Here is a 923061-nt window from a genome sequence, read left to right as displayed (position 1 = left end):
GAAGTGGAGGGAATGCAGTGGTAAACTGGGGTGTAGGTGTCCTAGAGAGTCTGCAGTGTTGAGGTAGGCAGAGGGGAGGGCAGTGCACAGCCAGCAGAGGGAGGAGAGAGCCATGCAGTACAGCTATGGAGGGCAGGGGGTAATAATGCAGTGTAAGCCAGCCAGGAGTGGGGGAGGCGGTACAAAGCAGATAAACAGAGGGCAGGAGAAGTGTGGAGCATGCTGGAGCCACGAGAGGCAAGGAGCAGCCAGTGCTGATAAGATGGAGCATGCAGTCCAGTCTGCTTTAGGATAAATGGGGACAAGAGGGTTGGTGGAGATGGACTGTTGCCCCGTTTCTGCTATTCAGTGTGGTGCATGGTCCCATTTCTGCTGCATACGGTGGAGGGGATGCTGGGGGTGATAGCATGCTAGGCTGGAGGGATGTGGTAATTGGACAAAAGCCATGAGACTAACTCCTTGTACATGCCACTGTTGCCATCAATGGTGACATCACTGTGAGTCAAGATAGGACTCTATTAAATCAAGTGGATCAGGACCTTTATCCAATAAATGGTCCTTTTGCTGCTATGGTATTAGTGGCTGGCAGAGGAGTACATTACTGCTAGCGGGTGCCTCAGTGACTCCAAAATCCCCTGCTTGGTATAGAAAAATGATCCTCTGCTTAAATCCATGTAGAATGGGTTTACTTGAGGGCTCATTTTAGTTCAAAATCCAAATATAGTAATCAGAAAAATCCATCTGCTTTACTTCCTACATGGAGCCCCGAGAGAGTGTCACTTGAGTTATTTTGCCACTGGTGAAGAAGTATAGGAAATGCCAACAGCCTAAAACAGAGCAGTAGGGCACCTGGTTCAGCATCGTGTATCCACTAGTCACTCCTCACAAACACCTTAATGCACCTTGCTGTGCAATATTACAGCATGGTGGGAAGAATTTCCTCCTTTGCCCTGTGTTAATCAGTTTCGGCTCTAAACCAAAGGATTGATGTCCCTTGTCATTTTTATCCAAGTTACCATATTATCAAGTACTCCAGGATCTTAAATTTTAAAAAGTCTCATGCACATGAAGATGCCACAGGAAGGCCTGAACTGGCACTATTGCTTCCCTGAAGAGATGTGTCCAAAGACCTGGAGTGGAGAGTGAAACTGACATTTTCCTAGTCAGTCCTCTTAGTGTTGCTGCTGCTTTTGTCAATGGGTTCTGAGACGTAATAATGATAATCTAGAAGTGCTGGAAATGATGTTAAGAGAGCTTGACACACAGAGCCTGACTTATATGGTTGTGTGCAATTTGCTGTCACCTGTTTATTAATACAGTAACTCATCACTTAAAATCATCCCGGTTAACGTTGTTTCGATGTTAGTTGCTGATCAATTAGGGAACATGCTCTTTTAAAGTTGCGAAATGCTCCCTTATAATGTTGTTTGGCCGCTGCTTGCAGGAAGAGCAGCCCGTTGCAGCTAGCTTTTGGGTAGTTGGAACTAGGGTGGACCAGCAGCCCCCCATCATCTCCCTACTCCCCTAAATTCCCTGTGCTGCTCCTGCCCTCTGCCTTGGAGCTGCTCCCAGAGACTCCTGCTTGCTGTACGGGGGGAGCAGGGAAGAAGGGGGCTAATGTCAGAGTATCTCCCCCTCCCCCCTGCCAGCAGCGTATTATCGCCTAGGCCAACAAATTTGCTCACACCCCCTCCCCAACTCCACCCCTTCCCCAAATCCCAGGCCCACCTCCTCCCCCAGGCGCGTCGCGCTTCCCTCCTTCCACCTCTCTCCCAGGCTTGCCGGACGAAAGCGCCGGAAAGGAGGGAGAAGCGAGTAGAGGCACTCAGAGGAGGTGGAGCAGAGGTGAGCTGGGGCCTGCGGGCACAGGGAGTAACCCGGGGGGGGACGGGAACCGCTCCCCGCCCCATCTCACCTCCGCTACACCGCTGCCAACTCCCAGGTGTGCGCAATTCCCCTTCTCCCCTATCTCTCCCAGGCTTGCCACGCAAAAGCGCTGGGAGGGAGGGAGAAGCGAGTAGCAGCGTGCCCGGGGGATAGCTGGGGCTGGCGGGCGCAGGGAGTAACTCTTTGGGGGCGGGGCAGGAAACCGCTCCCTGCCCCAGCTCACCATCTCTCCACCTCCGCCATCCCCCGAGTGCGCCACAACTCCCCTTCTCCCCCCTCCCTCCCAGGCTTGCCGTGGGGGAGCAGAGGTGAGCTGGCACCGGAGCGGAGGGCAGCAATTTTTTGAGGGCCTAGGGGCTGCAGATTTGTTAATCTGCCACTGCCCCATGCTCCTGCACCCCATTTACCCCATCTTCCATAGAGCAGGGGGGACACACAAGGGAGAGAGGGAGCTTCTCTCAGGTCTCAGCAAGCTGATTTAATTAACAAGGCAGTGTACTTAAGCCTAGGGTCAATTACTTAAAGGGGATATGCACTTTTTTTCTCTCACGCACAGGGTGTGTGTCTCTGTCTGCCCTTCTTTCCTGCTGCCTTGTAGAGTGTTGGGAGAGTTAACCCTTGAGGGCTCAGTCAATTGCTAGTTCATTTAGCAGTAAGGCATTCCCTGGGAAATATCCCACCCTCTGACTTCTCCACCTCAAATAAGCTTCAATCATCATCATCACTGTGTACCAGTATTAAATTGTTTGTTTAAAACTTATACTGCATGTCAGTGTTTTTATACATATATATACACACACACATATAATATAGTCTTTTGTCTGGCAAAAAAAATTTCCCTGGAACTAACCCTCTCATTTACATTAATTCTTATGGGAAAATTGGAGTCACTTAACATTGTTTCTCTTAAAGTCCCATTTTTCAGGAACATAACTACAATGTTAAGTGAGGAATTACTGTATTTGAATATTATCTTTATCAAACAGCTCCCAATAAGGGTGTGAATTGGCCCAGCTGCCTGAGAATGGAGGGAAAACAAGAGAAAAAATGCTACAGAGTTTCTTGTTGAGTCCCAACTGAAGTCTGTGCTTAGCACCTCCAAAAATCAGGCTAGAGTGTCTGAAATTGGGCCCTCAAAAATCAAAGGCCATGTTAAAAATTTTTGGCCTCAGCCCAGATCCCTGACTCCCATGCATGCACCTTGTAGTAAGAGGAGGCCCTAAGATGTAAACCTTGGTATCAGAGGCCTGGTATGAGGCCTGAACTAAAATAATGGCCAAGACTTTGCTAACATGAAGCAAAGTGAAGCTGTGAGCCAGAGGCAGGCCCTGCTCACAGAAGCTGGCAAGGAAAGGGCTGATGCTGCAAGAAGATACGTACCTAAAAGGTACTGAACACTAGAGATCAGAACATTCACATACTTGCACATTCCACATAGATAACAAGGAACAGACTGACCCATCCCAATGACAGGGGCAAAAGAGTAATATGATGGATAGAGTTGTTTTCATTGAACCAACGTGTACAAGGTGAGAGGCGGCACCTTACTATGTAGAGGGGTTGTACCTTGCTACGTAGAAGGGTTGTACCTCAATACATCAGGAGTGATGTGTAACTTGTGTGTACCTGTGTATAAGAATGCATCCTTGGGGCGATGTCTTTGTCCAGCCGAGGGGGCAGTGGAAAGTCCCGCCACTGACTGAGCCGAGTCCATTGACCGTGGGCACATATTAGTAGTATGCCTTTTACTAGAGTAACAATCTAGGGGAACTATCGTTGTGTCCAATACGGCAATAAACCTGGCCGACGTGCCTTCGTACCTTACTAGACTCTGTGGTCATTGGGGGTTCTCTTCGGGTCTGCTGTGTCAGCTATCTGCGCAGAGCTGGGGCAGCACATACAGGGAACACACACACGCAGCCGAGTGATACCAACAAGGAGAGAGCAGAGCACCACACTGGTAGCTTCTGACAACACCTCTGACAACACACCTTACCAAAATCACCACCCCTTCTTTATCGCATAAAAGAGCAGTAGTAGTACCTGAATGATCATAAACAATGGGGAAAGAGAAAGTCACAAAATATGCAAAATGGCACAGAAGAAGGGTACAGAGATATACACAAGGAAAGGGGGACAGGGGAGGGCCTGTCTTTTTAGTCTGTTTGTACAACACCTGGCACAGTGGGGGAGCTGGTCCTTTACCAGGGCTCCTAGATGGTACAGTGATACAAATCATGAAAATAATCATAGTAATAATAATAAACCTTAGAGGGAAAATGGGTCAGGAGCCCAACAAATATTCCCAAAATAGAGAGAATTACCATGAATGGAAACGGAAAAGAATGTCTCAGGGATAATAAAAATAATGGCCAATTGCTTAATTATAGTGTGGAGATTGTATATGCGTTTCTTCTGGCTATGGATCTGATGCAGGGTAGCAATGAATTGGACTAACTGCTAAAAGAAACTTGTCAGTACAAGTAGTAACTATAAGATTACAAGTATCAGAGGGGTAGCCGTGTTAGTCTGGATCTGTAAAAGCAGCAAAGAATCCTGTGGCACCTTATAGACTAACAGATGTTTTGGAGCATGAGCTTTCGTGGGTGAATACCCATTTCTTCAGATGCATGCATGATCTTCGACATGCATCTGAAGAAGTGGGTATTCACCCACGAAAGCTCATGCTCCAAAACGTCTGTTAGTCTATAAGGTGCCACAGGATTCTTTGCTGCTTATAAGATTACAAACTTTTTCATTTTACCGAAAGACCTTGGGCCTGCTCAGACAACTGCAAAGTGTGGTATGTATAAGCTTAAAAAGCAACGAACAAGACTGGAAATGCAGGGAATCATGACCACGCATAAATTGAGCACTGCTGTACAGAAAACAGGTTACTTCTGCCTAGTATCAAGAGTAAGCTGTAAGAGCGCTCATATGCCATAACCCACACACATCAGCCCACGCCTCCTTAGATACATCCATTCTCTGCATAAGCCCTGCCTTTTTGTTGTACTGTGCACTTGTGGGTTAGGAACCAGATGCATAGGGGGTTTTGGATCACTGGTTCTTAACCACACGTGCCTCCTGCATAGGCTCTCCTCAGGCTTGTATGTTGTGCTACTAAACCGTGCTTCCTGCTGTGCAAAGCTTTTTAAAGAACAAAGCCAATGAGATGATCATTTAAGAACTGAGCATTTGGTAAGGGATCAGGTGGGCAAACAAGTTGGAGGAGCGTTGGCAGCCTCAGGAAGACAAGGCCAGGTCAGGACTCTCGTCTAAAATAAGTCTAAACTAGCCCTATGTCTACTCTGCCAAAACATCTACTGCTTCCTGCCTTGCCCTTTCGTTCTGAGCTGTTTTCCCCCATGCGTATTGCTACCTCCTCCCTTAGAGTGAGCACAAAGGAGAGAGGCAGTGTGCATTAGGAGGGCAGAGAGGAGCTGGCACAGGATGCAGAGCAACTTTAGGCAGAGATGCTTGGCAGCAGGAGATGGGCAGGGAGCATTATGCAATCATCTGCCTGTCGGGGTTATATACCTGCCTTAACAATTTCCTCATCTTACCTGCCATAGTTACCAGACAGAGCCAAGATATTGGGTCTTTGGAACAGATTTTCTGATGCAGAAGCCTGAGGTCTGTATCTTGAGTACTATGGGCAGGGCAGCAGCTCAGGTTAGCGAGTTCATGGATTCCCAGATGAAGATGTAGCAGCCCACAGATGCATATATTTATGAAAGGTTCTTAATGGCTTTGTCATACATGGCATCACTCATCATCAAATGTGTATGGTAAGGCAAGGATCCACTTGGGTCACAGTTAACATGACAGTGTAGACTCTTTCTAAGCTGCACACACCTATTATGCTGGTTGGGTGCCTATTGTCCACCTTTGCTTGGTGTTTGTATCAATATAAAGCCTGGTGGATATTAACTGGATAATCTAACATTCTATTGCAGAAGTATGGGCTGTGATTATCCAAAATCACATTCAGTTTGGTTGGTGTGACCTTGGGTGCCTAGGGTAGCTGTCACTGAAAATGCCAAGGTCAAGGCAGATTGCAAAAAGGAAAGCAGATGCTCCCAAAACTGGTGGTTAACGCTGAAGTTAGACTCACCAACCAGTCACAAACTGTGCTCCTGATCCCCTATACTTGTTATCAAGAAGCTAAAAGAGAAATCATACAGCCCCCTTTACTGTATTGTATTCCAGCACTCTGTTTCCCAATCAGCACATAGGTCCAGTACAGTAGGAAGTTATTTAAAAACACTCTGTTCACTATACAAAATGTTCTTCTGACCCCAAACGGGTCAATATTAGTTTGGATCCACCCAAAATACCATGCTGCCAGCCAGTCCTTTAGCATCTAAAACTAAAGGTTTATTATAAAAAAAAGAAAGAACAAGAAGAGAATTGTTAAATGGTAAAGCACTCAGATACATACATAGGACTTCAAAGTCCATATATCAGGTTCTTAGCACTTGGCAAGTTTACTGGCTTGAAAGTCCCTCTGGAACACATCCACATGGTTCATTCAGTCCTTTGTTCAGTGCTTCAGTTTGTTGAAGAAAGTTACTCCAGAGGTAAGAAGGAGAAATGAAGACAAAATGAAGAAGATGCCACTGCCCTTTATATTCCCTTTGCCACGTGTCCTGTACTTTCTGTGTCCCAAACACAAGCTTCACAGAACACGGTATGGAAAAGCTGTCCACTGCCCTTAAATGCCTTGCTGGCTCATAAGCATATTCCCTGGCTCCTTTCAATGGGTTCATTGTATAGCTCATGACCCTTAATGGGCCATCAAATAGGCTAGGCCAAGGGCAGAGAGGAGCTGGCATAGGATGCAGAGCAACTGATGCCAACCTGTCTGGGGTGTGTCACACAGAAACACAGCACACATTTGGAAATACAGATATACCATACATATCTATGACTCACAATACAAAGGTAATAAACATATAAACAAGATTAGCATACTTGGCAAATATTTTTGCAGCTACCCTACAGGGCATATCTGGTCAGATTATTTGCAATTTTATAATATTGGTATCAATAATATCACCAAATGTTCCACATATTCCATATAACGTCACAATTGGGCCTTCCTGAGGTTGTCACAGCCATGTACAAATGCTCAACAGTTCACGGCTGGGACCTCATCATCAAAATATCATTAAATATCCCTCTGGCCAATGGGGAAATGTTAATGGGGTAACTATAACAACAATGGTCACCACCTCTCCTTGTCCTCTTTCTTCTGTCTGCCCTTCCCTGCCTTCCAAAGGAAGCTTCTGTTCCATCAATGCTTGGTAGCAGCTGAGAAATGGATGAGCTCGTTTCCATTTGAATTTTACTTAAGAAGCTGAATGAGGAACCAATGCAAGCTTCCAAATACAATTTCTTAAGCCCTTTCTACCCTAGGCAGAACAGCATTACAAACAACAAAGTATAATGCCCAGAACTTGCAACACCAGTAAAGTGTCCTGTATCCACATACAAATGCAGCTCCAGGAGCTTTACAGGCATTGGTACCTTTGCTTGATGATTGTACTACTTAGGAGCAAGACTCTGGTCTGGTTAGACAAATGCTGACAAATGCTTTTTCCTCACTGTGGATAGGTCACACATTGTAACTGCATCAGTTCAGAGGGCTGTCCCAGCTCTAGCCCATGATATAGTGCCTCACCTTTCAGCAAGCTTTCTTGGCAAGTGTCTCTTGACACTCTCTACCACTTGCCCCAGACACTGCAGGAAGCCATTGTATCAGTGGATAATGCCTAGCATTTTCTGCAGGTAACTAGAACACACACCTCACTATCAGCATCCACTTCTCTGAGAACTGAACAATACTCTAGCTCCCTGCCACTAGTAACACCAACACCTGTAGTGGCAAAACATTTTGATCAAGCTGTGAGTTGGCCAAAGATTGTGTCATCTCTTCCTGGAATCTTGTATGATGTGGTAATCCACGTGGAAGTCACCTCAGAAACTAGCAGAACTAGCTCCTGTCCAGTGCTGTACACGTACACTGCATAGATAGCAACAAATTAAACCTCACAACATCCCATTTTGTAGACAAGACAATGAGAGATGTGAAATGAATTGCCAAAAGACTACACAGGGAGAGAGGATTAGAGCTCAGAAGTGTCTGTATCTCAACTCTGAGCTTGGTCCACCGACTACAGTGGCTAGGTAATGTTTAGCTTCACAAAAACTTATAAACACCTTTACCGTTTTAAGATATGTAATATTAAGGGCCCCTCTTAATCAAATGTGTTAGTGTTGGATTATTTAAATGTATTATGTATTTCACAGTAAATTATTAAGCCTTTGGTTTTATTCAGTTTTGTGTTATACACAATTGCTTGTATATTACAATACTCCTTCATTCATATTAGCAGCTTAGGATATTTGCATAATGAGGCAGCAATACTGTGATAATAGAATGATTAAAAAAATAACTGCAGCTGCACTGAGATTCATAGACATAGTGTTAAGATAAGCAACCTTTTTCTGAGTGAATGCCTTGCTCAAAAGACAGCCAACATGCAATGCTGGAGCAAACTTAAAGCTCTTGTTTCTTTAGCTGGGTGGAACTGGGAGTATTAGAGAGTGACACCATTGTTCACCTGTGGGAATGTGGAACTCATGCCAATTTTGTGCACTCTCTAGTGTATGGCTGTATCAATTAAAATGGCTGCCTGTCTTGGTTGCATTGAGGATCCAGTCTTCATAGAGAGCAAGCACACAATCATTTTAAGGGCAGAAAAAGTGGGAAACTCCAGGGATTTAAAATCAAACATAACCAGAGGGAGAGTGTGTGTCTGTTTCTAAACCCTCAGTGAAACCACCGCCTAACCCCATTAGAGACCCAGAGGATAGTAGGGCAAATGTAAACCAAGACTCAGATGCTTTCTGGGGAGAGGTTCTACCACTGAAAATAGAATATAAAGAATAAAACCCTTTTTCAGTTTCTTAACAATAACAGTTTAGTGAAGAGTTTTTATGTCTTTTGCCCACATTTACACTGGAAGCTGGACAGTAGGATACTTTAGAGACACCGTTCTGAAGGTGCTGCATGGTTTTGGCATCATAGCTAATCTTGCTTCCATTGAAATCAATAACTAAACTCTTATTGGCTTCCATGGGAGCAGGACTAGAAGCTAAGAATGCATGTGTTCCTAATAAGAGGGCTCACTTGGACTTCTCTGTGGTTTTAATGTTCTATTTCCAGCTCAGGTGTGTGTCTCATTATCTCCTGTGTGGAATGGCACCATCCTACTGAATTTGTTGTTACTGGGTTATTTGACTACACCTTTTGCTAAAGAGAAACTGTAAATTGTACTGTAAACTGTAAATTGGATCTATTTGTTTGTGTTTATGCATAGTGTTATCCCACTTGAAAAAGGCTGAATCTGTTGTATCCTTTTTATTTAATTTAGAAAGGTCTGTTTTAAAAAACAAAAAACAAACAAAAAAAAAAGAGAGAGAGAAAGCAGCCAAGAAAAGATCAGCTTGTTGCATGCCCTCTTTCTTGTATGACTTCCCTTTTTTTTTTTTTTTTGCACCATATGTCCACTGAAAGGAATAAGAATTTCATGGCAATAAATAACACAGCAATGTAGTGGTTAAACTACCCCAAATACACACATCTGCAAACAAAATACATTTAATTGTGAAAAATATGCTCTCTGAGGGTGGTCAAAAAGAATCCAACCTAATTATCTAGTTTGCATACAACAGTACAGTTTTTGACACATATCTAGTATGATGTATGTTTTTCTCCTCCAGCTGTCATTCTCTTTCTGTTTTTCATTTTGCATTAGCAGCAGGAGACCATAAAGAATTCTAGTTTGTCTCCATGGATAATGTTTCGAAGATAATAAATTTTGGTTCCCTGTGTTGATATGTACTTTACCACAATTAAATGATTTGCTTTGGTAATCTCTTGTTTGTAGTAATGAACAAATAAACAAATAAATCCCCTGGAACTCCATGTCTATGGATTGGGTATTTTCAATAAAAATAGATTTTACATTTTAGAAATTAATAAAATCTACTCACCAATTTTTTTTAAATAAATAAACATTTAGCTAATATATAAAAATGTAAGTTGTTTGGCCTATCTGTAGAGAGATTGGTAATATCTTATAACACTAAGGCCACTGGTTAAACCCAAAGCCATCTTTTAAACCTAAGTCAAATGATCTGTCAATGACCTCATGGCATGAACTTCATTCCTAAATTAACATCATGCTAGGAAATCTACAAAAACAACAAAAACCAACAACCCCAAATATTTCTTTATTATCTGCATGAAGTTCATTAATACCTCATAGCAAACAGGGGCAGAGGTGCTGGAACAATTTTTATAGTGGGGTGCTGTCGATGGGCGGATTCACCCCTGCAGCGCCTCCTCCTGGTGACTTCAGGGAACTAGCTCAGTCCCAGCCCAGAACGCCCTCTGCAGGCCAGTGATCCCCCTGTCCTCTACTGGACCCCAGTGCCCCTTTAACTGGGTCTTCCCCCTCCCAGGGGAGCCCCCACCCCACTTTCCCTCAGTATTGGCTACTGCCCAGTCATTGTCTAGCCCCCACATCCTGGGGCAGACTGCAGTATCAGCCACTCATCATAGGCAAAGGGGTTCTGGACTGGTTGCCTTTACCCACCCTCCAGCTGCCTCTCTGCAAGCCCAGTACCTAGAAGGCCTAGAACCAGGCCCTGCAGCCTGGGGCTTTCTAGGCTAGAGCTCCCCCACTCCTCAGCCTGTCCTCAGCCCTGCTCCCTTCAGGTACTTTGCCTCTAGATCCCCTGAGTGAGTTCCCAAGCAGCCAGACTGTCTCCCTCTCCAGTCAGAGAGAGACTGTTTACTTCTAGCTCCCCTGGCCTTCTTATGAGGACCTGTTGCTCAGGTTGGGCATGGCCCCAGCTGCAGGCACCTCCCCAATCAGCCCAGCCTAAAGGCTGCCTTCTCTGGCCACAGCCTCTTCCCAGGGATGTTTTACCCCCTTCAGGGCAGGAGAAGGGGTCCACCGTGCTACAGGTGCTCAGAGCCACTGAACCAAACTGTAAACCCGGTATAGAATGGAAACCACTTCAAGTCAGGGGGTGCTGCAGCACCCCTGCACCCTAGTTCCAGCACCTAAGAACAGGGTTCATATCCAGCCTGTGACTTTATTGCAAATCTAAGGAAAATTTAATTTTCCAATGGCATATGGCAGAAAAATCAACACCTTAAGAGTAAAGGAGATGTTCAAACTTCACTGTACATATATTCAGAACACCCACATTATATATGCAGTAAATGCAAAAAACTAAATTAATCTAAAGTCAATGCACGATTTTCAGTGGATGCACTTAAAACTTTCCTAACTTTAAGCTGGATAAATAGAGAATATTAGCACACTATTTCCAGCATTTATTATCCATCACTGTATTTAGTATAGGAAATATTGAAAGAAGATTGCAAGTACTGAGGCCAAGACTTTAAACACTGGGTGCCTAGAGTTTAAGTCTTAAGTCCATATTTGGGCACCTAAATAAGTGGCTTGATTTGCAGAGTGCTCAGCATATCTGAAACCCAGGACACTTATTTAGTGCCCAAAATTTGGCTTTAAGAGTTGAATTACAGGAACCAATTATTGAATATCTTAGCTTCAGGTATCTAAATCTTATTGGCAAGTTTTTAAAGGCTATCATTTTACATTCCAAATGTTAAAGTTTTAAATGTGTGGAGAAACATGAGTGAAGGCACCTAGAGTCACATTAGATTGACCATATGGAACATGTCCAATTATTTAGATTGCTTGGAAAATGTATGTGAATTTTCCCAGAATATTTTAAAAAAGTAATAATTTTGTGCTTTTAAAAATGCCTTTGGCATTTCCATAAATGCAATATCTTGAGGGATCAGAAGTGTGTGCAGCTAAAACACACTGCTAGTTGGAAGCATCCCAGAAAAGGTGAGTGTTGGAGGCCACAGAATTTTGTCCATGTGACCATGGTACAGTTGGAATTCCATGTGTCTGAAGGGCATGGACAGAGACGAGGAGTAGCCACCCCTGCTGACTCCACATTAATTCGTAGAAATCCCCACCTTACACAATGCTGCTTAAAGCATAAGTGACGATCGAGGGAAAGAATAGGAGGTAAATAAATTATTCTGGGTGGAGCCATACAGTCAGGGGTAGCTCTAGGTATTTTGCCACCCCAAGCACTGCAGGCAGGCTGTCTTCGGCGGCACGCCTGTGGGAGGTCTGCCAAAGCAGCGGGACCAGCAGACCCTCCGCAGGCATGCTACTGAAGGCAACCTGCCTGCCGCCCTCACGGCAACCGGCAGAGCGCCCCCCGTGGCTTGCCGCCCCAGGCATGCGCTTGGCGTGCTGATGCCTGGAGCCGCCCCTGCATACGCTATATCTGTCGGTTACACAGGCAGCCCTAGATTTCCCTCACTGCTCCTTGGGTCCCAGAGAGTAAATTTCTGCCCCTGACTAGAATGACGACTTAGGAAACCTACTGTTTTTATACAGTGGGAAAAGTGTAATTGTTTCATGCACTCAGCTCAAAAAAAAAAAATTAAAAAAAAAAAGACAGACAATTCATTTTTGGCTGAGACTAACGCTGGAAGCTATCAAACCAGAAAAGGAAAGTCTTTCTGAAAGTGTAAAAGGAGTGTAATTTGAAACTATTTTGCAATTGTAACTACTTGTGTTTGTGGCTGCTCTCTTGATAGCTACATGACAATGCAGAAAGAAGATAATGGATGGGAGGTAAAGCGTTCCTTTAGTTTCAGAACTGATTTTGTTAATCCAGTCTTCTACACTGAAAAAAATTAAAACAGAGAAGATGATCTTTTCAGAATACTTAATAGCCAGGTCCATGTTTAAGAGTTGTGTTCAATCATCTGACAATATCAGCCAATGGTCTATCTGATTATTATTACCGGTATGTAGTACACTACTCTTTGGCCAAATGACTGAGCACATCCTGAAAATTCCAGAAGAGTGCTATATAAATTGTGGGAAGGAAGGGATTCTTTACAGAACAGATCACACTGGTAAATACAGCTGAAAGGGAAGGATATTGGACTCTTAATATATCTAGACTATCATAGGAACTTATTTCAATTTTCATAGTCCCCAGATTCATATTCTTCCTCCTCATCCTCTTCAGTATGGTCATAATAGTCTCCATAATCTGTAATGTAGCTTGTGATTCTGCTGCCAGCAGAAATCTGAAATGTAGAGGATGAACCTGCACAGCAAGACATAAATTATCTCCACATTAAAAGGAACATACACAAAGCAAGAACTAAGAGGAAGATAAGCTCACTGTAGAATTCTAAAGTCATGTTACAAGTGCGTTAATGGGTTAGCAAGTTCTCTTTTGGAGAGAAAGGCAATATCTGATGGCTTGTTTCTGTATCATTGATGTCAATGGGAGCTTTACCATATTTATCTCTCTCTTCCACTCTCAGGTGTGCAAAATACATGTATTTTAACTGTGTTCCAAACACAAGTAAACCATGAATTGATCCTGCAAGTGCTCTGCACATGAAATTACCATTGTAGGGTCAAGCCCATTGTTTGGCAAAGAGAAGAGGCCCATATGAAGAGGGAGATATGAACGCTGTAGCTTGCTTCTGCCCATGCAATACAAACACAATTCTCTTTGGAGTCAAAAGGAGTTTAGCCTCCAGGACTGGACCCAATCAAAAATAAATAGTAAAAAAGTTACATCATATGTTTCTCTAAGCACCCTTATTAAAAGCAATTCCAAATTCCTTCCTAATTTTTCAAAAAGTAAATGATTAAACAGAATTGTTGAAGTTCTAAGAATTGCTCAGAGCCATGTGCAGCTATGGTTCTGGTATGGAACTCTACCTGTCGTCAAAGGGGGGTTGTGTAAAAAGCGATGGCACAACTTTACAGCTGTGATCCACAGTGTCTTTCAGGAGGAAAAAGGTAAAAATTGTAGCAACCCCCCCATGATATTAACCAGTTTATCTATTTTTGTTTATTGCACTTCATACACATTTTTGACTAAAAATACCTAAGAGATAAGGGATAAGGATAGAATGACAGAACACAGTTTTCAAATGTGGGTCTCTTAACAGGATATTCACATTTGGACACTCACCTTAGCACATACGGGCCAATCCCTGTGAGGTGAAGTTTGTGGGAACTAAGGGTGCTCAGCCCCTGACAGATCCACACAGTCTGATGGGCAATTGCCTGCTTTATGCACCTGAGCATCAGTTCAAGTGCCAGCACAGAGGATTTGCATTACCAGGTGAGGCAGATGCATTTGAAACCAGGGCTCTAAATGTTGAAACCAAATGCTGAAAATTGTTCACCTCAAAAGAAAAACACTTTACCATCAATGACTTTCAGTCTTGCAGATGCATATGCAATGCCATACTTGTTTTTTGTCTGGCAGATGTAGATGCCTTCGTCCGATTTCTTGATGCCTTGAATTTGCAGCCACCCTGTCACACCATATTTCTTAGGCCCACCTCTTGCCTGAGAGAAGGCAGATACACTGTCAAGATTTAGCAGACACCAGAGAAGAGGATGCTTTTCACAAGGGTAATTACCTGGATTATGTTTGGGGCCAAACTCTGCTCTCCATTACTGTACATTGCCACTACCCCTTGCCTCCAAGCTTTATCTACTCCTGTGTGCCCCACCCCTGTGCTTCCCTGGGCCCCCTCAACTCATGCTGCCCTTGCCCACTTCCCTAAACTTCTCCAACACTCAGCCCTGACCCTCTCCCTGCTCTGCATCCCCAGCCCCCCACCTGACTCCAATTCTGCTCCATAGGTCAGCTTCTCCATAGGCCTCCTGGGCCCTACCTCTCATCCTTATAAGTCTTTTGGGGGTGAGAGTACAGGTGGGTGGAAATGGTGGCTTTTAGATCTCTGTCCCTCTATTGTCTTCTCATGTGACCAGCTGGCCCAGCCCCACCTTCACTTTCCAAGGGATATTACTCCCCTCTAATCATAGGTGGTGTATTGTCTTTAGGGGAGGAGACCCTGCCATTCCTGCTGGGCAGGACCAGCTGGCTCCTGCACTGATTTGGCTGAGTGCTAGGCTTCATGTTTTCCAGGCAGGGGACTATGGAAGCTCTGGCTCCAGAAGGGTGGTGAATCCCAAATATGGCCAGGAGTTCAAAGCAAACTTGTTTCACTTTGCCTACAGTGCCTAGGCCTGAACAGCATAAAAGGTGACAAAAGGCCTCTCAGCCCAGGTCCTGGCAGAGGTCTTCTCACCTCTGGTATCCAGGGCCACTCCTACAACCCAAACATTTCCTTTTAAAGGCTGTTGCCCCTACCGAGGCCTGCAATCACGTCACCTTCCGGGCCAGGAAGCTCTTATTTTTCCTGCCATACAAGGAAGTGGAGGAACTTCTTCCTCAGCATGGGGTACACCACGCTTGCATACACTCTTGGATTAGATTTAATACACATTTTTATTCTTGACAGCAGCTACTTAACTGCCAATGATCAGAGAGCCAGATCCTCTTTGTCTTTATGCAGGCAAAAATCACAATGAAGTTAATGGGAGTTTTGCCTGGTAAAGACTTCTGGATCCTGATCAGATCCATTAGAGAGAGCCAAAACAGTGCGACATTCAGGGCTTACTTCTTCCTCTACATATGCTGTCCTCTCTCATCAAGTATTTCTGAAAGCAGAATTCTCTTAATTCCCCAGGCAGGATTATACCGTAGCATCCCCTGCTAGCAAGCTATTTATCATAACAACAGGCTTCGTAATAGTGTAATATCCTGTTACTGATGTTCATAGAATCATAAAAATGTGGAGCTAGAAGGGACTTTGAGAAGTCATTGAACCCATGCCCCTGCACTGAGGCAGGACCAAGTAAACCTAGACGATCCCTGACAGGTGTTTATCCAACTTGTTCTTAACCTCCAGTGATGAGGATTCCACAACCTCCCACAGAAGCCTGTTCCAGGGCTTAACTATATTTGTAATAGAAAGTTTTCTCAACTATCTAACCTAAATCTCCCTTGCTGCAGATTAAGCCTATTACTTCTTGTTCTACCACCAGTGTACATGAAGAACAATTGATACCATCCTTTTAATAACAGCCCTTAATATATTTGAAGACTTATCAGGTTCTCACTCAGTTTTCTTTTCTCAAGACTCAACATGCCCAGTTTTTTTAATCTTTCCTCATAAGTCAGGTTTTCTAAACTTTTTATCATATGCAGATAAACTGGGCTATGTAGTGAAGCAACAGGAGACCTGAACCCAGTCTCTCTCACCAATAGAAGTTGGTCCAGTAAAAGATATTACCTCACCCAACTTGTCTCTGCAACAGGAGAAAGGCAGTAAAAATGAGATAGCCTCTTTAAACCTCCATCTCCTCCCCACAACTCAATAGTAAAAAACATGATCCGTGGAATAAGCATAATCTACCTGGATTGAGATGTGGGCATCATCTCCTGGCAGAAACATTTTATTCCCTTTTTTCTTCCACTCAAGGTGTGGCATAGGATAGGCGGACACCTCACAGCCAAAGATGATGTCGTTACCTGTGAAATTCTGAGCATCCTGAGGTGGCAAAGAAATAACAGGAGCTGCAAGGAACCAATATGAAAAGAGCCTGATAGATGGACATGGTAAAATGCAACTGCCTATACACAGTAAGAAAATGTCAAACAATATTGTCATGCAGTCTGGAGCAGCTCACAGTCTGTCCTGAGGCTGGCAAACACCCCAAACTGGTGGTATGTTCTATAATTATGTTTCACCTACCCAATAACAAGTGTGAACTCCAAATGCACTAGAATACTCTTACCATGGAGGCACAGACAGTCCCCTTGGGCATTCCGGTCTATCCTGCCACCCAGGCATCACAGATGGTCACTTACACCAAATATCCCAACAATATTCAGGTTCCTTCCAGTCACTTACTCAGAATGCAACCTGAAGATGCTGCCTATAGCAAATCCCATAATAAACTAACTACAAGTTTAATAAATAAGAAAAGAAAAAAAAGGGAGTTATGAGGTTAAAGTAGGTAACATACATAAACAAATGAGTATCAGTCTTGAATTTCAAAAGATAATAGAAATTGCTGTCATAAGCTGACTTTATATGTCCTTTGGGGCTAACCCAGCCAAAACAGCTGGAAGGCTTTTACTTAGTGATTCTTGCCCCTTTAGAGTCCAAGCAGCAAAAAGAACCAAGCTTCTCCTTGTCAGAGATTTTTATCCCCCTCTCCCCAGACTCCAAACTGCTAGAACAAGTGTCAGTGCTTGACTCCTCTTTGTGCCAGTGGGGAAGGTAATCAAAGTCTTTTTCCTTCTGAGATATCACAACGGCTCATTTGCTTCCAAAGGCCCCGTTGTCCACAAGACGGGCACTTTACACTAATTAATGCTTCTTTCCTGTTTGGTGAGTTACACAGTTACAGACGTTTACAATGCAAACACGCAATATAACCTTATACCAGGCTACAGAGGTTATAAATGAGATCAATACATGCAGAATGAAGAATTGCAAGGTTGAGTGGAGCAATTCTTAAAATACCTGGGCTTAAGCCTTTTCTATCTTGCCTAATTTGATCACAGCTTAATGTAACTTATGTTTAAAAATTGTTAATATTTTTGAGCACATATCAGTGCTGTGTTTTGAAAAAGCAAAGAATGCATTTTTGTATGTTACATAAAGGTAATAAAATGCCAATACAGTCTTATGAACGACCAGTTATCTGAACCATTTTACCCAATAAAAAGTAAGCAGCTATAGTTCAAAGTTACCTTAATTTATTCACTAGCTTTTCACGTTTGGCTGTAAGAAGAAAAGGTTTACATTAACCACAAGAGGGAGCCCATCCAGTGCTTTGAACACAAGAAAATAAACAAAGTATAAGGGTCAGGCTGAATGTACACGAATGCATCTACTGAATGTACATATGCAGCATGTGCTATGCATGTATCAAACGTACTATATGATTTGTTACATCAACAATCAGAGAAAAAAACAACATGATCATTGTTATAGCCTAGTTTTTGGCACTGCATTTGCATTTTCCCCCAAGTATGTTTGTCCACAACTAACACACGTTTTTCAGTTGAACATATGTTTCCTATCTTTTCTTAAAGTTGTCTGTATTTTCTGGGACACTAGGTCCAGTTTGGGTTTAATTGTTGTGTTTTTGTCCTGAGTCCCAGGTGCTTGGAGATGGGAGCGTTGGTAAATAAATACATTTTTGCCTGTAATATTTGAGTCTCTGCAGAATGAATGTTTCAGCAGCTGAAATTGTCACAGCAATGCTCCAGATTTCTAAACAACAGTTTCAATACATGAAATCATATATAATTGAGCTAGTTAGGTGCTGACAACATCAAATACAGACCAGATCAAATTATACATTGCAGAGAAAATATGCAGGAAATTTATCTCATTTGCTGTTTATGTATTGATCATTAAACAATCCTGGTTTTCATCTAAACTCAGATTTTCAAAACTGACTACAGTATTTGAACAACTAATTCATATGAGCTTTAATAAGAATTAGGCATTCAAACCCTTTAGGGCTGAGATTTTCAAAGTTGCCTAATGTACTCAGAATTCATAAGGATACATTGAATAGTTGGAATGAGAAATTTTCACGTTTGCTTAACTTTACTCCTGGTAGTTCAATTGACTTTAATGGGACTCCACATGGAAGTACAGGTAAGCCTAGGAAGCCAAAATGTTTACCTTGACTTGTCACTAGTCATTATGTAGAATAGTTATTTCTGCTCACAGATTGGATGAGAAACTTTTTAAACAGGTAAACCTTACTTCTGGATACCTGTTCTCAGATGCTGATCCAAGTATTCATCTGAAGAACTCAATTTTTCCAGATATTCCTGTGAACACAACCCTGCCTGTGTGACTGTTTGCAAACAGGCAGGGGCGGCTCTAGGTATTTTGCCACCCCAAGCATGGCAGGAAGGTTGCCTTTGGCAGCTTGCCTGCGGGAGGTCCACGGTCCTGTGGATTCGGCAGCACGCCTGTGGGAGGTCTGCCAAAGCTGTGGGACCAGCGGACCCTCCGCAGGCATGCCGCTGAAGGCAACCTGCCTGCCGCCCTCGCGGCAACTGGCAGAGCGCCCCCTGTGGCTTGCTGCCCGAGGCACGTGCTTGGCGTGCTGGTGCCTGGAGTTGCCCCTGCAAACAGGACTCAGTGCTGCAAGGTATTGAACACTCTAGCCCCCATCTACCACTTAAACATAGACTTAACTGTAAGCACGTGAGCAATCTGATTGACTGATGTGAAGCATGTGCTTAAGAATGTTGCTGGACTGGGGCCAGAACACTCAGCACTGTGCAAGCTCACACACCCGTAGCAAACAGAAAGGTATATGGACTTGATCAAACCAAGCAGGCCCTTGGAAGTTGAATGAATATTCACAAATTATTTGCAGTATTTAACAATTCCAATCAAAAGTGAGGTGCTAACAGATCAAAAATAACCCAGAATGATTTAAGAATCTGGTTTTACAAAACATCTTGCTGCCTGTTGCAGGGGCAAAGTGAACTCAAGTAATCCAGCACTTTAAGAAGAATATGTATTGAAAGCCAGATTTTTAAAAGTTCCCCTTGCATGTGTTTCTGATCTTGCATCGGGGCAGCTGAGAGCGGGTTCGGGCCCTAGTGAAAAAAAATTTGGGGGGCTCCAAGCAAGGGCAAACCGGCTAAACAGGGCCGACGAAGCCGGAGAAGCCAGGTCCCGGGCCCCCTTCCGGACTGCCGGGCCCTGGTAATTTGTACTGGCTTCCCTCCCCTCTCATTATCCCTGTCTTGCATACCTCCAGCTCTGGCCTTGCATGTGTGTCTGTGTTCACATAACTGTGCCTTTACCCTTAATATACATACCTTACTCTAGAATTTCCTGAGGGGAGTATCTCACATGCAGTGTATCTGTTCCACTTCATTCTAGGTTGGCACAGTCTTTATGACTGAAATCCAGCCTCCCCTTCCACCAACAGCATAAGGCCTGAAACATCCCAGTTGTGCTTCTGTAGGGGAGTCAATGAGGACAAGTTTTGAAGAGGCAACAGAGATAGGGAGGTTGGGGTTTGCAATCCCTTCCATGTCACAGAGTGGCATTCTGTGGGAGAAAGGGTGGGGAGTTCTGGAACAGGCTGGGGGAACGGCCACAGTGGGTATATCTATCATGCACTATAAACCCGAGTTCAGACAGAAATTTGAGCCCAAGCCCCTCTTCCAGCCAAACAGAAATCAGTTTGATTGGGGCCTGGAGCCCCTCTGGACTCAGACCCCCGGACTCTGCTAGTGGTGCTGAGTAACAACTGGAGTCCCATTGAGACTCAGGACCAAGCCCTGTCATTCTGGAGTGTGGAATCAGCTCAAGCCACAGACCCAGGTCAGAAGGTCTGCACAGTGCAGTTTGGATACATCAGCATGCCTGTGAGACCTGAGCCCAGCAATTTTTACAATGCAATGTGGATGCTCAAGCACGGACCTGTATATCCACAGACCTGGGTATACAATGCAGTATAGACACACCCAATGAGTCTACCAAAGTGGATAAATCCACTTGCTTCAAACCATATTTGGATTAGAGTAGTAGCCAAAGACTAGTGACCAGGGCTCTCAGTCTGGGTTGCAGGGGAGTATGTTCCCCCTCAAATCCCCACATAGTTCACCTCAGAAAGCCTATTTACTTGTAGAATTATTTCACGAGAAGAGGACACAGTTACCCTTCAGCAAAGGTAAATGCTTATGACAGGACAGGAAGATCATTTAACACAATCAGAGAAGAAACAGCAAAGCTCCCAGACTTCTGGCTTTGAAGCATTATCTACCAAACAACATTTTCCCCCAGCTGCTTCCCTTATAACCTCTCTCCTGAGCACCTGTGCGAAGGGGTGGGGAAGATAAGCTATAGACGACCCCCAAGTTCTCCATGGACCAGATAATGGACTTGCACTCTGAGATAGCAGTATGGTCCAGGATTTACAACAGTGACTAATGATTTGAGGTGCCTCCATTTGTGGGTGCTCAACATGAGATGCTTTAAGGGAGCCTGATTTAGAGGGAGAGCGAGTATTCAAAATCACTAGTTGCTTTTGGCCATGAATTTTACCCTATTATGTATTTGTCACATCGCTGCCGCCACAGATGTGAGAAAAATAGCCATTAGCCCCAAAACGATTGAAAAAGGTGCAGAAATTATTTTCTAAGTGATATTGTATTTTTTTCAATCCAACATCAAACTAAAGAATGTTGATTTGGTAACAACAAAATGGTATGTTTCTCCAACTATATGATATTTATGTTTACTGTTATTTGTCTGATTTGTAACACAATGCACACAAAGTGGTAAGCTATTCCTTTGCTCCTTCAGTATAACATTCCCATTAAAATAATCTGGTATTTTGTGCTGCTGACTGTAAAGAGAAATGCTCTGGAGTGGGTCTATTGCTTTGTGAAATCAACAGCAGCAAAGGTTTGAAAGAGGATGGATTAAGTGTGGAGAATCTGCATGTCATCAATATAGTTAACAATCTTTGTAAGCCATTACAGTATTTGTAAGCTAGAAATTGATCAAACCAACCTTCTGGGGAAGGAAAAAGGGCCTTTTTTCATGTGTGACTTTGACTTTGTGTGGTTTTGTGGCAGACAGAAGATAAAAGTCGGCTCTTGTGATGAAAGGAGTTTATTCTTATTTATTTATTCATCAGTTGCTGTATACAATTAATCTATTCGGCATCCCCAGGACAGGAGATGCTTTGAAGGAAAAGTATGAAAACAATGTACATTGAGATTAATGATGTATATATTTACAGAATGCTACCAAAAGATACAGATCAGTGCCCAGCATCTGTTTCTCATTTTAAGGACAACCAGCAGAATGCCTAGGCACAGATAAATTGCCAATCTCAGGGCCTAGACTTTCCATTGCCTTACATCTTTTGGAGTTACTTGTAGTTGTGTGAAAGTGGTATAAAGCACTGCCACAACATAATGGTGGCCTTTTACACACACTTTGCAGCACTGTAAACAAGCTCACAAGGCACAGAGCAATGATGAATAGCACATTCAATGTACTATCCTCATCTAGATCATTGGGCATTTGTGCTAGTGACATAAGATTTAAAATATCTTTTAATCTTTTACTTTTTTCTGCCACTTTAGAGCTAAAATGCCTTTTTTACCCTTTGGAACTTGGCTTTTAAGCAAATATTCCTCTTTGAAATCCTATCTATTCTTTCACATGGTGGAAGACAATTCAAAGAGCTTTGCATGACAGCTTGGCAGCCTCTGGTAACTTCTTAATGTTTTCCCCGAAGATCACATATAGTTTTATTGCTGTAAAGTAAAACATGCTGAAGTTCTTATAAAGTCCCATCATCCTGTCCATTGCATGGTGCACAAGTATAAAATAAGGTGTATATTCTGCGCCTGCTGCTATATCAATACTGTGAATTTCATCCTTAGATTGCAAAGTGCTTTACAAAAGTGAGCAAGAACTATTATGCCCATTTTACACTTGGAGAAACTGAGGCACACAGAGGCTAAATAACTTATCCAAGGCCAGACAGATAGACAGAGGCAGAATCAGTATTAGAATCATAGGGTTAGAAAGGACAGCAAGGGTCATGTAGTCTAACTCCCAGGATTCAGGAGTTACTGATTTATACAGTTACAAAGTGGATCAGAATCAGGGCTTGAGCTGCCTACCACTTGCAAGAGCACTTGTAAATATACTGGAGTGCTGATATGCTGCCTTTGTTCACATCAGTGTGTAGGCAGCAGAAAATGGGATTGCTAAGGAACAGAAGGTGTGGCCAGAGGAGGACACACTGTATGCTCCACACTCCAATGTTTGACTGGTAAATTGCAAGGAGAATATAAACTAAAGCCATTGAGGTTCTCTTTAAAATGACTAGTTCTATGTATGCAATACCGTGTGCAGAGGAACATTAGGAGAGTCAGTATCAACCTTTCCCCATGGAGCTCTGGCATTCCAGGTAGGGTGACTAGATAGCAACTGTGAAAAATTGAGATGAGGGTCGGGGGTAATAGGTGCTTATATAAGACAAAGCCCTAAATATTGGGACTGTCCATATAAAATTGGGACATCTGGTCACCCTAATGCCACGAGAGGAGAATGAACAGATGGGCTAGAACAGCAGTGCTACCCAACAAGGACTCTGGTAGGGTTGGAGAGGACAAGGTAAGATGGAGACAGGGGGAGCGACTTTATCTTGCATCCTCTAGTTGGTTGCTTTTCCTGAAACAATTCTTCCATTCCAGCATGAATGTAAGTTCATGTAGCTGGAGTCCCTGTAGCTGGATTCCCTACTGCCAGCATGTAGGATCCTCATGACAAAGTCTGAAGTGGGTGCTGGGCTGGCAGACAACAACCCCCACTCTGTTGGGGAACTGGAACTGCCTGGCACTGAGATGGCTGGAGGGAGGGTGGGAGCAGGACAATCAATGTATGTGCACATTCTGAGCTCCTTGGCCAGCCACACTCCTGTGAAGCCAAGGCCACAAATTAAAGATGCTTGGCAAACCCCCTACAGGAGCGGGGGATTGCTGCGTTCCCTCTCCTGACAATGAACCTCCGCCCTCATGCAACTGGCCCCCTGGGTCCAGGGAGCAAATATATGTGGACCAGAGTGTCACAAAACCCACCATTTATATCACTTCTGAATTTGGCCCAGAGTTGTCTGTTCACAGCCAAGAATAGGAAGAACCCAGCGGGAATACGACATGGCCCTTGAGTACTATAGGCTGTTGTGCCAAATGCTGTACCAGTAACCAACGTACAAGCTATCATGTCTATCACTTCTGAATCTGGCCCCGCAAGAAGTTATCTGTTGAACAGTTTGGTATTCTCTTGTTTCAAGCACATTTTTTCAGTGCAACTTTAGTCTTCACCAATATCCTCTCTGTTCCAAGGGGCAGTGGGGCTGTAACATTTGGAGAATTTTCTTTGGCATGTCTGCTGATGTGCAAACCTGACGATCCTGTACATTTGGTTCTGCTTGTACTCAGCGCTTACTATTCCAGCTTAGTGAAACAAGCAAACAATTTAAATAAACTTGCAGGAGAAAGCCATGGAGAGACAAGAAGCTTAAAATTCTCTGCAGAGAAATGAGGCTACTTCCAAGCAACATTTTGTACTATATAAAACAATTGATAGGAGATGATGCATCATTACATTTTTAAACAGGAATATTCATATGCATGTATACAGATTTGTGTGAGAACTCTACATATAATCTCACATAAGCTGCAAACATATATACACTTTGAGATTTTGTATAGAAAGTCCCTCTATGTGTGCATTCTGAGTCCTTATTTGTGTCTAGCTATGTGTAATTTGGACCTCTCTCCATATTGTGTATTAGGTCACTCAGAAATCTGCTATGTGAGATGGTGATACTAATTCCTGAAGGATGAATCACATTAAAATCATACTGTAAAAACAGCCAGTGTTCAAGTAACTACCCTAACCACTTCATTCTCTCTCCCACCACCCTGCCATGTAGTGTAGCTGCATTTGAATGCTTGTTTCTTACCTACGCAAATAAAATATAGCCAAAGGTGTATTTAGTTTAAAGCCTCAACAAACAAAAATGAGGTTCATAATTTTATATAATCAACATGAATGCAAATGGCTTTAGGGAAATTATGTATGGATTTGTAATCATCAGTGGATGTTTAGATCTTTTAATAATCATTGTTACATTATTTTTAACTCTTTATACCAAGAATGGAACTTTATTTAAGTGATTTCCAAACCCTATTATATTCTATTTCATTCTGGTTCCATCACCTTTTTAACTAAGACCTGCCTTGCTACCCGCCTCTGCAATATCAGTTCAGACATTAAATAATAATAATTCTAAAGATTTTTTATCTCTGTGGTTGACCCTCACCACATTTCACTTTCTGCTCAACTATTCTGAACATCTTTCACTTATTAGTGACTTTGTGATATTAATTCCCTTATGGTCATATATAACGTTACATATAACTTGTGTAATATACAAGTTCACATTCCACATATTTGGAGGACAATGTGATATAAAATCCACTATGGTAATATACAAGCTTACAACATGCAAGATTAAACACCAGCTGATGAATTACTTGTTTAAATCTCAAAGAAGTAGTACAGTAATTACAATGACGCTGAAGCATTATTTTGCTGTAAGTGGGCTGAAACATTAAAAGATATTTCTAGAAATTAACATCTGCTTTAGAGAACAGTATCCTTGGTACACATGTCTATGTATGTTACCTGATTCACATGGTCCTTTGTGCTTCATGTTGATATTTCTTCTCTTCTCAGAGTAAGCCTCATTGAATTGGCAGATGTTCACATAGGTCTTGCCTTCGGGTCCACAGACACTTTCCTGGGATTTGCAGACACATTGTGGTTCAGGGATTTCCCCAAACTTGGTTTCGTCGGCATCCAGCCTGCACTCCAAGTTCTCCCCACACTGCCCGTAGAAATGATTGACCTTATCCAAGTCACAGATCTGCCCTTCCACATTCCCACATTCAGGACAGCAGCCACACTGATCTAATACAGTCCCAGCTGGACAGTGTGTAGGCTTGGAGCAAAGTTCTAAATTGCATTTTCCACAGCTATCTCCTTCCATTAACAATCTCAACCAACTCCTGTAGTACAAAGTGGGGAAACTTTGAGAAACTTGTACCAGGGCTACCAACACTACTGTAACTTCCAGAATCTTCATCTTGAGAATGTAATGAAATGCAAAGGTCTTTGGAGTAAAACCAAGGAGGGGGGAACCCCGCACAGCAAGAGTGAGTGAGCTAGAAAAAACGTCACACTCCTTTTTTGTTTTTGGAATATAAATGTACTGTGGAGGATTTAAAGAGAAATTAGCATCAGGTTCCTGATCTGGAACTGATAAATAAAAATGCATACAAATCTACAAGCTTTTCTCTAATGTAGTTTGGAAAGCAGGTCTTGCATACATATGAAACACACTTCCCTTCTGAAAGCCAAGTTGAAGATTTGTGAAATGCTGTTTGCTCAGGGTCTCCTTGAGCCAAATTTGCAGAGTTGTTCTATTGAAAAACATTATATTGTAGCCACTGTAGGAAGAGGTACAGAATGAACTGATGAAAGAGCAGAGAAGTACATGCTTTTTTCTATTTCCCTCTTTTTTCTCACTCCCTTAATAGTGTTAGTCATAAAGAACTAAACATGGATGGAAATCAATGCCCAAAACAGCAGGGGACTTACTCTAGAGCTGAGCCAGAGCCAGGACATTTGGATCAAGATTTAGGTCCAAATATCTTCCTAGTCTCTGTGTGTTTGGATTAATAATTCCATTATGGATCCTTTATAGAGATGGCCCCAAGCCATCACACTTGGACCCAGATCTGAACTTCAAACATGGAGGTGGGTCTCTGGATTCATTGTTCTGGCTCTGTCCTCCTACCTTTGTGAAAAAAGTAGTAACAGGGGTGACACACTGCTGGGAGCTGGCAAGTCAGACAGCACTCTGATCACTGTAGCACTAATTAGGTTCCCCCAGAGTGGTCTGATTTGTCATTGGAATGTAATTATCTAATCAGGCTGGCAGGTTGGGTGGTGCTCCAGGATTAATTAGTTCATAAACAGAGGACAGATAAAAAGACACAGGAAGAAAGTGACAGGGGAGAGGAGCTGGGCTAGCTGAGCCCAGATTCAGAGCTCCCAAGGAAGGAAGACCTCATCTTCTCTCAGGCCCTGGGGAGAGGGCTGATGATACTAGGAACACTGTAAATTGTACTTCTGTGTGGAAATTGGAAGGTGATGGAGGGAATTTAAATAAACTGCACAACATGGTTACCTAACCAGTAGAGTCTAAGCTGTTTTTTGCGGTGCAAGTGGACAGGAATGGAGCATGCCCCACTAAGGAAAGGATTTCAACTCCTCAGACATCTTTTGGAAAAGTAACATAGCAAAAAGCAAAATTTCCAATAAATACTTGAAATATATTGGAGACAACTTTGTATTCCAGAAGTAACCAGAGGACAGCCAGTTTAGCATGCTGATGCTGTCCAACAGGGAGGAATTGGCAGCAAATTTGAAAGTGGAAGGCAAAATTGGGTGACGGTGACAATGAAGCAATAGATTTCATGATTCTAAGGAGAGGAGGGAGTAAAAGTAGCAGAATAAGGTCAGTGGACTTAAAAAAAAAGCAGAGTTAACAAACTGAGAGAACTGGTAGATAAGGTCCCGTGAGATAAAAATCTAAGGGATATAGACATTTAGGAGAGCTGGCAGTTTCCCAAGGAGATAATATTTAAGGAACAATTGCAAACCTTCCCAGTGCAAAGGCAAGGCAGGAAGAATAGTAAGAGGCCAACATGGCTCCATCAGGAGCTCTTTAATGGCCTTAAAAGCAAAAAGAAATCCTACAAAAACCAGAAACATAGACAAATTATGAAGGAGGACTACAAAAGAATAATACAAATATATAGAGAGAAAATCAGAAGGGCTAAGGCACAAAATGAGTTCTACCTAGCCAGGAACATAAAAGGCAACAAGAAGGGGTTCTTTAACTATATTCATAGCGAGAGAAAGATGAAGGAAAGTGTAGGTCCTCTGCTTAGAGGGGAAGGAGAGCTAATAACTGATGACATCAAGAAGGCTGAGGTGTTTAATGTCTATTTTGCTTTAGTCTTCATTAGAAAGGCTCATGGTGACCAGATACTCAACACAAGTAATATCAACAGCAAGGGGAAAGGAACACAAACCAAAATAGGGAAAAAAAATGTTAAAGAATATTTAGATAAGTTAGATGTAGTCAAACTGGCCTGACGAAATCCACCCTAGGTTACTTAAGGAACTAGCTGACACAGTCTCGGAACAGTTAGCAATTATCTTTGAGAACTCATGGTGGACTGGTGAGATCCTGGAAGATCGGAGAAGGGCAACAGAGTACCTTTAAGAGGGGGAACAAAGAGGACCTGGGGAATTAGAGACTGATCAGCCAAACTTTGATACCTGGAAGAAAATATACTGGAACAATTTATTAAACAATCAATTTGTAAGCAGCTTGTAGATAATAGGTATAAGAAATAGCCAGCATGGATTTGTCAAGAACAAATCACGCCAAACCAACTCAAGTTCCTTCTTCGACAGGGTTACTGGCTTAGTGGATCGGGGGAGCAGGAGCAGTAGACATGATGTAGCTGGATTTTAGTAAAGTTTTTGGCACAGTCCCACATGACGTTCTCATAAGCAAACTAGGGAAATCTGGGCTAGATAACTTTATTATAAGGTGGGTGCATAAGTAGTTGAAAGATTGTACTCAAAGAGTCATTATCAATGATTCATTGTAAACTCGGAGTGTATCTAGTGCAGTCCTGCAGGGTTCTGTCCTGCATTGATACTATTCAATATTTTAATTAATGACTTGGACAATGGAGTGGTGAGTATGCTCACAAAATTTGCAGATGGCACCAAACTGGGTAGTGTTGCAAGCATGTTGGAGGACAGGATTAGAATTCAAAAATATAATGCTTTAGTAATTTAGCAATGAATTTTGCATCTTTTGACCTTCTGCTAATGCTCTTTCTGGCATTCAATATAGTGATCAGGATAGGTTCAAGAACACTGGGGACCTCCCTGTTGGACCCACTTGCTAGGGCCTCTCATGTAACAGAAAAGCCCAACACTAAGGCCCTTCACTCACCACAGGGAAGCCTATTGGAAGGCCTTCAAGCTAAAACACCATTGTCAGTGGGTGAGAAGCTGGAGAAAATTTACCCTTGGAGCTCCCTCCTTCCCCCACCCCCGCACTGGGACACATCACCCACCTCAGAATGTCTTGCCCTTCATGTCTTACCAGAGCATGTTTGAGGTGGAGCTCTCAGAATGAGGCCCAGTGCTTCACTGCTGTGTGAAGAGCTGACTCTCTGTGTGCTTAAAAAATACATTTCTAACCCTGTGGGGACCACTCAAGCTCAGGGCCTCGTGCAGGTGCAGGAGCTTCAGCCTTCCAGCACCAGCCCCGAAAGTGATGTTCCCACCTCAGTCTCCCACAGACTGTTGCCTTCAGTGAAATGCAAATGCATGACTGATAAATATTGGAGCTGTACTCTTGATCTTGTGATTTTTTTTTTGTTATTAGATTATTTATTTTCTGTAAATGATGTACTATAAAAGTGCTGCCTGTTATTAAGGTTCCCTGACCCGTTCCCTTTTAAAACCATGTTCTCAGTTCCTTATAATTTTGCCAAACTTTAACCATTTGGGGTCAAATTTTCCATGTTGGATGCTTGCCTCAGACTGAATTTTTTGTGGAATGTCAGCTAAAATGGTTCATTTGTTTCCTAAATTCTGAGGGCCCACATTTAAAGCCTGCTTGGAAGAGACCTGTGATACACTTCATATTGTCTACATCATGACCGGGCTAATTCATATTCTGTACTGTGCACTGCCTCTGACTGTAGGGTCACACTATAAAATAGTAAATTAAGTAGGTAAATGATCTGAACTTTAAGAATCAGCAAATATGTGACTAATGAATTAATGGAAACAGATTCTTATCCCACCTTCTTGATCCATTTAATATATTTTAGAATTTGATGTAGAAGTGTGAAATATAATTGTACATATTGTTTCGCATTACAGATTCTAAATGCCAATGTCAACTTCATTATTTGGAAATGCACTGGATGAAAATCTACAGTAAAGCACAGAAGTTTTCAGAGGTTTGTATGCAGTGAAAAATGAATGGACCTTGTTGTAGGGATCCATGTTTGCAGAGAGAAGTTAGACTGGGGAAGATCCCGGTTCAGACATTCAGGATGTTAATAAGTAGGAAAGAACTTTGCCCTTCTCTTTCTATAGGTAACACATGAGTTCAAAGCCATAAAGAACTGTGAAACAAAAATATGCTAGGAAGGACTCCTTAATATAGCCAGGCAGTTGCCTGAGGTTTTCACCAATAGCCAATGTTAAACATGATGTCACTTTAACTCAGATATTTTTTGAAGATTTAAGACTGTAAATAAAGTAATTAAAAATTAGGCCTGATTCTGCTCTCAATTAAACTGGTGTAACTCAGGATTAACTCTACTGAAGTCAATGAAAATAAATGAATGCACGTGAGAGGAAAATCAGATTGGTTGTCTCTAAAGCCATGTCAAATGAGTTTTTAAAACATTGAGTTTCTCACTACCTATGGTGTGCACAATGGAAATTCAACAAGCTGTTAAAAAGCTGCTGCTTCATAAAATTGAAGAAGATCCCAGATAAGAATTTCTTGGGTCATTTTGGATAGCTTTTTGCAGTCAAACACAATGGAGTGTTAACATGGTCTTGGGCTGATCCAATGTGTATTTGAGCCTCCTTTCTTATTGTAATATAAAAGTGATCAAGACTGAAACATGAACAGATGACCATATTAATGTCTGCCTAACACCCCATGAACCATCTTTCACTGGCAATAGCGTTGCCAAAAGTAATTTTCACAAGTAGCAGCTACGTTAAAGTTGATAACGATGATTATTATGACTCTAGTAAGACAAATTTGCTCAAATTTTCATAACCAATGTTGTGTTAAATAAATATAGAAGAAAAGAAGAATCACAGAGTGGAAATATGATCTTTCACACATAGCATTTAAAGGGACATTTCTATATGGTTTAATATAAAAACAGTATTACCTAAATATGTGTATAAGCTTTGAAGCTTGTTTCAATGCATGTGGGGGATAGGGGAAGGGACAAATGTAGTGATTGTCTTTTGCAGAAGCCTAGACAACTTCATAGTCTAAATATTTTCCTTTCATTAACATTCTGTTGCTCCCCACAAAATAAAAAACGACACAGATGTAACTGGAAATGATTGTGTCTTTATCAGTAAGGTTAGTATTATTGTTGCCGCAAACTTATAGGAAGATAAGCTTCCTTAGAGCTAAAGAACTTATCTAATGGTAAACATGGCTGAAGAAGTCGGGGCGGGGGGAGGAGAAGAGAGGGTAATGGAGGTGGTTTACAAAAATCGGGTCACATTGGTGACTTGGTTGTTCTGCATACATCTTGTTACAATATGTATTGCCCATTCAGACTGAAATGCCCAACCCTCTGAAATACCCTTCCAGGGCAAAGTACTGCCTGACTCAACCCCACTCTCCTTGTTCTTCAATCTCCAAGACCGCACTCTGCAACCTGCTTTCCACAGTTTTCCTTCACCATTGAACCACACCCTTTCTTTGTCTGACCATACTCCTCCTTTTCCCTCTCACTAAGCAGTCTCCTTCTGATCCTTTATTCAGGTAGCAACCCCAAGCAAGACATCCAATTATGCCATTTTTAATAAGGGGTTAATGACTTAAATTGAAACGTGACTTACAGTGTGTAACAGTATTTTGTTAAATGGTCATCACCATGACCCTTCAGGAACCATTTCCAAAGTGCTGGTAGTGCATGGATCCATGAGACAAGATAAAGCACTAGTCAGCAAGTCTAGTTTACATTGACCTGCTAGATTAGCAGTTATTACTATTTGTATTGCAGTAGCACATAGGAACCCCAGTCACAGCGTATTGTGCTAGGTGCTGTACAAACAGAACAAAAACAGTTCCTGTCCCCAACAGCTTACAATCTAAGTACTAACCAAAAAAGAAAGAAATTACCATGCACTTGCTTTGTTGCCATTGTTTTGTGTATTGTGGGATTGCCTTGGAAAACTATCAAACTGTATCTGTGAAAAGCCATATAAAATCCTAACCACTCTATGACTAAACCAGTGAACCCTGATCTGTGATCAGCTGTCCTCCAAAGACTGTACTATTGGGCCTCCAAAGCAGCTCTCTAACACAGTTCTAAATGGTTTTTAAATGCTATAGTCACCCAGCAGCAGTAGATTCACACGAATGTGATGTAGATGTCGTGGTGCATAGAATGGCCTTCCATCTCGAACAGTCCCTTGCAAATCTTCCTTCAGCAAGAGTCAGTATGGGAGGGTTTAGGCTTCTTAAATCCCCCAAAATGACACCTTCCAACATCATTTGTGGTCAGTTCCTTGCTCTCCTTCCTTTGACCTCAGTTCTATAAACCTTCTGTAAAAGCATGCCATCTTCTTCAGGTCGGACAGGATGCCACCACTGCAGTTGTCTTTTTCTCGATTGGTGCAAGACTGCAGCTTGCTCGTATCATGTAAATACCTCCTTGTTTGTGACAAAAATCAAGCCACTGGAACACCCCATAACTTTTGTCGCTGAGAATAAAACCCAAAACACCTCTCCTCAGCTGTTTATAATGGCTATGTTTCTGCTCCATGTAACAGAATCATCATCACTACTACATTGAACACTCCTATCTTAGTTGTCACACAGACATCCCATGGCCTAAACAGAGACCTTTGAAGAAGCTTAAATTCCATAGATGCAAGATTGATATGACATATGTCTTCTGCAGCTATAGAACTGCCTTCTGTCAATTGACTACCCGGATAAGCTACTCACCCATTCAGTGTCATTGCCATCCATATGCAGCATCAGCAGGTCATTCCTTACCATTTTACAGGAAGCTTGGATAACTTTAGTTTTCTCACCATTGATCTTAAGTCCCACAGATTCTACAGTTTTTGCAGCTCTTCCACCATTATCTGTAGTTGGTCAGGAGTCCATAGTCCATGATGGTCAATATCATCGGCATGCTCAAGATCCTCATCTTAATTTCTTTCAAGGGCAATTCTGTGCTGCAAAAGCAACTCTAAAAATGGTATCAAGGGGTCCTGATTTATTGTGCCTCAATTATTTATATTAAAAGTGTTCACTTTACATGTACAGAGAGGTCTGAGTGCCTAGGCCTGCAAACTCAGCCTGGGTTCTGAAAGTTAAGCCTAAGATATGTCCATCTCTACCATGGATGCTACCATGACTGCAGGCCAAACCTGTGCAACTCACAGTCCTCAGATGGTCACCTCAGTGGCACCTGTACAACCCTAATGCCTTCCATGTGCTTGCTCATATATAACTGACAATTATGTTGATGACAGGCAGGAAGGAACACACTCCAGCTAACTGTCTCTAAGTTGTGTTGGCTCTTTAGGGCTAACAGGAGAGAAAGAAGTGAGATATTTGTGTTGCTGAAATGTGAACATGGAGGTAATGGATTTGAAGAGCAAGTTGCAGTTTTCATGTAGTCAGTTTGCAGAATCAAACTGCCCCAATGAGTGATTGTTTTTGAATTTTTTTTAAAGTGAAAGATCATTAGTATTTTCTTATTGCCCAGATTCATGGCAGGCAGCCTCATCCCATGCATCGGGCTGGTGCCGTCTCACGACAATTTGAAAAGCCATTTTAAATTGCTTGGGATTGGAGAGACATCAGTGGAATGGGATCCCTGAATAAATAAATCATATTCTTATTCATTTTTATATCTTATTGCTATAGAAACTTATACTTACTCCCACTGCCAAGGCATCTGTGCATGCTATCGCAGTGAAACCAATTAGAGATCCACAAACTATAGCAGAACCCCTAGTCCGTTAAAGCCCCATCATTTCCTGCCATAAAGTCAAGCAAAATCTTAGACTCACAAGTAGGTTTTTCCTGAGACTCACCAGGCTTGGGCTCTGGAGAACCATGTGAGGTAGAAAGTTCCAGAATGGGGCATGTGCCGGAGGGACCAGATTCCAGATGGATGTGCTATCTTGAAGGAAGAACTTCCAGAGCAGTGGGTGCTCCAGAGAGAGCAGATTTCACAAGCTTGGGCCACCCATTGAACACATCCTACTGCAACTTTCAGCATTCCCTTTATGGCTTTAAGGTCTTTATGTGCCACTGTGGAGCTGAAAAAACTGGCTCCTTATCCCTGCTGTTCCACCAGTGCAGCTCACTTAAAACCAGTTGGTCTCACTGGCACAGGGCAAGAATGCTGTCAGGCTGATAACTGGAGCCTCACAGAACAGGCACTTATTGATAATAGCAAAAATCATGAACTCCTCCAGTAGAACACATTATATCCTGCTACGAGTAGTAGCAATGCTTCTTCCAGCAGGATAAATGGCAAAACCATAATCCCCCTGCACAGCAATTCCTTTAAGAGAATTGTTTAGGAAATTACATTTTTATTCATTTCCTGCCTTCTCATCATGTTGCAGTATTATGTTAAATTGCAGGGTTACACTGCATTATTTGGCTTTACATGGTATATGGTGGATGCAACCTGAAACTGTGTCTTGACAACCCTAATATATTATTTCTTTTGAAGAAAACATTGGAGTCAGGTGCTCCAGTCTGTGGGCCAGATCCAGAAATATTTACTCAGGTTTGCTTGAGTATGGTCCTCAGAGCCTGGCCCCTTATCTCTGTAAGCACTCAGTGGATAGATCTCTGTTAAAAAAAACCACAGACCAAATTCTTCCTTTGGATATACACATGTACAGCAGCTCCCCTAGACCTGAATGGGGCTACACTAGGGTTCCAAAGGTAACCGTTGACCAGGTCTCTCCTCCAGTGTTTTCCCCTGCAGAACCCTAGGGAGGGTTGAGAGCCCTGCACAAATCTTCATTTGTGGTCTCACAAGGAATCTGAAAGAATGGCCAGGAAACTGTAGTTTATATTCATGTTAATTCTATATTTACACCGCATGCATTACTCTCTTTCCCCAATGTTAAAAAAATATTAAGGTTGCAAAGTCAAGGATTCAAAAATTAGGCAATGCCAGAAACTAGGTTGCTTATGCAGCTATAATTCAACCCCCTTGCATGCATGGATTATGATACAGTCTTTATTTACATGAGCACATACTATTTTTAATCCCCCACAGGGCCCTTGCCTTCATTCAGTGAGCTACTCGATGTTTTGTTGTATCTTCATTGTTCCCTGTGTGGCCTTAGGCCTTATTTACGGCACTCTGTCCGAACCCTGCTTTGAAGACAGAATTATTAACCACCTTACGGGCTTTTCCATGGCACTCATTGCTGAAGGAGCTGATTGCATAAACATTTATTTTCACAAAACCCCTGGGAGGTAAGAGGCTATTATCTCCATTTTACAGATGGGAAATTGAGGCACAGAGATTAAGGTCAAAAGTTTCCCCTAAATTTGGACACTTAATTTGAGATGCCCAGGACTAGCTTTTTCAGAGTACTTTGCATTTCATGTTCAAAGCCCAGCTCCCTTAGGGATTTTCTTCACTACACCGCTAAATCAATGCAGTGGCATTGATTTAGTGGGTCTGGTGAAAACACAATAAGTCAATGGGAGAGTGCTCTCCTATCTACATAGCACAGCGTAGATACCACTGTAAGTCGATCTAAGCTATGTCGACGTAAGTTACGTTACTTATATAATTTAACTAGCGTAACTTAGATTGACTTACCTTGTTACTGTAGACAAGGTCTTTGACTTCAGTTGTAGCTGTGTTCTTCTGCAAATTAGATGCCAGTGTCTCAAGTCAGGCACCCAGAAAGTGAGAAACACAATCAGTGACCCCTTGTAAAAAGTTTGCTTTAAGTGACTTGCCCAGCATCACATAGGAACTCTGTGGCAGAGGGAGTGCTTGAATTCAAGTCTACTCCTCCCCCCAAAACTGGCTTCCAGTCCCAGTGCCCCTTATTGGACTGCAAATCCAATCTCAGTTTCCCCCATTACCCTAGTTTCTTGTTCCCATCTCTTTGTACACCACGCAGTCCCAGTACTCCCACTGCATCCCAGCTCCTTGTCAGATTTGTAATCATCATAGAAAGGGCTCTGTACAGAGCCCGTTATTTATGTGCATTTAAGATGCCAGGCCTAGTATCCTGACACAAATGCATGGTTATATGACTATCCACTGTAAACGTTGCATGTCTTGATTAATTTTAGTTTAAGGAAGAGGCTATTTGAGTGAAAGAGGCATTGAGTTTAGGAGACCATACCCAAGACAATGTCGTACTCCATCTGGTCTGTGGGCCAGACCTTCAATCCTCCCTCAGGCAAAGTCCTACTGAAGTCAAAACGATTTCTTCTGTAGAAGCTTTTTTGGTGGCTAAGGTTGATCTTCTACCTTGAGCTTGTGTTTGCTGCTCCTGCTGATTTTCATTGTCAGTGACTGGCTGGGTTTGTATTACCTCTGTTGGCAGCATTATGAATGTCTTCAAGAGAGCCACTGTACTTGAGTTTGTTTAGAAATCTTCTGTTCCTCTTGTAGGTCTGACACTTGCGGGTGGTGGTGATATATGACCTTGGTCCTGATGGAATAGCTATTACCACTTCTCAGGCAAGTTCTCTTTGAAATGTAGTTATTTCCCACAGGCAGTGCGGCAATGGCTAGGCATCCTTGTCATTGTACTACTTCTCCACTTTCCTGCCTTATAGCTCTTTGGGTGAAGTATTAATTGTCCCTGGCACTCGAAGCTTGTTAGCTGTTGGCACTAAGATTTTTGTCCTTCTGCCCACAAGTCTCCAGGCTGGGGATCCTAATCAAGCATGGTGAGGTGTGCTGTGATATTTTCACAGTGCTACATACGAATCGTTACAATGTGCCAGGGCTTTTCTTTGATCACATTCTTTGCAATTTACAGAGATTTCTTCACTAACACTGTTTGGTACCTCCAGGGAGGTGTCTGTTAGTCTGTTAGTCCATCTGCTTGAGGAGCCCAAGCAGTAAGGGGATGAATCTGAGCTCTGGATAGTTTTATATTAGTAGAACTCCATTGAGATCTATGGAGTTACTCTGGATTTGCACTGGTATTATGGGGAGCAGAATTTGGCTCAGATTGTGGGTGGCCCCTGCATAAGTGAGCAAAAGTGTGTTGAGGGAAGAGCTCCTCACATCCTCTCTTACAACCTGGCCCTTAAATTGGAAATTATCCTTTCATACTGAAACCTAAGTTTTCTGGCAAAGCCAGTGGAGAGGATGACAAGCTGCTGAGGGGGTGGGGGGAGATTAAGGATAGATGGAGGCAAAAGTGATGGGTACCATTATGTTCTTGGAGGAACTGCAGGTTGGAACCCAGAGTTGTACGGGTAGCTTTGTGCACATGCACACACGCCAATCTTACTTTTAGGAAACATAACTTATGAATCTCCTCATTAGTGCTGTAAGACAGAGAAGTAGAAGTTAATTCTACAGTAACGTGATTATTAAATCCATTAGTCAAAGGCAGGGGATCCATAATTAACTTATTCTCCAGTATCAAGTAAATGATTCTACTGTGTGCTTTAAGGAAGCAATTGTTCACTAATATGCAAAAAACAGTGGGGCCATTAGACTATAAAGCTCTAACCTTATAATTAAATTATAAATTTTACATATTTTAATAATACAGCCTATATATTTTAATTGTTTTCTTAAAAAGATTAAAAGGAGGTACCATCAGTTTGCTCATTTGCCTGATAGCTAGCCCACAGTAATGCTATGCTTAGAAACACTCAGTGCCTATGTACTGAGGATGACAGTTGTCCGTCACTTAGACAGGCTTTTCCCCTTAGATTTTTGATCACTGACATTGGATTGGTGCATAACATAGCCTATGAACATTCAAAGCAGAGATGCTAGGGCCCATGCGGTACATCTACAATTTGGCTGTTATTCCTGCTCCCAAGAGGAAGAATAAGTCCGCTATGACCACTGGCCTATGAGTTCTCACTTCTCAAGAGAGGGGCAGAGAGATGAGAGCGAGCTCTCCTTTTTGTTCTCTACCATGCACAAATAGTCATAGTCAGTTCTTGTTCTAAACTGTTGCACAGCGTGGCTGTGGAACAATTGCCTTGCTTCACCCCAGGCAGGGCTTCAGTGATGGGGGAAATGATTCTTTATGGATAGTTTTGATATGAGAGCTGCCACATACATGCATATTAAAATGTGGAGCACAGGTGATTCTGGAATGCATCAGCACATGAAGATTCAATAAGGAGCTGCCAGGGATAGCACAGACCCAACTGAGCTGCCCTCCTGGAAAGAAAAGTGGTAAGTTGTGTGTGAGTGGGCTTATAGCAATGGGCATGGGGTGGGGTGGGGGGGAAGAGGGGAGACAGATGGGCTGATGGGTAGCTATTCTAATGCCAGGATGATGTCAAGGTGGAAGTCGGGGGTAGGGCAGGACTCTAAGGGAATGCCTACACAGCAACTGGATACCCGTAACTCAGGCTTGCAGGGCTTGGGCTGTTTGATTGCTGGGCAGACTTCCAGGCTGATACTGGAGCCCAGACTCTCAGATCCTCCCACCTTGCAAGATCCTGGAGCCCAAGATCCAGCCCTAGGCCAGAGGTTTACACTGCAATGAAACTGCCACGCAGTCAGAGCCCCACCAGCGCGAGGTGGCTGGCATGGACCAGCCGTGGGCTTTTCACTGCAATGTAGACGTACTCTTGCACAACAGGGTCGAACCTTTTAAAAAGGGTTTGAATTTGGAAATTTGCAATATTTTGGGCTAGTGTCCAAATCACTTTGCCATGTTCTAGCTCATACTCATATGTCAGAGTCCCTCACCCTTCTCAATATTCCAGTGTTATTGAAGGCAAGTGTTTGGAACCTGGACATGCTTAATCAAGCTATTGTCATATAGGGCCAGATTTTAAAGCTATGTAGGCATCTAAAGATGCAGATTGGTGGCTAGACCGATTTTCAATGGTGCCTAGGCATCTAATACTCCTATTTCCGTACCTTTAAAAATCTGCCTAACCACTTTAAAATCTGGCCCACGGTCCTTTCAGCTCACTTGTCATGAAAAATGCAGTACCTATTCTCAGAGCTTCATGTGCAGGGGGAAAAGATAACAGGCAGTTTAGCCACCCAGAAATTTAGCGATTGAATTAAGAAAGAAAATATTGGAGCTTGGAACAGACGCATGTTTATCTCACTCTACCAAAAATGGGCAAATTTAAGCATGGGACAAAACTAAGATTAAAGCAATAATCAACATCTGTTATTTGACTCCAGCCCCTGGGCACCAAAGAATAGAGTGCTGGTTCTTGGCAATAGCATGAGGAACTTTAGTCTGACAGAAGAGGATGCAGTGTGCATATTCCTAAAACTTAAGCACAGATTCCTTTTAGTATCTCTGCCCATTGTGGGGCTGATAGGACAGACATCAAGAGGAGATTAGATCTCTGAATACATCTACACTGAAACTGTCCCCTCCTCCCTTCTCACAGCGGTAAAAGCCCAGATCAACTGACTCAGGCTGGTGCTATGGGGCTACAAATAGCAATACAGACATGTCCGCTCAGGCTGGAGGCTGGCAAAGGGGGATGTCAGAGCCTGGGCTCCACTCTGAGCAGCAATGTCTACACTTCTATTTTTGGCCACATAGCAGAAGCTCCACAAGCCCATCAGCTGATTCGGGCTCCACAACCTACTGCTATGGGGTTGTTGTTGTTGTTGTTTTTTTAAAGTATAGACATACCCTCTGAGGCTTAGAGAAGATAACTCTGCTATGACCACTGGCCTATGGCTGCGATCGTTAGAGAAGTTGCTATAATGTGCAAAACAAAATGCTTCCTAGGATGGCTTAATAAAGAGAAGGAGCTCTGTCAATTTGCAAGAATTGTGCATGCAGCCTTTCTTTTTGGCAACCCTGATATTGGCTGATCGGATATTTAGCCCTGTCCAGTTTATATAACAGCAACTGATATAAAGTGACTTCATAGTTGGATATTTATGAGAGGTTTCATTTCAAATAAAATAGTTATAGCCTCTGGCAGTGCGAAGGCTTAGACCTATTATTACTGGGAAGCTAAATCTTTAGGATATTGTAACTATAACTGCAGGGCTTGTTTGATCTACCCAGCAAAGTTAACATTTTCCAAAGTAATGAAAACTTTATTATTGAAAGTCTCATTAGCAAAAGCTACCTGTCCCTAAAAACATGCAATCAGCAGGCAAGGCATTAAAAAGGAGAACTTTGAGGACTTTCTTTTAGCCTCAGCTGCTATCCCACAAGGCAATTCAATTAAGCACTGCTTTCTGTTACAGGGAGGGCACAAAAGATGCTACAGAGATTCCGTACTGAAGCAAAAACTGGAAGCCAGTACTGGTTTAAGGCAAAGCTTTCCCTGCTTATCCCCACTGTACAATGTGCTCATTCTGTGGGTGGAATGACCATTTGTCTCAGTGCAGGAGAGCCTTTATCCAGTCCTGCAGTGCTTTGAGATCTATAGAAAGAAAAGTATTTATTATTAGTCTTCACTAATAGATCCCCATTGATGCTTCTGAGGCAGGATGGGCAAACTATGGCCCATGGTCTGTATTCGGGCCACCAGCCGTTTTAAGCTGGCCCTTGAGCTCCCGCTGGGGCATGGGGTTTGCCCTGCTCCAGCACTCCAGCCGGGGAGCAGGGTTGGGGGCCTCTCCATGCAGCTCCCAGAAGCAGCGGCATGGCCCCACTCCAAGGGCCCCCTCTGGTGCTCCCATGGGAGCTGCAGGGGCAGTGCCTGCAGATGGGGCAGCATGTAGAGTAGCCTGGCCGTGCCTCCACATAGGAGCCAGAGAAGAGACATGTCGCTGCTTCCCAGAGCCACCTGAAGTAAGCATCGCCCAGAGCTTGCACCCCTGAGCCTCTTCCCACATCCCAACCCCATTTCCCTCCCACCCTCCAAACCCCTGGACCCAGCCCAGAGCGCCCTCCTGCACCCCAAACCACTCATCCTCAGACCCACCTCAAAGCCCACACCCGCAACAAGAGCCTGCAACCCTTCTCACACCCCAACCCATTGCACCAGCCCTGATCCCCCTCCTGCCCTCTGAACCCCTTGGTCCCAGCCAAGCTCACCCTCCTACACCCTAAATTCCTCATTTCTGGCCCCACCCTGGAGACTCCCCCCAAACTAGAGCCCTCACCCTCACCCCTAATTTTGTGAGCATTCATGGCCCACCATACAATTTCTATTGCCAGATGTGGTCCTCGGGCCAAAAAGTTTGCCCATCTCTGTTCTGAGGATTATGGATGTGTCAAATTTTAGCACCACATGTCTTTCTTAATAGGATCCAGTGCAGTGACATGACAATATCACAGCCCAAACCTATATCATACACTCACTCTTTAGGAACATGTACACTAGCTACAGAAGTTAAATGAGAGTACAGTCTACATACTGTCATTGTTTAAGGCAGTGAGTTTTCAAGGGTATTTGGATGCACACTATAGATCTTGCTGGGTTCTTGTGAGGAACATTCATTTGCCAGAAGCTCTGAGTGGATGACAGGAGATGGATCACTCAATGATTGCTTGTTCTGACAGTGGCCAATGCTTCAGAGGGAATGGACAGAAGACAGGATAGTGGGCTAGATGGACAGTATGGCCGATCTTATGAGACGTTGACGTGCTGATGCTCGAGTGTACACATGGTATACTGAAGAGAAGAGTGTAGAATTTTGCCTGTGTTGAGCACTACCCAGACAAGATGATCCATGAGTTGTCCATTCATCCTAATGCGTAAAATTAAAAATCAAAAGGTGGAATCACAAACACCAAAGGCTTCATTATGCCTCTGGTGAAGCAGAACGGTCCTGGGCTAGGAGAGCTGTAGCGCTGGGGTAACTCCACCAGGCATGCTGCCTCCAGAGCTCCATAAAAAGCAGGACTTGCTACACCATGAGAAAGTCTGGCAGTGCTCTTGTCAGTGCTTGCTGCTCTGTAGCATTGGGTTAGGGGTAGGAGGATGGGTGGAGAGAGTCCACACAGGCGCTGCATGTTGGGTCATTATTAGCATTGCAGGTAGCAATAATAGACACCGCTCCCTAACACCAGCAGCCAAATACTGGCAACTACTATGAAAGTGCAATAGAGATAAGGGATTTAGGAGGATGAATAGGCTGTCAAAGTACTTTACCCTTCTCTCCTTCCTCATCTAGTACACCTTCAAGAACCAGACATAACTTGGCTCTAAGAGATCATTTTTCAGCCTGTTGCTATGATGAATTGTTATTTAGTCAATTCCTATAAAGTGGGAGCTAATGGGAATCCAAGAACAACTGAGCCATAGATCCCAGAGTTGTAGAGACAGACAAAGAAATCCACTAACTTTCAGGGTGTAAATAGTTCAACAAAATGCCTTCTCTCTCCAGGGCCTAATCACAGCCAAGCATCAGCCCCACCCTACCCTCTCAGGTCCAAGAAGGGAAGCAGTATCTAGCTGGGTGGAGTTTAATCTCACCCCTCCCAGACTAGCCATTCCTTACTTCTTCCTCATTTTCCTGGCAATAGGACTTGGTAGGTTAATAAATCCCAGATGTATCTGCTCCACATCCAGTTAACCCCTCCTTGTCTGTTTCCACACCACACAGATTTGACATTGAGGGTTGGGCCTTGGCTTCACTGGGACAACCCCGTTCCAACTGCCCTGGGGACTTCAACAACATTTACATTGTGGCAGCACTTAGAGGTCAACCAGGTTAGCCGTGCCCGTGCTAGGCATTGTACAAACATTTAGCAAATGACAGTCCTTGCACCAAAGAGCTCATGTAACTGGATGGATAATATATACAGGCATATCAGATAAGAAAGGCCTTTTAAGTAATAATAGATGTAGTTTAATTTAAGCCAAGACATACAGCTCCCTGCAGGGTAACAATTCCTATATGGCTTGGTTTTTGACCTGTTGACCATTATTTAGGTCAGGGGTGAGCCTGAGAGAGAGCCAAAATTTACTAATGTACACTGCCAAAGAGCCACAGTAATACATCAGCAGCCCCCCTCCACTCCTAGCGCTTCCCACCCACCGGCAGCCCTGCCAATCAGTGTCTTCCTCTCCCTCCCCATGCCTCCCAATTAGCTGTTTCATGGCATGCAGGAGGCTCTGAGAGGGAGGGGGAGGAGCGAGGGCATGGGAGACTCAGGGGAGGGGGCAGGAAGGGGTGGCGTGGGGGCAGGGCCTGTGGCAGAGCCAGGGGTTGAGCAGTGAGCACCCGCTGGCACACTGGAAAATTGGCACCTGTAGCTCCAGCCCTGGAGTCGGTGCCTACACAAGGAGTCATATATTAACTTCTGAAGAGCCGCATGTGGCTCTAGAGCCACAATTTGGCCACCCCTGATTTAGGTATTTACTTATCAAAAAACTGAGAGCCATTTCGTTTGCATTATTATATCCACTTTACTATGATAGCCCAGTTTCTTATGATTGCTGAGTGGAAGATAGTTTGTTATTCTCCTTGGATCTGTATGTTTTACAGGCACCTAATAAAAAGATTGATAAAAGAAATAAAAGCTGGAATCCAAAACCTCAGATAAAGTGAATATGAATAAAATAAAAATGGTGTGAGAGAGAATTGCCCAGGGTGAAACCCTGGCTGTATTGAAATCAATGGGGCCAGGATTTCATCCCCAGTGCTTTTAGCTTAGTTAGTTTCCTGTTTAAGTTGGCAGGACAAATGGCCTTTGTCTCTGTCCAACAGGGAGTACTTCAGATTGATTCTTTTTTTTGCCTAGGCTGATGAAACATTTTAAAATGAAAATCTTCCAATCAGTTCCATCTGCAGCAAGATCAGAGAGAGAGAGATACTGCACCACAATCATTTTCTAGGCAATAAAAGCAATGGGGCTTTTACTTAAGATACCAGACTGCACACAGTACAGAAGACAACTGAAGCTAATATTTCTAAAAAGTATGAGCTCTTACTCTAATGCTCGGTCTACACAGAGTTTGTATGGATATAAATTACATCAGTTGGGGGATGTGATTTTTAAAAACCAATATAGTGCTACAAAGAGAAAAAAAAGCAAGATTTGTTAAACAATTCAAGAAAACTGAGCACTCAACTCTAGTTAACATGCCCATTGGCTAATCTCAGCTCCACGATAGGCTGTGCACCACAATGGTTACTGTTATTGACTTCCACCAAACAGAAAAGTTATTTCCATGTGAGGATTTGGAGGGGGAAAAAAAACAAACAAACAAAAACAAAACACACCCAACAACTTTGGCCGGTCAAACAGCACCGTGATAATTGGGTGCTTCCCAAAGCACATTTCCTTGGCTTTATGGCTTTCTACATGCTTCCATGTTTTGTACAGTAAACAAATAAGATTTCTGCCACCAGTTCAGTAGGCATGTATCTGAGCATGTTGTTCGCCTTTTAAAAATGCATAAGATTCCTTGCCACAGATGGTAATGTTTACATATGCAAGTTTATTTTTGAGGTAATGTAAGCCACATGTATGGCAATAAGATTAATCATCTGGGATCTTTCATCTTGGTGAAAAAATTGCTTCTGAGTTCAAACTGCAGAGTTCAAGCTGTACCAGGAGTGCCTGATACTGCATCACCGAAGAATTGCTTATGCTGGCTCAGGGGTGAGGCAGGCAGAAAAAGTTTAAGAAGAAATGAAACTAATGAGAAGAACCCCCCCTTTCCTCCCTCCAAAATAAATAAATAAATAAATAAATCAATCAAGCATGGCCCACAGGTTAAAGAGGTGTCGGGAAAACTCCCAGGGATAACTTTGGCTTGATTATCCTCTGTATTTTACCTTATGCAATCATTTATAATTTGTAACAAAGCTGCCTCTGGCAGGACACTACAGAGAGTATCAATTTAGGGCAAACTGCTTAGAGCAGTGCAGTTACAGCCCAAAACTGGAGTTCCTTTACTATTAAGGCAAACCAAAGCAGCTAAACCGAGAGGACATCGTTTTTTACCTCACTGGCTAACCAGAAGTCTTACAAGCAATTCCCTCAGACACTCCAGTTTCTCAGTATCACCACCAGGGCACCTCCTTATGGAGGCTGAATGGTTATGAAAACCACTACCCTAGTAAAAGAAAAAAGGTTCTCCCGATCCCAAAGGACCAAGCTCCAGACCCAGGTCAATATACAAGTCAGACCTTACCCACAAATCACGCTGTTGCCAATCCTTCAGAATCTAAAATCTAAAGGTTTATTCATAAAAAAGAAAGACATATGGATGAGAGCTAGAATTGGTTAAATGGAATCAATTACATACAGTAATGGCAATGTTCTTGGTTCAGGCTTGTAGCGGTGATGGAATAAACTGCAGGTTCAAATCAAGTCTCTGGAGAACATCCACAGCTTGGATGGGTCATTCAGTCCTCTGTTCAGAGCTTCAGTTTGTAGCAAGTTTCCTCCAGAAGTAAGAAGCAGGACTGAAGACAAAATGGAGGGGTTTCCAAGGCCTTTTATATTCTCTGCCATGTGGAAGGACACTCCTTTATTCTTACTGTGGAAAAAAAAAAATCAGAGCAGCAAGATGGAGTTTGGAGTCACATGGGCAAGTCACATGTCCATACATGACTCAGTTCTTTACAGGGAGAGCAGCCATTGCTCACATGCTACCTTGAATGTTCCCAGGAAGGCTTCCCATGTGTATTGGAGTCTCCCAAGGTCCATTGTTAGTTAAGTGTTTCTTGATTGAGCACTTCTTCAGAAAAAAAATTTGCAGATTAAGCTGACCAAATGCCTTACTAATGCTACTTAGAATAAAAAACATTGAGATACAAGTACATAGCCAATATTCATAATTTCAACTACAAAATTGATACATGCATACAGATAGCATAATCATGACCAGCAGATCATAATCTTTTCATAGACACCTCACTTGACAATCTTTGTACAATATTTGCTGCAAATATATAACAGTGGTTGCAACAATCTAGACAGTCACAGTTCATGTCAATAACGTCACACAACAGACACCATTAACTTAAAAATCTAACCAGGTTGTCCCTTGTCCCTCAATCTCCCTTCTTATGGCTTACCATCTTATTTTCCTATGTTTAATACACTTTCATCTCTTTGATGCTGTGTGAAAAAGACTCTCATAAATCCTAACTAATTGTGTATGGTAAATGTCACTCTTTCCCCCTATATACTTGCAGCATTGTCAAAATGCAATCTGAAAATATAAAGGAACAGTAAAGAGCAGCATTAGGGGTTACTCAGAACAATAGGAGGTACAGGAGTTCCATGTGATTTGTAGGTAAGTAGCGGTCCCTCAAAGCTCTACATTCCACACAGAATGTCACTTATTCCCTCTCTCCTCTTTGGGCAGAAGAGATCAGTGGAGTTTGATTGGTTACGAACCCCAAGGATAACCTGGACAGAGGCTGGCCCTTTCCAGCTGGGACTTATTACTCAGAAACTCTCTCCTGCTCCTAGGCCTGCTGCCAGCAATTTCGGGCCCCAGGGCCAGAGCCGTCCCTAGAGGGATGCAGGGCCCTGGGCAGAAGTGACAATCTGTCACTCTGAGGACCAGCCACATTGATGCAGGGCCTGAAGCGATCACCCTGATTCACTGTACCCTAGGGATGGCTCTGTGCTCAGGGCAGAACAGTCAATAGGTTCCCTAGAAAGGTCCGCCTGATGTTTGGGCTGGGTGCGCTTTTCCAGCATGGCCAGGACTTCCACATGCCCGCCCAGCTGCCTTTGTCACTGCCAGTACCACCCCACACTTGCCTAGGAGCACGGCTACCCGCTCAAGCGATTTAAAAGGGCCCAGGGCTTCTGGCCATGGCTACTGTGGCGGCAGCAGCCAGTGGTCCCTGGGCCCTTTTAAATCACCCTGGCCACTGGGCAATTGCCCCCCCCTCCATCAGCGGGCCTGCCTGCCTCCACCTATGTCAAAGATGATCCTTCAAGGTAAAGCACAGACTGTTTTGTTTCCTTTGTGTACATTACTTGTTTTTCTATCAGGACGTGCCAGTGAACTAGGCCAGATAGAAGGGTGTATTTAAGCGGCAGGCTGTGGTTATTAACTTCACACTGGGGAGAGGTGCCATCTACCCCATTGCCCCATTCCAGGTATTAGAGTGGGTCCCATGCAGGATTCACAGGGCTCCTATCATACAGCCCATAACTGAGGACTGACTTTCTTCTGGCGAATCCTCTCACCCTCCCCCCTGCAAAGGGGGCAGAAGATACTAAAGAGGGACCCCAGCCCTTGAAGACTACAGGGTCTCCCCTTTTCCTTTAGGCTTGCAGTTCCCAGGGAAACTTCATCACTCTTATTTCTGGGCAATGGCCCTCTTGGCCTTTTATCCCTACTGGCCACATGTTATGAACCAGACATTCATACAATTCCTAATACTAAATTTCTAAATCCTATTTCAGTTTAACCTGTGTCTCCGTAATACTATAATTTAAAAAAAAAAAAAAACACTCCCCACATCCCCCCCACACCTATCAGCTTTAGTCAATTTGGCTCCAATGGGAAAAATTCGTTCCTGACCCCTAAACCAGGTGATCAGTCAGACCCACAGCACCTAAAACCATAGTTCCTTACTATATAATTATGATAGAGGGGCAGAGGGGCCCCTAAAAGGGGTAAGACTCAAGAAATCCCAGGCCTGGGTTTAAATGAATGATTGTGGGGAGCAATGAGCCAATCAGCTTCCATCTCTCTCTGGCTGGCCAATGGGTAGTGGAGTGCCTAGGGGGAGGAGGGGCTTGCCAGTGCATACACTCCCCCTTTTGTTCTAAAGCTGGCAGGCACCTTACAGATCTAATCAAGCTTCCTGCCCATTAAACCAGCTGGTGCCTGTTGTTTAGCTCCCATCCACAGTTTCTTTGGGCTAGCTCAGTAGTTTGAGCATTGGCCTGCTAAATCCAGGGTTATGAGCTCAATCCTTGAGGGGGCCATTTAGGGATCTGGGGCACAACATTGGATGATTTAGTTGGGGATTGGTCCTGCTTTGAGCAGAGGGTTGGATTAGATGACCTCCTGAGGTCCCTTCCAACCCTGATATTCTATGTTGCTTTTCCATGGAAGAGGAAGTTCTTAGTTATCTCCTGTTAATACACTCAGGGCTTGTATTCACTGCAAAGTTAACTCAAGTTGTAACTAGAGGGTTGCCCCTAACTTGAGTCCCATCCACACACAAAAACCCTTTACCCTGTAGCCCGTTGGATTATTCTGCTAGCTATTATATCGTACTAATTCAGCCAGCGGTATTAGTTAATATGTTTCTTTTTCTAATATTAAGCCATTTTATTCTTATATTTTATCAGTATTAATTCCTTGGAATTTAGGATGTGTTGAGACATGTATTTCCTAATAAGTAGTTTTGCTGAAATGCAAGAAGCCTGCATTGTAAGATCTGCTATATAGCAAAAAGTATAATCCGTTATAAATGTTAGCATAAAAGCTGGCAACCTTTGGCACTGTTAAGAATGGTCCCTGAACTTTGGGGAGCCAAAGGGAGGAACTATCCACATCACATCTCAGGTTTATCCGGCTCCTACAACCAGTTGGTAACCACAGGGTACACCACAACTCAAGGTCATCAAGAGAGCCTAGGATGGCAGTTTTGGAGTGAGATAATTCTTATTAATATATTTAGAAAGTAAGTGTCATAATCCACTAACCTATAGGAGAAGGTTATCCATAAATTTGTTAGGATACAGAAACAAGATTTGGGTATAGTAGGTTAGCCTGAATTACATAGATCAGGATCCTATGAATTACCCTGTAAGGGTTGGTTAGTTAGTCTTTTAGGAGAGTTTTAGGGATAGGGTCTCACTCCTCTAAATTCTATGTTCTGGTTCTAAGCTCTATACTCTAACTCCTGAAGCTTTGGTTTCTTGGAGTACTTTACTCTAGAGACTATCAGCTCAGTTAATGCAGTATAGTATAACTACTCAACATTCCTAACCATCGGGGAAGCCAGCACCATCGCATAATCAGGCATGCCAGGAGTGAGGCTGGTCCTTCACCTCCTATTACTGGGCTCCCAAGGAAGAGTGTGAGTATGTTAGGTTAAGGTACTTATAATAGAAATGTTACCAGCAGGAGTTTTGGAATTCTTTTACCGGTTTGCAGTTATAAGTTTCATTGCATTCCTTGTTTTTATGTTAATGGCAATAAAGATTTATCAATTTGGTATTGTCCTCAGTGTATGCATTCTTGCCAAGCACCCCAAGAATCCTCTCCCAATATAGAACTCCGAGTTCTTAAACTCTGTAATCTGAATTGGATAAGAACCTAAAAATCTTCTGGTCAGATGCAATCAGTGGCAAGCCATAAAAATTCACCCATCAAATTCAGGTCAACAACCCGCATGTAATGGTGCTTTTAACTCACGTTGATCAGCCAGTCGGGGGTTTTGGGCTAAAACATAAGCAAGCACAACATGTCAGCTGCTAAAATGACCATTCTGCAGTATGGATGGAGGCTGGCTGCACTCAAGTGTTACTAGTCCTCGAATGCCTTCCCATAATTCCCCCCTTCTCCTTGCCATCTGCCCAGAAAGGACAGACTAGCTCTCCCACAATACACAGAGGGAATTCATAGTGCAATGAGGCTTACTGCTAAGAATCATGAGATGTGCCCCCAGAATTCCTATGGCCACAAATGAGTGAGTGTAGTGTCATTGTGAATGCAGTAACTTCACTGCTGTGTGGGGCCGCAAGGAGGAGTCACCTGACCTGATGGATCAGAATCAGATTTTCTGTGAGATGGTTCAGAAGGAGTTTCAGTGCTAAAAACTGCACATGGAGTACAGAGTCAACTTCCTCTAATGGGTTCACATGATCACCAGGAAGCCTTCTGACCTATGAGTCTATGAGTCTATGAGTCTATGAGACACCCAATCATAACGGGCTTTAATATGAAAGTGGATAATCACAGATGATATGTCAGTAATATTAAGAAAGTTCCTCCTATGTATGTATATGTGTGGGCACATGTTCATATGTGTGAACAAGATTGGTTAGAATAGCCTGACTGCTCTTCATGCTTGTTACTTTCAAATCCCTTTAATTCATTCTATCTCTGCACTCCTTATTCCCTCCTTGTCAGTAGATTTGCTTAAATACGTAAATTTACTTTAAGGTGTTTCCACTCCCTTAATCTACTGTTGCTTTCAGAAATACATATGTTTACTAGAGTGGGGAATTTACTACCCAAAGCTTTGGTGAATATTAGTTCACACTTTGTTTTCATAATTTAGTTTTGATTGAGTTTGCATTTTCTTTGTTGTTTCTGCAAACAAACATTCTAGCAAATGAATTTACTGGCCAGAAAGTTTATGGAGGCCCCGATTCAGCAAAGCACTTAGGCATGTGCTTAGTTGCTTTGCTAAGTCAGGGTGTGAAACAGCAAGATTTAAGCAGATTCAGCAGAGTAGCTACACAAGCATTCACGAGGAAACCTGATTCTCTCTGTTTGTTTGTCCCAATTAAGGCAAAAGAACCACACCATGGGACCTGTGTCCAATTAAAGCAGATTAAATTTTGACTATCAAGTATTCATAACTAAGTGCTCGCAAACAAGCTATAGATCAAGAGTTATTCACCGATATTATTAAGCAAACAATATTGAATACTGCATAAGTGATAGAAAATTACACCCTGCTTGCAGACAGTTCACAGAACGAAACAGAAATTAAATGGTTGGTTGCAAGTTCCCCCTTCCCACAGTGATAGCATTTACAAATTATGAGAATTATAAAATCAATGAAAATAAATGAAACAAAATTGTCCACAGAAATTCCAAGGGCAGGACTTTGGCACAACCCAATAAGAGAAAGATCTTCAGAACCCATGCTAGATTTGGTGGTTCCATCTGTGGTGCTTAGCACAGCAGAAGCAAAGAATGCAGTTTTCCTTCACCAGGTTGCTAAGTAGCGTGTCACACTGGAAGAGCACATTCAGTGCTTCCCATGAAATGTGGCAGTGCCCAGAAGCAATATCACATGAGATGTACAGAGAAAAATTGAACATTATTTGTACATTTCTTCAGTGACTAATCCCTCTGATTATTCATGAATAGTTGGCTGCCAAAATTTGAAATTTTCACTGTGGTTGGTCGGTCATCCAAGTCAACTGGTCAGCTGGTATTATTCCCTGATTGGAGTCCTGATTCAGGAAAGCATTGAGGAAGTGGGAGGCCTTGGGAACTAGGGGTTTTCAGGGGTGCTACAGAACCCCCAGGTTCCTGGCCTGTGCCTCCGGTCCTGGCTGCCAGCCCGTGCTCCTGGCAGGTCACGGAAGGGTCCGGGTCCCGATTGCCCAGCCCCACTCAGCAGAGTTCAGGCTGCCAGCTGCCCACCCCCACGCCCTGGTTGTGCTCATGGTCCCATTTGGTGGAGGGGTCTCTGGTTGGGGGATGCCGGGCATAAGGGACTGCGGTGGTACTGTGGTTCTCAATCTGCGGCCCACAATGATAAATAGATTGAGAACTACTGGGTTAGGTCAACCTAACTATGTCACACTGGGTGTGAGCTTTTTCAGAGCCCTGAGCAACATGGCTTGGTCAGCCTCAGTTTTAGCTGTAGACCAGGCCTGAGAGAGAAAAGAAGAGAGCATCTCAAGAGTGCCTCTATCTATGCCTCATGATGACTGTGAACAACACATTATGGTCATTAGTGTCAAAGGTATGTGATCTACAAGAATCAGTCTGCACCCTTGGGGCCAGATCCATAGCTGGTGTAAACTGGTGCAACTTCACTGAAATTAATGGAGCTATACTGATTTACACTAGCAGAGACAAATCCTCCATTGTTTGGAGCAGTGCTGGTGCAGGTGTGGTAGGGTGAGGCAGAGGTGGCTTTATGTCACCTTTATCTCCCTTTCTCCAAAATCTTGGACCTAACTGGAGGCTGGTTTGAGCTCAGTCCAACAGAACAGCCTTTTGGCCACTCCAGTTGCACCCAGCTGAGGTCCGATTTAAGATTTTGTGTTACTGTGTATTTGTGAGGAGTTGGGTGTGCGCATTGTGTTATTGTACATGCTGGTGGTGTATGGAACTTATTTATAAAGGGTTAGAGTCTGTCACTGAAAGTGATTGCGGAGGTTAAGGGACTTAAAGAAGGATCCTGCACTTAAAGTGAAGCAAGTGCTTAAGTGCTTTGTTGAATCGGGGCCTCCAGGAATAATCTGGCCAGTAACCTCTTTTGCTGGAATGTTTGCAGAAAGCCAACGCAATGGGAATGAAAACATTTTTGGGCATTTCCTTGCTTGTAAGGGATTGTGTAGGTGGATGTTCCCCTGAACATAACTGATTTTTAAATAATGATTTTTCTTTGTGGGATATGTGTGTATTGTACTATTTTATACATATAGTGTGTATGCTATATAACGTAGACCCCAAACCAGTAACACATACAATAAATTGTGTTGAAACTTTTAAAAATATTGGTTTTTTTTGCTGAGTTGGGGCAGGGGCGTTGGGTGAAGAATTTCAGCTCACAAGAGAACTTCTTTGAACAAGTTATGAGCCCCTCTTAAAAAGGGAGTGTTGTCAAATAGTGTGTTCAGCCTCAACGCTGGGAGCTGCTAACCACGTCCACTCTAATAGAGAAAGTTCCCTTTGTTAAGTGTTTGTGTGTGAAGCTCAGCATAGAACAAATAACAGCATTTTAGTTGGGATTAAAGGAAGAAATTGACGCAAAAAGAAAGAGGTGATTTTTAAAAAAAACAGATGACCTCTCCAGGGCTTTGATTTTATATTTCAAACGTTCACTTTATTACATTTTATGGAATAGAGTTTAAATGCCACTATGTACAAGCCTACATTTCATTATTGGAATTTTGTTTATTCACTTGCCATTGTCATTCAGTTCCCATTTTTTTCTCTGGTGCTGCACTTAATACAAGGTATGATTTATGAATATGTGGTTTTGATCCTTCACAATGTACTGTAGCAAAATGGATCAATAAAAAGTTATTAAAGTAAGAAATCCATAAATTTTCACACACTTTGCCCACCTTCTATAACAAACCCTAGTAAGAGATTTAGCTCACTTTAGTCAGTCACATATCAAGCAAACACTCATGCTTGCACAACTCTGATACAAACATGCATGCAGATATGTCCTTTCTCAGGCAGAACTCCAACTGAAGACAGACATTGCAATCAACAGTGGTTTTGCCTGAGTAAGAACTTCTAGATTATGCCTTTAGTGAAGGCATGAAATGAAAGTTGCATATACCAAAAGGAAACAAAATCAGCCATATATAATCTAAGAGGCTTACTTTAAAATCAGGAAATTAAACCATCCTCTCTAGCCTAAAGATACACAATACCAAATGGAATTTGGTTCCCAAATGGTCAGTGCTTTGAAGTGTGTGTGTGGGGGGGGGGGAGGACACACATTTAACTCATTTCTAGAACAAAGCAGTCAGTCATGCTGATTTTGGAGTGAGCAAAATAGAACCAACAAACAGGATTACCTCCCGAGCACTGCTTTGAATTTGACTTTCTGGAGAAGTGTAACAGTGTTGTACACTTAATAAACAACATGCTACTCCATCTCTGCCTTCATCTGCAAAGGCAGCTTTGTCCCTTACCAAGTTGCATGGATAAAGACCATTAAGAATATATTATTGCTGAGGAAGGAGGCATTAATGATGGCATTTCACTGTTAAACAACCCTTTGATCTGCACAGTGCTACTCCTTCCCCATGCTCAGAATATGCTTTACACAGCTTTGGCGACTTGGGATGTTGCTTCTGGAGTTCTGCGGTGTCCAGCGCCCTGATAAATGTCATGTCTCACAATCTCACCTGCTCAGTAAGTCTAGGGGCAAGAGGCAAAAGGCTTAATAACAGAACATGGAACTTGAGAGATGATGCAGTTTTTAATCTATCTGTGTTTGATTAAAGATCCAGTCAGGGCTGTTCGGTGGTTTGTGTGAAATGTGAACTCAATCCAGTTCCTAGCAGGCAGCTGATTGCATTATAAAACCCATCATCTCACTTTATTCCCGTGTCTGAGCAGAAGGGCCAAGGCTGGTGTAGACCACAGAGACTGTACTAGTCCCAGGCCACGTAGACATTCACAGAGTCGCGTCAACTTGGCAGGGCAGCTTGCACAGCTGCTGTTATCTGTAAAGAGGACTGAGCTAGAGGGCTTTCAGTTCTGGCAGCTTGTGCCATCATCTTGAAGCAATGGGAGCTGTCTGAACTTCTCTGCTTCCCTTTTATTGAACCTCTGATCCTACTCCCATCCCTGCCCTTGTTTGATTTGTCACAAGCAATCAGTTGACCCCAGGTTCTTTTTTAGCCCCTCCCCTCTTCTGAGGGAGCAGTCCAAAGTGGTTCTTTGTAGGTAGGCCTTTCAGAGTATGTCTATGCTACACTTCAGCTAGAAGCGTGCCTCCCAGCCTAGGCAGAAAGATTTGCACTAGCTCTGCTCAAGCTAGCACGCTAAAAAAAGCAGTGTGGACATTATGGCATGGACGGTAGCTCAGGCTAGCCACCTGAGTCCAAGTCCCCCAAGCCCTGGGCCACGCTTCAGTGGCCAGCCCAAGCTATCACCTGTGCCACAACATCCACAGCACTATTTTTAGCATGCTAGCTCAAGCAAAGCTAGCAGGAGTCTGTCTCCCAGGGCTGGAAGGCTCACTCCCAGCTGCTCTGTGGACATACCCTCAAGGGCTCTCTCGTCCAATCGAGGTCAAATAGCCAGCAGTCTAAAAACAGGTGCCCTCACACCCAACACAAAGGATTTAGGGAGTTGGTGTTGGGGGGCTGGATCAGCCCTTCCTGTGGTGAGACCTGAGGGAGGGAGCTGAGAAAAAGGCTGTCTCCAAGGACCACTTTGCAGAGTTTCTCTTCAATCAGCCCATTGAGGGCCACACAGGGTGAGCCACAGAACTGAGGAGACCTTGGCAACATGGGTATTAGAGACCCATGCAACCAGGGACACCCAGGCCACAGCTGGCCCCTTTAAGGAGAATCCCTACCACAAACATAGGAAACATAATACAACCCTAGGAAATATTTATTTTTCCAGGTAAATTCCATGGGGCTGAAGGGAGGACAAGCTGTGCTCTTCCTGGCCCTACCCAGTGTGAGACTGACAACTCCCTACCTCCAGCCCAGCTAGGTCCTGCTTCTCCCTCCATGCAGGCCCTGACCCTGCAGAGACCCATCAGTGCGGTCATTGGGGTGGGGATGCTGCCACAGAGCCAGCTGATCCCCTTCTGACACACTGGAACGGTGAAGTCTGGCACTGGAAGATTCCCTCTATACCCCAGATCTTGGGGCATGACTGACCCTCTAATCAGAGATCGATGATTGGGCACGGACAGTATGGAATTAACAGAGACCGCTTTTAAAAAACAACAAAGACAGCCAGAACCAGAGGATTAAAAATATTCAGGTAACTTTAAAAATAAATCACATTCCTTCTCACTTCCTGCCAGGACTAGAAAAGCAAGCACAAAAATATTATCAAAGATGAGCTATTCTCAAGATATGTTGATAATGGCAGAGACTAGGTAGCTCTGGCCATTGTGCACAATGGTCTGATTTATAGAGTTCTCTAGTCCAATTTCCAAACCAAATTGCCTGTAAAATATGCCTGGGTTTTTGAGTGGAATATTCAAGAGGGACCCAGCTCAGTAATAATGGATGGTTAACATTCAGCTTCTGCATATCTGGAGCAATTTTCCTGTACAAAGTTTTAATCTGCAGTTCTGTATTTATTTCACAGTCTTTGGCCATGATGAGATATGTGGATGGAAAATTTATGGGATTAAGAATTTTGCTTCACTTGACCTGAAGTTTCCAGCATATGCACTCTGCAACCACAGGGGCCTGATTCTGTTCTCCAATACACCAGTGTTATTCCAGGGTTATGCCACTGACATCTGTTGATCTACTCAGCATTTACGCCAGCATAACAAAGTGGAATTTGTCCCATTATCATTCCACTATTTAGATTACTGATTTTATTACAAAGAGTCATACAAAGAATTATCTATAGAGTGAGTCATGTGTCACACTGTAGAAAAAGAATGAGACAGGAAGATGCTGAGTTTTTAGGCACTCGAATCCAGGCGTATAGGAGTTCAAGAGGGATCTCAATAAATCTCCAGACACAGAGAAAGTTAGGGGAACTTTTTTTTTAAAAGCAGGACGAGAGAACTCTACTGAGATTAAACACCTGCATGATGTACTGTTTGTGCTCTTGGACTTTTATTCACAAACAGAAACAAGTGACCTATTGCCAACCTCAAGTGGTCAAAATCATGGATTGAGTCCCACAAAAATCATGAGATTGGCTTAAAGATCACGAGATTTTAAACATGTTTTCAAGCTTTTCTCTGCAACTACGAAGGCTAGAAATTGACTAATTTTTAAAATGAAAGATAAGAAATGATTTTCAAAGGGGGTGGAAGCTGGCCTTTAAAACGACCCTTCCCAATCTTGTATGGGCAATATATTTTTCACATGGACCTGGTGTTGTATGAAGAACCCATTTTTGTGCACACGAATGGGATCAGCATTTTCAAACTGCACCATTATGACCCTTCCTGCGTCTGCAAATCCAGTGTGCGTGTGTGTATGCAACTCTGCATTTTTCCATATGATACAACAGACATCAGAAAAACACTTGCCCGGAAGCTGGCACAAACAATATTTGGAGTGCAATGTTAGAAGAATTGTCAGAGGTAACAAAAGTTGCAGCAGGGTTGCTGTGACATTCCCCAGTGTTATCTGGACCAGTTTGCTGCTAGGTCACTCCAATCCTCGACTCTGGGAGCCAACCTTACCCTGCTCTGCCGTGAGAACCCCCACTTCCGAGCTGTTCACGAACAGCCTTTAGCATGTAAGCTGCTCCCAGCTATGCGAATGAGCACTTTTGGCCAGCTGCTGCTTGGATTGTGCAAGCAAATTACACTAACCAATATCTCCTGTCCCAAACACAACCCTAGGAGCCTCCATCTTGTAGTGTCCAGTTATGCCCACTGGACACTGCAAGCGTATATGAGTTCGTCAATTTAACAAAGAAATTGATATGTACCAGGCTTGTTATCCCAAGAGGAGTCTCTGACACGCTTCAGACCAAATACAGTGCATCAGGTAGAATAAACAAACAAATTTATTAACTACAAAAATAGATTTTAAGTGATTATAAGTAAAAGCACAAGAAGTCAGATTTGGTCAAATGAAATAAAAGCAAAATACATTTTAAGCTGATCTTAACATTTCAGTTGTAATGTGGTAGGATTAGCTCAGTGAGTTTTCTGTCCAGTAAGGGGTATCAAGGAATAAAGGTGGGTTGGTCCCACCTGATTTCAAGCTCCTCTGAAGTGTGAGAATGAAGGAGTGTCATTTTCTAAAAATACAGATAGTAAGCCCAGTAAAATACATTGACTAGCATGAAAAACAAAGGAAAAAGTAACTTTGAGTAATGGTCAACATTGCTGGGATTCTGAATTGTGAAATAGCTTATGATGCTGTGCATTTTGTTTCTCAACACAAACCTAATTTTGTCATGGGTTTTCATGGTCAGGTCACAATAGCTGACGTTATCACTGGAAATCTCAGTGCTAGCTAAACTTATTTTCTGCTTATAACTGGTGATGGAGCTATTGAGGATGTTCGTGATGTTGACATCTTCAGCTTCTTTGGTAGGCCCCTAGGAGATGATAGAACGCAATTAATGTTCGGTGATGTGATTTGGATACATATGTAATGCACTGGCTAAGTGTGTCATATCCTTCTCTATTGGCTGCTCTGTACAGAAGATAAGAGACTACACACAGGTCTCAACTAAGGGAGTTATTCCTTTAGCTTAAGTGGTAGAGTCCTATGCTTTAGACCTGAAGACCCATAATGCTAGGGTTGTTACATGCAAAATTTAAACATTCGGTAAGTGCCATCTTATGGATCACAGCAGCATTTCCTGAAGGATGGAGGTACTCCTTAGAGGTCTCTATTCCAAGTACTGAACCAGCCCAATCCTCTTAGCTTATAAAATCAGCTGGGTGCACAGTATAAGGCTGCATGTCAATAGGAAAGAAAAGCCCCTGCAGGCTTCATGTTGCAACATGCAGTTCTCCCCATGGTCATGGCAGTCTTCCCCACTGGTGTAATGCTTTGGCTGGGCACAGTTACTCATCAAATTTTGCCAGCAAGAAAGGTTCTTCTGGCTATTAACATGCATCTAGACAATCCGTGAACATAGTCAGATTTGTTAGGATTCTGGAGCTAGTAGCACTCAAGTGTTGCCAAACACTAGCATCATGGCTATGGGCCAGTGTTGCATGAGACTGTGGGAATTGTATATACCATTGCTTAATGGGTACAGGAACAAGAGAGACTCATGTACCTCTTACTCGTCCCCCAATAGGAATACTATTTCTCTAGTTCACTCTTCACTGGATATGCCATTAACAAGGACCAACTACGGCTGACTCAATATCACCTTGCTCATTAAGGCACCTCTGTATGTACCTTTTGAGGCTCTTTAGCTGCATGTTTCTGTGATGAGCTGTAGTGAGCAATTGCATATTCCAGCAGGGCACCAAAAATGAAACTGAAGCAGATGCCAAGATAAACGTCAATGGCCTTTATGAAGCAGTTGGTTTTAGATAGCGAGGTCCGGGAGCCAATCATCAGAGTTGTCATCGACAGCACAGTTGTTACTCCTGTAAGGCGGAAAAGGACATATTTTCAGGTCCAACGGAAAAGCATTGCACCCGTACTTCAGGAAACAAAAAGCCTGGTTCTCTTACCCATTGGATAGTCCTTTATACCAAGGCCTAGTGGGTATAACACTACCAAATCCAAATCCTCCACTGATTTACAATGGTAAGCACTTCATACCACTTTGTACAGATGGGGGAAGCAGAGAATTCAGCTTCTCCACTCAGGAAATCCAGTGGGAAGAGAAGTTCCTGCCCCATGGATACTGAAGTGCACCAGTGTAAAAGCTCAGCCACTCCGTGCTGCTCTTCTTCCCTTCCCTAGGCTGTTTTCTTACCCTCAGCTAGTGCAAAAAGTCCCTCTCTGGGGGAGGTGCAGAACCTAAGTGATGTCACTTTCTGCAGTATTAACTCAGATGCAGATACCCTGGTAGATGGAGGGCAGCCTGAAACGGACAGCAGGCGCGCCTCAGGTCCTGCATCGCATTGGAGCCCTGGCAATGAAGGGCTGTGGTGGAGGCAGTGTTCCAACAAGAATGTACTTCTCCAGCCTCCTTGCTCCTAATCTGGCTCTCCTCCATGTGCCAAAGCTGAAGTGCAGCAAGGCCCTTTGTATTTGTCATTCTCCATTTCCATGCTCATCTGAGAAAAGCTGGCATTTGACTGTACTGCACACTGCCCAATCACTTGCACATGCCTCAAGCACCCTTCCCCCAGCAGCAGCTCACCAATGCAGGTTCTTGCAGGAACTGAATCCAGGGTGATCCAAAAAGAAACCCAGGACAAGATAACAAGCAGCGTGGAAGGAACATAGGTCTCCAAAATGAAGTACAGGATATTTCTTCGCAGCTCAAAGTGCAGTATCAGTCTCGGGTAGTTGCCTGTTAGGAAAACAAGGACACATGCCACAAAAGCAAGGTTTCCAGAGAGACTTTGATTAGGATTCAAGCATATCATAGGCCAGCTCCTTAGCTGATGTGAACCAGCACAGCTTCACTGAGGTCACTGGAGTGATATCAAGTTACATCAGTAGAGAGACTGACCCATTTTGTCTTTTATTCATGTCATATTTCCTAAACAAACCAATGTACAATGTACGTTAATTAACAATGTATTGTAACCAAGAGATATTTAAAACAAATAGGCAGCTCACTAAGGACTCCCCAACTTATTATTTACAGGCAATATTCCATACTATTACCCTAACAAAGCCTGAAAACAGGTTGATGCCTTCATTTCTTCTCTAACAAGCAGCACAGAGTATTTTTCTCAAGGAAGCATTTTGAAAGGACCTTGTCAGATTAAAATTCTGATCCAGTACCCACTGAAGAAAATGGGAGTCTTTCCATTGAACCCAGTGGGCTATGGATCAGGCCCAGAAATAGCACCCCACTCTGTTAACATCTGTCCCATAATGTCTTTAAGTTCGGTTAACCTGTTACAATACTTCCTACATCAATGTGCGCCTCTTAAGTTTCCTACAGCAAACAGCAAGGGTGGTAGCTGATTGGCCTTGTAGCTTAATAGCAGCCCAGGTGATCTCAGGTTTCTGCTTCGTAGAAGGAAGTGGGAATATCACCACAGAATTGAAGTTCTCAACCATGGAAGGCCAACGGGAAAGCGGGAATGTTTGTGCCATTACAATTGGATGCAACATTGTGTTCTCACTTCAGCTCTCTGCTTTGTACCGTAGAACAGCTGTAGCACATCTGTAATGATTTGGTTAAATACAATATATGATATAGCCACTAATGGTGTCTGTGTGCTGTATAGAGTTCCAGGCAGGATGTGATCTCTAGTAAACAAGGGATACCAAAACTGGAACCAAGCTGTGTGGAAGCTCATCTGTTTGCCTCTATCTGTTTTCTTAAATAAACACCTCTTGTCAGGGCTGTCCTTAGGATTTATGGGACCCTGTGCATTATTATTATTAAATTGGTGCCCCTATGTCTGATGGCAGCCCGGGCTCATAGCCTGGGGGGAGGGATGAGGCAGAAAAGGATATCGAGCTGCCCGGCGAACCTTGCGGTGGCGGAGAGTCACAGATCCCTGCAGAGAGCCCCGTACCCTCTTCCTCATGCAGAATGCGCTGCGCTGGCGCATTCAACTCTCTGAATATGCCTCTGCCTAAGGATACTGCACCACGCACTGGGTGTGCGGGAGCCGACCTGCTCTTACCTGCTGTCATGGGCAGTGGGTGAAGCTGCTGCTTGAGTAGGCTAGCTCCCTAGCCCACCTCTTCTGCCTGTGGCCCCATACTCCACTCTTGCTCTGTCCCAGGCCCCGCCCCACTCTGCCCAGGCCCTGCCCTCTCCCCACTTCTCCTTCCTTTCTTCCTTCCCCGCTCACCCCCTTCCAGCCAAATCCCTGAACCCAAATGAAGCAAATGCCATTTGAAAAAAAAAATTGTCTGCAATTTCTTTCTAAAGAAAATGGAGCATTTTTTCCACTGCATGTCAGATGGTGAAGACTGGACATGCAGAAGGTACCTAATTAAAAGCATTAAACTTGGGAATAAAAAATATCAGTCACAGGTTTTTTGATATACCCTGAAGTTTGTCAGAGATTTATTTGTAAAAAACTTTGTAGTAAGGGCAAGTCAGCTGTCTTGCTGAATACAGCATTAAATATTATGGAAAACACGATGCAGCTCTTCTGTTTTACATTTTATTAATCAGTATTTCTAAGATTATTTTATATTTTAAATGTACTCTTAAGCCTTCATAAAGTAATCATTCCACATCACTACATATTTAACTGAAACAAAGACATTCTTTTAAATTAATCAGTCACAGAGGATTAGTGTGTTCAAAACAATGTTCATTGCTTTTAGAAAAAGAGAACATTAAATTTACTTTGTGTGATGTCCATAACAATAGACATGATTATGAAATTTCACCAACTTTAAAAAATATGTTTCCAAAGATTTTAGGCATAACAAAGGATTTTATGTCTTACTAAGGTACTGATTTTGCTGGAGGTTTCTCTTAAAACTAGTTCATCATATAGTCAGAAGTAAAGAAGAGGAAACTCATTTGTCCAGCTATCCGGAAGGAAGTGGCGTTGTCCCCTTAAGGGCTCTCTTCAACAGATGGGTGAAGGGAGAAAGGGATGGACAGAAAGGACAGGAAGATTTTGGAAGCAAGTTTTTTGTACTATAGTAATTAAAATTAAAATGTATATTTTAGATAAGGGTGGTCTTCTGAAGGATTTATTTAAAAAACTATATGTTTGAAGATCCAAGCATATAAGGCAGGGATTGGCACATGGCCTGTCAGGGAAATCCGCTGGCGGACCGGGACGGTTTGTTTACCTGCAGTGTCCACAGGTTCGGCTGATCGCAGGTCCAACTGGCTGCAGTTCACCGTTCCAGGCCAATAGGGGCTGTAGAAAGCAGCACAGGCCGAGGGATGTGCTGGCTGCCGCTTCCTGCAGCCCCCATTGGCCTGGAGCGGCAAACCGTGGCCAGTGGGAGCTGCGATTGGCCAAACCTGTGAACACTGCAGGTAAACAAACCATCCCAGCCCACCAGCGGATTTCTCTGACGGACCGTGTGCCAAAGGTTGCCGATCCCTATTTTAAGGCTAAAGATGAATACTCAGATTGTACATCTAAAAATCTATGCAAGGATGTTTTAGAGATGTGATTTTATAATCTTCAGCAACACACTAATGAAATATTTTTAAAGTGAATTTTAAACTAAGGTCCTGAAGACTAACATGTTCTGAGTAAATATTACAATAATGCACAACATTTTTTGTCAGTAAATTCAGAAACTGACAGTATATACCTGGGGAGTGGCAAATGCCTGTTAAATGGCTCTTTAACAGTTTCAGTGTTGTGCTAATAGATCTGGCAGGCTGGAAGGCTTTTTCACATTTAAGTTACTAGATCCCCTCCATAGTAAGACTCACCAGGCTGCAGCAGCCAGCTGTGTTGGGAGCCTGCAGGGAGTGTCAGAACACGGATAGGAAGAGACAGAAGGGTGGACACTAAGACCCAGGGGTGCCCTAAATTTTCTGGTGCCTTACGCAGCAGCGTATGCTGCCTATGCTTAAGGACGGCCAGTATCTTGACAAGGCTAGGATGTCCTGGATGTTTAAAACCTTTGATCCTTCCCTGCTAGGCCCCCACCCTGGGTCCTGGTTCATTTTGAAAATCTGGTCACCCTGAGGAAGGTTGCTTCGCTCCTCATATTATCTCTGACACTAGGGAAGGAAGTTTAAACCAGCTGGTAATGAGAAATACATTCCCATTGCATCAGGACAGAAGTAACCTTTGGAAACTAATACTCAACAAGTTAGTTTTGATCCCAGTTACTTTAAGTGTTTCCTAGAATGCTTAATGCAATATTCATAGTGTGCAGATGCAGAAAGCACAATCTAGGTTTTTCTGATGTAATAAAAATGTCAAGTGGATTTCAGGCACGTGTGAAATCCATATTTTCCATGACTTGAATGGGAATAATGATATATACCTCCCTTTGTAAAGTACCTTGAGATCTACCATTGAAAAGTGTAATACAAGAGCTAGGTATTATTGTTAATATTTTTATTTAACACCTAAGGAACATATCACCTATTCCTATAGAAGCAATTTTACTGCCTTGTTTCCAGTGGGACTAGGAACTGTTAATGATCTCACTACTCATGTCCTCTTGGCTTGCAAGACATCACTGCATAGAATGGAAAGAGAAAAATTATACACGCTTGCGAGACACACATGCTCTTCCTTCAGTCCCACCTCCCAGCTTTACCTGTTTCCTGCTGCGATCTCGTGACCAGAGTGTAATAACGTTCCAAAGTGTACTGCGAGAGACGCAGTTTTTCCAGGCCATGGACTGAATCGTTTCCCCTAAACCAAGTGAACACTATGTCGTTTCCATCATATCCCCCTACAGACAACATAAAGCACCATATTACTGTAATGAACAAACTAGTCCATGTGTGGCATACTGCCCTCTACTGGAGAGAATCAGAAATACTCAGCTATGGAGCCACAAGCAACGAGATTACTAGGTGGCTACAGATTTTGTTTTATAGGTATAATTACTTTACAAGGTTGGTGAAAGTGGCTGCTCTTATATTAGCCATATTTTTATTCTGCTGGATCAAATTTAAATTGAAATTAGGCTGTATGGGCTTTATTCTTCAGTGCCTGTTGCAGTCAGTTACCCCTGCTCATGTGGGTGTAAGTCTCTGCCAGTGTTGTAAATGAGTGGCGAATTCTGATCTGCATCCACGTTGCCCAGCAGCAGATAACAACGTGCAAGGCAGTGGAGAGTCAGCTCCTATTTCATATCATCTGCATACAGAATTTTATTTTATTTTTTAAATATTCTAACATTTTTTAAAAGGCGGAAATCCCACTCAGCTCTAATTTAATTGCAAGTGGTGATCTTGGTCAATAACAACAATCCCCATGCATAATTACATCAGCCATATGGGATGAAAATGATGAAAGAAGTACAATCATCATCTCCAATCCTTCGCCCTCTTCTAGAATCAATTCTGTAAACTGTTACAAATTCTCATGACTGGAAGCAGAAGAGTCAGAAATCTTATGAGTATGTGTGGCTTTCCTAACCAAACAGCCCACCCATTTACGCACACTTCAAAGATGCTTTGGACAAGCATCTAAACATCTGAGACCTTATCAGCCCTGAACTGGACTATTCAAATATTGTGAGGCTCATTTATCAGGGCTGCCATTGATTTTGAAATAGAAGTCCCCACTGAAAACAATGGGCCCAGACCGGATCTTCAGCTCTGTAAGTCAGCATAGTTCCATTGGCTTCTGCAAAGCTACCTCAAACTACTCCAGCTGAGGATCTGGCTCTGGAAGTTTAAGAGACAGCATAACATGACCCCAAATTAACGTGAGTGATCTTTTTGATAACATGACATTCCTACTCACTCACCGAATAGCCATCCAGCTCAAAAAAGTCATATTAATTTAGTGAATAAGCCCATTAATCTCATTAGTTTGATTATTTTAATTAAATGTCTGTGTGAAAAATTACTAGTGACACTGGTTGGCCAATAGTCACCAGTTCACACCTTGTAGAAAAACTACCATGCTTCCTATTGTATTGTTTATCTAATTGTGTTTTCTATTAAACACAAATTACTGGAACATGCCTCTGACGTATTCATAAATTCCATGCACAGGTTCTGAATCCCTGTGTGCAAACCCTAACCATGTAACTTTTCAAAGTTTCTGGACAGTTTTGTAATAATAGCAATTGCAGTTACTTAGGGAAACTTTTTAATAAATGACAGGTTGTTAATTTATCAAGCATATATTTAAATAGCATTAATTCCAGGCATTTATCCTAATGAAATCTCCAGCTGGCAATATGCATGTAATTTCACTGGAATTAGACAGCAACTGAGCATGACGTAACACCCAATTACTTAAAAAAAAAAAAAAAGTCTGAAACCAGCTACACTTTAAAAGAAGAGGCCAATCATTATTATTTCAGGTGCTATTCTTTGTAATAAAGTTAATCATGGTAAACTAATAGGATTTTAATGTGAAAATAATATGCGCTTCCATAGGAGCTCCATTCTAGAAGCTGGCAAGTCAAACCTGGTTTTTAAATAATGAGATTTCAGGCATTTATTTTTTGTGGCTTGAAACAGGAGATTGGCTCCTGCTTTGCTCTGGGGATTCTCAAGGATGGAGCTAAGAAAAGCTCCATCTTCACTGATGAACTATTGTGTGATGAGGAGAGTGTCTCACTTCACCTGGAGCACTGGGCAGCGACCTTCCTGCACAGCTGAATTTAAGAAGCAGACAGGGAGGAAGGAGGAGATGAGTTCTCTGGGTGCTCAGTTTGAGGCAGGGAATTGGGAGCCCTGTGTGGGTGGCCCAGCTTAAGAATGCCTGAAAATGGAGATTTCATTAGAGGCTAGGTGGGAGCTTCCCTCCCTTTTGTCCCAGCAGGAGGTGAAGAATTTCTTTCTTTTCATTGAGATTTTGAGTGCGCCACATCTGAGCAGACTCTTTCTCCGGGGAGCCGCAGTGTCTGGATATGCAGACTGCTGAGAACGAAGCCTGCCTACAGATGGGTGGAATGGTGGGGGAGTCAGCTGACCTCTGCTCAGCATCCGGAGCAGAGATCCCCTCTCCTGAAAGCCACAGTGTATTGGTGCAAGTCCCATGGTTCTTTCTCTCTGGCGACTACTGTTGGGTTATCTATGCATTGTCTGATGTCAATAAATGGTCAGCATTGCAATATCCAAGCCTTCGAGTTTAAGTAACCAAGAGCATTTTTCTCACTGACTTTCACTGCTCCTGCAAGTGCTCTGCAGCCAAGAGTCCCAGAGAGGACCACTGTGGGGTTCTGTGCACAAAGGCCTTGCAGGAGCGGGTTTCCATTCTCACCAACATTTATGTTACTGTAACAAAGGGCGTAGATGGGAAAGCTTTCATTGTGCCTTCCTGTGCTAGGACCTGCTCTAGCTTGAGCTCACTAATTTCACAGGCAATACACATTTCCTGAATTCAGCTCTTCCCCCGGTAAAAAACATTCTCTGCCTTGAATGTAGGTGATTTAGCACAGGTGAAAGCTGCTGGACTGAGGACTCTCGAGACTAGCATGCACCGTTCATTCCCAGGGAATCAGTGAAAGCAACAGTTCAAACCATACCATCGAAGGCACTGGTTAATTGCAGATTTGGTACCTTTTTTTGTATAATATGGATATGTGTCCATTAGCACCCAGAGTGAGATTATCACCAACTCATTGCATTTGCTTGTTTCATCAGTAACTGACAGACCTATTCAGAGGGGAAGCCATCAGTCCCGCAATGAAACCTGTATAGCCAAATTCTTCCTTAGCCACAATCCAGGTATTCTACTTAGTCTCTAATTTTCATGAGTGGGCATGTCTGACTTATGCAAGTTTACTGTCCAATGCATGCGTTCAAGACAGAGATTTCTGCATACACAAACATGAACTGCATGTGTGAATGAGGTGCAAAATGGATGATAACTGAGGGCACTCTTTTGAAAATTTGGGTCCTATTATCCACCTATTGTACCAAAAGCTAGGCCTAATGAAAGAGTGTGCTCAAAAGGAGGTGATTTTAGAGAAAGACAGTATAATTTACTTCTATGTGAAAGACTGAAATATCGGCTGACTGTTTGGGGGAAGGCAGTGTTTATTACCATTCTGACATCTATAAAGTGCACATGGGGACCATGAGGACAGGAACCTTATAAACTCTAGAATAACAATAATTTATATTTGAAGAATTAAGTTGAACTGTTTTCTTCTTGAAAAGTTTCTGTATTTGCAGAAATAAAGGCACATTTTCAGAGGCTGTTCTGGCTAAAACCAAATATTTGAATGGACACCTGTCATAAACAGATAGCTAAGGGTTAATGTCTCTTTCACCTGAAGCACCTGACCAGAGGACCAATCAGGAAACCAGATTTTTTCAACTCTGGGTGGAGGGAATTTAGTGTCTGAGGTCTTTGTTTTCTGCCTGCCTGTTTTCTCTGAGCTTTGGAGAAGTAGTTTCTATTTTCTAGTCTTCTGTTTCTAAGTGTAAGGACAACGAGATCAGATAGTAAGTTATATGGTTTCTTTTCTTTGGTATTTGCATGAATATAAGTGCTGGAGTGCTTTGATTTGTATTCTTTTTGAATAAGGCTGTTTATTCAATATTCCTTTAAGCAATTAACCCTGTGTTGTATCATCTTAATACAGAGAGACATTTGGATGTATTTTTCTTTCTTTTTATATAAAGCTTTCTTTTAAGACCTGTTGGAGTTTTTCTTTACTTCAGGGAAATTGAGTCTGTACTCACCAGGGAATTGGTGGGAGGAAGGAATCGGGGAGATCTGTGTGTTGGATTGCTAGCCTGATTTTGCATTTCCTCTGGGGGAATAGGAAAGTACTTTTTGTTTCCAGGATTGGGAACAGAGAGGGGGAGTCTCTCTGTGTAGTTTCACAGAGCTTGTGTCTGTGTATCTCTTCAGGAGCACCTGGAGGGGGGAAGGGAAAAAGGATTATTTCCCTTTGTTGTGAGACTCAAGGAATTTGGGTCTTGGGGTCCCAGAGAAGGTTTTTCAGGGGGACCAGAGTGCCCCAAAACACTCTAATTTTTTGGGTGGTGGCAGCAGGTACCAGGTCCAGGCTGGTGGCTAAGCTTGGAGGTTTTCATGCTAACCCCCATATTTTGGATGCTAAGGTCCAAATCTGGGAATAAGGTTATTACATGGTGGCAGCGGTGGGATATAGACAGAATCCAGAAGCCAGTAGGAATATTATATTTTTCTTTTCTCTGCTAAGGGCTTTTTAGCAGAGAGAAACAGTTGGTTTTAAAAGGGAACCAGAGAGAATTTTTTTTTCTGCTCTCTCTGGCAGTTTGTGGCTTGCATGTTAAGCGAGAAGCCATTAAGAGACTGTTGAGGGTCTTTTGTCATGCAATAGCCCTCCCATTAGGAGGCAAGTACCAGCACTTATATGCATGCAAATAAAGTGGTTTTTCTGGTTTCCCTTCATTGAACATTAGCTAGAGAGAGAAAAGGAAAAAAGCACTGTTGCTAGGCAGACTCCAGGAGGGAACAGAGCCTGCAGTTCAGAAGATAAACACCGGAGGGCACCCCAACACAAGAAAACAGGAACCATGACTTCTAAGGCAAAAATTGAGGCCGAAGAACAAATCAAAGAAGCTGAACACAGGCGACAACTGGAAATAAAACAAAAAGAGATGGAGATGAAAGAAAGAGAAGAACAGATCAAAGAGGCAGCCTACCAAAGAGAACAGGCAGCCAAAGAGGCAGCCAAGGAGGCAGCACACAAAAGAAAACTAGAAGAAGAAGAGGTGGCCTACCGAAGGAAACAAGCAGAAGAAGAGTTGGCCCACAGAAGGAAGCAAGAAGAAGAAGAGGCGGCCCACCACCGAGAAATGGAAAAACAACAAAAAGAGAATGAAGAGAAGGAAAAACAGAGAAAACATGAACTGGAGTTGGCAAAAGCTGGGCTGCCTGTGCCAGCCAACCCTAACAACCCGGCGCCAAATATTGCTCCACAGCACAGGAAATTTCCCACCTACAAGGCAGGTGATGACACCGAGGCCTTCTTGGAAAATTTTGAAAGAGCCTGTCTTGGGTACAACATCCCCGAAGACCAGTACATGGTAGAATTGAGGTCACAGCTCAGTGGACCTTTAGCAGAGGTGGCAGCTGAAATGCCTAAGCTGCAAATGAATGACTATAAACTTTTTCAAACCAAGGCCAGATACCGAATGGGGATAACCCCAGATCATGCCCGTCAGCGCTTCAGAACCCAAAAGTGGAAACCCGAGGTGTCATTTCCCAAACACGCCTACTACATTGCAAAAAACTATGAGGCCTGGATAACAGGAAACAACATTCAAACCTTGGAAGAACTGAACCTCCTCATACAAATGGAGCAGTTCTTGGATGGTGTTCCTGAAGACATCACACGGTACATACAAGATGGAAACCCCAAAGATATCGCTGAGGCGGGGGAGATTGGAGCCAAATGGATGGAACTGGCAGAAAGCAAGAAAGCTACTGTCAAGGGGAACGATTACCCCAGGGGGCACACAGACCATAAACCCTACAACCGAGGACAGCCAAAGACCCCACATACCACCCAAGTAAAGCCACAGATACCCTACCCTTCAATCTCACCAGTCTCCAGTAACTCACCTTGGCCCAGTGACCCATCAGATGGAAGATGCTTTAAGTGTAATGAACTGGGACATATCAAGGCCAACTGTCCAAAGAACACCATGCGAGTGCAATTCATTACACCACCATCACACCAAAGATCCCCAGGCCCGGATGCCTCTCAAATACCCTTGGAGCGAAGGGAAAATTTGAGAGTGGGCGGAAAGAAGGTTACTGCGTGGAGAGACACGGGGGCACAAGTGTCAGCTATCCACCAATCCTTCGTTGACCCCAAATTTATCAACCCAAAGGCCAAAGTTACAATTTACCCCTTCATGTCACAAGCTGTAGACTTGCCTACAGCTCAACTGCCTGTCCAGTACAAAGGCTGGTCAGGAATGTGGACTTTTGCAGTCTATGACAATTATCCTATCCCCATGCTACTGGGGGAAGACTTGGCCAACCAGGTGAGGCGGGCCAAGAGAGTGGGAATGGTTACACGTAGCCAAACCAGGCAAGCTTCCAGACCCATTCCTGTTCCTGAACCGTCCACAGAGGCCCCGTCTGTGTTACCAGAGACCCAGACAGAGGTAGTGGACCCGGATTCCATGCCTACCACTGAAACAGCCATAGCATCTCCAGTCCCAGGCCCGGAACTGGAACAGCAACCAGCACCAGCAATTGCAACCCCATCTTCAAACTCAACGCCAGTGGGCGCCAGCGAGCCAGAACTGGCAGAAGCAACAGACAGCCATACCCAAAAGGCTCAGCCAGAGCCTGAAATACCCTCAGGTGCACCAGCGGAGAGCGGTTCACCAGCAACGGAAACAACCCCATCACCTACATCGCTTCCAGAGGGACCAAGCCCAAGTCCACAGTCTGAGGAAGAACTGGTGACCCCAGCCTCAAGGGAACAGTTCCAGACTGAGCAGGAAGCAGATGACAGCCTTCAGAAAGCGTGGGCGGCGGCACGGAGCACCCCACCGCCTCTCAGCTCTTCTAATCGATCCCGGTTTGTTATAGATCAAGGACTTTTATACAATGAAATTCTTTCTGGTGGACACCGGGAAGAATGGCAGCCGCAAAAACAGTTGGTGGTTCCAACTAAGTACCGGGGGAAGCTCTTAAGCTTAGCCCATGATCATCCCAGTGGCCATGCTGGGGTGAACAGAACCAAGGACCGGTTGGGGAAGTCCTTCCACTGGGAGGGGATGGGCAAGGATGTTGCCAAGTATGTCCGGTCTTGTGAGGTATGCCAAAGAGTGGGTAAGCCTCAAGACCAGGTCAAGGCCCCTCTCCAGCCACTCCCCATAATTGAGGTCCCATTTCAGCGAGTAGCTGTGGATATTCTGGGCCCTTTCCCAAAAAAGACGCCCAGAGGAAAGCAGTACGTACTGACTTTAGTGGACTTTGCTACCCGATGGCCAGAAGCAGTCGCTCTAGGCAACACCAGGGCTAACACTGTGTGCCTGGCCCTAACAGACATCTTTGCCAGGGTAGGTTGGCCCTCTGACATCCTTACAGATTCAGGGTCTAATTTCCTGGCAGGGACCATGGAAAAACTGTGGGAAACTCATGGGGTGAATCACTTGGTTGCCACCCCATACCACCATCAAACCAATGGCCTGGTGGAAAGGTTCAATGGAACTTTGGGGGCCATGATACGAAAATTCATCAACGAATTCTCCAATAATTGGGACCTAGTGTTGCAGCAGTTGCTGTTTGCCTACAGGGCTGTACCACATCCCAGTTTAGGGTTTTCACCATTTGAACTTGTGTATGGTCACGAGGTTAAGGGGCCATTACAGTTGGTGAAGCAGCAATGGGAGGGGTTTACGCCTTCTCCAGGAACTAACATTCTGGACTTTGTAAGCAACCTACAAAGCACCCTCCGACACTCTTTAGCCCTTGCTAAAGAGAACCTAAAGGATGCTCAAGAAGAGCAAAAGGCCTGGTATGACAGACATGCCAGAGATCGGTCCTTCAAGGTAGGAGACCAGGTTATGGTCTTGAAGGCGCAACAGGCCCATAAGATGGAAGCATCATGGGAAGGGCCATTCACGGTCCAAGAGCGCCTGGGAGCTGTAAACTACCTCATAGCATTTCCCAATTCCTCACTAAAGCCTAAAGTGTACCATGTTAATTCTCTCAAGCCTTTCTATTCCAGAGACTTACAGGTTTGTCAGTTTACAGTCCAGGGAGATGATGCTGAGTGGCCTGACGGTGTCTACTACGACGGGAAAAAAGACGGTGGCGTGGAAGAGGTGAACCTCTCAACCACCCTGGAACGTCTGCAGCGGCAACAAATCAAGGAGCTGTGCACTAGCTTCGCCCCATTGTTCTCAGCCACCCCAGGACGGACTGAACGGGCATACCACTCCATTGATACAGGTAATGCTCACCCAATCAGAACCCCACCCTACCGAGTGTCTCCTCATGCCCAAGCTGCTATAGAACGGGAGATCCAAAACATGCTACAGATGGGTATAATCCGCTCATCTACCAGTGCATGGGCATCTCCAGTGGTTCTGGTACCCAAACCAGATGGGGAAATACGCTTTTGCGTGGACTACCGTAAGCTAAATGCTGTAACTCGTCCGGACAACTATCCAATGCCACGTACCGATGAGCTATTGGAGAAGTTGGGACGTGCCCAGTTCATCTCTACAATAGACTTAACCAAGGGGTACTGGCAAGTACCGCTAGATGAACCTGCCAAGGAGAGGTCAGCATTCGTCACCCATGCGGGGGTGTATGAATTCAATGTCCTTCCTTTCGGCCTTCGAAATGCACCCGCCACCTTCCAGAGGCTGGTAGATGGTCTACTAGCTGGACTGGGAGAATTTGCAGTTGCCTACCTCGATGATGTGGCCATTTTTTCAGACTCCTGGCCCGAACACCTACTACACCTGGAAAAGGTCTTTGAGCGCATCAGGCAGGCAGGACTAACTGTTAAGGCCAAAAAGTGTCAAATAGGCCAAAACAGAGTGACTTACCTGGGGCACCAGGTGGGTCGAGGAACCATAAACCCCCTACAGGCCAAGGTGGATGCTATCCAAAAGTGGCCTGTCCCACGGTCCAAGAAGCAGGTCCAATCCTTCTTAGGCTTGGCCGGATACTACAGGCGATTTGTACCACACTACAGCCAAATCGCTGCCCCACTGACCGACCTGACCAAAAAGACCCAGCCAAATGCAGTTAAGTGGACTGATGAGTGTCAAAAGGCCTTTACCCAGCTTAAGGCGATGCTCATGTCTGACCCTGTGCTCAGGGCCCCGGATTTTGACAAGCCATTCCTAGTAACCACCGATGCATCTGAGCGTGGTATAGGAGCAGTGCTCATGCAGGAAGCAACAGATCACAACTTCCATCCTGTCGTGTTTCTCAGCAAGAAACTGTCTGAGAGGGAAAGTCACTGGTCAGTCAGTGAAAAGGAATGCTATGCCATTGTGTACGCCCTGGAAAAGCTACGCCCATATGTTTGGGGACGGCGGTTCCAACTACAAACTGACCATGCTGCACTAAAGTGGCTTCATACTGCCAAGGGGAACAACAAGAAACTTCTTCGTTGGAGTTTAGCTCTCCAAGATTTTGATTTTGAAATTCAACACATCACAGGAGCTTCTAACAAAGTAGCTGATGCACTCTCCCGTGAGAGTTTCCCAGAATTCAGTAGTTAAAAAGTGTTCTTAAAATGTAGAAGTCTGTTAGTTATATACTTAGGAGTATATGTAAAGGTGCATGTGTTGTAGTAATCTGTTTATTTTAAAGTTCTAGAAGGAAATCGCCGCCAGTGAGCTTCCCCACTGTCTGCAATTTGGGGGGCGTGTCATAAACAGATAGCTAAGGGTTAATGTCTCTTTCACCTGAAGCACCTGACCAGAGGACCAATCAGGAAACCAGATTTTTTCAACTCTGGGTGGAGGGAATTTAGTGTCTGAGGTCTTTGTTTTCTGCCTGCCTGTTTTCTCTGAGCTTTGGAGAAGTAGTTTCTATTTTCTAGTCTTCTGTTTCTAAGTGTAAGGACAACGAGATCAGATAGTAAGTTATATGGTTTCTTTTCTTTGGTATTTGCATGAATATAAGTGCTGGAGTGCTTTGATTTGTATTCTTTTTGAATAAGGCTGTTTATTCAATATTCCTTTAAGCAATTAACCCTGTGTTGTATCATCTTAATACAGAGAGACATTTGGATGTATTTTTCTTTCTTTTTATATAAAGCTTTCTTTTAAGACCTGTTGGAGTTTTTCTTTACTTCAGGGAAATTGAGTCTGTACTCACCAGGGAATTGGTGGGAGGAAGGAATCGGGGAGATCTGTGTGTTGGATTGCTAGCCTGATTTTGCATTTCCTCTGGGGGAATAGGAAAGTACTTTTTGTTTCCAGGATTGGGAACAGAGAGGGGGAGTCTCTCTGTGTAGTTTCACAGAGCTTGTGTCTGTGTATCTCTTCAGGAGCACCTGGAGGGGGGAAGGGAAAAAGGATTATTTCCCTTTGTTGTGAGACTCAAGGAATTTGGGTCTTGGGGTCCCAGGGAAGGTTTTTCAGGGGGACCAGAGTGCCCCAAAACACTCTAATTTTTTGGGTGGTGGCAGCAGGTACCAGGTCCAGGCTGGTGGCTAAGCTTGGAGGTTTTCATGCTGGTTATTACAACACCTACATACGAATAAACAGATTCAAAATAGGCCAGACAAATATTCTCAGGCATCTGTAGAATGCTATACTTACAGCTTTCCAGCTGCAGTTTACACATCTGTGTGTCCATGGGATATTTTGACAGGTCCATGTTACATGCAACAGTAGTAGTGATTCTACATGGGGAGAGAGAGAGTTCAGAAGCTGTGCAATAAAAACATACCGCAGGATGTCTCTATTTTTCATAGCAAACTACAGACCCCAAAGATTCTGATCAGGCTTTTGGATAGTTCTGACTTTTGAAATCAATGCACTAATAACACCAGAGAAGTTGCATCCTAAGGTATAAATTCTGAGCTTAGTTATACCAGTGTAGTCTAAGTCAGCGGAGACAGACTGACTCAGGATTAACACTGGTGTAAGAGAGAGCACAGTTTGGCTCTGTGAGCATGGGACATTAATGGGGAAATGACACAAGTGGCTTTAACTGAATATTAATGTGATACCTAAAGATCACCATTGGCTGTTATTGGTTAAGCTAGCAGCAAGCCAAGACGTCCAGTTTTCTGCTAAAGTTTGTTCATTTTGTTACCTCTGCCTCTCATATTCTTTCAGCCCATTCTGTTTTATCCACCTGCCATCTTTTGTCTGTCACTGAAATTGTAATCTCTCTTGCCAGGGACAGTCTTCTGTGTTACTGCTCTGGACAGGAGGAGATGGGGGTGAGGGGGAGGACGGGACATGACAGTGATCCTTGACTGGAGTTCCTAGGGACTAATGCATAGAAATAATACAAGATAACAACTGCACTGACTGGGAGGAATGTGCAACTGCAGTGAAGGCAATTAAATTACGCTGAGATCCAGAAAATAATGTCAAAACCAGGAGCCTGTTGACTCCATAGCTCTTGTTAACCATGATGGCCACACCAGCCTACACACATTCTGATCCTGTGTGGTTTTAATAATTTGCTCTTCACCACCAGTAAGTGACTTACCTTAATGCATACAAGACAGTGCCATTGGAGAATAATCTTATAAGACGATTCCCCACAGTAACGTCATGCAGGAAAGACCGTTTAGACTCCACAATATATGTGTCTGGCACCCAGAGCAATTCCACTAGACGAGCATCCAAAGTGAAGCTCTTGTTGCCATGAAAAACCAGGCGGGGGTCCATCCAGCGCTGCCGCAGGTATATTGTAGCAGTGTAGTCCTGCAGGAGAAAGGCAGGCCTGAGAAGACACGCAGCAAGAATGTTTATGAGGCATTGGTGTCCACCTCCTATGTCCAAAACATACTAAGGAGGCTGACGCATAGTCTTCAAAAACTGTGTGTGTGTGTGTGTTTGTTTCACCCTCCTTTGCTACAACATCTGGCTGTCTTTCCTGAAGGATACAGCCATAGCATTAAATGTAGGGCATGTAACACACCAAACTCAGCTTAAAACACACAGGACAAAGCTGGTAGACTTGAATTCTAAACTTAGTTCCTCTGTTTGCTTGAGGTTTTTCAGGTATTCATACCCAATGAACAATCATAATCATAATAACAGGTTTCAGAGTAGCAGCCGTGTTAGTCTGTATCCGCAAAAAGAACAGGAGTACTTGTAGCACTTTAGAGACTAACAAATTTATTTGAGCATAAGCTTTCATGGGCTACAGCTCACTTCTTCGGATGCATAGAATGGAACATACAGACAGAAGATATTTACACATACAGAGAACATGAAAAGGTGGAAGTACGCATACCAACTGTAAGAGTCCAATCAATTGAGATGATCTATCATCAGCAGGAGAGAAAAAACCTTTGAAGTGATAATTGAGGTGACCCATAGAAGGTGTGAGGAGAACTTTACATAGTTAAGCAGAGAGGTTGACTCTCTTACTCAAGACCCTACATCAATTACATATAAAATAGCTTCCAGTGTGGGAAAATTATGTAAGTAACCTACACACGAATGCAGTATATATATTATATATATATTATATAAGTAGCCTACACACGAATGCAGTATATATATATACATATACATATACACACACTGCATTCGTGTGTAGGCTATATAAGTAGCCTACACACGAATGCAGTATATATATATATATATATATATATATATATATATATATATATATATATATATACACACACACACACTGCATTCGTGTGTAGGCTACTTATATTATATATATAAAAACCCCCCTCTCACCCCTATGGGTGGTATGTGTCTTCCTCAAACTCGGGTCCTCTACCAGAGGCCTGGGAGTTTGAGGGTTCTGCGCAGTATCTTAGCTGTTCCTAGCACTGCACTCTTCTGGACAGAGAGCTCTGATGTTGTTCCTGGGATCTGTTGGAGCCACTCACCCAGCTTAGGAGTCACAGCCCCGAGTGCTCCTACCACCACAGGGACCACTTTGGCCTTCACTTTCCATATCCTCTCTAGTTCCTCTTTCAGGCCCTGGTACTTCTGCAGCTTCTCATACTCCTTCTTCCTGATGTTGCTGTCACTTGGCACTGCTATATCTATCACCATCGCTGTCTTCTGGTCCTTATCTATTACCGCGATGTCTGGTTGATTGGCCAGTACCTGCTTGTCCGTCTGGATCTGGAAGTCCCACAGAATCTTAGCCCTGCTATTCTCCACAACCTTCTGTGGAATCTCCCATCTGGTCTTGGGAGGATCTAGCCCATATGCTGTGCAGATGTTCCTGTACACAATGCCCGCCACTTGGTTGTGCCGTTCAGTGTATGCTGTTCCTGCCTGCATCTTACATCCTGCCACTATGTGTTGGACTGTCTCTGAGGCCTCTCTGCACAGTCTGCACCTTGGGTCCTCTCTAATATGGTAGACCCCTGCTTCAATGGATCTGGTGCTTATCTTATCTCACGCCTGCCTTTCTCCTTCAGGACTACACTGCTACAATATACCTGCGGCAGCGCTGGATGGACCCCCGCCTGGTTTTTCATGGCAACAAGAGCTTCACTTTGGATGCTCATCTAGTGGAATTGCTCTGGGTGCCAGACACATATATTGTGGAGTCTAAACGGTCTTTCTTGCATGACGTTACTGTGGGGAATCATCTTATAAGATCAGATCATCAGGACAATCTGATGAGATATATATATATATATATATATATATATATAGATATATATACTGCATTCGTGTGTAGGTTACTTATATAATTTTATATATAATAGCCACATAGAGGGAGAGCAGGAATGCAAATACAGTTGCACTGGCCTTTCACCAGAGCTAAAAGTCCAAGAGCAAACACCACCTGCATTTTACCTATTCATCCTATTGAAAGTTCATTTGTTTAAGCCATGGAAGGCAATTGTGTAAGGGAAGGAAAGACTATGCATAGTAGATGATGAGAAAAATAATCCAGTGATGATGAAAAGAATAACACAGTTTGGAGTAATGGAGATAAGCAGGACCATGAATGAGTCATGCCACTGGTCCTGTACAATATTTGTTCCCTTTATTCATTATTGGGAGCTATATTCAGATCACTCAGACGGGGCAGGTGGGTTGCGCTTAGAGAAGAGGGTGATATGTTGAAGAAATGTAAGAAAATAACATGCTATTTAAGCCAAATAAAGTAGGAAGTGCAGTCAAAGCTTATAGTGTTAATCTTCTGTCAGGTCAGTACTAAACTGAGCCTAAGCCAGGGACTAGGGGTGCGATGGGATTGAAGTTTTAGGTAGGAGAGTCAAAAAACAAGATCTTGACCAACTGTTGTCCTGGTCCAGTGTCCTGGTCAAATTCCAGCTTGGTTGCAATATCCAGCCTGTCTAAAATCCCCCCAGCAGTTTCAAGTGGATGAAGTAGTTTGATAGTGCCCCCGTGATAAAGAGAAAATCAGGGCTCAGTTGTAATGGATACAAAGACAGTTCTTTACTGAACCTCCTGAGTACATAACAGGACTTTGTGGCAACCCTTGGCTCTCTAGTTTGCAGATGAACTAAATGCAGCTTTCATGATTGTGTAGTGTTGTTGTGCATCGTTATACAGCTACCATGTTCCTGCCCAAACATGGCTGCATTTCAGTGGCAGATGAACTGATTCCCTTATGTTCAATAGATGGTTTGTAAAATCCTTTGGTATGAAAGGTGCTAAATAAATTATGTTATTCTCACTCTTCAGATCTGATTCTCAGACTGTTGTGTGTGTGGGGAGGAGGAGATGGGGGAGTAAGTTCTACTCCATGACTTAAGTGATTGAAATGATACACTGTTAAGAGTTCCAGTATAGTGAATTATTAATACTGGTGATGAAGGGGAAAGCCTCTGGGTCATTTCAATTATTTATCTAGCCATAGAATATGTCTCTATAATGTTCTCCTTGACACAAGGGGAATTTAGGTGGGATGGGGAGGGAATATATTTTGTAGAAAGGGGTAATTTTACAAGGAATGGGCGACTGGACTCATGAAAATACCCTGTATTTGGTGAAGGTTTCTCTTTATATTTCCCCTTGGGGTGATGGCCCTTCTAGCCCTCTGAACATAAGGGCTTCTCCTCAGCTTTAATCCACTTTAGTCTTCCACAATCTGAAGGCTAAAGAGGAGGACTGGGGGTGGCTTCTGGGGCAACACCCAGTCTCATGCCTAAGCCTGCAAGAGTAGACTCTGCAGGGAACAGAATGGGAGATGAAAAGCTGCAACAGCTGCAGCCCACGGCTAAGTCTTCCATTGTGAATAATAACTTTGTGTGCCACCATTTTTGGTGCCCAGCTTCAGACCCCTCAAATGGGACTGACTTTCAGGACATGCTGAGCTCCTGCCTTTTGACAGTCAGCCCTCTGCCTTTGTCTCTAACTCAGTCCTTATATCCTCTCGGCTGTAGCACCTGAGTGCTTCATAATTGCGAATGGATTTGATCCTCACAGCAGCCCTGTGAGTGAGGAAAGTGCTATTATCCTCGTTTTGCAGATGAGCAGCTGAGGCACAGGGAGACCACGGCCAAGATTGTCAAAGGTTTTTAGGCACCCAATTCCCATTGAAAGTGAGTTAGATGCCTAAATATCTTTGAGGATTTCGTCCCAAGTGGCTATCTGGTCCCAAGGTCACAAGATGTCTGTGGCTTAGCTGGGAATTGCCACACTGGGCTCCCAAGAACAGAGGCACCCAATACCATCAGTCAATCTTGGTCTCCAACTCTGGTGTCTCAAACCTGGATCCCCTCCAGAGCACAGAGCCAAACTGGCCCCTTTCTCCTCAGTATGTAATCGAGACTGAGTCACTTACCATGTCACTCTCAGATATACTTGAAATACTTGCAACATCCAGGCTCAATGCTATTTGAACAGGTTTCCCTGGGGAGGGATAGAGAGGCTTAGATTAGAGCGAAAAAAGGGTGAAGGTAATACTATGTTGTTGTGTACTAAACAAAAGAAATGGACCCTTAGAATTCAGTATGGAATTCAGTTCTGCACTCAATCAAGCAGCACACATAGGTAGTCTTGCAAGAATTAGATTTTTTTTATAATTTTGATGCATAATATCAACTTTTATTTTAAAGATTTTTAAAGATTTTTATCTAGCTATTTAAATTTTCACAGTTGTGGGAAACTATAGGGAGGTCAGACAATCATTTAATGATAGTAGACACAGTTTAAAAAAGTTAATAAGTCTTGTAATCATTAAACCAAATTGTCAACATCAAAATATACAAAGCAAATAGCCTTAAAATCAAACTCTAATAAGTTATCAAGAAGCATTTGTCTTACTTTGCCTAACTGTCTATTTTGATAATTACTGATGGTAATACTTTTTCATCAGTTTGCACACATATGATGTAATCAACATTTACCTATACAAATCTAATCCTTCCAAGCCTACATATAGGGGTGTCCCTATGGCTGCCAGCAACCAAAGAACTAGACTAAATTTCAGAGAGTTAAACATGAGCAGTTTGGGTTATGCAACCTCATGCTCAAAAACTTTTCAGCGGACTGAAATGATCACGTGCAGCACCAGTGGCCATACACCCAGACAATCCAGGTAGGCAATATTTCCATGACAATCAGCCACAGAAATCAAGAGCCACACATGGCTCAGCATATGTAATGATAACAATCTTGAGGTGTTATATAACACTTCCCACGGCTCGATCTCAGAGTGCTCTAGAGAGGTGCGTAAGAAGTATTATCCTCATTTCTCAGATGAGAAAACTGAGTCCTGGAGCAATTAAGTGACTTGCCCAGTGAGTCAGAACCAGAAGCAGGAATAGAACTGAGCCCCCTGACTTCTAGTCATGTCCTGTCCACTGAACCACACAGCCTTTTCCTGATGCAAAGCAAGGCGGAGTCCCCAGCCTCACTCTTCCTCTACAGTCCTGCAGCCTGTCCCTGAGTTTGAGAGGGTGAGATTTTGTTCCCTACAATTCTGGTTATTCACGGATTTATAAGTGATTCAGGTGTCACCTTTTGTGAATCTAATCAACTGCCATGGCCTCTCATGTGAGCAGCACCCCTCGCTCAAAGTGATCACTGGGTTCAAATCAAAGCTATCTCAGGTACATCTCCATGTGCTGCAGTTACATCTCCCAACTGCAGTGTACGCACACGCTCATAGTGGAGACCTGATCTAGGGACTCTCCCAACTGTCTGTGCACAGAGTCTGACCTCCCCCGTCCCAGAGTGCTGAGCCCGGCACCTTGAGAACCTGCCAAATGGGATCTAAGGAAATCTTTTACAGTGAGTGAGCATTGTGTCCCAGTGAACCATTGTTTGGCAACAAACAGCGTGTTAGATTTGTTTTAATGTGGCCACCTCCATCCTGCCCTGTAATTGGAGTTGAACAGAGGACAGAGTGCTGGAAGCATATGGGAAGAGAGATTTGCTTTATGGAGAAAAGATACATGTTCTCCTTTGCATACCCAGCTTTGGAAATCTGCTCTCTGTCTCCTGGGATAGGGCCCATTTGACCCTGCTGCTTCACTGAGCACAGAGAACTCAGATGGCAGAAGCCTATCTGGAGAGGATGGAAGAGGAATTGCCAGGTCTCTGCCATTGTTCCTTATTTGCCTGATCTCATAAAAGCCTCTCAGTAGATGTACTTTAGGAGGGTATGGGCCAGGTGCAGGGCCAGATAGAGACTGCTGCTGTCTGTGCCACTGTTCCCCATCTGCCCTCCCTGCCCCCAGCTTCCTTACCCACAAGAAATTGCTGTGTAAAACAACAACGTTATTTTCATGCGTTGTTCCTTCAGAGGTAGTGCACAGTGAATACCCTGTCTCTCTCCCCGTCCCCCCAGGGGTGACGTGAGTGGGACAGCAGTCTGTGGGCATCACTACTCTACGGGGAGCATGAATTGTGATGCATTGAGGTCAGGAAGATTTGTGAACTTAAGAGGCCAAACTCCTGCCATTTCTGTAGAGGTGGAAGAAAACTCAGTCCACTTAGTAGAACAATGAAGTCCGAACTTGTGGGGTTTCCTATCCCCTGGGCAGGTGTTTCCCAAGTCAGGAAATGGGCCCTACTAGAAATTTAGTTAGCAGATTTCAGTACATATGGGGTGAAATTCTCCTCAGCACACAAGACCCACACAAGGTGACAAAGCAGGCCTCATTGGTGCTTATGGGCTTGGGTGAGCCCTCTGTGGAGTTCACTTCAGTGCCCGTAAAGTGAAACCCTTAAAGAACAGCCATTAGCTAGAAAAGAGGTAGCTTGTCAGTGACTAAAACACATGACAAAATGGAGACAAAACATCCCCTTTCACTGGGTCGATACACACACAATTTTACATTGAAGGAACCACATAACTTGGTAGTGTGGCTGCCTCTTTTCGAGTGCTGAAGCTAGGATTCACCACAAGAGGGCAGCTCCACCCTAGGAAATGTCAGAAGAGGTTAGTGTAAGTCAGTTTATATTTTGCCTCTTTTTATTGTAATAAGGGTGAACTTGAGGAAGATCAAATCCCATCAGCACAGTAGCAAATATATGGCACAGTAACATATTAGAACATTTTCTTCATAACCCACAGATCACAGACATTCATATGCACTGGGCCCAATACTCCATTCCCATTGGTTTCAGTGGGAGATTTGCGTGAATAAGGAAGGCAGAATTAAGCCCTAGGGCCACAGGGACCTGATCCTGATTGGTGCTGAGCACCCAAAAATTCTGCTGAAGTCAACAGGATTTGCAGGTGGTCACCATGTTTCAGGAACAGGCCATATATATCTATCTAGTCAACACGTGTACTTTTTTCGCCTATATGACTTGCTCAATCCTATATATCTTGCTGGTTAGAATTGAAGCCACCCACTTTCTAAAAGTCAGTTAGGTTTAACAAGATTTTTTAAATGTATCTAGAATTCATATTTTTCATTTGCCTAATAAGATTTCAAGTTGCAAAAAGGACAATTTTCAAAAGTGCCTAAGTGATTTAGGAGCTAGATCCCATTTTCCAAAGTGATAGTTATTTAGGTGCCAGAGTGCTGACAATTTTCACCCAATGTGATATGGACACATTAAACTTGTGCTGATATTGACTTGCATGCAATTAAACTTCTCTCTTCTATTTTATAACCATCTGTTGTCCTGTGGGACAAATTTCAATGAAGAGCTGGTATTATTCCACAATACCAGATGTAGTGGTCATTACTCTGTGTAACTCCACTATTGTAGAGATTTATCACCACACAAGGAAGATAAAGAGAGAGAAGCTATAAGGTGTAAGACAAAGCCAATGTACACCAGCTCCATTACATGGCATAGGGGTTGTAATCAGACTGCATAATGCTTGGTCATCTGCACTTCACAGAACATCCAGATATGCTCTGTGCACTGAGGAGGCTGCCCCTTCACAAAATTTAAGGCAAAGCCTGGGCATAGGCTGTTTAGAATTTAGTGTATATGGTTCCACAGTGGAAACAAATCCCCAGAGACTGGGACTAAACAGGAAGGAAGTGATAAGTGAGCAACTCTGCAGTTCAAGAAGGCAGGCTTCTTTCATTTGTAGCCACAATGACACTTACAAAATGGATGTCCATTAACAAATACACAGCCACACCAGGGGGACAAAATGAAACAAAGGGGCTGCATGGTTGTAACAGAGCAGAATTTAGCCCAAGGTAACTAATCTGACAGGTGTCAAAACTCTCTAAGCTTCCTGTTCTTTATTCCACAGACAAATATGTTCCAAGGGAATAAATTTTGCCTTCAATCATACACATGGAGTCCATTGAGCAAACAGAATTGGAGAGGGTAGGTGAGGATGGACTTTGGGCACATAGTTCCAGTCCCAGCTAATTTAACAGGGACAGAAACTAGTGCTTGCTAAAGAAAACCCATAAAACATCATTCTCTCCATGCAAACATTACTGATTATATAATCCTTTTATCAGATACTGAAATGTTCTGTTGACGTACCACCGAAGTAGGGCCTGAGATATTTGTTGTAGCCCTCTGTGAGGTTCTCAAATCCAGGGAGTGATACCATGTCACTGCTGTGTGTGTCCGATTTATGGCCCAGGGTGCACTTTCTAAAATATACAAATACATATTGTTAGGCGTGGTAGGTCATGTTGGGAGCATCTGTTGTGCAGCTGTAGCTGTGTTCCCTGCAGGCAGTTTCCCAAACTTGGGATGCCGCTTGTTTAGGGAAAGCCCCTGGTGGGCCGGGCCTCTTTGTTTACCTGCCGTGTCACAGGTCCAGCCAATCACAGTTCCCACTGGCTGCGGTTAGCTTCTCCAGGCCAGTGGGGGCTGTAGGAAGCAGCATGGGATGAGGGATGTGCTGGCCGCCGCTTCCAGCAGCTCCCATTGACCTGGAGCAGCAAATCGCAGCCAGTGGGAGCAGTGATCGGCCAGATCTGCGGACGCGGCAGGTAAACAAAGAGGCCCGGCCCACCAGGGGCTTTCCCTAAACAAGCGGCGTCCCAAGTTTGGGAAACACTGCCTGCATGTATATAGCAGTCCAACAGAAACTGCGTAAAACACTTCATCAAAGCCAGCAGCACTTGATTCTGCTGTTTAATTTGTGTGCGGGACAGGGACCGTGGGCAATCAGCATGTGATTTAATTAAACAGACAATCCAAAGTTTGCGGTGTTTTACAGCGGTGTAGGAGGGATATGATTGTCTGAGGAGGCTGCTTATGTCCAAAAATAGTTGGAATGGTGACAGTTGGAATTTGCTTATGACTTCCTTAATGTTTACTCATGTGGGTTCTTGTATTCGTGCCTATCACCTGTGACAGACCCAGGCCAGTGGGTACAGGAGTCTAGAAGAGGGCAAATATACTGTCACTGGATGAGTAGTTTTCTGTTCCCTGAGTGACCAGAGCAGGGGCTGCACTAGAGTAATCAGGAACCTGCTAGAACCAATTAAGGCAGACAGGCTGATTAGAACACCTGCAGCCAATCAAGGCAGGCTAATCAGGGCACCTGAGTTTAAAAAGGAGCTCACTCCAGTCAGGCGAGGGGGAGCCAGAGGAGAGGAAGTGCATGTGAGGAGCTGGGAGCAAGAGGCACAAGGAGCTGAGAGTGAGAGGGTGTGTTGCTGGAGGATTGAGGAGGACAAGTGTTATCAGACACCAGGAGGAAGGTCCTGTGGTGAGGATAAAGAAGGTGTTTGGAGGAGGCCATGGGGAAGTAGCCCAGGTAGTTGTAGCTGTCATGTAGCTATTACAGGAGGCTCTATAGACAGCTGCAATCCCCAGGGCCCTGGGCTGGACCCGGAGTAGAGAGCGGGCCCGGGTTCCCCCCAAACTTCCCAATTTCTGATCAGACACAGGAGAAGTTGACCCAGACTGTGGGAAAGATCACTGAGGTGAGCAAATCTGCCAAATAAGTGCAGGACCCACCAAGGTAGAGGAGGAACTTTGTCACACACCATAGTAGCTGAATGCTTCCCACAGTTATTATTTGTATTGCGGTAATACCTACGTGAACAATAATCTGGATTTAGACAAGGGAGATCATGCACAGACGCTATTTTCACCCTAAGAGGGATTATTGAGAACACAATTGAATTCCAAGGCAGTCTTGTCATCAATTTTGTGGACCTTCAAAAGGCATTCAATAGTGTAAATAGAGAAACAATGTGGAAAATTGTGGAACAATATGGAATTCCAACAAAATTAATTAACATTATGAAGACATTCTACGCTAGGGGTAGGCAACCTATGGCACGCAGGCCGAAGGCGGCACCCGAGCTGATTTTCAGTGGCACTCACACTGCCCGGGTCCTGGCCACCGGTCCGGGGGGGCTCTGCATTTTAATTTAATTTTAAATGAAGATTCTTAAATATTTTTAAAGCCTTATTTATTTACATACAACAATAGTTTAGTTATAGATTATAGACTTTTATAGAAAGAGAACTTCTAAAAATGTTAACATGTATTACTGGCACGTGAAACCTTAAATGAGAGTGAATAAATGAAGACTTGGCACAGCACTTCTGAAAGGTTGCTGACTCCTGATCTACGCCATCTCAAAGTGCTGCATTAAAATGGATCGAGTAAGCCATTCAGCATCAAGACAGGTGTAAGGCAAGGGTGCATCCTGTCTCCTTTTTTGTTTATGCTAGTCATCGACTAGGGATTAAAACAATGCAACGGTGATACACATGGCCTAAAATGGAACAATTCAAGGCTATTTGATCTAGACTTTGCTGATGACATCGCTCTTATCAGTGAAGATGCCAATGGACTACAAAAGTGCACAAACCAAGTAAAAGAAGTAATGGAGAAGATAGGTTTGAGATACAATGCAAAGAAATGTAAAGTCATGTTAATGGGGACTATAGGGACAGAAATCAAAACTGAAGAAGAGAAACTGGAGAAGGTGGACAATTTTACGTATCTTGGAAGTATCATGAAGATGGTACTAGTTCCGAGGAAATAAGAAGAAGAATTGGAAAGGCAAACACTGCATTTGGAAGACTCAAAAACATCTGGCAACTCAAAAACATCTCCCTCAAGACAAAACTGAATGTGTACAAGGCAATTGTTATTGCCATCACAACGTATAGCAGTGAGACATGGCAACTTACCAAGAAAGATATGCAAAAGCTGGATGCATTTAATCACAAATGTCTGAGAAGAATAATGGGAATAACATATAGAGATAGGAAGACTAATGAAGAAGTCAGAAAAATTACTGGACAAGGTACCTTCTCACAAATAATCTACAAAAGACAACATCAATGGCTGGGACGTGCTGAGAATGGAAAAAGAATGCTTACCAAATACTGCCCTTGAATGGAAGCCAGAAAACGCAAGAAGAAAGAGAGAGACTGTGAATAACATGGAAATGAACAGTTCTGAATGACATCAAGCACCTCAACCAACATAAAATCGGAAGATTTGGAGAGATGGGCAGTTAACAGGCAAGGATGGCAAATGTGGGTAGCCCAATATGAAGCAAAGTATGGGATGGACTAACTAAAGAAAGAGCTAGAATCTCCAGCCATGCCCCGGGACCCCATTGTGCTGTACACAGAACACAGCAATGGCCACTGCCCCAAAGAGTTTACAATCCAACAAAAATAACGGTAACAAGCCCCTTTCAGCAACAGACGGGCTTCTGTCTCCTCCTTTCTTACTCTGAATATGAAAATGCCCCTGCCAGCATGAGCAGAGTACTGTTAGTGATAGTTGCACTTAACTCTGAATGCAGTGCAGTTAGTAGCTGTTCTTCTCTCATCTGAGAGGGAGATCCAGTGTCTTGGTCTTGGGAAGCATCTTCCAGCCCCAATTGTCAGTATCACCATGCTGGCTGATAGTTTCCTCATTCAAGTGCAATACAGCCTTCTAAATAGGCCATGGCTGGATGGAGAGAGACAATCTCTCCAGTAGCCAGGACTAATCCAATGGGAGACTTTGAAAAGCAGGTCAGAGACCCTGAACTGAACTGGCCCCTTTAAGAGGCAGTGGGGTCCAGTGCTCTTGGACCCATGACCTGCTGCCCAAGTGGACTTAAGGGAAGGCACCTGAGCCTTATAAAGGTGGACAGAGTTGCAGGTGATTGGGAGATGCTGTCAGAGAGTGATAAGGTTCCTGGAGGGCTCTGAATGAGTAGGGGTGAGGAAGGCCAGTGGAGAAGGCCAAGCCTCAGACAAAAGGTGGTGGGAAAGCAGGAAGACAGACGCCCGGAGCAGAGGGGATGTGCCCAGCTTGGCACTCGTGAAAGAAGTAAACTTGAGAGAGAGAACAGATCTTCAGGGAGTATGGCTTAAGCCCAGCTGAAACTGGGGTGAAAGTTATAGGTTTTGAAGTCTATTAAAAAGACGGTGTGATGGCAAATGTTTTAAGTATGTGGACTTTTAAGGGGCCCCAAACATAAAAGGAAACTGAGGCAGGGTGCTGCAGAGCTACTCTTGGCCAGTAGGTGATGCTATAGGACTCAGTGGGATACCAGTGCAGAGTATGCAGTATTGAAGTAATATTTTTCCAGTGACTTGTGCTGCTAAGCGTGGGCCTGTCACCTGCAGAGATGAATGGAGGATCTCAGTGAAATTCTGTAGCTGTATTCATGAGCCTTGGCAAATAAAGCCATGATCTCTGGCTACATGTGTCTGCACCATGGTAATGCTGCTGAGGCACAATTGCTTCTTAAACAGAAGAGAAGCAGTGGCTAGACTAGGCGTCTGAGATTTTTGGTTTTTTTTTAATGCCTCTGGAGATCTTTGGCAGTAGGTAAAGACAGGTCAGAACCAACATCACAGGTCTGGTCTCCGGCTCTGGATCCAAACTCGGCTTGGAATTCTGGATCACAGCCTCCCTAGTGTTCAGGGTATTTAGATTTAGATTCTCCTACCAAGAGGAAAGAACAGAGGAGAGCAGACACTGATCTGAGAGTTAAACCCTCGAGCTTTTTTTGTCCCATGCAGTTCTCATTCATTGCACTCGGTGAACAGTGATGCAGCATCAGCTTCTAGCGAGACTGCTGAATTTTTTAATATAATTCAAAGCATCCATATATTTTTCTATGCATCAACTCATTGATGGCAAATTTTGAAGCAACATCTGGGAACATGCTCTCTGACACTGAAACCACTGAGTGCCACATGATGGGAAAGTTGAGTAGAGGTGATAAAGCCTATCAAACACCAAATTGGGAAGATAGATGATGCCATAATTGCCATTATGGAGGATAATGCTATGACAGGAACTGTTCGTGGGAGAACAGTGGCAGAGAAAAATGGAATCACCAGAAACATACATAACTTTAAATTTCTCTGTGGCTTGGTGTTGTGGCTTGACATACTGTTTGAAATAAATGTTGTAAGCAAGAGACTCCAAGGTGTTGACCTTGATATATCTGGAGCAATGGAACAACTGGACAAAGCAAAGTCATACCTACAGTCTTATCGGTCAGATGAGGGATTTCAAAACGTTCGGAAAAGTGCACAGAAGTTGGCAGAGAAACTTCACACTGAAGCTATTTTCCTACCCATTCAAGAATACAAGCATCACTGAAGTAGAAGGCATTTTGATTATGAGGCACAGAGTAATCCCATAAGAGACCCCAAACAACAATTCAAAGTTGAATTCTTTAACCAGGTGCTAGATTGTGCAATATAGTCAGTTGAAGATTTTCATGCAGCTCAGGGAACACAGCAGTATGTTTAGGATGTTATATGATATTCCAAAACTCCTGACTATACCTGAAGAAGACCAACACCAGCAGTGCAGGGCACTAGAGACAGTGTTGACACATGATGACATGCGCAATATTGATGTGAGTGATTTAGGTGATGAACTGAAAGCCCTTTCAAGATACATTTCAGCAGGATCAACTCCAAAGGCTGTTCTGGAATATATGTGCACTAATAAGATGACCACTCTCTTTCCAAATGCTTTTGTTGCTCTGCGCATACTTCTAACACTTCCCGTAACAGCTGACAGTGGAGAACGCAGCTTCTCCAAGTTGAAGTCAATAAAAACATATCTACGCTCCACAATGACACAGGAGAGGCTGGTCGGCCTTGCAACCATCTCAGTAGAACATGAGCTGGCCCAGACTATGGACCTTCAGGAAGCAGTTCAAATCCTGCAACCAAGAAGGCACGGAAAACACCACTTTGATTATTCAAACAGATAAAAATGCCAGTGTTTACTATGCAGACAAGAAAAGTTACATTTGCTGTTCAGGTGTTTGAAAGTTAAGTGTTACTTAAAATTTTTTAACATGGCATTTTAAGTTGTTAGTTCTTTTTTATTGGGGTAGGCAGCAGAGCAGTACCATGAGAGGAGCAGAACAGGAAGAAGGCAGAATTGAGACCTTTCAAATTTTGGCCCAAGTGAGGGGGCATGGGGATGTCATTTGTGCTCCACACCTCAGGTGCCAAAATGTTGTGGGCTGACTCTGGCTGGCCCTTTCAGACCTTGCTCTCCTAGTCTTTCAGTTCAGTTCCCACAATCCTCAAATCCTTATGTTGTCTTTCTTCTGAGCCTAGAAGCAGCACCTCAGTCCAGTCTTCTTCTAGTTCATGGAGTGCAGGAGAAGGAATACCCACTTAGGCTGGTGGGTTTCGCCCCAGTCATCTCACTCGAGTCCTTGGATGTTTCTCATCCTGGTCCTGCTCCTTTGGTGGCTTTTTCACAGTTTCCTGATGATAGCTCCCAACCTTGCTGCAGCCTCTTATTCCAAGTGTTGTTGATCTGCCAATCAGCTGCAGCTGGAGAGGTAGCGACTCTGTCTCTTAATCCCTTAGTGGGTGTGACAGAATGGGGTTCACACACCCAATTACCCTGCTCCCCCCTAAAAATATAGCACATGACCCAGCTACAAGCAGTGTGTTGCCCCCAGGAAGAGAAAAGTGCCAGAGACTCATTCCATGAAGTCATTAGGGATTTGCTGTTGCTATTGATTTTACATAGAAGATTTTCAGATACCACCCTGGCGGATGGAAGTATAAAGCCCTGATATAGGTAGAAGACAATATTGAAGAAGAGTCAAGCAATCTCTGCGTCATCTACAGGTCTGTCCATCACAGAATAGGGCCCTCCGCAGCTATCTTAGCAGCCCAATGAAGACTGGGCTAATTAGGTGACTGAGATTTTGTCAGCAGCCTACTGCCCTTGCAGAGCTGCCCCCACTATCCCCATCTGATGTATAAGTATAGGGTGTAAACGATGTCCTTCGCGATCATTTGGAACATGGGATTTGAAAGCCTAGAAATGGAGGAGATTTAGAAGTCTCCAAAACTATCCAGTATGGAACACGTGAAATGGCATCCCTCATTACAAAGCCGATTGGTTACAAGATCTAAAACTGCATCCCCTCATTATAAAACCCATATGTGAATACATCCATTCCTCCTCCCTCCCTGGTCACCACCTTTTGATAGCCAAAAGCTGTACCTCAGGCCATCAGCTCCTCCTTGGTGGTCACTGATATCCAGGAAATGCTTTGCACCTCGCTTGTTATTGTTTATGGACAATCCTCTAGTGTCAGAGTGTACCTGCGCAGCTAATGCCATCAGGAGAGGGAGGAATCCTATCTTCAGTGTCTGGGTGAATTGGGTTGGGAGGTGCAGGTGGCAGCCAGTACTAAACATTCATAGCCTTAGCCAAAGCTTTTCAAACTGAGCACAATCAAGCTGCTGTGTTCGGCTCTGTGCTTGCATGGCTAATGATCAGAAGTGGGTCTGAGCTCCAATGTGCAAAGTCACTCCCGGGGTGATCAGATGCAGAGTTTTCGTTCAGACCTATCTCTGCTAGTTATGTAAAAATTAGCATTCCATAGTTAGATGATAGACCTGATCCAGGGGTGTTTTGAAGAGAAATCATTAATGTGTGTGAAGGCACTTAGACACTGAGAGCAAGCTAAAGCACCTAGCTAGAAAGACAGAGAGGGGTCGTGTTCTAACATGGTGTAATTTCCCAGCGGAGCCAGGCCCTGTGTGCTCACTTACACCCTGTATAAAGTGGGTACAAAAAAATTGCCAACGGTGTAAATAAATGGATAATTCTGGTCTTATGGTGTTTATTCTGGTGTAAATGGCAAAACAAGGTCCAAGGCAGCGCATCATCATCCCACTGCCAGTACCTAATGGCAGCGAGGGCTATGCAGTGTGAAATGCAGTAGGTTGGGTTCTGGAGGTTTCTGTGAAATTTTTTTCTTCAGTTCTCACTTCTGTGGGTTTCATAGCCCTAGAATTTCACTGTACATTTTGGATCTGACAGAACCCGCAAATTCCAAAGCAATGATCAGAACTGCTCAGCTTCATGTTGTTTCAGGACTGAGGCATGAATGGTTTCAGCCTCCCTTGGAACTGGGCATCGGGTCACTTGAAAAATGCAGACTTTTACACTTTAATTAAACTCAAAACTAGGGGAGGGTCATGTGGTTCCAGATTCTCTAATGGAAGTTATACAAAGCTGCAATCTTTCAAGAGCCTGACTGAGCTGTAGAAAGGGGGCAGCACCTCCCTAGTGAGGGATTGTGACTCAGGGAGTTGTTCCCATTGCACTATCCTTTGGGATGGTGTAATCAGCTCTCTCCTGATGCATCCAGCCCTCTTAGGAAGCGATAGGAGGATTGGAGTCTGGACCATGGCTATTTTCCTTCCTGCCCCCAGCATTTATATCAACTACACTTCAGATGGTATTCTTGTCAGGAACCTTACCTTTGAGTTGGAAGAAAAAGCCACGCACAGATGAGGACAAAATATCTGCAGTACATTTCTGGAGTTTGTTTCAGTGCTGGCTGTGATGCTTCTACTGATCATCTGCGAAGCAGAAAGGAATGGCATGTAATTTACAGCATGTAATGTGCACAAGGCCAGCTCTAACTTTTGTGCTGCCCCAAGCCAAAAAAAAAAGTGCCTCCCCACCGAACCCCCCCCGAGATCCACCCCGCTGAACCCAAGAGAAAATCAACCCCCCCCCCCCGGAGTTCCATCCCACAGAACCAAAAAACAAAAAATCCCTGAGCGCCGCCCCACCAAACCAAGATTGGCTGCCCCTTATAAGGTGCCACCCCAAGCACGTGCTTGGTCGGCTGGTGCCTGGAGCAGGCCCTGAATGTGCACGAGCACACACAGTAATATGATCCCTGGGGAGTGGATGGGGGAAAGAGTTAAACCTTTCTTCTATAATCTGAACATCAGGGCCTGATCCAGCACTCTCAACACATATGGACTCCAGAAACTGTTCTCTCTTTTGGTTCTGTAATGATGCCCATCACCATGGTCTCTCAGCAATGCCTTCCACATAAAATAGGCTGGCAATGCTCAGTGTACTCCATGGAGGCTCTGGATTTGATATCATTTCTCCCACAGAAAATGTGGCTTGGGGTTGAGTTTTTAGTTTAAGAAGGGCAGAGAAAAGGATTGATGTGAATGGCTTTCTGGCTATGGTGGAAAAACTTTATTAAGTAGGAAGGCTTTTCAGCATTTCCTAACAGCGATCCAACTCTGGATTCATCTGATCTCCTTTCCTCACAGCAGGGTTTTAGCTTCTAACACAACTGGGCCCCAAATATTGCTTTAAAATGTTGTAGTCTCTGTACTCCATTAGGTCATGCCTGTGATAAACATATGGTTATTAATAGTACCACTGGCAGGTAACTCAGGGTTCACTACAGGATGAAATCATTCTATTTAAAATAGTTTTGTTGACTTTTCTGGGAGTGGAACTTAATCTTGGCTTTCAGCCTTAGAGTTCCTCAGGTCTGTGCTTTTCTGAAAGGAACAACATGATGATCAACTAGCCTTCATCTGATTACAATGTACCTGCAGCCCCCCTCCAGTATTTAGTTCTCTGAACAAAAGAGTGGGTCAGTTAAAAAGCTTCCCTGAAGCATATGGATGGCTATGTCACACTCCCAAACAAATGTCCTTTCTAACAAGAACAAACTAGGAGTTAGCTGATCTTCACACACTGTGATTGCTAAGACATTCTCATTACTTGGCCATGCTAAAATCAAGTTGGGAACATGATGTTGTACCATCAAACCCATTAAACCACTCCAAATGAGCATGTAAATACATCTGAGTACATGAGTGATTTCATGCAGATATTGGCAAGGAAATATTCAGCTTTGATGGACCATGTTCTGCACTGAGTTATGTTTATGTAAGTCTGGAATAACTCTATGCAAGTCAGTGCAGTTACTCTGGATGTAGGCCAGTGAAAGCAACTGAGAACAGAATTTAACTCAACGTGTTTTCTCATTATGGCCTGAAACTTATATTCAAACTTCAGAGCTGGCCCTTATTCCATAATGCCCCAAATAAAATGCCTCCAAACTTTGAACATTTCTTATTTTGCAGTTAAAGCCATCTCAGTTAGCACACTGTGGCCCAAATGTTCATTACAATCCTGCCCACTTGCATTGCTCGAGTGGTACAAAGGGGCTGGATTCAGACTGTAACTTGCCAGTGGAGAACTTCCTGGGTAAAGGGGTATTCCATGCTGATGCAAAGCCAGCAGAGCTGATTACTGCACCAGCTGCTCAATCCATCATACAAAGAGCATTCCCAGAGAGACAAAAGACACATCAGGGCAGAGCGCAAGCATCATCAAGTTCCGTTTTATATGCCCAGGCTTCACTGGTGTAGTCTTTCTATGGGACCATATTCCAGTGGCCTAACTCATGTGGAGCCCAGGCTGTGAAAATGAGAGAGCTATAACCAGTTCCCTGATGGTTCCTCCCTGCTCCTGTGCTGAGCTGAGCTCGGATGCAAGGGAGAATCTAGCCCACTGTTAGCACCCAGAAGTCCTGACTTGGGACTAGCTTGGGCAAGGCTGAGAGTTTGCCTTGGATGGGGTAGGCTTTGTAAGTTTTCAGCAGGGATTGCAAACCACCCAATGCTAGAGTGGATGCCACTTCTCTTTAAGGAAGTGATGCCAGCAGTAGCCATCCTGCCACCCTATTGCTAGGCAGAGGTGGTTGCACACATCATTAAAAAGCAAGCCTTGCAATAACTAGATTAAAGAATAATCAAAAACATTGGCTGCCTGTGTTGCCAGCGGCTGATTTTAAATGTAAGAGGAGAGAAATGAGTTTTGATGGGAGAGAAATGAGTCCTCAAGCCTGGGGTTCAGTGACCTATCACCTTAGTGCCTCACTCCGCTGTTTGTTTCAGGTGCTCTTAAGGGCAGATCTGAGCTTGAATTTCTCAAGTCCTAACCTACCTGCTGTATGTAATGGATGGGACCAGCATATGGGGACCGAGGGAAGAGGCTTGCTGATCTTTTCTCATGACATTCCTGGCAGCAGCTCCATGAAACAATATGGCAAGCAGTTTCAGTTAGGCACCACAATGAACCCAAAGGAATCATATAAGGAGAATCAAGTGGGGGGCAAAAATGAGGTGTGAATGGAGTGTTTCCCCAAAATGAAATATATTCTGACATCGCCAGTTCTCTGTGTAAATTCTGATGTTCTGATAAGGCTCTTGCATATCTATCACTTTTCATCCAATTTGGCATGCACTTGATTTCCTACCTGCCCACCACTGAAACACAACTGGAATTGTTTTAACAGATCACAGCAACACTACACAACAGTTTAGGATGGAAAGTGGAGACTATTGTATCCAGTTGAAATTACTGGTGGGAGGGCTCTTATGGAGGCAGAATTCAATTATTCAAATTGGCATTGGGCCAGCTCACTAGGATTAACACAGCTCCTCTCCTGAAAAGTGCCATGAGACGTTAAATAGCATCAAGTGCTGCAGTCGAGACCTGGTATTCTCATTTTTTGTGAAAAATGGCCTCTTCAGAAGAGCAGTGCTCATAAATGCCATGATGGGCACATCACCTGCCGGATTACCAATGCAATGAACATATTCCCATTAGTAGTGTCCCATCCAGATTGTGACCCACCCTAGCTCTGCTTAGCAGACAAAAAGCTGACAGTGTTGCAGCTTGAAGACTAATTAAAATCTAAAGACTATTGTGGGCATGAAGTAATACCTGATTCATTTTACTCTGTGGATAAGCCAGTTCTTGTTTTGTTTTTTTTCCCCACAAGTGAAAAACAAGCTAGCAAGTTCACCAAGTTACAGAGCCTTTGCTTTACACACATGAATTTTAGCATCCTGGGAGGTCACTGAATTTTAGCATCCTGGGTTCCTTACATTCTCTTCCTAACATCAAACTTAGAAGAGCTTACTATAAAAAAGATACCCAATTCATTTTTAATCCTTGAAAACAGAATAAGGAACTAGTTCATTGAGACATTTTCGTTCTGAGGATTCAGTCGCTCATTCCTCTACAACTAGATGGGAGTCAAAGCATAAGACCTAAGCTCCATTGCCCTACACTTGTGTCATCATTTACACCAATGAACATTTGGATGTGATACCATTTTACACTCACTCTGCTCAGTGGAAATCACAAAATAAGGTGCAGGGCTATGGAGAATCAGGCCATTCCAATCTACTATGTCTGTCTCAATGCATACTCCTAAAATGGTTTCAGTTAGTCCGTTTTGTAAAATGGCAAAAACATAAATTTCCAAAAGAGAATATGTTACATTGTAGATTTAAGAGAATGGGTTATTTATTCCTCCCTGTGGCTTCATGAATTTTGAAGTCTTGTTAAATTACTTGAAGGCTTTTTGCTTGACAGTTGATATGACCTTGATTTCAATGGCAGTGAAAAGCCTACATTCCTTTAAGGATCTAGGCCTCAGCATTTCTGTTGCTTTGTCCCCATCTGTAAAATGGGTTTAATAGCGTTTCCCTACCTCAAAGGGCAGTAGTGAGGGGAAATACATTAAAGATTGTGAACCACTCAGGTGTAATGGTAATGGGCACTAAATAAGTACCAAAGATAGCTAGATAGTACTGTACTTGTATGAAAGATAGCACTTCCTAGAACCAAACACAGTCAGAGTATAAACATCCTCTCTCCTCAAGTTCAACTTCTTTCAGAAAAAGGAGGTATTTAAGTTTGAAAAATGACAGAGAACATATACAATATTTCTTTCTTACAGGCTTCTTTTTTTAGTGATGTTAAGTCCCTGTTCATTCCTGTCACAACATCCTCACGATGGTTCCAGTGCACTACTACGCAGACTGAGTTTCCAAACAAGGTTAAAACAGTAAAAGAAACAATTTCACTGGAAGTCTATTGAGTTCCATATGTGATGCCATTATACATTAGTTAGAATGTAGGCTGTAATGGAAAAATGGATTTCAGTGGACCTGGAGACATTGGGCCAAAATGTATTGGTGTGAGGGACCCTAACTGAATTCCATGAAGTTGCACCAGTTTACATCAGAGCAAAATCTATCATTGAAATGCTGTTGTGATTTGAGTTTACAAAGAAAGAACAATGTAATGTCAGTGCAGCATCTAGGTAACTGATTACTATAGAATTACCAGGGCAAAATGATTTCATTGCAACTCTCCCATGACATAAAAAGGAGTGAACAGTGCCAAATCCTAAATTACCTTGATGTTAATAAAAAACTAAGGGGATTAGACACAAAGTCTGTAATGAAAGTGTATCAAGGAAGAGAATAAACTCGCAAAACCAAGTGCATTACCATTCTATATACTTAAATATGTGCCTACTTCTGATGTCAAAGATTTTTACAGTATAACTTCATTGATTTCATTGGAGTTATTCTTGATTGGCACCAGCCTGATTAAAATGAGAATGATTCCCTTTATCTATGATTTACTCTTGATCCCAAATATACAGGGAGAGGGGAGTGCCAAAACTATTGCTTTGTGTGGTACTATTTCAGCACAAGAATCCCAACAGGCCAATAAATGCACATACTCTTTCACTTATATATTCCAAGAGCTGTAATCAAAGATTACAAATTACTGCAGTTAAGCAGATTGGAAAAAGATTGTATCTGGTACAATGTATTTTTGTTTTTCTAATTAACTAGTCAAGAATTTTAGTTGATTGCAGAAACAATGTTAGGCTCTGTTTAATTTGGGTTTTTTCTTATACTGTCAGTAAAAATACAACAAATGCAAGATTAGTACATAAATTCACTGATGGGGAAATTATTTCCAGCTCCAGAAGATATGCAGCACAGTTATATATTGCTTAGTCTTAAACAGTTATATTGAAGATGCTGAGAATTTAATAATTCACTTGTTTAAAAATAATACTTTCCCTGTGGATTTTTAAGGTTATACAAATTGTAAGTGTTGTGAAAAAACACCTGGGGCCAGAATCCCAGGTGGTGTTAATCCATGTAGCTCCACTGTAGTTAATGCAATTAAGCTAATTTACACCAGCTGAGGATCTGGTCCAATATGTATATCTACTGTAACTCAGTCTATGGTGCCTCACCAAAGGTAAGGAACACAGGAGCGTTAGTTCAAGAGGATGATAAACACACACGCACACGCACACACACAAAATAATTTGTAATGTCATCAATCCTGTTTATCTGTAATAAAGTGTTAGTAAGAAAAATAAGCATTCTTTGAGGTATAATTCATAACTCTGCTAGACACTAAAAACATGGACTAAACAGACACTAGTTTTATTACAACTGGCTTATTGCAACAATTTGTAACACACTCCCTCTGCCTGCAGGGCCGGTATTAGATTTGCTGGGGCCCAAAGCAGAAAGCCGAAGCCCGAGCCCCGGCGCCTGGGCCTAAAGCTGAAGTCTGAGCAACTGCCTGTGGCATGGGGCCCTGGGCAATCGCCCTGGTTGCCACCCCCGATGCCAGTCCTCCCTGCGTGCTATGTCTTACCTGCCCACTTCATTTTAAGTTGTCTCCTACAGCATGGGTGAACCCCTTATGCCTAACAATTGGTTCCAACTTTTTAGCTCAGACTATCTAGTTACCTTCCCCAGAGCTGAAAAAGAGTTTCTGGAAGCTCTAGAGATGGACCCTTCCACCAACAGAAGTTAGTCCAAGAAAAGATATGACCTCACTTGCCTCATCTCTCTAAAAGTATACATTGTATGTCTCTGGGGCCTGCTTCTCACTTAAATCAAGGCTGCTTTACATGACAGTAAATGTAAAGGACTCCGACGTTCAGGCCTCTTTGCCAAACCAGTGCACAGAGGTCTCAGTGCAAATGATTATTTTCTCTCTGTGATTGAAGAAAAGGTGTAGATAAGGCGACCCAAACACTACCCAGTGAGTACTGCAAAATTATACAACACTACCTTCTCAGTAATAACTCTGCCACATGAATGCTGGGAATAACACTATGCAACAACACATACCAGTCTAATGTTTTAATTTAAGACATAATCTAGAACCTGATCCTGCAGCCTTTACGCACTTATAATATCCATGAAGTCAGTGGGAATTTGAACTGGGATTATCAGACTGCCTTGTTCTAAGACAGAATTTGAACCATATATCTGTTACTTACATTGGTGCCATCCCAGTTGCATGTATGTAACAGAGGAGAATTTGGTTGGAGTTGAACAGAGACAAGCACTGGAAGAAAGTAGATTACTTTGCCATCCAGCACTGGCACAGCTAAAATAAATATTGACCCGAGAACAGTTAGCATTTTGTTTGCTCATTTCAGAGCTGCCTCTATTTACTGCAGAAAATGAAGAGTCTCATTACCGACTCAGGCACAACCTGATCCATTCTATTGCCCAAGTGAAAACTTGGCAAGGTACTGTTGCAACCAGGTTGCTTTCAGCATCAGTGTTTACCCTATAATTTGCAAAAGGTTCAAATCCAGCCCTTAGGCACAAATGGCTATTTGGAGTCCTGGGTGTCTCGTGCAGGCTCCGCAGCTCCTGAGATCTCCCTCTCCTCTTAGCCTTCAGCCATTTTTAGAACCAAATTTGAATGGTTTTTTCCCGGAAGTGTTAGGACAGCCTTTTTCATTTCCATGTTGCCTCTGCTGGGTGCTGCCCTGACCATGACTAGAATTGCTGGAAGTCTCGCAAGGAAGTGATAACTCAGTGATAGTTCCATCCTGAATGTGAAGAAATTTGGGTTCACGTTGAGCGCATGTCAGCTTCTGTGCAGCACAGCATAGTTCTCAATTGGAGCTGGTGCAGTGACATTAGAGATTATCTGGGAGTCAGTGCAACCCCCCAGAAACTGGTGGCAGGGAAAGGCTGACAGCCAGAGATTTAGAGTATCCCCATTTATTAGCATTGCTCCTCCAACAGAGAACACTAAAGAGAGTGTTTCTGGGAATGTCCCCTGTCCTCCCTCAGAGTGAGTGTCCCATGGCTGTAATCACACTGCCCTGTGACAATGGTCCTTGGTATGACTAGAATGATTGCTGCTTGCTTTCCTAATCATTCCGTGCCATCAGACACTCTGGGATCAGATTTAATTGGCTTTGGAGTATTCTAGACATCAAGTATGTTTCAGTAGTTTTCCATCTAGAAGAGGAAATGAAGAGATTCAAACCTGAGATTGTCAGTCTTTTTTGCCCAAAGTCTGAATTTTAAGTAGGTATCTCTGAACTGATCTTGAAAGAAACTGTCTTTGGAATGTGGGTAGGCAGGGGTCTGTCAGCAAGGGCTCCTAAAATGCATCGTCTTCTCTGCCAGCCAATCGGGAAAGAACCAAGTGTTATTAGGATATACTTGAGTATGGAAATCCAGTTTGACACATGGGCCCTGCTGTGATGACAGGAGAGGAGTCAGTCATATAAAAGTTATATTATGCAAGAGAGATTTCTGGAAAGGACCCATTTTCTAATTATTATTGAGGTACAAGGCTACAATTTTAAAATCCAAATAACTATTAAAGCCTTTTTTATATACTGGATGGAAAAAACAAAGTTTATAGCCTGCAGGAATGGAGTTCTGAATTTTTGGACAAATTGGGCACATCCTCTTGTAGTTGTGGACTTGAAAAACGAGTCGGCTGATTCTCTTCACAAGTGTCAATTAGAAGCAACTCTTTTGAAGGCAATGGAATTACAATGGTTTATTACTTACACAGGAGGAAAATTAGGCAGCTAGTTTATGTATAAAACTGAATGATATTCAAGCTAATCCTCCCAGAACTTTTCATCAGCTAACTTTACAATTACTTAGAATGGACATGGACATGTTGCTATGGACCTGAGGAGTTAAAAGGACTCTGCCAGCCTGTCAACATATGAGAGAGCTGCTGCCGCAATGGAAGTCCATCTAGTGAGCAATTTAAATGGGACTGACTTGGTGCACAGAGCTTCTGCTGGCTCTCTGCACAAGAGTGAATTTGACAATGAAAATATATTTTAAACACTAAACTGGAATGAATGACAAAACTTTGTCTGGGGTTGGGGTGGGCACTACTGCTGGAAACATCCCTTTAAAAAGGAAACAGTCTCTAAGTCAGAGGTTCTCAAACTTGTACGTAGTTTGGACCATGCATTAATAGATTGTCCCATGGACACCTCGTCTCCCACTAGTGATCGCACAGCATCCCTATAACAACTACTGCAATTATTAAATGGAGAAGTGATATTAGGAAAGTTTTTGTATATATTTAGCTTCTTTTAATGTGATTTCGCAACTGGAAACGAGCAGCCAACACCCTCTGACCAGCCAACTTTCTGCACGCCAGCAGCCAGTGCTCTGTTCATCACAGTTTGGTAACTCCTACTGTAGATACTTTTCTTTGAGCAACAATCCTATTCCAACAGAGGGATGGATTAAAAGACCTAATAGTTCCCCCTACCATTATGTCTTCTCTTTGTTCCCCACTTGACATGGTAAGGAGATAATATGAAAGTTCTGAAGAGTTTTCTTCTGTATACTCATGTCCCCTTCACCCATGGACAGAGCGGCGAGAGCTGGGAGCTGTGTCCCTATGCACTGAGACAGTTAGGTAGGGCAGGCCTGACACTGCCCTGGATGAGCAGAAGCAGCAGTACTGTCACCTGGACCCTACTGGCAAAGGTGCATGCATGCCTGGGGTAGGATTGTTATGCTAGCACTGAGAACTATCTTCACAATGCTAGACACTGATGTTTTCCTATGCATTTAGTTTTCATTAGGCTGAAAAAGATTTGCTGAAATCATGAACAACAAGTGAGTGACTTCCTGGCACTCTCAGGAGTCCTATACAAACTCTTGTGAACTTTGTTCTTGCTCAAAATAGACAGTTTCGGTTGAAGCGACTGTCATTACATCATATGAAAAATGACCTTTAAATTCCAGAAATAATTGGCACCATTGAGGTGAATTGTGGCAGTTGCATGGGGAAGTTTCACAGCAAATAGCCACACTGAGCTCTAGCCAAGGCTATCAATGTCTTAAACTTTGGGGCCTGCGTCTACATTCTTTGCGCAGCCCAAACTCCCATTGAGCTCAGTGGGCGTACAGAAAGTCCAAGGATGGCATGCTTAAAACAAATATGAACAATCAATCGAAGGCATTCACACACTCCATCGCCCAATTTTAACTATCTCCCAAAATCCACACTCAATAGCTTAAAATATGGGACCTAATTCTGATTTCATTTACACTAGTGTAGTGAATGGTACACACACTCACACCACTCCCTTCAACAGCATAAGAAAGAGGAGAATCATGCCAGTTTCAATACAATAGAACTCTGCCGCCAGTTACACCAGTCAAAGAGTCCGGAGAAGTCTGATGATCTTACACTGGATTAAGATCAATGCAAATGAAATTAGAAACAAGCCTTTCATGTAGAAGAGAAGAAACCCTTCCACCCCAAATAGCGTAAGATTCCAGGACATAAGCCCTGATTCTTCACACTGCTTGGTGGAAGTGGAAAACTGAGCCTGCACAGACCCCACTGAAGTTAAAAGGGACTTCAAATGGCATATGGACCTGCCTGGAGCTTTAGGATTGAATTCTTAAATACATGCAGCAAGACAAAGAAAAAATAAAATGAGGATTTCCAAGATTTACTTACATGCAATAAAGTCTTCCTCCAAAATGCCAAGCTTTGCTCCTGGTCAGGCAGTTCATTTATGCTGTTTGAGCAAAATATGTGTGAATATGTATATAAATAAGGTTGTTTATAAAAATATATATATCTCCAACCAACTATTTTCGATTCTCTCTCTAGATACTAGATTTCTGAACTCAACTTCTAATATAAACTTGTGTAGAGTCGTCTGTTGCAACAGGGGATCTAGTCAGCTCCCTGCTGTCTGAGCTCAGTCACATTGTGTGACTGTTACAGAACAGAGATTTCATTCATTCACTAAACCTGTCCCCTCACCAATCCACTGCAGGCAGGTATCCAGCAGCAGGTGCAGATAGCTCACCTTGCCTTCCCTAGCAGGCACTCAGATTGCAGGCAAAGCTTTGTATTCCCTCTTCAGAGCTCTACCTGTAATTCTATACTCATGGTACCTCCTACCTCAGCAGTTCTCCCATCGGATTCCTCTCCATTGTTTGTGCACAGGTGTGGGAAAATGTTATTCTGCTCATATCAGTCAAATGATTCCTTTACCATTGTTATAGTACAATTCCCAAATCTGGACCTTAGCGTCCAGGATATGGGTACTAGCATAAAATCCTCTAAGCTTAATTACCAGCTTAGATTCTGTAGCGCTGCCACCAATCAGGAATTTTAGGGCCTGATGCCCTCTGGTCCCCCCCAAAACCTTCCCAGGGGACCCCAAGACCCAGATTCCTTGAGTCTCACAACAAAGGGAAATAAACCATTCCCTCCCACCTCTTTACCTCCTCCCAGATCTTTCCTGCCTGGGTACACTAGGAGATACTGTGAATCAATTCCTTGAAACACAACACAGAGAGATCAAGTTTCTCCCTCCCCCTCACCCAGAGGCAATACAGATTCAAGCTGCCTGAATCTAACACAAAGAGGAAATTTACCTTTCCTTCCTTGCTTCCCACCAATTCCCTGGTATATACAGACTTAATTTCTTTGAGCCTTAATTATGAGAGAAAAATCAACAGGTCTTAAAAGCAAAACTTTTAATAAAAAAGAAAGAAAAAAAGTAAAAGGTTTATCTCTGCACTTTAGATGGTAAACAGTTACAGGGTCTTTCAACTTATAAATAATAGAAAGAAACTTTCTCCAACAGAAACACAATTTAAGCTACTTGCAGCAAGTACACATATGCAAATGGAAAAAAACAAATTAAAAGACTATGACCGCCTTTTCTTACTTACAATTCTGAATAGATAAGAGACTGTAGCAGGGAGATTGGCAGAAACCTGGTTGCACCTCTAGCCCCATCCAGAACCCAGAGAGAACAAAGCCAAACCCAAAACCCACAAACAAAGGCTTCCCTCCACAAGATTTGAAAATATCTTGTCTGCTATTTGGTCCTCTGGTCAGGTTTTGCAGGTCACTGTTTGTTAACCCTTTATAGGTGAAAGAGACATTAAACCTTAGCTATTTGTTTATGACAACCATATACAAGTTTAACTCACCCTCATGGCGTGAAATGGGGCCGCTCCAATGTCATCTATACTCCATAAAAATTGGAAAAGAAAGTATAAAGTAAAAGCAACCCAAAGGACAGCCTTACTTATAGTACTTTGTTCAGTTCTGGCCATACCATCTTAGAATAAGCACAGCAGACATAGGAGGGGGTTCAGAAATGGAAGATAAAATTGATCAGTACCAGGGAAAGATTTCCATATAAGAAGAGGTTGAGAAGATTGGGATTGTTTAGCTTAAGGAAGAAAGGAATAATAAAAGGGGCATGATACATACACAGTAATGAACAGTATAGAGAAAGTAAGTCAGGCACTTGTGTTTCTTTTCTTATGATACAAGGACAAAGGGACAGTCTATGACATTGAATGACAACCATTTCAAAGCAAATAGAAGGAGATACTTTTATAAAACCACACAGAACACCATTACCCTGTGGAACTCACTGCCACAATATATCATTGACGCTAAGAGCTAAACAGGATTCAAAAAAGGGTGAGAGATTTATATGGATCATGAGAACACTCAAAGTTACATTAGATAGAATTATTTTTTAAAAGATGGAACTTAAGCCCTTCTGCTGCTGGGTATACACCAACGTCTGCCTGGCAGGGGATAAGGACACAACTTTCCTTATGCGCAGATTATTCCAGACTTGCTCATTATAGGCTTTCTGGTCCCTGACTCTGAAGTATCCATTACTGGCAACTCTCAGAGGCAGAATACTGGAGCACTGTCATGGGGTGGTCTACTCACTGCTGGAACATCTCCTCTTAGTCATGTCTGGGGATTAGCTTTGCCAGTCTGACACCCCTTCCTACAGGTCTTCTCTCCCTCTCAGGACTCAATTGCTCCCTCTTTAGTTTTCCTCTTCTGGGATGGGACGTGTGTGTGCGTGTGTTGTGTTCTCAAAGTCTCTTGGCACCCACAGTCCCAGGCAGTCTTCTCATTCCCTGTCCCTTAATGGTGCTGCTTCCTCAGTGGCTGGTAAAGGAACCCAGAACTGCGCTCTACACTAGATTCCAGCCCAGAGACCCTACAACAAGCAGTCAAGGGCTGCAGAGTCCTGAACCATACTGCTGTATCTCTGAGCTATTTCCTACTTGCCTTCTCTCACCCTGAAAGCGGCTGCAGCCTCACTCTCTGCAGCCCCTTTCTACTTTCAGTTACTGGGCTTCATACAGGCCTCTCCTGTTCCTGGCCAGCTGAGCATCATCTCTAATTAGTTCTTGTTCCCTGGCTCCTTCTCTAGGTGCTGCCTAGGTGGTTATTTGGCCACCTAGCCACTTTAACCCCTTCAGCCTTTGTGTGGTGGACACTCCATCACAAACACAAGCCATTGGCATGATCCAGTCTGTTTCTGCTGTGGTGCCCTTCTCCATTTCCTGGGACCTTGCAAAGGCCCTTCATTGACAGCAAACACAGAAAGAGCTCCCTGGGGTTTGGGACAATGAGATGGTGCACGAGTTTGACTGGCTTCTCTTTGCCTCTGCTGTTATGGAGCACCGTCCATCACTGAATAGGTGCCTGCCTGGCACAGCACGGAAGGACTGGTGAAAAGTGGAACTGGAGTTTGGTCTTTCTGAAGACTGAGATAAAGTAGAACATAGGAAAGATGAGATTGTTAAGTGATGGCTCTAGCACTGATAGTGTACACAGCAATGCACAAACAGGAAAAGTCAGATGGTGTCCAAGGAGCATAGTTCAGACACGAGCATTCATTCTATATGGACAGCAAACTCAGTTCTGCAGTGAATCACCATATCTGGTAGTAAGTGTTGGCAGAAGTAGGCCTTTATATGACTAAGTAGTGCCCTTAAAGCCTCCATGTGCTCCTCCTTATAAATAACATTATTTATGCAATCTTATCCAAACAATAGTTGGAAATGCAGTGCATTATGGCTGCATGCTCTTCCAGGCCAGCAGTCATTTGCTCAATAAGGATAAAATAATCATGATTATTAATGCCAGTGGGATATCATACGTGCAGGGGTATTGATCGCAAAGTGGTGGAGTTGGAATCTGTCAAGAGCAGAATTCAGCTCTTAATAAATATACCTTTTTTAAACACACACACACAATGCCTTAAGGGGCATAACTAATTATATATACTTGAAGCCAATGAGACTACTTGTGAGGGCAAACACTGCATCCAGTAGCAAGTGCTCACAGCATCAGATCCTAAGGCAGGATTGGGCTCTCTGTTTCCCCAAGTCACTTCATTATTTTATGCAGCATCTTGCTGAAGTGAATGGGAGTTAAATTAAAGGGAACTATATCTTTACACAGGAGCGATCGAGCTGTCCTATTTGCAGGACATCAGAGTGTCAAAAACTATCACAGGCAGTGTCAAAAGCAAGCCTGGCTGAAGAGCTTTAAGATTTGTAACTTCAGCAGGGTTCCTGTGTATGACATTTCATATGTCAAGATAACCTCCCTATTATCTTGCAGTACAAGTCACTATCATGGGATTTCCCCTTTCTATTAGTATGAGTCCCATATTACTATCATTGCACTTAGAATAGACAGAGACAAACACCTACAAGATCTCTATGGCATTCTTAAAACTACAGTACCCACCTAGGGAAGAGAAGAATCAGATTGACAGAGCCAGAAGGGTACCCAGAAGTCACCTACTACAAGACAGGCCCAACAAAGAAAGTAACAGAACACCATTAGCCATCACCTACAGCCCCCAACTAAAACCTCTCCAGCGTATCATCAAAAATCTACAACTTATCCTGAAGGATGATCCCTCACTCTTACAGATCTTGGGAGACAGACCAATCCTTGCTTACAGACAGCCCCCCCAACCTGAAGCAAATACTCACCAGCAACTATACACCACACAACAGAAACACTAACCCAGGAACCAATCCCTATAACAAACCCTGTTGCCAACTCTGTCCGCATATCTATTCAAAGGACACCATCATAGGACCTAATCACACCAGCCACACCATAAGGGACTCATTCACCTGCATATCTACCAATGTGATATATGTGCCAGCAATGCCCCTCTGCCATGTACACTGGCCAAACCAGACAGTCTCTACACAAAAGAATAAATGGACAAAAATCAGACATCAAGAGTAACATTCAAAAACTAGTAGGAGAATACTTCAATCTCCCTGGACATGCAATAACAGACTTAAAAGCAGCCATTCTTCAACAAAAAAACTTCAAAAACAGACTTCAATGAGAAACTGCAGAACTAGAATTAATTTGAAAACTCTACACTATCAAATTAGGCCTGAATAAAGACTGGGAGTGGCTGGGTCACTACTAAAAGTAATTTTCCCTCTGTAGACACTTACACCTTCTTGTCAACTGTTGGGAATGGGCCACATCCACCCTGATTGAACTGGACTCGTTAGCACCCCCACTTGGTAAGGCAACTCCCATCTTTTCATATGCTGTATATTTATACCTGCCGACTGCATTTTTCACTCCATGCATCTGATAAAGTGTGTTATAGCCCACAAAAGCTTATGCCCAAACACGTTTGTTAGTCTCTAAGGTGCCACAGGGTCTCCTTCAAAGCATGTGACAACATCTCCATGCCCAAATCACTATCTCATTTGTCATGTCTAAAGTCTTTGGCAATTGAGATCAACAACAAGATTATCAAATAAACCTTCAAGATAGTTGGTGAATGTTTCTGAATTAAGTTATCCCTTCGTTGCACTCCACGTGTAGAGATAAGAGACAATCAGCTACCTTGCAAACCCACAACATATGAAAGCCGTCCCATTTCACTTGCACCCATTCCCTCAGTAAAATACCTTCCCACCATCACTCAAGATCAGAGGTTCTCAAACTGGAGGTCGGGACCCCACAGGGGGTTGCAAGGTCATTACATGGGGGGTCACAAGCTATCAGCCTCCACGCCAAACCCCGCTTGCCTCCAGCATTTATAATGGTGTTAAATATATTAAACAGTGTGTTTAACTTATTGGGGGGGTTGCACTCAGTGGCTTGCGATGTGAAAGGGGTGGCCAGTAAAAAAGTTTGAGACCCACTGCTCAAGATCATGAAGCAGACTTCAGACTGCAGAGTACTAGTCACATTGAAGGTGATCTTTCATAAGACTGATCATCAATAACTTCTAACTCACTCCCTAAAAAACATAGATCAATTGACAGAGGATTATAATCCCTTAAAATATTAATGTCCTATCAGAGGGAAGATTTCACTGGGCCTAGAGTCTCTTCTATTATTAGAAATTATGCCCTAGCCTTAAACAAATTAACTCAATAAATGACTTACTATGAATACAAATTGCTGCTCGGGGCTTGCAACCAAAGTGACTTACATCTGTTCTCTAAGAAAGATGAGATGCTTCAACTTGCAAAAAAAGGGGAGGTCTACCGTATTCATGGGCCTCTTGTTTTAAGCAGGTACTTCTTCATTGTTTAATAAATGAATTCTTTTTTTTAAGGGCTTAGGAAGAAGTAATAGAGTGATTGCATTTTCTCAAAGCATATGGTATGGTCCCAGATCAGCAAAGCATTTAAGCGTATGCTTAGCTTTAACAGAAGTCAATGGAGCTCAAGCACGCTCTTACGTGCTTTGCTGTAGTAGTACCTGCTAGAGAGATTAGATGGTTCAGGGAGCTAATAACTAGATAGAGACCTTTTCATCAGAAAATCACCGGTTCAACTCCATCTCAAGTTACCAAAACCCCCAAGTCATTACAATCAGATGGCTGGTCAGTGACCTTGTGTTGTGAATTGGTCATTCGTGAATTTTAAGGCTAGAAAGAACAATTAGATCATCTAGTCTGACTTCCTGCAGACTAGATGCCAAAGAATTTCACCCACATATCCCTGAACTGTGTCCAGTAACGTGTGTTTGCTAAAACATAACTTTCAGAAAGGCATCCAGAGTTTCCATGCCGGACTGTCTGTCATGTGCCTGGCAGTGCTCAGAGGTGGCCTCAGTCTAGCTCTGATTGACAAGTTGACTTGTAGTCCAGGGGAAGCTTGCACTACCTCTGTCCTAGTAATATTGATTCTGTGGAAAAGTGAAGGAATTGGTCCTGTCCTGCTCTCTCTTAGACCAGCACAATTCCACTACACATAGAAGGGATGTATGATCATTATTATTTACTATCAGTATTGTGGGAGCTCCTGGGAGCCCCAAATATAGAACAGTGAGACCCTGTACAAACGCAAAGACAGTCCTTGTGATGCTGATGTAATTGTAATGAATTTAGCCCCACCTTCTTACAGCACAAATGTAATTATAAGTGGATGTTACACCAGATACAGCTATGGATGAACATACCAACAAAACTACTATTTTAAGACAAGAGAAAAAAGAAATCTATCAATAATAAACAGAGAAAGAAGATTGGAATCTAGCCATCTAATCTAGTCACACCCTTACACTGCCTCAACTGATGTTAGGTTCATGTTTAACAACATCCATTATCTCTAGCTTGCCTGCTTATATATACCTGCTCCTGGAAATTTCCACTACATGCATCTGACAAAGTGGGTATTCACCCATGAAAGCTCATGCTCCAAAACATCTGTTAGTCTATAAGGTGCCACAGGACTCTTTGCTACTTTTAAACATCCATGAAGTTGTCCTACATAGCATTACATTGAGGCACATCATCATGCATCGGCATTTTCCCCCATCCTGCCTGTGTGTTTCAAGGGCATTAATCTAGTTGGCCATTACTAGTTCAGCACTGGATAGTTCTACTGACAACCATTTAACATGTTTGTTCTCAGTGTTAAAGGCATGTCATGGAACAGAAATATTTGGGGTAGTCTACAATCTCACCCTTTAGTGACACTATTAAATAACCTGGCCTCGCATTGTCTAAGTTTGGCCCAGAAGACCACAGAATGTAAATAATAGAGGGCCTGATCTAAAGTCACTAGGAGTTCAGTGTTGGAACAGCCCCATAAGCCTCAGCCTAGATTTACACCTTAAAAAAAGCATAGTCCACGTGCTGGTTGCTTCAACCTTTATATTTAATAAAGTTTCAGGCTTAGCAGGTGTTTGCAATTTTAACTACACATAAAATGTGTGCCTGCTCGTTAATCATTTCAAGCTTCCTGTCAAAACATTTGCCCTCATCATATTGATGAATTGACTTCAGCAACGTGAAAGCAGATGCTGCCTTGTTCCATTAGAGCTGTATTTCACACCAAGGAGCCCTGATGTCATCTCATATGCAGTGTTGTCGTTGCATTTGTCCTTTACGGGTTACTAATGCTAAACATGGGGCAGAAATGATTATTGAACAATGGTATGTCAATATGTGGGCTTTTGTTTAGGAGACTGATTCCCATCACTTGGGTTTTTGGCTCCTAATTTGCAGGGAAGATAGTTTACCCATTACATTTCTAGGGTAAGACCATGCCTATGCACAGAAGTTGTGCTGATTTAACAAAAGAAGTTTAGAAACTGATTCAATTAAGTATCAGAGGGGTAGCCGTATTAGTCTGGATCTGTAAAAGCAGCAAAGAGTCCTGTGGCACCTTATAGACTAACAGACATATTGGAGCATGAGCTTTCGTTGCATCCGACGAAGTGGGTATTCACCCACGAAAGCTCGTGCTCCAATATGTCTGTTAGTCTCTAAGGTGCCACAGGACTCTTTGCTGCTGATTCAATTAAGTTGATACAACTCCCTGTTGTGGACAGTCTTAAACCAGTTTTTAAACTCCTTTTGTTAAATCAATGCAATTTGTATGCAGACAAGATCTAATTGGGAATATCAGGAAAATAATGCAGTTCTCTGGCTTCTTTCTTCCTCCAGATGATGGATGGATGAAATCTTGATTTTTGATAACCAAAGCAGTGTTGTTTTCTCCATTAAAGATTAAAGAGAAATCTGCGTGAAGTGATGATCACTTTTAGAGTTAAAGACCACAGAGACTCTTTCAAAAGGGTCTTCACATTTCAAATCCTATTTTTTTTTATGTATTGAAATATTGATTTCCAAAATGCAAGCTATCTTGCGAAGATAAAAGTCAGAGTAGAGAAATAACCACACCATCCCATTTATTCCACCTGATAGTATTAGGAATGTTTATGAAGGAGATCCATCTAGGGGATCACTTTCACTGTTTTGTCTCAGACGGAAAGAAGTTCTATTCAAGACTGGCCCCAAGACAAACTCTCAAAAGGACAACAGTGAAGGAGCAAGGAGTCTTCCTTGGGGCTGTTTTACACAAATAGCAAAACAGGCATTGATCCACTGTGTGGCTGCCAAGTGCTGTGGAATAAGCGATGATCAGGAGAACCTGCTCCTGCAGTGACAGGAGTGCTGCTGCCTTGTATGCTTTTCTATGATGCTCATCTTCATGGTGTCTGGGCACTTCACAGGGAAATAACAGGTGTGCTTTTGCAGCAGCCTGGTGAGATAGGGACATATTAATATCCTCCTTTACAGAGAGGGAACAGAGGCACGGAAAGGGGAAATGCACTCAAGGGCACACAGGCTCTCTGCAGCAGAGCCAGCAGGTGAAGCCAGATCTCTCAAGGCCTAGTGCAGTGCTATACCTCCCAGGCCATCCATCCTCTCTGTAGCAGACAGAGCGCTCTCTCCCACATGGCATTATTATATCTGGCACTGGACCTTATTTTGCTTCCATCCTAATCCACTGGGTGGTAATCAGGGATGAGGAGCAGTTGGCAGGGGTGAGGGAAGGAGGTGGCACACTCCCTGGGCAGCTCTGGGTCCCCTCCTCTCCCCTTCAAGTGAAAGAGAGGTCTGAGAGGAAAGAAAAAGCTTTCCAGGAGCAGGGCAGCTCTACTGTTTTTGCTGCTCAAGCAAAAAAAGAAAAGCCGCCCGAACTGGCAAAGCAAAACAAACAAACACACAAAAAATAACCGTTCGGACTATGCCGCCCCAAGAATGGAGGGAATGCTGCCCCTTTAACATGTGCCGCCCCAGGCACGTGCTTCCTCCGCTGGTGCCTGGAGCCGGCCCTGTCCAGGAAATGCTGGATAGGGGAGACCTGCAGGTTGGTATGACACTGTTTTTACAAGAGGAGAGTGAGCTCTAGTGGTAGCAGAGCTGCTGGGCTCCCTCTTAATTTACTTCCCTAGGCTCCCACCATGGTAGCTGCCCAGCCTGCTCCCTCTTTCCTCCCCTGTCCAGTGCTCCTTGGGGACCCAGAACTGCCAGTGGAAGTATAGCCTCTGAGGCTATTCTAGGGTACTATTGTTGGGGGGGCAGGTGGTATGTGTAGGAAGGGGAAGCACTAAGTTATATTTGGGGTCAGAAAAGATCTCCATTAATTGAACAGATGGCTTTACTCATAGTTATTATAAAGAATAATGGGAAAAAAGGTATTCTGAAAAATGTGTTTAGGAGATTATCGCCTATGTACAGTAGACTGATTTGGATTTTTATGGTGGCAAAGGATTTAAAAATGGAGGCATGTGTTATCAGTTCCGATCTAGCATTACAGCATCTTTGCAGTTTCAGCTCTGGCTCACAAATAGAGAATTAATTGCCAGGCCACACCGTGCAGATAATATCAGTTGGCTTCTATCGCATTTATTTTTTGTAAGTACACTTTGTGCCAGGCAAACACTCTGCTCCTAGCAGCTACAGAAGGGCAACAGCTTCCACTCTTTCTTGCCATAAACAGCAGCGAAACTCAGACGATTGCCAAAATACACCTATAGAAATCTTGTTTGATTCTTTTGTTTAGCCTGGGAGAATATACAGGTAAATCTCAGTCCAGACAGCTTAACACCTACAGGGGAGACTCAGATAATCACAGTGGCATTTCTGAATCCTTCAGAGCTCCTTTCAAATCCAAGATATTGCTGCCCAGTTTTTGCATTTTCAAAGGCAACTGTCAAACCAGTCCCATTGAATAATTTATCTTTCCAGGTTGTTTTTCTAGAAAATAGTTGAATAACCAACAGTAGGTTTTTCCACTGAGAGACTGAAAATGTAAGTTCCAATCTTTTATAATTTGCTGAAAGGAAAATCATTCTTTACAGTAAGGTCCAGCTAAGGCAAACTCCAGAGCCAAGAAAATGTCTCTAAAGCTACAATCAAAATAATCACTGAATTGTATTGACTTAGACAACCATTACATTGTGTAAACTAGGCTCATGGGCAAGCTGATAAAATAAGAACATATCTGAATCTCAGACCAGACCTCTGAAGCCAGATTGTAAAATGTTTGGGTCAAGGACTGTCTTTCTGTTCTGTGTGTACAACAACTAGAACAAAGTTTGGAGTTCCTAGGAATGAATAAATAAACAAGCTGAAAGATTTTTTTCAGGCTTGAATAAACCCAAGTGAGCACCATTTCCTCCACAATTTCCTTTGCTGCAGCCACCATATGGTCTCAACAGATCTGGTGATGGTCTGGTTCTTACATGGTCTGGTTCCCGTCTTCAAATCACCTGAATTCTGGGTTTTTCCCCATGCAACCCCTGTTCACCCAACAACCACTAGGCTACAGAGTCCTCCATCCCCATTCAACCCCCAATTCACCCAACTAGCATTAGGCTACACAGCCCTGTGCCCACACAATCCCCCTTCTGTTGCTTTCTGGTCTGGAAGGCCGATGACTTCCTACCCTTATCCCCATCCAGTGTCTGTGGTAAATGAACCAGTCTTCTCTATGGTTTCATCAGAGGGAGCCATTAGATAGTACAACTACCTCCCTGTATACTGCAGGAGCAAGCAGCACAGAGCTGCTCATGGCTGGTTCAGAGAGAGCTCACAAAGTCCAGACACTTTCTCTATGGAAATGAGCGGACAAAATACCTTCTGCTAGCACTTCGTGAGCATATGCAGTAGCCTATTAAGGCGCTAGAACCAAGACCATGTGAGCAATCACAACCATTCAACTCCGCTTGAAATAAAAAAGAGAAAAATGGCTACCAAATGTTTGCAGCCCTTCAAATGTGTCCCAAGGTCACACAGGGAATTTATGGAAAGACGGAATCAGACTCAGATCTCCTGACTACTCATGTTGTGGTATATCAGAGAGGAACAATAGGCCTGTGGTTAAGACGTTAGTCTGTGTGTGTTACCATTCTGCTACAGACTCCCTGAGTGACTTTAAGAAAGTTACTTAATTTCCATGGGCATCAGGCAAAATAACTATTCTCTGCATCCCCATGGTCTTTAGAGATGAAGTGATGATAAATTTGCCACCAGCCTTGGTAAATGCCATTCCTGTCAAGAACTCACATCTTATTTAGAAAAAATTAACTTCAACTTCCAGCCATTGAATCTTGCTGTGCCTTTCTCTGATAGCTAAAGGGCTCCCCTCCACCTTTGTAAATTGCATTAAGCTCTCCAGATGAAATGTACTACTGTTAGGCAGTATTTATGGACACTACATGAAGGTCTGAGTTATTCATCACAAAAGTGATAGCTGAGATCCATTCACAATATGAAGCCTGTATGGTTTGTCTTGTATTTGTTTAAAACTATCACATGCATTGATACTTTATGAACTGGTGAAACAAATGGAGCACGGAGAACAGGGGTTACTCAGGGCTGGCCTAAGTCTGCTCTCACTGAATACAATGAAAGCAGAGCTAGCTCATTGCTGAGCACTTTTGAAAATCCCAGCCCAGATAGTAAACTATCTAGGACACGGACTATGTCTGTTCTATGTGTCTGTAAAGCACATTGCACATTCTGATTGTTCTATAAATAATCAGTGATAACGATAATGGGAAATGCACATTACAGGTATTCTGTTGACCTAAACAGTCTAATGCTTTAACATTTATGTTGCTTGACTATACTCCTACAGGCTCAATAAACACCATAAGTAGGAACAAAAATGCTTGATTTATGTCAGGTATGGTTTAACTCCTCCACTTGAAACGTCATTTAATTATTTCACTGGTGACCTTAATGATTACAACCTGAAGGGATTAGTTTATCTGTCTGCACATCAGCACTGAATGTTCATGCCCATATGCATGTGGGATTTTCTAATTAAATTTTTGTTAATAAAGAAAACAACAACAATGGGTCAGTACAACCTGTTGCTAGACATAAGAATAAGGCACAGAACATAGACAATGAATTGGTTAATCAGTATTAGGAGCATAATACTCTTTTTCCATCTCAAATCAATACACAAGAATAAGACACAGAACATAGACAATGAATTGGTTAATCAGTATTAGGAGCATAATACTCTTTTTCCATCTCAAATCAATACACAATAGTTACTCAATCTTAGCTCCAAATCTTGAAAGGTGAGAGCTATTTCCATTAGAGCTCCTTAAATTATATTACATATTGTTATTGAAATCAATGGAGCTATGCTGATTTGCACCAGATGAGGATGTGGGCCATTATTCATTGGAAATCTTTACATGTCCTTATTCCTAAAAGGTAGAATTCACCCCATGCAGAAGGCCAGATCAAGGCCTATACACCACATAAGCTGGTTTGCAGGTTAAGTGGGATGTATATTGTGCATCTGTTTTGTGCTGGCTCTCTTCACTGGGATGAATCTCATCTGGAATGAGAGGGAGGTAAAATCTACTGGTGTTGGACTTCTTTAGGATCCACCCAGAAGACCAGCATGAGATAAGATGAATTGTAACACATCTTCATGTTTTCCCCCCTCTCTCTCTTTTTTTTTAAAAAAAAAAAAATTAAACAGAGTAGGGACTATAGCCAGTTGGAAAATGTGTTTTTTTTTCCCGTGAAAAATTATGATTTTGGAGGAGAAATGCAAATACTGAAATTATTAAGTTAGAATGCTGTCAATGTGCTTTATGGGATGGAGTTTGGGTGCCTCATGCGCCTGCTGTCCTTTATCATCCACATTGACTAGTTGGATGACATCTTCCATGATGCACAATGATAGCACCGGGAGGCAGTGCTTCATAGGAGTCCCTGGCTGTCATGTGTCATGGGAGGTGTGGTCCAGATGGAAGCCTGACCCATATAGGAGAATGAGGACCAAAGGCAACCAAACTACAACTCCTGGGAGGCACTGGAGGCAGCATATACAAAACAAAATGTTACGGTTTTGGAGCATTTGGTTTTTCACTAAAACCCCCTCAAGTTTTCTGTGGAAAGTAGACACTTTTTGTGAACAAATTCATATAGTCAAAAACCTATTTTTCTTCCAAAAAACAAGTTAGACAGATTTTTTTTAAATCAGCCCTATTAGGGGGATTCATGGCTTCGCCATGTTTTATTGTCAATTGCCTTTCTAATATAGCTTATGTTACTATGCTGCACCTACTTTGCACATGAAGCTATCCTCACTGAGCTCTGTCTGGTGATGCCTATATCTTTTCCCTGAATGATTATAGATAATTCAGAGCACTTCATGTGTACAAGTAGTTTAAATTGCTCCTCCCTATGTGCTTGGTTTTGCCTTTGTTTATGATGAATTTGCTTTGGTCATCACCTTGCGCATGTTCCTAGTTTTGTTAGATCTTTCTGGAGCCCCACAGAATCTTCTCTAACATACTAATCTAAATCATTTTGTGTCCTCAGTAAATGTTGCCACCTCACTGACCTGTCACTATGTAATAAATAAAAGGTACCGTTGTAATTTGTTTTCTGTGTACTGAGCTTTTAAACACATAAGAATCTGTCTCTAATCAGCATAGAGAGCTGCCATTGTGCGTTCTGGTTTGATGTAGAATGCTACAGAATGAATCCTGGTCTGTCTCATTCTCTCAGATGGAAAGGTAGGAACAGAGTGTTTTTGTTAAAGGTGATCTAGACTGAAAATGTATATTGTTCTTACTGCATGTGGATAATATATTTTGGAAAAAATAGAACCTAAGGTCCTGATGACTTGTGCATGCATTAAAAATCCCATAGCACTTCTAGCAAGAGCAGGCTTGTTGGTGTCTAGTTCACAGTCTATTTTCTGTAATTAACTACAGTCTACCTACATGACAGGTTCTTAATTTCAACTTGAAAAGGTAAATTTCATTTCTTGCCCTGAATCTTTGTATGGAGTTGCACTGCTCTAGCTGTAATGTTTTGCTCCTGAGGCTGCTGCATTTTGGTGGTGGGTAAAAAGCTCCCTATGTATATTTTTGTTATCTCTATTGCAGCTACGAAACTGTAATACATTGTACTGCTGCAGCACCTTTCATCTGAGAAGCTCAAAATGCATTATAAAAGTAAATCTCAAAACACCCTGTGGAGTGTGAAAATAGTATTATAGCACATTTACAGATGAGTAAAGTAAGGCACTGAGATGTTCAATGTCTTGCCAAAGGCTATTCAGTGGGTCATATAATAGGCCTGAGTTCTGCAAACATTTATGCATGTGGATAGTTCTGGTGGAATTAATGAAACTACTTACATGTTTAAAGTTACTCATGTACATAATTGTTTTCAGAATCAGCGTGCAAGTTCGTACATCTGTTACCCGTATAAAGCTCTTTATATTCTTTGGAGGAAAGGCTCAGCTGAAGACAGGAGTAGCTGCACTTCTTGGCTGGTATCGGCAGTAGAGCTTAGGTCTTGTGCCTCAAGGAGCACCTGAGGAATGAGCTTGTCTCACAAAAGTTATGCTGTGACAGCTTGTTATCCATAAAAGATGCCCATTCAGTCCTCGTCCCAAACATCTTTTCCATTCTGTAAAAGCAGCAAAGAATCCTGTGGCACCTTATGGACTAACAGACTTTTTTTGGAGCATGAGCTTTCGTGGGTTGCATCTGACGAAGTGGGTATTCACCCACGAAAGCTCTTGCTCCAAAACTTCTGTTAGTCTATAAGGTGCCACAGGATTCTTTGCTGCTTTTACAGATCCAGACTAACACGGCTACCCCTCTGATACTTTGCCATTCTATAAGGCAATTGCTATAATGATTTTGGCCTAAAAGCCTTGACTTGAGCATGCACTTTTGCTCATGCACAACTTAAGTATAGGCAAAGTGGATGCACACACTTTGTGCATGCACTTTTAAAAATATAAGCCATACTTAGAGTGACCAGATATCCTGATTTTATAGGGACAGTCCTGATTTTGGGTTTTTTTTCCTTATATAGCTCCTATTACCCCTCACCCCCTGTCCTGCTTTTTCACACTTGCTGTCTGGTCACCCTAGCCGTACTCCGCAGTGGATTGATCTTCTGGCTATTTTACCAGAGGCAGCCTTTACGGATGTAGTTATAATTCAAACATCAGCTTAAGCCATCTCTAGTAATTTAGGAGTTGCTCTTTGTGTTCAGAGCTTTAGGGCCAGATCCTCAGCTGTGTAAATCAGAGTAGTCCCATTGACTTGAACTGGAGCTACACTGATTTACCTCAGCTGAGAATCTGGCCATATGTGGTAGGTTCTTTTTGTATGTTATAAATTCTATTTAAGTGTTGTCTGCTGGTCAGAGCATTCCTGGATTTTACTCTTGGCTCTGCCACTGAATTTCTCTCTGACCTTGCATAGTATTATAGTTAGCAGTGGTAGTAAATACATGGCTCTAGTAATTAAAAAAGCTTGAGGGGATGGGTGCGAGGAGGTTAAAGGGTTTACTACAGTTCTTGCAAAACTTTAATTGTAGAGTATTTTAAATAGTTACTGGGAGGAATTATGGGTCTTTCCCATGAACTAACATTTTTTTATTTCCAAGAGAAACGAAATTAGGTGAAACATTGGCGCTAGGAGATCACATAGGTTTGTTTTCGCATTTAAATTATTAAGTAGCTGTAGTAGATGCGGCATGCAAAAAGGAGACTACCTTATTAACTAGAATAGGTGAAGTTTAATAATCTCAAAAATGCCTTGTCACTATGAAGTGCAATAGAGAAACATGCTTTGTGTTTAAATATAGTTCCAACTGTTGTTAAGAGACATTAAGCAATACATTTGCCCTTCTCCACATAGCATAGTGGTAAGGATAACATGCAAAGGATTAGTCTATTGTCACAATATGAATGAGGAAATATTGCTATATCTAATTTACTGCACTCCAAGGTAAAACGTTACCTTAGTTTTGAAAGACGACAGGATGTAAAATAGTTTGGCTAAAATGTACAATGGGTTTTAGAGATGGGTGAACCCCAAAGAGTTTGAAGGTTGAGTTCAGATACTACAATTGTCACTAAATATGTATCATGGCAAGGTTTTTTATTTTATTGCTGTAGTTATGGTATAGCTTATATATAAGAACAGGAAATACTGTGGTAAAATTGCATACTGTGATGGTTCATTTATCCCCACCCCAGGGGTGTTAGGAGACAAAACGGGAGGAATTCTAATTGAGTGGGGTTTCTCTGAGGCACTATGTCTCTTGGGGCTACTCCTAACAAACACTGTGGAAGGGAAAAAGCACCTCATCTTTCAGAATTTAAGCCAATCTCTAATGATTAAGAAGCAAGAGGAGACCTCCCGGGGGCAGATTATCCTACAGGAACTGTGGCCTGTTTACTGTTGAACCTGGAGACAGGTCAGATCACCAAATAGGAACCTAAATCCTGAAGGAAATTATGTGTGAGGTCTCAAAATATACCACAAAGTAAGTACAATGGAAACCATCAGCCACCAAACGGAACCCTTGCAAAGGAAAGTTGTAAAAGAAACTTAATTGTGAAAACACTGGTGATTAATGCTGAACATCATGTTCCAAGACAGCAGGAATAGCACTGTCCTAGTGTAACACCAACAAACCCTCGTCGGCGGTGGGGGCATTGAATCTGGGGCCTCTGGCACATAGTGCATGAGCCTGTACTGCAGGAGCTAAAAGCCATATAGCTGTTAGCTAAGCCTGTGGATTAGACTCATTAATCTTGCTCTAAGTGGTCTCAGTGCCACTAGATGGGACAGAACACCACATCCAGAAGGTGTGTGGGTTACCTACTTACCCTAACTGAGGAAGCATGTCCCGAGACTTCCCAGTAGAAATCTCAGACATGCCCCCACTTGTAACACTGGCAAACTCTGGTTGCCGGCAGGTGGAATCAAACTGAGGTCTCTGGAGCTTAGTGCATGAGCCTCTACTGCATGGGCTAAAAGCCATATAGTTGTTAACTAAGGGCTGGTCTACACTAGGGGAGGGGATCGATCTAAGATACGCAACTTCAGCTACGTGAATAATGTAGCTGAAGTAGAAGTATCTTAGATCGATTTACCTACTGTCCTCACGGCGCGGGATCGACATCCGTGGCTCCCCCTGTCGACTCCGCTACCGCCATTCGCGTTGGTGGAGTTCCGGAGTCGACAGGAGCGCGTTCGGGGATCGCTATATCGCTTCTAGATGAGACGCAATATATCAGTCCCCGAGAAATCGATTGCTACCCTCTGATACGGCGGGTAGTGAAGAAGTAGCCTAAGGCTGTAGAGCAGAATCATTAATCTCCTCTCTCTAAGTGGTCTCGGTGCCAGTAGATGAGACAGAACACCACACCCAGAAGGTGTGTGGGTTACACTAGCATTGAGTGAAGAGTGGGAAAAATTATTTGCAACCATATTCAGGCACCTTCTTTTAATAAAATTTTATTTCCATTATGTTTGAAACAATTTTCATTTCAATGTTCATGAACACAAAGTTTTGTTCTTAAACATGTGCTTGAAAAGTAGATTCTGGGCCCTTTGCCAAATTTGGCAAAATGCTAAATATATAGAAGGCTGTGATGAAATATGTATCTGGAAGGAAAACTTGCTGTGAAGAAAATAATCTTTCTGATGATTGTAACTGGTGTTTGACTGTTTTGAAGTATCAGAGCATGCTATGGCTCCATCTGGTAATGGTTGATACCTGATAGCTCCAAGTAAGACAAACCATCATAATTTATCCTATTGACTATGTAGTGCTGTACATAGGGGCAAAAATCCGTCCTGATTCCTGCAGGCTATGCCACAAGAAGATGCCATTTGACTGCCCCTGTCATTATCTTAGGTTTATGAGCTATAATATTATTAGTTGCCATAAAACTACCCAATCCCTTAAAAAAACAAAAACAAAATCCAGCCATAGTATTTGAGTTTGAAAAAATGAAACAAATTGTATAGGGTGTCATCTTTCATTAAAGGGAATACTCTTGAATTTATGAAAGTAAGCAGGAAAATTAAGAGTGAGCAAATACTAACAGGTGTTGGGCTTAAACAGATAGGTCAGCAAACCCTGAAGACAATTTGACAACAGTGCAGTCAACATCTCCAAATCATGATTGGAACTCAAAAGTTCACTTTGCTGATAGAGCCTGGATGGCAGGCTAGATCCAACCTCATGGATAAATGACCCATTTGATCTAGCTAGATTGGATATTTCTATATATGTTGTAATTATATATAGATAGATTAAAGTTAACAAAAGTAACAATAGCTGTGAAGCCATGGTAGCAACTGGAGAAGGTACCCAAGGTCCCAGGTGAGTGGGGGTAGGCTGTGCTGCTGTGTTCAGCCACAGCTTCACTGCTATCGCTACTCAAGCTAACATTGAGTTAGACTGCAGCTAGCTCAGGTATGCATACACATGCTGCAATCACACCTTCAGATTGCAGTGTAGACATAACCTGAGTATATGAAAGGACATTATTAATAACTACTACTGCATCACTGATATCTACTATTATTAGCATTACTAATAGAAATATGCCAAAACCTTCACTCTACAGACAAACATTCCAACCCTTATGAAAGTGAATCCAAAACGGGGCCTGGATCTGAATTTTCCATGTGGCCTCTATCTAATCATGGGTGAAATAGAAATTCCAGATCCAAACTTCAGGACAGTTGACATCAAGATCACCTTCACCCTATCACTAATTAATGAAGTTAGCTTCACAACCACCTTGTGATGTAGGTTGGTATTAAAATCCCATATTTGGCAGCTCAGAATACAGCGGCTCAGAGAGATGAAATGATTTGCTCAAGGTCAGGGGGGCAGTGGCAGAGGAAATAGAACCCAGCTTTCCTGACTTTGAGCTGTGCGATTCAACCACTAACGTCATGTTTTCTAAGTGAACAGCATTCCCAATTGAGTATGAACAAATGTCATCAAGCAGAGACCATTCATTCTGGATGACACGGCATTTAACCTCTGGGGCTCCACCCACATTCAAATGTTGACCTGTCACAAATAATAGTGGCTTTGGTGGAGAAGAATCCCTACGCACTGTTGTAGTTTTTTCCTAGATCACAAAAAACACTCCACAGTTTAGCAGGGATACGTTGGCAATATTTTAACAAGAAGTTTCAAATCAGCTACCCCTTACTGTATGGGTCTAGTGCTACTGAGAAGAAAGTGAAGGGATGATGGAATCTAGTCAATGGCACCTGGATCTCAGATGCGGCCTCTAACCTCCACTATAATACAAATAATAATACACACATTTTATTTCTAGTCATTGGGCCAACATCTGTGCTTTCCTTTTATTTTTCCTTTTCTGCTACTTCAGCCTCGATCCTGCAACTTGTGCCACTCAGCCATTCACCCGCATGAAACAACTTGCAGGCTCAGGATCTTAGTGTTAAAAAATAAAAGAAGAACAGGTCTGCTGTGCTGTGAGAGTGTGAAGAGAGGAGAGATGACCCAGGGAGACTCATCGCATTCCCCTTGAGGAAGGTGCAAGGGGGAATTTGATTCTTATGCTCCCAGCTTGCAAAGACCTGGGCACTTCAGTGGCAGAAATGCCATAGGGTGCAGAGAGTACAAGGACCAGGGTGAGGTCATGTTCTCCCCCTTCCACACTGGGCCAGCAGGGAGAATGTCACTGCACCTTGTGAAAGGGCTTTGCAGAAGCTGATGATGTGCACAGTAGCTTCAGTGCTTCTTAAGATGCCAGGCCCACTGGTATCTACACTGGTGCATCACTCTTAATCTCAAGGACATCTGGGCCAGTGACCGGCGGCCTGACCCTCAGCTGGTGTCAATTGTCAGAGCTCTATTGAAATTGCATATAAGGAATCAGGCCTAGCTCTAGTGAAATCAATGGTGCTAGGACAGTTGAGACCAGCTGAGGATCTGGCCCCCATTATGTAGCCGCTGCTGCCAGATAAGCCCTCTTCAACCTCCCCAAGGTGTCTGTTAACACAAAGGCAGCCTACCCCCTACACCTTGGCAAATCATGGACATTAACTGTGGTAAGTGCAATAGGCACAAATATGCACGTGCACATCTATGTGACTTATTAGCATTATCACAAAAATGGCTTTGTAGCTTTTATTCCAGCTTGGCACCTTTGAGTGACTGAAAGCCTTATTTCACAGCTCTTAGATTTCATTAAAGTGTAGGAACAACATGTTGAAAACAGGAGTGTCTCCGATCACTCATTTGAGCTGCTGAGATGCTGCAGAGGCTTGGGTTAGGCATATCATTGATACCTGCTGTGGGAATATTGTTCACTATTTCATGTTATTTGTTACATGAGAAAGTTTATTCTCATAATCGTCAATGCAGTAGACTGGCAATCAGGATTTCTGGGTTATATTACTGACCTTGCCACTGACTTTCTTTGTAACCATGGACCTCTCACTTACCCTTCCTGTGCCTCTGTATCCTAACTACAAAATGGGTATTAAAGCACAGGCAGCACTAAGCTGGTAATTGAGCTTAGAGGAATTCATGCTGGTACTCCATCTTTTGGACGCTAACGTTTAGAGTGGGGGTTTATACCATGACACCTCCCTCCTTCCCAGACCCAATAGTTAGTTAATGGTACAAATGACATTTGGAAAGATCATTAAGTGGTCCACAGAGAGCCTCAGGAATTTTCAAGTGGTTCGCAAAAAAAAAAGTTTGAGAACCACTGATTTAGTGGACTAAGTATGGGATTCAGGTGACAGCAGTGTCAAGTACTTCAATGACTTATTTAATATTCACCCTGCCTGTCCGTAAGCCCAGGATACACACCAGTGATATGGTTTTACAATGTGTATTTGCATTTTCTTTTAGGCCTCAGCATAGGCGCCGACTTCTCCTCTTTGCCATGGGTGCTCGACCCCTACCTCTGCCCCTGGCCCCGCCCCCCACTCCACCCCTTCCATGATGCCCTGTGCCAGGCCTTCTCTTCCCGCCCCTTCCCTGCCCCCATTCCAACACCTTCCCCAAAGTCCCCACCCCAACTTTCCCCCCTCCCTGCCCCTATTCCAATTCCTTCCCCAAATCCCCGCCCCAGCCCCGCCTCTTCCCCTGATGCACCATGTTCCCACTCCTCCCCGCCCCTGCCCCCAGCTTGCTAATGCTGCCAAACAGCTGTTTGCCGGTGGCCTGGTGGGAAGCATTGGGAGGCAGGTGGAGGAGTGGGGATGTGGCATGCTCTGGAGGGAAGGAGGAGGAGGGAAGGCTGGGGGCGGGGAGTTTGGCTGCCGGTGGGTGCAGAGCACCCACTAATTTTTCCCCATGGGTGCTCCAACCCTAGAGCACCCACAGAGTCAGTGCCTATGGGCCTCAGGACCCTGTGTTATTCCAGCCCTCTATAACAGCAACCAAAACCTAACATCCAAATGAACCAATTAAGGGATCTATTGCACCGCTGAGGGACAGCCTGGTGCTGGGAGCGGTGCAGAGATGCTTGGATGAGCAGTAGCTCAGGAAGGCATTGCACATGAAGAAGATTCAATGTCTGTGGGAATTCTGAGGAGCATGGCCACAGGGCCATCCTTGAAAAGAAATATGTTGAACTAGTTCACAGCTACATGCAGCCATGGACTATACCCTCCACCACCTAGTGTTTTATTCTGCAGATTCTTCTACAGAACAATAGCACAATCATGCAGCCACTAGCAAAATATTTTCCCTTCCACTTTTCGCTTTGCCCTGGTACTCACCTTACTACCAGATACTTGGCACTGCCTGAATCCACTAACAGCCAACTCAGTCACTGAAGCTAGCCATGATGAGTCATGCTTTTTGCAAGCTGGAGTTCCTACTGAAAATGACCTGAATGACTTCCTTGGGTGGATGCTGCTTGTCATAAATGAGCTTTGGAGGCGTAGCTGAAAAATAAAAGAAGAGTAGAGCTGATACTGAGGAGTGGGGGATTGGAGGGGAGGCTGCTTTGTAAGGAATGAAAAGCTTGGATGAAATCCTGGCTTCGTTGAATTAAATGGCAAAATTCCCATGGATTTAGATGTGCACTGCCAATTAACAGACCAGCAATTGCTGTCATTATTTATTACAAGCAGAGCTGGGTTGAATCATAGAATCATAGAATATCAGGGTTGGAAGGAACCTCAGGAGGTCATTTAGTCCAACCCCCTGCTCAAGCAGGACCAATTCCCAACTAAATCATCCCAGCCAGGGCTTTGTCAAGCCTGACCTTAAAAACCTCTAAGGAATGAGCTTCCATCACCTCCCTAGGTAACCCATTCCAGTGCTTCACCACCCTCCTAGTGAAAAAAGTTTTTCGTAATATCCAACCTAAACCTCCCCCACTGCAACTTCAGGCCATTACTCCTTGTTCTGTCATCTGGTACCACTGAGAACAGTCTAGACGCATCCTCTTTGGAACCCCCTTTCAGGTAGTTGAAAGCCGCTGTCAAATCCCCCCTCATTCTTCTCTTCTGCAGACTAAATAATCCCAGTTCCCTCAGCTTCTCCTCATAAATCATGTGTCCCAGCTACCTAATAATTTTTGTTACTCTCCACTGGATTCTTTCCAATTTTTCCACATCCTTCTTGTAGTGTGGGGCCCAAAACAGGACACAGTAATCCAAATGAGGCTTCCCCAATGCCAAATAGAGGGGAATGATCACATCCCTCAAACTGCTGGCAATGCCCCTACTTATAAAGCCCAAAATGCTCTTAGCCTTCTTGGCAATAAGGGCACATCGTCGACTCATATCCAGCTTCTCGTCCAATGTAACCCCTAGATCCTTTTCTGCAGAACTGCTGCCTAGCCACCTGGTCCCTAGTCTGTAGCAGTGCATGGGATTCTTCTGTCCTAAGTGCAGGATTCTGCACTTGTCCTTGTTGAAACTTATCAGATTTCTTTTGGCCCAATCCTCTGATTTGTCTAGGTCCCTCTGTATCCTATCCCTACCCTCCAGCATATCTACCACTCCTCCCAGTTTAGTGTCATCTGCAAACTTGCTGAGGGTGCAATCCACGCCATCCATCCAATTTTCCGACTAACTTTTTTTTGTGGCAAAAATTGCAAATTGCAGAAATGTTTTGATTGAACTATTTTGCAAATTTTTATAGATTTCAGAAAATTGTTTCACTTGAGGAAAAAATCTAAACAATATTTTAAAAATGAAACATTTCAACTTTTTGTTTTAAAAATACTTTTAATTTTATTTTTTGATAAAAGAAAAAAAACTCAAAATGGCTTCATTTTAATGTGTTCAACCAAAAAATGATTTTTTTGACTTTTTGATTTTGCCAGGAATTCTGAAAATTTTCATTTTTGGGTTGATACAAAATGAATTCTTTTTAATTTTTCAGAACTGCCAGCAAACTAAAAAATCAATTCATCATGTAGCACCAGTCAAGCACCAGTCTGAAAATCTTGTCACTGTGCGATACCCATGCTGAGTCAGCATTCAAGAAAAATTAGCTCCAAAAACCACCTGCCTTGAAATACAAGCCTCCTCTTCAAGCCACCAAAAATCAGCTACCCAGTCAATGCCTAGCTGTCCAGGAAAAGAGACTCCTTGCAGCTAAGGATATCATAGACCTGGAGCAGAGCCAGGTGTCTGGGTGACAAATGCTCAAGCATATGACCAATCCTGAGGAAAGGAAGAGGAGCTGTGTTCCTTCTAAAGAAGAGGGACACAGAAAGGGACTCAGGGTTTCTGAATGACAGATTTCAGCAGGCAGCAAAGAATCTATGATATATTATCTCATCCTCACCTGCTCCTTCCTGTGCATTCTCAGGAAACTCTACCCGTACCTGATAGCAGGTACTGAAAACAGAAATCTCCAGGACATGCATTTCATGCCCATATAGTCTGCAAGTCATACTTTTGCTGAGTTTTCTTCTAGTGCATAGGTTACAGCTAGCCTGCACATTGGTGCATTCGATAAAGCTGATATGCACAGTTTAGCTCTGTGTCAAGAATCTATCAACATACTCTATTTTACCATCAGTGCATCACTAGTTCAGTACTGGAGAGACATACATGTTGGCTGGAGCTGCTGGAGGGAGCAGGCCCAAACATAGCTGGAACCTGACATGAGGGGATTGGGCCAGGGAGCAGGCCCGGGGCGTGGACGCAGCTAAGTGACAGGAACAGCCTAGACTCAGGACAGGAGTCCTGACCAGCACAGTGATGGACATCACAGAGACTAGGATTCACCCTTGGAGCCCACACTGCACCCAAGCACCCATGACCCGTAAGGGGCGGGGCGGCCCCTGGTTGGGACTAACAGTCTGGGGTTGGGGGCTGCATGGACTGGGTCACAGAGCATCCCTCTGTCCATCTGGGTGCTGGGGACTGTTGCTGCGGGGAGATATGTGCGACTCCCCATAGCATCCCCCAATGGTCCCTTGTTCTAACTGAGGGTTTCTCTCCACCCTGACACAGGTGCTGGTTTGTACCTGAGTTCAGCATTTGTTTCTAGGGCTAATCCTTGCCTCTTCAAAGACTGTGGAAGGGAAGCAGGGTGTTTGGGCCTCCTGGGAGGCAACAGGGTTCTCTTAAGCATGTGACTTGGGACTTGGCAAACCCGGGGGGCTCTCACCAAACTTATGAGAGAGAGTCTCCAACACAAAATTGTCTCTCTAATCAAACCTCATCCTTTCCTAACCTTCAATTTCAGGATATGCCTCAGAAATGGCTGAGTTTCCAAAGGAATTGTGGGATTTTGACCCCTTCTCCCATAATTCCCGGGGACTCCCACAAGGTGTTACAAGATTCCCCTTAAGCCATTTCTTCAAGACGTTCTGCCAAAGAATGTAAGATCGATACCCAGAAAGCAGTGCAGCTACTACTATGGATTTGATTGCCATTTGTAGGCACAGGGTAGAGCTGTACTTGGAAGAGTGTATCTTGTGTGAATACCCTGTTTCACCCCATTGCATTCCCACCAGCTCAGTTACCAAGGGTTAAGCTCTCTAGCATAGACATAGCCTTACCTTCTACTAATCTCTGGGTACCTAGTGCCCAGATACCACCACGATGGGTGCATTATAGATACCGAGAAAGGGGGAACATAAAAAAAGACAAGACAGATAACATTTACAAGGCTTTTTCTCTCCTAAGTGCTAAATAAAATCGAAGGTGACAAGTCCCAACAGCGGCACAGGGAGTGGGTTTGCTTAGTGGGTCGGTGTAAACACTCTGGCTGAGCCCAGGTGTGGGGGAAGAGGGTTCTGACTTGATTTCCTTCTCTTTCTCTAGGATAAACTACATTTCACTTTTGAGCATCTTAAGACACGTTCCAGGCATTAATCAATTAACTCTTGCCACACCTCTGTGAAGTGGGCATTGAAAGGCAGGATGATCCAGCAGTTAGGGTGCTAGCTTAGAACACTGGAGAGCCCTCCTCTTCTATGAACTTCTATGTGACCATGGGCAAGTCACGTAGTCACTCTGTGCCTCAGTTTCCCACCTGTAAAATAGGGCCAACAGCACTGCCTTACCTCACGGGGATGTTCTGAAGATAAATACACTGGAGACTGTGAGGTGCTGTGGTGATGGGGGCTACATAAGTACCGTAGGTAGATCATTACCCCATTTCTCACTGCTTGTTAATTGGGCAAGCACAGTTTCCACTAGCACCACATCTATCCACTGATTTTTACAAAGTCAAAGCCATAGCTTTGTTTTCATCTGGTTATCCACTAACTTGCTCTCTAATTAGTGCAACTCTTAGCTATTCAAGTCCATGTAACTAAGCTTTATTACCTAAATCTTTAATATAATGATCCAGGGTGTTACCAGACAGCTGAATTTGGAATTGCCAGCAAACCAAAAAAAACCCTGTTAGTCACTCAGCTCTCCTCTGGTCCTGACACATGTACAGCTGTGGAGGATTTCATACACATACCAACTTCTCCTCAGTACTGCTTACTTCCAGAGAAAATGGGAAGTGTAGCAACCACCTTCATGAGATCATCACCACGTTCCTTTCCAGGTGAGTAAATTAATTTGATCTTTTTTTTGGATGACAGCTTTTTTCAGATGCCATGTAGTAAAGGTGCAACAAACAGTCACCAAGACACTGAACTTGATTTCCTACACCAGCCCCCTGTCATGGATCTGGGATAAAAAAGATCAATCATCCTGCCACATGGAAGGGATGAGTATCCATTACAGCCATGTCACCAAAATAATTCTTTTCATTAGAGCTGGCTGGAAAATGGAATATCTGTCCAATGGGAAATTCTGAGATTTCAAAATTTGGTTTTGTCCCAAATCAGGCTGAAAAGCTGCAAGCTGCACATTTTTATTTGTGAAATGACATATTCTGAACTATTTCATTGTGACATCATTGTTATTACTTTTATATTCTATTATGGCTTATAATATAACAAATGCCCATGTTGATTTCTACATTGTTTTATGACATAAGTCAAAATAAATAAGGTCCCATCAAAAATGTTGACGACATTGATAAATTCCCACAAAACGTTTCAATTTAATCAAATCAGCTTTTTCTGACAGAAAACTGTTCCCTTGATCTAAACATTTCAACTAGATCTGCTTTAAATGAACTCAATTTAACATTAAAAATGGGTGTATAGCACTGTTAGGTTTTCCTCACCCCCCCCCACTGCTTATTGCTTTCATGGCTAGTGAGGAGGGGTCTTCATATCAATTTGAAGGCTGTTGTCGCAAGGCAAGAGGCTGGAAACATGCTTTAAGAAAAGTAGACCAGAGATTCTGTTTTACTTTTCTAGATCACCTGCCCTAAGCCTGAGGAGCCCAAGGTTTGGCTTTGCCAGGAAGCAGCTGTTGAGCGAAGGAGATTCTGCATGGGAAGAGAAGGTCTGGAGGGAAGAAGGGAGGTCAAAGGATTTTGTGATGAGGAGCTGGGCTGACCAGAATGATCTTATTCCCTCAGTAACTTTTTACCTGGATTCATGACCCAGAACCAATTTTGTCTGTACCTGGATGGATTTGCTAATCCAATAAAACTTGACAACATGGCTAGTTTCTTAGGGTGGCCCTACTACAACCCAGTTTTATGCTTTTCATTCATTACATCTGGTTGAAAGTCCAAATTCCACCACTTAGGGGTAAATTTCTGGGTCCATGGAAATTTTACCATTGACTTTGAAAGGGCCAGGATTTCACATTGGCTGTTGAAGTATCTGAACTGCAAGTTTAATGGACCATAATGTCTTAGGCTTGGTCTGCACTACAAAGTTAGGTTGACATATGACACATTCATCATCATCATGTTCCTATTATGCCTCTGGCATTTAGGGCAGTGATGAAGCTCCTCCACTCCTGTCTGTTTCTGGCAGGTCTTTCAATGGTTCCCCAGCTGTGCCCCAGGTTTTTCAGCTCGGCTTCCACAGCTCTTCGCCATGTTGTTTTTGGGTGACCTCGTTTTTGTTGTATGGAATGAAGACAGTTTGGATATGTCATATTTTCTCATTCCCTAGCATTCTGCACTATAAAGTTGTGTTGAAAGCACGCAGCTCTGATAAATCTTGAGTTTGGTTTTGGTGTTATATTTTGATGATTTCCAGACTGTAAGCTCCTGAAGGTGTTCCTGGCTTTACTGATTTTGTTCGAGATGTCCTAACTTGTTCCACTGTCTTGGCTGATGGTGCTGCCTAAGTATGTGAATGTTTCTACATTGGTGAGAACATAATCCTCTATCCGGACTGGTGATGGTGAGGCAATGTTAAAGGTCATGATATCCATCTTATTGCGGTTGATTTTCAGTCCAAATATGCCATATTAGGGTCGAGTTAATAATGTATGTGTCTACACTACCGAGTCCCTTCCACTGACCTAAAGGGCTTGTAAAGTTGACTTCTGTACTCCCCCTCCGTGCGAGGCGTAGCACTTGAGTCAACATTCACATGTTGACATGGGGATAGTGTACACACTCCGTTGTGTAATTTGAATGAATTGGCCTCCAGGAGGTGTCCCACAGTTCTGTGCTGTGACTGCTCTGGAGAGCACTTTCAACTCCACAGCACATCAGCCAGGTACACAGGAAACAGCCTCCACCCTGCTAAAGCCCTGGGAACTTTTGAATTTTCATTTCCTGTTTTATCGGCGTGGAGAGCTCGTCAGCACATCTGACCATGGATGCTCAAGGCTGCAAATGTGCTCCATTATGGAGCACATAGGAGGTGGCGGATCTGATGACTGTGTGGGGAGAAGAGTCTGTGCAGGCAGAACTCTGATCCAACAGAAGAAACGCTGACATCTATGCCAAAATAGTGCAGGGCATGGAGAAGAAGGGCTACACAAGGGACAGGCAGCAGTGCCATGTGAAAATAAAGGCTCTTCGCCAAGCATACCAGAAGACAAGGGAGGCGAACAGTCACTCTGGTTCTGAGCCACAGACGTGCTGCTTCTATGAGGATCTGCATGTGATTCCTGGTGGTGACCCCACCACTTCCCCAAAATGCTCCGTGGATACCTCCCGGGAGCCCTGGGCAACCTCAAGCAACAACAAGAAGGATATTGTTGATAATGAATAGGAGGAGGAGGAAGAGAATGTGAGGCAGGCAAGTGGATGATCCATTCTCCCCAACAGCCAAGAACTTTTTTTAAACTCTGGAGCCCATTACCTCACAGGACCAACTGTTGGCGGAACGTGATGCTGAGGAAGGCATCTCTGGTGAGTACACATTTTCAATCAAACTGTAGGGATTGTATGCCATTATTTTTAATGTTGAATCTGAACACAAAAAATTGGGATAGCAGTTATCATTGGCCACTCCAGCTACGCAGAGGTGCTCGCCAAAAAGACTCTTTATGTGCACGGGGATGGCCCTGGAATCCTCCCTAGAGTTCTCTAGGAAGCTTTCATGGAGGTACTCTACAATCCTTTGCAGAAGGTTTCTGGGAAGGGCCAGGGCTGGCTCCAGGCCCCAGCGTGCCAAGCGCGTGCTTGGGGCGGCATGCCATGGGGGGCGCTCTGCCGGTTGCCGGGAGGGTGGCAGGCGGCTCTGGTGGACCTCCCGCAGGCGTAGGGTCCACCAGAGCCACGGGACCAGCAAGCGGCAGAGCGCTTCCCGCGGCGTGCCGCCATGCTTGGGGTGGCGAAATTGCTAGAGCCGGCCCTGGAAGGGCTGCCTTATTTTGTCCACCATGAGCGCATGCCACTCCAGTATTAACTTTTCTGGTATCATTGCGGCACACAGCATTGCAACATAAGGACTGGGTCTGTACCCAGATTTGCAGTATCTGCTCCCTTTCTGCCTCTGTTACTCTCAGGAGAGTGATATTGCATATGGTCACCTAGGGGAAATGGGGGAAGTTTTAAATACTAGCCGTTACACCGCAAGCAATTCGACAAGTAATCTGCCCCTGTTCAGTGAATTCTGAGTCACACAGCCACGTTTTCCCAAGCGTGCCCTGGTTGGCTGAGAAGGGATCACTGCGTATTGCAGCCAGCATTTAAAAAAACCTGGTGCCGCTTTTGTAACAATCAAATAAGTTGTGGAGCTTTACGCTGGTGCCTGTCCTCAAGCACCATCCTGGTTGCTATAGGAAAGGGGGCTATTCTGAGGTTGGAACCATTGATCCCTGTTGTCTTAACAAAAGCTGCAGCACAAGATCTCTCGCCATGCCTCATGGCCTTACTTACCATGGCTGGAGCAGCAAACCAACTCTGGCAGTAGCTAGAGGTTCTGTTTACATTGTGGCTTGCAGGGGAGTGCATTGAGGGGTGTTTCCTTTGCAAAAAGAATTAATCTTGCACCAGAAACAATGTATGCACTGTCAATGCTCCAGTGCATCATCAAAAATCTACAACTTATCCTGAAAAATGATCCCTCACTCTCACAGATCTTAGGAGACAGACAATCCTTGCTTACAGACAGCCCCCCAACCTGAAGCAAATACTCACCAGCAACCACACACCACACAATAAAAACACTAATCCAGGAACCTATCCTTGCAACAAAGCCTGATGCCAACTCTGTCCACATATTTATTCAAATAAACCATCATAGGACCTAGCCACGCCATCAGGGGCTCATTCACCTGCACATCTACCAATGTTATATACTCCATCATGCGCCAGCAATGCCCCTCTGCCATGTACATTGGCCAAATTGGACAGTCTCTACGCAGAAGAATAAATGGACAAAAATCTGATATCAGGAATCATAACATTCAAAAACCAGTAGGAGAATACTCCAGCTTCTCTGGGCACTCAGTAACAGGCTTAAAGGTGGCAATTTTGCAACAGAAAAGCTTGAAAAACAGACTCCAATGAGAAACTGCTGAGTTTGAATTAATATGCAAACTAGGTACCATTAACCTGGGTTTGAATAGAGACTGGGAGTGGCTGGGTCATTAAACATATTGAATCTATTTTCCCATGTGAAATATCCTCATGCCTTCTTGTCAACTGTCTGAAACGGGCTATCTTGATTATCACTACAAAAGGTTTTTTTTCTCCTGCTGATAATACCACATCTTAATTAATTAACCTCTTACAGCTGGTATGGAACTTCCACCGTTTCATGTTCTCTGTAAGTATATATATTTCTTAATATATGTTCCATTCTATGTATCTGATGAAGTGGGTTGTAGTCCACGAAAGCTTATGCTCAAATGAATTTATTAGACTCTAAGTTGCCACAAGTACTCCTGTTCTTAATGCTACCTTTGTGCTTTGTATTCCTTGCAACTGAAACCTTGTCCCTCAGTGCATCCTCCACACTGGGATAGAGACTTTCCCAGATTAAAAGAAGGGAAAAGAAGACTCAGGAGAACATTTACAGTGAGTTAATGCGCGCCTCTGAGAGTGACAAGACGGAGCTCAGCGCATGGAGGATTACATTGTCCGACAGCCTGCACAAGGACAGTGAGGAGAGGAGTGTGTGCAGGGAGCACAAGCGTGACACGCAGGATGAGATGAGGGAGCAAACAGATGTGTTGAGGTATCTGGATGAGGTTCAAGAAAGGCAGCTGGTGGCTAGAGTCCCGCTGCAGCCTATGCTGAACCTGCTGCCATCATCACCAAGTTCCACATCCTCCTCCCTCAAACGTCCTAGGATGTGGGAAGGGGGGGGGGTCTTTCAGTATCCCTTGCATTCAACACCAGGGGAGGTACAAGGACCAGAACGCGCCCATTCCCACACCTGTGATTGTTATTGCAGTGCAATTGTAAGCAAGCTGTCCTTCTTCCCCCCTGTCCCCATGCTATCAGCCCTTTTGCCCCAGGTTATCTTACTTTTCTTTGCTGTCTCTCATTGTTTGTGAGCATAATAAAACTTAATGGATTGAGGAGAAAAGGCTCTTTATTCATTCAGCACATTGTGGTCAGTGGGGGTGTCATTTACAGGGTAGTACATGCAATTAAGGGAACAGCTTGATAAGGAACAACACATAAGTGTAATATCACTGTGGGTCATCGTTGAAACTAATTTTCAAAGCCTCACAGAGACATAGTACCCCTCCATGTACTCTTCATATTGCCCTAGTGTCTGGCTGCTCAAAACTGGCTGCCAGGCGATTTGCCTCAATCCCCCGCCCCACGGGAAACTTTTCTTCCTTTGTTTCACAGATATTATGGAGCACACAGCAACAATAAGGGGGATATTGCTTTCACTGAGGTCTAACCTGTCTGTTACAGCTATCCCCCTATTCCATTTTGTTTCTTACAGCTGTCCCCATACTCCATTTTGTTTTTGTTCTCCTCCTGTGGCTGCCCTTCCCTGTCTAAGTTGTTTAACAAGAGCTATTGCCCTTCTCAAAGGGATGGCCACTTGTGCTACGTGCTAAGTGGGACCACTGCCCTGTTCAAAGGGTTAGTCCTGTTATCATCTTGTTGAACCTGGGCTTGGTGTAGGGCAGGCAATGTCCAGAGTTGCAAGACCTATTGTGTTTTTAAGATCCTGGGCATGAGTCATAGGCCTCATGTGCTTTTGAGTCACCTATTGCACAGGACTCTGCCCAGGCATGTCTCTGGGCTCACCTGCAGTTTTTTCCCTGTGCCTCCTCCCCTGTGACAGAGGGAGCCTATCAGGATTACTGGCGGGAAACTGCCTAAGTTTGCCTTTAAAAACAGACATTTTTGAAACAAACATCAGAAAGGTTCCTGCACTGCTGCCTGGTCTGATCAGCCAGGGGTTTTGGGGGATCCTTTCTCCGCTCTCGTTTTATTTCTGAGCGTACCCCCGGTTTTTAAACCCCCTCCCCATGAAGAACGAATTGCTGCCTGAGAGATCTCCTGATTATCAAGACCGTACGGAGCCCTTCTTGCTTCTTCTGATGTTGTTGCTGCTTCTGCCTTTGCTGCTGCCTTGGGGACTGGTAAGAATCCCTCTGTGAAACTTTCCATACTTTTATTTTATTACTGTAGCTGCTGGCTCTGTTTCCCCAGCACACAGACTCAAGCTAAACCTTGCTCTGTGTCTTAAAACCTCTCAAACTCCGCTGGCGCTTTGCTGCTAAAAATAAGCTTGTGCCGATGCTAAGCTCTGCTCCCTGCTTTTAGCTGGTGGCTTCCTTGGGGGGCTGCCTTGGGAGCTGTATCCTGGGCACATACCACTCTGCCCTCTGTAACTTCCCCATAGCATAAGGTGCACCGTAGGTTTTGCTTTTTAGTTTAATAAGTCATAGTTTGCTAAGATTGTAGAGCTGTAAGTTTCACCTGCCTTGTTATAGTTTGCTGTTTTGTTGCTCTGTATAGTTGCTTGTTATAGTTTGCTTAGAATTGTGATATTTGTTGTTTTGCCTAGTTGTTAAGATAGATTTAAAAAAGCCATTGCCTGGTTGTATTCTGTACCTGTTCTATTACTTTGTATAAGCTGCTTGTAATTTATATAAGTTTGATTAAGTCAGAGGATAGATAAGGTTTTTACTGCTTGAATTAATCTTCCCTCTGTCCCAACCTCTCCCTGAACTTTCCCGTGTCTGTTTTTCCCCTGCTCCAATCTCCCCCTCTGTGTACTTCTCCGTGTCTCCCTGTTGTAACCCCTTGCTGCTTCCCCCCCCGCATGTAACTTCCCAAATCCTTTGCCGCTTCTTTCCTTTTTTGGGGGGGTGTCCCTCTAGCCCTTCTTTACACCTCTCTGCTGCCTCTCCCTGTATCCCCTGTGTTCGTGCCCCCGCTCCGCCACTGCCCCTCCCCTACCGAAGATCGCCATCACACTGCTCCGTTTGTCTTCACCCCGCTGCTCGGCAACGTCCCTGAAGTGCTCTCCGCTGCTGCAGCGTGCTTCTTCCCTCAGCCATCTCCTCCATTCTCCATATGCCTTCCCATCGCTTACACGTTCAGCGCCCTCCCCTCTTGCTGCTCCCAGACTCCCCTTAAGTGCGCTCCAGCTGCTCTTGTCTCCCGTACCTCCAGCCCGCAGGCTCCTGAAGACTGCTCTGGGCTTCAGAGTCTCTCGCTGCTTGCAGCTGCACTCTCCTCTCCTCAGATACCACTAATCACTCACTCCCCTCCCCCCTCCTGTTTCTTGACCCAGCTTTCAGGTACACTCTTGCTATCACAGCCTCACAAATTAAGTCAGTAATTTTCTACATTGCATAATTTCACTTATCACTCATATTGTATTATTGCACTGTGACTCACATTTTACTTGTGGTTATAACACCCCATTAGTTGCCTCCATTTTTCTAATATACTTTGTATACCATTTTTATATAGAAGCTACCATTTTATTTTGCATTTTCTTTTGGGTACGTTTTGCATTCCACACTGTATCTAGAGTTGTTCTTATATAAAGTTGAGTTGCTTATTGACTGTACTGTATCCCATTGTGCTGAACCCCACTTACTGTACCCCACTGTTAAAACTCCCTACACGGTTCACTAAGAACCCCCCCATCATTGTCTATTGTAAACACCTTATACACCCCATCCTATCGCATATCATCGTTAAAGTCCCACCACTTCCTTTTCCTTTTAATAAAGAAATTAATTGGCACCCTACCTGTGTGGTAATTGCTCCCCAAGATCCCATATACCTGCAGGCAGGGACATAACCTAGTAAGCAAACTTTGCTAGTGGGTTTTTAAACATCCAAAGGCACATTCCACCACCATTCTGCACTTGCTCAGCCTATGGCTGAACCGCTCGTTACTGCTGTCCATGGCTCCCATGAGCCATGGGAGCAAGGGGTAGGCTGGGTCTCCCAAGATCATGATTGGCATTTCAACATCACCAATGGTTATTTTGCAGTCTGGAAAGAAAGTCCTTGCTTGCAGCTTTCTGAACAGCCTGGAGTTCCTAAAGATGCATGTGTCATGCACCTTTCCTGACTATCCCACGCTGATGTCAATGAAACAGCCCCTGTGATCCACCAGCACTTGCAACACCATGGAGAAGTATCCCTTTCGGTGTATGTACTTTTTAGCAAGGTGGTCTGGTGCCAAGATAGGGATATGTGTTCCGTTTATCGCCCCACTGCAGTTAGGGAACCCCATCATGGCAAAACCATCCACTACGTCCTGCACATTGCTCAGAGTCACTACCCTTCTCAGCAGAAGTCTATTGATTGCCCTGGCAACTTAGATCACAACAGACACCATAGTAGATTTACGCACTCCAAAATGACTCCCCACTGGGAAGCTGTCTGGTGTTGCAAGCTTCCACAGAGCTATCACCACTTACTTCTCAACTGTCAGAGTAGCTCTCATTTTAGTATTGCTGTGCTTCAGGGCTGGGGAAAGCTCTTCATACAGTTCCATGAAAGTGGATTCAAGTTCTGTAGCCACTGCTCGTCATCCCTTAGCTGCATAACTATGAGTTTCCATAAGTCAGTACTTGTTTCCCGGGCCCAGAAGCAATGCTCCACTGTGTCAAGATGATGCGCGACTGTTGCCACCATCTGCAAATTGCTCTGCTCCATAGCTTCCAGCACGGCTACTTGAGTGGCATCACATTCCAGCACGGCTACTTGAGTGGCTCCTGCTTTGGCTGAGAAAATGCTGCAGGATAAGGCTCAAGGGATTTGTAATGCTCACAGCAACAATGTACAGCTGAGAGGGGTCCATGCTTGCCGTGCTATGGCGTCTGCATGCATAACCCAGGCTTAGGAAAAAAAGGCACGAAAAAGGCTTGGTTTCTTTGCCATTCATTTCAGGGAGGGAGGGAGGTAAATGCTTCATGAGAGGCTAACACCATGTTCCCATAATCACCCGTGCAAATGTTTTGGTCCCATAAGGCATTGCAAGTCCAACCCAAAATTCCACTTGGCTCCATGCACCGTGGGATAGCTACCCACAGCACAGCGCTCTGTGCATCGATGCAAGTCCTGCTAGTGAGGATGCACTCCGCCGACACTATGAGCATACTGAGGACATGCACAATTCACTTGCTTAAATCAGAGGCTCCATCTCGACTTAAATAAAATCTATGTAAATTGGTAGTGTAGACGTACCCTTAGTTAGGAATCTATCCTAACCCTTGGATAGATTCAGGGGGTTGCTGCTATTTCACAGGCCTCTGTCTTTCCCTCTCCACCAATGCACCATCTAAAGTACTTTAGCTGCAGAATGTAGGGTGCCAGATACTCAGCAACACCAGCGTAAATCCAGAATGACTCCATTGACTTCAGTGGTCTTACTCTGAAAGTACACATATGTAACCGAGATTTAAAGCTGGCCATGCACTCATATATTGTGGCTGGATTTGAAATTTGAGGGTTTTCTGAGATTTGTATTTGTGAAGAACCTCCAAGTAAAGCTGTAGGAGTTGATTCATTCCAGATTTTGCCACCAGACCTGGCACCCCAGATTCAGCTTGTGCAGCTTCCATACACTGACTGCTGCAGAGTTCAGCTAGCCCTGCAGATGGCACTAGAGGTAAACGAGGGAGCAGATTTTTGCTTCAGCTTCAAAACTATGCACATAAAACAATGCAATTCCTGTTCTCCAAATTTTACCTGCTCCAAGTCTGGATTTTTCTGCATTTTAGACACATTCAATAATTATTTAATGGACATGCTAGCACAAATTATATGGTGTGATGATTTTTTTTAAATTACTTCTCAAATCCAGACATGCAAAATTTGTTTAAATAGATGTGTGTTAGCCACAGTTTGACTTAGCTCCACATGATACTTGGCACTAGCCTTCAAGTAATCAGATCAACTCCAGCAGTGTAAGCTGTTTGTTGGCTATTCAATGAGGTTCCAGTGACATCTAGTGTTACAAATGAAAACTGTGCACATCGCAGTATATGCAAGTTTAAAGTGCTAATATTGGTGCTATTGTATAACCCCGTATATATTCATACTATTATTCACCACTTGAACAAACATGGATTGAGCAATATAAATATGAATTCTCTGGGTTCACAAGATTAGTTTGTATTCTCATGTTTTTCTCCCGCCACAGGAAGTTCATTTTACAGAAACCAAATTTTTCGTGTAACTAAAGGGGAGTTCGCTATGGGGAAGCCTGAGCTTTGAACTAAGGATACAAGAAGCTCTTAGCAGTAGTAATTAATATTGTGTCAGTATTTGAAAGGAAAAACGTGATGTCCTGGGAAACTATGGGCTGGTTAGCCAGAGATCAGTCCTGGGCAAAATCATGAAAAGGCTGATATGGGGAAAAAATCAGTAAAGGATTAAAAGATGGTAGAATGATTAATGCCAAGCAACATGATTTTAAGACAAATATGACTTGGTAACCAAACTTGATTTTTTTTTTAAAATGGCATGAAAATTCTGGTTAGTATTGCCAGGCATTTGATTAGCCCTGCATGCCGTTCTGCTTTTAAAAAATGAGTAGTATACAAAATCAATGTAGCCTACATTAAATGGGTGAAACCTGGTTAACCGATAGCTCGCAAAAAGTAACTGTAAGTGGGGAATTGACATTGAATGGGTGTGTTTCTGTGGGGCGTCCACAGGGATCTGTTTTTAGTCCAATGCTATTCAATAACGTTATCAATAATCTGTAAGAAAATATACAATCCTGGCTGGTAGAATTTGTTGATGACACAAACATCAGTGCAGTGATAACTAATGGGGACAGATCAGTTATACAGACTGGCTTGGTTTGCTTGGGAAGGTGGGCTCATTTGAACAACATGCATTTGAACACAGCCAAATGCAAGGTCATACAACTAAGAACCTAGAATGTAGAGCCCACTTATAAGTTTGAGGGTTGTGGGGAGACTGTATCCTGGAAAGCAGCGACTCCGAAAAGGCTTTAGGATTCTTGGCAGATCATCAATTGAACATGAGCGCCCAGTGTAATGCTGTGGCTAAGCAGGAGACTGTGTCCTCAGAGATATAAATATGGGAATACAAAGCAGGAATAGGAAGGTGAATGGGACACTGAACTACTGAACTACTGTATCCAGTGCTAGGCCCACATTTCATAAAGGATTTTGAAAAATAGGAGGGGGTTCAGAAACGAGGTATAAGAGCGATCTGAGGTTTGGAATATGGTGAGAGACTAAAGCAGCTCAATGTATTTAGTTTATTCGAGAGCAAGTAAAGAGATGACTTGACCAGGGTCCCCTCTATTCAGCACTGGAGAGTATTGCATCCAGCTTTGGGTCCCCCACTACAGAAAGGATATTGGAGAGAATTCAGCAGAGGGCAACGAAAATGAAGTCTGTGAATCAGAACTGGATGTCTTTCTAGATGCTATGCTATAGCTATACTTACGGGTTGGATGCAGAAATTACTGGGTGAGGTTCTTTGACCTGTGTTTTGGAAAAGGTCAGACTAGAAGATCATGGTGGTCTCTTCTAGACATAAAAGCCTATGAATCTAGTTATCCTAGCTCCTTTTCACTGACCCTCCTAAGCAGAACATGCAGCCAATAAAGTTTTAGTCAGAATCAAATGATTGTACTCATGATGGTCAAGCGAGGCTTAATTTATTGCAAATAAGTTCCCTGCTCCTTGGAAGGATTGTCCAAAGGCTGATGTTGGTAAAAGAAATATTCTCAGAAACTCACCAGAATCCAGTAATCCAGGGACAGATTTTCAGCGCTTCAGTGAAGGAGTAGTCAGCACAGCTATGAGGGAGGAAGGCAAAGGAAGCTTATGGACACCTTTGCCCTGCTCCGGTCATGGAGCTCCCTGGCAGCTGGACTGGTCCACAGCATAAATTAGAGCAGTATCCATATATATGCTATAATTTATACCAGAAAGCAATAGTCCCAAGGAGCCATTTTGACAGTCAGAGACACCCACAACCATCCCCTCTGCACTGGTAGATGGGAGAGGGTGGTGTAGGAGAGATTGTATTTGCTCCACACTGTCCAAGTGTGAGAGAACTAACATATATGAGAATATAGCCTTGGTATAAACTTATAATTATTTCTGGCTCAAATGGAATTCATATTAGTGAACTTAAAAGCAAGTCTCAGTTGTGTCCTTTTACATAGTTCGAGCACATTAGCTACCTATTTTTCTTCTTGCAAAGGAAAGATATGGCAGTTGCCATCACATCTTCAAATTTATTTTAAGAAATGCTTAGAATGCATTGGAAGTGCAGGTGACAGGTTGTTTTTTGTTAGATGATCAATTATTTGTATAGACCTGCTGAGACCTCTGCCAGATACAGATACCATGAGGCATCCTCTGGTTATTTTACCCTGGAGCGGGGAGGCTAGTGTAACTTCTTCAAAAATGGCCCCATGTTTTTCTATTTTTGGTGTTCATTTTAACAACACATATTTTAAGACTTACCCACTTCAATGTGATTGGACCACATTGTTTGGCTGCAAAGCATATTTCACACCTGATTTGCCCAAGAGCTCCAAGGGAGGTGTTGCAAGGAGGAATACGCTAGAATCAGAGAAAAGGAAAGGCAGAAGACCTTGCCTTTCAGGTCACCAAGCCAGCTAAGGGAGACTGAAGTTCCAGGAGCCTGAGATTGATTACCACGGGGGAAGGGAGTCATGACATCCATACCAGCTACCAGCTTTGCCCAATCTCTTTGTAGCCAAGAACCATACTACCAGCAGCCATCACCAGGCCTTTGACTACAGCATGAGTCCAAAGACTAAGGGAACAGAAGAGTTCAAACCCATTTTTATCTGAAGTGCCTTATTTTTCCTTGTTCTATTTTTACCTTTTGTTTCTATTAACTGGAAGACACCCCAGTGTTTATTATTTTAGGATGTGATTATGTGGCTGAGGGCATTAGCCTCTGTAAGAATCTACATGGGGAGGCACAAAAGCATAATCTGCTAAATTTAAATTGCCCCAGACTCTACCTTAAGGTGGTTGAACGTGTGTGTTTTGTGAGTATCCAAAGAAACTAAACTGCCAGTTGTGAATTGAGTGAAAGTTGCAAAACTTCTGCTTTTCAAAGCCTCTAAATGATATTTGTATCTGTGTTGGGGGTGACAGCGGATGGAAACGGATTGGCCACCACTGAATGAAATATAAGTAGGAAACCTCCATTGCCCTTGAGACTGTGATCTAGATATAAACAATAATTTGGTATCAATCCTACGATATTTACCCACCTAAGAGTTGATGTCACTGCCATGGATAAAAATTCTCCAATGGTGGTTTGTAACTAAACAAACAGCTACCTCCTTGAACTTCCTGTTTTAGGATTTATACGGATTTGCTGTGTTAATCTCATACTTTGCCTAAATTGATTACTTTAAGTTGTAAGGACAGACTTACCTGCTGAGAGTTTCTCAAGAGGATCTGCCTCCACAATCTCAGCCTGGTTTTCTTGCTGGGAATTCAGCTTGGTTGCTGCAGAGCAGGAATTGGACTTGCTTTCTATCTGGCCAGCATCATGGTTCTGAGAAGATCCTGGGTTTCTGGAAAGAGGATTCCCAAGTTTGCTATAGAGCCTGTGTACCATAATGAATGCATTGTGTGCATGCAAGTGTTTTCAAATCAGTTTAACTTGACTTAATTTGGTTTAACCCCTCATGTAGACAAGCCCTTAATTGCAGTATTGGTGCTAATTTGTTAGACATGACTTTGACCTCAATTTGATTATAGTTTAACCCTCAGTTAAAGAAGCGTTTTTAGTGGCGTAACCCTTCTGCCAGATGGAGCCAGCAGCAACAAGGGCTGGGTTCAGTATATAGGGGATCCTTTTCAACAATACAACACAAAACTGGCTCGAACCCCCACCCAGTGACCTGGGACAATTACACACCACCCTCAGGCACCTCTAAGAGGCAGTCCTTCCCCTCTCACAAGCACAGAGTCTTAGTGCAGCAAAAACATTTAATAAAAGGAGGAAAATAACTCAGCATTAATTTGGGAAAACACTGCAACTAGGGTTCATAAACATAACCCATGAGCAAAAGACCCATGCCCAAGTAAGTTGGGCAGTGTCCTTTTCCCCTCAGGTTATTAAGTCCAGCAACCCAAAAGTCCCTTTAACGTGCCCGTCCCTTCTCTTTGCCCCACTCACAGTTGCTGTCCTTGGCCAGTGCAGCCCTAGAGTTCAGAGGTTCATCCACAGAGTTCACCTCCCACCCCATGTGTGAGAGGGGTAAGGAGGCACCTTACACACTCCACTGCTCAGGCACTTGCTTGTCGCCCCAACAGCCGATTGCCATGCCTCTGTGGTGCTCTGCTCTGGCCCTCTTTGCCAGCCGCCCATTCACCAAGATGTCTTCAGGGCCCCCCAAACTTAACACAGCTCTCAGTGATTTCAGCTCTTAGTGGGAGAGCCTCACTGCCAGTGCACACTGGGAAATCTCTTGCACTAGAGACACTGTCCTAAAGTAGGTCTAGTACTTAGACCTAGGTACCAGTGATTTCAGCTCTGCATCATGTAACAAGACTTTTAATTGAATCTAAATTAGCTCTTTCAGTATACCACTGAGAGAGGACAGATCAAATGATGTCCAAGACAGACTGACTCACTCACACCTACCTGCCCCCACCCTCAACTCATTGGGCTTTGGAACCCATGTCCCCTGCCTAGTGCAGGCTGTTCAATTGAGGGTGAGTCCCTCCCATCAGGGTATGCCAGGTACAGTTCTGCTGCCCTCGGTTCACACAACAAGGACAACCACCCTTTATTACTCCTGCCCCAATAACAAGGAGACTGGGGATCCAACACCAGCCACAAGTGATCATTTGGGCAAGCAATCCCATCATAGAATGTCAGGATTGGAAGGGACCTCAGGAGGTCATCTAGTCCAACCCCCTGCTCAAAGCAGGACCAATCCCCAGACAGATTTTTGCCCCAGATCCCTAAATGGCCCCTTCAAGGATTGAACCCACTACCCTGGGTTTAGCAGGCCAACACTCAAACCACTGAGCTATCCCTCCCCCCATGCTGAGCACCTAGGCAGGGTGCATGTGTCCATGCAAATGAGATCAGCTTCTGAAGTCTTTTTCCACAGCTCACCACTAGATGTCAAGGAAGAACTCATTCAGACTCTGCTTACAGTGGTTTTTGTCTTAGGGCTAGGATTTATTGATTTTATTTTTAATAACATTTATATCAAGGAGTCATTTTTCTTTCCACTAGCAATCCAGGTCGGAGCCATTGAAAATCTTTGTACATAGCAGCAGAGTAACCTAGGAGTCTAGTTAGTGTCTTTAAGTTAACCCTATGATGTTCACACAAGGATCACCCCATGCAGGATGTGTCTGGCTCCACTGGGTTTAGTTTTGCTTTGCAACATCAGAGTGGCACAAAGAAGCTGAATGATGCAGAACCTGGCTCATAAGATACTGACTGAAACTGGTAAAAGACTAAAACTGAGGAATTAAGTTAATTTAAGATGACAGTGGTCTCCAGGGGACAGTATTAGCTTCATAAAGAAGATCACAATGTCACTCTTGCTGATGGGCGTTTTGAATGCTTAGCTGCACTCAGGCACCCATGTCTGGTTGCTCCATGACCCCTTTTCTCCAGTTACAGCTATTTCAGCTGGGCTGCATCTTCAGCTGCCCTTACATGGTCTGCATGATGGAGTGATCCTCCGCATTTCCAGAATCAGGGAGCTGCAAGCATAGGTGCTGGAACTAGAGGATGCCGCCTCAGCCCCTGGCTTGAAGTGGTTTCCATTACAGACAGGCTTCACAGTTTGGTTCAACGGCTCTCAGCACCCACACTATAAAAATTGTTCCAGCACTCTAGCAGCAAGTCACTTCCTTGATCTGCTGGCGCTGACCCTATGGCTGATGCAGGGAAGAATCAGGGCCTATGGCTCCTGGCTGGAATTATCCCTGGCTCTGATTGGTCTGATTGCTGAATATGGAGAGCCGAGGGAGAACATAGCCTCTTTTTTGTAGAGAGTCCAGCTATTATTATGCTATGCTTGCCTCATCAACACGTGTAATCATTACTAATATAACACTTTGTAAACAAACTCAATCCCTCACCCCTAGCTCTGCGTGTCTGCCATTATTCTCCCCATTTCACAGCAGGGCAGTCAGAGGTACAGAAAGGTAAAGTAAATTGCCCCAGGTCCCAGAGAGTGAAACCACACCAGTGACGCCCCATATAAACCCTTAGTGCAATGATTAAACAGCCCTGCACATAGGTTGTCTGAGCTTTGGCTCAAGGATTTCTACCAGAGCGCATCTGTCATAAACAGATAGTTAAGGGTTAATGTCTCTTTTACCTGTAAAGGGTTAACAAACAGGGAACCAAACACCTGACCAGAGGACCAATCAGGAGACAAGATACTTTCAAATCTCGGTGGAGGGAAGCCTTTCTTTGTGTGTTTTGGGTTTGGCTTTGTTCTCTCTGGGTCCTGGAAGGGACTAGACGTACAACCAGGTTTCTTGCCAATCTCCCTGCTACAGTCTCTTATATATTCAGAATAGTGAGTATCTAGTAAGAAATGCGGTTATAGTCTTTTGATTGTTTTCTGTATTTGCAAATGTGTATTTGGCTGGAAGTATTTTAAATTGTATTTCTGCTGGAGGAGGCTTTTTCTCCAGTTTCTATAAGCTGACAGACCCTGTAACTTTTACTATCTAAATTGCAGAGATAACTTTTACCTTTTTCTTCCTTTTTTTAATTAAAAGTTTTGTTTTTAAGACCTGTTTAATTTTTTCCCCTTGTTGAGGCTCAAGGGAATTGAGTCTGTACTTAACAGGGAAGGGGAAGGGAGTGGAGAAGGTGGAATCCCTTTAAGATTCGTGGAGTTTGAATCACGGTAATCTTCCAGGATAACCCAGGGAGGGGAGGTCTGGGAGAGGCAACTGTGAGGAAAGGGGTTTACTTTCCTTGTGTTAAGATCCAGGGGGTCTGGGTCTTGGGGGTCCCCAGGGAAGGTTTTGGGGGGACCAGAGTGTATCAGGCACTGGAATTCCTGATTGGTGGCAGCTTATCAGATCTAAGCAGGTAATTAAGCTTAGAGGAATTCATGCTGGTACCCCAACTTTTGGACTCTAAGGTTCAGATTGGGGAAAGATACTATGACAGCATCAGTGGCAGAATTTGATCTAGGAGCTCAGACTCTGTACCTACTAGCTCACTGCCCAGCTCAAGTTCCCCATTGTAGTAGTGCCTAATCTACCGAGCCACCATATTTGCACGAAGGTACGCTCCTTGGACAGTGCCCAGACAGAACCTCAGTCTTGCCTCTAGGTGGTGTAGTGGGTGTCAAGAACAAGCTTCCAACAGCATCCTGGTCTATCTCCTGACACATCCAGCAATCCAGCCACCTTTGGGTAAATCCCATCACTGCTGATTTGGGGCGATCAGCTGTGCTGCTAATGACAGTAAGTGGAGCTTTAGTAATTCCTCCTTTGCTGTTGTGGCCAGTTAGAAGAAGTAGGCCACATATTTGCAGACTGCACGCATCTGGCAAGGACTGTCTGGCTCCTTCATGGTCTTACAACACAATGCTTTTCCCGCAGCTGCTGCAGACAGACTAACGTGTTTGATTTGATTGTCTATATAGATGCAATTGCTCTTTTTCTCTCTGTGTGCCTAATTCTCTCTTTCCTTGCCAGACTCAATAGGAATGAATGTATTGTAGACTACTCTGTGATTTACACATACAGTTCAGGACAAGGGCAGGTGATGATTTTTGTTTGCTTCTTGAAGTGGAATTGTGTGTACAGAAACCCTGCTGGGCCTGCTCCTGTTATACAACCTCTCCACCCCCCCACACACACTTTGACTTCAGTGCAACTGCACTATATGAAAACGGACTGCCAAACAGTCTCACACTTAAGCAGAGTCGCTGTTTATTCCAAGGCTAACTGCTCACATCTGCTGCTGTGACTGAATCTGCCTCAGCTTCAAGCTATTGCTCCTTTTGCAGCAGCACCAGTTTCATATAGAATTGCCTCAAAACATGCTTTGCAGAGGTGTATGTAAACATGTGGTGTTAGTTTGGATGCAGAGAGGGGCAGCTAAACAGCAGAATGAGCCTGATCTTCGGGTCTGAGTGGGAGGAGCTGAGGAACAAAATTAGGAAAACAGCATGGGCATGTGACTAGATGGTGCAAACTCCATTGTGCCTTGCCATTCCTACAGGCAGCCTCCTGGTAAAAGTGACTTCAGTGCTAATGAAAAGGGCTGGATTAGCCCCAAGCCCTTTTAAACCCAAGGACAGGTAGAAGTCAGGCACCACAAGTGCAAATTTCTCCACAGTGACTGGCCAACGTACCTCACCCCGCCTATTGCAGATGAGAGCGTGCTTCATTCTTCATGTCCACCCAATGCCTGCCTAGTCTGCTAAGAACTGGCCAAAAGAGAGTACCAACCAAGGAAGTGCAGACACCGATCCATTAGGAAGTGTAATCAGACCAATAGCATACTTCACACAGCTAACTGTCACATTTCAGCATGTATGCACAAGAACCCTTTCTCCTTTGCATGTCTGTCTATATTTTAGGCCCTACAATATGTAGCTTAGCAAATATGTATAATGCAAAATGTTGTCTGCATTTATCTAAGTGTCAGAATAGCTATTGTCACCAGACTGTGGCTAAATGGACATGGATAGGCCTTTTTAGCCCAAGAAATAGCTTGCTTAGATATTTTCTTGACATTATTGCAATGAAAACAGCCAAAATAGTCACAAGAAATAAGACGCAGTTTTACTAATCCAAGGCATTATGAGTGATACAGGTAAAGGCATTGATTTGTATCTATGTTTGGAGAGAAGAATTTCAGAGTTAGCTGTATGCCCTTGGACCCATACATTGATGTAACCCTAAGTTAGACATAACCCATGTGCAGGTAAATGTTATGCTCACAGTGCCAGTTCAGCAATACCAACTGGCACATACACAGGTATGTGTGTTTGGAACAGGGGCCTGTTTTTTTTTAAAATCTGGTCCAGGATTTTTAACCTGACAGTGTCTCTTCAAGACCTGAGCACCCCCGGGCTACAAAAAGACACCCTCCTGTCCATCTTTTATTTTTATTATTAAACTCAAACTCTTTAAAACTGTTCAACAAAATGTTATACAAATTGCCATTGGATAATAGCATTTGTGAAGCGATGCATTGCTGCTCCAGTAAAATGGCTTCAGTTAGCACAATTTGCCCATACTTCCTTAAGTCAATCATGGGACTTCCATGATGAAGAAAAAAGTTACACTGCTGCACGCGCATCAAACAGAGTTCTTAGGCTGACACAATGGTGGTTTGTTGTTTAGCATGTGTCACAATCCAGGGATACCAATATTCTGCTTAAAGCATTTGAACATTTCCATTTTCTCTTATGATATCAGTATCATCATGGGTCACATTATTCATGATTACTCACAACATTGCAATGCTTTCAAAGTAACAGGAAAACTAACATCAAAAGTAGCAGACACATTACATTTGTTGCATCATTATTGACATTCTTATTTTCAATAGATTTGTTGCCTAATATGCATGTTGATGTGCTTTAAAACTGCTGGCACGGTTATGTAGATTAACTAATGAATTAAGTCAGACAAATCATCTGGCCATTATTTAAACATTCACAATTTTGAGAAAATGTTTACAGCTGATAGCACGGATGGATATTTTAATTGCAACTTAGAAGCCAGCACAGTAACTGCCTTCCAAATACAGGTAGTAGGTTTCATGATGGGATGAGATCAGACTATCACAATATGTTTTATTCAATAAGCTGTAGTAGTAAGTATTTGCCATACATATTGCAAACCCCATTTATGAATCATGAGAGGGTTTGCAAGTTTACAAACTAACATTCATAGAGAATTTAAAACCAAAAGACTTTTCCAAGCAGAATAAAATTCTCTCACAGTTACTGGCTCTTTTTCACCCACGCATGCTTTGCACGCAGTTCATAAAGAGAAGGCTTACTGTGCATCGATGCATACCAGCCGATCGATGAGACATTGCCAGATAAATTGTGGGATGAGATACAAGATACAATGGACAATACATGATTTCTTAAAGAAAGTTACTCTGTCACCATTTGAATTTACAACTAGAACTGTTCAATAAGAGGGAATGGCTTCAGATACTTTCTACAGTATATGTGAAGATACAGCTGCCAGATGAGCTAATCCTGCTATTTTAGGTATCAGTAACAGTAATTGGAACTGAAGTATCACCCAGGGTGGAAACATTATCATGCTGTCATAGGGCCCAATCCTGCACCACTAAAATCAAATTTTACCATTGACTTCAGTGGGAGCAAAATTAGGGCCATAATGTTCTGTGGCCACCCTACACAAACAGAATCCATGGTTAATGGCAGTAGCAGAACCCAGGGCATTTGGCTCCCAAAAAGAGAAGCTAAAGCATCATTGCCATTAACTCAGAATCCAATTCAGCAACATGCAATCATGAATGATCCCAGTGGAAGTCAACAGGACCTCTCACACGCTTAGGTGCTTAAAGTTGTGTGTGTTGCTGAATCGAGGCCAAACTCAGCAGAAGGTACTTATAAACATTAGAACAGTCTGGACAATAGTACACTCTAGTACAGCAGTGACTCTGTACACGGATTAACAAATCAACACACTATAGTTTTGTCTCCAGCTAACAAGAAGATAACTTGCATCATTATTATAGCAGTTCTGAAAGTTTATACCAACAAAAACATCAAGGGCCAAACTCATCACTGATGTAATTCTTCTTAACTCAATGGCGTTACCCAAGAAATTAATTGTCTTTAGGTATTGTGGTGTGGCCTCAGGTACTGTGCTTACAGTAGTCTGAAAACAGTGGGTGGTTATCAAAGCTATTGGTCTAAGATTATGATAAGACATTGCCTAAAATGCACCCCCCCCCATGAACTGGCTTGATTTAGTGTTTTTTCCCAGTCTATGGGCCCTTGTGACACCTCCCGCTCCTCCCACAAACACACACACTCCGGATGTATGTAACTGACAATTTTAATAAATAATCTTATTTTTGTATGTAGTCTTGTAGCCGCATTGGTCCCAGAATATTAGAGACACGATGGGTGAGGCTGAAATGAAGGAGAGATCTGTGTAAACTTGTCTATCTCACCAACAGAAGATGGTTCAAAAGAAGACATTACTCACCTATCTTGTCTCTCTAGTAATCTTATTTGTGTACTGCAACTTTAAATTTGTAGGAGTCCACAGGCTGCATCTGCCATTTTGTGAGCAGAGTTGATACAGCATGTTACAGAAAATAGACACTGTCTGTCACTCTAAGTCACTTTTTTCCTTTTTTATTTGGCTGTTTTCTCTTAAAATGAAATTACTAATTCAGACTGAGAATTTGTAGTTGCACTTTGTGTAAATAAATTGTCCTTGCATTAAATCTAAACTTCTGTACCTAAACTAGGATTGCAAGAAAAATGAAGAGGCAATAAGATACAATTTCTGATTTATTCCACCTTTGATTTACTACGTACTTATCAAGATAATAGCTAGATGGAGGAGACATAGTACAACTGGACTGTGCTACCCTCACAGCATCTCACCCCCGTTGCAAGGCACAGCACACAGGTGGGAGTTGCCATGTCCTACATCTTTTGTAGGAACAAACTCATTGGTGGTGTTTGGTGTAAGGTAACCAGAAAAGCTGAGCAAGCCTCCAGTCCTGCCTGCACTAAAACTTTCCTCACTTGACAAGCACTGCTGATTTCAATGGGGCTACTCACATAAATCAAGCCCAGCACTTGTGTAAGCGTATGCCAGGACATGTTACAGGGGTGTCCTCAACGGTGGTGCAAGCACAGCATCGCACAGGTATCAATCAGATCTATGTCTACATCAGCAATATGTCTGTGGATCAATAGGCTTTATAAAATATAGGGCTATAGAAACAATTGATACCATATATTTTGCATATTATAAAAAGTTTCTACTTACCTAATATTTAAAATATATTTTCAGTGCTGGCAGCATATTTGTAATATAGTCTCTGATATAATAAAAATATAGGTGTTTCCTATATAGGAGGCCTATGGCAATTCTGGACTATGTTAAGTTGTTCTCTTTTTCCTTCTTGGTTCCTTTGCCGTTAGCTGCCTGCCTGTCACAACTGCTTTCTGCTGTACAAGTGCAATCAGCCTTTCTGGTGCCCTCTGTGAACCTGTGCGGAGACAGTTACTTGATCTGGGCCTTATTCTGAACTGCTGAGTACTAAGATCTAATTTGCCTGTCTGCATTTGGCCAAACATATTCCCTTACTTTCGCAGCCAAGAAGGGTCTCAGAAGAAAAATGTAAAAGTTCAAATAAATCCAAACATTGGGAAATACCTTGCTTTAAAACAATGTAAAACTACAAATGATGTATTTATTAAGGGTGTTTCAAACCATACAGAAAGGACCATGGTCCATTGAAGCTGTTCTGGTGGGAGATGCATACTGTATGCTAGAGGTCCACTTTGTAGCTAGGAACACTGGTGGGCATTTAATGGTAAAAGCATGCCCCCCACAGTTCCAGCCCATTAAAACCATCTTATCCTACAGGAACTCAATGTTACTCAATGGGATTCATTCTATAGTGTAGAAATTGTATATGGAAAAGTGTATTCTGCTCTTCTAATGTATATTGGCTTGATGCTCCTCTGGCTGGTGTATATTAGAAGCAACTCCATGACATTCAATGGAGTAACACCAGTGTATGTGAGAGAAAAATCAGGAATGTTGAGTAAAGTGGGATATATGGTTTTTAAAAGAACTGGACCCTCCATTTAACATAGTAAATAAATCTGGTGTTAGTTTTCAAAATCTAAACATAGATGACTCGCTACATTAGGTTTCTGCCAAAACAAAATAAAGAGGACATTTATACAACACATTTTTCTATGATGGAATGGACTGAGCTTCCACTCACAATAGATGGCTTAGCAAGCTATTGACATGGTGCTACCAGATGTAATCAAATTTGCTAGATTAAAAGCAGCAGAATTTGTGACTAGCAAACAGAATGTTGTATATTATTCATTAAACTTCAAGCAGCAGGTCTTACTCATCAGGTTTTATTAAAATATTAGCATGCTTCCAAAATGAAATAACTTCCAGTTAGTGTCTCTTGGGGAGGAGAGATGGGAGTTTGTTGCATTTGGAAACGAAGCTCGGTTGGAGATGCCTTACACAATCCTTGTTCACGCAACATAGCTGAGTTGTAAAAAGCCTTCGTCCAGAAAGAAGGTTTTCATTACATACAAAGTCTCTGGTTCCTATGCTGCATTCCAGATGCTGTTACATCACATTCTCAAAGAGCTGTAAGGATCTCATAATATTGTCATCCTGGAAGCAATGAGAAAAACATACGCTTACGAGTGGTACGGAAAAGCTGTATTCTTAAAGCTTTCTATGGCACTTTGCAGCACAGCCAGTACCAAATATTCATTGCTGCAAGATGTGGTGGCTATATTTTTGTAGCACCACTCATCCTAGGTGATCCTGAAATGCTTACAAGCTTAGGCCCTGATTCAGCACAGTACTTGGGCACATCAGGCAGCATACAGTGGGTGTCTGTAGGACTTATGCATATGCTTGAAGTTAAACACAGGTTTAAATTCTTTGCTGAATAATGAGAGCCTGAAGCATACGCTTCAGTTCTTTACTGAAGTGGGGCCTGTTCTTAGCATCATGTGGGCAGACTTTGCAGCCTGCATGGAGCCCCATTGACTTTGAACACTTACACATGTGCTTAACTTTACACACCTGAACTGTCCAATTGAAGTCATAGGCCTTAAACTGATGTGCAAACTGTACCCAGGGATTACTTGATTCACCACTAAAATGCAGCCACTTCCTGACTGAAATACATGAAATCTCAAGCGCCATTGATTTCCACCTCCTGAATCCAAATGACAAAATTAGGGTTATACATGGGGCAAACCTGATTTAAAACATTTCTCATCAGGCAAATTTACTATGGAGATTGACGTTTGATGTACCCAAAGCTGAGTCAATTTATAGAGCTTTTTATTTCCACCCACCTGTCTCTTTAAATCTGTGACTTTGGTCTGATCTATGATGCACTGTGAACTAGCTGAGTTGCAGTGCAAGATATCAGTGATCTTAGCCTTAGTGGCAGCCATTTAAGAAGGCTATTATCAATGACCACGGAAAGGTCTGTGAGGAGGTAGTAGAGCAGACTCAGTCCCTTCCCTCTTTCCCCTCTTCTGCAACAGAGGAATTTTTGCTTCTCAAACAGACTCCTTTCTCTGCTACCTCATCACCAAGTCCTTTCCTTGAATGGCAGGGGAAGGGGGCAGGCTGAACAGAGGTTGACACCTTGTTCTCCGTGGACCAAGGAATAGCCCCTGCACTCTACCACAGTTAAGTCAAATACTATCATACTATCAGATTATCAATGTTTAGACAAGGGAAGCGGGTTTTACTAGTCAATGGTAATGTGACATATATTTAGTCTTCAACTGAATTGCCATGATAAAGCAAAGAGTCTAGTTTTCTCTCTGCTGCCTTTAGAAGGCATGTTCTTCATTTGTTCTTCTTTCAGATTAGGTCAGATTTACAAAAGAGAGGCTGTATATTTTGAAAAAAGAAAACCATATTTTACTGTTAAATTAAAAACAGTTATAACACTATGCAATTTGAATGACTGATGTTATCACTGTGTAACGCCTAGACACACCAAGATTGGGGTCTCAATGTGAGAGGTGCTGTACAGACACAAAGTAGAAGACAGTCCCTGCCTCAAAGAGCCTAAAATCTAAACAGGCAACATCCACACAGGATGGTTGGAAGGAAATACCTTCCTCATTTTACAGATGGGGAACAGACACACTCCAATTAAATGACTTGCCCACAGTCACAAAGGAAATCTGTGGCTGAGGTGGGAACTGAGTGCAGATCTCCCAAATCCTAGTTCAGCGATTTGCCCACAAAAACATCTTTCCTCTTTGAATGATATGATGCCTGAGACTGGGCAATTGCTGCAATGGGCACAGTCACAAACACTCATGGAATCATTCATGCCTATACAGATATTGCAATATAAAACCTAGAGAAATCACCCACTGTTAATGAACACGGGACAGACTCAATAAAAATTCCACATGGTCTCTGTAGCACGACCCTTTGCATCCGCAGAATAGAATTCCTATTGAATCTGGTCCAAGCAGTTCCAGTAGTCCAGGTATGGCCAACCTGTGGCTCCAGAGCGGCTCTTCAGAAGTTAATATACAGGTCCTTGCATAGGTGCTGACTCTGGGGCTGGAGCTACAGATGCTAACTTTCCAATGTGCTGGGGGGTGCTCACTGCTCAATCCCCTGCTCTGCCCCCAGACCCTGCCCCCACTCCACCCCTTCCCCCAAGGCCCCTGCCCTTTCCCCCGAGCCTGCCATGCCCTCACTCCTCCCCCTCCCCCACAGAGCCTCCTGCACATGCAAAACAGCTGATTGCAGCAGGCAGGAGGTGCTGGGGGCTGGAGGGCGGGAGCTAATGGAGGGCTGCTGACGTATTACTGTGTTTTTTGGCAATGTTCATTGGTAAATTCTGGCTCCTTCTCAGGCTCAGGTTGGCCACCCCTGCTTTAGTCCCATGTAAAGGCTAACTTTGTTTCTCCCATCTGATTTCTCACCAGCAAACATCCATGTATGCATCTTCACTGGACTCAGCACAGCCAGAGAGAGCAGTCACTCAGTGTTACCCAACCAGAGGATGATCGCTTATCACTTTTCCATTTACAGCATTTCAAAATCAAGTGTGCAAGGGGTGATAGTCTTCAAAACCCAATATCTAAAGGTCCAGCAGATGCCAAACATTCTTGTCCCAATTTTTATCCATCGTTTACATCTGTGCAGTCTGGTTTGGTAGTGATTTGCCCTCACTTTGCACAGGTATAAATGGCTACACAAGGTACAATTCAGTGGAGAATCAGGGCCCCTGTTTTTAGGGCAACTGCTGCTCTAATTCCCCAAAACAGAGCCTATCATAGGAACATAAACATTGCCAGACTGGATCAGGCCTAAGGTCCACCTAGTTCAGGATCTAGTCCATCCAGTCTCCAACAGTGGATAGACCCATATGATTCATAGGAAGGCGTAAGAACCCCACAAGCAGGCATATAATCTGGGATAATCTCTCCCCCCACATACGTGACCTCTAATAGTTAGAGATGGGTTTAAAGCTTGAAGAACAATGCTTCATAGCCCTGCCAAAATTTCTATTAACACTGATTTTAACTCTGAATATTCTTGATAGCCATATAAATATCTAATCCCCTTTTGAATCTTATTAAATTCCTGGTGTTAATGACTTCCTGTGGCACTGAATTCCACAGTTTAATTACAAATCATGTGAAAATGTATTTCCTTTTATTGGTTTTGAATTTCCACCTTTTAATTTATTTTAATGTTCCTTGCTCATGTCTGATGAGTCAGGGACAACAGAAGCTCCCAATCTATCTTCTCTAGACTAGTCATCATTTTATACACCTTTATTGTGCCCTCTCTTATTTGTCTCCTTTTTAAGGTAAGCAACCCCAATCCTTTCAATCTCTCGCATGGAGAGTTTTTCCAGGCTTATGACCATTCTTGATGCTCTTTTCTGAACCTTCTGCAATTCTGAAGTGTCCTTTTTGAGATGGGGTGACCCGTACAGCACACAGGATTCCAGGGGACGCTGCACATTGGTTTATATAAAAGGCATCCATTTTGGTATTATTCTCTAGCCCATTCATTATGCATCCTAACATCATTTTGGGATTTTGACCACAGCTGACACTGAACACAGGATTTAATTGAACTTTCTTCACTGAGCCCAGGTCCCTTTCCTGAGTTGTTACACCTTATAATAAATTAACTACAAGAGTAGTTTATTTTTTCCCCTTCCAATGTGCCTTATTTTGCATTTGTCAGCATTAAATTTCATCTACCATCATGCTGTCCACTGACTAGCCTGTTTAGGTCTCTAAAATTCTTCATAGTCTTCTCTGGTCCTGATTAACCCTAATAAATTTGTATCATCTGCAAATTTTGCTACCTCAGTACTCAAGCCCCCTCCCCAGTTAATTAATAAATACTAAGCTACATGGGCCCTAGTACGAATCTTGAGGCACCCTGCTGTTAACCGTTTTGTCATGATAAAAACTGACCATTTAATTCTAGTCCTTGCTTTCTGACTCCTACTCAGTTTTTAATCCAAGAAAATATTTCACCTCTTACACCTTTTCAAAGGCTTTTTGAAGTCTAAATAAATTATGTTATCTGGTTGTCCTTTCTGCATCCATGTTAATGACACATTCAAAGAATTCTAAGAAATTACTGAAACATTATTTTCCTGTGCTGAATCCACGCTGGTTAGACCATATCCAATCATGAACTATCAAATGTGTTGTTACTCTATTTGCAATGTTTGATTCAGCCAGTATGCCCAATACAGATGTATAATTTACAAGTCTATAATTCCCCAGATCATCCCATGAACCTTTTTTTAAATATGCAAAAACATTTGCTACCTCCCAATACTCAGAAACAGTAGCTATTATTAATGAGCGATTATATTTTTTTGTTAGCAGCTCAGGTGCTTCATACTTCAACTCCTTCAGAACTCTTGGGTGTCTACCATCTGGGCCTGGCAGCTTACCATATTTTAAATCAATTAACAATTTACTCCAGCACAAATTCAGCTGTCACCTCTATCTCTGAGTGTACCTCATCTTTGTTACCAGGAAAGATCAGGTCCAGTGCAGGACTCTCACCGTCATTCTGGGTGTTGAAAACTGATGCAGAGAAATCATTTAGGTTCCCATTAATGTTTTTTCTCAGCAATGTCCCTAATTGCTCTCTTTAACTCTTTGCAATCCAGGGGACCCTTAGATTTTTACCACAGGCTTCCTGCTTCTGATGTACTCAAAGAATCTCTTGTTGTCATCGCATGCTCACAGGTTCATTTAGATTTCCCCCCACAGTCACCAGAGGAACTGTTTGAGGTCTAATACAATCCAGTTTTTTGCCACCCCATTTTTGGATTGTCTCTGCTGGATCCATTTCCCATCAGCTGCAGATCAATTTTATGGAAGCCTCCAACAATCCCAAACACTGACTGGATGAAACAAAGAGCTATCTCAAACCCAGTCTTCCACAGGTAGCAGATTAGACGCCAACATAATCCCACTCTTTCCCTACCACACACATTTATACTTCTGCACCAGCCCAAAATGAGCATAGGAGTAAACTCCAGCTACTGATGTGACTCAATGTAGTAGGGGATGGTGCAGTGCAGTACATGGCATGGGACGCATTCTGACAGCAAGGTATTCAAGCACTGAACAGAAACCACAGTTCAGATTCAGAGCATTTAAAAAATATCTCAGAGGAAAGTGAAACAGTTTAAATGTCTTATATCATGATTATACACATTCAGCCTCAAGGCAAACCTACTAACCACAAGACAAGACAACATAACCAGTAAAAAAAATTAATATTCCACTGGTACCAAAAATGGGAAACAAAACAACAGATAAAAAAAAATTAAGGAAGGGACCAAAACCCAAGCAAAGAAACCGAAGATGTCAAGAATAAAGCAACCAAACTGACAAGACATTGCATTAGTCATCTAATAATGAGGGATGAGTTGCACACTCCTGAGCAGAGCTGGATGAAATTTTTCATGGGAAACTTTTTTCACCAAAAAAATGCAGATTTGGGTGACCAAAACTGCTCAACTGCTTTGGTTGAAAACTCCCTTTCCCCTCCTTACCCCACCCCCCACAAAAAATACCTGAAACAAACTGAAACGTTTTGATTAGAGAACAAGAATTAGTTTCTAGGGAAAGCTTGATGGTTGGTAAATGATAATTAGTGCTGTTTTAAACTCTATAAAAGGCAAAAGCTTTTTTTGCACTGCTTAAGTACTGGAAACATCCCTGACCAAACAGTCAGACAGTTAATTGGAGTCCAAGAAAACAGACGTTGGGCTAATTACATGTTCATACAGATGCTGGTCTTTGTGTAGGTGCTAAAAATAACAGTAAATAATTACCACAGCCAGTTTAATTTATGGAATTTGCCAAAGATGTTCATTTTGGAAAAATCATCATTTTGATTACAGCACTTGTTTTTAACATTTGACCTTAAACATCAATGAGTTTTATGAGTCAGTGTTGTAACTGAAAGGTTCCTAGGCAGATTTTATGATTTTGGACAGCTCAGACATTGTGGTAGTCCCTGTTAATGTTATCCAGAAAAAAAAAAAATTTGCGTATTTTTCTGTATTTGAGAGGCTGACAGTGTCTCTCTACGTAAGTTAAAGGCTCTGGGAGCTTCCCTAAGAATTGTGTACAGTAACAGCGAATCAGGAATTCACTTGGGAAAATAAAAGCACTGGCCATCAGCACTGGAAATGAACAGACTGTATTCAGTGACCAGTTTGCACCAAATCCATGTAGGTAGCAAGCACTCTGATCTTTAGGGAGATTCACAGATCAGAACCCAGAGCTGAATTTTGCAGCTGGCTTGAACATCTAATAGAATGAAACCTGGGATCCTGAGCACCCAGAGACTTGGAGTGGATTGAAATCCAGAGCAGATATGAACATTGTAGCATGAGACCATCTTCTCTGCTTTCATGGCAGCAATAAGAATGTCCTTACCTCCTGACATGATTCAATAAACTCATCTAGAGTTACAACACCATCTTTGTTTTTATCCATTTTCTGCAAAACAAAACAAAGAAATATGTTTAGTTCTCATAACTCTGATATATTTTTGCATATGTAGCATGTCGTTTTGTAACTTGGATAAAACTACAGTATCTTCCAAACTTAGACAGAGGCTACCACTGAAATTCGGAATGACTGAGTGTCATTGCTCAGGTTTTGCTGGTAGCTAAGTGTCAAGAGAAATGCATTAGAAATCAACTAAGTACCTGGAAGAAAACTTCTACGTGCAGTCTTGGAGCATCTTGCTTGAGAACAGGATATGTGTACTTGCCCATCATATCATAAATTGCCTTTACTATATCCATCATTTCCTGGAGTAGTGACATGCAAACATACAACAGGGAAATTAATACAAACAAGCCATACATTATTTTCTTTTACTGAATAAGGCCCAGTTCTTCGCTCTCTTCCTAATGTTAAGGAAGGCCTTGTCATAAACAGATAGCTAAGGGTTAATGTTCTTTTACCTGTAAAGGGTTAACACAGGGAACCAAACACCTGACCAGAGGACCAATCAGGAAACAAGACATTTTCAAATCTGGGTGGAGGGAAGTTTTGGGTGTAAGTTCTTTGTTCTTTGTCTTGGTTCGGTGACCCTCTTGGCTCTGAGAGTGATTTTTCTATCTCCAGGCTTTCTAAGCTTCTGTTTCCAAGTTGTAAGTACAAGGATAGTAAGACAATAGCTTTATATTGGTTTTTTTGTATTTACATGTGTGTAGTTGCTGGAATGTGTTAAATTGTATTCTTTTTGGATAAGGCTGTTTATTTATTTTTTTCCTTTAAGCAATTGACCCTGTATATTGTCACCTTAATACAGAGACTTTTTTTAATATCTTTTTCTTTCTTTTTTATATAAAGCTTTCTTTTTAAGACCTGTTGGAGTTTTTCTTTAGTGGGGACTCCAGGGAATTGAGTCTGTAGCTCACCAGGGGATTGGTGGGAGGAAGAAGTCAGGGGGAAAAATCTCTTTGTGTTAGATTTACTAAGCCTGACTTTGCATATCCTTTGGGTGAGGGGAGAGAGAGATTTGATCTCTCGGTACTTGTGTTTCAAGGACTTGAAGCAGGGAATCTGCTAGGGTCGTCCAGGGAGGGGAGCCTGGGAGGAAGTAACAAGGAAACAAGGGGTGGGGGTTATTTCCCTTTGTTGTAAGACTCAAGGCATCTGAGTCTGGGGGTCCCCCAGGGAAGGTTTTGGGGAGACCACAGTGAGCTAGGCACTGTATAATTCCTGGCTGGTGGCAGCACTATCAGATCTAAGATGGTAATTAAGCTTAGGGGAATTCATGCTAGTACCCATATTTTGGACACTAAGGTCCAGATTTGGGAATTATACTTGACATGGTGGCAGAGGTGGGATAGACAAGAATCCAGAAGCCAGTAGGAATATTATTTTCTTTTTCTCTGCTAGGGCTTTCATGCAGAGAGAAAGGGTGGTTTTAAACAGAGCCAGAGAGAATTTTTTTTCTGCTCTCTCTTGCAGTTTTTGGCTTGCATATTAAGCAAGGAACCATTAAGGATTGACAAAGGGTCTTTTGTTAGACAATAGCACTCCGATTAAAAGTCAAGTACCCAGCACAATACACATGCAAATAAAGTGGTTTTTCTGGTTTACTTTACATTTAAAAGATTAGCTAGAGAAAAAAAAAGGCACTGTTGCTAGGCAGACCCCAGGAGGCAACAGAGAACCTGCATATCAGGCAGTAAACACCAGAGGGCGCCTCAGCACAAGAAAGCAGGAACCATGAGTTCCAAGGAAAGCCTGAGACACAAGCGAGCACGGCAACAAGCCATGGACAAAAAAAATAAATAAACAGCCTTATCCAATAAGAATACAATTTAACACATTCCAGCAACTACACACATGTAAATACAAAAAAACCAATATAAAGCTATTGTCTTACTATCCTTGTACTTACAACTTGGAAACAGAAGCTTAGAAAGCCTGGAGATAGAAAAATCACTCTCAGAGCCAAGAAGGTCACCGAACCAAGACAAAGAACAAAGAACTTACACCCAAAACTTCCCTCCACCCAGATTTGAAAAAGTCTTGTTTCCTGATTGGTCCTCTGGTCAGGTGTTTGGTTCCCTGTGTTAACCCTTTACAGGTAAAAGAACATTAACCCTTAGCTATCTGTTTATGACAGGCCTAGACCTAGGTCTCACTCTCGGCATTTGTACCATAGTTCCAGATACCACAAGCCTCTATTGGTATACACACAGATGTCATCATACACATGCTAGTCTACAAATGGGTCTCTCTTGCTCTGCTATCACCTGTCAATCATACTGCAAAAGCTCCTGTGAGGCCACTATAATTTCCCCAATTTCATCCAGTGATTGGGAAGATTCAACTCTGGCATTATCCACAGAGACTGATCAGAATTGGCCCCACAATAGAACTTGTGGTCTCCTGACTTATTAATCATGTCTATTACAGTGGTGACTAAGGACCAACCAAGAATGGTGCTCCATTGTGCTAGGAACTGTACAGACACAAAATAGTAGTCAGCCCTGTCCCAAAAATCTTACAGTCTTACTCTATCTTTCTCAGTTGTCTCAATGCACTTATTATTGCTAAGCATTTGTGTTAAACCACAGATGAACACAGTGTGTTAGAGAATATAGACGAAGACATAATTCCTATCGCGAAGAGCTAAAACTGATCACAGATCAGCCAAAACACTTGACGACAGCACACTAAAAGGAGGGTGGGCAGAGACTGTCAGTGAGGACACTACAAAGAGTAAGAAATTAGTTACTGGAAGACTTTCAGAACCTAGTGTCAAATATGGGCCTTCCTGAAATCTTTTGGATGCTCGGATTTGGTCTTACTTGCATATACGCTTTTATACAACATTTAGACACATTAAGGTGAACATATTTCAAAGTAGGGCTTCCAGCAGGCAAAAGGAGCAGAGACTACATGTTCAGCAATATTATACACTCTTGGACAGCAGATCTGGTATCTGACAGTGGCAATTTTGGCAGGATACCTGTGTTAAACCACAGTTTTTCAGTGGCATGATCATTAACTTGCATTTAGCTGCCAGAGCCATGCATAAGGAAGGGAAGATTAACATGCCATCAGGAGGACACTGGGCAGGTGCACAGGCCTTCTCTTAGGACTGGTACCAAATGAATTAACTAATTGCTCATCTGTTCTGCAGGTTGAAGCTGGGGTTAATGAGGCGGCCAAGTGGCTGAAGGCACAATGGGAAGCTCAGAGTTAAATTAGAGCATTTTATATAAACAGTACTTTGGCAGTCAGAGAGGGGACAGCTTTAAATGAGGCAATTTGCTGCAACTGGCAGCTGAAGAACTGGCGGTGGTAGAATCTGAGCTAGGCCCTTGTTTTTTTGCTTTTCTGTTTGAATACTTGTATCTGTGACTATGTATCTCATAATGCTTTATGGGAATATGACATAACTGGAATATGTTTTATGCTACATGTGCCATGTAACATATCTCTATAAGGGTTGTGGTCTACTGAATCTATCATCCTATTTGTACACATATATCATTTTTGTACTTGAAATTATGAATATTGGCTGTATACTTGCTTGATTTCTAAGTAAGCATTGTAAGGCATTTGGTCAGCTTCTTTAGAAAGGAATCTGCAAAGTTAAGTGCCCAGTCAAGAAGCACTTAAGGAACAATGGATCCTGGAATGCTCCAATCCACATAAGAAGTCTACTTGAGGACATTCAAGGTAACATGTGAACAATGATTGCTACCTGTAGTTCTGAGTCATGCATGGACATGTGGCTTGCCCATGTGACTGCAAAACTCCATCTTGGAGCTGGACTTTGCACAGGAGAGAGGAGAAGGTCTCCACTTACAAAAGAAAGTCTATTTAAACCTGTGGGATACCCCTCCAATTTATCTCCAGCTGGTTAAAGAGAGAGCCTCTCCACCTCCAAAGATACCTGAATGAAACTGAAACAAAGGACAATACCTACAGAGGGTGTGAGTGATTGCTGGACCCAGACTAGCAGGAGACTAGTCTGTAAAAGGAATCTTACTGGAACTATTGAGGTGTTATTTGTATTGCGTATCTTAGACATAGACTTGCGTGTTCTAGTTTATTTTACTTGGTAATTCACTTTATTCTGTCTGTTACTATTTTGAATCACTTAAATCCTACTTTCTGTATTTAATAAAATCACTTTTTACTTGTTAATTAACCCAGAGTATGTATTAATACTGGAGGCGACGGGATGGGGGGATGGGACGGACAGCTGTGAATATCTCTCTATCAGTGTTGTAGAGGGTGAACAATTTGTGAGTTTACCCTGTATGGGCGTTTTACAGGATAAAACGGATTTATTTGGGTTTAGACCCCACTGGGAGTTGGGCATCTGAGTGTTAAAGATAAGAATAATTCTGTTAGTTGCTTTTAGTTTAGCCTATAACTGTTAGGGGATGTTGTTCAGACCTGGATCTGGGTTTACAGCAGGCTAGTGAGTCTGGCTCAAACCAGGCAGGGCACTGAAGTCCTAAGCTGACAGGGCAGGGAAGGCAGGGGCAGAAGTAGTCTTGGCATATCAGTTGGCAGCTCCCAAGAGGGTTTCTGTGATCTAACCCATCATAGTATCTTTCTGTTACAGCCCACATTCCCAAAGCCTGAGAATAAAGTATTTGGATGAAGCTCTTTTGGGCTGGGCAAAGGATTTGTCTTTGTTTCTGTACCACTATCAAATGTGACAAATCTTCTGTAATAAAGACTTGATTAAAGGGAAAGTACAGGTTACTTTGAAGAAAATGATCAAGATTAAGCTCAGGATAATCTTCTTTATCTATAACATGGATGTGCAAAGGCAAAAGTAGTCAAAAAATGAGGAGAGTGTTGGGTTGCTACTCGACTACAAAACCTTCCAAACCAAACTAACACTTGGAAAGAAGAAAAGGGCTGGAAGGAGGACTTTTGTTTTGAAGTAGATGCAACCACTTCCAACTAGTTTGGGCTCAATCATTCTACTCTGTGTTTGATCATTCTACTCTGAAAATGAGATTGTGCAAACAGCGTGTAGACGCATGCCATCCCATCCCATTTGTTTTGGTCTTCGTATCTATAAATCCAACCATGCTGCAGTAAAGCCATTATGTTATTTGCTTGCTTAACTTTCATTGACAGAGATGTGTAGATATAATTTAAACTGTCTTATTTTGGTGATGGGGAAACAAAGAATAATTTGACAAGGGCCCTCACCTTGGTGTGAACAGACATGAATAACTAGTTCATTTTCTAGCTTTTGTCATTAGTATTAGGAAGAAATTAGAAAACACAGAAATTATCATTGGCACTTTAATAACTGGATAATTCTGCTATGGAGCTGTCAGCTGATGTTCCTTGTACCCACCAAAGTATTGCTTTTTCTCCCTGTGTTTTAATCACATGGCCCTGTTTACTGAATAACTTAATAAAAGGAGAGATCAAACTTTCAACAAGACCTTTTCCATATGTAAATGCAACACAGGTAGGGTTGATAACAAGGGAGAGGTTGGAGAAAAGGGGGCTTATAGTATTTTTTTTTAAATCTCAGATTCTCAAGACTTCTTAGGGGTAGGATCCTGGCTAAATGGCATTAGTCTTTAAAGTAGTTAAATGCTCAAGTCCTCATTGAAAGTCAATGGGAGTTGGGTGCCTATTGGCTCCTTTGAAAATCCCAGACTAAATATACTGTAATGTTAATCTATGCACTCAGTCTGCCTGCACCACACTGGACAAGTTTTCCAACACAGTTGTTACTGGCACTGTTTCCTTGGCCAACGGAGGACGGGGATTGTGGGGGTTTGTTCTCACTTGGGCTCCCAAGAACTGCGCTACTCTTAACTACACTACTGACTAACTCCATCCCATTACATGACACTTGTATCATGCTAGAACTATTTGAAAACATGCTGGTGTCACTGGCGGGTTCTTTGATTACTCCCAACGAGTATCTCACATCACTAACCTCTTCCCTCCGATACAGTCTACGAGCCAGGTTTGTATCTCCCCTTTGCAGTTCCCTAGTGCCAAAGATTTGAAATCCAAGGATGTCAAAGTGTTCTGTTAGATAGTAAGAGCTAGAATTTGCCACTCTTACATTGAGTAGTACTATATTCTGTGGGCTGTCCTATTGAAATCAGTTTGGTGCAGTAATGTGCAACTCAGTCTGGGTTAATGTGGCATAATCTGGTTTTATTTGATTAAGCCCCACAAAACTCTGGAGAAGTAAGCATTGCCACGCCTCTGTGAGTGACAGCAGATGTCAAGGCCCTGTATGTCACCTTTCTATAGGAGGAGGAATCGGTAACATGGACTCTGGGTTTATTTTTAGTGTATCTTATTTTATTTATACACTATAGACACCACAGGTGCTCCCACAAACAGCATGCAGGCGAATACCTCTTTCAGGGACATCAGCCAAACCTGAATGCCTGACTTCCAGAAATTGACTAGTTAAGGAGATTAAGGCAAGAGCAAACACCCCTGCTGCTTCCCACAGCTCCCCCAGAGATACTTTCCCAGAAGAAAGAAACCTCAAGAACAAGATTAAAATCTTACTTGCACAAAGAAAAATGCAAAAGACGTTATGTAACATCGCCAGCTGCGACAACAGTCTCAGCCTAATATTTAAATAAGGAAATTGAAGAAGAGAAAAATTACCAACCTGCTCTCTGGTTTTGTACCTGCAAGAGGTTGTATAAATTAATGTGACCTGGATATGACTAATCATTTGATTGTGCCTACACATTCAGGTCAATAAACATCTAAATGACATTATTTCTGTCTATATTTTCTAGGTATAAAAAAAATCCGTTCAGACCCTTTTAAAAACTGCAATCTACCTTGATTTGCCTAAAGTTATCCAGGAAGCTTCAAGCAGAGCCAAGAATGAAACCCTGGACTATTGACTCCCACTTGTATGCTTTAGCCATTAAACCACCTTTCTTTAATTCTACATGTATATGACTGCCATTATAAACAGTGTACATGCATCAGATGGAAGAATTCAGCACCACTGTTCAATGCACATTCTCCAGAGAATATTTTGTTGTAGATCTAGTAAATAATTCGGAGGTCAAGCTTGTGGGGAGAGAAGACACTGTGCTTTTTATAAAATGGGCAAACACTCGGCTTTGTCTGAGTATATCAAGGCATGTTCAGGGACTTACAGGCATTAGCATAGTCACTCTCCTGCCAGTAATTTGATACCTATCCCAAGAGTTACTTTTGTGAATCAATAGATACCTTTCTGAATGCAGAATTTGCTCCTTGCTAAGTAATTTTTTTTAAGACACATCACAACACAGGAAAAATATAGGCTCCACAATTACGCAATACAAAGTGACAATGCACTTTTCCTTGAATACTAATAAAAGGAAATGCTCAAACCCAATGCTGACTGGCACTTAATTAGCTGCATGAAACATGAATTACCCTGTGCAACATGAGCCAGTCAGTCCTTTTAGAAATTAAACAGATGTCAATGCCATAAAATGCCTTACCTCCTTGTTTATATATCCATCTTTATTTATGTCATAAAGATTAAATGTCCATCTTAGCTTTTCATGAACTGTTCCTCTCAACAAAGTTGATAGTGCCATCACAAAACCCTGGTTCAGTGAAGAAGAAATAAGTTATTTTAAGTCTTTAAAAAAAGTAACTTCTTAAAACATCTTTACTTTCCTGTTCGGAGAATATTGTCACCATAAAACTCTTTGGCACCTCCTTCCACTAAATGTATAAAGGCTCTGTTCTCCCTCCCTCCGACCCTGTAGTAGCCGCTGGGCCACATAAAGAGGTTGATCAGATTGCTACAGCCTTGACTAACAGAAAACTTCTTTTTAGTTCAGGCACCACAGGCTCATGCTTTAAGATCAATGCCTGCTGGCAATGACCCCCCACACCCCCCAAAAAAGGTCTTGGCATTACAGCAACAGCCCATAAGAAACTTCACTGCTAGGGCTCAGGGAGGAATTAGGATTTGTTGAGCTTTAGGAAAAGCTCAATAATGGGGACAAACTAATAAGTATTAAAGATAGTTAATGATACACCTTCCCTATCTATGCATTTAGTTTGGTCTGAGTCTAGTTCTCTAGAAACATCTAATTCATAATGGACATGCTTAGAGGATAACTCAGATATTAGTATAATTTTTGCCATATGAATAACTTGATAGCTCATGTTATATAGTCCACCTCACATCTGCACAGGTGTTGTCACAGAGAACCACTCTACTCATGTGGTACCTTTTCCACCACACACACAACAAATGGAACAAAAACATTTCTGCCCCTTCTAGAACATAGTAATATTCTTAGTCATATGGTAGAAGAGTATGGCTTTATTCTGGGACACACAATGAACCTTGTTCCAAACTCCTTAGTCCTTCCTGCTTAGATCTATTACTTCATGCCTATGTACCACAAATCCTTTTACACATAAAAAGGTGAATTAGATTTTTGTAGCTGGAGCACCAGACCAACTTTTGGTTAATGAATGGATGTTTTCTCCTTCGGCAGCCAGAGGCCTGAAGATGGCTGCTCAATTAGTTATACAAATAAGCTTATTTTTAAAAAAGGAATTCAAAAGACAATACATCTAATTCTAACCTACATCTGCATGCTCATCAGTAACCTCAACCACTATAGAAGACATAAGCATCACAGGCCCTTCTGTTCTATCCATGTCACTGACACCTCTACCAGTCTGCATCCTGCTCCCCCACTCTCGTCCCTCTCCCACGGATTCTGCTGTCAAATCTCTCCACTTCTCTCTCTTCTCCACCTTTGACAACTAACTTTTCCTGTGGTGCTGATAACATTAAACATGAGGTCCTTAGATAAAGAGAAAATGCAATGCCACCTGCAGAAAATATCTGGTTGATTTTTGTCTAAAGAGTCCAACAATTTATCCTGAAAATACTAATAGTTCAGAGTGAAGAGCGGATGTAGAAATCACTAAGTTTGTCTGAGAAAGATGACCAAACTATGATGCAAGTTAATTACCTCAAACTTCACTGATCCAGTCTGTGCAGTGTCAAACGCATTGAAAAGATAATGGGCATACATACTAGCATCTGAAAAACACAAAGACATAGATTATCTTGAAGCTTATTATGCACACACTTTCACTAATGACTATTAGCAACATTCATGGCCTCATTTTCCTCCAGTAACCAATGTGGCTTCTTTGGAAATTGTTTCTGAAAACTGGTATAAGGAAGTGAAGAATTACAACTCAGGGCTCATTAAGAGTATTTGGAAAAGACCCATGAAATAAACAAGAATTTATCAACATGGCAATGACCTGGATTTTAAGGCTCGGAAAATAACGAGGGAAAGGAAACTTAAGCCCATGGGGCAATTCAAGTATGGCAACAAATTATTCAGCCCATATGTTCCCTTCACATCCATCTTTTTTCTACATATAAAATGCACTGAATTCTAGAGTTGCAATACTCTATAAGGCTGTATACTGGTAGCAAGTTTTGGTGCTAGCCTTCACTGGGATGTGGCTAGAAAGGAATTATGAACACAAGACTATTCAACTAGTTCACAGATTGCTGGGCAGTCCATATAATCAACTGACCCACAGCTCCTTTTTAAAAGCCTCACTGTCTAATCCAGTTGTTCACTAAAGCAGCAAGTCTCATCTCTAATGGAAGCCCATTCTGCCATACAACAGAACAGACGATTAGTTAGAAAGGAAAAATAATAGGGCCATCTGAACTCTGGATTTGTCCTGTTAACTGAGTGTTTTGACACATCACTTGAGTTCCGTTTAAAACAATAAGATAAAGGCTGAAAAGCTGAACATATTTTATTGATACTTCGATGAGAAGTCCCAGAGGACTTCTACAGAGCCTGCACTGAACATTAAACATTGTTAAAGATGGTTTTAAAAGTCTTTACATCTAAAGCAAGAACAGATTCTAAGGCCAGATGAAGGGCAGCTTTTAATAGCAGAAACCATAACAATATGAAGAAAGATGAAACACATGCATATTGTGTTTTATTTTGCTTGGTAACTTACTTTGTTCTGTCTGCTATTACTTGGAACCACTTAAATCCTACTTTATTTTCTTAATAAGATCACTTTCGTTTATTATCGAACCCAGAGTAAGTGATTAATACCTGAAGGAGCAAACAGCTGTGCATATCTCTCTATCAGTGTTACAGAGGGCAAGCAATTTATGAGTTTACCCTGTATAAGCTTTATGCAGAGTAAAACAAATTTATTTGGGATTTGGATCCCATTAGGAGCTGGGTGTCTGGGTGCTGAGTGGTTTTCAGTTAAGGTCTGCAGCTTTGGGGACGTGGTTCAGACCCTGGGTCTGTGTTGCAGCAGGTTTCATGTCTGGCTCAACAAGACAGGTTCTGGAGTCCCAAGCTGACAGGGAAAACAGGCTCAGAGGTAGTCTAAGCATGGCAGGTGACAGTCCCAAGAGGGGGGTCTCTGTGACCAAACCCATCACAGAGACCCCACTCTGCTAGGTGCTGTAAAGACAATTGTAAGAGAAGTCTGTGCCCCAAAGGGTTGATATTCTATACAGACTGGAGAGATTGTGTGTGGAACAGGAAAGAGGCACAGAAAATGGAAATAACTTGTTCGAGGTGATGCAGCAGCTGGGAGGCAGAGCCGGGATGAAACCCGGGTTTCCTGACTCTCAGTCAAATGCCCTAAGCACTGTACCAATGTTCATCTTAAAAAAAGGGGGGTGACCCCAGTAATGATCTTTAGTGCAGACTTACTTGTATTTCTGTGCAATAGGTATTCTAAGGGGTCTATATTTATTTTCTTACTCATTTGTATTTTTATATTTAAAAACCCTCAGTAAAACTCAAAAAATCAATTCAAAGTTACAGTATGACATAGTTTTGCTGCTAGCTGGCAGACATGAATTTTAAGACATGCTTCAATAAGTCTGACAGTCACAAAGCACTCTACTCACCTCCATGTGGGAAAAACTGTGCATAGATCTGTTTGAATGTCTCTTCATTAACAACCCCACTAGGACATTCCTGTTGGAAAACCAAGAAAAACCTTGTCAAGATTCATTTGCAAAGCACTACATACTCAAAGAGAGCATTTACACAATTACATTCCTGTTCCTGCAGCATACTGTATGCATGATTTGTGCATCTGAAGAAATTAAAAAACTTAAGACTAGAATTCTCTAGCTCCCATAAGCTTGGCTCACAATTTAAAAGAAAACCAACAAAATCCTCCACAGTTCAATCCCCATTTTGTAGGACAACCTGGGAAGTTGATTCATGCCTTTTTCCATGTACGACCTTCACATAATGATAATGAACAAGATTAATACCTAGTAATATTTCATCTTCGATGTCCTACAGAAACATTAACTCATTAACCTTCAATGGAACCCTAGTGGTAAGTGAGTGATGTTAGCCTCGTATGGGGTTAATAGTAAGTATTACTAAGTCATTATAAATAGTAACGCCCCCTGTGGGTCCAGGGACAGAATAGGCCCACGGCTCCTCCTGCATGTCATAAGAGGCTGCCTGGAGAGGGATGCATTCCGCCAGGTTAGAAATTTGCCCAAGACACACCATATGATGAGCAAGTCAACTCTGTCCATGCCGGATTGGTCACAGCCCAGGTTAATAATGACAGCACCATCCATCTCCTATCAGGGCAGATGCGCCAAGTATACTACTGGTGTAACCCCAACAAAGAGGATCCCTGGAAGAGATAACATCACTGTAGTCACATGGAATGTAAGGACACCGAGACAAATAGGGCACCTCCTAGGAATCTCTGAGGTCAGATGGAAGAACTTTGGAGAAGTAATAATGGAAGAAGGCCATGCACTCTATTACAGTGGAGAAGACAAACATGTCCATGGTGTAGGATTTCTTGTGCATAAAGATATCAAGAATTCAGTATTAGGATCCTTCCCAATGTCCAGCAGGCTTATTTCCATCCATCTAAAGTCAGGGCCATTTAATATGACAGTGGTACAAGTCTACGCCCCTACAACAGACTATGATGATGAGCAAACTGAAGATTTTTACAATCAGCTCCAAGACATCATCAGTAAAGTACACAAGAAAGATATTCTGATTGTACAAGGAGATTAGAATGCTAAAGTGGATACTGAGGCACATGCAGATTGGCGAGATTATTGTGGCCTTTCTGTAATGCAGTAACCAATGAGAGGGGATTGAGACTTTTGGAGTTTGCCAGCTATAACAGTCTGGTTCTTGCAAACACATTAGAAGCACAAAAAGCATCCAGACGATCAACATGGTACACACCTAATGGTCTACATCGCAGCCAAATTGACTACATCATGGTGCAAAACCAATTTCTTTCTGGGATTAACTGAGCTAAAACAAGGAACTTCCCTGGTGCTGATATTGGAAGTGAGCACAACGTTATGATGCTAAATTTTTGGCTGCGGATAAGGAAAATCCTCAGGCCAAAGTTCACCAGAACCAAGTTTGACTTAGAAAGACTCAGAGACCGAAACATTGCAGAGTCATTCCACCCAATGATAGGTGGAAAATTTGCCCTGCTGCTTGCTCTAGAGAAAGACGTAAAAACAATGACCAACAATTTCAATGCTGTAATGAATGAGGCAGCACTGGACATTGTTGGGAAACATCGTAAGAAGACAAAACCATGGGTCACAAATGAAATACTACAAATGTGTGACATTAGAAGAGAACTTAAGAGAGACAAGAACAGCACTAAGGGAGCTGACAAATACAGTGCGATTGGCAGAAAGATCAAGAAAGGAATGAAGGTGGCCAAGGAGATATAGATTGAAAAACAATGCTCTAATATTGAAGAGTGTATCAATCATAAAAATAGCAAATGAGCCTTCCAGGCTGTAAAAGATCTGATGAAGGAAAGATGGATCAAAACTCACACAGTTCAAGATAAAGAAGGGAACAGTCTTACAGAAGAAAGGGACATCATCCGTAGGTGGACAAACTACTGCTCTGATCTATACAACCATCAGACAAATGGAGACCCTAGTGTCTTAGACAGCTCAGATTCAACAGAGGAGGATGACTTTCCAATACTGTGTGAAGAAGAGGACACATCTGTGAAATCACTCAATAACGGAAAGGCTACAGGTATTGACAACATCCCAGCTGAACTGATGAAATTCAGAGGAGAAATACTAATACATGTACTTACCAAGATCTGCAACAAGATCTGGCAGACCAGTGAGTGGCCATTTATGTGGACACAGTCACTAATCATCATTCTGCCAATTGTGTCAAAATTACCAGACCATAAGCTTAATTAGCCATCCCATTAAAGTGATGTTGAAAGTCATAGGGAAAAGATTGAAGCCATAAGCAGAAAATATCATCACTGAAGAACAGGCTGGATTCCGTGCTGGAAGAAATACCACTGAACAGATTTTCAACCTTCGTGTTCTATGTGAGAAGTATTTACAATACCATCAGGACATCTACCATGTCTTTGCTGACTTCAAGAAGGTGTTTGACAGAGTATGCCATGAAGCTCTCTGGGCAACCATGAAGAAGTACAATGTTGGTCATAAGCTTATTCTTACCATTAAACAACTGTATGCCAAGGCCAGCAGTGCAGTTCTTGTCAATGGCACAACAGGAGAGTTTCTCACCACTGTTTGAGTCTGGCAAGATTGCCTTCTTTCACCCACACTGTTCAACATTTACTACTTTGAGTGCATGATGACTGATGCCCTAGAAGATCACATATGCACAGTCAGCATTGGGGGGTGAACAATCTCAAATCTTCAGTTCGCTGATGACACTGATGGCCTGGCAGGCAGCGAAGATGAATTCGCCAACTTTGTGAAACGACTGGATGAAACTTCTGCAAAATATGGCACGGAAATCAGTGCAGAGAAAACCAAGCTGATGACAAACAAACATGATGGGATCAGCTCACTTATCACTGTCAGTGGACAAGAGCTGGAGACAGGGAAACAGTTCAAGTATTTGGGGGCAATCTTCACTGATGAAGGATCCAAGGCAGAAATTTGGGCAAGAACAGCACAAACAACAGCAGCAGTGGCAAAGCTGTTTGGAAGAACAAGAACATCTCTCTGGAATCCAAACTTAAACTGTTGTATGCATTTTTCTGTATGTGTGCAAGACATGGACCCTTACGGCAGAACTTGAATGGAAAATACAGGTAGTAGAGATGAGATACTTCTGTAAAATCCCGGGCATCTCATACTTTGACCACGTGACTAATGAAGAGGTCTGCAATATCAACACCCAATGCGCTGGGTCATATGAAGACCTCCTGATGACCGTAAAGAAGCACAAGCTGAAGTGGTACAGCCATGTAACAAGATGCTGTGGCTTATCCAAGATCATCCTCCAAGGGACAGTACAGGAGAAGAAAAGAAGAGGTAGACAGATGAAGAGATGGACTGATGACATTAAAGAGTGGACAGGAATGGACTTTGTGGCGACTCAAGCATGGACACACAATCATAAGGGGTGGAGACAATTGGTTGATTGCTCATCAGTGATGGTGCCCCAATGACCATCATTGGTGGTGATAAATAGAAACCACTATTAGACCTAGAAAGGTTAAGTAACATTCACCCAAGGCTACTTCATTGAGAATCTTTCCATTGACTTCTGTGAGAACTGGGTCACACCCACAGAAAGATATTGCCAGAGCCAGGATGAAAACACAACTGGTTCTAACTTCTGGTCTGCATTAAGGCCGCAACCCCTCTAACTTCTGCAGTTAGGGTTGCTGTTTTCCAATATGGGTCCCAGTGCTCTGCGGACTGATAAACTACAAATTGATGGTGTTTCCTAGGTTTTACAACAACTGAATTGTAGACAGAATTATTTGTCCTACTTACCCAATAAACCACAGTTAAATTGTATGAAATCAAGAAAAAAAAGATACAAATCACTTGCCTGATCTATGTCCTAGTAAGATTTTGTTTACATTCCAGTATCACACACTGGTTTGGATTTGGGTAATGCAAACTTTCAAAATGAACCCTGAAAATACGTAGGTTTTTCTTAGCTCAGGGATTGAATGCACACTCCGACTTGCTATAGATTTGCATACCTGCACTGAGTTTTGAGGTAATGTATAGGCTACAGGGATTTTTTGGGTGCCCTGTTAAAGAAAACTAATGGAGAAAATAAGAGAAAAGTTTCTAGTTTTTTGGGTTGTGAAGGCACTTTTCACTCCTACTTCAGTCTCCTTTAAGTCAACGCACTGCTATTCCGCCTCCTCTGCAGAAAGACAGAAAAATCTTCCCCTTTCATCTTAATGGATTGTGATCTTCAAAGTCTACTTCCGGCCATTATAGTCAAACCTTTTTAAAGAAGTTTGTTTAAAAAAAGGTCACCCAGCTTGTGGCACAATAAAATGTTCTGGAATTCAATTATAATACTTTTTATGTTAACATCCAATACAGTTAGCAATTCTTTGCATTTTGAAGTGAAATGTATTGCATTTTTAGCCAGTTACATTACTGCCTAAGTACTTCAGTGAGATTCATTGGCATTTTGCACCATGATTTAGTAATCCAAAATTCCCAGACATTTCAAATGTTTCCTGATTCATGTTCCTTCCCACAATTCTGGCAGCTTAACAATTTTTGAAATGATTCATCTGAAAATATTGGATATCAATAATGCAAATATCTGTGGCATTAACCCATTTTCAGGAGGCAGAGGGTAACATTTTAGATATGGAAAACCCAAAGTAAACAATTGCTCATGTCTCAGTGCAGATCCGTCCTTGGATATGCACACACAAATCTCAGAAGACCAAATTCTATGCTGACCTACATGTGACATACAATCCAATGGAAGTCAGCAGAGAATTTGACTTCCATGAGCACCTCACACATATATCTGAAGATGGGAACTGACTCAAATCATGTATAAGATATTGATGTAGAGGCAAGATTAGAAAGGCAAAGGCACAAAATGAGCTCAAACTAGCTATGGGAATAAAGGGAAACAAGAAGACTTTTTATCAATACATTAGAAGCAAGAGGAAGACCAAGGACAGGGTAGGACCACTGCTCAGTGAGGAGGGGGAAACAGTAACAGGAGACTTGGAAATGGCAGAGATGCTTAATGACTTCTTTGTTTCGGTCTTCACTGAGAAGTCTGAAGGAATGTCTAGTATAGTGAATGCTTACGGGAAGAGGGTAGGATTAGAAGATAAAATAAAAAAAGAACAAGTAAAAAATCACTTAGAAAAGTTAGATGCCTGCAAGTAACCAGGGCCTGATGAAATGCATCCTAGAATACTCAAGGAGTTAATAGAGGAGGTATCTGAGCCTCTAGCTATTATCTTTGGAAAATCATGGGAGACGGGGGAGATTCCAGAAGACTGGAAGGGGGCAAATATAGTGCCCATCTATAAAAAAGGAAATAAAAACAACCCAGGAAACTACAGACCAGTTAGTTTAACTTCTGTACCAGGGAAGATAATGGAGCAAGTAATTAAAGAAATCATCTGCAAACACTTGGAAGGTGGTAAGGTGATAGGGAATAGCCAGCATGGATTTGTAAAGAACAAATCGTGTCAAACTAATCTGATAACATTCTTTGATAGGATAATGAGCCTTGTGGATAAGGGAGAAGCGGTGGATGTGATATACCTAGACTTTAGTAAGGCATTTGATACAGTCTCGCATGATATTCTTATAGATAAACTAGGAAAGTACAATTTAGATGGGGCTACTATAAGGTGGGTGCATAACTGGCTGGATAACCCTACTCAGAGAGTAGTTATTAATGGCTCCCAATCCTGCTGGAAAGGTATAACAAGTGGGGTTCCACAGGGGTCTGTTTTGGAACCGGCTCTGTTCAATATCTTCATCAACGATTTCGATGTTGGCATAGAAAGTACGCTTATTAAGTTTGCGGACGATACCAAACTGGGAGGGATTGCAACTGCTTTGGAGGACAGGGTCAAAATTCAAAATGATCTGGACAAATTGGAGAAATGGTCTGAGGTAAACAGGATGAAGTTCAATAAAGATAAATGCAAAGTCCTCCACTTAGGAAGGAACAATCAGTTTCACACATACAGAATGGGAAGAGACTGTCTAGGAAGGAGTATGGCAGAAAGAGATCTAAGGGTCATAGTAGACCACAAGCTTAATATGAGTCAACAGTGTGATACTGTTGCAAAAAAAGCAAACGTGATTCTGGGATGCATTAACAGGTGTGTTGTAAACAAGACACGAGAAGTCATTCTTCCGCTTTACTCTGCACTGGTTAGGCCTCAGCAGGAGTATTGTGTCCAGTTCTGGGCACCGCATTTCAAGAAAGATGTGGAAAAACTGGAGAGGGTCCAGAGAAGAGCAACAAGAATGATTAAAGGTCTTGAGAACATGACCTATGAAGGAAGGCTGAAGGAATTGGGTTTGTTTAGTTTGGAAAAGAGAAGACTGAGAGGGGACATGATAGCAGTTTTCAGGTATCTAAAAGAGTGTCATCAGGAGGAGGGAGAAAACTTGTTCACCTTAGCCTCCAATGATAGAACAAGAAGCAATGGACTTAAACTGCAGCAAGGGAGATTCAGGTTGGACATTAGGAAAAAGTTCCTAACTGTCAGGGTAGTTAAACACTGGAATAGATTGCCTAGGGAAGTTGTGGAATCTCCATCTCTGGAGATATTTAAGAGTAGGTTAGATAAATATCTATTAGGGATAGTCTAGACAGTATTTGGTCCTGCCATGAGGGCAGGGGACTGGACTCGATGACCTCTCGAGGTCCCTTCCAGTCCTAGAGTCTATGAGTCTATGATGTCCACACACTGTACAGACTTCTAGGTAACATAAAAGCTGCTATTGGCACGTGTTTATCAAATTCAGAGCATGTAGAAACAATAATTACATATTATAAGAACCTGGGTTCAAGGCTCTTCCAGAGGCAACCTGGGTGACCTTAGGCAAGCCCATTCAACCTCTCTCTGCTTCAGCTCCCCATCTCTTCAATGGGTTTAATACTTTCTTACATCACAGGAGTGTTGTGAGGCTAAATACAATACAGATTGTGACGTCCTCAGATATAATGACAATAAGTCCCTTTGATAGATTAGATAAGATAAGATAAGATAAGATAGCCTTACCATGCTGAAGTTAACAATATCCATCATGAAGTTGTGAACCATTTATGGCCTGATTCCACATTAGTCAACTCAACAACAGTGAAGCACTCCACGTTGATTATGGTACAATGTATACTAGATCTTTCCACCTGGATGAATAGATAGCCTGCTCCCCATCCAAACAGCACTGCTTATTTTTATTTTACAGTTGTGCCTAGAGGTTACAACCACCAAGATCAGGCAAGTGCTGTAAATCCATAGTTAGAAAGTGAAAGAATTGTCAGTCTAAATAAACCATATAAAGGGTGGGAGAAAGGAAATACCAATCCCCATTTTACAAATGGAAAACTGAGGCACAGATAGACCAGTTCAGAATGTGGCTATGAGTGGAAGATCTAGGGTTATGATGACAACATCCCACCTGTGTACTGTCCTAACAAAGGGCCCTTTTCTGAAATCCTTGCATACCCAACCCCACCACTGTAGTCAGTGAAGGATAACACCTGGTTTTGATTGAAAAGTTTGATTCTGCAGAGAGCCAGGCTGCAGACCCTGCAAAGCTCAAGGCTACAAGTCTTCTGATTTAGGGGAGCTGGAAATGCCCCTCAATTTTCAATTTAAAAAAAGTCCAGCCCTTTTTTGCATGATGACAGCCAGGGAAAATCAGTCGCCAAGACTGTAAGGAACAGCAGCAGGGCTCTAGGCTGCTAGTGAGGGACTTCATATCCTGGCTAAGCCAACCTTAAAAGAGTCAGTTATGTTTGGAGTTATGAAAATTGTTTTGCAGTCCCTCCCAAAAATGTTTAGGCCAGCCCTTCTATGCACAAAGCTTGTCTGGTTCCCCACAGCGGGAAAAAATCCATAGTGCTTTCATCCTACACTTGTTTTTGACCCAAAAGGAAAGACATTATTTATTTATGAATGCATTCCTACATGTCAATGCATCCAGAAAGGTTAATTCTCAAAGACAGCCAGATGCATTCACAAGTAGCATAAGAGTGCCTAATTAGGGATGGATAATATTTAGAGATCTGGGATCAAATCCATTTTAATTGCAACCACAAAAAGCTGGGTGGGATAGTCAAGTCGTGTTTTACTTATCTTTGAGTTCTTTAGCTATCTTTAAAGAACAGAAAGTTCTTTGACGTAAGATTCCCACACAAAGCACAGAATATGAAGGAAAGAAAATGCATGAAAGGGAGAATTTTAAAAGCTCTCATTTGCTGACACCACATGCTGACAATGTGCATGTTTAAACCAAAGAGAAAAGGGCATCTGAATAAACGGACTGAATTAATCAACTTAAACCACCTTGCTTTGTGCAAACCACTGAAGATAATGTCAATGGGGAGAAAGGAGGAGATTTGTATTGGATGTTGTCAATGGACAGATACGAATCGCAGACAAGTTCATATCCCTCGTTAACTGAAACTGGTGCAACCAGATCCCAGTCTCTTAGACCATCTTCCTGCTGTATGTAAAGAAATCTAAAACTGATCCACTCACTATCTAGATGTCAGTAATTTAGGACAGATTTAGATGAAATAAAAAGAAACCAGGCTTTCAATGACCTGAATTCATATTTAATTGTGTCTGAATGTCATGACATTTGTCCTCTCCATACTCTAGCTCGAGTGCCACAAAAATCAACCCTCAAACTCAGCATGAGATCTCATCTTTCAGGTGCTGAATGCCCCCACAGGAGTGTTCAGCACCTTACAGAATTAGGTTTCCAGCAAAGAATAAAAGCCCATCTTGTATCTCACTTCATTGGCAGCAAGATCAGGGCCTTGTTTTTTCATTTTTGCAGAGACTGAATGATTGCTAAATATAGCAACTGTATGGCAAACTTCTCAGTTAGACGAGCATCTTCTAAGTGAGAAGCTCCTAATAAAACAGCTGCTGGTGATTTCTTTTGAAATGGGCTGTTTTATGTTTCTTTCTCCCATTTTTGTGTCTTTCAGAACTCTAGAAGCCACTTGAAGTGGCCTAAATATTTAGTTACAGCAAAAATTTTCCACCTCTCTCATATTTTCCTGCTCTGCAACAAAAAAAAATAGGGGTCTCATTCTAAGCCCCAAATCCAAACACCCATCTACACTGCAAAACAAGATTTGTAAACCAGCCCATCTCTATTGTTAAGCAATGATTCAAAAGAGAAATTTACCAGTGGGCACCTTATGACAATGAAGGCAAAAGTCTTAAAACATGACTTCTAAACCTGCACCTTATTTTACACACACATCCACTGGCACACTCAAACCCTACCCGCAACATATCTAGCACTTGCCCACATATGGCCTGATTGAAAAGCTTTTAGCCCTTTGGTATTTAAAGGCTAATCCGGAAAACTCAGGTCATTTTGACTTTGTTTCCAAGTATGAACATAAGAAGAACATAAGAACGGCCATACTGGGTCAGATCAAAGGTCCATCTAGCCCAATATCCCATCTTCCAACAGTGGCCAATGCCAGGTGCCCCAGGGGGAACGAACAGAACAGGTATCATCAAGTGATCCATCCCCTGTCACCCATTCCCAGCTTCTGGCAAACAGAGATAGGGACACCATCCTTGCCCATCTTGGCTAATAGCCATTGATAGATCTATCCTCGATTAATTTATCTAGTTCTTTATTGAACCCCGTTATTGTCTTGGCCTTCACAACATCCTCTGGCAAGGAGTTCCACAGGTTGACGGTGTGTTATGTGAAAAAATACTTCCTTTTGTTTCTTTTAAACCTGCTGCCTATTAATTTCATTTGGTGACCCCTAATTCTTGTGTTATGAGAGGAGTAAATAACACTTCCTTATTTACTTTCTCCACACCAGTTATGATTTTATAGACCTCTGTCATATCCCCCCTTAGTTGTTTTTTTTCCAAGCTGAAAAGTGCCAATCTCATTAATCTCTCCTCATATGGCAGACTCTCCATGCCCCATATCATTTTTCTTGCCCTTTTCTGAAGGCCTGTCTCTTTATCACAACAGTGAACAGGTTGAAGGGCCTCATGGTGTCCTGGCAGAGGATCACCGCCTGCATTCGGACCTGTTATGATCTGGCTCAGGCTGAGCCACTGCCTATAGCGAAGGCCCGCTTGACCAGGGCTCAAGTGTCCTCGGCGGCCTTCTTTGTGTATGTCCATATTCAGGACATCTGCAGGGCCATGACATGGTTTTTGATACACACGTTCATGATCCATTATGCCATCACCCAGCAAGCAAGAGATGATGCTGGCTTTGGCAGAGCTGCATTGCAATCGACATGTCCATGAACTCCTACCTGCCTCTTATGGTCCTGCTTCGGAGACACCTACACTGGAATGGACATAAGCAATCATTCAAAGAAGAAAAGACAGTTACCTTTTTTTGTAACTTGTGTTTTTCGAGATTTGTTTCCACCAATAGTTATTCCAGGGAAATAAATTCCTTCCTGCCCCCTAAATTGATAAATTTATGCCCTGAACGACCTAATTGCCTTTATAGTAGGCAGTAAACATATCGTCAAACATATTGATCATTAAATTAACCATTCTTTCTCAACTTCAATCACCTTCCAGTATGTGACTAAGCCTCCTACACCAGTGGTTCTCAAAGTCAGTCCGTTGCTTGTTCAGGGAAAGCCCCTGGCTGGCCGGGCTGGTTTGTTTACCTGCCCCATCCACAGATTCAGCTGATCTCAGCTCCCACTGGCCGCAGTTCCCTGCTCCAGGCCAATGGGGGCTGCGAGAAGCGGCGTGGGCTGAGGGATGTGCTGGCCTCCCTTTCTGCAGCCCCCATTGGCCTGGAGCAGTGAACCGTGGTCAGTGGGAGGCACGATCAGCTGAACCTGTGGACGTGGCAGATAAACAAACAGGCCTGGCCAGCCAAGGGCTTTCCCTAAACAAGCGGCAGACCAACTTTGAGAACCACTGTCCTACAGCACTGAGTTCTGCAGGTTGGCTACATTATGTGAAGATTTATTTTTTTTGTTTTGTTCAAAAACTTACCTGTCATTATTTTCATCCAGCAAATATAATTTTAAAACAGCTTAAAAATGTAGGAACTGATCAGTTGTCACTCTACCTTTTATAATTGTAAATGCTTCTCTGAAGTCTCTCCTCTAACGCTTCCTTTTCCATGATAAATTAAGAAGTGCATATAATGGACCGGATTGTCTGCTACATCCAATTTAAACTGGTTGAAGTAAATTAGAGTAGAGGACTATCAAGAAGTGACTCACAGTTACCCTGCTTGGCCCTAAATCCATTTTAGAGCATCCTGAAGGCTGCTCTAACCTGAGCCACTTTATTACCCAGACCTCTCCAAGCTCATCATCAGAAGCAAAACCTCCACAGGCTAGGACCCAACAACTTAAAGTAGCACCAGACACTGCCAGAAGAACAGATACAACCCCCCCTTCAGCCATATGTCCACTCCTATGATATTCAGCACCCCCACAACACACCTTTCAAGATCCAGGGGTCCTTCACATGCTATCACAACAATAAATGCTCCAACAACAACTATGTGGGTGAACCAGACAATCCCTATGCTCGCGAATGAACACACATAGAAGAAGGATAAAAGCCAAAACGCCATATCATCTGTGGGTGAACACTTTTTTCACAAAACACTCACTCTGTATCTGACCCCGGTCCTCATCTTGAAAGGAAACTTGCACAACACTGTCACAACACAAGTCTAGGAGCTTAAATTCGTAATTCTGAAAGGTACTAAAAATCATGGACTGAATAGAGACATCAGATTTATGATTTAGTACAACAATCACTTACTCCTTTCACCCTGCTTTTTTTCTCCTTTATTCTTCCTCTCCTCCTCCCCCCACCCCCGCCCCCCTGTGACTGGAGAAGTGTTAATGGGCCACTTCACCTTGAATGGTCCCTTGAAATTTGTTCACTATTTATTCTGAACAATCTGTTCCACCTTTTATTTAGCTGTGACACTCTGGATATGTCTACACTGCAATTTGATACCCGAGGCTGGCCTGTGCTGGCTGACTTGGGCTTGCAGGGCACGGGGTAAAAGGCTGCTTAATTGCAGTGTAGGCTTCCCGGCTCAGGCTGGAGCCTGGGCTCTAGGAACCTGTGAGGTGGGAGGGTTTCAGAGCTCAGGCTGCAGCCCAGCCCCGAAGTCTGCATTGTACTGAAACAGCCTGGCTGCAATTAAACAGTTCTGCAGTTCCAGTCCGAGACAGCTGGCACAGGCCAGCCATGGGTTTTTAATTGCAGTGTGTGCGTACCCTCTGAGTACATTTCCCAAACTTGAAGAAGAGCTCTGTGTAGCTTGAAACCTTGTCTCTTTCACCAACAGAAGTTGATCCAATAAAAGGTATTACCTCACCCACCTTGTCCTTCTCAAGTTCAGAGTAGCCTATTTACACTCCTAGAGTGAGCCAGCTTTCACAGTGGGTATAAACAAGGTGCAAGATTAAACTGTAGTCAACTGGTCTTATTCCAGTTATGTTGAATTTGCAGTCAGCAGCCTACATAAAAAGAAAGGTAGGACCCAGGGTAGTGGGATGCTCTCCTAAAGGAAACAAGCCATTCAGAAACACTTTTAAAGTCTTATTTCTTTTGGGATTGATTGTATGAATCTAAAATGGCTGGGCCTTTTGTAGTTGATCTACTGATTTATGAAGGGTTCTGGGTAGTTAAGGAAATCAGTTGCTGACTGCAAAAAATACTTTCTTTAATGTTATATAACGAAAAAAACAAAATTATAGAACCATCAGCTCCTATTCCAAATGTTCTGGTCTTCCTTGCAGTGAGAATGTCAGGTCAGTTGTAGTGGTGATGGCTAATAGATCTGGTATAAAGCAATGCTTTAGTGTCAGCTGCAAAATCACATCTTTGAAGACTGAAACCAAGAGCCATATGACAATCTGGTGTTCCAACAGAATATAATCCTGACAATGAATTTTAGCTCCTGGAAACAGAAGCGAAGGTAACAAAATCTGAGGGCTTACAAATTCTAATTTAAATTCCAAAGCTGTACGGAAAGAGACAACGTCAATACAATCCAGAGCTGTTGTTACCCATGATGAGATAACTGAGATGATAGAAATGACTGTCTTCTATTTCGGTGGAAATAAATATTGACTTCTTAGTGCTCCTTGGTATATACACAGTCCCAGTGTATATTTACTTTTGAACATTGCTAGGTTTTTTTTTTCTTTTCATCCATTCTAAGCACTTGCTAGTCATCATTTGACATCACTTGACTGTCCTTGAAAGTAATAAGCAAAGTTAATTTCTTATTCAAACAGCAAAAAGAATTGCAACTGCTGTAGTGGTTCTCTTTATGTGGACTCAGCTCTTTAGTGGTTTAACATTTCAAAAGCAATACAAGATGCTGGATTTGCACACCTGCCCTGTGGTATTTTTTATGTTCAGTAGTTAGTGGTCTTCTTGAAAAAGTGCATTTGGTTTCAGCACCTTAAAAAACAAAGCCACTAGTGGTCACTTTTCTCATTCTTCCATGGATTCAGACACCTTGTTAGATATGTAAGAGTGCAAATAAAAAAGAAGTAATGTTCAGCTAGAAGTTAATCAATTGCCATTCAAGTCAAGGGTAACATTCCCACTGCCGTAAATAGAGCAGCATTTAGCCCTGCAAATAGTATTGTAACTCCTTACTAGACTGAAAAAGACTGTGCATTAATACTGGCAAGAAACTATCCAAATGATCAAATCATTAAGGTGACGATTTAGTCACGGAGGTCATGGCAGTCACAGATTCTGTGACTTTACCGGACCTCTGTGACATCTAGGGCCTCAGGAAACAGAGGTGGGACTGTGCACCCCTGCTCTGAAACTGGGGCTGTCTGAAACTAGGACCTTGCAGCCCCAGCCCTGTGGCTTTTGCCAGGGGCTGGAGCCGGGGCCGTGCATCCCAGCCCCGTGGTGTTGCAGGGTTGGCAGGGGCTGCAGCCAGGGCCGTGAACCCCAGCCCCTCAGCTTTCCCCAGGGGCTGCACCAGGGACTGTGTGCCCCTCTCACAGCTTCCCAGAGCCAAGTGCCCTTAGCTCCCTGGCTGTGCTAGGCTTGCTGGAGGCTGCAGCCAAGGCCATGCACCTGTTTCCTGCAGCTGCGGCCAGCTCTGGAGCGGGGACTGTGTGCCCCCTATGGCAGTGCCCCCACCCCTGCCACTGCAGCTGCTGGCGGGGTGCTTGTCCTGTCAATCCCCCTGCATGGGACTCCATTCCTCCCCACCACCTAGTCCTGCCCCCAGGTTATTTTTAGTAAAGTCACAGATGAGTCACAGGCTCCATGAATTTTGGTTTATTGCTCGTGACATGTCCATAACTTTTTACTAAAATAGCTCTGATAAAATCTTAGCCTTGCAAACATCAAACACACAATGTCTGGAGAACTATTGTACCAGAAACAATGACCACTGCTGATGGCATCACACCAGGAATTGTGCAGTGAAGTTCCCAAATCTGGCTGAATCCTGCAAATCAGTGAATCTCTGTGGCCGCCCTCTGGGTGGCACCAGGAAGGGTCAGGGCATGCACTTCTTTGTGTGTCAATGAGGAGTTGAAGAGCACAGTGTACTGGGGTGTTTTTATCCATCCTGGGGAGACAAGGCCGAAGAGCCTGCAATGTCACTTTTGAATATAATGAGTGACTGAAGGAAGGCCAAATCGCTGCAATATTATGACATTTCTTACAAAGTCAACCCACTTCATGCTCAGGATTTGGCATTAGGGTGACCAGATGTCCCAATTTTATAGGGGCAGTCCTGATATTCGTGGCTTTTTCTTATATAGACGCCTATTACCCCCCTGCACCCCATCCTGATTTTTCACTCTTGCAATCTGGTCACCCTATTTGGCGCTGACAGCACATATGAAATTTACAACTGTGTGTGTAAGTGGGTCCAAGTTTCTGACCCATACAGCAATACATGTGGTACACAGGGCTGACCAATCCTGAGCTTTGTCTCATTGCAAAGACATTGCTGTATCCATAAGTGAGACGTGGATTTTGTGCAGAAGGCGTTGAGACCTATTTGTCAAAGAAAGTCCAGTTTGCTGTGACCGTTTGAACTTTGCTTGCAGCCTAGGCAGATTAACTCATCAGTGCTCTCCACGATACTCAACCTCACCTGCAGTAGGGCTTCTGGTGGCTCAGCTCCAAAGTTCTGTACCTTGGTCTACTGCCGTGAGACGTTCAACCCATAATGTAGGTGGTGTCCTGCAGATCTTGGATGGTGGGGCTGAAGTTATCTGACTTCTCCACAGCAAAGCAGCACCATTTGCATATTCTTGGTCAGTGAATGCTTCTTGACCAATCCTGATTCCGATGTGTGGAGAGGCAAGTCTTAATATCTAGTTGATGGTTGACAGAGAATGTATCCTTGCTGCACACCACAGGTTGTGTAGAAATGTGGCAAAAGTATGAAAAAAAAATAATTGTGGAGATATCCTATCTCCTAGAACTGGAAGGGACCCCAAGAGGTCATTGAGTCCAGCCCCTCTGCCTTCACTAGCAGGACCAAGTACTGATTTTGCCCCAGATCCCTAAGTGGCCCTCTCAAACACTGAACTCACAACCCTGGGTTTAGCAGGCCAGTGTCAAACCACTGAGCTATCCCTCTCCCTAACAAACCCACCTGTACTTTCATACTCAGACCAGTGTAAATATCCTGCACCTGATAGAATATCTGGAACATCAATTCCTTTCAGCAAGAACCAAAGTGCTGAAATTATTCTTGAGTAGGTAAACTTTTGCTGCCTACTGTGGAATTTAAACTGAGCATGGGGTATACCTGCTTTGTTTCACAAGAGCTACATCTTTTGAGTCAGCTTGATAAAGTCACGTTGAAGCACTAATGAAGACTCTTGAGCATTATTTGGCTCTTAGAAAACAAAATTGTGATCAATTAAGTGAAAATGAATTGGCACTAGCGTACGCATCTGAACACAATCCAGTTACAGAAAGCTGAAACAGGATGATCAATGGCAACAATGCCTTCCTGAAGCATTCCTCAAGGTTTGATTCAAAGCCTTACACAGCTTCCAGATGGAGTTTCAGAAGCAAAAAATAATCATGTGGGAATTCAGAAAGTGTAATCATGCATGCAGGCCAGAACTGCTGTCACAGCACAAGCTGCTTCTTATAGAAGCAGTGACATAGTAAGCACCCATAGCAGCAGTTTCTAGTCTTTACAGTCTTTCACAGCAGCATGTCGATCACAAAGGGGGCTAGTGGCAGGCTGGGGCTTTTATCAAGCCAAGATTGTTAATCTATTGTGGAAAAGGAACAGGTTAGAGGAGAATCTTCAGAGAAGCATTTACAATTATAAAAGGTAGAATGACAACTGATCAGTTCCTACCTTTTTAAGCTGTTTTAAAATTATATTTGTAGGATGAAAATAATGGCATGTACATTTTTGAACAAAAAAAGAAAGAAATCATAGGAATGGAGATATGGCTGCAGGGGGCTTTGTATCTGTTATTCTGGCAGTGTCTGGTGCTACTTTAAGTTGTTGGGTCCTGGCCTGTGGAGATTTTGCTTCTGATGATGAGCTTGGAGAGGTCGAGGGTAATAAAGTGGCTCAGGTTAGAGCAGCCCTCAGGATGCTCTAAAATGGATTTAGGGTCAAGCAGGGTATCCGTGTGTCACTTCTTGATAGTCCTCTACATCCATTTACTTCACCCAGTTTAAACTGGATGTAGCAGACAATCTGGCCCATTATATGCACTTGTAAAGCGTCCATCATCATAACAGCTAGGTGCCATCATGTAAATTAAGCAGGACCACCACAATCATCCAAGAAAAGCGAATAAGCATAAGCAAGATATAGAAAAGTGACCATATGTCCACTGGGGATTTGAATCTCCAGATGGCACTATAACACCATCACAAAAAACAGATGGCTAAAAGCTACAGGAAATAGGGGAACAGCTGAGTCAGTGCGCCTGCCGTGTATAATTACCCATCCCATTGCAGTGATGATCTATTGAAATCTCTAAAGCTGCCCTTTTGTTTTGTCTGAAACACAACATATTAATACTTTAAGCACACTGAGTGCTTAGCAGAAGAAAAACATACCATTAATATTGCTTTGTCCTAATATTGCTTTGTCCTGGAGCAAAACATGATTGTGTTGGCAATGTGAATTAATAGCAAGAGCTTCAATGATGCTGAACTTAGAAAATGGGCTAAGTCACTGATTAAATGAACTTGCTAATCATTATTTTTGCCCAGAGTGGTAATTTCTCCATATTGCAGAACAATAGCACAATTAGTCTCTGTACACAGAAGTGTCAGGGCCAAGAATCAGATGCATTGACAGTGCTGCCATGCTGAAATTTGCAGTACCTGTCCATTTTACAGTGCACGTGGCCCAATCGCTTACACTGATAAGCAATAAAATTCAGTGAAATTGAACACACACAGATTTTGCAGCCAATATAACAAGGTATTTCAGAGACCTTAGAGGTATACAGCAATTCCTGATCTCCTGTGGCCAATACAGGAAAAAGTGTTTTGTAATGTATTTAGAACGAAGTAAAACATACATTTAATAGGGAAAAAATTACACAGAGAAATTGAAGGCTAGGTTCTGTCTTTGGCTTGCTCAGCTGAGCAGGGAAATATGGGTTTACTTTACATCTTATCACTCAGATCTTGGGTCTGTTGTAGAGTACACCTCCCCTCTCCAACCTTTAATATTCTCCCTGCATTCAAATGGGCAGGAACTGATGTCATTTTGGCCCAATGAATCCTACACAAGCTGTCCAGCTGGGGTGGAAGAAGTGAACTGCATCTTTTCAAGTAACAGTTCAGTAACTTGCTTCCCCACCCTCTGGAGCAACTGTGGTTCATACTGGTTTGTCAGGTACATGTGCCTCTTAGGGCAAGTGCTGGGGTGAGGCAGCTTGCACAGCACCCCTTGGCAGGGTTGGCCTTACCATGAGGCAAACTGAGGAGGCCGCCTCAGGTGCCAGACTGGGGAGGGGGCACCACTAGGACCCAGAGTGTAGAAAATTGTGTCTGCTGCTGGTGCATATGTATTCTCTCTGCTCTAGATGCACAGAGATGGTGGAGTGCTGTGCTGGAGGAGGGATGGCACAAGAGACATAAAAGGCAGGCAGGAGAAAAGGTCAGAGGGAATAACAGAAAGCAGCAGGAGCTGCAGGGACAGAGAGGAGGAGGAGCCTCTTATGTACCTGTCTAGCACCCCCAAGAGCCTGGACTGATTAACACCAGCTTCTCAGGGAGCATCCTGTTTCCTGCTGCTTCCTTGAACCCACTTGAAGAGAACAGGCAGTCAACTGAAGTAGTAGGAGCCAGTTAGGCCCTTAAGACATGGATATCTTCCCTCATTCAGGCCCTGCTACCAGCCTGCTTATTTTTTCCCTTCAACTGAGTGTTGAGAGCCACTATAGCTGGAACAGAACAGCAATCATGAGCGAACGAAGAAAACGCCCCTCTGGGGCAGCATTCAGAAAAAGAAAGAAAGCAAAGGGAGCTTTTCTATCTAAGCAGGAAGGCGCTCTCCTGAGATACATAGACACAAATGTTCATGGTGAGGCTTTCGGCCTCAGTGAGGACGTGAGTGGTGAGGAGATGCCTGATCTTCCAGTTAGTCAGAGTGCAGGTGACCTGGCAGCTGCAGCAGCATCCATATCTCCATCTCAAATGGATGTAACCATGCACATTCCTGAAGAAAAGTGTAGATCAGAGAAAAGTGTGGTGGAGACGCAAGAAATGGCTGCTGCTGAGTTTAGTTCCTTAAGTCTAGGTGATCCAGGACTGTGGTTCCACTTGAGCAGTAGCCTGAGGGACTTTCTTGTATTGCATGGACCACAGCAAGTGAAAAACTTCATGTTCCCCAAAGACAATGAAAATAGAAGTTTCCATCCAACACATCACTAGCATGAAATCCCCAATGGTGACAAAGTGGAGAGGCCATGGCTTATGTGTATTCAAAAACCCAGAATGCTGTATACTGCTTTTGTTGCAAACTCTTCCAGTCTAATGTTCCAGCCATATTGGGTTCTACAGGAACAAAGGACTTGGAAAAATCTGGCTAGAAATCTGGCATGTCATGAGAAGGCAGCAAATCACCAGAGAGCATTCCATAGGTGGAAAGAGCTTGCGATGAGACTAAGGTTAAAGGCCACCATAGATGATCAGCATCAAGAAAAGATTGCATCAGTCTCTTTACTGGCAAAATGTTCTAAAAGGCTCATTGCCATTGTGAGAATGCTTGCTACCCAAAAACCTAGGACTGCATGGCACTTCAGATCAGCTGTATGTGCCAAACAATGGAAACTTCCTTAAAATTGTGGAGCTGATGGCTGAGTTTGATGCTGTACTCCAGGATCATCTAAGAAAAGTCACCACCCAAGAAATGTACACACACCAGTACCTTGGAAAAACAATTCAAACTGAGATTATACAGTTATTGGCAACAAAAGTCAAACAGAAGACTGGGGCAGATCTAAAGTCAGCAAGATATTACTCTTATTCTGGACTGCACACCTGACATCAGCCATACGGAAAAAATAACTTTAATGGTGCATTTTGTAACAACAACAGAACCTAGTGAAAACATCCCTGCAATGGAGACTGTTGGAGAGCATTTTCTAGAATGTATTGACATTGATGATACTACAGGAGCTGGTATGACAAATGTGTTTCTTAAAAAGCTGGAAGATACGGGAATTGTGATAGCTGACATGAGAGGTCAGGGCTACGATAATGGTGCCAACATGAGAGGAAAGAACAGAGGAGTGCAGACACGGATCCGAGAGTTAAACCCTCGAGCTTTTTTAGTCCCATGCAGTTCTCATTCATTGAACTTGGTGGTCAGTGATGCAGCATCAGCTTCTAGTGAGGCTGCTGAATTTTTTAATGTAATTCAAAGCATCTATGTATGTTTTCTCTGCATCAACTCATCAATGGCAAATTTTGAAGCAACATCTGGGAACATGCTCTCTGACACTGAAACCACTGAGTGCCCCATGATGGAAAAGTCGAGTGGAGGCGATAAAGCCTATCAAACACCAAATGGGGAAGATAGATGATGCCATAGTTTCCATTATGGAGGATAATGCTATGACAGGAACTGTTCGTGGGAGAACAGTGGCAGAGGAAAATGGAATCACCAGAAACATACATAACTTCAAATTTCTATGTGGCTTAGTGTTGTGGCATGACATACCGTTTGAAATAAATGTTGTAAGCAAGAGACTCCAAGGCATTGACCTTGATATATCTGGAGCAATGGAACAACTGGACAAAGCAAAGTCATACCTACAGTCTTATCGGTCAGATGAGGGATTTCAAAATGTTCTGAAGAGTGCATAGAAGTTGGCAGAGGAACTTCACACATTCAAGAATACAAGTGTCATCAAAGAAGACAACATTTTGATTACGAGGCACGGGATAATCCCATAAGAGACCCCAAACAACAATTCAAAGTTGAATTCTTTAACCAGGTGCTAGATTGTGCAATACAGTCAGTTGAAGAATGTTTCATGCAGCTCAAGGAATACAGCAGTATATTTGGGATGTTGTATGATATTCCAAAACTCCTCACTACACTTGAAGACCTACACCAGCAGTGCAGGGCACTAGAGACAGTGTTGACACATGATAACATGCATGATATTGATGCGAGTGATTTAGGTGATGAACTGAAATCCATTCAAGATACATTTCAGCAGGATCAACTCCAAAGGCTGTTCTGGAATATATGTGCACAAATAAAATGACCACTCTCTTTCCAAATGCTTTTGTTGTTCTGTGCATACTTCTAACACTTCCTATAACAGTTGCCAGTGGAGAACGCAGCTTCTCCAAGCTGAAGTTAATAAAAACACATCTACACTCCACAACGACACAGGACAGGCTGGGTAGCCTTGCAACCATCTCAATAGAGCATGAGCTGGCCCAGACTGTGAACCTTCAGGAAGCAGTTCAAATCTTCGCAACCAAGAAGGCACGGAAAACATCATTTTGATTATTCAAACAGATAAAAATGCCAGTGTTTACTATGCAGACAAGAAAAGTTACATTTGCTGTTCAGGCATTTGAAAGTTAAGTGTTACTTAAACTTTTTGAACAAGGCATTTAAGTTGTTAGTTTTTCTTTATTGTGGTAGGTAGCTGAGCAGTACCATGAGAGAAGTAGAACAGGAAGAAGGCAGAATTGACACCTTTCAAAGTTTTGGCCCAAGTGAGAGGGTTTGGAGGGCATCATTTGAGCTCCCCACGTCAAATGCCAAAATGTTGTGGGCCGGCCCTGCCACTTGCTCAGAGCACCATCCAGCCCAGGTTTGATTTCAACAGAATTCACAAGTTAGAATGCAGCCAGTGGGCTGTGGACAGACAGATTCCACCCACAAACAGAATTCTGCAATTGTAGGTTGGGGTTAGGTTCTTCCTCAAAATGGGGGCTGCCTCTGTAGCTAGGCAGACTCAGAGCCTGATTCCACAAACCTTTGCTCCTGAGAGTAATACTTAGCAGTGGAATAGTGCTTGACTTCTATGGGATTACCTTTGGTAACAAGAATCTAACACGGTGTAACTCAGATTGAGGTTTGTGAGGTGCAAGCGGCTCTTTAATGTGTCTCCTGCAGCTCTTTTCAACACGATATTAAAATACTGTGTGATTTAAATGATTAACCAGTCTAAGTTAACAACCAATGAGAATGCTTTTACTATGTTATTAACCAGATGTAGCTCATAAAATAATACTTGGTCAGTCATTTTGCTGTGAGAATAATATATATCTATATCTATCTATATACACACACACCAACACACTAAATATTTCCCATTATACTGTCTAAATATGAATATATAATACTACAGTAAATGAAACAATGAATTCACACTACCGTGGCTCTTTTGGGTAATGTTGATCAGTAATTTAGCTCCTGAACCACTGTAATCTGAGCATCACTGATCTACGAGATTGGGGTCAGTCTCACAGAGCTTTCATGGGCCAGCAGCCAGGGCTTACAAACTGGAATTTCCATGGGATAGGCAGGTTAGGAGATACTACTGACAGATTTTCCACTTAAATCAATTAGAATGGGTAGAGTGTAAGTTACCACAGCATATGGCCCATTGCGTATATGCTGCATGTGAAATTTATGAAGAGCTATATTTTTTTCTTTGAAAACTCAACTAAATGAGACAACTAATAATTCAGCCAACTCTGTCCCAGAAAATCAACATATTACGAAGGTATGCTATATATTAAAAAAAGTAAACACGCATGGATAGAGAAGAGGGAAATACACATGCAAAAGACATTTACTTCCTGTGGCAAATATATGGCAAAACACTCTATGAAAGGAGAAATTTTAATGAAAATATATGATCCGTATAGAGTGAAATTTACTTTATAATATAAAGAACATATCTGTTTGGTGAAGACATTTGATGTACTTTATCATAAGTGAATCTGATTGCATCCTGAATCAAATGAGCAGAGAAAGTGTGAGACTTCGTGGGCATGTATGTGGGTAGAGGAGAGCAGAGATAACATGAATGGGGCACAGAGAGACAGAACAGTTATCTTTTATATTAAGGTGAAAGTCCTACTTACAGTTAATAAATTATTAATAGATGTGTTAATGCATAATTGAATAATTATTAGAGAGTCCAAAACTTTGCTTACCAGCCATGGCTTATAACCATCTACAATACCTTCTACTAATATGCTTATAATGGTCATTAAAACAACCTACTAATGTATGTAACGTGCTAACAACATCTACCATTGATTAACCTTGCATATGTAGAATCTTAGTATGAGTATGATTGCTGTACTTCAGGTTTCTGGGGATCTGCTCCAGCGCCAGCCACTAATGCAACTTTACCCATCAACACTATGGGTTTACAATGGTAAAGCTGTGATTTGCACTAGTGGATCTCACCTCTGCCAAACCCTGGTGTAAATATCAACAGTGCAAATAACACTAAGCCACATGAAGGGGGTGTACCAGTGTAGCTATGCAGATGGCTGGAATCAGGGGAGATCTATGTGTAGACAAAGTTTTCTTCACAGAGCTGTGGTGGCATTATGTCAAAAAAAGCTCAGAGTATTCATTTGGATTTAAAAATGCATTTTCTCCTGGGCCTGCACATCTTGTTTTTACTGTCTGCGAGTACTCCACTAACAAAGTGTTACTCTAATTCAGTGGTTCCCAAACTTGTTCTGCTGCTTGTGCAGGGAAAACCCCTGGTGGGCTGGGCCAGTTTGTGTACCTGCTGCGTCCGCAGGTTTGGCCCATTACGGCTCCCATTGGCCACGGTTCGCTGCTCAGGGCCAATGGGAGCTGCCGGAAGTGGCGGCCAGTAAGCCCCTTGGCCCTCGCCGCTTCCAGCAGCTTCCATTGGCCTGGAGCAGCGAATCGCGGCCACTGGGAGCTGTGATTGGCCAAACCTGCAGACGCGGCAGGTACACAAACTGGCCCAGCTCGCCAGGGGCTTTCCCTGCAGAAGCAAAGGAACAAGTTTGGGAACCACTGCTCTAGTTAATACTTGAGGAAAGAGATTATCAAGCTTGCCTGTGTGATCTCTTAGCACTGGACAGGATATTTGTAATGAGATAGGGCAGTATTTGACACAGCAGGGGGTGGGAGAGCTGCCTGGCTCCACCGTCACAGTTATGACCTATACACAGGACTGCCCAGAGGATTTAGGGGGCCTGGGGCACGGTCGGGTCTTTGGCGGAATTTCAGTGGTGAGTCCCTCTCGGAGGGAAGGACCCACCGCCGAATTGCCGCTGAAGAATGAAGCGGCGGCGGTAGAGCAGCCTAAGTGTCGCCAATAGCGGCTTTTTTTTTTCCGCTGCTTGCGGCGCTTGTACTCACCAGGTGGCACTCCGAGGCTTTGGCAGCACTTCAGTGGCAGGTCCTTCTCTCACTCCGAGTCTTCCGCTGCAATGAAGGACCCGCCGCCGAAGACCTGGAGCGAATGAAGGGCCCACTGCTGAAGTGCTACCGAAAACCTGGAGTGACTCACGGGGCCCCTGCCCCACTTCCTCCCCCACCCCGCCGGGCAGCCCTGCCTATACAAGAGAAACGTTGATATATATTCAAATAGTTAATACTGTGTTAGTATATGGGTAGGGCCTGCCAAATTAATGACCATGAAAAATGCATCATGGACTGTGAAATCTGGTCTCCCCCCATGAAATTTGGTCCTTTGTGTTCTTTTACCTTATACTATACAGATTTCACGAGGTAGATTAGCATTTCTCAAATTGGGGGTCCTGAACCAAAAGGGAGTTGCGGGGAGGAGGGTTGCAAGGTTATTTTAGGAGGTTCACAGTACTGCCACCCTTACTTCTGCACTGCCTTCAGAGTTGGGTGGCCAGAGAATGGTGGCTGCTGACTGAAGGCCCAGCTCTGCAGGCAGCAGCGCAGAAGTACCATACCATGCCATCCTTACTTCTGCACTGCTGCTGGTGGCGGCTCTGCCTTCAGAGCTGGGCTCCTGGCCACCAGCCACTGCTTTTCAGCTGCCCAGCTCTGAAGGCCGGGTTGCCACCATCAGCAGTGCAGAAGTAAGGAAAGCAGGACCACAACCCTCCCTACAATAACCTTGTGACTACTCCACAATTCCTTTTTAGGTCAGGATCCCTACAATTACAACACTGTGAAATTTTACATTTAAATAGCCGAAATCATGAAATTTACAATTTTTAAAATCTCATGACCATGAAATTGATCAAAATGGACTGTGAATTTGGTAGGGACCTATAAATGGCATTCAAGCGTATGTAACAACTAACCAAGAGAGCTGTTTTTAATATCAGGAACTTATTAAAGCAAAATCTTTGTGATCAATCCAAAGAGTTAAAAAAAATGTGAGAAAAAAATATTGTGAGGTAATTTCAACCTACAAGTGCATTTGAGGAAATTGCTATGTGAATCAGGACAAACCAACTAAATTTGCTGAGTAAATCAGGTGATGAATATTCATTCAACTCTAGTTTAAAGCAGATTATGATGCCAAGAAAAAATATTTATAAGGCTTTATTCATGTATATTTCGCTGTGGCAATAAGAGGGTTAGAACTCAGATCCTCCTGCTTCAAAAGGCCAAGCCTCCAAAATGAATCTCTGTATCATTGTTACCAGGATAAAAGCTATGGAACACAGGTGAGTAGTTTGGATATTGTACAGCAGAGGGGTGGTGGTGAAATATACACTAGCCAATTCATTGCAATGCTTTGGTTCTTACATTTTTAAATCCTCTGTAAAGCACTTGAAGTTCCCTCTTTGTGAAATTGGTTTGTGCTTCAAGCTGGTCCAGTCCTTCTGGACGATAGCACACCGTGGTCATTTCTAATTCATCTTCAATTTTATCTAAAAGAAAAGACATGGAAATGTTTACTTTGATTGCTACCTTTGCTATATCAAAGCGATGGACAGGTCAAATAACTGGAATAGTGATGTATCTCGAGAACAAAAAGAAGAGAGAAAAACTAACATGGAGTTTCTCTATACAACTGGTTTCAATCCTTTAAAAGTAAAATTAAAACTAAAGAGTACAGCAATACCCCAAATTCCTTATTAAGAGGTAAATATTTAGTATCCTGCTCCCAGGGCAGAAATTGATGACATGACTAGGAGGACAAGTAGCTAATCACAGTTCCACTAAAGAATGGTGGAAGTTATCTGTTTAAATACCTGCACGATTTAAAGGAGTAATCCTTCTAGGGTGCTAGTCTTAAAGAAGAGCATGCAAGCATCAGTGGTAAGTGACAGGGCAGACATGCTTAAATGTATAATACAAATACATGACATTACACTGAGTGGAAACAGAAAGAAACCCTCTCTCTCTCTTTTGTACATTATCAAAAGAGCTTGGAGTGTTAAGGACATTATGGATCACATTCATTCCAGGTGTAATTCAGGTTAAGTCCAATGGGGCTATGTCCAGGAGGAATTTGGCCCTAAGCTTACATGGCCTTTTGGGGGAAATAGGTAAGCTGTGAAGTGCCCATGTGCATTTGGTATAAAATTTTCTTGTGAAAGTACATGGATTTGGACACATACATACATCCTTCCACCCAAACCCTCCCATGTGACTTGTAAATTATAGAAATCTCATTTCACTAGCAGTGCCAAAAAAGCATAGATATGAACAGATGGTTACTGTATGCCAGTCTGAGATTATCAAAGATACTCCTGAAGTCAGATGTGACTATTCATCACAGCTGTCCCAAAAGCCTTAATCCTCCCTAAGCCATGAACCCACACCTCCTCTATGGGATAAAGGTCAGTGAGCACTTCCAGTATGAACTCACCTTCAGAAAAATGTCATATATACTAGACCTTCAATGACTGTCATACACACTTATGGCAAAACTACTCAGTTCACAACCTGTAAAAATCAGTTGGGTTACTATGTGAATTATAGTTGATTCCTGCCCAAATGCACAGGGAAATGATAAACTAATTGTCAAATGTGAGTTTGAGAAGGAAAATTCTCCTGGTCTACACTGGAGCTTCGAGGAGAGATCGGCCCTTTAAACCTTGCTGGACATTTATCCTATGCATTAGATTCCTTGTGAATTTAAACTGGCCTCAGAGCATGGGGGAATCTTTTCACCCTCTATGTCTGTGTTCTTCAGAAGTCAGAATCTGTGGGTGCTGAATTTTAAAGTATCAAATCCAGGTCCAAATTTTGGAGTGTGGGCCCATCTCCAGTCTAAGCTATCAACAGCAGATCATTACAGAAAATGCACAGTAGGGGTGATCCAATGCTTTTAACTATGCTTTTCATAGCTTTCCCACTATAATAGTATGTACACATAGTTTTAATGGCTGGGTTAATGGCATCTACGGAAAAGATCAAGTAAGCTTTGACTATTTGTTTTTAACCTACTCTTCTCTTGGACCACGAGTCTTAGCGTACATCTGTAGTGGAATTATCGGGCATGATAGCAATTTGCGTAGACATACCCAAACTAGCTTTAATCTAGCAAGCTCATGTCATGGAATAGAGAAGCTACAGTGGCACACACTTCAGTGTGAGCTAGCCCCATGGGTAATTACCCAAGGTTCTGCAGAGGCTTGTGTAGCCTGCGCTAAATGCATGCTGCCACAGCTTCACTGCTCTGGGACCCAAACTAGCAAGATTAAAGCTAGCTCAGGTATGTGTACCTGAGCTGCAATAACACCCTGTGATTCTAGTCGAGACATACACATACTCCTAGTCAATAAAAACAGGGTAATAAGAAATAGGCTTAAGGTACAGCAGAGAAAATTTAGCCTAAACATTGGTATATGTATAACTCTTCAAACAGCTCAGTAGTGGAACGAACTGATATGGGGAGTTTTTAAATGCTATCAGACTTGACACTCACTCATGCATCAGCAATAATAAAATCAGTCCTGCCAAAATGAGGGGGCATGGACTTGAATGAACTTTGAAAAGCCATATCAAAGAGACTGTGCATTTTGATACAGGAAGCACTACAAGACTCTCCCTCTCATTAGTTATTTCTACAGGTCACTAGATGCCACAAAGTAGAATATTCTTATTCCTGACTGGAAAAAAGGAATTTGAATATCTCTACGGTGTTTTCCTCTTTCCTTCTTTTTCCATTAACTGAGTGTTCACACTGCATGGATCTAGTAATCAATCTGAATCTGAAGTCTGACAATCACATCACCAGTCCGTGTTGTTATGAAATATGTATAATCAATAGCCAAGTTCTTCTCCCCCATCCCCAAACACACACAGCACCTCCACAATGTTTGTTCAGCAGAAGAAATTTCAGGCTGGTCACCAGTATGCTTCCAGATATGATTATCATTTTTTGGGATTGTGTAGATTAATTAAGATGAATGCCACTGCACATAGTGACAAAATTTGTCTAATGGGGATTTTTAGCACTCAGCTTCAGATAATTTTAATTGTAATGCTACAGCAGAGGGAAACATCTTGTCAAAGGGATCCTCAGTGACTGACAGGGAGTAAAGGCAAAGGGAATCAGTTATAAGGTTAGTTAGATCGAGAACAGCATATTTGATTAGTGAACTAGAAAAACGAGAGGCAGTAGCAAAAAGGAAACTGTGAGCAGAGAGCAACGGTCTGCAGAAGTGGATGAAATAGTGAAGGGGAAAGAGGTTGGGACCATCAGCAAAGGGAGACAGAGTCCTGGAAAGGAGAAGAACGAAGAAACACCACTAAAGACGACGGAGAGGAGAGAGTCTGGAAGAAAGAGATATTGTTAGAAGGAAGAGTAGGGGGCTGGAGAAGAAAGTAAAAAAGAATGACTGTGAGATGAGGAGAAAGACAGGGATCTTTGAAAAAAGGATGGGTGGGGAGGAAGATGTCCCAAGATGAAAGGGTGGAATATGGGGGAGGAAGGAGGGAGGGAAAAAAGGAGTGTGGTAGAGAAAAAGGTCTTACAGAGGGAAGGAGAAGATAAATGGAAAACAGAAAGAAAGAGAATATCAGTCATCAATGGATCCAAACTAGGGAGACCCACCTCTAGTCTAAACATGATTTCTCATAAGTAAAATGTATAATTTGCCTTGAAATAAATTAAATTGAAAACTTTACATTTTCAATCTGCCCAAACATTTCCAGGTTCTCTCCTGCTCAGTACAACCACCCAGCGTGTACTGTCACCATCAGCTGTGTCCCCCCTCCCATGTTTTAATAAACTGTGCAGCACAAAGACAATATTTAGGATTAAGCATTGCTCATTCTCTCCCTTACTGAATTCACATTCTCTGAACTTATCTCCCTTAGCATTGCTCACCTTCCACACACTCTTCTGTGATGTCTCATGGGTCAACATTTTGGTAGTATTGCCTATTGGCTTGATCTAATCTAAGGTATTTATAGTGTCGATCAATGTAGAATCTAGGTGAAAAATGCAGGTGGAAGATAAGTACAAACAATTAATTTGACTCTACTTTTGCCCAATGAGGATTTGACTAATTCAACTTGACTTTGAAAAATATTTTTTTCTTGCATCTCCGAGATCTTGCATGTCTTACTCCATGACAGGCAGTGCTACAATCCAATGAGGTGTTTGAACTCAGGCCCTTTGATTTAAATGAGAGGCTGTAGGTATTTTCCGCAAGGGGCTCTCACTTGTGGAATACGCTTCTCCCACGTTGGTTCTCCAGACTCTGCTTTAGGGTAACTGACAATTCAGAAGGACAGAACCTGGAATGCTTATGGATCAAAGTGCTAACTGTTAAATCACAAGATGGGGTACCAGTAGGGGTGTGCTATAGACTACTATATCAGACAAAGGAACAGGATGAGCAGCTCTGTATACAGTATAGACAGTAAAACAGTTCTATAAACAGTGCTTTATGAACATTATTTGAAAATATGCAAATTAGATGATGTGCATCCTAGGATATTAGAGAACTGTATAAATACAATTACCGTACCCTGAATTATTTTTCAGAACTAATGGAGAACTAGGAATGTACCAGAAAATTATGAAAACTAAATCTAGTGCCAATCTTCCTCAAGAATAAAACTAAAAAATCCTACACTTAATATCATTTGCAAATCTCATTTTGATTCCCAATGAAATAATAAAACAAACATTGAAAGTCAAAGGAATGATAAATTTACTGGCAATAGAAGTTAGTCTCAATGGATCCAATTCCCTGTTGTTTCACACCTTGTGTTGTCATTTACATTTTTGCAAAAGAAGTGAAAAAATGCTATGAAGTCAATATGGTATCTTTTTACAACCCCTTGGCACAGCTGTAAATGACTTCAGCAAGATTTAAGGCAGGCTCATTGGAAAGCAATTTTCAGGTTGATTTATTCTTTTTGGAAGACTGATTCTATTTGTAAAATTACCTATTCACAGTATCACTGGTTTTTCCATTGTTAAACAATCAGATTCCTAAATGAGCATTTGGTATTAATATTCTAAAAATAACAAACAACAATTAAAGGGAAAGATCTGGCAGAATTTACTTATGCAAAAGTACATTTGCAGTCGCATGTTTGTTTTAAACGAATAAGGTCTCAAGGCCTGGGTATTAAACGTATTTATTTTGCTTATGCAGCCATATTTTGTATGAACTGAAGAAGGAATACCAGCAGCCCAGCTATTAAAAATGTTCCCATATCAAAAAATACTTGGTAAACACAATATTTCAGTAGTGGCATGCTAGATTTTGATAAACCCGAGCCTCATTCAATGGGAATATCAGAGTGTCATTCATCTATTTCAGCCTGTCCTGCATGCACAGATTCTTTCCAGTTTACAACCTTTGGCCCCAGAGGTTTTTTCTTATTAAAAGTCAGGCAGACTTTTGTTGTATATACAGGGCCGACTCCAGGTTTTTTGCCGCTCCAAGTGATGAAGCGAAAGAAAGAAAGAAAGAAAGAAAGTCAATAGGCAGCACTTCAGTGGCAGCTTAATCGCGCCACTTCATTCTTCAGCAGCAATTCGGCAGCGGGTCCTTCGCTCCCTTTCTTCCTCTTTGGTGGCACTTCAGTAGCAGCTCAAACAGGAAGAGATGGACTGAGGGACCCCTTTCCATTGGCCACCCCAAGCACCTGCTTCCTTCACTGGTGCCTGGAGCTGGCCCTGTGTATATAACAACTTTCTCCACTCCCTATGCTAAGAAATGATAGAACTGGAAGGGACCTCAAGAGGTCATCTAGTCCAGTCCCCTGCATTTCTGTTGCTTAACTTCTCTAAACTTTTTTTTTTAAACAAATTCCAGGACTAAGGTTAGAGAAAATAAGAATCTATCCTTTTAAAAGCACATTATTTTCTACATTCAGGAATCGGGATCTTTCACTCGAGTCTATGATGAAGACAGTATAAGCTATCCCTTTCACATTCTACTTACTCATCCTGTATTAGATGACCTCTTGAGATCCATTTCAGCCCTGTATTTCTATAATTTCTATGATCCTTTCCTTCAGGAAGCATTTAGAAACTTAACCAAAACAAATGTGACCAAGAAGATGGCCACAAAGAAATAGAATCAACTATTTTCAAATACATACATTCTGAAAATGGCAGACAATAATTCTCATAGTAAAATCTATCCAAAGTATGTGCTATATCCTAATAATATAATAGTCCACTTCTCCTTTGGTGAGGATTTGAACATTTGGGTTCAACCTACTACACACCAACAAGGTGTCATTCCGACAGGACAACAAACATCATTTCACAGAATCACACTGTATACAGCAGAGATAGAAAAGACCTACTGCGTTATTTTCCTTTTGTCACTTCAAAACTGTTGTCTGGTCTGGTTTTTGAAGGACCAAATGATGTAGTCTCCAAACACTCCCCGTGTGAGTAACTATTCCCCACTCCAATGGATCTCACAATTAGGAATTTTTTTCTGATATACATCTGATATTTACATTTGAACTCTTCTCAGTTGGATCCCATTTTTCATAGCTATCTCCACCTGTAGCTTTTAAAGATCTGTAGGGGTGCTGTGCGCTTCTATGCAGCCATCCAATAAAAGCCGTGTTAGTGATGGTAGTATAGTATTTAGGCCTGTTTATTTGCCCGAGATAGAATTTTGAGGTTTTTCAAATATAATTGTTTGTGCCTTATCAATATCCTTATCAACATATGTGAACGAGGAACAAGGACACTGTGTGTTGCTTCTGCCTACAACCAGATGGGTTTTTTAGTACTAAAAAAAATTAAGAAATAGAGCTAAAATGTTGCTGGATATATGGTGGGAGTTTAATATACAACTGCATCCACTCATTTCCCAAGACAAGATCAAACAACCAGTTGGGAGGGGCGAGGTTTAAGAAACACTAAAAGCCAAAAGAAAAGTAGCCTTGGCCAGGACACAACCTAACTCCCTACCCCTCCCATGGGGTACAAAAGAGGTGGTACTGAAACCTCCGGACTCGAGACCCTCCAAAATGGAACATGACCATAAATTGTAAGGGGTGGTACCAGGGGCGGGCACTATCAGTATAATTAAGTCTGCTAAGAAGGAGGAGGGGAAAAGGAAAAGCTCTATTGGTGTACAGAGATGTGGTTATGCTTCCTTGTTAAGTCCAATAGACATTGCATTGCCCGCACTTTGGACTCTGACCATCTGTTTTATGTCTGCTGACAATGTGACAAGAACCCAGGGAGGGCAACAGTGCCCTAACAAGCTGCAAAATGAGTATTCAAGGACAGAATTTGGCCTTCATTGTTTATATTCCAAAATTCTTGGAGTGTTTTCACAGCTTTTTTTAGTCATCACTTAGTTTCTTTCAGTCATTTCTGCCAGTTTCTCCAGGCCTCTATTCCTTCATTTTATTCCAGGTTAATCGACATTTTCCTGAATCTGGTCACGGTAATCTCAATATCCTTATTTGTGATACAATGCTCCTGCACATAGTCTAAAAATCACATTGTCTTTATCAAGTATATTGCAATCTCCTCCAATTTGCTATCCACTATTACACATCAGCTCAGTCTTTTCCAGACTCAGAGCTTTTCAAGTACATCTCTGTGTATAGAAATGGGTTTTTTTCGACCCTCAGATGTACAAAGCTGCATTTTTTTTTACGCTGAATCTCACTTTTTAGTGATGTGTGAATATAAGAGTGTCTCACAAGGTTCTCTCAATATTTATTCCATCGTGCTACTGGAGACTAAATGCCAGGAGTGATGTTTTTAAAAATAAAAAGTTCAGTAACGCAGTTGCTCTTTTCAAATCCTCTAGTGTATCACTGGTTATTCAGGACTTTTAAATAAATAAATAATTGCCAGTGGTTTAATAATGTCATTAGCTAATTATTTTGTTAGCCCAGAGATATCTATCATGCAGAGTTGATGATTTATTCATCTTTCCCATTCATTCCCATACCTTATTTTTAGAACTGCAGCTATATCGACAGTTTTCCTTCCTTCCTAATTGCCCATATATTTATTTTTATTTTTTGTGGTTAAAATAAGAATTTAACAAGCAAGTAGTTCATCCATTTTGGACGTGTCACTGGTGTGGGTCCCTCTCCTCATTGGGCCTACCTTCTCTCCAAATGGAATTGTAAAAGCCTTACTTGTTCTCCTTATTTCATTAGGTTAGCATTAACTAAATGTGCTTCTTTTTTAGTCCTTATGTTTTCCATACAAGTCTTGATTAACTAACTAACCTAGGCTAGTCTGGTTCTTTCCAACTTTGTCCCTTTGTAGTACAGCTTTTTTCGAACTTCTAGGTCTTCAATAAATTGCTCATGAAGCCATACTGGCCACTTTTGGTTTCATGTTTTTCAGTGGTAACACAATTTCTTGCAATTTAATTCTCATGTTTGTTTGAACATGCTCCAGTCATCCACCACACTCATGGAATTTAATATGTCCTCTTATAGCACCTGACCGCTTCACTTTTGTACCTACACATATACTTAGCTTCAGGGATACACACACACACACACACAAGTATTTGTTGGGGGCCTAGACAGGGCCAGTGCAACCATTTAAGTGGCCTAAGCGGTCGTCTAGGGCACTGGGATTTGGGGTGGGGTGCCATTTTCTTCAGCAGCGAATCTTTGGCCGCCCCAGTCGCCGCCGGCATTTAGGCGGAGGGAGCTGCGGCAGGGGAGCACAGGGAGGGCCTCCTGCAGCAAGTAACGGGGGGGCCGCATGCAGGGGAACTCCCCTCCCCAGCTCACCCCTGCCCCACCTCCTCCCTGAGCACGTCATGGCAGCTTCACTTCTCCTGCCTCCCAGGCTTGCAGTACCTAAGCTGATAGGCGTCGCAAGCCTGGGAAGCAGGAGAAGTGAAGCAGCTCACACCTGCCCCGCCTCCTCCCCGAGCACGCCGTGGCTGCTTCACTTCTCCCGCCTCCCAGGCTTGCGGTACCTAAGCTGATTGGCACCACAAGCCGGGGAGGCAGGAGAAGTGAAGCAGCCATGGTGTGCTCGGGGAGGAGGCGGTGCAGGGGTGAGCTGCTTCACTTCTCCTGCCTCCCAGGCTTGCAACGCCAATCAGCTTAGGTACCGCAAGCCTGGGAGGTGGAAGAAGTGAAGCAGTGACAGCGTGCTTGGGGTGCTCTTGTGCAGAGCAGGGGTGAGCTGGGGTGGGGGGGTGCCTCAGGGCAGAGGGTGGGGAGCTGCCGCAAGGGGGGCACCTCAGGGTGGAGTGGGGGAGCTGCTGCGGGGGTCGGGGTGCATCAGGGCAGGTGTGCGGGGTGGGGAGAAGGGTGCAAGGTGGAAGTTTCGCCTAGGGTGCAAAACATCTTTGCACTGGCCCTGTCTGTAGAATAGTCTACTGAATTCTTACTCTTTAAAGTGTTCATTGAATCCATTTCTTAATACTGTCTCTTGACAGGAATTTGTGGTCACTGTGTTCTCTCAGATTCTCAGCCAGTTCCTCATTATGGGTAAGAATACATCCTGGATGGTTCTTCTCTGGGTGGATTTTCTATTTCCTGGCTCATAGTTCTCTTCTACTTCCTGTACCTGATGTATTTGAGAATCCATATTTAGCTGTATGTGTCACCACAAAGTAGAAATACTCAAAGTACTGTTCCCCATGACTCTGAACGTCATAGTAGTTGGTCCAGGAATTGTGATGACACTCTAGGCTATTTGAAACTGAAACTTGGCGCTTTTTCTTTGCTTTCCATTGCTACCATTTCCTACTGCCTTCGTTATCACCTCTTTCCTTTTATGTTTTGCCCATGCAAACTTACTGCATTCACCATTATGAACATTCCACCAGTAAGAATCATTCTAGAATTTTAAATAAAACTAGCTAGATATGGATCATAATTCAGAAGCACTGTAATTCATAACTTTTAATCATGCTCTTTACATGTGTGTTTAGCTATAGCTCTTTGATAAAGTAGTTCTCTGTTCATTGTAGACATCTTATTTGTAGATCATCTTGTTAATTATAATTGGAAATAGAAGCCAGATATTTGGTGTGAGATGAAAGCTCTCCCTCCCTCGCTACCTAGTTTGAAGCCTACCTAACACAACCCTCCAGTTTTTAGTCTGGAAGCTAGGTCTCTCACTTACTTAAGTGAACACTAACTAATACAACAGGGTGGATAATTCTTAATTTAGAGAAATCTGCCTCTTATTCTGTTTGAAAATTGTCCTTGAACAGCCAGTTTTATTTAATTTCTCAACCTGGAGTTCCTGTTGGGGCCCTCAGCAGCTGCTGGAGAGGCAGACAACCATAGTAACTAAGCAGTATGTTTCCTCCACTTGTGCTTAGTGATTAATGTTGCTAGCTTTTTCTTTTGGATCTAGATCTTGCAGCAGTGATCTGTGCCTTTGACACTTCTACATTGAACTACTACAATGAATTCTATATGGAGCTATTTCTACAGACAAGCTGGAAACTCCACTAAGTGTAGAATGTGATTGTCCATTTGCTTAGCAGTTTTTCTTGCAGAGAACACACATTACAACTGTTCTCTCTGATCTGCATTTGTTCCTTTATAGAATCATAGAGGTGTACACGGCCGGCTCTAGGTTTTTTGCCACTCCAAGCAAAGAAAAAAAGAAAAAAAAGATGGCTGGAATGCCACTCCTGAAATTGTGTGGCCCCAAGCACGTGCTTGGTTTGCTGGTGCCTAGAGCCAGCTCTGGAATTGTAGGACTGGAAGGGACCTCGAGAGGTCATCTATTCAAGTCCCTGGCACTCAAGGCAGGACTAAGTAATAACTAGACTATTCCTGACAGGTGTTTGTCTAGCCTGTTCTTAAAAACTCCCAATAATGGAGATTCTAGGCAATTTGTTCTAATGCTTAACCACCCTTACAGTTAGGAAGTTTTTCCTAATGTCCAATCTAAACTGACTTTGCTGCAATTTAAGCCCATTGCTTATTGTCCTATCCTCAGAGATTAAAGTGAACAATTTTCTCCCCTCTCCTTGTAACAACCTTTTATGTACTTGAAAAAGTATCTCTCCCCCTGCAGTTTTCTCTTCTCCAGACTGAGCAAACCCAATTTTGTCTATCTTTCCTCATAGGTCATATTTTTTAGATCTTTTATTGAATGTATTGTTCTCCTCTGGACTGTCTCCAATTTGTCCACATCTTTCCTGAAATGTAGCACCCAGAAGCGGACACAACACTCCAGGACCAATCACCAGCCAGATTTTTGCCCCAGATCCCTAAATGGCCCCCTCAACAATTGAACTCACAACCCTGGGTTGAGCTGGCCAATGCTCAAACCACTGAGCTATCCCTCCCCTAAATGGAGTACTTTGCATTTGTCTGTATTGAATTTCATCCTATTTACTTCAGACCATTTCTCCAGTTTGTCCATTCATTTTGAATTATAATCCTATCCTCCAAAGCACTTGCAACCTCTCCCAGGGTGATATCATCCGCAAACTTTATGTCATTATCTAAATCATTGATGAAGATATTGAGCAGAACAGGACCCAAAACTGATCCCTGTGGGACCCCTCTTGTTCTGCTCTTCCAGCTTGACTGAACCACTGATAACTACTCTCTAGGAGTAGTTTTCCAACCTGTTATATACCTGTATCATAGTAGCTCTATCTAGGTTTTATTTTCTTAGACCAATTTGATCTGTAGTCATCAAAACCACTAACAAATTACATCTAGAAACGTAACTGAGTCCTGTCACCCTGAAAGATCCTCATGCCATGCCATAGCTTCAGCACCTTAACTAATTTCAGCTGCTAAGAGCAAACTGGTTTAAATAGGTGGGATTGGCAGCAGTACCTTCCACTCTGGAATTTGCTTTTCCTCTTAATGGAAAGGACCTAGAGCCTACTAACCATCAGGACATATTGGGAAGCTTATTGGTTTTTACAGGCCTTTGTCTGTAAGAGACAGGAGATGGCATTATTAACCTGGTGGATGGGGTAAGGAGAGACTTTCTTTCTGGTCAAGACTGTAATTTTTGGTATATGTATTTTTTCATAACTCAGACTGAATAAATAGTGGCTTTACTTTACAAAGAATAAAAACCGTAACACTGTTACATAAGCATGAATGTTTTATGGATTGCTGCTAGTGAAAATTATTGCATTCTATTTGCTTTTGCTGTTTGCTTGAGAAGGGAGACGGAGTTTTCCTTAAAATAGCCCAAGCATGATATTTTAACTAAATACACAGTTTAGAAATTATTTAATAGGGTGGGTTTTTCAGATCTGATTTATAATCCCTTATATTTATTCTAATTATACCTTTATTACCTTTAAAATTTGAGCATTTCCTTACCTAGATCCCCTTGAAAATGAGTCTCTGAAAGTGAATTTTACCATTGTAAACGACACTGGTGGAATTTACATTTTTGTAAACTTCCAGTATCAGAAGAGTGTGATTTAAGCCTTGTCATAAACAGATGGTTAAGGTTAATGTCTCTTTTACCTGTAAAGGGTTAGGAAGCTCAGTAAACCTGGCTGACACCTGACCAGAGGACCAATAGGGGGACAAGGTACTTTCAAATCTTGGTGGAGGGAAGTCTTTGTTTGTGTTTTTTGTTTTTTGTTCATTGTTCGCCCTTGGGATTGAGAGGGACAGGACATCATTCCAGGCTTTCCTAATCTTTCTGAATCAGTCTTTCTTGTTTCAAAATTGTAAGTAATAGCCAGGCAAGGCGGATTAGGCTTATGTTTGTTTTCTCAACTTGTAAATGGTTCTTTTGCTGGAAGGATTTTTACCACTGTTTGCTGTAACTTTGAATCTAAGGCCGAGGGACGGTCTCTCTGGTCTATATGAATCTGAGTACCCTGTAAAGCATTTTCCATCCTGATTTTACAGAGATAATTTTTACCTTTTCTTTCTTTAATTAAAAGCTCTCTTTTTAAGAACCTGATTGATTTTTTCCTTGTTTTAAGATCCAAGGAGTTTGGATCGGTGTGAAGCCTCTCAAGGCAACCCAGGGAGGGGAAAGTCTGGGGGAAAAAGGAGGGGGATAGTTAATTTCTCCTTGTTTTAAGACCCAAGAGGTTTGGGTCTGGGTTCCCCAGGGAAGGTTTTGGGGGAACAGAAAGTGTGCCAGACACTAAATTCTGGCTGGTGGCAGCGTACCAGCCCTAAGCTAGTAATTAGGCTTAGAAGTGTTCATGCAGGTCCCCACTTCTTGTATTCTAAAGTTCAAAGTGGGGAAAAAACCTTGACAAGCCTCTTTCTGCAAGAGCCAAGATAACATCAAATTGTCAACCTGTGTACACATCCATAGACATCCTGATAAAATATATCATTTCATCGTGGGAGAAAAGAGATTTTTTCAAGCACAAATGGAACTCGCTGTTTATACACAAGAAATGACAGAAGGGCACAATTCTACTCCCACTGACATCAAAGGAAAAAAAATTCCATTGATTTCCAAGTGAGTAGGAGTGGGTCCAATATTTCATCTTTCCCCACAAATCTTTCAGTGCCACTGGAATTAGGGGTTCTATATTCTGTCCTACAAGAAAAGAAAAATGTTCAACTGTCATATTAGACAAAAAGCCATTTCTTGAATTTTCGTTTTCAATTAATTTTAATTTCTTAAAAATGTAATGCACATCAGACACTTGCCTACATATTTCCAGGTCAAACAGAACAATCAGTTACCATGACAGGCAGTATCCATGAAATAGAAAAACATTCAGTAATACACTACTTCTAGCACTAGAGGGCAGATAATATACCACTAAGTCTGAAAATAAGATACCACTGCTTTCAAAAACCCTGTTGGGATTAAATATTAAAGTATGTTTATTTACTTATTTTGCAAACTATGAAAGAATGCCTAACCCAATGTTCTGGGTAAAGATACACTCAATAAATAAATAGACCCATCAGTTTCAACATCACTTGGATATGTGGCAGATGTTAGACTCAGATCCAGTGCCACAACAGGTTGCATAAACAGCCCCCCGTCATGGTCACTGTAACCAACGAAAATAAGTGACCGAGTGGTTGTCCCTAATAGTGCAAAATCTTGAATAAAAATGTTTCAAGCCATGCCACAGTCAGTGAACTCTTGTGAAGCAGTGCACCCTTGAGGATCAAACACCGCTACTGAAAACACCTCATCTTCCAATCCTCAAAGATGGCACATCTAGGGACTGGCAGCAGAAATACCTTAGTATTCCTATGCACCATGATACAAAGGCAATACCCCAGGCTAGCCATGTTTCATACCATAGAGAGCTTTATAGATCGGAACCTGCATCATGAATTGCACTAGGAAACAGATGGGGAGCCAGTACAGTTAACAGAACCTAGCTGTAATGTTCTGAGAACAACCCATTCCACTGGGTACATAGCCCACTGCATTGTGCACTAACTGAAGTCTCAGAATACCTCAGGGATAACTCCAAGTAGAGTTTATTGTTACAGTCTAACCTGGAGGTGACTCTGGAAAGGCCTGAATTGGTGACGTAAGGCTTAGCTCGTCACAGATGATAAAAAGCAGTTTGAAACTTTGCTGCTACTTGGGAATCCAACAGCACTTAAGAGTCCAAAAGAACTCCATGAATGAGAACCAATTTGGGAAGCAGTGGACGCATTTCACCGAAAGATGATGCAACCACAAAGCACATCGACTGCTCAAGTTGCTTTACTCATTTAATGGTAGAAACTTAGCTGGCTCTTTCTATCTTGGCCAGGAGATACACGGCTGAGTGTCATCAAAATAGTGGTGGGACTTCAGCCCAACATATTTGTCTCCTCTAGTAGAGTAAAAAAACATGATGAAATGGCGGAGTAGGGAGTGATAGACAGGAACCATGCAAGACCCTACATGAATTCATCGGGGTGACTGAGCACTTGACACCTCCACCTCTCTCTGAAATCTATCAGAAAGAAGCACTAAGGGGAAAAAATAACTGAAGTACAAGTGTGATCGTGGAAGCTACTGCATCAACATTAGCGAAATCACACTCAGCTGGTTTGCTGCCACTCTTACATTTCTTAATTAAACTGGGCCAGATTCGTCCCTTGTGTAACAACATAACTACGCATGCAGGACTTACCAACTAGGAGTGTAGCCCTTCTGTGACAGTGTCATGATGATACAGAAAGGGTTTTCATCAGGACATTCCATATGCTAATTAACTCAACCTTAAAACTATCCACAACTTAAGCATTGGTTATCATTCCACCTTAAGTATTGCCTTACTAAAATACCATATTGACACATTTAGTAAGAGGCCACCTGTGGCTTCATCATTGGGCCATATTATGCTTGCCTTACTCTCACCAGTACTTGCACTGAAGTCAATGGGCCAAAAATATCTTCTGCTGCAACTCTATTGAAGCGAATGGAGTGACACCAGGAACAAATGTGGTCTATTAAAACTACTCAGAGAAGTAAGGTAGACAGAGTTTGGTCTTCTGGGAGACAACAGAGACACACATAGAAGGCAAATGATGCTACTAACCACTTAAACATGAACAGGTCACATGTCTGAACCTCTGACCATATATAGCCCTGGAAGCTGAACATTTCATATGCCCCTCAGGGGACTTCTGTCCCTCCTTGTTAATTCTGCTGAGTAACACTGAGTTCTTAATATAACATGTGACTGTTCCTTTAAAGTTACATTTATAATCAATTTATAAAATGTTAATAAATGATTAATACCTGCCCAAAACATGTTACAGACGTGTACTACGTGTTAAAGATGTTTATGAGCATATCAGTCATAGGTGTTGTACATGGTTATAAGCAACTTACTGACACATTGGACTCTATGACCATCAATTAATCATTAAAATATCTATTAATACTAGTGTTTAAATGTACCCTTAATATTAAGAGTGACCAAAGGGCCATTTTTCCTGTGGGCCAGGTGAGACCATTCCCTGACTTGAACAAAAACTAAACAACAATTCTGAGTTTGGTAGAATCCAGAGTCTTTTTCCAGATTGGGTTACAATACAAGGCCTTCTTCCCACCCAACTGCTGAGATTCCAGAGATAATATTCTATGCCACTGGGACACTGGACAAATTAACTTTGGAATTTTTAACAAATTTTGATAATAAATTTATTTCCCTTGTACAAAAATTAGTGATGTAAAATATACATCACTACCACCATTAATAGTAAAATACCATGTATTAGATGAAATGGGTAGCATTACAGCTACAGCAGAAAGGTTTAAATTATGGGTCAGTGTATCTTAATTTTATTTTTAAAAAAAAAAAGGTTACCCATATTTAGGAACAAGAACCTCAAGGAGAATTAGCTAATTAACTGTGGCTTAAAATTAATGATACTAAGATGTGATTTTCACCAGAATTTCTAGATCTACATCCTAGTTGGAAAGTAAGCTAAATTTTGCCTATGTAAAATATCTTAAATGTATGAAAGTTTCATAAAGAAATCACTCAGGACTTGAACTTGAAAACATTTACTAGGCAACATGGTTCTATGGATAAGGCTGGGGAGTCTGGAGTTATGACTTTAGCTCTACTGCTGATCTGGGTACATACCCTAGGTCAAGACATGTCCCCTTAGTTTCCTCCATCAGAAAAATGGTGATAATGATATGTTCCTTTGTAAAGAACTTTGAAATGAATGGTTTCAGAACCCCAATGAGTGGTCTCACTGAAGTTAAGTGAGGTTCCAACATTAATAAGCTCTACACCCAATAGTAAGTGTTTGCATAAATAGTAGAAGTGAGCCTTAGGGCTTGTCTACATGGCAAGTTAATCATAGCAAACTATGGTAAAAGTCTACAGCACACTAGCTTGCTGCACAGTAACTCACTCTGTGGACCCTGCTTCAGGTGCACTAAAAGTTCTGTAGTCCACTTTGAGTTACTCCCATTTCAAAGAGCAGTACATCAAAGTGCACTACAGAACTTTCAGTATACAGTAGCAGGGACCGCATGACAAGCTAGTACGTTGTAGAGTCACACCTACACACTAACTTCTTGTGTGGTCAACTCTCAGTTTTTGAAAGGCGTGATCCTGCAAACATGTAAAATTGGGTATGCTTGCAGAACTAGACTGAGAGTCAGCTATGGGCTCGATCCTGCTCCCATGGAAGTCAACAAACTGTGATGTTTTCCAGACTTCCAGCTTAGGTGATGTCTTAGGAAGTCATATTGATATATCACACAGCCTGGAAAGGATTAAGCAGAATTTCTTCATGTTAAATGTTAATAAAAATATTGCATCATGTACCCACTGAAATATATATTTAATATAACACGTTTGATTAAAGTTGAACTGTAATTTATTAATAAATCATTATTATTATTGCCTGGTTGGAGAGATTAATTTTCATACCTAAGAGACTCTAATTCCTTTTCATTTCTACACTGGCCTAACTGGCCTCTCAATATCCACCCTGTTTCTTGGAAACATGAAAGATCATTTCAGTTCCATTTTCCCCACTAAATCAACAACACTGAAATTAATTATACAAACAGTTAAGCTTAATGAGCACATTGTGCCTGTAAGAGCCTTGGTGAAAAGCAACTATGGAGAAAAGTTGTATTAAAATGTGACACAGAACATAGAGAAATACAGTCTGGGGATCCCTTTGCTAATATTTGCAATGACCCATGTAAACTTATCTTATTCACAAACACTTTGCCTTCTATTTCCTTTTGGTACATTTCATTCTTTTATATGCAGGAGAGCTGGAATGATTCAGACACTTGTTCTTTCCGCACTTTGAACTGTGGAAGGTGCTCTGAAATTATTTTATAGATTTTCCGTATTCACTCTATGCATGTAGGGCCCATTCCCAAGATCAGTATGAGTCCTTCCATTCATTCCAGTGGGCTTTGGATCAGGACCTTATGTTCTTCTCTGTCTTCCATCTACATTTCCAGCTTCTTTCCACAGGGTGAATTATAAGTGAAAGTCAGGGTAAGTCTGAATGAATGGGGGCAGGGAGAAGTATTACTCTACACATTTTTAGGTTGTTTCCACTCATACCAAACAAAGCACTAAATAAACGAACTAACCTGCTGCAGCTAAAGCTGCACAGCACATCACAGAATAAATCGTGGCATAGAAAGAAGAATGTTAGATAACTGCAGATTCTGGCTACACACAGGACACTTCTTACCCAGGTATGGGGCATTGCACAACCTGAAAAAATACCCTGGGAGGTAGGTAATCTTCAACCACCTTTATCTTATTTGCTAACAAACATGTGAAGGGGGAGCAGAGCTGATCAAGTAGTACCTTGCTCTTGCTTAGGAAACAGCTTCCTTTAAAAGTTACGTGACCAAGATAGTCAAATTGGTTTAAATTTTACCTCTCTGAGACAGGTAAGACCATCGGGCGAAGTCTAGGAAAAAGTAAGAAAAAAATTTAACAAAAATAAAATTAAAACCATATACATTATTGCCTTGTTTTTTTTTTTAAAGTGAAGCTGGATGGGCTCTTAAACAGATCCAGGATCTTCTAGTTCTTATTTGATGTGCCGTATCTCACTCCATTGCGTCTCTCTCTTATGCAGAAGGGCAGTTAAGGAAGTCAAGGCTCCCTCTCCCCTGTATGACAATGAAACACAGGACATTGCATGAAGGAAGATGTGCAATGGTCATGCAACCATGCAATCAGTGGCAGAGATCAATGAGGCGGGGATGCAACATGACACTGAAGGAGCAATACACTCTGATACTGAGCGCCTCTGAAAGCAAATCCTCTCCCTCATGCAATCTTAAAAGTTTGAACAGAAGGGCTCCCTTTTTCCAATGGTGGGAGCCTCACATCTTCTTCCTCATCCTGGTCAGAATACTTCTTTGGCTGTAGAAATGAAAATCGGTTAGTGGAGGAATAACAACGTCCGTGGGGCTGGTGGCCTGTTCAGAATCATCACACTTGCAGCACAGTAATTTGATGCAATTCTCATGCACCTTGGGAGGAAGTGTTATTAGTAAACTAGGTTTTAAAAAAAAGAGGTAGGTTGGCTTTTTTTGTTTGTTTTAGAACTGTATTTAGTTGCACTTTATCTCAGTTTCTACCTTAGGTTATGCTCTGAGATTTGGTCTGCAACTGTTTATGAAGAGTCACAAGGATCTTTAGAGCATCTCTAAGTACACAAGTTTCCTGGCCTGCATTCCATGCTGTGACGCTCCTACCTCTTGGTCAGTTCAGCTTGCATGTTTTCTTACTTCCATTTAGTTAGTGCCACACAAAAATACCTAAATTGCATGCAGTACTTTTCTATGTTCCCCTTCATCACATTCTCCAGTTCCAAACACCTGATCTCTCCCTGACCAATCACTGTGCACCACCAGAAGGATCTCCTGTGGACTAATGGAACACACGAACGAGCACAACTTGCTCAGTTACTGCTGATATGTGACTGTGTCACCATCTGTGTTATATATGCGTTAGGTGGGAATTCCCTTGCCAGTTTGAGGCCAAAGATGAAATGGGCCATAGACACCAAACCACACATGCTCATCCCTATGGGAGCAGTCCTGCAGGTCAGCTGTATAGGCAAGGAAGTGTGTGTAAAGGAAGCCGATGCTGCTATGGCACATCTGTGCCTGCCCTTACTGTTCTCATAGCTCCATTGATGAATTTACACAAGCTGAAGATCTGCCCCCTAAAATTCTTAGGCCAGGCTGAATATCATGGAGTAACATTGAATACTTGTAAAAAACACAAGCATACATCCCCTCCCGTCCAACAGGACAAATGGAATTATAAGGACGCAGGATGAGGCAAAGGAGAGCTTACATTTTTATTCATATTGCCGAAATATATTATTTAGTTGTGGAACTGTTACAGGAAAGTGGCTGGGAGCTAGGCAATCATTACAAGCTTTCCTATTTCACTCTCCCCTGAGCCCAGCTTGATAGATGGGGTTTCAGCTAGTTCTAGACTGGGGTGCAGACAACATGATTAGATGACAAAGCCTTTAGAATTATAGCTGTGATTGCATATTTAACGATTGCAGAGACGGAAATAATTTAGTATCTGGCCCTGGACCTAATTGATTAATTTAAACACAAATTATTTTTTAATACTTTTACATCTTTTTCCGCAATTGTATCATAGCTTTCTTTTCAGACAAAACTGCCAAAGTCCAGCTCATTCTCAATTATTCTCTGTCCTTTACCTCTCAAGAAATAAAGTGAGGGCTACTGAACAAACCAACCAAGATGAAAATGAATCTGACGCTAGTTCAGTCTGTAATGTCACACACTTCCCCCTCCCCCACCCCAATATATATTTCATCTTGTAGCATACATAGGCACTGAACCAAGTTCTGGGAATAGATGTAAAAACACATACAATTTTGAAAAGGACCCTCAGAAAAACAGCAGAGCTGCAGACAATGTCCATGAAAGACATGAAAGTCATGTTTCAGTCTCAGAGAGTCCATGAAAGTCATGTTTCATAAGAACATGAAAAGAAAGCAGTGGTGTAAAGTAACAACCCTAAAACCCAGAGACAAAGAGAATATGTCACTCAAGGCGGCGAAGGTTCCCCAGAAGCCTAAATACAAATAGCGGAATATGAAATATCAGAATCCATTTCTTATCCCTTGGGACACACACAACTGAGTTACATGAATGCTTCTTCCAGCCACTCATGCACCTACAATAGAGATGCTCCAGCCAATTCCCTCAACTCCCCTGTCTTGCATGCTGGAACTGCACCGCCTTGCACTGGTTAGAAGCCTGGCCAGTGTTAGCTCATTACCTAGTTCACCACTTCTTCACAGGAAAGTAGACATGGCGGGGAGGGATAGCTCAGTGGTTTGAGAATTGGCCTGCTAAAGCCAGAGTTGTGAGCTCAATCATTGAGGGGGCCATTTAGGGATCTGGGGCAAAAATCTTGCTGGGAATTGGTCCTGCTTGAGCAAGGGGTTGGACTAGATGACCTTCTGAGGTCCCTTCCAACTCTGATATTCTATGATTCTAAGCATTTGTAACCTGAATAGAGCTTTGCTAAGCATTTTAGACAAACTCACTAGTAAGGATAAAACATTAAAATAAGTTTATTAACTATAGAAAGATCAATTTTAAGTGATTATAAGTGGTAGGCATAAAGGCCAGAAGAGTTACCTTAAGAAAATAAAAGTAAACATTCATTCTAAATCCTAAACTTTTAGTCTAAGCAAGAGTTGAATCAAACAGCTTTTCTCACCCTGACAGATGATACAAGCAGGTAGGTTACAGTTCCTCAATACACAGGCTGGGACTACCTTCCAGTCTGGGACCAAACTTCTCCACTTCAAAGTGTCAGTCCTCCAGATATTCTTCCCAGTGTTGAGTTGGGGGAGAGGCCAAGTTATGATATCACTATCTCTCTTTTTATGCCTTCTTCCAGCTTACTAGAAAGATCCTTGCTGTGACACGTGTTAGTCCACCCCCATGGCGTACATGACTTCTCTGTACGTGTACCCAGACGTGTACCCAGAAGCCTCCTACTGCAAGACAAACCCAAGAAAGAAACCAACAGGACTCCACTGACCATCACATACAGTCCCCAGCAAAAACCCCTCCAGCGCATCATCAGGGATCTACAACCCATCCTGGACAACGATCCCACACTTTCACAGGCCTTGGGTGGCAGGCCAGTCCTCGCCCACAGGCAACCTGCCAACCTGAAACATATTCTCACCAGTAACTGCACACCACACCATAGTAACTCTAGCTCAGGAACCAATCCATGCAACAAACCTCGATGCCAAATCTGCCCACATATCTACACCAGCGACACCATCACAGGACCTAACCAGATCAGCCATACCATCACCGGTTCATTCACCTGCACGTCCACCAATGTAATATATGCCATCATATGCCAACAATGCCCCTCTGCTATGTACATCGGCCAAACTGGACAGTTGCTACGGAAAAGGATAAACGGACACAAATCAGATATTAGGAATGGCAATATACAAAAACCTGTAGGAGAACACTTCAGCCTCCCTGGCCACACTATAGCAGACCTTAAGGTGGCCATCTTGCAGCAAAAAAACTTCAGGACCAGACTTCAAAGAGAAACTGCTGAGCTTCAGTTCATCTGCAAATTTAACACCATCAGCTCAGGATTAAACAAAGACTGTGAATGGCTTGCCAACTACAAAATCAGTTTCTCCTCCCTTGGTTGTCACACCTCAACTGCTAGAACAGGGCCTCATCCTCCCTGATTGAACTAACCTCATTATCCCTAGCTTGCCTGCATATATATACCTGCCCCTGGAAATTTCCACTATATGCATCTGACGAAGTGGGTATTCACCCACGAAAGCTCATGCTCCAAAACTTCTGTTAGTCTATAAGGTGCCACAGGATTCTTTGCTGCTTTTACAGATCCAGATTAACATGGCTATCCTCTGATACATGACTTCTCTGAGAAGTCTCTGGGATAGTGGATTGGGGTTAAGTTATTAATCACCCATCAGGCTATTGATGGCTACTCCTTTGTTGTAACTGAAAGGTTGATTGTGGGTTTTCCCAACGTCAGAACATATTTCAGTAACACATCTAGCAATACTTCATAACTTGACATATAATGATAACACATAACATCTAACAGGATATTAATGTTCAACAGACTAAGTTTTAAAATGATACCTCACGAGGCATAATTTATACAAAGCATATAAATTATATGGGATTGCAGGGTGCTACTTTGAGATACAAAGTGTCATAGTGGTATTGGGATCTAATGATGTCTAATGTTATTTTACTACTCAGGTAAACTGTCCTCCCAAGAATCGCCCTGTTCTCTTCAATAAGACAATATGGATGAATAAGGAATACTCAGTTGACAGAAGTCATGCTATTAGCATCAGCTCATGGTAAATATAAAATCAGTGAAGAGGAACAAAACAGTTTATAAAAAATACACTAATAGTTTGATTATTTATAAACAAAATTGCCATAATTTTAGCTATAATCTTCTTCCTTCACAAATTCAAACCATCCTATCCATGCACACTAAACTTAACTCTCCTCTTATAAATGACCGGGCTATTAAGGACAACAAGTAATATCTAAGCCAGCAAAAGAGTATGTCCCAAAACTTTAAAAATCCAATGCAGATTTCATTGTAGTTTGATTATAAAATTGTTTTGGGGGCTTTTACAGTCTACTGGGAGTTAGCGGAAGAAAGGCTGCCAGGTATAGAAATGAGCTGATACATTTTTTAAGTGTTTACTGCCACAAACCTATTTCTGCAGACTTGCTAATAAGATTGCTACATTTTCCCCTCAAAATCCACATTTACTGCATTTGTATTCACTCTCACATGTATTCCTCTTAAAGGCACAAACACTGTGTGGGTGACAACACTGGAATTCCATATCCTGCTGCATATGCCACTCCTCAGGGCCTTCGGGGTGTTGTGCACTGAAAAATGCTGATGTGGCGAGCAGCTGTTCCCATGTTCCTGTTGTCCAAGAGAACAAACTATCCTATAAGTTCATATGATTCACTTGGGGGTACTACAGAGCTAATATACAATGGAACAACATAATTTGATTGGCTTGTAAGAAGTAAGCCACAATATTAGTGTGCTTATAGCCCTAAGCTAAGCAAACATGTTCCTCTGACTATGCTTTCATCTCCCTCTGCTGTACTCTAGACTGTAGACCCCTAAACTTTTATTTCTGTTGTTGGTGTTGCAGACTGGCCCTTCTCATTTGAGCATATGATCTGAAAAAAGAAAATGTGTACAGAACTTTCTTTAGTAGGACTCATCTAGCAAGTTAAAGTAGCTATGAGAAGAGACAACCTTGTCTTTGTCAGGGAAAATGCAGCATGGTTGACGTTCCATGCCAGACCTCCACATGGTAGCCATAGGCCATTGGTCAATGGAACAGCTTGCAATCAATGAAAATTCAAGTGACAGCTGAGAATGACAAACAGCTCTTTCCTGTGATGTGTTCTCTCATTCCAGAAGAGAACAAATGCTGTTACAGTATGTGCACTACAATCATGCACATCCTCCAAATGACAACTACCAGGATCACACAGTGCTACTGTCAATGGATGGGACAGAGGCTAACCTATATAGTCAATGGCATCACACGGAAACATCTGACATTCAGTGGGGAGATTTTTCCTTGGAAATGTGGTTGCCCAATTCCCATTATATTTCATAGAACTGGGCATCCAAATCTCTTTGACTGCTTTCAAAGTCTCTGCCTACAAGCATCCCCTACAACATAACATAAGAACATGAGGTGAGACTGCTCTAATCATAAAGGTGAGACTGAGCTGGGAGAAGTTTTTCATCTGAAAGCTTTTTTGGTGAAAAACACAGATTCAGCCACACAAATATTTTGCAGATTCATGCTCATTTCACTGAATTGTTCATGCTGGAAATTTTTTTTGAAAGTCAAAAAGTTTAGTTTTGACATTTACCAAAAAAAACATTTTGACTTTGATTCAAAATGATTTTTAATTTAGGTATTTCCTTAAATTGTATTAAAATGTTTTTTTAAAGAGGCTCAAAACAAAAAATATAATTTTGGATTAGCTAAAAGGTGAAAAATTTGTTTCAGGACAACCCAAAATACATTTTTTCCCCAAAGTTTTTGGAATTGCCAGCAAACCAGGAAAAAAAATCAGTTATTTACAGAGGTCTACTAGTCATATACAACATACAAAGTATGAACCATTAAAATTGTTGACCTACATACCAAGATATTTTAGCTTTTTACATAATTATTTTTATTAGCAGTATTATTATTATAAAAAATATAAACACAGCATCATTAGTAATTGGTCTGCACTAATCAGCAATGTATTTAATTTACTTTCTGCATTTTGAATTTCACTGGCTATATTGCTACATTACAATCCCCAATCCTGAACTTCCATTCTGCAACACCACCTGTGAGCTACAGCAGTTCATCCTAACAGTAACAAGGTGCCACTGAAAGACTAGCTAATACATGTACTTACTTCAGCTCCTGTGGAGGATGCCTCTATGCATTTCCTGAATAACTGCAAAGATTTTAAATTTATCTTTGCTCATTTTGTATAACAGCACTTTGGAGATCCAAACCCATGGAACCCCCATACAAAAGCTTTCAGGCCCCAACTATACTGTGGAAGTTACAACACAACATACTCTCCTTTCTCAGACTAGTCTGGTTTGGTTGGGAAAAGAAAGCAGTTAAAATATCAGACATCTTCATTATTTGTGATACAATAGATTTCAAAGATAGTTGAAAACCTCGCCATGTGATGCATCTTGCTGCTTCTCTGAGCAGAAATAATACTTGCATACATACACCATTTGCCTACCAGCACTAGCTGATTTTCTGGGGATGAACACTACCTTATCTAGTGGGGGCTGGACAAACTCTCACTTAGCAGCCCCCTTTCTTATATGCTATGGAAAGTTCCTGCCCTGTTGCTTGCATACGTGATTAAAGGGAACCTACATACTCTCGAACAAAATAAGGCAGGATTTTAACTTGATTAATTTAGATCTAGTGAGAGGACACAACTGGTTGGAGATATGCAATTATATATGAGGTGCTCACCTTACGTGGGGCAATCACAATCTCTAAGCCACTTCCCCATCCCATCCTGCACTAGAAACATATCTGTGGGTGAACAATTCTTTTCAAGTGCTCCCACCTTTCCAGTTCTATTTAGTTTTGAAGTATCTTAAGAATGGGGTAGAATGAAAATGTCCCATTTTTCAGTGTTTCCCAGTATTGTTTAAATACATTTGCGCTTGCCTTCAGAGTCACAACACTGTGTTTTATGGCACAAATAAAGCTTCAGTTTATACTACCAATGATAATAGAAGCCCCAAACTCTTTTGATTGTGTCCCTATCTTTCAAAGAGGGACAGCACACTTTGTATATTGAAACAAGATGATGCAATGCCATTTGGCACTACACCAGTCTCAGTAACAATGAAATAAAAATGAACATTTACATGGCAGTTCTCTACATAGTTGAATAATTTTTGCATGGTTTATTAAGCTAATGTATTTCCTACAATATCCATATTTCACAGCCTGCAGAATCTAGCTGCACCTTTAGTTTCAGACTGTTAAAGTGAAAAGTTGAATACATTCTGCATCACATCTTCAATTCAATTTTATGCATCTCTCTGCATCGAAGGTAGCTCAGATTGATACAGAACAGCGTTAATAAAACAATTCAACGTTGTGCTTTTTACTGAAATCTTAAAGGATAATTTCCACAAGTTTATTTTGTTTTAGCATGGTACAAGTTTGTACCTTAGGGCTCCACATGGCATGCCTAGCAAAAATAAAATCTGCATAATAGTATAAAGCTCTTGAGCACTGCCATCTACAAGACAATATTCTTATTAGGATGTAGATTGGTGTAAGTAGATACTGTTTTACAACTGGGGTACTTGCTGGTTCTGGGAGGCTGCAATTCATCTCTAACAAGCCCAGCCCAGCTAGGTAATGCCTGTATGCCAACTATTAGTGGGTGATGTTATTTCTACCTGATAGAAACCACAAAGTCTCAGTGATCTGATGAAATAATGGGTGAAAAAACAAGAGAATCTAACAGTTCTTTTTAAAGAGAGTTATGGTATCCACAACTTAATAGAACATTAGGTCTGATTTAACATTCCCAGCAGTTTCGCATTGGTGTAGCCCCAGTGACTCCAGCAGACTTACACCAATGTAAGTGATATCAATAATCAAACCTATTGGGCCTGGTTCTGGAATCTCTGTGGCCCTTTTACAGTGGCTCCGCCATCCAAAATTGGCCACAGAGCTAGTGTGCTTGGCTTTGGGTACTGGGAACTCTCCCAGTGCAAGAACAGCGTAAGGCAGCCCTACATAATCCACAGTCTATGGACATGCTGAGAAAGTGGTCAAGGAAGAGGTGGAGGTATGTTGGGGGAAGCAGACAAAGTGCTTTATGCTTCCAACTATTCTGTGCTGTGGATTAGTCCGTTGATGGCCATGCAAACTGCTTTAAATTACAGCAGCCTCTGCAGTTGCTCTAACTTCATTCCAGTGGTTGCCATGGCCTTTGGCATAACTGTTGGTATGACTGAGTAGTAAGACCTCCTTCAAAAAGGTAGCTAATAGAGTAACAAACACAAAAATGTAAGATTAATATTAATCACTATTTTCCTATGGGACTTAATTGTCATTGTCATTCAGAAACATTACTAATAGTTTTGCAGATACTTTCAATGGGTTTTCTGGCTAAGATAAACTCAAGAGAAGTTCAGATCCCTGGGTGCATCATGTATTGCAACCTAGCATAACTGACCATTGTAGGAAAATTTCTGCATATGTAGTCTGAATCCTTTCTTGATTACAGCAATGGAGTGTAAAAATTACCCCCAATGAGTGCCTCTGGGGGTCTGTTTATCATTGCAAGTCATCTTTTGAACCAAAAGGTTTGATTATTTGTTCATCTACCCACCCATGGTTTACTTTTAGCAATATCCCCTGTGGCTTAGAAAGACAATTAGGCAAATGAAGCAAAGAATAAATGAACATCAAAGAGCAGTAAGAAAGAAGGCAGTTACAATATCCTGCTGTTGATCCCCATTTTTACCCAGCAGGACAGTCAATCTCTGCTCTTAGATATTGAAGCACAAAGTATATTTGACTACTAAAATTTTGTAATTTAGACCATGAAAGGAGAAGAAAATAAAATAAAGACATCCAATTCTAATGGGTTAAATGGAGAGCTTCAAACTTTCTCAAAATGAAGAGACTGACTAGTGTCTAGGAAGACTTTAAATTAATTGTCTGATGGCTAATATTTGTGGTGAGGATTCTTGTGTGGATTCACTAACATTCTGAGATGGTTCTCTCTTCTCCCTTATATTGATGGGCTAACCTATTTCTCTCCTCTAAATGTTAATCAATCACTAAGCTGGATGCTCTACGGAGATCAACAGAAAGGTCTATCTGGGACTCTGAAGAACACACTCCATTTTGGGCTAGATCCAACACCTGATGCTCACTGGGTGTTCCATTTCAGTAAGCAATGTGAGAGTGGGTCTGTAACAATCACTAGTTGTTCCAACTTTTGCCTCAGCTGTAGACTTTATGAGTGTTGTTCTTTCTATAGGATCCTCTAACATGTGAGAAGGAGCAGCATCCTTCCAGAACCATCGTGGAGTAAATAACACATACAGCCCCTTATTGCCTATCCTCAAATCATTCAAAGGGCATCTGATCAGAGGTTTTGTGCTTTCATATCAACTCCATGAGCCCCATTCCCTGGAAGAAGAGTAGCCTCAGCAGCCTTAAACTTCCTTTTAAAGGTGGATCTGTGGAAAAGCAATATACAGATCCCTGGTGCACATTTGCCAAAACCACTAGTGATTGTGAGTTTCCAACTTGCAATACCTTAAAGAGGCCTGATCTTTAGAGGGTAGGTGGCTCAATGCTTTCTGAAAATCAAAGCCCTTTAAAGTCTTCACAAGTTGGGCACCCAAATTCACTAGTTTGAAAATCTTGCTCTCAAGTTCAATAATTTCTACAGGGTTAGTGTGAGGGATGGTGTACCCAGTTCAGGATGTGGGTGAAGAAACAGAGACACATTTCATCCATTCAGGAGTGCCCACTTTACAGTATTTGATGGGTATTCAGTCTATTAATCCAGCTGGGCCATAGCAACCTTTTCTATACTATTGTGAAGGTGGCTATCTCCCCAATGGCTACATTTCTGTCCAGACCATACTGATGTTCACAAGTCTGAACTGTGACACCCTCCAAATTCAGAACATGACTTATATTGCTGAGAACCCTTTTGTTCCAGACAGGCTGCTGAGAATGTCAGGGAGGAAATGGGATAAGGAGTGGTTTCATATAGTCTCTGTCAAACCAGTCTCAGTGGATCGTGTCTATATTATCTTTATCCCAGTACAGGCCACTGTGATTAGCTACTGACATAGCTTCAGAGTGAGATTTAAAATACTCTCTTTTGTGAACGGGGAAACATTTTCACTAAGGAAATTCTAGATGTGTTGATCTACCTCTAATAAAATCCTGCAGCATGTTATTTATATTTGAAATACAATACTTGGGAATGTATATTAGCATTTAATTGAAGCTGAACATTAACCCAAAAAGTAATCTTGACGAAATCATCTTTATCAAAATCAGTTTTCTTGGTAAAATCAATGTACAATTGTCATAAACAGATAGCTAAGGGTTAATGTCTCTTTCACCTGAAGCACCTGACCAGAGGACCAATCAGGAAACCGGATTTTTTCAACTTTGGGTGGAGGGAATTGAATGTCTGAGTCTTTTGTTTTTGTTTTCCGTCTGCCTGCTTTCTCTGAGCTTTGGAGAAGTAGTTCTACTTTCTAGTCTTCTGTTTCTAAGTGTAAGAACAAAGAGATCAGCTAGTAAGTTATATGGTTTCTTTTCTTTGGTATTTGCATGAATATAAGTGCTGGAGTGCTTTGATTTGTATTCTTTTGGAATAAGGCTGTTTATTCAATATTCTTTTAAGCAATTGACCCTGTGTTGTATCATCTTAATACAGAGAGAACATTTGTACATATTTTTCTTTCTTTTTATATAAAGCTTTCTTTTAAGACCTGTTGGAGTTTTTCTTTACTTCAGGGAAATTGAGTCTGTACTCACCAGGGAATTGGTGGGAGGAAGAAATCAAGGGGAGATTTGTGTGTTGGATCGCTAGCCTGATTTTGCATTCCCTCTGGGGAAATAGGAAAGTACTTTTGTTTCCAGGATTGGGAACAGAGAGGGGGAGTCCCTCTGTGTAGTTTCACAGAGCTTGTGTCTGTGTATCTCTCCAGGAGCACCTGGAGGGGGGAAGGGAAAAAGGATTATTTCCCTTGGTTGTGAGACTCAAGGGATTTGGGTCTTGGGGTCCCCAGGGAAGGTTTTTCAGAGGGACCAGAGTGCCCCAAAACACTCTAATTTTTTGGGTGGTGGCAGCAGGTACCAGGTCCAAGCTGGTAACCAAGCTTGGAGGTTTTCATGCTAACCCCCATATTTTGGACGCTAAGGTCCAAATCTGGGACTAAGGTTATGACATGGTGGCAGCGGTGGGATGATAGACAGAATCCAGAAGCCAGTGGAAATATTGTATTTTTCTTTTCTCTGCTAAGGGCTTTTTAGCAGAGAGAAGCAGTTGGTTTTAAAAGGGAACCAGAGAGAATTTTTTTTTCTGCTCTCTCTCGCAGTTTGTGGCTTGCATGTTAAGGGTCTTTTGTCATGCAATAGCCCTCCCATTAGGAGGCAAGTACCAGCACTTATAGGCATGCAAATAAAGTGGTTTTTCTGGTTTCCCTTCATTGAACATTAGCTAGAGAGAGAAAAGGAAAATTAGCTAAAGGCACTGTTGCTAGGCAGACTTCAGGAGGCAACAGAGAACCTGCAGTTCAGAAGATAAACACCGGAGGGCACCCCAACACAAGAAAACAGGAATCATGACTTCTAAGGCAAAAATTGAGGCCGAAGAGCAATTCAAAGAAGCTGAACACAGGCGACAGATGGAAATGAAAGAAAAGGAAGAAAGCATCAAACTGGCAGCCTTCCAAAGAGAACAGGCAGCCCAAGAGGCAGCACACAAAAGAAAACTAGAAGAAGAAGAGGTAGCCTACCGAAGGAAACAAGCAGAAGAAGAGTTGGCCCACAGAAGGAAGCAAGAAGAAGAGGAGGCGGCCCACCACCGTGAAATGGAAAAACAACAAAAAGAAATGGAAAAACAACAAAAAAAGAATGAAGAGAAGGAAAAACAGAGAAAACATGAACTGGAGTTGGCAAAAGCTGGGATGCCTATGCCAGCCAACCCTAACAACCCGGCGCCAAATATTGCTCCACAGCACAGGAAATTTCCCACCTACAAGGCAGGTGATGACACCAAGGCCTTCTTGGAAAATTTTGAAAGAGCCTGTCTTGGGTACAACATCCCCGAAGACCAGTACATGGTAGAATTGAGGTCACAGCTCAGTGGACCTTTAGCAGAGGTGGCAGCTGAAATGCCTAAGCACCAAATAAATGACTATAAACTTTTTCTAACCAAGGCCAGATACAGGATGGGGATAACCCCAGATCATGCCCGTCGGCGCTTCAGAACCCAAAAGTGGAAACCCGAGGTGTCATTTCCCAAACACGCCTACTACATTGCAAAAAACTATGAGGCCTGGATAACAGGAAACAACATTCAAACCTTGGAAGAACTAAACCTCCTCATACAAATGGAACAGTTCTTGGATGGTGTTCCTGAAGACATCACACGGTACATACAAGATGGAAATCCCAAAGATATCGCTGAGGCGGGGGAGATTGGAGCCAAATGGATGGAACTGGCAGAAAGCAAGAAAGCTACTGTCAAGGGGAACGATTACCCCAGGGGGCACACAGACCATAAACCCTACAACCGAGGACAGCCAAAGACCCCACATACCACCCAAGTAAAGCCACAGATACCCTACCCTTCAACCTCACCAGTCTCCAGTAACTCACCTCGGCCCAGTGACCCATCAGATGGAAGATGCTTTAAGTGTAATGAACTGGGACATATCAAGGCCAAGTGTCCCAAGAACACCATGCAAGTGCAATTCATTACACCACCATCACACCAAAGATCCCCAGGCCCGAATGCCTCTCAAATACCCTTGGAGCGAAGGAAAAATTTGAGAGTGGGCGGAAAAAAGGTTACTGCGTGAAGAGACACGGGGGCACAAGTGTCAGCTATCCACCAATCCTTCGTTGACCCCAAATTCATCAACCCAAAGGCCAAAGTTACAATTTACCCCTTCATGTCACAAGCTGTAGACTTGCCTACAGCTCAACTGCCTGTCCAGTACAAAGGCTGGTCAAAAATTTGAACTTTTGCAGTCTATAACAATTATCCTATCCCCATGCTACTGGGGGAAGACTTGGCCAACCAGGTGAGGCGGGCCAAGAGAGTGGGAATGGTTACACGTAGCCAAACCAGGCAAGCTTCCAGACCCATTCCTGTTCCTGAGCCGTCCACAAAGGCCCCGTCTGTGTTACCAGAGACCCAGACAGAGGTAGTGGACCCGGATTCCATGCCAACCACTAAAACAGCCACAGCACCTCCAGTCCCAGGCCCGGAACTGGAACAGCAACCAGCACCAGCAAGTGCAACCACATCTTCAAACTCAACGCCAGAGGGCGCCAGCGAGCCACAACTGGCAGAAGCAACAAACAGCCATACCCAAAAGGCTCAGCCAGAGCCTGAAATACCCTCAGGTGCACCAGCGGAGAGCGGTTCACCAGCAACGGAAACAACCCCATCACCTACATCGCTTCCAGAGGGACCAAGCCCAAGTGCACAGTCTGAGGAAGAACTGGTAACCCCAGCCTCAAGGGAACAGTTCCAGACTGAGCAGGAAGCAGATGACAGCCTTCAGAAAGCATGGGCGGCGGCACGGAGCACCCCACCGCCTCTCAGCTCTTCTAATCGATCCCGGTTTGTTATAGACCAAGGACTTTTATACAAGGAAATTCTTTCTGGTGGACACCGGGAAAAATGGCAGCCGCAAAAACAGTTGGTGGTTCCAACTAAGTACCGGGGGAAGCTCTTAAGCTTAGCCCATGATCATCCCAGTGGCCATGCTGGGGTGAACAGAACCAAGGACCGGTTGGGGAAGTCCTTCCACTGGGAGGGGATGGGCAAGGACGTTGCCAAGTATGTCCGGTCTTGTAAGGTATGCCAAAGAGTGGGAAAGCCTCAAGACCAGGTCAAGGCCCCTCTCCAGCCACTCCCCATAATTGAGGTCCCATTTCAGCAAGTAGCTGTGGATATTCTGGGCCCTTTCCCAAAAAAGACGCCCAGAGGAAAGCAGTACGTACTGACTTTAGTGGACTTTGCTACCCGATGACCAGAAGCAGTCGCTCTAGGCAACACCAGGGCTAACACTGTGTGCCTGGCCCTAACAGACATCTTTGCCAGGGTAGGTTGGAACAATTGCTATATCATTCACCCCTAAAATATTATGCATCAATGTGCCTTTTTAGTAACCATGTTAAGTTTTAAATAAACCTCTTGTGTTATTTATCTGAAAGTTTAGTTTTAACTAACCACATTTTTATGTGACTAAGTGTTTTTCTGGGTCGACAATGGATATTTGGCAATTATAATCATGTTTGGTGGCATTAATGTTTTACAGCTTGATTTTAGGAGTTCTGTGTGTATTATGATGAATATTTGCTATATATTTTTCAAACTAAAGCTGCTTCTTTTTAAATAATTCTCTCTGCCCTCCCCCCCTAAAAAAATAAAAGAACTGTACTCATTTTGTACTGCCTGTACTGGGCCTTCAGTAATGAACTTCATCTCAAATGAGTGTCTCAGCTGGGCAGCAATGCAACTTAATTCTCCCTGCGGCCCTGAAAAAGTCCCAGTCTGAAATAGCAATCCAAAGGCAGGCGCCTACAATCAGTCCCCTTGAAAGAGCACAGGTGGCGCTAAATAAGTCATGGTTCCAATTAAGTTAAGGCACTTGCAAGAGGACTGTGTGTGTGTGTGTGTGTGTGTAAGTACCACACTATTGGTGTAAACAGAAGCATTCACCAAAAGTAAATTTTCCTACAGTGAAATCAAAGAAACTAACAATAGAATATACTGTTCTCCACTAAAAGTTTTGCAGAACCTGCAGAATCTCACAGGAAACACAAAACGTTTTATGTAAATCAGTCCTTTAGAGGTGAAAAAGCATCTTTGCAATACACAAAGGAGAATCCATTTAGCAAGACAATAACCAGAGATCTCAAAATCCAAAAGAAGGCAGGCTACCCCTTGCACTACAACAGAATACCCTACAGTGGCCATGTTTGATAGCACTGATAGCTTCTTCCATGCCTCTAGTCACTACAGCAATATTATCCTAGGGCCATGTCTAGGCTATAGTGGCATAGTCATGGCATTGCAGATGGGCTGATGTAGCACAGTAATGTAGACGCTTCCTATATTGACAGAAGGGAGTTTTCTTTTTATATAGTTAATCCATCTCTCTGAGGGGCGGATTCCAGGTCAACAAATGTGTTATTCACTCAACCTAGCCGTGTCTACATTGGATGTTAGGTTGATCTAACTATAATGCTCAGTTCACAAAATTTTTCACAGCCCTGAGTGACAATGCTACAAGTGAAATTATGGATACTCACTAATATTATGCTTTAATGTCTGTGACTAAAAGATGTTTAAGCCAGGCATGTCAAGGCACATTGATAAACAGGTTTTCTCCAAACAAAGAAAAGAGGCGGATACTTCAAACCAGGTATGTCCAAGTTCAATGGGCTATTCATTTGTATCACAGATTGCAGCAGACAGAGATAATTGGCATAGTAACAAACACTAGAGGGTAAAGAACCAGCAGGGAGCCTAATCTTCCAGACCTCATGGCTCTTTTATTCAGCAGGAAATAATGAAATTTATCTGGGGGTACCATTCAGAAGAATACATTTGAAAAGTTCACTGGACTATAAAAGAGAGGGGCAAGGGTGCCAAATCATCCTTCACCCAAAAAGACAAAGAAACCAAGCACTTTGGACTTCGTGGGAGATCCTGACCAAGGGTGTGGCCAGCTGTCATGCTGGAAGGAGGTGGGTAAGAATCTTACATTTATCTGCAGATGTTTATTTTCCAAACTAAGGTTGCTGCTTTTTAAGTCACCCCTCCACTCAAAGAACTGGCCTTCATTTTGTAGTTTTGTTAAGTCAGTCTCTAGAAACCCTTTTCACTTTTATTAGCTTGTAACAATTTCTGACTTTATCCCTTATACTTCAACTCACTTAAAACCTCTCTCTTGTTAATAAACTTGTTATACTTTTAATTTAAACTAACTTGTGCTGTGTTTGAATTGAAGGGTTTTTTAGCTCCAGTTAAAGCAACAAGCTGCTGTGTTTTTGTCTCTTTAAAGGAACCATGGACCTCGAAATGTTCCACGAGAAGGCTGCACATTTCAGGGCAGATGATTTGAAGGAAATTCAGGCCTGAGGTGTATGTTGGGGTCATTTGACTAGTAGTAACCAAGGCTGGTGAAGACCAGAGGAGTGGTTGTCATGTAATAAGTGAAGTCAGAGTTGTTGAACCAAAGTTGCTTAACACACAGACATTCAGTGCATGATTGTATGATGGCTGGGAGCATCCAGACAGGCAACTACAGCAGCAGAGTATTTTAGGGCACTCGGAGTTACAGGACAAGCCATGATATTACCTCTCATTGGTCTAGGTTGCACCCCAAAAACGTAACACCAGACCTGATTGATTTCTCACGGTAGTGTTAAATCTAAATAGAGCTATTTCAAGATATCACAAGTCCGTTGGAGTCCCTTTCAACACAGCTGTGAATGAACTAGCTCCATAGCACTTCAGCAGATCAGGAATTGATCAACGGACATTTTGTAAATCTTTACTGGTTTAATGAAAATAATAATGCTTACACACTTTGAGGTGCATCAGAGCTTTACCAGCATTATCAAACCTCATGTGTATGTTCAGAGCTGTCCCACAGAAATCCCCTACAGCTTTACTGGCACTCACATAACCTGTGCAAATAAATCTTCCCTCATTTTAAATGGGTAATCTGTACCTTAGTTACCACTTTGTAGGACAGAGCACCAAGAGTTCCTGTGATATGCATTTTTTCAAAATCTAAATTGGAAAGTAGAAATCAATTCAGTGCTTAAAACACTTGATAGTTTCTCCTACTCAGCTCTTGGATTGCTGTTTGCAGTATATTTAGGAATTGATCTAATAATACTAATTAATGAGGTAGCAATCAGATGACTAATAAATAGTGCTAAAGCTAAGTATGGATTTGATTAAACTAAAATAACCATGGTGACTCAGTTTGAAGAGCTGTAGTAGATTCTTTTTTCACATTTCAGAATCCATCGCTTAGGAGTCATAGTACACTGGCTGTTATTGTTCTTTGAAAGAAATCTCTTTTGACTCTAATATTAGCATAACATAAACTTTTGATCAGACTTACTTAGGTTATTTTGAGATATACCACCCTCTATTTCCATGTAAACGTAGTAGGAATACTCACATGTATCGATTCACTTATCTAGACATTTCCAGTGTGCCCAGCAGCCTGGTATCTACTCCTGGGAGAATTCTGCACCACTGCACAACTCAGAATTTTGCAGAAATTAAATGTTATATGCACAGAATTTCCTCCCCCACCCACCCCCGAAAATGGGCTGCAGAGATGTTGGCCACCACTAGGGGTCGCTGGACCTGACAGATACCAGCTTGCAAGTAGAAGACACCGCCAGGGGGCAGGCGGTGTGCAGGAAACTCCATGCAAGCCTGGGACCCAGCATCAGGTTGTTTCTCCCTCTGGATCCCTGGACTCTAGGAGAGTGTGAGTGTCTGGGCTAGGGGGGCAGGGAAGGGTCTGCAGCTGGGCTCTGGGGTTAGGAGTGGGTGTGACTGTCTGGCCCCCCTAGCTGGGCTCTAGGGAGGTGAGGGCAGAAACAGAAACTGGGTTGTCCTAGGGCTTTATTTAACTCTCTACCTGGGGGAATTTGTATGTGTGTCTGTATTGTTATAGAAATAATTGCTGGTAAGTATTCTGAAATAAATTACCAAAATATTTGAAACTGGCATGATTATATAGTGTTATTTTGACAAAAATTTTCAGTGCAGAATTCCCCCAGGAGTAGGTATCTAAACACTGTGCCTAGGCGTATATGACAAATGATGTTCAGACCTGTGTCCTGCAAATCTGAAAACATGCAACACTGAACATTTATTGAGACCATGCTTACAGGTATGTGGTTAGTTTTCCTCATTTACATGAGGTATGAGTGCACAGAGCATGCCTGGTCAAGGCACAAACAATGCCGGTCCCTGCGGAGGTACAAATGCCCTGTGACATGCATTGTAGTTGACAATTATTGTAGGAGTTTATCTATTTTTTTCTGCACTTCTCGACGTCTGTGTGAGAGATATAACAGAAAGTAATACTGAGAAATAGCTCAGTTCTGTTTTACGCATTATAACTAACAGCTACACGCTTCCAACAACAAAAATTACTGCAAGACCCCAGGAGGCGGGACCGAAGTCTAAGCCCACACAAGCCCTGATACCCTGAGCCAGTGGACCAAAGCCGAAGACTGAGCCCTGCTGCCCAGGGTTGGGGGGCCAAAGCTGAATCCCAAGGGCTTCAGCTCTGGGGGAGGGGACGCTGTAACCTGAGCCCTGTCACCCAGGGCTGAAGCCCTTGGGCTTTGTCCCTGGGCAGTGGGGTTCAGTCTTTGGCTTTGGCCCTGGGCCCCAGCAAGTCCCACTTTGGGGTCCTCACCCACAGTTTGAGAGCCGCTGCTCTAGCCTCCTATTCACCCAACTCAATGTACGGTCATCAACAGTGAGAATAGTATAAAGGGGAGTGTCAAGGTTTCTTTCCCCACTTTGAACTTTAGGGTACAGATGTGGGGACCTGCACGGACACTTCTAAGCCTAATTACTAGCTTAGCTCTGGTATACTGCCACTACCCAGAATTCCAGTGTCTGGGATACTCTCTGTTCCGCCAAAACTTCGTCCCCTCCCTGGGTTGCCTTGAGGGACTTCACCAATTCCCTGGTGAACACAAATCCAAACCCCTTGGATCTTAAAACAAGGAGAAATTTACCATCCTTCTCCTTTCCCTCCCCACCAATCCCTGGTGAGTCCAGATCCAATCCCCTTGGATCTTAACACAAGGGAAAATCAATCAGGTTCTTAAAAAGAAAGCTTTTAATTAAAGAAAGAAAAGGTAAAAATTATCTTTGTAAAATCAGGGTGGAAAATCCTTTACAGGGTAATCACATTTCTATAGACCAGAGGGGGGCTAGCCTTAGGTTCAAAGTTACAGCAAACAGAGGTAAAATCCTTCCAGCAAAAAGAAACATTTACAAGTTGAGGAAACAAAAATAAGACTAACACGTCTTGCCTGGCTAATTACTTACTGGTTTGAAACATGAGAGACTGATTCAGAAAGATTTGGAGAGCCTGAATGTACATCTGGTCCCTCTTAGTCCCAGGAGCGAACACCACCACCACCAACAGCACAAACAAAAGACTTCCCTCCATCAAGATTTGAAAGTATCTTGTCCCCCTATTGATCCTCTGGTCAGGTGTCAGCCAGGTTTACTGAGCTTCTTACCCCTTTACAGGTAAAAGAGACATTAACCCTTAACTATCTGTTTATGACAGGGAGGTAGATGGGATTACTATCCAGCTCACCCTCCATAATCCCCCCTTTACACTTCTGGCACCACAAGAGAATGTTCAGGGCACAAACAAAACTGCAGAACCAAACCTGGATCATAGCTCTGACCACTCCATCTCCCTCCAGCAGTACAAAAGCATTTACAGCAAACAAAGTCAAATGTACCCAACATGCTCTGCAAATGCAGACCACGTACTATCTCTGAGGTTCCCCCAAGAATGAGAATGAATTTCGGGGAGGTAAGGTCACATATACTACTAAAGAAATCTACCATGACTTACCTAGAGTATGAACAATAAGTCACTGTTTTCCCCCCCTCTACTCGCACAGCCACAGCACCTTGAATAGCTGGACTGTCAAAGACAGGGCTTCTGTGTAATGCTGACAGGCTGGCTAAGCTGAGGAGGAGCAAAAGGAAGACTTGGGACAAAATGTTTTCAGAATTCATGGTAGATAGAGTAAAAGCAAGTTGGCTGAGAAGCGGAGGCTATACATGAGCATCCAGATGAAGAAAGAAATAGAGCTGTCCAGGAGATCATGGCAGTGACCAAAGGCCACATCATAGAGCCCAGGGAAAGCATGGCTTTGGCCAAGGACAGCAGAATCATGGTGAAGAAGATCATGGAAAAAGACAGAGCTGCAGAGGCAATGCATGGGGATGCTACCCTGAGCTAGAATGTCCTCCCACAAAACATGCCTCTGAGAGGCCATCAGTCCCTGCAGGCCCATTATTTGGGACCCAGCCATGTTCTACAGCCTTTGACAAAGCTGCCTACTGGGACCAGGAGGAAATCCTAACTTCCGCCTCCCAGCAGCAGTGCTCCAAGAGGCTTCCATTTACTGCTCAGATCCAACTTCTGGGTGCCAAGAATCAGCTCTTTGGAGTCCGGCAATGCCCCTGAGAATTTTGAAGCAAGGCACTCAACCCCAGAACCCATGTGGACAAGAAGAGATAGAGCCGAGACATATACTTCCCTTTAACATTTTGCACGCTCTCCAAATTGTTATATTTGAAATGTTCTTACCATTGCACTTTGAGTTTTGTTTGCACAGTTGCAGTAATTAAAGGTTTTTGTAAAGTTCATTACTTAAGAAGAATGGAATTTTTTTTTCCCATTGGTTTCATTTAAACTCTGTTATTGGGTATTCTTCTTTCATAATAAAGCCATTAAAATACATCCATTATGAGTCATCTTTGTATTTAACACAGAAAATCTTTTAAATAAGAGGGGGGGAAATAATCCACAGGTTTTACCAAAGCACATAGAGAATGTTAAATTTCAGCCACTCACACTCAATGTCCCAGTGCTGGCAATATCTCCATCGCAGCCCCCCATCATCCTGATGGGCTAAAATGCTCAAGCATGTGACTCAAAACACAAACAGCAGGCATCCCTGACAACATTCTCATGGGTGTTTGTGTTCTCTCTGGCATGCCTTGCTAGCTGCTCAAACCTCTGATCAAGTCTCTGCACCTCAGTTAGCCTTTCCCCCCCTTGCTCTCACAAATATTGCACAAAACACAATGTGCAGTTATAATGGTTAGGAATGCTTTTTCTGCGGCTTCCAACCTCTTCCATAAAGAGCATCACCTGCCTTTCAAATGGCCAAATACACACTGGACTACTATTCTGCAACTACTCAGGCAACGGTTAAAATGTTCCTTCTATGAATGTGGCTTGTATATGGTTTCATTAGCTACAGCACTGGGGATAAGCCAGGTCCCCCAGAATAACTGGACCAACCTTCACACTATTAATGTCCACAGTGCTCCTGGAGGCAAAAAGTCCTGTCTCCATTAATTTAAATATTACCAAATTCTGAAAGTCCCTAGCCTCGTGGGCCCTGTCATAAACAGATAGCTAAGGGTTAATGTCTCTTTTACCTGGAAAGGAGTAACCTGAAACACCTGACCAGAGGACCAATCAGGAAACAAGACTTTTTCAAATCTGGGTGGAGGGAAGTTTGTGTGTGTGTTCTTTGTCTTGTGTCTGTCCCTCTCGGCTATGGGAAGGATTTTTCTGTCTCCTGCTTTCTAATCTTCTGTTTCCAAGTTGTGAGTACAAAGATCATAAAACAATAGGGGTTATTGTTTTTTTTCTTTTGTATTTACATGTGTGTAGTTGCTGGAGTGTTTTGAATTGTGTTCTTTTGAATAAGGCTGTTTATTCATAATTCTTTTAAGCAATTGATCCTGTATTTGTCACCTTAATACAGAGAGACCATTTTTTATGTATTTCCTTTCTTTTTACATAAAGCTTTCTTTTTAAGACCTGTTGGAGTTTTTCTTTAGTGGGGAACTCCAGGGAATTGAGTCTGTAGCTCACCAGGGAATTGGTGGGAGGAAGAAGTCAGGGGGAAATCTGTGTGTGTCAGATTTACTAGCCTGACTTTGCATTCCCTCTGGGTGAAGGGAGGGGTGGAAGAGAGATTAGCTATCTCGGTGCTTGTGGTTTCCAGGACTGGAGACAGGGAGGGTGGAGTCTCTCTTTTTAGATTCACGGAGCTTGCTTCTGTGTATCTCTCCAGGAACCCAGGGAGGGAACACCTGGATGGGAGAAGGGAAGGGAAATGGTTTATTCCCCTTTGTTGTAAGACTCAAGGAATTTGGGTCTTGGGGTCCCCAGGGAAGGTTTTTGGGGGGACCAGAGTGCCCCAAAACACTCTAATTTTTTTGGGTGGTGGCAGCTTTACCAGGTCCAAGCTGGTAACTAAGCTTGGAGGTTTTCATGCTAACACCCATATTTTGGACGCTAAGGTCCAAAACTGGGAATATGTTATGACAGGCCCTCCTGACCATCCTGCAGGTCTGTAAACCTGCCGCATTGGTCCACCAGTCCTTGGAGCACCATGGAGAAATAAATTCTGCACACTGTTGGGGTGTGTGTGTATGTGTGAAAATGATGGCATGTGTTCCATTAATTGCCCCATTAGATTCTGAGAAACCCATGCATGCAAAGCCATCAATAATCTCCTGAGCATTACCCAGCTTCATGGTCTGGTTAGACAGCACCTTATCAATGCCCTGATATGCCTGCATGAAAATGGCCCCAACAGTTGATCACCCCATGCCAAATTGTTTGGCTGCAGACTGGTAACATTCTGGGGTGACCAGCTTCCAGATGACAATGGCAACCCATTTCTCCATGAGTATGGAACACTGCAAATTGGTATGGTGTTGCTCAAGCTCTGGCATACCTCCAGAGAATGCTAGATCAGTTCTGCATACATCATAAGAAAGGTAGCCCTCCCCATCCTGAAGTTCTCTGGACGCTGCTGGTCATCCCAGCTCCGCAGCACCTCAGTCCATACTGGTTTCCCAGATGCAGAAATGGCACTGAACACTTTTTAGCTAATCCAGGAACTGGTCCTCTTGTTCCAACAGCTCGGGGTCCTCTTGTTCTTCTGCCTTATCCTGCTGCCACCTCTGCAGAGTATCCTCCTGTTGCTGCCATAGAATAGTCTCCTGCTCCCACATCATCTTCTCAGTGGTGTGATGAGCAAGGCCCACTGCAAGGTCCAGCCAGCTCGGAGTGCTGCAGTATAGGCCAAACAGCCTGTGCATAGTTGTTCTTGTCACCATAGTGGCCTGGAGCATTGTTGGGTCCATGCTGGCCCACAGCTGTTTGAAAATGGTATGAGCCAGCCCACAAAAAGAAATATAGGGTGGAGACAGCAGAAACATGCCTTTTTTGAAAAATTCAACTTGCTTGGCTTCCCACAATTCACAGTGAAAACAATCCCAGGATGTATGCTTTTCAGTAGCTAAGCAAAAGACCATGGGATACCCCACAGAATGCTACATACTCTGTTTGCAACGAACAGCTGCCACATGTTTACACAATGCAAATAGAAAATGGAACAGGTGTTGTGTACACACTATTGGTGCCACTCACATACCTTGAGTTACCAGATGCATATCAGAAAGCTTCTGCTTACCCTGTGTGAGGACACATCCTGTATCACTGTTTAGCTGGACTACTTATCAAATGAAATAACCTAACACACATTGCTAGCAATTGCCACCAAAGTGACCTTGTTCCAGACTATTGATGTGCGTTTATTCTGCTTATCAGAAAATTGATTCAGAAGCAAGATCTTCTGTTAACATATTGATTTAAGATGAAAAGAGTAAGCGAGTGCATGGAACCACTTCAGTATTTCTATGCAAGTGCCAATGTAGTGTAGTTACACAAATTGGGCTTTATAAAAGTCTAAATTCTATGATGTCAATAAATGGGCTAATAAACATCTTTCCCGGTGGGGTAAAAACAGGAGAGTAAAAGTGAAGATGATAGAACACAGTTAGACTGATGGATGGGGTTTGACATACCAACCCCATACTAGGGCCGGCTCCTGCAAAGTGCTTGCCACCTCAGTGGAGTAGCGGTGCCCCCACCCAAATTCTTACTGGCTGCAGGATTGGGCAGGACAGTCATCTATACATTATTTACAGTAATAATGAACATACGTGCCTTTGTGTGGAGGCCTGCATATAAAGCGAGTTGCATCCCTACGTGCTTTATAAATAAAGTGATAGGAATAATGAAATCCACTAAAGTGAGGACACACAAGGTTTGTGCTGCTTGGAGAGAAATGAACATCTGAAACTTGACACGATTCTCATAATGAGGCTGGTTTGGAAGATGCATAGATTTCATCTGTGTAACCCCTATGGAATTTATCAGGGTTCCTGGGTTTCTATGTTCTAGTAATGCAAGGAAAGTCTGCTGGTTCTACGGATGGGCATTTCTGCAGCTCAGGGGAGTGATAGGAGGCATTCCTGTATGGCTACCAGCATGTTTGATCAGAGGAGGAGCAGTGTCTGAGAGAAAGAGGAGAGTTCAAATGATTGGAGAAAAAAAAAAAAGCCCAGGAATGTGAAGCTAGCTTGACCAATAAGGAAGGTCCTCAGTGAGATGCCCATGCCCAGGAACACTGTGAGATGAGAAAAATGCCAAACTGGCCTTTGGGCACCTGGAAGCAATATCCCTAAACTTGGTTGTTTCCTGTTCAAGGTGACTCCCAGTTATACAATTGTGTTGGGAAAACTCCCTATCCCATTAGGTTATGCTAGTCCTTCAGCTCCCTAGGTAAATCTGTCACTGTCATAAACAGATAAGTAAGAGTTAATAGAACAAAACTGCTTCATATCTCTTTTGCGTGGAAAGGGTTAACAAGAACAGTGAGCCTGGCTGTCACCTAACCCAAAGACCAATCAGGGGACAGGATACTTTCAGATCTTGAGGGAGGGAAGTTTTCTGTATGTGCTGTTAGTTTTGGTTGTTGTTCACTCTGGGGGCTCAGAGGGATCAGATGTGCAACCAGGTTTCTCTTCAATCTCTCCAATACAGGCTCTTATAAGTTCAGACTAGTGAGTACTAGGTAGGTAAAGCGAGTTAGGCTTATGTTTGTTTTCTTTATTTGCAAATGTGTATTTGGTTGGAAGGAGTTCAAATGTGTATTTGGCTGAAAGGAGTTCAAATTGGTATTTTGCTGAAAAGATTTTAATTTGTATTTGTATGCTGGGAGGGTGTTCCCAGTGTCTACAGCTGAAAGACCCTGTACCTATTCCATTTTAATTTACAAAGATAATTTTTACTGTTTTTCTCTCTTTAATTAAAAGTTTTTCTTGTTCAATAACCTGATTGTTTTTGTATTCTGGTGTGAGACCCCAGGGGACTGGGTCTGGATTCACTGGTGGATTGGTGGGGAGAAAGGAGGGAAGGGGGAGAGAGAGGCTAATCTCTCTCTGTGTCAGGATTACTTTCTCTCTCAGGAAGAGTCTGGGAGGGGGAAAGAGAAGGAGAGAGGAAGGTGAATTGTTCTCTCTGTTTAAAGATTCAAGGAGTTTTGAATCACAGTGATCTTCCAGGGTAACCCAGGGAGAGGAAGCATGGGAGAGGCAACGGTGAGGGAAAGGGTTTACTTTCCTTGTGTTAAGATCCAGAGGGTCTGGGTCTTGGGGGTCCCTGGGCAAGGTTTTGTGGGGACCAGAGTGTACCAGGCACTGGAATTCCTGGTTGGTGGCAGCGCTACAAGTACTAAGATGGTAATTGAGCTTAGAGGAATTCATGCTGGTACCCCATCTTGTGGATGCTAAGGTTCAGAGTGGGGAATTATACCATGACAGTCACCATGTGGTAAGTATACTGCTCTGGCTGCTAGTTCAGGGCTGCTCACTTGCTGTGACTATATCAGAGCTCCAGGGCTGGAGATTAGGAGTTAGGATTTTTAGTATACATTATTATAATCTACACCCCATTCCTGCATCCCTTTATGGGGAGGGGCTGTCTTGGGAGCAGAAGAAGCCTGACTCCTGTATGAAGAAGACACTTGACAAATGACATTGTCTGCTTCTCTGCAACAGCTGAGCAGTCAATATTCAGCTCTGAACCTGGGGATCATTCACAGAGTTGTGAGCGCACCATCTTTTAGACAGACAGTCAGGGAAATTGTTTGAGAGACCCCCTACTCCCTGAACTGTATCCTCAAGACATGGGGATTTCATCACCTACTGTCCTATGAAATCTGTGGAGTGACTTTCCATCTTAGCCCCACTGACAGTCCTTTGAGCTGCATTGAACCCAGTCAGCCAAGTTGCTTATTGCTGCTACACAAGATACTGTCATCATAGGTCATCAAGGGCACCTACGAAATACCGGTATCAACGGGACACTAAATTTTACTCGTGCTATATCAGGTCACGTGAGTGGGGAAATTCATGGGTATTATCAGAAGAGAGATGGCATCAGTGATCCTTTACCCTATTATGATATATTTACTTCTTTTTTAATAAAATTACTCCTGTGAATATATTGTGTATATTTGTGTTATTCACTGGGGGTCTTCAACTATCTGGCAAGAAACTCAGGGCCATCCTGTGCTTAGAATTTTCCTTCCAAGTTGCCCTGGTGATCTTCCCAGGAAGAGGAAAGGGTGGAGGTAGTGCCAAGTAAATACATCTGGGAAGAGAATAAGTAAGTTACACCCTGCTGTGCTGAATTCCCAATGAACTCAGGCCCATCCATCCAAACCCATAAGGAGACAGGCATTAAAGGAGGTAACCGGGTGGCTAGGTATGTTACATTTATATTACAGTAGTACTTACAGGCCCTTATACAGAGATCAGGGCCTCACTGTGCTGCATGCAGTACAAATACACAAATACACACTAAGGGACAATCCTACAACGTCTACAATATCTACATTGCACTGAGTCTCAGAGCCCTGGTGAGATGACTGAGGCTCGCAGGCTTGGGCTGCAGGACTCTAAACTAGCAGTGTAGACATTTGGGCTCAAGCTAGAGCCTGGGCTTTGAGACTTTCCCCTCTCGTGGGGTCTTAGTGCCCAGGCTTCATCCTGAGCCTGAACATCTACACTGCTGTTTTATAGTCAATCTGAGCCAACTGACCTAGCCAGCTTTGGGTTTTATTGCAATGTCAACATGCGCTGTGTGACTTGCCCACGGACGCACAGGGAGCCTGTAGCAGAGCTAGGAACTGAATCCAGGTGTCGTGGATCCTGATCCAGAGCTTTAAGCACATGACCATCTTGCTGCTAGGATAAATCTTAGACTGGGATTCATGCCTTAAAGAACAGATTTGATAGGACTTGTCTTCACTACGGGGGTAAGTCAACCTAAATTACACTACTCCAGCTATGTGAATAATGTATCTAAAGTTGACATTGTGACATTGAAGTCTATATGGTTTTATGAAAATATGCTAATGAGTGAATATAATGTAACTGGAATATGCTTCATGCAAAAGGTCTCTTGTAAGGTATCATTACAAAGCTTATAATCTACTGAGTGTGATCATCCTATTTGCATAAATGTACCACTCTTGTATCTGAAACTAGAAATATGAAATATAACTCTGAGGGCCTATTGTAATTATGCAAAGTGTGGGCTATTAATGGTGGTTTGGAATCTTGATGACTCATTAACCAGGACAACTGTCTGCAGATGGCTGTGTTTTATCTGTAAGTCTTTCTGTATATGTGTGTGCTGGCAAGTGGGCAATAAACCCAGAGAGGGACAAAGGATTCCCACCTTATGCAAAAGACATATAAAGGGGTGGAACAGAACAAAGAGGAGGAGCCATCATGAAGAATCCCCTAGCTACCACCTGAGCTGGAACAAGAGCTGTACCAGGGGAAAGAATTGTGCCCAGGCCTGGAAGGTGTCCAATCTGAGAAAAACTTACTGAAGCATCTCTAAGGGTGAGATTATCTGTATTCAGTTTGATTAGACATAGATTTGTGCGTTTTATTTTATTTTGCTTGGTGACTTACTTTGTTCTGTCTGTTACTACTTGGAACCACTTAAATCCTACTTTCTGTATTTAATAAAACCACTTTTTACTTATTAATTGACCCAAAGTATGTATTAATACCTAAGGGAGCAAACAGCCATGCATCTCTCTCTATTAGTGTTATAGAGGGGGAAGAATTTGTGAGTTTACCCTCTATAAAGCTGTATAAACATTATACAGGATAAAACAGATTTATTTGGGTTTAGACCCCCTTGGGAGTTGGGCATCTGAGTGTTAAAGACAAGAACACTTCTGTTAGCTGCTTTCAGGTAAATCTGAAGCTTTGGGGCAAGTAATTCAGACCCCAGGTATCTGTTGGAGGAGATGGGAGTGTCTGGCTTAGCAGAACAGGGTGCTGGGGCCCCGAGCTGGCAGGGAAGGGAGAGGTAGAAGTAGTCTTGGCACATTGGGTGGAGCTCCCAAGGAGGGTTCTGTGATCTAACTCGTCACAGACATAGCTTAGGTTGACTTACCCGTGTCTTCACAGCACTGAGTCGACGGGAGACACTCTCTGATCGACTTCCCTTACTCTTCTCGGGGCAGGTTCACACTACAGGGCTATGTCAACCTAAGTTACGCAACTCCAACTACATGAATAATGTAGCTGGAGCTGATATACTTTTGGTTGACTTATTGTGGTGTCTCCACCGCACTGGGTCAATGGGAGAAACTCTCTCATCGACTTACCTTATGCTTCTCATTCTGGCGGAGTACCAGAGTCTACGGGAGAGCGATCAACGGTCGATTTAGTGAGTCTTTGCATGACCTCTAAATAGACCCCTGGGGGATTGATCACCACATGACAATCCCCCAGTAAGTGGAGACAAGCTCTTGGAGAGCTAGAGTCCCAGGGTTGACTGGAGAGTACTCTGCCATCGATTAGTTGGTCTTCACTAGATCCGCTAAAATGATCGCAGTAGTGTGGCTCTCCTCATAGTGGAGACCAGCCCTCATGAGTCTCCTCCTGCTGCCTGTAAGGCAGGCACTTTCTTAATGTAGAAAAAAAATGAAGGAAGGAAGCCAATTTCTCCACTGAGCTGGCACTTGTTACTCAATAAACAGCCAGCCTTCGAAGGGATCTTCTGTTAGAGGAGCTTTCAAATAACTGATGCAGAGTTAAGCTGGGACCATGAGTAAAAAAACAACCACCACCACCACTTGCAATTCCAATTTAAAATAGCACCAAAAAGTGAGATTAGAAATAATATGTCAAGCTACCAAACTGTGCTCGCTTTTGAGGAAGCCTGGGAAACTCTTCACAATACACTTATTAAATGAAACCCTCGCAGAAGCACTCTGAATTATAAATGAAGTAATTCAACTTTAATTGTTTTTTTCCCCTCTCTTGGAAAGGTTATTCATCAACTACCTATGATGAGCCTAGACAATGCATTACAAATGGACCTTCCCTCTCTCTCTCCGCAGAACTTTGGCAGTGATAATAGTTCTACTTCACTGAAAAGCAAATCAGACATTCTGAGTTTCCTGATTTATTAATACATTGATTTCTATAAATGTCAGCATGTTTTAAGCTTTCAGACAGAGAGCTGGGGGGGAACAATCAATGGATGGTAAATAAAATGTAGGATGAATCAAGCAATTAGAAGCGATAATTAAAGCCTTGCCTAATTCAAGGACATATAGCCCTTGGGTTATCAGTGCTCCTGGAATGGAAGAAAAAAATACATAAAAATTGATACATGCACTCAGAAAGGCTTTAACTTGAGTTTTAAATGTAAGTCACTTCACCTCAGACCTTGGTGCTTTCATACATTTTGTTGCACTATAACAGAGGTAGAAGGAACACTGAAGGAGCACAGCTTGAGGGCTAGACACTGAGCCAGCAATGGAAAGTCACTGGTTTATGAGCACCTAATTCCCTTAGCCCCTTTGAAAATCTCAGTCTTGAGGTCCAATTCACCATAGCCTTGTGTCATGTGCATGGATGTGTAAAACACTGCCAAGTCAGAATGGTAACACTCACCTTGTATAAAGTGATGACACAAGGTGGAGGACAATGGTGAATGTGGCCCTTCCCAGCCAGGACTTTGGTGAAGTTTATATGTAAACTTCATAGATGGGCCCATGTCTTTAAAGGACTGGCACCTTGAACCTGAACATCAGTCAATTATAGGGAAGTCCTGGACTGATCTGGAATCCAGTCTTTGAAGCTCAGATCCATCTCTATTTAAAAACCTTCAGTTGCTCAGTATGTACCTATAAAATATTTCAGGAGTTCCGAAACCAAGGTAGAAACGTAGGATGAGTTTGTAATTAGCCTTTGACTGTGTGTGAAAAGAGGATTCATCGAAGTACCCTTACGTGCTTTGACCCCAAGACAGGGCCAGACAATTACAGGACCACTCCCTCCCACAAATGCCTTCATCATCACCTGCATTTTTGGAAGGTGCATCAAAGATGGGGGTCATGTTCCCACCACCTTCAGTGGCTAGAGGGGACAGTGAGAGAAGAATTTTTTGGACTAAATTTTGAATTATTTGCACTGCAGGCGTACCTACATGATATTGACTGACTGAAACAAAACAGATACTTCTGCATACAAAATATGCAATTGTGCATCCAAAGTAAGTAATTACATATGTACATGAGCAAAGTCCATGGGCAACTGTTTACAGAGCAACAGTTCTCGCTGCTAGTAGACTCTGGAGTTCCCCAGTTGCATGATTTTTTGATTTTGCAAAAGTGGAAGTAGGCAGTGAAATCAGCAGACACACTCTTTTTATTAAAAGTGATACACAACTTTAAGCAGCAGTATCATGTATTTACATTATCCCACAGTCATGTAAAATAATATAACTGCTCTTAGTGGAGATTAATACTGCATGTGTAGAAAACTATTTTTGCAATATCTTGTACTACTCACTATCTAGGAATTTTCACCTTCTAAAGTTTAGCTTTTTTGAATTGTGTGAGTGAAAAAATATCTTAATCTTCACAACAGAAACAAGATTTTTTTCCCACAACCCCATAAACTAGATTGCTCAAACTTACAAAATCATCTTTGGGTTGAGGACTAGGATGAAAAATTTCAGTCAATAAGGAATTTTTCCCCCCAGAAGGTCCTGAGCATATGAAAGTAAGGGCTTAACATGTGATTTTCAAAATAACTGTAACAGGGTTTGGGTTTTAGGACCATGCACACAGAGAGAGAATTGCTGGCTCACCCTGGAACCAGAGCGTGAGGGTCCTGTGAACTCCAACCCCAAATCATAAAAGTGTTTAGATATCTCTGAGGCAGAAAGGACTAATGAAAGGGATAGAGTTGTCAATTTATGGACAGCCAAACCCCAGAAAAAGATTAGTGTTTTGTTGTTTCTTTAAGCAAAACCCTAGACGGGATAAGTTTGGATCAAACCCTGTGCACTTGCTCTGTGAGGAGATGGTATAGATTACCCTCTGCTTACATTAACTGGAATAACACCAGTGAGTATCAACCACAGGAAAGCAGAAAAGGAAAATTATTCTGCTAAAACATGGTTCTTTTTTGTTATTTTTTGAGCACCTAGTGTATTAAGAGTTCTGAATAAAACATAGACAACCTAGAGCCTATTCCAGTCCAAGCAGTATGTTGGCTGAGAATTTCAAAGGTGCCCAGAGGGTTTAAATGAACAACTCATGAATTTCAATGGGAACTGTGCAGCTAAGTCCCTTACATAGCTCTGAAAACCTCAGCCATTGTCTACTAGAGGGAAGAGAAGAGAGGGAACCATTCTCCTCTCTCTGGAAATAACCCACGTTGGAGAAAGGAATACACAAGTTTTAACTTGCAGGTCCTGTGAAATCTGCACTTATCCCTCTATATCACACCCCAAACTCAGATTTTCATGGAAACTCTGTGGGTAAGGATCCTCTGCACTACTGCTTGGTCCAATCTGCTACTGAATCATAAGCTCTTTGAAGAGTTAGGATACCGGGAGCTTCTCTATGATGGCTAATGCTTTGGTGGGAAGGAACTTCATCTGCAGTAACTTACTCTGTAGATCTTAAGGTGGCCATCCTGCAACAAAAAAACATTAGGACCAGACTTCAAAGAGAAACTGCTGAGCTTCAGTTCATCTGCAAATTTGACACCATCAGCTCTAGATTAAACAAAGACTGTGAATGGCTTGCCAACTACAGAACCAGTTTCTCCTCCCTTGGTTTTCACACCTCAGCTGCTAGAAGAGGGCCTCATCCTCCCTGATTGAACTAACCTCGTTATCTCTAGCCTGCTTCTTGCTTGCATATATATACCTGCCCCTGGAAATTTCCACTATATGCATCCGACAAAGTGGGTATTCACCCATGAAAGCTCATGCTCCAAAACTTCTGTTAGTCTATAAGGTGCCACAGGACTCTTTGCTGCTTTAACAGATCCAGACTAACACGGCTACCCCTTTGATACTTTACTCTGCTGTGACTCATAGGTTTGGGAAAGGGAATCTGACAGGCCTTGATGAGTCCCTTGCCCTTCCATGAGGTCTCAGCTCAGTGTTTCTGTGTAGTCAGGGACAAGAGGGCAACATATTGCTGATGTGGCACTCCCCTTGCATACCCTGCCAGCCTCAATCCATGCGAGAGAGTGAAGTGAGCGCAGGATAAACACTGCAAATCAAATAATACAACATTTACCACATAAAAATGAGACAATATCCTCCAAAAGATTATTTCCTTCCATTCAGCAAAGCTGGTGTTTAAGTTAAGCAGATTGCGCCAAAACTGTTCCAAAATGTGGAGTATAATTAAATGGAGCATAAGTACCAATTAATCTCTATTCACACACAGAGAAACTGCTTGGAAAATACTGTCCTAACATGCAACTCCTGCCAGGATGTTATGAAGGGCCATGAAGAATTCTGACAGAGAGATATATGCATACACAATAGAGCTATATGCTGTACACATACAGACAACATTGACTTCAGTAATGTCAACTTCATTAACGTCAGTGAAGCTGTGACAATTTAGACCTGCTGAGGATCTGCCCCTTGGCACAAAAGAACTGTCAACAACTGGAACAGCAGTAGGGCGCACTGTCTGTAAACCAGTCACTACGGTGCAGTATCATGTGCATTAGAGCAGTTGGACCCCAGCCAGCAGATGGCGGCAGTAAACACTGGTCAGTAGTAGGTAAGGAAGGCGCTGTTGCTTGTACCAGATAGGAATGCCCTACTCTGACTCAAGAAGCAAATCACCACAAAGGAGGTTTGGTGGCAAAACCTGCAGAGCAACCCCATAAATTAACATATGTAGCGTATTTGTAGCTGTGTTGGTCCAAGGCAATTAGAGACAAGGTGGGTGAGGTAATATCTTTTATTGGACCAGGACCTGAAGAAGAGCTCTGTGTGGTTCGAAAGCTTGTCTCTCTCACCAACAGAAGTTGGTCCAATAAAAGATATTTCCTCACCAACCTTGTCCTCCCATAAATTAACAAATCAGCTTCATTCACAGTCTTATATCAATTGTGATTTTTAACATGTATTTCATAACCTGCATTAATTCAGCAAATGATTTGTATTATCACATGCAATATTGTATCATTCACATGAAATACAGAGACATTTAACAAGCATTTAACTGTTCTGGTAAAAAACTTTGAAATTCTCAGTCCAAATGTCATTTTCTATTATTAATTACAAAAAATCATTCTAGAGTCTTTATTGATTGGCAAGGCTACAGCTTGAAAGAAACAACACATTGCAATGCACTCAACTGGAATTGTATTTACTACACAATGAATTACTTTTATCCTTTCACCAGGTCCATACTTTGCCCATTGTAACATTCCTAGAGTTAGTCATTTCAGTTGCAGTTGTTTGTTTGATATTTAATATTTCACAGTTCAGATATGCCCACTGACAATGGCTTTCCGACCTTATCTAGCCAGACGCATGCAAAACAGCAGCCTGCTCTGAACACAACAGCAGAGCAATCACATTTTAAAAAAATCTGGGATGGGACGGACCAATGGTGGGTGAGAATGCTTTGCTTCTCCACTCACATGGATGAGGATAAACAGTATTTTAACAATATTATGGGGAACATGTCCCCTTATTTCCAAAGTGGTTGTACCTATGAACAGTGATAAAAGAGACAAGATCTCAGGCAGTGAAGGAAACCTGGCTTATGTGATTACTCTCTTTCTATTCTGCTTCCTAATGCTCCTCTGTACAAAGAATCCAACTATTTTCAGACAAATGTAATACAAAAGTTCCTCTAAAGCTCAACAACAAATAATGTAATGTTATGGAAAGGGTCTAGAAGTTGTGCTAGTCAATAAGCAGCTGAATGTATCAAAGAATCTTTGAAATTTCATATGGGGACAAGAATGAATCTCACAGGAGCTTTTCCATCTAGTTCTAAGAGTTCTGAAGAGTGACTGAAAGAGGATTAGACAGATCCGCTAAGAATTAAGCTGGGTTTTACTAAGAGTTACTAAACAGTGTTCGGTACAAATAAGGCCCCAGGGAGCTAACAGCTTGCAGCTATGCTCTTTTTCACAGATTGAGGATTTCACATTTCCATCACTTGGGACGGCTTGTCTTGCAAAGCTCAAGTGTTCAGTCAGAACCCCGGAGTGATGTGTTGTATGGTTGAAAGCATAAGGCAAATGCAAACAGTATGCATTTATGAAGGTGCCCTTAAAAGCTTTCTTCTGTCTTAAACAAAAAAATAAGTTACATTATTGAGAAGAACGGAAACTTTTTGCCAGGTTTTCAGTACCCCACTGAGATGTTTGCCCCCAAAATCTAGGAAATATTATGGCGATTTGAAAGCAAGAATTACTTCCGTTTGAATGTGCTGATAATGATTAACCTCTTCTTGCTGGACAAGATTCATTTTCTACTGAACGGAAAGGCAATGTTTAAAACAAAAGTGACAAAAGTCATCCACTGATATAGTAATGGAAGAAGCAGGATGACGAGTCTGATCCTAAGCTCACTGAAGTCAATGGCAAAACTCCCACAGACTTCAATGATCAGAATCAGGTCTGAAGTGTGATTTTATTTCCCTATGGTGTCACTAGGGCTTTGGAAATCACGGGCCAAATTCTGCCCTGACTCACACCATGGTCACAGTATTCAGAAGACCCTATCTCCCACACTTGGCGTCAGCTTTTCTAATTGCACAGCTCCCATTTAGGCTCCAAAACCAATGGCCAGATTGCCAGAAAGGCTCAGTAGGTTGGGCATTGTGCTTTTTTCTCTCACTAAGAGAAGAGCTCTTGAAAACTTGCCCTAGTAGTGGGCAGTAAGCACTTGGAAACCTGGCCTCATGTGCTGCTCTACACCTTCAGCAAAGAACATCCAGGGTCAGCACAGAATTTGATCCCATTTGCCCAGCTGGGATTTTGCTTAAGGAGAAATCACACAGGTAACAGCTAAGACACCAGCTTAGTGGTGAGTGCTTTATGGCAAAAGCCATGCTGAGATGTGAACATAACTAACCATTCGGTTTGATGAATCACAATGGGACTAAGTGAATGATTTTTTTTTAAGTTATTAGGTTAAATGAGGCCAGAATTAGTCCAAATAGTTGGGGAACACATTAGAGAGCCTTCGAGTCTCTGAAACCTATTAATCTTGAGATGAGCAGGAGGTGGATTGTGTTTGTGGGGTTTACTGAGCCGCTAAACTGCTGATGTGACTTCCCAGTGTGGAGCTTGGCCTCTGGTGTCAAAGCTTAATAATCTGAATCTGTCTGAAGTAACGGCAATGTGAGGTCTGGACAGTTTAAGATGCTTTATGGAGAGGATGAGGTCACTGAAGCAAACCACCACATGTTTTTGGTGTCTCTGAATGAATTGTGATTTAGCTTCTATTGATGACATTTTGCATCCAGCTCAGCACCCAGTCCTTTGAGATGACCCCAGTGCAAGTGAATGGGAGTCCATTTAGCTGCAGAGGTCTGACTGTATGAATCCAATTGTAAAACTAGGTTCCAAAAAGCACAGCAAATATCAAGATTTATTAAAATTTTCTAGAGAGTGTATTCTATTAAATTAGCAGTAATTTATTTATACTTGTGACAGTCTCATAAATAACTAAAGAAAATAGCTTTTTAATTAGCAGAGCCGATCAAATGTGTCAACTGAAAAAAATTCCTGCCAAAAAACTGGAGTTTTGTGAAAAAGTAATTTTTTGTGGGAAAATGAGATTTCTAAATGAAATGAAACTGAAAATTTTCTTTAGTTTTAAAATGAAATCTTTTTTGTTTTCAAGAAATGAAATTTATGATTTTTCCTCTCATTTCTTCTCCTTTATTGCCATAGGTGTAATTAAAATAGAAGGATATCTCCTCTCCACCACACTTTTTCCCATTTTTCCTTTGTCAACTAACTTAAAAACTCCTTTAACTTTGGAAAAGTTAAATTGCACTTTGTAACTTTGCCACACTATGTCAAAAGTTGAGGAAGTTTGAAAAATTAGAACTGAAAGTGAAAAACCTAGGTATTAATTTCATTACATGCAGTAGCAAAAAGGGGAAGACCCATGACATTTTGAAAGTTCAACATTTTTTGGGAAAAACAAATCACAAAATTAAAAATTGTTCTGTTTCAAATCCTGTGAAATAGACAACTTAAAAAATTTATCATGACACTTTCTCCAATTTTCAGCCAGTACGAGTAATTAATTATATCCTCAGTAAATGTCAGGAATGCCCCATTCACACAAAGACTTGAAGAAGAGCTTTGTGTAAACTGTCCCTCTCTCACTTACAGAAGTTGGTCCAATTAAAGATATTACCTCACCACTGTCTCTCTCTAATACCCTCCGACCAAGAAGGTGAAAACAACATTGCAGTCATTCATATAAAGTAAGATATCAGTGTTTCTGTGGGGATTTCCATGGAGCTGTGGTGAGAAGATTAAATTTACCTCTCTAGAACTGTAGGCAGGCTGTGAATCTGCAGTTCAGCTCTCCTGAAGCTGGAATAACAGCCACTGATACTCTGCAATCCCTCTGGAAGGGTCTGCACCTGAACTTCTGTAATCCTGGCTTCAGCTAACCCCCCACGCCAAGTCCCTTATGCATAGCCTATTCATACCTCTTGCATGGCCCTTTCTACCGCTCAGTGACTTACGGGAGGATCTCTGCACAATAAGTGAACTTCTTTTCCTTCTTTCTAGTTATATGCTTCGGTAGGTTTCTTTGTACTATGCATCCTGGCTTTGCTCTAGCTCTCAGACTTTAAGTTCCTTAAGATTCCACTGCTATCCTGCAATGGAAAAAGGGAGGCCTGTCTAATTATCGGAGGGCAACATTCAGAGAGCTTTGGAGGTAACCAGTGGGGATGGAAAGATAGGGCACACAGGGAGAACTTGGAAGAGGAAAATGTATAGAAATCTTAAAGGAACACTGTCAGCATAAAACTCATGGAGAAATATTGTTTCCTGCCCTCAACTACGAATATATCTTAAATTATTCAAACTGCAAACTCTCAGACTCATTTTGCACTGCTTTGAAAATAAAACACTGAAATCGCCATTTGTACTGTTGCTTTAAAATATCACAGCTCAGGCAATGAATATAGACAGGCTAGTTTCACTTTTGTTCTAATCAGTTTCATATTTAGCACATCATGAACAAGCACAGGCTTTCAAACTTCAATCCATGAGGTAAACAGGATGAAGTTCAATAAAGATAAATGCAAAGTGCTCCACCTAGGAAGGAACAATCAGTTTCACACATACAGAATGGGAAGAGACTGTCTAGGAAGGAGTATGGCAGAAAGAGATCTAGGGGTCATAGTAGACCACAAGCTTAATGTGAGTCAACAGTGTGATACTGTTGCAAACAAAGCAAACGTGATTCTGGGATGCATTAATAGGTGTGTTGTAAACAAGACACGAGAAGTCATTCTTCTGCTCTACTCTGCGCTGGTTAGGCCTCAACTGGAGTATTGTGTCCAGTTCTGGGCACCCCATTTCAAGAAAGATGTGGAGAAATTGGAGAGGGTCCAGAGAAGAGCAACAAGAATGATTAAAGGTCTTGAGAACATGACCTATGAAGGAAGGCTGAAGGAATTGGGTTTGTTTAGTTTGGAAAAGAGAAGACTGAGAGGGGACATGATAGCAGTTTTCAGGTATCTAAAAGGGTGTCATCAGGAGGAGGGAGAAAACTTGTTCACCTTAGCCTCCAATGATAGAACAAGAAGCAATGGGCTTAAACTGCAGCAAGGGAGATTTAGATTGGACATTAGGACAAAGTTCCTAACTGTCAGGGTAGTTAAACACTGGAATAGATTGCCTAGGGAAGTTGTGGAATCTCCATCTCTGGAGATATTTAAGAGTAGGTTAGATAAATGTCTATTAGGGATGGTCTAGACAGTATTTGGTCCTGCCATGAGGGCAGGGGACTGGACTCGATGACCTCTCGAGGTCCCTTCCAGTCCTAGAGTCTATGAGTCTATGATAGGTCATCCACAGAAAGACTTCTATTATAATGATTAGCACTTGTCAGTCTTTGAGCATGGATACTTCTTAACCAAAGTTCAGTTTAGGAACGTTAGTTAGGGTGTTCAGACCATTTTTTCACCAGTTAAACTAAGCAGCCCCTGTGCATCCTGAGCAGCTGCTTCATATTTTTCTCAGGTATCCTATGGTTTATATTCGACCTTGACTAAAAAAAACCAAAAACTTGCCGATGACAAACCTGGAATAGCAGCAGCAGACACACAAGGAAATCAAATTAAACTGCAAATTGACCTAAGGAGTATAGATCAGTGGAGGAATACGAACACTCCAGGCACTTCTAAACTACTAAATTCTTGTTTGGCCTGAAAATAAGAATTCTGTTTCATGAAAAATTTTGAAGTTTCAACACTGGTTTTCATTCTACATTAGAAGGCAAACTACATCTTTCAAAAATTTCCACATAGACGAAGAGAGAGACTCTATAGGCCTGCTGTGCCAGATTCAGTGCAGGGACGTGAATCTGGATCTCCCACATCCCAGAGCAATCAGTGTTTGTTGCACTCTCCCTTGTTTTGATCAGTGATTCCATCCTGAACCTGAGAACCCTTCCCAATGAAATTTTCCTTGAAACCAGTACATTTCCAAAAAAAGTTTCGGTTTTCCAAGTAAAAACATTTCATCAATAAATTCCAAACCAGATTGGACAAATGTCAAATTTTACAATCAGTAAATCTACACCAGTTTACACTACCTGAGGATCTGGCCTGGGCAAGGCAATAACAGCATTTATGATTGGGACATGACCAGATAACTGACCAGATAACCCAGAACATTAAATACAGTTTATTTTCACATTAACTCCTGTTACTTTTCATGTAATCAAGCACTTAGCAGGAAAGGTGTGGAATTCAGATTTAGGAGCAAAAGGACCCACAAGTGGTTGAGAATGTGAATGAGTTTGGAAACCAATATATGTTGCTGCTACAGATCTCTAAGTTCACAACAGTAAAGGAACTTGTTTAGATGTTTGAATAGCATGTTTGATTAAAAGAGCCATGGAAACATTTCTTTCACGTTAGGTTTTGTAATTCCCCATTCTCAACCCTTATTTTAAGGGAACTACATATTCAGGCACAAACTAAGATGGATATCCTTTTAAAAAGTGAAAAAAGGTGAGCAGTTAAACAAGTGAAGAGGTAGGAAAGGATAAGAATGTAATAATTGCAAAGAACAATAACAAAAGTTAGGCAAAGAAAAAAACATTCATGTTTAAACTAAAATATTGTCTCAGGGTCTAATGTGCCAACAGTATTATACACCCCGCTGTTCTCAGCTATTTTTTTGTCATTCACATCAGCAAAACTCTGTAACAGATTAATGACTGAAGAAATGGGGGTTATTGATGGATAAGAGAGAGATCACGGTGACATGCTAAGGACAAACTCTTCGGAATGCTATTCCTGAGACACCCTCAAACACAGAACTCTTAGAGTACATGAGCCCTTTGGCAGTCTTTCATTTCATACTGAGCTCTGACATATATCTGTCATGTTATCAGATTTAAAAATTGGAGAGAACCCAGATCCACAATCCACAGTGCTAGTGATAAGGTGATATTTAATATTTATCTGGAGAAGTCTGATTAAAAGTATCCATAAATTAAATCTGAAGCACTCAAAATGAGACTTTTTTTTAAATCCCCTCATCCCCCAAAAAATATTAAAAATCAAGAGTTTCTCTCTCCTTCAGCTTCAGCTAGTGAGAGTGAACCTGAATTCTATTTCCTAAGGTTCACTCATTTTTACTAAGAAGACTTAATGGGACAATTACTGCTGTCAAAGATAATTTTATTGTGTTTTGCCATTCAGTGCCTCATGGCCCTTTGGTATTTTCCATTCTCTCTCTCTCTCCTTTTTAATTCTCATGCTGAGCCTCTCAATCTTAGAAGACAAGTGAAAAAAGACCACTGGCTGTATAATCCAGTAAAGTGGGATCACGGAGAGTTAGTGCAGTCGTATCTAGGTAATGTGTACTGCTGTATAAAATGGGCAAACTGTACTTCTCTCTGTTCAATTAAAAGAAGAAAGGGTATTTGCTGTAAAAATGATCAAATTATATAAAGCCAATTAAAACAAACTTGGACCTGCCTCCTCTGTTCAGAGCTCCTATGTGTGGATTTAAAAACTGTAGGAGAGGGATTAAGGTAGTGCTAATTCAATTCAATTTAAATAGACAATTTCAATGATCCAGTTTTGAACCTCCTTATCTCAATTTCCTTAATAAAAGCTGTTTTATGCTGAAGTTTCCCTTTGCTATAAAGCCCTTCCCATCCCACTCCCTGCCCTCTCAGGTTAAAGACATTTGGACTACACATACTGGATATGTCAGATCCTACACATACTGGATATGTCAAGTTATAGTAGAACTGTTTTGGTCCTGTGGCCTTGAGACTCCAGCAGTTTAGAAAAAATAGATAAGCTTTTTACTCTCCTGACTCTGCAGGCAGGTTGAGTCAGACTTTGAAGCCTCACCACTGTATAACTGAAAGGAGATTGAGGATCTCACTAGATCCTAACAGAAGAAGCTGGGCCCCAGCTTCCATTAAGAGAGCAATCAAAGGCATGGGAAAGTCTTGAAAATCAACAGATGAACGGGAAAGGGCAAAAGGAGACAGAGTGGAATGGAGCATAAGGAGACAGAACCACTAGGAGGATTGTGAGAAGAGACAGTTAAAGGCCAAATGCGGGAGAGCAGCCTCTTGCTAGCCAGCCACGGTTCTGGATGTCTCCCTTCCTTCCTAGTCATTCCACACCAGGTATCCCCCTTTTCTGTTCCAGAGCTGTATTTCTCATTTTTTTCCATAGCATAATCCCATGTTACAACAGAAAAAGGTTGCATGCCACTTCCGTCCCCATCTAGCCCTAAAGGAAGGAATGGTCATTGTTGGAGGAGCCGTTCACTACCTCCAGTTTGAGAAGACATGCGCTAGATCAATTCACCAGCTCCTCTATTCACTCTTCTGGAAGTGTTACCCTTTCAATGCTGGAGTAGAGTGGCAACCCCACTGCTCCCCATCAGGTGCAACTCTTTCAGTGCCAGAGATCATGCACTTAGTCTTAGCAGGTGCAATCCCTTCAGACCCATTCCCTTGCCTAACACCTACCTACACTACAGTCTTTTATCTGGGAATACCCACCTGTAAGATCACTTAGTGATTATACTGAAAACTGAAGCAGAAATGGACAAACTTATTTTCTATAAAGGTATTTCATACAGAGAGTGTGTAGCTTCCAGAAGATGGTTCCAATTATGTTAACAGTAACTTTAATAGAGGATCTGAGCCTATACTACTCTGCCTTTCCCGTCCTTTGTGAGCAATGAGGTTTGTTACAACACAATTTTTCATCTTGGTTAATTGTATTAATTGAAGCTGATCTGAAGCTATCAAGTTAGGAGGAAAATACCACAAGCTGCAAAGATGTGGTCGCCACATCTCAAAAAAGATATATTGTAATTGGAAAGGGTTCAGAACAGGGCAACAAAAATGACTAAGGGCATGGAATGGCTGCCACATGAGGAGAGATTAATAAGACAGGCTTTTCAGTTTGGAAAAAAGACAACTAAAGGGGGATATTACTGAGGTCTATAAAATCATGACTGGTGAGAAGAAAATAAATAAGGAAGTGTTATTTGCTCCTTTTCATAACTCAAGAACCAGGGGTCACCAAATAAAATTAGGCAGCAGGTTTAAAACAAACAAAAAGAAGTATTTTTCACACAATGCACAGTAAATCTGTGGAACTCCTTGCCAGAGGTTATTGTGAAGGCCAAGACTATAAGAGGGTTCAAAAAAGAACTACATAAATTCATGGAGGATAGGTTCATCAATGGCTATTAGCCAGGATGGGCAGGGATGGTGCCCCTAGCCTCTGTTTGCCAGAAGCTGGGAATGGATGACAAGAAATGGATCACTTAATGATTACCTGTTTTGTTCATTCCCTCTGGGGCACCTGGCATTGGCCACTGTCCAAAGACAGGACACTGGGCTAGATGAACCTTTGGTCTGACCCAGTATGGCCATTCTTACAAAATACTAGTTGGCCTGCATGAGAATTTGAGGAAGTCAAGGGCTTCAGAAAGAGCCTGATCTGCACATCCATTCTTCTCTTTTGGAAACAAAGGGACACCTCTTGGGTATGTAATTGTGGTTTCAGATTTTGTAAGAGATTTTTCCAAAGGCTCACACAGAGACATATTTCCATGACATATCAAAAAGTGAGTGGGAAAAAAAAAGTGCAGATTTCAACATTTCAGCAACATTGCAACACAGGGTTAGTGCATGAGACCCTACTGTCAGAATGTGGCTCCAAACATAAATGAGTCTATATTTCTATGGTCTATATTGGAACAAAAAATAAAGTGCCTAACAGATGAAATGCAAATGAGATCTTAAAAATCCTTTCAGCTATAATAATCTAAGATGTTACCGATGGCACAAGATTTTTTAAAACAATGGTTTTTAACCTTTAAAACTCACCTACACTTCTCTGTATTAAAGTAAGAGTTTCTGTCCTGTCATACAAAGACAGATTAAAAAACAAACCAAACATTCAACATTATATTCCTCTCTGCTGCAAAGACAGGGCACATTTATTTCATAAATTAAATCTATCACCATTATTTATAAGAAGACAGAGAACATCTGGTTGGAATTGGAATTTGCTATCTGAAGCTATAGTTGTATGGGGAGGGGGAAAAATCCTGGTAGTAGTGAAATTGATGTTTGAATATCATGACAGGCACCTTCAAAATGCCAAAAGGAAGGAGGGAGAGGGAACAGGACAGAGGCAGATAATTTGTCAGATCCACACAAATGTATTTCTCTTCTTTGCTCCAACTTTTGTGGAAAAACTAAAGGCAGATTTTCATTTTCTCACATTTACAGTCTGTAGAGAACACCCTTCACTAAAGGGTGTTGAGGAAAGCTTTTGCAGTATCTGCCCTATGACAGAGGGATGTTAATCTGGCAGCTTTAACAAATACTACACGTTTTGTCTTTTCTTCCTTTTTTTAAAGCAGCGATGTTTTTCTCAGCTTGGTAGTTCTATTGTTCCCAGTGAAGAGATTTTTTGCCATTCTGAACTGGTGATTACTTGTGAAGCAGAGATGAACAGGTCATAGTTCTACAAAACTGATGAACTAACAGCAAAGATATGTAATGGTCTTAATTCCAACCATTTTAAATAACACAATGCTTTTCTTTTTAAATAGAATGGGGGAAGTGGAAAACAAACCAATTTAGGTGCATTCAGCCATGTGCTCTTTTATAACCCTTCTCCATTTGTCGTCTGCTTCCACTGTGATTTTCATACTTGAGCAACTCATGTCACGTTGCTCAAGATTGGATTTTACATCCCTTACTCATTCAGTCTCTACTACTTATATCACGGAATCAGGGCTTTAGATCGTAAACTATTCAGGACAGGTACTGTTTCTTTTTCATCTGTAAAGACCCCCACAAAGCCAAGGTACCGTTCAAATCAGGGGTTCTCAACCTCTTTCTTTCTTTCTTTGGCCCACCCAACATGCTATAAAAACTCCAGGGCCCAACGGGGGGAGGGCTCCAGCCGCTGGGTGCTGGGACTCAGGGCTCTGGGTTTCTCCTCTGCAGGGCATGGGCTCCTGCCCTACAGGGCACCACGACTCTGGGCTTTAGCCCCAAAAGTGTGTGTGTGTGTGGGGGGGGTCCGGGCTTCTACCCTGCTGGGTGCCAGGGCTCGGGCTGCTGGGTTTTAGCCCAGTAGGGCAAGAAGCTCAAGGCTTCTGCCCCACAGGATGGCAGAGCTCAGGGCTTTAGCTACCCAATCCCAATACAGAGGGTATGGCTACACTCGAAACTTCAAAGCACTGCCGCGGCAGCACTTTGAAGTGTGTGTGGTCGCAGCGCCAGCGCTGGGAGAGGTCTCCCAGCGCTGCATGTACTCCACATCCTCATGGGGTGTAGCTTGCAGTGCTAGGAGCCGCGCTCCCAGCGCTGTGGCATTGTTTACACTGATGCTTTACAGCGCTGTATCTTGCAGCACTCGGGGGGTGTTTTTTTCACGCCCCTGAGTGAGAAAGTTGCAGTGCTGTATAGCGCCAGTGTAGCCCTGGCCTGAAAGAGAGAGAAGGTGGGTGAGGTAATATCTAGTGGTGAAAGAGACAAGCTTTAGAGCCACACAGAGCTTTTCAGGTCTGGAAAAGGTACTCAGTGTCACAGCTAAATACAAGGTGGGACAGATTGTTTAGCATAAAGGGGAAATATGTCACAAGAGACTATTTAAGATGAAGTGGGCAATTAACACCTTTGGACCCGACAGTGCCATAACAACAACTGCAAAATCTGCAGACATATCTCCACTGGTACACTGGTTGTGGGGGATCAATACCCCCACAACACACATTTCAAGATCCCAGAGCCCTACATGTCTATCACAATATGTCATGTACTTCATCCAGTGTATCAAATGCCCCACAACAACTAAATGGGTGAAACCAGACAAATCATTATGCTCTCAAATGAACTCACACAGAAAATTTATAAAAGACAAAGACATCCTATCATCCATGAGTTAGTGTTTTTCACAAAGCATTTACTCCATATGGGATCTCTTGTCCCCACAGGAAACCTGTACAACACCTTCAAAAGATAAGCCTGAGAGCTTAAATTCATAACTCTGCTTATTAACTCTAAAAGTCATGGACTCAGAGATACTGGTTTTACAACATTCTGTAACCCACTAACCCTCCTTTGTCCTAAGATTGCAGATGGTCTCTTGCAACATGTTTTCCCCATAATGCTAAACAATCTGTTCCTCTCTGTATTTAGCTGTGACACTGAGTACCTTTTCCAGACTTGAAGAGCTCTGTGTAGCTCCAAAGCTTGTCTCTTTCACCAACAGAAGTTGAGCCAATGTAAGACAGTACTTCACCTGCCTTGTCTTGCTCATATCCTGGGACTAAGAGGACTACAACAGCACTATAAATGATTCTAATATTGTTAATTGCAATTAGATAAGGGATGGCCCATAAAATATGAATATACAATATAGCCTTTTTATTTAAAGTGAATTTAGTAATGTGGTATTACACTACTGCGCGCTCCGCTATACAGTGGCTACAGTTTCACGCTTAACAGGGTGAAAGTCCCATCTGCTACTTGCTTTTAATTTAAAGTCTCTAGGAACACATACAGATCAAGGATAGAGACTACACATACATTCACAAGTACAAGGTCTAGTTTGTTTTACATGTTGTATTAAAGTTACAATTAAAGTTATGATTACCTAAGCATATATTCTATAAAGAGCTATTCACAAGTTTCAAATATAGTTTTACTTGCATCCTTAACAACAGTATTAGGGTCAGACGGGTCTCTCATAGATTGATCATCAGTAGAGGGATGGTTCCTGCTGGAGTTTCCTGTAGGGAGCTCAATTTTCCCCTGCTAACTCCTGATCAATCTTATACTTCTATAATTCTACAACTTAACTCTATTTAGCATACAATGATTATATATGATGTAACATGTTAGTTAATCATAACATCACACAATAAATGATCAACTAAAATCATTGGCTATAATATGAAGTAGCTAGTTGTGTGAGCAATCCAAAGTCCCACTCCTTTCCAACACAAAAGACCTAAACTTGCAAAGTCTCACTCATGAAAATAACTCCATTAGCTTTCAGTAAGAATTATGTGATGGGGGCCAGGCCCTAACTCTGAGGAACAAATTATATGAGTCAATAAATATTTAAGGCCAGAAGGGATCATTAGATCATCCAGTCTGACTGGGTGAAAGCTAATGGCCTGTGATATACACAGTCAGACTAAATGATCTAATGATTACCTGTACTGAGCCTAATAACTGGTCTGACTAAAACATAACTCTGTTTGGCTAAAGCATATCTTCATGAAAGACACACAGTCTTGATCTAAACACATCAAGAGATGGAGAATCCATCACTTCTCTTGGTAATTTTTTGCAGTGATTAATCACATTTGCTGTTAAACATTTGTGCCTAGTTTCTAATTTGAATTTGTCTGGCTCCAGCTTCCAGCCATTGGCCCTTTATTCCTTTCTCCCCTAGAGTAAAGAGCCCTTCAGTACTTTCTCCTTGCGAAGTACTTATACATATCCATCAAGTCTTCTCTCAATCTTTTGTTTGCATAAGCTACACAGATTGAGCTCTTTAAATCTATTAAAGTGAAGAAATTCACAGTTAACAGAAGCCTATACTATGGTGCTTAATGGCACAGTGATTGGACCATACAGCCTCCAAGACAGATATGTCACTGTATGTCTCCCATTGTTTTGACATAATGCAGCTCATTATGGAAATCATTAATGTGCCATTTCATTGTACTTGCATATTACAAGATTCACATGTCCCTCTAACTTTGACTTTTCATGCTTTAATCCATTTTTATATGAATTGTAGTTACCTGTTGGCCTACTTTCAGTGGTCTGGTTTCATGTTTTGTTGTAATCATTTTAAATACACGGGATAGAACTCAACACCTCTTTAATGGACATGCAATTAGATTAAATGGAAGAATTAAGATCTACTATATAATTCAAATCCATAGAAACGTAATACATGAAAAATATCTTTTGCACCTATGGTGTAAAAAAGAAGCCTTTCATAACTTGTGAAATGTCATCAGAAATGTATTCATCATAAACAGAAGACAATCTAAAATACAATCTTTACCTTAGCCATTTTGGTGTACAAAAACCAAGTTACAACAAGACAACAAGAAACAATGATCCAATGTAACCGTGCACAAAGTACTCTTTTAAAAGATTTAAATGTGATGCGATTGTGATAAGCATCTGAAAAATGCTAATTTCTACTTCGGCCACTCCAGTTTGGCTAAACAGAGTTTGCTTTATTAAACTTTCATCAGAGATATGCCCTCTGAGAATGAAATCTAAACTGCCAAACTTCAGACCTGAGTAAATTTGTGCAGATGAGTTATGAATTACTATAAAGAGGCACAGAAAAGAATCTCTCTTTTTACATTTTACTTCCAAAACAGCCTTTCTCCTTTACTCTCCCACTTCAGGCTTCTCAGGTTATGACAAATAAACTGAAAATAAAGCTTGGGTTTAGCTCCTAAACATCCATCTCAACAAGCTCATATCATACAGGTGATAAAACCAACCTTGGTGATGGATTGCTGGGCTTGAAAAATAGTCATTTCATGATACACCTTCGCTTTGCAACAATAATACCAGCCTATAGTACAATACAGTATATTACCTGCAAGATTGTGCTTAGATTAGTGCTGCAAATGTCATCTATTTTTTATGAAAGACAATATGGTGGTTAGTGTGTGGGTCCTAATGTGCTTGGTGCAGAGTTGGACTTGTTTTTATGATGGTTCAGTGGACAACTCTATTTCAGAATGCAGCTAAGATGTTTATATGAGACACACAGGAATGACCAGAACTACCACAAGATTGTAGTATGTTACCATGCACGATTGTGGCACTTTTGCCAGTATAGAGATGCAAGTTAAGATTTAAGGGGAAGTCATCTGTGGAAGTTCTGGATAGATATTTTTTTCCCCACATGTGGGCCTATAACCTTGCACTTTGCCAAAAGCTGGGAATGGGCAACAGGGGATGGATCACTTGATGATTATCTATTCCGTTGATTCCCTCTGGGGCATCTGACATTGGCCACTGTTGGAGGACAGGATACTGGGCTAGATGGACCTTTGGTCTGACCCAGTATGGCCGTTCCTATGTTCTTAAGGCCTACTTCAAATGAATAATAATACCAACTACTATACATAGACGGTGGTACTATTATTAAGACTGAGACTTGCATAGATCTTTTTGTACAGATTCAAAGCCACTTGGCAAAATGTGTGGTTTGAAATGCCATGACAGCGTGTTTTAATTTAACATTCTCTTTGCAACATCTAAATTGACTAAATTGATTCTCACATGCTTTGTACCATCCAGCTATGGTTCTGGCACTTTTGCTGTCTTAGGTCAAAATCCCTTGCTGGTTTAGAACAGCCTTGCCAGCCTAAGGTCAGATTTGCTTCAGCTGCTATGGCATGTGCAGTGCATTGCAAAATTGCTTCCTCAGTTTCTTCTTTGTAGCTGGAGATGTTAAGAGCTCCATGTAAGAAGCTGCACACAAGAAGATATTTGCTGTGAACAACCCCTACTGTTGGGTCTACAAATCCCAGGAAATATGCTGCATATTCCCCAGCACCAAGCATGAGCAACTTACCTATTAAACTATGTATCATAGAATCATAGACTATCAGGGTTGGAAGAGACCTCAGGAGGTCATCTAGTCCAACCCCCTGCTCAAAGCAGGACCAATTCCCAACTAAATCATCCCAGCCAGGGCTTTGTCAAGCCTGACCTTAAAAACCTCTAAGGAAGGAGATTCCACCACCTCCCTAGGTAACCCATTCCAGTGCTTTACCACTCTCCTAGTGAAAAAGTATTTCCTAATATCCAACCTAAACCTCCTCCCCTGCAACTTGAGACCATTACTCCTTGTTCTGTCATCTGCTACCACTGACAATGGTCTAGATCCATCCTCTTTGGAACTCCCTTTCAGGTAGCTGAAAGCATCTATCAAATCCCGCCTCATTCTTCTCTTCTGCAGACTAAACAATCCCAGTTCTCTCATCCTCTTCTCATAAATCATATGTTCCAGCCCCCTAATCATTTTTGTTGCCCTCCACTGGACTCTTTCCAATTTTTCCACATCCCTCTTGTAGTGTCGGTCCCAAAATTGGACATAGTACTCCAGATGAGGCCTCACCAATGCTGAAGAGAGGGAAATGATCATGTTCCTCGATCTGCTGGCAATGCCCCTACTTATACAGCCCAAAATGCTCTTAGCCTTCTTGGCAACAAGGGCACACTGTCGACTCATATCCAGCTTCTCGTCCACTGTAATCCCTAGGTCCTTTTCTGCAGAACTGTGGCCTAGCCACTTGGTCCCTAGTCTGTAGCAGTGAATGGGATTCTTCCGTCCTAAGTGCAGCACTCTGCACTTGTCCTTGTTGAACCTCATCAGGTTTCTTTTGGTCCAATCCTCTAATTTGTCTAGGTCCCTCTGTATCCTATCCTTACCCTCCAGCGTATCTACTACTCCTCCCAGTTTAGTGTCATCTGCAAACTTGCAGTCCATGACATCCTCCAGATCATTAATGAAGATATTGAACAAAACAGACTCCAGGACCAACCTTTGGGGCACTCCGCTTGATACCGGCTGCCAACTAGACATGGAGTCATTGATGACTACCCGTTGAGCCTGATGATCTAGCCAGCTTTCTATCCACCTTGAAGTCCATTCATCCAGCCCATACTTCTTTAACTTGCTGGCAAGAATACTGTGGGAGAACGTATCAAAAGCTTTGCTAAAGTCAAGGAATAACACATCCACTGCTTTCCCCTCATCCACAGAGCCAGTTATCTCCTCATAGAAGGCAATTAGGTTAGTCAGGCATGATTTGCCCTTGGTGAATTCATGCTGACTCTTCCTGATCACTTTCCTCTCCTCTAAGTACTTCAGAATTGATTCCTTGAGGACCTGCTCCATGATTTTTCCAGGGACTGAAGTGAGGCTGACTGACCTGTAGTTCCCTGGATCCTCCTTTCCCTTTTTTAAAGATGGGCACTACATTAGCCTTTTTCCAGTCATCCGGGACGTCCTCTGATCACCATGAGTTTTCAAAGATAATGGCCAATGGCTGTGCAATCACATCCGTCAACTCCTTTAGCACCCTCGCATGCAGCGCATCCGGCCTCATGGATTTGTGCTCATCCAGATTTTCTAAATAGTTCCAAACCACTTCTTTCTCCACAGAGGGCTGGTCACCTCCTCCGCATGCTGTGCTGCCCAGTGCAGCAGCCTGGGAGCTGACTTTGTTCGTTAAGATAGAGGCAAAAAAAGCATTGAGTACATAAGTTTTTTCCATATCCTCTGTCACTAGGTTGCCTCCCTCATTCAGTAAGGGGCCCACACTTTCCCTGACTTTCTTCTTGTTGCTAACGTACTTGAAGAAACCCTTCTTGTTACTCTTAAGATCTCTTGCTAGCTGCAACTCCAAGTGTGATTTGGCCTTCCTGATTTCACTCCTGCATGCCTGAGCAATATTTTTATACTCCTCCCTGGTGATTTGTCCAATCTTCCACTTGTTGTAAGATTCTTTTTTGTGTTTAAGATCAGCAAGGATTTCACAGTTAAGCCAAGCTGGTTGCCTGCCATATTTACTATTCTTTCTACACATCTTTCATATATAAAAAGAACTCATACAAGAAGATCCAGGTAAAAGTTTTCTTGTGGCCTAGTATGGCATCATCTGGCTGCTGACTACCTGGAAAGATCTGCATTGTGCCTCTCAAGTTATTGCAGGAAGAGGTTTCATACTCTACCAACACCAGTTAAATAAGCATTTAAATTGAGATGATTGATGCCAAAGGCAGCCCTAGAAAATGTCTGGGTGTTCTTGTTGCTTCCCTCCAGGGTAGCTGCTGGCAAGAACACAACCTTGGGATGCTTTTGGCATCAAACATCTCAATTTAAATGCTTATTTAACTGGTGTTGGTTAAGTATGCACTTTGTGTAATGACCATTCAAATGCAACCCTTCCTCTTTGTGGTAACATTTCCATGGGCTGCAATGGAAAGGGATGCAGAGGCACCATCAAGACTTAGCTGTAATGTATCGTGTTTAATATATCAAGCTTTCATTCCTGCTCTTTCAAGGAGGAGACTAAGCCCCTCAGCTCTGCTCTTCTTTGGCAAAAGACAGGGAGTGCTACGATGGGCTCAAACAAGTATGCAATTCTCCTCCAAGAGCCTGATATCATAGATGTTACAAATATATAATAAATATATAATCAAAAATAAATGGTGCCTGAATTTTTCCCTACAGGGACATTGTGCATCCATGCCATCTTTCCTCACTGTAACATCACTGCATAGATGTGGTCTGTCTTGATCAGCAAAAGCCCAGATGATTCAGATAGGAAATGGGAATTACGAAATGTGAATGGGAAATGGGAATTATGCTGATTTATGCAATAGACAAATGGATGCTAAGGGCCTGATTCTCCTCTTAGTTACCCTAGTGTAAATTAGGAATAACTCCATTGACGACAGTGGAGTTAAACAAGTGGGAAACCAGTGTAAATGAAATGCACCTTAAATTCCACAGTGTTTGTAGAATTGAAAACAATTCTATAGTAGGTATTCTAAAACATACGATATTGCATTGTGACGTTCCCATGGATTCCAGACCAGTGGAGGGCTGTGTCATCCCTGAAACATTGGGTTCCTTACAATGCTTTGCAGCAGTAGCTCCCATCTGGGTTGCTCGCAAACAGCCTTCTAGCATGCAAGCCACACCCTCAGTGAGTGAGTGTGTATAACTGCAGGCTGCCAGCCACATGTGGGTCATACTCCAGCTTTTGCCAGCCTCGATTACTGCTGCAGGGTGACCTCAACACACTCCCAGTCCTGGGTTCCCCCCCCAAAAAATGTGTTTTCTGTACTGTCCAACCCTTTCCTGAACAGTCCAGAAATATTAAGCCTGTTGTTCCTTTAAAGGGAACAATTCACAACAACTTGCCACCTTAAATGGAGTTACCCGGGCAATTTAACCTACCAATACACAGATTAGTTTCAATTAAAGAATGAAACAAGTTTAGCTATAAAGATACAGATTTTAAGTGAGTAGAAGTAATGAGGCATAAGTATTAGAAATGGCTATATGAAAAATAAAGATAAAATGCTTCCTAGTGCCTAACTGAAACTACAATTGATTCAAAGTCCTTATGACATCCTTCTAACATTACTGACCAATCATTTCAGGTCAGGAGCTCTCCACCACAATCCAATGCTGTTTCTTTGTCTTCTTAGATGCAATGAGGGGATAGACAGGGAGAGAGATCCCTTTGGGTATTTGCCCCTCACTTTTATAGTTCAGTCCCCCCCATAAAGTTCTATCCAGTTGAGCAGAAGGAGACCTGGTGTCTAGTAGGAAAAATGCTTCATGCTGTTTTCTTTCACCTGGGTGTGCTGAGAGGCAGATTTTCTTTGTCTCCATTCCTTTCTCTCATGCTGTCTGAGGACTCTTTACAGCTTATATGGAAATGGAGGTAACCATATATCCCTTTGTTTAAGACCTGCTTGATTGGGTGTGCCTAACTGGGGCTATGTGAATTTGAACAGGTCCCTTTAACATTATACGGAGGGTGTGGGATTTCATAATTTTGCATACAACATTGCTACCTACATTTCACCATGATATTACTGACCAGTGAGTTATTCATTTTGAAATGATGCTTTACAAGGTATATTTTGTACAAAGATTATTACAACAGTGTGCAGGGTGTGAATACAGGGATGCATTCAGTCACATGCTTACAGAATGATAACTCTCCTACTGTTTTTAAAGCCATCCTGTAGAATTCTATAGCAGAAATAGATTTTTTCATTGAATTCTATAGAGCTTTTCCATAAACCTATTGTTGTGTGCTTTGATCTTCATCCAGAGATGGATACATGTGAGGGGTAGGTGAAATGTAACGATGCTTACAAAATACTTTGGTATCTTTCAGGCAGATAAATATATTAAAAAAATATTTGCATCATGATAGTGTTCAAAGTCCCTCGTGTTCTAGATACTGAATGGAGTGAAAAAAGGAACTGGCTCCAAAAGCTTGCAGAATAAAGTCGAGACAAGACCAAAAAAACATGTGTAGCAAACAAACTGAAGGAATGAGGGGAAGAATGAGGAAACTGTGCTGAGAACATGTTTACACTGACCCAACAAGTAACACATCAGGCGTCCCTACTGGGCATTTACCTAGCTGTTATTAGCAGTTCGTCGTAGGCAACACAGTGCTGATGGCTCTTGAGAGGGATTAAAGCAGGTCAGGATTTGCTGCATTGTGCAAGAATTGTGTTCCACGTATAAGAGGCAAAACTGAAGTAAGGATAAAAGTGTTCATGGAAACCATAGCAACAGGGCTGTCCTCAGGCATAGGCAGAATAGGCAGCCACGTAGGGCCTCACTCTGCCTGGGGGCACCACTCTGCAGGCAGCCCAGACAGTGTAGAAGCAGGGCTGCTGGGTCCTAGAGAGAGCCGAATGCAGCACAGTCTGAGGAATGGGATTGGCTGCTGGGGTCTCTGGGAAGGGGAGGGGGTAGGGGTTGGGAAAGGAGCTCACTGTGAGTGTGACTCTTTCCCCCCGGCTGAGGTGAGGTGAGGCAGGCTCTGTGGCTCTGGAACCAGTATCCTTTGTTGTCCCCCATAACATCCATTCTTCTCCCCCCCCCCGCCCCACGGAGCACCCCCTCCTTTCTCCCTCCTCCCCAGGAGCACCCCTCTCACTCTCCTCCCTCCCTTCCGTCAGGGCTGGGTTGGGTGAGGTGCTGGGGGATAGGTGGGGGGAGAGTTGGCTGGCTGCCTGCTGAGGAATGAAAGTGAAAGTAACTCACTTCCTTGGCAGGCAGCCAGGATTGGAAATGTCACACAGGGCTTGGCTGGGGTCAGCCAGATGTGTGAAAAATCAGGATAGGGGATTGGGGTACAGTGATCAGATATCCCTATTTTATAGGGACAGTCCCAATTTTGGGGTCTTTTTCTTATATAGGCTCCTTTTACCCCCCCCCAATCCCTGTCCTGATTTTTCACACTTTCTGTCTGGTCACTCTAGGTGGGGATAATTGGTGCCTATATAAGACAAAGCCCCAAATATCGGGACTGGCTCTATAAAATCATGACATCTGGATCTGGCCACCCTAGCTGGGGAGCGCCTCTCCCCCGGGCTGGCAGCTGCCAGCGATCCATCCCATCCGGGGGGAGCTGCACAGGGCAGGATGAGCTACTGTGGCTCCATGGGTGCCCCGTCCCTGAGATCAGATGCTGTGCTAACTTCACCGTGGTCCGTAAAGCTGGTGGTGGTGCCCATTGGCGTGTGATTGGACCTGAGGGTTTGCTGCTGCTGTTGCTACTCTGCACCCCAAGAGGTGGATTTTGGGGTCCTGCAGTTTTCCACCTATCTCCTCCTCTACTGCAGCTGTTGGACCAGCAAGCTTGGGGGTGAGCCAAGCATGAAAGCAGTACTGTGTTGCCATTTAGATTGTCATTTAACAACTTTGTTTGCCAAAAATTCTTGCTAACAATCCTGAACCCAATTTCAATATTTTTTTTTAAAAAATCAATATCTTAGCCAAAAATAGAAAATTAAGTTGTTGACAATTATTAGTGACAGGTTTGGTTTGAGGCAGGGAGTGGGCCAGTTTTCATCAGAGAAACAAAAAATGTTGACTGACTTTCCTATAGCCTGTTACTCCTGATAAGAGCCCTCCAACAACTGCAATATGCTCATCTCCTTACTAGTGTATAAAGCAGGGGTCAGCAACCTACGGCACACGTGTCAAAGGTGGCAGGTGAGCTGATTTTTGATGGTATGCAGCAGCAGGCTGAGTGGCTCAGCCCATCACTGCTCTGGGGTTCCGGCTGCTGCCCTATTGCCAGCTGGGATACCAGCCATCGGCCCCACTCAGCACCTGCTGCTGGCCTGGGGACCCCCAAGGGACTCCAGGCTGGCAGTGGGCTGAGCAGGCCAGCTGAACCACTCAACCTGCTGTCAGCCTGGGGTTCCATTCACTCAGCCGGCAGCGGGCTGAGTGGGCTGGTGGCGGGCTGAGCAGGGCCGGTGGGGGGTTGAGTGGCTCAGTCTGCTGCCAGTCTGGGGTGCCAGCAGCACTCAGCCTACTGCTACTCCGGGATTCTGGCTGCTGGCCCCTTGCCAGTCAGAAGCTCAGCCGCCAGCCCCACTCTGCCTCCTGCCAGCCTGGGTGAGCAGAATCCCAGGCTGGTAGCAGGCTGAGGGGGGGTTGGCGGCCGGGATCCTGGCTGGCAGGTTGGTGGTCAGGACCCCAGACCAGCAGCAGGCTGAGCAGGGCGTGGGATCCTTGTCTAGGGCTCCAGCCACCAGCCCGCTGCCGGTTTGGGGTTTCATTTACTCAGCTGGCAGTCGCCTGAGCAGGACCGGTGGCCAAGACCTCAGATAATAACAATAGTTTATTTATATAATATAGACATAGAGAGAAACCTTCTACAAACATTAAAATGTATTACTGGCACGAGAAACCTTAAATTACAGTGAACTTGGCACACCACTTCTGAAAGGTTGCCGACCCCTGGTATAGAGTGACCATATGTTGTACTAACATTCTCCTGCTTTTTTTTTTCCCTGTGAGTCAGTATAAAGCTTTTGCCAGCCCAGAAGTTGGGCAGCCAATGTTTTACGTTTTCACAATGTTTTCTCCAACTTTCATAAAGTAAATACATAGTTAATATGAGTTAAAAAGGCCAGGGACACTTCTTTGTGAAGAATCTGTACAGCAGATCATGCCCATAGACAATCCAGAAAAGAAATTTGAGGTTGAATTTTTTAATGTTGTGATGGATAAAGCAGTATCTGCTGTTGATGAAAGGTTTAATACCTTGCAAGTACACCATGAACAGTTTGGATTTTTGTATGACATAATTAAATTCAACGGAAATTCAAGGAATTCAAGAGCAACTAATGACAAAGTGCAAGAACCTAGAGAGCCTCCTGAAGCACGGTGATAGTTTTGATTTAAATGGACTTGAACTGTACGAAGAATTGAGTACACTGTCAACAATGTTGCCACATGCAAAATCGGTGATGGACATTGTACAGTTTATTCATACTCGCAAACTTGTTGACGTATATCCTAATGTGTACATTGCCACTCCTATTCTACTGACAATTCCTGTAACAGTAGCATCAGGAGAACAGAGTTTCTCAAAACTAAAGCTCATTAAAAACTATCTCCGCTCTACAATGAGTCAGGAACGCTTAACTGGTCTTGCTATTCTTGCAATCGAACAAGACACGACTTTGTCTTTGTCATACGATGACATTATTACTGATTTTGCAGCCAAACAAGCCAGAAAGATTGATTTTAATTAAAAACAAATCTTTGTTTCAATACCATATAAATTTCCAATAAAATTTTGATAAATTAAAAAAAATATATTATTTGCATCATTCTGTCATATCAGAATTTTTTCTATGGTGCTGCTTCTTTAGTGCTAGTCCATCAGCATTACAGTGTGCTTAATTAAGTTAAACTGGTTTTAATAACGTGAATGTGGCAAGTTTTCCAATACTGTAAGCTTATGTTTGTGTTGCTAAGAGCAGATCAGGCACAGAGGCACCAGTTTAATAATCTCGCCTAGGGCACCATAAATCCTAAGGCCGGCCCTGCATAGCAAAATAGGTGATGGAGGCTGGCATCATTGAGGGGATGGGGGTGCAATGCAGGAACGGATTAGTAGGGAGGGATTCAGCTATAAAAGGCCTCAAAAGGAAAGAACAAGAAGCTCATGTTGCGTTGTGGAAATGAGTCAGTGGACGGATTTAAAGGGGCATATGTATGGAGTGACATGGCTAGAATTACTAGAGCTAGCCAAGACATTTTTAACTAAAAATGTTTTTTCACTGGAGAATGTAGATACAGGAAAACCAAAACTTCTGTCAGAAACATATCCATTTTGACAAACTTTGTCAGAAAGAAAGAGACACACCCCACAGTAGTTAAAAGCCCAGGAGTTAGGGCATTTATTCACCTACAGTATGGGGAGATGGTTCAAGTTTCCACTCTGATTCAGAGCAGGGACTTGAACCTGCATTTCCCAAATACCAGGTGCATGCCCTAACCACTGGGCTGTTCTGGAGTTGGGCTCAGTCTCTCTCTGCCTCTTCCTGGCATGACAAATCTCAGGTCTCTTTTTCATTCCATATTGGAAGGAATACAAATTTGGAAACCTTAAAATTTTTTGCAAGATGGAATTCTTCTTTTCCAGCCAGTTCTAAGAAGGCCAGGCAAGAAACATGACCTTGGCAACAGCATTTGGAACATACCTGATGGAACAGAGGAGAATCCCAGGGAAAAATTGGTTGGAGCAGTCAAGGCAGGAAGTGATGAGGACTTGGATTCTAGGGGTACAGACAGAGAGAAAAGGCCTGTCATAGAAATCTTATGGATGAAGAAAATGGCAAGAGCTGGACATGGCTTGGATGTGAAGTTTTAGACAGGGCATAATCAAAGAGGATAACCGTGTTTCAGGCCTGAGTGATGGGGATTAGGGCTGAGTTTTCAACCATGATGGAGAAAGAAAGAATGGAGTGGGTTGGAAGGGAAGACACAGAATGCAGTTGTGGACATGTTAAACTTAAAATGATAACCTGTCTCTGACATTTCCTACAGGATGTCATGCCAAGATTTTTTATTATGGGTGTACTAACTGACAACACATTTCTAGTTCTCTGTTGTATTATGTGCCTAATCTGCACATCATTTACACCTACCCAGAAACTCCATTATCAGGAATAAAGATTAGATTAGTGACTTGCAGTTTCTGTATAAAAGAAAGATTCAATTGAGACCAGAAGAATGTAAGAACTTCTGAACGAACACATTACAAATTGAAGGATACTCATTCCACAGGTAAGACCCATTTCTCTCTGTACTGTTGGTTCTGTAGGCTGTTAATAAAAGGCAAAGAGACAGCCATGTAAATAGTATTTGGGGGAGGACAAAGACTTAATCATTGATGGGTAAGAATATCAAAATCTGACAGCTGTTATCGGAATATTAGTTACAGTGTACAGTAAAAGAAATTAAAACCATGCTTCATTCTAGCTTTGCCCCAGAAACAACTTCTCTCATGAATTGCTTAGGCAGTTAAAAGGAGCTTCATCATAAAAAATAATACTTTGCTCTTCACATCAGTACATCTCAAAACGTTTTACCAAAAAGGTCAGTATCATTATTCCCATTTTACAGATGAGTAAAATGAAGCACACAGAGATGAAGCAACTTGCCTAAGATCAACTAGCAGGCCAATTGCAGTGCTGGAAATAGAACACAGCTCTCTGGAGGCTAGGTCCAGCGTGCTGTCCACTCGGCCACACTGCCAAGGGAGAGGTCTATACTAGAAGAGCTACATTTGTGCAGCTGTAGTGCATCCATGAAGACACTTTATATTGATGGGAGAGTGCTCTCCCATTGGGATAATTATTCCATCTCATGCGAGATGGAAGTAGACCAGTATAGACAGCACTTAGATCACTGTAATTTGCATTGCTCAGGTCTTTTCCACACCCTTGATTGACATAAGTTAGATCAACTTAGCCAGTAGTGTAGACCTGCCGTAGGTTTCAAACCAGAGCAACAAAGTAGAGGTCCATAGATAATCTGACATTTTGTCAGCCTGCTCCCTTGACCATCATTACTTCAGCATTCCCTCAGCCAAGCGAGCTCTCATCCATACCCCAGTCTCCTTTGGATGGGGTAAATTATTCCATTGCTCCAGATGGATCGGAACAGATAAAAGCACAGAGCTAAATGTTGTCATGTCATCAGCACACAATAACACTGCACCCTATATCTCCACACTAAACCACTGAATAATCTTGTTGAGTAGTTAAACATAAGGGAACCCAAACAAGAGTCCTCAGGATACCACTATACCCTTTGGGAACTTGACCTTCCAGAAGGAGGGACTGTTGTGTGGCTAAAACACAAGACTGGAAGCCAGAAAATCTGAACTCTATTCCTAGTTCTGCCACTGACTTCTTCAGGGAAGTTCTACGGCCTGTATTATCCAAGGGATCAGACCAAATGATCATAGTGGTCCCATCTACTAGTCTACAGGGAAAAAGAACAGAGCCACTCAAGCTGGGCCCAACTACCCCTTTGAGAGTCCACATGAATGTCAACATCACATGGTTAAAAGGTATCCAAGGTAGCTGACAGAGCTAAAAGAATCAGCAAGGACATTCCATGTCCTTCCTATACCCCATATAGTCTCCATATTGTACTAGGCCTTAAACCAAGCTAACAGGGCATCAGAGATCTGATGGCTCCAGACACTGCTAGAACGAACAGTCTTGTCACCAGTCTTTTGCACATAAAAAAGGGTTTGAGGCAGAGTGATGTTTTGTGACATTCTGGTTCCTGTTTTCTTGTGTTGGGGTGCTCTCCAGTGTTTATCTTCTGAACTGCAGGTTCTCTGTTGCCTCCTGGGGTCTGCCTAGCAACAGTGCCTTTTTCCCTTTCTTCCTCTAGTTAATCTTTTAAATGTAAAGTAAACCAGAAAAACCACTTTATTTGCATGTGTATTGCTGGATTCTTGACTCTCAATGGGAGTGCTATTGTCTCACAAAAGACCCTTAATAGTTCCTTAATGGTTCCTTGCTTAATATGCAAGCCAAAACTGCAAGAGAGAGCAGAAAAAAAAATTTCTGTCTGGTTCCTTTTAAAACCAAACCCTCTCTGCTTAAAAGCCCCTAGCAGAGAAAAGAAAAATATATTTCTACTGGCTTCTGGATTCTTCTATCTATCCACACCGCTGTGCCACCATGTCATAACATTTTTTCCAGATCTGGACCTTAGCATCCAAAATATGGGTGTTAGCATGAAAACCTCCAAGCTTAGTTACCAGCTTGGACCTGGTAAAGCTGCCACCAGCCAGGAATCTATACAGTGCCTGGCGCAAGGTGGTCTCCCCAAAACCTTCCCTGGGGGACCCCCAGACTCAGATTCCTTGAGTCTCACAAGAAAGAGGAATAAATCATTTCCCTTCCCCCCTCTGGATGTTCCCTCCCTGGGTTCCTGGAGAAGCAAGCTCCGTAAATCTAAACAGAGGGACTCCACTCTCCCTGTTTCCAGTCCTGGAAACACAAGTACTTCCCCCCTCACCCAGAGGGTATGCAAAGTCAGGTTAGTAAATCTAACACAAAGAGATTTTCCCCGTGACTTCTTCCCCCCACCAATTCCCTGGTGAGCTGCAGACTCAATTCCCTGGAGTCTCCACTAAAGAAAAAACTCCAACAAGTCTTAAAAAAAAGGCTTTATATAAAAAAGAAAGAAAAGGACATAAAAATGGTCTCTCTGTATTAAGGTGACAAATACAGGGTCAATTGCTTAAAAGAAAAAATGAATAAACAGCCTTATTCAAAAAGAATACAATTCAAAACATTCCAGCAACTACACACATGTAAATACAAAAGAAAACAATATAAACCTTATTGTCTTACTATTTTTGTACTTACAACTTGGAAACAGAAGATTAGAAAGCCAGGAAACAGAAAGATCACTCTCAGAGCCGAGAGGGTCAGACACAAGACAAAGGACAAAGACCTCACACCCAAAACTTCCCTCCACCCAGATTTGAAAAAGTCTTGTTTCCTGATTGGTCCTCTGGTCAGGTGTTTCAGGTTACTCCTTTCCAGGTGAAAGAGACATTAACCCTTAGCTATCTGTTTATGACAGTCTTCTCACCAGTCTTTTGCACATAAAAAAGGGTTTGAGGCAGAGTGATGTTTGGAAATACTTTCAATGCCAAGGGTCTAACAGTCACTTCCTTAAAACACTGACAACTTGCCCTCCCCTATAGCCATGGACAATTGACTCCGCTAATGGCCCAAAACCTTCCTGCTGACTGTCAACAGCTAAGTATAGTAGCTCACATTTCCCCACTGTTCCAGCTCTCAAAAATGAGTCCTGCTACCACAATACAAATAATAATAAACAACAAACAGCAACACCAGCAGATACTAAGTCAGAGAACATCCCATTCGTCTTAGTTTGTGCTTAGCAATTTTTAAAATTCGTGTTCCTCACCTGCTAATTAATTAGGATTAAATTTGTTGGTGAAGATATGTTGCACAGAGTATTGTACATAACCCATGAGGATTAATAGATAAAAACAAGAATGTGAAGTCCAGTCTCTCACCTCTGTTGACGCCACGCAATTGTGCTTCTCCAAACTATCTGAAAGAAAAACTTACTGAAAAAAATAATAAAATTTCTTGAAACACTTCAGGTTATATTTACAATCCTTTTTAACTGTGGGGAGCAATTTTTTGGTTAAGTTGTTCAGAAACAACTCCTACTGGAACTCAAAGTAACTCTCATGAAATCGATGTACTGTAGAGTCTGACTCACTCACCATGAAATAGGACAGTTGGCCAAAATACATGTTGGGATGAAAGTCTCAAAGGGGGGCAGTAAATGACATGGGTGGGAGGGCTGCGCAATAAACAAGAAGTTTGAGGTTGATTGACCACAGCACAAATTTAGAACATCCTACAAAAAAGTTCAGTTCCCACTTCAGTTGCATTAAGGAATGTTTAATTTAGTTATCTAGTTCTTCTAAAGCTGATATATGCAGACTGATTTTGGCAGCTTTTCAGGTGTAGGCTTGCATTTTACTTAAACAATACGAACAAGTGAATAATTGATTTTTCAGTTTAGTGGACAAACTGAAAAACAAAACTGTTTATTTTGAACAACACTGAATTTTTCCAATGTTTTGTTTCAGGGACACACCAAGAACCAACACTTTTTAAGTGACTACCACATTAGGCAGCAGCACATACTCATCTTAGGCCCAATAATTTACTTGAGTGTTTTGATATACTGACAGTGGTTCTCATCTATATCGAGTTATGACAACTTGTCTTATTTTTTATCTTATTGTTGAAACTTCTGCTGAAAAACCCAACAAAGATTAGGGATGGATTGTGGCTAGCCCCGCATGGGTGTGCAAGTAGAGGGAACATGAGGAGAAGACTCAGGGTACATCTACAATGGAAAAAAAACACTGCAGAGAGTCTCTGAGTCTGGGTCAAGTGAGTTGGGTTTGTGGGGCTAACTCTATGGGGCTAAAAATAGCAGTGTAGATGTTCCCTCTTGGGCCTGAAACCCAGTGTGTGTGGAGGGGAGAGAGTGTTTCAGAGCCTAAGCTCCAGTCTGAGCCTAAAACATCTATGCTGCTATTTTTATCCCCATAGCACAAGCCCTGAGAGCATGAGTCAGTGGACCTGGGCTCTGAGACTTGCTGACAAATTTTTAGGTTTTTTTTTAGTGTAGACATACCTGCAAAGCCTTCTGTCCCCGTTTGAGCAAAGGGTGCCTGCAGACTCAGTCCCTTTACTTCGCAGTATGCAAGGACTGGAAGTATCTAGAGTGTTAACACTGGTGCTAGACATTCTGCAGTGTACACAGCGCACAAGCCAATGGACAATGACAAGGACAAGGTGAAAGCACCCTATAAAAAGATGCCACAGCTCTTACTCTGGCTAACCGCTGACTGAAAACCAATCTAACTTGTTAAATTACATTTTTCCCCAACATCATTTTCATTTTGAAGGATTCAAAAAACTGCCCCTTTTTTGGCCTTTCATTTTTTCTCAACTCTTATGAATATAAAAAAAAGATTACCAAATGTTTTGTTTAACAAAATCCTAGCATTCAGTAATTAAAAAGTGTCAATAACATTATTTCAATTAAAATTTGAACAATTTTCACAAGACACTTCATTTTCTAAAGAGGCTATTTGACAAAAACATTTTTTATCAAACATTTTGACCATACCCACTGCCCCTATCCTCCATAAAGCATCTGTCTGTAATAAGCCAGAATAAAGCCCTAAATATTCCTCTTACTATGAGAGGTTACAACTAAATAATCTTTTGCAGATCACTCAAAGAAAATAAATCCCCAAATGATCACAGGAAATTAAGGAAAAAAATAACCTTGCTTTGATATATGGATTTTTAAATTGAATACAAGAACATAACTTTTCAGCAAGGTTGTGCTCATTTTAGTTTTTGAGTTAATGACAATTAATATTTATTTTTTATTTAGTGAATTTCCTTCTTTATTAGTTATTTCTGATTGCTGGTTGTATTAATACAGAAACTGACTCCATCAAGTTTTGCTTGGGTCCATATGCCACTAAATCAGAACCGAGTTTCTTTATTAAAGTTACAAATCTCTTTTCAAGTCTTACCACCTAACAGAAACAAGGGGCCGAATGTTTGTTTTAAATGTAGATATGCAAATATGGGCAAAATCCATTTGCAATTACAGGCCTTATTTTAATTTGCATTTACCACAACTATGGATATAAATCTGAGAATTGTGTGAGATATTTAATACTTCTTGCATACAATAGATGTTCGTTTTCAAATTATATCCAGAAAGAACAGATACTAAGGACAAGCATCTTGTTCCAAGCTATGTTCAGTGAAATAACTAAGACACTTATGTCAGCTGACTCATCAATATCTCATATGTAACCCACTGCATTATTCTAACCATTAACAAACTTCTGAGTCAGCTCAAAACTTAAATTTTTCAAACAGCACATGCTAATGGCACAATAAGCACTTCTAATTAACAGAGCAATTAGTCTTTCACCTCCTCCTTTAGCACTTTATTAGTCACTCTGGAAATAGGTCCATTTATTTTTCTGGTCAATATCCAGAAGATCCAGGGAGGTCTCATAAAGACTTCGGGGCATGGCAAGTCCCCTGAAATGTTATGTTGAGTCTGTTGTACTCGGCCTTTATGTTGATGGCCCATGTTACATTTGTTAATGAGTAATTTGCTCTTTCAAAAATAAATTATTCCTCATCTGTAATTTCCAGGTAGCCCTGTTTGACTTAAACATCTTTCTCAACTGCATACTGGTGATTACTTCTGTCTAAAATCAGTGAAAAATCAAAAGTATTATATGGTCCATAGATTCTACCACAATATAAATATTAAAATAACTACCATTTTGTTCCAGTAGTGCTTTTATTTAAATGGTATAACTATAAATAAACAGTGATATCTTAATGTGTAGGTCTCAAGACACTTTTCATTTTACAGATGAAGCAATTGAGGCAGAGGGTGATCATCTGACTTCCCCAAGGTCCCCGTCAGTGTGAAGTACAGTTGGGAACAGAATCCAGGTTTACTGAATGCCAGCTCTGTATTGAGAGAAAATATTCTGCAGCATCAATGGATGCGTTACAAACATGTACCTCTACCTTACTCATTAAATTGCATGAAAATCTGACTTACAGGACCGCATACAAGCATAGCTTGTTTCTCAGATAAGAATCTTAGAATAAACAGGGAACATTTTTTCTTCTCATAATAAACTAGAACAGTGGTTCTCAACCTTTTCCGTAACAGAACCATCCTCAGAGTCCCCTCCCACTTAGCAATATGGATGGGCTGAGCAATTGCAACCCCCAGGTTGAGATCTGATGGACTAAAACTAAAATTACACAATGCAGCTATCTGGGCAGTTAGAGAGAGAAACCAAAGTTTCAGTGGGAATGGAGAACTCTCCACTTGCTTCTAAGGCAATGCAGTTAACAAGGAAATCCAAAGCTGTTCTTGAATGTACATAAAGGAGAATCACAGGTTAATGTGCTACCTACCATTACCTTGGTAAATGGTGTGCAAATGTGGAGATTGTAGTTTAGAAAGGATATAGAAAATCTAGAGGACAATGGAACAAATAGAAGACTGGATGGTTAAGAGACACAGGGGGTTATTGAAGAAGCTATGTTTATGTAGTCTAAAAAGAATTCAGGGGTGGCATATGCACAGCCAATAAATATCTTTAATTTAACAATATCAGTGAAGAAAGAGTTAATCAGATGATGGCAGAACAAGGTACTACAGCATGCAGCTAAAGAAGGAAAAAGCTTAGGCTAGATGTTAAGAAAAAGTTGCTTCTGCATATAGTCAGAATAGACTTCCAAGTCAGATGGACAAAGAATGGTTGCAAAAGATACAAGACCACAACCTCTGCTAGGGAAAATTAGTATAGTTCCTTTGGCTCCATATAGAGGTACAAGGATCTGCCAATCTCATTGTCTTCCTTCAAATCCCTCTTTAAAACAAGGACTTATAGATACAAGCTATTTGTTAACTAATTGTCACTACTGCTATTTTCATTATGGTAGCACTTGGGACCCTATTTTGCTAAGCAATGTACAAAACATAAAGACCCACTCTCTGCTCAAAGGAGCTTACAAACTAAGTATAAATCAAGACACAACTGGTGGACGCAGACAGATAGAGGATTGTAAGGAAACAATGAGTCAATGCTGTAAGCACGAGAAAGCAGCAATCACCGTAGGCCAGCTCCCTTGTCACTGTGGAGTATTTTACAGGCATGACAACAGAGGAGAGTTTCTAGAGATGGTCGCTTCAAGATAGAGATGAAACAGTGTTGTCAAGGAAGTTTGCTCTGTGATTGCTTATGCTATACACATTTGTCCTTCCTGGGGATAAACAGAAATACAGTTTCTAGTGCTATATGTATGATACTATTTACAGGCAGCAAATTGACTTTTAGAAGTTTCCTTTTCGGCAGTATGATGATCTGTCAGCCTGTGGTGATATTCGAGCCTATGAACTGATGGCTCTGAGCAGGTCAGTGAATCAAAGAACAATGTGACTGCGGCACATCCTGGGCTACATATTGCCTTTGACAGATGGTGGAACACAAAAGCTAAATTTGATGTCAAACACGAATGAATCAAAGGTGGTACATGGCCCACGGTGCATTCTTGCTGCAGTGCTGGGAATAATATCAGTTAAAACTGTGTTACATAGTTTCACAATATCATTCACTACAGATGGGTTTACTAAAAACCAGGGAACAAAGAGAAAGCCAAAACATGGGAGGAGAACATGGCACAAAGCCAACAAAACAGGATTTACATCTAGAGAAATAGCAAATACATTTTAAGTTAAACAGGAGTTACACCTTGTAGTAATAAAAAATGTCATCGGAATTATTAAGTTTGAGTGTTCAAACCGGAAGCTACTAACCCCATAAATATAAATTGGGCTAAAGTATGACCTAAAATGGATCAGGAAGATCAATGCGCTATATGTCCCAAGTAACTGAAATGGCTGCAATTTAAAAATTACCAGATTTGTTTATTTAGTTTGCATTAGTGCTGCCTAAGAATAAGAATTCAAAACACAAAGTGAGAAAGGCAAAGCTGTGCTTGGGGAGAGAGAATAACCAAGGAAGAGAAACTGGAAATCTGACTGTAAGATTTTCAAAGGCATTGAAACCTCTGCAGTTAAGAGCTCTGATTTCCATGTGTTTGATAGAAGGAAGAGACATACAATCATGAACTGGCACAAAGGATGACAATTGGTAAGGCAATGTCACATTTCTAGAAGATGGAGCAAACCAACTTAGCTCATGCCAATGAGCTCAGATGGAAATAATATCTTGTTAGTTGCGCATCGGGTGTAAAAGAGCTATAGATCCCTGATTTTATTGAGGTGGGGGGAAGAAGCAGCAGGTGATCTGCAAGCTAGAATGGAAGCAAAATAGCAACTGGCTGTATGAGAAGGAAAACAGTAAGATTGCTTTGACTAGCAGATTTGAAACCATAGGATGTGTTCATACACACCCACACACACACACACACGTGCTGAAAAGGCAGTTCTGGTGTAGTAACACTGTAAATTAACAGAAAATTACTGTTTTAATAGAAAGGTTTAATAGAAAGCAGCGGAATTATGAGATAGATTGAAGTATAATCATGACTGTAGCTCTGCATGCATCATTTTGTAAGCAAATACTAATGAGTTACTGCTACACTTAACTGAATCAGTACAGACTCATACAGTAGAAGCAGAACCCGATTCCTCTACGAAACTCGAGAGTAAAAAGGCTGGACTTGCTTTCCTGAAAGAGTGCTGAACGCCTCAGTGTTAAACAAAACACAAAATAAAAGGTATGAATAATTCAAATGAAGTTCCCAAAATGTAGTCTGTGACTCTGCAGTTAAATCCACAAAGTCAGACCACTCCTTATATCTTTGGCATAGCTGAAACGGAGAGAAAAGTCATTAAACACCGGAAGAAACTGTCAAAAGCTAATCTGGAGAGAATTCTCAAGTGCTAACAAATGCCACCAGGACTGGAAAATCAGGAAATGATGTGCAAAACATAGAATTCCCCTCCATTCACTGATCAGCAAGCAACAGCCAAGGCTGGGTACAAGCCAACCAATCCTTGGCAGTTTCTGCAATAGACTGTCTAATGAAGTCTAGCAGCCAGAGAATTATGTGAGAAATAAAATACTGAAAGTTGAGAACACAGAGAAAGCCAGTGATTTCATCAAAGGAACCCAGCAGTGATTAAAAGTCAGAATCACAGATAGCTAAATAATAGAACATAATTCATAAGTGCATATATGCACATGCCAGTTACTCATACAGAACACCTATCTATGTAAAAAGAATGTCAATATTGAACATATGAGCAATCAAAAATTAGGAAATGCCAAAATTAAGGTTGCCTGCACAACCTTAGCTCTTCCCCCTGATTTGTATACTTTACAATATTGTATTTAATCACGAGTACAATGATGAGGACAAAATGAACAAAGAGTTAAGATTGTACAAGCGGCCCTAATTCTGGCGTTTCCTGACATGAGTGCGTCACTTATTTTAATGTACGTTTTTTTTCTGACAGTTAAGAAGCCTCCATTACAACTGAATATTAATTATGTGTATACATATGTGTACACACACACACAGAGACCCACTTACACTGACATTTCCAGCATACTTAGATGCATTGTCAAATATTATTTTCTAAGATACTTGTCACTGGCGCATCTCAATTACAGTCACTGTTTCACTGATACTTTCTTGAAGGAAGTCCAGGCTGCTGCTGAAGCTAGAGACACAGGATCTGAAAGCATGAGAAAGAAGATCTTCATAACTATTGTAAGATACGTGGCTTTATTTTTTAGAAAAGCCCCCTGGCTAATTTAACTTTAAAACACTTAGATTACCTCACCCCACTCTGGCATTCCATAAAACATCAAGGTCCAGCAGAGTTGCAGGGATGTAATAATCAGAATAAGAATTTTAGACTATGTTTCTTATGGAGTGAATTTATATATTTCCCCCCATAAGCAGGGAGAGAACCGTATCAATTCACCAAGAATGATACATTGTAGAGCAAAATAATCATCAAAACCAACAAAAATTAAAATCTCCATCAGATAGCACAGTTTGAATCTCTTTGGCAATACTTTGCACTGAATACAAAATGGTTTCCCATCATGGCAGACAGTAGAGTCCTTAAAAATATAGAGGTTTAGTACACGGAAAATAAAGGTAGGACAGTTATGTAGCTAAATAGACCCGCGTGTTTAAATTCTCATTTCAAAGTTATTTTACAATAAAGTTTCCATATTTTACCATTGGTTAAGTTCTCAAATGGGTGGTTTGTCAGTGTTTATACTTCAATTAACTCCCCCCCAGCCACAAGAAATAAGTGAATTTTTACCTTACAAAGTTTTAGAGTCTCCTGACTTTCTTATATAGTGAAATACAGTGCTGCATTCCATGTGCATCACTGTGTGTCAGACTGCCACGATAGCAGGTTCCTACATGAATGAACACTATTTTTCACTTAACCCCTCAAAACTTTGTATTCATTTACTCCCCTTTGTTCTCAATGACAGAGACCAGAAGGATATTTTTTTTAATAATTAATTGTAGTTTTCCTTTCACCTGTTGAAGCAGGTTCACAAAAAAGAAGCTCCAGATAGAAAAATGAAGTTCAAGAAAAACAAGATGGAGAAGTACCTAAGAAACACAAAGCATTATAAGAAGCATTAGCCAGCAAGAAAATGTCACCAGGTACACCAAAGTTTATTTCTACATCCTACTAACTAAACAACTATGGGGTGAGGGGGACAGACTATAGCAAGCAATCATAAAGCATAAACATAATTCTGTAGTAAAAGCAACTGAGAACCAGATTACACTCTGCACCTGGTCATCTAAGCAGCTATCACTGATCACCATCACCCTCAACCTCAGAGAAGATTTATTGTAATAATACATTGCACTTTTGCAGCATCTTTCATTTCAGATGCTCAAAGAGCTTTATGAACATTAATTAAGCTTCTTCACTTCTATTTGAAGTAAACAGCATTGCCCTGATTTAAGAGACAGGGAAACTGACGCAGTGGGACCAGAACCAAAATAGAGCTAAACGAAGAACTGATTTTTTGGTTGGTGGCTGAACAGAATAATTCACTTAGTTTCTAACTGAATTTTTTCAGTTTGTTTCACCAAAATGAAAAACCAGAAAGATTTCATTGGTTCAGTTTGAAATGACTTTTTCTAAAGGAAATGTCACTTAGAGATGACATTTTTGAAAATGCAACAAAGAATCCTGTGGCACCTTATAGACTAACAGACGTTTTGGAGCATGAGCTTTCGTGGGTGAATACCCACTTCGTCAGATGCTCCAAAACGTGTTAGTCTATAAGGTGCCACTGGATTCTTTGCTGCTTTTATAGATCCAGACTAACACGGCAACCCTTCTGATACCTGACACCACGCAAGGCACTGCATTTAGCCGTATGGAGTGGAAATCCATCAACCTGATGAAGAAACTTGCACAAATACAGACAGATATCTTCCTTTCCAAATGCAAATGGATGGACATCATACCAAATGGACTAAAGGTGAAAAATCCACAGCTAGCTACATACTACACAGACCACAGTGAGAGATTATGCCATACTCTATCAAAGAAACTGAGGAACCACCTGATCAGAATCCTATTCAGCAAACAGGAAAACATCAAAAAAGAGCTCTCCAACCTGGAGACTCTCATTAATAACCAAACTTCCATACAAACGGACTTCACTAAAATAAGACAGGAGATCTACATTACTCACTTCACCTCTCTGCAAAGAAAAAAGGACTGTAAGCTGTCTAAACTCCTACCTGCCACATTGGGCCACAACCATGGTACCCCTAACTCACCCAGCAATATCGTCAATCTATCCAACTACACACTGAGCCCAGAAGAAAAGTCTGTCCTATCTCAGGGACTCTGTTTCTGCCTTGCCACCCCCACCAACATGATACAGTTCTGCGGCGATCTGGAAGCCTACTTTCGCCATCTCCGACTCAAAGAATACTTTCAGGACAACACTGAACAGCGCACTGATACACAGGTACCCTCCCACCAACAGCACAAGAAGAAGAACTCCACATGGACTCCTCCTGAAGGTCGAAATGACAGTCTGGATCTATACATTGAATGCTTCCACGGACGTGCACAGGCAGAAATTGTGGAAAAACAATATCGCTTGCCTCATAACCTAAGCTGTGCAGAACGCAATGCCATCCACAGCCTCAGAATCCACCCTGATGTTATCATCAAAGAGGCTGATAAAGGAGGTGCTGTCATCATGAACAGGTCTGACTACCAAAAGGAGGCTGCCAGACAACTCTCCAATATCAGATTCTACAGGCCACTTCCCTCTGATCCCACTGAGGAATACACTGAGAAACTGCACCATCTACTCAGAACACTCCCTACACTAACACCGGAACAAATCAACATACCCTTAGAGCCCTGACCAGGGTTATTCTATCTACTACCCAAGATCCACAAATCCGGAAATCCTGGATGCCCCATCATCTTGGGCATTGGCACTCTCACTGAAGGACTGTCTGGATATGTGGACTCTCTACTCAGACTGTATGCCACCAGCACTCCCAGCTATCTCCGTGACACCACTGATTTCCTGAGGAAACTACAATGCATTGGTGACCTTCCAGAAAACACCATCCTAGCCACCATGGATGTAGAGGCTCTCTACACAAACATCCCACACACAGATGGAATATAAACTGTCAGGAATAGTATCCCTGATGATGCCACAGCACAACTGGCTGCTGAGCTCTGTGCCTTTATCCTCACACACAACTATTTCAAATTTGATGACAATATATATCTCCAGATCAGTGGCACCGCTATGGGCACCCGCATGGCCCCATAATATGCCAATATTTTTATGTCCGACCTGGAACAACGCTTCCTCAGCTCTCGTCCACTCACACCCCTTCTCTACCTACGCTACATTGGTGACATCTTCATCATCTGGACCCATGGGAAGGAGACTCTGGAAAAATTCCACCATGATTTCAACAGCTTCCACCCCACCATCAACCTCAGCCTGGACCAATCTACATGGGAAGTCCACTTCCTAGACACCACGATGCAAATAAGTGATGGTCACATTAACACCACCCTATACCGAAAATCTACCGACCGCTATGCCTACCTTCATGCCTCCAGCTTCCATCCCGGGCACATCACACGATCCATTGTCTACAGCCAAGCACTGAGGTACAACCGCATCTGCTCTAACTCCTCAGACAGAGACCAACACCTACAAAATCTCCACCAAGCATTCTCAAAACTACAATATCCGCACGAGGAAATAAGGAAACAGATCAACAGAGCCAGACGTGTACCCAAAAGCCTCCTACTGCAAGACAAACCCAAGAAAGAAACCAACAGGACTCCACTGGCCATCATACAGTCTCCAGCTAAAACCCCTCCAACGCATCATCAGGGATCTACAACCCATCCTGGACAATGATCCCACACTTTCACAGGCCTTGGGTGGCAGGCCAGTCCTTGCCCACAGACAACCTGCCAACCTGAAACATATTCTCACCAGTAACTGCACACTGCACCATAGTAACTCTAGCTGAGGAACCAATCCATGCAACAAACCTCGATGCCAACTCTGCCCACATATCTACACCAGTGACACCATCACAGGACCTAACCAGATCAGCCACACCATCACCGGTTCATTCACCTGCACATCCACCAATGTAATATACGCCATCATATGCCAGCAATGCCCCTCTGCTATGTACATCGGCCAAACTGGACAGTCTCTACGGAAAAGGATAAATGGACACAAATCAGATATTAGGAATGGCAATATACAAAAACCTGTATATATACAACCTCCCTGGCCACAATGTAGCAGACCTTAAGGTGGCCATCCTGCAGCAAAAAAACTTCAGGACCAGACTTCAAAGAGAAACTGCTGAGCTTCAGTTCATCTGCAAATTTGACACCATCAGCTCAGGATTAAACAGAGACTGTGAATGGCTTGCCAACTACAAAACCAGTTTCTCCTCCCTTGGTTGTCACACCTCAACTGCTAGAACAGGGCCTCATCCTCCCTGATGGAACTAACCTCGTTATCTCTAGCTTGCTTGCTTATATATAACTGCCCCTTGAAATTTCCACTACATGCATCTGATGAAGTGGGTATTCACCCACGGAAGCTCATGCTCCAAAAAGTCTGTTAGTCTATAAAGTGCCACAGGATTCTTTGCTGCTTTTACAGATCCAGACTAACACGATTATCCCTCTGATATTTGAAAATGGTTTTATCTAAACAAGATGTTCAAATGGTTCATTTAGAAAACAATATGAACTGGTTTGGACTTTTTAATTTTTTTTTCTTTTTTATTCAGTCAAAACTATTTGCTGAATTTGATCTGAATTTTTTAAATAGCTTCAGTCACTCTGAAACTGCAGTTTCTGGCAAATTTACTATTCCTCCCAAAATTTTGTGCAGCTCTAAACCCAGAGTCCTGTCTCCATGTGCTGCTCAGACCACTATCAGCGCTAGATGGTACTTTGATATTACGGTGATTGGTACCTTAAAAAGAACCTAAAATAGCCTTCTTTGTATGAATGTGGTAAACCTAAATTCGTCCCCAGTTTCTTGCAAGGGCCCACCTGGGTTCTCAGTCTGCTAGGATAACAGAAAGTGGAGGCATTGTTCATTTTTTCACATTGAGGGGTGGGCTTACAGTAGACCAACAAAGCTGGAAAAGTGGGCTGTTGGGGAGGGCACGTGGTCAGAGCAGTTGGGGGATGGGCTGATTCAGTGCATCAATGACAGTGCTGGGCAATCTGTGGCCCATCAGGGTAATCTGCTGGCGGACCACCAGACAATTTGTTTATATTTGCATGGCCGCCCGCAGCTCCCAGTAGCTGTGGATCGCTGTTCCTGTCCAATGGGAGTTGCGGGAAGTGGCTGCAGCAGCTCCCATTGGCGAACTGAGGCCACTGGGAGCTGTGGGCAGCTGTGCAAATGTAAACAAACCGTCTGATGATCTGCCAGCGGATTACCCCGATGTGCCATGTGTGGCCCGCAGGTTGCCCACCACTGATCTGTGATATAGCCTCTTCCAGCAGGCTGCTGTGCAGCCTCAGACACTGCTGTCCCTGGGCAGAATCCCCAGAAGGAGGGCAGCAGCAGAAACTGCACTTCCCTATGCAGCACAGGAAGCCCTAATGAGGGGTTTCCCATGGTGCAGTTTGCACAAACCAACTCTAGCTCAGAGTCTGTTAGATGTGATACAAATGGTTCCCCCATGTCTCACTTTATTTTTCCTCCTCAGTGTTTTTTGTTTTTTTTTAATGGGGTCACAAAAACACAAAGCTCCAGTTCACTGGATTACACTTCCGTTCTTCCCTCTTTTCCCTTTGGTCTCTCTAAAGCTCTTTGAAATAACACATGCAAAAGTGGGGTTTGAAGTTGAGTCTAGGCTCCCATTTCCCCTCTTGTAGCTCTTATCTTATGCATTCCGAGTTGCATGCATAAAAATTCCCCACACATCAAGTCAAAAACAGACATTCTCTGACAATCCCCACTCCCACCTGAAGCTTGTGTCTAATCAACAAACCCAGAAAAAATAAACTGAGTTTGGAAGGACTGCAGGAGCCAACAATCTGATTATGAATTGTGACATCCCCATGGTTCCTCTGGATCCCAACTGTGGGGATGTTTGAATTTGCAGGAAGGGCCATGGGATAATTCCTGCTCGTGTTTTTTGTTTTAGACTCTTTCCAACACAAAAAAAGGCACATCCATATGCTATCTGAAGAGCAAGTTGCCCTTGTCCTCGGACCATAAGATCTGAGGGAATTTGCTAGTTGGCAATTGGCAATAGGAGTGAAAAAGATTTTTGCATTTAATGCAAGGCATAGAGCGGAGTACACTGCAATATGCCATGGGGGGACAGCGAGGTATGCATCACCACACTGGAAACCAAGCCTGTAACTGCCGATTCCTACTGCCTTATTTGGAAAATACTTTATAGTTGTTGCAAAAGGAATTTAGTAACAGTCATACCCAAACAGACTCTCTAATCTAGCATTCTGTCTCCTGCAATGGCTAATGCCACATGCTTCAAAGGAAGGATTAAGCCCCCTATAATATATCTAATAATATAACTGATTAAAGATTTGCAACCTGAAATCTAAGAATTGATGATGGAGGTCAGAAAATCTGGCAGAGTTCCTTAACTGGGGATACACACAAGCCAGATGCCACAGGGTCAATGAGGAAAATCTTTCAGATTTCACTAGGAGGTTCAGGTTATGCAGAACTCAAATATGCAGGGGCACACCCACATCCCCTCACCTCCCAGAGTTCCTTATACTGTTCTCTACTACCCCGCTTTACGTCCAGGTACTGGCACCCTACCAACTCTTGCCTCTGCTGCCTCTGGGATGTGGTCATGGGACTTGGTAATCCCTTGATGAGATAAAGTGGCAGAGAAGTTTTCTAGTGCTCTCTGGAGACCCTTAGGTTCTGGTACCAGGGCCAACAGAGATGGCAGGAATCGTGGCCAATATCTAGTAATGGTAAGGATGGCTGGGTCCCAGGTTTGGTGAAGCAGGTCACTGACTGGGGGAGCAGGCTGGGAATGAAGACTGTACAAACCACAACAGTACTGGTCTGCAACAGTTCATGGACCGAAGCCCAGACCAAAATGCCTCCTGATCTGTGGTGACTTCACAGTTCCAAATGAACTTTTGGAGAGCCCTAGTGGATGGTCATATTGTTGCCCTATTCTAGTGTAACCGGATGTGCTATTCCTAGTCACATACTTCAGGTGTCTAATTCTTTTCAGGGTTCTACTAAACTATTTGTCTCAGCAACATCATGAAACAATGAAATTCCACCAGTTGATTATACATTCTTTACAAATTGCTGAATCATGCACCAGGGTAGAGTAGTTGCTATCCTTTTACACTGAGAGAGCAAAACCCACAACCCATTCAACTGGGAAGAAATCCGTCACCAGTGTAGTTTTCTCCTGTGAAATAACTGAGAACAGTCAAGAAGGCAGCCCTACCAGACAGAAACACACATATTGTGGGGCTCACAACAAATTTTTCTGCATTAAAAGTTAAACTTCTAACTCACAATATTCAAGTGGTACCTTTAAACAGTACTTAGTTCTCAGGGTTTTAAACCCTGGTGATGGTATTATTTAATCAGTGTTGATAGCTGTCCAAAAACACACATCATATTTGGTCTGGATCTCTCTCTATTCAGAAGAAATAAAATTTATCGGCACTACAAGGATATCCAAATGATTGATGGATGGAACAAAGCAAGAAGAGTTAGAGCCAAACTCATAAAGCAGTTCTAGAATAGCCAGCATTTGCTCTTATAAGGAGAGATCTTAGTCCTTTGACAACCAAGGATTACCATAAAATTCACAAAATGTTTTCTTGAATGCCATTTAATGCGAATCATTAATTATGACAACATCCCCACCACTTGCTAGGAAACTAATCATTGACTCTTACCTCATTGTTTTTTAATTTGGTTGTCTCCTGCAAGCAAGTTTGGTATTACCAATATGAAACTGTGAAATTATGAATGAGGTGGAAGCATGGGAGAGGCTGCACAACAGGAAACAGTGAAACCTGTAATGTGAAATTCTGTGAAGTGAACATCATGCATTTGGCACAGCGCTGATCATGCAAGGGGTTGCTCTTTACAGAGAAGTTTACTGTGTTCAGGTTATGTGGATCTCACATCGCTTCTGTTTCAGTTGGAAGGAATGCAGAATCCCAAAGCCAATCGCCGATGAAACTGTTCCGCTCCCCCTAGTTTAGGGTTTTGTTAAGAGAGTTTTATGCAAGTCTAAGTTTTTCTCAGATTTCCAATTGGATTCTTAGGCTGCAATCCCGTAACAAGGCTCAGGATGGGTAGACCTCTGCACTTGTGCCAAAGGCCATTGGACTCACCTGCACGACATTCATTGCAAGATCCAGACCTTACTTATGAAATATAACTAGGAAACAGAAGCTGAGAGTCAAGATACTGAGCATTATGTATATTGAACTGCAGAAAATTCTGCGAAGTGTCTTATACTTACTGAATTGCCAATCACACAGTAGTTACTATTCCATAAATCCAGCTTTTCATAGTACCCTAATGCAGAATTGGTATCCAATCACTTCTTGTGAAAAAGCAACACAAATGAGTAGTTTATAAATAAGCATGTTTTACCTGCAAGAGCTGACATCATACAAATTCTAAAAGAAAATAACAGCATGGCCAATTTTAGGCAATTGGGAGCCAGTTTGCTTAAATAGTGCAGTGTTTAATTTTAGGGCTATTACACACAGTCATGAAACTGCATGCGGAATCACTCTAGATAAACAAAAGCAGTGATCATCTACACTGAATGTAAAGGCAAGCTAGAAATATTTATGCTGCAACCCCATGACCAGGACTCCAATGTGTTATGGGAATACAAATCATAATAATAATGTACCACACTTACCCACTGTTACCTAACAGATCACATAAAAAGTTTCATGCTGAACTTAAAGATTTCCAAGGGCTTGATGTCTGCAATACTTACTCACGTGACATCTGTACAACTACCTGCAAGTGTAAGTGTTCCTCAGCATAAGTAAGGGATCAAAGAATTCAGGCCCCAAAAGGAGGGAAAGCTCCTATAACTTGTGAACAATAACTGTACATTTCTCAGACTCCTGCAGAATCCTAAGTGGACAATTCTGAAGTCAGGAAGGGGAAAAAAAAGCAACAATCAAAGAGGTTTATTTTATGGTGCACCTATACTTTGTCAGATAGTCCATTAGTACTGTGAGATGTTCTAACTAGGGTGCTCACTGCAAAGATTTATGAGGCACAACAATGCCATGTTCTGCACCTGAATGGGCTGACTGATGCTGTTACACATTGGTTAGAAACCTGCATCCAGGGCTGTTTAGTGAAAGCAATTCATTAAGGATTAATTGCTCACTAAAATACCAATATACTATAGGATACAGCTGGACTAGAGGAATGGCACTGCTCTACAACAGGGCTACTTTTAACATTTATTACTTCCCTTTACCTTTGAATGGACATCTTTCTCCTTTGTCCCTTATTTGAATTTCCTGGGGAAACATTGCGGAGACTGGTGTGGGTAAGTAATCTGTTTTAAAAGTGGATTTACCATCAGAAGCTCTGGAAAAAATATATAGAAGTGTCCTTGCACTTAAACAGGAAGCAGTGCAACTGCCTCCGCATTTCATTTTATGTTTCTTCCCAACACATTTTATGAAGGTGAGTGTATCTTTTGAAATCGATAGTTAATGTTAGGTCTTTTTTTTTGGTGAGGGAGGTGGGGAACAGATCTTATTGGAGTTCAATTCATGTAAGGGTAGACTAAAGCTGTTGTGTTTCACTCCTGTTATAGGGAAAACGCAAACATGTATGTATTGATAATACATGCAACTTAAATCTTCTACTCTAATATTCTAAATAAAAAAAATCTTTTCTACAGGTCACAATTTATTTTTATATTTTGTTAACCATCAATGAAAACTTTCTACCCATCTGGTATCTTATAGATTTTTACAATGACTGGGTTAAAATTAATATGCTGCCTTTCCTCCCAACTTCATTCAGTAAAAGATAAAACTTGTACTTGAGGAGAATACTAATTGATGTATTTCTTTCTTTAATTTCTCACTAAATATTCTGACAATTTTACATAACCCATATTTCAAAGGAAACCTCTGTCAAGAAACTGCTGTCTTTATTATGATTTCAGACAATTCTGCTCCTCTGTTAGGAAAACTTGGCAGCGTTAATCATCTATGCATGAGTGAACTCCAAGAGATCTGCCAGGGACTACTGGCTTCCCTCTTTTTTTTTTCTTTTAAATTTTTATTTGTCTCATACCAATGGTTGTTTTTTTTTAATGAACTTCACCATTGGGGTGAGTGTCACTGTGTGATTAGAAAACATTCTGCTATTGCCTACATTTACTTAAATAATTCAAATACGTATGCTTTGCCTGTTCCTATCAAATATCATAGAAAAAAATATTTCTTTACTAAATCTGACAGAGAGAGACCAGTCCCCTCAGGATAGTTCTTCAAATGAGAAACATTTTTCTACTTAATTTATTTTGTCTCTGGTTTCTCTTATTAGTCTCTGAAGCATCTAGAATAAGAAATACTCACAAAAAAAGTTCCTTTTGTACTACATACATTCAAGCAGTTTTTATTTTCTTCAGGTCACAAGAGTCACAGGGGTACTGTGTCTAGTGAACCATACCAAACTAATGAATTAATTATTAGTAGTGCTTCCACTACCCGAAAAGAGACTTTTGACCCCAAAGAGAGGGTAAAACAAAAATAATACTTAGATAAAAGAAAAGTAGCATGTGTGGCAAAAATCACAACATAAAATGCCCCTCAGCTATAGTAAAATTCCAAAAGCTAACACAAGCCCTTGAAATAAAGCACAAAGCCTAACTCCAGCACTAAAGACCATATGACTTACAAGGCATGAAGATGAGGATGAGAAATAAGTGCACTGAAAAGCTGATGCTTTATTTCCCTTAACCTCCTACTCACAGTGATTTTTTTAAATACACTTAAATAAAGGTAAATAGGAGCTGGAAAGCTTGGAGGTTCTTACCATCTGACAAGTCAATTAGCCCGAGATAGTGCAAAAGTTTCAGAGAAGAACACACCACCACCACAATCCCTAAAGTCTGGAGTCCCTCTGACTCTCCTTTATTCCACATTCTTTAAGGCACCACACAGATACCCACTGGTGTGCTAGCCAAACAACTGGCAGACATCTAATGCTGGGAAATCGTCTGTTTGAAGCTTTTCTTCCTGCTGCTCAGTAAGTATCTGGCTCATTTTCTCTCTTCGTGTGTGTGTGTGTGTGCGTGTCTCTCTCTCTCTCTGCATTTCTCATCGTCTCCCCCTATTTCCATTTCTTCTCTCTCTCTCACTTGCAAGCAATTTCTGTATTTAACAGTAATCTATGGTTTTATTTTCTCTCCCCCCTCAGGCAATCCTCCCACGAGTTTACTCTGCTCCTGAACAACTTAGCATTATGTTGCCTACTTCGGCAACGTTTCGCATGATTTTTAAATCTGCGTAAACAATGATCTTCTGTTTTGCTTTGTTTTTTTTTTGTAACCTTACTAATGTAGATGCTTTTTGCAAATGCTTCTGCGGTACTGCATGGAAAGTAAACACAAAGCTTGGAGGGAAACATTTTAAGACATTCAGCAGGAAGAATTCCAAGTATAACAGTGACAGGTCAGGATATATTCAATAAGCCCCTCCAACACACACACTGGTAAATCAGCATAGGAACCAGGACTTCAAAACACCACTACCACTTGAGCTAAAGGAACAACTCCATTTGTTGGTAGCTGTAGTAGGCTCTGATAGTCTTTGGATTACCTATTAGAGAGAACACAGTGCACTTAGCCATTCTGTAACATATGCACGGAAGTCTCAGTGGACCAAAATCTGACCTAACATGGGCACCAATTGCAGGCAGGCAAACAAGACTAATAATGTTGCAGTTTGTTATAGCTTATTCTTGCAACATTTTACTGGCCTGGCTACTTTCCCCCCACTAAAGAGTAAAGATGTCATGTATTTTTTCCATCGCCACCTGGGGAAATAAATTTTGTGCCTCGGCTGGTAATTTTCGGGACTATTGTTTCAGGGTTCCAATAACACTGAATGTTTTTCATCTTTAAAGCACTTTATAAACATCAAGTGAGTCTCACAACATATGGATAGATTTTATTATCCCCATAATACAGGAGTTGAGACTCAAAGAATGAGTCAGGAGCAGAATTAGAACATTGGGTCCCATATTTATGCTCAGGGAATTACCTCATACTTTTCTCTAATCATATCCCTCACCTCTGCTACCTTTGCTCATTCGTTGCTTCTCCAAAAATCCTCTTGTCTCTGTTTAAAAACACTTTCAGGGACACAGCTGACATGTCAAGGGTCCAAAGAAGCATGTTCATGCCCAGCTAATAGAGCCTCACAGTGTTACTATGGTGCTTGACTGCAGGGCTTCTACCTTCTTTATGATTATTTGTATAGATAACAAGGTTACTTAATAACACTGGAAAAATTGTAGAACAGAGCAAGACAGTATTTCTCCAGATGTAATAGTGTGGACCAATGAATATTCAGTAAGGCCAAAGGAGTTTTTAATTAAAGCACCTGAGCAGAAACAGAACAAAGGGTATGTGTCATAAACAGATAGTTAAGGGTTAATGTCTTTTACCTGTAAAGGGTTAAGAAGCTCAGGAAACCTGGCTGACACCTGACCAGAGGACCAATAGGGGGACAAGATACTTTCAAATCTTGGTGGAGGGAAGTCTTTTGTTTGTGCTCTTTGTTTTGGGGGTTGTTCGCTCTTGGGACTAAGAGGGACCAGACGTCAATCCAGGCTCTCCAAATCTTTCTGAATTAGTCTTTCATGTTTCAAACTTGTAAGTAATAGCCAGGCAAGGCGGGTTAGTCTTATTTTTGTTTTCTCAACTTGTAAATGTTCCTTTTTGCTGAGATGATTTTACCTGTTTGCTGTAACTTTGAAGCTAAGGCTAGAGGGGGTTCCTCTGGGCTATATGACTCTGATTACCCTGTGAAGTATTTTCCATCCTGATTTTACAGAGATGATTGTTTACTTTTCTTTCTTTAATTAAAAGCTTTCTTTTTAAGAACCTGATTGATTTTTCCTTGTTTTAAGGTCCAAGGGGATTGGATCTGGACTCACCAGGGATTGGTGGGGGGAAAGAACGGGGGGATGGTTAATTTCTCCTTGTTTTAAGATCCAAGGGATTTGGATCTGTATTCTCCAGGGAATTGGTGAAGTCCCTCGAGGCAATCCAGGGAGGGGAAAGTTTTAGGGGGACAGAGAGTGCTCCAGACACTGGAATTCTGGATGGTGGCAGTGTACCAGATCTAAGCTAATAATTAAGCTTAGAAGTGTCCATGCAGGTCCCCACATCTGCACCCTAAAGTTCAGAGTGGGGAAGGAACCTTGACAGTATGTCTGTGCTGCAATCAGAGGTATGATTGCTGCGTGTACAATCATACCTGAACTAACTTTAATTTAATTAGTTCAGGTGCCAATATCAGTGAAAGTGTGGCAGAATGTACTTCTGTGCAGACTAGCCACCTGAGCAAATACCCAGGGTCCTTGTCAGAATTGTACAACCCATGCTTAAACTAGTGCTGCTGCATCTTCGTTGCTACTGGTACAGTACTCATGTAGCCTAGTTTGGCTATGTCTACACATGGTGTTGTCACACCTCCGATTGCAGGGTAAACATACCCATTACCTGGTTTCAGCTCGAAATACTATCTTTGTGACAAGAGAGACCTCTGATGCTAACTATGTTATAGAAGAGAAAAGCAGGTGGCTTTTCTCTCCATGAAAAATGGTCTGGGGGGTCAAAGCACTGACCTGTGTTTTGGGAGTTCTGGGTCTATTCACAGCTCAGATAAAGACTTTCTTCTTCTTCACGTGAACTCTCTGGACCTCAGTTTTCCTTTGGTGCAACAGGAAAAATGTGCGCTACCAGAACCTCAAAGGGATGTTGGGAGGGTTGGTGTTTAAAGAACTTTGAGATCCTCCAAAAGAAGCCATTTTTAAAGTAATATTATCAAATATTATAGGTGGCCATGCTATTAGTTGTGAACAATTTATCTTTTCCCATACACAGATGGCCCATGAATAGATCAGGTTTTTGCAAATTTATTAGTATTCATAAGTGTTCAGTCAATAGCATTCATCTATCCAGGTTCTTACACAGTGCTCATCAGCATGATATACGAGCCATTCCTATTTAAGAATGTAGTTACTCTAAAGAGGTTCTGTGCACTGTTTGTAGCATCTACCTCACTAGATAGTCAATATTCTGGCTGAATGACTGGTCATTAAGTCACATGCTATAGTTTCTGTTCCCTGGCTGAGTGACCAAAAGAGGAGCAACACCTGGAGAAATCAATAAGCTACTGAGACTCTCAGAAAGAAGTGGGAGCATTTTAAGGAGAAATACACAATAAACAAGACTAGATATTCTTAGTGAATTTAAAATTTTATTCTGTCCTGTTTTGCACAAAAATATCATTATATTTGATTATGAATGTGAACCACAGAATTTAAAATAGCTGGGTTCCTTTCTGCCAGAGGAAAGGAGAAAGATATAGGGCAGATTTACTGGCAGTCTAGTAGACTTTGCACTCAGTTGTCTCATGTCACTTCCTACCAAGCAATTGAATGTACATTGTATACAGCAGTCAAGGGAGCCCTTCTGGTATGAATGTGTACACTGACAACAAATATATTAGTTTGTCCACAAATACATTTATCCACAAAGAAATACCTGTATTAGCACAAAAAAAGATTCTTCCCTATCATACAAACAAAAGCTAATCCTGCTAACATTCACAGAATAGTCCGGAGGTTAGAGTATTCTCAGTTTGGATGTGGTGGGAAACCCACACTGAAGTCCTTGCCTGATTTGGAGCAGAGATTTAAATCCAGGTCTCTCTCATCCCCAGTGAGTGCCCTAAACAGTCTATCAGCTACCCTGAGGTGGGTGGGTTGCTGAGAGTGTATGCGTCTCTCCCCCTGCCCCTACTCTAGGCAGAACAGGAAAAATTTCAAAATCTCAACAAGTTTTGGGTGACAGAAAACAGTTTTCCACCTACCTCTAAATTAGAGTTTCCACTAAATGCAACCATGAGTACTACTTAAAACTGCAACCTGATTTTAAGAGTTATGCTCATCCCTTCAGGGAGCTAAACCATATCATGGGATCGACACATCCAATCAAAACAACTCCACTTTTGAATATCAAATACACAAAACAAAATGATGCTGAATGAACTACTACCCAAGAATTACTCACAGTAAGGGCTTGGTGAGTAATTCTGCACAATACAGTCAAGAAAAGTGCCATCTTTTTAAAGACAACATGCAAAGAGAGGTGAAATTTGTTGTATAAATTGCTCCTTACAATTTATTCTCCTTTCTCTAAATATTATGTACTGTCCACATGCAGTTCTCTGGGATCATTATTTAATCTTTATTTTCTCTTTCTTCTAGTCAGTATCTTTATTGCTTCTGATCACAACTTGAATCAGCTTCACTTACACCTGGATCTGGAACATGGATAACTGGGATACAGGACAGACCACCAGGGAAAGGAGTAGAAAACTCTGAGGTTCCCAGAATTTCCATCTACCAAATTTTGTCATGAATTTCATGAATTTTGATGCTTTTCTTAAAGCCCCATCCCCACAAGATGAGTGATGACAAGAGAATCTCAGATTTCATTTTGTTAAGAGTAAGTTTTTAGCCATGTCACTGTCACTGGCCCAGTTTCGGCCATGCTGCCTGGGATTCACACAGTCACCACAGCATCTTAGCTCCTACAATGTGGATTTCACAGTGCTGAGGGGCTCCACCCAGTTTGGTATAGCCTCAAGCTGAATTCCCTGCTGGTTGCTAAGGGAGAAAATATGCACCATGCAGCTGTCCTATCCAACCCCCAATGAACTTTCCACTGGAGGTTACTGGGGTAGAGAGGTATGGGGAAGCAGCTTCCCCTGCGATCACCACTCTACACGGACAGCTGACAGCATGCAGCTCCTCACACAGAATCCAGGCCCTCTGGTGTGTAACTAACTGAGAAGATGAGCTGTCTGATTCTACTTTAACATTTACACTGTCAGGAATAATTGAGCAGGAAGTTGGCTGCATTTTTACTGAGATATACTTGTGATGGGACTTAAACAAGATGAAGAGGTGCTGCTCAGCTTAGCTCCCCGTAGGACCCTGCACAGAAGCACATTGTCAGATCTTCTTCAGAAGATGAAAAAATATTGATCAGATGTAGAGGTGAGGAACATATAGCTTATCTACACCTGGATGTTTTATAAGAGCTTCTCATGGGGCCTCAAGTAAAACCCAACATTCAATGAGCTTCAAACTTGACTTGGATTTCAAACTTTTGGAGCTCTCTGGCATTAATTACATTCTGTAACAATAAGACTTTCTGAAGTTCTATAACAGCTTTCAGTTAGAGAGTCTGCACTTCACAAATATTCAGTAACTATGCCTGTGAGATATGTACTAATATTCTCATTTTACAGACAGTTAAACTGAGGAAGAGAACACATAAGCAATTTATCCAAGTTGACGCAGAAAATAAGCAGCAGAGCAGGGATTAGGATCTACGAGCAGCAATTACTGGTCCTGTGTTCTAACCAGAGCATCACGCTTCCTGCAGAACAGCATTCAAAAACTAAACAGATATTTTCAATTATATATGAAAGTGTTAAACTCCCTGATGAATCAATAGAAAAAGCTGTATGTCTGCCAGCAACTTAAAATGAAAACAAAGATACTGCGAGTAAAAAAAAATAAAAAATCAAGAACACATTCAAAAATGATAGATCTCTTGATGATAAATACACTCGCTGGTGCCTGGCATTTAATAGCTCCTGCAGGCAATAAACATTTAGAATATTGCAATTAATTGCAATAAAGGTTTCTGCTATGTCTGAGAAACATGTATCTCTTGGGAACATATGTTGGTATTATATAAAGATCATTCAAAATAATGTACAATGAAAAGGAGTTTGTAGGAAAAAAGGAATTGCTATAGTGGATCAGAAGAATGGTCTATTTAGTCCTTAAAATCAACCAAGTCGAAATGCATCATAAAGTTCAAGAACACCTGCAATGGACAAACACAGAACAACCTTCCCACAGAGGAAGTTTCTTTCTGTGCCCAGGCGGTCAGTAATTGATTTATGCCCTGAAGAATGGTAGGTTTACATTCCTTATTTTGTTTTAAATGTATCAAATATTGTGGATCCTCTTATTATCCATATATATTTTTAAAAAAACTTCACTGAATCTTGTGGCAGTAAGTTTCACAGGTTAATTATGTGTGGTATAGAAAAGTATTATTTTTTTTTTAATAAACTCTTAGGTTTGATTAAATGTTCCCCTGTTCTTGCATTATGACAATGGACAAACAGGATCATCTGAATGATTTTTTCTATAAGATTCATTGTTTCATATACCTCTAGCACATCCCCCCTTGTTAATCTCCTTTCTACACTGTACAGTTGGGAGCATGGATCAGCATTCATGTCATGCTCCAAATTCAGTGATGAATTCTGGTAATATGTCACCTTAGACACATTCCACATATGCTGAGATGACTGTACTGTCCAAATCATTTCATTTCTTCAGATGGAAATCTTTCTATAGCTCTAATCATTTTCACTAACTACCCCATTCCCCACCCCACTCCCTGAAACCCTATTTCTCCTGTACTTTTTGAGATGGGGGTGATGAGATCATTTGCAGTATTCCAGGTAGGGACATAACATCAGATTATATAAAATACCGAAAACACAACAATATTATTTTCCATGTAGTTTATCCAGCCTAACATTTGTTTTGCTTTTTTCACTGCCATTGTGCAAGAAGCAGAGGATTTCAAGGAGGTAGCCAAAATGATGCCCAGATCTTTTGCATGAGTGATTATAATCCATCTAGAACCTAGATGTGTGTATCAATAGTTTTTTTTTTCTTTTAATATGCATCACCCTGCATTTCTCAGCAATGAATTTCATTTGACATCATGCTACCTATTCATCTAGCTTGGTTAGGTCCTTTTAGAGTTTCTTTATTCCCGCTAAATAATTCTAAATAATTTTGTGCCACCTTCTGCAAAGTTTGAGGATAAAAAGGTATTGACTGATGCCTGCTGACAGCTGCAAAATTACAAGGATTTTAGCAGATCTGGTGCATTGGGAACTGATGTTTTAGGGTACTAGCTTAACGTATTAGCAATCACTAGCTATTTAGGGACAATGGGCCATGTTTCATTTTCATTTGCGCCAGTGCAACTCCACAGCAACTCCACAGATACAAATTAATTTGGTTTAAAAGCTGCGCACCAATTAGGCAGGACTATCACATTTTTGTTTTCTGGCACTTATAGAGTCTTCAGTGTTTTTGGAAGTAATGCCTAATTACAAGTTATTCTCATCACTTGAGAATACATTCTGCATAGTGATAAGTGAACCACAATTGTTTCATTGGTTTGGGTCAAATAAAACACAGAAGTTTGGATGCTTCTCCGGTTGTGTTGTGCAGAGAGCTAGGGATCAGGAGTTCTTTCTTACGCTGTCATAAACAGATAGCTACGGGTTAATGTTCTTTTACCTGTAAAGGGGTAACACCAGTAACCTGAAACACCTGACCAGAGGACCAATCAGGAAACAAGACTTTTTCAAATCTGGGTGGAGGGAAGTTTTGGGTGTGAGTTTTTTGTCCTTTGTCTTGTGTCTGACCCTCTCGGCTATGAGTGATTTTTCTATCTCCAGCTTTCTAATCTTCTGTTTCCAAGTTGTAAGTACAAAGATAGGAAGACCATAGATTTATATTGTTTTCTTTTGTATTTACATGTGTGTAGTTGCTGGAATGTGTTAAACTGTATCCTTTTTGGATAAGGCTGTTTATTCATTTTTTTCTTTTAAGCAAATGACCCTGTATTTGTCACCTTAATAAAGAGAGACCATTTTTATGTCCTTTTCTTTCTTTTTTATATAAAGCTTTCTTTTTAAGACCTGTTGGAGTTTTTCTTTAGTGGGGACTCCAGGGAATTGAGTCTGCAGCTCACCAGGGAATTGGTGGGAGGAAGAAGTCAGGGGGGAAAATCTCTTTGTGTTAGATTTACTAACCTGACTTTGCATACCCTCTGGGTGAGGGAGGAAGAGGAGAGATTAGCTCTCTCTCGGTACTTGTGTTTTCCAGGACTGGAAATAGGGAGGGTGGAGTCCCTCTGTTTAGATTCATGGAGCTTGCTTCTGTATCTCTCTCCAGGAACCCAGGGAGGGAACACTCGGAGGGGGGAAGGGAAATGGTTTATTCCCCTTTGTTGTGAGACTCAAGGAATCTGAGTCTGGGGGTCCCCCAGGGAAGGTTTTGGGGAGACCACAGTGCACCAGGCACTGTATAGATTCCTGGCTGGTGGCAGCTTTACCAGGTCCAAGCTGGTAACTAAGCTTGGAGGTTTTCATGCTAACACCCATATTTTGGACGCTAAGGTCCAGATCTGGGAAAAATGTTATGACATATGCTCCTTATTGTACCACTGCTTCCACGTGTGATCATGGGCAAATCAGCAACAGCTAGATAGTGTCTTGAACTGCATAGTTGTCCTGCCCCAGGGAGAACTCCTGCAAAACAATTATAAGGCAACTGAGCTGGAAGGAAGAATTTAATCAGAGAAAGGTGAATGATAATTGGTAAACATTTAAGACCCAAAAGTCACAATCTAGGAAGAAGGCTGTATTGATTAAAAAACCAAACCTGGTTTAGAGGGGAAGTGAAGGTAGCTACAGAAAATTAAAATAGCAAATGTAAGAAAGGGAAAGTTGATAAATATAGAACAGGAAGCTAGGAATTGTAGAAAATAGATAAGGGAAGCAAAGGGAAATAAGGAGAAATCTATGGTCAGCAGAGTTAAGAGCAAGAAAGAGTTTTCAAATGTACTAGGAACAAAAAAAAATGCTGACAATGGTATTGGTCCATTATCAGATGGAAATTGTAGAACTACCAATAACAATGCAGAAAAGGCAGACGTGCGATAAATATCTCTGTTTTGTATTTGGGAGAAAACAAATTATGTAGTTGTATCATATAAGAATACTCTTTCCATTCTACTAGTATCTCAGGAGGATGTAAAACAGCAGCTACTGAAGTTAGATATTTCTAAAATTAGTAGGTTGGGATACCTTGTATTCAAGAGTTTTAAAAAATGCTATATGAGGAGCTTGCAGAACCATTAATGTTGATTTTCAATAAGTCTTAGGACATTGGGGAATTTTCAGAAGACTGGAAGAAATGGATGCTGTGCCAATATTTTAAAAAAGTAAACTGGATGACCTGGGTAATTATAGGCCTGTCAGTCTGACATCAATCTTGGACACGATAAGGGAACAGTTGATATAGGTTTTGATTAATAAGGAATTAAAGGAGGATAGTATAATTAATGCCAATCAATATGGTTTTATGGAAAATAGATCCTGTCCAACTACCTTCTTTTGATGGGATTAAAAGTTTAGTTGATACAGGTAAAAGGGCTGATGTAATATACACCTCTACCCCATTATAACGCCACCCAATATAACATGAATTTGGATATAATGCGGTAAAGCAGCGCTCCAGGGGGGCGAGGCTGCGCGCTCTGACGGATCAAATCAAGTTCAATATAATGCGGTTTCAACTATAACACGGTAAGATTTTTTGGCTCTCGAGGACAGCGTTATATTGAGGAAGAGGTGTACTTAGATTTCTGTAAGGTGTTTGACTTGGTACCGCACCACATTTTGATTAAAAAACTAGAATGATATAAAAACAACATGGTCCAATAAAAAAGATATTACTTCACCCACTTTGTCTCTAATATTTTGGGAGGAATACGGCAACAATAAGAACATTGCATACATATAATTAAGAGGGCACACATTAAATGGATTAAAAGCTGGCTAGCTGTCAGGTCTCAAAATGTAATTGTAAGTGGGGAGGTGTATTTCTAGTAGAGTCCCACAGGAATTGATTCTTGGACTTTTGCTATTTAACACTTTTATCAATGACCTGGAAGTTTGGTGCGAGCAAACAATATGTGTTTTAATACAGCTACATGTAAATGTATCCATCTAGAAACAAAGGATTTAGATCATACTTACAGGACGAGGGACTCTATCTTGGGAAGCAGTGACTTTGATAATGATTTGGGGGTCATAGTGGATAATCAGCTGAACATGAGCTCTGAATGCAAGGCTGTGGCCAAAAGGGCAAATGCAGCCCTTGTATAAATATATAGAGAAATCTCAAGTTGGAGTAGAAAACTATTTGTTCCCCATGTAGCTATTTATAGATTGTAGTCAAGTCACCCCTTGACATCCTCTTTGTTAGGATCCAGGAACTCAATCTTTTTAGAGTATCACTGTAAGGCATGTTTTCTAATCCTTTAATCATTTGCGTGTCTCTTCTTTGAGCACTCTCCAATTTATCTATGTTCTCCTTGAATTGTGGACACTAGAACCTAATAGAGAATTCCAGCAACAGTCACAGATAAAATAACTTTATAATGGTCTCTTCAGTCAAGCAGACAAAGGTATAATATGATCCAATGGCTGAAAGTTAAAGCTAAACAAGTTCAGATTAGAAATAAGGTGTACATTTATAACAATGAGGGTACTTAATCATTGGAACAATTTATTAAGGTTCATGGTGGATTCTCCATCACTGGCAATTTTTAAATCTAGATAGAATGTTTTTCTAAAAGATCTGCTCTAGGAATTATTTTGGTGAAGTTCTATGGCCAGTGCTGTACAGGAGGTCAGACTAGATGATCACTATGGTCCCTTCCGACCTTGGAATCTATGAAACTATAAAAACCTGTGAATTAGTCACTACTTTCCCTGCTGCCCCATTACTGCCAGGGGAATAACTTGCAACATCCCTTTGCCAGGTATAGCACTCCCTCGTCCATGAGCTGAAGAGGCCAATCAAGGCTCTGTCTACTCCACACACACTTGCTTCCCTGCTCAGCCAACATGCCTGAGGCAAGATGTAGACAGGCCTTGCAGGAAGGCAGAGGGTAGTAACAGCGCTTGCCACCATCAGGCATCTCTGTGCTTGCCTCCTTATCTATAAAATAGGATTACTAATACTTTTCCATCTTTACAAAGTGCTTGAAGAGCTTTGGAGGAAAGGTGCTATAATAAATTCAAGCTATTAGTGACTTGTTCCAAGCCCCAGAACTAGGCAGCCTGAGCCAGGAACAGAACCAAGGAGTCCTGTCTTGTAGTCACTAGAAAAAACTCCTTGAGCAATATTAGATATACTACCCAAGGCTGAAATGAAGTCTTGATATATGTTTGGACTAAACAAGGTGTTTCAAGGGCAATCCATTAGCCATCGTTTATTAAAGTACCCTTTTTCTAAGGGAGCTTTCTTATCTCTGATCCATAGTGAACATTTTTCTTCCATATCGATATACTCCGCAACTAAAAGGAGAGATCACAGTAAGCAGCAGAGGCCCAGAGGAGAATTCTGATTACAAAACGTTGAGAATAAACTTCTCAAGTTCTTTCTGCACAATTGCCAGCTTCATACAATTTGAAAGTGTTTATTTTCCTTTTATCTTTCTTCCATCTTCAGCTATATTCTATTGTCTTTTTCCCCATCTCTTAGTATTTCAACCACAGCCTATGCTATAATTCTGTCCAAACTCTCTGCATCATATCCTCTTCCTGCAACAATTCAGATTCAGTAAGATTTCATCTTGAGTCTTGCCTTCATTTCTAGAAAGACCCTAATTTCTCTTCACCTTAAATACCGAGCACGTCATCATACACAAAATTCACTCATTTGGGGTGCACACAAAACAAAAGGTGCAAATCCAACAGCTAACCAAAGACAGCATTGTAAAAGCATAGTGTATGACATAGAATCATAGCAATGGAAGGAACCTTTAGAGGTCAAAGTTGGTCTGCTGCTTGTTCAGGGAAAGCCCCTGGTGGGCCAGGTCGGTTTGTTTACCTACAGCGTCCACAGGTTCGGCCGATCACAAATCCTTAGGCCCGCACCGCTTCCTGCAGCCCCCATTGGCCTGGAGCTGTAAACCGCAGCCAGTGGGAGCTGCAATCGGCTGAACCTGCAGACACGGCAGGTAAACAAACAGGCCCAGCCCGGCCCACCAGGGGCTTTCCCTGAACAAGCGGCGGACCGGCTTTGAGAACCACTGAACTAGTCCAGTCCCATGCCTCATGGCAGGACTAAGTATTATTTAGACCATTCCTGACAGGTGTTTGTCTAACCTGCTCTTAAAAATCTTCAATGATGGAGATTCCACAACCTCCCTAGGCAATTTATTCCAGTGCTTAATCACCCTGACAGGAAGTTTTTCCTAATGTCCAACCTAAACTTCCCTTGCTGCAATTTAATCTGATTGCTTCTTGTCCTATCCTCAAAGGTTAAGAAAAACAAATTTTCTCCCTCCTCCTTGTAACAACCTTTTATGTACTTGAATACTATTACGTCCCACCTCAGACTTCCCTTTTCCAGACTGAACAAATCCAATTTTTTCGATCTTCCCTCATAGGTCATGTTTTCTAGACTTTTAATCTTTTTTGTCATTCTTCTCTGGACTCTCTCCAATTTGTCCACATCCTTCCTGAAATGTGGCATCCAGAACTGGACACAATACTCCAGCTGAGGCCTAATCAGCACGGAGTAGAGTGGAAGAATTACTTCTCATGTCTTGCAAATACATCACAGAATGTGTTTTCTTTTTTTGCAACAGCATTACACTGTTGACTCATATTTAGCTTGTGGTCCACTATGACCTCACAGATCCCATTCCATAGTACTCCTTCCAAGGTAATCATTTCCCATTTTGTATGTTTGCAACTGATTGTCCCTTCCTAAATGGAGTATTTTGCATTTGTCCTTATTTAATTTTATCTTGTTTACTTCAGACCATTTCTCCAGTTTATCCAGATTACTTTGAATGTTAATCCTATCTTTCAAAGCACTTGCAACCTCTCCCAGCTTGGTATTGTCTGCAAACTTTATAAATGTACTCTCTATGCTATTAGCTAAATCATTGATGAAGATATTGAGCAGAACCGGACCTAGAATTGATCCATGTGGGACCCCATTCGTTACGCCCTTCCAGCATGACTGTGAACCACTGATACTACTCTATGGGAGTGGTTTTCCAAACAGTTTTGCACCCACCTTGTAGTAGCTCCATGTAGGTTGCATTTCCCTAGTTTGTTTATGAGAAGATCATGCGAGACAGTATCAAAAACTTTACTAAAGTCAAGATATACCATGTCTAGCACTTCGCCCCTATCCACAAGGCTTGTTACCCTGTCAAAGAAAGCTATCTAGTTGGTCTGACACAATTTGTTTTTGACAACTCCAAGCTGACTGTTACCGATCATCTCTTTATCTTCTAGATGTTTGAAAACTGATTGCTTAATTATTTGCTCCTTTATCTTTCCAGGTACAGAAGTTAAGCTGACTGGTCTGTAATTCCCAGGGTTGTCATTATTTCCCTTTTACAGTCTTTGGGAATCTCTCCCGTCTCCATGACTTTTCAAAGATAATCGCTAATGGCTCAGCTATCTCCTCAGTTAGCAACTTGAGTATTCTAGGATGCATTTCATCAGGCCCTAGTGACTTGAAGACATCTAATTTGTCTAAATATATTTTAACTTGTTCTTTCCCTATTTTAGCCTCTTCTGATCCAACCTCATTTTCACTGGTATGCACTATGTTAGATGTCCAATCACCACCAACCTTCTTGGTGAAAACCGAAGCAAAGAAGTCATTAAGCACCTCTGCCATTTCCACATTTTCTATTATCATCATCGCCCACCCCCCTCCATTGAGTAATGGGCCTGCCCTGTTCTTGGTCTTCCTCTTGCTCACTTGTGATGCACAGCATGAGTGTTCCATGGACATGAAGTAGTTAACTAACTGCTGGAAACTGGATCAAAGGAGATATATAATTAAAATGTTAAGCAATGAAAATTGCATATTGCAAAACCTGGATTCTGTGCCAATAATCAAGTAGCCGTAGTGGAAAATCCACTTAGAATTTGTCTACTGGTCACTAGCTCTCTTTGGTTACTCCTGACCTCTACTGGTAGAGCAGTATTGTCCCTAGAACCAGTAATCCAGAGTTCCCCTAAGCCGTGGCTGTGAACCTGCTGACACACCCTAGGCACCTGAATACCTGTTGTGCAGGGAAGCTGTTTTCAGACACAACCATGGGGAGCAATCCAGAGTTCCATTCTCCACTTCCAGCACTGTTGGTATGAGGAGGAAGAACTCCAGGATTCTTCATTTTCCAGGTCATTCTCACTACTCAGGAAGAGTGAAATGGGGGAGGGGGGAAGGCCTCCTAGGCTCTGTTGTCCTCTCTTCCTCCATTCTAGCACATGCACACACAGATATTTGATGAGATGGGGAAAGAAAGAGTGGAAAGAGGGATTGGAAAGTGAAGAGGAGAGTGTGTGATGGAGAGAAAGTAAGAAATGGGAGGTAAGGAATGAATAAGGAGCGAGGAAGGAGTATGCTGAATGAGAGCGGGGATAAGGTGTAAGGAGAGAATGGGAGTTTGGAGCGGCTGTGGGCATAGTTTTTAAACTTTAGCTCAGGTGGTTATTCGGTCCACAGGCAAAAAAATGAAAAATAATAATAATAAAAAAAATATTCCACTGCAACGTTCCATCTAGATGACCTGTTCTTTGGCTCCAAATCTTAGAGGTCAACAGAAACCAGTTGAGCATTTTCTATTAGAACTTCCACTTGAGATAAGAACAATTCTTTGATTGTGATTTTTAAAGAAGTACAAGTGGATGCGGTAAGCAGGAGCCAAAAGCAGCTGGTACAAAGTGGAACTCACCAGAGGACAGAGGATGATAGAGTTGTTGCTCAGTGATGTCACCTTTTCCATCTGTGGTTTTACTAAGTGGTGCTTAGTAACATGTAACCCCCCTGCTCCCAGACATCTCTTTAACAGGACGTGCTTTCACAACCTTAAGACACATTGAATTCGGTGCTTGAGGGTGATAATGAACATGGTGCTTTGGGGGAGTTTGCAGCACACTTTAAAAGATATTCTGGGATTTTCTTTCTAACAAATGAAGACTGACACAAGATTGTCATTCATAAAATGCTTTCTCAGTATCAGTTCTAGGACATGATAAAGATGGATACAGAAGTACTTTGTTATTTACAGGTACCCTACCTTTCTAAAAGCCGTTAATAGTTTCTATCTGAAAACTCTTAAGTAAATGACCATTAGGAACTTATATATTTTAGCCACTTGTTTCTCTCTTGTAGGTTCAAAAAATCAATCGAAGAAATAAAATTGATTAAACCATCTTGTGCTGTGCTCACAGTTCACATATCATACCACATTTCCTACTACTACTCATACTCGTCTGCCTTTTGCTGTTCCATCCAACTCTTCGACCCTCTATGACAAGACACAGCTGGGATAGTTATTTGAGGCAGGGACTGTTTTAACACTCCCCCAACACTATGTGGAACTGATCATGTTTGGCCCTTCCAGAATATAGATGATAAATAAATAAATAAATAAATAAAAAGCAATTGTGCTTCTGCATGTACAGGACCACTCGTAGGTTACATATTGCATCCCTACTTGTCCTGCTTTTACCCCTGGACAAAAAAAATCACAAGCTGTTTTTTTTTTCCCCAAAGGATGTATTTAGCACTTAGCATTTTGAATGCTTTTTTTGAGTGTGATTTCCATGAGCCTGTGCTCTTTAGAGCTGCCTGAGTAATTTTTGCTGCAGTGCATTCTGCTCCATGACTGTTGGTGAAACCCTTCATTTATCCACAGAGCAGGGGCAACACAAGGAGGAGCAGCACAGACAGCCCTGCCAAAGCTCTTGATGTCCTATTCAGAGGGTGCTTCCTCTAGATCTGAGGTTCCTATGTAATTGACACCTTTTATAAATGGATATATTAGAGAAGGCCATTCCTGACTGTATCCAATGCCTTTCTTGTAAGAAGAATGATTTATGATATAGAAGTTTTCTATATCTATCACTAGAAGTTATTAATTTTATGTTGTTGCCACTGATTTTAGTAATATCTGTGACTCCATTTAAAATGTTCTAAAAATCTGGTGCTAGAAAAATGTACTACATTAAGAAAACCTTACATTTAAGGACAGTCATTTTTCTCCTTGTTTGATAAAACAGAAGCTTATTAATTGCAAAGACATGTTCTTGTGAAAATAGAACATCACTTAATTTCCATTATTAAACGAAATATCGGTTTGGGTAAGCCAGAGTATGCTTTACTGATGTACCAATGGATCACAGCTCAGCCCCGGACGGAATGTGCTTTGATGAAATGAAAGACTATTTGAGTTATCAGTACTGATGCAGTTCTGAGCTTTGCAAGGCACAGGAAAAAGAACCCACAGTGGTGGTGCCAAATTATGTCCGGAGGTATTGGAGATGATCATTTAGTTAATCAAAAATACAAAACACTCTGCAAACACAGTGAAAAGTTCTTGGGTAGCACTTTCTTGATCCTTAAGCACTTTATATTCATGAGTAGCTAATTATGATTAGCTCCTTTGTTAAATGACTGATAAAACATGCGCTACAGTGAATTCATTTGATATGAGATTTATCCCCAGTCAGATCTTCACAAAAAGTTCATCTGAATTCTAGCAACCATTTACCACTTTTCCTCAGCGTCCAAAGAGAAGAAAGTTGATCAAATTAGCTCTCCCAGCTCTCACAACTAATTGCCTAGTTTTATTTACTGAAAAAGTAACTTTTCAAGTCAATTTAATGTTGGGCAAAGGTGCTAGATTTGCACCTGGCTCTGCAAATTTAAGCCTATTATTTTGTCCATGAAATGGTTACTAGCCATGCAAGCCTTGCCTTAGCTTCTCAATTGATATTAGAGCTGAGTGAATAATTCCTAGTGCCAGATTCTGTCATCCTCTAAGGCTGCTTTGCGACTCACAACCACCTGCTGTGCCAGCCACTCCCTTTCTCCCTGGCATAAGAAGGAGGGAAGGAATGTGTTGGAGACGTTCTGTGGAAAGGAGGGCCATTGCAAAATGGAGCTACAACCAACCAACCACTGGCATAAGGTAACTCAGGAACCTCCTGCTTGAAGTGTAAACTAGAGCTGCTCCTATGCTCAGGATCAGAAATCGAGACTGGTATGACCATGAGGATCATGGAGAGGCAATAACCTCACTATGGTGAAGGTTGTATCAGTCTTACTATTATAAAGTTTTTCTACCTCTCTAACATGCTCAGGAAAAGTTGCTTACTCTATAAATACACAAAGTGAAAGTGATGAGGGATGTTGGGACCAAATTTAGGGTGCACTAGGCAAATCAATGTAGACATACGAGGGGAAAAATAAGTTTCCCCAGATTAAATTAAATCCCTAATTATCACCTTTTTGGCACATTATAACTCCATAATGAGAAGGCCAATAAATGTCAAACTAGGCCTATTGATTAGATTTTGGCCACTGATATTGCACAGTACCATGGTTTATTTCTTCAAAATATAAATGCAATATATTAGCTTCTAAAATAGATCAGAGAGTTCTCTTACCACCAAATCTGATGTAACAAAGAACATTAATAAAAGGGGTATCAAACTCTGCAGGTTTATAAAACCCCATTCTGCCAGAATTCTAAGATTTCTAAACTGCCAGAATTTCTAAGGTACCAAGGAAAGTTTTAAGTGGGCTTTAAAAATAAGCAGTCCATAACTAGATTTCCAATGTAAGCCAGATTTAACCACCTAACCTGTACAACTAAACCAGTCCCTCAGAGGGTTCTCAAGTGCAATCTCCAGTGAGATGAGAATATTTTGGCAAAATTGGAGTGATTTAGACACGGTATTTTTTAATATAGAAATTGATCAACTTGAGAGTTTTTCACTTTTTGAAATGTATGTCTTCCCAAGTTGCTCTGCAAACGGTTATGTCAAAAACAGTTTAGGCTGGAAACAGTGAAATGAAGAGGAGAAAGAAGAATTCCAAAGAAAAATATACAGTGTCTATCAATGCATGTGAGATCAACCACTTGTTCCAACTTGTCTGAGGGTTCTTTTATACTGTTATTCCTTCTGTCCTCATGATTAGCCAATATCCAAAATATTGAGCACCTTTCAGCATTCCTCCATCTATATGGATGCATAGCACAGATTGCTATTAGAAAGAATTCTTTAAGTAAACTTTTAAAGGAATTATTCTGGAAGAAATACACAATTATATTTTTTAAAATTTTAATCTGAACCAGTTTTAGGAACCAAAAATAATTTGCAAGATTCACAAAACATCAAATTCCAGAAAGGATGCCATTCCCTAGGCAATTATCAGCTTCAATATCATCAAACAAGGAACTGTGGAAACACATTTGATTCTGCACATGGGCAAATTGGCATGGATTCTACTACATAACTGGTCTAAGCAGGAAGGATATTTTCAAGAGTCTAGTTGTCCAGATTTCAAAAATAAAATGATTTGTGCTAACATATCTTCCTCTGAATGTCAAACACGCAGTCCTTAGCAGTTAGGATATGAACATACACACATCCAAGCATGAATAACCATTAATATTTAGAATTGTATAGACCATAGTATAAACTAAAATATATATCTATATGTCCTACTGTACAATACAATGTCATCTAGAGTACTAGTTAGGAGAGAAACAGCATCTATTCAGTACATCATCTTGGATCTACCATTCAAACACACACTGTGACAATCAGGGTCCAGACAGACCAAGGCACAAAAGAAGGAGTCTGCACCTCCAAAGAATAAGCATTAATTACAACTGGTTTACACAATGTTGTGTACAAAAATATGTCTAATAAGATCTGTTATGAAACCTTGTAATGTTTTGAACTAGATGGTCATTATAAGCTATGTGCATAGACTGTGGTTATGAATCCATGTATTTATGTAGATATAAAACTGTGCTCATAATTTTGTTGCAACATTCAGCTCCAACCTCACAACAGGGCAGTGGCCAGTCAGGCAAGGAGGTGCTGCCTCCCCAACCAGATGAGTGGAGCTCCAAGCACCTAGGATTGTACAAACCAGGAAAAAATAAATGACAGACAACTGAAGTTAAGATAAGAGGGAAGGTCCTCTCATGGATTGGTAACTGGTTAAAAGAGGAAACAAAGGGTAGGAATAAATGGTCAGTTTTCAGAATGGAGAGAAGTAAATAGTGGTGTCCCCCAGGGATCCGTGCAGGGCCAAGTCCTATTCATAAATGACCTGGAAAAGGGGGTAAACAGTGAGATGGCAAAATTTGCAGATGATACAAAACTACTCAGGATAGTTAAGTCCCAGGCAGACTGGGAAGAGCTACAAAAGGATCTCACAAAACTGGGTGACTGGCAACAAAATGAAATGCTGCATCCCCTCTTTGACAGAGAATACATGTGTAAAGTGTTCAGAGGAGACAGATGAATTCCCTTTCCTAATATCAGTTACCTAATACAGAAACCTGAAGTTGCATCTTTATGTTTATTTTCTGCGTCACTTGTATGTGTTTGCTTTTACTTACGTTATTTCTGAAACTGTGCTTTTTTATTAAATAGACTTCTTGTTTATTTTTACCCCAAGCAGGTGTGCAAATTTTGTGGAGTGTGTGTGCTAAAGTGAACTGATAGCTGGCGTAAAAGTTTCACTCCTTCAGAGCTGACAAACCAAAGGGGAAAAAATCCAAGAGTCTGGTAGTTAAGAACTCAGGGTATACAGATGTGGGGAGACTCTGGACTGAAAGCATTGTTAAGGTTACCCTGCAAGGAGGAACTGGGCTGGTGGAAGTCAGGGTGAGACCTTTATGCTTGTGGGCTGGCTACTGCTGTCAGTAGCGCTAAGGCATCCAAAGTCACAAGGCAGGTGGTGACAGAACCAGTACTGGGTTTACAGTGGCACCAACCCCACACTCAGAAGGAGCCCTGGCACAGGTGGGGGACTCGGTTCGGGCACTGGGGCCCATAAAAGGTTGATCTGTCCCTGGACAGAACCCCTTACTGGTCTGGATGATCCCCCAAACATCCCATACACCTAAGCAACTTCAGAAAGTAAATGTGAAGAGGAAGTTCGAATATTTATTCAATGAGTTTATGGAGTAGTTGAACACTGAGGAAGTACTAGACAGTTCATGGAGTTGGAAATGCAATATGTTAATCTTTATTGTAAAGCTGAGGATTTTGCTTATTATTTGCTTATGGCAGTGCCCATTGCTTGGACACTATTGACTATAATGAAGTTTATACCAGCAGAGGATCTGGCTTTGATTGGACGCTTCAATACTACAGTGAGGGAACCTATGTAAAAATGTATAAGAACCTATACAGAACAGCATATTTTGTCACTGTGAGACTTCAGAAGCAGGTACATTAGCAGAGCTCTGGGTACTAATACCAGTGTGGTAATCTCACAGTGGATTTATTTGAATGGAAAGCCTGGCTAAGCTCAGGTGAAAGATGGTTTCAGTTGGATGGTACTGAATTATGGAAGCTAAAATTAACCCTTCATGCCAATGTATTACACTCATCAGTACACCATGGGGCCATAGCTGGGCAGTTGCTAATTGCATATAGCTTGGGTTTGGTACCATGTGTTGGGAATGGTGGTGCAAAGGGCTCTGTTTTGGAGCACTTCTCCTTTGCATTAAGTAGTAAACGCTAAACTTGTATTAGCTTTACTTTATTACAGTACCATATATCTACTGCTCCTCTCTCTCTCTCTGAGGTATTTCTGAGGCACAACCACTGTGGTAATGAAGCAGGTATTCTCCCCTTTGCATAAGTCATAGTTGCCTGAAACTCCCTCTTAAGGATACATCTTCCCTTGAAAAAAAACCACCCTGTGGCTGTGAGTCTCAGAACCTGGGTTAACTGACTTGGGCTCATGATAAGGGGCTAAAAACCACAAAGATAATGTTTTGACTCAGGCTAGAGCCCAGGCTCTGAAACACTGTGAGGGAGAAGCGTTTGGAACCAGGGCATCAACCCAAGCTTGCATATTGCACTGATAGTTTTAGCCCCATAGTGCAAACTCAACTCAGTTAACCTGGGCGCTGAGACTTGCTGCTGTGTTTTTTGTTTTGTTTTGCTGTGTAGACGTACTCTTAGTCATGCTCCATTCTGTTCCCCCTCGGTTATTTCTGGATCCTCCAAGTATACACTTCTAGTTTTCCTGAAAAGCATCAGTCTGTGTCTGATCCACTCATTTGCTGCATGCTAAATTTGCATGTTCAGCTCCTTCAAGAGAAAAAGGAGTCACAGGCCGGCAGTCAGAAGAGAAGGGAAGAATAGTCTACTGGTTCAGGTACTCGCCTGGGCCTTGCAAGACCTGGGTGCAATTTCCTGCTCTACTACTGAATTCCTCTGTGACCTTGGGAAAGTCACTTACTTTCTCTGTCAGATGGGGTACTAGCATTTCCCTAAATCACAGGGTGCTGTGAGGACAAATACGTTAAAACTTGTTTGGTTTCAGAGTAGCAGCCGTGTTAGTCTGTATCTGCAAAAAGAACAAGAGTACTTGTGGCACCTTAGAGACTAACAAATTTACCTGAGCATAAGCTTTCGTGGTCTACAGCTCACTTCACTGGATGCATAGAATGGAACGTATAGTAAGGAGATATATATACACATACAGAGAACATGAAAAGGTGGGAGTTAATTATTAATTAATAATTAATTAATTAGCCTCTTCGAGTTGGTAGGGCAACTCCCACCTTTTCATGTTCTCTGTATGTGTATATATATCTCCTTACTATAAGTTCCATTCTATGCATCCGATGAAGTGGGCTGTAGACCATGAAAGCTTATGCTCAAATAAATTTGTTAGTCTCTAAGGTGCCACAAGTACTCCTGTTCTTTTTGTTAAAAATTGTGAGGTACTCAGATATCATGGTAATATTGGCCATATGCATAGTTAAGATAGATAGTTCTAAGTCTAACCACATCACCTGCATTAGCAATGTAATAAAATAATAATAATAATACTTACTTCTTATCTAGTCCTTTTCATCTATAGATCTCAAAAGCGTTTTACAAAAGAAGTCAGTATCATTATCTGAGGTGAGCATACAAGTGGTGTGTTGCCAAACAAAAAGCCAAAACAGACAAAAAATATTTATAAAAAAATAACCTAACATACATTGCTGTAACCATAGTCACTAAATTTGAACAAGTTCCTACAGTTCACACAAGGCAAGCAGCTATTTACAAAATACATTTAAACAGTCTCTAAGTGGGGAGGATTACCAGTCAACTCCTGCACTACAAGACACGTATGCCTGGATGTCTACACACCAGTTTGGACTGACTAGATCTCCCCAGCAGATCTTTGGAGACAGATGCTGCCTTGAGGAATGCTTTTAACCATTAGCACTAAACCTCTCTGCAATACAGTTATATTTTCTGCTTTTCCCCATACCTTCAATTCCAGACATTGCCTGAACTGGGCCCGCTTAAATTTGTGCAATGGCCTATTATCAAATAAGACATCAGTCAGCTGGCCTGTCGTAATAGGAATTGTTGTGACTTTAGGGGAGGAATATACAAATATTTCTCTTTAAAATAAAGCTATCAAGGGGAGCATAGCACTACTAATAACCAATTAACTAACAAGAGCTACCATAATGAACTAATTAATTATCTTGGATTTGATTAATTAGGAAATTGTATATTCTTGTTTCCTCTTTTTTTCCTTCTGGCTAATTCTAATTGCAGTGTAATTAGAGAGATTACCACCTGCTTTGGCATGACCGGGGTTTCATAGTGCGGGCCAGAAAAGGGTAAGGTTCAGCAATAGAGCTGTCTGCCTGAACTGAGTCTGGGACTTATCCTGAGTGTATTCACAATTGCAGACACTGCATTGGGAGCTGAAGCGCTCAGCACCTTGCAGGATCAGGCCCACTGCCATTAGAAGAACACGAATGAGTTTAAGGGTATTTTCTAGTGCTGTCAAGCAATTAAAAAAATTAATTGCACTAGTAAAGAATAATAGAATAGAATTTAAATATTTTTGAATGTTTTCTACATTTTCAAATATATTGATTTCAATTACCACACAGAATACAAAGTGTACAGGGCTCACTTTATTTTATTTTTTATTACAAATATTTGCACGGTAAAAAACAAAAGGAATAGTATTTTTCAATTCACCTAATACAAATAATGCAGTGAAATCTCTTTATCATGAAAGTTGAACTTACAAATGTAGAGTTATGTAAAAAATACTGCATTCAAAAATAAAACAATGTAAAACTTTAGAGCCTACAAGTCCACTCAATCCTACTTCTTGTTCAGCCATTCGCTCAGACAAACAAGTTTGTTCACATTTGCAGGAGATGATGTTGGCTGCTTCTTGTTTACAGTGTCACCTGAAAGTGACAACAGCTGTTTTCATGGCACTGCTGTAGCCGGAGTCACAAAATATTTACATGCCATATGCGCTAAAGATTCATATGTCCCTTCACGCTTCAACTACCATTCCAGAGGACACGCATTCATGGCGATGATGGGTTCTGCTCAATAACAATCCAAAGCAGTGTGGACTGACGCATGGTCATTTTCATCATCTGAGTCAGATGCCACCAGCAGAAGGTTCATTCTATTTTTTGGTGGTTTGGGTTCTGTAGTTTCCGCATCAGTGTGTTGGTCTTTTAAGGCTTCTGAAAGCATGCGCCACACCTCATTCCTGTCAGATTTTGGACAGCACTTCAGATTCTTAAAGCTTGGGTCGAGTGTTGTAGCTATCTTTAGAAATCTCACATTGGTACCTCCTTTGCGGTTTGTCAAATCTGCAGTGAAAGTGTTCTTAAAACGAATATCATATGTGCTGGGTCATTATCTGAGGGCTGGTATAACATGAAATGTATGGCAGAATGTGAGTAAAAAACAGAGCAGGAGACATAATTCTCCCTCAAGAAGTTCGGTCTCAAATTTAATTAACACTTTTTTTTTAACAAGCATCATCAGCATGGAAGCATGTCTTCTGGAATGGTGGCTGAAGCAGGAAGGGGTGCATGAATGTTTATCATATCTGACACATAAATACCTTGCAATGCTAGCTACAAGAGTGCCATGCAAACACCTGTTCTCACCTTCAGGTGACATTGTAAATAAGAAATAGGCAGCATTATGTCCCATAAATGTAAACAAACTTGTTTGTCTTAGCGATCGGCTGAACAACAAGTAGGACTGAGTGGACTTGTAGGCTCTAAAGTTTTACATTGTTTTGTTTTTTTGAGTGCAGTTATGTAACCAAAAAAATCTACATTTGTAAATTGCACTTTCACTATAAAGAGATTGCATTACAACACTTGTATGATGTGAATTGAAAAATACTATTTCTTTTGGTTATTTTTGCAGTGCAAATATTTGTAATAAAAATAATAATATAAAGTAAGCACTGTACATTTTGTATTCTGTGTTGTAATTGAAATAAATACATTTGAAAATGTAGAAAAACATCCAAAAATATTTAATAAATTTCAATGAGTAATCTATTGTTTAACAGTGTGATTAAAAGTGCAATTAATAGTGATTAATTTTTTTAATCACAATTAATTTTTTGAGTTAATCATGAGTTAACCACAATTAATTGACAGCTCTAGTATTTTCCCATTTTGCTAAGTTTATACTATAAAGAATACGTAGCAAAGTAGCATCTGCTTCAGTTATAACTGGGCATGTCTTCATTTCCACTGGGCACGACGTAGAGCTGCTCAAAAGTTTTGCTCAAAACTTTTTATGGAAATTGTTTTTTTTCTGTCAAAATGGACATTTCTGCTAGAAGTGTCCGCTTGACATGATTTTTTTTTCTGTTTTGAGGGGGGTATCAAAAACCAAAATGTAAATATTGCAGTTATCAGTGAAACAATCCCAAATCATTATGAAAAGTTTTGACAAACATTAACATTTTTTTCATTGTCATCAAAATTTGAAATGGAGGAAAAAAGCATTTCCCAACCAGCTGCAGTGCAGTACACAGCCACTGAAAGAACCACCATGATGCTCTCAATCATTGCAATACATCTGATGAAGTGGGTATTCACCCACGAAAGCTCATGCTCCAAAACATCTGTTAGTCTATAGGGTGCCATAGGATTCTTTGCTGCTTTTACAGATCCAGACTAACACGGCTACCCCTCTGATACATGCAATACATAAGGAAACCTTAATTTAAAATCAGTGAATGCTATATCAACAGCCACCCCCAATTTCAACTCACAAGCAAAAACTACAAATGAAGGGTCTATTCTTGCAACCTTTAGCTCACAACAGCTGTCCTTACTCCCACAATTAGGTCCAGTGACATATGACAATGCTTGGATAAGTAAGCACTGCAGAAACAGGTGATAATTCTAATTAATTTTACTCCAGTACTGATTATTTGATATTTGTGCTGTGCATTCAGTAAATTAACCTGGAGACCTCAGTATCTGGATCTATGTCCATGTTTTTTTCTCTGCCACAGGTTCACTGAGAAACACAAAGTCAGGTCAGGAGCTGGGTCATGGGGATTGTTTAGAGAGAAAGGATGATTATTAGGTGAGAATGGCTAAGGACTTTGAGCACAACTGACAGATTTTTCCTGCTGTGCGATCATCCTTTCCTAGTTTCACAGGAACAGATTCCTTCTGACCAGTTTGATAGGGTTTGTGGCCTGGTGTGAATGTTTTGCACATCTAATGTTCTCTGCATATGTAACTAATATCCTCAGACCAAACTGTAAGGTTGTCACTTGCTTTTCATCCACAGCTCAGACCTATAAAGGTGAAGAGTACTCCAATCCTGATCCAACAAGACACTGAAGCATATGCTTAACTTTAAGCCTGCAAGTTGTCGCACTGAAGTCAATGTGACTAGTCACGTGCTAAAAGTTAACCTATCAGTGCATATTAGGTATAATCATTTAATTCCCTGTGTATGAATCGTTCTCACCTTCAACATTTGGTAAATAAATATATTATAACTCATTTGGCGCCCTTGCCAATTTCTGTGTATATTTGCAACTAAATCTTAGCCCAATATAAATTGCTAAATGCATGTGAAATATGCTAATCTGGAAATTTCTCTTTTTAGGTATGCATATTGACAAAGAAATCTGGTTTTCAGAATATGGTTCCACATAAAGAAATCAGTCTGTATGTGTCCACACTCAACATTTTCCCACCAGTTAAACAACCTTACACCACCATGATCCAAGGATCCAGGTCTCCTGGGGCAGAAGATTTGCTCAGACTGGGATTTAAAGCAGATATCCACAATACAGAGAGCAGACTAACAGAAGTCAGGAAATAGGCGGGGCTGTTAGGGAAAGGGGTCTGGTCAGAGCATTCAGATAATGCTCTGAAACAATCCTCTAAGCAAGTTCCATATGTGAGACTGCTATGAAATGCCAGCTATACCTTAAAGCTGCTCTTCTGTGTTGGAACACCAAGGGGTGAATCCCCTCCGGTTCAGCCTCCTTCTACGAGTGAAAAATCTGCCCTGCTAAAGACAGAGTGGAATTTTAGAGCTCTTTAGTTGGCTATCAAATACTCCAAAGAGTGACTGCCACTGCACTAGGACTGCGCATGATGTTAGTACAGAGATGCTTTAGAATACTGATGAACGTGGGTCCAGCCCATGGTGGCAGAGACCCCTGGTAAAGGAGAGTCCACTCGGAAGGAGGTGGTTGACTGCACTCTCTCCTCCACTGGAGTGGCACTATTCAGGACCACAATGACCACAAGGCAGCAAGGAGATGTGCTGATTCAGCACATTCTCCCACAGCAGTCTCTATTGCAAGGGTTCATAAGAAGCACTAGCTGTAACTTATACCTCTCCCAGCAAAAAGCCCTGTCAACACCACCATCAGCCCTGCCTCATGCTAACTGCCTGGGGGGATGGGGTGGGAGACAAGGCTGGTGCCCAGGTGTGAGATTCACATTGAATCTGGAGCCAGCTATTAAAGGATAGGCTTTTAGCAGGGGTTTATGGGAGTTGCTAGTTATATTGCAGTAGCACCTAGGAGCTGTAGTCATGTATCAGGACTCCACTGTGCTAGGTGCTATACAAACAGAACAAAAAGACCGTCCCTGCCCCAAGGGGTTTACAGTCTAATTTAGACTGACTTCCATTTAAAGTCAATGGGAGGCAGGCACCTAGCTCTCTTTCATGTCTTCTCACTCTCTGTTATCAATGCAGCTTTCTGCCTCCTTCTCCTTCCCTCTCAAAAGATATGTTAGCGGTTATTGTGTCAATCTCTCTGCTTGTAACTCAACCCCAGCAAAATCTGTCTGACCCTCACCCTCTTAACCAGGGAAAACACTGAATGGATTTATTCCAGACACCGCAATTATGATTTTTTCCCCCAGTTTTGGGGTTATTTTGCAAGAAATGAAGCTGACACAAAGCTCTCCACTTCTTCACAGCTATACTGAATTAAAAAGGAGTCCTGAGAACTCCTCTTTTTCATGGTGAATCAGTGGATTTGGTTTTCTGAGATCTAATGTGATTTATAGAAAATATGGCATAAATGGCTTTAATTCTACTACGTGGTGTTAAAACTTACAGTGGTGTAAAGAAACAAGAGAAAATTGTCCTATATGCCTGGGAGGCCACTGGTGATGCTTTAGTATGTTTCAAACTGCGAATGGGCAAACTGAGTGAAATTCACATCTGTTGAAAAGTCTGAAAAGCACAAGGCTTATTAATTATGATTACTATAGTAATACCTAGCTCTTGCATAGTAATTTTCTTCTATAAAACTCAAATTGCTTCACAATGGACTAAAGGATAATTATTCCTGTTTTACAGATGGGGAAACTGAGGCACAGGGAAGTGAAATAACTTGCCCAAGATCACCCAGGAAACTAATGGCAGAGCTAGGACCAGAACTCTGGTCCCTGGAGGCCCAGTCCAGTATTCTGTCTACTAGACAACATTGCCTCCTCTCTATGCCCTTAAGTACATTCTGCTGGATCCCTGAACAGGACTGAAAATTACCTATTGTGCCTAAGTTCTGAACCTTTAAATAAAAGTCAGTGGACTGAGATTTAGAGGCTGATCTGTCAAACATTTGGTTCAACCCCTAGATGTTATTTTTGTGCTACTGTGGATGTTTCTGAATGGCTCATGTTCATTAAAGGAGGTTTCTCCTTAGTTTCTGACTGTATTCCAATATCGTGGAGTTACAAGTCTTACTACAATCTGAATGCTGTTGGATTTGATTTCCCCTATGGAAAGGCTCAAAAGAAAAAGAAGAAATCAGGGTGAAAAATAGATTAACAAAGCCTGAAGCAAACAATGGAGGAAGAGAAAAATCTAAGGAAAGACAATTTGTGCCCCAAGTGCCACCCTTGCTTATTTTGATTATTCTTCTAACACTAAATGCATGGCATAGATTTCTCTACAGTTAGAAAAACAATGCGTTTAAAAAAACCACATGGGAAGAAGTTCAACATTAGACAAAATGAGATTGATTGCTTGTCCCTGCTTCAAACCGCAGCTCAAAAATTAATCTATCCTATCAGCACCCATCCGCATACAAGTGCATTCTTGATTAGGAAGCCAAATTCTGATGTCAGTTACACTGGTTTAAATCCAAAGTAAATCCATTGACATCAAGTCTGTTAGTTCACTGGCATCACACCGCTGTAAACTTAAACCATTATCTGGCACTCCTGTTATGAAATTAATTCATACAATTGCATCTGTTTTATAACCATATTTGAAATTCTTTTGAACTGAGATTTCTCTTGGACTCAGAGCTTCTAGCACAGGAGCTCATTAAAGTCAACTCCAGAGGCCCTGAGCTCATACACAGGACAACACCCTCTGAAGCCATTAGAACTCCTGCAGCAGAGCAAAAATAGAGAAGAAAAGTAGAGGCACTGATGCCAAAGAGTGCTGACAGTGAAATAACAACCATGGAGCAGAAAGTGGTATCACTTGTGTATCAGGGCTGAGTGCTTTATTTGAGGAGCTAATGCAAAATACACAAATTTCTTTCCAAACAATAAAAAGGTTTAACTGTGTTTGAAAGCAGCTAGTTTGAATGGAAAATTAAATTGTGTTTGCAAATTCTACTATCCCTTTAAAGACCCTTTTGGACATAACTCTGGCATAATACAGAAAACTCACAAAATAACTAGATTAACAGAAAAGATGCATTTAGCTATAAGGACAAACAAATACCGTATTCCTATTAAAAGATTTTACCAACATATACCACCTAGAGAGAGGAAAGAATTCTCACTCGATGCCACCTTAAGACTAATAGCTAAGAGTCCATCCTGTGATAGTTAGGACTCAGTAGGTGAGAGAGGTTGTCTAAAGGAAACATGGCTTTGTATGAACTCTGTGGCATCCTAAATCTATATTGTTTGTTTTCTGTTCTCTCCTATACGACTGTACTCAAAATGGTAATGATCCAGAATCAATATCCATACTGAAATAAATATCTGAGATGGGAACATGCTGAAGGGGGTTAATAGTCAGTCCCTGAAGTTACACTTAGCTTAGTATCAAGTTGGGTTAGTTAGGAAGATCAAGAAATGCCTGTGAACTTCATGGACTGTTAACACAGTCATTTAAGCATGTGGGCCAGCACCCTGAGCTGGCATAAATCAGCATGACTCCATTAACTCATTTGGAAGAATTGTCCCCTTGTTTTTATGAGACAGGGTCAATATTTTCAAATAAGCTTCCTTTAGCATGTCAAGCAACTAAGACCCACTCTCCCAGTGTCGAACTCAGCCTTTTCAGCCCCAGTCTGAAGGAGCAGTTTTCACAGACAAGAAAGGTGGTGAGATTAATTGTAACTACAGTGGCACCAATGGGATTGTTTATGTACAATTCCCTGACGGAGACAGCACATTGGCTGGTGTGTGGGAGAAATGACCTGAATAGGAACCTGCACACACAGCCATTTACTGGAGTTCTGGCAGTTATATTATTCAGAAGCCAATGTTGTTGACTTGGGTCCTGCAAGTTAGGTACCTCAATCCATGTTTAAGCACCAAAATAAGCAAGCTCATTTTCAAAAGTGTCCAGCACCCCTCACTTCCCACTGAGGACTGCTGGGTAGGAGCCACACTGGGTGCCAAGTAGAGGTGGTCAGGAATTTTCCATCACGATTTCCTGATGGAAAGTGTCCTTTTCACAAAATCAAAATTTCACAGGAAAAATTCAATTTTGTTTAAAATTTTCTTTTGGGAACATCAAAATGGCAGCTCCCCAGCTGCCTGCATGGAAGGTGTGGTCTGAATTTCACTTTCTGCCACTTATTTAAGAAAGTGGCTTATCTTATAAACTCAGCTGTCCTTCAAACACCATCTGAATCTTTTAGTGAGTCACAATCTGTTAAATTATTCATCCGCACAAAACCCCTGTGAGGTAGGGAAGTACATCCATTTAGCAGAGAGGGAATGGAGGCCCAGAGAAACTGAGTGACCTGCCCAGTGTCATGTGGGTAGTCTGTGGTAAATGAGGGAATTGAACCCAAACCTCATCAACTCTAGGCCAGGGCTTAAATTCTCACAGAATATTTCCCAGAGCCTTACTCCCCCAACACAGCTCCCAATCAGCATAGCCAATTTCCCTGACCAACTTTCAGTTTCCAAGTTTGTACATTTTCATCACAATATACCAGATGGGACCCCTTCTGTGGTGATCTTACCGTAGGGCTTACAAGAGTAGGGTTGAGGCCTAAAGGGATTAGAGAAAAACAGGTTCAACTAGAGTATGCAAGTGCAAAGACTAACAGCAAAAGAGTGCTTCCTGTGCATACCATTTGTGGTTTTAGAGTGTTAGAGGGATCAGTTAGAATTTAATATTAAATTACAGGTAAGAACAATCTAATCTACTATACTGTGTCAACCAAAAGTGGCTCATTTCGTTTGCATTGCTTCAGAGTGCCCTGCTTCCCAGCTTGTCAACACGGCCTGGGATTCAACAAATATTGTTACCCCGTTTGATGTGAGCAGATGTGAGTTGCCCTGGGAGCATTACAGTTAGGAGCAGAAATTGGTGGTAGTCAGAGATTTCTTTGATGCAGTTTCTTTTATTTACACAAACATACAAAGTCCTGCATCTCTGACCACAGAAGGACCCAGATAACAGTAAACAGCTTATTTTGCTCACAGCACCAAGAAACCTTTTTTCAGCCTATACTCCAACCCCAAAAAACCCTCCCCAGCTTTCTTCCAAGGTCAGCCACAGTGCCTTCAGCTGCTGCTAGTGGCTGTCTTTCTCTTCAGTATTGTCTGTTCTCAGTTTGTGTGTGCATTGCCTCCCCCAAATACCCACACCAAAACAATATTCAGCAAAAGCTGCTGGGTATATTTTACACATTCCTTTTGTCTGAACTGTAAGCATAAATGCTACCTATATCAAATGTAAGGTGAGTTGAGACTTATCAGTCTCAATCCCATAACAAGGTTTCATCCAGCTCATAACATTATTTTCACTCTCAGATTGAGTATGCCTCTGCAATGCCAAAAAGTTCAGCAATTGATTCCAGACAGAATAAGTGTCACTTATGACAAAAGAATCAACCTTTAATGGTTGAAAATTTTTTTAGGCACTATTCCAAATCAAAGCCCTGGAAAAATTGTGCATGACATAATTAACAGATATTGCCAATACATATAGAACCCTAGATATTTTGGCCAACAGAAATTATTCTGTCAAGTATCAGAGGGTAGCCGTGTTAGTCTGGATCTGTAAAAGCAGCAAAGAATCCTGTGGCACCTTATAGACTAACAGACGTTTTGGAGCATGAGCTTTCGTGGGTGAATACCCACTTCCTCAGATGCATGTAATGGAAATATCCAGGGGCAGGTATATATATGTGTGCTAGCAAGCAAGCTAGAGATAACGAGGTCAGTTCAATCAGGGAGGATGAGGCCCTGTTCCAGCAGTTGAGGTGTGAAAACCAAGAGAGGAGAAACTGGTTCTGTAATTGGCAAGCCATTCACAGTCTTTGTTCAATCCTGAGCTGATGGTGTCAAATTTGCAGATGAACTGAAGCTCAGCAGTTTCTCTTTGAAGTCTGGTCCTGAAGTTTTTTTGCTGCAGGATGGCCACCTTAAGGTCTGCTATAGTGTGGCCAGGAAGGTTGAAGTGCTCTCCTACAGGTTTCTGTATATTGCCATTCCTAATGTCTGATTTGTGTCCATTTATCCTTTTCCGTAGAGACTGTCCAGTCTGGCCGATGTACATAGCAGAGGGGCATTGCTGGCATACGATGGCGTATATTACATTGGTGGATGTGCAGGTGAATGAACCAGTGATGGTGTGGCTGATCTGGTTAGGTCCTGTGATGGTGTCGCTGGTGTAGATATGTGGGCAGAGTTGGCATCGAGGTTTGTTGCATGGATTGGTTCCTGAGCTAGAGTTATTATGGTGTGGTGTGCAGTTACTGGTGAGAATATGTTTCAGGTTGGCAGGTTGTCTGTGGGCAAGGATTGGCCTGCCACCCAAGGCCTGTGAAAGTGTGGGATCATTGTCCAGGATGGGTTGTAGATCCTTGATGATGCGTTGGAGGGGTTTTAGCTGGGGGCTGTATGTGATGGCCAGTGGAGTCCTGTAGGTTTCTCTCTTGGGTTTGTCTTGCAGTAGGAGGCTTCTGGGTACACGTCTGGCTCTGTTGATCTGTTTCCTTATTTCCTCGTGCGGGTATTGTAGTTTTGAGAATGCTTGGTGGAGATTTTGTAGGTGTTGGTCTCTGTCTGAGGGGTCAGAGCAGATGCGGTTGTACCTCAGTGCTTGGCTGTAGACAATGGATCGTGTGATGTGCCCGGGATGGAAGCTGGAGGCATGAAGGTAGGCATAGCGGTCGGTGGGTTTTCGATATAGGGTGGTTTTAATGTGACCATCACTTATTTGCACCGTGGTGTCAAGAAAGTGGACCTCCCGTGTAGACTGGTCCAGGCTGAGGTTGATGGTGGGGTGGAAGCTGTTGAAATCATGGTGGAATTTTTCCAGAGTCTCCTTCCCATGGGTCCAGATGATGAAGATGTCATCAATGTAGCGTAGATAGAGAAGGGGTGTGAGTGGACGAGAGCTCAGGAAGCGTTGTTCCAGGTCGGCCATGAAGATATTGGCATATTGTGGGGCCATGCGGGTGCCCATAGCAGTGCCACTGATCTGGAGATATATATTGTCATCAAATTTGAAATAGTTGTGTGTAAGTATAAAGGCACAGAGCTCAGCAGCCAGTTGTGCTGTGGCATCATCAGGGATAGTGTTCCTGACAGCTTGTATTCCATCTGTGTGTGGGATGTTAGTGTCGAGAGCCTCTACATCCATGGTGGCTAGGATGGTGTTTTCTGGGAGGTCACCAATGCATTGTAGTTTCCTCAGGAAATCAGTGGTGTCGCGGAGATAGCTGGGAGTGCTGGTGGCATAGGGTCTGAGTAGAGAGTCCATATATCCAGACAGTCCTTCAGTGAGAGTGCCAATGCCCGAGATGATGGGGCGTCCAGGATTTCCGGGTTTGTGGATCTTGGGTAGTAGATAGAATAACCCTGGTCGGGGCTCTAGGGGTATGTTGATTTCTTCCGGTGTTAGTGTAGGGAGTGTCCTGAGTAGATGCTGTAGTTTCTTAGTGTATTCCTCAGTGGGATCTGAGGGAAGTGGCCTGTAGAATTTGGTATTGGAGAGTTGTCTGGCTGCCTCCTTTTGATAGTCAGACCTGTTCATGATGACAACGGCACCTCCTTTATCAGCCTCTTTGATGATAATGTCAGGGTGGTTTCTGAGGCTGTGGATGGCATTGCGTTCTGCACGACTTAGGTTGTGAGGCAAGCGATGTTGTTGTTCCACGATTTCTGCCTGTGCACGCCGGCGGAAGCATTCAATGTATAGGTCCAGGCTGTCATTTCGACCCTCAGGAGGAGTCCATGTGGAGTTCTTTTTCTTGTGCTGTTGGTGGGAGGGCACCCGTGTATCAGTGCACTGTTCAGTGTTGTCCTGGAAGTATTCTTTGAGTCGGAGACGGCGAAAGTAGGCTTCCAGATCGCCACAGAACTGTATCATGTTGGTGGGGGTGGCAGGGCAGAAAGAGAGTCCCCGAGATAGGACAGACTTTTCTTCTGGGCTGAGTGTGTAGTTGGATAGATTGACGATATTGCTGGGTGGGTTAGGGGTACCACTGTTGTGGCCCCATGTGGCAGGTAGGAGTTTAGACAGCTTACAGTCCTTTTTCCTTTGAAGAGAGGTGAAGTGAGTAATGTAGATCTCCTGTCTTATTCTAGTGAAGTCCGTTTGTATAGAAGTTTGGTTATTAATGAGAGTCTCCAGGTTGGAGAGCTCTTTTTTGATGTTTTCCTGTTTGCTGTATAGGATGCTGATCAGGTGGTTCCTCAGTTTTTTTGATAGAGTATGACATAATCTCTCACTGTGGTCTGTGTAGTATGTAGATAGCAGTGGATTTTTTACCTTTAGTCCATTTGGTATGATGTCCATCCGTTTGCATTTGGAAAGGAAGATGATATCTGTCTGTATTTGTGCAAGTTTCTTCATGAGGTTGATGGATTTCCATTCCATACGGCTAAATGCAGTGCCTTGCATGGTGTCAAGTATCAGAGGGTAGCCGTGTTAGTCTGGATCTGTAAAAGCAGCAAAGAATCCTGTGGCACCTTATAGACTAACAGACGTTTTGGAGCATGAGCTTTCGTGGGTGAATACCCACTTCCTCAGATGCATGTAATGGAAATATCCAGGGGCAGGTATATATATGTGTGCTAGCAAGCAAGCTAGAGATAACGAGGTCAGTTCAATCAGGGAGGATGAGGCCCTGTTCCAGCAGTTGAGGTGTGAAAACCAAGAGAGGAGAAACTGGTTCTGTAATTGGCAAGCCATTCACAGTCTTTGTTCAATCCTGAGCTGATGGTGTCAAATTTGCAGATGAACTGAAGCTCAGCAGTTTCTCTTTGAAGTCTGGTCCTGAAGTTTTTTTGCTGCAGGATGGCCACCTTAAGGTCTGCTATAGTGTGGCCAGGAAGGTTGAAGTGCTCTCCTACAGGTTTCTGTATATTGCCATTCCTAATGTCTGATTTGTGTCCATTTATCCTTTTCCGTAGAGACTGTCCAGTCTGGCCGATGTACATAGCAGAGGGGCATTGCTGGCATACGATGGCGTATATTACATTGGTGGATGTGCAGGTGAATGAACTGCAGGACCAGCAAAAAAACTTCAGGACCAGACTTCAAAGAGAAACTGCTGAGCTTCAGTTCATCTGCAAATTTGACACCATCAGCTCAGGATTGAACAAAGACTGTGAATGGCTTGCCAATTACAGAACCAGTTTCTCCTCTCTTGGTTTTCACACCTCAACTGCTGGAACAGGGCCTCATCCTCCCTGATTGAACTGACCTCGTTATCTCTAGCTTGCTTGCTAGCACACATATATATACCTGCCCCTGGATATTTCCATTACATGCATCTGAGGAAGTGGGTATTCACCCACGAAAGCTCATGCTCCAAAACGTCTGTTAGTCTATAAGGTGCCACAGGATTCTTTGCTGCTTTTACAGAAATTATTCTGAGAGTCAGCACAAATCAGTGAAACCTTCACAATAGGACTTAAGTGTGCATAGGTCTTTTGGTCAGCAGTGAATGGTAGACTCTGAAAGAAATGAGAGCTGTGCATGCACTGCTGCTAACTTGTGACTTTACTGCAAGTCACAGGGTATGCGGTGCTCTTCATAAACTCCCAGCTGCTGGAATCAAGGGATTGCATGTGCATTTCAGCTTCCATTTAAAAAGAAAAAAGATCTACATTTCTAGCCCTCATGGCTGTAGAGAAAAGTTTAAAAATTCCAGGAAACCAAACTGCTCAGAAACCAGAAGAAAAAAACAAAGAATCCAACAATTTTTGCTTTGACTTAAAAATAGTGAGGTTTATCAACCTGTGATTTGAGGGTGGGGGAAGGTCTGACTATGATTTTTGCACTTTTCGGGTGACAACACTGGCACATGACTTGAATGGGTTCATTTTAAATACATTTGAATCCATAAATAAGTGAATGCAGATCCTGGCCTGGAAAGATTCACTCTTACCCCCCAAAAGCTCTTATGTCATCAAAAGCACCCTGGGCCAGATTCTCAGCTGCTTCTGTAAATCAGCATAACTCATTGATGGACTTCAGTGGAGCTACACCAGATAACATGAGCTGAGAATCCTCTCCAGACCGTTGAGTTATAACAGCAGGAGCATTACCGGAGCAGACCACCACTAGACAAAGGGCTAATGGATCGGAAGTAACCAACCACCAGAAAACTTGTTTAAAGTCATTAAACGACTAGAGCAAATGATGATACAAAACTGATACTGAACCAGACAATCTGTATTTTAAAAAGAGGGAGGGGGGCTACTTTCAACAGTCTTTCCAGAATACCATTCAAAGGCAAGTGCTTTATAGGCAAGATTCATGAATAATGTCTGATGTCAACATAAATGGATAATTAACTAACATGTATTTGGAAAGCAACGCTGTCCCTGCTGTACTGAGAGTTTTTGAAGTTCTCCTGTGCTTGAAAAAGCTGTAAATTGGAAAGCCCAGCATGGCAGATTTAATAACTTTCAATAAGGTACATTATAAAACTATTAAATGCCTTCCATTCAGGTAATTATTGGAGTTTTGCCATATCTTTTACTGCCTCCCAGACCAAGATATTGGGGAGCGGGGGAAAGGGAGAAGCTTAATGGATCCAGCCAAAGAGCTTTTCCTCAGTAATTATGTCTGATTGGAAAATTGCCTGCTTCAAAGAACAGAAACCTGAAGCTCTCTTAGTAATGAGACATCTCAAGTTTCTAATTAACAGAAAACAGAAGTGTTGCACATTTCACTTTGCACATTTTTGTCACATATTAGCTCCCTTTTCAGCAATATTCGCAGAAGAACTAATTTGCCTGTGCCGTGTGAACACGAAAAAAGCCCTCTTTAAAAAAATAATCAATGCTCTAAGGAAAGAAAAAATAAATTGGGACTGTGTGTTAAATAGGCTGCTTGTCCTTTTAATTCCTATTAGTTATCTAATATCTACAAGCCAGTGTGAACTCCAGGGAAAATGAATATTACCTTTTATGTCCATTTTTCTTTGGAGGGGGTGGGGGGTAATTCTAGGCTTGTTCTGAGAAATACACTGGTTGCTTTTGATGAATAAAAAATTGAGAAGCCAGTAAGACAATGTCATTTGTACATTATTAGTGCTATAGCTGTAAATGAGCTTGTAGAATAAACTGGAACTGTATACAAATATGGAGACAATGTACGGCTTGGCAGAGAGGTGGTTACACTGCTGGCTATTTTCATATGAGCCCAGTCATTACCTATGGGGGTGGGAAAGAAAATGAAGGGAAAAAAAGAGCAGCAACTACTGGGTGAAATTCTGTTCTTCAACCTGCACTCCAATTTCCTCACTGACACCAACGAACAGTGTGCAGAGTTAGAGTTATTATACAATAGATACTACTGCATTCTAGGTGCTAGAGTTCCCAGTCAAGATCAGGGTCCCCCAAGGTCCGCCACAGTACAAACATCTAATCAGAGGCCCTCTGCTGCCCAAAATTTGCAACACCCTGGTCCTGCCCAGACGTAAGCACATACTTAACTTCAGTTACTGCAAGCAGTACCACCGACCAACAGGAATATTCAGAGTGCATAGAGTTAAGTACACATGTAAGTCTTTACAGGATCATGATCTAAATAGAGTGCTCAAATTCAAGAGAGACTGGGCAGTGCAGGAATTTCCTAACCCCCCCAAATCTTCCCCCCAGTTTTGTGAACTAGGTACATGCAGTGTTGCCAATTTAGTGACTGTTTGAAGATTTGAATTGAAATTGAAACATTAATACACAATTTAAAAACATATAAAGTGTATGATAAAATACGTGTATCTGAAAAAGTATAATAGATTTGAAAAGTATGAACAGACTAGCTTCCTTATATAACTGTTGTTTTTTATAACAATGTCAGTGCATTCATTTTGGTGATGTTGGTCAACCTAATAATTTCAAATTATGATTCATAAGCAAAGCTCTCCCTGACAGCTAGTGATGAACTGGGGGCTGGGGAGAAAGGCTTCAGGACCAAATTTATTTACATTCACACCTAATCTACCTAGGTATCCAGCAAACAGAGCTGTGTTGCCCAAGTGATAGATTTTGGCTGGGGTTGGGTTACAAACCACTTGAATGTGGGGGGTAATGAAATGTTATTCTTATTATATGAGTAAAGGGCAGTAGAACTGTACGTAGCCTGTGCTGATTGAGGGCATCAAGAGAGAGGGTGGGGACAGGTGTTTTGCTTGACGGTCTGCCTGAGTCATGAGTGCTATTTGACCTGCCCCTCTCCACTGTTTAAAGACAGAGCTGATTAGGCTCCATAGATAGTCTTTTGTTTTGTTAAGTGATCACTACAGCTGAAATCACTGATAATCAGGTCTAAGTGCTTAGACCTGCTGTGGGACAGTGTTTCTGTGGAAGAGACAGCCCAGTCAGCTAGGTTCCCCCACCGAGAGCTCAGCTGAAATCACTGAGAGCTGGTGGAACCTCAAGAGACCAACTAGCAGAGATCACAGTGGCAGGTGGCAGCAGAAGGTGACAGTGAAGGGCCACTGGCAACAGAGTGATGGAGTGAATGGTGGCACAATGAACAAGAGTGGCCAGAGTGAACAGTGAGCAGCTGGAGGAACGAGCAAGGTGCCTTCTTGCCCCCTACCTGGCAGGTGAACTCATGTGAAAGCACCTTTGAACTCTGAGTCTCCACTGACCAAGGATAATACCGGTGAGTGTTAATGAGGCTGTTAAGAATGCTGGAGACACAACGCAGTTCATGCGAACAAACATGGCTGTGGCATCATACTTTCTATTTAAGCAAGAGATACCATACACTACAAACTGGAGGCCAATGTTAAGGGTATTGTCACTTGTTAATCCTGAAGTTGAACATTGGTTCCAAACAAGACCAGCAAATGCTCACTACCTTTCTGCAAGAAACTCAACTGATGGGCTAGAAGCATGTGGTCCAACAGTGAAAGACTCAACAGCTGAAAATTGAAAAACTCGCTCAGCGCATTCAGAAAATGTGCATACATGACTGATAAATGCAGTGATGCAAATGGACATCAAGTATTAAGTCACTGTGTATGTTACCTTGATGTCAGTGGTAGGCCAGCAGATGCATTTCTAGATGTTCAAGTTACAGAAACACATCAGCTGCATCTGTGACAACCCATATCTTAGAAAAGTTAAATGCTTGTCAATTGGACCCAGATAGATGGCTGCTTGTGCATTTGATGGAGCTGCAAACTTATCTGGAAGATATGGTGGCATACAAGAGAGAAAAGTGTAACCCTTATCTCTCCTATACACACTGCAGAGGTCATCTACTCCAACTAGCACTAGTACGAGCTACAGACTCTTCAAAAGACATTAAAAAAGCTATAAATTTAATGTCTTCATTATATTATTTTTTCAGCAAGTGTCCAAAAAGACTAAATATATTGGAAAATATAGAAGATGCACTGGGACTGAAGTTCAAATTAGTCCAACCTGGGAAAACCCTCTGGCTTTCTCATGAGCGATCCTTGGCTGTTGTCTTAAAATTAATCCAGCCGTTATTACTGGCTTTGGAAAGTATCTACCAAGATGGATGGATCTAAGTAGCGAGGCTGGTGGATTACTTTTGCTATTACATTCAGGGAAGACTATTGTCATTCTCTCTCTTGTAAGTGTATAGTTGAAACCACTTGGGTCATTAAAAAATGCCATCCAGACATCTGCTACAACAGTAGTAAATCTTTGTCCAGCAACAGAAGCTACATTTGGAGCAATCAGAGAGCTACCCATTGAAAAAGTACTTGAGGAAGCAAATACTTCAGTCCAGAAGTCGACTAATGAAGGTATTTATATTAAATTCTTAAGTGAAGAGGACAAGAAGTGTTTGTTAAGACAGCTGAAAAAATACAGATTTGATTCTTAAAAATCTACAAAAGTGACTTCTAGATTCTATTCAACCTCTAAATAGCTTTTACAGATCCCCGTCCTATAAAACACTGACAGTTGAGTGGAGTGAGATACTACCAGCAAGGGGGCTGCCATGTGCTCAGGACAGACTAGAGAATTTGAACACAGAATGGAATATCATACGATGAATGAATGAAGATTTGACTTCAATTTCTTTTTTTTATCATCACTAGTGGCTTGACCCGATCTTTGTGCTACGTTTCTTGGGATGAAAGAAGTAGGAATTCATCTTTTGCTACTCCCAGTCACAACAGCTACAGCTGAGCGTTCCTTTTCATCACTGAATAGAATTTTGTGTCTCAAAGAAGTCGTCTTCTGTCTGATCATGTGAATGAACTAATGAGCATATCAATTGAAGGAATGGAAGTACTGGACACAGGAGAAGTCACCAAAGATGAACGTATTGCATTCAAGAAGTTCATTAACAGAGTTGTGCAAAATTATAACAAGAAACCAAGAAGGATGTAGATGTTGAGCTTCATAGAAGGCTTGAGTAGCCAACTTTAATTTGTGTGATGATTTTAAAACATGAATTAAATCTAATAAAATGGTCATGAAACATTCTTCAGTTTTTACTATGGTGCCATATGACCCACCTTCACCCTCACGGTCTCACCCATCGTCAGCCCAGACACGCCTTCCCTCCCCCCCCCGTAATTTCAAACATCCCACCCCATTTTAATTCCTGGGGAAAACACTGGTGCTGTGTGACTCTCTCAGTGCCAGGCCAGAAACTAAACACTGGTTCTGACCACTCTTACTCTTGGAGGAAGTTTGGATACAAATTTGAATTTTGCAAACAGGGCACAATCTACCTATTATTTCACTGAGATTTTAAACTTTTAGTTTTTCAGAACTCCAAGAAGTCTTCCAAGTTTGGTATGGAAAAGGTAGACAATTTTTTGTGCCAAGTTTGAGCTCACAAAACCTGGAGTTCAGAAACGTGCAATTGAAGAAACCTGATCTCCCCTTGACTGAAATCTTAATACAAACCTAATCTTCTGTTCGCGCCCCAGAGGTACATGACCATTCACATCTGCTAGAACCCGAAGAGGGTCACAGACTTCAGGTGTGACATAAAGACAAAATACCTGGATCCCAAATTTCTCCATGTGTAATGGGGATATAATCACCATTTGAGCCAAATTATAAAATGATAATGAAACAATGGGGGAATTACAGAAGATTATAAAATATACTGTAAAAGCAGCAAAGAATCCTGTGGCACCTTATAGACTAACAGACATTTTGGAGCATGAGCTTTCGTGAGTGAATACCCACTTCGTCTGATGCATGTAGTGGAAATTTCCAGGGGCAAGTATATATATGCAAGCAAGAAGCAAGCTAGAGATAACGAGGTTAGTTCAATCAGGGAGGATGGGGCCCTGTTCTAGCAGTTGAGGTGTGACAACCAAGGGAGGAGAAACTGGTTTTGTAGTTGGCAAGCCATTCATAGTCTTTGTTTAATCCTGAGCTGATGGTGTTAAATTTGCAGATGAACTGAAGCTCAGCAGTTTCTCTTTGTAGTCTGGTCCTGAAGTTTTTTTGCTGCAGTATGGCTACCTTAAGATCTGCTATTGTGTGGCCAGGGAGGTTGAAGTGTTGTCCTACAGGTTTTTGTATATTGCCATTCCTAATATCTGATTTGTGTCCATTTATCCTTTTCCTGCAATCCGAAAAAGGTGGATGGAGACAGATGGGAGAATAGCACTTGAGGCCCAGGTTTCTAAAAAAGGAGGGGAAAGCCACTTTGCTTCTTGAAAGAAGTACATGTGAGGTCAACTCTACATTTTAATTTCTCACTTAATGAGAGTATTTAGACGTCTGTAAATTAATATTCTTCTGGGACTGAAATGAAGTGAGTGTCAGGGTAATACAGAGCCCATATATCCACTTTAGATTTAATCTCACATTGGATTTAACATACATATCTAATCAGCATTCTTTACACACACACCTCTGAAGGTGGGAAAAGGTAATTATATTATATTAACTTCTTTTGACACATAAGTAGCAGACATTCACTCAATAAATGGCAAGAAACCCTCAAAAAGACCCTCCTTGTGATGCTTTTAACATGGCTCAGCTAAGAGCAGTCAGGCCACAGAGCCAGAAAACTGCGTATGTGTGTTGCATGGATTCATTTTTCTCTCGGTTATTTCCTATCCAAGTACACCACTACCCCGATATAATGCTGTCCTCAGGAGCCAAAAAACGTTACTGCGTTATAGGTGAAACCACGTTATATCGAACTTGCTTTGATCCACCGGAGTGCACAGCACTGCCCCCCCGGAGCACTGTTTTACCGCATTATATCCGAATTTGTGTTATATCAGGTAGCATTATATCGGGGTAGAAGTGTACTGACTCAAGCCAATTTTTATTAGCTAATGGACTATGATAACAATACTTTTGGGTGGGTTTGAATCCTATATTAAAACTAACATAGCCTTGATGCTGCAATGCAAGGGAATTTTGACAACCTGAGTAATCAAACTTCAGGTGAGTTGTTAGACTAAAGACTTGTGCTATGGCAGGGTGAAATTCTGCACTTTTGCTCTGTAGAAGTAAAGTATTTGTGAAACTTCGGGCCTGAAACTTCTTTCTTCTCTACTCCTGACCTAAAAAAAGAAAGGTCTAATAGTCCCCATAGGCCAGGCCTGAATAACAATAGTCAACATGAGTGTCCTCATAATTTCATATCTGTAGAGTGTTGGTATCTTAACTTCCCCTTTGGTTTTCTGTTATTGGCTAGACAGGGCCTCAGCTGGGTGTACTATACTGGAACATCTCAGGTGTTTCACAGGCAGTGATAGTTCTAGAAGGGGGCTGTGTTGGTCTAAACACAATTACTCTAAATTTAGTACTATGGTGTCTAAAGTTAGGCACCTCAATCTATATTTAGGCAGAGTTCTTACATTTATTTGATTTGTCGGGATTTTTACAGACCATAACACCCATGCCATGCTCTGGACACCTTTAGACATCTTTTAAAAACCCACTAATAAACAGACCTATGAGTTCTCCCAAAATAGAACAAATAGCCCAGTGACAGGATAAATATAACTGAATCGATCAACCTCGCACACAGCCCTGTCGCCGACCACCACTACATAGCTCTACTCAGACCTTGTTTCCTCATGATGAAGGGGGAAAAGAAGCATCTTATAAATGTGCCCTGACAACTGACAAACTCTGGGTGTTACAAGCTGAGGAGCAAGAGAGTGCCAGAGATCTGGGGCCGTAACAGAGCATGCTCTGCCAGTCACCCCTTCTCTCAAACAGAACTTCTGTTCACGGGTCTCTGCTGACCACAGCTACAGCAGTATATCCTGGGGAGAGAGGCAGTTTTATAGGTAAGTGTGAGGTCAGTTAGGGCTTTACAGATCGAAGACACCATCTTAAAATCTATCCAGAAGCCAACAGGCAGCCAGTATGAGTCATATTGCATAGGTATGATATGCTCACAAAAACAAAATACCACTCGTTACAGTTTCAGTGTAATTGCACCTCTTTCCCCACCTCTGCGGTCCACTCCAGGAGTTCCTAGTCAGATCCCAGGTGTGCAGCAATCTCCTGTCTCTGGGCAGGTATCCTTTTCTCACTCCTTTATGACAGTGTTTGTTTAAGGCTACACAGCTCACTGCCTTACACTGAGACATTCCCAGTAAGCCAGTCTACCAAAAGGCCAGAGCTTGTAGTTTGCTTTCTCTTCAAGAGCCACAAACAGCATGTTGCCAGCAGTCACAAGTTACCACCCAGCTCTTTCTAAGCAAGCACATTTGGTCCTCAGGTAAAAGCATTATAGACCTATAAAATCAATAAACAGATTTAAACATACACTAAACATAACAGAAGTCACCCATCAGTCTTACTGGCTCTCAGGTTGTGCTCACCCATCACCTCTTTACATCTCTTGCCCTAGGTCTCCTCCAGAACCCCCACTCCACTCCTGTTCGAGAGTCTAGCGCATTCCTGGGGTCCTTTCTGAGTCTAATTAGCTCCAGTCCCTGGTGCAGCTCCTCAGCTCCAACTACAAGGCAATGATGTACAGCAGATGTCCAGAGCCCCACTCAGAGCTGCGGTGTCTGTCTGCCCCAAACAACAGGGGCAGAGGGAGGAAAGGCTAGTCACTGCTTTGGACTGGGCTCCTCTGGCTACTGGGCTCTCTAGCACTCTCTCCTGTTGGGAATACACCCCCTTTGCCCCTACTCTGTGGCCAGCTTCACCTTTTGAAGCTCCCCTTCTCCAGGAACAACATGCTCTGCAGGTGTGCCTAATTGGTCCCTGCATGGAGGCATGCCAATTAGGCTTGCTGTCAGTGGGATAGGGGCATGTCACATCACAGGGGCTGAGTAGGCCAAAGTCTTTCCAATTCTTCTGTAGGGGTGGACCCTTCTGTAAGGGTTAAGTTCCCCCTTGGACAGGTCTTGTCCATTTGCTGGATCAGAAAGATGGCCCTGATTCAGTTTAAACAAAGCTTTTTTATATCAAAACCCCTTTCTTTGTCTGTTGGTCTCTGGAAAACCCAGTGTGAACCACCTCTCTGGAGGTGTTTATTATCTGAGTGATTCACATTAATCATCTCCCCCTGTTTCTAGTTCCTGGAGCTGTGGTAACTTTCCCCTGGAGGTGCATACAATCCCTGACCCACAGTGACGCATAGACTTAATATAATATGTTTCTCAAAAGATACTGCATTCAGCTGCAATATTTGTTACACCATTTAGCAGGCAAGGCACCAAATTCTGCACTAGCAGCAGTTTAGGAATAAATTTAAGATGATCACCCCAAAATTGAAGAACCCGTAATTAGTGAATACCTTTAAAATTTGAGACCTATCTTATTTGCCCCTGGTTGCTGATCAATTCTAACTGGCAGATCCAGAAAATAGAACTCAAGTTTCTTGAATTTGAGTGCTAAAATCTTATTTATTAGACTGTGCTCTTCATTCATTTAGTGGGTGAGGTCTTCCATTTGATGAAGAAATTCTGAAGAGCTTCTCTGAACCTCAGTAGACCTCTTTAGAAGAGTTTAGTGCTATCTTCCCCCACAATCTCACTAGTGCTTCTCAGAGATTGTTAGGGGTATAAATAAAGGCAAGAAGGTTAAGAAAGTTGCATTATGGAGTGGACAGACAAATCATTCACAGGGACATTTGAAAATTCCAGAAATTAGATAAATAAGTTGTCTTTCTCTCTCCCCCTCACAGCCCACAGAGTTGTCCCTGGCTGAACATTCACTAGGCTGTTGTGTTTGAGGTCCACTTCGCTAGGCCTGGGTAATCTATGAACAGTATGAACAGATCCCAGGGTTTGCCTCAGTTTTAGGTCTCTAGAGGATGCTCTCTGGGCAAAGATCCTGTGTCTAGAAGCCCATCCTGAGAGCTGAGAACGATGGTCCAACTGACTAGTCCCTGGGACCAGTGCTGTTCACCCACTCCCAGACTCCATTGTAGCTTAAGCACAATCTTTCCTAGAATTGTACATTGTGGGTTCTCTCGGTTTACAGTTTACCTCTTCAGGGACACATGACTGTGAAAGCAAACAGACACACAGGCTTTGCACAGGATTTTAAATGTAAGTACTGAACTTAGCTAGCACAAGAAAGATATACATCTACACAAAACAGTAAACATACCTATTTGCATGTCTAGCCTCAGTTTCCTCACCACTCTAGTTCCCCCTCTTGCACATGGTTTCTCTTCAGAATCATGACTAAGATCTCTACAGTCAGTGCCCTTTTGCTCGCCTGTCTAACCTTTCTCTGTTTCTGCTGTCCTCCAAATACCTGGTGAGGGACACTCTCCTTTATAACCTCCTAGCCCCTTTGCAAGGTGTCCTCTGTTCAGTCTCATCAGGTTATCAGAGTCCTTCACCATGTTATCAGCCCACCTGGGCAGACTGATTCCTCTGGGTGTCAGTCAACTCTTTGTCCAAGCATGCTTCTATGTGAAGAGAGAACTACTATTCTTCCTCTGCCTTTGGAATTTCAGTACAGGAGGGAGGTAGAAGGACAACAGAAAAGTCTGCAAGTCCCACTTTCAATATGGAATTTGAAGCCTGACACAAAACATACTTAAAGAGCCTCTAATATCAAACAGAATTCACAAACTGTAAATAGATTCTTCAGATCATCGTCCAAGTCATTCCACCTCCCCAGACAAATAATGATTACTTACCCTTACAGGACTGATTTCCTGTCCCATCAGAGATCATCCTCCACTGCTGCATCAAAACCACAAGCCATCATGTCTACTTATAAATGGCTGTTGTCTGAGGCCAATTAGCCTTTGAACTAGGCATACATTTTTAGTAACAATGTTTCTTTGAACTTCTCATCCAGGAAATCTGGAGGGGACTATAAATCACACCACTACTTGAGCTTTAATTCAAATTTTACTAGGCAGATTACAATGATCAGACATCTTTCTTACTTCCTATCATGACACTGTTAGGCTTTTAAAAATCCTAGATTAAATGTTTAGCAAAGTCTGTGTATGGCTATTTCAGTCCTTAGCCTCTTTGCTGAGACTTTCAACAGTGATGTGAATTAGCTCCAGCTGTGGGAGCAGACTTCTGTTGTACGCCGCATTATTCAGTCAATGGCAATGTTGAAGAGGAAGGCAGACATGACACCCTCATGACGTACTCCTGTTTTGACTTCAATACTAAGCTCACTGTGATCAACACTGCATGTAAAGTTGAAATAGAGGCTTTTGATGATGTTGATTATACGGAAAGGAATTTCATATGCCGGCAGAATGCACCATAGGCTGGTCCTATGAATGCTATCAAAAGCCTTCTCAAAGTCTATGAAATTTATGTAGATTTGCTGTTGCCATTCTAAACACTGTTCTATTATGTTCTGTAGAGTGACGATCTGGTCTGTGCATCCACGCCCTTTCTGAAAACCAGCTTGCTCTTTTCTGAGAACACTATCAACTGCCTCTGATATACGCTGGACTATGATCTCACACAATACTTTGCTTGGCACAGATAAAAGTGGGATACTATGCCAGTTATTACAATCACTGAGAATTCCTTTCTTTGGTATCTTCACTATAGACCCATTGGTCCACTCATCTGGCACTTTTTCCCTTTCCCAGACTGATGTAAATATAGGGGCTAGGATAGATGCTGCTAATTTAGGATTTACCTTGAACAATTCTGCATTCAAGTTATCTTTGCCAGTAGCTCTCCCGTTTTTTAAGGATTTGATGGCTTGAATGATCTCTTCCTTAGCTGGGGTGTCCGTGTTGATATTAAGATCATCTTCTGCCTCCTGGATGCTTGCTTCCTCTTTAGGTGGCTCCCTGTTCAGCAATTGCCATCGACTGGGTAATGCGGCATACAATAGAAGACATGCCACTCTTGTCATCCCTTGAAGACCTGGAGTTCACAGATGATGTTGCTCTCCTATCACATACCCAACAACATATATAAGAAAAAACAACTTGACTCAATGCATTCAGCCAACAAATTGAACTGAAAATCAACCACAATAAGACAGATATCATAACCTTTAATATTGCCTCACCATCACCAGTATGGATAGAGGATTATGTTTTCAACAATTTAAAAACATTCACATACTTGGGCAGCACCATCACCCAGAATGGTGAAAAAGCCAGGACACCCAGAACAAAAAGCCAGGAATATCTTAAACATAGTCTGGAAATCATCAAAATACAACACGAAAACCAAACTCAAGATTTATCAGAGCTGCGTACTTTCAACACTACTTTATAGTGCAGAATGCTGGGGAATGAGAAAGTATATGTCATGTCCAAACTGTCTTCATTCCATACAATCTGCCTCAGGAAAATCTTCCATTTCTTTTGGTCCAGAACAATCTCAAACCAAGACCTGTTGACACAGTGCAGCAAAGAGGATTTGAGCACCATCATTGCCAGGAGGTGTTGGAGATGGATCGGTCATGTGCTTCGGATGGAAACTGATTCCATCACCAGAGTAGCAATAATATGGACACCTAAAGGCAAGCGAAAACGAGGTCACCCAAAAACAAAATGGTGAAGAGCTGTGGAAGCCAAGCTGAAAACCCTGGGGCACAGCTGGGGAACCATTGCAAGACTTGCCAGAAACAGATAGGAGTGGAGGAGCTTCGTCACTGCCCTAAACACCAGAGACGTAATAGGAACATGACGATGATGATGGGAGTAGACAGAGATGAGTTAGTTTGACCAGATCCCAATATTTGGGGCTTTGTCTTATGTAGGTACCTATTACTCCCCATCCCATCCCGATTTTCACACTTGCTATCTGGTCACCCTAAGATGAGTACAGACTGGTAAAATGGAGTCAGACCACCTTATGTCCCTGCCTCAAGTGGTGGGTCTTGCTTTAATAAAAGCAGGTAACAGTTGCTTCCCTCTCTCAAGTTTAATTAAAGTTTTATTCATCCTTTCTCAAGCTGGGAAAGGATATGTACATCACATTCCAAATGCTCACACCCAGAATCAAAATTCAGGTTTCCAGCCTGCAGTCCCCAAGGCATAGTAGCCCCAGCACATGATGCTGAACTACCCCAGTATTCAGGGTCAGGATGCTTGTAGTTGTTAAATTGGCCACCCCCAAACTCAAGAAAGCTGTTTTTATATGGCTGTTTTTCTCTCCTGATTGTCTCTAGACTGGTTTCTTCAACCACCTGACCTGGCCTTTCAGGATTAAATCAGGGCAATTAGCCCATTTGTTTTTCCTGGCTAATTGTCGGTAAAGCAACCCAACAGGTTCCCAGGTGTCAGCACACTCCCTGGTGCTCATTTGAATCCCAAAATAAATTGAAAAAGTTACTGAAACAGAAATGCTGCAGCATAGACAGATATAAAGTAGAGAGGGAAGTAAATGAAGACAAGATGATCTTTCATACTCCATTCATATCACATCCAGTGTAAGAGTTTTATAGACTGCAGAAACTTATGAAAGAAAGGAGGAAAAAAATCCTCCCTTTACGTACACAATTCCACAAAGCATTGGGCCACTCTGTCACATTCATACACAGTAAACCAAACAGTTATAGATGGTATTGCCTTTTACTCACTAATGACCAACATTTAATATGTGACCTATGATAAAATGCTCAGTTAACAAAATCTGGATGTGTAATTGTACTGTACTTACAATAACAGCTACGAGATTATGTGGGGGAGGAGGGATGTTGTTTATTACCTGTAGCATCACATGCAGCAGAAGTGTGCAAATTGTCTCTCCCCAATATTGGAAGAATGCTTATATATGCTTTATACTTTTCACTAATGTTCATTTCATGGGAATAAGACAAACAAGCAGAACTAATTCATTCCTGAGTGAATATAGCATTGATTTTAAAAGCTCCAAGTTCTTTCCTTTCCTTTATTAAAAAGGAAATTTTGCAGTGATTCATCTCCTCATTCTTCTAGCATGAGATCCCAGTACAATATCTAGCACTTGTTTTTTCACTTACATAAAGCACACTCTCAGGATGAAGCATCCCCTCAGAATACTAAATTGGCATTATGTGAGACTTCATAAGAAGAGTCAAAAATGTCAACCTAGAATGGGAATACTAGCTTTGAGGAAGGGTTCATTAGCATTCAGTTAAATTGCCTTGAATGTCAGCTGCTGAATTTGAAAAATCTTTCAATAAGTTATTTTACTGAATATTTAAGAAAATGCTTCTCTCTCTCCCCCGCCCAAAAAAAGGAGTATAAATCTGTAGCCTGTCACAAGGTAAATCACCCAGAAAATAGCCACTGTTACATTATTTATGTAAAGTTTGTCTAGATACGTGTATAGACCTGTTACAATTCAAGTCATTTGTCAATTAATTTGAGTTGACATGATTGTAAATGCCAGTCTAGATACCTCACAAGCATTTTGTGACTTATCCTAGGACTCAGCATGGATAATAAATGTTTATGGAAAGTCTAGATTAGTATTTACAATCATGTCAACTAGCTTCGGTTATTTGGCAATCCATTAACTTAAGTTAAAACAGGACCACAAACTAGTATAGACATACCAATGGTACTGTTTATAGGGGAAAAACTTGATTTTTTCAATCAAATTATCTTAATACTACTGAACCTCCAGGAATTTAGCAGTGTTTGTTACAAAAATTTAAAAACAGGTTAAAAATCAGTACAAAAATTAACTGGGTAAATATCAGGGCTAATATTGGGACACAGGAGGACAGAAAGAAGAAATAGAGAAAATAAGAGTATTGAAAGTAAAAATAGGTTAATTCTGTGGTTTACTTCATAAACTGTATTTTAACAGTACATACACGTATGCGTATGCATGTGTGTGTTAGAGTAAGGCAATGTAGTGGAAGACAGACTAATTTATAATTAACACATCTACTTAATGTAATATATTTTATTTTCTTAACCAAATTAGTAATTTCTTATACTCAAGTGGTCCAAAGTTCATACGAAAATCAGTCATTAAAAACAAAAAGCTTTTGTAGAACTGGATTTTTTATTTTTTAGTAAAAACAAACAAACAGTTAAAACTGAAAATAAAGGGCCTTAGATACAGCACACAAAAGAGAGACATTTCATGCCCTATTTACTGTACAAAGAGAAAAATATTTTTGGCACCCTAAAATACCTATATATAGTATATCCTTAATACGCAGCCAGACTGCGACAAACCCTTCGGAAGTTGAGTATTTGTAAGTTACTTATTGAAAAGAGTCCTGTATGTATGTAATGTATATATCTGAGTTTAAATGCAGTTTTATTTTGCTGAACATTTAAAAAGAGGGCAAACAAGGATTTCTGGGATGTTTTATGAGGCAACAGAAGCCATGTAAAGATCTGAAGCCAAACTTCGATGAGGGTATAAAACATGGGCTAGCTTTGAATTTGGGAGCATGCCATACTACAATAAAATGATCTGCTAGCAAAGCACAGGTGTACTTCTCCTGAGCATGTGGAAATAGTATTGAGATGCTTGTGGAGGTTGCTTTGAATCCATTATATATTCACCCTGAGGTGTGTTTTTGCATCTGTTATAGATCTAGATTTTTATCTGCTTTCATGTATCTTTAAAAACATTTACACAAGTCAGCATCCCCGATTAACACACTGTGAAAGGAGAAGTTTAGAAAGGGGTATGACAAAGGTTGGGTGACAATGGTCTATGGCCCTGACCCAAAGCCCATTGAAGTCAGGGGGAGTTCATCCATTGACTTAAATTAGTGTTGAGTCAGGCCCTACTTGCACTCACAAATACTATAGAAAGAGCTTGGAGTCTGTCTGTAATTAATTCATCTTGGTCTTTGCTTCAGAGGTACTCACCTATTTCTCTACAAACCAGTTTGGCTCAGTGGTATATACACAGTGTATTAATCATTCAGCACAAAGGGGCTTCAAATACTTGGGTTATTGCTCAAAATCTGCTTATCTATTAATTCTTTGTGTTTCATTTGAAGATCAAATGCAATGTAAATCTCCCCAATATACTCTATTAATCTGCAGTTTAAAGAATGAGGATCTCATTCCCTGCCTTAGTTCACAATTTGTCTAGTTGCCTTTGCTTTTAGGACACAATGGTTTCAATTAAAAACGTCTTGCACTTAACATATTCCTTCTTTGAAGTAACAACAGTATGAAGAGATTTCATATACCATGGGCATTAGCTGACCGACTCAAATTGTGCTAGACGAAAAGAATGGCTTAGCAGAAGATCCACGTCTACAATTAAATAACATCCCCCCATGTAAGCAAAAAATTGGAACAGCTAACTCTTTAAAAACCGATGCACATTTTTCATTAGTTGAAACAGAAGCCTAAAATGGATGTCGACAGCAGGAAGCCACCATTTTATAGAAAGGGGTGATAAAAATATTTAAGAAGTTACAAAAGGAAGGCATAGAACGAGTAAACAAGAGCCTTTCACCCATGCTGATGAATTCAAATCAAGCATGGGTCAAAAGCAGCCCATAATCAGTTCCAGCTGATGGCGGATGATCTACAGTGGTTATGCTTGAAGTGTTTTGCATTTTGAAAATATTCTGTTGTTTGAAGGATATTCCTTACACTTAATGTGGGGGATAACTGGTAATGTCTCGAAAAATGGGGAAAAAATAAGTAATATTACCAAAGATAAAATGATTTGGTAAGTCTCTGACTATTCGCTATTAGAGAAAAATCAAAAGCCAACACCACTTGATTCCCTTGTTGGCAGCATCAGTAAAATGACCAAGGATCTAACAGAGATCCCTTCTGTCCTTAGCAATTACCACTGGAAGACAGCATTCACAGCTACAGGGGAAATGTGTACTACTGCTTTCTGTGCTCTCCTTGCTTGTATGGCCTCAGTTCAGCAAGTTAAGTAGGTATGTGCATGAAGAAAGAAAGGGCGTTCTCCAGATATATCCTTTCAAACACACTATATTCACTCTCTTTCTTTAAGAAGATGTAATAAAGAGAGAAAGTGGGAATGAAAAAATCTCTTCCATCACACTGATTGATACACCTCATCAAGAAAACTACCAAGTTTGTGCAACTTTTATGGAATAATGAAGAAAAAAGGTAAACACAACCAGCAAGGCTCCACCATTCAATTTGTAGAGTTCGCTATGGTTTGTTTTGCTTACTGCATGTGCCAAACAGCTCAAAACATTATTTTTGTTCTTAATTAAAGACTGAATGAAAGCGGAATCTAACAGAGTGCTGATACTTTTAATTAAAGTAAAACACTTCATAACCAAGATGCAACGGAAAGATGACGCAATTGCACCGAGCCCTGCAAAAGGCAGATGAAAAGTGTGGTAAATCTATGTGGCCAGAAGGCACCTGCGCTTGGAGTCTCTCAGCAAAATTTTATTACTGCAGTTTGTCAATTTATATCCTTCAACAAGGCAAACTATTTCACTCAGCAATTATGAAAATTAGAGAGGACAACAATAAACTTTTCTTTCCAGTGGAGATGACTATTTCATTGTGCTGTCTTCCTAATCGTTTGTAAATGCTTCTAATAAATACACTCAGTATTTTAAGCCTTTTTCTAAAGAGTGTTCTATCCCAGTACGTTCCACCTAATTACTCAGTAACAGTCAGGGTTCTGAGGAAAACATTCTGGTAGTCGCATAATTAAAAGTCAACATGACAACAGAGCCCTGCACATTGTACTGTTTAATTGGATTGATCACGGGTGGATGATAAGTTTCTAATCTGATTAGCTGAGGCCTGGGGGGGCAGGGAAGAGGGGGGACAAGATGGCCGAAGAGCAGGATTAATACATATAGGGAAGGCAGCGCAGCCTAGAAATTAGAATGGGAGACAGGAACTCGAGCTTCACAGGTTCTAGTCCCATTTTGGCCACTGATCTAATGTGTGACACTGGGCAAGTTACCGAAGCCAAATATCCAAGAGCAGCTTCTGACTTCCAGAGGTAATTAAACAAATCTAGATTCTGACCAGTATTAGGTCATACTGCAAGACCTTACTCTTTAACAAAGCATTTCCACTATAACCAGAATATATTTTAAAATACAACAACCGTCCATGGCCACTCAAAAACCAAACTCACCCTAATCCAGGCAGAGCTTCCCATTACCAAAGAGGAAAGAAAAAGATGCCATGATGTTCACTAAGCACCATGATATGCACATCTAAGCCAACAGTTTACTCAGACACTACAATGATGGGTGTCAGTACAAAAATCTAAAGGCAGATAAGTTGAGGGGGTACCTCTTTTGGTACCTAACTTGAAAGAGCTGATACAGGACCTTCTCTTCAGAAAAAAATGCCTACAACTCCAGTTCGAAGTCAGAGGGTGCTGCAGGCAATCATCACTTCTGAAAGCCAGGACCTAACTGTTAAATTGTGTAGCCAAGAATTAAAACCCAAAGTTAGAGGCCACTTCTGAAAATGTTTCTTTATTTTATAGGTTTACCGCTCGATAAAAGCATGATATTATGAGGAAGAATCTTTGGATCTGTAACAAGGTGGCCTTTAAAGGCTACAGGCCCGGAGCTGGCCAGTCACATCCAATACACTCTGCCTACCACAAATGAGATGGGGCAAGTGATTGAATTAATAGAACCAGCTGGGTGTGAAGGAGCTGATTCCCCTATTAAGGGCAGCAGGAAGCTGCAAAGAGGGGGATGGGACAATCAGAATGAAGTGGTTATGAGAGACTTCTGGGAGCTAATAGTCTCCATGCAGGGAAAGCCTGGGAGACCCCTAGCAAGGAAAGATTGGGAATACAAACGGGATGGAGATTTGAGAACTTTACTTTGGAATGACTTCATTATGTTAATAAATCCAGCTCTGGATGGAGTGTAGCTGAACCAAAGAAGAGTTGTTTTGATAGTCTGATTGAGAAAGCCCAGAAGAGAAGGGAAACTGAGGCACATCTCTGCTGCAGAGTGACCTCAGGCCATCAGGGGCTGTTCAGGAGATGCCCAATGCAAGGATCCGCAATGCAAGATGCTATAGTTACAAAGTATTGTTATGATGAAAACTGAGTTTAATCTGACCAATCACTGTATGAGGTACCATGCAGTTACAGTCATCGTGCACCCTGTGGTTAGCCTGGAGTGAAACCAAAGCTGTAACCAGTTAATTGAATTTACCGTGTTACTTGACAAGGACAAGGCAATGCTGTAAGTGTTGGCCCTTCCCCTATGGTACTGCAGTTGAATGTTGAGAGCCTATTAGCCACAAAATGCTCCATTAATTCCCCTATTAGCAGTCAGTTCACAATCTCTGCTTTTGACCTCAAACTACTGCCTACATGAAAAATATGTCCAAGCCTTTTAGATAAGATCCAAGTTAGCTGATGTGGAGAGTCTCCCATTGTGTCAGACTCCTGTGACATCATAAGGATACGTGAGGTTAAAATGGCTAATTTCTAAAAGCTCTCTAACTAATTGGGCCATGCTTCTGCTCTACCACCACTCGAGTCCTGCTATTTATTCTGGAGACTTTAATATGTACCACAGCACCTGGGGCTATAGAAAGTCTGATCAATGTGTGCCCTTGCAAAATAGGCCTCTCTCAATCAACTAAACCTTCTTCATGACCCTAGGAAACCAGCAACTTTTCACTCTGTCTGCTGGAACCAGGGCTACTTCCTTGACCTCAGCTGGACCACTTGTGTTGGAGATCACCATCTACTAGCCACCTGTAGGGTCTTTGGAAATTTCCTACACAGCCTGAATTGCCCCATCCTCCAGATAAGGATTACCATACCTTTTGTTACTACTAGCCCAAATCTATGCTGAAACTAGATAAAGACAGACTTGGACAATTCCAGTACACAGTCTGTGTCCTGCATACTTGGCTTTGGGCTCCTATGTTGCCTCTGGAGCTAGTTTAACAGGTTCAGGTGCAATATGGATTGCTGTGCCAAAATTGACCATGTCTGGGGCATCCAGGACATCCCACTGTGTATCTGTGGTGAGATGGAGCACATGGCACACATGATGGTTACTTGCTCTTTTTGTGTTGGTCTCTCTGGAGGTCTTCTCACGCTGAACATTGTTGACTCAGAGGCCGTCAAATTACTCAAGACCATTTAGCTGAGTATTTTTACCTAAACCTTTCCTTACTTGTCTTGGCCACACACAGTCACAATATATCACTGTATTATTTTAAAATGTTTTGCTGTTATAAAATTGTCCCAACTATAGTGGTCACCATTAAAATAGAATCTTTTACCCATACTTATCACAGAACAGTATCTGTAAGGGAACCTTATTGAGAGGATTTTGTGTTAGACCTGTTGGTCATGGGTCTGATAGCATGTTGGTCTGACACTGGTGTAACTTTCTTAACATCAATGGCATATGTTACCGCTGGTTTACATAGTGTGAAACCAGAATCTAGCCATTAGCTTGTCTGGTATGTTGAGAAGGGTTCTTCCTCTCCAAATTCACTGCCCTAAAGTCTAAAACTTTTGCTACTTGGAGGTTGTATGCCATAATAGTCAGAACTATAAGACACTTACTAATCTATAAACAGTAGGTCCAGAAAATACCACATGAGTCAGACCATCTGATGACAGTCTGCATTTTTCAAGCTTCCCAGTACCTCATTCACATTAATACTGCACTTGTATTATACTGACTTATTGGCTTCTATTGTTTGTTTTTAACCTTAAGTGAAATAATTCCAAATAATGCTCAGCTCCATTTATTGCCTTTTTCATAGGCATTTGCAACCATAAGAAACTCATTGTCTCTATTAGGGTATTTTGTACTTCAGTTAAACGTGTTATGTAGAGTAGCAGAAATATATTTTAGACAATTCCTTTTATCTTGTTGGTTTAGGGGAAGGAGGAGAAATTTTGGGTAGAGCTAGATTTAGTTTGCTAACAGAACTGCCTGCGGTTTCTTCCCTGTCATTATGAGTGATAGACATAAGAACATAAGAATGGCCATACTAGGTCAGACCAAAGGTCCATCTAGCCCAGTATCCTGTCTTCTGACAGTGGCCAATGCCAGGTGCCCCAAAGGGAATGAACAGAACAGGTAATCATCAAGTGATCCATCCCCTGTCACCCATTCCCAGCTTCTGGCAAACAGAGGCTAGGGACACCATCCCCACCCATTCTGGCTAATAGCCATTGATGGACCTATCTTCCATGAATTTATCTAGTTCTTTTTTGAACCATGTTATAGTCTTGGCCTTCACAACATCCTCTGGCAAGGAGTTCCACAGGTTGACCGTGCGTTGTGTGAAAAAACACTTATTTTTGTTTGTTGCAAACCTGCTCCCTATTAATTTCATTGGGCGACCCCTAGTTGTTGTGTTATGAGGAAGACTAAATAACAGTACCTTATTTATCCCACCATAGTCTCTTTTCAAGATGAAAAGTCCTAGTCTTCTTAATCTCTCCTCATATGGCAGCCATTCCATACCCCTAATATTTTTTGTTGCCCTTTTCTGAATCTTTTCCAAATCCAATATATCTTTTTTAGATGGCATGACCACATCTGTGCCCAGTATTCAAGATATGGGCATACTATGGATTTACATAGAGGCAATATGATATTTTCTGTCTTTATATCTAGCCCTTTCTTAATGATTCCCAACATTATGTTCACTATTTTGACTGCTGCTGCACATTGAGTGGATGTTTTCAGAGAACTATCCACAATGACTCCAAAATCTCTTTCTTGAGTGTTAACAGCTAATTTAGATCACATAATTTTATGTGTACAGTTGGGATTATGTTTTCCAATGTGCATTACTTTGTATTTATCAACATTGAATTTCATCTGTTATTTTGTTGCCTAGTCACCCAGTTTTGAGAGATTCTTTTGTAGCTCTTTGAAGTATGTCTGGACTTAACTACCCTGAGTAGTTTTGTATCATCTGCAAATTTTGCCACCTCACTGTTTACCCCTTTTTCCAGGTCATTTATGAATATGTTGAATAGGACTGGGCCCAGTACAGACCCCTGGAGGACACCACTATTTACCCCTCTCCATTCTGAAAAATGACCATTTATTCCTACCCTTTGTTTCCTATCTTTTAACCAGTTATCAAACCATGAGAGGACCTTCCCTCTTATCCCATGACTGCTTTCTTTGCTTAAGATCCTTTGGTGATGGACTTTGTCAAAGGCTTTCTAAAAATCTAAATACACTCTTATCCACTCAATCTCCCTTGTCCACATGCTTGTTGAACCCCTCAGATAATTCTAATAGATTGGTGAGGCATGATTTTCCTTTACAAAAACCGTGTTGACTATTCCCCAACAAATTATGTTCATCTATGAGTTACCTAGGGAGGCGATGTAATCTCCATCCTTAGAGGTTTTTAAGGCCCTGCTTGACAAAGCTTCAGTTAGGATGATTTAGTTGGTGTTGGTCCTGCTTTGAGGAGGGGATTGGACTGGATGACCTGCTGAGATCTCTTCCAACCCTAATATATTCTATGTTTCTGACAATTTTGTTCTTTACTATAGATTCAACCAGTTTACCCTGTACTGAAGTTAGGCTTATCAGCCTGAAATTGCCAGGATCACCTCTGGAGCCCTTTTTAAAAATTGGTGTCACACTAGCTATCTTCCAGTCATTTGGTACAGAAATTAATTTTAATGTTAGGTTACAAACCACAGTTAGTAGTCCTGCAATTTCACATTTGAGTTCCTTCAGAACTCTTGGGTGAATATTATCTGGTCCTGGTGACTCACTATTGTTTAGTTTATCAATTTGTTCCAAAACCTCTTCTAATGACACCTTAATCTGGGACAGTTCCTCAGATTTGTCACCTAAAAAGAATGGCTCAGGTTTGGGATTCTCCCTCACATCCTCAACCGTGAAGACCGATGTAAAGAATTCATTTAGTTTCTCTGCAATGGCCTTATCTTTGAGTGCTCCTTTAGCATCTCATTTGTCCAGCGGCCCCACTGTTTGTCTAGCAGGCTTCCTGCTTCTGATGTACTTAAACACTTTTTTGCTATTATTTTTTGAGTCTTTGGCTAGCTGTCCTTCAAATTCTTTTTTGTCCTTCCTAATTATATTTTTACACTTCATTTGCCAGAGTTTATGCTCCTTTCTATTTTCCTCATTGGGATTTAACTTCCACTTTTTAAAGGATGCCTTTTTGCCTCTGACTGCTTCTTTTACTTTGTTGTTTTGACATAGTGGCTCTTTTTTTGGTTCTCTTACTATGTTTTTTAATTTGGGGTATATATTTAAGTTGAGCCTCTATTATGGTGTCTTTAAAAAGTTTCCATGCACCCTGCAGGGATTTTACTTTCGGTGATGTACCTTTTAATTTCTGTTTAACTAACCTCCTCATTTTTGTGTAGTTTCCCTTTCTGAAATTTCAGCAGCCTCTCCATTGACCTGCCTGAGGTCCTTGATTAAACTATAAGCAGAACTTCTGAGTATCACATGGCTGCTGTTCATGGGTCCAGATCAGTACTTGCTTTGTAATGAAAGAGCTGCCGGGGCTCAAGCAATTGTTTTACTTTCATAACGGATGCAGCAAGCCTAAAGGTGCTCAGCCTGGCAAACCCTGGCACAGATTAAACACCGGTCCAGCTAAATGCAGAGAGGCAGTTGACCCTGTGTTTGTTTCTGTTTTCCTCTCAGACAGCTGATTCTGAAGCACCCATTGGCTCTCAATTACATTTTAACCACTCCTCTCTCTTTCAGGGCTTTAGGCCCTTATAGAAAAAAAGTAAGCATAGAGATATATTCCTCATTCTGTCTTTTCTCAAGACAATATTTTCTTACCTTGGTTTTTTATCACCCACACAGTAGAACTAAAAAGCCTACAAGATTAACAAGACCAGATCAATTTCAGTGTGTGATGGGAAAGATTACACACTTATGTCATTTATGAATCACTGAACTATCTGCAGAAGTGTTGTAACTAATTTATTAAACTTACATTGTAAAGGAGAAAGAGTAGGGGAAAAGAAATATAAAAAGGGAGCATAAGGTACTATCCTTCATTATATGCCATGCCTTCAAAAGAAAGTCTGATATAGAAAAGAGAGGGGCTCACAGCCTTATAAATTGGTCTGCTCTGATGTAGAGACATCTGCACCTGCCTTTTCAACAGGGAGAAAAGTTGCAGTTTCCTCATACGGAAGCATGAAGAGCTAGGCATGCATCCGTCTTCGGGAATTGAACTAAGATCATACAGCTGTGAGATGAGACTGAAGAATCTGGACCATATTTGAACTAGGGATTTGGAAATGAAAGGCATAGAAAGCCATTACTAGGCTCCTGAGTTATCTGTTCCCACTGAATGAAAATAAATAAATACCAAGTCCCATAGGTAGCCTTCCTGCATATTAAAAATTGCCAAATCAGGGTATACTGGAAGTGCAGTGGTAACTGAGAAGCTGCACTATAAAAAAGTAACGCCGTTTTATTTCATGCATAATCGTATTATTGATTATGCTGAGGACTATGAATAGTAGGAATATAGTACAATCTGATAGCATTGAAAATTAGACAGTTTAATAATATTTTGGTGACAGACAAATTGCAATTTCTGATTTAGATCCTTTCCCTTAAGTACTGGCTAAGCTTATCCCAACCTAGGAAACTCAGTTTTTTCATAGAATGCTCCTTCTGAACCAAAGGAACTGATACTTCTACCCTTTGAAGTGACAGGGAAAGCAAATGAATGGAACCTGATCAAAAGCCCTAGAGACTGAAGGGCTTCTTTTTTTCCTAGTTCAGCAGAACATGCTTCCTTTCACTGCACCAACATGCCTCGGTCCTGATGCTACTGTCGGAAAATTATTATGTGATTGAGGGAAGAGGCTTTAGCTACTTCTGTGATAACGGAACTAACAAATTAAAAGTGGGAGTATTAGAGTGACGTATGGAGTAAATGTATTAAAGTGTATTCAAACTTCAGTCAGATCTCTGAAATCTGTCTCTTCTCGGGAGGAGCAATGAGTTACAGCAGTTGGACTCCTTCCTTCCATCACTCTGTTTGTTCCAAGTCACTGCCTTAGTGATGAGCCCTGAGTTCTCTTTTCCCCCCACACTATATTCACAGATGTCTTTCCACTATTAACTAGTCTGACACAATAAATTGACACAAGCTACTGAACAGCCATGGGATAGTTCTTTGCAACTTATGAACCAGAATTTATCACTGCCTATCAATTATAGGTTTCAGAGTGGTAGCCGTGTTAGTCCAGTGCGTACATCTGATGAAGTGGGTTCTAGCCCACGAAAGCTTATGCCCAAATAAATGTGTTAGTCTCTAAGGTGCCACAAGGACTCCTCATTGTTTTTATCAATTACAGTACATTTTAAAAATAGCATTTACTAAATATATCTACAGATATACATAAGTCAATATCAACTCTATTCCCTGACTCAGAGCTTCAGCAGTTCCAAATAAAAAATTAGAAAACAAGAAATACATGATCGCACTTACCAGCTCTGTTCTATTATTGAGCAGTGTTTACTTTCCAGTTCAAAAAGTACAGTAAACACACTGTTGTATATGATCACATTTTAACAAGTAAAGTAAGCTTTTTCTCTTCCATGACCAAGACCTTGCTTCCTACTGAAACTACTGCTGGGTATTGTACCTCTGTCTTATCCACTGCTAAATATTAGTCAATCAGATTTATTGTTTACTCTGTGTACCTCAGTTTCCTCATCTGTAAAATGGGGACAATGCTACTGACTCTTTTGTAAAGCATCTTGTGATAAGATGAAAAGTGCGATAGAGTCAGTTTTTATTCTATGCAATGGGTTAACTATTGCTCAACTATCAACCATTAAAAATGATGTATATCCTCCACAGAGCATAAACAGTATTCACTAAGTAGCAGCGGCAACATCTCTACATCTCTACTTTATTTTCTTCTTACAGATTTTAGTTTTGTATTGCACTAAATCAAAAACTGCAGCATAGTCATGATTACTGTTTACTGTCGGTGCACCATGAAAAGTGACTACTGTCTACAGAGTAAACTTTGCTTATTTTGGTAACTGAAATAAAGAGAATCAGATGATTGCATCATCTTATCCATAAAGTGAAGACTTTCGTGTCCAAGGCAAGAAGTCTGAGCACAGAGAGAGAGGATGAGGGAGAGAGAATCAGAAAGACACAGAGAGTGAGGAAGGATCCACCATGCAATAAAAAGTACACTTTTCCATCAGCTGAGTAAAAGGGGCTCATCCTCTGCCATTCTTACTCCCCATAAAACTCCTGCCGAAGTCAACTGGATTTTTACTGGCATAAACAGGGCAGTACTGAAGCCAACATTTCAGCATGAAGAGCTATGTTTTCTGTTCCTCCTCTACACACAAAACTCTTCTCTGATATCAGCAGAGATTTGACTGCCAGATCTAGCCAAACGGATGGGGTCAAATGTATGGCACATCAAACCTGCCTATTCTAGCTCTATGACTTTTAAAATTATATCCTTAAATTCCCCTCTTCTTGTCATTTTCTGGCTTCTGCTTTCTACCTCCCCATCTTTGTTATAGGGACTCTAGTGAGTAAGTGGTACTAAGAACAGAGAGACATCTGATCAATCTTCTTTATGCCACAGTTATCAGAGTGCCTAAAGTTAACCCAGTAGGGGCACTGATCTTCTCTAATTGTGCAAAATGCCTCCTATTCTATCATAGTGATACAGGGCACTGATATGAATCTGGGGGTGGCAGGAGAGGGAGGGATGGTTTGTTGCTGGAATGAATAAGGATCAGGTTGAGAATAGTGACAGATACAGTCTTCTCTACCTCTCTCCTACGTTACCATCTGTTTGAAGTTATTTCTCCTGGTTACTCATCTGACTGGATCAAATTTCTCCTGTCTACTATTACAATTCATTTCCTCCCAAATTGGCTTTGCTTACCAGGTACTGAGACTCCTCAATGAGACTCATTCAAATGGTTATGTACTAGAAGGGAAAAGCTTTCTCTTCATATGCACTGATTGACTGGTGTGCTTGTTTCCTTAAATGTTTTTGGGGAACCTTCTAGACCAGGGGTTACCAAACTGTGGGTGGTGACCCCATTTTAATGGGGTCACCAGGGTTGGCTTAGACTTGCTGAGGCCCAGGGCCGAAGCCTGAACTCCACCACTCGGGGCCAAAGCCGATGCCTGAGAGCTTCAGCCCTGGGTGCCTGGGCTCAGGTTACAGGCCCCTTGTCTGTGGCTGAAGCCCTTTTGTTTTGGCTTTGACCACCCTGCCCAGGGCAGCAGGGTTTGGGAAGTCTCAGGCTTCCGTGCCCTCACCTGGGGTCGTGTAATAATTTTTGTTCTCAAAAGGGGGTCGCGGTGCAATGAAGTTTGAGAACTCCTGCTCTAGACACCTTCCCACTCCCAAAACTGCTCTGCCTTTTTATCCTCTCACTTTCTCTTCCTATCATCTTGTCATTCAGTGAAGTGTTTGTATGTATATTATATATATTATACATAATATACATACACATATATACATTCCATTAAATTGCTCTGCTTAGAGAAACTTCAAGAGGAACTCATCACCTCACTCCACTAACAGACTTTATTAGTCTTTCAGACTCTCTCTGAATCCCTAGAGAAATCACTAACTTCTTTAGTTCTCATTTTATGGGTATATTTCTTACACAGTCTTTTAATTTAAAACACAGTTACAAATATGAATCATCTCGTTCAGCCTGAACTTCCATGTGCTGTGTGCAATGAACATGCCAGGATGCTGAGAGATGAATAAAAATATGCAAGATGTACGGTCCCAGCTAGGCAGTCATTTTGGACGCATGTTCATTTGGGAACAATGGTGCTTTTAAACCTAGATCAACAGATATTTCAGATGTCTGAGGCCTTAAACAGGACCTAACCAGGGCCCAGCTTTTAACTTTATTTTCTGGCAATTTTTCACTAAGTGGCAGAATCTGGCTGAGAAGTCTCCTGATATAAAGCATCTCTCAGCATTCACAAAGTGGCATAGCCAGGTCCTATATTAACTGTCCACCCACGGCTTGAAGCAGAAGGGATGTTAAACATGGGGACCATTCACTGTGCCAATTCACAAATGGAGGGTAGTCCCACAGAGACCATAAACAGTGGCATAATTTAGAGCAACCCAGCATTGCTCTAACTCAAGCCGGTGCCCAGAGCTGGCATGAATTCATCATGGGAATCAGGGAAGTGTCTTTCATCTCCTGTACCAAGCATGGCTCTGAGCAGGAGAGAATGTGGGCCTGTGGTTTTAAGCCCCTGATGACATTGGGAGGCTGTGATGGGTGAGGAGGGGAAGAGAGTGGGAAGGCGTGATGGTGCTATGGAGCAGCTGTTAGGAATCTCCAGAGGAATTTTGTCTCAGGCAGAATTCCTGAGGGCACTACGGAGGAGTATGTTGGAGTGGGAGCACTGCTACCCATTTACTGATTGCTGCATGCACTCCCTCCTAATGTCAGCTCAGCTCCTCTGACTAGTCCAGAGCAGAAGTGGGTCCATGGCCTGCCCTAAACCCACTCTCTCCATGCAGTAGCATATGGAAGCACAGGGGCTGTGACTGCATCTGGCACCTGTCCTGTAGTAAAGAGTGTAGTGAGGAAGGGTCCCCGAATACTGCCCTCCTTGCACACTCATGAAGAGACAGTCTGATCCATAATACACAGTTGTGTTCCTGAAAATGAATTATAATAATTTCTTACAGTTTACTCCATTAGATTAAATAGAAAGTGATGACAATGTAAATAAGAGATTATACAATTTCTCTCCCTTCCATTTAAAGTGAAGTTAGTGCTCATGAAAGGCATTAGACTGACAACCCTGGATTTTAATACAGTTGCTTCATATTTATACGAGTGGTACTACTCAGAATCTGGATCTTTGAGAACTACAATTCCTATCTTAGACCAGTAAATAAGTGTATCAAGACAATTGCAGTCTGTGTTGCTTCTGCTAATACCAAAGCAGCCCACTTTGTTGTATTGTAATTTATGCTACATTCTGGCTGGAATAACTAGCTTTCGGGAGCTCAGTCAGTTGAGTGATCCCAATGCAAAATTCACCTTTCCACATAACGGGGATTTGTTGCACCCCTGGAAGAATTTTAGATCCCTCAGTCAAGAAAGAAGTTTACTTGGAGATGTAATGATAATTCTGCACCAATGTTTGACATATCATATAAAGGCCAGCTCCACCCATTTTGCTCAGCCCAGCAGTCCAGGGACCAAAGTCCCTGGTGACGCAGCTCCAGCAGGGAAAACTAAGAATAAACTTTTGTTTTATGTACCAATTGTTGTTTAAAAAACTTCTTTAAAAACTTTGTTCAGTTCAGTAGTTTGAAAATTCAAGAGATAAGAAGCAGGAATAAACAGAGATATTTGAAAAGGAAGTTTGGTTTTTTAATGTAAATTCTCATCAAAAGCTTCATTCTCAAGTAAATTTCACAGTTGATTCATGCTGAGAAGTGCCTATCTTTTGAAGCTCCAGGCTGCTGGACTGGGAAAAAAATTTGCACGGTTTGCTGTTAATTGCTTCTGAACAGAGAAGAGAACACAAGAGAGTAGGAAACACATTGCATGATGGTTCTTGAGTACACCTCATCCCATATATGATACATATAAATTGGGTATATGCTAGAAAGGAGGGGCTGGGGAAGGTCCGAGGAAAAACTCTAGAGGGAAACAGAGAGGAAGTAGTGTTAGAGATTTTTCTTATTCTAATAAAATTTCTTATTCAGTCTTAGAGAAAAGAATCCTACTGTGATTACTTACATTTGTCTACATTACAATTACCAGAGAGTCCATCCCACTCCCTGCATGCTGTACAGAAACAACTGTGATTACCTGAAACACTCAAGCTAACAACTCCATATTTAAATGGAAAAGACTGGGGCCAAGTCAAACTAAGTGAGGAATCTGAGTCCTTTTAGTCCAACAGTCAGATTTCTTGATTTCCAAGTTACGCTGGAAGACTTCTTATCCGTGGGCTAAGGTGGAGAAGGATCAGATTTGGTCTGAATGGGTTGGAAGTATGCCAGGAAATTATTTTGGTCACTACTGATCAGATTTTCATTCTGTACATGATTATATATAAGAGCCACCAGGTGCTTTTTGATAAATTGGTATTATAATACTCTAAATTCAAGTTACTCAAAGATTAAGAGTAAGATGCAGGAGTTATCTTGCATTTCTTGGTCATACCCACATTGGCTAAAACTGAGTGCTGCAGTTTCAGCCAAAACATTGATATAGAAACTGTAGACCTACTCATGTGTTGACTTATTACTCTGCGTCACATCAGCTGGTGCTTATATCACTTTACATGGCAGCTTTAATAGACTTATTGCTTCTAGAAATCCATATATCTAAAGACTGGCTATTCATCAAATGAAGCTAAGATTGGTCTCTGTGGTTCTGTATCTTGCCCCCAAAACTCACTGGTTCTAGTTGCTTCAGAGGAAGGGGTAGAATACTCATACTGGATACTTAGGCAATAGAAAGACCATTGGAAAGGGTTTCTGCTAACCCTAGACAGTTGGCTTATAAGTGCTTATGTCTTCTATACTTTTTTTTATCATAACTATATATTGTTATTTTTCCTATACATTTTTAAGAAAACAGCAAAAAGTTATTTTCCTCAATAATATACTGGGACAATAAGTTCCACAAGTCAAATATATCCTTTTATCAGTTTTAAATTTGGAATATTCAGTTTAATTGGATATCCTCCTGTTCTGGCATTAATGGAAAGGGCAGCAGGACTGCCTGACTGACTTTCTCGAAACCATTTGTTATTTTTAACAAGTCCCTCATGTTGCCTTTTAATTAATCTCTTTTCTAAACCAAGCAGCATTCACATTTTCACTTACTCTTCATACAGAAGTCTCTCCATGCCATTATATTTTCATTGCCTTTCTCTAGTCCTTTCAGAATCCATTCTGGATAGTAACCAAAGTAAAATAGAATGTTCAAGGCGAGAGTGTATTATTGATTTATATAATGGAATTTTCTGCCATTTTCTCAGTCTCTGATGTAGCTTAACTTTTAATGCTGCTGCACCTAGTTTTTTGGTTACAGTTAATTAAGAAATCATGAACACATGAGTAATTCAAGTAGTTCCTTGCAATGTGCACCACTTGGCACTGGGTGACAGGTGAAATGTAATCTAGACAAGTTGGCGAGGTCCTTCTGGAGTTCAGAAACATGATAGGAGGAATAATAGTTAGTGTTTGTAAAGCACTTTGAAGAAGAGGAGTGCTAACTAATCCTATCTTCATGTTTCATTTAAACCAGATCAGGACTTGAGCCAAGCTATCATTAATCTGTCTTGCCACACTAGGAATAACATCTTCCAGCTACAGTGTAGACATATCCTAAGTGCCTAAGTCCCATTTGAAAATCTAGGTCACTTAGGCCTTGTGACAAGAAGTGGACAAATGCCTAAATATCTTTAAAGATGCAAGACTGAATGTATTCAACTTCTATTCATTTAGCAGGAATGAAGGATACTTAGCCATCCTAAATCATCTTGAACAGTATAGTGTAAAACATGAAGTAGCAAGTTAGCAAATTATTTACATATTCATTTGAACAATCAAAGAAATACATGTGTATAAATGGCATACATCCCAGATCAAGATCAAAACCAAACAAGCCTTCAATAAAGAAAACATACACAAAACTTAAGAAACATAGTCTTGAGCTTTGCCCTTAGGAATCCTGCAGGTGCAGATGTGCATACAAAAGAACCAAAAAAACACCCCAAACAAAAAAAAAAAGCCACCTTCATAGTTTTACATTTGGTTCTTACAGCAGTTACATGTTCCAAGGACCCTGATCTTTTATTTCTATCTACTGAGATCATCAGCATTTCTCAAGCACCCATCCAAAGGTTATAAAAGCTTCTGAAGATGGGTTTTTTTTTGTTGTTTTTTTTTACCCAGTCTAACCAGGGTTGTTACTATCATTTTTTTCTTCTCAGATTCTTTGGAGACAACTATGACAAAAGTGGGACTTATAGTAAGCCCAGAGGATGGCAAATATGCGACTCTGATTTCTTCTGGGATGTTGTTTGTTCCAGAACACAAGGCCAGCCCAAAATCCAACTGCAGAATACCCAGTAACCTTGAAGTTAGGTCACTCACTTGCCATGGAGGAGACTCAAGTTCAAGTACCTGCTCTGGACCAGGGATCTGAACCTCAAATTCTCATATCCCAGGTGAGCGGCTTCACTATTGGACATAAGGGGGGAGTGGTGGTGCTTCCCTTTCTTATTTTTGTGAATAGCACCTATTGCAAATTTATCTAGAGAAAACATGGCTGAAACTACTGGGTGAATTTGACAAAAAAGTGACCAGTTTCAGGTTGACCAAAGCTGCTTTTTTCGGCCAATTAATTATTCATACGAACATTTTCATCCAGCTCCACAGATGGTGCCACCAGAGCCTTGCAATGACATCATAATATTTAAAAGGCTGAACATACAATTTGTATGTGAGATCAGCATTCCTAGAGGTTAAAAATAACAGTTGAAGGACAAAGAGGAAATGAATGACTGGCAATAGCAGATATTACCTCACTGAAAAACTGAAGAGGGTTCAGACCAGAGCCATGAGAGTGATTAAAGGCTAAGAAAACCTGCCATATAGTGATAGATTCAGAAACCTTAATCTATGTAGCTTAACAAAGAGAAGGTTAAGGAGTAACTTGATTACAGTCTCTAAATACCTACATGGGAGGAAATATTTAATAATGGGTTCCTTAATCTAGCAGAGAAAGGTGTAACACGATCCCATGGCTGGAAATTAAAGCTAGACAAATTCAGTCTGGAAATAAGGCATACATTTTTAACAGTAAGAGTAATTAACCATAGAAAAATGTACCAAGAGTTGGATTGATTCTCCATCACTGGCAGTTTGAAAATCAAGATTGGATGTTTTCCTGATAGATCTGCTCTAGGTATTATTTTGGGGAAGTTCTATGGCCTGTATTATACTGAAGGTCAGACTAGATTGTCACAATGGTCCTTTCCTGCCCTTGGAATCTAAGAATCTATAAGAAAGATCAATTGATAAAACACAGGATAACTTAGAAAGTTATGAACGTGCATGAAGATCCTTCCTCAATATATTAAAAACCAGAAGTAGAACATTTGTTTACAAGTAATCGTGAATCAATAAGGAAGTATAAATTAGATATAAGATAAAGAAAATCAACATTATAGTAACTGGTATTATACTATTCTGGATCAATACATTTTACTATGTAGCTTATATATGAAATTTTAGGAAAATGTGATAAGCATTTGAGACAAGCAAAATGTATGCTACAATGGACTATTGTTATTTCCTCGATGCAATAGTTATCAATATATTTTTTCATACATCAGAAATGATAATAGAACAGTTGCAGACTCATGGGCCCGCAGTGGAGATGGCACTGCTTCCTATCATCCCACATTGTGCCTTAGGAAAATCAGCATTTCCACTTGCACCATTCTTAGCTGCTATAGTGAGAGATGGTCCCTCAAATAGCCAAACTGATAGTAAGGTATTAAATACCAGTGGTAAGATAGTGAAGCACTGCAGATCTGAAGACTGTGCACTGCTGAATCATAGGCTTGAAAGCCATTGAGGAGCCATACTTCCACGTCATTGGATAGCTCCAATCTGCATGTATTTTTCAAGGAAAGCCTCAAATAGAACTCACTATGATAATGCAGTCTCCAGGACACAAACCCATGGTCTACACTGGCAAGAACAAGTGCAACTTCTGAGAGTTTGAGAGACTGGAAAAAAAAGGGGGCCACTCCTGATCATCACTAAAACCTGGGTCTCCAACTTCACCTATGAGTCAAAAGTGATCCCTAGGTTGGGTACCTGATCAGCCTACTTAGAGTTAATATCTATCAGTGTGATCAATTTATTGTCACAGGAAGGTGTCCAAGTATGAAACTATGCATTGGATGCACAAGGTTATATCTGTGTGATATACACAAAATTACCCACAAAAAACAAACTTAAAAGAAGGTTGCCAAGTCAATGAAGTGACCACATACTACTTTCTCTCACAGCATCCCTGCCTCAGTCAGTGCGTGCCATTGACCATGCTATGGGAATGAATCAAAGTTGAACAGTGGACACTTTCATTTGCTGCAGAAGCTGGAACGTGTGTAGTGAATAAGGCAGCGGGTTGCAGGAAGAGAACAGATAGTCTCTTGGGTAAGACAGTTGAATGCCATCCTGGAGAACTGGATTCTGTTCCTGCCTCTACCACAAAGTTCCTATGTGATGCTAGTCAAAACATTTAAAGAAAGCATTGGCAGATGGTGACTATTTGTGTGTTCTTAATTTTCTGAGTGGCTGACTTCAGACCGTAGGATCTGATTTGCTATAACAACAACTGCAAATGTAATCTCATGCTCTGTGTTCACCCTCTGGGGCTGGTCCATATATACAGATTAATGATGCTACTTCAGCTGCCAGATCGGAGACATATGGTCTGAACTAATGTCTATTGTAGTTAATGGAAACTTTCCCAAGGACTGAATCAGAATTTTAAATCCTTTAGCTCAGGCAGCATATGCTCACTATTTCAGAACTGAAGGTCCAGGTTCAACCCCTACTTTTGACCAAGACAAGGGTTAGTTAAACAAGGCATCTTCCTTCCTAAGAGCTAGGACAGTTATCTCTATGGTTATCTGCCCAACCCTTCCAAGTGGTCCCTTCAGATCTATGACAGGGATGCTCAATAGCAAGTTGTGGAGACCTTCATTCTGCTGTGACCAGAAGTAAGCGGTGGTGGTGCTGATAGCTTCTGTATACAGCTGCATCTGATAGTAAGCTGATACCAGGGGTAAAAGAAGAGAGTAGTAGAAGGGGAGCATGGATCCCCATCTGCTTTTAGCAGAAGGACAGTTCCTTCCCTTCTTCCTGGTTCAGGTAATCAGCAATCCCAACAGCTCCCTTTCATCTCCACACACAACTTTTTTTCACCAGAGAAAGCAGATTTGGGTTGACTGAAACATTTCACAAATTCATGTACAATTCACAGAATTGTTTGGGTACCCCCTCATCCCCCCCCAATCAAAACAGTTAGCTTAGGCCACGGCGTCGCACTAGCAGCTCATGTCATTCTTTGTACCTAGATGTATAACTTTATGTTTAGCCAAATTCAAATACACATTGTTTGCTTGCACCCAGTACACCAACCCAGACTGATCTGCATCAGTGGCCTTTTACTCTTGATTCTTTACCACTTCCCCAATCTCTGTGTCATCTGCAAACTTTATCAGTGACGATTTCACATTTTCTTCCAAGTCACTGATAAAAATATTAAATAGTGTAGGGCCAAAACTGCAGGGACTCCCTAGAAACACAGTTGCTCAGAGGTGATTCCCTGCTTACAATTACATTTTGAAACCCGTTAGCCAGTTTTTAAACCATTTAATGTGTGTGCAGGTGATGTTTACCTAAGGGTAGACAGAATAAGTATAAATCTCCATGCTCAGTTATTTTAGTAAAAAATTGTTCAAAGAGGTAGAAGAAATAAAGGCATAAGGATGAACTCTGGTTCTTAGATTTTTGTTCATACCAATATTGTATTATGTCATTTAAGGTAGAGCTGGTCTAATTTTCTAAATTTTGAAATTTCAGTGCAGTTTCAAGACTCAGATGTGGTTTGAGAATTTGTGTTAAATCCTCCCCTGGTATTCTATCCACTCTAATTTTTTTTTCCATTCATGGATCTGTGTTCTGTAGTGTTTGAGGAGTAATATACACCCTTACCTAGGATCCCCAAATCCTGCCTTGGATGGAAGTGGCCAAGATTCTCCCCTTAAACAGGACAGCTGCTAAATCAAAACAGTTGGATGTGAACTGGGTATTCCAGTAGAGAGGAGTCTATTTTATATTATAGACAATTTTTATTATAGCTTATGCCTCCTAGTCCAGTACCATCTGGCCTAGCCAGTCTTACAGATCTGCTTGCATTTCCCCTATAATATGGGAATTACAGTGCTCTGACAGCTCTCTTGTGGAATATACCATTTTTATTGTGATAGTTCAGCCCTGCTGAGGACTTGAATATTGCAGACTTCTCTCTCTCTATCCAATGGGGATAAAATAAGCTTGTACATTACTGCAGCTGATTTAAGTATGAAAGGTAATTATATTTTTTTATAAATCTCCACTACATCAATTTTAACATTTATTTCTAATCATTACTAATTCATTTAGTATGTCCTACAATGTAATAATGAGTCTATTCAGTATTCATGAGGGTAGTGGATGTGGCATGGAGTGCTTACGTTCTCTGAGAAGCACATAAATGTCAAGCTTCACTTTCTCTCATACGACGAGTTGGCTTCCTGTCTTTATAGCTAAAGACAGAAGTGTTCCGCATGCAATGACACACACAATTTCTACATCTGCTTATGCTTCTAGTCCACAGACAGCAATGCCCCGAAGACCCATATGAAGTGCTGGAGCTTTCAAATCACAGCTTGGTTAGATGTTTTGAATGTTGTTCAGCAGAATTTTTCCAGCTGAACAGGAAATCCTCTGAACAGGCTAAATTGGATTGTAAGGACCCCAGTCTGTATATACTACCCCAACAATATGTTTGTTGACTTGGATATAGCGATACTGCTCTAAATGTCCCTGTACCCAAAACTCAGTTTTTTCCCCATCTCTGTCAGTGAACTGGAATCTTTCTCTACAGGAGAGTATAGTTAAAGACCCTCTTCCCCACGTTTCCTTTGAAGTGTGAGATGTTTATCTGAGATACACAAATTCTCAATTACAACATTTACTGATGGCCAAATCCTGCTCCTGAATAAATTCTGAATAAATGGGGCTTGCACCGAGGGTGGAAGGGGGAGGAATTCTCCCTCAATAGGCCATTCATAGATCCCAGGACTGGTCCCACCCTTTCAGTTTCATCCATTATGAGTCTTTAATGAAAACAAAAGGGGATTGACAGACATTTGCGTTCAGCTGTGAAGGTCCTGTGGCTTCCACAGATTAAAAAAATAGAGAAGAGAAGAGAAGAGAAGGAGAAAAAGTGCTTCAGGAGGTTAACACGCTGACCACTGGCCTTCCTCCCTGTAGTGAGGTGGCTGTCCCACTCCATGAGAAAAAGGGCTGGAACAGGCCAGCAAGGCTGCGCAGACCAGCTGCCAATCAGCAAAGGCCCGTGGAGAGCCAATCAGGGCAAAGAAAGAGGCAGTCAATCAGGGTCGAGCCTGGCCCTACATAAAGGTTGCCTAGCAAAGGAGAAGGCAGATTTTCCCTGACTAGCAAGGGAGGAGGACTGGCTCCTGAGGTAAGGAGGTTGCACCTTGCACAGAGCAGTGCTGGGCAGGCTCTGGGGAGCAGAGGAGAACTCCAGCCATTACCTGCCAGGCTGCGCAGCTCCTGACTAGAAAGGCTGAGAAGGTGCAAGGGACCAAAGAGGAAACGGTCCAGGGAAGACAGTCAGACAAGGGGAGAGAAGGAGGGCAGAGAGGATGCTGCTAGAGGGTCCCTGATTGGGACCCAGGGTAGTGGGTTGGCCTGGGTCCACCCTTTCCCCCTTGTACTGCACCTGGACATGGAGTCCCGGAGAGCAGAATGCTCCTGGGCTGGAAGTGGCATGCAGTATATGTGACACAACATCAAAAGTTCAGCAATTAAAATAAATGTATAACCCCTCAGTTCCTGAATGATGCATTCGGTGCTACCATGTTCCCATCCTCCAGCTCTCTATTCTTTCTTTTTACACTACAGTTTGAGTGTTCCTGGTTAAAATGTTGGCATAATTTAATTAATAAGGACAGATTTGCACAGCCATACAAAACTGAGTGAAAAGGTTCATACTGCTCTTGGCAGAAGTCATGTAATTATACTTGACAGGTACATAATCTACTGAAGCTTTCGTTCCTAAGAATCCCATACCAGTAACTCATTACAAACGGTAGTTTGTATCCTATACCAGTAACTCACTACAAACGGTTATTGACCGGTAGCTTGCAGCTACCTTCATGGGGAAACTTGGAAGGTGTTTTACCGTGTATAGCAATGCAATACCACAGTTTAGAGCAAGAAAGGAAGAACAATGCTGTATCCAGCTGAAAAATGCATGGAAAAATTAGATGGGGAGAAAGAAATTACAGAATTGGAATGTGGCCAAGATTCCAGTGCTACCACCCTTGTAAAATATAGCAATCTTAATATCCAGAAATGGGCAGGTGTCCCGTAGTTCATGTCTCCTTGAACGCACAGCACAGTGCCCCCTAGTAATATAGAATCACAGAATATTAAGATTGGAAGAGACCTCGGGACATCATCTAGCCCAACCCCCTGCTCAAAGCAGGACCAACACCAACTAAATAATCCCAGCTAGGGCTTTGTCAAGCCAGGTCTTATAAACCTCTAAGGATGGCGATTCCACCACCACCCTAGGTAACCCATTCCAGTGCTTCACCACCCTCCTAGTGAGATAGTGTTTCCTAATATCCAACCTAGACCTTCCCCACTTCAATTTGAGACCATTGCTTCTTGTTTGGTCATCTGCCACCACTGAGAACAGCTTAGCTCCAGCCTCTTTGGAATTCCTCTTCAAGTAGTTGAAGGCTGCTATCAAACCCCTCCTCCATTTTCTCTTCTGCAGACAAAATAATCCCAGTTCCCTCAGCCTCTCCTCGTAAGTCACATGCCCCAGCCCTCTAATCATTTTCACTGCCCTCCACTGGACTCTCTCCAATTGTCCACATCTCTTCTGTAGTGGGGGGACCAAAAATGGACACAGGTGTGGCCTCACCAGTGCCAAATAGAGAGGAATAATCACTTCCCTCGATCTGCTGGCAATGCTCCTACTAATACAGCCCAATATGCCGTTGGTCTTCTTGGCAACAATGGCACACTGCTGACTCTCATCCAGCTTCTCATCCAATGTAAACCCCAGGTCCTTTTCTGAAGAACTGCCGCTTAGCCAGTCGGCACTGGGGCTGATTGGGGCAATACCAGCTTGAAGGAAGAGAGCCACTTCATCTGTTTACCTTGAAGGTCTCCCATCTAAATACTGAGCAGATCCAAACTTGTTTAACAAACAAAACTAGTCAGAGGCATAAGGATGCGTTTATTCACAAAAGTTTCCAGTTCTGTTACAACACTGTCAAAGAGTGAAGTAGATGCATTACTCAGCTCCAAGTCTAAGCCAGCACCTCATTTGTCAAAGTGGAAGAGAGAAACTGAGTAATGAAAGTGTGAGTATATTTGCTTCTCAACACACTATTAGCGTTAATGGGAAATGCAGTCAGAGAATATAGACTATACCCCCTGTGTGCTTAATGATCAAGTTCCCAGGTCCCCATTAAATCTTGCTCAATTTTCTATGCCCTTCAGTGTCATGTTTTCACACTGTAATTTAAACAGTGGTAAATTAGCTTGCTGACCTTTGTTAATTGCTGTCAATGAAGCATATTACAGCCAGAAGGGGACTGTTTATGGAGAGCATCATAATGCATTTAAACTGAATTGTTGTTTTCTTAAAAGTGAGTTATAGGATATTCTGGACATTATTAAAAAAAATACAGCAGGATCCCTCTTATATAGCGTTTTGAAACAAGATAATGACTGATCAGTTCACCTAACCTTGCTCAGGCAACAACTGCAAAAAACTCCCACTTTACCTGTTTTTTCGTAGGGAGGCATCAGTTCTCCCCTTGATGTTTCATATCAGTAATAGAAGTTAGGACCTCTCCTGAGGATCTACTAGACTGTCACTACAACCTACTCTTACTAGTCTGTGATCCTGCTTTGGGTTTGTAATTACCTACATAAGACATGGACGATGAGCTACTCCCATCTAGACAATTTCAAAACTTTGGACCAAGTTTGGACACCTGAGGCACTTTACAAGACAAAGAACTATACATCTCTCCATTGGTTACAACATGCACTGAAGGCCAAATCCTGCACCAAGCCCAAACAGATGGAGACTTAATTTGGGCCAAGAAATCTTTTCCGTATAGGGCATCTTCACATTGGCAGGAACCATCTCTCTATCCTCCAGCACTCTTCAGGACCAGTGGAAGGAAGGGAGGAACTGACTAAGGATGGGAGTTGCTAGGTGATACTTAGGGGCCATGCCTTCCTCCCCTACCCCCCCAACTCCCCATATCAGCACATCACTAGGACTGCTGGATTTGCTGAGGGAGCAGCTTGTACCACTCTCATGAGCTGTGGGGGATGGAGTAGGGTGCACCATCCTCCGAGGAGTTCCAAGCTAAACTGTGGTACCCCACAGCAAGTCAGCATCTCTAAAGCACAATCTGCACCTTTGGCATACTGCAACTGGATCCACTGTGACAAAAGCATGCAAACAAAGTTTTGTTTGCTTGTTTTTTTATAATCAATGTGTATGCAAACTAATTGCCACCTCCTGGTTACTGAACAGCATGGATTTGTGCCTCTGGCCTGGTCTACACTACTCATTTATACAGAATTTAGCAGCGTTAAATCGATTTACCCTGCACCCCGCCCACGCAAAGAAGACCTTTATATCGATATAAAGGGCTCTTAAAACCAATTTCTGTACTCCTCCCCGATGAGGGGAGTAGCGCTGAAATCAGTATTGCCATGTCGGATTAGGGTTAGTGTGGCTGCAATTTGATGGTATTGGCCTCCGGGAGCTATCTCACAGTGCAACTTTGTGACTGCTCTGGAAAGCCGTCTGAACTCTGATGCACTGGCCAGGTAGACAGGAAAAGCCCCGCGAACTTTTGAATTTCATTTCCTGTTTGGCCAGCATGGAGAGCTCACCAGCACAGATGACCACACAGAGCTCATCAGCACAGGTAACAACGCAATCTCCTGAGAATCAAAAAAGAGCTGCAGCATAGACTGCATGGGAGATACTGGATCTGATCGCTGTATGGGGAGAGGATTCCATGCTAACAGAACTCCATTCCAAAAGACAAAATGAAAAGACATTTGAAAAAATTTCCAAGGCCATGATGCAGAGAGGCCACACCAGGGACTCAGTACAGTGCTGTGTGAAAGTTAAGGAGCTCAGACAAGCCTACCAGAAAACCAAAGAAGCAAATGGAAGGTCCGGGGCAGCGTCGAAAACATGCCACTTCTACGCTGAGCTGCATGCAATTCTAGGGGGGTCCGCCACCACTACCCCACCCCTGTCCCTGGATTCCGAGGTGGGGGTGGTAATCTCAGCCATGCCTGAGGATCTTGCGGACGGGGAAGATGAGGAGGAGGAAGAGGAGGACGAGCTTGCAGAGACCACACAGCACTCCGTTCTCCCCAACAGTCAGGAGCTTTTTCTCACCCTGACGGAATTACCCTCCCAGCCCTCACAAGCCACTATCCCAGACAATGAAGCCGTGGAAGGGACCTCTGGTGAGTGTACCTTTGTAAATATAAAACGTGGTTTAAAAGTAAGCATTTTTTAATTATTAATTTGCCCTGAGGACTTGGGATGCATTTGCGGCCAGTACAGTTACTGGAGAAGTCTGTTAATGTGTCTGGGGATGGAGCGGAAATCCTCCAGGGACATCTCCATGAAGCTCTCCTGGAGGTACTCCAAAAGCCTTTGCAGGAGGTTTCTGAGCAGGGCAGCCTTATTCCATCCTCCATGGTAGGACACTTGACCACACCATGCATGCAGCAAGTAATCTGGTATAATTGCATGACAAAGCCTAGCTGCGTATGGTCCCGGTGTTTGCTGGCATTCAAGCAACATCCATTCTTTATCTCACTGTGTTATCCTCAGGAGAGTGATATCGTCCATGGTAACCTGGTTGAAATTCAGGAATTTAATTAAGGGGACAGAGATGGCCATTCCTACTGGGCTGTTTGCCTGTGGCTTAAAAGAAATCCTTCCCTGCAAGTAGCCAAGCGGGGGGAAGAGGGTGGGGGGTGATTGGAGCTAAGCTTTTTCGCATTTGACTAGCAGGGATCTTCCCCGCTACCAGCCACGCGGTGGGGGTAGGGGTAAAGCGATCATCCCAGATAATTGGATGGGGGGGTGGTTTCTGCTGCTGCAAGTTAGCAGGAAAGAAGCAGCACTCAACGGGCTTTGCTTGCTATTTGGGAAAGGAGGGCGCTGGATATATGAAGGCTGCAGAAGATGAAAGAGAATGGCTTACCATGGCCGCATGCAAGCTGAGTTCTGCTGCTCGGACCTGCGTCTGTGAGATCTCTAACACCAGAGCCGCAGGCACTCAATATTAAGATGCAAAATGTGACCTTGTAGTGAAATCACATGTGCTATGTAAGGTGAATAGTGTTGTTCACCATGAAAGAGTATAAGCATTGTTCTGTAAAATATATCTTTTTAAATACTTCTCTCCCTTTTTTCCCCTCCCTTATGCAGCTGCAAATTTTTCAAGCCTCCCTACTCCATCCCGAAGGCTATCTCAGATAAGGCGGCGGAAAAAAAAAAGACGCGAGACGAAATGTTCTTGGAAATCATGGAAGTGACCCGCAATGAAAGAGCTCATCTGAATGAGTGGAAGGATGTGGTATCCAAGTACAGGAAAGATGCCAGTGACCGTGAGGACAGGAGAGACACTCGAGATAAGAGGTGGTGGCAGAAAGATCAGCCATGGCGGGATGCAACGCTGGGGCTGCTGCGTGATCAAACTGACATGCTCCGGCATATGGTGGAGCTTCAGGAACGGCAGCAGGATCTTAGAGTGCAGCTGCAGCCCCTGTATAACCACCCTCTCCCCTCACCATGTTCCTTAGCCTCCTCACCCACCAGATGAGTAAGAACGCGTGGAGGGAGGATCCGTGCACCTGCCCACCCCACCCTAGTGGACAGCCCAACCAAAAGGCTGTCATTATTATGAAATTTTTTTAGTGGCCTTTTCCTTCCCTCCTATCCTCCTCCCAAACCCCACCCGGGCTACCTTGTCATGTCTCTCCCTCTTTTTATAATTAATTAAATAAAGAATACATGATTTTTAAATGAGAGTGACTATTTCCTTAGAAAGCAAGCTGTGTTTGAAGGGGGGGTGGTGGCTTACAGGGCATGAGTCAATCAAGGGGTGGTGGATTTCATCAAGGAGAAACAAACACAACTGTCACACTGTTTCCTGGCCAGTGATGAAACTGGTTTTCAAAGCTTCTCTAATGCGCAACGCTTCCTGGTGTGCTCTTCTAATCGCCCTGGTGTCTGGCTGCACGTAATCAGCGGCCAGGTGTTTTGCTTCAGCCTCCCACCCCGCCATAAAGTTCTCCCTCTTACTCTCATAGAGATTGTGGAGCAAACAGCAAGCAGCAATAACAATGGGGACATTGGTTTGGCTGAGGTCTGAGCAAGTCAGTAATGTGCGCCCACGTGCCTTTAAATGGCCAAATGCATATTCTACCACCATTCTGCACTTGCTCATCCTGTAGTTGAACAGCTTCTGACTACTGTCCAGGCTGCCTGTGTATGGCTTCAAGAGCCATGGCATCAAGGGGTAGGCTGGGTCTCCCAGGATAACTACAGGCATTTCAACATCCCCAACTGTTATTTTCTGGTCTAGGAAGTAATTCCCTTGCTGCAGCCATTTAAACAGAGTAGTGTTCCTGAAGATGTGAGCGTCATGAAGCCTTCCCTGCCATCCCACGTGGATGTTAGTGGAAAGTCCCTTGTGATCTGCCAGTGCTTGCAGCACCGTTGAAAAAGTACCCCTTGCAGTTTATATACTGGATACCCTGCTGCTTCGATGCCAAGATAGGGATATGGGTTCCATCTATCGACCCACCACAGCTAGGGAATCTCATTGCAGCAAAGCCATCCACTATGACCTGCACATTTCCCAGAATCACAGCCTTTCGTAGCAGCAGCTTAGTGATTGCTTTGGCTACTTGCATCACAGCAGCCCCCACAGTAGATTTGCCCACTCCAAATTGATTCCTGACTGACTGGTAGCTGTCTGGCATTCCAAGCTTTCAGAGGGCTATTGCCACTCACTTCTCAACTGTGAGGGCTGCTCTCATCTTGGTATTCTGGCATTTCAGGGCAGGGGAAAGCAAGTCACAAAGTTCCATGAAAGTGCCCTTAAGCATGCGAAAGTTTCATAGCCACTGGGAATCGTCCCAGTTCTAAGTTTTATTTTTCTTTGTATTCTGATCCAATTAAGTTTGCTGCTGCTGCTAAATTAAAATATGTAATTGGCTGATTGGCTTTTTAAAGACCTGGCAGGTGTATATGGCTAAATTGTGCTATTTTGGGCCTTATTTTGTAGAGAGCAGAGATTCCCTTGTGATTTTAATGCACATAAAAATTGGGGATCTTGCACTTTGAGTGTTTTTTTTAATTTACACCAATATAAATCTCTAATAGCTTAATTGACTGAATTTTGTCCTCACTACATACCATAGTGTACACACAACCCTAATTTATGCATGCAGTAAGTTCATGAAGAATGAATAAATAACTGGGAAGCAAAAGTAGGTGAAGACCATTAATTTCATTTTTATAAAACTCATACCTTTCACCTTGTCCTGCAGAGCAATATTCTGTGCATGTGTACATATAGTAGACAGCGGCAAAGTAGAATCATTTGTTAACTCTCTGACCAGTCATTTATCTCTCAAAATGGAAATGTGATGCACACCTCCCCCCTTTCATTACAGTGGGACTAGCAGTAGTGCATTGAAGGGAAAATCTGTTGAAAGCTTAGTAGTTGCGTGGATTACACCTGCGAAGTTTCTGTTGCATACAATAAAAGGCATTAAAAAGTTAACAGTGGCCATCTGTTATTGCACAGTTACACAGATTCTTTTTTACTCTAAAACTAAGGAAAAAATAATGCAGCTGCAGATACCACCACATGGCAACTGTTGGAAAATGCTAACTTACCAGTGGCAACCCCTGCACATCAAGAGTGGGTTAATATGTAATTGCATGCTAGTTAACAGATCTTGGCTGGACTTGAGGGTCAAGATTAAAAAAAATGGGGGACACTAACATTAGGCTTTTAATTAAGGAACCTGATTTTCAGACCTTTTGAACACCATGAAGTTTTCCCAGTGAAATCAATGGGTGCCACAGTTCAGCACTTTTCAGAATCAGGTCACTTATATTTAGGGGTCTAGGAACCAACTTTAAAACGAAATATTGCCTGAGATGCCCTAGCAGACATTTTGGGGAAAGCTTGAGGGTGCATCTCTGCATTATGTCTGATTCAAAGCAATGTTAAGGTCCCTCATTTTCATGAGCATAACGTTCACCCAAAACTGAAAAGAAAAGAAAAAAGACATCAAGTTTATATCATGGTGTGTTTGTATCACTGTAAATCACGGCTCTGATTTCTGATACAGCACATGTACAGGAGGTTAACTGGAAACATTAAAATATTCAATATTCTGTCCTATAACATCATTGATTAATAAATGGCCTTGAAGTGGCACAGAAATCCTACCTATTCATTTATAAGCAAGGCTCTAAGTAATGCAGATGGAGAACAAGCAAAAGTATGGAGCTGTTGGTCAGGACACGTAAATCATAGTCTATTTGATAACCCATAAAGGCACATGCGAGCCAGTTCTATTTTCCCAGTTCTGCCTCCTAAATAACTACAAACAATAATGAGCCAGGGCACAAGTTTTTAGTGTGTTCTTAAAATCAATGCTGGCAATGTCTTGTAATGAAATCATTGGCATTTAAAAAAATTGGCATTTTAAAAAATAACCAACTGCTGCAACCATGGAGGCACAAAATTAGATCAGGAAAAAGTGACTAGATGCATGATACACTATTTTTCATAGTAAAGAAATTAAAAATCCTACTATATTTAAAACATAAGCATTGATATTCAAAGCAGATCGTCAGACCAGTGTGAGCTTTTAATCACAAGGTCACACACTCGTGCAAAAATATTTGCTCTCATAATGAATAGTAAAAAGTGTACTAAAACAGAAGGTTACATGTTAATTGCTGTTGTCATTTCTAGTCAATTACTGCCTACACTAAAGCTGTCACACATTAGAAGCAAGTGAAAGAGGAATACCAGCAGTAACGGCGAATTGCCTGGCTTCTGTCAGTGTGTCAAAACTTTAATGTTCCATAATCACAGCCTTTATACAGTATTGAGCAATTGAATGGCAGCACAGACTCAATGTAAACACCTTTTTAAAACATCAGCCTACCATCATTTATTATACATGTAACATATTGGACAATATAAGTGCAATGTAAAAGTCTTATAGCTTTCTGATACCTAAATGCTTCTACGGTTTACAAAGTTATTTCCATTAGCATTTTTTTTGTTATTACAATTTAAAACTTCAAATGTGGCCATATAAAACGAGAACTTAATCTGTCCTAATTATCACAAAAATAGACTATTTGAAGGAGGACGTGAAAACCTGTGTGATTTATAAAGAAACGTTTAAATTATAAGCATACACAAGCAGTTGACTATTAAAAGCAGTGGCATGGTGTAATGGTGATAGGAACACACACAAAACCTTAAAATAGGTAACCAAATTACCTGGTCATAAAGTCCACTTCTTAGATTAAGGCATGCTTCCCATATATAGGGAGATAATACTGCAAGAGCCTTCTCAGCACAATGACTTGTAAAAGGACTGAGACAAGGAGGACCTCAGCAGTAGATTAAGTGACAGAGGAAAGAGAGATGGAGTTACCAAAACCTGCACAAAGAGGTATCTTGCAATGCTTTCTGAGTGTGACCACACTCAAATATAGGTGTTTCCCTGGTAGTAAATTCTAGAGAAGATCATCCACTATTGAAAATGATCTGACATTCAGGCCATACCTTTGGGGTTATTCTTAAGCATTCCAAATCATCACAGAGTGGCAGTGGCAGTTCCTTATTGTGCGCTCTCTGCCCATAATAGGTCTAGACCTTCTGTTCTCATCCACAAAGGACATGGATCCAGTTGGCATGTAGCTGGGTGAAGTTCTGCATTGCATCTAGGACCTCTGGTTGAAAACATTTGTGAAACCCAGTCAGGTTAGGGAAGATGTAGTGGTATAAAGGTAAGAAGGAATAATCGCACCAAACAGTTTCAGGGAGACAAAGCCATATCCAATTGGTCTTCTCTGCCATGTAGTTTGAAAACTCCACACACAGCAAGAGTAGACTCATGCCAGTTGGCGATAACATGGATAAACAGATGATCCCATCACACCCAGAGTAACTCAACTGGATAGGACTTCACAGGTGCAGTGTAGTAGGACTAAAGGAGCCTGCATCTCCACTACACAGATACACCATACTCTAGGACCACAAACCCTTTACAGTAAAAGTCATCACTAGACTGCCACCACTGATGCACCATTCACCTCCTCTCCATTCAACACAGGTCATCTGTGAACTGAAATGATCTGCATGGAGGATGCAAAAGGATGATGCACCACAGCATTAATGGTTCAGCAGATAACCAGCGATACACCAGGCTGCAAAAAGTAGGATTAGTTAAACCTGGCTCAAAATATCTAGTCTGAAAAACTCACAGCTGGATTCAGACAGCACAATTTTCAAATGCTGACATATTAGAGAGTAAGCAGATCCAATACTGGGTGCACAGATTGGCCTTTACACAAGTAACCTTACTTGACCATATTTGTGCCCATTTGAAGCCTTCAGTGGCATTGTTATACAACCCACCTTGTACTCCTTGCTGCACACCACAAAAGGACCTTTTGTATGACCGACATATCTGTAGTGTTTTTTTCTCCACAGAACCTCACTGCTTACTTTGGAATTTCCCTGAGTAACTGGCCATTTTCTGAGTAGCAATGCTTGTTAGAGAAGTTGATATTGCTCACCAGCTCTCCCCCCCCCTGAAATCAAACATGTTCTCCCCTCTGGAGATGAAGAAGGAAAGAACTAGAAGCAATTCATGTTTTGATGACTGCATTTCCCTAGGTGTTCTGATCCAAATTACTGGGAGTGTTATGAAGACACAGAAATCTCATTTACAAATTAGGTTGTTATGCTGCTTGGACCCAAAGAGAGGCATCTGTGTTCTCTCAATTACAAATACTCATGTTGTATAGGCTAAAACTATTCTCCTCCTTGGATGCTGGGGTGATATTTATACATAATGAGTTTTTAAAAATTCTTTTAACTACAAAAGAAAAAGGCCAGCCATTTAGATGTACTGGCTTATTCTGTTCCTGAAATGTGCAGTGAATATCACTGCGTTAAAACGGAAGCCCTTGCCACATTTTCACTCAGGCAGTACTCCCTCTTGAGTAAAGCTAGAGCAAAACATAGTAAGGAATTGACGATGCATAGCCTAATCCTGATCAGTTCTGCACTGAACTTAAATGTGACCCTCCCCTCATTATCTACACAGATGTTCAAACTATATGTTCAAATACTGGCTCGTTTCCAATCCAAGAAACGCCACCACTGCTCTGTGAGCAGTACTAACATTTTCTGGATACTTAGTATTGTAGCACAGAAAAAAAATGGAGCCTAAAAAACTAAAAATCAAATGACTGATGCCATGCATTAACTGTAAGAAATAATGGAAATCCAAATAAGGAACAGACCATCAGTCCTTATATTTATAGAAGCACCCATCCAGGGCTTTGGATGATGTACCAACATTGGCTTTGGAAATCTCAAACAACTAGCAGATTTAGCTTCACATCTCATTAAAATTAATGGAAATTATGAGGCTAAATCTCTTTGTCTGCTTTGCAAATCTCAACCATTGTGTCTACACTAAGCTATTGTTCCTCATTTCTCAACAAGCATTCAGCAGCCCCAAAGCTTTTTCTTACATTTTTTAACACTGAACATCAGATTTTGTTACCAATGCCATGTATATTTTATGTTCTGACAAACTGAGTAATTGCAATCAATTTTGTTGTACATACTGGGAATCTCATTTGCACTAATTTCTGGAGTAATGGTTGATTTACATAATTGTGTTACCGATATGATGGGCAAGATCCTCCAGAACTGGCTCAGATGAAACATCTATAAAGACAACAGGTGTTTTACCTGAGTTATGGAAGACAATTCGAGCCCAGTGTGCATTCTTTAAGGCTCTGGTTCAGCAAGGTACTCAAGCATGTGAGTTGTGCCATTGACTTTTATGGGACTATGCACCTGCTTAAAACTTAGGTACATGAATAAATACCTTGAATCAGAGCCTATATGCAGAGATTAAGAACTACTATATCAAACTGCTTTGGAAAAACTGTATGTAAATTTTGAAAAAGAAAAATAATGGACCGCGCTGGCTTGTTAGTTTATGCTGTATTAAAAGGGCAAAACATTGCATTTAAATTGCTGATTAGTGAGAAAAATGGTAGGTAGCTGATGTTGAGCAATAATCTCCTAGTGGCCTCAGTATTCATTCTTTGTTTTTAAATAGATTTCTAGCAGTTTTCCTCCAAACTAAGCCCATCCCCTTTGGGTATAATATGAGCAACTCCAAATTGTTAGGTTACCTTTTTCACAAAAAATAAAGGAACACGTGGTTACTTAAACTTAACTATAATTTGCTCATTTAAAGAGAACTACAAGGTAATTGATCTCATGTGCTAGGAACCAACTCTAGTCCTTACTTCCATGGGACTTAAAGGCACTCTAACAGCAGGAATGCTATATGAAATATCTGAATTGGTTCAAGGACTGAGGCATTGAGGTCTGCATGGATCCTTCCGTCCTTCCCTCCTCATGGACATTCTGTATTAGGGTTGTTGTGGCTCTTCCTTGAGTGGCTCAGCTTGGATTCCTCATCCCCACCCACTTACAGATCCAGGGACCACCTAAGATTCTTGAGCTGTGCACCAGGAAACTGGATTTGCCTCTGAGGGCCAAAACCTGCAGTCCTTACTCAAGCAAAACTCCACTCAAAACAGATTGGTCAACTGATTATTGTCCAAGAAGTCTGCCAGACTCCAGCCTAGAATTGTTTGAGCGTCTTGTAGGTGAGTTACCTGTATTTTTATTCAGCTTCCTCAGCTTTTAAGAAGGCCAAAGATGTTGGCATATTTTGGGGTACCAGAGTGAACGCCACGGACAATAATCTTTGTGAACATATTGGAATAAGATGTTTCAAATCAGAGGTTTTTTATGAGGCTGGTCCATTTCCCCTGGGACAATGAACAAAAAGACTTGGACATGCACTTAAAGACTGTCCTTTCCTAACATTTGACACCCATTAGGCTGGGTCTGTTCCCTCAAGTGCTGTCTACACTGCCCCGCAGTTTGGACTACAGGTGTGTGAAAAGCAGTGCACACCAAAGTGTTGCGCTGTAACTCCTCTGTGTGGATGCTGCGGGTGTGAACTGAATGGTTCCCACTTCACATTACTGTAATCCGCTTCAAACAGAACTACATTAATGAAAAAGCAAGAGCCTTTTAGTGCATGCCTGCAAAGTCCACACGGGGAAATTACAATGCAGCCCTTTGGTGCAAACTGCTATTCACACCCCAGCAGTCCAAACGGTGGAAAAGTGTAGATGTGCCTTAAGTCTCCCATTTCAAGGCGGTGGCTGTGTTTTTGGTGTTTTTTTTTAATCCTTGCAGACAAGAATGAGTTAGCTTCCACTTTTCCTGTCTGTTTGGCACAATATTGTCATGCTGGTGATTCCTTCTGTTCTTCTTGAAGTCTTTGTTATGAAACTGAGAGATTGACAATGCACTGTCTAAGCCAGGGATAGTAGCCCATGATTGACAGCAGCCTACTATCCTACTTTAACCTTTTAAATGTTCTGCCTTTAATAAGCTGGCTCATCTCTCCTGCACACACTTTGCAATGAGTGTAAAAAGGAAGAGCATGAAATGCCAACCAACCAAATTAAAGAACATTGAAAAGGTCAAAATAGTCCATAGTCCTACCTTAAATAGACCATGGGTGGGATTTGAAAGCTACATTTTTGAGCCAAAGCCTGTAGCAAAAATATAGAATGGCACAGACTACTTTTGTGACAATTATTACAAAAAATAAACGTGTTCTTGTCTAAAGACAAACCGCAGTCTTCACTTGAGACATCTCTCCTGTCTCTCCTCCTCTACCCCGCTTCAAATCAGCTGGCAGGGATGAGATCAAGTTTCTGCTTGGTCAACAGTTGCAGTTCTTAGATCATTACAGTCTGGAATTCATTGTCAAATCAACATTAGATGTTCGTCACCGGTTTCATCTCGTTTCACAGAGGAAACAAGCTGCAGCTTAAGTGAAGGAGGCACTAGGCAGACATGGGGCAAATTACACTCAAATGCATATACAGCTTCCTATAAATGTAAGTTAACATATCTGAGAGTCAAATTTGGTCAATGTAGTTAAGGTAGAGCAATTTGTTGAAAAGAGCTCACAGCTTGAGCTGGGCAAATAACACATTTTTTGGTTCACTGGCAATTGTGAAAAACTGAAATAAAATTGTGTTAAGTGAATTTGTCATTTTCGGTAATGTTAACTGAAAGTTTAAAAAAAATAGTTTCTGGTTGCCAAAAGGTTTCATTTTAAATTTTAAAAAATAAAATTAAAGAAATTTCTAAACAAAAGTCATTTCAAAATTTGTTTTGTTTTAACATTTTCAAACAAGACCAAGTAAAAATTCATTTTGAAGTGTTCTTTCTAAACAAAGCTAAACGAAAATTCCTGGAAACACAAAGTTTTGTTGGAAAATTTCAAAAGGGGATTTTTCTGGTGCATATTTGGGTTATTGTATTGGCTCTACTCCCTTACCATCTCTGTACCTCAATTCTCCATCTATAGGTGCAGTGAATGTAACTATGGAACTTAAGTTGCCTTTCCCAGACAGAAATGGTAAAAATGGGCATTACATTTGCCGGCTTTACAAGTATGTTGTAAAGCTTAATTCATTTCATTCCTATTTTAAATGCACTTAGTTGACCTTCAGATGAAGGTATTCTATGCACAGCACTGCACATCAAAGGAAAATAGAAACATCAGGACTGGAGCTGGCTGAAATTCAGATTTCCACATGGACTGCCTTGGAGCCAGGGTCCCTAGTACTTCCAAACTCCCAGGCCAGCTGCTCCCAGAGCTACCTGACTCCTAAAGCTTGTTGAGTCAGCTGGCCAGGGACTCCAGCAACCCTGAGAGTGGTGCTGGGCACCTAGACCCTAAAAACAATGTACATCCTAAATTTAAAAAGACAGTAAGAGGACCAAAAAAGTGCCATCATAGCTAAATAACAAAGTAAAGAAGTGGTTAGAGGCAAAACGGCAACTTATAAAAATTGGAAATTAAATCCTATTGATGAAAATAGAAAGAAACATAAACGCTGGCAAGTCAAAGTATAATTAGGCAGTCAAAAAAAATTGGAAGAGCAACTAGACAAAGACTCAAAAACTAACTACAAAAATTAACCAGTTGGGCAACTCAATGATCAAGGTACTAAAGGTGCACTCAAGGAAGACAAGGTCATTGAGGAAAAGCTAAAGGAGTGTTTTGCATTCACTATAGAGGATGTGAGGGAGGTTCCCACCTAAGCCTCTCTTTTTAGGTGACAGATCAGAGAAAGTGTCCCAGACTGAGCTGTCAATAGAAGCAGTTTTGGAACAAACTGATAAATAAAACAGGAATGAGTCATCAGAACTGGATGGTATTCATCCAAGAGTTCTGAAAGAACTCAAATATGAAATTGCAGAACTAACAATGGTGTTACGTAACCTATTACTTAAATCAGTTTCTGTACCAGATGGCTGGAGGATAGCTAATGTGACTTTTTTTTTTTTTTTTGAAAAGGATGCAGAGGTGATTCTAGCAATTACAGGCTGGTAAGCCTAACTTTAGTACAAGACAAATCGGTTGCAACCTAGTTTTTGACTGCTTGACTTTGCAACTTAAATGTTTTTAAATACTGTGTGTGTATAATTTCCAAAGTTTGTTTTTGAAAAAGCAAAACTGAAAAAAGGAAAAAACAAAACCAGAAATCACATCACATGGACCCATATTGATTCCCACATATTTGATTAACAGAGTTGGAACCTTTAGATCCACCACACAAACCTCTGCCATTTGAGCTAATGGAATAGTTATGGAAATAGTAATGGAAAGCAGTAGTAGGTTGTCATTCTCTATGTGAGCCAGCCAATAGAAGGGGATGACACACACATTTAACCAGCAGAATTTCAGTTATATGCTGACAGCAGAGGAATACAGAGACTCAGACCTCCTGGATTCTCTATTCTGTGTTCTGAGATGGGTGTACACTCTAGTGGTAAGAGACCCTTCTGCCCCCTGATCCGAAGCCTGAACTCTTCTGCCCCTGCCATGTCCAACTTGCTCTTCTCCCAGGCTCCCTCCTTCTCACTACCAGACTGTTTAATCACATTCCCAGTTTCCGCCCACTGTTCCATGTCCCAATGCCACCCCCCAACCCTTAATCTCACTTCTTCCCTCATTGTCTCAGTGTCCTGTCTTGCTACCTTTCCAGGCCTGGATCCTCACCCTTCTGCCTTCCAGTCAGATAGCTTCCCATCTCCTTGCTGCCTGGCATCAGCAGCAGAAGCAACTGAGACAGTCTCCATGCTTTCAGTTCCTTTGCCTGGCATCACAACAGCCCACAGCAGCCAGGAGTAATTGCAGCGGAAGTCCTGCTCAATACTTGCAGCCCTGGAATGGAGCATACTCAGTGCAGACAGAATCTTGGGAAAGTTTAGCAACCCAATTCTAAGCAACCTCTACTGAGCATGTGTAAACTGATATTCAGAGGCTCATAAATTGGCCAAATTTGGGGATTTTTTCTCAGGGTGTCAATATAATAATACCTAGCAGTTACTTAGTGCTCTTCATTAGTACATATAAAATATTTTCCTAAGAGTGCTATGTATGATTATCCTCATTTTACAGGTGCGAAGACTGAGACAGAGAAATGAAGTGACTTACCGAATGTCTTTTAGCAGGCCAATGGCAGATCTGGGAATAGAACCCAATCGAGTCCCAATCCAGTGTTCTATAAATTCAGGCCACAGGGTGAATGCCCTGCCAAATTTCAAAACCCTGTTCCTAGCATGGAGGCACTAGAGGTTCTAAACAAGGTGCTTGTAAGAAATTTTTAACATGGGCAAAACATATTTTCTCCTTACCTTGTACTGAAAAATGACTGACCATTTTTTGCTGACATTTTCCAGAAGTGTTTAGACCAAGGCAGGCACTCAGCATGGGAAACTTCAGCCTACATGGTTAAAAGTTTGCCAAACTTATAAGCAACTGAAAATGGTCTCATAATGAGATGTGTTAGGCAACTTGAACTATAGGCATAGCTACCAGCACTGGAAAATTGTGTCCGATTAGAATAATGAAACATCCACTAGTAAATTATATCCAGCGTATTTATTTCATGGAGGCTTAGACATTTCATTACGCCACAATTAAATGCCAAATGACTTACATAGATAATTAATTAGATAAAGAGCATTACATTTAATAGCACCTAAAGCATGGCTGTCCAAGAGATATAATCTGAAAGATCTAGCCGCATCAGTAGAAATACTAGTATCCTGCCCAAGTTTAAATCATGTGTAACCAGGCCTAATTATCTCATTTCAGAAGTTGCCAACTTAATTTTTAGGAGCTCTCATCTGCTAAACATATGCTGGGATTTAGAATTTTGGGATTCCCCCCTCCTCTCTCCTTCCTTCCTTCTGTCTTATTGCTATACCTGATTTCCTATTTTCCTGGCACTGCAAGGTCAGGCTAGGGACTTAATAAAATCTTGAGTGTCTATGTGTATTATGTGAGGCTGATTTTTGTTTTATTTGTTTTGAGCAGTACCCAATACCGAGTCTGCCCTTGATTTCATGTTAGATCACTGGCATGATCTTAAATGTTTGATCTCAAAGTTCAGTGCTGTTTTTTCATGCACAAAGAGCAAGTCATACTTTCAAGCCTAAAATTATTCTAAATGATATTTAAATTAAAGAAATAAGACTAGAGAACAAAAGGAAGTGTCATGACATATCTGCCAAGTTTTGTGCAGCTCTATGACTGACATTAAATAGAAATTAATTTATGAGATAATTTTCATATTTGCAAATAATTTGCATATAACCATACATTCCTGCTTTCAAAAAATGTGTAGATATAATACTGATGAAAAGTATAAAATTTGTGATGTGATGGTTAGAATGAAAGCTCAAACTCATCCCACAACACCAAACACCCAGTAAATGGAATAGTTTTTAATCTCTACTGGTCTGAACTGGTTTCAAACTGGTGACAGATTGAAGTTCATTAGCAACTGTCAATGGTATCCAGTCCCCTAACAGGTGCTAACTGCTAATTTCTTAGGATATATCGCCATTGCTATATACATATTATAGATGGAGCTAGCAACACCATCTATTTAAGTTGTCCAATACATCTGTTTTCAGTGGTTTATAACTTTGTAAAACTTTAACTGTTCTGGCTGAAGTTTCCTGTGGTGGATGCCTGCCTCTGACTGATTTTTGTTTGGAAAATGTTTCAGATGAAACAGTTTGGCTGTTTCTGAGAATGAAGTTAGGAGAAAGGCTTTTGCCATGCTAAAAAATTCCTGTGACATTTTCTCTGAGAAGCTCTAGAGACTCCCATTCTTTGAATGAGGGACTTGATATTGTGCAAGGGCTGGCCTTTGTATCAGGGATATGTGTTTGGTTGTTCCTGTGAAAGACTCACATGAGCGTTGTGAAGATAAATCAATTCATGTTTGTGAAGCTGTCAGATACTATAGCAGTGAGTGCCATGGAAATGCCCATAAGGTAGTTAATAATTCTGTCTTCAGAGCTGGATTTGAATAGTGGGCAGTAAGTAAGGCCTAGGGCCACCCGTTGTTAAATGAGGATAAAACAAGATATTGAATTGCTGCTCACTGAGTGAGCATGGTTTACTCTGGGCTCCGATCAGGTAATTAAAGCCTATATTGTAATGCATATGCACAAGGGGAACAAGGTTAAAGTTAAAAAATTGTGTATAATACAGATATAACTCACACAGAGATGGAAATGATTATTAAGGTTACACAGTCAAGCACTCAAAGGTTACGAAATGCCTGAATTTCAGTTGCCTGTGAAAGCTTAACTCTGCCCTCTTGCAAATATGCCTACATTTTTTGTTACGTGATCTTAAGTGATTTTTGTTTGCTTTCCCTCTGCTTCCCTAAGGTGACCCCTTTCTTTTCCACACTATCTAGGCCTTTGTAACCCTTTCCCACCACACACACACACACACCCCCATCAAGTCAAGCTTGCAAAATGCTTCTTTCTCTTTGCACCACACCAGGCTTCCCTTCCTCCCACAGCGTGCTTCGTAACAAAAAAGAATACAGACTAAAGCTTTTCACAATTGTCACATTTTCCACGTGGGTCAGCTTTGTGGTTCCCAAAGGGCCTGTATGAGTCCTCAGCCTCTCTAAAAAGCAAGTCCTGAGTATCTGAAGTTGGGCACCCCAAAAATGAGGCATCCAAAGTCAGTGGCTACTTCTGAAAATGTGGCTGATAACATACAAAGTAGAAAGCAGTATAAGGATTTCAACCCTTTTTTGCTACCTGACTTCATTTCTAATTTCCTACCCCAAGGCATCGCATTATTCAGTGAATGAAGTGAGTGATTGGTTTTTACAAAGAATTCTAGTTCTAAAATACTGTTTTTCCAATGGTTAGAACAAGGTAATTACACTTTAATATACTCGAGAAAACAAATTATCCCAAAGCGTATTTTCAGCTTGCAATGTAAAACAAACAAACAAACAAAAAACACATAAGAATGATGGAAATAACATGGAGATTGAAATCATTCAAGATGCTGTTTCTGCTTATATTTATTTTTGCTGGGTTGCCTAATAGGAAATTAAAAATGAAGTGCTGTCACAAATTTATAGACAGCCTGCATCTCATCCTCCTTGCAAAGTTAATAGGATTGCAAAAGCCTTAAATACTGTAGGCTGCTGAAACAAAAAAGAAAGTAACAATCATCTAATAATAATAAAAAGCAAATAACAAATAGCTATTACATAGCATGTTTTACCAGTAGAGCTCAAAGTGTTTTACAAAGGGGGTCAGTATCATTATCCCCATTTTACAGGTGGGAAAACTGAGGCACAGAGCAGTGAAGTGACTTGCCCAAGGTCATCCTGCAGGCCAGGAGCAGAACCAGCTATTGCAGCTAAGTCTACTGAGTCCCATCCCAGTGCTTTATCCATTAGCCAACAATCCCTTCCCTCTGTGAAAGTCAGGTTTTGCTGTTTCCAATGCATGACCAGATATCAACATCACACTATGACAGAGTTAGCTGCAAAAACAGCAGCTCTCTAAACCCAATGTATAATGAATCCATGGCCAAATGACACCATTGTAATCAGCAGGGATAAAATGTGTGACCGTGAGCACCAAAAGCCCCAACTACTTGAGCTAAAGATTAACCTCCCCAGCTGTCCGGAAGCAGCAGACTCTTAGGGTATGTCTACACTGCAATAAAAAACCATGGCACCAAGTCTGTGAGCCCAGGTCAGCTAACTCGACTTTGTAAGACTTGAGCTGTGGGGCTAAAAATTGCCATGTAGACATATGGGCTTGGGCTGGAGCCCAGGCTCCGAGACCCTTCCCCCCACTCAGAGTCAGCTGACATACACCAGCTACAGATGTGCCATGGGTCTGTTGTCACAGTGTAGATGTACCCTTAGGCAACTCTACACTTGAGCTGGGAGGTGGGATTCCCAGCTCACATAGACATATCTGTACTAGTGCTGCCTGAACTAGCACCAAAAAATGGCAGCACGGTCAGGGTGGCACAGGTGGCAGCTCAGTGTATCTGCCCGAGCATGTGCCTACTCGGATCCTGTCATAAACAGATGGTTAAGGGTTACCTGTAAAGGTTTAAGAAGCTCAGTGAACCTGGCTGACACCTGACCAGAGGACCAATAGAGGGACAAGATACTTTCAAATCTTGGTGGAGGGAAGTCTCTGTTTGTGCTTTTTGTTTGTTCGTTGTTTGCTCTTGGGGCTAAGAGGGACCAGACGTACACCCAGGCTTTCCCAATCTTTCTGAATCAGTCTTTCATGTTTCAAAATAGTAAGTAATAGCCAGGCAAGGCGGATTAGTCTTATGTTTGTTTCCTCAACTTGTAAATGGGTGTTTTTGCTGGAAGGATTTTTTACCTCTGTTTGCTGTAACTTTGAATCTGAGGCTGGGGGTGGGGGTCCCTCTAGTCTATATGAATCTGAGTACCCTGTAAAGCATTTTCCATCCTGATTTTACAGAGATATTTTTTACCTTTTCTTTCTTTAATTAAAAGCTCTTCTTTTTAAGAACCTGATTGGTTTTTCCTTGTTTTAAAATCCAAGGGATTAAGTCTGAACTCACCAGGGATTGGTGGGGGGAAAGGAGCGGGGATGGTTAATTCCTCTTTGTTTTAAGATCCAAGGAGTTTGGATCTGTGTAATCCTCTCAAGGCAACCTAGGGAGGGGAAAGTCTGGGGGGAAAAGGAGGGGGATGGTTAATTTCTCCTTGTTTTAAGACCCAAGGGGTTTGGGTCTTGGGTTCTCCAGGGAAGGTTTTGGGGGAACAGAAAGTGTGCCAGACGGTAACTTCTGGCTGGTGGCAGTGTACCAAATTTAAGCTAGTAATTAAGCTTAAAAGTAATCATGCAGGTCCCCACTTCTTGAACTCTAAAGTTCAAAGCGGGGAAAAAACCTTGACAGATCCCCTAGGTACATAGTCACCACTGTGCTTCCCCAGCTATATTGCTATTCTCAGCACACTAGTTTGAGCAGAGCTAACACAGGTACTTGGATCTAAATGGCTGGGAAACATACCTCTCAGCTCAAACAGATCCAATCTAACTCTCACTAAGCCAGGAGAGGGAGACACTCACATGCACTAAGTCAGTGTGCTGCAAATGATATTGAAAAATTAAAAAAAAAACAAAAACAAAAAACAACTTTCCATAGGAAGATAAGATCAAATTGTTAGGGTCCAAATCTGTATGGTGTAGAGTGCCCTCAAATTCTCTTCACTTCAGTGGATCCACCTCTTGGGGATTCTGTTTGATAGAAGAATAGTGTAACCCCAAGCCAAAATCTCCCAGCTTCCCAATTCCTTAAGCCTTTCCCTAGCTCAACAGTCCTTACCGCTACTTCACTGGCATCCCCAACAGTGCTCTCAGTTCTTATGAGAGCTTCCCCCTACTTCCAGGTCTTCCCCATCCTACACAGTCTCTCTCAGCTGAGCAGTCTTCCTCTCTGACCCCTCTCATCCCTACAGGTCTCTACTGAGGCCTCCCCAGTGCCATTCCCACTAGCTCTCTTTCCTTAAGTCTTCTGCCTAGGAATTGTGGCAAATAATCTCCAGCTTGGCCTCTTCTTCAGAGTCCCTTCCTAACTCAATTATTGGTTTGTCCTTGTACCTTATCCTGTCACTCAGCCGCCTAGTTTCTCATTTCCATCACCTGGAAAACAACTCCCTTATACAGCCAGTCTTGGAACGGGCATAGTGGGATGTGCATGCATCCCAGGCCAAAGCAATGTTACACCCTCTAGATAGCAAGGGGCCACCACTGACATCAGTGTGTAAAGGGAACTATTGAAAGGCTCACTTCCTCGTATATCCTGCAGGGGTGGAGGCCCCATTCTTATGCCTCAAGTAGTAAAGAGATCTACTGGGTTGGATCTAAGAGGAGATCGATCATACTCCAAGACCAGAATTCTTTGCAGCTGGGCTTATTGTGCCTGTCAAATAGCTGCAGAGCAAGTGAAGTGAACACAGCAAGGGTTAACATTATATGTTCCAGTTTTCTGGAGGAGACAATCTTCAAGCTGGAAAAATACAAAACCAAACCTGGAACCTGCGTTATCAACATTTCTCTTCCATGGAAATTTGATTTTTAACACCAACCTCTTTGTTCATCTCCAGGCAAGCGATTTGTCTGTTTCCAAAGTTACACACACTGCACTGAATCTGAGTGAAAGATAGTGCTTCAGTCTTTGCATTAGACATTAGTGTCAGCCATTTTTAGGATTAATGACATGGAGAAATGGTGATGATGGAACAAATCAGCTGGTGAGCATTCTTTCACACAAAGTTCAACATAAATTTCAGAGCAGAAAGTTTCATCAGCAGCACTTTTGTACTGGACAGCAAAGCTGCTGGATATAGGATTTGGATGGTGGTGGCTCATAGGATGTTATTGCAAAACAAATGAAAGAAGAGAATCTGTCAATTAAATCATGGGAATTTAATTGTGATACTTATGTTTCCGTTCACTTTAAGTAGTAGTGTGTTGTTACAGCTGATGTGATGCAGATCTAGCATTAGATGCTTGTGCTGAAATCTATTTTATTTGCATACACAATTAATATTCACTGTCCTAGCACTAGGCTTTGTTATTTATTCCTTCAAACAACAGTAAATAATTTGTACATCTTTAAAACCTTCCATGTAGCAAGAGGCTTTCAAGATTCCATCCAGTAGAAGCAGCTTCAGCCATAACAGGGCTGCTGCACTGGGGAGGGAGTAAAATAGGGACCAGTCAGGACCACCCCTTCCCTCAGCAGGCTCCTGTGTAGGGGAGACCTTGCACACACTCTTTGGAGGCACTAGGACCCAGTTGGGGCCTTCCTCTCCCTCCACATATCCTTGGAGTGAAAACTGTAAAGAGAAGCCAGCCAGTGAGTCCAACTGGTAGGGACAGAGGCAGCCAAAGCAGGGACCTCTGGAAAGGCAAAGAACTTGCTATAGTTTTGATAGGACTTTCTCTGCCCTGTGCTGATTGGCTCTTTGTGCAATCCTAACCCACCCTCTTCTTCTTCCAGCTTTACTCCACACCTGCCCCTCTGCCTCTTCTGCCCTGTACCCCATCCCCAACTTTCCCCTCCCTTTTCTTTCCATTTAGCTGACCCCCCTCCTAAATAACCCACCCCAAAAAGAATCATGGAACTAATATGTAAAAAACCTAACTGGCTTCAAGACTGAGCTTGATAAGTTTGTGTAGGGGATGGTATGATGAGACTGCCTACGATGGCATGTAGCCAATCTGCAATTGCTAGCAGCAAATATTTCCAATGGCTGGTGATGGGACACTAGATGGGGAGGGCTCTGATTTACTATATGTTATATCCTTGGGGGCAGCCAGTTTAGGAAGAAATCACTTGAGGCCAGACAGTACACAGCTAACAAAACTACCATTTATTTACAGACACAGAGCTCACCTAACCGGCCGAAGCTGGTTGGGCTATCCCCTAATAATCTAACTCAGTTGCCATAGGAACAAAAACCATGACAACCAAATACACAACACTATAGAGAATTCTTTCCCAGGTGTCTGGCTGAGGGTTCTTGCCAAAATGCTCAAGGTCTAACTGATTGCCATATTCGGGGTCAGGAAGGAATTTCCCCTTGGGTCAGATTGGCAGAGATCCTGGCGAGCTTTCTCCTTCCTCTGCAGCAGGGGACACTGGTCACTTTCAGGTTTAATCCCATGTAAATGGTGGATTACCTGTAACTTGAAGTCTTTAAATCATGGTTTGAGGACTTCAATGACTCAGCCAGAGGTTTGGGGTCTATTACAGGAGTGGGTGGGTGAGGTTCTGTGCCTTGTTGTATGCAGGAGGTCAGACTAGATGATCATGGTGGTCTCCTCTGGCCGTAAAGTCTATGATGTTTGCTGTCATCCCATTGGTCACAGTGCTGGTGTGTTCTACCCCTTCCCCCACCCTGAGTCTGTCTAATCTGTTCAGACTGTAAAATCTTCAGGGTAGAGAACATCTACTATGCTGTGTTCATACAGCACCTACAACCATGATGCCTCATTCTTGATTGGCCCTGAGCCACTACTGTAATAAACATGATTAAAAGTGATTTACAAATATTAATTCATTAACCCTAAACACTTCTTTGAGGTACATATTATCCTTCCCCATTTTACAGGTGGATAAAATGATGCACAATGAGGTTACCTGACTTTACCAGGCTCACAAAGGAAATTGAAAAGGTCCAAACAAGGCCAATGTAAAGGATCAGAGATGGAAAGATGATATATGGAAAGACAGAGGACATGAATGAGAGGCATGACAGGTGATCAAGTTATAGAAGTCTCTTGCCAGTGCCTATTTTCTCTGTATCATAAAAAAAACAAGAGAACACCTGTTAAAATTAAAATGCAGGGAATTTTTAAAATGAAAAATGGATACAGTTTTACATAAGGCATGCTCAACCTGTGGAACTCATTGACACAGGGTCTCATGGGGGCCTAGTGTTTAGCAGGATTCATAAAAGAGAGATAAATAATATGAAAATCCATAATTACACTACAAAGGATTAAAATAAAAGGATCATCTCCTCTCTTTTACTCTAGAACATAAGTCAACAACTAAGTGCACAGGGTTAGGAAGCTAATTTCCTCATGGGAATATTGTTGCACAGTTGTCCAGGGGGATTTTACTGCATGCTCTGAAGCAGATAGTAGGGGGGGACTGCCCAATAGATAACAAAGAAGGTAGAACAGAAAGCCACCAGCATAGGGCTGGCACATACAGCATGGAAGTTCAAGTAGTTGGTCCTGCAAAATACTTTTTGGGTGGCTGTCAAGAAAGAGGAAAGAGCTTTTGGCGCCAACTTGTGTGATGCCCCTGAATTATAGAGAAAAATATGCCCAGGAATGTCACTGGCTGTACAGAAATCTGCTGTTTTAGCCTATAGTTATGTGGCCATCCATTGGCTTCAGGTAGCAACGTTACAGTCAAAAGAACCTTAACCAGTGAAGAAAATGAGCAGAAAAAAAATCTTCCCAGACTTCTCTGCCTGAGTTCAGCAGATCAGAAGACAATGTGGAAGTCATTAAACAGTGACAAAGGCTAAACAGACTTCTAGGCTGAGTAGGGATCTGAGAATCTCACTGTCAGCCAGAGAGATAAAATATAATGTCCAATTGCTGTATCTATGTATAACAACAACAATCCCACTAAAGAATGGGGGTGGGTGGAAGGTTTACTGGAGGGCGAGTGTCTAGTTTATCTCCATTTTTGTTGCCTCATGTGTCAGTAGCACAGTGGGTTATGGCAGCTGAGACTATGCTTAATATGTTTATTCTGATTTCTGAAACTTTTAAAGTTTGCTTCTAAAGGAAAATTCATGGACTACTCTGGCACTTCAGAAAGCTGTGGGTTTTCCTTTCCCTTTTACTCATTCCAATTTATAGTGGTTTTTAAAAAACAAACAAACAATCATTCCAGAGGCTGCCATCAAAATTTTAATTTTTGCATATGCATCCATGAGTAACACAGGGTCAGTCCACATAAGGGACCACCCAGGCTGACCTATATCTCATTATTGTATTGGGACCAGACCACCCCAACATATATGCTATTGTAACATATAATCAACCATGGTAGTTTTCTCCTCCTCTAGTGGCCGGACTAAGGTTTTAAGATTAAGAAGTTTAAGAATCTGCTACTCTCTCCACATTAACAGCTCTGGTGACTAAGTTCAAGCAGTTCAGCCTCATGTTTTTAGATGCAGAGGTTGTACATTTAGTCCCTACAGACACACCAACCAAGGGCAACATTAGGCTGTTGTGACTAGCCCCTTATGACACCCAGAGGGATCAAGCAGCTTTTCCCCCAATCCCTTTGCAGGAGCATGTCACAGTAGTAGTTGCTGGGTCACTGAGCACCTGTTAAGTCTCATACCAACAACAGTGCTCTTAAGTGAGGAGGGGAAGAACAAGATAGGATCATGGTCCCTGTGCATACTATTATAGCTAGGCCAACATGGAGCTTGCTGCACCTGTTCAAAGGGAGCTGCAGGGGCTGCTCTGACCTATGCTTCCCATAATCCTGAACCTTAGCCATAATGCCTCTTGGAGCTGCTACTGTGGTTGAATGTCTCCATAGCCACCCTGCCACAAGGCTGTAGACTGATGCCCACAATCCAGCCCCACATCTGGAGCAGAGGCAGAAGATAATTGGAAAATAAGATTAGATGACAGGAGGCAAAAGAAAATCTTAGAAAATGCAAATAGCCAGATGTCAAACACAACTGATCTTAGACTTTCCTGGCTTCTGCCATTACAGAATGAATCTGCCCTTGGTTGTAGGGCTCTGTTGACATCAGTGGGGTCAATACCCCAGTAACGGAGGACAGAATTGTTCTACATTTGGATAAGAATTTCCATCCTGCAAAGAGTGATGCTATACACACACGGCTATAAGTTATGATACTTTGTACTTCTATAGTCCATATCCTCTAAGCGTCTCAAAGCACTTAAATCCTTAAATATCACAACCTCCTGTGAGCTGGTTAATTATTATCTATCTCATTTTATGGATAGGAAAAAATGTAGCACAGGTCGTACAGCAGGTTAGGGACAGAGCAAGGAATGTAATCCATTTAATTTGATCTCTATTCCCTTACTCTAACTTCTTGATTACTCTCTCCCCATAAAGTATTTGAACATTGTAGTACAACATTCATTAATCTCTCTCAATAGACCAGAAACTCAGGTCCATATTTTCTTGGCTGCTTGGATAATTATTAATATTTTTTCATGCATCAGTTCAAAACTAATTTATTTTGTGGACAACAAATGGCTATTCTTGGAGCCTGGGTAGGGGACAGATTTTGATTAGTGGCTGTTTTATTTTACTCTATTTGCATATTCAGTGTCCTGTTTTATATGGGGAGTTTATCATCATAGTTCACTTTACCCTGAAATTCCTTTATAATTTGCATGTGTGTGCATCTGGCTAATGGAGCGATGCAGAGTTCAAAGATGTTTTCTTGCTTTCATAGAGTAGTTTTTGCGTGCAAGTTGTCCCAAGTCTGATATGCAGCAGGGTTGTGGTTTGGTCTTGATTGAGCACTGCTGCACGGTGTTTCTTTTAAAGCTCTAGCTATTCTGGGAGACGTGTATAATTTAATATGTTCAATAGATTTCTTGTCAGGCATTCATGTACGATTTCCTTCATCTCTCACTTGGATGTTTGATTTTCCACAGTAATTGGTTTTGCTGCATTTGTGTTTCCTTCTATGACCTGTGGTAAATCCATGCTTTTCTAGCTGAGGGCTGGTTAAGCATTTGCCGATAGCTGCAATACTGTTACTTTTTAGCCAACTCTAAGTCCTCTAACACACACCTTAATATAGCCTATATGCAGCATTTGGTAAAAGCACCTCCACCTGTATTGGAACAAACTTAGAGAGGGTGCCATGAGCATGCAATTTAAGTCTATTGAGGTACTATAGAACCTCCAATTTAGCTATGGGCCAACCCTAAGAAGCCAAGCCAAGCACAAATTAGAGGGCTTTGCTTCAAGGAAAATAGTCTGAAGCATAGCAGGGCTGAGGGAAGGAATCCTCAATACTAACATTTGATTCAATGGCAAAAGTGCAACCCATTAATACAAAATGGGAGGCAGAGATAATGAGAATGCATTAAACCTACAACCCATTCAGAGGGGCAAGGACTGAAGAGTACAGGAGTTAGGGAGATGCCCAAATCTTCCCTACAGTGATAGCATCCATGCCTCAGGTACATCAAGCCCAGGAAACTGGTCTCTGGCTGGTAACGGAAGGTGATGTGAAGGATCAGCTGAGACAGTTCACTGCTCTTCTTCAAAGTGGGATCTGGCCCACTGCAGGCAAATCCAGTGGCATCAGCCTCAACATCCTCCTTTCCACATGCCAGTCCTTCCTCCATAGAGCACAGGCAGGAGTGAAGTCCCTTTGGATCAGCTCTGCTTAACCAACAAGGTAATGAGCAAGGCATTTGGCCCTTATTCTGACAGGCACCCAAGGAATTTCAGTTCATTCCACAGAAACAATATTTCCCTGGATAACACTTCCAAAAGCCTCTAGATGACTTTGCACATAAGTTTTATTGACTTTCAATGAGAAATAGGCTCAACGCTTAAGCCACTTCAGAAAATGGCACTTAAGAACTTTTGAAAATTTTACATCCTGTCCACATCCAAACAAAACAGTCAAATTAAAGTTAGCTGTGAAACCGATTTTCCATTATATTTACTTACCTAGACATGGTTCAGGGAATACTGACATGCCATTATCTGACTGGAAAATTTAAGAGTGACCACTGTAGGTATTATAGAAAACACATTAAGTCCCTCAGCCCACGTCGCTTCCAGCAGTTCCCATTGGCCTGGAGCGGTGAACCGTGGCCAGTCAAAGCCATGATCAGACAGATCTGTAGATGGGGCAGGTAAACAAACCAGCCCAGCCCGCCAGGGGCTTTCCTCACACAAGCAGTGACCCCAGTTTGAGAAACACTGGACTAAGTGACTTGACCAAGGTCATACAGGAAGTCAGCGAGAGAGCAGCAAATTGGACCCAGGGTTTCTGAATTCCAACCTGATGCCCTAACTATAGGACTATCCTTCCTCACATTTGTGAGGATTTAATTGTAGTTTGCAAAGTAAGTATGATTACTGTGAAGAGGGAATGGGGGGAGAAGAAGGCCGTATTGTTAGCACACTGCACCTGATATCAAGCCTTCTGAAGTTAATGGAAAGGTTCTCTCTGGCTTCTGTGGGCTTTGGATCAGGTGCATTGTGAACATGTTGCTAAATGAAGAAACATTCTGCCACTCTTACTAACAATGAGTAGTCTCAATCCCTACTCAACATGAATTGCAAAATCAGACCCAGAGGGATTAAGAGCAAAGAAAGGGTATTTATTGTTTAAAGTATGTGGCTCAGTGCAGAAAGCCACAGCGTGTTCTTTTTAAATTTTTGCATGCAAACCTTATGTTGTCTGACATTGAACAAGTGCTGGCTATGAACTCCTCTCGTCTCTCATTTGTTTCCTCTCTTTTTTCCCCATAAGTACATTTTTTCTGGGGCTGTTGGCAGTGCTCAGAGCTAGTGGCAGCAGCTTTCAACCTTTTCATTTTGCATTTAAAAAGCTCATTTGGGAGTTTTAAACAGCTGAGCCCAAAACGAAGCTTTTGGAATTAAAAAGCAAAAGTGCAAATAGCTGCAGGGAGTGCTACTGAAACCGTTGGACGATGGGCAGAAGTATCAGCTTTCAAGGATTTCCCATCAAATAATTTATTCATATAAGACTGCATACTAGCCAACAGTGGTTGGTTTCTGCACTGTATTATAGGTCAATCTGTTCTGGGCAAATGGGACAGAAGAAAATGGGTTCAAGTCACATTTCAGCCCTAGAGGTTGCCAAGAGGGACTGCTATAATTGCAGCTCCTGCATTTCCGGTATTCACCTTCCCCTCTCCTGGGCCAGCGTTCCTGAGTCCATGGATATTTCCTCTCATCCCTTAGAAAGCATTGTCAGAATGTCAGTTCCCCTTGGGGAGGGCGTGGGGGGTGTGAGAGAGAATTAGGGGAGGAACTAAAAGAAGGTAGACACCTGGTGCTGGGATTTAGTAAGAGGAATCTCAAGATGGGGCTGGGAAAGAGAACATGCTGGGGCTACCAATTCAATATGGTTAAACAAAGCAAGATGCCCATACAAAAGACTTGTAAACTAACCCAGTTATAATTAATTTTGGAAATAATGATATTCAAATTGCAACATACAGCATCTTCCATCTGAAAAACACTTTTAATTAGAGTAACTTCCCAACAGCCCTGTGAGGGGCTGTGCCTGTTTTAAGCTAAAGGGAACTAATGCATAGAGTTAAATTACTTGCCCAAGCTCAGAGAGGAAGTCTGGAGCAGAACTGGGAACAGAACCCAGGTCTCCTGAGTTCCAGTCCTGTGGTTAAGACAAGACCACCCTACTTTGGGATCTGCATCTTTATCCTAGAAAACGTTTGTAACATTGCATCAAACCAGTTGACTGCTCTCTTAGGTCTGGTCCTGATCCCTCATGAACTGTGAAACCCCAAAATTTGGCGGCAACCACACTATCAAAACAAAGAACATTTGTGTCACACTTTACCTATAGGCCATGTGGGCATCTAACACTTGAGGGCTTCATGCAAGAAAGGTGAGGAGGGTAAGAAATACTAGAAAGATAGTGAAGAATTGTGTGAAAAAATTATAAAATAGGTTTTTTTTCAGATATTGTCAATTTCAACAATGGAATTTTTAATGACACTTTTATGGGAAATTGTTTTTTAAAATTTCCTAGTAACAAAATTAGAACACAACTAATTGCTAATGGTCACAGTTACCTTCCTGGTCTAGACAGGTTCCACTTCATTGAGCTCACACAGTCCTATGTATGAGCAGGACTCACTACAGAAGCCCTGGAGGCTTTTTGCCTTCCTCTGCAGCGTGGGGCACGGGTCATTTGCTGGAAAGTTCTCTGTACCTTGAAGTCTTTAAACCATGATCTGAGGACTTCAGTGAAGTGGGTGAATGAGATTCTGTGGCCTGCATTGTGCAGGAGGTCAGACTAGATCAGGGGTCAGCAACCTTTCAGAAGTGGTGTGCTGAGTCTTCATTTATTCACCCTAATTTAAGGTTTCGCGTGCCGGTAATACATTTTAACATTTTTAGAAGGTCTCTTTCTATAAGTTTATAATATATAACTAAACTATTCTTGTATGTAAAGTAAATAAGGTTTTTAAAATGTTTTAGAAGCTTCATTTAAAATTAAAATGCAGAGCCCCCCAGACTGGTGGCCAGGACCCGGGCAGTGTGAGTGCCACTGAAAATCTGCTCGTGTGCCACCTTTGGCACACGTGCCATAGGTTGCCTACCCCTGGACTAGATGATCATAATGGTCCCTTCTGACCTTAAAGTCTATGATTAGAATATATATTCTGTAAAGCATCACTTCCGTGAGTTATGTGAACAAATGAAGAATAATATGCATCATAGCCTCTTGGAATATTTATTCCCCTCCCCTCTTTCTTTAGATTTGTATGTTGCATAATTTGTCTGTTTTCACTACTTAAAACTAACAGAAGCATGGACTGGGGTGGGGGATCTTTTGAAGATATTTACCATTAGGTCAAAAACACAGTCTGTTTTTGCCAAGATATATGTTCAGTTCATTTCTTCCCTACCTCACTGCATGAGACAGCAGAAGAAATTCATCAAGAATAGTAACAATTTGAAGGACAGGACAAAGGAAAAAAGGGACAATTTGGACTACTAGTAAAATCCTTTGAATCCAGAGGACTGAACTATGAAACAATTTTAAGCATAGCAGCATCAGCTTTGGACAAAAGTGGGTCAGATGTTTAATGGAAAAGCACTCAGTGAAGCGCAAAAAAAAAAAAAAAAAAGTTTTTTCCGCTTTGCAGAACAGCAAACCTCAGGTAAACAACCAGCCCAATGCCAGAGATTTCAGGAGATCAAAATAATTGAGATTCTGCTAGTATGAAGTCAGTAATAGTGAGCTCTGTCCCTATGAGGTCTCCACCTGAAAGATGTTCAGTACAAAACGACCACTGTTCTCATTACATGCTTCGTGGGCCAGATTCACACTGTACTTGGTATAATGCTATTAAAGACAATGAAATTGCACAACTGTTAAGTCTGGCCCCACGCTTGAAGGATGAAGAATAAAGTCATGAAAATCAATTTACCCTTTCTTAAATATCCTCCAGACTAACAACAGTCAGTCAGTTGTGAAGAAGTGATAGTCCTATATAGCATCTCATCACATTTTGGACCTCACCATCACAAATGTATAGTTGAATTGTCTGAGGTCAGGAATTTTCCAACAATTCACATGTGTACTTTATCCATGAAATCAACTGTCCACAAGCAACAATGCACCTTAAACTTGAATTGTAATGGCGGGAAAAATATTTGGAGGTCAATAATCAGTTCAAATCAAAGAGTTCCACGTTTGAAGACAAATCAGCACAACACAGCCCATGCTGTTCCACTTCCTGTCTTTGCCAGAGTTTCCTCACTTCCCCTCTCTGAGTTATAATCTGTTGGGCCTAGGATTGGTCAGGATCTGACTCCTCACCGTAGCTCTTAGCACCAAACCCCAAACATTTATGATCTCTGGCCCACTGCTCAGTTCTACCAGAGCTCTACTCAGTGCAAAAACTGAGGATTTATGGATGCTTTAGGCACCTTTGTGCCTCCCCTAGTCTGTGCAGAAGAAAGGATGGCTAGGCACCCAGTATAAGTTCAAATACCCTTAGGGTTCCTTTAACTTGCACTCAGTTTTCAACTACTCCCCCCCAGGCCAGAGTGAAAAAGAAATTAAAGAATTTAAAAAGTTAACCACCATCACAGCAGGCTGAAATTGAATTTTCCACATACAAAAATTCCATCTTAATTAAATTCTGAATTAACAACAAAAATTGGAGAAGAAAAAAAGAGCCAGTGGAATACTTAAATGAAAAATTCTCACAAAAATTTGGTTCAGTCAAAAGCAATTTTTCATTGCAAAGTTTGGATGAAAATAATTGGCCAGCTGTAATAATCATATAGAAGTCCCAGATCATAAACATAACTAAACCATGACAACAGCACATTTGCACAAGCCCTCAAGCACAGTCTAGTGACAGTGGAATGTCCACGCTAAAGATCAAGGCTTTGGAACTTACACATGAACTGTTAAAATTTCTTCCAACAAAACGTTACCTGGGATAGACAGACACTTCTGCAGTCCACCTGCAAGTAGGCCTACATGAAGCCATGGTACAGTAAAATTCAAGCTAGTTCATCTTCCTGTGAGGAAGGTGATAAGCAGTGGTTTAATCTGTATTTCAAGTATTTCTAGGGGGTTGTTGTCACACAATATTTTTTACATTCGTTTTCCTAAATTTATAACCCATCACTGAGTTAAACATTTATTAAACTGCTCCATAAACCCTCCTCAATGACTATTTCTTTGTCCTTTAAGAGGATGGAGCTATACTTCTGAAACCATACAAATACCTTCATACATAAGGGCTGAGCTGATTTCCAAGTACTGCATGACTAATTTTATACCAGGGCTGATCGGTTGAATCAAAGTGAGGAAACAAGCAGCTCCTGTGCACACACCATCTCTGGAACCTGTATCAAGGGCACATTCACAGTAAAGCAGGTCCATAATAAAATGTTCTTGCTGACAGTGAGAAATTAAGCTACAGATCACAGAAGAAAACCCAGGTTATGGGATGCATGTGCAAATATCTTCACATCAAGGCACGATGAATTCTACTATTGTTCATATGCCTGAAAGCTTACGAAAATTATATGTAAGCAATTAAGTTTGGTATTGTAATTAAGGTACTGGACATAGACTCAAAGAAACCTGGGTTTGATTTCTGACTCTGCCACAGCCTTTCCGCATGACTCTGGGTAAGTTATTTAATCTCTGTGCCTCTGTTCCTCCTCTGAGGGTGATAACGTTACTTCCTTTTTTTGCATTTGCTTGTCTTGTCTGTTTCAATTGTAATCTCTCTGGGGCATGGACTGTCTCCATGTGCACTATCTAGCACAGTGGAACGCTGATCTTGGTTTGGACCAGAATCAGAAATAATAATCAGTGACCTGTTAGAAGAAAAATGCCAATATTTTGATATGACATCTTCTTTCTAGGAAGTCAGCATTCTGGAGACTCACAATTGGAGAATTAATTTTCCACACAAGTCTGCATGACAGAACTAGCAATGGGCATGACCTTGGCATGCCAACACAGTGCACATGTATTTTCAGTGCAAAATGTTTGCACTTGTTACCCTTTTGAAAATGGCATTTATGCTTCCTGTTTAAATGTCTACCTATCCCTTTGTACTGTCAAGGGTCTATATTACTCTGTCTCATCTACTGCATTTAGTCTTCCATTTAAATGCACTTCCCCCTAGATCTCCCCTGTGATATTTGAAACAGTTTAGACCCATTCACATCTTTCCTCCTTATGTACTAGGAACTGCCACGTTCTGTGAAGTACGTGTCTAGACTATGCTTAAGGAGGAAACTTCTCTCGTCAAAAGAATAAAGAAATCAATCACATTCCTATCAAAACTTATCTGACCTTCTTGTTGTCCTTGTTGATATCCCAGGTCTAGGATGTTTATGCTTATATCAGCTGCTTTTTCAATTTAATAGGCTGCCTGCCAGAGTAAAAATTAACCTTCTCCTTGATATGAAGGAAGAATCGGATGACAGCACAGTGGCAGGGAGTGAAATCAATTCCATTCAGTCCATATGGAATGGGAAGAAACTAAAAATGCATTTTAAAAGAAACATAGAATTTCAGTAATTTAAAAAAAAAGTGCTCTTAATTTATGTCACAGTGGAAGACAGGGACTAACCAGAAAGGAAACATCTTTAGAGGAGATTGCAAGAGGAATGATAAGCCTTGTATGGCTTGGGTTGAAGCCACTACAGACTAAAGAGAACCTGTTATTCGTACTGTAATATTTTTAGTGCCCTCTCCTCAAACCTCAACTGAGCTCCTAACAAAAGAGGGACATATTCGCTCTCTCCATCCCATTTTAACTTTTCTCCCCATCCACTTGCGGAAGCTAATAATATATGTAAAAGCCTTTATTTATTTGAGTAGTATCAGTTTAACATCTGAAGGGCAGAGGCCATTCCACAGGAGCTACATCAGTTTTCAACAGCTGAGCATTTAGTCCTGTCTCTCTGTATTTACTTGTACAGCACCAAGCACTCTTAGATGAGTTGACAGTGCCCTTGCAAGTAGATACAATCAACAAGAAGGTATTCTCTACCGTTAACTATTCCAATCCAAAATTAATACAAATTCTGTAGTGAGTAGAATGGAATTTCGGTCCCTAGTCTTGTGTTTCACATACAGTGCCCAGAAATCTCATGACACTTGCATTCCTGGTCACTGCAGTGTAAATAATTAGTTGATCATGCAAATGTTCTGTCACTAGAGTTGGGAAAGCCTTATATTACACATGTTCAGTCTGTGTGTTAACAACTTCTATAGTTTTAGAATTTAATAATTTTGCTCCTTTCATTCAAGGACCTCAAAGTGCTTTATGATCAAAATTAAGCCTCCCAGTGCACCTGAGAGTCAAGTAAGACTTTTTATCCCCATTTTACACATGAATGAATTGCGGCATAGAGATTAAAAGGCTTGCCATGGGACATGGGGTGGGGGAACCACATTTTTGTTCAAAGTCCTTTGTGTTGACAGCCAGATCTCACAAGCCACTCAGGTTTAGAGGTCTAGAAATGTCAATTAGTTGTAAAAAAACTTTTTGGTAAATCCTTTAACAAATTAGCAACTTGCTTTGTATTCTGCATGTTCACACTCTTATTACTCACTGTTCATGAACATTTGTACAACTTCTGTTTAATCTCTATGATTGTTCAGAAACAGTGCATTTCCAGATAGGATTCAATTCCTTGTGGGTGTAAGTAGTTTAAAGGTTAGGTCAGCCAACCAGGAAACAAACAATTCCCTGTAACAGAGTAAGTGACCAATCATAAAGTCTGAACAGTAAATTGATGGAGCAGTTGCTACAAACAGTTCTTGTAGAGTCCAAAGCTCAAATATATATTCTTAAAGTCTATTCCTTTAACTACTTGGGATAATGAACAAATTCCTAAAAATCATCAGCTGTTGCATGGTCAGTTTCATGAACAGGAAAAAATAGTACAATTTTTCAAATAAATTGTTAGTGATGAATAGTTCAACCAACTCATTCTAGATAATGGCAGCTAAACCTAACAGCCAGAGGACTTTCTTTAGAGCAGTTTCTGTAAGCAAAAAATTGAAGGCAAAGACACAGTGTGTATCTTCCACCTTCTAATATATAGAGAAAAACTCAAAATAGTTATGCTACGGCCATTATAAACAAATTAGTACAAGTCTGATCATCATTTTCCTTTATATGGTGATGGACAGCAACTAAGAGAACATGGGACATTGAACAGTACTAAATCAACCTTTTCCATTTATTTGTGAACATGAGTTTCCAACACTACTGACATTATGTTTCTTTGGATGCATAACATCTTTGACTCCTGATAACCCTACTGGTACTAATCTGAGTTGTCTTGTTCATATTGACCTCATTACACCAGTCAGTCAAACTCTCTGCTCTGCATGTAGCAATACTGTCATGTGTGTCCCTGGATCAAGAGTCTATTGGCATTTCCACTGCAACCGTATTAATTAAAAAACAGTTATCACTAAAACTGATGGGTCTGAGCTGCAGCATCTGCATCTGAATCTCAACTTCCAACATATGGGCAGGCTCAGAGCTATGGTTTCATCTCAAACTCCTGGTTCCAAGTTTCCCTACTACAACCTCAGAGTGAACACTTGCATAAAGGGCCAGATTCTGTGACTGTCATAAACAGATGGTTAAGGGTTAATGCCTCTTTTACTTATAAACAGTTAAAAAAGTTCACCTAGCCTAGCTGACACCTGACCAGAGGAACCAATGAGGGGACAAGATATTTCAAAAGGAAGGAGGGAAGTTTTTCCTTTGTTTGGAGTTTCAGTTTCAGCCGAAGTGAAAAAGATCAAGGAACCAGCCTCTTATCAGAGTAGTAAGTTTTAGAAAGGAATAAATAGGTTTATGTTTATTTCTTTGTAACCTGTCTTATGCAAATAGAGGTAGAATCAAATTGGGTATTTGGGTATTATTTTTTTTTATGTGTAACTAAAATCGTGCCCAGGGGAACATCCTCTGTGTTTGTCATCTGTGAGAGTAGCTGGTATGCTAATCTCTCCCAGAGGGTTTTCTTTTACCTTTCTTTTCTTTAATTAAAAGCCTTTTTTCTTAATATCTGATTGATTTTTCCTTGTTTTTAGATCCAAGGGGATTGGATCTGGACTCACCAGGGATTGGTGGGAGAAAGGAGGGGGGATGGTTAATTTCTCTCTGTTTTAAGAACCAAGGGATTGGATCTGGACTCACCAAGGAATTGGTGAAGGAGTCTCTCAAGGCTACCCAGGGAGGGGAAGGTTTTGGGGGGACAGGGAGTGATCCAGACACTGAAATTCTGGATGGTGGCAGTGGTACCAGATCTAAGCTAGTAATTAAGCTTAGAAGTGTTCATGCAGGTCCCCATATCTGTACCCTAAAGTTCAGAGTGAGGAAGGAACCTTGACAGTGACCTTCTCTCATGTTCAGTAGTACTTGGTTAGTCCTATTGACTTCAGTGGAGCTACTTCATGAGTAAGAGATTGCTCAGGAGAAATGAAGGTGACAGAATTGAGCCCTAAAATTACAGGTGAAGGGAGGAGTCATCCAGTCACACTTCCCAAAGAAAATAAATAGAAGCCGGATTAAGGTAAGTACCCTGGCAAATCTACAGGGGGAGTGGCCCTGCGTGTTCCAATGGCGATTTGAATTCTATGAAATCCAGCTGCCATGAGGAACAACTCTCCAGCCTCCTCTCCCTCAGGTTCCCTCAACAGCTCCTCTCCTGAATTTACTTGCAAAGTGCTTGGGTATTCCAAGGGAACCACTCCTCTTGGAGCCATGGGAGTCCTTTCTCCTATTAGATTGCCAGCAAGTGCTCTGGGCTCTGTGGCATCACTCTCCATTTACACTGATGTAACAAAGCAGAATCTGACCTATTTAAATATGCAAATTTACACTGTACTAACGTCAGTCTATTGCCACCAGAATTGGCAGTTCTGAAAAATGAATGAATTAAAAAAAAAAAAAAGCTGTTCAGGTTGATCAAATCGAATAATAGCAAAATATTTTGGTGAACTGAAAAAAATCTGTTTTGGGTCAAATGAAAGATTACTCTTCATAATGGCAATACACAGGCATTTGTGATGACAATGATGAGTCATTGGGCCAGGGACAAAGAATGAGATTGTCTCTATAGCATGGTGGTTGGGGCACTCACCTAGGAGTTGGGGAAGCAAATTTGAGTACCACCCTGTAATGACAGTTTATTTATAGAGTAGAACAGCTTCAAACAGCAGGGATTGAGAGATTGGCCACAGAAGACCCCATAACTCATCAGGGGCCCAAGTTCAAAGCCCTTCTCTAATTCAAGCAGAGTGGGGAATTCAAGGCAGGTCTCCCACAGTCCAGTAGAATGTCCTAACCACTGGAATAAAGATGGTCAGGGAGTCCTCCTCCAGAACTGTTTTGGACAAATTTCTGTCAAATGGACACATGGTTTTGGCAAATAAACCATTTGTCCCAAAATTGTCACTCAGTTCTAATTGGCACATAGGGTGTGTGTGTGGCCATGTATAATGTAATTTTGTGTCTGTTCACTTGATGTACCTCTGCCCAATACCGGACAGGTTTTTGTGCTTGTGGCTAAATGGCAGGATCTGCATAGTAGCTCTCTTTTTCTGGAGTTTGCTAGGGTGCTGTCTATTTCTCTAGCATTAATGTGCTTTACAGCCATCTAGAATCACGCAGGGAAGCTAGCAGCTACAGACAACTCATTATACAGTATAAACATATATTTGATACAATGTTACAACCCACAGGGAGCAGTTTGTGAGATATTTAGACTCTAGCAACAAAGTTCTTCCAAGCTCATTGAGTTACTGCTGCTGTCCCATTAGATTCCTGTCTGACTGAGAAACTGTGGCAGCTGCTCCTGCTCACCAATGAGCACTCTTAGTACTGAGCATGAATCTGGCTCCACATTGAAGCAGTTACTTGAAATCAGCATGACAGGATGGCTGTCAGCCAGGCAGAAACCCTGTGAGGGGCTAAGATTTCATATTTGAAGTAATTATGAAAAATGGTATGGAAATAGTGATTAGGGTCGTAATCTCAAGCTAGGAGGCAGAGGGCAAGTTAAAGGAAAGTGGAACGTGGTATTTTATACCTGCCATTTAACAGTGCACACAGATTTTTGGAGCCAGTAGTCCAGATTTTAGAGTGCCCCAGATTGATCTTACTTTGTTTTAAACAGTTTGTTCACTACTCAACACCCATTCAACTGAAACCTTTGTGGTTCCACTGTACAGGAGGTGAATAGCTGCAAAAAAGCACGCTTGGAGTTGTTAATACTTCCCCCCTCCCGCTTACAGCAAAGTGTGATCCAGCTCTGCTTAGGCCAGCACAGACTGCAAGTTTAGAGTTTGGGGAGAAGGGTCCATAATAATGCAAATCCAATGCATATAACCCTTTGTGCAGGGATTGTCATAAACAGATAGCTAAGGGTTAATGTCTCTTTCACCTGGAAAGGAGTAACCTGAAACACCTGACCAGAGGACCAATCAGGAAACAAGACTTTTTCAAATCTGGGTGGAGGGAAGTTTGTGCGTGAGTTCCTTGTTCTTTGTCCCTCTCGGCTATGGGAAGGATTTTTCTGTCTCCTGCTTTCTAATCTTCTGTTTCCAAGTTGTGAGTACAAAGATCATAAAATAATAGGGGTTATTGTTTTGTTTTTCTTTTGTATTTACATGTGTGTAGTTGCTGGAGTGTTTTGAATTGTATTCTTTTGGAATAAGGCTGTTTATTCATATTTCTTTTAAGCAATTGACCCTGTATTTGATACCTTAATACAGAGAGACCATTTTTATGTATTTTTTCTTTCTTTTTAAGACCTGTTGGAGTTTTTCTTTGGTGGGGAACTCCAGGGAATTGAGTCTGTAGCTCACCAGGGAAGTGGTGGGAGGAAGAAGTCAGGGGGAAATCTATGTGTGTTAGATTTACTAGCCTGACTTTGCATTCCCTCTGGGTGAAGAGGGAAGTACTTCTGTTTCCAGGACTGGAAACAGGGAGGGTGGAGTCCCTCTGTTTAGATTCACGGAGCTTGCTTCTGTATCTCTCTCCAGGAACCCAGGGAGGGAACACCTGGAGGGGGGAAGGGAAATGGTTTATTCCCCTTTGTTGTGAGACTCAAGGAATTTGGGTCTTGGGGTCCCCAGGGAAGGCTTTTGGGAGGACCAGAGTGCCCCAAAACACTCTAATTTTTTCGGTGGTGGCAGCTTTACCAGGTCCAAGCTGGTAACCAAGCTTGGAGGTTTTCATGCTAACCCCCATATTTTGGATGCTAAGGTCCAAATCTGGGAATAGGTTATGACAGGAATAGTTACCTATTTTCCACATCAGTCACAGAGAAGCTGGGGGGCTGCCATAGGGCCTGCCTGTGGGAGATTCCAAGTCCTCCATTGTCCATCTAGTTCTGCCTCACAGAACCCATTCACTGAAGCTAGAGAAGCAGGGCCGGCTCCAGGCACCAGTGAAGAAAGCAGGTGCTTGGGGTGGCCAATGGAAAGGAGTGGCACATCTGGATCTTCGGCGGCAATTCGGCAGCAAGTCCCTCAGTGCCTCTTGGCAGAGCTGCTGCTGAAGTGCCGCCAATCGCGGCTTTTTTTTTTTTTTCGCTTCACTGCTTGGGGCGGCAAAAATGCTGGAGCCAGCCCTGTAGAGAAGGCAGTTTCATCCAGGGGAAATTTTCAAAGTGCTGAGCTCTATTAGCTGGCTAGATCATTGGGCTCAATGGTTAATGATCAACAGCTCAATGTTTAGTTGGCAGCCGGTATCAAGTGGAGTGCCCCAGGGGCTGATCCTGGTGCTGGTTTTGTTCAGCATCTTAATTAATTATCTGGATTATGGGATGGATTGCACTCTCAGCAAGTTTGAAGATGACACTAAACTGAGGGATAAGTAGATAAGCTGGAGGGTAGGGAAAGGGTCCAGAATGACCTAGACAAACTGGAGGATTGGGCCAAAAGAAATCTGATGAGGTTTCAGCAAGGACAAGTGCAGAGTCCTACACTTAGGACAGAAGAATCCCATTCACTGCTGCAGGCTGGGGACTGACTGGCTAAGCAACAGTTCTGCAGAAAAGGACCTGGGGATTACAGTGGACGAGAAGCTGGATCTGAGTCAACAGTGTGCCCTTGTTGCCAAAAAGGCTAAACGCATATGGGGCTGTATTAGTAGGAGCATTGCCAGCGTATCAAGGGAAGTGATTATTCCCCTCTATTCAGCACTGGTGAGGCTATATGTGGAGTATTGCATTCAGTTTTGGGTCCCCCACTACTGAAAGGATGAAATTGAAGAGAGCCCATCAGAAGGCAACAGAAATGATTAGGAAGCTGGGGCACCCGACTTATGAGGACAGGCTGAGGGAACTGGGCTTATTTAGTCTGCAGAAGAGGAGAGTGAGGGGGATTTGATAGCCTTCAACTACCTGAAGGCGAACTTCCAGAGAGGATGGAGCTAGGCTGTTCTCAGTGGTGGCAGATGACTGAACAAGGAGCAATGGTCTCAAGTTACAGTGGGAGAGGTCTAGGTTGAATATTAGGAAAAACTACTTCACTAGGAGGGTGGTAAAGCGCTGGAATGGGTTACCTAAGGAGGTGGTGGAATCTCTGTCCTTAGAGATTTTTAAGGCCTGGCTTGACAAAGCCCTGATTGGGATGATTTAGTTGGTTTTGATCCTGCTCTGAGCAGGGGGTTGGACTAGATGACCTCCTCAGGTCTCTTCCAACCCTAATTTTCTATGATTAGAATGTCAATTTGTTTAGTAAACTGATGACAAACTTTCACCACCAGTACTTTGAGCAGTCATGAGCAGTCAGGGAAGAGCTTTGAGGGTTTTATTTGATATAAATGTTTTCTGGGTTTTCCGAACAGGTTTTAAACCTTCAGGGATTTTTTTTTTTTTTTACACTATGCTCATTATGCTCTGGTCTGTGTCAAATAAATGAAACCCTGACTCAAGGGTAATTTCCCTGAGTAAGGACCTCAAGATGGGGCACAGAAAGTCTAGTGAGTTACAGCTGCTGGTTCTTTCTCAACAAAATGCACAAAGTCATGCCCTTTGAATACACAGAGACAGCATGAACAAGTGGAACTAACATGGGACTGGGAACCAGGAACTCAAATTCTTATCAGCTCTGCCAATGAAACTGTGGGTATGTCTATATTGCAGTTAAAAACCTGGCCCTTGTCAGCTGACATAGGTTAAGAAGCTCAGGCTAAAGAGCTGTTTAATTGCAGTGTAGACATGCAGGCTCAGCAAGAAACCGGGGCTCTGGGGGACCTCATGATGGGGGAGGGTCCCAGAGACAGGGCTCCAGCCTGTCATCTACACTGCAATTAAACAGCCCCTGATTCTGAGTCAGCTGACCTGGCCCAACAGTGGAAGTTTAATTGCAATGTAGACATAACCTAAATGGCTTAGACTAAGTGTCCAAAGTTACCTCTAAGTTCGGGAACTCCACTTAATACTACTAAGGACACAATTTCATAGAAGCACAGAGAACCCACAGCTACCTTGGGCTTCAACTACAGTTGGAAACACCCAGTTGTTCTGAACCTCAGATGTGGAAGGGCAGCTGGAATTGAGAACCCACAAAAGGCACACTAAGTCAATGGCCACTTTTGGAAAAGTTTACCTTAAAATTTCTGAAAGGCAATATCATTTCTCCCAAAAGTGGGAGTTCCATAGAGCTCTTTGCCTGCTTATATCAATGGCAAATCTGAGCTTCTGCCTCAAATTTATTAATATGTACACACATTGGATATAATACTTACCCACTTCCAGGGGTGGCTCTACGTATTTTGCCGCCCCAAGCACGGCAGGCAGGCTGCTTTCGGCGGCTTGCTTGCGGAGGTCCCGGGTCCCATGGATTCAGCGGCACGCCTGTGGGAGGTCCGCCGAAGCTGCAGGACCAGCGGACCCTCCGCAGGTATGCCGCCGAAGGCAATCTGCCTGCCGCCCTCGCAGTGCCTGGCAGAGTGCCCCCCGTGGCTTGCTGCCCCAGGCACGCGCTTGGTGTGCTGGTGCCTGGAGCCGCCCCTGCCCATTTCAGTGTATGGCGCTAATAAGAAAAAAATATTAACAAGAAGTCTTCGTCTGCATACAGCATAGTCTAATAAGTGTTTTCAGTGTAAATTACCTTTTTGCCTATTTGCTAGTTAAGCATCTAATTTACCAAGCAAACCGTATGCACAGTTGAGTTTTAGTGCACACATTTCTGCTGCCTGGTGTATTAGACATACCCTTAATTAGGCAAGAACAAAATTTATCTACAGAAGTTTGTTTTTTCCTCTATTCTTCCCTTGATGAAGTGCTACCAACATACCTGGGTTTCAAGCACTTCATAAATTTTAGTACGTCATAGCTCCAAAAATTTAAATATATGGGGCTAGATTACTATACCTTTACACATGGTGAGTAGCAGTTTATTCTACAGAAATCCCATTGACTTGAATGGGACTAGTAATAGAGGTATCAGCATCTTGTCCAATAGAACAGCAATCACAGGATCTGTATGAAATGTAATGCTTTTCTGTACCAACACAGTACATCGAGAGTCAATGCATTCTAATGGAGATTTCAATATCCTCTGCTGCGCAACATGAAAATGGTATGCAACAACTCATTTAAGCAGATTTGGTGTTTCTCCATGTTATCTCTAAGATACCACAGTGATAAAAGGCATATTAAAAACACAGAAAAATAGGGTACACATACATGTGTGTGCATGGGGGGGGAGGTGTTTATGTACTTCCACATCCATCTGGAGAAACAGTATCTGTTTAAGTACATAAAATAACTGTTTATGTCATGAAATTAAGATAAATACTGACTCTGATTCAAACTAATTATTATTCTGGGAGGTGCTTTGATCTTGTAGCATCAAACAAAATTTGCCATATGCTATTTTCAGCATAATACAAAAAATAAATCTGACCTACTGTCAAATAAACATCTTAAACTAACTTGCTTCAGAAAACAAATCATATCCAACTATATTTTCCTCTAAGAAATGCAAATATGCAAAGCAATCACCCCTTAAAAGTAAATGGTACCAAATGTGCAATTCCCCGCTGATAATAGCATTCTTTGAAACTATCTGAGGCGGTCAGACACAGGGACCATGTACCCACCTAATGCTAACAAATCAGTAGCATTTTCTTCTTAAATTTCCTTCAGTTCTCATTGCTTACCAAGATGCAAAATAGCATTTCCTTTTTACATTTATTCAGACAAAGGAATTCAGAAAATATGTGAATTGTTGCATTTGAACAAATGGACTTTGCTGAAGCTGGACAGTATTAACCATATATCAGGGAAGATGTACCCTATGATAAAGAGTGCAAAGTCTTTGAAAGGCTGATGAAAGCCAAAATAATTGTGTTTCTCTGTAAGCAGTAAGTCTCATTTGCAGCATCTTATTTTAACGTAAGTTGCAATGCTAAAGCCAATAAATAAAACAGTTGCTCAAGGACATAGATATAGCTTCAAAATGTTATCTCCACTTACCTCTCATTTTTCTAAGCACCTAGGAGGTTAGGGAAAAGACATTCAAAAGACAGCAAGAATGCATACTAGAATTAGTAAGTAAAGCACACAATCACTGACAAAGTTTTACAACTGTTCTCCCAATTAAGTACTTGCTGCTAGTTTCCTGGAAACCTTGTACTAAACTTTGTCAAGTAGTTCATATGGAGCTACCAACTTTATCTTTTGTAGATTGTCATAAGCTCTGAAACAGGGGAGAGTAATTGTTGAGTATCAGTGGTTAGCTGAAGGTTATTTAAATACCTGCGTACTTGTAGTTCACCATGAAAAATGGCCCTGAAGTTCTCATTTAAAACAGCTGTTCCAAGGTATATCAAATTCAGGGATACTTAGACTTCACTGTAAATCTTCTCCTTGCTTTAAACAATGAAGCAGTCGCCACAGCCATATTTTGATTTAAAAGATCATTGTACAAAATTCAGCTTCATGCCTTTATCTATTTAATGTTTCCATGTTTCTGCATGAATGACACTGTTTGTAAAACTGACTGAAGAAACTAGAAGTAGAGCATCTTTCACAGTCAATCCTTTGCAAGTATCTTCAACAAAGGATATTTACATTGCAATCAGTATTCTCCTGAAACATTCATGAGGCTAGATATCAACGCTAAGGGAGATGTTAACGATAAACAAACATTCTTAAAAAACAGCAAAGGTCTGATAAAGGAATTGTTTATCATAGAAAAATGCTTGCAAATAACCTTAGTGTTTTCTATTGTACCGGCAACTTTAGCCAATACCTCATAATAAATAGTGTTTCAAACAAATTAAAACAAATGAGAAGTTTAACAATAAACTTACTAACATGAAAAGCTTCATCTTGATCAGAGCTCCAGCATACAATGTACAGTTTACCAAAACCATACAGATCTGCATGGAAGTTCTTGAAACCAGCTTAATTAGAGACAGATAATTGTTTAAGATTATCTGTGTGTCAAACTCTCCTTAAAATCAGAGCTGCGTTACTGTATGGAGATATATAAAACACCTTACATATTTCATTTATCTAAAGAAAGCATCTTAAGTTATTTGAGCTTCTGTTCAGTTCATCTATTACCCAAACACTGCATACACACAGATTAAAGTAGAATGCTCTGCAGCAAACGGTTTTCCGAACCAAATATTTTCTATTTCTTAATGTCCTACCTTCATAATTGCCTTCTAGGAGACCCAGATGCTCAAGTGCTTTCACAAATGCAACAATTATCACCAGTACCACAATCATTTCAAGTCCTTCCAAGTTCATCTTGAAAAATTATTCACGTGAAAGCATCTTTTCTCAGGGAGCGTCCTGACTTGAGAGTTAGACTTTAATTAAAAAGCCCTTGTAGTCCAAGATATGCCACAGAACCATAGAAATACAGTGCAAAAGAACTCCAGCATATTGCCACCATAAAACATTTCTGTTGACAGCAAAATGAACACAAGGAATGCAAGGAAGTCATATCTTACCATGTCTGCATCACTTGCCTGCATGGATACAGATGTTTCAGTCTCTAAGGCAACAGAATATACAGTAGCCACTTTGTTTAGCATTTCCCCTCGGTGTAAGCCAAAATTCACCAAATCATTTTTGATATCTGGCTAAATTTGATGCTTCCCCCCTACTCCCCAAAAAATAAGTTACAGATACAAACTGCTCTCACACTGTAGTGCCTAGTAACAACCAAACATGATTTGTTTGATGCCAAAATGAAACTTTAAGAAACACAAAGCAATAACATGCGAACAACACAAGCTATCACAGCTTTGCCACATGGGCAGAAACCCATCTGCTTTTAATTATAAGTGTTTATCAACATATTGACCCAGTCATTGTCCCCAGTGTAGTCATATTTTTTTGTTGAATATAAGAATCTACCAAATATTACAGTCAGTGCTGAGTGATTTAGAAATGAAGTGTTAAAGTTTGAGGATTAACAAAATAGCAAGATAGCATAGGATATTGCAGCATATTGTATATGCAGATGGTGGGATAATTGCACTTAGTTTAACTCTGCTCCTATTTCATGGCAGGTTCCAAGTGAGGAAGGGCAAACAATGGTGTCAAGGACAATATTCCCTCATTGCCAAGGCTGTGTGCAACCTATTGTTCAAGGGAAGCGCTTATGAAAAGTGCTCATGACTGGCTTTTCAAATGCGCAGCACCCACCATTCAGATCAGACTTTCAGAAGACCTCTGCTCCCATTTGGACACCTATATAAGGGCCAGATTTTCAAAAGACCCTCCAGCATCACCCCTTGAGACACGTATGGCCAGATTTTCAGGAATATGCAGCACTCCATGTGCACTCCACATGCAAAGTGCTTTTTAAAATCTGGCCACTTATTTTGTGACTAAATGCAAATGGAGCTCTTTGAAAATATGATCCACAATGACTGCTGCATTTGCTGACAAGGTCACTCACTGCATTACCACTTCCCGACTCATTATTTTAACTCACTTTGGGATAACTTGACCATAAGAAAGAGCTATACAAAAAACGCCAACAAGCTGTAATTTATATTCAGAATATTATTGTATTGTATTCATCTGAATGATTGAAATCTGACTAATTATTTTCAGGTTGTTACTGCATGCTAATGATCTGTGTGCTGCTATTTCTTAACACTTTATGTTAATGCAGGGTTTCTCAAACAGGGGTCGCCGCTTGTGTAGGGAAAGCCCATGGTGGGCCGGGCTGGTCCCATCCGCAGGTCCGGCCGATCGCAGCTCCCACTGGCCGCAGATCACTGCTCCGGGCCAATGAAGCTGCTGGAAGTGATCAGCCGGACCTGCGGAGGAGGCAGGTAAACACACTGGCCCGGCCCGCCAGGGGCTCTCCCTACACAAGCGGCGACCCCTGTTTGAGAAACCCTGTGTTAATGTCTCCCAGGACACACTTGTAACAAAGTTACATTAAGGCTTTAAATAGTGTTGTAGGGTCTTGGAAAGGCTCTCTGAAGGGGGAAGACTTTCATCTTTCTAGGATTATATAAGGGAACCAATCCTGTTACCATTTAAGTGAGACTTTTGCCACTGACTGATGGGAGCAGAAGCAGGCAGAGGGGGCATTTAGAAAAGCTGGTGATTGTTCTTTTTATTTCGTTTTCATAGTGTTTGTATTGGGCTGATGGGAAGGGTGGTGAATGGCACTTTTTGTTATCAATTTGAATGAAGTGCACTTTCTTATATGGTTACTCTGATACGCAGAACAATCAGTAATATTTCAGAGCCATTATTTTGCTATAAATATGAGAAACATCATAAGTATCTACAACTTCCATATCCCTGTAACAATATATCAGCTTTCCATATTAATGCTAACCGCTTTCACATCAAAATAAAACTCTAAGGGTATCAAAGCTTTTTATCAACATTTGTCATATGAAGTTCAACATCCCTGTAAGGGTAGATAACCCCCCACCCCACCAGTTTCACTTTACCTACCATAGAAGTGATGCTGCTTCTGGGCAGGACATAGGTGTTTAACATTGCTGTGACATACCAGGGTGCAATCCATACTGATGAGCAGTTGTGTCACCCCTGCCCAAAACCTTAGGTGCCTTACAATGCCTTGCTGAAGTGGCTTCCATCTGGGCTGCTCACAAACCACCTTCCAGAATGAAAATCATACCCTGGGTATCTGTGTGTAACTGGACACTGCCAGCCGCCATTGGATTACACTCTGGCTCTCACCAGCCTTGGTTATACTGCAGGGTGACCTCAATATTTTCCCCCAGAGATGTATGCCCTGTACTGCCCAGCCTTCTCCAGTTACATAAAGTTTGTTATTTCTTTAGTAGAAATAATATGCACACAACTTGCCACCTCAAATGGAGTTTCATAGACACTTCCATTTAAACACATTGGATTAGATAAAACAATATAACAAGTTTATTAACTAGAGAGAGATAGATTTTGTCAGAATGATTCTGCTCAGCAAATTATGAGTTTTCAAATGAGACCTTACAAGGTGTAAATTATACAAAGATTATGATAACTGTGTAGGGTGTGAATACGGGGTACATTCTGTCACAACTGCACATCCACATTCTACAATATTTTAGGACAAGAAGCAAAGAAGAATACCATATTTGATGGAAACTCATGGCAGAAATTAGCTGGAATAAAATGCCTGAAGTTAGCATTTGGCCATCATCATAAGGTTAAAGCCTCTTTTCTTTCAAACGGTAAGATCAGCTAGATCATACATGAACACAAATGGTCAGAACCTCAATTTCATTTCTCACTAGAAAGATGGCATTTCCAGCAGCATACTTTGCCTGTGCTGGGGCACTGGTTCATTACAGACTCAGAAGGAAATTAGATGTCCCAATGCCATTCCTAGCAATGGCTATGTTTTCCTTGGAGATCTATCAATGAAACAATCTGACCCTGCTTAGCTTATAAGATGTGACAAAACAGGTTTTTATGACTGTAGTCTGTGCATTTATGTGCCAGCTATTTCCTTACAGCAATATATGTATCAAACTCCTAATCTAAATGTCAGCTGCTCTTTGAGAGTCAGCCATTTAATACTAGGGAAAAAGATTCCAGGCAAATAGAAGTGTGTTCTGAGAGCAAAATATCCAGTTTACTCAGATTCCTCGGCCAGATTGTCCATTCTGGCCCAGCTACATTCAGTACAAGATAGAAGGGAGGGGATAAAGGTGGCTTTATGCCTCCCCATATTTGGGTGATATTTGGGGCTTTTCTGTCCTCCAAAGTAGGTTTGCACCAGTGGGCAAATCATCTGGCTTTATACCCCCTTTAGGTTGTCTAGTAGCATAAAGAGTCATAAGACAATGAGAAATCAAGTTCTCTATCTTTACCACCAAAATACAAATCATAATAAAAAATCCTGGATGTGCAATATGCACAGAAATCAGACCCCAATTTCTGCTTTATTAGCATCAAGTGCTAACACCCTGGCAAACTGTTTTCACAGCATAATGGAGGACATGCGAGAACAAAAAAGAAAATTAGAACAGGGAGAATACATACATTGGGTCATAAGCACAGATGACACTTAAGCTTCCCTACAGTCGGCCTCCCTCACCTATTTGCAAATGCTGTACTGATGTAGAAGGGTGTCTAAATTAGAACAACACTCTGAGGAGCCAGAAAACAATGTATCCTCATTCTTATTTTATCTGACCCCTCCCTCCTACTCCTTGCCAGGAATGTTACACCAACATATTATTGTAATGGGCTGCCATTAAGAGTCACTGCTGTAAGACCAATGTTCTGTACTGGAAAAGGTGAATACAAGCATTTAACCAGCCAAAAGGTTGCTATCAAAAGGGGGTATCATGAAGTCCAGGCTCACCTGACCAACCCATGTAGCCACTGGAGAGTGAGGGGCTGCTTCCCCATGTGTTTAAGCAGTGGGAGTGAGTCAGCAGAAGCTGGAGAGAAGCAGCAGCAAAGAGTTTTGCCTTGTGAGTCTGTGTGAGTACCTGGGAGAGGCCAAGGAAGAGAACTGCCTCTTGAGACAAGGCAGAGGTACTGAGCCTGAGGATTCTGCCATAGAGGGTTGCCTATGTACTATTCGTTTCCACCCATTCTTCAGGATTTCTGTACATTTTGTCAATAAACTACACAAAGAAAATATCCTGAGTCATCCATTTCTGCTTTATGCGGGAAACTGACCTGGGAGGCCCCAAAACCTGCCGCAGCTCTGTAGAGGGACAATTTATTATTTGTGTTGCTGCTGTGCCTAAAAGACTTCATCACAGACTGGGGCTCCACCATGTGAGCCACTGTACAACAAAGACAGTCCCTTCCCCATGAAGCTCACAAAGGGCACTAAATTATTCCAGAGTAAAGCCCATATGGGAAAAGCAGCAAAGAATCCTGTGGCACCTTATAGACTAACAGACGTTTTGGAGCATGAGCTTTCGTGGGTGAATACCCACTTCCTCAGATGCATGTCAGATACTTGACCCCATATGGGAAGCTATCACAGAGGAGCTATTCCAGAATAGTTTATTCCACAATTGCTATTCCAGTCAACTTCTGTGTTTAGACAAGCCCTTTTTGGTAGGTGGAAATTTCAGTATGCATTTAAGACTCTAAGGTGGCCAGATAGTCAGTGGTGGAGTTCAAAGTCCTCTGTTTACAGAATAGGTATAGCATGTGCAGCAACGTAAGCCAGTGTGCCTAACTTTGATGAGGAAGACATGATAGTTCATATTTAGGCCCTATTCCATTCTTGGCTCCTCTGCTTGTATCACCAAAAATTCTGCCCCTCCATGCTGTGGTGGTGGATTTTTGGGAGTGCAGACACTCATTCACTGGGAACTGAAATAAGATCACTAGGCTAATTTCACATACACCAAATGACAGAAAGATGGATTTTGGAATCCAGAAAGAAATGAGACGAAGACCAAGTGCTGAATTTATTATTTATATTTTGTATTACAATAGCACCTCCAAGCCCCAAATGAAACCAGGTCCCAACAGTGTTAGGCGCTGTACAAAGCACTGTGACAGACACTCCCTGCCCAGAAGAGTTTGCAGTCCAAATACATAGACAACAGATGAGAGAAAAGGGTATGACCTCATTTTACAAATGGAGAACAAAGGTAGGTGCAAAGGGCATGAGTGACTTTCCTAAAGGCACAACGGAAGTCTAAACAGAGCATTAAATAGGAACTTGAACCCAAGCCTCCTGAGGTCCAGTCCAGTGCTTTACCCACAAGACCAACCTTCCTTAATAATCTTTGACCTATAGTTCAAACATGACAGGCCATGGCAGAACAACCTGAGCATTCAGTAGAGATGGACTCCAGGAGGACTATCAGCACTAGAAGCACAGGCTTTCCTCTGCTTCTCATGAAATAAGGCTGTTATGGTCACTGAGACTAGATACCGGAGGGACACAGTCATATTCACAAAGCCCATGTATAGCACTATATTGTGGTAAATTCAGATGCAGGAATTCCCTAGCTAGTCCAGAGTGCCTATTTCCAGTTCTCAGTTGTCTGGATGTGAACTTAGTTCCCCAAGGCAGGACCCAATCTTTCAGCCGAGTCTTATTACAGTAGGAGTTGAGTGATCCATCATTATGACTATAGTATAAATATTTCATTCTGTGATGTGTGGGAGACTTCATTATGCCACTGTATCTCTGCATGCATATCTTTTTTAATACAACTTTGTTAAAGTTATCATGGCAAGTATGTCAGCTCCTGCTTTTTCAACATTTCCTCAAATGCTTCCAGTATTTTCTCAAATGCCAATAAGTGTTAAATTCAAGGACAATTTATTCAGTGAATAAAATCCACACCCAGTAATACCAATGTCTTTTATATCACAGTGGTACAATAAGATGCAGTGAGAATTTAATGCAAATATGAATTAAGCCTGGGCAGAAGAGAACAGCCATCATTTTCATATTTTGTGTGGTGTATAATGAAAAGCCATTGTGATAATGGTTAAGTGGCCAAGGCAGCATCATTGCTGTTCAGTATTTCATAACCAAAGATTATTGCCTCTCTCCTTTTCAGATGCCTAACCCCATTTTACTTTAAGACTATACTTCGATATAAATAATATCAGTAACATTAGCACTGGTGGCCTGTGATTTGTCCAATAGGGGAGGAACAAATCTCAAAACAGTTACTTCCACCTCCTCTCAATATATAATTTCATAGCTATTAAAAGCTCACCTTTTTTATAGGTGAAGCAACAGCAGTTGGATCCAGAAGTGGGACCCAACACTCCCACGACTCCTACCTGGGCCTGCAGTGCATGACACAGGCCCTTTGCTTGGCCTCAGCGCCTCAAGCACACACATGGGGCTTACCAACCGCATCCCTGCCCCCTGAAGCCTAGGCTTAACTGCTACCATCCTGCCATGGCACTACCAAGCAGTGGTTACCACAGCAATGCTCTTATAAAAAGTGACTTCTGGGCATGGTCAATTGCCATGGAAACAAGGCAGCTTCTTGAGGTGCTATTAGCTATACTGAGAGTTGAGCCTCACGCAGCACTACATTCTGTCAACTTCATGCTGTTGTTTTGCTACTGAAGATAGACCAGTGTGACATTTAAATGACCCCCCCCCACAATTTATCCTTAAATCTGTATTGAATTTATCAATTAAATAAAGACGACATAAAATGTGTTTTGTAGCTTTTGGGGATTCTTGGTTAGTCTGTGCCTGGACTGACAAACCTCCCCTGAATATTAAGTATGCTTTACCCAAAATTTTAAGCGAGGAACAGTCAATCATAAATATTGAAATAGGTTACTATTTGCTAATTCGGCCTGTAAACAGGATAATATGATATGTTGTTATAGCTAATGTCACAGGTTGCACTCTTCTCTAGGTCTGCAAAGCATGCTTAGGCAGCTGAGAAGAGAACTTCTTTTGTTTTGGTTTTTACAAACTGCTTAGGAGGACTGTTCTGAGTTTGCTAGTCCTTTGGGATTTTCTCTGTTTAAATAAAAGTTAAATGTTAATTAAGAAAACCCAGGTGAAGGTTTTTCTTCTTCAGTAGACAACAGCGAATGATCGGATAGGGATCCTGTTTGGATAGGTTAAGCCGGTGACTCTCCAGTTGAGATCCAGAGATCACTGGTGGCCTGCAGAGCACTTATGTGGCCCAGAGTTACTTCTTTGAAGACAGCCAAGTAGCTAGCAGTATCCAGGCAGTGATGCTTCTTAATTATAGCCCTACCAACTACATTTCCTTAAAGAAGATTTTCAGGAAAACAGGAAAAAAAAGCAGCTGCAGCTACTCCCTTGTTCTTTCCTGCTGAATGCTTTAAGCAAGTGTTTTGATGGTGTTTTTCAACTGTAATCTGATTTGCTTGCAGACAACTGGAAGGGAAACAAAACAAACAAGATGGCAATATAAAGTGCAAGTGGGGAAGGGGATTCAGTATTAACATATGATGTGAAGTCCTACATCCTGCAAGGAGAGGCAAGCAACAGAGATACAAAAAGGGGGGTGATAAGCAAGAAGCAGCACCCATCACATTAGAACAAGTAGATTTTTATCTTGTCTCCTATTTTGGAAACTGAGCTCTAATTTGTTGCAGGGAAGGTGTGGAGTTGGGGTTTGGAGAGAAGGTAACCACACGAGGGCTGCTTAGCGGTCAACTGCATGAACTAATCTGAAAACCACTGGCTAAAACATTCCTATTTGCTCCCTGAACAATTACCTCAGATTGGATCCATAAGGTTAAGATGGCTGTTTAAATGTAGTGACAGTGAAGAGTTTCCCCACATGTACAGCATGCTAAATATCTTGATTAGTCCTTCCGTGTAGATGAAATTACTGCTAAAGAAAGCCATAAGGCTGTATATTTTAGCCAGAATGGGGCAGATGACTTGTCGTATATTGAAACTGAAAAAAAAACAAACAGGTTTCAGGATTTAGTTGAAAATTTAAGGGGGATATTATTTCTCAGCACAAACTTTATTCAATATATTGAGCCTTACTGATGGAATGAGCTAGAAAGAGAAATACTGAGTACCTGGCAAATTTGAAGAAGGTAGAAGGAAACATGTTAGGCAGTTCCTAAATGAAGTATCAAGTGATTAAGTACACAATGCAATGTCCTCAGCTGAGACACTGCTGGCTGCAGGCAACATGTACAAGCATCTTTATACTTGCATTGCCCGAAAAAATTGGCCCTATTTTTGTTTATTATTTATTTTTTTTTAATTGTAACATGAAGGCTGCAACACTGATGCAAGCAACTAAAGGCTCATTTGGTACAAGAGCAGCAAACCTGACCGGGAAAGCAAGGGAGGAGATACACAAGCTGCTTACCTTGGAGGCTGTAAACTGATTTATGCCCTTTTAAAAGTCTAAAGACATCAGGAACTGCAATAGTCTAGAATATACTAGAAGAGATTGGAATGCATAGGGCAGTTGCCTTCACTTTCTGAACCTTAACTAAAGCAGAGAAAAGAAAACCACGCTCCTACAGAAAAGGGAGATCTAAGTGCTGTATATGGAATCTGAAAACTCCACATTTCCACAAGATGGGGAAGTTTACATTGTTACCAGCAATATGTCTACTACAATTCTTGTGCTTAACGTGCAGCTATTACCTACAGAAAAGGGCTCTCATTCTGTCACGTTATCATTCTGGCACAGGTATATGCATTTTGGAAGACATGGGCACACAGATGCATTGTCCTGGTTGCCACTGGAGTTCCTTAACTGTAGGAAGAGTCATATCTAAATTCCCATGAGTCACTTTGAAAGCATTTTGGGCAGGGACATTCATTTAAAAGTATCTTCTATCTCCTGATAAATCATTAATTTCACTTAGTTTTTATAATTTTTCATATCACATTCAAAGGTATGAAATCTACATAGCTAGCAACATTGCTGGTGGCATATCGTACAACCGTGATATAATTGAAAGCATTCTGCAGCTGCCCAATCAACTTTTAACCTTGTGCTGGAATTATAGTTCAGCATATTCAGAATTTCAAACCACTTATTTAAATCTTTATATCACAGCACAAGACTCTCTCAGGAACTAAAGTACTGCACAGTAATAACAATGTAATAGTCCCATTTTCAATAGGGCTGTGTCTCTGAAGCAGATCAAAGGGAATAGGTTCCGAAGTGAAAATAGTTCTTTATCCATGAATTACTGATGTGTTTATTTCAATTGCTTACATCACTACTTCAAATAGTCTAGACAGGGACTAAATTTTAACTCAGAAAAAAAATATACAGAACATTCAGAAGTGCCTATAAGATCCTTGTTTGTTTAATTTTATCACAGACTCATCAAGGGCAGTCTCTAGTAGCAAACTTAAGCGTCACTCTGAAATTGCAAACAATGGAAATTTACTACCATTGCTCCCATTCTCATCTGTTAATGGAGGAAATAAAACTTAGATCTCTTTTGCTTTTGAAAATGAAATCCAAGCGAAGTCACATCTCACAACTAAAATCTCCCAAGGTACATATGGAGACATGTTCTCTTTCTTATAACTCAAAAAAGGCCAGCATTGTACAAATAAATGAAGATTCAGCAGGCTGCCTGACAAGCCAGACTTGGCAGGAGGTTAATAGCCTGTCTTTTGTGCCAAAAAGCTCATTGCTCTTGTAGTACTTTCTGTTAGACTTGACCACTGAAAAGCATTTTCAAGGTTACCAAGGAGTGTATTTTGTCCCCCACCCCTCCCATTCAAAAATTGAGCAGTGCAGCAGAAACATTCAATGCTGGCAAACAAATATGCCCCCCTCCAGCTCACAAAGTCTTGGATGGTCACATATTGGATCTCCATCTACACAATACTGGCAGCGCCATGATATAGGGCAGTTTCAAACAGCTCCAAGCACAGGAGGAAGCTGAGCTGCTGATCCTGTATATTAACAGTCATGACAAGATCACATTCAGAGATGCTGGAGGGAATGACTTATGGGAAAGATTAAAGGAAAAATATTTATAGCTTGGCTAAGGAGAAGGTGATAACTGTCTACATAGCTCCCTGAAGGGTGTAAACATCAGGAGGGAAGAGAATTGTTTAGGAAGATTTAAAGCATATAACAAGAAATAATAAGAGGGAATCGATCCATAGGAAAATTCAGGGATTGATCTTGGTTTTCTTACTCAGGCAAGACTCCCATTAAAATCCATAGCATTCCACTGGCAGAGAGTTCTTTCTCTGTAAGCTGGGGTATAAGTGCACTAACTTGCTGCTAACTGGCCATGCAGACCCTGCTACTGTGCATTAAATGTGCTGCAGTGCGTTTTGATCTACTCCCAGCTGAGTGAATGGAAGTTCTTTTGAAGTGTTCACCAAGCTTGGCACTCGTTAGTGAAGTATATCAAGGATGAGTTTTATTGATCATGTCTGTCAACTATGCACATTTGTGAAGAATTGACTCAACTCCTTAAGTACTGTCCCAGTTTGTGCTGGACTTAACTGTGATATTTGAAATGAGTCCCAGGTGCAGTGTGATATCACCTTTCATTTTTTCTAGGATCCTGGCCAGAAATCTGAACAGAAAATTGTCATGTGGTACCACTGTCTACAATAGATACTGATACATATACAAATACACACAGAAAACACATATCCCATTTATGTAATGTACAAGAAGTCTGATGTTATGTTTTGATCCTTATTAATGAAGACTACTTGGTTACGCTGGGTAATAATGGAGAATTAGAATATTAATGTCTATTTTTTTCCCAGCACTAAGCACAAGTTTGATCAAAGGAGACTGTGAATACATTGACAGTAGCCTTTAATATCAACCTACTGACTTTCCAGCTGTTATGACTCAATGTTTTATGTCTTCATGGTCCCAGGGTGCAAGGATTGAAGAAATTAAGCCTAATGCTAACGACTTAGTGACCCAGATAATGTTAAGTCTTACAAACGACTTTGTCTAACAGGCCATATTTTTGTACTTTCTACGTAAAAATTGTCTATACTTTAATTCTTATTCACTTGGTTAGTCTTGGATATTAAGAAAATATGATTCACTGTTGACTAATGCATTTGGTTTGGGAATTACCCAATGCATGCATTTATTCACACTATTTGCACTTCTTTGGATCTACAAAAACTGGATTCAATACCTCACAAAAACAGGTCTTTCCCAACATTTTTATACTTCCATCTTAGCTCAGAAATTTATAAAGAACTGCCTCTTACTCAAGCATTTTCTGCATTATCACCAGAAACTACAAGGGTTTACACACATGAAAATACAAAAATTAAGTTTACATGAACTTTATTCAAGATAGAGGGGATTAGGGCAGAAGCTTGCAGGGGCTTCCCATCACCAAACAGTATTGCCTGGTACTGGAGTGCATGAAAAGGATGACAAATCTCTATTCCAGACATTACATAGCTTTTGAACTACTGTCACTTTCAAGACCTGCAAAATTGGAACAGAAAAGATGGGTTTGTGTTGCTCTTTTTATTATTTTTTAGATTAAGACTTGTTCCTGTGCAGTAGCCTACAGGAGTGAGCATGGGGATTTGAGACTTCACTGTGATGTACATTATAAAGAGAAAACTAAACAAATTGAAATAACACATTTTGTTGTGGTGATAGCAGAATGCACCTGTAAAGCAGTGCCTGGCTGTAATGCCTTGGGAGATTGTGCACTCTTATAGTGAGAGCTGAGATGACAAAAGCATAAAAAGGGTTACATTAAAGCATGGTTAGGGGGGAAAATAGTGGCTAATTAGATGTTTGAAACAAAAGATCAAATCATCAGAATAGTAGCATACAGTCTTAGATCCTCAAGGAATAAAAGACCCATGACACCATCCTCTGCATAAAAAAAGAACTAATTTAAGATGTATCAAACAAAGCATACTGATTGCAATCAGGCTGCTAAGAGGAATTGCCTGATATTTTACATATATGAGACCAACTTCAATTTGAGAATTTGCCTCTTGCCAAAAGCTTTACACAGGGCCTGCCTTGTGGCTACCCATTCTAGCCCCAGGAATTGTGCAGGGAACTTGCTTCCTAAATTCGCTAAACTTTTTCAACAGCAGAATGTTGCATCTATTATCAGCAATCTGTTGGCAAGCTAGACGCTCAGAACAGCTTGATTGGCATGAGCAAATGTGCTTCTATTCTCAGTGTTTTCCATTTTATAGCAAACAACATTGTGACTGAACTGTAAAGCAGATGGATGATATCAGACAGTTTCCAAACACCGTTGATAAGTATCAGCTGTTTGTAAGGATATTGCCATTATGCTGGCATACAGGAGACATGTACAAAAAAAACCTGCCATTTTTGTATATATTCCCCCCCACCCTCCCTTGACAGTGCTGTTTTTAGACACAAAAGGTGAATGGGAAAGAAATACTGACAAAGATCAGAAATTCAGGAACCTACAATGAGATAAACAGAGCTGGCAGCATTAGAAAGTGTAAAGGGCCAACGGGTTACCTGGAACTGGAAGAACTATGGGTGAATATCACCCATTATTATAATTATCACAAGAATAACTTTTTAGGGCCAATATTATATTCTCCATCACAAAGGATGGATTATCTGAAGAGGCCTGGCTATGTTTGCATTCTTATATTATCTGTATCACCATTTAACTGTACAGTAACAGGAACACAATATGCTAGTTTCATTCTCTTCACAAGTTTAGAAGTGTAATTTCAGATGCTGCACACCACATCATATTCTTGCAATTTGTGAAGACTTTTGGTCTTCACAGACTTTGATATTACACTTGCAGGAATCACATTCCTTTATGTGAAATAAAACTGTAAGCTTGTGTAAGAACTGGAGACTGAAATACTTATAGTCCTCTCAAGAATTGGTGTAGATTTTTCTTTGCAAATTTATATTATGAGGCTACAACATTTGAGACTAAAATCATATTGATGCTTAGCCTTTGTATTTTTAAGAGATCTATTTGAAATTGTTATAATTTGGAGAGTGGCTTTTAGGATGAAAAGTTTGTTTATTTTTAATTTAACTATGCATAGCAGGATATTTTATTGGTTTCTTTACATCAGGAATATTCATAAGCCTTATTTCTTTATTCACATGTCATGTTGAATTGGTTTTACTTGGATGGAAATCCAATTATTGACTCAGAAAGCGATATCAGCGAAACCCTCATGTTCAAGGCTGTAGTCAGAAGAGTGATTTTGGGAAAACAATATTGTAAGACTCTGTAATTGTTCTCTTTCCATTCCACCCAATCACGTGTGCTCATCTTACAAGTCAAAAGAATGTTTTTCCTTACTGCATATTTAAACAGTTTATTTGTTTTCAAGTTAACTAACATTGCATAACAAACAGGGAAAGGCAAACAAAGGGCATGAACAGCTAGAGAACACAAAAGATGCTAACAGTTTTCTGTCTGTTCTATAAATTTATGTTGGAACATGGAATCGAGTTGCTTTCTTTGCATCCATCAGCTTAGAGGGGAAAAACCAAACTCAGCCATATACTTTACCATGTGATTTAAATTTATTCCTGGCCAGCAAAACATCTATGCACATGCTTAAATTTAAAATCATGCTTCGTTGCTTTACTGAGTTGGGGACTTCAGACTTAACTGACAAACTGTACTGATAAACAAGGTAGACAAGATACCAGCTCACTGTCCCATAGCTGTATCAGCGTGAAGGATAGAAGTTAAAACTTGGTCTGGCAATCAAACAAGTAGATCTGACTAAGGGCATGGCTGCACTGCAAGAAGAGACTCGTAGCAGTGAGTATCAGAGCGCAGATCTACTGACTCAGATTCACAGATTTGTGCTGTAGGGCTAAGAATGTAGACATTCCTATTTGGGCTGGAGCCAAAGCTCTGAAACCCAATGAGGCGGGTGGATCACAGAACCCAGGCTCCAGTTTGGGCCTGAATGTCTACATATGTTTTTAGTTCCATTGTTTGAGCCTGCATCAGCTGACAGAGGCTCGGAGACTCACTGCTGCAGGTCGTTTTTTTGCAGTGCAGACATACTCTATGATGAACAAAGGGTGGAAGAAGGTGTTGATTTCACATAGTCACTTTTATAACTGTACTCAAACTTTAAAGGAGACTTTAAAAATTTGATCATTCCCTATTATTAAAGAAAAATCATCAATAGCTACCGTGAACTAGTTAAGATGAAAGAAGATTGATAGAAGATTTTAGTAGGCTTTTGAACAACTTATTAGTAAGGTCTTGTCATCTTCAAGCTAGATTAGTGCAAAGTGCTCTACTTGTGTTCACCACGAAAAAGATTAACAAACCTCAGGCTCATGCAGCAGTTTATCTCCTAAGAAAGGCGTGGCACTATGAAAAGTATGGATCTCTGCTGTGATACACATGTATTGGTTGTGTTTGTTAATATGTGGCAAATCTCTCTCTCTCGCCTACTCCAGAAATAATTAATTCTCTTTTGACAAGCAATCATTAAATTTTCTAGTTGCTGTCCAGTCCTAATCTGACATGTGGATACTTGGCTCATAGAACCACAAGACAGAGGTAAAAAGGAGGAAAAGTAAAAAAATTTCATTTTCTTTCTCCAGGGATCTGTACTGTATCTGACCCCTTACCCTTCTCTTTCTTCCTGTTAAAAATATTCCTGTCCTTAAATCTCAAAAGGGAGATGAGGCAGGATTATTACATTTATTCTTATTGCTTGAGGACTCAATCTGGAAAATAAACCAGAGCCTTGACCAACCTGGAGTACAACTGTGTGTTAGTGGTTGTTACTTTTGTTTTGTTTTGTGGGTTTTTTGGGGAGAAAGGGGTGGCAGAAGGGGATGGTGCGCTGAATTCTTGAAATGTTTGGACAGAAATTTACTCCAGGTATCACAGTATACATATGTTTTGTTTTTTTTAAAACAAAAATGCAGACTATTTAGAAAGTCAGAACATATTCAAAATACAGTGACTAGGATTTTCAGAGAAGTTAAGTGCCCAACTCCTACTGAAAGTTAATGGGAGCTGGGAGTCTAGTTCCACTTGTACATTTCAAAATGTCTATGATTAACAATGCTCTCTGGATTATGATCAGGCTTGATGTTGTTCAGGGGTATGTTAAGAAAGCCTTTCATTTAGAGCACACTGAGAGCCTTACTTGGAAAGGTGCAGACATTTATTGTTGTGTTGTCTGCCAGTGGACACACTCAGATGCACATCACTGGTTCTTTTATCATCTGAATCCGTAACAGCAAATTAATAGCACACATTGGACCAGATTCCCAGGTGGTGTAATCTCATATAGCTCCATTGAGTACCTTGGGCTTTAGCAGATTCACACCAGATGAAAATCTGTTCTCCCCCTTTCCCTCTCTCCTATTTTCCGATTAAAAAAAAAAATTCTAAAGGATTGAGACCGATACCTTCTTATTTCAGTCCAGCCCATATCTATCAGTTACAATGAAAAACATGGCTGATATTTTCTATGAGCATGCCAGTACATAAACCGACTACATAGCACATTGAAATTGTGTATCATTTCAATAACCCTACATGCTGTGAAGTAGGCTGTAGCCCACAAAAGCTTATGCTCAAATAAATTTGTTAGTCTCTAAGGTGTCACAACTACTCCTGTCCTATTTCAATAATGCTTTAGTTAAGATAGTTTTATCACATGGCTCATGTGCTCGTATTTCTTGTCTTCTTAAAATCCTAGCCTTCCTTGCTAAGAAGAATGGTAGTTTTCTGCAGCCAATGAGCGTATACCACAATGCCAGCCAGAGATCAAAACTAATCAGAATGAAGGGTGGAAGTTGTTCTTTATATATAAAGAACACGACTCTTTATATATAAAGAGTACTGAGTTAATATCACCAATTCATTCTCTGAAAGTCCCCAGACATCCGCTGGTGATTTGTTACTGTTGATAAATTCCTCAACGGGAATTAGATGTGAAATCCTCCATAGCTCATTATTAAGTCCTTAAGCCTTCCATTTGAAAGCTGCCATCATTATACACACAGGATAATTGCTATTTCTTGTACATTTCCCTTTGGCCCAAACAAGATCTCTAGATCCAAACACCCCTGAATTTCTGAGGAAGGTTGGGATCTGGATTTTATGGGGTGGAACCATCTGTCATTGTTGGAACATTCAGCAGCAGAGACTCCTTAGCACTAAATACTCTATAGTAATGGTGGGCAACCTATGGCCCATCAGAGCAAGCTGCTGGAGGGCCACCAGACCATTTGTTTACATTTGCATAGCTATCCGCAGCTCCCAGTGGCTGCAGTTCACCATTCCCAGCCAATGGGAGATGTGGGAAGCAGCGTGGGCCTAGCCACTGCTTTCCGCAGCTCCCATTCAGGGGTGGCTCTATGTTTTTTGCCGCCCCAAGCACGGCAGTCAGGCGGCCTTCGGCGGCACACCTGTGGGTGGTCCGTTGGTCATGCGGATTCCACTGCGTTTCTGAGGGTGATCTGCCAATCCCATGCCTTCAGTATACCCGCCACTCAATTGCCACCAAAGCCGCGGGACCGGCGGACTTCCCCAGGGGCGGTGCTAGATATTTTGCCACCCGAAGCACTGCAGACAGGCTGCCTTCGGTGGCTTGCCTGAGGGAGGTCCCTGGTCCTGCAGATTCGGCGGCACGCCTGCGAGAGGTCCGCCGAAGCCACGGGACCAGCGGACCCTCTGCAGGCAAACCGCTGAAGGCAGCCCACTTGCCGCCCTTGTGGTGACTGGCAGAGCGCCCCCCGTGGCTTGCTGCCCCAGGCATGCGCTTGGCGTGCTGGTGCCTGGAGCCGCCCCGGACCTCCTGCTGCCTGACTGATGCCCTCACAATGACCAGCGGGCCACCCCCGGCACACGCTTCCGGCGATGGAGCTCCCATTGTCTGGGAACAGTGAACCACAGCCACTAGGAGCTGTGGCAGCCATGCAAGTGTAAACAAATGGTCTGGCAGCCCTCTAACCCCTTACCTTGACAAGCTGCATGCAGCCCATGGGCCACAGGTTGCCCCCTACTGCTCTATAGTATTTTATATGGGGTATAAATTCAGGACTCAATGAGGAACATGTAAGAACTGGTTGGAAACAACGCAAACATATTTAAATTTATTAATTCAGTGTCTTCCCTTAAATTAAACAATTTGTGTGATTTCATTCTAATTACCTCAGGAATTAAACAAATGTAATGCTGTTTGCCCAAGCACGTGCTGCGCACAGAACTCTGTCAGTTTGAGAAAGTCTTTTACATCCCTTACCCCAAACAGCCATTTCCATATTCATGAACAGAGTGACCCCAATTTCTGTCCTCTGAGCCTCATGAGTTGACCTCTAGCTCTGATCTCATGCTTCCAACTTGCCATCTTAGTCACTCTGAGCTGGCCTCTACCAAGCACTCCTGATCATCTATTTATGAGTACGATATCTTAAATGTGTCAGTAAATGACTTAGCTCACTTATGCAGCTTTACCTGCACAGCTAATTAGTTTTATTATTCTTACCATGTCTAGTAAAACTGTAATTCAAGCATAGGTCATTGCCTTTAATAATCTTTCTTCTCTTGCTCTCCTATGTCTCTCTCCTCAGCTCCTGCAATTACTCTATGGGATGGTCCTGCTTGAAGATATGCATACACAGCTGTCTTTCTCAGTATTTTTGACACTGCTGCATGCCAGGGTTTCAGCTGCAGCTTGACAATCCCCTCTGGGCACATCCATACTCAGCATTCTGAGGTTTATATTGCAACAAATATCAGCAAATATACTTCAGGATAAAACAGACTCATGGTCTTCTTTGTTTGGAAAAGGCTAGCCTCAGTCTGTACTCACCGTTTACTAGCTTTAATATACTTGTGCTTCAACAAAAAGATGTTTTAAGGAGGATTATTCTATATAATTTTTCAAGTGGAAGCAAAACTACTGGATGTTCAAGTTGCATCCATCAGGAACAAATCAGTCACCTATTTCAGTCTTTAGCCCTCCTTTGGAAATCTGCAACATACATAGATAACTTAATGACAATTTGCCTGATAACCCATTCACTTCAATGGGCTCAGATTCTGAGCATAACTTCTCTTCCTTCCATGATCATGAAAGAAAAAGAAATCCCAAATGACACAGAGGTTTACAACTGTGTCTATCACTGGACCCAATCCTCTTTAGTATGGAGTGCCACATAGATTCAGGCCAGTACACTGGAGATTGATTAACTGTAAATATGTTGACATATTTCACTTGGCTAACTCCAAATTTTCACCAATAAATCAAGCACTAAGGGGAGTATTGGAGTGTCAGATCCAAATTCCTTAATTACCAGAGCTTTCAGTGTAGCTTTCATTTAGAGCTAACAGAATAAGAGGTTTAGTGTGTTTTCACTTGTGAACTGTTCTATTGTCACTCTAGTGATCTGTGTTATTTGTCACTAATTTCACATACTGCACACACACAAAAAACTCTTCCCCACCAGCATTGCTGCTATACTTCCTCCAAGGGGACTGACTTCAGTGGATTTTGATCAGTCCCTTAATGTCATTTATTGGCAAGCTCTAGCCTAGAAGATGAAAAAATACAAATAAAACCCACATTTCTGCTGCACTTTAATAGCTTTTGCAGATGTTAGTCACTTCAGATAGGCCTGAAATGAAACTCTGGTGGTGGCACAGTGTGATTAAGATCCCCAGTTTCTGCTTACACAGCTCCCTAGAAGTCTGGAGTCACAAGGAAATATACAACTTGTTTAATTTCTGTCAAATAACATTTCCTTTGACCAGAAATACCTACTGGAACTCAAACTGATATTTAAGTCTTAAAGTTATGGCAGCAGAGGAAGATAATTGTCTGCAGACATCCTGATGTATTTGTCACTTTTTATTGCCAATAAGAAGTTATAGAAGGAAAAATTCTCTCATAAAGCTTTTCATCTGACACAAGGGAGGCATTGTGGAGAGGAAAGTAACATTGAGAAATTAATCAAAACAATGCAAGATAAAGAATTGTTTTCTCATCTTCACAAATAGAGTCATAGAATCAAACTCATATGAGTGGAAAGGACCTCGAGAGGTCATCTAGTCCAGTCCCCTGTAATGGCAAGACTAAGTATTATCTATACCAGTGGTTCCCAAACTTGTTCTGCTGCTTGTGCAGGGACAGTCCCCAGAGGGCCGGGCTGGTTTGTGTACCTGCACGTCCGCAGTTCTGCTGATCACGGCTCCCAGTGGCCGTGGTTTGCTGCTCCAGGCCAATGGGAGCTGCTGGAAGTGGTGGCTTGCTATTGGGAGCCACGATTGGCTGAACCTGTGGACTCGGCAGGTACACAAACCGGCCTGGCCTGCTGGGGGCTTTTCCTGCACAAGCGGCAGAACAAGATCGGGAACCACTGATCTAGACCATTTCTGATAGGTGTTTGTCCAACCTGCTCTTAATCTCCAATGATGGAGATTCCACAACCTTCCTAGGCAATTTATTCCAGTGTTTTACCACCCCGACAGTTAGGAAGGTTTTTTCTAATGTCCAAACTAAACATCCCTTGCTGCAATTTAAGCCCATTGCTTCTTGTCTTATCCTCAGAGGTTAAGAAGAACAATTCTTCTCCCTCCTCCTTTTATGTAATTGAAAACTGTTGTGTCCCCTCTCAGTCTTCTCTTTTCCAGACTAAACAAACCCAATGTTTTCATTCTTCTCTCACAGATCATGTTTTTTAGACCTTCAATAATTTTTGTTGCTCTTCTCTGGACTTTCTCCAGTTTGTCCACATCTTTCCTGAAATATGGTGCCCAGAACTGGACTCAGTACTCCAGCTGAGGCCTAAATCAGTGTGGAGTAGAGCGGAAGAATTACTTCTCATGTCTTGCTTACAATACTCCTGCTAATACATCCCAGAATGCTGTTTTTGAAACAGCGTTACACTGTTGACTCATATTCAGCTTGTGGTCCACCATAACCCCCAGATCCCTTTCCGCAGTACTTCTTCCTAGGCAGCATTTCCCATTTTGTATGTGTGCAACTGATCATTCCTTCCAAAGTACTTTGCATGTGTCCTTATTGAATTTTATCCTAATACTTCAGACCATTTCTCCAGTTTGTCCAGATTTACTTTGAATGTTAATACTATCTTCCAAAGCACTTGCAAGCCCTCCCAGCTTGGTATTGTCCGCAAACTTAATAAATGTACTCTCTATGCCATTATCTAAATCACTGATGAAGATATTGAACACAACCTGACCCAGAACTGACCCCTGAGGTATCCCACTTTTTAATGCCCTTCCAGAATGAATGTTAACCACTGATAACGACTCTCTGGAAACAGTTTTCCAACCACTTATGCACCCACCTTATGGTAGCTCCATCTAGGTTAAACAGCAAATGTACATCAGTTCAATGTTTAAAGTAATGTACATCTTTACTGGAAATTCCAGAGGGAAATTTTCAGTTGGATCAAACTAGCAACGAGGTTTAGCTGGATAGTGGGCAGGGAGTCCCAGGGAGGGCAGTCAGGGGATAGGGAGTGGTTGGGTGGAGTGGAGGTTCATGGGGGGTGAGTCTGTCAGGGACGAGGAATAGGGGCAATTGGATAGGTGTGGGAATCCCGGGGAGGGGGTTGTCAAGAGGCAGGAGTGTAGATAGGGGTCGGGGCAGTCAGGGGACAAGGAACAGGGGGAGTTGGATGGGTCAATGGTTCTGAGGGGGGCAGTCGGAGAGAGGGCAGGGGCCAGGCTCTTTGGGGAGGCACAGCCTTCCCTACCCAGCCCTCCATACAGTTTCACAATCCCGATGTGGTCCTCAGGCCAAAAAATTTGCCTGCCCCTGCTATAGAAGGATTAGAGAACAGCTGCCAGGAGCTGGGAGCTCCCTCAAGAAATGCCCTGCATCAGGGGACAGCCTCATTCTGGGGTTTGCTAAAGCTTGCCAGTGCTACAGATAGATGGTGCCATGAAGAAAGGGACTGACTAGACTCTTTCCTGGGCTTGGGAGGCAGACTAGCTGTTTGCTGCATTAAATGCTGAGAGACTGAAATCCAATACCAGATCCAAGTTGCTCCCCACTCCCTGCCATACTCCTCAAAACAACCCACAAAATCCATCAGCCAATTTAAAAAAAAAAAATGATTAAGGCTTCGCATTTTATAGTTGGACTTCCCTTCCAAAACTACCTAGCTCCCCAGTCAACAATAACGCCCTTTATGATTAAACATGGCCTGTACCATGCACATAGTTATTTAGATTTATACTCAGATACAAGCCATATCCTTACTTGGGTTGGATTCTACTCTGACATGTATCACAAAAGATGGATCTATCTCCAATCATTTCCCTCCACCTTAAATTCCCTCATTGTGTTCCCTCATGGCATTTCAACGTCCCAAATAATCCTAGATGATTGGCATGATCCTCCCTCTACTCCATCAATAGGACACAAGCTTGTGGGGAGGAACAGCTCAGTGGTTTGAGCATTAGCCTGCTAAACCCAGGGTTGTGAGTTCAGTCTTTGAGGTGGTCACTTAGGGACCTAGGGCAAAATCAATACTTGGTCCTCCTCGCGAAGACAGGGAGCTGGACTCAATGACCTTTCAGGGTTCCTTCCAGTTCTATGAAACAGGTATATCTCCACATAGTTATAACTCAATGCCTGTTTTCTACTAGAACAAGGGTGAAGGCCAGATGTAAATAAGGAGATTTGACCATCCATTTAAAGGTATGTATATACACCCCTATGTCCCAAAATAGCCATTACAATGTGCTACTGCCCCAGTGATGCAAGCCACCCAATGGAGGTGGTGATGGCACTGTGCATACCCATTCCTTTGTGCTCCAGGAGGGGCTGCGTTTGTGCTACAGTGCACTCCACCCTTCAGTCAGGGTTTTATTTATTCCTCTCAACCTGCCAAGGCTCAAAATTTGGGAAGCAGCATGTGAGAGAGGGCCAAAATGAGGGGGCACACAAGTCATTCATACAAGAAACGTTAAATGCTGTGAGATTCCCTCCACTGATTCAAACATTTTCTACAAACTCAGTTCCATTATTCTATTTCTGAGATAAAGTTTCTACAATCAAAGGGAGGAAACAAGTGTGTGTGTGAGAAGTGAAGGCAACCTGAGGACTCGGAGGAATTAGGTCCTTCAAAACATTTGAGAGATATGGCTTTAACATATACAAAAAAAACAAACATATGGTAATTTCTCTGCAGTATGAACAAAATCTACTTCAGCCTTGATTTCTTACTGGATAAAGTAAAGCAAGTACTGGGTATAATTTTCAAAAGCTCTAAGCACTGATCTAAATCTGCACTCTCCAAAGTCAGTGGTAAAGCTGCAGTTGACTTCAATGTAAGTGAAATTAGCTCACTACTGATTACTTCTAAAAATCCTGCCATGTATATTATTATAAATTCTGAATTAAGTGGATTTCCACAGTTACTTTGTATGTCTAGATAATACTCAGTCCTGCCACGAGTGCAGAGGACTGGACAAGATGACTTCTTGAGGTCCCTTCCAGTCTTATGATTCTGTTTGTTTAAACTTGAGACTGAAGTCCCAGAATCCTTGTCCTGATTCTCCCCGAAGATGTCATTTATAACCCTACACTACAGCCAGAAGTGCTTAGTTTTTTGAAGCTTCATTTTAGGCGTGTAACAATTCTTACTCCTGTCTAACCACTTTTTATCGTCTCATGTCTGAAGCGCCTTGAAAGAGGCATTTATACATTCCAAACAAAAAAGCTGAAGAACAAGCCTTTTATTGCTGCTTGAAATGAGGAATGGCACTGCTGTTCAAAATCTTTCACAGACAGACTCTGCTATTAATAGGTCCACAGTGATGAAAACAAAAAGCTGTGCATTCACATTCATTAAAATATGAGAGAGAGAGTATAGAGCCCTGCTATGCTACAACATATTTTTCCATGGATGTTTCATGTGGTTGTTCAAGGCAATCAGGGCTGGCTCCAGGCACCAGCTTATCAAGCAGGTGCTTGGGGCAGTAACTTGGGAGCGGGGCAGCACTTTTAGGTATTCCGTGGCAATTCGGTGGAAGGTCCCTCGCTCCTGCTCGGAGCGAAGGACCTCCCACTGAATTGCCACAGATCGCGATCACAGCTTTTTTTTTGTCTGCTTGGGGCGGCAAAACCCCTGGAGCTAGCCCTGAAGGCAACGCTAGCCTAACTTATTTCCCTCAGGGGTTGTTCTGAAGATGCCTATACTAAGCTGTGCAAGGTAATAAAAATCCAACTCAGTCTGTTACACAGAAGTCAGCAAAAGATAGAAGACAGACTGAATTAATCAACTCAAGGGCTGTATTAACACTGTAATTGGTAAATAAAGGAGAATGAAGTCAGCAATTAATGGACCAAAATTGGTGTGTCAAAAGTTAGGCCTATTTTGTTGAACAAAATAATGAGGGGATAGTCTGTTCCGCTATCACTCTTTTTTTTGGTGTCCTTAAAAAGAGAGACTTTGTGGAAGGGAATCATGAGGACTGGAGGCCAGATAGATTGGAAGGAGCAAGCTCTACCATCATGGCTGTTGTCCCCACCATCTGCTGTTGGTTCGGGATCCGCCATGACACCACTGAGCCTCCATCATCCTGATCCTGAAAGGTGCCCTGACCAAGAGAGAGAGAGAGAGAGAGAGAGAGAGAACACGAACCAATGTCATCAACACCCCCAGGAATGCAAGTCTTGTGGTCCTGCTGTCGCTTCCCTCCCTTATGTGTCCTTTTCCTTCTATATTATATTTTTTCCTCTTTCCTTTCTGTTTAAAGAGAGTCTGAATTAGCTGGCCAAGACTGAACCTTTTGCAACATTGCTGGGAGTCCGTGACCAGTTACGCAATTAAAAACAATGCCTTGAAGAACCAGATGCTGGTACAAGTTTGCCAGGTCTCAGAGTAACTAATAAAAAAAGCACGTTAGGCCTATGTTTCTCTAGCAGTGAGACAGAGAGTCCGCGTGGTCCATTTGCTATCTTTTCTTCTCCCCTTTCTTTTGGATTTGTCTTGCTTTGTTTAACAAGAAGCAGGATCAGACTTCAATAGCAACAGCCCATCTCAACTAATTGTTTCTCTTTTCCCCACCAAAAAGGACAGTTACTACCATCTAAAAGACTGTCAGACAGGAGGTTCTCTCTATAAAAATCGCTGTATAGGGAAAGGGATATTGTTAAAATAAAAGCCTCTCAATACTTTACATTTCAAATGCTTTAAAATGTTTCTCTCTTTTTCTGTATCTTTAATAAAAGGGTATGCACATTTTAATAGTAGGTTTGCCATGGAACAAAGAAGGGTGAAGTCTCTGTATTTGAAACCCCAAACCATGTTTAACTCTTTAGTATTGTACAGTGATGTGGTCACCTTGACTCTTGGGGCCAATTCATTCCATCAAAATCAACACAACAGGGCTATCAATGTTTAGAATCAGCGTTTAGAAACAGAGCCTCATGCCAAAATCCTCTGTTGATGTTAGTAGGCGTTTCAGTGTATAAAGAATCTAGAATCAGAGTCTAGTAGTGCATCTAGATAAATACGTGACTTAATGTAATATATTCCTGGAAAATGTTAAATACATGGAAATACTTCTCTGTAACATTGTCTTTAGCAAGAAGTCTCTGGGGTATTGCACATACACTGAAGGGTAACGGTGGAGGAAGAAAACTTATGACTAGTAGGAAGGGGGAAAGAGTGTGAACTAGAATTTTATAAACTAAATAAATTTAATTGTAAAAAACTAGAATAAGTCAGTTTGGCAACTTTTCTAGTGGGAATTTAAGATTTAATTCTTCTGAGGACAAAATTTATGAGCAGAGTAAAAGCTAAAGCATGTGTCAAATGGATAAGAACACAAGAACGGCTATACTGGGTCCAGGGCCGGTGCAAGGATGTTTCGCACCCTAGGTGAAATTTCCACCTTGCGCCCTCCTCCCCCAATGTCCCCACCCTGAGGCGCCCCCCTTGCGGCAGCTACCCAGTCTCCGCCCTGAGACACCCCCCTGCCCCAGCTCACCCCTGCTCCGCTCATGAGCGCACCATGGCTGCTTTGCTTCTCCCGCCTCCCTGGCACCGCAAGCCTGGGAGGCGGGAGAAGCGAAGAAGCCACGGCATGCTCGGGGAGGAGGTGGGGCAGGGGTGGGGAGTTCCCCTGTGTGCTGTTCCCCCCCCTCCCATTACTTGCTGCAGGCGGCCCTCCCCACGCTCCCCTGCCCCAGCTCCCTCCACCTAAATACCAACGACAACCAGGGCGGCTGAAGATCCGGCCGCCGCCAAAGAAAATGGCACCCCCCCCAAATGCCAGCGCCCTAGGCGACTGCCTAGGTTGCCTAAATGGTTGCACCGGCCCTAACTGGGTCAGGCCAAAGGTCCATCTAGCCCATTATTCTGTCTTTCAACAGTGGCCAATGCCAGGTGCTTCAAAAGGAATGAACAGAACAGGTAATCACCAAGTGATCATCCCCTCCCACCTGCTCCCAGCCTCTGGCAAACAGAGGCTAGGGACACCATCCCTGACCATCTTGACTAATAGCTATTGATGGACCTATCCTCCATGAATTTATCTAGCTCTTTTTTGAAACCCGATATAGTGTTGGCCTTCACAACATCCTCTGGCAAAGAGTTCCACAGGTTGACTGTATGTTCTGTGAAGAAATACTTCCTTTTCTTTATTTTAAACCTGCTGCCTATTAGTTTTATTTGGTGACCCCGGTTCTTGTGTTATGAGAAGGAGTAAATGGAAGTTATGGTTGTCTGTGTCCTCTGATGAATTGAAGTTACTGGCTCAATACACACCAAGATCCATCTCTGGAACGATTAAGGGAAGATATGATTGAGGTGTATAAAATCATGACTGATGTTGAGAAAGTAAATTTTATTAATGTAAATTATTTACTTTCTCCACAGTCATGATGTTATTATACACCTCAAATCATCTCCCCTTATTTGTTCCAGAGATGGATCTTGGTGGTATTGAGCAGGTAACTTCTAATTCAAAGGACACAGAAAACCATCACTTGCATTTCTCTGTAATGTTAATCTTCCTTCCACTGAAATCTATGGATCATCCCAAATGGTGGATGTAATATATGTATGTACAGTACCATATGGCTCACTTTCCCCAGGCTTCTCTTCACCTCAAAAGTCAGCCTTGCTCTTGCAGTGACCCAGTCATTCATACTGCAGGGCATTCATTATCTCATTTCAAACTGGCATAGGAACATATGGCCCCTTTTCTTGGTTGATGTGCATTACCATAACAATAGAAGCAGAAAGGAAAGCAAAGTAAAAACCACCGAGAGTAAAAGTATTTGTTTAGTCAAGTATTTGCATAAAATATCACTGGCTGATCTGAATGGTGTTTGAGACAAGTTTACTTACAACACAAAATCTCAAGTGTGGTGGAACTACCACACAAATATTAACATAATGAGCAGTCTTTACCACAGACAAAGCATAAAGCTCTTCATTTTTAGAGCCACCAACTCAACTCCACGGATGATTACAGGAAAGTATCTTTTGTAAATTGAATATCGATATCTATGATAACTATTAAAATCACAATATCACTGATCTGATCAGACATTAAAAAATTTCTGTATATAAATATTGTACGAAGAAGTTTTGTAGAGAGTTAAGACAGCATTAAAGTTCAGGGCATCAGAAACATTCCTTGTGGTATGGACACCTGCCAATTACTGCTGAGTTCTCAAGAAGCTGCCATTTGATTATCTGCAGTAATAGTTAAAAGCAAAACAAAAAAACAAAAACAAAACAAAAAGATTCAACAAGAGGTTAACTGTTCTGGAGGTGATGGAGAGAGGAGAACAGAAGAAAACACTGAAACAGAATCAAGTTAGATCACTGAAGCAATAAACATGACACTTATGTCAATGATTCAAACTGACTGAATCTGATGCAAGAAAGCTTGAAAGAGCATGAGGACTTGCCTGGTATTACAGGAGTCACTATGAGCAGCGAGGGTCATGTAGGAAGCAAAGCATGCCAGTTTGGTAGCAGTATTTTAATGGTTTATAGCAGTGCCCTTTTGCCAGATGATTACTCAAAGGTAATCAGTTTTGAATGATCCACAAAGTAAACTTTTCAGTGTATGACCTGTTAACCAGCTGTTGCTCAAGTTCTAAAGGTTTCAATCTCTCCACATGGCAAAGAGCCAAAATTAGAGAATCCAATAAAGGGATTATCTTAAAGATGGTGGGGAAAAAGTTATACCACCTCCGATATATATGTAACAATATACAATTGCATATTATCTCCAGCTACTGCAGATTTAATAGTTTAAGTGTAAAATACGTATTGTAAATGCTAATTACTGATGGTAAAGATTTCTAACCTACCAGATAAAAAAAACACTGAGTTTATACAGTTACCACCAGTTTGCAAACTACGCCATCTATTTCAGTCACTACATTTTTAATTGGAATGCTGTAGTTTGAACATTCAGACAACAATCTGACCTTGTTAACAGGCTGAGACAGCTTGAGGAAGGCTTACTTTGTCTGCTTATATCCCCAAACTTCATCAAATAGCCCAATCCGGACTTACCTGCAAGAAAAGAGAATACAAATATTGGATTACAGCTCCAATTTAAGAGAAACATGTCAGAGAGAACTGAAAATAAATAATGCATCCTTAAGAAATTGCACACTAGTAAGAGCTCAAATAACTGTCAATAGTATAAATAAATTATTTGACTGTGTTTTTCCCCACGACTTAAATAACTGAAATAGCATTTTAATCATAAAAGGTTGCATAGCCAAAGGACAAAAATGTATACCTATTGATTTTCAGATTTCTCCTACTCTGAAGTGTAGTCTACTCTGTTTATGCCAGTCTGTCTTGCCTTTGATTTTTCTCCTTTATTAAGTCAATACCGTGTGCTTAACATTTTTTTTTAATCAATGTGACAGTGCACAGGCAAGTATGTCAAAGAACAGACAGGCATGATGGCAAGGCTCCTTTCTGATCACTTTTAATTGATTTTTTTAAGGGATGAAAGGTAATGACCTGACACCTCGTGAACTCAAACTGAAAACAGATGTTTTGATCATACACTATCAACTTATCAGGAGGAGTCAGCTTTAATAGTAGCATTCCCATATCAACCCTCCAGCACTTTACATTAAAGAATGAGAGTAGAGGGGGGGAAAATTGACAAACATGCTCTGCTTTTGCAAAAGCACAATATATTAATGGTTCTCTAGGCACAGTGCAATGAACTAACATTACTGCAGTTAGGATTTGACCAGCACTTCTGTATCTTTCTTCTGTGATCATCTTCATGCTCCCACTTGCATCTGAAGGTGTTGCCTACAGAGAACACAGGTTGTGGTTTTCAGGGGGTCTAATGGAGCTGGGTGCTCAACTACCATTTATTTTCAATGTGAATTGGGCACCAAAACCCATTACACCTCTTTGAAATCCCAGCCATAATTACTAGATAAATCATGTATACCCTGAGCCCGTCAGGAACAGGGGTTATACAGTAACTCTTCAGCTCCCAGAACACTACAACTGGGGCTCAAGAACTCTTTTGCTTATAGCAGACCCTTATCTTCTCTATGAACCAGCCAAGAAGGCAACATCACTCAGGCAAAATCTCTGCAAGTGGGGCCTGATTCTCCACCCACACCCATTTTAAAATGGTGTCACTTCCCTGAATTCAGTGGCACTATTCCCAGGCTTAAACATGGGCCTAAGTGTCTGCAAGATTGGGGCCTACCAGTCAACTCTCACAATTTTATGGTGAGATTCTTAAAATGTGCTGCTGTTCTGAAAGCCTCACCTCCTGAAGTCACATGAGAATCTCAGCTTTCGTTCTAAAAAGAAGTTGCAGAGGGGGAAAAAAAACCTTGAAAACCCCACCCCAAAGACTCAGAACCAGTAGATCAATAAGAACCCCATTAAAAATTATGATTTTAAGACAGTCCCATGATATTTGAATGTTCAGGGTTCAAAATACTGAAATATCAAGTAGCACTTATTCAAATAGTCTCACTGATTTCAATGGCACGACTTGAAGGAGTTAAATATCCCACAGCATAACAGGTTACAGAACTATACCCTAAGATCAGAGAGAAGTTAACAGTATAACTTTCCTGGGACCTCATTATTAGCTTCTGGAGACTCCTGAATTGCTAAGTTCCCTCTGAGCTGCATGGCCGTGCAGCGGTCTATTAACTGCTGCATAGGCGCTCAGGGCTGTGGCAGGGAAATGATGCCTCTCCCCCAGGCCCAGACCTGCCATGGCCCCAACCCAGCCCCAGCCCAGACCTGCCACAGCTCAGGAAGAGGTGCCTATCCTGTGGTCTCAGCCCCAGAACTGCTACGGAGGGGAAAGGCACCTCTCCCTCTCAGCACAGGTGCTTCTGCGGGGAGAGAGCGCTAGGGAGAGTCCTCTCTCCCCATTGTAGCCCCAGGACAGCCTGTTCCCCAAACTCCTCATCCCCATCCCCAGCCAGAACCCTCACCCCTCACACACCCCAACCCTCTGCCCCAGTCCTGAGCTCCCTCCCACACTCTGAACCCTGCAGCCCCAGCCCCACCACATGAATTTTGTTATGTGCACCAATGGGGAGGTGATAGGTCACACATCACCTCCCTATTGATGCACATAAAAAATTTGTTCTGCACATGCATTGAAGAAATTAGAGGGAACACTGTCCAGAAGGCCGAAACATTTGAAATATTGGTCTATATATTTGGTTTGTTTGCACAGTTTAAAATAAATTAGAGAAATAAGGAACATCACACTGCCCACTACTAGCAGTATAGATATCAAGGCCAAGCCTGTTTATTATTTAGTTTACTATATCTATTCAATTTATGAGTAGCAATAACTAAAACCTGAGTATACATTTATATAGTGTCTGACATTTTAAACTATCCCCAAGTGCTTTGAAGAATGCATTTAAAAAACATTGGGTATGAATTTACATACTTTAAGAGGGGGATAATCTCTGAGTAACTGTATTCCAATTTACACTGACAAAACTTTCAAACTCACTCTCCTACTTCCCCCTTCTCTGTCTCTTTTTCTCCGTAACTGGATAAACACACACATGCAGGAATCCACTTATAAAGATTCTCCAGTTACACAGGTTTTATTAAAAGGACCATTCAGTGCAACAAACCTAAATCTACTCACAAGACTGTAGGCTGGGAATTTACAGCTTTATTTAACTGCATCATAACAGACTGTGCAATGGGAGGTGAACTCCCACTAACTAAACAAGGGAGTTAACCCTACCATGATCATTTTAAAACAGGAGTTTAGATGTCAAATTGTTTTACTGAGTTTCTGTCAGAGAGTAAGCAAACCTGAATCTTTTATCCAAATAACCAGAATTTTGTAAGATTGATAAACTGAACCAGATTCAAACCAGACCTATCTGGGCTTTGCAAAGTAAAAGCTCACTGCTGAGGTTTTTGTAAACCCACAAATTGGCTTCCTTGTCCCATCTGTGATTTCAATGGAATTTGACACATTTGCAGCAAAGGTTTAATCTGCTTTTCCTGTAAACAAAAGAGGGAGTTATTTCCACCATGTTCCTAACGGCGCACAAGTGATGGCTGCTCTTGACTGCATGCAGAGCTACTACCGTACCTAGCTAGAGACTGTACCAACTCATTTCTTCTGTGGACTGGCACAGAATGGACTCCGTAACACATGCATTACCAGATGGTAACATACCCCCCCCCACACACACACACACACCGCCTCACACAAGATCTGAGCAAACTCACCGCTTCTCCTTGGGATTCATCCTACCACAAACAAGTAACAGTAGCAAGCAAGAGTCAGCCTGAACTTCCTCATTAGCTTGTCCCTAGGGTTTCTCCCTGCTGGTCCCATCTGTTCCTTTATCCTAATATGCTGTGATTTAGCAATGGGGCCAAATTCTCTGCTGGCACAGCCAGCATCACCAACCCCACAAGTTCAGAAATTAGGCATCAAAACCCCACTACCCCAAAACTTCCCAAGAATGACCAGACACCATGAAATTTTAAGAAGAATTGCTCCCCTGCCTGTGCCCATGTGTGTTCAGTGACCATGAGGTGAAAGTTCAACCTTAAGGCACACATACAAAAAAGCACATACAAAGAATGCGGGACTACTCTCTTCTCCTCATCCCCTCCAAGCCTCCCTGGCTACCCATTACCAGACTCCTTTAGCTGACTCCACCAGGTGCTCCCATGCCTCCAAAACAGACTTCGGAAGGACCCCACTGCCCAGTTTCTCCCCACGCTCCTGGCAGACTCTGGCAGTTGTCCCGAGTCCCCAGCCTGCAGGGCCTGGGCTCCTACTCCTGGTAATTCCTTCTTCCCACACTCTGGGGGGAAGCAAGTCCATTGCTGTTGATGACAGAGTTTAGGGTGAGGGTATCTTTGCAGCTGCCTGCAGCCTCTTCTGATTGAAGTGGGAAGCTATGGGCAGCTAAGGCAAAATTCCTGAGCTGTCTCTTATCTTAACTCTAGAGCTCCCAAAATTGGTCCAAAATCATGACAATATTTCAAATGTTAGTAACCCTCCACGGCTCTACTGCTGTGAATAGAATTATGCCTGCAAATAACTTGGTCCAGGGACTCAAGCCATTTATACTGCAAATGTGGAGCTGAAAAGACGCCATTTACAGCCAAAGTAAAATAGCAGCATAGCTCTGAACAGGACCCTAGCATTTGGTACACTGTCATATGAAGTTCCAGTCTGCTGAAGACAGCGTGCACATGCTTAATTACTTTGGAAAGCAGCAATTAATTATGGGCTACCGTCTAGGTGTTAAATTGTGCATTCCAAGGGATTTTCACCTCCTATTAGTCTGCTTTAGCTGAGCTGGGGGAAAAGAATAAAGTGTCACTGCAGCCCATATAGAAGCTGCTAAGGAATAAGCCCTGATTCATGGTTTTGCTACAGCTACCCCCTACTAAGAGTGAAAATATGACCTTCCAGAACCACTTCTTTCAAGACCACAGACTCACTGCAGCTAGGGCACTGAGAGAAGAGCACATCTTTCATCACACACTGATACCTACATTTGTGCATTGGAAACCTCTTACAAAGCATTTTCCATCACACTGCCTAGTCCTGCTCCCAGTTAAGTCAATGGCAAAACTCCCATTGAGTCAGAGGGACCAGGATAAGGCTCAAGGTATCTTTTCCTGAAGTGGAGTTTCATACTAAGAGAATAGAGTCTAGTCTACTTGGCAAAAAAGTGTCACTCTGAATAGTCATGTAATCCAAGAGGTGAAGTCAGTCATTTCCAAAATGCATGCTATACACTCTCTTTGATATCGGGCTGAGTATCTTACTCAAAAAGCCCTCTAATGACATTTGGATAATTTATAACCCAAACATGCTGAAACTCATTTTACATACACCTAGAGTGTGTTCACAACTATTGGCCTTAAATGTTGGATTTCCAGTGTTACATCTGCATATAGGAATCCTCTTACACGTACGGCAGTAAAAACACTATCTATATAGAGACATACATATTTGAAGCACTTTAGAAAGAGCAGCTAATTAGGACTCAACACCCAGGGGAAGGGTATTTTTACTTGACTTGAATGTCTAGTCCTAGGAGACAAACTTCAGGCAAAACTTTACATTAGAGCAAGTGCTCTTGGCCTGGGGAGGAGGATATTCCTCAAGAAGGACTTGATAGCCCCTTTGCACCAGCATGATCATTGCCAAGGGGCCATTGGAAGGGATGACTGCCTCCCCACCTCCATCCCCAATATTTTCCACTTGAAGAAAGCCAAGTAAGAGAATCTCAGACTCATACCTGGACTGGTAGGTCTTTGCACAAAGGCCTCAACCTATTGCTCTGCTACTAACGAACCTAGCCTCTTCCCCACCCCTGCCATATTCCACATTCTGTATATTCCTCTGCTACTCATTACACCTCTCAAGGCTTCGTCAACCTGATATCAACTTCCTTCCAGTGCCACCTCTTCTGTTTGCTTTCAGACTCCTGTTTCTCTCCTCACTTCTAGGAATGCATGTCTCTTCTCAAGATTTCTTTTCCCATCGAGCAGCAGCTCAAAGTCACAGTTTTAGGTGAGGCAGTGGCTATACCCTCCCCTTGCTGCATATGTGGTGACAGTGAAAAACAGCCCACAAGAAGCTGCTAGGTTGTCTGAGGATACCCTCTTTGAAATGCTGCTGCTGCTAGCAGCCCCATTATGGAATGCACACCACAGTCTGGGCACTGGAGGAACCGCTCACACGGGTCTTCCACCCAGACAATGGAAGCCCAAGGCCGTTAACAGCTGATTTAATTAAAAAAAAAGCAATTTTTAAAACACTGATTTTATTTTTTCTTTTTTCCTGAGTAGGGCAAATTCCTAGTTAACCCAATAGCAGAATTAGTCTTCATCCCAGCCCATATCTCGGACTCCCTCACTTCCATGCTTCATCTACCACTTTCACAAGCTGCCTCCTCTAGGCTTCCATGTCCCAGTATCATTCTGCTCAACATGCCTCCAGAATCTCCACTCTCCATCCCTTTTTGGAGGCCTTTGCCATGGGAGACCAGGTCTGTTTTATTTCTCCTGCTATGTACTCTCTAGGAACCAAGCTGGGAGCTCAGAGAAGACAGGGATAGAGTATTAGCAGAATACTAAATTAGGTAATCCCAATATTAGGAGACTTCAGCAGTCCCAGATTTAGAGGAGAGACAAAAGCAGGCCCTAATGTAAGTTTACCTTCTGGAATTTATCTAACAACAGCACTTAGGGATCATGGAACTGGGTAGACAAGCTCTTCAGGAGAGTGGATGAAAAACAATTTGTCTAAACTATTTAGGATTTAGATAAGCTGCTGGAGAAGGATGGTGCAGTGGTAGGTGATAGCCTGGGGCTTGAAAACCTGGGCTTAGCTCCCTGCTCTGTACCAGAATTTCTGTGTGGCCTTGGACAAGTCAATCTGTGCATCAATGCCCAGCATCTGAAAAAGGGGGGTATTTCCTTATCTCACAGGGATGTTGTGAGGATAACTAGATTGGCGATAGTATCTGAACACTTCACAGTAAGTACCTATGATAGACCAAAGTATCAGGAGTAGTGGGAAAGGGAAAAGTCTGCCTACCACTCCTTATAACTAACTGAACATGCTAAGGAAAGGAGAGGAGTTTGGGACCCTAAAGCACAGACTCTCCTTGGTCCCAAGGAGAAAGCAGAGAAAACAGAAAAAGAGGAAGGAGGTGGCTGCCTGAAAGATGCTATGGGAAAGAGGAGCAAGGAGAGAGCAGTCAGATACCCTGAATAATTCCCTCCTCTGGTAATGGCTTTCAGGGTATGTCTACATAGACAAGAAAAACCTGTGGCTGGCCTGTGCCAGATGACTCAGACTCATGGGACTTGGAATGCAAGGCTTTCATTTTGTGTAGATTTTCAGGTTAGGGCTGGAGCCTGGGCTCTAGGACCCTCAGACTCCAGCCCAAGCCCAGAGTCTACACAGAAATGAAATAGCCCCACAAGGCCAAGCCAGCTGGCACAGATTTTTCTTTTCTGTGTAGACATACCCTAAGACTTCAGCTATATGCTATATAGCACAGAGGGAGAAAACTCTGCCTGCAGAGAGAGAGAGAGAGAGAAATAAAGATGAAGGGGAACCAAAATAGTAAATACATGAGACAAAATGGCTGCCATATTTAGTGCCTGTTAGAGATTGGTATACTTCACTTGATGTGTTGGCAGCGATTTTATCTCAGGTGTTTACTATTTTGGTTCCCTTTTACCTCAGAAAATGAGCAGAAGCATCATGTAACATCACCTGTAGCATGGAAGTTTGAAGGAGCAGAGGATACAGGAGGGAAGAGTTTGAAGGAGGAACCAAGAAGTCAGTCTGTGTACACATGGCTAGAATGCTAGCTGCAGCATCTCTTCTGTCAATAATTCTCTTAACAAATCAGTTTTGTTTTACAAGCACAGAATCTGTTTGTGTTATTATCCAGCATGGGTTACATGAAACAAAATCAATCTTTTTCATAAAGATTCTGCACCTTAATCACTCTCTAATTTCAAAGTCATGCACTCTCTTCTCCCAGGCTCTCTGCTCCCCTAACTACACCCTTTAAAGTGCTGCTCTTCACCTAACCCTCCTAACGGAATTTCACTCAGCACTTTGGATAACTTCATTCAGCATGTAGCTCTGATGAACTTTGAAGGAGCTAGTGCTTCAAAGTAAGATATAAAGAGGCTAGTTTTGTGGACAAGACACTAGATTGTGATTGAACAGACCTGGCTGTAATTCCCAGTTCAGGTGCAGAGTCCCTGTGTGATCTTGAACAAGTCTCTTCTTCTACTTGTTCTTCAGTAGGCCTTAGGAGGATAAAGCTATTAAGGACTGTGAAGTGCTGAGATACTACTATGACAAGGGCTATTAAGTACCTAGATAAAAAGGTGACACATCTATGAAACAGACACTCAGAAAAAGACTTAGTGAACATTAGAACAAGGCCTGCAGAGTTTGTGCAAGTTTGAGATAACACCAGATTATCCCCTCTCATTCCTGGTGCATTTATAACATTTATGGAAACAGCAAACAAGGGCATATAATTTGGGCCTCTTGATTGATCGTATTGGTAGTAGCTTGGTACCATTTGAAAGAGTTAATAAGTCTGTACAAGCTCCTGATTTCCAGTGTTGGTTTGCTCAGCTTAGATTGATTCCAATGGGCTGCATTACTCAGGTATACATTTAAGATGCCATGTTTTCCTTGGTGAACTGCACAAGACTGATAAGCCACAGCATACAGAGGAAAGATTGTATCTTGTGAGGCATTTATGATTGGATTTTGAGAGTTCCAGGGGGAAAAAAAAAAAATCTAGTTGGGGAAATCTGTAGTAGTTACTTCTGGCTAAGACAGCAATAAGAAAATCTCTCTTAAATTTTGCATTACCAGTTGCCAGTGAGAGTTAAATATTATATCTTCAATAAGCATTTAGCACCCTAGCATCTTATTTCTTTCCAGCTTCCTTCCATATCTGTGGGCCAGCTCCTGGAAAATACAACAACTGGGAAAACTGGCACATTAACACTGCTTGTGCAGAATGTGTGCAACCATATCCTGGCTGGCATCAACCACACAGTTCTCACTTCTACCATTCCACCACATTTGCTGAAATATTAACGTAAGGAGCAAAACCTGTGCAGGGAAATATTCAGAGGGGCTATTCCTGGATCAAGGGTGCATAACATGCAGCCATTCACAGAGACAGATAAGCTCAATGAGGGTGTTTTAGTTGATGGAACCCAGTATGAAACTTTCGGACACAGCAGAGCAGAGCATATTTGACTGGAGGGCCTTCTACTAGGCTCTCCAGAAAGCCAGAAGTCAGCCTGAGATCTCCACTGCAATGATCCACTTTTTCCCCCCAAAGCCTTTTCACATAAGGGTTGACATGTCCACATAATGAAGATGGGAAAAGAAGATTTTTAAGACAACCAACTTACTCTATGTTTGCACAGCACACTTCATAATGAGGTTCTGACCTTGTTGGTCTCCAAAACTTAAACACAATATAAATATTGAGCAACAACAGTGGCAACTGGTATGCCTAAGGTAAGAAAGAGTGAAGTCTTCCATGGCCCAACTGTAGTGAGAATCTAAATTCTCAGTCTCTTGGCATAAGGGCTGGATGTTCTTATATTAAAAATAAAAAGACATCAGAGTGTTACGGGTTCTAGAAACACTCAATTACTTAAATAAAAATGATGCCTTTTTTATACTGGTTATATAGAGGTATTCTTAGTACTTCACAGTAAAAGAAAGACAGTACTCCCACTCCTGCATCCTTTGCAAATATAACTAGTCCTATCTCTCCAGTGGGATTATGGATATAAGTGTACGTTTAGGAATTAATACTGCACCCATCAGCACGGTCTGAGGGCTGCAGGATTGGACCTTAAAGCCTACTCTTGTTAATAAGATGAAGTTTTGCCAATGGCTTCTCTAGGAGACAAGCATGTGCCACAGGGTACCTCTGTCATTACCTGGTGAACCTCACTGTCTGGCCAATTCAGAGACTTTCATAGTCACAAATGCACACCAGGCCATTTATCTTTCTCCAACATGTGCATTTATCTCCTTTACATAATACAGTAATACAATGCAACACAGGTTTATAGCAAGGACAGGCTTCCATGCAGCCCTCAATCCACACTCACCCTCTGAGCCTCCTTCTGAGCTACTCCCTTCCTTTCTGTTTCCTCCCCTTACAGTCTCCTATCTCCCCCATCCCCCTTACCTTTGTATCCCAGTGATTGTCATCCAGGTGCTCACAATCCCCTGCCAGAAAGTGTATAACTGCCCTCAGCTGGGCCTGCAGCAATGTTATGATCAGGGTGCTGCTGATAGCACTGTCACCACCTGGCCCTACTCATTTCAATCATAGACTTTAAGGTCCTATTGGCATCCAGTGGGGGTGGGCGGGCAAAGCCTGCCCACTTCTAAAGGGCCTCCCCCCAGCCTAAGGGGAGGACCCACAGGTCTGGGACACCAAATAATTACGGGGGACAACTAATGAAGGTCATAGGGCTAAACGAAGGGAACCCGATGGGGACACCGAGCAGAGAACCCCAGACAACGCCCACTGCTCCTCGAAGTGGTCAAGGGAGCCAGTGGACGTAGACTTTAAGGTCAGAAGGGAATACCATCATCATCTAGCCTGACTGCCTGCACACTGCAGGCCACAGAACCTCACCCACCCACTCTTGTAATAGACCCACAACCCCTGGCTGAGTTACTGAAGTCCTTGAATCATGATTTAAGGACTTCAAGTTACAGAGAATCCACCATTTACACTAGTTTAGACCTGCAAGTGACCCCTGCCCCATGCTGCAAAGGAAGGCAAAAAAAATCCAGGGTCTCTGCCAATCTGACCTGAGAGAAAATTCCCTCCTGACCCCAAATATGATGATGAGTTACACCCTGAGCATTTGGACAAGACCCACCATGCAGATACCAGGGAAAGATTTCTCTGTAGTAACTCAGATCCACCCCAGCTAGTATCCCATCTCTGACCATTGGAGACATTTGTTGCCAGCAGTCACAGATGAGCTACCTGCCATTGTAGGCTGTCTCATAACATCCCCTCCATAAATGTATCAAGCTCAGTATTGAAGCCAGCTAGGTTTTTTGCCTTGACTGCTCCCCTTGGAAGCCTGTTCCAGAACATGAGAAATTAAAGCAATGAAACACCATGTTACCCTAAATAAAAGCCATTTGCTGCATCCATGAGCTTCTCGGGAAAAAGGTTATTTTAAGTCTGCTTTCAAATGGTGATAAACCCATGGTCAGCCTCAGGCCAGAAGGGAAGGTATGTAGCCTCAGAGCAAAAAAGTTACTGTCTTGGAAGTCTCTGTAAGTAACAGCTCTTTTCCTTCAGACCTCAGGGAGTGTAATGGTATAGATGCAGTTCAGCAGGGAAAAACAGGTAACTCTGGCTTCCTAAGTATCTCTCAGCTCTTTCAGGTCAGAGGAAGGATGGTCCAGTGGGTAGGGCACTAGCCTGTGCATCAAAGATTTTGTTCAATTCTCTGCTCTACCACATGCTTCTTGTGTGAAGATGTGTTTAGGGCTTGTCTACGCAAAGAGTTACTGCATGGCAAGCCAGGATCTATAGCACACCAGCATGCCTCAGTAATCCTGTGGGGACACTACTACAGTGTACTTAAAGCCCCAGAATGCACTCAGAACATTCAGTGCCCAGTAGGAGAGCCCACATGGGATGTGACTGGGCAGCAAGCTGCTGTGCTGTAGATTCATATCCTGCCTTGCTGTGCAGTAACTTGCCTCAGACAAACCCTAAGTCCTCCTGTGCCTCAGTTTCCCATCTGAGAAAAGGAGATAATAGCACTTCCAGAGGAGCTGTGAGGAAAAATACATGAAAAATTGGCAGGTGCTCTGATACTACAGAGATGGGGGCCACGTAAGTACCTACGATATGTAGACAGAAGAAGATAATGGGCTTATTTAGAACTGCTTAGCTCCTGCCTCCAATAAGCACTTCAGACCACTGCATATATGATCTATATATTCTATTTCAGTTTGAGGACAGCAAAATAAAAAACAACAAATTCCAAGCAATATTTAACACTGCCATGGAACCTGAAACCCAAATCTAACTGGCAACTGATGAGCAATTCTAAGTTAACACTCAAAGATAAATGTGTTACTTACTGACAGCACTGGCATATTTTTTCCATAACAAGAGATCAGGTCCAATTGTCACCCTTAACCTTCAATTACTATACATTTTAGACTGTACTGAAACCTTAATATAATTGACTAGAGTTTGATAAATACTGAACACAGCTGCCATCCCAAACTATTAAGATTTCTGCAGCATTACAATATCTAATAGCAGGACTTTGTTACCATCACCAATATGTAACTAACACCCACACATCATATAAGAGCTTTTAAGTAGGTTCATTCAAATATATTCATGGAAACAACTTAACTCTGGGTGAGATAATGTGTATACTGCTGCCCTCTGCTGCCTCTATTTCACATCAGCATAAACCCAACAATTTAAACACACATTTCCCTGTACAGCTTTTTTTCCAGAGACATACAAATGATAGCTAGTGCAAGAGGACATAGAAAATAGCAATAATGTAGATTTGGGTTCATTCACCTAAAAAATCCTTCCATTTTCCTGAAGGAAAGTGGCTCCACTTCATCTCTCTATACTTCATTGATTTGTCATGTTTGAAAATTAAAGCCTTGATGTGCACTATAAAAGGGACTATATTTTGTGTGACCACAAGACGTGCACTTTGCTTCCTTTGTACATGCAAGATCCACATCTGCTAAGAGAAATGGCTCCTTGCATCTGTGCACATCGCTTTGGTGCCTGCATGTCGCAATCCTTTGAAAGTGTGACTCTTCCTACCTACAGTAATTTGTATTTATCACCAATACCAACACAGGGATTGGTTCAGAAATTGTGCACAATGGCAAAATAGACCACGGTGCACAGCAACAGGCACAAAGTGAGAAAATGAAATGCTTTTTGTGTTTCATCATAGGGTGTAAAACCGTGCACAAGTGATTAGGTGACGGTGTACCTTCGGGGGAGCGGGGGTGGGGTGGGGAAGTGATCAATGTTGGCTGTTGTCATCCAGCCAAGCCCATACCAATCATCAACTAGGCAAATCACGGCATTAAGGTTCTAGGTTACTGGACCTTCTGCCTTAAAAAGTATAGAACAAGTAACAATTGGCTGAAAAGTAATAAGAATCTCAAAGGACCTATGCCCGTCCCTGCCACAGTAAATCTTTCTTTGGCCTAAGTTTGGCACTGGTGGTAACAGGGAGAGTAGGGCCCGAGGAGTTGCTCTTCAGGATGGTTATTGAGGGGTAATGGAAGAAGACAAGCTACAGGGAGAGAGGGAAAGGGTATGTTATGGAGGAAGAGTGTGATGAGGAGACCTGAAGGAAGAGATTATAGTTCTGATCCTTCTCCCATTGATGGATCAACCAGTACAGGATCAGGTCTGTGAAGAGGAGAAGCAGGAAAGATCTTTAACAGAGAAGGAGGATATTTAATTAGACAGAATATAAACTGAAAGGGGGAAAAAAAATGCACCAAGTAAGAGGATCCAGGTGAGAGTAGCACCATAGTCCTTAATCACAAAGGTGTTCCAGAGATTCCATTCCTCACATTGCTTGCCTGCTGTAATATTTGAGATTTGTCACTTGAATGAAATTCAAGCTAGGGATATTCAAACTAGTCATTAGTCCCTTCCTAAGAATGGTGTTAAGTAGAGCTCAGGGCATATTCCTTGTGGGATAGAGATAATGTGAGGTCAGAGTGAGACAAAGTCCTTAACCACCACAGTTACCTGGTGATTGATTGCTGGAGAAAGTATAGAATTGAAGTTAATGAATGGTATTGTATTGTATTGTATTGTATTGTATTGTATTGTATTGTGTGCTGGCTAAAACCAGCAAGAACTGCAGATGTCTTAATCTGGGTTTCTTAAGGAAGTGCAAAGCCTATATTTACAGTCAGCAGGCATTCTCTAATCACTGCCAAAAATTATAGACTATGCATGGCTTAATGCCACCATTTTGCAAAATTGCACCTTTAATGGTGAAGCCTTTTTTCCCCCTTTGCATTTATATCCATGGTCAGAAAAGTAACTCAAACAAGTGCTCACTACCAAGTTTTCAATTTGGCACTTGAATACATACTCTGGTCTTCAGTTCACTTGAACAATGAAATCACAAAAAGGCAAAAAAAAAAAAAGGGGTCTTGTTATATGGACTGTTAGTGCCTCTTTCCACATAGAATTTTGAGATGTGCATTTGCCATACATAGTTTTAGAATTCTCAGGCTTTCATAAGGAGGATCACATCTTAACACATGTTCAAATTCTTCTCCCATTCTTCATTGAATACCCCTGAGGCATAGATAATAAGTCAGATGTTACACATGTGTATGGATCCCACTCAGCCACTGAAGTCTGACCTTTCCCTCTTGAATTGTCACAAGAATCCAGTTCCCACAGGGAGAATCCCTCTAGCCAAGCTTGTCTCTTCCCAGTTCTCTGCACCTCTTGTGATAGTGATGAATAGTTCTAGGGATTGCTAATGCTCCTTTAGGGGAACAAATGGGAGATGAGTGGTGGTTAACACACCATAAAAGATCAAGTTGATTATAGAATCCTAGAAATGTAGGACTGAAAGGGACCTCAGTGGGTCATCTAGTCCAGTCTTCTGCACTGAGGGCTAAGTACTATTTGGACCAGTGCTTCTCAAAGTCGGGCCACTGCTTGTTCAGGGAAAGCCCCTGGCAGTCCAGGTCAGTTTGTTTACCTGCTGTGTATACAGGTTCAGCCGATCACGGCTCCCACTGGCTGCAGTTCGCCGCTCCAGGCCAATGGGGTCAGTGGAAAGCTGAGAGGGCTGAGGGATGTGCTGACCATCCTTCCTGAAGCCCCCATGGCAATGTCTGGCCTCGCGTCCCCTTTTAGGGAAGGCACTTCCATTGCCAAGCTCCACTGCAACGTTCTTCCTCCAGGATGGATAACTGGATCAGTAGAGATAGTGTGAGTTTGGAAACGGAACCTTGAGCCGGAGAGGGGAGATTTTTGGGAATTTGTTCCCAAATGCAGTTTTCTAGCTTTAGCCCAGCTGTTAACAGGAGGCCTTTTCCCCTTCTTCCAAAGTTTCATCTCTGTCTGAATAATACAAAACTCCAAGGAAATCTGATAGCAGAATGCGTCCTTTACAGTGGACTTCTACTGCATCCCATGCACAGAACGTCACTGACTATAATGGGCACTCCATGTGGAGCAGAAGATGTAATCACCTGCAGTGCAGAGAAAGATTTTTCTCCCAATGTTATAGCACATATACTGTCTGATTTAAATAATGCAGATAGTACTATAAAAATTTACTTATTAGCACTGTGTATAGTCCATCACACCTCAGACACAGTTTCTTTTGGACATAGATTCTGTGGTGATGAGAACTTAGGGCTCCAACCCATGAAAGCACGTAAGCATGTGAGCAATCCCTTCTCTACTCAGCAAAGCGTTCAAGCACGTGCTTCATGTTACAGTCACTTAAGCATGTGCGTAAGTGCTTTATTGAAATGGAGTCATGAATACCACAGTGATGGACACTCTACCAAAACCAAAAGGACAGCATGATTCTTTTAAAAAGCCTGCTGCTAACTTGAATTGGCTAACCCTGCTGCAACTGGGAAGGTCAAAGAACATCTGTGTCTATCTGTTCCCATAAGTTAGCACATGTTGAATGAAGACATACAGTCCTCAGTTTTATGGCATTACAAATTCTCCTTAACATTTGTTTTTCTTTATGCTTTAACCCAGCACAGGGTTTAATTCTTTTCATTATTAGCCTGTATATTTATTCATGGCCACAAGGGACACAAACAACTGGATCCCTGCTGGGAGAAGGAAGAAAGGAGTGTTGCCTCTATGGTATTTTTTAACCCTTCTGCTAACTTGCAAAGAAGTTAATTTTATTAAATTGTTCTCAGAGAGTATCTCTGGCCATGCTCAGATGAGATGGCATAAAGGTGCTTCAGTCAGGGAAGAAGGCATGAGAAACAGCATTCCGCACATGGCTTCTGAAAAATCTATTTAAAGAGGAACCCTGAAAACTATTTTTTATTACTCAGTTGCCAGGTGCATCTTGTAATCAGAGTGACATAGAAGGCTACACATTCTGCAGAGCAGAGCTAGAAGCTTGTGCTTCTAAGAGATTAGGCAATCTTACCAGGGGTATAGATTGCTCCTTTGATTTCTGACAACGGGCTTAAACAGCCAGTGGTTCCCTAGAAAGGATTTTCAGTTTCCTGTGTTATCAGGGGCAGTTGGCATAGCAGCTGATAATCTTAAGAGACCAAGGGAAAAGATCTTCTGAGGCGACTTGTGGAACTAACTTATCTCCAGTGAATTCATTTACACTTCCAGTTTTCTCTGGTCTCAAAGGCCATCTTCATTTCACAGTCCTGTGCACCTCAGAGGATGTGAAAATTGTTCTGTAGGAAGAGCATCTAAATGAGAAAGTATTAAACCTCTGCTTCAACACAAAGAAGAAGTTGAAAGTGCAAGAGATTGGAGCATGTTTTTAAAAAAATCCCCAGGTACAGAGCTACAATATTTGCTGCTTAGTCAGTGGTTTGTCATGAGTTAGTATAGGACTATAATAGCTACAAGTGAAGGGAAAGAGATTCCAGCTATCCATGTTTTTCTGTGAATTTGTCACTCAAATTGCAATAAAACTCCCTTTGCTCATTTAAGATATTTTGCCCTGGTTATAAACAAAGCCAGCAGAACAATGGCTATGTTATAGCAACATTAGCATTGGAAAATTTGCCTTTAAATAGTAACAACTAAGCCAGCCTCCATGTCCATATAAAAAGCATTCTGTAAAAGACCTCCCTATTCCAATACTAGGAATAAAAATCATATTGTCACCTTAAAGATAACTTGAAAACTAGAGATGGGGAGGGACTTCAAAAGGTTCAGAAGAGAGTACAGAAGAATGGCTGCTTTATCTAATACACCAGAACTCTTAGAAACCACTTCACTTCTTTCCTCTCCCCCTACCTACTCCTCTCTCCTTCAGCAAGTCCACCCATCTACATTATAATTCTCTGTCTGTGTTTCTTCCTTGGAGGGGGATGGGAGTTGCCAGTGATTGATAACCATATTGGATGGAGGACCCACCCAAGTCGGGTATAGCTCCTCCCTCTTTCCCAAAGAGAAACAGCTTCTTCTGAGTCCCCTTGATGCAGAGCCCTGACCGAGACCTCCATAACCTTGGGCAGTTGTGTGAGAACTAGATGCAACACCACCCAACTGAATTCTTTATTCACGCTCATTAGAGAGTCATACCCGCACCTTGCTCAGGCAACCATGAAAACACAAGGGGCACAGCAGTGAAGAATCAGGCTCACATTCAGCCAACCAAGGAAGTCAAGAAAAAGTCCTGGGACAAAACAGTAACCAGCTCTGTTCTTCATGGAACCTTCTACAATGTTACTGAATAACCTTATGTATCCCTCCAGAACACAGCTATATCCTCCCCCTGTCTCCATGACCCCTACCCGCAAGTGTAGCCTGGCAGGTACTCCTATTATGCTCATCTCCCAAATCATTCTTATCTCCTGTCTCTCTGCTTCATACTTTCCTCTATTCTAAATTCTTTCTTCCTGCTAATTATTGAAGGTCAGACTGTGCTGTTAAGGCACAGGCTTGTGTTTGGGAGAGGCTGGGAGAGCCTCGCTCCCCAAGGAAAGATACATCATGCTGATAGCTCAGTGTACTTGGTTTGGTGATATTTCCACAGCTTCTGCTGAGGCATGTTTAAATCTTGTCTGAACACTAGATGGCAACCAAAAGCTTTCATACTGGCTATTTTTCATTCACAAGCTTATGGGTTTCTTTACATATTAATATTGTATATAAAGACTAAATCAAGGCCATGGTAAAGCACATTGGTCAAAGTATTGCTCTTGCAATGGGGGGGGTCGTGAGCTGAACAAAGGGCCTCTGAGCCATGCAGGGTAGGATAGCTGTGGAATGCAGGGACAGGAGTGTGCTCCGGGGCATATGTCACTGTTACTTCAAAAAAAAAAAAAAAAAACTGAAGTTGAACTGCTTCTGTGCAAGTGCTCTGAAACCTATCTAGGGAGGTGAAATATTGATTTGGTTGATGTTTCAGGCAAATACACTTACTCAGGAGGAAAAGATCATCCCCATGACAGCACAGAACACCTGGGCACCTTAGAATTTCAAAAATAATGACCAGCGAGCTGAAAACTAAGAGGAACTTGACATGGTTGACAAGTACAAAAGAGCTTGAAACATGCCACTTGGATCTTTGAGGCAGTTTGGATGGAAGCACTCAGGGGGAAAAGGGATGAATTAGAAGACAGTGAGTGGTATGTCTGCCTGGTGACTGACATGCTATCGCACATCAGGTGGAGAGAGAAATCAAGGCTAGATAAAGAACATTTGAGAGACTCAAAAGGTAGTATGGAGAGCTGTCCACCTGGTTATGGAAGATGCTGTTGTGCCAGACCCAGTCAGAGCAGAAATCTGGCCCCTTAGTAAGAAGATGAAGGTTACAAGAACAGAGCATAGTTTATATCACATGGAAACACAGAAGATTAAATGAAGAAGAGGGCAAACCAAGAGGAACACATTGTAGACTGAAGCAGCTAATGTGGCACGGTTTAAAAAGGATAAAAAGGTGGAGGGTGCTTAGACTGAAGGATGAACAGATGTCCAAAGCAGCATGTACCAACTGGAAAAGTCTCATTAAACCAATGGTAGGACAAGTCCCAGGGCAGAGCTTCTTGGAGATCCTAGATAAGTCATTTGCTTTCTGGAGTGGAAAAAGTAGGGCTATAAGGATGGTTTCAGAGCAAAAAATGTATTCAGTGATTCTGGTTTAATTGTGGGAAAGATCTTAAAAGGAAGTAGCTGAATTATGCTGCCTTGCAAGACAGACGCAGAGCACCTGCTGCTGACTTCACTCAGTGTTGGTCATCCCTGCCTCCCAGGATCAGGTTTAATGTGTGGTATCAAAATATGAATATATTGTTTAGCCGATTCTTGACACATCGAAGTCTGGGTAGGTACCATACTGATACCGTCTGTGAAACTGACATACAGAAAGCTGATGAGGCTTCATAATGTTTTGGGCTGCATGGAGAGCTGAGCTGCCAAAAAGAGGCAGAGACAGAGTGGGTGTCACAAATCACAAAGTGTCTTTCCTCCGTAACTTTCCCCAGAACTTTGCAGAGGAAACAAGTGAAATGAATGACTATTTCCACACTGTCAGCAAGTTACCAGGTGATGGGTAACAAGCCACTTAAGAGAAATGGAGCTGTGCATCCCTGCTATTCTCATACTTTTTGTACTTCTGGGGGAAAAATGTTTATATGCCACGTTTGTCATTCTTGTGACATGTATAGAAATGTTAGCTCTAGCTGTAAAATGCTAATTTCCCCTGCACTGGTCTTGCTGCCTCTACAGAGGGGAAAAACATTAGATCTGGAAACTTTTGAAAAACCCTCGGATAATTATGCCAAACAGCATGTGTGTGTGTAGCTGTTAGGGCTGCTGCGGAGCGTAGTGGGACTTCAGCAGGTTTATGGTGGTGCAAAGCTATTGAAGTATATTTGAATATGCATTTTCATGCATATTAGGTTAAATATTACAATTTGACAACATAAAAACCTTGGCACCAAGGGAATTAGCTAAGAGTGGTATGCAAGAGATGCCCTTAAGCTACTTAGCATTCCTCTAATCCTGAGCAGATGTGCCTGGGAGATATCCCAGGGCACAACTCAAAGCAGCAAGACATCTACTCTAAAATGCACTGCTTGCCAATGGCTGGAAGTGGTTGTTCCAGCAGCCAAGGATTTCTGGTGTCCCTTTTCTCCTGGCCACAATAAAATGGTTGCATCAGCTCAGTAGTGCATCCGTAAACTCCTTATACAGGTAGATGCATGGATTGATCCTGCTCCTACTGAGCTCAATGGGATTCAGTGATGTTAGTTGGAATAGGAGTAGCCTGTGTACACATTTAGGGATATTCCCTGTTTCTGTCCATGTTTATTATTGGTCTTCTTCTAGCTCATCTGTGTCCTTTGTCCTAGAAGCTATAAAAGCTTTTGTCTGGTATCAGTGAACTGTTAAATCATAGAAACAGCGTTGGACAGGACCTGAAGAGGTCATCTAGTCCAGCCCCCTGCACTAAGGCAGGATCAAGTAAATTAAGCCCATCTCTGACATGTATTTAATAGATGGGGATTCCACAACCTTCCTTGGAAACCTATTGCAGAGCTTAACTAGCCTTAGAAAGATTTTCCTAACATCTAATCAAATCTCTCTTGTTGCAGATTAAGCACATTAGTTCTTGTCCCACCTACAGTGGATATGGAGAACAACTGATGACTATGCTCTTTATAGCCACTCTTAGAATGTTTGAGGACTGTTATCAGGTCTCCCCTCGGTCTTCCTTTCTTCCCAAGACTAAACATGAACAGTTAACATTTTTTCCATTGGTCAGGTTTTCTAAACCTTTTAACATTTTTGTTGCTCCTCTGGAGTCTCTTCAATTTGTCCACACCTTTCTTATAGTGTGGTGCTCAAAACTGAGCATGATACTCCAGCAGAGGACTTGCAAGTGCAGAGCAGAGCAGGACAATTACCTCTTGTGCTTTACAGATGACACTCTTGTTAAACCACCCCAGAATGATATTGACCTTTTTCTCAGCTGCACCACACTGTTGGCTCATATTCAATTTGTGATCCTCTATATCCACCATTTCCTTTTCAGCAGTACTACTGCCTTGCCAGTTATTTCCCATTTTGTGTTTGTGCATTTTGCACTTGTCTTCATTGAATTTCATCTTATTAAGATCAGACCAATTCTCCAACTGGTCAAGGTGGTTTTGAATTCTAATACTGTCCAAAATGCTTGCAATACTCCTTGCTTGATGTCATCTGCAAATTTTAGAAGCAAACTCTCCACTCCATTATATAAATCATTAAAGAAAATATTAAATATTACTGGTCCCAGGACAGACCCCTGCTGGGCCCCACTGGGTAGGCCTCCCAGTTTGACAGTAAACCACTGATTATTCTTGGAGTATATTTTTTCAATCAGGCATGCACCATTAGAGTAATTTCATCTAGACCGTACTTCCCTAGTTTCCTTATGAGGCTATCGTATGGGACTGTGTAAAAAGCTTTACCAAAGTCCAGATACATCATGCCAACTGCTTTTCCCTGTGCACTAGGTCAGTAACCCTGTCAAAGAAGGAAATTAGGTTGGTTTGCCATGACTTGTTCTTGACAAATCCATGTTGGGTATTTATAACCTTATTATCCTCTAGGAGCTTACAAATCTGTCGAAGGGTTCAGCTGGGTCTCGTCCCTCCCTGGGGTGGCGGGGAACCACATCGCCTCACTACGTCCATTCAGTTGGGTTGGGGAACTGGTCTGGCCATGGGATCTCACGCCATGGCAGCGATAGAAGCACAAACGGTTACTCATGCCCAGTTGGCAGGCAGTAGCGAGTCTCGTGCTCCAGTCCTCAGACAGGAGCTGAGCAACTGCTATTTACTGAGCAGGCCCAGGATCAGGGCAGGGCTGTAAAGAGTCAGTGGCTCAGGCCCTCAGGCAGAGGCTGAGCAAACAGTTAAGCAATAGGCCCAGGCCCTGGTTCCGAAGGGCCTGGGAGAGGGAGAGACTGCCACCCACACATTGAGTGGCACAGGGGAGGCAGGCCCACTCACTCCACTGCATCCTATCCCGGGGCCCTAGCAGCAGCAGAGGCCCTGCTGCTGCCTCAGTGGGGATCCTGGCCACAACACACTGACATAGGCTCTGGCAGTACTGCAGCCAGACTAGGGTCGGCTGCCCCCAGGCTACTTCCTGACTCCCCATCTAGAGGTACCTGTGTCCGGACAGTGTCCTCCAAGGAGTCAAGCACCATGGGTTCCTCAGAGTAACTGGCGAGTGATAGGCTTGACAGCTCCTCTGGGTAACTTGCGAGGGGCAGACTTGACTCCTTCTCTGGGCTCTGGTCAGCTGCCAGTTGCCAGGGTCTCCCACCCAGGAGCTAGGCTACAGGTGTCTGGCACCTCCGGCTGCCATGCCTCTAATGAGCTCTGGGGTTGGGCTTTTACACTTCCTGTCCTGCACTTTGATCTCTGGGGAGCGGGCACACGGTTCACTGGCTGCACCCACTTTAGTGTCTGGAGAGGCTCATCCCTCCCAGGGACAGCGGGGAACCACACTGCATTGCTACAACATCAGTTGTTCAGTAATTTGTTCTGGTATCTTTTCTGCTATTGAAGTTATACTGACCAGTCTATAATTCCCCAGATTTGATTTGTTCCCCTTTTTGAAGGCAGGTACTACATTTGCCCCTCTTGCACCCTCTGAGATCTCACTTTTTTTTTTTTTTTGGAGTAAAACCTGGACCCAAACCAAAGTCCTGAATACTCTGAAGATTTGGAACCAAAGCTCAGATCCAGATTTAATGACTACCCCATTCTTGTACACATTTATTAAAGAGGGCAGATGATTTCCAGGTGAAGCCACTGAACGAGGACACTGAAGATCTGGATTCAATAAGATTTACAGCAATGTAACAGTAGAACTTGGACCCTCGCCTGTGAACTCAAATATGCAACTCCCCATGTTAATCAATGCAAAACCCAACAGTAAATCCCTATGCACTACTCTAAGGCTCCATCCTGCAAAGATATAGTTTAATCCGATTGACTTGCATTTGGCCTCACTGCATCTATTCATGCATAGAATCATAGGACTGGAAGGGACCTTGAGAGGTTATCTAGTCCAGTCTCCTGCATAAAATTGAGCATGTGTAAGGCTATGCCTACACTACAGCTTATGTCGGCGTAACATATATCACTCAGGATGATGAATAAAGTCACCCGACTGAGTGACATAAGTTACACCAACATAAGCGACGGTGTGGAAGCTTCTCCCACTGACATAGGTTCTGCCACTTGCTGGGGCTGGAATAGGCTGCATTGGCACAGCTGTTCTGCTGTAGACTCTCTAGTGGAGCCGTGCCCTAAGTCTTTGCAGGACTGGGGCCCAAAATATAACAGATAACATTTGATATTTCTCTGGAGACAAGATGGGTGAGGTAATATCTTCTATTGGACCCACTTGTGTTGGAGAGAGAGACATGCTTTTGAGCTACACAGAGCTCTTCCACAGGTCTGGGAAAGGCATTCCAAGTATCACAGCTAAATACAAGGTCAAACAGATAGTTTAGCATAAGTAGTTAGCACATATTTTAGGGGTCCATTCAAAGTGAAGCCAGGGGTGAAAGCAACTCTTTGGGGTCAGCTTCAGAAGGGGTGGGGTCTTGGGTAGAAGGGGCAGGGCGGGGGGTCAACATACCCCAGCCAGCCCATCTATGCTCCCTGGCCTGCACTGCCCAGGGCTCCAGCAGAGGTTTAAAGGGCCCAGGGCTCCAGCTGCCACTGCCACAGTACCAACTGCAGTGGCTGGAGCCCTGGGCCCTTTTAAATCATTGGCCCAGGGGCAGCTGCTCCTTTTGCCTGCCCCTGTCAGCGGTCCTGCCGGTGGGGACTATTCCAGCAGGGCCACTGCCAACACAGGGGGCAGCGACATTAAAGCACTGCCACAGCAAAGGACCCTGTATAAAGCGCTGCCACAGCAGCGCTTTAATATCCCTGCCCCTTTTGCCTCCCCTCTCAGTGGCCCGGCCGATAGGGTCTGTACTGGCAGGGCCGATGAAGGGGAAGGGGCAGTGACGTTAAAGCACTGCTGCAGCAATGTTTTAAGGATGGTCCTTTGCCATGGTAGTGCTTTAAGGGCCCTCAAAGCGCTGCCATGGTAGCGCTTTAATGTTTGCTGCCCCTTCCCCATCAGTGGCCCTGCCGGTATGGACCTTACCATGAGGGCTGCTGGCAGGGGAGGCAAAAGGGGCAGGGACGCTAAAGTGCTGCTGCAGCAGTGCTTTAATGTGGGCTGCGTATGGGCTAGTACCAGGTTCTTACCGGTACACTGTGCTGGCCTGTACTGACTCACTTTCACCCCTGGGTGAAGTGGCCCATAAACTCTCCTGTAGTCATAGGACAAGCAGGGGGTTACAGATTGTTGCAATAAACCCGAAATCTGGAACACTTCCACACTAGCATCAAACTTAATGGATAACACAATGAGCTTCAACAATAGAACCTTACAATCATATGCAAGAAATCCACCAATCACCACACCTACCTTCATAGGCCCAGAAACCACCCCAAACACACCAAGAAATCTGTTATCTACAGCTAGGGTGACTAGACACTCTGTTATTATTTGGACTGTTCCAATAAGAGGAATTTTCAGCTATTCCTCCCCCCACCAAAAAAAAAAAAAAGTGTCCCGATTTTTCACACTTGCTGTCTGGTCACCCTATAACCAGGCATTCAGATTCTCCTTGGAGCATATTCTGCAGTAAGTCCAGGATACATATAGAGAAGATCTGCATGACCGTGTCAACCAACTCCTCTCAACTTGCACTAGTGAAAGTGATTGAGGAGCTCCAAACAGGCCAGTGCTTGACATTTATAACTGTTCAGTCCCTTTGAAAGGTAACTCCTGGATCTACTCCTCAGGTGACCAGAGACCTCTACCATAAGACTTCGTTGCCAGGTGGCCTCTCCCCTGACTAACCTGTTCTCCTGGGCAGGAGCTATCTTGTTGTCTAGAATATATGAATAGAAGACCATACCAATTTAATGATTGTCTGTCATCAGCCCTGTATCATTCCCCCTTTGAATGTCAATCCAATATGGAGGTAAAGAGACCACAGAGAAAGCAACTAAACCTCAAATTCAAAATGGAGTTTGGGGTTTGGTAAAGATACATACAAAAAGAGTCCATACGCTCCCACAGAATTACAGATAGATTCCTGAATCATCACAATGGTGCTTAGAGAATGGTTTTCTTTCCAAAAGACACTTCTGTTTAATGGTGCATTCACTGAAGGATAAAAAGAAAGGCACAAAAAGCCTTTGTTCAATATTCATGCAACACAGTCAGAACCTTTTAAGCATTCAGTTGTACTTGATGTCTACTATGATAGCCATATGATCATGGCTGATACAGCAAGTGTTCTGCCACAAAAAAGATGTTTTTATTTTGTTGTGGATAAAGCATTCTCACCTTCATTTTAAAGGAGGTTTTAAAACAAACCGAATGGCTCAGATAATACACAGAACTGTTTACCTTTAGATACAAAGTTTGTGCTGTTCCATTGTGGCCAAAAAGTAATTTGATTCTTCACCATAAGTAGAAAGGAACAGAAGAGATGACGTGGCAGTCTGAGGCCATTTCTTTGGCACCGAGGCTGGGATTTTCAAAAGAGTGCTAAGAAATCAAACACCCAACTCCCACAGAAAGTCAGCTGCTGTATTAGTGGAGGCATTTCATAGGGAACTGGGCGTCCAATAGGCATCTTTGAAACCCCAGACTAAGCATTCATCCTGTACAATCCGTCACTAACTAGCTCCCATTCTGTACTCAGACCTCGCCCTCTTGTCTGGTGTTCCTTTGAAAGTAAGAGCAGATATGCAGGGAAACCTCACCTGTAATTGCCTTATGCTGGAGAGCAAAACTGTGTTCCCAGCTGTGCACAGTTCAAGCACTTGCAGGACAAAGACCTTCCAAAGTATTCAAAAGCATCAGAACAGGATGATGAACTATGAATATTATGAGCCACATAAGGACTAGTACCTAGAATAACTGAACCCTCCAATCAAACACCCATTAATTAATGCACAGAAACCAAATCTGCATGGAAAGCTATGCACAGAGCCCTTAGGTAGTCCAGGAACAGAAGGTAAATAAACAGGTAGGACTTGCCCCATCAGACTTTTCCTAGGTTCCTATGATTGTGGGCTTGCAGAACAGCTCCTTTGTAATGTTCCAGAGATGACAAAATAGGAGAAGCTAACTGTGTAGGGATTAGAGGTTACAGAGGATTTCAAAGAATCTTGAACCCAGAGCACTATAGGCGCTGGGTTTCCAACACTTCCTCATCACCACCAAGGGAAGCAACAAAGCAGCACCTCACTAATCTTAGAAGGTCAGGCTTCACAGGAAGTCCTAGCTAGACACCCAAAGACACTTGGTTGGCTTGCACCTATTACTTAAGTCAGGGAGTAACCCAGGCAGGCTGTCTAAGCAATTGCACAGACTCCCTGTTACTGATGCATCTGACCCTGCTCTTTGCCTGTCTTGTATGATCTGCATCCAACCCTGTTTCTGGTTCCAGCCTTGCTCCTACCCTTTACTCCCGCTTCCTGCCTTGCTTCTGTTCCATGCCTGATCCTCACCTAGTCTCTGGTTCCTGCCCCTACACCTCACTCTTGGCAATTGGGTACCAAATCTGACTCTGACCCCCTGGCTTGTGGGCTCCTGACTCTGGTTTGATCCTTGGCTCTGGCTTCTGACTCTGGTTCTGATCCTCTGTTCCATTTTCTGACTCCTGCTCCAACAGCTACGCATGACCACCTTTGTCCTAGTTCCTAATGCTCTTTTTCTGTGGCTGACAAAGGGTTCTCTTACCTATATGGTGAGCTTCAGCACGAATTTGGTCCTACATTATAGCACCATGTTGTACAAATATGGAAATACCTCTATGAAAGATAAATCCAGAAAAAAAGGATCAAAGAATAAGTCAAAAATATGAGCAAGTTGAAAAGACTGAAAAGAAAATCTGAGCAATAGGAAAGGAATAATGCAGAAACATAACTTCGTAAGGACTCAGCTATGGCCAGGTGACTCACATTGTAGTTGGGTATTTGATGGTGGGATCAATGAGCAATACTGGATTGTTTTGGGAAATATTTGAGCTGTTCCTAAGCTGCTTGTGTAAAACTATTTTCCCCCTTGGAATCCATTTCTCATTCACTCCTTAGTCTAAATATTCAAACAGGAGGCATTAAGTTTATGCTACAATTAGCACACCCTAAAGAGATAGGTCTTTCTCAAGGGCAGAAAACAATTGGCTTGGATTAGCTAGCTCACCAATACGAAACTGTTTGTAATCACGGTCTTAAAAATATTTTCTCTACAGCAATAAGAGGGTTGGAAAACAAAACTGAGCAAAGTTGTAAAGGATTTATTTAACTCTCATACATGATGCTTTGAGGAAAAAAAGTATTTGTTAGAGGAAAAAATGATATTATACTTCCAGAGTTCTCTACTCACCCCCCAAAGCGAAACACACACATTGATCTTATTTATCTATTGTGGCAAGGCACCTTCTCAGTCTCCCCAGTCTCTGCTGCTTTTAGCCTTGGTGAGACACGCTCAGGTAATGCAGTCCCCCTTGGGACACAGGGGAAGTCTGCTCCCCATATCTCCACCAGCCCTGGTTAGCAAATTCTTACCCCCTTGTGGGAGAAAGTACTGTCTCCCCTCCTAGTGAGTCTCCCTGTTTTGCTACTCCTGGCAGCAGGGCTCCTTCTCGCTCTACTTTGCCCTCCTTTCCCCCCCCCCCCCCCGGAAAGGGTTTAAAAAGGTCTCAGGCAGCCCCAAGTTGGAATCAGCTGATCCCAATTAACCTCAGGTAGCTCCCTTCCTCAGCTGATTCTAATTTGCTACCTTGGTAACCCTTTCACAGTTGAACCTGATTGACCTGTGGTTGCCTCTCAGTTGATAAGGAGGAGGGCCTTTTAACCCTCTGGTACTGATTCCTACCCTTTCCTTGCAGCTGTCTGTCCTCAGTTTTTCACACTATCTTCACAAATATTACAAGAAACCACCACAATTCTGAGTGGAAAAAGCATCTGGCAACTATGAGAAAATTTTGATCTAGTCTTTTCACATGGGAAATCTGGGATCAGTAACTTCTTTGAAAGCAAAAACACCTAGTGTAAGTGAATAATGATGATGTGGTGTTCAAATACGTAGTAGATAGTGCTTACAATCTTGTTCTGGGCTTGTTAGCACTTGGCACCTTGGCCTCTTGGTCCGTGACTATGGTTCCTAGGCACTACGGTAGTGCAAATAATTAACAAAATGCTACTTGTTCTTTCACTTGAATATAGAATCAGTGTTTTTCCCACATATTATCACTTGTGAACAGGCTTATTAACCATTCTTCTAATTTTATCCCTTCAGCACCAAGCTACTGGCACTTTTACATCTACCTGCTGAAGATTTTAGACAGGTGTATTGTTCTACATATACATCAAATAGTAGTCTAAAGTGTCTGGGTGCCCTGATGCTATTGGGCTGAGTGCATTACAAACACCTAGATAAAGATCTATGTAATCTACTATAGAAATTGGTCCAAACCACACTCCCATATTCTGAACTTTGAGCAAGTACATACAGACTGACCTTTGGAGTTCAGGTGCAGCTCCAGTTGTGTAGGTATGGGAATTTGTTTGCTGGGATTCTCAAAGTAATAGAGGAAACCACAATTCTCTTAGCTTGTAGGCCGTACTCATGCAAGATTGTGTGTTTGGCTGCATTCAGCAAAGGTGATTGCACTTCAGTGTAAATGTTAGGGGAGACACAAAGGGGATGGATTATCCACTGGCTTGCACCATGTTTTGTCATTTACATTAGTGCAAAGTAGGTATTCATATGGTAGAGTCTGAAAGTGTTTCTCGAAGTGTCACCACACAAGGCTCATGGTAGTGAAGAATCAGGCCCTAGGTCGAGCCCTCTACATTTAATGGCAGTGAACAGCCCCTCATGTGTCAGCTTTTACACTCAAGTGTAAGGTAAAAAGGCCTGGGGTGCACGTGGAGTTCCTAGGACACATTGGTGTAAGTAAATGTGGCCATTAAGATGCTAATGAGGAGCTTTGGAGTATTGGTTCAGGGATGGGAAAAGGGGGATAAGCCAGGAGAACAGCTACTGTAAATCATATGTTAAAGTCCACTGAGAATTATGAAGCTTTATACATTACTCTTGTGTTTTGCTACACATAGGGGGAGAAGTGCAGAAAGGCTGCTGTGGCTGCAGAACTGGGAGATGCATGGAGTTGATGTCCTATGAGCATCGTTGCAGTAATTCTTGTTCCTTCTCCACCTATGAGGACCACTTGCTTGGGTCACTGAGGATATGTCCATGCAGCACAGGAAGGTGACATTGCCTTGCAGGTAGGCATACCTGCCCTAGCTTTAATCTAGCTAGGACTGGAGACATGGCAGCATGGGCTTCGGCATGGTCTAGCTGCCCTAGTACAAGCCTGTCAGGGACTCCAGGAACTTATTTGGGTCATTAGCCCAGGTTGAATATACTGCCACATCTTCACTACTAGATTAAAGCTAGCACAAGTATGCCTACCCACCTTACTATCACACCTACACTTGCTGTGTGGTTGTTATAAACAGATAGTTAAGGGTTAATGTCTCTTTTACCTGTAAAGGGTTAATAAACAGTGAACCTGAAACACCTGACCAGAGGACCAATCAGAAAACAAGATACTTTCAAATCTCGGTGGAGGGAAGCCTTTGTTTGTGTTTTTTGGGTTTTGCTTTGTTCTCTCTGGGTCCTGAAAGGGACTAGATGTGCAACCAGGTTTCTTGCCAATCTCCCTGCTACAGTCTCTTATATATTCAGAATAGTGAGTATTAAGTAGAAAAGGCGGTTATAGTCTTTTGATTGTTTTCTGTAATTGCAAATGTGTATTTTGCTGGACTGATTTTGACTGGTATTTGTGCTGGGGGAAAACTTCTTTCTATGTTTGTAAGCTGAAAGACCCTGTAATATTCCATCTTGATTTTACAGAGATTTTTTTTCTTTCTTTTATTAAAAGCTTTTCTTTTTAAAAGACCTGTTTAATTTTTTTTCCCTTGTTAAGGCTCAAAGGAACTGAATCTGTACTCACCAGGGAATTGGTGGGAGAAGGGAAGGAGGAGTGGGGGAGGAAAGGTGAATTTCCTCTGTGTTTTAGATTCATGGAGCTTGAATCTGTCTATCTCTCCCGGATAGCCCAGGGTGGGAAAGCCTGGGAGGGGGAGAGAAGGGGGAGAAAAAACCTGATTTCTCTATGTTGTGATTCAAGGAGTTTGAATCATGGTGATCTCCTAGTGTACCCGGGGCGGGAAAGATCTGGGAGGAAGAAAGGAGGGAGAGGGGAAATGGTTTATTTCCCTTTGTTGTGAGACTCAAGGAATTTGGGTCTTGGGGTCCCCAGGGAAGGTTTTTGGGGGACCAGAGTGCCCCAAAACACTATATTTTTGGGTGGTGGCAGCCAATCAGATCTAAGCTGGTAATTAAGCTTAGAGGAATTCATGCTGGTACCCCATCTTTTGGACTCTAAGGTTCAGAGTGGGGAATTATATCATGACAGTGGTCATATTGAGTTTTATCATCTCTACACTGCAGTACGTTTGGTTTTAAACACCCAGCTTCAGTGATATCTGTATAAACAATTATAAGCCAGACCTGTGAAATGGTAATGCTTGTTCCCTCCTTGCCAGCAAGGTAAGGTGTCTGTTAAGCAAGTACTTTACAAGAGGCAGTACTGGGAGGTCTGACTCTGCCTCTGGAGCCCGGGAGAGGCAGACTAAAGAAGTTGGCTACTCCACCACACGCCCCTTCAGTCCTGATTGGCTAATGCCACAGGAAATGCCACCCCTACATTCTGCTGCCAGTGTTCCTCTGACTGGAGGATGGGATTGCCACTCCAGGAGGGATTGCAACGCAGGCTGTAAGGACACTGCAAGCTTTGAGTCTGAGCTCAGGGCTGGGAGGCAGGCTCAGGAACCAGCAGCCTGGGAATGCGAGCTTGCACCACACACAAGAATCTGTCACAGGCCAGAGAAACAGAGGCACTTTAATCCAGGAATAAGGAGCTACAGCTGGCGGGACTGGCCAGACTGTTGGACCGATAGGGGCAGAGTTCCTTGTATTCATCCAGGATTTATGCCCTTCTCCCACTGCTTGCTCTTTTCAATAACCCTGGAATTCCGTTCTTATTGATCAACGTGTTTGGATGTTACAGATGTTTTTTAAGAAGTCAAAACAATCAAGCAGGGAGCAGAGCCTGCCGGATTCACTGACATCAGAGTTGCCAAGATCTTTGTATCTATCTATCAAAACCTGGCCACAATCATGGTTTGTAACCCTGCACTAATGGGAGTCACAAGTGTATTGTGCCTGTAGATAGCTGTTTATCCAGTCTCATACACTGTTTGCTCTTATAGAAGAATTTCCCAATAACACACCTTGAAAACCATTTTGTCTTTCAATAAGAAAGCGGCGTTGTTTTCACAGCACTGTCTGCGAAATTGTGAGAGAATAACTTTTATTTACGTAGCATCATGCAGCCTAAAGGATCAGAAAGCACTTTGTCTAAATAATATGTTTTGTAGGACACAAGTGAAAGGGAATCACTGCTGGAGTGGACCACATCAGCCACTTGGCACACCAGTAGGACACAACAGTAGGAAAAAGAAATGTTGGCCAAGCACACTATGGTAAAATCCTTCTCTGACGTAACTTGCTGTGGGCTCCATAGGAAATTGGCTTCATTTTCAGAATAGCCTCCAAAAACCACCCTTAAAGTAAATTGTATGGTATTGAACATCCACCTTGGAAGGCTGAAAGGTGGAGTTGGCACACTCAAGATTTGAACCTATATTTTCTGGGAAGCTAGTTGTGTACCTGAGTGAGCCATTCTCTTCCAGCAGAGGAGCAATTCAAACTGAACAAAGCAGCCTCTATAGTATTCTGTGAGTGTCAGACTATGATAGTTCTCATTCTTCATCAGCCTAATGTGCAGAAACAGTGAACTCGATGCATGAGCACAGTGTAGTTCAGTATGTAAATGTCTGGTCCCTACCTATGCTAAACACATAATCATAGACACGTGGGTAGGGAGCATTGTTTTATTTAGATTTGTAAAATAACAAAAAGGTACCATCTAAATGCTTTGGGTGTCCTGCTGTTACTGAAAAGCACAAATTACACAAACCCTAGTCAGTCTCATTCCCACAAGAAAATCAAGCTTGAAATAGGAAACCCATTCCCCTTCATATCACCTATTCTTTTGTGCTTCCAAATATCTGAAAAACAGCTAAGCCTGAAGGTCAACTGATGTGGTCAGTTTCAGGCCAGGTGATGGGCGACTGAATTACAAGTTTAGCAGAGTGCCTTGTCACTCACTTTTCATTTTATTTTTTTCATTTTGATATTTGGGGTTTTCACCCCTTTTTCGCACTGGCACTTGTACGGAGGACAGCACTTATAAGCGCAAGGTACATTGTGATGAGCAGGTCAGGGAGTACAAGGGAACCTGGTGCTGTATTCATGGGCATGCTGCTATGTTGCCACCAAAGCTGTGGCAGGAGTGTGGCCAAAGAATCAAGAACTACCAAGATGCACCACAGCAGCCACAGAGGGGAAGGAAGCAGCACTGGGGGAGTTAGTATGTTGTGAAGCCAACTTTCCCCTCAGAGCTGTACATGCATACCTGTCTTGTATGAAGTCAGGAGCTTCCAGTGCAGAGAAGCAGAGAGAACCTTATAGCTCATAACTTCCACTAGATAAACTCTTGTCACACAACCAGAGATGTATGCAGCTTTAGGGCTAAATTCAGTGGTATCTGAAAGATTGTAACTGACAAAGCAACAGAAATTGTATTTATCTGGTGCTCAGAAGGTTTGTAAAACAAATGAATTTATACCTGTGTGGTACCGTGTTGGCAGAATCCAACCCTGGATTAAGCATATCAATAAGAGTTGTGCAGTGTGTGTCAGATTTGACCCCAGCAATGCTAATGACAGTAGCATGCGCTGCATTGTCTTACATAGTCTTGCAGCTTTGCTTGCTGCACCCCCCACTGCAATCCCCATCATCAAGCAAATCACACTCATTTTGCACACCCATGGAATTGTCAGATTGGTATGAGTTTTGTCACTGTCATCTGATATGCAACTTTTTCTGCTCTTTTGCATCTTTGATGAATGACTCAAATGAGCAGCAGGTGAAGCTTCTTCTGGCCAAAGCCCTGCCCTCGTTCACTGCTCTCAGCCCCCCGCCCCATCGCCCCAGCCAGGGAAGGCGAGGGGGGCACTGAGAGCGAAGTTGTGGGGTGAGGAGGATGCTGAGAGCTCTTAGCCTTGGCTGGAGTTGAACCCAGAGCCCCTTCCCCATTCCACCCCTTCTGCCTGTGGCTCCGCGCCATTCTGCCCCCACTCACTCCTTTCTCCCCCCCCCCCAACCCCACTGCAGATCCAAGACTGGAAAAGCTCTGGACTCCAGCCACAGCCACAGGAGCTCCTCCAGCCCCAGAACCATGGTGGGGGGAGATTTTTCCAGGGCCTCTAAATCGGCCAGGATCCCTGGACTTGGGCCCCATGGGCCTGTGTGGTAATCCACCATTGCCCCGGCCCCAGCCTCCATTATGTGCTTCCCATGGAGGCATAGATCTCAATGAAAGTTGTTTCTGCTTACTCTAAGCTGCATTTGGTTCAATGTTCGGAAACCTGTGGCCCACGGGCTGCACATGGCCCATCAGAGTCAAGGCCGGCTCCAGGTTTTCTGCAGCCCCAAGCAGCAGAGAAAAAACAACCACGGCAGCATGATTGCGCCGCTTCCCTCTTCGGCAGCAGGTCCTTTGCTCCGAGAGAGACTGAGGGACCCGCTGCCGAATTGCCACTGAAGACCTAGATGTGCTGGACATGCTGCCCCTATAGCGGCCGATGTGATGCCCCTTGGTATTGGCCACCCCAAGCACATGCTTCTTTAGCTGGTGCCTGGAGCCAGCCCTGATCGGATTAATCTGCTGCCAGGCCACCAGACTGTTTGTTTACATTCTCACAGCCGCCCGCAGCTCCCAGATGCCGCAGTTCGCCATTCCCAGTCAATGGGAGCTGTGGGAAGTGCCTGATGAATGCAGTGCACAGTTGTACATGTTCCACAATCCAGATGATTCCATGACATTTCTACGGGCCAGGAAGTTAGCAGTAGCACTGGTTTCTAGAACAGTGTCAGATCAGGGATAAGACAATTTATTCTGTGATTGAAATGTTTTTGCTTTCCTTCTTTCTAGTTCATCGAAGCACTGCAGTATGTACCCTTGTTATGTAGCTGTCAAAGGAGAACAGCACCTGTTTCTTTCTTGTCCCAGATTAGGTTTGTTTGCATTTTCTTTCTCTTATATGTATAGCTGTGTGGTGGGACAACCTTTTCCAAGCAGAGAGAGAACGCACGCATTTAAGTTGTGATGGAAACCCAAGAATGTGTCATGTTCAATGAATTGTTACTATTTATATTGCAATAATTAGGCAACGTACAGAGTATAGCTTAGCATTGAAGTAATGTGGCAGAGATGACCCGTGCCTGCTGCTAGTGGGGAAGCAGAGTGAGGGCAGTTGGCTTCAGCAGTGTTACTGAGCATGCTCAGTCCAAGCCAAGCAGCAAATCTGCCAGGACACATGACATCACATGGCACACCTCCTTGTGTTGCCTAGGGAATCTAGATCAGTAGTTTTCAAACTTTTTTTCTGGTAACCCAGTTTAAGAAAATTGTTGATGCCTGTAACCCAACAGAGCTGGGGATAAGGGGCTTGGGTGTGGAAGGGGGCTCTGGGCTGGGACAGGGGGCTGGGATGTGGGAGGGGGGCAGGACTCTGGGCTGGGGCCAGGGATGAAGGGTTTGGGGTGCAGGAAGGGGCTCCGGGTTTGAGGGGGCTCAGGGCTGGGGCAGGGGATTGGGGCACAGGGTTGGAGTGTGCGCTTACGTCAGGCAGCTCCCTGTCAATGGCACAGCGGGGGTCCTAAGGCAGGCTTTTTGCCTGTCTGGCTCCTAGGTGGATGTGTGCAAACAGCTTAGCACAGCTCTCGCCTTCAGGCACTGCCCGCCCCCACTCCCATTGGCCAGGAACTGGCCAATGGGAGTGTGGAGCCGGTGCTCAAGGTGGGGGCAGTGCACGGAGCCCCATGGCCCTCCTGCCTAGGAGCCAGAACTGCTGCTGGCTGCATCTGGGGTGCAGCACAGTGTCAGAACAGGTAGGGACTAGCCTGCCTTAGCTGGGCAGCACCACTGACAGGACTTCAATGGCCCAGTCGGCGGTGCTGACCAGAGCCGCTGGGATCCTGTGCCTTACATTTCACAACCCAGTACTGGGTTGTGACTCAGTTTGAAAACCACTCTGGTAGATCATTGGAACAGGTGGGAACTAAAGAGTCCTTTTCTTATGCACACAGAATATTTGTACTCAAGTGCATACATGCTTTGTATTACAAAATGTGCCTTCAGTAAATGTTTGTTTAATCAATGTAATAGTGGTCCTGGGAGCATACAAGCTATCGATTGCTAGGAAACAAATAGTTCTATCATCGCTTGTATTTCATACATTTTATATTACTGTATATTTTTTTACATTTTCTAGCATGCTGCTCTTGTCTGGCACATTTCCAGATTAAGCCTGTCAAATGTTCTAAAAGAACTCTCTATCCCTAGAACCATACTATTTTACTCTAAGTCCATACTATGCACAACAATCCATTAAAAGAACATTTTTGTGTATAATTTCTCAGGTTTTTGAAAAAGCAAACTGAAAAAAAAATCCAACATGTGGCATCACATTGAAACCAATACTGGGCATAAGCAAGGCTACAATGTTTAGAGCCACTTCATAGCTCAATTGTCAGAGGTCTAAAGGAGTAATTGACAGATTGTCATCCTCTCTGTGTACTAGCACTAGAGGAGGGATAGGAGACCATGAGTTCCACACATATTAGCTGACAGCAGAGGAATGATCAGACTTAAGGATCTTGGGTTCCAAGCTCTGGAGGGGAGTGTTATGTAGTAGGCAAAGATTTCTGTGTATTTGCACCTATGCTTGACCCATTTTATCCATCCCTACAACCAGTCTCTGGGTCCTCATCACAGTCCCATTTTGCTCATCTAGCCAGTCCCAGCTTCCACTCCACCGGCTTCTCATTGGAATCCCAAGTTGCTCAGCATGTTTTAGTCTCACTCTTCAAGAGTCACTGCCCCAGGTCCCCTCCTACTTCCAGTTCCACACACCCCTTCCAGCTCCCAGTCTCATTCCTCAGACACTTCCAGTTTCAACCCCCTACCCTGGTTCTTCTTGACCAGCTAGTCCCAGTTCCTGCCCCTCCTGGATTGTCATCTGATCTGTCTCTTCCTCCCTCCTGGCCTCCAGTCTTCCCTCCCCCCACCCATGTTCACTAACCTCTCTTAGGCCACGTCCAGACTACCCGCCGTATCGGCGGGTTAAAATCGATTGCTCAGGGATCGATATATCACGTCTAATCTAGAAGTGATATATTGATCCCCGAGCGTGCTTATATCAATTCCGGAACTCCATCAACCCCAACGGAGTTCCGGAATTGACACGGAGAGCCGCGAACATTGATCCCGCGCGGTGTGGACGGGTGAGTAATCCGATCTTAGATATTCGACTTCAGCTACGTTATTCACGTAGCTGAAGTTGCGTATCTAAGATCGATTTCCCCCCCCAATGTGGACCAGCCCTTAGTCCCAGTTTCCCTCCTCCTTTTCCAGTCTTAGTAACAACTACTTATCTTCCCCAGTGCTGGTTAGCTGCTCTGTCCCTGAATAGTCAAATCCCCTGCCTAATGGAGCCTGCTGGAGATCTAATCCTCTGTTGCTGATTTTGTTGTCCCTTTACACTACATTTCCCCCTCATATCTGCTGTGTCCTGTGTAGGTTTCTGTCTGGTGAGTAACATTAGTTCTGCTTCTAGCATTGTACAATAATGTTTTAAGAATTTATAGTACTTTGCAAGAGGGCACTTATTGCAAGTTTAAGTGGTAGTATAGGATTAATTGAGTACAGAAATAATAATGTATTTGCATAGCTACTGGATATTTTAATTTATTTAGAAACAAAATTAATACAAGTACATATAAATAGATAGTTTCCCCTACTGCATTAAATTGACAACAAGTAGTCTTTTCGAGGAATCCCTCAGTCGGGCCTTTACTTCCTTTTTCGCATAGCAAACACACAAATCAGTGCTCAATTAATAATAGTTGTAATCGATCAGTGATAATACTGATAATTGATAAGTATCAGTACTTCCGTCGCTAGACCCATTGCACATGACGGGCTCTTTGGTTTCCACCACAGCTAATTAAAGTAGTCAGGTGTTCAGAACCATCTCTCTCCACTAAGGGATCAATACCTTTGTCAGTGGGAGAGAACAGATGTAGTTTTGAGCAGCAGTACCTTGGGACATTGAAAATAAAAGGAAGATAAAGTTATTTTGCAATATTGAGCTGGAGCATTCGGCTTATTTTGATTGATGCATAACCTCAGTGATACATTCCATTAGAGTGGGACAGAACTGGTACCTCTCTATGTGGAAGAGTGGAAGAAACTTGCATTATAAAGCTCCTGCTCATAGGTGTGTGTTTCCAAAACAGAAAGCAAAGGAATTCTAAACACTAATAAATCACATTAACCTCAAGTGGCCACAGTAGAGGAAAAGATTCTGCCAGCAAGACACAAAATGCTTTTTTCTAGTAATAGGGGTTGAGCATCCCTAGTTAACTCCTTTAGAAAAAGGGGTTACTGGGCTTTTCCTGTTACTGTTCTTCAGGCTATGTATACACTACTGCCAGCTCAATGCACTGGGGGTCAATTTAGTGGATCTAGTGAAGACCTGCCTATGACACTCTGTACCTTGGGGGAATACCATACACCCTTATGTTCATCCTTCTAAAATGATTGTGTGGTATCCAATGCAAAGTTTGTCATGTCAGGTGTCTTCAGAAGACTCATGATGCACTGAGCATTGTTGTGATAGTAATGTTATAGTAATTGTTGTTATAGTCATGTTATAGGTTGTAATTTCATGTATATAAGGCTGAAAATGTGTCCTCATGGCTTAAAACAAGCCCAGGCAAAAACTCTCCAAGAGCAGAGGGGCAGTTCACACCTCATCAGGGCAGGTATAGGAGAAATCCAGCACAGCCTCACAGGAACAAAGGACACTGGCCTAGGCAACAACAAAGGATCTGGTGGACTCTCATGTGAGTCCCCCACCCCACCCCTGGTCAGTTTGGGACTACGATGAGGTAATGTTCACCTGACCCTGAAGAGGGGGGCAAAGCCAAGAGGGAAGAAAGCATATGATTAAAGGGAGAGACATTTGCCATGCTCTTTCTCTCTCTCTTCTACCTCCATCTACAGACATTACCACCAAGTGACTGAAGCGCTGATCAAAGGGGAGCTCCTGGCTGAAGGGCAACCAGCCATCCTGTGGTGAGAAGCATCTAAGTGGGTAAGGGCACTGAAAGTGTTAAGATCAGCTTAGAATGTGTTTTGCTTTTATTTCATTTGACCATATCTGACTTATTGTGCTTTGACTTATAATCACTTAAGTCTATCTTTGTAGTTAATATATGTGTTTGTTTATTCTACCTGTAGCAGCGCGTTTGGTTTGAAGCATGTCAGAGACTCCCGTTGGGAAAAGAAGCCTGGTATACATCGATTTTTTTGTTAAATTGATGAACTCATATAAGCTTGCAGGGTCTAGCAGGCATAACTGGACACTGCAAGACAGAGGCTCCTAGGGTGGTGTCTGGGGCTGGAGATATTGGCTAGTGTCATTTGGTTGCACAATACAAGGAGCAGCTTATATGCTAGAGGCTGTGCGTGAACAGCCCAGGAGTGGGGGTTCTCACAGCAGAACAGGGTAAAGTTGGCTCCCAGAGTTAAGGATTGGAGTGACTTAGCAGATCACCAGTCCAGATAACACCAGGGGAATGTCATACTGCCAAATTGACTGCAGATCTCTCTCCAGTCGATCCTGGTACTCCACCCTGAATGAGAAGAGGAAGTTATATCTACAGGAGAGCGTCTCCCATTTACCCAGAGCAGCGTAGACACGGCAATAAGTCGACCTAAGCTCGTCGACTCCAGCTACATGAATAACGTTATTCATGTAGCTGGAGTTGCATAACTTAGGTTGACTTACCTTGGTAGTGTAGACATAGCCTCAGTATCATTATGCCAGTGGGTGGAAATATAGCACTGTCCTTTTGATTTAAGTGGTTCACACAACTTTGCAGACAGCTGAATACCATTAGCAAAATAATCACCAGAAATGGACAAGTATGAAACAACTACTCTCTGCTTCACAAAGTGACATATTAGTGCTAGGGGGCTAGCAGACTAGCACTACTGATTGCTGCAGAAAAAAGCCTCAAAGCCAGAGTGGCAGGCAAATGCTGATGGAAAAGAAGCTGTCCAGTAGCTGAACTATTGCAACAGCTGTTCCGGAGCTTTTTCACTTAAGTTCTGTTACAAGTTTGAAGCCAGATGACTCTTTCCCTTGTATTAGGAATTTTAGCTCATGCCAAACTCAAGTCAAATTATTAAAGTGACAATTAGTACAACAAAAAAAGGTAATGAAATCTTTCCTACCAGCCCATTACAACACAACAAAAAGCTGTCCTTGTAGTGAAAGTTTGTGTCAACGTGACAACACCCATTGAACTAAAACTGTAATATCCAAGCTGTTGTCTCTCTTATAAGGAAGGGAGTATTAAAAATAATGAATAAGATCTCCACATGTAATGAGACTGGATTAAAATCATAATATTTTAAAAAGTAATAAATTTGCTATTTTCATTTCCCTTCTGGTTCATATTGCCAGGGTTCGCTCAGCCTCAAGGACTAGAAACTTATTTAAAACAAAAACCCCAAGCCCAAAAGCTAAGGTTTCCACAGTCACCTGATCCCAGAAGTTAGGGCTTTAAGAAAGATACCAAATATCACAAAACTTGCAATAAAATTGCAGAAGTTGGCAACACATTACTCAGTTGAATTAAAGAAAAACTCTCGAGGATAAGAAGCATTCTATGGGTATCAAACTAACTATTTTTGTTCTTCTTTAAGAAAAACACAAGAATTAAAGTAACTGCTTCTTCTTCCAAAAATAATAATAAAATGCTAGAAGATCATGTTACCTCTGGCAGAATAATAATAAGAAAAATATATTAGAATTTGAAAATATTTACAAACTAAGACAAAAAGATACAGCAAGCAGCAATTACTGACAAGGGCATCCTTCAAGGACTATAGCTGTTTGGATCTGCTAAATTGGACCAGATCAGAAAGACATGCTGGGTGGGAAATGGCAACACAGAGAGAATTAGATCAGCTCGAGAAGTGTTGAAAAGAGGTGCTCTTTTTGTGTGGTGCATGGGTTGTTTTTTTTTTTTGTTTTGGTGATACTGTACCTACTCTTTCTACAAGAAACCTCAGCTTTTGTTCTGAAGATCTTGTGTCAGCTTTCAGAGCCATTAATAGGTACATGTATTTAACAAATTAATTTCATCTCAGGAACACTTTAATTAGAATATTTCAAAGGCTTCACACAAAACAACCTAATGTTACTATTTAATTATACAAGAGCACCTATTCCCCTCCCCCCAAAAACTATCCCATTTTTAATCTGTTTTTCTTAGCATCCTATCTTGTTGGCTAAGATCTTTCATTTCTAGTCTTTAGATGAGAGTAAGTGCAGAGGAGCTAAAGTACAGTAACATGACTAGTGCAACTGATGGGTTAAAAACTGCGGTACAACTAATTTGTGCAAAAGCTTTCTAATTAATCTTCTCATTCTCCCCCCCCCACACACACACACACGTTTGGTACTTCCATCTACTAATTATATCTTGTACTTTAGATAATAACTTTTTGTGGTAGGAACTATTATTTACTATGTTTGTAGAGAGCCTAGCATAACAGAGGCTTGATCTGACTGAGATCACTGGGTGCTAATGTTTATATAATTATATTGCAGTAAATAATAACTGAGACTGCCTTTTAACTCTTCCTGTGTGTTATCCAAAACCTCAAAGGGAAATCCAGTTCCTGTGGGAGTTCCAATCCAGTGTGTCAGACCCTAGAGACCTGGATAGCTCAGACAAACATTCTGACTAGGGCTAGTTATTTTTTGTTAAATGGAACAGTTATGTCCAAAAATACTGTTTCATCAAAACATTTTGTGGGAACTATAGATTTAGGGGGGTGGGAGTTATAACATTTTGCAGGCCCACCAAAGGGGGGGGCACAGAAAGGGGGCAATTGCCCAGGGGCCTGGGTGATTTAAAAGGGCCTAGGGGGCTGCAAGGCTCCTAGGAGCACATGGGGTGGTACCGGCAGTGGCAAAGGCAGCCGGGCTGGCATGTGGAAGCCCTGGCCTTGCTGGAAGAGAGCTCATTGACTGTTCTGCTCTGAGGCCTGGAATTGCTGTCGGCAGGCCTGACATTTTGAGTCTTGACAATGTCAACATTTCAATTAATTTCATTTTGACTTCTGTATTTAACATTAAAGACTAAAGGAAACGTTTTGGCCAAGCACATTGATGGCATAATAACCATAACATTTTGAGATGGCTTTGGCAGATTGATGGGAGACCCTTACAAGATTAAGAGGGAGGCCCTGCTCTGAGGAGAATGCGTCCTAAAGCCCTGAGTCTGCTAGCATTTATTCACTTGAACGGGAGCTGATGCCATAGTGATGAGCAGTCTGGCAGACCCTTAACAGCAGAGGTTAGCACTAATGACTCTGATTCCTTGTGAAGGCTGGATCCTGGGCTTCCACAGTAGCTGGCTGGGATTCTAGAATGCTCTTGTCCTGCAGTTCTCAAACTGTGGGTCAGGATCCCAAACTGGGTCACAACCCCGTTTTAGTGGGGGCTGGCGTTAGACTTGCTGGGGCCTGAGGCTGAAGCCAGTGCACGAGCCCCACTGCCCTGGGCTTGGGCTTTGGCTTTGCTCTCCTCCACTGCCCCAGGGAGGTGTGGCTCAGCCGGGCTTGGGCTTTGGTCCCCCCTTCTGGGGTCATGTAGTAATTTATGGTGTCAGAAGGGGCTTGTGGTGCAATGAAGTCTGAGAACTGCTGTAGACATACACATTCTCCTAAAAGGCAAGGAGTTGGGCTTTCTCTGTAGTTTTAGACTGAAAGGGACATTAACACTGTGCAGCACATTGAGATCTACTGATGAAAAAGCAATACTTATTTCTTCTGTAGTATTAATATTATCTGTTAGGGAATGGTGTTTTGTCAAAGGGAGAGATGCTGGGGTCACTGCTACTGCACCTGAGTTGTTACATGTGTATCTATTGGGTGTCTGGGAAGTGGGCGGGCGAAGCCCGCCCACTGCTAAAGGATCCTCCCCCAGCCTAAGGGGAGGAACCACAGGGCCACAGAACCCACTGAGTTCGGGGGACAACTAATAAAAGAACAGGGACAGGAGTGAGGTCAAAGGGTCAGAAGGAGGGAACCGGACGGGGACACCGAGCAGAGAACCCCGGACAGCGCCCACTGCTCCTCGAAGGCGTCAAGGGAGCCAGTGGACGCCGCCCAGAGGAACTCCGCCCGGATGCGTGATCTGACCATGGAGCGGAAGCAATCCCCACAGTCACCGGAGTCTCCATCGGCCAACCTCCTCTCCCTGGTCGCGTGGATGGCCTTTTTTGCCAGGGCGAGGAGGAGGTTGACCAGGAGGTCCCGGGACTTCGTGGGGCCACGGATAGGGAGTGCGTACAGAAGGAGGTGAGGGGAAAAGTGCAACCAGAAACGTAAGAGGATGTCAATGAGGAGCCGGTGTAGGGGCTGCAACCTGGCGCACTCTAAGTAAACGTGAGCCAGGGTCTCCCTCACGCCGCAGAAGGGGCAGGTGTCTGGGACAGGGGTAAACCGCGCCAAGTACACGCCCGTGCTCACGGCCCCATGGAGGAGCCGCCAACTGATATCCCCAGTGGGCCTTGGGACCAAGGTGGAGTAGACGCTGGCCCACCGGGGCTCCTCACCCTCGAGAGGTGGCAGGAGGTCCCGCCACTTCGTATCGGGGCGGGACACGAGGGTGAGGAAGTGAACGGTGTGGAGCACGAGCGCGTAGAGCTGTTTCCTTGGCGCGGTTTGTTACATGTGTATCTATTGGGTGCCTGGGAAGCAGCCTGCCCACTGCTAAAGGACCCCCACCCAGCCTAAGGGGAGAACCCACAGGACCACAGAACCCACTGAGTTCGGGGGACAACTAATAAAAGAACAGGGACAGGAGTGAGGTCAAAGGGTCATAAGAAGGGAACCTGATGGGGACACCGAGCAGAGAACCCCGGACAGTGCCCACTGCTCCTCGAAGGCGTCAAGGGAGCCAGTGGACGCCGCCCAGAGGAACTCCGCCCGGATGCGTGAGCGGACCATGGATCGGAAACAAGCCCCACAGTCACCGGGGTCTCCATTGGCCAACCTCCTCTCCCTGGTCGCGTGGATGGCCTTTTTAGCCAGGGCGAGGAGGAAGTTGACCAGGAGGTCCCGGGACTTCGTGGGGCCACGGATAGGGAGTGCGTAGAGAAGGAGGTGAGGGGAAAAGTGCAGCCAGAAACGTAAAAGGATGTTAATGAGGAGCCGGTGTAGGGGCTGCAACCGGGCGCACTCTAAGTAAACATGCGCCAGGGTCTCCCTCACACCGCAGAAGGGGCAGGTGTCCGGGACAGGGGTAAACTGCGCCAAGTACACACCCGTGCTCACGGCCCCATGGAGGAGCCACCAACTGATATCCTCAGTGGGCTTTGGGACCAGGGTGGAGTAGAGGCTGGCCCACCGGGGCTCCTCACCCTCGAGAGGTGGCAGGAGGTCCCGCCACTTCGTATCGGGGCGGGACACAAGGGTGAGGAAGTGAACGGTGTGGAGCACGAGCGCGTAGAGCTGTTTCCTTGGCGCGGTTTGTTACATGTGTAGCGGGGTGAGCACCTGCTCCAGCCCTGAAAGGGTTGGAAAAACCCTGTAGAGGACTGGGGCTGGGGCACAGACCAAAACCCCAGCTGATTGGCAAAGTGGCTGCAGCTGGGGCCATGCTCCAACCAGAGCAACTCAGCCTTATAAGAAGGCCAGGGCAGCCAGAAGCTGAACAGTCTCACTCTGATTGGTGAGAGAGACAGATCTGGCTGCTGGGGAACTCACATGGGGGGGGGGGCCCAGAGTGAGGCAGGGCTGAGGAAAGGCCTTAGGGACTGGGAAGCTCTAGGCCATCAACTCCCTAGGCTGCAGGGCCTGGTCCTAGGCCCACATAGATATTGGGGTTGCAGAGGGGCAGCCTGAGGGTGGGTTAAGGCAGCTAATCCAAACCCCTTGTGGCCTGTGATGATTGGCTTACAGACTGCAGTCCGCCATAGGGCACGGGGGCTAGATGGTGACTGGCAGTAGCCATGACTGAGGTGATGTGGGGATAGTGGGTGGGGGTTCCCTTGGGTGGGAAGACCCAGAGGGGGGAAACACCCAAGACAAGGGCACTGTGGTCCATGAGGGACATGGGGGCCAAATGACAGGTGGGACACTGGCTTGCAGAGGGCAGTATGATGGCTGGAGAGCTAATTCCTGGACACAACCAGCAGGAGGTGCCACGGGGTGAGTCCTGTATGCTTACACATGTCATGCTTTTAGATTGTCTTATTTTGAGTCCAAGGCTCTGGAGAATGATATGCCCCAGAAACAGGGGTATTTTCATTTCTATTTTATCAATTGCTCACTATTTATTTTTAGGTATAGTGGGAGATTACATTCTGTGCAGGGTATCCATCCAGTTCTGAGTGAGTAGCTCAGAGTGAAAGATATATTCAATAAATCTCTCCTGTTTTCTGTTGGTGAATTGTTTGGTAACATGGCTTATGATTTCCTTGAATGTATTGGTACCTAGAAATATTGCCCAATTTTTGTTGATCGATGGTTATTTCATTGTGAAATATTTAAATGTGAGCTCTTAATTGTGATAATCACCACATTACCTGTGTGCCCAGTTTTCCCTAATTAGGTAATTGTCCATCAGAATTAGGTTTCTGGTGGAATAGATTCATGTCCTGTGTGACTAGGCATAATTGCAGAAACTCTGCTTTTCACACCGTACAGTGCTAAACAAGTTCTGCTTAGGAGTTCATGAGAAATTATCCCTTTGTAACCTTGTGAGAATAGTTAAAATAAAAGAACCTATCCCATTTCTAATACTTCTCTTTAAAGCCTAGTGACACATTAGTACCTTCAGCTATATCACTTTGTATTATGATCTGATCTCTGAGCAAGGTTAGGCTGGGTCAGTAATTAGAACCGAGTGATGTAGGAAATAACACTGTAGATGTGTTAGGTGGCAGTCTCTTCCCTCCAGTACATCACTGACATCCCAGTTTCACGTTCGACAGTACTATTTTGCTGGAATGGCCTCATTAGGGCAAGATTTAAAATAGTGACCCTTTGTGATTGGGAAAACGAAAACCTCCTGGCTGTCAAGCATATGAGAGTGAACTTGCTCTCTCTGCAATTGCAATCAGATCCAGTACTCCCATCATTGTAAGCTGTTGTGAAATTAAGATAATTCATTCCTGCCAGAGGCTGATGGACCTCAGTGGTGGGTGAACACATACTATATATAGAAAAACATTTTACAATTCTTTGGAAGGAAAGGGACTATAATGTAGCAGTTAAATATGACCTTGACAGAAAACAGTCACATATCCCTACAGAATGATGCCATGGAGAATTAAACTGTAAATATCACGGACTACTTCAGCAAGCCAACTCCACTGATAAGAGGAATGGGTGGAGTTGAGGGACCATTCACAATTTCCCAGATGCTTTAGAATCAAGGACACCACATGAACCCTACTATTTGAAACTCATTACTAAGTTCGTGTAATGGGGTGGTGTCATAAACAGATGGTTAAGGGTTAATGACCCTTTTACCTGTAAAGGGTTAAAAAGTTCACCTAGCTAACACCTGACCAGAGGAACCAATGGGGGAACAAGATGTTTCAAAAGGAAGGAGGGAAGTTTTTCCTTTGTTTAGAGTTTCAGTTTCAGCCGGAGTGAAAAAGATCGAGGAACCAGCCTCTTATCAGAGTAGTAAGTTTTAGAAAGGAATAAATAGGTTTATGTTTATTTCTTTGTAACCTGTCTTATGCAATTAGAGTTAGAATCAAATTGGGTATTTGAGTATTTTTTGTGTAACTAAATTTGTGCCCAGGGGAACATCCTCTGTTTTGAATCTGTTGTCTGTGAGAGTAGCTGGTATGCTAATCTCTCCCAGAGGGTTTTATTTTACCTTTCTTTTCTTTAATTAAAAGCCTTTTTCTTAATACCTGATTGATTTTTTTCCTTGTTTTTAGATCCAAGGGGGTTGGATCTGGATCTACCAGGAGCTGGTGGGAGAAAGGAGGGGGGATGGTTAATTCCTCCTTGATTTAAGATCCAAGAGGTTGGATCTGGACTCACCAGGGAACTGGTGAAGGAGTCTCTCAAGGCTACCCAGGGAGGGGAAGGTTTTGGGGGGGAAAGGGAGTGATCCAGACACTGAAAATTCTGGATGGTGGCAGCGATACCAGATCTAAGCTAGTAATTAAGCTTAGAAGTGTCCATGCAGGTCCCCACATCTGTACCCTAAAGTTCAGAGTGGGAAAGGAACCTTGACAGGTGGGCAGAGAGGTCCTGGAGGCTATGCCTTAAGAGAGAATTCAGTTTAAAAGTTTGATACATCAGGAAGCATCTGAACAGCAATATTTGAGAGAACCTACACTAAGAGATGAGACCCCATCTCTCAATTATGCATTGCTAGATTTGTGAGCATTACTCAGTAAATGGAGACAGCCTAAAATGGTGCATTCCCTTAATAGAAAATGCAAAGCTAGTTAAGTTGAATAGTGCAAAACAACATTACAAAAACCTCTGTAGGAGCAGGTGTTACTGCTGGTGCAGAGTGAAAGAAAATGATGCATAATTGCTGCCTGTGCAGGTACTTCATCTATTACTGATGCTTTTCATTTGTATTCCATTTTTTTTGCCCTGTACAGCTTGCTGAAGCATTTAGAGGAATTCAAGCATTCACAGGATCCAAGCTATTCATTTTTTTAAAAGAATCTGATGATTCCACACTAATTTGAAAATAAATATGGCAAATTAGGGGGACATTATCACATTTCATTGCTTCAGGATTTTGCTTCCCCATAGAATCTCATTCTCTGTCTCATCACTCCAGTACTGGAGTACCTCATGAACGTCAATGGATTTGTCCTTATTGCACCCCTACAAGGTAGGAAAACTTCACCATATTATAGACAGATGATTGAGGTGCAAAGATTAAGTGTCCAAGATCACATGGAAAGCCTGTGACAGAACTGGGAATAGAGTCCAGATGTCTTGATTCCCAGTCCAGTGCCTGTTCAGAGGGTCATTCTTTTCCTAGAATACAAATACTTTAGGGCCAGTAGAATACTATCCAATGCTTTTCTCTTTGTTTATAGACACTGTTGTCAGTAGTGAGCTCAATAAATCTTATGCCTAATGTAGTTCAGGCTGGAACCTTCATGTTTCTTCCAAACTGATCTAGTTCAGGGGTCGGCAACCTATGGCACACGAGATGAGTTTTAATGGCATGCTGAGGTCCCGGCCATCGGCGCCGCTCAGCCTGCTCCCAGCCTGGGTGAAGGGAACCTGAGGCCAGTAGCAGGCTGAGCGGAGCCGGCAGCTGGAACCCCAGACTGGCAGTGGGCTGAGCGGGGCCAGTGGCTGGAACCCCGGCTGGCAAAGGGTCGGCAGCCGGAACCCAGAAGTGAAAGTAAGGTGGAGCTTGCACGCTCGGAGCCGGCCGATGCTGGGGCGCTCTGCTGCGACTGGAGGCACGGCCCGTGGTGCGCTCCCAGCTGGGGTCCTGCTGGCTGCCAGAACTCTCTGGCAGGCTGGAACTGGTGGCCTCATGCACCAGACTAAGCAGCACGCAGTCAGGCAAGTGAAAGGGGCTGGCTGGAGGCACAATAGAGGTGTCCATATCCCAGCCTGTCCTGCTGCCCTTCGCTCGCCACTGTGGCTGAATACCAGGGCATTACAGGCACGGGCCGTCCCTGCGGCGAGCACAGCTGTGGCCCCTTCGGAGGAAGAGGAAGGGAGTGGCAGGCCAGAGCGTCTTCTGCTGCTACCTCCCATTTGCCTGCAGGTGCAGTGCCCCCACACAGCTTGCCTACAACTCCCTTGGCAGGAACAGTGTGGGGCAGGGACCCATCCAGGTAACCCAGCTGCAACCAGGACTGTCCCAGGCCAGCCTCAAGCCCCTGCCTCCCCAGGACGTCCCCCCCTCCACACCAACCCCCTGCCCTGAGCCCCTCATTCCACCCAACCCTGACTCCTGCATCCCCACCCCTGCCCTGATCTCCCCACACCCCAACCCCCTGTCCTGAGTGCTCTCCCCCCACCCTCCTCACACATCCCCAGCTCCTCCTCCCGAGGAGGGTTACAATATGACAGTACCTGTAAGAAATTTAAGTTACTTTCACCCCTGCTGGAACCCCAGACCAGCAGTGGACTGAGCAGAGCCAGCGGTGGGCTGAGCGGCTCATCCTGCTGCTGGCTTGGGGTTCCATCCGCCAGCCCTGCTCATCCCACTGCCAGCCTGCCCAGGGCTCTGCTCCTGGCCTTGACCCAGCACTCTTCAGTCACCCCCTGCTGTAGCCCACATTGGAAAACTCAGCAAAGAAAAACGAGGGCAAGGATCACACTAAACTGATAAGATCAGATATTTTTAAAACCTTATTTACTTTAAATACAACAATAGTTTGTTTATATAATATAGATTTATAGAGAGACCTTCTAAAAACTTTAATGTATTACCAGCACGTGAAACCTTAAATTACAGTGAACTTGGCACACCACTTCTGAAAGATTGCCTACCCCTGATCTAGTTTCTACTTTCACATGGGTTGTTTTCCCCCAATGATACTTAGAATAGTAGCTCCCATCCCCTGGTATGTCTACTGGGAGTGGTGGCTTGGCTTTTGGAATGGTTCCTCTAGATTCCCTCTGAGGGCTGGTCTACACTGGGGGAGGTGGTGGGGTTCAAACTAAGATACACAACTTCAACTATGCTATTTGCGTAGCTGGAGTCGAAGTATATTAGTTCGACTTACATGGCCGTCCTCACGGCAGCAAGTCGACTGCCATGGCACCCCCTTCAACTGCGCTTACTCCTCCTGCTGAGGTGGAGTACGGGTGTCGATTAGCGGATCAATTTATTGCGTCCAGACGAGACACAATGAATGGATCCCTGATGCATCGAACACTACTCACCATTATGTAGACGTACCCTAATTCTTAACAACAACTTTAGGAAATACCCGGATGACCCTCTGCTTCCCACCCTCTGCTATGCCCATGGTGGGGGAGGGGTGATCCAGCAATAGGCCTGGGGTACAGAATGAGAGCAGCCCAAACTGCATGCAGTTAAGGGAGAGCCAGCAGGTACTAGTCTGCAAAGCAAGGTCTGTGTGGTGCAAGTAACTGGAAAAATGTTAGGCTTTTTTTCTTTGCCTGGAAGTTTAACTATAAGTATTGCCTGTGTATAGAGACGCTGGCATTTTGGCCTAGAACTACAAAGGGACTTAAACACATTGGGCAGAAAAAAAACAATGGAATCCACAAACTCTGGGGAAGGTCCCTAGGCTCCCTATACATTTCCTGGGGAGCGACAGGCACATGAGAATTTTGCATCCACAAATACAACCATGTTAGATCACTGCTCCAGGAGGTGGGAGACTGCAGTACAACTCCTCCCTCTGCCTGATGAGAAGGGATTTGAACAAGAGTCTCCCAGCTGAATGCTCTAGCCCTGTGAACTATAGTCACTCTTTCTCTCTGGCACGTTATTTAATACAAAGGGGAATGGCTTTAAAGAGAGACTGAGCCCCCCTACACACATACATCAGAATATCCATAGTCCAGCAGTTAAGACATTCCTGTTCAAATCCCATCTCCTCATCAGGCAGAGGGATGAATTGAACCTAGGTCTCCCTCATCCAGGTGAGTTCCTTAACCACTAGGCTAAAGGTTACAAGGTAGGCTGAGAGCACAGCTGCCGCATTGGGCCCCACAGCCAAGAGAGATGGGACAATGCCTATATTCCCCCAGTTTGAAATCATGTTGGGTCTTAGGCATCAGATAGCCAGGTACCTGCCTGAAACAGCGTGCATTCCCAGGGTAGAAACACAGGCACCTATGGAACTTATACAGCAAAGATTTAGGCATGAATGTGTCTAGGTGCCTATAGGGTTAGCAGCAGCTGATGGGGGGTTATCTGGATCATGATAGCACCTGAATGCTGGATTAGGCACCTAAATGCCTTTGCAGATCTGGGCCTCTGTTCTCAAGATTGCTGCAGCATGTGCAAAGGAGAGAAACACGGCTCTGACTTTCCTGTCCTTTTAAGTTAAAGAAAGTAATAGACTGAAAGCACATTTTGCTCTGTGTGTAAAGCTGCATAAATCTTTATTTACTAAACTGGGGCATATATTGCTAGGTATTCATTGGTATGCATGTACACCTTTACATGCACAGAGAGAGAGAGGACAAAGGGCATAAAGATTTTATTGGCTGGGATTTGGAATCATGTCATTACTCACAAGTAGAATAACCATAGATTATACTTTAGAGAATTTCTGTTGGATAACTAAGAATAGTTTTTTATTGGCATGCATTTATATCCCTCTGTCTGTTAAGCCAGATTGCCTTAATTACCATGCAGAGGCTTTAGAAGGACCAAACATGAGAAATTTTAAACGCCACTAAAATATCTGAAATAGCTTTTATATAAATAAAGGCATTGGAATTTGAAAGTTAAATATAGTAAAAATAACCAGGACTAAATATAAATGTGTCCAGATCCCTAAGCCTATAATACCACCTCTCCTTGGGGATAAGATTGGTATATCCAGCACTGCTAATGAAAAATTACATCTTTAAACTGTCACTTCATATTAAGGCTGACATATTCAAACAGTAGTCAGTGTTGGCTTAACTCCACTCCCTCTACAGTTGATGGTAAATTCCTACTGACTTCAGGAGACGCAGAGAGTTGGGCCATCAGCGTGTTCTTCTGAACCCCTCCCACTCCTGTAAAAGTAACTTTCAATATTTTGAGTATTAATATTGTGACTTGCTATGTAGTTGCAAGCACTCAATTTCCTCAATCAGATCAGTCAGCAGCACAGGCTGTTCAAGGTACAAACTCACTCCTCCTTAGGTCTGGCTTCATTTACAAGTTAATATCAAATACACAGCCTACTGCACAAATATGCCCCAGGTTCCTGTTTCTAGGGAACCTTCCTTAGCATAGCTCAACCCCAAATTTCTCTCATCTCCCTTATATCTAGAGCAGAGTGAAATCTCTTGCAGCAGTGACTCACGCAGTTGCTAACTCTATTGGGAGATACAAAGCAAGTTCTGCTATTAGAGAGGGTGCACAGGAGCACTGCTTCCACCTACTACAATCGGTTGCCCACTTTGTTACCTTTTTGAAAGGGATCAGTTTAGTTGGTTAGGCATGAACCTTCTGCTCAGCACTGTTCTAGAACTCCATTAACTTCTTCCACCTCACATGAACTACAGCCTTGGGGTGTCAGCTGCAAGGGGAAACTAGATTAATTCAATGACTCTGAGCTGAGAGTGATACAGGCTATAAGACTGTGTATATTTATACACACTCTATTGAACCAGATTCAGCCTGGTGTAACTCCACTGAAGCTGATTAAATTGGCCTGTTGAGTTGAAAGTTGTTTGTTTGGATCCACAGTGTAACCTATTTGTTAAACAGACCAATGAGCTACTCACACCACACATTGTCTTTCCCCACTGGGTTCCCTCTGAGTAAAGTTACTGATATTTTTCTTCTTTTTTGGTCAATGGACAGGAGACCATCATCACTGCATTAACCACCACCACCACCAGAGTTGCCATCAGTCTCCAGATGCTATTCTTTAATATGTCATAGACTTTCACTTTTTGTGGAGGAAAGACATCAAACCCTTGTTACACAGTGCCAGAATGAACTCAAGATACATTCAGGATAAGTTTGCACTAAAGGGAAGTTTGAGTGCATGTTACCTTTCAAGATCATTGTGACAATCAGGGTCTGGACACCCAAGGGGAGAATGGAAGGTTTAACCCCTCAAAATCAGCAGTTCAGCCAACTGATTGCACACTGTATTTTTTACCATAAAAGCACATGAGTAAGATCTAGTATGAAAGCTCATAATGTTCTGAACTTGATGATCATTATGAGATATGTATAGGGTTCGGAAGCTTTGTATTTATGTACATAGAAAGCTGTGCTCACAACCTGCACTACCACGTCAGTTACAACTCAGAGCAGGCAGGGGCACCTCTTAGCCAGGTGTTTACACAAAACCGGTTCTAAGTAACCATTCAACCCATGAGTTCTAAAGGAACTCAAATATGAAATCGCAGAACTGTGGCACATAATCTATCACTTAAATCAGCCTCCATACAAGATGACTGGAGGGTAGCTAATGTAATGCCTTATTTTTAAAAATGCTTCAGAGGCGATCTTGACAATTACATGCTGGTAAGCCGAACCTCAGTACCAGACAAATGGGTTGAAATTGTAGTAAAGAACAAAATTATCAGACACATAGATGAACACAACGTGTTTGGGGAAAAGTCAACATGGCTTTGAATAGGGAAACATGCCTTACCAATTAGAATCCTTTGGAGGATGTCAACAAACATATGGACAAGTGCGATCCAATGGAAATAGGGTAGTTGGTCTTCCAGAAAACCTTCAACAAGGTCCCTCACCAAAGGCTCTTAAGCAAAGTAAGCACTCATGGAATAAGAGGAAAAGTCCTCTCATGGATCAGTAAATGGTTAAAAGACAGAAAACAAAAAGTAGGAATAAATGGTCAGTTTTCACAATGGAAAGAAGTAAATAACAGGATCCCCCAAGGATCTATACTGGGACCAGTGCTGTTCAGCATATTCATAAATGATCTGGAGAAAAGAGGTACACAGTAAGGTGGCAAAATTTGTAGATGATTGTAAATAGCTCAGGCTAGGTAAGTCCAAAGCTGACTGAAAAGTTACTCATTAAACTGGGTGACAAAATGGCAGACAAATTTGATGTTGATATATACAAAGTAATGCACACTGGAAAAAAATAATCTGAACTATACAAACAAAATGATGGGGTCTAACTTAACTGTTACCACTCAAGAAAGATCTTGGAGTTGCTGTGGACAATTCTCTGAAAACATCCACTCAATGTGCAGCAGCAGTAAAAAGCTAACCGAGAATGTTAGGAACCATGAGGAAAGGGATAGATAAGACAGAAATGCCACTTGATAAATCTAGGATACTCCCACACCTTGGATATTGTGTCCAGTTCTGATTACCTCATTTAAAAGATATTAGAACTGGAAAAAGTTCAGAGAAGGGCAAAAGATTATTAGGGATGGAACAGCTTCCATATGAGGAATTATTAATGTAAGCAGAGTCAGGATGAGCTCTACCCTGACATCTGGTGGAAAGAATTTCAGAGAGTGTATTTGCATAGGCACGCCTACCCCATCCCAGGCTGCCAAGCTGTGGGACTGCTTTGTGACAGAAATGACTCAACCTCAGGTGGGTGGTACTTGCTAGACAAGGGACATGGGTTCCAAAACCCAGTGAATTGAGAGAGGCTGGGGACAGGTATCTGTGCCTGATGGTGCAGTCTCCTTGTGGAGCCAGAAGCACCAGTTCCACCCCCTACTCTCTCCACTGTGGAATGTCAGAGTTGATTTTTTATTCCCTTAAGAATCTAGATACAGGTTACTGAGCTGAACTCACTTTGGGCTAATGGTGCACTAGCACTGGGGCTCCCCTACTATGAGCTGAGATCACTAAGAGTTGAAATCACTAAAGAGATGAAATTACTGAGATGAGAGCACTGAGTACTGTGCTAACTAGTGGGGGAGCCTGAAGCTATACTGCAGAACAGAGCAGCTGGTGGAGTGGAGCAGTTTGTGGGGACAGCTCGAGCGGATCACGGGACAGCTGGTGGAGCAGAGCAGCTGGCAGAGCGGAGTAGCTGTGGGATGGGTGGAGCAGCCCACAGAGCGAGCGGAGCTGAGCAGTTTGCAGGGACAGCTGGTGGAGCAGAGCAGCTGGTGGAGCGGAGCAGCTGGTGGAGCGGAGCAGTTGTGAGGATGGCTGGAAGAGCAGAGTGGAGCGGCTGGTAAATCGGAACAGTTCGTGGAGAAGGCGGAAGCAGAACCCACAGAGAGGCAGGGCAGTTGGCCCCGGACCACGTAAGGTGCCCCTTTCTACCCAGGCTGGGGGGAGGGACCTCTGCAGATAGACTCTCGAACTTTGGGGCTGAATTGACCCAGGACAGAGACTTTTGGATTGTGGGACTTTTGGGACTGTGGGTGATTTGGGGGTTGCTGGACTCAAGAGCCCAGGGAAAAGGACACAGCCCAATTTCCTGGGGTGGGTCTTTACTCACGGTTTGGTCTAGAACTCTAGCTGAGGTGTTTTCCCAGTTTAGTGCTTGTTGTTTATCTCATGTAATTAAACCTTTTCTGCTACACCAAGACTCTGTGCTTGTGAGAGGGGAAGCATTGCCTCTTTGAGGCACCTAGGAGTGTGTGTAAGATTTTCCCAGGTCACTGGGTGGGGGATCAAGCTGGTTTGACATTGTGTTATTGAAACGGAACCCCTGGATACTGAACCTGGCCCTTGTTGCTGCCAACTCAGAGGGGCAGAAGGGTTACATTAAAAAGACTAGGACTATTTATGTGAAGGGCTAACTGACACTTTTTCTCTCCACAATGTTCATGATTTTATAGGCCTTTGTCATACCACCCATCCCCCCTTAGTCATCTCTTGTCCATAAACACAAGAACCCCGTGAAATTAATAGGTAACAGATTTTAAAACTAACAGAAGTACTTTTTCCACACAACACAGTCAACCTGTGGAACTTGTTACTAGAGGATGTTGTGAAGGCCAAAATTATAACTGGGCTCAAAAAACAATTGGATAAGTTCATGGAGGCTTGTTCCAGTCAATGGCTATTAGCCAAGATGGTCAGGGATGCAACGTCAGGCTCTGAGTGTCCCTAAATCTCCAAACTGGCAGGAGCTGGGAGTAGATGACCTGGGATGGATCAGCTGAACTTGTCCTGTTCTGTTTATTCACTTTAAATTATCTGGCATTAGCCCCTGCCAAAAACAGGATATTGGGTCAGATGAACCACTGGTCTTACCCAGCCCAGGAAGAGTGAATGGAAAGACATGGAGACATCCCAGCTCTCAAGTCAAGAGGGAATTTCCCCACTCTGAAAAACCATGAATCACCATGCCGGGAAAGAGAGAGGGGAAAAAAAAAACCTTAAAAAAAAAAATTAAAAACAGGCTTGGGGTTGAGGCTTTTTCATCCAGAATCTGAGGGCCAGTTTCAAGGTTGGAGGCTGCCAGTAGCTGCTGGATCCCCCCTATAGAAAAGGGGTATGCTACAAAACTATTCCAAGGCAACACTTAAGTTGCAGTAGAAGAGGGATTTTATTGAATATCTAAGTGTAAAGCCTGCGTTTGCATCTGTTCATTTTCTACATAACTTGTATGTTTTCTCTCCCTTCCTATTCCATCTTTGAACCTGTGGCTTTTCTATTTAAAAAAACCCACTTTGGTTATTTTTATCCCAAGCTGTGCAGAGTGTGTGCGCCAGTCAAAGCAACTGGGTAGCTGGCAGGGGCTGGCTGCACACTTTTGAGGGTGACAAACCGGAGGAGAATTGTCCTAGGGTCTAGTACTTAGAGTAGATGAATTTGGGGAGATTTGGGACTGGAAGAACTGTTGGTGTCATCCTGCAAGGAGGAACTAGGCTGGTGAGAGCCCAGGTGACACTTTAATGCTTGTGGGCTGGTTGCTGGTGTCGGGGATCTGAGCCATAGCTGCACAGCATGAAAGCCCCAAGTTTACAGTGCAGGCAGCGATAGAATCTCTTAGCAATCTCTTTGATCCCCCCAAATGGCACAGTCATAATACTCAACTCTTAGACAGCACTTTTCATCAGTAGATCTCAAAATGCTTTACAAAGTACCTGCCATTATATCTGTGTCTTAACGCTATGTTATTTTCTGTATTACAGTTGAGAACACAGTCCTCTTAAATTGGACAGACACTTCTTGTTATAAGTTTTTAAAACATTGTATACTACATGGGCGATGAGAACAGCTGATTGTGCTGCTGTCAACTGCCTATTAACCTCTGTTCTTCTACTGAACTACTTGACTTGGCAGGCAATTCTATCACAATCTTAATTAACTGCAAGGATGCAGCATCTCAGACAGACTGCAGTGTAAAATTACACTTTCTACATTAGCCATAAAAATCTAACGTGACCACACTAGAATTTGCATCATGGAGTTTCTACATACCCGTCCTCTGGAGACTTGAGTCACAGCAAGCTGATGCAGACAAAAAACCTACAAGCAGATGTAGTTCTTACCAAGCTCCAAATGGAGAACAGTGTACACACACACACACACACACACACACACACACACACACACACACACACACACAGTAGGCAATCCAGGATCCCCTTTCTTGGCATTTGGCTTAATTGGTAATTGATACAACTTTTACCAAATTTAAACTTCAACCTTATACCTTTCTCCTCATGCGTGGCTATTCCTAGTATTTCCCAGCAGGCTCTCTCAATGCCAGATTATAATTCCTGTTGCCCTAGGCTCTAAACCAGGAGTGGCCAACCTGAGCCTGAGAAGGAGCCAGAATTTACCAATACACGTTGCCCAAGAGCCACAGTAATAAGTCAGGTCCCCCTCTATCCCCTGCCTCCCGCCTGCTGTGATTAGCTGTTTTGCATGCACAGGAGGCTCGGGGGGAGGGCACGGGGAGAGGGGGGAGGGCACAGCACCTTCTGGGGAAGGGGTGGGGGCATTGGGAAATGGGGTGGAGTGGGGGCAGGGCCTGGGGCACAGCCAGAGATTGAGCAGTGAGCACCCCCCGGCACATTAAAACATTGGTGGCTGTAGATCCAGCCCTGGAGTCAGCGCCTATGCAAGGAGCCGTATATTAACCTCTAAAGAGCCACATGTGGCTCCGAAGCCACAGGTTGGCCTGCTCTATATTTACATATCCTGGTTGGTCCTATTACTGAATCCCTGTTCGCTACCCTGAAGCCTTATGGATAGTCAAAGCAGGTGATGTCACGATGACTTAGTAGAGAATCCCAGCATACTTAAGGAGTAGTGAGTGTGTCATCCTGCTACAGGATGATATTTGGTGCGTTATAGGGACACATGAATTACGCTACCAAATCAATGAATTATGAATAGCAAATACCCCAACCATTATTCAGACTATGCTGCCAGGCAGGGCTGGTGCTACCATTTAAGCAACCTAGGGAATGGCCTAGGGTGCCAGAATTTATGGGGGGCGCTATTTTGCCGGCGGGGGGGGGAGGCGACACGCGGGTCTGCTGGACCTACCACAGTCATGCCGGCAGACGGTCCGCTGCTGGAAAGGCTCCAGGGGAGCTGCCGCAGTCATTTCGGCGGACAGTGCACTGGTCTAAAGGCTCTGATGGACCTACCGCAGTGATGCCTGCGGCAGGTCCACCGGAGCCTTTAGACCAGCGGACCGCCCGCCGGCATCACTGCGGCAGCTCCACCGGAACCTTTCCAGCAGCGGACCGTCTGCCGGCATGACTGTGGTAGGTCCACCGGGGCTGCGGGGGGCGGCGAAAAGGCCATCCGCCTAGGGCATCAGAAACCCTGGTGCCGCTCCTGCTGCCAGGTCCTACTTTTACTAAAATACTGGCAAAAAGTGAACACACAGCAGGTAAAGACCAAAAGTGAGTTGATTTAGACAAGTTGGTGAATACCATCTTGCAGTATTAACTCAGCTCTTATTGTCTGTGCTTATCTTATTTGTGTCTTAAATAGGAAAGCAATAACAAGGATCACTTCACTCACACACTGTTGGCTTTACAAAAGAACTTTTTGTGTGGGAAATAACATTACGCTTCCCAACACTCCTTTATGAAATGTTGTCAGACCATGTCCTCCTCGTGTTGCTATCTGAAGAGCTTGTGATATTACTTGTCAGTAAGTGAATCTTCCAGGGAAATTGGAAAAAAATCAAATTGCCTTTATCACCTGCAATTAAAATTGCATTGAGAGAAGATGTTCAGACAGTTAATCAGATGAAGCCCTTACAAAATGGCTTTTATTATTGGAAAAGTGTTACTGGCATAGGTCTATTACTGCAGAAGACAGTGGTATTCTCCACTCATGGGTGGGAGGAGTCTGGCATAGGTCTATTACTGCAGAATACAGCGGTATTCTCCACTCATGAGTGGGAGGAGTCTGGCATAGGTCTATTACTGCAGAATACAGCGGTATTCTCCACTCATGGGTGGGAGGAGTCTGGGGGGGGGTGTCCCACATCATTTGATGATGCATGGCCTCTATGGCACTGGCAAGAATGCCTTTATAGCACAGGGAAAGTTAAATTGTCAGTGCTAATAGTAGTAGCTTGTGGTCTGGGCTCTGTAGGAAAGAGGTAACTAGGAAGAGGGACATAACAGTCACTGCAGAACTGTAAGTAGCCCCATAGACTTTGAAGTAGCCCATCCACAATTCATCTTTTTGGGATAGAAAGAACAAGACAGGGAAACAGTTACCACATCTGGAAAGTTGAGGGTTTTCATACACAGCCTCTTCTGAACCTGAATGTACAGTTCCCACTGATCTTAACAAAGCGCTGTGCTCCAACTGGGAGCAAGTGCTTATCCCACAGGATCCAGCACAACTGCAGTGTAAAAAAAAAAACCCAACCCAACCTTCTAGCTGGCAAATAGGCAGCTAGGGCATTAGTCGGGTGATCTCTAGAGTCACAATCTCATTTAGGGAAAGACATGAATAAATTAGTAAGTGGCTTAGCTTTCACAATCAACTCGGTGACCTTTGTATTAATTTCACATTTATAGAGCAATTTAAGCAAACATGACCTTTGAGACATTACTGTCTTTCAGAGCAGCAGCTGCATCAATACAGAGGTCTAACAAGGGCTCAGCATCTTCCAGATCGATACAGGTTCTGAATATATCACCGAACCTCTCTTAGTATTGACGTGAACAGTATTGGCTAGTCAAACAATAAGGCTCAGGGATCAGCATAGCTCTCGTTTTAAAATGTCCTGCTCTGACAAGGTTATTTAGCAATTTACTGAAGGTCTTTGTATCAGCAGGTTGACGGGTTTTCCAATCTCCAGACTGGATATAAAAAAGCAATACCCACTTGCAGAGCAGAAGTTGAGTGAAATTGGATTCCTGAAGAAACTTACTGCTGTTACAAACTGAATATCCTATGTATTTGCCAGTATATTGAAAAATGCAATCAATCAATCACTGCAAAGAACTATGCTGAGTGGTAAATTTGGCTTACCAGAATTGGAGAATAAAGTCCCTTGCTTATGAGCAGGTATATTGGACAGCAGCAGAGCAAGCTTCACACAGCTTTGAGGCTATGCCTCCACTAAGGACTGAAGAGACCTCTACAAGGAATAGAAGTAATTCAGTTTCCATGGTCATTCAACCATTAGCTTCTGACAGGATGCAGACACAAGAGACACTATGACACATTGACAGCGTTGTTGCCTAAAATGAGACACTGTTGCTAGCTCTGGATTTCAGGCTGTCTGTAGCAAACCCCCTTTATTACCAATAATAGCTGCCCAGAGGAGACAGGCAGCCTTTAAAAATGTTTAAATACATCTGGAAAAGTTATTTTACTCCATGCTCACTGCAACTGGCTTCTCTTTGAAAATGAGTTAGGTCTAGATGGAAGGCAGATTGCAAAGCCTCTGTTGCAACGCTATAGAAACTGGCTAGGCTAACTTCTAAAGGATAGGAAGGTTGCCTGCTCCACCCTTTTCACTGGGACTGACAAGAGAAGGAACTATAGATACCCCATCTGTGTTTCATTGGGGTTTGCCCATAACAAGGGAAAAATGGCACCAACGGGGCTGGAAGACAGATGGAAATAAGTTCAATTTAGATGAAGGAAGGAAAGGGAAATGCAGAGTACATAACTATTCACAGATGCTAATTTTGTCATGCCATGGGGATTTTAAATATTACTTGTATGTTTTTATGTTACTGCACTACTGTGTGTTCTCCCATAAACTAATTTTCACTTGCTTCACTTTTAACCTGGCACATCATTATTGCAAAAGTGCCAGTTGGGATGGTAACTTAGGATGAGGATGGCTTTCCAAGAAACAAGCCAACCACTGATAAGGGGAGATATGATTGCTCATTATAAACACATCAGAGAGATAAACACCAAGGAGAGAGAGAGGAGGTATTTAAGTTAAGGGTCAGTGCTGGCACAAGAACAAATGGATATAAACTGGCCATCAATATGTTTAGGCTTGAAATTAGATGAAGGTTTCTAATAATCGGGAGTGAAGTACTGGAACAGCCTTCCAAGGGGTGTGGTGGGGACAAAAAGACCAAACTTGTTTTAAGGCTGAGCTTGGTAAGTTTATGGAGGGGATGATATGATGAAATTGCCTACAGTGGCATTTGGCCCATCTGTGACTGCTATTAATAAATATCTCCAGCAGCCAGAGATGGGACACTAGAGAGGAAGGCCTCTGAGTTCATACAGAGTTTTCTTTCCCAGGCCTCTGCCTGTTAGGTCTTGCCTACATGCTCAGCATCTAACTGATAAATATATTTGGGGCTGGGAAGGATTTTTCCCTCAGGTTATACTGTATTTGGAAGAGGCCCTGGGGGGTTTCCACTTTCCTCAGGAGAGCATGCGTAAAGCCATGTTGTCTACAGCATGGGAAATGAGTAGTTTGAACTAGAATAAATGGTGGATTCTCTGTAACTTGAAGTCTTTAAAAATCATGATTTGAGGAGTTTAGTAACTCAGCCAGAGGATATAAGTCTGTTACAGGAGTGGGTGAGGTTCTGTGGTCTACAACATGCAAGAGGTCAGACTAGATGATCATGATGATCCCTTTTAACCTTAGAGTCTGAGTTACTGAACAGTTGTCACATAGTGAAGATGGTCAGGCACCATCTTACTACACACTTATTACTGCCTCTTCAGCTCATTCTAGCATCTTTATAAGATTATTCTGTCCCAGTGCAAATCAATGCGGACTTAAAATGAATGGCTGTCCTACTATATACCTCTACCCTAGCCAATAACTAACCAATGGGTAAAGGGAAGAAAACAAAACTAGGTTAAGAAATCACACCATGAGCATGTTAAAAATCTCATGTGGCTTTTGTGCTGTGCTATAAAGCAGCTGTGTTTTGAGAGATGCCAGGGTAGATGATAGAGCCTAGATATCCAAGATGACTCATGGTGCACCTAACACTAACAAAGCTTTTAATGCACACCTTTTCCACTGAGCTCACCTGGGTGGTCTCATACTTCTATTTTATAGCTTCTTCCTATCTGAGCACTGGTTGGCTCAGTTCTCAACTTATGATATTTAAGACTCTATCCACCAAGGAAACGTACTCTCCAGCTCATTGAAAAAAACCAACACTGATCTGACCACTGACTACCAGCCCTTGCTTCTGGATGGTTCTGGCCCTTTAAATGAATGGCCATGCTCTGTCTCCTGACATGGGTACATAGAGATACAAAAAGAAATCCATTAGTTTCTGAACTGCCTCCCCTCTGTTGCTAAACAAATAAGATACTGCAGGGCAAAAGGCATGCGGGTTACATGAGCAGAAGTGGATTGTTAGTTCTTTTGTTTTCCGTGGTGGTGGTGGGGGGGCGGGGATAGAAAAGACGGTTACTCACCTTTGTAACTGTTGTTCTTCGAGATGTGTTGCTCATATCCATTCCAGTTAGGTGTGTGCGCCGCGCGTGCACATTCGTCGGAAAACTTTTACCCTAGCAACTCAGTGGGCCGGCAGGTCGCCCCCTAGAGTGGCGCCATCATGGCGCTTGATATATACCCCTGCCGGCCCACCCGCTCCTCAGTTCCTTCTTGCCGGCTACTCCGACAGTGGGGAAGGAGGGCGGGTGTGGAATGGATATGAGCAACACATCTCGAAGAACAACAGTTACAAAGGTGAGTAACCGTCTTTTCTTCTTCGAGTGATTGCTCATATCCATTCCAGTTAGGTGAATCCCAAGCCTTACGTAGGCGGTGGGGTCGGAGTGAAATGTGGCAGCATGAAAACTGCTGAGCCAGAGGCTACAGCATCTCTTGACTGTCGAACCAGGGCATACTGCGAAGCAAAGGTATGGACCGAGGACCAATGGAGCTGCGCGACAGATCTCGTGGGTAGGAACACGAGCCAGCAAGGCGGCAGATGAAGCCTGAGCCCTGGTAGACTGTACGATGATGTGGCTTGGGGAAATATGAGCCAAATCATAACAAGTGCGCAAGTCCGCCATCACCCAAGATGAGATCCTCCGAGAGGAAAACAAGCAAGCCCTCCCTTTGGCCCGCTACCGTGACAGAGCTGGGGCACCTTACGAAATGGTTCTGGCAGCGCAATATAAATGCGAGCACTCCACAGATGTCCAAGGAGTGCAATGGTTGTGCCCATTGCGTTGAGCTGTGGGTAACATGAAAGGCCGAAACCACCTTAGGGAGGAAAGCTGGGTGCGGTCATAACTGCACCTTGTCTTTGTGAAACCTAGTGTATGGCGGAACCACCGTAAGAGCTCTGAGCTCGGAGACCCGTCTGGCCGATGTAACAGCTACGAGGAAAGTTGTCGTCCAAGACAGGTATAGCAGAGGGCCAGTCGTGAATGGCTCGACTGGGGGAGACATAAGTCTGGTTAAAACTAGGTTGAGGTCCCAGGTTGGGGCTGGGCGGCGCACCCGAGGGTGCAAGCTCTCCAAGCCCTTGAGGGATCTCGAACCCATAGAGCGTGAGAACACGGAACGTCCACCTTAGCCTGGCTGGAAGGTAGAGATGGCTGCTGAGTGTATCCTCAGTGATGATACCGCCAGGTCCTGCCGCTGAAGGCCAGAGGCAGGCCAAATAGAGGGGATCGAGGCCTCAGCCGGAGCAAGATTGAGCGTATTGCAGCTGTAGACGAAACACTTCCACCTGGCCCGGTACGTTGACCAGGTGGAAGGCTTCCTGTCACCCCGGCTCAGTTACGCAGCGGCCACACTGTGAGGCGAAGAGGCTGCAGGTCCGAGTGACGAAGCCTGTCGTTGCCCTGAGTGATGAGGTCTGGGTGGGGTGGCAGGGTAATTGGGTCTGTTATTGACAGGCCGAGCAACGTGGTATATCAGTGCTGCCTGGACCACTCTGGAGTGATCATGATGATGCGCGCTCTGCCCCTGCGGAGTTTGAGCAGGACCTAATGAACCAGTGGGAACAGTGGGAAGGCATAATGGAGTTGGCCTTTCCACGGCATCAGGAATGCGTCCAAGATCGATCCCGAGGAGGGACCTTGGAAGGAGCAGAACATCTGGCATTTTCTGCTCTCGCGGTGAGCGAACAGGTCTATGTGAGGAAACATCTCCACTTCTGGAAAGCAGAACGCCTCACATGGGGCAGAGTGATCACTCGTAAGACAGGAAAGACCTGCTGAGTCAAAGCGCCAAGACGTTCCGAACGCCTGGGAGAAAGGACGTCACCAGCTCCATCGAGTGGGCCATGCAAAAGTCCCAGAAATGGATGGCCTCCTGACAAAAGGGGGGAGGACCATGTCCCTCCCTGGATATTTATGAAGCACATGGCCGCTGTGTTGGCTGTAAACACCGAGATACAACGGCCTCGCAGCTGCCGCTGGAACCCCTGGCACGCCAGGCGGACTACTCTCATTTTTGGGGCATTGATGTGGAATGCCAGCCCCGAGAAGACCAAAGGCCTTAAGCTCGGAGGTGACCATGAGCACTTGAGCAGAGAGATGACGCGTCCGTCGTCAGGGGCAGTGAGGGCTGGGGCGGATGAAACCGCATCCCTGCCCACACCAGGGAGGGAGTTAGCCACCACTCTAGGGAGCCTAAGGTGCTCGAGGGAACGGTGACTACCATGACCATTGGCTCCCTGTCCGGGTGGTACGCCGAGGTGAGCCGGACTTGGAGAGGACGGAGGCGGAGCTTGGCGTGTTTGGTTACAAACTTGCGGGCAACTATGGACCCAGGAGACTGAGACAAGTACGAGCCGAGGTCGTTGGGAAAGCCTGCAGACCTCAGATGATTGTTGCCATCGCCTAAAACCGCAGTTGTGATAAGCAGGCTCCGGCTAGGTAGGAGACCAGGATAGCCCCTAGGAAGTCCAACCTCTGCGTGGGAACCAGAGTGGATTGCTCTATAGTAATCATCAGGCCTTGACCTGTGAATAAGACCGTGACGATGCCCACGCGCTGAGTGGTTTGTGTCTCAGAGTCTCCTCGGATAAGCGAATCGTCCAGATACGGAAAAACGCATATCCGACATCAGCGAAGGTAGGCGGCGACTATGGCCGTAAACCAGAAGTACTGACAGTTGGCTAGAAAGCGGAGGTATCTCCTGTGCGGAGGGAAGATGGCGTTGCGAAAGTATGCGTCCTTCATATCCAGGGCGGCATAGTAGCCCCCAGGAGGCAAGGATGGAATAATGGTTCCCAGGGATACCGTGCGGAACTTCAACCTTATCCTAAACCGGTTGAGTCCGTGCAGGACTAGGAAGGTCTGAGACCTGCGTTCGAGTGGGGGACTAGGGCATAACGGGAGCAAAACCCCTTGCCCCTTTCGTCCATCGGCGTCTGCACCTCTTGTACGAGGAATTGCTCGTGAGAGGGGTCCCTGAAGGGGGACAGGGCTGGAACAAATTAGAGGTGGTACCTATGCTCCACCGTGCGCAGGATCCAGCGATCTGAAATTAACTGGGGCAACGCCAGGAGAAAGCGGGATTGGGATCCCGGCCTGTGACTGGTACACCGCCCTCAGGCGCACCTTGGAAGGTTCGTCTTTGGTCCCAGTGGTAATTGCGAGGGACCTTGACCTTGGCTCTTTAGGGGTCCTGACGTTCGTCTGCGACCACCTTGGCCTCGCCGTTTGCCAAAGTCCTGTCTCTGGCTAGGCACAGAGTATGGCGGCTGGGGACAGAAAGGCCTGCGTTTGGTCGCTGGCATATGCATGCTGAGAGAGCGCATTAGGACCCTATTGTCCATCAGGCTTGGCAGCCTGGGGCTGTCTTTGCCGCGAAAGGCCTTTACCAACAAAGGGTAAATCCTGAATGGCATACTGCAGCTCCGGCCGGAGGTTTGAAACCTGAAGCCATGAGATGCACCTCATGGCGACACCAAAGGCCAGAGTCCTGGCTGCAGAGTCTGCTGCGTCCAACGAGGCCTGGAGGGACGCTCTGGGTACCTTTTTTCCCCCCGTCCTCCAAGACGGCAGCGAACTCTTGGCGGGAGTTTTGAGGGAGAAACTCCATAAACTAAACTACCTTCACCCAGGTGCTATAATTATCGCAGCTAAGCAAGGCTTGTTGCTTTGCTACCCAGAGCTGCAGGGCTTCTGCAGAGTACACCTGGCGGCCAAACCGGTTCATTCGCCAAGCCTCTTTCGGTTTCGGGGCTGGCGCCCGCTGGCCATCGTATCAGAATCGTGGTCCTGAGCATAAGATCTGTGCATGTGGGATGACACGGATGCGTGTCCGGATGGCCATGGAGGTACTAAAAGAAGGCACAGGCAGAGTCTCTGACTCTATCGGACCTTGCCCAACTCGGCACCGGGAACCGGCACCGGGAGGCGTACCGGTACCTGAAACGAGATCCAGACCCGCAACCAGAATGGTGCCTGGAGGTCGACCGAGATCTCGAGGCTCGGGGAGAGGCTACAGGAGTCAAGGTACCTGTCGCGGTGCCGGGAGTCGGAACGGTGCCGATAGCGGGTCGGCGAACGGGATACCGACCGGTGCAGCGAGTGCGACCAGTACCGATGAGGAAAACAGCACCGGGACTGCAAGTGGTGTCGGGCGTGCCGACAGGATCTGGAGTGTCTGCGGGACCGTGATCATGAACGGTGCCGCTCTGCTGTGCTGACAGAGGACGGTCACATGAAGAGACTGTATTACCCGCACCGGCGGTGCCGGGGTCAGGCAGCATCGACTCTGTCATGGCAATGAGATCCCTCGCCGTTGGTAATGTCTCCGGCGTGGAGGGAACAGCAGGCTCAACCACAGTGCATACTGGGGAGCTGTCAGGCACCGGATTCGACGGCCCTCGTGGGACCGGGATCGACGGTACCGAGGTCGTCAGAGCTTCGGTAGGTGTCGGTGCCGGGCGATCCGAGTTAGACGAGCTCTCTGGCTGCGGTGCCGTTGGCACGGAAGCAGCAGGAGCAGTAGCTCAACCACGGCGCGTGCCGGGGAGCCGTCAGGCACCGGATTCTACGGCCCTTGTGGGACCGGGATCGACGGTGCCGACGTCGTCGGTGCCTCAGCAGGTGTCGGTGCCGGGCGATCCGACTTAGACGAGCTCTCTGGCTGCGGTGCAGTTGGCACGGAAGCAGCAGGAGCAGTAAGCTCTACCACGGCGCGTGCCGGGGAGCTGTCAGGCACCGGATTCAATGGCCCTGGGGGACTGGAATCGACGGTGCCGATGTCATCGGTGCCTCTGCAGGTGTCAGTGTCGGGCAATCCGACTTAGACGAGCTCTCTGGCTGCGATGCAGGTGGCACGGAAGCAGCAGGAGCAGGGGGCTCAACCACGGTGCGTGCCGGGGAGCCATCAGGCACCAGCAGGAATTGTAGGCTCTCTCGACCTCGGAGGAAGGGAGCGGTGCCGAGTCGACTTTGGTGCCGGCGACGGCCGGTGCCGAAAGGCCTTGGCAGTACCGGCGGGGTCCGGTGCCGAGGAGGCGCTTCTGCCAGCCGCTTGATCATCACTCGGCGCCAAAGGTGGAGAGGTAAGTGAAAGTCCCGCTCCTTTTTGTTCTCGGCTTAAAAGCCTTGCAAATGGGGCACTTAGCTGTCAAGTGCGATTCCCTCAGGCACTTCAAACAGGAGTCGTGTGGATCTCCCTTCGGCATCGGCTTCTGGCAGGCCGAGCCCATTTTAAAACCCGGTGAGCCGTGCATGGGCTCCGGCACCGGGTTCATGGAAGGGGCTACTTCCTGAACCCCGCTAACAATTACTAAACTAACTATGTTAGCAAAGAAAAAACGTATAACTATACAAATATATATATAAAAGGATTATAACTGCATAACTATATACGAGAACTACGAGTAGCTAGGGAAGTGGAGGTCAGCTAAGCCGCGCTCCACTGTTCCAACGACCGACACGGGCGGTAAGAAGGAACTGAGGAGCGGGTGGGCCGGCAGGGGTATATATCAAGCGCCATGATGGCGCCACTCTAGGGGGCGACCTGCCGGCCCACTGAGTTGCTAGGGTAAAAGTTTTCCGACGAATGTGCACGCGCGGCGCACACACCTAACTGGAATGGATATGAGCAATCACTCGAAGAAGAATGGGGAGTTATGTAAGAAGGGAGAAGTACGAAACCAGCTTTTGACAGCAATAGTCTCTATTCCAAGCACAATGAGTATTTTCTTCATTTGTACTAATTCATTCAAAGTGGAGAAAAATCCACTGGGTTGTCTCTCTTCCTGTCTATGAATAAAAATGAGGAAGGAGTTGATGGGATCTACTAGTTTTAAAAGTTTGAAAGACAGACTAAGTAATTTAAGAAACTGTTGTTTCATTTTCGAAAGACTTAGACAAATAGGAACTTAAGCTCCAGTCACTTTCACTTAGGCCTATTTGAAAATTTTCTGAGGCTGACCTGAAATCAGTTTAATTCACTGACTACAGTTAATCCCTCTGTTCTAGTAATAAATCATTTAGTTGTAAATATGAAATGTTTTGATGAGAAGTTTATGTATCCAAAACATTTAAAGTTTAGTTTGATAAAAATTTGTATGTTTGTGTTACATTAAATTCCAGTTACCATCTTATTGTAACTTTACACAAATTATGAGCGCAAACTTAATTGTTGAGTAAATAAGCAATATCATTCATTTTCTAACATACTAGAAGTGTATAGTTAATCTGAAAATATTAGGTACATATTTGCTTAAACATAGAGTCATAGTGTAGCTTCCTAGATAGCAAAAACATGTACCAAGTCTAGCATAAAAGCTCTAATTGTAAAGCAATATATTTGAATGGTAATATCAACCAGTGAGAATGCACCTTTCTTTAGAAAATAAGGAAGTACACATGGAAAAGTTGAATAAAATCATTCGTTTAAATCAAGGCTTTCTACCTAGTAATTCAGCTCAATTCTCCCTGGCAGCAGCACCACCGGCTGTGTTTTGTGCAGGGCCTGACCCGGTAGACAGCTTCTGAGCATGGATACCAGATCAGGTACTGCAGGTGAGATAGGCAGGGGAACACCTAGTTTGAGGATTGCATTGGCACTTAGGCACAAGCTGGGAACCTAGACTCAGGCAGCTGTGTACATGCTCACTGGTAGGATTTTAGAGGCCTAGGGGACTTTACAAGCAAAACTGTAGGTGCCTAGTGAGGTTAAGCACTTCAGAGCTAGGCAGCAACTGAGCGGAGAGGGTTTAAGGATCTAAATTGTAGGTTTAGTTGCCTAAAGTGGCATTAGGTACCTAAATCTCTTGGTGGATTTCGCCCCAGACAGTGTCTCAAATGTCTAAGGCATCATTAATAGTGACAAAGTAGCTTTTTTCAAGTGCCCCCAACCTAACTAGTAAACATGAAATGGATCAAGAACACACAATGGCTGTTTAAAGCCTGATACTTCAAAAAGTAGTACAAAGCTCACAGTACAAAGACCTGATAGGATCACAGGTATTGTTTATCAGCAAACACCACTTTTTTAAAATTTTAGAGAAAATATTGTTTTTAAACTCTAAATAAACTGGTACAGGAACACAGAGATACCTGAATTCAAGTAACAGGCATCTTTCTTAAAAAAGGTGTCTTGGATTTTCAATGTGGCCTAACCTCCAATCTCACTGTAAATGATATTATGCCCAAGAGTTTATAAGCAGCTGTCTAGATACGAGAATGTCTTAGAAGTCCAGTGGCAAGTCATGACTATTCAATGAACTCTAAACTGGTGTGCAGACCTGGTGGTTGCCCAAACAGAAATCTGCAGCATTAGGTGAACAGTAGTAGGTGGCTCAGATAGGAAGAACATGACCTATTGTGTTGAGAGAAGGGAATTCTTTGGCCTGAGGGAGGGAGGGTTGGATAGCTGCAGGTGGTGGGTCGGGGGTGGGACTCCATTCAAATGCAGACAGAGATTATCACCAAAAGTAGGATACACTCATCTGAACAAAACCCAGCTCTGAAGCTTTGCACTAAAGTTGCATAACACTCCTTTTCCCCTAAAGCCACTACTGCTCTGAAAAGAGGATCAAGCATTTGGTAAAGATTAATTATGTCTGTTAGAGGGTACGCCTTAAAATGAAAAAAGGGTTTATCCTCTGCACAACAGTTGAAAGGAAACACCTGTCTGACTGGTATGGATTAAAGTCTGCTGTCATCTTGGCTTGCCAAAGATGAAGGCTACATTTAAACAGCATCTTGCACAAGTTGTTTTTTAAACTTGCACAACACAGAGATAAAGGAAATGCAGGCTGATGCCGCACAGACAAGCTGAATTCTTATCATAGTATCTGTCTCAGCTGTGCACGTTTCTCTGAAGGCACGACAATGTTTGCAAAGAATTTAAAAGGAAATGGTTTGAAAGATGTTGCTTCCTACTAGCCAAGAAAATGGGGAAGCCTATTAGATTGCTGCATTGATCATTTAAGGGACCCAGGAATAGCCACTGGGAGACTGTTACCTGTTGAAAGTTTGCATACTTAACTCACTGCACTGTAAAAGTGTGAATAATCTGCCAGATGGGGATATGTCACAATATACAAGTTGACCCCATGGGAAGGACACATTCTTTTATTAGAACCCATTAAAAAAAAACCTCTAATCGTGGAAATCACTAACATTCTCAAAGAAAAACTGGAGATAGTTGGTACCAAAAGGGAGTGGGAGATGCATTTCAGAAAAGTGGTTCAGGTCCCACAGGCCTTGTAAAGAGCTCAGATAGACTTCAACTCTGAATACAAAATAGATTAAGAGTTACTTAGACCACTGACATTCCATGAAAGCAGACAAACAGCTAGCATTCAGATGGAGAAGTGAAGAACTGAAATTAGAAAGAAAAAAAAAAAGGTAAATTCATAAAATCAGCCTTAATTCTGCAGCTGTAGGCATGAGCATTACATTATCTTAAAGTCTGCCAATCAATATGATATATGAATTGGAATGACTCCACCTCTGTTAGTCATATGCCTTCAGAAGAAAGTCATATGCCTACCCTACATGACCATGGCTCTTCCATGTGGTCCAACAGGTACCAGGTCTCCCTATATTTCCAGTTGTAATAAAACATTTTAGTGATATGCACTAGTTCGTCCTCAACAGTTCATTCTTCCTTATTACAAAATGTGATTAGAAGCAACATGTTTGGTAAAGCCTTAAATGGCTATACCTTGTTGAAACTTTTAGAAGTTACAACCTACTCTGTTACCTTAACCTCAGAAAAAAAAATCAATTCACAAGGTAAAGAAACAGTCAGTTTAGATGCTTCCTTAAATGAAGTATGAAATAATCACTAGTTCTGAATATAAAATAGTTTTGGAAGATAAAAATGCTCTATTCTAGAACCATCTCTGTCAGGTTTGTACTACCTTTTTAAAGTGTAACAGGTAGGGAAAATTGCCTGTTTTCCCACAGGGTTCCTGAAAAATAAGTAGCAATTTTTGCTGGTTGACATTTGTGCTACAATGCTAATACAAATACCAATGTGTTTGGCAATCTTTTTGAAAGTCTGCTGAAGACTCAGGCTTTTTGCTACAGGGAAAAGGCAATTTTAAGGGGGTAAAAAAGGTGTTTTTCTGGTTTTGAGCATGTACAGATATCTTTTCTCAAAGCTCCATCTTGAAAGCTGATTACTGATCAATATTCTTCCAACCCCTAAAATATGTAAACTCTATGCTTTTATTAAATGGAATGAGATCACCTTCTCTATTATCCGAATTACTCCATGCATATCTGATGCATATATAAATAAAGGGCTCTTCTGGTGCCTGGTTGTGCCATATCCTTGCTTGTCTATTAGTTATTTCAAACTAAGCTTCCAACCTCCTGTCCTGCCATTGCTGGATTAAACCAGCAATCAGACACAAAGCTATACAAGTGTTAGCCCTTCACTAGAGAAGCTAGTATGTGCATGTGCAGGGGGCAATCAACTGGCTGGCACCCAAGGGCATTTTACGTACTCACTTTTGCATATTTGGAATTAGCCAGTGGTGTGGTCCAATTGTCAGAATCCAGATTTGGGTGTTCATAATTTCATTACAATTATGAATGGCCTGATTCTGTCACTTTAATAGTTACTTCTGATTTACACAGTTTAAGCACAGCAGTGACAGAATCAAGCTTCATATAAATACAATCAGAGAATAGTCCAAAGTTGTATTTGAGGATATTGACGTTGTGGTAATGCTGCCCATTTGCTGCTTCATGACAAATACTAATGCAGGATGTTTATGCCTAAACATCAGTGTCTCAGCAGTAGTATTGAGGAGCTTTATTGACAGGAGATTGTTACTCAGGCTGCAGTGATGAGACACTGACTGAAAAAAGGATTTTGAAGAATAACTCAACTTTTACTGCCAGGTCCCATGCTACCCAAAGAGGCTGTTAACCAGCCTTTAGACGGGGTATAACTTGATACTGCTAACCTTTATTGGAAAATCAAAATAAGTCAAACATTAATTTCTAAGATCATATTACTAGGGTAACTAGTCTTTGATCTTGTCTAAATTAGGGAAAGCTCATAGAATTCCCATCAGTAAAACAGGGTCAGATCCACTGGTTAGCAATGAGAGAAGCTTTAATGTAGACCGGCCACTGGCTGCTGTTGATTCAGCCAACACAAGATCAAAACCAGCTCAGAGCCAGTATACGCAATAGTGAGTAAAACTGTAAGTTGTGCTTTCCTCATGCCTTTAATTTGAGGCTGTCAAGAGATTTGACAAACAATCCTCATGCTACTGCAATTATGTACCACAAACACTATCACCTTTGGCCAGACATTGTAGCTGAGGCAGAAGCTAAGTGGCTTGCCCAACATCACAAGCTGAGCCAACAGCAAAATTAGGAACAACTCCAACAAGTCTTAATTCCCAGATGCCGACACTCATCACTAAGCTACTTCTTGTAAGTGAAAGTGGGTGAATAATTAAAGAATGTGATAGATTCTGATGACTCTTCTGTGAGTGGATCGCAATCACATTTAATTATTGAAAGTTATTTGCTGAATTCCTACAGTTCTTTTGGCCTCAGTTATTTGAGCAGTTTATTGCAAGCTTCTGAAAGTGAAAACTGGACCTCATTGGATGGGATAACTAGATCACGGGGTTTGGTTCTGTACCTTCATTTATGGGCATAATTCTTAAAGCCCAGGTTCCAACTTTCTGTACATTTCCTTTAAAACAATGCTGTCTGCAGCCTTATTTGTAGAACACTTGTGGAAATTGAACTGAAGAGGCATGAATATATTCAAAGTGTTCAGCTACTAGGATTGTTGCTCTAAAAATATATCATCTTCATCTATTCATGAGTGATCTTCCTCCCATTTGTTACCCAAGGAGGTGCATTATTAAAATTTGTAATAACATGAATGACTCAGGATGCAACATCACCTATGATATTCTGTGACCTGAATGTCATAAAGAACATGAAATGTATGATTGGATAAAATTCTCACCTTTATCCAGAGCCTATTGGTTCCTGTATGTTTAGTGCTGGATAGGTGGTATGCCTTTATGGAAAACTAATCTATATTATAATAGGAATGACACCAATAAATTTGTACATATATAGGATTTTAAAGAAATGACTACAAGCCTACAGACTTTAATGGAAAGCCACTTTTATGCAGACTCTTTAAACCATCCATTGTAATTAAATAGAGAATTACATCCTGCTACTGGAATAATACAAATCAGTATAAAAATCCCATAGAATTTAATCAGGAGAAATAACCTTTAAAAGCCCTATAGAAAGGTTAAGGTTTTAATACCTAAGATCAGATGCTCTCACTCACCAGCTTCAATTTTGGCATAGTAGTTTGGAGCAACATCAATCTGACTGGAATAATGAGGCTGTTGGAGGCAGTGTGTGATTTTTTTATTTCATTTTAATTATAATTTAAAATTTTAATGTTGGGAGTTTGACAAATTTAATGTTGGGAGTTTAATGTGTGAGCAAAAAAATCATTGCTTTAACAGCAATTAAGGTCAGACATAGAAGAGCATTCAATACTAAAGAAGAGCAATGAATTAGTCCTGGAGCAGCCATAAAAATGTAACCCTTTTGCCAGGTGTTGTCTAGGCTAGGACTAGGCTCAAATGGTTAGTGATTCCTTCTGAAAACTTAATGCCATCTCAAGGTACCCACTTTCTGCCAAAACCTGGGTAAACTACGTAACACTCAGGTGCCCTTGACAGGAAGCACTCCATTGTATGAAATAAAGAGAATTTATTTGAAGAAGTGGGACACAAAACTTGGGAAAGCCACTAATGAAATATATATTAAGGCCTGGTCTACACCAGAAAATTAGGTTGGTTTAACTACATCGGTCAGGCATGTGAAAAATCTATACTGCTGACCAGCAGCGTTAAGCCAACATAAGTCCCTCTTCAGACAGTGCTAGGTCAGTGGAAGAATTCCATCCAGGGGAGGTGGATTACCTACACTGACAGGAGAATCCCTCCCATTGATGTAGCAAGTGTCTACGCTGAAACTCTACAGCAGCGCAGCTGTACCAAGTGTAGACAAGCCCTAAGACTTCCGCCTCCCCTTTGCGAGTGCACAATAAGGCAACGTATTCCTGCAGTAGTCACTTCCCTCTTTGCTGCATCCCCATTCACTCTTGTTCAGGACTGGAGGAGTCCAGAGATTGAGCAGGTGCATCTCCGACACCTAACAGAAGTGCTGCCTAGTCTGCTCCTGGGGATCTATCACTTATCCCAGCATTAGTGATTATGGCTATGATTGCTGGCTAGGAGTTTCTCAGCTATGCTGTTGCCCATGGCAGCTTCAGCCAAAGCTGCCCGAGTGCCCTTCCACATCATTCACCACCACAGGTAGCACAGCCACCTCGGTCATCTACCACATTGGAGCTGCCACTCCAAGATGCCATTCACAAAGCAACCTCTTGTTTGCAAAAGCCACTTCTGCATAAAATCTTTGGGGGAGGGGCAGGGAATCAGAGGCCTAGGACCCCAAAACAGAGTTCTTGCCATCACAGAGGCACTCCTACCAAAAAGTAGGAGTCCCTTTCCCCTCTCCCCCTCTTTAATGGAGATCTGGCCTGCCAGGAATTCCCCAATTCATAGGGCTCTAACCCGCTCAAAGTTAGGAGGCAGCTGATCATTCATTCACAAGTGGGGCTGGGCCCAGCTTTCCTTAGAGGACAAGCCACCCTATGATAAGGGGCCTTGCAGCATGACAAGGCTTGAGCAGGAGACTACAGCAGGCAGCCTACTTATCTGATACCCTCCTCTAGGTTGCCCTTTCCACTACAAGTCTGCTCTTCTCCCTGTCAAACGTCACATCCTGAGTAATGTGTAATTTACAAGACCTCTTATTTTGACTGACCTTCAGTGAGTCAGGCTGAGTGACCTTGTGAGCTCACATCTCTCTGGGGAGTGGTTTACCATCTTGGGACCTCACACCTGCACAAGAAAGTCTTCCTGGGACTGGAAGAGGCAGATGATGAAGCTTTCATTAAAGCAGAATTGCCAGCATGATCCAGCATCAGGGGAGATTACTGGGGATGCCTCAGTCAGGTGCAGGTCAAAACCTTTCCTTGACTGGATCAAAGGTGACAATCCTGGGGGAACAGCTTGTGTATCAAGGAGTGCATAAAGTCAGGCAGAGTACGGTGGTGCTGCCACCACAGAAGCCACTTATAAAGGGGAAGGGGCCCCTCCATGAAACTGACCTGCACACTCTCCAGTGTAACAAATTAGCAGGTGGGAGGCAAGTCATAGGAAGGGAGGAGACTACTATTCCTTTGGCACAATGGCTTCTTTCCAGGTGATAGATCTTTCTTCTGATGTGAATTCTCAGTGCAGAGTGATTAATAATCCAGTCACATTAGTGATGTGGCATCATTCCCTCGTTAATAATCAAAGCGCCCTACTGCAAACGAGCTGTCACAATTACTGGAACAATGGATAAATCTTACTATGTGTACTCAACTGATTTTGATAACTGGCTTTAAGAATGGACCCTCTCAGTGACAAACTCTGAACATAAATAGGAATACATATTAAGTTGTTCAGTTCAAGCTGTAGTAACTGATTTTCTACAATTGTGCGTGTGCCATTGGCACTATCTGAATAGCCTTTATAATCATGGAACCCCTGGTTTCTACTACAATGGCCAGCAAGACACTAAGCAGTAACAACTTAAACTGGTGAATGATGTGGGTACCTGTCTGCTAGGAATTTGAATAAGACCTCCAACTCCATTCACAAAAGCCACAGAAGTCATCAATACATTCGTTCTCAGCCACAAATGTCAATCCAATAGAGTATTGTCTTCATTTACCTATTATGGTGATGCTGCCAGTGTCTCCATAGCCAATGCAGAACTGAGACACTGTTTTAGCTGCAATTAAATCCATTTGTCGTCTATGAAACTACACCAACAAATCTAGACCACTTACTTCCAGGGTAGGAAGCTAAATTAGTGGGAGTGGGAGGGAATCTATATTGCAATCAGAAAGGTAGGAGATGCAGTTAACTGACTGTGTCTCATTCTAAATTCATACTCTTAGAACTTTATAATAGTCTAGCCAATTGTTGGCTAGAGAAAGACAAAGTTTAGGTGCATTTAGCTGTTGACAATCTCAGATACAGGGTAGCTTAAATTATTCTATTGCTGCCCATTCTTGCAAAACTCAGTCTCCATTCTGACAATAGTGTCTCATAGACTCATAGGTCAGAATGGACCAATCTGATCATCTAGTCGGACCTCCTGCACAAGGCAGGCCACAGAACCCCACCCATCCAATTTGCTGTGTGGTAACAGATTTCAGGACTTTCCAAGCTGGCGATGTGGAGTCTGCCTAACTCCAAATGCAACTTCATTTACGTACACGTATGCCACCGTCGAACTGAGATGGTCATCCAACATGCTGGGGAATCCCTTCTTCCATCAATCTCAGCCCAACACCAATGCCCAGCTCCCAGGAAAGCTAAGCAAAGAGACAACTCTTCTACTGCTCACACAGCAACCTCTCCAAGGACCATCACTTCCACAAAAAAGAAAAAACTAGCACCAATTCAGCAAATCTTTAAGACCAAATGCTTGCTCACACACTAAAAAAAGAATCTGTCAGTGACACCTAGTGATGCCTGACATAGTTATGTAAAGAAGAACTGAATGGCTAATTGTCATTGTTAGATGGGGGCTCCTTTCTGGCAAAGAATTGGAGGTTCATCAGCCAGAGAAGGGGCCACACTAGGAGCTAGAAGTTGCACTTCTCAAAGAACATTTGCTACAAGCCTCCAGCCTTCTCTCTCTGCTGCTCTGCCACATAGCAACAATAGCCTCCTCTGAGCCTATCAGGTTTGCAATCTGGAAAATATGTCTCAAGGAAGCACTGTTTCCATAAAACTGAATTTTTTACATCCATCATACTGAAGCCACAAGCTGGTTCTGATTGTTCGAATTCAAGGTCAGAGTTAAAGTTGTGCATCTGCTTCAGATACTAGAGGGCCTACACTGAGCCACAGTTCAGACAGTGGGGGTGCAAAGACATGTGCACACTGGAAGGTTGTGCTGTAACTCCCCGGTGTGGACACTGTGGGCATGAACTAAAAGGTTCCTAGTTCACATTTCATATAGTCCTCTTCAAGCAGGACTATGTTAATGTGAACTAGGAACCATATAGTTCAGGCCTGTAGTGTATACATGCGAGAATTTCAGCACAGCCTCGTGCACACCACTATTCACACCCCGATAGTCTGAACTGCAGGGCAGCGTAGAAATAGTCTCAGGAACTGCATGCGTGGATGCACACTAAATGGGATTATGGATGTGTGGCTTAGATGCTATTTCCTTGACTAGTGACTTCCAAGATTTTTAGTGATGATTTACAGGAAAATGCATTTCAACCTTAACTCTGAATCACTGAGCTTTTTATTTGTACTGACATGTACACTGCACAGATGAATACTCGATAAATACAAAACTTAGCAATCAAATTCACAACTATCCAATGGGCATTAAAATGTAAGCTTGTCAAACCAGACAATTTAATTGAAAGTTGGGCACAACTGCAAATGTAGTAACTTTAACTAGCTCCAAGTATCACAAAAATCCAGAAGCTACGCTCCTACTATCCACTCTGTAACTATTAAATTAATCTGTCTGTTGCAAAGAAGTTTACATATCTTTTCAGAACATGTCATGGCATTATATCCTCTAAAAGTATCAAAGGCTCACAAATGTTAAACTGAGGATGTATTTGCTTTTTGTTACTTGTTCTCTTTACAGTACAGAAAGCCTGCCAATTTCACCCTACCCCACAGAGAATAGAAACGTCTATTGTCCACAGGCCACACTTCTGTGAATTTTAAATACAAAGCTAGAAAGCACATTGCAAACTTAGCGCCCATAGAATAGGACTATATGCTTTTGGAGCCCTATTATCTACCTACTATTACAGATGCAAGGGACTCTTAAGAGTGATTACACTAAAGATGTATCAGTCAGTGACATGGAATGGTACCTAGTACAATACATACAGCTCTGGTACCCAAGTAGTGCAATGTTAGAGATCTTCCATGAACAAGCAATGGCGCAAAACTGAAACCTCACCTAAAAACTTCATAAGAAGATTCCTGGACAGTCACATGTACACAATCTGAGTGTTGTGTGGCTATTGAGCTGTGTTTCTCAAAGAGCTTTTACAGCTCTTACATGTAGAGTTATCCTGATAGCAAAAATGTGCTGACGTTCTGACTTGCTGTGCTTTAAACAGTCTCAGAAGTGGGCCCCTTCAATTGTCACTTAACTGAGGGACTTGAAGTTTCAGTCACCAATTTTGTACAGCTGGGTAAAAGAAAGGCAGCTACATAAATACATACATACCCACTTGCTAACAAATACCCATCTTTGTGCACACCAACTATTATTTGTGTCTGTTACAGCTGTCCCCCTGCTGCATTCCTTTTTCCCCTCTCCTTTCTGTTTGTCCTGTGTGGTCGCCCCTCCCGGCCATTGTGCTAACTAAAATCACAGCCCTATTCATAGGAATGGCTTGTACAGACTAACTGGAGCCATTGCTCTGCTTAGGAAGGAGGCTTCTTGCTTCTTTGTTTGGCTCCTTTGTTCAGACCCGGGCTCGGTGTGGGGGGTGCTGCTCAGAAATGCAAGACCTGAAGTGGCCAACTAATTAAGCATATGAGTCATACCTGTGGCTCAGAACATGCCCAGGCATGCCTATGCTTACCTGCAGCCTTTCCCTGCCTTCTCTCCTCCCCTGTATCAAGAGGAGCCAATCAAAACTACTGGTGGGAAACTGCCTGAGTTTGCCTTTAAAGCCGGACATTTTCTGATCAGACCTCAGAGAAGGTCCTTGCTTTGCCACCTGGTCTGGTCAGCTAGGGGTCTTTGGGGGGCCCTCTCCCCGCTCTCGTTTGTTTTTGAGCATACCCCGTTTTTAAACTCCCCTCCCACGAACAATGAATTTGTGCCTGGAGATCTCCTGATTATTGTAAGCGAATCGAGTCCTCCCTCCATCCTCCGATGCTACTGCTGTTCCTGCCTCTGTGCCTGCTGCTGTCCTGGGGATTGGTAAGAACTCCCTCTTGCAGACTCCCCCTGTCCTAGCTGCTGGCCTTGTTTCCCCAGCGGACAGACCCAAGCTAACTCCTTGGTCTGTATCTGTAATCTGTTTCTTGCTCCGCAGCGCCTTTGCTGCTAAAAATAAGCCTGTGCCACTGCTAAGCTGTGCCTTCCTGGACTATATCCTGGGCCGCCGGCTTGCAGCCACCCCACTGCTGCAGCCCCCCCCCCCCCGGGGGCTCTATCCTAGGCACACACCACTCTGCCCTCCTTCTTTGATCGGGAACTGCTCCCCCTCCCGATCAAAGAATCGGCATAGTGTAAGGTGCACCTATTAGAATCAGGTTCTTAGTCTAGATAAGTTGTAATTTCATTTTGCATAGCTGTGGTTAAGTTAGGTTTAAAGAATTGTTTGTATTGTGCTCTGTAAGTTAGGTTTAAAAAAGAATTGTTGCATTGTGTTCTGTTACTTGCTAATTTGTGTAGTCTTGGTTAAGTTAGATCATAAATAAGATTTTGCTGTGTTCTGTATAATTGTGGTTAAGTCTGTCTTCTCACTACCCTAACCCACCCCCTCAAGCTTGCCCGTGTCTCCCCCCGAGCTCCCCAGTCACTCGTTGCAGTCTCTCTGCTGTTTAAACTTGCAGCCTGTCTGCTCTCTGTGTCTCCTGAGTTTAAATCTCCCTCCGCAGTGCCTCTGCCTTTGGTCTCTGCTCCACCACGTGCTCCTCTTCCCCCATCCCCCAAGCTCATTCCTCTACCATTGCCTTTCTCTCTCTCTCTCTTTTAATCCCTTCCCCCACGTGTTCACCCCGCTCCTACTGCTGCCAAACCTCAATTGTATTACTGAAGTCTAGCATAAAACCCCATTGGTTACCCTTTTTATCTCTGACACACCTCACATTTTACATTTACACCACTGTGACACATTTTTACCTAGAGTTGTTGGTTATTTAACACATTTTACCCATAACTGTTAGTTGGTTATATGCTGCTGTGACACACCCTTTACATAGAAATTGTTAGCTACCTGTTACATTTATACTTCAGTGTTAATTGGTTACCAACTGTATTGTACCCCACTATTGAAACCCCCTATATTATTTACTAAAAGAAACCCCTCCCCAATTGTCTACCTTAACAAACCCCATACCGCTCACTATTGAATTGTCCCTGTTTTTGCATTTTCTTAATAAAGTTTATTTTGCACCCCACCAGTGCAGTAGTTGTCCCTCAAGATCCCCTACCTGCTGGCAGGGTCAATTTGCACTAAAAATTTCAGTAACAGTGGTGGGGGGGGGGAGGCAGGGAGGAAGATGATGGGAGGCATGGCAACCTATTTGTGTGCAAATGCAGTCTCTCTCTCTCTCTCCTAGGAACAGCAGGTGCAGTCAGACTTTCATGAACACAACTCATTTTCATCAGATTTTGAGAGCTCTGTGTAAATCTTTAAACAGGCTAACACAATAGAATGACTATTCAATATTTTGTGCATCTCTCTCAGTGTGTGTTAAATGAATAAATTTAACCCTCCCACCACATAATTTCAGAAGAACTTGGCAAACTGTCATATCAATTTCCAGTGGACCAACTTAGAATGCATCACACATCTAGAAAATAGCACAGACTGAGTGAAGACATCATTGGCAAAATGTTTCTTAAGCAGAAGGCATGGAAACTGTTCCATTGTGTTAGTGATTCTGACTGACATTTGCATTGTTTGTAATAAGACAAGTTGGTTTTCTGCTGCCTGGCAAGGGTGTTTTGGTAACTGAAATTGAAATATGAAAAGGTCCGTTTCTGGAATATTATCGTGATGAGAGATAAGTAAACACTACTAACCTAAAAGCCACTTGTAGCATTTGAACTGTACGATGACACGTTAAACGTTGCTTAACAGAGTTATACTTATACCTACTTATGCAGGATCTACCTCTTGCATAGCCATTCACAGTAGCGTGAGGAGATGGAAACACATTACATCATAATGCTAGTGCTTCACAGTCACTCTGCACTAGTGTAAAAGACAGGGGAATGGAGAGTAGGATGACCAGACAGCAAGTGTGAAAAATCGGGATGGAGGTGGGGGTAATAGGAGCATATATAAGAAAAAGCCCCAAATATCAGAACTGTCCCTATAAAATCAAGACATCTGGTCACCCTAATGGAGAGGAACACCTTCGTGTTGTGATATCTATTCTCGGTCTATTTATTACTTTTCATTAATTCATGGCCTGATTATACACTGGGCCCCTGATGCAATACAAATAATAAATACCACAATCCATAGACACATTGGCTCCCTGGCATCAATCTCATGCTTCCCTGGTGCCCAAAAGGATCTTCCCCTAGAGCAAGTGGTCACTATGGCTATCAGGCCCCCCCACCCCACTGCACTCTCATGGTTGCCTTTACTTTCCATCATCCCTAAGGCTAGCTATGCTCTGATTCCAAGGGAAGAAATTTCACATGCATATGACTGTGTTCAATAGAGTTTTCCCTCGAACTATTTCTATAAACCAGCTTAGGTCATGTGTTACTTTGAATGAAAGGTACATAAAGAGATCTAACTGATCATATTGAGATGAAGTTGTATTGATAGCACTAAATATTTAGAGGACTTCAAGCATGTCTTTCACACGTAAATATACTTTTGTATGTACTAGTGGGAGGTACAAGTAGCAGTAGTGTTTGAATGAACCAAGTGCAAGATAGGTCTTAGTTTCTCCATTATTTATTTTTTGCATCATACCAAAGTTGCATTTGAAAGTGGACAACAGAGCCTCTGCTGTTGCTAGATTAGTCTGTATTAGGTGCTGTACAAACAAGTCTGTCCCTGACTTCAGTTTACAGTCTAATCTAGTAACAGAACACAGTGCTATAGCCCCAGAGAAGGGTAAGGTAATGGTCCCAGTGTCCCCTACAGAGTTGCACCAGACTGGCCCCAGTATTCCTGAAGCATAAGGCCTTATACCATGATTCAGACAATACACTTCCTTCCACTCCACATGCAGGCCTGCCTCAGGCAACACTAGCACATCTCACCTTTGGACTAGTTCGAGGGAAGTTCCATCTGTGGTAGGAAGAGTGCTTATATAGACCTTCTGGAGAAAGCCTTTTTACCATGTCCTCTTACAGTGTTAGATTGCATGATGTTGAAACCACATCTGTTTTACACCAGTGCTTTTACTGGTTCTTGTATTTTACCCCTTCTGACCCCATTGTTACACTTGTGTTATTTTAGAGTCATTGCCAGTGAAATAGAAGGTCATCCATTCTGAATATGAAGATACTGACTCCATTACTGGGGAAAAAAATGAAGAGGAGAGAGGCAGGAAATGAATTTGAGCCATTAAAATGTAAATACAGATTTACTGATGTTGGAGTACTATATGCTTGCAGTAAAGAACTAGAAATTCCAATGAAACTATTTGTTAAGAACAGAAATTAATTACAACTGTAGTTCCTCAATTATACTATTGGAAGTTCCATTTTTCTTTGCTGATTATTAGCCTAAACTCCAGAACAGAGTTACCCCTAGAACTAGTATTCGACAGGTTTTGTAACAAGTGTGCTTCATGTTTTTATTATCTATTTCATTTAGACTGGGAGGTCCTCAATCAATAAGGGAATTAGGCTCCCAGTTTCTATTGAGCTTCCAAGGGAATTGGGTGTCTCTTTGTTCCTTAGTTTCTCCTCTTTATAAGTTTGTCATGCAAGTTATAGTAAACAAAATTCGTAAGATATAAATGGACTAAGTTCTCAAAATGCAATGCTTAGTTTATGTATAGACTCTTGCGTACAAAATCATATCTATGCACATTAGAGGTTTGCAGAAAGTTAGAGAATATAAAATGCTCAGTATTACCACTTTCACGTTAAATTACAAGTTTACCTCCCTGCCCTTTTGTGCTTAAACTGGGACAACTGGTATTTGTCAAATTACTATTTCCTGAAGATTTGGGGTATGCAAAATGGAGTCACCCAACTTTAAAACTATTGCATAAAAATTTGCAAGTGCCTAATCGTGTCTGAAATAGTGTTCATGAAAAAGCACAAGCTTGTGATAGGCATATGCAAGTGATCTTTCTGCTATACAAAGACCTATAAGTAATTTAAGCACGTTAATTACATGAGGCCCCAATGGAAAATCTGAAGAACTGTCCCAGATTGAGGTGTAATTAGAAGAGGTTTTGGAACAAATTGATAAACTAAATAGTAATAAGTCACCAGGACCAGATGGTATTCACCCAAGTGTTCTGCAGGAACACAAATGTGAAATTACAGAACTACTAACTGTAGTTTGTAACCTATCATTTAAATTAGTTTCTGTACCAAATGACTGGAGGATAGCTAATGTGACTCCAACTTTTAAAAAGGGCTCCTGAGGTGATCCTGGCAATTATAGGCCAGTAAGTCTGACTTCAATACCAGGCAAACTGGTTGAAACTATAGTAAAGAACAAAATTGTCAGACATATAGATGAACATAATTTGTTGGGGAAAAGTCAAGATGGCTTTTGTAAAGGGAAATCATGCCTCACCAATCTACTAGAATTCTTTGAGGGGGTCAGCAAGCTTGTGGACGAGGGGATTGAGTGGATATAGTGTACTTAGATTTTCAGAACGCCTTTGACAAAGTCCCTCACCAAAGGCTCTTAAGCAGAGTAAGCTGTCATGGGATAAGAAGGAAGGTCCTCTCAGGGATCGGTAACTGGTTAAAAGATAGGAAACAAAGGGTAGGAATAAATGGTTAGTTTTCAGAATGGAGATGGGTAAACAGTGATGTCCCCCAGGGTCTGTACTGGGACTGGCCTATTCAACATATTCATGAATGATCTGGAAAAAGGGGTAAACAGTGAGGTGGCAAAATTTGCAGATGATACAAAACTACTCAGGATTGTTAAGACCCAGACAGACTGCGAAGAGCTACAAAAGGATCTCACAAAACTGGGTGACTGGGCAACAAAATGCAAAGTAATGCACATTGGAAAACATAATCCCAACTCTACATATAAAATGATTGGGGTCTAAATGAGCTGTTACCATTCAAGAAAGAAATATTGGAGTGATTGTGGATAGTTCTCTGAAAACTTCCACTCAATGTGCAGTGGCAGTCAAAAAGCAAACAGAATGTTGGGAATCATTAAGAAAGGGATAGATAACAAGACAGAAAATACCATATTGCCTCTATATAAATCCATAAATAAGATGGGGTGTCCACATCTTGAATACTGCATGTAGATGTGCTCACCCCATCTCAAAAAAAAATATTGGAACTGGAAAAGGATCAGAAAAGGGCAACAAAAATGATTAGGGGTATGAAATGGCTGCCATATGAAGAGAGATTAATACAATTGGGACTTTTCAGCTTGGAAAAGAGATGACTAAGGGAGGATATGACTGAGATCTGTAAAATCGTGACTGGTGTGGAGAAAGTAAACAAGGAAATGTTATTTACTCCGTCTCATAACACAAAAACTAGTGATCACCAAATGAAATTAATAGGCATCAGGTTTAAAACAAAGAAATGGAAGTATTTTTTTTCCATACAATGCAATCAATCTGTCGAACTCCTTGCCAGAAGATGTTGTGAAGGCGAAGACTATAACAGGGTTCAAAAAAGAACTAGATAAGTTCATGGAGGATAGGTCCATCAATGGCTATTAGCCAGGATGGACAGGGATGATGTTCCTGGCCTCTGTTTGCCAGAAGCTGGGAATGGATCACTTGATGATTATCTGTTCTATTCATTCCATCTGGGGCACCTGGCATTGGCCACTGTTGGAAGACAGGATACTGGACTAGATGGACCTTTGGTTTGACCCAGTATAGCCATTCTTATGTTCTTATGAATCTGAGCTGGTACTTTCACCAGTGAGACACTGCTATTGTACTAAAGCCAGTGAGTAGAAGGTACTTGCCACAGCAGGGAGTTGCTCAGTGCTTTGCTACTCTGAGCCAATGGTGCCCCATCAACATTTTGATGTTTAGAACAGACAGGAGCGTGTAGTGGCATAGTTACAGCTAACCAAATCCAGAACTTCTCTGCTAGCACACCTTTACACCCTTTAGCCCATGGTCAGTTACCTAGTCTTGCCACATGCCATGCATTCAGAAAGTGCACATCAAAAATGTTTTCAAGGATTATTAAAGGCTAGCCGGGTAAAGACTGCCCGCTGGGACAGATCATGCGTGACTGTAATAATTCTCAGGCATTTAAGACCACTTCAAAAGTGATGCTGTTAATCTCATTTGAAATTCATTCTGATGTCTCAGCCTCCCCAAAATACATCATTGTTCCCTTTCCTGCTCTCTCATTAACATTAATGGCAATTGCATGGCTGTCAGGGAGAATACAGTTTAGTACTGACGTAATAGCTATTCCTATGGTGTGGTTTGCATCTCAGCAATTTAATGCTTTTAAAGTGTAGTTCATGCAGGGCCCTATTGTGTATACCCTATGCACACATTGTAGTCAAATCAGAGTCAGGCTCGTAGGTTTCCAACCCGAATTTGAGAGTTTAGAACAATCACGCATGGTTTTACAAGCCTTCCCATTTACCGCCCACAGTTTACCCTTTTAAGCAGTCTTTTGATATTTACATTTTGTGGCTTGACTTGGAAACACTCACTCAAGAGTTTATTTACAAAATTATTACCATAAGTGTTATCATCTGAGTACTGTCTATGACACAAACATAACTGAACCTTTAATCTCTCTGCAATCACCTACATTAACAGCTCAGCCACCATCTTGATGTCTCTGAACAACACAGAAGGAGAAGTTAACTAATTTACTATATGGGTCACATTCTTCTCTTTGCTCAGGCCCCGCTGCACCAAAGCTGCTGCATCTCCTCATCTGCCATAGAGATCATGAGTGATGTGGAGAAAGTGGATAAGGAAAAGTTATTTACTTATTCCTGTAGTACAAGAACTAGGGGTCACCAAATGAAATTAATGGGCAGCAGGTTTAAAACAAATAAAAGAAAGTCCTTCTTCACGCAGTGCACAGTCAACTTGTGGAACTCCTTACCTGAGGAGGTTGTGAAGGCTAAGACTATAGCAGCGTTTAAAAGAGAACTAGATAAATTCATAAATGGCTATTAGCCAGGATGGGTAAGGAATGGTGTCCCTAACCTCTGTTTGTCAGAGGATGGAGACGGATGACAGGAGAGAGATCACTTGATCATTGCCTGTTAGGTTCACTCCCTTTGGGGCACCTGGCATTAGCCACTGTTGGTAGACAGGATACTTGGCTTTTTTAAAGGACACAAAATATATGCAATGCAGTGCAAGCTGAACATCCCTTTGCTGCTGTTACCACAAAAGTTGAAGTTTGTGAGGCATGGTCTCTGAAGGAATTACCTGTTGAGTTGTTAAATAGATGAAAATTTTCATGTAGCCTTAACTCCGTTGGAAAAGTTGATGCAAAATGTGTGCACACAATTAAGAGCAATCTGCAGCCTAAACTACTCACTGAGGAAACTGACATTTTCTTTTCATGGGTGTATATATATGCAGTCCAAACCACTGATGAAAAGAGCAAAATTAATACTTAGGCACAGCAAAATAACGATTCAGCTCTACATGCAGCCTTCTGAGTCCTGCTATCTTCCTTCCTTGAAAGGCAGATTTGATTTTCCACTTGTAAGTCAAGCCTTCCCAAACTGGGTCCTTACATTTGGACTCCTAAATCCATATTTAGCCACCTGAATAACTGGCCTTGTACACAGTAAAAGTGCCAAGTACAGAACAGTGACTATTGATTACAACTGGAGCTGCTGGCTGCTTCTGAAAAAGAGAGTCAGGTTACTTATTTGGGTGCTTCAATACAATTTTAGAGGCCTCAATTTAGATGGCCAAGGTAAAATTCTGAGAAGCATTTAAATGAGTTGGAACTCAGACCCTCAAAGATATTTAGGTTCCTATCTGTTATGTTCCATGATACACATAAAGAAGTTAAATACTTTTGTGCTGGAAGGCTGCTCCCTAAAACCAAGAGGCACAATTCAACCCACCTTACTCTACGCTGGGCATCTGCAGACTGACTGCCACTACATCCAGACCCACACTTCCTTACAGAGCCCTGCCTGGAAGCAGGACCAAGAAACCACTGAGATTTTAAAGTCAATACACCGCATTAACTGCCATTGAAACAGATGGAAGTTAGGTGCCTAAATACTCTTTTGAGGATCTGAGCCCCCTCCCCGCAATTTCTAAAAATAGGACTTGGGCTCGGAAATGCTTTTCCAAGTGCTACCTCTAGTCTTCGAATCTTAGCTGTAAAGCATTAATTCAAGAGTCCAGATGGCACAGTTTAGAAAGCAGAAGAAACACAATGCTTTCCACCTGGCTTAATATCCATTGTTAGCACTTCTCTGCTGTTTTCTTCCATATTTTACTGCCTTATCAATGCACTGAAGTGTTTTGCTGATGGTGTTGCTCAAAAGGAGCAACGCCAGGGAAACATGGGACTCACAAGGAGAATCCCTTCACTAACAGGGATAGTTCTCCACACTAATCTCTTGACGAGTCTCACTTCGCACTCCACAGGCTGCTCCTCTCTGATGCATCACTCAGAAACTCATTGCTTTAGTAATTAGATCACAGCTCTTCAAACAGGCAGAGGCTTCACTGCGATTTGTGGCTCATGCCAATAATAAAAGCTACATGTTCTGGGCTGGGTCTTATACTCTGCTCAAAGCAATAAATTTAACCTCATTACAGGCAACTAGCTGCTTTTGAAGGATACATTTTTCTGCTGGGGAAGCTTTGTTCATACAAAATGACACGGGGAATATCAACATACATATGCCTGAAGGAAACTCACCATCAAGCATGGAATGCCAAGTTGCTGTTTCCACTAGAAGGCAGATTTTTGTTTCCCCCTCTAAACATCAAATGGAGAATTAATCACAAAGTAGAGTAGATTATTGAAAACTAAGTGGGGGAAAAGTACCTTTGCCAGTTTTAGGTTAACTATTATTTCAATATCCCTATATTCAGGTTGTATTCCCCAACCTTCCAGCCTTTCCACTCTGGTCTCAAGCTAGGCACAGCCTCTCCTTCCTAAAGGCCAGTCTACCTTCAAGTTTCAGGAATTTTCAGCCCACACTCCAAGCCAGTTTTCAGTTCTACTCAGCCTATACCCACAACCACTATTGAGCCACTTTGGATCATTTACTAATGAACAACACCTACAAACACCACATACCTAAAATCCTCCTTCCTTCCTCTAACTCTCCATAGGCTTCAATCTTCTCAACACCTCACGGAGGCCGGATTTAATCAGTGATCTACCTACCTGGAAGGCAAGCTAAGTGTGCCACAGGAGGAGGCTATACCCAGTAAGTAGGTAAGGCCAGTCACCTGCTGACAGCTGCTAAAACAACTGGACTGGCACCTGACTCATAAAACAGGAAGATTTTTTCTGTTCTGACATTTATTTTTTCCTTATGTGCCAACAATATGCTCCGTAGGCATAGGCACAGTCTCTGCCTCTAAAGAATTTACAAGCTAAGAGTAAAATATAGCAGGCAAAATGCCCACACAGTGGGAGATTTTGAAGATGGGTATAAATCTCCTCTCTTGTAAATTGGAAAGGTAATGCATATCGTTTAGTACTTGTGAGTCCCGTAGAAGAAATGAGTGTTCAGAAGGGATTTGAATAATGAGAAAGGGAGACTGTCCTGGATCCACAGGTTATTCATTTTAAAAGGCAATGCTCCATTTTGTGACAGCAGTTTGCATTTTTGATCAGATCACTAAATTATTACATATCCAATTTATTCCTAAACAATACTTTATTATTTAAATAGTAGATTCTGTGCCTATAGCTGATTGATTCATGCATGAAGGAAGATATTGCTCCAAAACTACTACACTTAAATATTTCTCAAAATGAGAGACCTCTTTAAATCTTAGGGCCATTTTTTAAAAAAATGGCTGGAATATACCATGCTAATGCTCTAGTTTAGACAGTGCTGTTTCTAAATAATATTGATTTAAAATACTCTTCCCTCCTCCCTACCCACTGTGCAGCAAGTTTGCATAAGTAACCTTAAACTATTCTTTGATCTCTACAAATACTCATGTTTCAGTAGTTCTCATTAATACTGAAAATGAAAAGGACAGTCAGGCGGTTGAAGCCCTGGATGGGAACCTAGCTGTTGTGGGTTCAATTTCTGGCTCTTCCTCCACATATTTATGTGACCTTGGGACAAATCATTTAATCTCTGCCTCAGTTCTCCCCATCTCTAAAATGGGGTTGACAATACTTTTCTCCCCATTTGTCTTGTCCAGTTTATTTGGAGTGTAAGCCATTTGCGCTGTGCCTAAGCAATGGGACTCTATAATGCTGCTGGCCTGTTTCCCCCATCCAAGTCTCTTTCAGGCTCTTCTCTCAGAGCATGGTTTATTAATGCAGACACAAAACTCTCAAAATAACACAAAACAAAGCTATGCCCCTTACCAACACAAGCTCCAGGGGCCCAGCAGCCTTTCCGTTTTTAACTCTTCCTTTTCCTAGAGCAGGCACCAACCTCCCTCCTCCAGTTCTCCTTCCAGCTGAGCCCTCTCTGCCTTCAATAGCCATTGTGACAGATACTGCAAGTGGTTGCAGTATCTACGAGGGCCACAGGGTAGTTTATGCTGGAAGCATGAAAACCTCAAAAAGCCATAACTGAGTTGGGCCAGGCAGTGTAAGCTTTACAATAGTCACAGGCCTTTGTATCAGTATAGGTGGTGTGTGTTTGGAGTGGGGTGGCTCGTGCAGAATTTAGAAGAACTAGGGAGTGATTAATGCAAAATACCAAGGCTGGCTAAGTAGATTCCCAGGCTTTGATGTTCACCACTTGGTGAATGGGGAGGGGGTGGATTTACCTATTTTGAAGAATGGGAGACAAAGCAAGAATTTTGGTAAGAAAGATTTAATTTCAACAGACTTCTTTTTGGTACAGCAAATGGACATAACCATTTGTGTAAAAGGACATGGAAGAGGACACCCTTTGCTGAAGGGTTAGAGGACTTTAGCCTGCCAGGGCCCCATGTGTAAGATGGGCAATTTCTGGTGTCTTTATTGTGTGTGTAGATCCATTTTTTGTTTTAGATGTTTTCTCTGTATGCTTTTGCCTTTAAAAAAATGTGTTGCTTTGAAGGAGCTAGGTAGTAATTGTAACAGCTGGCAATACACTATTTCATAGCTCTTGGAGAAACCCTTGCTGGGGATATCATAGTGAACAGCAGGGGACTGAAGACTAAAACCAGTCAGAAGGGAGTAGGATGTGGTCCTTGCCCAGAGAGAAATGAAGGAGAAAGTTCTCCATTCCTGGAGTGGACCACAGAGGGGGTTAATGGTCCAGTTACCTGTCAAACTGCAGCAGGCATCACCTGACACCTTCCCAGATGGATCTGATAATTGAACAGGGCTGGTTTGCCCCATGTCCTGTGGCACTTACAGGGGCAGACCACCCTTCTACAAACCCAAATCTTAGTAAGGGGCTCTGGGTACTTCTGTAATACAAACAGCAAAATAGATATTGGTTTGAAGCACTTAATTTAACTTGCATACAAATTATAGCACCAGAGCTAAGCTCAGCAGAAATAATGTGGCCTCCTTGTTTCATCTAGGCAACTAGTGCTCATCTTACATAGCCTCTGCATCAAATTCATAACAAACATAACCTTGCAAAGACTGATAGATGTTACCCTGTTGTTAGGTATCCTGTGTTCAAGCACATAAATTCTGCAGTGGAATACAGGCATATTATAGCAAGACTACTTTAGCTCCCAGGATACTAGAGAGGTTGGAGCATCCCTAAGAAGCAGAAGTAACTAAGGTCTAGATCAGGGATCAGCAACCTTTGGCACGTGGCCTGTCAGGGAAATCTGCTGGTGGGCCGGGACAGTTTGTTTACCTGCAGTGTCTGCAGCTTTGGTCGACTGCAGCTCCCACTGGCCGTGGTTCATCGTTTCAGGCCCATGGGGCAGAGGGATGTGCTGGCAGCTGCTTCCTGCAGCCTCCATGGGCCTGGAACGGCAAACCACGGCCAGTGGGAGCTGCGATTGGCTGAAGTTGCGGATGCTGCAGGTAAACAAACCGTCCCAGCCTGCCAGCAGATTTCCCTGATGGGCCTGCATGCCAAAGGTTGCCGATCCCTGGTCTAGATTATGAAACAAAATCCTCGGAACAATTAAGACATGGGAGAAAGCTGAGACTAAGATCTATCTAGAAGCTAGTTATTGATAAAGTCAAACCCAGGGACTGGGTTATGTCTGGACTGTGTATGTAGGAGCAGAGTGAGAACTGAACCTGCTGAAGTTCCCCAGCAAGTATTAATGTACCGCATCTGAAGAGTAACTTCACGTGGAATGTTTGTTTTCCCCCCTCACTAACTACAGCATCTGCACTGATCTCCGTCAGACCCAGAATGGCAGCAGGCAGACTGTTGCTGCATCTTTAATAGCAGTCACTATTTCATTTAATATGCAGCCATTAAAAGCTTAGCTTTAGTTACAGAATTTAGCAGCAGCGGTTGGCTCTGCATTATGTTGGGTTTCTGTCCCATTAGGCTCTGATATGGGGTCAGTCCTCCTGTGAGCTAGGGGTAAGAAACCTCACAAGAGTCTTAACTTCCAAAGGAAGCTAAGAGCTGCAAAGATGGTGGTTTGAGCCAGTTTTCTCCATCTTTCAGGATGGGTGAACAAGTAAAGTTATCATTGACAGGAAAACTAGTATCCTTAATGCTGACAAATCAAACTTTGAAATCAATGCTGTGATGTCTGAGAACTGAACACTCCTTGCTCCACAGTGCATATTCCCTTTCCTCTTTCCAGTAGTCCAAAATGAAAGCGGTCTATGCACAAGGGGCCTGACCTGAGGTAGGATCATCAGTCAGTGTGACGGAACTAGACAGGTAGCTTGTGGCAGCAATGAAAAATTTTGGATGGCTGAAGAAATAAGTCAGTAGCATGCACAAGGTCTACAGTGCATTAATGTCTAACTCCCCAGTGCAAGACACAATTTCAAACAGCAGTTTTTATGGGCCCATCTACAAAAGCAACTGACTATATTCAGAGATTGCATTATCACTTACTGAAGCTAAGACTGATAACAGGCCTAGACTCAATGGACAGGACCAAACAGTTTCTCACACATCACCAAATTGCATTACAGCCATCTCTTTAGGGGATAGATGCTGTTCATAGCTCCAGCTGTGTGAAGGGCCATGCTGCAGCAGGAACTCTCAGGAAGAATTCAGATTGGCTCAGCCAAAATTCTTAAGTCCCCAAAACATGCTTTGCCATCACTGGAGAAGGTGATATATATGTTTCCCACCACACCTGGCCTGTTCCAGCATGCACTGTACTCCCCAGTCACATTGTGTTGGCCCCCGTATAAGGTGTCAAGGCATAGAAATCTTCTTCCTTCCTTTGGCATGTCTGCTCAGGACCTTCCACAGCCTGGCCCAATACTCTAAGGATTCCAGGAGCATGTTTCATTTATACCACTGTACAGTTAGCTGCTTTTTTAAACACTATTCTCTAACAGGGCTCTTTTGGCAGAAGAGTGCCAAAACTGTCTGGAATGTGTGTGGTGTATTTGGAACAAGAAGTTGAAAAGTAAAGTCAATTTAACACTACAGAAAGCTGTTGGTTTGATTGCTCTGGAGACTAGTGGTGTCCTACTGCATTTATTCACTGCAGAGCCACAGTACAGCAAGCCACATGGCCAGCCTCCTGCACGTTATTCTGCCTAAATGTCTGAATCCCAAGCTGGAGACAAAAGGTCAGAGTGCAATTCATTCTACTACTGTTGGCTTCTCTACGGACCCTGACAACAAGGGTGCCAGTTGTGGTATGAAAACCCTTTCCCCACTTGAAACAGGACTGATTTAACCAACTAATTTCATCAAGTGTCAATCAGAGAACAGATGGAAGTGACTTTAGGCCTGGACCACAATTATATGAGGTACTAAAGGACTAAAGGCTCCCTATCTCAATACTAGTCCTCTGGCATTGAAGTCTATAACCCTCTCTAGATAAGGGAAACTCAACAGAGGATAAAGCAAATTGAACCACCTTGCAGCTATAATAATTTAAGGATGATGGTAGCCAGTAGGACCTGTACACCAGATCCTCAAAGGTATTTAGGTACCTCAATACCTTTGGGAATCTAGGCCTGTGCCACTAAAGAGAGTTGCAAATCCAAAGATGAAAACTGAGGCATCTGAATTATTTACACAAATCAGCGTGTCTGATTTGCTAAGCTGGGACACCAAATGGACTAAGGAAAAAAGAGTTCTGAGAGTAAGCCTCATGTGTATCTGATGCATGTAACCCACACTAAAGGATCATTCTAAATTCACATTCAATGCACAATAATTATTGGAAGCCAGAATGCTCACCAGATTAATTGTAATAGCCAGAGGGGGCAGAACGAATCACTGCTGGTTCATGGAATCAACTTTGTTGACAGAACGGGAATGCCTTCAGCCAAATGCAAATAAATCTCTTGAAATAGGTTGCTGCTTGAAAAGTCATTTCAAAACAAATTTCTTTTTAAAGAGCAAATGTCATTTTTTCCCCTCAAGTGAGTAAAACTATCTCACAATGAAAGGGGTGTCAACACCAACTTATAGCACATATGAAAATCCACACCAGACTCTTAAATAAATCAGTGTTGATGTCAGTGCTGGACATGTATTAAAAATATGTATTGTGAGTACTAAAATAGAATACCTTGCAGTCCTAGCAACAAATTGAGTTTTTTTTATCCAAGTGTACAATGAAAAAAATGGTGGTCCTTATAAGAGACTCCATTTCTCAGTACGTGGCTGCACAGTTAAAACAAGTTAGGATGAAGAATCATAAAGTTCTAAAATACGAGCTGTGCATAGGTGCCTGCATGAGCCACATTCAGGACAGACTGCAAGAAATAGGGCAGGCAATCACTAAAACTGGTGGTTTGTTCTATAATTAAATTCACCAAGCCAGTAACAAAAGAGCTTCTGTTGTACCACGCTCGTTAACCAGAAGCCAAACACAGTTCCCTTTAGGCATTCCAATCCTTGGCTCCCATCTCGACAACCAAGTCTAAGGGTATGTCTACACTGCCCATGTTACAGCGTGGCCGCAGCAGCTGTAATGTGGGCAGTGTAGACACGCTTTATTGCTGGGGGAGAGCTCTCCTGGCGATAAAAAAAAAAACAAAAACAAAAACAAACAAGAGGTGGTAGATTTAGTGCTGTCTATACTGGCGCTTTTCAGCACTAAAACTTTTGTCCCTTAGGGGATGTTTTTTCACACCCCTGAACCGCTAAAGTGTTAGTGCTGAAAGTGTCAGTGTAGACACAGCCTAATAAAGTGAGGGGTTACTGAAATACTTAAAGTTCTACCAATCCCACTGGCTATCACATACAATCCCCACCTAAAACCTCTCCAGCATATTATCAACGATCTACAACCTATCCTGGAAAACGATCCCTCACTCTCACAGACCTCGGGAAGCAGGCCAGACCTCGCTTACAGACAGCCCCCCAATCTGAAGCAATTACAGAAACACTAACCAAGAAACCAAACCTCGTTGCCTACTCTGTCGCCATATGTACTCTAGCGACACCCTCAGAGGACCCAACCACATCAACCGCACCATCAGGGGCTCATTCACCTGCAGGTCTACTAATGTCGTATATGCCATCATGTGCCAGCAATGCCCCTCTACCATGTACATTGGCCAAACCAGACAGTCCCTACCTAAAAGAATAAATGGACACAAATCAGACGTCAGGAATGGTAACATACAAAAGCCAGTAGGAGAACACTTCAATCTCCCTGGACATTCAATAACAGATTTGAAAGTAGTGATATTTGAACAAAAAAACTTCAGAAACAGACATCAAAGAGAAACAGAAGAACTAAAACTCATTTGCAAATTTAACACCATTAACTTGGGACTGAATAGAGACTGGGAGTAGCTGGCTCATTACAAAAGCAGCTTTGTCTCTCTTGGAATTAACACCTCCTCATCTATTATTGGCAGTGGACTACATCCACCCTGATTGAATGGGCCCTGTCAACACTGGTTCTCCACTTGTGAGGCAACTTCTTTCTCTTCATGTGTCATTCTATAATGCCTGCATATGTCATTTTCACTCGATGCATTTGCAGAAGTGGTTTTTTTACTCATGAAAGCTTATGCCCAAATAAATCTGTTAGTCTTTAAGGTTCCACTGGACTCCTTGTTGTTTTCATCAATCCCAAAGTGGCTCAGTTACAGCAAGCATGAATTCCTGTGAGCTACAATATTCAGGTTAGGATATATGTGCTTCTGCGTTACTCTAAAACAGGGGTCGGCAACCTACGGCACGCGTGCCAAAGGTGGCACGTGAGCCGATTTTTGATGGCACGCAGGGCAGGCTGAGCTGCTCAGCCCGCCGCCGCTCTGGGATTCACACTGCAGGCCCCTTGCCAGCTGGGGTCTCACTCAGCACTCACTGCTGGCCTGAGGGAAGGAACCTCAGGTTGGCAGTGGGCTGAGATCCCAGCTGGCAGGAGCTGGCAGCCAAAACCCCTGATTGGGGCGGGCTGAGCGCAGCTCTGGGGTTCCCGCTACTGGCCCCTTGCCAGCCGGGGTCCCACCACCGGTCTCACTCAGCGCCCGCTGCTGGCCTGGGGGAAGGAACCCCAGGCTGGCAGTGAGCTGAGATCCTGGCTGGCAGGAGCCAGTGGCTGAAACCCCAGAGCTGGGAGGGCTGAGCCGCTCAGCCCACTGCTGCTCGGTGTTCCGGTTGCTGGCGCCTTGCCAGCCGGGGTCCCCGCCACAGCCCCACTCACCTTGTTTCCAGCACAGGCCCCCTGCCAGACAGGGACCAGGTTTCTGGCCCTGCTCAGCCCTTCCAGTTCCACTCACCTCAGCTGCCGAGCTGGGGTTCCAGCCACTGACTTCCTGCCAGCCAGTTATCAACTGATCACTCAGAAGCCTGTGTGCAGCTTAAAGTATCCAAATACTTACCACCAGACACTGGAAAACTCAGCAAGGAAAAGGAAGGGCCAGGATCACACTAAACTAATAAGATCTGCGTTTTAGTTTAATTTTAAATAAAGCTTCTGAAACATTTTGAAAACCTTGTTTACTTTACATATAACAGTAGTTTGGTTATATATTATAGACTTATAGCGAGACCTTCTAACAAACGTTAACATGTATTACCGGCACACAAAGCCTTAAATTAGAGTGTATACATGAAAACTCAGCACACTACTGCTGAAAGGTTGCCGACCCCTGCTCTAAAATATGGCCAGTTCCAGAAATCCTGCATTTCTGATGGTAGGACTCCAAAAAGGAGCATTTTTAGTATTGACATCCAACTTCAGCTCTCTGCATGCTGCTTAAATTATGCCACTATTAGAAACACATTACCCCTGCCTTTGGGCAGAATGGCTCATTCTCCACAGCTTCTTCCCAAAATAGGTCCTCTTCTGCAATTTTCCTGACAGTCAGCCTTCCAAGAAACCAGTTACTGTTTAGCATAAAATAAATGGATAGGAGGATATGGCAAATAGGGAAATGGCTGGATACCTGTACATAGTCTGACTAGTAACTCTGTATCTGGAACATCTAAACAAATTCTTCCGTGAATCAGTTACTGAAGTGTCACTTACAATTAACATTTCTGCTGAAGTAATAGGACCATGTGATTTCTATTCATGGCATGTCTTAGAGGTGTCAGTTTAAAATTCTTATCATTAAGGGCCTGAGAGTTCCTCTAATCATCAGCATCATTCTGTATAGCTGGAGGGTGCAGTGTGGTTCACAGCAGATGTGTTCATAAAACAGAAAACCCTTCTAGCCAGATAGAAGTTTCTGAGCAACAACGTAATTTAAGAGAAAGTACTAATTTCAAAATGAGTCCCTTATGAAATTTGTGGTGGTAATAAAATACACTTCCTCGAAGTGATGAATCTCCCTTCAAGGTAATCTTCTGGTGAATCTTCATATTTGACCTACAGTGCATCAATTTAAGTTTAGAAGGGAAGGTTTTCCCTGAAGGACCGAATCATAGCTCTCTGCTTTCCCACATTTTACACCCAGAGAGTGGGTGTTTTAACACTTATCATCATGGGTCAACATCCAACATGCCTAGTGGTAGAAAATCAATTATGTTAAAGAAATGAATCCATCCATCAAGGCTATTTCTCTGTGACAGAGTGGTCCATCTCTAGCAGTGGGGAAATCCTGGGGATGAGTGAGTGGGTTGGTTGTTGTAAGTCTATACATTATGAATTTCCTTTTAGTTCCAAAAGTAGAACCAACTGCACCATGTGCTCTGCAGGGTTGGTTAGTCTCTTACTGTGAGGTAATTTTACCTCAGAAAAACTGCGCTGCAGATGGAGTTGCTCTGCTCCAGAGGGAAGCTGCAGTGTTTGTCATATTGATGCTAGACTCAGATCAGCTCAACTTGAAAGGTCTGTTCTAAATCTGGGACTTTTTACTTTAGCTGGGAGCTGAAATGTTGTGAAGATGCTACAGGAATTTCTGTAACTGAAGTTATGTCACTTTCTGTGGGATCTTACATTAAGGGAAATATATTTTTAATGCTCCTGAGTCTTTCTGGCTCTTTCTCCTTTACGGTATTTGAGTGTATGGCTCACAGTTCATGTGTCCCACATTCTTTCTTGATTTGCTGATTGATGTGTCAAGCACATGTTCATGATCTGTAGAAGACAAACGTGGCTCTGATTTCTCCGATATGGCCACTGATGACCAATTGCCATGACACACAGGTCATACAGGTTTCTTATTGGGAAGGTTGTCTACTTTATCCAATTTACCCCTATAGGCATTTCCTTGGAGAATCCACAAATAGTGCACGGCACCATCAAGTGATTAATAGTGTGGGATACATGATAAGTATCTTATATTTATATGCACTGCACCTTTACATAGAGAGAAATCTACTGAGTCTGTGGAGGCAGCTTCCTGTATGTGTTCAGTGCCAGCCTTCCAGAGAGGAGCCAAAATGCCATGCTTTAAGACTTTACTCTTGTAGCATTCTCAGTGCTAACTAAAGGACATACTGACTGAAAGTATGTGATTGCTGAGTGTATAAGGAAAAATATAACTAATAACGCATGGACATATCTGTTGATTACAGCATTCCACTTATTGATTTTGGTAGAATACGATGGACATAAGAACATAAGATGGAGTTTAATGTTATCACAATTCCAACAGAGAATAGCAGGTCACTGTTAACAACTTAACTTGCTTGATTTCTGGTGGCCTCTCTAAGGCTGACATTCATTATGGTAGCACCTACAGGCCCCAACGAAATCAGGACCTTGTTATGCTGGGCACAGCATAAACACATAGTAAGAGACAATCACGCTCTCCTGCCCCAAAGAGCTCACAATCTAAATGGACTAGATGGACTGTGGGTTGGAGGGGAAACAGAAGCACAAAGAGATAAAGTGACTTGACCCAGGTCACACAGCAGATCAGTGGCAGAGTTGGGAATAGACTGCAGATCTGACTCACAATCCAGTGCCCCCGCTACTAAACTATGCTGCTTCTCAACCCTACAGGTGGTTTACCAGCAAAACTGTTGCATTGAGTTTATTGATTTTGCCTCTCCTTAACACTGTAAACTAGAAAACACAGCTGACTGCATTATTAATAACAAATAAGATATTAGCCACATCTTTTGTTCATAAAACATTTTCAAGCAGATAGCTAAATTGTCAGAGGCATGCAAAACTATTTCCTAGCTTGTTTACAAATTGTTGTTTGACTAACTTTCATGAATAGTTCATTGCAAATATTTCATCCTAGACATCCATGCAGTATTCTTTCAGTTCCGTGGCTCATTTTTTCTGTAACAAACAGAGTGAGAATATTGTATCTAGGTGCAGCTCTGACCCCAATGGAGATTCTTCAGCTCACACCAGCTGAGACTCTGATCTGTTATGTTTTACCCTGGGCACGAGATGGAGCGGAAAGAAGAATTAAAGTCCACTTGGAAAGCTAAAGTCACCACTAGGCCTACAGGTCTTGTACCCAGCTCCACTGCAGTGTTGTAAGAAACTCCAGCTCAGTCAGCCACAGCTAAACTTTACTGGGAATTTTGAGAGCTGCAAAGTTATTACAAACATTTATAATTGCATACAGAGAAAGGGACAAATTCTGCCCTGGGATCCACTCACGTGGCTCCCTTTATAATCAATCAGATCACAGAAGTCAGTGGCAATCATAGGTAGAGCTTGACAGTAAATGGTTTTCCCATCCTGTGTTTGGGTGTTCAGAAATGTTTCCTGTTCCACCTCAGGATGAAACTGAGACTTTTCAAAGATCTTCAATGAAAAGAAAGAGAACCTCCCTGCCCCCACAAAATAGCCGATAGCCTGGTAGTTAGGGCACTCAGCTCAGCTGGGCTGTTGGATACTTTAGTTCAAGTCACTGCCTCAGAGACAGGGCCGGAATCCAGAACTCAAACATCCAAGGTCTTTTCCTTGACCATGAGCTGTTGGATATTATGGGGTTTTACGCACACACTTTCTCTTTCCCTCTTCCACTCACTATTCTGGGGGGTGGTTTTTCTCTTGTTTTGATCAGAAATAATTCCATCCTGGACCTGAGAAACCTGGTCCCTCTAGGCGAATAGAGACTTAACTGGCCCCACTAGGCTGGCACTATGGGCCATACTGGTCTGCTGGCTCACTGAGTTGGGGGGGAAAAAGCAGTGGAAGGAGTGGGGAAAATGGCCAGCAAGGCCTTACTGCACAAGTCCACCTATCTGAGGGAGCTGCCAGGAGAACAGGATCAGTGCCTACAACTGATGGAAGAAGCACAGAGATTCTGAGAGGGTTGTTTTACTTTCTTGGTGTGATTTGTTTGCGGGTTTTTTGGTTTAGTTTTGATAGATAGGATGCTTTAAAGTGGGCCCAGAGGCCCACAAGATAGGCTGAGCAGGTGATCACACACTTGATGCATGAACAAGGGGGGCTCAGAAGGTGGGTGAATGAAGTCAGCAAGCAGGAGCTGGGTGGATAAACCGCACCTTGCACTCAAGCTTGGGAAGTGCTGATAAAAAAATTCTCAGTACTGATAAGAAAGATGCTTGTGCGCCAGGAACTGCTCAAGGCCATGAATTTGTAATTAAATGCTTCACCAGGTGCTGTTAATTAACCGCAGGCAATTAAATGCTTTAACTGTGATGTAAACTTGCTTATACAAATTTGTGCTGTATTGAAGAAAGAGAGGGGGGCTGGTTCTGGTTCTCTGTGGAGAACGGGCTTGTTCTTTGTTGCTTGTGTGCATGCATCAATAAAGAACTTGGTTTCAGACTTTGCTGGGTTGCCTGTCTCTCTTGCGGTCAGACAACGAACCTGAAAAGTCTGGAATAAAGATAACCCTGACAGTTTCAGATCTTTGGGAGTCAGAGCTGCCCTCAGAGAAGGGGTGTGTGTCTGAACCATATTGGAGACAATGGGTTCAACATAATTACCACAACCAGGACTGTCCAAGGCTCATCCTGGAACACCAGGGGAAAATGTCTGGTTACTGTGGCAGGCTGAAAGGGGTGATCGATTTGAGGGGAGGGAGGCCAGCCCTGCACCACATATTTTCCTGTTCCTCTGACTTACTAGCCTCTTGGAGACATTCCTGGACATCATATTTTACTCCAGTCAGAGCTGGAAAAAGTACAGCCAAGAAACTTTGACTTGCTGCCTCCAAAATGCCAGAGGCTTGCTATTGAATTTCTACCCCAAGGAGCTTAAGGCTTGCCTGCCACATTGCTGCTGTTGCAGTCAGTCGCTCACCCTGCAGCACCAAGTAGTCAAGGATAGCTGGCTAGGAGATTCTGCAGCACCAGCTCCAATTGCTGAATTGCTGCAGCAACCCCAAACAGCTTAAGGCTTGCCTGGCATCTTGCATATTAGAAGAAGATCTGCGTATGGAACTAGTGTGGCTGACCTACAGGGCCGGTGCAAGGATGTTTTGCGCCTTAGGCAAAACTTCCACCTTGCACCCTCCCCTGTCCCTGAGCACCCCAACCCCCAGATGCGCCCCTTCCGCGGCAGCTCCCCACCCCCACCGTCCTCTCTGAGGCACCCCCCCATCCCAGCTCCCCCCTCTCCGCCTCCACCCTGAGCACGCTGTTGCTACTTCACGTCTCCCGCCTCCTAGGCTTGTGGCGCCTAAGCTGATTGGCACTGCAAGCCTGAGAGGTGGGAGAAGTGAAGCAGCTCACCCCTGCCCTGCCTCCTCCCCGAGCACGGCGTCACTGCTTCACTTCTCCCACCTCCCAGGCTTGCGGCGACAATCAGCTTAGGCGCCGCAAGTCTGGGAGGCGGGAGAAGTGAAGCAGTGACGATGTGCTTGGGAAGGAGGCGGGGCAGGGGTGAGCTGGGGTTGGGAGTTCCCCTGCGTGCCGCTCCCCCCACTTACTTGCTGCAGGCAGCCCTCCCCACGCTCCCCTGCCCCAGCTCCCTCTAGCTAAATGCTGGTGGCGACCGGGGTGGCTGAAGATCCGGCCGCCGTGGTCGCTGCCAAAGAAAATGCCGCTCCCCAAATCCTAGTGCCCTAGGCAACTGCCTAGGTAGCCTAAATGGTTGCACCAGCCCTGCTGACCTAGCCCCTAGAGCTGTGCATATGCTGCAAGTTTTTTATCAGTACAAGCAAAAGGCTAAGATTGCTCAATATCATGCCTACCTACCATATGACCAAGCTAGAGAATTTAATGCATGAGATAGGGTTTAAAGACCAATAGTAGAGTTATTTCCTTCAAAATACATACAAATACAATGTGCATACACTGTACACCTGCAGAGTTTTCATATCATCAGAAAACTCTTAACAAATTGATATGGCATTGCTTTGTCACACCAACTCATGGCGGTGAATGTCAATTAATTAAAACAAAAACTTGGAAATTCATTAAAATATTTTAAAATTGGTTTCCTATATATTGTTTTATTTTAGGTAGGACCCCTTGACCAAACCTAAACTTTTTATTAAAACCCCAGAGACCTAAAGCTTTATGCTGTTGGGCCTTCTGTGTCAAAAGTTGTAGCTATTTGCTACATAGTCTACTTCCAAATGCTACATACAACCAACAAATTCCTTTCTGGTTTGGTTTCATGTGAACATGCATTGTAAAAATGGCCATGCTCCAGAGATGTAGAAAATATCTGCAAATTCCATAAAGGAGGTGTAGCCTGAGGAAGGGTCGGAAGAGTCAAGGTAAAGGAAAAGTATTACAGATGCTATCCCAGAAAAATAAAGTTAGCTACTATTGAATACTGATAAATGAAAAGAAGAATCTCAAACAGAAAAAAACCTCTTCGAAGACATCATCCCCAGTAAGTGTATTTACTATTAAAAATGAATGTTACCATTGGAAGACCAAATGTGGTTTTGAAATTGTAATTGAAATTGTCTATGAATTTAATAAAGAGACACTCAGAAACTCTCACATCTTACTCATGGATGTGACAGTAACTGATTCTTCAGTTGTGAACTCTTAGGTGTTAAATGTTCATACAGTAGATCAAGCATATTTGATTTGTCCACTGCCTGTGTGAAAATACCCATTTCTTGAGGGTAATTATTTCTATTTAGGTGCAAAAATTCAAGCAAGGAAAAGAGATGATTTTTTGTGGCATGTAGGAAGAAATTCTTTTAAAAAGTTTGTACTTTGAAAATTGCATTTTTTGTTGTTTTAATATGGTGATAGTTATGCAATCTTCTTCTTAACGCTGTTCAATCAAAACATTTTAATTTACATCACTCAAATGCAATGTGACTACGGGAAAACTGATATATTTCTTTTGTGTTGTGATTCACCCAGGGTGTTAAAATAATTCTTATTATAAGAAAAAAAAACATGTTTATCCTTTATATTTTTAAGTCCATTTAGGGTACATAAATGCATGTAAAGGGGTAGGAGGTCATGGACCTTAACAGGTCACCATTTCAAATACATCCAAGATTGGTAGCAACAAAATTGCTATCTGATGGCCTTCTATGGGTCTAAGTGAAATGACCTGGTGGCTTCAGAGCAGTTCCTTGTGGAAAAGTGTCTCCAACATAAACCACCAGCATTGTTAATGGTAATTAGCAATCTCAGCAGAAAAGACAAGGACTGAATGAATTATAAATTCATGTCCTATCCTCTTATGCATAGTGTTGAGGCACACAGATGCTGAACAAATCTGGACTACCTTTGCCCAAGCTTTGTGTCTTTCCCATATGGGAAGGTCTTCATTCTTCATGACTGTCAGCCTGGCACCTTTCACTGGAACTAAAGATCATCAACACATTTTTCTAAAGATCTGAATGTGCAGGACACTATGCTTCCACACAATGTAATGATCACATTGGGAAAGAATATACCCTATTATCTTCAGGGTAACAATCAGGTGCAATGCAGAACTCCATCCATTTCTGATGCATATTGGGCCATCACTGAAGGGAACACTATTACTGTCCTGCAGATTTTCCTTAATTTCTCACTGGGTTTCTCAAATGTGGGGAGGGGAGGCAAATTTTTCCTTGGTCGAGTCAATGGAGTAACACAATTTATCCCATAGGGACAGTCAGGAAATTTCCAGCTGTCTTCAATGTATAGTTGGTAAATCTGGTACAGAATTCCTTCTCCAGCCTGTTACACGGGCATAGAAGACAGCTGCCAGTTACCACAATAACATCACTGAGCTATGTGACCAGTTCCTTAAACAGAGTAAAGAGAGAAACTGTAGACAAGGTAGAGCTGGCTAATAGATCCATTGTGAAATATTGCTGGGCTTTTTGCATTTGTTTCTTTTTGATCGTGAACAAAGGCTGACATTATTCATCCAGCTGTAACACAGTGGGTATGGAAGCTCCTAACAGATATTCTTCTGCAGTGTCTTCATGATGTTTCACTAGCATTGATCAGAATTGTGTGCAGACTTAAGTCACATTTTTCTGACTTCTCAGTATGAAGTCAAATCTCTCATCTGGTTTTGACAACTACAGCAACAAACTAGACAGTATCTCATGTGCTCGGGGCCTGATTCTGCAGCCTTTGCTCAAGGGAGTTCACTGACAGATCTAATTACATCAGTAGGATAAGATCCTTCAGGGTCTCACCATCCCTCTGGTATGTGTGAAGGAGATGAAAGCAGTATAAAGCAGGCTTCTGTGCCCAGAAAGAAACAGAGCCCAAAGTATGATTATCCCTCTTCAAAAGGCCCAAAGAAATACCAGTGAGGAAAGAACAAGATGGATTTTCAAAAGTGCTCACTATTGGCCTAATCCTGCTCTCACTAAAGTCAAGTAAGTAGCATGGGTGGCAACTTGGGCTAGTCGCTTGAGCACAAACCTGCCTGGACCCCCTGGGTATGTATACCTTCTGCCTCCACTACCCTCGGCTAATTTTAATGCGCTAACTAGAACAGAGCAAACCCACGTTTGTCTCCTGGTGCTGGGAAGCATGTTCCCAGCTGCAGTGTAGATACAACCTTAGAGACTTTTGGGAAAGAGATGCGCCAGTGATCCAGTCTGGCTTGCCATAACTTTTAACTATTTAACAATTTTAAAATGCTTTCAAATTGAATGCTAATTACCTCATTGACAATAATTGTAGCATAGCCCTGAATGGCACATTAGCACTAGTCTAACATATGGATTAACCTTTTACATGAAGTATTGTGCACACAGATTTTGTTAATAAAAAAAAAAATCTCCAAAACGTGTTCTTCTTCCAGCCCTGTATTTACTTCACATATATGAAGCCACTGATTGAATTTCTGAGAATGCCACTTCTTGTCCAGCAAGTGTGCTGTGGATCATATGAAATGAGTTACTTGTCACAGTTCAGTTCCTAGTGGACATCACAATAGACTCACTCTTTTGATAAACAATGGTGCTGATTCAAACCAAAGTTAATCATTTATATAATCTGATTTGTATTCAAGTCACAATTAAAAATGACTTGTAAAATAAAACTTGGACAGATTTTTTAATTGGGCTACAACTTTTCCCCAGGGACTCTTCCCTGGCTGTTTTGTTAGCACTAGTCTGGTAAAGAGTTTTGGGGTGCTCAGTACAGCTACACAATTGCATTCAAAGGATCAGAATTAGTAACAGACAAAGCAGAGACGTTTCAGTTTAGTTTGCTTAACTGTCCAAAGTCCTGAATGCTTCTCTGACCCATAAATGACTTATAGAAGCAAGAGAGAAATCATCTTCTGTTCAGTCACTCTCACTAGGTCTCCATGATGCTTATCTTACAGTTAATTGGAAGAATTCAAGCATTTTTATGATCAGTGCAGAAGCTATGTTATTGAAATACTTCTGTACGTTGGGTGAAAGAATCAAAGTGCAGAAACAAAGAGCCAGGAATTTGGATTTAGATGTATTGTGAAATATATATCGTAGCAAATAACTACATCAGAAATGCCACTTCAGGGTGAAAGCAAGAGCTTTGTTGTTCAATTTTAAAAGACTCTTTCCAGAAATGTTTTCACACAAGTTACAGAGAAACCTAGCACAGTGAGCTTTCCCCCAAATGCTGACTTACATTAAATGCGTACACCTTTGGCTAATAATAATATATATATTTTAAAAATTAAAGTTTCTGAGAAGAATTACACAGTGAAGGGGCTGAAGGGACAGATAAATGGAAGCTTTCAGGAACTAGGCTGGAATTTGCAAAGAAGCCTTGAAGAGCTAAGACCCTGAATTCATTTAATTTCAATGGAATATGGGCATCTAACTCCCTTTTGCAAATTCAAGCCTTAAGTATTGCATGTAGGGTGGTAGTCTTGTCTAGTGGATAGAGCACTGGCCTGGGAATCAGGAGACCAGGGTTCTATTTCCAGCTCTGCCACTGATCTGCTGTGTGTTCCTGGCCACAACACCACTCAGTGCCTCAATTTCCCCATCTGTAAAATAGGGCTAATGATACCAACCACCTTTGTACAATATACAATCTATACTGATAAAAAACATTAGATAAGAGGTACGTAACATTCTGTACTGGACATACAGCCACCTTCAAGTACAGTTTTTGAAGGTTTGAACACCAAGTAGTGGGAAGAATTGTTCAGGGTGGTTACACAGGTTATAACTAAGAATAACAATTTAAGAATTAATTAGATGTAATTAAGAAGAGGACCATTTAATCTGAATATGTGTTGTCTCCCCTAGGGAGCTGGTGGAAGTCTCTTTGTTTGATACATTTAAAACTAGATCAGCTAAGGTGCTGGACCGTGTACGGTAGAAAACAGTGCTGTGATGATGGGAGGATGAGATAATCACTAACTTCTGCAATTCTATGATTCTAAATTAAACAGTTCAAGATTTTAATTACTGCAGAGCTGATCAAATGGTATGAAAGTGGTTCACGAATACATTAAATAGAAGTGATTTTATTCACAGGCTCATATTATTCACTGAGTATTCTGATGAGTATTTGAGAGAACGTTCATTATTCCTAAGTTTCACATAGTCTTGTACAAATGAAAACTCATCCCAAATTTCATACTGAAATGTGCTTTATCATTACTTATTCATTGGTCTACTTTAAAATTTCAGTGATCCAGTCACTGAATAGAAACAATATCATGTAATTATTTCATAGAATCATAGAACTGGAAGGGACCTCGAGAGGTCATCTAGTCCAGTCCCCTGCACTCAAGGCAGGACTAAGTATTATCTAGACCATCCCTTACAGGTGTTTGTCCAACTTGCTCTTAAAAATCACCAATGATGGAGATTCCACAACCTCCCTACGCAATTTATTCCAGTGCTTAACCTCTCTGACTGTTAGGAAGCTTTTCCTAATGTCCAACCTAAACCTCCCTTGCTGCAATTTAAGCCCATTGCTTCTTGTCCTAACCTCAGAGGTTAAGAAGAATAATTTTTCTTCCTCCTCCTTGTAACAACCTTTTATGTACTTGAAAACTGTTATCATGTCCCCTCTCAGTCTTCTCTTCTCCAGACTAAACAATCTCAATTTTTTCAATCTTCCCTCATAGATTATGTTTTCTAGACTTTTAATCTTTTTTGTCACTCTTCTCTGGACTCTCTCCAATTTGTCCACATCCTTCCTGAAATGTGGCCCCCCCAGAACTGGACACAATACTCCAGTTTAGGCCTAATCAGCATGGAGTACAGTGGAATAAATACTTCTTGTGTCTTGCTTACAGTACTCCTGCTAATACATCCCAGAATTATGTTTGCTTTTTTGCAACAGCATTAAACTTTTGACTCATATTCTTCTTATGATCCACTATAACCCCCAGATCTCTTTCCACAGTACTCCTTGCTAGGCAGTCATTTCCCATTTTGTATGTGTGAAATTGATTGTGGAGTGCTTTGCATTTGTTCTTATTGAATTTCATCCTATTTACTTCAGACCATTTCTCCAGTTTGTCCAGATCATTTTAAATTTTAATCTTACCCTTCAAAACACTTGAAACCTCTCCCAGGTTGGTATCATCTGGAAACTCTCTATGCCATTATCTAAATCATTGATGAAGTTATTGAACAGAACCGGACCCAGAACCAATCCTTGCGGGACCCCACTCAGTATGCCCTTCCAGCATGGCTGTGAACCACTGATAATTACTCTCTTGGAATGATTTTCCAACCACTTATCCACCCACCTTATAGTTGTTTCATCTAGGTTGTATTTCCCTAGTTTGTTTTTGAGAAGATCATGTGAGATGGTATCAAAAGCCTTACTAAAGTCAAGATATGTCACATCTACCGCTTTCCCCGTATCCACAAGGCTTGTTACCCTGTCAAAGAAAGCTATCAGATTGGTTTGACACGATTTGTTTTTGACAAATCCATGCTGACTGTTATTTATCACCTTATTATCTTCTAAGTATTTGCTCCATTATCTTTCCAGGTACAGAAATTAAGCTGACTTGTCTGTAATTCCCCAGGTTGTCCTTATTTCCCTTTTTATAGATGGGCAGTATATTTGCCCCTTTTCATTCTTCTGTAATGTCTCCCATCTTTCATGGCTTTTCAAAGACAATTGCTAATGGCTCAGATATCTCCTCAGTCAGCTCCTTGAGTATTCTAGGATGCATTTGATCAGGCCCTGGTAATTTGAAGACATCTAACTTGTCTAAGTAATTTTTTACTTGTTCTTTCCCTATTTTAGTCTCTGATCCTACCTCATTTTCATTGGCATTCACTATGTTAGACGTCCAATCGCCACCAACTTTCTTGGTGAAAACCGAAACAAAGAAGGCATTAAGCACCTCTGCCATTTCTACATTTTCTTTTATTGTCTTTCCCTCCTCACTGAGTAATGGGCCTACTCTGTCCTTGGTCTTCCTTTTCCTTCTAATGTATTTGTAGAATGTTTTCTTGTTTCCTTTTATGTCCCTAGCTAGTTTGATCTCATTTTGTGGCTCGGCTTTTCTAATTTTGTCCCTACATACTTGTGTCATTTGTTTATATTCATCCTTTGTAATTTGACTGAATTTCCACTTTTTGTAGGGCTCTTTTCTGAGTTTTAGATCATTGAAGATTTCCTGGTTAAGCCAGGGTGGTCTCTTGCCATACTTCCTATCTTTCTTATCTTTTGATCTTTGATCAATCATACACAAATACTTAGGGTGAACCATCCATAGCCTGAGAATGTCAACTCTATGAACATTAAGGGGTAACAAATGCATTTGTGGAAACTGGGATCGGTTCATGACTAACTTGTGAACTAAAAAAAATGGGCTAAATTGGCAATGAATAAATGAAGCAGCTCCACTTTTGACCTTTCCCGCTTTTTTTTTTTTTTTGAGTGTGGTACATTCTTGTATTTCAGCAAATCCTTGGCCATCTCATCCTATGTTTCCTAATCAAACATTTTAACTTTCTCAACCTGAGTGGAAGTACAGAAGTATTTTGGTTTTTAAGGGACTGAAATTACATGAAATATACCTCAGAGAAGTGCAAAGGAGAGAAAGCAGAGCTGCTCTGAGGGGCTGTCTACATTTCCTTTGGAATAGGAACAAAGAGCTACTTATTCACTAGAAGTGATTGTGATGTTTGTGCAATCAAAGGGTGAGAGGTTTCCTGGAATGTAGACAGTCTCCACTTACTAGTAGAACAAGACCATGAACCTAGTACACTTGTGGCAGCCTAGTGCTGGCAAAAAAAAAAAGAATCACGTCTATCAGGCAATTGAAAAAGCAAGGTTTTGCAGGAGGTAGATGGGGAGGAATTGCTCTCCAAGAGAACAAAACAACAGTTGTCATTTACCAGACAGAGGTTAATTTAGTTCTAGTTTAGCCATTTACATCTGTGTAAGAGAAAGGAGAGTCAGACCTAATGTATCCCTGCGTGCATGAAAGATATAGCTAATCCATAACCACCTAAGGTATCACGCTTGTCATTATGCTACAGACCATGACTACTGTGAACTTCATGAAGACGAAACATTATATGTGCCGTACATAGACTAAGTCTGTCTTCAAGCTTCTGAAGATTGCTGTGCTTCAAGTCCTGTGTCTAATGTAATAAATCCCTGGCCAACTAGAACGCTGTGGTTGTCATTAGAGTTAGACGGAGAAAGGTCAATCCTTTTGACAGGATTTTTCACAATGTGATTTCATTCCAATTTGGAACAACTCCTCCAGCATTTCAAAATTCTCCAGAAAAGGGAATGGAGCCACAGCTCCAGAGCAGTCCACCTGGACCCTGGAAGTCTGGGCTACTGAGGTCCTGGGATCTTGGAAACCGGGACTCCAGGGCTTCCAAGCTCTTGGTCCCCATCAGCCTGCCAGGCAAGCTGGCAGGAAGCAGGCTGGCAGGCAAGGTTCCATCAGAACTCCATGAAAATGGATGAGCCTCCACAAAGTGTTTTGATTTTGGTGAATCAGCACATTTCAAAACAAAACTGTGTAATCGGAATTTCTCTGATTGTCTCTAGCTGCTGCAGAGTGTGCATTCTCAGAACTCCTCAGCTGCAGTGACGATAGATGCCTGTGTTGGTGGAGTAGAAGGATTTCGGTCATAACACTTGAGGTGAAGAGGCAGGCTCTTCATTAGCTGTTTAAGAGTGTCGGATCTATGACAATTGTACATTTCCAAGTCCATCCAGTAAAAGGGAGTGGTACAGATATGCACTAGCCTGCTCATTACAGTAATTGTGTAGTCTTTGTACATGAGTCTATATCTTCAACTACCATCTTCATAACATATATTATTCATAGAAGACTTTTCTGTTAAGTGCACAATGTGAGGACAAAATTGAACATTATCTCATGTATACATAAACAGGACCATTCTCTGGACAATTGTGCTTATTTTCTTGAGATGTAAAGTTTTAATATGGATCTGATTTCTCAGTCTAAAGAAAATATGGGGAAACGTTTAAGACAAAATACATTAGATGCAGAAGAAATTCACTAGGTTGTGTTTGCCAGAATTGGTCTGTAGTCAAACTTCATTAACGTTACAGTCTCATTAGTAGGTTTACAAATGCAAGCATTCTAACAACTCTCCAGTGACCTCAACAAAAGGCAAATACCAAACAGTGCAGTCAACTTAGAATGAGAGAGTGGTTTCGTACTGCAGAAGCAGAGAAGGTATTAAATTCTTTATTGGCTCAATGCACTTGCTGTTGATCAGTGATCGCCTCCAAGGCCTGTTAGGCTTCTTACAATGATAGAATGAATCCGCTCATCTAGTTCTATCATTGAATCTTTTTTGAAAGAGAAAAGATAAACCAAAATGCAACTCATAACATTCAAGCAGATAGTACAGCTGCTGCATTTCTTCTCTTGATTCCTGGTTCAATAGAGGGAAATCACCTTTTTACAACTTACATTTCAGAACATACATGACGTCATTCTGTTAATCCACAATGGTAATCAAGCTGGAGTGGAGTCAAGAGTGGTACCTTTAAACAAAGGAGATGCCTAAGAGGCATATGTGTAATGTGTCACTCACTATATGACCTCCCTCCCAATCACTGTGTGCCACAACCTAGAACAATACCATTTTCAGAAGTCTTATCCACTGGGGGCTAGGGGGGTACTGCATTTAAGATATCCAGTACTTGCCAATACTGATTAGCAAGTGCTAGTGTCCACCGATGGATTTGTAGTACAATAATCATACTTAGCACATACATAAACTTTCTTACTTAGATCTCAGAGGTGGACTGGACTGGATTAAGGCCAACAGTATGATGCCACCTCCCCCTCCGCCCTTGGAGTGTCAGTACCAGAGGGCTCCCTTCCATGGAACCCTCTTCTCCCCACCAGGAGTGGCAATTGCATCTCCTCCACCCCCAGGGTAGCAGAGGTCCTCTCCCCTCCCCACTCCCAAAGGTGCAGGAATGGCAGTAGGGCCCCTTCAGTACTCATTCCAGCATCCGGTGAATAGTCTGTGTTCTGTACTCTTCTCTAGCCACACACAGAGTTCTCTGCTGGGGTGGTGTTGGCAGAGGTGCCCAGAGCAATGGGTTCTTGGGGTTAACACCACATTGTGATACAAGGGGCAGTTCTCCTCTTTCAGAACTAGTGATTCAGGCTCTCTGCAGACAACATTGTATTAGTTACCCAGCCATCATTTTCTGAGTCTCTCTCTGCAACCATGAGGGCTAGAGACAAAATAATTATAATGATAAATTGAGATTCTGCTGTATTAATGTGACTGCAGGATCTGGAGCTCTTGGCATGGGCCTAGAGTATCTTTACCTTATTCCAGCTCTGGTCAGTATGTTTCCTTAGCCTCATTTTACAGATAGATAAAGCAAAGCACAGAGGTTAAAAGGCTTGTTTGCTATCAGACAGCAAGTTGGCAACAAAACCAAAGATTAAACTGAGATCTCCTTAGTCCTAGTTTTGAGTTCTCACCATTGGATCAGACAGCTTCTCAGGATAAATGTGATCCAGATCAATTAAAAATATTGTCTCCTAAAACCAACTCAAATGTTTCTAAAATAAGGTGAAGTTACACATATTTGAGGACCTCTTGAGAGACTTTGAGGGCCACTTCAGAAGTGTGGGGTCTCAAATGGCTTCTGTTTCTTGAGGGGGAAATTTAAGGATCAAGGAGAGGACATCCTGTTCCCCTCCCCAACACTCTTGTCCTAGAACCTTTCTTAATATCCTAGATTCCATATCCCTTAAACTCTCTCATATTGACCACCTCTGCCCTTCCTGTGAAGATCTGAAGAGCAAGGCCTATCACATGAACAATTACAATTCTTTGCTGTGAAGAAAGGAGAGCAAGTTGAGTAGGAAGAGCATCCAAAACTTCCATCATTAAGGATTTATTGAAGTTATTCAGTTAGCAGTTTGTTTCAATATTGCTGTCATTTAAATATTAAGGTTCCCTGGAATTAAGATATTAGGCCAAGTGTGGAAAATAGCTGGGGATTTTAGGATACATCAAGAAGAATATGGCTCCATGAAAATAACATTTGGAGTTAATTACAGGACCAATGGGTTAGAACAACAGGCAGCTGCCAACAGTCCCTAGATATTTACTTATTCATGGTGAAATGAAATCCAGTGACTGAGCAGGGAAATGTAACCATAAGAGAAGACATGACCAGAATATTCATAGATAAGTGTATTTAGTGTTAGTCATGCAGAAAATAAAGTACTATCATTTAAGGGAGTTGAATGTGTCTTTTAGGACACTTTTCTCGTTTTACTTTGAGCTACATGATCTTTGTTTAGCAATATGTTTTAATTCAGCACACCCTGCCTATTTTAAAAAAGATATTAAAATAAAAAAAGATGAAATCTAAGGCAAGGCAAAGTCTTTAGGTATATTGTCTTAACTTTTCATTTTATCCCTAATGTATTCCTCACCACAATTCACAGTAGCACCCAGTCCAGCCAGCAGTTTCAAACCTGCCATTTGGAAATTAATAACTGAGCCCCACTAGACATTTTTCCATGCCAAACCTTACATCTGAGCTCTAACTACACATATTAGTATCACATTCTGTTTCTGCTGATATTTAGCAGAAAAACAGTAGATTCAGCCTTTGCCTAATGTGGCTCCTCAAATCTCAGTTTCTATTAGAGCTAATTTTCCAGTGACTTCAGACTGGTTTTGGCCTCTGGGGAGGGCCTGCCCATTATGGGAAAATTGATTTTTAATAGCTACTGTGCATGTTAGTTCTTGTTTCCATCAAGTGTCACTGAATCTCATTCTCCTTAATATACACAATAGTTGGGAAATGTTTTGTTTTTTTTTCCTTTTGGCTGGATTTAAGTCAGAGTTTTACAAGGGAGTCAGAGTTTTACAACTATAATCTCTATCAATAGCTGGCATGTCACAACATGAAATGCCCACTGTGAAGTTTCACATGAGTTATAACTCAGGTGACCAGACAGCAAGTGTGAAAAGTCGGGACAGGGCTGGGAGTTAATAAGTTATCTATATAAGACAAAGCCCCTAATATTGAGATGGTCCCAATAAAATTGAGACATCTGATCACCTTGTTATAACCCCCTTACATCTTGGATATTAATTTGCTCACAGAATTACCCTTCTGTGTCTGTTGCTCCTCCTCTCTATCTCCCAAGCTATGTTCGATATTTACATCACTGTTCATATGAAGAAAGTGATCACAGTCTGCCCACTGTAACCTACATTTTTACAATGGAGTCTCTACTTTCTTAATGAATTAATTAGAAAGGAACCTTTTACTCACGGGCCTATCCAACGTAGAGAAAAGTAAAGCAATTCAGTTAACTAACAGTCAAGATTTCAGTAATTCTTGAGAATCAGCATTCAAGGCCTCAGTATGGGGTCATACCACCTTGTGACACTTGGCAACAGTACAGAAAAGCAGTATAGGAATCCATTCTTTTACTTCCTGATGATGGGCCAGATCATGCCCTCCCAGAGAGAAACCCACTATAGAGCTTAAGGTACTTGGGAGAACTTTCCAAATTTACATTCATTCTGTGTTTGAGGGTTTATGTGTTGAGAGGTTTATGTGGTGTTTACTCTCCAATTCCTCATGGAGTGCCCATATACACAGAGATCTGGGAGATCCTTGGGGCTCGAGTGGAGTAGGAGGGAAAACAAAGGTCTCAAAATTTGGAATAGCTATAAAGAAACACTAAAGGATTCCTAGTTTTATTTACTTAGTTTTTATCTCAAAGGGTGGGATTAGCACTGGGCATGGGAGATAGAACAAAATATATTGAATTTACTGCTACATATGCAGTTAGTTACAGTATGGACTGTATAATTGTGATCAGTAGTCCAGCTATCTTTCACAAACCCAGGCACTGTTCTGCTAATCTGATGTATTTCAAGTTATGGGGCTTCAATCACAGCCTTGAATCTTGGGTGGCTTTTTATACCCAGGCAGAATGGACATAAAGCGCTACCTTTCTTTACTGGTTGCATTGTACGCCTACTTTGCCTAGGTGAAAAGTGTGCAGGAAAATGGAGAATCAAGTCCAGTTCACATATTCCCAGTAAAACTTAGTGAAATGTTTTATTTTTCTATTCTGGATCAATAGTCATGTAACAGAGAATTCCCCATGCACTGTATTTAATTACTTGGAAGATTTTAATGTAGGTGACACCTAGTCACATCTTATATTCAAGTTATTTCTATGTTCAGGAAAAGCCACTTGAAACAGGTATTGCAAGTTTCTTCCTAGTAAATCAAGTCATTCCGATAAAACTATGTCATTCCTCTGACTGTTTTGCAATGAAAACTTTTACCTATTCTATCCATCTCTGTATCTCTTTGTATAATGTCTTTCACCAGAGTATCTAGAATCCATGGTATTATTTAATCTTCAATGTTCCGTAGGGAAAGCATCTCCTTTAATGGTATAGTAATAAAATGGATAAATACTAGTGTTCCATTTAGATGCTTCTTGCTTTAGGAGAACTTTAGTCTTCTGTTAACCCAGATCAACCTCAATTTGTAGTTTCAAAGCATACAGTATTGCTGTTCATTATACTATACTAAGGAAAAATGCTTCAAAATCAGACCTCTAACCTATAGTATGTCTCACATAGTATGTGGTTGAACTATGTTGTCTGTCCTCAGAGGGGTTGAACAAGTTGTTACAAAGTCAGTGTGCTTAGTCCTTCAAGCGGCTGAATGCCCCCTAAATTCCTGTTATCTTTACAAGTCCCAACGACTATTGCTTACCATCTCTCTGGTTTTAGTCCATAGGGACTGATTTTGCAAATCTTAATTTGTGTAGGCCATGCTCTGTGAAGAATCTCATTGACTTCAGTCAGACTGTTTGCGTGAGTAAGCACAATGCTTGTGTAGCAGGGTTTGTAGAATTCTGTCCTGTATTTGCATGATGCTGACCTTTCTGATAGTGCCCAATTTAACTTTAAAATTAAACTATCTGGATAAAGCAAAGTAACTTACAATAATTGCTTTCAAATCCAAAAAATGCACAGTTTCAAACTTAACTCCCCAAGCGCTGAACTAAATTAACCTCTGTCTGGTAAATGACTAGAACTATTACTAAACTAAACTAAACTAGAACTATTACTCCAGAAGAAAAAATAAATCCACTTCTAATACACTGTGTGTCACAGAATTCATTCACCGCTGGTGGTGTGTCCTCTTGACAGCTATGGGGATTAGCTCTTGCTAGGCACCTCCCTCCTCTGGGGGTGTCTCTGCCCATTGTCTCTTTCATACTGCAGCTCCTCTCACTCCTGAAGCTGAAGCTTCGTGTTTGTGGATTGGCCATCTGGCCAGTCACTAAGGTCCTATCCTTCTGAGGAAGTCAGAGTCCTTCTGGACCAGCTGTCTGGCTGGCATCTCCAATACCTTGTGCCACTTCCCAGTGGCTGGTAGGGAAACCCAGGCCCACCCTCTACACTGGGTTCCAGCCCAGAAACTCTATAACAAGCAGCCAAGGTCTGTACCATCCTGCCCCTGGCTGCTGTTTCTTTGAGCTTTTTCCTACTTATCTAGCTTACCCCTCTTCCTGGGTTTGCCAGCCCAAGCTTCCTCCTCTCAGAGCGTGACTGTAGATTATTTCCTTCCAACCCCTTGCTGCTCACAGCTCCTGGGCTTTATACAGACCCCTCCTGTTCCTGCCCAGCTAAGCCCATTTACAATAAGTGACCTGCTCCCTGTCTCATTCTTCAGGTGCAGTTGGACAGTTTATCGGCCTGCCTAGCCCTTTAACTCCACCAGGACTTGTGTGGGGTGGGCACCTGATTACACCGTGCAATAATCAATATATGTTTACCAATACTTTCTCCAGTGAGCAAATGGAATCCTCAATAAAAACTATTTTTCAGTTATGTGGGTTTCTAAATGACTGGGTAAATCTAGCAAAATATAAGGAAAAATCTGCCCTTTCACAAATTCCCATGGAACTGAGTGACAAATGTTTTCCCATTTGTCATCTCTCTCCCTCAGCTTACTGACCCCTAATAAGCTTGCCTGCCATTACAATGGATGCACATTCTGAACAAGCAGCTTAGTTTCTCCAATCCCCTCATTGCTATTCATAGGTTTTTATAGTTCTATTAGGAATAAGGCTTTGAGATGAACGAGATGAACTTTCTGTACAGGCCTCTTATGAAATTCACCTGGTTTAAATGGCGGACTGTATTTGGGCTGTCATGGAGAGGAAGGAGAAGACTTAAGCCAAGTATAGCTGTAATAGAATTGTTGAAAGTATATTCCACTAGCAAACCTCTAAAATGCACACTAGTCATGTACAATATGCTAACACATTAGCTCAGCTCACCCCTCTGTTGTACAAGTAAAATAAGTGTAGGCACATATATTATAAGAAGGGAAGATGAATTGCCTCAGTGGGATTAGTGCCCTTAACTTCTAAATCACTGGTTTCAAATCAGCCCAAGTCAATGAGTCCAAAAGTCAGTATTACATGTTAGTTGAGTCATGTACTATATTAAATTGTGATATTTAGTCCAGTTCCTAGGGGTCCTCAGCTCAACAGGCCATCCCAGCAGACACAACAAAGTATAAAAGGATATGGAGACCGAAGTAACCTTTCACCTCAAGACATAAAGATGAAATCAGATATGAAATCTTCTCAGTGGATTCTTTTGAGAGAAGACTTAATTGGCAATGATATTCCTACATTGGGGAGAAGGGACTCTGCTGTCAACCCAGCTTCATGCATTCTTTTCTAAAAAGGAAATATTTATCTAGTCATAATGATAGAAAGACCCATATGCCAGATGATCTAGATACCTGCACAAAATATACTTGAACCATACAAATGAAGGGGATAATCCATGATTTATCATTTCTGTTCCTGGAGGGAGTGCAGAGAATATTTTGGGGGAGCTTCCCCAGGTGGGTTGCCCCTTCTATTCAATGCACAGAGAAGCCCTTTGGGAGAGGAAGTTTTTCTGTGTGCTAATGACACCCAGCTTTGCTGTTCCTTTTGCTCCATCTCAGAGGGTGCAGCTAAATGTGTCTCACAGCCTGCTAGTGATTGGGGAGGCTGCTCTCACATGGCTGCTGAAGCCCAAGCTAGGGAAGACAAAGGCGACATTGGTAGATTGGGGGAAGCACAGGCCTTTATCAGCCCCGCTGCGGGCTGTAAGCTGAGTCATGAGTTAGAGAACCTTTTAGATTCAGAGGTGTTAGACACTCATACAGCAGTGCTGACCAGAACGGCTTTTTTCAGACATGTACAACTGCTCAGGAGGCTGTATTCTCTTCATAGGGGAATATGTCGCTACTATTGCTCATGTGTCTTATTTCAGGATTTGGTTATTGTAATGTGCTCTGCACTAGGTTATGCTTCAAGTTAACTTAGCAACTATAACAAGAACTGATTGCAACTTATTACGCACCATATCTTGCTGCAAGAATGGCACTAGTGTTCTAGAATCTAGTTGAGCTGGCACCTGAGTAGAGCTGATCGGGAACTTTTCAATAAACCTTTTTATTTTCTTTCAGAAAAATGCAGATTTGTCAAAACGGAAGCTACATGCAGGATGGCTTCATTTTGATTAACTTCCCAACTCAAAAAAAGATGAAAAAAGTTTTGAAATGTTCAGAAGGTCCCATTTTGACATTTTTGAAATGAAAAGTTTCAGTTTTTCTTTTCAGAATGAGCTTTCATTTAAAAAAACTAATGATTTACACTAAAAAAAGGTTGAAATAGAAAGAAATGGTTCAATATTAATGAAATAAATGCTCTGATTGACCCAAACCAACATTTTTTTCAGTTTGTCAGATCACAAAATGTTTTGAGATTTTTACTTTTCATTGCAATTTTCATCATCAGATGATTTAAAAAAAAATTGAAATCTCAAAAATTCTAGTAGGATGGGTAAACCATTTCCTACCAAGCCCAACACTTGACAAAAGCTATGTAGGCAGTCAAATACAAAATTTGTTTAGGGTATATATAGGAACTGAGCATGAATATTTATTTTTTCTTGACTAGCTAATTTTTTCTGCCAAGTACAAGTGGCCAAAAAAGCAAAATAATTCATAAAAATATTCAAAATATTGGTGTTGTTTCTATTTTCTGGCCTTGAATAGAACAAATTTTGTATATTTTTCATTAAATATTTTTTTTAAAAAATGTAGAAATTTCTTTTCCTTTTTGCCACCGAGTGCAATCAATAGTATCCAGGGTTTTCTTTACATCTTTAATTTTGTTCATTTCACTTTTACCTTTTCTATTAACTTTTTGAAAGTTGGAGGAAGTTTTGAAAAGCATAGCTTAACAAAAGAAAAATGGTTTAAAAGAGGAAAAAGGGAAAAAAAGAAATTAATTCTAGCAGAGAAATGAGAAAACCCCAAAATTTCTAAATTTAGTTTAAATTAAAAGACAGAAAAGAAAAAAAGGAGGGTATACACAGAAGTTTGAGTGTTGAAAGAAGCAATATTTAATTAAAAAAAATGTTGAACAAAAAATGTCTACCAGCTCTCGTGTCAAGACTGGTCTCTGGTTTGCTTTTTTGTGGATTGTTGAAATACTGGCCAGGGTACATAGAGCCTTAAGTGTCTATGTTTATTCAAATCAAATACTATTTAAATCAATTATTTACATAGGTGCTGGTATTACGGGTGCTGGGGGTGCTGCTGCACCCCCTACCTTGAAGTGGTTTCCATCATAGACAGAGTTTACAGTTTGGTTCAATGGCTCTCAGCACCCTCACTGTACAAATTGTTCCCGCAATACTGAAAACAGTTTCAATCTGGTTTTAACTGACATCCACTTATTCATCTACTCATTTTTTCCTCAGTAGATAAACTTTGAGCAGTCTGAAATCAATCCAAGTGAAACTAGTGAAGAAAATTCTTCACTTCAGTTCTTGCCTCACCAGATTCAGAGACGGCGTGTTTTTGCAATCCATCTGCATTAATTCAAATTGTCAAAAGTGTACTTGGTTTATGAGACAGTTACAGGTACAAGATTGATATCCCATCCTTTAAACATATCATCAGCTTTGCAAATTCAGTTGAGGATGTTGGCAGGAGGAAACCGCATGGCTTTTTTTTTTATGGGTTCATACGGTCATTCTATTACTTAAGTTAAATTTTCCCCCCAGAAGAGCAATTTTGAACAGTCTTTCTGATCAGAGCAAACTGATTGTAGCTACTTTATTTTTTCAACCAATCTTCAGCATAACTTCCCAGAAACAGCTAGATAAGAATCAATAAGAATGAAAACAGTAATTACAGAATTATATATACTATGTACATATAAATATGGGACTACATCAGACAAGACACTCCATTATATCTACTCCACTGTGTGTAAATACAGTTGATAAATGCTTGTTTAACTTATAGGTGGGTTGGCAGCATCATTTATTATTAAGGGTGCCTGATACTTCCTATTATAAGACCCCCTTTTCACTTTCTTATAACTTTGTCAGACTTAAACCATTTGGGCTAAAATTTTACACGCTGTATGTCTATTTCAGAATGATTTTGGTTTGGGATGGTTTTTTTTTTTAAATCTGAGCCAAAATGCTTCATCTATTTCCAAGAGTGGGGCTAGGAAAAATATGATGTTTCTTCTATATTTAAAGATTTGGACAAGCTCTTTGAGAGGTTCTACTGCCCCCATGTTGTCTTGAAATTTAGTATGGGGTGGCTTTTGTGTTGAGAATGCACCTTTTGCCATCCCTGTGAAACTCCACCCAAATCTGCTCAAGTTATATGTCTTTGGGAAAAAACCCTGCAGTTTGCACACCCTCATTAGAGACTTGCTGGAGCTTTGCAGCAAAATTCCCCAAAGAGTCAGTTCATGCTAGCCATGCTCCAAGCCCAGGGCTGAGCAGAAATTTCCCTGCAATTGCAGCTCTGGGTTGCTGTGGGCTAGGGCCAGCCATAGGAAGTAAGAGCAGGGGGCCTGCCTCTCCTGTGCTCTTGATGTCTCTCCTTCCTGTCCCAGGGAGCACAGGGAAGGAAATAGAGGAGGTGAGTTGATTTGAACAAGGAGCCTGGAGTAGAGGAAACTGGACTGGAGGCTGCCAAGTGGGCAGAAGAAACTAGGACTTGCTGGGCAAGAAAACTGGGACTGGAAACTGGTGAGGAAAACGGGGAGTGGGGGACAGGGAGACAGTGGGTGGAAGGGAGACAGAGGTGGTGAGGATTCGAGGTGTAGCAAGAAAATGGAATGGCTGGGCAAGCAGCAAAGGGATGATATAGGGCTGTGAATGGGTGGGCAAAGAGTCTGAAAGGGGACTGGGGGACTGGAAAGGAGAGGCCAGAGTGGTGAGACTATGACTTGCTGGACATGGAATCTGGAACTGGAATGAGAAGCCTGAGCTGTGGAAGGCTAGATGAGGACAATGGGGTAGGTGAGAAGTCAGGTGTGTGGAAGAGACAGTACTGGGAGAGGGCCATTCAAGATACCTAAGCCTCATCCTTCCTCTTCTGTCAGCAAATACCTGTAAACTCCCTGGCAGTATCCCAACCTCCTCCACATAAAAGATGATTGTCATGGTATAATTCCCCACTCTGAACCTCAGCGTCCAAAAGATGGGGTACCAGCATGAATTCCTCTAAGCTCAATTACCAGCTTAGTACTTGTAGCGCTGCCACCAACCAGGAATTCCAGTGCCTGGTACACTCTGGTCCCCCAAAACCTTGCCCGAGGACCCCCAAGACCCAGTCCCTCTGGATCTTAACACAAGGAAAGTAAACCCTTTCCCTCACCGTTGCCTCTCCCAGGCTTCCCCTCCCTGGGTTACCCTGGAAGATTACTGTGATTCAAACTCCTTGAATCTTAAAACAGAGAGGAAAATTCACCTTCCCCCTCCTTCTCTCTCCCCCTCCCAGACTCTCCCTGAGAGAGAAAGTAATCCTAACACAGAGAGAAAATTAACCTTTCTCTCCCCCTTCCCTCTTTTCTCCCCACCAATTCCCTGGTGGATCCAGACCCAGTCCCCTGGGGTCTCACCAGAATAAAAAAACAATCAGGTTCTTAAACAAGAAAAGCTTTTAATTAAAGAAAGAAAAAACACTAAAAATTTTCTTTGTAAATTTAAGATGGAGTATGTTACAGGGTCTTTCAGCTATAGACACTGGGAATACCCTCCCACCCTAAGTATACAACACAAATTAAAATCCTTCCAGCCAAATACACATTTGCAAATAAAGAAAACAAACATAAGCCTAACTCGCCTTATCTACCTAGTACTCACTATTCTGGACATATAAGAGACTGTATCAAAGAGACTGGAGAGAAACCTGGTTGCACGTCTGGTCCCTCAGAGCCCCCAAAGTGAACAACAACCAAACTCTAAAACAAAAACTTCCCTCCTTCAAGATTTGAAAGTATCCTGTCCCCTGACTGGTCCTCTGGTCAGGTGACAGCCAGGCTCACTGAACTTAACCCTTTACAGGCAAAAGAGACATGAAGTACTTCTGTTCTGTTAACCCTTGACTATCTGTTTATGACAATGACAATCTAGTATTGCATCAGTTACTCCATTAGCTCAAGTGGCAGGGGAGCTAAAGGTTCCAATCCTGCTGATGAATCATGCTGAACCATATGTTGCCCTTTGATCAAATTTCTGGTTTTTCTTTTTCATATTGATTTTAAAAAGATCAGGAAATTACATTTAAAAAACTATGGTAAAAGAACATGATTAAGTTTGCAAACTCAAGCACTTAAAAGTTAGGAAAAAACAGAATTCAAGTATCCTGTGTCTCTTGTACATATGCATTATGATAAGATCTTTAATTATATTATTACATATTATTTTTACCCCAGGGCCTCTGCCTCACTCAGTGCACAGGATGGTTGGTACTAAGGGAATCAATCAGGGTTGTTTAGTGACAGAGGGTATTGTCTGTAGGAGCACTGCCCCATTTGTTGCAGAAGTTGGGAGGTGTGTAGTGAATGATGCAGCGAGATGAATGAAGAGAAAGGATGGTCTCATGGTTAAGACAGTTGAATGTTACCTTGGGGAATTTGATCTCTCTGTCTCTGCTACAGAGTTCCTGTGTGAAGCCAGTCAAGTCACGTAAAGCAAACTTTTCCCAAATGGTCACTCGTGTGTTCCTCACTTTCTGGGTGCCTGACTTGACCCTGGGGCAGGGGTGAAAGTGGGCTGGTGCAGGCCAGTACGGGGTACTACTAAGAAGCCAGCACCAGTCCATACGCAGCCCATGTTAAAGTGCTGCAGCAGCAGTGCTTTAACATCCCTGCCTCTTCCCCCACCCTGTCGGCGGCCCTACTGGTAAGGACCCTACCGGCAGGCCACTGACAGGGGTGGCAAAAGGGCAGCTGCCCTGGGGGCAGCAATTTAAAAGGGCCCGAGGCTCCCGGCCGCCGCTACCGCAGCAGAGGGCAGAGCCCCAGGGCCTTTTAAATCACTCCCAGAGCCCTAGGAAGCAGGATCCAGGCAGTGCAGATGGGCTGGCTGGGGGAGACTGAGCCCCGCAGCCCCACCCCTTCCACCTGAGGTCTCTCCCCTTCCAGGGGCTGGAGCCGACCCCTGTACCAGTAAGAAATTGTTACTTTCTCCTCTGCCCTGGGGTCTGATTTGCAGAAATGCTGAGCACTTGCTGCTGAAAATAAACTCAATAGGAACTGTGCTCTGATTATATAAAGTGCTATCACATGCTATATAGTCTTAAAAATCAGGTCCTAGGTGTCTCTGTTTGGTCACCCAAAACTGGTAGATACTTTTGACTCTAATCTCTCCATGCTTCACTTCCCCATCTGTAAACAGGGTATATTATACCTTACCTCATATAGGTATTGTGAAAATATATTCATTAATGTCTGAAGCATTCAGATATTGTAGTGATGAGCACCACAGAAAAGCCTATGGAGAAAATGAACACTTCCCTCTACAGAGCAGTGTTTGTATAGTTTGCAGTAAATAAGGCCTGGAGTCAGACAACAAAACAATGAGGAGGAAAGAAAATATACAGGAGCTGCTCATTTAGTGAGTATAATCCATCCTATGCATTGAGAGAGGCAGGGGTCCTGTGGAAATAATAGTGTGTGATCATGTAATTAAAGATTGTTTCACAATGCATACACACAAGGTGGCTGAATCAAAGTTGAACAGTCAACCTTCATTCTGACTTTTCCCAGCTTCTGAATCCCAGAATGTGCAACCTTAATGAAGGTCTTTAACACAGGGGATATTTGTGTATATGCGTATAATATAAGATTAGCTTTGCAGTTATGTCCATGCTGAAAGGGTTTGCATGCTTATCCAGGGAGGGGACAGAAATCATGCTTTATGCTTTATTGGATGGATCAGAGCTCACACCGGAAAAGGGTAGGCACAGTTTACTTCTCTCAGACAGCAAGGTAGAAGCAGGGACCAAAGTGTGGCTGAGTCATAATTTGGTCCTACCTAGCTACTACAGCAGTGCAAAGACACACTGCTCCCTCTGTGAACTGCAAGGTGCCAATCCAGGCTCTACTGAATATTAGCTAACTCAGAGCTACTTGTGACCAATTCAGTGTTAAAGTAAATGGGAAAAAAAATAAACCTAGAATACTGAGTACATCAGTGGAAATTACAATCTGATCACAGATATTCTATAAACCAAAAAAGGCGCTATAGTTTTTAGAAAAATATTCATAATGAAATATTCACTTGGCTCTGATCATGATCAGTTTTACAGTGTTTTAAAGTCCAATCACCAACACTTGCCAGTGAAAACATTTTCTATTACAGGGTTATTTGAATTCTGAGAACATTCTTTGTAGGAAAGCAGTTCTGACGTCCATCCATCAAGGTTTGCCTGTAACAGCAGCTTAATGCAGCAAAGAAGGTGGCAAGTTCATTCCTCCTTTCATTTATGAGTTATTTTGCATTGCTGTATTTCCACAGAGTCATTTCACTATTTCAGCTAATGGCAAAATGTGTGACCAGTAAGCAGGATACAGGAGAAAAAGTTTCCAATACAAACTCAAGGTGTGGATTGGTGTGGATGGTTGCATGACTGACAGCCAAAGGAAATCAGTTGAGGTGCTGTGCCAAGAGCTTGACTGCCAGCTGTAGTTCTATTGATCTAGTGCACCAAATCCTTCCTAGTTCTAGTTCTGACTTGGCCACTGACTTCCACAGTGGCCCTGATCAAGTCACTTGAGTCAAATTTGTCCAAACAACTTTTAGGCACCTATGCAAAAAGCAGGTCACTTCCACAGGCACCAAACTTTAGGTGCTGGTTTTAGCATCTCTGCCTCCAATTCTTTGTCTATAAAATAGGAATATTGCTTCCTTACTTCATTGGGGTATGTTGAGATAATTGTTCATCAAGACTAGGACAATGCACAGTGCTAACTATTACTGGTGTCACTCAAAGAATTCCAACATGCTTTTCAAAGCAATGAAGTACATAAAAGGTCAATATTCACCAGCAGTCATCACCCTGTGGCTCTGAGATACCACAGTTACTCTCCTATAATAGGAGTAGGAAGTGGATAGTGGGAATGGATGGCGGGCTGGATTACTCAAAACTGCCTTATTCTGTTCATTCCCTCTGAAGCATCTGGCACTGGCCGCTGTTGGAAGAGAGGCTACTGGACTAGAAGGTCTGACCCAAGATGGCCATTCTTATGAACTAGCTGAGGCATATTTTCATAAATACTACTCTATCCAGGTCACTGTTATAAATAAATAAATTGATACATAAAAATTAAATGATTTAGCTCATGATTCACAGTCCATTCAGAAATAACTCAAAACTTTGCACCTGAGAATTTTTTTTTTTTTTTTTTATTGAATGAATGATGGGGAGGACATGAGCATTTTCTTTTCTTCTACTTGGAGAAGTGTCATGGAGTTGTCTTTTGTAGGTAGAATTCCGATTAAGCATTTGTATGCAGAAATCTCATGTAACATACTCAAAGCATTTAGTTAGTAAACAGGAACTGAGAGCGGAGGAGTGAAATTCGTATTACGCTGATATCTCAGTTAATGGATTGCAGGAGAATTGTAAATAAGGCCTATTCATCTTTGTTGCTTAAATACCTCTTATTCTCTCTTGAATAGTTTTAATTCAGCATAATAAGAACAATTACAGGGAAAAACTATTCATAGGTGGGAGGAGGCTGATTGAATTATTTATCAAAATGACACTTTAATTATACTGAAAATGAATTTGTTGTCAAATGGAGGGAAGTAGTTTAAAGTTTCTGAAAAAAACCCACAAAGTTTAAGGGTTCACTACTTAACTGGATGATTATTACAGACCAGGAAGCCTTGTATATGCATGGTGGAGAACAATCTCTCTCCAGATTCTGAAACTATCACAGAATAGCTGTAGATGAGCTCTCCTCCTGAATGTTTACTTTCAAAGCCTAATTTGCTGATACAGCAAGAGAACCAGCTGTAAGAACCTCCTCGGTCTTTCTCCACTGTCTGATCCAAGCAGAATTTCCACAGCTCAAGTCCAGGTGTTTCCGAGGGTCACTGATTCAGTTGTTCCTCAAGACACATTTAACACTGGTGCTTGAAGGACTCAGTTTTGTTACATCCACAGCCACTGAGGAGTCAGTAGGACCATGCTGCTTCCTTAAAAAACAGGGAATTCCCTATGGGTGTACATAACTCAGGCAAGAGGGTTGATGTTCATTTAAACATATTTTAGTTTTCATTTCACACTCCCTGATTTTGTAGAGTATCCAGTTTTTAAAACCCCAAAACTAAAAAATAAAGATAGGGTCAAAACCATGGGGAAACTTGTCCATCACAGAGTTTGAAGAAGCCATTAATTCCAAGCCAAGAAAAGTCTAAACCATTCTCATGTTCACTGGGAAGTTTTGTTCACTTTTAGCTCCTAATTTTGAGTTGTGATACCTAAAAGTAGATAAAAGGCAGCTGGTTCAGTGTTTCACTGCTGAAGTTGCACACAGCTCTTTTCCATGAGAACTCTTGGGATGCTACCTCCAGTATCTGAAGGCATGTCTACGCTTACCTGATGCTGCTGTGTTTGATGCACCAAGGGTCGACTTAGCGGGTCTAGTGAAGACCCACTAAATCGATAGCAGATCACTCTGCCGTCGACTCCGGTACTCCACCAGAATGAGAAGCATAAGGTAAAACACGGCAGTAAGTTGACCTAAGCTATGTCGACTTGAGCTACGTCATTAACATAGCCGGAGTTGCATTACGTACGTCGACTTATCCCTATAGTGTAGACGAGGCCTAAGTGAGTCACAGACATGGCCTCCCTGCAAGCTGCAAGACAGCAGCGGGAAGCTCCATTTGATCACATTTAGGGTCAGCGAATGACCTGACTGCTGATTCCTGTAAAGGCCCTGTCACTGAAAGAGCAGGACATACCAGCATTGCTCTATCTGTTTCCTCTTTCAGACATATTAGATTATTCTCCAGGAACCTTCAAACCCCTGCCAGAGAAGCTCTCCAATGTCTTTTGTGTCTGTCAATTGTCATTGCTGCTCCGAATAAATGTGGCAGTGTAACTGATGAAGGCAGTTCTTGTCTACATCCAGCCACACAGGTGTCTTGCTGTATGCTGCACAAAGAAGCGGGTATTCAGATAAGTGCCATGGAATTGTGCCTAAATGAAGCCTAAATTTACTGCTCTTTAATTTAATAATCTCACCAAATCCTGACTTTTACATCACAATTAAATATTATAACACTAAGGTCATTGATTTTAACCATTATGATCATTTAGTTTGACCTCTTTATGACACAGGCAATTCATATTTATCTAATAACTCTCTTACTGAGCCCAACAACTTGTGATCGAACCAGAGCATAATTATTTGCATTTATATAACATCTCAAACCACTTCTGAGTATCTCAAGTTATATTGCAATTAAAATTGAGAACGGCCTTTAGCTGCATCCTAATTAGATGATATTAAAAGCAAATGAGTATAGGAATACTGGATGGCCACCTGAATCAATTATGTTTCCTGCCTTTTCTTCCTTGGTCTGTCCAAGAATACTTTGTGACTTCCAAATGCATTGTTCTGTTTAACACTCACTAATGCTGGAACATTTGTGTCTCCATTACTCCTATTACAGCCCTTACATCGCAGATACCAAACTTCATTGTTTTAGAGGGTGACACAACTTAGGAAATGTATTACAATGTAAATCTAAAAGTGGAAACACTAAAAGTAACTAAACTTTGAAAAATTGGAAAGGGTGGGCCATTAAGCTGTCAATGAACACAAGTGTGTCTGGGATTTATTGCATTTCTCACTCACCTAGCACTTTTCAGCTGAGATTCTACAAACAATCATTAGTTTCAGGACATTCCTCTGAGCAAGATACATATTAACCCCAGTATACACATGGGCAGACTCAGGCACAGTGAGCTTGTCCAACCTCACATAGTGAGGCAGTGACATGGCTAACAATAGAAACTAGCAATCTTTTCTCCCCGTCTCCTGCTTTCCATAGTAGTGGGTTGTTTCTTTGTTCTCACCTGCCAAAATTGACATGAAGATTTAAAAAAAAACAAGCTGGGAGAAGACAAAAAGGATCCAGTTGCTTATGTCCAAGGGTGAAATTCAACCCTGTGCAGAGTGTCAGCATCTTATTTGTGGAAAGACAGACAGACAGACAGAAAGACAGAAATCACCCCTCTGCACTGGGGTGAATTATATCCTTGAGGAAGGGCTGAACTACACTGGGGGGGGGGGGTGAATAGCGTAGCTGAAGTCGAAGCATCTTAGATTGATTTACCTCAGGTCCTCACGGCGCGGGATCGACGTCTGTGGCTCCCCATGTCGACTCTGCTACCGCCGCTCACTCCAGTGGAGTTCCGGAGTCTACGGGAGCACGTTTGGGGATCGATATATCGCGTATAGATGAGACGCGATATATCGATCCCAAAAAAATCGATCGCTACCCGCCGATACGGCAGGTAGTCTGGATGTACCCTAAGAGTGGGTGGGGGAAAATACTTTTCCTCTCAAGCAATGATTATTCAACAGGATCAACGCATAGCCATGAGGCCTTGTCAAATACCAAGCTACATCAGAATATGAGATATCTTCAGGGTTTATTTCAATTTTGAAAATTGCCCTAAAAATACACCAGCCCAGGCAAAAAATCCATTTGCCAAGCCTTTACGCTAATATAGTAGTTTTGCAAAACTCCTGCATCTGTATATTGCATTTGATTTATACTCAGTACTGTCTGAATTATTAAAAAGCTTTCCAAAGGAACAGATTCTATATGCTGTCTTGAACACTGGTAAAGTAGTGAGGTCTAGGTTAAACACTATGTCCAATGTACCTTCCTGTTTCCCTCCTGTCTTAGCTGATGTTTAAACCTTGTCAATAAAATTCACGGAAAGCCAGAACAGGCTTTCCTGCATTTCATTGTCAAAATGAAATTACTTCTCTGCTATGAAATGATCTTCTTGACTTTGCTTTTGTGCCACAGGATGTTAAGGATGGAGAAGAGAATATTTATATCAAAGATTTTCTCGGAACACAGCACATTACGTCAAAACTACGAATAAAGCCAGTAAATTAAAATGTTCTCTATTATGAACTATTTTATGACCAAGAAAGCTTTAGACAGAAATAAAAGATCTGCAGGTGTATTAAAGTCACTTGTTTCATTTCCTTTACCTCCCACTTACAGCAAAAGAATTGATGCTGTACAATCTGCAGTTAGCCTTACAATTTCAATTATATCTCTATAATATAGGTATAGTTTCCACACCATGGGCCTGCCTGCATGAAGGTAATGGCAATGATTTAGCACTACTTTCTGACATGAAGAAAATGGAGTTAGCTCAGGTTTTGAAACTTCTCTGGCAATGTACTTCACACTACTATTTGTCATGAGACATGAGGAAAATAGTACACATTAAGCCTAGGGGTAATTTTGATCACAAACTGTATTTAGTTCTAATTCACTCCATTCACTCTTTTGTTACTAGCTGCATCTTAGAATACCATTGGGCTCAATTATGGTCTGGATAACAACCATACATTGAAGGAGAATTGATGGAGAATTTTGTAATTAAAATGGAACATGTTCCATTTGCAATTTCCACATTGAAATGCACTTTTTGTTAGTTTGCACTTCATAAAACACGACTCTTTAGTGCTTGTGTGGGTTGGAAATAGCATGGCTGAGTGACAGTGATGGGAGCAGGAGAAGCAGAGAATTTGTGAAGATGGCCAGTGGATGATGGAATACTCTTTGTACAGAAGTAGTGCTGGTGAAAAGAAGAGAGATAGTGTAGCTTCCCAGCCATTGAGGTCAATAGGAGTTTCTCTTGTACAACTGATGGAAGGATCAGGTCCCTAGAAGGTAGAAGGGCCATGGAAGAGGTGATTAGGGTAAATGGGGCCTAACATTAGAGAAGGCAAATCAGAATAAGCATTGACTTCAATTGATCTTTTCTGCTTTACCGCTGCTGAAGGATTGGTCCAGATATCTAAAATCATGAATTATTCCCATTTACTACAGATTTAAGACACACTCTTCCTATCCTTAAAGTCCATGGGAACTCTCTTGTTTAGATTTCTTGGCCTAGTTTCACTTTGTTCTCTTCTCTCCTGTTTGCAACAACTGCAAATTCATACTCTGTCACTCTCCTGTTGCTGCACCCTTTCCTGAATAGCTCTTCCGTAAGTGTCACTTTGTTACTAGAACCTGTCATCATTGTTAGGTTCTATTCCTTGAAGTCTGTGGTGCTATTCCAACTTACCCCAGCTGAAGACCTGCCCCCTGGGATACAGACAATCAAACCATACTATGCATACAGTTTATCCCATGTGCCTTAAACAGATTTTGTCTAAAATTCAAACTTTTCGGGTATGCCTCACCACTAAGAAATAAGTTGTTGACCTCTGTCATTAGTAATTGTAAGTCACTTTGGCAACCAGGCTTATAAATTTCAAGTAAAAAAGTAGAACCCACTTCTCATGGGAAAAAAGAGGTTGGCATGTCATATTGCAGCCTCTGCTGCTGATTAAAGTGAGAGCATTAAATTATCTGCTCCCAGATAATTTCCCAGATGAACCACTATAAAAGATTCTGAAATAATATTTTGCTCTTTTTATTCTTATCATGAAATCCAGTAACATTCAAGACATCAAGGGCTCTAATTCATCAGGATTTGATTTGAGCTGGGACATTGTTTTTAGCAGAGTCCCCAGGGAGACAGCTGAGCACACTGGCTATATGGTATTCACTGCCCAGAATGAAGTATTAACTTGTTCACTACAGAATGCTGGCTATGGATTCTGCATGGCAGCAGGATTCATTAAGGCACTGAGATGGTTTGACTCCATGTCAATAGTCATGTTCCAACACCAGCTAAATTGGGCAGCACAGAGAAGTGTGTTTGCCCCCAGAGTGCCAGCGCTGTTAGGAAAAACTCAGCATGGTCCAAACCAGGACACAGACACATGGGATACACCATTGCTGGCCACAAGTTTTAAAGAAAGAATCTCCCTTTCTTGACCGTTGATGGTAACGAAATCCTAAGTGTCATGAGGGTATTTATACTGAGAGCTTTTTGCTGCCAGAACCTTGTCTGATCCCCAGCACTCACCTATCCTCCAAAACGAGAACCCTTAGCAGCTCTCTTTCCTGAACACTCTTTCCCCATACACACAAGTCCTTGAACTCATCCTCTTGCACATGACGCACACAGCTAGGCTTAGAACACGCCCATTCTTGCGGCTGTTCTAGAAAAGCAAGAGCAGACACAGATATCCCTGTATGCTGCTTCTGTGAAGCTAGTCCCATCAAAATGCTGTATTCCTACTTTGGACCTCAGACTGCAGGCAGCTGAGAATGCATGGCAGGACCAACAGTGCTCCATTGATGGTGGGGTACCCTGTAGTCAGAGGCTGGAACAGTTCAGTCCCAACAGCCATCCCCTAGTGGCAGCAAGCAGTATATCAACATGTAGCACATAGCTGCACTACAGTTGTGAAATTATTGGATGATTTAGCCCTTTTAATCCCCAATGATCGGCCAGAATACCGGGGGAAATAAAAGTGGTGGCAACAGAATATTAAAGTTAATTGATAGAAAGGAACAGTGCATATTTTATATAACCACATAACATTATTTTGTGAGCATAAGAAACATGCTTGTGATGTACTGACACATGCATGTATATATGTAATAAGAGGCTCCACATCTTCCAGACAATATATCCCACGGGCTACTGGAACAAACCAAATTGATGGATGAAGCTCAGACTGCCCTGAAACTGCACTCATTTGCACAGCCAATTGTCTCTAACTTTTCATGAATAAAACTTATATTCAATACATCAAACTTTCCCTGCTCTTTAATTTTCACCATCTAACTGAGCTGTCTAGCTGCCCAATCTGGTGAGGCATCTCATTTTGTGAATATTAAAAAAGAATTCATAAAACAGCTCAATGTCAAAAATGTATTTGCTGAACACTCTCCTGCATAAATTAAGTAGCTTAGTTGTTGTGACATATGTCTTTGACTCTCACGAATGGAACTGCTTTGCAAACAAACAAAGAAACAATCAATCAAAATCACTGCTGCTTCAGATGTATATAATTCAAGGGAGTTTGTTTTCTTATTTATGTTGCATCACTGACAATGTTACAGAGTTGACATGTATGCTACTTACCGTAGGAGTGGCCAAACCCACACTCTGTGATGGAGAGGATTAAAAAACCCATATGCCTTATCACAAAGCTATTGGTTTTAACAAACAGGTTGGTGGAATTTATTATATTAGCAAGACTGATACAGCTATTTTTTTGTGAGAAATTAAATAAATTATAACGTTACAGGATGAATATTTATTACTTTTGGTACTTGTCCCAAATTCCGAACAGCTGTAGAACTGATGTGAATGAAATTGTTTTTAGTTATTCACCGCATCATTGTAACTTCTGTTCATCATTTCATTACACTTGCCATTTTGCCTGCATTGTAACTTCTGTGCACTATTGTAATTCAAAACCCATTTTAAAATGCTTACTCCATTTTGTGCAAGGCTTGTGCTGCAGCTTTCATTTTTGCGAGCCATGCTGTAATGTTATTAGTTTAGTTTAGATGTGTGAATGAGGTATGTATGGGTGATAGAATTAACCTCCAGCACCAGCCTGTCCTGGTGAGATAAAAGTTCAAATACCAATGGCTGAAGACCTAGACAACAGCCCTAAACAAAGTAAGGGTATGGCTACATCTGGAATTTCAAAGCGCTGCCCCGGCAGTGCTGCGGGAGCGCTGTCGCGGCAGCGCTTTGAAGTGTGAGTGTAGTCAGAGCAGCAGCGCTGGGAGAGAGCTCTCCCAGCGCTGCATGTAAACCACATCCCTTATGGGTGTAGCGTGCAGCGCTGGGAGCCGCGCTCCCAGCGCTGCTGCCCTGATTACACTGACGCTTTACAGCGCTGTATCTTGCAGCGCCCAGGGGGGTGTTTTTTCACACCCCAGTTGCAGCGCTGTAAAGTGTGACTGTAGCCAAGGCCTAAGATGCATCCACCCTAAAAAGAAAAGGACAAAAGAAACAACAGAAGGAAGATCAAAGCCAGGTTCCAGGCTGAAAGTCACACCTGCAATTGATGGGTGATCAGTCACCAAACCCAGAGGCAGTGTGACTCAGCAAAACCTATAGACTTTGAATCCAAACTAAAAACCTAAAAAAAGAAGGGTGAGATGAGAGACTTTGGGTAACGTTCTGCTATCAACATTGAGGGGCATCAGTGCGCGCCCGACAGAGACCCGGCTCCTCCTCGTGCGCAGCTTTCCTGGCCAGTTAGCTGCCATGAGCTATGATCCCCAGCTGCAAACTCAAGCCACAAACTCAAGCTACAATCGGTACTGGTAACTATCCAGCAGCTGCAGAACATTTGGGGGGTGTGTGTGTGTGAGTGTATGGTGTATGTGTATAAGTATTAAGGTATTTGCTAGTAGTTATAGATCATAATAAATGTGGCATCTTTGCCTTGACCCCTAAAACGATCCTATGTAGTTTTGTCTGTACAACACAGCTTCAGTAACCTAGATACTTTCTGGGTAAATATTAGAGACTGGTCAGAACCGAAACCATCTATCTGAACATCCCCTCAGTTAGAAATCCGAACACAGTTCCAAATTTGAATTTCATACATGGTCCTCTCTCCAGGGCTTTGGAGGGGAGCCCGGAGCAGCTCCGGAGCAGTGGAGCTGCAGGTTTTTGCCTGGAGCTGGAACAGAGCCGGTGCACAGCTCTAAAGCCCTGCCTCTCTCTATAGAATGGGCTGAACAAAAATCCTGGATCCAATCATCTTGAACTCTGTCCTTTTTGAAACCTGGATCCAGAATTAAGTTTCACAGCTCAGGTTCATCCACAGTAAACATACAGACAAACAATGCTTCTGTTTTTTTAGAAATGAATAATATATAGTGTGTGTTCTAATTGACCATTAAACTGTCTCTAAACTGCCTTGAAGAACTTACTGCCTAAATTAACCTTCAGTCAGAAAAATAACTTCCTGTTGACTTGAAAAATCTTCAGGGACTCTCTGTTCACTGGCCAGACCAGATCTATGTGCTTAGCTCTAACAGGAGTTATTAAAGAAATGTTTCTTTGTTGTAACTATGTCTTTTACCTAACACACTCAAGGAGAATTTACAAATTTATACTCTGGAATAGGCAGATACCACAATTTAAATAGCTGAGCTATTTTTAAAACAGTGAGTATCTTGACAACTATGGTATTTTTTCCTTAGATATTTACAACCTGCTAGTCACTGTTATTGCACTTTTCATATCTCTGAGGGATGAGTGTGTCTCCAGCTATATCACTTCTTGCTAGGACATTGTTCAGTGTTGTAAGTTATATAGGTTTGGGGCTGAGTCAGTACTTGAAAAGGAGATCTCCAAACACAGGCTGCTTCAGGAATTGGAGTTAGTGTTTTATCTTGGGACACTCTCTGCCCATATTACTGAAACAATGGCTTGCCATGTATCTAAAGGAGAGTGCCATCCTTTGCAAGAGACTTCATATCATGTCATCCTATCAGCCACTTGTCTTCATCAATGAACCATCTCACTTTCCACACAAAATAGGCTGTTGTTACCACTGTCCTCATTAATTTTTTGTGGGGTTAGTTGCACTCTTGCTACCTAAATTCTTTCCTGTAACTTCACTTGGTTACAGTGGCCTTCTTCACTTCGTGTCCCAACGTGATGGGGTAGTGTTGACGTGTAATATCAAACATTGGTGCCTGACTACAATTCAATGGTGGGTGAGTTAGGTATGATCCTTCTGCAGGTGTCAGTGGCAGTAACAAAGGCTAGGTTCAATAATATGTCTAGGGGACCTTTTCTAAAATAAAAAACAGATGGCTAACACTTATACAGACTGATTCGGTGGGAGCTGAGTGGACTTCCAATGGTGACTCACTTCTGCCTGACTGTTTCAGTCCAGTCAAGGAAGTACCATCAAGTCCACTTCTGATCTGCTGCTACCTAGTTCCATACATCAGCTCTGCCACTGCCAGCCTAATCCAATCACTATTACAGGGTTAGCGTTCTGTGCCCTCTTTCTGATCTCTGAGAGCACACCAGCCTAGGTGTTCATCCTCTTGCCAGGACCTGTCTTAGTATGGATTTTCAGATTGCTTCCATTCTCACACCATGACCCAAGTACACTGCTCCTTGTATACCAACTGCTAATCCCTCTTCAGGCTCAGCTAGGTTTTGGACACCTGCATTTTCTCCTTTTGGAAATCTGTGACCAATGAGATTGACTTACAGCCTTCTTACAACAAATTTTTTAAAATAGTAGTTGGAATAAAGCATTAGGAAAAAAATTAAAATAGACACCACATATATTTAGTCTCTTCTAAACTCACTCTTGACTACAGGCTAAATTAGATAGGCTCTTCCTCGTAAATCAGCAGAATAGAACTGAATCCATTTACACCCTCCTAGCCAGCTCAGATGCTCCTTTGTCTGTGGGTCTCAGCCTGGTTCCTTCTTGTTCAAAACTAGTTGGGGAACTTCCTGCTAGAAAGAGTTAGAGCCATTAAGGCTAAGCACTTCAGCATGGTATCTTAAAAATTCTTAGAAGTAAGCAGTTAGGTGCATATTAGAAAGGGCCTTCTCCTTCTTTACCAGGGTGAAATGCCCACCTGGATTTATGGTATAGATCCACCATACTAGTGTCAGATCTGGATCCAGTATTAGTGATCTCCAAAGAGAACTCCCACATCAATTTGTCACACCAGTCCACTCTTGTACCACAAGGGCAGTCTCATCATGCAACACCAATTCTACACAGGGTTCCAAATCTATGGTTGATAAACCCAGGGCAAAGCTGGATCCATGGACAATATCACTCAAGTCCCTTAGTTGAATTACGGTTCCCAAATTAGCCAGAGTCCACTCTCTGTCAACTCAGGGAGACCAACTTTTTTCAGGGTATATCTTTCATAAGTGATATGCTCTTTCAAAAATACAGTCACATTAATAAGCTACTATCATTTCTAAAATCAAAACATCAACTTCAAATAATGCAGCACACACACTGTCTAGAATTATGTGTAAACAAATTATAAGGACTTTAAATTAAGCCTGAGAAGCTAGTTTCCCTTTTCTCCTATAGGGAGGAAGCAGATGATTCCATTCCCTCTAAGCCTTCAAGCTCTGAAGCTTACATGGATGAAGAGGTTTCTGGATAGTAGACAGCAGTTGCATGAAGTTACATCACCCAGATATTGCACCTTCAGAAATAACATCAACTCCCAGGACTAAACAACCAGCATTTCAAATACTGAAGAATAATTCACGAAAATATTGTTTTCTCAGGCTGAACTTCCAAAATAAGGTGAAATGGTCATAATTGTGCTGTGATGTGTTACCAGTTTAACTGTATGGGCCAGTCACTAACATTCAGAAGGGACTTGCTTATACTTATAAGGCAGGATTTGGCCTTTAAGGTATTCAGAGGGCCCTCATTCACATAAGCAGGAGCAATGCATTCAGCAATGCATTATACTCCATCCAAATACAAATGACTTTCCATTGACAAGTTACACTGGACAAACAAACAAAATAATAATTTAGATCTTCCAAAAACAAATCTGTTATATACAAACCTATCAAAATAATGTAGAAGCCAGGATAAATTAGATTACAAGGAGCAGGTTTCAAATGTGAGTACTTAGCTAGGACATCCAAATCTGTTAACTGAGTGTTTGGCACCAATGTAATCTTCATAACTATATGCAGGATTCGTATGTCTTGTTTTGGTGCCAAGTTCTCAGCACACAGTTGTTTCAAGAACTCTGGTCCTTCTCATGCACCTGTGATGAACTGGTCCCCATTAAAGTCAGCTTATACCAACTGTTAATAGCGGTAACAGAGAAGCCATGGTTATTACCCTCTAATGCTGTAGCATGACTGCTGACAAATGCTGGCTTTCTTTGTTGACCAAAGCGTATCAGTTATATATTGTTTAAAATGAAAGCCAAGATTTCTACATGTCACCCTAATTCAAGGCACTTTAAGGGGACATGATTAACAGAAAATATTAAGCAGTTATCCTCTGACATTAGACCCTTTCAACGTGTCAAGTTGGGCACCCAAGATCATGTGTCCCTTTTGAAAACCTTGGTCTAAATGCTTTGTTAGTGATACAATAATTGTGCTAGGTCATATGGGGAAGTTGGGAATAGGAACTCAGATTTCTGGCTATGTTGATGACAAAGCTGCTAAACCCTTTTGTTACTAAGTCCTTGGTAAGTTGCTAGGCAGTGCTGACTTCTGCCATTTCATCACATTGTATTGCCAGTGCCATCTGGATGTAACAAACGCATTCCAGTTTCTGTGGAATTATAAATTGATTGTAACACTGTCAAACTGCCAAGTGTGAACCATCATTATCATTCAAGATATCATTTAGCATATATTCCACATGGCAGTCAATTGCTTGCATTATAATCACCTCATAAAACTGAGATTCCACAGATGTAACGCCCCCTTGAGACACTCTTTACCTGTTATATTAAACTTACAGAGATTTAAAGTGTCAGATAATTTTTCATCAGAGTTGCAGTGCTGTCTAATGTAGTCAATCAGCCACTACTGATAAAAGTTTATAAGCTTGCAGCATCCAGCGGGCATAACTGGACACTGCAAGATGGAGGTTCCTAGGGTTCTGTTTGGGACCAGAGATATTGGCTAGTGTCATTTGGTTGTACAATCCAAGCAGCAGCTGGCCAAAAGTGCTCACTCACGTAGCTGGGAGTAGCTTACATGCTAGAGCTGTGCAGGAATAACCCGGGAGTGGGGGTTCTCACAGCAGAGCAGGGTAAGGCTGGTTCTTAGAGTCGAGGATTGGAGTGATCTAGCAGATCACTTGTCCAGATAACAACAGGGGAACGTCACGCATGCCCATGCAGGGCTGCTAGTCATGAATGAGGCTGTTCTTGTGATAAATTGGAAACAACGGACATCTTATATTAAAGCCTGTTCTCACAAGTGTTCCAGCTCAATTTAGGAGATCCAGCAGGTTCAGAGAGTTTGAAGGGGCTTATCAAAATGTGCTTATCAGAACTACGTCTGAGTCCATCATGGCTTCAGATGTGCCAGTTTTCCAGTCTGACTGGCCCAGGAATGCTGTGGTAGGCGTGACTGACACCTACCAGATACAATAGATGGGACTGTCACAGTTCACAGCAATGGCATCTCTACTTCTCCTCAACAAGGGCACCTATTCTTGCTTTTCTGCTCCCCAGCTGTTGGCTCTCCTGGATGGAGACATTTGTCTCTCTCTCTTCTTACAAGGATATTTCCAGGCTGGACAGTTCCATTACCTTCACTGTGTAATTCCCAGCACAGACAGGTTGCCCTAGGCCACCTGCTGGCTTTCTCTTCAGAAGCAGATAACAGTGTAATTGCTACAGATATACCTTTTACCGCACTGGTTTTCTAAGGTAAAAAGCATTACAGAGAAACATTAAAACTAATAAAAGAATCTATACACACGCTAATAAGCTAACCAGAGTTCATCCCAACTCTCACATGGGCTCTGGCAGATGCAGTCTTTTAATACCTTGCCCTAGGGGCATCCTTCTGGTTACAAGTTCATCAGAGCTTCAACTCAGAACAAGCACACAGTCATATGAGTCTTCAGCAGGCCAAGTCCTCCCGTAAGGATGGTGGGCCTCCATGGACCAGGGGTCCCATCCATTTGCTGGATCAGGGAAAAGGGCTTAGATCAGCCTAAACTCAGAGTTTTTATGCAAAAGTCTTTTCTTTGTCTGTGGGTCTCTGGAAAATCCTGTTTGAATTAACAGATGTATAATATTGCCTTGGGTGGCTTCAAAGACTGATAGCTAAAGAAGTTCATTAGTATCCCCTATCCTTGCTAGAGAAGGTACATACAATGCCACAAGAGCACATACCCAATTGGATTTTTAATACAATGTATCCCAAAAGCATTAACCCTCATTCAGTAAGATTTAAATTAACTGAATAAACGTACCTTAAGATTTTAGTATATTACAAGGTGTCAGTCTGTCCGGATGCTATAAAAAGAACATGCCTCTTTTGAGAGAGGTAGCTGAACATTTAAAAAACTTCATATGATCCTAACATGCCAGTGTAAAAGAATATAAAATGAATCCTTCTGTAGGAGAATTAAATACAAACACAGTAGGGAGAAAGTCTAGATAAGATGACCTGACGTTTATTTTGAATGACTTTTTGTAAGTTTCAGACAACATATGATTTGTTTCTCTTTTCTCTTTCCCCTTTCCCTTCCCTTCCCCATAGTCACCTTTCAGAGGGTAATATGATGAGGGTTAATGTCTCTTTTACCTGTAAAGGGTTACAAACAATGAACCTGGAACACCTGATCAGAGGACCAATCAGGAGACAAGATACTTTCAAATCTCGGTGGAGGGAAGTCTTTGTTTGTGTGTTTTCTTTGTCTGTTGTTCTCTCTGGGTTCTGAGAGTAACCAGACGTACCTACAGGCTCTCTAATCTTCTGCTCAAATAGTAAGTACAAGTACAAAGGCGGTTTAGTCTTTTTGATTGTTTTCTTTATTTGCAAATGTGTATTTTGCTGGAAGGATTTTAATTTGTATTTGTGCTGGGGGGAAGGCTTCTCTCTAGTGTCTATAAGCTGAAAGACCCTGTAACCTTTACCATCTTAATTACAGACACAACTTTTACTTTTTTTTCTTTCTTTTATTAAAAACTTTTCTTTTTTAAGACTTGATTGATTTTTTCCCCTTGTTGAGGCTCAAGGGAATTGAGTCTGTACTCACCAGGGAATTGGTGGGAGACTGGGAGAGAAAAGAGGAGGGGGGAAGGTGCATTTCCCTTTGTTTTAAGATTCAAGGAGTTTGAATCACAGTGATCTTCCAGGGTAACCCAGGGAGGGAAAGCCTGGGAGAGGCAACGGTGGGGGAAAGGGTTTACTTTCCTGGTGTAAGATCCAGGGGGTCTAGGTCTCGGGGTCCTCTGGGAAGGTTTTGGGGGGACCAGAGTGTACCAGGCACTGCAAGTCCTGGTTAGTGGCAGCACTACAAGATCTAAGCTGGTAATTAAGCTTAGGGGGATTCCTGCTGGTACCCCATCTTTTGGACGCTAAGGTTCAGAGTGGGGATTATACCATGACAAACAACATATGATTCGTTTCTCTTTTCTCTTTCCCTTCCCTTCCCCATAGTCACCTTTCAGAGGGTAATATGATGAATAATGTAGACATTCATGCCATACACTACCATCTTGGAGACACATTATCTATTTCTTTATTATGAGAATCAAGCACAATCTTTTTGTGCTCCAAAAAGTAAAAACTCAATGAAGTGACAGTTCCACTCCTCTGCTTTCCTTTCCAGTACTAGTCAAATGGCATTAAAGAATTACCCAGTTCACCAATTCCAAATTACTTCCAATTTCAGGAACAAGGGGGGAAGAGGAGCAATTATTACACACGAGATCTCAAACTGTTTATTGCTATTGAATTGTTAAACTAAAGATTACTACCAAAATTCCCCCCCGTTGTATTTCACCAACTACATTAACACTTCAATAGAACTTTGAGCCGGAAACTAGCTTTCTACATCTGTAAATACATGAAAAAAACTAGACAAATATTTTAATTAATTACATGAAAAACTTTAGTTAATGAACTGTTCAGAACTATTTCACAAGTAGCCTCTGGGTTGAGTGGACAACTTAAGACACCTTGGGCCTGATTTTTAGAGGTGCTGAGCAATCACAATCCAACTGAAATCTTCCCAGAAGTCTTCTAAATAGTGTAGTCTATATATTTCAAGATATGACATAATAATTCCTCCCCCCTTTTTATTTTATTTTTCTCATTATACTTCAGTTACATGTGGCATATATGTAAAATTTTCCAACCAAATTGCTGCAGGTGTGACAGTGATTTCATATTTCAGTGCAACAATAAGTTTTCATCACTAAAATACTATTCATAATCTAACGTGATTTATAAAGGAAAGAAAACGTGAACACCACAGATTAATCTGCGTTAGCTACAATCTTTTCCCACTTGTAACATCTCTCTCTCTTATTTCTAATAGTTTGAACAGCCCTGTTGACTGTTCATCCATAGCATCGACACACTGGAAAAGAACCATGAATGTTTCTCTTACATTATTCTCTACTGATGTGCCTCTGCCCCTAACAAAGAGGGTCAGTCTCTAAACCCTTTCACATCTTGGCTTCTCTGATACAGCTGTGGTGATGAGTTTTGTAACTGGACCCCTGTTCACTGCGAAGAGAGCTGAAACCATTAATTTCAAATTAGTAGCTGAAAGCTTGTGCTGTCACAGGGGTGTGGCAGCTGGCCCATTTAATCTACCATCTATGCAGTCTTTCTCCTACAACCAATGAAACTGTCGCATACAAATTAGTTGCTGAGGAAGGATGGTGACTGGTTGAGTTACCTCTGATATCACAGTGGTCTAGGATACTTGGCTTGGTATAGATACATGCCTTATTGTGGCTAAAAGCCTGTGCTGGCAGACAGGTGTAATTTGTAAAGTTAAAATTTCTGAGAACTAAAGAATTGGTCATAGCAAATTGCTAAACTTAGTGATGAATCAACGTGCTGATAATCTGAACAAAAAGAGCTCTCACTTTTGCATGTAGCTGCTTTCATTGCTTCATACTGACTCAGACAGTTTAGACTTCAAAGTGACACACAAGTGACATTCCTGGAATCTTATTATATAGATAGGCCACCAAAAGCAGTCGAATGGGGAAGACTTTGGGTAATGGCTGACCTCAGCGAGACTCAGATCAGTAACCTAGATGGGACAGACTCCACATAAACCATTAGCAGTCCCTTGAGTCATCTAGTTCATTTCCCTCCTCTCCATTTAACTTTTGTTCAGCTGTGTATAACGTCTAAAACTTACTGATGTGTATAATGTCTATCCTTATTCTGAGCATGAATCCCAGATTGAATTCAATGGAACTCTGGGCAGAAATCACATTTAAATAGAAAAATCCCTTGTTCAGGGCCCAGCTATGGAACCCTCATTCATACTGGTTGCTATGATGTCTAGCTTGGCAGCTCCAGCTTGCTGAGTTGATGACAAGGCAAATTCACTGAAATTACTGATTAATAACTCTAGCTTTTGGGGCTGATATCAAGTCACCGAACACTTTACTAAGAGGTGAGTTATTGCATAAAGATGATATTGTACTCAGCGGCACTTTCTCTTTATACAAACCTCTCATTGAGGGGAGAGGGACTTGTGCTGTGGATAAAGAGTATTATTTAGATCCCAGACCTCAGACCATATTTAAAATATGGAATTCAGCTCTCTCCCCAGAATGAGGTTGGCACCCCTAGAGCATTTTTAATAGTTATGAACAAGTGAAAATAAGGTGCTAGAATAAAAGCCATTTTGCAGCTATAAATATGGAGTGCTCCACTGGCAATATTCAGTTCTTAATCTTTATCCCACTTCTCTTAGCTTAATAATGAGTTACATCAGCAAAATACAGAATGCTCAGCAATTCCCTGTAACTGCTACATATTTATAAGCAATTGCTCTTCTCACATTTTCCTCCTACTCATGAAATTTTGACATAGCTGCAAAATATTTTTAACTTATATTAGGAGTTTGCATTAAAATGCTATTATTGATTGATAGTCTTTACTCAATTTATCCAACAGTACAACCCATTCTATAGCAATATTAGCGAAAGATAAACCTTCACCCATGTAGAGATTCAGTTAAAACTTCAGAGTTTTTCTAAGATGACTTCAAACCCTTTCAGAGCAGTTAGATTCCAGCATCAAGAAAAGCCTTTTCAAATTAATTTTACATTGAGAAATCTTTGAGGTCAATTGTCATCTAGAGAGGGGGGTTGTTTTGCTTTATAGCTGCAGGGGTGGAATTTTTCTCATTCAGAAGCACTGTGACTAAATGTTTGCACTGCTACAGAAACCAGTGTCAGAAGAAAAATAAAAGAAAAAGAGACTGATGTCCAAAAGGAAAACACATTTGAAGGTGCTCAATTTATTGTGCAGAACAGGAGAAAGATGTCAGTCTCTTGGACATTATAGTGAAATTTCAATGTCCATTTACAAGTGAAGAACTTTTTGCCAGCATTTCCATTTCTGTTAGCAAAAAGACACATCTGACTTGAATTTAATGCTTAAGAATTTTGGTAGCAGACAGATAGCAAATTTAGGTAACATCTCCACTACCACCACCAATGCCAAGTTTGGACACAGTGGAGGGTATGTGCAGATTCCATCCATGTCTCTTTTGAGCTGCCACTTAAATCTGTTTGGGCATTGCCTGGATGGTTTTATATATCACGTTATACTGCTGTCTCCTTGGATGTCCACGGCTACTCTCTCCATGCACTCTTCCATAGGGAACAATTTTAGGCAGTTGATATGGGATGATTGTAGCAACATGGCCAAGTCATTGTAGTTGATGCCTTTTGATTATTATAGTCATGTTCTGTGATTTCAGCCTTCTGTGGATGTCATTTCTTAGTCTATCTAACCTTATCGTCCCTAGGATATGACACAGGTATCTCATTTCAAATGGTTGCAGCTTTTGCTCCAGATACTTTGTCAGTATCTATTTTTCATAATCATAAAATAAGGTGGGTACCAAATTCAGGTAGCCTCCCCATCAACATCCCCAGCACACATACACACCAATTGTGAAGAACAGTAGCTTGCCAGATTTATATTTTATGTTTGCAGGTGTAATGGCTGCAAATTTCATTGTTTAATTTTTTTTTACATAGAGCCCAAAATCTGTTAGGCATTTCATATATAAACAAGAAGATCAGGACCTCAAGTCAGCATGCTTCAATCCAGCTGTTTAGCAAACCACACAGGAGGAGATTTTCCAAAGGCAGTTGGGCACCCAGATCCCAAATACTGAAAGTCTCTCCCTTAAGTATGTGCTTAAATCCCATTGACATACATTGGATTTGCATTTTGCTGAATAGAGATGGATTAAAAATTAAGTACATGCCTTTTTAGCAGTTTTCCCCCTTCCACACAAAGAGTAACCAAATACTTGTCATCTAAACTTCAATCTAAAATTAACTGGAACTCATGAATACAGACAACATTTTAAAAAATGAAAACAACCCCTGTGACATTGAAGTACACGTGGAATAGTGGATTATACACATGCCAGGACTCAGATTTAGGCATAGTTAGGGAGTACAGATTAATTCCACAATGCAAGCCAATTATTGAGGGGACAAAAGGATTACATAAATGTCACACTTATGAAATTAGGCTAATGATACCCTGAGTTTGTGTTGAGGAATTTCTATTATCTATTCCCATCACCATGGTATCTAGCAGAAGATACCATGAATAAGCACTAATATCTGCAAGGAACCCTTCCCATCTTACTGTTCAGCTGTTCCTTGGTATGTCTCTAAGATCTATGAATAGAGATGCATAGTTCTTCAGCCCTCTTCATTCAGGGGTTGTGTGGGAACACTACCATAAAACGTTATAGTAGTCCTTTCATTGTGTTCTGCAAAGGGTTAAAGTTGAGTACATTCTGTTTTCCACTGGTAGGAAATTCCATAGTCATGGACCATCAGCTGTGATTATTCTGTCCCCTTCTCCAGAAAGATTTGCCCTGGCTCAGTTGAACACAGCTGTTGTGGATAGAGATACACACTTAGTTAAGCAACCTTATCTCATCTCATGAAATGTAGACACTATCAAAATCCTGATAAGCCCTTCACTTAATGTTTTTTTTCCCACTAAGGGATGGATGGATCTAAGCCAATCACTTTCAGATGGCAGCATTTCTATGTACCAGTGTACCATTAAGCAAGAGAGGGCAGCATTGATGAATTGCCTTTGGGACTTGTTCATACCTGCTATGGAGATGTCATTATGAGTGATAATAACTGTCAGTCTTCACTACCTATGACTGATAGTCTCCTTTCTCCACAGTAATTTTACTTCTTTGTATCTTCATTGTATGCCACAGAGTTCCTGTCTGGGCTTTACACTTGCTACATTTCTTATTGGTATGTTTATTTATTGTCTCCCTATTGAATTTAAGATGAATGTAACAAGAGGGTCCTATAGAAGTTATTCTAAGACCCTGTCACAGGAGCACCACAGGATTCCCCAATGTATAGAGCTGGCGTAACAACTTCTAGGCCATCCCATTTCACAGACCCTGCTGTAGGGAACATCAGGGGTGTGGTGAGGGATGCATAGTGCTGTTAAAGTACTGCTGCACTCCAGAGATCCCTCTCGCATAGTCATGACCCCCTTGGGGACTGTTAGCAACTGAATCAAGTTAGAGAAACCCTGAGGCTGCTGTAACTTTCACTGGGGGCCAAACTGGGTTTCTGCTGGTGCTAGGATTGGGGATGTAAAAGCAGTATAAGACAGTCCATAACCCCTAACCTCACCCTTTTGGTTTTTGTGCCAAATAGAGATCAGCCAGACCAAAACCTCCAGTCCTTTGAGTTTCTGAATCATCCCTTTAGAACTGTACACTAGGGACATTGTCTATTTTATTTTATGGATATAAACCCCTAGAGAAAGGTTATTAATATTTTTCCATAAGTGAAGATGACTATTGTGGTGTCTCATATGGTTCATAGGGGTCTATCTTGCACTAAGTGACCCCATTCCAGCACATACCTTAGTAACATGCAAGATTGATCCCCCTAACCCATTCTAAAATTGTGCATTGCAAATACATCCGTGTGAATTAGAGATTATCCAAGAACCATTTGCAAAAGAAAAAAGGCCGCACTTGTCAGTTCATTTATTTGTAATACATGATTCAACTAACCCTAAAAATCTGTGACTTGTCCTTGTTGTTTTGTAATTCCACAAAAGACATTTAATTGACCATTGGTTCCAATCTGCTATATTTGCGAGAAGGTTTTGAAAACATGCAGGAACTGTGGCATGATCATTACTTGTGTATTAATTTGCCCAGTCACATTAAATAAGGGATGTTGTGTTCAATTGTCTATGTTCATTTAAAATTCAACAACTATAGGAATGCTATTTAGAGAGCTCAGACCAGAATCACCACTGGGGAAAGTGGGCACAAGCCCACTGATGTCCATTGATTTGTGCCCACTTATGCCACTACAGTTTGGTCTGTTAAGTTCAGGATTTCTCTTTCCTTCAAAAAAAAAAAATAGTCAGAGCTCTTTTCACTAGCAACTGTAACTAGCAGCCCTGCTAATGCAAAGTATAAATTCATCCAGCTGTCTAATTTGATACAAAATGTGCAACATTACAGAGGTAGAAAAGCCAGGGATGAGTGGAACACAAACCAAACAAGGGTAAAAATACGATCTTGGCTTCATCTCTGCACTTGCTACTGTGAGTAGCAGCATGGGAGAGGAGAGTGGGCAGGGACTTGGTAGTTTTTTCTCCCTTTGTGAGGGCATCAAGGGATTAGATCATTAGATTTGTAATCTGGTTCCTGATCTGCCCAGAGCACAGTACCACTTCACACTTCCTCTTTCTTAGGGCTTTTGGCAAAGCCACAACCAAGTTCCAATGTTTTTAGGAAACCTTACTGTTCTTATTCAGGAATTGAAATATACTCTACTTCCTGGGCTAGGATCATATCTGGAAACTTTGGGGGGTATCCACCACCTCAGTACAGTAACAGAATCACCTTGAGGAAATATTAAAAACATATGAACTATAGAAGAAGAATAAAGCATTTATCACTGTTTCCTATTATCTCCTTCCATTTTTGAAGGCATGTTCAGGGTATATGGAATATATGTTATTTAATACATTAAACTTTTGTTTCAATATTACTTTGTATATTTTTAATCATCCGTTTGTTGGGAAAGTATTAGAAGAGGATTGGAACCAGTGACTTCAGATGGTTATTTGAGTTATAGATAGCATCATATGTGACCCACACTCATCTGCACCCTCCAGCAGGAGACTGGGACATTTAAATCAAAAACCTTTTATTTCAAATACACGGTAGAGTTTAAAGGTGGGGAGAAGGGAAGTTACCCTGACTTCAAAAAGAAAATGCGAGAGAGCAGAGAATCCTATCTATAGAGCATTCAATTGAATGGCCTCATAAGAAAAGGTTTCTTTGCTTTAGCCAGTTCCCTTCAAATGAGATGTCAGTAAATGTCTGTCATCTTGAACATCAGGATCAAAAGTCAAGACTTGGTCCCTGAAGGACAAAGTTAGAATGAAGACAAACTAACGAGAGGAGGTCTGACAGTCGCCGTCAGCATACAAATAAAAGGATTACTCTCATCTGATCCAACATTTGACTGTATGTATCCAGGCAACTGAACTCTTTGAATTCAACAACAGATGTTCAGACCACAATTTAGCTATACCCACGGAAATCAGAAGAGACTAACACAGCATTATATAAGCCAGGACAGGCACTGTTTACTTTACATTACATTTCTGTTCATTTGTACATTCACCAAAAGACACACTGATTCACTTTGGCATCTGCTAAACTTCGTATGTTTAGGTTCATTGATCATGAAAAATCTGTTCCATGTTTACATCTTTCTGCACAGCGTATGATCTTATATTGTGATAATAGTCTGCCGGGCTTCTCAAAATAACTTCAAGGGATGCTTGAGAATTCTTCCTTAACTCACTTGTGGAAGAAGAGTCACGGCCCAGCCTGGCCCCCACATGCAGAATTCCCATTGATTTCATATGTATAATTAACCCTTTTTTTATTTTACATAGCTTCATAGATTCCAAGGTCAGAAGGGACAATTATGATCATCTAATCTGACCTCCCATATAACAAAGACCGTAGAACTTCCTCAAAATACCTCCTAGAGCTGATCTTAGAAAAACATCTAATCAATTTAAAACTTGTCAGTGATCGAGAATCCATCATGATCCTTGGTAAATTGCTCCAATGATTAATTACTCTCACTACTAAAATTTTACACTTTATTTCCGGTCTGAATCTGTCTAGCTTCAGCTTCCAGCCACTGGCTCTTGTTAGACGTTGCTCTGTTAGATTGAAGAGCCATTATTAAACATTTGTTCCCACATAGGTACTTATAGACTGTACTCAAGTCACCCCTTGTCTTCTCTTTGTTAAGCCAAATAAATTGAGCTCTTTGAATCTGTCACTCAGCTTACCAATACATCAAGGTCTACTAGCACAGATCCCTGAACTTGTGAAGTCCCAGTGAATTTAACCACGCAGGGATCCATGATAGTAGACTCCAGCATAGCAGAGGAGCCTAAAAATTTATGATGGATGAACTATTCATTAGTATGTGGAAAACTGTTTTAGATACAGTATTGTTTTGTTTGGTTATTTCAATTCACAGGTGTTATATAGATACCATCTCAATGGAACCACTTCCATATTTAAGTATACTTAACCATCCTATATCTAATTAGAACATATTGCAGCCTGTGTGCTCAAGCAGCAATCAGGAAAAGCACAGCAGCTTTAGAAGTTTTGAAGTGGTTATTTTCCATATGCTCACATTTCCCTTCAGATTAAAAAAATATATAATTCATGACATCTGAAGCACCTGTGTTATAAGTCAGGCTGATTGGAAAGAAATGGGCCGTGCTAACACTCAGTTTCCAAGAGAAAGCAATCAGCAAGAATAAATGGAATGTACAGAAAGTTTCTGTATGTATGGGCAATTATCATTATTTTAGATTAGTGAATAGGTCTAAATGATAACCTCAGAACCAGAAATTTAGCCTGGATTGTGCTATCTCTACTGATGGCGTAGCTAACATTACCAACAGGTTCTGGAGTCCCAAGCTGGCAGGGAAAACAGGCTCAGAGGTAGTTTCAGCACATCAGGGGTCTCTGTGACTGAACCTGTCACAACTACTTGATTCAAATCCTGTTTAGTTAACAGAATTTAGTCTGTAAAATTATTTTTATTTCTTAGGTAACTAACTTTGATCTCTATGCTTGCTACTTATAATCACTTAAAATCTTTCTGTAATAAATAAATCTGTTTTATATTTTACCTAAACAGTGTATTCTGGTGAAAGTGCTTGGGAAATCTCAGCTCAGTTTACAAAGGCTAGTGTGTGTTCTCTCTTCGAGGGAAGGGTGAACTAGGTAACAAATTTATACTGGCCAGGCTTCTGACCAAGACGGTACAGTTCTGGGATGCAAAGCAGGGGAGCTGGGAGGGAATTGGCTGGAGCCTCCCTATTGATGATTTATGAGTGTCTGGGAGATCATTAGTGTAACTCAGTTGGGTGTCTACAGCCAAGCTCTACGATACAATTGCATTTGCTCCAATCCCTCAGACAGAGACAAACACCTACAAGACCTCTGTCAAGCATTCTTACAACTACAATACCCACCTGCTGAAGTGAAGAAACAGACTGACAGAGCCAAAAGAGCACCCAGAAGTCACTTACTACAGGACAGGCCCAACAAAGAAAGTAACAGAACGCCACTAGCCATCACCTTCAGCCCCCAACTGAAACCTCTCCAGTGCATCATCAAGGATCTACAACCTATCCTGAAGGACGGTCCATCATTCTCACAGATCTTGGGAGACAGGCCAGTCATTGCTTACAACCCCCAAACCTGAAGCAAATACTCACCAGCAACCACACACCACACAACAAAAACGCTAACCTATCCTTGCAACAAAGCCCATTGCCAACTCCGTCCACATATCTATTCAGGGGATACCATCATAGGACCTAATCACATCAGTCACGTCATCAGGGGCTCGTTCACCTGCACATCTACAAATGTGATATATGCCATCATGTGCCAGCAATGCCCCTCTGCCACGTACATTGGCCAAACCGGACAGTCTGCATGTAAAAGAATAAATGGACACAAATCAGATGTCAAGAATTATAACATTCAAAAATCAGTTGGAGAACACTTCAATCTCCCTGGCCACTCGATTACAGACCTAAAAGTCACAATATTACAACAAAAAAAACCTTCAAAAACAGACTCCAACAAGAGACTGCTGAATTGGAATTAATTTGCAAATTGGACACCATCAAACTAGGTTGAATAAAGACTGGGAGTGGATGGGCCACTACACAAAGTAAAACTATTTCTCCATGCTTATTCCCCCCGCTCACCCCCCCACACACACACACAGTTCCTTGTCAATTGCTGGAAATGGGCCATTTTTCATTACCACTACAAACAGTTCTTTTTCTCTCCTGCTGATAATAGCTCACCTTAACTGATCACTCTCCTTATATGTGTATGGTAAACCCATTGTTTCATGTTTTGTGTGTGTGTGTGTGTGTGTGTGTGTGTGTGTGTGTGTGTGTGTGTGTGTATATATATATATAAATCTTCCTACTGTATTTTCCACTACATGCATCCGATGAAGTGGGCTGCAGCCCATGAAAGCTTATGCTCAAATAAATTTGTAGTCTCTAAGGTGCCACAAGTACTCCTGTTCTTTTTGCAGATACAGACTAACACGACTGCTATTCTGAAATCAGTTGGGATTGTTTCTGCTTGTGGATGTCTGTGTAAGTGCCATACCTGCCAGAGGTTTGTGGCTTGACACAGCATCACAGTGTGAGGAGGACATCCCACGTTGATGGGACAGAGGGCTCAGTGGTCCCACAGCCTAGGTTGCAGCCAGGGAATCCCGGCACACACACCTTAACTATCTTCTCTCATTCTCTGTTGAGCTGGAGCTGGTGTTGGGGCCCCCAGGGGTGAGGCCCCTGGAGCTATGGTTCGGGCGCTCTGAGCAGCCCCTGAGCGGCCCCTGATGCCTGCCTTCACTGCCTATGTTTGAATTTTCAAATAAACAACTTCATGTTTTCTCCCATGCTTCCACACATGCTTGGAAGGTGCTCCTTGCAAACATCTGCAGTGCTACTTCATTATCCACCTAAAAACTCTCCTGTGCCACAGAGCCTACAAAACGCTTGACAACAGTTCGGCTACTGGTGTACTGAGATCACTGTCTTTCCTGCTGACCGGTATCATTGTTTCTATATACTTTCCCGTCTTGTCTGTATCCATATGTTGTCTCATGTGCTACTTAGATTGTGAGCTCTTAGGGCAAAAGACTGTCATCTTTTTGCGCTGTTCACACAGCAGTTACCACAATTGGGTCCTGATCAATGGTTAGGGCCCCTTGATGCTCAGCGATGCTCAGACCTCAGTGCTTCAGGAGCCAAATTACCCATCAACATTACCCAAAAGAGACACAGTTCATTCATTCATTATAGTACTATATGTTCATATTTAACAGTATTACAGGGGAAGTGTGTGTATATAGATAGATAGATAGATAGATAGATAGATAGATAGATAGATAGATATTCTCACAGCAACATGACTGAATAAGTATTATTTTATCAGGCACAATTGGTTAACAACATAGTAAAAACATCTTGATTGATCAATAACTTAGATGGCTTAATAATTAAATCACTTGGTGTTTTAATATGCAAAGAGCTGCAGGAGACACATTAAAGAGCCACTTGCAGCTCTTGAGCATCTGTCTGAATACTTTGCTCCAGTAGTACAAATATAATAGGTAGTTATGAGGCAATATAGAAGTTTTTAGACTAAACAGGCTTAATCTAGATCATACAGTCTGACAATAAATTTGAATAATGAAAGGCATAAGTTACAGGAAGCACTGTCCTGCTAATATAGGTTTATCATCAGGAGGCAATTAGAGAAGATTAAAATATTTCAAACAAAAAATATCAGAAAAAATGGCCTTTTTAAAAAAAATTCCCAATAATTTGTTTCTCTCTATTTTCCACTTTTCCAAATACCAAAGAAGTTATTTTTGTTTGTGAGTTTTAAAATTTTGTTTTCCTTCCTTTGCCTTGTGATCCATTTTTCAGTAGCAAAATAAGAAAAGGCAGGAAATTATTAAAAATGGAAAGTTAAAAAAATTGCTAACATTTTCATGGCTTGAGTAATTATAGTGAATGTCATTTGATTTTACTCATGATGTTACTTTGTCAATATATTCTGAAAGCAAATAAAATTAGGTAAAAATCTATCAGTAAAAAGCATAAGATTTTAAAAAGTTATGTTTTGCGGGCCAGATTCTGTCATGCTTATTCATACTGAGTAACTGTAACACCAACAGACACTGGCTATTGGCGGGCAGGATCGAACCTGGGACCTAAATGCATGAGCCTCTGCTGCATGAGCTAAAGTCCACATGGCCCTTAGCTAAAGCTGTAGAGCAGACTCATTAATCCCTCTCTCTAAGTTGTCTCAGTACATACTTCCTCCTAGCTGATGAAGTGCATCCTGAGCTTCAGAGACTTCCCAATTGAAATCCCACAAGCCTCCACTTGTAACACCGACGGACCCCAGTTGTTGGGGGGTGGAATCAAACCTGGAACCTTTGGAGCTAAATACATGAGCTAAAAGCCACGTGGCCCTTAGCTAAGGCTGTAAAGCAGACTCATTAATCTCTCCAAGTGCCACTGGAGGGGACAGAACACCACACCCAGGAGGTGTGTGGGTCACATAATACCTTCCTCTGGGGAAGGTACTTGCTGAATAAGATGCTACTTAGTTTCATAGTGGTATCTTGGCATTTAGCAATTATGATTTTTTTACAGGGTGCTCATTGTCTGGATGTTGCTCAATAATTAAAATAAATGTAAGCCTCACTTTTAAAATCGACCTAAACCCATACATGCTGATTTTATACGTGGTCTGGGGCTGGAGCATTCACAGAAAAAAAATGCTCAGCACCCATCAGCCACCGCTGATCAGCTGCTTGGCAGGCCCCCTTCCACTCCATCCCTCCAGCACCTCCCACCCACTGCCACTTATCTGATAGGCCAGTAGCCTTGCTGATCAGCTGTTTGGCAGTGGGTGGGAGGCACTGGGGGGAGACAGCAGAGTGTGGGCAGGGCTTTGGGGCTATGTAGCCACCTGGAAGGAAGAAAGTCAGCTGTGCATAAACCCATTAACCGTGCAAGCTCCAGGATCTACCTTTCAGATAAAAAAGTTGGGGTTCCTTCAAGATGCTCTCAATGGGCCTTTTTGGTGAACTGCCACTATTTAAAGTCATGGCTGACTAAAAAGGCCTTACAACAGGTCTTGAGGTTCTCTGTATTCAGGTACACACAGAGATGGAGTATGCGTGTAGAAAAGGATTTAAAGTAAGGAAAAAATAGGCAAAGGTTCAAAACCAATCCAAACCAAATCTACTTTGGGATGGACTTTACCATGTGTGGTATGTGGAGGCAGGGAAAAATAGTATGGCAACATATAATTACAGATGGAATCATATATACACAGAGGGAACCACCTTAATTCTAGCACATCCTAAGTTTTTAACACTTTGGTTTGCAACCTGAATCTTCTTTTAAGCTCTTTTTTAGAATTAAAAAATGTCTGCAGAGTCATGCATGCCAATCATGTGGTACTACTTAAGTAAATGTATTTATTTTCAACATGCTTCTGGCCTATAAATTACACCAGAGGTTGTAAATTATACATTGGTTTCAATATCTTCCTCCCAGTAACTTATGATTTATTCACTAGTGCCTTCCTAAGAGCTGCTCTGCATCTCCATCTTCGCACACCCACGATGAGCAAGCTCACCCAAGGGAGACTCACAATAGCCATAAACCTCTGGGAGGAGCACTGAGACTGATGGAAGGGTGAGAAGGCTATATGCTATGACCAACTGCCTGCAGTTCTTTGCTTTTAAATATGATCAAGAAACTGCCAACAAGGAGGAAGGGCTGCCAGTTTGTTTGGAAATGGAACAGGCAGTTCAAATAGCAAAAGCAAGAAAAACAGCAACCTAACATCTAGGAATACTTTCATGGGACACGGGTACCAATGGGAGCTCTGCCTGTGGAGGGTGTGCAGGGCCATAATATTCTGTACATATACACAGGGGCTAGGTTGGCACTTCGCAATGCAGTCCAGATTAGGTGCAGTGTGTTGCCCTGAGAGTAGAACAGGAACCAGATAGCGACACAGAATAATCCTGCTTCCCCTTTGCTCCATGCAGGAATTCAGCTGCACCACACCTTCTGGTGCAGTTTGTTACCATCTTCATAGTGGCTCAACTGTGTTGGCCAGTCCATGGGGTGTTGATCCAAGCCTCCAGCCCTGCCCACCATGCAGAAGGGGAAGTAGCAGTTCAGTGGCAGCTGGTGCTAGGTCTGGCAATGCACGCAGCTGACATAGGGGAGAAAGGGAGCTCCTTACAACCCTTTACTCCATACTCCATTGCACATTCTGGTTCAAGATTGAGCCCTTTGGATGGAGAGACATAGAATACAGTGTAATTAGCTATTTCCTATCAAGGTATTTATACCACTGTATTAATTCACCATGGTATCAGAGTACTTGAAAACTACCTGGATGCCCAAATGTTTGCAGAGCCTAGTGCTATGCCACCTGTTACATTCTCTTAGCACTATACACATGGAGAAAAACTTTGTGCTACACCCATGCACAAGAGAGAATCAGGAAGAAAGTTGGGGGCATATACTTTAAAACATTTTACTGTAACTAAATGGGATTTCGTTTCTTAAATCATTTTCAAACAGGACTTAGTGTCATTGAAAAATCAAGAGGACTTGGGTTCCTAAGGGCCTAACTGCCTTTTCAAAATGGGACTTGGGCCAGATTCTTAAAGACACATGGGTGCCTCACAGGATGGGCAGAAGTGCCTAAGCCCCTAACTACAACTGTTTTTAATGGGAGTTAGGCACCTAGGCACTTTTGAAAATCCCACTAGGCACCTATCTGCATCTTTAGGTGCCTAAATATCTTTAAAATCTGGCCCATAATGTCTAAGTGACTTTGTGCCCTTTTGAAAATTTTATCTTGCATGCCTTGTCACTTAATTGTGGTTTTCCACATTGTGCAGGCTATGGAAGACCATAATAATGTCTTTGAAGCAGACTGACCTATTCAGAAAAAAGCAAAGTAGCATGCCAGGATGCTGCATTGCTATATTGAGTTGTGAGAGAAGGAAGATATGCATGTCCACATTCGTGAATTCTACAGACCCTGTCCTATCCCTGCCCCACATATCCCTTGCTGGAATCAATACAGCCCAGAAAACCATCTTTCTCTGGCCCAGCTTCCTCAAAGGCTGCTTTCACCCATTAGGAAGTTAGATGGCAGGATACCCAGGGTGATGAAGGGATATAGCCTCCGTTTGTCATGTCTGTTTTCATTCATAGTAGTTTATGCAGCCTCTGGATCTATTTTTCAATCCTTGTGAGTAATGCTGAAGAGCTCTTAGTAGAAACAGAAAGAATTATTGATGATAACACCAGAGTAATTTCATCTACATAGGTTGGAAACAGCATGGTTTATCGGGTGTGTTTAACATGCTGCTGAGATTAAACATTTTAAAAGTTTACTTAGTTAGAAACAGCTTCTTCAGCATTACAACACTGGAGCCAATGTCCTGAATTGATGCATCACAATATAAAAGATGCTTTCTTCTTCATGTTTTCCCTCTGCAAAAGCTATTCATTTGGTGGGAAAAAAATTTCAAAGACAGAAATGAAGTCAATAATACCACGGCTTCAGGAGCATTGCTGCATACATGCCTAGAGTAGAGCACTGAAAGTGTTGCTTAAAGAGCAATTTGAAGCCAGAAGCGTAGCCTGATTCCTTTTTCAGAGCGATGAGAACAGTACATCCTGTACCGCAGTTACAGTTCCTGGATCACTACTACTCATAAAAACTCTCAACATCAAAAGAGAATTGCCCCCTTGGTCATAGGGGAGATAAATTGGACTTGAGTTGCACTGATGTACATCGATGCAATCAGTTTGACAGATCACAGACAGCAAATCATAAACTGGAATGAAGGGGCAAACTTGCTTCAGTGGAGTCCAGAATAAATAGGCAAAGCACCTCAGGAATTGGAAGTCTTTTTTTTTTTTTTTTTACAAGCTGAAATGAATTAGTTTGTTTTCCCAGGTATTGTAGATAGCTTTCTTCCCTCCCTCCCCCACCAGCAAAAGAAGTTCTCTTGCAAGGCTACATTCTGCTGAAATGATACTACAAGAAATCTAGTGCTAATCAAGTGCTGCAGCAGTAATTACTGAGTCCAAACATAACACTTTGAGCAACAGGCTAAAGAAAATGTTAGTAAAGTGATTTTTTCTGAGTGAAAGGGCTATTTGATAGTATTTATTACCTGCTTAAATGAACCAATAGTAAAGATGGAAGGGAGAGCATCCTGCACTGCATTTTAGACTTACAATCTTTGACATCTCCTGGGATCTATTAAAAGTACATACGCAAGCATGTGTTTTTACATTTAAAAGCAGAAACGGTATTGTGGTAGAGAAAACATTAGGTTTCTGATATTTCCCTAAGCCAAACCACCAGAAGATCTCAGCCAAACACACAGTCTAGACTTAGAGAAAAGAATGAATTTGTCTTTATATCTTCTGTCTCACTAGCTGAGTATTAGAGTTGGGCAAAATTCAGAACATCTTCCCTGTAGGAAAATGTCACTATTTCAATATTGGGTTTTGTCCAAGATCAGGACAAAAAGTTGAAATATCAAAATATTTTGCACACCAAAATGTTTTAGTGTTTTGTTTCGAGATTTTTTAAATCAAAACATTGACATTCCAAAATCAGAATGTTTCATTTTGTTTTGTGGAACTGACTCAAAATAAATGTTATTTCCCTTTGCCTCAGGGGAGTCCTAGTTTGGGAGCCTGAGGTCCCCATTCTCCCCTCTGGTCCAGGCTCCCTGGCCAGATGACATCTCTTGTGTCAGTTATATGACTCCCATGATGCACCAGACAGCTAAGTCAGAGGGGTATCTGTGTTGCACCATGCAACATAGTCCTCCAGCAATCCCAGGCCATAGGAGGTAATGAGATCCCAAATCACAGCTCCCCTGAGGCAATGAGCCCTAATAAGGAAATGCAATCTAGTGCTGAACTGAAACAAAATGTTTTGAGTCAGTTCAACAAACAGAATATTCCGATTTGATTTGAACTGACCCTCAAACAAAATATTTTGTTGTGATTTTCCTCATGGGAAAAAAAGGCAAAAAAATCAAAACTTTTTGGCAAAATTGACATTTTCCTGCAGAAACTGCATTTTCCATTAGCAAATCATTCAGATGGAAAGTTCCCGAGCAGCTCTACTGAATGTGTTATCACTCAGTAATCTCTTAATGAAGTTCTTTGTAAAGCTTAGAGGACACTTGACCATGAAGCTTGAATTAATCTCTTATGCTTGCTATTTTCCCAATTCACCTCCAGACTCTTAGTCTGTTGTGTTCAGATTAGAAGTTGTCCAGGGCTCTTTCAATCAACTGATAGCCATTCAATTTCAATGATGACTGCTATACAACTAAATGTAGAAAAAGGAATGGAATGTGCATGGGCGACAAACACAGAATGTGCCAGATTCCACTGTAAATGCCAATTTACTTATCACGTTACAAAGCTGTTAGTGAATATATTATTTTCTCTTTGTGATTTTTAGGTAATGATCCTACATGTAAGGTATAAAAAGACGTTGAGATACTCATCGGTATGTATCGTAGCCACTCAGTTTACGCTAACTAGCAAACAATATCTCTTCCAGAAATGCTTGTACAGGAGGGCTGACAAATTAATATTAGCAGCAGCGCAATACAATCTTCTCATTTTTTCAAGGCTGGACTAGTCCTTCAACTCTCTTAACTACTACTCTTTAGAGCTTTAAGGAGTGGGTGGGCTGTAAGAGCAGCAATTCTCTTACCTGTAATTAGAAAGTATTGAGTGAGTAGCACTGTAGCAGAACTAGCACATGAGGGCAGTTTTTGCTGTACCAGAGAGAACACGATTGGGCAGAACCATAAATGACAGTAAACAGTAACAGTATGTTATCTGTCTGATTGTCTTTGGTGCTAGCAGGTCTGAGATTTCAATGCTGAAGATCACAGCAGAAACATAATTCTGGCTTCAGTCCAGTGAAGCTTTTATACATGGCCCTGCTACCCATCCCTAACACTCCTGGTTTCAGACATAAACAGTGAACAGAGAGGCAGTCCAGGAAATTCTCACAATCAGATAGTTACTATACCATTAACAGCAATAGGATTTAAGAGGGTGCATTGAGATTTAATAGGATTTGAGGGTGATTTAAGAGGATTTAGGAGAGTTTGCTGATTATGGCCTCTGTTTGCTGTTGACACAGGAGTTGTAGTATTGATAATGCCAACAACTGAACAATTTAGATGTAGGTGCTGACTAATAGGATTTTGCCCTCTGAGCCATTAGACAAAACACCCATTTGAACTTTGTGTTTGCTTAGTTTTGCTGCAACTTTAACACTTCCCTAGAAGAAATTATAGTGCTGATATAGGATATTTATGGAGTGTCCTTGTATTTACAGTAACCATGTGATAACTGCAATGTACAACATCCTTTAAAAATGATAGCTATTAGACAACGAACATGATATACTACCTGATTGCCACCTCCTAAAGGAAGCCTTGTGCAAGGCTAAGTAAGGGGACAAAAATCGTACCCACATACTGCAACAGATGACAAGATTTTCCATAAATTCCACATATCCCAGCGAATAAGTAGGAAGTCCTTCTGCTCACAGAATCATGCCTCCGTAGGATCTGCTCTTGGATAGGGGTGTCAATGGATGGCTCCCCTGGGACCCTCTCAAAGCAGAAATCATCCCTGCAAAGGGTGTAATATAGCCACAGCCTCTGTAGGGCCTTATCCACTTGGGAGTTTTCAGAGGAACTGTGAGATTCTTCTATGTAACACTTTTTGTAGTTTGAATCACTCTAGCTTCTAACCACTGCCATGTCCCGGGGTGTGTGGTCTAGTGAATACTGCACAAGACTTGGATTCGGAAGTGTTGGGTCCCCCTCCAACCCTACGACTGACTCAGTATGTGACTTTGGGACGGTGATTTAACCTCTTTGCACCACTGCTCACTTCTCAGTAAATATTTCGTATAATATACTCACCTACTTTTCAGAAGGTATTGGGTGACCTACTATTTCTAAAGAGTTTCTGATTCTCAGAGAAAAGGTGCTATTTAAGTACAAAGTTGGGGGAAAGGGTAATTTGTTTGTTTTGAGAAAGAGAGAGAAGAGCTGGAAATGCTGGGTATGTATCCAAACTTCCACAGTTCTCTTCAGTGCATGAATCAGGACTATCTCTGCTATGACTGTTCTGGTGATCACACAGCTATCCAGCATGTAAGTGCAAGTAACAAACAGTTCTCCATGAAAAAGCTATACCACCATCTATGGCAAAGCTCTGTCCTTATCTCCATGGGTCCTGCATTTCCTGGTGGATTTTGCTAGCCTCAGAGGCTCACTATGACCCTCCACATAGCCCTTCTCTTTCTAGAGGCAAGGGTCACAGCCTATTGAGCCATTTTCACCATAAGCCAGCAAGGGAGGTGAGGAGAAGCAACCTTCCCTTGTACAGTCTCTGTTGTCTCCCAGTCTCAGTGATCATTGGCGGGCAAAAGGGAGAGCCTGGGCCCACCCTCTACTCCGGGCTCCAGCACAGGGACCCTAATAGTATCAGCTATGGTAACTGACTTTTTAGAAATAGGACATATACAATTCCCTGAACCACTTCCCCACAGCAGCCCCCACTTCCTCAATATACACTTCACCCTTACCTCAGGGCCTCCTTCCTTGTGCCTGATATGGTTTGTACTGCTCAGTTTCTCCAATAGCGTAGCTTCCTCCTATAACTCCTGACACGTGCCCCCACCTCACTAACTGGTTTCAGCCAGCACCTGATTGGCTTCAGGTGTCCCAATCAACCTAGCTGTCCTCCCTGCCTTCTGGAAAGATCTTAATTGTCCCCAGGTTTCTTAATTGACCTGAAGCAGCTGCCATTTGCTGATCCTGGTAACTGGGATTTCTTTAGCCTGTGGCTAATATCACTGTCTCCCACTACTTTAAATAAACTACCTGAATCCCCTCAGCTGTGGCCTGTCTGGTTAATTGCTCCCCTTCTTAGCCTACATTAACCCCTTCAGGGCAATGAACACCCCATCACAAAAGGAAATATATACACAAATTACATTTGGGTAAGACTCTGCCACAAAAAACCAAAGCCTGTAGTTTAATTTCTTTTTGTACAGAATGAGGCATACTATATGTGTGGGAAAGAACAATTTGTCTCTGAAAAAAGAGGGAAATGTAGGAATGCTGTTACATCTTTCATGGTACAACACAAATCAGGTGAGAAATCTGGAAAACTGGTTTTGTAATTTCAGCTCTCCTGTGGGAAACATGTCACTAAACTTGATACATAGCTGAGATAAGTTTCAAGTCAATGGTAATAGTTGGATGAGAAGACGGCTGAATTTTTTCAAATAAAACACATTTGAAATGTGAAATACCATAGAAAATTTGCACAGACTAAATAGAAACAGAAACAAATGTTAATCTCTGGGTTTGTGAAATCGGTGTGCATACCACAAACATATGTAAGCAGAGTCAGGATGAGCTCTACCCTGACATCTGGTGGAAAGAATTTCAGAGAGTGTATTTGCATAGGCACGCCTATCCCATCCCAGGCTGCTGAGCTGTGGGACTGCTTTGTGACAGAAATGACTCAACCTCAGTTGGGTGGTACTTGCTAGACATGGGTTCCAAAACCCAGTGAATTGAGAGAGGCTAGGGACAGGTATCTGTGCCTGGTGGTGCAGTCTCCTTGTAGAGCCAGAAGCACCAGTTCCACCCCCTCCTCTCTCCACTGTGGAATATCAGAGTTGATTTTTTTATTCCCTCAAGAATCTGGATACAGGTTGCTGAGCTGAACTCACTTTGGGCTAATGGTGCACTAGCACTGGGGCTCCTCTACTAAGAGCTGAGATCACTAAGAGTTGAAATCACTAAAGAGCTGAAATTACTGAGCTGAGAGCACTGAGTACTGTGGGGGAGCCTGAAGCTATACTGTGGAACAGAACAGATGGCGGAGTGGAGCAGTTTGTGGGGATGGCTGGAGCAGATCACGGGACAGCTGGTAGAGCGGAGCGGCTGGCAGAGCGGAGTAGCTGGGGGACGGTGGAGCAGCCCACAGAGCGAGCGGAGTCGAGCAGTTTGCAGGGAGAACTGGAGCAGCTCATGGAACAGAGCAGCTGGTGGAGCAGAGCAGCTTGTGAGGACGGCTGGAGGAGCAGAGTGGAGCGGCTGGTAAAGCAGAGCAGTTCGTGGAGAAGGCGGAAGCAGAACCCATGGAGAGGCAGGGCAGTTGGCCTCAGACCACGTAAGGTGCCCCTTTCTACCCAGGCTGGGGGGAGGGACCTCTACAGATAAACTCTCGAACTCTGGGGTGGCACTGACCAGAGACTTTTGGGTTGTTGGACTTTGGGGTGTTTGGACTTAAAACCCTAAGGGGAAAAAGGACATTGCCAAATGTACTTGGAGGTGGGTTTTTGTTTATGGTTTGTTATAACCGTTTGTGGTGTTTCTCCAATGGGATGCCGCATTGATTCCTTCCTTTATTAAAAAGATTTTGATACACTCAGACTCTGTGCTTGCGAGAGGGGAAGTATTGCCTCCTAGAGGCGCTCAGGGGGGTGTGGTATGTAAGTGTCCCAGGTCACTGGGTGGGGGCTCGAGCCGGTTATGCATTGTGTTACTGAAACGGAACCCCTGGATACTGAACCCGGCCCTTGTTGCTGCCAACTCAGAGGGGCAGAAGGGTTACACATATACATAACATATTTACTCTGAGTCCCTAAGAATGAGGTGAAATAAAATAAGGAATCATTTTCACATTGCATATAGCTTGAATAATAGCACAAAAGCCACTAATTGGAACAGGCTGACTAAGAATCAGACTGACTATTGCATATTTTTCTATCATCCCATTGTTGAGATCAGTGCAAGAATCCAGCATCCTGATTTTTTCAACATCTGGCAGACCACATGTTTGGGTTGCCAAAAATGCTGTGGCACAATGAAACTCTCTTTGATGGGTAGCTGAGATGAATGACTTCCTTTCAGATTAGAGGTCTAACCACTCATCCATAGTAGGCTATGGATCATACCCATCGTGTTTAGGCAAAAAGGCAGACAAACATTCTCACTTCTGCAAACTACACTGATATTAATCACAAAAAAAGATGTTAAAAGAATGTTATGAAGGTTGCAAAGTCAAGCCCTCAAAGTTAGGAAATGGTAGAATTAAAATGGCCTGTGCAACTTTAATCCAGCCTTCTTGTGAATACGCATTATGATACAATGGTGGGTAGTCAATGAGGCAGGGGAGTGCAGGAAGAGACAGCACGGGCTCATGATTAAAGCAGATGAATGCTGCTCTGGATAAGGGAATTATATCCCTGCCTCTGCCTCAAAGAGCCTATCTGTGATGATGGGCAAGTCACTTAAACCAAACTTTTTACAGGTGGTCACTATGTGTTCCTCATTTTCTGGGTGCCTGATATGAGACTCTTGAGTCTGATTTGCACAAGTCCTAAGAACCCACAGCTGCACCTGAAGTCAATGAGAGCTGTGTTTTGAATATTTAGAGTTCTATAATGCTCTGTAATGCCCAGTATTATGAAAAAAATCATGTCCTAGACACATCAAATTGGCCATTCAAAATAGTGAATACTTTTGATCTTAATCTCCTGTGCCTCAGTTCACCATATGTAAAATGGGGATAATACCACTCCCTCATCACACAGAGGTGTTGTGAAAATAAATGCATTCATGTTTGTGAAGCACTCAGATACTACAAGTGTTGTGGAAAAGCCCAGAAAGGTAATTAATAATTCTGTCTTCGGAGCAGGGTTTTAATAGTGTGTGATAAATAAAGCCTACAGCCACACATTGAACAATGAGGAAAAAAATATTCAATAGCTGCTCATTAAGTGGGCATCATCCAATTGTGCACACTGAATGAGGTAGGACCTGTGGGAAAAAAATAGTTACATAGTTGTAATTAAAAACTGTATCATAGATGTAACAGCCCAAATTAAAGTTGCACGGGCAAAATCAGGCCCTTAATTAGGTGCCTAAATGGGAGCTAAGGTCTTCTGAATTTGGCCCTCTTGTGGGTGTTGAAAACTTGAACACCAGAGTCTATTAATTGAGAATTCAGGAATTACCAGCAACTGAAAGGCAGCAACCCCTGCTATGGCGTGGAGCAAATGTAACAACACACAGCCGCACTACAGGCATCTTTCAGCCTGACTATTACAGAGGGTCTTCAACAGTGAAATCTTATATATTTATAGCAAGTGAACAACAATAAAATCTGCTCTTATTCTCTAATCCCATCATTTTCTTCTTTACATTTTGGCTATAATTTCTCTGAGACACTGAACATTTGGAGGTTTTGGTTTGGGTTTTTTTTTAAATCCTTAGTATATTTATGCTACTACCATGAATAGAGAGACAAGGTGGGTGAGGTAATATCTTTTATTGGACCAACTTCTGTTGGTGAGAGAGACACGTTTTTGAGCTTACACAGAGCTCTTCTTCAGCTTGAAGGCTTCTCTCTATTGACAACAGGAATTGGTCCAATAAAAAACATTACCTCACTCATCTTGTCTCTCTAGTATTCTGGGACCAACACAGCTACAACATTGCATAATAACAAAAACAGGCATTTAGGTCTTTTGTCCAGGAGTTGCTGAAATGTTGACTCCCTTATTTCTTCCACCGTATGCTGGTAGTTATTATATGTCTGGGCACAGATTCCTTTAAACAAGACATCTCCAAACACGTTCAGGAATCCCTGTAAGACAGACAGAAATCCTACACCATTTGAAAGGTGATTTTGAATTATGGTCAGGAGAATGTAATGTTATTTGTGCTTACATAAAGACTCATTTAAATGATAAGTGAACATATTTCCACTCAGTTCTTTAAGTGACCTTTTCAGTAAATAAATGTCAGCAAAGAAAAAAACCCTAGAAACATGTTTTTAATATGTGAGTTCTCTTGTATTGAGCTCTGTGTAGCTGAGTGGAATGTTGAGGACTCCTGGGTTCTGTTCTAGTTGTACGACTGATTTGTTTTGCAACCTCTCACAGGTCTTGAAAATATAAAACCAAAGTATAATTAAAATGATACATCAGCCAAGCTACAAGAGCACAAGGAATATATACACAGTGGTAATCTAAGTATTAATATAACAGTGAATGTGCTGATACATTTTTAATTATAACTCAGTGTGATTTTAAGGAAGTCTAGTGGACTTGTTTCCTTGGTTTTGACCTCTTTAGCCTGAATTGTAGCTAAAAAGATGACTTTATGTTTAAGAAATTCCCAGTTATGCACTTGGTACCATATCAGCTTTGTTGTCAGTGTTAAATACAACCGCTCTCCTAAGGAAAGGGAACCCAAGCCTCCTTGAGATAAAGCAGTTATGAGAGGCATTCGTAGCAACTCATTGTTACATTCAGGTTTTTCCCCTTCCTAAATGTGATTTCAGAGTCTGGGAAAACTAGTCTGTAAACCTTTAATTGCTTTTAAACTAAGCACAATTACTGGTAGGACGCAGATGAATTTTTAGGGATGTAACAAAGCAATTAGTTCATTAGGTAGGATTTCAAAGCACTTGTAACTGCCTCTTTCTGAAATGCCAGCTATGACTCCAATTCCCCTCCCCTCGCTGATTCGGGAGCGGGTGCAGGAAAGACAACATTATTTGGACCTGCTAAGCTTTCACACAATGTAGATTATTCAGTAGTCTCATGAATAGGATGATTTGCAATCAGCAAAAAATAAACAGAAAGCTGCTGTAGCTATTGTATGCCTAGAAGGGCAAATCTGAGCCTTGGCTCTATTGCTAGCCAGTGTCTCCCTGCAGTGGGACTGGTGTTATTCCACTGCACAGGAAAGAGGCACAGGCTTTGGAGGACTAGGCAAGGGGTGTCAACTCTCTGCATGGATGGGGATAGCTCTCTGGTAATTCCCAACTCCTATATGCAGGGAGAAGTTAGGGGAGAAAGGGGTGGGCTACGGGGGGGCTGAAAGATCTGCTGCTATGCCAGTCCTCCTGGACTCATGAGTTAGGGCTGTCATAGGGTCTGTAGCCTTAAGGTTACAGTAGCAGTCTCACGTTGACCTGTGGCTTGCAGGGGAGGCTTTTTTCCCTTGTATTTCCCCAGTGCCCAGCCATGTTTCCCCTGTGATCAGTTCTGCAAGAGCAAATCAGAGCATTAATGTAGGGCTCCTTTGATATCCAAGTGTCTTCAATCAGTCTGTCTTTCAGGCAGCATCAACAAGCTACTAGCCACAACTCTTGCCATGGAAGATATGCCAAGGAGGTTTTTTTTTCTGGCCTTCCTATAGCAATCTCAATTTTTAAAACTATGTGTCATGTTAATAAAAAGCGCTGGATACAGATCACAAGAACTTAGAACTCTTTAATCATGGAGGGCAAAATTGACCCATTCACAGGTGGCCCGGAGAAGGTGAGAGCACCCACAAGGGCATATTTCCCCATATCATCCCTCCAGCATTCCACATCCCTGCCTTGGAGGGATAATCTCTAGAATGTCCGTCTCCATGGTCCATTCAAACCTTAGCTTCTCTGTTGAAACTGCCAATGAGGGTGCTAGGCAGCACTAGCTATGAGGGTGTATCTGATGGAGATAGCTGCCCAGCAGGAATTGGACTGCAATGAGCAGACTCTTTTTTAATGAGAGAGAGCACATGGCAGCTTTCTGTCACTGAAACAATGCTCAGGAGATGAAGTGCTTACATACCACTATCAGCTCCCTAAGCAATGTAGACCCTGGGCACTCAATATTTGTGGGAACAGAACTGTGGTAAAAACCTGATGTTTCAGCTGAAATATCTAAGTATTTGTGAAGCCATTCTGATGGCAAAAAGAAGCATATCTCTCTGGAAATCTCTACCAACTCTAGCAAACACTTTTCAATTGACATTTAAATGTCAGGTTACTATGTTAAATGTCACAGGTGCTTCATTGCTCAGCCCAGGAGAAACATGACCACAAGCTCCTTAATAACTGGCCATGTTAATTACTGATGGGCTTTGTTATCTGGAAAAAAACAACTGCAGATGAAACATTTTGACAAGGCTTCTCTGATGCCTGGCCAATACAATGGCAGGGATGCAAACTCACTCCCTACCCCAAATGTGGCCACCTATTTGATCTACCAAAATAATCTAAAGAATTGTCCATTTAAAAAAAAAAAGATTTCTATTCTCCAAGTTATCTTGGACCACCAGGGTATGTCTACTCTGATTCAGGTTTGAGCCTGAACCCCCTTCCATGTACACACGAATCAGTCTGACTCGGGTCAGCAAGCACTCAGGACCCAGGTCCTAGGATCCTGTTAGGAAGGTGGGTCCAAGCCCTGTCATTCTGCAATGTGGATGCATGTCAGGTGGCAGACCTGAGTCAGAAGGTCTTTGTAGTGCAGTATGGACCTGTTCATATTGCTGTGAGACCCAGGTCTAGCAACTGTACACCCAGGGTTAAAATGCAATGTGGACATTCAGCATGGGCGTGCAAACTCTTGAGTCCACACGCCTGGGTCCCCCAGACCTGGGCTTAGTATGCAGTATAGACAAACCCTTTGTGCCCCACCCACTATAAGCCTGATCCAAAGCTCACTGAAGTCAATGGAAAGACTCCCATTGACGCGGCTTGCTGGAGTTTCCGCAGCACAAGAAAAGGCTGGAGAAGATTGTGTGAAAGGAAAAATGGCTGTTTAGGATGTTCTCATGGTGCCCCAAAGCCATCTGCATCCCATCCACTCTCGTGGCTCAGGAAGAGGGGAGAAGCTGCAGAAGAAATGTAAGTGGCATTTGCCCCCTGCTACACAAGGCAAGTTCTGTATCAAACAATAATATGGCTTGGCGGCACATTAATTTTACTTGCCAGTGTGACCCCCTTCCCTCTGTCAGAGGGGTCCCAAAGAGCATAAGCAGGGCAGTAGGCTGGTGGGAGAATGGCAACCCGGCAATGCTACTCCCGATAGGGTGAGGGGATCTCAGTGGGATATGCAGAGGCATTAACATCTACACCACTGAACAGGAGTCTATAGGATTGTGGCTAGAGTTTTCCATATTATAGATATATTGTTGGTCTCCACTTCTTATTGGAGCCCAGTCATCTGCCTGTAATTTATCCCTGCAGTACAAATGAAGTCCAGGTGATCAACCAACTGAACATTTAAATCTTCTCGAGTTTTGGTGTGATCACCTCCATGTATTGTCATGAAGGAGGGTGGTGTATGTTATCTTCATCTAACAAATAATTTGTTTTACTTATTTTAAGTTTTGGTCAGTTGCACCAAGACAGTATGAACTCACCTAAGTGAATCTAAGTTAGATTTGGTCTTCAGAATCCCCTTTTCCATTTACTGTTAATTAAATAGAAGTAGTAAAGGGCTTGATCTTGCTGATTCCAGATATGGAAGTTGTCGGGGCTGCCCAGAGCAGAGGGCAAGAGGGGCAATTTGCCTCAGACCCTGGGCCCCGCAGGGGCCCCCACAAGAGTTTTTTGGGGCCCCCGGAGCGGGGTCCTTCACTCGCTCCGGGGGCCCCGGAAAACTCTCACGGGGCCTGGGCCCCTGGAGCTTCTTCCGCTCCAGGTCGTCATCGGCATTTCGGCAGCAGGAAGTCCTTCCACCCAGGGACCCACCGCCAAAGTGCCGGGTCTTTGGCAGCAATTCGGGGGGCCCCCGCCGCCGAAGACCCTAGGCCCCCTGAATCCTCTGGACGGCCCTAGAAGTTTTAGTAATAAATGATAAACATAAACCACACAATTTTAAACAGAACTCAGCCTTGACCACTGCAGTCAATGGAAGAGATTTCATTGACTTAAGTGGGGAGCGAGTTGGACCAACACTGTGCACTTTTGAAAATCCCACGATCTGTAGCTGAACACATGTCCTGAGTTGAATAAATATGAGGATGCCCAGAATGGTACATGTTTTGCTAGTTCATTTATATCCTGTATATAACTAGGATGATTGCAAACACCTGCTCTGAATTAAACACACAGTGGGTAGTAATCACCACTTTAAACCAAACTAACTGCGATCTGACAAATACTTAAATAGAACAAGCCAGACACTGGGAAGTCCTAAAATAAGCCTTCAAAGCTGCCAAAACATGTTTAATGAAGCTAAAAGATTATAAAATAGGAAATGTGCCAAAGCTGCCAATCAAAGATTCTAATCAATGTTTGACTGGCAAGACGAACAATCCTAAATCCACCCCACAGAGTATGTGAGAGCTAATGGGTAGGTGGGCTCACAGGAACAATCACACACACTGTAGTAATACTTAGTACTGCACAATCACCATATCAAATAGTCAAAAATGGTGAATAGAGCTGTGCCAAACTGCTGACTTCCACTTCTCAGTGGTTTTATAGTTGTAACAGGCAGGTCTCAGATTGAAGCAGTAGTCCTGGTACTCTTGCAAGCTCCCCAAGAATCCAAGCTCTGCCCCCGACACATGACTTGCAGCAGAATATGCTGATGTTCAACATGTATGTTGGGAAAATAACACTGCGGGGCACAGACTATCCAATAAGTTCCTGGACTGCATTGCAGACAACTTTCTATTTCAGAAAGTTGAAAAAGCTACTAGGGGGGAAGCTGTTCTAGACTTGATTTTAACAAATAGGGAGGAACTTGTTGAGAATTTAAAAGTAGAAGGAAGCTTGGGTGAAAGTGATCATGAAATCATAGAATTTGCAATTCTAAGGAAGGGTAGAAGGGAGTACAGCAGAATAGAGACAATGGATTTCAGGAAGGCGGATTTTGGTAAGCTCAGAGAGCTGATAAGCAAGGTCACATGGGAATTAAGACTGAGGGGAAAAACAACTGAGGAAAGCTGGCAGTTTTTCAAAGGGACGCTATTAAGGGCCCAAAAGCAAGTTATTCCGATGGTTAGGAAAGATAGAAAATGTGGCAAAAGACCACCTTGGCTTACCCTTGAGATCTTGCGTGACCTACAAAATAAAAAGGCGTCATATAAAAAATGGAAACTAGGTCAGATCACGAAGGATGAATATAGGCAAATAACACAGGAATGCAGAGGCAAGATTAGAAAAGCAAAGGCACAAAATGAACTCAAACTAGCTATGGGAATAAAGGGAAACAAGAAGACTTTTTATCAATACATTAGAAGCAAGAGGAAGACTAAGGACAGGGTAGGCCCACTGCTCAATGAGGAGGGGGAAACAGTAACGGGAGACTTGGAAATGGCAGAGATGCTTAATGACTTCTTTGTTTCTGTCTTCACTGAGAAGTCTGAAGGAATGTCTAGTATAGTGAATGCTTACGGGAAGAGGGTAGGTTTAGAAGAGAAAATAAGGAAAGAGCAAGTAAAAAATCACTTAGAAAAGTTAGATGCCTGCAAGTCACCAGGGCCTGATGAAATGCATCCTAGAATACTCAAGGAGTTAATAGAAGAGGTATCTGAGCCTCTAGCTATTATCTTTGGGAAATCATGGGAGACGGGGGAGATTCCAGAAGACTGGAAGGGGGTAAATATAGTGCCCATCTATAAAAAGGGAAATAAAAACAACCCAGGAAACTACAGACCAGTTAGTTTAACTTCTGTGCCAGGGAAGATAATGGAGCAGTTAATCAAAGAAATCATCTGCAAACACTTGGAAGGTGGTAAGGTGATAGGGAATAGCCAGCATGGATTTGTAAAGAACAAATCGTGTCAAACTAATCTGATAGCGTTCTTTGATAGGATAACGAGCCTTGTGGATAAGGGAGAAGAGGTGGATGTGATATATCTAGACTTTAGTAAGGCATTTGATACAGTCTCGCATGATATTCTTATAGATAAGCAAGGAAAGTACAATTTAGATGGGGCTACTATAAGGTGGGTGCATAACTGGCTGGATAACCATACTCAGAGAGTAGTTGTTAATGGCTCCCAATCCTGCTGGAAAGGTATAACAAGTGGGGTTCCCCAGGGGTCTGTTTTGGGACCGGTTCTGTTCAATATCTTCATCAACGATTTAGATGTTGGCATAGAAAGTACGCTTATTAAGTTTGCGGACGATACCAAACTGGGAGGGATTGCAACTGCTTGGAGGACAGGGTCAAAATTCAAAATGATCTGGACAAATTGGAGAAATGGTCTGAGGTAAACAGGATGAAGTTCAATAAAGATAAATGCAAAGTGCTTCACCTAGGAAGGAACAATCAGTTTCACACATACAGAATGGGAAGAGACTGTCTAGGAAGGAGTATGGCAGAAAGAGATCTAGGGGTCATAGTGGACCACAAGCTTAATATGAGTCAACAGTGTGATACTGTTGCAAAAAAAAGCAAACATGATTCTGGGATACATTAACAGGTGTGTTGTAAACAAGACACGAGAAGTCATTCTTCCGCTTTACTCTGCGCTGGTTAGGCCTCAACTGGAGTATTGTGTCCAGTTCTGGGCACCGCATTTCAAGAAAGATGTGGAGAAATTGGAGAGGGTCCAGAGAAGAGCAACAAGAATGATTAAAGGTCTTGAAAACATGACCTATGAAGGAAGGCTGAAGGAATTGGGATTGTTTAGTTTGGAAAAGAGAAGACTGAGAGGGGACATGATAGCAGTTTTCAGGTATCTAAAAGGGTGTCATCAGGAGGTGGGAGAAAACTTGTTCACCTTAGCCTCCAAGATAGAACAAGAAGCAATGGGCTTAAACTGCAGCAAGGGAGATTTAGATTGGACATTAGGAAAAAGTTCCTAACTGTCAGGGTAGTTAAACACTGGAATAGATTGCCTAGGGAAGTTGTGGAATCTCCATCTCTGGAGATATTTAAGAGTAGGTTAGATAAATGTCTATTAGGGATGGTCTAGACAGTATTTGGTCCTGCCATGAGGGCAGGGGACTGGACTCGATGATCTCTTGAGGTCCCTTCCAGTCCTAGAGTCTATGAGTCTATGTAACCACTTGGGTTCTCTGGGATTCCCTTCAATGGAGTTTGAACACATCCTTGCGCAGAGTTGGATTAAGGCATAGGCATGTGCACAGCACCTTGGATCTCAGAGTCATGATGACATCAGAATAATTATATTGTAAATCTCAATGCAATGTACAAAGGAGGCTCAGTCTAATTATCCCCATTTTAAAGATGGGGAATCTGAGGCACAGAAAGGGGAAATGACTGGCTCAAGTTCATCCATTGAAGCAGTGGAGGAGGAAACAATAAAACCCAGGAATCCTGAATCCTAATCCAGTGTCCTCTCCACTAGGTCACACTGCCTGCCTAGGTCTTCAACTGAAAAAAAATATTTTTTGCCCCCTTACAGCTGTGAAAAACACCTTGAAAATGTGAACCATATATATTCGGTGCAGTAAAACTTGCCTGAGTCTTCAGGGAGCCTGACGCAATAGCTCTGAGAGGTGCAAACTTCTCCATTCATCTTGATGGGAGTGTTAACTCAGTTATCCAAGAACAGCAATTTAAAACATCAATATGATTTATTATATGACAGATGATCAAAGCTGATCACAGCATGTAAAAAGGAGAGGGACTATCATATTGTGAAGATTTATGTTATTGTAACTGAGAAATCAGTTACATGCACATAGGTTTGAAACAACTAACAAAAACAGGATTCGAGCAGACATCATGATTAACAGACAAGTTGTAGATCATCTGGGAAATCATCAGCATAGGAAATCCTAGTAGCCTAAGGGAAAGATCCTCAACTGATGTACATTGTCATAGCTCCATGAGAATCCAGTGACACCATCAGAACTCTGACAATTGATACCAGCAAAGGATCTGCCCCCTGCTCTCCTAATCCAATAACAACCATGAAACACCCACTGAATGGGAACTGAAATGCACTTAACTTCACTTGAAAGAATATTTAATAGCAAATGGAAACAGATTACAAATATAAACCCCAATCAGCTATTTAGTTAAGAGCAGTAGTTACATTACATAGCATAAAAACACATTAGAAAGCTTTTGGTTTCATTTTAACTTTAATTTTAAAGTATATGAGTTTTCAGTTTGCAGATTTTGCTTTGAGGCAAATGTTAGCATTAAGGTCTGATTGGTTGACACAGCCAATTATTAAAAGACAGTTTATTGAGCTTCTTGTTATATCAGCTATTGGGTGCACAGGGCAGCTTTTTGACTGGAAGCCAGTGTAATTTCAGGTCAGTTTAATAGTGCACTCAAACCATTTCTCTCCTTCCCACGTAATCTGGCATTCTACACCATCTGACTTCTCTGTAAGGAAGTTTGCTCAGAGAACAGGTAATACCAGCTGCAAACACTGGATCAGATGCTCCCCTCCGCTTTGTCTGAATGGAGACAAATACACCACCAGGAAGATACATGCAAAGAAATAGAGAGTAGCAGCTATGCAGTATTCCTATCCTTGCCTCTAAGCCTATGTAAACATCTTGGGATAAAGAACAGGAGTATTTGTGGCACTTTAGAGATCAACAAATTTATCTGAGCATAAGCTTTCATGGGCTACAGCCCCAAGGATGAAGTGGGGCTGTAGCCCACGAAAGCTTATGGTCTAATACATTTGTTAGTCTCTAAGGTGCCCCAAGTACTCCTGTTCTTTTTGCGGATACAGACTAATACAGCTGCTACTTTGAAACCTGTCATCTTGGGATACCCTCAGTGTGAGAATGGAACTTTTGAGCAGCTATTTTGGTGATGGCCATTCTTTTGCAAACAGGCTGGCAGCCAGCAGTGAACATTTGAGCCTGTAATGACATGACTAGCAAACAGCTGAAACAAGAGGGCAGACAACAAACTAATGAAATCTCTCTCTTAAATTAAATGTTCTGTTTTGGAGTTTTTAAGCTTCTATTTGATATTAGGGCTAATAGGGCTTATATACATGCTATTAAAAATTGATTATCTCTAGCTGTTACCATGCTGCGGTATCTCAGATTTCCCCATATTCGCACAGAAGAGAGACAAATCTGTGTAAATATAGAGTAGTTCTACTAAATTTACATTGGTGTAACTCAGATCAGAATCTGGACCCTTTCTCTATTGTGACTGACAAGGGAGATAAGGTGGGCGAGGTAATGTCTTTTATTCGACCAACTTCTGTTGCTGAGAGAGACACAGTTGTGATTGACAAAGGTTGACTTTTAACTACTTCCGTTGCAAATGATCTGTTACACCCTGTTACCCTGATAACTATTTAATGAGCTTGAGAAATAAGAAATGGATTTAAAAGGCCCCTGGATCCCAAGTCCGGAAGCTGCACTCCAAAATGTGGATGGAGAAATATTCCCTCCATCGAAAACGCCTTTCCCTTACAGCATTTGTATAATTATAGCTAAGCATTTTGAACATCTCATGCATCTCACATAAAATGAGACATCCATGTGGCTTAATGAAAAAGGAAATGTACCAAATCGTTAGTTAACAGACAGCTGCTTTGTAAATGCTCTCCCACACTGTCTGCTTTCTCCTTGCCCTTATATCATCTCCTTTAGTCTAATGCCCATAAAATGCCGACACTGATGTTTCAAAGCTTCTCTAAATTCCTTTGTCCATGTTCAACCCATGGCTGCATGTGAAGGGTTAGTGACAGCATCAATTAGTGTCTACTGCTGATAATCAACTGTGAGTACTCCGAAAACACACACACAGAGTTCTAGTAATACAGATGCCTGTTTAACACCATGATCATTATTAAGAAAGAACCTAACTTAGTACAGAGCCTGGAGCCAATGAAAATTTGTCATTAAAGGGCCATAAACTACTGCTCACTTTGCTCTTTAGAATTCTTATTGATTTCAGTTGGAAGAGAAAGTGATTAGAATAAGCAGAACTCAGTAAGCGTCCCAATCATCAGTGGCTTATAGGACCACACTGTACCGAGAGAAAGTCATTTGATATAATGAATTATTTTGAAGATTTGTAATGTATAAAGCACTCTCCATGAGTCCCTTGACAGCACTGGACAGTTGGCAAGGTGTGTTAGGAATGGCTGTTTTTTTGTTTCCCAGTGAAACATCAGATATGGGGCATCAGCAAAGGAAGGATGCCAGTCTAAAAGAACCAAATGAATTGATCTTGCATGGCAAATTCTCTGTTCCTATTCATTTGCAATTGCAGCCTTCCAAGCAGCACAAACTATGACAGGCAATGGATGCTGAATATGCAAGATGCCAACCTGTCTGAATGGCCCACCACAGAACTCCCCAAACAAGGAACAGCTTTGTGGTGGGAAGATGTAAAATTTTCCAGTAGGAGACGCTCATGTAAATGAGCTTGTTCCATGCCAGCTCTGCTCTCATCCAAATCTCAATCTCTCCCCTTCTCTGCCCCCATCCGACCTGCTACCACCATCCTGGGCCATGAAGCCAACAACTCTTAATCCTGCTTTAGAGGTACAGACAACTGCCCTGATCAGCTTCAGGTGGGGATATAGCTGGATCCATTTTATGGAGGCTACTTTTGGCTGTACTGGGCTGAATCTCTCCCTCTCTCTTGTATGAATCTCTTCTTTCATTTCAATAAAGTTCTTGAGTCATTTCTGGTCAGTAACCAACTATGTATTATAACGCCAGTTGGTATGTTCAACCCAGGCTCTTGCTAGCTTCTGTTCACAGCATCAGCATGAAGGTTTACATTGTCTCCAGCTGATCCTGCTTAATGCAACATAACATGAGACAATATAAATTAAAAACCCACACACTGTTTCCTAATAAGCATATGAGAAGCAGGTGTTTCCAAAATAGCTACAAATAGTGAGTGACACTGATTATCTGCCTCACATATTTCATGCAGAGAAGCACATCTATAGTAATCTGGATAATATCTACACTAATTTGCTAACTAATTTACAGCAGAAGAAAACTTTTTTTTTTGTAAGTTTGATTTTTTTCTCCTAACAAAAAGGGTGATTTTTTTTGTTAAGTTGCTGTCATGAGATATTCATTTCAAGCCCCTCAGTTCCATGTTATAATTACCTGACAAAATCTGCTACGAATCAGATTCTGCAGTCAACATGAAGCTGGCTAATCCTTTGGGAACTTCTTTTTAATTAAACACCTAATGTAGTATGATAAACACAGCAAATATGCAATGCTCCCGGACTAAGAAATTAGCTTGATGGCTGAAGTGTCCCTAATCAATTCAAGTGTTACATTTACTATGACAGCAAATTTCCAGGTTCTGATATCCCAGGCCAGGGTTGCTGGAGCTATTCTGTGAGGGGACGACCGAGTGTAGCAGGATATATAATAGTGACAAATCTCAAAAATTTGAGGTTGGATGACTACACAAAGCTTTGTTGGAACTAGGTTCTGTTCCGACCACTGCTACTCACCAGATGGGTGATTTTAGGGAAGTCATTTCACCTTTCTGACTTTGTTTCTTCTCTCACTCTGTACAGTCTATTTTAAAGTGTAAGCTTTTGAGTACTCACTATGGCCCAGATTTTCAAAGGTATTTAGGTGCCTAACTTCCAATACCTTTGATGACCTGGGCCCAGGTCTCTGTGTGTCTATATAGCACCTAGCACAAAGGGGCTGGTACTTGGATAGGTTCTTTAGACACTAGCATAAAACAATTTTTTAATAATTGAACCTCTGAATCTGTGAAGCATCCACAACCTTCTTCCCTTCAGTGCGGACCCTGAACTCCATCCCTTTCCCCACTGTTACCAGCATTCCCTCCCTCCCACCCAACCTGGGGCGGCAAGCCAGAGAGAGGGGGTGCCGGTCATCATGGGCAGCAGTCAGGGAGCCTTCGGCAGTGTTTCTGCCAGTCCCATGGCTTAGGTGGCAATTCAGCGGTGGGTACACCAAAGGCGCGGGACTGGCAGATCACCCACAGAACTGCCACCGAATCCGTTATCGGCAGACCTCCTGCAGAAATGCCACCAAAGGCCACCTGACTGCCATGCTTCAGGCAGCAAAAAACATAGAACCGCCTCTGCACCCAACCCTCAATATCATCACTGCCTTTTTGTGGAACGTGCTCCATCTCCCAATTCTTCTTAAGACCACCTGCTACTGAAGATTCAGCTATGTATTTTCACACCTAGGTACCGCTCCAAAAACTTGCAAATATTTATGCTGCAGGAATTTTATGAGTGAGGTTTTTGGAAAACATCTTCCTTTCATTTCTGTGAACTCTAGAAGCAGGTGAAAAATGGCCACTAATACTTGGACAGATCAGAAGATTTTTTTTTTTTTAATGCTTCAGTGTACCTGAAAAATGGTGCAACTGAAAGTCACCTGTGTGAGAACAAAGTGTTTCTAAATGATGCTTTGGGAGAATCCCCATCCTAAAATCCTGTATTCTTCTGAACTGCTTGGCCTGTTTACTACCAGATATGATTTATTGCAATAAGGATTAAAAAACAACATCAACAACCTACTACATGTTCCCTGGGTTTTGAAGAAGATACATTCCTAAAGATTTTAACCCCTCTCTTGAATGAAGACATGGCACAATCTGGTTGTGCTAGTCTGCATGTCTTGAAAATAATCACTAATCATTGCTGTGAATTTTTATTAATGTTAGCTCTAAGGGCCAAAGATAGTTCATTCATGAGTAATACTTGTCCTATGATTGGAAAACATGGACCCAGGCATGAAGAGGCAATAAAATATCTTCTACATCGGGGGTCAGCAACCTTTCAGAAGTGGTGTGTCAAGTCTTCATTTATTCACTCAAATTTAAGGTTTTGTATGCCAGTAATACATTTTAAAGTTTTTAGAAGGTCTCTCTCTCTCTCTCTATGTCTATAATATATAACTAAACAATTGTTGTATGTAAAGTGAATAAGGTTTTTAAATGTTTAAGGAACTTCATTTAAAATTAAATTAAAACACAGAGCCCCTAGGACCGGTGGCCAGGACCTAGGCAGTGTGAGTGCCACTGAAAATCAGCTCGTGTGCCGCCTTTGGCACACGTGCCATAGGTTGCCTACCCCTATTCTACATGCATATGAGCCATGTTTTCATTGCACTTCACAGCTCTTTAAGCAGTTGAGGTTCTCATGCCCCTGAAGAAGTGATAAAAAGTGAAAAAATGAAGATGAGGAACTCTCTTTTAGTCCTGAATCTGCAAAACAACTCACAAGGACAAAAGTTTGTGAAGACAATGGGACTCCACACTGCATGGATTTGCCCACATAGATTACCAAGATTGGGGCCTTTGCTTCAGCGATCCATTCTGGGTGGAATGTTTAATAACAGTGTTCATTATGCTGGTGTAACATCAGTGAGAGTAAACAGTTGCAGAAAAAAAAAAGTTGTCAAAGAAATTCAAACGTTTCCCCTCAGTCCATAGGTTAGGGCCCACAGGTCCAATTCAACTCTCAGATGCAGCCATGTAGTTGCCATTGAAGCCAATAGGAGTTGTGCTTGTATAGCTCAGTGTGGAATGAAACATTAGCTGAAACAATTTTATAAAGAGGTTCAGGTAAGATGGGGCCAAAGGTTTCTGAAATGGTTTTATCATGCTTGCCCTAGCCACACCAGGCACGACAAGCCTGTGTAACCAGTATATTCTTTAAAAATAACCTGTTCGCCTAACATGCATTTTCGCAGCCTAGTATGGATGACACAAGGTAAAACCACTCCCTTAAAAAAAAAGCTTCAGGGTAAAATATTAACTACCCTTCATGTGGATTTTCCCTTACCTTAAGTGAGAGGAGACAAACTGACTTGCAATCACAAGAGATGTAACTGTCTGATTTATCAGCATTCAGTAATGACCATCTTATCTCCTCAGATAGAGCCCGTGTCACAGATGCTAACTGTCAGTGGGCCTTGCAGAGAGGGACTGTGCCTCATGAATGGTTCAGATTCAGGCAAAAAAAAAAAAAAATCAGTGAACATGGATGTGAGTCCCATCCCTGCCATTCTTGCAGGGGTATGGAGAGTTCCCATGGGCTTTGGAGCTCCGTAGAAGCTGCTACTGCCAAGGTTATTCGGTACCTACTTATGTTGGTTGCATTTCACCACATGGAACTCAGCAACTCACATTATCTGGTTCAGAACATATCATCATCACCACCATAGTCAATGTTCTTATTCAGAACAGTAATACTTTTGGTGAGTAGCAATCACTGCAATAAGTGAATTGCACTAGTGAACATGAACGGCATTTGATAAATAGGGAAGCAGGTCACAGGTAACATTATGTTGTACCTATTAGGGTGCAGGAAGAAGGGAGATATAAAGAAGCCATTAGATGAAAGAAATTAAAGGTGACTGTAAGAGGAATAATATGGGCCAGTGCCCCTCCTCACCCCACCCCATTTGCTTCTTCATTATGAATACAGTAGTCCTGATATTTAAGAAACATCATCAGTAACAAGTCCTGTTTTCCTGGAGGAGTTTCTTAAAGGACCCAGTGCTAAGGACCAGAATCTTTCTTGTCTTTTACTAGAAGGGGTTTGGGTGGTGAATCTTTAATAAACAAGCTTTCCTTTCTTTTCGTATTTAAGTGATGGAGTTAAATAAGTTAACAAAAAGCAGAGGCCCCCATTCTCACAGCTAGCACAAACTCTGAAGCTGGAAATCCTAAAGAGAGGAAGAGGCAGCCTAATGATTTTATACCAGCCTCTCCCTTCCCCTTCCCAGAGGCTGGTATGGCGGGACTTCCTTGCACATTGACGATACTCAACTGCTGCAATGGCAGATGAGGTAAGTGAGAGAAGTCTGCTCCACCATATGCTGGGGAATTGGGGAAGTGGACAGCAGGGCCAGGACTAGGAGTGCTCCAACTTAATCGCAAGCAGTCACTGCACCCCTTGCCCTGTGCATTCCATAACTGCAACCAAGGGTCTAAACAAGAGGGTTTTAAAAAATCCTTTTCCTTCCTCTCGCAACATGGTATCCATGTTGTCTTAAACCTACCAGCTTTCCATAGAGGCTTCCAGACCTGAAATTTTAATATAAAACATAAGTTACATACCTATAGAGGGACATGATTCTTTATTAAATGCCATAAGATGGGTAAAAGGACTGGAAAGGTTATCATATTCTAATGAATTGTACAGGACCTTTCCAGAAGGCTATGGATTGCTCTTTAGCCCATCTCTGGAAAGCAGGATCTCTGACACTCTTGGGAAGGGGAATGGTGTCCGTACATTGGAGTTTCCACTCCATGCCATGAAGGTGGACAAAAGTAAATTAGACTCTCCAACATATAATGACAGTGGATGAGAAAGCATGGGAAGGGTAAAATATGAGTGGTTGTCCCTGATCCAGTCTAGTTCGTTTCTAGACTGTATGTGATAGGTGGGTCACCTATCACTGTGGTAGATGAATTTAGATTCTCTGAAACCCTTTCTTCCTTTGAAAACTGGCCCCTTCATGGAGAAACCGCATGTCTGAATTTTGACCATTAGACAGAGATGTCCTAAGAATGGTGTCCTCTTTTATGTGGCATCTATTGAAAATGGCGTCAAGTTGTCTACTGGTCTCAGGGGCTGCCTTCAGCTTTTGCACATTTTTGCTCTTCATCACCTTCTTAATACTTGATTCTAACAGTTTTGCAGACCTTAGTAAACTAGCCTTTTATTTATTTATTTTTATTTTTGGTATTTCCTGGCTACATGTGCCATTAACGGGCTGCATCACAGCTGTTTTTAGTCATGGATTATTATTGTGACTGACATAGCTGGTCAATGTTTCATCATCCTAGGAAAGGCAAAAACAATCAGCCAAATTAATTCCCTGTGTAACTACTGAATCTCATGAATCTACAGCAGGGATAAAACTGGCCTAAATTGTTTACCTAAATCAGAGGGCTTTTGTTAGAAGTCCTTATATTTTTACCATTTTTTCTTGATTTCTTTCTTGAAGGGGAATCAATTTGACTGAAATAAACTAGATTATATTTTTATTGTTGGAGGTGGGTAGGTAAAATAAAGTGCTTATGCCTTGTCTATGCACAGTTTTTACACCAATTTAACTAACTTGGTAGAAAAACAGAGGTTATTAAATCAGAATTGTGTTGATACAGTAATACCAGCATAAGTGGTGTTTATATTGGTATAGCTCAGTGGTTCCCAAACTTGTTCCACCGCTTGTGCAGGGAAAGCCCCTGGCGGGCCGGGCTGGTTTATTTACTTGCCACATCTGCAGGTTCATCGGATTGAGGTTCCCAGTGGCCGCGGTTTGCTGCTCCAGGCCAATGGGAGCTGCTGGAAGCGGCGCAGGCCTAGGGATATACTGGCCGCCGCTTCCAGCAGCTCCCGTTGGCCTGGAGCAGCGAACCATGGTCACTGGAAGCCGCGATAGGCCGAACCTGCAGACAGGGCAGGTAAACAAACTGGCCCGGCGCGCCAGGGACTTTCCCTGCATAAGCAGCTGAACAAGTTAGGGAACCACTGGTATAGCTTGTTTCAATAAACAGCACAGATTTAATTAATCAGTTTTTCTACCTTCTTAGTTTAATTGGTACAAAAACTATGCTTTAATAAGCCAAGACCTTAGCGTGGATGGATGAGATCCTGGATGTTGGGAGGTGAACTGTCATTAATGAATTCAGAAATAAGTTTTTTTTCACAAAATGCTTTAAGAATGGTGGGATGGCACCAGAAAACATTTCATGATATGTACTGCGTTTTTAACAACATACCAAAATAACTATATGTGAGATCAAGTCCTGGATTCAAGTCTGCTGGATGGGCAGCAGAACCCAGAAAGAAAATATTTAAAGGACACTGCATAAATAACCCAATTTTAGATTTGTCAAGCACAGACCAGTCATATTGTCTACAACTACTGCCACACGTTAAGTGAGTCAAAGTCATTGGTCAATGTTAACTTTTTAAAAATTATAAAATTAGGCATGGGGGCGAATCCATCAAAAATCAAGGATCTAGAAAAGTCTTTTTTAACTGGTTGAGAGAGACAAAGTGGGTGAGGTATTGTATTTTATTGGACCGACTTCTGTTGGTGAAAAAGATAAGCTTTTGAGCTCCACAGAGCACTTCTTCGGGTGTGCTAGTGGTTGATATCTATAGAGCTAACTGAATGGGGGAAGTGCATGTGTGAATAAATTATTCAAAAATTAACAAAAAAAGTTTCAGAATAAACTACTCACAGATGTAATTTAACCAGCTCTATCGATACTGATTCCTCTTTAAATGGCTCTGGGAAGCCAGTAAAATGAAGGGACAGATCATATTTTGACCAAATAATTCTTATTAAATTGACTACTGCCTTTTAGCTACCAGTCCAGTGAGGATTAGCAAAAAGCAACAGAGATCATGCTATTTCCACATTTGGCATAACACCAGAGCTACTGTCCTGGGATGTGGAAGAGTAGTGGTTAATTTCCCCACACCTTTAAGGAGTTACTGTGAATTCATGGCAATTTGTAACAACCTGATATTTGGTGAAGTTGACGATAAAACCACTGAGACAAATAAAAGGAACTTTTTCTTGTACTAGTATCCTTATCCACACACCTTCAGGGCTTTAGAGTTTGGCCCCAGGACTGAATGGAAAGGTATTTTTAAAATCTCAGTTAGAAGAAAACCAATGTTCATCCTTTATCTGGATCTCTCTGCATTTTATCCAGGAACGATAAGCAAAATGGAAAGCGGGTGTCTGTAATGATAGGATCAGTGAAATGTAGGCAGCATGGTTATAAATAATGTGCTAAGCCCAAGTCTGTTCTGGACTAACATCGTGTCTCTCTCGTTTGTAGCTAAATAGCACAGACTCCTGTGCATTCACACAGGGATCAATTATTTATATCCATCAACATGGAAAGCTTCAGCAAAAAAGTGTTTGCTTAACAACAAAGTGTCAGCTTTTTTCTGCCTTCAGTCACTAATACCTGAGGTCCTCTGCAGAACTACCTGTGCCCCCTCCATTTGTTCCTTCCTTTCCATCTGCAGCAAGGATTCCCCATTGCTAAATAAGCTACTTAATATACATACACATTTAAATAAAATATTCTGGGTCATGTTGTGGGGCCCTGAAATCTCCTTAAATCAAAGGGGGATTCTATAACTGAGGGCAAGATATGTCTGCCTTTGTGTAACACTGGTCTACAATTTTTGAGAAGTCGTCTGCTTCAGAGATAAAATGTGCTATTTATTATGTATTTTGACGTGCTGAATTCAAATATGACAATTAAAACAACTGATTGGCTACTATTTCTAAGATATTTAAGTTTTTACATTTTATGTCTATGTATATTATGTAGATAGTAGAGTTTTAATCATAAATTGTAAACCTAGGTCTTTTCATGTGTTTATGGTTGCTTTACATGATAATATTTCACCTGTCCTGTTTATGTAACACTTTAAAAATCAGCAAAAGAGTTATATAAATAAAATTTCTTATGGAACAAAAAGCAAAAAACTATTACGTACATAGTTTAGTCCTATTCAGTGTCTACTCGGCGCTTCTTGGCTTGTCTCTTGTATTCATTAAATGGAGCATCTCTTGTCACTGTCCAGCAATAGTCTGCAAGCATTGATGGGCTCCATTTGCCCTGATAGCGTTTCTCCATTGTTGCAATGTCCTGGTGAAATCGCTCGCCGTGCTCGTTGCTCACTGCTCCGCAGTTCGGTGGAAAAAAATCTAGATGAGAGTGCAAAAAATGTATCTTTAGTGACATGTTGCAACCAAGGCTTTTGTATGCCTTGAGGAGGTTTTCCACCAACAACCTGTAGTTGTCTGCCTTGTTGTTTCCGAGAAAATTTATTGCCACTAGCTGGTAGGCTTTCCATGCCGTCTTTTCCTTGCCACGCAGTGCATGGTCAAATGCATCACCTCGAAGAAGTTCACGAATCTGAGGACCAACAAAGACACCTTCCTTTATCTTAGCTTCACTTAACCTTGGAAATTTTCCACGGAGGTACTTGAAAACTGCTTGTGATTTGTCAATGGCCTTGACAAAGTTCTTCATCAGACCCAGCTTGATGTGTAAGGGTGGTAACAAAATCTTCCTTGATTCAACAAGTGGTGGATGCTGAACACTTTTCCTCCCAGGCTCCAAAGACTATCGGAGTGGCCAATCTTTCTTGATGTAGTGGGAATCTCTTGCACAACTATCCCATTCACAGAGAAAACAACAGAACTTTGTGTATCCAGTCTACAGACCAAGCAAGAGAGCAACAACCTTCAAATCACCACAAATCTGCCACTGATGTTGGTCATAGTTTATGCACCTCAAAAGTTGTTTCATGTTGTCATAGGTTTCCTTCATATGGACTGCATGACCAACTGGAATTGATGGCAACACGTTGCCATTATGCAGCAAAACAGCTTTAAGACTCGTCTTCGATGAATCAATGAACAGTCTCCACTCATCTGGATCATGAACGATGTTGAGGGCTGCCATCACACCATCAATGTTGTTGCAGGCTACAAGATCACCTTCCATGAAGAAGAATGGGACAAGATCCTTTTAACGGTCACGGAACATGGAAACCCTAACATCACTTGCCAGGAGATTCCACTGCTGTAGTCTGGAGCCCAACAGCTCTGCCTTACTCTTGGGTAGTTCCAAATCCCTGACAAGGTCATTCAGTTCACCTTGTGTTATGAGGTGTGGTTCAGAGGAGGAGGATGGGAGAAAATGTGGGTCCTGTGACATTGATGGTTCAGGATCAGAAGTTTTATCCTCTTCCTCTTCCTCGTCTCACTCAAGTGAGAATGATTCTGGTGCATTAGGAACCGGCAGTCCTTCTCCGTGGGGTACTGGGTGTATAGCTGATGGAATGTTTGGATAATGCATAGTCCACTTTTTCTTCTTTGACACACCTTTCCCAACTGGAGGCACCATGCAGAAGTAACAATTGCTGGTATGATCTGTTGGCTCTCTCCAAATCATTGGCACTGCAAAAGGCATAGATTTCCTTTTCCTTTTCAACCACTGGCCAAGATTTGTTGCACAAGTGTTGCAGCATATGTGTGGGGCCCACCTCTTGTCCTGATCTCCAATTTTGCAGCCAAAATAAAGGTGATAGGCTTTCTTAACCATAGTGGTTATACTGCGCTTTTGTGATGCAAAAGTCACTTCACCACAAACATAGCAGAAGTTATCTGCACTCTTCACACAAGTACGGGGCATCTCTGCTCACTTTGGCTAAACAGAAATGTGTCCCTTTGCAAAATCAAACACTGACAAATAAGAGAACAGGACACTGTATGATTTCTAGAGCTGATATAGGGCAATTTGTTCAGCAGAGTGATGTAAGCTTCATTATGATTGCATCATCCATGACTTCTAGGAATAACATGATGCAATTCATATCATGTATGATGCAATACCAGCTTCAGATTGCATCATTCATTGTTTTCCCTAAAAAGCAAATACTGTCCAAACCCAGTCATAGATTTATTCATAGAGCCAGTCAAAGATGTATTTTAGTTATTTCTGGTTTAAATTGAGATCTCTTCCCTTTATAACTCATTTATCCTCAGCCATTCCCAAGTCAAGGGTCGTATATACTGACCCAATAGCATATCTTGAAAACTAGAGCCAAACTACAATTTTAAGCATCATTTTCGTTCTCAGTGACCCAGAATTAGTGAAGTTGGACTACATTTATTTCAGAAGCATTTTGGCTGTAGAGCAGTGTAATCAGTCCCTTTCTGGGAATGGTTACTGCAATGCTTTTACCAAGGCAGGTCGGGTATCATCTGGAATCCTCTGAAAAATTCTTCCATTTCAACCTGTCTTTAGGCCAGCTTTTGGTATAGAGTTTATGTCCCCAATGCAGCAAAGCCCTTAGGCATATACCTCAAATCTCACTGACTTCAATAAAACCCAAGCACATGCCTATGTGCTTTGCTGAAGCAGGGTCTATGCTCATGCCCTTTGGCTGATGATCTTTTAGAGCTGGATCACGGTTCGATTCATGGTCGGTTTGGGCTCTGGGTGAATTCTTATGTGATCTGAGCTGTGATGCCCTAGTCTAAAGCTTCCGGAAACCCACTCTATCTTCAATAAATGCAACATATAGGAGGGCATATTTGGGAAGGAATGGACAATTATCCTTTAATCCAGTTTCTCTTTATTTCTTTGGAACACAAGCTGCAGGGAGAGGCCAGGAGCTTAAAGTATAGTTTATGCAGTGTCAGGAATAAGGCCTTGAAGATGCACCTGCCCAGTCTTCTGGCAGTTTAATGAGCAAAGCTGGGCTGCACCAGTCAAACAGCCTGATGGAACGCCCCACCTGATTGGCTGAGGAAGCTAGTTGACTTACTCTTAAACCCAGCAGCAGCAGTTTGCCAGCTGCTCAAAGCACTGGCCCATGGCTGTGATAGCTCCTGTGTCCATGTGTTCTCAGTCCTGCCTCATTCCTGACTTCTGCTCTGATGCTTGGCTCTAGCATCTGACCTCTGACTACAGTTCTGACCCTCAGCTCAGACTCTTGACTTCTACTCTGACCCTCAGCTCTGACATCCCCTGTCTCCTGCTCTAATCACTAGGCATAACTGTCCCAGTCCCAGACATCCAGCCAGTCATTGTCAAGGCATAGTGAATAGCTAAGGGTTGGTAAGGAAAGTTAACAGAGTTTGCCTAAACTGGAACCCACTTGGATCATTGTAAATTAGGAAGTTTGACTTGAAATTTAAATATTATTGGTTTTGTGATGTATTTAGTGAAGACTGTGAAGAGAGGAGTAGAGAGAAAACTTACAACTTCTCTGCATATCTGTATAAAGACATCCATTTTTTTCCATAGACTAAGGCCAGAAGAGACCATTGTGATCATCTACACTGGCTTCCTGCATAGAACAGCCCAAGAATTTCACTCAGTAACTGCTAGCATCAAGCCCATATCTTGTGGTTGAGCTAGAGCATACTTTTTAGAAAGACATCTGTCATGGTATAATTTCCCACTCTGAACCTTAGCGTTCAAAAGATGAGGTACCAGCATGAATTCGTCTAAGCTCAATCACCAGCTTAGAACCCGTAGCGCTGCCACCAACCAGGAATTCCAGTGCCTGGTACACTCTGGTTCCCCCAAAACCTTGCCCGGGGACCCCCAAGACCCAGAGCCTCTGGATCTTAACACAAGGAAAGTAAACCCTTTCCCTCACCATTGCCTCTCCCAGACTTCCCCTCCCTGGGTTACCCTGGAAGATCACTGTGATTCAAACTCCTTGAATCTTTAATCAGAGAGGAAAATTTACCTCCCCTCCTCCTTCTCTCTCCCTCCCAGACTCTCCCTGAGAGAGAAAGTAATCCTAACACAGAGAGAAATTAGCCTCTCTCTCCCCCTTCCCTCCTTTCTCCCCACCAATTCCCTGGTGAATCCAGACCCCGTCCCCTGGGGTCTCACACCAGAATGAAAAAACAATCAGGTTCTTAAACAAGAAACTTTTAATTAAAGAGAGAAAAACAGTAAAAATTATCTTTGTAAATTTAAAATGGAATAGGTACAGGGTCTTTCAGCTATAGACACTGGGAATACCCTCCTAGCCTAAGTATTCAAGTACAAATTAAAATCCTTTCAGCAAAATACAAATTTGAACTCCTTCCAGCCAAATACACATTTGCAAATAAAGAAAACAAACATAAGCGTAGCTCGCCTTATCTACCCAGTACTCACTATTTTAAACTTATAAGAGCCTGTATTGGAGAGATTGGAGAGAAACCTGGTTGCACGTCCGGTCCCTTTGAGCCCCCAGAGTGAACAACCACCAAACACTAACAGCGCACACACAAACTTCCCTCCCTCAAGATTTGAAAGTATCCTGTCCCCTGACTAGTCCTCTGGTCAGGTGACAGCCAGGCTCACTGGACTTGTTAACCCTTTATAGGCAAAAGAGATATAAAGTACTTCTGTTCTATTAACTCTTAACTATCCGTTTATGACAACATCTGTTGGTAGATGAACAACCAAAACAATTATGCTAATTTAAACTGACCAGTCTACAGATTACTTACCAGCCTAGATTTTAGGGGAGCAGTTCTGTTGTAACACAGGCTTCACAGTGTGGGGCCAGGGGAAATAATCCTAATCTGAATATACCTGGGTGTAAGTGTGGGGAGGGGAACAGAATATGGGGTTACATTTTAGAGTGAAAAAAGACTTGGCACACTCAGATTTGGGCCTCGGTTGAGCTGTTCTGCTTAAGCAGACCCTGCCCCTCTACAGTGTCCCATTGAACTAGTTGATTACAGAGGGCATGATTAGGCCTAGGATTATAAATCCCAAGAGGTTTGCTTATCCCAACACTCATAAGATTTTCTTGTCCTGGTAAACAGAACTTATTTTCTCCTACATAGTTCAAAATCTGTCAATTCATCCTGAAGCCATCACAGCACAGTCCTGAGAACCCATGTACTGCAGGGCTGAAAAGCCTAATTTTTCTGCTTCCCAGAGAAAGTTAAAAATATTGAGCGCAATATGGATTCGAAGCACCACTCTTCAATCAAATGAAATATTAAAGCCAAAACTAATTCAGTGGCAGGCAGTAAGCATTGAGGGATCCTGCTTTATCTAATTTGCTGTCATCTGCAGTAATCGCTGCTATTAATATAATGGGGAAGAACATGTCAAAAGATTAAATTCATCACATCAGACTGACCAGTCAAAGAACACGCAGAGGCTAGAATTATTACTTTTTTTCTCTTTTCTGTGTCTGTGCTGAATATTGAAACCCCAACTGCAGCGCAGCAACCAGCATGAAAACAACCACCCAAATGGTAGCACTCAGTGCTCTAAATACACATTGTTGAGTACAGTATTTGTTTTCAGATATATACGATGTAAGTAAAAATGGGGAGCTTGAGGAATTCATGGTATTGGAGAGTCTTCTGAGTGATGATTACCCGTTAAACAAATCTGGGGTAGAAAATAGAGCTGCTCTGACCCACAATCATATTATAGCACCCTGGAAGAGAATAAAGGAATTAATTCACATCCTGTGTTCCTATTTCTCTTATTGTTGCTCTTAATACAAGCCCCAAAGGAGAGGAACTGGTAGAAAAAGATCTTTAGAAAAATCTCAGTTCTCTCTAAGTCACGGAGCAGTGAAACTAAGTCACAGAGCAGTGAAACTGCTGCTTCACTAATGACATTTCCATTGGGTCATCTGAAATGCTAGAAGATCATTCAGGATTTAGGAGGGAGCCGGGGAAAAGAAGCTTAGGTCACTACTCTAAGTCGTCAGAGCACATACCCTGGGACTTAAGCAGCTCTAGATCTTCTCGACTGGAAGCACAGCCAGACAGGGCATGCATGACCTTGACTTATAAGGTATCATTCAACTCTCCGCTGCCAGGAATAACCTCACTGTTGACTTCTGCAGGATGAAGGACTGAATCAGCTCTGCTGGGGGGTGAGCATTTGTTTTCAGGGAATGAATGTATTTCAAAGATGATACTTACACCATTACATCATTCCTCTATGCCAAATATTAAATAATTAAGGAGCTTATGCCTAATAACTTAGATATGAAAGAAGTTGTGTACTTTTTGAGCAACATCATAATTTCATTCTTGGTTGAGCTTTGCATTTTCATACAATAGTGAGCTCTTTTTCTCTCTCTCCAATCTAATCTATCCATCCACAATATGGTCCTCTGGTTTAATTGGATTGTGGTCTTTTATATCACGATACAACAAATTGTGGCAAATGCCAAACTAAAGCATTTAATAAGAGTATATTGATTAGGAGTGAAGTATGGAGAAAAGATTTTGATTATAAAGGAAGCATTTGCTTAAAGCTATTTCCTGAGCCTGCATGCATATACTATAATGAAATGCTTGAACATCTTAAGAATGCATTTCTTAGAGACCAATAAACCTGGGGATAGGGGAATGTTTCAGGATCATTTGCCAAGCAGAAATATCTTCTGCCAACTTGAGTGATTGTTATGCAATATTTACAACTGGGATACTAGCATGGAATTCAATGCTAGCTAGAGGTCTAAGTGCAAAGGGCAGGAAGCCCAGTCTGGCATTATTCAAATATTCTTGGATCTAATCCAGATACAATAGCTCATCACTTATTCTCACAAAGAGACCATACCACTGTTTGTTCATCCTAATGCAATCAGACATATTTTCCCCCATGTGTCTAAATAAGGCTAGGAAAAATAAAAAGTGACAATTAATAGCCATCTCAGTGTCTAATGACATCCACAAATTGAACCTGAGGTTCATTGTTCATTTTATCCTTTTTTTTGCTGCTATTTGCTATGGTCACTAATCTGTTGCCTGCCTGTGCTGCAGCATTGAATAACTAGCACAAGAGCCAAGCATTCCACCTTTGTGGCCAATGCTAGAAACCACCCACACTTGGCTCTAAAAAGGCAGAGCTGTTCTCTGGGGAGAGGAAGAAATGTGCTGTTGAACTGGGGATAGCTGGAGGCCACAAGCAGGCATAATGCCTCCAGGAGCTTGCTTAGCGGCAGAAGTTAACCCTGAAATGCAAAGTGAATCTCTATTGAAACTATTGAGTTTCTGCTGGCTTTAGCTCAAAACAATAATTCTTTAACTATGAATGTGTATGGTCTTTATCATGAAATCCACAAATCAACTGGGTCAAGTCCACAGGGTTTAGGTTAGTTTGAAAGATAACTTTAGAAAATCTTTCTGCAAGCCCAAGCTGCGTTGCCAGGGAAATTTATTCACTATAGCAGAGGTTCTCAAACTTCATTGCCCCTTTCTGACAATAAAAATTACTACATGACCACAGGAGACAGGACCAAAGCCTGAGCCCGCCCAAGCCACACTGATCCGGGGTGAGGAGGAGCGGAGGGGGGGGGAAGGGGGGGAGGGAAAGTTGAAGCAGAAGGGCTTCAGCCCCAGGCAGGGGGCCTGTAACCTGAACCCCAACATGCAGGGCTGAAACCCTCAGACTTCAGCCTTGGGTGGTGGGGTTCAGGCTTTGGCTCTGGGCCCCAGCAAGTCTAAGCCAGCCCTGGTGACCTCTTTAAAATGAGTAGAGACCCATTCTGGGGTCCCAACCCACAGTTTGAGAACTGCTGCACTATAGTGAACTTCATTATAACATTTACTACCCAAGGGAGTCCAAGATTCTACTTTTCTTCTCTATTCTAAGCATAGAGAAATCCAGTGTTGACTCATAGCACTGTGTGTGGCAGCGGTGGGCAAATAAATGGTGACTACTCTAGTTCACAACTTTACGTTTTTTTAAATGTTTCTTTTCCTGTGCTGCCTTAACATTTCACCGCACTTTAAAGTTCTTCCCTGAGCCCGTAAGTGGCTCAGGGCTCACCACACAAGCACTTTTGAATATTAGTTTAAATTCCTCTCAAGAGCCTGATCCCGCCACCCTGACCTACACTGAATAGTACCTTATTTCTCAGGAGGTCCCATGTATTCCCATCAGAGCGCTGGCTCAGGATGGTACTGTTAAATGTGGCCAAGTGAGTTACCCAGTGAGATTCCCTGAGTTTTCCAGATCGTGGCTTAATAACCTGGTTGATTTTTAATAGCTCATTCTCTCCAAGAAATGAAACAAAAAGATCTTTAGCATTTCATAGAGGAAACTTAAAATGGTAGAAGGCACAATTATGCAAATTGCCAACCATTTCTTTGAAAACCTTTTGATACCATTTTCTTAATATATCTTGCAGCTTTTATAGGGCTTGGGTGATTAAAGGCAGTGTGTGAAAGTTTTGTAAATGGTTTCTTGTCCTTTCTTTAGAACCCTGGACTTTGTGAGAACTGGTGCAAATCAACATCATCAATGTAGGAGGCACCTTAAAAGCCAGATTCTAAAATTCCTAGGATCAAATCTTACCTTCCCTTTGTGGCCATGGAAGGCCTTAACTGCAGCTAAACTGATAAAGGGATAAAGGATAGGTCCCCTGTGTGATGAAGGGGGCTTCTGACATGCCCTTGAGCAGCATGAGTTGGGCATAGAGCAGGCAAATCAAAGTTTTCTACCAAGTTTATACCCACTGAGATTGTGGCACTTCTCACAAGCGAGGGAACTAGCTCCAGAGATCCAGATATGCAGCCTCATCACCTAATGAAGTTAATGGGAGTTATGTATACATACAGCTAAGGTTGGGCTAAAATCTAATGGGACAAATGCATGTCTTACAAAATCATGAGGATGACTGAGTAATCATGTAGCATCAATCACCACTACTATGCAACACCATGACATTGCCTGAGTCCCATGTGGGATTGAAGTGATTCCATTGCCATAAAAAACAACTCTAAAAACACCAGCAAGTCTAAGCTGAAGGCAGAACTTGGCTTTAATGTTCATGGTGGGGCTATTCCCCTGTGGCTATATCCCAAACCTACTTCTCTGGTCTCACCATGCCCATTTTATAAGTCTCAATTTTCAGAGGTGCTGCTCCTATTGAGAACATGGCTATAATGGATACCATAGCCGCATCACCAATGGACACTCCCAACCACTGCCAGAACACTGTCCCACTCACTAAAATGGGGTAGAAAAGCAACACGTGTGCATGGTATGGATTTCTGGGGAGTATCACCAAGTGAATGATGGAATCGTATACAAGTTTCTCTTGTCAAAGGTCCTGCACCATTAGGATTTTAAGATCTGACCAATGAAGCCCCACTCACTGTGCATGTCTGCAGACACTAGGAAGGAGTCATAGAACTGCTAATGATGCCAATTACCTGAAATAGGGTAGAGCAAGGCTGAACCCCTGGCTCTAACCCCTTTTCCATTGGCCCATGGGCAGTGCTGAGGGAGAAACATGCTCTCTCTAATAGGGAGAAACAATGCTTGCTCCTGTATGTGCTCTCTCCATGTCCCTAGAAGCACTGTGCCTATCTGCGTTCTCTGCAGGAAGGGCAGCTATGGAGTTATTGCCAAGGCATAACCTTCTTCACTCCCCACTAACACAGCAGCGATGGATAAATGCACAGTCTGGCCACTGCAATGCTTCTCCAAGCAAATCACCTTTCTACTAGCAACTTGCAAATTATTAAACCCTCCCTTCGTCTCATCTCGTCTCTTTTGTAATAGAATTACCATTGATTTAATTGAGTTCATTGTCTTCTGTTCAATTCAATGAAGGCTCATGAGACACTGATTTTAAATAGGAGTAAGTACCTATTGACTTTGTGTATATGAGAGAGAGATTGCCCTCTTGTGACTGGACCACAGAGAGTATAATGGACCTATTACAGGTCTCATAGCTCTGAGTGGCAGCTGAAGCAGCAAAATCCTAATCCTAGCTCTTCAGTTTGTGTATGATTTATGGAATGGTTGCATATGCTGGCTGTGCCACCCAAATGCTGCAGCTGAACTCCTGTGAACCGCTGATCTTAGGAACTAGTTTTATCTACAGATATTTCAATATGCAAATTTTAACCTCAATTTCCTCTATTCTCTGCAATCATTGCACCTATGACTGCTGAGACAGCTGAGTGGAGGTGCTGGGGGTTGCAGGACCAATTTTCAACCCACCAGATTTAGAGACTGGCAAGTCTCAGATAACTCAAATCTCTTATACACTATTGAGCCAGGAACCCAAAGTCAGCTTTCAGTGTCCACTAGTCAGATTTTCCCACAGACACCTGCCCCCTCATACTGCCCCTTGGGAATGGCAAGAGTTCCCTGTACAAATTCAGAGCCATTACGTGTTAAACTGCTGCAAGGTACCTCTGCCATGATATCTATAGAACTCCTAATGGTGGCTGGGCAGCTAATGTGCTGCTGCCACTGCATTTTATACTAACCATAAGTAACTGACTATTATCTTGTGCTCCCCATATTGTTTTTTTTTTGGTATCAACTCCTCGTCTCTCACACATGTAGATTGTGATCTCTTTGGGGCAGGGGTCATTTTTTTGGTGCATCTGAGTAGCACTGAGCACAATGGGGATCCAAGCCTTGACTGAGGCATCTAGGCGCTAAAGCAATGCAAAATATACTATTTTTTTTCAGCACCCCTTTATCCCAAAGAACAACCAGGTAACCCCTGCAAGCTAATTTAGGATCCAGGAGCTGTGCTGCTTCTAACTTCCACTATGCCAAACAGGGCAAAGTTCCTCTTTCACCCAGTTCATGAATGAACTTCTCCAAGGGGAAATGCCAACTTGTAACGGTGTCCCCTTTTTGGTAAAATGAGTGGCAGAAGTGCAAAATGGCTAAAAATAATTTCTGTAGTTCCCAAGATGTGCAGAAAAAAATCAAACTAAGATATACTTTCCAGAGGATGAATGACAGCCAAGTTCATGTAAAATGTATCACAAGTCCCATGTTATGCTTTCATATTTCCATGTTTGCTCAGCTTTTTATTTGTAGTCAGAGTGTTAATAAATCAGTCATAATACTGAATAGTCAACACAGTAAACACTCAGCTTGTTAGCTGACAAAGGAGTTTAACACATGTATTATGGTCTAAATGCAAACAAGCCATGGAAAAAATCAGTGGAAAAACATAAAATATGCACAATATATTTACTAATCTGAGTGTCTTACTCTGTTTACGGATAACAAATTAGGGGTTTTTTTTGTATTTTCATCCACTGTCCCCTACTGAATCATTTTAACCACATCTACTGATTAGATCTGTAGGTTTTCTAATTAGCCACCATCATCACTCCTGCACACATCAAATTTTCCAGGCAGGAAATGCAGATTAGCATCAGTGATGGTATAGCCCCAACCTCAAAACAATGCAAAAAAAATGTGCATTTGTCTATGCACCAATTACAGCTGTTAACACCATAGGAGCTACTTGTCAGAATGGACTGGATCTAGGGAGACAAAGAGTAGTTTTGCCCAAGTGCTGGGTGCTCTTAACTCCCATTGAAAAAACTGGGTGTTAATGGTGCTCAGTTGTTCTAAGCACTCAGCACCTTGCAGGATTGGTCCCACTGAGTCACAGCATAAGCTCCAAGATCAGTACAGACCAGGACTACGCCTCTGCTGAACAACCAGCAGGTATAACAATACACACTGAATGTCACTTGGGAAATGAGCCTCAATTCATGTTCAATCCTTAAGTCAGGGAGAGACACACTGAAATCAATGGGCTTAAAGACTGAGTTAGCACCCACGAAAGCAACCATCAGCTGGGTGGTAATTCTGCCAATATATCGTTTTCTCACTTCATTCTTTTGGAAAGGGGATTTCTATTAGAGCCAGCTTGAATACTCCAGAAGTATGCTCACAAAGACACATTTTACTTCAGCTACATGTTCATGCCCCTTTTGTACGCACAAGACTTTAGGGAACAGATGTTCTTCTTCAGCAACAAGAGGATTCACTTTTTGCTGCTATTTGTTATTCCCTGGCATACAAAGATTCAATAATTCAGTCAGGGAGCAGACAATACCACGCAAGACACTACTACTAATAAAAAGAACAGACAAGAACGATAGGAAATGCGATATGAATTTCTGTCTTCTCCGCATTGACAGGGTTTCAAATCACAGTGAAGAGAGATAATTTCTCTCTGATTTTTGAGTTGTGTTATTTTTACTCGATGGTATTTAATATTACACATGCCCAATTTGAATTCAAGGATGGTCCAATGATCCGGGCACTAGCCTGAGATCTGGATTTAGTTCCTTGCTCTGGCATAGATCTCCTGTGTGACCTCAAGCAAGGCCCTTACACTCTTAGTGCCTCAGTTCCCAATCTGAGAAATGGAGACAATAATACTCCCCTACCTCATAAGGGTGCTGTAGGATAAAGACATTAAAGATTGCGAAGTGCGTTGAGATCTATGGATGCAGAGTGCTGTATAAGAGATGGGTATTCTATCACTCAAATATTGCCCCAGAATGCATACAAATAACTCTCATGGATATTGGTTTGCAACAAACTTTAATTGGCTTCTCTGCCATTATGGAAGAGTCTTACAGTATACAATATTGATGAAGCCCAGACACTTGTTTTAAGGCATGTAACAGTTCTGGAGAAATTACTCTAAAACAGTATATAGAATGGCCTGGAAAAGGAAATCCTTTCTCAAGGATATAGAAGTCTAAAGCAAGGTATGATGGAAAAAGCAGCTTTCGACGATTAAAGAGCCTCCAGAAAGAAAGAACCACTCACTGCCTTTTAGCAAACTGTCCTTGTTTGCCTTGAGAAAAAGGTGGGCCAAGATTCCCACTTCCCCCTAGTGTTACTAAACTAGGCCAGTAGCTTTCAAGAAAACAGACCTGAAAGCAGGCCCTGAAAAAATTGTTTGTACCTAGAGAATAGACTCAAAGCTCTGATCTACTGCAGACTTGTTGTGCTGAAGATAAAAAATCAGCCTGTCAAGCTCCTTTTTAGCAACGCATGCTAGGAAGCAGAGGAGCCAGAAAGCCTATAAAATGCTCGCCCAGCTGGCATTCTGTGAATATGGGGGAAATTGAAGCTGAAGAGAAGACTGTTCTAGGAGATGCACACTGGAGAAAGTTAACCCAGATACTTGAAAAACTAACTGCATGCAGAAGAACTAGCCCCTGAAAGCTTATGCCCAAATAAATTTGTTAGTCTCTAAGGTGCCACAAGAACTCCTCATTGTTGTCAGTTTTTTTTTTTTTTAAGAAATTGTATCATTGTGTGGTCTTGGAGGAGAAACGGTTTGTGTATTCTTCTGTTTACTGAGCAAAACTATCACCTTTCCTTTTAAAGAAGTGCTTTATTCTTTTATCTCACTCTCATCTTGACTTGCTGCTGTGATTCGTGACCCTGAACCCTAATTCTCTATTAAATTCTATATGCATATGAGTTGTGTAAACAGGGTGATGGTAGGATATGGCCTATTGACTTCAGTGAGTGTTACAGTGTACCTCAAAGGGTGGAATTTGATTCTTATAGCATTATTTTATGTTTTCTTCTATGGAAAATATCAAACAATTGTGCATTCAAGGAGGCAGAGTCATTTTTCAAACACCACACAAAATAAATTCCATTCTAGCCTTCACTCGATTATTTAGGACAGCACGTAATACATTTCCCACCAAGATATGACATTGATTCATTCCTTGTATTGAATTTGTTCACTGTAATGAATGTATTATTTCTTCCCTTCAGGCCCAAAGCCTCCTCTCACCTTTATTGATCAATGGTTTGTGTTTTACTAACTTTGAAATTATTCTGAACAAAGCAATTAATATTTCTAAACTTCTCTGCTGATGAAGCAATCCTTTATAACTCCTAATGAAACCTGTTGGGATATTGTAACACTATTTGATATGTTTGCCTACATTTCAGTAAAGCAAGGAGTAAAACCTCATATCAAAGCTGGATTGAAACAGGTTTCTGTCTCTAAGAAATCACAAAAAAACACAAAAGGGTGTTGGGAAGGGCTCAGCAGAAAAACCACAAAAATACAAGTGAGAGTGATTCTCTGATCAGTAGAAACTGGGCTTTTATTGGCCCCAGCAACACAGCCTAATAATTAATTACAAGAAAAGGGATGTCGTGTGGAGGAGGAGAAGGCAAGATGGGATATACAAATCCCTGAAGAGGCCATATAAGTAAAGATTAACAAAGTAAAATACCCCTTGATGTGAGTAAAGGTGGCACAACCTGGCCCTTAAATCTGTGTAAATCTACCTTTCCCTGCCAGAGTCTTTCACTGCAGTGGGGAAAGGCTAGGGGCAGCTCTAGGCACTTTGCTGCCCCAAGCACGGCAGGCAGGCTGCCTTTGGCGGCTTGCGTGCGGAGGGTCCGCTGGTCCTGCGGCTTCGGAGGACCTCCCGCAGAGTGCCCCCAGTGGCTTGCCACCCCAAGCACGCGCTTGGCGTGCTGGGGCCTGGAGCCACCCCTGGGAAAGGCTCCAGCAATGGATAGCTTCCAGAGCCTTTCCCTGCTGTTTCCTCTCTGCCACAGCCTTTCCCCACTGTTGGAGCCTTTCCCTGCAGTGGGGAAAAGCTCCACCAGCAGGAAAGCAGAGGAACACAACACTGCTATTTTTACTAGAGTAGTGTCCCACTGCTTTCCTGATGTCAGAGAGGTGGGAACCAAACTTCTTGGCTCTTGAGCATAATCCACTAGACTACATGTCTTTTGGAACTCACCACCACCTCTTCTTCCTCTTTCTGCATCCTATTTTTTTTCCAAAATATCTTTTCCAAAATGGTGCTGTGCTATCAGAAAATATCAACGTAGATGGGGGAGGCACTGCTTGAGCATGTAGAAAGCCGGGTACGGAACGTATCGACAAGGTTCAGGCATCTCTTTACTCTTCGTGCTGGAGCAGTGCCTCACCGTCTACAGCTTCTATTTATACCCATCTCAGACAGTCATGAAGTGTATGCATTCCACTCTGCCATAAGGAGTGCGGAATGTAGACATTCCTACATGCAGCTTAGATGTAGATTCATATATGTAGCATGTATGGTAACACACTGTTACTGTGCATTCTGAATCTTTCAAACACTAAAATCCATGGAACTCTGCCGCTGACAACCTGTTATTTGTGTTATTTATTTTAAAGGCAAACTTAGAACGAGTAGCAGTAAATCAGACCCATTGTATAATGAAGCTGTTTTTACATGATAATTATTTCTTGCCTGCTGATTACAGGTTAGGAAATAGCAACTGGTGCCTAGCTGCTCTTCTCAAATGTGATTAACTCCACAGAATATCTGATGTAATTGGGACCGCAGATGAAAATTGTTACCCTGTAAACAGAGTTATTTTTTTTTCATTCCCCCCCTCCTGCCCTGCCAAATATTTGTGGATCAAAACATTTCTCCCCTACCTCAGGGACACCACCATAAAACGCACCCCAGGATTATTCTGACAAAGTGAGCAACTGGTGTTCTAATCCTAATTACAACATGAACTCCTGTGTGATTTAGTGCCACTTCACCTTTGTGTCTCAGTGTGTGCAAAAATGAGGATAATGATGTTGACATATAAGTATAAAGTTTTGAGGTCAGTTAATGGCAGAAGTGGGAATCAAACTTCTTGGCTCTTGTACATAATCTGCTAGATTATGTGTCTTTTGGAACTCAACCACTACCTCTTCTTCCTATTTCTGGAGCCTAAAAATTTTCTATGAATCTGAGGGCTGGTGTCCACTACTGGGAAGATTGACACTACTTCAATCGATGCAGCAGGGATTGATTTAGCGGGTCTAGTGAAGACCCGCTAAATCGATTGCAGAGCGCTCTCCGGTTGACACCAGAACTCCAAGAAGAGTAAGGCAAGTCAACCAGTGTCTCCTGTCAACCCAGCGCAGTGAGGACACTGGGGTAAGTCGACCTAAGTTACGTCAACTCCAGCTATGTTATTCTTGTAACTGGAATAGTGTAGCTTAGGTCGACTTACCCCCATAGTGAAGACAAGCCCTCAGTGTTATCCTATCTGTCTACTTGCTGGTGAGGGAGTGGCACTGTATTTGAAAGAAAGCGTAGAATCAAATGAAGCAAAAATCTTAAATGAACCAAACTGTACCACAGAATCTCTATGGCTAGCAATTCCATGCTTGAATAATAAGAATATAGCAGTAGGGCTATATTACTGACCACCTGACCAGGATGGTGATAGTGACTGCTAAATGCTCAGGGAGAGACGCTATAAAAATAAAAAAAAACAACTAAATAATAATAATGGGGAATTTCAGCTCCCCATAGTAACTGGGTACATGTCACCTCAGGACAGGATGCAGAGATAAAGTTTCTTGACACCTTAGATGACTGCTTGTTGGAGCAGCTAGTCCTGGAGCCCACAAGAGGAGAGGCAATTCTTGATTTAGTCCAAAGTGGATCACAGGATCTAGTCCAACGGGTGAATACAGCTGCACTGCTTGGTAATCATGAGCATAATATAATTAAATTTAACATCCCTGTGGTGGGGAAAACATCACAGGAGCCCAACACTGTAGCATTTAATTCCAGAAAGAGGAACTACACAAAAATGAACAAGTGAATTAAACAAATTAAAGGGTACAGCGCCAAAAGTGAAATCCCTGCAAGCTGCATGAAAACTTTTTCAAGACACAATAATAGACGCTCAATTTAAATGTATATCCCAAATCAAAAAAACATAGTAAGAGAACCAAAAAAATAGCCACTATGGCTAAACAACAAAATAAAAGAAATAAAGGCAAAAAGTAATAGCAAATTTTTGTTTTAAGTATATCAGAAGCAGGAAGCCTGCTAAACAACCAGTTGGGCCGCTGGACTATCGAGATGCTAAAGGAGCACTCAAGGACAATAAGGCCTTTGCAGAGAAACTAAATGAATTCTTTGCATTGGTCTTCATGGCTGACAATGTGAGGGAGACTCCCAGGCCTGAGCCATTCTTTTTAGATGACAAATCTGAGGAACTGACCCAGATTGAGGTGTCATTAGAGGACGTTTGGGAACAAATTGATAAATTAAACAGTAATAGGTCACAAGGACCAGATGATATTCACCGAAGAGTTCTGAGGGAACTCAAAGGTGAAATTGCAGAACTACCAACCGCTAACATTAAATCAGCTTCAGTACCAAATAACAGGAGGATAACTAATGTGATGCCAATTTTTAAAAAGGACTCCAGAGGTGATCCTGGCAACTACAGGCCAGTAAGCCTGATTTCAGTACTGGGAAAACTGGTTGAAACTATAGTAAAGAACAGAATTGTCAGACACATAGATGAACATAATTTGTTGGGGAAGAGTCAACATAATTTTTGTAAAGGGAAATCATGCCTCACCAATCTACTAGAATTCTTTGAGGGGTCAACAAGCATGTGGACAAGGGAGATCCAATGGATATAGTGTACTTAGATTTTCAGAAAACCTTTAACAAGGTCCCCCACTAAAGGCTCTTAAGTAAAGTAAGGTGTGATAAGAGAGAAGGTCCTCTCATGGATTGGTAACTGGTTAAAAGATAGGAAACAAAGGGTAGGAATAAATGGTCGGTTTTCAGAATGGAGAGAGGTAAATAGTGGTGTCCCCCAGGGTTCTCTATTGGGCCCAGTTCTATTCAACATATTCATAAATGATCTGGGAAAAGGTGTAAACAGTGAGGTGTCAAATTTTGCAGATGATACAAAACTACTCAAGATAGTTAAGTCCAAAGCAGACTACGAAGAACTACAAAGGGATCTCACAAAACTGGGTGACTGGGCAACAAAATGGCAGATGAAATTCAATGTTGATAAATGCAAAGTAATACACACAATCCCAACTATACATATAAAATGATGGGGTCTAAATTAGCAATTATGACTCAAGAGAGATCTTGGAGTCACTGTGGATAGTTCTCTGAAAACATCCACTCAATATGCAGCGGTAGTCAAAAAAGCTAACAAAATGTTGGGAATCATTAAGAAAAGTATTGATAATAACACAGAAAACATCATACTGATTCTATATAAATCCATTGTATGCCCACATCTTGAATACTATGTACAAATGTGGTCGCCACATCTATCTATCTATCTAGATAGATAGATAGGAATTGGAAAAGGTTCAGAGAATCAGAGAAGACTGGGACTATTTCAGCTTGGAAAAGAGAAGACTAAGGGGGGATATGATAGAGATCTATAGAATCGTCTGGTGTTGAGAAAGTAAATTAGAAAATGTTATTTATTCCTTCTCATAACACCAGAACTAGGGGTCACCAAATTAAATTAATAGGCAGCACGTTTAAAACAAACAAAAGGAAGTATTTCTTCACACAACACACAGTCAACCTGTGGAACTCTTTGCCAGAGGATGCTGTGAAGACCAAGACTATAACAGGGTTTTAAAAAGAACTGGATACATTCATGGAAGATAGGTCCATCAATGGCTATTAGCAGGATGGGTAGGAATGGTGTCCCTAGCCTCTGTTTGCCAAAAGCAGAGAATGGGCAACATAGGGATGGATCACTTGATTACCTGTTCTACACATTCCCTCAGGGGCACCTGGCATTGGCCACTGTCATAAGACAGGATACTGAGCTAGATGGACCTTTGGTCTGACTCAGTATGGCCGTCACAGGATCAGGAGGCAGAAAACAGGATTCTATTCCCAGCTCAGCTAGTGATCTGGTTCATGTCTTTAGACAAGTCTGTTCATTTCTCTATGCCCATTTTCCCTCCCACTGTATGTCCCAATGAGTTTAATCTCTTACTATATATTTGTAGAGTAATTAGAAGAATGGACCCTGAGTTCAGCTGTGGATTCTGGTTAGTTTGTCCACCTGGTTGAAGTATTACCTCTCCAGACTTCTGGCAAATAAAGTACACTGATAAAGTAATATTTTGATCGGTAAGCGTATATGATGCACAGACCACTCTGTGAGCACACTGCTTGAGGAAATGAATTAATGCAAGATAACGCAGTTAGGCAGGATGAAAAAAAATGAGATAGTTCAAAGAATCACAGCTCCAACATGGCTTGGAAAATTTCATACACTAACAAGATTTCATACACTAACAGGATTTCATACACTGACAGCTTTGACCATTCAGGGAGGACAGAAAAGCAACTGGCAGAGAAGAATCTCCTGTGTAACTGGGCACAGAACAGACAGTGGCTGCTTCTCAGGCCAGTCTATATGATTCTTAGTAGCAGCTGTTCTGGCTGAGATCTCAGAGACATCAGCATTTGGAGAAATCTCACTTGGATTACTTCTCCACAACTCCACGCACAGGCCAACTGATCAGTTCCTACAGTGGGGAGCTACTACTCTGATGAACCACGTCAGCACAAATCAGTTACAAACTTAGACTTCTCCAGAGAAAAACTGAAAGCACAGTTTTGGATCAGAAAAATGCAACAGCTTCAGATAACCTCACATATCAAGGAGGCTCATGGTTGGCAACAGTAAATACCATCTAGGATGGTATTTGCTAGTCTTCCCTTTAATAGTGTAAGTGGTTTTCATAGTCCTGAAGACTGAACATAGTGCACTGTTCTTTCTATTTTTGTGTGGCACATAACTTTGCAGTAACTGACTCTCTGGTAGCTGGCCCATCCAGTCATTGGCCAGGTCTTAGTCATAGTCTCATTGAGAAGAACACGTGGCATACATTAAAGGCGCCCTTTCATAAATTTCTTTACTCTGTACTCTGGTTTCCCTTCTGAAGCAGATTTTTGTTAGTTTACAGAAAAATAAATGTGGAATGAACTTCAGAGGAAGATGCTTTGTGAATCCAGAATGCTGAAAAATTCACAAATTTCTTGGATGCAGTGTACTAGATTCACTCATTGCAGGTATATATGTAGAGAGCAGCATCCCCGTATGGCAGGTTAGTTTTACACCATGTTAAACTCTAAGGGAGGTCTGGTGTCTCAACAGCATCAGGTGTATGCACAGCTGAAAGGTTCCTTTTGCAGGGTGCACTCCTCTGTGCATCAGCCCAAAGTGGGCAATTTGAGCCAGCACCCTGCCCCTTCACAATGCTTTTGGGGGGAATAATTCAATGATCGATAATCTCCGCTGCTTCTTAAATGCCAGGAGTACAAGGGCCTAGATTATGCCTCATGCCTCCACATGGGACTAGAAAAAAATCTACCCTAAGAGTCAGCCAACCTCCAAATTTCAGTGACATTAAGATCCACGGTCTCGATTTGTCCCATTGAAGTGACAGGGCCCAACCTTCCCGTTTTGATGTATTCAGATTTGAAAAGGATCTTCTCATTCCCATGCCTGGCTGCACTTGGATGCAGTGCTTTGGTTCAGGCCCTGTGTCCAGTCAAATAGTCCTCCAGAGACATATACCGGTACATGTATTACACTCACACTTCTCTTCATTGTGATTGTGAATTACCCTTCAGCAGATGAACACTGAAACCACACAGGCCCGGAGAAGGATGACATTTGGTAAAGTGTCTCAGGGTTTCTCTTCTCATAAACTTATATTGTGCTGTGGTTTAAAAAGAAAAAAAAATCAATCCACTGCCTCAAGGAATCAACATGTTGTCATGGTCTGCTGTTGCAGATACTATAAAGCTTAATGTAACCACTGACCAAGAAGAGACTAATGTAAGATATTGCTAAAAAAAAGTTTAGTTGTTGATGAATTTCAGTGAAAATTAAAAAGAAAGCATAAATGTGCTATATTTATTTCTATCTCGACTATATCCTTATTCCTCTAGTGCCAGACGAATGTGGCAAAGACTCTGACACCAAACATGTATTCACTGTAAAATAGGTTCAAAATCAAAGGGTAAATTAATCTATAGTGTAATTCCATTAATTTCCCTAGAATTACATCAGGCATGAATGTGGTCTATTATGTTTCTGACAAAATTAAATAATGAGAGAAAAAAATAATTTAAACAGAAATGTTTAATGCTTCTGTACTTGACAAATACAAAATAACCTGCTATCTTGGACAATCTGAAAACTCAGCTCAGGTTCCTGTGTTTTTTGTGTTTCAATATTATTCTGCTCATGGAAAATCCATGATGATTCACAGTTCATGAATGATATGGTTACAAAAGAGCATTTTCTGTTCTAAAAAAGAATAGCTGTTAGCAATTTCCTTGCATGCAGAGCTCTATCCCTTCAAAAAAAACCCCAAAAAAACAAAAAAAACCCCAGACCTCATTTACTACTACTAAGTAACACAATCAGTTTTAAAATCCAATAGCCATCAAGGGGAGGTTCACTTGATACCAAGAATAAGCTATGAATTGGAGTCCTGATTCCAAAGGCAGGATTTAACGAGACAGGCAGCAGATATTCTTTGGGATGAAATTCACCCAGTGGAAGAAGGCCTAAAAAAGAGAGGGCCTATTCACCACTTACTGTGAATCTCAATCTCCATGCTAAGGTCTCAGATAAGGCCTTGATCCTACAGAGTGCAGTTAAGTGCATACTTATTGTCCATGGAACTACTCATGTGCCTAAAATTAAACGCATGCTTCACTGCTTTGTTGGATTGGTTGCTTTGTTGGATTGCTTTTTTTTGCTGGTGCATGGACTAACATTCAAATAATCTAGAAGAAACTGCAAACTAGTTTTTAACCCAATACAATTTTTGGTTTAACAATTAGAGGAAAATATTTAGGTTGATATTTTCAAAGCCAGCTAGGGGTGTCAAGGAATGACAAGCAGCTGGCATGGCCCATGGTGGCTGGACATAGCATGGCAGTCTTTCCTCTTTCTGATGCGTTAGAATGTTATTTATGATTAACTATTACTGAACACGATTGCAGTCTCTTCTGAAGAGCTCTCATAGCTTTTCAGCAAGATGACTTCCTCCTGCACTGTAATGAACCTGTTCCACAGAGAACTGTGATTGAGATGAGGGGTCCTCACTTTCATTGACGAGTGATAGATAGTTTTTCTTCAAGGTGTAACTGCAAGACAGTCTTATTCTAGGTCACTGACTTTAAGTTTAAAGATTCACCAAGTGCTTATACTGAGATTATTAGTAGATGGTGGACAGCAGAACACTGCTGGCTCCATCACTTTGACTTTCAGGAGTCCCAATTTGCCACTATTTTTTTTTTGGCTGAATAAACAAGTACTTCCAGATTTGATCCAATAAATCTGCCTCCATTATGAGATTCAAAGACACCTGCCTCAAAGATTTTGCATGTTTCCTTCTTATGTCATCATACAGATTTCAATATTTTGTGTCCAGCTTTCTTCTTAATGAACTCTTTAAATGAATTTAACCTGAAAATATTTTTTCTACCCTTAGTTCCTGAGGTGAAATTCAATGTCTCCTTCTGATATCAGCTGGAATACTGTCCTTTTGACGATTAACTACTTCCAACTGGTACATTTCTATCAGTTGCCTGCATACAATTTTAAAGCCACAAAAGTAAAGAGAAGAGGAAACAATGTGATATAAGTAAAAGCAATTGTCAGGCTTTTTCCTTGTGAGAATGCTCCCTCAAATGTGGTTTATCCAGGGCCGGCGCTACTATTTAGGCAGCCTAGGCAATAGCCGAGGGTGCCAGGATTATTGAGGGGGCGGCATTTTGCCGGGGGGGGGGCGGCAGGTGGCTCCGGTTGATCTGCCGCAGGCATGCCTGCAGAGGGTCCATTGGTCCGCAGCTCTGGTGCAACTGCCGCAGTCATGCCTGCGGACGGTTGGCTGCTCCCGTGGCTCCGGTGGACCTCCCGCAGGCATGCCTGCGGCAGCTCCACCAGAGCTGTGGGATCAGCGCAGGGGGCGACGAAATGTCCATGCTCCTAGGGCGCGAGAAACCCTGGTGGCGGTCCTGGGTTTATCCCTTACTCGGATGCAGTATGAGTAGTAATGTCCACTACCACAAGGGAACTAGTATATCCTTAATCATCTGTGATTTACTGATACTGGCTGATTCTTGTGTCTTTAGTCTTTAATAGAACTGGGAAAGTTATTGATTGATTTGATACGTTAATTCACCAAGAGAAAAATAACTATATACAAAGAGATGTGGGTATGATTTTTGTTTGTTTGTTACCTGAAGCTGGTCAAAAACTGCATGTGAAGATACTTCAGACAATGGCTTGTGCATACATTTGACTGGTAACTGGTCTGTGATCATGATGTGTGCTTTCTCACTAAACTCAATGCAACTTTATTTTGTTAGTGTCTTGCAACAAAACAAAACCCTGTATCCCTGAATGATTTAACTAAAAGACCCAGTATCAAGAATAAATAGCAAAGGGAGAAAGAATGCAGAGATATAAGCCAGAGGATTTGAAATGAGATGGATAGTAAGAGAGGCAGAAGGCCATAGGGACACGGCTGTCCAAATGGCAGGAAGTGCAAAGGAGATTGCTTTTGTGCCAATAATAGTGAGAAGGTAAAGGGAGGACGCCTGTGCTAGTTGAGGAAAGCATAGATGAGCCAAGGACAAAAGAGCCTGAAGCAAGGCTAGGGAGGATTTTAGAAACAAGGCTGTCAGTTTTGGATTGGATCCTGAAATGGATATGCTGCCAGTAGAAGTATTTGAGGGTAAGGGAGATATGACTGTATGTCTTTGTACATGTGAATGGATGAGCAGCAGCATTCTGCCCATGTTGAAGTCTGGGGATCTGGGACTTAGAGGCCAGGTAGGATGATGTCACAGTCACAGTGATAGGAGACGAAGGCATGGATGAAGAATTCAGCACCAAGGATAACAAGGTTATAGATGGTGGAAACAAACAGAAGACAAAACCAGGAAGTATGAGAATGTGCTGCAGAGTTACTCTATGCCCAGTGGAAGTGCTTGTTTCTGTTTTCTTTGTGTGACAATTTATAAACCTAACTTCAGAGCACAGATAGCCAGCATGGATATTCTCTAAGAAAGCCACAGTCTGTAAGTGGCTTTCACAGCTTACAGTTACACTCAAATGATGCTGGGATGCTCTCTGATAAGGCACTGGCTGAAAGGCAGGGGTACCTTGTTTATAACTCCCCTAGAGTAGAGCCTGGGATTTTTTTAAAAAAAGAGGGGCTACCTTCCAGTGATATATGTCAGTTCTTTAATGCCTCTCTTTTACAACTGAAGCAAAACTGAGGATAAGTTGAGGAATGCAAAGGACTGTGGTTATGGCAAGTCTCCTTAGGTAAGTAGCACATTCCTCCTTAGCTGTTCAGCTGTCTTGAGTATTTATTACTGGTACAAACATTTCATTGGACTTTCCTACTCTCTACCCTCAAACTTGAAGAAATGAATTTGCTGCAAATAAAGCTGGTTTTGAGGCAGGATATACTTTGTAAATCTCTTGGCACATAGTTCTGAAATCCTTCACCTAAAATCCACCATTTTTGGAAATTGAAAATGAAATATGAAAATCTCACTTTTTGAAGGCTCTGAGAATTCATAACACTTCTACTAAACATTAGTATTCACTTAAACCACAGGAGAAGTTCCTTCCTCCTCCCTCTCATTTCAGGCATCCAGAACATCTCCTCTTAGAAGCGAGTGTTCCTGCTGCACCACTGTATTGACTATTTTAGTAACTCAACATTTGTTTGCACACTGATAAAACTGTGGCGTGAGTAAGAAAAGCAAGCGCATGCATGAGAATCCCAATATATAAACACTTGCATAACAATATAACTAGACATAATGCTGAGTGAAAACTACCAAAAAAATAGCCTGATTAAGTCTTCCCTTAAGAATATGCCCCTCAAAGAATTCTCGAGTGTGCAGAGAAAAATTCTACTCTGCATTCATTAAAAACTCATCTCAATTAAGCAACCAATTTAGGTAATCTCTTCGGAAAACACTTATGACAGGGCTTGCTGAAATCCTTTTTGAAAACATCTCAGTTCTGGTGTGTATTTTCACATTAGCACACAAACTAGTTTGCCTTGAAAATAAATTGCATGTACCCAAGTTATATTTTGACTACATAATGCAATTAAGTATTGCCAAATTTAGAAGGTATAAGTAACTTGGCAAGAGGTTATGGCCTATTGAAACTATGTGAGTGAGGTTCTGTAGTCTGAGTTGTGCAGGAGGTCAGATTAGATTATTATGATGGTCTTTTCTAGCCTTAAATTCTCTGAGCCTAAGAGAATGAATTAGAACACAATCAGCAGCTGAGCAAGTACAGTAACTCCTCACTTAATGTTGCAGTTATGTTCCTGAAAAATGCGACTTTAAGCAAAATGATGTTAAGCGAATCCAATTTCCCCATAAGAATTAATGTAAATGGGGGGTTAGGTTCCAGGGAATTTTTTTCACCAGACAAAAGACTATATATATATAGTCTGTGTGTTTTTATATAAAAAACACACACAAACAGTAAAAGTTTTAAACAAAGAATTTAATGCTGATGCAGAGTAATGATGATTGTGACGCTTGGTTGAGGTGGAGGAGTCAGAGAGTGGGATATTTCCCAGGGAATGCCTTACTGCTAAATGATGAACTAGCAATCAGCTGAGCCCTCATGGGATAACCCATTGTTGTTAATGTAGCCTCACACTCTACAAGGCTGCACGAATGGAGGGATAGGAGACAGCATAGCAGACAGAGACACACACTCTGCGTGTGTGAGAGAGAGAGAGAGATGCACATGGCCCCTTTCAGTGTGCTGACCCCACTCTAAGTACATTGCCTTTTTAAGTAGATCAGCAAGTTGAGACAGAAGTTGCTTCCAGGAAGCTTCCTCTGTCCTGAGCCCTGTCATGTCCCCTCCTCCCAGCTCTATGGAAATGGGGTAAGCGGGGTGCAGGAGTAGGGGGAAGGGGAACACCCTGACATTAGCCCCCCTCTCTTTCCTCACCCTCCCCCCGCACAGCAAGCAGGAGGCTCCGGGAGCAGTCCAAGGCAGAGGGCAGGAGCAGCATACGGCAGTGGGCGGGGGGGGGGGGGGGGAGAACAGCTGAACTGCCTGCCAATTGATAGGCTGTTGGGTGGCTGCTGCACAGGGAACTTAGGGGAATGGGGAGCTGATAGGGAGGCTGCCAGTCCACCCTGGTTTCAAGTCCCCACCACTAGCTCCAATAGGCTGCTCTTCCTGCAAGCAGTGGACAAAGCAGGCAGCTGCCAAACGACCATTATAAGGGAGCATTATGCAACTTTAAACGAGCATGTTCTCTGATTGATCAGCAACATAACGAAACAACGTTAACTAGGATGACTTTAAGTAAGGAGTTACTGTAATTCATATTCTACTTATTCTAGAGTTATCATAGGCTCAAAGAGTTAGTCATAAGAACGGCCATATTGTGTCAGACCAAAGGTCCATCTAGCCCAGTATCCTGTTTTCCGACAATGGCCAATACCAGGTGCTTCAGAGAGAATTAATAGAACATGCAATCATCAAGTGATCCATCTCCTGTCACCTATTCCCAGCTTCTGGCAACAGAGGCTAGGGACATCACCCTCTCTGCTAACACCAGATCAATGGAGTTAGAATTGTCTCTGTATGTTTTAGAACGCAAAGTACATAGTTTCCAGTATTCTAATAGCAGCCAATATTTGTCAAACCTTGATGCCTACAGTTAAAATTGTAATGCCATATAGAAGCTTTTTAACTTTAACACCCATTGATTTGGGTATTTAAAATTAAATTAAAATGCAGAGCCCTCCAGACTGGTGGCCAGGACCCGGGCAGTGTGAGTGCCACTGAAAATCAGCTCCCGTGCCGCCTTCAGCAGGATCACCCCTAATCCTACATCATTAAAATGACATGTCACAGAATTAAACAGGATTCACATGCCTGCTCTGTGCTCATGCAAAGCTCACTCCATCATTCCCAAGGTACTTTACTGACTGACAGCATATAAAATACCGAAGACTCAGAACTAACCTCATTCTCCTTGTTGACATAGCAATTCCAAAGGGATTAGCTCTTTATTACTACCTGACCTTTTTTTCACCCCAACATGCTAACGAGAGGAAGACAGAATCAGAAAAAGGTGGGATAGTGCATTATTAGATGACGACAAAGCGGGGCAGGGTTTACCTATAGCTCCCTGACAAAACATGAGAGCTAGTCATTTAAAGAAAGCAGCTTACTAGCTACCCAAGGGCCTATCTGTGGTTTCCTCACTGGTACTGAGTAAAGCCCAGTCTGTAGACATTGTAAGTACAGATGGGCAAATAATTGATTTTTCAGTTCAGTTGCAGGTCTGAAAAACTGGAGGGGGGAGGAGGGGAGAAGGGTTAAGATCAAACTGAAACTGAAATTTCCACTAATTTTTGGTGAATTGAAAAAGTCTGTTTTGGGTCTGTTCTACGGGGGGGGGGGGTTCAAACGTGGTCTCCCACCTCCCAGGTGAGTACCCTAATTACTGAACTAAAATTGATATGGAAGGGAAAGCACCATCACTACCTCCACCTCAGGCTATTTTGTGAATGACCAAATTCACAAATGGTTTTGGGTTGACTGAAACTGCATTTTCCATCAAATAAACTATTTGTCAAAAAAAAAAAACAACAAAAACCCCGAGCTTTAACTATGAGTAACATCACTGATTTCTGAGTACTAAGGAAGGCACAATCTACCCCAAGCAAGCAGATGAAAAAGCAGGGGATTTCAAAACAGTCACCCCATGTATAAATAACAATAAACACTTAACACTCACATGCTGTGTACAGATCTCAAAATGCTCTATAGCATGTGCCCATTTTACATACTGGATAACTGAGGGTTGAGAGAAATTAAGGACAACATTGCCAAGTGTCCAGTAATTTGGATGCCTCAATGTTTAGCTACCAAAATAGGTAGGAATCTCAAAAATAAGGCACCCAATCACCTGGGACAACCTGTAGACAGTATTTATTTAGATTTTACTCTCTGAGAGTCCCACACACTGTTCTTGCTCACTAGTGTGAGTTAAGCTATTCTAAACAGGCTGTTTTTACAAATCAATCTTTATCTGTCACAGACCTGGGTGAACAAACTAAATATTTATTTTGTGAAGTTTTGTGGGTTTTTATTTTTCCTTTTTTGTTTTTTTGTTCACAAACTATGCACAGGCAGATTTCAAATTTCTCAGCTCAAGAAATTCAGTCCATCATTTGTTTTTAAATGATTCTTGATCCTTAGCAGTTTGTGAGAGTATTCAACATAAAAAATACAAGTTGTTTGAGTAGTGGAACAAGTCACATGCCTCATTCTTTTCTTTATTGCTTGGACATAGCTGTTAGAATAAGGTTTCAAGTGGGACATTTGCATTTGTGAATTTAAAGTGTTCCTCCCGTGAAAATTTTGCAATATTTGTTTAATTTTTTGTTTTATTTAAAAATTCTGTTGGGGAAACTCTTACACTAGATTTGGGGAAAGCAAGCATAAAAGGGATGTGAACAGTGACTATGCTTTCAAATGTTTAACTTGACAGTGCACGTAGTAGTTGCGTAGACTTTGCATTACATTTAGTTAGAGGAACATACCCGTGTCTGTTGCTGGTGCCATTCATGGGATTGCATTCACAGAGTATACATTTGATATCCTTAACAGGCTGGGTTTCCCAAGCATGGTCAAGGATTCTTCTTTTTTAGACTTGTCCACATTAGAAATCTTTGTATCCATTCTACAGCTATGGTACAGCTTCAGTTAGGTCAGCAATGGCTCAGGGCTTGAACTAGGTCTTGAAAACCTGCTAGGACCATGGTCATATTTCTTAAAGCACAGGTACATAAACCCCAGGCAGCTTGCCATTTGGAAACACCACAAATCTTCAGCTCATAGCCTGCCTCTCTTGTGGACCATCTGTTTAGATGCCATTGTGTCTGATCATAAACCTTTTGGAACTTTGCCTTATAGAGCAGGGATGAAGTGGAAGGCAACAGTTAATGCAGAGGCAGCCAAACTTTTTGGCCTGAAGGCCACATTGGGTTTCCAAAATTGAATGGAGGGCTGGTTAGGGGAGGCTGTGCCTCCCCAAACCGCCAAGCGTGGCCCGGCTCCCAACCCCTGTCCAACCCCCCCTGCTTCTCGCCCCTCTGGGACTCCTGTCCCATCCACCACCCTCTGCTCCCTGTCCCCTGACCGCTCTCGGACCTCCCACCCATGCCTGCCCCCCGCCACCCAATCCAACCCCTCCTCTCCTTCCTGACTCCATTCAACCACCCCTGTTCCCTGCTGTCTGACCACCCTGACCCCTATCCACACTCCCGCCCTCTGACCACCAGCCTGAACTTCCTGCCCTCTATCCAACCTCTCCTGCCCCCCGCTCCCTGCCTCCTTACCGCACTGTCTGGAGCACTGGTGGCTGGCGGTGCTACAGCTGCGCCGCCCAGAGCACAAGCTCAGGCCGCAAGTCTGCAGCTGCGCTGCCCGGCCGCCCAGAGCATTGCACCGGTGCCGGTGCCACAGTGAGCTAAGCCTGTGGAGGAGGGGGAAAAGCAGGGGAGGGGCTGGGGGTTAGCCTACCAGGCCAGGAGCTCAAGGGCCAGGCAGGAGGGTCCTGCGGGCCATAGTTTGCCCGCCTCTGAGTTAATGTATAAAAGACAAGTAGCATAATTTAGCCAGAACCAACTTCTCTGCTAGCTTGTTTTCCATCTCTATATCAGTGCTGCCACGATGCTTACACTTGATCAAACCTGTTGAAACTTACTTACTGAAAAATGGAAAATGTTGTGTCTGCTTTTCCAGAAACAGTGAACAACAGTGTAAGTGGTGCTGTAGACAGGAGCTAGACTGTCTGTATTGCAATATCATGAAAACCCACATGTTGTGAAGCTTAACTCATAAATACTTGGGAAGTGCTCTGAGATCCTTGGATGGAAGAGGCTAGAATAGTGTTAGTACCATACAGTCATGAAAGAAACATGAAGACCGTTTACTGAGTATCAACAGGTTGTAGTGAAAATATTCAGGACCCAAAGATATGGGCTGTGTTCACTTGGGCTCTTATTCAGCAATGCTCTTATGCCCATCCTTAAGTGCTTTGCTGAATCTGGGTGTGACAGACCCAGACCAGTGGGGCACAGGAATCTGGTAGAGGGCAAATATACTGGTCACTGGATGAGTAGTTTTCTGTTCCCTGAGTGACCAGAGCAGGGGCTGCACTAGAGTAATCAGGAACCTGCTAGAACCAATTCAGGCAGACAGGCTACTTAGAACACGTGCAGCAAATCAAGGCAGGCTAATCAGGGCACTTGGGTTTAAAAAGGAGCCCACTCCAGTCAGGGAGGGGGGAGCCAGAGGAGAGGAAGTGTGTGTGAGGAGCTGGGAGCAAGAGGCACAAGGAGCTGAGAGTGAGAGTGAGAGGGTGTGCTGCTGGAGGACTAAGGAGTACAAGAGTTATCAGACACCAGGAGGAAGGTCCTGTGGCGAGGAGAAAGAAGGTGTTTGGAGGAGACCATGGGGAACTAGCCCAGGGAGTTGTAGTTGTCATGCAGCTGTTACAGGAGGCACTATAGACAGCTGCAATCCACAGGGCCCTGGGCTGGAACCCAGAGTAGAGGGCAAGTCCAGGTTCCCCCCAAACCTCCCAACTCCTGATCAGACACAGGAGGAGTTGACCCAGACTGTGGGGAAGATCACTGAGGTGAGCAAATCTGCCAATAAGCACAGGAACCACCAAGGTAGAGGAGGAACTTTGTCACATTGGGTCCAAGATTTAATACATTACAAGCTATGCCTGATCCCAGAGTCCTACATATTTCATTATCATTTCAATCTTACCACAAAGCACTGTTGCTTAATATTTACACACATGCTGCCAGCCATCAGAGTCATGAGGGCCCCTGTTTAATGATTTTTAGTCTTTTAAATGTGAATTCTTTAAAAACGCTCTAATGAGAGCAAGAGAGAATGTTAGGTTCTGATGAATATGTTCAGACTGAACAGTAGAAAACACACTTGAAATTGTAACATAGCCACGGGAAGAAGCACAGGTCAGGGCTTCGAAAGATCTTGGAATCAATTAAAAGAAATGTTGACATGATACTACTTAAAAATTAGATGGCAAACTCTACCCTGAATTAGTCCATGTTGTCCTTCTGACTTCATGAGTCATCAGGTAAAAACCAGGGCAATTTGGACCTAAAACTAACAAACACTAAGTATCTGCATTGAGTCTGAAGGTCAGTTGAATTTTAATACCCACTAAAGGCTATGGTTAAAGGGACTGAATTATCTCAGCATATTGTGGCTAGGTACAGTACCTATAATCCTAGCAATACAGAGAGGAAGGAAAGTGAAATCACTGATGTCCTGGTGACTTTTGACCTACCCCAGGGTCTGAACTCAGGGCTTTGTAAAAGAGAAAGTATTAGATGAATCCATTAAGAGGCTCAGCCAGCTTTCTACTCTGATTACTCCACACCAATCACCAAGCTAGCAGTAAATATTCATGGAGTACATATTTTCACAGAGATCAGGAAGATTTTCTAGTCACAAGTATATGAGCCTACGAGAGTTTCTCCAAGGGAAGCAGTGGACGCCCTGTTAGAAGAACCATTGAAAATGAGACTGGAGAAGGCACTCACAAATATATTGGAGGTATCAGTACTACTTTGGTGGGTCTTGGAGTGGGCTAGATGGCCGAATAGGAGTGTTCCATCTCCACTCTCTATGAAGGTGGAACTTTGTCACAGGTTAGATGGCAAAAAATCCCATGTCTCACTTTAAATAATTGATTCACATTTTTTGTGAATATTATATATATGCAATGGGTTTCCAGAGGAAGCTACAATACCTTTTCATGATGCATAAAAATGGGGCTATAAAACGTTGAGCGACTCCAACAAGGTGCTATATACCTAAGGTCTCAGTACCATTGAGACCCATGCTCAACATCCTATTGAGACACCTGGGAAAAGGCAACCTGTTCCTGGTTCATCCTTGTGCAACAGGCCACAACACATCACGTATGCCTACCTCTTCTTCAGAGTCCCCAGTAACTCCATAGTAGGCTTTCTTCCCTCAATAATATCCCTCCTTGGGGCCTGTTATTATAAAGACAGTGCAAAATGTCCCAAATATAAGTCCCAACACAGTCTATTTATCACCCCTAGTTCATATAGTCCTTAATATGCCAGGTCATCTTATTCCCTCAATGCTCCACATATCATACTCTGGTGTCTTTTGCCATATCTGGGCTCTTTTTCATTCCTTTCCTGTCTGTCCACCAGGACAGCCACCCCAGATTTCTAGCTGGAGTAAAACCCACTCTCTCCAGCAAGATCCCGCACAGCCTCGCTGCTGGGAGATCATCCTTACCAGGAAGCATCTGTCACTGCCCCTGTCCCTCTCACTGTTCCCCTTGGTCCAGCAAGCCAGCACAGAGACATCAGAAGGTAAGCCCATCTACTGCTCCTCTATCTTTAGCCCTCTCCAGCCTCAGCTTTGTCTCTCTAGCTTAGCAGTTATCAGGAACTGTGCTGGTCTCTGGCCTTCCGCCTACTCCAGCCCTGGCTCTGTGGCTTGCGGAGGACAGCCAACAAACTCCAATTGTTGCTCCCCTGCCTTCAGCCTTCCTCCAGCTACAGCTTCCTCCAGGGACCTCGTTCAGTCTCTTAATCTGAGGCAGTTCTCACATGCCCCTCTCCTGTCTGACCTGGTCAGCTCTGACTCACCTGGTTTCTTTTCCTCCTCTCAGGCCCAGCTGCTCTCTAAAAGCCCAATCGGAGTCAGCTGACAAGTCACAGGTGCACTGGCCCAGCTCCCTCTTAAAGAGTTACCCTGTGACAACATTCCAATGGCATATGTCAGTAGTGTACATTCTTAAGCCCTCTATTTCCACTTGCATCAACTTCCAGATCATGTTTCTCTCTTTGATGGCTTTCTTCCCCTTTTGCTAGACAATAAATAAAGTTGTTCACTAAGGTCATCTTTTTTATTTTGCCGCACTGCAGGTTAAAGTACTTTTAAAATATATATGACTTATTTCGTTGGCTATGCATCACTTTTTAATGGTTCCAGGCTATTTCTGAATGACTGGAGATTGCTTTTGCAGTCAAAAGATTTATTAATATGGATTGTGGGTAGCAGAATTTGAATAATTCTACTGTGCCCTTCCTTTTTCATTAAGATAAAGCTAATGCCGAGAGTGTTTTACAAAATGAATAGGTCTGGCAAATGGAGTGAGTTAAAGCTGAACTAAGACAGAACTCATGTATTCTCTTGAAAAGGTACGTGTGATGGAGTATCTGAATAGCTTCCAGATGCTAAATGAAGATTTTTGCAAAGGGATATGGAGTTGACTTGCTATTGAATGCCACCATCGGAAAGTGAATAGCAATTCTCCATGGTTTCATTCTGAGGATCAGTGAATGATATTCATGTGGAGCAACTTCTTTCCCATCCTACTAATCAGTGAAGATCTTCTACTTCCTTTTAGACTAGCATGGCATAGACATTCTCTGAATTAGATTCATCTCTTTCTCAGTCCTCCCAACATCCACTAGTCCCAGCCTGTTTCTATTTTATCTCCAAGAATAATATTTATCTGAGAATATTTAACTTCAAGCAGTAGCACTGTACCCAGCTGATTGCCACATGAGGTCTGATCCGATGTCCATTGACTTCAATGGGGATTACTCAACTCTTACCCACGTAGTGAACATGTGAATGTTTTTAATGTAGAAGATTTTTTTTACCTTGTCCTCATCACAGCACTTTATCAGCGCCTCATAATTCTGAATAGATTTTATCCTCACAGCACCCCTGGAAGGTAGTGCTATCTCTACTTTACAGATGGAGATCTGTAAGAGCCAGATTTTCAAAGGAATTTAGGCACCTTTAAAGAGTAAAATGTGTGCCTAGTGCAATTTATGCATTTCCTAAATAGATTAGGCACTTAGTTCCAATGGAAGTTAGCCACCTGACCTGCTTAGATATTTTTGAAAAATCCCCCTAGGCACCTATCTGCCTCTTTAGGTGCCTAAATATCTTTGTAAATCTGGTCCTATGTGATTTGCCCCAGATCTGTGGCTGAGCAAGGAATTGAACCCAGCCATACTATCCACAGGAACACAGTTTAATTCAATGTCTCTGAATATCTCTGATCAAGGCCAAATGAACAATATTCACCCTGGTGGAATACCATTGACTTCAGGTGCAGCTGATTTTGTATGCTTTTGGATGCTTTGATAGTCCTCTGCCTCAGTGGGGCAGATAAAGTATATGTGCATTGTAATTGTTGGTAGATGATTCACAATCCTCAGCTGAGCTCTCCGGCATAGACAAACATACCACTCCCCAGAGCAGCTTCAAGATGCTGTCATAGTCTACACGACACTGGCTCCAGAAGGTACTTCAGGTATGCTCCAGAGTATAACTGAGGTTTAGTCTTCACAGTAAATATGTAGAAGAAAGAGAAACTAAACTAGGTAAAACTATTTGTGCAAATCCCATGAGAAACGTGAGGCATGTAGCCGGAGCCTAGGCATAGAGCCAGAGGGAACTTCTATACAGAGAAATTAGATAGTCAATTCTAACATGGGCTTTTACCTGCTTCTTTCAATTTCTAGCTCCAAAAGACACACTGCACCCTTCACCAGCAAATTCTAACAACGTCTGCCCTCTTTGTTACATCCCATTGCATTCTGCTGGGACCATACTCAGTTGCAGTTATCATATCCAGATTAGCTTGTAATAAATCAAGCAGCGGACACTAGGCCAAACACATTCATTTCTCTTGAAAGCTGCCATATACTTTGGGATGTCTTTTTTTTTTTTAAAGCTGAGCCTCTACATTTTGTCTGCAAAATCTGCACATACACATTGTGTTAAATCTTGCCGAGGCACATGGAAACAGGCGTTGCACACACAGAAAAGCAATGATGTGTAGAAAATCAAATGGCCTCCCTGCTGGCACAAACTCCAGAATCACAGGCACAGCTTGGGCACCCCTCTCTGAGAATATGGCCTTTGAACTTTATTTCTCAAAACTACTCAAGTACTAAAACTATTTAATAATGTTACCTTTGTTAAGGCTTTGAATCAGGGCCCAATTATGCCTCCTGCAAGGCTGAGTCACACTGCGGAGAGAGAAGACACACACTACCTCAGCACAGGTGTTTGGAGTTTACTGGAAAACATAATGCCTCCTAGACAGTGGTGGGAATGAGCTGAAAAATATGCCTTGCTATCCCTGTAGTCTGCACCCACATCCTCTTGCAGCATTCTAGTGTATGGGGTCACAGCCTGAGCCACACTTCCTGAACACACACTGCTTACCAGATAATGGCTTCCTCTCCATGGGTACACTAGTGGAAAGAAATACTTGCTTTCATATTTTCCTGTTCACTAGTGCATCCTGGAAGGGGGAGATAGTGTAGCCCTTGGTGTATCCAGATTAGAAAAACTGGAGAAGAATTTCTAATACATAATGATAAACTGCTTAGGCTATTAGAAGGTGTTAATAGTCTCTTAAGGGAGAACATGCTGTCTTGAAAGAGAATTCTAAACACACGTCCTGCATTTTTCATCCAATGGTGATCCAAATATAGTCATTACTTTAGTCCAGGTGAGATATCCTAGAGTGCAATAGAACAGTGGATTTGCCAGATTAGATCAGACCATCTGCCCATCTCATCTAATTTCTTGTCTGTGAGGGTAGCTCTAAAGCACCGCCAACTCTGCTGCCCACCATAAAAAAAATATAGTCTGCAACCGTATACAGGAAATTTCTTCCTGTCAGTTTTTTAAACTATATCTGTTGTAGCCAAATGCTCTCTCAACCAAAATTAAAGGTGCAGCGAATGTTGAAGACATGCAGGTTACAGAAGGTAAAATCAGAGTGTGCCAAAAGAGAAGAGGCTTTGAGTAATGGCGTATTGTAAAGAATTAAAGCAACAAGAGAAGAATTGGCTGTTGCGGGAGCCAAGGAACTTAACTAGGTGATGGTGTGGCAGGTGAACAGAAATGGAATGGGGGAAGGCTACTGTGGATCAAAGAACAAAGTGAATGAAAGTTGAGTTTCACAACCTCAAATTTTACCTGTCTGTTCTACAAACTTTGTCACAAACTACACAATGAATTGAACTCTTCTTTTATCATGCCAACATTTGCATATTAATTTATATTAAGGTCTTTGGAGATATCTACCATTAAGTGACTTAAGTTTGATAAGCTCATTTGCTATATGTAAGATATCTGCCATATGTGGCTGAAATCTCAGAGTCCTCACTGCCTTTAAATCCAAGCTCTAGTCCTGATTTTGCCTTCAGCCCCATCCCTGCATCTTGCCCAAATGCCAATGCAGATTTTAATGCCCATATCTATTAAAGACTTCAAACTGAAGCCCTAATTCCAATCGTGTTTAAGGCAGAATAAGACTGGAGCAATTCACCTGAAGTTAATGGGGTAAAACCAGTAAGAGAAGAGTGAAATTCTATACTTAATTTCTCCACAAAGCAAGTTGTGCAAATGCTTCAGTTAACTGCAAAGGTGTTGGAGATAAAGGGAAAAGATAATTATGCATGCGGAATGTAGTGATTCATTTGACACTAACAATAAAAGTATGAAGATTTATTAATAATGATCCTAACCCCAAGTTGATTTGAACTCAATAGCTTTGAAAAGGTAGGCAGATGCTTTGGTGCTAACCAAAAGCTTTGTAGAAGAATGGATAAAAGCTCTGCCTTGTAGTTCAAAAAATATTGAGTTCAAATGCTGGGCATTATAGCACTATTTAGAATTATTACTCCCTTTTATTTCAACTGTCAAATCATTATGTTTTATTTTTTCTTATCCCAGTGTAAGTTTTGAGGCTTAACTCCTGTTGGAGTTCACTATATATTAAATATAGTTCATAAGCTAGAGGAAAAACTTGAGCCACATAAAAAAGTGAAGGCTGAAAAAACAGCCCTACTAGAAAAGGGATGGCTATTTAAATTGCTAAGTTAAACAAAATACAATAAAGGTTAATTCTTCCTGTGGTTCAAAAACTCCACACCAGGCAGGCCACACCATACTGCCAAGGGGGTATCCAATTAGCCTATATGTGTCTGATACAATTCGATCATTTAGATGACTAATCCTCTAACACAGCTAATAATTATATATAACATTTTAAGAAGTTGAACTATCACTTCTGTCTCTGGGTACTACTGCCATAATGTTCAATACTGTAAATCAAACACTTCTCCAAAATTTAAGAGCACATATAGGAGGCTTAAGAAAGCTGCTCATTCTTTTGGAGAAATTCATAAATATCTAAGAGGGAATTATTCACCACCCCCTGGGAATTGTTCAGCATTCCATTGTTTATTTTTAATGTTTTCACATGACTTTGAAAAGTAAGATTCACAAGTCTGAACACTACAAACACTACAAGTCCTTCAATGACAAACAGGTACAGTAGGAAAGTTTTCATTGACATCTATAGTATCTCAATAGAAGCAGATGGATTCTCTTTCAACCACAAGAAGGGGTTCCTCCAGGTCAGAACTCAAACATAGCAGTGGGACAGAATGGAAAAACTTTTATTCTTCCTACAGATGATGTTCAGTGGATTAACACAGCATGTGAATGTCCTGAGTGTCAATCTGTCTCTTGTCACCAGCACTATAATTAATTCAAAACAAAAGGAGTGGTTTGATACAGCTTTATTTATATGTATAAGATGTGCACCTGTTGAAGAGATAGTGTAAGAATTGTTTTTAAAAAGAATGTTGTTTGCAATACAAGTGAACAAAATGATAATTCTTACAAGAATCCAAAATATGGACTACCACACTTGTATTTTAAGGCTATTCATGAGAGAGAGTAAGATTTCTACAAGCAAAATGACTTATGACACATCAGGCTAGTAAAACCATCTCTGCTGAAAAACACCCCAGAATTTGTATAAAATGAGAGGCAGTGAGCCATTTGTTACCTCTTAAAACAAAACCAAACAAACAAACAAACAAAAAGAGCACACTCAGCAGGGTCACTGAAAGAAAAAAGATCCTCTCTTCAGGCCTGATCTGAATCCCACTGAAGTCAATAGTCTCCAGTTGGGCAGGCCACAGTAAAGTAAGTCCTTTTCCAAAATCCAGGTGTAATCTACTCTTGAGTGTGTTACCCATCTCCACATCCCGAGGATCTAGGTCTCTCAGCTCTAAGCTAGAAAGTCTGCATAAGGATCCACAGGTCTAGAGCCTGAGGTTGTGGAGCCCTGCATGATTGACATCACCACTGGAGCTGTCTCAAATAGCTACTAGAGTATTAGGTACCACAGGAACTACTGCCCAAAGATGACAAAGCAACAGAACCCTGAAGATCCCTGGCTGGTTTACACCAACTATTTAGACCAGGAAGTCATGCCAGAGAGTTGTCTGAGCAACAATGCGGACTTTGGCTTGCTACTGCTATAGACCCCATCTTTTGTCTGGTCTTGCTCCGGACTTCTCCCTTCAACCTTGGTGTGGCTTAACTCTGTTTCCTGATGTGGCTTGATAACTACTCGACTCCTGCCTTTGACCCCAACCCATACTACTGCCCTGGCTGCCTATAGTGTGCCCCCCCACACCTCCTGGCCAGTTGGCTGAGATGGAGGCTATCACATGTATTACTGCATTTCACACTCCTTATGATAAATTTACTGAGTTACAAGCAAATCCAAACATCTGATATTAGGATAGTGGCTCTGTGTGTCAGGAAGTGAACTAGGTGTTTGAGATACCTTTGCCTGACCACAGATAGTGGGAATTTCTGTGGGAATTAGTACAGGAGCGGAATTACACTTTTCCTAGGAAGTATCTCAATGTAGTTGCAGCAAGGCATTCCAGTAATAAATTGTAAATGTAAAACTGGCAGCAGAGTAAGCTCATCGTACTGTGTTAGCCTGGAAATGCTAGTCACGGTAGATCTTTAACACTCCCAAAGGATAATATGACTCCATGAGTAATATTCCATCTGGGAGTAAGCTTCCTGTGCTTATTTTTCCTTAATGCAGCCATGGAACAAAGTATGTTTTTAGTACACAATCTAGATCTTGAATTATTCCAATATATATATTTTTTTCAAAATGGCCTGCTTGGTCTTCCTTTCTTTTTCTTTTTCAAGTTGATGAAGCGTGTAATTTTTTTCAGGTTGCAGAATGAGAGAAAAGATGGTTTTATGGTAAAGCAATGGGGCTTGGGAGATCTGAGTTCAATACCTATCCTCTGCCACAGACTTTCCTGTGTGATCTCAGGTAAATCACAATCTCTGTGCCTCAATTTCCCAATTTTAAAGTTGGGCAATACCTCCTTTCTCTGACTCATACACTTGCATTATGAGCTCTTCTAACAGTCTTATGCTCTGTGTATGGTCAGTACTTAGTATATGTGGAACGTATCTTGGTTGGGGGCATTATATAATAAATACAGTGAAACATATGGACTTGCAGGCATAACCATTTTTAATAAATGGATGGTGGCATCTAAGCAGACTTTATCACCAAGGTCCAGCTCCTCCACTTATGTGATAACCAGGCTTTACACTAGATTGCTCTGTAGCTATGATATTCTGGCACTGTAGAGATTCCACAGTTCCTGCCTCCCATCCTAAGAGAGATGGGCAGAGAGGGAAGAGGATTAACTGGTGGACTTGTGATGTTTTGGATCCATTGGTCATGGCCTAGTGCACTCCCACATCCGTTTCCTGCATTATCCCCAGCTAACCTCCTCACTTTCCTGCTGTGACAGAGACTGTGTGACAGTAGGTCAGTCATTGAGGCTATGACTACACAGTGCTGCCGCACAGACCAGTGGAACTGAATTGCAGAGTTGAGTTGCAATCTAACTGCCCTGGGTAGATGTTGCTGGCGCACACTAGAAGGTATCTTGTTCACAGTAACATAGTGCTCTTTCAAACAGGACTACATTAATGTAAACTAGATATCTTTTAGTTTGTGGCAGCAGCAGCCACATGGGTACAGTTAGATCACAAAGCTTTGGTGCACTCTGCATTTCACTCCTCTGTAATCCCCAGTGCAGTGAGGTGCAGCGTAGACAAGATTGCAGTCCCTCTGTGCCTCATTTCCCTGTCCGTAAAATGAGAATAATTGTTCTTGCTTACCTCGGGTGTTGTAAGGATAAATATATGAAAGATTGTGAGGCACTGTCAGATGATGACAATGGAAGCCGTATCATAGTTGGGTCATTCTTATAGTTCAGTTCCATTTCAGGAGTAATTAAAATCCAACAAACGTCCACACAAACAACAGTTCTTCCATCCTGCTTGAGCTCTTCTTCAACCCACTCTCAGGCCTTCCTCCCTGGAATCTTTCCTGCATTGGTAGGCCCCTCCCAGCCCCACCTGGCCAGTGTCTTTGCCTCCACTGATATCTCCTGCACTAACCCAGCCCCCACTGCCACTCTCTTGAAGCCTGCAACTCTCTGCAGCTGCCTTCTACTCCGTCCAGCAGCAACTCCCAGGGCCACCCACCTGGAGTCAGAAATTTGGAGCGGGTCTCCTCTGCCCCTTAAACCCCCGACTCAGGGAGCCCTCAACTGTGGGCTGTCCTCCTTTTAAGTTTCACACCTGACTCAGGTATAATGGAGCAGGACTAACTGAACAGGATTGGCAGATCTTAAAGGGGCAGGCTGCTGTGTTACACTGGTCATGAACTTAAGTACATTGAAGGGATGCCCATAAGTCTACTTGTTAAACTGATAGCCTCAGAATATTGGAAGCATTCAGCTATCTTTAACTGAAATCCCATAAATACACTAAAAGGGGGAGAGGAGAAGTAATGGATGGACAAGAGCTGTAAGTCCTGCTCTATAATATTTTAAGAGTAGAGTTTCATAGCAGGATAAGGTTATTTTGAGACACTCTAGCCCTTTCTTTTCTTGAGCCATTTTCTGGAAATACACTTTGGGGACAGGGAGGACAGTGGAAATAGAGGACAGTAGTTTTTATTTACTTTAATTCTCTGTGCCAAGGCTCCATCTATTAGGAGTGAGTGGTACATACCTAGCATTCTGATTGCAACTAGAGTTTTGTACATTTCAGGAAATGCTACAGAAAATGACAGTCATGCTCTTAAGTAAACATAAATGGTCAGATTTCCAAGGGTAAAATTGAACCATAGCTAGTTTTTATTGAGAAAAGGATTGTGGTGATGGAAAAGGTCATCTGATCAAGAGTTAACAGTCAAGAAGAATGGAACAAGGAAGGTGACTACAATTCTGCTCATCTTATAATGAAATTGTAAGTGTGTTTTGCACAATCCTAGTAGAAAAGGCACCATCTAAAGCAGACAGTTAGGAGCATTCATTAGCAGAAGCCTCCTCTGTCCCTTTGTCCGAAACTCAAAGATCTCAAAAGAAGACAAACCACTCAGCTTTAATGTACAGCTGCCAGCAGTGTCTATGTAACTCAAAGCCATAATCACATCTTCCCTGGTTGTGGGGAAACAGAGGCATCTGACAATGTATGAAAAAATGGAAAGGTGATGCTAGGCTGAGAGAATGCAGCAGTACATCTACAGCTGTTCTTTTGTAAGGACTCATGAAGCTTTTCTCATTTTCCTCTCTTCCTCTAGGATGAATTAACTTTGGCAAAACAAGAGATCTACATTCCCCAGCCATTTTTTACTTCTGTCCACACGGGTCCTGTAACCTCTATCATATCTAGTTTGCCTCCTCCATTGACATTCCATTTATTGAATAGAATGTTAGGACAACTGTGGAACATGGATCCACCAGGATGTCTCTCTGTCCACTTTCCAACAATGCACCTTCCATGACTATGAACATCTAGCAGCAAAGCATATGCATCAACCAGAGGTACCCAGAATTCAAACTGAAAAGCAAGGGCATTCCATGAGGATGTATCTGCTGTACTTGTGAATATTCTACCTTACAATACCAGGAAGGAGAAACTTTCAGAGTATCCAGGAGTTAGGCAGTGCAGTGGGGGCATTCTATCTGACCATACCTGGTACTCTCAGCAGCACAGCTGGTGCATTCCAGGTGGATGTATCTGAAGTTTAGCAGCATATTTTACTTGGGCCATACTTTAAATGTTAGCAGTAAACAGGTGTGTCTAACTTGTTTATACTGAGCATATTAGAACTCAGGAGATGCATATTTCCAAAGTGTAACTGAAACACTGAGCAGAAGAACAGGTGCTTTTGGAATATTCAGCAGCAGTTAAGCACAGAGCTGGGTGGGGATGGTGGAACACTTCAGCAACTCCCAACAGTGAGATCAAGCTGTAGCAAATGACAAACAATCCCCTATTTCTCTCAGCACTATATTGTGCTGTTAGCAAACTGCCCCCTGCTGCCACTACACTGTCTCACTGCATTTCCCAGGTGACATTTTCCTTACCCTTGGCATGCTGTCCTGCATTCCTTTCAGTTACAATGCCCATCAGGAAATGAGAGACAGTCTAACTGATTTAATTTATTAATGACTATTATTGCTTCCTGCCAAATTATTTATTCCTCACTCTGGAACCTTTGTAGATACTAATCAATCTCTTTTGCCAGGTTTGCAAGCTTGGCAAATGTTCAAGATTAAACAAAACCAAACAAATTAAAGATCACATGTTTGCACGATATGTTTCTCAAGCTCTCACATGCCTATTTATAATCCCATGAAGAAATTATCAACTTGAAGCATGCAGTGCCCATGCTAATCAAGTTATTTGGTAGCCCTGGGTATTCAAATGTAATTATAATTACTCCCAAAGCTATGGCCAGTGGAAAACTCATTTCAACATCGGAGTGATATTCTTTAAGATGGAACAGGAGCAATATTAAATGCAATGAAAAATATGGACTAAAAAAATAGAAGGGGCATGATTTCCCCTTCCCCCCTCAATTCTTGGAAACCATGAGGCTGTTGATTTCAAATGAAAGCACTGAGATTGCATGTATGTGTAATATTTCTGTATATTAAAAAAACCCACATGCTACGTTTATTATTCAAACACCTCAAGTTTCTTTAAACACATTTAGTTAATTTCAGTAAGATGTTACAAAAGAATTATACCCACTTCACAACTGGGTAGACTGAGAATTTTCTGCACAATATACTACAGCAAGTCAGGGATAGATCTAGGACTAACTCCATGAAGTATCAACAGCCAGTGTGAAGTGTTGACAAAACACTGTGGGCGGGATCCACAGTGCAAAGTACAAACTTGAACTGGCTAGATATTTTCCCTGGAGAATTCTCTCCAAATAGAGAGATTCCCTACAGGGTTAAAGGTGTAGGAAGTGATGTAGCCACCTCCCATATTAGCCACTCCTCCATCGCCAAAGCAAGGGAAGGAGGAAGCATGCTGGAACAATGCTTCACTGAGCTGATCCCTGCTGTCATAAACTCATTTATGCCAGCAATGGAATTTGGAGTAGGCTTCCTGCTGCTCTAGCTTCCATTAGAGCCAAGCAGTAGGGAATTGGAGAGCTGCAGCTAGCTCCCTGTGGCCAGCACTGTCACTTACATGTGCATGGAACTGGACGCATTGGAGAACGGGTCATGCATGTATATAATATATAACCATGTGAGATGATTTATTCTGTACATACAAATGTTATTACAGCTATATAAATGTGCCAAGACCATATGTTTTCCTTTTTTAATCTTTGATAAAGAATTAAGACTATTTAAATATTTAAGAATGGAAAAAGGAAAATGCACATAATGCAACCCTGAATAAAATCTCATAACCCGGTAGAGGTACCTACCAGAGATTATTGCATCTATTTCTAGACACCGTGGAGCACATTAATCCCAAATGGAAATCTAGTGAATTCAGTACACTTGCACTAGGCTTGAACATGGCCCTGTAAGTGCAGCAATTTGAAAATGTGGATGCTAACATGGTATTGCTCTTAGGAGAACTACACCACTGAAAATATTAAAGGGAAAAGGCACGGACCATGTGAAAGAAAGCACATCTCCAACCCTCAGGCCACTTTCCAAGGCACAGAACACTCCGAGAACTAAACAATAATGCAATGGGAGCCCATATTTAAATAAATTAAGTTTCTATATAACCCCATTTAATTGCCAGGCAACACAAAGCTTAGTGGAGCAGGACTAATGACAGACCAGCAGTAGACAGAAACATGGGTGGTCCTGTTACATACTGCTTTATAGCCTAATAAAACAGGAGTTCAATCCTGCTCCTATTCAAGTCAATGAAGAATTGTCTTTGAATTAAACAGGATTAAACAGGATCAGGATTAGCACATCAAAATGTGTTTATTTTTATTTATTTATATTTTTAAGATCCTAGGTGACTGTTCATTAAATGGCTGTGTTCTCATAACTGTTACACCTCTTGGTGACAGGCTTCAGACTCTGGAAACTACAATAATGAAGAACAGAATTGCTTAGTTGGGGGGTAAATTGACGGAAATACTCCCATTGACTTAAATGGGCTTTGGAGCAAGCCCTTAGTACATTTATGGAACATCTCTGTTTAATGGTGGTGGAAATCGAGAATACCCATAGAAATACACAGAAGCGCGAGGCAGGATGTTTTGAATATAACAGTGATTTGGCACACAAGACTATCAGAATGGCTTTTATGTAAGAGTGGAGAGGACTGAGTTCATTTCTGATTATTGTGAGGATTACTTCACTTTTTAGAGCCTACTTGCTATTTCCCAGGGCTGTCCACTTCATTTAGAAAGTTTTCTGCACTGTAGTGAGATTGTAAAATTTCCCCAGAGTGGGATAGAGGGATGATTATAGCAATCATTGTATTCCTTCTGTATTAACTCGTTATGATTACGGCAAACCAGATTGTGGTTCATAGAGCAAAGAGAATTCAAAAGGGTCTCCGTATATTCTTTGGTCTATAGAAAGTTCAAGGGAATCTGTATTATTGTACCAGACCTGAATGTTAATAGACCAATCTTGAACTAGTATAGACACACTGCACCCTCACAGATAGGGCTATATGTGAAGATAATTAAGAAGGATGAACTCGAACTTGGAAAACTTTTGTAATTACCTTCATACATAGCTTTACTTGTATAATACATGTATTAAGGGCTAAACTGTGGCATTAAGCCAGTCTTGTATTGGACTGGTTTGGAGGGGCAACACCTCCCATATGCCACAAAGTGTGCAGTGGGTACATGACATCTTAAGGGGCTTCAGCATGTGCTCTGCTCTCCTGTTGATTCAAAGAATGGTTACCCAAAGGGAGTCCTTCCCCCTGCCACAGTAGGGAGCATTTCTGGAGCTCTCAAGGACATTTCTATAACATATAAGAGTAGCAATCTTGTAAGAGACATTCTAACAGCCTCCAGGATTATTCTACAGCTATGATCCTCACATGGCATAGGTCCCACCCTCTACTGGCAGCCAGTCAAGCAGATGTGACTGATTCTCCATTATACCCTGGTGATAGTCAGATGCTGAAAAGACTCTTCAGTCTACTGATATCTGTTATAAATTGCAATAGTCTTTATGGTGCTCTAATTTGCACCAAGAGACAACTCAGTACCTCAGTCGTGAGAACATAAAGGTGGTTTAAAGCCCTTTCTACATACCCTCTTAGCTATGCTGGAAAACTGACTTGCTGAAACCCAATTCCCTGATAGCTTCTGTAGAAGAGATCTTATTCTCTGTTCAGTTTCAGAGATTATGGGAGCCATTTCTGTACAAAACCCTATTAGTGTTCTACAGAATTTTATTGTTCAATTACATCAGAATTTTTCCTATGATTGTACCTGGCCCAATGGATGGAGGGCAGAAAATCTTCTTACAAACTTACCCATTTGCACAGAGCTGGCCCTTACTCCTCCCCTTACTAAACCTGCCAACTGCTGATGATCCTTAGCGCCTACTGAGCTCAGCAGAAGTTAAAGACACGGTGACACTGGTAAATGAAATGCAAACTCTGGCGAAGGCTGTTGGCATTAGCTAGGAATGAACATATTCATAACTGGAAACCAAACCAGCCCATCTTATGTGAGTTTTGTTCAAAAGATGTTTTAGTCTTATAAAAATGTATTTAGTGCCTAGACTGTATGAAATGCTTGTTACAAGTGAGAATAATATATTCAACAACTTACTTCTGTATTCCATGTCATTCACAGGTGCTTAAAAAAGCACATCCTCTCCCCCACACACCGGACAAAAGTTTTGATGCGGCAAGTGGCATTGTAAACAGCTCGTTGTCAGCAGGAACGCTCTCCTGTCAACAACGTGAACCCTGCTCGTAGGGGGTCGAAATGTTTTGTCAGCAAAAGTGCTGACCAACAGCGTTTACACTGCCTGACTTTTGGCGACAGGGCCGTGTGGCTAAAAGCTGTGTAGTGTAGACAAACCCTAAATGTACAAGATAGAACAGGGTCACAAGAACATTTTTCATCTCCTTGCTCTTTGAACTCTCACAGGGTCAGAGACACTAACCTAAGGCAGAGATCCCTAGGTGGACCCCTGGATCCACCCTGACAGACATTTTGAATTGACAGATTATGACATCTGTCATATTTAGGAACCAGGGAGGGAAACTCATTTGTGTGTACATGCTTCCTTGCTTTAACTTGTAAATAACTCTCTCATTTCTATTTCCTAGTAAATAAACTTTTACTTAGTTTATTACAGGATTGGTGACTGGTCTTTGAGGATTGGGAGAAATGAGAATATTTTATGATTTTTTGGTATTACACAGTCCAGCCTTCCTGGGTGGCAAGATAAACCAGAGAGCCTAAGGGGACTGTCTATGATTCCAAGGCAAGACTGTTATAGTGATACAGGAGATTACATTTGTTACTAGGTTAGTGAAATCTAATTATAGAACATACCACCAGTTTTAGGTGTCTGCCCTCTTTTTGACAGTCTGCCATGAAATAGTCACTCACAGCCATGAGCCACTCCAGGCAGCGTGGCAGACACATCTTGCAAGATGCTAATAGTCTCAAGTAGGTGTTCTTAACTTCTGTCTATAATATAGGTAGGGCTGGTAACCTATTATGGTTACCTGACATTATCCATTATAAGACTCTCTTTTATAGATTTGCCATACTTTAACTTTTTGCACTCAAATTCATCATGTTTGGTGTCTGCCTCAGGCTGAAAATGTCAGCCATTTCCAAAAATGAGACTAGGGGAAAATATATTGTTTTGCCTATGTTAAAAATGCTGATGACCTATTTTGGAAAGCTTTAGTGCCCACATACTCTGGAGCAGGGACATGAAATTTGACAGGGGTTGGCCTTTGTTGCAGGGATGTGCCTTATGATATCCCCATGAAAATCCATCCACTTTTGGCCAAGTTATAAGCCTTTGAAAAAAATCAGTTTGCACATGCTCAAACTTCTTCAATTTTAGCAGCTAAAATCCCTTAAGATTCCATCTTTACTGAGCATGCTCCATACCTCATATTTCTTAGTGCTGATCGGACTGTGCATGTGTCATCCCCACAGAGCAACTGTTCATGCTTCATTTCCTCACAGCTTGTGTGTGTAACAGGACTACATGTGCACCATCCCGAGAGAGTGACTGAGCATGCTTCAGCCCAGGGCTACTGGGGCAAAGGTGGACTTTCCCTGCAATGCCAACGCCCAGATACTCCCCCCTCCCCCGTTACGGAACGTGGAGAATAGGAAAGGAGGAGGAGAGTGGAAGAAAAAGAGGCTGGTGAGACTGATTTTGGAGTGGGAGAGAAACTGTGTTGCTGGACAAGAAGACTGGGACTAGGAACCAGTGGGTGGGAGCATGGGGGTGTGGGATAAAGGGGGACAGATCTGATGAGAAGAAAACTAGTACGTGATAATGTAAATAAAGATTATATTAATGCTTGTGTACAAAGGGGACATTAATATTGCTCAGTCCACTTTAATTCTGCAGTTTTCTAGCTTTTGAAAGCTTGATTTTGCAACCTTCATAATATTCTTTTAAGGTAGCATGAGTAATATTTAATAATGTAGCAAATTCGATAATGAATGAAGATAGATCATTATAAATCCCCCTAACAGAAGAGTCCATTTTGTCTGCCTCACAGTAAGTCACTAAGAGGCTCATTTAAGCTCCTTTGAGTGAAGTAACATGCACTCTATTCAAATAGGTGAAATTTCCTAGACACTCTGAATTAATTAAAATGGTTGCCTGATTACAGCAGTTCCAGTACAAATCACTATCTGCTGTTCATAGTGTTGCAACAGCAACTCTTCCTAACAGCCAAATACTTGTCCTGTTACAATGGTAACTTTGTGGACAGATGAAAATTCACAGAAACATCATGAGTACCAGTCAAAACAATAGTGCAAACTGTGGTCTCTGATACACAGGTATGAACCGAAAACAATTGCACTGATTTTAATTGAATTAAACAGAATACATAACTTTGTTTAGTGACATCAACCAGGGTTGCACGGCTAATTATTGTACCTTTTCTCACTCGTTGTAACAAGAGAGGTGACCTACAAAAGGGGGGAGGGGAAGAGTTGGAGCCTTTTTTAAAAAAAATGATACATAAAGAGCAAATGGTTACTTGAGTGCAAGGCCACATCTCACATTATACTGAGGATTTATTGTTGCCTTGCAAACTCAGACCTTTCAGTTTGTGATTTAGCATATGATCAAGCTTACTTTAAGACATTTTCACCCTTGCAGCAAAGCATAGGTGTGTTAGAATCCCTAACAACTGATAGCAGAAAATGCGACCACACAATTTTATGTGACAGATGGGACCATAAATCTCTTCATAGGGTTTCCTCCATGACCTATGGAGGAGGTGAAGCATGCAGGCAGAAACTGACATAGAAGGGGTTAATGTGTTATGTTTTAATATTAATTAGCATACTGTTTAAAATAACTCATAAGCCACTTACAGTGTGTTCATACCACAGAATTATAAACAGCAGTACCTTCAAATGCACTTTTTATTAAAGACTGAATTTCATTATTAAAGAATCATAGAGTAGAATTAGGTTTTAGCTTTCAGATGAGGCACTGTATTCCTGGTAGTGATGCAAATGTGTTTAACAAAAGCATCAGCTATACAATTGTTTGCAGTTTAGAAAGTGCAACTACATCATTGCATGTTGTACTTATTCCACTGTTCACATCCCTAAGCACATTGGGTCTTTGTGAGCAAACACTTACGGGCTGCAGGAAGAACTACTGACAAGATAATTCATTAGGTAGCACTCTTTTATAGGTGGTACTGGTACTCACGCCCACAGTTAAGGTTGCCTGACATTTTCCACTATAAGACCCTGTTCTCAGTTGCTTATAACCTATCTGGCCAAATGTCAACAATTTGGGGTGGCATTTTCCTAATTAAAATGAGCAAAAACTGTACAGATCTATCTCAGAATGAGGTCAGGGAAAGAATATGCTGTTTTGTCCATGTTAAAAAAAATTGCACCCCAAATTACTGTATATTTTTGGTACTAACCTCTCTGTGCCTCGGTTCTCCATCTGAACAATGAGAAACTGTTATTCCTTTTCCTCACAAAGGTGATGTGAAAACAAACGTATTAATGTTTATGAAGCACTAAGATGCTACAGTCATGAGCACCATAGAAAAGCCTACCAGGATTCTAAGGCCTATTTCATAAATAGCCTTATTTGTAGTTCTTTGCGAGGGTACTGTCCTAGTGGATAGCAGACATGCTGTATATTGACTTTGATACTGTTCCACCTGACATTCTTATAAGCAAACTAGAGAAATGTGGTTAATGTAGTAAATTACTGGAAAGTATGTGCCCAAGTGGTTGAAAGACAGTATTCAAAGAATAATTATCAATGGTTTGCTGTCAAACTGGGAGGGTGTATCTAGTGGGGTTCCCTCAGGGGGTCTCTCCTGGGTCTGGTGCTCTTCAATATTTTCATTAATGAATTGGATAACGGAAGTGGAGGGCATGGTTATAAAATCTGTGGGAGACACCAAGCAGGGAAGGGTTGCAACTTTGAAGGATAGGATTAGAATTCAAAACAACCATGACAAATTAGAGAATTGGTCTGAAATCAACAAGATGAAATTCAATAGACAAGTGGAAAGCACTTTGCTTAGGAAGGAAAAATAAGTCAAATGTTTAACTACAAAATGGGGAATAACTGGCTAGGTGGTAATACTGCTGAAAAGGATCTAGGAGTGATAGTGAATGAGTCTGCAATGTGATGCGGTTGTGAAAAAGGGTAATATTCTGTGGTGTATAATTGGAATATTATATGTAAGACACATGAGGTAATTGTCCTGCTCTACTCGGCACTGCTGAGGCCACAGCTGCAGTACTCTGTATAGTTCTGGGTGCCACACTTTATGAAAGATGTGAACAAATTAGAGAGAGGGCAGGAGACAGCAACAGAAATGAGGAAAGTTTTAGAAATCCTGACCTATGAGGAAAGGTTAAAAAGAAGAGCACGTTTAGTCTTGAGAAAAGACAACCAAAGAGGAACCTGATGTCAGGGATCAGACCAGCTAGAACCAGCTGCTGGCCTGCTCCTAACTAACTAGACTGCTAACCAAAGAGCCTAGCTGCACTGCCTTAGAATTGACATAGTCACAGCCTCTGATTGGCTGCTTGCTGGTTTAGCAACCCTGCTTATAAGCCTGGCCTCCACAGAAGATCAGTAGCATATACCATGTGGGAAGCTGTGCTTGCCCTTGTCCCAGCCCCATTTCTGTCCTTGTTACCCTACAGCAGGGGTCGGCAACCTACGGCACGGATGCCAAAGGTGGCATGCGAGCTGATTTTTGATGGCAGACGGGGCGGGCTGAGCCGCTCAGCCTACCGCCGCTGTGGAGTTCCTGCTGCTGGCCCCTTGCCAGCCAGGGTCCCGCCGCCGGTCCCACTAAGCGACTGCTGTTGGCCTGGGGGAAGGAACCCCAGGCTGGCAGCGGGCTGTGACCCCAGCTGACAGGAGCCAGCAGTCGAAACCCCAGAGCAGCAGCAGGCTGAGCCGCTCAGCCTGCTGCCGCTCTGGGGTTTCCACCATCGGCTCCTGCCAGCCGGGATCCCACTGCGGTTCCCATTCAGTGCCCGCTGCTGGCCTGGAGGAAGGAACCGCAGACTGCCAGCGGGCTGCAAGCCCAGCTGACAGGAGCCGGTGGTGGAAACCCCAGAGTGGCGGCGGGCTGAGCTGCTCAGCCTGCCCCTGCTCTGGGGTTCCCACTGCTGGCTCCTTGCCAGCTGGGGTCCCGCTGCCGGTCCCACTCAGCGCCCGCTTCTGGCCTGGGTGAAGGAACCCCAGGCTGGCAGTGGGCTGAGACCCCAGCTGGAAGGAGCCGGTGGCTGAAACCCCAGAGTGGGGCTGGCGGAGACACTAAGCCCACCCCTGAAGCCCCAGAGCTGTGTAGGCTTACCTGCTCAGCCCGCTACCGCTCTGGGGTTCCAGCTGCTGGCCCCTTACCAGCCAGGGTCCCCGCCGCAGCCCCGCTCACCTTGTTTCCAGCGCAGGGCCCCTGCCAGACAGGGTCCAGGCTTCCGGCCCTGCTCAGCCCTACCAGCCACCAGCTCCACTCACCTCAGCTGCGGATCAGGGATTCCAGCCACTGACCTCCTGCCAGCCAGTTATCAACTTATAACTCAGAAGCCTGTGTGCAGCTTAAAGTATCCAAATACGTGCCACCAGACATTGAAAAACTCAGCAAGGAAAAGGAAGGGCAAGGATCACATTAAACTAATATGATCTGCATTTTAATTTAATTTTAAATAAAGCTTCTGAAACATTTTGAAAACCTTGTTTACTTTACATATAACAGTAGTTTGATTATATATTATAGACTTATAGAGAGACTTTCTAAAAAACGTTAAAATGTATTACCGGCATGAAAAGCCTTAAATTAGAGTGTATACATGAAGACTCGGCACACCCCTGCTGAAAGGCTGCCGACCCCTGACCTACAGCTTCAGACCTGTGGTTTTGATCCCTGGCTCTACCTCTGGCTTACAACTAGGGTTTACTCTCTGGCTCTGCCATTCAGCTTCTGTCCCTCCATTACTCACCCATGGCTTATTCTTGGACTCTGTCCACAGTGGACCCTACTCTAATCAGTAGGCTGAACTCTTGTTTTAACTACTAGGCAAGACCACCAATAGCCCAGGTGGCTACATCTGATAACAGTTCCTGGGAGAAACCAAGACACCATGATCCACCACATGGACCCTACACAACACTCCACCATCATCAACCTGTTGAGACTACCCCTAACCGGAACTGAAGTATGCATACTCTCCAAGGGACAGAAGTTCTGTCCCACTACAGAACCAGATACCATATTAACATATGGAGCAGTAGAAAAATTGTTCCGCTGATTCCACCTCTAGGAATCCTTTCATAACAAAGACAATACCACTCACAGCCAACACATCCCCACTGACAATCATAAGAAAATAGAATCAACTGACTGGACACTCCATTGGATCATTACATTGCTTGCTGCAGAAAAACAAAAATCTTGTGAAATCTTCAACAAACATTACACTCACCACAAAACAATGAGGAGTCCATGTGGCATCTTACAGTCTAGGCTTAGGAATTAATTTGCAAATTGGACATCATCAAATTAGGCCTGAATAAAGACTGGGAGTGGTTGGGTCATTACAAAACCTAATTTCCCCCTACTGTTACTCACACCTTCTTGTCAACCGTCTGAAATGGGCCACTCTCATTACCACTTCAAAAGTTATTTTTCCTCCCTTGCTATCTTGTTGTCAATTGAATTGTCTCGTTAGACTGACCTCACAATTAATAAGGCAACTCACATCTTTTCATGTATTTATACCTGCCCCTGTATTTTCCACGCCATGCATCTGTTAAAGTGGGTTCTAGCCCACGAAAGCTTATGCCCAAATAAATTTGTCAGTCTCTAAAGTGCCACAAGGACTTCTTGTTTTTTAATGAAGAGGTCAGTTCTCCATGGCCACTGAAAGTAGGACAAGAAGTAAACAGCTAAATCTGTAGCAAGGGAGATTTAGGTTACCTATTAGGAAAAACTTTCTAACAATAAGCATAGTTAGCTGGTGGAATAGGTTTCCAAGAGAGTTTGTGGAATCCCTGTCATTGGAAGTTTTTAAGAACAGGTTAAACAAACACCTATTAGTGCTGGTCTTGGTTTACTTGGTCCTGCCTCAGTACACGAGGCTGGACTAGATGACCTTTGGAGGTCTCTTCCAGCCCTACATTTTATGATTCTATGTCTAACATATTTTACAATGGTATGTGAGAGCCCTAGTACAGACAAGATGCATCTGCAGTAATGGTTATGCTATCCCTGGGCTGTAAATATATACATTACATATGCCCTGGGTTTTTATCTTACAAACATATTCCTACATAACTATATTTCAAATGATAATGGTGAAGAATCCATCACATTACTGCATGTACAATGAATTTTGCTGGAATAAATAAATCAGTGTTAAAGAGCTTCCGTCTTGAGCATGTTCCACTTTCACTTCTGCTTGGTTTCCTCCTATAGCTGGAAAGAAACTGTACACACAACCTTGCACTGTTTGCTGTTAATAATATGGTGACTATTTAATGACTAATTGGAATGCAACCGCTAGAACAAAGTTTTAACCTTCAATTGACCAGTGTGGTGCTACAGCCTTGCAACTAACTGCAAAAGATAGGACTATTTTGATTTAACGCAAAATTGTGAGACTACAGACGGATTGTCTGCCAATTCCTGTAACTTAATGTGCAGAAAACATGAATAGATTATTGAAATAGGGAGAAGAATGATTATAATTCTGTACACACAGTATACAACTAATACCCTTCCTTCCCCATCCCAACACTTGCACAGTTAAAAATTGAGACTAGAGACTGTGTACTTTCAAATAGCAGCACTCTTGCGTATTTCACTATCAACATTGTCTTTTTCTGCATTATAATGTGAGCCCAATATGACAAAGAAATTCATGAATACTAGCCTGAGATTAAATCTTAGATGTAATTATAAAAGATTCAGAGGAAATTGTGAGACAGAGGAACTGAACCAAAAGGGTTACCCATATTTTTAACACATAATAAGCTTTTGCTCTATTGATTTAACTGACTAATATGTTAATATGATGCTCAGGAAGCAATGTTTAGCCATGGTAGGATTTTCAGAATAAATAACTGCATTTACTGCTATAACAATTGGTTTTATGAAGTCTAATTTTCACTCTATTGCATAAAATAAGCACACAGGACTACAATCAGTAAAATATTAAGCATGGATAAATACACCAGAATTAGCCTCAGTTTCCAAAATGATTGATTTATTATTCTCATAGACCAGCATTTATTTTCCTGGTTGTACAGTATGTTCTTGAATCATGACATTCTGTGAGGAATATTAGGGATTACTGGATTTGAGAACCTGTGAAGAGACCAGCTAGAATTAGAGATGCTTTAGAAGACAGGCAGCTGTGCATAAGTGATTTCTGACTCATGGTGATCACTCAGGGACATGTTCTGTCTCCAAGGCCCAACCCTGATTAACTGGACTATGCATAGGAGTATGGGTGGGTGGAGGGTGGATGTGAAGGGTACAGGCAATCTATCTTGCCTCTCACGCCAGCAAAGCCACTCCATAGCTGCTACTGCAGATTTGCACCTCCTAGGCCAGTGGTTCTTAACCTTTACTGCAGCCTGCACCCCTTTGGTTCTCAAAATATGTTCTTGCACCCCTTATCACAAATCATTGCAGGTCAGTTCTTTAAACTGTTTTTTGTTTGTATATTACAGTAATCATTAAAAAATGTATAATGTTAATACATACATAGGTTTGATGAAACAAAGTAGTTGTACTAACATGCCTGTGCTTAATTTGTGTTTTTAATGATTTACCTTCAAAAAAAATCTGGCATGTTTCGCACCCCCAGAAAGGGCATCTCACACCCCAAGGGGGTGCATGCATCCCAGATTAAGAACCACTGTCCTAGGCAATGACTGCTGGGATTCTGTGGATCCACTGGGGCTGATGCTATTCTGCCCTGAGACTATGGCCACCATCTCCCCAATCTCCTCACTGCACCTCTGTAGAGATGAGTTTTGTGGCACACAGAGAGAATATCTCCTGAGCAGGCTCCAGGTTTGCTGGTCACTGTACCAGCTTTTGAGGCAGGCAGAGTCTTCAGCTCTGAGAAAGAGCAAGTTTTACCCCCCATTGTCCATCTGGGTATAAGAAATAAATAGAACTAGAGAGGTCTGAGTGGGAAAGCAGACTGCATTATATAAGCAAATGGGTTAACTGCACATGCAAGCACAATATGTTTAAAAATCCTCTGCTGTGAGCAGGTGCAAATGCTGAAATGTTCACAATCACCTACTTGTACATTCAAATATTGTTACACTCTATGAAAAGATGGCCCCGTAAGTGAATTACAAATCTTCATTTACTGCATTCCCAGATCCCATAATATAAATATAGGTGCTTAAATCTGAACTGTGAATGCAAGAGTACTAATCCCTTCAAATTTATCTTCAGTGGCTTTGCCACCTACCACCCATCTCTATTCCGGAGCTATCTTCTCCCTGTTTGGTCCATAACCAGTAAAGAGAAGTGACAATAAATATTACAAGTGTAAACAAAAACAAATAAAACATCCCTATGTATTCATTCTAATTTGTTTGGAAATTCAGCCCTTTCCCAAAGTCAGGTTTCAGAGTAGCAGCCATGTTCATCTGTATCTGCAAAAAGACCAGGAGTACTTGTGGCACCTTAGAGGCTAACAAATTTATTTGAGCATAAGCTTTTGTGGGCTAAAACTCACTTCATCGGATACATGCAGTGGAAAATACAGTAGGAAGATTATATTGTATATATATATATATACACACACACATACACATAGAGAGAGAACATGCGTGTGTGTATATATAATATATTATATTATGTGTGTATATATACACACACACTCACAATATATATAATCTTCCTACTGTATTTTCCACTGCATGCATCCGATGAAGTGGGTTTTAGTCCACGAAAGCTTATGCTCAAATAAATTTGTTAGTCTCTAAAGTGCCACAAGTACTCCTGTTCTTTTTCCCAAAGTCAAAGTCATAGTTCCTGTACCTTGGTCTATTATACTTTCTTGGGTGATCCCTATGGAGCAAGTAGCTGACATGTTCTGACACTAATGGAGATACATTTATATATCCTCTATGTAGAAGGGTGTAGGAGAGGGGGGACTCTTTGCTAACTTAGGGCTGGTCTACACTAGGGGAGGGGATCGATCTAAGATACGCAGCTTCAGCTACGTGAATAATGTAGCTAAAGTCGAAGTATCTTAGATTGAGTTACCTACCGTCCTCATGGCGTGGGATCGACGTCTGCGGCTCCCCCTGTCAACTCCGCTACCACTGTTCGTGTTGGGGAGTTCCGGAGTTGACAGGAGCGCGTTCAGGGATCGATATATCACGTCTAGATGAGACGCGATATATCGATCCCCGAGAAATCGATTTTTACCCACCGATACAGCCGGTAGTGAAGACGTACCCTCAGACTCAGGATCCCACAACTACATACATATGAATGGGCTGCTGCACTTGTTGTGGGAGGTCTAGGTTGGATATTAGGAAACACTATTTCACTAGGAGGGTGGTGAAGCACTGGAATGGGTTACCTAGGGAAGCTGTGGAATCTCCATCCTTACAGGTTTTTAAGGCCCAGCTTGACAAAGCCTTGGCTGGGATGATTTAGTTGGGGTTGGTCCTGCTTTGAGCAGAGGGTTGGACTAGATGACTCCCAAGGTCTCTTCCAACCTAATCTTGTATGATTCAGTCAGGTGGCTATGCATGAGCCCAGGAGTCTGCCTGACCATAAGAACTTATTGCCAAGACACAGCTAACCATCACTTTGTCCAGTCTGCTTACATATCATATGCCTTTCCTCCTCCCACTACTATCTGCATATTGTGGGCTCTACCAGAAATGGAGCAGATGGCAAATTTTCAAAAACATGAATAAAAAATTCAAAATATGAAATGTGAAAATTAAAAAGAAGAGGAAAATACTGTCAAATTCTCTCTATTTCCAGTTTTCTTCTAGAGAGCTGGTAGAAATTTTTCAAATTTAAAAAGGTGGTGGGGAGCAAGGAATTTGAAATACTTGAGTTTTTCCTCTTTCTAACTAGATCTAGTAATTAAACAGCAAACATGGTCTATAAATATTCACTGCAATAACTATCTAACTGAGGTCTAGCTTTGAACTGCTGGACACCCTCAACTTCAGGATTGAGTTCCTCAGGGGAAGAGACCCTCTCTCAAGCAGGAAGCCTGTAAAGAACCATGCATCCCTCTACCCTTCTCATCTTATAATAGTACACAGCTGAGTTACTTAGGCATATCTAATTAAGTACAGAACCCTGGTCTGGGCATAAAGAACATACATGACATCCAGCACTGTAGTATTGCACCAGAACAGTATGCCAATCCCCGCCCCGCTCTGCATGTGGACTACCAGTCATATTAGACAGAGATTTAAAATATGGTACATAATTTTAGATGATACAGTACCCATCTATAAAATATAGTATCTGTCTACAAAAAGGGGAATAAGGACAACCCTGGGAATTATAGACCAGTCAGCTTCATTTTGGTCCCTGGAAAGATAATGCAGCAATCAATCAATCCATTTGTAAGCACTGAGAATATAATAAGGTGATAAGTAAGAGTCAACATGGATTTGTCAAGGGCAAACCATGTGAAAACAACCTAATACCCTTCTTTGACAGGGTAACAAGCCTTGTGGAGGTGTGTGGGGGGAGAAGCAGTAGATGTGATATTCCTTGACTTTAGTAATGCTTTTGATACAGTCTCACAGGAACTTCTGATAAACAAACTAGGAAAATATGGCCTAGACAAACATACTGTATGGTGGGTGCACAAATGGTTGGAAAACAATCAAGAAAGTAGTTATCAATGGTTCTCAATCGAATTGGAAGGGCATATAGAGTGGAGTTCCAAAGAGATCTGTCTTAGGTCTATTCTATTCTATATCTTCATAAGTGATTTGGATAATGGCATAGAGAGACTACACTTATAAAGTTTGTGGATGATACCAAGCTGGGAGGGGCAGCAAGCAGTAGCACTGGAATATTTTTAGTAGTGGGGGTGCTGAAAACCAGCCTCCTTACCCCTGTCTATCCCGCAACCCAACCCTGAGTTGAGGCCGGGAGCAAAGCCCCAGCTGCAGGGCAGGGACCAGCAGCTGGGACCCAGGCATGGAGCTGGCAGCCAAGACCTCGGATGCAGAGCTGGCAGCCAGAAGTGCTGCAGCACCCCTGTACTCCTAATTCCCACGCCTATGGTAGCAAGTGATTTGTAAAACAGAATTAGAATCAAACTGGTCTTGATAAACTGGAGAAATGGTCTGAAATAAATAGGATAAAAGTCAATAACGGTAAATGCAAAGTACAAATAGGAATAATCAATTGCATAAATACAAAATGGGAAATGACTGCCAAGTAAGGTGTACTGCAGAAAGGAATCTGAGAGTTATAGTGGATCACAAACTAAATGAGTCAACAATGTAATACTGTTGCAAAAAGGAAAAAAGCAAACTTCATTCTGGGATGTATTAGGAGAAGTGCTGTAAGCAAGACACTCTACTCGGCACTGATAGGGCCTCAGCTGGAATACTGTGCCTAATTCTGGGTAGCACACTTTGGGAAAGATGTGGACAAATTCGAGAAAGTCCTGAGGAGAATACCAAGAATGATTAAAGGTCTGGAAAACATCACTTATGAAGAAAGGCTGAAAAAAATGGGTTTGTTTAATCTGGAGAAGAGAGGACTGGCGTGTGTGTAATGAATACAATCTTCAAATACATAAAAGGCTATTATAAAGAGGAAGGTGATAAATTGTTCTCCTTAAACACAGAGAACAGGACTAGAAATAATGGGCTTAAATTGCAACAAGGGAGATTTAGGAAGTTTTTTTCCTAATGTCTAACCTAACAGTAAGGGTAGTTAAGCAGTGGAACAAATTACCTAGGGAGGTTGTAGAATCTCGGTCATTGGAGGTTTTTAAGAGCAGGATAGACAAACACCTGACAGAGATAGTTTAGATCAGTGGTTCCCAAACTTGTTCCGATGCTTGTGCAGGCAAAGACCCTGGCGCGCTGGGCCAGTTTGTTTACCTGCCGCGTCCGCAGGTTCGGCCGATCGTGGCTCCCAGTGGCTGCGGTTCGCTGCTCCAGGCCAACGGGAGCTGCTGCAAGCGGCTGCTAGGATGTACCTTGGCCCACGCTGCTTCCAGCAGCTCCCATTGCCCTGGAGCAGCGAACCGCGGCCACTGGGAGCTGTGATCGGCTGAACCTGCAGACGCGGCAGGTACACAAACCGGCCCGGCCCGGCCCACCAGGGGCTTTCCCTGCACAAGCGGTGGAACAAGAGTGGGAACCACTCGTTTAGATAATATTTAATCCTGTCTCCATGCATGAGACTGGACTAAGTGACCTATCGAGATCCCTTCCAGTCCTACATTTCTATGATACAAATAGACTGATTGAAATCCAGCACTACACCGAGTTATGGAAAACCAAGACTGTACAATGAGAGTTAATGACTAAAAACAAACCTTCACAGGGAATCCACTTAAAATTCATACCAATCATTCACTCTCTATCATCTCATTCTTGTGGGAATACTCCCCCATCCACAGCTTCCTGTGGAAAGAATTTGCAGAGAGCAAGATTGCCATGCTTCATAAAAGCCAAGAAAGGTATCAGCAGATGAAAGAACCGACATGAGGGTACGAAATGCAGGTTAGACACTTTGTGCCAATACAGCTTTGTTCTGCCAAGTTGTAAATGTGTCCCTGCAACATTTTTCAGTCATTTTCTTTAAATATTGTAGAACTCTGGATTTTTTTACATACACTCAACCACTTGCATATATGGGGGAAACATCTATCTAGATTTTTGTATTGCAGTGTCTGAAGGCTTTGAGATGACATGTCAGTCCCTCAGCAATGTTTTTTTTTCAGAAGTCAATTGTAGATGTAGAGTTTTTGTTTCCCTTCCAGATTCTGAAGGAAGGAATGTCTTTCCCCCTCTCACATAGGGTTAAAATTCTCTGTCTCCATCATTTTCTCTGTACCATTTAATTTAACAAAGCCACGATCGACACATAGGACTGCACAGCTGCCATGTCCTCTCAATGGAATTTGAATATTAATGTTATAATAGCTTCAGTAACATAAATGTTAAAGAAATTCTCAACTCTTAGTTTAAACATGTCATAAAGGCATAAAGCAATTTGGTTTTTACAGGCTACATAGGGCTAGCTTTAAACAGATGTGAATAGTTCACGTTAGAGATGGAAATAATCCCTTGTTCTATGCCACCCTCTTAGAGTGGAAGCAACACTCTGGGACTGGCATGCAATTGATTAGTATTTGGAAGCAATCTTAGCACTCTGTACAGATTAAAGACTTCATACATAGAGACTACAGAGCTGGTATAAGGTGGGGGGAAGCTAAAAGGCAGTGACAACAGGATGCCTTTTGAGCACAGCTCACCAGATAGTGCAACTCTGTCCACCATCCAATGTCCAGGAGTCCACCCACAAACAAAGAACTACTGATTGGATTCTGGATCCTCTGCTTTTCCCTGAGTAGTTCTTGGCTACAGTGCATATCAGAAACCCAAGTTCTTTCAGACAGCACGATTAAAGGCTGCTACATGATAGTGGAAGTGCAATGTACTTACTATATATTTTTTTTTAACAAGAATTTCACTTTCCCAGATACTAGCTAAGAAACATGCAGCAATAAGCCAAAAAATCATTTCAATCTATCATGTCCCTTTCTTAGGAAATTTGAGTAAGACAATGCAGCAGGCTGGCTGAGTGCATTAACCCTGCCTTTTCTGCCAGTGTATTAGCATCAGTATGGTAGTTTCTGGGCTATCTCTGGCCACTGGCACAAATAAAAGGATGAAAAGACAAGAGGACCAAACACAGAACTAGAAACACATAGCAGATTAAACAGGGCCTGCTCAAACTACCTCCAGCACCATTAAGTGAAGATGTAGTTGGCACCTCTTCTCCATTTTTTCCAACTCGCACTTCAGAATCCTTTTCCCTATCTGAAGCATCCATTTCACAGCAGGTGCCTGTGCCATCTGATACAAAAGAGCTGCAAAGCATGTCTCTGTTTGTGACTCCAGTTTCTTATCTCTGAGTATCCTTCCTTATCTCTCTTTGGTGTATCAATGTTGATTAAGCTTCTAGGCCACCTACAAATTCCTTGATGTAGGGAGAATACCACAGGGGCCAAATTCATCACCTTGATTGCTACTTTGCACCACTAGGACATGGGGCAGAACCTGGCCCTACTTGAGTCTCTTCTTCACACGCCCATTAGTTATATTAGATCTGAATCTGGGCAGTATTGGTCACTGGCTAATCATCCTCTGAAGTTTGTACAGAGCTGGTACTCTAGCACAGTGCTAGGAAGGATAGTGCTGTTTGAAAGATTATATTAATCCGAAGTACTGGCAATTTTATCATGGACTCCTTCCTCATGACAATTCTTAATAGATTAGGGAGATTAATTCTAGTATTGTGGCCAGGCTCCAATAAGCAGAATTACATTCTTCCTACCAACATTTCCTCTATGTCAACTGGATATGCTATCTTCTGATAGTATATGGCTGAAGAGCTGTGATGTTCCACCTCCAAAGGTGGCTTCAGTAGTGGATGAAGCAATTTGTTTTTGGAAGGCCAAATCCTGCAGCCTGGATAAGAGAAGAGTATAAAAAGTAGAAATTTGATGCATAGTTCCAACACTCTTGAGTTTCCTCTGGGACAAAAAGTTCTTGTGATGGGATAGAGAGTCCCTGATGGTTTTACAGCAAGCACACTGTTAAATCCATTCTTAAATCCCATGCTGATGTAGAGGACAGAAAAACGAGGCAGGTCTGAGGACTCGTGGCCTAGTCAGGCTCACGAAGGAATAAAGGAAATCCTACGTAGATAGTTGCTTAGTAGCCAGAAGGGGAAAAGGTTTCAGCTGGAACAATTTCACACCCAGGGCTAGCTCCAAAGCACAGAGAAATCAACAAGAGTCATTTCAATGGAGTTTAGCTCAGGCCTAGCAGTTGTTACATGGCTGGGTTGTAATCAAGGCTAAGGGTTTTCTGTTGCCTGGGTATGTAAAGCCATTTTGAATCTGTTACTTTTGTAACCCATGCACTCTGAAAGCTTGCAGGAAAGAAAAAAAAAAACTCACGGGAAAACTCTACAAGTTTGAGCCATCAAAGTTCCTACATCAAAGAAATGTCAGATCATATATTTACTAAGGCAAAAGCTTTGACTTTGAAAAAGTGCCTTAAAATATGATTGCAAGGAAATTCATGGCCAATAGACTGATTGCTGTACATATTCAAAGTTTTTTAGGTAGCTTATTTCTTTCTCAGCTATACCTCCTACAAATTCCAATTTCCATTTATATTATGATTGTAACTTTCCATTGTGTTCCCAGCAGTTAAAGTTGCATGGACTTGTTCCAACCTCTAACTCTCTTGAAAAGAGAATAATTACAATTCTTTTATGAAAGCAGCATTGGAAAAAAATGCTATGAGAACTAATTTTGTTCTTGGGGGGACTCAAAGGGGCAGTAGGAAATATTGGTGTAATCGTGTGACAGGAATAACACTAATAAAAAATGGTGTTTGAAAATGCCTGTAGCTAGAAGGATGCGGCCGTGACCCTCTTTCTTGGTTCTGATGGCTCTAAACTTTGTTGATGTCACAGTTTCCAGTTTATTTAAATTATTGGCATAGAGAAGAATGAAATATATTGCAAGACCGCGCTCTATACTCCAGGCCAATTCTCCAACTTTCCAACCCACAGAACAGGACTCAGAAGGAAGAAATTCCCCGCAATATCTGAGCACCCTAACCCATTGCCAGTTCTGAGCAATGCCCACAATGTCAATTTGAGAGGCAGATTGACCACCCCAAGGAGAAGGCTGTAGAATTGAACCCTAAATCTAACCGATAACCTTGGAGAGCCTGTACTTCTGCAATGGCTTTAACAGCCCAGCAGTTCCTCTGCATAGAAGCATACATATATGGTTTTGTGCACAGATAACATTGCCATGTGTATGCACACATGTAGCCCGTTCACTCCAAGGCCCTGGACAGAATCACTCAATGGTTTCTAATGCAGATGACCCAGGCAGTAACTTCTCCATAGCTTCTCCCCTTGCTTTCCTGCTAGGTATGCACTTACTGGTAGTTGCTTATGTGAAGCAAACATACGGCATTTGATCCATTCTGTACTCTTTTGGATGAGTCAGCTGGGTATTTTGCTCCAAGCTCATCATCATGTAGATTGCAAGCTCTCTGGGGTAGTGACAATCATTGTATTATGTTTGTACAGCACCTTGTGCCATAGGTGACTGGTAACTGCTGATAATAGAGGGGGACACAATAGCAGGCCCTCCCCACCACCAAAGCCACGGTCAACTTCCTGGTGACAGCTCAGGTACCCTCCTGACCACTGTGCTCCCCTGACAACAGCACCCGGGGCGATCACCCATGTTGCCCACACTTAGGGCCATCCCTGCTGGGGTCGACCTTAGGGAAAATGGTGCTCTGGCCCCACTGCCTCTCCCAGACCTCCACCTGATCCCCCAGCTCTCTCAGACCCCTCTGCCTTTCCCCCATTGCCTTGACTGACTCCCCAAGCTCCAGGCAGGCTAGTCCAGACACGTTCTCAAGCAGGTAACTGCCAGCCGGTGAGGAAGGGATGTGACTCACAGGCTTCCCTGCACCCCTTCTGGCAGAGTGTTGTGCCGCCAACACGGTCTTGCTTCCCTGCTCTGGGCACCACCTAATGGGGCTCAGCAGGAGCACTCGCTGCTGGTGCCTTTCCCAGGCACGTCCCTTCAGCCGTGCTCAGCACTACTCCCCAACCCTGGCAGAAATTGGGGAGGGGGAAGTGGAAGGGGGGAAAGCATGTGACTCCATGCACTACCCCCTCACACACATACATATGTCGCCTATGCTTAGCACAATGGGATCCTGGGCCACGACTGCAGATTCTAGGTGCTACTGCAATACAAATAACAATTGCCCATTTACTAGCAATGGGTTAGGAAGCTTGCATAGCAAGTGTAAGGTGACCCTGGAGAAATGAGAGCCCTTCTACGTGTCATAGTGCCAGAAATGCAGAATTCCTAGCTGTTCCTAAAAGATATACAGCCCAGGTTTGGAAACTCAATAGAGCTTCTCCAAAGCTGCTCCCAAAACAGGTTGAAGTTTGCCCCTCACTAATATGTAAGCCACACCAATAAAATTAAATATGAAGGGTTGCTCTTATAGAATACACTGAACTCTAGCGCTGCAGAAAAGCTATCCTTTTACATAGCAGCGTGCATGGAGTTTCATTTTGTCATAGCAGATCTTCACCGGAAGTAGCAGCTGATGTTTCACAGTGAGAGCAGTGAGATGTGCAGTGTACTGTAGTGTCCTTGAAGCTCTCGTGAGCTCACTCATCGGTGTCTGCCCGTCATTTGAATTGGACACAGGCAGCACATGATTCTTAGTCTAATCCTCATCTTTCAGCATCACAAGTCCATTTAATAACAATAAAAAGCCTAATGTGGTATTCAGAATGTTCCATTGGGCATCAAAAAGTTGTATATTTAAGGGGAAAATCATCAGAATGGGAAGTGCCAAGGAGCAAAGTAGTTAAACAGTATTTATTGCAAACTGATTGTGTGTTTACACTTTAGTGCTATACAAAACAAGAGCACATGGTTTCTGCCCTGATATGTTTAGAAAACATTAAAAAGACAAAACAGTCCAGACACAGTACAATGGAGGTGTAATTCACCCCCTAAGCAGAGGGTCACAGCACAAAGCTTATATTTATATTCCACTTAAGTCCCCAGAAGCCCTATTTTAATGTCTAAGTGGTGCACTCTGTGCAGGGGTGAATTCTACCCTGATTGACCAAATTATGTTAAACATTCAAGCAGTGCAGATATCAATTTTTTTGTATGTTTTAATTTTAAGGACAAACCCTTCTTTGGATGGTAGCCACAGAGAGGCTTTATGAAAAAAATGAGTTTTCATGAGAGATCTGAATTTATTACTGGCTTTATTGCCTTTATTGCATTCTTCCTTCTGTGTGGTAGACTGCAAAGCTGAATGGCCTGGGGGTATCTCTTGCACAAGAAAAGGGAGACTATTCCAAGCATCAGAGGCAGCATAGAAGGCGGCATGAAGATGAGAACAGGAGAAAGATACAACACAGGGAGATTTAGTTGTGAGTATTGGGAAGAGCCCAGGGAATAGGAAATAGGCAGGAGGAGAGAAGAGGAAGAAACAAGGGCTGAGACATAGGTAGGAGCAGAGCTGTACAGAGCCTTGTTTGGAGATGAGAAGCCTGCACTTGATATGGAAGGCAACTGTATAATACTTGGCCTTTATACAACACTTCCCAAGTTCAAGTGCTTCATGAATACTAGCTAATAAATATTAGCCCATTAAGGCACTTCTACACAGAAAGACACAGCCAGGAAGACAAGTTTTGCAGGAGCACTTTAGATGTGAATTGTGAAGCAGGAAGGCCACAAGGAAGAGGATGACGGGAGCTGAGGAGAGGCATTCTGAGGTTTGCCGTTACCTTTTTAGAATTCAACCAAATACCCCCTGGAAAATCTCTATCCTCCCATAGGCACCAAGGAGTCTGAGCAGCTGGAAGAGGCCAAAAAAGTCTACCGCACAAAGAGCGAAGAGACTGAAAGGGGAAAGAGAAGGTCAAAGCAAGGGGTAAGGGCAGAGATGGTGTGGAAACACACGCAATACAGGTGGAAAGCAAGAGAAATGAAGTTTGGAAAGGTAAGGGAGTTAAAATGAAAAGGCAATTAAAAGGAGTGGTGCCAAAATGCCTGGAGGTCAGCCCGTGGCTTGGCGGCAGGACAGCACACTGACATATAGGGGAATCTGGATCAGGAGTCACTGCTGTTCCAACGCCTTTCCCGGCCCTGGCCAAAGCACAGGCACTCTGGAGCTGGTCCATGAGCAATGTATTAATGTCCTGAGCAGATACACGTTTATTAACCCTGGACTACTCCCTGCTGAGTAAAAACCTAGCTTTCATGAGATGCAGCCCTGAGCATTCACCACAGCAGAGGCAGGATTAAACTACTTGGGGTGCTGCTTTTGTCGCTTAGTGACCCCTGCCCAGTGCATCTCTTCTTTTTGCCTCAGGCAGCAGCAAGATCTGTCTCTGCAACCTCCTTGGGTTGTTTTTAGTGTTACAGGGAAATATGTGACATTAATGACTCAAGTATTATCCAGGCTCCAGCAGTTGGGAAGCATCCCTCCCTCAACAAGTGTTAGTGTCTGTTCCATTAACGGCTTGGGGCAAGGGGGAGGGAGTGAGGCTGCAGATGCTCTTATGTCCAGCTGTGTGAGCAACGTTTCAGATCACGGACCTGAGAACCAGAATAGTTTAAATACATACACTGCCATGCAGCGAGTGCAGGGCACACAAGGGCAATGGCGTCCGCCCAGTAAAAGGACAAAACAAGCGAGTAAGAAATGGCGTGTGGTGGCAGGGCTCTTGTGTTGTCCCACTCTCTTAGCAGGTTTTGGAACCCTGCAGGGAGCCCCTAACTGATTCTCGCTGACTTGTTATGGTAGGTGCAGGATACTGTGGTACAATTTCTTTAAAATGAGTCATGTGGCATCCCTATAGGGAGTTGCAGAGTGACGCTAGGGTGGCCACTGGCATGTTCCTGGAATACTGGACATGCTGGTACTTCTGGGAATGGTGTGACCTCACCGCCACTGGCGTGGTGTGAAGTTGTACTGCATGGGGGGAGCACCATTTTGAAGAGAGTGCTGCCCTGCCCCTGCCTGCATGAGCTTGCATACATGGTGTGTGTGAGGTCACACTGGTAGGGGGGAGCAGTGAGCTCTCCATTATGGCATCCCCCTGTTTGATACTGGACAAAACCATGTCCAGTTTTTTCTCAGTCTTGGATAGTGGACAAACATTACAAAAGCAGAACTGTCCAGGTAAAACCAGATGAATGGCTCCCTAGTGAGGGGGTCTCCCACCTGATGCAGGCACTAAGGGTCTGCATACTCACAGTCTGCAGGAGCCATCCTGTCATTTAACTAATAAAGAGAGTTGTAGTTTAAAATTTATATCCTTGGTCTCACTCTGGATTCCTAAAGTACAGAGGCTGCAGCACATTCAAAGAAGGGGAGATTCTCTCAGCAGCCTGACTGCCTTAGCAAGCGCAATGTAAGGGTGGCTTCTTAACTCCACTCTGCTTTTAGGGGAGGGAAGAGGCTCTTTGGGAAGAGGGAACTGAGCTGTAGGTCTTCATGGAAACCCTAGGAAAAACTAATTTGGGTTGCCAGTCCAGGCAGGCAGCATCTAAGACACTGTCTGTCCCTTAAATAGCCTGCAAAAAAAACAAAAAAACAAAAACAAAAACATGGGGTTTAGGGTTGCATAACTAGACTGTAGAAATGTGGTTATGTAACCAAGCAAGGGAATATTTTATCAGGAGCCATTTCCAAGGGAGGGCGACTAGAGAGCTGAACTAACTCCTAAGGGAAGCCTTATTGCTTGAGTCATTTCAAGTGGGACTGCATAAAACAGTCATGTCCTGTGGAAGGGCAGAGATTCATACTATGGACAACTGCTTGCCTTGACCACCTCCTCTCCCCAAGGTGAGGAAATAGCCCAGCAGCAACAACAGCAATTAACGTCTATTTAGACGCCTTTTAAGTCAATGTAACTGATAAACATAAGGGGCATCAGCAACATGTGACTAGCCCATGCTCCACAGACTACCAATGACCCATAGCTGAAGCGTTTAAGCTGTAGGGAATAATGCAGCACTGGGCTGGGGATTGACTAGATGACCTGTTTTAATGGCTCTTTTCCATTTCTAATTGCTGCAGTTAATCATGAAGCCATGAAAAGTGGAGTGAGCTACAGCAGAAGACAACTGCTTATTACACTAGCAAGAGTTTCCCACTGCTCCCTACAACCATTTGTTCTCCCCATTTGCTGGATCTCATCATGTAACAGATAGTCTGTCCTGAAGACCTGCCAATCTATTATGTGCGAACTTTGCAAAGTACAATGGAGCCTTGATCCTTGACTGGGGCCCCTAGGGACTACTCTGATACAAAGAATTAATGGGAAGGGGTTCCAATGAGGATGCATAAGGAAGCTCAGATAGAATAGTTCAATCTGCACTTGTAGCTGCTTTTCCATTCACTAAGGCTATGTCTGTGCTGCACTTTTGTCTGTAAAACTTTTGTCGATGAAGGGTGTAAAAAACCCACACTCTCCTCCTGACTGACAAAAGTCTTACCGACGAAAAGTGCCAGTGTGGGCAGTGTTTTGTTGGTGGGAGATGCTCTCCCCACAACAAAGCTATCATCCTTTGTTGGGTCGTGGTTTTATTTTTGTTGGCGGAAGAGCTCTCTCCTGCTGACAATGAATGGCTACACTGCACATTACGATGGCACAGCTGTATGGTGTGCAGTGCAGACATAGCCTTATAGATTACAGAATTTCTCTCCTTCACACATAACACAAGGCTCTTCTAAGTAGAACTAAATATGAAGGGCAAGGAAAAGACAAAGAAAATACACAATACAGGGATCGCTTTCCACCTCTATTGAGTTAATACCTTTAGCACTGGTCTGCTAAAGCCAGGGTTGTGAGTTCAATCTTGAGGGGGCAATTTAGGGAACTGGGGTAAAAATCTGTCTGGGGATTGGTCCTGCTTTGAGCAGGGGGTTGGACTAGATGACCTCCTGAGGTCCCTTCCAACCCTGATATTCTATGTTAGGGCTTAATACAAAGCTCACTGAAGTAGATGGAAAGAGTCCTTTGAGTACAATGGAAACACATAAGCATGTGCTTAATGTAAAGCAAGTGTTCTGCTGAATGGAGGCCCTAGTGCATGAAATGGCCTGATCCTGAATGTTTGTTCACTTGGAGCTCCCACTGACTTACATTTGGGTGGAGACGTAATGCAAGATTGAGACCCATACACCTTGCTGGAGATTGTACTCATAACTGGATCAAACCAGATCAATGCAAAGTTCAGATGTGCCTTGTTCCAAGGTGGCTTTACATTTTCCCTGCAATACTAGTAGAGCTCAGATCTGCAAAGGAATGGGTTTCAAAACTCCTGTCCCATCCCCATTGCTTGTTAACCTAGAGGCTGGTTCAGTGTCTTGTCCAATTTCCCCCACTCTAACATATAGCAACATGTTTCTAGTTCTGTGTCATGCAGATCACACTGCTGGAAGTATCAGCTGTGATTCTTGAAAGATTGTCTCTTTTGCTTAATACATTTAGAAAGGAGTAGGTGCCAGAACTCTGAACTTTTTTTCCCAGCTGTGACCTTAGATAAGTCAAGTAACCACCCAGTTCCTACACTTACTCTGATCAATAACCTCACTAACTCTTGACCCCAGCTTGGTCTTTCAGCTTCCCCCTTTCTCTTGGCCCACTACAGCTTGATGGCAACACAATGTCCTCTGTCCAAGCCCCTTCAACGAAGACTGGGGGAGGAGAACATAGTTTCCAGAAACTTTTCACCCTTCAGCACCTCTCTTACAGTAAACTCTATCACATCTTTCTCTGGGGATGTCTACATGTAATTACCCACATAACATCAATGTTAACAAACAAGTCTTATTAAAACCAAGATTACCATATCCAGTCAAGCTTGAGAGAAGTGTAAATCTAGATAAGGCATTCTTAACTGTGTTATGTGGGTGTGGGGGAAAGAAGAGAAATCTCATGTGTCTAAAAAAGCAGTCTTTGTTCTGGCATTCTTTTATCAGACTGCTCCTGCAGCTGCACTTAAAGAGATGCAAGTCTCTCTCCCTCAACAAGTGTTGTATGCTGCTCTTGAACTAGGACAGCCACTCCCACTTTGTAACAGTTTTGTCCCAGTTACTTACATACCCAGTAGGTTATGGACTTGCTGCTTCTTCTATGACCTGGCCAACTGAGAATGCAAAGGGGAAGAATAAATAGCTGTTTTCCCAAGGCTTTAGTGACTTAACTTAGATTCCACACTTCACTGACCAGCCAGGATGTCTCCATCCCAGCCAGGTTTTACAGTGGCCTTTCAAATAGGCATGTAAGGATTTTCTTCAATACCACTTCACTCCAATTTTTGTTATTATTGTGACTTATGAATTGGAACAAGCATAATAACCTCTCACATTTACCCTTTCATAAAGCATATACAGCAATACCTAGTGTCTGTAACAGCTGTCCCCTGCTGCATTCCTTTTTCCCCTCTCCTTTCTGTTTGTCCTGTGTGGCCGCCCCTCCCGGCCATTGTGCTAACTAAGACCTGAAGTGGCCAACTAATTAAGCATATGAGTCATACCTGTGGCTCAGAACATGCCCAGGCATGCCTATGCTTACCTGCAGCCTTTCCCTGCCTTCTCTCCTCCCCTGTATCAAGAGGAGCCAATCAAAAGTACTGGTGGGAAACTGCCTGAGTTTGCCTTTAAAGCCGGACATTTTCTGATCAGACCTCAGAGAAGGTCCTTGCTTTGCCACCTGGTCTGATCAGCTAGAGGTGTTTGGGGGGCCCTCTCCCCGCTCTCGTTTGTTTTTTAGCATAACCCCGTTTTTAAATTCCCCTCCCACGAACAACGAATTTGTGTCTGGAGATCTCCTGAATATTGTAAGCGAATCGAGTCCTCTCTCCATCCTCCGATGCTACTGCTGTTCCTGCCTCTGTGCTTGCTGCTGTCCTGGGGATTGCACCTCTGCTGCTAAAAATCAGCCTGTGCTGCTGCTAAGCTGTGCCTTCCTGGACTATATCCTGGTCCGCCGGCTTGCAGCCGCCCCACTGCTGCAGCGACCCCCACCTCGAGGGCTGTACCCTGGGCACACACCACTCTGCCCTCTGGAACTGCTCCCCCTCCCGATCAAAGAATGGGCATAAGTGTAAGGTGCACCTATTAGAATCAGGTTCTTAGTCTAGATAAGTTGTAATTTCATTTTGCATAGCTGTGGTTAAGTTAGGTTTAAAGAATTGTTTGTATTGTGCTCTGTAAGTTAGGTTTAAAAAAGAATTGTTGCATTGTGTTCTGTTACTTGCTAATTTGTGTAGTCTTGGTTAAGTTAGATCATAAATAAGATTTTGCTGTGTTCTGTATAATTGTGGTTAAGTCTGTCTTCCCGCTGCCCTAACCCTCCCCCCCCAAGCTTGCCCGTGTCTCCCCCCGAGCTCCCCAGTCACTCGTTGCAGTCTCTCTGCTGTTTAAACTTGCAGCCTGTCTGCTCTCTGTGTCTCCCTGAGTTTAAATCTCCCTCCGCAGCGCCTCTGCCTTTGGTCTCTGCTCCACCACGTGCTCCTCTTCCCCCATCCCCCAACCTCATTCCTCTACCATTGCTTTTCTCTCTTTCTCTCTTTTAATCCCTTCCCCCACGTGTTCATCCCGCTCCTACTGCTGCCAAACCTCAATTGTATTACTGAAGTCTAGCATAAAACCCCATTGGTTACCCTTTTTCTCTCTGACACACCTCACATTTTACATTTACACCACTGTGACACATTTTTACCTAAAGTTGTTGGTTATTTAACACATTTTACCCATAACTGTTAGTTGGTTATATGCTGCTGTGACACACCCTTTACATAGAAATTGTTAGCTACCTGTTACATTTATACTTCAGTGTTAATTGGTTACCAACTGTATTGTACCCCACTGTATTGTACCCCACTATTGAAACCCCCTATACTATTTACTAAAAGAAACCCCTCCCCAATTGTCTACCTTAACAAACCCCATACCCCTCACTACTGAATTTTCCCTGTTTTTGCATTTTCTTAATAAAGTTTATTTTGCACCCTACCAGTGCAGTAGTTGTCCCCCAAGATCCCTTACCTGCTGGCAGGGTCACCCAGCAGTGCAGACATTCAATTAATTAATGTCCATAATTCTTTAAGATCCTCAGATCTTAAACAGTGATGATTTACAGACCAATTAGCACAGCTAGTTCAATAAAGGATAATCTATAATTTATGACTTTAAGTTAATTGAATTAAGCACATTTTACGTACTTGTACTAAGTATGTAACTAGATGGCTCAGGTGTATGGCACATACATAGTCTTGCCAAAAAAAATCCTTGCCAATTGCTTTTGATAACTAATCTCACCACAGTATTCTGTGTATACCCCATAGTAAGTACAGGAATGTTACAGCCTAAAGCACAGGTGGCCCATTTTTACTGGTGAGAACTCAACTATGGTAATACACTGTAGCTGGACAAAGGATATGGGGGAACTTGTGTCCATACATCCTGGGCAGTATTAAATCTTTTTCTATATTGTGATGGTCATACAGGAGCTATGAAACAATCTGTGATTGCTGATATGCAGTACTGTAAGCTAGTTATTGAGATAGATGATATAGTGTATGCTGAGGTTAGTGGAATGATCAGGAAAGCAACACAATGGTTACTGATAAGGACATCATGCTGCATGTTTGAAAGACAATGGGGGTAAAACTATTTGCTTTGAGGATCCTACTTCCTGTCTCCAACAAGTTGCAAGTTTCATGCTGCCTAAGCTGAGAGTTACCAGATCAAAGAGTTAGAGTTAAAAAGTGACTGACTTCTGGGAAAGGGATGATAAAAAAAAATGGCCTGTGGACAAACTCCAAGAGGCACAGGAAGGTTCTGATGTGCTACCAGGGTCCCTATGTACTAAATGGATGGTTAGACACTGCATAAGCTAGACACACTGTAAGGGTGTAGACTTTCCCCTACTGCGCCTCCTGCTGGTCTCTTCCAGGAATTAGCATTTCCGACCTCTGGAGCACCCTCTGCAGGCTGGTGTCCCTCTGCCACTCAGCCCCCACATCCCTCCCAGGACTCCAGTGCCCCGTTATCTGGGATGCAGCACCCTGGCAGTACACCCCTCAGTCTCAGGGTCTCCCCTCCCCAGGGAACCCAACCCCGTAGCCCCACCTCACCTCAGTCATAGGCTACTGCCAGTCACCAACTCACCCCCGCTCCCTGGGGCAGACTGCAGTATAAGCCACTCATCACAGGCAAGGTAGAATTTTTACCCATTAATCCCTCAACAGGTAACCTGGTCCTAAATATTTACTCTGATTGGATTTGATGGCTTTGATTCTGTGCTTGGCTTTCAATTATATATTAATTACTTGCCAGGTTGGCTCCCTCCCAGTACTCTGCAGCAAAGATCCAAAACACTGCATCTGACAATAGAACTGCTACAATATTTTCAGTAATTAATTTAAAATACTATGTTTTGTGGTTGTTTTCCAGAAGAGAAGACACTATTACCCATAAACCTCCTATAGAAAATGAGAGTCACAGCAGATATGGAACTCTGTTGAGAGCTGGTCCCTACAGTCATTGAAATGACTCTGTACAGCATATGTACATTGCAGACGCAGAAACTCTGTTAAAACAACCGGGGATCTGATTTATGCCTGCAGCTGCAGAAAAATTATATTTAAAGATGAAACTATATTAATCTCCCAGCCAGCTGTGTTTAGGTCTCATGGGATTTTGGATCACCGAATAGACTTGCTGATAATCCTACAGAACACAATGTTATTTACCATATCAGTATGTTCAACAGGGCTGGTCAAAGTTCTGTGTCAGTCTTTATGGATGAAGAATGTCTTTTTGAATAACATAGGAACTTTTACGGAAAAGTTTGCATTTTTTCATCACCATATTTGGATTCTATTTGAAATGAGACATTTTGGTGGGTCTTTCCTTATCTTTCATCTCTCTTTTTTCCAAGGAAAACACAAGAGTAAGAAAAATGGGAAAGGAATGGAGGAAAGAAACCAAATCTCTATTTTCTGATTTTACACAAAATGCATTTTTAATGAAAAATCAAATTTCATGATTTTTTTACTTTCAGAATTTCCCATGTGTGTTGATTTTTTCCAGAAAATTCTTACTCTTTGACCAGCCCTAATAGTTAAAAATACTAAACCTGTGAGTCGGATTGGGACTGCTATTCTTGCACAATAATGCTTGTGAAGGCTGTTAGATGGGCAGCTCAGGCACCAGACATCTACAGTTCCAGCCACAGAACTAGGACAGCACTCTCAGCAGCTGGCTGTACAAGGTCCTCCCTCAATGTCCAGCCCATGGTTCAACCACATACTTGAAGGAACAATGACTTAGGCTGAGCTGCTTTATATCCCACTTCCAATCCACTCAGAGAACCATTCCTTGGATAGTCTTACTGTGACTCAAGGAGACAATGACAAAATTCCTAGCAAGGTGCAATATTAATTCTAATCTTCTGCTAAATAAGGTTAAGAACATAAGAACGGCAATACTGGGTCAGAGCAATGGTCCATCTAGTTCAGTATCCTGTCTCTCTACAGAGGCCAGTGCCAGATGTTTCAAAGAGAATGAACAGAACAGGACAATTTGTAAGTGATCTGTCTTGTTATCCAGTCCCAGTTACAGGCACTGAGATGTTTAGACACCCAGAACATGGTTTTGCATCCCTGCCCATCCTGACTAATAGCTATTGATTGGCCTATCTTCCATGAACTTATCTAATTCTTTTTGAACCCAGTTATAATTTTGGCTGTCACAACATGCCCAGCAGTGAGTTCCATGGGTTGACTGTGCATTGTGTGAAATACTTCCTTTTGTTTGTTTTAAACCTGCTGCTATTAATTTCATTGGTTGACCCCAGGTTCTTGTGTTATGTGAAGGGTAAATATCATTTACCTATTCATTTTCTCCACACCAGTCATGATTGTATATACCTCTATCATATCCCCCCTTTGTTGTCTCATTTCCAAGCTGAATAGTCCCAGTCTTTTTAATGTTTCTTGGAAGCTGTTCCATACCCCTAATTATTTTTATTGCCCTTCTCTGTACATTTTCCAATTCTTATATATATATATATAGAGAGAGAGAGACAGACAGACAGACAAGTCAACCAGAACTGCACACAGTATTCAAGGTGTGGGCATACCATGGCTTTATATAGTGGCATTATGATATTTTCTGTCTTAGTATCTATCCCTTTCCTAACAGTTCCTAACATTGTCAGTATTTTTGATTGCCGCTGCACATTGAGAGGATGTTTACAGAAAACTATCTACAATGACTCCAAGATCTTTTTTGAGTGATAACAGCTAATTTAGACCCCATCATTTTGTATGAATAGTTGGGATTATGTTTTTCAATGTGCATTACTTTGCATTTATCAGCTCTGAATTTCATCTGTCATTTTGTTGCCCCGTCACTCAGTTTTGTGAGATCCCTTTGTTACTCTTCACAGGCTGTCTTCAGTTTAACAATCTTAAGTAATTTTGTATCATCTGCAAACTTTGCAACCTCACTGTTCTCATTTTTCCAGATTATTTATTGGTTTATAATGGCCCCAGTACAGATTCTTGGGGAAACCTCTTATTTACCTCTCACCATTCTGAAAACTGACCATTTATTCCAACCTTTTGTTTCCTCTCTGAATCAATTATGGATCCCTGGGAGGACCTTCCCTCTTATCCCATGACTGCTTACTTTGTTTAAGAGCCTTCGGTGAGGGACCTTGTTAAAGACTTTCTAAAAGTCCAAGTACATTATATCCACTGGATCACCCTTGTCCACATTCTTGTTGACCCCATCAAAACATTATAGTAGACTGGTGAGGCATGATTTCCCATTACAAAATCCATGTTGACTCTTCCCCATAACATTGTGTTCCTCTATGTGTCTGCTTATTCTATTATTTACTATAGTTTCAATCAATTTGCTTGGTATTAAAGTTAGGCATATCACATGTAATTTCCAGGAACACTTCTGGAGCATTTTTTAAAAATTGGCGTTACATTAGCTATCCTCCAGTCATTTGTAACAGAAGCTGATTTATGTGATAGGTTACATACCACTGTTAGTAGTTCTGCAATTTCATAGCTGAGTTTCTTCAGAACTGTTGGGTGAATACCATCTGGTCCTGGTGACTTATTACTGTTTAGTTTATCAATTTGTTCCAAAAACTCCTCTAGTGACACCTCAATCTGGGACAATTCTTCAGATCTGTCACCTAAAAAGAATGACTCAGGTGTGGGGATCCTCTTCACATCCTCTGCAGTGAAGACAGACACAAGGAATTCATTTACCTTCTCCACAACAGCCTTGTCTTCCTTGAGTGCTCCTTTAGCACCTCAATCATTCAGTGGCCCAACTGATTATTTGGCAGGCTTTCTACTTCTGATGTACTTTTTTTTTCTTCTATTAGTTTTTGTGTCTTTTGCTACTTGCTCTTCAAATTCTTTTTTTGGCCTGTCTACTTATACTTTTACACCTGACTTGCCAGAGTTTATGCACCTTTCTATTTTTCTCAGTAGGATTTGATATCCAATTTTTAAAGGATGCCTTTTTGCCTCTGACTGACTCTTTTAGGTCTGTTGTTTAGTCATGGTGGCATGTTTTTGGTCCTCTTAATATTGTTTGTATTTGGGATATATATTTAATTTGAGCATCTCTTATGGTGTTTTTTTTTAAAGTTTCCATGCAAATTGCAGGCATTTCACTCTTGTGATTGTTCCTTTTAATTTCTATTTAATTAGCTTCCTCATTTTTGTGTAATTCCCCATTTTGAATTTAAATGATATTCTACTAGTCTTCTTTGGTATCCCCTTCTTCCACTCCAAGGATATTCAATCTAATTACATTATGGTCACTATTACCAAGCAGTTCAGTTATATTCATCTCTTGAACCAAATCCTGTGCACCACTTAGGACTAACTCAAGAAATTCCTCTCCTGTGGTGGATTCCAAGACTAGCTGCTCCACGAAACATTGACGGTGTCTAGAAATGTTCTCCCTGCATCCCATCCTGAGCTGACATATACCCAGTCAATATGAGAATAAGCTGAAATCCCCCATTATTACTGAGCTTTCTATTTTGATACCCTCTCTAATCTCCCTGGGCATTTCATCATCATCATCACCACCATCCAGATCAGGGGGGTTGATAGTATATTTCTACTGCTACACTCTTATTATTTAAGAATGGAATTTCTATCCATAGAGATTCTATGGTACAGTTTGATTCATTTAAGATTTGTACTATACTGGACTCTATGCTTCCTTTCACATATAGTGACGCTCCACCACCTGCACAGCCCACTCTGTCATTCCTGTATATTTTGTATCCTGGTATTACTGTGTCCCAGTGATTGTCATTTTTCCACCATTGCAGGTTCTATTGGTTCCTTACAGTTTTCCCCTAAGTCCCCTTCTTTGGGGCTCTGCAAACTTCCAAAACCCAGGGTGGGTAAAGGGAGGAGGTCTGTGGGGGAAGCAGCTGACCATGCTACAGTGGCTTCTCTAACTAAATAAAGAAACAGTTGTTTTTCAAATTACAAGGCAAGGAGTCTCTGGCTCCCCATTTCAGGGGCTCATGGGGCTGGTGTGATCCCCAGTGCAGGCTAAAACAGTTCTGAGACCTGTTCTAAAATGCATATCCTCTTTCATAGCCACGGAAGTGATGCAGAACTGCTCAAGGACAAGTCTACTTTGCTCCAGAAAAGCCCCTGTGCCCACGGTTACTACTTATGTGGCTTTCCCATTCTGTGTTACAGAGCGGGTCCACTTTGGGGGGAGTTCTAGGACAAAGTGTCTGGTGGAGCAGCTCTACCCAGATATACGCTGATAAAAGCTTCAGGGAGGTGAATGAACAAGCAAGTAACTGCTAAGTGGAAGCACTTGACTTCTGGTGGATATGCAGGACATTGAGGATAAATATTCTGTCACATAGAGGAGATGACACCTTCTCCACACCCCAACAGAAAGATGAGGGGAAAGCTGCAGGAGCGCAAACCCGCTTAGATGAGTTGAAACTAAGTAGGTTATTGCCACCTAGGGGAGCAAAATACCTTAAATTAGTAAATTAACCTGTCTTCGCTCTCGCTGGGACATAGCAGTGTAAGATTATTAGAATAAATAGAACCGTCAGAAAGAAAATCATGGCAGAGAGCGGCATAAGCAGTGCTGCTGTCCTCTAGCATTCAAAGATTGAGAGTCAGGCCTTCCTGAAATCTGAGATCTTTAAACTGTACCAAATGTGGATTCCTGTAATTATTTCTGTTATTATTCCTACTAGGTTTTGAATCTTTAGGGTTCATGTTTTGAAAATGTTCTCCACAAACACAAGGGCTAGATAATTAATTATTATGTAAATGAAAGCTGAGATTTTCCTGTATTTGCATGACTCCAGAGCTGGGGCTTAAAGAAAAAAATAAAATCTTGTGAGACTTGAGAGACAACCTCGAGTTGGCAAAACTGCATGTGCTTCAGTTACAAAGCAAGGAGATTTTCTGGGTTGGATTGTCAAATGTTGCATTTTTGTCCATGTTGAGGGAGGGACAATGAACTAGAGCAGGGGTAAGCAACCTATGGCACGCACGCCGAAGGTGGCATGTGAGCTGATTTTCAGTGGCATTCACACTGCCTGGGTCCTGGCCACCGGTCCGGGGGGTTCTGCATTTTAATTTAATTTTAAATGAAGCTTCTTAAACATTTTAAAAGCCTTATTTACTTTACATACAACAATAGTTTAGTTATATATTATAGACTTATAGAAAGAGACCTTCTAAAAACATTAACATATATTACTAGCACACGAAACCTTAAATTGGAGTGAATAAATGAAGACTCAGCACACCACTTCTGAAAAGTTGCCGACCCCTGAACTAGAGCATTGCAAAAGCAAAGGAACCAATTCATGTTGACATTCAGCCTAAGCACCCAGTACCCCTGAAAATACTGCAGTTCAATTTCCTTATGCGCATGTTTGTTCATAAATACTTGTGTCTTCAATATCCATGTGCAACCAATCTAAGTGCTTATTTATACAGGTCTCCTCACTGCAGTGCTTTGGCCGGTAGTGCAGTCAAAATTGTGTACAGATACCTCTCCACTTCTGATGTGACAATCCCCACAGTAATCTACACACCATTATATGGTTCATAGTGTTACCAGATTTGCCTGTTACTTTGGGGTAGGCTCATATATTAGGGTTACTCTTCTTGGGGGGTGGGGTCTGTAAGCCTATCAGTGTACTACTTGTGTCATTTGTGTTCTCATATGGAAAGCTACTTCTTCGTTCTGCAAGTTCCCTCGCAATGGAGCTATCCTGCAGGACCTAGGTTCCCCAGGGCTGGGTTCTTCCAGCCCCAGAATCAGACAAACACATGCACACGTTAACAGGACGCGTCTGAGAGTTAATCAGTACTCCCAAGCTGACCGTCATATGACCCTCCAAGCTGCCACCCTCATATGCCCCAGGTTTAGCACGTCCCTATCCCCACTTTCACGTTACAATTGCTCTGGTAGTATCCCACTTGATAAGCAAACCCCACAGGATTTTTGGGTGCTGCAGGGATCTTTAGCTTAGGTACAAGGAGTGTGCTGGACAGAGAGAGAGAGAGAGAGAGAGAGAGAAGCAACCAGCTTAACCATGAAAGTTATTTATTGCCAGGTAATAACCATACAAGGGGAGCCAAACAAACAAAACAGTTATAATATTTAATCTAATTTGAATTTGATTACAAAAGTCAGGTTTAGAAAATTATAACTGATCACACAAGTCAAGATCATAAGCCTATACCTAGACAGAGAGAGAGAGAGAGAGAGAGAGAGAGACAGTTAGAGTCTCACCACTCTGTGAAGTTTGAATCGATCAGAGGTCCCAGGTGGTGGTGGTAGCTGAGGGTCCAGAGTGCTGGAGACAGGCAGAGGCCCCAGCACAATCAGTCAGGAGAAGATGAAGTCCCAATGGAACTGATGCAGATTTTGGATCCAAGTATCAGAGCACTTACTTGAATATGAGTAGGGGGGGTTTGTAGGGAAAAAGCAATGGTTCAAGGCAGAACACTAGATTTGTTTATGGGTAAACTGATGGCTCACAGGAGTATTCCAATGTTGTTTTGTTCAGGCTAGACAATAAAAACTGATAATTCCTGGCTATGGGTGGTGTTCCTTCAAAAGAGCTCACAATGAAATTAGGCAGCTTCAGTATTTTGGATACCAATAAAGTGTTTATTACTAGAATTGGTCTGATAACTACCCTAAGCTCGGTGTGTGCAGGTGTGGGTTCATTAACATCTGGAGCAGAGATCCCCCATCATGCAGTGCTTTCCTGCTTTCAGAGTTCAGAGCGGTTCTTGCCTTGGAATCTCTGTTCTCCATTCTGTATGCTAATGGAGATGCTTTCCTGTCTCGTCTTTGATGCAGATGAGGCTAAGGGAGTGTCCTTAATCCTATCATCATTTTCTGGAGCGGTTTAGGTGTGTCTCCCACTGCCTTTTGATTGATTTTTGTAAGGGTATGGCTACATTTGGAATTTCAAAGCGCTGCCCCGGCAGCGCTGCGGGAGCGCTGCCACGGCAGCGCTTTGAAGTGTGAGTGTAGTCAGAGTGGCAGCGCTGGGAGAGAGCTCTCTCAGCGCTGCATGTAAACCACATCCCTTACAGGTGTAGCGTGCAGCACTGGGAGCCGCGCTCCCAGTGCTGCTGCCCTGATTACACTGACGCTTTACAGCGCTGTATCTTGCAGCGCTCAGGGGGGTGTTTTTTCACACCCCAGTTGCTGCACTGTAAAGTGTGAGTGTAGCCAAGGCCTAAGTCTTTCTTCTGATCGGCTTTGGTTCAAAGAGGCTGGGGATGGGTCAGGGAAGGTCTTTCAAGAGTCAGACAGGCTGGATACTGCATCCTGGTTCCTCAAGAACACAGAGCTGATAGATAATAATAGCTAAGACTTTTTAACATACAGAAATTCAAACTGGAAATAAGGCACACGTTTTTAACAGTTAAGGTAATTAACCATTTGAACAAACTACTAAGGGAAGTCATGGATTCTCCATGTATTCATGCCTTTAGATTAAGACTGGGTGTCTTCCTGGACATTATGCTTCAGTTAAACACACATTACTGGCCTCAACATAGGGGCAACTGGGTGAAATTTAAGGGTCTGTGCAGTACAAGAGGGGAGACTAGATGATCTAATCTTCCCTGTTGGCCTTATTCTCTGTGGAAATACGTGGAACCCCCCCAGTTGTATTTGCATTCTGTAAACAGCTCCATTTTCTCTTTCAGTCCAACAAACATCTTTGTAATTGAGAAGCAGGTGAAAGCTTATCTTTTAATGATGCTGAGACCATACTTACTTACAGCAACTTAAAATCTGAGTAATTGTTCTTCTAAATTCCCTTTAATTCCTCATAGATTCTAATTAGTTTTTAGGACCCATCCTTTTAAATTACCTGATCCTGCCAAAGCATCCAAACACTAGCTCTATGCTGGCACCCTCTGTATGTGCCACACAAATGTATTTACATGAAAATAAAAACACAGGGTAAAAACATTTTGCTCAATTTTCCAGAATGGCTAGGATGAAAGCATGCATCATGGGACTGAGAGAGGCATATTTGGCAGCCTTTCCAGATTTACGTGGACCGTGAAATACAAATCAAATGTGAGGCACTCTCACCGACACATATATATTCAGTTAACAAATGTGTTATTCGCAGAGAATCAGACCTGGAAAGAGATTTTTATATTAACTTTGGGTTTAGATGCGATTTACACTACACTAAATTGTTTTATGAATGGATCGCTTGATGATTACTTGTTCTGTTCATTCCCTCTGGGGCACCTGGCATTGACCACTGTCGGAAGACAGGATACTGGGCTAGATGGACCTGTGGTCTGACCCGGTATAATCATTCTTATGTTTTCTCAGTGGTTAGTTGCTTCTCACTTTACATCACAGCTAGTGATAGGCTTTTGACTTTGAAGCATGTTAAACTTTAGGCCAAAAGGTCATTTAGAAAATATTGGCATTTCCCAAACAAAAGTTCACATACATGATGCTCGGCATCAAGTAGGGCCTGCAAGCCCTAGTTAATATCAGAGACACTTTGTGCTGGGTGCTGTACAAACCAACAGCAAGACTACTGTGTCCTGAAACGCTTACAAGCTGAATGGAAAAGACAAAGACTGTAAGAACGTTAATATTATTTTTCAGGACGGAACTAAGATACAGAAAGATTTAGGGACTTGCCCATAGTCTCACAGGAAGTCTTTGGCAGAGCCACAAAATGAATCCAGTTCTCTTCAGTCCCATTCAGTGCCTTAACTGTAAACTCATCCTTCTTCTCGTTTGATTTATAGGAAAATTGAGGATTTCAAAACAGATTGCTTTGCATTCACACATCATACTGTAGAACTGCAGCCATTAAATAAATGAGCTCAATTTTTGCATTTTTTGCACAGATGCACTTAAATGTAGGAACATGATCAAAGGCCTGCTCTTGGTTTATTTTCTTCTTTCCTATAGGAATTAAATATGATTTGAAATGTACAGTTCTCCTATAGGACATATTACCAGATATGCAAAGGTACCTGCACTCCCGTTTGCATGCATGCTTGGCTGTTTTTACATATAATTCAGGCTTATAAACTGAACACAGGGGGCTGATCATATGCTGTGGTGGGTATTTCAAGGGATCAGGGCCACTAGATACAAGCATTGGGTCTGGTGTCCACAGCCATGTTAAATTTGCAGTTTTAAATCACAATGGCTTTGGGAACCTTTTCTTTAGTTTTAATCAACATGGAGTTATGTGAGAGACCTTGATTTACATTAAAATCCTCAACACTGCTAGTGTACATGAAAAAATTCTAAATGTAGCCAGTCATGGATCAAATCATAAAGTTCAGTGCTTCCCTATAGTTTCTGAAGAATCCAGAGGCATCATGTCAGTCTGGCACCTTCTTTATTCACAAATGTACTAGACTGAAATGAACTTTGAAGTTGAGGGGCAGTTTCAAGTTTGCAGTAAACTAAAAACAGGCAAATTGTGTGTGGGTTTTAGGTTTACTGAAAGTCTAATACGTTAGCATTAGAACTCAGGCAGACCAAGAGATACTACAGCAGTGCTGACTTAAAGTCTAGATGTGAACTAAGGCATGCATGACATCTAAAACCACCGTAGGGTTTTTCCTTTGCCCATCTCAGAATAAAATAAAATAAAATAAAATAAAATAAAATAAAATAAAATAAAACAAAACAAAACAAAACAGTCTAGGAAGGAAAGTGACTCTATGCCTAGAGGATTTCCTACAGGGTATGAACTTTTGAACTGCAGATTTATTAAATACATCTATAGTCAGGACAGAGAGAGTGGAGAGACAGCCACAGTTTAAAAAAGATCCAAATGAAGTACTGTTAAGTATTATAGCTGAAGGCATCTCCCAGATGTGATGTCCTGATCAGAAAAAATCCCTTTGTTTGCCAACTTCCTTTCTTGGTGAGCCATGTGCAGTGCACTGATCCCTGGTAGAAATGATTAGAAATGATAGTGCAGCAGTTCAGTTATAATTTCTTCAGTCATTCCAAACTGGTTAACCGCTTACTGAAAATGGCCCCTTCCATGCCCGAAAGCTATGGAAATGAAAAGCACTTCCCTCTAAGGTTGGTTTCTGCTTAGCTTCTCATCCAGACAATGGAATTGCTGCGTGCACAGGTTAGATTGCTTGCAGTGCAAACAGTAATTGAACATTTGATGGCTGATTTTCTTTTACAAAAATGCATGTGTACAATTTTTTGCAGTTATGTATGCAAACTGTTTATTCCCACTCACAAATGGCCAGTTCACCATCAAGCAGTCACAGTAATTCCACATGCACAACGCTGGAAATAAAGTCAATAAAATAGTGAAAATACTATATAGAGAAGGACCCAGTGTTAAAAAAAATTAAGCTCTACGTGTACAGCCCTAAATCCTAGGGGCTCTGGTACGCACAAGTTAGTCAAGGCTAACGGTGAAAGTATGTAAATTAGGTGTAGATTCAATTCCAGCCATTCTTTAATATTAGCAGACATCAACTTTTTCTGTCTTAACACTGAAGGTTCTTGCTTAATTTTTCTGTTTCGTGTGCTGCTTCTAAGTCACATGATAATATACAAGTCCTTTTGTCATGGTATAATTCCCCACTCTGAACCTTAGCGTCCAAAAGATGGGGTACCAGCATGAATTCCTCTAAGCTCAATCCCAGCTTAGAACCTGTAGCGCTGCCACCAACCAGGAATTCCAGTGCCTGGTACACTCTGGTTCCCCCCAAAACCTTGCCCAGGGACCCCCAAGACCCAGACCCTCTGGATCTCAACACAAGGAAAGTAAACCCTTTCCCTCACCGTTGCCTCTCCCAGCCTTCCCCTCCCTGGGTTACCCTGGAAGTTCACTGTGATTCAAACTCCTTGAATGCTGAAACAGAGAGGAAAATGCACCTTCCCCCCTCCTTCTATCTTCCCTTCCCAGATTCTCCCTGAGAGAGACAGTAATCCTAACACAGAGAGAATTTAGCCTCTCTCTCCCCCTTCACTCCTTTCTCCCCACCAATTCCCTGGTGGATCCAGACCCAGTCCCCTGGGGTCTCACCAGAATAAAAAAAAAAAATCAGGTTCTTAAACAAGAAAAACTTGTAATTAAAGAAAGAAAAAACAGTAAAAATTATCTTTGCAAATTTAAAATGGAATAGGTACAGGGTCTTTCAGCTATAGACACTGGGAACACCCTCCCAGTCTAAGTATACAAGTACAAATTAGAATCTTTTCAGCAAAACACCAATTTGAACTCCTTTCAGCCAAATGCACATTTGAACTCCTTCCAACCAAATACACATTTGCAAATAAAGAAAACAACCATAAGCCTAACTCGCTTTATCTACCTAGTACTCACTAGTCTGAACTTATAAGAGCCTGTATTGGAGAGATTGGAGAGAAACCTGGTTGCACATCTGCTCCCTCTGAGCCCCCAGAGTGAACAACAACCAAACACTAACAGCACAACACAAAACTTCCCTCCCTCAAGATTTGAAAGTATCCTGTCCTCTGATTGGTCCTCTGGTCAGGTGACAGCCAGGCTCACTGAACTTGTTAACCCTTTACAGTCAAAGAGATATAAAGTACTTAGTGCTATTAACTTTTCTTATCTGTTTATGACACCTTTTAACTGAACAGATCAAGAATGCATACAAAGGCCAGTGCTCTCTACTGCTCCAGGACCCTCACCTGCACAGCAAGAAAGAGGCTGTCACATTCTCTGTGGGAAAATTGCCATCCTCTTCCGCTCCCACAGTGGTTCACTACATTTTTCAGTCAGTTAACAGCTGTCATCCCTAGAAGCACTTTGTACAGATCATAAAGAGGACTAACTACAGCATATCAGGCTGAATAATGTAAGTCAGGAGTTTTATCTTGATTTCTGGGTGATCAAAATCTCAGGGCACTGGGTTTAGTGATATACACTGTATATCTCATTAGAATGAGAGAAAAAACTGCTTTTGAACATACAGGTCCAAATTTGGTGCTGAGTTGTAGGTTATATGCTATTCCAACTGATATATAGACTCTGCAGTTGCGCAGGACTGAAGGCAAAATGTGGCCCACAGTGCGTAGGACTTCTCAAACTCTTGTAGCAAAACCTAAATGCCCAAATTTTGTGCATGCTGTTTATTACATCCATATTTTTGTGCATGTAAAGTTGATAGGCTGGAAATGTATTCTATCAGAGCACTAAAAGCAACTGACAGTCACTTCCAATCTTTTTCCCCCCTGTTTTTTTCTACTCTTACGAAAGGTGACCTAATCTTTTATTTCCACTAAGTACCTTTCATTAGCGTTATGCAGACATCTTTCAGGTTTCCTGGAAACCTACCTTTAATAGTACCAAGTGTATCATTATAATCATCTCCTCCATTAGCTGGTTTCAACCATAAAATAAAATGCCCTGTGGCTATATTTTGACCTTTATGGAGCACAGTCTGTTCATGTGTCCATCTATAGCAGGTGTGGGCAAACTACGGCCAAAGGGCCGCATCCGGCTCTCCAGAAATTTTAATCTGGCCCTCGAGCTCCCGCCGGCGAGCGGGATCAGGGGTTTGCCCCGGTCCACACAGCTCCTAGAAGAAAGAGCGTGTCCCCCGTCCGGCTCCTACGCATGGGGCAGCCAGGGGACTCCGCCTCCTGCTCCTGCCCCATGTGCCGCCCCCACAGCTCCCATTTCCAGGAACCACAGTCAATGAAAACTGCAGGGGGGGCTCTTGCAGACAGGGCAGCTCGCAGAACTGCCTGGCTGCGTCTCTGTGTAGGAGCTGGAGATGGGACATGTCGCTGCTTCTGGGAGTTGCTTGAGGTAAGCGCTCCCCAGAGCCTGCACTCCCGACTCCCTCCCGTGCCCCAACCCCCTGTACCCTCCACCTCTCATCCCCAGCCCCACCCCAGGGCCCACAGCCCCAGCTGGAGACCTCACCACACCTCCCAAACTCCAACTTCCAATTTTGTAAGCATTCATGGCCCGCCACATAATTTCCATATCCAGATGTGGCCCTCGGGCTAAAAAGTTTGCCCACCCCTGATCTATAGAAACTCTGTGCAATTTCGAATTAGTTACTGGGATATGAAGCTTTAGCAAGTCATATCTGAAAACAACAAAATGAATAAAAACAAGTACTGGTGAAAGTGAGTGTATGAAAACTAGCAGAATTACACCAAACAGGTTACATATAGCCCTAAAGAGCTAAATTTAGTAGATATCTAGTCCTGGTAGATGGAACAGAGGTCCACTCCACTGTCTGGGGTTTGGCCTCATTATCTTGTTAATATCTTTGTTAACAACGTTCAGTTCAAACCTACTACCTAGGCCTGACTGCTCCTAGGGTTCTTCCTTTAGGACTGCTCAGCCCCACCCCCCATCTACTCATTGTTTAGAGTCACTCCCACCTAACTTACATCTGTAACGAGCTACCTGTCTCTGAGAACACAGTTAAGGTTTTCCAGCAGGATCAACAACTGCTTACACAGGTTGGTTCACAGAAGAACACCGCTGGCCTGTAATACTAACACAGTAGCATACTTACCCCCTCTCACATAAGCTTTCTTCACTCACTGCCAACCCAACAAACTGAAGCTCTCAATTTAATCTGCACAAAAAAACCCACATTTCTCCCTCAGATCCTTGCACCAACCTTCATGCCTTCATTTTCCTTTCCCCCTTTGCTACCGTTTTTTTATCTGCCCCAAGTTGCTGAGAAAATTGCAGGAACAAAAGTGACATTTTTTGAAATATTTCACTGTTGTCAATTTTGTTTTCATTTAAATTTTCACAGCAGCTCTGACAGACACTCATAATCTGATCATTTATATTATGAATGATCATGCCGCCACATCTTATGTAACAGTTTGATTGTTTTATTGATATAAAATACATGGTGAGATTTTCAATACACCAGCTAGCACAACTCAAAATACACAACTCCTGATCAGTGCCAACAGAATACCACAAATTTAGAATTCCTGGATCAATCTACCTAGATTTTTGGCTCATCTCTCTATTCTGAAAACTTGGCATAGTTTAGGTGTTGGAGCAGGTGGGCAGTTATTTTAAAATCAGGCTTATAACTAGAGTTGGAAAATGTTCCACCCACCCCACCTCCAGGAAAATGTTTGACTCCTTAGCCAAAAAAATCAAGAATTGAAATAATTTGGTAAAACATGCACAAGATTTCAATTCAGAAATGCCACTGGAGTGCTTTAAGAGAGTTGTAGTTCAACAGCCTCATGTTTCCATTCTCTTCTGTTGGTTGGCCTCTCTGGTTGGATTGCGTCTCCTACAGAGACCCTGGTCTTGTCTCTTGGGATAGGGAGGCAGTGCATCAGAGGGATCCCATGGCCTCACTGCCTATGGGAACATGTAGTCTGGTTGAGAAACCCTGCTCACAGAGGAAAATGGGTTCATAAGGCACTTGAATTACAGCTCCCAAATAGCACCATGGTGGCATAGCTAAATCAAGTATGTATTTATTTTTTGAGCAGAGGGATATTTCTACTAGCCCTACTTATAGTGGGGAAAAAACCTGACTGCTTGTTTAGCACATGATTTGATTGCAATGTAGACATACCAAGAAATACAACCATCCGAAATTGATATAAAGGCATACCATCAATTTGACAGTCATATGTACATCTCATAACGTACATACTATTGTTTCAAGTAACACTTCAGGTAATTAACTGGAAGATTACACTATTCCCCTCTTCTTTTAGACTCTTTACTCCTGGCATTCTAGTGTCAGAAGAGTTCAGCATTCCCACGCTAGCTCCCACTGTGTCACTTGAAGCAAGAATTTCAAAAGAGCGCCGCATGCAACATGTCTAGCTCTCAACAAACTCAGCCACTTTGTGTATAATGAGTTGGTCAACAGTTGCACTTCCTGTCTCATTCACTAGCATACTACCAAATCCTCTCGCTAATTTGGGGGCAGCTCACCTGTACACTTCCTTGGGCTTTGCAAGAGATTTTACCAGCAATGGCAGCAGCATCTCAACTGAAACTGAAGAGGCAGCAGGCAGCCAGGCAGGGATATGCACAGAAGTGAGGAATGGGGGAGAAAGAAGTGTAATACTGTTTGCAGACCCACCCAAAAGATCCTAAGTATCACACAGCAGAAAAACTCTTACATCTATAGGGTTTTTAAAGATTTTTTAATTACATTGTCAATTGCTCAATTTTTTAAATCAGTCAATTATTTTTAAAAAAATACAACAAAAATCACATAACCAAAAATCAATCTGCAACTGTCCCTCTATTATTTTCTGCTTGCTTCTATGCAACAGAACCTGTGCAATGTGATGGGAAGGCCCATAAAAATCACTTCAGTTTCCAAAGCTTCATGCATACATTCATGATGCAGAATCCTGACAGGCCAGTAAATTAAAAGGCAGGAAATTGTGGTGATCCAAGGAAACAATGTCTAATGAAATGTACAAACACACTACCACACGATGTTATTGAGGCAATAGCCATAAGTTTCTCTGCTTATGTGAACAGAAAAAAACTTCTGCTGCTATACTAATATGGACAGAAATCTAAGGGTATGTCCATGGAGACTCTACTATTACAGCTATCTCTCTGTAGCATAACCAGATAGTGTAAACACAACCTACACCGATAGAAGTGTGTGTGGGAGGGTTCTGTTGAAACACCACCTCCCCAAGGAGCAGTATCTATGCTGACCAAAGCATTCTTCCATTGACATAGCTGTGTGTACATTGGGTATTAGGTCAACACAGCTAGGTGCTCAGGGGTGTGGTTTTTTCACCACCCTCCTTCCCCTGACCAACATAGCTATGTTGATTTAACTTCTAAGTGTAGACCATGCCTAAGAATTACTAATCTTTATGCTTCGTGGCAATAGTTGATCACCTGTTGGGGTCAGGAAGAAATGTCTGAGGATGGTGCATTAAGGGTGTGTGTGTTTGAGATAGGGGAACAAAAGTAACAAGAATTATGCCTTCCTCTTAAAGAAAAGCAATACTGGCCACTCCCAGAGGCTAGGTAACACACACAATTTGCCACTTATATTTTCTTTAATTCAATTCTTATGCCACTACATATTTTTAAATAAATTCAGGCTCTACATTTTCATTAAAGAAAGGAATTAAATCTGCTATTTGTAAACACTATTGTGAACACTTACAGGAAAACCCCAGTTAATTCACAGATCACATGGGCTCTGTACTCTGTCAAATATGCCAATGTATGTGTGGCAGACGAATCACCATGGGAGGTAAGGAACACATGGTGAAAATTCATCCCTGCTGTGCAGCCAGTGCAGTTACATGAACGATCAGTTTAGCCCAGGGTACCAGCATTATCTACACATTTTCTGATCTTGATAATTTTAAGTAAGATGTTTAACATTAAGTGTAGTTTTGTTTATTTTGCCAGGGATTTAAAAAATAAAATTCCTGCAGATTATAACAACACAGGATTCATTTAGCTAAAACACATGAGCTAGTTTTAGACAGAAAGATAATTGAATTGGTCGTCAGACTCTTCATTTTGAAACACACACGTGTACCAGTATCAATACATACCAATCAGTAGGAGCAAGGCCATCCTGCTACACTGATCTATTTGGACAGCCCCTCGTTTTTGATATATATGACTTCTCCCTGCTTCCAGATCTTTCTTTTCTTTTCTTTTTTAAAGAGCATTCCTGACCAGACTTATGCACAAAAGTGATGGCAAAGAGAATTCTCCCATGCCTTTTAATGCCAAGGCTGGTCCATCATTGTGGATGGTTCTAATAAATCTGTGGTTCCCCGAAAACCTATAAAATTGGGCTATTTTCAGTAAAGCCCAAGATTCAGTGTATGACCTTCTCCCTGATCAATGTTTGAAAAAGTTCTTCCATTCCAGATTAGGGAAGATGTTACATTCACTGGGTCAGGTCCTCTAGATCAGTATAGCTTCATGGATGCTAATAGAGCCATGGGGATTGACACCAGCTAAGAATCTGGCAGACAGGGAGTGAGTAGGAAACATATCCAAATCTGGCATATGTATCTTTTCACCAGGAGGAGCTCAAAGTGTTCAGCAGAGTTCTCAGTCAGCCTACACCACCAGCTAGAACAGATGTGGGAGTTGTAAACATCGCACTACCAGTTCTACTTGTCCCTAACATACTCCTCAATGAGCTGGGGCATCCTGCAGCTGCAGGTTTGGCAGGACTGTCTAAATGGGCTCTGTCCATCAGGTTATTATAATCAGCTGCAGTTAGCATTCCCACAGTTGCAATATTCTCTACCTGCAGCTGAGTGGTACCCAGAAACTTACAGGTGTGAAATTCTACGCTGGCTTTGAAAATAGAGAAGGAAATTATAAGGAATTACTTCTGAGCTGATCCTTACAACTGGGTGCCATGCTAACCAGTGAAAGCAAGAGGAGAAAACATTGGCACCAATCAGAAATGGCTCTATGAAAACAGGTTTTGGTACATATCACTGAAAGATCACTTCCGGCAGATATCAGTAAGACTGAGTTCCACTGTAAATGTTACTGTATGTGATGAGATGCTGGATTTTTATTGCTGATGAACTCAAACAACAAGCAATTTCTAGCCACCCACTAGAGAAAAGCCAACCACAAGCTGTCATAAGGAACATATAGATTCAGCAACAAATTACCTATGTTTAGATGAAAATTCCTTCCCTGGAGACTGCACCTTGATGTGGTGGGAAGGCTTTTGTGTCCTAGTGACCAGAGAGCTATGCAAGCAGGAATTTTAACTCCTGGTAGGGCTACCCAAGCTGGACAGGTCAAAAGGCATGGACCAGATGAAAAGCAGCACACTGGTTAGGGGTTGAGCAATACACCAAGCACCTTTCCTTGGGATATATTTAAGTTATAGAACCGCAGCAAGGTAACCATTCTGGTAAACAGCCTGATACAGGGGTGGCGGAGCCTTGTTCGTGCCCTAAGCGCTATTGGACACTGCAGAAAAGATTCAGACGCAAACTAGGTGCAGCTTTCAGATACCTGGAAAATGGCTAAGAAGGCCATGTTGTCATAGATGTTGGTATACTCAACACAGCACATTTAGTACATCTGTATCTTGCTGCACTTAAACATATATTGACTCTGAAGGTTTAGGTGTGTGACTCAACACCTAGATGCTATGCAATTATGGCCTCATTACAAATAGCAAAGACAAAGGAGATGCAATGCATCCCTAGGTGCTTTGTAAAAGTGATGATTGGCCCTGTCTAGTCAATAGCGCCAAAGTCCATTTGGCTGTCTTCTATAAGAAACGGTTCGACAATTTTACATTTGTTTGAAATTTTAAAATGATCACCTCTAACTCCAATCCACTCCCACACCCCACCTCTCCTCTTTACAGTAATAGCTTGAGAAAACCCATTTGATTTGTTCTGATGTAAGTATTTTTTATTTTGCCTCATGATCAAAGCTAGGAAATTCTATGCCAACTTCCACTCCAAGCATACATCAGGGCTGAGCTACAAATCCAGTGGAAGTAAAGGTTTATCCTAGAAATGCTGATGGACTGTTAATTGCAGTGCTTCTGCTCTGAACTATTTTCCAATGGCAAAAAGACTCCCTAAAGTTTGGGGCTTTTTACAATACACATTGTATATTTTTCAGTCCCGCCCCATACAGTGCTTTCAACTTTCTGTTTAGCAGAACCCTGGGATTTTTGAAATAACCCCATGAAGAGAATGGAGCACACACTGAGCAAACGAGAATCCTTTCAACATTACTGATTTCCTGAAAAATCAGCACGTTAGATTTCGGACATGTGGATTTAAGGATTAATAATCCCTGGATTACTGCTTGCTTTCTTCTCTGCTCCGAGCCTCTTCTCCTTCCCCTTCTTGTGAAGAAATTCTGTATATTTTTCTCAAGATAGTTAACATAAAACATGCTGTGGCAATGTTTCATAGTCGGATTATTAAAAATACAACAGCCCTTCTGATGATACTTTTTTAGAAAGTACCAGGAAGCTAGAAGAATTTGCCATATGTATATAACTGATTCCCTGCCTAATGGATTTACAAAGCATGGAATTTGGGAGTAAACAGGTCTCTTCTGCAAGCGCTCAGCATGTGAAACCACTGACTTCTCCTCCTTACACACATCTGTGTGAAGGATTACAACATTTCAGAAGGTGTATCAGGCACCCCCTTTCCCCCAAAAAATACCTAGAGCAAATACTATCTTCCCATGTAACCCCCTGCAAGCCCCTTAACAGCCCACTCCCCTCCTCCTCTGTAAATTACACCTCACATAAATAGTGATGGGCTAGTTTCAAGTGGCACATGTTCGTGTTTTCCCCCCTCCGCTGTCAAACCCGATGTTAACAAATACACAAAAGAGGCAGAAAAAGCAGAAAGGAAATTCTTACCTTTTGAGGGTCTTCTTTGTCTGGTTTGTAGCGAAGAGAATGTACCCATTACTGCACCCATTGCAACAGCTACTTGTGAGGGGTTGTTTTTTTTGTTCCTTCCCCCACCCCCAATGAACCACAATCTATTGGGGGGAAAAGGAAAAAAGAAAGGAGGAGAGTAAAAACAAAGCACTGCAGCTCAGCGTTCAGCAAGCGTTAAGATTTGAGATTTTTTTTTTCCAGTCAACACACATGCACTGACTCACAGCCAGCTGCACTGTTATTATTCAAAACAGCTCCCCATCAAAATTTAAATGCTAGATAGATTCCCTCAGACCAGAGCTGACAGCAGATGCATCAAAATATTTACTGGAGCACAGCCACATAAACACACAGGCTAATTCTTCCTCTCTCTCCCTTATGGCTCCAACCAGCAGCCTGTAGGTCTACAGAGAAAGCATCAATGCATCTCTTCCAGTGCATACTAAACTACAGTTCTGTAGGCATAGTAAGGGTCTCGGGAGGATGCTACGGACCTGGGTTCTGTACCAATCATGAATGAATGAAAATCTACTCAGTGGAAAATGATCGTGAACTAGCTGTCAAAGTCGCAGCTGTGTGGAATGCACACTCCTGCTGATTAATATTGTCATAGACAAAGGTAGAAAATAACATTCTCCTAAACTCTTCTGAAGCACAGGATCCAGGGAAAGGAAACAAGTGTAGAATGGTGGGGGGGGGAGCAGAGAGTAAATTTCAACACGGCCACTCTCTGTACACTTTCTGACATGTCAGATGCGTGGGAAATGCAGTTGCTGATAACCTAATTCTGTGCAACTCAAAGTGTGCATATGTGTGAGAGAGACACACATACTCTTCAGATATTAAAAACAGCATATTATTGAAGCAAACGCCTGTGAGTGTCAGATTTTTCTTGGTGGGATTTCTTTTTTTTTCAAAAATTTGATCCAGGACATAAGATTTGCTATATATTGCTAGGTTTGCATTGAACATGGGGAAAGGGAGGTAGAGAAAGAGTTAATGCCTCATCAGGTACCTGTCAGAAGAAGAATTTATTTGGTATTCACAGATGGTGTCTTAGAGTAAGGCAGCATCTGTGCAAATATTGCATTTGTTTGAAGATATTCATTCTTACATTACAGACTAAAGAATATTGTCCCAAGAGGTTTCCTTTGCTTTCCTGTAACTTCTGAATGAAGATTTCATTAAATTCAAATCTTAGTGGATCTGAAAATTAGAAGTACTAAAAAGCCATTTTTACCGGGGATAAAGCTTTTGGAGAGTTAATATTAAAATACTTCCTACCCTGCATTTCTTGCATGCACATATATATGTACATTCCTTGTGTGCATCGGTAAACAGCTCTCATTTTAGTGCTTGATCACAAAACATTCATGGACAATAGAGAATTTTGTTTGTTTGTTTTACAGCTAAGGGCTTGGCTACACTTGAGAGTTACAGTGCTGGTGGTGGCTTTACAGTGCTGTAACTTACTCCCCGTCCACACTGGCAAGGCACACATACAGCGCTGTATCTCCCCGGCTACAGCGCTGGTTGTACTCCACATGGACGAGAGGAATAAAGAGAACAGCGCTGGTGCTGCAGTGCTGGGGTGCCAGTGTAAACAGTGATTAATCTTACCACGCTGTAACTGACCTCTGGAATTTTCCCATAATGCTTTTAACTAAAGAACTCTCTTTGTTTTGTTGTGATCTCTGGGCTCCCAGAGCTGCTTATCTAAAAAACAAACACAGCAATTGTTTCCTGGAGCAGAGGCAGGCAGGGAATGTCCACAGCTAGTATTTGCTTGAGGAGAGAAACAGCACAAGGGGGGGGGGAGGGAGTCCCTCGGAGCAGCTGCTTATTTGGTCTGAAGGCTATTTGCATTTAAGAGTGAATGAGAGAGGGGTGGAGGAAGTGGTCGGAATTTGCAAGGCAGGGAGCTGACACAGTGTATGGCTCCAAAAATCCACTCTCTCTCTCTCCCCCACGCTCCCTGTCACACTCCACCCCACCCCACTCCCCTCTTCTGAAAAGCACATTGCAGCCACTTGAACGCTGGGATAGCTGCCCATAATGCACCACTCCCAACACCACTGCAAATGCTGCAAATGTGGCCACACTGCAGCGCTGGTAGCTGTCAGTGTGGTCACACTGCAGCGCTTTCCCTACACAGCTGTACGAAAATAGTTTTAACTCCCAGTGCTGTACAGCTGCAAGTGCAGCCAAACCCTTAAAATAGGAGCACTTGTGCTTGCTTTTTAGTGAAGCATCTTTTTCAGAAATAGGACCTTGATATCTAAGCACAACCCTAACTGAAGGCACATCCGAACTGACAACAGAAATCGGGTTACTGCACTGTTTCCCCTTCCATAAGGGTGTGTCAAGTGGCTGGGATGTGTAGTAGTATGTTTGTGAGTTCACAAAGGTGTTTTTTATTTGCATCTATTATAATTCACATTTGGGCTCTTCTGGCACATTGTCTCATAGCTGAGATCCTGGTACTGATAGATCCTGCCATCTGATAGTCTAACTCTGGATTTCTCCAAGCTGCATTGTCCTGGAGGACCGTACCTGTCTCAGAGGGCCAGAGAGAACATGGGAACTGTACAGTTCTCCTTAAGGTACACAGAGTTTGTATTACACATTTAAACCATTTTTATTTAAATATTACCTAACTCTAAGAACAGCAAACAAAATCTGGTGTTCACTGCATCTCCCAGGACTCCAGGGCAGGGAGGTTGATGGTAGGTCACCGTAGCCACCTCTTTGCAGAACAACAACTGCTTCACACAGGTGTCTCTGAGGTAACACAATCTCAGTCTATTCAGAGCTTTACATATACTGGGATTTTTAATTCTGGCAGAGGTCGATGTATTTGCATCAACTTTTCTTGCATAGGAGATGCACTGCTCTATGCAAACATTATCAGGCATCCCTGATCAGAAACATGCTCCCACATCCACCAGGGAAGGAGTAACACACACACCAATAATTACAGGGCAGTTACTGTAGTCATGAGTAACTGGTGCCAAGAATCTGGTGCTGCTACCTATGAAGAGCTAGTTGCTCATGTGGTTCTGGTTCTCCACCTTATTTCCAGCTTCTTCTACAAGCTTCCAGGCTCTTCAATGGAAACAAGGAGGAGCCAAACTAACTGCCTTTACTGGGAGCTAATCCTACACCAGAGAAGGAAACGAGCTGTTAGCATGGACTGGCGCTGCCAGCCAAAATCCACAAAATAAAACCACAGAGTGTTCAGAGGAATAGGGAGAGATGACAACCAAACTGAGGAACAGATTCAGACAAGGAGGAGACCAAGCAGCAAAGAAACATGGGCAGCACGAGAGAGGAAGTGAACAGATTGGAGTGGGAGAAGAAATGAAGAGCAAAATGAGTGAGATTAAAAGATTAAGAGATCACATTCTCCAGAGAGGTGAAACTACAACATTCAAATAAAAAATAAATCAATAATTTACTAACATTATTTACCCTCAAAAGCAGCTACTGGTGTTTCCACAGGGATGATCTGTGACGGGGTAGGAGGAAACAATCTCTTCAAGGTGTGGTTTACACAATGAAAATACTAGGAGAATTCTTGATCTAGATAAAGTTGTTGCTTTCCAAAATCAATGAGCAATTGCTCCTGTCACATCGTTCAAACACTAAACCACACACGAGTCTACACAGTGAGTCACCCGTTATGAAAAGCAACATTACAAATGTAAGTGCTCTAACGTGAATCGTCACAAACAGCTAAACTAATTATAAAGAGATGCCACAAGAAAAGCCAGATGGAAATTAACTCACTTCAGAATTCCTCCTGACACATATTGGACCCTGTCCAAGAGGAAAGCATAACACATCAGCCTGCCCATGTGGAGAAAATGTGTGGGAGAAGGGGATGTTGGGAGACAGCTCCTGTTGCTGTACGCTGGTGGGAAATAGCAATTGGGTGCTAGGCAGAAGGGGGGAGACAGTGTTTCCTATATTCCCCATATTCATTATTCTTTGAGACTACGTTTTTCTCTTGGTTAAGAAATGAACACTGATAGCTTTTAGTGAAATAAAGCCTTTCCATTGAAATGGGGAAACCAGGTTCTGTATATAGCTGATAATTGCAGCCTTTGAGTGTGTCATGTGCAATGTATAAGAGAATAGGTTCCCAGATCATTATGTCAGAAGACCCCTCTGACACACATGAACCCACAGCATAAGTCTTGTAAAAGCAGGACCTTGAAGAACAAGGACACGCCAGTCTCTAATGAACTTCTATGTATGGCATTCAGACGTAATAGGCAGAACATTTATTTCTACCAAGATGAGTTTGGACATTTACGCACTCAAGAGGTAAATATTTGTTTGTGATTTGATAAATGCTGATGTTCACCTCACCAGTCTACATATGTATTGTTGCATATGTTCAGAACATCTCCAACAAAGATAAGTGTAAATCTCTGACATGGCACTGCACTTGAAAAGTATAGCAGTAGTTTTTTTTAAGTTAACACCCTATATGGCAGATGCAGTGAGAAGTTCAGAAAAATACCTTGCTGATCCTGGCTGCAGCCAACTGGGAAACGCTTATTTGCATATAGTGGTCTAATTGGCTAGCATTGTCCCAGGCCCCAGTAACTATTGCTGGTTTCTTCAGTGGTTGGTACTGACCAGTTGCATGACTATCCTACCAGCTAATGCAGCCCCAACAATATTATTCTTACACACTATGAAACAGTATTCATGATATTAACCCCTTTACCACATTTAACATGGCTGCCTACTTCTGTGCTACCACAAGGCTACTAGTATCAGAGGGGTAGCCGTGTTAGTCTAGATCTGTAAAAGCAGCAAAGAATCCTGTGGCACCTTATAGACTAATAGACGTTTTGGAGCATGAGTTTTCGTGAGTGAATACCCACTTCATCGGATGCAACAAGGTGTCCGTTACAGCTATTCCCCTATTCCATTTTGTTTCCCCAGACTCCATTTTGTTTTCTGTTCTCCTGTGGCCGCCCTTCCCTGGCTGTTAAGTTGTTTACCAGGGCCACTGCCCTTCTCAAAGGGAGGGCCCCTTAAGTTGTTTAACAAGAGCCATTGCCCTTCTCAAAGGGATGGCCACTTGTGCTGCATGCTAAGTGGGACCACTGCCCTTTTCAAAGGGTTAGTCCTGTTATCACCTCGTTGAACCTGGGCTTGGTGTAGGGTAGGCAATGTCCAGAGCTGCAAGGCCTATTGTGGTTTTAAGATCCTGGGCATGAGTCATAGTCTCATGTGCTCTTGAGTCACCTATTGCACAGGACTATGTCCAGGCATGTCTCTGGGCTTACCTTCAGTTTTTCCCCTGTGCCCCCTCCCCTGTGACAGAGGGAGCCTATCAGGATTACTGGTGGGAAACTGCCCAAGTTTGCCTTTAAAACCAGACATTTTTGAAACACACCTCAGAAAGGTTCCTGCATTGCTGCCTGGTCTGATCAGCCAGGGGTTCTGGGGGGTCCTTTCTCCGCTCTCGTTTTATTTTTGAGCGTACCCCCGTTTTTTGAACGCCCCCCCCCCACGAAGAACGAATTGCTGCCTGAGAGATCTCCTGATTATTGAGACTGTACCGAACCCTCCTTGCCTCTTCTGATGTTGCTGCTGCTTCTGCCTTTGCTGCTGCCTTGGGGACTGGTAAGAATCCCTCTGTAAAACTTTCTATACTTTTATTTTATTATTTTAGCTGCTGGCTCTGTTTCCCCAGCACACAGACTCAAGCTAAACCTTGGTCTGTGTCTTAAAACCTCTCTTAAACTACAGGGCTCTTTGCCACTGCTAAGCTCTGCTCCTGTGGGCTTTGCCTTGGGGCTCTCTGCTTTCAGCTGTATCCACCGCTGTAGCCACCATCCCTTGGCTTCCTTGGGAGCTGGGTCCTGGATACATACCACTCTGCCCTCTGTAACCTCCCCATAGCATAAGGTGCACCATAGGTCTTGTTTTTTTTTAATTTAATAAGTCATAGTTTGTTAAGATTGTAGAGCTTGTAAGTTTCTGTGATATTTGTTGTGTTGCCTAATTGTTGGTTAAGATAAGTTTAGAAAATCATTGCCTGGTTGTATTCTGTAGCTGCTTGTCATTTATATAAGTTTGATTAAGTTAGGGGATAGATAAGGTTTTTACTATTTGAACTTGTCTTCCCACTGCCCCAATCCCCCCCCCCCGAGCTCCCCAGTCACTCATTGCAGTCTCTCTGCTGTTTAAACTTGCAGCCTGTCTGCTCTCTGTGTCTCCCTGAGTTTAAATCTCCCTCTGTAGCGCCTCTATCTTTGGTTTCTGCTCCACCACGTGCTCCTCTTCCCCCATCCCCTAACCTCATTCCTCTACCACTGCCTTTCTCTCTCTCTCTTTTAATCCCTTCCCCCACGTGTTCACCCCGCTCCTACTGCTGCCAAACCTCAATTGTATTACTGAAGTCTAGCATAAAACCCCATTGGTTACCCTTTTTCTCTCTCACACACCTCACATTTTATATTTACACCACTGTGACACATTTTTACCTAGAGTTGTTGGTTATTTAACACATTTTACCCATAACTGTTAGTTGGTTATATGCTGCTGTGACACACCCTTTACCTAGAAATTGTTAGCTACCTGTTACATTTATACTTCAGTGTTAGTTGGTTACCAACTGTATTGTACCCCACTGTATTGTACCCCACTATTGAAACCCCCTATACTATACTAAAAGAACTCCCTCCCCAATTGCCTACCTTAACAAACCCCATACCCCTCACTATTAAATTTTCCCTGTTTTTGCATTTTCTTAATAAAGTTTATTTTGCACCCCACCTGTGTGGTAATTGCTCCCCAAGATCCCATATACCTGCAGGCAGGGACACAAGGCTACTGCATTTCACAGAACAGTAGATGCTCGTTTGTTGAACATAGCCAGTAGGTTTGGCCACAGTGTAAAAGTTAATTACAGTTGAGTACATGTAAATGTAGTGGCAGCAGTTACAGAATTAAATTAATATTGATCTGATCCGAGCACACTGATGGGGTTAATATGCTCTCCTCCAACTGTGGGAAAAGTTCAGTCATCACAGAAATTGCAGAAACGGTGTGATTGGGATCCTTACTGCCCACTCCCTGTCAGAGGATGAGATCCTGCTCCCTTGAAGACAATTGGTGTTTTACTATTGGTTTCAAAGGGTGAGAGACCAGGCCCTTATTGTCATTGCTCTAGCAACTGGTCTGCAGTATTTTTGCTGGGGGGGATTGTTACCATTGCCTCACATGGTTCCAGACCTTTGTCATTTTCAGGGTCTAAAACTGGAACAGCCAACTAGAGTTCTGGCAAAACATTCACCTATTCCTATAAACCAAAGCAGGTATCTGTAACCTCCATTGCTGGCTAAGGGCAAGCAAAGGACCTCCCGGAAAATGTCAGGATCCTAAAATCACTGACACATAATTTTTTTTTTTACTTATTAATTTCATCCAAGGTATAGTAATATAAACTTGCATAAAAGGAACACAAACAAAACTTCCTCATTTGCCCCTTGTCATTCAGGCCAGAATTGTCACTCTTGGTTGACTAAAGAAGGTACCTACATACAGATTTAGATGACAAATTTAATTTTTGCCTGTTGGATATTTGGAACATTGGAGGGGCGAAGCGCAGAGTGCTGCTAGGTTTTGCTTCCATTCACAAATCATGATATTTGGAAGGACGTTATTTCTTTATATTGTGACTGTTTCAGGAGGGCATTCCATACCCAATGCACTCTCTAGGCCGGATCCCGAGGCAACTTGTTTCTTTCAAGGCTAGGTGACCTGTGGCTGCCTGTCCTCTCTCTGCACATATGATGGTACCACCTCCACTGATGGGAAGTTGGGAGCATAGTAAGAAATAGGCAGTGAATTGAGCTGCCACCATTGGCATCAAGATAAAAATGCGAGTGCCCATGATTTCAGTTGTGTACCTTGAACTGCATCTTTGGCAGATGCTCACAAACAGAAATCTGCCATCTTAGTAGAAATACCACTCTGTTCTGGGGAACAAGCCCCTGGGTATGAACTTCTCTGGAATGCATAGCTGTGGCTGCTTCTGGTATTATTCAGGCACAACTTCCTTCACTAAAGATATTGGCGGGGTGGGGAGCATTAATTCTATATCCTCTGGTACAGTTACTAACACACTACCTGAGATGACTGGCACAGAGATGCAGATGCTGCTCATGAGTCACTATGGCTGCTCCTACACCCCTTTCCCTTTTGATTTTTAAAATAGTCCATAGGGAGAACTGACTTCCTTTAAAAATTAAGAATGAGGAAAACAACCTGCTGCCTTTTTTTTTTTAAGAGCAGGAAATGAGAGATTTTGTTGCTTAGCAAATGTTTAACTGATTATTGTCTTAAACTCCCTGAGCTAGTTCCTTCCCCCCATGTATGAGTCTGAGCCAGGGCTGCGCCAAGAGGCTAGCAGAAGGCCTTGTGAACTATAAGCAATGATTCCATTGCTATCGAACCAGAACTCACTACTTGCTTTAATGCAGATAAGAAATCAATGGCATGATCTAGCCCTAAGTTCAAACCTTATGTGTTGATTTGACCTGTAACAGTGCTGTGTTGCCGCTCTACCCTCGAGGATCACGCAATCCAGGAGCTCAGATCTCGAGAGCAAGTGGCTGCAGACGGACATCTACAGGCAAAAGCAGCTGGTCAAGAATAGCCCTCACTCTGGAAGTGATCCTCAGAGCTCAGAGAAGAGACAGCTGATTGCAGACCCTTTGCTGCTACCTGGGTTCCTTTCTCAGAATGAGGGTGCCATTGGAGAGGAGGAATCCAAGCAGTTCAGGATCGGAGAATTTGAATCCACAGCTCCACCATGACACACACATATTTGGCAATGCTAAACAGATTATCCATGGAACCAAGGATAAAAAGCATCAGGTATATTTAGGGTATAGAGGTGAAATACAAGGATTAATTAAAGTTGTAATACAGGTCTCAGGGCTATTTAGATGAGCCAAATTAGGCCTTGGGACTTAGGAGACGTTAGCTATATTACAAAGATACGTTTGCATGAGTAAGTTAATAATAAATCTGCTGAGCTTGTGTCTATGTCTGTGTCTATGCTGATGGTTCAAAAATAACTGCTGCATTTGGATAATAATGTCTATGTCAATAGACACCACAAGATGACCATTGGTAGTCGGAGTGAAATGTGAGAGACTTCCTTAAGGTAACTGCCTGTGACTATTTTGATAAGATGTCATAAATGTTAATGACTATAAGGGGAGCTAATGAGTTAGCCTACGAAAAATGGGGCACCCCAAAAGTAGTGGGGTGTGGAAGTTCAAATAAGGAAAAGGAGGGGTTAAGGCCTTCATAAAAACATATGAACTCCAGTGGGTGTGACGGTAACACATTATAAAAGCTGTATCCCAGCCTGCATGCCTGGGTCAGGGAGACACCAGGATGATGACCCGGGGTGGGGGTGATGATGGTGGCGAGGATGAGAGTGAGGACTAGCACTTCTGATTTTTCCATGAGGAATGGTATGAGTCATGCAAATACTATGCATTCTGTACGGGGCTCTTGCTCTCCTTTACCAGACTGCAGTATGTGTATTGTTGGTTGGCTAATAGAAGTAATTATTATTGATAGAGCACTATTGAGTCTCTGTTGTGCATCATGGAGTCCCTGTTCTATTGATAACCTCTCTACTGTAGTCCATCTTGGGTGTGCTCTACTCTCAGAGATTAAAGTAGGTGTAAACCCTCACCGTGGGATGGGTAATTGATTCAAGTAACCCATAACTATAGATAAGGTGACACAGAGAAAACCCTTTACAACTTTATATGTTGTGAAAAAGAGCAACACTTCACACCCAAAATGTGATCCTCCCTCCAACCTCTTTTTGTATTTACTGAAACCTGCAAAAGAAGCAGAACTTCCATGCATAGCTTCCACACTGCTCACAATCACATTTCCATTTGTTTGTTGCATTTCATTGTGTCACCAAAGGCACTTGGTCTCAAAGCTAACCTTGCTTCGTTGTTCCCATATGCCAGCTCTTCCGAGTCTTCCACCCAATCTGTAAATATGATTTGCTTTTGCGCTTATAAATATTTCATAAGCTTCTTTCAATTCTCCCTCTCTAAAACATACCAGACACAAATGAAAAATCCTTACACTGGGCCTCCACACCCATTGATCTAAGTTGTGGGTAATATTCAAGCTAGAGAATGCCTTGCCTGCTATTGAGAAAGCTACAGAATGAAAGAGGCAAATCTCTGCCAGACAGTTTCTTTTTGTAGCAATGTGCCTGTGTGGAGCCCCATTAACTTCAGTGAGGTTCCACACAGGTGCAACTGGTATGCCATCAAACATAGGATTGGAACTGTAGACAAATGGTTCTGAGGGTAACACAAATGAGTTTACAGGGTCGCATAAAGCAGCTATGTCACAATCTGATTGTTCCAGGTATCAAATTTTCAACACTTAATTCCATTCTATTTGGGTTCTTACATTGCACCCATCCCTATGATAGATAATTGGATCAGTAGCCAGCAAACTCGATAGCAATAAACCAGGAGTGAGACTTTTGCTTTGGACCTATGTAGGTGTGATAATGAATTACTGAATGGACCCAGCAGTGCCACTTTCTCTCAGGGTGAGTAGCGAATTTATTCACAAGCTGCCCCATTGATTTCAATGGGTCTGAAACAAACAGGTGGTTGAGTCTCACCTTCTGTTTGCCATTCACTGAAAATGTTACAAGCTGAATTCCAGTCACTGTTAAAACTGTGAAACTCCACAGTAATTCCGCAGAGTTACTCTGGAATTTCACTGATATGAATGTGAGCAGAATCTAGCCCTACAACTCCCAGCAAATAAAGAACATGCTGTGCCCCCTACCTCCATTTGGGATCATTTGAAGATGCCCTCTCGTTGCTAACACAATTATAGTTACCAGATCTCAAAAGCCATCCATTCTCTGTTTCTGCTACGACCGTAATATATTTTTCGTAACTTTGAAGTCAGTAATTAATAATGCTGAAAAATCAGATGAAATAGACATGATGTGAAGCTAGAGGATCCATGTGAAGCTGTATGTAAATAAGGGACTGATGCTATTATTCAAAGTATCAGAATTCCATTGACTTGATGCAGTTTGTAGTAAATGAGTCAAAAACATGACAACCTGCAGCATGCATTTAATGCCACTCAGTGGGACATGGAAAACAAACAGATAACTTTAGTTTTCAGCAAATGAAGGGAATTGCTATTTATTAATATTCTGAAAGGACACCTGATGACTAGCACTAGCATAATACTTTGTGTTAGTTACAAAAAACTGTTAAAGAACCCTGGAACCCTGGGTTCAAATCTCATCTGTCCTCTCTCACCTTAAGTTTTTTAAAAGAAGCTGAAAAGAGAGAGAGAGAGAGAGAGAGAGAGAGAGAGAGAATGGGTGGAGGTGTCCAGGTTTGGTTGTTTGAATGAGTAGGGGTGTCCAGGTTTGGTTGTTTGAGGCAGCATAATTGAGATTTTAAAAATCTGAAGTATTGTGTTCTATTACTAGAACCAATAAACAGTACATAAAACAGACGTAGTCCCTGCTCTGCTTACTTTACACTCTAAATTAGGCAATGGATACAATTCAGAAATGTAAAACCTCAGCTTTCTAGTGGTGGTTTTCCCCTATGTACTTCTGCTGGGCTGGATTATGACTTTTGCAGCAGGAATGTGTTTTCAGGCTAGCTTTGGAAAAGAAGTAGTAGGAGGTTCAGTGCACAAGAAGAGGGAGAAAGCTCCGAGTGTATAGGCGGTGTGCAAGGAGCAACGAAGACGAGAGTGGGAGGAAAGTGCAAATGTGGCATTAAGAAGGGCAGTATTGGTGATGCTTCCACAGGAGAGGGAGTAGGAGAAAATCAAAGCAGACAGATGGGCAGGGTTAGATTGTGCAGAATCTTGTAGAGAGGAAAACAAGAGGTTTGAACTTGACAGAGAAGGGGAGAGAGAGCCAAAGGAGGGATCAGAAAGAATGACTTGTGTTGGGTGCCAGAAGATTACTTTTCTAGCAGAGATTTACAGATCTGATGAGGTGCATGAAAGTTGTGTGGAGGCCAGAAAGGAGCAGGCTGTAGCACTCAAATGAGACAAGGCTTCTGCAGTGGAAACTGAAAGTGAAGGATGGACTGTAGTGATGTGGTAAAGGAAAAGCGGACACTGTACATGGTCTGTGGGATCCGTATCCCAAATGGCGGGTATACAAGATCTGAGCACCGTCTGTGGATAGGCTGGAGACTTTAGTTCACTGAAACAACCTCAGGCCTTGCCCCTTTCAGCCCAAGGAGGAGTTCAACCTAAGCCTAGTCACCAGGAGGCAGGGCCAGAAGGAGTCACTGAGCTCCCATGAATGGGGTGGTTCCCACTGGAGGGATCCCCACCAGAAACACCTGACCTTGATCCTGGCCCTGGGTGAGAGGAAATGCCTAGTGAGGAGGTTGGGACACCCAGGGAGAAGGCACATGAATCTGACTAAGCGGGGTGCTTGATCCAGAGGTGGATTCTGACTTACTAGGAGGGATGGTGGGTGTTTGTGCACACAGACAGGGCTGGGCCCCAGGACATCATCCCTGACTATGGGAAACCTTTCCTTACGGTTTCAGGAGAATGTGGATATGGGTGGGGAAAGAAGACAGAGGAGTCAATCCTGATACCAGGGCTTTGGTGTGTCTGAGCAGAGGGTACCATCTGGCAGCAATGGGGGAAAGTGGGAGTTCTGTCTTGATGATTAGTTTTAGGTGAGAACTGCAACTTTTTCATCCCACCACTGTTCCTAGAGTGCCATTAAAGCAATGCATCGGAAGGAAAGGGCTCACATTTCAGTAGTGAAACCTGCTTTTTCTATTACCCCCGGAAATCTGCCTGAGCACCGTACAAAGCCTTTTAACAAATTCTGCCTCCTTTACTTTTTAAGAGGCTTGTGATTTTAAACTAGGAAACAATCTGAAATAATGGCTTTGCTCGGGATAAAGCACAGGATGCTGGAGAAGTGTGACTGCCACCACATGATCAGGTGCTAGTAGCACCAAGAAGCTATTGCCAGGTAATACCACTCATAGGCAAAAGGGAACTCATAGAGATTCCTAAGAGAGTAATGGAGGAATGTTTAAGAGGATTTGGGGGGATTGGTACAACAGTGGATCCTAAAACCCCTTATTTACCAAGAATAGATATGGGGCAGCAATAGTGTAAACTGTGCCACACACAGCATGCCTCAGGACCGGCCATCTCTAGGAGAAAGATAGCAGTTCAGTTTCTGTGTACCTGTTCAGTCCTGAGTGTGTCTGCTGAAACTGCCAACGGTGATGGTGGTTTCTGTGAGGTAGCCACTTGTCTGCTAGAAGTTGCCCAAACATCACCTAGCATGTATCAAACAGTAGTAGTAATTGGACAGGAAAGCCCTTGTCATAAACAGATAGCTAAGGGTTAATGTCTCTTTCACCTGGAAAGGAGTAACCTGAAACACCTGACCAGAGGACCAATCAGGAAACAAGACTTTTTCAAATCTGGGTGGAGGTAAGTTTTGGGTGTGAGTTCTTTATTCTTTGTCTTGTGTCTGACCCTCTCGGCTCTGAGAGTGATTTTTCTATCTCCTGTCTTTCTAATCTTCTGTTTCCAAGTTGTAAGTACAAAGATAGTAAGACAATAGGTTTATATTGTTTTCTTTTGTATTTACATGTGTGTAGTTGCTGGAGTGTTTTGAATTGTATTCTTTTTGGATAAGGCTGTTTATTCACTTCTTTTTCTTAAGCAATTGACCCTGTATATTTTCACCTTATACAGAGACTATTTTTAATGTATTTTTCTTTCTTTTTATAAAGCTTTCTTTTTAAGACCTGTTGGAGCTTTTCTTTAGCGGGGACTCCACGGAATTGAGTCTGCAGCTCACCAGGGAATTGGTGGGAGGAAGAAGTCAGGGGGAAAATCTCTTTGGGTTAGATTTACTAATCCTGACTTTGCATACCCTCTGGGTAAGGGGGAAGAGAGATTAGCTCTCTCGGTACTTGTGTTTCCAGAACTGGAAGCAGGGAATCTTCTAGGGTCGTCCAGGGAGGGGAGCCTGGGAGGAAGTAACCAGAAAAGAAGGGGAGGAGGTTATTTCCCTTTGTTGTAGGACTCAAGGCATCTGAGTCTGGGGGTCCCCCAGGGAAGGTTTTGGGGAGACCACAGTGAGCTAGGCACTGTATAAATCCCTGGCTGGTGGCAGCGTTATCAGGTCCAAGCTGGTAACTAAGCTTGGAGGTTTTCATGCTAACACCCATATTTTGGACACTAAGGTCCAGATCTGGGAAAAAATGTTATGACAGCCCTAAACTAGACTGCAACAAATGATGTAACTTTATTTATTTATAGGCATTTTTATGCCGGTCTTCACTGATTCTCTGAGTCTTCCCTAAATATTTATGGATTTATCCTCACAACACAGTTGCAATGTAGGGAAGAAATACTGCTGTTTTGCAGTTGAGGAAACCAAGGCAGAGAATTAAAATGAGTAGCCCGAAGTGACATGATTTTTATGTCAAAGCCAGAAAAATTCTGATCAATCAAATCCCAGTCCTGCACTTCAGCCACAAGATTACATTATCAAACACCTGAGTCATCTCACGTGAGTTGAGAGATAAAATATGTGTGTGCACGCACATGCAAACACACACTCGCTGAGAATAACCTGAATCTCTGCACCATTTGAACTTTTACATAGTATGCACATGACTGACAGGCAAGAATCCATGTTTTGCAGGGGGGGGGGGTTTCAGCCGTCAACAGAAGACACAAGCAGCTGAGGAGTTCTAAAGGTATGTCAAAACAACATAAGAAATATGAGCATTAAATGTTGATCAGGGTTAATAATTCAGTCTTGCCTACACTGTAAGCTAAAGGCCAAGAAGTCTAGTTAGGGGGGGGAAAGACAATGTTTGCTTTCTTGGATAACTGGAAATACTGTAACTATTTTATGTTTGCTTGTTCGGGATCAGATTACAGGCAGAGAGGGAGGAGAACACTTTCAAGAGGTCTCTTTCCCGCATGTATTCCTGCCTCAATGCCCTTGAAAGAGAAGTGCCAAACTAACCGCATGAATTCAGGTCACTGAATAGATGTTTGTAAGTACTGTGAAGAGTTAACTTTCTGTTTTCGCTTCATAATAACAACATTTCACCTCTCACCACAGGGTCTTGTTAAAGAGACTAGAATGGCCATTATTCACGCTTAGGTAGCTTCACCCAGTGTTAGGGTAAATCAGTGTCAGATAAAAAAACAAGAGAGGCTGTATTTGTACATTTGTCTGGTTTTGTGGTGAATTTGTTAAGGATGCAAGCAAGACAAGAATTTAAACATATGTCTGACTAAGTCCGAGTCTCAGGAAGGTCACATTTTCTTATATTCTAATTACTAATATAACTCTGCTTTACCTGAAGCTGAATGCAACCTTCAACATGGAATTACTAATAAAGACTGCAGATTATGAAACTGATTCACAGCATCTTAATCTTTCCCATTTGAAACAAAAATCCAGAGAGAAAAATGTTCCAGCAACAGGCTTGTTGCGATGATCAGGCTGGATATAACAATTCTCTAAAACTGAGATCAACATCAGAACCTATTAGTGTCAGGATGTTCTGCACACTAAAAGAGCCAGTGAGAAGTCCATCCTTTCTGCACACACTTGCAGAAGCTCTGCCTTATGGCCTGTTTGGGATAAATAATAATTTGGCTTTGAAGACACACAGGTCCCTGTGACAAAGTTAGTATCTATGTGGGATAGATACTGTGCAGGAATGCGGTGCTTTCTTGATTGTTATAATAAATAGGGCCATACACAGATGCATGGCTTAGTTAAATGGGAGTCAGAGAATATGATCCTCTGCTGTGATCCAGTCATGAACAATTTTCAAATAAAAGATAAAGAATTATTTTAATACTAAAGGCAGGTTATGCTGCTGCACAATGGGCTGAGGGAAGCAGCCTCTTTCCCTGCTTACAGGTCCACAAGAGATAGGCACAATTGCAGACCCCGTGCTCTCTCTCTGGTGTCCAAAAGGGGGTGGGACTGGGCAGGGCTAAGGCCATGTCTCTGCATCCTGCCATGCCAACCCACAGTCAGCAGAACAGCAGAGCTAAGCTGCAACCCTCTAGAGTGGTGTAGGAGCAGGCAGCAATCATGGAAAGTCACACACAATACCCCTGGGGTTCCCCCAAGCGTTCTCAGGTATGCAGGGACTGCCACCTGCAACAACAAACAGCTGAACTGCCTAACAAATAAGAATGGAAGGTAAATGACACCAGAGGAGCTAGATTCCATTTTAAATTTCCAAATGCAAGAGAGATACAGAGTGAGGCCTGAGAAGGTGGCAGAATGGTATGATCCTTAAATTGGAATTTCCTTACATAGGGGTCCATGCCTGCCACCACACAAGTTAAGAAATTTAGCACCTGGTCTCAGACCTTTGTCCCTGTGTGTATCTGTCTCTAACAATCTTAATAGAAGAACACAGACCTATCATTCTTCCCACAGAGTTAAAACTCACTGAGAATTTATCCATAGGCTACATTTGAAGAAATGTTTGAAGGATTAATGGTCATTTTTGCCTTTGTTCTTTACAGCTGAAAGTTTCTTCAGCAGCAGCTGAAGAATAATAGTCAGATAATTTCATGAAGAACCGTTCATTTTCAAAATGGCTGCCATCTCCTATTCTCAATGGTACTGAGGCCACAGACTACCTTCAATTAGGTGGCCATTTGAAAGGGGATCTAGATCTTACCAAAGATGCCCATCCACTCTTCATTTTCTCCTCTCCACCTGCTGACAGCACAGTGGGAGGACATTTTCCTTGAGAATAGTTTGGGTTTGCTCCCTTTGGGAGTTATTAGAGGTGGTGACCATTTTGAAAGGACATCTTATTCCTTCAGTCCCGTTTATAACAGCAAGAGGGAGATAGCTGTCATTTTGCAGGAGGGCATGTATCCGGGAACAGGCTGTCTGCTCAGTTCTATTCAGAAGAGTAGATGGCAGCCACTTTGAAAGAGGGGTTTGTTTTGTGATCATCTCTGGAGGAGCTTTTATTCACCAGACTTTTCTGACAGCTAACCATCAAGTTATGAAAATAACAGGAACAAATAAACCAAAAGAAGAAGAAATCAAAAAGTAAAGAATATGAAAAAAATCCAATGTCTTTAAAAAACAGTTTAATCTAAATTGGGACTGCTTATCGCATGGTGGCACTATGAGATAGAGTTTATGTATGGAAAATGCACAGTTGAGACACCAGAAAATCTTAAATAGGGAGTTGTTAATTTCCTGAATTAGTTTTACTTGGTTTTGGAGTAATTACAAGATACCTATAATGTGTTTCACCTTAAGTCAAAAATATACCCTCTCAACTGTCACTCAACTTTAGCAGAGTTTATAAAAGAGAATGCCATTAAAGACAATCGAAGATGAAGAATGACTCCAATAAAAGAGATATGTGCTGTAAATACAACATTGGCTGGTGGACTGAATTATTACTACAATTGTATAGTAATTCATCTTGAAGGACTCTGAATTGCTTGATGGATCACGTATGTGCATCATCACTGACAGTTATTTTCAAATTGTGTTAAACGTAGCCATCAAGATTGTCTCTGGGCTCATAAGCAAATCAAAGAACAATTTAAAATGCAGCCAGCTCTAGGTTGAGGAACAGCCAGGCATATAGCTGGGGAACAGCACACTGCCAAAAAGGGGGCAGAAGTCAGGCTATCATTGCAAAGATGTCTTTAATATTCCTGCAAAGAAGCAGAATCTTGACTTTTAAAAAAAGATGGGCCCAAATGAAACCAAAGTTTGAGGATGTTGAGACTGGAGTTTATGTTTGGTCACTAAGAGAGAGGGAGCACAAATCCAAGAATCTCTGCCATTTGGCTGTTTTGGGACTCAGTTTCTTTTATAAGGTGTAATCTGAAACCCACATTGCATGCAACATGGTTTATCTGCCCCAGAAGGCAGAAGGACAGAGTCATCCTTGCCAAGATTTAATCCTGCTGTCGCAGGCCAGAGCCAACGCTGATGTACATGCTTGTAGTCCCATTGCAGTCCATAGAGCTATGCTGATTGTACAGCTGCTGAGGATCTGGCTCTGAATGTTTCAAACCTAATGCTTACCCCTAAGCAAACAAACATGGAGAAAAGAAAGGTTTCCCATTAAAGGTAAAGAAATTTGTGTATAGTGGGCAGTGTCTAATTTGTTCTAGAATTGTGTGAGTAGATTAGCTCAGAAACTAACATTCCTAAAACAGATACTCACTCTTCTGCTGGGAGTGCAGTTCTCATAATGGTGTGCACAACATTGAAATGTCTTTATTTATTTTTATTTCCAGTAAAGTCCAGAGCATACCTGACCACACTTGTCCTTCCTTTGACATTGCTAATTTTCTGGTTTAACAACTGAATCATTGGCAGATGTAGATCACAAAGCTCCAGACTGTTCTTTGTTTTCCTTTCTGATTCCCTCAATACGACTTACACAGAAGAGTAATTTTTTATTTCAAATGTAATTCTTGTCAAAGAAATGAAAATAAAAGACCAGACTATCAAAATCACAGGAGGCAGGGCTTTTGCAATACTCCCTTTCAAGCTATGACGATTTCATTAACCCAGCAGAAAAGGCCCTATTATCAAATAGACATAATGAATATAACAAATGCAGCCTTTGAATTCAAGACTCTATTTGCTCACAAAAATGTTCACAGCCCCGTGACTATCACAAGCAGTTAAATATGAAGGATACTATTAGTCAAGGATAATTCCTTGCTTTTTTTGCGGTGCTTTCTTATGTATGTCATCTTCTTGGTTACAACCCAATCGAGCTGAGATTGCACAGGTGTGACTCAGCACAGCATACGGCATATCTGTATTTAGAACAAAGGGCCCTATCATGACACTGATTTAAAAAAAAAATCAGAACTCCCTGCTGACTTCATGGATTGTTAGTAATTTTATTGCTGATGTACCAGCCAGAGTGGAATCAAACTCTGTCTTTCTTGGCTGTGCTGGCTTTGTCTTGGTAATTGAATAAACATCACTAGTAACACATTGCCAGACTCTGCCATTCTTCCTCACAGAGTAGTAACTTACTCCCAAAGTAATCCCATTGAAATGAATGTGCCTGCTTGTGCAGCATGGTGCTCCAGAGTGCAAATAAAACCAGGGGGTTTGCATAGGAGGGAGGACAGAGGCAGCATCTGGCTTTTATGAAATAAGCAGCTCTAATTGAATAAACACAAGGGAAAATGTTGCTGCATGTGAAGATACCACCCTCCCATAATTTTCAGAGCAAAACATTTTAAAATACATTCTCTCTTATCTATCTGAGGAATGTGGCTAAAAGGATTCCAGCAACCTAACATTTTCTGTCCTCTCAGCTAGAAAGCCTAAGGTTTCCAAATTCATCTCTCAGCATCCAGAAAGAAACTGGAACATCAAGTAAACTTCTAGGGCCTCTGGATACAGTGTTCCAGACCTTAAATCTTGATTCTGTCACCTGCCGAGGGTGCTGTAAGCTGCAATGGCAGTAAAGATTTAAAGAACGCCATTCTTTGTCCCTCTTGTGGGTATCACAGCACACAGAGAACATAAATTGGAGACTCACCTGACTGCTTACCATAAAACAGATAGCAGGATTCACTGATCTTTCCCATCCATCTAAGATATGGCTGATAATGTGAACAGAGAAGTGTCATGTTCTAAACAGGATCCATTCCAGTGACATGAAAAAAAGAGGGTTCATGAACTAGAGAGAAGCATATAGTCCCAGGATTGAGCTCTCAGAATGTAAATCTGTAAATCTGTCATAGTAAATTTGGGGGAAAGTCATGATAGTTTCATAAAACATGGAAATTAGTTCAAGAATTATGAAGAAGTTAGATGTGTTCCATAATAACCATGGTGTCTTAGTAGAATCAAACCTCAGTTTTTATTTTTAATATATTTTAGCGGTACTGCATGACTCATAGGCATCTTAGTTGTTTCCCCCCCATAATTATTTGCATTACATTAGTGCTAGAGGTCCCAGGATCTCCATGTTCAAGGCACTGTATATAGTTAGACAGTCCCTGTCCTGGACAGATTGCAATCTAAGGACTCAGTTGTGGCCATGCCACAAGTCCTGAGTAAGGGGCAGAGTGCAGCTTCAGTGCCTCAGGAGCAGACCCAGAGATGGATGGTTTCCCCTCTTGCTCCTAGAGAGGACAGAGGAAGTAGTCTGTGTCAGCTATACACCTGGTACAGATTACTTCCCATCACCCTCACACTCCCACCTGCACAGAAAGTGGATTAGCAACCCTGCAGCAGCTGCTCTAAACTCCTCATGCCCCCCTACTCCCTTGCATGGCAGGATAGACAGGGTTCATAAGCTGGCCCTAAACAGAAACAATAGACAGTGGGTGGCATAGGAAGTATTATCTTCATTTACAGATGGGAAACAGAGGCATAAAGTGGCTTGCTCGAGGAAGTTGGTGGCAGAATCAGGATTTGAACACAGGTTTCTCAAGTCCCTTGTGTCTGCATAAGAAAGCTGTTATTTCTACGTAGACAGTTTGTTTTCTATTTTTGTCACAAACATTGTAGTGAAATGCTAAAGTGGTGCCTTGATGTCTTTGTTTCCCTTTCCTAGCTTTGCTTTATGGCCCTGGTGATCTCATGCTTGCAAGGGACACTTGCTGAGTTCCCCCCAGCCTGCCCAGGGGGTCCTTGCAGTGATGCTTCAGAGCCTGGCTCTTTAACAACATCCAGACCTATGGGGTGTTCTCTTACAAGCCTCAGCATTCATCCATCTGCTCACCAATAGTCCAAACCATTGAATATTTTGACTTTTCCATTGCAATCTGTATCATACATGCCAACTACAATTTCTCTCTCATCATTGGACTATTTATATCTTCGACTATCTGCTATGATGCTTGGAGTATGCATATATTAGATCTGTGCTAACTTGGATGCAGTTTTTCTGCTCACATTAGTTTCCACTTAGTGAATCATAGGGACAGGGGAGTTGCCAAGGATTTAGTTAAAGCGCCCTGATTCTCTAGTTGGATATGTGCCAGATGTAGCAAAGAATAGAATGGCCTGGGGATTACTGTAAACTTTGTCAGCTGGTCACAGCCCCTAAGAGACCATCTGGCAGTTGAGGATTGCAGGAGCACATGGAGACTCTGGCCATACACACTCCCTTTACCCGCTATTCCTGGACTGCAGTGGAGTATAAGCCAACAATTTTGGTTGGATGCCAGCATGGGATGCTCCTCTGTCTAATTTTGCTTTTTCTTTTGCAAGGATTCATATGAATATTTATGTTGGTTTCACTCCTTGTGTATTTCACACACCCAAGTTTCAGTTTGTGGTTCAAATCTGAATGACTCTTAAATCTCAAAAAGAACTTCTCCTGGAAACTACAAGCCCCAAATGATTTTGGTGCTAAAAGTATTAATGGATCTAGTGTTGCCTGGACAGCTTACTACCCTTTGGAGACTCTTCAGTGATATATGGTACCCAAATTCAAACCTAGTGTACCCACCCATTACCTCAGGGCAGAATGTGATTGATTGTTTAAGATGTCAATCTTAAATGAGACTCAAACCCAGGTGCATTTCATTATGAAAAATTCTTTCCACTCTGGGTTGTATGTCAGCTAAACAGGACAAGTTATGCAACCTAACATTACACATTCTTATGGCAGGAAAAAAAACCCAGCATAATAAAAACCTTTCACTACAAATTTATTTCCTTTGATGCTGGTAAATCTGCAAACCTTTTCCGCTGGAAATCCGCTCTGTCTGGGGAAGAGACATATTGCAAGACTGAAACATAGGTCTTGTGTTCTATTTGTTTTGTTGCCATTCAAAAGCAATTTCTCTTTTGTGCCTTGATAACAGTTATTTGCCAAAAAAATTTCCCCTATTTTTGGTACCTTCCTGTGATTGGCACAAAACATTCCAAAATCTGGGCTTTGGCATTCAACATTCTTTTTTACTTTCATTGATATTCCAAAAATATTAACTAGGCTTGAATTTGCATACTATATAAGTATTCATATGTTCACTACAATTGCTCTAGACAGAAGATGCAAAACAGATCGGTATATGCATCTGAAATGATCTCCTTGGTACAATCTGGTTGACATTAATACTGTTTAGAAAGGGGTGTCAGAAGCAGAGTGTGCTGAAGCCCATGCTATTAATATCAATGAAGGGAAGGACTCATTGCGTGGAGGCGGGTGGACAACTGTCCATTTTATTGGGTTACTGAAGATTCATTGACAAAGGAAGTCTGCATCTTAAATCGATGGCAAGATTACTGTATATTGCTGAGGAATGCTGCCTTCAGAAGCTGTGACACAGAGAGAACAGTTAACATCTTCTATCACTGCAAGATGCCCAGCAGCAACACAGCACAGCAGTTAGAGGAAGAATGGAGTCAGTTCCAGCACACACACTCTTGCAGGGTAACAGAGTTGGTGGGCAATTGCAAACTGTAAACCTCAAGAGGCTCCCATATTAATGACTCATCTGATTTTCCCCATATCAGTCTAGAACCCCTAACCTCTATCTTACCTGGCATCTACCTATCTATCAATCTACCTCCTCTCATCCTCTCCTCATTTTCCTCTTGAACAATCCCATCTGCTCAGAGTGACAGTTACCGATCAGTCTACTGTTGCCTTGAGCCCATACTTGGTACTTATCCTACTTAGGGGGCTGCAAACATACTGTATACTCAGGACAGATGTAGTGATATAGCCTGGAATAGCTAAGAAGTAGCAAAGGGCATCTGGATGGGGGCAGGAATAGGACTGAGCTGCGGCATCTGAGTTGAGGATTTGGGTGCACAAGATAACACAACAGATTGGTTACAGTCACACTTCCTCTAGTTCTGTCTTCTACAACATTTGTGGGCACCTCAGAGTGCACACTGAAAAAATGGCGCACGTACATAGACAGGTGTGCAAACTATCTGATCAGAGGATACAAACAGATGTGGTCCAAATGCTAAAAAAACCCAACACATTTATGGAGACTGGGTTGAATAAGTATGAGGAGGAGAGGAAGGGAAAGAAGAGAATGGGGAGAAAGGATTAATAATAAATCATTTCTACTTTGAAATGATTTAATCCCCGGGATCTTCTGACCTGCTCAAACAGTAGCCTGTCTTCCTAGAATTTTGCCAGGCTTCAAATAGTCCCATTTCTTTTATCACTGAGTGGCCTTGATTTCCTTTAGCATTTCTTCTCTTCTTCATGAGAAATTTCTATCTATATCTGGCATCTGTCCTCCACCTTCCCTGGCGTTCACTGAAGTTAAGAATGACTCCATTCTTTTCAGGACTGTCTGCTTCTTTTGTCAATAAATTGGTTCTGAAACCCTGCTGAAATTCTTCCCTTACCTCCAGTTCCTTTTGTACTTACAGAATTTCTACTTATTTATCGTAACTTCTTGCACAATCTTCTTTTCATTACTCCTGCTTTGCTTTGCAGTTTTTCTTTTACTCTGCTCAATGTTAGTCTTTAGTCTTCCTAGTCTTCCTGTATAATTACATCTAATGCCTCCACTCAGCTAGACCTCTGTAAGCCTGCCTTTACATTCTGACTTTTCTCAGAAACTTTTTAAGAAATTTGAATGCATTTTTTGCCATCTAACGCATGTGCACATCGCACTCTCTCATTCAACCCTTAGTATTTCCCATGTCCAGTTGCTTTTTACTATTCATGCTTTATTACATTTCCATAAAACTAGTGCTTTTAAAAAGTGCCCAGACTCTGAAGCCCACAGAATAGGCATTACACATTGGCAGAAGCAATGAACATTTTCCTGTGCTGCCAAGCCAACATCGATACACACTAGAATGCCAAGGAAGAAAAGAAAAATCAGAATCTGTCAAATGACAAGATATACACAGAAGGTGGAAGAATTTAATGTTTGGCTTCTAAGATCTTATTATCAGAGCTTGCTGGGAACTTTTGGACTAATTTTTTTCCATCAGAAAATGCTTATTTATTTAAACCAAAAGTTTTTGTGGAAGTGTATCTGTTTTGGTTAAACTTTTATCAGGAAGAGTTCTCAGGTCCAACATAAAATTTCTGACCAAAATATGAGAGAGAGAGAGAGATTTTTTAAGGAAATGGAATTCTTGTTTTCTGCTCTACTTATTGAAAATAATGGAATGTTTAGGAGAATGATCTGACAGTACCACTTCACTGATCTTATTCATTTGTGTTGAATTGCAAGAAGATATTTGCACTAAGGGAATGAAGGGTGTTCTCCTTCACTTAGGTCTGTTTAACATGTATGAGATTCTTTGGTATATGGAGCATTCAGGGTTGCTTTGAGTAAGGAATTGTTTGAAAGAGAGAGGAATGGCACAACACTCCTAATAGCTCACATTAAACCATGGGAGTGGGAATTGAACTTCGTCCATTTCCATTCTGATTCATATTTAAATTACAGTAGGCTCCTTGGAGGGAAATGGAATGGATGCCAGCATGTGACAGCCGGTGAGAAATTAAATAGAGAGTTTAAGGGACAAACTTGGTCCTTGGATGCCAGCAGCTTCCAATGAAGGTCAAAAGGGCTTCCTCTAGAAGTAACCTGAAAGGATTTTTTTTTTAACTTGGATTTGGTGACCCTTTTTGCTGATTTGTTTTGGCGGGGCAAAATTTCCATCCTTTCTCCTGCATCCATCACAAAGATATTTTTTCTGATTTATTTTTATTGTAGAAATATCAAATTGGAAATTTCTTGATTTTGCTAGGATCAATTGATGGGACAAGACTGCTGAATTTTTAACAGAGACCTCCCACGTGTCTGTTAGAAATTTGAGTTAAATTGATGTGACCCAACCCTCCAAACACTATGTTTTTTAATTAATACTGAACTGACTGGCCAGGCTGAGCAAAGTGCAAAATACATAAACAATCCCTATAAAGAGTGATAAGGAAGTGATTTTTTTTTAAATTCATTCTTTCTAAACAATCTAAGTTGCTAGTAATACAGGATTTTTTTAAAAAATACATCTCTACTTGACAGCGTACAGTGGAAAATGTCTGCTTCCTTTGCTCAGTGTTAAGATACCTCCTGGGCATCTGAATGCATCCATGTGTGTATCAGATATGTATAAAAATGCACATGTGCTTTTGGAATCTGTCCCTTTGACGTTTAAGATTAAGCTGCCTCAGGGCTTGGTTTCACTGTAGAGTTGGGCTGTCAAGTGATTAAAAAATTAATTGTGATTAATTGCACTATTAAACAACAACAGAATACCATTATTTTAAATATTTTTGGCTCTTTACTACATTTTCAAATATAATACTTTCAATTACAACACAGAATACAAAGTGTACAGTCGTCACAATATTTATTTTTCATTACAAATATTTGCACAGTAAAAAACAAAACAAAAATATTTTTCAGTTCACCTCATACAAGTACTGTAGTGCAATCTCTTTAGCATGAAAGTTGAACTTACAAATGTAGAATTATCTACAAAAAAAAGCTGCATTCAAAAATAAAACACTGTAAAACTTTAGTCCAATTAGTCCTATTTCTTGTTCAGCCAACCAGTCAGACAAACAAGGCTGGTTACAATGTGCAGGAGATAATGCTGCCTGCTTCTTGTTTACAGTGACACCTGAAAGTGAGAACAGGTGTTCGCATGGCACTGTTGTAGCTGGCGTTGCAAGATATTTATGTGCCCAATGTGCTAAAGATTCATATGTCCCTTCATGCTTCAACCATAATTCCAGAGGACATGATTCCATGCTGATGATGGGTTCTGCTTGATAACAATCCAAAGCAGTGCAGACTGACGCATGTTAATTTTCATCATCTGAGTCAGATGCCACCAGCAGAAGGTTCATTTTCTTTTTTGGTGGTTTGCGTTCTGTAGTTTCTGCATCCGAGTGTTGCTTTTTAAGACTTCTAAAAGCATGCTCCACACCTTGTCCCTCTGAGATTTTGGACAGCACTTCAGATTCTTAAACCTTGGGTCGAGTGCTGTAGCTATTTTTAGAAATCTCATATCGGTACCTTCTTTGCATTTTGTCAAATCCGCTGTGAAAGTGTTCTTAAAATGAGCATGTGCTGAGTCATCATCCGAGACTGCTATAACATGAAATATATAGAGAATGCAGGTAAAACACAGAGCAGGAGACACACAATTCTCCCCCCAAGAAGTACAGTAACACATTTAATTGATGCATTTTTTTTTAATAAGCATCATCGCCATGGAAGCATGTCCTCTGGAATTGTGGCCAAAGCATGGAAGGGGCATATGAATGTTTAGCATATCTGGCATGTAAATAACTTGCAACGCCAGCTACAAAAGTGCCATGCAAACACTTGCTCTCACTTTCAGGTGACACTGTAAATAAGAAGCAGACAGCAGTACCTCCCATCAATGTAAACAAACTTGTTTGTCTCAGCGACTGGCAGAATAAGAAGAAGGACTGAGTGGACTTTTAGGCTCTAAAGTTTTACATTGTTTTGTTTCTGAGTGCAGTTATGTAACTAAAAAAAAAAGCAGCAAAGAGTCCTGTGACACCTTATAGACTAATAGACGTATTGGAGCATGAGCTTTCGTGGGTGAATACCCACTTTGTCAGATGCATGTCACATGATGTATTCACCCACGAAAGCTCATGCTCCAATACGTCTCTTAGTCTATAAGGTGCCACAGGACTCTTTACTGCTTTTACACATCCAGACTAACACAGCTACCCCCTGATACTTAAAAAAAAAAATCAGCATTTTTAAGTTACACTTTCACAATAAACAGATTGTACTTCAATACTTGTATGAGGTGAATTGAAAAATACTATTTCTTTTGTTTATCATTTTTACTGTGCATATATTTGTAACAAAAATAATAATGTAAAGTGAGCACTGTGCACTTTGTATTCTGTGTTGTAATTGAAATCAATAATGAAAATGTATGTATTTTTGAGTTAATCACGTGAGTTAACTGAGATTAATTGACAGCCCTACTGTAGAGTTAACTTTGGTTATAACTCATGCTTTGCTCCTAATTAGAGTCCTGTTCACACACAAGTGAGAGTGAGGTGGTGCTTTTAACTCATGTTAGCTGGCCTGTTAGGGGAGACAGGGTACATCTCAAGTTAGCACAACTCGTCAGCTGCTAACACATATACAGTGCAGCTAATTCATTCTGTAGTTTGAGTGTAATTTCTCAGTGTAGCTCAGGGTTTCTCAAACAGGGGTCGCTGCTTGTTTAGGGTAAAATCCTGGCGGGCCGAGCCAGTGTGTTTACCTGCTCCGTCCACAGAGCTGGCCAATTGCGGCTCGCACTGATCGTGAATCGCTGCTCCGGGCCAATGGGAGCTGCTGGAAACAGCGCAGGCCGAGGGACTTACTAGCTGCCACTTCCAGCACTTCCCGTTGGCCTGGAGCAGCGATCTGCGGCCAGTGGGAGCCACGATTGGCTGGACCTGCAAACGGGGCAGGTAAACACACCGGCCCAGCATGCCAGGGGCTTTCCCTACACAAGCAGCGACCCCTGTTTGAGAAACCCTGGTGTAGCTGCTGTTCCTCAACTAGACTAACCTGAGACGCTTTAACCTGAGTGTGGATAACTCGGGCTAACTCTGTATTGAAAACATAGCCTAAGGGAGGGAGTAATGAATGTGCTTCCAGAAATGAAATGTGCAAAAGCTGTGCTGCCTGGGTAAGTGAGTGTTCCATGGCACATGCACATGTAGCCCTGAAAGGGTGTGACTCTTTCATAGGGGAAGGACGCCTTAACCCTGGCAGGAAATGCTGAGAGGAAGTTCAAGGAGGCATCTTGCTCTTCCTTGTGGAAGACAGGGGAATGTTCAGTTTTAGCAAGTGGAGACTGGCATTCAGCTAATAAGCAGCTGAATGCTGAACTCATGCCTGTGTTTTGATTCCTAGGACTGGGCCTGCTTGTGTTGACCCACCAACAAGTCTAGTGTGAGGTCACATAACCATTAAGTCAGTGCACTTGCACAGAGCCTATTCTTTAATTGCTTACAGCATATGCAAATGAACACCTATGCAAATAGCCACTTGTGTTGCACATACAAATGCGAGCTCCTGAGGGTGCCTGTCTTTGCAGTTATATTCATCTCACCTCTTTGGACACTCGCTCTTTCTATTAGGGAAAAGAGACTGCACACTTCAAACATTTCCATTATGTCATTTAACTTGAGAGATCCTTCTTCGAAGAGTGCCAGGTCACTAATGGAGGAAACCCATCTCATTGGATACTTCATTTTCGGTAGTTCATTGTTTTTGCTATTATTAATGCTGTGACTAGTCCTATTTCCTTTTGATTGCTCATATCATCAACTGTTTAATATCATGATGTATTTCCTGATGGTTACTCAAAAGGATTAAAGAGTTACTCGCATTACAACATTTTTCTAATTGTTTCCCATGAGAGGCAGGAAGACTTCCCATATGTAGCATCATGGCTTCATTGACAGAACAAACCCACAAAATGTAGCTACAATATTTTCTCTTCTGTAATTTTAAAACTTCAGATTTCATTGCAAAATCTCCAGTGATATTGATTTTGAGTTATTACAGGTAACTCTGAGCCCAGACATGTTTGGAATGAATCATTGGAAAGGGAACACTTACAACTATATGAAAATAAAAGGCTCATGCTTTGTTAATTTGCTTTCCAGAGTATAAATACCCCATTCTTTCTCTCTCTCTCTTGAATTTCAATGTAACATACACACCTGAGATTAATTCCTTTGCCTTTAACCACACCAGGTTGAAAGGAAGAATGAAAGATGATGGGTCTGATCTAATTTTCCTCAATAATCAAGATACTATTATTACTTTTGCAATACACCTGAGGATCCTAGTCAGGTATCAGAGTCTCAGAGTGTACCAGGCAGTGTACAAACAAGTAACATAAATAATCCCTGTCCCAGAGAGCTCACAAACTTAGATTTTCACAATATGCAACAGGCGAATAAGCAAACAAATGGGGCAGGTGATTGGAAGGACAAGGTAATGGCAAAGAAAGGTGCAGAGGTGATCACCAACCTAACCATGCCAGAGTAGTGATTTGTCAGTGTCACACCAAAAATAGGCTTGAAGGAGAGATTAAAGAGGATAAGAAAGTGCTTTGCTAATTTAGACAGGGTAGCTTTCCAATGCAGAGTGAGCAGATCCCTTGTCCTAATGACATCTGTTTTAAATGGATGACATTACTTGCTGGCCTATTTATTCAAATAACATTAGAGGAAAAAATTTGTATAGTTCAATATAGTTTCTTCTGATATATTTTTATCAGAGGTGCAGGGTGCCTGACAGGGCAAGGATGAAGGAGAATGTTTAACAAATAACATAATCAGCAGCTTTTTCCTAATGAAATAAGGCCCGAAGCCCCTTTGTTTACTGTAACTCTGAAATCGTTGTGCATGGACCTCCCTGTACTTCAGAGGTGGGCAACCTTTTTTCTATCAGTGGCCACTGACCCACAGAAAAAATCAGTTGCGGGCCACACACAGCTCTGCTTGGGGGGGGGGGGCGGGGAGGATGGAGGCTTGGGGCTTCCACTAGACGCCAGGGTGGGGCCTATAATGAGGGATTCAGGGTGTGGGATGGGGATCTGGGCTGGGATAGGAGGTTGGGGTATGGAAGGGTATGAGGGCTCTGGCTGGGGTTGTGGGCTCTGGGGTGAGGCTGAGGATGATGGGTTTAAGGTGCAGGAGGGGACTCTGGGCTGGGGACAAGGGGTTTAGATTGCAGGAGCAGGCTCAGGGCTGGGACAGGGCGTTGGGGTACAGGAAGGAGTTTGGGGTGTGGGCTCTGGGAGGGAGTTTGGGTGTGAGAAAGGGTTCATGGCTTCGGCAGGGGGTTGGGGTGCAGGTAGAGGTGCAGGATCTGGGAGGGAGTTTGAGTGCAGGAGGGGATTCCAATCTGGGGTGAGGGTTCAGAATGTGGGCTCCAGCCGGACAGTGCTTACCTCAGGTGGCTCCTTGTCAGCATCACAGTGGGGCTAAGGCAGGCTACTTGCTTGCCCTGGATCCGCGCTGGTCCCGGAAGCGGCCCCATGTCCGGCCTCTAGGCAGGGGGCCCAGGAGGTCTGCACAGCACACGTTGCCTGTGCCCACAGGCACTGCACCCGCAGCTCCCATTGGATGTGGTTCCCAGCCAATGGAAGCTGTGGAGCCGGTGCTGGGGGCAGGGCAGTGTGCAGAGCTTCCCTGATCACCCCTGCTCCTAGGGTCACAAGGACATGCTGGTCGCTTCCAGGAATTGGAGCCAACCCTAGCTTCCCCACGCAGCAGGTGAGCCAGCACTCGCACATTCAGCCCTGCAGGTGGGGGGAGAAATGGGCGCCGAGACTCAAAGCTTCCAGCTCACAGCATGGAGACTTGCCACAGGCCAGATGAAATGAAGCAGTGGGCCGTAAGTTCCCCACCCCTGCTGTATTTACTCCATAGCTACAGTCCTACCAAGTTCACAGCTGTGAAAAATGCGTCACAACCGTGAAATCTGGTCTCTGTGTACTTTTACCCTCTACTATACAGATTTCAGGGAGAGACCAGCATTTCTCAAACTGAGAATCTCAACCCAAAAGACAGTCGCAGGGGGTCACAAGGTTATTGTAATGGGATTGTGGTATTGCCACCCTTATTTCTGCACTACCTTCAGCGTTGCATGGCTAAAGGGCGGTGGCTGCTGGCCAGGTGCCCAGCTCTGAAGGCAGTGTCACACCAGCAGAAGTGCAGAAGTAAGGGTGGCAATACCATCCCATCCCATCCCATCCTTACTTCTGCGTTGCTGCTGGCAGTAGTGCTACCTAGAGAGCTGGGCTCCTGGCCAGCAGCTGCCACTTTCCGGCAGCCCAACTCTGTAGGTAACGCCACCGCCAGCAGCAGTGCAGAAATAAAGGTGGCAATACCATGATCTCCCTACAATAACTTTGCAACCCCTTCAAACCCGCCTTTTGGCTCAGGACCCCCACAGTTACAACACTGTGAAATTTCAGATTTAAATATCTGAAATCATGACATTTAGTACTTTTAAAATTCTATGACCGTGAAATTGACCAAAATGGATCATGAATTTGGTAGGGGCCTATCCGTAGCCAATCCTGTTTAGAGATGAGTTTTGGAAATGACTTATCAATGTGGGATAATGATAAGGAAACTTTGGGTATAATGAAATCTACCTTTAGCAGGCATACATTCTACCTCTTCAGAGGACAATGGAAAACTCTCTCCCTGGATCTGTCACTGAAGGACATTCCATAAGTACTAAACTATATGAAGGGGGAAGAAACTAACACGAAAGAAAAAAAAAAAAACCAGGAAGCTGATACACGCAATAAACAGAGAAATGTTGTGCTGTTAATGTAAGTTTGGAACGCAAATATGTTCTAAGAGCACATTGCGCAGCTGCTCTGGGCTTCATTAGATCACAGTGACAGCTTATTATGCTTTATTAGATAGCAGCTTGGACTCACATTCTGGAATTAGCATGCCATAATGCTGCCATTAACCAGCTGGAGGTTTAATCCTTAAATCTATTTGAAATTCTTTTAACAGCAAATCTGGGAACCTTCATTTTTCTATAAAGCTGTGGAATTTTTTTCACAAATATTTATTTGCAACTTTGCAGAGGATGAGACTCAAACAAGAGTAACACTGGTGGAATATTACTTTGGCATTTTAACAGCCTTAAACACCAACTTTACTGCACATGTGCCGAGTCGATGTTAGCTTTTAATTAAACAATCAGACCTACAGGAAAGCATTTGACTACTGCAGTGGTAATGAGAGTCGCTTAGGGCTCGTTAAATAAAATTTGGGAGCAAACTGCCCAGCACCAACAAGGATGACTAACAAGGGTAAGGGGAAATGTCAGGGCAGGTAGTAGCCAGTGTTTTCCCAAGCACAGAAACACTAAGAGTAATTCATTCTCAGAGACCATCAGCAGCAATAAAGTGTCTGCAGCCCAGATTTTACCCTGAGTTATACCTATGCAACCTCCGCTGTGATCAGTGGCTTTGCATTGGTGTAACTGACTGGAACTTTGTAAACAATTCTGTAGATGATGCATGGGCAGCAATAGAATCCAGTTCTTATGGTCTTAGGCATAGGTGCCGACTCCGTGGGTGCTCTGGCCCTCCCAGCATCTCCCACCCACCTATCAGCTCCTCCTCCTCCATTCCAGCACCTCCCACCTCTCGCAGATCAGCTGTTCAGTGGCATGCAGGAGGTGCTGGGGGTAGGGGGCAGCGGGAGTGCGGGACACACTCATGGGAGGAGGCAGAATGGGGCGGAAAGAGGTGGGGTAGAGGTGGGGCCTTGGGGGAAGGGGTGGAGTGGGGGCAAGGCCTGGGGTGGAGTGGGGGTTGAGCACCCCCAGAGAAATTAGAAAGTCAGCACCTCTGGTCTTAGGTATAACCTCTGCAAAGCTAATAAGAGTAAAAAGCACTGTATCTTTGGCATTCAAGTCAACAGTCGACTGCTGCAGAGGAGCACATGGATCGGACAGAGACTTCTCTTAGGGGAGAGTCTATTGATAGAGATTCTCTAGGTTATAGTCAGGAGCAGAGAATGGAAGAGGATAATGTAAGGGCCAGATCAGCCGAGAAACATTCACATAAAGAATCGGACACATCAGAAAAGGGCAGACAAATAAATAGTGACAAGCTTTTAAAGCGCTTGTACACAAATGCTAGAAGTCTGAATAATAAGAAGGGTGAACTAGAGTGCCTTGTGATGAAGGAGCATATTGATATAATAGGCACCACAGAAACCTGGTGGACTGAGGACAATCAGTGGGACACAATCATTCCAGGGTACAAAATATATCAGAAAGACAGAACAGGTCATGCAGGTGGGGGGTGGGGGAGTAAGTTGAACAATATGTTAAAGAAAATGTAGAATCAAATGAAGTAAAAATCTTAAGTGAATCCACATGTTCCATAGAAATTCTATGGATAGTAGTTTCATGCTCTAATAAGAATATAACATTAGGGATCTAACCCTGATCAGGACAGTGATAGTGATGATGAAATGTTAAGGGAAATTAGAGAGGCTATCAAAATTAAGACCTCAGTAATAGTGGGGGATTTCAATTATCCCCATATTGACTGGGAACATGTCACCTCAGGACAAAATGCAGAGACAAAATTTCTCGATACTTTAAATGACCGCTTCACGGATCAGCTGGTATAGGAACCCAGAAGGGGAGAGGCAATTCTTGATTTAGTCCTGAGTGAAGCGCAGGAGCTGGTTCAAGAGGTAACTATAACAGGACTGCTTGAAAATAGTGACCATAATATAATAACATTTAACATCCCTGTGGTAGGAAGAACATATCCACAGCCTAACACTGTGGCATTTAATTTCAGAAAGGGGAACTACGCAAAAAATGAGGAGGCTAGTTAAACAGAAATTAAAAGGTACAGTGACTAGAGTGAAATCCCTGCAAGCTGCATGGGCACTTTTTAAAGACATCATAATACAGGCCCAACTTAAATGTATACCCCAAATTAAGAAACACAGTAAAAGAACTAAAAAAGAGCCACCATGGCTTAACAACCATGTAAAGGAGGCAGTGAGAGATTGTCATAGTATAATTCCCCAATCTGAACCTTAGATTCCAAAAGATGGGGTACCAGCATGAATTCCTCTAAGCTTAATTACCAGCTTAGATCTGATAAGCTGCCACCACCCAAAAATATAGTGTTTTGGGGCACTCTAGTCCCCCCAAAAACCTTCCCTGGAGACCTCAAGAACCAAATTCCTTGAGTCTCACAACAAAGGGGAATAAACCATTTCCCTTCCCCCTCCTTTCTTTCTCCCAGATCTTTCCTGCTCCGGGTACACTAGGAGATCACCATGTTCAAACTCCTTGAATCACAACACAGAGAAATCAGGCTTTTTCTCCCCCTTCTCTCCCCTTCCCAGGTGTTCCCTCCCTGGGCTATCCTGGAGAGATAGACAGATTCATGCTCCGTGAATCTAAACAAAGGGATTCCACCTTTCCCCCACTCCCTTCTTTCTCCCTGTCTCCCACCAATTTCCTGGTAAGTACAGACTCAATTCCCTTGAGCCTCAACAAGGGGAAAAAAATCAAACAGGTCTTAAAAAGCAAAACTTTTAATAAAAAGAAAGAAAAAAAGTAAAAGTCTCTGTAATTTAGGTGGTAAATATTACAGGGTCTTTCAGCTTATAGACACTAGAGAGAACCCTCCTCCCAGCAAAAATACAATTTAAAATACTTCCAGCAAAATACACATTTGCAAATACAGAAAACAATCAAAAGACTATAACCGCCTGTTCTACTTAATACTCACTATTCTGAATATATAAGAGACTGTAGCAGGGAGATTGGCAAGAAACCTGGTTGCACGTCTAGTCCCTTTCAGGACCCAGAGAGAACAAAGTAAAATCCAAAAAACACAAACAAAGGCTTCCCTCCACCGAGATTTGAAAGTATCTTGTCTCCTGATTGGTCCTCTGTTTGTTAACCCTTTACAGGTAAAAGAGACATTAACCCTTAACTATCTGTTTATGACAGAGATAAAAAGGTATCTTTTAAAAAGTGGAAGTCAAATCCTACTGAGGTAAATGGAAAGGAGCATAAACACTGTCAAATTAAGTGTAAAAATGTAATAAGAAAAGCCAAAGGGGAGTTTGAAGAATGGCTAGCCAAAAACTCAAACGGTAATAACAAAATGTTTTTAAGTACATCAGAAGCAGGAAGCCTGCTAAACAACCAGTGGGTCCCCTGTATGCTCAAGATATAAAAGGAGCGCTTTAAGATGATACAGTCATTGAGGAGAAACTAAATAGATTCTTTGCTTCAGCCTTCACCGCTGAGAATGTTAGGGAGATTCTCAAACCTGAGCCAGCTTTTGTAGGTGACTAATCTGAGGAACTGTCACAGACTGAAGTGTTAGTAGAGGAGGTTTTGGAATTAATTGATAAAGTTAACATTAACAAGTCACCGGGACCAGATGGCATTCACCCAAGAGTTCTGAAAGAACTCAGATGTGAAATTGCAGAACTATTAACTATGGTTTATAACCTGTCCTTTAAATCGGCTTCTGTACCCAATGACTGGAAGATAGCTAATGTAACACCAATATTTGAAAAGGGCTCTAGAGGTGATCCCGGCAATTACAGACCAGTAAGTCTAATGTCAGTACCGGGCAAATTAGTTGAAACAATAGTAAAGAATAAAATTGTCAGACACACAGAAGAATATAAATTGCTGGGCAAAGGTCAACATGGTTTCTGTAAAGGGAAATCATGTCTTACAAATCTATTAGAGTTCTTTGAAGGGGTCAACAAACATGCGGACAAGGGGGATCCAGTGGACATAGTGTACTTAGATTTCCAGAAAGCCTTTGACAAGGTCTCTCACCAAAGACTCTAACGTAAATTAAGTTGTCATGGGAAAAAAGGGAGGGTCCTTTCATGGATTGAGAACCGGTTAAAAGACCAGGAACAAAGGGTAGGAATAAATGGTAATTTCTCAGAATGGAGAGGGGTAACTAGTGGGGTTCCCCAAGAGTCAGTCCTAGGACCAATCTTATTCAACTTATTCATAAATGATCTGGGGAAAGGACTAAAGAGAGAGGTGGCAAAGTTTGCAGATGATACTAAACTGCACAAGATATTAAGACCAAAGCAGACTGTGAGATCTCACAAAACTAAGTGATTGGGCAACAAAATGATAAATGAAATTTAATGTGGATAAATGTAAGGATTGCACATTGGAAAAAACAACTCCAACTATACATATACTATGGGGGCTAATTTAGCTACAACTAATCAGGAAAGAGATCTTGGCGTCATCGTGGATAGTTCTCTGAAGACCTCAATGCAATGTGCAGTGGCATTCAAAAAAGCAAACAGGATGTTAGGAATCATTAAAAAAAGGATAGAAAATAAGACAGAGAATATCTTATTGCCCTTATATAAATCGATGGTACACCCACATCTTGAATACTGCATACAGATGTGGTCTCCTCATCTCAAAAAAGATATACTGGCACTAGAAAAGGACAACTAAAATGACTAGGGGTTTGGAACAGGTCCCATATGAGGAGAGATTAAAGAGGCTAGGACTTTTCAGCTTGGAAAAGAGGAGACTAAGGGGGGATATGATAGAGGTATATAAAAACACGAGTGATGTGGAGAAAGTAGACAAGGAAAAGTTATTTACTTATCCCCATAATACAAGAACTAGGGGCCACCAAATTAAATTAATGGGCAGCAGGTTTAAAACAAATAAAAGGAAGTTCTTCACACAGTACACAGTCAACTTGTGGAACTCCTTGCCTGAGGAGGTTGTGAAAGCTAGACTATAACGGTGTTTAAAAGAGAACTGGATAAATTCATGGAGATTAAGTCCATTAATGGCTGTTAGGCAGGATGGGTAAGGAATGGTGTCCCTAGCCTCTGTTTGTCAGAGGGCGGAGATGGAAGTCAGGAGAGAGATCACTTGATCATTATCTGTTAGGTTCACTCCCTCTGGGGCATCTGGCATTGGCCACTGTCGGTAGACAGGATACGGGGCTAGCTGGACTTTTGGTCTGACCCAGTACAGCCATTCTTATGTTCTTAGAAGTAGCGTTCTTGAGTAAAAGGGTTCCAACTTCTGCATACTCACTTGTAAGAGGACAATTGCATTTCAAGGACTGAATTTTCAAAGGAGGCTGCAGTACCTTAATTTGCAAATTTTCAGTTGTCAACACGCCAGGCATCTGCGAACGTAACTTTCCTATACCACTTTTGGCACTTACTGGTTTGCTAGCACAGTTATCTGCTTTGTGTGTGAAAATTCTGGTATGAGAGGGTGCAACAGATGCTGGTGTATTTCAGACATACGTTGCACTCGTCATTGGAAGTATTGTCTATAAGTTCTGTTCTTCTAATGAAGGCTATCTTGATACAAAATAACAATTAGAAGAACAGAACTTATGGAACCCTGTTGCATTATGCACCAGTGATTTGGTAGGATTATTTTGGCTAATGAGATGGTCAATGAGAAAATCTATGTTAATTACTGTACATGCAAATACTTCTGGCAGGCAAACGGCAGGGAACTTGAGATCTGGTGACATCACCAGAGAAGCAGAAGGTATGAACAAAAATAAGGTAGGTTTTGATGGAAGACGAACAAACCAAGTGATCAAGCTTCCATTGTTCTGCTGTCCATTAGCAAAACTTGCCCCTCAAGTGTATGTTTATGGCGTATACAGTAGTGTACATCACCGACATGAGATGATGGAAGCAATATGAAACCATCCAACATGTGTGCTTGCTTCACTGAATAACCACATGATCATAGCAATGTCAAGTTCTCCCCTCACAGCAGAATCATTCTCAGGCTCTTTGTGATCCTCACTTACTGGGTCATGTTGAACTGATACTGGAAGTTCTTTGGGGCAGGTGACCAGGCCTTTAACTGTTTTTTTGTCAGGTGCCTAGTACATTTTAGGGCTCTCAAAAATAAACAACAAGCAGTAATATTTGCAGAGGCAGCTGCAACTATGGCATCTACACAGTGACTGCACCTTTATTTTTGCCCATGGTCAGCCTTGTCACAGGGGTCATCTGTAGTAATATCGAGTGCAAAGGGTTCAACTTAGAGAATCTCCATAACTGGGGGCTTCATGACTCAGCTTGAATAGTATTTTCATGCAGCTTCTTGTGTGTAATTATAAAAATGTCAGCTCAAAACTGCATGGCATAATTTCAATTCGTGTTCATTTCTGTAGATAATTGTTGCTTATTAAAAAGTTCACTTGATATCAAAATAGCCTAGAAAGAGCACATTGCATTAATATCTTCCAGGAATGGTGCCGTTGATTAAAAGTTTAATCATCCCCAGTCTGTGCAGGAAACAACAAATATCATCTCCGGAGTCATCAGGAAAACAGCAAAATAGCTCCTAGCAAGTACTAACACATATTTCTTTGATCTTGTTTGTATTCCTCAGGCTTTCCTTAGTGCCTTCAGTGCTGGGACAACACCATCTGTTCAATGTTGGACACTAAAACTCTATAGGGGTAGTGCATTCTTAACTTCTAAAATCTCCTTAACAATTTCTACAGAATTCTCTATACTCTAAGCTTTTGTGGTTAAACAGAGAAGTTTCTAGACTTTCTGGTTTTCAACATCATACTTCATGTGAACTGTATTACTGCATAACTGAATTTGCAGACAGACTGAAATAAAGGTACTTGTTTCTGTACATAGTTAGTTAATAAAGTGCCAATGGATAGTGCACAAGAATATGCAGCACTGTTCCTGGGTTTTGTAGGTCCCAAACCCTTCTTGTTGTGAACTGCAAATGGCTTCCTCCATGCAGCTCTTTACAGGGACCTCTATTCATGTTCAAAGAACTTGAAAGTTCCTCCCCTAAAAGAGAGACTTTGGAGTTTGCCACACATACCAGAGTCACTAGCCAGGCTTGGGCTATGCTACAAAATTATACTAGCACAGCTATGTCTGGCCCAAGTGTGAAAAAAATCGCATCCCCTACCTGATGTAGCTATGCAGACAAAACCTCCTTCCCTGCTTCTGTCGGCATAGCTAACATAGTTTGGGGAGATGGTGTTACTATGATGGCAGAAGAACTCATTTGGCCAGTATATGCTGTGCCAGAAGCCGTAGTGTAGACATGGCCTTAGTCAAGGGCTGTAACCAGACATATTCTTCCCCCTGCCCCTTTTTTTTAATCTCCTCAAGGAAAACAACTAATTATTTCACTGTGCAAGGTGTAAAAAATACAATACATATAGAAATAACAAATTGCATAAGTAGTGGCAGGAAAAAATTAAAAATTCTTCCAGACTTTATGATGAAGTATTCCACACGCTCACCATTTCAATTTTTTTATAAAGAGGATTTTGATCTAGTTAGCTCTTTAAGGGAGTGAACACTAAACTGCAATCTCTGAAGGCCATTCAGCCGAAATCATTGGCTTTTTACATTAATCTGTATCATTAATGTTTTAATAAAATCTACAAAGAAAGAAACAGTTTGGAACTGAGTCAGTTCTTTATGACTGAGAATAAGAAGTTTTATGTTTGTGTGTTTCATTGCTGGGCAGTTTTATTTTAAGTGCAACCATGCTCTTACAATTTGCCGTTTATCAATATGAAAAAAACAACAACCAAGGTTAATTAGGTTAAGCTTTGGAAGGTTCTAATCTAGAATAAGTTTTTTTAATGCAAATATTTCACTGTAGCCTGACTGTGATGTCACACTACCATAACTTAATCAATAACTCCCAATTTGCAATAGAGTATGCGACATCAGAATTGGGTCTGTTGGCCCCCACTGGCATTTAAGTGAATTAAGTCCATGTGCTGACTAGAAAACATATTAGAGAATGGTTCCAAAATGGATAATTGAAAAGTAGTATCAGATTTAGGGCTCGATTCCGATTGACATCAATTGCAGTTAAGAGTTCTCAGTACCTCACAGGATTGTAGTTATCTGAAATATTATACCACTGGTTATTTAAATAAAATGCATGAATGCCCTAGTAAACCTAGCTACTGTGTAATCATCTCAGGTCCTCTGCCTTAAAACTTATGATGCTATTCAAATGAATGGAAGTTGGCACCATATGGGGGGGGGAAGGGAAAGGAAATATAGAAATTGCACTTGAGAGCTTTAAGTTGTTTATATGCCCATAATAAGGCCATTCTGAGCACAGACCTTATTTCTAGAAGTATTATCAGATGCTGCTATCTGAATGCAAAACTTCACACATGAGCTGATGTGCTGCAATTTAACAGCCTTAACTGAATATCCTAGTTTTTATTGTGTTTATATTTAGATCTTAACACAAATTAAATTTGAATTTTCCTTTTCCCCTTGGGGATGAAGGATCAAATTTGTGCACGGCTAGTAGAAAGGAAAACATTTAATCACAATTAATTTCCTAATGAAGAAATTGCCAATATTTGCAAATACTCTTTTCAATAAACTATTCAACCAATTCCTGTGATGGGGTCAGGAAACCAGACAGAATGAGGAAATTTGGATTTCATTCCTGGCTCTGCAACAGACTGTGTGGTCTTGAGCAAATCACTTAAGCCTCACACAGCACCCTTGGAACTGAGCTAAGCATCATAAACCCCATTTTACAGATGGGGAAAATAAAGCAGAGGAAAGTTAATCGATTGGTATTTTAGATCTTCAGGTGGAAGATACAACCTACTACAATTATTAGTCATAGTAGTTAGAGACATAAAACACCTATGAAATAATTATTTACATTATCCTGATAACGCAGGGTCGTTCTCTACCATCTATTTCAGTGTATTGTCCTATCTAGTTCTAAAATACTCAAGTAGCAGGTCTTCCATCACTCATCTCTCAACCCCTGTAAAAGAGGAGTGACTGGGAAGCAAGTGTTTAGCAGGGGCGTTTCCGAGCCCCAGCCTCATCAAGCTGCTGTAACAATCCCTTGGTGCTGCTCTGCATTACACAGCGGGACCAGACTGGCAGCCTCAGGAATGGGGGAAAGCAAAGGTGACATCAAAGCTCCTCAGCTGAATCAGGTTCTAAAAAGGCAAAAGTCCAGGGTGAGGGCCCATTTGCAACCACAGAGAAACCACCCAAAGGAAGAAGTTTCTGAATGTCTCACTACTGTCACCACACAGAAGATATGGTGAGAAGAAAAGGATGCGGACAACAAAAGGGAGGGGATCAGAGGTGCCATCTGACCACTGAAAGCAATGGTCAGCACTGCACGGAGGGAAGAGGAAAGCAGACAATCCAGGGACACAGTATGGCTGATGCTGGAGCACCAGCAAGCAGATTAACAGGTATTCAGGTCCAATGTTCTTCTCCTCTCTAGTAGTTACAGCAAGGAACAGGGAGCCAGGATGCCCAAGTTCTGCAATTTTCACTGTCTGGCAGGGATGCTGTTTGATCATTGACACCTCAGTTAACCTCCTTAGGCCTCAGTTTACTCATTGGTAGAATGATCTGACGCAGGGCTTAGTCCTTATTTGAAAAGTGCACGGACAATAGACACTACTGAGGGCAAAATATGCCTGTGGTGTTCAGTTTGTCCTCTGCAGTTTGTTCTTAGGGCAGGAACCTTGAATCCCTCTCAGTTCTAAATCAATCATGCTGTGGGTGCTTAATAAACATTCTTATCTGTCACCTCAGCACTTATTCTATAGCATTTGTAAATATCAAATCAGCCTACCCAGCTCTGTCCTCACTCAAGAGCCCACAAGGTACGAAAGCAGTATAAACCTTCAGTATAAACCATGAAAGAATACACATCCCAAAGCAAGGCTAGTTCTCAACTGGGTGCCACTAGTGGTTTTGTCCAACAATACTGAAATATTGCCCATAGCATCTGTTAACTCAGTGTTGGCCCTGGCTTTTTGCAAATGCATTGATCCTTAGGTTGGTGGAATACATATTTATGTAAAGAATCTTACAGCCATTAGACGTTAGAGGAGACTTGCAGAAGATTTCTTGTATTAATCATTTTGGACCTGACTTGGGTGCAATCCAGGCTGCTGACATATGCTTACTTTACACTTTCCTAATGGTTCCACCTGCCTCATAAGGACTCTAACAGGAATATTAAAAATGGGCCATTAAATCTATTTTGACTTGACTAGCTGTCCTAATAATTAAGAATTCTATTTAGATTAAGAATATGAAATTTCTTGACACATCATGCCTTGCAGTGCTGAAAAGATGATGGGAATATGAGTATGTGAACGAGGGTTTAGATTTGAAGTGTGGTGCTTTGGTACAGACAGCTTTTCAATACTGCCTGCTAGCCAAGAGACATGTCCTGCTGATCAGATGCAAACTAAAAACACAAGCATCTATTATGCAATGTGCTGAGAGTTCAAGGAACCTGCAGAATGATCACATCACAACTGTATTGCCATGCTAGCAATGGCACTTTTCCCTCCCACATAACTTGTACAATTTTGGCCCTAGGTTTTTAAATGAGGCAAGCAAAGCTGCGTGTTTTCCCCTCACGTCATCATGGGAATAAGTGACACTGATGAAACACAGAGTCCAAGCTTTAACTTTATGAAAGGTTTTTCCATAAAAAGACCCCTCTGCCCTTGGCTCTAGGTGCTCCTTGACATGTTTTAAAAATGCAGTTGTACAAATAGACTATTCCAGAAGCCCTACAATACCCAATAATTAACACATCTGAACCAAGCAGCTTTACCAGTCTCTACAATCTGCTACTGGAACCCTCCCAATCACATGCAATTGGGGAAAGCAAATGGGCTTCAAAGTGGGCCCTGCAGGTTGATAAACTAGGACTCTAAGACTGGGGAGGGAGCAAGTTCCAAAGGCAAAGGGCTCCTCTCACTGCCAGCTGCTCCTTCTCTCATGAGTGGGGCTCCAGCTCAGTTCCCCTGCTGGCTTCAACTTTGGCAATGTGGCCTAAGTAGTCACGGCCCCAGAGCCAGACAGGCAAAAGCACAAAAACTGTGAAGCACTATAGAGAGGCAGAGGTTAAATGGAGGTATCCATTGATCCTCTTGGATTATTTCAGACACCAGGTGCAACGTCCTACACTGTAGATTATTTTAACCTATTGCAAATCAACTCTGAAAAATGCTAATTTGGCTACCTGGTAGTTTCCTGGAACTCTGTATGGGTGAAAATCATGCCTAGTGCAGAGATGCTGCACTGAATCATTTGTGCCACTTAAACCCATGATGCAGGCAGAAATGGCTCACAGGTCCTTCTTTGGGCCTTCTTCAGTGGGGCACATTTTACCCAGTGGAGTAGATTACGTCTTTCTGATCATACCAATAAACATATATCCAAACAACAATGGCCCCCAAGCTCCTTACACCTATTTCCCAGACCTACCTGTCCCGTAATTTATTCAGGACTGGGTCTTTTAGCTAGAGCAGTAGCAGACTCATCAACTTCTGTATGACCCAGTCACCAACAGAGAGGGCCAGAGTGCCATGTAGAAATGGGAGTGGGGCACACATGGGCATGCACACACTAGCATCTATAGTGGGAATGCACAGAAGCAAAGTGGAGTTAGCCCTCCCCCACATGTGGCAGGTCCTATGTCTCCTTATCAACCTACTCACCCCGCAGAATCCTCTTCCCTTGAACTATGAAATCAAACAGGGTTTTTAATTTATAACATGTGCTTTGGCACCCACCTGTCTGCAAAATCACTAAGAAGATTATTTACTGTGACTCTCACCCTTTTTGCTCTGTTCTCTTTCTTTGCCTATTTCTTCTTTCCTTCTCTCCCTGCCTGCCTATTTTCCACTCAATCCTTTTGTTTACCCAAATAGACTTTTCTCTTCCCCTCCTTCTTTGAAATCTCTTCTCCTAGCTATCCCTCTTCTGTCCTTTTCCCCTCCCCTTCTCCATGTCTATTGCCCCAGCTCAGTCCCATTCTCTGCTTCCACAAACCTCTCCCTCCCCACTCCAGGTTCCACCCTCACCCGCAGACTTTAACTCCCCACCCTCTTTCTCTGACCTGGTGTCTTCCATCCCCACATACCTTCTGTCTGTGCATTTATATTGCTTTTGTCACCATGGAATGCCAGACTCTTCTACCCTCAGTTTTGCTGGCATCTCCTGCTCTCTCTTCATCCACCTGTCTGTATCTCTCCCTCTAACCAACAAGCTCTGCTCTTTCTTTCTATCTCTGTGCATGTTGCAGACTTTGATCCCTTCATTGCTCTTCCAAGCCCCACCCCCCCACAACCACCCCCAGAAGTGTCTGTAGTTTCTTCTTAGTGCCTTTCAGATCCTGAGCCTGGCTCCTCTGGCACCCCAGTAACCCTTCTCTATGGTTTCATATCTCCTTCAGATGTCTTTCTACACTTCTTCATGGAGTACTCTGCCCATACCCAATCTAGGCTCCCAGTTCCTGTTATCTTGGGTCCTCTAACCATCTCCAACCACAAATCAATGTTACTTACTCAGAGGTCATCTCTTCTAGCTCTCTATTGCTACCTCTATCACCTCAAGGTTCTCACCCTTTCTGCCCCTCCATGACTCACCATGTTGTGCCCTGAAGTCACTCATTCTCCCTCCTCCATATTGTCCCCTTCCCCTGTATTGATCAGCCATGAGATCTCATGCTTCACAAATAGCTTTAGGTTTATTGAACACTTCCCCACATAACCAACACAAAGGTCACTTTCTAGTGAAACTCAGGGCTCACATTACACCAGCAAATCTCACACTTACACACACAAAAGCACCATTGTTTGATTAACCCCATATTAATGCATATTCTGTGAAGAGTTATGCAAAAAAGCAGAGATACAGCTTAGGTGGTAATTTTTGAAAATTTGGCCCAAAGTGTCAGTTTGGCTCAGAATCCAGGATCCTACTGGTTCCTAATCCTCATCTTCTGAACACAGGAGCACACTGCAAGCTATGCTAATTAAATGCTCAAAAATACTCTCAGATGATTCTCTCATAAGACTGAGTCAGGTAACTAAAGCCATAAGTAACATTATTCTTTCCAACACTCACGGTATATGTTATAGATAAAATTAATCAGCCATTAGTGGAGATACTTACAGATTTTGAAAAAGAACCACAATTATTCGTTTTTACACTAGCTTGAAAAAAAGACCTGCAGCGAATAACTGACCTGATAGGAATATAAATGTTTATGTTGGTCTAGGTATCAAACAGATAATATACATAATTATGGGTAAAATTATGTCTAACTGCTGTGTTGGCTTCTTTAGCTTAAACTCATAGCCTTCAGATGTGAACCTTGAAGTCTCACCACCAACTCCTCCCCATTAATCCTCTTATTGGTGGTGTTCTGCTGAATACTGCAGACGAATAAAATAAAGACAGATGGAAATAATTTAACTCTACCATGTCTGTCTTTGTAGTGCAACCCTTACAGGCCTCTCTGCTTGCCTAATGAGCATTTCATCTGATTAACTTCCCCTGTAATTCAATAGCTCACCATCTAGGAACCTAACAGTGGACTGTTTATTAATATTATTATTAAGGTTACATATTGAATGTTTTATTCAGGTTCTTATATAGTGCCCAGCACCCTGTTATGTGAGTGCTTTTCAACAGTGCATAAAGGGACATGACTTGCATCTGTGATGTGTGGTTTTCTCTTATATAATGTGTAAGAAAATTATACACCTCTACCCCGACATAATGCGACCCGATATAACATGAATTCGGATATAACGTGGTAAAGCAGCACTCCGGAGGGGCGTGGCTGTGTGCTCTGGAGGATCAAAGCAAGTTCAATATAACAAGGTTTCACCTATAATGTGGTAAGATATTTTGGCTCCTGAGGACAGCGTTATATCAGGGTAGCGGGTACTTCTAATTTAGTCCCGAGTAACCAAAGAAGATTCAAGTACCTTAGAACATCAAGCTATCTGTAACTTACAGAGAGAGATGGACAATATCACTGAACTTGAAGATCTATTTCTAAAACCAATTGAGAGCTAGTTAACTGGAAATCACTTTTTCTCTTTTAATCATGAGCTTCCTAAATGTTAACGTTAAGTGTGTCATTTGAACACTGCTTTTTAACCTCATAGGTTGGGATACCCTCTGTGCCTGTTTGTTGGTTTCAGTTTGTTTAAACAGAACTGAAACACAAAATCGAAGTAGGCAGGCATTGCTGAGCTGTTCTGCTGCAGAGTGTTGCTTTTGCTGCTGGTTCTGGGAGCTCCTGCGTGCTCAGCCCCAGCAGAGAGTGCAGCTTGCTGACTGAGCAGACCACAGCAAACCAGGATGCTAGCATCCTGTGCAGCAGGTCATAGGGATGCTAAAACATGCATGAACGGGACAAGATAAAGATTCAGTCAACATATAGTACCAAGATGCTGTAGGAGTGGCAGAATCTCCCTAAAAGTGGGGAAGCCATTGGTGCCCAAACTGGGCCCTGCCCCCGCATTCTCCCTTCTCACTGAATCAACCCCTTCCCCGAAGGCCCTGCCCCCATGCTACCTCTTCCCTCCAAGTTCTGTTCCCACACCCCCTCTTCCACACAAGAGCCCACCCTCTGCTCACTCTTTTCTGCCCCCTCTGCCCCATCACTCACCCTTACGGCTGGTAAAAAGGGTCCCCCATTCCAGTGCCCCATGATACAAAGATGCCCCTCCTATGACTTCTCCTTTTATACACTGATAAAAACAAGTTATATATTACAATGCTTTTTCTTATTATCCTGTACCTTGTACCTGCTAATCTGCGCAAGCCATCCTCATATGTTATCCCATCATCCTTATCTTACAAGAGGTCTGTATATCCCTTGCGGCAGGGTCAGGCCAGATGGCTACAGGAGGGTGATCAAAGGTAGATACATTAGCCCCAGATTAAGCAGGTCCCTTTTCCCTGAGCAAGATAATGGGCTGTTCCAGAACAATCAGGAAATTGCTGGAACCAATGATGATAGGCAGGCTAATTAGGACACCTGGAGCCGATTAAGAAGCTGCTAGACTCAATTAGGACAGGCAGGCTAATCAGGGCACTTGGTTTAAAAAGGACCTCACTTCAGTTAGTGAGGGGTGTGCAAGGAGCTGGGAGCAAGAGGCGTGCAAGGAGCTGAGAGTGGGAAGGCGTACTACTGGAGGACTGAGGAGTTCAAGCGTCATCAGGAAGAAGATTCTGAAGTGAGCATAAAGAAGGTGTTGGGAGGAGGCCATGGGGAAGTAGCCCAGGGAGTTGTAGCTGTCATGCAGCCATTACAGAAAGCCCTGTAGACAGCTGCAGTCCACAGAGCCTTGGGCTGGAACCCGGAGTAGAGGGCAGGCCTGGGTTCTTCCCATCCCTCCAACTCCCTTTTTGATACAGGAGGAGTTGACCTGGACTGTGGGGTCACTAGGTGGGTCAGCAGGGACTGTGGGGATTGTTCTCCTCCTTTTCTCCATGCTGGCTAGCGATGAGGTTAGCTGAGTGAACAGCAGGTTTGAGCCAGTAGCAAAAGTGGCCAAACTGAGGGCTGCCGTGAATCTCTGAGGTGAGCAAATCCGCCAATAAGTGCAGGACACACCAAGGCAGAGGAGGAACTTTGTCACACCCCGCACCATCTCTCAGGAATTTGTTTTCATAGTTACTGGAAAGGTCAGTATGTTCTTGTACCACCCTGTTCAGTCAGGAATATGAGTACTTGATTAATTAATACCTGGTACGTTACTAATCTGCCAAGGCCAGGCCTACTTTAGTTCATACTAGGGCTGTCGATTAATCACAGTTAACTCATGAGATTAACTCAAAAAATTAATCGTGATTAATCACAGTTTTAATTGCACTGTTAAACAATAGAATACCAATTAAAATTTATAAATATTTTTGGATGTTTTTCTACATTTCCAAATATATTGATTTCAATTACAATACAGAATACAAAGTATATAGTGCTCACTTTATTTTATTATTTTTTATTACAAATATTTGCACTGTAAAAATGATAAAATAAATACTATTTTTCAATTCATCTCATACAAATACTGTAGTGCAATCTCTTTATCGTGAAAGTGCAACTTACATATGTAGATTTTTTTTTTGTTCGTTCCATAACTGCACTCAAAACCAAAACGATACTGCTTCGGCCACCATTCCAGAGGACATGCTTCCATGCTGATGATGCTCATTAAAAAAATAATGCATTAATAAAATTTGTGATTGAACTCCTTGGAGGAGATTTGTATGTTTCCTGCTTTGCTTTACCCACATTCTGTTATAGCAGTCTCAGATGATGACCCAGAATGTTGCTCATTTTAAGAACACTTTCACTGCATATTTGACAAAATGCAAAGACGGTACTGATGTGAGATATCTAAAAATAGCTACAGCACTCAACCCAAGGTTTAAGAACCTGAAGTGCCTTCCAAAATCTGAGAGGGACAAGGTATGGAGCATGCTTTCAGAAGTCTTAGAAGAGCAACACACTACAGAACCTGAACCATCAAAAAAGAAAATGAACCTTCTGCTGATGGCATCTGACTTAGATGATGAAAATGAACATGCGTTAGTTGGCACTAGATTGGATTGTTATCAAGCCGAACCCATCATCAGGATGGATGCATGTTCTCTGAAATGGTGGTTGAAGCATAAAGGGACGTATGAATCTTTAGCACAACTGGTACATAAATATCTACAACAGTGCCATGAGAATGCTTGTTCTCATAATTCTACACTTGTATGTTCAACTTTCATGATAAATAGATTGTACTACAGTACTTGTGTTAGGTGACTTGAAAAATATATTTCTTTTGCTTTTTACAGTGCAAATATTTGTAATCAACAATAAATATAAAGTGAGCACAGTACACTTTGTATTCTGTGTTGTAATTGAAACCTATATATTTGAAAACGTAGAAAACGTCCAAAAATATTTAAATAAAATTTATTCTATTGTTTAACAGTGTGACTAATCATGCAATTAATCGTGATTCATTTTTTAATTGCGCAATTAATCACAATTATTTTTTTAATCTCTTGACAGCCCTAGTTCATATTAACCATGCCCTGGGATCCAGCAAGGCCCTGCTCTTCACACAAGCCCTGCTCTCCACACAAGATGAAGAGACTGAATTCAAAGCACATCTGAATCCAAATATAACACACAACATGAGCAAATATTGCATGTTTCTGAACAGCCATTTCAAAGGTGCCTCATAGATGCTTTAAGTAGTGTCTGGAAGTTGAAATGAACAGTATGTAGATGGCATTTTCTCTTCCCAAAAACAAACACATTGCTGCTGGGGGTATGCTTATGAGGAAGAGACATTGGGAAATTACCAGCACCACTTTCCAGTAGTCTCCACAGCATTTAAAATCAGAATCTGAACACTGGGGAAAATCCTGTTCCCTGGGCCATGCTTCAGTTTGTGGGCTAGATGCAGAGGGGAGCTCCATGGGCTGGGCAGAGGAACTTCCCTCTGCAGATCATGGAGAAAAGGGCTGGTTGAAAATGTTTTCACAAAATTGTTTTTCAACAGACAATCAGTTTTTCGATTAAATGAATATTTGCATGGAAATAGTCTCCTCTCTATGGAAAATTTTGACTTTTTGCCAAAAAATGAACACTCAAAAACCATAACCAGACTCTTCGGCCAAACTACATGTCCCATGATGCATGGCAGGCACAGGATTCCTATGATGCATGGCAGCAGTTTTACCAGAGGGAAGACTGGTCCTTCACTAGCCACCTGGACTGACAGCCAAACCCAGACAAAAGAATGGAGGCATGAAGCACCCAACCTGCAGCTCCCATGAGGAATCACAGCAGCATTTCTGAGTCCAAGTTTTCATATTAAAGTTTTCATTTTTTGACAAATGTTTCAGTTTTTGATTTTTGGCCAAGAAAGTCAGAATTTCCTATTTGGGTCTGGGAGTGGGAAATGATATTTTTCAACACTCCGTCATGAATAGGGTCCTACCAAATTCACGGTCCATTTCAGTCAATTTCATGGTCATGGGATTTTAAAAGTCATAAATTTCACAGTTTTAAATATTTAAATCTTAAATTTCATGGTGGTGTAACAAAGGGAGTCCTGACCCAAGAGGAGGCCATGGGGAGGGGATCGCAATGCTATTGTAGAGGGTCCCAGTATTCTGAGCTGCTGCTACTGGCGGTGCTACCTTCAGAGTGGGCTCCCCGACAGCAACTGCGAAGCTTCCTGCTGTCCTGAGCAGCTCCCGGGGATGGGTCTGACCCGGTCCCAGGAGCGGCTCCTGAAGGGGAAGAGAAAGTCTCATCCTCTCCCTAGCCTGGCTGGGAATAGCATCTGGAGCCTGGCATATGATAAGATTCCCCAGCCTTGTCCCTACCCCTAGATTAGCCAGATCTCATGGGCGATACCAGATTTCACAGTCCGTGCTGTGTTTTTCGCAACTGTAAATTTGGTGGGGCCCTAGATACGGAGGCTCTGATAGTGCAGCTGAATGTTGTGTCCCTTCTCTGCAGAGAGGAATGGCTGATGGATCTGCATAGTTCTCAGTACACTTGCCTATCTCTTGACCAGCTCCCGCACACAATTCCAGGTTGATCTTTAGGCTTCTCAGAGTGCCTCTCCATTGCAAGTGTTCTGAAACCTTGCTTTTTCTCCCCCCGCCCCCCTCCCGCAGACTTCTTTGTCCCTGGTTGTTGTGGCAGGTTTTCCCCAAGAGATAAGTGATTAACCAACATAGGCGTGCGCACGGGGTGTGCCCAGGCACAGCGTAATGCCCATAGGCTGGATCCAAAGCCCTGAGGTGCCCCCTGTGATGCCGCAGGCCCTGCGCCACTCTCAGAAGCGGCCAGAATGGCATCACGTCCCTGGGGCCTGGGGTGGGGTGGGGTGGGGTGGGGCAGAAGACTCCATGTGTTGCTCCAGCCATCATCCCCCGCAGCTTCCATTGGCCGGGAACGGGGAACCGTGGCCAATGAGAGCTTTGGAGGAGGTACCTGGAGGCATGTCAAGGGCAGTGCGCAGAGCTGGGGCCGTGCAGGAACGTGGTAAGTGGCGCAGCATGGGGCCAGGGCAGGCAGGCAGGGAGTGCACCGCTGCGAGTAAGCTGCGCTAGGCTGGAGCCCAAACCCCTACTGCCCCCTGCCCCCCAACCCACTGCCCTGAGCCCCCTGGTGCACCCCTCCTGCACCCCACCCCACTGTTCTGAGCTCCCTGCTGCACCCTGCACCCCAACTCCCTGCTTTGAGCCCCCTGCCACACCCTGCACCCGTCCTGCACCCCAACCCCCTGCCCTGAGCCCCCTCCTGAACTCCGCATCCCTCCTGCACCCCAACCCCTGCCCTGAGCCCCCTCCTGCACTCTGCATCCCTCCTGCACTTCAAACCCCTTCCCTGAGCCCCCTGCTGCACTCTGCACCCCTCCTCTGCCCCAATCCCTTGCCCTGAGCACCTTCCTGCACACAGCACTCCCTCCCACACCTCACCCTTTACGATTTTTGCCTTAAAAAAAAATTCCCTGGGTGCACATCCTAATGAAATGTGCTGCGCACGCCTATGGTAACCAATGACAGAAGAGAGTTTCTGATTAAACAATCAACAAAGAAGCAGAGGTTGAAAGAACCCCTCCCCTGCGGGTTTCAAGCTCACACCTCTTATCTGCAAGGATTTTGAAAAGTGACTATTAACTCCTCTGTGCAAGATGTAATATTCTTTACCAGGAAATCTCACAAGAAAGAATCACAAAAGGAGAGAAGGAATATTTTCCTCCGGTGTCATTAAATCCTAGATTTTCTGAGCCAGTCTTGCTAAAGGATTTCACACACCAAATGTACTGATGCCCTGAGCAAGCATTTACTTTCTGAGGCTTTTATTTTCCTATTCTCTGTCATAATCTCTCCATACACTACAAGAGAGAAGCTGCCTCCACATTCATTAGACTGTGCTGATTTAGCTTCCTCATTCAACACTGAAGAATTAGTGATCGCTATGTCCTGTATGTTGCGTTGTGCACTCTAGCTAAATGGGGCAGCTACTGGGGTATTCTGTGCCAAGATGAAGAAAATCAGTTCCCATCACAAAAGGAAAAAGCCCTGATCCTTGAAATCATTAATTACTCATTGCTCGCCTTCACTGGTAGCATTTGTTTATATATATAAATGTCTAATCCTGTTCTCAATAGAATCCATGGGAATTTTTACCATTGACTTCCATGGCAAAAGGATGGTGCCGTAGACATGGATTTTAGTCCATCATGCCATCTGCTCCCTTGGATATTGTGAAACAGAACAAACCAGCACGAGGGAGTGGGAATTTCCTTGGATTGATCACAATAAATGTTTATGTTGTAGCACTAGCATGGTGCACGCCTGGAGCTATACCCTGAGAATTAAAGACTGTTCAGTCCTCTTCTTTCCTGTCAATGATTTTCTTAGTGACTCTGGACAAATTGTTTCATCTGGCTAGCTTGTAGTTTGACAGGCTATAAAATCTGCACTTACTGGAACTAGTTGAAAAATGGAAAGGGTTTTTTTCGAAAAAAAATCATCTGATTTTCATTTACAAACTTCTATACTTGATTGTTTTGACCAGTTCTTACATTTACTTACTTACCTCACAGGACAATTGGGAGAATTCATTTTTAATGCTGTGAGGTTGTGAACATGGCTGCAAGGTGAGATGCCCTTGTTTTTTTGGCACATCTATGAACCATCTGCAGATATTGCAACCATCAGAATGACTGGTTGGAACCCGCTATAGAAGACATGAGCACAAAGTTCTATCACAGAGTCTTTATTTTTGTTTATTCTTATTGTTAGCATTCAGTAAGTACTGAAAAGACCAAGGGGAAGTGAGACCATAAGAATGGCCATACTGGATCAGACCAAAGGTCCATCTAGCCCAGTATCCTGTCTTCCGACAGTGGCCAATGCCAGATGCCCCATAGGGAATGAACAGTAATCATTGAGTGATCCATTCCCTGTCACTAATTCTCAGCTTCTGGCAAACAGAGGCTACGGACACTATCCCTACCCATCCTGGCTAATAGCCATTGATGGACCTATCCTCCATGAACTTATCTAGTTCTTTTTTTAAGTCAGTGAGAGGAGAATGAGGGGATTTGGGAGTGAGGCAAGAGAGAGAAATAGGAAAACAACCTTTCTGTGAAGCACCCAACCTCCTGGCTTCCACTAATAATATGTCTCCTCATGTTTCTTCTGGACTCAAAACAGGATGGGCCTAGCCAATGTATTATTGTAGTTAATTCGTTTCTCCTTGTGGGTTGTTGAATTTGTCTCTAATGTGAACACAATTCTCTATTTGTGAAGGGAAAAACCCAACAACAGTTTATAAGCATGGGAGGTAACTGTCCACTAACTTTAAAGGGGACTCGTCAACAGCTTGTGAGGCAGGAGTTTCATGATTTGGGGGCAAAAGTCAGCCAGACTTCAATACTGTAACTGCATGTTCCTTTTGAGATGCCTGAGACAAACTATATTACTGATTTTCTCAGTTCAGACACCGTGTCCATAAGCTGAAGGGCTCTCAGCAATGGTGGCAACACGACCAAAAACAATATCCAAGACGCAAACAAAATGCAGTTCTGGAGTCAAACTCAATATATTTAACTAGCTCTAACACTGAGAAAGGAACTCAATGCAGTAGAATTGTAACCTACTGTGTTTCTGGGGTGACGATCTTTCTAACAGTGCTAGGACTGTATATTATATGTAATTTTAACCTTTATAAGGGGCAGTAAAGAGCACCATGGGTCATAGTTGCATTTCGTAAGTCAGATCAGGACGATGCCACTTTCAAGAAAGATGGTATCAGCTGAGAAACAGCAAGATCTCTTGGGACACGGACACAAGTTCTGTGCAGATTTAGGATTCCAGAAGGGGACAACCACCACCTCGCACTTGCCAGGGTAGAAAAGAGATTCCACCTTGAAACCAAACCAATACCTAAAAGCTCTTAAAGTTCTTTTTGCTTATGAAGTGTGCTTCTTTTTTCTAGAGGAACTGCATTACCATGCTTTAAACAAAAAAAAACAAAGAAATAAGTGGGCATCTTCTGAATTCTTCTTTAAGCCCTCCACTAAGCATATTAAGCCAATCACGTGAAACCATGGAAACTCAGGTTCCTGCAGAGACTAAAAAAACACAGCAGTCCATTCTCTCCCCATGCATGTGCTACTGTCACTCACACTAATGGAAGTCACATGCATGAGGGGTAGGAAAACAAATCGATGCTCTAGGCTTGTTTTCTCCTTTCCTGTTTGGAAGTTTGCTGATCAAACTATGCAGTATCCATACTTACACTGGCATACAGAAACAGTGACTCAGACAAGAGAACTTGAGAAAGAACAGGTGTGAATGTTCTTGAGACCTTAAGAAATTGAGACTCAGGGATTGACAGTCAGTCCCTTATCGATTTTTGTGCCATCTTGCTGCCTGACTCATCCCAAGCATCTCTGGATGCTGAAAAACACATTCACCGTTAGCAATATTTTCCTGCATAATTGAAGCTTTTTTCTCTAAACTCTGCATCTGAGGGCAGACTTTGTCCCTCTCTAACCCAGGCCTCTCCAATGCAAACACACTTGGCCCCCACTAAAGTAAATGGGAAAAGCATGTGGTTCCCAGGCCAGAAAATAAGCCCAGGATGTACAGTAATTTCATAGGACCTGCTATGCACCCTGAGCTATGCACCCTGAGCCATGCACAGATCTATGAGCTGCAACTGTCCCCTTCTATACAGAATGGGGATTTGAGTGTCCCTGCATCGCTCTCCTTCCTTTAGATCTTGAAGAGGACTCTGAATGTGTCTGGAGAACTTTAACCAAGCAGGGGATGGGGAGTGAGATGGGTGGGAAAGGCCTGATAGAAGCAAATCATGGACTGAGCAGTACCAAGAAGATCACAGGGACAAAGCATTATCTTTCAGCTAGGCCACATCTGTGGTAAAAATCCCACCTTAAGGATCCTATAGGGTGAGCCTCCAGGGGAACAGAGTCTCCACAACCTGTGGTTCTAAACCCGCGGGCCTCTTGTAGCCCAATCAGCACACAGCTGCAGCCCATGTGACATCCTCAGGGCCACACAGGGAGTATTGGATGCGGCCTGCATAATACATATGTGGCCCACAATGATAAATAGGTTGAGAACCACTGCAAGTTTGTCCTGTCCTCTTTGGTCCTACAGATCTGTTAGCTTTGTGGGCTGACTCCTGAAGCCCCCACCATTACATATGAACCAGGAATAAACCTTTGCAAAAATGAACCCATGCAGATTTCTTCCCATTCAGATCATCATGGGTTTTCCCACAGCAGGAGATCACACAGTAATCTCAACATGAGCTTTACTAAGTGATGCTGGGAGATGGAAGACACCTACCTCCCCAAAGGAAGGACTGGTGTAGCATACTGTGGGCCCAGTCAAACAACAAAAACTCTTGTTCAACCACTCGCCCACTATAAGGAACCTTTTACAATGACAAGGGAAAACACCAAGCTTTTTCCATTATCAGGAAGTATTTTGGTAAAGGGCATGTGAACAGATTTTGAACAGGTGGCAGTAAATTTTTGAGACAATTTTGCCAGATTGGGCCCTCTTTCATGTCATTAGTCCTGGCATCTGACTGGGGAAGAACTGAAACATGACCCTACTCTAATGGCTTAAATCCCATAGTGCCTAGGTGTTGGTGGGTGTAGCATGTAGTTCTTCTTGCTCTCTGCTCTCACAACTGACAATATAAAGTGTGAGCGTTAATAAAACGTGATCTCTGGAAAAGCTTCCAGCCAAGCTTGAAAGAGTGCTTCACAAACATCAGTAAGATAAATCTCACAATATGCCCATGAGAGAGGGAAGCGTATTATCCCCATTTTACAGATTAGAACACGAGGGCGCAATTAAGTAATTTTCTCAAGGTTGCATACTAGGGGTCACATCGTCAGTTGTGGTCAAGTTCTGCTTTGTGCAATGAGAGGAAGCAGCACAGGTGGCTTTATGCACCATCTTTATGCACTCTTCCTTCCCACTTCCACCCATTCTGGAGCCCTCCAAGGCCAATTTGCCCCGGTGCAACTTGAGCACAGACACAACAAGTAATATCCCCATGACAGGAGTGGGAGCGAGAAAGCCAGTTGGGACTTCTGTGACCCAGAGACCACTTGGTGCCAACTGGCAGAGGGCATAGGGGAGGCACAGGGTTTTACAGTGATCCTCTGGGTCAGATATGTGCATATACCCTTAGTTCTCCAAAGGGTGGTTTGTATGGTCTCTACCAAGACCCAGTTGCCCACTGGTCATCATAATCTTTTCAAAATGTATGCACAGATAATATTTAAGGAGTTATGTATCTATACTGGAAATTATGTTCTTAAAACCTTGGAGTTGAGACAGGTTACCAGGAGGTGATGCTCCACAAAGAGGTTATCTACGGATACAACCAGGGACACTGGGTCCTTCACTAAGGATGCAAGCTGACAGTGTGTTTTCATGAATGGAAGGCCACAGCCAAAATGGCTGTAAATTACTGCAAGGATCTTTGGGTGAGCAATGCTCCACAAGACAGGAGAACATTTTGTTAATTAACTGTAGGCTTGATGTGTTATGATTTTATTTTACACATAACCATTTGTTTCCTGCTCACTTTTGCTAGAATCTCTATCCCTTGTTAAATAAATCCATGCTTGTTTCCTTTTATAAACATATCTAAGTGCTGTGTGTTAAGTGGAACAGAGATCTAAGGTGGAACTGGTAAACTGAGGTGTACTGTTCCTTTGGGGGCAGTGAATCTAGGAATACTGTGAGTGTCCGTTGGAGATAATATCAGAGGGGTAGCCGTGTTAGTCTGGATCTGTAAAAGCAGCAAAGAATCCTGTGGCACCTTATAGACTAACAGACGTTTTGGAGCATGAGCTTTTGTGGGTGAATACCCACTTCGTCAGATGCATGGAGATGGATCTCCATTGGAGATGGGCTGGACACTCCAGGGAGATGCTTGAAAGGTGGGGTTGGAACATGCCTATAGCTAACCTGCAAAAAGACAGCAAGGCCTGTGCAGGCCTAGAGGGGAGTGGCTTGTGTTGCCCATGGCCTGTGGGGATGGGGAGCTGACCAAAGCAGCAGACAAGGCTTCTTTACATGCTGAAGGCAGGTGGTAGCCAGATGCCCCCACCAGGAAAAGTCACAACTTCCTCTAAACTGGGGACTCCCAAACCAAGGGATTCAGCTGTATCTCCTTTTGCTTTGTGCTGGAAGCCAATGAGCCAGAATGGCTGAAGTCACATCCCAAATGATCTTTTGGTGAATCTAGACGCTCTGGCTCCTAGTCCTGTGCTTTAACCACAAGACCATGCTTCAGTGAACCTCTTTGTGAAGGTTACACATGACTCAGTCAAGTTTTATTTATTGATCTAACCAGGGTTTAGTCCATAGATGACTCCAAATGATCACTGGGACATTTCAAAGACATTGGGCAAGAAAAAAAATCTAATGTTTTATTAATGACTGGTAGTGGCTGACCACCTGTTGAAAAACGAGATTTAAAGATGTTGATGATTTCTCAACGACTGGAAGTGAGGGAGGGCTTGGTTTTACTGAGACTGAGAAAAAAAACCCAAACAGTTCTGCATTATTAACTAAGTCAATACATTTCTGGACCATGCTAGGGCGGTACAGAGGAGATGTTATAAATGAGAAAAAAATATGAATTTTCACAAATCGGTACAAAAAAGCTGAGTTCAACTTGTTGAAATTAAAATGCATTATGCTGGGGAATCAGGCATTTTACTCCAAGCGTCTGATGCAAGAACATTTCTGGAATAATTAAAAAAAAATCTCTCCTCCCTCCTTTGAGAACAGTAAACAGTCTAAATTTCATGATGAAAGAGTTTTGACTCATTGTCAGAATTTAATTAAAGAGACATGTGTCCATCTTTGGTTATTTCAGTTGATCCCCTGTATAAATATTTCACTTGCCCTTTAACCTTTAAAATAGGGAAATTTCTCAGAGAGGTGCAATACACCCAGAGATCCCTTCTCCACTGGAAGAGAGGGGGAACCACCCTTATAATGGGTTCAGTACCTTACCTCGCCCTGCCCTCTACCCCAGTATGGCCAGCAAGCTATTCTGCCAGCATGTAGGAGGCTGGAGCCATGACTCGGCCTTTGCTACACCCACGTCCTGCACAGTGGCTCCCAGGGTCAGCATTTTCTTCTTAACTATTTTATGCAGTCACAAGTTGTGACTTGGGTCTGTATCCATAAAGACCTGGTTTCTATTCCCAGCTCTGCCAGAAGTTGCACTGTGCAATCTTGTAGTTAACTGATTTGTAAAATGGGGGATTACTATCAGAGCAGTCCTCTAGAGCAGGATGGGAAGCTTTACTCAATAACAAAAGCTGTGCTGTGCACAGAAATGTAAACAATATGCAGCAGAGCTGAGTGCATTCTTCCCTTTGCTACAGAGTATTCTGTGAGGGAGGACCTCTCGCCCTTCACCAATGGAAGATTGTCTTGCTTGATTGTGAAGCCACAAGATACCTTATCCAGCTGACCTGCAGAATGTCTCATATGATCTGGTATATTTGAGAGCTGTGTATTAGGGCTAGGATGGCAGAGATGGCAGTAGCATAACTTCCAAACCATGAAGGGACCAGCATACCTTCTCTGTGTATATGCCGGGACCATCACAGCTACTCTCCAATTTCTGTTGGCCACTTGTTCGCATTCTGTCTTTTAAGCAACATGAGAAGCCCAGGTGTGCGTAGACGTCTGTCTTCTTAGCCCTACATATGGTTCCTTCAAGTCCAAAGGTCCTGTGGCAGAAGCTTTCACTTCCACATGTAATTCTAATTCTGTGACATTTCCTGAGAAGAAAATTAAATGTGTAGCAAGTGGGAAAAGAGAAAACTATGAGAGGTATTCACTAGATGTTGTCTTAATTGTTGTCGTTGCAGGAGATACCATTAAAAGCAACCTCTCTGAGAAACCAGGGCTGGCAGGCAGAGTGTTCTCAGCAACAGCAGCTGACTTTTGTAGAGGTGCATACTCATGCAGTTACGTCCAATGTGCATGTCCCTTCAATTAGCCTGCCAAATCCAGAATGCACAAAAAATGATCTTAATTAACCTCTCCCCTCCACGGCATTCCCCCCTTGCCAATTTTCTCAGTTAACCCTTTGCTAAGGCAACAAAATAAAAAAACCAAGAACCACTCTCCCTGCGCCAACCTGATTTATGGTTTTCTTTCTAAGTGGAGACATGGCATTGCACTTTGGTTAGCAATTAAAAAATAAAGGTGGGCAATCAAACCAGGGCTAGCCTTAACGACAATTAGCTGCCTGGGACTGAGTGCTTTTAGGGGGTGTCACAGTCAAAAACTAAGTCAAACAACCTGGGAAGAACTTACAGGTTCAGCAGCATGTGACCCCATTATTTTTTTTATTAATGATTTGTCAAATGCAGACTATCCCTGACCCAAAGAATTTATAGTCCAATCCAGGAAGGATATTGGACCTACTGGGAAGCCAAGAGGAATAGTGATATCTCTCTTCTAACTCCTGCTGGAAAAGAGAAGGATTCATAGGAGGAATTTTAATTCAGACATATTGGTAGCTTGGTTAACTAAGGAGATGGGGTTCCATGTGTGAGGGCAGCATGGAGTTGCATTGGGAAGAGACAATGAATCAGGCATCAAGGTTGGCATCACTGCTGGGGCAGAAGGAACAGAGAGGGACTGGAAGAGTTACCCTGCCCTCCCATTTTGGCATCGGGGTTAGAAGTAAAGATAAGTAACCTTCAATCTTCCCACTTAAATATACAAAAATAAAAACTTTAGGTCCTACTCCCTCACTGTCAAAATCTCTCAAAGTGTTAGCTTCTCTAGCTACTATCCCATGCCTCTGAGTGTAGATAACTAACTGTCCAAGCTGAAATCTTGGCTGAGACTCATAAATCAGAATTGCCATCATAGTCATAACAGCTGGGGAGGAATATCTAACACAGAGTATGTTCCTGACTGGGGTATGTCCCCTCTACTCAATGAGAGCCACAGAAATGACTGCCCCTTGCCCTGAAACAGGACCAGTGGCAGAGATCCAAGTACATTTGGTACAGAAAGGGTTTCCTTTTGCACTCGGCTGATCACCACTAGTTATTGGGACGTTAAAAAGGCTTTTTGAGATATTTTGCTGAACTTACTCCTGGTCACTAAGCTCCAAATCAGTTCCTTTATGTCTAATAGCTATTTTAACTCTTGTCTAGACACTCATAGACTCATAGACTCTAGGACTGGAAGGGACCTCGAGAGGTCATCGAGTCCAGTCCCCTGCCCTCATGGCAGGACCAAATACTGTCTAGACCACCCCTAATAGATATTTATCTAACCTACTCTTAAATATCTCCAGAGATGGAGATTCCACAACTTCCCTAGGCAATCTATTCCAGTGTTTAACTACCCTGACGGTTAGGAACGTTTTCCTAATGTCCAACCTAAATCTCCCTTGCTGCAGTTTAAGCCCATTGCTTCTTGTTCTATCATTGGAGGCTAAGGTGAACAAGTTTTCTCCCTCCTCCTGATGACACCCTTTTAGATACCTGAAAACTGCTATCATGTCCCCTCTCAGTCTTCTCTTTTCCAAACTAAACAAACCCAATTCCTTCAGCCTTCCTTCATAGGTCATGTTCTCAAGACCTTTAATCATTCCTGTTGCTCTTCTCTGGACCCTCTCCAATTTCTCCACATCTTTCTTGAAATGCGGTGCCCAGAACTGGACACAATACTCCAGTTGAGGCCTAACCAGCGCAGAGTAAAGCGGAAGAATGACTTCTCGTGTCTTGTTTACAACACACCTGTTAATGCATCCCAGAATCACGTTTGCTTTTTTTGCAACAGTATCACACTCTTGACTCATATTAAGCTTGTGGTCCACTATGACCCCTAAATCTCTTTCTGCCATACTCCTTCCTAGACAATCTCTTCCCATTATGTATGTGTGAAACTGATTGTTCCTTCCTAAGTGGAGCACTTTGCATTTATCTTTATTAAACTTCATCCTGTTTACCTCAGACCATTTCTCCAATTTGTCCAGATCATTTTGAATTTTGACCCTGTCCTCCAAAGTAGTTGCAATCCCTCCCAGTTTGGTATCGTCCGCAAACTTAATAAGCGTACTTTCTATGCCAACATCTAAATCGTTGATGAAGATATTGAACAGAGCCGGTCCCAAAACAGACCCCTGCGGAACACCACTTGTTATACCTTTCCAGCAGGATTGGGAGCCGTTAATAACTACTCTCTGAGTACGGTTATCCAGCCAGTTATGCACCCACCTTATAGTAGCCCTATCTAAATTGTACTTTCCTAGTTTATCTATAAGAATATCATGCAAGACCGTATCAAATGCCTTACTAAAGTCTAGGTATAGCACATCCACCGCTTCTCCCTTATCCACAAGGCTCGTTATCCTGTCAAAGAATGTTATCAGATTAGTTTGACACGATTTGTTCTTTACAAATCCATGCTGGCTATTCCCTATCACCTTACCACCTTCCAAGTCTTTGCAGATGATTTCTTTAATTATCTGTTCCATTATCTTCCCTGGCACAGAAGTTAAACTAACTGGTCTGTAGTTTCCTGGGTTGTTTTTATTTCCCTTTTTATAGATGGGCACTATATTTGCCCCCTTCCACTCTTCTGGAATCTTCCCCGTCTCCCATGATTTCCCAAAGATAATAGCTAGAGGCTCAGATACCTCCTCTATTAACTCCTTGAGTATTCTAGGATGCATTTCATCAGGCCCTGGTGACTTGCAGGCATCTAACTTTTCTAAGTGATTTTTTACTTGCTCTTTTTTTATTTTATCTTCTAAACCTACCCTCTTCCCGTAAGCATTCACTATACTAGACATTCCTTCAGACTTCTCAGTGAAGACCGAAACAAAGACGTCATTAAGCATCTCTGCCATTTCCAAGTCTCCTGTTACTGTTTCCATCTCCTCACTGAGCAGTGGGCCTACCCTGTCCTTGGTCTTCCTCTTGCTTCTAATGTATTGATAAAAAGTCTTCTTGTTTCCCTTTATTCCCATAGCTAGTTTGAGCTCATTTTGTGCATTTGCCTTTCTAATCTTGCCTCTGCATTCCTGTGTTATTTGCCTATATTCATCCTTCGTGATCTGACCTAGTTTCCATTTTTTATATGACGCCTTTTTATTTTGTAGGTCACGCAAGATCTCGTGGTTAAGCCAAGATGGTCTTTTGCCACATTTTCTATCTTTCCTAACCATTGGAATAGCTTGCTTTTGGGCCCTTAATAGCGTCCCTTTGAAAAACTGCCAACTCTCCTCAGTTGTTTTTCCCCTCAGTCTTGATTCCCATGGAACCTTACCTATCAGCTCTCTGAGCTCACCAAAATCCGCCTTCCTGAAATCCTTTGTCTCTATTTTGCTGTATTCCCTTCTACCCTTCCTTAGAATTGCAAACTCTATGATTTCATGATCACTTTCACCCAAGCTTCCTTCTACTTTCAAATTCTCAACGAGTTCCTCCCTATTTGTTAAAATCAAGTCTAGAACAGCTTCCCCCCAGTAGCTTTTTCAACTTTCTGAAATAAAAAGTTGTCTGCAATGCAGTCCAGGAACCTATCGGATAGTCTGTGCCCCGCGGTGTTATTTTCCCAACATATATCTGGATAGTTGAAGTTCCCCATCACCACCAAATCTTGGGCTTTGGATGATTTTGTTAGTTGTTTGAAAAAAGCCTCATCCACCTCTTCCGCCTGATTAGGTGGCCTGTAGTAGACTCCCAGCACAACATCACCCGTGTTTTTTACCCCTTTTAGCCTAACCCAGAGACTCTCAACACTTCCATTTCCTATGTCCATCTCCACCTCAGTCCAAGTGTGTACATTTTTAATATATAAGGCAACACCTCCTCCCTTTTCCCCTGTCTATCCTTCCTGAGCAAACTATACCCATCCACAACAACATTCCAGTCGTGTGTATTATCCCACCAAGTTTCAGTAATGCCAACAATGTCATAGTTGTATCTATTTATTAGCACTTCCAGTTCTTCCTGCTTATTACCCATACTTCTTGCATTTGTATATAGGCATCTAAGATACTGGTCTGATCTTGCCTCCCAGCTTTGCCCTGACCCTCCTTTCTCTCTGCCATTATACACATAAGCCTTTTACATCAAGACAGCGAATAGAGTTGTCTTGAGCTACTGCAAACAATGCATTCCTTGGATTTAGCCCTTTTAGTCTGCTTGCAAATTGCCTGAACAGAGAAAACCAGATTTTATTGAGTATATGGCAGAAAATCACTGACTCTCTCATTCTTGCATTCTCTTCCTGACTTCTTCTAACAAGCTAACACACAAAGTCTGCATGTGCCCATGTATTCATGTATGCCCATACAAAACACCATAGGAAAGCTCATGAGGAAACTAATAGCTCTGTATTCAATGCATTGTTTGGATCACATGCAGTAGATAAGGTCAGGACCACACATTATATAAAGAAGGTAAACAGACATATTGAACAGCTGCCTCATTCCTTGTTCACTAAATAGCATCCTGTGAGAAAAAATCGTGTGGAATCATGTAACTGGAGACAGTATCATAATGTATATGCACAAGGGGGCACAATTAAAAAAGCACAAACATCCTTAATTCTGGTCTTTGAGCACTTGCCTTTTCAATCTCAAAAACATTCTATGAATAAATGTATTGTGCGCAATTTCCTAAGTCTTTTTATAGAAGAAAAAATAGTTCAACAAAATCACTTCACCCCCGCAATATTATGAGGGTTTCAATCCTAAAACTTCAGCACTGCAGCATACCTCCATGCCATTTGAGCTGAAACACTAACTACATGAGAAACGGCCTGTTATCCTTTGCAGACCAACCACTCGGAGGAGTAGATCACAATGGGTTCAATATGTTTCAGTAGCTGTCATAAACAGATAGCTAAGGGTTAATGTCTCTTTCACCTGAAGCACCTGACCAGAGGACCAATCAGGAAACCGGATTTTTTCAACTTTGGGTGGAGGGAATTGAGTGTCTGAGTCTTTTGTCTTTGTTTTCCGTCTGCCTGCTTTCTCTGAGCTTTGGAGAAGTAGTTCTACTTTCTAGTCTTCTGTTTCTAAGTGTAAGGACAAAGAGATCAGCTAGTAAGTTATATGGTTTCTTTTCTTTGGTATTTGCATGAATATAAGTGCTGGAGTGCTTTGATTTGTATTCTTTTTGAATAAGGCTGTTTATTCAATATTCTTTTAAGCAATTGACCCTGTGTTGTATCATCTAATACAGAGAGAACATTTGTATGTATTTTTCTTTCTTTTTATATAAAGCTTTCTTTTAAGACCTGTTGGAGTTTTTCTTTACTTCAGGGAAATTGAGTCTGTACTCACCAGGGAATTGGTGGGAGGAAGAAATCAAGGGGAGATTTGTGTGTTGGATCGCTAGCCTGATTTTGCATTCCCTCTGGGGAAATAGGAAAGTACTTTTGTTTCCAGGATTGGGAACGGAGAGGGGGAGTCCCTCTGTGTAGTTTCACAGAGCTTGTGTCTGTGTATCTCTCCAGGAGCACCTGGAGGGGGGAAGGGAAAAAGGATTATTTCCCTTGGTTGTGAGACTCAAGGGATTTGGGTCTTGGGGTCCCCAGGGAAGGTTTTTCAGAGGGACCAGAGTGCCCCAAAACACTCTAATTTTTTGGGTGGTGGCAGCAGGTACCAGGTCCAAGCTGGTAGCTAAGCTTGGAGGTTTTCATGCTAACCCCCATATTTTGGACGCTAAGGTCCAAATCTGGGACTAAGGTTATGACAGTAGCTCCATTTTATATGCAGCATAGCTGAGTATCTAGAACTTGGCAGATTTCTCAGAGAGACAGCATATGTCCACATTGCAATTAAAAGCCTGCGGCTGGCCCATGCCAGCTGACTTGAGTTTGTGGGGTTTGGGCTAAGGGGCTGTTTAGTTGCAGTGTAGATGTTCAGGCTCTGGGATCCTCCCATCTCACAAGACCTTAGGCTCCAGGCCCAGCCTGAATGTCTACACCACAATTAAGCAGCCCTTTAGCCCCAACCCCATGAGCCTGGACCAGCTGCAGGTTTTTAATTGCAGTATATACACACCCACAGTAGCTAAGTGGTGGAGAGTTATGTCTGCCATATCAGAGATCTGGGTTCAAATTACAAGCTTGTGTAAGTTCTTGTCTGTGTAACCAGCCGCCAGCCAGTGATTTCGGGGTACAGCCTCTGAACTGCAAACAAGTACTAGACAAGCAGAATCAGTTGTATAGAACTAACTCTGTATACTGCTATTGCCATACAAAAAGACCGTAAAACAAAGCATCATTACTATTGAGTCAGTTAATTTCTTTGCCACCACAAAAGAAAAGTAAAACATCCACAGATCTTACAACTGTAAGAAGAGTAAAGAGAAATGTATCACAGGCCAGATTCCGATTTTGCGCCTCTCCTGGGATTCAGCCTGGAGGCCTTTAATTGTTTCTATCTCAGAGAACATCTAAAGTCCATAGGAACCTCTGTCTTTTTCAGTGTTATATAACAGCTGAAGACAAAGAACAGTAGCATGAGCAGAGTCCACTAAAACTCCAATAAGGTTTATGCAAAACTCATGCAGACAGAAGACTGGGTCAGCTCAGATGCTCCAAAGTGAGTTCAGCTGCAGTTTGGCAGTTGGGTTTGCCATTCAGTGTACACAGGTTAAACTCTTCTCTTTAACATCTTTAGGTCTGACTTCCCCTATATTAACTGCTTTAAAGTGAGATTAACTCCACTGACATCAGTGGAGTGACACTGGTGTAAAACCTGGGCTAACAGAGGAGAATTGGGCCTGGAGAGTCAGTCCTATTAAAAATTTATTAGACATTTTATAGCACTGGGAAGATTACATTGATTATACAAGATTCGGTCACTTTGAGGTGCCCCTTTTAGCCATGTCAGGGATTTCATTTGGAACTGAAAGCTAAAGAATGCAGTTCTTGCCATAACAAAAATTAATTGGCTTCAAATGATTCTAAAGATTCATGATGTCAGATTGTCATCTTCTGCACAATCTCAAACTAGCCAAGGCCTATGGATTCGGTGTGTACAATGATGACAGGAGATGGTTGGGAGATGTTCAGGTGATCTCCACGCCGGAATTTAACCTTGAGAGTGAAGAAAACGAAGTAAGAGGGGATACAGCCATGGACAGAAGAATTGACATAAGGAGGAAGGGTAGTGTAGATACCAGTCTAACAGGTGATGCTGGTGGTAGAATGTCTGTGCCTAACCGGGTAAAGAATGTCAGTGAAGCCAAATGGCAAAAATTAAGATGTCTGTACACTAATGCAAGGAGCCTAGGGAACAAAATGGAGGAACTAGAGCTACTGGTGCAGGAAGTGAAACCGGATATTATCTGGATAACAGAAACATGGTGGAATAGTAGTCATGACTGGAGTACAGGTATTGAAGGCTATGTGCTGTCTAGGAAAGACAGAAATCAAGGCAAAGGTGGTGGAGTAGCATTGTATATCAATGATGAGGTTAACTGTAAAGAAATAAAAAGTGATGGAATGGATAAGACAGAGTCTGTCTGGGCAAAAATCACACTGGAAAAGAAAGCTACTAGAGCCTCCCCTGAGATAGTGCTTGGGGTGTGCTACAGACCGCCAGGATCTGATTTGGATATGGATAGAGACCTCTTTAATGTCTTTAATGAAGTAAACACTAATGGGAATTGTGTGATCATGGGAGACTTTAACTTCCCAGATATAGACTGGAAGACAAATGCTAGTAAGAATAATAGGGCTCAGATTTTTCTGGATGTGATAGCTGATGGATTTCTTCACCAAGTAGTTGAAGAACCAACAAGAGGGGATGCCATTTTAGATTTGGTTTTGGTGAGTAGTGAGGACCTCATAGAATAAATAGTTGTAGGGGACAACCTTGGTTTGAGTGATCATGAGCTAATTCAGTTCAAACTAGATGGAAGGATAAACAAAAATAGATCTGGGATGAGGGTTTTTGACTTCTCAAGGGCTAACTTTAAAGAATTAAGGAAATTAGTTAGGGAAGTGGATTGGACTGAAGAACTTGTGGATCTAAACGCGGGGGAGGCCAGGAATTACTTTAGGTCGAAGCTGCAGAAACTATCAGAAGCCTGCATCCCAAGAAAGGGGAAAAAACCATAGGCAAGAGTTGTAGACCAAGCTGGATGAGCAAGCATCTCAGAGAGGTATTAAGAAAAAGCAGAACGCCTACAAGGAGTGGAAGAAGGGTGGGATTAGCAAGGAAAGCTGCCTTACTGAAGTCAGAACATGTAGGGATAAAGTGAGAAAGGCTAAAAGCCATATAGAGTTGGACCTTGCAAAGGGAATTAAAACCAATAGTAAAAGGTTCTATAGCCATATAAATAAGAAGAAAACAAAGAGAGAAGAAATGGGACCGCTAAACACTGAGGATGGAATGGAGGTTAAGGATAACCTAGGCATGGCCCAATATCTAAATAAATACTTTGCCTCAGTCTTTAATAAGGCTAATGAGGAGCTTAGGGATAATGGAAGGATGACAAATGGGAATGAGGATATGGAGGTGGATATTACCACATCTGAGGTAGAAGCCAAACTTGAACAGCTTAATGGGACAAAATCGGAGGGCCCAGATAATCTTCATCCAAGAATATTAAAGGAACTGGCACATGAAATTGCAAGCCCATTAGCAAGAATTTTTAATGAATCGGTAAACTCAGGGGTTGTACCGTACGACTGGAGAATTGCTAACATAGTTCCTATTTTTAAGAAAGGGAAAAAAAGTGATCCAAGTAACTATAGGCCTGTTAGGTTGACATCTGTAGTAAGTAAGGTCTTGGAAAAAATTTTGAAGGAGAAAGTAGTTAAGGACACTGAGGTCAATGGTAATTGGGACAAATTACAACATGGTTTTACTAAAGGTAGATCATGCCAAACCAACCTGATCTCATTCTTTGAGAAGGTGACAGATTATTTAGACAAAGGAAGATCTAATTTACCTCGATTTCAGTAAGCTATTTGACACGGTTCCACATGGGGAATTATTAGTTAAATTAGAAAAGATGGGGATTAATATGAAAATTGAAAGGTGGATAAGGAACTGGTTAAAGGGGAGACTCCAACGGGTCGTACTGAAGGGTGAACTGTCAGGCTGGAAGGAGGTTACTAGTGGAGTTCCTCAAGGATCAGTTTTGGGACCAATCTTATTTAACCTTTTTATTACTGACATTGGCACAAAAAGTGGGAATGTGCTAATAAAGTTTGCAGATGACACAAAGCTGGGAGGTATTGCTAACACAGAGAAGGACCGGGATATCATACAGGAAGATCTGAATGACCTTGTAAACTGGAGTAATAGTAATAGGATGAAATTTAATAGTGAAAAGTGCAAGGTCATGCATTTAGGGATTAATAATAAGAATTTTAGTTATAAATTGGGGACACATCAGTTGGAAGCAACAGAGGAGAAGAAGAACCTTGGAGTATTGGTTGACCACAGGATGACTATGAGCCGCCAATGTGATATGGCCGCTAAAAAAGCTAATGCAGTTTTAGGATGCATCAGGCGAGGTATTTCCAGCAAAGATAAGGAGGTGTTAGAACCGTTATACAAGGCAGTAGTGAGACCTCATCTGGAATACTGTGTGCAGTTCTGGTCTCCCATGTTTAAGAAGGATGAATTCAAACTGGAACAGGTTCAGAGACGGGCTACTAGGATGATCCAGGGAATGGAAAACCTGTCTTGTGAAGGGAGACTCAAAGAGCTTGGCTTGTTTAGCCTAACCAAAAGAAGGTTGAGGGGGGATATGCTTGCTCTTTATAAATATATCAGAGAGATTAATATTAGGGAGGGAGAGGAATTATTTAAGCTTAGTACCAATGTAGACACAAGAACAAATAGGTATAAACTGGACACTAGGAAGTTTAGACTTGAAATTAGATGAAGGTTTCTAACCATTAGAGGAGTGAAGTTCTGCAACAGCCTTCCAAGGGGAGTAGTGGGGGCAAAAGACATATCTGGCTTTAAGACTAAGCTTGATAAGTTTATGGAAGGAATGGTATGATGGGATAGCTTAATTTTGGCAATTGATCTTTGATTATCAGCAGGTAAGTATGCCCAGTGGTCTGTGATGGGATGTTAGATGGGATGGGATCTGAGTTACTGCAGAGAATTCTTTCCTGAGTGCTGGCTGGTGAGTCTTGCCCACATGCTCAGGGTTTAGCTGATCGCCATATCTGGGGTCGGGAAGGAATTTTCCTCCGGGGCAGATTGGCAGAGGCCCTGGAGGTTTTTCGCCTTCCTTTGCAGCATGGGGCATAGGTCACTTGCTGGTGGTTTCTCTGCAGCTTGAGGTATTCAAACCACAATTTGAAGACTTCAATAACTCAGACATAGGTTAGGGGTTTGTTATAGAAGTGAATGGGTAGGGTTCTGTGGCCCGCTTCGTGCAGGAGGTCAGACTAGATGATCATATTGGTCCCTTCTGACCCTAAAGTCTATGAGTCTGTGAGTCTATGACAGCTAAAAGAACTAGTATTCTAGGCACACTTCTATGGACTCATCACATAAACAGCTGCTGAAGTGTTCATAGTATCATTGTATAATTCAGATGTTAAAACACAAATATTCTGGATCTATACTGCATATAGGAAGGAAAATGTATGTTACTGTAAGCTGGAACACATGAAAGGGTCACATATACACACTGGCTATACTACAGAACAGATCCAGGATCTGATTTAGAATCAGAACCATCGCCTCATGCTGCAAATGAAGACACAACTGTAAACAACTGAGTTTCAGTAAACATGTGGAAAGGCCAGTGTTACTGGCTGAGACTATGTTCTGTCTCTCCCATCAGCCACTGCCAGTGTTGCATTCCTGAGCCTCTGGGGCCCTTACAAATCTACGTCCCTCCTGAAGCCTGAGCCCCTGTCTCAAATTCCAAGCCTTGTTCTAGAAAGATGGCAGCCACAGGAGGAGTTGGTACTTTTTAAGAGTTCCTGTTGGTACCGTGAGATATGCTTTCTCTCTGATCTGCCAGCATTTTGCACACAAATAAAAGCAGTTATTTAACCTTGCCTCAGAAGGGAATTGATGGAACAAACCAAATATAACTTGCAAAGAGTCCTGTGGCACCTTATAGACTAACAGACATATTGGAGCATGAACTTTCATGGGTGAATACCCACTTTGTCGGATGCATCCTGAATTCAGGCTAAACCTCAACTTAGTTGTGATGTGAAAATAATCAGACCCATAGCCTTTGCCTATTTGCTTTTCATACTTAGGTTTTCTAGAACTTCTAGCAATTTCGAACAACGAATGGTGACAAGAGGCTCTAAACAAAACTGAGGGTCTGGAGCTTTGCATAGTAAAACAAAATATATTCCTTAATTCCTTCCTTGGTGTTTTTTTTTAATGGGAACATTAGCCCGTGGTTTATAAGAATTTTTCACCTACATGAGACAGTTAGGGTCCTGTTCACCATGGTGCAATGAAACCAAAACCCAATACCAACAAAAATAATCCCCCAATTTAAAATATGGTTTCACCCTGAAATGAGACTGCAAAAGTAAGATGCTGAAATACCACAGTTTAGCATTCTCAGGATTAGAAGACAATCATAACATGTGTTTCTTGTTTTGAATTCATTTGCAATTGACATTAGATTCCTAGATAATATGGAAAGTATTATCCTCAGTTATCTAGTGCATCCCACTACATCACTGCCAGAGGGCACTCATATTTATGCTGACTCCCAATGAATTCACTTCCGCTGTCATCTTGAACACCAAAAAAGGTGCTTCCTTGACACTAGACGAGTGTGCTCCCATGAAATTAGAGCTAATTCCCCAGATGGCCAGCAGGAGGTGCTGCGCTGGTGAGTCCTGTCCTGTTACAATACCCAACAACATACATTTAGTTATATCAATGTACCAGGTTGGCCAGATATGCTTTGGTACCTATCAGCAAAGGGAAAGCCTATCACATACCATTCTTCTTTAGTAAAACCCATTTCTCTTCTTTCAGTCCCTCCACCCACACACTGATGATAAATCAACAAAGACGACAAGCATTTTTTTGGCTTTGCATAAGTGCAGAAGAAAGGCAACCAGAATTTCCAAAGGGGAGTTGAGCAAAGTGATGGATTTTTCTTTGAGACACCAACAAGCACTACATGAAAGACAGCTGTGGGTAGATGTATTTAAAATGAGATTATGAGGTGCTGTGGACCAATTAGAAACATACCTGTTAGATAAAAACTACACAACATGGGATTTGTTTAGAAAAAGCCTTCTAATTGGGTGCAATTCAGAAGAAAACACACACACGACAGGTTATCTAAAGACACATTCAAGCAAGTGTCTTATGTCTTCTGCCTGCATTCAAAAGAGTGAATTAATCTTGGCTCACAAACCTGTTTTCTCCATAGAAGATGATGAAAAATCATGTAGTGTATCCTCTTAGTTAGCCACACCAATTGGTTGATTAGAGGCAATAGGCTAGTGAGAATCTGGGACCCTACTGAGATGTGCATTGTCTGAGTTTTAATCAAAATGCCGCCCTCTCCCTAACTAACTTGCAGCCTAAAAGAGTGAAAAAATGTCTTTATGAAACAAAAAATAGCCTCACCAGAATCTTCCTTTTGGAGGAAAATTGCTTGCATCTTCTCAGAAGGCAAGAGGTACTCCCTGAAATAGCGTGCACAGTTAATCACTAAGCAACAAAGGCTTGAGATAAAAACATTACAAAACTCATCTCCAGATGGATGTTGTCCATTTAATGCAGTTCCTAGCATATGATTCATCAACTATCCGGCTGCATCTGACCTCAATTACTACATTCCTCCTTTCAAGTTATTTTTGAAACAAGCGTTTCCAGTTTTACTGAAGCTGTGCACCAACGATTGTAATAGTAGGAGCTCAGATTTATATAATCCTGAAGCAAAGTGACTTTACTGACTGAAGTAAGAGAAAATGTTTCTCTACTCAACGTTAAACATTCATGCAAAACAGCATGAGCATTTGTGCAACTAGTTTCTGAGTACATCATCCTTATTACTTTCGCAGTCATGGTAATCACACATGCAAATGAATGGATATGGTATAATTGAAAGTGTCAGTTAGGTATAGAAATGTTTAAAAAATATTCTGAAAACCCTGACGCTACGTGGACATGTATACTTGCAGCCTGAGCTATAATATTATGGCGAATGCTAAAATACATAAACCTACATAGAATAACCCACCCCTGAAACATGGCCACTTCTGGAGGGAAATATATCTGATTGTATTTCCTTTTTAAAAGAGGGAAAGACACAGAGATAATTTAATTCTTTATTTGACTCTATACAATGATGAAAAGGTGCCCATGCAAAAGATTGCCCTGCCATTACATACCAATATAACAATCATACACAACCTTAGAACCGCAAAGTCAAGTTGTAATCCAGTCAGAGTGGCTAATCAATACCATTTTCCACCTCTCGCCCTACCCTCTAACAACTCCATTTTCCCCAAATACCCAATAAAACAACAAATGGGTAGAATGTAATAAGCCAGGTCTAAATCTGACTGGGACACAGGATTAACACTCCTACTTTTAATAAGGTGAAAGTGGCATTGGATTGTTAGTGCCTCTCAGTGCCAGAAGATTAGTTTTGCTTCTCGTCCAAAAGAAGCAAACAGAGAAGTGGTTGGATATGGTCATACAACCCCAGACATGTGTACAATGGCAGGGAAGAAGATTGTCAGTCCCAGCACACAGATCAATATTCCATCCTGGGCGATTGGAACAGCTCTTCGGTATGAAGCACTCAGGGAGCATTGGGTTTATCAAAGGTTATAAGGGGTGGCTCACTGCTGTCAACTTGCTATAGGAGCAAGGTAGCTGTCTCCTCACTGCTGTCAGCTTGCTGTCTGAGTCACACTGGTACTTCAGAGTGCATTTCACCTCCAAGCCTCTGAGTCCTAATTTACCACTAGTTGTCAGTTAATGGTAGCACCGACCTGTGCCATAGTAGCTATGCATATACCATTGTTTCTGCACCAAGCATACTCCTGTTTGTCAGTTACTCTCCTCACCCCCCTACCACTGTGGAAGAATTGCTGTGAGGTGACACAGTCCATTGAGGAACAATTCTCCCAATAAGTCAAGTCCAAGGGAGAAAATCTTGTGAAAACCTAGCCACTAAAAGTTTGAAGCTGAAATGCTGAATTACAGGCTGCTATCACACTTCTGTCCTGATCACAAACATACTGCCAAGAAACACCATTCTTGTGCAACCTGCTGCTGCCCAGATGGAGGAGGTCTGAGTAAGGTAAAGAGAGCTAGTTAGTTGATTCAGTGGAATAATAGTCACAGTGCATGTTTTCTGCTTGTAAAGTCAAATGTGATTTCTACTCATTCACAAGTTTTGCTGAATACTTTGAGTGAACAATTTCTACCAGCAATGGGTTGCTGTTGGCAAACTATTGAGATCTATTATTCATCATTTCTGGGATGTGATTGGTCATTTAATAATGTGACCATATTTCAGGGTTTCTCAAACAGGGATCGCCGCTTGTGTAGGGAAAGCCCCTGGTGGGCCGGGCCAGTGTGTTTATCTGCCCTGTCCAGGCTGGTGTGTTAACCTGCCCCGTCCACAGGTCCAGCCGATTGTGGCTCCCACTGGCCATGGATCACTGCTCCAGGCCAATGGGAGCTGCTGGAAGCGGCAGTCAGCAAGTCCCTCAGCCCGTGCCGCCTTCAGCAGCTCCCATTGGCCCAGAGCAGTGATCTGCAGCCAGTGGGAGCCACGATCGGCCGGACCTGTGGACGGGGCAGGTTAACACACCAGCCTGGCCCGCCAGGGGCTTTCCCAAGCGGCGACCCATTTGAGAAACCCTGCCATATTTTTTCTGTTGCCTGATTGGACGATCAAACTTTTAGAACTAGAGAAAAAGAATTGAGAAATTGGGATTAAAAACTATTAACAAATGTATTTTAATGTAAATTTTCATATGAATTCATGAAACTTTTGACAGTTTATTAAACTTTACACAAGTAGTTACCTGAAGATGGAGAAAGTGATCATTTGGCCTCTCTAACAACAGTGATCTGAGCTTTTGTGGTGCTTCTGTTCATGAACGTGTTTTTAAAATTCAACCATATAGAGACGTGAATAAGCATTTGAACTACATTCAGTCCAGAGCTATCTTTCTTGAGACATATCAGGTCAAACTACAATGGACAAAATATTTTCCCCTGGCATAAGAAGCCCTGAGAGTACAGTTGTGCTGAAATAGTCACAGTAAAACTCAATGCCATGTGAAACTCAGGTTTCATTACAGACCCAAAACTCATATAATCTTTGTCAGAAAGGTTTGCTGAAGTTCACACACCTAGGCAAAGTTTTGAACAACCCTGAGATCAAGTATGATTTTATACAGAAGCCACATAGAATTTGCAGTTCCACATTATCAGATTTAGTAGTTTCACTTGAGCTCCGTTTTGAGGTTTTGGTTCATTCAAAAGCAAAACTTGGGCGTTGAAAACCAGGCAGATCAAAACTAATTAATGTTTAGGTAATTCCCATGGCAATAAAAGCGGCTGGGTTTTGGCACAGATCCAAGGTGTCTTGTGTTTGCTGATATTTTTATTGCATCCTGGCTTCCAAGATGTTTTGACACTAATCATTTCTGACACTTATCATCTTCTTCATTGCATCCATGAGGTCATGCACATGAGCTCTTCCTCTGTAAATCATAGCTAAGACTAGCTGACAGAAAAGTGACCTGAAGAGGATAAGGAAATGGTTTCCCTTCTCAATTGAATCCCTGATAGATAATGCCCTAATGGACCGGAAATTGCTAAACCTGCCAGGTAAATGAAACAAGGACAGAGTGAGGAGACAGGAAGAGGAGGATGCAACAGAGACTAAATAGAGCCTTGAGCTGCAGCAGCAGAAAGACAAAAAACCAAGACAGACCTCAGAACCAGACGCAGCAATTGATAATTTGCACCTCATTTTTCATACGAACTTTTAAACAGGCTCTATAGCAGATTATGTGGCTAACACATCTCACCCCAAAGGATCACTAAGGCCTGACCTATATTGAGAAGTTTTACAGTTATAGTTTTTCTGGGAGGGTGTGTGTGTTCTATACCAGTACAGCTTATTCCCATTTCCAAATGGGAACAGATATCTCAATATAAAGGACCTTTATAATGACATAACTGCTGCCACACTAGGGGCATTTTGCTGCTTTGACTACACTGGTATAGTTAAAGCAGTAACACTATGATGTGTGAACAAGGCCTAAGTATGATAGGGACTTGAGGCTGGGCTGTGTAACTATAGCTCTGCTTTGGAGCTGAGGCCAAGGTAGGGTGACCAGACGTCCCAATAAAATCGGGACTGTCCCAATATTCAGCTATCTGTCCCATGTCCCAACGGATGTGTGGTTGGGATGCTGTTTGTCTCGATATCTGGCTTTGGTGGCGCTCCTTTTTTGCTTCAGCGGCGATGTCCCAATATTTTGTTCTTGTCATCTGGTCACCCTAGGCCGAGGCAAGCCGGTCAGGCAGGAGTTCTGAGAGACATGGTTTAAAATAGTGTACCTATTTCAGAGATTTTGGTTGTGCTGTAACTCGAGCTCAGTGATTGCCTGTTAACTTGAGCTAACTAACATGACTGTGAATTCTAGCACTGGTCAGGTCTACACTAGAAACTCTTGCCACTTTAGTAACATCACGTAGATGTTGAGTTTTTTTAACAACATTTCTATGCTAGCAAAAGCCCCAGTGTAGCCCCCAGTTACACTGACGTAAAAGTGCTTTTGCCAGTATAGCTTATTTTTCTTGCCAAATTGGTATAAACTGTACTGGCAAAGTAGTCTTTTGCCACTATAAGCTGCATCTACACTAGGAGGGCTTTGCTGCTATAGCTATACTGGCATGTGCCATGTCTATACTAGGACCATATGTGTACTAAAATTTCTGCCAGTATAACTATGTTGGTCAGGGCTATGAAGAGACGTGATCCCTAACTGCCAGGAAAAGCCCCTAGTGTAGAAGCAGGCATGTCGGCAAAACTTCACTTTTATCAGTATATCTAGTTTCTCTGAGGAGCAGAGGGGTTGGAATAAGATATAGTGGCACTAGCATTGTTTTATCAGTATAAGCTCCAACCACACTTTGTCAGTATCATATACTGGCACAGCTATATTGGTCAAGCACTCCCAGTGTAGATCAGTAGGAACACTTTATGGGTATAGCTGCGTCTACACTAGGAGGAGTATGCATCCAATGAAGTGGGTATTCACCCACGAAAGCTCATGCTCCAAAACTACTGTTAGTCTATAAGGTGCCACATGACTCTTTGCTGCTACACTAGGAGGGGATTTCTTGGTGTAGCTACACCGGTATGAGCTGCATCTATGCTAGATGGGGTTTTGCTGGTGTAGCTACAATGGTATAAGCTGCGTCTAGGTTAGGTTGGCTTTGCCGGCATAGATATACCAGCAAAGCCTGTAAGTGTAGGCCATAAACAGTCCACAAATGTTTGGTTCAGGAATGAAATGCTTGTTTCTGGTCATGGATTCACCTAGGCAGAGTTCTAGGGTGAACCAGGACCAGGGGCAAAGATTTGTGAATGTCCACATTAGTATTTTCAAACTTGGTAAGTGTCTACATTAGCATGTGAGTAAACTAGAAGTCAGTGAGCTCAAATTACCGCATACACAAAATCTCAAGCATAGACAAGTCCTTGGAGCTCTAGGGAGGGGTGCTGACAATGGTGCTAATGCTGCTGAATCCCATGGGAGCCTGGCTTCTTACTCCTCTGCCTCTTCCAGAGGCTGGTAACTATCTAGCCACTAGTAAACAGGTAAACTTACTCTGCACAGCCATGAGTCCTGAAATGCAGCTACCTCTGGGGTGGCTGTTTAACAATGCATAGTAACATGACACAGCAGGTAAGGTGCATAAAGTTGTGGTTGTCCTTCATCAATGAAGACAACGCCAAAGACAATATTATGCCTTGTGAGTAGGATTGTGACTAAAGATGACGATGCGCAAATGGCAGTCTTTTCTGCATCGAGTCCATACGTAGTTTAATATTGAGGAAATGATTACAGTGTGTGCCTACTGAATCTGCCACTCTTTATGACTCAGCCTCTGTGCCTCAACATCTACACAGTGACTAATCTCAAAAGGAATAACCCCATCATAGATCACGCTGGACAGCAGCAGTCAATCTGTTGCTGGTGATTCCCAGCAACACTACCCAGCAGTTTAGGTGCATGAAGTGAAGGATACTGCAGCCAGGGGAAACTGAAGGGGGCATTTAGAAAAGCAGATTTGAATTGCCTGAATTAGAGTATGGCTAGGACAAAAAATCACACCTATCACTTTTGCCAAAATTGCCATGGACCTCAGTGCTTCATGCCATTTGAAAGCTGGCACCTCCAGCCGCAAGGTCTCGCTTAACGATAGGTTGTGGAACCAACTGAGTAGTGACTGAAATGAAAGAGTGATAGCTATTGAGCCACCCCTCCAGCACTTCAGTTATTCCCTAGAGATCTCCTCCGAGAGTGCTGACCAGGGCAGGGGCTAGTTATCTTGTGAGATCACTGAAAAGTTCACAGCTGTGTCATAAGGCTAGAGGATGCAACACCCTTCACACAATCTGCAAGCAAACGTCACCTCCTTGCTGCTCATGAGCAGTGGATCTCTGCAGTGTAAAAGACTGGACCAAGCTAAAGTTAGGCTCTTTGGGCCTGATGCTCTACTGCTTTTCATCTTGTATAACCATTTATACTGACACAAAAGGGTGTAAAATGCTCTCTCATTTGGTAGCATTTTACACCCATGGGTGTAAATGACTATGCCAGATGCAATGGGGAATCTGACACTTTTGGTGGTAACTGGAGCTGGGTGCTACCATTTCATTGCTTTTTTGCAACAATTATAAGCCCTCCATGCAAACCCGATATTTCCAGTTTAGTCTGTTTCCTTTGCAGCAGAAGGGAAGTTAATTTAACTGTTCCTCCCACTCACCCCACCCACTTCCCCCACTGTAGTGCCTAGATACAATGAAGAACAATGAAGCAGCAGTTCTGTTTCGTGCGCTTCCGTCCAGAGTTGTGCTGAGTAAAATGGAAGAGATGCAGATATTTTCCAGCCATGAGTGGAGGCTCCTTGGTGAAAGCATTGCAGCTCCTCTTGTGAATCAGATGAAGTCTGATCTTTAACTGCTGCTGTGCAATGCCTCTGAGCATCACATTCACTTGTCAGTTTTGCCTACCCACTCTCAGATGTCACCAGGCTACACGGGCATCCATATGCTATTTACAGCTATCTTATTTCTTCAATTCCACCCAGTAGGGTGGTCCTCTCCACAATGACTCATCAACAGAGAAAAACTGCAGGAGAGAACAAGATTCCCCACGGTAATTCTATTGACTTGAAAAGGTGCAACTTTCCTTTGTGAAACGGTAACAACATATTATAACACAGCCTTTGTTCAGAAAACAACCCATCGCAGCTGCACAAGACAAAGCCTGGCAGGCCAGTTAATCCTCACCTCAGTGAGAGAGGTGAGTAGAGAGGGTGTTCCTTGAGGATCTGCAGGAGGTTGATCATCCATCAGGGTTCTGAAGGGAGGGACTGTGGTGAGGGGAGGTTGGAGATGTCTAAAGAAAACTTCTGCCATGTCTGAGGCACGCTGGGTGTGTTAGTCCCATTTGGCAACCAGAGGAATCCTCAGAGAGTCAAAGAATATGAATTAAGAAATCACATGTACAGAACACATCACTACATCTACTTGAATGCAGAAGATCAGTTGCCTAGAGATGATTGCCTCAGGGATTTTTATATTAGCTCTCTATGCGTAGCATGTACAGTAGGTTGAAATGCTGTTGTATCAGTGGTTAGGGATTTGACATTACAAAAGAAGCCAGGAAAAACATTCATTTTTAATTTGGTGAATTTCTACTGGCCAGGTCTCTGGACTGTTGGGAATTGACGTAGCTCCATTGATTTCAATGCTGATTTACTCCAGCTGAGAATCTGTCCCTATGACTTATGATTCTGTGTTTGCTCAAAGTGTTGTCTCTTCTACCTGTAAACGAACTGAAAATACTGATATTCTGCACCAGGAACAAATCGGACCCATTTAGCCAGTCACATTTTTTCTTCTTTTCCTCAGATTATCCTCTCTGATTCCTTGGTGACAGCCCTAGAGACTTCTGGGGTGTATTTCTACCCAGAAGAAGAGTCACCATGTCCCCATACTTCTTCAACCGTGATCAAAATGGACCATATCTAAGTGTGAGCATGCAGTTCAGTCTTCATGGAGCAATAAGCTCCTGACCTCCAGGCTAAGACTGATAACAACAATGAAGATGATGATTTATGACAAGGACAACTCCCTGCTGGGAAATTGACAGAGACCACCCAACTCATTTCACAAGGACATCAGAACTCCATGCATTTAAAAATGGAACATGTGCAGTAAGCAATGGCTGTCTAACTCCCACTGGCATCACCAAGAGCCATTTGAGCACCAGATGCCTTTTTTTCCCCAGTGTTCAGTGTTTAGAAACAAGCAGTGCAAAATGTATAATTATTTAACATTATATTGTAGTTAGCTGACAATGGTAGTGCTTCCCTTATATAATCACCATTAATAGCTATGTCAATTGCTATCATAAAATTTGTCCCTTTTATGTCTTGCTGATTAGAAGTGTGGTTCTCTCAAACTTTTACATAAGAGTTTATGGCATGGTATACTGCATAATTTGTTCTTTTAGAGGATCCACCATATTTTATCTTGCAGATGAGACACCCATTTTCGTGGCATCTCTGTCTAAATCTGAGCTGTGTACTGTTTCCAGCATACACACTTCCTACATGAAGCTAGTACCTCCCGGGGAAGAAAGACAAGACATGCTTGTTTCGTATCTCAACTGTAGCAAGGACACTGTACAAACATCAGACCTATCTAAATACTAGAAGATAAAAGGGGCCAATTAGCTAACAAGCTTGCAGCTATAGAAACCTTACAAAATAATAATCAGGATGGTATAGGTCCAGATCTCAGAAAACCATCACCATCATCACAGAAACAGTCAAGCAAGCTAGCTGGTATTTAATCTACTTCTTTGTCAAGCTAACATACCTAGCTATTTAAAATAGTTCACCGGCAAATTCTGCTTTAATCTCTTAACCTTGCAATTCCCCAAAGGATTATAAAGTTCATTGTAAGGTCTATTGAGTAAAATAATCAGACATGGATTTTTAAAAGGGCTGGATAATTGTATGGCTGCTGCCATAGCTAGCTACTCATGCTGAAGTAATAAGGTTAATGAAATGTCAGGCTTCAAGGGATAAATTGTAGGGGGGAGACTTGTGGGGGTCAGGAAGGAATTATACCCACTGTGTACAGCTCTGCAAAACTAGCTACATTTTCCTCTTTCGCTGAGGCATCAGGTATTGGCCACTGCATGCTGTAGGATGCAGCATTAAATGGACCTATAGCCTGATCTTGCACAGCAAGTCCTCTGTTCCAACACATTATCTTCGATACAATTAACTACTGAATCCCATTAAGTTTAAGAGACAAGACATCAGAAGGACAACAGATCCCTAATTGTAATCAGCTGCTTTGTTTAAGCACAAGCTTAATGTACAGAACCTACATACAACCCCTATTTAATTAGCTTTTGTCAGCCAGCCACTATCAGCCAGTCCACTAAGAATTGTCAAATATGAGCTAAAGCTCCCTTTAAACTTTCTGAATCTAGATAGCTACATCCTTTGGAGCCGCTTTGCTGCTTAATATGCTATAATTGTGGCTGTGATCACTTTGCCACTTTTCAAAATAATGATTCCCTTCTGGGCTCTAGGAGCTGTACACAATCAAATATTAATTGCACTGTCACAGTGCAGTAGTCTCAAAATTCCACCTGATCGCCGAGCTGTATTAACGTTCTTATTACATCGTTGCTTGCAGGCAGGAATTAAAAATCGTTTCCAGAGCAACATTTTTTGAGAATGTTTCCTCGATAATGCCACTGATCACTTCAAACCCAGAAACTGTTTTCACAGAACATGTTGGGTCAGATCCTCAGCTAGTGTAAATTAGCACAGCTCTGTTCACTTCAAAGTCTGACTTGGTGACAATGGAGCAACACTAATTTACACCAGCTGAGGAGCTGACGCACGTATACCTTTAATCAGAGCATTCACCTGATGGTACAAAAGGGGACAATGTTGGGGACAAAAGTCTTGTGGGACTATGGTGGTCCTGTGGTGACAATGCTGGGGACAAAAGTCCTGAACTCCCTCGTAGTGCAGAGCACCACATCCAAACCTACAGTAGCTCCCAACCATGTCCTGGCACCCAGGAGACCTGTTAAATGCTGCTCTTAGGTCATGAGTGAGAACTGAGGCCAGGTCATTTTCAGGGTACCACAGAGTACTAATGGGGATGCTGCTAGGCTATTCTAACTATGGTCTCTTTGTTCAATAAAACCATGAACTCAAAATGTAACCAACGTGCTTTGTTCATTAAAAAACAAAAAACAATGAATCATGGTTTTCAGCTAATTGAACATTTAAAGTATGTAAAATGTACCTGAAAAAGGCAAAGAAAAAAATTTGCTGTTCAGTTAAGCCTTTTCTTACCTATTTGTTGATTTTAAAAGAGTTTATTCTCTCCTTTGTAATTAGCATCTTGAGCCCTTATAACCCCAAAGAGTAAGTTCTTTGGGGCAGGGACCAAATCTTTGTGCGTAGCCTTAAAACACCATGCACATTTTGGATGGTATAAACATGAATAAAATAAATAACTTCCTCACAGGTATTTTTGTGGCAACAACACGCTCATGCAATTATTGTAATGCTGGTAACTGAAGACGAGTGCTGATCACCGCTCCTAACCATTTCCTGGCTGGACCAGCCAGCAACGGACATGTCTGATCTCAGGCTTCTGGGAGTTTTGCTCATTCCCTCCAGATTACTTGCTAGATCAGAGGGCTTTTGGGAGTAGCCACGGTGTATAAACTGCAGCTCTGTCCATTGGAACAGGTTTAAAAATAAATAAGAGGTTTCTAAGAAAAATTTAGAAGTTGTTTTCCTTTTTAAAATCTGCAGAATGAAATTATTTTCCATGACTGAACACTTCTGTCAACATTTTCATTAAAAATCATGTTTGACCCTTTTTCTCCCTTTTCCCTGCTTCTTTTTCTTTTTTTCCTTTTTACCACTGACAAGGGGAAATAAGGGAAGAAAAGGGGGAAAGGAAAACCAAAACGACATTCATTTTCTAATATTTGTTTTTTATTGGGGAAAAAAGGGAAAATTTCAAAAGACTTTCTTCTGCAAAATTTTTCAGCTTTGAAAAAAGGGCATTTTGGGGGAAGAAAAAGATTTTTAAAAAATTGTCCAGCTCTGTCTGCCACAGGGAGAATTCCCTGCATTTGCCATGCTACCAGCACACTGTGCTAAAGAGGAGACCACCTCCGTCTCTAAAACCAGCCAGCCAGCACCTTTTGCCAGCGCAATATTCACATGAAGTTTAAAAATGAAATACCTATAATAAACTTGACAAAGTTTGGCTGCAATCATTTTGCCTTAGTTTTGGATGCGACAATTGGGTCTCACTCCGGCAATGTGTTTACTGAGATAGATTGGCAAAATAGGCCAGTATCATACATTGGGCTAACTTGAAGCCTATTGTACCTCCCCTGACTTAAAGAGTTAGGTCAGAGATTAATTTGGCCCAAAGATGGCAATATCATTTGCATTCTGCTAGCAAAATCTCTCACACTCCCTCTCACACATACTTTTACAAAATATTTTTTTAAATGTTCTTAATTTCCTGTGTCATTTGATTCAACCCTGAGCCAGCAATTTTTTCTGCTTTCTAATGCGTTTTCCAATGGTTCAGACAGGAGGCTCTCATATCAGAGGAGCAGAACTCATTTTATGTTTAGATGTGCGACAACAATGACTTTCCAAATGACCAATTCAAATGAGTGGAAGATGGTTATCAGAGTTCAGTGACTGGTGCTCCTTTGTTTGCCTGTGCTTCACATGTACTCAGGTTTCTTCTGCTCTGGAGTCATTCAGACATATAACAAAGAGCATTTCCATAAACTCCTGTGCTCCACTGGCCAGTTCCTTTCCTGCTACAGTTCAGCCAGTGTTTTCATACCACTGACAGAGAGGCTAATGTTTTGAGATCCCAAACATGCAGTCCAATATTCTCTTTGCCACAGGGTAGGGGAATGGTAATTCCAAGAAGGTTGCAAAGATTGGCATTTCTTTACCAACAGCACCATGGTGCCTTGAGACGGTTTTATAAACCAAGTCAGATTGCTATGGATTAACACTAATGTAACTCTGTTGAAAAGCAGCGACTCCTCACTTCTGTGCTCCACTCATTCTAATACAGCCTTCCCTTTAAGAATGGAATGGCTCCAGATATGCAAATAGGATTTCCCACCCTCTCACCAAAAAAAGGCAACCTGACCTTCAAATCGTCCACTATGGAACAGAAAAGGCCAGTCCTTGACTGATATATGTTTAACTTCGTTAGAACAATATTATTAAGCTTTTTGTTCAATCTCTCTCTCCCTGGCCATTCCCTAGCTCCCAGTACTGGTATCCCTTCCTAGGCTCCTCATCCACTCACTTCCCACTCCTACCATCCACAGCAACTTGCCCCAGTTTCCATGATTTGTATCTGTATTTCTATGATGTTTTTGTAATAAACGTCCTTAGGATGGGCACTATTGAGGCAGGAGAGTCTGTCATGGAGCCATGGGGTATCTGAAAGGGGAAACTGAGACAGGTGCACATGGCATGCCACAGCGTACCGCAGGAGGGCACTCCAGGTAGGACTGCCTTATCACAGTAAGGTTTTTTTAAAACTCCTTATTAAAATAAAATGAGAAATCACCATCTTCTAAATTGCCAATTTGGAAGTTGAAAGGGAATGTGATAACAACAGTGAAATAATAAAGATTTTGATACCAGTAAAAACTGTGTCTGCATGGATGTGCAATTTAAACTGCAAGAGTTTTGGAACATATACAATACAAAATATAGTCAAGTCTGTAATAATCCTGTCCCTCAAGAAATCTCCTAATTTGTATTATTGCTTTTTAATATTTGTCCCCTTTCATTTTCTGAAATATAATCATAGTTCAGTGACTCCATCTGCATGGAATTCAGCAACAAAGCCTCTGCTGTAATGATATACAACAAATGAATCCCAATTCCTTAATCACTCTGCTCCTTCTTTTGTTCCCTCATTTGAATTGAATTGGTTTCCAAGAAATTCAATTATATTCACAATTTCATCACCAAATTGCTCATATAAATAACTGACAACATAACGGTCCCTCTATTTTCTGAAAATGAAACAAAATAATAAAAAAGTTACAGCAAAATATGGAATGCATTGTAAGAAGTCAAATTTACTCAATAGCATATTAAGAGATGGCAAACACTATTCAGTATGGTTTTGTGTTTGCCATGTGGTGATAGCTACAAAATCGAATCCTTTCCGCTGGGACACAGACATAGATGCTTTTGCAAGAGCGATCATGAGACGGGATCAGCATTGTATCAGCTTTTGTATTCTTGTTCAGTTGCTGCCAGAAGTACTGAAAAACGAGGGAAATAAAAAACCACAGAAGTAGAAATGCAGCACAAATAAAGCTGCTTCTATGTAACAGTCTCGAGGTATTTCCAATGCACATATCACCATACTGACTTTAGCAAAATTTGAGGTTGCTTGACACTTCGCAGTATCAGGCCATGAATGCATTGTGTTCAGAAGAGAAACAGAACCAAACACTAGATTCTCCCAAAAAATTATTGAAAAAATTCAATTCTGTAAATCTAATCCTAAACCAAAGGGCATATTCTCTCCAAGCAGGAAACCTTTGGCCTTGCTTGACTGAGAGTATGAGTCTGAAATGTGCTATCTGCCATTACAATTTTGAAAGCAATCTGTAATTTTGGGGCCTCAGTTTTAGTTTCCTAACTTTCTGGAGCTGCCCCCAAATCACATTTGTGCATTGAAAAATGGGTGAGTCTTTCAGCTTGATCAGAGCATGCAAATACAGTTGCTGCACACACGTCAAATATTTGCATTCCCAGAAAATTTGGTACCCTGAAAACTAGGTGACAGGCTGTTAGGACTCCTATTAATTCAGGAAAGTACTTAAGCATCTGCTTAACTTTAAAATCAATAGAACTCCCACCCAAGTTTTATGTTAGGTATATAATGAAGTGCTTTCCTGAATTGGGGCCAACATGCTGGAAACTGGATGCTCAAATGCAATGCCTAGCATGAGCCAATTTTGAATATTTGGTCTAAAGTTATAAGGTCAAATCCTGGTTTCAGTTATGTATGTGTAACTATGGAATAAATCCACTGATACCACACCATCTAGATTTTCACCAGTGCAGTTTAGTGCTGAATTTGACCCATAATTAAATCATTTTCCTTCAATGGTATTCCCAGGATAGGTCAAGTCTTGCTGCCACTAATTCAACAATCTACTCATTTGTGGGAACAGCAGTCTAGAATCCCAATGGCTCACCACGAAAGGACATTCTATGCTTGTTGACAATGGGGAAGACCATGAGCTATATGTAAATCCAAGGCTTTTAACAGCAGAAGCATTGAAGCAATGTTGTACCTGTCAGAAGCCATCCACATTGAATTTCTGTAGGGCAATTATCTTTAAAATCAAGAGGAGGAGATTTTAATTGCTCTCCTTAGAGATTTTGATGGTCTCTAAAATGCATGCATGCATATTATTGTAAGCGCAATTGAATAATAACAATAATTTAAAGGTGTTTGTTCTAATTTTGCTCTGGTTTTAATTCAGTTGGGGTTAGAAAACACATTCCAAAAAGTCAGAGCAAAACTTAGTTTTAAATTGATTCAGCTATCAAGTTTCCCATGGATGCAATGAATAGGTACAGTTCTCAGTCTTTAAACAAATCTGAATTTGGAGTCGAACAAAATCCCAAACCAGGTGAGCTTCGCATGGCTTCTGGGAATTTGTAGCCAAAGCTTTGCACTGCTCAAACCTCCAACAGAGCAGGTGGGAATTAAAATGACTAGCTGATGATGCCCTGATCTTGGAAAAACTTGAGAACAGAAGTTACCTGAGTTCATAGGAGAGCAAAAAAATGATTTGGAATATGAGATTAACTGTGTGGATGAGAACTTAATGGAACTAAGAATGTCTAGACTAGAGTGAAAAAGACAGGGAAAACATAATACTGTTTACAATACTGTATATATAAGGGATATGATATAGATGGCAATGACATAGTCTTATTATTTAGCATTGAACATTAAAGCTGCTGGCCATGCAGCTGGATATTTTCCCCCCAGGAAGGGTGAAGAAGAGAAGCATTCCATCTATTTCCCAATGGTTTTATTTATCCACATTTTGCTCATATTTGGTAGAGTTTACTCAGCATAAGACTAAGCCTTCTTCTGGAGAGAGTCGTAATGCACATTTAACTCCCAGAGAGAGGGAGGAATAATCTTATGTGCCTGTGATAATTTAAACATCTTGCTCATTTAATTTACCAGAGAACCTCCAGATCTGCAGTAACACATGTTGAGAGTCTCATTTTTAAACCTGGGCTTCAAATACAGAATCCAAACATCCAGCTACAGAAGCCAGGAGTTAGGCAGCTAAATGTCCATTTTACATGTCTGAATGCCAACGTTAACATCCACATGAGAGATATGAACATCCTATCAAGATGCTCCCATTACAAACCTGGGTCTTGTGTGACAGAGGACAAGATAAAATCATCTGTGGATATGACTCATTTTTAATTTCTTAGTCAGAAACTGCAGTGTATATATTTAAAAATATAATTAATTATAAAAGAAACCACAAAAGTAGGCACCACCTTCCACATTTGGTACAGTTCTTCTACAAAATTGATGGGAATGTTTATTCTGTGCCCAACTGTTACACCCAAAGGGACTGATTTTCAGACCACCAGCTCCACATAAGCTATGCACAATTGTACTAACATGTATAGTTCCTGCAGCAACTCCTGTATGTGAAGGTCTTAGGTACTAGCAACAGCCTTCCTAGGTATTGTGCAAAAAGTGCCATGAGCAGATGCATATGTGTGTGTGTATAGGTTATGCACAAGCCAGTGAATTCTAGGTGAAAACTCTATTGAATTCCAGTCCCAAAAGTGCATAGTGGAAGGTACCATGGGTAAGGTCTCATATCTGGCTAAGGTCTACATTTTAATTATAAAAAAGTAATCCCACAACTAAAAGGAAAAAAGTAAGTGCCTTTGCTGGATAGTTACCTAATATATTCAAGGCAATTCTCTTTGAGTTCCCTATTACCACGTAGTCTTATTTACATTGTAAGTTTGCCATTTAAGGTCCAAATACTGCAAATAGCAGATTATATATTAAATTGCTATAACAAATCACACACCCACAAATCAGCGTCACAGCACAGAATGGGAACATTAGGAGATTGTTCCTATATTGAAAAGTTTAAAATGTGAACCTAATCAAAGAAAGAGGAGAATATTTAAATACCGTACTTGTCGGTGGGGTTACTTTTTTTTTTCAGAATTGAGACCTGAAAAGCAAAGTGGTTTACCGTGAGGGTGGGGGGAGAATTAACCCATTTCCTCTATTAGCTCATGGGTAATGTCTGGCTTAATGGAAATAAACTGTGTGGTTCTTTTTTCATTAGCTTATTGTTTATTCTTATTAGGGAAATCCTGAAGAAATGCAGTGCCCCCAAAATAATCATGTGACTGAGTAAATGCATTCTTCAGTAACCTGTGAGAAAGACTCACTTAGTCTTCACCATTATTGTGCCAACTTTTCACCTTCAATATAGCACCATCTTTAGGAGGAAAACATTTTCAAGGGTAAGAGAGAAATACTGTACTGATGAAGGGATGGGAATAGCAATTCATACCCAAGGTAAAGGATCCATTACCGCGATAATGGAATTATCATGCTAATAAGTAATTAAGGAGAGCCAAATGGCAAATAGCAATGACACCAACCACATTCAACAAGGGCAACAGATAGTCAGAGGGACCATCCATCCTAAAGGAGAAGGTTGTTCCAGGGGTTAGGACAAAAGCCCGGTCCAGCCACAGACTTCCTGTGTGACCTTGGGCACTAAGGCTTGGTCTATACTTAAAAGTTAGGTCAAAATAATTATGGAGCTCAGAGACGTGAGGCACATAGCATAGGCACAAGCCAGGTGGATAGAAGAATGCTTTCGTTGACCTAGTTACTGTCACTCAGGAGGTGGAGTTCCTGCAGCTACAGAAAAAAACCCTTTGTTGTTATAGGAAGTGTCTACACTAGAGCACTACAGCAGTATACCACTGTGTCTGTGCTGTTGTAGCACCCCAGATTAGACATAAGCTTGATTTGTTTATACCTCAGTTCCTCATTTGCAAAATGGGGGTAATAGCATTGCCTTACCTCCCAGGCTTGTTGTGAGGATAAATACATTATAGAACTTGAGGTGCACAAATATCAGAGTAGTGGGAGCCATACTAGTACCTTAGATAATGTTGATGTCCCTTCCTATAGCACCTGTGTCCCATTCTTACACCAGTGTTGCTACTCTGCCATGGGGCAGCCAATATTCAGGGTCTTTCAAGACGGCTTCTCCACAGAGGAGAAATTAGTACTGCAGATTCTGGGCATATTCAAATTGTAATGTACTTTATTTACATATATACGCCAGTTCTGAAATGAGGTTGTCAAAGAGCATGCACAAGAATCTCAGCCCATATGTATGCCAAGTTCCCAGGGAGCACAAGGCAGAGCACTATCTCTCTTGCCATTCAGACCAGAGCTGGCTCCAGGCCCCAGCGAAGGAAGCATGTGCCTGGGGCGGCACATGCTAAGGGGCGACATTCTGTCCATTCTTGGGGCAGCACAGTCTGGGTGGATTTTTTTTTCCTTGGGATGGCAAAAGTGGTAGAGCCGGCCCTGGCTCACACAGTTCCTACTCTCCCAAAACTGCTTCCACACACAAAACCTGGCAAAACTCCAAACCGTCAACAACTATTCATGGTTCACCTCTTTTTCCCTCTTAAGCTACCCCAGCTGTTTCTGACTGGTTTGTTTGGTTTCTTCGGACTTCTGCTCTCAGCCAATCAACCAGAATAGTGCAGGTATTGCCTTGTAACAACTTGCTCACAGATCCGAATGCTAAATCTCCTCAGCAGGGGTGGGATGGTCAGTGACAAACACTGCAATCAGTACACAAGACACTTCAGTCTGTTACCTGTTCAAACCAATAAATGCTTCACCTATCGGTTACAGACAGATTATTTTCAATTGTGTCCCAAACTGCAGGATCCCTAGAATACTCAACTGAATCTGAACGCTCATTTCCTTACCTCCTTGATATCAAATAGAGGAAATAATACAATTTTTTTCATGGAATATGGCAAATACTCTTCCTCCTCCTTGCCACTTCATCCACAATGTATTGGAAAATCCAACCCTCCTTCCCTATTCAAGTGGCTTCAATACTTGTCTATTCCCTAGTCATATACTGTCTTGATACTACAGCCTGTCCTTTCTGGTTTACCTGATGACTGTATCATCTCCCACACAGACAAACACACACTCCTGGTCCACCAAACCACAGCTGCTAAAACTATCTTCCCTGCCCTATCTGACCATGTCTCCACCACCCCTCCATTGGGAGTTCTACATTGGCTCTGTGTTTCTCACTGTATCCTGTTTAAACTATTTATCCTCACCTATAAGGACCTTAATGACTCCACACCTATCTAGCAATCAGACCTTGTCTCTTATTTCTCCTCATGCTACGTCTGTCCCAGCAGTGCCACAGCTTCAGTGCCTGTTTGTATACACAAACGTGTTTTGCACATGCAATTACATGTTTGCACCACACTAATTCTGGGGGGGCAGATTTCCTTTTCAAAATATGGCCTTGTTTACATCCAGCCACATTACTCCATGGCCACACAGGCTACATTTTTAAACAACTACCACACTCATATTTTGAACCTGCCCTTGAAGAACAATTCACTCAGTCCTACCCCAAGAAAGGTGTCAAGGTTCCTTCCCCACTCTGAACTTTAGGGTACAGATGTGGGGACCTGCATGGACACTTCTAAGCTTAATTACCAGTTTAGATCTGGTATCGCTGCCACCACCCCCATGCACTACTATTCTTCCCTGGATAGCCTTGAGAGACTTCATCAATTTCCTGGTGAACACAGATCCAAACCCCTTGGATCTTGAAACAAGGAGAAATTAACCATCTCCCCTCCTTTCTCCCACCAACTCCTGGTGGATCCAGATCCAACCCCCTTGGATCTAAAAAACAAAGAAAAAAATCAATCAGGTATTAAGAAAAAGGCTTTTAATTAAAGAAAAGAAAGGTAAAAGAAAACTCTCTGGGAGAGATTAGCATACCAGCTACTCTCACAAACAGATTCCAAACACAGAGGATGTTCCCCTGGGCAAAAATCTTAATACACACAAGAATACCCAAATTTGATAATTCCCTTAATGGTACCAAGACAAGTTACAAAGAAAATAAACATAAACCTATTTATCCCTTTCTAAAACTTACTACTCTGATAAGAGGCTGGTTCCTTGATCTTTTTCACTCTGGCTGAAACTGAAACTGACTAAACAAAGGAAAACTTCCCTCCTTCCTTTTGAAACATCTTGTTCCCCCATTGGTTCCTCTGGTCAGGTGTCAGCTAGGCTAGGTGAACTTCTTAACCCTGTACAGGTAAAAGAGGCATTAACCCTTAACTATCTGTTTATGACAAAAGGACAGTGCAGAAAATACACAAGGAGATGACAGCAGAGGAACTTTTTAATTAATTATATATTATACTGATTTGGTGCAAAAGAAATATATACAGTGGACATCCATCCATTGTGACACAACTCTAAGGCTTGTATACATGGCATGTACTATTCTTCCAACAAAACCCAGCCCCCACACAGTCCTGAGCTGTCCCCTTTGAGTAGTACTTGGTTCTAAAACCCCGTGTTTAATCACAACAGAGGTACGAGTCTGCAGTAAGTCAAGTCACTCTTCATATGCAGCTGGTAGACTTCCTCCAGCAGTTAATACAGGAGACAGTTGTCTCTCCACTAAGGCCTGCTGTCCCCTTATGATCATCTTTATTTCTTTGATCTCCCCCGACCCCAGCATTCGTTATGGATGGATGGCTAATCTTTCCCCCCTTTTCCAGTCAGACACTCTCACTCGCTGTCCAAGCGTAACTATGACAACCTCCGCTGATGAGGAGGTAGTAAGCTTTCAGCTAGCTAGGAAGGACATTATTTGTTACTCCCAGATACTTTATTCCCTGCAGATAAGGACTAAAGGGAAAGGATAGGGAAATGAAAGTGAATGTTGTAAAGGGCTGCTTGGATCATTCCCTAGCTTAAGGATCATGGCATAAAGTATGCATTGCTTTTGACAATACATACTTGTATTGTCATACCATTGGCATGCTGTGTCATACCATTATGCAATAATGGTCAAAAGCAATACAGCTCACAGTTCTGTTACTAGGATAGCATTTCCTAAGCCAGGCACAGACAGACCACTGCAGGAGTGCCAGACTAATTCAGGGACCAGGCAATGACAACAGAGACAAGGGTCAGGAAAGCTGGATAGCAGGGAATGTCTCCTGTCTCCAGTGCAAACATATGGGAACATAAAAGCCCTGTAGTTAGGCTGGGGAGAATACCTCTGGTGCAGCATTCTGCACCACAGCCATATACAGCCCAACATAGGCCCATTCAGACCCTAGGATAGGAGCCACTTTGGGATATGCCACGGGTGGTGCTATAATGCTCCAGGGATTCTTGGAGGTGTCATTTCAGCTCCCAAGAGCCCAGAACAGAGAGGGTACAAGGGTGGCAGTGAGTTCCAGGCTGCACCTCCAAGAGTCACAGCACAGACTCTCACCCCTTATGCTTTGGGATTTCAACTACTGTTAACATGCATCCCAATTTAAAGATTTGGAAAGTGAGGCCCAGAAACATTGCACCCCTCTCTTGTCTTGAGGGATGGTACAGTCTAGTGCAGGGGTTTTAAAACTTTTGAAAAAAACTGTTGATGCCTGTGACCCAACGGAGCTGGGAATGAGGGGTTTGGGGTGTGGGAGGGACTCAGGGCTGGGGCAGAGGGTTGGGGTGTGGGGGTGAGGGCTGCGGGGTGGGGCTGGGGGTGAGGGGTTCAGGGCTGGGGCAGAGGGTTGGGGTGCAGAAGTGGGTCAGGGCTCTGGGCTGGAGGTGCAAGCTCTGGGGTGGGGGTAGGATGAGGGGTTTGGGGTGCAGGAAGGGATCTGGGTTTGGAGGGGGCTCAGGGCTGGGTCAGGGGGTTGGGGTCTGCGAGGGACTCAGGGCTGGGGCAGAGGTATGGGATGTGGGGCTGAGGGCTACAGGGTGGGGCTGGGAATGAGGAGATCAGGGTGTGGGAGGGGGTTCAGGGCTGGGGCAGAGGGTTGGGATGCAGGAGAGGGTCAGGGCTCTGGGCTTGGGGTGCACGCTCTTGGGTGGCGGTAGGGTGAGGGGTTTCGGGTGCAGGACGGGATCTGGGTTTGGAGGGGGCTCAGGGCTGGGTCAGGGGGTTGGGGTGTGAAGGGGTTCAGGGCTTTTGGCTGGGGGGTGCAGGCTCTGGAGTTGGACTGGTAATGAGGTCTGAGGGTGCAGGAAGGGGTTCCAGCTTTGGGGGATGCTCTGGGCTCGGGCAAGGGATTGGGGTGAAGGGTTGGGGTGCAGACTTACTTCCGGCGGCTGCCATTCAGCGGTGCAGCCAGGGTGCAGAGGCAAGCTTCCCGCCTGTCCTGGCACCATGGACTGCACTATGCCTGAAGCAGCCAGCAGCAGGTCCAGCTCCTAGGTGGAGGCACACAAGCGGCTCTGCATGGCTCTCGCCTGCAGGTACCGCCCCAGCTCCCATTGGCCATGCAGAGCCAGTGCTTGGGGCAGGAGCAGCACATGGAGCCCTGTGACCCCCTGCCTAGAAGCTGGACCCGCTGCTGGCTGCTTCCGGGACGCAGCGTGGTGTCGGAACAGATAGTTGAGCAGCACCCATTAAACTGCCTTTCCACTAAACTATGGCTCATTACCTCTCAGTACCCCTGTCTCTCCTATGATGCAACACAGACTCCTCTCTGACCGAGGTGTGTGATGCATCATGGAAATTGCATGATTGCAGGTGCATCCTTGGAGATGAAGCCCAGCCAGGGAGCATAACAGGGGCCTCAGGCTCCCCAGCTACAAATGTCATGAGGCAATGTGCAGCCATAGGGAAATGCAGTTAAACTTGCTAACTTAAAATGAAGCACTTTGTGTCTATTCAACAAGACAAAACAAAACATTTCAAAGTGGAAATACTGAAATGTTTTGTTTTGGTCAGATATAGCAAAAAATAAATGTGTCATTTCCTAATCAATCTTTTAAAATATTTCAATCCAGGAAAAAATGTAATATTTCAATTTTCCATCCCAATTTGGGATGAAAACTCTTGAAATATTGGGATTTCCCAATGGATTTTCACTCAGCTCTAATGACAACATTTCTAACAAGTGCTATATGAGTGCAACATATTCTTAAAGCTAGTCAGTCAAAGAAGTAGGACTAGAACTAGAAACTCTCGTTTCCTATAGTCTTGCAATTAGGCCACTAGTCCAAGCAGGGAATCTTTCCTAAGTGTGCATTTCTATCTACACCAAAGTGTCAGTACAGTGGTTCTCATGCTTCTTTGCGAGACATTGTTCATTCACTCATAATGTCATGAATATAGACATTCTCCTGTGTGTAATAATCATTCAAAATGAACTGGTGAAAACCCAGAGAGAAAGCGTCAGGTCTGGTGTAGAAGAAGGGAAGCATTTTAATCCTCTGTAATAAAGTGCAATTCAAAATGCTTACCTACATTCTAGAGTCTGAACTCTGTGCCTGTACAGTCTGCACATCAAACATTGCAACTGACATAGTAACTAGAAAGGGGCCAGAACCACAAAAAAATTCGTTCAAAATTTGACATCCTTCCCTATCTCCCACTTGGAAAAAAGAGACACAAAACCACATCCAAGACATTCAGTGAAGTTTGAATTTTGGGCTTTGGTTTGGCCCTTTGTAGGTAGCCTTGGAAGTATTAAGGTTTTTTATAAATTGGTAAATGTAGATTTCACTGTATATATACATATACACACACAGAGTATTTCCATTGATAATAATAAAAATGTACAGATAGACAAAGTAAGAAAAATGCTGCTTGAGAATTTATTAATGTCAAAATCCAGTGATTTAGACTTTTGAATTAGGCCTGCTACAAATGGACCAGTGAATGAATAGTAAGAACAAGCATGCTTTGTTGATTCAAGGATATTTACTTTGTATATTTTGAAGTGATGTTGACAATTTGTGATTTAACCGTTTACAAAGTTTGAAATTTTTGAATCTCACTGCCTACTATCATTAAATAACTGTCTGACTCTCGTAAAATTTTGCACAACTATGAACATTTAAATTGATAAAAATTAAAAAATGCTTAAAAATAAATGAGGAAGACTGACATTGTTTTATATCTATCCCCTATCTCAAAGTGTCAGTCCCTTGAGTTCTCTTTGGATATGGCTGGAATGCTGAAAAGAACGTGAAGGGGTATTGCCATTTTTATCTGTCCTACTCTCAGTTTTAAAATATATCTATTGTCTCCTGCAACAAGCCAAGTGTCAATTAAACTCCACGAATAAATGTGGCCATTTATGGCTTGATTAGGGCCTACAGTTATAGGGTCAGACCCTCCCTGATGCTGTAAATTATCTCCAGAGTCAACTCAAGGCAATCTGCCGCCCTAGTCAAAACTTCAGCATGACGCCCCACTCCTCACAGGCCTAGGTGGCAGATTTGGCCCAGCTGCCACTCAGTATAGGGTCACCCCAAGCATGGGGTGGTGTCCTTGACCATCTTAGCTAACAGCCATTGATGAACCTATCCTCCAGGAACTTATCCAGTACTTGCCTGAAGTGGAGGAGAGTGTATGGTGTGTGGCTGGCTGCTGGAACTCCACTAGGACAAGGCCTTGATCATCCTTGTTGCCCTTTTCCAGTTCCACTACATCCTTTCTGAGATGGAGTGACAAGAAGTGGACATGGTATTCAAGATATGGGTGGATCAGGGAATTATATAGTCGCTTTATGACATTTTCTGTCTTATTTTCTATCCCTTCCCTTATAGTTCCTAACATACTCTTTGCCTTTTTAACCATTGCTCTGGACTGAGTGGAAGTTTTCAGAGAACTAACCATGGTGAAGTCAAGATCTCTTTCTTGGGTGATAACAACTAATCACAATTATACATATACAATAATGGGTTCCACATTATTTTTTCCACAGTGCCTTACTTGGAATTTATCAGCATTGAATTTCATCGGACATTTTGTTGCCCGATCACCCAGTTTTGTGCGATCTCTCTCTAACTCCTCACAGTTTGCTTTGGAGTTAACTCACTTGAATAATTTCGTTTTGTCTGCAAACTTTGCCACTTCACTGCTCGCTTCCTTTTCCAGATCATTTATGAATATATTGACTAGCCAAGCTCCCAGTATTGATCCTGAGGGGACCCCGCTGTTCACCTTTCTCCATTATGAAAACTGATTATGTATTGCTACCTTTGTTTCCTGTCTTTCAACCAGTTACTGATCCATGAGAGAACCTTACCTCTTATCCTATAGCTGCTGAGTTTCCTTAAGACCTTGTGGTGACGGACCACAGTGTCTAAAGACTTTCTGAAAAGCCAAATACACTATATCAGCTGGATCACGCTTCTCCACAAGCTTGTTGACTCCCTCAGAGAATTTTAATTGGTTGTTGAAGAATGAATTTCCTTTACAAAAGCCATGTTGACTCTTCCCCAACAAATTGTTTTTCTCTATGAGCCTGATAATTTTGTCCTTTACTACTGTTTCTACCAATTTGCCCGGTGCTGAAGTTAGGCTCACTGGTCTGTAATTGCCAGGATCTCCTCATCTTAGCAGGAAGCAGACAGCACATGCTTGGCTGCACTTCCCTGTCCCCCTCCATCCACAAATTCCTTTTTGTGGCAACCAGAGACTACTGGTTACAAATTTCACTGCATTTGCTCCAGGTTGCCTGGAGGGATATGTCTCCATTCACCTGCACTATAGCATTACTTCTCCTTCCTCCACCTTCTTGCACAGTTCTGTGTCTTAGAGACTTATGTAAACCCACAGGCCCTGCTTGACCAAAACATTTCATCTCATCAACATTCAGCATTTGAGTTACCTATACCAAGTCAACAAAGCTCCCGTTTAAGGGCTTTGCTGAATCAGGGCCACCCAGACCTACTATTATATTTTCCTATGGATAAAGAACAAAGGTACTTCAGTCTAAAAGGCTTTTATAGTAAAGGAAACAAGAAAAAAAACAAATATAAAGTCTTCAAGACCTTGTCTCTTTGAATTGGGGAAATTTCCTATTCTTGTTACCACCACCTTCTTCCCATCACTCAGCTCTACCAGGTGTTCTGAACACCATGTCATACAGCTCTGCGCAGAGCAGGCCTAATCAATACTCTGTTAAAAATGGCCAGGGCAGTCTATCTATGTGAGAGTTTTCAATGTTGCTAATGCTGGTTGAGTTCAAAGTGGATTAGACCCAATGGGAATTTTTTAGCAACTTTTCATAGTGTAGACAGCGCCCAAAAGAGAGCGTAGGATGTGAGATTCGTTCTTCTGCTTAAGCCTTCTTGAACTCACAGGGACAGCCCTTAAAGACAGGCTAAAATGCTCACCAGACAGAGGCAGATACAGTACATAGAATAGCTGCCTTGCAGTTATATAGCTAATGGACCTGTCAGGTCAAAAAAGGGCAACATTTAAGATGGTGTGAAAATAAACATTTATAAAAACTAAATCTAATAGAAGTGTCTTGATGCTGTTTCTATTAAAATTCCAGTGGGAATTTATTTTCAGCAACCATTCCTCTGCAGTGTTTGCAACTCAACAATATGGCCTCATGCTAGCTCTTTCAGTGAAACTGAGTAGTCTGTTTTCACTGTCCAAACTGAGAGAAAAGAAAAACTAAACCAGCTGTTTACAGAACAAATAAAGAAATAGTAAACAGATTTTTTAAAAAAATCAATTTACTTTTAATTACTGAAGGGAACATAAATAAGGGAATTCTGGCATTCCACTTCTCTGGGATTTTGCCTAACAACTGCAGCATCATTTACCACTATAGTAAATACTCTTCAAAAAACACACTTTCTTCCTTTTACACACAGCTACTAAAAGGGAAAGGGAATTTCCTCAGGATATACAACCCAGTAGTGATGCCATTTTATTATTTGGCATGAATCACTCTTCAGAGCGAATCCTTCCTAGTTTTATCACAGCACATCTGACTACATCATGGTATCGCATTATACAGTGTGATACCGTTGTATGTAATTGATGGTATGGCGCAGAGGCAAAAGCTACATGAACAGGAAATATCTTAAGAGAAGGACAATGATGAGGTTTTAGTGGAGGTGAATGGAAATTGTTGACCTAACTATGTCAGTGCCTACACTACAGCCTTGCCTCCGCCGATGTAAGTGCCCTACTATACAGACATAACTACTCCACCTCCACGAGAGGCATAGGGCTTACGAAGGTGCAGGTAGGGTGACAGTGTCTACACAGACATTGGCTGTGTACCTTACATTGGTTTTTGGCTGTATTGTCAATTTCATGGCTCTGCTAGAGCTGTCAAATTGACAAGAAAGTGGTTCCCAGCTCCTCAGCCAGGCTGCTGTCTGGTCTCCGCTCAAAGCCAGGCTGTCACCTGGGCTCCCCACTGGAAGCCCTGCTGCCCTCTGGTATCCCAGCTGGGAGCAGGGAGTTAGGGGGCCGCTGGGCTCTCAGTGGGGAGCTGCATGGAGCTGAGTGCCCTGGCTCTCAGCCCCCTCCCCCCTGCCCTCTTAAGTCAGTGGAAGCGCTCCGAGTGAGGACACACACCACCAACAGAAGGAGCTAGTACTAATTACTACAGTGACTCTAAGTTAACCTAACATAGATCAAATTTGTAGTGTAAGATTGTAGTGTAGGCATGCCCTAGGGAACAAAATTCCCTCGCTCAGGGTATGGCATTAGGTTTATTTGAAAAATCCCAGTGTAATGTTGAAAACTAAACATTAAAGGAACATAGATGGGGTAGGGGGTTGGTGGTTCCCCTCCCTCCAACAAATATACTTATATTACGAATAGCACCTTATAATATTACATATATTATAATAAATTATCTGTTTTCTATGTATGCCAGGGGTCCCCAATGCAGTGCCCGCAGGCGCTGCCTGCATCCTGGCCAGTGGTCGAGCATCTGCCGAAATGCTGCCAAAATTCAGCGGCGACACCTCTCGATGACGCCGCTTTGCAGCCAAGCGACATCATCGAGAGGCACCGCCGCAGAAATGCCACCGAAATTCAATGGCATTTCGGCAGATGCTCGACTGCTGCCACAGTCCTTCATCTGGCACCCGCCAGACGAAAAGGTTGGGGACCACTGATGTATGCCATTATTGGCAAAACTGGTAGTGCCACCTGTACTTATGGTTGCCAATCATCTCTTATTATAAGACTCTGTTTTCCGTTGCTTATAAACTTTTCCAAACTTTAACCATTTGACCTAGAATTTTCCACACCAGGTGTCTGACTCAGTCTGATTCATTTACTAATTTATTTACAATTTTCCAGCCAAAATGGTCTAGCTGTTTCTAAGAACGAGGCTGAAGAAAAATACATTGTTTTGGCCATATTAAAAAAATAGTGTTCTCAACCATTTCATTGAGAAGCTCCAGAACCTCCATACTTCATAGCAGCATCTTTGAAATTTGTCAGGGAGTGTTTTGTGTCAGAGATGTGACTTTTGCTGTTCCCATGAAAACATACAGAAATTTCACCAAGTTATAAGCCTCTAAAAAATCTCATCTTGTACATGCTCAATAGGGACTCATTAAAATTAATTAATTTTATATTTCCATATGCTCTTATGCACTTAATGGTTTGGAAAGCTATTCAAGTACTTTCGGAACAGGGCTTTTTGTTCTGTAAGATATCATCCCAACACAAGATGCAGCTGGCATTTTGTCAACAACATCATATGGTCCTAAAACAATGAAAGGCTTAATCATGACTGCTGAATACCTGTTATAACAGTTCACTTATTAAGAGAATGTCTGTTCTGTGCAGCAAATCTAACTATATGCAGAGCTACATCTATAACTATATGCAAGAAAATTCACTTCAAGGGCTTAGTTATCGAACAAGTACAATGATTATCAAGCAATGCATGTCAGGCTCATTCGTGTGCACAATAACTTCAACTGCACATGAACTTAGCATATTTTTACACATAATGGTGATATATTTCACATGCAAATAAGGCACACAGATGCCTGGCATATATCTTCCTAGGGTGCAACTGCACTTGTAAATAGGTTAAAAATCAAATCCTAAAAGGATACTTGACAAAGGCAAATAAAAAATAATTTTTCAGTGTACCCAAAGGTAAATACAGTAGAAATTGAACTGTCAAAAGAAGTTAACTGGAAATATTTTCTAGCCCAATCTCACATCTCAAAGAACAGCAGAGTTATTTTATGCAACTACTTATTGAGAATAGTGCAGAACTATTACGTTAATCAAAATCTCATGCAATGAGGTCATCCAGAACTTGCAAATTTCTATTGTACTTCCACCTGCAGCCTCTTCACAGATTTTCCTTTCATCTTTAAGCTGAGACCATGCACTTATATTACCGGTAAATCCCCAGAGACACAGCTATGTAAATTGCTTCATGCTCAGAGGCGACTGTGGCTGACTTGGTTAATGATCTTTCTGGCTTTTACCACTCAGAAGAGCAGAGAAAAAGAACTCTTTGAAAAGACATTTCTAAATGTTCTGGATTTAGAACCTGACTGAGCTTCCCCTGAAGTCAATGGGACTCTGCCCATTCACTTCAGCGGGAGCTGGATCAGGCCCTTTGGAGAATATAATTGTGAAATTGAAGTTCTTTAAGGTTACACACATTCTATGAGTGAGGTGGTAGCACTGGAAGTGATATCTTAAATGGGGGAGGTCCCACCAGTGAATTGCATTCCTGTTGCCCACTGAATGCTGCACCTCTTAATCTCTCTTTCCCCCCACATGCTTATTACAGTAGTGTCTAAAGGCCAGTCAGTAGTCATGTTAGTTCCACAATGTTTTTTGGCTTTGTTTAAGAAGGGATCAGTTAAATGGAAAGAAAAGGAAGGGGAAGTAAACAGCCCATCAGCACAGGGCATAGAAAGTCCAGTCAAAACTATAGCAAGTTCTCTGAATATCCAGAATTCCCTCCTTTGGCTGCTTCTGCCCCTGCCCTCTGGCTGGCTCCTTTCTCCAAGGCCCAAGTGGGTGGAGAAGGTTAATCTGCATTTAACTACCTAGGGGGGTTGTGCAGACCTTGCTGTGAAGAGAGCCCATATCTTTCTTCATTACATTTCATAAACTTTATTAGTACCAATTCTTGCCAGCATTTTAGGAACAATCCCACTGCTGTGTTCAGTGACCCATATACAATAATATTCTCTCTCTCTTCCAATGGCATTTATTGAATTGTGTTCTTCAATTGGCATAAAATATACACCATAAAATATAGGTGCACGCAGTCAATCCAAGTTAATACTGCTGCTGAAACCTTGATGTCTTCTAATGCTGTTATTTTAAGTGCAACTTTAGGATGCGTTAACCTAGGTACAGACTTTCAGTTGAAAGTACCTAGAGTTCACACCAAAATTAACAAACAAGTGGCCTTATTTTTTAGACTTGTTGAGCATTTACTGCTCTCATTGGCTTTTTGACCCTCTGGGGGAAAAGAAAAAACAGACCACAATATATCTGGGAATTTAAATAGAAACTACATTTTAATCTCTCCATCCAGCACTGAAATGCACCCAACATCTGTTGTGCAATGCCATAACTGTTTAACAGCACACTGCAATTCTCCAAAAGAAGTACACAAGCAGAACTGAAGAATTCCATATCCAATTGAAATGCAGCAGGAATTTAGAAGGGCAAAATAGATCAGCCAAGTTGGAACTTGACCTGGACACTGGACTATCACCCTAAATCTTAGAAAAAGTGGCTTGGGATCTTTAATGACCAGTAGATTACTGCATACCATGTGCTTTATGGACAAATAAAAAGACATGGTCTCTCTCAAAGAATATAAGAAATCTAAAGAGTAAAATCTTATATACTGCTTGCAGTTCATAGTATGTTCTTCACACTTTGATTATCCCAGTACTCATGACAGCTGACACAAACAATCTGCTCCCTCTGAGCAAGGTCTTTCCTGTCCCTCAGGTGGGTCTCATGGCCTCTGTTTTGGTTTGTCAGTGGGCAAGAAGATGGGAATGGCACTTGCTGCCCAATAGGCCAGTGCCTGGGTGGAACAGAGAGAGAGACCAATGCATAATTCACTAACCTATATATGAGATCTCTGCAAGCTGCTAGAGAATTTTTTTTTCAAGCAGTTCTTATACATACAGTAATCATATACATGAGCCTATATGGCAATGAATATAAAATGTCTCTGTCAGGTGCCATACCCATAACAGAGATGTCAATCACAGAATAGAACTTCCTTTCTCTGCTACAATGAATATATATTTTCTTTGAGAGGCAGAGGGCAGGTAGCTCTGTGTGATGTTGCAGTCTATATGATTTTATAAAAAATTGATAATGAGTGAATATAATGTAACTGGAATATGCTTCATGCAAAAGGTCTCTTGTAAGGTACCATTAAAGCTTATAATCTATTGAGTGTGATCATCCTATTTCTATAAATGTACCACTCTTGTATCTGAAACTAGAAATATGATATATAACTCTGAGGGCCTATTGTAATTATGCAAAGTGTGGGCCATTAATGGTGGTTTGGAATCCTGATGACTCCCATTAACCAGTACAATTGTCTGCAGATGGGTGCGTTTTACCTGTAAGTCCCCCTGTATACAAGTTTGCTGGCAAGTGGGCAATGAAGTCTTGCAGTGACACGTGATCATGTCATCTGAACTGGAATCCATCTTTAACCTGGTGCTTTCAAATTGAGAAGGAGGGGGTGGAAACCCAGAGAGACAAAGGATTCCTGCCTTATGAAAAAGACAGATAAGTGGGTGGAACAGAACAAAGAGGAATGAGGAGCCATCATGAAGAGTCCCCTAGCTACCACCTGAGCTGGAAGAAGAGCTGTACCATGGGAAAGAATTGTGCCTAGGCCTGGAAGGTTTCCAGTCTGAGGAAAAAGTGTACTGAAGCATCTCTAAGGGTGAGATTATCAGTATTCAGTTTGGTACCTGAGATACTGCAGCTATTTCATATCCTCAGCACAGGGGGAAATCATGCTCTCTCAGATTAAATCAATGTGGTAACTTTTTCATATCAATTTTTCACAATTATTTTTTCATGGATAAAAACAGAGTTCTACTTTTAGCAATACCATTTCCTAAATAGATTAATCCAAGCTCTCAAAAAGTCTCACCTTGTAGAATTTCCACTTGAGTTGGACACTGGGGTATTAATAATTCTTTTGATTTGCAAAGCATCCACAGATTATTTTAAAACTCTCCAATACACGGGTACTTTAAGGCAATATAGTTCCCCTGATGGATCAAAGAATCTAAATACAATTTCATGGATTGATTTTAAATAATAATATATGACGATAAGCAAAGACACTAACTGATGATGAAGAAACAAATTTCATGAACAAAGTTTATAGTATGAGCATTTTTGCAAACCCATACTTGCAGGAGTATTCATGGAAATTCATTCCAGTTCAGTTCCAGAACTCAATTCATGACAGATGAATTTGTTACATCAAAACCTAGTGTTTTAATCTTCTGAGACACATGCTGCTAAATACAGCATCATTTTGATATATACATTTCCTACTAAATTACAAGGTATTTGGAGATGATTTCAGATTATGGAGTTTTGTCAGGAAGGAATTTTATACTCAGAATCATGGCACTGTCAATTCATTAATAAATTTGAGATATTAGACTTCAGACACATACACGGAACTTTGGCTGTTGATGTTAAGCTGACACTGTTATGGTGTGTACATATAAACACACACACACACACACACACACACACACACACACACACACACACACACACACAGAGGTAAGTGTGAGAGAGGTGCAGGCTGTTGCGTATGATGCTGCTGCGTTGACCGGTACTAGTTTTTGCTCTGTTATGGAGCAAATCCTTCTATATTAATGAGTCAAAATGATAAATAAACTCTTTAATAATAGTAAAATGCTAATTTATATTGAAAGAAAAGAAATCTCAGTTTCTTTAAAGATAAGAACATGAAATTTGACACGTTTCAGCTACTGAACTTAGAGCCCCTTGTCAATTTCCACTTTCTAATGTCACAAACCTACTGTTTGTAGCACAGCTAAGTTACAGTCTACCACAGTGGTCCCCAGCCTTTTTTGTCTGGAAAGGACCATGGTGGCAGTCGAGCATCCGCCGAAATACCGCTGAAATTTGGCAGCATTTCAGCGGCGACGCCTCTGGATGATGATGCTTGTCGGTGGCAAGCGGCCTCATCCAGAGGCGTCGCCACTGAAATGCCATTGAATTGCGGTGGCATTTCGGTGGATGCTCGACCGCCGGCCAGGATGCGGGGACATTTAAATGGCACCCGCGGTACCAGACCTCTTATTTGTCCAGCACTGAATATTGTTCAAAGGGAAATTTGGGGTGGATGAATCCACCTTTGAGGAAAGAGATGGAAACATTTTTCCAACAGGTCAATTTTTTTTTCAACTGGCAGTTGTTTGAAGATGCTCAGAGTCTTGGAATATTAAAAGTACTCCCAGAAGAGATATTGGAGTGAGCAAAGGATGGGTGAGGCAGTCAAAGGTGCATAAAAATTGCAACTTATAGTATCACAATTTACCACATAAATACCAACACCTCCACATGGGTAGTGTACCAAACATGGTAGTAAATTTAAACCCCGCAGCTCCAATTTACCACATAGCACTAAATCATCCTCTACTGAGGTTATTAGCACTATTATTAAGGTTACCTGACTCTTCCCATCTTAAGACTTTGTTTTCTGCTGCTTATAACTTTGCCACACTTTAATTGTTTGGACTGAAATCATCCATGCCAGGGGTCTGCCTCAGGCTGAAGTTTTAGGCAAACATTCAGCAAAACTCTTCAGCCATTTCCAAGAATGAGGCTAGGGAAAAATATATTGTTTTGCCCATGTTAAAAATTTCTGGTGGCATATTTGGAAAACTCTAGTGCCCGTGTACTTTGAAGCAGGGACATGAAATTTGGCAGGGGCTGGCTTTTGTGTATGGGGATATGCTTTGTGTCAGCCCCAGGAAATCTGCCCAAATCTGGCCAGTTTGCATATACTCAGTACAGACATGCTAGAGCTTCAGTTAAAATTTTTGAAGATTCTGTCCTCATTGAGGACGCTCCATCCCCTCACAGCTCATACATGTGACAAGACTGCAAATGCCTAGGGTGACCAGATAGCAAGCATGACACATTGGGGCAAGGTTGTTTTTATGGGGGGTGGTAGCAGAGTGGTCACCCCACTCCTGCCCTGAAGGGCTTAAAACAGCCTTGGCAGAGGCATGGGACAGGGGAAAAGCTAGGCTGATTGAGGGAAAGCAGCCACAGGTAGGGCCACGCCCCAATCAGGCTACAGCTGGCCCTATAAGAGGGCTGAGGGCCAGAGACTGGAGGAGATTCTCTCTCTAACTTTTTGAGAGAGAAGTACCTACCTGCCTGGGAACTGAGAAGGGTACCTAGGGTGGAGCAGTACTGGGGAAGGGAAGAGGGAACTGAGGAGCTCCAGCCTAGCAAAACCCCAGGCTGCAGGCCTTGTTAAAGGCCTACAGAAGGGTACTGGGGCTGCAGAGAGGCAGCCCACAGATTGGCAAAGGCAGCAGGTCCTAACCCCCTTCCAATGATGAGTGGTTTAAAGACTGCAGTCCACCTGAGGGAGTGGGGGCTAGATGATGACTGGCAATAGCCTCTGAGGCAAGGTGGAGATAGAGGGCTGGGGGTTCCCCCAGAAGGGGAGACCTAGAGACAGTGGGTTGCTGCTGGAGGCAGAACCATGAAGTAGAAGGGCAGCGGGGTCCGGGAGGGACAAGGGGGCCAGCGGCAGGCAAGCCACTGGACTGCAGAGGGTGCTCTGGGCTGAAAAAAGCTAACTCCCGAGATGACCCAGCAGGAGGTGAGTCATCGCCCCACCACAGGGGGAATAGTTGCATATAAGACAAAGCCTCTAATATCAGGACAATCCTGATATTATCAGGATATCTGGTCTCCCTACATTTACTCCATTTCCATAGAGTAACTGAGCATGCTCCAACCCAGGGCTTTGAGGGCTCAGAAGGATTTCCCTTGGAATGGCCCCAACATTTTTTAAATGGTGAGCCAGGCCCCTCATTTTTGAGAATCTGAACTTGGCAGGGGCAAAATAGGGGGAGGGGCAGAGGGGCCAACTTCCCCTTCTTAATCTCTGATTGGAGCTAAGTGGCATAACAGCGAAGTCCCTTCCCTGCCTGCATAACTGGGGGGTAGCTGAGTCAAATGTGAGTTGCGACCTGGCACCATACTCCGATGTCTAGCTTGCTGATAGCTAGGGTGCCCCCTGATAACAAACTAGCAGCTTTGGAGATTAGACAGGAACAGTTTACATGGGGATGGGTTAAGTGGTCTGGATAAACTAAGAACCAAGCCAAACCCTTGTCAAACATATGATTTGCCACACAGAATCAAATTGTGAGTCTGTTTAGTCAGACATATTGCCTCAGGCAGTGGCTAATGCCTGATGTTTCAGAGGAAAGGTGCAAAAAGAAACAAAACCCTGCACATTGTGAAGCATAAGTGTTCTACCATGGGGTACTGGGGTGAAAAATCCCTTGCTGACCCCACATCTTCTGACAGAATGTGACCAAATAAGGCCACTTCAACTGAGTTATGCTACCAGGGCTTTCCCCTGGCCTCAGCTGAAACTAGATCAGAGTGGAGTGAGTGGGGGATAAAGTGAAGGCTATGTAGAAAAGGGGCCAAAGGTGGGTGAGGGGAAGGGGAGAGTGAGGGAGAGACGGTTTGTATCCAGCACAGAGTAGTGGCAGGAAAGAGAGGATTTGTGTTCAGAGAAGGAAGAGGTATAGATGGAGCATGGAGAAAAGACACAGGATGAGAATGGGCACATTGGGCACCTTATTCACATTGACCCGTTAAAACATTTTGAAGCTCACACATTAACTAGGAAAACTCAGGCAGGCTTCAATATGCAGAATGTTCTCTCTCCATCCCTAAGTTATAAACATTATCAGACTGGTTGGATTTTCTTTTTTTAAATGAACTGCAAATGTAGGTGTCATCTTTCAATAATACCACTTCCTTAAGCCTTTGGCAAGGTCAGTTTCCTCTAGTGACCAAATGAAGGATCAAACTCTGATCCTTAGGGTGCAAGGATCTATCTCATGGAAGTCAGTGAAGGATGTTCATGGGACTCTGAACTTTAACCATCTGGAAGTGATTACCAGGTCTCCAAAGGCCAATTGCCAATGTGGATGCTTTTGCCAGTTACAATAGCCTTGCCTTTTGAAAAGTGTTATTATTTTGCCCGTCTGACTTCTTTGTGTATATTCTATCCTGAGACTTGGCAGATAAATGCTATACTGCATTCTATTGGGTAGGAGCCAGAAATCACAGTGTACACATGAAACTCTGCTGCACTCTGCTGTGTGCCTGTAGTATTGTTCAGAGCAAATCACTAGAGAGGGCTAAATCGTGGAAGACATTAATTACATGGTTAATTTCAATTAGTTTTTGCTGCATGGATCATTCAGATCTTATCTTGTCCATCTAGGAGATTGTGTGTATTTAAGGTGAAGCTGTTTGTAGAATGTTTTCAACTAAGAATAAACCAATTGTTTACAAAACAAAATTTGATTATAGGGAAGATTGTTTCATTATAGGTGCCAAAGGGATTCTATCAGTGAATGTGTGGTCTGTATAATATTGAAAGGCATACCTCCGTACTGTTGTAGTGATTTAAAAGGATAACATGTTAAATCTGTCTCACAGTAAAAGAATGAGAACATAAGGACATAAGAAAGGCCATACTGAGTCAGACCAAAGCTCTATCCAGCCCAGTATCCTGTCTACTGACAATGGCCAATGCCAGGTGCCCCAGAGGGAGTTAACCTAACAAGTAATGATCAAGTGATCTCTCTCCTGCCATCAATCTCCACCCTCTGACAAACAGAGGCTAGGGACACCATTCCTTACCCATCCTGGCTAACAGCCATTAATGGACTTAACATCCATGAATTTATCCAGTTCTCTTTTAAACGCTGTTATAGATCTAGCCTTCAAAACCTCCTCAGGCAAGGAGTTCAACAAGTTGACTGTGTGCTGTGTGAAGAACTACTTCCTTTTATTTGTTTTAAACCTGCTGCCCATTAATTTCATTTGGTGACCCCTAGTTCTTGTATTATGGGAGTAAGTAAATAACTTTTCCTTATCTACTTTCTCCACACCACTCATGTTTTTATGTAACTATCATATCCCCCCTTAGTCTCCTCTTTTCCAAGCTGAAAAGTCCTAGCCTCTTTAATCTCTCCTCATATGGGACCCATTCCAAACCCCTAATCATTTTAGTTGCCCTTCTTTGAACCTTTTCTAGTGCCAGTATATCTTTTTTGAGATGAGGAGACCACATCTGTATGCAGTATTCAAGATGCGGGTGTGCCATCGATTTATATAAGGGCAATCATATTCTCCATCCCTTTTTTAATGATTCCTAACATCCTGTTTGCTTTTTTGACTGCCACTGCACATTGCATTGATATCTTCAGAGAACTATCCACAATGACTCCAAGATCTCTTTCCTGATTAGTTGTAGTTAAATTAGCCTCCATTGTATATGTATAGTTGGGGTTATTTTTTCCAATGTGCAATCCTTACATTTATCCACATTAAATTTCATTTGTCATTTTGTTGCCCAATCACTTCGTTTTGTGAGATCTTTCTGAAGTTCTTCACAGTCTGCTTTGGTTTTAATATTTTGTGCAGTTTAGTATTGTCTGCAAACTTTGCCACCTCACTCTACCCCTTTCTCCATATCATTTATGAATAAGTTGAATAAGATTGGTCCTAGGACTGACCTTTGGGTAGTGGTAGCCCCACTAGTTACCACTCTCCATTCTAAGAATTTACCATTTATTCCTATCCTTTGTTCCTGGTCTTTTAACCAGTTCTCAATCCATGAAAGGATCTTCCCTCTTATCCCATGACAACTTAATTTACATGAGTCTTTGGTGAGGGATCTTGTCAAAGGCTTTCTGGAAATCTAAGTACACTATGTCCACCGGATCCCCCTTGTCCACATGCTTGTTTGACCCCTTCAAAGAACTCTAATAGATTAATAAGACATGATTTCCCTTTACAGAAACCATGCTGACTTTTGCCCAACAATTTATCATCTTCTATGTCTCTGACAATTTTATTCTTTACTATTGTTTCAACTAATTTTTCCAGTACTGACGTTAGACTTACCGGTCTGTAATTGCCGGGATCACCTCTAGAATCCTTTTTAAATATTGGCATTAGCTATCTTCCAGTCATTGCGTACAGAAGCTGATTTAAAGGACAGGTTATAAATCACAATTCATAGTTCCGCAATTTCCCATTTGAATTCTTTCAGAACTCTTGGGTGAATGCCATCTGGTCCCGGTGACTTGTTAATGTTAAGTTTATCAATTAATTCCAAAACCTCCTCTAGTGACACTTCAATCTGTGACAATTCCTCAGATTTGTCACCTACAAAGGACAGTTCAGGTTTGGGAATCTCCCTAACATTCTCAGCTGTGAAAACTGAAGCAAAGAACTCATTTCGTTTCTCCTCAATGACTTTATCGTCTTTTAGTGCTCCTTTTATATCTTGATCATCCAGGGACCCCACTGGTTGTTTAGCAGGCTTCCTGCTTCTGATGTACTTAAACATTTTGTTGTTATCTTTTGAGTTTTTGGCTAGCTGTTCTTCAGACTCCTTTTTGGCTTTTCTTATTACATTTTTACACTTAATTTGACAGTGTTTATGCTCCTTTCCATTTACCTCACTAGGATTTGACTTCCACTTTTTAAAAGATGCCTTTTTATCCCTCACTGCTTCCTTTACATGGTTGTTAACCATGGTGGCTCTTTTTTAATTCTTTTACTGTGTTTTTAATTTGAGGTATACATTTAAGTTGGGCCTCATTTATGGTGTCTTTTAAAAGTGTCCATGCAGCTTGCCGGGATTTCGCTCTAGTCTCTGTACCTTTTAATTTCTGTTTAACTAACCTCCTCATTTTTGCATAGTTTCCCTTTCTGAAATTAAATGCCACAGTGTTGGACTGTTGAGGTGATCTTCCCACCACAAGAATGTTAATTGTTATTATATTATGGTTACTATTTCTAAGCAGTCCTGTTATAGTTACCTCTTGGACCAGATCCTGTGCTCCACTCAGGACTAAATCAAGAATTGCCTCTCCCCTTGTGGGTTCCTGTACCAGCTGCTCCAAGAAGCAGTCATTTAAAGTATTGAGAAATTTTGTCTCTGCATTTTGTCTTGAGGTGACATATACCCAGTCAATATGGGGATAATTGAAATCCCCTACTGTTATTGAGTTCTTTATTTTGATAGCCTCTCTAATTTCCCTTAGCATTTCATTGTCACTATCACTGTCCTGGTCAGGTGGTCAATAACATACCCCTACTGTTATATTCTTATTAGAGCATGGAATTACTATCCATAGAAACTCTATCTATGGATTCATTTAAGATTTTTACTTCATTTGATTCTACATTTTCTTTCACAAACAGTGCACTCCCTCTCTTCCCCCCCACCATCCTTCCCCATCACATGACCGATTCTGTCCTTCCAATATATTTTGTACCCTGGAATGATTGCTCAGTGAAATGGCAAAGGTGTGTAAAACACGTCTGTTACAAGAATTCACAGGCCCATGGAAGTTTGAAATGTAGGCAAACTGCACTGCTGACTGTAGCAGAGAGAGAGAGACAGATTGAAGCACTGGGCCTGGTGCAAGGCCTGAGGTCTGAACCACAGTCTGCAAAGTCAGGCCCTATCATAAAGCAGACGCTTGCTTACAAGTTCACTGTCCAGTACATGAACTTGGCAAAGGAATGGCAAGCGTTGCTAAAACACAGGCACTTCTAAGTACTAGGTACTGGATAGGCATGTAAACACATTCCTGGGAAATGGTACAGGAACACACCGATCCTGAGTAAGACAAGGATGGGAGGACAGAATAATGAATGGGGATGTTTTGTTTGAAACAGCTGGTACAAGGTGCAGGTTTGGCAACTAACCACGTCAGGAGTGTGATACATAACTTGTTGTTTCAATGTATATGAGAAATCATAGGAGGGGCACCTCTGTCCAGCGGAGGGGGCAGCAGAAAGTCCCACTGTGGACTGAACTGACTCCACTGTCACAGGCATGCGTTAGTGTACCTGGAGAATCTAGGGGGTGTTAGAACCATGCTTAGTACCTTCACCACTGAACCAAGTCTGTGGTGTTTCTAGGTAGTTTTACTGACATCTGCTGCACCAGCTACCTCACAGAGCATATGGGGAAAACACACCCCTGTGTCAACTGACCGCAGTGACCAAGATGGTGCAAATCCTGAACCTGGCTTAAGCAGCACTAATGGGCTTAAATGTGGCAATACACTCAAGGCTGAGGACATTTGAACGTGCTTTTACTGACAACAGGGAGGATCCACCTTCACCCCACAGGAGCAGGATGCAGAATCATTCAGCCTGTGCAAATGACCACTCTATGCCCATCATAGCCTTTAACACATCTCAGTCCCCTCTCCCTGCACTGAGCTGGTGGAGGTTGCTGCAGCCCTAAGATACTGCAGGACAGACCCAGGCATATTAGTGGAGATGAGAAAGCTGAAGAAGTTCAAGCTACCTCACGGCATCACTGATGACTGAAGGAGGCTGGTTTTGTTCATTCATAGGAACAACAGTTTTAAATATGTACTAAAGTAAGGAATTTCCTTCCTGAATAGTCCAGGTCACCCTGTCCCAGAGGCTAGAGAGTGGAAGGAAACTCTGAGGAGACCTTTAAGGAATTGCCCACAAATTTCTTCTCTACTGAGCCTGTCTTCGGGGCAGGGCTGCCCAGACGATTCAGGGGGCCTGGGGCAAAGCAATTTTGGGGACCTCTTCTATAAAAAAAAGTTGCAATACTATAGAATACTATATTCTTCTGGGGGGCCCTGTCGGGCCCAAGGCCTGAGGCAAAGTGCCCCACTTGCCTCCCTCCCTGCTGGGCAGCCCTGCTTGGGGGTGAGATGGAGAGGAGTTTTCCACGCAGCTTATAAAATGTCCAAATGTGACAGATTGCAGAGAAGCAAGTACCATCCACATGGTAACTATGCCTCAATGCCAGCTTGGTCCAAAGTGAGGCAAAAGCATGGCTGCCATGGGAGTCATAGTCCCAGAGCTTTTCCCTGACTGCAGCTGCAACCTAAATCCTGCGGGAGGAGATTAAGGGAAAGGGCTATGTAGAAAAGAGGACACACTCTAGGGCTGTATTGTCTTTTTCACTAGTTTCCACAGAGCTAGATGGGGAATGTGTGTGTCCGGGGCCCCACCTCCACCCCACCAAGTCCTCCTTTCTGGTCACTCAGTCTCCACTCCACCATCCCTGCATGGATTCCAGACTTTTGTGGAGGGTCAAAAGTGAGGGAGAACAAGGTGCTGTGGGGCTGAATGAACGAACAACACAACACACCCAGGTTCTCCTCTGCATACAAATATATTTGTTCTACAGTTCTTGCCCACTACAATTGGGTTTGAAATACATCATTACTCACAAGATTTGCCAGAAGTAGCAGGTGCATTTTTTCCTTCTGTTTACTTTGTAACTTGAGGGGAACATGTTTGACAAGTTACAAAAAAAACCTTTACGAATTGCTGTTCTTATTGTACTGTAGTATACAACAAGGTACCCTCTCGAGCAGAAAGGATGGTGTCCATTATATATCAGCTTAGATCTTGTCCAGATACCCTACTAAAGATTGGAGTTCCGCACACCAATCCAATCACCCTGAAGGCTCAATTGCATAGTTAGTTTTAGTAACCGAAACTTTGCCTTCTGTGAGTGACATGCTATAATTGAGACTTTTAGTAACATGTTATCAAAGCAGAGGATTATGTGAGAAGTCTCTTGAGACCTTCTCAGGGTTTACGCAAAGCCTGGAAAAGATATTAAAATGAATGGCTAATGCATATATGTAATGGTTGCCCTCTTGGTTGAAATGCTAGGGATTGAACCACGAACATCCAAAATTGAAATCATAAATATCTAGAGCTTGAGCTAAAAAGTTAGGCTCTTTAGCAGGTGCTGTAACAGACTTGCATCCTTTGTGAATCAGGCACAGACCGGGCCTTGTAATACACACTGATGAAAGGGGTACAAATATATATGCTACTACCCTCTACCGGGTGAATTCCAAACTGCTTTGCTTTCATATCATTGGCCACAATACTGCAGGATAAATTAGGGATTTTCTTTTAGCTCAAGAGGCAGAAGCCTGTGGTTTTGGAGCAGCAGCTCTGAGTTCCATCTTTGCTGCTGTTGTCACATTTCAAGCGGCCATCACGGGGTAGCCAGAGCTACATTGTATATTTTACTGATAAACTGACTCACCAAATTGTGAGATTATTAGATTTTGAGACACTAGTATTTTCCCTTATTGAAATGCAGTTATATATTTTTTAAAAAGTTTAGAGTTCTTCTTTACATGGTAACTGATTGAATATTTTAAATGGCTTGCTTATTTATTACACTATAATGACATATTTTGCTTCACTTGTATGTTTACTCTTCTTTTGTTAAAGTTTTTCCTGTGTTGCATTTAGCTTTCTATTCACTTCAAAAAATGAGCTGGCCCAGGTATTTAATTCTCAGAAGATTCTGAGGGAGAAATTGAGTGTGTTTGGGTGAGGACTGAATAAAAACTGAGTCTGGTGCTCAAGATTTGCCCTAACAGGACTATAAAGTAACAGCTGCTGAAGTGCATCCTCTGACCTTGTCTTTCACATGTCTGCTAATTTTGGGTACCTCATATTTTTGCACAAGTTTCCTTCCTGTTCACCTGCAGAGACCACTTTCGTTCTGGACATATGTCAGTTTTTTATCATAACCCTACATGTGCAATGTATGGACAGCAGAGTGCAGTGTTATCTGGCTTATAACTATAGATTTTTTTTTAAAAAAGTTTCTTACAGTTATCAAACTGAACATACAGGGAACTGATAATAATGACTGCAATCCCCTCCAAGAACCAGGTCCTGGCTAGCCCTGCACGGCTGCATGTGGGGGTTAAAGCTCAGCCACAAAGAGCCTTCTTCCTTTGCCCATCTGCACAGGCAGGCTTGATCCAAGCCTTAGGACTCCTGCACTGCAAGAATCCCAGGAGTCTTAGTGCTAGATACTGAAAAGGGATGGCGAATGGGGAGAGCAAGGAGGAGAGGGAAATGTGCAGGTTGTACCTCCAAATCAGAGGTGTGGAAGCCACCTCATAGAGAGCATTCCCCTCAGGCATTCTCCCCACCTTGGAGTAGCATATACACTGCCTCTGGTTATTAGTCCAATAACCCACCTGGTCTCCTTTCCCCTTGTTTGTGAAAGGCACAGTAGAGCCCAAAAGAGATGAGTGAACCTGAAAAGGTTCAGATAATCCTCCAAAAAATCAGCTATTTCACTAAAGCTTGGCAGTGACACAGGGGGGAACAAAACAGAAAACAGCTTTTTCTCACCACTGGTTGCTATGATTATATGATTTCTAACTCCCATAAGGCCCCACTGAAAATCCCAGCCTTAGTCTTTTAGCTCAGGGGAGTTCCTTCTGTCATACCCAGCAAATCTGCCAAGAGCCAGAGTTCTTGTTCCTTAGACACTGCAATTGGGATTTCTTCTCTCATGAGATCTGCACTGATACAATAGCAATCATAAGACTGGAAGGGACCTTGAGAGATCATCTAGCCCAGTGGTTCTCAACCTTGGACTGCCGCTTGTTTAGGGAAAGCCAATGGAAGCGGCATGGGCTGAGAGATGTGCTGGCCGCCCTTCCTGAAGCCCCCATTGGCCTGGAGTGGCGAACTGCAGGCAGTGGGAGCCATGATCAGCTGAATCTGCAGATGCTGCAGTTAAACTAACCAGCCCGGTCTGCCAGGGACTTTCCCTGAACAAGCAGCGGCCGTTTGAGAAGTTTGAGAGCCACTGGTCTAGCCCACTCCCCTGCACTCATGGCAGGACTAAGTATTATCTAGATCATCCCTGACAGGTGTTTGTCCAACCTGCTCTTAAAAATCTCCAAAGATGGAGATTCTACAACCTCTCTGGGCAATTTATTCTAGTACTTAACCACCCTGACAGTTAGGAAGATTTTCCTACTGTCCAACCTGAACCTCCCTTGCTGCAATTTAATCCCATTGATTCTTGTTCTCGCCTCAAGAGGTTAAGTAAAACAATTTTTCTCCTATCTTCCAAAGCACTTGCAACCCCTCCAAGCTTGGTATTGTCCACAAACTTTATAAGTGTACTCTCCATGCAATTATCTAAATCACTGATGAAGATATTGAACAGAAGTGGATCCAGAACTGATCCCTGCAGGACCCCACTCATTATGTCCTTCCTGGGAATGGTTTTCCAACCATTTTTTTACACCCGTTATAATAGCTCCATCTAGGTTGCATTTCCCTAGTTTGTTTACGAGAAGGTCATGTGAGACAGTATTGAGGTTTATATGACACCTTTAAAGATATATGTCGGGTCACTTCTGAAAATTGACCTTCAAATGGAGAAGGAAATCTCCCACTACCAAGATTTCTGCTGAATGAGTGCTCAATTTTTGTTGTTGTTTTTTTTAATATGGAGATATACCTATCTCATAGAACTGGAAGGGACCCCAAAAGGTCATTGAGTCCAGCCCCCTGCCTTCACTAGCAGGACCAAGTACTGATTTTGCCCCAGGTCCCTAGGTGGCCCCCTCAAGGATTGAACTCACAGCCCTGGGTTTAGCAGGCCAATGCTCAAACCACTGAGTTATTGTTCTTCTCCTCCACCCGCCTTCTTTGAGGAAGGTTAGATCTTCACTTTCCCAGCTCTCAGGGATGTTGTGACGTTAAATAACTGAAGATAGTGAGACATTCAGATAACATAGTAATGGAGGGCATATAAATACTTTAGATAGATAGATTTACTGAATGTCAGAGGTGAAAGAGTAGATGAATATCCTAACCCCAAAGCTTTGAAAATGTTATTCAGTTTTGCAGGCTCAGACAGGGTGGGCTAAGGATTTTTTTTTATTAATTCTTGGCCCCCCCCATAAGCTGACCAGTGAGCATCCTGAGAAAGCAATATTCTGTATAAGTATGAGAGCATGAAAAGACCCCACCATTATTGCTTAGCACTTGTGGCACACCTGCTCTTCAGCATAAAAGGGAGAGAGAATAAACAAGGAAATAATCATGTACTGCAGGCATTTCTTGTGTTTTGTTTTTAAGCAACATCAAAACTGCATTGCTGAGCACATTATAAACTTGTATGCTCATTTATAGTCTCAGCCATTGCCTGTAAAAATTATACAACTCTAGAAGGTCAGTGTCAGAACATTCCACCACTTGGGCTTACCAATAACAAACCTGAGCTTTCCATTTAGAGGTCCAATAATTAACTCAAAGATGTGGCATCACACAAGCGCAGCTACATTGCTGCTCATGTGAAGGGAGTAAATTAATAATACTCTTGAATGACTGCCATGCCTATTGGTGAGAGTGATTATTAATTATATTGCTTTTCTTTCAAGCTTCTTCTTTGTGTGTGTGTAGGGAGGAGTGTTAGGGAGGAGGTTAGCAGAAAAAGGATAATAAACAAAACCCAAGCAAATAATAAGCATCCATGTTCAACTGTTCTACTGCTCAAAGGCAAATTCAGTTCCAAAGCAATATATTCAACTCCAGAACTCTTACTGTTTAAAATCTGACTTCTGTGTTGCTGCTGTTGTTGTTATTGTTATCATCATTGTTATTAGTCTAACCCACACTCACTCACTTTGGTGCTTTGTCTTCCCCTAGTGCAGGGGAGTTTGAGTGTTGGAGGAGAAGGTATTTGTAGCTATTTGTAGTTGTGTGTGTGTGGAGGCTGGTAGGGGCAGTGTGCTGAGAGAGAAGCTGAGCCCTGATTAGGGGTCGGGGCTTCTCTGCTTAGGGGTCCTATAAAGGTAGCCATTCAGTCAAGCAGCAGCATAGACAGCTGCAGCAGCACAGGAGCCAGTAAACAGAGCTGTAAACAGCGGAGTTTGGGGGAAGACTAAGAGAGGCAGGCAGAGGAACAGGTTACTGCAGGGAGTGTGCGGTGTTCTAGTGGTGTTTTGGTGCTTATTGGGGGGTTGTTTTGCTGTGGGTGGTGGTGTTTTGGTTTGGCTTGTTTCCCAGATTTACAGGATTTAGGTGGGAAGCCTATGACAGACACAGAGGCAGCAGTTGTAGTGACCCAAGCAGTGGAAGACGCAATGAAGATGACTGGATGTGGAAGCTGCGGTATGTACATGATCCTGAAGGGGGTACCTGATAAGTTTCATCTGCATGAAGTGCTGCCTGATAGAGCTGATGGAAGAAAAGATCCGAGGACTGGAGATGCAGGTGGAAACTCTGGTTGAGTTTAGAAGAGGGTTCAAGTGGATGATGGAGCAAAGACATGAGGAGTCTGAATGGAAAAGCTCAGACTTGCAGATGGAAGCAGGACCAAAGAACTCTGAGGGGAAACTGCTGGGTGAGGAAAGTGGACGGAGGAAGCATGTGACTAAGAGAAGCAGGCAGAGGAAAAGGCAGGCTAGTGAAGGAGAAATAGAGCTCAGGAACAGGTTTGTGGAGTTGGAAAATGAAGAAGGGGCACAGCAGGTGGTTGCTGAAGGTGAGAGGGCAAGGACGAAGAGAAGAGCAGCTAGTCCTATAAGAAGAGGGGAAGAGTCAATGGAGATAACACCAAATATGAGTCCCAGGAGGATACGGGATGGGTTGTGGAGGATTGCAAGGGTGAATAGGAATCAAGAGGACTTGCAGCCAGAGGGAGCAGGGAGAATCACACCGTCACCAGGAAAAGGCAGGTCTCTGTGATTGGGGATTCCTTACTGAGACGAATAGACAGGGCTGTAACCAGAGCTTATCCAGAGAACAGAAGGGTGTGCTGTCTGCCGGGTGCTAAGATACGGGATGTGGACCTGAGGCTGAAGAGGATCCTAATGGGAGTGGGAAAGAATCCACTGATTGTCCTTCATGTGGGAACAAATGATACGGCTAGATTCTCGCTGGAATGTATCTAGGGAGACTATGCCCTGCTGGGGAAGACGCTTAAGGAAATCGAGGCCCAGGTGATCTTCAGTGGGATTCTGCCTGTTCCTAGAGAAAGGCAACAAAGGTGTGACAAGATTATGACAATCAACAGATGGCTCTGGCAGTGGTGCTATAAGAAGGGCTTTGGGATGTATGGCCACTGGGAGGCATTCATAGACTGAAGGCTGTTCTCTTGGAATGGACTTCACCTGAGTAGGGAGGGAAATAGACTTCTAGGATGGAGGCTGATACAACTGATTAAGAGAGCTTTAAACTAGGAATTGGGGGGAGATGGTTGGGAGATGTCCAGGTAATCTCCACTCCGGATTTTAACATTGAGAGGGAAGAAAATGAAGTAAGTAAGGATACAGCCATGGGCAGGAGAATGGATATATGGAGGAAGAGAAGTGTAGAAACCATTCTAATAGGTGATACTCGTGGTAGAATGTCTGGGCCTAATTGGGTAAAGGATGTGAGCAAAGCCAAACAGCAAGAATTAAGATGTTTGCACAACAATGCAAGGAGCCTAGGTAACAAAATGGAGGAACTAGAGTTACTGGTGCAGGAAGTAAAATGGGATATAATAAGGATGACTACTATTCCACCATGTTGATGTTATGACTGGAGTACAGGTATTGAAGGGTATGTGCTGTTTAGGAAAGACAGAAATAAAGGCAAAGGTGATGGAGTAGCATTGTATATCAATGATGAGGCAGATTGTAAAGAAATAAAAAGGGATGGAATGGATAAGACAGAGTCTGTCTGGGCAAAAATCATATTGAGGAAGAAAGCTACTAGAGCCTCCCCTAAGATAGTGTTTGGGGTGTGCTATAGACCTCCGGGATCTGATTTGGATAAGGATAGAGACATTTTAAATGTTTTTAATGAAGTAAATACTAATGGGAATTGTGTGATCATAGAAGACTTTAACTTCCCATACTAGCACTTGTCCTCCAGTCTGTAATAGTAATAGGGCTCAGATTTTCCTAGATGCGATGGCTGATGGGATTCCTTCACCAAGTAGTTGCTGAACCAATAAGAGGGGATGCCATTTTAGATTTGGTTTTGGTGAGTAGTAAGGACCTCATAGAAGAAATGGTTGTAGGGGACAACCTTGGTTCAAGTGATCATGAGCTAATTCAGTTTAAACTAAATGGAAGGCTAAACAAAAATTGATCTGTGACTAGGGTTTTTGATTTCAGAAGGGCTAACTTTAAAAAATTAAGGAAATTAGTTAGGGAAGTGGATTGGACAGAAGAACTTGGGGATCTAAAGGTGGAGAAGGTCTGGCATTACTTCAAGTCAAAGTTGTAGAAACTATCAGAAGCCTGCATCCCAAGAAAGGGGGGAAAAATATACGTAGGAGTTGGAGACCAAGCTGGGTGAGCAAGCATCTCAGAGAGATGATTAAGAAAAAGCAGAAAGCCTACAAAGAGTGGAAGATGAGAGTGATCAACAAGGAAAGCTACTTTACTGAGGTCAGAACATGTAGGGATAAAGTGAGAAAGGCCAAAAGCCATGTAGAGTTGGATCTTGAAAAGGGAATTAAAAGCAATAGTTAAAGGTTCTATAGCCATATAAATAAGAAGAAAACAAAGAAAGAAGAAGTGGAACCACTAAACACAGAGGATGGAGTGGAGGTTAAGGATAATCTAGGCATGGCTCAATATCTAAACAATACTTTGCCTCAGTCTTTAATGAGGAGCTTAGCGATAATGGTAGGATGACAAATGGGAATGAGGATATGGAGGTAGATATTCACCACATCCGAGGTAGAAGCCAAACTTGAACAGCTTAATGGGACTAAATCAGGGGGCCCAGATAATCTTCATCCAAGAATATTAAAGGAACTGGCACATGAAATTGCAACCCCATTAGCAAAAATTTTTAATGAATCTGTAAACTCAGGTGTTGTACTGTATGACTGGAGAATTGCTAACATAGTTCCTATCTTTGAGAAAGGGGGGAAAAAGGTGATCTGGGCAACTACAGTCCTGTTAGTTTGACATCTGTAGTATGTAAGGTCTTAGAAAAAATTTTGAAGGAGAAAATAGTTAAGGACATTGAAGTCAATGGTAATTGGGACAAAATACAACATCGTTTTACAAAAGGTAGATCATGCCAAACCAACCTGATCTTCTTTGAGAAGGTAACAGATTTTTTAAACAAAGGAAACACGGCGGATCTAAATTTACCTTGATTTCAATAAGGCATTTGATATGGTTCCACACGGGGAATTATTAGCTAAACTGGAAAAGATGGGGATCAATACGATAATTGAAAGGTGGATAAGGAACTGGTTAAAGGGGAGACTACAATGGGTTGTACTGAAAGGTGAACTGTCAGGCTAGGTTACTAGTGGAGTTCCTCAGGGATCGGTTTTGGGACCAATCTTATTTAATCTTTTTATTACTGACCTTGGCACAAAAAGTGGGAATGTGCTAATAAAGTTTGCAGGTGACATGAAGCTGGGATGTATTGCCAATACAGAGAAGGACCTGGATATCATAGAGGAAGATCTGGATGACCTTGTAAACTGGAATAATAGTAATAGGATGAAATTTAATAGTGAAAAGTTCAAGGTTATTCATTTAGAGATTAATAACAAGAATTTTTGTTATAAGATGGGGATGCATCAGTTGGAAGTAACAAAACAGCAGACCTTGGAGTATTGGTTGATCAGAGGATGACTATGAGCCACCAATGTGATATAGCCGTGAAAAAAGCTAATGTGCTTTTGGGATGCGTCAGGCGAGGTATTTTCAGTAAATATAAGGAGGTGTTAGTACCATTATACAAGGCACTGGTGAGACCTCATCTGGAATACCATGTGCAGTTCTGGTCTCCCATGTTTAAGAAGGATGAATTCAAACTGGAACAGGTACAGAGAAGGGCTACTAGGATGATGTGATGAATGGAAAACCTGTCTTATGAAAGGAGACTCAAAGAGCTTGGCTTGTTTAACCCAACTAAAAGAAGGCTGAGGGGAGATATGATTGCCCTCTATAAATATATCAGAGGAATAAATACCAGGGAGGGAGAGGAATTATTTAAGCTCACTACCAATGTGGACACAAGAACAAATGGATATAAACCGACCATCAGGAAGTTTAGACTTGAAATTAGATGAAGTTTTCTAACCATCAGAGGAGTGAAGTTCTGGAACAGCCTTCCAAGGGGAGTAGTGAGGGCAAAAGACATATCTGGCTTCAATACTAAGCTTGACAAGTTTATGGAGGGGATGGTATAATGGGATAGCCTAATTTTGGCAATTAATTCATCTTTGACTACTAGCGGTAAATATGCCCAATGGCTTATGATGGGATGTTAGATGGGGTGGGATCTGAGTTACTACAGAGAATTCTTTTCTGGGTGTCTGACTGGTGAGTCTTGCCCACGTGCTCAGGGTTTAGCTGACTGCCATATTTGGGGTCAGGAATGAATTTTCCTCCAGGGCAGATTGGCAAAGGCCCTAGGCGGGGGGGTAGGGGTGGGAGGTTTCGCCTTCCTCTGCAGCATGGGGCATGGGTCATTTGCTGGAAGATTCTCTGCATCTTGAAGTCTTTAAACCATGATTTGAGGACTTCAATGGTTCAGATACAGGTTTGATATAGGAGTGGGTGGGTGAGATTCTGTGGCCTGCGTTGTGCAGGAGGTCAGACTAGATGATCATAAGGGTCCCTTCTGACCTTAAAGTCTATGATTCTATGATAGCTGGGCCATAAAGAGGGTGATGAGCCCTGGCTAGCAGACATGGGTCTTTTGTTATTCAGGAAACAGTATGACCCAGGGGACTAGGCAACATGCTGGCTGTCATGGGCCCTGGGTTCTATTTCTAACTCTGCCACTGGTGTATGACCTTGGACTTGTTTCCCCTTCTGTAAAATGATGCTGAACTACTTGTGAGCTACAGATAAAAAGAGCTAGGTGGTACTGTTGTTATTATTTTACTGTGATGGGTAATAGAGATGGAAAAACTTCCAGCAAGGTCAGAGGCTCCTAATCATGAACATGGGCATCAGCTGAGTGCTGAACGCACAGGTTGGGTGGCGTGTATGGCCTCTGTGACTGTCCTGTGGCTAGACGTCTGTCAGATCTGGCACCTTTTACAATCCTAAAATACATTAAATGTTACAAAGGTTAATATTAAAGATTTCTTATATTTATAGTTAGTCAGAGCCCTTGTAGTTAACAAATAAGAATGTGTTCTTGCGAGCTGCCTTCAGATAAGATGCTTTGACCTGATTAGCCAGTGACTGACTAGCTCCGAGACTTTTAAAACCTGAGTCAACATAGTCAGTCTGTTTTGCTCAGGGGAAAATGCTAATATCACTTAGTGACTAACAGAGACATTGCAGAGGAAAATGTTCCTGCAAAACCAGAAGCAATTATGACTTTTTTTTTTAATCTGCTTTAAGCAGCTTTATAAAAGTACTTGAAAATTTTCATAGGTGGCAGCATATTATCTAGAATAAAGGGTAAATCCTAAAAACTCTATTAGTGAAGCCTGCTAACATTTATAGCACTCTATGCCAGCATGTCAAATGATTTTCACAAAACTGCAACATAACACATCAAGTGAATCCATGCCATGTAGGGTTACTGGCTGTTAGCACAGTTTTAAGTCTTTCATACTGAAATCACTCCAGGACAATATTTACTTTCCTCTACAGATAGCAGTACTATTCACACTAGGAGATGGTGATATCTGAAGAAAGAGTGGGATTGTGACTGTATCCACTAATCTTAGTTTCTTTTTTCTAGGCTGATTGCAATGATATAAAACACCAACAGTGTTGCAGACAGAAGTTAACCGCAATGGGAGAAACAGAAGATGGAATTTTTGAAGTGCTGTGTTTTGGTCTAACTGCTCCTATTGAATTTAAGAGAAGTTTTACCACTTATTTAAGCAGCAGCTTTAAAATCTTATCCAAGAAGAGTTTTATGATCTAAATCCCATTCTTTTCCTGTAGCCACTCAGATTGCTCTTGTAGTGCAGTTCTGCTGTGCAAAGAGATGGGGTTTGTTGAGCCCACAGAGGTAGTGCAAACCTCTTGCAAGCTGCAGAACTCATGGCATGCAGCTAGTACCTGGAGAGGGGCAGAATGAATGCGGCATCAGTGAATCTACCACTACGACAATCCAACCACTCAATTCCCCAGGGTAGGAGTTGTTTAAGCAGCACGCAGGCTCAGCCCTTCCTCGCTCAGCGTTGGACGATTCTACCACAACTAGCCTAACTGGTCTCGGGCCGTGTTCTAGAAAAAAAGTTCTGATGTAAGCACTAAGCCATCCTTCCCTTAAAAACTCAGAGAAGGGAAACACTTTATAGGTGAGTTCAGTGCTTGGGTTCCCACATTATCGCTTTGGAAGGAAGGGATCTGAGGGCCCAAGAACTGGGAATCAGATATGCCTTTGGCCCTAATCCTGCATGTGCTTAACTTCACTACCACGAGGAGTCGCACTGATGAATATATGCATAAATGTTTGCCCATTAGGGGACTTTATGAAGCATAAGGCATCCATACTGAAAACTTTGATTAGAAATTATTCTCAAAAACTGCAGTGGGTTGCGATTTGGTTTGGTTTCAATTTTTGGTGAACAACAGAAAAAATAGTTTAAAACAAAAAAAACTAAAAGTGCTCCACATTTCCAGCAAAAATTGGGGGGGGGGGTGAGCATTTTTGAGTAGCTCTAATAACACCACAAGTATTACATAGCCCTTTGCATCTATAACTCTCAAAGCTTTTTACAAAGGAAGAATGTGCATTATCCCCATTTTACAGATGGGGAATCAAAGGCACAGAGAGGTTAAGTGACCAGCCCAATGTCAAAAAGCAAGTCTGTGGCAAAGCTAGGATTAGAACCTAGATCTCCATGTTTACACTGTACTGTATGGCTTCCTCATGGGAAACATGCTAAGATAGCACTATAACGAGCAATGTATAAATCTCTTGAGACATTTGCTAATTTGTGTTTCCTGTTGGAATTATCATTTAATTCATAAGAAATTACATCACTTCACAATTCATATCAGTGGATCAGCGACATATATTTTTATTACTGCTTTATAATTCTCTCATCTAAGGTGGTGTGTTTTTTTTTTTGTTCCCGCCTGGCTAGTAAGGTGTCAATAATATCAGCACTGTTTCCTTTAATGTAGCCTCATGGTTGAAGTATAAAAAAATCCCTTTACTTTGTAATTAACTGCATTCCCCACATTGAAGGAACTTATGATCTGGGATCAAAACCAAAAAGGAGTTGGAATATTCACATGGAGGAGTCTGTTCACAATTCTCCATAAAAAATTCACAAGCAGCCTGCACATCTCTGGATATAAAATAGTTCTGAATGGATTCAGACTGCTCTAAATTTCCCACTGCATACATGGCCTCCAGCTCTTTCCAAACATATTCATGGGGAATGAGAAGTGACTTTTATGGAATCGTTCGTAATAAAAATGCAAGAAATAATTATATGTTGATGGTCATAAATAACCGAGGTTATTTATTTCCCAAGTAATGGTTGCATAAGCAGCTGTTACATTTTAAAAGCATCATGCAGTCAACGTGAAACATTTATTGAAGTGGTCGCACGCTATAGGGAGCTTGATTTAATCAGATGATTTCTTTCCTCATTAGAATGAAGAGTGGCACTTTCCCAGAGGCTGGAGCTCATTCAAAGCCACTCAAAGCAAATATTTTTACTGTGACAATTAAAAATTTATATAACTTGGCACAGCAGGATACATCCATCTGCATGCATGCTTGAAGGAAGCAATAGTTAAGTCACAGACTAAACACCATCATCTATAACCTCTGGGCAGACAAAGAACATCAAAAAGCTAAATAGATCCCAACAGGACAGAAAATTGGCCAAAATATAGCATGTCATGACTATGCCATGTTACTTCTCAACATGTGCACCTAGATTTACTTCCCTCAAGATAGCACAGATGTCTACCACTCACCTGTTACCACGGATTGTAGCCATGTGCGCAAGTTGCTTGGGAGTAAGTTGACTAGGCTAGACCAAACTATCAGCTTTTAATGTCAGTTTAAACGGCACATGCAATCAATTTTTTTGCATTTTCTTTACATCACTATAGTTATTGGTCTTAAAAATGTTATGAAAAGAAGGTTGTGCTCTTGCAAAGTGATAAACTGACAGATCTGGAGGTCAGACTCTTCCTTTTTTTTTTTAATCCAAAGAATAGGTACAGCAGAGTATCATGGAAAAAGCTTTTCACACTCCTGGGCCTTGACGCTGGCCTGCAGAGTGGGAGAGGACAGTCCAGCCCTGAAGCCCCTTTGGCTACCCTTGCCTTTTCTACTGAGACTGCAAGGAAGGGAGTCATGAAAAGAAAACATCAATAGGTCTCTTGCTAATGCAGTTGTGACTCACTGTACCTCAGAATGCACCCAGGGTCCCAGGCTGGTGGCTGGTATCCCACATCAGCGGCCAGGACCCTGGCTGGCAGGGGGCCAGCAGCCGGGACCCCAGACCGGCAGCAGAGTGCCACTGAAAATCAGCTTGTGTGCCACCTTTGGCGTGCATACAATAGCATACAATAGCATACAATTGATCCCTGGTATAAAATACCATAACCATATATGAATGCAAATAGAGAGCCCAGCCAAACTGTGTTCAGTGACAATAGTATATACTTGAAATAATCCATTCCCTACAGTCGAGTTACTTTGCACTTACACTGGCATCACTGAGAAGAAAATTTGGTCCAGGAATTTTAATTTATTTTGGCACGCCTTGTGAGTAGGGTTATATTAAGTTAGATGGAATATGTGGTCTAAGGGTGCTCACATAACCCAGTCACTGTCAAACATGAAACAGTGTTACACAAGGTGCAGGGTGCCAGGAGATGGTGAGGGTTGCAGCAGTGATGGTAAAACTCATTCCTGCAGCCTCCTCCCAAAATCTCTTTCTTTAAGGGTTCCAAAAGGGAGCGACGTGCAGAACAGCCCATCCCCTCATTACTGAGTCCGCCAATTAGGCTTAATATCGGACATACCAATTTTAGTTCATTAACTTTTGGTCTCACATTACCAGTCATGATCTCAGCCCAGTCTTGAGTTATATCAGGGGACTTTTTATTTGGACTAATTCAGTCTGCCTCCCTTTCGCACCTTTTCCCATCAATATCTGCTGTTATAGGTTATTGTGACATCTTATAAATATACATGCACTTCTTACAGTTGAGCTCACAATTAGGGTAAATAGATAGGCTACATTACCACAAGAGTAGAGACTTGTATTGTAGCAGACATTAAAGGACAAGGGACAGTAGGGAACATTATTCAAAACCTTCTGCACAGAAATGCATGTATCACACATGTTGCATACTGAAATGAACACATAACAAACTGAATAATCTAGTTTCTTCACCCTAATGCAGCACATCAGTTCTACATCCAGTGCCTCCACCCATGGGAATGTGAGGGGAGACAGAGTCTAGATCCTCAGTGGTGTTCCTAAGCGCTGTGTCTTCTAACTCAGTTCAGAGCAGGTTAAAACATGGGTGGCAGTGGCTGCTGGGGCTCGTTATTCTAGTGCTTCCATGCCTACTGTTACAAGAGGAGCAGTACCAGTGGTAGCTGCATTGGGAAACACAAGGGGGGAAAAGAGCAGTGTAGACAAGGCCCTATATGTGTCTCACACTGAACTATGAATATTATGTGCTGAACCAGGGACCACAGACCTGATCTTGGAGCAACCCTGAGGATAGTGAGAGGGCAAGGTGTCCTTTTCAGACCCCCCTAAGTTACAGTTCTGGAGACCGTATAAGTCAAATCCTACTGTAGGGGGTCTAACGTGTGACTATCTACTATCTGGCATGAATAGCTGGAGTTTTGTGGCAGTGTTTTGTGGCAAACTTCCATCCACTCCCTCAACATACTCTCTCTCTCTCTCTGATGGACATATCCCTACAAAGGGGGTACAAGAGGGAAGTATCCCCAAGCAAACTCTGCAGCTCCTCCTTCCCTACCTCTTTTGATGACTGAATTAGATGACTTCCCTCCTGCCTGACAGCTGGGATTCAAATCTACTTCCTCCAGCATAGTAGGGAAATTGCTCCACCGGATCCTGGCTCCCCTTCTGGGAGGGTAAAGAAGCTAGCATGGAAAGTGTGGTCTTCCTTGTGGGAAAGGAGAGCCCAGATACCTTTACTCTCCCTCCTAATTTCACTGGGGTACAAGATAAGGCCCTTCAGGATGCACCAGTCATAGAATCATAGATTTAGAAGAGACCTCAGAAAGTCATCTAGTCCAGCCCTTGCTCAAAGCAAGACCAACCCCAACTAAATCAGGACCAATTCCAACTAAATCAGTGTCCAGAAACTCCCCATATTACTTTTAAGAGTTGAATGTGAATTTCCCAATCAACATTATTTAGATTTCACAAGTTTAATTAATTATTATTAATTACTTTAGTCATTATACTCTATTTTTTTTATTTGATCAACACAGTTTCAGCAAAATCCCTTTGTCTCTAAGCCATGACATTGCAAAATCATGTTTTAGCTCCATGTAACTCCCAAAGATATTACTTTAAAAAAAAAAAGAGAGAGAGCATTTTAGCCCTATTTCCAGCTCCCAAAAGTAAATCCATGATTTAGCATCCATGTTGATTTATTGCAATTAATGATACAGCCAAGCTGCCAGAAATGAGTGGGTGCTTTTTTTTCTTTAATAATTATTTTTACCATGGCTGATGTTAGTGTTACAAATTAATCACTTTTTAATTTACCTTCTATTTATCAAGAGTATTCAAGCCGAGTAAACTCTTAATAAATCAACAATGTGGAGCTCAATTGCCGTTGAGAACGGACCTATGCTTGCAGCAAGATTATCGCAAATCATCACGCACATTCAAATGCAACAGATGGCTGCCTTGCCTTAAATCAAATTAGTGGTTTGCAGCACAGGGCAAATGGAAGTGTTAAAATTATTCTTTGCAATGGTGACTAATGGCTCAGAGGAGCAAAGGCCAATTTACTAATGATGATGGCTGATGTTTGGATAAAAATCCCAACCGTAAATTGTGTCCCTGATTCAGGAAAGCAGTCAAGCATGGGCTTAGTTTTTAATATACAAGGTGAAGCCCCCTGGATATCAGTGGGGCTTGCGAGCATGCTTCAAGTGTAACTGCTTTCCTGAATTAGGGTGCTAGCCCCATCATAGACCAGAGTCACCCATACCAGGGTAAATGTGATGGCACATGTACCAGCTTGTGAAGTGCTTTGTGGACTGGTGTTGCTTTAGAAATGTTTACGATGATGATCTCAGCTGGAGCAACTTTCCACCTATAAATCTATAAAAAGCAGCCAAGGGGTTTCAACAATCATGCCTATGAGGAGTTTTAATGGGATTTCACTAAGATGAGTATTAGAGTCAGTACTAATGTGCTGGTGTCTGTTAGGATGGCCAATCTTTTCCACAACAAGGAATCTCGAAAGATTTATATTTAAATGATTTTGCCATTGCCATGACAGCACTGCCTAGCCTTGCTTTAGCATTGGTTCACTTCCAGGTGATATTCTGGGGGGCTCTCTGCAACCAAGAACCGAGGGCTAAAACAAGGCTGTAATGATCCCACAGTCACTGCACACAAACAGAAATTCTGAGGCCTCAGCCTAAATGTGCAAGATGGCTCCTTGTACCTCTAGTCAATGGTTATTTGATGAAGCAAAATCTTCAAGTCATCATCATGAAAGTTTCCAGCAGTGAGAGGCTGGGTGTTAGGAGGCTGTTTCTTTGTCAACATCCTGAGCACTGAAACTCTAATCAAGTTGAATGTCTCCACATGAAGACTGCCTTGAGACAGGGACACTGACATCCAAGGGGACGTTACATTTTCACCTACTAGTTCCATTCCAGTCTGGTGATTAGCAAACATGCAGGTTAATTAAAAAAGTAACAGCCACAGTGAAAATACAGCCACAGTCTATTCATTCTGACTGCACATTTCTAGAGGTCTCACTTACTTTCCTTAATCTGGGGGCTGAGCGGGGGACACTTAGCAGAGCATGCGGCATGCCTGGAACTTTGCTATCTCAGCACTTCTTTCAGTTTTTCCAAACCAATATTTAAACTGACTAGTCAACTCCACTGGGAAGCTGAAGGGATTTGTTATTTTAATAGGGTTATAATCATTATTTTCTCTGTCCCAATATACTGTTCAGCTTATTGTAAGCCTTAGAAAATACAGACGGGGGTGGAGAGAGATCCTCAAGGCTGCATTAGACAAAAAATCCTTTGTCATAACAGCACATCCTTCTTATAGCAAACTGCAATAGGAAAGTGTTCACAGAAATATCAAGCTGTGTTTCTGTTAAGCACTGAGAATGTGGAGAAGCTCCTCTCCCATCTTTTTTTTAAGTACAGTACTGTAATTTTCTATAGCAACTTTCTGAGACATTCTTCTCAGCAGCCTCAGATCCCAAAGGAGAGTCCTTTCCTTTCTTCCCAGACATAGTTATTAATGTAAATGCACCTCCTCTTAGTTACTAGATCGGTGTCAGCCCCAATGGAGTTTGAGTTGTAGCTACTCTAAGCATGCGAAGAAGGAATTTGGCATTTCTGAAAGCACCTTGTTAAAGATTCATTACTAAATTGAAAAAGGTTGGGGTAAAACTTCCCAGTCTTTGAAGGCATTTACTCCTCTCTGAATTCAGCCATGTCTGACAGAGACAACCTCTTCCTTATTGCAGAGTCAAATCTTCAGCTGGAGAAAATTGGCATATCCCTGTTTATGCTAAAGGGTCTATGCCAATTCACACCAGCTGAAAATTGAGGGTGACTTACAAACCTAAAATCTCATTTTCAAAAGTAGGGTAGGGGCAGATTTTCAAATATATTTAGGCACCTAAAGATTCAGCTAGATACTTACTGGGATTTCCAAAAGAACCTTAGCCGGTTAGGCACCTAAGGCAGGCCCCTAACTTGCTTAGGTACTTTTCCAGTTCATACTCCATGTCTATATACATCTTTTCATGCCTGTCTCTGGAAATCTCTGACCCTTACGTACTTAGCAGTCTAACGCCCATTGATTTCCAAAGAGATTTAGGCTCCCTAAATCACTTCTGAAAATTGTATCCCTTGTACCGCACATTGACCTGTGCTGTGGAGAAGTCAGCACCAAATGGCAGGTATTTTCCAAAAAAGGAAATGCTTGTAGCTCATGGAAAGTCTTCACCTCACTTATCACAGCTCCCATCCAATGACACAGCAAACACTGTGCTCTGCTGTTAATATTCTCCTTATAGATTTCAAAGGCAAAATATGAACATTTCCAAAATATGGAACTGTAACAGGATTCCCTCTCACCGCTAGTGCGCCTCCTCATTTGTAGATCTAGGAAAAGAGTGGCATCTAGTGCCCCCTTCTACTCTCTGCTCACTCCGTGATAGCCTCCCTTTTGGTAACTTGACCCTCCAGCCAGGTCACCAGCTGGTCCACCTCTTCCAGGCTTATCAAGTACTGCAGGATCACTGTCTAATGCCTTCTCTGGGCAATATTCAGCCCCTGCTCAGGGCTTTGTGCTCCTATACCAGTGGTTTGCAGAGAAACCCAGGCCTACCTGCAACTCCAGATTCCAGCCCAGGGATCCTACAACCAGCAGTGCAGTTCTGTTGAGTCCTTGCCCCTGTGGTTGTTTCCCTGGGCTATTTCTTATCCAGCCTTTCTATCTTCTGTTGCCTGTTCCTGTGTCTGCCACTGGCAATCACTCTACTCCCCATGGCTACTTCACCCTTCCTAGCCTCTTGTCAGACTCCAGGGCAGGATCCCAATGCATACTCTTCATCTGGACTTCCTTCTTGTTCCTAGAGGCCTCTCTTCTCCCAAGGAGTGACTTCAGGCTCCTTCCCTTGCAGACCTCTTCTGCTTTCAGCCTCCTGTCTGTATAGTGCTGGCCCAACTCTTTGAGAACTGGATTTGTCACAGGCTAAAGGACAAAAAATTATGGGAGCCCCTTGTTAAAATTGTTACAGCAAAATTCTAAGTGATGGTTCCAAAAAACCTGTAGAATCCTCCTCCCCTTCACACGCTCATATAATCACTGAAATGTAGGGCTGGAAGGCACACTGAGAGGTCATTGCAACCCAGGAACCCTATTGTCCTCTAGGTACTTACACATGGATTTGTTCCATTATCTTTCTGGGTATCAAAGTTAGACTGACTGGCATATATAAACCCCCACCTTCTCTTTGTTCCCCTTTTAAAAGACAGGTACTATGTTTGACCTTCTCCAGTCCTCTGAGACCTCACTCATCCTCCATGAGTTTTCTCAGATAATTGCTAATGGTTCCAAGATTGCTTCAGCTACTGCCTTAAGTACCCTGGAATGAATTTCATCAGGCCTGGTTTACTTGAATACAGCTAATTTATCTAAATATTCTTTAACCTGTGCTTTCCCTATTCTGGTTTGTGTACCTTCCCCTTTGTTGTTAATACTAATTGTTAAGTATCTGGGCATAGTTTTCCTTAGTGAAGACTGAAACAAAATAGACATTAAACACCACAGCCTCCTTGATGTCATCTGTTATTAGCTCTCCTTCCTCACTAAGTAGTGGATCTACACTTTCCTTCATCTTTCTCTTGCTCCTCATGTATTTATAGGCACTCTTATTGCCTTTGATGTCCCTTGCTAGATTTAGCTCATCTTGTGCCAGGGGCTTTCTGATTTGGCCTCTATATGCATGTGCTATTCTTTTTTATGCAGCCTAAGAAATTTGTCAATATTTCCACTTTTTGTTTGATTCCTTCTTGATTGTCAGGTACCTAAAGAGCTCCTGATGGAACCATGATGGCTTCTTGCTATGCTTCCTGTAGCGAAGTGATGACTCACTGGTGCAGCACCTCTTGCTGGTCATCCTGGGAATTAGCTCTCCAGCATATGGAGCGCTTCCTCCTGGCCAGCATCTCGACTGCCACTCCTCCATGTCCCTCCTGGACCCTGGTGCCCCTTTACCATGGGGTGCTGCCCCTGGCAGTGCCCCCACATTCTGGGTCTCCACTCCCAGGGGAACCCCCAACCCTCTATTCCCACCTTACCTCAGTGGCTACTGCCAGTTATCATCTAGCCCCAGCTCATTGAGGCAGACTATAGTCTACAAACCACTCATCACTGGCAAGGCGGGTGGGGGTTGGACTTGCAGCCTTTCCCTGCATCCAGTACTCCTCTTTAGGCCTTGAACAAGGCCTGCAGCCTGGGAAGTTGCCATGCTGGAGCTCCTCAGATCCTCTTACGTTTCCCCAGCACTTCTCTACCTCTAGTACCTTGCTTCCAGGCAGCTAGGTCCTTGTCCCTCCACTGCTAGAGAGAGACTGACTTAGCTCCTGGCTCACAGCCTTTTTAAAGGGCCAGCTGTGGCCTGATTGTGGCCATACCCCATCTGTGGCTGCTTCCCCAATCAGCCTAGCCTCTTCTTTCAGGAGCGGGGTAACTGCCCACTACACTTCCTATCTTACCTTCACATCATCTAACAGTTTTTCAGAACTCTCTCTATGGGACATTATTAGACTCATCTCTATCAAATCCTACTGAACAGCATTTCCCAAAGTGTAGTGGCGCCTCTCTAGGGGGTACAAAGGATGAGCCAGGGGAGGGGAGAACCAATGATTTCCTATATAAGCATGTTAAATACCCTACGCCATGTTTATAACCACTTCAGGGAACAGTTCTAAGAAAAGCACAGATGGGACCAGTGAATCTCCCTTCTCATGCCAGTATCCTGCGCATTTTATAGATCTCTCTCCTGTAAAGCTGTACATGACTACTCACTGCATTTCAGAGTTTTCTCACTGAAAACAACAGGAGTGAAATGAGTGCCACATTCTGGAGACCAATATATTTGCAACCACTTTCTTATAAGTTCCAGTTATGTTATGAAAAACTGTAGTTACATCTTGCTGATGTACGGAAAACCACTGCAGTAATTTTTTTTTAATCTCAAGTTATTGCAGCCTCTGTTTAGGGGCAAACTGACCCTAAATTGTAATAAGCCCAGCAACCTTAACTTTCAGCTCTTCCTAGGGTGACCAGATAGCAAGTGTGAAAAATCGGGATGGGGTGGGGGGTAATAGGAGCCCACATTAAAAAAAAAGCCCCAAATATTGGGACTGTCCCTATAAAATCGGGACATCTGGTCACCCTCGCTCTACCACATCATCAGATTTTAGTATATTGCCTTTTAATTGTATTATTTGCCTCTGAAAGAATCTCTGCTTGCAAGAAGGGCTATAAATAAGGTGCATATATACAGCAGCAAGTGGAGGAATGCACTGAGGATGGTCTCTGACTGTATCATTCATCCTACAGAAAATCAATAGATTACTTAGCACTGAAAATGCCCTGTAAAATTTTAATCGCTGGTTAATAGTGATCTACTTGAACCCAAGATTATTTAACAACCTAATATTATTAAAGTATTGGGCTTCATTTCAAGAAGCCTAGATTTGTATTAACTCAATGGTGTTTTTTACTCCCTTTTGATCAGTTGCACATGCAGCATTCACTCATGGGCAGAAGATTTTTATAACCAAGGCTAGATACCTGTGCTGCATCTTCTAAGACACCCAGCAAGGATGGTGCAGTCCAGGAAGAGGAGGCATAGGACTTGTGTCACCTGTATGTCATCCAGATTGTGGGCTGCTGTAGGAGCTGAAACACCCCTCCGTGTAACATATGGTCTGTTCTGCAGTCCAGAACTCCCATAGTGCCAGGAGCTAGCCTACAAGCACACCACCACATCTCCTCAACCTCCCTCCATCCCAATACTCCCCTTATACTGCCGACTGCAAAGCAGTAACACGAGCCACTAATGCCAGCCCTGTGCTGCACCTATGCCAAGGGATTCTCCCTTAGCCCATTTTGTCTCCTTTATGATCCCTATATGCTATTGGAGTAGCTTCTAGAGTTGCCAGAATCCAGCCCACAATCATTATGTTATATGTTTTCTTGTTTCATTTTGGAAAATACTGCAGTAAAATGTGACAAAGATGAAGTAGTGATGTTTATCATGACACCAAAGAAAGAATTGTAACTCAAGCAACCTTTTTGATAATGTTTAAGGCAGTGCAGAGCTAAATGAGCAACCCCCCTGCTTAATTCACTATGGAGTTTTGCTAACTTCTAAATTACCCTCTACTTTTATGCATTGTAATACTAGATATTCTGGTCAAAGATCTCAAGTTAACAGTTCCATACAATTAAACAGAAAATAATAACCTTTCAATGGGCCACCTTGAGGAAACACCTGGACTAATGCACTATGAAACCAATCATATAAGATACATAGATGATATTTTCATTATCTGGACAGATGACCTAAACTCCCTCAGAGATTTCCACCACAACTTCAACCACCATCGCCATCCATCCACAAAATTCTTTCTAAAACACTCATGCACCAGCATCGGCTTCCAGGACACCATGATTAGATTCAACAATGGAACCCTACAGAAAAATATACACAAGAAAACCATGGATCACCACACTTACTGTCACTGATCTAGTAACCACCCCAAAATCTGTTATCTACAGCCATGCACTCACATACTACAGAAAATGCTTTGAGAAGAAAGTCTGGAATACACACCTTGATGCACTTAAAATTGCCTTAATCAAACAAGGATGCTACACCCAGGAGCAGCAGAAGCACCCCAAAAGTGGGGGGGGCCACTGGCACCTGAACCTTGGCCCTGCCTCCTGCACTACCTCTTCTCCCCGAGGCCCCACTCCCTCACCACCTGTCCCCAGCGTGCTCCTCTCCACCCCCTCCCTCCTGTTGCTCGCCCTTACAGCCAGTAAAAAGTCAGAGGGCATAGCTCTCCCACTTTTTTAAGTGATGGCATCACACAGATCCCATTCTGGAGCCTCTGGCTCCACCATAGAAGTAGATTTCATCATGCAACAAGCCATCTAAATATCCTCTAAAGAACCTGCTTCAATACAGGAAAAAAAAATCCCACTAACACACAACCCTCCAACCAAACACAGACCTGCCACCCTGCACTAGAATCCTTTATGGAGTATTATTACACAATTACTGCCCATACTCAATGGGGACCACATCCTGAAAGAATGCTTTCCCAAATCTCCTCTTCTGGCCTTTAATCAACCCCTCAGCTTACTAAGCTCAGAAGCAAACTCTGTAGACATATCTCCACTGCTATGATGATCAACATCCCTCACAACTCACCTTTCAAGATCTATGGTTCCTCCACATGTCAATCACAACACATGATGTACCTCATCCAGTGCACTAAATGCCCCAGGAACAACTATGTGGGTGAAATGAGACAATCACTTGCTCTTGAATGAACTCATTTAGAAAATTGATAAATGACAAAAACACTATATCACCCAGGGCAAACGCTTTTCACAAAGTGATTGCTTCCAATCTGATGTCTCAATCCTCATCCTCAATATAAACTCCACACAACCTTCAAAAGACAAGCCCGTAGCTTAAAGTTATAGTTTTTTCTAGACACTAAAAATCAGGAACTTAATAAAGACATTGGATTTTATGGTGTATTAAAACAATCTGTAATCCACTAACCCCTACTTTTTATCCTATGAAAACAGAGGTGTTAACTGGTCACGTCATCTAGAATGATCTCTTACAATATGCATTAACTACTTATGCTAAACAATCTGTTCCATTTTGTATTTAGCAGTGACACTCTGAGTACCTTTCCCAGACCTGAAGAAGAGCTGTGTAAGTTCAAAAGCTTGTGTCTTTCACCAACAGCAGTTGGTCCAATAGAAGCTATTACCTGACCCATCATGTCTCTGTAACCTTTCCACTGACATTTTGAAAATTCCTATACTATTTATTGGAGATTGTATTCTTGCTATAGAATTACACAGCATGGTTCAAAAATGCTTTAAAAACGTCATCCTCTGTTGATTATACATGTATATAGAAAAACTTCTATAAAAATCTATAATTATTCTAACAAATGACTGGCTTGATAGCCATCGCATTCTAGGTGACTTCTCCATAAAGAAGATGATCCATGTTTTTTGGATAAACATGCCCATTCTGGAATCAGTCATACAGCAACAATGGTGTCTGTGTGGTGAAGAGTGGTTGGGAATTGACTTCAAACAATGTTAGATTAAGTTCTACAATAGGTATACCATTGGTGATGTGTGTCTTGATGGATGCTTGGAGTTTTACCACTGGGCCAGACAGTTTTCTCACTTATATAGCATTTCCACTACTGCTGCAGAAGGTCTGTTGGAAACTGTGCACAAGAGGCACAGAACAGACAAGATTGTAGATGAGCTCACTCTCTTTTATTGCCTGATTTTGGTTGTGGTTTTCTTTGTAATATTATTTTTAGTAATAATTTTAAGTTCTAGTGCTTGTACAAGTCACAGCATCCCCTAAGGAATAGTAAAAGCCTTGTGAGACAAATAGCATAAGTACATCCCTGAATTTACATCACCATAAACAATCATGACTAACCCTTTGGCCTACCTAGTCTGCTCTTCTCCAGAATATATTTCAGTAAATTTGGCAACCAGCACCCTAACTCATGCATAAAACACCCCTCAACCCCCTCCACAGAAAGTATGCCTGTCTTCAGATGACAGAATAACCTAAGAGAATACAATCAGGGAACAAATTCAGAGATAAGATAGTTCAGAGAGGCACAGGAAAGGCTCTGCTTAGAACAGACACCAGATTAGAAAGACTAACTGGGCTTTGCCCTTCCCAGCATCTATTTGGTGCTTCTTCCCAGAGAACCACTAATCACAAAAAACGCTGTCTGTGGAGTCCGAGATTGCAACCTTCAAAAAGGAAATGTCCTCTTGTGCCAGAAATTAAAAGACAAGAATAACTATATCAGCGCTGTCTGTCTGTCCATGCCCTTTAGAAGGGAAGTATGGTTACAGTGTGAAACTTCTGAAGGGATGGCAGAACAGCAGATATTAAATTGCTAAGCACTTGGTGCAAGAAAGAAGTGCAAATACACTACAGTCAGGGAATTCAAACCATCAACATATATTCACTGCCCACCCAACTCTCCCGGCTCATAACAGACTACATTTTAGAAGTTTAACGTGAAGCCTTCTCTGAACTAAAAATCTAGTTCTGTGCTAAGCCCACATCAATTACAGTGTGTTTGAGTCAAATAATTAACTTTTTATGTGATACGGGGAAACCCAGGCATACAAGTGTTGTGTACAGAAAGTGAAGAGACTACATCTTTTAGATAGCTGTCACAATACTGCACTCTAAATCTGCTAAATACGACCCACAATCTCAGAAGTTTAGAGAATATGGAACACAGTAACTTTGTAAGATGGAGAGAACCAATTTCTGCCATCCTTTTTCATGCTGAGTTTTGTATTCCATTGCCTTGTAGCAAAGTAATTTACACTAGTATAAACTATTGTCATTTTACATCCACTTTCTACTGATGTAAATGATTACACAAAACAGAGAACAGTGGAATAATACCTTAATCTCCAACAATCCAATTGATTTTAAAGTAGCTACACATAGAGTAAGTTTCTACATAACATGAGTAAGAGTGGCAGAAAGACCCTTAAAATGAATAGCAGCAACACACAAAAGGAACAAGATGATTAAGGTTTCTCATCACAATCATTTTTCACTTGTTTTAATGTGTCATTCAATCAAACTCATACACTACAACATGGATTGGAAGCTCCTTGGGGCAAGTACTGTGTCTTCCGTCTGTGTCTTTCAGAGCGTTGAGCTCACAGTCAATGTGTTGTTGTTATTATTTATTATTATTAAGAGAAAAAATACACAGCACGAGTACCTATGAAACCATTCTTCCAATGCAATGATCACACTATCTGTTTAAGTGACACTGGCAAATATAATATGGCCTAGAATTTGGGATCAGTAACATATATTCTTACCAAATGTAAGACCAAGAAAATGTACACAGAGTTTCCCAGACCTGAAGAAGAGCTTTGTGTAAGATCGAAAGCTTATCTCTCTGACCAACAGACATTGATCCAATAAAAGATATTACCCCCTACACCTCATTCATCTATTCTAGCAAACTATCCAGATAAATGTGATAACAGAGGGTCACATCACCTTAGGATAAAACACATCCTGAACAGAAATCCCTGGAAAATTCTTCATGAGTCAGTTTAAAAACCATGATGGTTTTCTGTTCTCATTGAAGTCGAAGACAAAATTCCCATACCTTCAATGGTAGCAGAAGCAGCCCCCTGAGGCTTAGAAGTAAATTTGGCTATTATGAATAAGAGTGAGAGAAAAACGTGAAATCTTGATGAGTGTAAAATATGAGGAAAGTGCTTGGATCTGCAAAATTATTTGTGCCCTACACATCTGGCTCTCTTTCATAGCTTGACATTTGGTCTGCAGCTGGACAATAGCTCTATTTAGTGCTTTGAGAAAAATCCAGTAGGAATCTATTTGGAAAAAGGCAATGATTAATTGGTTATAATGAGAGTGGAATTTGCTTTCCAGCAAGCTTGTATTATTGTGAACTGAGGAAACAATTGAGCTGAACAACAAGACAAGTTGCAATTAGTAGCAGGATGTCCATCAGCGCAACACACACAGCTGATAGCTAATGGCAGATTAATCTCCATTTCCCATTCTAAATGTCAACCATGATCCAGAAGATGGTCAAGATATCTAGCCCTCTGTCAGACCCAAGTCTCAAATAGGAGGCTTGGAGTACAAGTAGATGGTGAAAAGAGAGAATACTGCTATTATTTCTGTTCCCTGAGCCATCCAGTCCTTATGAGCCAGAAAAAAACCCGCCAGCAAATAGCTTATTGAATTTGATGGGGACAATAAGAGATTTCCCTCAATTAGAATATCATCTGTGGCTTCTAGGAGTCACTAGTGTCATCAATCCTGATATCAGCACTCTCTGATAAAGGACACTAGACTAGAAAGACACTGTTGTGTCCCTGGATGTCAATACATAAGTTCCTGATGAATCCATTGTCAGAGAGGAGTTGTGAAGCTGGAGAAGGGAGAGACCAAGCTGAAATGGCCCAATCCCACTTGGAAAAAATTCTGCTGAGACTTTTCCCTCCGAACCTTGCATCTTTGACACCAGCTGTAAATGGACACCTTATTTTGTCCACAAGGTCTGGTCTCCTGTCTTATTACCATTCTTTGCCATGGTCAATAGATAGCACTGAACTGAAAAGAAAGTGTTCTGTGGGCAGAAGAAATGCACTTGTTAAAAATTATGAAAAGAACGGGGCCACCATTGCATTAATTACATCTAAGACTCCCTTTTCTTGGGCCCCAAGGAGGGAAAGTGAAAGGGTGGAGACCAGAGGGCCACCTCATTTGTGTGTGAAACAAATTCCTTCTGAGCTCAAATTTATATCCTACTAACAGTATCTCTCATTCCCTCCCCCTCTACCTCATTCATTCCCTGTCCTCAGCCATTGCACACCTCACAGCTCTGACCTCCTCTCCCCCTTTTCGGAGTCCTGCCCTGACTCTCTTGCTCTCCCTATCCTCATACAATCTCTACAGGAGCGCATGCGCAAGATAGAGAGAGTGTACAAGTGGGAGAACATGCACACACAAGAGGTTGCATGTGCAGGGGAAAGAGGGGAGCAGGTCATCACAAAGAAGATTAAAAAAGGGGAGTTGGGAGTCCCAGCAAAAAACAGGTAAGAGGGGTGGGAGCCCACAGGAGTGGCAAAGAAAAAGAGAGGTTGAAGAGGATAAGGTGAGATCAAAGCAAGTGACAATGAGGTGAGCTCTGAGGATGCAAGAGTAGATGGTGATAAAGTTGGAAGATGCAATAGATAGCACAAGAGCAAAGGGCATGGGCAGTTAAAAATGGTGGTGTAGTGGAGTGGTACCCTGCTCCTGCCCTGAAGGGCTTAAAACAGCCCTGGGAGAGGGTTGTGGCAAGGGAAAGGCGAGGCTGATTGGAAAGCAGCCACAGCTGCTTAATAAAGGCCCAGCTGGCCCTTATAAAAGGACTGGGGCCAGAAGCCAAGAGGAGTCTCTCTTCAGGCTGGGAGAGAGCAGGGCCTGGCTGCCTGTAGAAAGGGTATTGGGAGTGAAGCAGGGCTGGGGAGAACCAGAGGAGCAGGAGCGCTCCAGGATGCCAACTCTCCAGACTGCAGGGCCTGGTCCGAGGTACTGGGAGGCAGAGGAAGGCAGCAAGTCCAAACCCTCTTTGCCTATGATGAGTGGCTTTTACACTACAGTCTGCCCCAGTAAGCGGGGGCTAGATGGTGACTGGCAGTAGTCCACGACTGAGGCAAAGTAGAGATAGAGGACTGGAGGTTCCCCTGGGTGGGGAGATCCTGAGACTGTGGGGATATTGCCAGGGGGCAGCACTGGGTCCTGGGAGGGACATGGGAGCCAGTGGCAGCAGGACGCTAGTCTGCAGAGGGTGCTCTGGAGGCTAGAAACGCTAATTCCCTGAGACGACCAGGAGGAGGTGCCGCAGCGGTGAGTCGTGCACTGTCACAGGGGGATAGAAAATGAAAGAGGGGAAAGGAGATACTGCTTTTTGGAGAAAGAAGAGAAAGGAAAGAGAGTAATTGGAAAAATAGGGGGAAATGAAGAAAATTTGATGAGATGGTGGGAAATGGAGACAAAGACAGAGAAAGGTGCTTAAGAAATGGAAAAACAGCAAAAAGGGAGAGAAAGCAGAGACATCGATTTTGGATTTGTCACTTTAATTTAATCTATTTGTGCAGCTGGCTTTTACTGCAAACCTCTGCTACCAAAAGGCACCCAGAAATGTTTCATGAAAAAGATCCAGACAACTGCCTACAAAAGCACCTCTTCCATCCTGCAAATTACAAATGTATATTTTTCTAAGTGCCTGCTGCCTCTCCCAGAAGGCTATTTACTCACTTACCTCCAGATCTATTTTATGTGCTTGCTTTAATGACTAGCATGTCAATTTCTAATACATAGTCTCTAGCCAAGCAACTGTAAATCAAACTGGTGACCTATAGTTTAAAGACTGTGGCCTTGATTCATCTAAACAGTTTAAGTTCATGCTTAAATCTAAGCACATGCTTAATGTATTTTTTAAATTGGGGCCCCCTTTTACCAATCTTCTAAATCAATCAGTTCTCCCATAGTCTACTTTTCGGTGATATTTTTAGCATCATTCTCTGCTGGAAAGCTACTTAATACTCTACAAATAAGGTAATCTTCAGCAATCTCTTCCAAACTATTTCCTGTTTCCAGTCATCCATGTGATTGGATGAGAGTGTTTAATTCATTAGAGATTTCTTTAAAAGTTCTATTTGATATTTATCTGTGCTCCTATTCATTTTTCCTCCCTTACTTCAGAGACTGAAAACATGAAAGCAAGAAGATCGTTGGTTCAAACCATTATGCTTTTCAGCCTTCGAAGCTTTTTACTATGATTGTCTTTCAAAGGTTGGTTCAGTAGTTGGCATCTAGGAATTCTCATCACCCTGGAGTACCTCAGCAACATGACTGCATACTAATCTAACTTTATTTCTTTGCCTCAGTACAGTCTCTGCAATCTAATGAGTTTTACATAGCTTTGCACAGATGTCAGCAGGGGCATAATCTGAAGACACTGGAGTTTCACAGGTGTCATGGAGGGCATAATCTGAAGCACTGGATTGAATAGGTGTAGCTAAGGAGATAATTTGGCAGACATGTAATTTTGCTCATGTGGGTAATCCTATAGATTTCAATCTAATCCAGTTACATTTTCTCCTGTTCATACATAATGAAAACAAGTAGCATTGTTAATTATGCTAAACTGGTTGGCATAAAAAAGCATTATTGCTTTTCAAACAAAAAAAACACTTGACCTTGAGAGATCAAGAGGTGGGGGGAATGACTACAGAGAAATGAAGCAATAAAACAGAGGTTCATTTTAAAAGTATTATGAACATTTTCATTCAACCTGCAGTAAATCACTGACAAAAATTCTGCAAATATTACTGGTTTTGAAATGGGTGAAAGGAGGAAAAAATCCAGCTTCTGAATTGAATTTCTTTTATATTCCATGTAAGCTTTTGTTTTTCAGGCATCTAGAATTGACCCCAAAGAAAATACAAACCAACAAAGAAATTTAGTGTGAAAATCCTGCATTTATCATACTTCTGATATAATCTATACCAGACAACATTGTGGGAGGGGAAGTAGGAGGTTCCACTCATTTAAGGGAACAGAAAAAGAGAAAACTTTCAAGATGTTTCAACTTTCATTAGTATATACAATTAAGCCACATATAGAGCTGAAATAGTCTGCAACATGAGTTATTTTATTCCATATGCAAATTAGAAGACACTACATTGAAAAAAATATTGACCAAGGAACAATAGGCTTCATAAATTGACCAAAATTATTGAGATTTTGTAGAGACCTAAACTAAAAGCCTGCATTCAAAAGCACACCCATGTTCATGTTTAGCATGTTCTTAATCCAGTTCCAGATGAGAGTTTTACAGTAATGGACAATCTCCAGTTCAAATGTCTTTTAATATCCACCGTTTACAAATGATGGGCCAGACCCTCAGCTGGTCTAAATCACTGTAGCTCCATTGAAGCCAGTGTAGCCGTGCCAATACACACCTGCTGAGAATCAGCCCTTTTGTTTTTTAAGTATTACATGATATGTGTCAAGATTTAAATTCAAATTAATTCAAACTTGTTAAAGGACTGTTTTATCCCCAAAGTGATTCTAAGTCTAGAAAAACATGAAACTTCTGGTGCATATAGGCTGCCAAGATTGTTATGGGATTGGATCCAAATAGCTTGGTATCCATACCCAAATGGATTCAGATAACACTTGAGGTGTACTCTCAGACAAACCGTTTTAGTGCTCTATTGAACCATTTATTTGGTGGTATACTTCACATAATCTCTCTCCATGATCTATTATTCCCCTTCCTGTAAACTGCCTGCTGGTTTCTAATAAAGGATACACCACAGGGATGACAGATTTCTGTTCTTGGACTGCACCACTCTTACATCTGACAAGCATACTGAAATGTATATACTATGTCATTCTAACAGTCTACTATATCATGTTCTACTATGTCATATGTATATATAATTCTACTAACAGTTTTACTATGTCATGTATATACGATGTCATTCTAACATTGCTACTATGTCATTCATTCAGAATGGACCAAAGAGGAAGAGGAGAGTATATTGCCATGTGTGTCAGGTAAGGGAGCCAGACCTGTCATGGCCAGGAAGGGCAATCAGAATAACTTTTGCTTTGTCTCACTGAATTTTCAACAGGACCTTGGATATAAGAGGAAACTGGTAAAAGGCATATAAGAGGGCCCCTTCACATGGGAGGGCCCCTTTCCCAGTGAATGTTTCCCCAGGCTGGCCCTGGAGCAGTAACAAGGACATTTCTTGTTCCGTTAAGTAGCAAAGAGATCCATAGTCAGGGTTCCCCAAAAGGCTAATATATCTTGAAGCACCGCTGAGTTCAGTACCAACGCATGGTTGTGACAAAAATTCCAACAGTCTGTCGGTTGTCACATGCTGTATCCCTGGGAGATAGACAGCTGAGATGAGCACATTGTGATAGATGCACCAGTTCCAAAGTTTGAGTGCTTCGTTGCAGAGGGAGGCAGATCTGGCACTCCCTTCATGATTTATGTAAAACATAGAGGTCATATTAAGTCCATCATGAATTTTGTGAGTAATCTTGATGAAAGGAAGAAAGTGTGCACAGGCATTCCTGACATCCCCTAGCTCCCAAAGAGTGATATGGAAGGTCATCTCTGTGAAGGCTATTTGCCCTGTACGTTGTGATTGTATATATGAGCTCCCCAGCCTATTAGGGAGGTGAGTCTGTGTAGCGGGAGGAATGCTCTCACTTGTACTGCATCAAGATTGGGGCTGATAAACTCCAGTTGCTGTACCGGGGCCAGCATGCTGCTACAATGAAGAGAACCTTGGAGAATACCCTGGGTGGAGCAGTCTGTACAGATAATGGTCCTGCCGCAAAGGTAAACCGTAGGAAATCTCTTGCATGATGGTTGTATTGAGTTATGGAAGTAGACATCTTGCAGGTTGAGGGCTGAAAATCAATCTCCTTGCTCTAGAGCTGGAATAATGGCTGCTAGTGGGACCATCTTGAATGTCTGAACCTTCCCATATTTGTTTAATGCCCTTAGATCTAGAATGGGCCTCCAACCTCCCTTTGCCTTGGGGATCAGGAAATAATGAGAGTAAAACCTCTTGCTCCTGAGTTGCACTGGGACTGGTTCAATAGCCCCTAGGAATAGCAAATGAGATATTTCCTGATGAAGTAGGTTCTCATGAGAAGGGTCCCTGACGGGGGGCAAAGAAGGAGGGTTGAAATGGGGGAGGGACACTAATTGAATGGTGGCAAAGAGTTCTGTGGCACCTTATAGACTAACAAAAGTATTGGAGCATGAGCTTTCGTGGGTGAATACCCACTTTGTCGGATACATGTACAATTAAGTGGTGCAACTCTTCAAAATTATCTCCAGGACACATCTGTCAGAGGTGATAGTCTCCCAACTGCTGTGAAGTAGGGCCAGGTGATTTCTGAAGGGGTGTGACAGGTGTGTAGGTGGCAGCTGATATTGCAAGGTATAATTGTTCAGGCCCTTGACCAACACATCAAAAGTGCTTAGAAGAGACAGTTTGAGAGGTTGCAGACTGCGGTGTGGACTACTTCCATTTTTGAGCCCTGGTTCTCTTACACCATGGCTTGTAACAGCACTGAGACAGTGGGTATTGAGGAGATTGTGACCTGTGCTGTGGCTGAGAGGTATATGTTCTCTTCTGTCCCACAGTGTAGATTCCCAAGGAGTGTAATGTGGTCTGGGAATCCTTCAGGATGTGGAGAGAAGAATCTGTCTTCTTCGAGAAGAGTTTGGGCCCTTCAAACTGGAAGTTTTCTGCAGCTCTTTGGGCAATCCAGAAAGGTTTAATCAAGAAGCCTGCCTCGGTTACCACTGTCATGGAGACTGGACAGGCAGCTGTATCAGCTACATCCAGTGCTCTCCCTAGCACCAGTCTGGCTATTAACTGACCCTCTCTAGAAATGGTTTGAAACTGCTCATTTTGTGTCTCCAATAAATATTCTAGAAATATACTGAGTTTCCCATAATTAATCAATTGTATTTGGTCATGACCATTTGGTAATTTGAGATTCTAAACAGTAATTTTGCCAACAAGTACGCCATCTTGTTAAACCCAATTGTATGGGGTCAAGTTTGCATTATGTTGCTTGCTCCATGCATTAACCACATCCACTATGATGGAGCTGGGCTGCAGATGTTGAAACAGAGTCTGCTTCTTCGGGAGGGATGTAGTATTTTTTTTAATTATTTTTATTTTTGGCTCTGTTGCTGGTTGGTGCTATGGAGGCTGCTGTCTGCCAGATGACTTTGGTAGGATCTAGAATCACCTCATTAATTGGGAGGATAGTTCTGGATGAGGAGGAGGTGTGCAGAATATCCACCAACCTGTGATGTGTATCTGCCACCTCCTGTAGGGAAATTTGCAGCTCATCTGCCACCATCTTGGAAAGATTCAGAAAGTTCTTAAAACCGTCACCTAGTGATGATGCGAGGAGAGGCAGTACAGTCTCATCTGTTGAAGATAAGGAGAAGTGCATGGAGGGGTAGCTTCTCCTTCAAGTCTTTCCTCCTGTTCTGAAAAAGTTTCCTCCACCCCGGCTCAGGAACTCTGGACAGCCAGGCTGTAGGAGGCTGTCTGGTGAACTCTCTCTGAGAGACACTGGACAGCTGCGACATGTGTGTCTACATCGCCCATGGATTGCAATAGAGCCATGGAGGCGGGGAGGGCGAGCATGGGCTGAGGGACCAGGGAAATGACCTCCTCATGGCCACTGTCAGACTCATCACTGGGTAAGGGCTGCACTGACTGGGTTATTGGCGGTACATGGTCCGGTGCCAAGAGTGATTCCAGTTGCAGGACAGGAAGTTTTGTTGGTTTTTAGAGATGTGCAGTGATTGTCTTTCCCTGGGTACCAGGGCCACAGGTCTCCAAGGTCCCAGAGCTCATGTGGTACCATGGGCTCATTTGGTACTGCAGAGGAGTGTCTGTGGTATTCTGACAAATTTGTCAGAACCGATGGTTGGGAAGGCGCAGAACACTCCCTAGATGGGAGTTTTGTCGCACCTGGTACCAAAGGGTTTCTCTGTGCTGCTCTTTTAGAAACGATACGGTAATTGTCTGTCTCCTTAGGGCACTGTAGTCTTGTCTCAGAGCCTGACTGAGGGAGCCCCTGGCTTCTCCAGGCCACAGAGTGGAACTCACAGCAGAGGCTCCCTTCTGGGTACCCTGCTTCAGAGCTGCTGGTGCCCTCGGTACTGAGATGGCTGCACTGGGGAACCCCTCTGGCTGGCCAACTACTCAGAGCCCTTTTTATGAGCCTTTTCGGGGGAGTCTGCTGGGTTTTTTCACCACTCTACCCCCCTTTTGAAGTTAAAGGCTCTGGGTCAGCACCTGAGTCCCCTGGAGACTGAAGTGTCTTCTCCATAAGGAATTTTAACTTCAGCTCTCCCTTTTAGCTGGGGCAGGTGAAGAACTTCTGTGAAGCTCCCCCAGGCACAGTGAGTGTGTCTGGCTCTTACAGGAATCTACTCCTTGCAGGAGAGGGAGAGCCAGGCACGTAGCCCTTGAAGCAGGGAGAGCCAGGCATGTGGGGGTTGTGGGGGGAACGACACCTTTAGCAGTGAGGAATGCAGAAAAAAAACACCTTTACCCCTCTTTTCCCTTTTCTTTAAAAACTGAAAACACTTAGAGAGTCTACTAAATGCCTGGGGGAGGGGGGAAAGCCCCCAGACAGGGCAGGAAACTAAAGTTCTTTTTCTTTCTCTCTCTCTCTCTTTTTTTTTTAATCCCAAGGAGTTTAAAAAAAAAAGGAAACTAACTATTACAGAGAACAAAAGAAACAAAAATAACTACCACTTATGCAAATGACAGAGAGGAAAGGCGTTTGAGAAGAAAGTGAGCAGTTCTGCACAATGCTAGATAGCCTTGAGGCAGACCACAAAAGAAGGAGAGCACATGCGCAGGCTCAAGGGACACTGCAACCAAAAATCTCCGATTGAGGCACCAGTGAGCACGTACACCTACAACTGAGCACGCACAGGGACACTGCTCAAAGAAGAAATTGTTTTATTTACTGTGGGTTTTTTATTTTGTATGTTTATATTGCGTTGTTTACAATGCCCTTTCTGTGAAAATAATAAATACTTTTTTTTTAGTGGTATGGGGCCTTTTACACTTGACATAGCTCAGAATGTCATAATCCGACTCTGTGCTTGCCTATTACTGTCAGATCATTTCCAAGCATTGCCAAACCAAAAAATAAAACATCTTAACCTGTAAGTGTGTCATTAATTACATTTCCTTAAGCCTTTTATAACCTGGGATCATATTAATCATAACTAGAAGGAAAATAAAGAACCAAATATCTAGTACAACCAACCACTGTGGAAGGTTATGATAGCCAACATTTCAAGAGTGTTAACCAGTCTAAAGTACCCTTTTATCCTAGATTTCTTCTACCTGATAGAGTAGGAAGGAAGGTTTCTCTGGGTTGTGGTGAGGTTATTTTACTGTGTTAACTGTAGGATAACCAGAAGTATTTGGATGAAATTAGAGAGAACAATTTATTATATTCTACCGATGAAGTCTCAAACTATGGGATAATCTCTCAAGGACATTGGTGGAATCTTCATGGGTTAGTAAGAATAAGAACGTAAGAACGGCTGTACTGGGTAAGACCTAAGGTCCATCTAGCCAAGTATCCTGTCTACCGACAGTGGCCAATGCCAGGTGCCCCAGAGGGAGTGAATCTAACAGGCAATGATCAAGTGATCTCTCTCCTGCCATCCACTTCCATCCTTTGACAAACAGAGGCTAGGGACACCATTCCTTATCCATGCTGGCTAACAGCCATTAATGGACTTAACCACCATGAATTTATCAATATATACTGTATTTGATACATCAAGGACATATTTCAGTTAGGGAAATTTCTTTAGGGTCCAGTTCAAGTGGGCTACATGAATCAGACCCTGTAGAACTGATTCTCAGGGGCTGGCAATGGACCAAACTTTGAGATTTGCTTGGAGGTTGATTGCTACTGGTTTACTACCCTCTGTAGAGACTAAAGTAGTGCACTTTTCAAACCTTGGTTTGTTCCGCCACAGTTTAGTTTCTGTTCTATTTTGAAGAGCACCCTCAGTGGATTGTCTTCTGTCTGGAAATTAGTACTGCTGCTTTCAAGTTTCTCAGAACATGTATGACTCAGTGCTTAGTGCATAGAACTCCTTTGAAACTGATTGGAGATGACATCATTCTGCACCTCACAGGATTTAACTCTAACAACACAGACGGTGCAAGCCTCTGATGAGTACAGCAAATGAGTGTCCTTCAGAGATACAGGTTGGTAAGTAGTTTCCAAAAATGGTATTAAAAACTGTGAATGTAGAACAAGTCAGCAAATAGTAAAAACAATTCTTCTAGTTATAGCATTTGACTCTCTGGGAGGATTATGCTTTCTCTATTTACCTTCCTTATTGACATGACTGTGGCCTTGAAGATGTTTCCAAGTCTGTGCAGGTCAGAACTATCTTTTGGCATATATTAGTGAAACATCTACATATTTTTAGCCAAACCACAATGAGTTGGAGCCTCACCTGTACTGGTTTGGTTACACATTCTGAATTGACATCTAGCTAAGGAAAGCTCAGCTCAGCTCAGCTCCTATTATTTCAACAACTCTGATTTCTCAGTTAGCTCTCATTTCCTATTAGTAATGAGGCTGCCAAGGCGATACTAGGGATTGTTGAAGGATGTCCTGGAGGTTAAGACACTACACCGAGACACAATAAATCTGGATTCCATTTGCAGCCCTGTCACAGACCTCCCATGTGATCTTGGACAAGTCACTTAGGGTACATCTACACTACCCGGCGTTGATCGATCTATCGGGGATCGATTTATCATGTCTTGCGTAGATGCTATAAAATCGATTACCAATCACTCTGCCATTGACTCCGGAACTCCACCGTGGCGAGAGGTGGAAGCGGAGTTGACGGGGAAACAGCAGCAGTCGACTCGCTGCCATCCTCACGGCCAGGTAAACCGACCTAAGATACGCTGACTTCAGCTAAACTATTCATGTAGCTGAAGTTGCCTATCTTAGGTCAACCCGTCCCCCAGTGTAGACCTCGCCTTACTCTCTCTGTGCTTCAGCTCCCCTACAATGAAACAGGGATAATAGCACTTCCATTCTCCCATCCTTTGCCTGTTGTCTAGTAAGATGGTCTGTGTTCTGAAGAACTCCTATCTCATTATGTGCAATAGGATGCCTAACACGGTAAGGTCATCATCACAGTTAAAATCTCTTGGTATTATAATAAAATAATAATTGGTGGTACATACAACACACATGTACATGGACAGCTGTGGCACATTACTGGGAATTTTAGTAACTGGTTCAAGTGATAATCATTTGCACATTTCCCTAGCTAGTTCTTTATGTACACTAACAAGATTTACAGGTGCATTTGTGTATACCCTCATGGACACAGATTTATATTTACATTTATATTTCTTGCACAGACTCCATTTCTATAAGCTTTAGGACTTCACAGAAATATTTCAGATACAGAAGTCATACTCTAAGTGTGAGATTTTCTCACTCATTCAGCATTAGCCTAATTCCATTCTCACTGAAATTAATAGGAGTTCTACCACTGAGAGAGTTGGACAAATACTGATCACTTTGGAAAATCCCATCTGAAAGTACTTTTTGTGTGTAGTTTTTTTTTTAAATAAATTTAGCAAAAGCAATTGTTTTCTACTAATATATTTAAAAATTACTTTAACGAAATACAGACTGAAGAACTTTGCTCTAAAATAACTCAATTACATATTACTTGAATAGTCAGGGAATTAAACATTGTATTAATTTTAAAAGTTTTTTTCACTTTGAAGGTGAGAGCAAATACCTGTATAAATATAATCCAGGGATCAGCAACCTTTGGCATGCGGCCCGCCAGGGAAAGCACCCTGGCGGCTGGGCCAGTTTGTTTACATGCCGCGTCTGTAGGGTCATCCAATCGCAGTTCTCACTGGCTACGGTTCGCCGCTCCAGGCCAATGGGGGCTGTGGGAAGCAGTACGGGCTAAGGGATGTGCTGGCCGCTGATTCACACAGCCCCCATTGGCCTGGAGTGGTGAACTATGGCCAGTGGAAGCCATGATCAGACCAACCTGTAGACACAGCAGGTAAACAAACCAGCCCGGCCCACCAGGGTGCTTACCCTGGCGGCCCACTTGCCAAAGGTTGCCGATCCCTCATATAACCTATAGCAGGGGTTGACAACCTTTCAGAAGTGGTGTGCCAAGTCTTCATTTAATCACTCTAATTTAAGGTTTCGCATGCCAGTAATACATTTTAATGTTTTAGAAGGTCTCTTTCTATAAGTCTATAATATATAACTAAACTATTGTTGTATGTAAAGTAAATAAGGTTTTTAAAACGTTTAAGAAGCTTCATTTAAAATTAAATTAAAATGCAGAGCTCCCCGGACCGGTGGCCAGGACCTGGGCAGTGTGAGTGCCACTGAAAATTAGCTTGCATGCCGCCTTCGGCACGCATGCCATCGTTTGCCTACCCCTGATCTATAGTTTCCAGGACTAACAGAAAAATAGAAAGAACATGACATTTATTCATATGGCTGCTCCTTACAGCAACATTAATATATTGACTACTTCCCCTAAGGAAAAACTAGAAACTAACAAATACTCTAGATGATCATAACAATATTACCCAGAAAAAACCCTGCCTGAATTGAGTGTTCAATGTTACACATTTCTGATGTCCTCAACAAGAAGTACCTAAACCAGTTGTTCCTTATAACCTCAGGAAGAGAACCTGTCTCTTTATATATGCCTTCTGCCCTCACATTAGTAGGGTTGCAAAATAGTTTAGTGATTAGAGCACAGGATGGGGCATTGAGGAAGTTGACTTCCAGCTCTGGTGCCAAATGTGAAGCCTTGGACAGTTCACTTGACCGCTATGGTTTAGTTTACCCATCCTCATGAGGAGTTGTGAACATTTGTTAAGTGCTTTTAAAATGCCAAACAAACAACCGCCACAGTCTATTAGCTTGAAAATATCTAGAGGTATAGAGAGAATAGCTAGAGGCTGTCTCACTCCATGTCTGCAGTTAAGGATAGCTTTCTGCAGCTAATTTCTGTTAGAATGGCAGAGCACTGGTTGAACATATTCATTGTAACCCCTATCATTTTCAAGGAGAACTGAGCTTGCTACCCTCAAGCTCTCAGCCCCTAACAAGCGAACAGCACAGAATACCTAATGCAGCCTCTAGAGGAGGGATTTCCACTTTTGTGATTGTGATGACCCTCTCACCTAGGCCTAGATATATCCCAGAGACTAGCAGCAACAGAAGCAAACTCCAGCTGGATCAAACCTAGAGTGAGTTTTTCCCTGACATTTTCAGTAAAAGACTTTCAATCCAAAGATAACACTAGAATGAAATGGCCTTCAAACTTGTCTACCTTGAAATCACTCAGCTGTTCTTTAGAGAAAAAGAAAAATCTTACTGTGGATAACGTTCCTTAGAATGTCTGTGAGGAATTAGCACATTAATAATAATAAATCCTATACATCTTAACTTCCTAACCACATTACAGAGGTCAGTGGCCCACTGGGTTCTCTGACAGGTCTGCTACAGTCAGGAAATTTATTTCTTCTTAGCCCGATAGCAAATGATTCAGTGTACTGCATTGCAAAAATCAATTAAACCATCCCTGGTGCAATGGGCTGAGGCTTGCTGTTTTTATGTTTAGACTGCATGTTGTTGTGTTTGGTCCCTTGTACCTAGGGCAACACAAATCCAATTCCTGAGATACAATATAACTGGCTATTGATTGTGTCTACGTTTTTTGTTTTGGGGAGGAGAAAATTACAATAGCAAAAAGTTTTTTTAATTCCCCAGCCTAAAACAGCATGAAGAGCTGAAAAACGTTTTACTGAAGAGAGAATTTAGGTCTCTAGAAGGAGCAAGCCTTGAAGTACAGAACCAACTGTACTGTAAATTTCCAGTGAGAAACACACAGGATAGTTCAGCTAGGCTGCCCTGCTACTTTCTCTCCCTCAGTATGTAGAATGTTCTGGATGTTTCCCCAATAGCTTAATCAGAGTTCGTCTATATGAGATCAGTTTGTAAAATTGAAATCTGTTGTTACTGTAGCCTTGCAAGGATAATTGATGGGTCATGGCAGAAGAGCAGGAAGTAAATTTAGTTGAGGATGTTTTTTAACTCCAGCATCTAACTTTATGATCATGATATTCCTGCTGGTATGTTAAAACCAGGAAGTGCTTATACAGCATAACAGTCTATTTCCTTCTAACTGTCTCTCGTTCAGATGCGAGTTATTGAGGAATTCATTGTTATTGCTTTTAATGAGCACTTTTATTCTGAATGAAATCCACACACGTTCACCTACACAAAACTTTAATAAAGGAGCTCTTGTCTTAACACAATCACAGAAGGACAGAAGCCAGCTTCAGATTCACCAGCAAGCCACAAGGCAGCTCCACAGTCTCTCTGGGGCCACTCCTCTATCCCTCCTGTGCCCATAGATTTGTGGCCCTGAATGTGTATAACTAGGGGAATCAGCATGGCCTAGCAAGACAGGAGCACAAGGCTGGGATTTAGGAGATCTAGATTCTATCCCCCGCTCTGTCACTGGCCTGCTGGGTAACCTTAGGCAAGTCACTTCACTTCCCTGTGCCTCTGTTTCCTCATCTGTAGAATGGTGCTAATGGCATTTATCTCCTTTGTAAAGAGTTTTGGGATCTATGGATGGAAAGCACTTTATAAGAGGTTGGTATTACTATAATTGCAGACCTACTGACCTCACTCATCTCCTCCCTGGGCCTGTTCCAAAGCCCCCTGCCCTACTATGCTGGGCTATATGCAGAACCGATGCAGAGTCTGGTGCCACTATATACAAAATTAATGAAGCTTCTTTCATGCCTGCTCCACAGCCTACCTTTGCCCACACAGTGGAGCTGCAGTGGGAGAATTTCACCCAAAGCCAAATCAGAGAGTTACAGGAAAGAACGTGCCTATTTGGGCACAGTCATATGTCGCAGCTACTAGGGAGGGTGTGTGGGCATCCCCCCCGGTGTCCAATCATATTTGCTGGTAGTGAAGATAGGAAAGTGGAGGTCTGTGGCTTTGTCTCCTCCCCACTCCCTGTGGGAGCTGAGCTGTGGTTCTACCAGGGTGAAGTTGTTGTGTTTAAGAGTGTTGGGAAAGCAACTGTAACCAGCCCTCCCATGGGGTGATGGCTCCTTGCACTGCTCATCTTGCGTTCCATGCACCTTCACAAAACCCAGCCACCATCTGGAACTCCCTGCCCTCCCTTTTCTTTTTTTAAATAAAGGGGAAGGCTGTGCCTCTTCCAATGCATCTCAATCTTTGCCTGTAATCCCTCAGCATTTCTGAGAGATACCTGGCCAGCAATTCTACCAGTCTCTGGGCTTGGTTTGTGCTATAGAGAAAGGTGTATTGAGAGCACAGAATTTGGGTTAGTTAGCACCCGAAAACAGTTCTGAACATTTTGTTAGTCTAAAGCACTAGATATCCAAGTGCCACCCCTGCACCTACTGAGTTATTCGTTTCAATATATAGAGCACATACAGTGAACCAGGAAGCATGAAGAGGATTTCATAGAAGCAGAAACAAAGTAATGACAGCTCAGAGCTATTTCCACAGTGAAAGCTTCTTGCTGCCAGGTTAGCAGGGCCATTCAGCACTGAAATCTGGGCTTATTGCAGAATTATGCAGTTCATCGTTAAAGTGACTCCCTTTGATCTATTCGTTCCTAGACATTGATCTGTTTGCTTTTAATTTTACTGTGCTGCTTGCATGGTAAAACTACAGACACCAGTAACATTTTCAGAGAAATGTAAATAAACAAACGCAAGAAGAAAGTTTTAGAAGAGCCAGTTTTGCATGTCCATGAAATGAGCAAACCCCCCTATATTACACCAGTGAAGAGCACATTGTGAGATGGAATCAAAGGAATATTTGAGCATTACTGTACCTTTTTGTTTATGCAATAAGCTAAGTAATCAGGTATCCTCTTCAGAATGATTCGCTGAATTGAAATTCGTCAGTTTAGTTACTACTCCATGTGTTAATACATGCTAAATTGAGAAGCTGATCGAGCTCTCTTCACACAAGACTGCATGAACATCATTTTTGTTATCTCTTCCAGTGCAGTAATAAGAATGGTCACATGACAATAGAAGGCGCTCTAGTTTCCCCCTCAAAAAAAAACTAAATACAAAAAGACATTTTAAAAGCAGCCTCTAAAATTGCATTTGTAATTTCCCATACATACTTCTGTACACCTGTGGGGTTTTAACCCAGGTGTTTTATGTGCAAGTTTATTTGTGTGGATAGCAAATATATATATATATATACATATACATATACATATACATATACATATACACACACACACACATATTTAGGCACTCTAAAAAAATTCATCTCACCAATTTTTGTGCACAAAAGCTTGTGCATATGAAATTTCAGCCACAGCTTGAGAATCTGAGATATTCACCTGATATTGCCCAATATGAAATTTTGAATGAAGTTGACAGTTAAAATTAGGATATAAATGGTTGTACACTTTATTGCAAGGTATTTATAAGACATGCTAGTCTTATGTGGGTGTAGATCTGGCAGTTAAACCTTGTTTAAGGGGAGTTTGACCCTACAAACGGACAATTGCCTATCAATTGAAGGCATACCAGCCACACACTCCAGTAGTTATGTTATTCAGGTCAAGACTGATCAACAGACAATATTTTAAAACACAAATTCACTCTTTTTTTTTTAATTTGAACCTCAGCATTAACGTCTCTGAACAGAGTCTATTTCTTTGACATTTGGCTTCCTGCTTCCACACACCAATACAGAATGCAATTTGGATATATAAAATATTCATACACAAAAAGCAATCGCTATAAAATGGTATTAAGCATGAGAGCATAAATATCAAAACTTCTAATCACTCAGCAGAGGATTAGTAGATGATGCATCTTAACCCATTTGTTCTCCTTTTCAGTTCTTCAAAATGGGCAAAAGAACCCAAGGGTCGGGGGGGGGGGCACCTGATTTGCTTAAAATAACACCTAGTACACAGAGAAGTATTCTTTGCTGTCTATCTGTGGCCTTAACCCATTTTGAACTAGCCCTATTATGGAATGGGGACCATAATATACCTCCAAGCTTTTGAAGTTGGTCCAGTAAAATATTACCTCACCCATTTTGTCTTTCTAATATCATTTGACCAACATGGCTACAACAACCCTGCAGATAATATACTGAGACACACAACCACTAGTTGACCCTTGCCACATGGGCACACCCTAATCCTACAAACCTTCCTGGCACCAGAATTGGATTTTGCTCAAAACAAAGATAAGCCAGTGTCACTGTAAGCCTAATGTTCTTCACTGGATGCAAATAGGTAGGGTCTGATCTATTTAAATTGGGCTTTTTACAGAGTGGATACAATTTAAGACCTTTATCCAGTGCTCGCTTTAGTCATTTGTATAAGTTTTTAAATGCCTTCATCTAAGCTCTATATCCATGAACAACTGCATATTACACAACCCAATAAACCAATACTTGATCAGTAATTCACCAATTAGGCTGAGTAACATCCAGCTGGACTTACTGTCTCCTGCTTCTGCAAAGCTAATTTCACCAGTACATTTCTGGCTACTGTGTGCCACTAAGGCAATAGAAAGCAGCCATAAACCTAACTTAATTGGCTGGCAAAACCATTTTTACAGATTAATGGGATTAGAGAAGTGGTGCAAAGAAGCCAAGACACACCAGCAAGTCTGGGCCATGATTGCGATTTCACTGGGGAATCTGTGCCAGAGAAAAAAGATAAAGCAAAACTATTAATTACTTGTATTGCAGGCCCCAGTCAGGGATCAGCCCCTCAAGAAGCACAAGGGGAATCGACAGAAGAGCGTCTCCTGCTGACACAGTGCAGTGAAGACACTGCGGTAAGTAGACCTAAGTTATTCACGTAGCTGAAGTTGCGTAACTTAGATCACCCCCCCTTGTAGTGTAGACCAGACCTTATGCTACAAGATGAATCTGCACCTAAGCTCAGCTGGACTTAGGCAAAATCAAGCAGTTTCTCAGGTATAAAATAAGAACCTAACTTCTGTTCATACCTTCCTAGCTTCCAAAAGCCTTAGGGTTAGGCTTTCAAACTACTCAATCAAGTTGTACTTACAAAGAAGTGCTGAAGAAACTATGGGTGGAGGAATGATTTTTAACTGTCCTAAGAAGAAAGTTATTAATTACTTTATGTATTACTGGCTGGCTAGGAACAAACAGCTCCAGCAACACAGAGGTTCACCCCATTCAATGTTCAGATGAATTAGTCACTCACAAGCACTCCCTGTGGGTTCAGAATTAATTGGGAAGTGCTTTCTGATTAGATTAAGTGTTTCACCACATATAGTTCAGGTCACTGATGTCAGGCATCATTGCATCAGACATTATGGGCTGAAGTCAGACCAGAAGCAGAGACCCATTGAGCAGAAGTAGGCCACAGTGGAAGTCTTCTCTGCCTGTTGCTCCCCTCTTTCCCTGGAGTGTGAGGAGTTTGTAGCTCTGGCCAAACAAAAAGGAAGGAAAGTAAAGTGAAGGGCAGACCACTAGACAGCAGCCACAGCCGCACCGTGCTTCTCTCTCCATCTCTCCCTCTCCAGGAAACTTGCGGAGCATCAATAGGTAACTTCAGCAGAGGTTGCCCAGGAATAATAATAGCAATTTTTAAAAAGCACATGGTGAGTCTGCGGCTCCCTAAGGGAAACTGAGAGAAGCACCAGCAGTCAGTGCACAAATCTTTACGTACTGAAGCCTTTACATGCTGAGGTCTGACTTCAAGTCGCATTCAGGCAGCATCATTATTGTCGGACAGCTTGAGAAAAATAACTATGGGGATGTAAAAGGTGTGACTGGACTTAACCTGACTAAGGAAGAGGTAATTCTGCTAGGCAAGAGATTTGCTCAGTGTGTGTGTGGCGGGGGGGATGTAACACAGTGGTGGAGATTAGTGAGGTACCAAGGTTAGTATACACATAGCTTTAAGGAAGCTGCAGGAACCGCATGGGCTTTTCGAATTTAGAACTTTTACTTGGTAGTAGGTTGTAGTTTCCACTGCAGCTCTTGCAAACTACCACTTAACTACTATGTCTTTGGAATTCTCTCTTTTCCAGTTCTACTAAAAGCATTACTTAGAGATGGCAAAGACACTTCTCAACAGATTCAGCAAATGGAGGAGCTAGTTTACTTTATTCCCTACACGTCTTTAAAAAAATACCTCTCTGTTCCCAAAGCAGTAACTTAGCACATTGGTGCCCTAGATCTGTGTGTGTAAAATGTCAGATAAAAGCTTGGACAAATTTGGATAACACACCTCTCTTTTTTTTGCCTAGATAGGCCACACCTCCATAAAGGCAAATAGGGCACGGACACTGAACTAACTTCTAACAAGTGGACCAGTGATCAGCTGTGCCTTTGCTATATTGTTGAGTCTGTTCTTAGAAGACCCAGTTTTGCAGACCCACAAGGAATGTAGAGATTGGATTCTTATCCCAAGCTCAGCCTGACATCAGAAGTAAATGTAGGGAAACCTTTGGAGAAGTTCAACGAGCACTATTTTTTTCTTAATTTCATTGCAAAACTATTTTTTAAAATGCATTCTGAAATGTAAGAAGACACTAACTGTACAGAGACCATTATATCCCCAACATCCACTTTGCTTTGCCAAAATCTGCAATAACACTAACACTCAGCTCTAATATAGCCCCTTTCACCCATCGAACTGAAAGCCCTTTACAAAGAAAGACAAGTAGCAATATCCCCATTTTAAGGTGGGGAAATGGCGGCACAGTGAGGGGAAGTGATGACAACTCAGACAGCAGGTCAGTAGTAGAGCCAGGAATAGAAAATAAGTTTAACAACCCCTACTCCAGTGCCTCATTCGCTAGTTGGTGCTCTCTGCCCAGGGTGGGGTGGAGGATGGCTCCTCCTAGAAAAGCATTGTTAAAGTACAGTCTAGACAGACTCTGATCTATTCTAATATGGGAGGGCCTATGTTCCCACTCAGCTCTGAAGTTAGTGCTATTTAGAAACTGTGCCATCATTTTAGAACCTTCATACTTCTGTGAACTAATGATGGATTAAGCTTAATGGCTTCACAGATGGTTAATTGCAAAAGCAAAGCTGGTCTTCACACAAAGAAAGGTTTTGGCTTACTAAACAGAATGGTGTGTCAAGCCAAAGAGACAGTTCTATCAGTTGCACATTTGACAAAGTTCTGGTAGGGCGCTGACTCCCAGGATTGCCTGTTGTAGATGGTGTCTTTAATCTATAAGAAACTAGTTCAAATGAAGCCTTAGGCCCCAATCTGCAGAGACGGATCCATAACCCACATGGAGTACTGCTAACTTAAGTGAGAGTGTATGTGGGTCTTATGATCTGCCAGCATGGATCGAGGCCTCAGTCAGTAGTGACCAAAATTCATCATCCATCTAACAGCCAGCTGATGAACTATGTGAAGTGAATTCATGGTCTCAGTCCATTTCCTGGCAGACTGGTGTCGGCACCACACAAATTGTCATTCTCAGCAGAAAGGCTAAGAAATGGCCCTTCAAAAACATGGTTGATGTATGTTGGCAGGCTGGGGGATGGTATGGCTGTCAGCCAATGTGTGTGTTATATTGCACACCAGATTAATCTGAATTACACATCACATTAACATTATATACATTATATTAGCGTAACTTTAAATTGATTATGCTCACTCATGTCAAGGGAGATATATCCCTCAATGTTCTGCAAAGCTAAATGTAGCTTTTGGCCTTTGTGAATATAAAGCCTGTCAAAAGCAAGATATTCATTCTATATCCTAATGTCTAACACCAACACACACAACTGATTTAAAACATAGTATCTAAACCAGAGATAAGGAAAGGTTTAGAACAAGAAGTTAAGGAACTGGTACAAGCTGGTATGTTGCATCTGAGGTTACATATAAAGTCCTGTCTAACTTGTAAGCAACTATGCTAGAAATCAGTTGTTCTCATAAGCAGCTCTCTCTGTGTCATGTGGGCCACATCCACACAATATATATACTACCAGTATGGCCCTGAGGATATCACATGGGCTGCAGCTGTGTGCTGATTGGGTCACACATGCAGAAAGCAGACTGCAGGTTGAGAACCCCTGCTATAGACACAAGTGGGTATGGTGTCGTATTTAGGGGGCATTCCTTTGGTGCAAGGTGAACTGAACATGCTGTAACAGCTCACTTCCAGACACATTCGTGATGTGCTACTTTGTCTTTCCTGTACCAACCTGTTTTGTTTAGAGACATTACATATGGCAGAACTTGGTAATTCGGTCTTTTGAACATTGTCAGTATTGAACTGGAAGTGTAGTCAAAATCAATTGGCTATACTTTTAGCAACACAGCCACTGCTTCTGCCATATTTATTCTGCAGATAAACAGAACAATTTGAGTACCAACACTGTTATTTCAGCATCTTTTAAAAGCATAATTTTAAAGTTCATGGCTTGGGGGGGGAGCGGTTTAAAGAAAACTTTCAGAGATGTTCATAACTTCTAAGCAATGAATTTCAGACATTAACACACCCGAGCAGATGGATGAAGTCACAGGATGACAAAACTCAGATCACTAAAGGGATTTTGTGACATTAGACTTTTTTCTGTTTCTGCAAATGAATCTATAGCTGACTCATGCCTTTGTAAAGACTTCATTGCATGGTCAGATAACCAGCATCATTATGGGAATTTTTTCACTAATGAGCTGGGCCACAACCACAATTATTATGAGTTATAGATATGTATAAAGGGAGAAAATCACATCGGGGCAGAGGTTATATTTTCTGGCTTAATTTAACAATGAAACAACGTAGCAAGAGAGTGGGGAGAAAAAGAGGCTCTCAAATACGATTGTAATTTTGGATCATGGGATGAGGAGGCCTATTAACCAGGCAGCGGCATGGTCTAGCAGATAGGGCACTGCATAGAGACCCACAAGACTGGGGACCTATTCCCTGCTCTGCTTGAACTTGTGTCAACTTTGGGAGATGACTTTATCCCTTGATGCCCCCCACTCTTTGTCCATCCTCAATTGTGGGAACACAGTATGTTCAGGCCGTGCCTGGCACAAGGGGGTCAGAATTCATATAAAATAATATCCATCAGCAAAAGTATTGGTATGATTGAATTTGTTGCCTTTCTTATGTGACATGGAACCCAGAGGCAATATTCAAAGTGTGATTAAAAGGGATCAGAATGCCTCTCTCCTGCTGCAATGCAGTTGTGCAGCACACCTATGTGTTTAAATTGCACAGCGTGTAGTGCAGCAGACACTTCAGTGAATTCTAACTTAATCCTCCTGAGGCCCTTCCCACTCTCATTTCAATAGAATGTCATTTCTTGAGACTTTATAACTCTAGTTCATTATTTTGGTTCCAGTGACACAGCCTGAATATCTGCAATGTTCAGCTGTAAAATTCAATAAAAGTTTGGCTGCTTAAGTCGTGTATATTTCTGTACTCTGAAGTTCTGGTTAAAACCAAGTGGTGTTGAACTATAATCTATGTTTCTAGGAAAGGCACAATATAAACTGGAGTTGGTGCAGATATATCCCACTGTCTAAGGTTGCCCACTTTCTACTCACACAAAACCGAACACCCTAGCCCTGCCCCTACCCTCTGTCCCGCTCCTTCCCCAAGGCCCCACCCCCTGCACATTACATTTCCCCTCACTCACTTTCACTGGGCTGTGGCAGGGAGTTGGGGTGAGGGCTCTAACTGGGGTTTTGGGCTCTGGGGTGGGGGCAGAAATGATGGGTTCAGGGTGCAGGAAGGGGCTCTGGGCTGGGAGTTGAAGTGTGTGGGGGGGTAATGGCTCTGGCTGAGGGTGCGGGCTCTGGTGTGGGGCTGGGGATGAGACGGTTTGGAGGGGGCTCTAGGCTGGGGCTGAGGCATTCAGACTGTGGGAGGAGACTGTGAACTGAGGTGGGGGTTGAGATGTGGGAGAGGTGAGGACTCTCTGGTGGGGTCAGGGATGAGGAGTTTGGGGTATAGGAGGGGGCTCCAGGCTAGGGGTGGGCCAAGGGGTTAAGAGTATGGGAGGGGGCTGTGGGTTGAGGTGCAGGAGGGGCAGGGGGCTCAGGCATGAAGTTGGGGCTCAGGATTGAGGCACGGGCTTATCCCAGGCAGCTCCCTGTCAGTGGCGCAACAGGGCTAAGGCAGGCTAGTCCCTACCTGTCTTCCCTCTGCACTGTGCCTCAGAAGCAGCGGGCAGATCTGGCTTGTAGGCAGGGGTTCCAGGAGGCTCCATGCACTGCTCTCGCCCACAGGCACCGCCCCCACATCTCCCATTGGCTGCAGTTCCTGGCCACTGTGAGTGCAGAGCTGGTGCTTGCGGCGAGGACAGTGCATGAAGCCCCCTGACCCTCCCACCTAGGAGCTGGACCTGCTGGCCGCTTCCGGGGCACAACAGGACAGGTAGGGACTAGCCTGCCTTTGTGCTGCAGCATGGCTGACCGGACTTTTAACAGCCCAGGCAGAGGTGCTGACCGGAGCCGCCCTTTTCCACCGGGCATTCCAGTCAAAAAATGGACAGTTAGCAACCCTACGACTGTCACAGCTGTTATCGGTTATGGCTTGTTTTCTGGGTACTTCACCCTTAAATGGTGAAGCCCTGTCTTGGATGCAGAGGCACCTGTCCCTTTGTGATTAGACAGAGCCTGCTACTAGAAATATTTTATTTGACAATCAAATGCCTTTTGAGTTGACTTGAGACTGTGAAGTTGATATGAATAGTTTTGGCCAGTCACAAAATGGCCAGAGGAGGAGGAAAGTGTGGTGTACATGCTGTTGCTGCTCCCCCATCTCCCACATGCTTTTAAACTTTAGGCTAGTGGTTAGGGCACTCAACCAGGATGTCAGAGTCACAGGTTTGAAACTCTACTCTGGAACAAACCTCAAATGGACTTTATGCAATTCACTGAACATTCCAAACATTTTCAGATTCCAATTCTTTTCTTCAGAACTGCCACCAGACTAAAAAATTCAGTCTGCCTCATGTGCTACACAGGAAGAACACTCACATCAGACTTGCTCACTCTTTGTTGTGCATGTCTCTGACTGAAATTACTATAGTTGCATGTGTGTGGAAAACCGGCCATTCTCTGCTTCTATCTAGCACTGGCAACAGCAGTCTTCCCACACGTTGTTCCTGTAGTGTGCATCAGTCCTGTTTTGGAAAGGATCACCTGCATGGGATTGAAGAAGGGAACACCTCCTTCATTATCCACTGAATGCCTGGCCTCTGCTGAGATTGCATACAAGAAGGGCCATTTGTGATAATCAGTGTGTGATTCCTCTATGTCCCTAAAGCCTGTAAGCCAAATCCTGTGATTCTTAACTCAGTATTGGCTTCATGGAAAAATTTGGTGAATTAAAGACTGAATAATTCACCTTTGTTCCAAATAAAAGGGAAGAGAAAATAGAAATAAATTTGCTAGCTGTGGGTAAGACTAGAGTGTCAATCCGATGTCCAGCAAAGAATCCCTGTTCAGCAAACACACTTAAAAACATACTTAGCTTGAAGGGCCTTAAGTCATTGGAACTTAAGCATATCCTTAAGCATGTTCTTATCTTTAAGTGTTTTGCTGAATAGCATTGGATAGAAGTGCATGATAAACACTTTCCTGAATGGTGGCTTTCAGGCTTGCTTGTTTAGTGCTGAGTTCACCACAAACTCTCTCTCTCTATGGAGAGTGTACTTCAATGGCACGAAAGAGCAGTGTAAAAGAAGTACACATGGTAAGATGATACTAACAGTAAGATAGAGATACAGTGATACGCACAGTACCCTGTGGAACAACAGATCCTTTTTGACCTGGCAAGAGGTTTTCTCCCCGCTGATTCTTTGCAATCTATATGCAGCACTCAGAACTTAGACTGAATAATGTGAAGAAAATTCAAGTAACTGGTCTTAAACAATTTTTAAAATATTGCCTGGAGCTTGCTAAGATTTTCTTGTCAAATTACATTAAGGCAGCTATTTGGTATTCAAATATATTCATAGGATCACAAGACTGGAAGGGACCTCAAAAGATCATCTAGTCCAGTCCAGTCCCCTGCACTCGTAGCAGGACTAAGTATTAACTAGACCATCCCTGACAGGTGTTTGTCAAACCTGTTCTTAAATATCTCCAGTGATGACTATAACAGGGTTGACTATAACAGGTTCAGAAAAGAACTACTTAAGTTCATGGAGGATAGGTCCATCAATGGCTAGTCTGTTTGCCAGAAGCTGGGTTTGGGCAAGGGGATGGATCACTTAATGATTAGCTGTTCTGTTCCTTCCTCTAGGGTACCTGACATTGACCACTGTCAGAAGATAGGATATTGGGCTAGACGGACCTTTGATCTGACCCAGTATGGCCGTTCTTATGATGGAGATTCCACAATCTCACTGGGCAATTTGTTCCAGTGCTTAACTACCCTGACAGTTAGAAAGCTTTTCCTAATGTCCAACCTAAACGTCCCTTGCTACAATTTAAGACCATTGCTGCTCATCCTATCCTTAGAGGTTAAGGAGAACAATATTTCTCCCTCCTCCTTGTAACAACCTTTTATGTACTTGAAAACTGTTATGTCCCCTCTCAGCCTTCTCTTCTCCAGACTAAACAAACCAATTTTTTTTCAATCTTCCCTCAGAGGTCATGTTTTCTACATGTTTAATCATTTCTGTTGTGCTTCTGTGGACTTTCTCCAAGTTGTTCATTTCTTTCCTGAAATATAGTACCTAGAACTGGACACAATACTCCAGCTAAGGCCTAAGCAGCAGAGCAAAGAAATTGCAACAGGATAGAGAATACACAGAAATACAAGACAGGCAGAAAAACAAAGACGAAAAGGTGTTGGTTTAGATACCTGATTGGTCCTAGTGGCACTTCAGAAAAGTGATGGAGAAGGATCAGAGAGATGATACCAAGGCATTTTTTTCCCCCCACACATTTCATACTTGTCAAGGTAATTGGACACAGGATTTCTGTCCGCCTTATTTAATACCTTTTCATGTCTAACATCACATATTTTAATATTTTATTAAGACAGCTAAATTTTGCAGTGCACTTAGAATTTGAGAATGGTACAGTGAACACATTTGAAAAAAGAAATCAATACTATAGAAGAAGCATCCTAGTTATCAGCATTAGAGCAAACAAGTAACAAGTACAGCATCTCAAAGAATATCTCAGTGGAAGGTTATCCTTGCTTGAACAAGTCTTGGGGAGCTCTCAAAGCAAAGCTTATCCTCTTGGTATTATTTCCTTTTGATAGGCACATACACACACAAATTTCATTGTCCTCCTTCACTGCTTGCAGTGTTCAGATTGTTGTGTTTTTTAAAACTCATCAGTATGTTTTAGATTCTTCCAGTTGATAACTGGGTTTATGAAAGAGCATTTAGCTGAACCCTTAACAAAATCAGGCAGTTTGTAAACATGCTTGGTAGCCTTAGTACACAACACTCCCCTCTATTCCCCAAATAAGAAGATTGAGAGATGTTCTTCCACAATTATACAGTTACTGTCTCTCTCATTAGAAGCACCACTGCATCTGAAAACAGGTGAAATAAGTGTCATTGTACTAGCATGGGGATAGGAATAGGATAGGCACATATGGCAGGTGCTCAGTGTTTTTAACAGAGGCCCCATCTGTGAGAATCCCTTAGAGCCTCTCCATCCATTCACAATCACATGGCATCTTGGTGAGAACTACAGCACTTGCTCAGGTGGCAAAGTAATATTAAGAAAATATTAATATGTTTTTAACAGTATTTAATGTAACTTAGCAGCTGGAAGCAAGGCAGTAGAGCCAGCATCATGTGACCAGACAGCTCTCTATTGGCGACCACTAAGCACTCTGTGAACTTGCCCTGAAGATACTGGAATACAATTCATTATATGCAATGTATTACAGCTGATTATTCCATTTCCCCATACAGCTGAGACTCTTCCAGTTCCTGCCTGATCCTTTGTTATCACTATTGAATTTAACACCCGCATCTCTCTTTACAAATTGTAGCTGATCTTTCTTCTTCACTTGTTTGAAGATACTAGCATTGGACACCAGGTGCAGCTTAGCATATGTACTGTAGGAAAATTAACAAATACACCTAAACCCAAATGGGCTTATTCCAGTTCTTTTGCTCATCAACAACTGATAATAAATATTCCTTAGAAGCAGGAAGTGTCTCAAATTAAATCTTGTAATTCTGAAAGCCATTGGATAGCATCTCCTTGGAAAGTCTCTTTCAGATGCCAGCTAAGGTGAAGAAAAGTTAATAGCAATTTTCAATACCATGCAGCAGTGGGATTTAAAATGTTGGTATCATTTGCATGGTTAGTAGTGCAGTTTCAGTATATTTGGTATTATCAAGAACCTCATCCATGTTTGCATTTTTCCCACAAACCTATGGACCCCATAAAAAGATTTTTAAGATTAATATTGTGCCAGCTATTAAGAGCATTTGGAATTTTTGCACCACCATTTGAGTATTCTTACTCATCTCCCAATAGCATATTAAAGTTATACATAAAGCCCAAATTTACAAGTTTCAAATAAGAAATACTCAAATTCAGCAGTCCGCAAATCCGGTATTTTGAGTAATCCCCATTATAAAAAATGCATTTGCAAAATACAAGTGCAGCACTGGGTTCAGATTTCAAAAACCCTAAACCTTTTAAATTTTCAAATCAGTTGGCCAATCTCCAAGTAAATGAACTCAGTATGGCGATTTCCCCCTTTTTATGATAAGCTCATTTCAAGTATTTTGTTATAGCCCTTATAAAGATGCCCACATTTCTCTTTGAAAGCCTAAACTGCTGCCAAAAAGATAGAGCCTTTGATTTTTCAAGGCCAATAATCAGTGAGCCAATTTAGTCCCTGATATGGTCTGGTATGTCAGCAGTGTAAACTTTCTTCATCCTCAGTTACCCTGAAATATCAGCATCACATGAGCCCAAGCTCTGGTGAGTGAATAGGAGAGGAACTGGATGAGCTATTCCCTCATACAAACATCACATTGAGTGACCCAGTTAGAGTGTCCATGCACCAACTCCAAAATTTGTTAAATATTCAGCCTGTGCAAAGGTGAAAATATTCTAATATGGAAAAACAGAGAATAAATAGGAAAGATGCAATCCAATTGTCAGTGGTATCTACCACTCCCACTGGGAGTCAATGAGTGTTGCAGATGTTCAGCATCTCTGAGAATGAGGCAGAAATATATTTTGAGGGGGGTGGGGGGAGTGCTGAACTCCAAAGATGCTGCATTATGGAGGCAGAAACCACCCATTACTGCCAATAAATTTCACTAACGTGTAGCCAAGGCAGTGGAAGTTGGGAGCTGGAAAAGCAAATGAAACAACTAAGGTAAAAATGCTGCCAGAATTTCTCTGTTAAGCTCCAACATGCACGACAGACAGTGCAATATTGGGAAAAAAAATCAGATTAATTTTAATCATGCATTTTTCATGAGCAAGGCTTTTGACCCATAGTTGGCAGTCAGATTCTTCTTCTGAACATAAAAATATATGACACTACTTAAAAGGGCTGCTGAGGTTTAAAGAAAATGAGTATAGATTAAAGGGCCAAATCCCTGCAGGCTCTGTTTTAGAATTTTTTCAGATCTTGTTTTTAAAAGGCTTAACTTGCAGAACTTTACCAGCCTCTCTGTGTTTACCCAGTCCTCTCCAGTGCAAAGAGGTAGATTCCAAGGAAGAGCATTAAATCTGTATGTACATTTGTCTGTATGAATCTGGAAAATGTGACTTTTTACCACATTTGAGACAATGAAACAGTAAGTAAATGAATCATCAGGCTATAATCAGAATGGCTTTCACCCTCACTGAGAAGGCGGTTTGCACTGGGAAACTGGTTTGCAAAATGATTAAAATCTTGTACATTGTGTGATGAGGCAAGGCCAGATGGCTACAGTAAAGTAGTGAGGAACAGGTACGTTAGCCCCAGGCTAAACAAATACCTAGTACCATGGTAACCAAATGGCAGTTGCTCCAGGTTAATCAAGACACCTGGGGCCAATTAAGATCTTTCTAGAAGGAAGTGGAGATAGCTACATTGATTGGGACACCTGAAGACAATCAAGGGCTGGCTGGAACTAGTTAAAAGCCTCCCAGTTAGTCAGTGAGATGCACGTGTGAGAAGCTGAGAGTGAACTGCTGTAGGATTGAGAAGTACAAGCATTATCAGACACTAGGAGGAAGATCCTGTGGTGAGGATAAAGAAGGTGTTTGGAGGAGGCCATGGGGAAGTAGCCCAGGGAGTTGTAACTGTCACACAGCTGTTACAGGAGGCACTATAGACAGCTGCAATCCACAGGGCCCTGGGCTGGAACCCGGAGTAGAAGGTGGGCCCGGATTCCCCTCAAACCTCCCAACTCCTGATCAGATACAGGAGGAGTTGACCAGACTGTGGGCCCCACCAGAGGGGAAGATCACTGAGGTGAGCAAATCTGCCAATAAGCACAGGACCCATCAAGGTAGAGGAGGAACTTTGTCACAATAGCAAATGGCCTGAGAAGCTGGAGTTGGGGGGTGGAGGAGGAAAGAGGGGCACAAAGGTGAGGAAGGGAGGCAAAGGAATCTATACCCAAGATCGTGGAGTTTTTCTGTGCCATCTGTCCAAGCCTAATGATTCCCAACATGTCTCACCACAGGAATGAGGATGGGAGATCATTCAATGGTGGATCTCAGGTCTCATTCCTATCCTATGGGGCTAATGCAGTGTGAGCCCCATCCAGGACACACGGTCCATTATGCTGTGGGAAGCCCCTGCACTCATGGAATCAGGGGCTAGAGTGAAAGTGACCCCTATGCAGCACAGCAGCAGATAGGCATGGAAGGGCTCTGACTTGGTGCTGACTGCAGAGCTGAGACAGGCCCAACATGTTTCTTTCTGAAAGTGTCCCTGTGTATTTCTACAAATATGCAGTGCACTTGTGGGGGGACTAGGAGGTGCAGCTGGTTACTAGGAAACAGAACTCCTGGGTTCTACTCCCAGCCCAGCCACCTACTCATTCTATGATCCCAGGCAAGTAGTATTCTCTAAAATGGGGATAGCCACCTACCTCCCCCCCCCCCAGAGCACTGTGCTGCCTCAGTCAGACATTATCAGGCACCTTGGGTGAAAGTGATATTATTCTGTGGTGCAACATTCCTGTAAAATCTAATCTACCCAGCATAACTAAAGCTAAATTTTGTCATGGATATTTTCAGTAAAAGTCAGACAGGTCATGGGCAATAAAGAAGAAAAATCATGGAAGTCCATGTGAGTAGACTGGTATGATGAGGGCCCATATAATTAACATTGCCATCCAGGGGCCTCATCTGTATCATAGTGTATACAATGCATTGCACAGTAAGCAACACAGTTTTTGTTAGAGCTGTTTTAAAAAAAAAGAAGTCATTCATCTAAAAATTCTAAAGCAGTTTCCATTTTGATGGGTTTGAAGCAGATATCTAAAACAATTTACTTTTTAAAAATCAAAATCTTATACAACTTCATTTACTGAACAGTGGATTTTATAAAAAATAACTAAATACTTTGCAAAAAAATGAAATGTTTCAACAGGTCACTTTTTGCAGCATTTTTTGTTTCTGAAGAATGCTATTTGCTACATAAAAGCACCCTCCTCCCCCTCCACCCCCAAAAATCAACCCACTCTAGTTCTGACTGCTAGTTCTGTTGGTGCTAATTGGAGTATTTTGTGAGCATTGCTGTTTAACTGAAGAGTTAATTGATATGAAAGAGCCCTGCTGCATATTTCTGCTAACAAAGGAAAAGAACAGCTTTGAAGCATAGAAATGATCCCCTATAGGTCCTTTACTTAACAGTCTTTGGGGTGGGAGAAGGCCCTGTGCTGCTCTTATTTCTCTCCTCACTCATCTTCTGGGGTCAGCTGTGTGGCTTATACTGCCCATTTGAGGTCTGCCATTAGGTCTCCTCCTCCTAAACCCTGAGCATCTTCTAGGAAAGATGGATAAATTGAGTCTATTTCCCAATAGCACATGCCCTTCCTAAATCAGTGAGGAAGACTCCTCTTCATCCTGCTGCAGCCTTGTAACCACACTATGCGCTGAGATGCCCCAGAGTGCACTAGCAGTCAGCAACATTGCTGTGTTTTAAGAATGATCCAAGTCTTATAAACCATTTGCTTTTAGGGGCATGTTAACCAAGTAGGCCCCTCATGTCACCAGCATACATACAAGAGAAGCTCTTCCACAATGACAAATGTACCGACTTTTCAGGTACAGGCAGAGGATGTGGGTCTCATTTCCACTGGGTTTTCACCTTACTCAGACCACCACTCTTTAAATGGAACCTTTTTACTTCTACATCAGTAGAGTGCCAGCGCCCACTAGAATCTCATGTCCCTCTGAGGCAGATAAGGGAGCCCCAGGCCACAACTTCACAGAAGCTCTATTTGGAGGGGTCCCTTAGAGCAACAGAAGTGAGAGGGGCTAAACTGCAAGCAGTACAGTTCCAGAACCTACGCAGTTCCCACAGCTATTCTATCCAACTGCAGAGGAGAGAGTAAACATGCTTCACTTGCGTTCCAAGGGTTGATCAATCCAGTGTCGACATGCTCCATATGCTTTAGAGCTGCAGCAAATTAGTGGCAGGAGAAGACCCGGGAAATCAGCCACGTCCTGGAGCACATGACCTCACTCAAGCAAACTGTGATATGACAATTATTCACATCCTGATGAGTGATTTAAGCGTAATGCCTATCAACTGGGAGGGACAACCAGTTGGAAAGCTTCCACTTCTGAAAGCAATTCAAAAGTTCAGTGAATAGAATAGGCAGAGAGAGAGATGTGGGCTGGATATAAGCTTCCTGGAACCCCAGCTGTCACCAATTTCCTATGACCAGCATTAGCAGCTATCATCAATCACTCTTAGTGGAGAGTCACCAAAGACTCAAACTGATGACCTCTGGAACAGTCACTGGGATGAAAGAGGAGGATGAGGCTGCGAGTGACACATGGCAGTTTCTTTCCATCTCTCCACCCCAGCTTGCAGCAAACTGAATGTTCATGTAGACAAGTTCATAGTCGTAACTATCATAATATTAGTTTGGCAAAAGAAAATGAGGCACAATTGTGGAGAATGAGATGTGTAACTACATCGAGTAGGAGTCTCCGTACTAATGCTCAGAAGAAAGAGGAGGGCTCAATAGGTATGGCAAACGCTCCCTTTTAGCAGCACCTGCTGAGGGGACACAATATGGTCTCAGCATCACTGTCATAAACAGAGCATAAGGAGACTGGAAAAGGCCATATTTCATCTAGTGATAGCATAGTTCTGGCATCTCAGGCAATATGTTCAAGAAGTTGGCGCTGATACCATAAGAGCACATAATATCAGTATATAAAGAGCCAGAGTTCCAGTCCCTCATTCTATCCAGGTTCTTTAATATTGTTCCCATGAACACTTGCAATTTGTGTCCAGATTTTTTTTAAAACTCTAGACATGTCACCTTGTTGGGCTGTGAAAGGAAGCCACAGGACATCATGAAATCCTGTAATTTTCTTATCTGCATTCTAGAGGGGGCTTATGGAGCAAACTCCAAGTACAGCCAACTGCTGTATATTCAGGCTTTTATGCCCAGATCATCAATGCGAAGCCATAATGGTCATATGTCAATCCACTAGCCCATCACACTCCTCCAAGTCTCACTCACCCCTATATCTCTGCACAATTGTACAGGAAGGGGTTGCAAAGTCTGTAGAATCCTGCCAAAATGTTTTCTCTATTCCTAAGGGTACAATGCCTGCCAAGCTGTGCAGGTTTTGAAGGATACTTAGAGGAGTGAATTAGCATGTTTTTATCTATTTCCCACCCCCCATCATACTGCCCAGAATAAATTGTGGAGAGGTTCCCATATGCAACTGCTATCACCATCCATAGTTGTTTTTGCTGGAAACACATCAACAGCAAAAACATTTTCATGCCAAAAATTAAGAGTTGGTATGAAATGCTCTTGCGAAGTGTTAATTAGCAATATAGTAAGTATGAAAACTTACAAGAAGATACATAGTAAGTAGTATCTCAGTGAATGTTGCCATAACACCAGCCTGGTCCGTAAAGAGTCTGGGACTCTTCTGTTTGAAAACGAATATATAAATGCATCACTGAGCTAAGTTCACCCATTAAGACTCTAATCAGTTTCAATGTAGTCACATGAGACATGGAGAATGGACTTGATCCATGAGCTTTTTATTCTCAATGCACAGTACATGGTAAATTCAATGGCAAAAAACTACTTTAATGCAGAGTGAAGCTGGCTTGGTGGTATTTTATTCCCTTTCAAGTGCAGAGTTGAGCAAAACTCAGACTTCTGAAAGTCAGGAAATGCAGAGTTAAGGTTGCCCAGGCAGTGCCCCCAGTATACTATGTTAATGCACACACCTTTGCTTTGCCAACCCCACAGCTGCTGACATGTACAAGCTCTTCACCTCCTTTTACAACCCATTCACACTCACCCACAGGATTCCAACACTAATAAAAGGACCCCCAAAAAGTTTGTCCATGCCACTCTTTGAGCAATGTCTCAACGGGCACATAGTACATACTCACAGGAGCCCTAGCACTGCAAGGTTCAGGGAGTTCCAGATCCTGATGTACACTCACAGTTAGCCTGCTCCCCAGGAGGAACACCACAACATGTACAATTTAAGAATCACTTCAGTGCCTTTTAGAACTCCCCTACACTAACTCACAGGATACCAACTCAAGCTATATGTCTACATCATTAAAATATCAGAATCTGCTCATATTCCGCCTCACTGCTGACAACATCCTTTGTAATAAAAGCCCCACGCTCTGCTACTGACATAACCCAGCCAATTCTGCACTGAAATGGCACGTGTTGCATTCTAAAGGTACGGATGCCCCTCTACCCTTTCCTCATGCACATTAGAGAGGCAGAAACGGATCTCTTCACATCACAACAGCAGCTGTGTCACACATCTCAAAGCAGTCCACACACATTCTCATGTCACAAACACACCTTTACCTAGCAGGCCCAACTCCTGCCTCCACTATTCAGTACAACTACACCTGACACTTCCCATGCTCACTGTACCTGGAGTGCATGCAGATAACACATACTTATGCTGCTCTCATATTCCAGCTCCTACTGACAATACCCTTTGTAATAAAACTCCTGTGTCCTGCTAATTATACAATGTGCATAGATCTGCACTGAAATTATGTGTACTAGACCCTGAAGGCAGAGATGCTGCTCTGCCTATTGCTCATACACTTTGGAGGGTGCAAAACACAGACCTCTTCATATCATAACTCACAGTTCTAGAACACTGCAAAGATACACAGATCACACATGAATATTAATGATCAGAGAGTTATTAGTCTTCCAGTGATATATTAAAACAAACCTTTTAGAAGCAGAGTATAATCTGGGACACACTTAGTATGTCAGGCCTGACAAAAGTTAATGACATATAATAATGAACCAGCAATAGGTCTCATGTCCTCAAAGGAACTTGGCATGGGCAACCCCTTTTTTGGGGGGTTCCTTTACTAGCACTGTTAGATGGAATCCTGTGGGTGAGTGTGAATGGTTTATAAGAGGAGGTAAAGTGCTTGTATATTTCACCAAGTGTGGAATTGGCAGAGTAAAGGTATGTATGTTAATGGAGCATATTGGAGCATTTCTGAAAGAGGGCAGAGTTAAGGTTGCATGGCCAACTCTATCTCTGCATTTGTTGGTTTTTACAAGTTTTGAGTTTTGCTCAACTCAATGTTCTTAGGAGAATTATATACCAACAAGCAACCCTAACTCTGCTGCCATCCCATTATAATATTATCATTTACAGTCATGAACAGTGTGCCACCATATCTTGTAGGGTTTTGAGACGTAGTATGACATGCATCTTCGTTTCTATTCCCTAAAGATAGGAACTAAATCCAGAGTTGTGTCTAGGAAAAGAATCCCCATAAAAGGTGTCAATTTCAGCCACAAATGGATCAGCTGCACTAAAATAAATGAAAGGAGAAAATATGACATATATAAAAGAAACAGTGGATTCTGAAAACCGAGAACCCAGTAACACAGCTTACCATGGTGAGAAGGTACAAGCCATGCAGCATGCCCACAAAAAGAGAAGATGCAAGTGTCAAAATTACCTTGCCAGTACATCTGCCTCCAGAGACCCTTATTCACGAGCAAAGAGATAGGTACTGATCCATCACTCTTGTCTCCAAAACCTCCTTGTTTTCCTCCTAAATCCCATCTGTTTCCTGTACTTTGTGCTGGGTAATAACATGAGAGGACTCCATATTTCTAAAACTAAACTGAATCTTTACTAAGAGAAGTAGTTACAGAGATGCTTTATCTTATGTTCTAGCCACATGCACACAGACAGGCTTCCTCGAGTCTCCACCAGACTCTTCTGTACTGCACCTTATGTTCCTCCCTCCAAGATCTATGTATCATCCACATATTTCCCTTTTACTCCACTCACTTCAGCTACCCCGCTTCAAAGTGAAAGCATTTCATACTAATTTAGGCGCAGTCTATTCTCACAGACATACTATTGAACTAAATCATTTTTTCTGATTTACTATATAACTTTAGTTAAATTGGTGCAATTTGTGTGTCCAGTCCTTGTGACCAGTCCTAAGTTGCAGGTAAAATATTGGAGCCCAACAAGAGACAAATTTCAAGTGATTACAGAAATTACAGAAACCTGCTGCCTTCATCAAGTTTTCTATTAAATACATGACCCACTTATTTCTTGAACCAATGCATATTGCTGCATTGTCTTCTCAGAATCAACGGACAGAGACAGGAAAAGAATCAGAGAGTGATGCAGCTTTAGGCTGGGTGACTCAAGCTGGTATCGGAGAAGAAAACAACAACTTAGTTAGAGAAGTGGCAAATTCTTCGTCACTTGACGTCTTTAAATCTAGATTAAATGTCTTTCTAAGAGAGACATTCCACCTCAACCAGAAGCTATGGGCTTGATGCAGGGATCTTCAGGTGAAGTTCTGTGGCCTGTGATATGCATATGGTCAGACTACAGAATCATAATGGTCCCTTTGGCCTTAAAAACTATGATGTTACGAATGCAAAAGAAAGATGCTATGGCAGCACAGAAAATGGCACATTTAAGTAATTTTTTTCTGTAAAATAGATTGCAAATGTATAGCTCTTGTTAAAACAGTGAGCGCATGTCATAGGATGCCATCTGCAGAGCGTGTTTCTTATCCAGAGAGGACAGAAGAAATACAAGGTTAATCTCATTAGTTATTGGAAATAACAAAAGATCTCTGTGTAGCTCGACAGCTTGTTGCTTTCACCAACAGAAGTTGGCCCAAAGATATTACCTTACTCACTTTGTCTCTCACGTTATACATTGGCATATATGTATGCATTGGGTCAGCGGTTACAAGTTCTACTTACACACAGTGGAGTCAGACTGGTGTAACAGAGCAGAATGTGGTCCATTTGCTCTAATTTTGCCTTTGGTTACTGTCACACAGACAAAAGCTACTCACATACCTGTCAGTCAAAGAAGAGCTACTATAGTAATTGATCTGTATGACCTGTTTTATGGCTTTGTACCGTAAGTGCCTGAATTTTCTTTCCCATTCTGTTTAACTTTCAGTTAAACCAGTGCTGTAACAGGCGATGGACTCTTAGATTCCTCTTTTGAGCCAAATCCTGCTTGCCTTATTCAAAATAAGCACATGCAACTGGACTAATCACATCAGTAATGTACGCAGTTCGGTAAATGCCAAAAGTCCTATCTTGGAGAGATCAGTGGGAGCAGAATCTGGCCTTTTGCCTGCATCTCTTCACCTGTCCCCTAGAACTACCATGAAATCCAACTGTCCTTCAATATCACAGGAAATTCTAAAAATTGAGATAGCTCCCCAAGGGCCTGAGCCAAAGTCCACTGAAGACTTCCAAAAATTCCCAGTCCTGTGTGATTCATAGAATATCAGAGTTGGAAGGGACCTCAGGAGGTCATCTAGTCCAACTCCCTGCTCAGAGCAGGACCAGTCCCCAACTAAATCATCCCAGACAGGGCTTCATCAAGCCTGACCTTAAAAACCTCTAAGGAAGAAGATTCCATCATCTCCCTAGGTAACCCATTCCAGTGCTTCACCACTCTCCTAGTGAAATTTTTTTTCCTAATATCCAGTGTAAACCTCCCCCACTGCAACTTGAGACCATTACTCCTTGTTCTGCCATCTGGTACCACTGAGAACAGTCTAGATCCATCCTCTTTGGAACCCCCTTTCAGGTAGACTCATAGAGTCTCATAGACTCATAGGTCAGAAGGGACCAATATGATCATCTAGTCTGACCTCCTGCACAAGGCAGGCCACAGAACCCTACCCATCCACTTTTATAACAACCCCTAACCCAGGACTGAGTTATTGAAATCCTCAAAATTGGTTTGAAGACCTCAAGCTGCAGAGAATCCACCAGCAGGCGACCCATGCCCCACGCTGCAGGGGAAGGCGAAAAACCTCCAGGGCCCCTGCCAATCCGCCCTGGAGGAAAATTCCTTCCCGACCCCAAATATGGCGATCAGCTAAACCCTGAGCATGTGGGCAAGACTCACCAGCCAGCACCCAAGAAGGAATTCTCTGCAGTAACTCAGTTCCCATCCCATCCAACATCTCCCCGCAGACTACTGAGCAGACTTATCTGGTGATAATCCAAGATCAATTGCCCAAATTAAACTATCCTATCATAACATCCCCTCCATATACTTATCAAGCTTAGTCTTAAAGCCAGATAAGTCTTTTGCCCCCACTACTTCCCTCAGAAGGCTGTTCCAGAACTTCACTCCCCTAATGGTTAGAAACCTTCATCTAATTTCAAGTCTAAACTTCCTAATATCCAGTTTGTACCCATTCGTCCTCGTGCCTACATTAGTACTAAACTTAAATAATTCCTCTCCCTCCCTAACGTTAACCCCCCTGATATATTTATATAGAGCAAGCATATCCCCCCGCAGCCTTCTTTTGGCCAGGCTAAACAAGCCATGCTCTTTGAGTCTCCTTTCATAAGGCAGGTTTTCCATTCCTCGGATCATCCTAGTAGCCCGTCTCTGGACCTGTTCCAGTTTGAATTCATCCTTCTTGAACATGGGACACCAGAACTGCACACAATATTCCAGATGGGGTCTCACCTGCGCCTTATATAACAGTACTAACACCTCCTTATCCTTGCTGGAAATACCTCGCCTGATGCATCCTAAAATCGCATTTGCTTTTTTAACAGCTGTATCACATAGCAGGATGACTATGAGCTGCCAATCAACCAATACCCCAAGGTCCTTCTCCTCCTCTGTCGCTTCCAACTGATGCGTCCCCAACGTATATCTAAAATTCTTATTATTAATCCCTAAGTGCATGACCTTGCACTTTTCACTATTGTATTTCATCCTATTACTATTACTCCAGTTTACAAGGTGGTCCAGATCTTCCTGAATAGTATCCCTGTCTTCCTCCGTGTTAGCAATACCCCCCAGCTTTGTGTCATCCGCAAACTTTATTAGCACATTCCCGCTCTTTGTGCCAAGGTCAGTAATAAAAATGTTAAATAAGATCGGTCCCAAAACCGATCCTTGAGGGACTCCACTAGTGACCTCCTTCCAGCCTGACAGTTCACCTTTCAATATGACCCGCTGGAGTCTCCCCTTTAACCAGTTCCTTATCCACCTTACAACTTTCATATTCATCCCCATCTTTTCCAATTTAACTAACAGTTCCCCATGTGGAACCGTGTCAAACGTCTTACTGAAATCGAGGTAAATTATATCTACCGCATTTCCTTTATCTAAGTAATCCGTCACCTTCTCAAAGAAGGAGATCAGATTGGTTTGGCACGATCTACCTTTAGTAAATCCATGTTGCAATTCGTCCCAATTACCATTGACCTCTATGTCCTTAACTACTTTCTCCCTTAAAATTTTTTCCAAGACCTTACATACTACAGACGTCAAGCTAACAGGCCTATAATTACCCGGATCACTTTTATTCCCTTTCTTAAAAATAGGAACTACGTTAGCAGTCCTCCAGTCGTACGGCACAACCTCCGAGTTTATCGATTGCTTAAAAATTCTCGCTAACGGGCTCGCAATTTCATGCGCCAGTTCCTTTAATATCCTCGGATGGAGATTGTCCAGGCCCTCCAATTTTGTCCCATTAAGCTGTTCAAGTTTGGCCTCTACCTCAGTTGCGGTAATATCCACCTCCATATCCACATTCCCGTTTATCATCCCTCCATCATCGCTAAACTCCTCACTAGTCTTATTAAAAACTGAGGCAAAGTACTTGTTTAGCTATTGGGCCATGCCTAAGTTATCCTTAACCTCCATTCCATCCTCAGTGTATAGTGGCCCCACTTCTTCTTTCTTTGTTTTCTTCTTATTTATGTGGCTGTAGAACCTTTTACTATTGGTTTTGATTCCCTTTGCAAGGTCCAGTTCAATGCGGCTTTTAGCCTTCCTCACTTTATCCCTACATGTTCTGACCTCACCAAGGTAGCTTCCCTTGCTAATCCCGCCTTTCTTCCACTCCCTGTAAGCTTTCTGCTTTTTCCTAATCCCCTCTCTGAGTTGCTTGCTCATCCAGCTTGGCCTACAACTCCTGCCCATGGTTTTTTTCCCCTTTCTTGGGATGCAGGCTTCCGACAATTTCCGCAGCTGCAACTTAAAGTAATTCCAGGCCTCCTCCGCATTTAAATCCACAGGTTCCTCCATCCAATCCACTTCCCTAACCAATTTCCTTAACTCTTTAAAATTAGCCCTCGAGAAGTCGAAAACCCTAATCCCAGATCTACATTTGTTTATCCTTCCATCTAGTTTGAACTGAATCAGCTCATGATCACTCGAACCAAGGTTGTCCCCTACCACCATTTCTTCTACGAGGTCCTCACTGCTCACCAAAACCAAATCTAGAATGGCATCCCCTCTCGTAGGTACTTCAACTACTTGATGAAGAAATCCATCTGCTATCACATCCAGAAAAATCTGACCCCTATTATTCTTGCAAGCACTCATCCTCCAGTCTATATCCGGGGAGTTGAAGTCTCCCATAATCACACATTTCCCCTTTGTGTTTACTTCATTAAAGACATTAAAAAGGTCTCTATCCATATCCAAATCAGATCCCGGTGGTCTATAGCACACCCCAAGCACTATCTCAGGGGAAGCTCTAGTTGCTTTTTTACCCAGTGTGATTTTTGCCCAGACAGACTCTGTCTTATCCATTCCATCACTTCTTATTTCATTACAGTTAATCTCATCATTGATGTACAAGGCTACTCCACCACCTTTGCCTTTCTTCCTGTCTTTTCTAAACAGCACATAGCCTTCAATACCTGTACTCCAGTCATGAGTACTATTCCACCAGGTTTCTGTTATCCCTATAATATCCGGTTTCACTTCCTGCACCAGTAGCTCCAGTTCCTCCATCTTGTTACCTAGGCTCCTTGCATTAGTGTACAGACATTTTAATTTTCGGCGTTTGGCGTCAGTGACATTCTTTCCCCCGTCGTGCACAGACCTTCTACCACCAGCATCACCCGTTACTCTGGTTTCTACTCCACTATTCCTCCTTGGATCAATTCTTTGGTCCGCAAGGGTATCCCCTCTCACTTTGTTTACTTCCCTCTCCAGGTTATATTCCGGCGTGGAGATCTCCTGAACATCTCCCAACCATCTCCCCCAACTTCCTAGTTTAAAGCTCTCTTGATGAGGTCGGCGAGCCTCCATCCTAGAATTCTATTTCCCTCCTTACTTAGATGAAGTCCATCCTGAGCGAACAGTTGTCTATCCGTAAACGCTTCCCAATGACCGTACATCCCAAAGCCCTCCTTATAACACCAATGCCTGAGCCATCTGTTGATCGCCATAATCTTGTCACTCCTTCATCGCCCTGCTCTAGGAACCGGCAGAATCCCACTGAAGATACCTGAGCCTCGATTTCTTTGAGCGTCTTCCCCAGTCTGGCATAGTCCTCCTTGATACAGTCCAGCGAGTAACTAGCCATATCATTCGTTCCCACATGCAGGACAATCAACGGATTCTTTCCCACTCCCGCTAGAATCCTATTCAGCCTCAGGTCCACATCCTGTATCTTAGCCCCTGGCAGACAGCACACCCTTCTGTTCTCCCGATCAGGTCTAGTTACAGGCCTGTCTATTCTTCTCAGTAAAGAGTCTCCAATCATGTAGACTTGCCTTTTCCTGGCAACAGTGTGATTCAAATCCCCCCTCATTCTTCCCTTCTGCAGACTATATAATCACAGTCCAGTCAGCCTCTACTCCTAAGTCATGTGCTCCAGCCCCTAATCATTTTTGTAGCTTTCCATTGGACTCTTTCCAATTTTTCCACATCCTTCTTGTAGTGTGGGGCCCAAAACTGGGCACATTACTCCAGATGAGGCCTTATCAATGCCAAATAGAGGGGAATGATTACATCCCTCAGTTTGCTGGCAATGTCCCTACTTATACAGCCCAAAATGCTGTTAGCCTTCTTGGCAGCAAGGGCACACTGTTGGCTCAGATCCAGCTTCTCATCCACTGTAAGCCCTAGATCCTTTTCTGCAGAACTTCTGCCTAGACATTCAGTCTCTAGTCTGTAGCAGTGCATGGGATTCTTCCATCATAAGTGCAGCACTCAGCACTTGTCCTTGTTGAACCTCATCAGATTTCTTTTGGCTCAATCATCTAATTTGTCTAGGTCCCTCTGTATCCTATCCTATCCCTACCCTCCAGCGTATCTACCACTCCTCCCAGTTTTGTGTCATCTGCAAACTTGCTGAGGGTGCAGTCCATGCCATCCTCCAGATCATTAATGAAGATATTGAACAAAACCAGCCCCAGGACCGACCCTTGGGGAACTCCACTTGATACTGACTGCCAACTAGACATGGAGCCATTGATCACTACCCGTTGAGCCCGACAATCTAGCCAGCTTTCTATCCACTGCTATTCACCATAATTCATCATGTATATGCATTATTCAGGGGTTTTAGAGAGTGCTTTTCATCCTTCACAGTGTTCTTCCATTCAGTCGGAAAATAACTTTTCATTGAAGAAATTAATTTTTAAAAAAACAACAGCGGACTGAAGAAACTCGAGGGGGATACAATAATGTTGCTGAGAACATAAAGAACTCAAGGAGTTCAGAACCTCTACACAAGTACAAGGAGAGATGAAGATTAAATAGTTTTCTCACCACTAAAATGCCCTAATATAGTGAGCCATGGAGTTTCACCAGGAGACTTAAAAAACAATCTCATAACAGCTTCTGGTGAAATACATAAATGCCATTAGTAAAACTATTAAAATTAAGGGAAGGATTTTTAAGTTCATCTTGAATAGAGCCTTCCTGGGATCACTAAAAATGCAGCACTAAATGTTGGATATTTCACATGCTCCTTTTAAAAAGAACAACTTTGCACTGAGAGCTCTTCTGTAGAAAAAGGAAAACTTACAATTTACACGTTACCTTCTAAAAAAGCTGCTGGAAATACAGCTCATTCCCAAGCATCTTCTACATGTGATCCAGTAGACAGTAAGACAGTTAAGAAGAAATAGCATTAAATATTCAACACCTCATCTATGGGTATGAGATGCCCTGATATTAGGGGCTTTTTTCTATACACACACATCTATATACGCCCCTCCCCCCCACCCCCCCAAAAAAGTGTCCACATTTTTCACACTTGCTATCTGGTCACCCTGATCTTATCTCCCTCCTTAGGTTGGCGAAACTCCTAAAAACCTCCATGGAAGGAACAGGCTTTTATGCCCCGATTCTCCTAAGGGTTATGCAAAGCTCAGGCTTTACTCATGTTATGATGTCTCACTGATTTCAAATGGGCCCTGCATGGGCACATTGGTCCTCTCCCTTACGGAGCAGCTTGCAGAATCAGGGACTTTATTGGTCAAATTGGGCTAGAAATATCATGAGTACAGCTTGGCAAAACTTTTAATGAAAGTTCTTTTTCACTGAAAAAAATGCATATATGTGTCAGCTGAAACAATTCACAAATTTGAGTTGATTTTGTGTTTCAGTAAAAAATATTCTGAAATATCAAAATGGTTTCTTTTGGAATTTCCCTCAATTTCATTCAATTATCTTTTTTTAAAAAAAAACTCTTTAAACCCTCAAAACTGAAAAGAAAGATTTTGTTCCTAGTCAGCTAAAGCAGTTTGGTTGACATGAAATGAAATTTGTTATTTTGTTTCACCAAAAATTTCAAACAAAATTCATTTCAGGTCAACCTGAAATGATTTTTTTTTCTTTATTTTTCTGAATAGCTCCATCCACAAGTTCAAACACTCATGAGATTTCTAGTAACTTCCTGCTTTTGATCAGGTAGAAATACACCTATGAAAAATCTTTCTTCTGAGTATTTGCTGCTGTTTTCACAGGTAAAGAAAAAATTCACAAGAATATAAATGTTTACCAGAACTTTCTGAACCTGAACTAAGGTTCAGTCTGGTCTTACACAGCAGGATGTCTTTATATTATCCACACTTATTCTCACGTCCATGGTTAGAAGCACAGTACAGCTGGGCAAAGCTATTCAATCCACCTTAAACATTCTCTCTGAAGTTCTATGCTTACAAACATCCATTTATGAAACAAGGACCATGCCTAAACTTTTAAGATGTGGTAAAACCAAAAGTTGGGTACATCTTTCATTCTTCCACATTTTAAATTGGGAGAATGACAAAAATATTTTTCCTGAATTAAGCATCTTTTCATTCTGCTTACCAGCAAAAGACTCCTTTAAACACTGAGCAAAAACCCTAATACCCCACCTTCACCATTGTTTTACATTATTATACAGGGATAATGAAATTAAATACATGACAAAATGTTTCCACTCTACAGGGCAACTCTCTATGGAGTATTCTGCACTCTCTCCATGCATGGGCATGCAACTCCTACCGATGTCCATAAGAGTTCTGCACAAGGATGACACGCTTCCTTCTGCAACAGGGACTAAATATAGTTGAACGTTGTTGTCTTATTGGAAAACCCGGGAGTGATGAGCAGAGCAGTTTTGTTTACACGTCTGGGACAACAGCCATCCTGCAGTTTGAAGGCAAGATGGCTCAAAGCAGGCTGCAGGTGTGGGATAGAGGCAACTTGCTGGGTTCAATTTTCTCTTGCCATAGAAGTAGCAGCATGGGCTAATATTGACAGCAAATGTACTCCCCAAGTGTGGAATTTGAATATGCCATCTAGACAACAGACTATGCCTCCTCCATGATCCAAGTCCACTGGACAGTACTGTAAACTGGTTCCCCAGACATTGCCATAGTGTTCGCTTGAGTGCTAAGGATGGAGTTTTGTCTTGATGCTTCCAGGGGACAGAGGCTGAAAACTTGCTTGGAGGACCCAGCTCTATGGTGAGAGGATGATTCAAGTTTGTGCCCAGCCACTGTTGATCCTTGTCTTCTTCACCAAGGCAACCAACAAGGGTGGCCAGCTATTAACAATTGTTTTGTGTTCTTGTAATACAAAACAGGTTTCTACTAGGAACAGGAGTTATTATTTGTATTATAGCCGCACCTAGAGATCAGGACCTCATGGTGCTAGGTATTGTACAATCACGTAACAAAGACACCGTCCTTGGAATTAAACCAAAAAGCCACCTTTGGTCAGTGCCAGCTGGGACTGGACTTGGATCAGTGTCTCATAGGTCACTGACCCTCTTTTCTATTATCAGCAGCCTAAGACAATGGTTACTTCTCTATCTTATGACCTTGAATAAAAGCAGCCACTGTCCCTCTGCAACCTTTTCACTGTGACTTAGGGCCAGTGTATCTGCGTAAATGTGGAGCACAAGGCCTCTTCCTGGGCTGCCACTCATCACTGCCCTATGTGGACTAACACAGGGACCCAATCAATGGGATGTGGGAGCGAAGGACTAAAAGACATGATTGCTTACTGGTGGGCCCCACCTCCAGCCTCAACACATGGTATAATTGTTGTCTTAGGCCTTATTTGGCCATCCACACAGGAGTGAAATGAATCACCTTCGTTGACTGTTTCATCAAGAGCATTCCAGTCTGCAGTCACATTGGAAGTTATCATAAGCTCCAAAAGAACTCAGCAGTTCTTGGGCAAAGTTGTCTTTGTAGTGGATTTCAACTCCCAGTGGTGAAGAGACAGCTCAAAGAAATCTTATTAATTTTATGAGACGTGTGTAATAAGGCAGTTAAAAAGCATGTACAATGAGGTTTCACATTGAAAGTCAATTTATTGCTTCAGGGAATGCAAGATCAATGTTATTATTTATGAATGACAATCATATATTTTCATTAACCTGTGTGAAAAAGGAACCTTTTTGTTAAAAGGATATCCTTTGAATTTCTTTCTACAATTTAAGTGCTGATGAAAGACAGGAAATACAAAACATTGTGGCCTTTGATCTACTGAACAAGCAGAACAAAGAGTGCCCTATGCTATATTTTTGTCAACGTTTTCAGCCCTCGTCTTGGAGGAACTTGGCACTGGACTAGGAACAAATGCTACCCCAGAGTAGAATTTTCCTGGAGAATTAGATGATGTTTCTCCCTGTGTGTAACACACTTTGTTGTCACAACTGTGAAACATGGTATTGAACTTGTATTTAACCAAAGAGGCATCAAACTAATTTATATTTATAACGCTCTAATCTTTTCTGTTACATAATTCAAAGGAAAGCAGTCCGCTCCATTGATCAGAAATAACATTACTAACATCATACTCTTACTTCTGGAAGTAATGATTTCCCCAAAAAATCTCAAACTAGCCTCTGTTTCCTGCTTGTGTTTTTGCAAATACATTTTATAGCACTTACCTGTTTAGCTGCCCAGTATGTGAAAGCAAGCCATTATTTATTGGCTGGGCTGTGGAGCTGTTCATCAAGTCATCTGAGAAACCCACATTAACATATTACATTTGGTTAACGGATCTGTCCTCACAAATACTCTACGAGGAAAGGGAGACTTACCATCTCCATTTTACAGATGTGGAACTGAGCCATAGAGAAATTAAGTTATGAGCACAAGATTACCTGGGAAGTTTGTGAAAGAGCCAGGAATAGAACTCAGACCTTCTGATAAAATGCTTCATCTGCAGGACCATCCTTCCTCTCTAGCTAAACCGCTGCAGTAAAAGCTCCATTACTATTATTTATTATTTGTATTGTGTTAGTGCCTGGAAGGTCCAGTCATTGATGAGAACTAGGCAGTATCAGGGCTGGCTCCAGGCCCCAGCGTGCGCTTGGGGTGGCATGCTGCGGGGGGGGCGCTCTGCCGGTTGCCAGGAGGGCGGCAGGCAGCTCCAGTGGACCTCCCACAGGCATGCCTGCAGAGGGTCCGCTGGTCCCGCGGCTCCGGTGGAGCATCCGCAGGCACGCCTGTGAATGCTCCACCGGAGCCGCGGGACCAGCGGACCCTCCGCAGGGATGCCTGCGGGAAGTCCACTGGAGTCGCAGGACCGGCGAGCGGCAGAGCGCCCCCTGCGGCGTGCCACCGTGCTTGGGGCAGCGAAATGGCTAGAGCTGACCCTGGGCAGTATACCAACACAACAAAAAAGATGCCATAAAAATACACCTTATTAGTGTCTTCAAAAATGTGGGCAACAAGGTGAGAGGCCCATAAAATAATAAAAAATGAAAAATCAGGTCCAGGATTACTGAATCAACACATACAGGCATGAATGAGGCCCCACAACTCACCCACCAACATAATGTTATGACACTTCTGGAACTGAATACCGCAGCTGTTTAACAGCACACAGCTTTCTGCATACATTCACCCCAAGCCCCTCCCTGCCCAGTTTCTAATTTTATTTCAAAATTAAAGCTATTTATAAAGAAAAGAAATTATGTATGTGCTGTGCTGGGCCTACCCCAGATACACTACAGTTTAGAACAGGAAGGGCAGATTAATGCTACATCCAGTTTGAAACAGTAGAGTCAATATATAATTGTCAATATGACGATGGCTTACACAGAATATTGGCGATAGGGCCCTATGTCCTCTTGCAAGTCCCACCATGAAGTCTTTAATGACTATTGATTGTCAGGACTATGGTTTTATTTCTCATCCAAAAGAGGCCACTTTCAGCAGTACCTCCTCCAACATCACACAAGGTCAACTATTCCTTTGAAATCAGAGGGGAAAGTCACATCACATCTTGCAGTACCGGGGAGTTTCATGGAGACCGCCTGTTGGTAATATAGTAAGTGACAGACAAGGTAAATCACTAATTCCTATTTGCCTCATAACACAAACAGTTCTAAACCTTTCCTTTCTGAAAGGTCAGGTGCAATATTTTTTTTTAGCAGGCAGAAAACAGAACCAAACATTCATAATGTTTCTGCACCGAAGGCCGAGTTATAATGAATCGGTCCATAACGAGTTCTTCTCCTCTTTATTAAACTGGTCATAATCCCAACACAAAAACAAACCCAAAACCACAGAAACAAACACAGTCTTAGGGTTTGTCTACACAAACACTTAGTTCACGGCAAACTGGGGTCTAAATTTACCCAGCACTAGCCTGCAATGTGCTAAGTGTCTGCGTGAACCTTGCAGCCGCACACTAAATTCCTTAGAGTGTTTTGCTGAATTTTGTATTCAGCAAGTAATATCCCAGTAGCTGTGTGTGTGAAAAGCTGAAGTCATATGAACACTGTAGTTTCTTTGTAGCTTTTTGCTTATTTGGAGCCTTTTGCTGCCCTCAGTCTTTGTACAAAATTCTCACCAACATCAGTAAAAGTTCAGCATATGCCCTTCAGTTTAGTTTGATGCATTCTGATATATCTAAATGTATGTTGTATGCCTAAGATACACTGCAACTTTCAAACCAAAGCAACATTATCTTTATTCCTGTCTTTGTGTTAAGAATTTATTACAAAGACCGACTGTGTTACTGTCAGTGCAGCTGGGAATATGGTAGCGAAAGAGGCATGAAATTTGTGCCATTTGGGGATGAGAAAGGACATATTGTGCCAAGGTGTGGCAATACCCTTGCCCAGGTACCAGTAGGTATCATAGTGAAAGCCACAAAGCACCAATCCAGACAGACCCATGAGCTCAAAGAGCAATTGCCTCCCCACAAAGTAGACAAAGCAGTACAGAAACTCGGGAAACCTGGGTTCTATTCCTGGATTCTGACACTGGTTTGCTGAGTGACCTTGGGGAAGACACTTCACCTCTCTGTGCCTGCCCCTGGGTTCCCACCTGTAATAGGGGTATATTGACTTTCTTTGTAAAATGCTTTGAGATCTACAGGTGAGAAGTACTATAAAAGCTAGGTATTAAAAGTAGTATATAGAGGGCCTGATTATCTTCGCACTCATACCAGTGTAATGAGGAGTAATGCTACTGAAGTCCACGGGTAATATAACATTCTATAACATTGGTGTACAAACAAAGAGAGGAGTCAGACCCCCAGTATATGCTCTAGTGTGCACTTTATTTGTGATTTGAGGTGTGATGTACATTCAGGGTGGGCCTGGATCCTGAAAGAAAGTGAGTACCTCCAGCTGTTTCAGTACAGCAAATTTTAGATGATCACACAGCGTTTCTGGAGCTAGGAGTCCTACCACATCCCTGGCTTGAAGTGGTTTCCATTATATGCAGGGTTTACAGTTCAGTTAAATGACACTCAGCACCCCCACAATAAAAATTGTTCTAGCACCCCTCTCACACAGAAGTGAATTCTTAGTGAGTGAATATCATTCTTCTAAGTGCAAAATCTACACAGAGTAAGATCATCACTATAAAGTTATCTTCTTACCTTTACATGAATTATCATCAAAATACTGGAGCCAAAATTTCCAAACTTTGACTCCAAGTGATAAGCACCTGAATCTATATTTATGCACATAAATGTGGCTTGATTTTCAGAAGTGCAGAGCACCACACAGAACCCAGGGAAATTATGGGCGCTCAACAACTCTGAAAGCCAACTCACTTATTTAGATGCTTAACATGACGTGCCTGGGTTAGAAATGTTGGCCTACTACAGTTGATCGAGACATAACTGTGCATAAGGTAACTCTTTCCCCCTCCAGCAACTAAGTGATCATTTTCAAGTTGCCTGAATGTTCCTTGGACAACTGCCATAGATTTTTCCTTTTCTTTATCCAGTCTATTAATCTGTTTCAGTTAGGAGGGGGAAAGCTAATAACTTTACAGGGCTTCATGAAGCTCTGAACAACTGTTCTCATTTCACAGCTCACTGACTCTTCAGTGGCATTAGGAGAATTCCCATAAATAAACTACAACACTTACTAAAAAGTCTTTGCCACACAGACATTAGCTGTTCCTACAGTTTAGTGTAAAAACAATTCTTTAGGAGGGTCAGCTTGGACGAATGGGCAGTTCTTATCAACTTGAGCCATTTCTTTACTTCTGAGTACTATTCTCTTGATAGTACGGCAAGAGATACTTGACTTCGTTTACTATTTATGGAACACCTATCTCATTTATGTAGGTCCTTAGACACTAGTTATGTACTTCTACCAGGACTAACAGCCAGCACTGCACACTAATTTATGATAATGTATTTGTATAGTATACTAGGTCACTTGATGAGGCCCAAGACAAGGCATACAATATATTTCACTCAGCAATGAACTCTTCCCTAAGACTCACTACACTGAAAAATTTTGCCATCACTTCTACCCCTCCCCTTCATGCAAAAAAATTCCATGCAGGCCTTGGTATAGTAGACAAAAGAAAAACAAAAAGAAATTAGTTACTCAGCACTTCCTCTTGTGCTTCCTTTTAAACCAGGTGAAATGTAAATGGTGCGTGTGATGGTGCAATATATACATCAACAAGTGTGTGATTATGATCACATGTAAAATAAAATGAGGTAAGTGTTAAGAGATGAGGTTGGCATGACAGACATGCAAAAGCTGACCATATAATAGGAATACCAACGTGTGTATATATTTGCAGATAACCGTGCCAGCTCTGGTTCACTGTGACTAATGGAGTCATAATAATTTTCTCCATCAAAACATTAATGAATCACAAAAGTTTAATTCATTTTAACCACAAGTATTTTCGTTCATATGAAAATTTAAACCAGATATTAATTATTTTTCTGCTTTAAAAGTTTCAGTCATTCTGCAGGTGAGCAGAACCAATGCCATGTGACAAGTGATCAATCACACACCACAAGTAATGAAAGCAACACTTGGCAGGCAACCACTGAGCTGAAAGTTATTCCACAGAACAACTCAGCAAACACAAATAAAAATCAAAAGTAAAGATTAGCTTTAGATAGACTGACACACTATATGAGCAGCTCCATTCCTAATGCATAAAATCCAAAATGAATAGTTCAACTAGCTTATTTAGATATTAAGGGATCAAAAGAAAATGCAAATAAGTGTCAGCTAAAATGCCTACCTCCCCTGTATTGCTTATGTAATTATAACTGTAATATATGGGCACTAAAGAGAGGTAAAGATTCATACACTCAGCATCCCACAGGATCATGCCTCATCCCACAAGATCAGGCCACATCCACCTTATCTTAGCATAGTTTTCTGAGCCACATAGCATCTTTGACAGGAACAGGGAATTCCCACTGGTTACAATGGGAAGTCAGCATTTGGATCAAAGGCAGTAAACTTTAAGGCTTTGTGTGTTTGCTCTCTGCAAAAAACTGTTAATATTGGCAAAGCAAGTTTTTATATTACTATTTTCCCTATCTCTGCCACTTCCTCCTTTGGCCAGGAAAGACTTAGAAAACCAATCATCATATCATCATTACTTACATGTCACAAATCCCTTCATGCTAATGTTTATGGGCTTCCTCCTTCCTCTAGTTTTGATCCAAACACCCACACTTCCTCTCTTCCACTGCTTTTCTCTTTGAACAGCTTTTAAACTTCCAAGCATGGCAGTGTAGTGAAAATAATTCCCCATACAATCTTTAACCTAATGCTCTTTTACTAGACAGTTAACTAATTAAGGTTCCGGAGCTGGTGACTTCTCAATTCAGATCCCTCAACATCTTAAGGGTTTATGGTTTTCTCATTCCAGCTGGAGTTGTCATCTTTTTTTAGAAAAATTCACAGCAATCAAAGCTCATCCAGTTTCTCCCATTTTCTGTTCCAGCTAGAAGGGGATAAATTAACTGGGATAAAACAAGAATTGAGCTGAAGCTTGACAAGAGTCTTGAGCTGAACCCAAAATGAACACTGGAAGTTCAGGAAAGTTTGGACAACTCTTCTTCCCATTGTTTGGTTATTTTTGCTGCCTCAACACTACCAAGTTACAGCCAGGACCAGAAGTAAAAGTGTCAGTAAGCCTCAGGAATGGCCTCATGCAGTATTTCTAGCCAGCTCAGAGGCAGTTGTTTACAAAAATCTCATAAGATTTCCAGTCCAATTCTGGAGACCCAAAAAGGTTCAGATCAGATTTGATAAAAGCTTGATCTGGCTGTGCCTGCCAGGAGCACAACTGAAGGCAATGGGGCTCCACACAGATACAGAAGTCTGCCCATGTGCATAGTCCCCATAAAGTCTCAGAGAAGCATTCCAACTTTGGAATGTTTATCAGACATGAATCTCTGATCCCGTCACATCTTCCTGCTCTCCTGTATTGATTTATTTTCTCTTCTCCAATACTGTCTCCAATGCCTACTTGTACTTAAATACAGTACTACCGAGATAGGAAAATGTATGTGTATGTGTGTGACTGTACTATACATGAATGTGCGCGTAACAACTACAGACATATGAGCAAGAGGAGACAGGGAGCCTTTAACACTGGAACTAGAGCATCAGCATAGTCCAAGTCTAAGGTGTTCACTTTAACCATGGCCACAGCAGTCTGATGCTACACGGTCAAATGCTAAGAGTATCTATTCCCAGCTACACTTAGTGGAATCTTGGTTTTTCACTCTAGCAGTATATTGCCTGGGAAGTGCACAAGTTTTGCCATTGCTTTTGCAGTGAACCGTCTTCATGTACGGGTTGAATTTTTTCCCCTTAAAAGATCTGCTCTAGAAATATTTTTTGGGAAATTCTACAGCCTGTGTTATACAAAAAATCAGACTACATGATAGCTCAGTGGTTTAAGCATTGGCCTGCTAAACCCAGGGTTGTGAGTTCAATCGTTGAGGGGCCATCTAGGGATCTGGGGCAAAAATCTGCCTGGGGATTGGTTCTGCTCTGAGCAGGGGGTTGGACTAGATGACCTCCTGACGTCCCTTCCAGCCCTGATATTCTGTTCTATGGGCCCTTCTGGCCTTGGAATCTGTGAATCTATGCTTCAACTAAAATCAACCTGAGTGCATTAGTCTGTGGACATGATGAGATTGGGATGAGGAGAAAAGACAGCAAGAAGTGAAGATTCATCCATTTTAAGGCTGTAGAGACCATTGTGATTATCTACTCTGATCTCCTGCATAACACCAGGAAAAAAAACTCACCCAGTGTTTTTCTGCATCAAGCCCTTAACTTCTATTTGAGCTATACAATGTATTTTAGAAAGATATCCAGTCTTGATATGAAGAGGTAAATAATAAAGAATCCACTATCTTTCTAAGTAAGTTTCTCCTAATGGTTTTATCCTCACTATTAAAGATTTGCACCTCACTGATAGTCCAAATTGTATAACTTCAGTTTCCAACCCACTGGATTGTTACTTTATGAAGCAGGTTATGACTTTTCCTGCTATATTAAAGAGTGGTTTACCATCAGAAATCTCCTCTCCATGTAGATACTTGTAGACCATCATCAAGTCACCTCTTAAGCTTCTCTTGGATAAAGTAAATAGTTTGAGCTTCTTTAGTCTCTCACTAGAAAGCATGTTTTCCAGACCTCATTCTTTAAAGCTTTTTGCTAAACCAATTTTTTCAACATTTTTTGGACACCTAAACTACACACAGTAATCCAGTAATCGTCTCAGTGAAGCTATATATACTTAATATTCCCCTGCTTATATTTCCAAGGCTCAGTTTCGTCCTTTAAATTATAGCATCACACTGGGATCTAGATAAAAGCATTACACAAAAAAATTGATTTTGCTGAACTCTGTTCTGATTTACTCTGCTGCAATTCCATTGTCCATTAGCTCAACTCTGACCAAAATCAATGGAAACAAAAAACAATTAACATCTGGTGGCTTTTCTGTGGCCTATATGGAAGGAACAGTAAGACTTAACTCAAGACCTACTGGCAATAAGGTGTCAACATAAAAAAGAATATTTCCTCCACTATTGCCACCAGAGCACTTTTCCTAAAAGTTTCAACTCAGCATGACTGTTCAATGTTAAGACTCAGGCACATTGGAAGGGCATGCTGGTTTTACTGCTGTTTGCGTTATGCTGGTTCTGTGTAGAACTAGTTTCATTCTGTATTAATCTGCTACTTAATACTTGTCTAAATTCTCTGAAGGCCTGATTTTCAAAATATCAGGAGGCTAAGTATGACTGTGTGGCATATTAAACACACACGTACTGCAATTCTACATCTACATTTGTGCATGTAGAGATCCAGATAGACATCTACCTATGGAGCATAGATTGCATATGCAATGGTAATCACATGCTCAGTTTTTATATACCACCCTGACGTTTCGATCTTTAGAAAAGGTCAGGCTCCTTTAACTCCAAAAGTAAAACTTAAATGCAGTTAGCTAACTTCAGAATAGTGAATATAAGTTCAGACAAGGTTTTAAATTCATGGTCGTTACTTTACTTTACTTTTCTTGCCCGTGGATGTAATGTATCTTTTTTTTTTTTTTAATCTGTCATTGGTAGCAAGTCATTGCTTTTAGATTGAACAGAAAGGGCCTGGTTCTCTTTTACACTAAAGTTAATTTCTAGTGCCCTGGCAGTGTAAAGAGAACTTAAGCAGACCTACTTTGAATTACCTTTACAGTTCCAGAGCACAAGAAAGGAGCTGTAGTGGAAAGGAGAGTCAAGCCTCTGAATATTGTGGCTTTTTACTTTTCAGCAATTAATCTTAAGAGGACTGCATCCGTTCATACCTTACCATTTATGGCAACAGGAATCTTCATAATAAGGAAATAAGCTCAGAGTTCAGCCACAGCAAAACAAACCCAGAGGAGTTCTGGAAAGGAAAGTTTTTAACTCTGGGTTTTGCTGTTTTATCATTGGTGTGGAAAGGTTTTCACCTACTAGGATCAGTCAAACAACAGAAACTATGTCATGAGCTAAAGACGCCGAAAGAGCAGCATTCACCAGTGACTGTAAGTATCACTGTGAGAAAGTTTTGCCTTAGGAATGTCTGGGACAGTTTTGTCTTTTGAGAAGAAACAGCTTTTATAAATATACAGGAACACTTCTAGACACACAGCTAACTTTTAAGATAGGGGGAAGTCGTTATCTAGTTTTCTTCTCTCAGATATACTTGAATATTTCAATATGCATGATGCTAATAACTTGTAAATAACAAAATGTGGGGAAACTGCTGCTCTTTCAGGGCCAGTACTTATTAGCAAACGTCCTTAGCTTCAAGAGCACTGTGACTGGGCTTTTCAAAGAGTTTAAGGGAGCTGGGTGCCTTAAAGGGAGCTAAGCACCTCTCTCAGACTTTTTAAAAATCCCAGTCTCAAATGGCCAAATAGAGTGCAGTATCATATTAGGGAGTGTTCAGAAGAAGTACTGTAGAAATATATTAGAGATACCAGACTGAATAAGAGCAGTTCAATTATTATATAAAGCGTTAGAAACCAAAGCTACCCAGTTTCTACTCCAACATCTCACTCCTACTTTGCAGCTTCTGACATAAGAAATATCCCACTTTTTCCTCCAGTCTTGTTTTGTTATATAAACAATGCTTTAATCACATGATCAAATTTACACCCCATGCATGTCAAACGTGATATAAGCTAGTAGTGGTATAGCTACCCAGGTCTCTGGATAGAAGCCCTATATGGTGGTGAGATGTAAAACTTTATCTTTTTTCTCCTTTGGTTCAGCATCACTCTTTACTGTAAATACCAGATACACAGAATGAGATCAGAAACTTCATTTGCTTTCTTGTAATATTTTTACTTTCTATTTCAAGGGGTTATAATTGGGTCTCTCAGGAATGGGGATTGTTGTGACTCTCATATTATGGGCAAAACTGCCTAACAGTGACTAGTAAGCAAAAGAGGGCTTGGAGATGCAAAAGTAGGGAAATGAAAATTTGAACATCAGTCCAAAAACCCAGGCCAGGACACACCACATGAAGCTGCACAGGACATGAGGCGGAAAGCAGGGCAGGAGGTCAGAGGAGTACCTGGAAGAGAAAGGATCCAAACTGGTTTAAAAATCTATAAACTAAAAACAAGCCAGCAAATTTTGAATTATGGGTCCATAATTCCATTTCAAGATGCTGGTGACTGTACAGGCTCCTGTATCTTTGCTGTCAAGAGTTAACTCCCCCCTATCCCCCGAACTACCTGAATGTATGGCTCTGATTCTATACAGATTGTCTCTCCTTATTTACCTGTTATTTATTCTATGCATGAACTGCATTACCAATAAAATGGCAATAATCTCTCTGAGGTCACTAAATGGAGTCCTCTTCCTAGGAGGCCAGGGAAAGTGGCACTTCTCTTTTTAATGCAGGCCAGAATAGAGTACTCCAAGAGCTATAAAACCAGATGGTTGTTAAAGAGTTAACATTTTAGATAATAAATAGATGGCTATTTACAAACTGCTCTCAAAATGGCTTTTTGATTAAGTTCAAAATCACAGAGTGCTGTGTAATTCAGGGGAATTAGAGGCTATTAGGTCAGGGCCTATTTCGAATATTATTAGTTAATCATTATAATCCAAATGACCACTACACACATTGGTGTAATGCAACATAACATCCACTGCCGCTGTTCCTTTGAAAGCTAAATGCTTATAAGAAATTCCCCGAATGGTGCAGGATAGGGTTCCTCTATTCAGGGCCGGCTCTGTTTTTTTTGCCCCTTCAAGCAAACAAACAAACAAAAACCTGCAGGGCGGCTGGAGCGGCGGAGCAAAAAAAAACCACGCAGGGTGGCCAGAGCACGGGTGCAGGGGGATTCCTGGGGCTGCAGACAGCAGGGGGGAGGGGGCAGGAGCGGGGATGGGAGAGAGAGGGGGGGGGCAGCCAGGGCTTCTGCCACACTGCCTGCCGGGAGGGCTCCGTGCCTGTCGGTCAGGAGGAAAGGACGTGAGCTGCCCTGCTGGGCTTGCTACAGACCTGGCACCAGCTGGGGCAGATGGAGGGTGCAGTTCTCTCCCAGCAGGGTGCTCCCCTTCTCTGCGCCGCCGCCCTCTACAGGGCAGCCGAAGTGGTGAACAAAAAAGAAAAAAGAAAAAACCTGCGGCGGCCAAAATGACGAAGCAAAAAGGGAAAAAAATAAAAAAGGATTCAAGGGAATGCCGCCCCTTACAATCTGCTGCCCCAAGCATGAGCCTGCTCGGCTGGTGCCTGGAGCTGGATCTGCCTCTATTAATGATTAACTCTTAATATTTACTGCCAACCTCAGTTCCACACTAAAGAGGCTTCACCATGGGAGTGGGAGATCAATTTCTCCTTCTCTGCTCTGACAGGCATCTGTGAGTGCTGTGGACTCTTATCACTAGTGGCTTCTCCATCAAATCTAGGAGCACCATGGATTAACCACGAAGGGAGTTTCATCCTTAACCAAGGAAGGTCACGGCAACAAAAGGTCCTTGAAGAAAAAGGGAAGCAGGGGGTGGAAATCTCCCCATCAAAGATAAAAAGTCTACTTATCAAATTTGGGTATTCAGCTCCAAACCCATCCCTAGTATTATCAGCAGCAGCTGTCAATGTGGTGATTATACACTGAAATTGTACAGTGAATCTACTGTATAATTTAACTAGACTTAACAAAAAGATTAGGGAGAAGGGGGGATTATGAAAAGATTTGTAGTTTATATTTTCCTACTAGTTATGGAGGCACCCTAGCAGGTTCAGAATTATGGCTATACTGAGATTAATATTTGAAGCAGGATTTAAATCCATATGTGCCCCCCACTTCAATGTCTCGAGATTTAAAACAGTAACGCTTCCTAGGCCAATTAAATTTTTCATAATATTTCATTTGCCAAATATTTACTAACTTTGGTAGAGGAAACACTTAGAAATGAACCTTTTTTGATGTTGCTCCTGATATAATAGAATAAAATAAGGAACACAAACATGAATCCGAGTTTATGATGTGCCATAGTTAACTCTTTGGAGACTGGGGGAAAATTTATATTATGTAATATAACAGTTATACACACTTGTGTACAAAGAGAGCACCTTCATTTGTCTTCCAAACCAGAAAATGGAGGGTGTTTATCATTAACAAGAACTAGTAAAACATCTGAATGGTTATTTGTATACATAAGGGTTTAAAAAAAAAGTATATTAGGTCAATTTCACTGAAGTTTACTGTCCTGTCTTACATTCCCAACTTTTCTTCAGGAGGGGTCATATACATGCTAACTGTGGTTTTACAATTTTTGCTACATCACTGCTTCATCCTCTCACTCAATTTACAAGCATAAAAAAAGGACAAAGGAACTTTCAGTTTTAGGGACCAGATTCTCAGCTGGTATAAACAGGTGAAAGCAACACAAGAGTCAATGGAGCTACTCTGGTTAATGCTCCTGGGGATCTGGCCCATCACATGGTGTTTGTAGCAGTGCTGTCTGATATTTTTAGGTGAGTCTTTCCTGTTAACATTCCTTGCACAATTTATAATTTGTTTGTTTTGGGGTGGGGCAGAAATGGATCTGAACTGCTTCGCGAATTTTGAGAGGCAGGATCATAGAGCAGTTAACACAAGGGAACTGAAGTGAAGCCATCTGGTATTTCCTGTTCTGCCACTGGCTGTTTGTGTAATTCTGCTCAATCCCGTCGTCTTCCAGTACCTCAGTTTACCACTGTGTAAATTAGCTATCCAGTGTCAAGAAGTGCTATGAGGCTTAAACAAACTGGCAAATATTTTGGGATGATTAGATGAAAGGTGCAAGAGAAGTGCAAATTAATGGATGTGGCAGACATCCCAGGAGACAGAGCTACTGATTAACAGTTCTCATAATTGCATTATTTCTTTGGTTAGTAACTTCTTGTTTTACATATGACGATGGGATTGGTCTCCTGCATTGTCTCACAGTATAACTGGGATGGATACTTAACCACTGCAATTCCGCTAATAGGCACAAATGGCAACTTTCTGGCTCTGGAAATCGCTTTCTATTCAGAGGGAGTGGGGGAGGGAGGAGTGACTCTGTTAGGACCTCATGAGTGAATTCCATGTGATTGGTTGAGAATTTTTCATCAAAAGGATTTTTCAGTAGAAAATGCAGTTTCCACAAAATTTTTGGCTTTCCATCAGAAAAATCAGCACAAAATATTTTGTGGGAGGTCAGTTTTACCTGAATTGAAACATTTCAATTGAAACATTTCAGTTGTTTAACTGAACTAAAGCAGAGCACTTTGTTTAGCATTGGTTCATCATTAAGCTGTATCAGCAGTTTGTACAACAGTTTGGGTTCCCCATGTCCTCATTTGCTTCTCTGGGCCAGGTTCCTTGGCCAGACTACATCTCCCATGTTACAACACAACAGGAGCAGTGCCAGAGTTTCTGGCGCCCAAGGCAGAATTCAGGGGGCGGAATTTTGTGTGCTCCCCATGGGGCACGCAGGAGCTTCTGGTTCCACTCCCATCGCGCCGCCGAAGAAGGACCCTCCGCCGAAATGCCGCAGGCGACAGTGGCAGTCATTGAGCTGTTCAATTGCCTGCCACTGTTTTCCGCAACGTGTCGGCAGAAGGTCCTTCTTCGGCGGTGCGACAGGAGTGGAACTGGAAGCTCCCGTGTGCCCCGTGGGGAGCGTACAAAATGCTGCCCCCTAAATCCTGGCTCCCTAGGCGACCGCCTAGAATCACCTAATGTAAGCGCTGGCCCTGCACCACAGTCTCCCTTCTGCCCAAGCTGCATGGTGTAGTTTATCATCAAGTTGACTCAAAATAAAATGTTTTACTTCATTTCTAAGTCAAAAATTTTTTGGAATGTTTGTTCTGTTAAAAAAATTGATGGTTCAACTTTGCCCCATTTCAGGATAAAAACAAATGTTGAAATGTTAGAATTTCCTGTAGGATGGAAATTCTGGTTTTCATTCAGCTCCATCGGTGTCCTGCCATTGAAGTGTGTGTGACTGAGCGGGGGGTTTGTAGGACAAGGGAGCACAAATCTGATAGCAGTCGCAAGGTCTGAATCCCATATGGCTGCACACCTCAGGAATCAGGTATGTTTTGTGTGTCAGTTTGTCGGTTTAAGAAGAAGATGCTTTTTGATTAGGAACCTCAGCAAATTGTACTTGAACTTCATTGAACTGATTCTCTTCAAAGCTGGTCTCTCTAGCAGAGCTCACAATGGGTCTAAATACCTATTTAGTGTGGAATTTTATACTGAACTGAACAATTTTCCATACTGCAACTAAATGCTAGTACTCAATGAGGAAAAATTATGTTCTCAAAGAGACCTTAGAACACCAATCATCTCTTTGTTCAATATTTGCAACTGTCCCACACCTAAAAACTCCCTCCCTCCTCCTGCCTCCCCGCAGTTCCACTAACCTCAGGGTGTGCTGTGCTATCAACATACCAGCATCACCACATGTTGAAATCACATGGGAGAATATATTTGTTGTTAGTAATCATGCTAATGCCTGCTATAAAATTATTTTTCTAACAGTAGCAAAGTCTTAATTGTCCAAATATCTTGTCTTTTGACTATCAAAATTAACCAGTCAAATGACAATACTGCCATGGCTGAATGATTGAAAGATAATTAAAACAGAAAGACACATACTAATATCATCACATTCTTCTTCAGCTATTCCTCTCAAAAGCTGATGGCATCTTTAAAGTTCCTTTCACCATAGCAATCGTTTTGGTTTTTATTCTTCTCCAGACAATGCTTCCTGCAGTGACATTTTGAAGTCCGGTGGATTCGGAGTGAGGGTGCGGGGGGGGGGGAGGGTCCCGTTTAAGTGTAACTCAAAGGATTGTGGCCAAAATGCAGGAAACACCACAACAGTTACGTGGGTTAGCCCTTTACTGTGTAATAATTCTTGCATTTCTGTTCAACAGTCCATTCCTAATCAGCCAAGTGCATGAGCACCTGTTCAGCCTTAGCCATTGATTTCACCTTGATGTTAAACCTCAATGGCACTCAGCATGTGCTTTAGTGATTTGCTGAATAGGATGAATTTAAACATATCCTTAAGTGCTCTGATGAATCAGGGTCCATTTGCTTGCCAAAAAGGAGCCTCAACCCTTTTTATAGCCATTCACCACTGATGAATATGGTAAGTAGCTGCCTCTTTTAAATTCTGACTAGATGATATTTGCTCCACCTAGGCAAACCCTTGAGCCTGTGCAGAGACTCAGTGACATCAGCATGAAGCGGTATGGATTCCAGGATAATCCATGTACAACAAACTGAAGGACTGGGACTATGTGGGTTTAATTCAGCCTGCTGGATTATTCCCCCACCCAACTTCTCTACTGTCCCCTCCACGTCCCAGAAAATCCTATCAGTCTGCTGAAAATATGATTTCTGCAAGTGTGGTTTACACCATATTTCCATTAAAAAAATTATACTGGTGATGGTCATCAATGACATGTATATACACTCCCAGCTGTGAACTTCAACCATAATGCTCTTTCATATTTGCTAAACATCAATCATGCTAAATTGGCATAGAGAATAGGGATGAACAGCAGTAATTTTCAGAACTCATTTCAATTGCTGCAGTTCCATATCAATCATCATCAGTACCAGGGAGATTATCATTTAGACTTCTATTTAACAAAGGGGGAGAAGAACATTCCAAAACCCCAAATTCAGTCAATTGTACAGAAGAACTCCAATACGTTACTTAGATTAGCATTTTCCTTAACATTCCCCACTGTTGCACTACCACCAGCAATAGCAATGAATTGAATGCTGGTGCTGACTAAGTAGAAATGTCTAAATCACTGTCCAATCCTAATCACAGCAGGTTTAGCTGAATACAATTTCTGAGGTTTCCACATTTTGTTGCCAATAGTTCATGCAACCCTAGAATATATATCCATATACACCCTCCATGACCAATGTTCCCTCTAACTTTTTCCATCCATGTGCAGAATAAATTTTGTTATGTGCACTGAGGTAATGTGCAGATGTGTGCCACCAGTAGAAATAAAAAAGCCCCACTATATTTTAGAGAGAGAGAGCGAGAGAGAGAGAGCGCACCCTAGGGATAATTACTCCAGTCAAGACAGGTTAGGCATTTTAGCAGGGCTTTGGAGTTGTGCTCCAGCTCCGCTCCAACTCCAGGCAAACACCTGCAGCTCCACTGCTCTGGAGCTGCTCCGCGCTCCAGCTCTGGGCTCCGCTCCAAAGCCCTGCATTTTAGAACTCACTTCTCAAAGAATTAAATCTAAGTGTAAAAGAGAAATAAAAGTTATGAAATGTATGGACCAGTCAAAAAACTAAAATAACAGCTCTTTGAAAGAATAAAATTACACAGAATATATATGCACTGCAGGAAGTACCAAGAAGTAACAACAACAATAATACAAGTATGTGTTGGGAGGTGAGCGAGTGTGAGAGTCACAGAAACTGCTAGGCTGCTAGGGAAGTTTGTGAGAGACACCATGTGCTGTCTCTCTAAGGCACTCTCACTGAAAGCTGCTCCTGAGTCCTGTATCCCCTCCCAAGTGCTGCAGAGATAGGGTAGGTGGGAATGGGGAAGAGAGAGTGTGCTGGCTGCTTAAGACCTCAGACTCTCTCCTCCTCTGAGTCCTGAGCCCTGTTCCCTCTCCCCTGCTCCACAGAGATGGAGTACAGAGGTCGGGGGGGGACACCCGGACCTCAGCATAACCCTCCCCCTGCTCTGCACAACCAGCAGGAGGGTCCCAGGAGCAACAGGTGCTCCAAGGCAGAGGGCAGGAGCAATGTGGCTGCAAAGCAGCAGCGGTAGGGGCACCTTAACACACGCTTTCGGCACATCCAACTGCACAGCTTAGAGAGAACATAGTCCATGACCCCCTGTAGCACTGAATTTGCCAGACTAGGTGTTTCACACAGTACAATACATAAGAACAGCCATATTGGGTCAAACCAATGGTCCATCTAGCCAAGTAACCTGTCTTCCAACAGTGGCCAAAGCCAGGTACTTCAGAGGTAATGAACAGAACAGGTAATCAAGTGATCCATCCCATCCCATTCCCAGTTTCCAGCAAACTGAGACTAGGGACACTTCAGAGCATTGTTTTGCATCCCTGCCCATCCTGGCTAATAGCCGTTGATGGACCTATCCTCCATGAATGTATCTAGTTTTCTGAATCCTGTTACAGTCTTGGCCTTCACAACATCCTCTGGCAAAGAGTTCCACAGGTTGCCTCTGTATTGTGTGAAGAAATATTTCCTTTTGTTTGTTTTAAATCTGCTGCCTATTAATTTCATTTGGTGACCCCTAGTTCTTGTGTTATGAGAGAGGGTAAATAACGCTTCCTTATTTGCTTTCTCCATACCCCTCATGATTTTATAGACCTCTATCATATCCCCCCTTAGTCATCTCTTTTCCAAGCTGAACAGTCCCAGTCGTATTACTCTCTCCATATGGAAGCTGTTCCATACCCCTAATCATTTTTTTTGCCCCTTTCTGTCCCTTTTCCAGTTCCAATATATCTTTTCTTGAGATGGGATGACCAGATCTGCATGAAATATTCAAGATGTGGGCGTACCATGGATTTATACAGAAGCAATATGATATTTCCTGTCTTATTATCTATCCCTTTCTTAGTGATTCCCAATATTTGTTTGCTTTTATGACTGCTGCTGCACATTGAGTGGATGTTTTCAGAAAACTATCCACAATGACTCCAAGATCTCTTTCTTGAGTGGTAACAGCTAATTTAGATCCTATTGTTTTGTATGTATGGTTGGGATTATGTTTTCCAATGTGCATTACTTTGCATTTATCAACATTAAATTTCATCTGCCATTTTGTTGCCCAGTCACCCAGATTTGTGAGATCCCTTTGTAACTCTTCGCAGTCTGCCTGGGACTTAACTATCTTGAATAGTTTTGTATCATCCGCAAATTTTGCCACCTCACTGCTTCCCCATTTTCCCAAATCATTTATGAATATGTTGAACAGTACTGGTGCCAATAGAGACCCCTGGGAGACACAACTATTTACCTCTCTCCTTTCTGAAAACTGATCATTTATTCCTACCCTTTGTTTCCTATGTTTTAATCAATTACTGATCCATAAGAGGACCTTTCCTCTTATCCCAGGACAGCTTACTTTGTGTAAGAACTTTTGGTGAGGGAGCTTGTGAAACACTCTCTCAAAATGTAAATACACTATAGCCACTGGATCATCCTTGTCCACATGCTTGATGACCCCCTCAAAGCATTCTAGTAGATTGTGAGGCATGATTTCCCTGTCCAAAAACCATGTTGACTCGTCTCCAACAAACTGTGTTCATCTATAAGTCTGATAATTCTGTTCTTTACTACAGTCTCAACCAATTTGCCTGGTACTAAAGTTAGGCTTATTTGTTTGTAATTGCCGGAATCACCCCTGGAGTTTTTTTTAAAAAAACTTGGAGTCAGTATTTTCTTTTACGGGTGTCATAAACAGATAAGTAAGAGTTAATAGAACAGAAGTACTTCGTATCTCTTTTGCCTGTAAAGGGTTAACAAAATCAGTGAGCCTGGCTGTCACCTGACCAGAGGACCAATCAGGGGACAGGATACTTTCAAATCTTGAGGGAGGGAAGTTGTGTGTGTGCTGTTAGTTTTTGGTTGTTGTTCACTCGGGGGGCTCAGAGGGATCAGACGTGCAACCAGGTTTCTCTCCAATCTCTCCGATACAGGCTCTTATAAGTTCAGAATAGTGAGTACTAGGTAGATAAAGCGAGTTAAGCTTATGTTTGTTTTCTTTATTTGCAAATGTGTATTTGGCTGGAAGGAGTTCAAATTTGTATTTTGCTAAAAGGATTTTAATTTGTACTTGTTTACTTAGGCTGGGAGGGTATTCTCAGTGTCTATAGCGGAAAGACCCTGTACCTATTCCATTTTAAATTTACAAAGATAATTTTTACTGTTTTTCTCTCTTTAATTAAAAGTTTCTTGTTTAAGAACTGGATTCACCAGGGAATTGGTGGGGAGAAAGGAGGGAAGGGGGAGAGAAAGGTTATTTTCTCTCTGTGTTAGGATTACTATCTCTCTCAGAGAGAGTCTGGGAGGGGGAGAGAGAAAGAGGGGGAAGGTGAATTTTCCTCTCTAAGATTCAAGGAGTTTGAATAACAGTGATCTTCCAGGGTAACCCAGGGAGGGGAAGCCTGGGAGAGGCAATGGTGGGGGAAAGGGTTTACTTTCCTTGTGGTAAGATCCAGAGGGTCTGGGTCTTGGGGTTCCCTGGGCAAGGTCTTGGGGGGACCAGAGTGCACCAGGCACTGGAATTCCTGGTTGGTGGCAGCGCTACAGGTTCTAAGCTGGTAATTAAGCTTAGAGGAATTCATGATGGTACCCCATCTTTTGGACGCTAAGGTTCAGAGTGGGGAATTATACCATGACAACTGGACTTACGTGACTGCCTTGTAAATTTTAATGAGAGTAAGAATGTAATGGATCAGGTTTCACTAAACTCCTCACAATTTGCAATATCTTGAATCAAAGCCTCTTAAGAGTTTATATTAAATCTAATACTAACTCTATGATGAATCTGGTTGCATTTTCCCCTGTTTTTATGTTTCACTCCAGAACGAGAAATTTCAGAATCCATAACACTAAATCATGTTGGGGAAAAAACTGGTGACCTCACAGAAGCGAGGGGAGACCAGGGCATTATGCCTGGGACTAGGAATGGTTGCATGCTCAGTGATGATGTACTTTTTTATTGGGATCACAATTATGCCATCCTACACGAACAGGTAACTTCAGTTCTTTTTTTTGTTATAAATGTCAGCCTGTGTTTTTCTGCTGTCGGTTATTATTTTTGTGAAGCCCAAACGTGCTTAGGTGCTTTACAGAACAAATCAAAGGATACTGCCGTAAAGAGCTTACAAGCTGATTTTAGAAAGCATGAAGAGGAGAGGGAAACTGTTAGTCATGAATAGTTAATAGAATTATGGGGAAGCACCTGACACAGCAAGACATCCTTTCAGGATTAGAATCACAGCGGGTCCAGAAATGCATTTTAATTTTCTGTGAAAAGTTTAGAAAAAAAAATGAAAAAAAAAACCAAAACTTATTTTGGTCAGTGTTTCTCATGGAATTATTCAGGGTTTTCACTGAGAACATTTTGGCTTTTGGTTTTGAAAACAAACATTTTTTCAGTTTAACCAAAAAACGCTGCCAATCTTCAACAAAAATAGATACAATAGTTGTGTGGTATCCAAAAGCCATATTTCCTTTTTTAAAAAAAGTTCAGATGAAAATATTCAAACCAGCCCTAGCAAGAATATATGACCTTTGGCAAATAAGCCAGGTCCACAGCCCTGAGCTTTAACTCTTTAATGACTGGAAGCATTTTGTAATAAACTAGTGTAGCCCACCCATCAGAACTAATTACAGGTTCTGTTCCCACATACATACCATGGGAAAATGTCCAATCAATCTGCAAAGCATACATGTTTATTGCAGTCCCTGCTAGGGTCTAGAGGTCCCCAGTTCAATTCCTAATTTGATATCTATCATACCAGTAAGCATGTGTATTTTTGATTTTTTTGTGGACAGACTTCTCTGTGTAAGTGGATTTATATCCATAGATACACACACACACACACACACACACACACAAAGTCCTCTGTTGCTAGAATCCTCTTTTAGTGCACAGTGTAGGGGGCTTGGGCTTTTGGATCAGGCTGATAATGTTTTATCCTTGCTGTCACCGTGAAGATCTGAGTGGCCATGACGTGCAGCATAATGATAGCCATGAAGTTCCTAGCTTGCCACAGCTGTTAACAACATTCAGTGATAATGCTTAGTAAAAAAGCTGCTGAAAGCCTCGTGCAAACTTCCTGTGTATTCAATCATGCAAATGACCCTTATAATAGAAAGACAAAGAAGCAAACTCCCCAGTAAATATAGGATTTGAGAGTTACCAGACAACATTAATCAAAGGTTTTTTTAATTTTTCTGAAGCATCTAAAGCAGGGGTGGGCAAACTACGGCCCGAAGGCCACATCCAGCCCTTCAGATGTTTTAATCTGGCCCTCAAACTCCTGCCGGGGAACAGGGTCCAGGGCTTTCCCTACTCCGCACATGGCTCTGCGCAGCTTCTGGAAGCAGCAGCATGTCCTCATTCTGGCTCCTACACGTAGAGGCTGCCAGGGGACTCCACACGCTACCCCCACCCCAAGTGCACCCCCCCCAGCTCCCATTGGCCAGGAACTGTGGCCAATGGGAGCTGCAGGGGCGGCACCTGTGGATGGAGCAGCACACAGAGCCACCTAGGAGGGCCTCCGCATAGGAGCTGGAGACGCAACATACCACTGCTTCTGTAAGCTGCTTGAGGTAAGCACCGCCCAGAACCTGGATCCCCTGCCCTAGCCCTGATCCCCCTTCAGCTCTCTGAACCACTTGGTCCCAGCCCAGACCGCCCTCCTGCACTCCAAATCCCTCATCCCCAGCCCCATACCAGAGCTCACACCCCTATCTGGAACCCTCACCCTCCCCCCCGCACCCCAACCCCCTTCCCTAGCCCGGAGCCCTCTCCCATACCCTGAACTCCTCATTTCTGATCTCACCCCTGCCCACATTCCAACCCAGAATTTCGTGAGCATTCATGGCCCGCCATACAATTTCCATACCCAGATGTGGTCCTCAGGCCAAAAAGTTTGCCCATCTCTGATCTAAAGCTCTAATACGCTAAACTGTATTTCAGAACATAGGTCAAATTTTCATTCAGGTTTCTGGAAGTGCATAGATAAAAACACATGCATCCACATTTAAAATATTTACCAACAAATACTAGAATTCACACAAGCCCACCCTAGTTTTTCTGTTGTTTTTTTGGGGGAGGGGATGGAGGAGAGGGGAAGACGGCAACTTCCAACACATCCAAGCATGGGAGTTAAAATCTACCTCTAAATCCATCCAATGAATGGCTAATGCATGAGTCAAAATCCATATCTTCCCTGCAGTGCCTCTAAGCCCAACCAATGCTGTCTGTCTGTTTGGGTTTGGCTCAGAGCACTTGCATACATGGTCCATCCACACCCCCAGCCCACCACACTGCTGACGACTTAATGACATATGAAACACCACTATGGCGGAAAATTTGTCAACAGCATTGAACAGAGTCACACTGTGAAAAAGCTGTAAACAAAGCATTTAAAAATAGTATGATTTGTTTTATAGCGTTTGGACCAAAGAAACTACGTGCAAACTGCTCAAAACCAACATCAAGGACAAAGTCCAATGCTCGTTCAACAACGGTGCAGATGACGAAAACATTTTCCAGTATCCTTGTCTAGAGGTGTTGGTTGATTTGAACTTCTCAGGACAAGAAGTTATGCTCTATCATAATGAAGAAACACAGGAAAGAAATCCCAAGGTACTGGGATTTAAATGTATTCATCAGAATCCCTGTCCATATTTGTCACATATGGTTCAGCAGGTTATTTTTATAACCATGCAAAGCACTAGTGAATTAACTGAAAGTAGAACACAGACTTGTTAGTTTTTCTTCATGGCAATGCTTATGCTTAGACCAAGGCAAATGTTCAAAAATTCAGAGTGAGGACATATCTGGCATGTATTATAAATGTGGTATCAGACATATTTAAGGTAATATTTGAGAAGAAATTACATCAACCAAAAATAACTATTAAACATTTATAAGCATAAAATATACATAAATCTCTACAAGCTGAAGCACAATTCAGAGGAATAGATCAACATTTGTGGTTCGCCCAAGCGTTTGTTGAACCACCCTGGGGTAGGCTGAGGTTAAATGTGGCCCTGATTAAAAACACAGAGCCCCAAAGTTCACTCCCATTTGGGGACTGCAGGAAATAAGGTGGGAGGTAGAAGCGGAAAAAGGTGAAGTCCCAGAGCTTTTGGGAACGTGAACCACCAGTGGGGTTGGTAAACATCAGGTGGAAGCCAATAAACTGGGAATGTGGTCACCCAATCCAGCAGCTGGGTTTGTTCTTGGTGTAATCTGCAACTGTTTCTACCCACTGTCACAACAGAAACTTGAGCTTGGAAATACCCTGGAATAGATGGGAGTGTTACTGAAACAAAACCTGTGCAGAGGTTGCACTGTGTATTGTGATGGAGCTCCATTCCAGTAAGGGCGGTGGGAACCACGACAGCTGGGAGTTCCGCTTCACTTCAAGGGAGTGTCCAAAGTCTTGAATAACTTGGCAGGTCAAACCTGGGATGGCAGTCAAAGAAACATGTCCTCATGTTATTTCCAATACCTCCACTTGTGCACCTGTCTGGAATCAACTCTCTTGTAGTGTTTTATTATGGCAAGGTCTGGACCCCCAGCCTGCCACTGGAAGCGAAGAAACCATTTCAGAACAGCCAAGATGATGAGGGTTGAATTTGATTCCTGAACAGGGGGAAGATTTCGGTGGCTGCTTTTTTTTTCACAAAAACAAACTCTCAACTCTCAACGGCAGGTGCAAACCAAAATGTTCAGATCCAAGCACCCCTGAACTTTAGGATGTTCAAAACCCAAACCAGAATATAGGCCTGAATTCTGCAATTTGTCCCCATCTTTACAGCAAGTTGAACCAAACCTCCAGAATTACACCATTTTCAGTGAAGGGGGAGGAAACATTTTCAACCATAGAAACAGTAAAATATCATCCTGTAGTGAGTTCCTGAACATTCACTGAAATATTTCTGGCGTGTGAAGTGAAAATTCATAATCTCACTCAGCAAGCTAGCTTTAAGAGGGAATATATAATTCCATCCGAGAATAAGATGGGAAGCAAAAAATGTGTGTGCGTGAGAATGCCTGTGTCTGAATGTACCGTATGTGAATGAGCTGCCAGTTTCATGGAAAGACTGATATTTCGTACATTGCAGAATGGTTTAAAGTGAGATGTGGGGAGAAAGTATAGGATTGCTGTAGATATTCCTTCAGTCCATTATGCTGTCTTGTACTTGCTTTTGAGTAAGAAAAAGAGTGTTGTGAGTAGAGTGAGTTTTGAATGTTAAAAGCACAGAATTACAACAGAGTGCACATAAGAAAAACAGAAAGGATCAGTTTAGGAGATTTTTATTTCCTTGGCATATCATCAAAATAAGAAAAGGACCCAAACCAAAATGCCAGGTGCCCTTGACCCTTCCAAGACTGGGAAATTCTATATCTGAATTTAGCAGCTTGGGTCAATCATCACTTCAAAGTCCACTTCAAGACTGAAGAATATAAATTAAACAGTATGAAGCATGATGGGATTTAAACATGCAGATAGTTTGGAGTTTGGAAATGTGGAGTGTCAATCTTCAAAGGCTGTTGCAAGCTTTGCAAATACAAGGTCTATATTCCTATGTAGTTCAAACATATGGCAATTTTAAGATCAGTGTTGTAGAAAAGCTACATGTAGTATCTCGTTGTACAGAATTGCTACTTGCAGGCACAATTACAGGGGCTGCACACATAAGTGATAGCAAGAAGAAAAAAATGTGTTTAAATGTAGAGGCTTGGCCAATGCTTCCTTGAAAACGTGGCCAATTTAGCTTTTATATTAAAATGTTTCTCACAGATGAGGTGGATTTAAGATGCCAAAATTAAAAATCAAGTAAACATACAAAACCTTTAGCTTTGGGGAAAAAATTTCTCTGCTCTCTGTGAAACTCCAGCTATAGAGAATCTCAGACATTTAGGGACAGTGCACTCAATACTCTCCTTTCCATAAGGCAGGCTGTGAGAGCAAGTTCAAGGGCAGTGGTTGACTCTTAGGGTCCAATATTCAGCATAGTGGGTTATACTCATCCCTCTGCAGGAGGCCAGAACAAGTCCTTATGCACCAGAGAAACCCCAGTTAAGCCCTATTATGAGACTTACCTGGACTTTTAATGGTACATAGACTTTAAGGTGAATTTCTGCACAGGGGTTAGTTTCAGCCTGTCTACACTAACTTGGAATTCCTCTTCAGGTCTTGCTCTATCAAAGGGCAGTCCTGAAACATCTAATTTGCAGGGAGATAAATGTTATTGTTTTATGGGGCCAATTTTACTTTTGCACGTAGAAGATTTTCTTTCAGGTTTTCAATGTCTTGTAGTCACTGTTGGCTTGGGGAAAATCTCATTTTGTTTACCTTATATTTGTTTAGGTTATTGGTTTTGGGATAAAGTTTCTGCATTTCTACAGCTGAAATTTTAAAATTATTGCCAGGTTAGACTAAACTGATCAACAAACACTATCAGCTCAAGAGGTGAAAACAAGATGACAGAAATGGAAAAAAGTAGTAATGCGAGAACCTCAAAATGGCCTGTGGATTAATGCTCAGAAATAATTAGCATTTCCAGCAATTTAATGTCAGCATTCAAAACTCATAGCTGGGATTTGGGTAAAGGGCTCTTATTTTAGCCAGCCCACTTTAATGGGTGCTAATGAAATGGTGCAATAAACATTGTGAACCTGAACCGATGTATAATTTCTTCAATAAATTAAACATGTCAGCACAGTTTTTGCCAACCTGTCTTCTAAGAGCAATGAATGGATTTTATGCCTCTTTAAATAGACTTTCAATTACATTTGAAAGCCCGTTGCTTGTCCATGAGGAAGGTACACCAGGATAGCAGATCTCTGCTTTCGCCCCTTGTCCATTAAGTTAGCCAGTTACAGAGGCAAAGAATGGCTATCAGCAGACAGCTGAATTAAGAATCCAGCAACACCTTTACTCTGAAAGGCAGTGTGAGCCCAATGATTACGAACATGGATAGACATTCAGAAGAATGGGGCTCTGCTCCCTACTCTGCCAGCGAACTCCTGTGTTATAATAAGAAAGCAAATGCACCTCTCTGACTTCATTTCCCCTCTCCGCTCCTTTCTGTCTCATCTAGTTAGACTGCAAGCTCTGCAACACAGGGATTATCCTTCACTGGGTGTATGTGCATTTAGTACCTATCATAATGGGGTACTAATTACAGCTAGAACCCATAGGTGCTACATTAATACAAATAAAATAACATTGATCACTATCTATTTCTTGCACTAGAGAGCTACAAAGTTGTTTCATAGTGTAACCAATTAAAAATACTCTCTCCTTCAGTGGAAAAGTAGGTCATCGTCTTTCGCTAATTACAGAGAGAGGCTCACGCTGAAGTAACTCAAATACTGGCCATGTACTCTTGGATAATTGGAATTTAGCCTGCTCCAGCACCCCAAGATAGTCTACCACTGCTGCCATGGAGCACCTAACTCTTGACTGTGAAAGCACTATCAGCAGTGAAATACCTTTGTTCCACCGTCTCTGCCCTTCCAGCCCAGCCTATTTAGGAATTTCTGTATAACTAGGTATCTGTACCGTGGTAGTGCCAGAAGCCCCAGTCAGGGATCAGGGCCCATAGAGCTAGGTGTTGTACACACACAGAAAAAGTATAGCCCTTGTCTCTATGTTTAAAATCTAAGGCCCTAAGCGCTGTAAAAGAATTATGCATGGGCTTCACTCCAAGAGCAGGAGCTGTCCCATTGGCTCCAATAAAACCTTTTCAGAGATTCATAGAGCTTGAGGCCAGAATAGACCTTTAGATCAGATCATTAGTCTGACCTCCACAGGCCACTAAATTTCACCCAGCTATCCCTCATATTGAACCCACTGTCTTTAGTTAGATGAAAGCATTTCAGTCCTCAGGACACTGAACTATTTGTGTGCCGTAGGCAGAGAACAGGAGGAACTGAGGTGTTCCCAATGCCCGATGCTTCTGCAATGGTAGAGAGTTGATTAGGTGAGATATGTCCAGATGATCCTACCAGGCAACCCACATCCCATGCTTCAGAATAAAGCAAAAAAAGGTTCCTGCCAATCTGACTTTGGGGGAAATTCCACCCCAACTCCAAATCGCTATTCACATGCATCGATTTGCACATGTGTGTAACCCTTTGCAGGATTGGGGGCTCAGTGTATGACAGGAAACAACAACAAATAGGTGGGGGATGGACAAGGTAATAAGACAATATTTAGAGATACTCTCAGATGTGCATATAATCTTTTGTTTGAACTAGTTAAGTGATGTTTTCAGAAAGGTCTCACATCACTGCACATCCTGCAGTAGAACAATTGCTCTAACAAGTATCTTGATTTCTCATTTTAGTGCTCCTATATTCCACGAAACTTGAAGAACGACAAAGAAGTTAAAATGCTAATAGAAACTGCAGCAGAAAATTTCCGAAAGCATCAGACTTTCCCTTGTTATTACGACCCAGAACGAAGACAGACAAGTGTCATTTTAATAAGGCTATATCCTCCAAAGGGCCTTTTCTTCGCTTTCCTCTGGCCTTCCCTTATGTTGACTGGTGGAGTTCTGATTATCATCATGGTGAAAGTCAGTCAATATGTTTCTGTACTTTCTGCTTGGCAATACAAAACAAACATATAAATGCTCCACAAAAAACAAGCTGAAGTTTCTTTTCCCCACACTCTGCCTTCTTAGTCTGTATTTTGCAATTCTTAAAATGTACCATGATCAGTGGTCAGAGTTCGAGAGAAGAGATATGTTGTCTGAGTTTATATACCATGGATTACGATGAGTTAGATATAAAATAAGACAAGTCTGTGGGATCCCAGGGATTGCATGAGAATATTCAAAGCTTTTTTGGTGGTATTTTTTTGTTTTGTTTGTTTTCATACATCAGTCAATTTCTTGAGGGGTTTGAATGGTTTTTGTTTTACAGAAAGTAGGTTAAAAATTCAGCATTCAAGTTTTGTGACAAAGAGCACATTGCACATTTGGGGTTTGATTTTCAGAAAGTCGAGGCCAGACATCTAAATACATCCTTCTGTAACAACTTCACCTACATAATTACTGGAACTATGTACATACACGGCAGCATCCTTTACTTGAGTTTGAAGAAGAGCTGATTGCACACAGTACACAAAGATATGTGCAGAAATGTGCATGAACCCTGTCACCCTTCTGAAAAATCAAGCCATTAGCATTTACTATATAGGATTCTAAACACTCCACAAACAATATATGTACTTTTTAAAGGTGCAGGATTTTTGTAAAGACTAGCTTTTGGAGTTATGTCTCTGCTTTGGTTTAGTTTTTGAAGTAGATGCCAGGTCTGCCTTTTAAAGTGCTCTCTTTCCTCCTGTATCTGACATATAATATTAAAAAGTCACACCAAAGAAGATAAGAATGTGTAAAGATTGTGTACTTAAAACAATCAGCAAGTGGTGTGACCCATAGTGCTGTAGAGAAGGAGTTCAGTGAATTCATGTGAGCTTAAGAGATTTGTGGGAGTGGGGAGAGAGAGAGCACATCTTGCAAAGACATTTGCATCAGCAAAGAAAGGTCTAGGAACTAGAATCCAGGCTTTTGGGACTGCTCTGATGCGTACACTGATGGTCTGTTCTCTGAAAATGACTGTTGCTCTCCACTCAGTTTCCAATTCACTGCAGTATACAATGGGAATCCAAAGTACTCCATGTGTATTGTGTTTGACTAGCTCTCTTGATATGGATAGCACAGGTAGCGTTGCCAACTTTCTAACGGCACAAAACCGAACACCCTTGCCCCACCCCTTCCACAAGGCTCTTCTTCTGCCCCTTCTCTGAGGCCCTGCCTCCCACTCACTCCAGCCCCCTCCCTCTGTCACTCGTTCTCTCCCACCCTCACTTACATTGGCTAGGGCGGGGATTGGTGTAAGGGGGGGGTGAGGGCTTCAGCTGGGGGTGCGGGCTCTGGGGTGAGGCCAGAAATAAGGAGTTCAGGGTACAGGAGGGGGCTCGGGGCTGGGGAAGGGGGTTGCACTGGGAGAGGTTGCGGGGTGTGAGCTCCAGGAGGGGGCTCAGAGCTGGGGTAGGAGTGCGAAAGGGGATGCAGGCTCTGGAACGGAGTTAGTGTGCAGGAGGGGGTTCTGACTTAGGGCAGGGGGCTAGGTGCGGTGGAGGGTCTGGGAGGCGGTTACGGTGCAGGAGGGGGTTCTGACCTGGGGCAGGGGCCTTGGGGCGTGAGCTCCGGGAGGGGGCTCAGGGCTGGGGTGCAGGCTCTGGAAGGAAGTTTAGGTTCAGGAGAAGGTTCCGACAGGGGGTTGGATGCGGGTGGGGATTGGATGC

The 923061-nt window shown here is 42.3% G+C and overlaps 4 protein-coding genes across 10 annotated transcripts; 1 reads left to right on the top strand and 3 right to left on the bottom strand.

The window, feature by feature from the left end:
* Positions 1-13009: 13009 nt before the first annotated feature.
* Positions 13010-25646, bottom strand: LOC127055349 (kazal-type serine protease inhibitor domain-containing protein 1-like). Its single transcript, XM_050962235.1, has 4 exons — positions 25187-25646; positions 16328-16488; positions 14264-14408; positions 13010-13140 (listed from the first exon to the last, which is right to left on the bottom strand). The coding sequence occupies exons 1-4, from the start codon at positions 25644-25646 to the stop codon at positions 13010-13012; spliced, it is 897 nt and encodes a 298-aa protein (XP_050818192.1).
* Positions 25647-56873: 31227 nt separating this feature from the next.
* On the bottom strand, positions 56874-141505 carry GABRP (gamma-aminobutyric acid type A receptor subunit pi). Its single transcript, XM_050962234.1, has 12 exons — positions 141319-141505; positions 130320-130429; positions 123445-123612; positions 120622-120806; positions 82854-82966; positions 78724-78791; positions 74470-74687; positions 73566-73648; positions 62942-63079; positions 58914-59066; positions 57995-58188; positions 56874-57176 (listed from the first exon to the last, which is right to left on the bottom strand). Exons 1-12 carry the CDS (start codon positions 141503-141505, stop codon positions 56874-56876), a joined length of 1920 nt encoding a protein of 639 aa, XP_050818191.1.
* An 8800-nt stretch (positions 141506-150305) lies between these two features.
* Positions 150306-711786, bottom strand: KCNIP1 (potassium voltage-gated channel interacting protein 1). Of its 7 annotated transcripts, none has more exons than XM_050962844.1 (9): positions 711367-711786; positions 338280-338539; positions 193966-194090; positions 168619-168688; positions 166673-166743; positions 165170-165277; positions 157880-157984; positions 157605-157667; positions 150306-151284 (listed from the first exon to the last, which is right to left on the bottom strand). In XM_050962844.1, the coding sequence occupies exons 3-9, from the start codon at positions 194065-194067 to the stop codon at positions 151237-151239; spliced, it is 567 nt and encodes a 188-aa protein (XP_050818801.1). In that variant the 5' UTR covers positions 194068-194090; positions 338280-338539; positions 711367-711786; the 3' UTR covers positions 150306-151236. The 7 variants fall into 7 exon arrangements, with proteins under 7 accessions (XP_050818801.1, XP_050818797.1, XP_050818798.1 ...); XM_050962840.1 differs by lacking the exon at positions 338280-338539 and adding an exon at positions 211912-211944; XM_050962841.1 differs by lacking the exon at positions 338280-338539.
* A 191058-nt stretch (positions 711787-902844) lies between these two features.
* KCNMB1 (potassium calcium-activated channel subfamily M regulatory beta subunit 1) lies at positions 902845-922672 on the top strand. The gene is made up of 4 exons (XM_050962859.1): positions 902845-903016; positions 913577-913746; positions 916178-916373; positions 921095-922672. Exons 2-4 carry the CDS (start codon positions 913610-913612, stop codon positions 921377-921379), a joined length of 618 nt encoding a protein of 205 aa, XP_050818816.1. The 5' UTR covers positions 902845-903016; positions 913577-913609; the 3' UTR covers positions 921380-922672.
* The last annotated feature ends 389 nt before the right edge of the window (positions 922673-923061 follow it).

The sequence above is a fragment of the Gopherus flavomarginatus genome, chromosome 7 (genome assembly GCF_025201925.1).
Source record: "Gopherus flavomarginatus isolate rGopFla2 chromosome 7, rGopFla2.mat.asm, whole genome shotgun sequence".
NCBI lineage: Eukaryota > Metazoa > Chordata > Testudines > Testudinidae > Gopherus > Gopherus flavomarginatus.
The sequence above is the reverse complement of the archived record's forward strand: the minus strand, read 5'-3'. Positions and strand labels throughout refer to the sequence as shown.

What these genes read in the sequence shown, in the direction of transcription:
- GABRP (XM_050962234.1), bottom strand. Translation starts at nt 141,505, where the DNA reads ATGGTACACAGGCTCTATAGCAAACTTGGGAATCCTCTTTCCAGAAAC. An exon ending in GAGATCGCAGCAGGAAACAG is followed by an intron (nt 59,067 to 62,941) that starts GTAAAGCTGGGA and finishes TTTTCCTAACAG; the next exon opens with GCAACTACCCGAGACTGATA. An exon ending in TCCTGCAAGAACCTGCATTG is followed by an intron (nt 58,189 to 58,913) that starts GTGAGCTGCTGC and finishes TCCGCCTTACAG; the next exon opens with GAGTAACAACTGTGCTGTCG.
- LOC127055349 (XM_050962235.1), bottom strand. Translation starts at nt 25,646, where the DNA reads ATGAAGATTCTGGAAGTTACAGTAGTGTTGGTAGCCCTGGTACAAGTT. An exon ending in CAAAGGACCATGTGAATCAG is followed by an intron (nt 16,489 to 25,186) that starts GTAACATACATA and finishes GGTTCCTTGCAG; the next exon opens with CTCCTGTTATTTCTTTGCCA. An exon ending in ATGCCCACATCTCAATCCAG is followed by an intron (nt 14,409 to 16,327) that starts GTAGATTATGCT and finishes GCCTTCTCTCAG; the next exon opens with GCAAGAGGTGGGCCTAAGAA.
- KCNMB1 (XM_050962859.1), top strand. Translation starts at nt 913,610, where the DNA reads ATGTTGGGGAAAAAACTGGTGACCTCACAGAAGCGAGGGGAGACCAGG. An exon ending in ATGCCATCCTACACGAACAG is followed by an intron (nt 913,747 to 916,177) that starts GTAACTTCAGTT and finishes TTTGTTTTATAG; the next exon opens with CGTTTGGACCAAAGAAACTA. An exon ending in CACAGGAAAGAAATCCCAAG is followed by an intron (nt 916,374 to 921,094) that starts GTACTGGGATTT and finishes TTCTCATTTTAG; the next exon opens with TGCTCCTATATTCCACGAAA.
- KCNIP1 (XM_050962839.1), bottom strand. Translation starts at nt 291,179, where the DNA reads ATGTGGAATAAAGGAGAGTCAGAGGGACTCCAGACTTTAGGGATTGTG. An exon ending in TTTACAGAGGATTTAAAAAT is followed by an intron (nt 168,689 to 193,965) that starts GTAAGAACCAAA and finishes GTTTTCCAACAG; the next exon opens with GAATGTCCTAGTGGGGTTGT. An exon ending in TTATTGAATCATGTCAGGAG is followed by an intron (nt 151,285 to 157,604) that starts GTAAGGACATTC and finishes CATTGCTTCCAG; the next exon opens with GATGACAATATTATGAGATC.